This window comes from Argiope bruennichi, chromosome 9 (assembly GCF_947563725.1).
Source record: "Argiope bruennichi chromosome 9, qqArgBrue1.1, whole genome shotgun sequence".
Lineage (NCBI taxonomy): Eukaryota > Metazoa > Arthropoda > Arachnida > Araneae > Araneidae > Argiope > Argiope bruennichi.
The window spans coordinates 69,129,292-70,282,724 of record NC_079159.1 but is presented as its reverse complement, the minus strand read 5'-3'; the positions used below and the strand labels follow the sequence as shown (position 1 = coordinate 70,282,724).

General features: G+C 29.2%; 1 protein-coding gene across 2 annotated transcripts; it reads right to left on the bottom strand.

The window, feature by feature from the left end:
* Nucleotides 1-229,832: 229,832 nt before the first annotated feature.
* Nucleotides 229,833-810,265, bottom strand: LOC129984692 (hemicentin-2-like). 2 transcript variants are annotated; one of them, XM_056094630.1, is made up of 13 exons: nucleotides 809,917-810,265; nucleotides 377,916-378,254; nucleotides 345,522-345,632; nucleotides 336,755-336,958; nucleotides 292,200-292,496; nucleotides 265,782-266,072; nucleotides 263,329-263,616; nucleotides 257,792-258,097; nucleotides 242,835-242,963; nucleotides 238,394-238,421; nucleotides 238,199-238,284; nucleotides 235,773-235,909; nucleotides 229,833-230,995 (listed from the first exon to the last, which is right to left on the bottom strand). In XM_056094630.1, the coding sequence occupies exons 1-13, from the start codon at nucleotides 810,077-810,079 to the stop codon at nucleotides 230,861-230,863; spliced, it is 2,514 nt and encodes an 837-aa protein (XP_055950605.1). In that variant the 5' UTR covers nucleotides 810,080-810,265; the 3' UTR covers nucleotides 229,833-230,860. The 2 variants fall into 2 exon arrangements, with proteins under 2 accessions (XP_055950605.1, XP_055950606.1); XM_056094631.1 differs by lacking the exon at nucleotides 377,916-378,254.
* Between the last annotated feature and the right edge of the window lie 343,168 nt (nucleotides 810,266-1,153,433).

The following is a 1,153,433-nucleotide window of genomic DNA, read 5'->3' as shown; positions in this document are numbered from 1 at the left end:
TGTTTGGTTGTTCGACGAATAAAATTCAGTTCATAAATTTAATATCTAAACTATAAATAAGTAGAAATTTTGAAGAAAATTTGTTGAAAGGTAACTCTATCAGCTTGTACTTTCACATACTGATAAACCCAATAAGTCAATGCAGTAATTATTTAGATAAATAAAATTTGATATGTGATCTTGTAACTATAATTATAATACTTTATGAAGTTATTGTCCCTGTTGATCTAAGAAAAGTATTGAAAACGCTTACTCGGTTGTTGTTTTTTCAGTACACTAAGAAGCGCAAAGCACTCAAGTGCAAGACTGAAAATAAACTTCTCTGGCTAGAGGAATAAAATTCGGCACATAGATTTAGTTCCTAAACTATAGATAAGTAATAAATTTTAACCAAATTTATCAAAAGAATGATCACCTGTCAGTCTGTATTTTCGCATGGATATAGATCTAATAACTCAATACCAAATCTATTTAAATAAATGATGTTTCAAATGTGATCTGTAATATAATTGTAATCCTGTATGACGTTTTTGTCCCTGTTGACTGATGAAAACAATCCAAAATGCTTACTCGGGGTTTTTCAGTTACTAAGAAGCACAGACCATTCAAGTGCATGACTCTGAAAATAAAAATCTGAGCACATGCAGTATTTACGATCATGCATAGCTTCTCATTTATATTCGATGAAGGAGAGGTTTGGGGAGGCCAATCGCGCTTTTCTTGACTAAACTTTCTGTTATAATTAATTTGATGCAATACAATTGGTTCAAATTCAATGGCATAAAATGGTGGCTACTTCTGCTGTCAACATTTCCAAGCTTAAAAACAGAATAATTTTGAAAATTGCGTTGGATTTTTAATACCATGTTTGACAATATAAATTACACACCTCGTTGATAATTGGTTTATGAAAAAGCATGTGATAAATTTGCTATCGAAGCTTTCATTTTCTTACGTGACTCGCCAAAAGAAGTCCAAGCATTCTTTTGTTATGAATAAGAAAAAAAATGTGCTTACTTTTTAAGTCGCAAATCTCAATTTGGCAATCGACAGAAGGCCTTTAAGTTTTTTAGAATAACAGAAATTTTTGAGTTGCTTTAGAAAAAAAAAATGCGATAGATATGTCATTTAGAGTAGCTTTTCTTAAATTTGATCTATAGACTTGTCTGTAATTGTCTAGGAATAGAGTCACGATCACAGTGAGAATTCTAGAATATATTGTTCATTGCTAATCATAATTACTACTTTAAATTAATATAATTTTGATGCATTTAATATTCGATACAATTTGATTCATTATTTTTGTTTTCCTATTTAGTTCCTCTGCTTTTAAAAAAATTAAACATGTTTTTGCTTCTCAGAATATTGTCTAGACCTTATATAAACAATATTCCATTCTGAAGTTTGCTTACAGATATAAACAAGTAAAGGAATTTCTTACGAGTTTCCTTTATGCTGAAGATACTAAATCACTTAGCATTAAGTAAAAATTTGTTAAATATTTTGTGTTGCCGATTTTCGTTTTCTGGATTATAGAACCTCGTCATCAGTTTTATTCAAAAATCCATTTATTTTTACCTATTGATGTCTAAAAAGGATTTGTGACTAACAATTTAATTAAATTTACTTAGAAAATGTCTCTTGGATATTTTTCGTGCAAAGATTAACTCATCAAATGAATTATCTGAAAAGAAATAGAATGAAATGGCAGAAGTAAAGAAGGCTTAAGATTCGTAAAGACATAAATATTTGGAGAACTAAGATTTTATAAACTGTCATTCGCAAAATATTATATTTAACTATATGCTAAAACATCGAAATTTCAGATTAAAAAAAATATTGTTTAATAGGCTAATTTTACTAAAATTTTAAACAATTTAAATTATGCTTATTTGCAACATACTATATCTATTCCTTCAGTAAAAATCGAATAATTTTATGCATTTGATTTTGTTTCCACTTGCAGTTAGTCTCATAGTAGAGAAGGCAGCCGCGGTAGCCTGGAGATAAGGTCTCGGCTTTGGAACCGGTTTCAGGTTCGAAATCCGATTCCACAAAAGAATTGTCATGTAAGCGGGTCTGGTGCATGTTAAATGCGTCGTGACCAATCGTCCTCTCACTGATGTGGTGTGGAAGTTTGGAGAGGAGGTGCCAGCTCGGGTCTCATCCTCGTCATCTGACTGTAGTTTCAAAATTACGAAATCTGTCCCAAAATACCCTTACCATTGCTTTAAAACGGGACATTAATGTAACTAAACTCATAATAGAGAGAAAAAAAAGAATGAAGGACAAATATTTTAAACGGCCCGTAACTTTAAAAAAATGCAAGAATTATGATGATATCCCTATCAAAAGCAGAAGCTTGGATATCCCTATCTAAGCTCCTTCTAGAAAATTTCATGCCTTGCTTGAAAGCCTATATAAACGCGAGCGAATGAAAAACAGTCTTGTATCTTCTCTATATAGAGCGTTGATCATGGAGCGAGCTCTCTAAATGCACTATGAGCACTATTGTGTTGTTGCTACTATTTAATGATTTGTATTTCCTTGTTATCTGTGTTTCATGTTTAATACTAAAATATAGAGTTGTTATCCATTATTGATCTAATTTCATCGGAAGGATTTTTTTTAAATGTTTATTAACTTAAATAACGGCTCGATGCAGCGTTGCATGAATTTTTATTTTGGAATTATTTCCTTAGTAGCTAACAATTCAAAGAGGTCCATTTAAAATTATTAATAGAATGATTTCAGATTCTATATTTGAGTTTGGAGGAAATCAAACTGTAACAGCTTAGTGAATTTTATTTTGAATTTAATCTGGGTATTTTTATTACTTGGGAAGTAAACAAACTTTCATAAAAAATGTGAAAAGTAATATTTTATTATGTTTCGTTCCTTTTTTTAGTACAGAAAGGTAATCAGCAATGTGATTATCTATGCCTTAAATTCACGGTATATTTTTGAATTAAAAAAATAAATTGATTTCTTTCAACTAAAATTTATTTTTAAGCGATTAATAATTGATAGATTTCATTTCATTGCGAATAATTAAATGTAATATGAAAGAAACTAAGGATTGAAATTAATGCATTGCATAAATCCTTGGATATAAAATTTCTTACAATAGGTAAGCTAATCTACCAATAAAATTGAAATATTCCACGGAATTTATTCCATATTCCATAAATATTCATAATTTACAAATGCAAAATTCAAAGTACTTTGTGAATAGAGTTTTGTAAAGCACTTTACACATACAATTCAAGGAGTAACTTTATTCTAAAACGCATTTTTTCTGTCATTTAAGATTTCTATCTCTTACTGATTCAGTCGCTGTGTTAGAATTTTCAATAAACTCTTTGAGTGAATGAAACATTATACAGAACGAGTTGCTTTTTCTTAGTACGGCATGAATGATAATGCGTTGAAGTGTGACGCTAATATTTGACTACTACATTTGCTTACTATTTATAGTACGTTGTTATAAATATTTTGATTCAATGTAATGCTTGACGACAGCGGAATTCAATGCTTTCGTTTGGAAACGAAAAATGCCATTCTAACAGAATATTTATAGAAAATCAATGATATGAACAGACAGTTGAGAAAAAAAAATGTAATAATTCTAAAGATATTAAGAGCAAGAGATAAAAAATTGTCATAATCTAACATGTATGTTTTAGAGTAATAAAAATGATTCAATCGGTAGTTTTAAATAATTTATCAAATCAGTGTTTTAAAAATGCCTTGTGCAGTAGATATGCAAACATTGTGAATAATATTACATATGCAGCTTAAAATATTTTCTTTTAACTCCGTTTTTTAAAAATTAGCTATCTCAAAAAGATTGCTAAGCAAAGGAAGCATACGCATCCTTGATTTTCCTTCTTAATTGAAGGTTAGGGTTTCTGAAAACTGGCTCGCAAGCAAAGGATAAATTTGTTCGAATTTCTAGAGGCTATTCTGGGAACTCATCGTCCTTCTTTTAATGATGGAAGGGCCAAGATACATGCAACAGAAGTGAAGAGATGCGGCGAAGTTAATGACGGCCCTATTAGTCAAGGCCCAGAGATATTCCTCTGAGTATTTGACTGGAACATCCCCTTTCTCTCTCACCCCCCCCCACATTTTTAAATGGATCTCAACGTATAGAAAAACGTTATAGACAATTTCTCTGAAAGTAGCCTAGTGGAAAGTCCCCTTGAAAGTGAAAAGAGTGACAGACATGCATTATCTATCTTCATTAATTGTGCCTTTTGAAGTTTTTACCGCTTTGATAAAATTTATTGCAAGTAAAAATTGTTTATAGAAAAATGCAAACAGTTGTAGAGTTACTTTTTATTGATGCGTATTGCATCTTTTTGTTCTTACAACATACATGAACCAGAAATAGAAAATTACTATCTTACTTATGTAAGACTCAACATATATTTTGAATGATCTTTATTAATTACACAAGATTTGTATACAGTATTGTATTATGGAATCAATTGCTTGTACTATTCGATTATTTTATCCTCATAGTTAGAGAATCAGGTCCAATTTAGTGAGCATCAGGTGTATAGTGGACAAATTCAAGCTTACTGATGATTTTTAAGACGAAAAAACGTTACAAGGTAGGCAATTGTAAAATGCCCATAGATTAGAAAATCTTGTAGATAGTGACAGAAGCAAGCAGTTTTTTGTACTTCTTGATTACCTCGTCTCATTTAATTTCATATTCAGAGAACCAAAAGCAGGCATCAAGGGCATAGGCATAAATAAATTCAAGCGTAACGAAATTGCTAAACCCTGATGGGAAATAAATTCAAGCGTACTGAAACTGCTAAACCCTGATAAGAAATAAATTCAAGCTTGCTGAAACTGCTAAACCCCGATAGGAAATAAATTCAAGCTTGCTGAAGTTGCTAAATCCTGATAGGAAATAAATTCAAGCTTACTGAAACTGCTAAACCCTGATAGGAAATAAATTCAAACTTATTGCTAAACCCTCGGTCGGGCCACCTGTTATAATAAAGACTTGACAAGATTTACAAGGCTCAATTATACAATGCTTACCATTGAAAAAAGAAAGTAGAAAGCTTGGTATTCCATAGTCTGGAAAGTGTTGCATTAGTAGTTGAAGAAACGTTCCTCCCACATGCATATATAAACTGAAAACTTAATGTATAATCTTGTGTATGATGATTAATCAGATCGGGGAGCTACATTTTAAGATATACTAGAAATTCTAGTAGAAACGAGCTCTTTGATGAAACTCTGTAGGAATCGATTCTAAAGTGCATTCTCTAATGTTCTGCAGCATTGAATAATTTAAGAAAAGAATCATACTAACGTAGAGATTAAAACTACATAAAATATCCGAGACAGAGTGCTTCGGCTTGTGATGGAATGCTAGAAAATATAGCTAGATACATAAGGGTAAGAACACTGAAGTATACTGAATTTATGGCCCAGATTAGATTAATAATATATTACCATGATAATATTATATTCTGAATTAAAATCTATATAAACAAAAAAAAAATGCGTAGTATCTTAATAATCATCATATGCAAGAGCGCAATTTCACTTTTCCAAATAAGCTGAAAGAAACAGATTTTGATAAGCTTTTATTTTTATAATTTTATAATTTTTTATATTTTAGTCTTTAAATTTTAGTTTATTATAAATGTAAAAAATAAAACTTGGAATCTACTTTTTTCGGAATTATTACAGTTAATGTCAAAAACACGAAGTCGAAATTTAATTTTAATAATAGGTTAATTCCTGTTTTAGTTAAAATAAGAAAATGTTATAATATGATTAGGAATATAGAAATTAGCATTTTTCCAAAGTGCAAAACATCTGAAATGAGTGAAAAATGAATTCTTTCTCATTTTTACAAATATGAAATAAGTTAAAATAAATATAAGTATGCAAGGAAATAAATATATGAATAAAATCATTATTCATTGCATCTCTCTCTTTCAAACTATTTTTAAAATCATTTGAGAAAATTATCAATGGAAGACAATCTAAAAGATTTATCCTATACTAGATGATCCAAAATTATTCCAGCAGTAGAATGAATAAAATTCCTTTATATCAGCTTTTTTTTATCATTTCTTTTCGAGACATTTATTGCATACAATTAAAAGTTAATTTTAAATTAACTTAAATGATCCATTTCAATTTAACTTTTGGAAATTCTCTCAGAATGACTGCATGGAAGGAACAGATTTCTCTAATATCAAGAGTCAATTTCGTGAGTTCATCTTTCTCCGTGTAATGAAAGACCGAGGTGCGTGCTTCAGAGAAGGAGGGAAGAGGTGCAGCTGACGAAGGCCCCATAAATCAAGTGCTCTCAAGGATTTCTCTGAATTGCCGTCATTGTCTTCCGCATACTTCTCCGTCTCACAATCTTTTGAAAGCCCCATACCTATAAATTTTGCTTTGAAGAACTATATTGTCTGTAGGAAAGTACTTTTAGTGAAAACATCCCTGAATTGTAGCAGAATATGAGTATTAAAACAAGCAAATTTATCTACATATTTAAAATATTTAGTCCTACTCAGTGGTATAATTTCATTACATTTGAATTCATATACCCTGATATATCATGAATGGCCACCTCATCCCATTACCCTTTTTATCAAAATGGCCATGGGTAACATGGCACAGTTCCCCAATCCATAATATTACAAGGTTGAAAGCTTATGATCCCTAGACAAAACATCAATGGTCAACCGACCAATGCCATTCTTTAGAGGGAAATCGCAAACACTACTTCTTAGTATATGAGAAAATTCTGTTACAGAGTCCCTCTAGTTATGATATTACCTTCGCCATTTTTTTCCATTTCAAAGTTCATTTCTTCTAGATGTGTCATCAATTATCGCTTAGTCTTTCCTCTTTCATTTTTGGGAGTTCACGAGATATCTTAACACAGCTTTCAGCTTCGACAACAGATCTGATTTCGTCAATTAATTTTGACATCCTATGCCCTCTTTTAATTAATCAGAATGCTTCCTGTTTATTGTGCAAGTATAATTTAAAATAATATTTTCATTTGGCGTGATAAGTTAACCCATTCATTTTGTTATTATTACTGAATAAATGCTTTAATATGGTGATCTAGGCTAACCAAAAAAAAAAAAAAAACAAATTGTATGATTAGAAAAATTTGTTTAAAATGTACATGTAGGAAGGAAATAATAACTTTCATCTCAGAACGGATCTGATTCAGTTTCATCCAGTTATTTATAAATTCTTTTTATCTTTAAAGGAAAATTCTAAATGAAGTTATTGATTTCGTTTATTGCAAGTTTTCACTTTGAAGTTATAAGAAGTCTATTTAGATTTGTAGATTTCTTTGTCTCCAAAGGTTTTTGGTAGTAGCTCCAAAGTTTTGTTGCTGGTAGAATTTTTCTTTTCATTGAATATGTCATGCTGTGTGCGTTTTTTTTTTTTTTTTTATGATTCATGAATCGTGATAGAATGCTGTGAATTTGTATTATATATACATTGTGCAATTTATCTGATGTAACCTTTTCTTCAGTGCCTTAACAAGTAGCCTGTTATAGCGATCCCTTTTACTTTCCTAACTGGATCTTCTTAGAAATGTTTATGTGTAACGTTCACCCCTCGGAAGTTTTTTAACAGAGTTTCAACACAACCTGTATTTAATTGCTTCGATTATACTGAACAACTTCACCTGAGTTCTAAATTGCCAATGATTGGAAGCTTCTTTGTTCTAGAAACATCGATCATTTTTCTGTTCTTTTCTTAGCAGCGATCCTAAATCAAAAGTGCAAATGATTTCCCATAACTCTATTTAAAGCAGTACTTTCATTTGCTTTTACTTTCATTTCTTTCATTATTTCTCTCCAACTATGCTTTAAAGAGAGCTACTTAGTCATATGAAACAGCCTCAGACAGATATGACGACCGAGAGTACACTATCTTGAACTCTTTATTTTTCCATACTTTAATGAGGGAATTTTCCAGTGTAATCCCTGACGACAATATTGTAATTCTTGAATTGGTTGTTTACGTTTCACTGAGCGCTTTCACGTGATTCTGAAATGATCCCATAACTGATCTTTCCCAGCTAAGCTTTAGATATAACTACTTAGGCCTGATACTGTTTATAAAGCTGTAATTCTTGAATTGGTTGCTTAGGTTTCACTGAGCGCTTTCACGTGATTCTGAAATGGTCAATAATTAAAAAATTTTTTGTTCTTGAAACATCGGGCTTTTTCTGTTTTTCTCTAGGCAACGATTTTGAATCAAAAATGCAAATGATTTCCCATAACTGATCTTTTCCAGCTAAGCTTTAGATATAACTACTTAGGCTTGATACTGATTATAAAGCTGTAAGACTGATATATCTCCATCAAATGTGCACTTACTTGCACTCAATACTTAAATGAAGGTATTAACCAGTGTAATCCCTATTGTAATTCCAGGATTGCTTAGATATCACTAAATTCCTCTGTCATTCACAGATGATCCAATAATTCAATGTTTTTCCATTGTTTCCCTTAAAAGTATAACTTTCTATCATGCTGTTAGCAAGGATTCTGAAAGCAAAGTGCAAATGATCTCCTAGAACTGATCCTCTTGAGGTAACTTTAAAAAAGACACCTAAACCTTGTCAAACAGTATCAGACAGAAATCACAAACGAAAGTACAACTGTAACTTACACTCCATATTTTCCAATCCCTTTTTGAGAGGATTTTCCCAGTAAAGTCTCTGAATGAACAATACCGACATTCCATTCAAATAAAAAAAGGGACGATTTTTTATCCCTGAGAGACATCAATCCTATATTTTATCTTTTCCTGCCATTTCTGTACTTTTATCTTTCCCTATTTCTCCTTTTTGGTGGTGATATTGAAATTTAGCCGCGTTATTTCATATGATGAAAGAATAAAAAGTTATAAATTTTTACGATGGTAAATGAGAAAATATAAAGTTAAATGTTTTGAAAACTGAAATATAATTTGAGTGAAGTTTCCAATTTATTTTTACCTCAACATTTAAAAAGATTTTTCTTGTAGTTCTTTTACCATTTATTAATCTCATTTTCTATGTAAGAGAACTACGAAATTCGAAAGATCGTGATAAAGTAACATTTATTTTGGTTTTAATATCTAATGATGATTTTTTTTTAAATGCATCAGGCTGATCACAGAAAAAGAAATTACTGATGTTAACAAAAATATACTTTTGTATATTTTTATATTCCTTTTAAATATTTAAATTAATATCACTTGTCGTTGTATCCCTCCCCTGGGGAGGGGTCATCTCAAGTATGAGGATGAGAAATTTCTGGTGGATTGATTTGTTCTTGCCAACCAGGTGTGTGGCTATAATTCCGATAATAGAAGATGCCCCTTTTTTAACAAAAATATACTTTTGTATATTTTTATATTCCTTTTAAATATTATAATAAATTCATATCACTTGTCGTTGTAGCCCTCCCCTGGGGAGGGGTCATCTCAAGTATGAGGATGAGAAATTTCATTTGTTCTTTCCAACCAGGTGTGTCTGGCTATAATTCCGATAATGGAAGATGCCCCTTTTTTAACAAAAATATACTTTTGTATATTTTTATATTCCTTTTAAATATTATAATAAATTCATATCACTTGTCGTTGTAGCCCTCCCCTGGGGAGGGGTCATCTCAAGTATGAGGATGAGAAATTTCTGGTGGATTGATTTGTTCTTGCCAACCAGGTGTGTCTGGCTATAATTCCGATAATGGAAGATGCCCCTTTTTTAACAAAAATATACTTTTGTATATTTTTATATTCCTTTTAAATATTATAATAAATTCATACCACTTGTCGTTGTAGCCCTCCCCTGGGGAGGGGTCAACGACAAGTGGTATGAATTTAATATAATATTTAATTTTTATTTTCAAGTATGAGGATGAGAAAATTTCTGGTGGATTTATTTGTTCTTTCCAACCAGGTGTGACTGGCTATAATGCCGATAATGGAAGATTCCCCTTTTTGGTGGAGTTGTGCCGTGGACAATGATGACCCTTAAGATTCAACTATTATTCCCTCCAATGTTGTAGTGGTTTCCTGACCATTCACTAATTCCGTATATCTTAGGGCTGAGCAGGAGTAACTAGTTTGTGGCTATTTGCGATGATCTGGTGTGTACTTAGATAGTACACACAATCGCAAGTGTCACCAATAGTACATACACAATAGTACAAATCAAAAGTGTGTACCAATTTTATAGACAGCATCTGGTGATTTATAAAATTATTCATACAGACAATTCTCTTGATGATCTGATTTTTATTCAGTATTCTAAAATATCGCCAAACTTTATGAACATTGAAGCAAAGGTAATACTTCAAACTCCAAGCTTCCTCACCAAATAATATCACGTTATTTTGACTCATAATGTCAGATGTACGTTAGTATGAAGCATAGCTTAACTCGTTTTGTACTATAGATTGGAGATAGTTTTGAGCCTGTAGATTTGAGAGCGTGGTGGCATATGTCTTTAGGAAATGACTCTTCCCCAGTATTAGGAGCAAAGTAATGACTCTACTTCACTTCGAATCTAATAGTTTGACTATGCTTACGGGAAACCTCCCCTTTTAGATACCAGAAATAATACAGCCACGGAACTATTACATTGATATATTATCTGTGTCTTTTATGCGGCCACGGTGGCCTGGTGGTAAGGTCTCGGTTTCGGAATCGGAAGGTTTCAGGTTCGAGACCCGATTCCATCGAAGAACCGTCGTGTAAGGGGGTCTGTTGCACGTTAAATCTGTCATGACCAAACGTCCTCCCGTTGGTGTGGTGTGGTGTGGAGAGGGGGGTGCCAGCTCAGGTGTCGTCCTCGTCATCTGACCGTGGTTCAAAATTACGAGGTCCATCCCAAAATGGCCCTAGTGTTGCTTCAAACGGGACGTTAATATAACCAAACCAAACTGTGTCTTTTATTCACCAGTCCTCCCACATATCCGATGAAAAATAAAAATCATAAAATGGAATGGACCCTGACAATACTTTCTGGACACCACTCCTAACAGATAATAGAACCAAAGTAATATACCCATAGAACTAAGTATATAGTGTCTTAACTGTGCTTTTAGAACGCCATTTCTTCCAGAAACTGAAAGTAATAACACCATTGTCCTATGAACCTGTTGTTTTATATACGCCTTTAGTACACCAATTATCCCAAATATTAAGTGAAAAGTAATAAACGCATAGTGTTTTGACAATAATATTTTGGCTAAGTTTTCAGGACAGTAAATAATAAATGCAAGGTATCATGAATCTGATGTGTTTTCAGGATACTGCATCTTTAAGATATTAGGTTCAAATAATAAATGTTTATTTATTATCTGTTTATCAGTTAGAAAATATAGTTGTTAAATTGAGATTTTAATAGAAAATTACCTATCTAATAATATTATTAAAAATTATTTTTAGCAAAACCTAATTTGCATAAAGAAATTATTCATGGCATTTCATTAATTAAAATGAATATTTATGCTTATATTAAATTTCAGTGAACTGATATTTAGAAAGAAACCATATAACAAAATTATGACGCTTAATGAGACACAACCCTTTCCCTAAAATTGTTTGGGGAATATTGGCTTTCTATTATTCAAAAAAAAAGTAAATAATTATAGAAATATATACTATTTCAGAAATTTACACTTTTTACGATGAAAAACAAAATATGCTAGCAAATAAAAACTTTATATAGTATTTGTTTGCTTCGCATTTTTCTCTTTTTATGAATTAAAAATACTAGAGGTTTTCCTAAATCTCATGTAACAGAACTCTGGATATTTTTTTGTACATGCAACTCATAAAATAATATATACATGCAATTCATGTGATAAACCAAAACATTTTATAAACGGCCCCTACAAAAAGCATTCATTTAACTTGTTTTGTTTTTTTAATATAAAAATTAAGGTATTTTAATGTATAGCTTTTTATTTTTCAGATACATTTCTATACATATGACTGTAACGAAGTAACTTGAAATCCAAGTATCGTCTTATATGATATATTACAACAAATCAAAAAATATCTAAGTTCTAATATTAATATAAAAATCAATGTTCGTTTTCAAACATAGAATTAAAATATTTTAAATTTCAATAAAAAAGGCACGATGTAATTATATGAAAGTGCTCTAATATGGCCTTAAGGTAAAAATATTTTCTATAATAATTAAGACAGAAAAATATTTTTGCCAATATTAATCAAACAATGCAATACAAAATATGGGTAACAATAGCAGTATCTCTCCTTTCTATGCCATTCTGGTCGTATTCGAACAATAGAATATTTCTTTAAAAATATCGACTGTGTAAAATCAATGTCATGTCCTCGTTCGATTCCCAAATGCTTCATGGATTCTACTTGCTGAAACATCTCTACTGGAAACACGATTCTCTCTCAGTTTCACTGACAAACAAAACTTTATACGATATGCAAATGATATTCGAAAGATATTCTCACGAGATATACTTTAGAAAGAACTACGAAGCCGAATCAAATAGCAACGGACGGACAGACAAATTCCTAAACGAAATCGGACTTGCAACTCTTACTTTCGAATCTTTTTGTGGAAAAATTTTATTGTAAAGACCCTATGTAAATAACGTCATGCCGTGGAAAATAAAGAAACAGAAGACTTTGAAACTTGAAGGCCACTTCTATTGTATTTTATTCTTTCCAGTTGTTCATTATAACTTTATTCCCAATCATTTTTTTAATTCCAAAAATTGTTCTCGCTAAATATATTTTCGAGAGGATAATTAAGCCATATAAAATAATAGCAGATAATCAGAAATCTAGAATTGGAAGTATAACTATAATTTGCAGCATTTAATTTTCATTTTTTTTAACATTCTTGTAAATTCTCTACCGTAAACAATGATTTTGTCCTATTCAAATAAAGAAGTAGAAGAAAATTTTTACATTAATGAACTATTCATATTTAGTTTTATTCTTTTCATGTAGTTCGTTCATTATTTAATTTTAAGTTATTACTTTTTATCTTCAATCGCAATAGTGATTCTCTTTTGACACAATTTCGAAAAAAACTACTTACCTCTATTATATTGCAGTTAAGCAGTTAGATACATATATAGAAAGGGATGTGCAACCCTTTCTTTCCAATCTCTTTGATAATAATAGATTTCAATGATAACAGTGTCATTTTATTTAAATAAAGAAACAAGAGAAAGATTTTTAACCTCACAGGGCATTACTCCTGTATTTCATTTTTTCCCTGAAAATTCATTCATTGCATTATTTTAAGTCATTTCATTTTTTTAATCCCAAATTATAGAGAACCACTAAGCCTATTAAATAATAAATATGAAATAAAAATCTTAGAAACAAAATGCAACTACAGTTTTCAATATTAAATGGCTGCAGTCTGTTAGAAACCATAAAACAAAATATAACTCAAATTACAATCTTTATTTTTCAATTCTTTTGAGGAAAAACTTTCTATATATTTTTTGTGTGAACACTGACGTCATTTCATTTAAAAAAAGAAGCAGAGAAAGAATTTTAGCATTATGAAGCATTACTCCATTATTTTAATATTCATTCCTTGTATCATTTTAGATCATTTCTATTTTTTGATTAAAAATTATAGGAAGAACCATTAAGCCTATTAAATAGTAAAAATTAAATAGAAATCTTGAAAACAAAGTGCAACTGCAGTTTTCAACATTTACTTTCCAATCGTTTTTAAGAATCAAAAGAATTTCCATTAAATTCACTAAATAAAGAAATAATGTCATTTCATTGAAATAAAGAAGCAGTGTATTTCTATTATCTCGAAGACTTAATCTTCTACTTTATTTTTTCCCAACTATTCATTGATTTTTGCATTTTTTTAATACTAAAAGTGGTTCTCATGGAACACACTTTATTTGGGGAATGCAAAGCTGTATTAAATAGCTGCAAGCTGTTAGAAACCATGAAATAAAAAATAACTCGAATTACAATCTTCATTTTTGAATTCTTTTGAGCAAAACTTTCTATACATTTTTTTTTTGCGTAAACAATCTTGTCATTTCATTTAAATAAAGAAACAGGGAAATTTTTAGTCCCACGAATTCACTCATATAGCATTTAATTTTTTACAAATATTTATTCGCAACTATATTTTCAGTCTTTTTTTCTTTTTTTTCGTCCTACATACAATTAATAGCATTGTTTCATGATGTAAAAAGATAAAAGGCAATAAATTTTCAAGTTTTAAATGTGAGAAATGCGGAGATAAAGTAAGATTTAAATACCGAAGTGTTCTTTTTGAATGAGTTTAAAGATTGATATCACCTCAAGATATATTTTTTAGTTTCCAGTAGATGCGCGTATATATGAGATATACATTAAAGAAAAATTTCATTTTATATAATTTTGCTCCAGGGCGCTACGTAGGCATGACTTAACCCTTTAAAGGGCCATTTTTTTCTACTCATATTATGTTAAGATATGTTTGGGCTTGAAATTATAATAAAGAAAGGGATTCATTTAATTTATTAGATAAATTTAATTTAATCAATTAATTAATTTGGTTAATTAATAATTAACAAATCAAGACACATCATTTTGTGTGAGATAAAGAACTGAAGCATCTAACTTTCTGTCTTTCTAAAAAAGTTTGTCAGAACTTATGCCAACCTACATAATTTCATACAAAGATTGATAAATTTGGTGAGAAGCATACTTCCCACTGCCCTAGAAAGGTTAACTTAATCTTGCAATTCTTTTTGGCGAAATTTTAGTCAAAGGTTTGGAATTCGAGATGTCAATAAAACTCTAAATCTGCTATTTGTATTGCAGAGATAAGCGCGGTATTGATAATTTTTTCTATCTTTTTAAAAATAATGCATCTACAAATCAACAGTTATTCATTCATTCAAGAAATAATAAAGCAAAGCTACAATGAAGTATTTATCTACGACTGATGATGAACATTATTATAAACGTAAACCTCTTTTCAAATTAGGCTAAAAGGGTTTAAAAGATAAGCATAAATAGGTTTTGAAATTTTTTTAAGAATAATATGTTAACAGGTTTAAAAAAAAGGAAATGCAAACCTGACAAACAAACTACAATGTAGAGCTTATCAGAGAAAAATTTCAGAAAAATATACTTTTAGAGCTTATTCTAAATATACTTATACGGATTACAGAGAAGCAATGTAATAAATATTTATTGCTTATTTTTTGCTTTTGCTATCTAAATTTAAATAATTTTTTTCATATTGTTTCTACGGTTTTATATTAAAAATAGATAGTTCAATCATGATATTGAAATGTTCTTTATTTTATTTTCAAGTTCATTAATTTCATTTAATTAACGCTTAGATCATTTTGTTGTTTTTGTCCTTTATGATTACATTGTCTCTACTCTTTTTTAAATAAAGATTATTTTAGATAATTTTATTTATCCTCCTTTACCAAATTGTAACCAAATTTTAATAATTAACCTTCTAAAAGTTTATATTTTACAGTTGTGTGCATGAGAAATGCGCGCGATCATTCATTTTGAAATATAAGAATAAATTTGGATGCTATACATTATCCATATGTCTATTTATGAATAGCATGATTTATCTAATATTACAACAATTATTACTTATCCATTTGATAAAAAGTACAGTGAAATACTTTGTGATATAACAGGAAATATCAATTTTTTTCACTGAAGATTATTTTTCGTTTAGAAACTAGAATTATAATAAATGTAAATCTTTTAATTTTGCGCATAGTTTATAGACAGTGTAACGTACTTTAAATAAACATTAAAATAATCTCTCCATTTAATGACATGACTCCTATTTATTAAATAAAAGACATGATGTTGGCCAACATTTGTACAGATCTGACAGATTGAGCATTGGCTTTTGAATTCTTGACAACTTGAGAGGTGAGTTCGAAAATAACATGCATTCTTCGAAAGAAAGTGAGATAATTAGAATGATCCTAAAACCACCCTCTTTCAAAGAATCCTACATTGCAGTATCTTGAAGGTCTCTAAAGCAATCTCAAAGTTTAAATAATATAGTTCTTATTGCTCTCAGGGTTGTTAAAAAGGGGTTCGAAAGATACCAGCGAAAAAGGTCTCCACGTTCGTGTATGCTCAGAGCCTCTTGCTGAATTTGAAAAAGAAAGTTTCCATTTAATATTTTGTTAAAAATTGAATATACATATACATTTATATTTTCCATAGATTTGTACAAATGTTAATCCAAACCAGAGTATACAGTTTTCAATCGCTTTACAACTACAAATTATTAGTCTCGATCAAAAAGATCTAATCATAATTGAAACTGCCGTTATTTCTTTTTAAAAAGCATTTGTGATTTATCACTAACATGAAAAATGACGTTATTATTTTTTTTATTCTGCTGCTAAGTAAAAGTAATTGTGCAAATCTTTGCTTAAATAAAATGTGAACACAATTTAGTAATTTGTTTATTGTCATTTTAAAATGCACCAAGAATTGAAAAATTCTGCAAAGACTGCTATTGAATTCTACAAAAGAATTACAGTATACGATAAAGGAAAGATTAAACATTGTTCTTCTATGAGATAAAGAGAGAAGGTCAGAGCTAGGAATGGAAATACTCCAATTACCCTACAAAAAACTTATTCAGGATTTCTTTTCTCGGTTAAAGTGATGTTATTAGGTTTCTAAGAATCAGAGTTCAATTCTGAAATATTACTTGAGAAAAGAATCTGTAATAAACACTAAAGTTTGAAGATACGTATACACTTTGCAAAAAGTTTAATCCTGGGATTCGGAAAGTTCGCCTAGTTAATTCCCAGAAAGCTTCTATTTATTTTTAATGATATTGTAGAACGACAAGCCATTGTCCATACTATTCAAACTCATTAAAATTTGTATTTCTTAATTTTGGAATATCAAGCATACAGTCTGTCTCGCCCTGTTCTATTTGGTTTTGGAATCATCTCCTATTAACAAATGAAAGACGTGGTACACTCATTACTTTCAATTGAATCGAAGATTTTCTTTTTCTTAGGGTATCAGAAAGCTTGCGTAACGATGGACCAATACGTTGAAAAACAAGGTGATTAGGATAAAATATAATGCAACTGTGAAAAATCAACTGATCATTCATCCTCTTATGATAATGGAACAAAAACCGAAAAAATCACTTCTTATCATATTTTCTTTCACATAAATCTAGGAAATCCGCCAAATTTATTGGGTTTATCCCAAATATTTTACTATTCTGGAAAATATTTCCTCTGCTATGTTCAGGGCTGAAATGAAATAACTTCTTTTGAGACAAAAATTTCCTTTCTCAGAAAATAACTTCTTGAATGACGGTTTAATAAACATATTGTGTGGGACTGGAATCCCACTTTATTCACTCTTTCTATCTGTTTTGATTCGTAAAACATTCGTGATTTGATTTATATTTCAGAATGTGGCTGTGTAAAATTATTGTATTACATTGTTTCTTTGTTAATGTAGCAACCGAATTCTATGGAATTCAAACTAAACTAATTCTAAAGTTTCCAAGTATTGACTTAAAGTATTATCGACTTAATAAAAGTTAGCGAAATCAAAATAGGAAATACATGATTTATCGAATCACTTCTATTTTAAAGCATGGTATAAATTCCGTGCACTGTTTATGTGGGAGATGATCGTGCGTTTTTAGGTTGTTGTGGTATAGAAGCTTTGGATATAGTTATCATTTCAATTGATTCTAACTCTGAATCAGATTTGGTGTTTAATTTGCTTTCATATTGTTTCCGATTCGAGTCATTTGTCAAAGTAAAAACACTCCATTTTCGTAGAAATAGCTCGATTGGAACATTTTTTATTTAATGTTCTTTCACATAAAATTACTCAAGTAAAATTAATCAAGTAGTACTCAAATCAATTACGTAGAAATAGCTTGATTGGAATCTTTTTAATTTGGTTTTTTAATGTTCTTTCACATAAAATTACTCAAGTAAAATTAATCAAGTAGTACTCAAATCAATTACGTAGAAATAGCTTGATTGGAATATTTTTAATTTGAATTTTTATTTAATGTTCTTTCACATAAATTACTCAAGATTTATTTCTTTGTATTTCTGTGAGTATTTTCAAGAAAATTGTGCATAGATATGAAAATAGAAATAAAATAAATTGGTTTTAATAATACCCTTTTATTTGTTTAACAATAAAAATAATTTCAAAGCACAAATTTTGGGCATGAATCTAATACTTCTGGAATCTATCAAGCGATTATGTATTTTGAATGCTTTTTTGACGACTAATGAAATCAAAATTTGACATGAAACTGCAGGTTTAATCACAAGATAAGATATGACATTTCATTCATTTAAATCATTTAGTTTATGAGTCATTGCTTTTGCATGCCTGCGAAAGTACACAGAAATTTGGTTCAAAATTTTATAAGAATTTGTATTTTAGAATCTAAATACGTATATCAAAATTTATTTACATAGTTTTTTTTTTTTTTTTTTTTTTTTGCATTTTGGAATTTTAATATTAGCAGGCGCAGACAAATGCTAAAAATGTCTTTTTCGAATTCAGAGAAATCTGAAACGTAGAGATTCGTCTAAATTTAAAACTCGAATTTAACGATTTACAAATTTCTGTATATTTCTTGAACAAGAAAGCAAAAATATATTTTTCGGATAATATATTTTAAACGTGAATATTCGTTAAAATTCTGCTATCAAATTTGCCATAATTGTAATCTTTTTTTTATTTAAGTGCAAATAGAGTAAAGAAAGGAAATTAATCTTTTGCATTATCACATAGTGCATGGAAAAAACTATAATATACATATATAATGTATCATAGAAATAAATCACATTATTACAGTTTTTTCCCATGTTATAACCATTTTTATACAAACAAAAGAATAAACGTTATGTTTTTAGCTACATAAATATAGCTTTTTGAATAGAATTTTATGGAAATTCAACAATTTTAAATTTTCTAGGTTGTAATACTTCAAATAAATCTGGAAATACTATGTGATTTAAATGGACATATGGTTATTTTCTACTATGGAAATTTGAAATTTCTCATTATCTTTTTTCCGTTTCTTATACTGCATCTGTTGACTATTTATATTGCTATTTTTACAATTCTATTGCAAATATATATTCCCATATATTACCTGCAACAGTTCCTTGCACGTATTAGGTTTCTGTTGAACGTTTTTATTGTGTTACTTTCTCCCTTTCTTTTAAGAATTTTTTTTTTGTTACAAGGATTGTTCAAATGAAAAGGTATGAAACCACACTGTGGGTGTAAATGAAGACTTTATTCAAAGTATACATTATAGGCATGAACACAATGATCCCATTGATTAACGAGCCGAAGGATTCCTTGTTCCCAGAATTCCTGTGTCCGTGACGAGATCCAGTCTTTCACAGAGTCCTTGAGTTCGCCGTCCGAGTTGAAACGCTTCCCTTTCAGATGTTTTTTCAGGGGACCAAACACATGAAAATCGCAGCGCGACATGTCCGGGCTGTAGGACGATGGTCGAGCTGCTCCCATTTGAACTTGGGCAGTTCAGCTTGTGTGACCCTGGAGACGTGTGGACACGCGTTATCATGGAGAAGAACCACACCCTCCGTGAATAGCCCCGGTCTTTTGTTCTTGACGGACCTGCGTAGTCTTCGGAGTGTCTCACGGTACACATCGGAGTCAATGGTTCTTCTGTGTTTGAGGAATTCACTAAGTAGCGGACCTTGGACGGCGCTCTTTATAAGAGTCTCTGCTGCGCATTCGGGCGCTTGAATCTACGCCGGAGATTCCAATCGCATCCCTAGATGTCTCGCTACGTTCTACCATAGCGGCAGAGGCATAGGCAAATCTATTAACTGTTAAGTTGTTACGACGTTTGGTGCCTTTTCATTTGAACACCTCTTGTATTTTTAATGCTTTATATAGATATTATGCAGATGTGAAGAAATTCTTATTGTATGCGTTGGTAATTCCGTATATGTCCTTCAAAAAAGTGAGACAACATTAATTTCCTTACCTATTGCAATAAGACGTATAGTTTCATCAAATAAGGTACCCAAATGTATGAGTTTTACTAACTATGCAATACTTGCAAGTTTCTGCGCTCAAATAAATGACAGAAAAGATATATGGAAGTTATTGCCTCATGATCGTTAAAATAAAACTAAACATTTTTGGAAAGTCGACAAAACAAAAAAGACACTATAACGGGAAAAGAATATATTGAACATACCAAAACTAAGTAACCTAATTCGGGAGGGTTGAGGTTTTATTTATTGAGTTCTTATGAAATTCTAACGAAAAGACTATGAATGGAACAGATGTTGAGAACAAAACTTGAATCAGTGTCTTAGCGATGAGACGCAAACGGTGAATGAAGGCTTTGACTACCTGCCATAAGAGACGCTATGGGCACATTATTAGAAGCGTTATATCGCTTTTAAAGCCAACTATAATGAGATAATGATAAGATAATATAGGTTTTCTTGAACTACCAGTGAAAGATTCGCATGGGATCAAATTATGTACCAGGAATTACATCCATCTCCAGCCACTAATGTGAGTTTGCATTTTTGTTTCAATTGAAACACTAAAATGCTATAATCTGAGTTAGTAAATTCCGGTATTTATGTAAAATTTGTAATATTACCTTCTAATTATAATAGAGAAGGTTTCTGTTTCTTCATATTTATGTGTTTGTATATATTGGTGTTCCACATACCAAGCCATTAAAAATTATCAAATTCGATACTACGAAGTTATACATCTATAAGCAACATTTTAAAAGGTTTTCGTTAAAAATTAAAAGACACACTTTGCCTTTTTCCTTGCAGATGCATATTATCATTTTAATAAATGCACTTTGTACTGTTAACGCATTACTGATACATTATCAATACTAATTTGTCAGTTTTAAAACATATTATGAAGGAGCTATTGTAAAAAAAATTATCATTACTAATCAATATTTGAATGAATTGTCAACTCCTTAAAAAGTTTAATTATTCAAAGATTTTTAATCTAAATAAAAACTATTTGAAGAAAATTTAATTAACCTTGATATTTGCAAGAAGTAAATGCAGAACGATTCAAGAAATTGTCAGTGACAGTATTTTAATTATAATCTAAATTTCAATAAAGTAATCAAAAATTATGCCGTGGAAATTCAATTATAAAGAACAGACAGATAATTTATTCTCTAATTTATTTTCGCTTTGCATATTTTAGGCCTTGTGTATTTAGATAAGGAAACGAAAAACTGACATTTATTTCGGTAATTCAATTACCGTAAACTCTGGATTTTAAAGTTACAAGAAAATAAACAAGAACAGAAGGAACATAAATGGTTTAATTTGGGACAAAGAAACAGTTAATTTGAAAAGCTGGAAAGGAGTTGAATAAATTGCACTTATGTTCTAAAACTTAGAGATAAATTTTGTTGTTGAACTCAGGGGAACTTTCGCGTTTCATTTCTTTTGTCACAAAACAGTTAGTAAAGAACCAAACTGTGATGCTTAGTTTGTGTGAAGAATGCTTTTAGTTAGAATTGTATAATTGCTTTCTAAAACAGCGAGAGTGGATTCCCTGGAACTTTCTCACATTATCTCAAAAAAAAAAAGTGGTATTCCTCCCCTCTTCACTAAAATTGTGATCTTTTGACCAGGACCTGAACATTACGACTCCCAGATTTAATTTTCAGAGTACCGCAAATGAGCACTTTAATCTACATAATAAAACGAAGAAAACCAAGTATACATTTGAGAAGTATTTTGTACAAGAGATTGAAGCCAAAATCTATCGTATAGATAAAATTTTGGTGTCAATAGCGCATACCAAATTTCATTCTTTGGAATCCTTATATTTTTGAATTACATGCATACAATATGCAGACGGATGGTTAACTAAAAATTTTAGCTGATTTATTTCAAAATTTTTTGAGGTTTTACACACATGAACAAAATATTATCTATCTAGCTATTTACGTTATGTAGTCATCGTGTTCTCTAGCGCAAGGACAGACAAACAGACTCTCTGTTGTAATGTCTTGATTCTGACGGAACAAATCACAGAGTAACATAAAAAACAATTCTTTTATTTACAGCCTTATATATGTACACAAAAACAACTTCCCATTTAGTTTAATACAATTTACAAAATTCATGCAACAGTTGAAAGTAGTTTAAAACAAAAATCTTGCATTTTATTTTCGTCAAATATCCGTCTCGGACTTTCTCATTGGTGAACTTGAGTTCCTTATCAGCCAAAAGCTGCTCAGCAATGCTTCCTTAATGGTCTCCTGTCGACTTTGTAGCTGACCCTTTCCGAACACATGTTAATTATATTCAATTCTCCGCTAACACCGGCTAAAGTCCACACAACTTCGACACTTAATGGCAACGATTGATGGTAATTGATCTTTTCTAGAAGATGTGAGGAGTCCCTTCATAATGAAAAAAACTTTTAATATCTGGATGTTTTGCTGTTTTTCTCCTTTGAAGATATGATGGAACACTTTGAAACGACATATGTGATCCTTTATCTGTATACAACAAATAATCAGACACAATGATTCTACTCGTAAAGAGGATCCTCATACGGCGGTCCGTAGACCTTTAACGTTGTATGGGGTAGCAGGTGATGTTACATCTGGCTGGAGCGCCAATTATCTTGTGGGGGAAACGTTACACTGTGAATGGATTTCGTACAAACTTTCACAGAAATTTAAAAATTTGTATTAAGACTACATACCAAATTTTATTTGTCTAGTTCAAACTGTTTTTGAATTATGGAATTCGCAATCAGACAGAGTATCGCACAAACAGATATAATTCTGAAAATGTGTTTTCAGAATCAAATAAGATGGAAGCGGGAAAATTTTTAATCTTCAGTTGTTTTTTTTTGACGATTGCAATACTTGAATTTGTTTGTCTGTTGTATACTTCCTATAAAAAAAAGGTAAAAATTTAAAATCTTTTTTATAGATATTCTTTTTGACATCTCTGAATCCAGAAACCTGTTTAAACATACATCTGTATCCGAACTTGGAAATGATTTGTGCTAGAACAATGAAATTCGTAACATAGTGGTGTTTTCTTTCAAAATTTTGAACAAAATCAATTGAAAATAATTCTATCCGAATGTATATTAACAGTGTATACCAAGTTTCCTCAAACTCCGATAGAAAAAACGTTCTACACAAGTCTGAATATGGTCGCTTTAATTATAATCACTGTGTACCTATTTATGCATATTTTTTATAGAAATTCAAACCATTCAACTCTTTTTAATTTTTTTCTCGCAAGACTTCATATCAAATAAAACTTTTATCTAAAAATTTATTATTGAAATTTTTTACAAAACTAAATAGTTTTAAAAATGTGAATTTCGAAAATGATTCGCTAATATACATCCAATTTAAAATATTTCAATAAAAGTTGGCCTTTCTTCTCTGCATCACACTAAAATAAATATATTCTGAAAATTAGAAATCTAAATTTACTGAAAAAAACTGAGAAAAAATTACTTAATTTTAAAATAAAAGATTAATTATTGATTTTGATAAAATAATAATAGTTAAGTTAAAACAAGACAAAAATTTCCTATTAAAAATTTATAATTTTAAGAACTATTTGTTGATTACTGAGCGAAGAGGATCAAATTTTGCTACAGAATCAACTATGCTATTTTTTTATCATAACAAAAATAGTTCTGTCAAGCGCTAGATAAGTTTTAAAATCATGTTTCATTCAGATTTAAAAACTAATAAATTGCTAAACGAATAAATTAAATAGATTTCAATACACACAAACAGTTTTAATTAATTTTTCTTAATTAATTTACAATTTTAGTTAAATTTAAGAGTGAAAAATAAGGCATAAAATATTTGAAACGGTGAAATAAGATTTAAACAATTATTATTTTTCAAACAATAAAAAAAAGAAAATGAAAAAAAATAATTTTCTTGTTCGATATTTTATAAGCTGAAGTACAAAGCTAAAAATTTATTTAAATTAATAAAATTAAACTGACGTATCATTTTAATGTTTTAATTATGGAAAATTTGAAAAGAATTTAGAAGTGAAAACATTTATCAGTGATTTTAATCTTTCCTTCCTTCAAAGAATTTTTATCCTTTTTATAATTTACTTTAGATGTAGTTGTTTTTTATTTAAACTTTTATGACATTTTATGACAAATTCGCACACTTAACGGTAAATTCAATTATTTTTTTAAGAACAATATTTTTTATCTCACATCTTAAAAATAGATTTGTTGGCGTCTTCCCCGTGATCTAGGCGTCCCGGGTTCGAGTCCTGGTTCAGGTATGGTTGTTCTCTACCCTGTGTTCTCTCTGTGAGGTGCGTGAATGAGCCCCCTCCTATAAAAAGGGGTTATGCAAGCGAGTGTGTGAGTGTGTGTGTGCTGTCTTCATTTGAGCTAGAAGTCAGACTTCTGCCCTCGGGTGCTCAGGGGTCTTTACTCTCAGAAACTACTGCACAAAAACTTAGCTTAAAATAGCCACACGACAAAAATAAGAACAGATTTACAGTAAAACATCAAATGTATGAATCAATATGAAAAGCGTGCCATCTCAAAACCTAAGATGTCCGACTAGGTTCGGAGACGAATTTTTAAAAAAATGATGCATAAACATTTTTAATGTACCAAATAGCTAAAACAGACTTGGAAAAATACTATTAGGAGAAAAAAGTACGCTTATTTTTTTTCGTTTTTGAAAAAAAAAAAAAAAAAAAATGCTTATTCATTAATAATTCAGCAAAATTTTCAATATTAGAAAAAACAGAGTAAGTTAAAAAGTAATGAAATATTTAATTTCTATGCTTTTAAACCACATAAAATGTAACAGACCACCAGAGAAAAATTATTTTAATAAATGTCTTATGGGTGTTTGAAGTTGCCTTTTAATGATATTTTTGTCAAAATGTGTCTATATTTTGTATCTATAAAACGGTTCTAAATGAAACTATCTTAAAATCTACCGTCTATACTATCTTCAGAGTAGGGATTGCAATACCGGTATACCGGGATACCGAATACCGGTATTTTGAGCCATTTGTACAATTTCGTAATACCGGTATTCACAAGTTTAAATACCGGTTTTTCGGTATTTACTAGAAATTTTTAAAATTTTCTCCACTATATGTTCAGGTATCGCGAACATAGCAAAATAGTATACGTTTTTGTTTTTATGTCTCCATAACGGGCGAAATTAATTAGCTAATTAATGGCTTAATTAATTGCTTAAATCTAAATTAGCGAAACATGGATTATTCCTGAAAGAAAATATTGTATCTATAACGATTGATGGAGCAACAATTATGAAAAAAAGTTGGAAAGTTGACTGGTGCAAATCAGCAGTTGTGCTATGCACATGGAATTCAATTAGAGTAATAGATGTGTTATACAGAAAAAATAAAGAACAGAAGAATCCAAATACTGTGGATATAGAAATTTCGGATTCCAACTTTGAAAAGAGTAAGAGTGAGAGTGATATTGACAATGTAATTGTTGCAGAAGATATTGCTAATAAGGATGAAATATTAACCTATCAAGAATTGCTTCCTATAATTTATAAAGTTCGAAAAATTGTTAAGATATTTAAACTTTCCCCTATAAAAAGCATATATTTCTAAAATATATACTAACTGAAAATAAAACAGAATATATGTTAATATTAGATTCTAAAACACGTTGAAACTGTTTACTCCTAATGATGGAACGATTTTTGAAACTGGGAAATCTAATCAAAAAAGTAATAATTGACTTAAACCTGTAAATTAATTTTTCAGATAGTGAATTCGGCTTAATATCCAGAACTATATCAGCTCTACTTCCAATAAAACTGATTATTGAGTCATTATGTAGGAAAGATTGTAATTTATTAACAGCTAATGCAACAACAAATTTCATGTTGTAGTCACTAAACAGCACACATCACTATCTGAAGAATTATATATTACATTGAAAAATCTCACAGAAGAAAGGCATACCGAAATAGAAAATGTCTTATGGTATTTACATAATTATAATGATTTTAAAAATGAAAATGAAAAAGAAGAAAAGAAAATAACCAATTCAAATCTGATTAAGTTTAGAGTAAATTTTCTTAAAATTGTTTACCCACAAACCTATTTACATTCGGAAGAATTCGGTTCAATTATCGAAGATTCTCATGTCAGTACTGTCGATAGTGAAAAGGAATTGTCTCTTGAACAAAAATTAGAATTAGCGATAAATAAAATTTCAACGAACCAAAAATACAATGCACAAATCTGTTATATCCAAAACCATCCGACGGGAAATCGATTTATTTGAAGATGAGGGATTTAGAGGTAAATACTTGGAAAAAGTATATCGCGCATTGCTAACAGTACCACCAATTACCGTAGATGCCAAAAGAGCGTTTTCGACAGCTGGTAATTTTTACACAAAATTACTTTTCAGGCTTAATGATAGTACAGTTGATGCATTATGTTTTTTAAGATCCCATTTCAAAAATTTGTAATAGTACCACAGACTGAATAATGATATTTACACTTTTTTTGTGATTTAAATAAATAAGATGTTTCTTTACTTTTTTGTGATTATATACTGTTATAATTTATAAGTTACAAATTATTTTTGTGATATTTACACTCTCTAACAAAACTGGCAAATAAAACAAAGAAACACCTGTGTTTTCTTTCTTTTTCTAAAATTTCTAATACCGGTATTAAAACCGGTATCCCGGTATTAAGATTTAAAAATACCGATTACCGGTATTGAAATTTTGGTCCGGTATTGCAATCCCTACTTCAGAGGTTTTGGTTGCATGCGTATCAAATTGTATTAAATTTTATTGAATTGATTCTGAGATATGTTTTCCATGAATCAATCTCAATGGAATGTTCGTTCTTCAGAAAATGCGTTTATATGTTGAATTTGTAAATTAGCTCATCCAAATGCTCTGGAATCAAATGTAGTTTTTACACTTTTATAATAGAAATTCCAAAAATAAGCAAACTACGGCTGAGTATGTAGAAAATTAATATGAACAAATAAAATGTTCAAATATTATTTTGGACACTTTTACTGCACAAATAAGTTACTCATTTTCGGTTAAAAATACCACTGTTTCCAGTTTCGTTTATAAATATTTTTTGTATTAATGGAACTGTAATATCTATAGTTCTATCTTAGATATATTAAAAATAGACTGTTTTAAAATCTACGAAGCTTGGACTTCATTTTCAAATCATAAAAAAAATTTCAAATTTTTTATGGAAAATGCATTTTTACAACTTAGTCGAATGCCTTAAGATTAAATAAGTGATTTCGATATAATTTATATAAAAATAATTGCATTTAAAAATATAACAAGAAACAGATCTTGATTCCTTTTCTCTGACATGAACAAATTTATGCTTCGAAACTTGTGCAGAACTAATAGCACAGGAATTACGGATTTTATATAAATTTTCTTTCACGTTCACGTTTCAATTCTTTTAGCAATTCTCTAAGTTTCTATGCAAAACGCAAAGTTTTCTTTTGCTCTAAAACTTTTTTGCTTTTCCGGTGAAAAAATTGGTTAAAGTTGGGGAAAATCTGAACCACACTACGTGAGATGGAGGGGAAAAAAAAGAAAAACAGAAACCCAAAAAGAGATAGGTGACGATTTTCTGACCTTTCCATTGGTCGGTAAGGATATGTGCAGGGAAAAAAATTCAAAAAAAATCCAACCTCAGAAATAGAAGAGCAGTAAGTATGACAAAAAAAAAGTTCAGAAAGATAGAAGTAAAAAAAAGGGAGAAAATATTTAAGATGAAAAAAATAAGAACCTGGCGGCGTTTTGTGAACGTTTTGCACCTCGCTTAGGTCCAGATCGATCTTGAAGTGGGATCTAAGGGAAAAGTAGGGGGAAATGTGTTGAGGAGAAAAAAAATCTCCTCTTCCAGAATTCTCTATCCAGGCTTTTACGTTCTTTTAGTTTGCAATGTAATACTGTTTTTAAGGGAGTTTTATTGTTATCAAAACTGAAGAGATCAAGTTCTGGTGCAGAAGTTAGTTTCCAAGATAACTTGGGATTTATCACTGTTCCTATCTCCCATTTTTTTCTTTATTTCCTTCTCTAAGTCCCATGTCCTGCAGGCAAAGTCAACTGCTGCAAAGCCCTACTGTTTTATTTTCGATTAAAAGAAGTAAAAACGTGGAATTCTTATTTACCTTCCATTTTATCTGAATTTATCTCTACAAGTATTGTACTTTTATTAAGTTGAATGTTATATTTAGCTTAGTATAAATGTTTGGAAAAAGTTAATTTTATTGTAGAGTAAAAAAAATAAAAATAAAGAACATTATCATCAAATACAGATTGTGAGGCCGCGGTAGCCTGGTGGTAAGGTCTCGGCTTGTGAGCCGTAGGGTTTCAGGCTTACCACCAGGCCTCCGCGGCCCTAACGGCTCATTAGAGCAAAGCTTATAGGCGAAAAAACCGGAGGGTCATCTCATCCTTTGCCATCTATGGATGTACGGGCAGACGGCTCGGGTCACTGGCCTATACTTTCACACAGACTGGGTATGTCCAGTATGTAAGGGTACTACATAATGATCATATAGCAAATAAAACGTTCTTTTATGTTTAGATCCTAAAAATAATTGTTTCATGAGTTTTCATGTTTTGAAATGTAATGAGTGGTATTATTTATATTTGAAATATTATATTATTGTTCGCAGTAGATTTGTAGAACTCAAGGAGTGATTGTTCATGATGATGTATAAATACATCATTGTTTTATTTAAATTAATCAATATATATATATATATATATATATATATATATATATATATATATATATATATATATATATATATATATATATATATATATATATATATATTGTATTTTTCTCATTAATTACACATATTTTCCGGTTGATTTCAAATCTCATTTATCAAAAATGAAATTCGTGCCTTTAAAGTTAAGCAACAAAAAATGACAACAAACGGTAATATATCCATTTCCAAGTCATATACTAAAACTGTTGCCTGCGTCCTTGCATAGGGGTAGCGCATCTTCCCCGCGATCTGGGCGTCCCGGGTGCGAATCCCGGTTCGTGCATGGTTGTTATTCATCTGAGATTCTATCTGTGAGGTGTGTAAATGCGCGCCCCTGTAAAAAGGGGTTGTGCAAGGGAATGTGTGAGTTTCATCTTCATATGAGCTAGAAGTCAGACTTCTGCCCTCGGGTGCTCAGGGGTCTTTACCCTCAGAAGCTACTGAACCCCCTTTCCGTGGTAACGCGGACACGACATCATCATCATTAAAGGAATTAAATATTAATCTTTTATGTACTAGCTGTATTGAAAGCTAAACAGTAATTTTAACACTACTAGATATAGTTTATAGTAGTTATTGAATAAACAGATTTGCAGGATTGTACCTAACCACATAAAACTGTATGTCTTAAATAAGATTATTTCTTCTATGATAATTTTTCTATTTATGAAATTTCAGTCACAATTAGTAGTAAATTAGTGATAGTATCAAATTAATGATTCTTTCTACAGGCATTATAATGCTTAAAGGCTACATTTTGTTGATAGAGTATAGTCTCTTAAATTTGATGTTTTTTCCTTTACCTAATTATCCGACATATTCTGCTTTGTAAATTTGTTGTAGTAACTAAGAAACTATGGAACCTTTTAGATATCTATGGAATATTTGTCATTTTTTTCGAGTTAAATTCTATTATTTATTGAACTATTGATCGAAGTTTGAAAATATAATCATTTGATGCATGAAGCAGACTCGGCCTTTAGAGTTAAAGGGTTAACTGAGTATCAAAAGCATATCACAATGAATTTTGAATCTGAAAATATCATTAATTTCAACATTAAATCTTTACACTATAAAATGCATTTAATTGAAAGAAATATATTTAAGGACAAAATTAATAACAATATTTCGCATTCTAGATATATTTATCTACTGCTAATTATTAACTTTATTGCTCTGTAAAAAAAATCTTTATTAAAAGGATTTAAACTTTTCTAAAATTTATATTTTATTTTTGTCTAACTTGGATATCAATCATATAAAGCAAATCACTATTAAAGTCCTTAATTAATATCTCAAAATCTAAAAAGTAAGGCTATCTGTCATAATTGTTTTTCTTAAAATTGTAGCAATTAATCCGGATCGCTATAAATCTGCAAACAGTAATTAAAGATAATTTTAGATTAATTTTTTAAAGCCTCTGAAATTCTTTGTCAAAAGCATTTCCCGAATTTAATAAGCACGGGATAAAATTAATTTAGGACATTAATGTTTTTAATAATGCTGTTTTTATTAAAATATACATGGTTTAAATTTTAAAAAAGTAATAGACAGTTAAACGTATGACTGCATGATAAAATTCAGTAGGGCAATTTATAAATAAAATATTTCCTTTCGATTCAGTCAGTTTTAATTAAATGTTATTTAATTTTTACAAACAAAAATTCATTGAAATTTTGATTATTTTCTGTGAAATTCCAATTACCATTGCCGTGTTAAAGATAATTGATACTGTATTTAAATAAACAAAGGAAAAATAAATTTAAGAATTTAAGATAAATTCATTGAAAAGAAGCTTTAAAAATTATTTTTCAATACTAATTAATTCTTAATTAACTGTATCTTTTGTGAAAGTGCGATTAAATGAGGATATTATTATTACATTTATTGCGAAGCTATTAAAATAATGCTATATAAAATAGAACAAACCAATCATTAAATAACAAATTAGCATTTTTTTACTTTTAATGGGTGAAAAAAAAATATTAAAAATTTTGAATTTATATGACAATAAGAAATACGTTTAATCCGATTACAAATAAGGTGCTAATAATACTTTTTTTAAATTTAAAAATAAAAAAAATTTAATCAATTATTTTTTTTCTTTCCTTTTAAAAAGGAACAATTTTGAATGTTCTACTTTTGTTTATCATAGCGAAAGTATTTATATGGAAATATATCTTTTAATTTAATTGTATTGAAAAATTCAAAATAATGGGAAGATTAAAACAATTCATAAATGTTTTCAAGCTAAAACCGAAATTAACTGATATTTCAATTAGTTATCTAACAGTTTCCTGAGTGAAATATTTATTTTATTGACTTTATTTTTATATTATTATATAATAAACTTTGGAATAATTTAATTAAATTCGAATTAAATAATCCCAGAGTTAAAGAATTTTAATTATCTGATATAGATTCTTTTATTTATAATGAATTAATATATTAAATAAAAAGAATATATACATAATAACTATTATTACTAATAATATCTAACCATATTCTTTTTGGAGAAATGAAGAACGATTTCAGATTAAAAGTCAAATGTAAGTGCCTGAAACTAGCAAAATTTTAAGAGCTATTTTTAAAACATTCAAAAACTGGTAATTGAATCATTAAATTAATGATATGGAAAAATTGTGATAGTTAAATTATATTTAATTGAATATTAAAAGAATGTTTTATCCATGATAGTTATATTTTATAAAACTAATTTATTTACTTTAATTTAAATACTGTAAATTTAAATAGGATATTATACGTTTATAAAAGCAAGTTATTACAAAAGAATATGTCGACCACACCTGTCAGCTAAACTCTATGGCTGCGTTTCCACCGTATTATATTAATTTTTCAATTATAAACTAATTTTCATATTATATTCAGAATTAAGGATTATAATTAAAAATTAAGGTAATTAAATTAACATGAGTTTGTTATGGAAAATAATTTTTACATAGCCTAATTTAACCAGTTATCCGTGGTACGAGCAATGCAATACGAGTCATGCAATACCAGTCAAATGCAACACGAGCGTTTGCATGGTAAATTTTGTAAAAAAATCACAATAAAGAAAAAAACATTTTATTTTTATTAGATAAAATTGCATATCGATTGCGTCAAAATGAAAATTTAGATTGACACGTAGAAACGCATTTAACTGGTTAAATAAATTTTCCGAATATTATGCATTTATTATTTTCGAGATATATATTTATTATTTTCATGTCCTTTGTGACAGAAGGACATGTAAAGTAACTGCTATTAACTAAGCTTCAATTAAAAAATTTCGATTCAAAAAGTATCAGACATAGAATTAATGATTGTATTTAAAAATGAAGAATTACAATTTATATTTTAGAAACTATCTTATATATTATAGTTCAAATATCTTTCATAAATATTGTACAGTTATTAATGGAAATTACTATTAAAGGACGTATCAACTAAGGCTGGTCAGCTGAATTTCACGGTTGACCTTGAAACTTATTGCAAATGTTTTCAATTATAAGCATATCACATAAAGAATTAATGATTTTAAAAAAATTAAAAATGAAATGCTATATTTTAAATATTATTTTGCATTCTACAATTGACATACTTTTCTAAAAATATTGTGCATTTATTAATTTAAGTTCCTTTTAAAGTATATATCGACCAAAAGCGGTCAGTTGAATTTTACGGTCGGCCTTGAAACTTAATGCAAAATTTTGCAATTATACATATAGCAGATATAGAATTAATGATTTTATTTGAAATAAATTTTATATTTCAGAAATTATTGTATATATTATACTTTAAATATCTTTCATAAATATTTTGCATATATAAATTTAAGTTGCTAATTTAAGAACATATCAACTAATGATGGTCAACTAAATTTCACTTTTGACCTTGAACTATTGCAAACTTTTTCAATTACAAACATATCAGACATAGAACTAAGGATTTTATTTAAAAATTAAGAATTAAATGTTATGTTTTTTATAAATATTGTAGAATTTATTTATTAAAGTACATATCAACTAACGGTGCCCAGTTAAATTTTATGGCTGGCTCTGAAACCTAATGCAATTTTTTTCAATTATAAACATATCAGATATAGAATTAATGTTTATATTTAAAAACTAGGAACTAAGTGTTACATTTTAGAAATTATACAATTTTAATATATTTCATAAATATTGTACATTTATTAACGGAAGTTACTATTAAAGGCCATAGCATCTGATACTCGTCAGCTAAATTTCACGGTTTATCTTGAAACTTAAAGCAATTTTTTTTAATTATAAACATATCACATAAAATTAAGGATTTTATTTAAAAATTAAATGTAATATTTTAGAAATTATTTTATAGATTATTATTATTTAAATATATTTCATGAATATTATACATTTATTAATGTTATTTACTATTAAAAGATATGTAAACTAACCGCTGCCATCTAAACTTATGTATGAGTGTAAGTCTTAATGTAAAATATTTTAATTTCAAACAAGTCAGCCACAAATTTCCAACATTAGTCCCCATTAGCATTCTTCTTATTTCTGCATCTTATTCCTTACAAGCACGTGTAAAGAATAGAGGGTTGGAATCTTCTTTTACTTTCCTACAGTTAGATTGATAAATGACTGATAGTAACACAGCTAGGAGCCCTCAGCTGTTGTCAGCAGATGCAGCTGGGTGCACGAACTTCTCAGCACGAGCCCGCACGAATGCTTCAGGGGTCGGCGAAAGGGTTGATGGCGTGATATCGGACAATTTCCGATACAGCACACAAACGCGCGGCCTTGTGAGCCATTCTGCAGAAAGGTATCAGCCTTTGTAGAATGTAGCAAGGCTGGAGAGGGATTTGCGGATTCGTTATATATCTAAAGAAAACAAGCGATTTATAGCTGAAAAGCAAGTATGTAAGAATACAGACGATTTAGTAAATGTGAAAAGCATTGTAAAGTGGCTGTTTTATGCTTATTTTTTTTTTTTCGATTATATGGTGAAAATGCATGTTTACAGCATGCCATAAAAAAATTTGCTTTTTAAAACAGAACAGATGTCAAAGGTAGTTTTGAATATATAAAGAAGAAAAACAAAGAAATGAAAAACGCAATTCCCTCTGGTGCAAACTTTATTGATCATTTAGCTTTATTAATGGACTAATTGATATGAAGTTACTAACAAATAAAACTTATAATTATTTAAGGAAAAAAACTATTGGTGAAGCTGATATATTGTCTGAATAATCAATTCTGGTATAGAAATTCTGGAAATAGAAAAAATATGTTTCAAAGATGTTTTGTTTTCATGAATAAAGGATGTTATTCATTTATTTACCGAAAGCATCATTTATAATTTTATTAAACTCATCAAAATTAATCTTAAAAGGAATATAAAAAGAACAATATGTTTCATCAGAGAAATTTGAATAGTAAAATTTGCATTATTAGTATATATATGCCCTAATAACTTTAAGGATTTTTTTTTACATCGTAATCAAAAAGAGGAGATAAATTTCCCTGATATTTACTTGTCCAATTCTAAGCTATTTATATAGTTTAAAACTTCTTATCAATTTGTCAAACAGCGTATTAGAATAGTTAGAAAAATTATCGCCTCATGACCAATCACATAATGGTAAATAATAGATAAAATTTCTTAAATTTTAAATAAATTCCGTCTAACGAACTTGCATGTCAAAATGAATAAACGAGAATGAATATCTTTTTACACTTCCTGGATGAATTTTATGCCATTTATGTAAGATGAAAGTTTTAAACTATAAATTTAATCGCATATTATATCAATTAGTAGTATTTTCTTTCCATATTATAATCAGTTCACATTATAATCATGAAATTCCATGTTATAATCAGTTACACATCATTAATTCCCTTTAATTCAGCAAAACATTTTGTATATGAACTTTCACGTCATAATTAAAAAAAGGAGAGACGTAGTTTTAAACCTTCCGAAGTAATTCTATGTCATTTATTTAATCTAAATATTTTAACTGTAGATTGAGATCTCGTTTTATATCTATAAACTCAAATTTCAATTTCTGAGAAATTTTTAGCAATGATAAGACACAATATGTAAAAAAAAAAAAAAAAATCAATTTAGCTCAGAAGTACATGAATTTTTTAATGTTTTCTATATTTGGCGTACTATTTTCTTGCTAAAATAGCACGTTTGGTGTTATGGATATAATAACTCTCTTAAACATAGCAAAGAGTAATAAAAAATTTAGTTTCAATAATTTAAAGCTGTACTCCATTTATACATTTCTCTTTCCAAAGCGAATGTACACTTTATTTCAAGAAAAGTCAGTAGAAATATATATATATAGATTACAGACACAGATCAAAATAATTCCTAGTGTTTTTCATTTTTATCTTAGCAATATGCATATAAAGAATATTTTGTAACATTACTTATTAAGTTTCTAATATAGAATTCAGTGGTAAAGATTATGTAGAAAATATCGTGTGTTTTGTAAAAGATTTTACTTTCATTTGCCTAAAAAATTCGATTTTTATAATTTATTATATTTAATACATATTTTACTTTACCCAACATATGCTTTCAAAAATAAAATCTATATGTTTTTATTGGCATATACCATAATCAAAATTTTAATTAAAATCTTTTGTATTGCTTTGAATTAGGAAGATACAATAAATGTTGAAAAATGTGATTGTAAAAACAACAATAACATATTGGCTTTTTCTATAAAATTTAATAAATTTCTAAAGGAGATAATTTATTATTTCGTGCATTAATTTTATATTCAAATATCTATTCTTTATTATGATTAGATTTAATAAAACAAGCTTCAAACTGTGCATTAATGAATTAAAAATCTTTAAATAAATTTTACCACATTTTGGTGTTTTATCTCATAAAATAAAGATATTAAATTTTCATATGTAATTATTCAATAGATAAATGTGTAATAAAAAAAACTTAAAATATTTGAAATTGTTATAAAATATTTGTTTCAATGCATTTAAATTTTAAGTCATTTGGAGGAAAAACTGTACACATTTCAAAATAACTTTGTGATTTAATTAATCTCTGTATCTACCAAAATTCCTGTTTCCTAATTTTTCTGTAATATATCTTAAAATTAAAGCGGCTGTTCTTAAGTCTTATTTCTATTGCGAATGATCTTGATAGAAAATTTGTTTATTTCTATTTCGAATGATCTTTATAGAAAATTTGTTTATTTCTATTTCGAATGATCTTTATAGAAAATTTGTTTATTTCTATTTCGAATGATCTTGATAGAAATTTGTTTATTTCTATTTCGAATGATCTTGATAGAAAATTTGTTTATTTCTATTTCGAATGATCTTGATAGAAAATTTATTTATTTCTATTTCGAATGATCTTGATAGAAAATTTGTACAAATTATTCGAAGGGTATTTAACAATTGCTAAATTGTAAAATCTATTGTTATGAGACGAATAAATTCCTCTAAATGTTCCGGTTTGAAGTAAACAATAAGAATTATTCCAATGAATTAATTTTTTAACCTATGGGCCTATTAAATTCTCGGCTGTGGTAAATGCTTTAATTATTTTTTTTTCTTTCTTTAAATATGGTTCTCTTAAACTTAAGAAAACTGTCATACGTTAAAATGCAATCAAAAATATGCAGTGAATTTTCATTCATAGAAGAGATTTATTTTCAAATTTTTTTCTTCATGATTTTGCAAATTTTACAATGTGCAGTGCGTTTTTCTTTACAGGAATATATATTAATTTGTGTATTTGTAAAATAGTGTACTTAAGATATGAGTATTTTTCACGTATGTTTTGAATTTTTCTTCTAATCCCGCACTTATTTATAAAACCTTCAGACATCTTTTTAAATATTTAGTGTTTCTCTACTCTTTTCAATACAATATTTTGCTACTTCTCCTATGAGATCGTCGTTGTCTGAATTTTGCTTTACCAATAAATGGTAATGTTATTTACCTGAATTATTCATTGTGTATTATGAGACTACTAGTTATTATTTAATTCATTTGTATTAACAGAATATACTTTTTTTCATACGCTTCTAGAATATCGAATATTCGTATCATAAATGCATTTTTTCAAATATTTACAAATAATAATACTTTTACTCAAGTAAAAATAGTATAAAACACAGATTACAACGTCAGTATCACTAACATTTACGTAAATTCTAGTTGAATGCATGATGGACTTGTCACAAAATGAAATGTTTTTTAAATATTCGAGTATCCATCGAAGTTTATAAAATGCCTTCACAGAAAGTAAAGATAGTATTAGGTACAGCTGAAAACTTTCAGAAAAAAACCCATGAAGCATCGAAAGGAGGGGATTTATCCACACTGAAGAGGAAATAGACAATTACAACTGTCTACAGTTTCTGGTAAAGATGACATTATGAAGGTTCAATTGCAAAAATGGGCTTTTGGTGAATTCTTAACGAGATAACATTCTTTATTGTACATTATCTAATTATGTGTGGGCCGCGGTGGCCTGGTGGTAAGGTCTCGGCCTCGGAAGCGGAGGGTTTCAGGTTCGAGACCCGATTCCACCGATGAACCGTCGTGTAAGGGGGTCTGTTGCACGTTAAATCCGTCATGACCAAACGTCCTCCTGCTGGTGTGGCTTGGTGTGGAGAGGGGGGTGCCTGCTCAGGTGTCGTTCTCGTTATCTGACCATGTTTCAAAATTACGAGGTCCGTCCCAAAATAGCCCTAGTGTTGCTTCAAACGGGACGTTAATATAACTAAACCAAACTAAACCAAATCTAATTATTTGCATCTGTTTTCCTAATTGTGGGCAATATGCTCTGCAAAACTAGATAATACTGTACACTCCCAAGTAACCGGCTTAACGTGGCGGAATTGCTGGCCGAATAACAAAAAAAGCCGGATAGGTTAGAGTTCTATGAATTCACTTTTTTAGCCACGAATAATAGAAACGAAATTTTTTTAAATCAAAACTTACTGTTATAGTACCTATTGTCTCGCTTCTTATTGAGTTCTAAGCCATTCATTTATCTCAATGTGAACTCAGCAGCGGCCCTGTAAAACATAGAATCAGTTCCCTGTAACGTGTCTAATGAAAATAGAAGGCTCTGTACTGGTCGTTTATATACTGCTTTGCGCGTTTCAAGAATTTATTAGAGAAAAAGTTATTTAAAGGATACAAACTTTCCACTTTTTAACATGAATGCTGTAATGCCTCATTTAAATGCTGGAAGCATAAACAAAACTTTAACGTAAATCGTAGGCCTAATTCTTAAGAAAATTGACTCAAATCGATTTTATTTTTTACTGATAAATGATTACACATATATGAAAAGGTAAACCTAAGATAAGAGTCAAACTTACAGTTTTTAGATTTTGAAAAAGTCTTCAATAGATGAATTAATATACATTCTTAATAGATACCTTGCATTTCTCATTTTATTACGATGAAAGAAAACTAGGCCGGTTAGTTGTAAACCGGATACTCGGGAATGTACTGTTATAATTTTCTCAATAGAATATTTATATTATTTTTTAAAAAAAGCATAAGCTTTAGAGTGTTTTCTGTAATATCTTGTTGTTACAATTATATTTCATAACAAGTACTTCTTGTTAATTCCTAATAATAAGCTATTTATTGCATTTTTCCCCCAAAGGAAACATATTTTATTACCTTCTACTCATAATTTATTACAATTAAAAATCAAATTTAGTATTTTCTTTTAAACTAATTTTTTTTATTGATACATAATATCAAAAGCTGAAGAAGCGAAATGCGTGGATATAACAAAATTAATTGGAAAAAAAAATAGCAAATCTTATTATTATCTACACCTAGCAATTAGCGCAAATTTAAAATTAACGATATACCTTTTTTCGATTATTCCGATTTAAACAGGAAATAGTTTGCTTGGTACCTATCATATTCGTCAGTGCATCGCACTCATTTCATTTTCGCAATGTCTTGACAAAATGCAACGATGTTTCACTGAAAAAAGCAAATTGAATTTGGAAACACGCCATCTTTTAATACATTAAAGTAAGTCCATGCTCTCCTGGGATCATGACTTGACTTCTTTGTATTGAATATATCTGAATTAATTCACATAAATTTAATACATTAAAATGAGCTCATGCTCTCCTGGAATCATGATTTGACTTCTTTGTATTGAATATATCTGAATTAATTCACATAAATTTAATACATTAAAATGAGCTCATGCTCTCCTGGGATCATAATTTGACTTCTTTGTATTGAATATATCTGAATTAATTCACATAAATTTAATACATTAAAATGAGCTCATGTTCTCCTGGGATCATGATTTGACTTCTTTGTATTGAATATATCTGAATTAATTCACATAAATTTAATACATTAAAATGAGCTCATGCTCTCCTGGGATAATAATTTGACTTCTTTTTATTGAATATATCTGAATTAATTCACATAAATTTAATACATTAAAATGAGCTCATGCTCTCCTGGAATCAGGATTTGACTTCTTTGTATTGAATATATCTGAATTAATTCACATAAAATACATTAAAATGAGCTCTTGCTCTCCTGGGATCATGATTTGACTTCTTTCTATTGAATATATCTGAATTAATTCACATAAATTTAAAATAATTTTACTTTACATTAAAGTTATTTACATATCAGCTATGAAAAATAACCTCAGTGTAAAGATTCATAATCTTAATGTTCACCAGCTCGGAAAAGGGATTCCCCACTTTTTTTCCCCTTAATTCCTGTAAGTTACTACAATCACGTTTTTCGTGATCTTTGTTCATGGTTCTTTTCTGGTTGTCCAAAAAGTATCCTTGGGTGAGATGAAGGGAACAAACTGTGTCCCACTTCAACAACATGCTTGTGGGGGCGGATTGGCAAGTGGTTGCTCTGTCTCAAAGAAAGAACGAAGATGAGTGGTTTACAAAGTGCAATTCCTCTTCGATTGGGATTGAAGCAGATTGTTTCTTTTGGTAGAAGTGAGTGCCATTGGTGGATCTGATAGAGAACAACTATTCAAATAATTTTCTACTTCATTAAAACTGGGTGCTTGGAGAAGGATGATGAATTTGAATTGAAATTGAAGAAAGTTATTAAATACAATAAATTTTGAAATGAATTTACTTTGTGCTTGAAAAGGGATGATTAATTTGAATTCAAGTTGAGGGAACTGAATTTAAATATATTTGAAATGAATTTATTTTATTTAAATTCAACAATGGCAACAATTAATTCAGTAGTTAAATACAATAACTTTTTCATATTACCCTGTTAATGTAATATCTTGTTTTTTATTTGAGGTTATTTGTCCCAAAATTGCACAGCGTAATTCGTTAAAAGCACGAGTTAACATTCAACATTTTTATCTAACAAAAATTAATATCTGTAAAAGTGTATTTCTGTTACTTTCTTATATCCTTCTAGCTGGGAGACACTTGTATGTGTTTAAAAAAAATTACTGAAGCGCGTATTGTTTTAAATTTTAAAATTGATGTTTGTTTAATGAATATATTTTAATAGTGGCAACAGTTAATTCAACTTATTTTTTCATATTACCTTGTTAAAATGATATCTTGTTTTTTATTTGAGAAAATTTGACCCAAAATTGCACGACGTAATTTGTTTAAAAGCACTCGTTGTTTACTGCTACTTTTTATTTTAGTGCTTTAATGTCATTTATTACTTAGGACTTTTTAAATAGAATATAACATTCAGTTTTTTTTTTTTTATCTAACCAAAAATTAATATCTAGAAAGTGTATTTATGTTATTTTTTTATTCACCTCCCGTCTGGGATATCTTATATGCGTTTGAGAAAAATTACTGATGCGCCTATTGTATGGGGGAATAAGAAAATTTGTGTTTTTGAATGACTACATTTTAACTAAAAAAAATGTGATTCATTTATATAATTTGTCTTTAATCGCTTCTGAATGAACTTAAAAATATAAATTTAAATAATATTATTTCCTTAAATAATCTAAAGTATTCATATTTTCTCATTTCGAATTTCAACTTAACGCTCACTCTTTTAGGATAAAGTAATTGAGAGTTTTTTATTGTCCATCTACTTTTCAGGCAGACGATTTCAGCGCTTATATATTTCTCTTACTTTTTTTGGCATATTAGATATTTCATATAAATGATTCCTGCATATATGAATACTTTGAAAAAAGTTCTTTATATATTCCTTGTTTTTAATCGTTTTTACACGAACTTAAACTTATACCTAACATTATATTTTATAAGAACCAAAATCAAATTGTTTTCATAAGTAATTTTAAAAGTTTGAACCTTTTATAGTTCAAATTTCGCCTTACCACCCATTATTTTAAGATAAAACATTATTTTCAAGGCAGAAGTTAGTTTCTTTATTAGTCTACCTTTCAGAAACATTATATGGATTTAAAGATATGTCTGATCTTTTTGAGCTCATATTATATATTTTTGGATTAAACTCTTTAAACGATTTCAGAATATGCATGAGTAATTTGGAAAATATATACAATTTTCACCAATTTTATTTCAAGAATAATTGCTTTAAAACAAAAACTGCTTTAGTATTGATTAAATTAAGTCTTATTTTGCTTAGATACAAAATTACTTTTTCTTGATTTGTGAATATTACTGTAAAAGAAAATATTTCATATGAAAGAGACGCAACTGTTATAATGATAATCAATACTTACAATTTCATTCTATTTCCTCAAATATAACCTAAAAAAGATTTTCATATGGGTTTTTTTCTACTTATTAACCAGTTACTTAATCATAATGAGCGATAGCTAATTGAAAAATACAGAGTATTCTTATAGTTAACGTTATCTAAAATAATTCAGAATTTGTAAAAATTTATAACAGAAATAATTTATAGAGCAAATAAATAAAGCTTGATGAATACATTTTTAAATTTAAAAAAACTCTATTTGGAAATTTAATTTAAATATTATTAATTAAACAGATTGCATGAGTGTGAATGGTTAAATTGGGAGAATGTATAAATTATAATCATTAGTTAGTTGAGGAAAATTTATTGCTCCTGCCTAAAGAAGGATCAGAACTTTGTACAAAAAAAGGCATTACACAAAAATTCTACATCCAAGGGACAATACACTTAAGGATCGGTTATATCAATAGTAAATGATGACCATAAAGACTTCACGCAATAGTTTTTAAGGAAGAAGAAGAAAAAAATTTCCTCTCAGCAAGTTAGAAGACAAAGGTAGGTTCTTTTACATCTGAGTTACTATTTGGCGACATAAACTGTGGATGTTAGAAACAAATATTATGACGTAAAAATCAATTTTCAGTTCCTAACTTCTAAGATTTTGCAGTTATCTAAATACTTCAAATTTAAAAGTTGTTCGCCTTAATAAGGCACAAATTTATGAACTGAATTTATTTTTCCATCTCCAATTTTAAGAAAGTTATGGCGAAACGAAAATTTCAATCCCGCACCATATCCATCCCCTTTAAATTAGATGGACCATTTACAAATTCGTTCTGGATTTTTACATTTCTAACAACATATTCCAAGCCAGTTAAAATCCAAACAAAATTACTCTAGTTTTGCTGTTCACAAGATAACAAGGTCAAAGCGTTATACGCATGTACATAATAGGACCATAATCTTTAAAGAACCGAAGAATTTTCTCAAAATTTTGTCATGAAAATCATTGGAATAGGTAGTCTTTCTATAGGAATCTTCCTAACAATAGGCCTCGAACATTTGTTTCTATGGTTATGGAAGTGTTGCTTGCCTCAGTTTCGATCCTTGATTATACTAGTACATATCAATGGGAATTCTATTCAGGTGCTTTCTCTACATATAGCCAAAGTAGTAATATAATAGCCAAAGTAATTCTCTACATATAGTAAATCAAACACATCAATATGGATGGCAATTAGATATTTCACAATTATTACAGATTATGTTTTAACAAGATACACATGCCATTTATAATTTACTTTAAAGCAAATAAACAATGAATAATCCAAATGGAAAGCATCAAAAAAGGACAACAACATTAATACTCTTAAATAATATCAACATGGATGATAGTTAGATATTTCCCAATTATTACAGATTATGTTTTAACAAGCTACACACGCCTTATATAATTCACTTTAAAGTAAATAATTCACTTAGAAAGCATCAAACAAGAGCAATAACATTAATACTCTTAAATCAGTGGAGATTTTCAATTTCCAGATTTTCCAGTGAACGGAAACTATTCAACAAAAATTAAACAAAAACAAAAAATTCTCAATTTCTAAAAAGAAAATTTATTTTCCAAAAGCAGGTATTAAGGTACAAAAGATATCACCCCAAACCCGCACTCGGCGAAATTTTACGTCGTTGCCGTTACATTAATGTTACAAAATGGACAATATTCTGATATGCAAAAACTTTTTTAAAGGCAAACGCGCAAGAAAATAACAACTACACTTCAGAATAAATGAATTAACCCGTTCTTATCAACGCTAGCATGATAATAAGGAAAAAAAATGAAAAATAAAAAAAACACGTCTTCCATACCCATTGAATCCTCTATTGCATAATACAGGTTGAGGTGATACATTGATAATTTGAACCATTCGCTTAACGGCCCTTTGCGCCCACGGGCCGTCCCAGAAGTAGGGGGTGAGCAGCTGATCGCGAAAGAATGTTAATGAATGATCCCGGAGGTATGGAGAGCTGGCTACCTCACGATTTCAGAGCTGATCTGCATAAAAAAACGATATCGGGGGACCCCAGATTGAATATTAAATTCCGGAAATTCTTAAGTATCGTCATCGTGAAATATGGTGCTGGCAATCATTTGTTTGGGCCACATTTATCACTGTAAGAAAAAAGACTGTCGCTAAATGTCATTAATTATTTTTCTTCAGTTCACTTTAATTGCGACGCAGTGGCTAAGTGCGTTAAATCTTCAGCATGCTTTACATATTTATAAAAAAAAATTTGTATTATGCTGGTGGAATATTAATGTGTTTTATTAATATGTAACAGAAATATAATGTTATTTATATTTGTGTTACATATTAGATTTAATTGGTAAGACGTAATTGAATTTTTGATAGCAGAAAAATTGATTTCCTTTGTGAATTGAAAAATTATTTCTTTAACATATCAAATCAAATCTTTCTTGTATCAAAAAATTTTAAATTCCTAGTTAAAATTTCTTTGCGTTTTTTTACTTTCAATCAGTGTCTATGCTATGTTTATTATTATAAGAAAATAGACTGTCTTGAAGTGCCATTAACTATTTTTCTTCAAGTCATATTAATTGCAACGCGTTAATGAAATAATATGCATTAGACTTTTATAAGTTAAACACTCATAACAAATTATGTTATTATCTTACATCTTCATTAATAATAAAAGAGAATATATGTGTAAGTATGCTGGTGTGTATTTGTCTGGGCATTTTCTCATTCTAATAGCTACACATTTTTATCAAAAACTTCCAAATTTGGCACAGATTTGCTTCAAAGATAGGAATCAGCATATTCGAGTCTTTTTTTATATATTTTAATTGATTTAATCATCTTCCCCGTGATCTGGGCGTCCCGGGTTCGAATCCCAGTTTCGACATGGCTGTTCTTCATTTGTGTTCTATCTGTGAGGTGTGTGAATGTGCCCCCCTGTAAAAAGGGGTTGTGCAAGCGAATGTGTGAGTTTCATCTTCATATGAGCAAGGACTCAGACTTTTACCCTCAGGTGCTCAGGGGTCTTACCCTCAGAAGCTATTGCACCCCCTTTCTGTGGTAACGCGGACACGACATCATCATCATCAATTGATTTAATAATTTTTTGATGTCTTTTCGTTGATACAAATTGCAAAGAAAATTTTTCCGAATTTAAATTACTTTTTAAAAATGCATTTTTCATCATTTTCCACAATAGTTTTCCTTGTTGCAATGGAATTCAAATCATTTTTATGGCTTCATCAATTTATTTTAAATTGTTGAAAGAGGCGGAAAACAAATTCCGTTTATTACTTATGCGTTTGTGAGAGAAATAAAATATAAAAGTAGAATAGAATGTGAAAAACAATTCACAGTTAGAAGATAAATGACCCAAAGGAATATTTTTAAGGCACTGTGATACCATGGAGCTTAACTCTAATAGAGAAGCCTCATACATAATAAACAAAAGAAATGTAAGGCAATTAAAATAATACTTATGGTATGTTGGGGCTTTAAAAGAATTTTTTTGAAGGAAACATTAAAAAATCAAGCATAAGAGATTTAATTGAAATTGAACAATATTGTCACTTAGAAATGAACTTGCAATAAGATGCAATTACTAAACAGATTTATTTTGCCTTGGTACTTTACACGGACAGCACTACAGCGGAATACTTATTCATTTGCAGTCTTTTTATATAGTTGGAGGGATATTCTAAAATACTCAACCAGGAAATATTTCACATATTAAATTTACATACATGAAATTTGCATAAATAATAAATTAAATAAAGGAAATAAATGTAAGCATAATCATTCTTGGATTCGAACTTGGGTCCGTGTCATGGTAACGTAGTTTTCTAACTGTTAGGCTACCGAATTCTCAGCTAAAATTCGGCAATATTAATATTCTCATCAAGTCAGGTGATCACCAAAGGCAGTTAATCAACGATAAGTTTGACTATTTAACAAAATTAAAAATCAAAACATTACCAGCGATACTTCATATTCAATCAAGAAAAATAGATTATACATTTTACAAATTTCTCATAAATATAGAAGTTTAAAAGAATAAAATTAGCATTCCTACTTTCATCTTTACATTCTCATTTTACTTTAAAATTTAGATTTCACTGTTTGCTGATATTATTCTTCTCAAAAAAATGAAAATAATAGAAATTTTTGTTTCATATTAACTTTGAATTTGAATTGAATCTTTTGATAAAACATGCTGCTTGTTGACGTGGGAGGAAGCCCCAAAATCAAATATCTCACTTGTAGAAAACAGAGAATTCCGAGATTATTCTTTAGGAAAGGAAAAAAAAGGGGGGGGGGTGAACCAATCCTATTTAGGAATGTAATAAGATACATAAATTCAGTAATGCCCATGCATACACAGTATTCTAATTTAATCCCATTCTTTTCAGTTTCGGAAAATAAAAGGTACCGTTTCTTTTTCTGACTTTTTCACCCCCATACTCCAGAAATGCATTACATTTCCTCTATTCAAAATAATCCCCAGTTATATGAAATTCGAAAAGATCTATCTTGCGTGGGATGATATAACAAACCATAAAAAAAGAAGAAAGAAAGAGTCAAAATAGGTAACGATGAATATTATTAATCAAAAAGTATCCATGATATACTGAAGAGGGTAATTTCGTGGAACAAAACTGAATAATTCTGTCTTTTTCTTAAGCCTCGAATTTCAATCATCCCTGAAAGGCATATTTTTTTACGATTTAGAATGGCATCACCCGCCATCTTTTTAAAGTGAAGTGAATAGAGAGAAAAGGAAAATGCTGCTTAGAGACTGCCATCTGCATACGATTTTTATTTAAGAAATAAATTTCCTGGAATGCTCAAAGGTGCTTTCAAAACATTTCTAGTTCGCCGTTTGCTGAATGTTTTTGGCGAGGAATGTAACTTTTATCAAAACGGCGGTCTTTTATGAAGGAATAATAATTTAGATTCCGTTTTTCTTTTAGTATGTTTTTAAAGGTACAGTAAAAAGAAGTTTTATTCCAAGTGATGAGGGTGAGTTTGACCCGCAAGCACTCACGTGGGATTACTGCACCCTCATCGTTTCCATATTGTGAAAAAAAAAATTTTCAAAACGTGCATTTATTTTCTGTACCTTTATTAGAAGTTTGGGAAAGAATATTAAAGAGAATATATAAGAACACGAAACTGTCTATTTTTCAATTAGGATTTGGGGTCATATTTCCTCCTTGTATATCTAAGCCTTTCAAATATACATAATGTTATGGCTATGGAAATAAACGCAAATTACACATTAAATATTTTTTTAAAAATAATTTAAATCTTTTAAAGAGAAAAATAAGTTTTTTTGTGTCTAGAATGGCAAGAAAAAAAATAAAATCTGTGTCAGAATAAAATGTGCAAGAAATATAGATAAATTCTTTATAAAATACATCTTTTTTTACTGAAATACATTGATGAAATAATCGTATTAATTAACTAACTGGTTCACACAATATATTTTTATGTTTTACTAAATCTCTCGTGCATAATTTTCATATTTATTGTAACCTCTAATTTGTATTTTCAAGTAGCAAATTGTATTAGACATTCGAGCCGTATTATTTAAATAGCCTGACATATTTTCTGCTTGTTATGAAAATGACCTTCCTAACATAGTCAAATCCTATGGCGTCATAATGTCATTAAAAACGCAAACCTCCAGATAATTTATCCTCTAACTTGTTGATTGGTTCTCTCCACCCTTGTGGGTACAGAAATAATATAAATAAAACATTATATTAATGATTCCGTAGACAGCAATTTTTTATGGAATAGTATTTACCTGACATTGAAACTTTATGTTTTGTAATCTTAATTTATTCTGTTCCTTGTGTACGTGCATCTTTCTAATGGAAATAAATCCGATGATGACATAGTTTTTATATATTTCAATAATTAATAATTAGTTAATCTTTTTCCTAACTCTCATGGTATATTAACTTTATTCTACACTTCACCTTTGTTGACCAGCTGGTTCATGGGGAACATTGACTATATTTAATTTCAGTTCATTTTTTTAATAAAATTTCATGTCGAATTAATCAAATTGTAAGACATTAAAACCATGTTATTCTTATTCTTCCGCATATGCTTTGTTCTTTAAATACATGTTTATTAAATATTTCTAGTTTTGCATGCTTTCTAGAAAACTACTCGTTTTCTTAAGCTTCAAACTATAGCTTTCAGAGCATCTTAAATACTTACAACTAAAATAATATTCCAAGCAATTTAGAATTCCATCGTCTTGTTTATTCTTTCAACGTAACAGCGTATCTTACAAGCATTGCCAGATTCCAGAAGGTTTATAATTGATCATCAGCTATTATACAAAAAATAAACGAAATAATATTAACAAAATATGTTTATCTAAAAAAAATCGTTTGCTTTTACTTTTTAATAATATTTTAACAGAATAAGAATCGTAGAAGTTATAAAATGTCTGAAAAGGAATCGTCTGCTAAATGTCTATTAACAGATTTAGATTATGATATTTACCGAACACTAGTCTAGTGACGTCTGAAAAATACTTAAATGCCCAGTTCATGCGTCTTCCAACTTTCGAGATACCATAGTTCATCTTTTTTATTTATCTTATAAACTAAATAGATAATTTATAGAACCTTTTCTTCTTTAGTTTTTAACATGGATAGAAATACCGCTATTAAAGAAAATACCGCTGATGGAACATTGAAAATTGGTTGATTTTTATGGCAACAATGTAATGTATTATGGAAAATTATGCAAAAAAATTATTTTTATTACCAAAATTCAAGAAAAAATTTGCACAGCTATGAATTTTATATCTAATTTTAGATTTTCAGAAAATGCATCAAAATCATTTTTGAGCTATAATATTTTCAGAAGTTATGGTTAATTATATGTTGCAAATTTGTATAATTCTAGGTCAAATGGTCTGGTCATTCGTTGCCACACACTAAACAATTTATCTTTATTATAATCGGAGAAAGATTTTGAAGAAAAATATTAAAAAATTCAGGAAATATATTAAAAAATAGGAACAGGAGAAAAATATATTATCAAAATTCAGGAAAACAGTGTGCTATAATTTAATTGAAATTATTAAAAAAATCTTTTTAGTTTCAAAATATTGCAAAACTTTAACTAATTAAAATATTGAATCAAAAAAATCTCACATTGGTTCATTGCAAAGTATTACGACCAAATTTCACAGACATAATTTCCATTTTATAATTGTAATATTTAATCTGTATATTATAAGATAGAGATTATGCAGAAAAATGTTTGTCGAAATTCCGGAAAGATTGTCGAAAGAAAAAGATTGTCGAAATTCCGGAAAACAGTGTGCTATAATTTAATTTCTATTGCCGAAATTCTGGAAAACAGTGTGCTATAATTTAATTGGTATTATTAAAAAAATAATTTTTATTTTAAAATATTGCAAAATTTTTAAAAATTAAAATTTTAAAGACAGGAACTCTTCGAGATGCACATTGCTACATTCTAAAACATATTTTACCCAATTTGACAATTCTCGGTCTAATAAGTTTGCTTAGTATATTACATCACGGGCAAATCGTTTTATCTATTTGAAGAAACCATTGTTTAATAATTATTTCATAATAAAATCGTGTGCTTTTGGTTTACGTAACAGGGTGGGTGTGTTGAAATATTAAATGTGATTGTTTTTATAAATATTGAAATGTTTCTGAAGTAACGGCGTATTTCTAATTTATTTGATTCAGAATAACGGATAAGTACAAATTGTCAAACGATACTTTAGTAAAAATATTTGTGACTCACAGAAATGTTGTGTTTCTGGTGTAATTGGTAAAAAGTTTCTTTAAAAACTTTGAGTCATTAAGTAATTTTTAATATTTATTAAGAAAAATTCAATATAGGTGTCTTGACAAGAAAGGACAAAGAAAAGACAAGGAAATAACAAAGAATACAATCTATAACATTCAATAGTTCGCTTAATATATTAGATACTCAGGAACATGGTATCAAATACATATCAAGTATATAAAATGAATTAGAATTAGGAGGAAAAAAAATGTTACAATCAGAAATATTTTCCATGTTGAGTCCTTAATTTTAAATAATCAATTTAACAACATTATTAATAGTCTCAATAAATATTACAAAATATATAAGAAAAATACATTTGGAATGTATGTACAAGAAATTTTATTTTGTCAAGACAGTATCTTAATATGAAACAATTTTATTGAATTTTTTAACCCTTTCTAGGGCCGTGGGAAGTATGCTTCCCACCAAATTTATCAATCTTTGTATGAAATTATGTAGGTTGGCATAAGTTCTGACATATTTTTTTTAGTAAGTTAGAATTTTAGATGTTTCAGTTCTTTATCTCAGTTACAAAATGATGTGTCTTGAATTGTTACTTAATTATTAATTAACCAAATTAAATAATTAATAAAGTTAAATTTATCTAATAAGTTAAATGAATCCCTTTTCTTATTCTAATTTCAAGCCTAAAAATAAATGATAAAACATAATAGGACTAGAAAAAAATGGTCCTTTGAGGGGTTAAAAGAGCTTGTATGAAAATTTCTCAACGTTCCTATTTCCAATTTGTCAAAAACTGAAAAGATAATAATTATTTTTGATATACTAATAATTTTTTATTTGCTTTAACTAATATACAAATTTTTTGTTACAAATATATATTCGGCTTTGGAATTATTAGTATTCAAAGCTATGCGAGCATGAATAACAGTGAAATCTAATCCTATTTCTTTCATTTCTAGATTGCAAAAGGAACTTTCTTTTCATTTTCCAATATATTATATCCCACGATATAAAATACTCTGCTATTCTACTGAATTTAAAGTATTCTTGCTTAAGTTTTGTTGTTACTTTTAATTATACCATAAAAAAGATAAAAGAATAGTTAAAAAGATAATGATGAATAATATAAATAAAAAAAATCCATAAAACTAATGACGGTAATTTCATCGAATAATTGTGTTTTTCTCCAAAATTTATATTTCTGATCGCAGTCAAATGGCAATTTTTTCTTCAAATGATATTACTCAACATCGTTTTAAAGTGAAGTGAACAGAATGACACAAAAAAAAGTTACTTAAAAAACTGCTATTTTATTTCTATAGTTTTTTTTTTCAAAAAAAAATAATGAAAAGTAGTCTAAAAGGCTTGAAATGTCCTTCAAAATATTTCCACTAATACGGTTTTTACCGTTTTTTTAGTGGAAATAACTTTTAAGAAAAGTAATGCATTTTAAGAAAAGAATATTTTAAGCGCCTGCTGTGTTTTTGAAGTCTTTAAAAGACACGGTGATGAAAAAAGATTTTATTTTATGTGGCGAAAGTGAGTTTAAGTGAGGCTAGTTGAGAAATCAATAGAAAGTTTTGAATTACAGATTGATTCATTTTTTCATTTTTTGTAAATCATTTGACTTGGAATTGCGTGTAAAATTGGAAAAGGGGACTTTTTTCATTCACAAAAAGCTGATTTTTTCGCTCAAAAAGACTTTGTATTTTGTTGCAAAATAGGAATTTTTAATAAATAAAAATAGATTGAAATATTAGTAAATATTCAGTAAAATGCCATTTATGTTGTAAGACTACTTTAGTGATAAATTTATAAAAATGTTAAGAATTGCTAATATTTTTTTTAATATTTGCGTAAAATAAATTAGAAAATAACCTATAAAACAAACATATATTTGTTAAAAGCCAGAAATACTTTAAAAATTAGAATTTTTTTTTTTTTTAAGAGAAATAAAAAAAAAAATCTTCGTCTCTAAAAATGTGTGAAAGCCACAAAGTCCAGTATTTTGTAGATAACTTGAGAAATATATTACTTAAAAAGAATAATACTAATAAAAAGAATAAACTGTATCTTTACCCATTTTTTATAAATACTTAAATTTTTCACAACCTAATCATTGCAAAAGCTGCAAAATATTTTTAATGGGCAGATTTTATATTCAGAAAGAGTAAATTTTATTTAAAAAATTTACTGTACATAATTTGACCAAAAATGTGTATTGGAATTTAATTTGTGATGTTTTTCGTCGGAGCATTTTGATAAAATTTAGTATTTGAGATAACATTTAAATTTGTAAAATAGTATTAAAATATTAAAATTATTTTATAAAAACAAACTGTTCATAAGTTAAAATTATTGAATAAAATTTCATTCGATATTTCTCCAAAAATGTCGAATTCTCAAAATGTTCACTTCCCTTAAAGAAACATAGTCTGAGAAATAATTGGAAACTAAATATTTAAAACTTCTTCGTTATAGAAAAATTTTAGCTTTGTTTCAAATGTAATTTAATTAAGGAATGAAACATTCAAAATAGCAGAAAGTAAGTTAACCAGGTTTGCGTCTTAGATTTTGATATTCATATTTTAAATGTCGATAATTTATGCTATAGTCTCAAGAAGAGTTGAAAGATAAAAAAATTCAAAATAAAGGAAATATTTCACTCCTTTAATAAACTGGTTTAAGAAATACTCATTTTAATTATATAAACATAGTTCTTGCAGGAAAAAAATTCATAAAGCATTATAACAAAAGAACATATAAGAAAATGATAGAAACACATCTGTTGTCCTTATAGGATGCGACTGAATTATACTTGTCAATATTTTGAAGAATCTTGAATGCTCTTCTAGCAAAATAATATACTGGGAAATGATGGAAATAGGCTTATTACTTTTTTGTTTGTGTGCTGATATATTCTAGCGAGAAAAAAAATGATGAACATAGAATTATTTTCTAGAAAAATAACAGTTTGGGAAAGAACAAAACCAGCTTGTAGCGCATACTATATGTGCCCTGAAATGTACTTGAAAAAAAGTGAAAAATCATAAAGAAATTTTCGGCAAGGTAACAGATAGGGTAAAAGGTAAAATTCACTTCTATTGCTGAAATATATTTGTAAAATCCTGAAGAAAGACTTGATAATTAAAAGAATCTTGAATGACCTTCTAACAAAATAACATACAGGGAAATGATAAAAATGGGCTTATAACTTTATAGTATTTGTGCTGATATATTCTAACAAAAATAATGATGAAACTAGAATTGCTTTTTAGAAAAATAGCACTTTGGAGAATATTAAAACGTTCTTGTAACGCATGCAGGGCATACACTGTAATAAGCTTGAAAAAAATAACACAGAGGAAGATAAGACTTTTTGATAAGATAACACAGAACGGCAGAGGCTTCTGGTGCTGAAATAAAAGTGTAAAGATTTGTAGAATCTAAACGCATTTTCTGATAAATTAATTAATACTCTTTAGAAAAATAATAAGATACTTCAAGTCAACTACAGCTATAAAAATATTAAATTTTTCAAATCTCAACTTTCATTTATTTCTGCTTCTTAAATAAAAACTATAGTTATTTTGACATTTCAATAAACTAAACGCTTTTTTTTCACGCTAATAAATTCTAAGCCATCTGCTTTCTCTCAAATAATAAAGCATTTTATTGAAAAGAATAATAATACTCAAAATGTATGATGAATATGATTCGAAACATTTCATGACAGTGATGAAAGTTTCTGCATTTTTTACCGAAGTATAGTGTTTCAATCATTGTTAAAAATGTACTTTATCATTTCACAACTTTGTGTCCTTTTCATGTGAAGTCAATAAAACTAATGTAATAACATTATGTAGAGAGCTATCGTACTTAAAGAATATTTCAAGAAATGTCTATTTATAAATGATTGAACATATTTTTTAAATTTATATTGATTGAGAGCATTTTGGTAAAATGAAATATTTGGCAAAATGGCAATGATATACAAAAGAATGAGGACTTGTACAATCTCTGTTTTATTGAAATTTGATAGATACACTGATTAATATGTTTATCTTCTGATGTGACTATGAGTTTCAATGCGAGTGATTAGTGTTATATTTTAATGAAATTTTGATTGGCACCTCATTTTGTGAGCCATTATACAGTGAAAAGTGAGCAAATTTCGGGAAAAGAAATTTCGTTGAATAATGCAAAACATCAAAATTTTCTGTTTGAAATATATAATTTATTACTTGTCGCTTATAGTTTATTGCAGAAAGATGGCTATAAATATAAATTACTTTAAAAATTTAAGACTAAACAATTATGAAACTTAAAAGTAATTAAGCGAAAAAGTGAAAATTCACTTAATTTAAAATTTTCCGTATGAAAATTTATGAAATCTTCAAATCCTGCTTCTTAATTAAATTTATTACATATTCATAGATTTTCTGTTATCTGAAATGACGAATTATTGGACTTTTTGTAGGAGTTTTCTTAAATAATGGATGAATTCTTCAAGATTAATTTTTAAGTCATTTGTAATATCGATCGATCACTTCAAAAAAAAAGGCAATTAAAATATTATTGAAATAATTTCATTATAAGTAAATAGACTATTAATAGAAAGATATACTATCAAATCTAAAATATTCTCTATTTGTGATTTAGTTTGAAGTGGTCTGCCAATAACTTTCTTGTGTTTTCTTTAATAAAAGTATTATTCGAGTGAAGCCTTGCATAGTATTGGCATGCAATAGTTATGAAATATTACAGTTTAATTTGAGTTTGTATCTTGTATATGCTTTGACTGCATTTTGTTATATGCTTGTGTTATTGTCTCCATGTAGAATTAAATTACGTTCTTTGTCATTGAGCCTATTAGACTATTTCACCGTATGCTTATGAGTATTTTGTTATTTATGTGTTTGTGTTTTGTTCTGTGTATTTATATCTCTACAATGTGGGTTTCGTAATTGTATTTATATAGATGTAGCTATACTTGCACATATCAAACTCTAATATAAAAAACTGGACTTTCTGCACCATCAAAAACTTGCACGACGTGACATAAAATAAGGTCTTGCATATTTTCATTTGATAGCATTTGTTTATCCCATAAACATCTTGGGGACAAAAATTTAATTACTGAGTATTGGACCTATTTGAAAGAATCCATTACTAATATTATTTGTTTATTAGTATTACTTCATTCGAAGACATATTACCATTGCATTTTTCCAGATTATGTTTATTTTCATCTATATCCATTTGCCAGAGAAGGTTCATAGATTTAGACATATAAATAACTACGATAGAATTCGTCTCATTTTCATCTGAAGGCCCCTTATACTTCATCCTTACAAGCAATAAAATTTAAAAAGATTTGCTTCTTTTTGATTATGATCTCTTTATTGGCATCAAGCCGTGTCAATTGTTCTTGTAAGTCCATGAACGAAATTATTTTACCTTCTGAAAATAATCCTGTCTTTCTTCCTTCACAGAATATCCTCGCACTTGGTATCTCTAGGATTCCCTGTCGATTGATTTATTATACGGGGAAATATTTATCAAGAAGAAAAAAATTATAGTTTACATACGTTACACAAAAATATAACTATACACAATACAATGATGATAAAAATGAGTGTTCGGCGGGGAGTATCAGTTGAGGAAATCTATTGAAAATATTTCTTGGAGAAGGGCTTGATTGAGGTACTAGATAAAAATTTATTCAGGGCTTGGGTCTAGGGAAATCAAGTCTTCTTTGTCTTGGAGAAACCACATAAGATTTCAAATTTTGATTTTGGACATCTTGTTTCCCATAACTTTGGAAAACAAGATGTCCAAAATGAAAATTAGAAATCTCGTGCGGTTCTTCCAAGACAACGAATAATTGATCATAAACTTGTTCTTAATAAATTTTATGCTGACAAAAAATAAATTACTGATTATTGGGTCATTTCGTATTAATCCTTGGAGCAACGTTATTAGTTATATATTTCGCTCAAAGACAAACCCCAACTTATCATTCAAATGTATATTTCTTTTGAATTACACATCCGTCTTTCAAAACAGTTTTGTAATTCCACCACAATGAATAAAATTTCCGGAACCATAGTCTAATTTTCATTTGAAAGCTTTTTTGTACATTACCCTTCAAAACAATAAGATTCAAAACGATCCGTTTTTACTTGACTGTGATATGACATCTTATAGAGAAAAGTGAAAGAAATACTCAAAATGAGAAACGGTGAATAATATTAAAATCATCCATAAAACTGGAGAAGACAATTTCGTGAAACGAAACCGAATAATTCTGTCCTTTTCCAAAGTCTCGAGTTTCAATCATCGCTTGAAGACATACCTTCCCACCCCCTGCCACTCTAACGGCAAAAAAATACCTTCTTTTTTCAAGTGAAGTGAATAGAGGGGAAGAAAAAAATTGTTTAGCGATCGCCCTCCGTATAGTATTTTCTATTTTTTTAAATAGCACAAAGTATGTAAAAAAATGCTTTTAAAATATTTATATTGCAGCTTTTACTGAATATTTTTACAGCAATACGAAATTTTTATCAAAATGGCTACACTTTTTTTTTTCAAAAAAAAATATTTAAAAAAATTTAAACACAGTCATTTATCATTGTATTTTGAAGAGAGCTGTAGCTAAAAGAATATTTTCTTTGTTCTGCTGCGGAGGGGATTATTATGTTAGAGAAAATTTAACTGCGATTGTTTAAGTGATTTATTTTTTTAAGGCGGAGATTAAATTGGGCTTTTATATTTTGAATTTCATTTATTGAAATTTCAGTTTTGAAATTTGAAATTTTATAAAGGAATCTTACATTCTTCCACAAATTTTCGAGTTTCTTCTTGGAAATAGCTTTCAATTTTTGCATAAATTATATCTATTCTAATTGAATATGGTTTCATATATCTATATAGATAGATGGCAAAAGAAACTTATATCATAAGAAAAGCACAAGAATATTCTCTGATTCCAAAACTTCTTTGAATGAATTGTTATGTTTACATACGTTTTATTCTTGAGTTGCAAATACCACGATACAGATTATAATAAAGAATATAGTAAATTTTCACTTATATCCCGTCTCTCACTCGGATAACTCATTTGTTAAGGGACATTAGATGCTGTATCTATGAATGATTTTTCAAATATTTAAATATCATGTAATGAAGTAGCAAAGATTCTTTCATTAATATGTCCTCAAGGGAAGAAAGCAAGAGAGGATAATAATAGAAGTGAGTTGAGACCATGATGTTATACATTCTGTTTAATCTATTCAACTAAGAATTCTTTCATTTTGAAACTGAAGAACTCTAATACACTTCTGGAGTTATAATTTAAGGCCATAATAGTTTAAGGAGTGTATCCATAAAATATTTAAACTAATTATGATCAGAATGACATGAAACCAATGAGATTTTTTTCTTTATAAATGCCTTCCTTCAATGAAAATTTTTTGATTAATTATTCTTCATATTTAGTATTTAAGTTATACACTGATAATAAGAAATTTATAAACAAGGCATGCAAAATGATTTTATGTTTATTTTCCTATTCCTAACCTTTCGCGACGGGCTATTCAGATATGCATTACCAGCGAACGTCTCTCACAGCCAGGCTTACCACCGTTGCATTTCTGGAAATCGAATTCATGGGATGGTGATGCATATGGGCATTTTCAATTGGAATAATTTTCAATCGTCAATAGATAGCTCTCTGTATCCATTACTTTTGAAATAAATATAGTTTTAGTATCCTGACTTTCAGTTTGCTCATATTCAGCCTAAATTTGGTATTTTACTCATTAGTTGTTGCGGGAAGAGGGGGGGGGGTAAGAGTAATATAAACAAACAGAGCTGAGTTTCCACTTCATAGAATCATCCGCATTTTTTTTTTTTTTTTTTTTTTTTTTTTTTGTTATAACATTGTAATTAGTCATTTCGGGTTTTACCGTCAGTTCTATTTATTTTGCATAACTTTAGGATACATTTCAAGTACTTCTCTTTTTATTATGGAAAGCCTTGGTTTCTGTTTATTATGACAAGAAAATGCAATTTGTCGCAGGAATAATGCGCTCGTATTATGAATGGACTAATAATCTAAAAAAGTAGCAAAAATGGCGGCGTTAGGACTTAAACTTTATTTTTTGTGATTATTTTTTTCTAATTTTGGCTTAGCGACTCAAAACCCCCGTCCTGTGGAATGATTCCTTTCGCGTACGCTCCGTCTCGTTCGAGCATCTTGGATATTGTTGCCTTTCCGAAAGGGCAAATGTTTATTTTTTGCTAACTTTTTGTAATCAAAAAAAGTTTGGACTAACCATGTATATAGGAGATTAAAATCCCTCTAAGTTATCTACAGTATATAGGATGTACTAATTAAAATTGATTAAACTTCTACTAATAACTAAAAATGGTGCATGAGTATGAAAGAGTGATGCAATTTAGGAGCAACTTGCGATAGGAAAACCAGTATATGAAAATATTTATAAATAACAATTTTGTGTTTGATTAAAATGTGTTTAATCATTTAATCGTTTTTATTGCAATATCAAAAAGTTTTTATTGCTTCATCCCAGTTAGATTATTATCAAAAATAATTTTGCACATACTGACGTCAGTAACAAAATAAAAATTTTATTAGTTCTCTGTAACGTATTATTCTGGAAACAAAGGTGGAAAAACGGTACAGATGAGGTAAAGACACTGAAAATTAAATGAAAAATAAATTTTTCAATTGAAAGTATTGAGTTTCGAGAATTGCCACTAGTGTGAGAATTTCGAGAATTACCACTGTTCACAAGGCTAGAATATTATGCAGCCGGTCTCAATAACACTCCTTTTATATCGGAGTTGCAAGCCAGTGTAATAAATTAAATAAAACCTTTTGCTCCAAATTTAAAAAAATATATAATTATTGAAGAAATGCATTCGCAGTCTCAAAGTTATGGTAATATAAATCATACAAAGATTTTTTTTTTAATTTTACTTTTCTACTTACTCTCTCAGATTAATACTTTATCAATCACTAGATCTTGTGCAAGTTTGAGGTTCGAACTCGCAACGTTAGGGTTCATAGCCGAGTAACAAAGCCACTAGACAAAAATGTATACTCGTGTCCGGAAGTTGTTATTTGGCTTATGAAGTTACCACCACAATACTCCCCCACCAGTGAGTCGGTGGAGCTTATCGCGCCAGTTATGGCGAGCGACGAACGTGATAATCACGCCAGGCGTTATGGCGGGCGACGACGAGCGTGTGTGAGTGGTTGCTACCAGTAGATGAAGCCACGACAGCTGAACGAAGGATGCGGTTGTTCTGAACCAGGGTCACCAATGTGCAAGTTTGAGGTTCGAACTCGCAACATTCGGGTTCATAGCCGAGTAACAAAGCCACTAGGCAAAAGTGTACACTCGTGTCCAGAAGTTGTTATCTGGCTTATGAAGTTACCACCACAATCTCATCTCATATTCCATGCCCATTCTTCATAGCGTTTATAGTTTCATGAAGAAGACAGAAAATTACGTTTATTCGATGCTTAGCTCTGTGTATTCGAAAGATAACTCGATAAGTATTTTTAAATCTTTAAAAAATTATATCAGTATAGCTTACAGTAGATTAAAGCTTAATGTTTCTTAGAAGCAAAAATTTATAAATTCTCATTAATATATTGTAAATCCTAATTTTTTTAAAAAAATTCTTATCTTGAAAGATATTTTAAACTCTCAAATAAGTGATAAATATCTTCTCTATTTAAAAGAGCTTTCGCATGCACCTCCACAGTGCGATTATTTATTTCAAGTAGAAGTAGTATTCATTTTAATATAACATTCACTTTGAGAATCTAGTTATCCATATACAAGTTCGTTAAAAGTATGAAAACCAAGCAAAAAAAAAAAATCCAAATTTTGTTTAAGTACCTTTGTCGAAACTTCTATGCCACTTTAAAGTTAAAGTTACTACCTATAATAAACTTTCCATGACATAAAAAAAGATTCATACTCAAACTGAAAAATGTATCTTCGTACTGTCCCCAGAGTACATTAATAGTTTGTTTGTTTGTTTTTTACTATTTTTATTTACTTTCTTGGATACTTACATTTCCCATCGCCATTTCTTATCTTCTGAAAAACTGTATGATAACACCGGTGAGTGCATTTTTCAATTTTAGGACGAACGCTTTTTTAGGCTCCGGAAAGTTTATAATTTTAAACGTATGTATATACACCTATTTTACAGATAACTCATAATAATAATAATAATCTTCATTCCATAATGGTAATAAATGGACAATTTGGAGGATCATTTTATTTTATTTATTTATTTAATTTTTTTTTTGTAATTTTTTTTATATTACCGCTAGGAGTGCGGTAATCTGTCTGAATAAACTCAGTATAGTAACTGTACTATAAGTATATGTTTTTCACTTGTTTTGTGACACGCCGTTTGAATTCAAAAGCTTAAAAGGAGTTTATATATCACATTCTTATATATACAGGAAGTCACAGAAAGTGGAATAGGCTTTTTTTTTTTAATGCATATATTTCCAGTTGCAAAGTTTTATGACAGACAACTGATGCAAACACTTTGATGTTTGATTTCGGTTAAGGTCGATAGTGAAAAGTTACAAAAATTGTATTTTTATACATCTCCCATTGTTATATTTTCTTTTAATAAAAAGTTTTTCATGCAAAGCTTCTGACTGAAAATTTTGCTAAGATATTAAAGAGCAAATTTACTAATTGAGGCCAATTTTTTTTTACTCAATCCTATGTTTGAATGAAGCATTTATTTCAGAGATAATACACATATCAGAAAAGATTATTGCTTTTTGATTCCGCACTTTTAATAATGCATTTATTAATCCTCGTTTAATTTTAAAATCATCAAATAATACATCAAATGTTTGCACAAATCTTTTGCGGTATATTTCAAAGATAACACATATATCAAGATTGATTATTAAAAGAGCAGAATTAAATGGCAATAATGTCTTAATTAATCCTTGTTAATTTTGAAATCATCAAATAATGCATTAATAAGTATTTTCAAAACTTTTTGAACACCTATAGAATGCTACATTCTTCTAAAAATACTTGCGGGCTTCTTTAATTCTTCGACAAAGATATGTCGCATCTACAGTAAGCGGTTTGCATAGAAGAATGTAAGCAATTCAAACTAATAGTATATATGTCTATATAAATAGATCACCATTCAGCTTAATGTTGTACAGAAGAGGATTATTAAAATTTAGTTAAGACTGAAAAACTATAAATTTAGACCGGTAGGAATGGTATTCACAAGATTTTCTCTTGTGCTTTCAAATAAAAGTATTATTCTAAAGAACTGCATGCTTTGGCGTACAATAGTTATGAAATATTTACATTTGGTGTGAATTTTGCATTTTTACGGAATCTGTCGTTTGAATCTTGGCTAGTTTTTTGTCGCCTGATATGCGTTTAATATGTCCGAAAGTGACAAGTGGTTCCATTATAATGACGCATTAAAACATTGTTATTATTACTAGTTATAACTTCAGTATGGGTAGTTAAAATATTCCTTGTTATGACAAGTATCTGTATAATAATAGCAAACTCCGTTATTTGAAGATACTATAGCCTTATATCTGAAATAACAACCAAGTTCTTTGTTCTGTTGCATTTTGTTTTCGCTGAAGAAGCCAAAGCAGTTTACTTAATAAATATCCTAAATGATTTAGTCCACATCTTTCAGGGCCTTCTTTGCAAGATAAACTTTATTCTGAAATATGTAAAAAAAATGAACAAATATAAGAAGAAATGTAGAACTGTTATATTTTCAAATAATTTCAAAGCAAAACTTTTTGAATACTTGCATTTCTAAAGGGTACCTCTTGCAGCTCTGTTTTCTAAACAGTTTCTTTCAACAGAAAAGTCACCATACCTATTTCAATGGAACATAAAAGAATCTACAAAGAGCAGATAGAATATTTTCAAAATATTTATTGGAATATCTTTTGTTATTACCGTTTGCTATCTTTCGGGTAAGGTTTTATTCACAAAAACGTATTTTCAGGACAGTGTGAGATATTTTAAATTCATGAATACTGTACTACATTTTGACAGTTTAGAATAGCATGAAGAAGAACTTTGAAATGTTTTGTGCAAATATTTTTCTGTTTCTTAAGAAGGCCACCTTGCATGGTGACATTTCTTGTTGAATTTCTTGCTTTGAAACTTTTCAGGATTTATATTCGGAATTTAAACAGATTATATTTATTTTTTTATTCATATAAAATTAAAGTATCCATGATAAGACTTAATTATCCTCAGTGAAAAGCATTTCCAAATACAAGCTATTCAAAAAGACGATAGTTTGCCAACAAAAAATTACTTTTAATTAATTTATTAAAGATAACAAATCTTCATATATTCTTTGACCACTCGCGTATAGTATTTTCAATCTATACTCAATTTCACGCTATGCATTTGAAAGGGCATAGAGAGTTAAAGATTGAATAGAAATTGTGATACACTGTTTCAAACACTACCAATTACTGCAAGACATCTGATACGTACAATCGTTTTAAATGTTGTACCAAAATTAACGCAAGATTTGAATTTGCCACCATTCGTTCAGTAAAGGGTTGGCAATCCTGTTAATAAAACCATTTGGCAAATGAAAGTTTAGGGTTAGTAAAAACGGAGCGTTACACGACAGAACGTCATTTCATTGTTGAACAATACTTAAGAAATAATGGAAGTGTGACTGTCACAGTTTGAACATTTGAGAATTGGCCCCCTAGATCGTGTGATTTAACACCATTGGATTTCTTTTTATGGGGTTATTTGAAGTCGAACGTCTATGCCAACAAGCCGAGAAATACGCGTGCATTGAAGGAGGAAATTCAACGCTGCATCAACGAAATGCAGTTACATTTATGGAAAATTTCGACAAAAATATGCTTATATACCAGTAAGAGGCCATTTGCCTATGTCTTACTGCATACATAACCCTATCCCAAGTACTTTACGATTCAATAAAAATATAAAATTTTAAAGAAAAAAAAACTGTGTATTTTATTTAATTCAAATCTTGAGTTAACACGTTGTTCTATCGTGCAATGCACCATTTTTACCAAACCTAAATTATCAGCCGTCAAATGGTTCTTTAATAGGGTTGCCAACACTTTACAGTATGAATGGTTGCATATTCAAATCTTACGGTAATTTTGCTACACCCTTTATAATCCCAAGTGGAAAACGTCTATAAAATTTAATTTTAAAAATTACATGATACGTCTACTAAGTGAAATGCTCTTTCATTCATCACCAAGCCATACACTGCCATCTATCGGACTTAATAGAAAAAAAAATCTGTTGTAAATAATACTTATGAACTGAATAATAATGAGAAACATCGTGGGATTACCATTTTTCTTAACTATTCTATTAGCTTCTTAATATGCCTAAAAAATCTTGGTTCGATTTCATGAGATGAATTCTGAGCTTTGACATCAATCTCAAAATTTCACTATCACACCATCTCAGCTTATTTGTTTCTAGACAACATGTGAATTCTATTATATTGTCATATACATATTATGTAGTGTCGGAAGAATACGGTTTACAACTTACAAACGTCCGGTCTGAGAACTAGATCCCAACCCTCTACAGCAAAGTTAATTTTCAAATATGAATTCATGTTTAAAATCTGATTTACAATAATTTACCTTCAAACAGAATTTTTTTTCATTAAGGTTTTTGAGTAAAGTTTTACTAACGTTGTTTTAACGTGCTGTTTTAATTTTCAGAGGAAATTTCCTCCGGAGACCTTCAAAAGCTTTCCAGAAGAAAATAATGTGGTCTCTGAGCAAACATATAAATATTTAAAAAATAACGATCTGAGAGTATACTCTCAGTCCAAGCTTCATGCATTCGAGCATGTGCTATGAAAAAGTCTCAGACAATCTTACTTTTAGGTTTGAAATGTTTATAGCAACTGAGGTTTTATTTTATCATAATCAATTTTACAAGATGGAGTTCCGTTTGATGTGTAAATATAAATTTAGTTTTCACATGAAAAAAAATTATTATAAACAGTTTCTAAACAAAATCAATATCCCAAAAAAGTCAAATGTTTCAAGACGATGTTTATATCAAATTGGTATAAATAAACAGAAAATAATTCTTCTGATTTAAAGATCTTACTAAGTTGAAGAACGTTATTTACAGCCGTAAAGTGTGAAGGATATTTTAATAAAGGATGTGTTTCGGATTTGATAGTTTGAAAAGTTAACATCATTATGTCCTCAATAATAGAAACAAATCCATCATCTAATGAGTAGCATGACTTTGGCATCATTTATGGATGAACAGCTTCACTTCGATTTTGGTTCAAATAGCATTATTGTTCATACACAAGTATATCGTCATATTGCATCAATACATCATAATTCTTGTTAAGAACGAGTTTTTGTTAAATGGTCTCTGGACTTCGCAGTGGAAATAAATCAAAAAAATATATACCAGCAAATGAAAAGATTATAAATGTAAAACTACCGGAAGAGATCGAAATGTAAAATTTAACAAAGTTATTAACAATTATTGTATTCATCAATTCAAATATACAACCCTTTCCACATTAAGCATATGGAAAGATATTAAATTAAAATTAATGTAAAATGAATCAATGTTAAAGATGGATTGATGAGAAAATAGGAAAACAGAAATGTTAATCGAATCCACATTAAGAACAACATTTCTATTTAAATTATTTTAAAAGTGACAATCATTTAAAAGTTAAAGGTAAAAAAGTTATTTGCAATCCTTTCCTTCGATTTTTTTTTAACCTAAGTGACGTATATCTTCTTGAAAATTTGTCATCATGTTCTTCCTTTCACTTATAATTTTAATTATAAGAGGGGTTTTTTTATACATAATCAAAAGGAATCTGCCTTCGATGTCTTGCTTCTGGACATAAACATTCTTTTCAGAAAAACCTTTATTATAATTAGTAATTCATTTGCAAAAATTATTTAGATTTTTCATCTGCATAAATTCAGAAAAATAAACAAATAAATAACCAACTTCTGAAATAGATTTTGTGTTATCTGTTTCATATTAATATTAATTACTTCTTGAAAATATCGAATGTAACAGAAAAATTAAAAAAAGAGCCAATGGTTATTGACTCGATCTTTTTTGAATAATATATCAAACAATAAATATTATGAGTCTTGTTTAATAATGTTTTGAGTAAGATGCTGTAAATAATTTATTTTCAATTACGTATTCGCTGCTCAACAAACTGATTACGGAATATTCATTTACTCCAGAACTTATCTTCAGTATAAATATTTCACGTTCAGGAGATTTCCTTTAATTATGGAAGAATTAAAATTTTATGAGGAGCGGGGGCAGATAAATTAATCAACGTCACCTTCACTTCACCTCCGTCTGAAATAGAGAAGAAGCAAAACAATATAATTTGGTTAATTCTTATCTTACAAACAAGTGAATATCCACGTATTTTTGAACAGGTTGCAACATTTAATTATATTTTGTTGCTTTAATTTCAAACTATTGTTATGAATAGAGATTTATTTTTGCAACCTTTTTATGTGGGTTTCTACGTTTAATATTCATTTTCTTGCATAAAAAGAATATAAAATGAAGGCTTTTGCAATTATTAAGAAATATGAGTTGAAGATTTTGATGGACTTTCACATCGTAGAAGCCTATAAGTCTGGGGGGGGAGTTAAGAATTATATCAATTTGGTTGCCTATCTGTCAGGCGGTCATTTAACTTTGAAATATATTTATATGAAAACGGGGAAAAAAATCAACAAAAATATTTAGTAAGTAATCTTTTCCTAGATCTCATAGATTTGGTTTGGTTATATTAACGTCCCGTTTGAAGAAACACTAGGGATATTTTGGGACGGACCTCGTAATTTTGAACCGCTGTCAGATGACGAGGGCGACACCTGAGCTGGCACCCCCCTCTCCACACCACACCAGCGGGAGGACGTTTGGTCATGACGGATTTATCGTGCAACAGACCCCCTTACACGACGGTTCTTCGGTGGAATCGGGTCACGAACCTGAAACTGTCTGGTTCCGAAGCCGAGACCTTACCACCAGGCCACCGCGCCCCCTAGATCTCATAGAAGATACATGATAGGATTAGGTATGATTTTTGAATAAAGCATATTTCTGTCTCTTTTCCATATTAACTATCTTTTACGTTAGCTTCTTAATTTAATGTGTTATAGATTAGCTTATAGTTATGAAATTTGCAATCGATTAGCATATTGTACAATCATTCTGCAGAATGTTTTAGACAACAGCAGTAGATAGTTGCTGTCATCAAATCCCGGCTGATTCACCACTATCTACCGATTCATATCCCACCAATAGACACCAAAAATAGGAATGAGAAGCTTCCGGTAAGGTTATCGGTTCTCGTAATCTTAGTGGGTATAATAATGGTGTGGAGGTGAGTTACCTCTTGCCAATAACGGGCCGTTCTCCTATAGGAAGGGTTGTATTGTGGTCGGTGATGGACATTACGACTCAATCCTAGTTCTTACTTATGTTGCCGTGGATTCTTATCACTCAGTTTAACAGTATGTCTTTGGTGGCTCAAGTATGATTACACATCAACTTTACACATTATTGTCTTCTTTACACATTTTTTAGTAAGATCAGGGTGAGAAATAAAAAATAGTAGGCACTCATGTAGAAAAATACAGGTCTACCTAAAATTAAGGTAGTATTTACCTATTGGGTCACTTTACCTGTATATAAATTTTTAACGGAAAATGTCAACATAAATCTGTATTTTTGTTCGTGCATGTGAACGAGTTAAGTGATTAACACATTGATACAAATGGATGGTTGGAAATGGATGGTTTTAAAGCCCAAATATTATCGTTATTTTAAAATTTAAATTAATTTCGTCAATGAGATAACTATCTATATTTTTGCATACTCATGTGAATATAAAGGTGATGATTCTTAAACTAAATAATTGAAATTAATGAATTTTAGTATATAATAATTATATTAGAAAATTTGAATAATTAATTAATGAATTTTAGTATATAATAATTATATTAGAAAATTTGAATAATTAATTAATGAATTTTAGTATATAATAATTATATTAGAAAATTTGAATCGATATATAATTTTGGAAAAGGCCCGTTTTAGGCTGACTGGGAGTATGTGAATACGATGACACTGAAAAACTAGTTGGATGAAAATAATTTAGTCTACAGAGTTAGGATCTAAATTGTGTACCTTTATTTAATATAAATTAACTTTTTGAAGGGTAGAAAGCAGTAAGGGTATTCATATTGTGCAAGTACGCGGAGAAAAAAATTGAGTGATAGATACTGCTGTTAGTATGTTCCTGTGTTAGAGATAAAAAAATTATACTGAAACATTATACAGTACATTTCCTTTATGTGTGCTAATTTAGAATGTTAATTCTCTACAATAAATTTTAATTATTTAATTCAGAAGTAAAGTTTGTTGTTTTAGTAAAGTTTGCTGAACAAAATGCATTCCTATACATAGAGTTATCGTACTTTACAGCATAAAGTGCCAACATATCTAAGCAATTATACATGTTGCACTACATGTATTGTTACTCAAATATATTCTTTGTTGATTTGCTAGCATGTAAATCCTTGGAATTCGTTGAAATTCACATATGTATTTGTTAATTTTATCAATTAATTAATTATTATACCAACTAACTTTGCTACATCCTATCACAATAAAAGAAAATTTAACAAGTTAAATATCAACTGCGAGATGACTCATAATTCGAGAATGTTGTATAAATCACCAAACACGAATCATCTTGTAAAATCTCTATATGACTGAATCAAAATAGATTTAGGGAAGGGAAATCTGCAATCTATGTAGATCACGTATTAAATTGATTTTGAAAAAAATTAAGTATAATAATTGGCCAACAATCTGCAAAATTGCAGAAATAGATCACATGCTACGGTTGAGAACTCTGTGAAAAATAAATACTTTTGAAAATAGTTGAAGCTTTAGAATAATGGAAGCGTTGCGACTATAAAACTCAAATATAATCTTGTTAATGATATATATTTTTTACTTCATATTTATTTCCTTTTTTAGTTAGTTTTTTAAAAATATTTTAAGTGTATTTTACAGCAGTATATTTTATTGTTGAAATGAAACTGTAATCTTTTTTTTTATTGTTTTATATAATTTCTTCCTGATTTTTATTCCTTTATTGATAACAAAGATATGAAAATTCGAGATATTTTTCCATACTGAGTAGATTTCAATATAATTTATGTTTTTAATAAAACATTTAAATTTTGCTGTATTTATGATTAAGGGTTAATTTCAGAACTTTAAAAAAAAAACCTTATAAAGTGAGCACATTTTGAGATACTGCTTCTCTTTCCTGTGCCATAATTGAATGCATGAAGATATATACAGAAAAGTAAGTAACTGCATAAGGCACTTAACCGAACTATTCAATCCTTTTAATATAGCTTGAGTAATATTTTTATCTGAAATTGGCGTTTAAAAGTATTTTGCTGGGAAATCCATTAAAATAGAATTTCGCAAACAATTTAATTAAAGCTTTTAGCTTCCTTTTAATGAAACGTTTAGCTTCTTTCGGACGAAATTGTCATAAAATATATTAATAAAGCAATCTTTGCTTTTAATTGTTTGGAAAAACACACTTCTAATCTAAACTCTTCTTTGTTTATGGAAAAAGCATTAACTTTTATAAAAGACTCGATGTAATTTTAAATACCAATTTAATACATGATAGGAAAAAGATTCTTCAACTAAAATGCATTTTATTTAAGAGCAAGGAACTAAATTCCTTTTCTACAATCTCCTTCCAACTGCAGATATTTATCACAGAAGACTCCAACGTACAGTGCACTTTGTTCAATTTAATTTTCATTTTACGTACATCGAATGACATTCAAGAGTTCTTATGAATGAATTGGAGCCAAGCAACAATGGCGAAGCTTTAAAAGGCATCAATAAATTGCAGCCAAACTACTGAAAAGAAGTACAGTTGAAGAATCATGACATTTTATAGCAGCCAAAAGTGTTAAATGAACGCTTCACTAGATTCTATAATACCGCCCATTCCCTTGCCATCCCGCCAAACTACTGTTGGGTGGATGCCAAGTCATTTAGTTGATGTCCTGATGATAAAATCTATAATGGCGTGTACACAAAACTGCGTAAATTAGATGATTTCAGGAAGCAATTTATCTGTGGTTTCCAGAAAAGGAATAAATGGAGAATTTTTAAAGTTTTCAGAGAAGGTTACTCCTGCTTAGGTTTAAATACAGATCTCATTAACTGGAACCATGTTTTTCAGGGAAATTATGCAATTTGATGAATTTTAAGTCAAACCTGGACCATCGTCCATGTCAGGTATTTAAGTAGGAAAATAAGCAGTGTTTTAAGAGAAGAGGTTGGTAAAATTGATTTTGCATTTTCAGTTCACTGCTTTCGACTTATTCGAATAAATCTGGCTAAATAAATTGCTTTTTTCTTTCTTTTGCTCTCTATAATCTGATTTCGTTAAAAAATTAGATCTCGAAATTTTGATCAGTTTCGACGTTTAAGTTTTATCCGATAAGTTTCTTCTTGGAACAGTTTCCTCTATCTGCCTAGCATACGAAATTTCTAAAGCTCAAAAGGCTGGAAAAATAGAAATTGTTGAACAATACAGATTTGAATTAAAATTATTTATGAAAACTGATGTTTCAAATTATACATTTTTTTCACTATGCTAAGAAATTTAATGAAACAAATAAATAAAATTCACTTTTAGATCCACTGAATTTAAAAGGAAAACATCGGCCATATTATAATGCCGGTTTCTTAATTTTTTTTTTTTTTGTTTATTAAAGTTGAGAGACATGTTCAAAGTAAAACAAATTCTGGGTAATTTTCACAATAGGATATGTTTGTTAAAGAACTGAATTATTGAGAACCATCTCATTACTACTATTTGTTAGGCACGTAAAAAGTCGTGGGCATTCTAGAAAACCCTAACAAAGAAATAAAACTGAGAATTATATTGAAAATTACCATTTAATAGAATACACGCCGGCGTCCTGGCTTAGGGATAGCGCTCCTTCCCCGTGATCTGGGCGTTCCGGGTTCGAGTGCTGCTTCGGGCATGGTTGTTCTTTACCCTGTGTTCTATCTGTGAGGTGTGTGAATGAGCCCCTCTGTAAAATGGGGTTGTGCAAGTGCGTGTGTGAGTGTCATCTTCATATGAGCTAGAAGTCAGACTTCTGCTCTAAGGTGCTCAGGGTTTCTTACCCTAAGAAGCTACTGCACCTTCCCTTTCCATAGTAACGCGGACACAACATTATCATCATCAATAAAGTATACTACTGTATGGACTTATATACTTCAGATTTTAACGAGGATAATGATTCTAGAAGCGCCAAATGTTTCATTTGCGATTGTTACGAAATTTATCACTTTAAATGTATTATGTTTGAGATAATGGCAAAGGAAGAAATAATTCCCATTCTGCTATTGTAAACTATAAATTATTAATATAAAATAAAAGTTGAATTTTGTATGAGGTAACAAGAAAAGCGTGACTTTTGACGAATCAACTAAGATCATTCTTTTGAGTAACATGATTGTGTGCCTTTCAGGTAGCTTATACCATCAAAAACAACCGATTTTGAAAAGTAACAGTATAAAAAGTGGGAGATTTTAAAGGTTACGAAAATGCTGATATATTGAATAACAAAAATGATGAAGTTATAAAAATGCTGAATTACAAAAATTACGAATTATGTTGCTGTATATTGCTCGTGTACCTCTAGACTGTGTATTTGTCTTCTGTGTATTCGTATCTTCATGCTAATAAACGTCGTTATTTACTATTGAGGCCTACTGATTTTGTCACCACACACCCACTTAAGTTAATTCGTCGATTTTAGTGGAATTTTTTGTAACATTTTGATTAACACGGCAGGTATCGAACCCGAGCCGCCTGGATAAAAGTCAGGAATCTTAAATTTGATTTCAGTGGAATATTTCATAATATTTACGAAACCTCTTTCCTCTGCTTAGTTTTTGTTTCGTAACTTTCGTAACCTGTTTGCTCTGTTATAGTTCTTCTGTCGATATTGTTATTAATGCCAGACTCACAAATACTATCAATTTGTATCAGTTGGGGATAGGTGTGTATTCTGTTCCGGCTTTGTTTAGATTGGTACTCAATCATTAAAGATAATTATTTGTGTTTGATCCGGTTGTGATAGTGGTGTTATCAACTGAAGATCAGGAAAAAAAGAAGGACGTAGATAATTATTTGAGGCAAAAGGAGTGGTTTGTCAGCGTCTTCCATTTTTTAACTGGGCTAATAAAGGCTTAAAATTTGAGTAATTGGGTTTTGATTTCGTAAAGTTGGAAGGCAAAAAAGTGAAAATTGTCGGAACAGGATACTAAAATGATGCCGATATTGATAGAAATTGCCTGGGCACTGTTGGAGTGGGAATTTCTAACATGATATATTCGATTTAGTAAGATTAAATCAACTAAATTTAGTTTCAAAAGAGGGCACTAGTCATTAATTTCTCATTTTTTATTATATGTATAGGAAAAAAATTTTTGATCTATATTTTAATTATATGAATACTTAAAAGTAAAGATTAATTTAAGAAAAAATGCTGGAAATCCTCATTCATTGCAAACTGACGAGAAGAACACAGTTATCTTGTTCCAAAGATGCCCCAAACCTTGTTTTGCAGGATACATAAAGCTAGTATTTAATATGCATAACAACTATTTAATCATGTATATCAGCTAATGTTAAACTAATCGAGGATTTTGGAATAATACGTTAAATTTTATGTATAGCATTTAGTTTTAAATATCCTATAAATTATATTTTCAAATGATGGAAGACATAGATTCTTAAACCACGAAGTCTCACTTTAAAATATAGGGATAAATTCTGAGAAAGTTGCGAGAGCAACTTTGTTAATTTTGTGCATTTATCCAGTAAAAGTAATTAAAATAATTAAGAAAGCCATGTTGAATCAAACTTCTCAAGAAAAATTGTATGTGGAGTTGTGGTGGCCTGTTTCGATTTATTTCATCTCATCTATTATATGATGGTTTCTGATATGTTTATTGCTCTTGTAAAAATGTATGCAAACAATATTCTTTCTTATAAGTAAGTCACATAAAAGTTTCTGATATGTTTATTGCTCGTGTAAATATGTATGGAAACAATATTCTTTCTTATAATTAAGTCACATAAAAGTTTCTGATATGTTTATTGCTCTTGTAAAAATGTATGGAAACAATATTCTTTCTTATAATTAAGTCACATAAAAATTGTCCCCTCCCAAAAAAAAAAAAAAAAAATTCAAGAAAATTATTCGAGGAAAAAAATAGTTTTGCATTAAAAATAATAAAAAGTGTACGTCCATTCATTACAACGACTTGAGTTACAATTTACTAAAAATTCTTAAAATATTTCATAAAGAATGATGGAGAATGCAGAAAACTGAATTAACTATTATGATTTTCCTCTAAACTGCCTTGTCCGCGAAAACTTGCAATTCATATTAATATATCGATTTACTTTATTCAATTCCTTACCTTCAAGAAAATTTATTCCATCAGCATTTGCTCATTATGCTAATGTCTCTTTTGCTGATCAGATGTATCAGTTTTGATTAAACTTCAACGTTTATCCAACGCTGCGATATCAGTTTCATCATCCTGTACTGATGAAAGGATACATTTATCCCTCCTCTCCCTAAAAGAAAAAAGTAATTTCTTAATTAAATGAGCAACTTCTGCACACTTACTTCTTTAAAACTATCCATCAAAATCACTTACGCAAGAACACGTTAAATTCGGTCCCATTTTAAAATAAATATTAATAATGCTAGCAAAAATTAAAGCTTTTTTTGGAATAATTATAAAAACGAAAATGAAGTAAATTTTGCAGATTAATATCCTTAGGAATAAAATATTACCATATGCATAGAAACACAAACCACAGGAGGCAAAAGGTAGGTATCTTTTCATCTCATTATATACATTTTTAACAAAAGGTAGAGAAACATTCAAAGAAGGCATATTAACCTGTTAACTGGGTGTGACGAAATATCTCAATGCAAAACGAATTGAATATAAGACAATTATCCGGTTAACAGGTTAAAAGTGTAATAATCCACAATATATATTTTTCATTTTATTTTACAACCTAACTCATTCTACCCTTATATAGGTATAAGGCCTAATATAGAATGATGTGGAGGATTTATAGTCATTGTCTTTATAATGGATGTTGTTAATGAACAAAGAAAATGAAACAAATCACAAATCTTCTCGACTTATGAAGTAAAAATGTGGATACATAGCTCAATTCATCTAGCATTGGAAGTTCTTACTTTACAAATTTAAAATCTCTTTTCATCTTATTATATTCATTTTTAATAATGTTAGGTAGATCCCTATAGGAAGACTACCTATTGCAATTGTTCTTATGTCAAGACTTCGAGTAAATTTCAGTATTGTTTTAAAACGGGACATTAATATAACTAAACTAAACTCAGGAAACTTTCACTGGTTCTTTATCGATCATAGTCCCTAGAACCCAAAATCACCCTTCGTTTAAAATATTATATATATTGCTCATATATGTATATATGTATTTGCCCATGCTATCTTGATAGCATGGGCAAAGGTAACTAGGTTAATTTTTATCGGATTTTAACTGGCTTGGAATATGTTGTTAGAAATGTAAAAATTTCAGACGAGTTCGTAAATGGCCCGTCCAGCTCAAAGGGGTTGGAAATGGTGGTGGTGGTGCGGTTTGAAATCTTCATTTTTCTATAACTTTCTTAATATTAAAGATAGAAAAATAAATCCAATTAGCCAAATTAGCGCCTCATTAAGACGGACAACTTTTGTATTATAAATTTTTTTCGTAACTTCAATGCCTTAGAAGATAGGGGCTAAAAAGTGATTTTCAAGTAAAACTTTTGCCTGTTTCTGCATCAAAAATTTATATTGCCAGATAATAACTTAGGAATCTATCTACCTTTGCCTTTCAGAGGAATTTTTTTAAATTTAAATTCGACAAAAACAAGCAGAACTCCCGCTTCGATGCCCATAATCTGACATATGTCAACGAAATCAAAATAACAATAACATGAAATAAAAATTATGAATACGAAGTAAAAAATAGTAATATTGATTTTAAACGTTTATTTCTCTTAGTGACAAGAATATAGTTATTTGAAGTAAAAACGATAAAAATTGAAATAAATAGCTAACAAAATTAAAACATATTAATAAAAAAAGAGAGAAATATTTGCTTTCAATAGTTCAAATTTTGTTTTCAATATAATTAGAAAACTTTCTACAAACGACACTTTTAAAATTACATAAAAATAATTTCAAAGCTTCTTGTCCTCCTAATTTGGCTCCATGCCAGTTATATGAATTTGTAAATTTAATTCAGTAATAATTCTAAAGAAATTTTGTATAACAACAAATGGTAAAGTAAATAACACTTATTAAATGATATCACTCATGCTCATATGCTTTGGACTATAAGATATTTTTTTCTTATTTTTTCATTTACAAAGTATGCAAAAATAGAATATTGTCATAGTTAGAAAATTCAGAATTGAAATTTTGACTTGACAACATGTCTGATTTCCCAGATTCCGAAAAACATATTTTTGGAATATGCTTGTCTCTGTGTAAACACGATAGCACAAAAACTAATTAAATTGGAGGAATGAAATTCGATATCTGATTTTTAAACTGAATTTTCTGTCGAATCTTGACCGCAATAAATTCACAAAAAGTCGTTGATTAGTTTTCCGAACACAATTGAGCACGACAATAATGAAATGTAAATAGCCCGTTTAATGAAATTTTATACAAAAAGATTATCATCTAAAGAATTGCCTCTGCATCGAATTTTGAATCAAATTAGTCGAAGATCGCGCTTTCATTCACATGTAATCCTGATAGCTAAAAAGCTAAAAAAAATATAAGTAAATGAAATTTGATATGCGATTTTGTTATTATAACTGAAGATGTGTTGTCCGATTTTTGTTTAAATCAGTCTTGAAAAAGTTGCCCGAAGTAATATTCAATTTTCTTTACTGCAATACGAAGTAGATAACTCTCATGTGTGAGTTTCTAAAAACAAAAAGCAGAGCATTCAAGGTTTTTCACGGCCTTTTTACCGAAAAGAGGATTGTAGTATTTTTATTAGGTGGTATACGAGAAATTGTAAGTATGTCTACTCCAGCTGTTTAAAATGGTATTACAATTTAATATAATAGTATTACTTCCAGCTGTTTAAAATGGTATTATAATTTAAAATAATAGTATTACTTCCAGCTGTTTAAAATGGTATTATAATTTAAAAAAATAGTATTACCTCCAGCTTGTAAAATTGTATTATAATTTAAAATACTAGTATTCCATATGATTTTTTTTCTTCCCACAAATAATTTTTTAAGACAAAGTTTTTCAAGGAATGCGAAATGTGTTCTCAATATTTTGATAAATGACTTTTTTAAAAAATATTAAAGATAGAATTAACCAACGAATACTTTAAACTGCCTTAATTGATTACTTATTGTATATGAAAAATCTACGAACATCGCCTAAAGAAAACTTGCGGTTTAAACCATTGCAACATATGAGATCAAAACTTTTAACAAAAATTAATTCTACAATACAAATCTTATTTTAAAACATGATTTAATGAAGCATTTAATTGTTCGTTTTTTTATAATTATAAGTTTTATTTTATTTTTAATTTAATTCGGAATAGAATCCTTGATTAATTTATAAACTTTTTCAATTTTTTTTTCTCTATTCAATTTTTACATTTTTTGATCAAGTTATTATTTCCATTATTTATAAAATATATTTAGAAATAGTTAATGGTCTAGACCAATTAAATCTCTACATTCCAACTAAAGTATCAGGTAAAAGTTCCAGACCGGGAAAATAATTGTTATTTTAATGAAATGCTTCTGAGACAAAAGTAATGTATTTTGAATTCATAGAGGCAAACAAATATTCCGAAACGCGATTTCCAGGTAATTTATTTTCCCGCAATAACAGAAATAGCAAGATAATTAGAGGCACACATGCAATTATGAGGAAAAGTAATTCACAGCGAAGTAAATCTTCCATATTCAATGCTTTAAGTAGTAATTCTTTATGATAGTTCCCTGTTTGTTACAGTCGTATGCTTCTGAGAAGTTGAACGCATCCAGCTTCTCCATCTTCATGTTAAACTAATTATAAGAGCCTTGTTTCTTTTTTCCAGTTGTTTAGAGTTTGCAATCTAAATAAACCTTTGGATCAAAATATGTATGTAATTTCATTTTTATTTTCTCCACCTACCTAGATTACCCAAAGGGTGTAAAGCTAACACGAGTCGATGAATACAAAATATCAATAGATACAAATTGTAAAGTCCTTTTAAATCTTTTAAGTTCAAAATGGCTTCTCGTCTAGTCAAATAAATAACATGTGCCTATGGTTAAATGACAATGCTAAATTTATTTAGGTGGTTTACAGCACCCCTAGCTTAGAAATAAGGACGTATCAAGAAATAATTCAAACAATAAAGAAGATCGGATAATCCAATTAAAAAATCGTACGATATATCATAATAAAAAACACAAGGAAAAGTTTCATAGAAATTACCTGTAAAATTGTCGGAGATATTTGCGATTAAGATTATGAAATTTTCATTATTTGAATTTTTTTTTTTCTTATATGTTGAAGGGATAAGAAATGCATTATTTTAAGCACTTATACCTTGAATCAATTAACAGCAAATTTTTAATTTTATTTTTGGAAAATTTGATTAGTTCCCAATTAGTGTAATACAAAAATAAATAGGAATAATTTAAAAATTTTATAATATATAATAATTTCATTATAACAAGTAATTTGTAATAAATAATAATTTCATTATAACAAGTAATTTGTAATAAATAATAATTTCATTATAACAAGTAATTTGTAATAAATAATAATTTCATTATAACAAGTAATTTGTAATAAATAATAATTTCATAATAATTTATAATAAATAATTAGTTTACTTATATATATTCTGCTTTCCGTTACTACCCCCTGCATATTATAGAAATAACATTCTTCGCAACTTGTAAATAATATCAAGAAAAATGTTCTTATTACGGAGATATGATAAATGTTGTTCTTTTAAATACCATTGGAACAAAAAGGGAAATAAATTATGTCGAGAAACCAATTCGCAATATAAATCCAGGTATAAAAATATTACCAATTATAGCAAAAATTAATGAATTTGGAGTTAGAATATCTTTTATTACTAAAATAAGCCAAACATTTCACTAAACATAATTTCTAAGTCTAGAATCAAACAGGGCATTTTAAGAGGACAGCGAAAAGCTATTAATTTGGAGGAATAGGTTTCTTTTACGCACAAGGGACCATTTGTGGCTTTGAGGCCGACCCTTAGGGGAAAACAGACCACCCAGGACTATCAAGTAGTATTTGGTTTCGAAGATGACTGAAGACGTTTCATTTTTCATTTTCTTTGTTTAGAGAAAACAGGCAATACAAGAAGATGCCTCATGATTCAGTGTTATCTTAGAAATAAATCGCATCTGCGACATTGAGTCCATTTGGATCACAAGTATTTTATTTTTAAAGTAAAAAAATTTTGTTCTTGTTACAGTGGGGGTCAGCTTTGAATTATATTTTCTAAAAACGAGAATAGTTCTTTTCACTTAATCAAAGAAATTTGATTCGTTAGGGAAACATGAGACAAAAAATCATTAAAATATTTTAAATATTTCAGTCATTGTTAAAATATATTATGTTAAATATTTATATTATTAATTACTTTATTACAAATATTTTATTTCATATTAAATTATATTTCATCAACTAACTTACTATATTAAATACAAGGTGGTTATAATTAAAGTTCCACTTTGAAATGGTCATGAAATAAAAACTACTGGACATAATGTTATCAAAATTGGTAAGAGTTTAAAGGTCATGGAAATTTTTTTCCAAAAAATAAACTCACTGCCAGAAGGGAAATGGTGCTGTATTCAAAAGTGTTAAGCGAAATAGGACATGAAGACACCAGTTTAAAATGTGTTTAATCATTTCTGAAACGTGTTACAAAACATGTTATCTCAAAAGCATTGTTTATGGTGATAATCTGAACAATTTGGCGGAACTAAAAGATGCGATACACCGACATGTGCGTAACATTCCTCCTGATATGCTAAGAGCTATTGTTGAGAATGCAGTAATGTGACTTGTTTTGTTTTCAGAAAATGTTGGACACGACATTCAACATATTTTGTAACATGTTTCAGAAACGATTAAACACATTTTAAACCGGTTTTTAAACCTGGAATCTCCCAGTTCCGAAGCCGAGACCTTACCCCCAGTGGCCCTTTATCTTCAGGCAACCGTGGCCCTTTATCTTCAGGAGTAAACCTACAGCATTGGTTTACCTAACAATCTCTGATGTAAATATTTTATTTCAATTATGTTCTTCCTTTTTACTCTTCAACCTATAGACCCTTATTATGAATATTGTGAAAATTCAAAATAAATTTTCCCGTCAAATTCATTACCAGAGGACACTAAGAGTTTAGAATAAAATTTAAAAAAATTAAACAGTGTACTGCCAACTAGAATATAGTAAATGTGATACTTTTAAACATAAAACAATCCAAGTTACATAAAAAGAGTATGGAAAGAACTCTATATTGTTACACTAAAATTTAAACGGGCTCGTTTGTAGTGGATATATGCTGTAACACAGTCAGAAGACCTCAGTAACAAATATTATTATTAACACGAAGACGTGAATATACAGACTACAAAACACAGCCGACGCGTACACAAACCATACAGAAGAGCACTTACAACAAATAACAGCCCATAAATAGTATTCAGTAATAAACAACCACAACAGCACACAAAGTGGCTAGACAGAACTCAGCAAGATGAGAGAATCCACGATAATATTCACTAAGGTCTCTCCAATCGTCTTTCACCACTGTCCCCTCGCTTTAGCTGTACCCAACTGCCCACTACTACTTAACACACGACTCAACCCACCAATCACTTGAGCTCCACTCAACGCTTGCGCTTCCCTGGATTGATCCAACTAATTCGTTGCTGACTAACTATCCGATTCAACATATACTCATTATACGGCTGACTTTGGATTTGACTGCCGGCCTTTTATAGCTTCCAGAACAGGGCACAGAAGGTTTTCGAACAATCAATTATAACTCGTCCCGTATTGGTCCTATAGCCGAAATTCCAGAAGATTCTATTATCATCTATTTTGACGCAAACAGCCAAGTTGCCAAACAGTAACTTTTCTATGATGGAATTAAATACACTGGGAGGCAACATTACAGGCAATATTTTAAGTAAAAACTGTTATAATTTCTAATTAAGTCTATTACCCCCGTTAAATAATCTCAAAGCAGTCTTTCAGCAATAGCAATATCATATTTCTAAAGTCTTTTTCTTTTAATTCATTTACAGAAAAATTATTCACCTTTAAATATGTATACTAAAAATAACTAAATTCCCTCTTATCTATATAAGCCTTTGTAATAATCTGTTATTAAAATTATCAATCCGTGCATCTTGAGCAACAAGTTTTGGATATGCTAATTAATGGAACAATTTCCAAATACTCGCTTATCTTCTCTGGATAATATCGAAGCACACTTTCACAAAACACTAATGTAAAATCATTATTTTTAAATATTTCTCAATTTATTCAATGTATGAAAAATCCTTCAAATTTCAACCATTTACTCAAAATAACAATTTTTCCGCCTTAAACATTCTAAGTTCTTGTGACAATCTATTATAAAAGATTTATATCCTTAAGAAAATACCTCTCTTTTGAATCTTTCGAAACTCGAAATTCCCATTTTCCTGAAAAATATTCCCCATAATTCCTCAACTGCCATTCTTTAATTTAATCCTTATTCCTGTTGGCAACACTGGGAAATGCGAAGACCTACTAAAGCCAACCTCCGACGAAGAAAACATGCGTCGGAATTGATTCCAATGCATGCCATCGGATTCGAATTTAAATGCAAAGTAACATAGGATGGAAAAATATTGGGGGATTTTTTTCCCTACAATCCCATTATGTTGACGAAATTGATTTTTAATGCGAAACAAATCATCCCGAGGCACTATTTACAGAAAAAGAAATTGATTTCAAATTGAAACACGCGCTTGCAGCCACAAACACGCGTTTCCACGAGAATATTACTTTGCGTCTCCTGTTTTCTTTTCCTCTGTGCATTTACATCTATGTGAAAGGAAATTGTATAGTTATTTTCATCGTTCCACGGAAGAAAAAGAATAAATTTCTTCTAATATTTACAAGAGGATATTATAAATATCTCCTTTAAAAAAGGAAGAGACGGAGGAAGAAAGCGGGATTTGGAAAGAGTGCGAGGAATTATTTTCAGCTGCAGCAAGATTTTCTATTTACGTGTTAAAGCGCAAATAATGTAAATTTTATACTGTTTTATGTCATTTCAATTTTAGCTAGGATAAAGTCAATGAGAATATCTTTGAATATTTTTTTAGTCGAAAAGTAAACAAAAGATTTGATGGGTATAAAATTACAATAGTTTTATATTTCGAAAAATTGAAAAATTGTGATGAAAAGGTAAATTTGTCATTGTGGTTCTTTCAGTGTTTTTCAATGAAATTCGAATTAGCTGATAAATTCGAAATTACTAACTTCATTTATCTATTTATTCGGTTGAATAAATATATAAGTGAAATTAGTTTATCTATTTATTTATTTCGGATATTATTATCATTTATACTACTATTATAAATGTGAAAGTTTGGATGGATGGATGTTTGTTAGTCAATCACGCCAGAACGGCTGAACAGAATTGGGTGAAATTTAGCTGAGAAATAGATTATAGTCCAGAATAGGACATAGACTATTATTTATTCCGTTTAATTGTGTGGTTAATTGTTTATTAATTAAAAACTAACTTTCCCGCCAAAAATCACCAAATGAGTAAAGCTTCAGGGTTTTTTTTTTCCACGCCAATGAGATTACGCTTAACACGATTTTGACTATTATTTCAAACGATTTTGTTTATTTTCTTAGTGTTGAATGTATTTAAAATTAACATTGTTAATTAATCGATCTTTCGGATTCATTCTGAAGTACTTTTGAATTAAAATAAAACAGATTAAAGGAAATTAAAAATTTATAATCCATATTGCGTTACCCCAACTGGCGTAGAAAATTCATTCATTTGTGTTGCCCCAATTGGAGTTGAAAATTCATGCATGCGCAGGAGGGACAAAAGAGAAAGACATTGATGCTATAAATTCCAATCTATTTCCACGCGTACGAAGTCGCGGGTAAAAGCTAGTAAATAATAAACATATAAATATCTACTTATAAAAAAAGAAGAAGAAAGCGGGATTTGTAACAAGTGCGGATAATTATTTTCAGCTGCAGCAAGATTTTCTATTTACGTGTTAAAGGGTAAATAATGCAATTTTATACTGTCTCTAGTCATTTCAATTTTATCTTGGATAAAGTCAATGAGAATATATCTGAGTATTTTTTTATTCGAAAAGTAAACAAAAGATTTGATGGGTATAGAATTACAAAGATTTTATATTTCGAAAGATTGGAAAATATTGATGAAAATGTAAATTCGCCGTTGTGTTTTTCAATGAAATTCGAAATTACTAATTTCACTTATCTTTTTATTCAACAGAATAAATAGATAAGTGAGATTATTTTATATATGTATTTATTCTATATATTATTATTATTATAAATAGATAAGTGGAGTTAGTATATATATTTATATATTATCTTCATTTATGTATTTAATCATTAGAATCAATAGATAGATGAAGATAAAAATGTTATTTAGATGCAGATAAGCAATCGAATATTTTCTCCAAAAGAGCAGTTTGATAATATAGTTATTTTTGTAAAATATTACTGGAAAATAAATTTATAAAACATCCTTTTTCTATTTCTATATATTTTCTATGAAATATTACAATAAAATTGTAATTTTTAATGTAACCAAAATTAAGTCATTTTTGCAAAATATTACTGAAAATTTGATGTAATGCTATTATTATAAGAGTTGAAATAATAATTAAGGTGAAATAGAATAGGAAATAGGAAATGTCATATAATTAAGATGTAAAATAAATTCTTAGCACAAGAGGTAAATTCGTAGTAATCTCTACTATCGAAAGCAATGTCACCCTTTAATCTCTGAGAGTGCAATCGTATTGATTCAACAAAACAAAAAATATATGAAAAACTTGATGAGTTATAAATTTTGAGTCATTTTTTTATCGAGTTATAGCACCTATGAATATTTTATTTTAGATAACAAGTTTTAAAATGAAATAATTCGATGCATGAGTGGAGCTCGTGCATGTGCATTAAGGGATTAAATGATTGCTTATCGAAAAGAAATATAAAGTCTGTATTCTGTTCTAATGATCAAAAGTAATATAAATATTGAATATTTTGTCCTCAACTAATGATACATGATTGATCGTATGCCTATTAATCATAGCAATCATGCCAACTATTCGTGTTTAAATAAATAATGGGAAATCAATAATGTCACCTAAGAATGTATATACCGCAGATGAGCACGTTGCGTTGACCTAATGATCATTAATTAAAATACTCCTTCTAGTCGTTGGACAATTGAGAATATAAAAACCTTGAATTATTTTGAAATGGTATAATTTCATTGATTTTGCTTAGAAATAGGAGATAAAAAATGAACCTATAAATTGTCTTTAAAATGGATTAAATAACATGAGATAAAAATCATGAAAAAAAGTGAGAAATTACAGAATAAAACAAAATTTAAAATGACAACTGCATAAAATTTTGCCAAGACAATAAATAATCCTATTAAAAATATTATTTGCATTTTATATTTTTGCATAAGAAGGTATTGCAATCGTCAAAAAATAATAAACAATTTTTTCAGACCTCTCCGAGTCCATAAAACAAATTTTCCGAAATATGTCAGTTTGATACGAGTGGCATTATGGGCTATACGAGTCGGTTTAATTTGATTTGACATATAGAATTATGACCAGATTATAGATTTCTGCCAAATTTTAAATAAATCCATTTTCAAGAAGCTGTCAGTCTGTCTGAATGTTCGATTACAATTGAACTCGATAACTCAAAATGCAAAAAGTTAGATAGATATTTCGTAAATAGATTTAGCATCTAAAGCCTAGATTTTTATCAAATTTTGAACCTAATCTGTCAAAAGGTGGACCATCTACCGGTCTACACTTTCTCATGCATGTAAAAACAATAATTCATAAATGCGAGTATTTAAATCAATGAAATTCGGTATACTATCTTGTGACTACAACTATAGTTCCTTTTCAAATCCTGCTTTTATTTGCACGATAGATTCAGTAAAAAATGAAAGTCTCGCTCCAATTATCTATATTTCGTAACTCTTGTTAACCAATGCCATCGAAGGCATTTGAGGCCTGAGCATCTAAAGCCTAGATTTTTATCAACTTACCTTACCTTACCTGAAGTCTATAATGTTATGCTGGAAGCGGGAAATTGGTCTTCAATCGGTGATTATTGCTGCAGAGTTTGGAGAAACCGTTCTCTTTAGTTTAAGTTCCAGCTCTATATTTGTTGTTGTGTTGTTGTGACTTATAACACTTTACAAGCCCGCTGATCTGTCAGCGATTTAAGCAGAGTGAGCGTCTCTTGTTTTTTCAGTATCGACAGCTAGGGCCAAGAGTACGACTTAGCTACTCACGCGTCACAATCTTTTTTACAGGACGGACTTCATTCATGCATTTCATTCACTCATCCACAGATCGTAATTTAGACCCGAATCAGAGAACAATCACCTCTGAACCAATACCCCAATGGTATTTCTCTCGACATGGAGGCTTTGTGACTACGATAGATTTATTCGTGAGCCAGCCACCACACACATGGAGAGTCTTCACCCTCAGGGTTCGAACTGACAACCTAAAGGATGCGAGTACTCCATATTTAGCATCAATTACAAAACAATGATAAAAAAATATATTCTTGTCACTTTGTAATACTACATTTAGCATCAGTTATAAAGTGACAAAAAAATTTTCAATGTTAGAAAATGAATTACCTTATTTGTTTAATGTATACTCCGTAATTTTGATGCTGATTAATTAGGTGGAAATTAAATGTCCCAAAATGGAATCATATTGATTATAATAAAAAATATGCAATACTTACTTCTAAAAAATCTATTTTTTTTTAATCATCGAATATTTAGTACTTCTTGTTCCGTTAAATTCCACTTTATTTATTAATTTCATAAGAGCATGTATAAGTTCCAATTTTAAATAATAATAAAGCAATTTTTTTCCTATACTGGATTTAAAGATTACGCTTTCCTCAGAAAATAACCTACCACTTTCAGCAAACAATTGTTTCTTGGGGAATATTGCTTAAATCTTTTATGCATAACTTAAGCACGTCCAACAAAACATGTTCGAACATCAAATTGCGACAACTATAAAAGAAGTGTCATTTCAATCTTCTTACCCCTGCTCTGCTTATTATGTACATGAACATTCTTGATGAACTGGAGTTTAATGATATCATATTGCATTAAAATGCTACGTCCCAGATAAACTATCAGTTAATTGAGCATTCTGCTACGTGATACTGATACTTCACATTCATTACTTTATGCAATCTGCGAAAATAATGAAGAGCATTTTTCTTGAGTATTATGTGCTATTATGTATTTGAGGAAACATTTAAAACTCTTTGAAATCCATTGCAGCAATGAAATGCATTGTTTAATAGTATGAAATAAAGTCTAATTCGCAAATTAAGAAAACGTTCGCAAGGTTATTAAATTGGCATCATTAAAAAGACATTTTTTTATTTAAAAACGGATCGAACATTATTTTGTGAAATAATATTTTTGGAAATTATCGCAGGAAACACCAAAATCTCGCTCAGTGTTTAAGGCTATATGGTTCCACTTTCCAAATTTTATTTGATAATTCTAAGCAAATGACAACATATGTAACTCTTGTTTGCTTTGTAGAGCGCCAACAGTTTGTCAAAAATACTTATTATCTTTTATTACAAGTAAAGATATAATTTCATTTCATCAACAGTCATCAAGTCCTCAAATTTCATCAACAATTTGGAATGTTTTTTTTCACTCTTTTAAAAAAGAAATTTCATGTAAATCAAACGTTTTGAACTCTATAAAATATTTGAAAAAGGAATAAATTGATACAATGTGTCTGAAATAAGTTGATAACAATTATTCAAAAGTATACCATGAATAAAATATTTAATATATAGCCGAAAAATAAATTTTTGAATAGTTGAAGCTTGGACCTTAAAGCCTTGAAAAGAATTTTAAAACTTTAATTTTAAAGGTTTGGTTTAAAGTTTTATGGTGAAATAATCAATATGTGGATTATACTACCCCAAACAAGTTCTTTATCTAATTCTAAAGTTTAAAAGAAAAAGGATGCAGCGATTTAAACAAAAGCAACATAATGCTTTAAAAATTATTTTGATAAAGATAATTGAACTCTCATATTTAAACTTATTTCATTTTCCCTTATAAACATTAACTGCAGCCAATTTCACCACTGGCATCAGCTTTCAATACCAAACAAAAGATCAAAATCGAATTTCACATCCATTCACGCAGAAACCAATCCCTCCGTCATCTTCAAGGCAAATTCACTTCCTTAAAGAACTCAAAGCAAACTAAGTCCATAATCTTCACTTTCCAAGATCGAGATGAATTTAATTGCCTCTTTGTTGTCACAACAGCAGTTAATACCAGCGAGTTCCTGGTTTCCTAAAAATACAAAGACATTTCCCAGAATTCCTCAGTCTCTTTCTCTCTCGCTTTCATCCAATTGAAGATGACGGAGAATATCCAAGACAAATCTAATCGGATTTGGCAATTCTCATTATCGATCAAATCATGGAATGAAAAATCAATTCCAAGACAAAAGCTACCGATGAAACTGAAGCCGTTCTAGAAATTTTACCTTTCCTTGAGTATTAACACTCCACTTTTCCCGGGGCTGCTCCCCTAACCTTGCAGAAAAGGAAATCTTAATCTCTTTGTTTATGCCCCATGCTCTTCGGACCATTTAAATGGATTTCGTCTTAGTTTCGAATCCATTTATGAAAAGCCGATTTAAGGGGACTCCGAGTTGAATGAGCAGGTAAATCCGAGTAACTTTTTAGAGAACTTTTGCTCGACGGAACAGAGGATAATGCTCTTTGGGTTGAAAGGACAAATAGAGAAGGATTGCAGGAAGGACTTTCGAAACATCGTCCTTTTCCGTTAAGTCTTTAAAATGGTAGAAAATCAGATCCGATCGATTATAAATATTCTTTTAAATCAAAGTAGCGTTTACTAGCTTTCATGGTATGATGCAATACAAAACAAAACGCCGTCTCATACCCCCGGATCCGTATCTCTTCTGGTCACTGAATGTTTTGAGAAGCATGTAACAGGAATTTTATTAAACATCAGAATATCTGCAGAAGATAAAACAAAAATAAACTGGTACAGAATTTAGAAACATATAAGATAGGATAATAATATGAAACCGTTTACTACGATTTTCTATTTTGAAATATTATAGAAAAATTATCTGAAGTAATAATATGCAGGATATTATGTATATTCATAGTATGTATTATGTATACATAATATTTATAGCATGTATTATGTATACATAATATTTATAGCATGTATTATGTATACATAATATTTATAGCATGTATTATGTAAACATAATATTTATATTATGTATTATGTAAATACAATATTTATAGTATGTATTATGTAAACATAATATTTATAGTATGTATTATGTATACATAATGTTTATGTATGTAACACATGAATTCTGTGATTTTTGCGCTTGTTATCATAACATAGTAGATGAGAATTCAGTCAAAAAAATGTAATATAAAATAATTTAGTTAATGGTTACAAAGAAAATCTTTGTTTGAAAGATATTTAAGAATGCCCATGAATGGGAAGAATCTGCTGTGCTTTTCCCCCCTTAGTCTTTGTGTGTAGGGCCCTCCGGTTATACTGTGCAGAGACCTCGTTGTTGGCCGGTTGGGGGTGTTCCCTCTATTTCAGTCCTTGTGTGTAAGCACTTGATGTTGAACGCTAATGAAACAAGAAATGATCACTATTTTCACTGAAAAATTTTACTATCCTATGATTTTTTTCCTGGAGAGGAAGTCGTTGGCGACTCTTTTCAGCCATTCTTGTTCAGGGCTCCGTGATGATTTTTTCATATGCCAAGAGACTGCCAGGATGCATTCTGTAGCATTGGTATGCTGTAATAGATATTCTTTATGAAAAAGATTTCTATTTGATGTCTGCAATTTTTGTCTGCTCCAGTCACTTACCAGAAATTAATTTAACGCTTGATACTTAAATCACTGAATTTATAATCTGTAAAGTGTGTTTTGAAAATGTTAAATTGAGAAATAGTCGAATAAAATGATGATTAATATAAGTTTATGAAATAGATTGTTTGCAACATTGTATAAAAGTAACTTTCGCAATCCAATGGAACTTTCATAATACAATAATACGGTATCTTCCTTAACTTTTACATAAAGATAAAATTCGTTAAAATCATTTAAAAGGAAAATGGTTGAATGAAAGAGTGATTAAAAGCTTTAATGTGATGATGTAATATACATTTTATACTAGAAAGACTTCTATTTGATGTCTTTAATTTTTGTGTACTCTCGCTGCTTATCCATAATTAATTTTACATTTGAGGCTTAAAGTACTAAATTTATAATCTACAAAATGTATTTTGAAACTGTTAAATTGAGAAATAGTCGAATAAAATGATGAATAAATTTTAAGGATTGCCCAAATGAAAAGTGGAACTTGCGATTGCTTCAGAATAATTGCAGCTATAACAGCGTCACCGAACAGGGATATAAAGGGCTGTAGGAGGTGTGCACTGCAAACGGCGTTCGGCCGTGAAAGCTGTTCATGGCAGAGGAAATTGATCGAAAGAAAAGTCTTACTATACACGGATGCGTCCAGATCGGAACAACGCGTGGTAATATGGTTTCTGATTCTTCGACTGCCATGGACCACTCTTGTTTGATTTCCGGCCATAAAAGAACACTATCAATTCAACACAATACTGCAGTGCTCTGACGAAACTACAGAAAGCAATCAAAAGTAAACGGCCAGACCTTCTCATACAACAAGTGATCCTTCTCCATGACTCCCACACGCTTGCCGTGCAACTCAAGCGACCTTAAAAAAATTCCGTTGAGAAGTGTTTTAGCATCCGCCGTATAATCCGTATTTGTCACCCTGAGACTTCCACATCTTTGGGACATTAAGAGAGCAAGCATTGCGGGGGACACGTTTCTATTCGGATGATGAAGCAAAGGAAGCTGCGCAGGATTTCCTCAAGAATCAACCACTATCTTTCTACAATAAAGGCACAGACTTGCTATCTAAGGGTTGGGACCTGTGTTGCAATACTCATGGCGATTTCTTTTGAATCTTCGATAGTCTTTTGATTTCTTTGATATTCTTTTCATTCAACTTGCCCACTTTTCATTTCAGCACCTTTATATTTACTTTCTTTGAAAATTAGTTAAGGATGAAATTTTTTTATGAGTTTTCAGATAAACAACACTTTTTAAATTAACCATTTGCCCCATATATATAAATTTTTGAGGAATTATGTGCAATTCGAAACACTTTATTACAGTAAAACGGTGACTGTAAGATCATACCGGTAATTTTTTGGAAAATCTTTGGATTTCTTAAATACTTTTATACCAGTGGTGGCTTTAAAATAGCTTACAATTTCCCTCAGCCAGCAGGTTTAATCTGAATCTCGGAAAGACAGTTTTTAGACACTTTTCATGGCTTTTAATAAAACTACGATTCCGGAAATCTATTTTCATTCAGTGTTTCCATCGTCATTCCAACAATCTTACTCCGTTCCCTTGGCAACGCATCTGACTAAACGAGGAAGTTTGTAATTTCCCAATATAGTAAACATCTGCCCTAAGCGATGCCAGCCAAGCAAGCTATATGCATATATCTTGGCATTTGATCTGATCTTTTCAATACATGACATTTTTTTAAACAGTTTTTGGTGATGCACTTTTTTTTATTTTAATCCCTGCATTCTTATTGACGTTTGGTTCTTTGATTTGTTTTGGTGTTTATGAAATCGGGGTTTCTCGTCAATCCCCAATACTCTCTCGGATAATTCCAAAATTTAAGGCATTAATTTTATCCCTATAATGAATTATTAATGCTCCTAAACTGACAAAATATATTATTTTGTTTATCTCTAATTTATATTTATTTTGCTGATATTATATTAACATGCGCGTGGGATTGCATCTTATACAGAATTTAAGCTGTACTTTCACTTTTTAACGCGTTTGGTTTATATATATATATATATATATATATATATATATATATATATATATATATAATTCCATTTGGAAATATACTTTAAATGAGGAAAATTTGTATTTGTCCAAATCGGTAGGTATATCATTCAGAAAGTTACGGATTCTAGCTTTTTATATGGCTCCTGGTGCTATCAGTCATATTTAGTAAAATATTTTTGACATGGTAGCATTTTAAACAAAAAAAAGTTTTATTTGCTATTAAAACTGATCAGTTTATGAAACGTTGAAAATTACTGTTTCAGATTAATTTTTCAGATAAATGAAGACCTGAGAAAGAATATTAAGAGTTCTTTTGTAAATTGATATTGTGCACTTTTGTATTGATTTTTTGAATTGTTTCTTAAAATCCATTTTTATATGACGCCTATTTAGATTAAGCAGCCATAACTCGATCAGTTTTTGTCATAGAAATATGAAATGGTTTAGAATGTCGGCAATTTTTTACTAAACAAATCTCATAAGAGCGAATGAACATATAAAAATTCGAATTTGTACCTTTTTTTAGATATATATATGTAATGATATTTTAAACTCTTAATTTCAATTTAATTAATTTCCAAAATTTTATCTTAATTTAGCCCATAGTAAGTTCATTCTCTTATTTCTTGATCCAATTCCACTTTCTATACTTAATTAATTCAAGAGAAACTTTTTAAAACTGCTGAATCAGCTAAACGCCGATACTTTCACACGCTCGGCGTGAAGGGGTAAAAAATGTCCAATAAGCACATTCTTTCTTAAAAGATCCCTGTGTTTCCCTTACATGGGATTGACATGCGTCAGAAATCCCTATCAGAATCTTATTAATATATTAGCAGAATGAAGAAATATTTTCCCTATCAAAATCTAAGGTTATATAAGGCGAGGGATAATTTATTTCGGCCCTTCTTCCACACTTCGGCTTTTGTCTGCGCTGCGGCGGACGTCTTGTCCGCATCTCTGCTTGTAAATAATTATGCTTTCCCGATGGATTAAAAAGAATTTAAAATTTTAAAAAGTCTCTTCACTGTCTTCAAAACTGCATTCTGCTTCACAAAAAATAATGTTACATATTAAAGAGCCGACAGGATTCGAATTCGTTACATATATATATATAATATACACATTGACTGAAATAACATAAAATATAGTAATTTCTATCATTTTACCACTTTTCAGCACTTTTTCAATTAGAACTACATGCCTATTTTTAGCGACTCAGAAATTCAGTTTTTCACTACGAAAAGAGCCGAAATCCTATTCTTATATGTTCTTATGTTGAACCACCTTCTTTCAGTAAATGTCTGTTATCCCCTTCCTTAATATTGTTATTTTTGTCTATCAACCAATTTAATACTTTACATCTTAATACAATGGAGGCAATTAATTTTTTAAAATATATTAAATAAACTTAAAACAGTATGATTGGTTTACTATACTTGTAAAATGGCATAATTGATTGACGGACATCGGTCCATATCACATCTCTCAAAATGGACAATAGTGGGAGACAAATGTCCATTGATAATACATTTCGGAAATCCTAGGCTTTCAATTGAAATAAAAATTAGTGTTATTAGTTCACGGGACAAGATCAAGGTTGTTTCCGATAAAGAATCTATAGTGAACGAAAATGAAAACTGCTATGAAACATATGACCATTTACGATATATCTAAAGGTCATGCTTTTTTATATAAAATATAAAAAATGGCAAAATCGGACAATTATTTGTCTCTGGGTAACTGTTTTTTAAGATTCTTTTCAGTATAAAGATTACCCAGGAAATTAATTTTAAATAAAATTATTACTACCAATTACAATTAATTAAAAACTAATGAAAAGCTCTAACAGAAAAGACATTTATCTACAGGCGCCATCTATTTGTTAATTTCTTTTTTAATGGTCTTAATTGTCATTCTAGCTCACCAGAAATTTAAAAAAAAATAGCTAATATTCAAATCTAGTTGATTGATAAAATTAGATAAATTATATCTGTTTATATCAGTCTTTGATATTTGAAGAAAGCGATGTCCATGTTAATTATAAGAAAATATCTTCAGTGCAGATCAGACAAAAACAACAACAGCAACAACAAAAAAAAAACAAGGATACAAAAAATGTAGAATTTGAATTTTTGAATTTAAATCTTATGAAAGAATACTTTTGATTTACCAGTTAGTATACTAGTTTAGAAGTATAATCTCTGAATTCCAAAATCTAAACTACGGGTAAAAAACGATTTTATAAAGCAATGAAAGAAAAGTGTTACAATTTATATCCAATCTTGAAAAATCTTGGAAAGTTTTATTCATTTCTGTGAAAAGCAATTTATATTCCTGTAGTATTTTATACACACTTTTCATTTCTGTTGAGTTGTTTGACTACTGAGAAAGAAAAATATAGAAATGTGTTGAATTCATGGCATACCTATTTTTCTTATTTCAAAAAATATGTATGCATTAAGAAAAGATTCTTTGTAAAATATATATAACGATTTAGAATTTTTGTTTTCAGAGTGAAATTTACTGTATTATGTTGGTATTTACAAAGAAGAACTTTAAAACGAGATACTTTAAAATAACTATATAAGCAATAAATAAAATAATGAAAAATATTTCTTTTATTTTGTTAATCGATTGAAGTTCGGACCTATTTTTCTCTTGTGATTTTAAATTTTAAATACAAAACTGTTATAAAGTTATTATGCATCCATATGCATATATTATTTTAGAAGATATCATAATATAATTATATATATATATCGATTATCGGTCACGAATTCAGTGTGTTTCATTATATCACAGCATATCATATTCAAGCCTGTTCTACAGCACGCCATCTTATACTGAAATACATTCTCTGACACACTATGGATAGACATTGGAGCTATATTTCTTTTTAAACAGTTCAATGCTGTGAATCCTTACAGAATAAAATTTAGGCTCAACAAAAATAATTTCGCTTTCATTATCTAACATGAACAGATAATATAGGAAAGAACAGAAAAAGAAAGAAAAAATGAAAACCCACTATTACCCAACGAATTGTTCTTCAATTACACTTCATATTTGTTTTAATTCATAGCACTAATATATTTCATATGATAAACAATCGTGTCTTATGTTTAATCGCAAAAGGTAATTGACAACAAAAATAGAATAGTTGGAATGTGATCTAGTCGGAATTATCGTTTTGATTTAAAGGGAAAAAAACTGTCCTGAGATTCCTGTATATTAAGTTTCAAAGTAAGGCAAGTCAATTTAGTTATTATGGAACTCTTATTTTTTTAGTCAGCACCATAAACACTATTGGATTATAAGCCTACATTATCTGGTACCACAAAATACAAAAAATATATCTATTAATACTTACCAATATTTTTACATTTATTGAAACGCAAACCTTTAAATATCTCGCAATAACAAAAAATGGACTTGCCCCATTTTCAAAATAAACGGCTCAATTTTCAAAGTGAAGCAAGTCAATTTAGTTATTATGGAACTCTTATTTTTTTTAGTCAGCACTGTAAACACTATTGGATTATAAGCCTACATTATCTGGTACCACAAAATACAAAAAAATATATCTATTAATACTTATCAATATTTTTACATTTATTGAAACGCAAACCTTTAAATATCTCGCAATAACAAAAAATGGACTTGCCCCATTTTCAAAATAAACGGCTCATATATGCTTATACTTCAATAGCAGCATTTTGGAGTAAAAATATTTAAATATTTTCTTTTAAGAGCTTTGAATTAAAATAAATTAAATGCATTATCAATAATTTCAAAAGAAAAAAAACGCTTACATCTATTCTCAAAACATTAAATGTAAATTGATTGATTTTTTTTTTTTTCAATTGAAACTAAACGATGTGGAGGAATTTTATTTCTTAGAAATTTTTATTATAAATAATATCCATACAAATATATTTTTGTACCGATAAAATAATAAAAAAATTCTATTAAATAAACATTAAATTAATTTATCTTTATGATAGAACAATAAAATTAACTCCTTTTAAAAGAATATATAAATATTTGTTTCCTTCTCTAACCAATGATTTTCTGCAAGTAAAGCTAGAAAATGCCCTTTAATGGTTTCTTGGATTTATATAAGATTTTCTCTCGCTATTAAAGGGATTAAAGACGGTCAGAAATCTCTTGGACAAGCTTAACTATCTGTTGAAAGGTCAAAAGGTTATTTTGTAGAACTGACCGATAAAAATATATTCCTTCCTTAACTCAACAAGAAACTGTTAATAGTTGCGTGGCTTCAAAAATACTGCCAAATCTTTGTAAAGACTTTTATTTCCCTGATCAAATGGTCAGAAAATGTGTTTCCAATTTATATCACCGAACTGTAAGATGGGACATCAAATGGTACCCATCTTACAGTTCGATATCTTACCATATTTAATAAAATCTCATATTGTTATGATTAAATGATTCATGTTAAAAGAACTTTAATAAGAAAGAAACAAAGAATATAAGAGAGGGACCGAATTATTAAATAAAGGAAAAAAGTAGCTGCCTAATGGACTCTCAAATTTAGAGATCTTTCTGTGTGGTAGTTTTAAGTCACTTAATCTGCGCTTTCATTTAGATTTAGAAAATGTCGAGCACTGAAAATTATTTAAATGAAATTCAGGTATTAATTAAATTTAAGACCATTATTCCTATGATTTTTTCCTAAGGATGTTTCCTGCCTGCTAGTCAGTATGGTTGTTTCTAAATATTTGTGTTATAAATGTGGATTATGCATGCAAAAAATACTTTTTTTTTTACTGTCTTATACAAGATTATTTTTAAGTTTTATTTTTTATATTTAAAGTAATAAGACCTCCCCTGATACTGACTCATGATTCAATTTGTCAAAATTTGCAATGCCCTAAAAATAAACATTAGATTGAAATCAACAAAAAATATCTGGTTTGAAAGTTAAGAAGGAGTGAGGGTATTCTCAGAATTTGTAAGAGTAAGGGCCCCTATAGCGTTTAATCCGGTCTTATATAAGTTTCCTAAATCTCAATAGTAAGTGTTTAAATCCAGAGAAATATGAATGTCGTAAAAGAGTATCATTTACCTGGAATGTACATCTCTTGACTTGGTACTTTGCTCTTAGAGAAAACCAAGAGGACATTTTAAAGACCAATTTTAGACTCAAACTTTAACACAGACCTACAATTATGGTACAAGGATTATATTTCAAAATCAGTTTAATAATCAAATTTCTGAATCTGCTATCAAACATTCTCGCCAGGATGTAATTTTTTTGGCGTGCAATCGCCAAATGTGACAACCTTCTTTATCATTTCCTAATAACCTTAAAAGCTAAAAATTAAGGCCTCCTAAGCGATAAATCGGCAATTTTCAGCCCGTGTATTTTATGGCTTCAAAAACCTCAAACCAAAACAACATGTTCTCACATGATAATAAATAAAAGACAAAATAAATATATATATATTAATTAAAAAAAGTAAATTGTGAACTTGAACAAAAGATAAAACGGCTTCCAGTTCACCACAATCCAATTTCCTTCATTAAATTAAAAGTCAGCAATATCCTACATGAAGTTCTTCCCCGTTGAGAGGCTTGCAGTGGCTCGCTGTCAAAGACAGATTGATGCAGTAGAATTTGTTTTACTCCAAAAAGTAAACTTCTGGACCTATTTCAACTCATAACATCGGGTCTCTGGAAAAATTTACAACAAATTTCAGGATAAATAAGAAGCGATCAGGATGAACATTCTTATGGTGACTCATCCATCATTTTATTTCTAGCCGAAGGGACAGAAGTGACGGCTTTTAAGGTCGGCGCGGAACACATGATAAACTTTATTTCATCACTGTCATAGGCTTAGTTTTTTAAAATAATATGATGTATGTTTGTTTTTAAATGTGTTTGGGTTTTTAAATTAAAAAAGGTGGAAAATGAGTTTAAATGTATTTTACTGTTAAGGATTTGCTAGAAGAAAACAGAGAACATATAAGTATTTAGAAAGAATTGCAAATCCTTCTGCAATATGAATAAAAGTTTAAAATAATATTTGAAAATAAATATGTAAATAAAGATTTTCAAATGAATGTGAATTTAACATTGAAAATTTGAAGATGTGTATTAGCAAGATAAAATGAATTAAATTTGAATCTATCGCTAGATCAAAAATTTTCCTAAGATGTAGCAACATTCATTTTGTCTTTCTTTTTGAAGTGAGTGTTTTATGAAATGGTAAAACTAATTGTTGTCATTATTCTCAATGGTAAATTAAATTCCATGATATTTAAGTGAAAAGGTATAAGAATGAATTAAATATCAGAGATTTGACCTGAAAATAGATTTTTAACTTTTGTCAGTTGATTTTTATATATTTTATACAAGAAGATTTCTTTCAAGGTATTGTTGTTGTTTTTTTTTCAACTCTAAATAATCATCAGCACAAGTACATAAAATAAACTCTTTAATAATTACTGTACCCTAAATTTAGAAACTCAGTTTTTAAAAATTTGCCATGAATTATCTTCGAGGCTACTCAAACAAGGTAAGACATAAAAGATATTAGTAATTTTCAAACATTTGTGAGCATGTAACCGAAGATGATAATAAGATTTTAAGCATTATTTACAAGGGAACAAAACGCTAAAAGAATCTCGTCCCCATAGAACAGCTTGAAATCAAGGGCACATGAATATTCCAATCTTTGAGCAATCGCTCGAAGAGAGGACTTGCCACTGCTCTTAATTTTTTTCTTTATGATTCTTCCATTAAAGGGAAAAGATGATTCAGTCTACACTTCTTTCATCGCAACTACGATTTATTGATGCAAAAAGTGACTATAATAAGACTGATAAATTTCATTACAATCTGCCATATCTACTTATTATGTCTAGACAAAAATCTCAAAGCATTCTCAAAAAAAATTATCATGTAATTTAACTCTTATTACAATAGCATTAATTACAAAGGAAAAATCGCTTGACCTAACTAATCTCGATACCAACCAACAATTTGGGATTAAGGACACACGATTACCCTAACCTTTGGACAATCACTCGGAGAGGAGACTAAACAATGACTTGCCACTCTTTCTCCTTTTTCGCTTTATGATTCTTCCAATAAAGGCTGATTCCATCTAGACTTCTTTCATCGCATCTGCGATTTATTGATACAAAAAAGTATCGACTGATACGTTTCATTGCGATACGCCGTGCCAGCTTGTTACGTCCACATTATACCATTTAGCTTTCACTACCGTAGGTTTCTTAAGCTTTATTTACAAAGGAACAATCGCCAGACCTTAAGTTATCACGACACCAACCAACAACTTGAGATAAATGACACACGATTACCCTAACGTTTGGGCAATCACTCGGAGAAGACACTAAACAATGACTTGCCACTATTCCACTTTGTCTACTTTATGATTTTTCCATTAAAGGGAAAAGATTATTCACTCAACATTTCTTTCATCATATCTACGATTTATTGATACAAAAAAGGACTATAAGGAGACTGAAAAATTCCATTGTAATCTATCATGCCTGCCTGCTATCTAAGAGGATTCTAAGAGAAAAATAATTTGCATCATGCCATTTAGCTTTCTCTGCCATAAAAGTCAAGTTGAATTATACTTTGAAATAGAAAACGAATATATAGCAACAATGTTATTCAATGTCTTAAATTTTTGCATCGGTATCCCAATTTTGCAACAAGAAATTCTTTTCACAGTAAAAAAGTTTTCTAATTTTGCATCCGAATATATTTCTAAATCAAGAATGGAGGGGGAAATTAAGACACTGACATTTTTTATTTAAATAAAAAGCTATTAATCTGAATTTAAAAATTTAAACTAAGAAATTATAGATATTAAAATACAGAAAGAATGTTATGACTACTTTGTTAAATCAAGAGTAATTTAAAAAAAAAATGTACATTTGAAAAATACTTTTTTATTATCATTAAAACAAACAAAAAATGTAATTTTAGGTAAGTACATGATATATAGAATAAAATAACTGATAAAAATTACAGATCAACATCTGCATTTTCTTTAAAAAAACTGATTTTGTTTAAAAAAATAAAGTCTTCGAAAAATAAATATATTTTTTATCAATTAGAATTTGAGTGATCGAAAAAAATAACTTTATTCGAAAAAAATTATTTTTTATCTCAAATTATAAAGGAAAATTTCCAAAAAGAAACCCCATGGAAATTAAATTAGCAACTTTGCAATTTTAAATTACCAAATAGACTATTATTTAATCTCTAGTTTCTGATTAAACAATCTTTCTCTTGTAACTTATTTACTACATATATCTTTGTCTGATGTAAGTCGTTCCCGGAAATCATGTGAAAGTTTCATTTAATTAAACACACAGCAAATTACCATTTAAAAACAATAAAATGTTATCATTAAGTCGTCAAATACATCTTCCATGGTGAATATTAAAAAGCCTTAATAGGAATTTTAATTAATCGGATGGCATTTTGCCAGCTAACGTGACTGTGTCACGTGACTAAAATGTGGAAGACTTTCGTCACGATTTCCACTCGTTTACCCCAGGAAGAAACGAATTCTGTGCGAAGTACGTGTCTAAGTAAAGTCGGCTCTGTCAATAACGGAAGTCATCAAGATAAATAAAAAGATATTTGAACTTACTAGCTTTCTAAGTAATTAGATATCACCATGTCTTTGAGCTTTCTTTATACTGCTGAGAAGTTAGCGAATTAAATGAATCTTTTGTAGAGACTAGATTGAATATGGCGTGGATTTATTGTTAAATGTTAAACCTAAGATAGTAACAAAGAAGTAGTATAACAAAATGCGTAATTTTTTTTTTCGATATTTACCTGAATGATTTGTTTTTACATTTCACACTTCCGTATGATCTCCTCTATGTTGATAGCATTTATAATTTTAATATTTTTTGTGAATATTAACTAACTTACTAAGATGTTACAGTGAGACATTAGCATATTGCATTACTTATTGTATTGCTGCTCAGACTTAACAGATAAATCTATACAAGTTTGATTGCCAAAGGTAGTTTATCTCTTTTCTTTGTTTTCTCGTATATGAAGTATATATATTGCACTCTTCCAAAAGGTCATTACAAGATTTTGAGAAATTTCCAAGATTTAGATCATACAGTGTTCAAAAAATACTTTTTGAATCTTATCTGTCTGTATGCGAATATGATAATTTAAAAACACAAAAGTATCTAAATAAAATTTCGGATTGCGTTTTCAGAAAACTATAAATCTATTTCAAATTCTCTGCCTAATCCATCAAAAGAGTGACAATCTATTAATCATTTGATTTGTGGTGAATAGCATATAAGCCAGTTAACAACTATGCTACACGAGCATATGCTTTTGTATCATGGTCATGTTACTGGACTGCGAACCACAAGGTCCCAGGTTCTATCCTCGCGCATCGCAATCCTCCAAAGATTTAAGAATATTTAAAAATTTTAACATAGAATTCAGCAAGCTAAATACTGGAATTTCGGTGTATGATATTTATATTAAAACTGGAGTTCTGTGTCTATCTGATAAGTCTGCCAGTGAGTATATTGCAAAAACCATTTTATCTGGTGGATTAACTGCATTCGTCCAAATGAAACCATTGATCGAAGGACACCTAAGAAGCTCTGTTTCTATTTTATAATCAACATTAGAATCATAATAAAAATTTCTATACTCCAGATAATTATCTCAGATATACTGTGAGTATGTTATAAACTTGATACCTGAATACTACTTCTTGAGAATATTTTATCATTTATAGTTTATAGGATTCCAACTTTGATCGTTGTCACAAAGATAATTTTTAAACTGTTAGAGGTAGGTCTAAATAGATAGAAATAGGACAGGTCTAAATTAATCCATACATCAAATTAGGAAAATGTTTTAAATGAAATGAAGAATTATTTATGTTATTTAGACAATAAAAGTTAAATTAAATATGATAGAATCAGCCGCTAGATGGCGGCCTGAAGACATCTGGATAAATATAAACAAACAAGCAAAACGAGTATGGGTCTATATATATATATTTAGAGAGATGTGTGGCTTTGAGTAATAGAGCGAGAGTCCGATATTGAGCTGTGAAATAGTGTAGTATACTGTGAGTAGGGATTGCAATACCGGTCCAAAATTTCAATACCGGTATTCGGTATTTTTTAAATCTTAATACCGGTATTAGAAATTTTAGAAAAATAAAGAAAACACAGGCGTTTCTTTGTTTTATTTGCCAGTTTTGTTAGAGAGTGTAAATATCACAAAAAATAATTTGTAACTTATAAATTATAACAGTATATAATCACAAAAAAGTAAAGGAACATCTTATTTATTTAAATTATAAAAAAAGTGTAAATATCACTATTCAATCTGTGGTGCTATTACAAATTTTTGAAATGTGATCTTAAAAAAACATAATGTATCAATTGTACTGTCATTAACCTTTAAAAGAAATTTTGTTTAAAAATTACCAGCACTGTTAGCAATGCGCGATATATTTTTTTCAAGTATTTACCTCTAAATCCCTCATCTTCAAATAAATCGATTTCTCGTCGGATGGATTTGGATATAGCTGATTTCTGTATTGTATTTTGGTTTGTTGAAATTTGTTTTTATTTATCGCTCATTCTAATTTTTGTTCAAGAGACAATTCCTTTTCACTATCGACATTAGTGTCATCATAATCTTTGATAATTGTACCGAATTCTTCTGAATGCGGATAGGCGTGTGGGTAAATAATTTTAAGAAAATTTACTCTAAACTTAATCAGATTTGAACTGGTTATTTTCTTTTCTTCTTTTTCATTTTAATTTTTAAAATCATTATAATTAAGTAAATACAATAAGACATTTTCTATTTCGGTATGCCTTTCTTCTGTGCGATTTTTCAATGTAATGTATAATTCTTTAGATAGTGATGTGTGCTGTTCTTTCAGTGACTGCAACATGAAATTTATTGTTGCATTAGCTTTTATTAGAATCTCTCCGACATAATGCCTCAAGTCAGTTTTATTGGAAGTAGAGCTGATATAGTTCTGGATATTAAGTCGAATTCACTATCTGAAAAAATAATTTACAGGTTTAAGTCGATTATTGCTTTTTGGATTGGATTTCGCAGTTTCAAAAATCGTTCCATCATTAGGAGTAAACTGTTCCAACGTGTTTTAGAATCTAATATTAATATATATTCTGATTTATTTTCAGTTAGTATATATTTTAGTAATATATCCTTTTTTATAGGGGAACGTTTAAATATCTTAACAATTTTTCGAACTTTATAAATTATAGGAAGCAATTCTTGATAGATTAATATTTCATCGTCATTAGCAATATCTTCTTGAATAATTACATTGTCATTATCTCCATTGCCAATATCACTCTCACTTTTACTCTCTTCAAAGTTGGAATCCGAAGTTTCTATATCCACAGTATTTGTATTCTTCTGTTCTTTATTTTTTTGGTATAATACATCTATTACTCCTAATTGAATTCCATGTGCATAGCACAAGTGCTGATTAGCACCAATTAACTTTCCAACTTTTTTCATAATTGCTGCTCCATCAGTTGTTATGGATACAATATTTTCTTTCAGGGATAATCCATGTTTCGCTAATTTAGATTTAAGCAATTAATTAAACCATTAATTAACTAATTAATTTCGCCCATTAAGGAGTCATAAAAACAAAAATGTATACTATTTTGCTATGTTCGCGATACCTGAACATATAGTGGAGACCATTTTAAAAATTTCTTGTGAATACCGAAAAACCAGTACTTAAACTCGCGAATACCGGTATTACAAAAGGTTCAAAATACCGGTATTCGGTATCCCGGTATACCGGTATTGCAATCCCTAACTGTGAGTTATATGTCGTGTGTGTGTGTCTGTGTGTATATATATATATATATATATTCTTCTTATACTTCGGAATTTTCATTATAAAGAAAACCCGACACAATGTCAATTTTATCTTTTTTCTTACGATCATTGACGTTAAATGAGTCTTCATCTTATTTAAAGAATCTTCGATAAATTAAATACTTTACTACACTCATTGTATAAATCTCATATACTATATATATGTAATGATGTCTCATAATCTTATTTAAATCATAATTAATTTCCAAATTTTTATCTTAATTTAGCCGATATTAACTTAATTCTGAAATGTTCTCTTATTTCCTGATTCAATTCCCACTTTTTAATTAATTCAACACTCGCTCTGTAAAACTGCTGATTCAGCAGGTTCTCACGCCCCGAGTGAAGGGATAAAATTTCTTAATGTTCGCAACGTTCTTTTAAAGATACCTAAATTTCCCTATCATAATCTATATGTGTAAAGAAATCCCTACAAAATAGAAAGGGAAGTATCTTTTTTAGTCTTTTGTGTCGCGATATAGACTGGCGTAATCCTCACCGCTTTTTATCTGTATAAATTATGCCTCTCTGAATGGAATAAATCGAAGTTTTAAAATTTCAAAGGTTTCTTCTATTCGGTCACGCAACTGCTAAAATATGATATATATCCTATTTTACACTGTGAGACTGAAGCACATAAAATCTAATTTAACATTTAAAAAAACTATTACCGTAATTATTCAGTTTTTTTTCTTCTTTGATATTCTTGAAATGCAATTAATTTACTTACAATACATTGCAAATTTTCCATTGAATTGCTTTCAGCCACTAAGAGCTTTAATACCAAAATTCGTAAAACAAAATTGTTTTTACCATTTTTGTGAAACTAAAAAAGGAATCCGCAATGCTTTAAGCTAACCCTGAAAACAAAATACATTATTTTACAAAATACATTATTTTACAAAATACCTTCTTTACTTAGAGAATCCATTAATCCTAAGGTAATTTCGTGTTTATTAACGATACAGACCGTAAACATGTATCTTATTTTCCTGAAAAACTATACAGTATCGCAAATTTCCTGGGAACTCATTCTAAATAATACATTTTTTTTTTTTTTTTTTTTTTTTTTTTTTGTTACTCTTGCAGCATGGCTGAGTACTTTTAGCTATGGCGTAGCTCGAAATAATGTGAAATGTTTTTCATTTTCCTACTAGTCACGACTACCGAATATAAATAGAATTACAGAAATATGAATAAAAAACGAAAAAATGTATAGATTTTAGGCATTGCTAAAATGTTACAAATGTCCTGTCATTTTTAGTTATTTAGCCTCCTGTCACGAAAAAGAATCGGGTAATTATTTGTAACGAGTTGTCTCACTGAATGTGACTGTTACTCCGAATGATAATGGAAGAGATATGGTCTCAAGAGATATTTAAAAAGAATTATGCCGCATTAGTTTCACAGAAAGAAGAAAAGTTGGAATATCTCTACGCAGCCAGATGCCCATTTGGTTGTATCCTTTCATTTCATTTATTTATTTATCTTTTTGTACTCTCTTGTATACGAAATGTATGAAAAGAAAGTAATATACTCTTCAAAAAATTCGAAATCGGAATAGACGAGTCTATATTTTTCAGACCCCTCCCTGAATCCAAATCTTTGGAATTATGTTTGTCTATCTGTGTCTCTGCTTATCTGTCTATGGGAACTAAAACTCATAAATTTAAATGTGACGAATGAAATTTGGTATATGGTTTTACCACAAAATTTGTAAAATTCTATCAAATTGTGGACTATATACTTTCGGAGGAAGTATGTCAGTCCGGCTGTACGAGTACAATTTTACACACGATAATTACAAATCGGAAGATGATAAATGGGTAAAATTTGGTTCACAAATTTATCATCTAAAACACAGATCCTTTATCAGATTAAACCGAACCTGTCAAAGGTTTGATCTTTACCTCTGTACTTTCTCATTCTTGTAAATAGAATTTACCAACTCAACAATTTAAATTACTATACTATATACGCAATAATACTTCAATGCAGTTGAACAATATTACATACAGAAGTTACTATTCTACGAGACATGCAATTCTCATGGGTGAAAATAAAAATCTTTGCTCTTGTAGTGTTCATTGCCTTGTCTAAGGTCCACAGTTTTATTTAGGGAAGAGCGACTGACACTTTAATTAGAGGGTAGGCCAGAAGTTTCGTACAGACCATTCCTGCTAATTCTATCAAGTTTTCTGATTGTGATTTGTTATCTCCTGATTTTCACTTGTGAATTATTTTGGAGATGACTGTTCATTTTGCAGGGTTCTTAAATGTTTTCTTAGGCATTTTTTACTTTTAGAAATGAGATTACTAGAAATTAATAAAACATTTAAGCAAAGGGGAAAATGGAACAATTGTGTAGGTAGCTCTTTAAAAAAATGAAAATATTTGAATGAGATAGTGTTCACTATTTTTTTGTATTCTTTCTTTCTTAAACATTAAATGATGGCTCCATGAAATCTTTAAATAACATTTTAAAACTAGAAATTTGAAGGTGAAATAGAATAATTTTGTACTTAGATCTCATTCAGCCTTTGCTTAATGAGTCTTTCCCTTGCAGTTTGATTTAGAGACTGACTGTCCTTATTTCCACTGTGATCTCTTTCGACCAATGAGCATCTATACTTATCTTTACTCATTAACAATAATATAATCATCATAATAGAAAAATAAAATATTTCCTTACCTTTTCCTTTGTATTCTTACTTCCTTCTAAATTCCTTTTTGAGTAGTCGATGCTTATTCTTGTCGTTACGCACTAGTAAGAATATAACTATCATTACGGGAAAATACAGTATTCTTCTTCCTTTGTCTTTCCTTTTCCTTTGCATTCTCACTTTCGTCTGTGTTTCTTTCAGGCAGTGGATATTTATTCTTGTCGTTATTCACATACCGTTCACATACAATTATATAAATATTATAATGAGAATATGCAGTATTCTTGTTCCTATGTCTTTCCCTTTCTTTTACATTCATCTGTGTTTCTTTCAGCCTGTGGCTGTTTATTCGTATCGTTATTCACTAAAAATAATATAAAAATCTTAATGAGAATATGAGTATTCTGCTTTCTTTTTCCTTTGCATTCTCACTTTCATCTGTGTTTCTTTCAGCCAGTGCATACTTATTCTTGTCGTTATTCACTAGCAATAATATAAAAATCATAATGCGAATATACAGTATTCTTCTTCCTTTGTCTTTCCCTTTCCTTATATTCCATGTATTTCTTTTGACCACTCGGTGCTTATTCTTGTCTTTTTTTATTCACTAGCAGTAATATTATCATCATAAAAGAAACATATTCCTTCCTTTGCATTCTATCTCCCCCCTCCATCTGTTCAGTTTTATCTTTTAGCAATAAATTTGCCATCATACATGGGAGTTGCAATTTTTCCAGATCCTTAACCCCATATTCTCTTAGGCAAATCCGTTGAGAAGTGAAGCTACCTATTCTTGTCTTCACTCAAAAATAAGAAATATAACAATCATTCATAAAATGATGTGGATACAAAATATTCAATCATCCAAAATGATTTTAAAAAGTAGTGAATTTTATTTAAAAAAATACAAATAACAAACAAAATAAAAGATAAATTGATAGATAAATCATTTCTAAAAACGAATTATTGATTACACGAACATTACAAATTCTAATTTCTATCTTTAATCCAATGTTACTTTAGATAACTAAAAATTTTTTATTTCCAGCTAACGAAAAAATAAAATGTAAAAATACCGATGCATATACATATATACATACATAAACTATCATATGTGTATAGTTTCTCAAATACACAAAAACTGGAATTCGAAGAAATCCTCCAGATCTCGGCTTTTTTTTTATCTAAACAACACAACATTGCCAGAGTTTTTCCACTTCAGCAATCCAAGCATTCCGAAGGCCTTGATGAAGCCGATTAAGAAAAACAGCAGCAAGCAGCCGTCCAGACTCGGCAAATCACTACAAGCAAGAGGCGAATGCAGCTGAATGATTGGATGTGTCTTGGCCAAAAACAACAAACACAGCAGCAGCTGATTCGGGTTTTGCGCCCAACTGATGCTAAATCTACCGCCTGCAAATACATTTTACTTTGCTTTCCATTCAGTCGGCTTGTTGTTGAGCAATAGTGCAGAATCAGGCGGATTCAGGGTTTTATTTGTTTCTGTCTCATTCCATTGTTTTATGGAAGCCATGTTGCCAAATAGCACACACATGCCGTTGTTATCAGCAAGTATACAGGTCTAGTGAATCTGTTCATAATTTTTCTTTACCTGATATGTGAGGATTATAATAAACATTTTTAAAAAATCGTTAAAACTCACTTTTATAAGTGTGCTAAAAAATATAAAATATAAATCTTTATTATTGAAAATCTGAAAGTTAAGTTAAAATTGTAAAAATAAGAAACGTTATCAGAAATAATTTGGGCAATTTAAAATGGTCATTAAGATAGTTTTAGTTAGATTATGAATCGTTTTTACCCATCAACGAAAATTCAAGAACTTTCTTTATCTTGATATATATCCCATTTTAATTTATTTGTAATACTGTTTAAGTGCTTCATCTTCTTGGTCTAATTTTAAATTTAATTTCTCGAATTAAAATTTTATAGATTTTTAATGTTTTGATAAAATTATTTTTCAAAACACTTCTGATATTTTTAAACAATTTTTTTTAATCTGTGGTATATTTCATAATTTGTTATTATATATATTTTAAATCTTGTTTAAAAACATTTCAAACTGAATATTCCATAGTTACCTTTCAAAGGGAATTAAAATCTAATAAAATCTATTCGATTAACTCAGCCTAACTATAACTAACTATTAACTATTATATCTTCTAGAACACACAACTGTACACATTAGTAGTCAAGATACGCATTATTAGTTAGAAATATAGCACATTAGGAGAGAGGTGAAATATGGAATAAGTTTTTTTAGATAAAAGTTTATAAAAGGCGAAAAAAAATTGAATAAATGTTAACTTGAAAACGATTAAAAATGCATTATTGTCCAAAACACGAAAATCACTTTTGCAATGGATTATTTTTATCAGGTATACTTAAATTATATATGGAGATTTTCAGAACAACTTGATTTTCATAACTCTTTAACTTATTCATACATCAGTAGAAATTGATATTTTCCATGTCATGATTATCTGACATTATCTGTCAACATCTCCTATTATCCAAATTAAATAAAAACTGATGATATAAGATAGCTTTCTGGTTATCCGGAATAAATATATTGTAAAATTTTAAATACATCTTTATATTCTATGATTTAATCGTATAATTATTATATTACTTTTTACTTTTATTTTTTGTATTAATTTAAAGTAAAAATTTCTTATTATAATAATTTCAAATCTAATCACGCATCAAGATTTTGATTATAAAAAGTAATTTATTATTCCCGAACAAATTTGGTTGCATTATTTAAGTTGCAGCATTGCTTGTTTCGGTCACAAATATTTTAGTTTTCTAGACTAATGTGAGTTGATCTAATAATTAATTAAACTAATTAATGGTTAATATGTACAAATCAAAAATTAAAAAAGTATTGAAATTTTATTTTTGAAATATTTTTTTTAATTTAATAATTTAGCTAAATTTTAGTGCAAAGTTTGTTTTACTTTTCCTTTTACTAATTTTCATTTCCATTAATTTACTCATCAATTGCGTGAAACTAACTGCAGTTTTTAAGCTGATTTTTTAACACTTTAATTTCATTTGTTTCTTTTCCTTTTTGTAAAAATGGAATTCTGGAATTTTGTAAACAAATTAAAACTAAATTTTGTAATTTGTTTCGTTTTCATATATTTACAGATGTGTTTAAGTTTGAAATTTCATACACTTACAATTCTTCATTGACAGTGTATTATTTTAATATTTTCAAACTTAATTATTAGCCTATTATTAGTTGGATTAAATTTGAATTGAATGCCAGTAGCGCCATTTTTTACTGCATATAAGAAATATTGATTTCTGGAATAAAAAGTGGTATATTTTTTAAATTTTTAAATTATAGTGAAATTTCCACTGCTTCATGTATTGAAAAAAAATTTAAATCTATTGTTCATTAATATAATGAAAATTTCAAAAAATTCTTTCTTTAATATGTATATAAAAAAAACTTCTGAAAAATTATTCTGTATTTTAGAAGATTTTTTATTATATTATAATATTATTATATTTAATTAGAAGTATTATTATATTTATTTATTTAGAAATATTCTTTAGCTCACAAATGAATAAATGTATCTGAAACCCGTTTTGAATTAAATTTCTTACATATTTGTCAAACATTCTTTGTACTTTATTTGACTGCGATTGCCTAAAAATAGATAAAACTATTATCAACAGTATAGAATATAATACACAGATTTCAATCCGTTTTGTCATCGATTAAATGAAAATAAGAAATTTTAAATTCGTGATTTCTTGACGGTTTTTCTGTTTTAGTCACCAAACTGGAGCAGTACTTCCTCTAAGAGAATGGTTCCGACTAAATCAGCTTGCTATAAGGCCGTCTTCAAGACTGAATCGCAAACACTAAGTGATTCACTCTAGGCAAGACTGTTTAAGAGATCCAGTGTTGTATATATGCAAATGCTTCCATTGAAATTCAGCGGCACAGTGCAGGCAATCTCAAGTTCCCGTACGCAAAACTTTGTACTGTTTCTTCGTTCCAGGTAGCTGAGGTTATTAGCCGTTATTGCTTTATGCGCCATTTTGCTTTATTGCGATTTTATGTTAAGCCACCAAAGTCTTGAACGAAACAGGGGAGATGGAATATTAAAAAAAGTAAGAATATGTTCTTCTTGGAATATCCATTTTATGATGATGGATTATTGTCAAGGGAAATTTTGCATTCAAGTATTTCGAACGAGGAGAATAGAGGAAGAAAATTCGAATGGCAATAACCTTAAACGTGAAAGTTTTATTTTAGAATTCTATGATTAGCTTATAAAACTGCATTTTATTGAGCGTTGTTGCATTCTGTATAGGATGAAATATAATTAAGTAATGGAAAGCAATATTTAATGGCTCAATTATTATTATTCAGAATATGCTTGCTATTCTTGATGAAATAAGTTCCATTCTAAATATATTATTGTTTTTACTGGAAGCTGAGAATAACGATAAAATAAATACTCTTAATTTTATATGTTTTCGTAAAATTATTGTTTAAAAGAAAATAATAAACTCTATAAACTGAAATGAAACTATTTTTTATAAATGATGTGAAAAACAAAATTTGATTACTTGCAGATCAATAATGTTGGTTACATGTACAAAGATGCCCCCCCCCTTTCTTTTCAGTGTGTCAATTTTGCTTTCAATTAAATAGCGGTATTTCTTAAGAAGAAATTAATATTATTCAACAAGGGCATGGTAATTTTAAAAAATTAATTTTCAACTAATTTTTTTTTCTATCCATTTTCAATTACAATTTTTGATTCGCTGGATCAGGCATATTTTTGCCTTGGTTTTCTAATTTTGTATTACTCTTTTCTATTACTGAGTACTTTATTTTAAATTATTTTAACTATTTTAAACTTATTTATTTTAATCAACATTTTTTCTTGAGCTGACTTCCCAGGAGTATTAGTAATATTTAGGTTTAATTAAACCCATTAAGCATGGCTTGTTTCCATAAAAGCTTTATAATGACAGAATGGTGGTTATACTTATATTATTTTCTGATGGCAATTGTGAAGAAAGGAGCAAAAAAATAATATGCCTCGGGCTCCTCTTAATCTTGCAATGCTAAAAGTTATCACTAGTTTTCTATTAAGGAAAAGAAAATAGGATTTTTTTTTATTCTTTCTATTTGTAAAAAAGATGCCTTTAAGACAGCAAATTACTTTCTTGGAGAATTTGATTTATTGCATTAAACCATATGTAGACTGAAACCATTGCAAAAATACGAAAGAACTGAAAAATGGGACTTTAAGAAAAATAATTAGATACGGTGCTTGCTCATTATAATCATGATTTACCATAGAAATTTAATTCATTTCATGAGGAATCTGATTTATTGCAATAAACCAGTACGTAGGCTGAAATCAGTGGAAAAGTTCGAAATGTTATTGAAAAATGATATTCTTGAACAAATCATTATATACTGTGTTTAATATAATCTTGGTTTACCACAGAAAGACTACCTTATATTACAGTATGATGGGATCTTTAATTTTATCAAAACTGAACGTTACTTAGATATATGATCCTTTCCTTCCAGAAGCAGTTAATGACCAACAACTTCGAAAGCAATTATGCTGTATCATTTAATACAATTCGATATAATTTTTATCAAATCAATTTGTGCTATTTAAGTTAATATGGAAGATTATGTTTTCAAGAATTGTTTCCTTTTTTTATCATTAAATATCTTCTATTGGAAGTTACTACTGTCTTTCTTTATTTTTTCGGAAGTTATTTTATTGTTTAGAATGAAATATACTGAAAGTAGACTTTTTGCTTTTCTTTTTTATTAATCATCCACTTAATCTGAAATATTAAATATATTTTAAAAAATTTAATATATGAGTATTTTTAGAAGAAATAATTATATAGGTTTTGCAGCAAAATCAAAGTTTAAAGATCACATTTTTCTTATTTAATTAAAATCTTAAGAATATTGCATACATGTCAAACGATTTTAATATTAATCTCATGGAAAAATTTAATATTTCCCAGCTGATAAAAAGTATTCTGTAGAAAATTTCTAATACTTTCCTCAATTCTCTAATGAATTCAAAATAAGTGACCACTTTAAAAAAAATGGATTTCTAGCGAAATTGCTGAATATATTTATTTAATATGTTAATTTCTCAATAGTTTCTTTATAAAACCAGTTGAATTTTGTTTCTACTTCCATTCTTTGGAGCATCGCATTCATTTTTTTATATTTTCTAAACTATATTTAAATATTATTATCTCGAATTTTAATTTCAATAAAGTTTTATAAAAAATCTCATATAATAAAATCTAATGTTTATTTTTTGTTCAAATTTGGCATAATAATTTATCGATAAGCTCTACATTTTTTGGACTATAAAGTAAGCAAGTTGTTAAATTAAAAATATTTTGAAGTTGTTTTAATGTTTCAAACGTGCAAAGGAGTTGGACATTTCTCATTATTTATCAGCCGAAACCCAGTACTTGGAGATTGGTTAGAAATATAGTTTATTTCTTAGGACGTGACTTAAATAATATATTTTTTATACTATCATCAAAAGTTTGAACAAATCACATTTAAACTTTAAGGCTTCTGCTTTGTACATTACTTTAGCTTTATTCTAAAGCAATACTCTTTTCCAATTTTCAAAAAGCTTGGTTTTTTAACTGAAATTTTTATTTAACAGATGTTTAGATATTTTATGCAAAAATTAAGAAATATAATTATTTTATATCTTTTTCTGCTTTCGAAAGCATTAATTTATCATAAAAATGCAAATACTTACATAAAATATTATTTGTATATAATAAAGTATAAAAAAGCTGGTTTCAAATTTATACAAAGGCTTAGAAATTTTAATATCAGCATCGGTAAATAAAAATTATTATTAATTTTCTTAAACTCTTATTTACAAGAATCTTAAACAGATAAAAATTATATTTTATTTTTTAAAAAAACAGAAAATAATAAAATTCTTAAGTGCTGAGCAGCTACTCAGAAACTTCCTTTTTTATCCATTATTTAAATACTGAAACAAAATTGGAACCATTTTGGATTAATTTCCATATTTGGTATTGACATTACCACTTTTTTTTTTTTTTTTAGGATTGTTTACTTTCTAACACACGCACGTCCATATAAATTTTATTATTTAGGATATTAATAAATAGTGTTTAACAAAAAGTATAATTTTATGATAATGTTTCTATTTTTTCAAACTTCAATATACTTCGTATTTAATTATTATATATAACAAGAAATCTTTTAGTCAGATATCTCTAAAATTCACTGCCAATTAGTATTTTTTGTTTATAATCAAAATTTAATCAAAATCAATCAATTAATTTGTTATAAAATTCTGTACGCATTGAAATATTTTATTTCCTTCTAAAGCACAAATATGCATAATTTGCAAAATCTAGCCCATCAGAAAGAAATCGAGAAACTTCCAATGAACTCTAAAACCACTACTAGATAACGTTTCTTGTTTGGAATCAAAATTTAATCTGAATCAATCAATTAATTTGCAAAAAAATTCCATAAAGTTTGAAATATTTTATTTTCTTCAAAAACGCAAATATGTCTAATTTCCTAAATCTAGCACATCAAAAAGAAATCGAGAAACTTCCAGTGAACTCTAAATCCACTGCAGGATAGTGCTTCTTGTTCATAATCAAAATTTAATTAGAATCAATAAATTAATTTTAATGAAATTATTTAAGCATGAAATGTTTTATTTCCTTTGAAAACACAAATATGCATAATTTCTAATATCTAACATATCAGAAAGACGAGAAACTCCCAGTGAACTCTAAATACACTACTAGATAACGTTTTTTATTTGCAATCAAAATTTAATCAGAATCAATAAATTATTTTGTAATAAAATTTCATAGAGATTAAAATATTTTATTTTCTTCGAAAACACAAATATACGTAATTTCCAAAATCCAGCACATCAAAAGAAATTGAGAAACTTGCAGTGAACTCTAAATACACTACTAGATAACGTTTTTTATTTGCAATCAAAATTTAATCAGAATCAATAAATTATTTTGTAATAAAATTTCATAGAGATTAAAATATTTTATTTTCTTCGAAAACATTTTTTTATTTCAAAGGAAAATATAAGAAAAGCAATAATAATAATAAATAAATAAAATATATAAATAAATATAATTAAAAAATTTTAAAAAGTCGATAAAAAAAGCACTTAAAGAATCTTTGTCTCCTTTTTCCCCCCAATTGTGAAAGAAAAGTTCATAACGAGCGAGGGTAGAGGTTAGATGATGGTTCACCTCATCAAGTGACACCAATTCAAGTTACGCCACTGCTCAACTTTCCTCACTTCTACCGAAATCAAAAAGGGTCCACATTCAACTGAATCCGAACCACTCACTCGGTGAAGATAGAAAACTAGCCAGTTCATCAACATGCTTTAGGAACAGAAGTCGATGTTCCCACACTCCATCATCCAAGCGTGCTTGTCAAAGCCCTGCCGACGGGGGTCGTCGGGGGTCAATGGAACATGCGGGGAGCCACAAAAGAATGTCTCACTCCCGGGCGTGAACTATGTTCGCCCATTCATCCAGCAGAAAGCAAAAACATGGCGAAAAAAGTGCTATGATGTTGAATGCTGCCCGGTAATGAATAGACCACCAAAGAACGTTTTTAGGGGAAATTCGTGCTTTCCTTATTAGAGTAAGCTGGATATATGCGAAAGGTGGTGGTCAGGGTCAAAGGTGGTTGATAAATTAACTTCCTCAGAAAATTGATTGGTTATTTTCTGGTTAAGTAAGGAAAAAAAAGTTTCATTTGTGGTTTTGAAGGTAGATCGAAGCTGGAAATTTTTTCTTGGGTTGTAGAAAAATTCAATGGTTCATTTCCGAAGAAATAAAAAAAAGTCGAAATTTTTCAAAAAATAAAGCTCTGATAAGTGTATATTTGTTTTTGTCACTTTTTAGACCATTCTTTCTTGAAGGAAAAAATATAGTAATCGTTAAAAAATTCAACATTAAAGGTTTTAATGTAAGTCGCTGTTTTAGATTCTTTTTTTTTTTTTTTTTTTTTTTTCGAAAAATCAATTTCGGGAATTATGTGTTTTGATGGGTTCGATATGACAGTGTGCATAATATATAATATTATTTATAATTCCAAATATGAAATATAAATCGTAACAATTAGAAGAACGAAAAATAGATTGTTTGTTTTTAACCTAAACTGCAAATCTTTATCAAATTCTGTTGTAGTCTCTTAATTAAAAGATATTAAAACATGTACTAGTTTACTTGCTAATACGATGATACGACGTATGTGTCACATTTTTACTTTCTCGCATATGTAGTATAGAGAAAGTATGGTAATCATAAAAAAAAATTCGAACTCGAGATTTTGACGAATCTCCGCGTTTCAGATTTCCCTGACTTCGAAAAATATATTTTTAGAAAACGTCCGTCTATTTCTCTGTGAGAAAAATAACGCAAGATCTAGATGTTTCAAATTTGGTATTAGGCCTTTACACCAGATTTATAGATTTCTATCAAACTATTGATTGTCTCACTTGTTTAATTTTGTGCCAAATCCAAGTATAAGTTGATTGTCTATATTGATTGTTGGTGTATATTTTAAGAAACATGTAAACACGATCATTCAAAATCGAAATGACTTAAATATACCATATTTGGAACGAGATTTTATGACTACAACTGCAATTTTGTGTGTGAAATACATACATTAAACAAAATTTCGATTTTTCGAATTATTAACGTATGCCAGGGATTAATCGCCTAAACATTCGCTTAGAAATGACGCGAAAAATTTAGTAAAAATTCTAAATTCACGCTAAAAATTTATATTTCTTAACTTGTACTCCAATACTATGCCATGCGTTCTCTAGTATGAAAAATTTATTATAAAATATGCGAGAAAGCTTTGGAGAGACCACTCCGGCTGGTTAGGCTTACGAGAAAGCCTACCGAAGATAATTATTCTGTTTTTATAAGTAATAAAATTAAAAAATAAACAATATAAAAAAACGTTAATTTTGGGTCTTTGTAACTCTCTAGGATTTCTCAGGCAAACCAATTTTCGGCACCATGTTATCCTTCCAGCGACATTAATTACTTTTTATTAATCTTAAGTTAGTCTTTTCATAACAGTTTTTAATAATAAATATTATGACAAACTTCAATAGCAAAACACTAAATTATGACTAATCTTCAAGAGAGTTGGTTGAAATATCCTAGTAGATAAAAAAAAATTAAAAAGTAAACAGAATATAAATAAATTATTTGCTTAAACTTTGTTAACTCAATATAAATGTTCCATTAAAAAGTTAATCAGTGTGACAGCCAATGGCTTGTTGATTAATCTATTATTATCAAAAAAAAAATCTATCACACTAATCTATTAGTTACTTTAAAAACTAAAAAAAATTTAAAAATAATGATCTGAAATTTTAAACATACTTATAATAATGATCTGAAATTTAAAGCATACTTTATTTTAATTAAAGCGTGTTAGAGTATATAAATTTTATAAATGAAAGAAATCATAAGATTGATCTGAAAATACCACAAACAAATTCGGAGGCCTCAGGCTTTCCCAAATTGATTATTTTACCAGATATGAAATGCAACAAAAGTAATATATATATATATTGAAGAGTTCGACACATGAAAAAAAAACAGACTCCGTTTGTTTACCGCATTGAAAGCTCTCGAGTTCAGAACAGCAAATGAAAATTCACTACAATATTTTGGTTAAGACAGCCTACTAGTCACTTCATTATCCCGAAATTATAACTTTTCGACGATTCTACCTCTTTAAGGGGTGAGATGCTGAAGGATTTGCGCATTTCCGGAATTCTTCGTCATTCTTTGACATTGATTTCTAACACATTTTAGATACTTATTCGTTCAGTTTTTTCCCCACCTGTTTGTGAATGTCGTGTCGTTTCTGGCAATATCATTTTATTTTAAGTTAAAATTGTGTTGATTGCTTATATGGCTCGTTCAAGCGACAAAATAGCTTTCTGGTGTGGCATGAAGAATATTCTGTGTAATATTATAAAATGTGACTGGTATTATCTACTGTTATTAGTCACAAAAAGCTATAAAAATATTTAGTAACAAAAAAATTGTTTTAACATAAAAAATTATTATTATTTTGCAAAAAAAGGGAATTACCAAATTTTAAGAATAAAAATCTTCCATTTATTCATCATAGCTGTCTGTTTAGGCTTCTTTCAATAAATAAAAATTGAAGCATTTTATTGTGGATTGTAATCGTTTTCCGATAATATAACGAGTTTTCCATAATTTTTACTTCTAAGTTCGCGTAGAATACGAGTTCACTGCATTATTGAATGTAATCATAGCATCCTTTCAGCTTTCCTGTCGCTTCTATTTTGGTTAAATAAACGCATACTAACGCATGCGCTAAACCGTGAAGGTTTTTTAAATCTGAAAATGAACAGTACACGTTACGGCAAAATTTGACTCAAACGTAGGATTCAACGCTTGAATCCTACGTTTGTCAGTTGCAGACAAGTGTTTCTGCTGTGGGATATGGTGAACGTTAGATTAATTTAAACGTGATCCAACTGCAGATTTGAATGGGCCAATTTATGGAAGAAAAAGTGCAGTTATTGCTGCCGGAGTGGTAATGATGTCTTGTTCCAATTTGTAATTCAAAAAAAGAAACTTAAAAAATTATAATATACCTAAATAATGGTGGCAAAATGAATCTTGCAGTGTTTCAATGCGTCCACATAAAGCAATCTTTTGTTACTACTTTTAGAAATCGGTATAACTTCCAATGTCTATGTTTTCGACATCTGACGTTAGAAATTCGTAGTTCGAAGTCTTTCAACACGGTGCTGCAATTGAACAAATCAAATCACTAATGGAAGATGTTCGTAACGTCATTAGTTCAAACCTTAGAAAAATGAAATTACATTTAAGGCAATCAAATTCACCTTCTGCAATAAAGCACTAATGGGATTATATTTTATATATGAAAAAATTCATTACATATATGTTCACATATGATTAAAACAGAAGAAATGAAAATGAAACAGAAATAAATTTTAATTTTATTTATTAATATTTATATACTGTTACTAAACTTCAATTCGAACTAAGTCCGTAAAGTCACCGGGTTCGCTTGTAGTGTGTTATAGTGTGAAAACAATCAGCAGGCCTCAGTAACGAACGACGACGACTTTTATTACACACGAAGAGATGAATACACAGACGACAAATATATACAGCAGAGACGAGGCACACTACAACACACAATAACCCACAAATAGTATTCAGTAGTAATAACAACCACGGCACACAAAACGACCAGACAGAATTCAGCTGGAGGAGGGAATCCATGCAGCTTCACCTTACTGTCTTTCAAGCCGCCTGAAATTCTCCACTGTCTCCTCGTTTTAGTTGTATCCAACTGCCGACACATTACTACACGACTGGCTTCTCCTCACACGACTCGATGCTCTTTCTACAATAAAAAAAAAGACTCGGCACACAGCTCAACTCAGCAATCACTTGAGCTCCACACAACGCTTGTTCTTCATTGTTTTGTTATCCTCTCGGCGACTCAATACTTGTCTACGACTCCGACTCTTTAATGATTACCATTCATTTCGACTTGAGACTGCCGGCATTTTATAGTTCCCGGAGGTGGGTCGAAAAGGTTCTGGACCAATCAGGCGTATCTCAGTTCCTATTGGCTGGATCACTAAAATTCTCTAAGTCTCCAACAATATTTATTTTGGCGCCAAAGTCACCATTCTCGATCAATTGGCCAAGTAGCCAATTCAAAATCAAATATTAAATTTGGTATATTTAATTCATTGAGAATTTGAATCACATTTACATGTTTCTAAAAGTACAAACAGACAGACGGGTAGTAATCCCTTGTTGAATCTGGCTCAAAATTTGATAGGTATCTAGATTATCGATGTTAATTCTGTGTATAGAGTTTTATCTATCGTCGTTAGTAGTCATTGTATTAAATTATATACTAACAGTCGGACGGACAGACTTCCTTCGAGCGGAGTTGGCTCGGAATTTGATAGAAATCTCCAAATTCGGTATAAAGGCAGTATACCAAATTTCATCCGTCTGGATCAAAGCATTTTTGAGTTGTCTCTGTCACACATAGGAAGCAGACGGACATTTTCCGAAAATGTGGTTTTCGAACTCAGGGAGATGTATAACATGGGCATTCGTCGAAATTTCGAATCTGAATTTTTCGACGATTACTATACTTTCGCTATAGTACGTATCCGAGAAGGTAAAAATTCTTGCTAAAAATAAAAATTGCTACCTTAAAATTTATTAATTTTTTTTTTTCATTATTTCATGGAAAACTCCTTATAAGATATTTAAAACACGTCAGTCGAAAGTGAAACTTTTTTTCTTTGGATTTAAATGTATAATAATGTTAGAATTTTTTACTTCACAATGTTTATTTTTCTTCTCCGTCTGTTTCTAAGAGCAAATTTGCACAGGAAAAATTTAATTTTGCGTTTCATTTCAAGTCGTTTCTTTTTTTTTTTTTAATTTTGATTTTTATAAAAATATTAAATCTCCTCAGCTGGCTTAAAACCAAAGAACCATTTTTTTTTCATTTATTTTAAGTTTATATTCTTTCATGGCATTTCTCAAATCTTCTAACGCTATTAATTAATTTTTCTAAACGTTTCATATTCTTTCTTAAAATACTTTATTTAAAAGATTTAGATTCATTAGTAAACCACTTTTACTGTTCCATTACCTGCTGATTCCGTTTTGTGGTTTTTCTCCTTTGTTTAAAAATCCATTCTCTGTTAAAAGAGAATAAAAAATTATGCACCTTTTAAGATCAAATGGATATTTTCTGAATAGATAGATTTATCCTGAAAGAAGTAAAGATAATATTATTTCTTAGATATCAAATGGAATTGGCTAATATGCAGAGTCACTTGATTTGATAGGAATAAAAATTTAAAAAAAAAAGTAATCTTAGATATCAGGGGGAAATGGTAATTTTTGTGGATATTTTATGGAAAAATAGTTTCTTTTGAAAGACGTACAGATAATATTGCATCTTCGATATCAAATGGAAATAAAAATTGTATGCTGTATTAGTGAACGGATAATTTAATTTGAAAGGAATAAAGATGATAAAAATAAAGCCTTTTAGATATCTATTGAAATGGATACTGTGAGAAATATAGAGTAATTTAATTTAACAAGAATAAAAATCTAAAATATCTCGTCTTATGCATCAGATCGAAAGGATGATTTTATGAATATTTTATTGATAAGTATTTTAAGTTTGGAAATCTTAACGTTAATACTGTGTCTTAGATATCAAATAGAAATTGAATGGTGTATTTTATAGAGAAGATGTTTTTAATTAGAAAGGTGTAAAGATAATAAATTAATTTATCTTTGATTTGAGCTGGATAATAGAAATTATGTGTAATAAATTAATGTGTCTTTGATATGAGCAGAATAATAGACATTATGTGGATATTTTATGGATAAGTAGATTTATCGCTGAAGGAGGAAAGATAATATTCATTTTAGATATTAAATGGAAATTATATAAAATATTTTACAGGTATGAAGATTTTATTTGAATGGAGTGAATAAAAATGAAATAACGCATTTTGGATGTCAGATCAAAAAATTGAAATTTTATAGAGTATGGAAAAGCAGATTTATTTCAAGAAGAGCAGACATATTTAACTTTGCTTTCGGCGGTATGATTAAAGCTTTTATTTTTCATATGTCTCTTTTTTACTACCAAAATTTCAACAATTTTGGTGATAATTCCTTTCCTAATTGCTTCTCGTTCAATGCACGTGATTCCGAATCTTATTGAAATCAGGTATCTTTTCATAACTGAATGTAAATTGCAGTAATATTTTGATTCTATTTAGTAGGTGTCACCACAGGAAAATGGGTTATGACCAGATCTTACTTTAGAAGTAAATGCATTAATTAGAGATAAAGACGAAAACAGCTGTTTGGATGTAATTGTAAAGAATGTAACTTCTCAACATATCAATATAAAATTCATATTTAAAAATATATATATTGCTCAAAATGATTTATTTCAATGTCATTGACATCAAAGAATCTAACAATTCATTTGACGGTTCATTTTTTATAATATATCTTGCCTTGTAGTTTGAAGAGTTGCACATTAGAGTCTGTTGGCTCTTGAGTTTGAAACCGTTTTTCAACTGAGTCGAGGCTTTCGGTTAGTTAAAAGAAAGCTGGGATATGAACTAAACTAGTTTACTCTAATGACTTTTGCTGTAAAAATTTTCATTCTGTTTGAATTCAGGCACTAGATGAATCTCAGAAATATTTTCTGTCAGAGAGTTTGACGGCAGTAAATTTAGAAATGAGTACTCTGCTGATTGATATGTTTTGTGGTACTTTCATAAACTGGTTTTTTTTTTCTCATTGCAGAAGTTATGGTGAAGGAGTTATTGTGGTTGTAGAGCAATTGTACCAGCCTATACCCATCAAGCACGTATATAATCGGATGCTGGAATAAAATTACTTAAAAAGTAATTACTAGGGACATATGGAATATGGAAAGTATATAATTCTAATCTTCGATGGTGGAACAGTTGCACAGACTCTATCTATCAGAATAGTTACCTAACAGGAGAGTGAAATAAATGCTATTTACAGAGTGATTACGAGGGATATATGGGAAAAACAAGTACGCAATTCTAATTGTTTATATGTAAGAAAGAATAGGACAAGATGAAGTTATTAAGGTATTATAACTTCATTAACAAGATGATTATTATGTATTGCTTCAATCGGAGTGACAATGCTAATATTAGGGAAGAAGTTAAAAAAAAGTGTTTGGGAAAATATCAGACATTTTGGCATTAAAGTGGTCTTACTTTTCTTGAATACCTTATTTGTGATATTGCGATTTTATTTGAAAGTAAGATAATTCATATTTATTTATACTTTTGCACATAATACTGAAATGGAGGATACACATATAGAGGATGTGAAATGCATAATTCTGATCTTCGAGTTAGAAAAATTGAACCAGACTATATCCATCAGACATGCATCTAGAAGGACAGCGAAATAATGCTGCTTATAGAGTAGTTACAGGGGACACATGGCAGGGCAAGTGGGCAGGTGGGTTATTATGTTCGTTGATCAAAATGTATTGCTTGAAAGAACTTGCATACAAATTAAAATCGAAGTATATAAAGAGTGTTTTTTATTAATATTTTATGTGTATTTTGGATCAATATGAAATTTTATTTTTCAGCCGAAAAACATTTTTAATTCATTAAAAACAGAAAATCGATTTGTTTGTCATAATAAACACTATAAATTAACAATGAAATAGCTTCTTCCAATAATTTCTTCCAAACATTTTCAAGAAAGAATACTGATTTTAGTTTCAGTTTCATGCCTCATAGTTATACTACTCTGCACCCATCAAACATGGATCTATTTAGAGAGAAACTGATTGAGGGGTTATTACGCAATCATCTAGCAGATGATCATAACTAAGTTATTATATAAAATACAGAGATGGTTATATGAAATACAGGTGGTTATCAAAATAATGGAAACACCTTAGTTTTATAAAGAGTGGTGTAGGACCGCCTTTTGCATGTAATACAGCTTGGATTCACATAGGAATCGATTCATACAAGTTCTGAATAGTGTTTAGAGAAATATTGTACCGTTCTTCATAGAGATATTGTGAAAGTTCTGGAAAATATGCCGGTGGAGGATATCAATTCCTTATTGAACGCTCTAAAATGGACCATAACGGTTCAATTATATTGAGGTCGGTTGACTGTGCAAGCCACGGCAGATTTTTAACTTCATCCTGATATTCATTAAATCATGATTGGATAAGTCTCGTTGCATGGATAGGGGCATTATCATCCTGGAAAATTCCATCTCTTGTAAGAAACAAACTTTACATCATAGGATGGAACTGGTCAACTAAAATTTCTCTATATTTCTCCCCAGTGATCCTTCCTTTCAGGGTTACGATTGTTCAGCAGAAAACGACGACATGGTTGATAGAACTCATGATATCATGATAGATCCGCCTCCAAGTTTGACAACTGAAAGGCGACAATCACGATCATACTTTTATGCAGTGTCCTCTAAACGTGCACCCGTCCTGTTGTAGGGAAAAGTATGAAACATGATTCGTCAGACCATATTACTTTCTTACACTTATCAATTGCCCAGGTTTGTGAGTGTGACACCACTGTAGACGACGTTTACCATAAACATCTGTGACAAGTGATTTGAGAAATGCTGTTCTGCCATAAATAAAGGTGGCTTCTAACTGTAATCACTGGCACTGGAATTATCCAAATGGATATTGAGCTCTGCGGTCACTTTTGCTGCAGATGTTCGCTTTATAGATATTACAATCCGCTTCAATACCCGTCGGTCTCTTTCATTGAGCTTCTCTTTTCTCTGACTATTTTGCGTTGCCGAGCTTGTCTTGCCGCTCTGTGTGTATGCTGTCATGACTTTAGACACCGTACTTCTAGAAATGTCTAAAAGTTGAGATGCTTCGATCACACTTGCTCCAGCTAGACGGGCTCCTAAAATTTGACATCTTTGAAAATCTGAGCGGTCCGACATTTCAAGCTTTTGAAAAAAAATCCAATAATTACAGAACTTTAATAAAGCTAACACATACTACCAGATTATATATACTGCTATTTATAAAAAAAAGTGGCTATTATTATATTTTAATGCTTACGAAACACATTCAAAGATGTCGCTTTTATTCGCGGGTGTTTCCATTATTTTGATAACCACTTGTATAAATAAATATAGTTGTACAATAATTAATCTCACATATATTCAGAAATGCCACAGTAGATGTTTAATCCGTAAGAGAAGCATTAAACATTTTGGACATCATTTCAAGACAATTATTAGATTGCCATAAATCTTACTGTCTCATAAATGCCTACTCATCCTCGCCTTATTTCGTCTAAATACCTTAACACTTCATTTTGAAGCACAAACCTTATTTGGATTTATACAGTTCAGAACTGAATAGTTTCTCCTCAAGGAATTGTCTTCGCATACATTAATATTCAACAGTCCTTTTAACATTAGCATGAAAACGCAATAGCATATTTCGCTACTATAACAATACTCCTTTGATAGTTATTTACGCTCCCGTTCTGAGGATTACAGATTTCTGAATAATTGGCAAGAGCTAATTGAATCGATGGTCGGAAATGAATTCACTGGAGCAAAGCTATCTCGAACCTCATTGTCATGGACACAGCTCAATTTAACATAATAAACTGGTTCTGAGCACTATAAAATTCAACTTTAAATATTTACAATGAATATTAATGTGTGAATGGCTTTTCTTGAAGAATTTATGGGATTTATTTCGTAAATGCAACCATTTCTAAAGATTTAAATGTAAAATATGAAGACAATACTCGTTTTGAAATATTTTACTGTGATTCCAAGAAATCTCCTTCTTCTTGAATTTCATTCACAAAATTTGAAGGGTGAAATATTTAGTGTTAGAGGAATTTCATGCCACAAAGCGCAAAAGTCTTTTTCAGAAAATGCTAAATGCTATATATAATAGAACTTGCTCATCGCAACCGATAAAAAGAGAGTGAGGGCGCTTTATCGTGTCTAAACATTTTTGATAAAAATTTGTTTCATTTACCGATGGATTGGCCATCCAGATCTCTAGATTTATCCCCTATGAAGAACATGTTGAGATTTCATTTGAGGGGTTGGATGAATGTAGTTCATATTCTCAGAAACATTTGGAACTTAAATACTTCAGCTCATCTGTTATTTTCTGGAAAATGAGTATATTTGTATTTTGAATATATAAACTATAAACCAGCCAACTAGCCACCAGTTGTTCTTTTTATAGAATTTGTAGCCATTTTTAGGAGGGCATCAGCAATTCACGTTCTGGTTCTCAGAATCATGTGGAACCTGAAGGAAACTCTGATTGAGTAGTAGAAATGAGAATCTAAGGGTACATGAGGAGAACAGACGGATCTGATTTCTATTATACTGATAATTCACTTTATTTTTCCCCTATTAATCCTGTATTTCTTGTTTGACTGAGTAACTTCTGTATAAATTCATATATACTAGTAAATCTAATATATATGTGTATCAGAATTATTATATGGTTTTTTTATATTATTTTTCTAACCTATGCACATGCATGAATTTACTGAAATATTTCTTTCATTATAAAAATATTAAAATATTTCGGAAATACCCATTTGAACATTTATTTTAAACATTGCATTGTTTAAATTGTTATTTTTTTTATCAAGTTTTGATTATAAAAGATTAACAAAAAAAAAAGGGCCACATAAACGTTGCTGATTAAAACATTCTTCTTATATTGGTATGACAAATATTGTCCAGAAACTCTTTGCTTATAATATGACTTCTCTTGCTTTATTTCTTTTACTTCACCGACTTTTTGGGATGTATTTTCATTCACGTTTCTCTGGCAACTAAGTAAAATAACTCTTTTTTTTGTAAAACAACTTTTTTCTAAGTAAAACAACTCTATTTTGTTTTCTTACGTTATGTATAGAAACTATGGTAATCGTTAAAGAATCGAACTTGAGATTTTGACCAATCCCCCCATTTTAGACTTCGATGAGTTCGAAAAACACATTTTTAGGAAATGTCTATCTCGATGAGTTCGAAAAACACATTTTTAGGAAATGTCTATCTCGATGAGTTCGAAAAACACATTTTTAGGAAATGTCTATCTGTATGTCTGTGACAAAGATAACTCAACAATGCTTTTGGACTGTTGAAATTTGGTATATCGTGTTTACACAAAATTTGCAGATTTCAATGAAAGTTTGAATAAAATCTGCCAAATTCTGAAGTTCGCCTATGCAAATATAAATTAAAATGATAATTTTAATAAAGAAACCTAGATGGATAAAACTCGTTGTACAAATTTACCATCTATAGTGTACACACCTGTCAAATTTTGTACCAAATCCAACTATGAGTTGATTATCGGTATGTCCTTTCAGAACGCGATAATTAAAAACGCAGTGACTTCAATATATCAGATTTGGCAAAGGATTATGTAACTTAAGGAAATTTAGTGTGAATTTTTTTGTTGAAATCAATTGGGAAAATCGTGTCTAAAACACAAATACGATTTTCGGATATTATAAACACATGCCAGGGATTAATCGTCAAATAACTTGCCAAGAATAACACGATAGATTTAATAAAAATACCAAATTCACGCCAAAAGTTAATATTTCGTAACTACTGTACGCCTATGCCATGCCAAATTTTGAAAGTATGCGAGAAAATTTTGGAAAGACCACTGTCACTGTTTTTTTATATATATATATATATATTAAAAGCCTTCAAATATTTCACTTTCTTCATTTGAGTTTTTTAACTGGAAGATGAGTTTATGTATGCCCATTGTCAACTTTTCAGAAAAAAACTTGTCATATTTGTCCTGTAAATATTTAAAACTCATATTTGCCCTAAAAAATTAAAATTAATTGTCATATTTTTCCTGTTTAGCAAGGACATTAAAATATTTGTTTCCGTATAAGAGATATTTATATATAAATAACTTAAAATGTAAGTAATCTAATCCATTTTTTATAACCAAGCAACCAAATTTTTTCAGAATTTGTTTTTTTTTTTTCTTAAAACTTTGGCATGAAAAAAAATATACATTCAACTTTTGGAAACAATCATTGTTCTTTAATATTTTAATTAAAATTTTTAAATGATTTTATTTTGTCCTCTTTTTTTCGATTATTTATTTTAAACCACCCTGCAACCTTTATAACCCATGTACAACCGTATACTTTGCCCATCCCTTATAATAGACACTTTCTTTACAGTTCCCTTGACATTTCAATAAACTATTTCACAAATCAAATCACTGCTCTGTTTTGATTTCATTCATTTCATTCTACAGTTGATGAAATGCATCCTCCATGAAATGAGAAATCATCATTTTCTAGAAAAGAAACATATGTAACCACACCTCATTTCAACAAGAACACATACAAACGCAATTTGTTTCTAAAGTGCAAAAATAGGCGTGGTGACATAATCCGATAGAACAAACAGATCATCGCTTTAGGCCCACCTGTGCCACAAGTCCTTTGTTGAATGTTTTACAGTGCTCGTAGATGGAAGATAAGTGACTCTGTTAATTGAATGTAACTACATACAGCAGCTGTATGTTAATTTCGTATTTGGGACCCACAGCATTCAGGAATTTGTCAAGGTTGGAGCTGCTGTCTCCATTTTTGACCACAAGATATTATACATTTTTGTATTTATTTGTTATAAGGGACAGTTTGATTTTCTTATGGCTCACAAATGGTTATGTTCCATATTCAGTAAGACTTCATTGGCCTAATACTCTTTATAGCAGCGATTTTCAACTATTTAATATACAAGGGTTAATAAAATCTTTGATTACAAAAGATAATTACAAAGAGCCATTGAATAAAATATTATAAAATTTTTACTATAGAATAATCGTGCACTTAATTATTTAGTCATGCAAGTACAACTAATGCATAAATAGTAATTTTATATTCGATTGTTATCAAAAGGGCGTTAAGGAAAGATAAATTTCAATGGGCTTTTTGATTCCATGAATTCAAATAGACCAAAATTGTTCAATATTAATCTTTGGGGTCACATAAAGAACAGCCATTTAACATACAAGGGTTTCAAATTTTTTTTCTCTTATTACAAAGGATTATTACAAAGAGCCATTGAATATAATACTGTAAAATTTTATAATGGAATAGTCATGCTTTTAATCACTATTTCTGCATTAGTTGCTTGCAAGCACAGCAACTAATGCAGAAATAGTGATTTTATACTTGATTGCTATGAAATAGGGACCAATGAAGGAGAAAGTTAAATTATTCTTTAGTTCCAATAATTCAAATCGGCCAATATTGTTTAATATCAATTTTTGGAGTTACATAAAGAACAGTATCGGATGAATTTCCTTAACAATATCCTTGGAATTTAACCGATATTCCATCGGATGAACAGTGAAGATCTGAAATTTATTGCACCATAAAATGATGAAAAACGTGAGAAAAATGTCACTTTGAATGGCCATTAATATTTTTTTTCGATGTATCCTTGTGTGCCAACAAGTATACCACAAGGAAATATTTCACTAAGCAGCTTCCGATTCTACAAAACCACTATCGCATCATCAAGTCAAATTTGTAGCCGTCAGTAGTCGTATTATTGGCATAATTGCCACTTTCTATTTGGGAAAATACCAGATATGTCTCATATGGTGCCAGTAGTATTGGAAATCTGTGCAACAAAATCTGCATCTGAATAGATTAAACTTAATACTACCCGAATTCAACATACAATATATGCTCGGAATTTAAACGGTATTATGCCGGATGAACTCTGGAGAGCGTTATTTGATATATCATGAAACGAGAAAGATGACAAAAACAGACGAAATGAATGACCAAAAAAGAATTAGACCAGATACATATAGTACCAGAAATCTGATGGAAATATAGTTAATAAAGTCTGCATCTGAATCGACTGAACTTCATATGAATCTGAAAGAAAATATCAAAACTTGAGAGATCGGGCTTAGAATTTAAGTTAAACTGTAAGCTTTTATTCCAGTGCTAGCATTTAAGTGCTCTTTTTTTTTTTCAATCTGAAAGGTTTGCTTGGCAATTGTATATTGGCGAAATGTAAGCGATTAATCGCTAAAGATTTCATGATTATTGTAATAGATAAATCGCTCAACATGCCATATTTGTTGTTAAAATTTAACTGTATTCATTAGCGGCATGTGGTTCAGCCTAAAGCTGGCCAATGGAATGCAGTTAAAGCAAAAGTTCACCAATGGCAGGTAGTTAATACACTAGCACCATTTGTCTGTTTTAAGTCTTTATAAATGAGATATTGCATTTATAAAACACCGTGAGACAATATAATAGTGAATTTGAAATTAACCCCATGATCATGTGGTTTATGCTTTTCTAAAAAAGATTTTTTAAATTATAATCTTTTCTAATCCGTATTATCCGTATATAACTACAAATGTGAAAAAAATTTAAAATAAAGCATTTTATCTGAAGGAAAAACACAATTTTTCATACGCTTTTTTTTCTACAATAAAAAGGTCTGTGACACGAATTATTATAGTTGCAAAATTAAAAATGATTATGTGATTGAACTGCAGTTTTTTTGTAAAAATTTTAGGAAGTTGACCTACATACAAGGAATTTTAAAGCGCCAAAGAATTTATTATTTTGCTTACAAAGTAATTTTTTTTAACTTTAAATAAACATTATTAATACTATGGGATCTTAAAATTAATGCCTCTCAAATTAATTATCATTTTATAGTACATGAATTTAATTAAATCGGTCAATAAACTGATAAATATGTTCTTAAAATATTAAAATAGTATTTTGTAAAAGAATATATAAATATCCAAAATTTTAAAATTCTAGTCATGAGAATATAAAATCGATTATAAAATTATGTTTCTTCAGATTTATAAAAAGTTAATCAAACATTTATATTTAAAAAAACCAAAAACTAGATTTTAGAATATAGGAACGTAAAACTTCTTTTCGGACACTATGTAACTAATGCATGTTTATTAAAAATATTAAATAAACAAAAAATTACATTTCCGAATTAAATAATAAACATATTCCTTAATTAATTAAAAAAAATTATAATTAATATCTAGAAGTTTAAAAGATTTAATTAAAAAATTTAGTCTTAAATAAAAGTTTTTTAAATAATTTTTTCAATATTTTAAGAAATAAAGTAAAAAAATTATCTATCTAAATTATCTAAAAATTATTATCTTAAAAATTAAATATCTATAATTAATATACTTCTATGCAAAACTGCTGTAACTTTTATATGCAAATCATAATTATATAAATTAATTAATGCCATAATATCAAGGGATTGCTTTTGTAAATTAATCTATTCTTTATGTAAAAAGCATTCTGAACTCATTAACTAACTAAGATTCTTTTTCGTTAATCACATCATTTTACTCCTAAGAGATTTAGATTAAATTTATTAGCTTAATTTTTTTGTTGCATTACTATTTAGTTTTATTGATAATTAATATCGGCGTTAGTCAGAATTAAATTTCTGCAATGAATTATTTTTGTAGTATAAAATCTAATTTTGGGCAAAATATTATAATATACAAAATCATTTAATTATCTGAAAGTAAAATTAGAATATCATTTGAACCAAACGATTTTTGAAAACTGCTGGTAGTTAATTTTTTCCATTTAATGATGACATTTTTAGTTATTTTAGGACATTTTTATTACTTTTTATTATGTGTAGTTGTCGCTGCTGCCATCGAACATCTGCTTCATTTGCTCACAAAAATTTCACTTTTCTTGCTTTCACTTCAGTTTGAGAGTTGCATTAAACTTGTTTTTAATAATTGTTATGTCAGCATTTTAAAAACAATAAAAGTATTGTCAAACGACATGACTCAGATTTTTTTTAAATTATAGTTTTAAATTTTAAATAAATGACAAAAAAAGGAAAATTTTGGTTAATTTCTAAAAATTTGAATAGCTAATTAATTTATGTATTTTAAACTGATAACAATATTCTTTCTTTTCTTTTTTTTCTTATGCAATAATTACGCAGAATAGACTCACTTGTTTATTAGGAAGCATTGAACCTATATGCATACAAACATAACACCAATGACTTTTATTTTTTAAAAAATAGTAATATTTACTTTATGAGCACTTAAAACAGAAAAAGAACTTATAATGTTTAGGTGTAAATAATTGTGCAAACATGTTTAACAAAGTATAAACATGTAGAATACGCCAGAAGATAGTACAGTACTCCTAGAATTTGCTTTAACATTTTTGAAGAAAGCAGTTTTAACGAACATTCTACTTTGATTAATCGAAAATTTAAATATTCTCTTCAAATATCTGCTCTCTCCTAACCAGGTAAACATCTCCAATACATTTGACATCCTAACGAAGTTCATTTCAGAAATCACAAACTTTTAAAACTCTATCTAACCTTGAGTCAAACAAGTCCAAAATCGACTTCAAATTTAACTTCCGAACATCGCGTTTTATATTCATAGTTGATGTCGGCATAAACTAATTAGTTGCATTCTGATTAAACATGATACATGCTGATTATCTTTGCTCAAGACATCAACTTCCGGATTCATCAATTCCAGAACTTTAACGATTATTTTGGAACAAAGAACCCGGGAGCGATTTCTGGAAAATCGAGTTTTCCATTTCCAAGACAACTTCATAACGTTTCTGAAGAGAACTATTGAAAACGGAAAATTCTCTCTCTCTCTCTTCGTCTCTGATTTTAATTAAAAATATTCCTCATTGTCAAACTTTAATTTAAATTGAAGTTTACTGTTCGCTTCCGTCAAATATTTCGAGTTATATATGCTCTGGAGACAGTGATAACGATCGGTATTTGTTTTAATTTAAGTTTGGGGAGTTTGCTGTTAACTGATGGCGACTTTGAAAACCAAGTGTAAAATTTGTATTTGCAGTAGAATTTCAGTATGTGTTTTGGCTTTTTTTGTGTGTGCAGGAAAAATCTGTCATTTTTTTAATAAATATTTTAATTTGTGAATAGGAATAAAAAAATATTTAGGAATAGAAATGTCACATCAAGAATGGGAAAAGAAATCTTGACTAGAAATGAAAATACATTACCAATGCTCAAAAAAATAAAATAAGAGCAGTGTTTGAAATTATTAAACAGAATTTGACATAATTTTTTTTATCTTACCATTTTAAAGCAATTCTTGTATATACATGTATAAATTTATTTCATGCATCTCGGAAACAGCTCTAATAATTTGGATAAAATTTTATATTTAGGTAAGGTTTTGTTTTTTAAGCTTATGTAATGTAGGTGTGTTTCCTAAAAAAACGAGACTTTACATTAAAAAAAAAACATATTTTATAACTGACTATTAGAAAAGTATATTCAACTTCCGCGTTTTTGCTTTATTTTTTGTTTAGATATTTATAGTTAATATTTTTGCTTTCTAAGTTTATCTATATAAGTGTCTTTCCTGCAAAAACATGATTTTACACACACACACACACACACACACATATATAATGATATTTTAAACTTTTAATTTAAACCAAATTAATTTCCAAAGCTTTATCTTAATTTAGCCCATAGTAATTTCATTCTCTTATTTCTTGATACAATTATACTTTCTGTTTAATTAATTGAACTGAAGCTGTGTCAAAATTATTGCGCAATCACTTCTACGTATCAAATGAAAGTGATCCCTTCGTTGCCCTTATCAAAGGTCACCACCTGTACTGAATTGGCGCGTGGTAGGAAATCCCATGTTATATAAGAACTAGTGATCTTTTGTTTCGCGCTCCTTCTTTCTTAATTCTGCTTTTGTACCGCGCTGCGCCTTCTTGTAAATAAATCAAGCCTGTCTCCCGAGAGAAAATAAAACGAAATTAAAAGTTCACTTCTTGTCAAACCTGCATGCTGCTTCAACCAAAATAAGTGTTATATATATATATATATATATATATATATATATATATATATATATATATATATATATATATATATATATATATATATATGTATGTATACCAAAAAGATCATTCGTAACTAACTATTAGAGTCTTCTGTATTTTCTCTCATGCTAACAATGTCATATAACGCCATCTCCCAATTTTACAATGGTAAAAAACTGAGTTTAAGTTCAGAAACATAAGCAATGATAAACTGCAAAATGAATGCTTTAATATCGGAGATTGTTTCAAACAACATATTAAACTAAGCGCATTCATTATTTTTTTAAATTAAATGACCAGCTCATATGTAGGTAAGATTGAAAAATACTTATATGCAATCAGTATGTGATTTTTCTAAATATTTTCTCAAAAAAAAAAAAAAAAACCCACAATTTTACAAAACAAACAAACAAAAAAGAAACCCTTCTGAGCGAGACTTGGTCTTCCAGATATTAATCGTTTATAAGGACTACTAATTTTTTTTTTTTTTTTTGAATGATGCGTATTAAGCATGATGAACAAATAGTAGCATGACTTTTGCTAAAAAGAGGGAAAGTGGTGTCTTTATAAGAAAATGTGACGAAGGTATAATATGAAAATTGTCACGTAGAGCAGCTATACACCTCCTGAATGATTTCTGATCATTGCACCGCAGAATGAGCGGCACCATCTGAAAATGGAACCAAAATTCAAAAACGCGTTGATAAAACACTGAATCAAAGTCTTCAATGGTACTTTACTAGGCTTATTTATATATCTTCATATAAAAATATTTTTTTTCAGTGATCCACTTAAATTGCATCATTTTTTTGGGTAGCAACATCACAAAATAGCCGTCGATTTCAATGGCGGAGTAATAGTTTATTGGTGGTGATAGCTTAAAATGCATTTAGTGTATCTAGCCTAACTCATGAGATAAAAATAGTAGGGAATTGTGACATATTTTATTAATGATTGCAACCTTGAAGACAAAAATAAAAGTATGATTTAGAATTACACATTCGAACGTATTGAAATTAAAATCAAGTATTGTTTTTTCTAAAAAATCGGAACACTATATACAGGCTCCACAACCTGCTTTGTTCCCCACAAAAAATTAACCCTGCCCTCAAGAACGACAAATCTACAAAGATGCTTTTCCTTCAGACGGAACTACCATTTTATGGTTAGATTTCCACCCCACTAATATTTAGATAATATGGAATGCCACAATGATTGATAAGTTCCTACATGTATTTAATTTTAAATATATTATAACTCGTAAGTGTATTAATTGATGTTTGCCTAAAATAAAAGACTAATGAATCTTTATTTTCTCTTTTACCCAAAGTTCTAATATTTTGTCCATTAAAAAAAAAACATATTTTTATATAATATTTACCTAAATTCGATTATTTATGTAAAGCACTGCATGAGAATACGTAAGTGCGTATTCTTAAGAGGTGATTTTTTCATCCTAGGAATACCAAATACTTTTCCACTGACCTTGCTTGGATATAAGGGAGGTGTTCGAAATGAAATCGATTTGGGAAGAAACAATGGGCATAAAAAATATTATATTTGGGAAAAATAAGTTTGTGTAAACATTGACCGTATTAATTTTAGCATACTTTATGAGTGAATATAATATTCCAGATCATTGAAGGAAATAGGATTTAATCTTTTAAATATTTTAATTTACAGTTAAATAACAAATACTGGACATTTAAGATGTGTGAAAACAATTAAAATAATAGAGAAAATAACAAATTTAAGAAGGTCGATTATATTTTACAATAGCAAATAAAATAATCAAATATGACAATTATCAACATTCCATCATCTTTTAGCCTCTTCAAATCTCCATCTGGAAAATCCACAAAAAGAAAGATCGTTTATCTATCGCCTATATGTATAATTATCATTATATTGATGTCAAGATAATTTATCTATTGCCATCGATTAACACAAAAATCTTATTACACATGCTAATTATTTTATTATTATACAAATTAGTTTTAAGTCTGGTTTCATTTATTAAAAAAACATCCAACATAAATTACAATAATGAAATAGATCCAAAACCCATCCATAGCCTTATTGGCTATAAAAACAAAGAATTCATGTTACTAAAATTCAACGTCCAAGTAACAACATGAAACACTTTCAGAATCATAGGCCAAAAATGGCGCCGTGGAAATTGCTTTTGCTTTAGCCAACAAATAATTTCACCTATTTCTAAACGCCGTCGAAACCCAACCCGTAATGAAGATGTCAGTCAGTGAGTGGGTTCCAATTCTGGTCCAATTAGAGCTTGTTTTCAAGACCTCACCTTCATTTCGCGAACACTCCTTGTGGGAGGGGTCATACAATATATAGACCCCTCTTACTTCTCAGAATATTTATTTATTTATTTATAAATCAATTTACAGCTGAGAAATGCACAGAGAAAAGTAAACTTATCTTGAGAAATCTTCAATTTCTTTCCAGAGATTTATCGAAATCTTATCTAAGCAGAAAACCCAGGACAGAGCATTAAATTCTAATTTAATTCAATCTTATAAATTCAAATAATTTCTGGAAATATCTTCGCTCGAACTATTTGAAGATATGGATATTAATATTCGAATCAACTCATTAAATGCAGAAAGTAGGATAAAGAGGGTGTGGAATTAATTTTATCGCTGTAGATCTAACTCGCTGATCGAAATTTTTTTAAAAAAAGTTTCTTTAACATCATAATTGACGGTAAAAATTCTTATTTGATAATTTTTAAGTGGATTAAACTGCGTATGCTTTTTGAAATTTATCGCATTTAACTTTTTGCATATAAATTGTAACTTAGCAATATAATTTTAATGTAATTTGTGCTTTTACATTAAGCATTTTTTCATTTCAAATCTCCATAGGGTAAGCTAAAAGCAATGACGAATTAAGAGCACTTAAAAACTTTTATAAATTAGTACTTATCCGAATACTTTTGTTTTGCGGCATGTTGATCAATTCCACTCTCCAAGGAATTTGAAAAAATTCTTCTTTTTGGGATTATAGTGCAAATAATTGCATTAAAAAAATCTTAGAACGCACTTAACAGATTTAAAAAACGCCTATTGATATCTGTGTAAGATATTATTGAAATATTTTTGATTCATTTTTATTTCTTAGAATAGTAATGTTTGTTTTTTTTTTAATTTGTTTGGCAGATTAATAAATTTCATTAGAATAATTTATCTTCAACTGTATCACAAAACATTTTTTTAAAGAACTATTTTTATTTAAAAAATATTCTGCCTTTATTTTAAATAATAAATTAAAAAATGATGTTTATAAAAACAATTAACAGATTCAACAAACTATTATAAAGTTCAAGTTGGTGTTTGGCAATATAAAAAAAATATATGAATATGCATTGAAATGTCCAAATTTTTACTTGCAATTTTATAGCAGATTGCCATTTTTTTTCTGCTCTTAATAGAAAATTTCGTCTGTAAAATTCATTCATCAGAATAAAATTTTACGCCAAACGATTTTCTTAAATAAAAATAATAAAAAGAGAATTCAAAGGGAATATTTTTAGAGCATTACTTAAATCTTTGTTTTCATGTGATTTTTAAATCTAAAATTTAATTAAAATATAAATTATATAATTTATATTTTAATAAAATTTTGGATTTCATATTTTTTATATATCTTCTGCCTTTTTTTTTTTTTTTGCACTTTATTTTTTTAGATCCTCAGAAAGAGCTTGACGAAATTAAATTATTTTTGCTGTCAAATACAGATCATAATTACTCAAAACATCCATTTAAAGATATATTTTGTTGAGACATTTAAGTGATCTTTCAATACGTTATAATCACAGTTAAAACTATTTATTTTCGCTTGTTGTTTCATAAATTATCTTTTTCCGCATGTTATAAGCAATAATCGGATTCAAAATTCTATGATTCAAATTGTTAAAATATTCACTGATATTCAATTCATCTAGAAATTTTAAATATCTCTTAATAGTAATTAATACTCATATATTACTTATACGGATAATCCATGGAGTCTTGAAGTCTGCAAGCCGAGATTTTAATTGAAAATTATCATAACTTTTATAACTTACTTTAAACATGCATATTGTGATATTGGCACTTAACTTTAAAAGAATGGCAGATGTCAGAGTTTTTTTTTTTTTTTTTTTTTTTTAAGTTTAGGTTATAGGTTACGTTATTCGCTTAATTTGAATAATGTTTGAAACCCGATCCACCGAAGAACCTTTGTGTAAGTTATCCGTAAATCCATTGAGGCTAATGTTATCTCGCTGATGTGTTGCGAAAATTTGGAGAGAGGATGAAAGCTCAGGTGTCATTGTCGTCATCCGGCCACTGTTCAAAATTACTAGATCCGTCCCAAAATAATCCTTGTGCTGCTTTAAAATGGAACTTTAATAACTAAATTCATGACTCTTCTAATAAGCAAATGATCTTGATTAAGGCATCCCCGGTAACATAAATTATTTATAAATAAATAATTAAAAAATTTATAAGTAAGTAATTAAAAATAATGGCAATCAGCTAAATTTTGATGATATGCTTCCGGCTGATCAGAATTTTGAGCTTATTTAATTCGCAAATGCAATGAATAAGATTAAATTGAAAATTTAATAAATTAACCAATTATTTGCAAGGTATTATCATAACAATTTTGATATATTAAGTTTTTAATTAAGTTACGTATTTTATGCTCTTATTATTTTTCCAGCCTATTGCTATGTCATGATACTTAATTGAATTTTCGATCAAATAAAGAGCAGAAATATATAGCTATCCGGAAAGGAATTTCACAACATGCTGACTACAAATCCATAAGGAAGCAAACCAAAATACTCATTAAGTTGTTTTTCGCATGCTAATAAAAATAGTCAGAATGATTCGCCTATCTATAAAATCCTAATAATAACATGAAAATAACATAAAACACTGTTTTTCGAATCGAAAGTCTAAAAATAACTCACTATATTTTCCCCCTATAAAGCAACGTGACCTCTCTGGTACGAATAGTGAGCAAACCCTAGGGAGGAACATTTATTTCGAAAATTCGAACAACATTTTGCGGTTTTTGGGGGAAGGAATGGAGGGGTGGACCACCAGCGTCTCAAATGATAGGTTGTCAAGGGGTGTAGAAAACAAAGTGAGTTGTCTGCAAACAACACCCCGCGCGACACAAACAGGTTTCTGTTATTTCTTTTTCAGCCCCCTCAAGATGGCAGTGGAAGGTATTGAGACTTTTGTTTTTTATTGCTGGATTTTGTTATGTGTATTATCTTTGGGGTTTTAGGGTGGTGTCATATGTTTCGTAGACGTGGAGGGTACCCTTGCTAAAATTGGAGCAATCGGGTTATCGTGTGTCTGTTTCTGTAAGACTAGAAATTGGACTATTGAGATTTTTCCTATTTTTAGAAAAAGTTTTAGAGATATATTTATGTGTTATTTTCTAGAGTTTTTCTAAAAACTATTCCATAAAAAATCGTTTATCGAAAATATTTTTAATTCTTGGTTTATTACTGTTTATACTGGGGGAAAAATTCATTTTTTTTATTTATGTCAGATAAACATATGATAAACTATTTGCATTAATTAAAAATGCGATTTAATAGTCAAGAAGACATACATTAAAATCCAAGACACTAATATAAACGTAAATGCAACATTTTTCAAAATTTTATTGCATCAACTTTTATAGCTTAACCCTACAGTGCATCGTGCAACTAATTGGCTACAAGCTTTTATTTCCATTTATAAGCTGCACATGATTTTTCCATAGGCCAATAATGAATGCTCGGAAATCCTTTTTTAAGTGATTTTTGATAAACATTTGTAGAAAAGACCGATATGCATCAATAGCGATACTAGAATTAGATTTAAACCAGAAACTTAAGAGAAAATACCAAGATGTCTGTTATATAAATAGTTTTACCATTAAAAAAATTATCAAAAAATTTTTATATCGTAAAAAAAAACATATTGGTAAAAAGGGACTTTTATTTTTATTGCAGAATCGTTATAATGTGATTTGTGTCACTGGGATATTGTTTAATTCGTAATGCATCTATTTAGAACATTTTAATTTTTTAAAATTTTCTTAAATCATATGCATTTATTTAAAACACGCATTTTTTTAAAATTTTTTAAATTATTCATTTTAGGATTAATTCATATTTTTCAGCACAATTGGTAGCTTATCCACTTATATCTCAACTTATGTGCTTATCTTTATCTTTTAAAAAGTTTGTGAATAACTTATATCTTAATATATTTGGAAACTTGTCCACTGAATTTTGATAAATAAGCTATTATTAGAGGATATTTATATTAATGTTTTATAATGTTCTTTTTATATTGATGTTTTTAAATTCATCATAATCCCTTAAATACATAATATTGTTTTTAAACAATATTAGCCATTTAAAATATTACGATAATAAGACTGAAGCTTTATTGCTAATTGTTGCTATAAGTTATTAAATCATTTTACATCATGAACATAGCAGCATAAGTGTTGAGGTAAATAGAATAAATTAATTGATATTTTTTCATTTGATTACAAGTCCTTTTTTATTTTATTTCTGTGATTAAAAATAATATATTTCATTTATCAATATTGAATTAAAAATCGCAACTTAAAAAGTAAAAGAAAATATAAGAGTATATTTATTGCAACTACAATTTTTTTCCTTTTTACTTTTATCTAAACAAATTCACATGTTGCCGCTTGGCGACTTGCTATTCCTTAGACGCAATTCATACTCAAAACAAATTATGGTTTTCAAAAAAGTTTTTCCATGATTTATTCAAGAAACGAAAGCCAAAAATAATTTCCTAATATTAAACTTTTAAATCAAGAAGTTCAAATTGATGCTTGTCTTGGAAATAAAAAACAAAGTGTATTATTCATCGAGGGTCTATTGTAAATTTAAAAAAATTTCTTTTTTTATCTTTCCTGTAATTTTTTTTTCTTTTCATTTTTTTCCTGCTTTTTTAAAGAAAAAAAAAACTTATGTATAAGTTTAAAACATTTTAACTATGCTTGTTGAAATATTTCAAAACATTAATTAATTGAAAATTAGTTTATTTCAAAAATCTTTCATCTTCATATCCAGTGAAATTATACATTTCTTCTTTAAGAATATAAAGAAATTACAAATAATATGTTTAATTGGAGCAAGGAAAGGAAAAGAATATATAGAGTGAAAGTTTAATACATTAGAAAAAGAAAAGTTAAAATCTAACCTTCATAACAAAGGCTACATTTTATTAGATAAATAATTCTTAAACATCATGCGAGCGTCATATATAAACACAAACTAATATCAAATTATTTTAGCATTATTCATTTAATTAAAATAACTGTTTGGGCTAAAGAGTATTTAAAAAAAGCATTATTAATCTGGAAAGTAGTATTTAGCTAATACACATTAGGCTTTTTAACTTTTTTTTTTACTGTAAACAATATTCTTTTCTTTAATTATTTTACGCGGATTTGTTGATTAAGTTATGCAAATTTTAATCATTATACTTCTTAAGGTGGGTTCAGACGAGGCTTATTATTGCGCGCAATAGAAGGTCACGCCTACTTCAGGAAAATCACGTGACTGCAACGGGACAATGGCAAATGGTTGTCCCGTCGGGACAACTATTAGCCATTGTCCCATCAACGTTGTCTCAACTGTTCACACGGGGACAATAGAGGGACAACAGTAGAAAGACAACGATTGCGCGCAATAAAAAGCCTCGTGTGAACCCACCTTTACAAAGAGCTGCATTATTTATGTTGAACTCGATTCATTTCAGTACTTACGTCTATTGTGATAAAATAAATTATGCATTGAAATATTCATCATTCAATTTTATTGAATTATTTAATTCGAGAAAATAATAAAAAAATAAATTTATAGAAAATATTTCTAAATGTATTAATATTTTTTTAAAAAAAACTTCAATATGTGTATTTATAATCATATAATTTGTTGCAACCATTAATAGATCTTTTCTTGAATTGATTATGTTAAAAATGTCTTTTTTTAACACACTCACCACAAAACATGCAATCTCCAGAAGATTTAATTTGGGAATAGGAAACAGAGTTCGAATATGAGTGAATCATTGGCTCTTACTACGCTCTCGCCTAAGACAAAAGTCGATTGTGCATATGGAGTTAAATCTGAGCGACGTAAGCCATATATCCGACGTGGTTCTAAAATCTTTCTGTACTGACTTAGGAATTATCATCATCTGACCACGATTCAAATGTACATATTCTGATCTGTTTCAAAATTTTTGTTAGTGTTGTGGTAGCTCAGATCTTGTCTTCATTACCTGACGATGGTTCAAACGTTTTATTCTTTAATTTTAGTTCAAAAATATTGTAAATATTGTGCTAGCTCAGGTATTGCCCTCGTCATCTGACCATAGTTCAAATATTCTTACTCTGATCTAAAGTATTGTTTGAGGATATTATTAGTGTTTCACTAGTCAGGCATTATCTTTGTTATTATGTCACAGCTCAGACGTTCTTACTTTAATCTGGTCCGGAAATGTTGTTAGTCTTGTGTTAAGTCAGCTATCACCCTCGCCATCTGATCATGATTGAAAAATTCTGATCTAAAGGATTCTGAAAGTTCTGATTCTCCGATCTGGTGCGAAACTCTTGTTCGTGTTATGCTCGTTCAAGCATTGTTCTTGTTATCTGGCCAATGTTTAAATTTCCATCTCGTATACTCCTTGCACATTTACAAAAGCGAGCTGCAGTAGTCTTCAGTCACTTAACAATAAAAGCTGGAATGTATCGGACAGCACAGATACTTATTCAAGATAAGAAAATATCCAAATTGTTGGTCATTCATTACTCTCTGCAAGCTTGACTATAGCTCAAATATTCAGCAAAAACCCCTTTTCCCGTTTGATTAAAAAGCCTCAGTGGAATAGTGGTAAAGTCTCCACTTTGGAAAGGCAAGGTTCCCTGTTTGATTCTACCAAAGGATCCGAAATGAATTTAGGCTTAGTTCAGGTTAAATCTGGCACAGAGAGTCAAACGTCTCATAAAACCGAAGTTCAAAATCACGAAATTATTCATAAAATTAGTTTTCGTGTTCATAAAATTAAATTAATTAAAATAACTGAACCAAATCAAATCGATTTTTATTAAACTAGTGCTAGTACAAAGAAATCTAATGAAATCACAGAATTTGAGAAAAAAATTCATCCTTATGGAAAGAATATAGACTTAATATATCTTTAATTTTCCAAAACCTTTTACTCACTTTGTATCGTTGAAAAGAGGACGCTTCTCTTCAAATGGAGATGCATGAATTCTACAACATTATCCTTGTATGTATTGAATATACTTATTTTTATTTATGTGTAATAATAAATGGAATAAGATCATGTTTACTGTAGGACAGTCTCTGATTGCAAAGGAAACTAAGTGAATTCAATAAAATGATCTTGTTACTAATTCACAATATGTCATTGAGGACAGCACAATTCAATAAAATAATCTTGTTACTAATTCACAATATGGCATTGAGGACAGCACAATTCAATAAAATGATCTTGTTACTAATTCACAATATGGCATTGAGGACAGTACAATGAGTAGAAACAGTTAAAACACAGTAAAAAAAATGCATTGTTCATCGTTATAGAATTCAGATTTTCGATTATTCACAAAATATTATTAGGATCACGTGACCAGTGATTATGCCAGTGTAAAGAGATCTTATGTTCAGTGATTCGAATCCTACCTCTCTAATTGTTTGTTCTCTTACTCGAAACTGTACCTCAATACTCGTCTTTCTTTGTTTATCCAACTGGCAGCGATGGTCCTCAAAGATATCATACCTTGTAATTGGAATATCATAAATTGTGATTTATTATTATAAATTAGTGAATTGAATAACTTAAATTACAAAAAGACATAATTAATAATCAAATAAAAGGATGCAGCTGTTGATTAACCTTACAATTGTGATTGAGAGGATTAAAATAAAGATATAATTGGTAAGTTGTATTTTTCAATAGAATTGATAATTATAAAACTTTGATTTTTTGTTATATTGCAAAACTTGCATGTTTCAGTTCACAAATACATCGTAATGACTATTGACTCCGTACTAAATCAACAAAAAATAATCAAGATAAATGTTTGTATTTTAATGGGATTTTCTCAGATTTCGCAAAACTATGTCATTTGACAACAATATGTTCATGAGATATTGATTGATGATTCTACAAAAATAAAGAAACTGCGTAAAAGTAGTTAATGTAAAATATAAAGCAGTTTCACAGCATGTATTACAAAAATTTTCATGGGCCATTTGCTTCGCGAAAATATGTCACAATACGAAATTTTCTGCCTTTTATTTTGAAGATATTATTATGTTATTTTTGACTCAGTGTTTTGATTCTTGCTTCAGTGTTTACTTCTATAAAAGATAATAGAAATCATCTTACAGCCAACGACATGCTATTTTAAAAATATAGACATAAACTCCAAAATTTTAATTTTTCTTATTGTTACAGTTTTATTTCAAATATACAATACAGCTTAAAATCGTACATATTGCAATTCTTAATAAATATTATCTATTTTTTGAAAATTTACCCAAAAATTAGAAAAAAAAATGAAATGTGAAATATTTTTTATTTTACACGAAAACCAATTTAATTTAGGTTATTTTATTGAACCACAGAATTTCAATGAGATATTTTTTGAGAATATATCTTCTGATATATTTTTTTCTTCTTTTTCTGAGATATTTTTTTCTGAATTTCAATGAGATATTTTTTACAAAGAGACAAAAACATTCTTATACATAATTTGAAAAATATCTCTTCTTAAATTAAATCGTGGTTTCAGTTTTAAATTTTGATTCGTCTAATGTTTCAGTTATTTTAGAATATAATTTTTTTAGAATATAAGGAAATATCAGTTTTTAAAAGAAAAATTGCTTAAAGAATCAAAAATTACACTCTAACTTTTGCAGTAAATATAGTATTTATATATGAATTAGAATTGCTAGATTTTAAACTCTTTTTTTTTCTTTTTTTTTTTTATTGAAATAGTTATCATTTTGATGTGTGACTAGATAATATGGATTCAAAACATACGATCTATGATTAACATGAATATGTATTCAAAAACATGAAATTTCCTAATTCTAAATTACCTTCTTCAACATAATTGATTTAGAGTAAGATTCCGGCTGAAGCATCATAAAGCCTTTTTAAATTAAAAGGTTTTGACAGCATAAAAAAAGACAAAAAATATAAAAAAATTTGAGATTCTTTTTATATGGTCGATTTCAAGTAGTCATCGTAACGATTGAACAAGACTTCATTTCATAATAGGAATCTGTGGTGGTAAATGTTGAATGTGGTAATAATGTTACAGACGTTTTCATACTGCATGAATTTCTTCTGATATTAATCGAATATTTACTCATTAATAAAAACATACAACTATGTTGGTATAAATCATTTATATTATTGCATATTTATATGTATGTAGTAAATCTATAACTATTTAAAACACATGAATTTTCATATAGTTGTTTTGCAAATTTTTAGATATATACTTCTAGATTTGATTATTAATAGTAATAATTTTGTAATTTTTACTAGACTTTTCTTTTTTAATGAAATTCATAATTTTGTTTTTATTACGTGGTTATAATCAAAAGGATTATAGGAATTCATTTATATTCGATTTTGGAATCCATTTTTTAAATTCTACATTTCATTAAATTTTCTATTTGCAGATGTAATTACTTTATTTCTTTAGATCTAGATGCTACTGTCATCGAGTTTCATATGCGTTTTATATTATGTATATAAATTTCATACTAGTTGCCTTTGGCGATCCATTCTTTCGCCCAGATTTTTAATATTTCGTTCTGTTAAATATCAATGTAGAAAGTCTAGTTTTTAGATATATTTATATAGATGATTTCCAGTCGTATTATGCGATTTATTTTACTTTGTTCATAAAAGCTAAGGAGGCAATGTGTAATAAGCACTTTTGAATTATAATAAAATAACATTTTAATTCTGAAGTTGGGATTTCAAAAATAAAAGGCAAATTTCTTTTATACTCGCATTTTTTTAAAAAAGTTTCAAAAAAGCAATCACATTGTTGCTGCTTAGTTTCTTGTATGTTGAAACAGTTGAGAGAGTAGAATTGGGGACTGGAAAGTCAGATTTCCTAACTCGTTGGCAACAGTCATATGGATGCAAACCTGGCATATAAAAATTTGAGCAATTATTTCTTTTTCATAAAAACAATGCTGGCTGATATCAAACAGATCTATGGTTTTTGGACTTTAGGATCAATCTTAAGGAAAATTATTTTATAACTGTCTTTTATGTGGAGCTAGTATGTATTCAGGTCTTTTCCTTTTATCTGGATATATCTCAAAATCTCTAGGATTTTTAAAAAATAATTCGTATGAGGCTTCTAAACTGTTTTAATATAACTAAAATAAGTCGAAGATATTAAATCATATAGTGAGCAATCTTTACATTCTCAAAACTTCATGAACTTCAGATTCGGCAATTTCAAAACAGATTTAATATTAATATAATAATATCTCATTTTGAACTTGGAGGTTAGTTTGAGATAGATCACTTAATTCGGTAGTGGGAATTTCGGGTTCATCTAAATGAATGACATATGGAAATCTCTATTATTTTTCAAGTTGACCATGCTGGCTTAATTTACGCTTGAGCCGACATCGCAGCCCACCAAATTTTCACATTGCACCAACAAGAAAAGGATTCACCCTTGAATCCGTCGAGTATCTTTGTACATTCAGACATTAGTGGAATTGGATGTTGAAATAAGATTTCCTAAAAAACCAATACCGTATTTTAAGAATTAAATATACTTTTGGAAGACGTTGTTGCATTATTAGAAGATAACTATATTGTCATGATAAGTCATATCACTGACTCGCCGATCTGTCCTAAGGCACATAAATAATACTGATTGACCAGACCGCCGTAACAGCAACACTAACAGGAACTGTAGTTGAGTCCTAAGGACCATCACCAACCATGGCACACCACTTCCCGAAGGAAGTACGTTACTTCATCGATGGGAGAAGTCGGACACCCACCTTTTCGTATACCCTCCAGGATACAGAGAACCAGCCGCCACGCCGGAAGATTCTCATCCTGATTTTTAGGTGCCCCTCCCAGGGGATTATACTGTCATGATAAACAACAAATTTACTTCTGAATATAAATTTTATCTGTAACAATAATGCATCTAACTTCCCGAATGCGAATATCAAAATCTGCCATTCACTCCTTACCTTTTGACGAAGGTGAAACTCTGAATTCTTATATAAGGTTCCAACAAGACAAGCAATTCAAATCCGATATCCAATGCCATAATACACACGTAACAGAACAAGCTCTGTTGCACTCGGAAATATTTGCGAACTTATCAAATTACATGAAGCATTAAATATGTCAAATAATCTTTGCCGAAATAGATTAATCCTGTAAATCATGGAGCACAAATATTCGGGAGTGAATGTTTCTCCTGCAAATTTATAAGGAGATTAAAACATTTAAGGAGAATTGGGTGTACAGCTTGGCGTGTTCACACGACCAGCAGAGCAGATGTTTGCATTAAACAAAGGGAAGTATTTGGTCACAAAGAATGGCTGAAGGGCAGGATGTACGAATAATTGGAAATAAAGTGAGAATGAGTGAAACTTTAAAGTTAATTAAAATCCGCTCACGTAAAATTCTTGAATGAATATTTTGGAATTTTAGCTGAAAGATGAGATAATAAGCAATGATTATAAATAGAACCGAACGGCGTTTGAATTTGACGAATGTTTAGAACAACATTTTTTGACATAAAAGGAGTGCTTCACGTCAGAAACAAAGTAATTTTCAAATTTGCCTTATATTTGTATTGGGAGGTTTTTAAACAGAGGTAAAAAGGGTTTACACTAACAAGGGAAGAGCAAAGGCTGGAAAATTGTGTTCGGGAGGATATTTAGTATAATGGTAAACAAAAGTAATAAAAATCAAGTTAATAGGAAATTCAAATTAAACTTTAAAAAAATCATCTTGGGCCTAATTTTAGGAGATTTTCGGGTCACGAGGAATCATTATTTGACTTTTTAGTCTGCATTCCTTCACAGAAAAAATCCCTTTTTTTGAATCCCTGCCTGAGGGTGATCCTTGAAAAAGTCTTCAGGCCGGATTCTATTTTTTTATTGAGTTGAATTTGAATTTCCTATTAACTTGATTTTTATTACTTTTGTCTCAATTCATCTGTGTGTTAGATGTAGCTGCATTTGCACTCTCTAAATACTATGATATTTTTCCTGTTCCACTTTTGGTTTTAGTTTGAATAAGAAATGATTTCTAGTTGCGATTCTGAAACTATTTCGTTTCGTTTCGTTTCGTTTTCAAAATATTTCTTACTTTGATTAGTTACTTGATTAGTATAATGGTAGTATGCCTTTTAGGATGTTCATTTAATAAAATATTAAAAACCAATAGCCTGCTAATTTCGAGAAAATGGCCTTCAAACTTTCAGCATAGCTTATATACTAATAAATAGCTTATATACTGATTCAGCATATATACATTGCAAAGAGTCCGAACAGCATAGTCGATAAGGAAGGCTTGGCTTAGCATTCACGAGACCCACATTTAGTCTTGGGCCAGTGTTATTTTTTCTCTTTTCTTTCTAAATTATTTCTAATTAATTTAGTAATTTACAAACAGTTTAATTCACATGTTTTTACTTTTTTATGCAAAAATACATATTTATTATTCTAATTAATGGATTATAATTTAATTTTTAGAAGAAAATAATTAAAAATAGGAATGCGTTTTTTAAATATTCAAAATTACTTAAATTAATAATTAAAGCTTAGATATATATTTAGTGCACCTTTTAAATCCACTTTTTTTAATATGTCAGATTTGACAGGAATATATTGAATAAACATTGTTGATCCTTTGTAGAAATGAATTTTAAAACTTTGAAGTTTCTGAATTTTATTGCTGGTTTCCTGCACAACCGGTCAAGCCATTGCGACATGTTAGTTTTCTGCAATTTTCTTTTACGATCCAATCTTTTATAACTATAGAAAATATAATTTTGGTTAATCAAAATATACGTCCTATTTTTTCACAGTGAGGATAATAATGCAAGTGTTCAAGTTTTTAATTATTTTTAACTAAAAATAACTCTAATATTACGTTATTTATACAAATAAATACGAAAAAAAAAAATAGATAAAAATGGAAACTTATCTTATTTAATTCATAATAATTTTTATGCGCTGAAATTGACTTTGTAAAAATTTAAAAGAGCTATATTTTTTAATTAAAGTTTAAAAGTCCATGATTTTTTCGAATTCCATTTTATTCTTTTTAAGTGCATGTTATTATATACAGCTTTAAAACAAATCATTATTAGTCTAATGAGTACAGGCATTGCTGTGGAACATATACGAAATAAACTAGACTATATATTAAATATATCAACATATACCATATAAGCTCAACTATATATCAAAGAAATTAAATAATAAGGTTTTTTCTCTAATTGTGTTTTTAACCATCATTATTCAAAAAACAGTAGACCAACAGTAGTAGCAAATTTCATTTTCTGAGTGCTGAGCTTATTTCTGATAATTTTCTCCAAGAGAAACACAAATATGGGTCATTTTCCTCTAAAAGACGCAGTCTTCTTACTTAGTATCATTTTAGACGTCTATCAATGATGCTACAAGATTATTCAAGATCATTTCCTCCACCAGACTAGGACATTTCTTTTAATATGAATCTTGTATTTTATATGCATTATATTATACATAATATTTTAAATGTATATCATTTGAAAATTAGTATCACAACATTAAATTTTTTACAATAATTAAAAAAATAGTATAAAATAATATTTTTTGCCATTTCCATTTTATTAAAAATTGTGTATTTATCTTAAAATTATCAAGATTTATAAAAATATTTGCATTCTAAAGAGTATTATAATTCATTATTTACTTTTAATAAGTAAAAAATACATTTTGAAAAAATAAGAGATTTTTTGCATTTGGAATTTGCTATAGTTATTATAAACATTTCTTTTCAGCAATGTGCTGTAATTTAGCAATGTAATGTCTGCAGAGAATAAAAAGATCGATGCTAGTTAGGTTTTGAAGAGAAACAGAAATAATGATCTAGTTCAAACTATACTTCATAAAATATTTTGTCGTTTATTACAAAATACATTACAGAATAATGTTGCTTAAATATTGCCATAAGCATTTCATAACTATATTCATCATCGTAACTATTCAATGCAACTTTTCAAAATAAATAAACTTTTCTATTTATCAGTTTCATAGAAATAAGCAGTAAAACAAGCATTAAGAAAAGTAAGATTGATGTTCTAGAAATCTGTTTGGCTAGTTTCTTTTTACTTTTCAAATCAGTCTTGAATATCAAAATTTTTCGAACGTTCAAAATATATTTTCCACCAAAATGCTGTTTTATAAATCCTTGCTTCAACTAAAGAAAAAGTGAAGATATAAATAAATATTCAATTAATCCTGAACGTGTTACAGGATATTTGAAATAACGACGCAGGTGAAATTCATGGGAACAAAGCAGCTGTAATCAACCATATTGAATCCAAAGTATATAAATAAAAGAATTGTTCAAAACAAAAACAAAAGAATTTTCAAATCGTCTGCTATTCTTTGTTATTTATTTGAAGTTTCTGTAGGAAGACTGAATTTCAAAGATTTGAACATTTTTAAGAAAATTTTTATATTAATCCAAGTCAGGTTTCTATACTGATTATATGATTTTTATGATAGGTTGTGTTATGAATGGTTAACAACGTATTTAGTTATTTTTTTTCCTTCTCTTTACCTCAATTCATAACTGAAGTTATTTTTGAAAATTCCATCTAAGCATTTCGTTTGATATCTTTTTAGAAATAAAGCCATACTTGTCTACTTAGCCCTTAGATTAATTCTTTAAATTCAAAAATTTTGAAATTTCGATTCACATTTTTATCGTATATATTTTTAGAATTTAAGCTATCTGAAGAAAAGTAAAATGTAAGAAAATTCAAACATAAAATTTATTCTTTTAAATGGAGACTAATTTTCATGGATTCGTAATAATTGTTTCCTAGCCAAAATGGTAAAATATGTTTTTAGGGCTGACATTTAAAGCTGGAAATAAAATATTTAAAATTTTAAGGCTGGATCAGATTGTCAGCCACTTTCTTTGACTTTATGCATCTTTATTGCTACAGCTATTAGGTGGTGACCACAGTCGATGTAAGATTTAAAACTAATTAGTAAGTAGTGAATTTTAATTAAATCAAATCCATATTCCACCATAACATTATAATTTTTATGGTTTAATTTATAATTTTGGTATAATCTATGACTTAATCATTAAATTCTGCAATTGTCTTATCTTTGCCATAGCAGAAAAAATGCTTTTACTTAAAAAAATGGCAAAAATAAATTATTCATTAATTAGTTGAAAATAAGTTTAGTATTTGTGGAAATATTTTTTCTTCGACGATTCAAGTTAAACATTTCAGACAAATATAATATGCTGTTCGTCTTTTTAAAAAAATCAAAAATAAATGTTTTCTTTTTCGCAATTTTTCGATCATTACATTTTATTTTATTTTTATTTTTTAATATTTATTTCTCTTTCGTTTACTTACATGATCTAAAAGTTAATTCCAACATATTTATTTAATATTTTCATCAAATTAGAAATAACTTGTTTCAATTGCAACAAAAAAATGAATAAAACAGAATAAATAAGTGAAGGAAATGAGGAATCCAGCAAGAAGACTTAAGTTAATTTCATAAATATTGCTTTAATTTCATGGTTCGTAATTTCTTAATATATTCATTTATTTTTCCTTTTTTTAAATTTGAAATTTAACATTTTTTAAAATTTTAATTTAAAATAGATTTCCTTTCTTAAGCAATGTTTTAAACTAAACATTTCATTTAAGATTAGAATTGTCTATATTTTTAAAATCTTTTTTCAATTGTTAACAATACTTTAAATTATTCTAGTCATTACACATGAGATTTTTTTATATTTATCAATATTTTTCATTTTTTCTACACTTGCAAATTCTGAAAAATCATTCAACGATAATTACTTAATATTTTTTATTTATTTCCCAATTTTTGAAACTTTAAATGGTTTAGATGGTTCGATAGACTGACTAATCTTCTGTAGAACACTAAAGAATTCACTCGAATAATGGAGATCTCTCTTTCGGAATAGGTACCTTTAACAGAAACATCACTTTAGTATCTAGTTCATAGTTCCCAAATTAGCTACGCACCTAACCCTAGGCACCAAACTAAGCCATATCAAGGCACCGAGCCGAAGTTCACCCATCACGCCTCCAGCAACCCCAAACACCACCCCGTTCCTGGACTGGGATGACCCCCCACGGTTTGCCACAATTTAGAACTCTAGCACCTGTCACCACACGGGGAGGCTCTTAATGAGTTCCATTTTGTTTCAGAGGGATGTCAGTGGGTGATGTTTGAGTGACAAGTACCACCCTTCCCGGAGGAACTCCAACCCATCGTTCATTGTTTTCCGGGTTCGGTGGTTGGACGGCAACTCGGCTGTCTGATTTGAGCAGCCGGAACAGAGTGGTCCACAGATGGTCAGATAGGATCAATATTCGGGTTTCTAGTATTTTGGATTGAATTGGATTGGTTTATTCCGGCCGTCAGAAAGGAGGCGAGGTGTTTTTTGGTGTGGCCAAGGTCGTGGCATTCGTTTGGATAAGGCACCCACCCTACAATTTAGACGTCAATTTCTTGTCTGCGGATCGCAGAAACAAAATGCAATCGAGAAAAAGGTTTTTTCGTTCTTTTATTAATGTACAACCCTTTCTGATTGGATCAGTTGGTCCAAAAAATAAATAAATGGAAGATCTTTATCTGACGAATTGGCTTAACATTATTTTAATTGAAAATATGTGTGACTATATATACAGGGTAATCGGTAAAGTCCTTTAAAATCGAAAACGACGTCTCGTATAGCCATTCTTAAATCACATCATAAATGAATATTAAATGAAATTAAAGATTCTTCGTTTTTGTTAAATTTGGAACGATAACCTGAGATCGCCAAAATATATAAAGAAATCTCTAATTTCCCAGCTGAGACAGGAATTCGGAATTATATATTATAAATGACTAAAAATATTTAAAATACGATACCTGAAATACTTAGAATTATTGATTATTAGTGGGTCTTCAATACAATTAGCAACGTATTGCCGACTATACAACCCCTTAGGGCTGCTGAGATAGGGGGTATGCATACAAGTCGCTCATGAAAAAGATTGTTGCCAATCTGCCACATAAATAAATTAGTAAAACTACAACTTTTATGAATTATAAAACATAAAGATACTATTAACATTTTGTCAAATATTAATATACGTAATTATTATAGTAATTATGAATAGCGAATGCCTGCTTCAATGGTTATGTGGCCAGAGCGGACAGAGGCTACAGCGGACACGTGAGAGGAGCTGGGTGGGCAGAGCGGACATTTTTGCACCTATTGTGTTGTTTCCCTAATCAGTCATATGTCATCTATTGTGTAGTTTCGAGCTTTGCAACTGCTGTAGAGATAAGCAGATATTTTTGAGAGAGAAGGCCTTTCTCCAAATATGTCCATTAAAGTATAGAATGTATATGGACAGCGTCATAGGACAAATAATTCTATTGAAGGGTGGAATTCCAAATCAAATGCAATCACTAGCAGAAACCAGCCTAATGTCCACTTATTAGTTAAAATATTAAAAGAAGAAACACAAAAAGTGTCTTTTAATTTGAAATCCAGAGAATTATTCGACCCTGGAATAAAAAGGAAAAAAGCATATGTAAAATTGGATGAAAGAATTGAAAAAACCCTAAAAGAATTCGAAATATCAAACAATTTAGAAAAATGTCTAAAATCTTTAAGTTTTGTAACTAGGTTGGACTAAATTCTATGGTAAATGATATTTATGCCTTTATAATAAAGGATAGTTAATATTTATTTACTTGTGTTTATTTTTCTTTGATTTACTTGTATCTGTTTTGTATATTTTACTTCTAGTTTTTATTTTTACTTACATTAATGAAACTAATTAATTTTATGGCAATTGCACCTGTTCTAATATTTGACTCTAAAATACAGTTCATTCCACAAAATCCCTGAAATTTGTTCATGCCCTTCATTATACTGTTACTTACTATTAATTTTTAAATATTTCTCTGAAAGTTTTTATTTTTATTACATTTTGCTATGTTTAAAATGCATTCGCACTATAATATAATATAAATAATTAAATTTGATTGGCAAACATGTATTTACCCTTGTAATTCGATAATTGAGTGCAAAAACAGAAAACTTCGGTTAAAAAAAAACACGTTATCCCACGTGAAAGAGATTTGCCACTTAAAATACTGTTTTAAATTATATTTGTGATTTTTAAAAGTATTTATTTACTTATTTATCTGCACCTTTTATCTAATCTAAGATGGGGAAAAAATGTGTCCGCTCTAACCACGATGAGTTTCGGAGTGTCCGCTCTGACAACGAAATCTTATGTGTCCGCTGTAGCCACGCCACCGCTTCAATAATATTTTGTAAACATATCAATGCCAAAGTGTCAGGAGTAATAGCTCTACTAATAATAAAGACAAATGTCTATGTATGTGTACATGTGTAGACGTTTTACAGGCAAGATCGTTTGACCTTCAACTACCAAATTTAAAATATAGATACCTTAGATAATAGGAAAGTTGTTGAAAGTTGAAAAAGGATTCTTTTTTTATATAATTTACAAGATTAAAAAAAATTAAAATATGATATTTCAAGGGAATATATATGAAGCGCATTCATATCATGGGACTAATCTCCATTAGAAAAACTCATGCAGAACAATGAAAAAAAAATTTTTTCTTTTATTTTGTAAAATTGTGTTGTTATTTTTTCAGAGATAAATATTTATATACGAATCACATACTAATTACATATGAACATTTTTAAATATTACCTCATTTCACATCCATTAGCGCCATCTCACCGAATTTTTAGGTACCAGTAGGCTTTCATCCTATGGCAATAATGCAAGTAGTACCACAAAAATTTACCAGATGGCGCTATATGACATTGTCAGCATGAGAGCAGATAGGAAAAGGCTCTAATAATAACTATAAAATATACGACTACTATAATAATAACTACTTTTTTTAACTATTAAAAAATTCTTTATGTGTGTGCATACAAAAGCGTGTTTTTTCAAGAAAAACAACTACAGAGATTACCTTAAAAAGCAAAACCTTATCTAGATATAAAATTTTATCCAAATTCACTACAGCAGTTTCCGAAATACAGGAAACAAATTTTATATATATATATATATATATATATATATATATATATATATATATATATATATATATATATATATTTATATTAGAGAGAGAGAGAGAGTGAGAGAGAGAATTATTCATTTAAATTATTTCAATTTTACAAAATGATGTGTTCATTTTTATTATGCGGGACGTGCCTCCAGCGTAGTAGCGAACATCCACTAAAATTCTAGATTTTAATTGATTATTGTTAAAAAACTTTGTATACTGATACACGAATCTTACAGTTTCTGAATACAATTATTTCGTAATACATGAATATACTTGCCATTATCAAAAAACAATCTGGTCTTGGTCAAGCTATTGGATATCATGAAATTTAGTACCCTATAAAGATAAAGATGAGGTATTGCATCAGTTTCTGATAGCCTATCGTGAGCATTTAGAGGCCATCAAAAACTTCATGATAGATTGCGAGTATTTTTGAGTCATACAATCAACTGTTCAGCCGAAATACTTGCACAGTTGCCACTTTGCAAAATGCCTTTTTCTCTTCATTCTCGTTTTTCATAAGCTTAAGGAAAATACCTCAAGTTTACTTCGATATTTGCAAGAGAGGGGACTTTTATAGCCGAAAGTCGTCGTTCCCCATCATAAAAAGGGGCCATTTTTTGGTCCCTGCCCATTTTATCTCTTGGATTTGGTAATAGATATACATATAACAGCCATATATATTGCACGTCCCACTGCAGTTCCTTGCGCAGCGTATCATAGAAAACGATCATGAAAATCGGACTATTAAAATCCATGTCTCAGAAGGACTTCCTGGCGAAGAATTGCTGTCATCTTGACCATCCTGATATATGGGCCGATTATTTTTAACCTTTGGGTTATTTATGGATTGTCAGTGAATTCAGAAGGAAGTGGTCCATTTTTCGTGTAAGATACAGAGAATTTTCTAGCTTTTTTATATCATATGGAATATATAGTTTTTTTTTTCAGCAAATACAATATGAAAAAATATTTGCTTTCATACTATTTAGGGGTTAAAAATACAATAATTTATTAAATATGTTAATCGTTCAAATGGGATCAAAATGCTGTTGCTATTTATTCCCTTTCGATTAGTCACGTTTATGTTTAAATTTTTTATGAATAGTGTACAATTTACTTCTTTTCGTTAACATGCTTAACATGTTTTCCATAATGATAGAAAAAAAGCTGTAGTATTACCAAATAATTAGAATTTTCCTTGCATGAAGAAACATATTTGTATTTCTCTATTTTCCTGAAAAAAAAGTTTCCATTTCTGGTATCTTGCATATTTCCATAGAATAACTAGATTTTTTTTATTAACTATCTTCTTTTCCTAACCAATTGGTTCACCGAGATTAGTAATTGCTAAAAATTTTAATTACATATTATGTGTAAATATATCTTAATGGCTTCCGCATATTTTTTAAAAAAATTTTGATTGACGCATAACTCATTGTTTTAAAAATTTAATTCGGGTTATTGTGTTCAGCATTTCTCTAATTTTACTGTCCATATCTTTATAAATATAATTACACTTCAAGAAAGAGCATCCATATTTTAAAAAAATAAATTCGCATAAGAAAGATTTGACTGATTCTGAAAATTCTTAGTGGCAGGCAAATTTCAAAAATTTTATTAAAAACATATCTTATACTGAAATCTACTAAAAAAACAATAACCTAATTTTGATATCTTAGCATTAACAATATTAAAAAAGAGGGATGAATTCTGAAACAGTTTAATTTTTGATGTGCCATTTTAGCAATGAAATATTATATTTCATTTCAACAATGAAATATGATGTAGTGAAATAGAAAAAATACTTTTTAACTGTTGCTTCAGTCTAAAATGTTTTTTAAAATGTATAAAAAACATTTTTGTACAGTAACATTTTTGGAAATTATAGCTGAAAAATGCTAAAATTTCGCTTTGCTTACATTAAGTTCTAATTAAAATGTCAAAAAATGTTTTTTAGGTGCCATTTTCCATTCCTTCAAAACCATGCCTGAACCAAATTTGTTAACTCTAGAAAAACGGTTTGCGTTGTAGGGCACAACACATACATTCTTCTTTATTGCTAACTAGCCGCCTTTAGTGACCAGCTGTTTCGCCAATCTTAATGTTCGTTTAAATTTTAATAATTAAATATTTCACGCAATTCCTACTTTAATAGATTCTTTTTCAAATATTTTAAAACTTCAAATTTTGATAGTTATATAATTCATTCATAATATTATAAAGGCCTCCAGTCATAACGTAATATGTATCTCTCTAATTTTCTGTTAGCTCCCGTAGAATTTATGCTTTAAATTAAAGTGGAAAGAATTAATCTGCAATTAATATAATAATATTTTTTTTTACTGAAACGAAGCATTTTTTTTAATAATATGATTACTGATAACAGAGTCACTGAGCGTTTAAACTTTATGTGCACTAAAGAATATATATCTTATGTAATATCTCAAGAATTTGTCAACAAAATTTTCTCAGATTCATCATGAGAAGATAGATTAATTAACAATGTTTAATTTTAAATGCATCAGACACTAAGAAAATAAAATGAATCGTTTAAAATAATCGGTAGAAAACAGGTTTTAAAACTACTTAAAAAACGATGTACTTAAAACTATAAGCATATACAAAAAATATATATAACTAACATAAATACAATTTAATTAGAAAAGCATACAACTAACCTAAAAATAATTTAAATCAAGTAAACATCCGTTGATAATATTTGTCAACAATCAGAATACTATGCGCATGCGTGAATTTTCAACCCGTTATGGTAACGCAAATGCGTGAATTTTTCTACGCCAGTTGGGGTAACACTATGCAGATTAGAAATTTTTAATTCCCTTAATTCTGTTTTATTTTAATTCAAAAGTACTTCATAATGAATCTGAAACATGGATTAATTAACAATGTTTAATTTTAAATGCATCAAACATTAAGAAAATAAACAGAATCGTTTGAAATAATCGGCCGAAAAATGTTAACCCTAGCCTCATTACTGTTGGGAAAAAAACTGAAGCCTTACTCATTTGGCGGTGGGGAAAATGGAAGATTTTTTTGGCGGGAAAGTTAGTTATTAATTAATAATTAAAATTCTAATTAAAAATTCAAAAAAGAGACCCCAGATGCACATTCCCGATTTCTAAGGTATACATATACCAAATTTGGTACTGTAGGTCAAATGGCCTGGCCTGTAGAGCGCCAACACACACACACACACACACATTGAGCTTTATATAAGTATAGATGGAGATTGATATAGGATAAGACAACAAAGCAGACAAAAGGGTCAGTAACTGCATTGTTACAAATATTAATGTATCTTGAAATGAATTCTTCAAATTTTCAACCAGACAGCATCACTTGTTTGAAATAGAAATTGAGTAAATCGGCAGTCTATAATTAAGTTCTTAAAATGTTATCAACATTAGACAGATGCCAATAATTTCAAACCTCTAGTGCATAAGGATGGTAGTAAAAACTTGGCTGAAAAATTCTGTTTTTCTACAAGTAGAAACGGCTAATATTAAATAAAAATAGAAAAAAAAAACTTATGCTGGAGAGTTTTAAAAGGCTCAACAATGATTTGCAATAGCAATCGCCAACTTTTAACGTGATATTGTGATATAAGAGTTTCCTAATTCATTCCAAATGTAAAATCATAAAATTTTAAAGTTCTTGCAACTAAATGAGAAAATAAAAAATAGAGTATTCCTCAAGAAACAGAACAGAACCTTCCGTCATTTGGAAATGTTTGTTTTATATCAAGACCCCTCAAAAAAATCTTTTCATATGCTTTAATTCAGAACTTAAGTCACAATCCAAATCCCTACAATTTCGAAAAAGTTAAACGAATCTTCCAATTATCATAAAAAAATGTCGGAGGGAAACTCAAAATCCTTCTAAATTATTCGCATTCTTAAAACACACAAAAACACAATTAGAATTTTTAAATTCTTAATGGAAGGAAAACTCATTGTATTATTTATCCAAAATAAGACATTTCATTTGTTTAATTCGAACACGATTCACATATTGAAAAAAAGTAATTGAAAAATACTCATCTACTTTAAATAATTCTCTAAGAACAACAACAACAAAAAAAACTTTGGTGAAATGCATTTACAGAAAATCACCAGCCATTCGATGGCAGGTAAGCACCGTTAAATTCACAACTCATTAATTGAATTTAAGATTGAAATCTGTTTTTTTTTTTCTCTCTTCTTCTAAATATAATGAACGTACTTTTTTTAGAATGGATAGAAAGAGAATAATCTTTATCGGATTACTTGAAAAAAAATAAAAATAACTTAAGCAAAGAAGGGCGGGAAAAACGAATGAAAAATATCCATTGTGCCTATTATTAAGTAAGAAACAGTTTACTCTTCATTTCATTTCAAATTGCTGGCACAGTTATTACTTTATTGTTCAATTAAGTGGCAAAAATAATGAAGTTTACTTACTCCCTTCTTTATTGAAACACTTTAATAGAAACGCACGAGCATAAAAAGACTTATGTTATTTATTTAGCCAAACAATGAAGGAGACACAATTACTATGTTTTTTCAATCGGTAGCCATTTTTTTTTCTCCTTCTTTCATCTTGCCGTCATTATTTTCATGAAGTGGTGGAATAATGGGAAATAATGATACATTCTTGGTGCTATTATATGTAGTGGTTGCAGCTATAAATAAAGACGAGTCTGATGCATAGTTGTCAATTTTGAATGGATATTCTTTTTTTAGGTATTACAAGATTGATTGGTCGGCTGGCGGGTTTGACAAGGTTCGCCTACTTTTAAAGTGCTTGTAACAATTGAGCAGGATCACTGACACGTGTATTATTATTCATGTATCAAAGAATTGGAATACATGAAGAATCTGTATTTTCAGATCGTAGTAGGTTTTGTTGTAATTGTTGCTTATGTTTCGAGAATAAAGAAGATTTAGAATATGTGGTGAGGATTTGGCAAACTTTTCTGAATGAAGGATAGAATTTGACATCCTGAACAGTTAAAATTGTTTCATTTTATAAAACAAACAGGATTTTGCAATCAGCGTGTTTAAAGATATATCTTCTAGTGCTGGATTTTCTTTTTTTTTTTTTAGGTATTTATTCCAAGACTGATTGATTGCTCAGTGGTTTTGACAAGGCTGGTATGCTTGTTCAGTGCTTGTAACAGTTGAACAGGATAATTGTTACGTGTGTTGTTACTTATGTATCACACGATTGGAATACATGAAGAATCTGTACGTTCAGATCGTAGTAGGTTATGTTCTTGTTGTTGCTTCTTATGTTACGTGAGTGATGGAGCCCGTAAAATATGTGATTAAGATCTTATAAACTTTTCTGAATGATGAATGGAATTTGTTATCCTGAACAGTTAAAATTGTTCATGCTAGCCATTTTTATTCTATAAAAGAAGCAGAATTTTAAAATCTGCAAGTTTTATGGTAGGTTTTTAAGATATATCTTTTAGTATTGGATATTCTTTTTTGAGGTATTACATGATTGATTGACCGAGTAACGATTTTGACAAGGCTCATATGCTTGTTAAGTGCTTGTAACAATTGAACAGGATTATTGTTACGTGTGTTGTTACTTATTTATCACACGATTGGAATACATGAAGAATTTGTATTGTCTGATCGTAGTATGCTATGTTCTTGTTGCTGCTGCTTATGTTTCGTGAGTGATGGAGCTCGTAAGATCTTGTGAACTTTTCTGAATGAAGAATGGAATTTGTTATCCTTAACAGCTAAAATTGTTCATGCCAGCCATTTTTATTCTATAAAAGAAGCAGGATTTTATAATCAGCATGTTTTCTGAACAGTTAATTAACAGTTTATTCTGAACAGTTAAAAATGTTCATGCTAGCCAATTTTATTTTATAAAAGAAGCTGCGATTTATAATTTGCGTGTTTTCTGTTGGGTATTTTAGATATGTCTGCTAGTACAGGATATTCTTTTTTGAAGTATTACAAGATTGTTTGATCGACTTAAGAATTTAATAAGGCTCGTATGCTTGTTAAGTGGTTATAACAATTGAGCAGGATTACGTTACTCATGTATCTCAGGATTGGAATACATGAAGAATCTGTATTTTCAGATCATGATACACTTTGTTGTTGTTGCTTATGTTTCGTGAACGAGGGAAGTTCGTAAAATATGTGATTAAGACTTGGCAAACTTTTCTGAATGAAGAATGGAATTTGTCATCCTGAACAGTTCAAATTGTTCATGATAGTCTTTTCTTATTTTATGAAAAAAAACAACAACAACAACAAAAAAAAAAACAGGATTTTATGATACGAAAATATTTCATATTAGGGAATACTTGAATAGTTATTGAACTTAAAAAATGGTATATTTTGTTGAACACAAATAAATTTGCTAACGAGTGATTCAAATTTTTATAAGTCCAACAAGACAAATTTTTTTATGTAAATAAGAATAATGATAAGAATTATTTTTTTTTTTAAATTTTAAGCTATGATTATTTTTTTTCAATTTTAATTCAGATTCATTTCTACATATCCAAAGAATAATAGGTAATATTTCACTTGAAAAACCGCTAACTATACTTTGTCTTCAACTAGTTTAGGCAATAGTTTTGACATATATATTAACATCAAAGATAAAAGGACAATATTATACAAATAAGAATCAAACCAAGATATGTTTTAAAATATCTGTTAGTACTAAAGAATTACATTGAAAAATACCAATGCTACATATTCTAAGATTATTAATGTAATCATTACAAGATATTTATTACGAAATATCAGAATTATTCATTATGTTGTGAATATCAGAAGTTATATTGTATATCATATTTTAAATCCTTAAAAGCCCTGATGAAACTGACATTTGTTCATTAGGTTCAATTTTAGACTATACAATTGCATTCAATCAATAAATTGGGCATCTATTATTAATAATGAAGAATATGCAAACCAATTAAAGTAATCCGACACTCAGTTTCAGTTACCTTTCAATATTTGTCGAATTTAGAATGGTTCAATAAGTCTTAGAAAGGTTAGAGATTTACCAGAGAGTGTTTTTTTAAAGCTTACACCAACAAAAAATTAGGCAAGAGTAGAAAATAAAATAAATTTATTGCCAATATTTAGGTGCACCGTGAAAATTCAGGCTTTTCTCCATCGGTGAATCAAATTTCCAACCTTGCCTCCTTTGAAGAACATTGTCACCAGTAGTGTGAGATAGGTCTTAATATTCTTTTGAAAATCTTCGTTTCTCTGAAAGTTCCTTAAGTTTTTTTTTTTTTTTTTTTTAAGTTAAGAATATGGAATAGGAATAACCAAACATTCACTCTCCGAAATCGTAAGTTTGGCACGCTGATCTATTCGCTCGCTGCCTTGGTCTCCAGGATCTTCAATTTCTTTCAAACCACTTGATAAACTTATTGAACAAAATCTTCTATTGTGATATACTTACATCCATATCCCACTTCATTTGTTGTTGTTGCACATCCCTAAGAACAACAGAGCTAAGTCAAGTGTATAAAATTGTGCACCCTGAAGAAATTCAATACTAACAATGGATTGTCAGTAAGATCCTGCTTGGAGAGGGCCAGACAAATAGGAATGTAATCAGGAGAAGTCTCTTCCTTAAAACACTTGGGATATACTTCAAAACACCACTTAGAACCTCCAGAATATTTCATAATACTAAGGTGACCACTGAGAAATCGATTAAGAGTAGTCTTACCCTACCTACTACAATCAAGAGTCAGAGAAAACACCTGGGTTACTAATCCCACTTCATTGAGAACCAGTCTTAGAGCCGAGTGTATTTCATCTCTTCCCTGAAAATGAAGAAAAGTTAGGAGACCTAAGATTCCAGATTAATGAGGAATAATGTCCCATCTCACATCACTGGCTCCATGTTCTTATAAGAGGGTTTTGGAAACTTCGTCTTTCAAGTCAGCCAAAATAAAAAATGGAAGCCAAAAAACACTTCTAGAACAATGGAAGTCTTCAATGGTGTATTGATGTCCATATCATAACATTGGTTTCAATGTTCTTCAAAGAGGACGGGATAAAAAAAACTTGGTCTAGTGACAAGATATTTATCTTGTCTGAAATTTCACGGTGGGCACTTCGAAACGTAACCATGCATATAACTTTTAGCAATAAATTCATTTTGTTCTCTATTTCTTGGCTATATTCTATTTCATAGCCGGTCGAAGATTGAAATTAAAAAAAAAGTTTCTCGTATGTACAAGAAAAGATAAAATTGGCAATAATAAATTCTGAAAGGTTCCCTTACAGTCAACAAAAACAAAATTCGGCAAACTTCGATTTTTTTATTTATATATTATTCATGGTTGTGGAGGAAATATGAGGGTTCGATACTTTTTAGGAGCTTTCTGGCCAAAATATCTCAAGGCGAGGGTTGACTGCGGAATGGCAATAAAATTTTAAAAGTTTTCTTCGCTTCAAATAGCAATTTTCTGCTGCAGCGTATTTCTGGAGAGCTACTGGAAAAATAACCTCACCCCACGGAAATTCGTTCCATATTTTGAATATCTTTGGCAAGCGGATATGCGCATCTCAACCCACTCGTCTGATACCCAAGAAATATTCGATATCGGAATTTAATTTTTGCTTCGAATATGCGATCGAAAAATAGCAAAATCTTTGATAAGAAATTTTTTTACTGACTGTGATTCGCCCGGGGAATAAATCTTAGGGTGGAAAATTGGCTTTATTTTTAGTTCGTGGTCTGCAACAAGAACATAATTGTTGTTTCGGATGGTGTATAACAATGACGTGATGGAGATATTAGCATTTTTATGAGAAATGGCACCCTGATTCCCAATTCTTTATCAATTGTTTTTATGTATATCCTTTATTATGGTTATTTGAAAATATTATCCCAGACGCTGGTGGTTTTATTACAGGATAAAAATTACCACTGTTTGAGTTTTCAGAAACTTTAAATTTGTTTCAATTGAAAATTATCGCTTCGAATTCTTGCGACAGACAACTGTAATGAAACAAGTAATAGAATAGAATCAGTTATCTTTTAGAAAATATATGTACTCTGGCATTTTTATGGTTAATGTGTATTACACAATATTTATTTTTTCGTATGCGAAGTATAGACAAAGTATTATTGCCATCAATAAATTCGAACTCGAGATTTTGACTAACTTCACATTTCAGATCTCGAAATCCATAATAATATTTTTGGCATTATGTCTATTTGTCTCTAAACTTATAAACGTTTTGAGCTAAAAGGATCAAATTTGATATATGGACTAAATTCGTATATTTCTATCAAACTTTGGTCGAAATCTATTCAAAGAAAGTCTGTTTCCTTTAGCTGCTTGATTACAAGCACGTTCGATAACTATAAGGCGTAAAGAGCTAGATAGATAACATTAGAGCTAGATAGATAACATTGGAGCTAGCTAAATAAACTTAAGTTTAGAGTCTAAAATATAAATTCTTATCAATTCTTGAAACAAATCTGTCAAAGGGTTGAGTATATATCGTCTGTCCTACAGCATGCATGTAAACGCAGTAACTCATAAACTCCATGACATAAATCGATAAAAATGCTATGTGATTTTGTGACTACAACTGTAAGTACTTATGAAATTTCAGTTTCCATAATAAAAAAGGGGAGGGGATAAAATACTATTTGCGTGATAGATTCTGTAGATAGGCTAGATCCGCGCCAAAGAACTAAATTTATAACAATTTTTGATCAAAGCATTTGTAGCCTTATCTAAGGTTCACAAATTTATGATCACCCGTGATCGGTTCGAGTTTCAGGTTCGAGACCCGAATCCATCTAAAAGCAGTAGTGTAAGAGGATCTGGTGCACCTTAAATCCTTCTGGGACAAACGTCCTCCTGTTGGTGTCGTGCATAAGTTAGGAGAAGGGAGTGCCAGCTCAGGTGCCGTCCTCGGACTATGGTTCATAATTATGAGATCCGTCCCAAATTAGCCCTAGTGTTGTTTTAAAACGGGACTTTAATATAACTGAACTGAACTGAGGAAGTTTATGTGGGGAAAGAGGATAAACATCTTTATTTGACTTGATCCTAGAATGTTTCGGAGAGATCACTCCCTCTGGTTATATATATATAAAAAAATACTATTTATTTTTCTCTGTCGTCTATTCCAAGGCAAATATTTAACATATTGCTTAGGGAAAACACAGTTAAAAGATTTCATATCTCTAGAATGTTAGAAAGTGAATGAAAACATGATTAAGAAATACTGTCTTCACAAGCATGAAATTTAGAAAAATGAAATCGATTATTCAATTTACCTGGAAAAAGGCTTTTCTGTTTCTCCATTAAGATATTTAAGAGCATAAATTGTAGAGTTATAAGTCCATGTCAAAATGGACTTATAATTTAGAAAATTCTATAATTTTGTTCCGAAGAGCGTTTTCTAAATTTCTCTGCAATTGCATTTTCGAGTATATTAATCTCATACAAAGTTAAATAAATATAGGGATTATCCACATTTTACGAAATTTGACACCGCCTTATAAATTTGGTGTGAAAAATATGAACTGAAATCTTCCCAAGCTTGTTCAAATTTTAAGTTATGCATGTTTCTCAAGCATTTGAATCAACTAGATTTCGGAATTCGCTTAGCGAAATACGATCGTGGTACTAAAACAACCATAACTAGCCAGCCAATTTATGGACTGCACATTCAAAGTCTAGAATATATACTTACCACCATGTTCGATAGAAACTCTAGCTTTCATACACTTTCGATTTACTAATCCATTATAAAAATTTAAAACAAAATGGAGTTATCTTTTTTTAAAGCTTTTTAAAATAAATTTGCACCTCAAAACATGCGTCTTATTTTACTTGTAAAATCGTATCACTGGCTAGAGAGCAACTAAACTATTTCCTTCAAAAAATGAATGCCTTTTCACAAAACCAAAGAAAATAAGCATTTCGGGGGAAAATTCGTGAAAGATTCGCTTAGGTTTCCAAAAATAGAATTAGAAATAACGATTAAAAAAAATGAAAGAAAAGACTCTCAGAACATCGCGTAACCTCCATTTAACCAGAAAACTATTTTAGGGCGTTAATTACGTTATTCACGCGAAAATCAAATAATGTGGACTCGAAAGAAGAGAAAAAAAAATCCGCGTTACATAAAATTACTACCGAGTTTAATTGGGCTTCATTATTTCTAAGAGAGCTAGAGAGCTCGCGTGCTCTACTGTTTCGCTAGAGACAAAAGGAACTTCAAGCCGCGAGTTTAAAAACAAGATTATCTGTTTCGGTTTTCTGTGAAAATTCATAAAGTAATTTTATTCGGAAACAGTAGAGCGTTCCAAATGTATACTTAGCTTTCCTTAGTGGGATTCGCAGAGAAAAGAGGATTCCGGGATAGCGAAGTAAAATTTAGAAATTATCTTTTAAGTAATCACGTAAAACAAAAATAAGTAAAGTTTGCAACAAAAAAACAGATATCAAATCTCTTGGAGGATGTATGAGAATAATTATCAGTGGCAACTCAATTTAAAAGAACGTAGAACTTTGCAAACAACATACAGTACAGGTAAATGAAGCAGTGCTTCTGAGTTTCAGAGCCGTAAAATCGAAATTTAACTAAAACAGTATTAAATGTAGAACTTCATTGCAAATAATGTGTTCTGGGATCAGAACAAAATTTCGTGCCTAGCCGCTTGTGACGACCAGCTGGTTTGCCATGAAAATTATTTGTTTGTTAATTAAATATCTTATATAATTAAATATGTTATATATAACTTAACGAACTTGATTTATTTCAAGAAACATATTTAAGCATCCAGTTTAAGATCTACAGTAAAATCGTGATATTTCAACAGCCTTAGAATTCTTATGTGTAATATATAGATGAAGCTTCCAATAAAATCCCATTTGGATATGGAATCAAGTGTCTTAACTTCATAGTGCTATTAAAAATGTAACTGCCCGGCATATCTGTCATTTAACATTTACTGTAAAGTAATGTTATTTTTTGATTTCTCATGTAAACTATACAATGCAATCTATTGTTAAAAATTAAGCAAAAAAATTTTAATTGCCAAAATTCAGAAGAAAAAAAAAATTGTGCTACTATTAAATTGGTATCATTGAAAACATATACGTTTTTGTTAATTTTAAGATTAATTAAAACGCCAAAATTCAACTTATTTTTTTAACTAAGATTTTAATTAAAATTTTAAAGAAACTCTCTGAAGTATATAGTCTCACCTTCCAAAAAAACATGCGTGCAACATTTGTTAGTTGCAGGTTAAACGATCTGCTCTGCAGAGTGCCAAACTCACCCACGTGTTGTTGTTGTTTCTTATGACACTTGCCCTGGACAAGCCCGTTGTTACGAAGACAGCGATTTTAAGCCGGTGGGGAAACGTCTCTTGTTTCTTTAGTAGCGCCAACCAGGGCCAAGAGCACGACTTTGCTACTCACGCATCACTCATTCGCTTGCACAACCCCTTTTTACAGGGAGTCACATTCACACATCTCACAGATAGAACAACCATGCCCAAAACGGGACTCGAACCGAGGAAGCCCAGATCACGTGGAAGACGCGCTACCCCTATGCCAGGATACCGGCACACACCCACGCTCATCTTTTTAATTTGAAGAGATAAATAATTGTTCATGTAAAAACTGTAGTCAGCGCTCAAGCGTTAGCAAGAAGACCTGATTTCCAAATGTATCTTGGTTACTATTTATCAACTTGAGGATGCAAAAACTCGTTGTTTCTCTAATGATAGTGTCTCACGTTTCCTTGAAAAGCCGATAAATACGCAAATATTAAAGGCGCGTGTGTCAAAAGATATTTATATATCCGGGCCCATAGACTGTTGTGGAATGTGTACTAAAATGTCGATAAATAGATAAAGTACTGTTCGTTTCAATATCCCAAGACTATCACTTTTCGATGATTCTACCTCGCTAAGGAATGAGATGCGAAAGGATGAATAATTTGACTTTGATTTCAGCTCTATTAGGTACTTTTTAGTTCATTTTTTCCCCATATGTGTGAGTATCGTGTTGTTTCTTACAGCACAATTTTAACTCATTTGATTGCTTAAGTGGCTAGTTCAAGTGGCACAAATATATTTTATATAATATCATAAAAGATTATTTACTGCTATTTATCTCAAAATGTAATAAAAATTCAATAACAAAAAAAAAAGTATTTTAACATAAAAAATTATTTTGTAAAAAAAGTGAATTATGAAATTTTAAAACAGAAATCTTCCACTTATTCATCATAATATAATGTTTATGTTCCTTACAGTAAAGAAAAACTGTTCTAAAATATTTTTTGCAAATAAGTACTTTTACCGACAATGTGACAAATTAATCGTTGTTTTTACTCCTCCCAGTTAGAAGGTAATTCAAGTGCACGTTATTGTTAAATGTTAAATTCTCCCTTTAATCTCCTCTCACCCCTATTTTGACTAAATAAACACATCCTGACGCATCGGAAAAAGCTCGAATCCTAGAACAACAGTACATATACAGGCTTTGTGGATCGAAGGATATTTAGGAATTCACACTCATAAACTATTGTAGTAAATTCAGTAAAATCGCGAATTTTTTCAGTAGTATGAATCTTACTTAGACGCGACACTCGAACTAGTGGATATATTGTCACGTAGAACTATAGTATAGAACTCAATGACACACACAAGAGGTAGAGCTAAACCCATTTATTGACTGAACTCAAAACACAGTAACTGACAAATCTTCTGCTTTTAAACAAGCAGAGAAAGTTCCAGAATACTCTTCTGGGACAGTAAGAAAAGTCCAGAACACTTGTCTGGTAAACTAAAGAAATGTCCAGTATCTTCTGGAACATGAAATAAAGGAAAACATAAAATCAAGAAATTAGTTATTTACATATACTATTAATCGCATTGTCTCTAGCGAGATTCGAACCCAGGTCTCTTGATCATGAGACCAGTGCCATGACCATTCGGCCATAGAGATTCGACTGTCTTTCTTCAATGTGGCAATATTACCGATCCCCTGGGATTATTTTTTGTTATTAATTAATATGTAATTGAAATGTTTGAATTTTCAAAGGAATTCTGCATTTCTATTATGCGAATGACTAATACTAATGTAAAAAATTTAACTATTTTTGTAGAGCTAACTAGTTCCATAGTCTGGTGTTCAGCGTTACTTTTCCCATACTATGAACTTGAAATGTAATATAACATTCAACAACTTCGCATTTGTGATGTGTTTTAGAATTTAGAATTTGTAAAATAAATATTAGAAATAACCTTTTAGTCAATATATGGACGGAAGAAATACGAAACTCGAACTGACAAATATTTTACGATACTTTCGAAAATTTGTATCCGTGAAACAGAATGAGAAAAGTTACCTTTCAGTCAATATGTGAACAGAAAGTGCACTTAACTTTTCAGAGTCTGAGATTTCAATAGAGACCAGGATTACTAAAATTTTAAGATATATTTCAGAATTTGTACTCGGAGATCAGCAAGAAAATTTTGGATAAAATCTTCAATCAAACTAACACAGAGAAAGAAGCTCTATTTGCATTCTTGAGAAAGGATTTTGTTTCTAGAAAGATTTATCTCGTTTAGAGAGAGATTGCAGAGTATACAAGACAAAGTTTGAAAATTTGTGATGTTTGTATCAGAAAATATTTTTCAATGAATAATATTTTCCATTAGCTTCTGATGCTCGACTTCTATTGAGAATATTTCAAAATAGATTTGAGAATATCCGAGTAAAGCTTAACATAAATTTTAGAAAGTATTTTCCAGCTATCATAAGACAATATTATGAACGATGAATATTATTTTTGTATTATGTGTATTATGTATGAATATTATTTTGTATTCAATGTCGAATAATAATAATTTTATTGCATAATGTTCTGACCAAAAAATAATTTTTTTAATAGTAAAATTAAAGAAAAAAAATGATATTGAAATATTACGACTCGGGCTTTTTTTTCAAGATTCTTTGAAATAACACAGTTGGAAATTCCGCTTTAATAATTATTTATATAATTTTCTAAACTTTAAATACATCTAAGCATTTAAGAAACAACATACAGGAATTATTTTCGATTTTAGAAATTTCAAAAATCAAATTCACTGTGGTAAGACCATAAAAGTTAACCCTAGAATGCATGACTTTCATTTTTTACAATATATTTATCTAGTATATATAGTAAATAGCTGCATGAAATTTAGAAAAAAATATTTTTAAAAAAATTGATTTTTCAGGAATTTTTAAAAAAATTAAACTGTACCAAATGGTTAAAATATGAGATAAACAATATCCCAGTAACTTAAATCAAATTTTAACAATCCTGCAATAAAAATAAAAGCCCCTTTTTACCAATATATTTTTTACAGTTCAAAAAAAATTTCATAGTATTTTTAACGGTTGAACTATTAGAAACATCTATCTTGATATTTTAAGTACCCAATTTAATTTTGGTACCGCTGTAGCCATATATATCTATCTTTTCTACAAATTTTTACCAAAAAGAATTTAAAGAAGGATTTTCAAACACTCAATGTTGCCCTATGTAACAGTCATGTGAAGCGTATAAATGGAAATAAAAACGTGTAACCAAATGGCTCCACGATGCACTGTAGGGTTAAATCAGTCGAATGTTCAGTTTAAGCAATGCTTGTTTCATATGCGGTTAAAAAACACTGCATTTTTAATTTATTCAAATAGTATTCGTGAAATTTTTACTTTCTTAAAATATAAGCTATACGGAAAATTTTTTAACTACGTATTAAAATCGAAAGAAATGTATATTTCAAATTTTACTGTTTAAAAAGTAAGAAAATGGCTACATCTCTATGAAGATCAACTTTAATGTTGCTAAACTGAATTTTCTCAAAGTAGCATGGCATAGATACTGAAATTTATGGAATAAAATCAAATTTTGTCGGAAAAATAAATGTTTCTTTTTCTCCTTTTGTGTATTATAAATCTCGTAAATTCTTTTTAAAAAATTCATTTTAGATAAATGACTTACTTAATATTGAAGAATAGTAAAGCTGTTTATTGTTGTCTGTTTTAATATGCTACAAAAATCTCAAACTCGTAATAAAGAAATTTTATAAAGCATTGTGCAACAACAAATGGCTTTAAAAGGTCAAATATTAATGCTTAAAAACTAACAAAATTGCTACATCTCTATGAAGTAATCTTTGACTCTGCTAAATTAAATTTTCTCAAAATGGCAGCAAGCATAGTTATTTAAGTTTTTGGAATAAAGTCAAATTTTGTTGGCAAAATAAACATTTTCTCCTCCTTTTGTGTATTATAAATCGAGAAAATGCTTTAAAAATATTTCATTTTTGGTATAAGATCTATGTAATATTGAAAAATAGTATAGCCTTTTATTGTTGTATGTTCTATTATGTTTCAAAAATCTCAAACTCTTAATAAAGACGCTTTATAAAGCATTTAATTAATAATGAGTGGCCGGAAAATGCTGTGTATCAAGTCTTAGTTGCTTAAGTTCTACAAAGTTCGAAAACAATCTCATATTTTTTGTCTTCACTCAAACGGAATTGGTGCCCTTACGGGACCTTATTCTTCCTAATTATCGGAAAAGCCAGGCAATCCGTCCCAAAATATCCCTTCAATCACCAGACGATAACAAATTGACTTCGGAAGACAACCCTCCGGGCGGGCGATTACCGGGTGGTGTGAAGAGTGGAATAGATGGCAAGAAAACATCAAGACATCCCCTATCGGAACGACACAAATAGCAATGGTCGAGTGCGCTGAGTGACTCAGAAAGTGAAAAATAATGTTGGGGTGGTATGATAGCGGAAAAAGCGATTATAGTGACCCGCTGATGAATGCCGTGGTGAAACAACACCAGGCACCGTGGCGCAACAAAGAAGTGGCATTTTTCACGGCGCCTTGGCGACAGATTAATAAGGTTGCTAACCGCAGCAGAGATAGTTTCCCGAAGATGGATACTAGAGTCACAAGCGTGCACAAAGATAAGCAGAAAGAGACAATGTGTGGAAAACGAAATGGTACAAGCATATGCTTGACATTATTCTGAAAGAGCTATTTAAAGCAGCGGAACTTTAGCGGAGAGAATGCAATGTTTTAGTTATGTTTTTTGGCATGGTAATGAATTGAATTAAGCTAAATCTAGGCTTAGAACCGACAGTCGCAGTAAAATAGCATTTACTCGTACTCTTGGAGAATAGTACAGCAGGATATAATCAGGTTTATATCCTGCTGCAACTGCTAGACTAGACGAATATGCAAATCTATTCTGACATTTAAAAGAAAAAAGTGACTGCATCGGAATTAGTATAAAAAAAATATGCTTATGAAACTCCTAGGATGACATTAAAATTCCAAGAGCTAGATATTCATGTATTAAATCTACGCCGTGTGAATTTAATTAATTTCTCAACTAGATGACATAATTACAAAGTGAAAAGCAAATATATTCGAAGATAATAAAAAAAAGAGATTATGCATCGAAGATACCATCAGAGATATGCTTATGAAACTTCTAGGATGTCACTAAAATTCCGAGAGCTAGATATTCATGTATTAAATCTTTGACGTGTGAATTCAATTAATTTCTCAACTAGATGACATATTTACAAAGTGAAAAGCAAATGCACTCGAAAATTATAAAAAAAGGAGATTATGCATTGAAGATAGCATCAGTAAATATGCTTATGAAACTCCCTAGATGTCATTAAAATTCCGAGAGCTAGATAATCATGCATTAAATCTTTGGCGCGTGAATTAAATTAATTTCTCAACTAGATGACATTTACAAAGTGAAAAGCAAATAATTCGAAAATTATAAAAAAGGACATTATGCATCGAAGATAGCATCAGAGATATGCTTATGAAACTTCTAGGATGTCACTAAAATTCCGAGAGCTAGATATTCATGTATTAAATCTTTGACGTGTGAATTCAATTAATTTCTCAACTAGATGCCATATTTACAAAGTGAAAAGCAAATGCACTCGAAAATTATAAAAAAAAGGAGATTATGCATCGAAGATAGCATCAGTAAACATGCTTATGAAACTCCCTTAATATCATTAAAATTCTGAGAGCTAGATATTCATGTATTAATTCTTTGACGTGCGAATTTAATTAATTTCTTAACTAGATGACAAAAGTGGTACATCAAATCCATTCTGAGATTATAAAAAAGGAGACTATGCATCGAAGATAGATTTCAGAAAATATGCTTATGAAACTGCTAGGATGACATTAAAATTTTGAGAGTTAGATATTCATGTATTAATTCCTTGACGTGAGAATTTAATTTCTTAACTACATGACACATCCTAGTCGAGACATTTATTTCTATTTAAATTACATAAATATTAAAAGAAAACTGAGATAATTAAACTTTTCTAAGTGCCTGGGTCCTTTAGTTAATTTCTAAAATGATTTATGTAAAGATTAAAATATCAGTTTAATCTTTTAGCCAGATAAATCATCGCATCATAAGATTTTACTGAAACTAACTTAGAAAACAGTTTTTTTTTCTGAAAAATTGCTTTTCCAATAAATTTTAAAAGCCAATTACTTACAGAATTACATTTAAGGTATTCAAGTCAGAAATTGTTACAGTCGCATAAAATCACAGTTTTTTATTTACAGTTAAGCATTAAAGAAAAGAAGGAATTCAATTTACACATGCCTTAAGAAATTGCGATGTACAATAGTAATTAATTTGTACAAAAGAAGGATGGATTACATTCCTAGAGCTTTATAAAAGTCTCGATGTAGAGAAATCTCAAACTTCGAAAAATTCAAAGTATAGAAATTTTTTTTAGTTATTATCTTTCATTTTATCGGGAAAAATATATCATATATGATATCTAGAAGGTTACATTTTAATTGTAAATGAATCCCACGAACACTAATTAATGAAAATACTAAAAATACTATTCTCATTATAAGAGCGAGTTTGGAATCGTGAAAGAATTTATTTTTCTATAACAACCTTTGCCTTGAAACTTATGAATGATAATTAAACTCGCCTAAACAATGTTTCATGCATTCTTTTAAATATTGAGAAAGGCCTTCATCCTATTTAATATTGATGCTCCAATTTATGTTTCTAAATTTAGAAACAATTTCTAACGTCATATATTATTTTTGTCACATTGTTATCAATTATTTATCGATATCAGAATAGAATTAGTATTTAACCAATCAAGGCAGAATATTTTATATGTACGGTTGAGTTAATTGTTGCTTTAAATTTTAAGTAATAAAAATTTACCTGGAATTTTTATATTTAAAATTTAAAGTTAATTTAACAAATTAACTAATTTAATTTTTTAAGTATACTGAAGTTAATTTAATAAATTAATTTCATCGTTTTAATGTTAACGTGAAAATATTCTATTAATTTATGATATCTAATATTTATTTTGTTTTATATATTTTTGAAATAACCTGCACGTAAATAAAAATGAGTACACGATAGAAATCCAAACTATTTAATAGTTTGTTTTTTTTTTCAAATTTTTCTCATACAAAAATTTGTTTTAAATATAGTATATATTATTTCATCATAAGTGTTGCCACTCGTATTGAATAAAAATATTATTGATCTTTTAAACATTCTATTTGCTCCCAAGTTACCACTTGCGATATTTAATTAATTTTTGTACATTCTTTCAAAGTTATTAATTACTTAAAGGAAACACTAGCTTTTGATGAATTTAAAAATTTTTTAAACGACCTGCAGTTAATCGATAAGCTATGAGAATTAAGAGTGGTGTAGCTGATAAAGTTATTGACTGAAACAAAATAAAATATTATTGGAATCCTTTTAAAAACCAAATTGATTTTTTTTTTTTGAAAAATTAAGGAAATTTTTATTTTATAATCCTCTGAGATATTGCATAATTTGTATAAAAATTATTTGATAGTACACATAGAACTTTTCAGAAATCCTATCTTTTGTATTCAGATTTTTTAAAAACATGCTTGGTTTCAATAAAAACGTTTTTGTATTATGTGAAGTCCTATCACTTCAGTTTCAAATTAAAATTTTAATTTAATTCCATTTCAAATTTTGAAGATGTCGTCGGAAAATCCAACTTACAAGAATCAGAATGGTACAGAAGAGGTCCCATACCGTACCCGTAACTTTTCTGGTCACTGAACGATTTGGTGGGCATGTTACGAGAATTTTATTTAAATACCGAAATATTTGAAGTAGAAAAAAAAAAAATAGAAATAACTATGTATAGAATTTACAAGAATATATTAAATGATATTGAGATGAAACCGTTTACAAAGATTTTCAACTTTGAAAAATTATTTGGAAAAATAATATGCAGCAAGATAAAATGTATCAAAATATACATGAATTCACTTATTATCATGACATGGTAGATGGGGTTGCAGTTATAAAAATCAAATGGAAAATAATTTGATTTATAGTAGCAAAGAGAAACTGTTTAATTGATATTTATGAATGGAAATGTATGAAAAGAGACCACGTTTCTTGTTTCCCCCCCCCTTAGTCTTTGTGAGTATGACATTCGATGTTGAGAACTAGGGAGACAAGAATAGATCTCTATTTTCACTGATAATTTTAATTATCCTGTGGATATTTTGCCTGACGAGGAAGTTGCTGGCGATTCTTTTCAGCCATTCTTGTTCATAGCTTGGTGATGGGTTTTTTTATATGCCAAGAGAATGTGAGGAGGCATTCCGTAGCATAATGAAGTGCTGTGCCAATCCAACCACAACTGCACTGCTCACTCTTCGACAGACTGAACCTTTTGAGGTAGGCAGGAAAAGAGCCATGATTTGGGAAGAAAATAATATCCTCTCTGATCCAATTAGTGGGATGAAGGTAAACTGAAGGCAGGATATTAAAAACTTTTCTACCTGTATCACCATTGCTCCAATATCTTTGCCATTCCTCTAGAATGCTTTTCCGGAGGAGGTCTTTTATATGTGGTTTAGGAAGCTTTGTGGGCATATAAAATTGCTCATTTCGTGTTGCATCCTTCGCCAGTTGATCTGCGTTTTCATTCCCTATATTGCTTGCATGTGCTTTTACCCTTCAGATTTTTACTGTTTGATTTGAAAGCAGGATGCTAAAAATTTCTCTTGCTACTTGGTTTGTACTCTTTGAATTAGAGGATGCCATGATACTTGCTCTATTGTTGACATGTATTTTAAAAGTTCTGATGTTTGGAAACTGAGCAGCATGGTACAAGGCTTCTAAAATAATATGAATTATATACTGAAAAAGCTGTTAAGACCTAATTATATAAAATAATTTATTGGATATTTTAGAGAGCACTAATCCGACGAACCAGTTGTCTCCAAAGGCGGCTAATATTAAATAAAAATGTGATCTATAAGAAGACTTTGTGAATTATAACATTTTATTGAAAGTAATTTTTATACTAAAAATATTATACTTATTTTTATGAAGTGCGTAATTTTATGTAAGTCTTCGTATTCCTTCAAGTGCTATTTTTGATTATTTTCTTTTAATTTCATTACCGCTTGGATGGAATTAAAAAAAAATTACTATTGAAATCCGTAAGCATCAACGGATAATCTGATACGCAATGATTTTTGCGATCATATTTTATACTTTAAGTGTTCCACATTTCGTCGACTAATGTTGAAAATTAAAGAACGATCTAAAATGAATTCGCAGTAATTAATTTAATAACTAAATTTTTTATTAATGAAACGAATGTAAAAGCCGTTTTTCTCTAAAACTCCCAGTTTACTGGTTAAAAACCTAATGTAAAAAAATTTCTCAAAAAATTCTTCAATAGATTGTAGATATTCCTATAATCTACACATTTTATCTTTCATTTCAACAGACGATAAAATTCTGTTCATTTTATTGAGAAAAAGTATAATTTACTTTCATTTCTTATATAATTTCGATCATTTTTTCTCTAATCTGCAAATTTTTCAGCTGTCGGCAACAATAACATCACTTTACACGCATTCCATATATTCGTAATAGCTTTGAATAAGCAAAGCTAAGCCTACGCACTTCGCTTTTATCTGCTTAGAATTGACTAGTCTCTACCTTCTTCTTAATCCCTCCATTTCGCGATCGCATTTCTGGAGCCATCATACGTTGAATTCTCGTAAGTAATCCCTTTGTTTAAACTTGGGCTTCACCGGCTACAGAACACATCAGCACTTTATCGGCGTACGAACGAATAGCCAGTCAGAAGTCCATAAAATTGTTATTTGTTTTAGGATTCGTTCGCTGGAGCCACGGTTCCCCCAATGAGGTGCGTTCGTCATATACGAGATTTATCTCCACTAAGCGAGAGGATTAAATTCTTCAAAGTGTCTTAGTTCTTAGGGGTAAAATTAGAAGTTAACTTCCGCACTCAAGTTCAGAAATTGGAATATATCAACACGTGCATTTTCCTTAAAGAGTGAAGCTGTTCGAAAGAGGGAATAATTCAAAGCGTGGAAATTTTTTTAAATAATCTGAAATATTTGGGGGAAGGGGGAGGGTGTATGGTGAATAGAATTCGGAATTCGGAGAATTTATATCTTCCTTTTTGACATATTGATTGATTGTGTTGAATTCTCTTTGCTACACGAATGAGGTTTGATCAAATTTTCTAAACACTTTATTACGATCATGAAGTTTATTTAAAAGATGGCAATCAAAAACAAAACTAATTAACAACAAAAGCTTTTTGACTAACAATAATTAATAAAATTGTTATTCAAAAAGCTGATTTATTTAAAACACCGATCCAAAGATTATTTATAAAAATTATTAGAAAATGTCAGTTAGATTGCATTAAGCAAATATAATTGAATGCTTTAATTAAGCAGTTTAAAATTTACTTACATTTTTTAAACTGAATTAATTTGTCCAATGGCATAAAAATTGCTTGCTGTATTGTTACAATTGTAAGGTTTTCTGAATGTACAGAGGTGCACTTTGTGCGAGAAATTTGTCAATTCTGCAACCATCGCCAAACAGGGAACCACACATTTTGTTCAGAAATCTGTCAATTCTGAAGTAGCAGCAGAGAAGGGCGCATTTTGTGTGAGAAATTTGCCAATTCTGTAATTACAGCCAAGCGGAGGGTCGCCCATTTTGTTGTGAAATCTGTCAATTTTGATGCAACAGCAGAGAAGGGCGTCCTTTTTGAGAGAAATCTATTAATTCTGTAATCATCGCCAAGCGGAGATTCGCATTTTTTGTTAAGAATTCTGAAGTATTAGCAGAGAAGGACGCACTTTGTGTGATAAATTTGCCAATTCTGCAATCAAAGTCAAGCCAAAGTCATACTTTTTGTTGATAAATCTGTCAATTTTGAAATAATAGTAGAGAAGAGCGCAATTTATGTGAGAAATTTGTGAATTCTGTAATTCCCACCTAGCAAAGAGCCGCACTTTTTGAAGAGAATTTTGAAGTAGCAGCAGAAAAGGGCGAGATATCTGTCAAGTCTGTAAACACTACCAAGCTAGAGACTTATTGTTATTTTTAAAGTAGCAACAGATAAAATTTTTGAGAAATTTTTAATCGACAGATTATTTAATGGATTTGAAGAGGGATCCTGTGCTGAGAAATCTGCCTATTCTTTACTGACCTCCAAGTAAAAAAGTATACAGAAATCTATAAATTTTGCAGTGGCATCCAAGCTAAAGAACTCACTTTGTGCTGAATAATACAATTTCATCAGTAACTTACTTATACATGATAGTTTTTTTATAGAAAAGTGTGTGCGTAATCTTAAATAAATGTTTCAAGTAATAATTTGAATTCTGCCCAATACACTGTCCCTCTATTGAAAGTGAGAGTCGCAGTGTTCTAGCGGTAACATCTCGGCATCGAGGCCAAAAAGCTCCAGGTTCAAACCAAGTCTTTTACATAGATCTGCATATGGATGATGGCTTGAATTTGTTAATATGCCTTTATATTGATTTTGTGTGGAATAAATATCCAGGTCTTTATCAAAGACAAGCAGACAGACATTTTCCAAAGACGTGTTCCTCTAACTCGAGGAGGTATAAAACATGGAGATTTGTCAAAATTTCGAACTTTTTGGAGACTGCAATACTTTTTTCTTATACTAGAAAGTAAAAAATACATGTGTGCAATTTGTAATTTATTATTTGCTGTGATTCGTCGTTTACAGTATTTTTAATCAACGTAGTTTAATAAGGTATTATTTTTAAGCGCTCAATAATTTAACCTCATAAAATTAAAGTTTGTAAATGCACGAAAAAAAAAATTCTGAAACACCATCTTTTTTAAGATTAGAAAATAGGTGGGATAAAAAAAGTTTTAAAAAAATTAAATAAATATACAAAGGAGTAGATAAATTTTGATGGAAACGTTATCATTTTTTTTCTAGGGGTGGAGAACTACATGAATACGATAATTTTTTAGGGCTTTGAGTATTAAGAGGTTAAGAAAATTTTTACTGAAATATTAAAAAGTATGACATAATATTATAAAAGTTTATAAATAGAAAACGTTTAATTCAAACATCATTTTATCCCAAAATAATTTTTAAAAGTTTCACACTAAAACGATTTATTAAAAGATGAAACGATTTATTTTTGCATTTACTTATAAAGGAATTGTTTACTTTTAAATTAAATTAGCTTTTATCAAAAATATTTTGAATACATTTTCTGTCAGACGATTCCTTCAATATTATGTATAATAAATAAAAACGTAGCATTCAGATAGTTTTAAAATGAGGAATGCCACTGCTTTTTCCGATGAATAAAAGATACTAATTTAAATCATCAAATCTATTCATTATTTGTTGCATGGAAGTTGCAAGTTGGTAATTTAAAAGCATAAGAGTTTATGTGTTTCATTTTGAAGCATTCTGTTATTTCCTCTTTATGATTAATGGCCATTTTTATTCTTATGAAAGTAATTAACTCGCATGAAAGGGCATTTATCTTAATTTGAGTGTAATTTGTTTGCGAAAATATGCATTTTCACAAAAGCGAATCCATTAGAAGTTTGAAGATACTTCTACGGGACGGTTACATTTAAATAAATAAAACAGGAAAAAAAAATAAAGGCTAAAAATGTGGGCATTTCTAATTTTAGTTTAGTAAGAATAAGTTGCTTATAAAGGGTGTCCCAAAATTAGCGTAACATTTGAATTTGCCACCATTTGTGCAATAAAACGGTTTCAAACCTATTAAAAAACATTTGACAGCTGAGAGTTTAGGTTTAGTAAAAATGGAGCATTCGTCGATAGAACAACATGTTAACGCACGATTTGAATTAAATAATAAATAATTAAAAAAAATGTTACATTTTATTGAATCGTAAAGTACACAGGATACGAGTATGTATGGAATATCACATTGGGCAAATGGCCTCCATGGCTTTGCTGGCACATAAGCACTCTTTTGTCGAAATTTTTCATGGCCAGTTTGCATAATTTTTGGCTGAATTTCGTTTATGCAGCGTCACATTTTCTCCTCCAATGCATGCATGCTTGTGGGTTTGTTGATATAGACCTCTGACTTCAAATACTCCATAAAAAGAAATCCAATGGTGTTAACTCATACCATCTAGGAGATCAACTCTCAAATTTTTAAACTGTGGCTTACAGACTTTCATCATTTTTGAAATATTGTTCAACAATGAAAATACGTTGTTTTATCTTGTAACTTTCCATTTTCACTAACCCTAAAATATCAGCTGTCAAAGGGTTTTGTTAATAGCTTTTGTTAATAGCAACACTTTACTGCACGAATGGGGGCCAATTCAAGTCTTGCGTTAATTTTGGGACACCCTTCATTTATAAACTTGTTATTTTATACCTAAAGTAGTAAGTTTCGTTACAATGAAAATTGAATGCTCAAAAATGCAAGAGATAAAATAGTTACAATTTCAGTATATTATTCTTGGAGTAGTACAAATACAAGCAGCGGAGACTTAATGCGATTTTTTTTTTTTTTTTTTAATTTTTCTGATCTTGCAGTTTTTGTTCACTACTTCCCATAATTAAAATAATTTTGAAGGTTGTCGACATTTAAAAGGTATTTATAGATATTTAGAAGAAGGATAGGGCCTCAGTGATCTGATGGTAAGGGTTCGGGTTCGGAAGGAGGATTTCAGGTTCGAGACCCGATTCCACCGAAGAATGGTTGTATAAACGGGTCTGGCTGCTGGAGGCTGGCCAAAAGTCCTCCCACAGGTGTGGTCTGGAAGTTTATAGAGGGTGGGCTGTGAGCTCAAGTGTTATTCTTGTCATCTGACCATAGTTCAAAATTACGAAGTCCTAATATAACCCTAAATCCTAAAATATGCCTTGTGTTGCTTTAAAATGGGATGTCAATGTATCTGAACTGAAAGAACTAAACTAAAGGGAGGGCATTGCATCTCAAGAGAATTTCAATATAAAACAATGTAAATTTAGAAAAAAAGAAAGAAACAATCTTTGAGGTAAAGATTTTTATCGAAATATATAATGGATTCCTATAACCACTTTAAAAAGTAAAATCGCAATCAAAGTTAAAATGTGATCGTGACATGCTTTGCGGCTGTCACATTTAAGTGAGAACATCGGTGACAGATTTGTAGAAAAATATGCTAAAACGTATTAAATTGAAAGCACCTAAAATACAGTTTATTCCTTTTATTCTCGGTCTTTTTAATAAGAATAGGACTTTTTAAATTAAGTTCCACTTTAAAAAGCCTTAAATGTCACCAGAGTTTTTTAAAGTTTGAGTGAGGTAGTAGTGGAACCTTACATAAATATTTGACGTTGCAAAATCTATAAGGTTTATAAAATAAATTTGATAAAATTTTATCGGCTGCTATTTAATCTTAACACCCAAATACTATTTCAAAAGTTTCAATTTGGATTTTGAATTTTTCTATACATGTTTACCATGTCCCATCCTAAGAAAACAAAATTCGTTACAAACAGAGTCAAATATTATCTCTCATATTGGTTGCTGAATTTATCAAATACTGCATAAGTTTTCATAATATTGTAAATACATTATTTTATGATTACTTAAAATATTGTGAGAGCCTAAAGTATATAACTATATTCAGGAAGAATTTTTTGGAAAATATCATAAAATAGTTATATTTTTGAATTTTTGCATAAAATAGATTGAAAAAAAATTCTATAAAATCAAAATAGACATAAAATACTATTTTTTCTTAAGTTGGAGTAAAAGGGGATTTATTTTTTTGGCTAAAAGGAAATATAAAGCACAAACCTCTAGATCAGCAATTTATCAAATAATTTGTCCAAAATCCAGCATATAATTTAAAAATTATATTATCTAGTTCCTGAATTGAAATCTACAATAAATCTTTCCTGTGTAATCTACTACTTGAAATCTACAATCAATCTTTCCTACGTAATCTACTACTTCAAATCTACAATCAATATTTCCTACGTAATCTAATACTTTAAATCTACAATCAATATTTCCTACGTAATCTAATACTTGAAATCTACAATCATTATTTCCTACGTAATCTACTACTTGAAATCTACAATCATTATTTCCTACATAATCTACTACTTGAAATCTACAATCAATCTTTCCTATGTAATCTACAATCAATATTTCCTACATAATCTAATACTTGAAATCTACAATCAATATTTCCTACATAATCTAATACTTGAAATCTACAATCAATCTCTCCTACGTAATCTACTACTTGAAATCTACAATCAATCTTTTCTACGTAATCTACTACTTGAAATCTGCAACCAATATTTCCTACGTAATCTTATATTTGAAATCTACAATCAATATTTCCTACGTAATCTAATACTTGAAATCCACAGTGATCAAAAAGGACTTCAAACTATTCACCGTTACTTTTCAATATTATATTCAAAATATTTCCACAGAATTGCCTTCTTCCTCCAGGAGGAATGAATAATGCATAGACATTATAATTAAAAAAAAAAAGAAAAAGAAAATTTTCCCAATGAATTCCTAAGACGTACATGAAATGGATATAAAAATTCAAAACTGAATGGATATAAATACATAGTAATAAATTTCAGCTACCATCCAATTCTTCAAAGGATGGTTTCTATATCCCCAATGGAATACATTCTAAATATCCTATTTCAACTTGAAAATCTGAGCGAACAAATTCATGACGAAACGAAACAATGATTGTTGACGAAAACTTTCTTAAATAAAAATCTCCAAATCCACATCCTTAAGATGCTGGAAATATTTTTTGAGACCTCAAGACTTCCACTTCTTTTGCCCAATCGATTCAGCGTGCTTATAATCGATATACTTCCTTCTTGCTTCAAAACAAAAGAGCTGTTTCGATGTTTTCGAAAACTCAGTAACAAAAGGTTCACTTGGGAAAGGGGAAAAATATATAAAATAAAGAAGAAAAAAATACTAGTTCAATAGAGTTGTGCTCTGAAATTTTACTTCCTCGGGCAATTGCTAGAAGAGTTAAAAAATAAATAAAAAAAATTCTTCAGTCACCAATAGAGAACTCAGCGAAAAATCGATTTATTTTTGTTCAGACAGCTTTAGAGTGTGGTCCTTTATATTTCATAACTCTAAAATTACTGGAGGGTATATAATGCAGACTCTTTAAAAGCGTGTCTCTATATCTACTCCTTTTTATATAATACACAAGTTCTAAAATCTGTTTTTAACCATGCAGAAAGGATATATTTTACATTCCTATTGCCTCTTTTAGATTCTTTCTTTGAAGAATATATAAGCGAAGGAAAAAGGCTTAAAGATTGATTGCCATGCATATTTTGTTGATATCACAAGAATTTTGTTACAGTTTTTATAAGCCATGTTGCATCTTAATATTGTGTAACGCTTCAAATTTTCCTATGAATACTAATTTTAACTGAAATTTCAATTTCAAAATTATTTATTTAACAGAAAATGAGTCTGAGGATTTCTGATTACATTTCCATACCATTAATTCAAATATATGTAAATTATTTAGACCAAAAAGTTGTGATTGTATATTTAGTTATATAAAGACCGTTAAAAAAAAATGCAAACGTATTTTGAAAGATCTATAAAACCTTCTTTTATATGAAAGAATTCAAGTCATAAAACTCGGCAGTTTTTCCATATATATATTTATAACTAATAAATCAATACAGGATCTCTAATTGTGCTTGAATATCTAATTTTCATTTCATTAGAAATAAACTTATTCGAAATAAAAAAAAACTTATTAGAAATAAAAAAAAATTCTTTAAAACAAGTAAAGAATTACTATTGCCGGCGTCCTGGCATAGGGGTAGCGCGTCTTCCCCGTGATCTGGGCGTCCCGGGTTCGAGTCCCGGTTTGGGCATGGTTGTTCTTCTGTTGTTCTATCTGTGAGATGTGTGAATGTGCCCTCCTGTAAAAAGGGGTTGTGCAAGCGAATGAATGATGCGTGAGTGGCAAAGTCGTACTCTTGGCCCTAGTTGGCGCTGCTATAAAAAATAAGAGACGTTCCCCCTCAGGCTTAAATCGCTGTCTTCGTAACAGCTGGCTTGTCCATGGTAAGTGCCATAAGAAACAAACAAACAAACAACAAGAATTACTATTAATTGTTCCAATCAATAAATACAAGCTAAAAAAATTAAGAAATCTATATTTTTATATAGTTTTCAGGCATAATGGTTTCATTTAGTATTCTTGATTATTATATTTTGTATAAATATATAATAATCAATTCTTGATTATGATATAAAGTTTAAATATATAATAATCAAGATATAAAAAATATTTTTATATATTAATACTTGAAACAAAAAAAAAGACCACATGCCTGCTGATATTTAAAAAGAACCAAGTTATTACCACGTTTATTTTAGGTGATTTTTTACTATTTTAATAGTCAATGACGCTTCCTTGAATCAACTGTTGATTGATTAAAAACAATGATTCAAAACTCCCTAATTTATTTCATGTTGGTCGCATAATCTTGTGTCTGGTGTTTTTTATTTTTGTTTAAATAATAGTTATACGATGAATATTTTATAAAATGCCATATAGGATTGGAGGAATGTAGTACGTAGAATTATTCGTAAATCCTTCAGCAGTACTTTTATTGACTCAAGAAACATAAAAATTGCCTTTTACGTCCTGTAAAATAATTTTACAACTAGAAGCATATGCACATTTCGGCAGATTAGAGTGGACATCCTTTATAAAATGAATGATGAAATGAATACTCCCTGATTAATTAGAAAAAGCTCATGCATATGCTCCTCTAGTAGGTAAAAAGTCGTGACGACTCAGTGTTAAATTTCCTGATAGTTGATTTCGTTCAAATTTGATAGTAATCCACAGATTTGTTGTAGAGAAAACGTACCAAATTTTATCCATTTATATAAAAGCGTTTTTGAGTTAGCATGTTGACAGAGGGGCAGACATATTTTTGAGAGGAGAAGAGAAAATCTGACACGACCAAATCTCGAGGGAGAATTTTTTTGACTTTATATGTTTATTATATTACTAGCCGCCTTTGGCGACCAGCCGGTTCGCCAATCTTAATGTTCGTTAAAATTTTAATAATTAAATATTTTATGCAATTTCTACTTTAATAGCTTCTTCATTAAAATATTTTAAAACTTCAAATTTTGATTATCATATAATTCATTCATAATATTATAAAGGCCTTCAGTCATAACGTAATATGTATCTCTCTCATTTTCTGTTAGCACCCGTAGAATTTATGCTTTAAATTAAAGTGGAAAGAATTTATCTTCAATTAATATAATAATATTTTTTTACTGAAACAAAGCATTTTTTTATAATCTGATTACTGAAAATAGAGTCACTCAGCGTTTAAACTTTATGGGCATTAAAGAATATCTTTTTAAATTTATGTAATATCTCAAGAGTTGGTCAACAAAATTTTCTTAGATTCATTATGAGCAGATCGATTCATTAACAATGTTTAAATTTAAATGCATCAAACACTAAGAAAATAAAACGAATCGTTTAAAATAAACGGTTAAAAACGGTACAATTTATGCTTTAAATTAAAGTGGAAAGAATTTATCTTCAATTAATATAATAATATTTTTTACTGAAACAAAGCATTTTTTTATAATCTGATTACTGAAAATAGAGTCACTCAGCGTTTAAACTTCATGGGCATTAAAGAATATCTTTTTAAATTTATGTAATATCTCAAGAGTTGGTCAACAAAATTTTCTTAGATTCATTATGAGCAGATCGATTCATTAACAATGTTTAAATTTAAATGCATCAAACACTAAGAAAATAAAACGAATCGTTTAAAATAAACGGTTAAAAACGGTAGAATTTATGCTTTAAATTAAAGTGGAAAGAATTTATCTTCAATTAATATAATAATATTTTTTACTGAAACAAAGCATTTTTTTATAATCTGATTACTGAAAATAGAGTCACTCAGCGTTTAAACTTTATGGGCACTAAAGAATATCTTTTTTAATTTATGTAATATCTCAAGAGTTGGTCAACAAAATTTTCTTAGATTCATTATGAGCAGATCGATTAATTAACAATGTTTAAATTTAAATGTATCAAACACTAAGAAAATAAAACGAATCGTTTAAAATAAACGGTTGAAAACAGGTTTTAAAAAAACTACTTAAAGAACGATGTACTTAAAACTATAAGCATATACAAAAAATATATAACTAACATAAATACAATTTACTTACAAAAGCATGCAACTAACCCAAAAATAATTTAAATCATCCATTGATAACGTTGCCATGGCAACAATCAGAACAGAATGCGCATGCGTGAATTTTCTCCGCCGGTTACGTAACGCAAATACGTGATTTTTTCTACGCCAGTTGGGGTAACGCTATGCGGATTAGAAATTTTTAATTTCCTTTATTCTGTTTTATTTTAATTCAAAAGTACTTCAGAATGAATCTGAAAGATTGATTCATTAACAATGTTTAATTTTAAATGCATAAAACATTAAGAAAATAAACAGAACCGATTGAAATAATCCGCCGAAAAATTTTAACCCTAGCCTCATTACTGTTGGGAGAAAAAAAACTGAAGCCTTTCTCGTTTGGCGCTAGGGATAATGGAAGATTTTTTTGGCGGAAAAGTTGGCGGTGGGGAAAATGGAAGATTTTTTTGGCGGGAAAGTTAGTTTTTAATTAATAATTAAAATTCTAATTAAAAATTCGAAAAAAGAAACCCCAGGTGCACATTCCCAACCTCCAAGGTATACATGTACCAAATTTGGTAGCTGTATGTCAAACGGTCTGGCCTGTAGAGCGCCAACACACACACACACACACACACACATTGAGCTTTATTATAAGTATAGATAAGCATGGGAGTAAAGATATCATCTAACCAAGGTGGTGGCATTAGAGATAATATTACTGATACATAAATCTTCATATCACTTCAAGAACGATTAACAAGAATATTTAAGAAACAATTCTGGTGGTAGATGATTTAAATAAATGATCAACCACATATAAGCAGAAGTTTTTTTCTTGCCATGAGATCGATTCTTTTTTACACATTTAATTGATTTATTTCATGTTTCTAAAGATGGAATTTTGTTTTCTATTATTCTCTTCCTTCTGAATAAGCTAGCATTTTGAAATATAGTATACATGCGTGTTCTCGATGATAGCGCCCCATTTTAATATTTCCAGAGCTTAATTATCTATTTATCAATTAACTTCATTGATGTTTCTTTAGTACGAGGAACATCATCTGGATATGAATGTGTGAAAAACAAAATAAATTTCAAAATTCCATTATATATTTGATAATGAATCATAAATGAAAGAACAATAAATAATTTCTTAATTCATTTATAAAAAAATTTAAAAAAAGAAAGTGGTGTTCCTTTTCCATTTTCTACTTTTAATCATGCTTGTCAGAAGGCGATTAATTAATTAATATATTCAAATTATAAAATATGTTTACTCATTGTCAAGTGATTACTCTTTTTTCATTCCCATGTTACCATTAAATTATATATAATATGAAAGCTCACAATTATCAAGAAACAAAATTTAATTTGAAATATTTCGTTAAGTTCGTACAGTTTCGCAAGCTCTTTTGCAAACATTAAAAGTTTTATAGAGAAGTTTAAAAAATTATGTTACATAAATATTTAACCGACTATAATAAAATGAAATCCTTTGTAATTTATACATTATTTTTAATCTTTCTTCTTGCTAGGTACATTCAATGTTTATAGCTTTATAATCCTCAAACAAGGCTTATCATATTGACAAGAATTAACAACAAGAACTGATGAAAAAAAGTTCGTCTGGAGCCGATATCGTTAAAAATTAGATAGCACTGACAACTAATAACGTGTCAGACAGGAAAGAAAATAATAAGAAAACGGAATACTTTTGCTGAAAACTAAAAGTGGGCTCTACTATCCCTTCAACCATGCATATGATACTTTTTTTTTTTCAAATCTCCAACACACACACACATAAAAAAAGTATTACATAAAGCGACCGTCCAAACAATTTAAGCAAATTTATTCAAGGCAAGAACTTAACAAACATGAACTTCTCGTGCAGGAAAACTTTTCTCCTAAGAAGCAAAACTTCGTAATAAGATAGTGTTAATATTTTCCTTGTTTGTCCTGGGCAAAATATCCAGGAAAAGGAGAAAAAAAAAAACAAATAAAAAACAAACAGCTCTTCTAGTTTCTGAAATGCAAATAGTTACACAGTTACGACACCCGTCCTTCATACTCAAAGAAAATGTCTTCTTGGAGAAATACAGCCATCCCAGGTCGCCTATCAATGCATGAATGGTGATCTAGAACATTCTGTGCAGCGACCTACTCTAGACTCATTCTATGCACTAAGGATAAGTGTATTGTAAACAGCGGAGTTGTGAAGGTGAGACGTGTATTGGAAGAGAATCCTTTGTGATAGAGTAGCGAGAAGGTCTATTTATTGGGCTGTTATTTGCTAAGAAAAGCGTTATTATCGTGACTGGATAGATGGTTTAGAGATGTGTGATTGTCCGTTGATAGAAATGTTCACCAAATACCTCAGTTAGATTTTTTATAGAAAAAATATGAGTATTTTGATAATACACAGGGGACAACTGTTAATAATAATGAACATAAATCATAATATAGTTAATAACTTATTTTATTGCCGAGATGTCATCAGATTAAAGTGTTCGGAATTTCCTCAAGGAGCTAACGTTTAAAGCATGCCATAATTAGGAACAAAATACAAAAGAAGAATACGGGTTCGATGTTTCATCTTAAGATAGCCTTAGAATTGCTTCAAAACGAGATTTTAATGCAAGTATACTAAATTATTTTTAAATCTACGGTCGTGCTCTTAAACCTGGAATATTCCAAAATGCTGAAGCCTATGTAAGCTTTAGTAAAGAATTTTTCAATTTTGGAAGCTTTTCTACTTTACATTCAATCATTCCATGTAACTATAATAAACCAAACGTGTGGCCGTGCACTTAAACCTGGATTATATGAAAATTTAAAAACCTAAGTAAACTTTAGTAAGGAAATTTTCGTTATGCTCAAATAAGTTTGGGGAGCTTATTTGCTTAGTATTCAATCACTACATGTAATTATTCTAAACCAAATCTCCGGTCGTGCTTTTAAATCAAGATTATTCGAAAATTTTGACTCTTATGTAAGCTTTAGTAAAGGATTTTTCTTTGTGTTCAAGTGAATTTTGGAAGTTTTTCTAGTTTACATTCAAACATTGCAAATGATTATATTAAGCCAATCTTGCATTCGTAATTTTAAATCTGAATTATAAGAAGATTTTAAGCTTTAGTAAAGAATTTTTCGCTGTGCTCAGGTGAATTTTAGAAGCTTTTCTGCTTTACATTCAGTCATTCATGTTACTATACTAAACCAAACCTGTGGTAGTGCTCTTAAACCAGGAATTTTCGAAAATTTTGAAGCCTATGTAAGCTTTAGTAAAGAATTTTTCTTTGTGCTGTAGCGAATTCTGGAATGTTTTCTAGTTAACATTCCAAAAGCCACGGTTGTTTGGTGACTTGTAACATAAGCAAAAGAAGAAAAAAACAAGTTATCGCAAAATGCAGCAATTATAAAACAATGAAATATATTTTTGTAAAAATATATTTAAAAAAATTATTAAAATAAGAAATTTTTTTAAAAAAAAGTAAGTTTTCTATGATGCCAATTTTATGTTTTGCATTTTTAAAGGTGTAGAAATTGGTGGGATTTTTAATAATAAGATTTGAAGTTATTGCGAAAAATGTTAATATTTCTATTGTTATATTTGATTAAAAGTCAAATTAAGATTTTGATAACTTCTTTCTTAGTAAACACTTGGATTTCAAGAAATAAATGTCAATCAAATTTGATAGCTCATCTTCTAACAATCTGCTATACAAAGCTTTTTGAATGATTTATTTTTTATCATATATGTTTCAAAACTTATAACCCTTTGACAAACCTGTAGATATTACATTGATAAAATTGAATAAGGTCTTGAAATCTATCAAATGACATCAAAAACTGGATGAATTATCAATCTTCAAGTAATTTGCAAAAATATTTTTAATTCCATTATTAAATTTTATAAAATTTAATACAATTTTAAATAATTATATTTAAAATTTAGATATGATTTGGTTATAGACAAACATAGATTTAATCTTAAGAAATATTAACATACCTATAATACAAATAGTTTAAAGTTCGCAACAATACATAAACCTGCATAATACATAAAAACTTTCTCGAAAAATCTCTAATAAATTTGTCATACCAGAGAATGCCTTATATGGAATTGGCGAACAATAGTTACAAAATATAAACTTTTGGCGGAAATTTAGCATTTTTACTTCCTTGTCGAGTTATTTGACGATTTTTTCCCTGGCATGCGACTAATAGAATTAGAAAATCGAATTTGTATTTTCAGCATTTTTTTTCCAACCGATTGAAGCAAAATATTGACACAAAACCGAAATTATAGTCACAAATTTTCATACCAAATTTGGAATATTTAAGTCATTACGTTTACTTATTTCTGAAAATACAAACTGACAGACAGTTAATCCATATTTGGATTTAGCTCAAAATCTCTTCATTTTGTAGCTATCATGTTAACTTATGTTCGAACAGCCGGTAGCAGCCAGATATTTGATAAAATACTGCAAATTTGGTATAAAGACCTTTTTACCAAATTTCAACCGTCTAGTTCAAATTCTTTTTGAGTTATTTTTGTCACAGAGAGATACAGACAGACGATTATTTTTGAAAAATGTGTCTTTTAAACTCAGGGTTCGAGCTCGAGATTCGTCAAAATCTCGAGCTCGAATTTTTTGGCCATTACCATATTTTCTCTACACTACGTAAACGAGAAAGTAAAGATTTGCGGCAGTTTTTAATCTAACAAAGCGTTCCTTCTCAGTGTAATTCAAAAGTGCTGATGAAAATGAATTTATTCTATATTAAAATTAGTAAAAATAAATTTTATGAAATTTAATATAGAACAAAAATTTATTTAAATTTCAGAACTGATTATATTGAAATACGACATAAGTCTTTTGCATATCTAAACACAATATAAATTCTTTTAAAAAATGTTAAATACACCGAGCGATTCATTTTTAGAGTTATTTTAATCACAATAGTATATGAGAATTAAATTAGTCAAAATACAAAAGGACGTAAAATAGCATTACCGAATTCATCTGCCTCAAACATACATCAAAGCAACCGCCACTACCACAACGCATTTCGCTTCCTTCCCTTTCCCCTATTTTTATTTTTATTATTGGAAATACATCTGTTTTAACGAGATTTTTTTTTAATGTAATTCCAAACCCTCAAGTACAAGCGTCGAATCTGAATCTCGTTCCCAATCTTCCGACGTGCTGAGCATAAAAACAACGAAAGAGAGGAGCTCTCTTCCTTCCAAACTATTAAATCCAGAGAGAGAGAGAGAGATTTTGTTTCCAGGATAGACTTCGTAAAAATAAATCAAACGAGAATTTTATTACAGAAACAGAGAAGAAATGGTAGTTATCCTCGCTTGCATTGCAGAGAAAAGGACCATTTCTTCCCACTTTTAACGATGTCTTGCGCAGTGAACTCGAGATAAAGCTCCAGTTCAATTTTCTTAGTTCTGTAGTGGAAAGTACTGCTGGCTGTGAGGACATCGGGCGATGTTATGAATGAAAACAAGGAAGGACTCATTGAAAAAAAGTGAATATAAAATGCAATTAGATGTCTCATAAAATGTTGGATGAAAGTTGGGGAGAATAATCAAGTTTGTATGCAGATTCGGTGAGTGAAGTTTATTGAGGAAGAATTTTTTTTTAGTGCTTTTGTAAAACTAAAAAAGATGGTGACAGACAAACACAATATATCCAAGGAGTTTGTATAATTTGAACAAGCAAAAAGGATTAGATATCCATATTTTTTTATTATTATTTTTGTTTTATATTATATGAAGCATATAAAGTGAAAGTATTGTAAAAAATCGATTTCGAAGGGAAATTTTAATGAATCTCTAGATTTGAGACCTTCCAGAAATCTCGATTCGTATAGGAAGACTACCTATTGCATTGATTCTTATGACAAGGCGAGGCCGTGATGGCCTAGTGGTAAGGTCTCGGCTTCGGAACCGGAGGGTTTCAGGTTCTTGACCCGATTCCACCAAAGAACCGTCGTGTAAGGGGGCTTGTTGCACGTTAAATCCGTCATGATCAAACGTCCTCCCGCTGGTGTGGTGTGGTGTGGAGAAGGGAATGCCAGCTCAGGTGTCGTCCTCGTCATCTGACCGCGGTTCAAAATGACGAGATCCGTCCCAAAATAGCCCTAGTGTTGCTTCAAACGGAATGTTAATATAACCAAACCAATCTTATGACAAGGCATCGGGAAATTTTATTCAGTTCTTCACCGATCATGGTCCCTGTAACCCAAAACCATTCTTCTTAGAAAAATTTATATAATATGCGTATAACGCTTTGCCCATGTTATCTTATAAACAAGATAAATAGAGTAATTTTGTTTGGAATTTAACTAGCTTGGAATATATTGTTAAACATTTAAAAATCTCAGACGAATTCGTAAATGACTCATCTAGCTCAAACAGGGTGGAAATGGTGTATGCGGGGGGTGTTGAAATTTTCATTCAGCTATAACTTTTTGAATATTGAAGACAGAAAAATAAATCTAGGTAGACAAATGAGTGCCTTATTCAGACGAACAACTTTTGTGTTTAAAGTGTTTTGATAACTGCAATATCTTAGAAATTAAAGGTTGAAAAGTGATTTTGGAACCTAATTTTGACTTCCTAACATCAACCATTTATGTTTCCAGATAGTAATTTAGATGTAAATAAATTTACCTTTGCCTTCCAGCTTGCCGAGAGAAATTTTTTTCTTTCTTTTTTTTAATTATATATATCTGTGAATACGATAACTCAAAATTGATCTCAGCTAAGTGAGTGAAATTTGGTATAACAACTTTATACCAAATTTGCATATTTAAATCAAATTTTAGAGAAAATCTATTCTGAGAAAATTTGTCTATCTGCCCAAGAACAAGAGAAATCTATAATTATATAGTATAAAGGGCTATATGAACCAAATTTAGTACACAATTTTAGCATTTAAAATATAAATACTTATCACAATTTGAACTAAATACGTCCAAAGTTTAACAGCCAAGATATTTACATTCATATTGTTACGAAATTTCCGGGTTCGTTTGGATAGTGGAAGTTATATGGTGTGAAGAACGCTCAATCACCAGTAGAAAATAAAACTACGTTTATTTACACGAAGACACACATGACAGCACAAAGACGACAACTACATACAGCACAGAAGACGATTATCTTCAGCCGAGACGTGCAGCATACAACAAGTCTCTACTGCAGACAGTAGCGCACAGCTTAGTTCAGGACTAGCTTCACTCCGTCGCTGCTCCGCTTATCTCTGGAAGGCCAGTTCTTTAACGTGGATCCCGACTACAGTTCACCGTCGCTTCCGATTACTCTTCGAGTACTCAATTCACCACCGGTTCACGACTACTCTCTCTGGCATGAAATAGCACAGATTTGTGGAGTACCCGCCCGATGTGGGCTACCTCCAACATAGCAAATTTGAAGTGACCTAGCTTCAAATAAGTTTCCATAGACTGTAACGTCTCCAGTGATGGTTGAGGAGGAAATGAAGCAAAATCGACTGATGAAAAGTCGCATGGCAGGTGAGGGAGAGAGGGTGAGATGTCTCAGCCAATGGCAAAGCAGACGGTCAAGGGAGTAGGAGAGGGTGAAGTAGGAGCATTTTGGTCTTGAAGAGGGTCCAGGCAGCGGATAAACTATTGTATCTGGGCGGCCAATCAGAGAGCTTCTACTTGCAGGTGGGTGGTAGAGCTTCAACTTAGTCCAGGAGCGCATTAAGGAGAATGAGTTTTCTTTCCTCTTTGGAAGTAGTTCCCTTTAATTTAGCTGCAACTGACAGTAATCCAGGAAATTCTTTCAGAAGATTTCTTATTTCTCTTAACGTTTCTATTAGTTCTTTCATTTCCAGGGTGTTGGTTTGTGGGCTGTGATCTGCTGAAGTTGGGGTAGGATCTGGTATCTGTTGTTGGGGTTGGTATCTCTGTCTGGGTGGAGGAGGATTTTGAGCTGCTTCTACGATTTTTGCAGTATTACTTTTCCTATTTTTGAGGATGTCAGCGTAGGATTTTCTATTACTTGTTGATGGGGCAGTTGTAGGGTAGGCAGGGCAACCTTTCCAAGAGGCCAGATGTCCTGTGTTATTACAATTAATGCATATGGGATCTTGTACTTTTTATTTCTGAGATAGCCTTAGAATTTTGTGCACTCATTTGTGGGGTGATTACCATTACATTTTATACAGCGCGGATTGCATCTGCAATTCCGAGCGCTGTGATAAAATCCTGCGCATATAAAACACATTGTTGCTTTTGCAGGTCTTCTGTGCGTTTCTATTTTAACTCTGATGTAGGACAGGGTTCGGAGATTGTAGATGTTTTTAAAATTTTCAGTTTTCTTGACTTCCACCAGGAAAATAGGGTAGAGGGTCTTATTTCTAAAATTTTTGAGCTGTGAGATGCGTCCAATGTTGTAATTTTGTGCTTCTAGTTCTTGTTTCAGGTCATTTATATCTTGATTGAGGGGCAGTCCCTTAATGATGATTTTAATGGGTCTTTCGGAGGGGTCTTCGGAGATGATGTGCTCTAGCTTCTTATCAGTCAGGAATTCCAGGATTCCCTGTCTTTCTTCATCGCTGCCTGGGGTGATCTTAATAAATCCATTAGAATAGCTATTTTCAGATTTGGGGTATTTTCTGTTGAGCTGCTGCAGTACTAAGTTATATCCTTCTGTTAATTTCATCTGGATGGGGGGGGGGGATTTCTTTTCTTGGTTGCTGTGCTTCTTCTTCTAAAATCTGAAATTTGTTTCTGGTGGTGACTTCTGGGTTTTCAACGGAATTTTTTCTTTTTGAAGAATGTTTTCTGTCAACAGGTTGGAAGGGCAGTTCGGTTTCCATTTCTTCAGGATTATTGTACTTGTTTTCTGTATGATCTAGGTTTTCAGTTTGAAGTGGCTGCTTAACGTTGTCAGGGGTATGCCTTTCACAGTTTTCCAAGGGGCAGGGGGTTATGTCATCCAGTTCGTTTGCGATGTTCCTGATATCCGCTTGAATTTCCTTTAATTTGGTGTAATCCTCGAGATACTGGGCTGTGTGTTCCAGTTTATTTTCTTTCATTTGTTGTAACGTGTCTATAAAAGTCGACGCAGTGTAGTTTAGTCTAAGCATTCTTTCTTGGGATGTGGAAATGCATGCACATACGTTCCTGTTTCCATCATGGGTACGGCAACCTTTATTGATGCATGGTTTTGCGGTATTTAGTTTTTCTTTGTTGTGTTCTATTATTCTGTTTAGATCATCTAGATGTTTCAAAAGTTCCGCCTTTTCAGAGGGGCTACAATCTCCATTTAGCTGTCTATAGACGTTAAAAGCTTTGCAATCAGCTGAGTTAATTTCTCTCTTCCAATCCTTTAATTGCCGGCAGTGGCTTTGAATGCTTTTCTTTGTTGTGTTCTATTATTCTGTTTAGATCATCTAGATGTTTCAAAAGTTCCGCCTTTTCAGAGGGGCTACAATCTCCATTTAGCTGTCTATAGACGTTAAAAGCTTTGCAATCAGCTGAGTTAATTTCTCTCTTCCAATCCTTTAATTGCCGGCAGTGGCTTTGAATGCTTTTCTTTGTTGTGTTCTATTATTCTGTTTAGATCATCTAGATGTTTCAAAAGTTCCGCCTTTTCAGAGGGGCTACAATCTCCATTTAGCTGTCTATAGACGTTAAAAGCTTTGCAATCAGCTGAGTTAATTTCTCTCTTCCAATCCTTTAATTGCCGGCAGTGGCTTTGAATGCTTTTAATAAATTCTGAAGCGCAACTGGCTTTTCCACTGTAATAGGACTTATCACTAAGGGCACTGCTAGAGTCCTCAGAGCGTCCGTCTCCCTCCATAGCTGGAGACTGAAATCCAAAAAATGACGAAATGAAAACACTCTCTCTGGCAGTTGCGGCTGCCCCTTTTATAGGTCTCAGGAGGAAGGGGCTAGAAGCCTCCCAACCAATCGGGAACGTTCGAGGCGTAACTCGGTTCCTACTGGACGGAACGGGAAAATTCTCGATATTTCGGGTATAATCTATTTTGGCGCCAAAGTCACCAAATTCATCGCCAATTCGCCAAATGGTCGCCAAGTTTCTCGCCATGTTCTGGGACCTCCTATGGAACCAACTATGCTGGGGAGCCGCCTCACAGCTTCGTAACAATATAAACATAATTCAAATACACATTATGTTTGATAAATGGAATTATGTATGTGATCTTGTCATTAAAATTATAATTTTGTAACAAATTTCTTTTTTCGATCGAAGAAAATGTATACTATGTTTTTTTCCCCCTATTATATTATGAAGCGCAAAACAATCATGTACAGGACTTTAAAAATAAAAATCTGAGTACATTGATTTTTATAGTTTTGATTTGAGCCCTCAATTTTTGCACTATGTGGAAGGGTATAACACCTTTATTAGAATATATGCGAGAAAATTTAAGGGATATTATCCACGCTTGTTTTAAAAAAATGTAGTTAAAAATAAGTAATATTTTAAAGCGATTGTTGATTACACCCTTCATCGAAAAAAAATGGATTCATCAATAAGTACCACAGAAATCTATAATTTCGCAAAGAAATTAAACCAAATGCAAGTAATTTCGTGTGTCAAGTGGATGAAAAATTTTTTATAAAAATTTGACACAAAACACAAATGAATTGCTTTTCCTGCGAACAATTTGGAAATCTATTCAGTTTTTACAAATATAGATTATTCTATCTATATTTCGAATCAAAACAATAAAGTCAAAGTGTAAAACTATCACATTCTGGTTTTGAAGCAATATCCTTTTGCAGTTTCATCGGACTAATGGTAAAAGCACTTTTGTTTTATTCGACATTGGTTTCCAATGAATCGACAAAATAGATGAGACAGAATTTATTGCTGCAATCCATTTTGCCTCTTTGTGTAATATATTGCCCGAAAGAGAAGAATCGACAATCAGTTTCATCATTTATATCAATAGCAGTGCTTTTCCTGCTTAATGGCCTCTGTTAAATAGAACGTGATTAAATAACAAGTAAATTAGTTTCATTATTGCTGGAATATCTGATTGTGGAACAAAGACTGCTTATATAATGGTCTGTGTTTCTAATGAAGTGATTATTTTAATATAATAAATAATATAGTTATAAATAATTTGGAGATGTTTCTATGGTTTGAGACATTGAATTCCCTAACATCTGACATATACATAATCAAAAATAATATTCCTATTTTTAATAGCAGCATAATGACGTCGGCAAGTGACTATGAGGGTTAAACGTCAGTTTTTGAGGGAATCATGGAGACAAACTGCTATTGAATTTTTATCATTTTAACCAGTTAACCAACTGTTTCGACCTCTTTGAAAAATTCGTATCTAAATAGTATCGCAAAAATTTAGCGATAATGAGTATATTTGTCAAACGCAGAGTATGTGTAATAAATTATGTTGGAATGATTTTTTTTTATTTCAATAATGACATTTATTTATTTACTTAAGCTAACATTTTTTTTTTTTTTTGCATATGAACGAAAAGAAACACAAATATAAATTTATATTTTAATTTGCTGTTAGAGAATGACAATGAGCAGAGCATGGTACAACGCATAATAATCTTTTATTTGTTCCTTTGATTTCGACTTGGACTAAAAATATTTTAAACAATTTAAAATTTACGAATTTTTTTGAGTTTTTGCTAAAATTGTGATTCAAACTGCAAATTGTCATTCCATATTATTTCTGACGAATAAACTCGTCTTAACGCAAAATGTTGTACTTTTCCCATGACTAGTATACTCATTAAAAACAGTTAACTGATAAAAGCTAAATATGTTAAAGAAAGCGATAAATAATGCCATGCCCCTAGAACCATTTATTATTGTTGAGTCACTGGTGAGAATTTTGGGGGAAAATTCACCTTATATAACCCCAGCTGTCATTTCTTCTGATTACGCATCTATCAGGAATTCTATAGAAAACATAGGCGAATACCCATGTCAGCTAAGAAAGAACAAATATAGTTGTTGACTGGAACATGTGTGTTTTGTGTTGCTTGAGCAAACATGTTTCTCCCTCAAGTGGTAAATATTCACTCTCCCCTTGTTGTGCAAATCAAGTTGGTACCCTCTGGTAACAATCTCAATTCTCTCGAAGTGATTGTTGACACTGACAGAATCAATGAGTCCATTAACAACCCTCTTTAAAGCTTCAGCTGTTAAGCTGAAGTCTGAAATGATATCTGCGATTGCAACCTCTTCACTCTCTTCTACATGTAACAGGATCAAAGGACATTTAATCCTCTACAAATTTAACCTGAATTAGGCAAGGAATGGTGGATTATCTAAATAAAACATCGAGTCCTTTCCCACGATTCCTACTATATTTTGCCACCATCTAAGCAATTAAAATTTTTTTAAATCAAATCTTAATCCAATTAATTGCGGCTTGAACGAATTTCAGGTTCTTATATTACCTATGCATAGTAATGATGGTAGGGAAAGAGAAAAGCTTTTCTGATATTCAGATATATTTCGATTTCAAGAGTTTTCACTTTCGTATGCTAAGATTTCGTATGATAGATTGTCTAATTTTTCATAATTTCTGTTCAAGTATATTTATATATGATATGTATGCATATACATTGTAATGAAACCATCGTTTAAAAAATAGAACAAAAAACAAAAAATTAAACAATTCAAAGCGCAACCCTACGACGAAATTAACGGACAAACTTTAAGACAGTAAAATCTCATCTGTAGTTCCCTCAAAAAGGACTATAGTCAGGAAATAATCTTCTCTCTGCCGCGAGATAGGGATTTATTCATATCGGTGAATCCTTTTCCAAATTTGGTAGCAAAGAAGAATTCGAATTTTTTTTAAAGGACAGAGGAGTACACTTTGGTCTAATGGATGAGGAGTGTTTCTTAAAAATGTATTCTAGAAAAAAAATATATATTTGAAAACATTCTGTCATCGTTCTTCCATGGAAAGAATATATTTGTTTATTTTGTATGGTTGATTCTCACCAGACAAGAAAAGACAATTAAAGTTCTTGTTGAAACAAATTCTTACGATTAAGAATTGCAACGGTACTCCAGTTTGAATTCTTCGTCGGAAAAGTAAAAAACTAACCAATGGTCTCTGAAGATTGCATTTTTCTCTTTGAGATTTATGAAATTTAAAGTATTTTCATAAAAAAAGATCAGTTAATGGTCATTGAATTTCTGGAAGTAATCGTTGACGTAGGTAGATAAAATATAATTTTGCATAGCTTGAAAGTTATCATTCGTTCCAATGATGGACACATTTTACTTCTCTACAAATCTAGTCTCTTTTGGCGACAAATCTAGTCTTTTTTGGCGATGTTCTTTTAACTGTCTTTTGTAATCAAGTCAGTATTCAATGTTTGAATTATTCTTAAATATTTTTTTACAAATGTTTAGATATAAATAAATTTTTAAAGACATTTTTTTTTATCCAAGTTCATTTAAAATTACTTAGTTGCGAATAGCTACCAACCTAGATATGATGTTAAATTATCATCAGAAAATCAAACATTTAACATCCTTTTCTCTCCTGCATGTAATAATTTTAAACATTACATTACCCACGAACTGACAACTTTGTTTTTTATTTTCTTGTATACGTAGTACGCAAAAAGTCTAGTAGTCGTCAAAAAATTCGAATTCGAAATTTTGAAGAATCTCCACGTTTTAGATCTCCTTTAGTTCGAAAAACACATTTTTTTGAAAATATCCGTCTGTCTGTCTATGGCAAAGATAACTCAAAAGCGCTTTGTTCTAGATAAATGAAATTTGGTATACCGTGATTACATCAACTTTGTAGATTTCTATCAATTTTTGAGTAATATCTGTTCTGAGGAAGTTTATTCGACCACCTGTTCGAATATAAGTTAACACGATAACTACAAAACGAAGAAAGCTAGATGAATAAAATTTGGCATCTATAGGACAAACACTTATCAAATTTTGTGCCGAATTCAAGAGTCGTTGGCCGTCTGTTGGTCTGTACTTACCGAAATATGTAAACGCTATCATTCAAAAACTAAATTACTTAAATATATAAAATTTGGTGTGTGATTTTGTGACTACAAATTTAGTTCTGTGCCCAGTTTTTGTTTCAATCGGTAGCGGAAAACGAGTTTTAAAACACGAATTCGATTTTCGGATACTATTAACAGCCTATCAAGGATTAACCACCAAAACACTTTAAAAGGCTGGCATGATCGATTCAGTCAAGATGCTAAATTCCCGCAAAAAGTTAATTTTTTGTAACTATTGTATGCAGGTGTCATGCAAAGTGTTCTTTGACATGACAAGTTTATTCGTAAGTAGGCGAGAAAGCTTTTGGGAGACCACTCAGGCTGGTTTATAATATATTTCATGGAGAAGAATAAATTTTAAAATGTTTATGTAAAAAGATTCGCTCAATATTCATTTTGAATATTCGATATAAAATGTTTAACTTTTAAAAGACTAAAATTATTAAAAATTAAGAAAAAACACAATTAATCGCAGTAATTTTTCTTCTGAAATATATACTACACTAAGAACTTTAATTATAAACGTTTGATGATATATTATAATTTTATGAATATATGGGGCTTAAAGTAGTAAAAATATTTCACTTATATTAGACAAAAATTTGGCAATCATATGATAAAAAACGTTTTACGTTATAATAAAAAGAATAGTTTTTATAAAATATTTCAATGACATGAATATATTTATCAAAAATGAAATTCCTGCATGAATTTAACTGGTGTCTTCCTCACAAATTTAGCTCATTTCATAACTGGAGTTCTTAAAAACTTCCAGCAGCTTTATCTCTGAATTTCATCTATAAATTTTACAAGTATCTTTGCTTAAGGTAATGTATTCTCTAAATCAACTACATTATTCATTCGTTGAATAGCATTAAATAATCAAATATTACTCAGTATGCAACCTCGAACTGTCATTAGCGTAGCTAATAATGAATACGCAATGCTGTTTGCTTAAAAGTTCAACTTTAAGACCTAATCGCCCTCCCATGGGAGCATCGCTTCTGACCAAAGTTCACAAAGTATCCGAGCGATCAAATATGATTTTCGAAGCAACTGCATAAATTTTTAAACTGTGTCACCCATCCAATCGGAACGTTTAATCCTTTTCTCTTTTCCAATACGGAACGTGTTTCTGAGCGTGGAACGTAATCAGAAACCATTATCCATCACGTGGTTCATGTTGAATTCAGGAGATTTCCCAAACTATCTCAATCAGTTATTAAACATCTTGGCGAAGGCGTCCATTCTAAATATTTGGACTAAAGGCTATCCTACCTTAATCCTGCTTGGAAGTAACGGACCCCTCATTAATCATGTCGGGAAGGGTCTAAGTTGAAGCGAAACTGGGGTAAGTTGGGTAAGGAAAGGTGGGCATTTGTCTTGAAGCAAAAGGAGAAAGGTTATCATCGTCGTCGCGATGATAGGAAGCGGCAAGTTTGTAATGTATCTCTAATCTATTCAGGTAGAGATAGATGGTATAAAAAGAACTGTTGCTTGCTCAGTACATTAATCTTCTTCTAAGCGGTTTTATTTATTGACAAAAAAAAGTTCTATTCTTTGAAGAATCTGTAGAATGAACATTGTATCTTATATCTAACGTTGTGTCTTATAAATTTAAACGAGCGATTCTTTTGTATATAAATTTATTTATTTCGTATATCTCATAAACGGCTGTAGCGATTTTGATCCAATATTATATTTAGATAAGGTTTTACTTTTTAAGTTTATCTATGCAGCTGCCCTTCCTGAAAAAACGCGATTTGACACACACACTCGCGCAATCTTTCAAGTGTATTAATTCCAAATATCTAGTATACTTGATAAAGCAAACTATTCTATAGATCCCCAATGCGCGCGCACACAAATTTAAACTAAATATTTACATTTATCTATACATGATATGAATAAGCATATCAGAAATGGAGTTGTTGTTAGGGCTTCGCCCCCCCCCCCCATGAGTTTTCCTCTCATGCTCAATCTCACGTTTGCAATTCAATTAGATTTCGCTTATCTTATTTTAAACGTGCAACTCCTGTATATACAGGGTGTCCCAAAAAAATGTATACACATTTTAGCTGCTGATAATGAAGTTATTTCTTCTTTCTTTACATCCTGAACCCATTGAACGGAGTGATAACAGACAAACTTCAATTTGAAGAAAGGAAATATATTCTAAAATGCTACTGGAAGTATGAAAATGCAGTAGAAGTGCAAAGACAGTTTAAGAGGGAGTTCAACAAAGAACCACCTACACGAGTTACCATCACTCGAATTAGAGATAAGTTTGATGCCGATGGTACTGTGCAGGACGTCCATAAACCTGCAACAGTTGTTCAATTGAGGGCAACCATTGAACATGAATGTACGAATATCCCAAGGAATTGTTCCATCATGTGTGCTATTCCATCGCTTCGCATTGTCAGCAGTGTCGAGCAGAACGGACATCAGTTTGAGAACATGCGATAACAAGACAATAGAATGATATTTGTAGAATCTTTTACATGTTGAAAATTATTCGAATTATAATAAACCCCAAATTTACAATTATTTAAAGTGTGTATACATTTGTTGGGGACACCCTGTATATAAATTTATTTCGTTTATCTAGGAAGGGGATGTAACGAGTTGGATCAAATTTTAGATAAGAATTTGCTTTTTAAAATTTATCTGTATAGGTGTCTTCTCAGGAAATACGCGATTTTACACACGCACACACACACACACACACAAAAAAACATTTTTTTAAATTTTATTTTATAATTTACTATTAGAGTATTTTTCTATCTGCCCACATGTTGACCGTGTTATATAGCGCCATCTCGTAAATATTTGTGGTACTTGCATTACTGCAATAGAATGATAATCTACTACTCAAAATGTTGTGATATGGAGTCGAGGGATGTGTGTTGAGGTAAGATTAAAAAATATTCATTTACATTCGTTTCTAAAGATTTTCTTGGGAAAAAAACTGCCGAGAGAAGCTTTTTTCTCCAGATATTATTTTCTTATATAAACTGTTAAGACATATTTGTTCACTTATTATTACTGCTTCTGCTACTTCTTTTATATTACTGTTTCTTTTATCATTGAAATGTCCTTTTTAGCCCGTATATAAAATGTACAAAAAGCAAATTCACAATTCACAAAAACCAGCAGGTATGGTCTCCCATAAACGTCTTCGCATGCTCTCCAATTAAGCTTATTGGCCTTCCCTGGCATAAAATATATTGGCCTGGCATAAATTTGATAAGGCCAAAAATGTTCTACATAGTATTAGATAACAGTAGTTAGGAAATATAGATGTTTGGCTTGAGTATAGCATTTTCACTGAATCTATCGTGCGAATTTGTATTTGCTCATCTTTTTTTTGACCGAATAAAACCAAAATGAGACATGGAATTGCAGTTGTAATCATAGGATAACAAACAGAATTTCATTGATTTAAGGCATTCTGTTAATGAGTTATTGTACTGACATGTATACAAAGGGCGTAGGAATCGCGTCCCTTGGGTTGCGAGTTCAAACCCCGCCAGCCGAAGACTCTCCGTAGGTGTGGGGAGGAGGTGCTGGCGTACGTATAAATCTGTCGTGGTCACAAAGTCCCCCATGTCGAGAATAATACCACTGGAGGTACTGGATCAGGGGTGATCGTTCTCCGATTCAGGTCTAAATTACGATCTGTAGATGAGTGAATGAAATATAGGAATGAAGTCCGCCCCGTAAAAGGGGTTGTTACGTGTGTGTAGCTAAGTCGTACTTTAGGCCCTAGATGGCGCTACTAAAAAAACAAGACACGCACTCTTGACTTAAAATCACTGACTTCTAAAGTCAGTGGGCTTATCTATGACAAGTCCCATTAGAAACAACAACAACATGTATACGAAAACATACAAAGAAAGATGATCAACTCTTCCACAAATTTGATTCAAAATTTGAAGCGATTCTGTATATTAGATACTATACTTATGTATCAAATTTTATCTATCTTGATCTTAGATTTTCGAAGTTATGAAATTGACTTGTGATCGAACAATACCGGTACTGAAGCGGATTGTAATGTCTAAAAAGCGAACAAATGCAACAAAAGTGGCTGCAGAGCTCAATACCCATCTGGATTCTACAGTGTCAGCGATTTCGGTTAGAAGATACTTTCATATGTAATTATGGCAGAGCAGAAATTCCCAAGCCACTTGTAACAAATATTAATGGTAAACGTCGTCTATAGCGGTGTCACACTCATAAAATTCTGATCGATTGATAAATGGAAGAAAGTAATATAGTCTGACGAACCGTGTTTCACACTTTTCCCAACAATAGGACAGGTGCACGTTTGGAGGGCACCTGCACAAACGTATGATCGTGATTGTCTCCTTCCAACTGCCAAGTATAAAGGTTGTTCTGTCATGATGGTGGTTTTCTGTTGGACCCATCGTAACCCTGAGAAGTAGGATCTATGGGGAGAAGTATAGAGAAATTTTAGCTAACCAGGGCCATCCTATGGTGCAAACTTTGATTCTTGCAAGAAAGGGAATTTTCCAGAATGATAATGCACCTATCATGCAGCGAGACTGGTCCAATCATGGTTTGATGAACACGAGGATGAAGTTAAACATCTGCCTTGGCCCGCGCAGTCACCCGACCTCAATACAATTGAACCTTTATGTCTATTTTAGAACGTTCAATACGGAATCGATATCCTCCACCGGCACCTCTCCTAGGAACTTTCAAACTATCTCCTGGAAGAATGGTACAATATTCCTCTAAACACTATTCAACACTTGTATGAATCGATTTCTGAGCGAATCCAAGCTGTATTTCATGTCAAGCGGTCCTACACTAATAAAGGATTTTTTACAAATCTAATGTTTCCATTATTTTGATAACCATATATATATATATATATATATATATATATATATATATATATATATATATATATATATATAATATTCATAAAATCGTAATTAATGTCAATAAATTTTTAAAGTAATGAGAGGCGGAATTTTAGTTTCGAATTCTCAAAGCCTGTAATTGCTTATCTTAAAACTCCAGTAAAATGTATGTAATGAAACAATGGTTTAAGTGTCAAACACAAAAAATTTCTTATTTGATTTATATTTATAAAAATGTAGTCAATGAAAAATCAAATCATTGATGTCATCATGTTAAATTCCAAACTAACAAGCAGTGGATGTAGCTGATTGTAGCAAAGCGTGTGTTTGCGCTATTTCTTAAAACTATTAAAAAAAAAAAAACTCTCATTTTAAATACTTTAGTTTTGACATTGCTGTAATTCTATTGCAAAGGATATCGTTTAACAGATTTTAAAAAGGTATTTTTGTTAACTGTATCTGATACTTTTAAATGCATTAGCATAATTTTCAAAAGAGCGTAAATCACTTTAAGGGGTCATGGAATTTTTGCTATATCGTAAATTATAATTTTAGCTATTAAAGAAATAATCCTCATAAATGCAAACTTGGCGCAGTATGGCCAAATCTGGCTTTTGTGCCGTAAACTTCAAGCTCAAACTCATAAAGCAAACAGACGTTACGTTTAATTTATTTTAACAATAATTATTTAGGAAAAAAAAATCTTCAAAATCATTTCTTCTTTGAATTTCTTAGAAACGACATTGAAATAAGTTTTTCTTTAGCATAATGATTATAAAAGCTTGAGGTTTTTTATAAAATGCAAGATGCGACATAAAAGATTCATAGTCTCTCAAAATGGAGGTCCAATACTCCCAATTATTGGACTTAAAATAACCAAATTTCACGCGTAATTATTTTTTGGACAGAAAGTACTGAGAAAGATGCTAAAAACAAGTTTTCAAAATTTTAATTACATTTATATTTAATAATTAATTAAAAACATTTATGTTATTTAACATTTATGTTAAGCTACCAACTATTGGATTTAAAACAGCCAAATTTCGCAAGTAACTACATTTTTGTTAGGAAATACTAAGGAAGTTACTAAAAAACGTTCTTCAAAATTTTAATTAAATTTATATTTAAAAATTAATTTAAAACATTTATATTTTATTTCAGTAACTTCGCAACTTATTATTGAATAAAAGGTGTTTATTTTTTATTTCTTACATCAATTTAAAATTCAGAGAATTAGCTTTTCTTTCATAAATATTTTATTTCTCTAAAATCTGTCTCTAATTTTAATATACCTTAATGTTTTTTTAATAATCTATTTTTCTTTTTTTGTATTGCATTTTATACCTTCGTTTCAACCAAATTAAATTCATTTTTTTTGTTGTAAACATATTATTGTTGCTTTAATTATCAGCAACTTTAAAAAAAATAATTAAAGGTAGACATATCACTAAAACATTATCGTACTATCATGGCCAATCTAAAGCTCTTATCTTCTTTAAATTATTTAATTGATATATTAGAGCATTATAATCAGTTACCCTGTCAGTGGATTGCATTTGAATACATGCTCATCCCAATTTTATAGTTTTAAACAATTTTCTTTTGTATCTTTTCAATCATCGGTTTCATTAAACCCAAAAATTTGGGTCTCGCATATTTCAACTGAAGCTTTCCGTGCAACTGTTGCTAATGCATACGAGCTCTTGAATAGTTTTAGATGGAAACATTCTAAATGTGTCTGATTGTAAGACTTGGCCAACATCTGTTCAGGATCCCAGCGTTCCAAATTAATTGGTCTTAATCATAGCCCTTGTTCCGTATTAGATGTGAATTAGTCATCTTCACATTTTATGTAGTAGATAGAAAGTGACTTCTGAATTGGTTCTGTACTGACATTGACTTTCTGAAGTGTTTTGGTGCTGAAAGTCATTTCTGTTATGAACGGAATTATGTCAGGCAGAAAAAGGCCCGAAGATTGCAAAATGAGTTGAATACCTTTGATAGGATTTTAAATGTTAATAATAATTTTACGCATTCAAATTTATTATTCTGAACTTTAAACTTCAGCATCATAGAAGAAACAAATATTTAAGGATGCTGAGAATAAAGGAAGAGTGAGGGAATCTGAAGAAGATGATCACATTTCCGAGATCAGGTTCTTGTGAGAACATGTGTATGAGTTTATAAAACGATTGTCTTTATAACACAGTAAGTCTATTAAGACTTTTAATGATAATATAACACGGAAATCTAAAAAGTAGTGTGTAAGCTACCTATCTAAAATTTCATCTGACCGTAATTTATTAATGTATGTCTATCCGAAAATAAAAATAATGTAGATCCAAAATGGGTCATCAATGTAGAAAATTAGTTGAAAAAAGACAAAAACAAATAGTCTGAAATACTTATTTAGAACATATTTATTAAAAAGTTATTGCTTTGAAAAATTATCTATTTTAACCCTTTCTAGGGCCATGGGAAGTATGCTTCAGACCCAATTTATCAATCTTTGTATGAAATTATGTAGATTGACATAAGTTCTGACAAATTTTTTTTAGTAAGGCAGAAACTTAGATGCTTCAGTTCTTTATCTCAGACAACAGAATGTGTCTTGATTTGTTACTTAATTATTAATTAACCAAATTAATTAATAAATCAAATTAAATTTATCTAATAAGCTAAATGAATCCCTTTACTTATTCTAATTTCAAGCCGAAAAATATTTTAACATAATATGACTCGAAAAAAATGGCCCTTTAAAGGGTTAATTAAATGTATTGCAAATATTGTCAGACATATTAATTTAATTCAAAATCGAGTTTATTTGTTAAGGAAATTAGAATGAACTGAAATATAACTTTTCCACTGATCTTTATTTCATAAGTTCTGTAAAAATGTGGCGAAATAATATTCAATTAGAATTAAAAGAGGTGAATCAATCTCGAAATGTTTTTATACCATTGTTAAGCCTTACTGAATTTATATCTTTACTTTTAAAAATCGTTATGAAAGACATAAAATATTTCTTTTTGTATTCAAACGAAAAGGCACAGTTTCGTCCAAGTCTTCAGGATATTCTGTATCAAAATTGTTTTAAAAGATACACTGCTATTTGATAAAATATTATTCCAATGATAAGCTGTATCTATAAAACCATACGTATCTCTAAAAACTCTCTAAAAGTTTACAAATTTAAATACTGTCCACTGATATTCAAATCCAATTTCATGGCAAGCTGATGATTTAATCTGCCTCTTGATTGGCAGCAGTGAATGCGGCTGTCAACTATGCCCCCCCCCTCCCAATCACACACATGCACAAATCATGGATTAACAGCTCTCTTCACAAATATAATCGAGACGATCGATACAACAACAGGCAGACATTTCAACATTCCAACATGATGAGAGAGGAAAGCCCAAAGATAGTTTACAAATTTCGCAAACGTGGGCTGCTACCTCACCTCTCTAGAATCCCAAACATCGAAAACTTTTATTCCGCTCAATATCCGGTCGCGTCCATCTAATTAGAGAATTTCCGACTGGTCCCTACATTCTAATTAGAGAGTCCACCCGGGCAAAGGATTGTTTGGTGCAAGGGTCCGCCCCAAACGCCGATTTCGTTTGAGATCTTCCAGAAGGGATAGGGGGGTGAGACGGACAGAGAGTGAGAGAGAGAGAGAGAGGAAATGCCGATAATTTTGAAGGGGGGACAACCTTAGTGACAGCCAATTACAACTCCGACACGACAACTATTCTGAGAGCGAACCGATATACAACCCTTCCCCTATGCGGAAAACCCCTTTATCTACGTGCGTGTCACTCTGTGGAAGACAGATAGGATTGCAGCATATCGAAGGGATGGTGTTCTATCTTTAGGTGGAATTCCCTTTTCTATTGAAGGCAGTAGGACAGCGATATGCTGGGTAGTAAAACGTATCTACTTGATATTCATTCTGAAGAGGAAAGCATTATGGATATGGTCTCCAGACGTCCATTTATATGCCAGATGGGTTAAGCGATCTCCTGGATCAGTGTTTGTGGTATTGGCACATCATTTGGTGGCTGAAATAGCCTTTCGTTTTACTTAGAGTGATAGTGGAGCTTGAATGTCGATGGGATAATACTCGGTGGAAGAAATATTGTTATTCTTTTTTTTGTATTTGGCAGAAAAACATGAAGTGGATAAACTGGCATTTAAATTTTTTCTTGACCATATTGTGGGTTCTTCAAGTTTTAAATTATTTAAGTGAGTTGAAAATTAATTGTGACTGTTATTTCATAATAGTAAATATTCCGTATATTTTCTGCTGTGTTTTCGATGCTTAAAAAATTATCAAAATCTGAGCAACAATTGCAACGGTAATCGGATTGCAAATACTAAAAGCATTTATATATTCGACGCTGTTCACTTTTGAAGACAAGCTAGTTGGCCAAGAATATTCTTTTCATTTGAATCTCATATACACGACTTCACATTGGTTGGAGTGAAGTTTTTAATCATCTTATACATAATTTGATGGTTAAACGGTTTTTAACCATAAAATTATGGGAGACATTGTACCTGTGTTGTTTAAATAGCCTTACAACTTTTCTGTTTATTGTGTAAATTAGCTTGTTTAATGGAGCCGATTCCTAGAATATCAGCCATTAATAAAGTAACTGACCAGGTAATCTATCTACAAATGACGCATTTTCTTCCTTGTAAATTGCATAGATAATTTCTATGTAAATTGCATAGATAATTCAGCAGCTTTTATTTTAGTTTTCTGCAATGGATGGAAATTAAGGAATTAAATACTTCATAAAACAATGAAAACGACAAGAATTTTAATATAATAATTAAATGCATTGTTGAGAATTAAGCAATAAAATACTTTAAAAAATTGTCAAAATTCAGGGGGAAAATTGCAAGATAATATTTGATTTTTAAACTGATGTTAAACTCATTTTAGAGCAATGATAATTTTGAGAGTTATTCTGCTTTAATTCGAAAATCTCACTTAATTTTTAATAAAAATTTTAAAAGAATCATTCCAAAAGGATGCATTTTTATGTTTCAGAATGTATTAATTCCAAATATATAGTATACTTGATAAAAACAATCTATCCTATAGATCACCAATGCGCGCACGCACGCACGCACGCACACGCACGCACACACACACACACACACACACACACACACACACACACACACACACACACACACACACACACACATTCTCCCTCTTTATTACTGGAAATATTTGAGCAGAGAAATGATTCTCTAATAATCTGCTATAAGACAAAACTTAATTTAGAAATGGCGAGAAAGGACAATCTTTGACAAAAAGTGTTAAACGGAACTTTCGAGTTTTCCTATAGTTGCAATGAATGATTTACGAGGCCTTCAGAGCTTTAAAAATAATGTAAACAGTTGATGCATTTATAGAATTCGAACTTACTGGAATAGTTTGATTGTGTACCTAGTTTGATACATGGCTTGTAGGCAATTAAATTAGAGGAATTAAACGATAGATGTGATTTGATAAAGGATATTTTTCTTGCGGTTCGCCATTTAGATACTCTATTGGCTCTATAATCCAGTATTATCATATTAATTCCCTTATTCTCCATTAATGACTGAATCTATGTTCTTATGTTGCTAGTTTTTTCCCCCTTTTTCTCTTATTTCCATCTCATTTGTGGAGAATTAAATTACTCTGTTTAAAATAATACTTTAGGAAGTTAAAATAACTATATTAACATTTTTATCTCGTAAATAAAATTACTTCTTCCTTATATATTTTCTTATAGTTTGTTGCTTTACTCGTGCTTATGTCAAAGAATGGGAGGTCTTTATCTAGTTTTTTTTAGAAACTGTGAAATAATTAAATTTTAGCGAAAAAATTTGAATACAATTCTAAAGGAAAGCAGAATAATAAGCTATCTAAAATGCAAAAGTGCTATCATCTCATTTATACAAGTCCAGACACATTTTCAAAAAATTCCTTTTATTCAGCATTTAAAATGAGTATTCAAAATAAGAACTTAAAAAACAGTGCATAAAATCTAAATTGCTAATCTTCAGAATCAGTTGTTATTTATTTTGTAGCAGAAATTTATTTGGAGATTAAGGGAAAATCAAATGATAACACATCATTTTGAATTTTATTGTTAGATGAGAATAAAAACAAAAACGTTCTGGAAAAAAAAAACTTTTATTAGCTGCAGACGATATGATCAGCAGTTTTGTCGAATGAATAATGCAAATAAAAATATTATTAACAGAAGAAGCAAAACAGTTTTCGAATCACATATGTTGTCTGTTACGTCACACATTTACAGTTAATGGCTACAGGAAGTCCATAGTTCACTCTAATTTGCAGCTGCTCTTGACAAATGTGCCTACAGAGAAAGTTTTTCAATTTTATTGTGAATTTTTAAAATAATATACACTATTGAATATAGTGACGTTTTTAATTATTGGAACGTATTATTATTATTATTATTATTATAGTTACTAAATACAGAAAAAAAACTTGGATAAATTCGTGTAAAATTAAAATTTGCTTGAAATCATGAGATAAATAATTCCATTTATCATTTGCTTTAATTTAAACATACATATTATTCTCAAATAATTTTCTTAATTTAGATAATGATTTGGTGATCTGGGAAAAAAGAACTGAATTTATTAATGATCACTTTATATAAATTTTTGATAAAGTAAAGAATTAAAGAACAGTTATTGTAATTCGAAATATTTAGATATAGTAAGGATTCAGATTAATAATTCATCAGAATAAAGAAAATTAAACTTATGAAATAAGAAAATGGAAATAATAATTATTTTATAATGTTAAAAAAGATTTATTTTATAATATTAAAATGATTATATAGAATATCTGTAATTCCATTTCCCTAAAAAATGTTTTTTCGTAATAGACAATTGTTGGAAGCTGTCTTTAATTTAATTTTAAAATATATTTAAGGTGAAGATATTGAAAAAAATTATTCTTATTTTTAGAAGCTTTGGTTTTGATATAATTATGCAATCTGAAATATGACTGATTGTTAGGCTTTATTATTTTTTTCAATTCTTTTTGTATATAGCGTTCATAAAAAAGTATCTATATCAAAATAGTATCTCTTTCTTTTAGAAAACTTTGAATTTAAATTTCTATCCATGAAAATATTCGGTTTTAAATCTGACCATAAAATTTGCATGTATTTCAATTGATTAATAAAACGCATGAGCCTTTAACATAAGCGTACTCATAAACAATTTATAAAAATCCTTAAAAAAAATTCCATGTAAATACGAAATGATTATCAGTTGTAAATCCACCGATAGTTTGACTATTGATATATTTAAACAGCATTGCTGAAGCGTGGTAATTACTGCTTGAAGTCGGTCACGATTTCTTAACAAAAAGCCGGTGTCTTGTACCATCCTGACCCCACGTGTCGAAGAGGGTAAGCAAAAAAGAAATAAATCACCTCAGAAATCGTGACTTTCCACAACAAATCCAACTTAGATGCAGAATTAGCGTTAATCGTTTTCAGATGCTATTCTTTGAAATAAGACTGGAAGTTGAAAGGTTTCCCAATGCAAAGCTGTTATTGATGAAGCCATAATTTGTAAGGGAAAGTAAAAAATCCGCCAGCAGGATTGTGGCTTAAACTTGTACGTGAAGTGGAATTGCATTTTGTAATTCGCCAAGGACAATAAAGAATTTTCTCTTTTAATTTCACATTTCAACAAAAGGTTAAATGTCCGTTTATAGATTAAAATTTGTCGAACTGGTAGTTTTTAATTCATTGCAGTTACTTCCAATTGTTTCGTATTTTGATTTACATTTTTATTTTTGATGTATGACTTTCATTGAATTTTACTTCCATTTAGAAGTAAACATAAAATGTGCCATAATATTCATTATTTTGCTTGTGTATTCACATGAGTTTGCGCTTTCCAGTTTATTTTCTGTAATAACAGAATGAATTTGAAATGCTTTAACTATAAATATAATTTCATTTTGAACTTTTCACTATTTTTTTTTTCTCATTCTGGCATTAAATGTTTTAATTACGCAACACAAAGTTCAGAAAATGGGATGTATTAAAATTCCAATATTTTCCTAATAAATCCTCAGAGAAAATAATTTATAAATATTGATATGAATCTTTTATTGACTGTTAATGAAAAAACACTTCTACACTTTTATTTACAACAAAATGCTAAAAAAAGCTAATGGGTCGAGTTTTCAAACATATATCAGAAATAATATTATCTAATGCACACAAATTATATAATTTATTCTAATTTTTTTCTCTGCAATAGATTCGACTTAAATATTAAAAAGAATTGGAATCATGGACATTTACATATTATTTTATTCCTTTTTTTTTAATCGTTATTGCCATTGAATTTCACAAGTGTTTATGAGATTGTTTTGTTAAGAAAGAATTATGCAAAGATCATAAACCAAATAACAAAGGATTCTTTTTAACTTATTTCAAATCGAAAGCTTTTCAATAATTTTACATTTGGGTAATTTCAAATAATTTCATTCACTTGACTCGCGTTATTCTTCTGACATTTCTGCTAAACTTAAAAACAAATTTAATTACTTTCATCCTTTCTTTAAATCGTTTGCAACTATCAAATTTTGTTGGAAAGGAATATTTTTTGAGGTGAATTTATTTATTACGTTTATTACGTTGAACATGTAATTGAATTGTTATTCTGAATAAAGCAGCTTTGCAATAAGATTTAATATTTTGAATATTTAGCAGGTGAGGCTCTCTTTTTAAAAAAAATTATATATATATATATATATATTTCATTTTAACACTAATATTGAGTACACGAATTCTTACGATTAAGTTTTGTGAAAACTAATTTCACAAAAACAAGCTGAATTTAAAACTTATATAAAACCGTTAAAAACGGATATGAAATTTGAAATCGTGATCAAGTAATGCTGCCAATAATTTCGCTGAAAGATTAAAGGTATATAACATATACTGATCCTAATCAAAATTCCGAATGAGACGTGAAACTCGTGGTTTTCAGTCAGAACTCAATATTACTTGTCAAGCACGCCAAACGATTATTTAATTTCTTTCTTCTAAGTTTATTTTATAAACTTTTCTTTTTTAAAAAAATGAAGAAAAATGGAATAATTCAGCTTGACAGAAAAAAAAAAGAAAGAAAGAAAGAACTTTAAATTTTGCTCCATACAATTTCAAGAAATGCCAAATAATATTAGCAGTGTAGTTAGCAGTCAGGTTGCAACTTTAAATGAAAAGGAATATTCCTTATTTAATTTCTTTCACTCTAAATTAATTTTATAAACTTTTCTTTTTAAAAAATGAAGAAAAATAAAATAATACAACTTGACAGGAAAAAAAAAGAAAAAAAAAAAAAACTAGTCAAGAACTTTAAATTTTAGTCCATACAGTTTCATGAAGTCCATACAATTTCATGCGAAATAATATTAGCAGTATAGTAGTAAGGTTTCAATTTTAAATGGAATATTCTTTGCTTTTTGCTAATGAAATCTTGCGCCTTTTTTTGCAATACAATTTTTAAAAAACTACCATCTCCGGTAATTGGAAGAAATAATTCAAAAGGGAAAAGGAAATTAAAATATCCTCTCATTTAATATTTTCAGAATCGTCTCCTTTTTCTGTGTTTACACATAATTATTTGCCGTGAAACAGTTACACTCAAAAAAAGGAAATTTTAATGGTTCAAGATCTGTTTAAATCTAATTTCAAAATAAAAGAATTAATAAGCAACGAAGTTAATTAAATTTTCAACTTATTTAATTCTTATTGGAAGGCCGTGAAAGCTCACTTAATTCCTTCAGCTAAAAAACTATTTCTCAGATTTTTTTTTTTTTTTCCAAAAGAAATGAAATATTTTATTTTTCTTCCGGTTATATGACGAAAAGGGTATTCATTTTTATATATTTTAAATCATTTAAGTTTCGAGTAGTATTCTTTTTCTTTTTCAGCAAAAAGAATTCTTTTTCCAGCAGACTGTAGTTTTATTTCATTAATTGAATTCTATCGGAAATACAGTTTTTATATTTCCTGATACTTCTGCAAACAAATTGTATAAAATATGTGTACTTTTTAAATTGTTTTGTTTGTTTAGTAAAATCTAAAGTAAGAATTTTTGAAAAATATACTGCATATTGAACGAAACTCTTTTTGGTCAAGAATGTTTGTTCTTTTATAAATGTTACTATTTCATCGCCTAAAAACACGCCGATTCACAGATGAATCTTTGGATATGTATTTCCACATTTTTTAAACCTATAGAAATATTTCGATGCAATTAAAAAATTTCCGATTTAAATATTAAAATCTATTTCACAGGATTTGGGTTATTTGTGCTTACAATTAAATTATGTTAAGGTAAGTAACTTCGTTGGAATTGAAATCTTGGAAAAAATATTACAAAAAGCTAATATTTAAGAATTTTTATATCAAATAGATTGAAAAATATCCATGGAATAAAAATCCCCCAATTAAAATTAAAAAGTATTTTGAAAAACCGAAATATAATTTTTTTAATTAAAAATCCTTGTAAAGCAATAATCTTTTATTCCAGGTGTTATTCATATTATATTCACAGAATTTTGTAGATAAGAAGTGAATTAATCTGGTTGCGGAATTTAAAAAAAATAGGTTGTATTTCAATTCGTTCTTTAAAATTTGGGGTTCGACTGATAAATAACATGAAATGTTCTCTTTTTTTCTTTCTTTTTACATTATTAAGAATTAAAGTTGTAAATTTCTTTTAAATGAATATATTACATATTCTGTTAAACAGACGCTGCTGAAAATGTACTATGAAATGATCTTACAAAATTTGAATAAAAGATATGCATTAGATTTTATTATTATAACGTTTTTTAAGAGATTTTAGCATTATAAAATAGCATTCAAACAAAATATAAGCAATTGTAAAAATAAATATGCATTACTAAGGAATGTAAACAGGAACTTAATTGAAAAAGTTTTATAAAGAGAACAATTCAAAAATTAAGAGGGCCGCGGAGGCCTGGTGTTAAGTTCTCGGTTCTGGAACTTGAGGGTTTCAAGTTCGAGACCCGATTCTACCCAAGAACCGTCGTGTAAGCGGGCTTGGTGCACGCTAAATCCGTCAGGGTCTGGTGTGGTATGGAATGGAAGTTTGGAAAGAGGATTTCAGATCAGGTGTCATCCTCGTCATCTGACCGTGGTTCAAATTTACGAGGTCCGTTCCTAAATAGCCTTAGTGTTGCTTTAAAAAAAACGGGATGTTAATTTAACTAAACTAAATCAAAAATTGAAAAATATTTCGATATTTTCAACAAAAAATGACTTTTTAATATGTTCACCTACTTTAAAACATGTAAGTTTACTTTTAATTTCGTTTGGATTATTTAAATGAGTATAAAGAATTTCTTCTTTAACCTTCTCTTTACTGAGCAATTGATTTATTCTTTATTTAAAAAAAAAAAAAATCGGTAAACGTGAACCCTGGACATACGTTAAGCATTAATGAAATATGCATTTTGTCCGAATCATAATAGATATCTCTCTTTTATGAATTTTGTTTCGTCCATTTCTGAGGGTGGACGCAGGCTAATCAGGCAACAAAGGAATTTTAATCAACCACTGTAAACTAATCTTGCATGTGACGGGAAATGTCCATTCACCAATCAAACCAGAGTGTCCGAATCTATTGGACTCTAGTTAAAAGCGAGTAATCGCGTGGAACAGCAGGTGTAATTTCCTCTTCGCTGATTGGCTGATTAGGGGTAGGAAACCAGAGACGACCTTTTAGGATGACCCTCGCGAAAGATTAGGACAGACTGTAGGCAACGGCATAAAATGATGGCAACTGAAGATAAGGAGAGGGTATTTTGCATTACGGGAACGGGTTTTAAATCTCTGGAGAAGGTAAATGGCCAAGTCTGCAGTGGTTAAATTGTTATGAGCGTGTCACAATGTTGCGAAGTTATTTGTTGGCACCCTTATTAGGCAAGTTTGTAAATTAGGGAAAATTTTGAGGTTGTTTGCGTGCACAAATATTGCAGTAATTTCCTCGGTGTTTTGCTTTTTATTTATAAATATGGAGTAATTTGGGGAAAATTAGAATATTTAAGCTCTGTGGAAATAGGTTATGATATGTAGAAAAGGAAAGCATTTGCTCTGGTCTTCAAATTGCAAAGAATAAAGCAATGTGTATAGTTTAGCAGTTGATACATCCAATTTAGCTCGGATATTTTTTTAAAAATCCTTTCATATAAAATATTTTTAATGTACTAACTGCTTTTGTATAAAATGTTGTAGTATTCAAAATCCTTTTTATAACCTAAAGAGTTCTTGATTGATATTAGAACATTAATTGAATTAAATAGTCTTTGATCCTAGAATGCATAACTTTTTTTTTTTTTTTTTTTTTTTTTTTTTACGAAAAAAAATACACTTGTTTTAATTGACTGCATATAATTTAGGAAAATTATTTAAAAAAAATAGTTTATTTTTTCTGGTTTAATTTTAATAAAACGATTAAAATGTACCGATTGCCTATATTATGAATTAAACAATATCTCACTGAACATAAATCACATTATAACAATTTTGCAATAAAATTAAAAGTATCTTTTTACCAACACATATTTTTACAGTGGAAATTAAATATTTTGATAGCATTTTTAATGGTAGAATTATTTATCCAAACAGCCATCTTGGTATTTTTCTAAGTTTCCAGTTTAAATTTAATTCTTGTTTCGCTTTTGCCATGCATGGTGTTTTCTGGAAATATTTATCACAAAAAAAAAAGGATTAATTTTTTATATTAAAAAAGGATTTTCAAATACTCATTGTTGAACTTTGAAATAGTCATGTGAAGCTTATGAATGGAAATAAAAATGTGTAACCAAATGGCTACATAATGCATTGTATGGTTAAAAGGCTGATTTCCTCACAAGTTGTTAATATATTAGTACTACAAATTGTGTTCACAAATGCTGAAATATAGAAAACAATTGTCTTCGTTTCTGCCATTGACAGAAATTTAATTTTAAGCATGTTAAATCACTAATTTCAAATCAATAAAAACATGGTCAAGAGCCAATAGAGAGAAATGTTTTTTTTTAAATATATTTGTAAAAAGGTTCAAAAGGTAAAAAAGACGACATTTTGGTTAATTCTATTCAATTGAATATTTAATATTAATTTTTGTACTTTGGAAAGTTGTCAGTGCTCCTCTCATGTTATATATAAAACATCTGCAAAATTTGCTTGAATGTTGTTAAGAAGGAGATATGGAACTAATTACCTATATATATATATATATGCATAACCATAGTGATTTTTATTAAAATAATCTCAGAATTATTGATACTACAGGACAGAATTCCAAATTGGATCTCGTGCGCAAATTTTTGGGCGGGGAAATTATTGAGAAAATATATTCTCATCAGATTATTCAATATTTGTAATTAAATACATCAGATAAAATAATATATATTGAAGTATTTCGTTGGTTGGCACAAATGAATTGAATAACCAATTTTGATTATCCTTTTTAAAATTTCTCATATTCCTTCTATTTCTTTACAGTTCTTTCTCTATTTAAATAGTTTTATTGTTTCACTTAAAAACTTCCAATTATTAAAAAAAAACTTAATACTTAAAACTTAAATAAAAATTAATAATTTAAGTTAAAAAAAATGAGAAAAGGGGATGAATGAAACAATTTTTTCCCTTCACTGTTTTTAATTCCATCCTAAAACGTAAGAAAATCTTTAATCCTATTTTGTTAAGGTATATTATAAGAAATATATATCAAAAACTTTCTGTTTCCGGAAACATTTTCTTGAAAAAGTAATCCCCTTAATAATGTATGAAATGCTGTTCACATTTCTTCACGTGAAGTTTTTAATAGCCTTTTTATTATCCTCTACTCACTGACTGAAGTGTCTTTATCACATTTTGAAAAATATCAATTAATTCTATTTCTGGGCAATATTCTTGTAAGATATTGCCGTGCCTTCATCAACTGTGAGAAAATCAGACTGCTTTGTATTCTTCAGTAGCACCTAGATTTTTCGCCTGCTGTCTTTTTTCATAACCACAAAACATTGCGAAAAAGGAAAAGCAAGAAAAGACGAAAAGTCTTTGTCGTACTGAAATTATCAGTCGAAATATAAAGAGTAAATAACATGTATGTTTTGTACAAAAACTGAATTTTGTAAATAACTTCATTCAGCAAAAGACTTTGTTAAATGAAAATTAGGTGAATGGAAACTGGATTATACATATATTTGTGAACATTCAAAAACTTTTGATCATAAACAAGATCGCAAAATATTGTTTCCGCCACAAAAAATTGTACCTATACATACAAAGTTTTATAAGCATGGGTTTAGTACATAAGACCCTGAAATAATTCCGAAACTGAAATCATGTTATTCAAATTCATTTTTATATTAAAGAATAGGTATGGTCATGCGAAATAAAGCTTTTTTTTTTATTACGGGGGACATCTATGTAAATATTTTTTATTAAAGTGTCTAATATTCTCTATGTAATAATTCTGTATGTAAAATTAAAAAATATAAAATAATCTGACTTTGTCTTCTTTTATGGAGGGGCTCTATATTTCTGCAACAGCTTGTAGGTTTTTTGTTTTTTTTAAATGAAACTGATGTTGGAGATTTTCTAGATTTCACAGCGGGAGTGTTCTCAAAATTTTCTCTTAATCCTTCAATGTGGTCTTGTCTCCCCCCTCCCCCCATGCATAAAATTGGTGAACAATAGCTACGAAACTTGGATCTTCTGATGTGAATCTAAAACTTTTGCTGTACCTGTCTCACAAATATATATTTTGATAATCTTTTTGCCGACTGATTGTATCCAAAATTCGGCAAAAAAGAAAGAAAGAAAAACCCTACAGAATCAAGGAAATTTGTTAGGTGATCCAGTAGTCACAAAATCGCATAACGAATTTCATTGTCTTTGCATTTATGAATTACTGTGTTTACATATATTCGATTGTACATACCTTCTATAGAGGTCAATCCTTGATTGACCTCTATATGAATATTTGATTTAAAATTTAATAAGAATCTGTGAATCAAATTTTTTTCCTCTGTCTATCTTTTCACGTTTAGAAGTTATCAAGTTCTCTAGAATCTGAACAGCCATACAGCCAGACAGACTTCCTCCGAATGGATATCGTTGGAATTTGATAGAAATCTTTAAAGTTGGTCTTATGTGCATATACCAAATTTCATCCGTTTAATTTATAATGTTTTTGAGTTATTGTTTTTACAGACACATCATGCCAAAAGTGCATTTCTTGAATTCAAAGATTTCTAAAACGTAACAATTCTACCAAATCTTGAGTTCGAATTTTGTGATGATTACATTATGTTCTCTATACTTTGTACACGAGAAAGTAAAAAAGAGTCATAAAATCCAAAATCGAAGTTTGATTTAAGTATTTATTCATCTACTCATAAAATCGTGATATGGAAAAAAAAAAAAATCTTTATAAATGTTCTCGATTTTAAACGTGCTGTCTATCAATTCTTCGCCACATTAAAATTTTCCTAGTTGTTTAGGTATTGCGAATTTTTTATTTGTATGGCTTACACTAAGTTATGTGAACTGATATTCAAAGCACTTTGTACGAGGTCGGATATAGCCTTAAGATTCCACAGACGTTGCAAATTTTGGGGTGCATTCTTTCTTTCCCAAATTAAAAATCAAGTAATTTTTATCGACTTTAACTTAGTCTTTACATGAATATCTTTGAATATCAGTTTTTCAGAAATTGAAAAAGCATTTAATTGCGAATCAATTTCGAAAGAGTTGGTTTCAATATATCGCGTATAAAAATATGTACTATTAAAATTTAAAAGTAGTTTAAAATGAAATATTTTAAAACATGGCATTGCTTTTTAAACATAATCTTTATAAAATTTGATTATTGGATCAAACACTTTTTTATATTATAAATAATATATTAATTAGAATTATCAAAATCTCAACCACTTGCAGGTCTGCATTTTTGCAAGCAATGTATACGCAATAATACATAAACACATTGACAAATAAATTAAGTTTCGTAAATGATCTTGTGATTACAGATCATTTACGAAATTTTACATTTCACATCAAGTTTTGAGTTCAATCAGAAAAGCAAGCTAATTACAAATTCAGTTTTCGTGTATTTGTGAATTAATCACATCCAAGGATTAATAGTCAAATATCACACGAATGGATTCAGTAAAAATGATAGATTCATGCAAAGATCAATATTTCGTTAACTAGTGGCTGCCAATGCCAAGCAAAGCATTCGCGGCCTTTTAAAGGTCCCCAGTTTTATGGGAGGGAAGAGTATAAAATATGCGTGAATACAGAATATGCGTATAAGTTTTTAGGATATCACTCCTGTTGGTTATTAGCAATGACAATATAGAGAAAATAGAAATTGGTTGTGTAAAAGTCTAAGTTTTTGTTAGGTATGTTATTATAAACTTGGCTGCTTTTGGTTTATTGATGCATGGATACTGACGAAGAATTTCTTTAAATTGAAAGAGGAAGCAAGTTGATTAAGAGGAAGTTTTTGTAGTTCGCGGCCAGCCCCAAGGTTCTGTGGAAAGAGGGATATAACACCTTTATTAGACTGCATGTAAGAAAGTTTTAGAAGATCCTTTCCGATAGTTGTTAGTAAAGACAATACAGTGGAGATGCAAATGAACAGTACAGAAATCCATGCTTTTGTTATGTATGTATGCTGTTGTAAACTTTGCATTTGAGAGTCTTTGCATATGGCTCATTGATGAAAGGAAATTGAAGAAAAAATTTCTTCAATTTGAAAAAGAAAGATGAAAATACCTTTAAAATATTGCAAAATAAAATTTCATTTTGAGTTTCCTCTAAAAATTTTTAATATTCTTTTCTCAAAACGGATTTGTTAAAGCGAGAGAGAGTAATCCACTTACATGCTCCTGGAAATTTTCAGGAAAATAAACAAGCTGCTATTAGAACTCTATTTTTCTTAACTATTCTTAAATTGCTTGTGACAATTCAGTTTACGTGCAGAAAATATGTTCTCGAAATTCCTCTGAGGATAAACGTTTTAAATTCATGTGACTTTAGGCAGAATTAAGGACAATTTAAACAGCGGAATTTTGAAACGAACCTTATTAACTATTTCCATTAACTATTCGAGCATAGTATTATTTTATAGATTTATTTGTAAATAAAGACATGTAGAGTATATCCAACAGATTTTGAACAATTCTTAACCCCCATTATTTTATTCCCATTCTTATCCATAAGGATACGTGCCTCTGGTATTAAATACACTTATTTCAAGAATTACTTGCTAAGATACAAACTTGAACCGTAACTGTCCCTGGGAGAGCAATCTTCGGGAAAAATATTGCTCTTTTATATTTGTTCTAGTTTTTATAATCACTATTAGGTATGTACATGGTATCGTAACATACATCATTATCTTATTATTATTTTTTTTTCCTTATCCCTTCGCGGATTTGCAGAGAAAATCGACGAGGGAAAAAAATTCTTAAAATAAAAAAAAAAATGAATAAAAATAACTAAAAATAATAATAAGATAAAAAAAGATAACACATAACGTGATAAAAAAAATATCGTAACATTGCTCCACGCGATTGGTTGTTTTGCACAGCTCAAAAATTCATGGTGGGATCTAGATATGTATTTTGGTATTCCGATCCCGCTTCTGAAGAGATGGGTTTCAGAAGTACCCCCCAGTATTAAAAAGGTACCGAAAGGGGCAGAGGTACATAGAAAGGCTTAGAAAGGGGTGGGAGAAGGGTACAGCTAAGCGGAGCCTTGCGTGGGTTCTTGCAACGACCGACCGTTTCTTTCTTTTAGACCCCATTTGTATTTTTTCTTTTGCGAATTGGGGTTGAGCTGTAGCTAGAGGCTTCTCCAACTACGTGTAAGAGAGGGTGCTTATTCCGATGCGCATCACGTGTCATGAGGGGTGGAAACGGGTTGAGTGGTACAGAAGGAAAAAAATGGAAAGAAAAACGATCTAGTGAGAATAAGCGTAAAAATGGACGAGTGGAGTTGGTTGCCGTTTGGGTTGCTTTTTTTTTTCTTGTTGTTTTTGTTCTTTTAAAAGCAGTGTTTCGCCAGCTTTATTTTTCTAAATAAGGAGGAGGTCTAGAGGGGGATGGGGTTGGGCTAAGCGATTGATGTCGGAATTTGAAAAGAATTTCCGCATTTTATCTGCTTTTTCGCTTTTTGGAGGAACTTGGGTTACGCGGAACAGTCACGGGACTTGAGTCCAGTGGTTTCTTTTTCAACCTGCAAGAATTGTTTGGCGCTTTGTTTCGACTTGGTTTCAATTGTTTCGCTAAAAATGGGAACTCTTTTTTATTGGCATATTTATAAATGTACTAGAATCTAATATTGTATTTGTTATAACGATTGCAATTTGGCATAAAGAAACATGTTTTGTTCTGCATCCGTTTTCGTTAAATTTTTTCGGGTGTGGTGATAAAGAAAAAAACTGCTTTCGATACTTGTGAATTATCGCATTTTGTTAACGAACTAAGGCGACCTTTTATTTTTTATTATTTACTTGTAGAATGTATAAAATGTCAAGTTCGATGCTATTGTTAAAAAGTTTGGCTCATAGTTGTTCTTCCTTATTTTCTATTTTATTGCAGAAAAATGACTTTTAATCAAAAGAAATGCACCTAGTTTTTGTAAAAATATTATCACAGAATTTGCTCTTTATTCCAAAATAAAAGAAAATTAGGCGAATGCAGCCTTTAAAAAGTACAAAACGGTGGGTAATAATAATAATTAAGATAACTTTAACCATTAACTTTTCAATATAACAAGAACGCAACATACATATGTTTTATTGCATGTTAAGCTCTTTTGATATTCATTTATTTCATTGCTGCCTATTATTTGTTTGTTTTGCAGCTGTATTTCTGCCTATCCAGCCAGACTCTGACGATTTTGATAGATATGAGATCGGAATTGTGTGAGAATAGACAAATCTATTTTAATAAGTTAAGGGATAGATATGAATCAAAATTTGTCTAGTATGGCTATGGTTTGCTTCTTTATAACAGACGACTAAAGGTATATTAACAAAAGAAGTAAGGAAAAAAATATATTCCGGTTCCAGCGCAATCGCATTTATTAAAATTCTATTATGTCGCCGCCATCTTTTCCCGTTATATACTTTTATCCCTCTAAGGAAATGAACTTGTTTGTTAAAGGTCAAAGGCCAATTGCAAACTCGCCATAATTAAGCTATATAAACATAGAACTGTTTAAAATAATAACAACTGCAACACCAAGAACAATTGTTTGACATTCTATTTGTGTTGATGTTCGTTGTAATTTATATAGTTTTTAACTCTAACAATCGCAGCTGACACAAAAACAGAATGCATTGAAATAATGGATTATATCGTATCGAATGCTCAGATTTTATTTGCTTTTTAACTTTTGAGGAAGTTTAGGCAATGGTGAGCAGGTACAGTACCTGTATCAAGTCTTGAGATGTTGAAATTGTTGAGAGTTGTTATGCATCATATTTCTGTTTCGTCTTTTTGAATTTATTTGCGTTTAAAGAGAAACATCAGTGCTTATTGATTTTACGACTCTCGCGATAAATCACCAATTAATGGAGATTGATGCCAACTTGCCGATTGGTACCTCAGCGGTGGCAATCTTGAAGTAATCTGAAATTCGCAGCGTATGCACAGGAATGCAACCATTTTGATAAAATCTTGGCATCTTATGTATATTAGAGCATGTCCATCTTGTGTAATCTAATAGTCTTCAACTACACCCATGATCTTGGTATCTTTGTATAATCGTTAGAAAATTGCTAAATGAATCCAGAAAATATAGCCATCTTGTTATCTTACGTATAATGATGTTTAGCAATCTAGGTATAATATGGAAATAGCCAATTAAACCTAGAAGCCGTAAAAATAAACAAGTACATCGTTAAAGAAGAAAAAGTTTACAGCATGCGTCCATAATTATTATTGTTATAAATTTATTTTAGCTTTTAAAAACTGAAGTTGATTCAATCCAAATTTTCATCAACATAATAATTTTTTTTAATATGCATATGACGCAGACTTTTTAGAAAAAAAAATTGATTGTGCAAGCTGTTTTTCCTTGTTATAGAGATGCTTGTCTTATAAAAATTTACTCACAAAGTTTTTTATCTGCTTATAGTGCTTTTTAAAATATAATGCCTAGAAAACATAACAAAATAAGATTAAAATGAGCTTTAAATTTAACTTTTTTTTAGTAATTATGCATACGCTAGTTGATACTAAAAATAAAGCTGCTATAATGCTACAAGTTCTACACTAAAAAAAAAACCTTCTTCTAATTATGTATCATTTTTTTTTTCAATCTATCATTACTTGTTATCATTGAATATCTTCCACCTGCCATGTTTTTAGCCTAATTCCTACTCAGTGACAAGAAATCAATTTCACCTGCTATAAAATCATGTATCCTTTCATTTGTTTATTGACTTTTCTGTCAATAAATTATTTTCCTTCACACCATATGCATATATGTAAAGTATTTTTTTCCCCGTCCATTTCAACAAACTATATTTATGACTTTGAAAAAAAAAATGCATGTAACTACAAACAGAAAGTACGTTCTTTTCCACTTAATGAGCAGCTTAAATGCTATGTTCTAAAACTTAGCACATGTGGATGTTTCTGAAAATAAAATAATAATCTGTTTAAGAATAATACCTACTACCAAGCGTATAAAAAGTAATAACGCCCATTCCTACGTGCATTATATGTAAAATGGCTTTTTTTTTTTTTTTTTTTTGCTTTCTAAGATTTTAATTATTTTCTGTTCAATTTTTGGCATTGATCTAAAAATTGAATAAGAAGTATTAATAATAATAATAATAAGAAGAAAAGAACAGTCCCAGAGAATTTCGTAGAACAAGTTTCATTTACATTTAAACAAAAGTCGGATGCGTCAATAAAGTTTCATATTGATCGGTAAGAAAATTGCTATATAAAGATTCATAGTCAAATACTGAAAAATACGAAAGGGTAGCAAAATTAAAACACATACTTTTTCGTTAACGGAACCCAAACGTTGCCAAGATGAAATGGTGGCACGATTCTGTTTGATGCTAGCATTATTAAAAAAAGCTCTTGTAAAGATCTGGCTACATGCCGTTGAGATTTGGAGAATTTTCCCTGGGCTTTCGTTTAAAAGAGAGTTTGAAACAACAATACCATCCAGTTCTTATTGTTTTTTGAATAAAACGTTCGAGAGTATATTCATCGCATTAAAAAAAAAAAAAAAAGAAGATTGGATAAAAATAATTGCAGTCAGATTAATTCTTTAATTAGCTTTAAGTGAAATTATGTAATATTTTCAAAATTATTTTGCCTGTACAAAGTATTAAATTATCTCTTTTAATCCATTTTTTTCTCTAGATTCCGTAACTTTTGAATACATATACTTATTAATGAAATAAAATCTGTCAAAGAGACACAGAACCGAGAATGAAGAAATTAGGTAAGTGAAACTTCTATTTATTTTGAATTATTTGTATTAAATGTAATTCAGCGACTTGTTAAGATTAGTTCAATTTTATAAAAAGAATTCTGATAGAATAATATTTGAGATTAAAATAATACATTTGCTATTACTGATTTTCACAGACATTGAATATGTATTTTTCACGCATTTTTTAGTTTGTTATATCCTATATATTGACATTGATATATTAAAATATTTCTTTCAAAATTTTAAAGAAATAAATTCACGTTGAGTATTTTTATTTACTGATAATTTACATAATGGTGCTAAATATTATGTCTAAGCCAACAAGAAACAGATGGAATTAAATGTAAAATATATTAATAATGTTGTTTTTAATCAAATTTGCCGTTTAAATTCCGAATATACTATCAACATAGCTTAAATTTGTATTTATTTCTTATTCTTCTAATCAACGGTACCTTATGTTTCTTAACAATACTATATCAACGTATGAACAAAAAATCAATTTATAATTTAATTAGTGGGCTGATAAGTACCACCAAGAATTACAGTTAGATGTTGCATTTATTTTAATAATTGTAACAGAAAAAAAAACTAGAACCTAACCACCTATATTTACCATTATAATGAAAATTTAGAAAAAATGATTACCACTATAATGAAGATGCCAATTTTTTTATTATTATTTTTCCCTTTTCGTTTTTAGTTAGTAATAATTCGCATAAGTAAATACTAGAAAATTATACTGTGTATAATTTATCCAAATCAAATAGCTTCATTATGATCGAAATACATTCACAATTCAAACCCTCGAGCAGCAATTAACTTGAAAGAAATATTCGCTCTCGTCCTACCAAGGAAGGCACAGACCACCAAAAATAAGAGTAGTGTCGCATGTTGTGAAGGATGAATTAATCTGAACTGAGAGAGGAACCGCTGCACACAAACCTTAGAAATTAAATCCCATTGTAATTGATAATTTTAATGATTATAACATTTAAATGTTCTACATGACATGTGAATGTCTACGGACAATGTAAAAATTTAATTAATTTGTAAGAAATAGCTCGAATCATTATTTTAAGTACAAATTACAAATAGTCTGTTAAAAAGAAACGGCACTTGTAACGACGGCGACCAAAATGAGCCAAGAAAAAATTTCGCCAATTTAATGATTTCATTCGTAAAACTATATAGCATGTGATTTGCGTGTTTAAAATTTTTCATAATAAATAATAATGCACTTGAGTATATTTTTGATGAAATTTTTTCTGGGTGGTTCTAGGTCGCAGTTAAAACCGAATTGTACCAAAGAAACTATACTTAAACTTATAACTATACTTATAAGTGTTTGTTTCCAGACCTTATTTTTACCATTTTAAAAATTTACTTCAACCATCATATACATCATATAATTATCAAGAAACACATAGTAAGTCATTCATTGATGAAACGGTCGCTAATAGTTCTATGTTTTTGCGGTTCTAGTGTAGATTTGGGTGCCCCTCCGATTGGCGACACATTTCAGCGATGAAGCACTACTTCTGGTTTCCATAATGTTTTGTTTTCACTGATGTTACTGTTGGGTTACCGATCAAAAATCCCCTTGGCGCCGATCTTGGCGTCAAAAAAATCAGGGGGCACGTAATTGAACACTTTCATCGTATTTACTATAGAATTATAAGAATCTATGTATTTACTATATTATTATATCTCACTGTAGATTTGAATGTCTTTTTTTTATTATAAATTATGCATAGTAATCAAAATTCTTCTCTAAAGTAAGATTCACAGAAAAATTGATTTGATTAAGTATCAAAAAGAGAGCTCTTTAATTTAAATTTGCCTCTAATGAGGAACTTATTGAAGATTAGATATAACATATCATAACGATGATATATGATTGTTTTCTTTGAAATAAAAATTTATACGAAAAAAAAATTGCATTTCTTTAAGAATTATTTTCAAGTGAAATGCTACTAGAGAATTTGACTAGTCATTTATTTAAGCTTGATGTTAATGGAAATATTATTCAAGATAAGTTGTAATAGATCATATGTCTTGAAGATTATCCTTCAAATGAGTTTTCAGATATAAAAAGGAAAGATCTTTTTCTTAGTGCAAATTTTATAATTCTCTAGAAATAACCTCCAAAAAATTTTGAAAGGATATTTAGCTATATGGCAGAGATAATTTCGAAAATTTCAGTGCACATTCAGAGTTTAAAAAATTTATTTGCTTTGGTAACGTTCGAAAGGCTTCTATTATTTTTTTTTTCTCCTTTATGAAAAAAAAAAAAAAATGACATATTTTTAATATATCTTGATATTTTTTTCCTGTAAATTTTCGAAGTTATGTTTAATTCAGATATTTCGAAATTGTTTACCTTTTTTTAATTGATTCTTTGATATTTGTTAACTTTTAATTTCATGTAAGATATCCTTTTATTAAGTTTCTACATGTATAATAAGATTTAAGATTAATTTATGGTTTCTCGCCAATTATATCAAAATCACGCCAGTCATCTAAAAATTCGCCAATATTCCGCCATTTTAGAAGTCTACCAGAAACGGTAACAAATGACTTTTAGGGTTGGAATTTTTTAAAAAATGTCACGTTTAAATTTGATGAAAATGGCACCAAAATAATTAAATTTTTGCAGCTAAAAATAATCTTAGTTCCATCCCAAAATAGTCCTCATGTGGTTTTAAAATGAGTTTTTAACAAAACTGAATTCCTTTGATACAGATTTAAGTAGAAAATTTAATACTTCATTATGAATTGCAGGATTTAAAAATTTCAAGGCGAGCAATTACAATAAACGGCGTAACCGTTTATTGTAGTCATAAAACAACTAAATGTTCATTCTGATTTTCTGATTTGATTAATAGCTTAAAATTATCTTCAATTTTTTCTTAGAAATTTATTGATTTCTTTCAAACTAAAGTTTCATGAAATTTAAAAATTTGTATCATCCACAAACAACTCATAGTTTTATGCACTGAATTAAGATTTTTAAATTTTAAAGAATTGGGTTGATCGTAGATTTCTCAAACGAAAAATTATTTATTTATTAAAACTTAAACTATCTCTCTGATTTAAAAGACGAAAATAAATTTGAAATCTTAAAAAAATACCGTTTTCAGTTTTAATTCATCATTTTTTTTTATTTCCTTATATATTTCTTAAATGAGGTTCAGATTTTGAAAATACTTCTGACTAGTGTCCAATTCCTTGCCAGGTACATGAAAATTGAGCCAACCATTCACAAACTCTCCACAAGTGAGACAGTTATCTGAGATAGCAGTAAATGAATTCAAGGGTTGCAATAAAATTGCCATGACTACATTTGGCGAGAAATCACCTGAAAAGAAATCATCTTTGGTAACCGGATGTTAGTCTCAAGTCTAAACCAGAATTCTTTTCTTTTAAATTTCTAATGAATCTTTCGTAAGAGAGCTTCATTATTTTTTACTGATGTGAGTAAAAACTGTGCTATATCCATAGTTAAAAAAAAGTAATTACAAACAAGCGTGTTATCCCTTCGATTTCTCATATAGTAATAAAATATGGCGAATTAAAATGCTTAGTTTCCTTTGATTGTCTTAAAATTGAGCAGATCTTCATTGTTGACAAAACACTTATTTGCATATTATATATATATATATATATATGTAATGATATCTTTTAATTTAAATTAGTTCATGTGAGTTTCATTCTAAAATATTCTCTTTTTTTCTAATCCAATTCCCATTTTTATTTAATTCTACACGCTCTCTAGAAAATTGATGATTTCTAAAATTCATACACTCAGAGCGAAGAGATAAAACTCCCTAATGCTTACAACATTCTTTTAAAGATATATAAGATTCCCTTGCCTAAATCTGCACGTGGCAAAGAAATCCCTATCAGAATCTCATAGTAAAATCACTGAAGGAACAAATTTCCGTCTCGTTCGCTCTTGTGTCGTGGTGTTGACTGACGCATTTCTTCTTGCTTTTCTTCTGTATTTAATACGTCCCCAGCGGTGAAATAAATCGAAGTTAAAATTTCGAAGTTTCTTCTTTCCGACCACATATCCTAAAATTACGATTTACATATATATCGAATGACTTTTAACTCATTTGATGGACATGGTTGAAATTTGATGCGTAAATACAATTTTGATGGAAAATTTACATGTTTAACACTAGAACGTCCGTCGATTTTGATTGGACACCAGAGCCTGTTTAGTTTATGCTCCTTTCCGCATTTTAACAGCGAATTTGAAAAATTTTCGTGACTTTTAATCATTTTCCATGGTGATTACACAGGAAAAGTTTTGTGGTTCTAGGTTAATTAGGAGAGGTTTTTACAACTAAATAACCTAGAACGTCCGCTGGTGTCGTTTCGACACCAAGGCAATTTATCATTATAAATAGTTGTCGTTCAACAAATGATAGTTCACTAACTTCCCAAAGTACTATCGCACATTTGTTTGGCCTTGAGTACAGTTTTATTGGGTTCACAACAGAAATGAATCAATTATTTAAAAATTTTTTTGTCTAAGTGTTTCGTTACGCAGTATTTGCTTATCTGCTCATAACTTTGCTTATCTGCTCATTTTGTTATTAACAAAACATTTCATCGATTTTCGAACCTTGTGCAGAGCAGACACCCTGAAACGATGGCTCGTAGAATTGCTAATTTGTTTCGAGAGCTTTCTGAGAATGAATCAGATGGTGGTGAGCTGTCTTGTTCTAATTTAGTTTGTTTTGGTTATATTAACGTCCCGTTTGAAGCAACACTAGGGCTATTTTGGGACGGACCTCGTAATTTTGAACCGCTGTCAGATGACGAGGACGACACCTGAGCTGGTACCCCCCCTCTCCACACCACACCAGCGGGAGGACGTTTGGTCATGACGGATTTAACGTGCAACAGACCCCCTTACACGACGGTTCTTCGGTGGAATCGGGTCACGAAACTGAAACCCTCCGGTTCCGAAGCCGAGACCTTACCACCAGGCCACCGCGGCCCTGTTCTAATTTAGATTCCGATGAAGACGTAAGATTGAGTGAAAGTGACTGCGAAGAATCTGAAAACGTAATTTGTTTTGTTACAGTTTTTTTAATGATATAACGGGTCATAAATATATGAAAATTACATGAAATAATATTAAAAAGTCTTAAAACTAAACCCTACTGAACAGTGGTCCTGCAATTATTTAGTTATTACAATTATTTTATATATTTTATATCACGGTGTCGAAACAACATAGGCGGACGTTTAAGGGTAATCGAAATCCCGGACGTTCTAGTGATAATTTCTAAGATCTAGCTATTTATCATCATTACATGAATAAGGATGGATGTAAAGATATACCTCATATATCTTGTTCAATACTCTTCACAAATCTTGAAATTTAATTAAAAGACTATTTACCAAATTTCATATATGTAATTTGTTGCATTTTCCGGTAACTGGCAGACACACACTAACCTCAAAAATATATTTCTTGGTTTCAGGCGAGTTTGAAACAATGAGATTCCTTACAATTTCAAGTTCGTATGTATATTATGCTCGAGTATTTTGTAACGCGATAATAAAGATTGATCAACATGTGTTATTACATTTATGATCACTTGCGTATGATCCCGCCAAAACTTTGGCGGAATCATGCCAACTTTTTTGATCAACGAGATAATAAGTAAATATCTAGAAATGATAATGTGTATTTAAAATAAATGGAATGGCAACATTTTCGTTTCCCTGAGAAACTTTATTATAAACTGCTTCTTCCATTTTGGACAATAGAACGCATACAAAAATAAGTTGTGGGACTAGGGAGTCATTCCCTCCGGCGCTTCTTTCGAACTTTTTTTTTTTTTACACAAGTGGGAATGCACGCAGACCAGATCGTCTTGCACACCGGTCCTTATCCACAACATCTCAGTTGCTATGTACAGTAAAAATTTACACAATGATTAAACAGTCAGTCTTTACTCAGTCTGGATTCGAGAGTATGCGACGGCGAGCATCATTTGTGTCAGTGTCCAGCACAAAATCAGTTTTGATGCTCATGTAAGTTCTACAGTTTTTGACGATGTAATAACAAATAGTATTGTGATACAACAATGATAAATGCTGATGATGCCTAGCAACACTGAATTTCGGGGCCAGTGACAATGGGTTGATAGTGACCAACAAAATCGCACTCGGTCGATAAAGAATCGGGTTGCCCAACAACAATGATTGTTGGTACGCAAAATTAAAGTATGGTTCGGGACGATGAAGAATGGTTGACAAGCAAAATACATGATTCCGGTTTTCGTCCAGTAATGATATCCTTTGTTTTTGACAACACTTGCATTGGTTGTCGACAACTGATGAATTTGACTGCTTGAAAACAATATACTTTTCTATTGCCAACAGTTTTAGTTCATCTATTTATGACCAACATGCGTTCATGTTGTCAACAGTTAATCCACACTAAAGTTAAAAAATATTCTGATAAATATTAGTGTCCTGTAACATGGAGGGGCCAATAAAACATTCCTTAATGCTCTTTTGCAGTAATATTTCTGTCGGACGAACAGATATTGGAATAATTTCTTACTGATATATCAGGCAACACACAACTCCGTGTAGATTTCTGTGGTCAACCACTCTATCGTATTTCATTCTGGTAAGTTTTAATCAAGATGGATGATGTCATTCCAGCTTCCTTCAGACTTGCTGGCGACTGCGGATTTTTCACCCATTAATAATATCAGTGCTCGGCTGCAACCGTATAAAATCTGTAGACTACACATCTGTTTGTATATTTTTCACATATGGGCGATGCAGAGTCCCACACTCATCAATGGGCAATACCTTGACTCTCTTTTGTGGGGTGATATGTGAAAAGTCTCTCAATGTGGCCTCGGGCTCAAGCTCCATCTGGAAAAGATATAAAAAGATAACAATGAAACTAGGCTTTAATTTAACAATGGATATCCACTCACTCTGTTAGTAAAGCTCTGTGACATCGAAAAACTAAACTAAAGAAAAATGAGATTCATCCCTCCCGTATTCTGGAAAAACTATTCAACGTTTGGTTTTATATACACACAAATAAATTTTATGAGGTTCCAATTCCCGTTCTTTCGACTGCTGCATCTCTGGAGTTTCCAGGAATAGATATTTTCTTCTCTAAGATGAAGTCGTATACATTCGTACATTCCCTTTGCGGCGACTTTTTTCATTTTGGTTTAATATAGTACCAGATATTGGAATATTCCACCCGATAAAAAATTCTCATGACAGTCATGAGAAAGACTCGAGGCGGGCTTTTTTTCTTAAGGAAATATTCTTATTGTAGTGAATAAGTTTTGTGGTTTAAGCTTCCTGCAATCATAATGGAAAGATATTTTTTCTTCCTTTTTGTGAAGAATACGCTTGTAAAAAAAGCAGTGAGCGCTCATTAGCTCAAAAAAGAATATATCCAGTGGCGTATTTAGTTATTTTGCTATTCTCAACAGTAAACATATTGAAAGAGAAACCGCATAAAGATGATCAAATTAATTTCACATTTATGTATATTTTTAACTTATTAATGATCTTTATTATGATTACAGATTGCCCCGAATCTACATTTGTAACAATACTCTTGAAGTAGAGGTCTGGAGTTCATAAATATTAATGTTACAGTGAAAACCCAAATTCAGTCAAAACGCGAATTAACTAGGTAAAACGTGTCTTAACTAACTGCTTTAGGGAGAACCCGAATTAACAAAGGAAAACGCGTTCTAACTGACAGCGCTGGGGGGAAACGGTTTTCTCTAGTTATTTCTGGTTTTGTCCAGTTAAAACCGTATGAATCTAGATTTGTTGCTTGTATAATAATAAAAATAAATAAGTATAATAAAGTATAAATGAAAAAGTAAATAAAATTAAATTAAAAAGTAAATAATAATTTTTTTTCTTCAATGATAGATTCTTTCATCAAACACTGTTTTACTATAGTTTAATACAATAATTTTAGATAAATACAAATATTGTCTAACAAATCAGTAAAAATACAAATAAAATGGATTTTCTCTATCGGTGTTAGATTGAAGGTGTTTTCCCTAGTTAATTTGTGTTCAACTTATCACTTATAATTAAAACGCGTTTTACTTGGTAAATTCATGTTTTGAATGATTTCGGGTTTTCAGTAACTTTCAAGTAACTAAGATAGTATAATGAAAAATAAAAGCCTGACCAGCTATATTTGAATATAAATTAATATTATCTTAATGCTTTATCATTAACAGAATTTGCATTTATTTATTTAGAAACTAGTAAAAAGTTTTTTTTAATGATATGCTTGTAGACCCTTTTCAACCTAACAGTCCAAGGCTGCTATTTAGTAGGAAATTCGCCATTGTTGTATCTAAATATGTTGTTGACCAAAGATCAAGAAGGCAATTTTCGTTAATCAACTTGTGAATGAAAACGGTCTATATTAAAAAAGAACCACAACAACAACAAAAAATTAACTCTGTGTGCATTACGCACACATATTTATATATATACTGAATTTAATGCATGTGTATTTTTAAAATTAATTCTTCTTTCGCAGATTTCATTTCAGAAACATAAATACTCAAACATCTGAGTGAACGGAATTTTCCCTTTTTTCATGTCTCTCAAAATCTAATTACAGGAATTTTAACTATTCGATATCTATTTGGCTCTATAAATAACATCACAAAGTCACTAAAATTTAACATTCTGTAGTTTTAGCTTCCAGGTGAGTAGAAAAAATAATGCCATGTTGATAATTCCTTTTCTCTTTTCTTCTCCTAACACAAATAGAGCATCTCTTTGTTATTGCCAGTGGATTCACAGTTAAAATTTATACTAAAATGAAAATTTTGATCTTGACTGTTAAGCGAAAAATATGGAATTCAAATGAATTTTTCTCCTACTTATAAAGATGAAAAGCTAATGTATGCTAAATATGTAATGCTAAATATGTATGCCTACGAGTAAGAAGAAAGAACGTTGTTTAATAAATTGTCATTTTTTAAGAACTGTTTCTGTGCCATCTCATTAAAATGACAATTTTCAAGAATACCACATCAGAATTATTACTAGAGTGTCATTAAATATATAGGATTTCTTATATGCAACCTATATATCTAATGATATCGTTCGTCAACCATGATACTGTCTTTGATACAATATTCGAGGCTTGTCGTTTCCATTATCACGTTTTTAAACTCCACTTGTTCAAAGATGGACGCTCAATTTTACCATGATGATAACATACATTTGCCGATCGGCCGACTTCCGATTCAAAACTCAAATCCCCAAAATGAGAACATTCTTTGCTCATATCTCTAATACCTAAATATTGATTCAATTTTTCACGTTTTGCTGCCAAGGTAGCAGCTTCACGATCAGCTTTTCTTTTCAAATTGGCAGATTCTCGCTCGGTTATCTTCATATTTTTTCTACCTTATATTGCTGGACGCCCCATTACAATTAAAAAAACAATGCAGTAAGTATTGTATGCTTAGGTAATATAGACGTAGCCGATAAGGTAATTCAGACGATTGCTTGCCGAGAGACGAAAAATTTCCGTTACTCGAAAATGGTAAACAAACGAAAGCTTTTCATTAGTGTTGCTACAAACGGTGCGTCTAAAAGTAGATTTAACAGATATATTTTAAAACTTGTTTGCTGTTAAAGGTTTTTTTTTCTTTTTTAATGTCACCATTTCACCTTCAAGTGCAACATAAATACTTACTACGATCTAATAATAGCTTTCATTTAATATTTTAAAAAACACTGGCAAAACAAACGTCAAATGTCATGGTTCAGTTGAACAATCTATCTAGCAATAACAAAGCGAATAATAATGCGGAATTTTTTACGTAAATTTTTACATAATAGAGAGATAATTGCATATTCAAGCAAAAAACTAAATATTATAAATTAAACATATATTTAAAACTTAATCCTCGCAGTGAAGTAGTCATTTTACACTGTCGGCTCGGCTTTCAGCAATTTGCATAAGAAACCTTTGAAATGCATTTATTTGAAAGCTTTGTAACTTTAACAGCCGATAAAAACCTATCACATTCAAGGGTTTCAGTAAATAAAGTTTGTTTAGCTATACGTCATTTTAACCAAGTACCCTTTAAAGGTTTTAAATTAGGTAATAATAATCTCAATCGCGAAGAAAATTAATACTTCTATTTCATTTCCTTATTAATGAACAGTGAAGGACTGACGATTCGTTGGGGTTAATTTTGTATAATAACATTATTAAAAAAATACACTTTTCCTTCTTTTAATTTTGTATAAACAGCCTAAACAGATGCTTGTTTTTGTCTCTTAAGTTAGAAGCATCCTCATAGGGTTGCAATGGCAATTTGGATTCGTTGCTACATTTGGCAAACTTTGGCTCTTTCGCCGTTAATTAATACCTTATTTTTATTTTTAAAAAATAAGCAAGTGGCGGTGCACTGATTTTTTTATATATCGAATACATATTATATATAATATAGTTTTTCAAAAGACATCAATTCCCTTTTTAATCTTTGTTACAACAACTGCAAAATTCTGTAGACTTTTATGTCTAGAGCAAGTAAGGTAAAATTATGCGTTATCTTTTTAGAATTAAAATATTTAATCTTAAGAAAAAATAACTTAAAAAAATAAATACTCTTTGACCATAATAATTAGTGAATGTCCATTTATTTACATTTAATTTTGAAATAAAATATTATGTAGTAAAACCTTCTACTTCCACAGAAAGTAAATATTATGTGCTAACAATGAAAAATTTACATTTGATAGCTATCATGTTTACAATTTGAATACTAATTAATATTCTTGTAGCAAACAAATGCATGTAAGTCTTCATTTTTGGAAATTTAAAAAAAAATTACTTTACTTAATCAAAATTACTCCTTTCTAGTTAAACATTAATCTACTAAAAACCTAATTCAAACGATTGCATTATAATTAAGTAAGCGTATGAAATAGAAAACCAAATACTCTTTGAATTGCGAATGTATTGAACATGGGCAAGATACGATTAAGCTCCTTCAAACTTTGGGAAACAATAACGTAACTGTTGCGTAACGAATATGAACATTACGCAACTATGAATGATACAATTTAGCAGAATTCATTAGAAACGACAATGAATTCTGTTAAATTGTGTCATTAGTTTCCTTTCTTTATAATGTTCTATAAATATGACTAGATCTCAAAATGGGTAACTAGATAGTTTTTTTTTTTAATAACACGATTAAACTCAATAACATTTTCTGTCGATACAAAATACTTCTATTTTTTATTGATTCTTTCACTAATTGAGATTCATTACATTTTTATATAACTACACTCCAATTGCCTTCAAAGATACTGTCTTTCAGTTTCTTACTACGACACTATACTTCTTTTTAATTTTAACACTAAAATTAATTAAAATAAATAGTTTTATTCAGAGAATAAAATGCATCAATTACCTAACTTTATCTTTCAGGAATGCAGACATAAACTGAAGCTACTTTTATAAAAACCTCGGATTATAATCGTTCAACATGGTTACATTAAGGCAATTTATTACCTATGATAGTTTGATTAGATAAATCCTGATGGTAACATTCCATGCATTATTAAAATAAATTATGTGATAAAACGAAAGTACATTAAATATGTAAAAGGTGATAGTTACCTGTCTAGGCGGCCTGCTAATAGTGGTGATTGTTTGGCCTAATCCGTTGACGCCCATCAGCTGCATACTGGCGGCATCAGCCAAGAAATGTTTGTCCAATCCTTCCTCTGCACTCTGCTCTGAAGGGATGCTTACATCTGTTGAGAAATAACAAATAAATTTATTCCTAAATGCATGAAAAATGCATTGGAATTGCATTAGAATTAATAGTTACTGAATATTTATCATATGCACAGTCTGGAAAAAAACCCGAGATGTTTTGTTTTCATACAACGCTTTATAATAGCGATAATTTAATTTCTATTTGTAAATTTGGTATCAATATTTTACAGTACTTTGCAAATTAATTGGGACAAGCATATTTTTAAAGAAAATTGTTCCTTTCTAGGAGATTTTCTGCGTCAAACCGGTTTCAACTGCATTTCAACAAGATCTTGCTCCATGCCATACTTCTAAGCTAACAACATTTTTTTTTTTCAAAAACAGAAAATAACAGTTTTGGATTTGCCTGGTAATTCTCCTGTTGTAAATCCCATCGAAAATTTGTGGAGCATTGTAAAGAGACGTTTGAGTAAAGTGGACTGCTCAACAAAGAAAACAATGATTGAGAATGCTATAAAAGTTTGGTTTCGTGATGACGAGATCAAAAATGTATGTTCTAATTTAGTGGAATCCATCCCAAACCGTGTACAGGATCTCATTCAAGCTAAAGGAGCTTTTGTATTAGATTGCTATACCGTGCATGTAAATTAACCTATACTAATAAAACAACATTTTTGAAAATTTTTGTGTTTGTCTCAATTAATTTGCACAGTACTGTAAGTATCAATACTTAACCAATAATTCTTTGAATCAATATTTAACCAGCCTAAATGTAATGTTGCTAGAATTTTTGTCTCTTGTTGCAAAACATTGAATAGGGGCCGCGGTGGCCTGCTGGTAAGTTCTCGGCTTCGGAACCGGAGGGTTTCAAGTTCGAGACCTGATTCCACCGAAGACCCGTCGTGTAAGCGGGTCTGGTGCACGTTAAACGTCCTGGCCAAACGTCCTCCCCCTGGTGTGGCGTGGTGTGGAGAGGGGGGTGCCAACTCAGGTGTCGTCCTCGTCATCTGACCGCGGTTCAAAATGATGAGGTCCGTCCAGAAATAGCCTTAGTGTTGCTTTAAAACGGAACATTAATGTAACCAAAAGCAAGCAAAACATTGAATAAATATTTAAAAAAAATTTAAATAGATTAAAATACCTGTAGGTTAATAGAAACCAAGTACAATAATTGAGAATAACGTAATCTTTATCTGTACCAATAATAAAGAGGATTGTGTGGGTATGTTTGTTTATTGGCGCTCGATAACTTAGATGGTTTTAACTAGTTTACCCAAATTTCTACAAGTGTTATTTAGAGGGAAGAGTTGTGACCCTCAAATAATTAATTTTAAAATTTTAATTAAAATTCTAATCAAAAATTAAACGAGATTCTGGCAATTTTCCTTCGTAATTCCAGAAATATTACTGAGCAAATATAATATTTGTACCTCTTTTTTTCATAATACCAATATTTATTGTAATTTTGTTTTCAGAATGTGGATAATTTTTATAAAACTTAGTTTCTTTTTCAAATAAAGTTAATTTTTTCATTGTAATGAAATATAAATACTTTCCATATTATCATCAAATTTCCATTGCTGAGAATGAAAGAAGATAAGTTACTGTTTTTTTTAAAAATTTCTACGAAGAATAAGAAATTAGGTTCCAGTCCATCAAAAAATATGCAATTAGAAGACGCATTACCAGCAGAGTTAAATTTTTAAAGGTATTTGTATATCATAGGACTCTATTCCATTAGGGATGTTTATGTACATTAGAGACAGAGCAGGTGTAAGGCTATTAATATGGCTTTATCTGAAATTGATTAAAAATACTTTATTAAGGGAATAATGAACATTAAATGCTGTATAAGAAGTTTAATTGCAATCGAATACAGCCAATATTCTCTGGGAACTGACTGATTGCCAAAGCTGGCAACTAATATTTAAGCATTAAAACCACAGCATCAGTGAAATATAAAACATCTACTTACAATCTATGGAATCATACTTGTGATTGAACTCTTTTGCCCACAATTTTGTTAACAAAAAAGAAGGGAAAAAATGTTGCCATATGAAATATAATTACTGCGAATGGGAAAATAGCGCTAATATGCTTATTGGTCGTACGTTAATCGCCACAATGAAGCATGTCTTACGGGGAGCAATATTTATTTGGGTCAAATGAATTACACTCACCAAATACTTGCATGTAAAATGTATTAGTTTTGCCTAGAATTATGTTCTAAAATATATATCCAATGAAAATTCATATAATACGAAAATGAATATTCCGTAATTATTATTTGGCTTTTATAGGATAAAAATGCGATTTTATTGTACCAGGTATAATATCGGGTCCTTTTTCTTCTCCTGGACTCTTGCCAGCTTCGTTATTTTCTTCTTCCTTGCTTAATCCAGGCTGAAGCCTATAATAAAAACGAGAAAAAAAAAAGTATATTTCCCAATCGTGGTACTTATATATGGAAAGGTATGGAAAATTAGGAAGTAAATGTAATGAATTTTGGCATAACTTACTTGTAAGCCTTCCTTGGAAGAATTTGCCCTATAGTGGAAAATAAATGCATTAGAATTGATTAAACAAAAGTAAAACAATGTTACAAAATAAAAAAAATGTCTTTTTGATACTCATTGAGATTAAATCTTCTTTATTGGAATCGTTCATCCACAATTATAGAGTATATTTTTAGAAAAATATGAATTAACTGCAATCATTCTTTTATTACAGAGATGATCAGATATATGTTCTATATTCAAATTAAAGCCTTGCTGTTTACTATCGAAAACTTTTCGCTTTCTATACAAGTTTGAATTCCAATAGCAGCCATATCGTTTCAGTACGTATATCTCACACACTCCGATAATATCGGTAATTAATGTTTTAGATAGACTCCTATAGGAAGACTACCTATTGCAATGGTTCTCATGTCAAGACTTAGGGAAAATCACTTCAACTCTTTACCGATCAATGTCCTTAGACCATCAAACCACCGTTTATCCGTTTAACGCTTTGCCTATGTTATTTTGTAAACAGTATAACTAGAGTAATTTTGTTTGGTTTTTAACTGCCTTGGAATAGATTGTTAGAAATGTAATAAAAAACTCGGAGGATTTCGTAAATGGCTCCTCTAGCTCAAAAAGGATGAGAATGGTGGGGGTGGGGGTGGAAATTTTCATTTCGCAATAACTTTCTGAATATTGAAGATAGAAAAATAAATTCAATCAACCAAATTAGCGCCTCAATAAGACGAGCAACTTCTGTATTTAAAGTTTTTCGATAATTGCAATATCTTAGAAGTTAGGGGCTGAAAAGTGATTTTCAGGCTCCAATTTTGACTGTTTCTAACCTCAACAATTTATGTTGCCAGATAATAACTTAGATGTAAAGGAATCTACCTTTACCTTCCAGCTTGCGAGAGGAAATTTTTTAAACGAGTAAAGGCTAATGAATGAAAGATTCAGCTAATGAATTTTCTACACTATTCATTAAAGAACTGTTCCGTAAAATTTAGGCAAATGACTATTTAGATTAATATTTTTGAGTTAATCTAATATTATAACGAACAATTTCGACAAAGATACAATTATTTTTGTCCACCATTGTTGAAATATTTAAAATAGCCCTCAAAATTTTTTAAATAAAGATATTTGAAATTGAGTTCTTGCTTAGAAGATTGGTGAATTCTGGTTTATATTATTTGAAAATTCTAGCAAAGGATATTTTTTTTATAATTTTGTCATGCTCTTTTAATAGTATTTTATAATTTTCTAGCTTTGAATTCAATTTTAAAAATGGATACCTTTTTTACAAATAGAATCCCTTCGACAATTGCATTGCTGTTGAAAAGAATTAAGGGAGAAATATTTTAAATGTAATTATATTGCACATTGACTGCCAGATTGCGCGCCTGTGAGCTACAAATAAAATATAATTTTACCAAAACATCTATTTCATTAGAAGACCCTTTCTCTATTATAATCAAGAGATAGCAAAGAATGGGCAGCGAACGATGATGCATACAGCATAAGAACTATCTACTTTGAAATAGAAATATATTATACATTTATGCAATTGATCTGATATAATATAAACTCAATTTCGTTCTGTATACAGTACGTAAGCATGTTTACATTTTAAAGCTTTTACTCCTACAGAGGAGAAGACTAAATTTCTTCAGAGATTTTATAATTCTCACCTAAATCTATGCATATATTTGCCAAATTTCCCAAATATTTCATTTTTTAAAAGAAAATTTCAATCCATTAATTATGCTTAATTCATAAACCATTAATTATCCCCTTAAATTATGATGCATACAGCATAAAAACTATTACGTTGAATCAGAAATATGCAATACATTTATACAATAGATCTGATATAATATAAACCAAATTTCTTTTTGTATACTTTATATAAAAACAAGCTTACATTTTAAAGCTTTAAATCCTACAGAACTAAATTTATTCAGAAATTTTAAAATTCTCACCTAAATTTATATAAAACATTTGTCAAAAATTAAAAATTTTTCAAGTTTTCAAAAATTTTTCCAATCTAATTTTGCCTTAATCTTTAACCATTAATTATTTTCTTAAAATATGATGCAGACAGCATAAAAACTATTACTTTGAATTAAAAATAAGTGATACACTTATGCAATAGATCTGATATAATATAAACCGAATTTTGTTCAGTATATACCAAGTAAAAATAGGCTTACATTTTAAAATTTTAAATCCTACAGAAGATAAAACTAAATTTCTTCAAATTGTCCACTAAATTTATACAAACATTTGCAAAAATTCCAAATATTTCAATTTTTCAAAAATTCTTTCGATTTCTTTCTGTTATATATTCAACTCCAGTGCAAAGCTTCACTATATATAAGAAATATCTGAGGAAGTTTGCAATGAGTTCTACGCTCATGAATTATTTAATCGTATTTCTTTCGGTTTGGGTTTCACAAGATCGCAGATTACATTTCAAAATAAATGAGAAAAATGAAAATGTTGAAGCCTCACAGCGATCTCAAGAAATTTGTTTGAGATTATTTTGATTTAATTCTAAGCATTTTCTGGCAAACTCCCCATATATCATTTTAATGTGTATATAATGAATACCCCACAGGAAGAATTACAACTTGACTTCTCCCTCCTCCCCCACAGAACAAATTTGAAAATTTTCTACCACACTTCAAATCGGAAACATCGTATCAAAAAAGTGATGAAAACTCGGTCAAAAAGATTGAAGCGGAGAAAAATAAATAACACAAAAAAAGAAAAGAAAAAAATGACTAAATATAGAGCTCCATTCTTTAGAAGTATCATGTGTGCTTTTTTTATTTTCTCTTTTTCTTTCGTTTGAGGCGAAAAGTATCTTTATAAATGAAGGTAAGATGACGGGAACTGTTTGAAGTAATGACAGAACGGTTTTTAATCGCGCCCTATTTCTTATGTGGGCTTTTTGGATAAATTACAAAATCGATACAATTTTTTCTAACTTGTAAACAGTGTTTGCCGTCCTTGTTATTTTGGAAGAAATTCATGCTTTTTATAATTCAGATTGCAACGTACCTCAAATTATAAGATTGCAAACAATGTTTTTTTTTTCTTTCCTTCAATGAAAAACATTAGGTATTAAAGTAAAAGAATTTTTTGCCTCAGACTGCGCCACGTTGATATTGCAAATGGGGGTAATACTGAAAACTTCATTATTTAATTTTTTGGAGCGTCACTTGGCGGTGGTAATATTAACTAAATTTGCTATTTAAGGGGTTAAAATTCCCTGCTTTTCACAGCGTAAGACCGAAAACGATACATTTCTATCAAATTCTATTTTATAATTGATTTTCAAAATTTATCAGTCATTTTCGCGACACCCGGTGAATAAGCCAATACAAGGCCATCACTATGACGATTCCTCCTCTTATCATCACGTGCCATCTTCTTATATTGTCACGTGTCATCCTTTTGTATCTTAACATACAACGCAAATAACTCTTTCTTGTTCGAAACTTTGAAAGCCAAAGTAGACCAACTTACAATTTTTTTTAAAAGGAGCTAAATGTCATACTAAAATCCATAGCATATTTTCTCTCAAAACCATAATGGATTCAAAGAGCTTTTTATTAGATGACATTTACTAGGTAACAAACTGCACTTGTGAAAAGGTTCAATTTCAGTGTATATAAAATATGAATATATAACAGTTAAACTTGGCTAGGAAAACTTGGTAAGTGGAAAATTTCCTTTAATAAACAAAAACATGATTACACAATTTTAAACAACATGAACACAAAGTGCAATAGATCATGTATCTATTGCATTTTGCCTTTTTGTACATTATGTGAAGGCGCAAGTATTCACTCAGATACAGCTTAGCGAAATCTGTTTCATAAAATTGCAATAAACTAATCAAGCATTCTCACGTTGTTTTCTCATTTGAAAGTTTGCTAAGTTCTTAAACCATCATGGATATCTGAAGCCTTGAAATTCGCTCACAAGAGTTTTGCGATTCAAAAAGGGGGGGCAGGGGAGGAGATGATTGCTCCGAAGGCCAGCACTGAATAGCAGCAAGAAGACAAGCACACCATTTTTTTCGTCTAAGACCAAATATGAAGAGTAGAAGGAAAGTAAGAAAATGTATTCATGTCCAGGCATACGTTTGTTTAACTATAAAGTCAAATCCAAGTAAAGTCCAAGAAAATACACAATAGAAGATAAAAAAAAAATAATTTTTCCTACCAATTATTTAGTGTTTATTTAATTGGTTTGGTAATTTTAAACCCAACTTTGTATCATTTGCTGAGGCTGAGAGCTCAAAAAATTTTAGTGGAACATTTGACTAAAGCAAGGAAACTAATCTTAGCGGAACTAATCAAACAATTTTTCAAAAAATTTCTAAATGGAATAGTTATTTTATTTTTTTATTAAATATAACTAAATTACTGAATGTGTGTACCTTTATGTCTCTCGTGCCTTGTTCTGCATTTCATGACAATTACTACAATCATAGCTATCACCACAAAGCCAATAATGACAGACACCAGGACGATCAAGACTGGACTGAAAGTGACTTGCCAGACGTTTTCTGGAAAGATAAAATGGACAAAATAAGTACAATTACAAAAGTGGCAATTTATGTAGCACGAAAATGAATACAGTAATTATATATAAAACCCTTTCAGAAAAACTTTGTTTAAATTTACTAGAGCTAAATATTCCTCAACCTGAGTGATTTGTCCACACTTGGTAGACAATTTGAACCATTTACTGCCAGTTTCTGACGGGATATCGCAAGCAATAAATAGCATTTTAAAAAAATGAACCAACAGAGAACTAATCTTATGATATGACATATAAGTTACAGACAGTACTATTCTTAATTTACGATAAATTCCTCACAGTCAAAAATATTATGTTACACATTTAATGAATAAATGTTGCGACTCCATTTCAAAGATTGTATTACAATTGGACTATTATAAAACTTTTCACCAATTCAAAATAGTATAACAGATAAAGCATAGAGTTAAAATGCGTGTACAGAAAATATCTGATTATTTTTTCCCAGTCACTCGACATAAACATTGGGCAAAAACCCTAGTATTAATAGCTCAAACGTTATATGTATGATATTATAAAAAGTGTACTATGCAATGTACTATGCATAATGTAAAGTGTACAAAGTGAAAATATATAATCGAATACAATGTCGAATCAATCCCATTTAATAACATTATAAATTTCCCAAATAACATTATTTTTAATCGATATTCAAATGCTATACTTGTGAATCCTGTTTTATTATGTAATATAATCGAACAATAAAATAATATAATTCTTTACTTTTAAAAGCATGGTATTATAATTCATTGTTGTAATAGGATAATATACAATTTGTAATAACGCAGCTTCAGAAATTGTACACAATAATGGAAAATAGGTAATAATCTACCGGATAACAAGATTTCTGCTTTGTATGGCTAAAGAAAATCAAAACCACAAGGTTATCCAAATTTCCAACCATCCATATTTCGGCTTTCATTTGCAAATGTATACAGATGCTGAAACCAATGTTATTAAAAACCGAATCAATCGTGTTTACCTTTGCAGAGTATGCTAAATACCCCCAGCACGCGTTTCGCTTGCATGCAATTCCACCTTTGTTCAATGTTGACTATACACTTAATCTACCAGATTCGCATTTCGATTGCAAACAACCTAAATTATGTACGATGCCGGCCACTCACTTGTCTATTTATACGAATCCATTTGAGACCAATGGTGGGAAATTGACCATTGTAACAAGAATAGTTAGATGGAATTGCTCAATGCCTCCTGCTAGGAAGTCATACGGAGACAAACAGACCACATATTGATACTGCTAGAAACAGATGGACCGAAATTATCAAAGAAACCGCCTTGTAACCTTCGATCTCTCAATGACAAATAGGTTTGTAACGACATCATAGCGTGCTTCTGATAATACTGTCATTAGAAGGAGTCTTCCTTAAATAAGATTTTTTTCTTTTTCTTTCTGTTAAGTATATTGTAGGAAACTGTTCTTGCAGAAGAGCATTCTTTTGCTGAAAATATGTCTTGCAGAGATTGTGGGAGATTCATTGCAATTTGCTGTCTGTTTGAAAAGAAAAAAAAAATCTTACTTTCTCTCTTTTCTCATTTGTGGCTAAGGCACAAAATCTTTATCAAATATATAGGGAAAATGTAAACAAAAATGGAGACTAAAATCGGAAACTTGCTTTAATAACTACTTCATATCAAAATTTACTATCGGAATTATATTTATAATTCTTTATTTTATTAAAATCCTTTCAATATACTTTCACATAAATTTTAAAAGAATTTCAGAAGAAATGAATGCCAAAAGTAAATGAATATGAATGATATATTTAGAAGTATTTCGATATTAAGCCTAATGGTGGACACAAAACAATTTCTTAGTTTATATATAAAATTGTAGTTATATTGACAATAAATATTTAAAGAACTGTGCATGATTTATTTGATTTTTTAGCTTAGATAATTATATCTAGTACATCTGAAATAATTTAAAACCTACCTCACTCTATTATCTACATGTGCTATATATTTACTAATGATATTATATCTCTATATCAAAAGCTTAACAGCCCATGCCTATTAAACATAAAAAAATATTAAAATTATGTATTAAAGTTAAATTAGATAATAATCTTTATTTTTAACGGAATTTTTAGAGTTTGTCATAATAAAAATTAATACAAATAAAACCATAATTCAAAAATTTACTGAAATAATTTTCTTAACTAATTATTTTTCGACTTTTTTTACTATTTAAAAAAATAAATACATTTTATGAAATCTGAAAATACAATAACTAAATGTTCTGAAACAAAATAAATAATATTAACAAAAATAGACAACCAAGCATTAAATTTAATTTAATTTTTTTTACTTTTTAAGATAATAATAAGTAAAATAGTATCTATTTAACATTTCATTAAATTTATTAAAGCGTTATTTAAATGGTATCACCTTTGGGGATATATAACTATATATTTTTAATGATATAGGTATATTGGTGAAACACTAACTCAATTTTAAGAGGCTTTATGTAGTGACAATTATTAATTTCTATTCCATTACCTGAAATCCTGAAGGAAGAGTTGAATACTTTTTTTTCTTAAAACAAGTCTTTTCTTATAAGCGGCACACATATGAATCGCCATTTCTTTACCATGTGAATGGACTAGTATAATTAACTAAGTATCATTAGTATAACTATCATATTAGTAAGTATATCACCATTAGTATTATCATTATCATTAACTTAATCTAATTAATACGATTAATCTGTGGTTTCAATTAAGTATTACGTTCAATTGCTTTCTACCAATACATAACTACTCTGAGCTTAGCGATAAGTTTTGAAACAACCTGAAGACAATTTTAGGATGGGTTATTCCTGTTTGAATCTTGGTCTGATGACGAGGATGCCATCTGCGCAAGTACATGAAACTCCAGATATTCTCTTTACACCACTGAAAAGACTTTGAATCTAAGGCAGTAGATTTAACATGCACAAAGAACACACATTTTGTGATTCTTCCTTTTAATTAAATTAACCAATCTGTTGTTCTGAGTTTAATGCTGAGACTTTATCACTAAGTCATGCCATTTTTTACATGCTTAATTTATTGCTAAAGGGAGAGACAGGATCAGGGAATATTTCAGATAACCACAAAGAATGACACATCTAGGTAAAATCGATCTGGTTTCCATTTCGAATAATTTGAAAAAAAGGAAACGTAAACTAATGTTTCTTCCTTAAAATTATATATGACATTACGATTATCCCTCAATATTAAGGTAAACACTATTTTTTTTTATTTAATGAAAACATCCTAAAGAAATTTAACCATTACAGATATACGAAAAATAAATAATTTTCGCCCAAAAGTATTTTCTACAGGGCAGCTGCAGCTTGAAGGGAAAACTACAAGAGAAATTAAGCTAAACATACCCTTTTCCCTTTATATACTAAAACTTAAGAGAATACTTGTTTATTTTTATGGTCTCTGGATTTATTTGGCGATTTTCAGATTACACCAAAGGAGTCAAACTTTATTATGTTTAAGGGGCCAAGATGGTTGCATTCTCGATTCTACTTGGTGACTTTCAGATTATGGCAACGTCGAGTTGCTAATCATCAAGTTGGCGACGGTTTGCAATTTTTAGCGATTTGTCTACGTAAAAATAAATATGTTCTATTAACACTTCTGTATTCTAATAAATTAACCATCCAGAAAGAGTAAACCCAATTCATGATTCAATAGACTTCTTGTCTTCAACGAAACTGCAACGTAATCTGCGTGAAAAAAATTAAAATGATATATCGCATTCAAGTGACAAAGACAGCTTGTATGATCTAACTATGTACACGCTTTATTATCATGCTGCGTTACTTGTCTTTTCTCTCCTGTAAGATATGTAATAGGTTAGGAGATTGAATTGATATGGAGCACTTAAAATGCATCACTGGCAAATAAATTTATTCTATAGTGCTACAAAAGCTTCAAAGAAAAGTTTTGTCAGAGTCTTTGGGTTCCCATCTTCGTTTCTAATATATATATAACTGCTTTCTCTACAAAATTTTACGTATACATTTTTGATTTTATTGATCATAGAGCATTCGAATTAGTTGAATATGTGTGTGTTGCTGATAATAAAATACAAATTACACAATAATGGTTTATTTTGTTCATTATTTATAGTTAATTCTTAAGGAAGTAGTGTGTCAATTTCACTTGATCGCAGAATATTGGCACTTTAACTAGTTTCAAAAATAGAAAGTTTTCGAAGAAGGAGGTATCTTGATTCTATCCTCATTTGCCATACACGAAGGAATTAAATGCCGAAATTCTGTATCTTCTTGTTAATGTTAAGAATTTTAAAAGATGCTAGGCAGATGAAATCGCATTTTCGTAATTTCACGCCGCTCTGGAAAAAGAAATTGCGCAGAAATCCATTGCGCAACTTAGAGACAAATGCCAACTTACCAACTGAAATACTTATATAGAATAGTACTGGATTGAATTCTTTAAAAAAAGTGAGAACATACACTTTTTAGACCTAAATAGTTTTATGATTTGAAATCATAAAACTATTGAAAATTGACTAATTGAAAATCTTTAATAATAAAATTGGAAGGTTTGTTCAAATTTTCTAAGTTTCATTGGCAAAATTAGTACCATAACAAACTCTTATTTTTTACCACATTCGTATTCTGAATAAATTTTTATAATGGCTTATGACAAAATTAATTCAAATATGTCTGCAGATTAGATTTTAAAAATAGCATACTACTTATGCTATTGCAATCATTTCATGAAAGCCTCCAATAATCTTTCATATAATAATACTAATCAAATTCCATTGAAATATAAATTAAATAAAATAAAAAAATAATTAAAATTTCTTTATTTTAATAGATTAAACCGAATACAATCAATACTAGTTGATACTTATTAGAGTTTATGTTATCTGAAAGATTGCAAAACGTCTTTCTCGTTACTGGTAATTATGACCTTAAAATAATAATCCTTGTAAAGAGGGAGAAAAGATTTGTCCTCAACCTTCTATTTATTAGGTTAATAGTTCTATGTTCAGTTTCAAATGCCTGCTAAAAAACTTATTATACATCCTTACTTTGCAAAAAACGTATTCACCTGAAATTTAACAATACATTATTTGAGGACTGAATCTATTGAGATGTGAATGACAGGAAAAATTTATAACAACAGAATGAAACTGCTGAATGGTGCGACAATTCTATCAATCGATTTAAAACTGAAAAAATTTTTAAATCAACAATTGCTGAAAAGTATAGAGTTTTTAAAATTTATACAGTGTATCGTAAGCACCATGAATTTCTCTGGTAATCTGCTGCATTTCGAATTACCTGCAATGAAGGTATTAATCAATGCATAATCAATAAAATTATTAATATAGCATTTTAAAAGTTTTTGAAATAAGATTCAATAAATAGATGTATATTAATCTCTATCTTTACAAATAATAAAGATGCATGGATGGGTATGTGTGTGTATATATAAGTACTCTACGGACCTTGACCTACAGCTTCCATATTTGTTTCATATATATATTTTGTAGGGTGGTACTAGGCCTCTTGGAGATATTTTTCTCTTGAAATTTTTAACATTTGAGCGAAATTTTAGCGTTTTTCCCCAACAACAGCCAAAAGTATTATCGCACAAAAATAAATTTTATATCTTTTCATAATTTAAAAATTTGCTATTATAATCATCCATTCAATAGTCATTCATTTTTTCCCTTCAGTTTTGACAATTTTTAAAATTTTTGTGCCTAATCTCCAAAAATAAATTACATTTAAGTCCTGAAATCCAAATTGTTTTCATTATTTCCAGTAAATATTTAATTGCATGATTTTTTTCCATAGCTACAATCTAAAGAAGAGTTATTTGTTTAATATTTGTGTAGTTTATAAAACGAATAAAAAAAGAAAGTTACTGTAATGCTAAATTTAGAGATAGATGAATCGTTCGTTTCATAGTACTGTGACATCATGGGACCAGTCTCCATTAGAAAGGTTCATGTACAAAATGAAGAAAGCATATGCAGGACAATTAAAATAAGATGGCTTAAATGTTTGGCAATATATCAGAAACATGGGTCTATATGTAAAAGATTTAAATGGAAACTAATATAATTAATATTCTCTAAATACTAATAAATAATAAAGCAGTGCAACAACTGATCAGGCCTTTCTTAAACATTCTGTTGAATCATTTAGAGCCCTGTAAGAATATAACTCAGAAACAGGAAGCAGTTGCCATAAATTTCTTTGTGAATCAACTGAACTGGCAACTACCTGCGGTACTTCATAATCAACAATAGAAGAATAGCAATAAATCATCTCTTTTTGGCTCCACAAGAAAAATCGTTTCAAAGGCCATTAGGGTAATTTGGTCATTTCTCATTTCCTCACTATTTGATACCAAACACCCAGCACTAAATCACCGTCCATTTTTAGAAATAATAATAATAATATAAAAAATACAGCTTTAATTACTGAGTTTTGCAAACATGAATTTTATATCATTGGTACTTTGCACTATGATTTGTACCTCCCAATAACAGGTTCCGAGGAAATAACAGGCAGCATGTAATTGGCAACATCCATCACTTACACAAGAACATCCCCACCTTCACAGATGAACTTTAACTACCTTGAAATCCATAAACATTTCTTATTAATTAAATCATTTAAGTGTCATTTGCCTCATTCTTAATCCAGGCTCATTAGTACCAGGGTGTGTGCCATTTCTGGAACCTTTAATTATCCTCTTTGTTGCGCCCATTAAACAAAAAGACAAGCATTAGAGTCGCATAGGGAATTGTTGCGTTCATGACATGGGAAGAATGCTTACAAAGATTATGGAAAAAAAAATTTTTTTGGGAAAAAGTAATGGTATCGTGTTTAGTTTCTGTATAGATTGTTAAAAGATAATTGCATTCTATTCATGTATAAGAGATTATCTAGGGAGGAATCGCTCCATTCAAATTCGGAATCGATAACGCATATAATGAAATTTTTGCTTGTTAAAACAATCTTTTTGCTGTTTGTAGTGAATGCTATTTTTTAATTTTATATTATCTTTTGTCAGATAATTTTAAAATTAGAGTTCATATTCCATTTGTTGTTTGCTTTACTGGAATTTAAATTTCAATTTATATGAAAATCACTCGGGTTTATTAGTATATCTGGCATAAGTCTCATAGGAACTTTATTGAAGTTTTTTTTTTTTGAATTTATAATATATTTACTTTTACTATAATTGTTTTTAGAGTACTTTTTTCATAAGTTATCTCATTATATATCAAAATATTTGAAAAAAAACTTTTATATTTAAATGAATACAATATGCATTATTATGAAAAAATTTTGGTCGATATTTTTCGTATGTTTCTGTTAAATAATAAGCTATTGTTACATTAAAAGTTGAAAAAGTTCTCTCGTACAACGCTGTTTCCTCTTCTCAGTTTTAGAAAACAAAAGTTAAATAGTGACAAAAATATAAAAGCAAAAATCCCGCTAAAAATATAAAAGCAAAATGTAAGTACAAAGCAGAATGTAAGAATGTAAATGGTAAGCGAATTGTCAAGTACAATATAACCTTTAATTTCATAATTAGATGGCATACAAAGTTGTGCTTGTCACGTGATTATATCATCATATGAAATGACTTCATTTCTGAAAGACATTCCAATTTGTTAACGAGTTAAATAACCAAAATGTATTCAATTTAAAATTGGCAAATGATTTTGTTTACTTATGACCGATTATTTTTAAAATAGAGAATTTGAATCCTTAAGGAAATTACTGATGTAAATGAAAATTGTTATCGGATTCATTTTATCCGAAAGATTAATTTAGCTGTAGATTAGATATGAATACAATTTATTATACCAGTTTTAATTTCGAATAAAAAATTAATTATAATTTTAAATATGTTCGTAAATACGTTGCACTTTTTCACGTATATAAATAATAATACAGAACCAAAATATATTATTTTATATATATGATGTAAATCTTAAAATTAATCCTGTGTTAGATCACCGATGATGGAAACTTATTTACGAAGTTTTATTCTGTAAAGACACCAATTAGCAAATAAGTTTTTTTTTTTTTTTTAAATTTCAAATACTTTACTAGGTAGGTATTTTTATTGGACTATTGGCGGCAAAATTTCTAGTTATGGTGTTAATGAGGTGGCAAATTTCTTTAAGTCATATAGCTCAAATTAATAAAACGGCTCTAATTATTATTTAACGAAATAAAGGAATGGGAAGATTTCGGAAATGAAATATAATTGGCAATTTAAGTCTTTTTATGCGTTTAATTTTCGCGAGATAAATTATGAACATGATAAAATTGATCGCAAAAAAATATTGTGTCTTGGAATCTTTATTGAAAAAAAAATGTTCCCACTGTTTTATTAATTTGCAAGCACAGAAATCTACAATTTTTAAAAATATTTTGCAATTACCGAAATTAAATATCTAATAAATAATAAATTAATAAAATGTCATAAATCTTATCAATTTTATTATCAATATTACATATTTGACCAATTAATTTTCCAACCAATTGCAAATGTCATTGAACTTAAATTTCACCTTTTTAATGAGTGAAAGATCTATAAAAAATAACCAGAAAATTTCTTTATTTTTTATAATATTGATAAAAAAATATGTAAACATTTATAAAAGATATAACTGCATCAAAGGATGCGATCTGCGTCTTTTATTATTTCTTAAAAACAAAAAAAAACAAAAAAACATCGAACTCAAAAATTAAAAGTTATAAAATTTTAAAATAATTTTGTTTTAAAAATGAAACCTGAATTTTAATTGAACATATATTTTAAATGAATGCAGTGCACTTAATGAGTACACTTATGCATTACTGCTTTTTCGAAAATTATGACTGAAAAATTTAATGTATCGCAAATTACATCTGACATGATATAGAATAATTTTTATTATAAAAATAGTGATTAATTTAATTTTCATAAATAAAATTTCAACTAACATTCCTAGTTCAGAATTAATTTTACAACTGAATAATATGAATAATTTTATATGAATAATTAATTCAATATAAAAATGAATTATTCATTTATATCGATTCATTAAATCGTTATTCATTATATCGATTTATATGATTGCAGTTAAAACTGATAATCTGTGAATTATTAAACTAAAAATTTGAATGTAACTTTATTTGAAATATTTGCAGGAAGTCTCGAAAGGCAGTTATAAAAAAAATGATATACCCATTTGCTCGTTGGTACTTTGAAATCCTACAAATTAATACCTGACATTCAATCACCTCTCCAATAAAAAAAATTAACTTTCATTACTGGCGATAATCCATATTAATAAGAAATAAATTCAATAAATTGCAAAACACTTCACTCTCATTATGTTATTTAATTAACACATTCTTTGTAACTTGGGAATCGTACTAATTACAAATAATAAAGATATGGTTTATTATTATGTTACTTCGTTAATACGAGGATTCATCTATACGTAAAATGCATATTGTTGCAATAAGTAGGCGAATTTCTTTAATATATTAAAAAGAATGAACACAGTCGTAGTTAAATGTAATTTCATTAAATATTCATTTCATTAATATTCATTAAATTATAATTCAATTGTAAACTATGGGATTTTTTTCATTGATAATGTTATAAGATTTTTGAAGGAGGCCTTAATAAGATGCATTAAAAATATGTATATAGACTCTATATCATCCTTTAAATGCCTAAAATCCTTCTGGATTAACTTAAAAGTCTAATTTATTTTAATTCTTCAATAATTTTGAATAATTTAATAAATGTAATTGTTACAGTCAATTAAATATATTTCAGAGTTGGTAGAGCTAAATTATGTTATTTCGTTTATAAAAGAATTCATCAGTTCATGAAATGCATATTGTCCCAAAAAATGTTAATTCCTTTCTTCTTTTAAAAAATAATGCATAAGGTTATAATTAGATGTAATTTTGATAAATCTAATATTGACTCACTAAATTATAATTCATTCGCCTAATAATAAAACATTAAATGAAACGAAAGATTAAAAATAATTCTTCTGATGATGTTAACAGCTAATTATTATGCAAATACAGGGTGTCCGAAAAAAATGTATACACACTTTAAATAATTGTAAATTTGGGGGTTATTATAATTCGAATAATTTTCAACATGTAAAAGAATCTACAAATATCATTCTATTGTCTTGTTATCGCATGTTCTCAAACTGATGTCCGTTCTGCTCCAGACACTGCTGACAACGCGAAGCGATGGAATCGCACACATGATGGAACAATTCCCTTGGGATATTCGTACATTCATGTTCAATGGTTGCCCTCAATTGAACAACTGTTGCAGGTTTATGGACGTCCTGAACAGTTCCATCAGCTTCAAACTTATGTCTAATTCGAGTGATGGTAACTCGTGTAGGTGGTTCTTTGTTAAACTCCCTCTTAAATTGTCTTTGCACTTCTACTGCATTTTCATACTTCCAGTAGCATTTTAGAATAAATTTCCTTTCTTCAAATTCAAGTCTGCTCGGGGGGGGGGGACTTGGTCCAATGGGTTCAGTTTGTAAAGAAAGAAAAAATAACTTAGTTATCAGCTGCTAAAATGTGTATACATTTTTTTGGGACACCCTGTATATAATATGTTTATATAATTATAATAGTATGTATAAATTATATATATATTTATTCCATTCTTAAGATTTTTTCCCAAAAAAACTATAAAATAAAACCTAAAAAGTAAATATCGACCTATATTAATATTTTTAAGCTAAATTATATTAATTTTATATATTATATTAATTTATATTTATACTAAAATAAATTAAAATACATATTAATTTAATATATTAATAATTTTATGTTTTTATATTCCTTTATTAAACTATGAAAAAGATTTTATCTCTAAATTATTCCCTCAAACTTAAAAAAATTAGAAATTTATTTATAAATTATTTTCTACAACTGAAAATCTCATTTCAGTTGTAAGTAAGATGCAGAATCAACAACAAAACTTTAGATTACTTAAAATAAGTGTCCAAAGGACTTGTCAATCGAAGCAATATATGTCCCGCATGTCATTATTTATGCCAGTGTATTTTTGTACTATTATTGAATTTCTAAACCTATAGTTATGCTGATGCATCTGATGTATCCCTTCTTTTAACCTCATATAATGGTAAAAAATTATCTATAAAAGTCATTTCCTGTGTTCGTATCATCACGGAAATTGTTCGGTGGGCGCACAACGAGATGTCCAGCAAGTTTGATAACATGTGAAGACGCTTATTCCAAAGGAAAACACGGGACAAAGGTAGCGCTAACACAGCCGAAGTGAACATAAACATACACGTAAACAGCAAATCGTTATTAAACAATAGCAACACAAAGCACTCAAAGTGCAGCTAGAAAACTCAATGAGAGATCAACACTTTAAACTGAGAAATCATTTCTCGAGTAAACGCTTGGTGTTTTTTTTATAGTCTTTCAATAGTTATAGGATTTTCTAGACTGAACTCTGAATTTCGTTTCTTATTAGATGTCGCCATAATTCTTCTATTTTCCAGAATCTTCATTTTTGTTGCCACATTTGTTAGCAAGATTAGTGCCCTCGATCTGGTATCCACCAAGAATATCTGTCAGTCCCTCTTTTCAGCGATTATATACTAACAATTCAGAAAAGCAATGTTACAGAATCGTTACAATATTCATGTTATATTGTACAAATGACATGCTCCTGTGTAACTGTCTTACTCTTGAAATGTTATCTGACTTTTTAAATCATTTTGCATGTTTTTAAAAGATAGAGTTTTAAAAACTTTTCTATGGCTAACTCGGCATCTTTTTATTTTCCCCGATCTGTTTGCAAAGTTACTTTAAGTCGCTTTGAAATCCGGTAAACCATTAAAACGAGTTAAATAAAATTTGCATGCTACAAAATACATTCAGTTTAAAATACAGATTTAATTCTTTTCTATGTCTTATAGAGCGTATAAGTAGTATCTTATGTATTGAAGGAACTATCAAGTAAATGACGCACCAAACAAATTTAAAAACTTTTAAAATAACAACAACAAAAAGTTGGGTTTTGATAAAGTAAAAATTCGGTAAAAGGAGTAGGAAAAACAAAAAGAACTTTGAAAATATGTCAGTAGCTCGGAAAATAATGTAAGACTATTGTTTTCTAATGTTTCAAAGTCACCATAAATTTAAAATTTCTCTTAATGGAAGAAGCATGTTTTGCGATTATTGATCGCAGAAGTTTCTATAGTATTTCTTTCTTCAACAAGGAAACAATGTATAAAACTTCAATTTATTACAGAATTCAAGATTTGTTGTTCCTTGAGAATTCTCTAACTTATAAAGAATTTTAGAAAGCGTAGAGAAAGTAATTCTTAAAAAAGAACCTTGACATTCATGATAAAATAAGTTAAAGTTATCCAAGAATAAACTTCAACGATAGATCCTGGACTTTTTCAGAAAAAAAGTTTAAGTAAACTAAAAATATATAAATAAAAGAAAACATGTTGAGTAGAAAACTTTAAACATTTTGTCAGCTGCTGAACATTTCTGAAAAGAAGCTGACACGGAGATTAAATTCAGAGATAATTCATGCATTTCTGAAAGGAATGTGTAAATATACCAGAAATCAAACAAGGCAAGGCCATTCAAAGAAAAATTAACGTTTCTTACGTAGTAAGCATTCAATGATAAAGCAACTAAGTTGCCTTTAGTTATTAGTTAGCACCGTTAAAAGCAGCCAAAAATATTAAAGAATAAAAATATCATTCTCTTAATCATTTTTATTTTCGGAAGAGTGTTAGAGAGAGTTAGAAAAGGAATAGATATAGGAGGAAGGAGTCAGGCAGTAGAATGAGATGATTACCTAGAAAAAGAATATTTAATTCGGGAAAGGTTATATTGAGCCATTAGTAAACTATAAATATATATAAAAAAATTCCATCTTGTCAAAACTCAAGCACGGAACGTATTCCTACTATATTTGTAGCACAGATTACTGCCCTAACAACATGAATATTATTTAAATAATATAAATAATTGCATTCTTGAGCAAATATATCAAAATAGTAATTTTTAAAAAGCTTGCAGATTTCTTTCTAAAAGCATAACTTATAAGTTCCTTCAAATCGGCAACAGCTATATTTGATTATGAAGTTTTTATGGATAAAAAGAATTCAGAAATCAAACTTTCTGAACAGAACAACAAAAATCGATATTTAAGATCCTGATACGACCAGTTATTTTGATGGCTGCGAGAGTGGGACACTAACCAAGGCAGCAGAAGATAAACTACTATAATCTGAAAAGATTTTTTTAAACCATTGAAGGTGTTATAAATTAAATCAACGTATAGCGAATACTTTACAGCCACAAACTATTCAGAAAGCCCAACATCATTAAAATCATAAAAAATTATAAAGTGGCTCGGACACTTACAAAGAGTAGAGGACTCTAACACAGCAAAAGAGCTTAGACTTAGCAAGCCTGCAGATGTCAGGAAAAGAAACCTGCCAACTTAGATAACTTGACAACGTTGAAAAAGACCACAACCTGTTAATGTCAGAAACTGAAAATCTGTGATGTTGGAACGGCGATGATGGCGTAAGTTGGTTGGGTCAGTCATGACCTGTTCTAGGCTGTAGTGCCGAAGTAGAATATTTAATTATAAAGACTGGATATTAGTTAGCTGTTAAAGAACAAGATACAAAATAATCTCATGCGCTAATGACGAGATTACTTTACAGTCACAAACTTTACTTTACAGCCATATAAATGCAGCGAGCATTTCGAAAAATCTTCTTGGCAAATAATAGAAAAAAATCTTCTTCACAAGAACACTGATCACTTCTCAGTTCATTTCTGGCAAAAGTTAATATTACGGTAACATTTATTTATGTTAGACATTATTTTCATAAATGAATTGCAACAGTCGCTAGATTATGTTGAATTTTATAGTAAGATAAGACTGCAGTATCGTTAAAAATGCATTAATTTTATTAAGAAATTATATAACTTAAGGTATGAAAATTCAGCAGCCCGATGCATAATTTTTCTTAACAAAACTTGGCAGAAGATTGGTGACACACATAGAGATGGAGATTTAGAGATACTCTAAGCATCTTATAATGAAAGGTTAGGGATGTATTCAAAGTGTCTGAATGTGACATCTATTTAACAAAACGAATACCTGATTATGTCTTGCAAAAAGAAGCAAGGTGTTTGTGTTTTAAACAAGTTATGCTTTAATTTTCCCATAGTATTTGTTCACGAAATGGACAGAATATTCTTCCTATTTTCATCCTAATTCTTCCTATTTTCGTGTGTAAACTGAAAATCCTTCTATACTTCTTCGACAAGGGTAATTGCTCAATTGTTTCTTCTGGATTAAAATTTAAGTAACAGTACACACCTTAAGTGTATATTAGAAGTAATCACTTCCGTTTTGATGTAATCTGGTGCGTTGTTCAGGGTTCACTATTTGTTATCACAATTATACCACTAGTCTAAATATATGAAATTAAATTTCAGATAAATCCTAAAACTATAATTGAAGGTAATTTACCGTTTCATGCTTGAGTTTGACAAGGAAAAATTCAATCTTATTTCATTGATTCGGTTAAAAAAATCCATTGCTAACAACACAAAAACAGCTTCTACTTAGTTGCAATACCAAAACAAAAACACATCAAGATAATGCTTTTTCTCGATATCTACGTTTGATTCTTTGGTTGTTTTACCTCTTCTAGTTTGACTTTCGGGTCCAGGCAGCGTATGGGTCCTCATCACCACTGCCTGACTCCTGCCTTTGGCGTTAGCTGCGTAGACGACTGCGACGAAGTGAGTCCCGGATGGCAGTCCCTTTACGTGAAAGTAGGGGTTGGAAGAGGCGCTGAGATTGACCTGCAGTCTGTGCAGGGCAGTCTCGTGCACCTCCAGAATGAATTGTTGTTGGAGACCCCCATCATATCCCGGATTGCACTCGACAATCATCGAGTCTTCCGTTTGGTTGGTGACGCTGCAGTTTTCCACAGAGTCTGGTGGACCTAGAGAAATAATATTGCTTTTAAAATTCTAATTTTTAAGCAAAAATTTGGTTGGTTTTCACTGAACCAGTTTTAATTCGACTTCGATGCAATATTTCGAATAACTTTAACGGTCATAATTGATTGACTAAGCCTACATACTTTATGTGGATGCAAGGATTATTAAATATAACTATATTGAGATAAGACAATAGAGTTCAAAAAGCTTTCCGAATATGAGAGAGAGACATAAATTTATTGAATTTATTGAAATTTTGCTTATAAATACAATGAAGTTTAAAGAAGGATTTGATTAAATATCAAGGAATTTTTAAACTAATAGTTATATTTTAGATATTATAGATTATGTTTACATACATAGAAAAAAAATTATATTTGGCTTAGTATTTCCTTTTGAATGAAAATATTATATACATTTTATCTCATATATTTGTTTTTGAATCGACATGGCAAATGATTTAGCTCATCATAGAATGTTTTTGTTCATATTTATAGTGGATGTAAAGGGGAAAAAAGTCAACTTGTATTTAACTAGGAAGAATAAATCAAAAATTCTTTAAAGGACTGATATAACAAAGACAAAACAGCTGTACAGTTATAATACATGTATAAATACATGTGCTTATCTTTAAAAATATTTTACAATGAAATTAGGAATGCCTTAAACCTTGTACAATTTTACAAATATTCGAAATTTTGCTATTAATATCACTTTTAAAACGATGAAAAAATGCATATTAAAGCATATTTCTTCAAATATCCAACAAATTCTTAATTTACATGATAAAACACGCCTTGAAGTTTTATTAAGATGGTACAAATCAGTTCAGATTTTGTTCGTTTTACATTCGTATGTGAATATTGCTACTTTGAACAGAATCATATATGCACTGCTAACTTTTCATGATCTATTGAACATATATATATTTGCAAAATTATTATATTTATAAATATTTTATCGCAATCAAGAATGGCATTTATATAGATACAGATTTAAAAACTTTATCTTTACTTTTCTTCAATCTCAACAGCTTCTAGAAATTTATATTTGATTTGGATTCAACTCGTCTAATGTAAGATTTTAATTAAAAGTATTATCTACAAAGTTGAAATGGGAAACAATTGCTTTATCATTGAAGTTTCTTTTAATGTAATTAAACACAAAGTAATTAAAAATTTAAAAGATATGCAAGATCATAAAAATATGATGTTGTAAATTTGCTAGAAAAAAGAAAATAATGGTAGTATATAATACTGAATAAGGCATAATGACAAGAAAAACAACTGCCTTATTCAATGCACAAATTGCAATAAGGTGAAAGAATTAATAAAAATATTTTCACGAAGAAAAGGCAGTCTTAGAACATGATTTTGTTTATTTCAAAATGTAAAATAAGTAGAATAGATTCATTTAAAGGATAAATTTATAATAAAATGCCTTCCAAAGAACTAAAGCTCACATTCATATTTATATATGATGCAAAATCGTCTGAAACTTTCTTATAATAATTTTGTACTACGTTGCTAATAAAGCTTCAGCTATTAAAAATTCATTAATAAGGAGGCAGAGAACTTTGATGCGTGTGCATCTGCTTTCGCAATTTTATCGTAAATAAAGTAAAAAAATTCTAAAATGTGACAAATTTTGTAATTGTGTCAGTATAAAACAACCAAACTTTCATGGAATTATAAATTAAATATTCCATTATCAGAAATAAAGCAACAAGATAGTTAAATTTAAATTTAAAATTTAGAAACACATTCCTTATCGGACATATTGTTTAAAAATTCTTATATGCAAATTTCATAGTGTATAACAAAATCAATGTCTGTTGAACTGGAAAGAAATTAGAATATTTTTCAACCATAACAAAATTTTCAGCTACATAATATTTCTAATAAAGTAAATAAAATATAAATGATTATACATCTTTTTACTACAAAGACAAATTTGTTTAATAATTCCTCTTAAATGAAAAATAATTGAAAATAAAAATAATTATTTAAGAACAGTGTTTCATTTTGAAGTTCGAATTAGTATGTATAATATCTATAATAATGTAATAATTTATAAATAATTTTTTTTATATTTTAGAACACATTTGGGCATTTTTTAGAATGCATGTTGCTTAACTTTTACAAAAATCAAAAATTATATTACTTGCTATATAGTTTGCATTTTCTAACACTGATAATTCCATAACAAGCTGTAGATTAATTATTGGAAAACAGCATGGAATTCACAAATATATATATATATATATATATATATATATATATATATATATATATATCGAAAACACAATGAAACATGTAACCATTTTTACCAAACCTCCATTCGAAACATGGCATTGGAAGAATAATTTGCATTGCCACGTTCTTTCCTTTTGAATGCTGAAGACACTGGCATTGCTTATTCTCAAGTGAATAAGCATTTCTAGTCTGGAAGTCTTATATTCAAACTACACAGGAATTTTTGCCAAAAATGCGCTTTACTTCCTGATAACAAAAACAAGAAAAGGGGGGGGGGTAGAAAACATTAAGAATGGATTCCGCATCATTTTCCCTCTTGCCGTATTTATTATTTTCATTCTTTTTCCCCTCTCTACCCCAATCCTATTCATAGGTTACGAGCATCTTCTAAAGGAAATATGCAAAGCTGGTAGAATTGAAGATATTCGCGAATAACGGAAGAGGGTAGAAAGCCTCTGGAATAGCAGAATCAGAGTATAAGATATTCGCAGAAGAGGGTGGAAAGGGGAAATAAGTGCAAAGAAGGAAATAAAATAAATAAATAAAAAAAACTGAGTGATAGTAAATCGAGCGAAAACAGAAATCGAGTAGTTTATCACGAAAAAGCAACATCAAGAAGTCGACATATTTTTCGTCGTCATGGTGACCTTACGTCATTTCCGGACACAGCCATTTTTGCAGGCGTTAGGGGAAATGATATGCGACCCTCCCCTTCAAAATATCTCTCCTTTTTGTTTTATTTCTCTCTTTCCCCCATCTTATTTAAGCATTTCCAGGAACAAACGATATATTCGATTTGGTAAAACAAAGAGACCTCACGGCAGGTGAGAAACAACTCATCCCGTTCTTTCCAAACGATTCATACATTATTGCCAGTTTATGGAAAAACAGACATCACTTAAATAAAATAAATAAAGGTGAAGGCTCATTCATTTTTCAACTGAATGTCTTTTTCATTTTGAATAGGCTGAACCACTGTTTACCATGTCGTTATTATTCCAATTTCCAAGCGAAAAAGGATAACTCCAAATTGCATTTTTGTTATTTTTATTTACTATGCTGTATTTGAACGGTAAATGACATGTAAAATGGGAAAATAAAATTAATAAGTAAATGGAAATGCGGCACGGAAATTCACATTTTTATATATCTATTGAAATCTTTTTTTTTTTTCCAAGGTTCTTAACAGATTATTTCAAGGTACTTTTGAACGAGAATTTTATTGTACTAAGGAATAAATATAGTAATTAACAAATAAAATATAAAGTATAATTGAAACAAAAGTATTTTAGTTTTAAATCAGAAATATATGAGACTTATTTCAATGTTTGAATTACAATAATTTCGAATGTGATATTACATCGAATTGTGAAGGATCCCCCCCCCTTAGAAACTTGATGCAGCATTTCAAATAATGCAATTTTTAATCCGTGCAGTCAATACAAAATTTTCTCACTTTATTAAAAAGAAGTTAACATAAATGTTATATTGTAAGTGTAAATAACTGTATAGAGTATTGTATAGAATATTATTTAGAGTAAATAACAACTAGAATAGAAATCAAACTTTGCCTTGAAAAAGCTTTACGTTTTAAAATTGCAAATAAAATCGGCAATGGAAATTTAACCCTGCAGTTGCAATTAAAGTTTATTTTTCCTTAATTTTTACCAGAGGATTTAATATTATTACAGATAATTATAATAGTAACATTAGTTGAACTTCAGAAGATTGATTTTCATTCAAAGGAATCTATGATGGTTTAAACAAGTAAATGAACATGTATTAAAGAATCAGTTTTCAAAAACATTGCACAGTAAAATAATTATCATTCATTCATTAATAATTTATTCAAGCATTCTATTTGCAAGTTTCATCAGATGGTATGCGATATAGGTAGAAAAAAATTGCGCTAAAGACTTGATACTGGACTTGATGATATGCGCAAATCACTGGATTTAGAGCTACTAAAATTTGGGGGGGGGGAATTCAAATTTGGGATTTCTAAAAAAAAATTAAATTATTTAATTGAAATTATTAATGTTAGTTTTCTCAATAATTTCAGAGCATATCATTGCAAAAAAACATTTTCATAATGCTTCAAAATTTAAATATTAGCTTTCCAGTTTTATAACAATGTTTTGTAATGCTATTATGGTACATTTTTTCTGAATTTATATATATTTTTAAATTGTGTTAATTATATATATAAGAATGTTTTCCTTTGTTTCAGCTACAGGATTAGGTTAGCTTAACGTGTTGGGCGAAGCAGGGCTCGACTTAGCCTAAATGGGACCCGGGGCAAAACGTCTTTGGTGCCTCCGTTCCTCTGCTTCACTACTTCAGTAATGAAGAACCGTGTATAGAATTTGTCTATGATACTTTTCGTTAATTAATTAAAAATGCTATTTAAACTTAAAATTAAAAAAGTTAGCTGAATTCCGCCCTAGAAAGCTATAGATATACGAAATATGGATCTTTTCTTGTGTTCATATGATAGATTAATGCAGAAACTTAAAACTGACGAATTTTACATTGTATTGATATTTTGTTTTAAAAAATTCATTAAAGCAGAAAACGTAAAATAAACTTTTTTTTTCGATTTGGAGGTCCCTCTCTGATGTGGGGGCTCGGGGCAACTGCCCGGTATGCCCCTGCTTTAGTCAGGCTCTGGCGCGAAGGTATCAAATACTTTTCTTGTATGTATCATGTTATCTAAACTATATAATTAATAGTAAATTAATTAATGAAGTCTTAAACTTCATTTCGGATTAGAGGCTCAAATCTCCAGCCATGATTAACCTCGGAATTCAGAACAGCTATCTAATCAAATGATGCCTATTTATACTTAGTAGAGATAGTGTCATCTGATTAAATAATAGGTGTCAACTAATTAGATGGCAAGTATGAATTTCCGCCGACTCATGAGTCAGGCAACGTGTTAAATTTTCATCGATATTGAGTTATTGAAAAATATTTACCTGCAGGAACAATCGTGTAAATGCAGGGTTCCACTTGAGACCCAACAATATTCGTTCCCCAACACAGCAGAGTACCATAATCGAACTCTGTCCTGGGAATATACGTTGCAGTTGACATCGTTCCGTCATTTACGAAGGTCACCACTTCTAAGCTCTCGGCCGTGTTGTTGAATTGCCAGTGGAAAGACACTTCGCGAGGGTCGGCCTCCACTTCACACGTCACTCGAACGGCTTCGTGTCGGGCTGCTCCATAGATGATCTTCTGTCCAGGTTTGCACAAGGGGGCATCTGTGAGACACAAGAGAAAGACATAGGGTTTAAAGTAAATCCAGGCCTACTATTACTATATTTATAAAATGTGTTAGCATATTGGCAGCCAGTAGGATCAAATTATCTTGACTCTTTTATTGCTGTACTGCCAATTTATTAGTGCCATCAAGCAGCTCTGCTGTTCTGAACTGTTAATGAATCTATGTTTATTTGCTGGTAGGCGAGATTTTTTTTATCGTTATTGTTTTTGCTTTTTTTCCTACTAAATAGATTTTAAAGAAATGTTTGTTTTAATTTTATCTTTGAATTAAATCAAAAAAAAAAAATTCCAGCCTTTTTTAAAAATGGTAATAATAATCAAATAAACTTAGAGTCCACATTAATAAAATATATAAAGTGGAATTTATCGCAATCTAAAAATATGTATACACAAAGTAAAAAAAAAAAAAAAAAAAAAAATTGGAATTCATGTAATTACAAAGCCATTTGTTAATGGTATATATGAAATGAGCATGAGTATAAGTATAAAATTCTATCAAAAACAATTTTGGAAAAAATGCAGCAGAAATGTTCCGAGTTGTCAGATTCTTATTAGATGTGTGCATAAAATCTTTCAAGACTTTTTTTGTGATATAATTGGTATAAATCATACATGAAAATCGAACATATCTTAGCAGAAAAAAACCCTTAGTCAGTAATGATTTTCATTACGGGTGCATAAAAAAATTCAGCTGATCTAGGTCATTTTTAGGACAATTTTTCATTTAAGAAAAATAGGAGAATCTAGCTGACCTAGACAACTTTGCGCATAGATGAAGTTAACGTAGATAAACCATGTGTTAATTAAAGTTAAAGATAACACTCGTTAATCTTAACTCGAGACCTCATTCAAGGAACTAAACCTTGCATTTGTTTTTATCCACAAGATGAAATGATTTGAATATTCCAGATTTAGAAAGATCCAGAAATTATAAGAACATTCTAGAACAAACGAGAAATAACAGAAAATAAATCAATAGCAAAACAATTATTAGGCAACTTGCCTGCAGTCAGATACGAACTTGAGAACTGTCGCTTTCAGTTCATAGCGTTCTACCACTGAGCCATTCAGTCCGCGCCAAGTTAGAACAATTTTCGTTCCAATATCAATAGATTTATAAGAAATTAAAGAAACGCTAAAGTTTGCAATTTATTACAGCAAAATCGGCCCAATTATACCATGCCGATAATTCCATGTACATTTTCCTAAAATAAATTTGCAAGGCTTAGAAACAGTCAAGGGATAGACGATGGTATATATAATTAAAGAATGATATTTAAATATTTTGTTTATAACATTTTAATGTAAATTATGAAAAATATGCTAACTGGAGAACAAAATACTATGTATATCTAAAATAGAGGCAGTTTAGCGGATAAGAAATGAAAAATAATTATTGGAAAATTAAGTGGAGTTGTTTGAATGCTGTGTAATCGTTGACAATTAGAAATTAAACCCTTTCTTAGAACAAAACAAATAGATTGAGTATAGTTACAATATAGCTATTCAAGAAATTGAATGAATATTTACATCAGTTTAAGTGCATTAGAGTAAGGGGCTTTTTTTTCATTTATTCAATGAAGGATAATTTTGTATAACTGGTATAATTATATGTACTTTATTATACTATTTTGGATTCTTCAGTTAGGAAAACTCCGAAACTCAAATTCAGACCTTAGATATTTAGCACGAATCATTAAAGATACAAAAAAATAATTTCCAGATTTCTAATATCCAGGAAATCCTTTATATAAAGGACATACTGCATTTATACTTTATTTAATTTTATATACTAAAATACTTTATAATCTTTAGCAGGATTGGATGTGTTAATAAACTAGAGATTCATTTATCAGAATGTGACAAAGGATTTATGATTACGTTTCCACTAAAATTCTGTTAAAGGTCAAATTTAGATACAAAACATCTAAGATGAACTGGCCAAGACATAAACAATGTTTGCAAGTTTTAAACCTAATATACCAAGAGATAAAAGATGTATGTTCTGAACTTCAGTTATTTCCAGGAAAGAAATTCATTTAATATTATTACATGGACAGTTAAAACATTGGATGAGAAAAATTAATAAATAGAATTTTATCGTAGTATAATGGAAAAGATAATAAAAAACAATTATACTTACATTGAACTCTCAAGAAAACTTCATTGCTTTCACCAGTGCCTTCAGTGTTAGTTGCTGTACAAGTGTATCTGCCTCTGCTGGATCTCTGTACTTTCTGAAGAACTAAACTCTGATTGGATACGATGATGCCATTGCTGGTGTTCGTATGAAGTTCCTGGTCTTCAAACTTCCAGCCTATCTCTGAAACCCAAGGTGAAGCCCGGATGTTGCATTCAAAGTAGACGTCATTGCCTTCCTGAATGTGGGCATGGCGAAGTTTGCTGCCGAGTCTTAGTGTTAACTGTGGTACATCTGGAATAATAAAAAAATTTATCTTGATAAAATGTGCAAAGTGTGCAGTCTACAGAGGCACGTTCTGGAAAATACTTAAAACTGAACAGCTGAACATTTTCTTTGCCTTTCTTTTGTCTCAAGATATAACAAGCGAACATCGTGTAAGCATCTTTATTCAAGTCTTCAAATACTTTAATATCAACTAATTGTACCTTTTCGCATCCAGGGGATAACAGCCTTTGTCGCTATATCCCTTTCTGTTTATATTCAAGTTCAATAATAAGATGTTATATAAAATGATTAACAATGCAAATTAATATTATTACAAAGGATTTTGAATAGTTTTTTTTTTTTTTTTTTCATGATCATGTTCTGTCATAAAAATTGTCTGTATCATCCCACTTCTATTCTCAAATTTAGCTATCTGAAGAATATATATATATACTGAAAAAGAGCTAAAAAAATCCGAATAATCAATTGGAACAAACCAAAATAAGTAAAGATGTCATAGTTTATATCATAAATTCATTCTAAGGAATTTTTTAAAATTAAGATATATTTAGATAGACTCTTTTGAAGAAATTTATTTATTGCAGTAATTTGCAAGACATGATATCAAGAAACTGTTTGCATATCTGTTTCTATCATAATACACGGATCCTAAAACCATACCTCTCACAAATAATTATTCATATTTTATGCCTCTAAGCAATTACATTATACATATGCATATGTGTCCTGCCAATACTATCTAGTGAACACGATAATGAGTCTTACTGTTTTAGTTTAGTTTAGTTATATTAACGTCTCGTTGTAAAGCAACACTAGGGCTATTTTGAGACGGACCTCGTAATTCTGAACCGCGGTCAGATGACGAGGACGACACCTGAGCTGGCACCCCCCTCTCCACGCCACACCACACCAGCGGGAGGACATTTGGCATGACGGATTTAACGTGCAACAGAACCCCTTACACGACGGTTCTTCGGTGGAATCGGGTCTCGAACCTGAAACCCTACGGCTCACAAGCCGAGACCTTACCACCAGGCAACGCGGCCTATAAGTCTTATTGGAAATGAACAAGAGCTAAAGAGTTGTAAGGTGAGTGAAAATCTTGGACGGATTTTACTCGGTTCAAAAAGTATGGAAATGACAAGATATTGCAATTTTCATTTTCTTATGTTTATTAAACATAAATTTTTCTAATTAGGCGAGTAATTCTTATATCGTAATGAATAATTTTTGTATAAAAAGTTTTATTAATATCAGCCATACAATAGAAATTAAGAATCGATAAAGCTCCTTATAGATAAGCACATAGCAATATAACTTCAAGTTTTACTGCTATTAGTTCTTTAAACGATGACGTGGTAGACAGTTATAACCTCGAAGACGGAGTTTTGCTCATTTCAGAACCAATTCCGCTTAAGATTCATCTTGAATACGATCCCCATACCTGCATTTCGTCCAAGAACAAAGGAATCTACATTCGCCTTCAGAATCGGGGAATTTTTTACAATTGTTTATTTAGAGATTTGCCAATTGTGGCGAATAATTTAAGGACCTGATATAAGACGTATTCATTAAAGGTATTCACAAAACAAAGCTTTTAATTATCTATTTACAGAATTCGATAAAGAACACATATACTATTAAAATTCTAAATGAAGAGGCCGTAAAAGGTCTCATTACCATAAGTTATTTAAATTTCTTTTCATTTAGTGATATATCAAAAAGTCTTTTGTAACTTCACATACGTCATTATAATTTTCATTAATTATAATGATAAGTGATATAAGTAATGTTCAAAATAAAATCAAAAATTATCACAACGAAATAGAATGGTAATTTTTAATTCTTCCTTACTTTTATCATGGGATAACTTGCCTTGCTTTATTAAAATTAAGAAAGATTTGATTTCGAAGATCATTAAGTCTTTGACTGAATGCTTTAATGGGTCGCATTTGATTTGTGGCAGGAATGCTTTATGATTGAATATCTCCTACTGGTCATGTATTTTAATTTTAGGAATTTGAGATATGTTTTAATTCTTTTGATTTAACAATGCAGAAATTTCTCTAAAAATTATTAATTATAATTCCGCGTGAGGTCGATGCGTGTTGTTTAGATTTATTTAATAAAATGCTTAGATATTTTGATTAGATATAATTGAATAAATTCTTTACTAATTACTTCCGGTGACTGCCAGTCCTCTGGGAATGTTAGTTAAATTTATTTTGATTTAAATAGTTTACATATAACGTCATATTCATGATTCCATGAAATTTTAAGACATTAAATCGGTGTTATTTTAATTGCCTTACATATATTATCGGCATTATATGTATGATCCTTCCTAAAAGAGACCAATCCCATGACGTGCTATTAAAAACTCGGTTGCCCGGATCATTTCTCTTATCTTTATATTAGTCTTATTAACTATAGATATTAAACAGAATCCTTATTCTTTAGATTTCAACAATTTAAGAAAATCATGTTATTTAAATACTGATGAAACGGATTTAATTCTAGAACAACAAAGTAATCTATTGTTAAAATAAAGAAAAAAAAAGAACAAATTTTTTAAAAAATTGCAAAAATTTCAGAAAAAAAAATCATGTATTATATAATGAAAAAGTCAATTCTTTATGTTTTGAAACAATGCAAAATTCATTTTTTGTACAATAATCTTTTCGGATGTCATCATGTAAAACTCTCCAAAATACAATTTTAAATTAAATTTCTAATAAAATTTTCATAAAATTACTCTGGGATTCATATTTCCATCCTCCCAAGCATATACGTGCCAAAATTGGTAGCTGTAGGTAAAATCATTTGACCTGCACAGAACAAAAACACGCACATACATACACTTCTATTATTAGGAGATATAGTGATTATATTACACTATTATAGAATTGCACTGTATATAAATAACAATTCGCTTTATTTATGAAGTATATGGATTCATTTTTAAACATTGCTTTCAATCTCTGATTAAAAATAACGATAATAGAGAGGTTAAAATAAATAATCTTTAAATATTACCACCCTATAAATCACATATTCATTTACAAGAGAAACTTGTATAATTAAAACCAAATTTAGACATAAGCCTTTTTTATAGGTCTTAAAATATATTTTTAATGAAATAAAACAATGTTAGGTTTCTTCTAAAACTTTTGAAGAATCGAATTTTTTAATGATAATTCCTTGAAAAATAGGGTTTTTTTGTACTTAGAAAATTTAATAATTCCATGGTAATTATAAATAATAAAAAATGTATAATTATAATATAGAATTCTTAATCAATAATAATTTTTTCTTTAAAAATATTAAATTTTGTATAAAATGGCGTTTAATGCATATCTATCACAATCATTAAAATAAGAAAATAATTGTATTTATACCATTATTGACATTATTTGGCTTCAATGATATATTTAATCACAAACATGAAAATCAACCAAATTTTTTGAAAAAAGTATTTTAATTAAAAATATCGCACATTTTCAACATCAACTCATCAAAACCAATTCCACCTCTAATTTCTTTGATTCTATTCCAGGAAGAAAATCGAAATTCAATTCGGGACTCCTTCCGTAATTTAAATCAACACGGAGTCCGTACCATCTGCTAAAAAGGTTTGAAGGAAATTAAAATGATTCCAAGATGGCGGGGTTGTAATTACGCTCTGCATGCTAATGAAAGACGGAAATACAATTTCACCTCGCCAACTGGGTTAATATTTGCTCTTTAAGTCTCATGACACCACTAAAACACACTATTTCGGAGCCAAAGGCATAGCCGTTTGATTTCGAATTGGCGCAATTTTATTTTTCAAGTCTTTCTACAGAACTGCTTGGGACAACTTATAAATGGATACACTGGCTTTAATGTTGATTTAATTAACTTCGGAAAACAAAATTGGAATTAGATTAATGTTTGGGAGGAATTTTCCCACTAGAATTATTGTACTTTGTTACTGACAAATCTTGATGTAACCAGCTTTGTTTCCAATTAAGAGCAAAACTGATATAAATCAATACTGAGGAACTGAATGAACCAACAGTGACTTCAAATATATATATGTAATAATACATAACAGATAACAATTCACTGGATATTATGACAGAAAATAAAGGAGTTTTCTATATAAGTGTATCATGTTGTTATTTATAATAAATCAATAGCAAATAATCAATATCAGAATGTGTATTTATACAGATGCCTTTTGTTCAAAATTATTTTATGAAATGTCAGATCAAATGATTATAAGGAATAATTTATAACATTAGGCAATTATAGAATGGTCATAATTATACCTTTTATTGAATACAATTGAAAAACAATGTGTTATTATTAATATGTAGATAGAAAAACCGAAATTATTAATAAAAGCGAAATATTTATTATTATAAATAGTAATTTTATATTAATTTATAACGAAATAATTATAATTTTCTTTTTCTTTACGTGATATGAAGTAATTCTTTTCAAGGCTTTAAAAAATTCCTCTCAGCAAGTTAGAAGGCAAAGATAGATTTCTTTATATCGAAGTTACTATCTGGCAACAAAAATTGTTGATAATAGAAACAGTCAAATATAGTAGTTGAAAATCATTTTTCAGCCTCTAACTTTTAAACTATTGCAGCTATCGAAAAAATTTAAATACAGAAGTTATTTGTCTTAATGAGGCTCTAATTTGGCTAAATGGATTAATTTGTTCTCTCTTCAATATTAAGAAAATTATAGAGAAATGAAAATTAGAATCCCCCACCACTTCCCCCGCTTTTGAGTTAAATGGGCTATTTACGAATTCGTCCGTGATTTTTACATTTCTAACAACATATTCCAAGCCAATTAAAATCCAAACAAAATTACTCTAATTATCCTGTTCGTAAGATAACAAGTTCAAAGCTTTATAAACACATTATATAAACTTTTCAACGAAGGGTGGTTTGGGGTTCTAAGGGACCATGATCGGTGAAGAACAAGAAATTTTCCCGAATTCCATGTCATAAGAATCATTGCAATAGGTAGTCTTCTTATAGGAATGTACCTAAAATTAAATTCTATTAATTAAGAAACATTTATGAAGTCATAGTATTGTGAATAGGTCTCTGAAATTAATTTTGATGTGATTCTAAAATAAAAACCCCTTCCTAAAAATCAAATTCTTAGAATTTGAGAGTTAGATTTCTGGTTGGAATGCTTTATCAGAGATATATCGGAATAAGACAGTAAAAAAATTATGAATGCATATTAATTTGTCTTTCTAATATAAAAATAGATTTTAAAAAAAAATTAAAAATAAATATGGTGAAATATAGTAAATTACGATTTCTTTTTCAGCATCATTCAAATACATTAATAGAAAAAGTTTCTATTTTTATATATTATGCCTCAGAAATTAATATTTTTAATTTCTAGTTATAAGAGTTATAATATAATTAAGTAATTATGTATTAAGATTGTTTATCTTTTGGATTATGATATATATTTTCATTTCTGATTGCAAAGTGGATATCGAAGAGAAAAGCTGAATTTGGAATTAAATATATGTTTTCCTTTTCACTATTCCTATAGTTGCTGCTCTTCTTTTCTGCACTGCAATTCCATATATAGTAATATAATAAGAAAATAAAACTATTTACTAGACGCTTAGGGGTAGAAATCCTACTGATTAGTATGAGTGGAAGACAAAACTATCAATAGTGTGATTGGAAATAGATTAAATGCATATATGGAGGGAAACTCTTATGGCTTAGTGATATGATAGCTGTATTAAAATGTATGAAGGTAAAAATTCTATAGATGGAAGATCTATAAATATACAGATTAAGTTTTATTTTACTTCTTCGTCCATGAAAATATGTGTTGTTATTCAAGTTGTAGATCAGGAAATGAAATAGCATATATAAATGTTTTAAGAAAAAAAAAATAATAATCTAGGCAAATAAAAAGTTTCTAAAGATAATTAAATAAAGATAATAAATTAGTTTCTTTGATTAATCTCCTGACTAAGATTGAAAAACTTTTTTTTTGTTTTTTAAATCCTTTTTCATCTTTAATATGAAAATAAATTAATTGAATACATATTTTATAGGTTTAAAATTCGCATTAATGTATTTTTCTATACTGAATGGAAAAAAATGAATTTATTTATTTAATTTGCCGATCTGAAGAAACATTCTTCACATTTGAAATTCTTTTGCAAATAACAAACCACAAAACTTTTTGCCGACCGCTTAAAAAAACTTTTCCATGAAAGTATAGTACCGAAATTATACAAAGTATCTTCATAAACATTAAACCAATTTAACTTAACTTGTTATTTAATATTAAATAGTATTAAAATTTTTTGAACAAAATTTCCCCATGGAATTAAAGCAAATTTAGAATGAAAAAATTACCCAACTCTGAAATGAAAAAAAAAAAAAATCTTAAAATATATGCTCACAACCGCATAAAATCTAAGGTAATCTGCATAAACTTCACAAAAATTATCATATAATCCTTGTAAATCTCTGAGCGTCCAGAAAGAACACATTTTGGAAGATATGGCGGCAATGAAATTAGTTTTTCTAAACAGTTTCTTCCGCAGTTGCCTTAATTAAAACAAGCCTTTTCCTAAACTCCACTAAATGAAGATAATAGAATCCAGCGATTTTTATGCTCACCTGCTTTTAGCTGTTTATAAAAACAAAGAAACCGCAGCGCTCAGTGGAAAATAAAACATGGCTTCCGCTCTTTGTTTAATTTCCCGCCACTAATTCAGTTTTCCACAACACGGTTTTGTTTCTGTATTTGAATCATTCCACTGGCACTGTGCAGAAAAAGATCTGTATGTATTTTCCTTGAATAGGGCTGTATTTCTTTTTGTGGTTTAAACAAAAATAATATGCTATGATATTTCATTTAACGCCATTTCATTGGTGTTGCTAATTTTAAATATTTAATTTTTATATAATGAGAATTCTGTTTTTTTAGAATAAATTCATTATGACATGGCCCATAATAAGTTGCATCAATTTAATCTGATAATCATTGTACATCAAGCAGAAAAAAAATATAACAACAAAACATAACATAACGAATCGTTAGATGCTGTATAGTAAGCATAGAAGCATATTGGCATGCATAGTCTATTAGAAAAAACTTTGTTATTTAACTGGCGTTGCCAATTCATTCCAGAAAAAAAAATGCCTGAGCATTTCCGATTCATATTTATTCAATGTGACTCTTTTGTTAGTGTGGCTTACATAGGCAAGAGTAACAGATTTAATTTGTAATCTAAAAACAGTTCTTAGAACATAAAAGTTCTTATTAAATTCTGCAAATTAAAACTTAAAAGAATATAATAAGCCAGAAGGATTTGTTACTATTTTTTAGCGTTCCACTGTTGGCTAACTTGATATTTTTATTTTTTCCATATAAAGAAAAAAAATTAATTATAATTATGGCTTACAAGGGTCTAAAGATTACTTTTGGGCCATTAAAACACATTCCCCAATCAAACTATGGTTTAAAAAATATAATATTCCATTTAAATTTGCTCATTTCTTTTCTAGTGTCATTTTATTAATCTTGCCAATCTCTTCAATGAAAAAATATCTCAATATTTCAATCCCTATTTATCGAATGGGACTTCATTTCTAATTGTGGTTAAATGGGAACAATAAGTGGGGAACGCAAAAGAGAGGAGAATTTTGAAAGAGAGGAGAATTTTCCACTCTCTTGTGTCACGTTCCCTCTTTTTAATAATCTCCCCTTTCCCCTTTTCATTCTCAATACTTTGCTTAAACACATTATTTTACAAAACTCTTTTCTGGGGTAATTAGTGACGCTTAAAGTGCTTTGAATTTAAATGCTAGCTTTAGAGGATTGAATTCCATAGTTCAAAAGTATCATGAGAGCTTTTTTTGATTGCCCTAAGCAAGGACTTTTTTTATTTTTTAAATTAATTGAATTTCTTCTGCTTGTAAAATTTTGCATAGTAACTCCATAAAAAAAGATTGCATACATTTAAATATAATAAAATGCAAATGAGCAGTTTTATTCGAATTATTAAGCATTATTTGAGATGCAAATAAAATGCTGAAAAAGATAATTTTTTTTCATAAATCCGAACATTTTTTTTACGTAGGTCTTGAAGTTTTGAACAGTCAGACGCTTCATTTTCATGATAGACGCTTCATTTTCCATAATTCGAAGTGTTATTATTGTGATTATGATGCTTGGTTTCCAATTCAAGCTCAAAATTTAATTTTAATCATATTTCATTAAAAAAATTGTAGACTATTTAGAAATATGGTATTTTACTCTTTCTTCGAATATCTTATTATGAGACTAATCTAAAATTACTTAGGAGAAACACTGAAATTAAAATACTTTTCTTCTCTTTTTACTTTGAATGGTAAGGTTCATCCTTTTATTTTTTTAACTGATGGCATCTAATCTTATAGAACGGACAGAAATGGCACCGTGATGTCACAAGCCATCAACAAAGAATGAAGTGGCTTAACTTGTCAAAACGATTTCTGATAGTCAATGTGAGACAAAAAGAATTGATTTTGGCTTTTCGCAGAAATTTTCGATTGACACGAAAGATATTTTGGGTGAATTCGGAAGTTGCCATTTGCTTCCTAAAATATGGAGACGTTAAACTTAGATCGATGTTTTATATATATATAAGCATGTAGTGCCTATATATGGGAACCAATTTACGTACAGTAATTTATACAAGGGGTGTTCAAATGAAAAGGTACGAAACTATACTGTGGGTATAAATGAAGACTTTATTCAAAATATAGACCATAGATGTGAGCGCAACGATCCCATTGATTAACAAAACGAAGGATTCCTTTTCCCAGAATTCCTGTGGCCGTGACGAGACCAGTCATCACAGCGCCCTTGCGTTCGAAGTCCTTCCGAGTTAAAGGGCTTTCCTTTTAGATGTTTTTTCAGGGGATCAAACACATGAGAATCGCAAAGCGAAATGTCCAGCTGTTGGGTGGATGGTTGAGATGCTCCCACTTGAACTTAGCCAGTTCCGCGCGTGTGACCATGGAGACGTGTGAACGCGCATTATTATGAAGCAGAACCACACTTTCCGTGAATAACCCAGTTTTTTTGTTCTGGATGGACCTGTGCAGTCTTCGGAGTGTCTCAAAATACGCAACTGCTCTTCTGTGCTCTACAAGTAGCGGACGTTGGGACCTAGCCTATGCCGCTATGGGAGAACGTAGCGAGACATCTAGCAATGCGATTGGAGTCTCCGGCGTAGATCGGAGCATGGGCTGGCGCCAGCATGTGCAGGAGAAAGCAGCGGCTGTTATAAAGAGCGCAGTCCAATTGACGATGCAGTGCATGTGAAGACAGAATGGAAATGGACAGAAGAACCATTAATTCCAATGTGTACTGTGAGACACTCCGAAGACTACGCAGGTCCGTCAAGAACAAAAAACTGGGGGCTACTCACGAAGGGTGTGGTTCTGCTCCATAATACGCGCGTCCAAATGTCTCCAGGGTCACACAAGCGGAACTGGCCAAGTTCAAGTAAGAGCAGCTCGACCATCCGCCTTACAGCCCGGACATGTTGCCCTGCGATTGTCATGTGTTTTGTCCCATGAAAAAACATCTGAAAGAGAAGTGCTTCAACTCGGACGACGAACTCAAGGACGCTGTGAAGGACTGGGTCTCGTCACGGCCACAGGCATTCTGGGAACAAAGAATCCTTCGGCTCGTTAATCAATGGGATCGTTATGCTCAAGCCTATGGTGTATACTTTGAATAAAGTCTTCATTTATACCCACAGTGTCGTTTCGTACTTTTTCATTTGAAAACACCTTGTATTTATTTTTACTTTTTCGGCATGACGATAAACTTGTTTATATCATTTTTGGCATATATTTATTAATCTAGGCGTCTCTCTCCTTAGTTATTCCTACCTTTACCAATAGTAATACTTCTCAGGTTGTTTTTTAAAGTCTAAATGAATAATTTTAAAAATCAAGATGAAGTTCTGGAACGAATTGCATCTATTTTTTTATAAATATATTTGCATTTGAAGGGAACACCATTTTCAAACTAATTAAATAATCATCAAGATCCTGAATAGCACTCATATATCGTAAAACATTGTACAATATTCGCAATATTTTATAATATTGTTAAATATTGTACAATATAATATCGCACAATATTATGCAACAAGCTGTACTACCTAAGCCATTAATTGTGATAATTCATTTCAATACAAAATTAAAATCAATTCATTCCAACAATTCATTTATTAAAGCATTAAAAAGGTATTTTAGCGTGTGTTTTTTTTATTTTCTCGTATACATGGTATATGTGAAAGTATAAGTCCTGGCTCAGGTGTAGCGTGTCTTCCCCGTCATCTGGGCGTCCCGGGTTCGAATCCCGGTTCAGGTTTGGTTGTTCTTTGTTCTATATGTGAGGTGTGTTAATGTGCCCCCCTGTAAAATGGGGTTGTGCAAGCGAATGTGACGCATGACGTAGCTAAGTCGTACTCTTGGCCCTAGTTGGCGCTACTGAAAAAACAAGAGACATTCACTTAGCTTAATCGCTGACATTTTTGACGTTCCTGAGTTCATAAAATGCATTTTTTGAAAAATGTCTGTCTGTCTACCTGTGACAAAGAAAATTGAAAAACTAATTTGGTCTTTACATCAAATTTGACGATTTCTATCAACTTTTGAGTAAAATCAGTTCAGAGAAAATGCGAGAGTTTTCTCGCATAATCTCAGTTAGAGATTATGCGAGAAAGTTTTGAGGAAACAACTCTCACTCATTTAAAATTCAATTTTCATTTATATATTCTTCTTCGCATCCCAATATTGAATTAAAATATCTATTAATACCACATATCATTTTAAGCATTGAAAAGTTACCTACGCAATTCCTAACAGCAATTATATGTAGATATCCATATCAATGTCTCACTTCTAAACGAAAACATATATTCTATGCATCCGTAAAAGCATCAGAAAGCTGTCCTTCTTCAAATAATGAAACAGTCAGCATATCGAAGATTTGCAAACACGATTTGCGCTGGGACCAGTGCGCGCGTGAAATATGGCAAGAAAATCTTCTTAAAGAAAAACACATAGATCTAAATGGATTTGAAGGCCTCTGTTGGGGCCGGGGGATGCCCGGAGGGAAATTAAAGGCATCTGCCTCCACAAATCTATTTTTCGGGCAGCTTCGTCGAAGAAAATGTAGCTTCTTGTAGAAGAATGTTCGGAGAAACTGCATGCAAACACCATTTGTGTTTGTTTTCACCGTGCCAATTTCCAATTTATTGTTGGAAAGAAGGGGTGTATCATAATCTTATGAATGGATGGAATGCAACGTGGAATTGACTTACACTTTACTTTAAGATGCCGATGCGTTGCGAATTTTTATGGAAAGAATGGAAGAAAAATTTGACAATACTTCCGTTTGCCTGATAATTTTGGCTTAGTGGGAGTTCCAACATTTCTTTTCTGAAAACTTTTTTCTAAAAAATAATGCGAAATATGCATTACATGTTTTTTCCTTCCGCTATCACTGGAAGAAATAGAATTGAGGCACTGTATTATGTTGTACATATATTGTATATTGTGTCATGTGTATTAATTGCAAATTCTCAATTGAATAATTATCCAGATTTTAAGTGAATGCCTATTAGTGTTTATTCACACCTATCTTAAATTTATTAAATAGCTCTAGATACTTTTAATCCACATTTGTGTGATATATAGTTCTTTTTCTTTCTATCTCTGTTCTTGTAAAGATGTTGACGTATAGGTTTGGTTTATTTATATAAAGGTCCCGTTTTAAAGCAACACTAGGGTTATTTCGGGGCAGACCTCGTAAGTTTGAACCCCGTTCAGATGATGAGGATGACACCAGAGCTGGCACTCCCTCCTAAGTTTTCGCACCTCACCAGCGGGAAGACATTTGATCCCTTAGGATTTAACGTTCACCAGGCCAGCTTACACGATAGTTTTTTGGTGTAATCGAGACTCGTGCCTGGAATCTTCTGAGACTTTACCACCAGACCACGCGGCTTTAATGTAGACTTATAATAACGCTGGAAAAGTAAGTTGTGTTCATTGATTTCATGGCATCTATTCAGTTATATAAAAGCAATGAAATTTTCTTTATAAATATCAGAAAAATATAAATATAAAAAAAATATAAGAAACATTACTCGGGTTACATTTGGCATGATTTAAGTAAACATGTTTAGGAGATTCCAAATATATAACAAGAATTCATTTGCCAATAAGATAAGGAATATCAACCACTTCTAACATTCATAAAAAAGATAAACTTTGTTCCAAATGTTCTGTTCTGTTTGGTTGTAGAGTTACATTTAATCAACTGTTATTTTTCAATAATTTTTTGCTACATCTTATACTAAATTAATAACTAAATTAGATGTGTATAATATAACCATACATCTGTGAAAATAAAATTCCATTTTGATTAACTAACATTTGAAGATAAATGTAGAGAAATTTTGCGCCAACCGATTTTAAAATGGTCCAGAAGAATTTTAACTCCGAGCATTTAATTGGTATTATCAGATGAATAAAAATACTGAATTCAGGGAAATAGAAAGGGTTAGTAAGAAATATTTTAATTCTTTAAAACATTAAGTTTTATTTAAAATGAAGAGAAGGGAGAAATCGTCACGAAAATAATGTGAGCAAACAATGTTTGTGGAGAGATTTGAAAACATATGCATGACGCGTTTTTTTCTCTTCCTTTTTTATAAAAATTTCTTATGTGTGATATAAACTCCTAAAGAAAAGCAGATCTTTGATATGTAATTCAACATGCAATGACGGCGAATTTCAAAATGCATTTCTGTCTCATCGTTAACTTTCTTCAGGGCAAGAATATTTTATTTTGTATTATTTCCAGAATTTTTTTATTAATATGAACGTATATCATTACTTCAAGTACGTGCATCAGTTAATTTACAATAACTGTTTTAGAAAAACATTTTAAGCTTTAGAAAAGATTGTAAAAGTTTACGATGAAAATATTCTCAATTTAGAGATATGTTCTTTTTTTTTAAGTCTTGTGGTACAGAAATTCTTAATTCACTCTTACTTGTTTTGAAGCAAAAGCACATAATGTGTTATTTACAAGTTTAATAAACTTAATGTCTTATTTTCACTACGACTTAATATAGAAAAAATAATTTTTTTTAAACCGGAAGTAAAGGTATTTTGTTAACCAAAATAATTAATTATTTCCTTGTAGAAAATATTTTTAACTTGTTGATTAATAGCTTCCGAATCATTATAGAAACAGCTCAACGCATTAATGCTGATAAATGTAGTTAAAATTTTCTCAAAAAATGCTCATCTTCAGTTTTTTATAACTTTATAATTAGTTATATTTACTGATGAGTAATTCATTATATCAAGTATCAAAACATCATAAATTTTGATTCTTGTAAGCAGTTAAGCTGCAATCCTTTTAACAAAGCGGAAAAAGATAAAAAGAAAGAATAAAATATTATTTATTATGAGATTTCATGGGAGAAAGTCTTTAATATTTCCCTTTTCATGATTTCTTTTCAAATTTTTTCTTAAGTATTATTTTCCATTAACTGTTTCACATACAATGATAAGTCCGATTCCATGTTAGATTACAGAATTTTGCTTATTTCGTTAAATATTTTGAAATAGAAATGAAAAGCAAAATTACTTAGACTACCTTATTAATTTAACTGCCATTTACTTTTCTGTATGAATTGATATAACAATAAATATCACAACGAAAATGAATTATTTAACTAAATGATTAACTCTTTGCATTCCAATAAGCAATAATGGCTCAATAAGTACACAATTCCAATAAGCGTCCCCAATAAGATACATAATACTTCCTAATAAAAAAACGATTCTTCCTAATAATATACTTTACTTATATTATAATGAAAAAGACAGAAAAAAATCAACACAATCTAAATGAAATTAAAATTTGTTTGCATACGTAATAGTTGCACTATGTAATTCCGCTTGGTTATATGGCTAGAGTCCAAGCGATAATCCAATTCACTACAGTGTGAGACATTCATTTGTACCTTCGGTCTGCACTATTTATTAAGATGGTTTCTGTGATATATCTCAATGATATAAAGATAAAAAGAGTCACTTCTGTGAATTTATATTGCCACATGCAAAAGATGCTTGCAGCTGTCGAATATGCAACAGTGATTGGGGGCATATTTTACAATGTTTTGCCTGATATGGACTATCCGCCCGTATGACCAAGAGTCCATAGTAAAATAATGATTACATATGCAAAAAAACTTTTTTTTGCATGGTGTTCGAATTTTCTTCCTACAATTGTTTTAAACCAGTGGAAATGGTCTTCCCGAAACTTTCACGTACTCTCTAATGAACTTGCCATGCCAGAGAACGCCTTACATGGCATTGGCGTACAATAGGTACAAAATATTTTTTTGCGCAAATTTAGCAGTTTTACAAATTTTTTTGCGTTTTCCTTGGAGATTAAAACTCTGGCATGCGTCAATAGTATCCAAAAATGGAATTTGTATTTTAGGCACATTTTTTCCCAACCGATTGAAACGAAAATTTGATACAGAACGAAACCTGCAGTCACAATATAACATATCAAATTTGATATATCTAAGTCATTGTGTTTTTAAATTATGATAATTGCATATTTCCGAAAGTACAGACTGACAGACAGTCAATTCGTTGTTGGATTTGGCTGAAAATTTGGCAAATGTCTACACCATAGGCACTAAATCTGCGTACTGAATTTATCTATGTATTTCTCTTCGTTTTGTAATTATCGCGTTAACTTATATTCGGACAGACTTACTTTCTCTGCATAGATTTTATTCAAAATTTGACAGAAATCTACAAATTTGGAGTAAAGATCATATACCAGATTTCAACCATCTAGCTCAAAGCTTTTTTGAGTTTTCTTTGTCATAGACAGGCAGATAGACGGACATTTTTCAAAAATTGGCGATTCTAAAACATGGAGTTTCATCAAACTCTAGAGTTCGTATTTTTTGACGATTACTATATTTTCTCTACTACATATACGAGAAATTAAAAATGTAATAACCGCAGTTACCATCGGTGTATTTATTTTGAATTTTCCATAATTTCTGACAACTGTTGAGTCTACAATTTTCCGCTGCAAATCTGATTTGTAAAATGATAGAGATAAAATCTTTAAATTTTTGAAACCATTTTTAAAACTGTCTTCTTTTTATAGATTTTTTTTGATAACAATATATTATTTTTTTCTGCAGTAGTGAAATAAACCGACGTTTCTGGAATTCTCATTCTGATTTTATTGTTAGTTCCCCCTTCACTAGCTTCCTAATCTCTAGTTATAAATGAACTCTTCCATGAACATAAATCTGTAGAAAATAATGAACTACATATTTCCCCGACTTCTTAAGATTCCAGTACATTTATTATCCCATATATGTAGTAGACGACATTGCTAGTGATTTAGAAATAGTTTTTGGCCAGCCGGATATTTTTGGATAAAAGATTTTACCTTTGAAATGAAAATTGAAGCTCGCTTCTTTTGAAAATGCATGTCTGGAATTCTTGGTACAGTGAAAAATAGATTTTGCTGAATATTTTTTCCTCACTATAGGAAGGATTATTTATGTTCTTTACAGAAATACCAAATATATTGTTTTCCCGCTATTCATCACTGCAAAATGAGATTTTTTTCGCCAGAAATGCAGGTATTCGCAATTGCATAAAATGCATTTTGTTAAAAAATGAACTATAAATAAAGTCTGAAGACACTCTATAAGGCAAATATTATTTATTTGTAAATTAACTATTCAAATAAAAATAAATGTGTTTTGAAATATAATTTATTATTTCGCTGAAATGCAGAAAATTTTATCGAAAATTCGGTAGTAAAAAATTGTAAATATGTTGATAAGTGCTAACAATAATTATAATTTTAAACCTATTTATTATATATTTAACTAGCAATACCGGTACAGCGTTGCCCGTGGCATAACATTCAAGAGGAAAAATTAGCTTTAATCTTAAGTCTAACCTCTACCCGATATGACATGGGAGTGTCATGCGGGATTAAAAATATATTTAGAAATCATAAAAAATAATTAATAATTTAAAAGTTTAAAAATATACAAATAATTATTCATTGAGCCCATTCTTCCATACTTGTTTACCAACTCTGTATAATCTGATATGAAAATAAAATTCAGCTTGCTTCGTACTATTTCTTTGTAAACTGTATTGGCTGTTTTTCCTCCTGGTGTTAAGTCAAAAAGATTTTGTTTGGATGTAACTCTAGAAAGTGTCACATAAAGTTGTCCATGAGAAAAACATTCTTCGCTTAGGTTAATTCCAGCAGAGTGAAACGTTTTTCCTTGGTCTTTATTTATTGTCAAGGCGAAACAGAGCATAACTGGGAACTGAAAACATTTAAAGGAAAACTCTAAATCTATTGGAATGAGAGGGAAGATCTTAGTTATTAAAACTGATTCTCCGGCAAAGAGTTTTGAATCTTTGTTTGAAATCAGACGTAAACAAAGAAATATATCACCGCTCTTGCTATTTGCGAATCCGCAGGTTGGGGTTTTTCACATGCGCGAATAAATGCAAAGCACAGATACAGCAATTTTTCGCATGTGCGTATCGTAGTAGGAAAATCATTAAAATCGCAATTATAAAACTCCTTTCTTTTATTTTAATAAGACTTCAACGTACTAAGATCTTCCACAGTAAATGCGTTACAAAATGATACAAATATCACCAATATCAGTTAAGTATTTCTCGAGCTTTACTCTTTCAAAAATACAGACGCTTCCAGGAGACTTCATTTTTTATCATGCATATATTTTCTAATAATATTCATTTCGGCTTTATTTCCTTTTTAGCAAACTAGCAACAATTGGTTGGTCTATATAAATGGATGCTAAAAATTTCTATTAAATATCTTAATTGCTAAAATGTTCAATAGCTTTCACAGCAAAATCTTTCTAAATTTTATATTTTGATAAATATATATGTCATATTATTTTAGAAATTTTACGCCGCTCTGTTAAATATCCGATACATTTTGTTATTTTTTTGTCTGTAATTTATACATTAAATTAACCCACAATAAAGAGCAGAACTACTTATAAGTAGGCGTAGTTTAAACAGTTTTCGCCATTGATTGAATTTGAGATTCAATCAATTGAAATTACAATATTTTAATATCTTTTTAAAAAGTGTGCATCATACAAGCTTGTTCAAAATGGATAAATATGCCAAATTTTTATATCTTGATCATCAATAAAGGAAAATAAACAAAAATGCAATAATAGAAATTTTTTAATTTACTTCAGCAATAAAATATCTTATTATAAGAAATGATGAAAATATTTTTGAAATTTTCATTGAAAATAGGAAAACAAAAAACTGTATTTTGAAAAATGAATCATTAAAAAGTTTTTTTTTAATTTCAAGAATGTGTAAAAAGTCATTTTGAATTTTTATGTTTGCAGAAGAAAGCTAAAATTACGTTTAATATTAAATAATTAAATATTTAATATGCTTCGAAGTGAACATTCTTACCCTTTAAAGTATATATCTGCCAAGTTTGGTAGTTCTAGGTCAAACAATATCGTCTGTAAAGCGCCAGCATACAGACACACTGCTTTATTATTATTAGAGATGGTCTTGTTTTGAATGTCTTATATAGTTTCATTATTTCAATTTGATCTTCGTATTTTGATTTTTAAAAAAAGTTCTTCAAATACACTTATTTAAACGAGTTTTTTTCTAATTTTTTTGAAACATTATATATTATATCTGAAATTTTATTATAAATAATGTGGAATCTTGTTATCTATTCCTCTCAAATTCATTACCAGAAAACATTTCCATATGGAAACTAAATTCAATTAAAATTTTCAATTAGCAGTACGAACATATGCCTATTCAAAATTTCAGAAGTTAAAGCTATATGCAAATGAGCTAAAGCATGTTTACAAAATTCAATTACCGAAAAACGACATTAATAAAAAATGTGTAAAATACTATTAATGAAAATTTCATATTAAATCAATTTAATAATTTAAATAAACATCTTTATATAGTAATAATTCATTTTCGTTTTCTGCGATTTCTTTAATTTCTCACAATTTGATGCTATTATATAGTTTACTTCACATTCTATTTTAAAAACAGTTTAAGTAGTTCCCCCAAAAATTTCGCGTGCACTCTCTATTAAATTTGTCATGCCAAAAAAGCCTTTCATAGCATTGGCGTACAATAGTTAACGAAGTTCAAACTTTTGGCATGAATATAGCATTTTACTGAATTTACTGTATCATTTTTGGTCACTTATTTGGCGATTAATTCCTGGCATGAGTTAGTAGTATCCAAAAACCCAATCTCAACCGATTTAAGCAAACATTTGACACAAAAGTGAACTTGTAGTCAGAAAATCTCATACCAAATTTGATATTTGTAAGTCATGTTTTTGAATTACCGAATTTACATGTTTCTGAAAGTACATACTGGCAGATGACCAAGCCCTTGTAAGATTTGGCTCAAAATTTGACAGGTGCTTACAATTCAGAAGTCGATTCATAAGTCATATATTCAAAAGTCGAACAGACAGACTTCCTGTGAAAGTTGATAGAAATCTGCGAATTTAATGTGAAGACCGTAAACTAAATTTCAACCGTCTAGCACAAAACGTTCTTGAGTTTTCTTTATTACAAACAGGATAACATTATACAAAAATGAGATTTCCGAACTGAGGCAGGTCTAAAACGTGGAGTTTCGCCAAAGTCTTCGAGTTCGCATGTTTTGAAAACATTTATACTTTCTCTGTACTATGTATACAAGAAAGTAAAAAATGATAGGTATTGCATCATAAATATTATACAAATACTAAGTAATGCCTATAATAAACTTTCCAAGAAATAAATCTTCACACCTCGTGGCACATTTAAAAAAAATTTCATATTCCACATATATATTTACGTAGCAGTTCTCATAATTTTGACTCTGACGTTGTTTGACATTTGAAAGCATAAGCAAAAGGGGAAAAAATGCTGAAAGCTAATCAACGGAGTATTACATTAAAGAACTTTAACTGCATTAAATTACTGAAGGCAACAAAATTAAATTAAGGCATGATAAAAATATTAGATTAGGGATAAATTTCTTCTCGAATTAGCATTCAGTTGCTACTTGCTCTCCTAACGATACAGAAAATGGAGAACTTTTATTAGATTGGATTTTAGGGCCTATGAAATTAACATTCGTTCGAAGACGAACTCAGTCAATTAAATTAGATCCAGCTGCTTTTTTGCTACTACACCCAAAAGAGACTATTTGTTCTAGGAGAAACAGGAATTTAAATATTTTATTCTGGAAGGCGTTCTCAAAGCGAATTACATTTGCAGCAACTCGCACTTTTAAAAGAATAGTTGAAAGAATGGCTTACTCTTCCATAACATTTCAGAGACTGACTTCTTGAATATTTCGTAGCAATATTTAATTAAGAGAACCCACTTAAAAATTAACACAATATATTTTAAGAAAGGCAGATATATGAATTTCCACTCACTGGATTTCATTTAATAAATGAAATGCATGATTTTTTTATTGAAGTTGAATATTAGTTTAAAATGAGCATTTAAAGAATCAATTTTATACTAAGTACAAGTTTGTATTTCTAGATGATTTCATTTAAGATTCGGCATCTTTTAATTGTATCTGTTTACTTTGCATAATAAAAAGTATACGCTTTTCAAATTTATTTTGAATTTTTACTGATTTAAAGCGTTCATTCAGTTACTTAAAATATTGAATTATACTATGCTGTCTTAGATATGAATTTAAGGCACTTGGAATTGTAGTAATAGGATTAGGAGCAAAAAACAATACTTGGAAAAATTTATAAATGATTTTCCATCTCCAGTTTTAATCAGCTTTAGCATAATTTTCTTAAAATCAGGGAACAATTCGAAATAATGATGAAGTTGTTGTTATGAAGAGTAAACTTTAAACCAGCGGGAGGGGTCTTTACAATGAACTTGTCATGCCATAGAACCCCTTACATGGCATTGGCGTACAATAGTTACGAAATATCAACTTCTCATATGAATTTAGTACTTTTAGTGAATCTATCGTTTCATCCTTGCTGAGTTGAGTTATGTCATGCCATAGAACCCCTTACATGGCATTGGCGTACAACAGTTACGAAATATCAACTTCTCATATGAATTTAGTATTTTTAGTGAATCTACCGTTTCATCCTTGGTGAGTTGAGTTATGTCATTCCATAGAACCCCTTACATGGCATTGGCGTACAACAGTTACGAAATATCAACTTCTCATATGAATTTAGTATTTTTAGTGAATCTATCGTTTCATCCTTGGTGAGTTGAGTTATGTCATGCCATAGAACCCCTTACATGGCATTGGCGTACAACAGTTACGAAATATCAACTTCTCATATGAATTTAGTATTTTTAGTGAATCTATCGTTTCATCCTTGGTGAGTTGAGTTATGTCATTCCATAGAACCCCTTACATGGCATTGGCGTACAACAGTTACGAAATATTAACTTCTCATATGAATTTAGTATTTTTAGTGAATCTATCGTTTCATCCTTGGTGAGTTGAGTTATGTCATTCCATAGAACCCCTTACATGGCATTGGCGTACAACAGTTACGAAATATTAACTTCTCATATGAATTTAGTATTTTTAGTGAATCTATCGTTTCATCCTTGGTGAGTTGAGTTATGTCATTCCATAGAACCCCTTACATGGCATTGGCGTACAACAGTTACGAAATATTAACTTCTCATATGAATTTAGTATTTTTAGTGAATCTATCGTTTCATCCTTGGTGAGTTGAGTTATGTCATTCCATAGAACCCCTTACATGGCATTGGCGTACAACAGTTACGAAATATCAACTTCTCATATGAATTTAGTATTTTTAGTGAATCTATCGTTTCATCCTTGCTGAGTTATTTGGTGATTTATCCCTAGAATGCGTTAATAATATCCATAGATAAAATCTGTGTTTTAAACACATTTTTCTCAACCAATTAAAACAAAAATTTGATATATTTAAGTCACTGCGTTTTTGAATTATTGGGTTTGCATGTTTCTGAAAGCACAGACCACAGACAGTCAACCTGCATTTGAATTTTGCTCAATATTTGACTGGTGTCTTCACTTTACATGTTAAATCGGTGCGCCAAATATTATGTAACTAGCTCCATTCATTTTGTAATCATTGCGTTTACTTATATTTGGACAGATGGACTTCCTTTGCATAGATTTTACTCAAAATGTGATAGAAATTGGCAAATTTGGTATAAAGATTGTATATCAAACTTAAATAGTCTAGCTCAAAGCGTTTTTGAAATATATTTGTCACAGATAGACATTTTCTAAAAATGTGTTTTTTGAACTCAGAGAAGTCTAAAACGTGGAGTCTCCTCAAAATCTGGAGTTGCAAGTTTTTGAGGCTTACTGTACTTTCTCTATGCTACGTATGTAAAGTAAAAATCCATACAAGAAAAATCTTAAATTCTGGAAAAATTTTAATAATTTAGATAATATTAAGATAATTAATTTAAGAAATTCGCTTTCATTGGAATGATAAAAAATTTAATAAATATATATATATATTACCTATAGTCAATAATAAAGACAAGTATTTTGATGTAAACAAAAAATCATATTAGGCGTTACCTAACCAACACAGAATAATTACATTCCAATTGTAATTCATCAATTTTTTTAAGAATGATTGTTAATTATTTCAAAAAGCTTTTGAGAACTTAGAGTTAATTTTATAGAATAATACGTTTATTGACCAACCTTAAGGAATATTTAGAAGTGCCATCTCTTAAATATTTTGATGTTTGAATATTTGAATGCAAATTCGTAAACTAGATTTCATTGTACTAATTGATCAGCTTAGTTACAAATGGTGTTTAATATGTTAAAAAAAGGAATTATATTAAAAAATGATTCGCATGCGCAATGCACATTTTTAAACACTCTCCATGAAACAACTCAATTGATTGATACTTGGAAGAAACCTTTTAAAAATGTAAAGTGTTTCCATGACTTAATAAACTTTCCATTTAAATTATCTCTAAGCACATATTTTGTATTTTAGTTCCTAACAAATATCACTCTGATAATATAATGAACACAACTTGACAATACAACACATAGTTCGCGATTCATTCTCATTCAATGAAAACTCCATATCATTGACAACCACCAAAAGCTTTTCAAGTCGAAGTATTTTTCGATAATTTGGCATAGTTTCAAATGATCAAGTCTCTGAGGACACATATCGAAATGCCAAACTTTATGAATGTCATTCTGAATATTTAAAGAAAGGAATTCGAAAGACATTACACGTCCAACATGGATTGCGTATAGTTCGAAATCCACCCATTTTAAGCACTGATCGCAGAAACTCCTTTGATTGACAGTTGGAAAAAGCTTTTGAAGACTTAACACCATTCGACAACCTAATACATTTCCCATTCATAATATCTCTATGGGCACATTTCGAACTGCAGACCCTCCCAATCCCCTGGCACTCTTCAGCTTAGCGATGACTAGAGATCCGGGAGCAAAAATACCCAGATTGCCGGACCATTCCATCCGGTCCTCTCCTATCCACCCTAGCTGGATCTGATGGATAGTGGATTTCCTGCCCTCCTTTCATTAGAACCCACCCTCCTATCTCCACCGAAATTCCCGGGTGTCGGTGTCGATCTGGCGAAGATCCAAGAACGCCACTTTATCGTCTGCACTTTCGCGGTCAGCCCTTTCTGCTTGCCTCCCCAGCAGGTGGGGGGTTAGGCGAGGGGTCAGTTCGTTTAATGTTTCGGTTTTGTTCACGGTCAGCGGTTTCTGATGGTGGAAGAAAAAAATGGGATAGATAAAAGTTAAAATTAATGAAGCTTCGAAATTTTTACGGATTTGAGCGGTTGCTGAGAGGTCCCTGTAGATGAGCAGCAATATTCATTAAAGGAATTTTTAGGGGGGGGGAGAGATCTGATCAACAACGACATGTGCTACTTCTTTAGAATTTTAAGGATAACAACTAGCTGATATGATACTGCGTTTCTGCTTAGATAAGAAATTTTGGGTCTAATCTATACTTTTTTTCTTATAATAAGTCATGTAAATAACTATGACAGGAGACAATGGATATTTTCATAGCTTACAGACAATGCAAACTTTATGTTATTCATTATTTTTAAGATTAAAGATATATTAAATTTTCGAGTTTATTTAATAACACATCATGAAAATAAAACAGAGATATTCATTTTTTATTTATGTTGTTGAATTCTGAATATCAGATTTTATTTTAAATGCTCATCAATTAAAGTTTTTGGTTATAATTCAGAACCTAATGGGCGACTTTGAATTATTAAAATCTTTGAGAAAAAAGGCGATAAAATTCTCAACTGCACTCTGTAATAATGTAGACAGTTACATCTCCGATGTTCCAACGTTTTTATCAGACACTGAAAAAACTAGCTACCACGAGAAACTAGTTTCCATATTCCATTAGTAATTTGGCAACAACCCATATTATGAATTTCTGCCACAATTTTCAGGCGGAAGTCATCCAAAACACATGAATTAAATAAAAAGTAAATAATATAGAAACTTTTCATTTCATTCTAGCAGTACAATTAGCCTGCATTTATTGCCAGCTGTACATTTTGGGTTTTATTGGCACAAGAATAGCCTGAATATTGTTTTTTTTGGCATATTTGGCTTTATTGTTAAACACTGCATATGTATTACGTTTGGTTAAAAACAAACTTTGGAATTATAAGGTTTATTTACAAGTACGAGGGCATCAAGTGATGATACGAAACTACGTTACTGAGAAATTTCTATGTTTAACAAATAGACAAAGATTATTGCTTTTATAAAATATATAACAAACATATGCCGAAAAAGATTTAAGATCGTGAAAATAGTTAAATTTCCGAATATGTTCATGCAATCAGCAATCAGTTCTCTTTTCTTTGCCGAAATGTTAAGATTTTATTAAGAGATCTTTAATGGTTTTTCCAAAGAAAAAAAAATTTACATTGATTGGTTGATTTTGTCTTCTAAAATTTATTCAACTTCGCAAGAATTACTTATTAAGAACTGGTAACTATGTATTTATAAACTAGATCAGTAACTTTAAACCGGCTGCTTCGACCCGCCTTGAGACTATACCGCCGCAACAGCAACACTGTCTGGAACTATAGTTGTGTCCTAAGGGCATCACCGGCCACGGTACAACCCTTCCCGTCGGAAGTACATCCCATTATCGATTGGAGGAGACAACCCAACTTTTTTCTGTACCCACCAGGGTGGCGAGAACAACCACCATGCCGGAAGCTTATCATCTTCAATTACGAGGTGCCTCCGGGAAGATAAACTAGAACAGTAAAGTATTATTTGGATTACTGGGAGCAATAATACAAATGAATGTCCTTTTGAATACCTATAAAACATATACTTTTTCGCAGTGTTTTACAAATTGACATTTGAAGTTCTAAAATTGAATTTCTCATCACTATACGTTTTTCCCTTTCCTTTCCTAATGTCTCCAAGCTCATAATTATTTAGATGAATTAAATATAAAATTTTAGAAATAAGTTTTTAAAGTAGTTAAATTATACATTTTGATATACAATCAAAACTTTGACACCTCATGAATATTTTACATATATTATAGAAATATATTTCCAAATGAATAATATAATGTATTTCTTGAACTGAATATGATAATTGAAAATTATCGTTTCGGCTTGATTATCTAAATTTTTTTAAATAATCAAGTTATTTTAACTAATATTTCAAATAATATTCCAAAACAAATTCATCACTGAGGCACTGTCCATACCGTATAAAAGGTAATTTTTAAAATTTATTGATGCTATTAAGCATGCATGTTATATATATATTATATATACACAAAGAAAAACAAACCAGAGAGTAATCCCCTCAAAACTTTCTCGTATATACTCTAATAAAAATGTTATCCCAGAGAACGCCTTACATAGCATTAGCTTACAATAGTTTTACGAAATATTAATCTTTGGCGTAAAATTAGAATTTTTGCTGAATCTATCGTGTCATCCTGGGCGAGTTAGCCCTGGCAAGTAGTAAATAGTATCCGAAAATTGAATTTGTGTTTAGAGGCATTTTTCTCAACCGATTAAAACAAAAATATTGATACAAAGCTGCACTTTTATTTCCAAATGCCATATCAAATTTGATGCGTTCAAGTTTTTTTAATGATCACGTTTACATGTTTCTGCAGATTTAGATCGACAAAGTCAACCCTTAGTTCGATTTGGCTCACACTTTGACAGGAGCCTACTTTATAGATATTAAATCTATGTACAGAATTTTATCTACCTAGCTCTCTTCGTTTTATAATTATAGTTATGGTGAACGCTTATAAGCCAGTTAACAACTACGCTACATGAGAAATTGCTTTTGTATCATGGTCATGTTACTGAGCTGCGAACTACAATGTGCCAGGTTCTATCCTCGCTCACACCAAATTCACCATATTGGTGATCCGGACGTGGTAAAAGCTTATAAGCCAGTTAACAACTACTCTAAGCGAGCAATTGCTTTTGTATCATGGTCATTTTACTGGACTGCGAACCACAAGGTCCAGGTTCTATCCTCGCCCACACCAAATTCACCACATAATGTTCACTTATATTCGAACAGCCGGACAGACAGACTTCCTCTGAGCGAATTTTGCACAACATTTGATAGATTACAAATTTGGTATAAAGATCGCATGCCAAATCTTATTCATCTTGTTCAAAGCATATTTCAGTTACCTTTGTCTCACAGATAGACTGACGGACGGACGGACATTTTCCAAAAATGCGTTTTTCGAACTCAGAGAAGTCTAAAACGTCGAGATTCGTCAAAATCTCGAGGTTCGATTTCTTTCACAATTGCTGTAATTTCTTTGTATTAAGTATACGCGAAAGTATAATCAAACTTCTTATGCAACTATATATTTTTTTTGAAGAATTATACTTACAATTTATATCCAATTTCCATCCATCTTCTATAGCACTTCCAGGTATCAAAGGATTCTCAGCGCGGCAAGACAAGTATTTGCCACTGTCTTCACTGGTGGGCGTGAAAATGAGAATACTGGTGGTGACGTATCCATCTATGGATATCCGCTCTTTCGTTCTTTTCATTTTGGTGTTCCCTTTCCACCATGTGATTGTTGCAGGGGGTCTGGAACCTGTTGCTCTGCAGACGAGTTCCACAGGGCTGTTGGCTGAGAGAGGTCTTCGATTTCCTTCGATTGAGACTTCCAAAGGTCGAACTGCAAGTAAGAAATAATAAATTTGGTTAAATTGACAGTTGCAGATTGAGTTAGATATTGGAAAATGATTAAAATACGGACCAGCATTTTTAATTCCAAATCTACCATTACATTTTCAAAAATATTTTGTAACGAACATTTAATAAATATTTATAATAAACATTTTGACATTATGAAAATACTTAAAATTCATTATTACAATTTTTCAAGACAATATGTATATCGTTATAAGTTCGTATAGCATTAGGAGAAATTATATTTTTTTAGTTCGTTTTAAAAATGTGGCATATGAAAGAAAAAAAAAATGAAAATAATTATTTCACTTATAGCGTATATATTTTTTTTTCGCCCAAAAGGTATTTTTTAAACTTAAATCTTATCGGGTTGTTTATCTTCCAATAGTATAATAATAGTAAAATTTAGTTATAATAGTTTTGAAAATAATATTATCATCAGTTATAAGGAAAAATATTTTCAAAAAAATGCACTTTCTATTTCCTTTCCCGCACAGTTCTCATCTTATTGCAAAAATAATAAGAACAATTAAAATAAAAAACCAACAGAATCACGAATAAAACCCAATTCGAATTAAATCGCGTTCCCAATCCACGGAAGAAAAAAAAGTAATTCAAAACTAACTGCAGGAGAATCCTAATCTAATTTATAACTTGCTTCTCATTTAAAGGATCATCACGAGAACCTCCATCTGTGCTCTCATAAAAGAGCTCAGCCTACCGAGAAAAGTAAACAGATAGAGAGTGAAAAACATTTTTAAGATGAAAGGTGCAGAACTAATCCAGATACCTAATTAGATAGTACTGCAAAATAGAAGTGGATTCTACTGTTTTGCAATATCCTGCGCCATACTCATTTGGGAGTCTAAACCCTGAGTACCTACTAGCTCATTAAGATAGAAGGGGACAGGCCTTTTGCTTAATCCCAAACGAAGCTCGAAAACAAGTGTGCTGTACCTCTTTTCTGGTAACCGCTCGAGCTTTTCATTTAAGGAAAAAAAAAAAAAAAGTCAGTTATTAATTCGAGGTCTCCCCCCCCCTCCTTCACCGTACTGAAAGCAGTTTCTCTTGTCTGTTGCTATCGCATCTCCTACACCCTTCAGGGGGTTTAGTTAATTAACAAAAATAAAAAAAAATGAATCTTTTTCCGGAAAATGAAAAACACATAGAAAAAAAAAGAGAGAGAGAATGAGAATGAGAAAATTTCTGCACCCTATCTGTCCCTTCTACTCTAACGTGCAAACACAAATTTAAATTATCTTTCTTTCCTCAGATTTTGTATTTTTTTTTTGTATTTTTTGTATTTTTTTTTCGAGTTGTCGATGTTTAGCGAGTATAGCCCGAGGCTCTTGGAGGCAAAGGGTGAAGAGGGTAAAAGTTTGCGTTTGAGCTTTTCCAAAGCTAAACATTTGAAGAAAGATTAGTCTTTTAATAAAAAAGTTTCTCCATCTAAGTAAGTCTAAAATTAGATAGAGTAGTAGAAGAATTTTTTTTTTTTTTCATTTCTCTGTCTTCAAGTGGAACTTTACCCGAAAGCATTAAAAAAAAAAGTCAATAACATCGAAATTCGATTTATTGTATTTGTTTAATATCTTTAAAAAATTTTTTTTGTTGTTTGTAGATATATAGCTTTGGAATGTCGATATTAATTCGCAGTTCATAATTTGAAGCATTAAGGAGAAAAAAATTTTTTTTTATCTTACTTTAGAGTATTTAAAGTAATGTGCCTTCAGGTATAAAAAATAAAGATATGAAATCTGGGATAAATGAATATTTACTATTGTTCCTATTTATCTCTAATAATAATCAAGAAGATTGTGTGCCTGTGTTGGCTCGAAAAAGAACAAACCATTTGACCTAGAGTTACCAAATTTGGTACATTTATACTCTGTAATATATTTATAATATGCATCTCGGTCTCATTTTTGAAAAACTGAAATTTTAATTAAAAAAATAAGCGGAGCTTTGGCACTTTTTCGCTGTAACTGCTAAACATATTACAGCTCAAAAATGATTTTTGCATCAAATTAAAATTAAAAAATTATATTAATTAAATATAATTTGTAATAAAAATTATAATTTAAAAATTAAAAATTATTTTTATTTTTGAAATTAAATATAAAAATGAAGTTATTTTTTATATTTTCAGTATAAAAATATATACAATTCTATCACGGTATATATTTTTATATTTTTAATCAATTTTTAACGATATTTTTAGCTTATTTTACAATATATTTCATTCTGATATGAAACTCTAAACTTTATTTTGTTGTCACTAATATTTAATCCTGGTTTTTTTTTATCCATTATTGAAGAGACAGTTTATTTTGAATGCTGAATAAGCTACCTTATAAGTGTGGTTTGAATAAAAATTTTGAGATAATAAATATTGAATGTATAAAAACATAAATAAAAAAACTCAGTAAATACATAGCAGAATTAACAAGATGGCTAAAGACTCCGACAGTAGTATGTTACATGTCTATCAAAATTTAAAGGGTAAAAATATTTTACTCCGGAATACAAAATAGTCACACAAAGTTTCATAAAATATTGTTACAAGCCTGGTAAGTTGATTCCCAGCAAGGTAGGTTGAATCACTGGAAAGACCATTTTACGATCGTCCTGTGGGTACTGATCGGGTATCGCGTCAATGATCTTAGAACTTGGCGAAAAGATAGATATTACTGGAAACTTCGAGAATTTTAGCGATGTATCCAAAAAGAACCAAGATACGTCTGATTGGTCCCGAACCTTCTTGGCTCACCTCCCAGGAACTATAAAAGGCCGGCAGTCTCAAGCTGCAATGAATGGTAGTCAGCTGGAGTCGTGAAAATAGTTGTTGAAAGGATAACGAAGCAATGGCGGAACAGTCCAGCGTTGTGTGAAGCTCAAGCGATTGCTGAACTGAGCTGTGTGCCGAGTCCTGGCGTTTATTGGGGAGCAGCATCGAGTCCTACGAGGAGCAGTCAGTCGTGTAGTAGTGTGCCGGCAGTTGGATATAGCTAAAGCGAGGAGACAGTGGAGAATTACAGCCATTTGGAGAGGCCGTAGAGTGAAGCTACGATGATCTCTTCTCCTGCTGAATTCTGTCTGGCCGTTTTGAGTGCTGTGATCTTATTGGTACCGATTACTATTTGTGGGCTGCTGTGTGTTTCCTGTGTCCGTCGCGGCTGTATATATTTGTCATCTTTGTGTTATTGCCTTCGTGTTTAATAAATGTCGTCGTTGTTTTCTACAGAGACCTGCTGATTGTTTTTACACCATACACGCACTACAAACGAACCGGTGAATTTATGGACTTAGTTGTGGAAAAAAATTAATCCGTAACAATATTTATTTGAAGTTTTTTGCTACTGTTAAACATGGCGAACCAAATAGTCGACATTTTTTTTTCAAAACGTTTTAAAATCGAGTTTATTAAAAATTACACATCACAATACGTTTTTCAATACTGGTCGGATTAACGGAGACTGGTTGATAAAAAAAGATAATAGATGTTTAATATATCTTAAATTAGTTGTTTTCAAATTGTAGATGTCGCTTCTAAATCGAACAAATAATTTCATAATTGTGAGGGAAGTTTCAATAAGATGTTGAAAAATTACATTTTGATTATTTACATACAATTCTCCACGACAAAAAAAGTGTGGGAAAAAAAATCGTTTGCAATAACTGATACGCAGATGCAACCAGAGTTTGCGTTGGAAGCTCACTGAACTACTGGTTTATTTGCAAATTCACTGAAGATGAAATAATATTATTAATTTTACAATATACTTATAATTTCTATGAATGAAAAGATAAGTGGATATTTATTAAACTTCAAAAAATAATTTATATTAGTTTTATTCAAAAATCTTTATATGTTTTCTGCATTTCATTGGATGAAATTTATTAAATATTCATGCCTTTCATTCATACTAATAGAATTTCTAAATTTTATTGCATTAAGAATCACATATTAAAAATTACAAATTACAGCATTTTTTTAATTATTTTATCCACAGATATGAGGCTCAATCTAAATGGTATGGCGTTGATTTATTTTATTGCATTTAATTGAATGATCATTTATACTATTGTTAAGCACTAGAATGACCGCTGTTAAATATATACCTAATTTTATCAAACCCGTCAGATTGACTGGTTTTTGTATCATTTTGCTTAGTTTATGTAACTAAAAGATATAATTTTACAAAAACCACCTTTAAAATAACAATTGAATCAATTATTAATAAAAAAAAAATATAAAAAACAGTTCATATTTGCATTTATAAGTTATCCAGTTTGAGCTTTTAGTTCTAAACTGAATCATAATCGGAATGAAATAGATCCTATTACAGCGGCTGCCGAATGCTTTCGATCAATCAATATAATTTCTCATGAAAAATGTAATTTAAATTCTTCCAGGAAATCTGAAATCGATGCATAAATGAATGTAAATACGTATTGATGTCCATCATTGCATATATAGCCCACAAAATATTATAAACTTTGAAATTGCTAGAGCTGTCATTTTGACGGGTCTTGGCATAAATAGGTTTGGGTCACACTGATTTTGGAAGTTAAAAGGGCTAAGTGGAAATTGAGTAGGGATATATAATTGTTCTTATATTTCATTAAAAGCCGTCATAAAATTCTGGAACAATACATAAATTATATCAACATTTTTAAGCATGGAATTTGAAAACAGTCTAAATGACAGTCTTGGTAGATCTAGTGTTAGACAAAGACTGATCTGAACTATTGATGCCTTTCGACTTCGAAATGAAAAGTTCTTATACTAAATAATATTACTTATTCTTATTTTAAAGTTCTTATATTAAAGTTCTTATATTAAAAAGCTTTAATGTTGATTTTAAATATGTCTTTAAATATCCCGGAAGTTGAATCATTATTTCAGAATGTTCGTCTATTAAGCTTTTGGGTAATTTATTTATAGTTAGTTCAGCACCTGATCCCAAACACACATGAATTAAAGCTAAGAGTTTAATTTAACGACTTTCAGATACTTAAATTTCAGCGGAGCAACACAATTCAGCAATTGCGAATCAGTTTAAACAATTCAAGAACATTCTCTTTTCTGTGCTGAAATGAAAACAAACTTCGGAATTAACAGTTTCCTGTATTTAAAAGTGCCAGAAAATGTTGATATTGTCTATTTCAAAAAATATGCCTGGTGTTTTCCTACACAGTTGAAATTTTTGTTTGACCACATAAGACTAAATGCACGTATAAAAACCTTCTCTTCCATTTTATTACATAATTCTTAATGTTTTCATCGTAATATGAGTCCCCACTGACTCTAAAACACATGGATTAAATAAAGCTAAGAGTTTAATTTAACGACTTTCAGATACTTGAATTTCAGCGGGGGCAACACGGGAAACAAATCAGTTTCCACAATTCCGGAAAACTCTTTTCTCCGGTGTTGAAACGAAAACAAACTTCGAAATAAACAACTTCCTTTATTTAAAAGTGCCAGAAAATGTTTCCCGTTTAAAACGGGGCAACAAATCTATTCCGTCGAGTCCCCTAAAGCAGATTTTAAAGGGGTTTTAAAAGACAATGATGGTTAAATGAAAGAAAAGGTTTGAATTCCGGATGGACGTTTAAAAGTGGACCGCTTGAAAAGTTTACATATGAAGTTAGGGATTAATGCATCGGTAGTCTTGTGGTAGTTCAAGTGGTGGCTAATTAAATAGCTCCCGTTGTTTATTTCAGTAGGAACTTATGAGAGCAAGAATATATTTGCATTTAGATTGGGGAAGAACTTATGAAAGTATGATCGCAATTTAGGTTAATTATTAGAGAAAACAAAACGCTCTAATGATAAGCCTCTTGGTTTAATGAGGAAAGCGGATGAAATGGGAAATAAGCGCATACGGAAATTAAAAGTTCTTTTTGTTAGATTAATTCGGTTTAGGTAATAACTTAAGGCTAGTTTTGTAAAGTACCTTTTATTTTCAAATTCCAGGACACGCCATAAGAAAATGAAGCATTTATTAATAATAAATAAATAAAATTAAGGAAATACAATTAAATACGCTTATTTAAGATATTAATATACGAGTACATTTTATAAATAATTTCCTGAGTAAATTTTGTTTCTAAATAAATAAATGTAGATATAAAGTTTAGAGGGGTTTTTTTTAAACCACTAATCAATATTTTACTAATCGATGAAATAATATTTCCATCGATTAGTAAAGTAGTTATTAAATAACTTTGTGAGAAAGTAAATCATAATTTATTAAATAACACATACTTAAGCGGTAGTTATTAAATAACTTTTCGTGAAAAAGTAAATCAAAAATTATGAAATAACACTTATTTAAGTGGTAGTTTTTAAATAACTTTTCGTGAGAAAGTAAATCAAAAATTATTAAATAAAACTTACTTAAGAGGTAGTTATTAAATAACTTTTCGTGAGAAAGTAAATCAAAAATTATTAAATAACACTTATTTAAGTGGTAGTTATTAAATAACATTTCGTGAGAAAGTAAATCAAAAATTATTAAATAACTTTACCTGAGAAAGCAAATAAAAATTATTAAATAACGCTTCTTTCCTATGAAATGTTCAAGAAATTATCTACAAAAAATTGTTACTACGATGTTGGTAGATACTCTCAAATTTATTTTATTTCAAAATTTGGTAACTTTTAATATACATTTATTCATGCGCATTAAAGACTTTCACACAGTAAAGGTCTGTTACATTTTGATTCTTTTACATAATTATGTTCATTTGTTATTTTTAGTTTTAAAAAAAGTTTTTAAAAGATTACTCATATTATTTATTATATTAATACCTCTTCTAAAATCTATTACAGGACCGGTTTTGGAAAGCCTTTATAATTTTTGGTCATGGCCAAAATGAAACTGAAACTCCATTTCATTTCAGCAGCTTTCAAACCACATACATTAGGGCATATATTTACCATACGTACCAGACCTATAATCGAGGCGATCTTCTGTGGCCTGATGATATGTTATACTTGTCTTAAAGTCGAAATTCTTTTTTTATGTATCACCTGATCACATATTCATGGGAAAAAGTTAATTAGTTTTGGGTAACCACTGTACAGTTTTAAATTTTCTTAACATATGTTAGAAATACAAACTGTGAAACGCATCTGTGTTCAAGGTTTATTCGAAGAAAAAGTACGGTATTTCATGACTCGCCGGTCACAATTTTAATGCATATAAGAAATAATGAAAATTCAGAGACAAGTTATTCCTGATGGTATCTCTTAATCAAATTTAAGTCTGAATTAATTTCCCAATTTTTATCTTAATTTTGCCCACATTAACTTCATTCTAAAATGATCTCTTATTTCCCGATCCAATTCCATTCTTTATTCAATTACTTTTAACACGGTCTCTAGAAAACTATGAATTCAGCAGGTTCTAACGCTCTGAGCGAAGGGATAAAAATCCTTAATGCTTATAACATTTTTTTAAAGATACCTAAATTTCCCTTTCCTAAGACTACACGTGTCAAAGAAATCACAGATATATAAAGAAATCACCTATAAAAATCTCTTAGCAAAACATCGGAAGGGAAAAATGTTGGTCTATTCTGCTCTTCTGCTGTGGCGTCGCGATGTAAACGGGCATCCATTTCATCATCGCTTCTTGTATATAATATACCTCTCGGATGTAATAAATCAAAGTTAAAATATGAAAAAGTTTCTTCTATTCGACCATGCAACTGCTAAAATATGTTTACATGTATATATATGTGTATATATAAACACAATGTTCAACAATTAAGCGACTGTTTTCAACTTAACCTTGTTCAGAATGAAATGAAAAATCAGTGCGAGTGGTCGTCCTTATTCTATATTGCATGCTTTGTACTAAATTTAGTATCTCCCTCCCTTCTGCATAAAATTGTGGACCTTGGATTAAGTCCATGAAAGTCCTGTATGGCATTGGTAAACAATAGTTATGAAATATCGATTTTTGGCGTGAATTTAGTATTTTTATTGAATCTATCATGCTATCTTTGGCGATTAATCTTTATGCTGTTAATACACATACACAAAAATTTATTTCCGAAGCTGTATTTCCGAGGAATTGAAATAAAAATTCGACCTACGATTCTTGAACAACAAAGAACTGCAATTTAATCATAAGACCAAACTTTATTTATTTATTATTTCGTTTATGAATTTTTGTGTTTATATACATTCGAAGTATAAACCGACAGTCAGTCAACCGTTAGATAGTTTAACCTTTAACTGGGGACGTGCGGTCTGTGAGACCACTAACGATGGATTTTCGGCCACCCCTATTCTATTTTTAGCTCAATTGAATGGATTGACCCTTTAACTTCCTATTATGTGACTTTCACATGTAGGAAGACATGTGTACTTTTCAACCGATTTCAGCGGATACTTTTTAAAATAATTCTTTGAGCTGTTAGTGTCCCAGTGATAAACAAGGCTTAGTAGATAGCCCCGAAATATCATTCACTTTACTGATCCTATTATGAAGCAGTGCTCCAGACGCTTTTAAATGAAGCAGAAAGTGATTTTAGTGATAAGGATAATTGTACAGAAGAGTTTTTCGATGAAAGTTCGCATTCAACTGATTCTGATATGTATGTTCAAACATAATTAATTTTTCAAGTAAAAATGTATTTTGAAAAATTTATAAAATATATTAATATACCATGATATATATATACAGAATTTATAGGTTGATTTTTATATTAGTTCTTAACCTGTATATTTAAAATGCCCTAGAAAACCGTGCTATGAAAGTCACACAAGCAGATAAAAAAAGGACCAATTTCACCCATTGTTAATTTTTTGTTCATATAATTGTTGAATTTTACATTATATTGTCTTCTATATGCCTTCATATACTGTAAAAAATAAATATGATTTAAAAAGTAAAAAGTACTATTTTTTTTTTCAAGAATATTATTTATTCTAACATGTAATTTGAAAAGAAAATGTATGTTCCAACGCATTTACTTTTTTCAATGATAATATATTTTAAAAAGTTTCTAAAACATATTTATATATCAAGAAAAATATCTGCAAAATATATTGGAAGTTTTTCCTACTAATACTTTTATTAGAAAATTTAATTTGAGTTTAAATGAAATGTGGTCTCGTTGATCGCCCCTCCCCAGTTTAGTCCTAAAATTTCACCTCCCCAGTAAAGGGTTAACTTAACATTTGATAAGAAATTTCGATCTGTGACCAAATTTTATCTACCTTTATGTAGTTATTGAATTCCCTTGCATAAGTGAATAGAAAGATTTCATCGAAAAGAAATTTTGTTCAAAATTTGACAGATAATCTACAAAATTGGTTTAAAATCTATATACTAAAATTCAGATAGATATAAGACAGATGTAATTCCAAAAATACGTTTTCCTGATTCTGAGAGATCTGAAACGGAGTCTGGAGGAAAAGCTAGGAATTCGAATTTTTTGACGAATATAAAATTTATTTTCTTTGCATACGAGAAAGTAAAATGTTTAAAAATAAAGTATTCACTTGATCTTTTCTAGAAGTGAACCTTACATCACTTTGGATCTAAAGTTGGATCTAGTTCCAAATACTTAAAAAAACATTTAAATTTTTAAATTTTTATTAGTTATAATTTTTTCCTCTTACATAAAGCTGTTCATGTTATTCATAAAGAAGTACGCGAGATACAATAGTGATAGCTACCGGAACTACACAACATACAAAAAATTACCGAATGCAGAAGCTGAAAAATAACTTACACTAGAACTGCTTTAATATTGAAAAGAATACTTTCCGTTTTTATCTAAAATATTCAAGAATGTACTGGATTTCAATGCACAAAGGACATTTCCATGAAATATTGAGAACTTTATATTCAATACATAATAGTATAACGGATATGTTTCCATCTTTGTTTTTTAGTTGTCAGCTTCAAAATATGTACAAAACCTTCTGAAATAATAAGCAAAGCGTTTCAAAAACTACTGGATTGGAATATATATATATGCCTTTATGCTTCTGGAAAAAACAAGGATCGATATTAGCATGTCATATGCAATGGAAAAAGATTATCATACAGATATATCTTGCATATTTTTGTAATGTCATGTAAATTGAAAACTGATCAGAAAATCCGTATACTGTGAATATTACTAGATTTTATATTATTTCTATACTATTAATGCATAATATAGAAGGTATTAATATAAATTTTATTCATTATTTCAAGTTATTTTCATAATTATTGCTGTATTTATGAAAAAAAATATATGTAATGCTTTCAAGTAATTCGAATTTTCATAATAAATTCATTTTTCCCATGCCTCTGAAAATGTCTATCTTGGATTGATTTTTCCCACCGCACGATAAACTACTGATTCGACAATTCTTTAGTTGGACTTTTCAAATGAAGTTACTTTTTTTTCCCCTGCCATTGTGCTTTGATTTATGCTTTGAACTCTTCACTGCTCAAAGTAAAAACGTGCACTGCGTGAAAATTATTAATGGGATTAATATTTTATATATCGTTAAAGAATTTAAAAAAAAAAGGTTTTTAATGATTTCAAATGGATATCTAATCTTTCAGTAAGTAGAGTTTATATTCTGACAACTAAATTCCCTTCAAATAGTCTCTATATTTGAATCTAAGGTTTGTTGAAGAATATTGGATGATATGGATTTCTAGAAATAGACGATTGCTTGAATTACTTAAAACATTCTTAATATCCTCTTTAATTCGATTTTTAAGTTAAAATTTCATTTTCTCAAATTGATGGTTCATTAAAAACGTCATTTAGAAGTAATAATTGGACGTAGATCTAGTAACTTATAACTTAGACGAAAAAGGCAACATCTGAATCATCTTTCAAACACCCATGTCATTTCGACTTGATAAGTAAGATGTTTGATAATCCAAATAAAGTAATGAAAAGACAAACTACTGTGAAGGGAGATGTAAACATGGTACACAAATTCCTAAAGTACACAAATTCCAAAGATTTGTGTTTTCCTATCTTTCCGTGCAAAAAACGGATTGAATCTCAAGTTGCAATAGTCAAATACAGAAAATTTGTTTTTTTAACAAGAGAACATGAGTACGAATCCCAAATTTGTTAGAATAATCCTGTACATGAAGGTCAAGCATGCGTTAAACTGAATCTGGATCAAACATTTGCCTGATGGAAGAGTAGGACACTCTTAATAGTGTTTAAATCGGTAAGTTCATCTCTAATACCTCTAAATATAAACTTATTTAATAATCCATTTTGATAACTTGGAACTTGATAACATGGAAAATAGTGTAAGTATTGTTTACATGATAAATGTTTATTGACGAAACAATTTTGATTCAATACTTTACGGATATTAGGTTGTTTAACATTAGCAAACGTATTACCAATGTTGCGCTAATGTGTCCCCTTTTTAAACATTAAAAAAGAGACTTCTGAATGTAAAACATTAAATTTTTCTGGAAAAGTAAATATATAATAATGTGCCATTTGAGCACTGATTTTGGAGAATTTCCTTCCATCAGTTTAGAAACAGACACCAACTAAACTTCGTCTACATATATCTCCAAATTGCTTTCTGACAATATTGGTATCATTGCTGAAAAGGGAGATTTACAGACATTCTTAATGAACCTCGCGCTGGCGACAACTTGGTTGCTAGTTGATGTCTTGGCGACAAAGTTAACGACTCTGGCAACAAAAATTGAGGTTATGAAAAATATAAGAACAACAGCGATATCTTTATTCGGTAGCCGAGATCTGGAAACGCTTCTGGAAAATTTTCATATCTATTTCAGGACTATAAAAGCGAAGAGCTCACACGAAAAGTCAGTTCCATCTTTGGAATGGCGATTGCAGAGTGAGATTCCCAACTATTTTAAGTTAAAAGCTGTTCCTTTTTTTTATTATTATTAGGGATATGCTATCTGCTAATGTACTGTTATTGTCTCTAAACGCTGTTCTTTGTGTACATTTTGCTCATGCGGAACTTACATATTTACACTTATGTTCCATATTTCCGGAATATTTTTTAAAAAAGCAGTATTTCAAATTATCCAGCATATTGGACGTCCGTTACTGTACACCCAACGAACAATTTCCATGAAAATATACAAATCAGAATTTAAAAATAATTCCATGTTTCTTTTATATATGCTCCCTTGACAAAAAGCAGTGAAATAGATTGCAAATCGGTTCTACAAAATTTATGCATAATCGCAAAAATTAATAGATTCTATTTCAAACCATTCAAATTAATCCCAATAAAAAGCAAACTAAAGCCTTGAATTATTCCACTAAATTAAACAGCAACCTTCCTTTTATGCTTTTAATAAGATAGTTATTAAGCCATAAAGAATTTTATAATAAAGCAAGAGAAGAAAGAAATGAGACATTTTCTGAGCAATTTAACTACAAAAGTCGTTCTACATAAATTGATTCCATGATTTACAATAGCTATACATAAAAATATGCACTTAAGTCCCCGAAATAAAAAGAATTTTAATCCTGAATTACCATTTCCTATTAATTGTGGATTGAAAAATCAGACTCTTTCATTATGACTGTACCATTCATAATGCTTAAAGCCAGCCATTTAAATAACCGGATTCATTATTTTAATAATTGAAAATTTCTTTACCACCACACTTTTGAATGGCAACACTTGGTCAGTATTTGCAACTCTCATAAATTGAAAAATTCTATTTATAACTGCTACGAGAGAGGAAAGGAAGAAATACTGAAGAACGAAAAGAAACTTTTAATTAGTTTATGTAATTAGCTTTTGGCCGCATTATCTGCACTTACAGGAAGCCGCGTTAAGGACGGTTCTTCATTAAGCACCAATTAAGATAACTCCAATGAATTTATCGCCAAAATGGAATAATTTGCGACGCTTAGAATTGCATTAGTATTTTTCATCTTCTGAGTTCAGTTTCTGTGAAACCTGTATGCTGATCTCTGGAAGACTTTGGATCATTCAAACTAGCTGTAACGATCACAACAAAAAATGCAGAAACATATCAGAATCGGAATAAGTTACATCTGCACATGTCAATATGTTGAAAATAACGACACATAAAGTATGGATACAAATTAAATTTACTAATAAAACGAGGAAGGATTTACCAGCAGGATATATCGGCTACACAATTATTGCCTTTATCAGCATATTATATCCCAAAAAAGAATGAGACATTTAGTAAGATTCTAAACTATCACAATGGGCCAAATCAACACAAAGTAGGAATCCATAATAATTGTTCATATAGTATTAAGAAAATGTTAAGCTACCAGTTCCATCGGATCTAAATTCTTTAGAATATCATATTCCAGAGATTTAAAGTCTAAATAAATGCTAAATTGCACTCTTTTAAAGCTCTGTACAGCGTAAATGCCATAGATTATCCCTTAACCCTTTAAAGGGCCATTTTTTCTAGTCATATTACGTTAAAATATTTTTAGGCTTGAAATTAGAATAAGAAAAGGGATTCATTTAGCTTATTAGATAAATTTAATTCGATTAATTAATTAATTTGGTTAATTAATAACTAAGTAACAAATCAAGACACATTATTTTGTGTGAGATAAAGAACTGAAGCATCTAAGTTTCTGACTTACTAAAAAAATTTGTCAGAACTTATGCCAACCTACATAATTTCATACAAAGATTGATAAATTTGGTGGGAAGCATACTTTTCACGGCCCTAGAAAGGGTTAAAATGATTCAGGCCATAATCGGACCATGACGTAAAAGATTACTTTCAGTCATCGATAATGATAGAAGTTATTTCGAATAAACTGTTTCAAGTTTTATTATCATTGATGATGTTCATCATATTGGTTCAGTTATTATTATTTCTTTATTTCATATATTTAAAATAAAAGAACTCTTCAAATAACACCATTTTGTTTGCCCTTTTTATGATACGAAAAAAAAATGGAAGCATTTTATTATTTTCAAAATATCTTACTGAACTCATCCAAACAAGAATTCTATGAATCCATTACATATGCTTAAAAATATATTAGTATCTAAAAGTTATCGATTAAAGATAGTTTATATTCAGTAGGTATATAAAATAGATTTAGAGAATAAGGATATACATTTAAAAAATAACATACGGTTACCTCATCGGGAAAAAAAGGCATGGAATAATCTAAATTCAGTACCACAACCGATATTTTAATGTAAAATGTCATCTGCTCTGCTTCACAATGCCAACGTTTCTCCCTTAGGACTACAATTTGTTATACTCTCGATTGACTTTGAAGCCCATGAGACCTATTAATAACTTACTTCTGTCCAATATCTTAATGGACTTTTTTCTGGATTTTGATCTTTCCCGAAAAAACCTAAATCCTTTTATGACATGACGTAAAGGGATTTGTAAGTTCTACAGTCGAATATTCCTAAGGGTACAATTTGCTCATATAGTGCTTGGACTCAAAATACTTCTGGCAGGATCGTTCTAACTGTGAGTGGTTAGTGTTCGATTTTGAAACTCAGGTTTCCAAATAAGTTCAAGACAGTCTTTACACAGGAAGTATCGAATTCAGTATGTTGGACTTCCTGTCAGCCTTTAGATTTGAAGTTCATTAGATCATCATTACAGCAATTGTTTTAAATAAAAAAAAATTGGATCCAGAACAAAATATTATTTTATTTTTCCCTATCATATTTGACTTTCAACAGTTTAACAACGGAAAAAAACCAGAAATAACTGGATACAAATAATCAGAAGCCGATTGGAAGCCACTATCATGTATAACTGATGTTATTGCCAAATAATATCAGCTGTAAAAGGCATTTGTGGTGATTATCATTACCAGCAAAGAGTTTCCATAAATTCTTTATATTTGGCTTTAAAAAAGGCAACAAAGGATATCATCATATACAATATTGCCAAGGCATCATATTATAATGTCAAGAAGAAATCAGTTGCTGGATTGTGCTACTTCTGAAAACGTCAATGAAGTTTAAATAAAGAATATCTATATCCACTTGTTATATATACATTGTCATTAAGTTTCTGAAATAGAACGAATGAAATGAAGACAGAAGAGATGAAGTGAGAAAGGCGAAAATGCCCGAAGGAAATTGCATAATTACCTTACGAAAACGGAGATAATTTTTCTTGCTGTGCCTTCTCTTAGAATTTTTTTATGTTAATAAGTGATGTGATTGATTTGGTTGATCTTTCTAATAATTAACAATTAAATTTATAATTAAATTTTTTGTATTTATTTTTTTAATTAATTTAAATATTTAATTTAATTTAATTTACTATTTGTTATTATGAACAAATATTTTTACATCTTTCATTTAGCGAAGATAATAACCGCATAATTTATCTAATTGTCCTGATATGTATTCTCTTGGAAGCCTTTATAAAATAATTCATCCATAAACACAGCTCTCCCAAAATCGACGTCCAATTGCATCTAAACAACTTATAAGGAGCAGAAGAAAATTTAATTAATAATTACATTTATTATTGTTATTTATTATTATTCTAATTAATTTAAATATCTAACTTATTTAAATTTGATATTTGTTATTAAAAAATATTTTTCCATCTTTCTTTTTACGAAGATAATAACCTATTATACATCTAATTGTCCCTTTACATATTTTCTTAGAAGCCTTTATAAAACCATTCATCCATAAACACAGCTTCCCCAAAACCGATGTCTAAGCGTCTAATTGAATCTAAACAACTTATATGGAGCAAAAGAAAATTTAATTAATAATAAAGTCTTTTATAATTGTTTTTATTTAAATTAATTTCAATAATTAATTTAATAATTGTTATTACGAAAAAGTATTTTTACATCATTCTTTTTACGAAGATAATAACCGCATAATTCATCTAATCGTACCTATATATATTTTCTTAGAAGCTATTATATAACCATTCATCCAAAATCACAGTTTTGCCATAAGCGACGTCTAAGCGTCTAAACAACTTACATGGAGTAGAAGGAACTTTAATTAATAATTAAATTTTTATTTATTATTTTAATTAATTTAAATATTTATTTCAATCAAATTTTATATTTGTTATTAAGAAAAATGTATTTTTTACATCTTATTTTTTTAAGGAGATAATAACCGCATAATCCGTCTAATTGTTCCTTTATATATTTTCTTAGAAGCCTTTATCCGAAGCCTTTAGCCGATTCATCCATAAACACAGCTTCCCCAAAACCGATGTCTAAGCGTCTAATTGAATCTAAACAACTTATATGGAGCAGAAGAAAATTTAATTAATAATTAAATGTTATAGTTATTTTTTATTTAAATTAATTTAAATATTTATTATTATTTGTTTAAATATTAATTAATCAAATTTAATATTTCTTATTACGAAAAAAAATAATTTACATCTTTTGTCTTACGAAAATAATAACCGCATAATCCGTCTAATTGTCCCTTTATGTATTTTCTTATAAACCTTTATAAAACCGCTCATCCATAAACGCAGCTCTCCCAAAAGCGACGTCTAAGCGTCTAATTGCATCTAAACAACTTATATGGAGCAGAAGAAAATTTGCATTAAAATTCAATTCATAAACAACGTGTAGTAATTCTCTTCTTTATCCCAAAGTTTGAAAATTTCTCTCATCCGTCGTAATATCGGGAAAGAGGGGAGAGGGACATACGCAAACAACCACCCCTTCTTGTTCTAACAGAAGAGCTCTCGTCGGATTTCAATTCATGCATAAAGGATGGAATCCCAGAATCCTCTCTCCCCGTTTCCCTAATTCTTAATTCCTCGAGGCGCTTATACTCGCGTCATTATTCAAAAGCAATGGGAGTTTTGACGTTTGGAGCCGGTGACGAAAATTTCATTCCTTCGGATCGAAAATTCGAATGCAAAGAAGAGGAACATCCCCCTTCCCAGCAACCCCCTCTTCTAAATACTCTTCACCATCCTCCACCCACACTCCTGTCTTATCTTAAGGTTTAAAGAAACTAGTTTTAAAATGCGAATTTTCGTCCAGTGTAGTTTCTAGGGGAGCGGAAGGCGTCCCTAAAGTGCTTTTCAATTTATCTTCAATAAAAATGCATTTTTGCAGTCAGGCATGCCGTGATTTCGTTCGGAGGAACGCTAAATTGTGTCGCATTGAGTAAAAAAAGAATAAAAAATGTTCGAAATCCTTTATTACACTCACTTTATCACATTGCATATGTGTGAGGGTTAGTTTTCGATTTTTCTTTTCTTTTGTTATAGTCTGTTCTTTGCAAGATGGAATTTTGTCTGAGAACACGATAAAAATACTTAGAACCATATCTGGAATTGGTTAATGGTTTCTTTAGTGCCATAGTTCAGTGCATTATAATAAATGTACATGCCGCGATGATTTGTTTGGTATTTTTATTATGGCGTCGCCGTGTGGATATCCTGCAAGAATTATGGGAATATATTGTGGTCCTTAATATGAGGTTCTCGTACTAATTTAAATTTATGCCATTTTAAAAAGAAGGACTTTTATCTGAGTTCTAGTGTATTGTTCGGAATAAATTAAATGAATAAATAGGTCTGCTTGCAAAGAGAATATCTTTCAAAAATATAAATAAACGTAGCTTTTAAAATTAGAAAATGTATAGTGCATGTTAGAATTTTCAGTGAGCTAAGAAATATCAATATTTATTTCATTTGTCTACGAAGATTTATAAATAAAACTCTGGATTTTCTAGACTGATTTATAAAAACTATTTTTATTCTCATACGGTTTAATAATTCATTCTTTAATTTTAATTCTTTTGTATCTTAAACTAATGCAGTTAAATTATGCTTTTACTTTTAAAACAAAATTTTTGAAAAATTCCTTCACTTTATTCGTTCATCGAATATAAAATTGGCATTTATTTTTAAATCGAAAAGTCTTATTGCAACTTATCAGCCTTATACCTGAAATAAAATGGTGAAAGACGAATTTATTTATTTGAATCAAGATTTTAAGAAAATATTATGGTATATATATCAAAAATATTCCTTAATTATAATGCCTTTCAAAGCCATCTTTTGATCAAGCTGGTTTCTGAAATTATAATTGAGTTTTCAATAAAAGAAAAAAATACATATTAATAGTTAATATCTTTCTACAAATAAATGAACAAATATGGATATATGCCCACTTTAAAAACTTCAATGATAGTATGCTATTCTGAGAACATCTTTCAGAATCATCTTGCATTTATTTTCTTGTCGTATATTTCGGGATGGTTAAAATATCAAAATTCCTAAAGAAGGTAAATAAAAACTTTCTAATATTCATTTTGAACTGAAGATTTACTTTAGTTTTAATAAATAAAATAGGAATTTTCTATCTATTCGCATATTTCTATTTAGTAATTTAAAAGAAAGTGTATCGAATAAATGTTCCATGTGTTTTGATATCTGAAAAAAACTTGTACACATGTTTTTTGACAATCTGTCACTAAAATTTTTAATTTGCTAAATTACTGTAGCTTGCTAAATTACTGATAACGATTAAAGAAAAATTAAGCTTCTAAAAAAATGATTTCCGGATTTATTATATTTCCGAAGCCATTTATTGCTATTATGCCAGTAGTATGCCATCGTGTAAAAGATTTTTTTTTTTGTCGTGTGACTATTTTAAGCCAAGTTTTTGCACAGTAGCTTCTGAGGGTAAAGACCCCTGAGTACCCGAGGGTAGAAGTCTGACTTCTAGCTCATATGAAGAAGAAACACGCACACACTCGCTTGCACAACCCCTTTTCACAGGGGAGGGGGCTCATTCACGTACCTCACAGATAAAACACAGGGTAGAGAACAGCCATGCCCGAACCAGGACTCGAACGCGGGACGCCTAGATCACGGGGAAAACGCGATACCCCTAGGCCAGGACGCCGGCTATGGAAAAGAGTTTGCTGGAAATTGTATCTTCAAGAATAGTATCATCAAGATCAAAGAATGACGAAGAATTCCGAAAAATGGTTCATTCTTCCGCGTCTCACCCCTTAGTGAGGTAGAATCGTCAAAAAGTAGTAGCAGTCTCTGGAGACATTGGGAGAAAAGCTTGGAAGTAATGTTACTTGTAAAAGACAGATTTGATGAGCATGCTAAAAAAAATCATGACTGGCACCATTTGCAAGTGGTGTAGCTTGTTAAACAACCGATAACGATTGAAGAAAAGTAAAGCATCTAAGAATAAAGGGTTTCTGGGCTCATTATATTCCCATTTATTCCCACTATAATACTGATATTAGACTTACATACAGGAAAAGATTTTGCTGGAATAGTATCTTCAAGAAGAATTTCTGTGCTTATCTGGTAAGGTCTCCATTTGTCAAAAATTATTTTAAAAGACCTTTTGTCCCTCGTAATATTTCCTAGTGTATCTCTATATTAAATATTATTTCTTTCAAAAAATGTTAAAAAAAATTATAAAAATTCATTGCAATTAATTTTATTATTTATGACGAATCCATAATTCTTTAACTTTTTTTTTTCACTGATCATATATAAGAATGTGCCAGAAGCAAAACAAAAAGTAAATGAAGTTACTGTTTTCTGCGTCCAACAAGTACGGAATAAATTTATCTTCTCACAGAACGGCAATAGAGCCGATAGATAAAAATATACCGAAAATCACGCTGCTTTCATTATTAATAATGACTAGTTGAGAGAAGATAAAGCTGAAACTTTTTAACTGAAGCATGGGCGTTGGCTAGCTTTTACCACTACCTGTAGTCAACATCCAGTGCGGAACGAGGAAAGTTTCAGATAAAACACCAGCTTTTACCTGGCTTCACCTAACAGCCATTTACGCCAGAGACAGAAATTTCCTCTTCGCAGCTTAATTCACTAGAAATACATTCACACACTCAGTGTTGTATTAAAAGTGATAAATTGGACGGGCCAGCCAGGACAGTCTCTTGGCGCTGATCCAAGTAACGGTACGGTTTGGTCAGGTTAAATTAAGGAAGGGATTTATATTGTGTTTCTAACGAACTCTGCCAGGACAGTGAAGGATGGGATCATAAAGTCTGAAATTTGTGAGACTGTCTTCCAAAATCCATGGCCATGAATTTTAGATAAAGAAGTGAGGGATTTATTTGATGTAAAGAAGGCTTCCGTTGAGTTTTAGGTTGAAATTTATTAAAGAAAGAAGTATTGGTGAAGTCTTGAAATGTATGGTAGTATTAGGATTTGAAGACTTACTGACTGTAGACTTTTAGCGGAATTCTTTTTTTATTATCTGTTCTGCCGCAAGAAGTGAAATTTGAAATTATATTAAATTGTCGATAGAACATATTTCGGATCGGCAAATATTATAAAATTACGATCTTCTGTTTCTTATTGAGACCAACTGGATACATAAGCATTATTTTAGGTTTTTTAATTTCACGTATACATAGTATAGAGAATCGTCAAAACATTCAAACCTTAGAGTTTAATGAAAATCCGCGTTTTAGACCGGAAAAAGATTTAGAGAAAATGTCCGTCTCTCTGTCTGTGACAAAGAAAACTCAAAAACTCTGAGATAGATGCTTGAAAAGTCGTATACGGCCTTTACAACAAATAAGCAGATTTCTATCTGATTCTGAGTAAATTCTATTCAAATGAAGTCCATCCATCCAGCAGTTCGAATATAAATTAACATAACTACAATTTAAAGAGAGCTACATAGATAAAATTCAGCACACAGATTTAACATCTATAAAGTAGACACCAATCAAATTTTGAACCAAATTAAACAATGGGTTTACTGTCTGTCGGTTTGTACTTTCAGAAACATGTAAACGCGATGGTTGAAAAACGCAGTGACTTAAATGCATCAAATCTGGTATGATATTTTATGACTACAAATGCAGTTATGTGACAAATCTTTTGTTCCATCGGTTGATAAAAACGCGCCTAAAGTACGAATTCGATTTTTAGATACTTTTTATCTCATCCCTGGAATTAATCGCCAAAAATCTCGCCAAGGAAAATACGATAGTATCAGTAAAAATGCTAAATTGAAGCCAAAATTTAATATTTCGTAACTATTGTTCGCCAATGACAGGCAAGACGTCGTCTGCCATGACAAGTTTATTAAAGAATACGCGAAAAATGTTCAAGCGATACCATTCCTGCTGGTTTAAGCATTATATTTTAATACTTGCGCATAAAAATAAGAGAGGAATAATTGTTAAGAAACGTAGGGACAATAACATATTTCTAACTAGTTAACTTCCAAGGGCAGCAAAGTTAATTTAAAAACTTATTTCCTTTGTTAAAAATAAATACGTTTGCAAAAAAGGGCAAATTCTATGAATTATACAATATTATGATGATAATGCTAACATTTTATCAAGTATAATTTTTTAGGTTCCATTATTTCTCACTACTTTCACTTAATTATTAGGATATTTATAAACTCTAAACCTCTTCATTAATAATATTATATAGAAAAGTGGGTATTGAGTGGTATGGAATGATAATAGATAAATAATAATTAATGCATTTTAACTTTGATAACGTTTATAAAATAAAAAAAGGATTAGCCTAAATTAATAGCAAGTTAACCCTTTAAAGAGCCATTTTTTTCTACTCATATTATTTAAAAATATTTTTAGGCTTGAAATTAGAATAAGGAAAGAGATTCATTTAGCTTATTAGATAAATTTAATTTGATAAATTAATTAATTTGGTTAATTAATAATTAAGTAACAAATCAAGACACAACATTTTGTGTGAGATAAAGAACTGAAGCATCTAAGTTTCTGACTTACTAAAAAAAATTGTCAGAACTTATGCCAACCTACATAATTTCATACAAAGATTGATAAATTTGGTGGGAAGCATACTTCCCACGGCCTTAGAAAGGGGTAAAAAATGTATTGAACCATGAAATTAAATTCACAATTATTAAGAGGAGCCTCATAATATGCATTGCCTAAAAACCTTAAACACCAAATCTGCCACAATATACAGAAACATGTATTTAAAAATCATAAAAATGAAACAAAGTATTCTCAAAAGCAGATTTATTAAAAAAATTCCCATTACCAAAATGAAAACAATTAGTTATTTTGTAATTAAATAAATAAAATATAAACATTAATTAATTTCAAAACAGAAAACGAAACATTTAGAAAATCCCTTAAGCTAATTTGCAGTCAAATTTTCGTTGATTAAACGCTACAATTTCCCTAAATTACTCTTAAAAATCTTTTAATTAGCTGTTCTACATTCATTATCATATAATAACTGAATTATTCTCATTTTACAACGAGCAAAAAATTTAATAAAAGTAATTTCTATTTAAAGATATTAAAATCTAAAACAACAGAACCTAAAAACACAGATTGCTATAATTTATTTATATATCTCAAAATTTAGTTCATTTAGGTTGTTTAAACCCATTTTCAGAATTTTATTTCATAACCTCATTTTATAAATACATTAAATTACCAAAAAGTTATTTCAATTACCTCTATTTCTCCAATGCTTTTCTTATTTTTTTCTTGATACTGAAAACATTTTTGAGATATTTCCATGTAATTAAATTACAATTACAGTATGCTAAATTGCACAATAATCGTAAGCTCTGCTTTAATTAATCTGGTTAACTAAAGAAACATATAATTCGTCCTTAACACACATAATTAAGAATCCATGAACCGGAAAGCAATTTATTACAAAATCTTTTGAGTTTTCCCTTTCAAGTACAAAAGAAAAGAGAAAAAGAAGAAGAAAATTGAAATTCATTAAAACTTTCCCGCCTTCGATGGAGGAAAAGTTGAAATCGAAGGATTATTCTTGAAAATCGATCCTAAAAGCAATTTCGGAAGTAATAATAGAATTTCAAGTTCTCCATTTATCTGAAGAATGGGACACAGGTTCAGTTAAAGTTGGAAAGTATACGTGGAACAAATTAATTTCTTTTTAAAAACGACTCCAATAAAATAAAAAAAAAAAGATTCGTCTGAAAGAAAAACTAGGTAACTGAAAAATTTAGCTTTAAATTGGACTTACCTTCCCCCTCTTTCAGTTTTGTATGAAAATATAAATTCGTCGTTTCTTGAATCGTCGAGTCTGATACCCCCCCCCTTTTTTTTTCTTGTCGTTAAACACCGTATCATTGTTCAAGAATTAAATTAAGTGTCGTTTTTTATTCCTTTTATTTGATCTTTCAATTCCCAAGTTTGGTAGATAAGACATATCAAATTAGTCAAAACCGCATTTCTTTTCTTTTCTTTTCTTTTTTTCCCGATGTGTGAGGGAGTGGGCTTTCGATGACTAATGTTCTGGAAGTTTCTCAATTAACAACATTTTATTTTTACTCAGAATATTAATTTTTTTTGTTGTAAATGGGAGCAATGAGAAGGTGTTTTAACTACAGTTTGCTCTAGGGTTCAGTTCAATTCACTTGTTAGTTGGTAAATTAATTTTTGTTCAAATGTTTCACAGTGAAATATTTCGACATACCAATTAACAGGATAATGTTTAGCCTTACTTTGAAGTAGATAATGCGAACATAATTTCGACCTCTCAAGATTTTTCTATAACTTGGATACATATTTAATAATCAATGTATTTAAATACAACAATTTAAGATCATTCCACGCCATACCATTTCATTTCCGTTTATCTATTTAGGTCAATCATTCACCATCCATCCACAGCGCCATTGAAGGAGCAGTCACTCCACGACATGCCACGCCAAATTAGTGGGGTAACTTCAAAATCAGTTTTCAATGCTACATATCGGTTTTAACCGGCATAGTGTGAATTGAATAGATGAATATCCAACTCTTGCTAATGCTTTTTCATTATCTTGCCATTTGTATTAAGTGTCACTGAATGAAGGTGAGATAAGAGATTTTAAAGTGTATTCTAGTAAGGCTTCACTGAGGGAATGCAAATGAAGCTGCATGGTATCATCATGAATGACGATCTAAATGGATAAACACAAAAAGATATGTAATGAAGTGCCATGATTTTATTAATGTGGCGATATAGTGAATGATAGCATTAATGGATAAGCGAAGAAAAAAATGATTAGCATGGAGCATGAAGATTCTAATAACGTGGTGTGATTATGAATGATAGGCCTAAATAAATTGGAGTACTTATTGTTATTCCATTCTCCGCCTATCCATTTGGGTAGTCACTCATTACTTCATTTTTTCTTTTTGTCTATCCTTTTATGCCGATCACTCAAAATCACTTCACGCCACTAAAATTTTATCCTATCCGTTTAGGCTAGTCCAATCATTATAACTTCATGTCATCCTCGTTTTCTGCCTATCCATTTAGGACAGTCGAATTATTGTAACTCAACGTCATTCCCTCTTTCTGCCTATCTATTTGGGCCAGTCGAAGCATTATAACCCCATGTCATTCCCTCTTTTTGTTATCTATTTAGACTAGTCATTCAAAATCCCATAATGTCATCAGACTCATGATACATGCTATCCTCTTTTTCCTCATATCTATGTAAATCATTCAATAACAATAGCATCATCTCAGTAGAATTGTAACACTCCATGCCATTCCATTTTCTCATCTATGCATTTATACTGGTCTTTCCCAATCATGCCATGCCATTATAATCGACTCCTTTTCATCCACCTTCTTCGCCTAAGGCCATTCATTCACTATTACACCATGTCCGTAAAGTTATGATACTCCAAGCAATTTCCCTTTGATCTCCAATTTATTTAGTCCGATCATTCACAATCACACCAAGTTATTAGAATCGTCATGCTCCCATGCCAATCATTTTTTTCTTCGCTTATCCATTAATGCTATCATTCACTATATCGCCACATTAATAAAATCATGGCACTTCATTACATATCTTTTTGTGTTTATCCATTTAGATCGTCATTCATGATGATACCATGCAGCCTCATTTGTATTTCCTCAGTGTAGAAGCCTTACTAGAATACACTTTAAAATCTCTTCACCTTCAGTCAGGGACACCTAATACAAATGGCAAGATAATGAAGGGGCATTAGCAAGAGTTGGATATCATCTATTCAGTTCACACTAAGCCGGTTACAACCGATATGTAGCATTGAAAACTGATTTTGAAGTTACCCCACTAATTTGGCGTGGCATGGCGTGGAGTGACCCCGAATGCCCAGCATTACATTCCTTTCTCACGATAGTCTTGCAACAGATACCAATATGGAATCCACAACAATTTAATCTCGAAGACGAGACTTATAACATCAAAATTTGCAGCCATTTCATAAGAATAATTTTAACTTACCTAATGTAAAAGTCCAGGGCACTCGGGCTTAAGGTCCTATGTAATGTCTTTTCAGGGAATTTGGAAGTAATTTTCACATATTTATAAGAAAATGAAAGTTTAATATTTTATTACGGATATCGTCTAGTAGGTTTAGAAAGAGAGAGATTCAACAAGCTCGATAAAGGATAACTATTCTTAATTCTACAAAAAAGCCAATAATAAGTGACATCGCCGTAGCATATACAGAGCCAGCAATAGCAAAATCCACAACAGTCACAAGCAAATGGCAAAGCATTTAGAGTGCAACTAGAGAGCTCGTTATGTGCTCAGTACTCCAAAGAGAAAATTCATTCATATAAAGCTCCCTCGCATTTATATAAGTTTTTATAAAGGGGATATTATTTTCTAAAAGAGTATGTAGACCTTGAGCTCTAATATATATTGTCTTACACTTATTCTTTCTAGAATTTCTACTTTTGTAGTCAAACTATCACCAATTTTATCTCTGTGGGCCACTGACATGGAATCTATTTAGCATCTATTAAATTCTCTCTTACTAAAAGACTAACTTGGTATGGAAGCAATATTTCAGATTCGATATAATATCCAGTTATTCTTAAAGTTATTAATGTTTAAAAGAATCTGCAACATATAGACGCTATACGCATTGTTTCGATAAATATCAAGTTAGAAAATTGAAAGTTTATAGTATCCCTTTAAAATTTTAAATGTTATATTTATAACATAGTTTGCAGTTTCATAAAATCTTATATACAAGAGGCAAAAAATCATAAGTCACAGAAAAAAAGGGATTTGAAAGAGATAATTCTTTTTGCAGACAAAGCAAATATTGGAGGAAGAAGTTTATAAGAAAAGCAATTTGATTAAAAGGAAAATGTCTGGCTAAGCAATAAATAGATTTATTTATTTTATATCCTATATTTGTATAAGAAACTTCTTTCAAGACAAATCAAATGTACATTTGTAATGTTACTTGGCGTCGTATTTGTTATAAAGAAAAGAAGACAATTTAATGTTATAATAAAAAATCGGAAGGTCAGTGAATGACGATGACATTCTTTTCAATCAAAGTAAGTGTTTGCAATTGTTGTTTTCTCATTAGCAATCCCGCTTCTTTCAAGTCTCATACAAACCCAGGCTGCTTTATTCTTGTCTAGAATGTTATTTCTGAAAGGATTTATTTAAAAAAATGAGGGGAAATGAAAAAGTTGCATATTTGTTTTGACACATGACCCTATAAAAGGAACAGAGTGAGAGTCAAATATAATATAAATAATGCATTAATTCGATAAATGTTAATGTGAGAAAAACAGCCACTGATTTATTATTTAGCATATATGCAAATATTTTGTTACAGAACTGATATTGAGGGAAAATAAATAAGAGTTATTTATTAGTTTTGACACACGACCCTATAAAAGGCGTAGTATGAGAGTCAAAGATAAAATACAAGAATGCGTTAATTCGATAAATGTTCGTGTGAGAAAAACAGCCACTGATTTATTATTTACCATACATGCAAATATTTTTCTACAAAATCGGTATTGATTAAGTATGTCTTTTTAAATATAATTGGGTGAATTCATTTAATATTGTAAATTATTCCAATGACTATATCAAAAGTAGGCATCAAAGTTTTCTTTCGATTGTCCAGCTTCTTAATATTAAATAAACAATTCAATAATATGGCAATGACACTTTTTAAACATTTTAGTTATTTGGTAAGACATATATTAGATATATACTTCAAGTACAGAGCAGAGAGTTTTCAATTCTTTATATTCCAAGAATGTTTCAAAAAATTTGTGTATACACACAACGTTGTAACATTCCCCGTTTCCCAGTACTGATAAGACATTTACAGCCAGCTGTGTCGTCGCTGTTACTTATTAAACTCCCCGAGATAGCCAGATGGTTGATCTTTTCACCTGGGTGGTCTCGCATCTGTTCATTAGCGACTACAGTGAAAGACCACATGTGGAATTCCTCGCCCAAGAGGTATTGATAGTACCTTCAAAGAGAAAAGGGTGTCCAAACATTTGGATGCTAAATGTTTCTCATTGTGAAAGGACCTTCCCACGACCCACTGGCGCTGTTGAGGGAACATATTGCTGAAATAACTATGCATTTAACCAAGATTAGAACAAGTTGTTCTTTTGTATATATAGGCCTATAAAATAACGAATTGTCTGGAAATTCTGCTTCGTTATTTGATCAATCTAGATCAAGACATTACAACGTATAATTAAAACCAAGAAATTGAACTGGAATTCTTCCTTATTATTACTAAAGTTTTGAAAACCCTATTCAGAATATAATTTTAAGAAAACATTTTCAAAGAGATGCCTAGAAAACCCGAGCAGTAATAATCATTCTAAAATACAGATGACTCTACAATGATGTATCATCCAGTCCAACGAAGGTACAAAGATACAATTAACAATCAGCAATTTAAATTTAGATGTATTTTTTTAATTCCTGATTTATAGTCAAAATACGGTTACAAAGGAGTGTATTAATTCTTTATATCCTTTATTACATGATAAAGGCGCATTAAACACTTAGAAAATAACAATAAGACAAACTGTCACCTTTAAAATATGATATATATTATTTAGATATTCCAATGAAAAGTAGTGATTGCATATCGAAAAGAAACTTAAATTTGAAACCATCTCAAAAAGAAAAATAAAGAATTCCTTCAATTAAATCTCTATGAATCATTCCATTGAGCATACTGAGAATATGTATCTCAAATTGCCAATCAAGATTTTATTTCAGTTCAAATATGCTCGTTTTTTCCGTAATTTAGTTAGGTGGTTTTGTTATAAACTTACTAGTAAATTTGCCCTTAATGTCCATTATAACTGACCAATGCAATATAAATACTTAATAAGAAATTCACTTTTGAGTAAATATTAGGTCTTCATAAAACCATATAACACCTGACAATTTAATAACAAACAGAATTCTAAATACTGCCTTTATTACAACGAATATAATTCTAAATACTGCATTTATTACAATGAATAGAATGCTTTTCCTACCGACAGCTAGATATTACATTTTTGGCGGAAGTACAAAGTAACATCAAACGCTATGATATACCTTTTTCCATTTAATAAATCCCGTTAAGATCCATCTTCAAACAAACCCTATCACGTACTCTTTTAGTTATCGAAACGACCTGTGAAAACATTCCGAACCCTTTTCATATCTCCTTCGGGAATCTCTACAGAAGTAGAGAGTCGGAATTTTCAACTCCCTTGATGAAATATTGCATTACCTCGAGTCTACCTACTATAAAACTGAAGAAGATCCCTCTTTTCATCTGGCGTAATGCATTCCAAAGACATACCACAGCCCCAACAAGAGTGGAATGAAAAACCCGATGTGATAATTGGGCACGTATCGCCGATACCTGACGTGATGAGAGCTCTGAAGGCCTTTAACGTCATCTGTATGGGTGCTTAACGGATGGATCATCTGATCACGAAGCTATGCACGGTCAGGAGAAAGTAGTATTACGAGTGTAATCAAAATGTATTAAGGTATCGCAGCATGTCAGTCAGCGGAGTTGACCTCCTGACACAGCTGTTTGAAAAGGCCTCGGAACTTACTAATGGGCAATGTGGAAAAGAAATGAGTAGGAACTACAAAGTAACAAGCAATCAAAGGAATGAGTAAAAGAGAAAAGAGAGAAAGTAAAAAAAGAGATGGATTGAAAGGCTATCAGGAAGATATGTTGCAAAGATGTTGATGCATAGAGTTGGTAGAAACGAAATTAATCCTGTCACATCTTTAGAGGAGTCAGACATGTCATCAGTTGATTGAATTATTAGCTTTATAAACAAAAATTGAACCATTTAAATATCTGTATTGAATTACATTAATCATACATAACACTGATGCATATAAATTGGCCTATTAATTTACATGGCAAATTTATAGAGTAGGCCATTTACGGCAAATTTACATATACGGAAAAGTTTGAGAATAAAAGTTTTACTAATTAGATCGCAAAGAAAATTCGAATTTGTAGGCTTTAGCATATACTTAATTTTTGTTGTTAAAAGGGAAACTTTAATTGTTAGATATTAAAGATAATTATTATTGTAAAATTTATGAAAAAAAAGGAAATCTGCTATCGGAAATTTCAATATTATTTTCAATATTTTATCGGAATATAATTTTTTAAGTCACGTGATGTCACTCCGACAGAAAAACATCATGTTCTCTCATCACCAACATTTAGAAAAGCGATGGTTTTTTGACCATCTCAAAATCAATCGAGTTCTAAATTTTTTTTCTAGAAGCCAGAATTTTTTTCCATGAAAACCCAGTTTAAACCAATTTCAAGCAATTACGTGATTATCACATTACGGTATTTAGGAAAAGATGGATTCCTCCCCCCCCCCCCCTCCATCTCAAAATCGTTCGAACTCCAAAACTCTTTCTCAAGGCAAGGTTTTTTTTTTTTTTTTTTTTTGAAAACATATGTTTTAAGCTGGTTTGGAAGGATCACGATACTGTTGTATTGCGCAATCGTCAACTTTTAAAAAAGCGATGGCCTTCTTTTCATCTCAAATTGTTCGAGCTGCAAACATTTTTTTGCTAGCCAGAAAAATTGAAAGTTTTAAAAAAATACTATATAAATTTCGATACCTCCCCTCCCTGTTTCGCGTTCATTCCCATTTTCTTCTCTGTAATTCTTCGGGGGATAACTTTTTACGAACCTCTCCTTTATTGACCAGGTAAGAGAATCAGGTACATGGTAGACATTCGTGTCAAGCTGTTGCTTTTTGTTGGCAGTAAGTCGCCAAACCTTCTTTATCATTTTCTATTAACCCTAAAAGCGAAACACTTATGCCTCAAAAGCGATAAATCACCAATTTTCTGCCCGTGCATTTTGATGCTTCAAAAACCCCAAACCAAAACGACATCTTGTTCTTACATGATAATAAAAATGACATAGGAAAAAAAAGAGAAAGAAATTAAAATGAATTCATCTGAAAGAGTCTTTAAAATATTTTTTTTAATTGTTTGTCAAATATTATTGTTCTTTTCCGTATTATATTTTTATTATACAGGGTTTAAAGTTTCCCCACTTTGTGTTTCCGATGTTTCCTTTTGATCTTTTCCCTTGGAAATCGAGATGAAAGCAACAACTTTACAATTTTACAACAACCTTAGAAAACATTCCCTTGGAACTTCACTCTAACTGGAAGTCAACTACAACTTGAACCGATTCTCCCAATTTCTAGCACATATGTCTATTTTAATCACTTTGACGAGAACGCATTCAAATGCTCCAGACGTAAACAGATTCTCGATTCCTGATGAATACTCAATCTCATTGCACAATCACAGGACATACCGAACTAAATCAATGTCCTTAATTAAATCAGAAGAGTATCCCCCAAGGATCAACAGATCTCAAGTACGATTCCACACCAATTGGATCTGCTTTCATTATGACCGGCGCATATTTGCAATTTAAAGATCGCTCTGCCTGCTTTTATCAGTGCTTTGGAGATATTAGAATTGTTGATGGTTTTGATGAAAATTTTTCTTTCACCATAGTTTAATGATGAATAATTTCTTATTTTCTTCCTTTCACAAGTTTTATGATGAATAATTTCTTATTTTCTTCCTTTCACAAGAGTTTTATGATGAATAATTTCTTTTCATTTTTTTCACAATAGTTTTATGATGAATAATTTCTTATTTTCTTTCTTTCACAAGAGTTTTATGATGGATAATTTCTTTTCTTTTTTTCACAATAGTTTTATGATGAATAATTTCTTATTTTCTTCCTTTCACAATAGATTTATGATGAATAATTTCTTATTTTCTTCCTTTCACAATAGATTTATGATGAATAATTTCTTATTTTCTTCCTTTCACAATAGTTTTATGATGAATAATTTTTATCTATAACAGAATTTATTTGAAATGAAGGTATATTTTTGATGTGTTTTTTACAACGTGCTTTAAAATATTGATATATAAAAGTGTAAAAATAATAATAAAAAAACTTTATTAGATTCTTGATTATCTATCTACTTTTAAAGTAATGAGCAACTTAAAGAATATTTTTACAAGCTTTTCAAGCATCGATCTTTATTCCGATAAAAGCAAGCTTCAATTTTTCAAAAACTTATATGAAGAAATGCTGAATCATTGCATGATAAGCTATTTGTTCCTTTGACTAAATAAATAAATAAAAAGAACAAGCACTTTAGGAGGATATTTTAATTTTCATTGTTTTAATTGGTTGATTTATTTACTATAGTACTAAGTGACAGTTGAAGTAGTGTAGCAGAGCTTTGGGAATGCCCTGCAAAACTATTTCAACTAAAAATCTAAGTAGCTTTTAAAATGCTTCTGAATTTCTAGCAATTTTTGAATCCAATTATAATGTCTATGATTAATAATGTATATACTTAAAATTGTTGTAATTCGATGTATGGGCATCGTATAAAAGGACTAAAAGCATAATAGTTAAGGATTAAACTTTCGAAAATAGTTCAAATGGAATTTACAATTAAAACAAACGAGTTTAAATAATTTATTAAATATTAAATAGAAAACTGTGATCTTTTCAGTAGGGAATTTGCCATATCTAGATGAAATTAATGATTAAGAATATATTTATTTTGATTTATTTAAAAATACATTTATTTGTTGAGGTTCATTTTTTATTAAATACTTATTTTACTGGCAATGTGTAGTTAATAGGAAAAAACTATAGTGTCTTTTCCAATTATTGTGAAACAAAACATTTCTAGTGCATTTATATTTTAAAGGATATTTAGAATTTAGCAACTGGACTGCCTTTTGCCTAATCTGCATTAAATTTAAGAATTTTTTTTTCTAAAAGCTATATTAAATGTCAAACTCTAAATCATATTTTACAAGATAGCCTATTAAAATTTTATCGTATACTAGGGATTTATTATCACAGTTTTATTTTTACTAAAACCGCAAATCTTTCGTAAAGGAAATTATGCAGAAATTATAAAATAAAAAAGCACACGAATTAAAAAGCACGACTACATAAGTATTAGCAATTTTAAATTCATGCATTTTGAGCGTTAGTCAATCAAAACGGACATGAATCGGTTTTTATGTACATACAACATAAAAATTAATAAATATCCACAGACTGCAACACAGAGACCCTTGCATAACATCACCATAAACCTTATGAAAAATTCATCCCTTAAGAAAACATTGTTTTTCCCCGTCTGGCGATGTATGGGCTGTCAAACTTTTTACATCTCCCCTCTTAAAACATTTTAAGGTACACAAGAAGGCTGTTATGGACTTTACCTTATGCCTGCTCATGAGGACCTCGCCAAGGCTGGTGACACAGCAAAGCCTTACGGAAAGGAGTCATAAAAGAGGTAAGAAAAAGGGTCAGAAGGGCGTTTAATGAGCATCAGAGGAGTCGTAGGAGCTCCCTTTCTTATGGTGGAGGCAAACATGCAGCCGCCCTGGGGCGCAGTAATTGCTCATAAATATTCGCGGGGCTCTTGTTCGCCGTTATTGCTATGGATGGTGGTGTCAGCAGACAGCCCGGGACGAACTACGGAAGTTTAGTGTGTTTGTTTTGGACATTCGTTTTTGTAGAAGAGAAGTATGCGTGCCCTTTAGATGGTACTTGGTGCTTATAAACGGGCGTTAGTTGATATGGATATGACAGGTGTATGCGGTAGGAATTTATGGGGGGTTCTTGGTGCGGTTGAATGCTCTCGACAATGGCCGGAAGTAAATATGGCCTGCAAAAGAACAATGTTGAAAGTCGAATTGCAGTTCAGTTTTAGAGGAAATCTTAAAGGCACAAAGAACAAAATATTGCTTGGTGGGATTTTAGGGAGCACAGCTTATTTTTGATTGTGCAAATTTAAGGAATGGTGATGGGAAAAAGACGTTATTATACTGGTAAGCGTGTGCCATGTTTTTAATAACTGTATATTCAATTCTGTGGTGTATTCCTGAATTATCTATGAAATAAAGTGCTTCTTCGTAAAGTTATTTGCTCTAAGGAATATATAGTGCAAAATTCTAGTAGAATTTTGGCATTACCTATAAATAATTTGTGATAGAAGTAATACAATATGCAAAAGAACAATACTAAATGCCACATTGCAATTTTGTTTAATGAATAAAAATTGTGAAATTTAGAGAATCTCAGCTTATTTTTAGCTATTTGAAATTAATAGAAAACAATGAAAGCATTAACAGAAATAGATAGTTTCGTTAACAAGGAACATGTGTTGACCTTAATAATTTTTCACTCAATTTTGGTTTTTATAGTGCTTTTTCTTGGGAAATGACACTATCACTAATGAATATACTTTAAATATCCCATCGAATAACTCTGCTTAGAATTAATTTGATGCAACAAATCTAATAGTCTAATGTCTATAAAAATATTTCCCTTTTTTTTAATATTCATAAGATTGATCCAATATAATTAGCTGATAATTTCGTTTAATCATTATTTTTTAAGTTAAATATCTTAATTATTGAAGCTATGAGAATATATATGGGAAAAGGAGACGAATTCGTCAGTGAAAAACCTTATTTATCCAATGTTTGGTTTTTAATAAGTAAACATGACATTTTCCAGTTCAGATAGAAATGATTCTGTAAGCAAAATCTTCTATAATTTGGCTAAAGAATAGAAAACAAGTTTGAGTTGCATATTTAATGAAAAACAAATGTTTAAACATATTTGTTTTAATCTGATATGATTAAACACTGATTGTAAAAAATGTAAAGATCATTACGATTTACTTAAGATTTCACATTGGCATATTAATTGTACAAGTTAGGACAAAAATGAACAACGGTGGAGCCAATGAAAATATTCATAAAAAAAAGAACATGGAATAACAGAATGAAAGGAATCAATAAAAATCCTAATTTCTATTCTATGCTGTAATGAATTCTTTTTATGCAATTCTTTTTTGTTAATTTATTCATTTTAATTTTTATTTTCCACACCAAATCCTTTCAATTTTTAACTCATATGTTTTTGTTTTTGTTTTTGTCTTTTAGATTATGTAAGAAAACGATACTTTTTTTAGTTTTAATGCTTTACAAAATAAATTCAAGGCGATTTTTGTTGGTTTAGTTCAATAGGATATTAAATGGCGATGTATCCATTATTTATGCAATTTTAATCTATTATTCTAATTTCTATTAATGCTATTCATCTTATTTCTGAGCTTAAGAGAATGAGATTTTCAAGTTCAAAACCCGTATATATTGGCGTAACAACAATTACCGGAGTCTGTTTAACATAGTATGATAATTTCTACTCCAGTCATCACCAGTCAGTAAGGTTGAATGGCATTGAGCTTTGACATTTTTTCATTTCCTCTCAATGTATCATTCCCACAGCGTCCCCCTTCCCAAACTTCCACTCGGGCCATTTACCATGCCTCTCGTCCTTCAAGTCGATACGTCATAGTACCAGCGGTTAACACTTATATGAATCTAAGGCACATTACCCATACAGTTGGGTAAATTAATTTAGTTTTAGTTATATTTACGTCGCCTTTTGAAGCAACAAGAGAAGTATTTTGAGATTTACTTCATAATTTTGAACTATAGTCAGATGAACAGAACAATACCTGAGTTGGTGCCCTTCTTTAAACTTCCACTACACATCAACGGAAAGGCATTTGGCCTCGATGTGTTTAGATGTACAAGATTTGCTTATATATTGATTCTTTAATGGAATAGGACATCAAAGCAAGAATCTAGTCTCAACTAAAACCTGGTTGCGAAGCCGAGAGTTTAATTCTTTGCTACTACCTAGAAAAAGGAAACCGGTGAAATACCTAGAAATAGAATTCGCTTTCTTCATGTAACTACAGATTAAAATTATGACAACCAATCAGAAATGGCCCTCGTATGGCTCCGAAATGAAAAACTTATCAAATTAAATATCTTCGATCTTTATTTTTTCGAACATCTAGTCAAGAATGATTGAAAAATTTCCACTTTCTTATTCTTCATTCAAGCAAAACTTTCCTCGCTTGTAAAATTTAGACCATCATCCTGGAGAAACTTCCAACTTTCGAAATTGAAAATCTGGAAGAGCTGTGACATGTTTTTTCTCATATTTCACGTGCAATCATCTATGTTTATAGTTTCTCACGCTGGCATATGAATATATCGATTTCAATTCAAGACACGTAAGCCATCAATGCAGAAAACTTTAGAAAGCTGAGCTTATCACCTGTGATATATGAGTTTATTTCCGTCTGTTTACGGGCTTTGTCTTTGAAAAGCAGTTGTTTGAATATTCGGTTTAGTGAGAAGATTGCTCCAATTTCTTTCACGGTAAAATCTTTCCATTTTCTTCTTTACTTTCAAAAGATATATTTGAAACCAATCAATTTCAGGAGCGACGTATCTTTTTCATATAAAGGAGAGTTTCTGAGTCTTAAGGAGATGATCATCTGAAACTTAATATTTACTAAGTGGACTTATTTTTGTACTTAGAGAAAATATTGGAAATAGACGAAGAGCTTTTAAAATGATTGAATGCAATATTCTAGCCAAAAATTTAAATTTTGCAACGCCATTCTTATTTTTAATCCATTCAATTCTAAATTTTTATGTTAAATATTACTAAATCTGGAGTTTAGAATTTAAATTATAAATAAAAATTTAAAAGAAATGCCCTTTTGAATAAATATCATTAGAATATTTAAATGCAGAAAATTATACAAATAATTTCTAAATCATTATAAAAAGGCATAAGTAATATTCTAATGATGTATAATTTTTGTGATTTTTGTCAATAAAAATATTACTAGAAAAAAAATCTAAATATTTATACTACCCATTAATATTATTTGCCTTATTTAGTAAATTATTTTTGATGCATCAGCATTTTAAAGAAAAATGTTTCATGCTATTGAAATCAAAACTAATCGATATATGAAACCTTGAATATGATTGGTTCAAACGATTTTAGAATGTTACAGCTGCCGCTTCGAGAAAGATTAGCCGTTCTTTCCGAAAAAATTATTTTTGCAGTATTTAAATTATAACATCATCGTTTGCAAAATAAAGGTTTCTAGTTTCATCTACTCTTTTTAAAATCTTCATTTTTTTTCTATTTTTTCCCCATTTTATAAGTTGATATTAAACATGCGATATTACAACTGAAAAAAATGATTCTGTAAATTCAAAGTCATTTTTACTTTTTCGTGTATGAGGCATTGTCATCGTCCATAAATCCGAACTCAAAATTTTGACGAACTTCTACGATTTAAACCTTCATAAGACTGATAAATATATTTTTGGAATTGCGTCTGTCTGTCTGTGAACATAACTTACAAACGCTTTATGATAAGAAGATGAAATTCAATGTATGGTCTCCACACCAAAGTTTTAGGTTTCTATCAAATTTTGAAGGAAATTCATTATGAGAAACTTATCAGTCTGCTTGTTCAATTATGAGTGAATACGCTTATTGCAAAATAAAGAAAGAGATAGATAAAATTTGGTACACAGACTTAACATCTAACATGTAAATACCTATCAAATTTGTAACCAAATCCATTAAAATGTTGAAAGTCTGCCTATCAAACTCACACAAGTATCAAAACGCGATAACTTAAAAATGAAAGGACTTAAAATAAATAAAATTTGGCTGCAAATATAATTCTGTATCAAATTTTGGTTTGGTTGGAAAGCATCATTTGCTGTTGCTTATTTTTTGTATTTTTCTATTAATTATTCAAAGACTGCTCTGTAATGGGGCATGGTTAATAATACATTAATAGATTTATTAAAAATTACGCGAGAATGTTCCAGAGAAACCAATCCCACTGGTTTTGTTTTGATATCCTTCTCATAGTTTTTCAACAACATTTTGAAAGTACAACTACTTTTCAATAAAACTACTTAAATCCAAACTCTTGAAAGACTCTTCAATATGTCTTCTACACTTTTAGTTCCGTCTTATAATATATACAGTTAAATTTCTCTGATAGATTTGGAAACTATTTCCAAATATTCCTATCATGGCGGAGAATATGAATGGATATATTTTACTTTCCAAAAGTAAAATATATCCGACTCTACGTGATAAGAAAGTAGAACGAGTAAAATTTCATCGAAAGTAAATCTTCTTCAGTAATAGTTAGGGTCTGTTAAACTATACATTTTTCAGAGGCCGGCATTATAACAAAGTAACGGAATAAGTAAGTATCTTTGATTTTTATTCTGTTCACAAAGCGAAGCAATGATGTATTTGAAAAGAAATTGCTTGTGATAAATATACAGCAGAAAGTCAAAATAAAACTTCGATAGTGGTTTTTGTAATAATGCTACTATCTTATCCACAGCATAGAATTATAATCAAATCCGTGCACGGCACGATTGCTCAGATATTTCATTTACTGAATCCCACACATGCATGTTTTGTGTTTTAGAATAATGAAGAAAATGAAATACACATTTTACATTCTTTTTTGACCAATTAAAAATTTAACATACATGTAGCTACAAAGCTAGTGTAGGTCATATACCGAATTTCTTTTACTTGAGTTTCGCCTTTTAGAGTTATCTCTTTTGTATGTATGGGAAAGTACAGACAAATAGTTAACCCTTTATTGGATATGGCTCAAATTTTTATATGGAACTGCTCTTCAAATTTTAAACTATGTACCAAATTTTATCCATTTAATTGATCACGTTTTGTAATTGCCATGTTCACTGTTACCCGGAGTTCAGTTATATTAACGCCCCGTTATAGGTCAGTAACGAGGACGACACAGCTAGCACCCCCACTCCAAATTTCCACACCACACAAGCGGAAATTCGTTTAGCCCCGAAGGATTTGACGTGTACAATACCTGCTTACACGACAGTTCATCGGTGGATTCGGGTCTTGAGCCAGAAACCCTCCGGTTACGACACTAACACTTTACCACCAGGCCACTGAGATCTCCCCATTTGCACCCGTAGAAACAGACAGATAATCTTTTGTAATTGAATTTCGTGCTAAATCTTGGGTGTTGCAAAGATCACATACTAAATTCATCGCTGATTTCAAAATGCTTTTGAATGATCGTTTTCCCTAATTTCCAGATAGACGTAATTCTGAAAATACGTTTTTCGGATTCAGAGAATTGAAAAGGGGATATTCTTTAAATTCTGTTGTTTAAGTGTTTTCATTATTAGATTATTTTCTCTTTATATATATATCCAATAATAGAAAATAAAAATAATATGACATCAAGCTCAAAAATCTTATAAAAATCGCCTTTAATTTTCATGGAAAATATCAAAAGTTTTGCCGAAATAAAGAAAATAAAGTTTAAAAAAAAAACAAGGGACTACGACGTTTATAATATCGAAATTTAAGATACGAATGAAGAAGATTTTTTTACAAGTAAATATTATATCTCATATAGAATTTAATATATGCCGAAGCTGTGAATTAATCTTTTTTCATTATAAAATAGCATAAAAATATACTTTTTAATGTATTTATTGTTAATAACAAATTTAAAATGCATTATCTTATGATAATTCGCAAGTTTATCACCTTAAATCAGTATACCCCACCCCCCAAAAAAAGAATCTTTACTAAAATGTCTCCAAAATTACAAAAATATGTGATTATATGTTTAATTACAGAGAACGTTTTTATTTTGATAAAGTCAAAAATAATAAAATATTGAATATTCCGCACTTTGAGAATCTAAAAAATGCATGATATTTTTCACTTTAAATAGCTTCATTTTTCATTTAAAAAGCTTCTAATTTAAATTTTAATTAAAATGACTTTAACAAATGCTATTTTTTATTATTATATAAAAATTCCGTACGATTATAACTTAAAATCTCATATATACATACAAAATTTGAAAAAAGAATACATGTTTTCAGTAAAGAGCCAAGAAAATGCATCTCTTTATTATAGAAGCTCTTGTTGACAACATTTTTAATTGTTAACTATGAAATTCTAACTTTTATATATATACATATGCATATTATATATTTCAGTAACTACAAGAATGTACTTGTTATGGAAGATTAAACTTAAAATGATTTGTTGAAAATGCAATCTTCCCCTAAAAGATTGAGTATCCTCACAATTTCACTCACGGAAAATAAGGAGTATGTTATTATGGATCTGAAAAAGGCTGTTAAACGTCGTATTGACCTAACATTAAATCTAAAATTACTCTCAAATCTCATGTTGATGGCTGAAAGCATTGACCAGGTTTATCTATAAATAGTTGCTTTCCTCAGAAAATATGTTTTGAATTTAAAACAAACTTTCAGAACAATGTATCCTAAGAAATTCAACGGTGCTTTTGGAAACAAACTTTTCTCCTTAAAACGTTAACGTACAAAGTTGTAAAACCTTTAAACGATACAACTTTCATATACTAAGGAAAATCAAAACCCTCTATCGCTAAAAGTGAGCCTCCAATTTCAGGCAAAAACGCTTTATAATAAAGCCTGCTTATAATGAAAATGCCCCAAAAAGTTTGCAAACGATAAAAAAAAAATCTCCATCCCCCCCTCACCAAAAGAATATCACTCAAGCATGGAATTCGAAAAATGCGTGTGGAAGATCGCCACATACTCTCTCCCAAAATGACCACCATCCATTACAGTCAAAACTACCTACTATAAAACCCAAAATGGATAATAAAAAAGCGGCGGGGTGTTACACGTGGGTCCTATAATGCAATTACCGGACCTCGGAAATGACACCCTCTAATAACGGGAATTCCACTTCCTCTGCTAACCATTACCCGTTGCCAACCAGAACAAGAGAAACTTTTGTTGCACTGGTTTCGAAATAACAGTTATCGAAGCGAACAGCGAAAAGAGTCGGACGACTGTCATTTTTGAAGGCAGAGCGCTGTCATTTGGTGTAGATTGAACATGAATATTACATGCAGACTGACGCGAAAAAATTGCAAAATGCGCCGAGAAAGATCTGGGCAATAGGCACAGGAGGAAAATCTCATAGTATGAAAGAGGGGGAATAACTGTCAGAATGTAGAGAAGAAAATACCTGACAAGCTTTCTCGAGTATCATGTTTTGGGCTAGACACAGTGACCACAAATTCGGAAGATGCTCGTAAAATTTTATGTTTACAAACAATGATTTGTTTTGTGGGTACAAGAGAAAAGAGTATTTTAAACAGGAATAGATAGTTGTTTCAGACAAACAAGTGGTTCCATAAAAATGCATCAATTTTTTTCTTTGATCGCAGTTTAAAAGTATTTCTCAGCAGGAGATTTAAAAAGGCTATACCTGATAATATTGTATAACGTTTTTTTAAACTATTGTTTTGAAACGATTGAAGAAAATGGATTATCAATTTTTTTTTATTCTTCAATTTTCAACCAATTACGCATATAAGCTTCACATATGTTTGGCAATTTCTGAAATAATGAAAAACAATAGATTTATAAAAGCACATTTCGATTCAATTGCATTTTATTAATGTCCTACTTCGAAGCTATGTGAGACTACCACATATCTAACATAATTAAAATTTAAACTACTTTTTGATGGATTGATTTAATTTGGATTATTAATTATACAGTTTTGAAACTTTTTGAAATATATTTTCAGAAGAATCTCTAATTTTTTAATTGTCGTCAAGTGAAGAAGGCTACGCCAGTGGTATCTTCCGCCTATAAGTTTACTCACATACCAAAGTGAAGACATCCGAGTCTGACAGACAGATTTAACGTATATCATAACCACATACATTTCGGATCTTCGCTGAAATCAAGTCTCAAATTGTAATCCACTGACCCCGAAGCCACGACTTTCATTCGAACATAATACCTTATTTGTTTTACTCACGTATAATCAACGATATTTACCGCCTTCCAAAAATATAACATTTACATCCTTTGGATTAGAGCAATTCATATTCAATTATTCTTTATCAACAAAAATCATAGGAGATGACTTATTTTGAAGCTAATGAATTCTTATTATTGACACTTTAATTTTTTTTCTTTCTTTTCGGAATTAAACTTTTTTGCTTCTATAATAATTTTTTGTAACATACATTTTTGTTATCTTTGTTATCTAATTTACTTTGTACATTTAATTTTTACATTTTTTTAAAAAAATAATTTTAGGAAAATATACATGATTTTACATTAATTGGTAATCAATAAGCTTTTGAAGTTAGTTATTTTAATCGTATAGCTGCTTCAATGCATTAATTTGAGTAGCTGAAAATATTGTTTAGACATGCTGTGACGTGGAAAAAAATTGGCACATTCTTCTCGTACTTGCATGCATCATGAGTGATTTATATGGCCCAAAAAATATATTGCCTTAGGGCCATACTTACTACATGGACTAATTAAATGCTAAGTTTGAATTTGCTATTACATTTGAAGGCAGAAAAATCATTAGATTCAGGTATTGGTCAAAATTTTATCACTCCATATTTTACTATTACAAAAACATTACTGATTTTATTTTATTTAGAGCAGCATGCGCCAAATTTTTATTCTTATACTCAGACTTTAAATAGTACTTTTGGAATCCTTAATTCTCCAATATTTTTTCAACTTGTCTCTGTCGTTATGTGATCATGTACCTATTTAAAGACGGACTCAGGAAGAGGTCTCAGAAAGAATAATTGTAGATTAAGTAAAGGAGGAAAGTGATGAAAATAACATAAAAATAATTTTCTTTGTTTTTCTACAAAACAGCTTTACAATATTTTGCAAAAAACTCTTTTGTTCGTTATTGCCTCCCTATTTCGCTATCCGCAGAATCCAATAGCCATCAATTGAAAAACAAATCTAATAAATGTACTTTCTCAAACCAGCATAAAGAAAAGAAGTGTTTAAGAGAGAAAAAAAAAACTATTCAAATAGATAACTGTCTTTTTGTATGAATGTGATAAAAATCTAGCCTGACGCAAGATCAAGCTCAACCGGAAATTTTGCCTCGACGGTAAGAACGCTGTCCCACCTTGAAATACCTTCTCAAGCCATTTATCAAAACGAATGAAATACGACCGTATAAAATCCTCGATCAATTTCTGTCGTCGTAAACAATGCCTCCTTGTTCGGTAGCATTTTAAACGAATAAAATACTTGAACATTCTTCTCCAAGGACAAGGAACAGCAGCAAGAAAAAGGAGGGATCACCTGGTGCAAAGGTAGGAACTGTGAGATGTAGTAAATGGAAGACGGAAAAAGAGCCTAGGCCAACTTGACTACTAGAAAATCTTTCCAAAGCCCAAGAAAACATCCAGCCGTGGAAGAAAAATAGGGGTTCTTCTTTTCCAGAACGGGCCAGAGAAGGTGGAGGATCAGGGATGGTGCATAGACACTTCCTACGCCAGCTCTTCCCGTGTATCATTCGCATGGTTTCATTTCTGAGATGTTGAGCTGGCGTGCTTTTGCAGAAAAGTTTTCTCGAGGATTCCAGATGGAAAAAAAAAAGATTTTTTTTTAAGTTGTGGAAGAGAAGAAAAGCATTTTGCAGTTCGATGAAAAGGCCCACATCGATTTTTAGATCAGTCGCTTTTCTTCTAAATTTTGTTCTCCACCTTTAGTTCTTTTTTTTTTTTGTATTGTTGTTGTGTTCCTACTTTTTTTCCTGGAGGTTCTTGGTATTGCTGCATGTTTTTCCATGGTAGTTGGATAAATTCTCGTGGCGCTTGGCTTCGCCAAACGTGAAGTTGGGTGGATTTGGTTTGCATGGTTAAACTTTTCTTGGAAGGCGGATTTTTGGTGATTTTTTTCGCCAAGTTTCTGCATGATGAAATACCGCTGTTAAGATTCTCACACGCAGACATTGCAGTTTTACTGGCGAATGAATACTGCTAGAAGTGAATTTCCTCCAAGTTTTGAATGTATCCTACAGAACTACTGGAAGAATGCATAAAGTATTCAGCGACTTTTTTTTTTCCGGGTTCACTAATGCGCCTGGCTACCATTTTCTCTTATTTCTTGAAAACTACTTGTGCGTTTTGGATTTTTGTTTTAGTTTTCGAAATCTTTTCCTCAGGTCATTTGTAAGAGTTCCTGCTTGAGTTTAATGGATTGAATGATTCAAGTTAGAATAAATCTCGAATTATCTGGTTCATTTGAAATTTACCAAACTATTCCAGCAAAAACTTTAAGAACTGTCGATCATAAAACATAAGAGAAAAAAACAACAACTATGGGAATGAAATTTTAATGCATCATTTCCACTCAAATGTTCAAACTTTTGGTTTTCCTTTTTGAACGTTTAGTCTTTTTCACTTATGGCTTCAATGATAATTTGTTTTTTTGAAAAGTGCCTTCATACGAACGTTTTTCAAGGGAATATATAACACAGACAAATAGAGTAAAAATCAAGCTTTTTAAGAAATTTCAAAAATTTTCATGCAGATTTATAGATTTTTCTAACAGAAGAAGATCTCTTGATGTATCTATATTTGTATTTTGTGATCAAATGTTAAAAATTAGAAAAAAAATTAGATCTATGTTGCACCATGTTAATTTTTACTGGATATCATAATAATATGTAATATACAAATATGATATGTCAAACAGGGTCTTCAAAAAATCGGTAATTATTTCTATTATCAAATTAGATATCGTTGAATTCAGTTTAGACTACCTAAAATTTATAGCTAAATTATTAAAAATTTGATTGATCCAAACAGGAAAGACAATAAATCTTAGACTATAAAAGAAACAATGTATTTTCCCCATTTCTGATTCTTCCGTAATAATCCTTTGGCTAAAGCAATTGTATATCCATAAAATACTCTGAAAATTAAAACTGTTTATAAAATGTATTACATTAATCCATTTAAATAAACAAACGCATTGCATTTTAATCCTCAGTTTCTTTATAGAACACAGAACACTGTAAAAACATAAAGAACACAATGTTTGTTAAGGTAGCAAACATATAATAGTACTTTTTCGGTTAAAAATTACTTTACTTACAGTTCATGTCCACAGTGACGTATTTCGACACCGGTACAGTGATATTGTTATTGGATGCTTGGCAGGTAAAAACAGCCATCAGATCATGTCGCTGAAGAGAAGTGATCTCGATTTCGTTCCTGACCACCCCTTCGGGACTCACCTCGTAACTGTCATCAAGAAGAACACTTTCTCGCCACCAAGTCAGTGATGGGGTAGGTTTACCTATAAAAAGAAAGAAATTTTTTGCATCATGGTATCAAACTAATACATGAGAGATATTCTTTGATTACAGAATATTTATATTTGAACACATTGGAAATCATTTTAGCAACATACTTTCAAAAAATAAAAATCGATTATTTATTATTTATGATTTTTGTATTTTGGATATTTTATTTTTATTTGATTATTCTTCACCAATTGTATTATATCATTTACTGTATGTTTCTCTCAGTATGTGAGCAATCTTGTTTTATTTTTTGTTTGTATTTGTGTGTTTTCTTATTTGTCCATTTTTCTTTTCATTTGTGCCGGCATATTTTATATTTAAAATTTCTTCCACAATTAGTTGTGTACTGAGTTACGTTCATAAGCCTTGTGGTACTCAAAGAGTTTACACATCAAATATATATATATGTAAACATAATTTTTGAAGCAGAATCGTGACCGAAGACAGGGAAGACACTTTGAATTTTTTAACTTCGTTTCATTTCATCCCGGATGCATTATTTATGTACGAGCAGAAGCGACGAAACACATTACACAGAACAACAGAAGAGAAAATGAAAAAAAGCTAATGAAAATTTTATCCCTTTGAATATATATTGTGAGATTTTTCTAAGGATTTCTTACACTAGTCGAATTTAAGTAAGGAAATTATAGGGACCTTTTAAAAGAATTTGTTGAAGTCAGCAATTTTTTATCCCTTCTCTCGGAGCGTGAGAACCGCTGATGAAAGCATTTTTACAGAGCTTTCTGTTGCATTAATTAAATAGAAAAAGTGGAATGGGATCAGGAAATAAGAGAATATTTTAGAATGAAGTTAATATGTGCTAAATTGAGCTAAAAATTAGGAAGTTAAGTTAAATTAGATTTTAAAATATCATTATATATAAGACTACATTTATAGATAAATAATCTGAAAAATTTTCTTCATTTAATTGAAATATTTCCTTTCATTTTTTCCAGATATTCTGTTATTTTTATCATTCGTTTGTAGAGAAATAGTGCCTGTGTGAATTTGGAAATAAATTAAAAATTTAACTACGATACAAGAGTGTATTTCATTTCAAAATCTTACAAGCAACTCAAACGATACCATTACTTGCACACGTTTACCCTGCTCTAAGAGCAGCAATTGACCTTCAATTCGACCTTGGTAGAAAAAAAACTTATTCCTTTTTACTTCTTTAAAATTTAATAGTTAATTTTTACAACAGAGTAAATATTCATGTTATCTCTATGTAATGAGTAGAATGTAAATGAGTAGAATTATGCAATATACAATGCTCTAAAATTTCCTTTCCATTTAACAATAGAATTAATTACCAAAACCGTCATTATGTCGTTTTTCAAGTTTCATGCTTAAACATTTTGATATAATTTATGTATTGTTTTAGAATTTTATGACGACTTTTTATGAAATATAAGAACAATTACATATTCCTGTTCTATTTCCGAATAGCCATTTTTACTTTCATAATCAGTATGACTTATACCAATTTATACCATGACCCGTCAAAATGACGGCTTTAGCAATTTCGAAATTTATAATATTTGATGAATGATCTATGCAATTACGAGCATCAATACATATTTACATTCATTTATACATCATTTTCGGACATTTCTTGGGAAAATTTTAATTACATTTTTCATATATTGTCCGAAGAACTTTCTAGCGAATAAACTTGCTGCAAAAAAAAGAAGGTTCCTCACAAAAACCAGAAAGTACAGGATTGTTCTGCAGAAAACTAAGAAAAAAGTCTTTGTAAACGCAAATCTTGCCAAATTCGATTGTGCAGCAAAAACAGAACGATTCATCCCGATAATAAATGCAACAAACATGTTTGTGGCAGATGTTCTTCTAAGATAACATGTACTTATAAAATATGTGCCTTATAGTTGGGTCATTCAATATCAAATGTGATATTTTATAAATGTAAATACAAAAAGTGTTTCTTATAATTTTTTTATTAATAATTAAGGAATTATTATATTAAATGTTGTTTTTGTTACATTTTATTCCTTCATTGATATAAACTAATAAAAAAATCACAATGTTACGATAAAAAAGTTACAATGAAAGTCATGATGAACAAAAACCTGTCAATTTGACGGGTGTGGTAAAACAAGGTGTATATTTAACATCAGTAGTTTAAGTGTTAAAATAGTTTATGCAACTTATATAAACGGAAAAATAATTGTTGCTAAGGAACAATGTATTTTATAATTCAACTTTAAAATCACATTATGAATTCTATTATATCAAAATATCAAACAGGTTCTATTAATTTACAAAAGAGTAGCAATTAAAATTTTCCAAATCTCAAAACTTTGGAATTATTAAAAGAATTGTTATGGGCAAATTTTCGATTTCTCTGACATTTCTTTTAATCACATTTTCATGAAAATATTTCATACATCTAGGACTAAAGTTATATGAGGTGAAACGCATCTATCAATGATAATACAAGTACGCGATAAGCTGATTTTCGATGCCATTTAAAAGACTGAACCTTAAACGTGAACAAAATAAGGTGGTAGCACCAGCCTTTCTAACCGAATGATCAGCTCGTTCACATTGTGTGTTGAAAATGTTAAGCCTAGCCTTCATATTACAGTAGAATATTACTTAATTTAATCCTGTTAACTTGTTATAAAGCAGTTTTCTAATCAGTGAAACCTAATCTCATTAGCTGCAAACATATTGGAATGTACAATGTGGTTTATAATTAGATGCTTCGTTCTAGAGCATGAAAAGTCCTCTTATGAAAGTATTGGTAATTAATTTCTGTTGCTGCTACTACTCTCATTACAGTTAAGCTCCTAATTTCAAATTTCTAATCTAGTTAGACCTGAGAATCGAATAATAAATGTATTTTTCTTCGTATTCCGCCATTTGAAATCTGTAGGATTAGACACAAGCTTGAACGTAACCAAGAAACATGTATGATTCTTATGAGATCTGTTTCTCTTCACTGAACGAAATGAAAATTCAATATACCATTCTCCGTTTCCATCTTACTGAGTTAATTATTTACCCGGAGAAACCTTGAGAACACTAAGTCGAAACTTCAGCGAGACGTGATTTTCGATGTCTGGTCTAGTAAAGAAAAGTAGTTATTCTTATCGCGTTTCCTAGGAGTCAATGTTTTACTTGCAGTCGAATTATTTTCGTTTGAGCAATGTCCGATTATTTATTTCCATAGATTTTCATATGTAACTGATTGATAAGAAAGGATTAATCTCATTTGTAATAAACAAGGCGATTGTATCTGTACTGATATAATTCAGATAAAATAAATGCAGATGATTCTTGAATTTTAAGGTCTGATCTAAAAAAAAAAAATGAGAACTGTTTGTTTGAAAATGTCATTTTCAGCAACAGTCGGTGTTTACTTGGTTATAAGTTTGTAATATCTTTTCGATTAAATTACAATAAGAATAGCACTAAAATCAATAAAAAAATTAAGGAACTTCGAACTGACATAAACTGCTCGATGGGGAGTCGACAAGTCGCCACGACACATATTATATATATATATATATATATATATATATATATATATATATATATATATATATATATATATATATATATATATATATATATATATATATATATATATATTATTAAACATATATATTATATTGTATCAGCATAAAATCGCATGTATATTTCTTTCAACATAGACTCACAATATTATATATATATGTATATTGAACATAAACAAAATAATAAATAACATAATAACATTCATAAATATCAACATAGAAATAAATAACAAAAATAAGTAACGATAAATAAAGCAAAAAGGAAATGTAAATGAGAAATAAATAAAGTAAATACATGAACAAATTAAGAAAAAGCAAGTTACATGATATGGAAATGACAACATAGAAATGTGTTGAAAAACAAACAAACAATTGTAGCTGAAACTTTTAGATGAAGATGATTTATGCAAAAAAAGTAGGTATAATGAACTAGAAAATGTATAAAAATGGCAATGCTAATGTAGCGAATAATATACTTTTATTCAGCATTCATTCAGAAGGTCCATCATTTTGGAGGACGGCACTTTGTATTTTCTGCATATCAGTTTTTTTTATTGCAAATGCGTACAGAAAAGTTTAACAAGGAACTATTTTTTAAGTTTTAATGCCATTTTGGCAGCTAGATAAGTTGAGCTGAGCTTGGTTTCATTATATTAATACAGGGTATCCCACAAGGTTTGAAGTGCCTAATATTTACAAATTCGGATAGAACGAACACGTTGACAAATATTCTGATGTATCATAACATGTGGATAATTAGATTATGGCGCTATATTTGCGGACTCCATATCAAAATACTTGTCTTGACGTGCTCTATCCGAATCGGTAAATATTAAACACCGCATACTTTGTGGGACACCTTGTATCTCATTTGGAAGCAACACTAAGGCTATTTTGGACCGGACCTTGTAGTTTTGAGTGCCGATTAGATGACAATCGCAGATTATCTTTTTGTTAGTTGTAGTTTTATTATGTGTCTTTGTCATTCCAGAGTTCTTTTATTTTTCGTCTTCCTATCTTTGAGTATGCTTTATGGTGGCCATGTTTCTCTCTGGTGTTTTCCTGGTGGATTGATTCACTGTGGCTCATCTTTCGCTGTTTGTTTTTGGATTTCGTGGGATTTGGATATTGTATTTCCTTTGTAAAACATTTTTACTACCAAATTCTAATATAATAAAAGGAATGTACCGTGATATGTTTTTCTTTTAAGATAATCAAATTATCTTACCTTATAAGCCATTAAGAATGTAAAGACAAGTAGCACGCTTTATGGCAACATGTCGAGCTGAGTTGGAATTCTGAATAGCCAACGACAAATTTCCTAAGTCTTTATAGCCGAATTATTCATGCTTTCTTATCTACATGTCGGTAAATGTGAGCTCTGGTTCTAACCTGCACCTTATACATATTCTATCTACGATGGCTTATTACAGAGACATATTTTAATTTGATCAGTCGTATTTAAAATTACAGACTTCTGATTTGTGGATCCTACTTCCTAATAATTATTCTCACTATGAAATTTACTGCTATACCAAACTGCAGATGACTCTGAAGAGTATTTTAAATACAAACACGTTGTATGTTATAGAAATGAAGGTTAATGTCTCGTGTTGAAACTCATTTCAGTACCATATTAATTTTAGAATGTTTAAAAACAGTTATATTTCATATATTTGTTATGGAATCGTTTTTGAAGCCATGTACTCATTGTTTGTTTGATTGCAGGGTTTATGCCAATGCTTAGTTCCATTTCTATTAATAATAAGAGCGAATGTCTGTCTGTTTGCTGGTGCTCTATAAAATAGATGGTTTGAGTTACAATATAAATTTTTTTTTAATTATTCCTTTTACAGTGAATAAAAATGTGTATCTAGAACAGATTTATTTTTTTAAAATTTAAATAGAATTTTAATAAATTATAAATAAAGCGATATCTTTTTTTTTAACATTTTCTATTGCTGATTTACGAAAACGGTATGCGCATATATAAATTTTAAAACGATTTAAAATACAAAAAAATATATATCTTTTTAATGATAATGATTCCTGAGCAGTTTTTCACTTTAATTCGAATAAATTTTTTAAATACAATTTTGCATCTAATTTGCAATCATTGTTTTCGTTGTTCTAAAACATTAATCCAAAATGTATTGCTCCATCAAATCATTTATTGAAATAATTTTTTATTATTAAATCTATTATTAACAAAGTTCGTCTTATTTTTTCACATTAATTTCTTTTTTTCTCTGCCAGATTTTCACTTCCTTGAAAAAAAGAAACTTTTTCAAATATCTATTTTTGAAATCAAACTCACTGAATGAAAAAAATGACCTTTTAGATAAGGTTGTTTAGAGAAATATTTTTGGAACAACTTCAAATTACTATTTTTATAATATAATTATTTCCTTTTTATTTTTATTTTTAGCTGGAGATCTTCCGTTTCATCTTAATTTCGCAGAGTTTTTTTTTCTTTATCTTATAAACATTAGAACCAAAGAAAAATTACTTGTCACAAATTTTAATATTTTTAAAATCCTGATGCATAGATGTTTTTTTTATACATTTTTTAATTTCATATTATTTAAGGAAATTTAGTTTCATTTTTAGAATTTTTCTTTCCCCTTCGGTTTTCCAAGCCATAATCTTACATTGTGCAAATTTCTCTATTTTTCAAACATAAGTTTTAATAAAATTTGATCATGCATCATATTTAATTCGACACATTATTTTCATTTCACAAACTTGAAATGACAATAATGTAATTTGTAAATAGGCAAATCATATCCTTATATTACAAAGATATCAATGAATTTTCATTCATTTGGTATTTTTCTGTCTTATTTCATATTTTTCAGTCTTAAAACATAAATATTTTTAAATATTTATTTTTTAGTATGATTATTTTGTAGAATAACTAATATTACTGGTGAATTAATTATTTGTAAAATTATCTAATATTTAATATTTTTTTTTACTTTGGGAATTAGCTGAATTATTTATCTCAATAATGGAATCCCATTATCCTTGTATAATTATTCAAATATTTCCTTAGAAGCTTTATTTATCGTGTAAAAATAAAAGTTTTCATAAATTAAAGTTTTAAAAATAATTTTACATATACCATGCGTATATGTAAAATTTGTAATAATAGTAATGCGTATTTTATTTAACAACGATGTAAAACTTACCCACACAAATCTTTTATTCACAAGACTACAAAATTCAAATATGGCGGGGATTCCATTTTATTACCTAATTCGTTGTTTTAGAAATAAATTCATACCAGCAATGCCATCATCTTAACTTTATTCGATTCCGAAAAACAAAATATTTTCATAAAATAGATCTTTTTCCTTTATTTTTATATGCAAAACAAAGATCGTCTGCTCAAGATTAGATTGCGAAAAATGTTAATTTCCATTCTAAAAAATGTAAATTTTGTTTTCAGAAATTCGTTTTTCCAATCAAATTAGACTTTTAATGCATTCATATATTAGAGATAAACAAAATTATGTTTTTAGTTGTTCAGAGATTTTTATGAATTTCTAAAACTGAACGCAGACGATAAAAAATAATTCTTTATCTAGATTTATGAAACATAAAGCTATTTTCTAGTTTGCGTATTCTATCTATCTTTTGTTATACTAACATTTTTGAAATTCAAAGAAATTTCCTTTCAAGAATTATTACTTCTCTTACATTTCTTTTACTTTAATTTATTATTAATTCAAAAATCCTTTTTTAATACAAATATTGGGTAAAGGAGAGATGCGATAGACGAAATCGTAATATGTCTGTCTGGGATTCTGTATTCCATAATATAACATGCGCATTGTAAAATTGATATTGATGATATAATCATACCAGTTTTGCAATACTTTTTAAATATTTATTAAAAAAGGTGTTTTTGAAATTTTTCTACATTGCTTTAACTTTGATATATCATCATCTGTTATAATAAAATTTATCTGAAATTTTCGCACATTATCCAGATTGCCCAGATTTCAAATGGAATTTGAATAGCAAAATAAAATTTTTTTAAAAATTCAAACACGAAACAAAATATATCTAAAAGAAACTTACTTAGTAGAAATATACTTCTTAATATTTAAGGAAATAAACGCTTATCCCACTTTTTGAGATACTCTATATGTAATATTTGAAACCATGATTAGAGAAATAATTTCATTAACAGATAAATAATTTAATTAATGGTACTTGCATATTAGCAACATGCCATTGGCGCATCTTAATAGTTTGACCGCGTATCATTGGCGAACACAATCAAAAGACTAATTGGCCACTTCTTTAGCAATAAATAGCTGTTGAAATAAATATTGCATATTTGGCATTTGTTGGCGATTAATAATTAGTTTCAATAAACATGGCATCTGTGACATTTTTTTGGGTGATTAATAACTAGTTTCAATAAACATGGCATCTTTGGCCTTTTTTGGCGATAAATAACTAGTTTCAATAAACACGGCATCTTTGGCATTTTTTTTTGGCGATTAATAACTAGTTTCAATAAACACGGCATATTTGGCATTTTTTGACGATGCATAACTAGTTGCAATAAACACGGCATCTTTGGCATTTTTTGACGATGTATAACTAGTTTCAATAAACACGACATCTTTGGCATTTTTTGACGATGCATAACTAGTTGCAATAAACATGGCATCTTCGGCATTTTTCGACGATGCATAACTAGTTGCAATAAACATGGCATCTTTGGCATCTTTTGACGATGCATAATTAGTTGCAATAAACATGGCATCTTTGGCTTTTTTTGGCGATTAATAACTAGTTTCAATAAACATGGCATCTTTGGTATTTTTTGACGATGCATAACTAGTTGCAATAAACATGGCATCTTTGGCATCTTTTGACGATGCATAACTAATTGCAATAAACATGGCATCTTCGGCATTTTTTGGGACGATTCATTGCATGTATGCATTTATTGAGCAAGTATCAAATTAATTAAGAAAAGATCTCATACCTCCTTCTGTTTCACACACCAAAAATAGTCTGTCGCCTTCGTTATAAGGTCCTATCAAACTATGAAATAGTTCTCCATTTTGGTCCATTATCACCGGTTTCTTTGGCGGCACTGAAACAAAGAAAAATAAAATAAGTTGCAAAATAAGAATAGAAGTAATTTTTCTAATACTTTAAAATCTTATAAAAAATGAAACTTTAAAAAAAGTTCGTGAAAAATAAATAACATTACTAGTAAAAATTGTGTACAATTAATAGCTTATTGAGGTAAATTCAGATGCCATCTTCAGATTACAAGTTAAAATAAAGCTTAAATATTCCTTATAATTGGCATTTTGGCACGAAATCAGCGAAAAGCTTTTTCTTCTGAATGACTCAAAAAGACGATCTAGATAAATGAATGATAAGTTTTCTTGACACCGAAATTGTAAATAGCACCCCTGAAAGTGTAAAATGTTGTAAGCCATATATAATTAACATATGACTTATGACTATTTTTCCTATCCATGAAGATGCGTTGGCACTATTATTTAAAAATGTCGTATGTCATAATAGCCCTTTTTCTTTAGTACCGTGCCAGTATTAAAGTACCAAGAGTTAGCGTCAATATTGAGTCGATTCATACTAAGATGCAACACTGTCTTCAACATTTGACAAAAATATAATGCTTAACAGTAATAATTTAACTTATTGGTGATGCTTCCCAACACTGTTTTCAACATTTGACAAAAATATAATGCTTAGCGGTAATAATTTAGCTTATTGGTGATGCTTCCAAGTTTTTGCAGAATTACCAATAAGACGCTACATGAGGAACCAATATTCGTATATTAATTTTGGTTACAATGTCTGCAGATAACATAGTGTTTGGCGGCAACTAATGCGGAGGAAATCTAGCCAAATTGGCCAAAACATTTTGTTGATGCAAAACATTATGGAGATATAATGATTCATCTGCTCTCTAATTGTTGTATGTCGTCTCTAATTAAAGCACATTGATAGTGATTCTAACTGTTAGACCAAATTTCGTGAAAGACCAAATTTTTAATCATTCAATGTCCTGGCATCAGATCGAATTCATTTTAAATTTAGGATCAAATTAGCTAAATGGGAGAGTTTCAAAATGACGACTCAGTTCTCTGTATTGTAAAACAAAGCAAAACACATAATATTGCGTGGGAGTACCAGAAATACAAAGAAACACACCCACATAATTATTATTAAACTGCGCTTTATTTTTCCTTCATTAAATTCCGTCTGCTTTCATCGCATTTGCATCAAAAAATATTCAAACAGTGTTGTTCTAAAGGAATTTAAATAGAAACATTTAATTTTAATTTTCTTAAGTAGATAAGCATTTTAATAAACGAATTCCTTCCATTTCCATCGCATTTTCATAAAAAAAATAATAAATATTCATTCAGTGCTGCTCTATAAAAGAAATTTCAACAGAAACATTTAAATTTTAATTCTCCTAAGTAGATAAGTATTTCAATAAACATTTTTTTTTTCATCCCAATCTAATGAGTTTGAGCCTTTAAACTAAATTTAAAACGACGAAAATTAATAATTGCATTCTTCTTTTAACAGCTAATATTTTCTAATTATTAAGTAAGCTTGGATTTCTCAGGTTCTAATCAAATATTCACTGAAAGAAAGGCATTCTTTCGGTTCTTATTAATTAACATCGGCGCTCGGATCGCATTACACGAAGAACGGTATTCCGAAGGAGCAGATAATTGCTTTATTAGTGCAACAGTGATTTAATTCACTAGATGGAGCACAGTAATTACCTTAGAAAATTTTCTCATTAATTGATATCGTGCTTTCGATCTAAAAAGAAGAATCGAAAGCGATAATTTAATATAAAATGTGTAGGTTAAAATTACTTCAACACGTCAAAATTGGAAGAATTTAAGGAGACTGAAAAATTTTATGGAAAATAGCTTACTTTAGTTATTTATGAAAAATCATTTAGATATTTCCATACTAGAAAAATGTCCAATTGCGAACTTGGATAATGGAAATTCAGATCTTTTTGGGAAACATCCTGAGAATGAAAGAATTCGTACTTCTGATAGATTAGATGCATCTAAAAGTTTTCAAAAATTTAACATCCTAGAGATTTATAACATTTTAGAATTGATTACTACGAAGAATTTTATTATTCTTTTTACTATAGTATTTCCAAACTTTTATTCGATACGATTTTTATAAGGTAACGAAATAGTAAAGCATTATATATTCATATACATCCTCTGAGTATTTGAAAATCATTTACTGTTAAAAATTCTAGAGAACTAAGGACCCAAGAATGCAATAAATTTGCAATTTTATAAAATTGTAATCATATTAATAATATGGTTTATTATTAATATATGCAAATATTTTTTTAGCCTAGGGATAAGATTAAGCAGAAGAGGGACGCTGCTTTATTCTTTCCTTCCGGTTAATTCACACTCAGACAGGCAGCATTTTCTCTAAATTAATCTAAATTCCACCAGACGCCATGGAATTCTTTGTAATTGCTTATTATTTGCCACTAAATTGGTAGAAAATAAAACCTTAAGGCCAGACAGTAATTGCTCAAAGGATTTTAAAATGATACTTCTTATTCTTCTAGCATATTTGAAAAGTTAGTTAAAATTTCATTGGTGCAAGAATTTTTAAATAAACGCGACATGGGCATTTCATTATTTATTCATCTTATTAAGTCTAGTCATACGAATTGCAACATTTCAAAACTCTTAAATACCAGACTACATATTATATTATATATATATATATATATATATATATATATATATATATATATATATATACAGAGAGAGAGATTTAAAGTAAAGGTAAACCATAAAGTACAACCATGGGTGTCAGAGAAGCAACCAATTAGTGTCATCAGGCATTGTCTATCGTGCAGTCCGGTATGCAATGGCGGAGAAAATGTGAACTTCTTATAAATTCTAGAGTTGCATAGCATTTGTTTCTTAAACCACTTCTAATGTCCTGTTGTTTGTTTGATCTAATCTTCCTTCTTAGATTCCGTCTAACCCATCCTCACTGATGCCTAAAAATCTACAGAATTTGATACAACTATAATAACGAACTAAGCCTTTTCTTTCTAGGTCTATGTCTAGAGGTGTGTGTGTGTGTGTTTTATCAATCTGCAGGACACATCACTTCACTTAGGCTTCAATAGGCATGCTGGAGACAGGGAATGTGTGCCTTGGAAAATTAAAAACTTTTTACGTGCTCGATTACATTATAATGTACAAAATCCTATTACTGTCTTTTGTTTTTAATCAAAATTAGAATATCAGATGAACCAGGTGATTTTTAAAAACAACCGATAGCTAATTTTCACCGTAAATTATTCATATTAGTTATATTAATACTGCATATTTGATTCAGAAATGCTGAAATAACAAAAAGATTCTCTTTGACTGAGCGATTAATTTGTTTATTTTATGTATGGTTAATCACTACTTTAAGACCAATAAAAATATTGCTAAAAGATGTATTAAATTAAAGGAGAATTAAAAAGCATTTGTAAATTAAATTTTTAATTAATTGAATATTTAATTTCTGTACTTTGAAATAGAAACAGAAGTATTTTTCATGTATCTTATAACAGGTGGGCAAAATTTGGTGAACCCTGTCCAGTTGCTTGGAAACAGATGTAAACATATATATATATCAACAATTATTTTGTTTTCATAAAGAATAGAATATTAATTAATTAAAAATTATAAATGATATTGTGTATTTTACCGAAATTACTCTTACAAATGGCATTGCACAAAACTGATTTTTGTATCATCATGAAAATTAAGTTATTAAAAACTTTTTAGTATAAGTCTCAACAATATATTTCATTGTTGCAATGAAATCGAAAACCATTTTCATTGCTCCTTGACGTATTTAATTACGCAATTTTCTTTCATTTTTTGAAATTTCCCCGATTTTGTTTAACACTGTCACTGGATCCTCGGGGGGGGGCACCTCGAAATGAGGATGAGATGCTTCCGGCATGGTGGTTGGATCTCGCCACCCTGGAGGGTACACTAATAGATGGGGGATCTGGCTCCTCCCATCGATGACGGGACGTACTTCCTTCGGGGAGGGTTGTACCGTGGCCGGTGGCGGCCCTTAGGACTCAACCACAGTTCCCGCCAATTGCTGTTGCGGCGGTCCGGTCATTCAGTTTTATGGTTTAAATCCGTGTGCCTTAGGGCGGGTCGGAGAGTTAGATGGTTGACTTAACACTGTCACTGCCATTTACGAGATATCTCGTAGGAAACTGCTATTAAATTAAGCGTTTATAAATTTCTCTGGCGGTGAAGGGGTTAATATTTGTGAAATTTACATGAGGAATAAGAAATCACATCTACAATACCACAATAATTAGAGAATAAAATAACAGGGCAGTTATGTGGAATGGACTCTATTAGGATGATTAATAGACACAATGAATAGCTCAGGTGTAAGGCTATTAAAATAATACAGTCTTACATCTATCACAATTTGGTGCTTAAAAACACTTTGTTGAGAGAATCAGGAAGATTTAGTTAATTAAACACAATCGAAGTTTTCAGAAAAATAGGTGATCGCCAAAGGTGTCTAGTTATATAGTAAGTATATTGAATAATAAAAAAAGAATTATTTTCATTAACCAGTTGTTAGTCTTTGCATTTGGAAGTTTCAAAATATTATTTTTATCTAATTCTAAAAAAATAAAGATAACCATTAAAACTATCTTGATATGAAATATTTCATTGAAGGTTTCCAAACGGTTTTATCTTAACTTATTTCTTTTATCATTTATCGGCATTTGTATTATTTCCCCATCTGTATGTATACTTTAAGTTTCAAAATATTTCATCAGTATAGCTAAAATTGCAGAACGCTCTTACCAAACTGAAAGTATCTACTAATGGAAATAGTTTTAAAAAGTTCTGTTCAAGATCATCGGCAAATAAAAACCCAATAAACATTTCATAGGATTTAAGAGACATATATTTGCCTTCTGTCAGCCAGGAATCTCTTCTCTTACACGGCAGCCACTTTACTACATACTCCCATCCCATCCCTTCCCTTCCCTTCTTTTAAGCCTCCCTCTATTAAAAGGCCCAACAAGCTTCGTTGGCAGGCCATCTTTCTAGCTCTTAGGCAGCAAAACCATCCAAGACACAAAAGCATTACCCAAAAGCTCTTTTCTTGTCTCTCTGAAACGGGCCAGCTCTTCTTCCCCTCAAAAAAAAAAAAAAAAAGCATTTACTACAGTATGCTCCTCTTTGGGCTCCGACAAAACGCATCGAAAGAGTCAAACTTCTCCCTTGGATTGCTCGCTACAAAAAGATCTAGAGAGGGAAGGATGCTTCCTAAGCAAGGAAAAAAAATGACGTGAAAAAGAATAAATAAGTAAGACTAAAAAAAGAAAAAAGAAAAAGACGTGAAAGAGAAGAAGTGATCCGGCGCATTACTTCCAGGAATTCTTTTCACGCAGATGGGTCGATGGTACCGAGACAATTTAATCGAGTCTTCTTCTCTTCTTCGGTAAGGCAGGAAATAACTCAAAGAAAGATCGAAAACAGTTCTGTCTCGCTAGCAGTTCTGCTAGTGGCGTGTCCCTGTTATTCTAGTCGTGTTTGACTGTACTTGCTTCTCTGGCCTCCTCACTCTCTCGCTCTATCTCCTCCTCTCGCATTCCTAACAAAACCGTTTGGAGTGGGAGAAGAAGTAGGAGATCTGGATGATGATCTCATTGGAAACTGTTCATTTCTGGGAGATGGGGATGGAATGCTACTGTTAAAAACTAGACAGCTCTCTTTCTTTATATATAATATGATAAAAATACCATTCATCGTTCTTCTTTCTTTATCTCTTTTATGCTGTTTCTATAGAATCAATTACCATCATACTTTCTTTATAATATGAAAGATTCAGAAGGTTCTTATGACAAGAGTTATAAAAAATAACTCTTGTTATTTATTTGATTTGGCAGATTGGTCTATCTCGTTTTGATATGATGAAAATGCTTTTGATTATCTTGCTTATTTGCAGACGCTGCTTCAAATAAATTAATATCCTTATGCATTCTTTATGACATTCACATGAAAAATTCAGAGTATTATTTATATCAAGAATAAAGTATGTAGCTTTGCTTAGATTTGATTAGAAATATTAGATATGTTGTATTAATTCTGAGTACATTGTGCTATTTGACATATTGATATAGGATTCTTGGTTATAGAAAATTATTAAGTAAATATTATTCTTTCAATCTGGAGTTTACTTTTGGTAGTAAATAATTTGTGGTTTTATTTAATTTTTACTCTTTTATTTTAGAATGTGTTTTTGATCTAAATTTTTGCTCACTTTTCTTTATTTCTCTTCTAATATGTTTTCCATCTTTTTTTTTATTTACTTATTTCTTACACTCACATTTATTTTTATTTTTGCATTGGAATCCTTTTTTGAATAAACATTTGTTTAGATATTGGATGTTATTTTGTTTATATTATGTAATTTGGGTTCTTTTCATTTTAAATTCTTACATATGATTGTTAGTACGTTAAAATCGCTCTGAAACTTTATTTTTGATTATATATAATAATACACTTCTTATTTTATCTTTTCATTCTGGGATTTTATTTTTAATTGAATTTGTGTTAATTCTTATATTAATGTTAATTGGTTGGTTATATTGTTAAGTGATACTTGTCAAGGAAATGATTTTTTACTTACTTAATGAGCCCTCCAAATCAACAGTTCTCGGGATCCGAATCCTTTATGAACGTACGATTGACCAATGTTTTGTGTATGGTCCGATATCGTCCAACTCAATAAATGTAACTATTATTTCTCACGGTTCACTTTTTTTTTCTTGCATATTTCACATAAAAGAAGTTCTTCTTAATTTCTTGCTAAATTAGTTCTTTAATAATGAAAATTTATTCTAGCGTAATATGGAAAGAAATACTATTTATCTTCTAAAATATGTATATATATATAGTATTAAGAAATACTATATATTATATAGTATTTTTTATAATAGTATATATTTTATATATAATAATAGTATAATTTCTTAGTCTATAGTAATAAGAAATACTATAGAAATTATTATTATATTATATTAGCATCTTTATGAATGCAGTATTTTGAAAGAATTTGTGGGAAATTTTAATCTATTGTTATTTAATATTGGATAAGAATTTTCTATAATAGTTAAAATTGGTAATTAATACGTATTACTATTATATTTGAAATTAGCCACCTTTGGTGACCAATTTGTTCGCCCAAATTATTGGTTTTTTAGGCAATAAAACAATTAATATGGAAGACACTTTTTTCAAAAATTTCAACCTGTTACTTGATACGATCAAAAGATAGAAACATAACTGAAACATTCTGCTACAAATAATTGAAGATCTTACTTCGGAAGTCATTTTTAATCCTAATTTTAACACTGGCAAATGCATAAGTTTGTGTTTTTAAAGAATCAGTTTAAATTTCCTCATAATAATAAAACCGAAGTAAATTAAAAAAGTATTTAAAAATTAGATATGGATTAAATTTATATCATTAATAAGGTAATTTCGTACGATTAACCTCCTGCTTGGCGCAATTTTCAAAAATCGCCAACTCGCCAGCAACGGTTTTGCGAAATGTTCAAAAGCGAGGGAGCAGATGGCCAATCATAGAGCATAATAAAGGCGAAAAATAATAGGTTTGCCTGTCTGGGGGTTGCCAGCTTTGGTGCGTTATTGCAACTTGACGAAGAAGGGGGTTAAACTCCGGTTCACCCGGTAATTTCTTCCAATTTTAAGATAGTACAAAAATAATTTTATGAGATAATAGTTTCCGAAGAAATGAATATATTTTCAATAGGCAAGTCACAAAAATTATCATCTGGCGACGAATAAGGCTTTTTTTCGTATTCGATTCAATTTTGTTTGATGCTCGTTTCTAGCATCTTTCACATATTTTGTCTTCTGACTTAAACTGAGTTTTCCGCACACATTCGAGAATTTCTAATATTTTGCAGTCCCATTAATTAATTAAGTCAAATGTTAAATTAAGAGCAGTTATAAAAAAGTTCAATGAAACAATCTGAAACGTTTGTTTGTTTGTTTGAATGAGGGGGATTTATGAATTTTTAGCTACAAAGGCTGTCATCCCACCGTTCAACAATATCTCCAATTAATAAATGTCAAAAAATTTCAAGTGTTGAAGGAAAATATGGAGATACAGTTTATATGCAAATGCTTTGCTCGTGAGTTGTTTGAAATTACAGCTTGAAAGAGAGTTGGGGCCCAACTTCGACCACAGGCAACGTCTGATGCTTGAGTATTTTCGGCAGTGCAGTAAGATATGATCCAAATTATTCAAAGATTGGCATGTTTCGCAATTTGGTTGATTCGACAGGTTAAAACGATGTAGAAGACCAGGACGTTTGTTTGACATTTTGTTTACATTTGCCTGTCAATAATAACTCTTGTTGCCATTCGTTAATAAGTACTATCTGTGCCACATATGTTAGCGTTTTATATCGATACATCATTTGTCCGACAATGATTAGATCATGCTTATACCGGAGATGGTCGATTATCTTTCCCTGTTGTTCATTTCTTAGACTGAGTGTTTTCTGTATCGAAAATAAATAGGGCCTGATGTATGGCGTTATTTTTTTTTTCGTCCCTTCCTAATATCTCTCTTAAAAATATTATAAACGCAATATTTTTTACTTGATGATACCTTCTAACTCCTAAGTACTATATCATTAGTAACTTCTACGTCATACTGAAATGTTTACCAAGAAGATTTGATGTTCACATGAACTACGAGTTTTTCTTCTTCCCTCCATTATAAACAAGAAATTCTCAACAGAAATACTTTTGTACTTCTATAAAGCAACGGGGCATATAAAAGTATTCAAATCAGTGCAAATTTTTTTTTAAAAAAACTGGTCTCTAGAGAGTTTATCATAATCGCACATTACTTTCATCATATAGCATCGTACAATAAACATTACTTCATGCTACAGTAAACTTATCATGAGCATCAATTTTCAATCTTAATGGATTTTCTAAACAATCTCTTTGACCATTTCACTTAATCATGCCTGCATCCCGTTAGTCACAGGTGCACGCGCCTTTTGTGCAGTAAGCGGAACTTCAGAAAACGGATACATGTCATTTAAATTTGAGTGAAAAGGAACCAGCGATGCCTGCCTCTGACTTCCCGGAAGCTACACCAAATTAGTCAGAAATCCAGATTGGAATAATAAACCGGATTTGTGATCCATCTTCCATGCCACCCCTAAGGAGCTTTGGTAGGTGCATGTCTGCCTATCAGGGGGTTGCAGGTTCGTAGGCGTAACAATGTTGTTTCGAATACCAACATCTGGCGTTGGACTGCGAGAGCGAGGGTGTTTCGTTCAGGAAGATGGATTTATTCGAACAGTTGGACAACGCAGTACTTGTACTTTCACAGTTGTTTGATATAGGTTTGTCTGTTATCACCGAAAGTAATTATGGGACTTCCAGGCTGAGTATTTTTATAAAAAGTGGGGAATTGAATGAATTTTCTCTACGCTTTATTAAGATTATGATTTGAACAACCATTGTTTTTGAACAATTAAATAATTAACTAATTAAAGTGATTAGTTTGACATATTTTTATCTATTACCACTGAAAGTAATTATGGGACTTCCATTCTGAGTATTTTAATAAAAAGTGGAAAATTGAATGAAGTATGTCTACGCTATATTGGGATTCTAATTTAAACAACCATCATTTTTTAACAATTAAATAATTAAAATGATTAATTTGATATACTTTTACCTATTTTCACTGAAAATAATTATGGGACTTCCAGGCTGGGCATTTTTATAAAAACTGTGAAGCTGAATAAATTACTTCTACACTATATTGAGATTATAATTTGAACAATCGTCATTTTTTAATAATTAAATAATTAACTAATTAATGTATTTCATAACTATATTTTTGATCGGAAGAAAATTTTTTGTAATGCCTTAAAGTAACGTTTGAACAATAGCATTAATATACGTTTACAACAGAAAAAAAATGGGAATTAAAAAGAGAGAAATAATTAAAAGACATTCAAGTTAAACAAATTTACAGAAACGACCCTTCACAAAAACCTTGCAGTAATATCCATTAACAACGGAGATTATTACTATTCTTTAACAAGATTTATTAATTAGATATTACAACTTATAAAAAAAATATAAAAACAAAAACAAAATTGACTCTTAATGTTTCGGCAGACCAATAAATGTCTATTATGAGACAGAAAAAAGTTAGTTGAAATGCTTAAACCTTTTCATTAGTAAAAATATTACATTATTGTAATAAAAAATTGTCATTGCCTTTTCATTACTTGGCATATTTGTTAGTACTTTGATTCACTAGAAAACTAATTTTATTTAGGCATAAGAAAATAATGTAAAAAAATCCTGATCTTTAACTTATAGCAAATGGAGAAAAAATATCATCATTGAAAAAATGTTAATTCATAATGTATATTCATTGTTTCATGTAGTTTTGAAGAACTGTCCATAATTAACAAAACGCTAAATGCATTCAATTATTCATTTTTAAATGAAAAGAATAAAAGGAAATATAAAGTAAGATATTTAATTGTTTCTATAAATATTTTTTTTAAATTCTCTTTTATTCTTAGGTGCAACACAAATTATTGTAAAAGTCATTTTGAAAATATATCAATTATAACGGAGATTTCTGTTAGAGTCCATACTTGAACAGAATAATGTATACAAAATAGATACAAAATCTTTTCAAATAAATGTCTTATCCTCAACGAGACAAAGAAGAGATGTTGAGAAATGTGTTCAATTGTTTTCTGAATTATATATTTTCTTCGGTACTTATTCTTTGATGCAACAAATTATTACAACCTTTTATGTTAGGCTTCTAGGCTTCACAGATATCGACACATATGTCTTACATCTTTTTATTACTTTTCATTACGTTTTTGCATATCGAAATAAATAAGATTAAAAAAAATCCCATAATACATCGTCTTTAAAGCAACATAATAAAACTTCAAATAAACGGAAAAAAAAAACCGAAGACAGTAACCGTCAGAACAAAGGAACAGTTTCCCGACACTATAAATTCTTCACTAGCACCTAAACCTTATTTACGACTCGCAAGGTTCTCAAATACTTAAAAGAACAATAACTAAATAAATGTCTGTCTTAAAAATCAGATTCAAATATTATGTAGAAAAAAAAACTAAATTACACCATAAAACACAACTGCTGTTATTCGCTTTTACAGAACAAAGACGAAAAGACTTGAAAAAAGATTGAACTCATCAAGAAAGAAAATGACTAAAAGTAAAGATATATCGATTCAAAAGCGGGCGAAAAAGACTGTAATTACAGCTTGTTAAGGATGGTAATTATTCGAAAAACACCAATAATCTGACGGAAAAGAATTCTTTTGTTTTCTGTCTATAGTGCCTCCATTTTCAATAGATAATACTATTCAGATTCAAAAGGACTTATTGTTTTAGTAGTAGCGCCATTTTTTTTCCTTCTTAGAATATTTCTAAAGAATGGCATCTTTCTGCGTCCCCATTTAAATTGAATTAACGAAAACCGTTTCGACGTGATGTGTTAGCTTTGATTTATTTGGAATACCTTAAAGATTAGGTAGACCGTTGCCAAAAAAATGATGGAAATCATAAACAAAATCGGCTTTTAGCAGTGAGCAGATGTTTATTAGACAAATTATACAGGAAGTTCCAAGCAGATGTAATAAATTTATTTATTTCGTTTTTGCGTGAAAGGATGAAATGGCGATGTATTGATTTATCACAATCTTTACGGAAATGCATTATTTGAAGTAATCTTATGTTTTATTTCTCCGTTTCTTTAAATTATTCATGCATGTGGAATTGGTGATGTTAATTTAAGCCATTTCATATTTCACGAGGGAACTAATTAAATAATACGAATTTTCTATCCAAAGGATGTTCTTTTATCTTCTTCAACGGAATGCAAATGTGACGAAAGGGAATATAATAGATTTAATAAAGAAAATTGTTTTACAAGGAGGTTATTATTTAACAGTTACAATATAGACAACATACGGATATTTTATAAAAAGTGGCAAATGAAACTAATTGGATTGCAATAAAAAAAAGGACAAATGTAGGATATATATCGATAAAAAAGCAAATGAAAATATTATAATTACAGATTGTAATGGCTGCAATTATAATATTTCCAAGATTCCAATAATCATACAATGTTTTTTTTTTTTTTCTATCTTTATAGAATCCATTATTATAGATAGCATGAATCGGATTCCAAAGAATTTTTTATTTTGATAATAGTGACAATTTAATAATAGTTTTAGGGGATTTATTCCTTTACTTGTCTTTAAACTAAGTAGTGGAAAATGCCAACGAAATGCGTGAATTTCTTGACTCTTATTTTCCTCGATAATTCAGATTAATAAAGCAGGGAAAGTTATTCTAAATTAGATAGTATTAAATAAATCTTAGATCATTTTAAAGTAATTGAAAATTTTGAAAATAATTTAATTTCAATCACCAGGAATTCATAGTCAATAGAAATAAATTTTATATTAACAATTTATTATTACCAAAAGCTTTTTAACAATATAAGGCAATAAGAAACAGAAGTATATTACGAAATTCAAATACAATACAATGTGTGTATTATTTTGCATACTGTGAAATTCAATCAGAATTTGCAATAGTCAGATCAATTAGCAAGTTTTTAAAGGTGATTTGATGAATTTTCATTCATTTTATTGTTCATTCAAAATTGAAATGATGCAGTTCGTTTTTGAATGAACAATGAATCCATTGATCTTCAATATTTTCTTAGAAAATTTAGCATTTTTATGAAATCCATTTTTCTATTTCATGTTGCGTTGCTTATATTATTTTGATTTGCAATAAAGCAAATCATGATTACATAATTTAAATTTTTGCTAAAAAAGACTAGAAGAACAAAAAGAAATTATCATTCTGGAAATATTATAAATATTTTCCTATAGAATTTTTATTTTGAACATTTCTTATGGACCTTTAAATTATTTTCGCTTTAAATGAAATTATCTTTTTTTCTTCCATGGGAGTCGATTACTGATGTACAGAATTTCCCATCACATACATTAAGTACTTAGGAAATACAGAGATTATTTTAATGATAATTTAGAAACGTGAAATTCTTTCATACCATGATGTCATAAACATTTCATGAAAGCTACTGCACATGCCATCTAACATCCAGATACCTGCTGGCTTCATTTGAAATGCAATGAAAGCAATTTTGAAATTCTGCAATGAATTTTAAAATCAAATCTATGCAGCGCAATTGATATATATATATTGCTTATATGCATTTATTGCATTCCACATCGCTTTAATTTCCTTGAAAAGTAAAATTCAGTTTTTATTGATTATAATAAATAAACTATTAAGCAAACAGGAATTGGCAGTAAGAAACAAATTATATGTGAGTATGATTTGACAGTAATAAATTATTATGTGAACTAGAATTGACTACGACATCGCTTAGATCTTCTCATAAACTTTTCCATGATAACGTTAAAAGACAGATTGGTAAGGTGTTTGTCAACTCTACCATCCTCTATCAGGACATTCTACGGGGTTGGTAAGGGGGAAATTAGACCTAGAATTATAAATTTTGTAGGAAGTTGCTTATTGGGTAGTAGGTACTTTTTGTACTATTTGAAAATGGATTTTTCAAAATTTTAATTTGATTTTTAATAAAAAATTACTCACTGTTAATTGCCTCGATAGTTTTCGAGCATTTATTGAAAAAAATATTTTCACACCATTTTAAAAGCAATAAATAAATAATAATAATAATAAACTATTCAATAACCCTGATTTTATTTCCTCAAAATTATTTTTTGTAATTTTAATTAATATTTAAATATATTTTGATGCATATTTTAAAAGAAATATTTTTCACTGTTTTAGTTATTCTATTTACAGTTATTTGCTTCAGCGATATTAAATACTTATTTTGAGTCCACGTTATTGCTTCTATATGCTTAAAAGTAAATTTTATATTTAAAAAAACCCCGAATCTCGATTATATGGTATATGAAGCTTCTATGAATTAGAGGTACACATTTTTTATTGAATTATTTTTGAAGTTTAAATTTTGAATAAAAAGATCCTCATTTTTTTGCTGGATTTCTCTATTGACTAAGTTAGCATATTATTTAGATATAATTGAATATAGATATTTTGAATTCAAAAAAAGAAGTTCAAACACAGCACATTATAAAATGTCTCTAACACAGCACATTACAAAATAATCCATTCATTTTCGTTTTACACGAATTACATCATTCGATGACATCGTTCTATAAATGAACTTATTTATTTTTTCGTTACACTAGAATTACAAGGAAAATTTGAAAAATGCACTAATAGACATCCTCAAACATTTCCATTTGGTTCAATATCAAGAAAAAAATAAGACATTATTCCAAGTTTGTTTACACATCAAAAATGTTTAATGCGTATTACATCCAAAGCGACAGTTAATTAAAAAGTTTTATAAACTAAATTCTTGGTATGGAAATTCACATTTTTCAAAATAACATTAAATATTCAAAGCTCAATTTTCTTTATCTATCTTAACGTCTTAAAAGTCAGTGTTTTATGTACTTTATTAGCTAACTTTACTGTAACCGAAAGAAAACGAAACTAAAGAATAAACAGTGAACCTGCGCAAAATTCTTTTAAATAATTCACACTCCACCATAAATAAATTCGATGTCCTGATTCAAAAGAGATTAAATAAAAATACTCTACCTTTGAAAAATTAATATCTTGTCTTCAAAAATAAAACAAATTCTCAGTCAACGATGGTTCTTAAAAATTAAACTTAATGCCAGAGTTGGAAATTTTGAGAAAAAAAAATACCAGCGAAAAAACATTATTGTTCAGTATTCTTTTATATTAAAACAATAAATTCTCGTCTGCTTTTTTTTTTCATTTTTACTACTTCACCGCATATTATTTTATCGTCTTTAAAATAACTAGGTGATTGTCATTTTAAGACTTATGAACACGATACAGTTTAGGAGATTCTTTTAAATTTAATAATAAGGGACTTTGGAAAAATAATTCATATTCATAAATCCCTGCTCATCATTTATTTTATGTCCCTTTTTTCAAGATTTATCCTGCAAAAATTCTTGTAAATTAGATTATTGGTTTCATCTAAATGTATTACGATGACACTGAGAAAATTTCAAAACAAGGTTTGCATAGTTTTAATACCGATAATTATATTTTCCAAATGTTCTTAAAACTATAATCTTTTATTTTTATGATTATTTTTACTTCCAAGAATGTATTTTTATTTTGAATGTTTAGTTTTAAAACAGGAAGAAAGAAAAATAAAACCTGGAATAACCATAAATTTTTCTTTATCAAGTGAAAATATTGAATAGTTGATTTTGACTGTTAAATAAAATACGAATGTTTTCTTTCCGCTCTTCTTTATAACAAAGTTAGTTCATGGAAAGATTACGTCATATTTTTTTTCACTTTTATTTGAATAAAACTTGCTAAAATATAAAAAGGGATCAGAGCGTAATAAAAGTTAGCAGTAATATAAATTTTCTTTTATCAAATAAAAATCAGCAAACTTCTGGTTGAGAATTAGTTATAAATTTAATAAAAAAATTTTCATTCGCAAATTTTATTACTGTCTTTTCTTTCTTGCGTTATTTCCTTCAAACTTCCCACAAAATTCTTTGAAGAAAAATTAATATCAAAAAATATATCGGAGAGCAAAATGTATTGATAAGATGTGAGTAATTCATTCTAAAACATTTTTTTTTTCTACATTTCATGAAAACTTATTATATGTAAATATATTCTCTTAGTAATATATGCATCAAAGAATATTTCCTTTGCAAATTTTTGTTTTATTTTGTTTTTTAGAATTAAACCAGCTCGCAAAGAAGCAAGCTAACTTATAACGAAAGACGAATAATATTTTACGAATTTATAACGAAAGATGAATAATATCTTACGAATTTATAACAAAAGACGAACAATAATATTTCACGAATTAAAATCGAAAGACGAATAATTATATTTTACGAATTTATAAAGAAAGACGAATAATAATGTTTTACGAATTTATAATGAAAGATGAATTTATAATGCATGTCATATATGATGGTTTGCGATAAGGTTTAATAGAATGATACATAAAGTTAAATAGAAAGTTAAAAAATGGAAACTTTATCTTACTTTATACCGTATTCTTTACCATATTAACTTCGGTTCTTTACCGTAACTTTACTGTACTTTATTCTTTACCGTAATAACTTCGGTTCCACCTATCGCCACTAAAAAAATTAAGAATTTTTTCATATGAAATAAATATGATTAATATCGTATTGTCATTTGTTTTTTAGGATTCCTAAAATGATGCTAAATTTCTGAAGGCATTATCTAATAGTTGAGTTGATATTTCATACATAACTTCTAGTTTGTGATTTTATAAAGCACGTTTTTTTAAATTATTTTTTGCAATAGCAACAATTTATCCGATAGTTAATCTTATCGGCATGAGTATTGCGTTTCAGTCATCAAACTTTATTCCCTATTGGGTAATTAAATCTTAATTTTACATGGATTATTGGAGAAAGAATCATTTTTAATAGAATTTAAAATTTTAATCAAACAAAAGTCGGGTTGAAAAGGTCAATTTATCATTTCAGATTCCCGTTAAATATCCTAACATCTTGAAGATTTGTTGAAAAATTAATGAATTATTTACATTTGCTTATCTGGTTCAGATATTTTCACATTTCAATTTACTTCGTAATATAAAATTTCGTTATTGAATTATGAACTGAAATATGTATTAAATTACTGAGCTTGCAAACTAATCAAAAGCCATAGCTACTTAACACTATTTCAGGCTTAATTTAATTTTATTTAATCAGCTTGTATTCCGGCTTATCTAGATTTAATTTTTGTCAGTGTCTGCACTAAACAACAATTAACATTAGGCAAGCTTTTGTGAAATACTTTGATACGATTATCTAATTCTAAAGCAGGTTTTGGAAATTATATGCAAATCCAAATCTTTTCAATGAGTATTCGGCTTTTGAATTTCAGACCAACAAAGTCCATGCATTGTTGCCAATAACGGAAATAGAAGCCCCGGTCAATTTATAAAATATCTCGCCCACTTCCCAAAAAGGTGCATTGTTCGCTTTCAAATCGCGTGATAAGCAAGACAACCAAACCTTTGGAACGTAATTAAAACTAGAAACTTGATTTACAGAGGATCGGTCTTTCCATTCCTGGGACCGAAAATAGTTTCCCTTCTCTGTTTTAGTTGAGAATTGAGATAACGGACAATTCCTATCGTACCCTGGGAAACGACTACGAAATTAAAACGAGTTTTAGTTTTCGAACTGAGCTTGTAACATGCCACTTTCCGTTATCGGAGAAGGACGTTAATTAAGTATTTGCTGATAAGACCTGTCGATTGGCTAGCAGAGTTCTGCTGCTCGTATATTTTGCAGATAAATGTACGATTACCTTTGCTGAAATTCCCGTTGATGTTGAAGGCTGCAGAAGACGTCAATTTGGGAGTTTTCGTCCTTTAATTGACAATTTGTCGCTCTTAATTTATATCTAGTACAACCGATACTTTTTTTTCTACTAGGAATTAATTAAAGTGTATCTTACGGCGTGAAAATGTGATAATATAAAAGAAGGCACAATGTCGATTTAAAATTGTTTTCTTCGTAGTTTGGTTGAAAACGAATTTACTTTAAAGCAATCTCGTAAAAATGCAATTTTTAATCAACATTTTTATTTAGCCCGTCTTGGTACTTTTTCATTTGTTGTTAAATAAGGAAGACGAAAATATATTTAGAATAAAAAAATCTTCGGGTTTTTTTTTTTTGTTTTTTTTTGCATAAACCAAATATTTAAAGAACAAGTTATTTTTTAGAAAATATCAGGCTAGGTTCTTTAATAAGAAACATCATGCATTTACAACAATTGAGTTTTGATTAAGCTTAAATAAAATACTAGACGTTAGATTGAAGCGAGGCTTAACCCATTAAACGCCAAAACTCAAAATCATTATTTGTTTTCGATGCAAACAATACAAGTTATTATTTTGACCACATATAATAGTAATTTAATGTAAAAATAAGGAAATTGCTCTTAGCTTTAAAAATATAGGGTGTTGCTTTGGCGCAACGTCAGCGGAAAAGAAGTACGAATGTTGATCCTTATCACCGAGCACTACGCCGCATTTTCTTCACGTTTTAAAAACTAGAAATTTTTGTGAGCTTATTAAAGGGTGTAAAATAGTCAAAACACCTCTTTGAAAATTTTAATTTATTAAAAACTAACAAATAAATGTGATTGACAAGCTTATTATGTAAAAATAAGGTGATATAAATTTCAAGTATGATATGCTTCACTACAATTGTGGTGTAAAGCAACTTCACAAACATTGCAGCGATAAATAGTTTGGCTGTGGCAATACTTGCAACATAGTCTTCTACTGTCTGTAGACTTAACAATAAGATGTCCTTCGGATATTGGTTTTGTACGGTTGAATTTGCTCGGACATCCTGTAGCTGATCTTTTCTTATTTCTCTCACTATCCAAGGGCGTCTGTAACAGATGAAGCGCAACCTCTTGTCTAAAATCCAACAGTGACTTTTTACTTCCTTCTTCAGAAAATCTTGATATTCTCCAAGCATTTGTTAGTGCAACATCGATGAAATTTTAAAATATCGGCCACCACCAACTTTTGCCACAGACCCTAATTCTGTAATTGGAAACAAAATTGTCACACAAATCTACACCACCTATTTTCTATTTATATAGCTAACTGCAATGAGGATGGGCTACTAATATTTTCTTCTTCTGATTTTTAGAGTATAGAGAAAAAATTTTTAGTGGTTCAATTATTCCAAACGTTGACCCTGTTGTCACAACAGAGTTGTCGTTCCGCCGAACAACAAGTATCTTTTTGTTTTCTTCATACTGAAAAAAAAAAGATTGAAAATATCTGCACTGGTTTTATCTTCTGTGATTCGTTTGATACGATCAATTGCAGCTTTTTCTTAATTTTTTTTGCTTGAGGCCAATCAATTGGTTCCTTTCTTGTCCATCGTAATTCTTCCCTTTTCCGTTTTTGTTTTTTTAGTAGAACTTTTGGGAGGATTTAACTTCTTTACATGAACTTCAACTTCCCCTGCAGTATCTCTAGGTAAAATTTCATTATCGTTATTTAAAATATTTTCATTACCTTCTTCTTCATCACTAGTATCTGCAGTTTCTGGAGGTATGACAACAATATCGGTCTCATCTGCATCTTCGTCATCGGAATTTTGTTCGAAAATTTTTTTCCAAAGCTTCTTCTAACTTAAGATATCTTGTTCTATGCATTTTAAACTACAGAGGATAAAAAAGTTGTTGCCAATAAGACACACAGTACTGAAATGAAATCGTTCAAGAAGGATAACAGTCTACCCCCTTTCCGCTGACGTTGCGCGAACGCAACACCTGTTTTTACTGTCCTCTCCTCCCCCACAAAAACACCTGCTTTTTGGAATGTACTGACAAGGAGTGCCCTTGGCCAATGTATTTCATAACCAAACCCCAATTTGTTTTTAATTTTTATTTTTCTAAGAAAAAATGAGTTTGGAAATTTGAACAAAAAAATTGCTTAAAGTCAAACATCAATTATTAGGTGTAAAATAATTTATTTAAGTCAATTTTTTCACTGATTTGTTAGTATAACTATTCTTTAACATAAAACTGTAATGTATTCAAAAGTTTGTTTAATCGTTATTTTTTTTATATTTATTTATATTGACCGTTGCGTCAACGCAACACCAGCGGTTAATGGGTTAAGGCATGTGTTTAAGTTCGGATTGACTTTTTAGAAAAATGTTTACAAAATACTTATATATTGGAATTTCTTTTTCATAAAAAAATGTTTTAAAAACACTTAAAAAACAAAAATAAATATATCAGTTGAAAGCTAAGAGAATAAGGGGGGGGGGGGTATGAAAATTTTCTAGCCTAAAAGTGGTGTAACTAAAAAACCTTCTAGTTTAGAAGTTTATCAAATAATTTGTTCAAAAATAATATTTATATATTATTATTATTTAATGAAAATAAATATTTTATTGAACTTGCTTATTGCATTGTTTATTCTTCCATTTGGTTAAATAATAAAAGGGCAACGATCTTAACAAACTTGGACTAAAATCAATTTTTCGTGATCTTATATACTTATGTTAGAAAAAACTAACCATAAAAAAAAAGATTTTACTTAAAGATAAAAAATTCGATTACACTTTTAGAGTAAAAAAGGTCTTTTCCTCTAAATAAACTTTTCTTTTTGGTTTCATTTGTAATATCTCAAACAAAGTCGCTCTAAAGTATGAAAATTCAAGTTCTCCAAATATTAAAACAAATCAAGAATGGAACATTACTTAAAGATAGTTATGATAATCCTCAATTTCAGACTTTTGGTGTCTGTTTTCCAATATCACAATTTTAACAATTATTTCTCAATTTAAGACTACCTGTACCTATCTCTAGACTTTACATTTCATTTAAGTTATTGAAATATTACAATTAAATCCACCATATGGCATGAAATACCAGCATTCCCTTTGCATTAAATTTCACGTCTAACCTTAGAAGAACGATTAAGGGAAGTTACATTTAAACGAGTTTAGCAAGATTATCGGCTAGAGGAATTTAAATGCACGAAATGTGAAATGATGATATATAGACTCAGTCATTATAATATTTCTGACTGACATTCAACCTCAAAGCTTTAACAGTCTTTCCTTGAGAGCAATAATCCCACAACAATTAGGATGTGTTTATAGTCCCCACTGCCTCCTCCATGCGTATATGCATAGCAATGAATTTAAGCTGCACGTAATTATGAGCGGTTAAACCTTCTAAAACTGCAAATGAATCCTTAATTGTGTCGACGAGAGCGCTGCAGAACCAAAGAGTTGGAAGTAAAGCCATGCCAACTATATCCTGGTGGAAATTGCATGGTATTTAACGTTTGAACCATTATGAGAATATCACGGAAACATATACTCTTGGTTTGTGGAGTAATTATCAAGGTTTATAAAAGAGTAATAACTTCGTTAAACTATGAGGAGTGTAATCATATCATGATGAGTTTCCAGAATATTATATAATGTAGGGTAGAATTTTAAAAGGAAATTAATGTTTCATCTGTTAATATTCACTCCTAACTGATAGGAGAATTCTCTAAATTCTTGATTTATGGACACTAATATTTGTGAATTCAATTCTAATTGCATATTTGCAATTCCTTTAAGTTTATATAAAATTACAAACTTGAATTTTAAAAAACAAACATATGAGCAACATTAGTTGTACGTAAAATTTTGTAAAGAATAACACTTATATACGAATAGCATAAATATGTGAAACATACACAGTACTTGATGTACTGATTTGGTTTTGACTATTATAAGATATATTTTTAACATTATTTAAAGAATGTTCAATGGATTCTTATAATGAGTGTTCTATTATGAAAAGAATGTTCATAATAGATAACCCATAGAGTGGGCATCTTGTTTAAGACAACTTTCCTTTTATCGCATACTTATATTATAAATATTTCATTTAGAGGATGTTGTACAGAATTAATACTGCGCTTCTGGAAGCTATCTTAGCTGTAACCTCTTCCTTTCTCACGCACACACATTTTAAAATTTAATAATTACAAAATTCTACTTCGCCCCGCTCTGAAGGACCAGAACACCGCGGAAGCATTGATGATATCTATTGTTAAGGCAATTTTCTGTAGTTGGTAATACATAATCCTGATATATAATTACACTACTCTTGAAAGCCTAATTAAATATATTCGGATTAAATGGGAAAGACCAGACAGCATTGGCGGGAACTAAGGTTGAGACCTAAGGGCTATCCACCAGCCACGGTACAACCCTTTCTGTGGGAAGCACACTCCGTCATCGTAGGAGTAACCACTACCACATCATTTCTGTACAAACCAGGCAAAAAGAACTAACTACCATGTCGCAAATTTCTTTGAAGTGCCCCCTTGAGGAAAATGTAGTAAATAAGTTTAATAAAAAGAATGCATTCTAAAAAAATACTTTAACTTAAATATATCCAAGAAAAATTCTCTACACAAAATTGAAGTATTACATTAAACATTGCTTTAAATAACTTTAAAAATCGTACATTTTTTTTTTCTAAAAGATTTTTGTATTTCCCGTTCAGCTATTAAGAGCTTATTACGAATTATTTTTATTTACATTTACCCAGCAGATCGTATTACCAATCTAAAATTTAAATTTCCTTTGACGGGCTCTCGCATCCTTGACGCGTCCTAGAGAAGACAAATCTCATTAACTTTTTTGGTACAGCTTGAACAAAAATATTTCCTCAGCAAAACTGAAGAATGAACCACTTAACTATCATAGCTACTACACAATTAAGTCTCTCAGAAAGAACCACTTTTCATTTATCAAGAATATATCGCTTTAAACCTTCCTTAACTGGGGATGTTCAGTGTCTCAGACCGCTAAGAAAGGACATTTGATCACCCCTATTCTATTTTTAGCTCAATCGAATGTATTGACCTGTAGCTTCTTTCGTGACCTTCACTAAACGTGCAATTTTTCAACCGGTTTCAAAGGATGTTTTTCAAAATATTTCAGCTATTTCTTTGCGCGACGTCTGTGAGACCACCCTCCCTTTTAGTGTTCCAGTATTATACAAGGCTTAGCAGATGGCTTTAAAACTTGGTCCTCGAAATAGCATGCAACCTACTGATCCCTTTATGAAGCAGAGCTTCAGAGACTTTTAAAATCACTTCCTGAAACAGGAAGTGATTTTAGTGATCAGAATAATTGTACAAATTCTACTCTTTCGACTAATTCTGATATGTATGTTCAAATATAAATAATTTTTCTAGTGCTAATGTATTTTGAAAAATTCTTAAAATATATTAATATACCAAGAAAAATATCTACATAATTTAAAGGCCGAATTTTATACTAGTACTTAAAATCCTCGAAATAGCATGCAACCTACTGATCCCTTTATGAAGCAGAGCTTCAGAGACTTTTAAAATCACTTCCTGAAACAGGAAGTGATTTTAGTGATCAGAATAATTGTACAAATTCTACTCTTTCGACTAATTCTGATATGTATGTTCAAATATAAATAATTTTTCTAGTGATAATGTATTTTGAAAAATTCTTAAAATATATTAATATACCAAGAAAAATATCTACATAATTTAAAGGCCGAATTTTATACTAGTACTTAAAATGCATGCTTAAAATGCCCTTGAAAACCGTGCTAGGAAAGTTCACAAGTTTCTGCATAGAAATAAGGCCGATAAAGAAAAAGGTCAATTTTACCCATAGTCAATTTTTTTTACATATAATTTTTAAATTTTCCATTGTATTGTTTTCTATATACCTTTGTATAGTGGAAAAATAAATATGATTGAATAAATAAAAAGTTATATGTTTTTTCAAGAATATCATTTGTTGTAACATGTAATTTGGGATGAAAATGTATGTTCAAACGCGATTACCTTTTCAAAATATATTTTGAAAAATTTCTATAACATATTTATATATCAAGAGAAATATCGGCAGAATATATTGACTGATTTTGATTCTAATACTTTCATTAGAAAATTTAATTTCAGTGTAAAGAAAATGTGGTCTCGTCTACCACACCTCCCCAGTTAAGGGTTATGAATGAAAATTTGAATATAAAAATACAAATATGCCTTATATTGTTTACGAAAAAAAAAAACATTGCCTTTTGTTTTTGATGTTTCCTTCTTAGCTAGGATGAATTTTAAAATTATTTAAAATTATTAAAGTTATCATCCTTTATTTTCCAAACTAATTTGGAAGCTTTATTAACCTAAAAATAATATAATTTTGTTAAACGAATGAGAAAGAACATGAGATTCGTGTAAGTGTTCCGATACTGCATCAGATACCAAACCATCACAAATTGAACCTCGAAATTTCCGCTTTTTAACAGCGAAACGTAGAAGCAAAAATATCGATATCTGTCTCCCTATCAAGTAAACCAAAATCTATTTCTCCGGCCTGAGCATCCGATCACAAGAGATCCTCTCCGGATCAAAGACCACCCATGGGTTCCCATCATCATCCCTGGTTGATAAACTCACCCATCCCATGTAAAGCCTCTCACTTGCTTTCAATCCCTGGCCGGGAATAATTGATAAGCTCAGTTCTCCCTCCTGTTGCGATTGATGGAGGAGAGCTGTTGACATAGGCAGAACGGGACACGGGACTAAGCTTTAATTACCCGCCAACTACAGCCGCCTGATTTTGGACCATTACTCTGAACAATTACTGCAATCGAATGTCTCCTCCACTGCTGGGTCCTAATGGCTGCTGAGGACCTAGTTATTTCCTCATTCCTCATCTGCATCTTGCAGGGATTGGACATCGATAGCCTACAAATGCCGCAGCAAAATCTGTGCAAGCCTGGCTAAATTCCAGCATCGAAGATTTGTGTTGAATATCTGGTACGGCTGGCTGGTACGGCTGGCTGGTACGGCTAAATAAATGGATATTGTACAATAGTAGCGTCTACGGGATGAGATATTGAAAATGTTATATCGTTTTTCAATCCATTGCTATCAAATTTATTATTACAAGGTGTTATCAAAATAATAAAATTGTGTTTAATAATTGGATGCGATTGGCAAAGTGAGTGCAAATGCATAAGGAAATATTCTGTGAATCTGTAAATAGTGCAACAAATCAAATTAAAAGTACTAAAAAAGATACAAGCGATCATGTGACAATGAAAGATATGATACGTACTTGACTCATTTTAGTACTTTAAAATAGCTCTATGAAATTAAAAAAATAATAATCAGCTTTCTCCTGATGATTTTTAAACCCTTCAGGACCATGGAACAGATTAAGTCTAATTTAACAAAAATATATTTTTAGCATTAAAAATATTTGTATTATAAAATTATACATATTATACATTTTTTTTATCATTTTAATATAATGACTTCAGTTTTACAATACATATAATATACTACTACTTCATATGTATCAATATACATAATATAACATTAATGGTAATGAATTAAACAAGAGAAGTACTCAAATTTTGGCTATGTCCATGAAAGCAATATTGTTTCAACATATTTTCACAGCATTGTTAACAGCGAATTCTTTTAAAAACAAATGCAACACATTTTTCTAGTTTTCTTTTTCCTCCTTAAGTAAAATTTAATTTGCAAAAACTAAAAATTCATTCCGGAGATTCTAACATAAAAAAAGTTTTCATTTAAAAGTTGGTATTTTAAAACCAAAAATTTTTTTGTTATTATTCTGTTATAGTGCTGTTGAAGTGATAATAATTATTTAAGTCATTTATCAACACAAGGTAAATTCTATATAGATCTTTTAAAATTTTTTTCATTAACTGCTATATGCCCATATTTATAATATTTTTTTCTCTACATTTATTCAGAAAACTCAAAACTTAAGAAAGATTAGTTACATATGAAGTAATTTAAAACATAATTAATCAGATGATTATTAATAATGATGATTCTTTAAAGACTAAAACTAAAAAATACGCTGTATTTGCATTCCTTTTTCTTCTATTTCAAATATTAAAATATTTATTATTAACATTTATCACGTGGCTGAATAGCTAAATATATTCCATTTCATTCATATAATCCTTCATATATATGCACAATCTATTTACTTGTTAATAAATTTAAAGATCCTAACATAATTTCACTCGTAAAGATACACAACCACAAAACTGGAATCCTTTCTTTACGGCGATAGATATATATCTCATATGGCGATAGATATCATATCTTGCTCCATCAACAAATGAATGGCAGCTAAATGTTGCTCCATATTTGGAAACTCCTTTAGGAAAGCACATCTTTATGACTTTTGTATATATATAATAATTGCCTGAAGAAGGTTTCAGTCATGAATAACTACATAGTCATTACATATTAATTTTGAATCCACAATAATCATTCCATGGAGCTAACGTTGAATTCTCTTTCCTGCATTCGGCTTAACTCTCTGCCATATTGATACATTTCTAACAGTCTTCCGACTCCTTGTTTAAATATGAATTAAATAACATGTCCCATTCGTTAAGACAGTCTTTGTCTTCTGGCTTTCAAGTCTTTTACGCTTTGGATTCAATTACCATACTTAACGGCGTGAGGCTATTCTTCTGATGTGCCTTCCCCGGACTTCATGAAGTCGTAAACTGGATTCTCAGATAAGGGATGTAGGGTGTCTTCACAGTTTCGGTCAATTAACCTCTGGAAAAGTCGGGACAGAAAAGGACTGATATCACTTTAATTCCTCATCTCGTAAACAAGAACTTGGGTTAAATGGACGCCAGGCACTTCCTTAATTTACTGCCACTTTCGCCAGATTCTTCATCGAGATCTTACTTCTGTGCAGTACTAAAGATACTGATAATGCTTAGAATGGAAGCAGGAATTACTGGAAATGGGGGATCGTTGAAAATAAAGCAATGGACGATCTAACGAGACAGGAAATTTTGCAGTGATAAAAGTACTGGTAATGAAGGCTTCCACGAAATAAATTATAAATGAATTTCTTGTGGTTACCAGACGGATCTATTACCTGAAAATATAATAACACTGTTTTTTTTTTTTTTTTTTTTTTTTTTTTTTTTTTGCAGAAATTGGATTTCAAAAGAGAAATCTAATAAAACAATTATGTTGTTTATCTGATTTTTCAGTGAAAATTGGAATTGTTTTATTAGCTTTAATATGCCTTGGTAACAGAATAAAATAGTTACAAATACAGTTTACAGAATAAAATCGTGGTTAAATGCAGCTTACCAATGGCATCAAAGCATGAGATCTTTAAGGTGTGAATTTGACAATTATGGGTTTTGTCTTCTGCGTGATATCTTAGTTAGATTTATACAAAAAATTAGTAGATCGATTCACTAGAAGGCTAGTTTTTCTCCAAACAAAATACAAATAAGGGCCAGTTTACCTTGAAGGGTGATAAACTGGAAATTAAGAAGGTAATTTTATCCCATGTATTGAAATTATGTTAAATTTCTACTTCGAGTGTTATTGAGGTGCCGTGTCATTTGAAACAATAAGTGATACTAAATTCTCTTTTATCACGAATCTCTGGCTCATATATACCAAATAGAATCAGAATCATCATGATAAAATGTTTCAGAAAAATAATTTTTCAGTCAACTCCTTATTTTGATGGAAGACTAAAGACGAATATTTTGATATTAAAGATAATATTTTTAGATTTGGAATTTGCAGTTATAGACTTTGCATCAACTTTTATTCGAAATTCTTCGACGACAAAAATCTTTCTGTCCATCTTTGCACAAGTGAACACTTAGCACAAAAGTGCCATGAGCCAAATTTACAAAATATTCTTAATATCTAAATGTAAGATAGGTGACTACATTAAAAAGTCGATTTTTAGCGAAATTATAATTTTTTTAATTTAATAGTCTAAATGTTTGAACCAGTTTCTTTATAAAATCTTTTGAATTTTGTTGTAAATATATTTTTTGGGAAGTTACACAAATTTTTATATAAGCATTTATGTAAGTTTTAATGTTATTTTATATCTTTAAATATAATTTTCTCTAATTCTAATCTTTGGTTGAAATTACTTACAAAAAAACTCAAATTAAAATCTAAGGCATATTTTTTATTCAGATTTTGTATAGTAATTTCTCAATGTTTTCTGCAGTTCCTGAACTAAAGAATAAGTAATCTATTCATTTAAAATTATTTTATAATTGTTTTAATGCTTCAAAGTGTGAAAAAAAATTTAAATTCGTGCTAATTATCAGTCGAAAGCTAATATTTAAAGAATGGGTTGAAATACAGCTTATTTTTTAGTCCAGGAATTAGATATATTTCTTAAACTATCTGCAAACTTTTAAGCAAATTATTTGTTAAACCTATTAACTGAAAGAGATTTGCTTTGTACCTCTTTTGAACAAAAAAAAGCCCTTTTCCAATTTTTGAAATATACTTGCTAATTTATTGGTATATTTTGATTTCACAGATGTTTTTTTCTTCAATCTTTTGTTTGCAAATATTCAAAAACATAATTAGTCTCGAATGTTTTTCAAAAACTCCATCCCGAGCATATAGTCATATACCTTAAAATTCTAAAACAATTATTGATGTAATTCAAAATGTCTTCGTAACACATGAAAAATCTAAATAATTATTCTTATAGATGAATTACAAAAGATTCTTCCAGTTGAAATTTAAATTTCCAATATCCACATATCTATCTTATAGATTCTTTTACACCAATTTTATGTCAGAAAAAGAGAAATATTCTACAAAGAATACTTAATGAATTCGTGACAAGAACCATTTTTTCACAAACACCTTTCATGTTTCTTATTGGCGAGTTGATAAATGCCTCTGCTGATCGAAGCTTGTAGCGAAGCATTTTTGTTATTGGAAAGATAAATTTCTATTGGAACGGCACACTTTCTTTTATTTGTAGCGCAGCAAACTGTATTTATGCTCCATCCATTAATAGCTATCCTTCAAATTTCCTATCTGAGTTCCCATTTTCTTGAGCAGTAAGCTGCAATAAGCTGAAAAAACCTCACGATATGAAGATCATTACTAGGCTTAGAGTACATTTACCTTTAAGCACTACTAATGAGAATTTGCCCACAAATATCTTCTTTACTTAGAATGGGAGATATTTAGTCCCATCATAATGATGGTACCTGGAAACACTATTCGATAATATTTAAGATTAAGGAAAGAAGTGCCCTTTATACAAACGGAAGTTAATCGCTTGTTGAGAATTTTTCTACCAGCATTTTGATAAAAAGAAATGCAATGACACGGTTATCTTTCCAAATTTTGCTTTTTTTAATCATGGAGATATAATTTAATGCTACATTTACCTAAATCTAAATTATGTTTAGTGTAAGAAAAAAAAATGCTTCTTCTAATTAAGGCATTTTAGTTTTATTTTCAAATAGAAGTTCAACTCAAAATACAAAAGTGCTGTTCATAATTTATATCAAAGAACAAATTTATATATATATATATATATATATATATATATATATATAGCGATACTTCCATACTTATTGAGAAGCACATAAATGTGTTTCCAAATTATGATTACATCTCTGTATGAATAATTATTAAAATAATGCAATACAGGAAATTCGAAATCAAAGTTTAAAAAAAAAAAAAGATCGAAACAAAAACCGCACGCCTAAAGTTTTACATTGTATTGAAGAAAAGTCATTAGAATGATACACTTTCTTGGCAATAATTTCCCATTATAGTGTTGTGGTTTTCTAAGGAATTGTCTGGTTTTAAATACACTATTTTTAATCTACACAAACACAGCTACACTACAAAATTCACAAACACTTATTGCTACACACACACACACATAGAAAATTAGGTTAAAGAAAACAGTATGGTGGAGGGATTCCACGGTTTCCAGCCGAAAGCATTCGGCGTTAGCGCAGGGGTTGCGCATACGGAAAAAGTCAACCTCAGGATGCAGGTCTCCCGTTCAACTGATTGTCTTCTGTAAAACACCACAAGGGGGCGCTCTCTGCACAAGGGGAAAAAGAGGTGCTACACTATCATTTTTCAACATCAATGATATGCAGCGGAAACTGGCAATTTCCTACTTTCAGAATTATTTGTTGTATTAAAAGTGAAATTTTAACCTTTTTATAAGATTTTAGTTATTTTACCATTACTGAAAGAAAATAGTAATGTCAGAAAAAAAATTATTCATATAACCATTTGACGATTTTTTTTATGCTGATAAAGAATGTTTTTTTTTATGTTTGAAAAAGAATCCTAGATGCCATGGAGTAAAGGAAGAAATAAAATATACTGCATCATTCTAGAAAATATGAGTATATTCTCAACTTTGGAAAAGTAAGGAAGATAGATGCAAGATACCATAATCTATTATGGATTTCTGCAACCCGTATTAATAATATAACCAAAATAAAGCAGTCATAATTCTGTTTTCTTTGAAAAATACTTCTATACTTCAGAATAAAGGTGCAATGACCAAAGTTGTAATTTTTATCACTTTCTTTAAAAATGTCGCAATTCTGATAATTTTTACTCTAACACTAGAAGAGTTATACTATAATTTCTTATGGCTGTCCAAGATACTGGACATGAGCTAGTTTTTAGAAGGCTGTCAAAATTTTAGCATTATTGGCGGGAAACTTCATACAGTTCATAAAATACTCTCTTCCTTAAGTATCGAAATACAAACAAAAATATCTGTTCAACTTGTGTTATAAAAAAAATATTTATTTAAGGATAGCATCAGTTTTATGCGTTTTGAAAGGAAGGGGTACATTTTTAACTATCTATAGTTTAATTCAGTGCACCAGACATATTTATCTGTGTTAGATGATTAGATAAATTTATCTAGGTTAGACTTAGAGGTTTAAAAGTATCATTCTATGAATGACGTCATTAGTCTTCCATTAAGATGTGGAGTTGATTCACAGAGATTCTGGTGTCAGACTACCTGTCTGTTCTTTTACTATCATAGCTTATGGTATCTTTCGTATCATTTTTTTTCCTCGTATAAAGAAATCGTTTAAAAGTAACGATCTTCAAGTTCCGAAGAAGTGCAGCGAGGAGTAATGAATGCATTGGAGAGGGGAGACAAAATTAAGTTTGAAATGTGCGTTTATATCATCAAATGAATGGAAGCAAAAATGCTTATTTACATGGAAAAGTTACTTTAACATAAACGCCAATTAAACCATCTTTACACATTCTTTTTCAATAAAATAAATTCTGGAACTTTTAGGGCGTAGTTTCATACCGTCCCGTCTAGATCTCTTGGTTTTTTCATTATAATTTTTTCATATAGACACACATAATTCCACAGTTGTTTTGATGAATTAACTTAAGTCATATACGTGCCGATTCTAAAAATCGTAAGGTCCATTCTGTTGAAAATTAATAATTTTTGCTATATTTGCGTCACATTTAAAACAGTGAAAATCAAATAAGTGGAATATAGAAAAACACTTGAATTATATTTCTCCCAAAATATTCGACATAAATTAAATCTTTCTGCCATGTGGATGTCAGCTATATTTCTTCCTAACGATTCATTTCAATCGTTTTCCAATTCCTAAAAGAGCTCAAAACGACCTTTCAAAATTGATTGGAATTCGGCATCGGATTTAGGAAATTAAAGTAAATCGTTAAAGCTCATCAAGTAAAACGGTGGAATTAATGTTCCATTTGACTAAAATTTCCTTTGAGAATTTTTAGTCATCTTAGTGACTAAAAAAAAGAAGAAAAAAAAGAAATTTCAGTAATTTTTAGTAATAGAATTTTTAGTCAGCTGAAGAGATAAATATTTTTGCGTTCAAAAATGGATTCATTTAAGATATCAAAATTGCATTTAGGCAATAATAATTTGCCAAAATTGCATTTAGGCAATAATATATAAAGATTATTGAATGTAAAAACCATTTTTTCCTGAGTAGCATCGAAGTCGATCGGTACGAATATCAAACATTCTTAGGTTCTTAAAAAAAAGAATCCGGGAAGCCAAAATTTTCGGAATTAACTAAAAAAAACGATACAAAGCGGAGAGGAGAATCAGTTTTCCCTTACATAAAAAAAGAAGAAGAAAAACTATTATGATTCGGTATTCGATTATGATGCTACAAATTCTATACATTCCGCGTGCTTCCTTATTGATATTTTCACAAGTATTTTATGTCCTTATTGATTGTTTTCATATGTATTTATTTGTCTAGCTCTTCCGTGCTTAAAGTCCGTTTTTAAACCTATTCCCAGTTTTTCATTTAGTCGACCAATTATTAACGAATAAAAGGAGCTAGTACGACTTTACGAATTCTCCCGTTTTCTTTCTGTAACCGTAATTGTGGGTGGGCGTAGTTTTTTCAATTATGACCATATAGGCATATTTGTAACACATATTACTATTACATTTGTGGATATTTTCCACTGTGTTTTGTCATTATTATTTTATGACTATCCATAAAATACCAGCATTAATTGTTCTCTTAATAACTCAACAATACGGCAAAAAAACATTACTATTAAATAAAACAGAAGGGGACGTTAGCAGCATTTCGGGTCATTTTAAGGAGCTTTCCACCCGGAATGTAAAATACAAGACTACCTACCAACAACTGTTACAAGAACATCAAAATTTCTCGTTCTGGCTTTTCTGAAATCCACTCTACACCTGTATTGGCCCTCGTCCTCTTCCAGCAATGGTTTCAGTTTGAGAGTGGAAGGCTTGTGAGTGATACTGAGGTAAGCGCGGCCATTCAGTAAGTCGCTGGCCGCGTGTCTCGCCTGGTCTAATAGGCCCCTTCGAGCATCCAAACTGTAAAGGGGCGTCGTGGATTCGTCCTTATACCAAAGGACCAGGGCTACGGAGTCATCAGGGGTCGGGGCCGTGATGTTGCACGGGAGGTCCAAGGCCGAACCGGCAACTCCCACCAGTGTCTGAGGGGGTTCTGCCAAAACGGAGAAAAAATTATTTAGAATTTGGATGTAAAGAATATGAAAATAAATACTAAATGAAATAAAATAAAAATCTGTTAACTAATCGTATTTTTCACTTCGAATAATGTTTCAGAGTCAAATTAATTGCACGTTATTTTTTAAGATGTTTTATAAAACGGCTGATTAAATTTAATAATGTACGAAATGATGATAATTTAATGCTGTTTACAATCAATTTGGTCTTCAGAGTGTTTTGAAAATAATCCTGTTTGAAAAATATGACTTCTAAAAGTATTAAAGTTAAGTTCTATCAATGCTGAGAATTTTTAAGCATTTGTTTAAAGCTTATATTTTCTCAAGTCTTACGACTTAGAAAAAAAAACAATTTCTGACGAAAGCTGTATTGCAAATTTTCTAGAATTAGAAAATTGTAACTTAATTAGAATCTTTTGTAACAACATATCTTTTGAAAAATAATTAAAAAGGATTTTGTGTGTAGATGATATTTCCAAATCTTAGCAAGAATTTGAGAAAACTAATTTTGCCAAAACATGATTAAAATGTATGTTAAGGTGTAATTTGCATTTATTTTCTGAGATGTTTTAATCTTTTTAAAGTTTTACATATTCAGATTCAATAACAAATATGTTATTTCAGCCGCATTATCAATTTGTAATTAAATAATCCTTGATAATAAATAATATAATTTTGGTCTGTTTCGCTTTTATAGTAAAGAAATAATAATCTTAAACAATTTTATCCATTGCAAAGTTATTGAAGAAGAAAAAGGCGTTAGAAAGAGAGGCAGTGATAGAGAAACTGGTGGAAGTTCTCAGTTCTTTTGAGATAGTTTTGAGACCCCATTTAATGGTGACAGTATAAAGATGCTGCAAGAGGACACCACAGACAGATAAAGCATGCAAATATACATTTAAAAGAAGGGAAGGATTTCTAGTGATTTAGACAGAAAATAGAACAGAGAAACACAGAGATATACATAGACATAATAATAGGATTAAATTGTTTATTAATAAAAATTGATATTATTACGGAAATTATTAAATAAATAGATTCTTTATTCAATTTCTTAAATATTTTATTTTGATTTTTCTCTTTATAAGTCGAAAAAAAAAATAGCAGAAAAATGCTTTATATAGTACTGTTATTGAGAAAGAAATGAGAATTTTCCTCTTCTAAATAATTGCTCTTTTTAAAAACTATTCTGACAAAAAAAAAAATCGTCTGTCATTTCTGATCTATCTATCGTTTGCTTCATATCATTTTTTTTTTTTTTTGCAAAGAAGTAACAGATGTTATTTACAGTACAGAAAAAATAATTTCTTTTCATAGCAAGAAAAAAAAATGTATAATACTATTTTAAATACAAAACTCCATAACTTTTAAAGAAAATGAACAATATGAACGACAATTATGAAAGTAACGCAATATGCATTTCGTAACAGATAAAAGGATAATATTTGGAATTTTTTTATGTGAATACTTCATTTACATATCAAAAGACAAGCGTTAGTCTTCAGAAATGAAAAAAAGCAAATTTTTATTACGTTATTTATTTTTATAAACCTTAGTTAAAATTATCAAAGTAGCATTATAATACAAATTTTCAGTAGTTTTGGAATATAATTTGCTTACATTTCAATAAATAGTCCTTCTAATATTGTATTGTCTTTTTATCATAACAATAGAACATACAAAGTTTAATGGTGTTTTTATGAATCATTTATATTCTGAAGATAATAAAATTTCTTTTTAAAAAAAGACCTCACATAAAATCCTGATCTATGCTAATACTCTTATGTTGTAAATATCCTTGGAATAGCAACTTTATTAGGATAAGAAAGATTGAAATGTTTTTCGTTATTTCGATAAGCCCAGATATTTCATTTGTGAAGAATTGAATTTGTTGCAATCTTGTATAATGTTTTATAGAGAAAAGAAAACTAATTGAACAATTTACTTTATTTAGTTTAGACTATTTATTTATTTAAAACTCACAAAGCAAAAAACATTCAAACCAAATTCGATCATTTTTGTTTTATATAGAAGAGTATGATTCCTGTAGAGTCATCAATTATTACCTGATCCCTTCTCCGTTTTTGAGATATATATCAGAAATTCTACTTCACTGTATATTTTATTCGAAGGAAACCTCGACAGAATCCCCCATCTGCAATCACTATACACATTTTGCCAATTTTTATTTCGCATTAAAGTACAGCATGATACCTAGAAACATTTACCAACAGTCGCCAATAAAATTGATCATCAGATAGTACACCTTCCTTCAATTTCTGGAAACAATGAATATTCCTTCTCGCAACAGCCCATATTTATTTTAAAATATATAAAAGTATGCATTGAACTAAAATTTGCAATAAGAAAAAACTTCATATTATATTAACTTTGCTTTTCACCGTGTTACTAATAGATTGTATCTGCAAGGAAAAAACAAGAATACACATGCAAGTGCTTTAAATTATGCTTCACATAATAAACATATTTATTTTGATTTTAAAAAACCACCTCGGGTGCATTTGCTTCAAGTTTAAAATTATTTTCGATAGCTTCTGCCAAAAAATATTGACAATAATTATTATGTCCTTATTTTCAAGATTTTTGAGTGTATAATACGTTAGTTGTTTCCTATGACCCAAATATTATCCCGTACTGTTGAATTACATTATCCAGTGTAAAGTATCATTTTACTTCCCCCTCCTTGAGCAATATAAAGAAACAGACATATGTAAGTCAAAAAAAGAAAAAAATCATAATGCCTAACACAAAGAGATCTGTTTTGGCATATTTTCGACTTCGATTTCAGGATATATTATCAAAATATTTAAACCCTTTTACAATACTTGAAAAATCGCTTTCAACTTTTTTTAGAACTTCGCAGTCATGTGCAATTATATGACTAGTTTCCGTTCTCTTAGAATCATATCAGTTATCACAAAATGCCTTTTCAATGGATTTTATCTTATGCCCGAATATTTCATCCAATTTCTCTTGAAAAATCTTGAAATTAGAATTTGAAGCGCCCACTTGCGCTGCATTCAACATGTCCCAAACAAAATGAGAGCAAAATTTTTATATTCATGTATAATGTGAATTGTTTTCCTATTGTACTAAGAAATGTCTTTTTTTTTCAGCTGCTAAAAATGGACTTCACTTTACAAAATTAACAAAAAAAATCTCCATTCTATAGTCCTATCTCCACCTATCTATCTATAGTCATTAATTTTTTCAGCCAAGTTTTATTCAAAGGATGTATAAATTTCTCAAATTCACAACGGTATTTAGCAAATGGGCAAAAAAGCAGTATAAGCTCAACCAATTTTCCTTCTTGTAAAAGTGTAAATACTAAACTAACCTTGTCTATTTGTAATACTTGTATTTAAATTGTAAATACTAAACGAAATACAATCTCTACTTTAATATTTCCTTGAAATACTTTCAAATATGTCGATTTTCTTTCAGTTATCTAGCATCATACTCGTATAAATGTATGAATATGATTCGTGATAATATACTTAAAAACATTCCCTACAATTAGAACAGACTTTTGAGATGTTAAATTAGGCATAGTAATATAGAAAAAGGCTTTCTCCGTACTTTCTATTTAGTAATCCATATTAATAGAACTTGTAGTAATCGTAGCGCCATCTTTCATTCATGTCATTCTAAAGCGCTACCTATCTACTTTCCCTAATACAATCTATGTTAATACTTCGCCAGGGGAATCCCCGTTCTTTGTATACGTGCGCTAAGCAGTGATGTTCCGATAGTTGTTAGTGAAATAAAGAGTTTATTTTTCTAATAGCGATGAAGTGCTTTATACAACACTCTACATGAACATCACCACAATGGTTACCCGGAAAAGAGATCACACAACACGCGCGTATAAGTAAACTTCAAAACTTTCAACGCCTGTCATTGCTGTTCTGAGCTGTTTCCGTTTCAGCATTAATTTAATGATTTAACATATTATAATAATTTGCAGAATAGAGCAACAAATATAAAATTTATACACGTGCCCATTGGAACCTTACAAATTATTCAATTCCCCTTTGAATTCCCCATTTTGATGCCATCAAAATATTCTGAAACGAAGCAAAAGCCCAGAGCGAAATATCACTTTGTATATGGAATGAGATAAAAGTTCAATTAGCTCGCAGTAAGACAGCGAGAAAGCTTTAACACCCTTTCAGCAAAAATAGTTTCGCGCCTTTGGTACCTCTGAGAAACTATTATGCGCAAACAATTAAGTCTCTACAAACTATTCCTCGAGTGCTAGTTTAAAATGCAGTTCTTTTCTAATTTACATTAATCTAGCAATCAGCGGTATGTGGAAAGAAATTCTTCCAAGAACGTGTAATCATTCTTGGAAGACGAGTCGTCTTCTTCCAAGATTTTGTAATTGAAATGTATTGACTAGAGCATTGTTGAAACACTGGAGAAGCGATTCGGTGAAGACTTCCTAATAATTGCAATTGATTCGTTCTCGCAGAATCTGAATTGAATCTGTAATTTTCAGTTACTCTTTCTGCTTATTTGGAAGTCTGGGGAGTGATTTGAATGATTCGTGAAGACTTTTAAGAGATTCGAAACAATAAAATAGAATCAGGACAGTGGGCCAGAATGAACTGGAGGGCAGAACTTGGTTTCAAAGTCCTTTACTATCAAACATGAAAGCACCGCCGAATATGTTAAGGAACAGTTGACTCTATTAAGCACTTTTGCGAATTATTTACTTAGGGTTATGATATTTTTTATGCATAAGTATTAAAATAAAATACAAAGAATTTTTTTTAAAATTGAAATCTGCTATCTCAAATTATCACGTGAGAGTATTATTTTTTTAAGTCACGCGCTATCAATCCGATAGAAAATCATCATACTCTCGTATGATTCATATTTCTCAATCATCAATAATTAGAAATGTATTGTTTTTTTTTACCATCTCAAAATCAGTCGAGTCTTAAAATTTCTTTTCCGAGGCCAGAATTTTTTTCCCTCGAAAACTAATTTAAACCGAATTTAAACAATCACGAGACTATCAGATCACGCGTGTATATTATATAAATCCATTTCGTGTATCTCGCAAATTGCTTTAATAATTTGGATCAAATTTTATATTTAGATAAAGTTTTATTTTTTAAGTCTATCTATATAAGTGCCTTTCCCGAAAAAAAGCGATTATACACACGAAAAAACTTTTTTTATAACTAAATATTGACATGTGGTAATATATGAGCTGCATAAGCGAGTCAGAGATGGAGTAGGGGTTAAGGCTTCATACTCTCATGCATTTTTCTCATGTTCGATTCGGCGTTTGCAATTCAATTAGATTTCGCTTATAACTTTAAACGAGCCTTTAGACAGGGTTTTATTTACAAAAACTGCCGAGAGAAACTCGATCTTCCAAGTACTATAAATAAGACTCAGAACATTCTGAATAAACAAAACATTTTAGCACTGTCGAAGGTTTAAAAATGTGGAATTAATCAATTATCTTTGCTAATTGATTTCTCGCTGAATTATCTTTAAATTTAGCAATAACTTATTAGAAAGGTAAATTCGATTTTTTTTTCCTTTCTTAAATCATGCACAAGTATCATTACAATTATAACTGCTCGAATGTCTGAAAGTTATCTCAAATTATTTGGATTTCATGTCATGCCATTTTCATCCTACAAGATGAAGCCATTTCTAGAATTCAATTTCATTAAGATAATTGATTTATTGAGAGATTTCATTGAGATAATTGATTATTATCATTTGAGATAAATTGATTTTATGCCATTCTTTCATTTATATTACGAGATACAACTAATGCTAGCTTCCCTCACCAAGGGCAGATGTATAAGCATTACCAACAGGGTTAAGCAGGTCAACATTAGTGTGTGGCAAGAATTGAAACGAAACATTCCGAGCTGGGAGACGAAATAGGATATTTACCCCCCCCCCCCCTTACTTAATATTTGTTAGGGAACTGAAACGATTTATATTCTCAGTAAGGGGATTATTCAGTTTTAGCCTGATAAAATAGAGGACATTTTATCAATTATGGGAATATGATTATGTGCAGATTTGAAAAAGCGAAAGAGAGTGATCTAACATTTAAATATGTATTTAACAACAGTTTATATGCAAATAACAAACATCTTTTTTATTATATTGCATAAAAGTTTCTATGATATTATTTGCAAGGTTTATACATTTGCGAAATCTATTCTTACTTATTTCTAAACTGTAATATATTTCTAATAAGAAATATTATGTAATTTTCAGATTTTCAAATTGCACGGCCTTATTTTTTTAAATTAACTATATTAAAATGAAAAAATAAATTTACAATAATTATTGAACCTATACTCACATATCTAAAATGAGTCTATACTCGCTTTTTTAAGAATTCTTTATGAGAATGTGAGGTTATATAATCCATATTTCTAACAAATTTCTGGTTATGAGTATGAAAAATATCATCACTGCGCATTCTTAATTTCCTATTAATAAACAAATATTATGTATGTTATTTTATAATAAAACTGTTCAGTATTGTATAAATATTGAATTTTAAATTAAATAATGATATTTACACCCAAACTTTTGACGATTTTCGGTGTAGGTAAAATCACGTTTCCCTTAAAGTTTAATTGACAATTTAAATGTACACTATTTTTAAATGTTTTGCGCATATGTTAGGAAGAACATGTTATGTTAAAGCAGTAACTGATTAGTCTTAAAATAACAGTGATTGCAAAAATGCCATATTCTGCATCACTTTAGAAGGTTACACAATCTCTCATTTCACTTTGCTCCTTATGATACAAACAACATATTACATCATTTAAATATTCCATTATCCAACTAATAAATAAAACATTTTTTTCAGAAATTTCTATCATGGCCTACATTTCCCAAGAAAATAATCCTTGTTACTCTGTTCTTTATTCTATGATACACAGTGAAAAGGAAACACTATCTTCTATGAATGTTCTAAAGAAATATTAATGAAACAGTAGAATACCTCCGGGCCCAATATAAGTTTCCGGGCTTTCATAAAGAAACTATGAGACTCATAAGTAACCAGGGCACAGAGGAATAATTTCGAGTCGAAAAGTCAAGGTATGATAATGAAGATATTACTAAAGTCCCATATTTATGCAGCATTCTTTTTCCCTAGAAGTCATTATAGAAACCGCGAAACTAAAGATCCTGTTATTAAAACTCTTCGAAGAATATTGAGGGTAGATGATCGCTGAAAAGATCCCTGAAACTTGTATCGTTTCAAAGCCCCCTAAAGGAGGGCAAGAAAATGCTTAATATTCGGTAGTGCATATTTTGGAAATCGGTAGTATAATGCCAAAATGATTTAAATAGACTTTTCATAATGTTAGTTTGATAATATGTGATCACTTATTCATGGTTTTATCAACATAAAAGCCCTAAATAAAAGACAAAAAATGCATGATGAAATAAATATTTTTGTAAATATTTGGAGGTATTTTGTATATATTTTCAATATACTTCCATTTAAGGATGTTCCTTATAATTTGTGTTTAATATAAGTTTCATTTATGCTACATACAATCAAATATTTACAATGTGTTCAATAAAAAAATATAAAAAATTATTTTTCCATTCCTAAATTACCATTGTTACGTTGTTAATCTATGGTAATTTTGTTGCTAAATTACCATGGTATTGTTATCATGATTTTTTATTTTTTATTGATTTGAGATTTGAATAATTTCAGTAATTTCAAACGAAGTAAACCACTCTTAAAGAGTTTTTAAAATTCAAAAATTATCGTTTCAATAATGTTAATTTTGTAACAAATTTATAAATTCTACAACATTTTAAAAAGTCATTCGTTCAGAATGACAGACACATAATGTGTGATCCAGAAAGAATCACAAACCTCGTTTAAGGAAAAGCAATAACTACAAATTTATTCTTGGAAGTGAGCATTCATTCGGAAATAAGGAAATCCATTAATAAAAATAATGATGTTTTTACTGCAAATGAATTATTGCACAGGCAGACAATTTCTTAGTCAATATTTCATAGTTTATATAGTCAAGATAGTCACAATCAATATTAAGTTTATTTCAAAGAAAATCAGGAATACAATAGTATTAGGTGACTTGGACATATTTTAAGGAAATTCTGGAACGGATATGCAAGTTTTGAACAAACACTGCTTCACATTTCCATCATTAACTTATTACAATCATCAATTATTCTTCTAGCATTAGCAGAAAAACATATATATTAATTGTCCTATTTTACAGATTGCTTCAAAATTCATTGACATCGAGTATATAGGAAATACTACGTCGCTTTGATATTATATCCAAAATTGGAAGCAGATTTACAACTCAGATGTTGTGTAAGCCATTCAGGTATGCAAATTTATTTGGTGCGGTATACAAATTGAGCCTTATTTAAATTCAAAAGAATATGAGGAATTAATGAGTGAAATAATCTAGTGCTACAATTCTTTATCTATCCTTGACAAATAAACAAAACTTTCTTTTCAATTTTATCATCCAAAAAATATCAAATATGTAATATAATGCCATTTTTTTTTTCTGCAATCAGAAATATGAGTACAAATAAATTATTAGATTATAGAATTTTGAAAATAAAAAAATTAAGAAGTATTTTCATTAATGTTCTAGCAGGTAATATATTTTCTTAAAGATTTTTTTTAAATGTTATAGTAAAAAATAATAATCAAATATTTTTTTTTTACTTAAAAGTTTCTTAAATAGTTGAAAACGGCAGATGATTAATTTTTCGAAGCACATGATTTTAAAGAAAATAAAAACCTAAATTGAACAGAACTCTTTGATTATAAACATTGATAAGAATACACATGTAGATTATTTAACGTAAAATATTACTCGAAATAATATATAAAATCACAATAAATCCTTTTTTTCCGGGTGGGTCATATATAATCCCACCAATTTACAGTTTCAAAATTAATATAAAACAACTTTTTTAAAATTATAAAACAATTTATCCATTTATAATAAAGCAACGCATACCTTTATGAAAAACGCAAAACGACATGAATGATAAAAATTCTTTGCACCACACAATGCGCCAATCCTAATTACCTTAATAGTGAGGCGTTTTGATTTGTATAAATCACTTATTTATTCTAATCACCTTTCATTTATTTACGCATTTGCCGTTAGTGCACAATATTTTCAGCTAACTTTGAATAAAATATTAAATAGTATTGCTGTGAGTAACTTCAGTTTTTCGGAGTGAATTAAAATACATACCACCATGCATAAAACGTTAAGCAAAAGATGAGATAATTTTTAATTCACCAAAAGTTAAGTGAGATGTATTATTACATGTACATCATATCTCTAAAGATTCCTATTATTGGTAAATGAATTTTAATACCATTATAGCTTCTTCAAATATCATCGAAGAAATAATATAATTTTGAATACATTATCATAGCATCCTCAAATAAATAAATGCGAAGTTAAAGGGGAATGGTTTATTAAAAATAAATGGCGAGTTAGAATGAAGCAAATTTGATTGACTTAACAAATTTTAAATTTTTTTTCATTAGATAGAAAAAAAAGTTACATTAAAAATACTAGATGATATAGATGTTTAAATGGATGCAGCTATACTTTATTTGGATTTCAGATTCAATATTGGAAAATTCTACCAAGTAGCAAATCTTTGTCATGAAATTTCAAATGTTTGGAATATACAAACAAATTATTTGGTATATAGGAATTAATTTCATTTAAATAAAACATTAAAATCTTCAATAACCTGTGATAAGCAGTTTTATCACAAAAATGATAATTTTAGAATGTCCTCCAAGTCATAATTGTGTTTGATAAGCAAATATCCAATACAAATTGTTGATTCTAATAAATCTTTCAGTGATTCGATTATGATTTATTCAATAACTGCTTTTAATTACTTTTTATTTATTTATTTGCTTCTCAAATGTTTTGATCTGAGTTTGCTTTGCATCTGATTTTTACTTTCTTTCTATGTCAATTTTTTTCTTTTAAAAACCATTGCGAGAAAAAAATAGTTAAAAAGCTGCCAATAATATTGCATTAAATATAAACAAATTATACTGGGTCGATTTCAGGAAGGTTTATTTGTATATATCAAAAAATTTGCATCGCAAAATATTCTTAAACAGCCTATTCCTAAAATTGTTCTGCTACTGAATATTTCCATTAACTATTCAGAAGGAATCTCTTTTCGAGATTGGAAATCACATCAGTCACTGCGCATGTGCTACGTATCTAATTAAATCGATACGTCGCATCGATGAAACTTTTCTCTCTCTTGTTTGAATCGATAACGCAAATCAGCTCGCATTTCCCATCTTGATATGCATATACCTGATTTAAAAACAGATTACATCCGGAAAAATTCAGACTGGAAATCATATCGTTATATTTAAAAGGGTGAGAACGGAGAATACCGTTGGAATACATTACGTTTTTTACCCCAAAAACCATCTGATTGACGGAAACGATCTTTTCCCAAAAAAATAAAATAAATCTTTGGGTGAAATCCAATTTTACATTCGAAACAAAAGTGGATACAGAGGGAAACATGCGAAAATAGTTCGCTATCTTTTATATTTCTTCCCAGTGCTATTTGAGGATGACCCCCTTTTTATTTCGCGTTTTTCCCTATTTTTTTCCATCAGGGGAAAAAAAAGGGGGGGTGGAATACGATGCTCCTACGTTGCGTGTACTGATGGAAATAGTCTTCCATGAATAGTTTTGCATTCGTCAGAGAACTTCATCAAACGCTTCGGGTAAAGAAGATACTGGAAGAAACAAAATGGGAAAAAATAAAGAGAAAAGAGGGAAAAAAACTGAAGTTGAGGTAAAAAAAGGGAAAAAAATAAAAGTAAGAAAAATGGATCCATTCTCTTTTGTTGTGTGTGTGCATCCTGGTATTTTGGATAGGAATCATAAGAGTAAATCGGGTGTCTGGTTCTCTTCGGTCTTTTATGCGGAAATTAAAGTTAGTTCTTTCTTTCAACTTTCTTTGCTTTTTTTTCCTTCTCCGAGTTTTTTTCTCCTTATTTTTTGCTTTATTGTTCAACAGAAAGTGTTGCTATGCTTTAATCTGTGTATTTAATTTGAATGTATTTCGCGAAAATGGTAAGAGTCAGCTGGGAAATTTTCTTATTTTCTTTTATTTCAGATTTATTTTGCTTTCTTCTCGGTTTAGTTTTTCTTCTAACAGAGTAATTTTAGTAGAGAGAAAGGGTGAAGTTAGATTTAAAAAAAAAAGGGGGGGGGAGGGTAACTATCAGGAGAATTAGTTTGGTAAGTCATTTTGAAAATAAACTTTCTTTAGTTTCGTCTAGTTTGTCCTGTTTGAAAAGTCTGTCGATATCAGAGCCACAGAAGGGAAACTGGAATAAGAATTTAGATTATTTTACATATAAATGCATTTCTTTCCCCAAAGTTTTATGTTCAGGTACCTTTAAGAAGAAAGCAGCCATTACAATATAAAAACTTTTTTTTTTACCTTGTATTAATCTATAAATCGATAAAGAAATAGGTGATTCAATCAATGATATTTAAAGGAATTCTACTAAATGGCTAATCACATGGAAGTGTTATGTAAGAAGAAGTGCATTTACTGGACACATGAAACGGTAAAACATTAACTTAAAATTGTGCGAATGGTTTAGATATTTTAGAAAAGAAGAATTCCTGGAAAAAAAGTATTTATTCCGCATTATGATGAAACTTTCGATGTGGAATGCTATACAATAAAATATACAGTAATTAAATTTGAAATAGTTTGGAATAAATTAAAAATTATCGAACTCAAAAATTAATGGAAGTTTAATTAATGGAATTCAAATTAATTTGAATTGAAATAAGAATGATTCAAGAAATGGCGAGTTTAATTTACGCCTTTAATTCTGTAAATAACAGAAATTGAACTAATGCTAAGTAACACACGATTTTGCAATGTTCAAATGAGTGCAAAATGAGTGGGAATCATCTAAGATTGAACAAGAGTGAAGAGCACTGCTTAAGACCCCGTTTTCCATGGCCGTTGCCTTTACGGATATGGTCGTAAATCTGCCATGGTAGGACCATTCTTGCCTGTCGGGAGTTTCACACAGACTGTCAGTAAAATGACCAGACATCAAAGAGCTCAGGATAATCTTAAATGAGTGGAAAGAGGGCAAAATGCACAGAACGCAAGAACACACGGGGCATAGGAATGGAGCTTTAGAATATTCTCTCTAACACATATAAACAGCAAAACACAGGTTTTCAATTCAGTGTCTTCATCATCTAAATAGTATTCATTTTATTTGAAATTAAAGGCATATCCATATCATAAATAGTTACAATGGAACTCGATATTTCAATGAATATATTGTCACGAATATAGCCAATTTTATAAAATAATTAAGTTTATAGTGAAATGTAAAATAAGAAGCAAACAAAAAGGCTTACATTTTCATTTTAAAGTTAAAGATTATTATTAAGAAGGAATATATTCAAAGAAACTGAATACATATTCAAAGGAATTAAAGTATGCTGAAATTACAAATCATGAAAAAGTTTCTTAAATTTTCTAAATCAAATAATTTTATTCAATTTTGTCAATAAATGTTTAGTAGTTAAGCAAAATTAATAAAAGAAAAGAAAATATCAATTCGTGCATATATAATTCGCAGTTTCAAACTAAGAAAAGTGTAGTTGGAATGATATCAAGTTTCGCTATATCAGGTAGAGATAGATACTGATATTCGATTACATCTTATAATTTTTCTATTTCATACATTCGGCAATCGATCTCTTCGGTGCCTATAGATATTAAAATACTATTTGTTACTATATATTAGCTTTTAATGACTGCTGCCTTTATCCAAATTACACATTACTTTGGTTGTTGATTTTAATTTTTGTTTTTTAAAGCAATGTAAAAAAAAAGTAAAGATCTTTTTGAAACTTAAAACAAGAATATAACAAAGTTTAGGTTTATTTTTAGGTATTTCGTTATCCATTTGTTACGAAACTATTTGTTTTTGTTTTTAAAATATTTCCTTTTTTTAAAAAAAATTTTTTTAATCGATATATTATGAAAGTTGTATTCAGGTTCAATATTTGATATTTACTTGCTTTCAATTGTTTTATTAATAATAATTCCATTGTTTGAGTTGCCTATTTGTTTCTAATAAAAAAAAATGCTTAAAGCAAAATATCCTTATTTATAAATAAAGAAGCGCATCATTCTGATATACTAAGTAAATATTGCAAGAAAATATAAAGTGTTAGAAATATTTTTTTCCAGGCAATGATAAGAAATACTGTATATAGATAGAAAACTTAACATAGCCATATATATCACCAAAGTTATCCGGCACCTTGTATCACGTTGATGCATGTATCATTTTGATATTTTGATACAAGTGATTGATACAAGTATCTCGCTGATACTTTGCGTCACATTGATACAAGCATCTCGCTCATACTTTGCGTCACATTGATACAAGCATCTCGCTCATACTTTTTGTCACATTGATACAAGTATTTCGCTCATACTTTTTGTCACATTGATACAAGTATTTCACTGATACTTTTTGTCACATTGATACAAGTATTTCACTGATACTTTTTCTCACATTGATACTTTTTGTCACATTGATACAAGTATTTCACTGATACTTTTTCTCACATTGATACAAGTATTTCACTGATACTTTTTCTCACATTGATACTTTTTGTCACATTGATACAAGTATTTCACTGATACTTTTTCTCACATTGATACTTTTTGTCACATTGATACAAGTATTTCACTGATACTTTTTCTCACATTGATACTTTTTGTCACATTGATACAAGTATCTCTCTGATACTTTGTAACAAGTTGTTGCAATATCGCTCTGCTACTTTGTAACAAGTCTTTTTTGCAATACTGCCCAATTACCCTCTTAAAATTCTTACTTAATTCAATCCTTAATTATGCTAAATGGACATTTATTAAATTTGATAAATACATACACATAAATATATTTTAGCAATTAGCATAATTTGTACAAAGCGATTAGTGATGCTTCAATCTACATCGCGAAGCAAGAATAAAAGAGAGAAATTTTTCCCTTCAGAGATTTTACTATGAGATTTTGATAGGGATTTCTTTAACGCGTATCGAAATGGGAAAGGAAATCTTGCGTATCTTTAAAAGAACGTTGTGCGACTTGGGATTTTTTTCCCCCTTCACTCGGAGCTTTGAAAATACTGAAGTGAACAATTTTACAGATCTTCTGTTGCATTAATTAAATAAAAAACGTGGATCAGGAAATAAGAAAACATTTTAGAATGAAGTTAATATAGGCAAATTCAAAATAAATAATAGAAAATAATTAAGATTCAATTTAGATTTTCAAATATCATTAGATACATAAAAATATCGATTTAATTAAAATTAAATTTGGCAAGCACATGTAGATATACATAGGTAATATATCTTTCATTAACAGAGAAAAAGTCATATTGGTTTAATTTATCTTTGAAATATGTAATTAATAATTATATATTAATAAAATAATTCATTATGTTAGATCAAGAATTTTCAAATTTAAAAGATAGTACGTGAAAATAGAAATTGAGAGATCAAAAACGAAAATGTATTAGATTTCGAAATTAATTTCATCCAATGTCTCAAGAATATCAATTGATTTTTTTTAAATACTACCCTTTTTTTCCCTCTTCTCCATAACTATTCAGTCAGAATTCTTATTTTCAATATGTTTGCATATTTAGCAATATAGAATGCCAGAGATATTTATTCTATAAATAAAAGTACACTCCTTTCTTCACTAGTTTCATAATTTAAAACATTTCTTCGAATATTAACGTATATTAAAATTAGTAAGACGTCAAATTTGTGTGATGGTTTCAGGATTATTGCAGCATTAAAAGTTAATATAAGCAGCTAATCATTTGACACTAATATAAGAATTCGATATGGCAGATAATATAAATATAAAACACATGAGCAATTCTATTTTCAAATCATTGTCAAATTGGATTACAGAAAATTCACCAAGCCACTAACTAATTCAATAAATTTGAAAATTATAAGGCATTGCTTATCATCAGTCTACATTATACGATATTACATTTCACTCTAGACATAGTGCATGCGTTTCTGTCAGCTATGTAAATATTTAGTTATATGCTTGTAATAGTATAACCATACCAGAAAATTTAAATTATTAAATGAGTTTCCTGTCTGGTTTAATATCGCTTCGGGACATAATCTAATGATAAGTCTGAGTTCCACTGCATTAATATTTAAACCGATTCCTTTATGCATTTGGTTGATTACAATCAAGATTTGTAAAATAAACTTATTTTATTATTAAATTCTGAAAAGATATGTTAAACATTTTTAACATTTGCCATTATCCTTATTAATATATTTATCAGCATCATTAATTTCATTAATAATGAAATTAAGCAATCATCAATATTTTCATTATATATATAAATAACGCAGAAACATCAAATTGTCGTCAAAATAGCAAACGTTTTTTTAATTAAAAAAATACGCTAAATAACGAAGGATTGTGGAAATTTTTGCGAGAAAACTATTTAATGAGCTATTTTTGTATTAATTAAAATCTGTGTCTGCGTTGAACATGCGTAGTATTGTGCACGCAAAAAACACACCAGCGCACAAAATTTATTCAGTAAAATGAGTTTAATAATTATAGCATAATAATTTCCATAATTATGTAGTAATTTTATAGTAATATAGTTTTATAATAAATTTTAAAATTAATTATAAAATTACTATAATTAATTTAGAAATTTATAGTAATATAGTATAGGAAGTAATTTTTAATAATATCCAAGTTTACAGTAATTTTTATTAAAATTATGGTGTAGTAACTTTTTAAACTTAAAATATTTAAAGAATTATATACCATAATTTTAAAACGTACTAAAAAGTTCAAAATGATTTCTCCTAGAATAAATATTTTCTACTTTTTAATCTTGTGTGTGTGAACTGTCGATTTTAAATTAACTTCCCGATGAACTAACCACCCGAGATGTCGTCATCTATCGATAATGGAAGTTTTAAATCGGTTTCAAAATTTGTACCGAAGAAACAAACAAGGAAGCGAGTTAACATTGCATCACCAAACAATTCTGAACTATGTTTAAGGTTATAAATCTCTAGTTAATCGGAAAGTTAGTCTAAAATCAATTTAAAAAATTTGCATCGAACAGACAGACAGAAGAAAAAGCGAATTAATAAAAATAAATTAGATTTTAATCTTATTGGCTGGTGAATCAATAACCACAATATTGAGATATAAAGTCAAAAATGGCGAAATAAATATTTTAAAAGTTAAATTTGCTGTTTATTTAGTAAGAAACTAAAATTCCTTCAAGTCACGATCCAAGAAAAGTTGGCATTATTATTTTACCGCAATATATATAAAGTAAGCTTTAGAAAAATTGGAATAAAAGTTAAAAATTTTATCCCCCATGTTTACTATTACAAAAATAAAGTCATTTTATATATGTGCTAGGAGAAAATAAATTCGTAAATGTTCAAACTTTCAAAGTAAGTCTCGCCTGGTGTCTCCTGAAAGAAGATTGGACGGAAACAAGAGAAAATCAAGATTGAATATTGGTCGCGGGCACTTATAAGATATCTCCTGTCTGTCCTGATTGTCAATATGCGATGTACCTCACCTTATTTGACTTTGGAGAAGCCCTACATAACCTGAACGAACTCACGCGAAAAAGAAGGGAAAAAATGTTTGATCTAAATGCAACTACTGATGAGCAGACGATCGATAGTAAGCGATCTTTGAGGCATTGCTTGGTTTTATCTAGTCTGAAAAATGTTAGAATCGTCTGCATTAAAGTTTCTTTATGAATATTTATAAATGGAAATATATGAAACTGAGAATTCCAATTTTAAATTGATTGACTGATTGATATTATTTGTTTGTTTAAAATTTTAATTTGCTACAAATGCGGCTTTTGTAAATATTTTTGTGCTATATTTTTGGACATTTTTTGTGTAACAAATTTCTTTTCATTTAGTTTTTAATTTTTAACAATTGAAGACATCTGTGACATGATTTTTTTTCAATTTTAGGCTTTAATTTATTAAGCAGGATTTAAATAATCACTTAATTGAGCAGAATATTATGCGAAGAAATTTTAAAAAAATGAGTAATAAAATGAAAAATTAATAAGAATATACCATTTTCAATTTAGTAAAATCATTTCTTTTAACAATGCAAGAAGACATCTGTTACGTTCTTTTTTCCAATTTAGATTTAATTTATCAAACTGGATTTAGATGATCATTTAATTGAACAAAATATTATACGCATATCATTACGCATATACGCATATGCGTATATTACGCATATGATATGCGTATTTGCGCATATGCGTATGATTTAAATGATATGCATATGATGAATTAATGATATGCGTATATGCACATATGCGTATATTACGTATATACGCATATCATTTAAAAAACGCATAATAAACAAAAATTAAACAAGAATATGCCATTTCCAATTTGGTAGAATTGTTTCATGCACAGTTACATGATTCATATTAAATAGATTTATTCACTTGAATTTTAAACAAGTGCTTATATTAATAAAGCGCGGGAAGTAATAAAATTAAAATACTAAAACTTACTTTATTATCTCAATTTTTGAAGTTCCTAAATTGTGCCTACTTTTGCAAGTAAAAAGGTTCATGCCTTTGAATATTATTTATAATAACTAAAAGAAACTAACAAATAGAAAACCTTGACATATTTTCATTTCAAATAATAAGTTATCACTGGTATACAAAACTAGATAAGGTTTTTTTCCCCCTTCTTAAATGTGGCAATATTTAAGCGAATGCTTTATGTCAACCATTTTAAACGCAGATCTGAAAATTTTTAATAAAAGTAAAATTAGAACAAGTAAAAATATTGCAGTGCTATCATATAGGCTCTATTGATTTTCAGGATTTAAAATACAGTCATTTTTACCCAAAAGAGTTAAAAAGCATTTTTGTAAACAAAAAAAAAACTTATTAATTTATAATAGCCACCGAAGCTTTTAAATTCTGAGAAATATGATGCAAGAGTGTTGAGAAAACACAGCTGAAAGGTAGATATTCTCAACGAACTTATTTTCCACGAAATTTCATATTTACAGATTTCAAGATAGGTTTATATACTCAAGACTTAATGACTATAAAAAAATAGAAGCCGGCAATTATAACAGACTATATTTATTCATGTTTGAAAGACACGCGGATTAAAATTTTATTCGACTCAACTATATCAACATCCAAAATTGTTTTATAGTAAAACTGTGATATGTATTTCATTTTATCCAACGGCATATTATTGCGTAGCTTTGCTTTAAAATGAAATCAGTTTAATCTTTATCTATATGTCTTAAATATTTTTCTTTGTAACTAAGAATTCTGTTACTAAAAATTTTTTTTATTTATACTTTTTGTTCAGGAGAACACTGTTTCCTGTCTTGATCTACTCAAGTCCAACATTGTATTTCAGTCTTTCCTTCCAATGTCCTCCTTTCCTTCCAATGTCCTCCTTGTCCTATATTACTTTAAAATTAATTTAGTTTTTACCTATTCTTTGTTCCACGAAAAGGAGTTTATGTCGTAAACACCAGGGCCACAATAAGGGCAGACGTACCATTAAATTCCGATTTGTCACCACATTACGATGTCTACCACGTTTGCTAACTCTGCTAACTTCTTTGTCTTCCAACCCATTTTCTTCCCCAAAGAATTGTTTACTTCTTTCCCTACGTTGTTTGTTTTTCTCAACTACGAAAAATGAGTATAGGAAATCAAGCCATAAATCATCATTATGCCTTGGCAGCTGAGAAATTGGCGAGATGTGTTTAAAGGAGTTTCGAATTACGCGCCAAAAAAGAAAATGGCGGGAGAACATGATAAGGGTGGGTACCTCGTTTGATGCCAGGTGCTGAAGAAACTGATCGATGAATGAATGAAAACAGGGTGAAAAAAAAAGTAAAACTTGTCGTTTTGGAATATCGATGTTTAACACAAACAATGTTTTGCATCTGCTTCCTGTAAGTGTCAAATGATATTTGATATGTACACTATTATTATGATTGTTATTGTGAGAAATAATGCATTGAACGTGTATAATATAGAGAAAAGGAAAGGATAGGGAAAAAAATCGGTGATATTTTTGGAATGTATGTGGTTTAGCATTTGCATTTGAAAGACAATATAGTTGCACCGAATTTGAACGACTTTTTTAGTAAAATACAGCGACAGCTGGTCTTAAAGGACAGTAAAATATATAATTATACGATGTACTTGATTTTTTTAAAGCATTCTTTTATTCGAACGTAAGCATAGGAAATATTTCAGTGGTTTTATTATCTCCTTTTTAGAAGATAAGTCTAAAAATAAGTAGAAAATCAGTGATGTATATATTTTTTTAGATTATTAAAACATTTAGACAGAGTTTATTTCTCTAATTCTGAAATAAAAACGTCATTGTTGCCATCCTTCAATGGCGAATGATTCGATGTTCCAATTTTAGGTTTAGTAAAATATAATACTGGAAATCTCAAAGTGTTTTACTTTTCAAAAGCAGCCATCCCAAAGCATTGCATGATCTTTAGTGTGTGTGTGTGTGTGCATGTGCATGTGAAGCTATTTCCGATTATTTACTTTTTTAAATTAATTGCCCCTACTTTCATGTTAAAACAACATGCCATGATACCAAAAACGGAAACAGACAGGAAAATAGTTCAATGATTTAGAATAACTAAATTGTAATTATGTTCAACTTTTTAAAAACTCATTTTTGATTTTTTACTATTCTAATTAATTATTCAAAACAATACAATAGCCTTAAAGTTTAAGAAAAGTCTTTCTCAAAAGCAAACTTATTTTCCATTTTGGCAGCAAAATTGCATTTTTTTTAATTCATAAAACAGCAAATATAAAATATGCACTTTTCTTGAATTAGAATAATTATTCTTTATTTCAAAAATAAGGCCAATGAAGCACAAAATTCCAAAAAATGAATTATTAAACCAATACAAAATAACGCTTTTTCGAAACTCGATCATATTTGAAAGTTGTAATTGCTTTCCCATTTCAAATGACTTGTTATTTTTCTGTATAAAATGGCGACTTATTGCGAACCGTTATTTATATGCAGATCTGCAAAATAAATTCAAATATTTTCGAAACAAATGAAAATAAAAAAATGAAATGAAAGAAATGTTTATACGAAAGTTTATATACGATAAATAATTTAATACACTATGAAAATGTTTATAAGCATTTATATCGATAATTATTAGATAAATGACAGCTAAATTTAGAAATAATCAATGGTATACCATATTGTAATCGAATGTGACATGAACTCCAACTTCTTGATTTTCTGCATAAGAATCAAGTATTTTGTTAACCGTTGTTTTTGCAAAACTACTGAACAAATGCAAATATATTTGAAATGAAGTATGTATCTTTATAAGAACATCTCGACCTGGCATGGATGGAATGATAAGGACACTATTTTTAAATTGTTCAATGAGAGGATTTAGAACCCAATTACCATAAAAAAAGAAAATCTTCGCAAATAGTAAGAGTATTCATCGATCTTATTTCAAAGATGTAATTGCCAAAATATATTAACGTCACATCTGGAGCAATGCCAAACTATCCTAACGTAATTCAGGACAGGGTTGATTAAATTTGTAGGGGAAATAAAGTTACAAATCAATTCAGATCTTCTTTCACGAGTAATTCCTTCTGTTTCTGCAATAAAAGATGCTAAGTACAGTTGAATTTGATTAATCCATGCATTTGAAAAAAAAAAAAAAAACTTTTTGGCGAAATTCTATTTAAGACAGTAAAGCTGCTTTAAAAATATAAATGAATGTTTTCAAAATGAAAAGTATTAAGTATAATAAGTGAAAGTTTATTTTCAATTTCTCGTTTACATAAATAAAATATATAAACAATCTTTATTTATAAATTACTTGTACACAAACAAAATATCTTAAGAATATTTTGACGAATCTTCATATTGTAGTTCATCTTCAGTACCAAAAAGCTTTTTCGAAATGTTTCTAAAATACACGATAAAAAAAAAAGAATACAAGAAACTAGCTGTTTAAAATTTGGTAGTTGTCTATACTAAAGATCTTAAATCTGTGGACCGAATTTTATGTATTTGGCTCTAGAAATCTACAAATTTGGCTTCAAGCCTATATACCTAATTTCATCTGTTTAGCTCAAAGCATATTTTAACTGTCTTTGTCACAGGCAGACAGACGAACGGATATTTTTAAAAAATGTGATTTTTGGATTCAGGTGATTTAAAACGTGAAAATTCGGCAAAATTTCGAATTCGAATTTTTTGACGATTACTTTATACTTTCTCTATACTTTTTATGCGAGAAAATAAGATTCTTTCAATATATGAAGTACAGAATACTCAATATAGTGTAAACATGCAAGTAAATTGATGCAATATATATATTATATATATACAAAAGTATTAGAATCAAGTTAATAGGAAAAACAAAAATCAAATAAAAATTAAACCAAAAAAATTATTAAAAAAATATAAAAAAAGAATCCTCCTTAAAAATTTAATTAAAAATGAATTTCCTAGAAATTACTGTAATGTCAATTTTTTAATTAAACAAGGTATGGTTTGGGATTAATCCTTTGGCTTAAATAAAAATAGAACTTTCCTTGCATATTGGATCACTCAATAGATGGCGCTGGGTGCCTACCTCTGTATACATAATTTACCGTTAATTTTTTTTTAAACAGGGAATCACAATCGATAGTTTAAAGTTTCCTTGACTGTTGGATGGTATGGTCTGGCCTTTTCGTTTTTAATTTTAATTTTAGTGCTAGTTTTTGTTTTTATTGTTATTTCTGTTATTGTATTTTTACTTTATTGTGGTTATTTTATTCTAATTTGTTATTTTGTATTTCCTTTCTGTTAAAATGGTATATCTCTTGAGCATAATTTTAGGGGATTTTCGGATCACGAGGAATCATTATTAGACAATGTCTGTATGTCCTCACAGAAAAAATCCCTTTCTTTGAATCCCTGTCTGAGGGTGACCCTTGAAAAAGTCTTCAGGCCGGATTCTTTTTTTATATTTTTTTAAAAATTTTTTTGGTTTAATTTTTATTTGATTTTTGTTTTTCCTATTAACTTGATTCTAATACTTTTGTATCAATTCATCTGTGTTTTAGAAGTAGCTGCAATTGCGCTCTCTAAATACTATGAAGTTCTTTTTTGGTTTTAGTTTAAATAGGTAATAAATTTTAGTTGCGATTTCGAAACTGTTTTGTTTCGTTTTCATTTTAGTTTCGTTTTCAAACTTTTTCTTACTTTAGATTGGTTATTATATATATATATATATATATATATATATATATATATATATATATATATATATATATATATATATATATATATATATATATATATATATATATATTGGTAACGTTGATATGACAACATTTTGGAATTATTTAATATGCGTTTTAATAGTATAGTGAAGAATAAGTTACCTTTTATTTTACGTTTTGCATCTGAGTTGAAATCAAACATTGAAAGGTATCTCTTTTAATGGCGATAAAATTACAAATATTTACTATCGACAAAACAACATCTCTTCTTTTTTCACAGCCGGCAATATTCTTTCACTCAATACATATGTTTCAAATCTTACTTCTTTTAATTGACTCATAAAAACCTTCTACAAAACCTCGGGAACAATGAGTACGACTGAGAGGGAAAGAAGATAAATAAACGTCACCAAAACTGCAGTAAAACTTTGATGCGAGAGTACGGTCCAAAATACTTCTGAAAAACAGGAAGAAGAAAAAAAAAAGATAATAAAATCGTTTTGTTTCTTTCGTTGTAGGATTCAGAACCGAAAAAAAGGCTTGGGTGCTATCCCTAAGCCTTTACGGTTTTTTCGCTAAGAGCTCAAAATCGATATGCTTCCATATCCGTCATCTTCATCGTAATAATGGGTTACGGGCACTTCTACTTTTTTATTTATTTATTTATGATATTTTTCCCTTTTCTATCTTTTGTTCGTCCATCCGTCCTGCGGGTATTGTCGCTAGGCCAAATATCAGTCCTCCCTCCCCTCCTTCTCTTTTTTATTTTGTTTTCCCTTTTCGTGTTTTCCCCCTTTTAGCGTTTACTTTTATGCTTTAGTTCTTCGCCAGTCGCTACAAAAGGTCTTCTGAAACAATAAAAGGAATTTTTTTGTTTGTTTGTTCTTTTATATTATCCTCATCTTGATCTATTTCTATATTGCCACCTTTCCATAAAGATGTTTCTTTGTAGATATATTGCGACAAGATTGAATTTTTTTTGTACTTCATACACCTGCTCTCGCTTGTAGCGATGGTATTCTGGTAATTAAGGGTTATTTGGTGTCGGAAAAGAATGAGTATTTCGGTATCGTTAGTTGACCAATAGTCTTGTTGTTCTATAATAATGATTACATAGAGATGTTGCACCGTTTTCAGTCATGCCATGTAAAATCTTAATATTAGTCACGTGTAATTTATCAAACTATTTAACTCGTAACTGGAGACGGGAGTTAAAATGACTCCGCGTCGTTTATTAGCTCTGATTATCACGTGATATTTTGTCTTTGAATACAATCATCTCCTCAGTACCTTCAAGTTGCTCTTTCAGCAGTAAGTTGGCAAAAGGCAAGCATGAACACGTGTGTATAACCAAGTTCTTCTTTTTTTTTTTCAAAGTTTTTGTTGTTATTTTTGGAGTCATTCATTCCATGTCTTTGAAACTGCTTTGAATTTGAAATAATGCAAAAAGAATAAAGAAATATATTCAAAATAATATTTTAAAATGTTGTTTTCTTCATTTTTGTTTGTCAAATTCTAACATTTATTAACATTAGTGTAATTCCATAATATCTAAATGGAATAAATACTTATAAAAAATTAAACAATCTTTTAATAACATCTTTCCAACATTTAATATAATAATATTTAACATTTTTAATATTTTTGTTAACTACATGATTTCCAGAATGTATTGTGTTGTGTTCCTAAAATAAATTTCAATGCTCTTTACAAAAGACAAAAAAGAAAAATAACAATGGAGTCATTCTGACTCCATGTCTCTGGCCGCGTGAGGGAATTCCTGTCTCCAGTTACGAGTTAACAAGAGCGATCAAAGCGGAATTTTGGAATAAAAATGTGATGTTATGTTTGAGTAGGACGATGCATAAAATTGGAGATCCAAACCAAATATTTACGATAAACGGAATAAAATGTTTGAAAATATACTTTTAGATGAAACAAATACTTCCAAAATCAAACAAGGAATTCAGATGCATTAAAATTTAAAAATAAGTCACCTTCAAAGGATTTCGATTTTCACTTCAAAGATTCACCAGAGAAAAATTAAATTTGTTGTTGACAGAATTGTAAATGAATATAGTTTTACAAATCATTTCTCAGACATTGGTTTAAACTTTTTGGCACATTATTGAAACAATTTGAAATGATGTTTAATTTCAAGTAATAAAAAAATTTAAAAATATGCAATAGTTAAAGGAACTTTCTGCACATACTCTCGCATATACTTGTCATGCTAGAGAACGCCTTGCATGACATTGGCGTACAATAGTTACAAAATATTAACTTTTGGCGTTAATTTAGCAATTTTACTGAATCTATCGTGTCATCCTTGGCGAGTTTTTTGGCGATTAATCCTTAGCATGTGATTAATAGTATCCGAAAATCGAATTTTGGCTTTAGACAGTTTTTTCAAGCGATTGAAATAAAGACTTGACACAAAATAACAATTGTAGTAGAAAAAAATCCCATACCTAAATTCATACATTTAAGTCAATGCGTTTTTGAACTATCGCATTTATATGTTTCTGACCGACAGATAGTCAACCGATAGTTGCTTTTGGCACAATCATTGACTGATATCTACACTACAGATGTTAAATCTGTGTACTGAATGTTATCTATCTAGCTCTCTTCGTAATTATCGTATTAGCATATATTCGAACAACAGAACATACAGAGTTCCTCTGAATAAATTTTTACCCAAAATTTGATAGAAATCTTTAAATTTGATCTGTGGTGAAAGCTTATAAACCAGTTAACAACTACGCTGCACGAGCAATTGCTTTTGTATCATGGTCATGTTACTGGACTGCGAACCACAAGGTGGCAGGTTCTATCCTCGCTCTTTCCAATCCACCACAGATCTTAAAACCACATGTCAAATTTCAACCGTCTAACTGAAAGCGTTATTTAGTTATCTTTGTCACAAACAGACAGACGGACATTTTACAAAAAACGTGTTTTTCGATCTCAGGGAGGTCTATAAAACGAGGAGATTTGTCAAAATTTCGACTCAGAATTTTATGACAAGTACCATGCTTTCTCTATAATATATATACGAGATAGTAAAATCATATCTTTTTTAAAATGAATGAATCTTTAAAAACACACATGTAACAAATCGTTTTAAATTTATTCAAGATAATTACACAAAAAAGTCTTGCTATTCAAATTCAAGTATACTTTCTGCCAGCTTCGATATTTTACATGAGAATAATATGCAATTCCCAACTTTTATAATAAAGTAAAGGCTTTTACTAAATCATATCGTAAGAGAGAGATATTAAAATTTCATCAGACAGAAAGTCATTTATTACTGAGCCAAGTACATTCCCGGAAATCGCCAACACGGCCAAGTTATGTTAGCATCGGTAAGTAGGAAAGATGCCAAATTAAAAGCGTTACACTTTTAAATGGAGGTTACATTTGTGATGCAAAAATGTTTCCTTTTTTTTTTATCTCCCATCTTTATCCGATTCATTCATTTTTCATCTTTGAATAAATCTCGAAGACCATCGACTATCTCCATAATCAATTATGCATCACTAGCTGAAAGCGGGTTAAAAAAAATGTTAAATAAAAAAATTCCGATTCGATGCTTTCAGCTCCAGGTAAGAAAACTTTTTCCTTTCTGAAACGCACGGAAATCAAAACGGAACCACTTTATCGATTAATCGTGGAACTTCTTCGGAAAACTTGAAGAAAAAGAATTTTATTTTTAAAAAAAAATTAGAAGCAGCATTCAGTTATTTCTTTTAGCATTTTTACACGAATGAGAGCGAATCATATTTCTGGAAAGAAAGTAAATTAAATTTATTTATCAGCTAAAAAAAGACATCCAAGAATTTTACTTGGAGGTACGATGTTTTAGTTGATTTCTAGAAAATGAATAACTAACTAACCCAATTTTCTTTAATTTATTTATGTTTATGATACCTAAATACGATTTCTTAAATTAATAGATGTATCCGACTACGTTAAAAACACTGTTTTTCGACCACATTGGCGAACTCTTCTTTTATTATTATTTCTTGTAGTTCAGGCTTTCCTCTTTCCAAAATAGTATTTTCTTGGAAAAGGAAGGTCTGATCTATCATCCAGGATAATTTTAAGCAATTTTTTAGCTAAAATATTTCTTTAGCTTCAATTTTCTTACACTTTAATTTTTATAAAAATTATCCACCGTTAACATGATATCTCAAAAGCCAATAGAGGTATTTACATAAAAATTTCAGCGTGTGTTTTAAATACTGTGGGCAATGAAATGAACCAAACGTTTTATTGTTGGTGAAATACTTTTTCATTTATAGGTGTTTTTAGAAAAATTAAGTTGTAAATTTATGGAAAAAATGTATATATACGTACATTTTTACTCATAATTTCTTTGCATCTCAAAATGTTTCTTAGATTTTGGTTCATTTCATTCATCATTATATTCTATAACTTGTGTACAAAGAAAAATTGGAATGCTGCATTACAATTTTGTGTAGAGTGTTAGCCGTTTAGGTTAAATTTCATTAAAATTTACTACAAATTTTCCTATTTCTGTTAACTTAATTAAAATTGTTACAGCATTTCTAATTATTGTTAGTTATAACATTTCTAAATATACCGTATCAAATTTCAAGAAATATTTTATTTGAAGTTTCATTATTTAAAAATCATTTAACTTAAATTTCACTGGTTTGAATATTTGAACTAATATGTTATAGAAATTCTATAAAAGATTTTCAAATCAAATTTGGTGTGCAATTCCATTATCTTTCACTGCTAAAATATGTAAAAGTTTTTTTTAAAAAATCCCTTACGGTTACATTTCAATCAGTTGTTACCACAGTTCTGAACAATTTGCATATTATAGTATAGTTCTATATTATTATAGTATAGTTCTAAAAGGGTCTGAAAAGTCAATTCTTTGTCATGTTCTTTTATTTTGATTGAGATAAATATTGACAATCATCTATACATTTTCGATTCTTTTCGATGAATTTTGCTGTTAGTAAGATCCCACGGTTTTATATCGGTAAAAATATACAATCTATCTCTTCTTCTATAGATATTATATTCCCACGTATATTGTCTGTATTTTAACATTGTTTATTAAATCCCATTCAAAAATAATTAGGGATATTGTTCTTTATTCAAAAACTTTAATGCACAAGAATGGTTGTAAGAAAAGCAAATAAGATGCAATATCTTCAGAATTTATAGAAAAGAAAAGCATGCAAAAAATCTCAAAAGAGAATATAGGAGTAGATTCGCTTACAATTTTTAACATATCGTTTCATATAATAATTGAAATACACATGCGTTGTACAAATGCTCGTAATGTTACTTTTTTTCTTTGTCACATTTCTTGACGGCCTTCTGTACTCAGAATAATGGTACATTACTTACACCGAACTCGTAGATTTATATTTTATTCCGTAATTGAATGGCATTATCGCAATAATCATAAAATAAGCTCCTGTGAATTAAATACAAAATATAACTATTTTAAAATGTTTTTCAAAAAGCCCATCCCGAACGTAGTCACGTTTAAACTATCATTTTCCCACATTTAAACTTATATATAGTTACGTTTAAATTAATATTTATATGTTAAAGCTAATATTTTGTGTTATTTGAATCAAAACTAATTCTAAAACAATGGCAATGTCTAAATTTTTACACAATATTCTGGTTCCATTAATCAGTTGATAAAACATTCTTGGCGCATTAAAATTTAAAATAAAAAATATCTGAAACTTCAATTGCCGAAATGGATCGAGTTATTAAGCTTATAATGCCACTATTTTAGACTATTTCAATGAGACATACCTGAATGAAGATTTATCAATCAGCGAAGATGTTTCCTTGAAACTATTTGTTGATTGTTCTAAATAATGAAATCCAAAATTTTGCAGGTCTCTCAGTTTTGATATCGAAGGAGGACAACTTATTTTTGTTTAAAATGTTATTGAATGAAAGGTATCTTACTAAATACCAACGGAAATGGTCACCCAAAAACCTTCTCTATATTCCCTAATAAACGTGTCATGCCAGAGAACGCTTTGTATGACATTGGCGTACAGTGGTTACGAAATACATTTTGGCGTGAATTTGGCATTTTTATTGAATCTATCGTGTCAAACTTGGCGAGTGTCTTGGCGATTAATCACTGGCATGCCGTTAATAGTATCTGAAAATCGAATTTGTGCTTCAGACACATTTTCCTTTCTTCGTTTTGTAGTTTTCTTATTAACTTGTATTCGAACAGCAGTACAAACATCCACTGTAAGAATTTTGCTCAAAATTTAGCAGAAATCTGCAAATGTGGGACAAATACTGTATAACAAATTTAAACAATCAAACTCAAAGATTTATGAGTTACCTTTGTCACATACCGACAGACGGATATGTGTATTTCGAAATCAGGGATGTCTGAAATATAGAAATTCGTCAAAATTCCGAGTTCGAATTTTTTGAAGATTACTATACTTTATTAATACTACGTATACGAGAGACTAATAAATGATGAAACTTGGGGCCTATTTAAAAGTTGATGGATAGTAATTTATCGATTAAAACACAGAATATAATTTTTTAAAGTCATATAGCACATTTTTTCAACTGGAAGTATATACCCATATTTATCGATTTAGAAATCAGCTATTGGCAACGATTAGATAAGAAGCCCGGTATATTATAGTTCATTTGACAGCTGAAGTTAACTACTCCATTTTTTTTTTTTTTTTTTTTTTTTGCAGATATAGAAAATTAGTCATTTTCGTAGATTTGACATAATAGTTTCAGAAAGATACGTTATCTCTATCATTCTTGCAAAGAGGCTTAAGACACTTCTAAATGATGAATAATGAAATAGTTATTACTTATCTCAGATATGATGGCAATGGATTGGTCCAGATTTATGACTTCAAACTTGGCAGGTAAAAAGTCATGAATTTCAACCATCATTTCCCCTTTTTAAGTCAGTCAAAGAATCTTACTTGAAGAGAAAGAATTCTTGAAATTGTTATCATTTAATTGCCAATTCCAATAATTATAAATCGAGTGTGCAACTAATTAGACACCGCTAATTAAGAGTTGTCATTTTCCATCAACTTGAAAGACGAAAAGTCCTAAAAACCTGGTAATGACTCAACTTCATCCGCGACATGAAAGAGAAATACTTCAGTCAGTCTCTCTTTGGCACTTTAAAATTCTTTTTCCTTTCACTTCTGTTCACTTTGATGGGGGGTGGAGTGTTAGAAATGCAATTAATTGAAGCATTTTATCGTAACTCTGATTCAGAAAAATTCGTTAATTATTCCCTGTACTTCCAAGGCGGGTTGCGCAGAAAAAGGCTTCAAATTTTGGGAAATTCTTAATGGCGTCCGCTTTTAAATCACGGGATTTGCAGAGAGCGTTCCCTTTTGTGGCTTAGGGCGGATTCCAAATCGTATTGTTTCGAGGGTTTCTATCAATTAAATGCAGTCTTATCTTGGAGAACTGAGGCGATTTGGTTCAAAGGATGAGTCAAGTAATACGTCTAAATTTAGCTCGGCATAATCCTCAATTACGTGAAGATAACTTGAAAGCACACTTTATTATATGCATGCGATTGCCATTACTTTTTATTCAAAAAACATATATTCAAATTATGTTATAACTACACTAAATTCTCAAAATTTCTACAAACACTTAGTGTTTATTTAATAGTAATTTAATTACCTACCAAATAAATATGCTAAGTCACTAGTTTTCAAGTACTGGTTCCTTAAAACGAATATTTTCGAATTTCATTAGAACCATAATGCAATTTAATGACATTAAAACCAAATTATTTTCCACTTCTATTCTAGAAGGGTTAAATTCAGGAAATAACAGAAGAAGTGTTATTTTCATAGAAATTATTTTGGAATTGACGATATATTAATAGAAGCAATAAACAAAATTTTTAAACCTTTTCTTTTCTTTCATTTTAAAACATATAAAAGCTACAACAGAAATTGGTTATTTTAACGTTTTAAAAAAGAACGCTGTGTACATTATTAAATTGTATATATACATATATAACATACACATACAAACGCACATATTATATATAATGTAAATATGTTTTAGTAGATGCGTGGGCCTCCCGGGAGGCATATTATGTACAAAGAATAAGTGGGCAAAAATATGTCGACCTACATTACGACACAAGAGCAGAAGAGCAAAAGAGACCGAACTTTTCCCTTCAATGGTTTTTACAATGAATTTTTGACAAATATTTCTTTGACACGTATCAGTTTATCTACGGGGATTTTAGGTATCTTTAAAAGAATGGATAAGGATTTTTATCCCTTTTGTCGGAGCATGAGAAATTACAGAAGTAAGCAGTTTTACAGAGCGCGTGTTGAATTAATTAAATAAATAAAGTGGAATTGGATCAGGAAATAAGAGAACATTTTGGAATAAAGTTAATATGGACTAAATTAAGATAAAAATTAGAAAATTAATTAAGACTCAAATTAGATTAAGATATATCATTACATATATATTTGCTTTCAAGTGAAAAAAAATGCTTCTATTTACATGTAGTTTTCTAAAATAAAGCTGATGAATATATTCATATACATGGCATTTTCTTTTTCAGTGATTTTAATCCAGTTTTATTTAAATACTATTTATTAGATTCTTATATTACACTTCAAAGTAATATAGTAGCAGTTAACACTTTTCTTAATAAATTAAATAATTAATATGATTCTTTTAAAAAATTAAATCTAAGAATTTAATAGAAATGATAAGAAATTAAATGGATCGGAAATGATAAAAACTAATAATAAAATTAAGGTAACAAAATGATACAAAGTATATATCATCAGTTTTATCAACATTTTTTTTTTTTGACATTTTTGTATTCTGCATCTATCAAAAACAACGACATGAAACTATTGTATTTATAGCCACCAAATATATATATGGAAAAAAATAAAAATAAAGAAACATTTATAACTTTCAGCTGCGTGATTGTTAGACTTCTTTTAGCAGACTTCCGCTTGAAATTACAATGCTACATATGTCAGTCACTTTTTTTTTCCCTGTTCTGAATGGGATGCATAATTTATTTGTTTGGATATGAAAAAGGGATAAAAATACAACGTTTCTTTTTCATCTTTCGTTAGAATATGTTGGCAGCTGACAATATTTCTTTTTTCTTGGTCTATGAATATTTATATACAAAGTATTTGCGGAATCGGGTTTTTGTTGAGCCTGTGGTTCTTTTCTTTAGCTATCTAATGCCCAGTAAAACATTCTTTTAATACCATGCTGTATTGGATTTAGTGAAATCTATTAGCGGTGCTTTTCAGCGTCCATTCTTTCATTTGGTGTAAGTGAATTTCTTCTTTCTCCCATGTATTTTCATACGCTACTGAAATTGATATCGAAGTCATATTGGCGTTCTTAGTTTGATCAAATGTCCACAATCGCATTATCTTCTTTATGTTGCCATAGTTGCCTGTTATTATAGTATAAAAATAAGATATCTGCTTTTGTGGTACCGATATATACTCAAAATAAATAATTGTACTTGAAAAATTGAAAAAGTTTTAATTTATTTTGTTATTAACATTTATAAGCAATGAACGTGCGACAGAACTTCGGTTTTCCGCTTTTATTCGAAATTGGAATGGAATCTTATCTTCCTTAAATTATATAATAATATATAAGTTATATATAAGTAAACTATTTTTTTCATCATGTAAGAACATGATGTTGTTTTGGTTTGAGGTTTTTGAAGCCTCAAAATGCACGGATATAGTACAGCAACGGATTGTAAAACCCTCCGCTCTTTCGCGCATGCGTTAGGATGGGTTCAATTAGTCAAAATAAAGGTAAAAGGAAAGATCATAGGAGGAGATGTTTACATTTAACAATGAAGACTCGCGGTTTTCTGAGACGTAAACATCACAGATAATTATACCGGAAACGCGCTTATCGTTCCGCGTCTCACCCCTTAATGAGATGGGGTCGTCGAAAAGTGGTCATCTCAGAATCCGTTGACGAACTATAGAAAATTGGCAATTTATTTGTTTTTGAAATTTTTTTTTTTTTTTTTTTTTTGGCTTTTAGTGTTATGAGAAAATGATAAAGAAGGTTGTCACATTTGGCAACTTATCGCTAAGAAATATATAACTTAGTGTGAATTTCCGTCAGGTAAACGATTTTCCCGTCTGACCAATTTCTTACGGCAGGGTCGTAAGAAATTATCGCCCGAAGAAGCACTAAGAAGAATAAGAAAACACAGCGAGGGGAGGTATCGAAACTTATGTATATTTTTTAATTTTTCTAACTGGCAAAAAAAGTTTTAAAATTCGAACGATTTTGAGATGGGAGGGAAGGGACAAAAAACAATAATTAGGCATAATAATAAAATAGTTTAATAAAAGTTTTGATATCTAGTAATAAAAAATATTAAGAAGTACAAATAATAAAAATAATCATAAACATCAATATGTTTTTAATCCGTTTTTACTTGCTTCAAAACTCATTTTTAATAATCGTAGTAAGCTATTTTACTTGCTCTCATTAACAAAAAAGCATCCTTTTCCACGACTAATATTGTCTGAGTTACGGAAATTTTTTTTAAAATTGAACACATTTTTTTTTCCCTTGAGATGTTAAATATCTTATTAATATTTTACAGAATATGGCTAATAGGTCCGGAATAATATATAAAAACCTAACTTTCATAATTTCTTCAGTATTACATTTATTACTTCAACAAAACAAAAATAGAATTTTGTATACAATCAAATTATATTTTATCCAATTGAAGGAATATGCCTGTATTTTATAATTCAGAAATTAATTATTATATAATGATAAAAATGGGTATGATTCATATACAAGTCAAGGATTAGTTTAGTTTAGTTATATTAACATCCCGTTTTTAAAGCAATATTAGGGCTATTTTGGGACGGACCTCGTAATTTTGAACCACGGTCAGATGACGAGGACGATACAAGTCAAGGATCTTTATGTTTAAGCTATGAGATCTATTCTAATTAGATTATCTTCCATTTCTACCCCACCTCCCCCACACCCGTCTTCGTCTATGTTTTGAATTAAACACTTCAATATATTCTGAATTGCTGCCACTGGTATTTCGAGTTATTATAACCCTGGGTTAATTTTCTGAACTATCAGACAGTAATTGAAGTCATCTTTACTTCGAGTTTTATGTATGAATTGATTTCATACGCCATAAGAAATAAATCAACGGAAGTAAATATGTTTGAACTAGTTTATATTTTCCTACGCATTCAACGAAAAGTACTCTACAGACGCGTAAAAGGTTGACATTCTAGGAGAAAAGTTTTACTGTAGAATGTATACATTCATTTAAAGAAGAGAGTAAGCCCTCATCTTTGTATGGAATCAACATTTACTTGCGTTTTTCTCTTATCGTGGAATTCTTCGCATTCCTTTCACAAATTCAATGCTATAAGACATTTTACTTCACGACAAAAGCCAACATAATAAGAATCTTAACTTTCACAAGAAATAACAACCAGTGAATCCAGAAAGTACGAATGGAAGAAAATTATGAAGTTTATCCACAGCCACTTAGGCAAACACTGGGAAGCATTTTACTTTCCACGCATTTTTCCCCATGGACAAATTTAAAAACATCAAAATGCACTGAAAGACATTGTTTTCCATTACTCATAAGAGATGGCCTAGCACTCAGCGAGAAACGTTCGTCTTCGGTTGAAGACTTTTTGCTTTTACCGTTCTTCCATTTGGAGAACTGAAATGAACTGGATGCATGCATAATACAACTCCACTCGGTTCAATCTTGTTTGATTTCCTGAGTGTGTTAAATATAAAAGGCATCGTATCTGGCATCGATCTGGTATCGGACGTGGAATGGTCTGGATGTGAAAGTAAATCAAAACTGATTTCTTCTTTTAAAAACTGAAAGCTTTTAAATTCGAAATGTCGCCAACATTTATCGATACGGATGTTAAAAGTAAAGACATTTTCTTTCTGTTTTTAAAACTGGGAAATATCTGATTACTGTTTTCTTTGATTACTTTTTTTTTATGTATGGAAAACTGTATTTGTGCATTCCGTATTGACACTGCAGTTGGCCAACAGCCAACGGCATAGTTCAATTTCATTTTGAAAAAGACATTTTCCTGAAGATTACTTATGCGGCACGCACATTTTAAAAGCTTTTTTAAATTCATGACGTGATTTTAGTGAAGGGTTATTCAAGCTTGGGTTGACACTAAATAAAGTAATATCTATCGAAAAATACGTTTGATTGCACATTTTTCACAACCAGAATAAAGTAATATCTATCGAAAAATACGTTTGATTGCACATTTTTCACAACCAGAATAAAGTAATATCTATCGAAAAATACGTTTGATTGCACATTTTTCACAACCAGAATAAAGTAATATCTATCGAAAAATACGTTTGATTGCACATTTTTCACAACCAGAATAAAGTAATATCTATCGAAAAATACGTTTGATTGCACATTTTTCACAACCAGAATAAAGTAATATCTATCGAAAAATACGTTTGATTGCACATTTTTCACAACCAGAATAAAGTAATATCTATCGAAAAATACGTTTGATTGCACATTTTTCACAACCAGAATAAAGTAATATCTATCGAAAAATACGTTTGATTGCACATTTTTCACAACCAGAATAAAGTATTATCTATCGAAAAATACGTTTGATTGCACATTTTTTACAACCAGAATAATTTCAAATCCTGTTAAACAAAATATATAGAAAAACAAACAATTATTAATAAGACTATTTTATTATAATTTGCATTCAAATTGATATTAAGATTTCACAATTTGCTTATATTTATGTACTTTTATGTATAAAATCTAAAGAACTAGAAAAAAATTATAGTCGTTGACCTTCTGGAATATATTTGGAAAAATAGACGGTCCACCCCTGCCCACCCCCTCGAGATAAACTTGAATCTCGTGAATGGGTATCTATCACATAATATATTTGGTTTAATTGAAGTTGGTCGAGTCTTAAATCTTTTGCTAGGCTTTAAAATGTCAGAGTAAAAAAAGAGGTATCTCCAGGAGATCTAAGAAATCTTTATTTGTAGCTATATACAAAGTCGGATCCAAAATAATGTGATGCAAAATCACAAGACATAGCAAAACCAGAATGAAAAATAATAATAAACAGTGTCCAAACAAAGAGATGCATTTCAAATTATTTTTTGAAACTGAAAATAGTATTATGAAATGAAGACAAATCCCAACAGGCATCATCTTCTTCCAATGCAAGAAAAAAATATAAGGAATAAAAAAAAAATTTACCGACTCATTTTTTTTTTTTTTTTCCGATTTCTCTTTAATAAACGATACTCCAATTTTCTCATTTATCAGTGTCATGCGAGTTTTCATTCCTAGTTTTATCAAAAAAATCCTACCTTTGAAAATTTTCGAATAAGGACTATACAATTTTCGACAATTTAAATGTATTTCTCAAAACCCGAATTCATTGAAATCGTATTTAAACCCTTCTGTTATTTTTGAAACCATATTTCCAGTAAAATGAAATCACAATATTTGAATACAACTGGTCTCTAATTCAGATTATTCTTTCAACTGCCATGTTTGAAACCATATTTCCAAAAGAATAAAATCACAATATTTGAATATAACTGGTCTCTAATTCAAATTATTCTGTCAACTGCCATGTTTGAAACCATATTTCCAAAAGAATAAAATCACAATATTTGTATATAACTAGTCCCTAATTTAAATCTAAATGCCATTTTTGAAACCCTATTTCCAATAGAATAAATACCAATCTTTGTATTACCAATTCATACCATTCTTCCTATTGCCGTTTCTGAAACCATATTTCCAATATAATAAAATCACGATGCGTGAATATAACTGGGTTTCATATCGAAACGACTATAACAAAATTTATGTACAAAGAGTACACATCTAATCACTTAATATCTTTATTCACTTGCAACTAATATACAACTAGTCTGTTGATTATGCCGTCCTAGAAAACTCTGCTGTAGAAATTTCAACATTGATTAACAAACCCAATTGGACACTGTGTCGCAATTAATTTTACACAAGTTTGCAAACCACTGGAAAATATCATGTCCAACAAGGATATTCATACTGAAGAAAAATGAACATTACTCCAGTTTTAACTCTAGTTAGCAGTTGCACGCAGTGGTAGAAGTGATCAATATAAGTTTGCTCGTACATCACACACACACTGCCGAGAGCTTTGTGTGGCAGCAATAACTTTTAACATCGAGGAGAATCATTACGTTGAATAATTTGGTGATCAATTTCTGTTGCAGGCGTTTTCCTAAATTATTAAGTTAATTACATCACTTACTGGACTCCGTTAAAGTGTGCGGAAATTAAACCGCCAACACATCGTTACGGCTAGCAGATACAAGCGAAAATTTGTAACGGAAATCACTTTTGTGCTGAAATCTGTGTTGTCTATAGTTGAATAATGATGCATCGCCAGCATCAAGGAATTTTATTTCGAGATTAATACAGTGTCGTTAAATATCAAAAATTGGGGTGATTAATGCGTCTGGTGAATGCGTTCGTATTAAAACCTGTTAACGTATGCGGATTATGTAGAAAACGATGTTTATCTGCCTCGTAAGAATATTTTAAGCGAATATGTCATTATTTGACACCACGAGATGAATCACTTCCTTTATTTACTCTTACATAATAAACTTTTAAGTGGAAGACAATCTTATTATTATTATTTAACAAGTTGCTTTATTTTCACAAAATTATAATATTCTTAAGGTATACAGAAATTGAAATTTAAGAGAGTAGTTTCAACAACACAATTTGAAGTGTTGAATTAAACGTCATTTTTAATTAAAAACGTCATTTTTTATTGACGTTATGAATGCATTTTCGAATCAAGCTTACAAATAAAAAATTTTATTTTACATAGGTTTCCAGAAAGTAATTTTTACAATCTTGTTACATTAAAGAAGATCAATGAAAATAAAGTAACATCGGTTACTAAGTTACTCATATAGCATAACATAGTAGAAGTATTCTGTCAAAGATAACAGTGAAGTATGTAGATATAGTTTAAAAATTTGAAAGTAACTATTAAAACATTTTATTAGGCCACAAAAACAATTTTTAGTCAATTTTTTTTAATTTTTAATTTATATTTTATCATTATAAATATTACAGACTTTTTCATTTCAAATGTATAAAAATTATGTTCTAACATTAATCACAAGATGGCGCCACGTTAAAGAAATCAGAACTTAACTTAAAAAATCGATTAGCTGAGAATTAACCCCTAAAAGAATTAAAATAAATTCATCAAGATTATGTAACTGAACAGAATTTTATAACGCTAGCACATCAATAAACGGATGAATAATCGACTACAAGAATATGCATTAACAAGCATGATAAAAAGTTAAATAAAATTGCTTAAAAATTTAATCCAGTGTTCTAAATCTTAATAAAGAAATATATTAGCAATCAAAAAAATTATTCGCCGAATGTTTATAAAAGTAATTTGTGCTCTAATTACTGATTGCAAAATTCCAACTTTGCAAGCATGAAAAAAATCAAATTCCGTAAAGGTTTTTATAGTATTGGAATTTTTTTTTCTCCATATTCTATGTTGCTTAAATACAACATGTTATTAAGAAAACGGAAATAAACAAAACTCCATTAAGACAAAGAAAAAAAAAATAGATTATACTATCCTTAATATTCTTTTAACACTTTTAAAAAATTTCATTCAAAAAATGAATTCAAAATTCGACTTCATCAAAATATACTTAACGAAAGAGCACATTAATTTGCAGGATATGCTTCATGCTGTGCTGAAGTTGTTGACAGCTCTGAAAATCGCATTTTTCAATTGAATTCTTTCATTCCGATTTTATAAATGAGATCCATTAATAATTTACCAGTTTGAGAAAACAGAAGTCTATGAATAATTTATAGTCTAATAAATCATGCATAGGAGTGGAAAATGATAGAAGCAGTTCATAATGCAAAATAATTAGAATCATAAAGCAGCTAAAGTGTTTTAAAAGGAAATGTTTAAAGTGTGCTTATGAATCATCAGTAGTTGCATTAGTGACTAAGTGTACAATCTGGATATTTTAACTGTCGAGAAATGTCAACTAATTGAATTTTGTAAATTCTGAATTAGTTTATAATTTGTTGCAGAAAATCGAGTATTGGGATAATTTACATTTTAACTTATCTTATAAATATCAAAATTTATTTTAAGAAAATGAAAGTCGATGTAAAAATAATCGAGATCATTTTTATTGAGTGATAAATTTAGTTGCTTTAGAGAAAGATTTTATTTCTAATCTATACTTATATAAAGCTCAATGTGTGTGTGTGTGTGTGTGTGTGTGTGTGTGTGTGTGTGTGTGTGTGTGTGTGTGTGTGTGTTGGCGTTCTACAGGCCAGGCCATTTGACTTACAGCTACCAAATTTGGTACATGTATACCTTAGAAGTCGGGAATGTGCACCTTTTTTTTTCCCAACAGTAATGAGGCTAGGGTTAACATTTTTCGGCCTATTATTTCAAACGATTCTGTTTATTTTCTTAATGTTTTATGCATTTAAAATTAAACATTCTTAATTAATCGATCTTTCAAATTCATTTTGAAGTACTTTTGAATTAAAATAAAACAATAAAGGAAATTAAAAATGTCTAATCTGCATAGCGTTACCCCAACTGGCGTAGAAAAATTCAAGCATTTGTGTTACCGTAACTGGCGTTAAAAATTCAGTAGTTTTTTTAAGCCTGTTTTCGACCGATTATTTTAAACGATTCCTTTTATTTTCTTAGTGTTTGATGCATTTAAAATTAAACATTGTTAATTAATCGATCTGTTCATGATGAATCTGAGAAAATTTTGTTGACAAATTCTTGAGATATTACATAAATTAAGAAAGATATTCTTTAGTACCCATAAAGTTTAAATGTTCAGTGACTCTGATATCAGTAATCATATTATAAAAAAATGCTTTGTTTCAGTAAAAAATATTATTATATTAATTGCAGATTAATTCTTTCCACTTTAATTTAAAGCATAAATTCTACGGGAGCTAACAGAAAATTAGAGAGATACATATTACGTTATGACTGAAGGCCTTTATAATATTATGAGTGAATTATATGAATATCAAAATTTGAAGTTTTAAAATATTTTGATGAAGAATCTATTAAAGTACGAATTGCGTAAAATATTTAATTATTAAAATTTAAACGAACATTAAGATTGGTGAACCAACTGGTCGCCAAAGGTGGCTAGTATACTATTATTTAAAAGTGCCAAGTTTATTTAATATATTATTTGTTTTGAACAATAGCCTGCATTTAAATTTAAAATAATGAAAATTTACTTTTAAGTTAAAACAATTTTATCCATACCTAATAGAAAACTTTATCCATTACTTAATTTCAATCAAATCTTCAAAAAACACCAGAAAAATTTGAATTATATACTGGGATATTACCAAAAAAATTGCTTAAAAACTAATGATTTCATTAAAGAATGATATGGAAAAAAAAAACCATGATGAAATTGTCAGACTATGATAATACTATTTTGTGGTCAAAATTTGAGAGCATTATTAAAAAATTGTCTAATATATGTTTTTCATCCCCTGAAAAAATTTGGAAAACCTTCTCTTGAATAAAAACCTTTGGAAGTTGAGTGGCCAATCATCAAATGAATTAAATTGGAACAAAATACTATTGCTATAGAATCCTTATTTTATAAAAAAGGTGATAACAATTAATTAATTAGAAATACATATAATCATTACGAAAAATAAATTTTATACTTTTTTATTAATTATATTTGGGAGACAGAGTTTTTTTTAATAGTAAAATCGTAAATAAAACCTATCTTTTGGCTCGGTTAAAGTTAAAAGCGAAGTGTAATTGAATTGCAGACGCGGGAGTGAACTTGAGAAAAAATGCATAAGAGTCCGAAGCCCTATTCACTATTCAATCTTTGATACTCTTATGGAAGTCATGCACTGCCACATGTCAATATTTAGTCGTAAAAAATGCCTTTGTGTGTGTGTGTGTGTGGGCAGACTGTTTTAACCAACAGTTATAAAAGTTTGCACATATATTCGTTCGCGAGTGGGAGAAAAGGCCAATTTATGTTAGACATATGTCTATGTCTAGAGGTGTGTGTATAAAATCTCGTGTTTTCAGGAAATACATCTATATAAATAAACTTAACCCTTTCGTCGTCCCTGTCTGCTAAAATTTCTCCCCAGCGGTCCTCTGTTTTCCCCACGTGTAGTGTTATTTTCTCTGTACAGATTAATACATATCTCTGTATACAAATTACGTTAGTATATATACTCTGTTATGTTATGTATATATAAATTATGTTAGTATATATACTCTGTTATGTTATGTATATATAAATTATGTTAGTATATATATACTCTGTTATGTATATATAAATTATGTTAGTATATATACTCTGTTATGTTATGTATATATAAATTATGTTAGTATATATACTCTGTATATTATAATACATTAGCGCAGATATCTCTGTACAGATTAGAACAAACAAAAATAAAAACTCAAACAAGTAAGCATTTACAAAGCGTTTTAAACGTTTTAAAAATGTAGAAAAACGCTTGAAGCGCGTTACGATCACCCTGCAGAAGTTTCGCTTGAACGCGCTAAAAGCGTTACGGAAGAGCTTAAAAAGCAAAACCTTATCCAAATATAAAATTTAATCCAAATCGTTAGAGCTGTTTCCGAGATACACAAAATAAATTTATATATGCACAAAAATTGCTCGTTTAAAGCTATAAAGTACATATTGCTTTTCTCTCTTTCATAAAATTGCACCATCTGGCACTAGAAAAACCCTCCTGATGTCTAAGAGAAGAATCTATTTCTAGTCATAACCTCTAAAATCAGAAACATCCATCAAGTATATCAAAAAGGCCATGACTTTTCTCATTGAAGCAAATGATTCACTCCATAAATCCCTTTGCAAAAACAAAGAACCTCTCTTGGCCCACATCATCCATCAGAGCGACGCGTCCGAAGGGATTTAGAATGCACTAACCACCTTTTCCACGAATAATAAGACAAAGACGGTGGTGTCACGTGACTTCCAGAGAATTATCCACCCCTTCCCCCAACCCCGATGAAAGGGGTCTCGCAGCTTCTTAAGCTAATAAACTAAGCCGCACAACTCGGAGCCAACTAGCATCATCGATATACCCTGAATTTTGTTGCTGCTATGCTTCTTGGACGTCCGGCGTTACGGTATCGACAGCAAATCAGCTATGTCATCGGTTATTAGGGGAATGGTAGTTTGATTTGGGACTAATGATCTCCGATTGTAGGAAGTGTCTGCCTGCCCCTGCGCTTGTATCGACGAAGCAAAAAGTCGATTTCTTGCTGCTTGCTGCCTGTAGATTTATTCGTGTTCTCTATTCGGCGACAGTGCCGAGTGGCCCTTTGAAAAGTCTTTTCAGAGTTTTGGTGGTGTTATTTATGCTGTTAGTTAGTACCTCGTAGGAAATCTGCGTCTATATCTTTTATTTGGTGTAATGTTTTATGATTGTAAGGTGGGACAAAATAGTTATTTTTTAACTAGTGAGGTGTTGAGGATGCGAGGGAAAAAGACAAATTCTTGGGCTATTTAATTACTGAATTGGAAACAAATATGTAATTATGCTTATGCAAAAATAAAATGACTCCATTAATATCAGAGCACAATAATTTTATACATTACAATAAATACATATTGTAATGTATAAAATATTGCGATTTTAAAGAAATCGAATTAAACAAATGATATTCGGAATAGAATAATCCAAGAATAACAATAAAAGATGGTACAGACAACAGGAAAAGTGACATTTTCTAAAGGTAAGATTATTCCTGATAAAAAGGCAAGAGTATTCTCGAAAAAAAGTAAAGTTCTCGATAGGCGGTTAATGGCAAAGAACAGAATATATTTTTGTAAAAGTGTGGGAGAGGGGGTGGGAGAAGAAATTATGTGCAGGATCCTCGCAAAAAGTAATATGTTATTTGTTAATGGCATGATAACAAATTATGACGTATGGCTTGATAATATATTGCCCAAGGGATAACTATTTCTGGGGAAATTGAATGCAGAAGAAAATAAGATATTCTATGCAAATTCATTTTTTATAAAAAAATTAATGGTCACTAAATCAGTTTCTTATCTCGTATCTTTATCGTGTTCTCAGTTGGATGAGTTTGCCTTATCTTGATCTACTTTTGACGACGATTTTTCATGTTAGTAACGTTGATTTTTATTAAAAATTAACTATAACTAGAAGTTTAAATATTTTTTTTTTATATTCAAGATGTTAAACTTAATATCGTTGCCTATGCTCTGGGCCTGGATCTTGTTTATAAAGAAATCCATTGATGTTAGTAATATTAAACTTTTTTTATTGCATATGATATTCTTCGTTAAGATTTTTTTTTCACAGATTTAAGTAGTGTACTAACATTTTCTTTTAAATCTTATTTTAGAAAACTTTCCTACTACTAGCAGATCTCTGATTTAGGCCTAAATCTACCTATTAATCAAAATTGCCTGTATTATGTCTATTTTAGCCCCCATTAAACTTCACGATGTGTTTCAATCTAATAATCAAATTAGGTTTTCAATTTCATTACATTGGCGTCCCTTTTGGAAGCAGTACCAAGGCTATTGAGATGCAGACCTCGTCATTTTAAATCTGATGAGATGACATAGGTGATATTTACCCTGGTATTTCCCTTTACAAACTTCTTCGCTACACCACCGGGAAGACATTTCATGCACAATATCATATTTAATGTGCATCAGCTCCCACATACAATGAATTTTTAATGGAAGCGGGTTTCGAATCTGGAAATCTTCGACCCGGAAACCGATACTTTACCAGTAGGTTACCACTGCCCATAATCTAATGATCAAATCATATCAATTGGTAGAAAGTAAATATAACATAATCTTATATCGGTTAAAATAAAATTCCATCTAAATAACAAAATAGGTTATAAATATCTTAAGCTAAATGTGATAGAACATTTCTGGGGCTGAGTTCTATTCACATGATGGCACTGTCACATGATAATTTTTACCACGACTGTTCATCAAACAAATTTGATGCTTTCTTTTCTATTTTACAACTTTCATCTTGCAATATATGTTACTGCTTCTAAAATTGAAGTATTGTAGAGCATCTGGCTTTTATGACATGGATATGAATTCACTTTATTAGAGTAATATTCGTTTTCTAGGAATACTTTTGTTTTGATATATTTAACATCATTTAAGTTTTTAACTATATCAAAATAGCAGTGACTGAGGAAAAAAGAGAAGAGAGGTAAAAATAGAGGCATTTTTACCCCTCTGAGCCAAGTACCAGTTTTAGAGAGGCTCTTCTTCCTATAAACTCTAAACGAGTTTATGCCAACTTATAAAACCAATTCCGATAAAGGAGTATTAGTAAATAAAATAAGCCCTTAGCCCAAGTGTCATTTTCACTTCCCCAAAGATGCGAGACGAATGGGGGCGAAATATTTTTCAAATTCCTAGCGCAATTCACAATTGTTATATCACAGTTAAACGCTACAATATTTGTACTGTATTTTATTTAAAGAAACAACAAAATCCATTTCACATGAAAAAAAAAATCAAAACCATTTTAACGAATCTAATTTCTGACATTTTCATAGACTAAGTATACGGAGACAAAGTATTGTACTTGCTAAAAAATTTGACAGATTTTAATAAATCTTCACGGATTCAAGTTTCCAGAATCCGAAAAATTCTTGTGATTATGCTTGTTTGTCAGCAAGATAGTTCGCAAACTACTTGTTAGATGAATGAAATTTGGCATAGAATCTTTACCCAAAGTATTTCTGTCAAATTTTGAACGAAATCTGTCTACAAAGTATCTATTTGAATATTAGTACGAGAACTGATAAACTCAACAATCTGGATAAATGAAATTTGCAAAATTGTTTTAGTACAGTACACTCCCGATTATCCGCGGAATTGGGTGGCGCGGCCTCCGCGGATAACAAAAATCGCGGATTATCCGAAAAAGGCTAAAAACGGGTATAGCAAAAGAGAAAACAGTCATTCCAACTTTGAAAAATTGTTTTATGTACAATAAAACGTAAAATAAACAGCAGGAAATGTTTAACTAACGCTTAATGTTTTAGTATATCACTCAAAACTAACCTAAAATGCATTTTGTTAATGAAAACAGAAAAGTGCTTTGTATTTACGAGAGGCGTCAAGGATACTCAGAAAAATTAATACATATGTACTGTTTTAATACTGTAATGTATTATGTAATTACAAAAGCATAACTGTAAAACTACACCTTTTTGAAGAAATCAGTCATTTGTGTTTGCTTCTTGCTTTGGAAGCATTTTCTCTTTGCTTGGAAACAAAACAAAAAAAAAAAAAAAAAAGAAAAAACTTAGTGCGGCAGGCGCGGATAACCCGCCCGCGGATAATCGGGAGTCTACTGTATTGGAATTTTGCATACATACAAAAATTTCGTTCAAGCAGTCAATAGAAAAGGATCCAAAATGCATACTATATTCTTCAGTATATTACAAAGTTAAACACAAAATATACATGTACTGGATGAATATACGGGAAAATCTTTAAAAGAATACTATGTTGCCACTGACTGTAGTTAAAATTAGCACATAAGACTTTCATTTCTAACGTTAATTTTAATTCTAAGTATTTTCTTTTCTGTTCTGAAACATTTACTTACAAATGATACAATATTTTTACTGCATGCGAATCAGGCATAGATTTGCAAGAACTTGCAATTTATCTTCAAGAATAGGGAGTGCATAATTTCGAAGAACTTCACCCAGAATGCATTTTGCCTTCCTTTTCCTTTGGCATCTCATTTACATGAGATAGTAATCAGTAAAAGTGATACATCTGAAACGCTCACAAAAGTCAAAAACTTTAATGTTAACTCGCTTCTGGCGTCATGTTTCTTCTAATGTCTTTTTAATTTCTTTATTTGTTGGGAATATTGTGTTTCTGTGTAAGATGATACAGAATGTTGGATATTGGTTGGATATTACATACTCTTGTCTATAAAATATTTCATGAGCATTTATGAGGATGCAATTGAAATGGTAAAAAATGTGATTTCCAAATGTATATATTGTTTGTCAAGCGATAAAATAAATTTGAATAAAACGATAAGAGGTTGAGGAGGAAAAATATTTTTAAATCATTTTTCCCTTACTATTTTCAATCTTAAATGAAGATCCAAAATTAAATTGAAAAACTTCGATATCATTTGAAATTTCTGCAAAGAGAAAAAAATAATAACATAGAAATGTAAGGTACATTAAATACCTTCGGACGTCGATATTGAAAATATAAAATAGATTATTAAATCCGAGTTATTAAATTTCTTCAATAAATCAAGGAAATTATTAAATTTCTCCAATTAATTCACATTGTAGAATTTAAAATATTTTAAGATAATTTTGTAATGAACTACGTTTCAGACTGGACTAAAACGCGGAAATCGGCAGACAGGTTTTATCAAAAAACAAAACCAAAAAAAACCAGGCAAAAATAACATATTTGCATTACAAGCGGAAATTTCATTCATATTAAGGTAAACGTAAATTAATTAAACGTGACTATTATTTTATTGAATTCATAAGTTGAAACTATTTAAAGATCGCAGTTCATTAAAAGGCCCATGGAAAAATTATGCACAAATTTTTTCTTCTTGACATTTTTTCTTTCTAATAAAATATGAGAAGAATTTTATTTGGAATAATAAAATAGAATGGATAATTAAAATTACAATTCAGTTGAAATATTTTATAATTAAGATAAGGTATACTCGATATTATTTTATAATATCGAATACATATTTTTTATTTTATAATTTTAATAGTTAAATATTTTTTTTTATCAAATCGTTTGAAATTTGTTTCTTAGTTGATTCATTGGGGAAGTTACATTTCCTTTTGAATTTGAATAATTTATGTTTTATTACTGTTTTATATTTTTAAATACTACTTTCTCTAATTTTAAATATTAGTAAGATCTTTTTGCTTAAAACCTTATAAATTTAAATCTAATACCTATTTTTATTCAAAATTGATTTAATGAGTTTTCAACATGTTTTGTAGTTCTTCAACTGCAGAATAAATAGTCTGTTCATTAAAAAAAATACAAATGTTTTAATATTTCATAACAAGAAACAGAAATGAAAATTTGACGCTATTTATCAGTTGACCCCCTGTATTTAAAGATTTTTAGAAATGCAGCTTATTTTTTTAGTTCAGAAATTAAGTAATTTATTGTTGAAGTTATCTGCAAAATTAGCCCCTGGGGTTCTAAGCTAGAAATTTTCTATTTTATACTTTTTTTACAAGCAAAAAAACTTCTCATTTTGCAAATACTTGCTTGGACCATTTCTTTTTGGATTCTTTCAACTATTATACAATATCAATTTCAATTACACAAACAATGTTTAAAAAAAAGAACAGATTCTTGAACATTCAAAAAACTTATCCCGAATACATTTATATATCTCAATAATTTCTCATGCATAAAATAATAACATTAATAAAATATTTGCAAATGTTATTCAAGCAAAAAAGAAAAAAATAAATAAATAAAATAATAAATAAAAAAAACCCATTCATTTTATGAAATTCGGTCATATTAAAAATTTAGAAACGAGTAATATTTCTTCGGCACTCAATAGCCTTCAACCGAAAAATAAATATTACTTTTTAATTATCTATATGCACCATTTGATAAATCATCAATGAATAAGATGCACTCCAAATTGAACTTCATATCGAAATTCATCCAAAATCGCGTAAGCCTCTGTCAATAGAACGACAAAAAATAAATCCACCCTACTAAAAAAATTCCCCTTAAGTCAGCAACTAAATCGTTTGCTTTACCTCGCCAATTCCCACGCCAAACCGCAGCCCTACGGCATCTGGCAGTTGCCGCAATTATAGTGAAATACAAAAACCACCCCACCTCCCACCTGATTTTCTCTAATCCCTCGAGGGATTAGCAAACCCCCCGACTCTCCGGAAGCCCTCCAGATTCCATTTCCCCCCCTCAGGGGAGATCTCTGGTCCATTTGGTTGGGGTCATCTTCACTTCCGAGTAGCCTCTTTTGAAAATTAATGGATCGTGTCACTATCATGAGTCATGTGGACCAACAATGCTTCGGACGCAATTCGCCAAAAAGCAATGAGGAGTAATGGGTTTGCGTTTATGAGAGGGAATGGAGTGCTGTGTTTTGATCTTCTGAAGGTTTCGACAGTTCAAGTCCCTACTGGGATTTTGCAGCCGAGATGGTATGCGTAATTCAATCATGGCTCGCGAATCGTAATTTCAAATTATGTGGCTTAGAGTATTAGCTTTTGCGGGAATGAATCATTTGGATATTCAAACAATGTTCCAAATTTTAATGGAGAGAGATGCTGGCATTTTCTGATGAATCTGGAATTTTCAGATGCCACTCGAGATTGAGGCACTTAAACGCAGCAGTCGATGAACTTTTTTTGGGGGGGGGGGATAATCATTTGGATTTATAAGTGGAATGACTTAAAATGACGAAGCAAAATAATTTTTATTTTTTTATATATAGAATTTGGTCAATGAATTTATTTTCAGCTTCAACTATTGATTCCAGTATTAAGAATTTGAACTTTTCTTCAACATAGAAAATGAATTCTGAATTATCTGATGGATTTTGTCAGGTAATGACTACGCATGTTTTAAAAGACATCTTTTATGTTCTACATATTATCAATTACAATTTAACCCTTCATTGCATGATTTTTTTGTGATTGAAATAAATCAGAGTAATATAATTCATGCTATAGATTAAAGGAAAAATGTTTACAGAATTATAGCATAAATATATAATATAAAATAATTAAAAAACAGTATGATGGAAACATCCATCATCATGCAAAATTACATGTCAAACTCAGTACAAAATCTTCCTCTCTTCTAAATTTCTCCACTCATTGTCACTTTTATTGGCAAAAAAATATATCAGATTAGTTATAAAAAATATTCAAGAAATCGTACAGTTCTTCCAACCAAACAAACAGGGGAATGACAAGTTCAAACCAGCTATAATAATCGTGACATTTAATTTCTTTTTGACAGCTACGACCCTTATTACGCAATAGTCGTAAAAAAGGCACCAGCAACAATCAATTTACAGTACACCTGTTTTGGGTCATTTTTGTGTGTGTGTGTGTGTGTGTTCACTAAATGTTATGATGGAAATTTTCATCATCATGCAAAGAAGGGTTAAATTACAATTTAAAAATATTAATTCGTTTAAAAGTTCTTTAATAATTAAATCTTTCCATCAAAAGTAATTAAAGCTGCTTTTCAGTAAAGGCTTTTATTTACAATAATTGAACTCCTATATTTCAAAAAAAAATTCATAAAAAAATATTTTTTATTTTATAAAAATTAACTAATACCAAATCTAATTGTAAATGAATTCTAAAATTATTGCTCAGTTTTTCTAGTTCTATCAAAAGAACATTTAAAAAAATTTCAAATGGCAGAAAATGTAATGAGGTATATCAGAAGAAGAATAATTTATTAAATTAATTTTATATTTTTAGCAAATGTATATAAAAATATACCTACACTTTTTAAACCCCAAATGCAAAAAAGGTCTCAAGAACAAATAGGAAAATCATAAGAGGATTACAGTATTGTTTATATGTTTGATATTGTAGTGAATAGCATATAAGCCGGTTAACAACTACACTGCACGAGCAATTGCTTTTGTATCATGGTCATGTTACTGGACTACGAATCACAAGGTTCCAGGTTCTATCCTCGCTCACCGCAAACTCGCTACAATATATTTCATCGGTGTTGAAGATGGCATGATGAAATTATCAGATATTTTTCCATTCGCAGGGCATGCATATTGCATAGTTCACGGAATGCCATTACCTTTAATCATCAACAACTTACCTTGGCCATCCGCATGTAGATTCTTTCCCAAATTAGAAATTTTGTGACTGAAATAATTAATTTTCAAATACTTTTGTCATGGCATATCTCATTACAATAAATTAAATAAATCGAAATGGCTTCGAAATGCATAGTGTTTTCACGAAATCAGCATTGATTAAGCATTTGTTAAAAAATGGTATTTTATTGTAAATAAGAAGAAATAAGAAAATGCAAAAATTGAAGTAATAAAGAAAAATATTTAGATAACGATGATAAGAATAATTAACACAATTATTCTAATTGACTTCTGTAAAAAAAATTTTTTTGGTAACCTAATACCCAGCATTACGTGCAGATTAACTGATGTATTTTTTTTTTATTAAAATTATAAGAGAATATGTGGATCTGTGGTGTAAACCATTAAGGCAAAATGTTTTAACTAAAATACCCAGATGTAGCACAAATATATTTTAGAAATAGAGAATGTGAACCTTGGAGTGATTTTTAAAATATTAAATTTTGATTAAATAAAATAACCCAGATTTTCAGGTTTATGAGATATAACTTCAAAAAATTTTATAAGACGGAAAGTGAACTGTATTTAAATTATCTATATAATACACTTTACCTATAGAATTACCTATATATATTTTATTTATGGAGAAAAAAAATTTAATCCTTCATACTGATATCACGGAATATGATTTTCTGATGGAATTCATGGATTTTTATTTTTCTCATAATTTTTGTTTTACTATTTTTTTTTTCTTCTATTTATTGTTTCCTATTGCATTTCAAAAAAAAGTTTATTCTTTAATTACCAATTCATTGAGTAATTTCTTTTTTATAGAACGTCGTTTAAAACTACAAAAATCGAAATTTTAATAAGCATCACAATTTAATTACAGATTTATAAAGTTACCCAGTACTAATTTTGTAATTAATATATCTTACATGTAAAAGTATTAAATATCTTTAACATCTGCAAAATACTGCAGGTAAACCGAATTCTCGCCAACTAAACCAAAACATCCACCTTTGTAATTCATATTAACTAATAAAGACAGATTGTATATCTCGAATCACGACACTTTGGCACCTCCCTCTTACCATCCCATCACTTTGAGTGACCAAACCCAAAATTACAACATATTTAGAATGATGGAAGCCTCCCATTAATCCCTGAGACAACACTGCTCAACAACTCTCAGTTTCTGGCATTCCCTAATCACCAGTCGTCTAGCATGTCTCGATCTGTCCCATTGTCTTATTAAGCAGAATCTACTGGATTCAGCAACAGCACATCAGTGACCATTCTACCTAATCTGAATGGTAACTGGAATCTCCATTTGTTGTCCCATCTTCTTGTGGATAGTATGGTCATCATGGAAAAGACCTTTCCGAAATGCGGATGCATTTCGATTGGCGCAGATATTTTAATGCATTAAGCAGGATTTGACGGAATTTATGGGGGAAGGGGAGTTAGTGATGGATCTTGCCCCGTCATTAGCTGATGCTGTCGCTCTGTGATCGCCAAAAGTGATTCAGGAATGTGCTTGTAGAATTATGCAGCGTTCCTTATTCTATTCTACACTGCGCGAATGACACTGATGAATAGCAGTGAAATGAGGTTTTAATTCGCCAAGAACGGAATATTAGAAGCTTTAAAGGGAGCTCTGAGAATGTCAGCTGGTTAAAGTGAAGTAAGTCAAGTTGTAGATTTGTGTAGTTGGTAGAACACAATGAAATTTAATCTTTAAAAACAAAACCATTTTCATTGTAAGGTGATAAATGTCTGATCGCTAGAAAATGCCTGAACTACCATTACAAAATTGCCAATATTGCGAAATGGCGTTGCACGAATAAATAAATGGTGTTCCAAGTAGATTTATAGATTTTTCCATTAAAACTACAAAATAATAGTAACAATAAATAGTTTATGACTAATTTTTGCAGTTGTTAATTATATTTAGTTGGAGAAAAAGCTGAATTTTTCGCCAACTAAATATAATCGGTATATAACTATACTAAATATAATTTCGCCAACTAAATATAAGCAGTTATCGAAAAAGCTGAATTTTTCGTACAACTGATTGCTCGGATTGCAATCTCTACATTTACTATTTGAATTTACATTTACTATGTTTTATGTATTTCACAAATAGAAATTCTTTGCGTGACTGGAAGGAAGGGAAGATATTCTATATCGGAAGTGTTTCAAACTTTAATTATAGACAAAATAAGATTTTCTTTCAGTTCACGTTCACATTGTTCATTTTATTCAGTACTAGTTGCCTCAGACGACCAGCTGGTAAGTACGAATATTGGTTATATTTGTTTTCAAATAAATTATATAATTTCATGTCCTTAATTTCTTCAAAATGTTCGACATTAAAGTCGTATTATTTTGATTGTTTTACTTTAATTCCATTTATTGCGTGCATGAACCTTCTTAACGGGGACTAGTCCCATAACATAACATTGTATTGAAAACGTAAATATTGGGTTCTAAATTTTGCGACATTCGAACTTCTTTTTATATATGTCTTGTAAACTACACAAATATTAAATGAAATACTTCTTCCATAGATTTCAACTAAGGAAGAAAATCGCAGGATATATTTGGATAACTTATCAATTGTTTCAGGGTAATAATGTATCCTATTGTTAGAAATTAGGTATATTATGTATTTAAAAAATTAACAATAATTCAACAAATAAAAATCCTAAAAATTTAAAAAAAAACATTCTAAAACATTTTTAAAAAACATTCCCGCTCTCGAACGAATACATGTGCAAATTTTTATAACTGTAGGTTAAAACAGTCTCTCTCTCTCTCTCTCTCTCTCTCTCTCTCTCTCTCTCTCACACACACACACACACACACACACACACACACACACACACACACACACCTCTAGACATAGACATATGTCTAATATAAGCAATTGGCGTTTTTTATATATTAATATTTATCACAAAATGAAGCCGAACTGTCAACTATAACACATCAAAAATAAGAATTTTCTGGAATTTTTGGAGACTTTGATATTTAGAATCAGGCAATTCAAAAAATGAAAAATATTTCGATTAAAAAAGAACCATAAGCCAGCAAAATCTTATATTATACGAGTTCACTACTATCTAAGCAATTTACCAAAGGCATTCTTATTGTTTCCAAGAAAATATTTAAAATAAAAAGAAAGCTAACTCGCAATACAAACAGTTTTACACATACATTTTTATTTAGTATTATTTTCATTACATTATTTTATATCATTTTAGTAATGGAGATAAATTATATCTATACATTAAAAAAATCCAATTCTAATAAAACTCTGATCCTTTATCTGAAAAGAATTTTACCTTCATTTGAATGTTAATTCCATACTGAAACGATATAAACATTCGAAAATAAGTATATGAATATTCGGAAATGCAAAGCTTGACAAAAGTTCATTGTTTACCTTAAATCCATATTTATTATAAGAAAAAAAATATAGTATCTTGATCGTTAATTTAAATATGTTTCAGTTATTTTAGAATTTTTATTTTTACAACTTGGAGAATTCCCAAGGATTTTTGATACTAGGATAATTGAACGAGTAATCGAAAAATGGGAAAAAAAAAAGATAATATATAGAAAACATAACATTAAACAAATAAACAACGTCTTCCGCAGAAATGCCTTAGCTCAAAAATTTACTTAAAGCACGATTTGAAATTTTTCGTGAATTCTAGAAGAAAACAGATTACATTTTCTCAATTTATTTTTGTTCATTGCTTATACACTAGTGTCTAACAATATCCCAGAATGTTTATTTATTGAATATTTAAAGATGCGTTTCGCAAAATATTTATCCTGTATATACTTAACTCGATAAGAGATGTAATCCAGATCTGAATCGAATGCTGGAATGGAAAATTGGAAGTAAATCCACTTAACATTAAATTTAAAAAAGATCTAAATAGCAACAATTGAAATTAATTTTAAGGAATTAGAATAGGTTAACACTGTTGATTCAGAATGAAATGTCAAGTTAAAGCATTATTCCAAAGCAAAATTATCATTAATTATTTCCCATTAAATAATACATTTTTCCAGAAAAATTCATATTTCAAAATTAGATTTTATGAAAAAATTAATATGAATAAACAAGTACATAATAATAATCAACATAGATCATTTGTATTTGAAATTTAATCATTCCTTTGATTATTATTATTTCTGCAACTGAATGAAAATTAGAAACCGTTTCAAATATCGAAAATACTAATTAGTTTTAAATAAAATTATATTTCAGTATTATTATACTGAAATTATTTATCGAAATTTATAAAAGCATTTTAATGCAGAATTGAAATATCTATTCTGAAAATCAAGAAAATTGTTTCATCCGATTATAATAAATTATGTATTAAATCAATACATCTCCAGTGAAATAATTGTATTTGAATATTCAGAAGCATATTGTGTTTTGTTTAACATTTTTTTTCTTTTTACTGTAAAAGAAAAACTATATATTAAAAAAAAAATGTTGACGGTTGCACTTTTTTTTTTTTTTTTTTTTTTTTTTTTTATGTAAAAATATTTCCAAATTTGATAATTGCAAATTATTGAAAAAATATACTCCGGTTTTGTGCAAAATAAAGAAACGATGTTAAAAAATAAAAATCAGATACATTTTTTAAAACTATCTTTTAATTTTACCTAGGGCATCAATTTTCAAATCACTACAAAAAAACATTTTTTTTTTGTTGTTTGCTATTATTAGATTTTGACTGCCTCATTTTGAGAAAAACAATTTCTTCAGCATAAAAAAAAGGGTTTTCAAAATTATAGCAATTCGCATTTGATCATCATTGGTCAGCACTTTTGTTCTTAAAGATAATCTACACAAAAGAAGGGGGAAAAAATGCGCCACGACATTTTTACACGCTTATAAAGCATTGATAAAACCCAAAAGAATAAAATGAAGGAAAAAAAAAAATGCCATCTCGCAGATGTCAGACTTCATGAATTATCCGTCTCTTCGCGCGAAAAGGTTTCTTTTTCTGTAGTTGTCAAACTCCTGCTTGACTTCGGAAGGTGTCTATCCGTCCGTCATCATTCTTCTTCTTCTTCACTTCATTGCAGTTCTTTTCGAGAACCTCGAATAAAAATGCCGCGGGAAAACACTAGAATGGGTTATGAAGGGGAAAAAAAATGGCGAAAAGAAAAACGATTTATCAGCATTACTTTTTGTTTCACTAACAGTTTCTCTATTACGCGTGTTAGATAGGAAAAAAAAAAATCATTTGGATATTCGTAGTATTATTTCAGTCATTTTTTTTTCCGTTTGTATGATTGATATTTTTTTTCATTTTGATTCTGATTTCTCATCAAAAAAAGTTTCTTCATTTTTTTTTTTTTTTTTTGTAAAGAACGCACGGAATGCTGAAAACAATGCAACTTATTTCACAAAGTAAATTCTACTATTTTTTTTAACACTTCTAATAATTTTGCGGTTTTGTAACACATAATGCTTTTTTTTTCATGTTCTATTCTTCAGAAAGATACTCTGAATCCTTATTTCATTAATTTTCCAGTATAATATAAAATTTTAATAACAATTTTCAACAAAAATATTTTTTTCGGCAACTAATTTAGAAAAATAAAATAGAGCATTATTTAATGAAACTTTTATAGAAAATAAATATTGTAAAATATTTTTATGTATAAAAATATGTATTTTCATTGATACTTAGTTATGAGCTTGGCACACCGTGCGATTTAAAATTCATGCACAAATACTTAGATAAGTAAAAAAACGTACAATCAAAATCCGATATGAGGATATTATTTCAAATTTCAACTAGATAAGCTAGATGGAGAGTAGCTAGAATTACTTTTCAACGTTAGTAATTAAAAGTTCCTATTGCTTACAATAAATGCTTACAAATTTTATTATGGCGGTCGTGAACTTGTCTAAGAGAAAACTGCAACACTATTCTATGTAAAATGAAGGAGTTTCTTAACAATTTATTATTTCGCGATTTCCAGGGGTTATATTGGAGTGTATATTTAGCTCTTTGCACTCGAATGGTGACTCTTAAAATCCATTCAAGACGGTGTATCATTTTGAAATTTTATTTTTTTAAATTCTGATTGTTAAAAATAACTACAGAATAGTAAAATGACGTAGATTAATTTTTTCGGAGAAATTCAAAACAAATATATATATATATATATATATATAGGGTGTTCCTTAATTATTGTCGATGTTTCCGTACCTCATAACTTTCGAATAAAAAATATTACGCAAAAACCGATTACGTATTCGTAAATTACAACTCAAAGAATTTTATTAATGATATTAAAGTGTAAAGCTTGCACAATTTGCACTTTGTAGGCATTCAGCTGAAGGCGATTATATATTCGTAAATTCGCTGAACAAATTTTGACTTTTAATAATCATGCGGGTTCTCCGAGCCCCATATTCTACAGTTATGTTTATTCACTTTTTCTGACACATGAAAAGTGGATTCGTCACTGAAGAACCATTTCCGAAGGTAATTTTCATCATCCTCAATTCGCGTCAAAATTTGTTCAGCGAATTTACGAATACATAATCGCCTTCAGCTGAATGCCTACAAAGTGCAAATTGTGCAAGCTTTACACTTTAATATCATTAATAAAATTCTTTGAGTTGTAATTTACGAATACGTAATCGGTTTTTGCGTAATAGTTTTTATTCGAAAGTTATGAGGTACGGAAACCCCGACAATAATTAATGAACACCCTGTATATATATATCTGTTACGATAAATAAGCCCTTGTATTAAGTGAATAATTATGTATCTGATTTCTTTTCCGATTGTAAAGGGTTAATTCTAGAAGCTTTAAAAAGTTGATTAGAAAATGGGCACAAACCCGTACGTTATAAATTAAATATATCACGAAATACGTTATTTGTACTTTATTATTTCTGTATTTTCGTGTGCGTCACAGCTTATATGGTTGCTTGCCTCACATACTTTCCTATTATTTCTAGATATTTTCTTAGTTTCCTTAAAATAATAGTATCTTTGATTTTGAATCATTTTTTTTAGAGTTAGATAATTAATATGATAATTCTTGCAGCATTTAATGTTTTTATTTTTAGCAGTAATTTTGCAAATTATATATAAACAAAATTAAAAAATAGAAGAAAAAAAATATTTAAAAAAATTGATTTTCTGGATAAACTATTAATGTAATCGCATAAAAATCTAGTCAATTTCTTTATCGATATAAATGCTGTTTAATGCCAAAATTCTATATATAATAAATTGAGAAATATTAAATTATTCTGAAATAAATTTTTAAAAACATGTAGATAGCTTTAAAACATTTATCCTTAGTAAAGTTAAGTTTTAACATTTTAATATGTTGTCATCGAACTTACCAGCAAATAATAACTAAATCTCAGTGAAGGAAAAATACTAACAGCAAAGATTTGCGAAACCGGGTACAAAATATTCTGGCGCTAATTCTTTCATTTATGTTAAGAAAGAATTCAACTTCTCCACCATTTTTTAAAATTTGAATCAATATTTGATCTGTTGTAATATTAATGGAACAATTTATCATTTTGTAGCGATAATAAACAATAATAAAATATTGAAAATTTTTCGAAATATCCCATTAAATCCGAAGTTGTCATATATGAAAAGGATTCAAAGATGGAACGTAAGTAATTTATTATTACGCAAATAATTTATAAATTCATTTGTTTTCGATTTAATTTTATAGAAATATATCCGAAGAAATTTATTCCTTGTGAAATATTGCTTAATTGCGAAGACAGTAAAATATTTTATTCATAAATCAGACGACAGCCGTCTATGCGTTGCTAACTGGGGGATTCTGCTATGCGTTTCTTTTTTTAAGATCAATCATGACATTCATTTTTATTTAGAATGCAAAGCAAATATTTTCTTAGATTCGAATTATGACATATAGAATCGAACATATGTTGTACGTAATACGTTGGTGAGAAAGCAGCTTATGTTTTATTACAAATTTAATAAGAATCCAATTATTTTTATAAAGGAATGAAATGAAGCAATCGGACAATGAAATCTAATTTTCTATTCCTCTGAAAATTCTAATTGTAATAGGATTTATTTCTCAAGGCACAGACGAAGAAAAATAAGTAATATCTATTTTATTGTATTTAGAAACAATATTGCAAATATATATGGATTTTGTTGCAAATTCCAAAAGAATTTGCCAGACGTAGAAAAACAATATTTTTACGTCTGATTTATTTAGAACTTTTCTAAGGCATATAATAGTTATTTTTCTTCAAATCTATTTATTTGGTACATTTATAAATGATTTTAAAGTTTTTTCTAATTCCATCTCTATCTCTACTAATAATAAAGTTTTATGTGTGTATGCTTGTGTGTTGGCGTTGTTCACGTCAGACGTTTGTTTCTAGATCTACCAACGGTGGCGTATATAATAATTTTGGAGCTAGAAATGTGCATCTAAGCGATTTCTTTTTAAAATCTTAAGAATTAAACTAAATTTTGATATTTTCCAGAATTATTTTCGAAAATATTATAGAATACGAGTAATTCTTGCATTATCTTAAAACTCAATCAATTATTTTTTCAATAATACCAATTTTTTGCCTTCTATTTTTCTACTTTTAGTTAAATTAAATAATATTTTAAGCCGTTTTAAACAGCATATTTCTTTGTTGAATTTAAGGTTAAATCCTCTTTATTTTTGCTATTAGTATTTCATTGGATAATTTTTTTTGATGATTAAGAAATGAACATTCAGCTTATTTTTTTACGTTGCGTAGATTTTAATTATAACTCATGCTTTTAGTAAAACTTTTGAAATTTTTTTGTACTCACAATTAAAGTTTAACTCAGGATTAAATCATGGTGAAAAAATAGCTCTGTTATTCTTTCTTGTCATATAATCTGATATATACAGAATTTTGGAAAATGCATCGCACAGTGAACATAACTGTGCAAGGCTTCTACAAAGCAGTTCAAAATATGAAGTTAAAAATATTTTGTAGAGGAAGCTATTAAAAATAAACAATACAAAATAATGAATTGAAATATTTAGCAAATATTAAAACCGACGAAACAACTGATCGTCAAATACGGTTAGTTCAAAATAAAAATAGAGGAAACAGAGAAATAAAATTAAAGTAAGATAAAATATCTTATAATTACCTAAACACCTTAAAAAATTATATCATATTATTCTATAAACGAATAAAATATTCGTGGCTTACATTCATCAATATTGCATAATTTTATTGATGATATCTTTCTGATCACTGATACTTATTCCACACGTTTTCTTAAAAAGGTTAAAAACAATGTCTTCAAACCAAAAGCAACAAGGTAATAAATAATATAAAAGAATACCTTGGTTAACTAATCAATTTATTTCGCTATCATATCATCCCACTATCAAAAACTGATCATATTTTAAGATGCATTGTTGCCAAATTGTATATAAATTGTTTGATGATTTCTTCCTGATAATAAATCAGGAAATTTGATTTAAGTTAAGATATTTTATCAAAATGGAGGGGGGGGGGGAGGACATAAGTGAAACAAAGATTCAGAACAGACAGGAAAACAAACTAGCATTTAAAAAAAATCCCACGATTGCCAAAGTCATATATTGCATTATCATATTGTTCCATTGTGAAGAACCGGTGATACATTAAAGACCAAATCTGCATAAATTTCTACTGATTTATTAACAGGAAGAAATCATCAAAAGTGCATTTACATTAAAATATTTCGACAAAAAGAAATAAAAATAAATATTATGGAAAAAATGATTTTGAACTGACAAGAAAACAAATGACATTCTTTTTGTCTTTCATAATGCTTAAGGTTACATAAGCCATATATTTTTTTTGTCAAATCATTTCCTCAAAAACCAATGATGCATTAAGATACTTTAATACTGAATTTTATATAAATTTTTTGATGACTTCTTTCTGATAATAAAACGGGAAAATAAATGTATGTAAAGACATTCTATCAAAAAGGACGAAAACCTTATTGAAACAATACTTTTGAACTGATAAGAAAATAAATTAGCATTATTTAGAATTTAAAAAAATCATGATTACCCAAGACATATGTTGCGCTATGATATTCTTCAACTTGAAAAACTGGTGATGCATTAATACTCCAATTTGCATAAATTTCTTGATGATTTCTTCATGATAATAAATCAGTAAAATGCATTTACATTAAAATATTTCGACAAAAGGATATAAAAGAAAAATCTTATGGAAACAATTATTCTGCACCGACCAGAAAACAAATAAGCATTATTTATGATAAAAATATCTCATGGTTACCAAAGCTTTATATTGCTTTATCATATCTTTCCATCATCAAAAACCGGTGACGCTTTAGGATGCATTAATGCCCAACTTCTTGAAAAAGCTTTTCGTCCCACCAATTCGAAATATTTCCACATTTTGCAGGTATGCCGCATATTTCCGGCACAAGAAGTTAGCGGAAAAAATGGAAAAAATTCAGCGGAAGAATTCAGTTTTTGTCAGGGCATTGAAAAGGCAGCAAAACCGTTCATGTGTGCCCAGAAAGAACTGTATGCATGAGTCATGGCTATACGAAAATTTTCCCCCTACCGTCCTCTTCTGGAAATAATAATGAAATTCCAACATCTGGGAGGAGTATTTTATTAAAAAAACGAGAAGAACAACACCCGTTGTGGCTTTCAGGAATAGATACAGATCCATTATTCAGCGAGATAGGAAAAATTTTCTGGTGGAGAAAATAGTGAATTGATTATTAAAATGTCCATCAAAACTGTTTCAGGCACCTACGCTGGTATACGACCAGCGTGGGATTTGATGCTTTATTTATTTATTTATTTTCCCCTCCAAGCACCGTTTTTTTTCAACGGTTTATCTATTTTATTATTATTATTTTCTTTTAAGGAAGAAAGTTTGTTTCAGCTTCACACACATGAGGTAGCAAACCTGTTTCTGTAACAAAATAGGTTATTCTGTTCTTAAAATCTTGTATTACAATAGGGTAATTTATTTTGCCTTCGGAATTTCAATCTTCAGTAGAATGAAAATTTTGTATGACATTTTTAGAAGAATCTGCATGGAACAATACAAATTAAATATATAAAAATATTTTGATATTTTTGGAGGTGGATTTTTTTGTATTATTAAAAAAGCAAATACTTTTTCCTCCTTTAAACGAAGAAATCACTACTCTATGAATCTTTTCCCCAAAGAGGCAGTTTTTTTATAGTTTTTTTTAGAGGAATACAGCTTTTTGTATTCCACTTCCTTTAAAATCGTAGAAGAATCTGTATGACAACATTGCAAATAAAATCAGATTTTTTTTTAGTTTTCAGTATTTCTAAAATAATGAGATTTTTTCTTAAGCATCAAATCACAATTTCAAGCACTCTTTTCAGCAAAATACTTCAAATACTTCAAATTTTTTGTAAATTACAGGGTTTTTTTTAAAATCTGAAATTGCAGATGAATTTGTATGATAAAAAATAGCAAAATTATTTATATATTTTTTTTTTGTTTTGAAAATTTCCGCGTCTTTAAAATAATAAGCATTTTTTTTAAAAGCCAGATTACTATTTTTATGCATATTTTTAAAATAGAATGTCACTTTTCAAAAGAGTCTGGTTTAGCACTCATTGAAACTTTAAAACAGCCCCAGAAAATTTTGACTATTATTTTTTTGTATTTTCACTGTGAAAACAAATGCCAAATTAATTCAAAAATAAGTAAAAGGTGATCTTTCTTTTTCCAAATCATCCGCTGAGCAGGCATTCGTTATGGTACCAACGCAATTTTGTTGATGCTGAGAGCGATCTTCCTACCTTATATAATATTATATGGTCACATGATCATAATATACATGGGCAGTATCATACTGTCACATAATTATGTATCTGTGTTGCATCACACTATTATATGTCATAATATGTTTGCAAACATCATACTGTCATAATACTTTTTAACATTAAGTAGCTGAAAATTAATATACACAATATAAAACACTTTCCTCTTGACTCGTATCTTATTACAGGCTTTCATAACATCATCTTGTCGGTTCAGAGCATATTGCTGCATTTTATTAAAAATCTGTAATACAATCTTCTTGTCAAATTAATCTTATTTTGAAATAGTGAGATTTATATGCATTATTAATGGATACTTAAGGATCTCTAAAAAAAACAAACTAAAAAACTAAAGTTCTGGAAATTATGGCTCCAATTCTGTTAGGAACCGAGATCTAGAGATTCTTATGAAGAATTCCTTGGGACGCCTCAGCCTAACAGAAATGTACAAAAGGTGAAGCTCTCACAAAATACTGGGAGTGTGTGTGTGTGTGTGTGTGTGTGTGTGTGTGTTTATCACAACTGGCAAACGTCACGCGCTGTTGGGCTATTACTGTTATTTATTAATCAGTTTGCTATCTGCTTGCCCATTGTTAATTTCCTACAAGTGTTGATCGTCGTATGTGTCTTTTTTTGTGTTCTTGTTCGTGTGCTTCGCGTTTACTGTAGAATAAAATATCGTTTCGAACTTTTTTCATCGTACACACACATCGAACATTTTTCGTAATTATATATATAATTATTATTTGAAACCGTATAGTGTGTCTTTTGTATGCCTGAAAACAATAATGGCTTGCCACATAATTCTACATAATATCTTGTTGGCAAATATTATGTGATAACATGATGGGAGCAAATAAATCTTATTAAAGAAAACGAACAAATAGTAACAAAAATATTGATACGTTTTATGTTTAGAAGGAGAATGTTTTTCCCTTAAGATCACACAATCTCCATTTTTGTGCATTCTGAAAAATTATTTTACAAAAACCGCCGGATAAGAAAAGCAATACAATTTTCATCGCATTCATTTTATTACTGAAACTTCTTAAATTTAGAATCGTTGAAATTCTTCATCTATTTAAACAAATACTTAGAGACTCCACACAACGTTAAATAAAACGGCAAATATATTTGAATAATATTTCTTCCACTTGAGTATCTATTGAAAATACTTAGTTGAAATGGAATGTTCGATCGGTACGTCATTGTAATTATTGCATGAATTATTCCAAGTTTTGGTGTTGTCTCAGAAGATTTACTCACAGAAGCTATTCGATCGGTCGCCATGGAAACGAAGTGAATGTTATGTATTATGATTAATACTCTTTATCTGATCGATTGCGGAGAAATATGAATTCCATTAAGCTACCAGTCATTAAAAATTGCAATCGTAATGGCATTCCATTTTAGCGATGAAATATATAAATGAAACTCCAGAACTGTCTGCAATTATTAGATAAAACTGCGTTAGAAGTAGTTAGTCCGTGCAGAAATAGTCTGCACTGAAAGCAAACTATTTCTGTTATAGACTTAAATATTTCACTAAATAAATAGAACTATCACCACAGAATTTCTAAATGTGACATTTGCAGCACGTACAGAAATACAGTTTTATAAATATTTCTCTAAAGTATAGAATTGTTTAGATTAAAGTGGATTTGAGTGTCAGGAGTAAATACCGTTTATAGAATTCATTATATTCAAAATGCATCATAAGATAGTAAAAGGTCCCATTTGAAACAAGTAAAAAGGACATTTCCATTGCCATATCACTTTTCTGACTACAGAGAAATTTGATTAAAGAAATATATGTAGGGCGTTCTATCTAATCATGATCCAAAAACTGATTTTCAAGCCTTTAAATATGGGCATATATTTTCGAACTGAAAAATACTGTAAATACACAATTTGGTTTTATGTTGTCGACAGGATTATTAAGTTAAAATTTTTTATGCATTCTCCCAGATCTATTAGTCATGTTTGATAAAATATTCTTGAGTTGCTAACACATTAGCTTTTTCTGAGACATGATTATCAAAGCCTTAACTTATTTATTATACCACTGAACAACAGAAGGAGTATTTCGGTTTTCGTACGTTCGTTTCATTTCTGCAAGAGTTCACTCTCTATATATTTTAAAAATAGTTTTTTTTATAACTTTAAGCTAGTGAAAAAATTAAATTTGTGAAACAAAATACTGTCAAAACGACTGTACGTAGAGTTTTATCTGAACAGATGTTGTGAATTTATATGGTTGATCAAGAAGTCTTATAAAAGACGTCGGAGTTTCCCTCTCCAATCCTTTTCGGGCATCTGCGAGCAAATTATAATGAATCTGTTGATGCAAGCAGCGCTTAGTGAGTTTAGTTATGTTAATGTCGGTTTTAAAGCAGCACTAGGGCTATTTTGGGGCGGACCTCGTAATTTTGAACCGCGGTCAGATGACGAGGACGACACCTGAGCTGGCACCACTTCTCCAAACTTCCCCACCACACCAGTGGGAGGACAGTGGGTCCCGAAGGATTTAGCGTGCACCAGACCCTCTTACACGACGGCTCTTCGATGGAATCGGGTCTCGAACCTGAAACCCTTTGGTTCCAAATTTTAATGATGTAAAAGCTGCTTTGTCTGTTGGTGATGATTATATGCATGACATGTAAAAGAATTTTTAACTCTTAAAAATTACAAATGCACTTTCTATTGGAATAATTGGTTCAGTGCCATATTAACCATGTTTTAAATACATGTTTTTGTGAATATATTTATCTTCCTTGTAAAATTAGTCCCCTTTTTTATTCAATAATGTTGTTTTATTATAGAATTTCACCATTATTTATATTTATTGTTTAACATTCCTTAAATTATTGTTTAACATTCCTTAAATTACTGTTTAACATTCCTTAAATTATTGTTTAACATTCCTTAAATTACTGTTTAACATTCCTTAAATTATTGTTTAACATTCCTTAAATTATTGTTTAACATTCCTTAAATCCAATTAAACTAGATTGCAATTTTGCAGTGATATGTATTTATGCTACCTAGATGTATCCTACATGTACGATATTGTCTACCACTGAAAGTTCATTATTTCTGCAGATAAGCAAAAATAATTCATTTGGGTATACAACTTGTTTCACCTTGACATCGAAATTTGAATAACCTAGATTATGAGTCTTTTCTTTCTGTGTGTTTCTAAGGTAATATACTAAATTGCTTTATTGTATTTTTCAAAACTTTAACATTGCTTGTATAATGTATATATTACTGCACATAAAATGCAGGCATGTTTGAATATAATTTAGTCTGATTAATGAACTGCGCAAAAGTAAATATATAGGAAGATAAAATACTAATGAGAAATGTGTTATTTTTGTAGCCTTTCAGGTATATGATGTCTGCCTTTCAAACATTTCATTCAGAATGAATAATTAATTCCATTTCAATAATTAGATGTAGAAATCAACAATAGGAATACTTTGTTGATACAGATATATTTTACATATATGCTTTTATTACAGAAATACTATTTACAGTGATATGATAAATGTCCAAGTTATCAAGACAAATGCCACAACACGTTATTCATCATATAAAAGAAACTACAAGAAAAAATTGGAAATTAACGAAAGGGAAAGTTTTATCTAGCTCGTGCTTTCATTGTACGGGGGTTTTCGTTTATATATTCGATTTGAAAAGATTTCTAAAGTAAAAAAATTAAATTCGACCATTATACTATAGTCTAATTTAATATAGTAAACATGGTTTAAAAATTGGGTATGACAAAGCTAAATATCTGATTTTCTATTCTTTCTTCATTTCTTATCTTTTAAAACGATTTTATTATAATTTTAAGTAAAAACTGTATTAGATTTGACTATGAAGATACACAACAAAGCTCTCATTCTTTTTAAAATGATATATATATATATATACATACATACATACATAAGTATATACATATACATACATACATACATACGCATATACATATACATACACACATATACATACACATCATACACACATATACATACACATCATACACACACACACACATACATACACACACACACACATACACACACACACACACACACACATACACACACACATACACACACACACATATACACACACACACACATACACACATATACACACACACACACATATACACACACACACACACACACACACACACACATACACACACACACACACACATACACACACACACACATATATATATACACCATTTAATTTTATCTGGTATCCAGCGGGAGAACTTTCCCCAATATTTTCTTGCATTCTCTCTAATACTGGCTTTATTCCAAAGAACGCATTGATGGCATTGGCGAACTATAATTATAAAATACTCTTTTGGTGTGAATTTGTCTAATTCTGAATTACACCGAGCTATGCTTGTAGTCGCCAAATTCCATACCAAATTTCATGTATTTAAGTCATTGCATGTTTTTATTACCGCTTTTACTCGTTTCCGAAACTATAGACCGACAGATGATCAACCTCTTGTTGGATTTGGCCCAAAATTTGATAAGTGACTACACTATAGAAATTAAATCTGTGTACTGATTTTTATTTATCTAGTTCTCATCGTTTTGTAATTATTGTGTTAACTTTTATTCGGACAGACAGACAGACAAATAAACATCCTGCTAACGAATTTGCTCAACATTTGATAAAAATCTACAGATTTGATCTGATAAAACTCATACAAAATTTCATTCATTTAGATCAAAGCGTTTTTAAATTACCTTTTTCATAGACAGACAGACATTTTTCAGAAATGCGTTTTCCGAACTCAGGGAAGCCTAAATCGTGGAGACTCATCCAAATCTCGAGTTCGTATTTTTAAATGATTACTATACTTTCTATATGAGAAAGTAGAAAACTATTAAATATATAAATTTTCTCGATTATCCTCAGAGCAATTTTCTTGAAAAAAATTATAATTAAAAAACGCAGTTTTTTTAAAATGAATTCTATATTATTTGCCAACAAAGTGATGACATATTTGGAAGAAAAATGAATTCAATCTTTCCTTTCTCATATTTTATGCAAAATAAAATATATTACTATTGTAAAACTATTGTAAAACATTCTACGTTCAATTTAACCATGTCTTTACTTAATTAACAGAGTTCCATACGTATTATAACTATTTCACAAAGGTTATAACTTTATTTTAAAGAAAAGGAAATTCAACGTCTTACTTAAACAAATCGTCATTAAAATTATTACTTAAACTCTTGAAAAGGTGAATATTAATTAACTGAACTAATCAAAAACATCCTTTGTTAAAGAAACAATACTTGCGCAAAATCTGCTCCTAATAAATACTACATTCTCTCACATATTCTAAACTCTACATCATCAGAATTCTTATTTACTAAAGAATAGGGTTTACTTTAAAAGAAACTGTTTCCTTTAAACAATTACTGAAATGATTGTTTCGAAGAAGCTTTTAAAATTATTGCCGAAATTGTGCCGAAAGCTAAATTATGATGAGATGCCTCATACATAGCCTAAGCCAAAAACAAAAATATACACGGTGGTTGTTAAATAACATTTTGGAGGCACCTGCAACTAAGATTAACGAAGAGAATGAAAACAAACTTCATATTCATTCATTCTTCATAAAAATGTTGTCGATGAATTATATTAAACTCAAAGGTAGATCAACACATTGAAAATGCAACTATAATCTTGATTAATAAAAGAATTGTTTTTGAAGAATGTCTATTATCCTATATATATATATATATATATTTGTCACTCGAATTTTAAGGAAATATCACATACTTTATTTTCCGCGCATTTCCCAGACAGCACATCCTCTTTTAAAATATTATACAATATTGTGCGATATTACATCGTTTGATATTCACCAATATTTTACAATATTGCTAATATTGTGCGATATTACATCGTTTCATACTCACCAATATTTTACAATATTGCTAATATTGTGCGATATTACATCGTTTCATATTCACCAATATTTTACAATATTGCTAATATTGTGCGATATTACATCGTTTCATATTCACCAATATTTTACAATATTGCTAATATTGTTTAATATTGTACAATATATGTACAATACTAGGGTTATTTTGATTATTTATTTCAATGATTTTGTGACGATAATGACAGCATCTCTCCTAACAGTGACTTTTGGTGCTATTTTTTAGTAGTGATTTTTTTTTATCACTTGAGAATATGCTGCTGGTTTGGGGATGATATTTGTACCCTCCCCCCCCCAACTAAAAAAAAGGAACTGATAAATATAAAAGCCTTGGGTTATCGAAGATTACTGACTATGGAAATTAGCTTTAAAACTTGGATTGTAGAAGGCATAGAAGTCTGAAGTACCACCAGATTTAACTCTAATTATATTATAAAAGAATTCAGCAAAAAGGATTACAGAAGGAAATTTGATCTACTTTTTTTTTTCAAAATATTTCGGATGTTCGCTTTATCAATACCTTTAATGGGAACAATTATGGTTTAAAAATCCAGTTCTCGGTAACCAAAATTTATATAGCAAATGGGAAGTATTTTGGTATGATAACTTGAAATTTGCAATAGCAGATTCTTAATTTTTTTTTTTTTTTTGCTGGAAATTTTTATGTTTTGAAATTTATATCTCCATGCCTTTGATAGACTGCATTTCGAATTTGGTTTCATTAGGTTCATTAGTTTTAGCTGCAGATGACACCAAACAGCAGAAGTTATTGTAAGCCATCTTATATTGTGGATTTATCAAATTCATTGATATATACAACATGAAATCTCATATTTACAGAAGAAAACAGTTCCGTCCAAAGGAATCAGCTTTATTTACTTAAACAATTACCGAAAAGACCATCCTTAAGAAAGTGTTAAAATTAGTGCCAAAATTACCAAACGATGAACCGACGAGCACTTTAAAGCTTCACCGAAATAGATCAAGAGCATCCCTTTCCCGAGCGGCACATTTAAAAGGGTTGAAATTCTCCCAGAAAAACAATAAGACCGAAACCCCTCCCGTAAAGTAATTGAAGTCGCCGGCCATTTAGAGGAGGGGGTCTTCCTGACAGATGGAATCGGTTTCTGCAAAGGATGGTTCTGACAGCAACCGCCGACAGGGGCCTGGCAAAGGACCAAAAGAGGAGGCATTGCCATTAAGTAAAGGTCTCTTTCAGTGGAGACACCTGAATTGGGGATAAAACCTCAGATGCCTAGCGGCGGACATTAGTCGAGGAAGGTGGTTTTTATTTCATTTATTTGTTTTTTTTCCCCTTGTCTATCCTTTTGTAGAAAAATTTACGTGGGCGGAAGCGGTCTTCAACAAAGCAAGTGAAGTCGCTTCATAACGGAAGTTTGGTTTGATTCGTTTCTTGAAAGGGATGAATACACATTTTCCTTTTGTTATTCCGATTTTAAAATAGAAAACGTTTCGCCCCCCCCCCCCCCTTTTAAAGCTCTTTGCCTCTCTAAGTAAATATTAGACGTTTTAAAGAATCCAAACTTAGTATTTATTTCTGTAAGATGTAAAAGGTTTGTTTTGTTTCGAATTGTTTTATGTAGTTGATTGTATTTTAAGGCATATTCCTTTACTTAAATATTTGTTAAGAAGGTAAATTTTGATAAATGCTTTAAACATGACACTATGTGGAATGAAGTATATTCTAATTGTTTTACAAAACATTACATATATTTTAATCTTAGAGTAAATATTAAATCGCTTAAAAATTTCCTAAATACAAAGAATAAATGCAATTACTGATATATATATGTGGTAAAGGATAATTGTGTTACGGTCGTCCACTGCTCAATTGTATAAGATCTATTACTATTGCATAGTTTGTTACTTTCTCATATATGTAGTATATAGAGAGTACACGATGCGTCATATTACAACGTCAAAACTTCCAACTCGAGACGTTGACGGATCTCCACGTTTTAGACTTCCTTGATGTCGAAAAACACATTTTTGGAAATTGTCTGTCTGTGACAAAAGTAATTTAAAAATCTTGAGCTAGAAATTCGACATACGTTCTTTACATCTAATTTGCATATTTCTATCAAATTATGAGTAAAATCGGTTCAGATAAAATTCGTCTGTCCGACTGTTCAAATATAAGTCAACATAATAACTACAAAATGAAGCGAGCTAGATAAATAAAATTATGTAGATAGATTTAACATCTATAGTGTAGATACTTAAATTTTGGGCTAAACCCAACAAGAGATTGACCGTCTGTCTGTCCTTCACTTTTAGAAACATGTAAGAGCGGTAACTCAAAATCATAATGAATTAAATATATCAAATTTAGTATGGGATTTTTTGAATCAAAGTGTAGTTTTGTGTCAGTCGGGTGAGAAAAACCTTTCTAAAGCACAAATTCGATTTTCAGATACTATTAACGGCGCATCAGGGATTATTCACCAAAATATTCGCTAAGGATGACCCGCTAGATTCAGTAAAAATTCTAAATTCACGTCAAACGTTAATATTCCGTAGCCATTGTACTTCAATGCCATGCAGGGCATTCTCTGGCACAACAAGTTTATTAGAGGGTGTATGCGAGAAAATAGCAATCCTATCCTTTAAGGCAGCAACATACAGCTTCGTATACAATATATTCCAAATTCTCAAAATTACCCAAAGCGATTAGACCAATTTAGGTAAAGTTCAAAATCTCATAATTTTGAAACGCATGTAATCTGTAAACTCGGGAATTTGAATGTTTTTAATATTGTAAACAAGCATCCTGCTGAGGATGCTAGGATATTATTTGCGTTCAGTTGCAATTAAATCAGTTGTGTACAATTCCCTCAAAAAGGGAGTTAAAACATCGAAATATGAGAGATTAAAACCGCATTTTTAAATAGTTTTATGATTGATCTATTTATTGTACAGTAAAACTTGTTTTTGCGCGGTCCTTTTTATGCGATTTCTTTAATGCGATATATGAATTTCAACGGCGTTAGCACCATTGTAATGTTTTCCCATCATTGTACAAGTAATCTTCAAGACGCTCGGTTTATTTGTTTTAAACGGTCTCCCGACAACGCACATTCCATTATTTTCGCTCGGCGCGCTAGCAACATACGCTTCGTATTCCCAGTTTTATCCACGATTCACGTGATTAAGGTTCATTTTATAGCGAGATTAAAGGTAGATAAATTAATTACTTTTGTTTATATTTGTATATAGTTTTTATGATTTTTATTTTATTTTTAGACATAAGTACTCCCTTAAAATAAATAATTGTAGCCAAAAAAAAAAAAAAGTGGAAAGAAAGACAACTCTATTAGCATTAAAAATTCTAATATTAAAGAGACTAGCAATCCATCTCCGTTTTAGATAACGATGAATAGCAGTGAATTATGTAATGTGCATCTTGAAAACTTCTCCATGGAGAAATGAAATGTTTTTAAAATGCTTCCAGGCGTAATTTATTTATTTTGTTTGAATGCACTTTCTCATGTATTTCTTAAATAATTGACGTATTTTCTAATTGCAACCTTTTTTATGCGGTACCTGTCCGCCGCATAAAAATTTTTTCTGTAGTATATCGTACAAAATTGTTTATTACATGTAAATATTTATGAAATTTTCGAATCTTTTTTTATGCGGTTTCTTTTATGCGGTACCAATCTACCGCATAAAAACAAGTCTTACTGAATATAGGAAGCTTCATAGTGAAGGCAAGTTCCATGACATACGATGCCATTAAATTAGTTTCTAAATATGGAAGAAACTTGCGTTTTAAAAATTTGATGAAACAAAGAAAACTGTATGAATCTCAAAATTATTAGAGTTATTGTTGAAAATAATGAAATATATAAAGAATTTTCAAAATGCAGACTAAATTCATATTATTAAAATGGCAATTTTTTAAATTTTAAGGTGGTGTAAAAATAAAATTTCACAATCTCTTCGAGGTACACTTTGTTTTTGATTATTTATCAACTTTTCAAAGATATACTTTTGAAGATGTAACTATAAATTCAACGATCTGTTATGCAGAAAACAAATACATGCACTTACTCTTTTATTAAGATGTACTCATTCGAGCAGCATGATCAGATATACACTTATACAGCTGTTACATATTCGCATTTCTAATTTTGCATATTCTACTCCTATGGAATTATGTGTGGTAAACATTTGACTAAATGTATTTAAACTTTTTTCTATAGCTGTCGTAAATATGTTCTCTTTTTATAAATTTAAATTCTGAATAACAAATATACTCTCGATTTTTTCTGTAACAGAGAGAAGAAATAAAAAAAAAATTATATATTTATTATATATATATATATATATATATATACAACACAGACATCATTTAATGATAAATATGAAAAATTAAACGAGTGTATATTGAAAAATTGAAAGTATCTGTCTAGGTTCTGACGAGAGTTTTCAAAAATACGAATATTTTAAAGTTTACATGATGTTTATTTTTAATATAAGGATAAAATGATGAATAAAAATTAAATTATTTCAATATATATGTAACTTTTGAAGAAAAAGCATATTTTGAAGTAAATTTTAGGATTTATGAAAGCTTTTTTTCCCAAAAATACTTACAATAACATTCATAAATCCACTTCTAGAGCATTCAACATCAAATCCATAGTTCATTATATTCGGCATAACATAACGAGAGCTAATTACAAATTTCAGATATCTTGATTATTTTTTGTGATCCGACGTTACTCATACAGTAGAATTATGAAAAAAAAAACTTGTTCGTTAAAAAATACATTTAAGGTTTTTAAATGCTTATAAATAAGCTTCCCTTATATGCCAATAGTTTGCAATAACATGATTTCTAATTGACATAGAGACAAAATAAAGATGTCACTAGAAACAGAAACAGATCTATTTTTAGAAACTGCAAAAATAAATACATAAATAAAAAGAAAATTTTCATTCAAATTCATGTTTTCAACATAATAGGACACCTTAAATGAAATAATTTTTACCAAAATTGTTTTTTTAAATTATTTTTATTCTCGAAAATTGAAATATCGATAAAAGGTCACATTATTAAAGTTTGCAACTGCAAAATTATGATAATTACTAACAGCCGAAATCGTAATCAAAAGATTAAGGAATTCTGTTGCGGGACGATTAGATTCAAATATTTTGTTTCCTTCTCACAGAAAAAAAAAGCAAAAACAAAATTTCAGCATAATTATTATTTTTAAGCTTTTCGGTTTGAAAACAAAACTAAATACCTTGCAGGGGTTTTAAAACCTACTAAAAGAGGTTCTGATCCATAATTAATGATTAGCGCTGGAAGTTTCAACAAAAAACTTTCATATAAGTCCCTTTCATTTATAGAACTTTTCCTAACAGAGACGGAAGTCAAGAAAAGATGACATTCCAAATGCTTTCTTTTTTTTCCAGAAATAAGAATAAAAATAATAATAAATACAAACGAAAGATAAAAGAAACTGGAACACTTTTTCCGAATTTAATTTTTATTTATTTCCTAAAAATAAACTCTGCGAGAAAGGAGGAATTTGACGTTTTTTTGGGGGAAAGAGAAAAAAAATAATAAAAAAAGGAGTTAGTGGTGAAAAAAATGGAGAAAATAATGATGCTACCGCTCTTATTAACGTCAAACACCTCACGCGGAAATTCCCTCCGCTTTAAAATCAAAAAGAATGTGCACAGATTGAGATACCAAAGAAGAAACAGAAGATAGAAAAATAAAAGAATGAAGAAATTCTAGAAATAAAGAAAAAAAGAAAAAAGCAAGAGAGATGAAACGATATTATCCTTCTTTCGATTTGCATTTGAAAAGAAAATATTATTTCATCTTTTTGATTTTGCTTTCGTTCCATAAGTCATCCCTTTGTCAAAAGCAGATTCAAACGTCATATTTATTTACCAAACTGAGCGCTATTGTTATTACCCGGCCAAGAAATGTCATCTCGAACGATGCAGAAATAAAGAGGCAATGAAGTGAGCGTTTTAATACGAGCTGTTTGGAGAAATCGCATACTTCAAATTTACGGATATCAATCCTTTTATTAGAAAACACAACGCAATCCGTGTCATTTGAGAAGCTGCTGGTTAACACTTCAAAGATTTCAAAGAGCGATCGTGATCTGAGAAAACAAACAAACACATGACAGAATGTACTTGACGCCAAGCGATTTTTTTTTAATACGCGAACTCAAATGTGTTTTTTTTTATCAGATTGAAATTCTTTTAGTATAATATATCTCTCATCATTTCTTTCTGTGACTTTAACCTTAAATACTATCATAAATCATATATATGATCACTGAAGAAAAAAAATATTTCATATTGAACTAAACGAAATGCACATTTATATAATATTGAGAAATTGAAATACAGAAATATCAATGAATAGAAAATTAAATAAAATAATATACGCTTACTTTTAAAGTTAATATATAATAAAATAACTGTTCAGCTCAAAAGTGTATTTCAAACTTTAATTCGTGATAATTCTAGAGTACAAAACTCTACGAGAAATCACATGTATGATGAGAAATGTCATGTACATTTCTACAAGTCTTAAGCTGACACTATACGATGCATTAAATCAACTCAAATATTTGAGTCAAATCATTTTTCAACTGCAAAAACAAATATTACTGTTACATGGTATTGTGAATATTTGATCAATTAACCTCAAGCTAGTGTTTGACTGTTTGAGTAGGCCGTTGATGTTCTTTTTTGACGTAGTAGTATTGTCTTGTTCCAATTTGTTAATTTTTTTTAAATGACACGAAATTAATTAATTAATATCTGATCAATGACACCAAAATGACTCGTGTCGTGTGGTCATACGTTTCACAAAAATTAATCGCTTGCTAAAAAGTTTCAAAATTTTGACTCGGCTGTAAAAGATTGATAACTACAAAAATATCGACGCATAACTTTGGAGGTTGGTAGGTCAAAGTTCAGCTAAATAATGCTACAAATTATCAAACGTCTAACGCTGGAAGATATTCATAGCTTCACGTAACATTAGACATAATAATAAAGATGTTTCAATAAAATTTAAAAAAAATTCTTTTCAACTCACAGAAAATTCATTAATGGAGTTTATTACAAAATGGGTTTTCAGAAAATCAATTACTTTCATTTTAATGAGTAGTTGTTTATTGTTTAATATGGCACTTGCCATGGAAAAGCCCGCTGTAAGAAGACAGCGATTTTAAGCCGGTGGGGGAACATCTCTTGTTTTATTATAGTAGAGCCATCTAGGGCCAAGAGAATGACTTAGTTACACATACGTCACAATCTTTTTTACGGGGTGGTGGACTTCATTCACTCATCCACATATCGTAATTTAAATCTGAATCAGAGAACGATCACAGCTGATCCAGTACCCCCAGTGGTATTACTCTCGACATGGAGGATTTTGTGACCATGACAGCGCGTCAGCCACCAAGCACGCGGGGAATCTTCGGCCAGCCCGGTTCGAACTCGCAACCAAAGGAACGCGAATCCAATGCTCTAACAACCAAGCTATCCCGGCCCTATTTTAATGAGTAGTATTAAATGTTACTCAATTTATAATAATCTTCATGGTTCTTACTTAAAGATCGTTTGTATAGGGTAGTGACACACAGCATATTTCTCTTCAGACCATAAATTACTTTTATTGCTACAAGAAGAGATATATCTGAAGATTTGCATCTCTTTCTGCAATAATTGGTCTTCAATACAGCACATGTATAAAAGCATTTTAACACTTCCCGTGGAATAAATATGCAAGAATGTATTAATACCTCAAGATAAATTTCATCATCATATGTCTAGCGGCTCACTTATGGACAAGGATTTAAGAACAAAGGCAATGCAGACGACATGCAAACTTTTTCTTTTTGAATTTCATTTGAAAAAGAAGTAAAGATTTTTCTACTTTTGAGTTAGAATAATACCTCGCCACATCGAAAACATGTTTTGATATCTCATCTACCTGGTAATTAAAAATTTTAAAGTTATATGTATCATCATTAAGTATTTCACAGCTATACATGGTACAATATCTGATGCCTTCATTTACATTTAAAGAGCTGTTCATGGTTCGAAGTTAAGCATAATATTGGATGTGCATTTGGATTTTGTGCGCTTGTTTAGTTAAAAATATTCTTGCCTATGCGGGGAAATAATTAAAAACCTCCCTTAGACAGAGATATTCCCTTTTCATATTGCATTTTTAATTCATATCTTCTTTATGAATACAACACTTCTTGACATTCTTCAACCCAAGATATTACGCTCGGTAAAAAAATTAAAATACAAGAAAAACAAAAACTTAGAAATATTTCATATTATTAATTGATAGTTTGAATAATTTTAAAGTTAAATTCATCCAGACTATTAATTATAATTAATCATTTCCAACTGGATCAAGTTATTGTTAGATAACATGCGTTGAAGTTCAGATACCTGCTGATTATTAAAAATGGTTATTCTGGTGATACTAGATGCCATCAATGGATCATTTAAAACCAGAAGCATGGAAGGAATATTTACATTATGTTTGTTTACAAAAAAATATAATCTAGGCGTTACACTTGTTTGAAATTATTGAATCCTAAATTGCAAGGACCTTCAGAGATAGCAATTAAAAAGAAAAATCATTGCTTTTAAAATAGGATAAGATACATTATTGCAATGCAATTTTTATATTTTTGAATAGATAAAGACATTTTATAAAAATAAAAAGTAATTTCGAAATTAAAAACTCAAAATACTTCAAATATAGACATGTCATATTATTGACTAACGATTGCAAAAAAACTTGTTTTGAAAAATCAAAATTACTAATAATTCCAGGAACTTTAATTAAAATTAAGAAATAAAACAATTAAATTTCCTTTTATCTATACAAATAGTTATTGAATTTCAAAAGTTAATCGAATTTAATCAACTTAATTTGAAAAATTATACTTTGTATTATAAAATATATTTTCTCCGAAAATTTTTCATAATATCCAATTTTACGTATCAGTTTACGTAAGAAAAATAAATGAGAATTTGCTCAGAAAATAAACTGAATAATTCGATTTGAAAGACATGTGATACATGGAAACTAAATTTCAACAAAAGATAATAATAAAAAAAATGTTATTAGATACATTTCGAGGTTTCATCACAACGAAAAAAAAAAAGAAAAAGTTATATCAAGTCAATTTCAATTTAAGCTAAGAATGTATTTTAACCTCCCTGATGTAAGGCAATGTATAAAATTATGTTTTCCAGAAACTAGCTTTCTTGAAATCTAGAAAAAAAAAATAGAAGCAGGATATGGAATTCGAACACTGAACAATAAAAATCTCAACAACAAAATGAAAGTTTCTAAAGAACGGAAATTCGAATTCAAAGTTTCTGAAAATCATTCTTTTTTTCCTTTGTATGATTCATTTTATGGGGAAAAATATCTCGGTAGACGTTTTTTTTTCTCCTCTAAAGAAAGTTTTCTTGATAAACAGACATTTTGAAGCATCGATCTGAAATTCGGAAACTCTTGATTTCTTTGTGCATTACCTTTTGAAAAAAGGTTTTGTCAACAATGCAACAAAAGCCGAGTTTATGAAGATGATATTAAGCGAAATAAGTTTCGGTTTAAAGAAAAGAATTTAAAATAAATGAGACTATTCGCAATCTTTGTAATACCACGAATATAATAACAAGCACAAGTTTTACTTATTCGTTACAATTTTATACATCGCATACTTCAATTCTGAAATATTCCTAGAAACTAAAATCTTTGATAATATTTTCCTCTAACCAGATAAAAATATTTTAAGTCCTAACTAAGGTAGAAAGATTTTTTCTATAATTCGGTATAAAACTGCAATTTATAAACATTCCTATGAAATTTTTTCTTTAGAAATGATACAAAAGATGTGTATCACCAATGACTTAAGTCAGAAGTTTATAAACTTTTAGATATTGTGAAAATCTTTTTCATAAACCGAATCTATAGCAATCCATTTCACCCGCAATGAATTTTATACGAGACGAGTTCCAGTTTTTCAAGTTCTTTCTGAAACAGATTTTATAGTGAATATAGAAACTTTTGTTAATTAAATATATCCTTTATTATTAGATATAACAACGTTTACATAAGCGTTAACGAATTGCTTCGTAATTAATGTGTATGCAAAATTAATATCCCCAACAACAACAACAAAAAAAAAGGTCTTGACTAGGTGGAGGGACTTTGAGTTGACTTAAGCTACTTGTTTGCATGTTGCGTTTTTTTTTTTTTTTTTTTTTTTTTTTAAATCCTGTTGCTGCTATGAGAATCGGTAAATATTGTAAGCTCACATAATTTTTGTGCAAGTTACGGAATAAAGCATGTACCGCCAAGATCTTTCCAAGATTCCCTCAAATGTAATTTAGGATTCATCAGCGAGTTGTGATCTACAGTTTGAAACTCTTAGTTTCGTAGGTGAATGCATGGCTTATTTGAGGATCATGAGTCAGGTGGAAAAGAGGTTGCGATTTTTCTTCTAGCATTGTCCTTACCCAAAATTCTTTTTAAAAAACTCGCAGATAATTGTTAATTTTAGCTTCAAATTGTTCCTGAAAGTTCACAAAATTGTCTTTAAGGTGTATGTACACACTTGAAACTTCGAAAATCGTTCAAAATATCGAATATTTTTTTATTGCTTAATAATGTTCTCTGATCCTTTATCTTTCAAATGATACCAAGATGTTGTCAATATTCGAAATATTTCTCGAGTTATAATTATTTTTCTTGAGGTGCTTTCATTAAAAACTCTAGTTACGGGTTTTTTAAAACTCATTTTATGAAGAATGATATTTTCCCACTATGTTGCTTCATTCAAACAATCGTAACTCAACAAGAAACTAACCAAATACAATTATTTACATATCAAAATAATCTGTATGAAATAGCGGATGCTTTGTGCCGCCATCAAAGTTTTATTTATAGAAATAAATTTTTAATAGCTATTTAAAAGTTCAAATTGCAGAATATATCTCGCTTTTTCTATTTATCGTTGATGAAAAAATTGTTAAAAAAAACTATACATTTTTATAACTTGTTTGAGGCAGACAACATGAAGACTAATATTAGGCATCGTTTCCAACTAGAATTGAGTGTATGTACAAATTAGAATTTAAGATATCATGTTTCAAAAAATAGGCTAATTAGCTCATTAAATGTTATTTAATTAATTAATAATTAGTGTAATATTGTTTTTTCTCACTGAAATGAATTTAAACATATATTAATGACTTACTGTGGAAAAACTGTATTTTTAAAGTTAAAATTTAAAAAAAAATCTTCTAGTATGTACGTACACCTTAAAGAGAAAATACAAATGTGACCACTTTTCTCTGAAAGTAAGGCATCTCGTGCATCTATTTCTTTCATGTAACGTATTAGGGGGTACATGCCTTTTTATTAAAGAGATTATGGTGCTTCCCCACTTCCTTTATAATTTTTTGAAATCATGCATTTCGTTAGATATATGCCAAATCAAGTAAGATTGCCACACTAAAAGAGAAAAAAAAAATGAATATTTTTTTTAATAGAACTGCTAGCAATTACTCAAATCAAGCTATAGCACCATCTTCTATCATTTTTCATATATTTTATTCATAAATTTACCATTTTAAGTATTATTTTACCATTACTGTTACCAATGGTAAATTACCAAATTTACCATTGCTATTTAAAGGGAAAAAACTTCATAAATAGAAGTATTGATATTTATGTTTAATTATTTATCACCAAAGCAGACACATCCGAATTGAATATAAGTTATTCTGCATTTGACAATATTATGTGGGTTTTTTTTTGTTATTTTTTTTTTCAATTGCAAAAGCAAAATATTAAATCTCATTTCGTCATGTGAAAACTCATAAAACCATCTTATCATTCCGTTTTTTTTTATAACGTATCATTTATACTTGAAAATAATATATATATGTAGAACATATTTATAAAGCTCCATAAATTAAATTTTGGATACTATTTTGATACAGTTCTGACTATAACCCTGATATTATGGTACGCTTCTAAAAAAAGTTACTTTTTATGTACAATATATCATAATTAATACGATTTCTTGAAACCATGCATTTAGATGGAAGAATGATCACTGAATTCCGTGAATAAGGATTATTAACTACCTGAGAATATGTCGTGATAGTGGAATTTTCTTAAAATGCCCTAACAACTCCAAAATTACTGGTTTCAAAATTATAAACTATAATAGTTCCATATATCTGAGACATTTTATTCAATATGCTATATATAAAAAGTTGAAAAAAGAATTTATCGGCTGTTTTTTTTTAGCTCATCGGGCAAAACGTACAGATTAGCAACAGGAAACATTTCCTTTTTACCATATGAGATTCTATTTTCATTCATATCTCATTACTTATATGTTGTTATTAAATGATTTTTTTTAAAAAAAATCAAATATTTTAAAGCATTCTGGTAAGAATAATAATTCTTGTTTCCAATCAAGTAACTATGAATATTTTGACTAAATTTCTCAAAGAAATAGCATTTTTAAAAATTTGCAAAAAACATTTACAACTGCTCTTGAAAATAATATAAATTTTTATTTAAATACAAAAAAAAATCTATACTGAGTTTTATTTGGTCTTGTGTTGCGTAGAAGAGATAAAATGGATGATTGAGGCATCTTTCATTTCAACCCTCAATCTGCCCTTAAGATGAGTATCTAGAAATGCAAATTTTAACATTGATTTGCCAGTGTCATTAAAATACTTTCTCAAGTGGTCAAATAAACGCAAATTATATTAACGATACGTGTCTCTCACTTTCTGTATTGACAATTGTATTTGTATTTTGTGTATTTGATGTATTTATGTATAAAAATCAAAAATATTTTATGCTAGCAGTAGTATACAAACATAAAAATAATATAACACAAATATAAAATTATTTTATGTTTCTATTAGATTGAATGGCATATTTACGAATTAGGCAGTAAAAATGGACGCATAAACCAAGTAAATAAATAGCCAAAGCATAAAGCATAAACCACGCAAAACCACATAAATAAATAGCCAAAGCATAAAGCATAAACCACGATAAATAAACATGATATTCATTCTTAGAAAGTTAAAAACAAAATTAATCAAAAGTGTCACTAACACGCTTTTGAGTTAAAAATTGGCAATTTGTCAATAATAATAATGGCAATTTGTTACATTAAATTGACTTATTCAAAGTGGGTGTCATATTGTGCACTGCTTACGGTCGCAAAGTTTGTAAATCTGTCACCAATTCGATTCGATGAAAAATTAAGAACGAAATTGTGCTATAGTCTGTATTTTCCGTAGGCGGTTCAAGGTCACATTTTCTACCTCGTTATTGGTTGTCTGGTACCAGTAACACGGTAGAAAATGTGACCTTGAACCGCTTACAGAAAATACACAGATTAATGCACTATAATATATTATCAATAACACGAACAACTATTAACACCAACAACGTATTAACATTGTTAATACAACAACAACAATTAACAGACATTGTTAATACACCAACAACAATTAACAGACATTGATAATACACCACAATATATTATTAATAACACTAATAACAACTAAACATTTTTAATACACCACTATATATTACCAACAACAACAACAATCAACACCAACAAAGTATCCCCATCACGTAAAGTAAATAACAATTAAATTATGGAAAGTTATCAAAAGCTGGAGAACATTATTTCAACACCTAATTTAACGCAATCAAAATATCAAACTTTTTTGAATTTGTGATAATTTCTAAATTCTATATAATCTTCACGAACAAGCAATGTTAATATATGTTCGGCAAACAAGTTATGCATTTTTCATGACATGTTTACCGATGCAATCAAAATGTGCAAAGGAAAAAGAATTAAGAACGTTCCTTCAAAATTAGAAACTAGCGTCATTTCCAAAACAACAAATAACATCTTTTGAAATAATGAAGCGATTTCTAATTATCTTGTTTTTGTTGAACACCATGTTGAGATTTCCTCCAATTCAAGTGAAGAAACAATTCCTTGCCCAAACATTCCATCTGTTTTCAGAAGGGAAGTCACTAAAGAAATCTCATCAAATCAGGAAGTGCGTGATCCGAAGAAGTGCGTTACTTGTAAAGACTTCCGTGACGTAAACGATTTGGGAACAGTTGAAGTGATAGATAGTAAAAACACAATATGGAACCATCGATGTATGTATTATAATATTTCCCGAGCTACATAATAACACAGAGGAAAAGAAAAAGGATTTACCATCAAAACTCTGTACTCTCTGAAAAATCATCAATTCTTTGTTCTGACACATTCTTAAATTCCACTAGAAATTTGTCAACGTATTCCATAATCCATTATAGACAAGACCTAAAGTATCTTTTGATGATGTGCAAACATCTAATCTCATCTCATTCTTTTTTTTTACCACAAGTATCTGAAATCGAAATACAAGTACTAAAATATACTGAAGGGAAAAAAAAACACCTAATGAACCATCTACAATCGATTAAGCCAATCATTATGTCTCGGTCTAATATGAAACAATCAAACTCTCATGATGATATGTCACGATTTGGGGGTCTTGAATATTTCATGTGCCCGCTGAAAAATTCTAGTAAATTTAAATGCAAATCTGCCAGAAATTAACTGAATAGGGTAGGAGAGGGATAAAAAAGTGCAATAAAACTGTTCGACAAAGAAAAACAAAATTAAACTCGTTGTTTCGTCTCCGTGACTGCACTCATGTATCGTTCAATAAACTAATAAACGTTTGTGATCTTTTACGTTAATGAGTTTCCCATTGGCATAATGGATTCTGAGGTCGCGTGTGACACGTCGTCTCTGTTTACCGAAGTGTAATGAAAGATTGGCTCGTGACCTTTTTGTTCGTTTTTCTCTCCCTCCCCTCCTCCCAAAGTGCTTATGATCGAATTTGAGAATGACTCCTCTAGTCCTTCACTCTGAAGATCTACTTTAAATACTGGTATACCAAATCGGATGAACACTGCCATTTTTGACCACACAAAATCACACGATTACTTATAGTGTAAATCATTTGAAGTTATATGTTTTTAATCTAAGGAAGTGTCTTGTCAAAAACTTAACAAGACACTAGGATGACAAATCCTGGTATGTAAAGCGGTCATATAAGATGATATTAAATTAGAGTTAGAGATCACAACTTAATTCGATGAATCTTAACTTTCTTTAACTTAATGAGAAATTCCCCAAATCCTGCACTGAAAAATCGATTTGTGGAACTTCTAATTGTAGCAAAACTATAATTATTCACATATTTCTCCAATGACTGTCAATTACGTTAGCGATTATTCGATTTCCTTTATTTTTCATTATTCTCTGGAAGCAAAATGTCTAGTATGCAATTCTAGAAATTAGGCATTACTGAAAGTTTAATGCTACTCGCTGTTGCAAGTTGATTCAATATTATTTTCATTTTTAAACAATATTGAAAAACTATAAAATAATGTTCAACTTATGCGGTTGCAACAAATCAGAAAATTTTTGCTAAGCCATATTTCTTAACAAATTTATAAATGAAATTGAATTTGTCAAATGTGTATTTTTTAGTAAAGGACAAATCTTTTAATTTTGAAGAAAAGACATATTTATTGCATCCATTTAAACTCTTAAAATAGTAAGGAAATAAATTTTCTCTACTAGAATGAATGTAAATCAGTGAGTCTTTGTTGTAATCAGTATTCATATTCATTATCCACCGATTCTGACTACTACATGGGAATAACAGCTGTTATTCATAGATTAATGCGGTTAATTGTGAAAGACTTTAGGCAATATTTCACATCTGAAAAAAAAATCACTCTGCAAATAATATATATATCTGCAAATAATATATACGTAAAAAATTAGTTTTGAATTTATTTAAGTATTTCAAAATTTTCACTCTGTTGATCAGAAAACAGATTTGTTCGAGAAGATTCGGGAAACGATTCGAGTCATAAAATTTTTAATATTAAAATATGTGAAAGTATTTCTAATAAACTATTCTAGAATTTACGAGTCTTATTATTTCGGTGACTAATTCCAAATATGGAAATATTCGAGAATTTTCTTAGCTCCTTATTTGTCAGGTATAAAATTCAGTGCCATAAAAACATTCTTAGAAAAACAAAAGTGAATTCATTAATTACCAAGATCGTTACCATTAATTCGACTTTTATTTTATATCCATTTCGTGTAATATCAATGATCTTTTAATAACATCATTGTTTTTGGCAAGTTTATAAGATCATCTATCACTCATATGTTCTTTGTATTAACCTTTTTTCATCTTTTAGCATATTCTACGTTCTTACCAAATTTATGCATTCTCAAAACAGTTATTAAGGGAAATTTTAATCGTGATGAGAGATATACTGAAGAATTCTATTTTTGACAATCTATTTTTTTATATTTCAAAGTTAATATTTTAAATCTCAATTTAAAAAATAAAACATTTAACCGATAAATAATTAATACATAAAACGCCAAATTCTAGGGGAATTCTCATTTGTAATTACAGATAAAATTTTTCAAATGCGTTTTTTCTGAATATTTAATATATATATATTTTTTCATTTCTAATTCTTATATTTTAGTGTTAGAGTCAAATATTTTAAGAAATACGAATCTCAGATGATTGAGAAATTTATAATTAAATGTATGATCTTACTTTTGAAATTAATAAGAGCAATTCAATTTGTATTTGTTTCTCACAGTTTAAACAAACACAGAAAATTAAGAGCTAATTTAAATTTATAAACGAAATTTACAGCTTGTGACCAGATTCCAATGATGTTTTTAGCATATGAATAAAACAATATTAAAATAATTCACTAACTACTTAGCAATGTATTTTATTATTCTGAAATAATTCTGCTATTAAATTCCAATTCTTGGCAACAAAACATACATAGAATACGATTCGAAAACAAAAGACTCCTCTCTTTTTAACCATGAAAATAAATTGCAACAGTAATTATGTCAAACATGTGATTCATTTCAATGCACTGTTGCTTCAAAATGAGTATACATTCTCCTCTCTATTATATTTAAGAGAACACGAAGACTCTCATTATGGCAGTTTCTGTAAATGAATAATATATCATTTCTGACGTTTTAATTACTTCAGAACTGACATTCCAGAGAATTTAATCTTAAAGAGCAGGGAAATAAAGAGATAAACCATCGTAAACATCAGGATTCTTTTTTTGAATAAACCATTTAATTTCCAAGCTATATTTATGACTCGCATTAGCTGTTTGGTATATTTATATATGTTATAAACAAAAACGCCTTTTAACACTTCGATTTTTATGCTTCAATAGTTACTTAGTATTGATTTGCTCTTATTCGTTTGATTTAATTTAATTAGCGACAGCATAGGCTTATTTTATTAAATTTTCGTATAACCAAATGGAAATTCGAAACATGAATGGATTTGGAGGTTATTCGATGAATCTATTGTAAAAAAAAAATAGCATTTATTTGATATATCAAATAAAACCCAAAACTTAGCTTTTAAAATAATGATATATACAAGATTCGCAGATGCAAAAAATGCAATACGGTTGCAGCAAAATATTTCAAAAATTAAATTATGATAAATTTACTTTAAGTTTAGGGAATCGAATACAAAATTTTGATTATTGCACCCATGTCATATTTCTATGATACTGACATGATTACGGCACCCATGTCATATTTTTATAATACTGACATGATTACTGCACCCATGTCATATTTTTATAATACTGACATGATTACTGCACCCATGTCATATTTTTATAATACTGACATGATTACTGCACCCATGTCATATTTTTATAATACTGACATGATTACTGCACCCATGTCATATTTTTATAATACTGACATGATTACTGCGCCCATGTCATATTTTTATAATACTGACATGATTACTGCGCCCATGTCATATTTTTATAATACTGACATGATTACTGCGCCCATGTCATATTTTTATAATACTGACATGATTACTGCACCCATGTCATATTTTTATAATACTGACATGATCACAAAATTGAGCCAAATCGATTGCGCTGACGACATTTCTGCCCCCTCCCCTCATCCCATAGGGAACCTCAGACATGGGAATGAGAAACTTCCGGCATGGTAGTTGATTTTCGTTGTCTTGATGGGCAGAGAAATTAAAACCTACCTTCTACCGATAAAGAGAAGTGCCTCCTACGGGAGATGTTGTACCATGGCCAGTGATGGCCCTTAATACTCAAGCATAATTTACACCTATGTTGTCGCGGCCTTCTGATCATTCAGAATTTTCTCATACCTACGAGTAAGTTTAGAGTAGTTGTTTACAATCATCCCAGTTCTTGGTTAGGTTTTTTTTTTTTTTTTTTTTTTTGTAGACTTTTACGACATTCAATTATTTTATTATTTCTACCGTACGATTTTGATGGAACAAAATAAATCAGTCTTAAGACTTTAGACTTTAATATATATTTTAAACGCTGTATTTGAAAACTTTGCATTACATATTTGAAAAAAAAAAAGATTTAGAGGAGAATGATAAAACGTCCCATGAAATTCTGTATTTTTCTACTGTTTTATTGATTTATAGATATTACTGTGAAGAATTATCGATTCAGTCTTACTTTATGATTTTTATTTTGAAGTGTACTGTTGGTGTGATTTGAAGTATGCTTTGTAACAAAGATTTTGATACAAATGCAATGCTCTGCAATGGCTGCATAAGAAATTTATTCGTATTGATGGAAATAGAATTTAAAAAAAACTAGGAAACACTTTTCTTTTCAAACAAACCACAAACAATCTTTCTGAATCAGACTTTCTATGTTTCCCCAGCTTCGATTTTTCCTGTGGTTCCACCCATTCAATGCTTTCAAATCAGATCCATATCGGCCACTAATACACCAAGAACAGCACTCGCCCGTTGCAACCCTTCAGAAAGGGATGGAAAGTGGCCAATTTCTTCCGGGACCCCCTCGCTTTGCTCACAAACTGTAAAAAAATGCCCCTCAGTAAAAAATGCATTACGACTTTTAGGAGAACCTGATCACACTTCCTGCCTCTTCAGAAAACGTCCTTCCGATATATATAATTTTATTTTTTAAAGGATATATATATAAATCCTTTTAAAATAAAATTTTTATAGAAGATCTCCTTTCCATGCTGGTCCTGGGCGCTCTGATCGAATTGTTTCTAGGGTTTCTCCCGACTTCGATTGGCTTTTACGACCGTCCTAAAGTATTCGAAGCACGGAGGGCCTCCAAGCAAAATAAAATATATTTCCAGCTAGCCAGAGAAAGAATAAAAAGGGGTCCTGGTACTGTTTCAAACGCTTTGGGGGTGGGCTGCGGATGGCAGTAGTATCCACAAGAGGGAGGGAAAACTCTTTATGCAGTTGGGCAAAAGTTCTCCGTTGTTGCACATCTTGCCACAAAAGTATCCGCTTGTCATTCGTTGTGCATTTCTTGGATGGGAAAAACCTGGCAAGGTCAATTGACAATCCGAACACTTGGATTGCCTTCTTTCAGTCATCTGCGTTTGCTTATCCGATTATTTTCTTTACTAAAATTTCACCTTTTGTTATGCAAAATAGCAAATATAAAATTATTGTTCCAATTGAAAATGCTTTAATAAAACGAATAGAAATGGATGAATGAGATTGTCGTAACTTTGCACGATTTTCGATCAAGAACAGAATTATAAATAAAGGAAGAATATAAACTTATTTATTCATTAACTTCAGTTGAATACATAATACAAGATTCTTTAATCAGAATTAGATCTTGAAAATTAAAACTCAATCCAATTCCAATGTAAGACAATTTTCAAGCATTCCAATAAAGAATTATAGAAAATGAAATGCCAACCTTCTTCTTACATTTATAACAATAGGATCATAACCCCCATACGTACCAATTTATTATCTTCATTGTTGTTGAAAAAAAACATAATTTAAAATGTTGAAATAAAAATTTTTGTGCAATGACAACGATTTCCGAACAGAGTATGATAGTTGGAAAATAACCTCGAAGGAAGTTCTCGTGCTTGGATAAATCAAATATAAATAATTATCGTCAATCATAAATGGATAAGCTGTAATGCTCAAATAATCATTATTGAAGTTTCCTTCCTTAAAACAACTGTCCGAATTCTATTAATGGATATGCGGGAACATGTATAAAAGTAATTTAAATAATAAGTAATATAAAAACACCTTAATTTCCAAAATGATATCTCGAAAATATTTTGCATTATAACTGACCTTAATTTCTTAGATGAAAAACATATCTTAAAATAATAGAAAATAGAACTGGAACACGATCACGGAAATATAGATGTAACAATGGTTTTGCTAGGATTCAAATTTTTGAAATAAAAGATTAAGAAAAGAAAGTCGATTTGAACCATTCCAGAAAGAGTAAAATAGAAATACTGTATTAACACGTTCCAAAATGGCCATTCTGATGGTTGAAGAAATAAAGTAAATTTATAGAAAGAAATATATATATATATTATATATATATATATATATATATATATATATATATATATATATATATATACAGGGTGTTTATAAAGTCCCGGACCCATTTTGATGTTTAATAACTCATAAAATAATAAAGATAGATTTAAATTAATAACATAAATGGTTAAATAGACTCAAAAAGTTTCTTGACCCTTGTCAATGAACTTCCACGTGTGCCCCCTTCGTCGCACGGAGAATATCAAGTCGATAGTCAATTTCACGCCAGGTAGCGACAAGCATGTCGGCATCCACAGAGCCATTTGCGCACATTATGGCGATTAACAATGCCAGAAACATGAAAGGATGCTTCATCGGAGAACATTATGCTCTTCAGAAAATCAGCAGCATCTTCTATCCTCCTTAGCATATCTGTTGCAAAGGCCATCCTCCTAGGTCTATCGTTCGGTTATCGGTTTACATATCAAAATCACTTGTGCAAGGACGTCTGGAACGTTTCTTATCTTCGATACTTCCAATTTCTAGAAAATTCTTTTTCCACTGCAAGGTGCTGTTTTTGGATGGAGGATCTTTTTGGTAAATTCTTCTGAAATTTATCTGTGCTTGCACTATCGATTTCGTTTCTATGAACCACCATAAAATCTGTGCTTTCTCTTGTGGTGTATGCATTCTCCTTAATATCCGCTCGAATAAAACATCATATACAAAAGTACTACATAGAACAAACACATCAAAAGTAAACATAACACTGAAATAGTTGACAAAAACAAGAGAGAAAAATGCAATTAATAAGCAGACGATATTTAGAAAAGTACAGATATTTAGATTGGAAAATGAAATTATCTGAAATTAACCACACGCGCAGACGATATTTACAAAAGTAAAAATATTCAAACCTGAAAAGGAAAATATACGAGTTATTGCATCAATAAATGCCATAAGTTTGTTTATATCTTTATTATTTTATGAGTTATTAAACATCAAAATGGGTCCGGGACTTTATAAACACCCTGTATATATATATATATATATATATATATATATATATATATATATATATATATATATATATATATATATATATATATTATACATTTCAACGAAAGCCGAACGAAAAGAATAAAAAAGGTTTTGATGAATCAGTTATACGAATTAATCATCGATTATCGACGAATCAGTTATATGAATTAATCATCGATTATCGACGAATCAGTTATATGAATTAATCATCGATTATCGACGAATCAGTTATATGAATTAATCATCGATTATCGACGAATCAGTTATATGAATTAATCATCGATTATCGGTGAATCAGTTATATGAATTAATCATCGATTATCGGTGAATCAGTTATATGAATTAATCATCAATTATCTGTGAATCAGTTCTTTAAAATAATCATCAATTATCGGCGAATCAGTTATATAAAATAATCATCAATTATCAGTGAATCAGGTATATGAACTAATTATCAATTACTGACGAAGCAATTTAAGATTTAAATGCATTATTATAAAAAAAATACCCAGGATTTCATATCACCAACCTGAAATGAATTCATGAGTATTCAATTCAGGTAAGTATATGTTTATGTTTACTGTAAACACCAATAAAAGAATATAAAATCATATAAGAGATTAAAAAAAACAATAAAATACAAATAATTTAGATTATAGTATATTAATATCTTTAACAATAAATATGAATTTGAATAAATGGAAATCCAACAAAGAAATATATGTAATAAAATTGCCAACGATGGTTTTGAAAGTTCCCGATCGTTTGGTTTTAAAAACCACCAATAGGAAAGCCGATTTCCAATCATTCCAGTAAAGAACTAAATTATAAAGAAATAATGCTTCATTTCCATATAAAACGCCAACATCGTAGCCCAGAAAATTACTATTCTGATTATCGAAAGAGCTGGTTAACTTTATAGAATGAAATAAAAGACTACTATATAACGAAAGCCGTTTTCCGAGCAGGAACAGGTCGACTTGCTGGGGAGAATAATAACTTAGAAGGAAGCTCAAAAGCTTAGACGAATCAATTATTCAACCACATGACAAATGGTTCCAATTCCTGGAGCAGCATATTCCCGCCGAAATTGGATGCATAACTGGAATACAAAATAAGAGACTTTTTAACTGCGGAACCAGAAAATGCATAATCTTTGCATCGGCTGACAATTTTCTTAATAGCCGTTACCCAATAAATTTAACGAGCGACTCCCAGAGTTATTTATTTTCAAGAAAATGAAGAGGAAGTTACTTGCTGTAGTATTTAAATGAGGTTATGACTACGCCGCGGCAGATATCGAGGAATGTTTTATTTGAAAAGGTATTTGATGCGGAATTTCGAAAATGGCTGATGAAGGGGGGAGGTCGTTAAAGTTTTATTGAATAAAACATTTTCATGATATTGAATAGGTTTTGAATTTCAATTGAATCCATAATAGTTTCTGGTGTAAAGTTTGAATTTGAACACAATGCATAATAGTTCCTTGTGTAATGCAAATAATATAGTCTATATTGAATACATTGTAAGATTTTTCTGCTTGTAGAAATGCAGGGTCTAATTTTACCATTAGGTAATCCCAGCAATAGCTTAAGGGCACACCAACTATGAGATGCAGCAAATAAAACCGACTTCTGCATCGGACTTATCTCCATCATAATAAACATTGAATTACAGTACAAGGTCCATTCCAAAGGTAAACTGTTACCTTTAAATTGGAATTTTGTTACCTTTGAAGTGAAAACTTGTTCATCGGACTTATGTCCATCATAATAAACATTGAATTACAGTACAAGGTCCATTCCAAAGGTAAACTGTTACCTTTAAATTGGAATTTTGTTACCTTTGAAGTGAAAACTTGTTCATCGGACTTATGTCCATCATAATAAACATTGAATTACAGTACAAATTCCACTTCAAAGGTAAATTTTGTAAGCATACCAACAGATTGTTGACGCTTAAAATACAAACTAATTAATACTACTAAAACCTGCTTTCTTTTTTAGCTCATTTAAATAGTTAACTTCAAAAACAATTTTTTATATGAAATTTCATCATATTCGCTTATTTCATGATATCTTATGTTCTTAAATGCAGAAGTATTCATTAGTAAGAAAGACATACATTCTTATTTGTTTCGGGGTGACAATCATATAAGATGCACACGTACTTGCACCGGCCTTTATTAAAACTACCCTTTTTTTAAAAATAAAAATATAATTTGAATTTCTGTTATTTTAATAAGATATGAAAAGAGATATAAATCGATGAAAACATGATGGTACTTGCATCCACATTTCAAAACCAGACGTCAGCATGAAAATTAATTACAAAATGAACCAAATACACTAAGAATACCACTTAGTGCCATACTTAGAAATTTTCCAATTAAACATGTTTGGATACGTATATAATATATTTAATTCTTCTGGATCTTATATCCATCAAGCTTGTGCTATAAATTGCAATATTTTCCATATTTCCTATTGTAACAACGTCAAACTAATTACTAATCTAAAGTACAGATATCATCAGGCCGTACAAAAAGTGTTTTATTTTTTAAATATTTATTTAGATTGATATAATCTTACATCAAATATAATGCATCCTCTAATAAAGAGTTGAAAAATATATGAATCAAGAAGGATTGAAAATAATGTCCTGATGTATATTATCAGATAATAATTTCATATGCTGCCAATCGATATTATAAAAATTGAAATAAAAAATATGTATTCATATAATTTTTTTTAATTCTAAGAATTTTACAAATAGGCATTCAATCATTTAAAAATGATATAACTTCTAGCAAATTTGTAAAGATTAATTATAATATTAACATACCGTAAACATTAATTATATTTAAATATAAATAATTTCAACTCACTAAATGATACTTTTTTATTTTTCCGTCTTTCTTCTGCATTTCTTTAAACTATTAAGATTTTTTTGAAATTTAATTTTAAATACTGTTTTTCGATTTTAAAAGTTGATCTCCCCAAATGAAGAGTGATTTGCATTAAAAAGATACATTTATTTAAAAATAATTTTTTTGTAATCTTTTGATCGAATTACTTTAGCTACTATTTTCTAAGACGAACTATTTCAAACTGTTTATCCTAGAAAAATCAAATGAATCGATAATATAATTTATGAATTAACAATCAGCAGAAAGACCAACATGCAAAATAGAAGAAATTTTTATTTTAGGTAAGAAATATTTCTAACATTTAAAGCAAAATCAGCTAATTTTCATTCTTACCAATTGTTAAGATTTGTTAATAATAAAACTTTCATGACAAATGTAGAGATATAAAGTTCCGAGTTCCCCAAGAATTAAAATGCGTATCGGACCACGCTATGAAATCAAATCAATTTTTATAAAATTATCTCCTTATAAAAACAACTCTAAACAAGAAAAGATACTTACTGGCGCCATGGACTTCTTATAAACTTCCGCTGTTCATAGCAAAATATCCACAGATTAAAATTAATTTCGCATCAAAATGTCCATTGATAATAGCTTGCTAAAGATGGCTAACTAGTACTAATAAAACAGAGCGATGCCATTTTGATACAATTTACTTCAGTTAATCCAAGCAAATATTTAATCTGTTAACCTAACACATCGTAAAGCTCCTAACCAAGACTAACACCAATAAACAAACCTATCAAGTCAGTTCACTTGCATGTTATCACGGAAGCGCCGAACAAACGAACCATTCAAAACGCAAACAATCCAAAATTTATTGCTACCTAGTCAAAAAGTTCCTTCACAATCGGGTTCTTTTTAATTGCCATCATTTGTTACGTCACCCACGCTTGCTGGAATGGCAAATAATCTCCAATATCGATAATCGATTAACGGATGAATCGCAATCGCTTCTAGCAGCATCATGGCTTTTGTCCGCAATTATAGACACTGAGTACCAAATTCTTATCCAGTTCTTTGTCTTCGTTACAGTTTGGTGAACCCATTATTTTTTAATGGAACAATCGATTGATAATTTGCCAAATGTGGTTAAAGTGTTCTTTTATTTTTGTGGGACAATCGTAACGACTTTTTTAAAATGAATTTAGAACTTGGAAACGATTTGTTCATTTTGCATTTCTTACTTGTTTTAATGTTTCATTTTCCTATATTTTCTAGTTTTTTTTTTTTTTTTTTTTTGCTTTTATTGCAATCATTCGCTAAGTTTGAAAATGACGAAAGATAGGGGAAATATTATATCATGATTAGTTAAATATTTTTTAAAAAACTTTTTCGTATTTTTGAAAAAAAAAATCATAAATTTTAACAGATTTTAAACATTAGATACCGATATTTCGTATAATAAAATTTTATATTAGTCCTTTATAAAAGAAAGGAATTCCATTTTCTTTAAATTATAAGCATCTGACGTCCATTGTATCTATAGAATTAAATTAAAAATTGTTAAGTTTCATGAAATCTTTCTACAGCATTGAAGTCTACATACTATAAAGTTGTGTCTCATATTGTTCTAAATTTAAATCTGAAGTAATAATTATTACAGAATGTTTTCCATTTCATCTGCAAGCAATAAATAGTCAGGTTTCTTCTTTGGTAATAATTTTCATAGTTATTTAATTCTCATATGTTCAAGTATCCGTTCATTATTTAAACATGGTTGCATATATATGTAGTTACTAACAGCTAATTGTGCCTTGCACGATGATACCATAGTCATGATACAAAAATATTTCAAAACGCACTCTAAATCTCTCTCCGTGAGATCAAGAGCCACCAAATTTGATTCGTTGTCTTTTCTTGGGTAAAAAGTGCACACAAAGAAATTTTTTTTTACAATATTTTATTAGATTTTTAATTAAAAATTTTGAATCAATCATTTTGGAGCATTTGATTGATTAAAAACCATTTTTACACCAATTTAAAATTAAAAAAGCATGCCTTTTAGTAATATCAATTTTATTTTCATATAGTTTATATTTTCTAACTCTACCAAGTTTATAATAATACTTTTAAATATATTTAACAAGAATATGTTGCATTCTTTTAGTTACCAAATTTATATTAATGCGCGTTGTGACGATCTGAAATATATTTTTTAGATTCTATGTTATTAATGCTATATAATTAGGAGCTAGTTTTAAAAATAAAATAAAGTTATTTGAAAATATTCTAAAACGTTATAATACTACAAGGCTTTGGAATAAGGATACGAATTGAATTTACTTTTATTATATTTTTAACACAGAACAGGTTTTCTAAATTGAAAATTCCGTAATCAAATTTTCAAAATGAAAAAGCAATATAGACACAGGAAAAATCAGAAACTAAGGTGTTAATTATTAAAAAAATTATTACATTAATTATAACAATATATTTGTAGATATTTAAGAACAAATGTATGTATATGAGTTTTACATCAATATAAAAATAAATTTGATTATTTTGGAAGAAATATTAAAGCAAGACTTGCATTTATTTCCGTTATTAGCATGCTCCATAACGGAATAAAAGGGAAATAAATGAAAACGAAATTTACTTAATAAAAGCTTTGTTTAAAGTTCGAATATCCTTTGATAAACAATACATTCTTCCTTGAAAATTAAAAAAGAAGCATTACAGATTTTAAATATGCTTATTCGTTTATTAACAGAAACAAATAAGCATATAACATAAACAACGATGCTATCCTAACTATTCTAAAATCTATTACAGATATTTCGTTTGCAATTTATGATCAAGCCCGTATCATTATTTAGCGTTTTTATTTTTAGAAAAGGCAATCCTCTTAAAGTATAGACATAACATGAATTTATTATACACATACGATGTATAATTTATTTTCTTCAGTATCATTCAAAAACATAAATTTTTTACTGCATTTCATAGTTACATACGATACTGTATTTTCTTTTCTCTATGAGAATAACAAATGTATTTTTCACGATATGCACACCACAATATGCATATTAAACATAAATATTCTTTCTTGAATGCAGGAACGTTTGAAAAATACTTCATAACTTATAACTGCGTTTTACTTTCAACATCACATTTTCAAAAATTATTCATAAATCCTGAAGCATAAATTGAGAGTAAAAAATATTTTCGTCAAATGGGCTTTTTGAGCAGTTAATTCCAAAACATTAAATCGTTTTAGTACTTTAAAGAAATAGGCATTTCTTCCAAACAGCAACGAATAAATCGTTCGTAAATTCAGTTTCCCTTTTATGAACAGTTTGATTTACAGTCCTCGTGCACTAGTAGAACAATTTGTAGAACAATAAATACTTTTGCAAAGTAAAAACTTTCTGTAAATTTTGTCTCTCTTCAGACAAGTAATTTTTGTTTCAGTTCAGTAGGAAAGAACATCATAAAAGTAGTGATGGGTTCGCTTCAAAATACTGTAGAACTAAAAGTTTTCCTCTACATTTGTGCTGCAACTTATTTATATTATATCTCGAAACTATTTTAAGTTTTGATAAAATGAAAATAAAAGAAACAAAACGAATTTACAGCAAATGATATCTAGAATGTGTGTCCTACTTTCATTTCAGCAATGCTGACTTCGAAATTCAATTATTTAAAGGATCATGTAAAAGAATCTCAGTTTGAAAGTCATCTGCGCAACACAGTAAGCCAATCGAGCTGGTAATGTAGTGAAGTTTTGATTTCGGACTATAAATTGAGATGTCTTGCTAAAAGTTAATATATATTGTGTTCAAATCAATACTTAACCTTGGTTGCATCTAAAGAATATCTTAATTACAGTTGACGGGAAACATGGTAGTTACATATAAATTCTTTTGCCTTTGATATATTGATCCTGGACATCGCTTCTCTACAATTAAAACATCTTTTGACAGCGACTGGAAATGACTAGGAGTCTCTCCAAAAATATCCAAAGTGGTGTTTCAAAATGGGATATAAACCGAAATAAACTAATTCAACAATTAGAAAGAGAGAGAATGACATCATTTTGGAGTTTCTTTGTTTTCTGATTGATCCATTTTTCCAAAGTACTCTGCTCGTTTTCGTCACAAGTAGAAGTTTCGTCACTTTCAGTGGCATTTTGCAAGGATATAGTAGTCACATGGAAGAGCTGTATAGAGTACGTTTGAAGACTTGTTTGTCAAACAGGTTCAGGAACTTTTTGTTTATATGTGACCTAGCGTTTCATAAAGCAGCAATATCCCCTTCTTGAAATTATTTCTGTACTTATTGTTGGACTGTCACATAGAAGAACTGTATGGAACAGGTTTGAAGACTTCTCATCGAACAGGTTCGGGAACTTCTTGTTCATATGTGGCCTAATGTTTTCATGGAGCAGCAATATCCCCTTCCCGAAATTGTCTCTTTGCTTGTTTTTGGACTGTCACATGGAAGAGCTATATAGAGGAGGTTTGAAGACATTTTATGGAACAGGTTCAGGAATTTTTTGTTCATATGTGGCCAAATGTTTTCATAGAGCAGCAATATTCCCTTCTCGAAATTGTCTTTGCGCTTATGTGGGACAGCCGGTTTAGGCTTCATCAACGTTTGCAACAATTGTGAGGTCATAGAGAGTTAAAGGTTTGATCCAACTCATGTGAGCATAGTTGTCTGTTCTTCATAGCAGGTTCATTTATTTATTTGGATGCAAAGAACTGGGGCAGATTGCTTCATATCATATCGGCAAACTCACTAAGATTAGAAATAATGTGATTACAAAGGAGAATAAGCTACAGTCTTCTTTTCATTTAGGCGAACCTGACGTAAAAAAGAAAGAAAGTTATCTATTTGATCATCCAGGTTAATCATTCTCAAGGAAATGAAGTCTTAATAGCCCAATTGTACAGAATTTTTAAAGGCCCTAATTTCATTTGATTTAATATATCCAGTCAAGCCCACGAATTTATCTAATTTAATTGCAAATAAAATTATATATTTGGTCATCCAGGTTAACCATCCGCAAAAAAAAAAAAAAAAAAAGGAAATCTTAATATCCCAATGATACTTTTAGTGGTCCTAATGTCATTGATTTAATATATCTAGCAAAACCCACGAATTTATCTAATTACAATCTATTAAATGAACTTTTACTGTAACCTGTTAAGAGTAGAATTACTTTGTATCTAAATAACTGTAGAAATGTACCTTTTTTTAATAAGCATCACAGATTGCATTAAAAAAACACTGAAGATGAATATAAATATTAAGGACACGCCACCCGCACCTAATAAATTCATAAAAGCAGATTAATTTTAAAATTCTACATTTAAAATCTACGCATTATAAATAATTTTGCATAGTATGTACTTTTATACATTGATATTTATTAATATATTAAAAAATGACATGGTGTTACAAAAATTTATTACCTTTAAATTGAATTAAATCTAAGAACCTGACACATTTATTACGAAATTGATACCGCATCTTTTGAAAATATGAGTTTCCTATTAGTTAATAATTTTCTAACATGGAAGAAGTTGTTTATATTTTGCTAAAATGAAAATTTTCGTTTTTAGTGATAATGGGGATAAACAAAAGAGTACATTATCCGCATTATTTTAAGCAAAATAATTTTCTACTGCATATATCTTTTATGTGCCAACTAACTCTATTAAATCTATCGAATAATACAATTATTTTTATCGAGAAAAATAGTCTGGGATAATGCAGCTTATATCGCTTGCATAATCCTTTTTCGAACATTAAATGGATTATAACTAAACCTTCGTGAATAAATGTAGTAATACAGAGATCCTATTCTGATTTACGCATTATTTTTTGAAAGCCCCCCCCCCCTTTTTTTTTCTTTCTTTCTTCTTTTTTATTTCATCCACCTTCCTTTGTTAATGAAAAAAAAATTTTTTTTTTTTTGTTCTTTCGTCTCTGTTGTTCCATATCATCAATTTTTGTAGCATAATCTTTTATCTAGCACAGATATTCTACTTAAGCTTTCTGATAAACAATCTGTTTATGGAATTTAAAATAAGTAAATGTAGCTTTTTTTTAAAACTATTATTTATTTAACATGAGCTGATGCACACTGGTTTATTCGGCATGCAATTATTTTTTTATTAATGACTAGTTAATAAGTTAATTCATTGCCACAAAACCTCGATTAATATATTTCTTCAGTATTTTCAAACAAAAACTGAAGCACTTATAATATAGCAAATATACCGCTGGTTATCAAAATAATGGAAACTCCTTAGATTTATAAAGAATCCTTTATTAATAAGGTGTAGGAAAACCTTTGGCACGTAATACAGATTAGATTAGCCTAGGAATCGATTCACACTAGTGTTGAATAGAGTTTAGAGAAAATTGTATCACTCTTCATGGAGATATTTTGAAAGTTCAGGGAGAGATGCCAGTGGAGGATAATGATTCCGTATTGAATGTTCTAAAATAGACCATAACGATTCAATTATATTGAGGTCAGGTGACTGTGCTGACCAAGGCAGATGTTTAACTTCATCCTCATGTTTAACTTAACTCGTGTTCATCAAACCATGACTGGACAAGTCTCGACCCCTGGATAGGTGCATTATCATCCTGGAAAATTCCATCTCTTCAAGGCAACAAAGCTTGCATCATAAGATGGACCTGGTTTTGCTAAAATTTCTCTATACTTCTTCCTAGTGATCCTAACTTTCAGGGTTACGATTGGCCCAGCAAAAAGCCACGACATGGCTGCCCATAACATGACAGATCCACCTTTATGCTTAACAGTTGGAAGGAGGCCATCAAGATCATAGGCTTGTGCAGGTGTCCTTCAAACGTGCACCACTCCTGTTGTAGGGAAAAGCGTGAAACATGATTCGTCAGACCATATTACTTTCTTCCACTTATCAATTGATCAGGTTTTGTGAGTGGAAGACGTTTACCACTAACATCTGTGACAAATGTGGAAGACGATCCACTGTGGAAGACGTTTAACATTAACATCTGTGACAAATGGCTTGGGACTTGCTGCTCTGCCATTAAGTGTTCTGTTTATGATGGTGCCTTTTAACCGTAATCACTGAACTGGAGAATCCAGATGGGCATTGAGCTCTGCAGTCACTTTTGCAGCAGTTGTTCGCTTTTTAGACATTAAAATCCCCTTCAATCCCCTTCGGTTTCTTTCACTGAGCTTATCTTTCCGCCCACTATTTTGCTTTGCCGAGCTTGTCTTGCTGCGATGTGTGTATGTTGTCATTACTTTAGACACCTTCCCTCTAGAAACACCTAAAAGTTGGAATGTTTCGGTCATGCTTTCTCCAGCTAGACGGGCTCCTACAATTTGGCCTCTTTCAAAATCTGAAAGGTGCGACATTTTACGTTTTTGGAAAAAATCCAGGAATTACAGAACTTCAATAAAGCTAACACATATTACCAAAATATATGCATTGCTGTTTATAAAAAAAAATTGGTGGCTATTATTATATTTTAATGCTTACGAAGTGCATTCAAAAATGTCACTTCTATTCACAGGTGTTTCCATTATTTTGATAACCACCTGTATATGGCAAATGTTTAAATATGAAATATCTAAACAATTGTTTAAAATACACTATATTAGACTTGCAAGAAAAAGTAACAATTTATTTAATAATCCTGGTGGCCCAGCTGGTTCACCAGGATTAATGATTTCCAAACTTTTTTAATTAAATATTTGAAGTAAATTTCTTCTTTGGCCTTATTCGAATTTCATCCATCATGTTTGATTTTTACTGCAGAAAGTTTTGATATCCTTTATGCATTATCACAAATTTCTAATTTTCAACAATTAAAATTTCGCGACAATTATAATATTTATTTAGACTCATTGAGTGTTTTAGAGTCCTTAATATCACTTCATCATTTCAGTCCCGGATTAACTTTTAAAATTCTTGAATTGCACGATAGTCTTACATGTAAAGGCTATTCACTCCTATTCTTCTGGGTTCTCTCACATGTAAGTATACCTGGTAATGAATTATCTGTTGAGTCAGCGAAATAGGCCACCAGTCTTTTAAATAACCCTGTTCCCTTTAAGTCATCAAGATATATATAAAAACCATTCTAAACTTGGAATGACAATCAGAATGGAACAGAAAAGAAGCAAACAAGCTGCATTCTATCAAATATTCCATCGAATATTGGCCCAGTTTACCTAGCAGAAAATTGGATCCAATTATTACCGTTTAAGAATTGGCCAAACTAGACTTACACATGGGCATTTGTTGTTGGGGAAGGCCCCCATTCGATGTACAGTATACCAATGCCTAATGATAGTTCGGCACAATTTTATAGAGTGTCCACGTTTTAATTCTCAACGAATTGAATGTGTTCATTCTTCTCACATTATTTTAAAAGACATCCTTCATAAAGTGCCTCATCCTCATCTTTTTACCTTTTTAAAAATGATTAGTTTCTTCTATCTTATATGAGTATTGTTCATTCTCTTTTAATGTTTCAAACTATGCAGTAGTTAAAAAAAAATCCGGATTAGAATATTTGTAACATTGAACAGATGTTTTAATTAATCTTTTAAAATGTGACCATGCGCCTTTTTATAAACCATATGTTTGCATATGCCTTATGGTTGGTTCTGTACAATCAGAAATGGTTTTAGCGCCAGTAAACTCTATCAAACTCAAACTCTTTTTCGGAAAAATATTTTTAAACGACAAATTTTAATAGATGTATAATTAATACAACTTTAGAAGCCGTATTATTCGGAGCCCACTTTAAAAACTCAAAAAGACTTAGAGAGTTTTGTGTCCACAAAGTTTCAGATTCCGCAAGTAACACAAATACTTTCATTTGTAGCCAAACAATGTTTTATTCAATGGAAATGGGGACGAAAAATATAATCAATTCGTTTCAACAAGTCATAATGCATTCATTCCTGAAAAATTCTGCGAAGACATAGTACAAATAATAACAAAATTAGATAAAACAGGCACAAAACAAATAATACATTAGTTAGTTCAGTAAATGTCCAAGAAATTAATAACAAATGTTCATATTTTTCTGATAACACCAAACAATTCTTCGGAATTCCTTTTAATAAGAGACAAATTCATAAAGAGATTGCCCGTTAGCTATAGAAAAACAATTTCTTCAGAAAAGAAATTTAAATGGTAATTAGATAGGTCTTGTATATATTTTGGAATGTGACAAAAAATGTATGTTTAGTAACACTATCTAATAGTTAAGTGATACTTGGATTCTTGGAAGAATGCAGATCAAACATTTTAATATACTTACGTAGATAAGTTCTGTAATTATTTTCTGAATGCGGGTGATAATATAAGAATGTAATCTGAAGAAATTATGCGTCACAAATTCATTATACTAGAAAATGAATAAATTATAATAATCAAACAACAATAAAGAACTTTTTTCTAAGATCCCTATTCGAATATAGTCGAGGCTATATTTATTTCAAATGGATTACCATCGGCGTCAGAGCAACTTAAGGTGTGGCGGTTTAGGGTCACAATTAGGGATTGCAATACCGGACCAAAATTTCAATACCGGTATTTTTTAAATCTTAATACCGGGATACCGGTTTTAATACCGGTATTAGAAATTTTAGAAAAAGAAAGAAAACAAAGGTATTTCTTTGTTTTATTTGCCAGTTTTGTTAGAGAGTGTAAATATCACAAAAATAATTTGTAACTTATAAATTATAACAGTATATAAAGAATCACAAAAAAGTAAAGGAACAACTTATTTATTTAAATCACAAAAAAAGTGTAAATATCACTATTCAGTCTGTGGTACTATTACAAATTTTTGAAATGGGATCTTAAAAAACATAATGCATCAATTGTACTATCATTAAGCCTGAAAACTAATATTGTGTAAAAATTACCAGCTGTCGAAAACGCTCTTTCGGCATCTACGGTAGTTGGTGGTACTGTTAGCAATGCGCGATATACTTTTTCCAAGTATTTACCTCTAAATCCCTCATCTTCAAATAAATCGATTTCCCGTCGGATGGTTTTGGATATAACAGATTTGTGTATTGTATTTTTGGTTCGTTGAAATTTTATTTATCGCTAATTCTAATTTTTGTTCAAGAGACAATTCCTTTTCACTATCGACAGTACTGACATCATAATCTTCGATAATTGAACCGAATTCTTCCGAATGTGGATAGGTTTGTGGGTAAACAATTTTAAGAAAATTTACTCTAAACTTAATCAGATTTGAATTGGTTATTTTCTTTTCTTCTTTTTTATTTTCATTTTTAAAATCATTATAATTATGTAAATACCATAAGACATTTTCTATTTCGGTATGCCTTTCTTCTGTGAGATTTTTCAATGAAATATATAATTCTTCAGATAGTGATGTGTGCTGTTCTTTCAGTGACTACAACATGAAATTTGTTGTTGCATTAGCTGTTAATAAATTACAATCTCTCCTACATAATGCCTCAATAATCAGTTTTATTGGAAGTAGAGCTGATATAGTTCTGGATATTAAGCCGAATTCACTATCTGAAAAATTAATTTACAGGTTTAAGTCAATTATTACTTTTTGGATTGGATTTCTCATTTTCAAAAATTCGTTCCATCATTAGGAGTAAACTGTTTCAACGTGTTTTAGAATCTAATATTAACATATATTCTGTTTTATTTTCAGTTAGTATATATTTTAGTAATATATCCTTTTTTATAGGGGAACGTTTAAATATCTTAACAATTTTTCGAACTTTATAAATTATAGGAAGCAATTCTTGATAGGTTAATATTTCATCCTCATTAGCAATATCTTCTTCAACAATTACATTGTCATTATCTTCATTGTCAATATCACTCTTACTTTTACTCTCTTTAAAGTTGAAATACGAAGTTTCTATATCCCCAGTATTTGGATTCTTCTGTTCTTTATTTTTTTTTTGGTATAATACATCCATTACTCCCAATTGAATTCCATGTGCGTAGCACAACTGCTGATTTGCACCAGTCAACTTTCCAACTTTTTTCATAATTGTTGCTCCATCAATCGTTATAGATACAATATTTTCTTTCAGGGATAATCCATGTTTCGCTCATTTAGATTTAAGCAATTAATTAAGCCATTAATTAGCTAATTAATTTCGCCCGTTATGGAGACATAAAAACAAAAACGTATACTATTTTGCTAAGTTTGCGATACATGAACATATAATGGAGACAATTTTAAAAATTTCTAGTAAATACCGAAAAACCGGTATTTAAACTTGTGAATACTGGTATTACGAAATTGTACAAATGGCTCAAAATACCGGTATTCGGTATACCGGTATTGCAATCCCTAGTCACAATAATTCCTAGAAAGGGAATAGCTAGTGTGTGCCTTCCCAATCCGATAAGGAATCCAATCAGACTAAATAAAATTCTGTCTGCTAGAGTATAGAATGGTTAAATGGCCGATTTAAAATGTATCTGGGATTTTTACCACAACGATTTGATGTTTTTATATGTTGAATCCGTGTCGCCATGTATTCATAAAATATTTGTGATGTTGTAATAAAATAATTGAAAGGCAAAAGATACTGATTATTTGGAACATGTTATGGCAAAAAGTGTATGTGTTACAGAAGCGTTTAACTTCATTACAAATAAATACACTTCACGTCAGACGATAATTTCCTTTGCATTGATTAATGCATTCTTTATTTGTAGATGCCATTAGTCATCTTGTAATAAAACATCAAAATTATAAGTTGTCTATATCATTATAAATTCAATTCTATGAGCATTGTTTTGCTTACTTTGCAAAATATTTTTTTTAGTTTTAACACAGTTTTAATTAAAACCGGAAACATCCGGTGATTTCTAATAATAAAAGAAAAACCTAATATATATGGCATTCTGCATGGCAAATTGCTGAATTTAAAACTGCCAAATTTGTTCCAAATTTGGCAGCTATAATTGGAAAGATGATAATGCGCATCTAGACGCAATTAGTTCAAAATATTAATTAGAGTTTTGATTAAACTGGAATTTTAATTTTAGAGTTTTTTTCCCTATAATTAACTAAAATATTAGTAAACAAAAATTATTTTTTAAAATCGTAACATTTTTACATTATATTTCAAATGATATCAATTTGCTTGCATTGAATTTTTTAATTAAATTAATTGCGAACATAGTTCGCAACAATAGTGCTATAATGGAATTCACATTATTATAAACCAGCAAAATTTTAAATAGCGCATCTTTTACATTGTTATAGTAGGTATAAAGACAAAGAGTTCATTTATATGCCTTTATGTTTGAAAGGTTTGTCTCTTCTTTTCATATATATATGCAGATATTTATTAAATAATCCAAATGTCCTTAATAACTGGATTTAAGAGAACAAGAAATAAGAATAAACTCTAAGAATAGTGCAAAACAAATGTCTACCACAATTTGAAATATTTTCTGGGTGAACAAAAAAAAAAAAAAGAAGTTTTATATAAAATATTAAATAGGAATTATCTAAGTATTATTGCTGGCGGAACAGCAAGTGGTCAAATTCGGCTAACATCTGATACAGGAATAATTTTTAGAAAGTCCCTTTTCAAGTCCCATGTTTCTCTTAACAATCGACAATCGCAAGGGAGTCCATTTTTTCCCCTTCCTTTTTTTTTTGTATTGGTTAAGCCTTGATAAAAGATACCTATATGAGAGTTTTTATTGGTTTTCTATATCTCCGTTCTACCACAACTGTAAACACAGTAGAGGCGGAACATCGAGGGAGATACCAAACCGTGGAAATATAGGAGGATAAACAAAGGAGGAATGCGGAAAAAAATTCACTCGCCACAATACACACTACTGGAACAGAAAATTCAAAAGGAACTGCTGATTTCTAGAATTTTTTTCCCTTCCTTTTACCCCTCAAATATCCGGAGGGTGAATTCCCTCAGAAATGTGACTCTTTTGTCTATACAAAGGATTAAAGCCGCAGCAGTGATTGGTTGCTTTTGAATTCTAGGAAAGTTAAGATCGGCGTTGCAATGATTTTGTGTGTGCGTGTCTATTTTTCCCAACAGAACTTGCTTTGAGGAAACGTTCTTTGAATGGCTACAGCACTAAACAGGGAATGAGCTCATAGGCATGGCAGAAACCATTTAAATATATGAAAAACATTTAAATGTTTTGACCCAAGCCTTTTAAAAATAGTTAATTTTATTTATTTATAAATATCGGGTATTCATGTTAAACAAACAAATTAACTCAAGTGAAGTGGCGCAAATGTTTATAGCTTCATAAAAAAGATTCTGTGCCTGCTATGCATTTTCTTCAATGAATAAAAAAAGCATAGCATATTCATATTACTTGGGATGAATTAGTTCAGAATGTTAAGTACAGCCAAAAAAATACAAAAGCAATACAAAAATTGAAAAAAAGTATAATATTTTCACAGCTGATTCATTCACTAAAGGACTTTTTATATTGTATTTCGTTTCCACTTAATGAGACAATCGTCAGATGCGGCTGTATTGCGCCAAATAAAGCTGTAAACAGTGAATTAACAAATAAATGGTGCTGGTAATTGAAGATACACCTTTTACTTCAGCAAATACATAAAAATCATTAAACAATCGTTTAAATTTGTTTTCAACAACTTTCTTTTGTTAATGTACTTTATAGTTTTTAATTATTTTTTAAATTTTTTTTCTAATAAGTTTCTAAATTTTCACTTTTATTTGTTGGTAATTCAAGCCACTTTATAATCATTTGTCCAGATATTGGATATAAATATCTTTCCAAATTATAAAGAAGACTCTATTTGCTAAATAAAGCTAGCCTAAGGATCTTACAATATAGCATCGTTTAAGATACTTTTTGCTAACATAAAATGAGATAATTATTATTGTCACTAGGTAATTTTCAGCTCATTTTTATGAAAGAAAAATACTCAGAAAAGGATTCCTAAATCTACTTATTATTTTAAGCATCTTCCTAGTTCTATTTATTTCTATGAAGTAATTTAAAGAAATTCTTTTAAATTGTATTTAGACTTCCCCAAACTCAAACATAGAAATGAAAAAAGAGATTTTCCTTCTACTTTTGAAGATTGGGAGATAGTTTTCACAATAATATATTCTATTATAAAATATACAAACTTCATAATAGAATATCATAAAAAATCCCGTATTTACTTATTGACTTTACCAGTTATTTACAGAAAATAACGTTATATACTCTTCATAATAATTTAACCGTAAGTATAAACAGGCAAGATTACTAACCACATTGAATACTAATAAAATTCACAAGAAATAAACGATGCATATAATGAAAATACCACTTTTACAACCTACATATATAACAGCAATCTACTAACCGCCATATTAAATATGCTTAAAGAAAAGAAAAACACCCGCATATAAAGTACATTTAAATTTCCTCTCAGATGCAACTAGTAGCTGAAAACCGTAACAGAATAGATACGGGAAACGAGATCCAACAATTGGCGGGACCATCTATTACAATGCCAATAAATAATCTGATAGGTTATTAGGGAGTACTATTATAGTCGCTCCCCAAATAAGTGGGACCGAACAGCCCAAAACAGAAGAATAACGAGGGAACATTCCCATATCATATTTTATTTATACGGCCATTACCCTAATGTCAGGAATACGGAATGCAGTGATATATAATATGAGGTCCCTCCCCGCCTATCTTTTCCGTATTGGAGTGGCGGCTGTTGGATATGCGATGATGATAACTAGATCAAAGGGAAAATGGAATTTGGAAATGATGATTTCCAGTTTTCTGAATGGTTGGAATAAGTTGTTAGAATAGTTAAATGAGATTAAAAAATAACTGGTTGTATATTTTATTTATACGACGTTCATTTTTTAAGCCTTATGGAACTTATTGTTATTCAGACTTCTTTATGGAATTGAAGTTATGTAATATGCAATCAATATTTTATGGAATTTCATTATTAAGGATGGGGAGTTTTTACTTGAAATGCTAATAAGTTCATATTTCATTGATATGTTGAATATTTACAATCAAGAGCTTTCGTAGAGTTTTGAAATATGTTGATCTTGGAAGTGAAACGTTGATTAGATTCTATTTTTATTAACAGGTTATTATACAATTAATAAAAGATTTCCTTTTTAATTTTGCTATAAAAGAATATTTTTACATTTTTCTTTATTTCCAGCTCAAGTGAAATAGAATTTTTGTGTGTTCATTATTAAATCATAGAGATCATATCTATATGTAAGTTCTATTGCTCAGATTATGTCCTATGTTATTCATTCAAACTACGTAATTTTCAAAAGATCATGTTCTATTCCTATATAAGTCAAAGCATGTACAAGAGCTATACATTATATATATATATATATATATATATATATATATATATATATATATATATATATATATATTCTTCAGAAGGAAAATAAGATAACTACTTCAACAGGAAAAAAGATACCACAAATAATGAATTTTAAAAAGAATTTTAAAAAAATAATAAAAGCATTGTATTATTTCTCGATCGAAATTTTTGGTTTAAAATATTCATTTTTGAAAAAGGAATATTCTAATGAAAAATTCCAATCTATTTAGATCTTATTTTCTTTTTCTAAAATCTTTGCAATGTGTTAAAAAGAATGACTTTTGAGAGACTAATAATTTGTTTTATCTGCAAATAAGATACCGCAAATAATGAATTTTAAAAATAATTAAAAAAAGTAAAAGCATTGTATTATTTCTCGATCGGAATTTTTGGTTTAAAATCTCTATTTTTGAAAAAAGGAATATTCTAATGAAAAATACCAATCTATTTAGATTTTATTTTCATTTTTAAAAATCTTTGCAATGTGTTAAAAAGAATGACTTTTGAGAGACTAATAATTTGTTTTATTTGACACATAAAATTATTAGCATTTCATTAATTTGTAATTCATAATTTGTAAGATCAATTTTTTTTATTTCAAACCTCAAAAACATATCAATGTGTAGAAAGTATTTACTTTTATTTTTATTTACCCATTGTATGTTTGTGGAATGAAACATATATTTTTTCAAAAGCATTTTTAATCCAAATGCTAAATTTTCTGAGTTGAATTTTTATTCTTTAAATATGGAAATTAAAATCTATCCCCTATTAAAACAAAAACCACAAATATTTTAGTAACAGTCTTTTGTTATAATTTCGAACTGAGCTTTAAAGAAGCTTTGAATTTTTTTTCAATGTCAATTAAATACAACTATTTGTCTTTTCTGTTTTTACGTTACTATATGTTGACAAGAAATATCATTAAGGGCACTTCATGTTTTAGAATTAAAGAAAGTAAACAGAATGATTTATTTTCTCTTTAAGTAAACACGGCGTTAAATTAAATTGTCTGAAGACCAAATAAACATAGTTCATCAATTTGAATTTCTTTCTTAATTTGGCAGAAGTCCAAAGTCGTTTTCATTTTAACTTGCATTTCATTCTTTAAAACACATTAACTTTGCGGAAAAATAAAAATTGTCATTTGGAAAGATAAATGTCATTGCCATTTCGGATACATAAAATTACTTTTTTTCCAGATAGATTATAGGAAACATGTAAATAGAAAAATCAGTAATTTCAAGAGAATAATATAAATTAAGAAAAGTTCATTTGTTTAAAAAAAAAATATAAAATCGTTCCATCTACTAATTGTAATCCATGATCAGATTGCCATCATTGAGTAGACAAAGGTTAAGACGATGTCAAAGTTTATTCTTATATTTTATATTTTCTTCACATGGCAACATTTTATAGATTCGAATAAATGTCATATGTATAATTTTATTACTTATTTTAGATTAAATAAATAATTTTAAACGCAAAATATCTCTATATTGTTATTTTAATTCTTAATTTTTGTCACCGACAAATAATAAATTAAGCTGGAGAGGGTTAAAGGTTTCATCGAATTTTTTCTTAAATATTAAATTTTATACCTTTATATAAACATTTTAAAGTAGTGGTTTAAAATAATACACAATATAATAATAATAATAATAATTTATTAATCATTAAATATTATAATTGCAAAATTCATTTGATGAAATATACTTTGCGTAATAAATTGATAAGTAATTTTAGCCTAATGAATGAATTTTAAATGTGATTGAATTTATTAATCAATTAATTAAGTTATTAATTACATTAATTTATATTAATCGAAATCACGACACAAAAATATTATATATATAAAATTTTTATCATTATGAATACTCTTGTAAGTAATTAACTTAACTTAGTAATGCTAACGTCCCATTTTGAGAATACACGAATGCTGTTCTAAGACGGATCTCATACTTTTGAACTGAGATCTGATGATGAGGACGACATCTAAAATGTCTCACCATTTCAAATTCTGTACCACAATAATAAAAGGACCGATGAGCCACGATCCCAGATTAAATATGTACCTGAACATGCATACACAACGGGTCGTTGTTAGGTCACCGGGATCTCTGTATCTGATAGAAGTGTGTTTCTGAAATATTAAACTAAAAAAATTTAAAATTGGAAATTGATAAAATTTCCAAAATGTATCTATCCATATCATAAAATCAGCAAACCAGAAAGAGGCATTGTTTTTCAAATTACTTCCAAATAATTCTAATATAGGTAAGATCTACTACTCCATTAGAATATACATATTTCAACAAGTTTCTTTCAAACTAAAAAGTATTATTTTTATCTCAACATCTTTAAATTGAATTACTAATCTTTTCATTTAACAGCTGGTGCTTACATTTGCTTCCTCCTAAAAGCTGTTTTCTTCTCTTAAAACGAGTAATAACTTTCTTATAAAAACACTGCCATTATAATATTTAACATAATAGATTTTCAAAGCTCGGAATTTCTGAATTTCGTGCAAATAATGATAGCTATCCCACGCAATTCGTACCTTCAAAGCAGCATTTTCAATACAAATTTACCAAAAGATAGGAATTCGATAAATCAAAATATTGCACATCTTTCTTAGAAAAATACAGATATAGAAAGAACACGGAAGTGTATTTATATTTTCGTTCCGACGTATTTACAAAAGAATACAGTGGCTCAAAATAATTGAGTGCTTCCAGCATTCTATTGAACTTCCCTACAAAGAGTTTTTGTCAATAAGGGACCGTATATATATTAAAATAAATATTATTTATTGTTTCAGGTGGTTTTTCACAAAGAAATATTTTTGAATATATTCCAAAATGAATGCGATTATGGCATCAAGAACCAATAACCATTTATTGTATTTTAATGTCTCAAAAATTGTAAATAAGCGTACGTGTTTGGTGCGCAAACTCAAATGTGTTAAGTAATAAACTACTTTGTACACACAAATTTGAAAAATGCAGTATTAAAACATTTTCTGTAACATCTTGACAAAATGAATGTATTTTAAAATGAGCATTTTTGTGTGTGTGTGTGTGTGTGTGTTTTTCGCATTGCAGGGTCATAAACTAATAAGTCAATGTCGCTGGTCAAGTACGTTAATGCATGGCATACTGAGGAACCTGATATTAAAGTTATATTTTCCAGTAGCCACATTCGCCGATTTACTCTAAAGGTTATTCGAATCACAAGAAGAAAGCAGTTGATTATATTTGTTCGTTTCTCTATAAAATAACATCAATAAAAAATAGAATAAGAATTAATTTATGGCTGTAATCAAGCTGACTGCTAAAGGTTGGCTTTTGCCAATGTTGCTTCAAGTGCAGCAAGAAATGTGGATCAATTTATCCTGAAACTTTTCTAGGAGGGTAACAAACCTATCCCGCCTCGTCTATACTGGAATTGTTATATTGCGTAAGATTTTTTACGAAATTGTTGTCTTAGCGCTTTAAAATAATTTTTATCAATAGCAGAAATTAAAGTTTCCTTTTATTATAAGTACTTTCCTCAAGGACTAAACCAGATATGTTAGATAAAGTAGGTTCCGTATCACATTCATGTCCAAGTAATTATATCAGAAATAATCTGTTTAACTTAGCAGTATTCAATTTATTATTAGATTGGCTATTATTTTTCTATCGCTATCCCCGCGGATAAGTGGATGATCTACTTCATTATGCCCTTAGCTTACCTCTCACCTGATCCTTTCACCTTAGCAAACCCTCTTATGACCTTCAAGAAACATGGTGGAACGGCATGATGAAAAACAAAATATTCAAGATCAAAGCAAGGAACTTAGCGCAACTTCTCTAGAATATTGAAGATCTGCTTTCCACGGATCGAAGCTCAATGTAATACGTTGCACCATAACCTGAAACAAGTCTTTCTCCAAGCAGACTCCATATCAAATTCCATGAATTCAATTTTTTTCATCGAACAGATTCTTTTTTTGTGCAGTTGCATTTTGTATTGTATATTGTTGTATTGATATATTGTGTACTGTTGTATTTTTATATTGTATATTGTTGTATTGATATATTGTGTACTGTTGTATTTTTATATTGTATATTGTTGTATTGATATATTGTGTACTGTTGTATTTTTATATTGTATATTGTTGTATTGATATATTGTGTACTGTTGTACTTTTATATTGTATATTGTTGTATTGATATATTGTGTACTGTTGTATTTTTATATTGATATATTGTGTACTGTTGTAATTTTTATATTGATATATTGTGTACTGTTGTATTTTTATATTGATATATTGTGTACTGTTGTAATTTTTATATTGATATATTGTGTACTGTTGTATTTTTATATTGATATATTGTGTACTGTTGTAATTTTTATATTGATATATTGTGTACTGTTGTATTTTTATATTGATATATTGTGTACTGTTGTAATTTTTATATTGATATATTGTGTACTGTTGCATTTTTATATTGATATATTGTGCACTGTTGTAATTTTATATTAATAAATATTTCCCTGTTGTATTTTTATATTAATATATTTTGCACTGTTGTATTTTTATGTTGTTGTAATGTTATGTGCACTGTTGTATTTTCATATTGTTATATTATTATAACTTTTTTTGAAAATATCTTTCCGAGTACACACGTTCAACTTTTTTTTTTAATTACAGCTAGTCACCCTGTTACCACAGAACTAAGCCGTATAAACAGGGATTATTGTGACTAGCTGTTACTCATTCAATTAACAAGGGATCCTATATATTTCGAATTAGGAGGTATACTTTCATAAATAGAGTGAAAAATTGGTTATTATTGTGATTAAATTTAAAGTTTGATAAAATAAATGAAAGAAAGCTGTCAAATCTAGAATTAAAAGAAAACTTTCTTAAATAAATTAGCAAATCAATATAATGAATGCAATTTATAAATATTGTTATTAACAGTAAATGAACCAATATAAATAATCCTGAAATAAACAAAGTTGTAAAGAAGAATTCGCTTTGTAGATATGACTCGTATTAATTCCAAATTTTGCTTTAATAATGTTTATACTTTATACGTATAATTTCATATTTCGTCATAAAATTGAAAAAATCATGAAGCGATGTTACTTTTTAAACCAAAATCACATCAATGAGGGAATTAAACACTAATTTAACATATATATAAATCTTTCAAATAATGATTGATGATGATTCCGTTTTAAGGAGTAATTTTTACTTTTAATTCTGAGTTCAGAAAAACTAGCTGTTTGAAATAACACATTTCTTGTGTCGTTTTAACTGGTAATTATATTTAAAATTAAACTTCCATAAATTAATACTTCCAGGTATTAATTTACAACTTATATTATTAAGTATTACATCTATTTAATGATACAGACGGAATTTTTTTTGTATATATTAACAGAGCATTCAAAAGAAAAATAAAATATTTCCCTTGTAAATCATGAAATCTTTTTTTATTCATCTGCAATGCTAAAAAATATTTTGAATATTTAATATTTCTGCAAGTTTTGTATATTTAAAGTGCATTTGTATAACTATTCTACTTAAGTGATGTTTTTACTGGAGCTCCCTTTATTCAAATTATATAATTTTTATTTTAACTATCGCGTATACAGGCGATAAAATTGCAAATCAATTAAGTTGGAAAAGTTTTAATTACAATAAAGATTTCACATAGTCCTCATTAATATAATTTTTAAAAAACAAAAATTTAGGTATAAATTTTTTTTGGAATTGCCGAAACATTCGAATTCAAGTTTTCTTATCCATAGAAAATAAACCAACTTGTTTACAAAAAAAAAAAAAAAAAAAAAAAAAAAAAACTTTTACAAATTAAATTGCTTGAATTTACTTTTTTTAATGACAATATTCTAATCAAAATAATATTTTAAAGATTTATCTGGTTTCCTAGCAGAGTATTTTACAAATCTACATTTTCCATTTAACTTAATGTACACGCTCTGAAACAAAATCAATTCAGAGAGGTTGTTGAATAATTATATAAAAATAATTTATGAATGATCCAGCTTATTTTTATTAAATAAATATGTAAAACATCGAAATAAATTGATCAATTCAGCTAGAAACTATAAATTTTTGCATTTTTCATTCCTCAGTTCCTAAATTTTCTGTGTTTTGAGACATTTTCCTTAAAATACGATTTGAATTTTTGAATATTTTATAGTGTAAATATAAATTATTCGTAAATTCCCTTTCGAAGTTAAAAGTATTTTTTGTTTGTTCATTAAAAAATGAACTAAAAGAGATTTATTTCTTTATCCCATTTTAAATAATTATTTATCATTCCAAAAGTTCTCTTTTCGCCAAAAATGGATAAAGCGTCGTTAGCATTTCAATCGAAATATTTATGATGCAAATTTATTTTTTCTATGCGTCATTTATTAATAAATGAAATAGATACATTTCTACATTACTACAATACTGCATTTTCGTTCAAAAATTAAATTAAAAAATGGATTTCCTGATTGAATTGATTTTGCATATAATGATAAAAAATTAGTAAGAAAATAAACATATTTTATAATAATTTTGAGGGAGAAACATGTTTTTGAATATTAAACATCTAGAAACGTGCATTGTGTCATAAAAAATCAAATAATACATAAATAATTTGAAGTAAAGACAATCGTCGATTAATATATATAATCTGAATAAAGTCCTGTTTTTTGTGAATGTTTGAATTTTTCGACAATCATGAATTCACATATTTTAAAAATAAGTTGGTTTTATATTTAAAATAAAAAAATATTCATTTTTATATTTATCTGCTTTTTGAACCCCAATGCAAGGAAATAATACAATTTTTCGTGAAAAACAAACTGCATTAGTAGGTTTTGTTATTGGTTTTGAAAGAAAGGTGTATCTACGCTTTTATCAACAAACAAATAATTTTAACTTTCAAATTATAAGCATTTGTTCGATAGTATAATTGTATTAAAAACATAACGTAATAATAATCGTTTACTAAAGAACAGTTTATTAGAAAGTAATACTTTTAATCCTAAAATGTAGAAAAATATGCAGATTATTTGTATATTTATCTGAATTTTGAAACACAATGCAAAGAAATAATATTTTTCGAGAAAAACTCACTATATTAATAGGTTTTCCTACTGGTTCTCAAGTAAAAATTTATCTGCGCTTTTAATAACAAACACATAATTTAAACCTTCAAATTATGAGCATTTGCTCAGCAGTTTAATTAATTTTATTAAAAAAACATAACATAATAATAATCGTTTGTTGAAGAACAGTTTATTAGAAAGTAATACTTTTAATCCTAAAATATAGAAACATATGCAGGTTATTTATACATTTATCTGATTTTTGAAGCACAATGCAAAGAAATAATACTATTTTTCGAGAAAAACATATTGTATTATTATGTTTTTCTATTGGTTCTCAAGTTAAAAATGCATTTGCTTTTTAAAAAACAAATAAATAATTTTAAACTTCAAATTATGAGCATTTTCTCGGCAGTTTAATTAATTTTATTAAAAAACATAACGTAATAATAATCGTTTGCTGAAGAAAAGTTTATCAGAAAGTAATAATTTTAATCCGAAAATGTAGAAAAATAATTTGTGTTTTTTAAAAAAACAAACATTCTTGTCAGTTTTTTTTTTTTTTTTTTTTTTTTTTGTATCACCAAAATGGTTTCTCTAGTTTTTCTTTTTTTTCTCCTAGCTCCGAACACCGCTACCTCAGCATGATTGATTACATCAGCAATTGTTTAGAAAAAATCTGAGCATATAACATTTTTTCGGAAAAATTGCTAACTTTCTTTTCCTCATAAGTCATACAATTACTTCTAGCGAAAGAATTTCGAAAATTTATGAGTCCTATTACTTAGATTACAAAAGCAAAAGCTTTACCTAGTTTGTTATCTCCTTGTTACCTTTTTCGGAATTCTATTTATAAAAATATTCCTCTAGAACTAATGAATCTTGAACTCTTAAAAATAAACATGAGAAAAAAATTTCATTACCATCCTTTAATATTTCATACTTGCATTTAATGTCTACGATATTAAAAGCATTCATTTCATTTTTTTAGCTTTATAACGAATCCATGATATGAAAACTCAGAAACAATTAATCAAAACAAAAATAACTATCCATAAATCTATAAAATAAAAATAAAAAATAAATAAATAAAAACTTTGATAAAATTTTGCTTTCATCTCATTGTTTCCAATTATTATAGCCGAATTTTCTTTTTAGAAAATGTTTTAGTAAAAATTAATTAAATTAGTGAATATTATAAGAAATGTTAAAAAGAAATAAACGATTTTAATAAAAAAAGATGCTTTTCCTTAAAAATCTAAAAAGAAAAATTAATATGATAATGTTAATAATTTGGATATCATTTGCAATTAGTATTAAACATGTTTAAAAAAATCATTAAACATTGTACATATTATTGGACCGGGAATTACCAAATTTGTTAGTTACTTTTTGAATGGTAAATGCATATTTAGAGAGGGTTTTCAAAATTTATTTTAAATTATTAATTATAAACCAATATAAATTTTAGTTTTTTCCACAGTTATTTTTAAACATTTTATTACTGAAAAGCAATTTTTACACCACTTAAAAATACAAAAAATGTTTTCATTGAAAAATAAGAAAATACATTTCTATATTTTATAATTAACTTTTTTCTATCTTTTTTATTATTGGTAAGTTGTTGATTTACTGCTGTTGATATACTCGAATTTGCAGGGTATTAAAATAATTTCCATGCAATATTTTAAATGCAAAGATAAATTTTTATATTTACAAATTATAGCATAAAATTTAACACAAAACATAATTACATAAAGAAATAAACAAAATTTGTTTATTTGGCCACGCCACTTCATTGACTGCATTTAGTCATATAATAAAAGCAAGCTTAACAAGAAATTGTAATCGCTCTGAACTGAATAGCATTTTAGCTCTGCCTTTCAATTCTTTCTGACACCATTGAATAACAACTTTAAAACAACAAGAATTTTCCCAAAATATATGAAGCATAAATTTCAAAAAATAAAGTTGAAGCAAATCAAAGACTTACTATTACGGCAATACAAAATCGTCTACATTAAATTTTTTAAAAATAAATTGAAGAAAGAAAATTGCTCACAATGTTATTTGGTATTACTAAACACGTAAATGTGTGAATTTTAAGAATTTTAAGACAGCTTTCAAATATTTATTGTAAAATAATTTACTCTGAAATTACTGCAGAAAAACGGCAAGAAGTTGATTTATTCCAGATTAATTGAATATTTAATCAATTTTATCATTTCAGTTGATTATATTCATAAATTGATTATATTTTTTTCTTGCCCTAATGAATAAATGTACAGAGTTCTGAATTAGCCTAGTTGTGTAATAGATGTGGAACACACATACATATATAAATAAAAATAAATGATTATATAAATAAATTATAGAAATTAAAGGACTCATATAAATAAATTATTTTTCTTTCTATAAGATGCTCAGAAATATTATTTAAAATATAATTTTTACAATAGTTGAAAATTGAAAAGAATATACTTTGCAATTTTAATTTTTATACGTATATCTTTCTCTAATTTAGTAAATTAAAAAAATTATTTTGAAGCATATTTTACACGAATAATTTTTAATATTTTATATACCGAATACTCATGTTTTACTTCTACTTTCTAATAATTAAATAATGGCATGTTTTCTTCAATTTTTAAAAAAAATATTTATTACAATAAAAATGGTAAATAGGAACTAAGAGGTTGATAAATTTCATGATAACAACAATCAGCCTAACTGTCTTTAAGTTTTATTTGTAGATTGCCTTACTTTGTAGAGTATGACTTTTATTTTTATAATTTTACTTCCAAAAAAATTTCCATATTTTAAAAACTTTTTTTGCTATTTATTTTTAAAAAGTTATATTTCAATTCATGAAATGGAAATGAAATTCATGAAACATAAATGAAATTCAAGAATCATGAAACATAAATGAAATTCATGAAACATAAATTAAATTCAAGAATCGTGAAACATAAATTAAATCCAAGAATCATGAAACATAAATGAAATTCATGAATCATGAAACATAAATGAAATTCATGAATCATGAAACATAAATGAAATTCATGAATCATGAAACATAAAATATATATCCGCATTTATCAGGCATAAAAAACATTTATCAGACAAAAGATCATTATCAGTCTTTAAATACATTCATTCAAACATAAATTTCATGGTAATAATAAACATAATCATAATAGCAAATTTGCGCAATGGTCATAAATTTCAAGTAGATATGTTTTAATGCCAAATATGAATATGATTCTTTGTTTCAGTTCTAGTTTTTAATAATTGAACATGATTTTTTTTAAAAAACTTTTTTGATATCTAATACAGTGAAGATTGTATTCCTTTCTATGAAACATTAAAATCATATTTACAATTATCATACTAAAAATCATGTATAAAACAGTGAGTTTATGTTTGTTAATCTTATAATGAGTACTATTAAAAGATTGTTAAATTTTATGAAAACAACAATCATAACCGTAAGAATAAACGCTTGTTACATGAATATGTCTCAAATACCGAAAGTTAAGGCATGTGGCTACGTTTGCGATAAATTTTTTGAAAACCGATCGAAAACAGTTATATTTTTGTGTATTTGCATTAAAAAGATAGAGAAAAAAACATTTTTGAAACTAAACTTTACCGTTTAAGTGGCAAACGTTCTATAAAAATTGAAAAAAGGGCCTTTTTGGCTAAAAAAAGATGTAAAGCAAAACTCTTCCTAATTTAGAGGTTTATCGAATGATTTGCTTAAAATGTTGAAGATGCTTAAAAAATATATTATCGAGTTCCTGAATTGAAAGGTAAATTGTATTTCTATCCATTCTTTAATTATTGGAGTTCGACTGCTAAATAACATGAAATTTTCAACTTTTTCCCATTGTGAAGCACTAAAAGCACTATAAAATATTTCTAAATGAATGGATTACTTATTCTCTAGTTCAGAAACTGCAGAATATATTGGAAATTTATTATACTTAATTTGAACAAAAAACAAGCATTAGATTTTTATTTATGAGGTTTATCATAGGACAATTCTATCAAGGAGGAGATTTTGAGAAAATAGCCTTTAAACATGCAAAATAGTATTAAAACATATGTAAATATAAAAATCGGTGTAATTTTCAAAAAAATAGAGCAAGAAATAAAATTATAATGGCTTTATAAAAAAAGGCCTGTTCAAACGTTAAGAATATTAAATTAAAAAATTCATTAAAAAATTAAATAACAAAATTCAATCTGCAGAATATATATATAAAAATCACTATACCAAATTTGAACAAAAAACACAGATTGGATTTTTATTTATGAGATTTCTCCTAAGAAAATTCTATCAAAAAAGAAGAATTTGAAAAAATAGCATCTAAAAATGTGAAAAAGTATTAAAAAGCATATGCAAATGTAAATATAAAATTCAGTGAAATTTTCAAAAAAAAAAAAAAAAAAAAAAAATAGACCCAGAAACAAAATTCTTACGATTTTATAGAGAAACTTGTTCAAATATTAAAAATATTAAATTAAAAGAATTTAACTTTGCAAAAAATCGACTTTTTAACGTAGTCACCTACCACAAATCTCCAAATGTAAATAATATTTTCATTGTTTTAATGTCATGCTAACTAGTGGCTTCAAATAAACAAGAATTTTTCCAAGATTTAAAATTTTTTAAGCCATCCCAAGTGGAAATAATATTGTCTCAAACACGTCAACTGCATAAAAAAGTGTCATCAGTAAGTTTCTTTCAAAGAATTAATCTCCTTTTGAAAGAGCAGTTAGAAAGGAATTAAAGGCAATTTGAATGCATCAACGCTCTTATTGGCGAGTATCTTCACATTTCTTTTCCCCACCGGCCAATCCGATTATAGTGATAAACACTCAGTAGTGTGTATTTCGTGGGAGTAACTGGCTCTTTTTTTAACAAAGTTTGGCGAGAAAAAATGCAGAACTCGGAAGAAGAAAAAAATGCATTAAAATTTATAAAAACAAGTAATCCCATAAGCTTCCAACTCCCAAAATCTGGAAGGGGTTTCTTTCTACCCAGGAGATAGAAAAACAAACAAACAATGCACTGCTTTTGTATGGATTTTACATCAGAAAAAGAAATGGTAAACCATGAAAGGGAATACTTTTCCTCAACCTACAAAAAATACTTTTTTTCTTTTCATTTTGTTAAAAAATGAAATGTATAAGTAGATAAACAATACGTTAAAAGAAAAAAAGAAAAAGAGAGCGAGAGCTTGTTTAACAGCATTAAATTGGAATATGTATCCAAGAGGTAGATACACATTTTCTACATCACCATTTTAACGATGGTTGTTGAAAACTTTTCTTCACTGCAAGCAAAAACTCATGTATTATTTAAAATATTCACGGGGTCACGATTAGTTGACCAAATATGGGTTATTGTGTATGGGTAGATGCAAGAACATATTTATTTTATCATGTTTTAAGGCTACATGGTAGCTATTGGTGTAAATTTTTTTAGAAGTTAGACATGCACGTGAAATAAATAGCAATAGACACAATTTAGCGTTATCACTTTAAAATTCCGTAATACATGAAGATAAATCGCAGCAACATTTTCTTCTAAAATTTTTATCAATGTATTTGTGATATTTTACTATATGAGTCATAATTTTAAAATAATCAGAAACAAATTATATTACCGCATATGAAGAAAGCTTTTCATGGGTATTTGCGTTCGTATATCCATTACCATTTATCAAAGATTTTTACCATTCCAGTTGTATGTCTACCCTCAATCTTCTATGTTATTTTTGCCGGTCCAGTCGTATGTCTATTCTCAACCATCTATGTTAATTTTACCGTTCCAGTCGTAGTCTACTCTCAACCATCTGTGTTATTTTAACGTTCCAGTCGATTTTCTAATCTCAACCATCTATGTTATTTTTGCCATGTGTCTACTCTTGATCATCTATGCTATCTTTACTGTTCCTGTCTTATGTCTACTCTAAACCATCTATCTTTACCATCTTACCATGTTATCTTTGCGGTTCCAGTCATATATCTATTCTCAATCATCTATGTTAATTTTAAAGTTAAAGTCGTAGGTCTACTTTCAACCATCTATGTTATTTTTACCGTTCCAGTCGTTAATATACTCTCAACCATCTATGCTATTTTTACAATTTTAGCCGTAGATCTACTCTCAACCATCTATGTTATTTTTACCGTTCCTGTCATTGATCTACTCTCTACCATCCATGTTTTTTTTTATCGTTCCAATCATAAGTTTACTCCCGACCATCCATGTTATTTCTACCGTTCTGGTCATATGTCTACTCTCAACTATCCATATTATTTTTACCATTCCAGTTGTATGTCCACTCTCTACCATCCAGTTATTTTTACCGCTCAAGTCGTATGTCAAATTTCAATCAACTATGTTATTTTTACCGTTCAGTCGTGCGCAACCATTTATGTTTTTTTTTTTTTTTACCGTTTTAGTTATATGCTTAATAACAACCAAGCAACAAAAAAAATCATATTGATTTTATATTATAAATCAAGATGTTTCGGAAATGCACAGAATTCGCGGTAATTTCTTACAAATTGAGTTTGAACGTAATTGCGCGTTTTAGCTTCTATATATTTCTTTTTAATTGCACTTAAAATGGCAAAAAGAAAGTTACAGATAGAAATATACTATGAAACTGAAAGTATTAATGACGAATTTTATTTTTTTTCTTTAATTTTAATATATAAAATGATGATGTTTGTTTTGGAATTATTTCACAGGCTGTTATAGTGAAGTGAACGAATGACGTTATTGGAAATGTAAAAAAAAATGAGAAAAGTGAAAATCTATAAATATACCACCATGATTCCTATGTATAAACTTGATCCGGCAGGTAAGGATTAAGTAATTTATTTATGTGTTACATGTACAATGTAGAAAGGTATAAAGGCAGATAATAGTATACCACCTTTTTTAAAGTATTTCTATTGTAAAAGAAATAGTTTAACTATAATGTTGGCCTTATTTTTTTATAATAAAAAAAATGTTATATTTATTGAAGCAAGTTTCTCAAACACTTCAAGCACTTCAAAAAAATCGAATTAACAAACAAACAAATATATGTAAATATAAAAATCTTTTATCAACAAACTCTATCGATTTTTAATAATGAAAAATGGATAGAAACAACCATTTTCACATTAATATTGCATTGATAAAAAAAAAAAAAGAAATACATTTTATTATGACTAACTGCTTATGATAATGTTTTCACATTTAAGAAAAAAGAAAAAAAAACAAGTATCCGTTGCATTTATTTTTACAGCAATTAATCCGTTGCAATAGAAATCTCTTTTAAATTATTTACTAATAATATCGTTCTCATTATCAATCGCGATTTCTTTTTTCTCTAGTTTTGGAAATAGAAAAATATCATAACTTTTTTTCGGATAATTTTTCTCAAAAATTTAAGAGAAAATACTAATTATGTATTTTTTACGCTTTAGTTTTCCCACGACGTCGACAAAATTAGATAAAAATTAAAACTGAAACGATACTTTTTCATTTCACTTCCTCTTCCAAACATGAGGAAGCTAATTACTAAAAACCTCAAAACGAAGTAATCATTCTTCGTTTCCTAAAACTAAACGTTCCCACCTTAATTAACACTGAAATATGAATGGTTTATATCGAAAGCTTGGTTTCGAAGAAAAAAAAAACTGCTACACAAGGGTTTTTTTTTTAAAGAAAAAAACATGACGACTTGTTAAATAAATCATGCGAATTATAATTACTATCGTAGTTGTAAGAATTAGCTCATAGCTAAAACGCATTTTTAAAATGCTTATTCGTTGAAGAATTTCTGAATAAAATGTGACTTTTTTGCAAAGGCAGATAAAAATAATAAAGTTTAATTTGTTACTTGTTGCCGAACAAATACTGCAATATGTATTTTATAATTAATTATTAAATTATTCCTAAAATTTTGACAAATCCAAACTAAGGCAAGTGCATTGTACTCATAATTTTTGAAAGCAATTTTTTAGCATTAAAATTTCTGAATCATGCTAGAAACATATCTCCGATTTTTACCGAATAGATTTCAAAATGCTGGGAGTGATCTTATTAAGATAAATGAGCAGTCTGGAATACTGCCTAAATTGATCTGATGAGCAATTAATTTTCGTGCTTTCTTCAATAAGGCAATTAAATAATATGTTTAGACATCTAATTTCCAAAGAAAATATTATTTTTTTCCATTATTGATGAAAATTTGGAACATTTCTAAATGTTCAAACATATTCAAAGCAAATAATTTAGAATGTAGTTATATTCCAAGTGTCATACAAAGATTAATACATTAAAGAGTTTTTGTAGAAATATTCTTTTAAAGTTAAGACAATACATTTTTCTGGTTATAATGCACTATGCACGACTTAATAAAGAGGTGTATGATATATTAAGCTTGTCTAGGATTTCGTAATCGAGAAAATATAAGGAGAAACAAGTATGTTGTATTTTCAATCAATCTTGTAACCATGAGTGGATGTTAAACAACTTAGCTATGCAATTCCAAATGATAATTTTGAAAAGAATAAACCAATAAGAAAAAAGAGTTATATCATGGGCCTAAGTACAGAAAAGGAATAATGATAAATTCAGAGACATCAAGACATTATCATAGTTTTGAGACCCAATTCTGTCGAAGATCCATTATGAGTGTGAGGCTTATATATCTTAGAATTGTTCGTGAAATTATTGTAATGAAATATCTCGACACGTATGGTGTGGAAGCAAGGACGTTTAGATGCAACACCAACAATTGCCTTTGTCAGCCGATTACAGTTCAAAATCACAAGTTATGTTCTACTATAGATAAGAAGCTTTAAAATTGAATATAAATATAATAAAACATTGATATGAAATCATCATATGTGAGCAAAATAACTAAATGTACATGTTTCACATTTTTTTAGAAAAATCCTATCCTATAGATTACAGTAAATTTTTCACTCATTTTCAAACATCTACTGTAAGAAGATGTTAAAAGTGATTAAAATGGAGAAATAAAGGGTTTTTAAATATTAAAAGTTCAGTCAGTAATTTATAGATTCATTTACTTTTCCAAACTTGGTGATATATTTATAAATGTAATTAGAGACTGACAGCATTTCAAGAATTTTAGAATAATTGCCGTAGACTATATATTAGTGAGTGTATTTTTATCGTACAAAATAGAATCAACTTCAATCCATTATTTAAAAACAGCTGCTAAGTCAATTGTGACATACAATTTTCGTTACTTATTGCATTTAATTTATAGTTATTAAAATGGCTAAATATGTATAATGAAATATGTATTTAGATTTTTAGCAATAAAATTTATTCATCTTATAACTGCTGTAGATTGTATATTAGTGTGTGTATTTTGCCATACAAAATAGGATAAACTGTAATCCATTGTTTAAAAATATCTGATAAGACAATTATGACATAAAATCTTCGAAACGCTTTACACTTACTATATATTTATTGAAATGGTTAAATATGTACATTGAAACATAAAATATATTCAAATTTTTAGAAATAAAATTTTTTTAATTTTTTTTAAAAATATAATACATTTAGTAGAAATTATATTTAACATTAATTTAGCAACAGAAATGAAATTGATTTAAAGAACAATGTATGAAATAATATTTACGCACATATTAATGTAATTTCCTAATTTATTATTAAATTGTTTCGAAATAAGAATTATGATGATTTAAATCTGTCAAATTTTGCGAAGTAATAAAATGATTTTCATTTTCAGAATGAATTAGTATTTCATCATTATCGTTAATCATACGTGAAAAATAGCTTATTATTCCAAGATTGATACTTGGAATTGCATAACATTAAATTTGCATATATAAATGCAAAAGAATTCCAGAACTTAAGAATATTTCATCAAACATTTGTTAAAATACTCATTCAATATTTATGAAATTATCAATTACTAAATAGTTAAATCTGTGCCTATATTTCTTTTGTATGCTAATTTAAATTAATTAGAATTGGATTACTTTATTTGAAGTTTATTAAACACTAAGTCATTACAAAAGCATTTCAACAAATAGTAATAAGGTGATATGTATGAAATATTCTCTAGCTGAATAAAGTATCTCAACGTGTTAAAATTACCGTCTTCTTTCCAAATGGGATTTTAATGACGTTCTCTTTAGAAAAAAAGTTTCTTTTTTTCCCGCAAACGATTGATTTCCATCTCCGCAGTTTTTGCATGATTATTAATGGCTCATAAATTTGAAAAAAAGAATGAGATGTATTTTAAAGATAATTCCAAAAATACATTGCTTAAAGTTTCTTTCAGTGGAATTGACATTATATCAAAGGAAAATTTTAATAAAATGCTAATGTGGTACATTCTGGTATGCTTCTTTGGTTATTAATTTGCAATTATTTACGAATTGAAAAAGCTTATTTTTTTGCTTCATTTTGTTGCAGACGATTTCATATAAGATGCAGATGAAGAAGATGAATGAGGAAATGTAACTATAGAATTAAATAAAATAAAACTGCAGAACACAATGCAATAGCAAATAAATTGTTCCATTTTCCATTCAAAATGGAAAATGGAAATTATTATTATATTTTTCAATTTTTATCATTGATTATGTTTTATATTTAACTATTTCTCGCTAACTTTTGCTAGTTTTTTTAAGAAACCTATAGAGGTGACTGAACGGCAGAAAATGGAAATTATAATTTATTACTTTGATATTAGAATACAAAAATGTTAAATTGTTGCTTGTATCAAAACTGATAAAGTATATTTTATCTTTTTTATGAAATTTCATAGAAGGTAATACTTGAATATTTTCCAGATTTCCAAATATTTCCATAAAAGACAATATTGTGAATATTTTCCATTCTCTCACATCCGTTATATATTTCAGTATTTTTTAAATTTTCATAACAATAAAACAATTCTATTTAATTTTTATTGAAATAGAATGCAAACAAAATGATATAATGTGTTCTAGCATTAATGTTGTATTGATAATAATCTACAAATGAAAAGAACATTTGTTTACGCAAATGCATTAATTTGTGCATAATTTCCAGGAAAATTAACATTACCAGCCAGATGATTATGTAATACAATTTCTTTTTCATAAATGGAAATGTTTTAATACTTTTATTTCATTTTGCGGTTATCTGGTAAAAGCATTCCGTTTTGTTTCGAGAAGTTAAACATTCAAATTAGTTGTGATAATCTTATTTTATTAATGAAATATGTCTTGCTTTTGGAAGTCCCTAATCAACCGAGCTTTCAAAAAAGATTAAATAAAGCATTGAAGATTTATTATTTTATCATCTGAACTGTGATAATCTATTGTATAACTATTTAAAAAGTGTAGATTTATATCTAAAAATCTGAAGAAAGATTTTTCCAGTAATAATGACAAAAATAACTTAAAATGTTTTAAATCCTCTTTGTAAAATGAAACCAACTCGTTAAAATAATAATAAATATTTTTAAAATAAACGCATCTAACGAACAATTTTAACAATACTGGGGAAATATATACTTGCATAAGACTTCTTTTTCTCCAAATTATGTAACAATCAAAAACAACGATATGCGCGAAATAAATATATTTCAAAATAAGTTAAAAATAAATAGCATTGAATCTCAAGAGCTTATATACCTATTTCAAAAATATATAAAATTTTATTCATTTGTAAAATGAAATAATATGAAAGACTATTTTGTTTCAGAATATTTTTGTTGTCAGAATATTATGTTTACATGCTTAACAGTTATATAATGATTTCTATTTAAAAAGGCTTTTGAGATTTAAATTATTATTTTTTTTGTGTTTAAGTCATTTTAAAAATAAAATGAGATCTATACATTTAAGTAGTAAACATTTTATATGTAAGATAAAATTTTAAATAAAAATAAATAAATAATGACTTTAAAATATTTTCTTCATTTCAGATATCTATATTTTATGTCAATAAAATATTTGTAAAGAAATTTTATTGTAAATATATATTTTTTAGAAGATATACATTAAATGAATTTCTTCTAGAATCAACGATGATGTATTCGGGCAATAATATGAGTTTTAAATTTATAAACCAATTAAACAGATTTAATTCTTTAACATTCTAAAATGAACGAATTTTACACTTTTTAATGATGAAAAGGAGAATTTCTGCCTGTTAAATTAAACACAAAAGAATCTTTTGGTCGGTTTTGATCACTGAATTCTGCAAAAATATCTTCCTTTTTTAAATTATATTTATTGCACAAATAAAATTATTTTAACTAAAACAAATCTATTGCTCTTTTATTTGCTATTTGTCTGAAATCGCTTAGTTTTCAATTTACAACTTATATCTTTGTGTTTTATGGAAATTTAATTTTATAAATATTTAAATACAAGTATTCTTATTTCTTTCAAATAAAGTATATCCATTATGCAACATCAGTCGCAAAACAAATGTCTGTTCACATTACGTTGAATAGATTTTTAAACAGTTTTATTAAAAATACACAAAAATATATTAAACTAATTTTAATACATTAAAATCCATCCATTTCCATTTGTAATCAATTTCGTACTTACGCTATAAAGCATTACTTGCAGCGCCATCTTCTGCTATTAATCACAGTTATATTGCAACAAGATAGGTGAAATTCAGTTTATGATTTTTATCGTCGTACGTAAAGCTCGTAATTGAAGATGAGAAGCTTCCAGCATAGTGGTTGATTCTCGCGACTCTTGTGGGTACACGAAAAGAGGAGCGTTTGGCTCCTTCCATTGATGACAGGACGTACTGTCTTAGGGAAGGCTTGTACCGAGGTTGGTGATGGCCCTTATGACTCAACCACAATTCCCGTAAAGTATGAATATAATCTACTAACAGTTTGAGCGTCTATGTGTCTGTCTAGCGATTTGTATATGAATGAGCGATAACACCTAGACAAAAAACTATGAATGAACTATTATGAGATTTTAGCACTAAAATTATAAATATGCATTAAATTCTAGAGCCAACTCAACATTGAAAGGAAAACCAAAACCACACAAAACTCTTTTCATTTTATGACAAAGCTGTAAAAAATATGCTTTATTTAAAAATAAACGACAAGTGGACAAAATTGTCACGCTTGTTATTATATAAAAACACATGTTCAAAGTGTGGTATTTAAACAAATAAAATAAGTGCAAATACCACCAAAAAGTGTTACAAAAGCTAAATCTTACTATTCACCGGATACTAGTTAATGTTTTTATATTTGGGAATTTTTCTCTTTGCTTTTTGAAAAAACAGAAATACCAGCGGGTAAAAACATGAGAGAAAAAAAAAGTTCCCGTTTTTATCAACATTCGTTACGGACTTAATGATAAGACCCCAAAACGAGGTTATAATTATTTTTCTCAAACAAATGTCGGCAAAGAAAATATTTTTTTTTCATTGATGGTTTATTAAACGACCTTAACTTCGTGAGGTATAATTATCACTAGGAATTTCTCGAAAAATTCCTCTAATCACTTATACTGCTTGTTTTAGGTGGGAAAAAATAATTGGTGGTGGTAGTCATTGTTAATATTTTTTCTTCTTTTCACATTAGTTCTGAGTAAAATCGAAATCACATTTCTGTTTGCATATTTTTATGCTGTTTTTTAGGAGGGGGGGGGGGGAAGGGAGTGTTGGTGCATAACAGGAACAAAATCCAATTATTGTTTCCCTGTTTTTGTGATGGGGGAGTTATGTGGAACCTTATGCAATTTCAAAAAACAATTAAAACTAAAAATAACTTGAAATAAAGAAAGAGATGTAAATATACGTGATATGCAATGTTTTATTAAGAAATGGAATCGTGCAACTAATTAAAGCTTGGCGCGAAATCTTGTTAAACCCCCGATGTTAAAAAAAATGTGCAGGAATTAATTGGTTCAATGAAAAAAAAATTGTGAAGAGGGAATAAAAATATCTTTAAACAGAAATTATATTTTGATATGAATACAGATGTTTGCCATCGATTTTGAAAAAAATGTCATGTGAGATTTGAGTCAACACTTTGTGTATCTACTGTAGCAACTGTTGACCCAAAGAAAAAAATTTTGAAAAATCAGCAATAGTATGAGTGAAAAAAATAAAAACTTATATCTATTTTAATTAAATATAGTTATAAATAGAATTAAATTTAGCTGATTAGAAAGCTATTAAATTCGAATTCGTCGACAATTCGAATTTCTTCTTCGTTTTTTTTTTAAAATTTCATATTAAAATCATTTTGAAACATCACCTATAATTCAAATTTATTTAATCAACTCTAAAGAAAACCTAAAATTCTTAATAATCTATGTTTGTTTTAAACCTTTTTAAAACTTTAACTAAACAATTATTGGTTAAATCTTCCACAAAAATGAAATGAAGCACATCTATTTCTACAACTTGTAAAAATATTTTTTAAATATACGTCACGTCAGTTTTGCTTAGTTTAATATATTGTATAAAAAATATAAAAAATAATAATTAAAAAAATGTTTTTCATTTATTACAATAGCATTAAAAATAAAATTTTCCAAAGGAAATGTCAACTTTTACATTTTTATTTATCTTAGATTTATTCCTAAATTATACAATTTGTAGCATAAAAATGTCCTAAATAGTCGGAGGCTGTCATAAAACAATTTATTAGTATGTCGTGACATATCTTACTAATTATGCGCATTAAAATATATCACTTTCATTGTTGGCTGAAAAAAAAATCAGTCTTCCTTTTAGTTAATTTTTAATAAAATATCACAATAAGCTCATGTTTATATTCTTCAGACACATCACTATGTTATTAGATATCATTTCTTTCAAAATGTCGCTTTAAGAATTGACTTATATAAATAATAATAAGGTGATATTATCTATTATAATATATAATAAATAGTTGACAATGGCTCCATGAACTTAAGATATGCTTTTAAGTAAATATTAATGACTTATGCTTTTAAATGTTCATGTAAAAGATTACAATTCTAAAGAAAGTATTTTGATGTTATAAAATTATAATATTTTATTCTTTTAAACTTAAGTAAAAGAATTAAACTATCAATTTTATCATGAGACTGATATACTTAATTTTGGGAGTGATACTGAAATTTTTGTTTTCTTTTGTTTATTTCCAAAGAAGTAACATTGAATGTCCTAATTGTTGCTACAAAGTTATTATAATATCATAAAGGTATGCCTGGTTTTGTTGCTTTTAATTAAAACTAAATTTTTAAATTTAATTTAAAACTAAATAATTTTTTTAGCTTAGTGAAAAGCAAAAATGGATATTAATAAAAAAAATTCTTATGGTTTGTAACAAATAGTAACTGCTACAAACAATAAGTAATTTTAAGTTTTAAATTTATTAGTTTCATAAATTAATATTTTATAAGTAATTTTAAGCATTAAATTTATAAGTTTGTAACAAATACTTATTGTTGTAAGTAATTTATTTGATGATTGTAATTCCCAAAAAATAAAGATTCTGGAATGGCACCAGTTGTATAAGAAATAATATGAAAAAAATATTTATTATGTTAAACGATTGCTAAAAATAATATAAAATTTATTTTCTGCTTTTCACTATTTAGCTGCATTAAAAAAAATACGAAACTACATGGCGGATTACATTACATTTTATAGTTAGAAATATATATATATATATATATATATATATATATATATATATATATATATATATATATATATATATATATATATATATATTGTACAGTTTTTATTTTTCTGAGAGTTCAAAAAGTATTACCTAGATTTCTTACAAATATTTCTCATTGCATGGTTTTTCTAGTTCTGGAAAAGAATTATCGTGCAGTTCAGTGATAAGGGCATCAAATAATAACGCTGTATTATAAGATTTGTATTAATATTCAGTGATTCAGTAGTAAAATGGATAGACAGATTAAAAGGGATAACAAAGTCTTCCTAAGAAAAATATAAATCACGCCAGGTGAACAGGTGAGAATGGAAATAAAAACGGAAGACTGAAAAGACAGCGTAAATCGTGAAATTTTATACGTCTGACAAAGATAAGTGGGACGATTATTCTCACAATAATGTTTCTATCTATTCTTCGAGCTACATTTTTTATTTCTTTCGTTTAATTTTTTGTAAGCATTTTTTTTTTTAGATTTTCATATAAAAAAATAATATAAGGTGTAATGAAGTCTAAAATTTGAAAATTGTACTCACCACAGCAATCAAGAAAAATATATGTATTTTTATTATTACAGATAAATAAATGCGTTAAGATTATCTATAATTTAAATAACAATAATATACATTATTTGTTGTTTGTTTGTTTCTTATGGCACTTGCCACTGACAAGCCCGCTGTTACGAAGACAGCGATTTAAGTCTGAGGGGAACGTCTCTTATTTTTTATAGCAGCGCCAACTAGGGCCAAGAGTACGACTTTGCTACTCACGCATCACTCATTCGCTTGCACAACCCCTTTTTACAGGAGGGCACATTCACACATCTCACAGATAGAACAACAGAAGAACAACCATGCCCAAACCGGGACTCGAACTCGGGACGCCCAGATCACGGGGAAGACGCGCTACCCCTATGCCAGGACGCCGGCATAACATACATATTATTGATATATATAATATTTATTTAATACTAATAAATACGTAAGAAATGAGGGAGTAAAAAATACATAACAAATATTAATTAAAAATTACTATTTAGTTGTATAATTATCCTTGATATTTAAAATATCAAATTTTTCTACATAAAAGACCAATATAGAAAAAAATCAAATAAGTGCCATCTCTACTCTTCAAACATCATAATCAAAACGATGTAGAGTTTATTATTCTTTATTCATTTTTTTTTTGTGCTACTTTTTTCGTATTTCCGAGTCATGTATTTTAAGAACATTCGTCAACTTACCAATTTTGTTGTCTTTATAATTTTTTAGTAAAGAAATAAACAATAGAATTCTGATAAAAATAATATTGGATATCGATATAAAGTATCTAAATATTTTTGTTGGGCTGTTACTTTCATTAACCAAACACCAACTATATATATATATATATGAGATCTAAAGGATTTTTACTACTGTATCAGTTCCCGCTAACAAAAACATTGTAACGTTATTTATAACTTCAAATGGTCGTCCGATAGATTTTTATCTTTTTCATTAGCAGCATATAGGTCTCAGGTGCTGAAACTAACATTTAAGACCTGATATTGGTTACGAAAAATATTTATTTATTTATTTTTGTCTCTGAGGGGACAGACTGTTACTTTTTTTGTAACTATCCTTAGGGTAATAAAAGCTACGTTTAGACTCTGGTTTATCCATAATAATCTGATTTATTTGTACCAAAAACATAAAAAAAAAATCTAAGAGAGAGAGAAAACAGACATAGCTGAAACGTTTCTTGCAAATGGATTATCATTTATTTTTTACATGTGAATCAATTATCGTGTCTGCCGAATGTTTTACTTTTTGGTTGTTTTCAATCTTTTTGCATCGAGTCGATAAATGTAGAAAATAAGAATTGATCAATCCACATGGATTGGAAGGTAACTGAATTGTAATATCTAAGCTTTATTAGTAATATTAAAAACCTCTACTAATAATAAAGTGAATACATGTCTATAAATAGGTTTTTGTTGGCCTACATGTGCGAAATTCGGTACAAAGATATTTTGAAGATAGGAACCTTGAAATAATTTTTTCAGAATTTTTAATTAATTAAAAATTAAGCAAAAGCTTGGAGCTTTTAAGTGATAGCTACAAGGAATATTGCAACCCAAAATTGTTTCTATTTCCCTTTAAAATTCAATAAATTATCTTTTCTAAGATTAGTTTTTGAACAATTTTCCATATTTTAAATAATTTCAATCTTAATTTGCAAAAATAGTTTAAAATGTTGTAGATGAATTCAAAACAAACCATAAAAAATCTTCTAATCATATTTTTTTCATTTCCTTTTAATGGTATGAAGGATTCCGCATTGTATTTTCCCAAGGTGACTTTTCACTTCCTTTTTTATTTCTTCGTAAATACCTCCTATGATGTTTTAGGGGTACGAGTAATATAAGTAATTTAATTGATACGAAGCATCATGAAAGATAATGGTGAGCAAACTGGTCGCCAAAGTCGGTTAGCATAAGATAGGATCATAGAGTTGCAATTAAATAACATTCATTGAAAAGATGCACGAATCTACAAGGCTTATCTATTAATAATTAAAAATAAGTAGAAGCTAAAGAGGTAGCATCATAATTATTTTAACCCTTAGTGTCAAATCGTAGCATATTATTTTTACAATTATAAGCTAACAAATTTTTGTTAAATTCAAAAGTACAGGATATTTCTTAAAATCATTTTATACTTAGATGCATGTTAATAAAAAAAAATTCAGTTCTTCGTTCTTCCTTTTTGGTTTATTTAAAGTTCTATTTTCTGCTGAAAATTAGTTAGTTAAATTTTATTAATTAATTTATTTTTATATATTCACAAAAATAACAGCAAAGTTTCATAAAATTTACTTCAAATTCAATGCTGAATTTAATTAATTTTTTGACAGCTTATTTAGTTTTTGGAAATTAAATTTCTACATGAAACAAATTTGATAGTTTACAGAAATTTAAATATTTATATAATATTAAATTATTTCCATCAAAGTAATGTTGTAGTTTTGTCATCTATTAGCATTTATATAGACCGTTGCCATTTGGGATTATCGTATTCATATATGCACCAAAAGAGACATCGATAGTTTGACAATTCAAAAACAAATTTTACAGAAATTTAATGCAGATCTATAATTCTTGTAGTAAAACTATAGGCCAAATTATGTTTATCGAAATTAATGTGTTTTATAGTTTAGTGCTTTTAAGTACAGACATAGAGATTGGCTTACTATTGAAAAATCAATATAAATTAAGGTATTTTAGATTATGTTACAGTTATTTCAAACAATTATTAAATTATTTTAAGAACTGAAAAACATCATATTGTGCTTTTAAGTGGTGACATCTAGTTGGGGATTATAATTTAACCACCGCTGGTATAAAGAGTAAATTGAGAGTTAAGTAGTTAGTCGGATATAATTCAAAATAATTTTTTAAAAATCAAAAGTGAAAACATTTTTGAAAATTGAAACATAAGCATATTACCTAACCAGAATATACCATTAATATTACCTAACCAGAACAGGCACACAATGATTGTACTTAACATACAGAGACCGTTTGACTGTTTTAACCTTTAGTTCTCTTTGCTTAGCAAACAACCCTCAATCAAATTGATGAATGCTGCAGATACAATCAGCAAAGTTGCCTGTTGGAGACACTTCCCTCCAAACGATTGATAGCTGCCGTTTTCGAAAGACCCCTTCACCCATCCACCTACCCCGAAGTATACCACTGCAATTCCAGACGATTTATCTTTTGCTTTCAAATAACCCAGACTCAAACACAATTAATAGTCCGACATTACGACCAATCCCGGTCTGCAACTCTCTTTGCATTTCTGAATTTAAATTATTAATATGAAACAATCCCACTACTAACTCAAACTCGATTCCATCGAAAATGAAGCCATTCATGAAGTTGAAGCTGGTACTTGCTCTGCTAAAGAGAGCTGGCTGCGGTTATTTTTAGTTAATGGTTACATGGGTGAAGTTTATGTGTAATCATCGATTCCAACAGAGAGCAGTTACAGTTCTGCTGGTGTAGTAACAGAAGATCGATGAGTTGGAATGTGGTTCTGTTTTGCTCTTTCTTGCCGAGTCTGGAATGGAAAGAGCAGAAATTCGAGTAAATGCATCCAGTCTTGAAGTGGATGCATTTGCCCGAATTCCCACATCGTAAAAAGAAGCCATTTGGCTGTTGTTGTTCGCTTATCTTTTTATTAATGAGTGATACAGTGATAACTCTGTACTAGGAAAATCTTATAACTTTAAACGAACAATTCTTGTATTCTTGTATATATATAAATTTCTTTATTTCGCGTATCTCGGAAACGGCTCTAACGATTTGGATCCAATTTTGTACATAGATAAGATTTTGCTTTTTAAGTTTATCTATATAGGTGTTCTTCCTGAAAAAACCCTCTTGATTTTACATATAAAAACATTTTTTATAATTAAATATTGACATGTGATTATACATGACTTGCATAAGCTTATCAGAGATGGAGTGATTAAGGCTTCGGACTGCCATGCCTTTTTTTTCCATTTTCCAATCCGTGTTTGCATGATTTTAGATTTAGCTTATCTTACGACTTTAAACGAGCAATTCTTGTATAAAAATTTATTTCTGAAAAGGGTCTAATGATTTGGATCAAATTTTATATTTAGATAAAGTTTTGGTCTTAAAGTTTATCTGTATAGGCGTCTTTCCAGAAAAACGCGATTTTACACACAAAAAACATTTTTTTTTAATAATTAACTGTTAAAGCCTAACTAACTAATATTTATAACTAACTATTAACTAATATTTATAACTAACTATTAACTATTTTTATAACTAACTATTATCTTCTCTCATACTGACATTGTCATACAACGGTATCTCGTCATTTTTGTGGTACTTGCATTGTTGCCTACTAGTACCTCAGATTTTTGCCAGATGGCGCTGATGAATATAGGTAAGATCTAAAAATGACGCTGATTTAGATGAGGTAAGATCTAAAATATTCATACGTAATCAGTATATGATTCTTATTTAAATATTTTCTTCGAAAAGACTCAATTTTACAAAAAACTGCATGATCTTCCAGATATTACTTTTTTTTTTTATCTATGGAAGAGATGAGAATAAAATTTCATCATAATTGATGAATTTCTTGCAATGATCATGAGGGTATTTTTCTTATTTATAATATTTTTGAATGATCATTTGGTGATATATAGGTTTAATAAAGATAACTGAACTTAATCACAATATATTGTACTACAAGGGGTGTTCAAATGAAAAGGTACGACGAAACGTCGTAACAACGTAACCGTCAACATATTTGCCTATGCCGCTATGGGAGAACGTAGTGAGACATCTAGGGATAATATTAGAATCCAAGGCGTAGACCGGAACATGCACGGGGCCCGCATGAGCATTAGAGAGCAGAGACCTCTTACAAAGAGCGTTGTCCAATTGACACGGCAGTGCATGTGAAGGCAGGATGGAAAGAACAGAAGAACCATTAACTCCGATGTGTACTGTCAGACACTCCGAAGACTACGCAGGTTCATCAAGAACAAAAGACCGGTGCTACTCAAGGAGGGTGTGATTCTGCTCTATGATAACGTGCGTCCACACGTCTCCAAAGTCACCCTCGCGGAACTGGCCAAGTTCAAATGCTAGCAGTTCGGCCATCCGCCCTACAACCCGGACATGTCGCCCTGCAATTTTCATTTGTTTGGTTCCCTGAAAAAACATTTGAAAGAGAAGAGCTTCAACTCTGACAGCGAACTCTAGGACGCTGTGAAGGATTGGGTCTCATCACGGCCACAGGAATTCTGGGAATAAGGAATCCTTCGGCTCGTTAAATCAATGGGATCGTTGTGCTCAGGCCTATGGTGTAGACTTTGAATAAGGTTTTCATTTATGCCCACAATGTCGTTTCGTACTTTTTCATTTAAACACTCCTTGTATATCTTATCAATATCATACAATATAGTGAAGATATTATAAGAATGTTCTGGAGTATATTGAGCTCATTGAAATAATATTATTCGAATCATGTTTAATTGAGCAAAAGAAACTGCATTATTTATTTACTGTCGCGTTTTAACTTTTTTTCCTATTTATAATACGAAGAATAGTTTCTATTCCCTAACCGGTAACGTTTCAATTCCTGACACAGCTCTAATGGGAATCAAAAATGAATCGTTTGGAACTATGTTTTTTTTTTTCATTAAAAATATTCTTATTTCGGTTTTTATATTTTTATACCTTGCCAGTAAATAAATTTATTCTTATTATTTATATTAAATTAAAAATGTTTCCGTATATTTCGAAAATTTATTTATGTTCACAGGCAATGACTTTGAAAAATGAAACATTCTTTACGTTTTTTGAAATTCCTTTATTAAAGCATTATTAATCAGTAATACTTCTATGTTTACTAATAAATTTTTCTACTCTGATTATTAGGGAGAAGCAAGAAAAAGAAAAAGAAAATCATTATTTGGAACTTTCTTACATTGGTGTATTAAAAAGAAAATCTTCCTTTTCTTTTGTGTAAAATTTTCCTCATTTACAAATGTTAACTGATAAGTTTTTTTGAAATTAATAATTGAATACTATTCAAATCAAAGCTCTTCTTGTTTATATTATATTTATATCTTGATCGACAATATTGTTATCTTGTTATTATCTATCTCCTGAACAAAATTTTTCTATATCAGTTGCTCATTGATACAGTATTTTGATATAAATAAGTAAACACAGTTATTTATAGTAAAATAGTTTTGAAAGAATAGTTCATCAACGGAACCGTATAGTTTCCTTTCAAAGTAACAGTTTATCAGGATATTACTTCAACAACCGATTCAGTTATTTATTACAATATATTCATTTGAAAATTCTTAGAAATCACTAAAAAATTATTTAAAAAAATACATCAGCTTATTTCAGAAATAACACATAAATATGTGAATATAATTAATGCTATTTTTAACACTTTTTTTTTACTATTTTTAAAACATTTTAGCCATTGTTATGTCTAGATTTTACAATAGTTTTGATAATTATTAATATTTTCTTTTTTACAATTAAGAAGGAAATACATTTAATTTCTAGGAATTCTTTACAAATTACTTTAAAATAAAAATTCAAATTAATAATTTAAAATGTTGAAATATCTTAATGACACTCTTATAAAATACATTTTAAATGCAAGAATTTCTTTTATATTTAATAAATGCTTTTTAAAATCTACAGGATTGTGCATCACTCTATCCCTCCCTCCCCCCCGAAAAAAAAGGATTATTTATACGAAGAAAGGGAAATATTTCGACTATTCGGCGACAGTTTTTAATTAACGTCAGAGCCTCAAAATAAACGCATTATTCTTGACATTATCTTTGACAAAAAGTGCTATAATTGAAAATATGTTATTCTGACATCAGGCGCATAATTAATGGAATTGAAAGACAATGTTTTGTTTCAGAATTCTCAATATGGTTTCAGAGGAAAGAAAGAGTATGTACTGTATATTTCTTCATAAAATGTCATTTAATAACATGATTTTAAAAGCAAAAAAATTTAGAAATAAAACTTCTTTTCGTTATTTCAACATAGAAATAGAAAAATATGATGCTTAAAATCCTTTGAATTAAACTACTACTTAGAAATTAATTGCTAAAATATATTTAGAATCTTATTGACTTTATGAATTTTATAATCTCTTCCTTAGCTTTTTTTTAATTGACAACTATCTTCTTCTTTAGAAGTCAGTTGAAGAAAGAAAAAACAAATGTTTTTCTTTAGCTATTGCTTTTAATGAAAAGAAAATTCTCGTAATATTTATTGATACGTGATAGGGAATTATTCTTCTAATAATTATTCAAAAACGAACGTCCAACAAAATGAAGAGTATTAAAAAATTCAGTATTTTTTAAATACTGAGTTAAAATTCCATCTATAATAATCAAAATACTCGAAAACGATTTCTTACGAATTATTAGTACTAATATTGCTTATATCAAGTTTTGAAATTCGTACAATCGATTTATTTTCAGAAACTGTTATATTTTCGAATTAAAAGTTGCTAAAGCAATCACATATAAAATATTAAATGTTTTTTAATTATATGTCATTTTTATTTGCTTAGCTTTTTGAAATATTATCCTTGATAGATGTAAAAAATTTAGTTTGTTAATTATTCTAATTATTAAAAAAAATCTTTAATATTTTTAGAATGAAGAAGGTATATAAAATGTTTACTTTTCGATGTCGGCATTCTGTAATACACATCAAAACGTCTTACCTGAAAGAAAATAAAAAGTTTTAGTATAGAATTCGAAAAAAAAACATCAAACGTAATTTATTTCAAACGGGATATGTAAACCAAAAAAATATAATCAAATGTTTTGAAAATGTCATTTTATTAGCGTACCAAATTGTATAATATTTTATAATAATAATTTACTATATTTTGATTTAATATTTCATTATTATAGATATTATGAAATACGGTAGTCAATATTTTTTTTCAAATTAAATGCATGACAATGCCAATATTTTGTAATTAAACTTAACTAAATCATCGATTAACTAATAATTACATTTTAAAAATATAAAAGTAATATATTGTCATTGAAATCAAACCATTATATAAAATATCAAAATTCATCAAGGAATGTGTAAAAAAAAATTTTAAAAAAATCAAACTACAAATTTTATTTTCGTGTATTTTAAAAAAATTAAAATAAATATAACTGCACAGAACGTACATTAAAACTGATATATTTTAAATAATTTAGATGGATATAAGAAAATTAATATTAAAATATAAATAAAAACCGTACTAAATTCAGAAATCTTTTCAATATACATAAAAAACAATTATGGATTAATGGAAAGTTTTATATAGATATTGCATGAGTACCTCCAGTAGAAGGTAAATTTTTGTATAATTTTTAAAATCATTTTAGGGAACATCAAACCACAATACTTCTTCACTGTAAATATATATATCATATTCTTGATATACTTAGTAAAATTTATGAATTTGGGAAACGTTTTTCTTAAAAGTTGCTTAAAGGTAGTTCATATAGAAAACGTTTAATTGCAGCAAAAATTCTTTAATTTTTTTGATTTTCAAGCTAGTTTCGAAAAAATGATTTAAAAAACAGCGAACTTATACAAATCATATCTGTGAATAATCATGCTTGTTAAATACATTTCCATCGAATGAAAATATATTGCATTTATTAATGAAAGATCAATTGGATAGATTTAACAACCAACAACTTCTGAATATGCTTTTCCGCAATGATTAGGTATATAGCTTTAGTTTCAGTAAAAACATTTTTCTATGTATTTAGTTATAAAATGAAATTCAATTTAATTATTCGAAAATAATATTTGTGTTGAATACAATAACAAATTCTAATGAAAACGAACCAAATAATAATTTAATTCACAAACCATTAAGTAAACCACATTTTCATTCAAATTAAACTACAAAAATTAAACCATAGTTAAGTAAATAGAGCTATTGGTTGAATCTACTGTTTTACAATAAAATTGTCATCTGAAAATATTAATATTTTGGCAATATTTCATGAGATTAAACTAAATTTAGCACATAAATGAACGTTTAATACATTATTATCTAATCCATTTTTAAAATGTGGCTATGAGGAAATTCTTTCACTACATTAAAATGTATTTAAGCATTTAATGCATCCGCTTATTCACTAATGTTTTCAACAATGCTTATTATTTATAGCAAACTATATAAAAATTGAATGAGAATTAATACATTTTAGAACACGTGATATGGAAGAATATTACCATTATCAAATATATTTTGTTTAGTTCTTTCTATTTTCTAAGAAAAAAATTCAATTATATGTATTGGATTATAAATATTAACTATATATTTATAATTCATACTGATTGGATTATAATATTAAGAATAATCCATTAAAGTATTTATAATAACAAAAATAAAATATACATATTAAAAAAAAGACCTAAACAAAATATTAAATTCTTAACTACTATCATGACCTATACACATCAACAAATACAATATATTTAATGATAAATTGATGTATTTTAAGAGCTAGAAAAAAAAAAACTCTTTGATGCATCTATGGTATGTGAAAGCAACTATTTAGAGATGAAATGATTAAATATAGTGAATTTAAAGCAATAATTTTTATCATCAGTTATTTTCTTTATTTTATGAATTGCCAATAAAACTGAACTTTTTCCCTCGTATTTTTAAATTCTCATTTTAATAAAAATATTTTTCCTCCAAGTACTTTTTAAACGATTAGGGATCTCTTTTAACTCGCAATTAAATATTTACTTCATATAGAAATTTTTGAAGATTTATAAAAATTTTTATCTTGAATTTTATTTAACATCAAATATATAAAATAACGACATATTCAGTATTTCATTTCCGTTTCCATTGATTTGTTTAAAACACTAAATATTTTAAACTTTTGTTAAGTAAACAGCAAGGAGCTAATAAATTAATTAGCAATCTTCACCAATAAATTGGGTTTTTTTTTACCGGTTTCTAAAATCCACATTCAAAACAAATTTTCTGTAATAATTGACGAATACTTCATATCTGACATTGAATTGTTCCTATTTTACAAGTATGAGATAAATAATAATTACATTTATTTACATATAGCAAAATCATGAGTATTTCTGTTCGTATTTTTATGCATTGATTTTAAGAATAAAATTTCAAATTATCAATAGAATATCAAAATATCGGCAGCTTTATAGAGATTATTGCTAATAATCGATATTATCAATGCATATCATCAGACAATCGATGAATAAAGTGAAACTTTTTATACAGTATAATCGCGATTCTGTTCAAATTTTGTAGATCAGCAATAGAAAAGTTAAATATTAATATTTATAATATTTAAATATTAATATTATTATATAATATAATATTTCACTCTCATCAATTGGATCAGAACAATCTGTGGATTATGTGACGATTTAATAAGGATGATCATTGTGTGAGTGTTTGCAATTTGGTAAAACTGATATACCTGACATTATTGAATCAACATTTCGTTTGAATTAAAATATATGAATCAATGCCAATCATATTATTAGATGAAAGTCAAAAATTTAATGTTAAAAAAATTAAACATAGCAAACATGGGTAAATATTAATATAATCATAAGATGATTTATCGTAAAAATAATCATAGCAAAAAATGTTAATTATCACGATATTTACCAATAAAAAAACTAGCATGCCGTGCTGAAAATAAATTTTTGGTAAGATAATTAACGCAGTTCAGAAACAACAAAGTAACATAAAAATTAACATTAACTAAGTAAATGTAACAAATTGATAGTAAGGTAATTAATTAAGCAGACAAAATAATACTAACAAAATGCAGGTAATTAATTGGTAATAGAATAATTAGAGCAATACAAAAATAACCTTGCAGTGCAGAAAGGGAAACGTGTGTAGTACAGATAAATTGGAAGTAAGGACATAAATATAATCAGGAAATAAGTAACATAAATATATTAACAAGACTGCTGAATCAGTCAGACAACAGAATTAGTGCGAGCCTAACGAATTGGTAGTATAATATTAGGATAGCAGAAAAACAACTAAATACAAAAGATCGTTTGTCAGTTACTAAAAACTGTTCTTTAATATGTATTCAAAGATAGTAAATTTAACAAAAACAGTTATTAAAAACAAACTTCTATAAGTGCTATAAAACGCAGAAATTCGATTATATTTTAATTATCTTTTATTATTTATTCTTATATTTATATTTATGAATTAAAGTATTATGGAATCTTTGAAATTTGTTTCTCAAATTCATTACCAGATGGCGCCACTCATTTCAAACCAAAATTTAATTTTAATTTATCACCCAACAGAATTCAATTCTAAAAATATATAAATAAAAAATAGGCCTCACACAAAAAAATAAATTTTTAAAAAAAATTGAGAACTCTAGAATTTCAAAAGTAAGCGAATAATCAACTTTAATCTTTCATCCTTGGTGGTATCAAATAAGTTAAATAAAAGAATATAAAAATAAGCAAATAAAATGAAATCATTACACAGCAGCTAAAAATGTCGTTTACTACTTATTCAAAAAAAAAAAAAAAATGAGAGAAAGAGTAAGAGAGAGAAGTTCAGCATGGAAGCGGAGCATCTTTTCAAAATAACCAACAACATACCATGTTTCCATTTGCTTTGCCTATTTCTTTTCTTAAAAACAGCGTATTTCAAGGCAACGAAGAAATGTCGATGGGCGTGTTATTCAAATAACCTTTTGGATCTATCACGCGGTTATTTCTAATTTAATGGGTCAAATTTTCTATTTGCGCACACGGAGCAACTAGAGTTAGTTTGCTACAGCAGATACTCTAGCACAAGTTGGAAAATTATCTTTCCAGAATAAAGGATGCGAAAAAATGGGTGTCATTAGCGTTGGCCGCAAAATTTTATTCGGCCGTTTCCTCTAGGGATAAAAAAAAAGTAATGTAAACACACAGTTAAAGAAACACTGGTATATCTTTAGTTTAATGAGGTAAAAAAGAAACAGGATTCTTCTGGAAATGTTTTTATGTTGTAAACAACGACGGAAACTTGAATGAAGTAACGACTAAGCGGTATAAGAATAGTGGTATAAAAATTTCAAATCAAAATTGTCAAACAAAATTAAGATCCAACAATCTGTAAGCTTTACTGTTTAAAATGAACAACAATCCCTTTATAAATATTATTGTTATTATTATTATTAGAAACGGTTCATCAAATTCATAAAAACAATTGATTAGACATACAAAATAATTTCAGACAGAGAAAAATTATTTTTTAAAATAATAAATGAACAAAAAATGTTGAATACAGTTATATTTAATAAATAAAGAATTTAAATAATATTGTCATTTAATTAAGAAATTGTCACAAAATTGTAAATTATTTTGTCAAATGTAGAAATACTATATATATATAAATAGTCGTTATAAATGGCAATTATTTGAATATATATCGTCTGAAATCAAAAAACTGTGAATATTATCAAGAATTTTTTAAAAAGATAATTTAATATGGTTGGTATTAAATATAAATTCGTTTTTAAAAAACTGATTCAAATCCATTTTGAAATCTATTCTTCAAAGATTTCAAATGCATATCTATGTCCAACAGTGTTTAAGAAAAACATTTTGGAGATTTCAAATTTATTTAGCATTATTTCCAGTTCATAAATATCATCATTAACATAGCACCAAACATTATTAAGATAGTAAATATATAAATAACATTCAAATTCTAAATAAATAATTACTGCCATACGAATGAATCCAAAACAGTATACAATTATTTGTACTTGATTGAAGTATAAACATGTTCTGCTTTTACAATTTGTCTAGAATGAAATTTAAGTATATTTATCTTTTTCCTTTCTAACCCCAAAGTAGCTGTTTAACTTTTGAATTAATTTGCATTGAATTTCATTGCAACAGCACTTTTATGCAGTTACAATGTACAATTTCCTCTTCTCTGCAGAATTTTCATACTTTATAATCAAATATTTTCTTTTTAGAATTAAACATTTTTATTTATTTCTTACATTTATTACACGCTTGCAAAATAACAGCCAATTAAATTTAGCCAACTATAAAAGAGTCTTTATAAAATTCTAGAGAATGCATATTCGCCATTTTCATGAAATTCTACAGAATACATTTTTACAAGATTTAATCTATTTTTGTGGTTTAAGAATTTTGGACATTTTTGTGACGTTTTATAAGTTGTAATATTTTTAGGGAAAAATGTTTAATGTGAATAAATATTAAATATTTTTCGTAAATTATCAATATGCCACCAAATTATTTTAAATATTATCAAATATTTACAAAGTATTTATTATTAGAAACGTTTCTTAAAAGTAGTCGAAAGTCAAATAGAAATTAGTTCTTTCAAAATGGCGTCGCGACTGTGTTTATATTTTGGTGCACGCTATGTATTTAAATTTCAAGCTGTGTCTTTTCCCAATTAAATATTCATTAATGTGCTCCATTTAAAAATATTAATAACCTTTATTTAAATATTTACTTACATTCTTCATATGAAACATTTTAAAAAGCTGTTTGAATGTTCTAATGTGCATTTATTTCAATATTTCCATTAACTGGCTTGATTAATACTTTATTTTAATTGCAAATTATCAATATTATGAATTGAACATTGTGCATTGAATAGAATAGCTTTAGTTAATATACTGGCTATAAAAATGCATGTAGAATTTAAATTATGCGCAAATTATGTATAAAATACAAGGCAAAGTTTTATATATGTATTAATACCAAAGTGCTAAAGCTCATTATTCTACTCGTTTTTATTTCTCTTTAATTTCACTGAATATTATTTCTCTTAAGTGAAAAAAGATTCAAAACATATTAAGAGTAAAAAAGGTTAATTTCATTAAATACTGGGAAATTATACAGTGTCTCACAAAAGTAATGGGACATTTGTGCTTTACAAAAGGAAACTGTAATAAAATAAATAAATAAACATGTACAAACATTTTTTGGGTGTGTTTCATATTTAAAGTTAGTAACAATTATTATATAACATACATTTTGTCAAAATATTAAAATATTAATTTAATAAAAATACAATTGCTTAGAACGGAGCAAAAAATGGCTCATATAAGTGATGGGACACTTACTTTTCCCATCAAATATTTATCCAAAAATTTTACTTTTTAAAAGGTTTCAATATTTTGTTGGATTTTCCTTTTACTTTTAAAACATGATTTACTCTTCTTGGGATGGATTCGACTAATTTTTTTGTGGTTTCTGGAGTGATTTTACCCCATTCTTCTTGAAGCACCGATTTTAATTGTTGTTTTGAAGAAATAGTGTGTTTGCGAATTCTTGATTCCAATTCTTGCCAAATATTCTTTATGGGATTTAAGTCTGGAGATTGTGGTGGTGTTTTTATTATTTCAGGACAGTTATACAGCAGCCAGAGTCTAACGTTCAAAGCAGTGTGCTTGGGTTCATTGTCCTGGTAGAATTTAAAATCGTTATGAAGGTTCAATTTTCGTGCTGAAGATTTCAAATTATTTTGCTTTAAAATGTCAATATACTTGTACTGATCCATTATACTGTCAATAAAAACAAGATTACCAACTCAAGCGGACGACATACACCCCCATACCATAACTCCTCCTCCACCATGTTTTATTGTTGGCACCAAGTTCTGTTTGCGAAATTCTTCCCTGTGTTTTCTCCACACCAAGATTCTACAGGCAGAACCAAATATATTAAATTTACTCTCATCAGCAAATATAACTATTCCAGTAATCAGAATTCTTATTTATGTTGGATTTTTCGAAAGCTAGTCTGAGTTTTCTATTCTTTTCACTAGAGTAGCCAGGAAGAATTTTTTCCTGGCTACTCTACCGTGATATCCAGCAGATCGAATTACCCTTCTAATAGTCTCAGAATTAACAATTATTCCATATAATGCTTGTAAATCAGCAGCAACTTTAGGAGCACTCTTTCTTGGATTTCTTTTAATATTTCGAACGATAATTCGCTTTATTCCATTGGATAGCATTGATGGTCGGCCAGGTCTTCTTTTATCTTGAATAATATGATTCTTTTTATATCGTTTAATGATATGGAAAACTGTTGAATGACTCAAGTTAACTGTTTCAGCAGTTTTTCTAATAGATTTTCCACGTTCAATATGCAAATTAATAACTCATTTTCGAATTTCAGGAGAAGTTTCTTTTTGTTTAGCATTCATGGCTGCACAGAGCTAAAAAACACAAAAATTCCAAAACAAACTGGAGAGAAATACTGCATATGATTTTATAAATTATTGCCAATTGCTTTTGAGTAAAAATAAAACCACCAAAAATATTTTTATTGCTTATTTCAGACAATTTTTGATGCATATCTAATGGTGTCCCATCACTTACGTGAACTATTTTTTGCTCCGTTCTAAACAATTGTATTTTTATTAAATTAATATTTTAATATTTTGACAAAATGTATGTTATGTAATAATTGTTACTAAATTTAACTATGAAACACACCCACAAAAAATTTGTACATGTTTTTTTAATTTATTTTATTACAGTTTCCTTTTGTAAAGCACAAGTGTCCCATCACTTTTGTGAGTCACTGTAGATAAAAACGTTATATCTAAATTTTTGAAATGATCAAAATATGCTATTAATAAAAAATTAGCTTTAACATAATTTTTTAACAAATGCGAGATGACAATAATTCCTGATTTTAGTCTTCAAATAAAATTTAAAAACTGCAATTTCCAGATATTTTTCAGAAATAATTTAAATTTTCGCAAATTACAAGTTTTATCAAATCATAAATTTTTATATTTTTGAATTTTCTTTAACAAAAATGTACAGAATATTGAATAATATTGCAGCCACTGGTATAATTTATAACTCTGCTGAAAATACGTTTCAGAATTTGAATAAAAATTCTTACTCTGAATTAATTATTCTCTTATATTTCATTTTTGAAAACATATTGCGGCCATTCTCAACAAATATGTACAATCAAAGAAACGATAAAAATATTTAAAAAATTAGTCGTCTGCTGTAAACAGCTACAAACTGAAAATAGTTTTCAATCGAAAAATATCTAAATAAAGTTGATATTATATCTTAAATACATTGTTTTTTCTAAAATAGATAAATTTATTTAATTTTCCTATATCAATAGATGCAGAAAATTTAATATTAATTGATATAGAAGAATATATGAAATTAAATAAATCTGGAAATTCTCGTTAGGAATATGGCTATGAATAATTAATTCACAGTTAATAATACAAAAAAAGGGAATTTGGATATTTTTAAATTTAGTTTATCCATATTTTCTGCTCATTTAAAAATAAATTCTAATTTAATGTGAATTCTGTGATATAAGGAAGAAAAATATTGTAAAACGTATGCAGCAAAACAATTAGCGCAATGATAAGTTGTATACATGTATAATTCTTATTTGAAATATTATAAATAATTTAGAACTAACATCTTAAAGGAAAATTGTGTAAAATGTATGGTCATTTAAAATGCGCACCATGTTTACATGGTTGTGGGATCATTAAATTACACTGTTTTCATAAAATGCTCGCCGTTGCCAGCTATTTAGAAGCATCTTAAATAAATCAAATAAACCCATTCCTCTGTCACAGTGACATTTTTAAAGTAATGGATAAAACAAGATTCTGCAAAATGATTAATATTAAAAAATAATATTTTCATCTAATCGCGAACACATGAGTTTTTATAACAAACTACACAAAAAAATTGACGTTAATGGTGTTAATAAATCTTTGACTACCATATATGATCTTTTTAGATCGGATAATTAAAATAATATTCAGCCGTCTTGCCAAAAGAAACATCAATGCTCTAATTATCATACTTATTATAGCTGTAACTAGTTTGGCATCTATTGTAGACACATTAGATTACAAAGTCAATTTTACCCACTTGCATCATGAGTTACCTTTGTGTTTAAAGTGTAGAATAAGGGGCTGACAAAGCCAGGAATCGAATCCACTTCCTACTGAACCGGTGAACCAGAGAAAGAACGTAATTGCTTTTTCATGCATGAATTACTGTTGTACGCAGCAGATGGCATAGCATGACAAACTACTGTGGTCATACTGCTTACCATGCATCATTTTGCTGTCGCCAGTCAAATCACTCCTACAGAAGCCATGTGTGTGATTCCAATATGTGCCATTCTGTTATTTGATACAATTTATAATTACTATTTGTTCTTTTCTCATATGCTAAATATACATAAAGAAAGTACTATTAAAACCGTCCAAACTGCGGCTTCGAGGTTCAGTAGGTGAATGCAGAAGTTTTACCCAATTATTTTTGATTTATTTATAATTACATTATGTAAAATTAGGTTAGAAGATAAATAAAGTGGTTTTTGTGCGTTGAATAAAATATCTGAATTTATGAAGAATGTTATAACCACAGAAATTGAAAAAAATATTTATATAAAAATGAATTCTTTGCTTTCTATATGAATATGAATAACGTTAAATTCGGCTGATTAAGTAATCGTATTATACTTATACTTTTCTGGATATGAAAATTAGTTTAAAATTTCAGGGATTTAGATAATCATATTTTGATGTATTTTAACACTAAAATGGCATATCAGCGCCAAATTTTAAATCAATAAGAGAAAAGAAATTCTTCTAATATTATAACTAATTTCTAACATATTATAATTCCTTGATTATTCTATAGAAATGAAAAACCCGTAGTAGAGACATCATAGCTAAAAAAAAAAACAGTTTTGGAAATATAGGTGTAGTATAGACTTTACATTCATTAACAACAGCAGCAGCAACAACAACAAAAATCGAATTAAGTTCCCCTACAAGATTGCATTACATATGAAGAGCATTAGAAATCGAAGCGATGTTTTTTAACCATTGTTGTTTATTTTCTTTTATAAGCGTTTAGAAATGCCAGAAAACCCATTGTGGATGGCCTCATTTTTCCACAGGATCAATTATCATTTGTTCGGAAAATGGAACAAAAAATATTAATTAAATCCACTCACAAAGAAAAAAAAGAAGTCCACAATTAAAAATTATATATATTTACATCTGCATTGTCCCTTCATTCAGTGCAAATATTATTTTCTATGAATATCCAAACAGAATTTGGCTAGACCTATTTAAGCGCTAGGCCCAAATTAATAATGCTTAAAATGTGATAATGGACCTGCACTTTAAGTTCTGCAATTTTTCTAAAATTTTACATTTATATTAAGCTAATTTTAACTATAACCCCTAACTGAAGACGGGAAGCAAAATGATTCCGCGTTGTTCATTAGCTGTGGTTATCACGTGGTATTTTGTCCTTGAATACAATCATCTCGGCACTTTCAAGTTGTTTTTTTAGCAGTTATGTTGGCAAAAGTCATAGTCTACACGTGCGTATAATTGAGTTATTCTTTCTCAAAAATTTTGTTGTTATTTATGGAATAATTGATTCCATGTCTCTGAAATTGCTTTTAATTTGAATAATGCAAAAAGAATAAATAAATATTCTTAAAGTATCGTATTCTTCATTTTTGTTTGTTAAATTCTAACAGTTATTAACAATAGTGTAATTCCGTAAAATGTAAACGAAGTAAATACTCATTAAAAGATTGATTAGATTCTTCTTATAACATCTTTCTAACATTAAATATTATAACATTTAACATTTTTTCTATTAATACTTTTGGTAATGAATGTATTAATTTCCAGAATGTATTGTGTTTCCAAAATATATTCCAATGTTGTTTACAAAAGAAAAAAGAAAAATAACAATCATGTCATTTTGACTCCATGTCTCTGGCCGAGTGAGGAAATTCATGTCTCTAGTTGCGGAATAATTTAAATTCCTATTGTGATAAGTTAAGGATTGGGAGAAAAAAAATTATATTTAGTGCATAGATAAAATATTACTCTTTTAATTTAGAAATCGAAATCACAGTTATCGACTTTGTTTGATCCACAACAAATATATTTATGTTTTCGATTTGCTACTAGTTATCTCGATTCAAATTAAATTAACAAAGCAAAAAAAAAAAAAAAAAAATCCCTTACACAAACAAAATTTAATTAATTTACGCAGCTGAGAGATCAGCTTAGAAGGAGAAGATGATTAACATCTAATTACTAAGTCAATTTAAGCCTCTAGAAATATGACGCCGTGCTACTTTCTCATTAACCTTGCAGTGATTATCACAAATATCGATTTCATAATCCCCGAGAAAGTTTAAAATAAATCTGATAAATAAAAATAAATTTGACTAATAATAATAAATATAAAGTGTAAATATTTTCCTACTCAGCAAAACAGAAATTGAATATATTCTACTATCGTTCTAATTTAAAGTAAAGACTTTGTTTAAAGGATCTGTTCATGCAAAATAATAAATAGATTAAATGTTTTCAAGCAAAAATGAACCAAGCGTTTTTTTTTTAAGACTGAAGGCCGTTAGATTCAGAAATTTTCTTGACATAAAAACTTCTCCTTAAATTATTGAATACAATAAATCACTTGCGTATTTTCCCATTGATAAGTCATTGCTTATGCTACATGAATTTCCTCACGCGGCCAGAGACATAGAGTCAATATGACTCGATTGTTATTTTTCCTTTTTTTCTTTTGTAAACAGCATTGGAATTTATTTTGGAAACACAATACATTCTGGAAATCAACGCATTCATTACCAAAAGTATTAATAGAGTATTAAAATAAGGTTACTCAGGTTCTATTTACTCAGAAGGTCTACTGTATATCAAAACTGCATAAGCGAATTATTTAATATATTTTGAATTATTTTCACTATTTCCTGGTGATAATTTATTGTTTAAAATTTTTAATGCCAAAGGAAAAAATATCTATGAGAAAGATCTTGATGAGTCATAATTTAGAAAAGCATTTGCAATCATTTTTAATTTGTCTTTAACCATTAAATAGAAAATAAATTCCAAAACGGGGCATATTACGAAATAAAGAAAGAATAAAATAATATAAATTGTTTTTCATTATTTTTTGAAAATTAAGGAGTTGTCGCATATGCAACGATATATCATCCTAGACACTTTTTGTAAGTGTTGCATATGGCGTTATTAATCGTCGTTCAGCACTAAAAGGGTTAAACAGACGTAATCAATAAATTATGTTTCCACAAAATATATATGTTACAGTGAAAACCCGAAATCCGACAAAATTAATTACCAGCGCTAGGGAGAACTTGAATTATCTAGGGAAAACGCGTTTCAACTGACAGCACTAGGTAGAACCCGTTTTCTCTAATTATTTTCGGTTTAGTCCAGTTACAATCGTTTGAATCTAGGTACTGGACAAGGGTTCGTCCACTGTTCTTGTGAAAAATATTTGTTTTTCAAAGCGATGTTTCTGTATGAAAAATGATTATCTGCAATTCTAAGAGTCAAAGTAGTTTGCCATATCGAAATAAGTAATTTGTAATAAAGGTACTGTTTTAAACAATATTTAAATGAAGTATTTTTTGTTCGATGATAATAAAGCAGTGTTTGAGGAAAGAACCTAAGTATAGTTTTCATAAAATAATTTCGGAAAATAATACCATTTAACAAATCAATCAAAACAAGAATAAAACAGATTCTCCCTAGCGCTGTTAGTTAAAACACGTTTTACCTAGTTAATTTGGGAACTGATTTCGAAGCTTCACTGTAACATATATATTTTATAAATTTGTGTTCTGTTATATATAAAGAAAATCGGACTTTTTTTTCACAGAACTTAGCCCACTGATACGATTTAGAAATCGATTTTATTTTAATTAATGACTTTCTCTATTAGTACACTATCGTATGAAATAAAGGACAAAAGTTTTGTAAACGAATATTTTGCAAGTAACCCCTTTTGGCCTTAGGACCCATATTCTCCAAAGGCCTGTAGTATACAAAAAAATCAATTCTCTCTGTTTTGTCCTGATAACTTAATGATTAAATAGTCATCCATTCAGTCTTGTCTAAAACAACAAATTTTTTTTTTTATTTCAGCAAAATTAAAATAAATTTATGGATATACTTTGATTAAAGCACAGCGAATCGATAACTCTATATAAACTAAATCAACGAAACAAAGTATAACTTTGCGCATAAATAAAATAATAAATGATTCACATTCGTTTTGCGAATCAGCGGGAAAGAAAAAGTAATTAACATCTAATTACAAAGTCAATTTAGCAATCTCGAAATCTACACATCCTTTCTAATAGCAGCGTTTATCGCTTATACGCATCCAACGAACTCACGGGAATCTCAAAGATAAACACAAAAAAAGTGAATAAAAGCAGACCAGAAAAATAATAATAAATGCATCGAAAATATTTTTCCTTCGCACTAAAACATATTAGACGATCGACAGGGTTTTGCGATCTCCCTAATTTTAAGTAATGATTCCCTTTACTCAGTTGTTATCGTTAGAGAGCCATTTTTTTCATCATCCTTCCCCTTCCCTTTATTATTCACAGCTTCCCACCTGTGATGCGAAAGGCAGGGGTGAAAAAAGTGAGATTCGATTATAGTTAATGACTGAACGCATTAGGTACAAGTGATGCAGTCTCTAAGGTTATTTTTCACGTTGATAAATACGCGATGTGTATACCAGGGATCTAGTTTGTGATGGTTGGGTTTGTCTTCATGAAGGAAAGATAAGGCAGAATTAATTTGGTGGAGGGAAATTTCTCAACTAAAATCCTCAACTAGGGTCTGTCTAGGGAATAGTAGATTCATGGATATCATCAGTGTATCGTATTTATCATGGAAAAGAAAAACAATGCGTTTAATCTCCCGAGAATGGAAATAAATGCGTTTTAAAGTGAAAAAATAACCTTGTCTTTTAAAGAAATTTCTCAAGTCTAATAATTTTGTCGCAAGGATTTTATCTTTAACCATAAGGAAATGATATTCTTAGAACTTAAATAGAAACCAATGGATTTTACCAACTATCAAATTATAATTTTGTTATTCACACATTTTTTAGATGATTTTGTTTCGCCATAGACAAAAATCGTCTGATAAAAAACATTTATTTTTTACAAGAATTACATTTTTGAAAGGGCCAATTATCGTTTGCTATCTAAAACATTTTTTTTTTGCATGCAAAATGGTGCTTTTAAAGAATACAAAGATGGTTTTTGTTCTTTTAAAAGAGAGTTAGGCTTATTTAGATTCGTAAAAATGCTGCGAAAGCTATGCTTTTTCAAAATATTAAGACATGACAGAATTATTAAGAAGTTATAATTATTACTAAGGAAAGATAAAAATCGTTGCAGTTCCACTTCAAATGGTCTTCCAGATATGTATCCCCTTCTCTCCAAAGCTCATATACACACAGTTTTTCGAATAATCAAAAAGTGAGATCGTTAATGTTAAAAAAAAGTTCTTCAAGTCAACAATTTGCAGCAAAAGGATAAAATACAAAGTATCAATTGTAAACAAAGTTATTGGCTACTAGACGCTTTTGACGACCAGCCGATTCGCCAATCTTAATGCTCGTTAAAATTTTAATAATTAAATATTTTATGTAATTCCTTCTTTAATAGCTTCTTCATCAAAATATTTTAAAACTTCAATTTTTGGTAGTCATATAATTCACTGATAATATTATAAAGGCCTTCAGCCATAACGTAATATTCATCTCTCTAATTTTCTGTTAGCTCCCGTAGAATTCATGCTTTAAATTAAAGTGGAAATGGTTAAATTGCAATTAATATAAGAGCATTTTGTACTGAAACGAAGCATTTTTTTTAAAAAAAATATGAGTACTGAAAACAGAGTCGCTGAGTATTTAAACCTTATGAGCACTAAAGAATATCCTTCTTAATTTATGTAATATCTCAAGAATTAGTCAACAAAATGTTCTCATATTCATCATGAGCAGATCGATTCATTAACAATGTTTAATTTTAAATGCATCAAACACTAAGAAAATAAACAGAATCGTTTAAAATAATCGGTGGAAAACAGGTTAAAAAAACTACTTAAAACTATAAGCATTTACAAAACATATATAACTGACATAAATACAATTTAATTACAAAAGCACACAATTAACCTAAAAATAATTTAAATCAAGTCCACATCCGTTGAAAATAGTTGCCAATAATCAGAACAGAATGCGCATGCGTGAATTTTTCTACTTCAGTTAGGGTAACGCTATGCTGATTAGAAATTTTTAATCTCCTTTATTCTGCTTTATTTTAATTCAAAAGTACTTCAGAATGAATCTGAAAGATCTATTAATTAAGAATGTTTAATTTCAAATGCATAAAACATGAAGAAAATAAACAGAATCGTTTGAAATAATCGGTCGAAAAATGTTAAGCCTAACCTCATTAGCGTGGGGAAAAAACGGAAGCTTTACTCATTTGGCAGTGGGGAAAAGAAGATTTTTTTGGAGGGAAAGTTAGTTTTTAATTAATAATTAAAATTCTAACTAAAAATTCAAAAAAGGGACCCCAGGTGCACATTCCCGACTACCAAGGTATACATGTACTAAATTTGGTATTTGTAGGTCAAACGGTCTGGCCTGTAGAGCGCCAACACACACACACACACACACACACACACACACACACACACACACACACACACACACACACACACACACACACACACAAACATACATTGAGCTTTATATAAGTATAGATGACTGGAATTTTAAAAAGATCCCCAAGGTATTTATCGTCTTTTTCTATGTCATATCGCTGAATAATAAACATGTAACAGAATTCTTAATGAGTACATTTTAACTGGGGAAAAAAATGGAAAAATGTGATAACAATAGATGAAGATTATGTTTATTTAAATGTCTCGAAAAAAAAATTAATCAACAAAGAAGAAAAAAATAACATATTTCAGAGATTCGAAAGAAAGTTTTTATATAGATTTATTTTTGCTGTTGGTTTTTCATATGACGCAAAATAAAAGAAAAGAGAGTGTCAGCATTAGATATATTATCTAATAAATATATTAATATAATAGAATTTTATATATTATAAATTCGTAAAATGCGTCAATAAAATAATGACAAGCTGCCATACTGGATAATCCATTTATACCTCGTAAGAGCCTTTCTTAAGTCCAATTTTACTAATCTTAATTTTTTTATCACTTTTCTAGCATAAAGATACCATCTTCAGAAATTGAAGATATCCCGATTCTAAGTGGGAAGGAAAAAAAGGATAATAATAAAGAATCTAAAAATAAATTTGCGCCTCAACCTACTGCATTTTGGAGATTTATTTTAATCCGCATTAAAATTGCATTATGATAGCTTTGTTCTAACATATAAAAATAGTTTTGTATTGGGACAAGATAAATTTGGCACTTTCATAGTGGTTCTTTTTCCAAAGTTTTTGAATTTTTTCATTTGAAATATTTAATGCATGAACTTAATTGTTGTTTATATATGAATTCTGAAGCTGAAAATTTTAGGAAAGTAACATTTTTCAAGCAATATTTCTGTTAGTAGTAGGCTTGAACTTGTAAGTCGCCCACTAGAGCATGCCACATTTAACGGATTCCCTATTATACAAAATGCATCCCCCACATTGCATGACTCTGTATATGGTAAAAAAAATGATCAGTTTAATCAAATGTTTGTAATGAGCTAATGAAATTAAAAAATTAATAATCAACTCGAAATAATCTAGTCTTAAATTTAATAGAATAATATTTTTAGAGTGAAAACTAATAAAACTGTATATTTAAAGTAATTTTACTCATGGACGACATGTTTGGCTTATTTCTATCATTAGTGTAGTTATGTTTCACAATTTGTATAAAAATAGAGGATATTTAATTTTGAATATTATTATTTTGAAGTCATATAACCAACAAAACTTTGCCTTCCATTTGTTTATACACTCAAGCAATATAATATGCTAAAAGTTTATTTAAGAAGCATATTAAAAAACCCGTTAAGAAGCAGTTTTTAACCGAATTTCTTTAATCAACTGGGTCCAAAATTATGTATAAACATATAATTTTGATATCAATAATACATGCAAAATGTTACTAATTTCATTTTTTTTATCCTACTTCGTGTTTTAGTCACACAGTTCACATGCACTTGGAGAGGAAGACTGATATAATTATTTATTTAACTGATTTGTCAATATGGAAGAAAGAGAATCAACACGACGGTATTTTACAATTCACGTCCAAAATTGTTATACAGATATACAAATTTTATATAAAGATCATATATCAAATTTTATTCGTCTGTCTTTCTGATTGGAGATATTATGTTGTCGAACAGACATAATTTCAAATATGACGTTTCGATTTCTGAGAATACAGAAATAGGGATATTCATCGAAATCTGGAGATCGAATTCTTTAATAACGAAAGATATTTCTTTTCTTATCTTTCATATTCGAGAAAGTAAAAGGCAAATGAAAGATATTGATATCAGTTGCATTTTTCAGATTAAGTTTGAAAACTAGATATTTCAAATTTCTTATAAAAAAATCAAATAGCAAAATTTATTCAGGTTTATACGCAAAAAATTGTCAGTAATAAATTGATCTAGGGAAAAAGGAGCAAAACGGATGCTCCGCAAACTTTTATTAGATTATTTCCATTGGCAGACGCCCAAAAAAGAATTCTTTATCAAATTATTTGACAAAGAAACGAAAGTGACAAGTGCATGAAACATTAATTGGCACTTTGAACTTATATATATCACTTTAGTAGCGACAGGACATCAAAAGTGTAAAATATCTAAAAGTAATGTGTTTTTTTAAAATATTAGTTTCCAATTATTTTTCTGAATTTGTTTTAATTTATTTTAAAAATTCTGAGTGAAGTTCAATAAGAAAATAACGACCTCATATGATGCTATATTATGCAGAAAAATTGTGAATATCTACTCGTATATGACTTTGCTTTCATTTAATTTTGTTGAAATTAATTTTAAATTAGTATTTTCTGTATTTTCATCCATATTTAATCCTTATTTTATAAAAAATTAATTCATTATAAAAGGGAAATCTTAATAGAATTTTACAAATAACATTTCGTCTGATACTTGTAGACTGGCATCATTTAAAATTAAAATTTAATCACGTTGATTGCTTAGATAGACATATTTTTATAACTTGAACATTTATATATAATGCTAAATTATAATTTATTTAAATAAATAAAATCTCTTTTTTAAAATAAAATTGCGATTCTTTGAGAGTTATGCTGATTTTGAAATAATGCTTGAATTTTTCTCTAAATTAATAGAGATTTTTAAAAATTTATATATTAAAGGAAAATTTAATTAATTTTAGTTAATTAATTTTATTTAATTAATTATGTAAACAAAAAATTAATTTAATTAAAAATTAATTTTCGGGAAAAATGATTGAAATGTTAGTGGATTAAGAGAATAAATTAAATTATTTGAAATATATAATTCCGATAAAATTCTATTTAACAGTTCCTGTTTTCTCAACAAGAAAAATTTGCTTACAAATAATGGAAAATTTTGGGAAAAAATGGAATTTTTTTTCTAGACGATGCGTTAATATAAGGTTTTTGCTGTATTAATAATATGAGTTGTTTTCCTGGCTAATATATTTTTGAGAAATTTAAACAAATTATTTCTATATTTTTGTAGGTATGAAGTGGTAAATAAAATTTAAGACTTGGCAAAAGTTTTTTTTTTTTTTCATATTTATTTTTTGTTATGTCAGTCATTTAATTCTTCATTGCACGAATTTCGTAAATTAAATTTTTTTGTAATATCTTTTTCATTAAATAAATCTTGATCTTACATTACTTTTATAGTATGTATCGTACGAATCTAGCCAATAAAAAAAGAAAAGAAAAAAAATTAAAAGTTAGTAGTCGGAGAATGAAGCAAAAAATAATAGATCTAATGAAGGAGCTTACGCGTCCAACCATCCCAAAAATACTCGCCAAAATATCAATTGATATATTTTGCATATGAAAACACATTACAGAAATGAAACATTTTGTGTATGGTATCAATGATTATCTTATTTTCATCTATTATTTTCATGATTATCTTAGTCTTAAGCATCTATATTTTCTTATGCCTTACTAAATTCAGAAACTTCTAAAAGTTTTTACTAATTTTAAATTATTAGATTTTGTTTGATATTTTGCTAAGAGTGTTAGTCTTTATTTGTGAAATAACTTGCAAAATGTTCAGCCCCAAATACTGATCTTTGCTTTTCGTAAAATCATATTACTGATTTCTAGATATGTTATTAATGACTGTTTCTTCATTTCACCAACATATGGAATGGAATTTGCCCTCAGCCAAAAGCACCACACCTATTTTATCAATTGTATTTCATACAAATGCTCATGACACATAGATAAATCATCAGTGGTCGTCTGGCACCACCATGATCTTCAGCATTTGAAAGAAATTAAAATTTAACAAAATACTGGATCTATTGAACAAAGCTGATTTCAGAATTTCGCACATTAAAAAATTCGATTGTGAAAGAAACAATAAAATCAATGAACACTATATAAATACTTTACAATTATGGAATCGGGAAATTTTTTTTAAATTACAAAGCAATATATATTTTAGAGTCTTTAAACAACATAATGCAAAAGATAATTCAGAATATTAGAAAAAATATTCGAATATTTAAAAAAATATATTTTTACTTGAATCAGTCTGAATTCAATGTCCTTGTAAATTAAATGGAAGAATAAAATTAATTTTAAATATGCCTTACCTTTAATTATCTTGTAAATTAAATTAAAATTTCGAATTTTTCAATCAGTTTGAATCAGTTTAAATGCAATATCCTTGTAAATTAAATGGAAGACTAAAATTAGATAATCAAAAGATATGGTAAATAACATATAGAAATTCCAGGGCACAAATATTGGGGCCCTTAAGCAATTATGTACTTTGGCCACTTGATAATCCAGCCCTACATCTAAGAAAACATCTGATGATTGATTCATAATTGGCAAATAATAATACATTATTGATTTACCCTTTATGTATCGATAACACTAAAAAGTACTGTTTAAATCATGTTAAACAAAACATCTGTCATCGCATTTCTTAATATGATTATTTTTTCCCAAGGATATATGAAAGAAGTATTAGAGATCAGAACTGATAGTTAGCAAGAAATATCAGTTAAAGAGAGAAATGCAAAATCTTTAATTTTTTAACCGAATTAATTAGGTTATTTTAAATATTTTAAAAGGTTTTTCCACTCTTCTGGTATTATTATGGACCAAACTTAGCAAAAAATAAAATTAAAAAATTGATGTTGAAATAGTTCGATAAATGAAAGTTAAATTCCGACTGTCTTTACACTTAGAAAAAACATTAGAAGTATATCTTGATTGAAAATATAGTTCAATTGTTGGTAAAACAAAAATACCTAGATCTATTTTCATTTCCCACATTTACATTCAATTTTTTCAAACACTTAAGTTCACCGCCATGTGGTTATCTCTTGGCCGATCTCTACCTTCGTGCTTAATGGAAGCACCAGGTAATTTTTATGAACAAGTCAGCTGCTGGCTTAGGAAATACCATGTCGCTAGCTTATCACCCCTGGCGACACTTACCGCTGAATATTCACTACATCAGAGTCAGGCGCAAAGTCTATTCTTAACCTAGAGCGGTAACTTTTGCAAGATTAATGGAAGAAGTGCACGCAAACTGCAAGAACAGGAACCTACCAAAAGGGAAATAATTTGATCAACAGTATTCAAAACAAGGAACGTGGATTAATTACGCTAATGCTAGTCTTTCCTTCCTTCTGGGTCAGCCCTTGCTGTCCCTTTGAGGTAAGTTCGCCTTAAAATGACCCAAGTCCATTGTCAAATGTTGTGAAACAATGCAACAACACTTCGCCTTTCAGAAGTTTCAGTCATTAACATATACCATTAGTCTTATCTTTGAGAAGCCGCTGCTATTGTCATTTGCATTTATCCTCTACCGTTGGCTTTCTGGAGTGTCTATCTTGAATGACCTTGGGGGTAATTAATCTAGGTATAGTGTATAAAAGATGCATGAAAATAGATCATTTAGTCCTGGCTATATTAAATATTCATGTAAATTTCATACAAATTAGAAGATTCATTGAAAAGAATGAGACTATAATTAGGAAATATGCAATCTATTTTAATATGTAAACTATGAGCCATAATTATTTTATCAATATTAATTTGGCAATTAATTTTTTTAAGAACAAACAGGAGTCCAATCACCTTATTGGTAATCACATGAAGATACATTTGCCATGTATTCGGAAATACTTCAAACTAAATATTTCTTATGAATAATATTTTATACAGCTTTATCCATTAATTCATGTAAAAATATGTGAACAGTAACAAATAATTCATCAAAAATTATGGTTTACGGGAATTAGGGGTTATGGAAGAAAAATAAAATTATTTATCAAATTTTTTTGTGCGGACAATTTTCAATATTGATTTTGTGAAATAAATTTAAAATCGTTTTATATTTCCAAAATTTCATATAAACTGCTGACAATTTTATATTTGCAACATAAAAATACATTATTTTATCTGAGTAAGGGATTTTTAACTAGATAGGCCTATAAAATAACTATTAAAGACTATTTAAATAACTATTAACGACAGCTGAAAAATTTGAAAAGTTTTTGACTAATTTTTCTCAAAGTGAAATATGGATTCATTTCACCAGGAAATGACACAAATATATTGAAACCTAATCAGATTTATACATCCAAAATTGCTCCATGATCATTTTAACCAACAGAAAATTTCATATTATCTTTATCTTAAATCCTTGAATCAGCTATACATAGTATAAAATGAAGTCTCCTGAAAACGTCTGTATGTTGAAACCCTAATCGAATGATACTTAACTAATTTTGGAGATATTTGCTCCATGATCATTTTAACCAACAGAAAATTCCATATTATCTTTATTTTAAATCCTTGAATCAGCTATACATAGTATAAAATGAAGTCTCCTGAAAGCGTCTGTATGTTGAAACCCTAAAAACTCTAGAGATACTTAACTAATTTTGGAGATATTTGTACCATTTTGTAGTGCATTTACTGGGGAAGGTTTTAGTATATTGTAGTCATATCAAAATAAAAAAAGGAGTTTTATAATTGCAATTCTAATTATTTTCCTACTACGATTCGCGCATGCGTAACGCAGCAGTACCTGTGCTTTGCACTTATCAGCGCATGAGCAGAAATCTGAAACTGCGCATGTGCAAATAGCAAGAGCTGTGGTATTCATATGCGATACATTTCTTTGTTTACGTCTAATTTTACAGCGATTCAAATCTCATTATCCCCAAAGAAGGACATTCAACCTTGGCCGGAGCACATTAAATGCCAAAACGCTTCGTTTGTTGCGCGATAATTAAAATGTAGAGGAAAGAAACGTTAGATTAGCGAATATCACAAAAGAATCTTCGGCTGAGCAAAGTAACCGTCTCTCTTTAAACCACACTGCAATTGAATTACAGATACAGAATGAATTTTGCCTGTCTGCTGACAGAGAAAGACATTTAAATTTGAGACACGGGAGAAGAAGTGAAAGAACAAACGTTCCTGATATTTGATTTGATGATTTCTAAATATTTTTTTGATCCCGCATAACATTTCCATGTCATATAGGGTGGAGGCTAGACTTAACTCTAAAGCTAATTTTTCCTCTTAGATGTTAAGCCACGGGAACATTGTGTGGGTACTGCTAGTAAATTATAGATGCTTGAGAAGTGGCAGCGAGCATAACATTGGAAGTAGATATGTGGTGTGGAACTGTTTCCAAACATGTTTAGTTTTTAATGATTTCGCAGATCAGTACAGAAAAAAAATCACATTGCTTTGATCTAAAATCAAATATCAGAGAAAAAATATTCTGTTATATATTAAATATCGGAATTAGTTAAATTTTTCATAATAAAGTACACAAAGATAAGTAAAATTTGCAAAAGCAAACCGGAAATCTATAAAATGAAAGTTGGTTATAAATTATATAACTGCTTCTGATTTGTTTCCTTCGCAAGGTTTTATTAACCATGACACATTCAAATTTTATTGAAAATAATTCTCTCGTACCTCTCTAACAATCCGAAACTATTTGCGTGAGAAGTTTAAGTTAGAAAACTTCAATAAAAAGGATATTTAAAATTAGAGATTTACAGACAAGCACATTTTCTCAATTGCACATCATACATAAATTTAGATATTAAGGTTTCTGCATGGAAGTGAAATTCAAGATCTCTGGCTTATAAAACTTTGATAACATCTTCCATCGTCTTTACAGTTTAAAATAAAAATTCCATTTGAAAGTGCAAATAAAACTCATTTCCTAGGTCAAAACAAAGGAAAGATAGAATTTGTCTAGACAACGGATTACAAGATGGCGCAACATAGATCAAGCTGTATGATTCTGCTATTACTGACGTTTCTTATTTACTCCTAGAAGCCTATATTATCATTACTGTAATGTGATTCTTAGCCTGGAAATGGTTTCCCTTAATCGTAGAATGCTATCCGAGAATCCATTAGCAATTTGTCTTAAAGCAATTTATACTTCGGTCAGATAATTCTTCCCATTTACAGACAAACAGTCTTGACTGTCGCCACTATTTCAATTTGCTACATTTCAGAAAATAATATTAAAAGTCAAATTTATTATGTATTATTAGATTTGCTTATTGTGTTTGAAATTCAAATAGAGGAAATAAGAGGAGTTGTCTTATAAGAGAAATAACAAATGAAATGCATGCTTCTAGAACTGAACAGGGATAAGTCCATTAACTCGTTCTAGAGTTATGTTTCAGGCCATCTATGAAATTAAATGGCTTCTTCTGTGTTATATCTTAACTGTTTTAGAGAAGGAATAATGTTATTAAATAGCAGGTATGTGTGAAACATGGGATATTCACTCGATATCCCTTCTTTGCTATTTCTTAAGTGCAATAGATAAAGGATAATCAGGCAGATGGTGTGAATCACAGGCGAGTGTCGTGGCAACTAACGGGTTAATTTTTATAAAATTTAATTACAATTTTTATTTGTGAAGAAACTTAGTTAACACAAACATAAATATCCAATGTCAAAATAAATAAAAATGGTGTAATAAGTGAAATTACATGAAAAGAAAAGCATAATTTTTATGAAAAACATTCAGCATTAAACAATAATGCTTACGTTATGTTGTATTTCAAGATAATTATAATAAATAGCATGCAAGTAATCTAACCAATGTTATTAAAATTAATTAGGCAATAAATATTTTATAAAGATAAAAGCCTGAAATTATTTTTTAAAAAAAATGTTTAGAAATAGCAAATTGCTCTTCATGTGAACTGATGTTTTTAACTGCAGAATCTAAGAGTTGATCGTAGAGGTCAAGACAAAAACCTATTCCAATGGCATATGGAAATCGTAATAAGTGATTTCTATAAAGGAGCTTGTTGCCAGGGAATTAAGTAACAGAAAAACTATAACATATAAAATACAGAAGTAAAGTTTAATGAAATACAATCCCCAACAGCAAAACATAACAGTTGACTGAATTACAACATGATAAATATAATATCAAGTGGAATGTGCTATTCAGTTACAAATCTTTGATGAGAACACAAGTATAAAAAGAACTGGCTGCCAGATATAATCCATGCTTCACATAATGTAATTTATGCTATCATGTTGTCGTACTATAGCGAGTAATATTATTGAATACTTAATTATCCTTTTCTTTTACTTTATTCCTAATAGTGGAAAAACTTTGCATTTCAACCATCATCTTCTGTCGGAAAAAAAATCGTTTCGATAACTACAATCAGTCCCAAAAGACCGTGAATGGTGTTTCAGGTCACTGAGGTGCAAGTCTACACAAAGACAAAGCAGACCAGAAGAATTGCTTATTGGAAGATAAAATAATAATACCTCAACTCATAGGAATGACTATTATTCATAAAATATCCTCATTGATCTTAAACTTCCAGCGTTCATGGATGAAGTTGAATAGTTCAGTGCTTCGAGACCAAACATTTTGAGCTTCCAGAGACACTTATTTACTATTTTCGATGTCTATTCTAAAATAGTTAATTATTGTCAATGATGTACCTATAGGATTTTAAGGTATGTACAGAATTCCAAGAGCCAATCTAAGGAGACAGCATGTATACAAAATGCTGGAGTATATACGACGCTTTTGAAAGCGGAATATGATCAATTAAAGAGGAAATAATATGCCCCTTGCGCTATTTTGCACTTGCTGAGCCAATGATGATTAGAAATGAGGTAAAAACCATAGCATGGCTAAGACACCACACATTCGCTATGCTACTCGTCAGCACCGATCATTTTTCCAATTCAAGTGTATAATTTATTGAAGAAGATTAACATGTGCTTATTTTCAAAATAACGAAGACCATGTCACCAGGAAATGGAAAACTATCTTCATAAGTTAAGCTAAACACGAAGAACTAATCAGCAAACAGTAGAGCCAAACTTGACTCAAAACTAGAAGAATTTGCACCCAATATTTCATATTCGAGCAAACTCGCTTCTTGAATGAGTTTCTAAATGTTTTTGATTGCATTATTTCCATGTGATACCAGTTATGAACATAATAAATAAATGCCACAATTTGATGTCCGGCTTCAGTAATTCCTCACCTTGACTGTACCACTTTGATCAAATTGATTGTTCACCTCTGTAATGCTGATGCATATGATCTTTCAGAAACTCTTCTCTTTTATACTAAATTTTAATCCGTTTCATAAAATGATATCAGATTATTGTTTATTTTTACAATATTTAGGATTCAGTATTTCGAATACTTAATTTTCAGTACTAGTTTTAACAATGCTGTTTCGCTTTTTTTCAATTTTCCTGAATTAAAAAAAAAGGAAGCCCAAACCACTTCCATCAGCTCTTCAACAAACTGATTGTGGATAAATGTGAAATGAAATCAAATTCTCAGATCGAACTTTCGATTATATTCTTCCCTTTTGTTTGACTGTCGAGATTTTCAATTTTTTTTCTAACCATCACCAATCAAAAAATACCAAAAAAGAGTCTAACGTTATTAATTCTAACTAATGACAGTAAAATATTAGTTTTTCTTTCCCATTCACAGCAGGAGGAATGCGCACGGGAAAAGTTTGGAATGCAGATGGCATGGAATATCGATGAAGACGTATTTCCTCCAGCATGGGAACTTCATTTCCAACCAGCACGAAGATTTCCGGAAAAGTTTTCTCTGACAGATAAATCAAAGGAGTTAATGGACGACGATTAGGAAGACCCCGGAAATCGGTCTCTTAAACGACCCTCTGGACCACTTTTCATACCCCACACCCCTCCGAGTTATCTAGAGGACCATTTTGCAAATCTCTGGAGAGAAAAAAAAAAGCCTTCACTGTGATCAGGAAGGAAATTACGATTCATTTTGTTTGCTTTGGAAATATATCGAATGGAGAAAGGAGAAATGGTTGGAGAAAAAGTTTAAGTGCTTTTAAAGCTTTCGGATATATATAGTTTGTATAGTTTGTTTGTTTGTTATTTTTTTCAATGAAAAAAGAATACAGCTGAGAGACAAAGTTTGAAAAAGAAGAGTATTTTCGAATTTTATTTTATAATGGAGTCAATTTCGCTAAGTGAAAAAACTCATAGCGCAAGTTACCTATGAATACTGATAACATGCGCATCTAATTGCGCACTGCTCTTTTATGCTTGCTGAAAGATGGAGCTTCATTCTATTTGCAAAATGTACAGCGGATGCTAAAATTTCAGAATGTTCAGATAATTGCGATGTACAACGAGCTTTAATTTATTCCTATTCAAAATGCATCTTATTCTAAAAGTTGTTTTATGAATCCAGATATCATCTATCAAATTTTAAATCTCAGAGATCTTATCATAATTTTTTTTTACTTGCAGACATGAGCCATCAAAATTTAAATTTCGGATATTAGAAAAGCATTTAATATTTCAAGAATTGGAGTTTTAGAAATCAAAGCCGTTGGACATGCGTGGACTTAGATTTAAAACCCATAAAATAGGTATATGGTGCAAGAAGTCCATCAAAGCCGATAATGGTTGACAATTGTTTATTCCATAAGCAAATGCAAAATATAGGTAGCAAAATAGAGCCAAAGTGCAGAGAAAGATAGCACTTACCGAAATCCATAACACACAGCCAAATAACAAATCGTTATTATACAAGCGAAATACCATGGAAACTCTGAGTACAGTTAAAGCTCGTTCCGTCACCAACACATTAAAGACAGAAATCATCCGATCACTTTAACTCATTAGAACTCGAAAGGTTTTCTCGAGTTCTAATAGATATCGCCAAAATTCCTGCACTTCCCAGGTCATTCATTTTTGCCGACGGATAATCGTCAAGTTTGTCATCTCGATCGTGGGAAGGTAAATCATTCGGCTGATTCTAGAAAGTGTAATGTATAGCAAATAACTGCATTCTATAGTTTGGAGATATGAGAGATCAAACTTTCGAGATATTCTCCGTATCTCGAGAACAAAGTTTCACCAAACGTTTGGGAACTCGTATTTTTGAAACTAGCAATACACATCAAATTTAGTCTCTAAGTCATGAAAAAATACCGACACGTCTTTAAAAATATCGCAGAATCTCTGAAAATATTCCTCAGTCGAAATCACCTCAGCAAATAGTTTTTAAAAATATGTTAAAAAGGCAAAGAAATATTTGGAAATGGTGCGATTGTTTTTCATAATTGTTTATGGAATCAATGTAATCATAGAAACATTAGCGTTCATGCCATCAAACAACTAAATGGATGTTGTCTTTTCACTGTGATGTAACACTAGAATTGGAGTCAAATTTCATTGCTACATCGCAAAAATATATTGCCAATTCGTTAAAAAAATCGCCAAATGGCAAAATCATCACCAGGTCAAAAATCTATGCAACGATACCAAATTTTCAAGACAAATTAAAATTTGGAAATGATACGGTTCATTTTCAGAATTTTTTATGGAATCAATGTCATCAAACAAGCAACTGCATGTTGCCTTACATTGTGATGTAATGGTAGACTTAATGTTAAATTTCATCTCCAAAACGCCAATTCATTAAATATATCGCAAATTGGTAAAAATGCTGCCAAGTCAAAGTCTATGTCAAGTCTTGTAAAATTCCAAGAGAGAAAAGGTAAATTCGGAAATGATACGATTGGTTTTCAGAATTTTTTATGGAATCAGTTCAGTTAGGTTAGAAACATTAGTACGCACGCTAACAACAACTGTAAGCTACTTCATGATGTGGCGTGATAGAATTCTCACCTATAAGGCACGCAATAGATTCCAAAATTCAACTGATGTAACGCATTTTAAGTACAGCAATTGAGCAAGAATTGACTCCATTAACAAGTAAATTTTATTGCAGAAGTTTTCTGTTTAAGATATCCTCAAATAAAATTTGAAATTCAAAATTTCTGGAATTTGTTTTAACAATGATTTTTTTATAAACCATTTTCCCTATATTACTTTTATAATGCCTGCATTAATATAAATAAAAAAAATCATTTATGTACTTACCATTGAAAGCAAAAAACATAATGAATAAATACTTGGAGAAATCAAAAAGAATATTTAAAAGGAAAAAATATTATTAATTAAAATTAAGCATCACTCGTATGAAGACAGTAACCTATTATATTTTCGCAAACGTCTAAGATAAGCTTTTAATAAGCTATTATGCAATTGAGAATGTACTTTAAGACGAAAATTACTGATTTCTTCGAGTTCCTTGGCTTAAAATTAAAATAAAGTTGGTAAAGTCTTCTAGTCTCTTCTTTTCTTCACAAAAAAAATTCTAAAAAAGTAAATTCTTATAAATATTTAAGGATATTTCTAATCTTGTTTCTATTATAAATGTTCAGAACAGAAAATAATAAATCTTTCTATCGAGCAAAATCCTTATATGAAGTAAGTCAACTAATGAAAGAAATAAAAATTAAACTTCGCAAAAGCAAGAATTATTAATGGAGGTTATTTAAATATTGAAAATGCCAGTAATAATTATCGTTTTTAATGCTATTCACAACTGAGAAGGAAATAAATTTAACCCAACTGAAAAGAATTCTGAATCAAGTTTTTACTTCTTTATAATCAGAAAATAAAAACACAATGAAAAGAGTTATTGAAAGAAAAAAAAAAACAACTTAAAACCTTATGCATTTCCTGTTCAGAACTACCTTTGGCATTTGCCATTTTTGTTTAAATAATGCTAGAATATTTATTCATGCGCTCTTTTAATTAATAAATAATGAACGTGAACCTTTTGACATCGTTTATTATAGACGTTCAAGCAGGGCACGCAAATTTCTCTTAAAAGAAGACTATAAAAATAAACAGTGAATTAATTATTTACAATAAATAAAAATATTAAATAAAATTAGACAAATATTTTTACATGTCTAATTATAATTCTGACATTTCCTATAATTAAATTAGTTATAATGGAAGATATTTATAAATATTTCTACAAAATATGATGCGAAATGTTTTAATTTATATACATTATATGATTATCTGAATTAACCCTTTGCACTCGGAAAAGTAATACGATGCATAATTATTCACTTAATATAAGGGTTGATTTATTGCTCCAATATATATATATATATATATATATATATATATATATATTGTTACGAAATTTCCGGGTTCGTTTGGATAGTGGAAGTTATATGGTGTGGAGAACGCTCAATCAGCAGGCGGCAGTAGAAAAAACAACAACGATGTTTATTTACACAGGACAGCACAAAGACGATAACTATATACAGCACAGAGAAGATAATTATCTTCAGCCGAGAGACGTGCAAACAGCAGCACACAACAAGACTCTACTGCAGACAGTAGCGCACAGCTTAGTTCAGCACTAGCTTGACTCCGTAGCTGCTCCGATAATCCCTGGAAGACCAGTTATTCACCGTCGATTCCGACTACTCTACCAAGGCAGTTGCAGACCGACTCCTTTTATAGGTCTTAGGAAGCTGGGCTAGAACCTCTCAACCAATCAGGAACTTTAGAGGCGTATCTCGGTTCCTACTGAACGGATTGGGAAAATTCTCGATGTTTCGGGACGCCAAAGTCGCCAAATTCGTCGCCAAATCGCCAAATGGTCACCAAGCTCTGGGACCTCCGACGCGACACCCGGACTCCGTCCAATGCAGATGACTGTAAGACATTCTTTCTGATGATGGCATCAACTATGCTGGGAAGCAGCATTACAGATTCGTAACAATTATAATTGTTTTCAGTTGAATTTCCCTGAAAAATTAATGTACGCCTTTTTACCATTCTGCAGCTATTTTTAACAATCAAAATTGAAAAATAAACAAATAAAGCGTCAAAATGAGGCGCCATTCAAGTGCAAAGGGTTATTATGCAATTCAAATCATATATATATATATATATATATATATATATATATATATATATATATACACACAGAGAGAGTAATCGGTAAAGCCCATTTAAGCTTTCTGAATTCCAAAAAAGGTGTATTGTATGGACAAGGAAGTAACATGTTCTTATAGAAAAGTGATTATACTGAATTTATTGACAGCGGCCTTAGCAGTAAACTCAAAAAATAAAAGATATCGCCCAAAATGTTTTGTTAGAAAAATGTACACTATACCATAAAAAAAACACAGAGAGAATTTCATGAAGTTAACTGTAAATTGAAGAACATAATTGATTAAAATTATGTAATTTCCATGACGCGAAAAAGGGTACGTCATAAATTGAAAAATGTGCCCTCCAGTATTGTCATACAGTTTTTCCATGTTAAGTAGCTGCGAAGTTAAATTTAAATAACGAAGAACGTACACAAAAATAATAATAATAAAACCTGAAAATAAAAATTAAAAATTCTGTATCAACGAGGATACCAATGAATACAACTTTCAAGAATAAAATCAAGGATAATCAAGGATAAAATATTTTCCAAGTTTAGTTTTACAGAAAACTTCATGAAACTTTATCCTGTGCTTTATTAAGGTATAGCGTTTATTTTTCTTTCTAGAATTTTGACAAATCTTTGTTTTTCGTAAATTCCTTATTTCGTCGCTAGGAGTGTTGTAACTTGTGTCAATAAGTTCAGCATAATTTTTCTTGATCATTGAATAAAATCATAAATATTTGTGCAATACTTTTAATACCAGGAAATTGCTGCTTTAATTTTTCTGAAAATATCATGGGGATTTTTTTTTTTTTTAAATTTGCAGAAGAAGACATGAGTCATATTAAAATGACCTATTAAATAAATTTGTTATTGGGATAACTAAAATGGTTAAATAATGATAAAATCCGAATTATTCAGAATATATGTTACGAAACTTAATTCTGTTTTAATCGACGACAGGTACGCTTGTAATGGGTGTATCGTGTGACACAGTCAGCAACCGGCCTCAATATCAAATAACGACGTTTTTTAACACGTAGACACGAATACACCCCAAACATCAATACGATCAAACACACCCAAGACGTACACAAGCAATAAACAGCACCACTTCTAGCAAACAGCACAACAATGATAAGCAGCTCGAAACGCTCAAGGGGAGAACCCGCTCAATTATTAACTAAACCTGAACTGAAATGACTTCCTCTTGCTCGGTCTCATTACCTTTTATAATCGCCAAAATAGTCACCAATTTGTCGCAAAGGCCGAGTGTTATTGATCCGGCATCCAATAGAGCTGTCCGTAAAATTATCTTTCTTACTATGGAATTGTAATGTCCTGATCTAGATTGATCAAATAACGAAGCAGAATTTCGAGACAATTCTTTATTTTACAGCCCTATACAATATACAAAGATGAATTTGCTCTAATCTTGGTTAAATAAATAATTATTTACACCTGTAGCAGGAGATACAACAGTCAAAATCGAAGGTTTTTCTTGAAACTCAGTTTTTTATCTCGTCAACACGACCATTACAGGGGTAGTTTCTCAGACTCCAAACTCGTGGGCGTAGTCCAACAGTTCCTGCAATTCATTTCTTCTCTCCTCTCTAAAAAAAATCTCCGCGCTTTATTTCGGCGACAATCTCCGCCTCTTAATTTACATTGGTCATTTAAACTCTCCTTCGGCCAATCGGGGTTCAGCCATATGCTCTCTCAGTGGCGCCAGTGGATCGTGGGAAGGTCCTTTCACAAAGAGACACATCTAGCATCCAGATGTTTGGACACCCTTTTCTCTTTGAAGGTACTATCAATACCTCTGGGACGAGTAATTCCATATGTGGTCTTGCACTGTAGTCACTAATGAACAGATGCGAGACCACCCAGGTGAAAAGATCCACCATCTGGCTATCTCTAGGAGTTTAGTAAGTAACAGCGATGATACAATGAATTAGTACAACACAATGTCTTATAAGTACTGGGAAACGGGGAATGTCACAGAACCAACTATGCTGGTAAGCAACATTACAGATACATTCATAACAATATTTTGCATTATCAGTATGTATAAATTTGAACTATAAATTAAAATGCACTAGATTATTTCCTAAAACTAGAATCATTTTGAAAGCAGATCATCATCTGATAAGAAAAACTATTATTCCTGGCAACATGTAGAACCAGAAATCTTCATGCAGGAAACTTTTACATCATGTATCTTCACCAGAATGCTTTTACATCATGTGAAATAACCTTCAATGACAGGAAATTATTGACTTAAGTTTTGGAATTTGCATAATAAAAGACATAATGAGTTAATTAATGTAAAAGAAGTACTCGGAAGACAAGAAATCTATCATTCAGCATTTATTCGTTACGAATTCGTAAACATATTTCTAAAGTATGTAAATTTCCGTACAGAAATGTAATTTTCAGAATACTCCATATTCTAGACAAAACAGATCTCATTCCGTATTTACATAAGAGGCATTTCAAATGAATGTCTCTTATGTAAACATGCATCCGTTCAATGGGAATATTTTTCACAATTGTATGCCGAATTTCAATTAAGAAGCTAACGGAAATCTTCCTGTAAGCTATCTAAGCATTTAGAATGATACTCATTTATTATGCAACTGCTCACATTTTAGTTCAACTGAAGATTTCAGTATCTGCTTTGATGTTACATGGGTATTCAATTAAAAGAATGTTCTAGAATAGTTAATACTCAGGAGATACCCGAGTTCTTAATTATAAGTGCTCACGTGAATTGGATGAAATGACAAAAAGAAAAAAAAAAAACTCTTATTCAAGTGTTAGAGTAAGATCTTTTCAATTAAATGTATTGAAGCTTTTGGAATATAGTGTGTATTTCCGAATTCTGACATGGAAAAGCTTTCTATATTGATGATTATTTCTAAGTTCTATTTGGAAAGGTAAATATTATTAGAACTGTGTCGATAAAAATTGAATATGAACATTCAATTACTTTAGAATATTCAATGATCACAATATTTGAGAAGTATAGTAGCAAATATATATTCAAAACTAATGAAATTTTAATGTAATATGAGATATAGATATTTATAAATATTGAAATTCCAACCATACATATTTGTTTGAGGTTACATTTTAACCCTACAATGCATTATGTAACCATTTGGCTACAAATTTTTATTTCCATTTATAAGGCATCGCATATAGTGGTAGCGGTATTAGAATTAGATTTAAACTGGAAGCTTGAAAAAATACCAAGATGGCTGCTTTATGAATAGCCTTACCATTAAAAATAATATCACATTTTTTTTTTTTTTTTGGCAATGTAAAAAATATATTGGCAAAAAGATACTTTTATTTTAATGGCAGAATTTTTATGTGATTTGCATCTGTGGGATATTGTTTAATTCATAATGCCTTTTAATTACACGAGAAAATAGATAAAGAATTTACTTCATAATTTTCCTAAATTATATGCAACTATTCAAAACACACATATACTCTTTTTTGGAAGAAAATTTAAAAGTCATAAATTCTAGAGTTAATTCTATAGGTATTATAGCAAGTCTCCATATTTTTTCTTCTGCATAGCGGATGACCCAGCCACTTGTGAACGAACCAGTACCGACAGGATTTGTTGTGGCCGTCTGCTATCTTTATCATGATCCATTCATATTTCTGGCCAATTCTTCGTACTGGCATCCTCTTCGAGGCGGTTGGCACTTACCCACAGGTGGTCAATCACTGGCCTTCCTCCTCCTCTTTCCCTACACTTGCCATCCCGTTTTAGGATCAGCAGGTCAACATTACAAAAGTTACCTGTTACAGAAGGCAGACTTTTTAAAACTTCTAAATAGTTGGCAAAAAACTGCCAATTTTCCACATCATGTCTTTCAGTATTTTAGGATTTTCTGGCACCATTAGTACTGAGTTCAAGTCATTATTTTCAACTTTTATATTCTTCCTTAGTTCTGATTCTTTCTATGCATTCATTTAAATAATGGTAAACAGTACCAATTCCTTCACAGATGCATTCATTTCCTGCATTCTTTCAAATAGCAGGTCTCCATACTACGACAGAAAGAATTTCCAACAGTTGGAAGGACACAATCCAAACATATAAAGCTGATTTCATAACAATTGTTCAATGCTTGGACAAAATAAATAGATATAACGAAAATATTTATGAGGTATAACAGTGCTAGAGCAATATGCAGTTGCTCCAAAAAATCATTGCATATTGGGCATTCGAATTTTCCATCTTGTCTCTTTCTCATGGGTGATATGTCTCTTCAAAAGACAATGTTATCTGTTGGAGAAATTTAAAAAGGTTCGAACAAAAAAAAAAAAAAAAAAGGAAACATTGCACTTTAGAATCGCTGTTTAATGAAAAATTAAGGCTTTGTATACCAAGAGAAAGGAAAGCTCCATAAAAGAACCTAACAAATGTTTTTAGAGGAATTATCTTAGAATTACATTCCTTGCATATATTAAGCATAAGAAGTATCCTTACTATTTTATTGACTTTTAGTCATAGTGTTCCTCATCAAAGTTTCTGGTGAATTATTTCTCTGATGTATTTATTTATTTCTAGCACGTCACGACAGGGGAACCTATTAAATATTTTTTGAGGAATGATTACTTTCCTTGCACATATTTAGCGTAAGAGGTCTCCTTACTATTTTACTCTCTTTTAGTCATAGTGCTCCTCATCAAAGTTTCTGGTGAATTATTTCTCTGCTGTATTTATTTATTTCTAGCACGTCACGACAGGGGAACCAATCAAATATTTTTGGATGAATTATTCTTACAATTACTTTCCTTGCATATATTCAGCATAAGAAGTCTCCTTACTATTTTATTGAATTTTAATCATAGTGTTCCTCATCAAAGTTTCTGGTGAATTATTTCCCTGATGTATTTATTTAGTTCTAGCACGTCACGAGAATTATTTTTCTGTTATCTCTACTTAGTTCTATCGCGTCTAGACAAGTGCCTCCATCAAATATTATTTTGGAGGGAGAGGAAGTGTTTCCAGAATAATTTCACCTGAAAATATTTAACGCAAGAGGGTCTCCTATTTTTTTTATTTATATATATTTTTTGTCGAATTTTTATCCCAGTGATCACTTTAATGTTTCCGGAGAATTATTGTGATACCTTTGCTTAGTGCCAGAATGTCCGAATTAGAAAATTGTTTGCAATGCTATGTAGCAGTGGATATCATAGTAGTAAAGTGTAGTTTTCAAGTTGCATGATGACCTGTTGTTTTTGTAATCTTCAAGTAACATGATGTAAGTAACAGCGTTGTTGGATAACTATTTGCTTAATATCTCTACTTGCTTTTATCTCATCTCGACAGGTGAACCTATCCGATATTTTCGGTGGTTATTCCTCAAATTATTTCCCCTTCAAACATTCGGCGTAAGTGGGTCTCCTATTTTTTATATTGACTTTTTATCATAGTGACCACCTTCAAAGTTTTCGCATAATTATTTCGATATCTTTACCTAGTGCTAGCATGGCCGTATTAGAGTAGGTGTTCTCAACATTATGTACCGATGAATATTCTCAGTAGTAAATTGTGATCATCAAGTAGCATGACTACCTGTTTTTTTTGTTGCTCTGTTGCCACAATAACCTTTCAAATCACCGTTCGTAGCATTTGTGATTATATGTTGTTCCACTTAATTGACTAATTTATAAATCTGAATTTCCTGCAAATTATTGAAAATTTGCTTTGAATCTTTCTACTTATATGAAGAGACGTGTAACTCTGACTCGAAAACAGGTCTCTACGAACCGGATTATATATCAAATCAAATATCTCTCACCAGCCCTAGGGGAAACCCGGTTGAGATCAATACTTAGAAATCAGAATACTTATAAATTAGAATACTTCGAATAAAAGAATCTCACCCTATATGATAACAAATGAATTTAATGAACTTGACGAACAGCTTGGCCGTTTTACATCAACGAACGTTTTTTCATTACTAAATACAGAGTTCTTCTGGCGGGAATCAGATGGCTTCGCATTGGCTGTTGAGTGATGATGACGTGAGCGCCGCCAGGATGACGCTCCGGACATCACATATATGAATATCAACTGTCAATTACATTTTGACCCCAAAAATTCTATCTCTATAGACTCTATTTTAAAAGGATATTTTCAACCAAATATCCTTATATAGATATTTAATGGATTGCGGGAAATTCGAAGAAATTTCATACCTATTGAAAAACTATGGCAAATAGGATTCAAAGCAATGAAAGAAATTTTGGAAGTGAATGATTGAATTTTCCATTCACCTTGTGTTTTGATTTGTTTATTCCATTGCCAAATTCTTCTTTTACAGAAGAAGGGATTACATCAACACTTCTTTATGAAATTAAACTTATTATTTACTTTTAATATCATATAGGAAAGCGAAAATAAATCAATAAGATTTGCGAAATAATTGAAATACAGAGAGACTAATGCTGCTATGCATTCCATATTTTCATTTTGAATTCACTGCACACGAGGCAAATTAATTTTATGTTGCAATATGTAGCTATTATATTATTTTCATATCATTCCGCAGTCTAAACATAACATATATCTAATTTTGTATTTCTGCAAGAGATGATAAGAAAGTCCATTACGCAAACGCATATTTGCATAAAAGCGAATAGGTTTCACGATTTAATACTGAATATCTAATCAAGGAAGCTGCGCAATAAATTCGTACAAGTTTGTCTTCAAGAATGTTTTTCATTTCTTATACAACTCTCTTTTAATATACTGCAATTTACGATTCTAATATCGTCTTTGATGTTAGAAGGCTATTTATTCAATTAAAAGAATTTGTAAGAGTAGTTAAGACTCGAGAGAAATCTCTAGTTCTAAATTATTCGCGCTCATGAGACCTAGATGAAATAGCTAAAAGAGAAAAACTAGTTCACTAATTCAAGAGAAAGAGCATTTCAATTTAATTTGTTCTATTTTCTAGAATATCTCTACATGCTAGATTATATATCGTATTCCATAAAACACAGAATTTTCTGTTCTGATGATTGGTTGCAAGATTATTTAGTTAGAATTTCGTGCTTCAAAGTGGGAAATGAATATGTAAATATACCAAGTAGTTCAAAATTTATAATTTATGTCTTAGTTGATGTTTGTAAGTAATGAAATACTAACATGTTCTTATTTGAAGATAACTTTTCATTCTAAACGTGGCAATCACTATTCTAAAATTTGTTTGTAGATAATAACAATAAGATATTAGAATAAAGGTGAAATAATCATCTTCGACACCAAAAGAAATTTGAGAATCATTTGCTCTATATATTCAAATTATAGAGCTGATATTCAATGAGGCTTTCGGGAAGACATCAAAGTTTCATAGAGTTGAAGGTTAGTGTATTAAATTTAGAATTTTTTTTTCGGTAGCAGAATTTTACATGAGGCAATTACGTTGCAAAATCTTTTAACATGTAATGATGGTGGATGATTTTATGAAACATTAACTGGAATATGATTATTTCAAGTTTAAATGATTCTTCAGAAGTATATTATTAAATTAGTGCTATAATTTCTACGAATTATTTGAAATATCACATTTTATTATTTATTGTAAAAATATAAAAACATTTGAAAGTGACAATTTCTTTTATAGATGGCACAGTGGCAGGTTTTGAGATGGCCAAATGATGACCATTTGTATTCGCTTATAATGATCCAAGGTATAATTATCTGCATATTGAAAAGCCTATAGAAATAATATGAATTAAATAAGAAAAAAGTCATTTGCATACGAGCTGAAATGAAATCCCATGAAGAGTTTAAAAATTCTCTTAGAAAATGTTACTTGATATCCAAGACAATATCATTTATAGTGAATGAGTGTCACGACTATAAATGAGGTTCATCCCCATTTATAGTGAATTTTACCCGTTAATTGAAATTTTTTTTATATTTGAATAAGCTATATATATATATATATATATATATATATATATATATATATATATATATATATATATATATATATGCACAAAAAATAATGTAACAGTATAATTATATCCAAATTCTGTTTTGTTTTGAAAATATTTCACAGTTTTGTAAAACGATATCGTTATAAAAGGATCAATAAAATCATTTCAATAAAGAACGCTGAATAAATAACAGATCTTATTATAACTTCTAAATTACATATTAATACGTGATATTTCATTATAATATGCAAACAAAACCAAAAACATAATGCTTCACATATGACAGTCCTATTCCATTCAATCCACAGACGAATTTCAAATTTGCTCGTTTACTCTAAAGAAACGGAATACAGGATACAACTTCTTCTACACATAATATTTACTGATATATAAAGAATGAAACTAAACAATCGTACCAAATATATTTTTGGCGCTAGTGGGATCTTGGCAACTAATGAGTTAATGCCCAAATTTCACTATTTTGAAGCAAATCATTGCGAATGACTTTCTGTTCTTCCAACTTCTATACTAGCTACATAGAGAAGGTGTCTTATCCACGATAGCGGTATCAGTGTGTTCACTAGGACAATATGCACAGAGAAATTATAATAGTATCAAATCTTGAATCTCCGTGAGGATTTTAAACGTGAATATTTTTAAACTTAAAATCATTTGGTGGCTTCGGTACCGAATTTACAGAATTTGAGAGTGGAGTCGTTCCAGAATGATTTGGCGGAAGAATTTGCCATGTTTAGATATTAAATTCACTATAAATTGGAGGGATTGATATTAGTATAGTACGGTTTAAGGTCCTTACTTTCAATTTTAGAAAACGGTGTCTTAGACAAGTTTTTAATTTTCTTGGATAAGAGTTATCTGACAAATTTACGTTTGTAAAAGTGTCACAAGTTAAAAAGATGGGTGATTTAAAACCATTTGGATGAAAAAAAGAAAGCTAAAATTTCAGATCCTGCAAGAAAAAGTCAATGATTTTTCTGAAATTAAATTTTTTAATGGGCACCATTTCACCCTCTAATCCATATAAATTTAAAACAGATGAATGCCAACAAATAGAAGATAAATTAGAATATGGCGTCACAATATGGGCAACGGAAATTATCATGCTTCAGTTCAGACAAGTTGTAGATAGTTCTCCAAAAAAAACAAAAGTCTAGCGAATCTGTTATATCCAATAGGTAGAAGTCATTTTACATCAATGCATCGGTTCAATAAAATTCAATGCTTACTTACAAATGGCAAAAGAGAATGTAGTTCATGGCCCAGGCTTCCTGTCATTATATATATGAATGGTTGATGCATCAACTCAGAGATCATGGACTGGATAGTTTGGTTCTAGTTCAATTAAACCTCACTGGAAAATAATCAGCCGTCAGCTAAATACAAGTAGATTGATGAGCTGGCAGAATTGCTTGCAGAAGATATTATGTCTTTATTCGAAATAATGGAAGATTTGACCAGGTGTACAAAGAGAGAAGAAAATTCTTAAGAAAGATAAACAATAGATAACCGTTGATGGAGATCGCAGGAATTCTCAAGTAGAGATAAAAAACATAAGATGGCAAAAAGGCGATTGGTCGTTAATGTAGTAATAAAATAGTAGTCAATAAATCAGGTGGCAAAAAAAAAGAGATAAAATTATAGGATTTCCCCTGCTTCTTGGCCATTGTACAATCAGTGTGATAATTGATTTAATCACTAAAATATCACTTTTTTTGTGTGTGAAGTGTGCGTGTGTTTGAAATGATTGCCACAGCACCTTCGAACTCTGTAGTACAGAATTCATGAGTTTGCTTGCATACGTGTGTTTCTGTACGGTTTACGATTGTAGGTATGTTTCTGAGAACATGTAATTTAATATCACAAGAGGCATAATCAAAAGTTATATAATATTCATAACTTGCATTTGATATAATTATGAATTAAGATTGTATTTTCATAAATGATCCAATATCTGTTTTAAAACAAGCCACAGAAACCATAACATTCGACCAAAAATAACTTCGGAGATATTCCGAAATATGATGTTAATTATACAAAATTAAATTCAGATAAATTTATTTTTAGAAACTTTTTACTAAGAAAGCAGCTGTAAAAGTATAGATAAAAAGCTAGAAATAGAATTTTTACAAGAGAAACGAAATCCTCAGACTTCTAGACTATAATGAATCTTTTTTATCTAGTATTTAACTCGAATTCAATAAAGTCTTTAACATTTTACTTACGCTTGCATTCAAAAAGAAGTGCTGTTAATGATACTATTTTAAAGAAATCTAAATTTAACCATTCATTGAAAGGAAATTTGATTTGAATTTTAAGCATGTCTAGGGGGAAAATAAACCAAACTATTCATGAGAAGCATTTCAAATATTTTTTTACACATTTTAATGACCATTAGAAACATTTTCTAAAAGTTTCTGCAACTTAAAATTGCTTAAATTGGCTGTTTTTTTCATTCAATACAGACTGCTTACAAAATATCTGCTTAGGATTACATTCATCAGTAGAAAAGGTTTAAATGAGTTGTAAGTTTTTTATTATTATTAAGATAAGAAAGCAGCAAAATCGATTAATTATAAAGAAAATATGCTTGGTTTATCTTATTTTTTTTAAAATTATTAAATCAAAAGTAATTTCTCGTTTCAATTAATAATATGTTATAAAGAAATATTTCATTCCATATCTCGATTTCTTTATAAATTATTAGACAAACATATGTAAAAACGATAATTAGATTTAAAATTTCATGTTTTGTTATTTTAGCATAATGGCGATGTTCTGTTATATTATAACAGTTCAGAAAAATAGCAAAAAATAAAGAAATGAAGCTTATAGAATTATCTATTTCTGAGTTAATTTGAATACATTTTTAACTCAGCAATTAATAAATTCTATAAGCATTATTATGTCAGTATGCATATTTGAGGGTTAGACAATAAAATTGCTTTGTGGATTAGTACAATTTATAACAAACTAATTCTAATATGCAAATAAAATTCCAATTTTGTTCCGATATTATGTAACTGATATGTTACTGGTAAAAAGTTATGATTAATATATTACTAGTAATATATAATTAATATATTTTGCGTAAAAATTAAAGGGCATTTCAAAATACATATGCAAAAAAAAAAAAAAAAAAAAATAAAGCAATTTCTCAAAAATAAATTTACCAAATGATAACAAACAAGTTAACAAAAGTTGTTTCATTAAGTATTAGGTGGCCGCTAACAAACAATCTAATGTCTTCAACAGCATTTCTTGCGTTGGAAGGTCTTAAAAGAGGAATATCAAATGATCGCACACGAAATGCAGACCAAAGCTAATCAATCCTGTGCAAAATCTGTTTCTAAGTCTGCAGTAGGTTGTCTTGAGCGGTCAGACTTCTATCTGAATATTTAATAAATAATATCTTCATTAGCTCAATATGCTTCTGTTCATACCCATTAACTTATGACTTAAAATTCAATCATAGTAATTGAGTTTTTTTTTTCTATTCTGTTTAATTAATCAAGTTTCTTTGATTATTTCATTTTCAAATGCTCTTGTTTAATAAAAATTTTTATTTCATATTTTATTGTTTTACCGTGATTCTGAAATATTCCTTAATTTTTGCAAATAGTATAACTTACCATTTTATACTCCATATTAACTTTTGTATATAATTTATTAAATGCAAAATTAAAGATTATAAACCTTATTTAAATTTACTAAAATAATAAAGAATAGATATTTGTATAAAAGAGAACAGTGGTAGAACACTGATGTATAGGGGATCTGAAAATTTTACATTAATAAACCGTAATTGATAAGCCCTTCTAAACATTGATAGATTTGGCATAAGAAAATTAATTAAAGAAACATAATATATGCTCATTTGAAGTTTAAAAAAAACCCATTGGCTCCAAGGCGGGCAAAAGTAAACGGACATAAAAAAACCCGTTAAACTTTGTTAAATTAAGTCTTGTTAAAATTTGTTATTTCATTATTTTAGTCCAATGAGACCAAAAAAAAACTCATTATATTTATATATCCTCACAAAATAAATCTAAAAGCTATTTTTTTAACCATTTTATATAAAATTCTATGGCAATCAATGTGATAAAAGAGAAGCAGTAGTGGTACGAAATTTGGTATCATGCAGACGCTTATTTCTATGGTAATTATTTTGCCCTCAAATTGTAGAAGCAATTATTTTCAAAGAAATTCAATGAAGTAATGAAAAAAGACTGCGATTCTAAGAATCATTATTTCAGAGAATTGAAGATAATGATGTAAATATTTGCATTTTTGTTGTTTTCAAGCGTGTTTCCGCCAGGAAAAAATAAACACAGACAATAATGGTTGTCAGCAAAAACATTAGAAAAATAAAAAGAAAAAAGAAAATCCCTTATTATTAGAGAATAATTTCTAATAATAGGATTTATGAAATTAATTAGAATACATAAAGAATAAATTTAAATCTAAACCAGAGGAAGCTGAACATGAAATTGCTGAACGAAATAAATCTAACTGAAATAAATTAGAATAATAATAATAATAATAAAAATCCCTATATTAGAAGAATTTCTAATAATGAGATTAACTTAGCAAATTATAACAAAAAATAATAAATTTGAATCTAAACTGGAAAGAAAGTGGATTACGAAATAAAACTAACTAATACTTGTGGAGAGTGGAATTTTCAAGTTACTTTTATATTATACTATATTTTCGAATTAAATAAACACCCCTCCCCCGAAAAAAGCAAACTAAAATATAAGTCCGAAACAACCATATACCTCTACTGCAATAAAAAAAATCCACAACAAAACCCTCCCGTTTCTGCAGCCATTTCCTTAAGTAACTGTAATGCCATTCCCAGCAACTTTTCCCCAGTGATTCCCCTCCCCCCTCCTAATCAACTCTTCCTCCAGGAACGAAGTTAAAGAGCGAGCATTTAAATGGGCAATGCCGATTCAGCTCCTCTTCCGCCCTCAATGAAACTGTTGAGTCGCGAAATCATGCCCCATTTCGTCTGCAGGACTCCTGACGCAGCGGGCTGCACCCTCCCCCACAGAGACATTTCGAGCCTTGTCGCGGAATAGTGAATGTACCTGGATGACGCCCATTTGATTTCTTTTGCATTCCATGTTCCATCTTTAAGGTTTTCTGAGTAAAATTTTTTGTTAGTTTTTAACGAGTATAAAGTTTAATATTTAAATGACAATACCCTGGTAGCACAGCCTGTTGCACAATATTGTATGATATTATATGCTATTAATCAGCATTTCATAACATTATTCAATATTGCGAATATTGATCAATGTCATACGATTGATGTCATACGATTGATGTCATACGATCAATGTCATACGATTGATCAATGTCATACGATTGATCAATGTTATACGATATCGTACAATATTTGTGTGCTATTAGAGTAGATGGAGTTGAATAATAATGTCTTCCGAAATAGTATTTCATGTATATTATTGACTTAATCAGATTTTTCCTATCTACTTGTATAATATCGGAAGGAAAAAAAAAAACACAAATAGGAAAAAATAACAGATAAGACATTATTTGAATATCACAGTTCTAGGCTTCCATGAATCCGTTAAAAACATTTAGATTTCTAAATATTTTTCAGATACGTTTGTCTCTCTGTCGGTCACTACAAAGACACGAATATTACGGAAGAGATTTGATAAGTTGGTAAAAATCTATCTGATAAGGTGGTCTTTGCATCAAAGTTGTAGACTACTGTATAATTTAGACATCTATGGATTGTCTGAGCGTCCAACATAATAATTCAAAACTACTGCTAGTTGAATGATAAAATTTAAGATAATATTTATTCTGTAAGAAAAATAATAAATCCATAAAGCTCACATATGATAAGTATCAGTTTTTTTATCAATCTAATTTTAAAAATCATAAATGCACTTGAAGGATTAAAGAAAAAGCGGTTTATTTCAATATGAATAAATAAATAATACCTTAAAAAGTTTTGGTTCATATTCTCAGAATATATTTTTAACGACTGGATTATGTGAACGAATTGCAACAGGTAATACTCAAAAACCTTAAGTTTCAAAAGCATTTCTGGCGAAAATTCTGCTTTTTAATTGATATATATATTTTAAAAATATCCACATTATTTAAATATAAAATATGAATTGTTATTAATTACATATATCATTTTTCAAATTTTTGTTACATATTTACTACACGTTTAGGAGTTAATATTTTATTGAAATTGGCCGGTAATTTTCGATTAGTGATGGCATAACGTGAATCAATTCAATAAGTTAGGTAACGAAAAACGACACTGTATTTCTCGAAAAAAGCGAAAAATTTGTAGTTGAAACACATTTGAGTCAGACACAGAGAAGAACACTGGCAGACAATAACAATAAGAACAAATTGCTGCAACATAGGAAATAGTCCAGGGCAAAGAAATAGAAACCAGGGTCAGGAACAATGGTTCAAAGAAAGAATTGACTCCTCATGTGAGCACATCGCCTTTTATAACTCACCAAAAGATATGGAATTTTCTTGAAGAATCTTCGGATCTCGAACATTAGCAGTGATGTCATCACAATTCGCATTTTTCCAGAACATTTTCAGAACATATCATTTTTGTCGTCAACGTCAGGAAATTCTCTGCCATATCGGTGAGATTAACCAAGGTCGAGGGTCAGTAATCTAACATTCTCCAAGTCTATTTTCAGCATTGATTGCAGGAAAATAACATTACAGATTTGTAACAATATTGATTTTCTTCAAACAATAAATTCAAAACTTAAGCTGAATATCAAAGAGAATGCTTAAAATAATTTGAATTATTTTATTTTTCATAAGCATCTCTAAACAGTGCAATTTTGCTCATAACTTTGCACATATTTTCAAAGACTTTAACTAGTATATACAATTTTTAAACGGAAGATGTTTTTCATATATGCATTTCTGGATAACTTTTTAAATCTCAACTAGCTCATAAATGAGAATGCTGAATAATTAGTATGAAATAAATTAATTAAATTATCTTTCTCCACAACCAAAATCTTTTTCAATCCCTTTAGTTCACACGACATTTAACATTCATAATTTATAAATAACACTTAAAAAAGTAAGCGTAATTTTTTATAACAACTAAATCAATTAATTAAAAAAAACTCTAAAAAAAAACAAGAATAAATCAGGAAGCCTCTCCCAACCTTAATGGAAGTCAAGTGTAAATAAATTTGAAAGAGATATCCCCTTTATTTTCACTACTACTTTTTAAATGAACCATAATTGTATGTAATTGAATCGGACTGCAGTCAGCGGTGTGGAAAAGAGCACCATGTCGCGGCTAGGTTCGAAAAGCCTAATTACTTTTGGCAGTCGCACAGACAGGCCCCTACTTTATTGACTTGACAAGGCACCACCTTCCTTTTCGTTTTTCTTTATTTCGGCTTTACGCAATCGTAGAAACAACACTCCCCCCTTCTTCTTTTACCCTTCCACCCCATCTTGTGAGTTCGAGCTCACTTCACAAAGTAATAAAATGGAGCTAAAAACAAAGGAAATAAGTTAAAGGAAGTAAGAGAATTTTTGTTTCTAGATTGGTATGTTTAAAAAAAAACTTTTCGTTTGGTCAGTTTTTTTTTTTTTTATATGTAATCATTGAAAAAGAACATGAGTTTCGAACATTTTTTTTAATTGTTGCTTTGTTTTTGTAAGCTAGCTTGTATATGTAATTTTTGGAACTGAACTACTAAGAAATAAGCAGACGATTCTCATTAAAATATTTTTGTTTTCGAATTTCGCAGCGCTGCGATGTTTATTTTTAAAAGCATCTGCGAGTCAAATGAGGAGAACAAATAGCTGGCATTTTCCGTTGTTTTCAATAATCTTTATATGTTATGGTAAAGTATTTTTCTTTTATTTTCGTATTAAATTAAGACCTTTGAATTTATTTTTTTTGTTGGCGCAGCGTAGTTAAAATCATGGCTTTTTCGCCAGTAAAATCCATGCAAATTCTTTGACCTCAATTTTAGAGAAAATATGAAGTATGTCTCTCAATTTAGTTCGAAGTCTATGAAGTACGCCCATAGTCGATTTCATGTCGAAAATAAAATCTACACCGTCAGTTAACCATATTAGAACAAAATGCCCCCCAAAATTGTATTTATTATAACATCAATAATAAGCCCTCATTCAATTTTACTTTCTAATATTGAGTAGGAAATTGTTTATTTAATGACTGAAGACGCACATAAAACTCGATTGAAATAAAGCAATCATTAATCGCATATATTTCTTATCATCATGTATACACTTAGAAATTAAATACTGTTTCGAAAAACAGAAACAATAGTAGCTATTTTGATGCAGTGCCGATTATTCCAATTCTTCATATACTTTTACATGCAACGCTCTGTACACTTTTTAAAAATGTATTAATAATAACTTTTTAATAAAAATGCCTGAATATAACAATGAATTCCATATTATTTGATAAAAAAAAGGCATTGTATGTGTTTATGAGGATTGTTTAATATCCTTTTTCGAACAAATTATTTTTAACTGAATGAATATTAACCAATTTCAGCATAAATGGTAAAGGACTATTTGGGTAGAAAATTTGTCTCATAATAATATGATGATTTTGTTTTAGTAATACACTGTCAGAAATAGAAGAACAGAGCAATAATATAATAAATATTCATCAAGACAATATAAACATAGTAAAATGTGTTGATACAGCAACTTTACTTAAAAAAGGTAACTAAATAAAATGAGTTATTGGTTCAAATCTAAAGGAGAATAATATCAAGGGGTAAAAAAATAAAAATATATATATTATGAGCTTATGAACGTCCTCTGTCAACTCTTTTAAAAAATGTTGTATTCGGTGTAATCTTCTATTTATATGACAAGTATGATTTAGAGTTTCTAATTCACCTTGCCAAAAAATTATTACCATCATATTAGGCAATAGGTTTTAGACAATCATATATTCACAATCAGTAAAATATTTAAGGATAGAGTAGAAAGCGGCAAATAATTTGAAAGAATTTTTCAACTTCCATCCTATCAGTTACAAAAATAAATGATAATTTTAGAAGCAAGCAGTTAGCGAACTAAAAAAATACAAGACTACAACTCACAAAAAAAAAAAAAAATGCCGAATGAATTTCGGTCTTCCAGATATTTCTCTGTTTATATGAAAAGTATAATTTAGAGTTTCTAATTTTCCTTGTCTAAAATCTGTTACCTTTATAAAAAGTAATACAATTTTAGACAACTCTTTCCCCAATCAATAAAATATTCTAAGATAGAACAAAACGCGGTAAACAATGTGAAAGCACTTTTCAACTCCCATCCTATCAGTTACAAGAATAAACGGCAATTTTACACGTAGGCATTTAGCGAACTGAAAAATACAAGACAACAAACTCAAACAAAAAAAAAAGTCCTTCAAAGCAGCGAATTCTCATTTTCTCTCAGTGAGAGTTTTGAATAAAATTCACCTTTCTGAAGAAAATGGCTCTGAAAACTTGAAAACACATTTCACCTTAGAGATTGAACCAATTCCGAATTGGAGCCAGTTTTAATGGCTTTTTGCCAGGAGGTGAGAGGTTGTGAGACCTCCTTTTTCTTCAAGTTATTAATAAAGTTAGAATTTTGAAAGGAAGAGCAATTGCCTAAAGGGTTGAATCCATTTCAACAGCAACGTGCCTAAAGATACTGAAATTCCCTTTTTATTTTTTGGAGATTTTTTCCTAGACAACGATATTTTTCAATGACTATGCTTCTTATTGTGCCGGTAACGTAAACAAGCTAATAGTGGAACATAGTTATGTGTTAGTCAAAAGGGAGTGGAATATTCATTCGACTTCATTTTGTATAAGAAGATCTGTATTTTAAAGGTAATCCTCTAAGCGGCCGAAATGATCTATTCCTTTTTTTCGCTATTTAAAATAAAAGTAAACAATTTTTATCTCCTTTGGACTGCATATGTTGAATATTCTTAAAATTTGAAAATTCAGATTGTTCATCGGAAATAAGTGTTTTTGTTGAATAGAAATTCTATTTCAAAATATCACATGATAATAGCTTGAATTTAATATTTTTAAGCTTTAGTCTTAGTTATATAACGGTGATAACGTACATGTAAAATATATCTTTAATATCGTCCTTTAAATAAAATTCAATAATTAAAATAATGTAAATTGTTGTTGTAAAAAATTATTAAAAAAATTATCAAAATTTTAGAAAAGAAATCAACGGAAGTAAAACTGGCTTTATTGAAGAACTCATTTCTAAATTTTAAAGCTGTTTAAAAATCTAGTTTTCTGATCATATGTTCCAAAATTATTGAGGATAAATGTTAAAAGTTTTGAATAATTTCGAATTAAATATGAAATCAAAATTTTGAGAAATATTTCAATTATTTGTTTCTTTCATAGTGATTTTTAACGATTTTTGGAACATGCGTATCATATGAACACAATTCACAAATAGTACGGTAACCCATAAATATTGTCATGTTTAAAATGTGGTCTGTTGACTTTAACAGCTGATTTTTTAAACCTCAAAATCAATTGTTTGTTTGTTTGTGTGTGTGTGTGTGTGTTGTGCCTAATGGCAATTGCCGCTGAAAAGCCCGTTGAGAATGTCAGCGATTTTATTGAATATATTAGCTCTGATTTCGTATTAAAATGTATGGCTTATAACGGCACAGTTTAGTTTAAAACGCTTTATTTTTGGTTGATTTGATGCTTTTTGTTGACCTCCAAACCCTCTAAAAATTTATACACCTAAAGCTATATTCTTGAATATAAAATCTTTAAAACGTTAGTCTGTATCCTCTTCAAACTAAAACAACATTTTTAATTCTCTGTTAGAAAAAGAAACGGTTGATATTTTATTGAAAAAAAAATTGTTTCAATAAGAAAATAAAAATGTTTTACTCACAAATATAATTTTTTTTTCTTTTTTGTAAAATTTGCATTAAACAATTAAAAAAAATTAAATAACAGAGAGCATAGGAAGTTTTTTCAAAAGTAAAAACAAACTCTTGTTCAATTTTTAAATCCTAATTCTGACAAACACACACAAGAAATAAATAGAACAAATAAATCTTTTTAATGAAACCAGACATTATTCAATAAAAAAAAAAATGGACAATTTACATATTTGATCGCAAAATATTAGCAATATATAATATGTTACTTCATTAATAACCAATGAAATAAAAAAAGATATGCAAGTTAACTAACCAACCATATAATCTTTACTAATAATCCTTTTGAGATAACGATAAAAAATAAAGTGTAAACATCAAATATCACCAACAATTTTCCGCAAAAAAATAAAAATTGTACCCAAGAAATATTTGATATCATATCGGATAAAATTATTTCTAAGCCTTTTTGGCATCCTTTCATAAAATATCGGTAAACACTTTTTTTCTTTACTTCCAATCTGATAAATATTAGCTTAAAATACCAAACCATCTTTTCAACCCAGTTTATCTCGTTCCGCATGTCTTTCCAATATTTCGAAATCTGGCAGGCTCTGCACGCATGCGCAGATCATTAAAGGAAAGAAGAACGCTTTAAATACTCCGGAAACTTTCTGTAATCGTCTGACAACAGTAATTTCACTACGGAATGGCTGCCAGTGATTGGCTAAGGTCAGTGAGGTTAGGTGGATAGTTACCCTTGGGTGATTAAAGTAGTTACGTTAGTAGAAGGCTTAATCGCTGCCATCAAAGCGGCAGATGTAGGGGTCATTTTGGCCTATATTGGATTTGCTATCATTAAACAACACTTTGCGGTAAATGTAATCAAAGTATAGGAAAAAAGAAACCAAAATGGCCTATATTAAGAATTTCAGAGGCAATTTTTAAATTGATTAGAATTTTATGAACTTTCCGTAGATAAAATGAGTAAGAGACATTGTTATTAATTAGAGATTTATGATAATATTTTTATAATACTTGTTTTCTAGCTAGCCAATCAGATACTTATTTAAATTTAATGACTTTCAGATCCAAAGATAATTCTCGGTAGTGAAATGATAATTACTTTTGGGATGAAATAGAAGCTTTATAACCTGAAGAGGATTTGAAACAAAAAAAAAATGGCGTTGAAGGCATTGCTTTTTTTATGAATAGCAATTTTGATTGACAAGTTATGAATATCATAAAATCCATAAAGTTATCCCATAATGTGCTTCGTTTCTTTTTACTTTTCGAAAGTTATACATTTAATGGAATCTTATTAAGATTAATTTTTCTGCTGTCTCGTGTTTTATATCAAAAAAAAAAAAAAAAAAAAGATCCGCTTAACGGCAAACATGGTAATTATGAACTGCAGTGAAATAATAAGAGCGAAATAGCTGTACCTCTCCGTATCTCAAAATCATACCAATGGGAAGATATTTGATTCTAAATAGTAGTAGTTTAAAGTGAGAATGCTAAATGCACACACACACAAGGGCATACAATCTCCTTTATAATTAGATAGACGGTAGTTAACCAAACAAAATTTGAAATGAAACCCATGCTTTTAAGAAATTCTTCCCTTCATATTAACATTTATTATATTACAATGATAACAGGCCCCGTTTCTGCAACATTTTGCGGTAAACAATAATGTTTGTAACCCAAACGTCAAAACATCATTATCTGAAGCCGAAGCATTCATTTCAAATCACCAAAATCGATAAGTTAAAAATAGTTACTTTCGTATAACGATAAAATTACTGCTGCAGTCAAAGGATCAATTATGTTACTTAATGCGTTTGAATATGAAACGTGCTGAAGGGTTCATTTTTAAAGGTTGCCAGTGTTTTAAAAATGCTTCCGATTTCCACTCAAATTGTGATAAGGCTGCTGCTAACAAATTAATTCTGTAGTAACGGTTTGGTGTGAATTTCTTTTCAATATAAAGCAGGACCAAGAAGGTGAAATGCATAATAGAAACCATGGCATTAATGTCATGTTTAATAACAAATTTAGATTCAAAATAATTTAATACGAGTCTATTATAATATGACTAAGTTCATCATAAATTTTTTGCAAAATTAAAAAAATTCTTAGATTTTTGAATTGTTTTATAAAATTGGGAGAAGAAAACACCTATAATGATTCCTTTAATTTATATATAGTATTTAAAAGCATTTTAAAAAATTGGGAGGGGGGAAGGCACATTTTTTTTTTTTTTTGCTATAAAGAGGTTTAAAGCAAATGCTTCCTAATTCTTCAGAAATATGTCAAATGGTTTGTTCAAAGTTTTGCAGTTGACTTAAAAGGTATATCAGCCAATTCTTAAATTAAGAAATAATTTATATTGAAATCTAATTTTTAAATACTGCACTTTTACAGATAAAAACAAGAAATTGTCATGTTTTTATATTACCAAGCATAAAAACATATGCAAAATCTTTTACAAAGAACATATTGTTTACTCTACAGTTAAAGATATACAGAATATATTGAGAAGTAATATCACGAAATATGGACAGAAAATGCATTGGATTTGAATTTATGTGGTTTTTCGCGAGAAGATTTGACCATAATTCAAAGTTTGAAAAATTAGCCTCTAAAGATATAAGCATAACATTAAAATTTAATTTATGAAAATATAAAACTCACTGATTAATCACTGACTGCTCTTCCAGTGCGTAGGCTCGAAGTCAAATTGACTAGACTCAGCATTGGTGACACTCGTTTAACACACAAACATCTTTTATTAGGCGACCGAGCTCCTTTAAATCCCACAATCCAATCCAATCCACTGATTAATTAATGATTGCTAGAATCTTTTTATAAAGAAAACTGTTCAGAGATTTAGATGTTTGAATTAAAATAGTTTCGACATTTTCGCGAATGATTGATAGATAATTGATTTGTTTCAAAATCTTTATAACCATATCAGGGAGGTATTAATAGCTACATTAATGGCCCTTTCATGGTTACACCAACTCTATTATAAAATAGGTTTTATAAATTTTCACAATGGTATGACGACTAAAAAATCCTCATAAGCAGCTAAGGTGCCATAGAAATGTATCAAAATTGCAAGATTCGTTTTCTTTTAAAACAGAACATTAATAACTGAAAACTTTTTCTAAATTAGCACAAAAATAAATGTTTATATCGTTTCAAAATTTTTCGTGCATCAAGCATTTATTATTTATATTTTTTTATTTTATTATTTATAACTTGTTTATATTTTTTAATAAGGTAAAAATGGATGCAGTAATACAATCTGGAAACAGTCACCAGTTAATATTATTTCGGACTTTAGTATTTGAAATTGAACGTAAGTGCACAAAATTGGCTTTGCAAAATTTAAGCACATTCATTATTAAACAAATTACTTTTATTATAATAATTAAATTCTTAAAGAAGTATCACTGAATTTACACTATAATGCGAATATAGCGATATCTCATAATTATATTTCAGTATTGGTTAATTATTGCATACATAAGTGCAAATGATCTGAAAACAAATAACTTGACATTTTTAATTCTAACAGTATTTTTAAACGACTTACTTTGAAAAAAAATTAACAGGTTTTCAGTAATAGTAAATATCAAGACAACTTTACTGTCAAGGCTAAACTGGTTCATACACAAATAATTTGTCTATCAGAAAGTTGCAAATACCTTAAGTAGCTCACACAGTATTTGTAAACATGCAGGAGGGAGCAACTTACCTAAAAAAAGAACAAAAACAAATAAATTAGTTATTTGAAAAACACACATAAATACAGAATTTTACATTTAATACATTTTTTACAGATATGAAATTATTATTATTATTAATCAATTTATTTCTTATATTATCAATATTATAAAAAAAGCATTATAAACTTTCAAAACACATTGAATATTTACTCCTAAATATTCATGGATTTATTAATTCGAGTAAATGCTTTTTTTATTAAATGCTATTAACTTGTTTAAATCTTAGAAAGAAATTACTTTGAAAATGACATATTCAATAAAAATGTGTTAAACAGACGATAATACTAAATATTATGGACAGATACACATATGGCAATGTAATATTCATATGTAAATAATGTTTTTTTTAGGTAGAGAAGATGAATATAGAATTTCAAATTATTTGGTTATAAAACCAGATCCTTACTCCCTTCCTTACGGCAGTGGTTTTTTTTAAGGGGTAACGGGATAATAATGAACTTTTAAATATTAACTCCTTAATTGTTATGCAAAAAAATCACAATTTTGAAAATAAATAAAATTATTTTCCATCATGGTAAACAACATTCCTTATTTTTTTCTCTATTTTTTAATTTCGTATTTGATTTTATGAAGAATTATGAAATGTTTTTATGAAGAGTTTTTTTTTTGTGCATGTCTATCAGTTTACATACAAATATATTTATATATGTACGAACTGCTGGTTCGTCACACTCATATCCAGAAGTTATAACTGCAACTTTCACTGTGACATTGTTCTATCAAATCATGTGAATATCAGAAGTCTCAAAGAAATGCTGAGTTATCTCACTTTTAAGAAAATTCCTGTTTCGAATACAAGAAGCATAGAACGTGTTTTCACGGCCTCTCTTAATTTGTTTCTAGCCGTTCCAAGCAAAATATGCTACTTTGATAATTGGTTATGGCTTAATAAGAAAGAATAAGATAAATATATATAAAAAATAATTCAATTTAAAAATTTTTAAAAAATTCTTGATTTACACACAAATAGACAATGATTTTAAATCAATAAATGCTCTAAACGAAGCTTAATATGTAAAAACGTTTTAGTATTTGGAAATTAAGAAATTATTCAAATATCAGGAGTTTCAGTCATAATTAATCATATATTACTCCACAAAAAATTACTTAGTCAATTATATTATGTTTACAAATAGTTATTTATATATTTTGTCATGAAATTTTCGTTTAGAGCAAGTATTATCATTTTGTAAACATGGAGAAGACAAAGTAGTGCCAAAAATTACTCATTCAATTTCGTAATCAAATACAAAAATATCCATTCGGATAATCGAAAAATAATATTATATACCATCTTTCTCCATATCAAATAAGGTTTACATAAGCATATTAAACCACATATTTCTTTTGCGACGCACTTTAATAATAATAATAATTAAAAAAAACTTTATTCCCACAGAATATGAAAGTTTCTTTCAAATATTTCACGAAAACTACAATTTTTCAGGTTCTTACATCAATGAATTTGTTTCTGTGTAAACCACGTTCTTTTTAAAATTGAAAACCTCTTCATGTTTGAATTAAAAGAAAAAAAATCCATTATTAACTGAAGTTAACAAGCGATACATATTAAATTAAAATCAAACTATCGTTTGCCAAATAATAAAAATGCAATAGTTGTTTGATTATGAACTTTGAAAACATAAAAAGTAACCTCTTGTATAATTTGGATATTTTAACGCCTTGGAAAAAAAATCTAATTATCTTTAAACTAAATCCATTGACACCTATTCAAACACATGCATGTTCCTCTCGAGACTTTATAAAGTTCACTCTAAAACTTCACCACCAAGTTTAGAATAAAGAGAAGAAAAATCGAGCCGAACGAAAGCATGTTCTAGCTGAAGCATAATTTTTCCCCCTTCTTTTTCTTTAGAAACTTGACACCATTAAGGAATGTTCGATAAGGTAAAACAAACAAAGGGTAAAAAAAGAGTGCCGGAAAAGTAAAAAAAAAAGAAAAAGAAAAGAAAGGAAAATGTTCCTTTTTTCAAGCAACGCAATTTATCCTAACATTGGTGTTCCCTTTCAGAATCCGGCGAATTGTGAATATATTTTCCTTTTGAAAAAAAAAAAGACGCCAATAGTTCCAAGGTATAAGAAAGCAAACACCAAAGAATATACATTTCTTCTTTTCTCTTACCTTCGATTGATTTATCGAAAAGGCAGAAAGAAGAAAGGTAATAAAAATCTATATCTATTTCGCCAAAAAAAAGTTACATTTTCAATAGTGGAAGTTGGAAACAGAAAGAAGTTGCTGAAGGTTACATCCAGAGTGCAATAGATAGCGTCATTCTATTTCATATTGGTTAAAAAGGCTTATATGGATTGTTTCTTTAAATTACACTTATCAATGATGTGGCAATATGAAATTGAAATGATTTTTGAAGTAAAAACTATTCTTTTGCTTTAACTAAATGTAAAAACAAGCACATTTACTTATCGATAATTTTGCCAACAAATTTGCAGAATTTACACTAAATATGATTTGTTTTACTGCCAATTTAGACATTACAAAAGAACATTTTGTGGGCAATCCTCGTAATTTGGTTTCCATTTGATTCACGCCCAGTTTTATCCTTATAAAAGAGCATTCTAAAGAGGAATATCGTAACTTTTAATCGTTATCTGATGTTAAGGCCGACATTTAAGCCTACTTCTCATATTCTAGACTTCTATGCCACATCAAGTCGTGGACCAGATGATTCTAAGTTTAAAATCCGATTCTACTGAACAATCACCATGCGATCAGGTCTGATTGATATTAAATCCGCGGGGGCTTAATGCCATTCTTTTCATGAGGCGCGGAAGTTCGGTTATGTACTTTTGACCACAGTTCAAAATTATCTGAACCGTCTCAAAATAGCTCTCAAAAATTCAAGATGGGATGTCAATATAAACTAAAATCCATGTTATACTATTTCGAAGATAGTGTGACTTTGCATATCCGACAGAAGATTCGGAAGATCTATACATAAGATGGAACTTGATGGAATAGAAAGTCAAAAACATAATATCAGATCACAAATTTGAAACTTCACCAAGAAGCCAAAAGAGATCAAATTGATGCTACGGAGATATGTAAAAGATCATTTTAAAATAAAAAACAAATTCTTCAGACTGTGCATTTCGAAGATAGTGTGACTTTGCATATCCGACAGAAGATTCGGAAGATCTATACATAAGATGGAACTTGATGGAATAGAAAGTCAAAAACATAATATCAGATCACAAATTTGAAACTTCACCAAGAAGCCAAAAGAGATCAAATTGATGCTACGTGAGATATGTAAAAGATCATTTTAAAATAAAAAACAAATTCTTCAGACTGTGCATTTCGAAGATAGTGTGACTTTGCATATCCGACAGAAGATTCGGAAGATCTATACATAAGATGGAACTTGATGGAATAGAACGTCAAAAGCATAATATCAGATCACAAATTTGAAACTTCACCAAGAGGCCAAAAGAGATCAAATTGATGCTATGTAAGATATGTAAAAGATCACTTTAAAATAAAAAAAAACAAATTCTTCAGACTGTGCATTTCGAAGATAGTGTGACTTTGCATATCCGACAGAAGATTCGGAAGATCTATACATAAGATGGAACTTGATGGAATAGAACGTCAAAAACATAATATCAGATCACAAATTTGAAACTTCACCAAGAGGCCAAAACAGATCAAATTGATGCTACGTAAGATATGTAAATGATCACTTTAAAATAAAAAACAAATTCTTCAGACTGTGCATTTCGGAGATAGTGTGACTTTGCATATCCGACAGAAGATTCGGAAGATCTATACATAAGATGGAACTTGATGGAATAGAACGTCAAAAACATAATATCAGATCACAAATTTGAAACTTCACCAAGAGGCCAAAAGAGATCAAATTGATGCTACGTAAGATATGTAAAAGATCACTTTAAAATAAAAAACAAATTCTTCAGACTGTGCATTTCGAAGATAGTGTGACTTTGCATATCCGACAGAAGATTCGGAAGATCTATACATAAGATGGAACTTGATGGAATAGAAAGTCAAAAACATAATATCAGATCACAAATTTGAAACTTCACCAAGAGGCGAAAAGAGATCAAATTGATGCTACGTAAGAGATTTAAAAGATAACTTAAAAATTAAAAACAAATTCTTCAGACTGTGCAGAAATTCCGTGACACTTATTCAGCCCGATTTGGCAATCGAAATTTTTGTAGCTCTGCGTATAAACAACAATAAGATTATTTTACCATTTTAATGAAGAAAAGGCTTTAAAAAGACTTTTTGGAATAGAAAAGTTATTGAAAAACCATCAATATATTCCAATCACTATTAAATGTTATGATATTCTATGATGTAATACCTAAAATAAGTAGCTGATAATTATATGTTACTGCACAGTTTTAAGTTAAAATAATACCGATTTATGTAGTCTAGTTTAGCTCTTTGAAGAGCATCTTAGCCATGTAATTGCTTTCTGAAATGCAGATTTCGCCAAACAGAGTTGTCTCTTACGAAGTAAACCTGCAATACACTTTCATTGATAAAACAAATCAGATCAGTTTGATGTTTTGGATGAACCAAATTTTCACTTTATTCAAACGGAATACCGATTGTATAAAACTAGATTATTTTAAATGTTGCCCTAAAGGAAGCAATTAGTTACCAGTCATATTTGATTCCGATTTTGATATTTAAACAGATGAAAGTTTAACATTATATAGAAATTGTTCACTGTTACCTGCAGACGGCGTCAATAATCACAAACTAACTATTATGACCCGCTGGAAGACGCACGGAAAAATCTGAATGACCGAACCCCCCGCAACAGCAACACTGGAGGGAATTGTGGTTGAATCCTAAGGGCATCACCGACCACGGTACAACCCTTTACTAAGGAAATACGTCCCACCGATGGGAGAAGTCAGATCCCTACCTTTTTGTGTAACCAAAAGAGTGGCGAAAACCAACCACCATGACGGAAGCTTGTCAATTATGAGGTGTCCCCATGGGACCCATCATTTGAATAATTAAACGTTTTCCTTATGTGAGAACGGCCATTTTTATATCTTAAAAAATATACTTTGTTTTTTAATATTTATAAGACCATAGATCAATTGAATTGTTTTGATTTTATATTATTATTCTGAGTTCATTAACACCCCATTTGTAGGTAAATATATCACAATTTTTGCGAGGATGATCAAAAATATATGGACATTATATAACACATGAATGCTGTGTATTGCCATAGTGGTTTCGGTTTGTGTGTGGGGGGAGGGAGGAATAAATCGCCATTATCCGTTATTGAGATTGTTCTACCGAATACCAACCGGACGGATATTCCATACAAACTTGTATCGCATAGTTTATATGCAATTTTAATTCATATTTATGCATATAATAAATCATCATACATAATTTAAGTCGCGATTTCGTCTATAAATAAATTCTAATTATAAATATTTTTCTATGCATAATGTTTGTTCAATTTAATTTTCTGAATTCAAAGATTTCTTTTTATCCCCTCGTCTTGTTCGTTTTTGAGCTTTTTGCGTCCATCCGAATATTAAACATCTGAATTTTCGAACGCTTCAGATTAATAGAGGCTATCATGTATTAGAAATTTGATTGGACTATTGAATGTCTTGCATATTGCCAAAACCATTATTTTTTGTGCTAAAATGCTTTTAAGAAAAATCCAGACGTTTATGAACATTATATATGGCACAAGTAACATTTTTCCAAATTGTAAAAATGATAAAATTTGAAGTGGTTATATTGAATGTTATTTTCTTGCCATTTTTTTTTCTTTAAATCAAGACGCAAGTTAAAACGACTTCAGCACGTTTCAATTTCAGCACTCGATTATGCAAGAGAACGAAAGAAAAGAACCCGTTCTGGTTCTTGGCAAATTAATATTCCTATCGATTTCTATAGGTACAGAAAGAAAACTAAACAAAAAAAAAAAAAAAAAAAAAAAAGATGGAAACTCTTTTCCTCTTTTAAATGCACCACCAGCTGTTCGTTTTCCGCTTGTCACAGAACGAATGATTCTCGTGGAATTTTCTATTTCTTCGAATATATCTTCAAATTCCCTTAAAATATAGAAACGAAGTTATGGCGGATATTCCATTACACGGTTCAGCAAATCTTATTTAATTGAATCAATATTTCGTTTCGGAATAATCCAAGTGACTTCTCGACCTAGTTGCTATTCCATTTGCCGGAGAAAAATAATGAAATGTTCCATTGGAACGTACGTTCGCGGGACGTCTCGCCCCGCTTTGAATGAATCTTCGGAGCGTTACAAGTTGAAAACCATCCGAGTAACGTATTTGTTTTAGATTATTTTTATTCCTCCAAGGATTGCTGTAGGGATGCCGTTGAGGAATCGATTTTTTTATTATTATTTACAAGGATATAAAAAGATAAGATTCCAGTGCTTGAAATTTTTTGTTGAAGTACCGCATATATGTGAAAAAGTTATTCCATCCCACACCTCCCTCCCATAAAGATCTGCATGTGGAATCGAAGACTGCATATTTTATGGATGCAGCTGCTTTCCACTTTCATGTGTGGGAAAAAAGTGTGATTATTTATTTTCGCTCAGCTTTCATTGCATTTAGAGTGTATTTATAGAGAAATAAACTCTTTTCCAACATCTTATTTACTTTAATATCTTACTGTTCGTTTTTTTAGGTTGCCCACTTTTTATAAATATTATTGATTATCTACTGATAGTATATTATATTGGCAAATGAAAATGCAGGACAAAAATATCTTTTTTGTTGTTGTTGATTCGGTGAACACATTTCCTTTAACCCTTTCTAGGGCCGTGGGAAGTATGTTTCCCGCCAAATTTATCAATCTTTGTATGAAATTCTGTAGGTTGTCATAAGTTCTGACAAATTTTTTTAGTAAAACGGAACTAAGATACTTCAGTTCTTTTTCTCAGACAGAATGATGTGTCTTGATTTGTACTTAATTATCAATTAACCAAATTATTTAATTAATCAAATTAAATTTATCTAATAAGCTAAATGAATCCCTTTTCTTATTCTAATTTCAAGCCTCAAAATATTTTCACATAATATGACTAGAAAATTATGGCCCTTTAAAGGGTTAAAGCAAGGATATCAAACATAAATAAATTGAATAACGCAAAAGCTTCAAAGAAAGAGACCACGAGAAAATATTTTGAGCTTATATAGCTTTAGAAGGCAATTTGCTGCGACGGCATTTTTGGAGAGTCATACATATATATCGAGGGAAAATTAAATTCTGCGCAGATCAGAAGCGAAAATGAACCTGAGTTCGAGAGAAAATAATTAGTTTAAGAAAGCGAATAAGTTGAATTTATTACATAAAAATATGTGTAACCATAGAATATCTGAAGCAATATCAATTCTATTGTCAATTTGGATTTAATTGTTTTAAGATTGCCCAAAATATTAGGTATCGATAACTACGTAAAGGCTCCTTCATCTATAGAATCAAATCATTATAATGCACAGAGATCCACTCCAGTCTTGGACCAATATGTATGTCAAGGCCGTTAACTGTCACATGTTTCTAACAGGAAAAAATTCCTAAATAACATAAAGAATGTAACATACTACATTGTTTTAATTAAAAAAAATTACTTCAGAAAAATTTCGAATTTTTATACTCTTTCTTACTAATATTATTCATTTATATTAAAATGTTTTTGACATGCTTACATTTTAAATAAAAGACATCCACTCTTCTGAAACTAAAACTGATTGAGGTATGGAATTATGAATTTCATTGTTAGGGTAATCAATAGTTATTTGAGAATGGATCGTGCATTGATTTTATGATCTTTTTTCAGGCGATTATTGAAACAGTCAAAATCGCCCAAAAGCAGCTATAAGCTTTAAAGTTTTAGAATTTCGTTAATTTTAATAGAGAAAAAAAATTAAAAATTTTCCTAATGAAAATGTTAGAGTATGAAGTATATTTCACTATATATAACTTAAAATTCCAGAGACTACATAGAAATTTAGACGTAGTAAATCTTGCAGAAATACATTTATTTAAATAAACATAAAATATAAATTTTTAGGTCAATGGAAGCATTTTTCCAATTGGAAATTCACATTAATAATAGCTGTAAATAATTAGTTTTAGGGTCACGATTAGAATCTGTATATCACTCTGTATATCGTGATAAGTGTTTATTAATATATCGTGACAGCGGCCTTTGGTCCATCAAAAATATCCATCGTAATTTTCATCAGAAATATATATCGCAAATCTTTTATATATGTATATATTTCTATATATTTCCATAATATGCACTTAGTGTAGTAGTTATACAATAGTATAACTATTTCACTAAGGGCATATGAATGCAATTTGTAGATTCTTTTTTTTTTATTAAAGCTTTTCCTTTTCAGAAACAATTTCACTTTCTGCCTTTTCCTACGTCAATTGAGATAGGAAAGCAGGAACCACTTTAAAAGGGAATCCAAAGAATCGTTCGATATTTGCTCGAATCGGGATAGGATGTAATTGAATTTCAACCTGAGGTTGATCGATTGCCTTGAGAAAATTTTGAAACTTTGTGTAGAATGTGAGATATCCAAAAATGGTACATAAAGCAATTTTGGATTCAAGGTATCGGAAAAAAATCAAAATTCCAATGTTGTTGTGTGTGTGTGTGTGTGTGTGTTTTTTTTTGTATGTGGTTTTACTGATTTTTAAATTTTCTATTTTAATTTAGATAAAACAAACAGATTTTTTGGCACATAAAAGGGCTTTGAATCTTTTCTTGCCGTAGCTCTTTGTTTCATCAATCATTGAAAAAAAACGAACAGCGATGATTTTATTTAGTTACAAATCTTTCATACATAAATAAATATATATTACGAATCATAAATTATTAATTAAAATAGTTTCTGTTGAAATAAGTAAAATTGTCATTTCCATATTCAACCAACATGCCTCGTGTGACATAACTTATAGGGTTGGCTGATGTCACAAGGCTATTAAATTCATCCTTTTTCAATTATCCACCATTGGGCATGTTATTGGCAAATTTAGAAATTCTGTATTCAATATATGACATGGGAAATTTCAGGCGGAGTTTGAAATGATTAATATTTCACAATTTACTAGGGATTCTATGAGAAGCCAAATATCAAACTCGCAAATTTATTTTGCAAAATTTCCATTTTCATTTGCGTATTTTCGAAAAAAAAAAATAATGCCATTCTTTAATTTCTTTTTCTCATCAATATTTGTACGTTTCTAGAGTGAAGACCGACTTCTTGTGACTCCATTTTTCATAATTTGCCTAAATAGCATTTGTCATTTCACAGAATACCTAAGGAAGTACATAGCATATTCAAGTAATTCTCATATAGCATATTTGGCCTAAAAATATTTAGACCTTAAGAGATAAATTTAATGTCAACAATTAAGGTAACGCATGTTCAAAATCGTTTAAAATAAATCGACAATAATTTATTATATTTTCAAAGCAATACAAATGGTATAATTCTACAAAGTGTATTATTCTTAAAATATATATGTAATGATATTTTAATTCTAATTTCAATTTAATTAATTTCCAAGATTTTTTCTTAATTTAGCCCAAAGTAACTTCATTCTAAAATTATTCTCTTATTTCGTGATCCAATTCCACTTTGGGTTTAATTAATTCCTCTGTAAAACTAATGCGCCATCAGTACTACGTATCAAATGAAAGTGATACCGGAAATCTTAAGTTATATAAGACTAGTGATCATTTGTTTCGCGCTTCTTTCTTACTTCTGCTTTTGTACCGAGTTGCGCCTTCTTGTAAATAAATTTCTATCACAAAATGAATATTAAAATTAATTTAAAATTATAACATGTTTCCTCAACGTCTTCGAACCTGCATTCTGCTCCAACCTAAATAATGTTACATATTTATATATATATCCAAAGGCATTGAACGAAATGGAATAGGGAACGACAGGGAAGACAATACATTTCCAAATATAATAAACATTTTCTTTGGTATCATATATAACAATTTCAGTAATGTCTAGATGTGATTAATTTATTCATTTATTCTACGTTCCTACGTTAATGAAAGACTGCGAATGCATTCCATGACAGGCTACACAATACAGGGTATCTCTTCATTCCAAATATTTTTATTTTGCTTTATTTGTAACTCGCATATTCTTCTATACAATATATTCCCCTCCCTCTAAAACATATTCAAGCCAACCCTATTATTTAACCGCCATCCTTACTGTTGCCAAAAATAGCAAAGAAATAGAAAGAAGAAGGGAAAAAATACCCGACAGGCTTGGCACGATATTTCCAAATTAATTTATCCAGAAATTTCTCCTGAAACCGAAATTAATTTTGGCTCTCACGTATCATCGACACATAGCTTGGAGCAAGAGTTTTCCCACTTTTGTATCCGCATCGATTCATAACCAAAAGGGGACAGCAAAAATGCTTCTTCTGGCTCCCTCCTTCCGTCCCTTGACGTCACTTCCGCTAACTGGTTTCATAATGAATGTAAATAAAAGCGTGATGCAGCAGGATAAATAAAAATTCCTTCTTTTGGCTAATGAGGATACATAATCTAATGAAGGAGGTAATTTATCCTGGATATCAGTTTTTTAATTGCGTTACGGTTGGCACTGGTTTCTTCCCCCAAAGGAGTGATGAATATAGTTTTATCCTGGAAGGACAATCAGTTTCCCTTCAGTAGAGTGGTAAATTAATTTCAGTATCACCGAAATGAAAATTAAACTCCGTGATATGAGGTACTTATTGTTTGTTGTTGGAGCCAGAGACTGCATATCCTTTGGGGACTTTCCCTTGGAATCTTTGATGATAACGAAGGAATGGTTCATCCAGTACATACTGTTTAGTTCATATGACTAAAAGTTAGATTTGTGTTAATTTTTAATTTATTTTAAACAAGCATTAACAAATTCCGTGATATGAGGTACTTATTGTTTGTTGTTGGAGCCAGATACTGCATATCCTTTGGGGACTTTCTCTTGAAATCTTTGATGATAACGAAGGAATGTTCAACCAGTGCATACTGTTTAGTTCATATGGCTAAAAGTTAGATTGGTGTTAATTTTTAATTTATTTTAAACAAGCATTAACAAATTCCGTGATATGAGGTACTTATTGTTTGTTGTTGGAGCCAGAGACTGCATATTCCTTTGGGACTTTCTCTTGGAATCTTTGATGATAACGAAGGAATGTTCAACCAGTGCATACTGTTTAGTTCATATGACTAAAAGTTAGATTGGTGTTAATTTTTAATTTATTTTAAACAAACATTAACAAATTCCGTGATATGAGGTACTTATTGTTTGTTGTTTGAGACAGAGACTGCATATCCTTTGGGGACTTTCTCTCGGAATCTTTGATGATAACGAAGGAATGATTCATCCAGTGCATACTGTTTAGTTCATATGACTAAAAGTTAAATTTGTGTTAATTTTTAATTTATTTTAAACAAACATTAACACATTCCGTGATATGAGGTACTTATTGTTTGGTGTTTGAGACTGAGACTGGTCATCCTTTGGGAACTTTTTCTCAGAATCTTTGATAATAAGGAAGGAATTTTATCCTATTTATTTCTGTTCTATTTATTTTTTACACACATCTTCCTAATGATGTAGAATCCCATGACGTCACAGAACTACTTAAAACTTAAGTATTTGCGTAATCGTTTTTAAAGCACACGCTGTCTTTTATGCTGATGTTATTTCAGTTTCTGATTTCTCATGAAAGCCGTGCGCTTATCTTACTATTCTTACTTTTCAACTATTATAGTAGATAGAATAGTTAAATATTTAAGGAAAAGTCATGAAAAGATATAAATTTCATTAAAATAGTGGAATCTGTTGTTAAAAATTACACAAAAAAGTAATTTTAAGAAAATGCTGAAATTCAAGATAAATAATAATAATAATAAAAATAATTTTTACATCTTAAAATAATGTAAAAATTAGATTCGTGCGAATGTATTTTGCGGTTACTGCTGAAAGAAGAGCCGAAATCTTACATAATATTTATTAATTAAAAGTTCGAATAAATATCACCCAAGTACAGATACACCTCTTACAAAGTATATTTGTGCCAGATCTGGTAGCCCTAGATCCATAACATAAGAACTCGCACATATGCATATGCATCTTTATTATTAGTACAGAGATTATAAATATAATGAATTTGTTTTTATTTAATTAAGTTTAATTGATTTTCATGCAATGTAACAACATAATGACATCTGAAACTTCATAATGAAAAATCACATAAATATATTTTGCATTTAGGAAATCAGTTTCTTTAAACTGATCTGCCTTACGAAACTTATTTTGCAATATTTTAAGCATTAAGAAAACTTAGAAAAGGTATAAAATAAAGTTGGAGAAATATTATTCTACTCGATGAGAATATTTAATCAAAAACGCATGATTAAAGCATCTGAAATTTTAATTCTCGAGTTTGGTTCCTAATAAAAATGCATTTTGAAGAAAGAATTTAAGTAGAAGATTTTTTTCACCGCAGCAAAATTAATAAAAATTCTTTCAAAGATAAATACTGAGAAATCTCATAAAATCTCATCTCACACGTCTGTCTGTAGATGGCTCTAATAAATTATTAAACCAAATCTGTTTGCATTTCTGTTTTGTTTTGGCAATACTGAAATAGCGTAAGTTTAAACATTCTATTTTCATTCTGAGAACGAGTTGTTTTAGCAAATTAGATTCAACAATGCATTTTATCCGACATTTTCACATTCTGTCTTAGTAGATGTAGATACGTTTTATTTAATGCTGTATTCTGATGGTTATAGTAGAAAATCTATTTTTACAATCTCTTTAATAGCGAAGATATAGTAATAACAACAATAATAATAATAATAAACTAGAAATTTCAAATGAAAATCATGCTGTAAAGGACACTGAGGTTATAAAAACTATTTATGAATCTGCTGTGCGAACACGATAATTCAAAAACCGTAGAATTGAAATTTTATAAATTTTACAACAGAATTGTAGATTTATATTATGTTTTACGGAAATCCCAAAAGGGCAAATCTTCTTTTCAGTCTAAAATGAAATGAAACATTAGAATTTAAAAAAAATCAGATTTGGCATTTTTGATTCATCGTCATATTAGAAGTTTCATCTAATCCAGTTGCAAATCGACAATTCATCCATCTATTCTAAAAATAAAAAAAGGAAGAATAGATAAATGAGATTTGGTATTTGATATTCCACAGCAAAATTCTGAACCTTCTTTTAAGTTTTGATTTGAATTCGTCAAGAGAAAAGGTTTAAAATGTGAACTGAATTTTCTTTACTGCTAAACTTAATAAAAAACATTCTTAACATTGCTCAACTATTTGTTTATATTGAAACAGCTGGATAGACAAACTTCCTCCGAAAAGATTTTACTCTAAATTTGATAGAAATTTGGAAATTTCGTGTAAAGACCGTAAATCAGATTTCAACAGCCTGGCTTAAAGCGTTTTTTGAGTTTTCTTTTCATAGACAGACAAATGTACATTTTCCAAAAATGTATTTTTCGAACTCAGACAGATCTGGAAAATGGAGATTCGACAAAATCTCCAGATCGAATTTTTTGATTATTACTATTTTTTCTTGAAATTACGTTAACGAGAAAGTAAAAACGCTACCACAATAACTCACGGAAAATTCATGAAATCGAATTTCATGATTGTATACAAAAGTATTAATTAATACTAAACGTAAAACAAAAAGGAGTACGATTACAAAATTACTAACAATGATTTCCTTTAAAAAATATCTGAACACAATATATCATAGAAAATTCATGAAATACCACTTCATGATTGCATACAAAAATATTAATTAATAGTAAACGTAAAACGAAAATGAATATTATATTTTCACCAACAATGATTTCCTTTAAAAAATATCTCACCACAATAATTCATAAATTTCATGACATCGCACATTATGATTGAATACAAAAAATATTAATTAATACTTAACATAAAACAAAAACGAATATTACGCTTTCGCCAACAATGATTTCCGTTAAAAAAAATATCTCACCGCAATAACTAACGGAAAAATCACAAAATCTCACTTCATGATTGCATACAAAAATATTAATTAATAGTAAACGTAAAACGAAAATGAATATTATATTTTCACCAACAATGATTTTCTTTAAAAAATATCTCACCACAATAATTCATAAATTTCATGACATCGCACATTATGATTGAATACAAAAAAAAATATTAATTAATACTTAACAAAACAAAAATGAATATTACGTTTTCGCCAACAATGATTTCCGTTAAAAAATATATCTGACCGCAATAACTCACGGAAAACTCACAAAATTCCACTTCATGATTCCATACAAAAATATTAATTAATACTAAACGTAAAAAAATGAGCATTACATTTTGGCCAATAATGATTTCCTTTAAAAAAATATATATCACCACAATAATTCATAAATTTCATGAAATCGCACATTATGATTGAATACAAAAAATATTAATTAATGCTAAACATAAAAGAAAAGTGAATATTACATTTTCACCAACAATGATTTCTGTTAAAAAAATATCTCACCGCAATAACTCATGGAAAACTCACAAAATCCCACTTCATGATTGCATACGAGTAGGTTGCGTGCCGCCAAAGAGCGAAATAAAGATTCCGTGACGCCAAAACCCATTTCAAAGTATCAAACGGTCAGTTGCATCTACGTGTCTACTTTTTATGTACATTTTCTCTTTCCAAGTTTCTTTCTTCATATCGTAAGAGCGTAAAAAATGGCCACAAAAAAGAGAAACTTTGCTCTTTTTTGGAGAACTGGGATTTGCCATTCCCAAGAATAATTTTAGCGAATAAAACTTACCGATTTGCTTCTTCGAGGAGGTATTTTTAGAAATTGATGTATCATGAATTCTAGAAGGAATACCATCAGCAGAAACATGAAAACCCTTTTTTTTAGATCATGTTTGTTAAATTCTTCGCGAAGTTAGCATTGTTTATACTTCACGAATTACCGAATTTTAGGAAGCAAATGTCCCAGCACCAAAAAGATATTTTCTGCCATTTTGATTTAAGCTTCTAGACTATAGTGACGTCTGACTTGTGCATCGATTGCATCCCGACATTTAAATAATTTTTTAAATATTAAATTATTAGGAAATTAAATAAATTCATTGGTAAAGGGATTGAATTTACATACAGTTTTCAAATTAATTTTCGTTAGAGTTTTTAAATTTATAATCATTTTGACTATATAAATATTCCAGATATGCTTTAAATTGCAACGAATCATCTCAGTAAAATGCATTATGCAATGAGGGAATTAAATAAATACGTAGGTGAGGATATTAAATTATATTAAAGTATTATCATCATAAAAAAAGGTTTTCTTAAGAATAAGAACTACTGGATTTTGAACATTTATCCTTGAGAATGATGACTTTTTAAAAGTTGTACTATGTCTATCGTGACCAATTAGGTCTCTTTTTTCCAGTAATAGCTATTCAGAAGCAAGGGACCAAATTTAACTCTAATTTATCGTGAATCCATAACATATAAGGAGGATTATTTTGCGGCCGAATAATGTGATTTTGATGACCTAAAATGAGACTCAGATGAATATTTTAGCCAATATTTTTGATTACCACAGCCAACTAATAAAGAGAATTTCAATCATGATGGAAATAAAAGATGGAATATTGAGTTCACTAGTCTATAACACGTTAAAAAAACTATAGAAAGCACTGTGTCCACGATTGATGCTGAACAATTTTTATGTGTATATTACATATTGTCGCTAATAAAGTCTGTTTGGCGAGATATGTGATGGCGAAATAGAAAAGTATCAATGGAAAAAATAAAAACTCATACAACTGAAATTTTAATACACATTATTGATTATTACAAATTTGATAATACTAATAGACTGTATCCGCTAGTCTATAGCACCTTAAAAAACTAAAGAAAACATAGCATCCAGGATTGATGCTGAACAATTTTTATGTGTATATTAAATATGTCGCCAATAAAGTCAGTTTGGCGAGATATGTGATGGCGAAATAGAAAAATACCAATGGAAAAAATAAAAACTCATACAACTGAAATTTTAATACACATTATTGATTATTACAAATTTGATAATACTAATAGACTGTATCCGCTAGTCTATAGCACCTTAAAAAACTAAAGAAAACATAGCATCCAGGATTGATGCTGAACAATTTTTATGTGTATATTAAATATGTCGCCAATAAAGTCAGTTTGGCGAGATATGTGATGGCGAAATAGAAAAGTACCAAATGGAAAAAATAAAAACTCATACAACTGAAATTTTAATACACATTATTGATTATTACAAATTTGATAATACTAATAGACTGTATCCGCTAGGCTATAGCACCTTAAGAAACTAAAGAAAACATAGCATCCAGGGTTGATGCTGACCAATTTTTATGTGTATATTAAATATATCGCCAATAAAGTCTGTTTGGCGAGATAGAAAAGTACCCAATGGATAAAATAAAAACTCATATAAACGAAATTTTAATGCGCATTTTTTATTATTACAAGTTTTATAATGCTAATAGAGATTCATTAAAAGTCATAAGTTTAAAAATGTTAATGATAATATAATATATTATTATAGTGCATACAAAAGAATAGTTAAATTTATAAATTAATTTATCATAACTATGAGAAAAATCATATCTTGAGTATCCTAATTTTTGAGGTTTATAATTATGCATGTAGTATTTTAATTTTTAAAAAATCATTAATCTAAATTATTACTTCTAAATATTACATGCAGTGTCATAAATCTACTAAGATTCATTAAATAATGTTTCACTTATGTCTTGAAAAAATAATTTTTTTTAATCAAAGCGCCCGTTGTTCTTTAACCTCTTCGCATACAATGATATGTCTGACACGCGCATAGAATTACAGAATTTTTAGTTTTATATCTGCAATTAAGCAAAAGAATTAATTATTTAAAAGTGCAAAAGTCACTTAGAAACGCTTCAATGTCTGGAATGTCCCTTATATTATTCTAGAAATCAAAATAACAATAAATATCCAAAACAGGATGCGTCATCTAATTAGGAATTAAGTAAACTCGTGTGTCAAGGGGTTAAAGGAAAGTGGAATTATCTTTTCACATCATTCTTCATCATTGCTGAAATTAGCATAAAATATTCTTCAATCATGATTGTGAATAATTCTGGAATCATGATATCGTTAGTACAGTTCACATATTCCTCAAAAGTAATTTCAGCTCTCAGGCGATTTTAGACTGCTTCAACACAACAATGATGTATAACCGAAGAGTTGCATCTTTTGCGTGGTATATATGAAGTATTTAAATGAAGTATAGCATCATCACAATGTTAGAAACGGTTAGGGATTATGATGAAGCGACGTATAAATGAGGAACGTATAAACGGTGCTCTATTATGAGTATACTCCACAGACAATTTAGTGAACAGAGAGATTGGTGTGAGATAGCAATCATTTAGGAATGCTGAGACAGACAGGTAAAATTCCGAAATGAGACAAGAAGGACTGGTCTCTTAAAAGTCATATTCTCTAATATATTTGTAACGACAGAGTACGCCTTTCCATGACATTTGCGTATAACAGCTACGAAATATTAACCTTTCGCGTGAATTTAGCATTTTTACTCAATTATTGTTAACAAGAGCCTTTGGTGATTGATCACTAGAGCTCGGTTAATAGTATCTGAATATCGAATTTGGGAACTTACGTATTATGCCACCACAGCTACCGATTTGGCTGTTTTTAAGTGCTGCCAATCACTTTCAAAATTCAACGCCACCGCAGCCACAGATTTGGCGGTTTTTGCGCTAATGCGCCAATAAAGAGCAATCATGTTACGTATCAACGCCGCCGCAGCTACAGATTTGTCGGCTTTTGCGCCAATAAAGAGCAATCCTATTAATACTCTTTAATGGTGCATTAGCGCAAAAACAGCCAAATCTGTAGCTTCGGTGGCGTTAATATTTAAGTACCCGAATTTGTGTTTTAGGTAAAGTTTTCTCAACCCATTGAAACGAAGATTTGATGCAGATTTGCTCTTGATTCACAGATTCCTCTTGATTCCACAGAAAATTTGCTCTTGTAGTCACAGATTCCTATACTTAATTTGATATGTTTAAGTCCTTGCACTTTTGAATTATCGCGTTAACATGTTTTTGAAAGTACAGACCGACAGACGGTCAATATATTGTTGGTTTTGTTTCAAACCTTGACAAGTGTCTATATTATCTATTTTAAATCCGTGTATTGAAATTCATCTATTTAGCTCTTTTCGTTTTGTACTTATCATGTTAACTTATATTCAAACATCTGGACAGACGGACTTCCTCTAAACAGACTTTACTCAAAATCTGATAGAAATCTGCAAATGGGGTGTAGAGACCTATAGAAAATTTCATCCGTCTAGCTGAAAGCATTTTTGAGTTATCTTTGTCACAGACAGGTAGACATTTTTCAAAAATGTGTTTTTCGAACTCTAAAGCGTAGAGATTGGTCAAAATCTCAAGTTCGAATCTTTTGACGATTTCTAAATTTTCTCTAACCTACATATACGAGAAAGTAAAAATATCTCTTTTGGATTTACCGTTTTTAAATTTAGAACTATATGAAGTCATTTTTGACAGAAGGCATTGAAATGCTACATGTAAACGGGGCTTGAATAAGGGTTTAACTTTTCCCTTTATCACAAAAACTTTCAACAAAAATGCTCTTTCCATCAAACTGTACTTACTGATTTCCCTTCCCTTTCCTCATTTTTATTCCAAATAAAAATAAGGATGAAACTAAGTTTTGAAAATTTGGTTTATATATTTCATTATGCATCATCTATGTGTATAAATGTACAGATTACACATTACCATAGGGTTTCCCTATTCAATTCTATCATCTTGTTTCCTTACAAATGGGTATTATTTTTAATATTACTTGCTTAAGCCATGAAAATAGTGAAAAAAATCAAGTTTTATAACTAATTGGAACAGACGAAAAATTTTCTTCCAAAAGGCAAAAGATATTTTGAAAAGAAATAAGCAAATACATTTCAGCAATATTTTATCAATATACTCTGTACCATAGATATAACATCAGTATAATTAATTAATAGGCTCAGTATGCAATATATAACCTATGAGTTAAATTTTGCATGTATGTTTTCTTTATATAACTAAGTAATGTTTTAATGAATTCTAATTTACCTTCCCCTAAAACATAACAGATCAAGCAACTTACGTTAGAAGAAAGTATTTACCTTATATACCATGCATTTAAAAGAATAAAGTTAAATCCAGTTAAACCTCCTTGTTTCCCTCCATATTTCGCGTGCCACAAGACACTTTGTCCCAAAGTTAAAGTTTAGAAAGTGCGTGCCAGAGCTTTTACCAAATGGCGTAATTTTTTATTTAAGTTTGGTCCACTTTACGTGTTTAGTGCGGTCCCTACATGAGCTTTATGACATCTCTCTCAACTACCTTAATCACACGTCGTTTGTTCAGATTTATTCTTTAATATAGCTCTGACCTTCAATCGGTAATTGGTTCGGAAGATCCAATGACCGCGAAGGGAATTCGGCATTGGTGGTATTGGATAATATAAGCTGCAAGATTAGTTTTATGTTCCTCGTTTGCTGCTGTGAACAAGTGCCTATTAAAGGTCCGATAGCATTCATAACTTTTGGTTAATCAGTATCCTGCTAGGTCATAAAAGAAGATTCAAAAATTCATTTAAAAAGTACGTTCTAAGGAACATAGAGCACGTTGCTATGTGGATTTTCTATTGCAAGAGATTCTTTGATGTAAAGCATTTCCTTTATTGCATATCATATAGGTTCTATATGACCAGTTGCCAATATAAGATATTTGCCTTCCTTATGAATAAATTTTCTACAAAACAAACTGATAAATTAATACATTTATGTAATATGGAAATAGCCATCGTTCCATAGATTTAATGTATTCGATGGTAATGAATTTTAAGTAACGTTGTTCTACGCAGTTGTTTATTCTACACCAAATTGATGCATCTCCAAATTGCTTTACAAATGAGTACTTAATGTTGACAAAATCTAACATAGAGGTAAAAGTTTATTTGTTTCCTTTATAAACAGCTCTTCATTTGTAAAAATTTACCAATAGACTTCTTAAGGCGCAATCGAAAACAAATTACCATTTTCCGGACTTTGAAAACAGTGGTTTAAATTAGAACAATATGTAGGTAATTTATAACCTCAAGTCGAAAGAATTAACAAATATAAAGACCTTGTGTTATTTTATAATATAAATAATTTGCCATTAGTAATAATTTTACTATTTAATATTGGTCAAGCTCAATACATCAACTAAAAACCACTTTGCGCACTTACAAGCAATTCTTCAATAATTCAGACGCTCAAAAGGATACAAATAAAATTACCACTTCCTAAAGTTCCTTTTAGAAAACTTCAGATTGTACCCAATTGTATAAAGTTTCCTTTCCACTTGCAGTCAATTGTACTCATAATATTGTAACACATATACTGGAATAATGAATATTAGGAAGAAAGTTAGCTCTATAATTCTACAATTTTTTTTGAGATATTTTTTTTACAACTGTTTGTTCAGTTATAAAAAAAAATCTCCCAAAACTTATCTTTGGATAGTTCCTGAAGGCAACTGGCTACAGCGGAGATCATTTTAACATCTCTATTTTTTTTAAAAAGTTTATGACACTAAGATTGTTTTATCAAAAAGAGATTTGTAGTAGACTAATCAAGATCTTTTGTCCACTTTTCAGAAACAAATCCATTACAAATTCAATAGCTTTAGCACTAAATAGCTTTCAAACTAAAAACATTCAAATGCTCCTCAGACAGAAAAGTATACAGGGATTTAAATTTCAAGATCATGGGAATTTTTTTAAAAAAAATACTTCAATGTTAAGCCGCAGATTGAAATAAGAATGTATGTTCAAAAAAGATGCTTTAAAAATAATACATATTTTATTTTTCTAAAAGCAAAAAGCAGAATATCAAATGCTTCAACTCTTTTTTTTTTTTTTTTTTTTGGAAATTTAATCTACCACATATATTTATAGAGTAACAAGCATTTTAAAAAGCAACATTTTAAACTGGACTTTTGTTCAAATAATTTAAAAATTAATTGCATCGTAATAAACGCGAATCAAACAACATTATAGATATATTTTTTTTTCCTGACTAAAAAAAACCAAATTAATAGATGCAAGTAAATACATTGAAAATTCCCAAGACATTTTACAAATTATCAAAAACTTAATGATCCTGTACAAAATAAAAACTAAAAACTTTTAAACATTTTATTCTTAGAAAATACAAAAGAGTCAATTGTGCAAGAGAGAAACTTTAACAAAATCGATAAGAGTGTTCACAGAATTTTTTTTTTCCAAACCGTAAAACTGAAACTCATAACCATAAATACTCATTGTTAGAAATGTCTAACCAAATTAAAAATGAAATTATCCGGATATCCAGTTTAAGAAAAAGAAAAAAGTAACCAGCGTTTAATTTCTTTCCTTGGCAAGAAACTAGATTAAACATACCAGCATCAAATTGCTGGACTTTTATGAACAAATTCTCAAATTTCAAGAAGTAAATCCTATATAAAAATCTTCAATGACCTTAAGGCATTCCACTAATTTTTTTCTTAAGACACCAACCGGAAATTAAAGTTAGGAATAAATTTAGGAAAAATGAAATTTTCTTCTTTTTTTATTTCGAAGAAAGTGCTGGAAGTCATATAATTAAATATATTTTTCACAATCCGTTTAGTTTTCATAAAATTATCTTTTTTTCGAAACCTCACCTTAGACAGTTTATGGAATTTTTCTTTTTGTTTTTGGTATGAGTAAAGGAGGGGGTTGGAGGCTGAAAATGTAATTTAGGGGAACGAAGGTCTTAAATTTAGCCAAAGAGAGTGCAACTTCTTAAATTTATTTCACTACTGCAGTGACTTTAAAGTTTATGAAACCATGTCGGAATTCATATATGCCAGTCTTGCACATTTGGTAAAAGAAAAAAAATGATTTTGGTTTTATAAAGCACGAGTGTAAAGCATTTATATAGTGCTAATTTGCATTTGCAAAATGAAAAATTTTGACAAGTGAGGCGAATGTCTTAGCAGAGCGGTTTAAATCCTATTTTTTTAAAATTTCAAAGGCGAACTTCCTTTTAATAAATTTTTTTAAGCTGCAGTCTATTTTATTTGCTTTATCTACATCTTAATGTTAAGCCTATTTCCGTATAACACAGCCTTTTTGTAGCCAAACTTTTCAATTTAGAATGATTAAGTTATAAGATAAAAAATTTTAATATAAGGCTTAAAAATATTTAAAAATCTTTTCTAGAGTATGTTTAATGAAATTAGATTAAAAGCTAAACAATTTTTATAACTTAACTATAACTATAACCTGAATTTTAATCAATTATTACACAAATTATAACGTTATATTAGTTTTAACATGATTAAAACTAATGCAGAACCTGGTCAGTATTATTAATTTTTGAGATTAAAATCGTGAATGCAAGAATGAATATTATTTTTCTTTGTTTTAACAATTGTTTTTCATAAATGAAGTGCTGAATTAATTACCAAAATTTGATTAATATTATTATTAACAATGGCAGTTATCAATAAGCTACTTATAACTGCTATTTGACATCGAACGCAATGTCAACTACGTAAGATAATATAAATAATATATAAGTAACTTTTGAATTTGTTATTATCTTGTAAATAATTATAGTTTTTCATTATGGAACTAATGGTTTTCTATCAAAAGTCTAGAAACAGAATACGAGTCAGAAATATATTTATAGTCTATATCATTAGTGATAAAATGTCTTCATATTAATGAATTGAAGAAGCTTGGAGAGTGATATGATGTCACGATTGGCATCTTTGTCAATGCATAGCTATCAAAAATTACGACATTTATTTGCTCTTATATAATTAAATCTTATGTAATTCCAATACAGCTCTTATATGTAATTCCAAAACGGTATGTTTTTTGTTAATAGTTTTTAAATGGATGAGATTTAAAAAAAGAAATCACATACTTTTATGATCGCGCTGAAAAAAGGTGAACTATTTTATAAAAATTAGGAATGGAAATATGTAATAAAATCGTAAAAGATTAATAAAAATATCAAAAATTGAAACTTTGATTACATTTAAAATATTTTTTTAAATTTTTAACGAATATTTAAAAATTTTTATACTTGTAATACTAATTGAAACTTAATTTTTATAGTATTATTTTCAGTGGCTCATGATTTCACGATTTTGTTCTGTCCTCTAAATAAGAAAGATTTTTTTTTTTAATTTTCTATACAAGGAAAATTTATATTTATAAACTTCTTAAAAGTTCTCTTAGTTTCTGCTTCATAGTTTATAATACATATCATAATTTATTATTATGTGTATACCATCGAATCTTGTAAAAATTTTGTTTTTCACCACTAGATGGCGACTTGTAAATGAAATAAAGAAAGAAAAAAATAAAAAGCATTAACTGATAAATAAGTTCCTGAAAGTAATAAAATATTGACATGAATTAATTGGTAATTGCTCAAAACCTCAGAAATTTAGTGGTAAGGAAGTGAGAAAAAATCTGAATACGATATTTATAATTAAAAATATAGCAAACAGGAAATTAAATAATATATATATACGTAAATGTAAAAATGCAAACATATAGATAAAATCTATTTTAGTCTATTCAAGAAAAAATTATATATATATATATATATATATATATATATATATATATATATACAGAGAGAGGGAGAATATCATACTTATAAGTAGATGAATGGTATTTACATAAAATGCATTTTAACATTCATTATTTAGAATAGAATGGAACTCATATAAAGAATATTACAAACAATTGCGTCCACCTCCCTCCACCCCCCGAAAAGCTGAGATTTATTGGTTCAAAACAAAATAACATGCAATACTTATGAAATGAAAGGAATATTTTTGTGTTATAAAGTTAGCTGAAACAATTCAAACTATATATTGACTACGATATGTTTTACTTTTTTTAGGGGAGTTGCTGTTGGAATTTCTCAGATTGTATCATGCATTTGAAATAATATTTGCATTTTAGTTTAAGTAATATTAAAACTGCAGAAATAACATTCGCCTAACACGGCATCTACATTTATCGACATATTCTAACAGATCTAGTTAAAGATTTTTCATAAAAGAGTACAAATTTAGCATGTAAATTCAAATAAATGCAGTTATCGATCTAATTCCCCGGATAAAACATGGTGAAATGAATATTTTACGAATGCAACTAAAATAAAGAAAAGGAAAGAACCGCATTTTCATTTCTGAATTCTTAATTTCGGAACTATATACATATATCAATATATCGCAATAAAAATCCTTTTTTTATTATTCAATTCCAGTTGTCAAGACAACTACTGATATCTTTTTTTTCCCCAGAAAATTCTTGCTGGAACAATCACAGAAAATTGTGTTGCAATATTGATTCCAGCAGTTAAGACAATATTGAACTCCCCTTCGTTTCACCAGAGTTTTTATCGATCTCTTCGTTAGTGGAGTGGTAACAGGACTTGCAAAAAAGTAGAAAAATTAATGTCTTGCCTTTTTTTGTTTGGTGACATTATTTTAAGACTTTGTGTAGATATTAAACAAATTCAATCATTTCGAACATTGAGACTTTTTTTTTCTTTTGGAATTCTTCTAATTGGATAATTTTCCTTCTGTGATGTGAATTTCATTTTTTTTAATTATCCATTCAGAAAATGAAACATTTTTAAGAGCATAATATTTCAGATAATATTAAACTATATTAATTGAAAAGTACAAATTTAAGAAATTGTTACAAATGTTATTTACGTAGATTAAAATATTGGTTGCATATGTCGATATTCAAAAAGGAACATAGGCGCAGTAAATGATGAATACTTTTTATAAAATTAATAAAATTCTTTTTGTTAATTAGTTAACTGTTTTTGACGAGTACACGCATCATGGAAAAAGTACAACATTTTAGGTCATGACGAATTTATTCAAAGACAATTATTATATTTATATAACAGCTTAATTATTAAATTATATAACAGTTTAGATATGCATTTCCCGAAGAGGTCGAAACACTTAACTGGTTAAATTCATAAAAAAAAATGCTTTATTTGCTTAATTTCAATATATAGTTGTGCTAGATTTATAACCATTAGTTTTATAAAACATTATTTGGTATACCCGGCATAGTATATAACTTGTTATAATTTCATGTAGAATATTTTTAATGCATTTTTTTTATAAATTAATAAAACACACAATCGTTTTACTATACCACACCATTTGATTGACAGTCCTTGGACTTAATCACTTGTAATTGTTTGAAAATTATAAAATTTTAAAAGATATAAAAGAGAAATTACAAAAACTCGTGTAAGAGTATATCTGATTTTTAATGTGTTCTGAATTACAAAATCATCTGGGCTAATCTGAGAATTATTAAAATTGAAGAAAAATTGCAAAGAATAAATTTTATGCAATTAGGATTAAAAGTTATAAAAAATAATTAGTTATTTAAGTTAAAAATTTAAATTTAAATTTTTATTAATTTCTAATTAATATAATATGTAATTAATCTTTGCATTTTTGAAAAGTTGGTTGTACTCTTTCTCTTGTTCAGACAAATAAGTTTGGAAAATTTGGTAAAAATCGGTTAAAAATAAAAAAAAAGAATATTAATTAAAATTTAAAAATAAATCAGTCATCATTTTTTGTTCTGAATTTCAATACATATTTTTTTAAAGATTTTTTTTCCCTAAAAAATTACTAAAATATTTAATTTCAATAAACTGATTCAATTAAACTTTTCCCTCCATTCAATTTCTTACAATACGACAATTCAAAAGATTAATAGTTGGGAAAACTGTCTTGCAATTAAAATAAATTGACTTTTAGAAAATGAAGAATTTGTTACTCGATCGCTTATATATGCCTCCGTTACGAATTCAAAATATTCTTACCAAAAAAAAAAATAATATGTTACTACATTTCTTAAAGAAAAAAAAATTATTTTATTAAATATTCTTAAACGAAATTCTTAACTAAACGTATGACATTTATTTATTTCCCTTGAACTAATACTTTTTGTCCTCCTAATAATATTAGCACGAACACAAATAAAATGACTCGCAAAAAATAAAAATAAAAACACTTGTAATAGTTAATTACACCTGAAAGATAAAATACTTGAAAATGAGAAATGATAACAGAAATTACTTTTCGCCATTTAGATACATATACACGCTATAAATTCTTCTAATTCTACTAAAGAACAACTAGCAGCAAAACAAAATAACATTCATTAACAAAATTTGTCACCCGGGAAAAATCATTTATCCGGAGCCATTTTTGAACCCCATTATAACGGCATTGTTTTTTACTTATTTTTTTTATCATTCGATAGCGAAAAAATATTATTAATGACACCTGCGTTTAGTGCTTTCTTCCTTTGTTTATCTCTGTTACTGTTTTCTCGTTTGTCTCTTTGGAACATCATTTGTCAAATAGTGTCAACAATAATCGTTCTCTCACTGGCCTCTTTTTTTGTTGCCAATTTTGCCTCCTTCTTAATCTTTTGTTATTTTTTTTCTCTTAATGGATCGCGAGCTTGTAGATCCACATTGACTTCATAAAAGGCAAAACTTACTCTTTGGGGAATCTGGAAACAGCACATTTTTCATTTGCATGCTTAAAAAAATGAGCTAGAGTTCTTAAAAGTATCATCAATAGTTTGTGGAATAAAATAAACGCTTGTTCTGAAAGGTGCCAAGAAGCTCAAAATTGTTTTTATTGACTTTTTCGATGAAAGCAGAAATACGTGGACTTCACTTTAAACTGCATTGCTTCTTACTTTTTGAAAGAATTTTTTTCCCTTTCAACTGTTCCATGATATAAATAATTATTAGTTTTGGAATGGAATTCACCGAATTTCTAAATATTTCTCTTTTTTCTCTTTTAAAGAAGAAATTCTGAGAAATATTTATGTTATTTTTCAATGAATTGCTTATATTATTCTTTTTGCAATGAATCGACTCCAAAAATCATATTCAGTGTATATTATATATATATATATATATATATACAGTCACTTAAAAAAGGAATTGGGACACAATATAATTTCATGGGATTTATTATAATATACAACATAAATATACAAATGAAAAAAAAAACAGAATTATATATCGCATTTCGATTAAAGTAAATCATAACTCAAACAAAATTCATATATTAATTAAATTATTATTTCAATTTAAAGAAAAAATTATAGATATTAAATCTGCATAAAAAAGTATTTGGACATTGTCTAATAAAATTTGAAAGAAAAAAAATGAAATCTACGATCGCAAATTTCAAGATATCATGTGAGAACAATATTATTTTAAGTCATTATTTGTCTTAATTAATTTAAACATTTGCTAGCTTAAATCGGTTTGAAACAATAACGAGACTTTTCTATCTGTCTCTATCTCCCCCCCCTCTCTCTCTATATATAAAGACAATTTTTTAAACTTTCATTTTCAATTTTTCTAGTTGGCAAACAAAGTTTTGGAGCTCGGCCGATTTTAAGATGGGAAAAAAAAACAAAAAAAAAAAACATCGTTTTTCTAAATATTGATGCAGCATGCGTAATCTGATTATCTCTTGATTATTTCAAACCGGTTTAAACTGGTAATGACTTAAATTAAGACAATTCGTAAGAATTCTGAGAATGAACAATTTGGAAATCAAGTTGCAACTTAAGTTAGCGATAAATAGCCGAATGGGCATTATTTTCATTACATTCATTTCATTTCACCTTCCGCATTATTTTCTAATAGCCCTAAAAGCGTAAAATTGATGCCTCAAAAGCGATAAATCGTCAATTTGTTACCTACGCGATTTGAGTTTTCAACAATTTGTTGCCTACACATTTTAAGCCTACAAAAACCTCAAACCAAACACACCGGACACAGCATTCGTATCATGTTATAGATAAAGAAAAACGGTTTATTGTATCATTCGATATGGGTTCATTCGGTTTCAAGATATCCCAACATAAATAATAGCAAGTAACAGTTTACCTATTGTTGTCTATTTTGTTTATATATTGCAAAACATACATGAGAATATTTTCTAAAACTTTTAAAATAAACTTCCGATTTATTTTAAAGAATTGGCGCGTCATGTTTTAAAAATGATTTATTATCAAATCGTTTTGGAAAAGTCGTTCTATATGTATTTCCAGAGATAAGAAAGACCAAAATATCCACATTAAAAAAAAGAAAAGAAATTGAAACAAAGCAAATACAAAAAAAGTGAGCAAAACTGTTCCGAAGGAACTTCGAAAAGCGGAAGAAGAAACAGCATGAAATTTTTAGTGAAAAAAAAAGAGAGAGAGAGAGAAAGATTGTAAAGGAAGAAGATGGCGTTAAGAAGGTACTGGCGAGAACCTGTCGCTAACAACCAGCTCATACTTCCTTTTTATAACGAGATCGGCCGAAAAAGATGTGTTTTCTCAGCGTCTACCGAAACTGTGAAGGAAAAGGACAAGAAAATCGCAGCTGACGAGGCGGAAACATCGATTCGGCCCAAGCCCTGATGCTCACTGCGTCATTTGTCAGGTAGGAATGAGTTCTGCCTACACTCTTTCACGGAAAGAAAGAAAGTAGATATATATATATATATAAAAAAAGAAACAGTTTTTCAAGTTCTCTTTTTGGACACTTCGGTCTTGATTCGATTTTCAGAAGGTGGACTCATCTGTCTGTGTGTCTGTCATCATTTTTGTCTTCAGCTGCTGGAATCCAATTCTTGGCGAGGGACATCGGCGGATTATTTTTTCTGTTTCATTTTGTCTCGAAATGACGTTGTGGTTTGTGGGTTCCTTTTCATTTATCGGCAGAAAGTAGAGAAAAACCTTTTACCATCTTTTTTGTTGAGAATTACCTTGCGGCAGACATACAGTGTTACCTAGTCTGGTGTCAGATATATATATATATATATATATATATATATATATATATATATATATATATATATATATATATATATATATATATATATATATATTGTCGTCTTGGGTTGAGGAAAGCTTTAATCGTTGTTATAATGTTCTAGTGTGATTGGTTATTTCTGGAGTTGTAATGGATTGGTAGCTTGGAGCAGACAGTGAACAATGTATTTCTTGTCTAATGATGGGACAAAAATCAATTACGAGTCCTTTTCTTAGCCAAAGATAAAACAAAAATCGGTTACAGACATTTGAGGATAGATTAAAGAAGGGAACACAGTGGCCAAATTAAAGTTTATTGATAAGTAGTGGTGATAAATGGTACAAGTAAAATTTGCTTTAAAAATTGAATTCATTTTAGAGTCGTTAAAACTGATTACTATTTTTTAATATGACAACCATTTTTATGTTTTTTTTGCAGTTCTAATAATAAGTTGAAACATTAAACTGATATGTACTTTTCGCAATTTATATAGTTATTAACCACGCAATAATTACCATTATAAAAGTATTAATTATTTAAATGAGGAATACACACACACACACACACACACACACACACACACACACACACACTTACACACACACACACACACACACACACACACACATCTGTGTGTAAGCATTATTTTATGTGAAGCAGAATGCAGTTTCGAAGACAATAAAGATACTTTCAATTTCGTCACATCGTTTTATTTCATCTTGGAGAAGCAGGCATTATGTGCAAGCAGGAGCGACGAGCAACACATAACACAAAATAAAACGACACAGTAAGACATAAGGAAAAAGCTCTTGAACATTTTATTCCTGGTCTTATATATTGAATCAATCAAGTACCGAAAGTGGAATTGGATCAGGGAATAAGAGAATATTTTAGAATAAAGTTACTATGGGCTAAATTAAGATAAAACCTTGGAATTTAATTAAATTGAAATTAAAGTTTAAAATATCATTACACACACAAATATTGTATATATATATATATATATATATATATATATATATATATATATATATATATATATATATGCTAATTGGATGATTAATCATTCATGCAACAAGTATCAAGATATTAAATAAATTAATCATGCTACCATATGAACACAGTTAAAACATGACATTAGATATTATCAAACAAAATCTTCTTTCACTCAAATTTTGGAAACAGTTATGTCGGAAAACAAGCTTCGAAAAAGAACTAACGGAAATTATTGAGCGGTTAATCATTCACATAAAAAGTATCAAAATATCAAATAAATGAACTTTGCTATCTCATGATAGCATCTATTGTCATATTTTAACTGTGATCAAGTATCCTTGGAACATATTTTGGAAATATGCATATCGAAAAACAACAGTGAAGAAAGAAACTAACTGAGAAAATTAGACACACAAAAAGTATCAAAATATCAAATACATGAATTATGCTCTCTCATGAACATAGTTAAAATACGTTTAATATTCTTAGTCAGAATCATCTTTTGCACACATTTTTTGAAAGCATTCACGTTGAAAAGCAAGCTTCGAGAAAGAACTAAGAGAAATTATTGGACGATCAATCATTCAAACAACAAGTATTAAAGCATCAAATAAATGAATTATGTTACCACATGACATTAGAGGTTCTCCAGAAGAACTTTCTTTTACTCATATTTTGGAAGCATTCATTGTAGAAAACAAGCATGAGAAAGAAACTAATAGAGAATATTAGACGGTTAATCATACACACAAAAAGTACCAAATAAATGAAGTATGCATTTTTATTAATATAGTTAAAATATGTTTCATGTTGTCAGTCAGAATCTCAGTTTGAACATAATTTGAAAGCAAGTTTCAGGAAAGAACTAACAAAAATTATTGGATAATTAATCATTCACAGTACAAGTATCAAAATATCAAATAAATGAATCACGCTACCTTATGAACACAGTTAAAATATGAAAGACATTAGATGTTCTGAAACATCCTTTGCACATATTTTTGAAATATACATGCCGAAAAGTGAGCTTGAAGAAAGTAACTAACAAAGAATATTAGACGGTTAATCATACACACAAAAAGTATCAAAATATCAAATAAATCAATTATGATAACTCATGAATATAGTTAAAATGCGTTTGATGCTTTCAAACAGATTCTTCTTTTGCACTTATTTTGAAAGCATTCATATCGAAAAGTATGCCTTAAGAAAGAACTAACATAAATATTGGACAACGAGTGTCAAAATACATATACATATCACACAACAAGTATCAAAATATATGAATTATGTTTCCACAAGAACACAGTTAAAATATGAATGGCATTAGATGTTCTGAAACAGAACCTTCTTTTACTCGTATTTTGGAAACATTCCTGGTGGGAAAAAAGCATGAAGAAACTAACAGAGAATATAAGAGAGTTTAGCATTCACACAACAAGTATTAAAGCATCGAATCAATGAATTATGCGACCACATGAACATAGTTAAAATATGACATTTGATGTTCTCAACAGAACTTCTTTTACTCATATTTTGGAAGCTTTCATGTCAGAAAGCAAGCGTGAATAAAGAAATCAACAGAGATTATTGGGCGGTTAATCATTCACACTACAAGTAGCAAAACATCAAATTTATGAGTTACGGTGTCACATGACTTGTGACGAATAACTGTAACTTTTTCAACCGATGATTTAGTGTCAATGCAACTTTCATTTTTCCGTCCAACTGTTCGAAGACATTGAAGCCGGAGAATTACGTTCAGAGCGCATAAATTTATCGCATAATAAATATTTAGTGGCCATAAAATTTCTGGCCGCGATTCATTTTACGTAAAGCAACGACTAGTGATGAAAATTTATTTTATCACTTTGATTTCCAGAAGTAAAAATTCGATGGCTAGGCATAAAAGAGGGGAAATCGCGTGCATGCGCTCTGAGTTTTAAAGGTTTTTCCCCTTTTGGGATAAGGAAAAAAAATCCCTCCCTATCCCGGATCTGAAAAAAAATACGGTTGCGAGGAACCTTTTCTAGGATTTTAGCGTGTTTAGAAACAGTTTCTTTTCGCCAGTGCTTGGAGAATATTTACGAGTTTAGGGATATTTTTATATATATACTTTTCCGCTCTTATCGCTTGAGGGATCTCAATTTTCCCCTATAATCAAAGTGGGCTCTGTGGGAAGGGAAAAAAATCCCCCTCCCCCACAATATTAGATGCTTTTTGTATGGAATCTTGGTAAACTTTCTCTGAAAGCTGACTATGTGGAATATTGAATAACGGCCAGATTTCCACTCCTTCATTGAAAAAAGAAGAGAGAGAGAAAGTCTTTTTTAAAAGTTTGGATTTCGAGCTTTGCTCACTTCTCAAAAATTGCTCCCTTTTCTGAAACCCAATATCCGAAATCTCTCTCTACCCCACAAGTTTCATATACTTTACCTAAGCCCGGTAAAATAGATTTCGTCTAAATTGAGGAGGAATCCAGCGAAGTCTTATCATAAGGTTTGAGGAAAACTTGGAAACCTGTTTCTATAGTTTAACAAATCTAAATATTTACAGTTCCTAATATCGATGATTTTCTTCATTCTTTTCTCATTTTTCGAATGTCCTTTTTTTGTTGGGTTTACGCATTTTGTTTATTTTTGTTCGCTAGGAATGTTTTCTCACACTAGAAACCATACATGAACTAAGTAACAAAAATGTCCTGAAATTTACCAGTGATAATTAAACAGAAATTATTGTCAAATGCGCGATTAAATATTTAAAAATAAATGGTAATTTTAGATGGCTGTTTAACGAAAAATAATAACTATAAATTAAAATTAATTTTGATAAAAAGGTAAATAGTTGCACGTTTCTTCTAATTTTTTCTGTATTCGATAACTCATTTCTTACAAAATTCAAATACATGAGAAACACAAAACGTTTTCCAAATTACTAACATTCGTAACTCAATATCTATGTTACTTAACCTTTGTTAGCTTGATTCCTTCAAAATTCGAGTGTCAAATGTAAAATCAACAACAACTTTCAACCTAAATTTACTTCTATCTAAAATCCAGTTTATTACAAACGACTTTTTTTAAAAACATATACAAATCTGACAAAATCTTGACGTTTAGTACTGGTGTAAAATCCTTCTTTCAATTAAAAACAGAAGGCTTCATTTTAGCATCTCGTTCGATTGGATGGCATTCATTATTTTAAATAATAACAGAAAGCAGCTGTTATTTTGTATAAACACCCATTCATAAAAGTGCTTAGGAAAATTTCATGTTCCAATGAGTCAATTTTTTTTAATTCTACATTAATTTATTTGAATTTCAAAAGCCGTAATAGAAAATTTATGATGAAGCAAACACATTATCAAATTTCGACTTTTGCCTACTTTATAGCTCGAAGAATGTCAAGGTAGAATCTCAGTTATCGATGCATGTAATACAATATTTGTTCTCTATCCATAGATACAGCATCTATTATCCTAGATTTCAATGTTCCGCATCATGAAAAGGTGTCACAAACTCTCATAAATATGAACTTCTATTGAGCAGAAATTACTCATTTCTTTTCATGGAACTTTAAAATATGTTGTGCTAACCCTTATCAACGCTATTTCGATGGGAATCAAATATTTATTAGTTGTTTGAGCATAGACAATCATGCAACCTATTCGAAGATAAACTTCAAGAACAAGAAATGCAATGATAAAAAGATTATGCTACTATCTGCAATTATTAATTAGCAACAACATTTTCAAATCAGGGAAAGTCTCTGTTCTTCGAATAATCATCACAACTATGAAAATAGACAACTTTTCTAATTTTATAAAAATGTCTATAAATGTGTACATTATTTTTTCGATATAAATGTTCTTTTGTATCCGGAACTTTGCTGAATTTCGTGAATTCATTGGTTAATCGGTTACCCTTCAATTATTGCGTTCTCAAATAAGATACCAGTAGGAATGGTTCCCACAAAACTATCTCGCATACTCAATAATAATGGCTCCCACAAAACTATCTCGTATATTCAATAATAATGGTTCCCACAAAACAATCTCGCGTACTCAATAATAATGGTTCCCACAAAACTATCTCGCATACTTCTATCTATCCCACAAAACTATCTCACATACTCAATAATAATGGCTCCCACAAAACTATCTCACATACTCAATAATAATGGCTTCCACAAAACTATCTCGTATACTCAAAAATAATGGTTCCCACAAAACAATCTCGCGTACTCAATAATAATGGTTCCCACAAAACTATCTCGCATACTTCTATCTATCCCACAAAACTATCTCACATACTCAATAATAATGGCTCCCACAAAACTATCTCACATACTCAATAATAACGGCTTCCACAAAACTATCTCGTATACTCAAAAATAATGGTTCCCACAAAACAATCTCGCGTACTCAATAATAATGGTTCCCACAAAACTATCTCGCATACTTCTATCTATCCCACAAAACTATCTCACATACTCAATAATAATGGCTCCCACAAAACTATCTCACATACTCAATAATAACTGCTTCCACAAAACTATCTCGTATACTCAATAATAATGGTTCCCACAAAACTATCTCGCATACTCAATAATAAAGTTGTCATGTCAGAGAAAACCTTACACAGCAGTAATGTACAATAATTAGAAATAGTAAGTTTTGGCGTGAATTTGCCATTTTTACTGAATTTATCCTGTCGTCCTTGGTGAGTTTTTGGCGATAAATCCCTGGCATTTTTTAATAGTATCCAAAAATCGAATTTGAGTTTCTGACTCGTTTTTTCTCAACAAATTGAAACCGAAATTTGACACAAACCTGCACTTTTAGTAACAAAATTCGATAACAAATTTGATATATTTAAGTCATTGCGTTTTTTAATTATCTTGTTTACTTGTTTCAGAAAGTGCAGACCAACAGACAGGCAAACTGCAGTTGGATTTGACTCTATAGTACATATACGAGAAAGTAAAAAGGTGAGAGGATTTTAATTAATAAAGAATTTGGGCGTCATTTTTATCCTATATTATTTAGAATACATAAAAATTTATCTTCTAATACATGATTATATAGATTTAAGCAGATGCATATTTTTAATTGTGATATCCTTCGGTGATAAATCAATCTATTATCTAAAACAATTTTAAAGTTATCTTAAAATCCAGTTATTTTCTCAGGCCGCGGTGGCCTGGTGGTAAGGTTTCGGCTTGTGAGCCGTAGGGTTTCCACCGAAGAACCGTCGTGTAAGGGGGTCTGTTGCACGTTAAATCCGTTATGCCAAACGTCCTCCCGCTAGTGTGGTGTGGTGTGGAGAGGGGGGTGCCAGCTCTGGTGTCGTCCTCGTCATCTGACCGCGGTTCAAAATTACGAGGTCCGTCCCAAAATAGCCCTAGTGTTGCTTTACAACGGGATGTTAATTTAACTAAACTAAACCAATTATTTTCTCAACCACAAAAATCATTTTTAATCATAGCCACGAATATATTCATACTAATAATGTATTTAGCTTTTTAATTTACCGTATTTCCAATGGACAAGCGAACGCATTGTTTAACTAGAAAATGAAGACAAGTTCCGAACTTCTAGACTAAAATATTGTAGAAAGGTAATATTTTAAGCTTGATTCGGCTATCTTCATATTATTTGTAAAGATTTAGTTTTAAATCTTTGCACTCGAATGTCTTCTCTCAATCACCATTCAAGACAGCGCATCATTTTGACATTTTATTTATTTTTTTAAAAATTTTAATTGTTAAAAATATCTACAGAATGTTAAAAAGATGTATATCATAAAGATGTATATATTTTTCAGGGCAACTCAAAACAGTTACATGTGTTTATTTTTTTGGTGTAATAGACAGGTCCATGTGTTAAATGAAAAATTAAGCATCGAATTATCTTTCCGAGTGAAAAGGTTTAATTATAACAACGAAACTGTGTATAAAAATAAAGCATTTTATTACGTCTCGGTGCATGAGTGTATAAAAGTGATAACATCTAAAACTATAAAAAAAGAAAAGTATAATTAAAAAATCTTTAAAAAAAAATTTAACTGAGAAGCAAACATTTGTATCAAATTTGTATTACAAAGAAACTATTATATTTATTTCGAAGATAGTGGGAAAATAGATGTTCAGGGATATTGTGTTCCAATTTATTGAAGAAAGATATAAAAATTTCCACTAATTTATAATTAAAATTCCGAATTATTCTTTCTCAGTAGTCACCTTCAAATTGAAATGTAATTATGAGCCAAATTCTATTCCTTTAGATCTAAAGATCATTTTAGAGAATTCTCGGTAATTTTTGCAATATACATGTCGCCTTACGTAATTTATAGATAACCTCAAACTTGTGAATACTGGCATATTAAAATATGTAAAGTTTGTTGTAATATTTTCCTAATTTTAAAGCACAATAAAATTTTGATATTTAAATAATACTAATTTCAACTTGGTTAAATTCAAGGAAAAGTTATGTCAAAGAAATGACGGTAGAATTTAAAATAAGCCCGGTATAATGCGTTTCATAAAAACCTTCAGATTCGAAACTCAAAACTTTCGATTGTTATTTTTTTTTCTAAACAAAGAAGAGATAACGATAAATCAAAACAGACCATTTTGAAAATAAAACTTTTACTTACAATGCAGAATAAGAAGTCAATGCTGTTTTTCTGGCAAAAACTAACTTCGAATTTCTTTTCTTGCAGATACACTTTAACAAATAGCCGCAAGCAACTGCACTTGAATTTAAGGGATACCAATTCTTCTATCGAATGTAAAGGTTTATGTTCTTTGATAACACAGAGCAAAAGAAAGAAAGGAAAGCGCTCACATATAGATAGAGCTAAAATAAAGTCTGGTGTGAGCGAATGCAATTCTAATATTTAAATCTGAAAGAAAAATTAGAATACAAAAGAAAAAAGATTGACCTTTTGCACTGGGATGTCTCCTCTCATGTAACATCCAAAACAGCGCATCATTTGATGTTTTATTTATTTATTTATTTTAAAGTAGCTGCCTTTGTCGACCAGCCGATCGCTTGTCATATTTAGTTAAAAACTATATTGCTCATGTACACTTTATATACATGACAAAACAAAATCAAAAATAAATATTTGTTTAAAATCATATGCATAAAAAGGAAAAAAATCCAATTGTTATCAAATTTGAATCAGATCAATCAAAGCATTAGCAGTCTGTCACAAACAATCACATGACTTAATGACTTAAAATAGTCAAATGACTTAAATTAACTGAATTCGATATGCGATCTTGTGATTATAACTGTAGTTTCGTGACAAATTTTAATTTCAACCGGTCAGAAAAAAAGGGAACAACTTCGGGAAGATAACTCCTTCTTGTTTATTAATGTGTCTTAAATATTTGGCAGTAGTTTAAACTGCCAATTCATGGTAATTTCCGGGTAACACAAAATCACAGTATTTCAATTCATTGAACTCTTTTCATTTTTTTAAAGATTGATACGAAAAGACGAGAAATGGAATGTAACATTATACTTGAAATACAATTACTTGAATTAATGTTTTTGTTTTATATAATCATGAATAGGGGATAACAGCATTTCTTGATATGAATCATTAATCCAAAAGCTTCAATTTTAAAATTTCGGCCGACTTTCTATAAATGTCAGTTGAATATATTTTAAATTTTGTTTAACTAAAATGTGTTACAAAATTAATGCAAGATTTGTATGTGCAACCATTCGTGCAATAAAGTGTGGTAACCCTATTAGAAAAACCATTTGACAGCTGATAGTTGAGGTTTAGTAAAAATAGTTTTCCTTGTTGAATAATATTTCAAAAATAATGAAAATATGGCGGCCAAAGTTCGAAAATTTGAGAATTGGCCCCCTAGATCGTGTGATTTAACACCACTGGATTTCTTTTTATGATTTATTTGAAGACAAAGATCTATATCAACAAGCCCAGCAGCATGCGTGCATTGAAATAGGAAATTCAAAGCTGCATAAATGAAATTCGGCCACATTTATGCAAAATGGTGATGGAAATTTCGACAAAAGAGTACCAGCAAAGGCGTGGGGGCCATTTGCCTTATGTTTTATTCCATACATAACCCTATTTTGTGTATTTTACGATTCAATGAAAATATAATAATATAAAGAAAAATTTATTTTTATTTAATTCAAAGCTTGCGTAACACGCTGTTCTATCATGTAATGTCCCATTTTTACTAGCCCTAAACGATCAGCTGACAAATTATTTTTTAATAATGTTGCCAACATGTTATTGAACAAATGGTGGCAAATTCAGAACTTGCGTTCATTTCGGGACGTCCTTTATATCAGTTAGCATTAAATCTTTATGCGTTGAAATCTTCTGGATTAGAAATATTCTTAAATTAATGATGATTTCGCCCTAGGTAATTTTTCAAAAATAAGCTACTTTAGAAAAGCAAAAGTCCTTGTTTCTAACGATATAAATATAGTTATTGGATCAAAAGAGTACAAAATGAATAAATATGCATTCAAATGTAAAGCTAGGAAAAGCAAATCCAATCAAGAAGTAAAAATTTCACTTAAAGCATAAAAGAAAATTAAGTAGACACGACTGTATTGCTGCAAGTAACTCTACAAATTTTATGTTTAACCAGTATTCAATTTGGGTTATCTGACATATTGTGGAATTGTTGTAATGTAATTATTTGAATAACATTCACATTTAAAGCTTTTACAATGTTTATTTATTCAACATTGTTTTGACTTCAATAATATTTGTGTACTATTTATCAGTTTGAAGTTTCTTTGAGAAAAATACGATCTGAATCAGATGAAGACATTTTTTTTCAGTGTTTATACATAGGTTGTTTAAACGCTGGATTTTTCTTGATCAAAAAATACATATTTATTTCAATCAAATAAATCAAAAACAAGCTTTCTTCTTGATGGAAGAGGCTGAATATTAGTTGAAACCCAAAATATCCATATTTATTTAGATGGAATAAAATCAAATGCAAATATATATTTTTTATTTCACAAGAATCTAACATACACATAAAAAAGGAAAACAGATTCTGAATACGTAACTTTATTTTATATAACGTATAGGGACGAGACTCTATAACTTCATTATGAGGTAGAAATGAAAATAATGAAATGATGACAATGAAAATAATAGACGAGAATAGTTTCAGGGACAGTTATATCATTAATTTTCCACATTTTAGTTCCACATTAAAGTTCCACATTTCACAAGACAAAACAAACGCAATCACGAAAAATACACGATACACATTAGAATGTTGTTTCTAATAGCACTTGTCGTAGAGAAGCCCGCTGACGAAGTCAGCGAATTAAGCTGAGAGAGCATCTCTAGTTTTTCAGTAGCGCCATCTAGGGCCAAGAGTACGTCTTAGCTACTCACGCGTCACAATCCTTTTTAAGGGGCGGACTTTATTCAGTATTTCATTCATTCATCCACATATCGTAATTTAGACCTATATCAGAGAACGATCACCTCTGAAGCAATATCCCCAGTGGTATTACTCTCGACATGGAGGATTTTGTGGCCATAACAGATTTATACGTGCGAAAGCCACCACACACACGGAGAATCTTCAGCCAGCAGGGTTCGAAATCACAACCCAAGGGATGTGAATCCAGCGCCCTTCCAATCAGGCTATCCCGGCCTGCACATTAGAATACAATCTAATAATAATCCACCAAGAGAATCATGGAAAATATACATTGATGTTAATAAGATAACGCCATCTGTTATATCAAAAGAGGAGGTAGTAGAATTAATGTAACCTCTACAACAGAAATTATAATTATAATCACAAAATAATTGTACTACTATTTATATACTTGCAGAATATTCATTTACAGAATAAAAACCAAGAAGATTCGTCCTGAGTTTTAATCAGCTATTTTATTTCTCTATGAAATAATGCCAGACTTATTTACACCGTTCATTCGTGTTGTCACAGATAGGAATACGTCTTTTGTTTTCTCTTTCTAATCTTCTGAATTGCTGGCGCATGCGTAAAGGCAAACATGCTAATGAAGAGATCGGATTCGTCACACTTCGATTCAACAAATTCTTCTCTAATTTATTCTTCGATTCAGCTTCTAAATAAATGATAAGTAGTGAGAGCTGCCGGCTTCGAACCTACACCTAAATTAACATAACCTTATTTCGATTACCCCTTTTGATAGTAAAATGAGCAACTCATATAGCTGTGATATAAATGTAGCTTTTTTTTTTCATTGCAGCTATATAAATGTAGCTGCAATGAAAAAAAAATGAAATCTGCTATGGAAAATTTCAAGTTATCATATGAGAACATATTCACGTCCCATATTTCGAAATCTCCAACTTTTAGAAGAGCGATGGGTTTTTTTTTTTTTGCCATCTCAAAATCAATCCAGTTATAAAATTTTTTCTCGAGGCTAGATTTTATTTTCGTGAAAAAAAAAGTTTAAACCGGTTTGAAACAACTATGAGACTATAGGATTACGCATCATCGATAGTAAGAAAAACTGTTTTTTCCGTATATTATGAAATCGGTCCAGCTTCCCAATTTTTTCTGGAAACTCCATTTTTTTTTTTTTTTTTTTTTTTTTTTGTGAAAATTTGGTTTAAATGCTAACGTTTTGCGAAATTTCCGTTTGGAATGACCACGGGACAAATATATTGCGTAATCGTCAACTTTTAGAAAAGCGATTTCTTATCCCCTCTCAAAATGATTCGAGTTCCAAAATGTTTTTTTTGCCAAGAAAGATTTCAAATGATACTATGAAGAAAGTGACAAAAATCAAAAGCCCCGAGATGAATATTTCAGAAAGGTGAGTTAAGGTCAACGATTGCCAGTCACAGTATCAGAATAAAATAATGAATGATATAATTATCAATCAATCATAGTACATTAAAAAAGTTCGAGAGATTCAGATTCAACAACCTTAACACATGCATATGTGTGTGTGTGTGTGCGTGCGTTTAAGTCACTTTTCAATTGAAACATTTCAAATGATACTATGAGGAAAGTGACGGAAATCAAGCCCTTTAATGAATATTTCAGACAGGTGAGTTAAGGTCAAATGACTGCCAGTCATAGTAGCAGAATAAAACAATGAATGGTATTTCGCAAATCTTCTTTAGGATTTCAAAAGAGAGGGGGGAAAAATTCAACCCATTCTTACATCTGTCTGAATCTGAAATACACATTTCCCGCCTTCCAGGCAATCCATCACTCACACACTTGTACCGCCGAATCCAATAGAACCTCATTCGAATCGCAGAAATAACTGAACGTCCTATCCGTGGAATTGAACATCAGCAATTCACTTTGATACACGGCCCGCTTCACTTCAACTGACAGTTTTCAGGTGAATCACTACGAAGCGTCTATCAAACCCTCCAGAGGGGGGGGGGGTGGCGCCGCAGGACATGCATGGGCACAGTCGGAGAATAAAAATCGGCCGGCATAATCCGTGGAAGAACATCATTCCAGTAGACCCGGAAGGCTTTCAGGCTGATTGGCCTGAAAACATCTGCATTTCGTGGGGGGAAAAGTAATGTAATGTCTCTCTTCCATTTCAGCCATTAGGGTTTTTTACTGTGACCTAGAAGGAAGAAATGTATGTGAAGGTTGAATTGAATGAAAGGGGAGGATATGGCCTGAGTTGACTAACAGAGATGTAAAACACGTTGAATGATACCCATATGTACTACGACGGTTCTTTTGATGTGGATTTTGCTTTATGTATTTGTGCAGAACGAAGATGGTACTTGTTTCGTTCGTTTAATTTTTCTTTTTTGGGGGAAGGGGTGGGGTGATGGGGAAAATACTAAACTTCATAAAATATGGAATAACACAGCACGTTCCAGGAAGCTATACTTCGTACAAAATGTTTGTTGTTGTATTTCTGTTGTTGATTTTGCATAGAGCACGCAAGAAAATTCAGTCAAAGAATTATTTGAAATTATTTTATTTATTAAGACTAATGAATATCATTCAATTGTCTAACATGGAGAAATATTTAACCCTCTGAAACGCGTAATTTTTTAAATTCACTATTTAGATGCGATGTTTGCAAAAAAACTCGAATATTTTTTAAACAAAGTGAACTGATACTATATGTTACACGATAGTAATATAATATAATAAAAATCTGTAATCCTAAAAATAAACACTCCAAACTGCGAGAAGGGCCACGGTGGCCTGGTGGTAAGGTCTCGGCTCGTGAGCCATAGGGCTTCAAGTTCGAAACCTCGATTCCACCGAAGAACCGTCGTGTAAGGGGGGACTACTCCCCCCTTACACGACGGTGGCACGTTAAATCCGTTAGGGCCAAATGTCCTCCCGCTGGTGTGGCGTGGTGTGGAGTGCCAGCTCAGGTGCGGTCCTCGTCATCTGACCACGGTTCATAATTACGAGGTCCGTCCCAAAATAGCTCTAGTGTTGCTTAAAACGGGACGTTAATATAACTAAACTAAACAAACTAAACTGCGAGAAACGCGGGATGCAATAGAAAATCGTGGGATAGACAGCTGGAGGATTAACTTCTTATAACATCAAATAAAGATAAATTTTCCAAAAATCCTTTTTAATGTGATATATTTATTATTTTATATCTGTTAGAAGGAAACGAGATAAAAAGGGAGATTTGAACAAGGTGATTAGACAAGATTTAAGTGTATCTAACTCATCTCGATCAAAAAAATCATTCATATCCTACTAAGATTTCATTCTTTGCATAATCATTTTGTATGTAGGTTCTAAACATAAAAATGTTTGATGATTTTTTTTAATGAAACGTTAATAATTTTCACAAAAAAGAGATGAATATATATATCACAAATCCAATATTCATTATGGGAGATGGAAGTCTAACGAATAAATGATAGTTTCGTCTGTAGGCGATAATTGGCGGTCATTAAAAGTCACCTAACGGTAAAATCGACCACTCGAATGGGAGAAAATGAATAAAATAACATAAAGCCTCATGAAGTGTGTTAGCTCAACAGAGAGGGTTTAGAATGTAGCTTTTAATATACATTACGGAAATATATACACATACCAGCCTGAGTAATTTCCTCTAAACTTTCTCCCATTCTCTCTAATATTGGTGTTATAACAGAGGCTGCCTTGCTAAGCACTGGTGCCCAGTAGTTATGAAATCTTAACTTTTGGAGTGAATTTAGCATTCTTACTCAATCTACCTGTCATGCTTGGCGAGTTTTTTCGACGATTAAGCCCTGACATATGGCCAATAACATCCGAAAAATCGAATCTCTGTTTTAGATCCAGTTTTTCCAATCGATTGATTCAAAAATTCGTTAAAACGCTGCACTTGTAGTCACAAATTCCAAGACCAAATTTAATGTATTTAATTCATAGCGTTTTTGAGTTATCACGTTTTATAGCTCCGAAAGTACATACCGACAGATGATCAACACCTTGTTCGATTTGGCTCAAAATTTTATAGATGTCTACATTACAGAAGAGAAATGTGTGTACTAAATTTTATCTATCTTGCTTTCTTCGTTTCATAGTCATCATGTTAATTTATATCCCAACAGCCGGACAGATAGACTTCCCGTGAATGGATTTTGCACAAAATTTGATAGAAATTTACAAATTTGGTGTAAAGACCGTATACCAGATTTCATCCGTCAAGCTCAAATCGGATTTTTAATTACTTTTGTCACAGAAAGACAGACGAACATTTTCCAAAAATGTGTTTTCAAACTGATTGAGGTCTAAAATGTGGAGAGACGTCAAAATCTTGAGTTCTAATTTTTATTATTTACTATACTAATTACTATACTAGTTTTAATTCTCGATTACTATACTTTCTCTATACTACGTATACGAGAAAGCAACAAGTGTAAAGGGACTTTTACTGATTGTACTTTTAAGAATGATATAAAAAAAAACGAGAGAATGTTATGAATTTTTAGTAAAGGATTATTGCAGATTGAAGTCATAGCACATATTTCTCGAATATTTTTTGTGTGGTTTTTATTGTTAAATAGAGTCTTATTTATATGTTTTAATGTTAAATAGAATTATTACCTATGAAATATATATTTTTTCGTGCCAGCGTCCTGGCATAGGGGGAGCGCGTCTTCCCCGTGATCTGTGCGTCCTGGATTCGAGTCCCGGTTTGGGCATGGTTCTTCTTCTGTTGTTCTATTTGTGAGATGTGTGAATGTGCCCTCCTGTAAAAAGGGGTTGTTTAAGCCAATGAGTGATGCGTGAGTAGCAAAGTCATACTCTGGGCCCTAGTTGGCGCTACTAAAAAAACAAGAGACGCTCCCCCACCGGCTTAAATCACTGTCTTCGTAACAGCGGGCTTGTCCATGGCAAGTGCCATAAGAATAAAACAACATATATTTTTCGTTTTTGTAGTGCAATATATTATTACAAAGTCTGTTACCGTTTGGAAATCTATACCTCAAATCTTATAGAACTTTAAATGAAAAAAAAAATGCAAGATATCGAATGTGTTCAAAATATATCTTGCTTCATCTGAATAATTTGAAATAATGCTTGAGTTCAAAATAAGATATGTCTTGCTGCGTCTGGATAATTTTAAATAATGTTCGAGTTCAAAATTAGATATGCTTGCAACATCTGAATAATTTAAAATAATGCTTGAGTTCAAATTAATTTCATGCTATTTCAGTTCAAATTAATTCCTTGTTCAATAAATAGTTCTCAAACTATTAAAAGCACATTACAGCTAAAATACCAGGCGCTAGTTAAAATATTTCACTCCAGTACCAGCACAGTCTTTTCCAAAAAGTCTATTTCACAGACCTTCAAGTCCAGCGAAATAATTTTTCACGTAAATTCCTTGCTATCATCCACATCCTCCCGATAAAAGTATATATAATGCTATCAAAGCTGAATTTGAGAAATGGAAAATTTTAAAGTAAGAAAGCTCTTAATCTTCCTGTCAGAAGCAGCTGCAAAGATTTTCTCCGTTTAAAATTATTAATTATAGAAGGGTATAAGTGAAGGAGTTTTAACTTTTGGAAACTAAAGACACTAAAAAAATTATGTAGGAATGAACCACCAACACCACTGAGATTTTATATAAGTTTAATATATCTATACAAAAATAACTATTAATCAATTTGGTCTTCTAGTAAAACTTCACTTTATTAAAAATATCATAGCTAAAATAGAAGCAGTTACTATTATACCATAGAACACATTTAGTTTTCAATGCTTATTTTCGAAATCATCATCTTCTTGATAATAATAATAAAATATAATTTTAATATTGTATTCAAATTAGGATTTAGAATTTCAATTAGTCATTTTGTCATTAATTGGATGATTATGCATTTTGTAGTAGGGACTTGGAGAGATACAATCTTATCCGTTTTCATAGATGCTATACGATACTACGAATACCTTCCAATTTCGTTCTTCCAAATAATTCTTCCTGAATTTGTAGCACCATGTGGTGTGACTTAGATTATTATTAGATTATTATGATTATGCACATTGGATGAAGGATAATTTATAGCCCAGTGTAATGTGACTTAGACTTACATTGATCATAAGTTTGGGGTGATGTTTGATGACTAGTGTGACGTAGAATCAATATCAAACATTCGTATCGGAAGAAGGTATTAATGATTATTATGATTATGCATTTTGAGGTAGGGACTTCGGAAGATAAAATCTTATATGCTATTGATGCTATATGATCCTACGAATACCTTCAAACATTGGGCGAAAGATAATTTGTAGCACCTTTTGCTGTGTCTTAGACTTACATTGACTTACTGACGTGTGTGACTTAGACTAAGCATCGAACATTCGTACAGAAAAAAGGTACTGGTAGTTATTATGATTACGCATTTTACAGTAGAGACTTTGGGAGATAGATTTTATCCGTTATCATCTATGCTATACGGTACTACGAATATCTTCCAACATTGGACGACATATAATTTGTAGCATCGTGTGGTGTGACTTAAGAGCTTTCAATATTAAGCATAAAACCCTCGTATTGGAAAATGGTATTGGATGTTGTAGAAGAGAGCAAGTCATTCATTTACATTAATATCCAGCTACACTGCACGAATCATTTTGAAACAATTCATCAAGTAAATCATCATTTTTTACGCCTCATTTTTTTAATAAATAGATTGGAACAACATAATAACACAGCTACGGTAATGATCATTGCAATTTATTCTTCCATCATGAATTACCCTCGCAAAAAATAAATAAAATTACCCTCTCAAAAATTCCCCACACCATGTAGCAAAAAGCATCTCTTTGCAGTTACGAATCGCTCGACTTACACATTGGATCAGACGTTTGTCGTTTGTGTCAAAGTTAGAAGAAAAGTGTAGAACCAGCTTTATAGAGTGATATAATAAAAACTGAAAATACGTCTCCTATTCGGGATCTGTTAATCAAATAAGCAAATTATGTAAATACCTACAAGCATCAAAACAAGGTACTCTCAAGGCTAGGTCATTTCTTTATAATATTTTTAGGGTTAACTCATTTCTTTTAAATTTGATTTTTTGTAGCTATGAACTTGATCATATCTGAAGTAGAATAAACAACTGTTTAAATTTTTGAGCATTATTCTTAGAATTTTTTCCAGGTTTTCAAAGTCTTTTGCAGAGAAGGTTTCTTTGTTTTGGTAGAACATTGTATTTAAAAATTTAGAAAGCTTTAAAAAAGTTTATAGTTTTTACTTTAAAAAATAAATGAATTTTTTGCGTTGAAAGAAATTTCAAGAAAAAAAATAGAAGAAAATGATTTTGTTTATTATGACAAAGATTAGTATGTATGTAAATTCATTTGATATAGATATACCTATTCTTTGAAAGAGAAAATAATAATTGCTGACAAAAAAACACCATAAATCTCACTTGTTTCAGGGCCTCACAAATGCGACACATATATTTCAAATTTAACAAGTCCCCAACAGAGGTTTTCATTATTTTTTAGAACATTCCAGACACAAAAATTTGTTACCATTTTTGGGTAAAAAATGCGTACTAAATAAAAATGTAAGAAATAAAAGGATTAATATGAAAGCAAATCATTGGAAATATGTATTTCGTACCTCTTCTTTAAAATAACTAACAAAAATTGTTATCAAAATCACACAGTTCACTTGTTTCAGGATTCTTAAAACCACAAACTTAAAAGACCGAAACATAAACTTGATAACATTCGATCCCTAAGCACAAACCAACACCAATATATTCATAACCCAATCCGCTTCAAGGCCAAATAAACTACACATTCTTGCGCATAGCGAAACAAACATATCGAGTCCCAAGTTGAGCGTTTGAAAACCTCTCATTGTCTCATAGAAATGTATAGATAATCGATGAAAGGACTCCCGGAGAGTTTAAAATTTATTAAGCAACCAAAGTGAATGACAGGAAATCTTTAAGCATGTATATCGTCGCAGAAAGAATAAGAGTGTGCCCACGGAAAGAGACTGATTGATTTACTGTACACAGGAAAGAGCGGCAGAAGGCTATACATCATTAAATAAAGAGCGGGATGTAATTATAAACAATGTTTCGGAGATCGATGAGATAAAATAAAAAGAGAAAATAGATAGATTCAGAAATCAGCTCTTGTTGCTGTGGTGCGTATTTACCAATGATATGAAGACCTAGATTGAAGGGAGTCACGCAAAGTGGTGCTTTATGCTTCTTTAAGTAAATAAAATTATTAATTATTTTTATCATTTGCTGTGGGTTTTTATGGCGGCATCACTGAAAGCATTGTTTTTAATTAATAAGCAATTTAACTTCAGATAAAGCATTCATGTACAATATTAGTTTAAAATACATACAGCTGATTTGTTTAATTATTTTGAATTGTATGATGTAATTCTTTAATAATCATACTACAATTTTAAACGAAAAGACATGATCCCCCCCCCCCTAAACTTTCTCGGATATTCTCTAATAAATTTATCATGCCAGATAACGCCTTACGTGGCTTTGGCGTACAATAGTTACGAAATATTAACTTTTGGCGTGAATATAGCATTTTTACGGAATCTATCGTGTATCGTGAGCTATTTGAAGATTAATTCTTGGCAAGCATTAATAATATCCAAAAATCGATTGTATTTTCATTTAATTGTAAAAATTGTATTTTCATGTTTTGTATTGACATGTGTATTTTCATGTTTTGTATTGACATGTGTATTTTCATGTGTTGACATGTTTTTCTCAACCGATTGAAACAAAAATTTGACACAAAACTACACTTGTAGTTACAAATTCTCATACCAAATTTGATATATTTAAATAATTTCATTTTTGAATTATGGCGTTTAATTATTTCTGAAATTACAGACCGACAGACAGTCAACTACAGTTGGATTGATTCAAAATTTGACGGGTGCCTACACGACATTAAATCCCTGTACAGGATCTCATTTATGTAGCTCATTTTGTTTTGTATTTATCGTATTAATTTATATTTGAACAGCCAGGCAGACGGACTTCTTATGAACAGATTTTACACAAAATTTAATTTAAATCTGCAAATTTGAAATAAAGACCGTATACCAAATTTCAACCATTTAGCCCAAATCCTTTTTGAGTTATCTTTGCCACAGACGGACATTTCCAAAAACATTTTTTTTGATGCTTACTATACTTTCTCTATACTACGTGTACGGGAAAGTAAAAATATTGACACACTTTTAAAGGAACACATAATACATTCAAAAATACACGTGGATATAACGTGTGAATAAATAATATCTATACATGATTATCTTAACAAAACAATAAAATAACAAATTATGTTTAATGAAGTATTAAGATGAGTCTTAATAGATTGTTGGAAATCTGTCTTGAGGATTGGTAGATCACGGCTTCGACACTGACCGCAATATAAAATTTGCCCTGATTGGGGACTTATTGAAAATTTAATCTATCGTCATGGATCAAATTCCAAGCATCATGTCTTTCTCATCTCCGAAAATGAGATGCTACTATTTCATAATTAAAATAAACTACATAAAAAACCAAAAACTCCATGTAAATTCATTAAATTCATGTAATTATGTAAGTCATGTGAAACCAAAAATTCATGTAAACATATATTTTTTATTAAATGTTATTATTTCATTATTAAAATTAACTACGCGAAAAACTAAAAAGTTCATGTAAATTCATTTAATTCATGTAATTATGTAATTCATGTAAACATATATTTTTTTATTAAATGTTATTATTTCATAATTAATTATTATTATTTCATAATTAAAATAAACTTCGCAAAAAACAAATAAATCATGTAAATTCATTAAATTCATGTAATTATGTAATTCATGTAAAACCAAAAATTCATGTAAACATATATTTTTTTATTAAATGTTATTATTTCATAATTAATTATTTTTATTTCATAATTAAAATAACTACGCAAAAAACCAAAAAATTCATGTAATTTCATAAAATTTATGTAATTATGTAATTCATGTAAAACCAAAAATTCATGTAAACATATATTTTTTTATTAAATGTTTTAGTGAAAAATATAATTATTAAATAATAAATTATGCATTTCTAATTTGTATTTTTAGCAGTGTTTAATACAAGCATTCGATCATTGGCAAATTGTCGTAATAAAAGTTTCTTTTCAAGTGCAACAAAATGCGATTGCTATTTAGTTCTTTCCCTTGAATGAGAAAGGATATTTAAAAAGTTTAATTCTGATTGGGAAAGAATGGCCTACTTTATAATTATACATAAATTTACATTTTTTGAAATCTAAGATCCCTTCTCTGCCTATTTCAAAATTAAAAAAATTTTGCAATTTTTTTATTACTCATTACATTTTTTATCACTTTTATTTCAATTTGGCTCAATATTCCAAAGTGAACTATATATATCACAACTAAATATGCTTACATAGTTGGAATCATCTAAATTCTTGAGTCTTATTCTGTAATCTATAAAATATAAACAATTATTTCTGAATTTTTTTATAATTCTATTATACCTCAAGTGTTACCTTAAAATAGGAAGTTAATATAACTAAAACTAAAAACATAATTCTATTATTTAATTACACGTTTTCTTGTTATCAAAACATCGCAATTCCCATTAGATTTATGTCCATTTGGATTACTTTAAGAAGTTTTAAGTATATTAAGATTATTTAAATTATAGATCGTATATGATGTACTGCATGTATGCGATCTGTACTTACTGCATATACATGCAGCATGCATGCGAGCTATATTTACAATAGATTTATTTTAAATAGAGATATAAAGAGAAGACCATAAATTTATTTATTTTTAGTTTAAGAATTTTAACAATTAGATTATCTAAACAATTAAAGGTGAATGTTAAACTACATTTTAAATAAAAGTCATAAACAATTGTATATTTAGCAATTTAAATAATTAATATCCTGAAATTTAGGGATATTTCGTCTATTACTATAATTCAGCGAAATTCCCCAATCAGCGGAAGTTCCATTTCCTGATAAAACTTAATTAATTAAATCACAGCCTACTAAATATAAATAAACCGATTTTCACTAATCATTTTATATACACCAGAGACATAACTATCAACTGATTTTGATAGTAACCAAATGAAATAAAGGTCATTATTCCCTTACGTAATTGAATCACTTCAAAACAGGTAAACAGGACAGCAGATTAAAATGAACCCAAAGCTGACACTATTCAAAAGTATACTTCTGTAACGATCAGAAAGATTGCAGCAGTGCGTTGCGTGTTGGAACAGGAAGTGTTCCATATTGTTCCACTAGGTGAATGAATCACATGAGTTTCCAATGGTGATACCATTTCCTGTGTTTGTGGGTGTATTTTATGAATCTCTGGAGAAAAGTGGGTGGGAAATGAACCCCAGTGGGAGTTAGGGTACCTGTTATAGGCATAAATCATAGAAGTTCAATACTGCGCTCAATGAACATTAGGCATTATTAATTCAAAGGTTAGCCATACATCAGAGTGAATGCTAGGAGCAGTCTTTCAATGGTAATGGCTCTTTTGCGTTATTCGGCTCGAACTTCGTGACTTGGCATCTAACCACCAATGACTTATGGGTCTTTATAGTGTGCCTCCACAGGGGAAAGATCAGATTGATTAATAATTACCAAAGTCTATAAATATTGGTATCTCAGTCTAATGGAAATCCAATGTCGTCTTCAAAAGCAGAGCAAAGAAACCGCTGAACTGAACATAATCACAACATTAAGAACAGATTATAGAGAATATCATAACAAATATTATAGAAAAATTCAATTTCTTTCTTATGTTCGGAATTTATTTTTAACTATAAATTATGATTTATCGTACTTCTCTTTCAATTACAGAGCAAAATTAATAAAAATGAGTTTTATTTTAAAAAGTTAAAATCTTTAAACAATTTTGAACTTTTAAGACAAAATATATTAATAACTTATAACTTATAAGGGGGCCTAGGGCCCTGGGAAGTATGCTTCCAACCAAATTTATCAATATTTGTATGAAATTATGTAGGTTGACATAAGTTCTGACAAATTTTTTTAGAAAGGCAGAAACTTAGATGCTTCAGTTCTTTATATTATACAAAATGATGTGTCTTGATTTGTTACTTAATTATTAATTAAACAAATTAATTAATAAATGAAATTAAATTTATCTAATAAGCTAAATGAATCCCTTTTCTTATTCTAATTTCAAGCCTCAAAATATTTTAACATATGACTAGAAAAAAATGGCCCTTTAAAGGGTTATCTAAATTCGCTTGTCAACTTGGATATACAAAATTTGAATAAATAATTAAAACAACCACTATAACCATAAAAAGCTAAAAAGATGCACGCGAAATGTTTGAAATACAGAAAAACTTAATTATAACCAGTTTTAAGGAGAACAACATTAAGCAATAAGTATATTTTAAGATAAAAATATCATTATAAACTTATAAACTAATACAATAAACAGCTTTTTTTAAATATCTAAACAGATGCAAGCGGCAGCACTATTAAATCAAACAATTACAGAAGAAAAGAAATGAATGTCTTCAACTTCAAATTGCTGCGTATCCGAAGAAAAATATCTATGGAATAGTAATTACTAATACTATTCTAAATTTGAATTTTGAACAAAATTCTTAATTCAAAATATACCATTTAATGCGTAATATCCAATAAATGACGCAGACGATAATTTTTCCTTTTAATTTAAAGACTAAAATATAAATAACAGTACAAAATTATCAACTAATTCTAAAAGATAGACATATGCATATCATAAATCATCCTTTTGTATAATGTACAGCGAATTTTCTTCATTGTTGAACCATATATAAAAAGTAATAGTACCAAATAGTATAAATAACAAAATAGTCTGTGAGTCAAAGGTAAGATGCTTTAACATCAAGTAGTTCAACTATATTTATTTTCCCATATAAATTATCCTCAGCAGTGTTTTTCTTTTTAAAACTGAAAACACTGTAAAATGTCTAAAATATTCTTTCCTAAAAGAGATAATTATGAGCTAACAAGTTCAGAAATGATGCCGATTGGCCAAGATAAAATGGAAATAAAATCGTAAAGTTATCTCAATAAATTTTATTTTAAAATGATAACGATAATTCTAAAGATGTTAACCAGATAAATTGCAGGCTTTTAAAATCTTCGTTAATATATTAATAAGTAAAATAAAATATATTAATTTTTTAATGATGATAATATTAATTGCAAAAGTTTTATATTGGGAGACAACATTATTAATATCGCACTTATATAATTAGAAAGGAATAGTATAATTATAACTTATAATTATACTATTATAACGTTTCTGTTAGGTGTTTGCGTGTATTTTGACCATTTTTAATTCACTTTAAAAAGACCTTTATTGAGAAAAATTGGCATCATATATATATATATATATTCCATTATTTTCTACAACTTTTTTTCTATTTTCGTCCAATGAATCTTGCAATTGATTGCCTTCGAATTTTTTTGGTCCTCCAAGCCGTTCTTTATGATTGACATCGAAATCGACACTCTTAAATCGTTGAAACCAAAACCGACAATTGGGATAGGACGGGGCAGCATCCCCATAAGTTTCTAAAAGTGTCTGATGGGCTTCGGCAGCGGATTTGTTCAAATCAAACAAGAAAAGCAATGAATGTCGGGAATGCAATTTGGACTGTCCATGTTTGGGGTCTTTATACGCTGAATAACTCAATAAGGCTAAATGGCAAACAATAAAGTAATAGTAAATTAGTAAATTCAAAACAATTGTTGTTTATTTAAATACTTTTCATGTTTATCAATAGATGTCGCCGATACATGCAAGTCCCTAATATTTATAATGTAAATGGAAACGTTAATTATATACGGAAAGAACTATAAAATGTGTCATTAAAGTAAATTAGTACAATAAATAGCCAGTTCCGAATGATTCAGTTGCATGATATTTAAATATAAATTAATTACATCAGTTACTTTTGTCTTTACAAATATCATATTAAAAACTATAGGATAGAATAAAAGGGCAAAAGATAAAGTCACATTCAGAATTGCCAGCAACCCAATTTAATAAATGAATTCTTGATGGAGTACATAGACTAATTTTTTAAAATTTCTAATCAACGCAGAGTCCAACACAACAATGGCACACAAAGCCACCAAAAGAAGGGCATATGCATATGAAAAACCATTCTTCCCCAACTTGCTTTATGTCAATCTCATTCTTCAAGCCTAATTAAAAAGAGTGTCCCCAAAAGCAGCAGTGACAAAACAATCGATGACTCAATACACACTCCACATCGGCATAAAGTGGTCCATCTTCTGTTGAATAAAATCCTGTTATTCTTTTTCCTCAGTAAAGTTAGCGCCTACAGTGTTCTTTCACAGACCAAAAGTGAACATTGTAACACGTCAAAAATGTTCTTTCCTGAAGGGGCGCCCCTGTACCATCCATTGTTCCATGGACCTCATTAACGGGGCGGAACGCGATGGAAATCTTGTTTGGGGAAGAGGTGCAGCTCCTTCCACCACCCCAGCCCCTGTCCCAGCTTTGGTGGATGTCAAAGAATGCTGTTGATTAAAGATTCAAAGACCTGAGATTCTAGCAGATGGATGTCAACGGATCGATTTTGGATTAAGTTAGAGGTATCTCGTTACAAGAACTTATACATTTGGAAGAGTGCATTTAAGCAAGCGAGGAAAAGGGATTTATTTTGGCAAGTTCAGAAAAATTGCACATATTTTCTTTCGTCTTGGCATGGATAAGTTTAAAGGTTGCGCTGTTGTTTAACTGAAAGATATGTAACTATTTGTAAATTAATAACTTTAATAAACTCTTACATTACTAATGAATTCTAAAAGAAATTTCCTGAGCTCTTTGACATGACCTATTTTTGTGAAAAATTCAAGGAAGATATATTTTGCGAGAGTTTAAAGTCACAGAGAGCTTATTTAATTAATTAATATTATTTTATATTATTTAATTTTTAAAAACCACTCTTTAGTTTACAGCAGGAATATAGAGCTAACAAAAATGTATTTAATTTCGTAACAACATTTTTGAATAGAATAACTATAACATTAAAAAATGTTCAAAAAGTTTTTTGTAAAAATATTAAAATTAGAAAAAATTATACAAAAAATAATATAATATCACTAAAAGACTGACCTTTAAAGTTTAAACATAGATTTTATGAAATAATATGATCCAAAATTATAAAGAAAAACAAATATATATATATATATATATATTAGTATTTATTTAAAAATCGCATGAAAATTTTTAAAAATATTTCTTAATGAACAATTATCATTTAGAAAGTAACATCTTGACAAATTGGGATGTTCTAGGAACAAAGATCTGTCACCTAGAGCTGCTTCAAAGATTTTTTTTTCATTAGTTGTACTTGTAGCATGGTACAAGTACAATTACCAGGGTGTACCAGGGTGTGAGAGAGTATGCTATCCTTTACACATTATCGTGTTAAAACAGTACAGATCAAATTAAAAATTATAACACAAATTGTTATAATTAACTATATACGTTTGAGTTTTGCACATCTAAAACACTTTTTTAAATTTAACAATGATTTGGAGAATAGATTAAAACAACGCAATTAGCATTTTTCTTTTTAATATGTTTAAAATTCATTAAAGATAAAAAAAATGAAAATATTCGTCTGGTTATCTTAAAATCTATTAGAAATGTAAATGAAACTGAGAGATTATCTACCATTAGACTCATGCTGTGTTTTCTTAAAATGCATGCCTTTAGGCTGTGTGGAGGGTTACTGCGAGTTTCTCTTGACCTCAAGGTCAAGAAAACAGCTGGCGAGCACCTCTTTTTGAATGGAACTCTCCAAGGATGATGAAAATAGCAAAATAAATGAACATTACTTCGATTGAGATGTCAAACAAGAAAATTTAAAAAAAAAGAAAAGAAAAGAAAAAGCTAAGCGTTTATTGAAAGCTTAAAATCAAAACAGGAAATGTTTGGCATTTCATGATTTAGATTTGAATTGTTAGCTACAACAACAATAATTCCATCATAAACTCAAAAATATAATTCGAAGGTAAATCGACCTTGCATTGAATTTGGAGCCAAAAAAAAAAAAAAAGCGCAGTAATATTTGTCTTTAGGAACATCTTTTAGCGATTTGTATTTGAAAAGTTATAAATTAGATAGGTAAATAAATAATGAAATTTCATTTTCATTATACTCAAGGGAAAAAAAAACATTTTTTACTATTATTCCTACCAATACAACAACTGTTCGGTACATTATATAAAATATTAGAGGAACAAATCGCATTTCATGTTTTAGCAATTTAGTCATTTTTTTACAGCAATTCAATAATCCTCCACTATGTCAGTTATATTCTTTTAGATGACTTGCATATATTTTGCGTATCTCCTTGAAATTAGTTGACCATAGTTTCGCACTCTTTCTCTAATCTCCATAGACTTGAAGAGTACAAATTACCCATCTCCATAGGACATAAACAATTTCGATCTCTTTGATTGCTGTATGCGAAATCGCGAATTTTCTTTCCTTTTCATTATTTGTGTTTTTTTATTTATAAATTCTAATTTGCATACTATTGTAATCTTTTACTGTAAAATAAATTTCACAGGATGATTGAATTTCTTTTAGAAATTGTTATAGAGTGTTTTCGCGACTAATGAAAATATTCTATCTTCTCTAAAAATTCGCACTTGAGGTAGAATTAATCAATATTACAATGCCGATAACGAAATAAAAAGAGTATGACGCTTGGATTTCATATAAACTAAAATGATACAATATAAATCCGTCATCAATATATGTTTGAATTTGGAATTGATATCAATCCAAATGAACATATCTCACGCAAAGTCAGACATAAATCGAAACAACGCTAGTTGTTAATTTTAGTATAGGTTAATTTTATTTTAAAGGTAATTATATAAAATTTTAATTCAGCATTAAAATTGCTATTTTCTAAAGCAATCTTCATTTTAGTTTGTTTTTATTTCAGTTTTTTACATTTTAATCATATATTTTTGTATGATATGTACAAAAGGAAAAAAAATGCTTATTAAAAAACAATTATGTAAGGGGAGAATAGCTTTTAAAAATAAATATATAATAAATTTGAGGAAATAAACAAAAGAATGAAGATTTTATGCAAATATAAGCACGCTTGCAAAACAAAAGCAACAAAAAAAGATGAAATCGATTTAAACTAAGTATATTTCAAACACTTTTAAATATATTTTATGCATAAAAAAATCAAGAAATAAAAAATAAATAAATATTAGTCGAAGAAAAAGAAAAGCCTAAGCACGTATAAGCAATGCATTCTTAAAACTTCCTAAACGTTTTAAATTTATTTTGAATAGCACTAAATTTCCCCTGGAGGAAACGTTGTTACATGCAACATCACATTATTACTCATCTTCAAAACATTCAAAACACACGCCAACATTACCACAACATTATTATTGTTATTACTTCTGAATTACACACCAACAAAAAGATCCAAACTTCGTCTAAACTAAGCCTAAATCGAATGAATTATTCAACCATGTTGTTCCGCGCTTCTTTAATAATTTATGCCTAAAAACATCCCACTTAAAATTCTAGAGTTTCAACAGCTTTTTCATACATTCAAAACGTTTTTTCCCTCTGGTAGCAGCAATACGGGAAAGGAAACACATGGGCCATCATTTTTCTTGTTTTAGGAAAAAAAAGATAGGGTTAAGCCTCGTGTTGTGAGCGATTACTTTCAAAATGGGACAGAACTTTTAAAAGTCCTTAGTCTCTGGTTCAAACATGATGGACGATGGCTTGCCAAACTGAGCGACAACTCGTCGACAAAGATAGATATGACCCAACATTTGTTTCTCAATTATTCATACTGGAACTCTGTTAAAGTATTCATAACCATTTTTTCACTCCCTTTTCTATATGTGTTTTATTCCTGGATGAATTCGTGCTCTATGCTGCGGTAACAGCTTCAATAACGTGAATCCGTGGCGAACTTTTCACGCCAGTTATTTCTGTAAATATCCATCCATTTAGGTGTCAGTTTTGGACAACCATGTTAAGTAGCTAAAGTGGCCGATTCTCTTGAAGGTATTTAAGAATTAAGCACCTAGTATTTTATTCTTTTATGTGAAAAATGAAAATGGTATAATGAAATGCTTTTTTGCAGACGATGTATTACAAAATCAAATCACGTAGCATGAACACTAACATGTGCCATTTTATATACTTTATTTTAATGTGTTTTAAAAATTTATGATATAAGATTTAACATGATATCAAATGCAAAAAATTCATATTGTGTATTGAATACTTTAAGTTTTCATTTTTATTAGTCATTCAAAATAACTCTTTCCCTTTAAATTATCGCTAATCTTAATTATGATTCCAAATGGCATATTACGTATTCTGATCCTCTGGAAGTCAAAAAATCCAATCCCACCCCCATCCACAAAAAATAATTTGCAAAAAGATTTTTTTTTTTTAATTTCCGTAACGAAACTGGATTAAAACAGAAAAGTACAAATCTCAATTTTCCAAACAATTTGATGATTTGTCCCATCATATTACACATATCTCTTTTATCAATTATTTTACAAAATATCCAGGATTTTTATGAATTTTATTTCATTTCACCGATAGATACCAATCCTATTTAAAGAATAACCTCTTTCCTTGTGTTTTATCATTCCAATAGATATTTTTCGAATATTTTTATTTCTATAGATATCAGAGTATTTTTGTCAATTTTCTTGTAATTTTTAGAAGTAAACATTTGGCATTAAGGTATGTTCCATAAATTAAAGTCATAGATTTGCTTGCAATAAAAGACATACCAAAATACCATCCGTAAAATTATTTCAAAATTAAGTGATTTGGACTGCACAATACTGGCAATATGAAGTCCCATTTTTATCTTAAAGATTATATCAGAAAGTGCAATTCACTTTCAAATCAGATTTCAACAGTTAATGTCGTTAAATCGTTCCATCATCCAGTATGCTTCATTATCACAATATGCGTGTAATATTAAATACATTTTTAGATTAAAAACCAAATTATATTTAAAACAAAAGCGCTCAGATCAAAAATTTTAAATATCTGTTAGTATAAGCAATACCGTCGTAATTTTCATTCGTTTTTAGTGTCAAAATTCTATGTGCTGGATCAAAAATGTTATTGTTATAATGAGTTATATATTGAATTATACGTACATATAAATTGCATTTACTTAATAATGAATCAGCAAAATTAAATAATCAATATTTATTATATAAAAAATAAAGGTTTGAATAATTACTTATTTTATATTTCAAATGATACAAATTACAACAAAAGCTTTAAACATCGTTGCAAATAAAATTTTCATGTCGATATCAATAACTTAAGTAGAATTTCCATAAGTCGTTTTTGGATATTACAAGAAATATGTCCTGAGAACATTTCGAAAGTTGTTGATTTACTTTATAATGTTACTTTTAACTGTTTAATTCCTCGATAATTTAATTTTATTTGGTTACAAATTTTTTACAAAAAAGTCAGTGTACTTAAATTAATTTTATTAGCTTCCCTAATTGGAGTGTGAAAAATAGGAAAAAAAAATTATGGCACCACACTAATTGAAAATAAGTCAAAAAGCTCATATTATTTACTTTGATTCATTTGAAATCCCCTATTAATCAGCTAAAAAGTTCAACAATTTTTTTTTAAATTCTCGGGTTAGAAAAAAAAGGGGAATAATTTTCGTCAAAAACAAAAACATTATTAAAAATCATTAAAAAATGCGATGTGATTTAAAATTATGTAGATATGATGATCAACTATTAATCAAATGCTTTTACACAGTTTTGCGAGTGGAATAAATTGATTCCTTTAATTTTAATCAATGTGGAAAATCGTCAAAACAAAAAACAAAACAAACAAACAAAAAGAAGTCCCAAGATGGAGTAAATCGTGGAAAGATCTGCGTTTTAAAGGAATGGATTCTTTCAACATAGAAATATCAATTTGTAATATATTACATATTCAAAAGTTTAGTTGCAATAAAAAGTTTTTGCTATTAAATAAAACATATTTCCCTTTATTCCAAAACAGTTCAATAACTTTTTAAATTTAGTTCTATCATACAGCAGTTCTGTCGAGTAGAAATCCAATTTAAAAAAATAACTTTTATTATGACATGACCCGACTGAAATTTTCCAAACTGCCTGAAAACATAAATCTGTCACAATTTTTCCTCGGAGAAAGTCAATTACAATAAATATATATACTTTTAAATAAATAGATGAAATACAGAGAACCCTCCTTCTATTATTCAGCGGAAAAGATTTCACTTTATTTCAAAGTATTCCCTCATCTTTAATCAAAATAGGGCACTCTTGAGTTCCAAGTCAACAGAGCAGCCTAGTGAATATTTTTTCCGTTTCTTCCAACAGAACTGTAAAAGAAACTCAATCGTTTCTTCCTGTTCTAATGTGATAAGCGAGCTTTCTTAACGTCCCGTAGGGCTTAAAAATGCTCTTCCAAAACGTATTTTTAAAAACAGCTCTTCCGAGCAACAAAGCCTCACCCGTAAAAAGAAGGATTGAAAGTCTATCTCCGTAACAAGCTGCTCGCTGATACCAAAGCAGTCTTACCATTTTAACGATGGTGGATCAAGGGATGATCTCATGGAAGCACCGTAAGTAAATCTTGGCAAGAAAAGTATGGGCAAATATGAGATACCTTGGAAGAAATTAGTTTCTAGCAGTAAATCGCAAAGGAAAATCTTTTAGATCCTGTTCTTAAGAGAATTTTTTTTAAAGGAGGGGAGTGGGTCATAAAAGGTAGTACAGAGGTTGAACAAATCGTTCGTCCATGAAATTCTGAAGGTAAGAAAAAAAAAGTGTCTGTTGCAGGTTCAGTTAGTGGGAAGTGGGATGTGAAAAATGTGTTGCTGTTCCTTCTGCTCATAGAAGAAAGTTTTGCGAGTTTGCGATATGAATGTAACGGATTTTTCCAGTGGAAAGCCAACCGTTAATGTGCTTCTTGCAGTCTCAGATATAAAGTTATTTGAATCAACCATGCAAGTAATTCCCAGAAAAAAATATTTAAAAAGCAGATATAGTTTGGTTTGCTATTAAAGTGTATTCCTTATTTCGTTTTCGTATGGTCAAAATGATGTGATTTATGTTTCTCAAACATTAAGAAATGTCTTTACAGATAGTTATAAGAAATGTTGTAACGACAAAATAACAATTTTCCTTTTGGTAATTTTTGTTTTTCTTTACGGACAATAAAGTAAAATAATTTTATCAAAAATTCAGTGTAATTAAGCATAAGAAACAAAATGTTATCATTTACACATAGCTATTTTATGCAAAACGTTGCGCTTAAGCTTTGTCTCTTGTTTTATGTGAATGGTTGTTGAACAATGAATGGATTTAACACTTCACAGGACATTGTGTTTTTAACAACAGCTTAATATTAAAGAGCCAATCCACAAAATAGCAGTTGGTTTTAAGAATGGACCATATTTTTAATTTATATTTAGCCATTTCTTTATATGATATCATATAAAGATATGGCTATTTTAAATATTAACCATAAGAAATATTAACCATAAAGAAATATTAACCATATTTTTAACAACAACTTAATAGTGAAAAGAAAATTCGCAAAATGGCAGCTGGATTTAAAAACACACAGAATATCATACTTTTAAAAACTGTTCAGTAGTAAATGCAAATCCGCAAAATGGCAGCTGGTTTTAAAACTGAGCAGGACATCACACTTTTAATAATAGCTCAATAGTAAAAAGTAAATCCACAGAATGGCAGATGGTTTTAATAATTCCCAGAACAGGATATTTTTAACAAAAGGTGAAAAATTATTAAAACTTGTTCATTTGTTTCTTTTAAAAGTGTACACTTTTAACAATAGTTCAATAGAATATACCATACGAAGAATAAAATCCACAAAATAGAGGCTGTTTTCTAATTCCATACTGAGTAAAAACATCGCATCAGTTTTAATAGTCATAATATTGAAATAAGAATTTATGTAGAAAACAATTGTGAATATTTAATTAGATGTAATCATATATGCCTTAAAATTCAAGACTTTTCTTATTTTTGAAGGCTATTAGATATTTCATATTTATATTTTTTAGGAGTAAAAGTTATTTAAATTAAAGTGTACAATTTATAGTGAGAATATACATTAAATTTAGTATAACCATTAAGAAAATTTTACAAAATGAAAGATTCTAATGCATTAAATTGTCTTCCACTCACACTCATTTTAAGAACCTTTTCCTTTTAAATATAATTATAACACTCAAACAAAATATATATATATGAAAATCACTTATACACATAAATAATTTTCATATGCATGAATTTCATATTTATGAGTAATATGTATATGATGAATATTACATGAATCAAGATGTGCTTGAATTAACAGATTGTTTTGAAATTGTACATGAAATAACGAAAAGAATTCACAAATACTACTGTACAATATAAAATAGACATATTTAATAATTTAAGTATAAAATGCGATTTAAATAGTATAAAATGCACTTTAAATAGTTATGAAAAATGAAATAAATAAAAGACTGTTTTAAATTGCAGCATTCATATCAAATTAAATTGGGTATGACTTTCGAATACTTTGTAAAATGCTAGATTTTAAAACTATATGTGACAAATGTTTTAACAGATATATTTCACTTATATCTTATAATTCTTCTCTTAAAATATAAATATTTTTCATGAAATAATTTATAAACTATTAACTGAATTATTTTTAAAAAATCATGATAAATATCAATTTTAAGGATTTTCTGATTATATACTGATTATTTGTATGTAGCTGCTATTCCTTAATTTATGAAATTTAGTGAAGGCTGTTAATTATAAATAAAGTAACTTTAATTAGTTACCATGGACTAGTTACTTTTAGAAATATTATATTAAATAGCATTAAATGACTGACACCAAAAATTATTAGAAATTTCAAATTTGCTGCACAACCAAAATCTACAAAATTAAATATTCTGAAATATGCTTTTAAATTAAAAATTATTTCTATAAAATTAAACACTCTGAATAAAATGAATTAAACAAGATGAGATTCAAGTCATAAATCAATTATATCATTATTTTGATATTTTACCAATAAGATAAAGGCTTGACAGTTTCTGCTTTTAATTCTTAAAAAAGAATTTTTCAGCTTACAACTTTTTTCAAAACATCAGAAATATCGGTTTAAGAAAAGTGAAATGACTTTTTCTTAATTAAAGGTAGAATTCTTAGAAACATTATTTTCTAATCATAAACGAAATTCAATCACTTTATTAGAAACAGTGCCATTATTTGATGACATTTAGAATTTCATTAGAGGAAAAATATATTTAAGAATTCATAAAAACCATCCGCATAAACAGATTATATGACAAGGGAAATTACTCTAATATATCCTTTTAACACAATCAATGTCGAGTCTTGCTTGGTTAAATTATTCATTCTCTTGTAATATCTGTGGTATCTAAAATATTTAAAACATGCAGTCATTAATAATGAAAAGATGACGGAATCTTTGACAATCTGAAAAACAAATTGTAGCGCATATAAATTTAAATATTACATGCATACTTTATACCTGCATTTCCGTGAATAGTATTATTTTAACAAAATGAAAGAAAAATGCAAATATTTTTCATGGAATCTATACGAAATATGTTGTTCCATTTTCGAAAACAAGTAATTGAAATTGCACTCTTTCTCCATAAATAATTAATTTCACCATCTGCATAGCGAGCGAATAACTTAAAAATAGTCATTTCACTTTACACGAGCAGATGTACTTCTTGGAACAGAACAGCAGAAAGAATCTTTTAAGCTTTGAATTTTTTTCCCTTGTCAAAATACCTTCTTTTCTTATATAAAAGAAGATCTTTTGGCCGATTAAATGATTTTAGTTGCGATTTTCTTTCAAATTCACGCCGTAATTAATTTTGGAGAAGAACAAATCTGCAAGTGAAAGTTGCGTTTAACAGCCCGTTTGTAACATGCAGAAGTGATGAAAAGAACAACAATAGAAGGAAGGAAGCGAGGCTTGAAGATGCTATCTATCAAAATCTCCTGGAGGAACAAAAAGTTTCTTGAAGAGTAATGAACACTTTTAGATGAAGCAATCGGCAAGCGACACATTCATCAAAATAGACGTTGTTAGTTGTTGGGAGATAAAATGGCCTTACCCCATGCTGCGATCAGCATGCTGTTGAGCGATCGAAGATGTCAAAATGAGTAATCGTTTTAAAGGTAGGGTGTGCTGTCCCCCCTCCAGCGAATTAATCCTTCCCTGTCTTCAGGATGTTTTAATTCAAAGTGCGCCATAAACTTTCACAAGTTATAGCAGTTAATGCTGCAACAAGTGTTTAATTGCCCCTGGCATCTAATGGTAGATAGCCTTGTTGCTGGAGCAATTGTTTTGTCATTAATTTGGATCAGTGAATTCAAGGTTGGGTTGAGATAGTGGCGCGTGAAACTGTCGGCCATCTTTGATAGTGGGATGCATTTTAAATTCACTAATTGCTAATGATGGGTTACGTGTGATTCGGTGACAGGCCCGTGCAATAACTTTGCCTAAGCGGATATATAAATATGTTTTTGCGTGTGTGTTTGTTGAAAAAAATATATCGAGTGAACTTCTAACTTCAATGAAGAATGCAGTTTTACCACGTATCTAATGTAAAAGCTTACATTAGTACAATTTCTAAATCCGTAATTTAAAAAAAAAATCTGTACCAGAATCAATTTGAGAGTCTAAAAAGAGAAAAGAAAAAGAGTCTAACGAATATATTATTTAATTTGCTGTCAGTGCCACCCTACGAAAAGATAATTATGTGAAGATAAATTCAATATAAACTCTTTACTAACTAATAAAACTTACATAAAAGTTTACAACGTTGTTAAAGAATCGTCTATATTAATTTTATTTCTAAAAACCACTTACACGGATGAAATAATTACTGTTCATTTTTTTTAAACTTTTTTATATGCGAAGTATGCAAAAAAGGAAGTGTTGTAATAGTCTAAAAGTTCGAACTTTAGATTTTGACGAATCTTCATGTTTCAGACCACTTTGAATTCGAAAGACGCATTTTTGGAAATATATATATCTGTCTAAAATGCTTTGACATAAATTTAGTATATGATCTTGGCACCAAATTTGTAGATTTTTATCAAATTTTAAAATTACTCTATTCACAGAAAACCTCTTTGTCTGATTATACGAACATAAGCTGCCACGATAATGGCAAAACGAAGAGAGCTGGATAGATAAAATTTTATACACAGATCTAGTATCTGAATTGTAGATAATCATAAAATTTAAAACAAAGTCTGTCACGCAGGAGACTGTCTGTAAGTCTGTACTTTCGCATCATTGAGAAACCCAATAACTCAAACATGTAATAATTTAAAAAATGAAATTTGATATGTGACCTTGTGATTACAATTATAGTTCTGCGTCAAATTTTAAATTATTCGTAAAAGATAAGACGTCCAAATTACAGAGTCGAGTTTCTCATACTTGGGTATTTACCATATCATAGGGATGTATCACCAAAGAGCGCACGCTAATAGGATTTTTCGTAGTTATTATTCGCCAAAGCATGCGGATAACAATATACAAGCGTATTTATATGAAAGAATGTGTTCGGTTTCAACTCCTGGTAATTTAATTTAATACCTAAAATATGTTTAGTTAGTTATATTAACGCCCCGCTTTAAGCAACACAAGGGGTATTTTTGGATGGACCTCGTAATTTTGAACCACGTTCAGATGACGAGGACGAAATCTGAGCTGGCACCCCCCTCTCCACACCACGCCACACCAGCGGGAGGACATTTGGCCTTGACGGATTTAACGTGCAACAGACCCCCTTACACGACGGTTCTTCGGTGGAATTGGGTCTCGAGCCTAAAACCCTACGGCTCACGAGTGAGAACTTACCACCAGGCCATCGCGGCCCTTAAATATGTTTTGATTTTTAAATCTAAGATGACAAAAATACAAAAATGACCAAATATCAACGACAAACGTACGACGATTTTTAAATCGATGTACTTAATATAAATTTATGTTGAAATTAAAATTTCAGCCAAATATTCAAATATTTGTCATAAATTTGAAAATTCGCATTTTAATATCGATAATGCAATATATTTTAGTATACATATTTTAAGAAGTTAAACATAAAAAACAAAATTATTCGCATGAAAAAGCAGTACTTGCCCAAAATGTTACTGATTAATTCCTTATTCTTATGACTGAAATACAATTTCTCTTATTTTATTCATTATCCTCCATTCAATCCTGAAAAAACCGGTGTTGCTCAATTAATCTCTTGTCTCTGACAGCACGTTCTATTTTAGTCCTTGTACAATAAAACCCAGACATACCTATTTACCACCAACAAAATACAGAAATAAACGACTTTTTTCCCCCTGTCGTAACTGAAGACATCGTGATCGATTCTTTTATTTCTTTATTAAAAAACAAAAGGAATTAATTCCTGAAGGTATCTGAAACGCATTCTGGCAACATAATACTAGAAGAAATATTGTTTCTTTCGCGGAAATGACGATACTCCCTTAAGTGCGACAAGGCCCATCTTGAATGTGCCTTGCTCCAATCCTTCAACGTCAGCATTTTTCTATATCCTCTTCCAGAGGATCAGGAGGGAATGAGAAAAGGAATGCAAGAGAACAATAGCAGACGATTTTTTCCATCATCTCGGGATGTTTGAGAGGGTGGTCTATCTTTCTCTCTGATTTCCAAAACTTTCAGATACCCACTGTGACAGACCACCGAGGCATTTGAGTTCAGTGAAAAATGGCTTTTGGAAAGGTTTTGAAATGCTCGTTTTGATGTACGAGACTGCAATTATTGGAAAAAATAGCTTCTTTTGTTTGACTTTTGTTGTAAATGAGTTTTTTTCATGCCTTATTAGAAGACGGATAGCTCCATTATATTTTCTCTTTTTAAAAATCTTTATACCATTTTACTAATATAATTCCTCTGACGAATAAGAAATACAGTAGATTTCTATAAAATAATTTAGTTAAATTTTTACAAGTTTGACAGTTGGGAATTAATATATTTTTATGTTGTTTGGGATTCTGATATTGTTACGACAACTCCAATTTGGTGACTTCAAAACCAGGCTTGGCGCTAATGCTTGTCTGCAAAATGCGAGATCTCTAAGCCGGGCAAATTCCGTTTTGATTATGGGAAAACTTCCAGAAAATTCTGCCCTTCATCTCATCAAGTTATAAAAAGGCGGGCAACTGCTTCCGAATTTACTTCGGAGTTGGTTGGACTAATGAACGGACGATTGCAAGGGAATTAATTATGCGATCTCTGCGATGTGCTATCATTATAGTTTGAGCTCTGTAATAATTGAATTTTGAGTAATATATTCATTCTTCGCAGATTTGAAGCTGTGACTTTTTCGCAGGTAAATTGAATTATTTTAATACATGGAACCACCCTTTCTTTTCTTTGACTTTTGTTGTAAATGGGTTTTCTCATGCGTTATTAGAAGATGGAAGCCGGCGTCCTGGCATAGGGGTAGCGCGTCTTCCCCGTAATCTGAGGGTCTTGGGTTCGAGTCCCAGTTTGGCCATGGGTGTTCTTCCGTTGTTCTATCTGTGAGATGTGTAAATGTGCCCTCCTGTAAAAAGGGGTTGTGCAAGCGAATGAGTGATGCGTGAGTAGCAAAGTCGTACTCTTGGCCCTTGTTGGCGCTACAATAAAAACCAGAGACGCTCCCCCTCCGACTTAAATAGCTGTCTTAGTAACAGCGGGCTTGTCCGTCGCAAGTGCCATAAGAAACAACAACAGAAGACGGAAAGTTCCATTATATTTCCTCCTTTGCAAAGATTTTCCTATCATTTTACCATTATAATTCCTCTGACAAATAAGAAATGAAGGAATATCCTAAATATGCATGCAGTAGATATTTGTAAAATCATTTAGTTGTTATTATTATTATTCACAATTTTGACAGTTTACTGTTAGTGAGAATTTACTTTTAAGTCGTTGACGATTCTGATGATGTTACGACGACTTTAATTCGGCAACTTGACAACCAGTTTGGCGCTTATGCTTATTTGTGAAATGTGAGATCTCAATGCTAGGCAAAACTAAATTCGTCAAAAATGGGGAAATTTCCAGAACGTATCCCTTGCCTATCTAAGTTATAAAAGGTGCACAACTGATCCCGAATTTTTTTCAGAGTTGGTCAAACTATTGAATGGACGATTGCAAAAGGAATTCTGCGATATCTACGATGTGCTATCATTATAGTTCCTGTTCTATAAGGATTTATTTTTGAGTTATATGATCATACTTCTCACATTTGGATCTCTGACTTTTTTGCAGGTAAATGGAATTATTTTAATCCATGGAATTCTGTCACCATATGTACTTTCTTTATAAAATGGCAGATGGTACATAGTGTAACAATAACTATACTAATTTTAATTAAGAATGAATTAGCCTTAAGAGAAATCGCCTTTTTATATTTAGATAAACACAACCACTTAGTACTGATTTTCGTTTTTCCATGAAATAAAAAGTGCAACATACAAATGGTTATTATAATTAGTTTAGCAAAATGTTGTTTATGGAATATAATTAGAATACAAAAAAAGTGCAGCTAATCATACTCATAAAAGAAATGTGATGAATTAACATTCAAATATTCTTAACAATATAGAAAAAATTAAAATTAAAATATTTTTCGATGAATTTATTATATCTGTAGATGTATTTTTTTAAAAATATCTTTAGTAAACTCAATAATCCATAAATATAAGATCAGAACAAATATCGAACTGACGAAAAACGCAGGATTAATATAAGTTCATTAAAGTATATTTTAATAGCATGGTCAAGGTTTATTGCATAAAATAATCGCTATAAAATCATACATAAAATTATACTAGCTATAATAAATATTACAAATATAATTCAAAATTCTAATGCTTACATTCCATTAAATTCACTGAGATAAAAGAATGCAGTAACTTGTTATACTTTTAACAATTTCCACTCGCTCTTCTGAAAAGACAGACAGTAAAAAATGTGCCGGTTGAAGCACTGCCGAATTACAAAGAGTCTTCTGTATATTATTCCCAATGCATTTCCCCTACCCCATTTTAAAAATGATAAACAGATTAACAGAGTAATGCCTAATGTGAAATGGGGTGCCTTCCTGCTTTTAAGGCGATGTTACATTTGTTATTCATTATTAACTTCTGATGTACTCGTATGTATGACTGATTTTAATAGCCATTCATTTTCTAATATTTCCGTTTATTTTTTAAAAAAAACACTCATTTGGTAGTTTACAATACTTAAAAAGTAATAAAAAACCTAATAATAATAAATAAATTCAAAGCGGAGATATTAACGTATAGTGCAAAAATGTAAACATATGTTTTGGATGCATAGAATTTAGTTAGTTTTTGTTCGTTTCTTCTTTTCTTTTGCTCATTTAGTTAGTTTTTGTTCATTTCCTCTTGTCTTTTATGCATTTATTTAGCTTTTGTTCATTTAGTTAGTTTTTGCTCATTTCTTCTTTTCTTCTGTTCATTTAGTTAGTGTTGTACATTTCTTCTTTTCTTTTGTTAATTTAGATAGTTTTAATTCATTTTTTTTTTTTGTTCCTTTCACAGAATTTAGTTAGTTTTTGCTCATCTTGACTGTGAGCACTGACTGGGATTATATTATTCAATTAGGATATTGAATAACTGAAAGCGGATTTTTAAGTTCTTCTGAGACAAATTAAAAAAAAAAAATTCAATATGCCGTTTTTGAATCTTGCCATCTATTTTTTTTATTTAAATTAATTTTTTAATTTGCTTTGTATTTATTATGAATTTTTATTATTAATTTCCATTTTTCCATGGATGAAGGACTTATAACTATTCTGCGAGCAACTTCATATTATATATATATATATATATATATATATATATATTGTAAATACAGTATTAGTAATGATATATTATTTTCTCTACGTTTTTTCGCATATTCGTTCAATAGTTCATATCCAAACATTCATTTCTTTTTTTTTTATATTCGAACATTTGTTTGTTACGCCTTTTCACACATAACTTGAATGCCTTAGAATTATTTCCTTCTATATATTTTCATCAAAATGATCTTCACAAATTCAATTTATACTTAGTTGTCAATTTATACTTAGTTATACTTAGTCTTATTCAATTTATACTTGATCTTCACAAATTCAATTTATACTTTAATCATAATGCTGTGTTTTGCATTTCATATTTCGCTGTCTCATTTGCTGTTTTCTTTGCAATATCTTAGGGCTATGAATTCTGCTTGATTTTACACTTTGCAGGAAACATATATATTATATATGATCTTGTGGTTTTTCTTAAATTAGACTCACGTAACAAAAATCGTTTTTATGACAATGTTCCAAAAAATAAAAATTTCATCGAAATAGCAGCCCTCTCTTATGCTTAAAATTACGTTCTATATAAAGAATTCCGCATTTGGTCGCATTAAAACCAGACTTCTAGGGGGAAAAGAAAAAGTTGAGCAATTCCGTGTATTCCTTCAAATAGTCAGGAAAACGTGAGATACGTGTCCTATTTCCTACGTGATTCTAACGTCAAATCTCACGTAACATACACCTTTTATTTTACGACTTCTCTTCACTATTCATTATTAGAACGGCGATAACCCTCCAAAAAAGGGAAAAAAGGAATTCTTTCATCTCTTTCCACGCGCCGTTTTCTTTTTATTCTTCCACTTCTTCCCTTTTTTTGAGCGATACGCTACGCGAGATTAATTTTTTTAATTATTTAGCTGCGGAAGAAATCGTTTGGCGCTGGTTATTATTGCGCTGAAGAATGGCAACACCAACAGACCACTGCTGTTACCGAGATTAAAAATCGTAAATGCTCCTACACTGTATAATTTCTTTTTCTTCTAATTCTAGAACGCTGTAAAATGTTTAAAAGTAATGCGAGTTGTTGGGGTTTTGTTGTTTAGTCTCCTGACTTAATTGCTCATAAAAAAATTCTCAGCTGTAACGAATAGAATGTCGGATCTTTTTGTTTTTGTTGTGAAATATTTGGTTTGAGTATTTCTTCGCACTTACCTAAAGTAACCTAAATGAGGTTTACAGTTACGAAAAACAAATAAAGTACATGTTTGTTATTTCTATTCCATTTTAGTGAAATCTTTTTTTTAAACTTTTTTTTATTATTAAATGGCTGGCTAATGTGTTAGTCTTGAAAAAAATAGAATGAAGCGGGAAAACTACGCATTGCACTTACTTCAAACATATAAGCAAAAAGAAAACAATAATATTAATCATTCAGAGCGCTGATACTAGTACTATTTGCTATCGTATTTTTTTCCACTTTTGTAACAAGGATTAAATGGAGATTAGTTTTTAAGCTTTTATTAAAAAAAATAGAAAAAATAGGAGCATAAATAATGAAGTTATTGATAATCAAAATATATTAATGTTTATATTAGAAAAGAATGAAAAATAATTTTTTCATTTCACTTGCAACATTTATTTTTGAAGTTATGAAACAAAAATAAATAAATATAATAACAATAAACATTTGAGGTAGAATACATTAATCTAAACGAATGCATGTTATTAATCTAAAAAAATATAATCCGAATTCGATGCCATTAAATGTATTCGATTTTTTTTTACAAAATCTATGTTACTGCGTCAATGTGACTAATCAATTATATTTAATACCAATCGAAATTAGCATTAACAAAATCCATTAAATATTTAAGTAGCCGGACTTCAAAATCTTTTTTTATTAATAATAACCACGATTAGTATTAATAATAATCGCTTAATCCGATATGGATTGTAGCATATATATTTTCTGTTGATTGATTAGAGATAAATTGATTGTAAGCAACTTATTTTGAGGCTAAACGTGGATTGTTTTAAGCCTAAGAACCTAAATACACAGTTCCATTTCTGAAATATTTTCGTAATGTCGAAATATATCAATAGATTAAATCACATTAAAAGTAAATTCAAATAAGCTGTCTTAACTGACCAAAAAGGTTCAAAAGTTCTAACATTAATTAAAGATTAAAATCACTTATCAAAATAAATATTTATTTCAAATTGAATTGATATTGCAATTTCATAAGTCCTCTGTCAACTAGGAGTCTCAAAAGAAAAGAAATTTAAGAATATATTTTTCCTATTGAGTATTCATTCTACGTTTTGTTTTGTATTGTACAAATAATGTGAATTCTTCCCCAAAACAAGTATAAAATGCTGATTTTTTTGTAATGACTATTCGATCATTTGGCAATGAATAATAAAATAATACATTTAATTCTCATTAAAAAAACACAAAACAATTTTTTAATCAACTTTAAAGTACAGAATGGAGGTAAAACTGTTTTAAAAATTTATAAGGCAAATCACTTGATGCAAATGTCAATTCGAAATATGTTAAATAATATTTAACATTTAGGAATTGTTACATAATATGTTAAATAATGTTTAACATACTATGCATAAAACAATATAATTATAATAAGCTTTTATTAATTGCAATATATTAATAACTGTATTTCACATATTTTAAAATTTTGTTTGAATTAAAATTAGGAAATATGTTCATAACGATTTAGAAATTACAGCAGTTGGGAAATATTTGGAAAGATAATGAATTACCAATTAATTAAATTTACGTTAAGAAAATTTAAGCTTTGTTAAAACAGATTAAACTAGATAAGTATAAGATATTAATAGATTAATTTATATATATATATATATATATATATATATATATATATATATATATATATATATATATATTAATACTTTGCTACCTTTAACTTAACTAACTACAAATACTTAAATTTAACTTGTCTAAACTAAAAATACAATGATTGATTCACTTACATTAATTATCAATATTCATTTTCATTTTATATTCATATCGCTCGAAGCATTTGGGATTTTTTAAAAACTGCTTTTAGAAAATTAAATATAAATAATTTACCTTTTTTTTTTCAAGGTTAGGTTCATATTTTGAAGCATTTTCTTACCTGAAAAAACAAGAAAAAATAGGTATGAGAAAAAAGCAAACAAGTTCACTTAAAAAAATAAAATTTCATACTAAACAACACTAGAAAAGTAATTTCTCAACTGAAAAATATTTTAAAAAATTTCTTTTTAAGACATTTTTATTCATGAAATAATTATTTTTACATGGTTACTTAAATTTTAGAAATATTTCTAATAATATTAAAAGTTAATCGGATTTTAATAATATAAAAAATGCTTTTGCGAAATTTTTCAAAACTGACTAATGTTTAATTATAAAATTCTTAGAAAGTAATATTAATATTACAATATAAGGTGCAGGAAAAAAAATCGAAGAACTAGCAAAGAACACACTAAGTGTGATCAATTCTTTTTAACTAGAAATAAATAATTAAAAACATATATTATATACATATATAGTTAAACAGATGAAAACAATTGTATTTGAGACAATTGTTTGTGTAAGGAATGTTACAAATTTCATTCTAGTAACTGCATAAAAAGTATATCGTAGATAGATATTTTAATCCCTTAGAACAAAAGAGGAACAAAATTGAGGACTACAACAAAAGTGGAAAGGACAAAGATTTTAAAAAAAGGGAAATAAAAATTTAACAAAGGAAATGAGGAGGAGAAAATGAACATATAGTCAACACAAAGAAAATGTCACACGCCAGGGTAATAATTACACACAAGTTATGCAGGAATTATTTTTAGATGTTAGAAAGGAATTATTTTATGTCAGAAATTCCAAAAGTCACTGAAAAGAAAACACTATTTAGCTTACATTTTTAAAAAAAATTCTATAAATCTTTATTAATAAATATATGGAACCCCCAAAAATATGTTTACAAATAATTCTTTTCATAAAGTTTAGTTGATATTAATTAAATTAGATTTAAAAATTCTCCATCATCTAAATTATAGAATGTGCAAACCAATTTTTACTAATTATTGGTTTATACAAAATTAGTTTAGAAAAAGCAAAGATAGAAATAATACTGTCATGCACTCGTAATACTGTTAAGTGCATTTAATAACTGAAAAGTTATTCCAAAGTATTCAAAGGAGAATTTCAAACTTAGCCAGCTAAGCAACTACCTAGGACGGCTAAGTTGTGAAAGGGACGCAAAGAAGGTTGATTAAAGTATTTATTTCTCAAGATTATAAAGAATGCCAATTCTGTGAATTATTAAATATTATGTTAAATTGGTAAGTTTTCTATGTGTTTCATTCCTTAGTCATTAGAATAATTGTGAGTATTTATTGGGAATATTATGACAGAAAGTGAATATTTATTTCAATTATATAGAGCAGGATAGATACCACAGTGAGAGGTGTCATAATAGATAAATAAAAACAAATACATATTCATAAGGTAAAGAAAATATAAATTATTAACTTTAAATAATTCACTAGCACAATAAAATGTGCTGAATTATGAAAATAAATTGACCATTTTATTAAAAAACAAAAGAAGCCTGGGCAGCAAAATATCTAAATCCGCAACTGAATATAATTTAAAATATCTAAAATTCATTGAATGGGAGATATAAATGTATCTGATTTAGAAAAACGGTATTCAAATGCTAAAAAGTCAGTAGTAATAATAATAATAAAGGTTACAGATTTATTACAATTAAATCCAACTTGCTCCAATGTCTCAAACTACGGTTCATCGAATCCGTTTGTACTTCACCAATCACTGACCGACTTCACCGAATCAAGTTACTGCACAGTCAAACACAACGAGAATTCAACGACGAAAAGAAAACGAAGCGAATGATTGAACAATGCGTGAAGAACAAACTAACCAGAAGATCAAAAGCGTGAGGGGGGAAAAAACATAAGAAAAGCAAAAAGTCGAAAGAAATAACCAAGAAAACAGTTTCCCTTTCATTTTCTTTTTCATTAACGCTTGGGCTCTTTAAATAGAGCGCAATTGTGTGAACAAACTTTCTCTTCACCAGCCAAAAGGAAGAAAAGCCGTTAAAACCTGACCATTCACACCCCCTCCCCTCACACCCTCTTTTGTACGATCAGAATGATGTGGGATCATTGATTTGTCCAGCCTTTTACAAACTTCCCTCACCCCCTCTCACACTATACAAACATTAGAGTGCCATACATAAAATGAACGTTACCGTTTCTGTTGTTAGGGGCTTTACGGTCGTTTTATCACGGTAAGACACAACGATAGCAGAGGAGTAAAAGCAATGAAGCGTTGGTGCAAGTGCAGCGATAGTCAACAGCGAAGACCAACTGCAATTACTTTAATCGGGCTGTTTTGGGTCAAAGGAGTGTACAACAAGTTTATGATGCCCGGTGTGGATTGTCGTTTTCCATACCAGAGATTGCGATAAGTCAAGAGATAGATTGCATAGCTTACTTTCGTTCGAGAGTTGTTTATGGTGATACAACGTTTCTGGTGGAATTGCAGAGAGTAAGCAATAAAAATCTCTAGCTGATGCAACTATCTGGAAAATCGTAAGTGCCGTATCGGATATATATATATATATATATATATACTAAACACTAGCTGATATACTGCATTACTGAAGATTAAAATATTACTATATGTAATATTTTCCCTATAAAATTATTTTTGAATAAAATTTAATAATTCCACAAAGTCATTTTGCCGTTCAAAACGTTTTTCTAAAAATTAAAACAAGAATTGATTCAGACGATTTTTAAAATCCTCAACAGCTACATCAATAAATTAAATCAATACTTGTTCGTGATATAAATTTAAATTCGTCTGCTTTTAAATTTTCTTTCAATATTGTTTTTGTTTTCAGAATTCTACAAATGTATCCCTGCCACAGTTGTTCATTTGTATTTTTGTTTAATAACAACAAAATTGTTATTACAAATATTGTAAAAATTGTATTTAACTCCCTCACAAAAAAATTACTTGATTTTTTTTGTAATAAAATATATGAAAAACTACTGACAAAAATTGATATCATGTACAATGAAAAGGAAGGAAAAAGCACATTTATACTGAATGTAAACTTGTACTAATAAATTCTGAAACCACTGTCAATTCAATAAAAAAATATTTCTAGTGACTAACTGAATTTTTTTCAAATTAATATACATTTTGTACAAATATATAGATAATGCATAAAAAGTACTATTATGCTTATATGAAACATTGGAATACCTGTTATGCTTTGAAATTGAAAATAGGGAGATGCATTTAATTCTGCATAATTCGAAACATTATCGCATCGTAAGGCTTCGGGATTAATTCATTTAATTTCATACTACTCTTAACATTAATCATACTGCAGAGATCCCGTGAAAAAAAATGTAATTAATATTGTTAAAATGAGCACGCGTATAAATATTGTCGCTAAAACAACGCAAAGAGTATTGTTATGATTTACACTAAAAAGTTATTAAAATTAAAAGAAAAGAATTATATGGAAAAAAGTTGGCATCACCGAAATCTTAATTGTGAATCTTAATGATGTATTTTGCAGTAATATGCTTCGACGTTTTTTGAAATAAAACTTTTAAGATATTGATTAAATTTTTATTAGAAACCTAACAGAACCTTATTTTTTTTTTTTTTTTTTTTTTTTTTTTTTTAAGTAAGCACCAAAATACCCAAGGAGGAATTACATGACAAATTTAGACCCTGTAGATCGTTTTGAACAAATTTTATATCATGCACATCGTAATTTATTGAGTGTATATTATCCTATAAAAGTAACATTGTTGCAAAAGAATATTGACAAATCATAACTAATCTAGTTAAAAATGGCTATTTAGGCATTTTTGTTAAAAATAACTTTAGATGAAATTAGTTTTTTTAATAAAGAATTTATATTTCCTAATTTAAAATATAAAAGTGCGAAATGGTTTTCCATCCAAACTTACATTAAGATATATATATATAAAAAAGAAACAACTAAAAACATTATCAGAAGATGTTTACATATAATTTTGATTCTACTTACAAAGTAGCATTCCAAAAAAGTTGCTCGTAGCAAACATCGTTATTGCCCTATTTATAACTAAATGGTCTTTTTTGCGGTTTAAAGTTCCAATTAAAACATGTCAGCTCTAATTATTCCTAAATGTTAAATAAAAATAGACAATTACAGACCAAAACCAGACATGCAATTAAAAAAATATTGTAAAAGAAACGAATAATTTCAAATGCAATTAGGTCGATTACCGATTTAAACTTCAGCAAAACAACTTCAAATCGTTATTCGTAACGAAATGAAATGAAATACAAAACCTGTTTTATTTCTAATGCTTAAATGCTGATAGAAAAGCACTCAGACAGTTATTTCATAAAAGTGCCTATCACTCGATAAACATCAACATAAAAAAGAAACGATATACTTCATCATCAAATATAAATAAGACGATTTTTTAACTTTTTATTTATAAACGAAATGCTGACAGAGGAGTTTTTTTGGTCATTCACTCGTATATTGACGTCTGTTGGACGGCGACAGGCGGTTCCTGCCGATTAAAGTCAATGATTGACGACTGATGCCGAGCACGATACGAATTTGGAGGGTAAAAAGTCACAAATTAATCATCAAAGTTCTTTTTTCATTAATCTTAATAGAAAACTATTTTGTTGATCTCTCGTTTAAAATATTTTTGTGATAAATAGCCAGCTAAGTAAAAAGTCGCCGAGTCTGCTTCTAAAAATATAATAAATATTTTTATTTAATTTTATTCAAGGTCATATGTATTAATCTTCATTAAAATTATCAGCATTTTTCATAATCTGCTGGCTAGGCAAAATTTGTTTTGTCGCATGGTACGCAGCTGCACTTAAAGAAAACAAAATAGATTCATGATAATCGAATGGTAAAATCTCAGATAACGTTGACTCAAGCCATAACTCAAGTTCTAATTTCTTTTAATTCATACACATAATTAATTTTAATTATATGATAGTTATGATAAGGATTTAATTCTCGGTTGTAGCTTATTTAAGAACAAGGTTAATATTTTTTCATTTTCTCCAATAATTCGTAATTATTATTTTTGATTTTGAATAATATATCGATGAAGTTTGGTAGGATGTATCCTCATTTTATTTATTCTGAGATCCTATGAAATCAATTGATATTCCATGAAAATATAAGATAAAAATTCAGGGATATACTCATAAGAGCTCTCCTTTCTTCTCAAAAAAACCATTTATGAATGAAAGCGAAATGATAGTTTTTAAATAATTATTTTATGTATATATTTAATTTGTGATTTATTGTAAGAATGAGGATTTTAGATCCCTTCAAATGAGTTAGGATTTGCTAAATTTCTTTTAAACGCTTTGAATGCAAGAAAGAAAAAAAAATATGACATTTCTGTGGGAGAATACATAAAAACATTCTACATTTGGAATTTAGAAAGGAGCTTTTTGTTAAAAAATAAATTATCAATTTTTTTTTTGTTGAATTTATATTTTGTTATCCACTTTTGCATATTTTAAATGAAAATTTTTTTTCTAAACAGCATTTTATGTATTAAAATTTATCAGGCATTTGTTTTTATCCCCCCTTAATTTTATAGATAATTTTGTGCTTACATTTGAGATAAATACTTGATTCAACATTGCATTGTTTTTTAGTTCTATACGCATAATAATTTTTCTTCACGTTTTCTTCTTTTGAAATGGAATCGTTCTAAAACAGCAGAAAGATGAAAAATAGTTAAAAGCTTTGAATAAGTAGGGATTTAAATAATAGGAAATACGATTGTAATCTATCATTAAAAACATTTTGGTATCGTCATGTAATAAATCAATAAATGTTTTTATTTTCTCGTGCATGATTAAAAATGTATTATAATCATCAAAAAATGAATCAAAAAATTTTGATGAATAGCAATATTGAGAACTTTATTTCTACATTTATAAATAAATGTCGAAACTCAAAAAGAAACTTAATATAATACAAAATAATGTTTACTTAAAGGTTGCAAGTCTGCATCAAATTTTAAACCAAGACTATATAAAAAATGAATTTTACTTCATTTGCAAAATTGGTATAAATTGTCGGCTAAAACTTACAGATAAATAGAAGTAAATGCATACAAAAAAAAGTAATATGTGTTTCAGAATATTAGCTTTGGAATTTTAAATATCGTTTCATATCGCCAAATATTATCGTTCAATAAATTATTTTGCCTTTGGATTTTATATTTGTTAATTTAAATGCACAGACATATGAATAACTTGAAAGAAATATATTTCACATAGCTTCACGGATTCATTTGCACATATTAAGTTAATATCCATACTAATTACTTTCTATTTAGTATGGATTTATGTCACGCAATATATTCCATTATTTGTTCTATAGTAATAAATTACTGTACATCAAATTCTGCCCTAGCTTAGAAAAAACAAACAAAATATAAATGAACGTTTTTTTTTTTATTCATTTGTCTCTTTTTTAAATTATTTTTAATATTATGGATTAACTTATAATATCTGTATTTTTCTGAATAGTATCTACTAAAGACGGTTTTACAAAAGAGCGTAAAATAGAATATTATAAGTATGTTATTAAAATATAAATATATTAATATATAACCCATATATAGTTATATTAAAAAATAACGCATTTTTTTTTTCAAAAAATAACTACTTGAAAAATTAATTTGAAACGCCGAGTCCTTTTTTATTTTTCATAATTAATACTTTTCATAAATTGGATCTTTTTTAAAAATATGTTTTTGTAATCTTAAAAATGATGAAATTTTCAATTCGTATAAAATCACTCTTTAAAAACAATATTGAACTATTTCATTATTATTCATATGACATAACATATAAACATAAAATTGATGTAATTTATATATTCAGTCAATATTTCAATAGTTATTCCTTTATTCAATAGATCAACTTACTTCAATAATTATTTTTGTAAAATTAAACATTATTAAATTTATTCCCAATAATATTATGTCCTAAGTATAATATAAAGCACATCATTAAATCTCCTTCAATATTCTACCAAATTTAAAAAGATCAATTTACGTAACATCACAAAGAGGGCAATGCCATATTTGTTATTAAATTACTCTTCTTTATTATCTTTTGATAAAAAAAAAAAACAAGATTTGATTTAAATCATCTTTCATAACTTGCTGTTGACATTATCAGTCCTAATACTCTGAGTTATGCAAAGATAAATACAGTTTATCTGTAACTAGCTGAATGATTTGAAACCAAAAAACTTCCTCCTCGATCGATGCCTGAAAGCAAAATAACAAAATCACAGAATGATGTTAAACATAAATGAATGAAATCCTGTCAAGTCATTTTAGTAAAACAGGGGAATAAACACCATGTTATTAACATAATTAAAATTATCAAATGCATTAAAAATGTTTACCCTCAAATACAATTTAATTAAAGCGATTTCTGTTCCAGAATTTTTTTTTCTCGCATGATGTGCTAATTAGTTCCAAATTTACAAGCTTCAATAATACTTATTAACATTTGACAAGATAAATACACTTATCTTAATCAAAATCTGAAACACAATTTTATTTTTTGCAGGGAAGTAACAGTTATCATCATCTTAGTTATGAAACAAATAAAAGGTACATAAAAGTGTTTACACAGTGTTTTTAATAAGTATTTTGGGGAATAATATTATTATTGACACTTAAATATCACAAAATGACAACCATTCAAGTGGAAACAATTATCTTAGGAACGGGAAACACTATTCAATTAAAGTTTGTTATTTTTTTAATCCCTATTATCACTAAATCTAATTCAGCATCTCTTTCTGCATGTTTTGGAATATATTGGTCTCGAAAATTACAATTAATGGCAAAAGTGGTGCTTCATGGAGTCAATTAATTCTCATTTGACACATGCCAATTGCATCTTATCAATTTAAATTTGATATTTGTTGCGTATCTTTCAAGATGAAAGCGGGTATGATGTCATGGTACTTTTAAATGTATTTATAGAGAGCTAATGGTTTAATTGTAATGTTTCGATTCGCGAATCGAAATACATCCTATTAAAACCTATTTTTCTTCGATATTTATGAATTGATTTTTATAAAATTTAATTTTCCTTGCCGCCTTTGGAGACCAGCCTGTTCGTACAGATTATTCACTTTTTTAGGCAGTAAAATAATTAGCATGGAATGTTTTTTTTAAAAAGAATTAATTGTGTTATTTCATATGACTTAAAGTAAATCAGTCTACTGCAAATAAGTGACGTGAAAATTTAAAAAAAAAAAAATGTGTACGACGAAATAACAATTCCATTGGAAGTGAAAATCGAGGTGATGTCCAAAGAAAGCAATTTTTTTCAAACTTAATTTTAACACTTGTAAAAGCACACCGTTGTTTGTTTTGATAAATGAATTTGAATTTCTTCATAACATTGTTTCAGATTGAAAATAAATTTTATTTTATATATTCAGGGTGGTTATAATTAAACTTTCCCTATAAACAGCATCCTACAACGCAAACGGGTGAACGGATTACAACGAAATTTGGTGTATAGACTATGCACGAAATGCGCTCACGGAATTCCTAAAATAATTTTTTAGTTCAAAAATGTTCACCAGAGGGCGCCCTTTCCGAAAAACCATTAATTTTAATACAATAAACAACCAAAACGGAATACAGAAACAACATTAACATTTATTGACTAGTTTCTGATTACCTTGTTATCGAACCAAATTAAGTAAAGGTAAGGAAAAAATAACAGTACGCTGTTTGAGGTAAAAAAGAGTACAGTTTGCAAAAACAAGAACAGAGTAGGATGAAATTGCACAAGAGGAGCAGTTGTTGAACGTATCCAGGATGATGTAGAGAAAGGTGCTCCGTGTGATCACCCTCATTCACCTACAAAATTTCAAGCCGATGGACAGTGTGCGCTCAACAGTAGATCGTAACTGAACAGTTGTGATGTGAGAATTATGAAGTTCTATGAAGAATTATGGAGTTCTTTAAGTCATTCAATGTCGCAACACCGACACAACAAGATACCGTCATCATTACAGGCGAAAACATGAACATAAAACAAGACATGACTGCAAACGTTTCCTACCGTAACTTGTTTTGCATAAAGCTACCTCTTCTTCGCAAGCATGCAAATCTCGCCATTTTTTCCTAGAACTGACAGCTTTCCCCGATTTTACATTTTATTACTCATAATTTTTGCACTGGATTGTTGATATTGTTTCTGTATTCTGTTTTGGTCGTTTATTGCGTTAAATGTAATGTTTTTCAGGATAAAACGCCCTCTGGTGGACATTTTGGAACTAATATTTTTTCTCCGAAATTTTGTGAGTGTATCTCGTGTATAGTCTATCACCAAATTTCGGTTCAATCCATTCATCCCTTTACGTTGTAGGATGCTGTTTATAGGGGAAGTTTAATTATAACCATCCTGTGAAGAAGAAAATGGACGCAAATGAAATTGATATTCTTAAAAAGGTTTTTTTTTTTTTTTTGAAAATACGAATTCATTTTTTTGTGAGATAATAGCTGTGCAAGATATGAACCATGTTACATATGCAAATCACTGCGATTATCCATCTGGGGTAAAGCCTATTTTTCTGATCCATTAGGCTTTATTTGATGTATGTTTCTATCATCTTGACTTCTGTCTTTTGTATTTTCTTTCCTTTGACTGAATGGAATTTCTGATGATACGGCAATTCCTCTGATTGAGCACCCGACAAATTCTAAAAATACTTTTGCGCTCTGTTAATTACTTGAACGAAATGTTTGATTAAGTGCAGCTGCAAAAACATTCAGTGAAGCAGTCTGAAATTTTTGTGTGATGCTTTGTTTACATTTGACTTTTGTCATTCAACAATAAATAATAAGAGCGATTTTTGTGCCGTGCACGTTAGCGTTATATCTATATAAATAAATAGAGGAAAACTATTTACCCCCCCCCCAACCAAAGAAAACTTTAACTTGTTCCTTGCATAATGTATGTGGCAATACATTAAAAAATTATAATTATTATTAAATTTAAAATAATATGAAGCATAATGTAATTTTTATACAAATATTACCTTATTACATTAATAAATTATTCCTTACATAATGTATGTGGCAATGCATTTAAAAATAATTAAAAAAGATTTATTAAAATTAATGTAATGCGAAGTATAACGTATCTTTATACAAATATTATATTATGACATTAAGTTATGTTATAATGCCACACATTTTTCATTATTTATCTGCGGATATCAAACACAGGAAAAAAAGGTCTCTTTGTGATATCGCATTGTTAAAAGTTCGATATCAACTCCCGTCCATCTTACCTGTGGCTCAGGTCCAAATAAAATCTTCTATTGTAAGTCAAAAATCCTTAAAATATTGTGCAGTGGGAGATTACATGGTAGGTATTATCTCAAATATAATCCTCATCACTATTCTGAATTACATAAATTCTTTTAAAATAATCCTTGCTTAGCTTCAAAATGGGAAGTTAATCTGTTTGAAATAAATTTCTAAGCCCACTCAACTGTTAGATAATTATAATAATTCTAGACAAAAGAATATAGAGAAGAAGAAGAAAACTGAATTAGTAATACATTTAATTTGATAATATGTTCACCGCTGCCTTTTTCTTGCTGAATAAATACATTTTATATTTGAAGATCTTTCTTATTGCGTATTTTGAATATTTAAATAATTGAAATAAATTAACGAATACAAAGGATTTTTCTGCTATATTTATTTTTAAATTAAAGTACAATTGTCTGGGCAAAATTGAGTCAATAGATCAAAGTAGAGATTTATATATTGGAGCACTCATTATATTTTGAATTTCTAACTTCTGCTGCGGAGGATGGCCCTGAATTCAATTATATTCCTATTGAATAATATTTGCGAATATTTTAAGTTTTAAAAGGTGGAATTGAGTATTGTTTATAAATTTCAAAATTCAGAATAAAACATTAAAAATAAAATCTACAATAAATGAACTGTTTCGTGCCAAATAATAAATGAAACGTTTTCCAGCCTTAAATATTCGCAAATAATGCGGAGACAAACATGTGATTTGCATACAAATTCATGATATTTCTTTTAGGTTCTTCCCTGACACTTAAAACTCATATACAGTAATGAAGAAGGGGTATTCAGTAGAGTGTTCTTGCACTCAGCTTACCATTAAGCTCAATGTTTTTTTCTCTTCACTTTGTTACATGAGTCTTCTTGTTTTGAGTCATTGTCGTGATGAAGAATCATTAGTAGAAAGTGTAAGACAATGAAAAGTATTTTCCAAGAACACTGAATTCATAAGTTTACACTCAAGGGCGTACTTTTTCTCTTTCTTTATATTTTTTTCCCTTCGTTTCCTTGAAACTAGGCTACATTTTTAATGATATATTAAATAAGAGAGAGATAAAAAAGGAAATAATGGAAGAAATTTTTCACGAAATGTTCAATTCAGTTTTTAATATATTTTAGTAGCTTTATGGAGTACTTTATTTTATTTTCACATTTCTCCGGTTTACATGAAGATTTTCGGAACTACGCCAAGTATGACTGATTAATTGGTTTACTTGACGATTTTCAGATTACTCCAAGATCGGCAAGCTCCATTATATATAAGATACATTGATTTCTCCACGATGTTTGTATTCCAGGATTTATTTGACAATTATCAAATTACTCGGAGATCGCCAAACATGAAATGTTTCTTTTTTTCACTCAAGAACTATCATTGTGAATTGGTTAAATAAAGGTATTAAAAAAATTAATGATTAATTGATTTACTTGACGATTTTCAGTTACTCCAAGATCGGCAAGCTCCATTATATATAAGATACAATGATTTCTCCACGATTTTTGTATTCCAGGATTTATTTGACAATTATCAAATTACTCGGAGATCGCCAAAGCCGAACTGTCAATCGCCAAACATGAAATGTTTCTTTTTTTCACTCAAAAACTATCATTGTGAATTGGTTAAATAAAAGTATTAAAAAAAATTATGGCTTAATTTGCCACACGCCGCAAAATTTTTTTACGATGTGTGATCTACAAATGATGTTACAAAGCAGATGTTTGACATTTCTCTGAATTTTTGAAATAAGAATGATGATGCTATTTTATGTCCCATGAATAATAAATGTCCACTTACGGTGAAAACAACTGCCAGAAATTTTTTTGAACTTGGCAATTAGAGTGTGAATTTCATGGTCTAAGGCAGAAAGCAATATAATAAACGTCAAATTTTAACATGAATTTCGATTGCATAGAAGAAAATTTAAGGTTTAACAAAAATATGGACAATTGAATTTGAAATACTTTTCCATTTTCTGTAATATATACATCGACTCTGACTGAGACAATGACATGGTTTTCGTCATGCAATTCCACCCAAATCGCCAGTAAAATTCTGCAAATTTTTGGATATATATATATATATATATATCAGCTAGTAGCTATTCTTGATATATTTTAAAATAAAAATTTTAACCACTCTGAAAAATTCTTTCAGAAACTGTTTAATATATCATCTAAATCATTATGTCGAGGCCTTCCATGACAGCACGTTGTTAAGTCGCCAAAGCTCGTTCCATTCTCATAATATGTCATATAGCAAGAAAAGTTTCTGAACTATTGACTATCAATCATTAGTTTAAACGTGTCTGCTATTATGATGTAAATGTGAATTCACTGAAACAAGATATTGTAGATAGTTAGCATGCTGTTGAAAGCAAAGAAGAATTCTCAAAACCAGAAACACTGCAAGCAGAGGAAAGAAGAATACAATCCATAAAGAAGCAACTTGTCACAGATCTCCATCTTGGAGATGAGAAATTGGAAAAACAATTTTTAACTTGAATATCATTAAAAATGTTGAAACTTTAAGCTCTAAAAATATAACTTTTATTACGTTCTTTTTTTCTGTAGTTGGATATTAGAATTGTCAGAACAATATCTCTGGCAAAAAATTTCTTAGATGGTAATTCATTTAGTTTTCTCTTAAATTTTTCTTTGCAGTCAATAATAACAATATATATATATATATATATATATATATATATATATATATATATATATATATACTATTTTATTAAAGTAATAAATAGTAGATAATAATATTTCATACAAAATGTTAAAAAGCAAAACAAAATTGTAAACGATATTTAGAATAAATTTAAACGTTAATTACATATAGTTTTAAGCAATAATAAGCGATTGGGAATTATTTTCCAATTATATCCACTAGGGTTTTATCCTCTTATAATATAAACATTTTTTAAATTTTTCTTTATGTCTTTAGGATTTTGTTTTGAATTCCAATTACTGATGAAACTGATTTTGTATGCAAACATTTAATTTTTTTTTAAATTTTATTATTCTTCACATTTTAGCCTTTGATATTTTTCAACTAATTATTATGGTTTTTGTTGTATTTTGTAATAATGTCTTGTAAATTTACTTTCAGATGGCGCCACTAATAAGGAATCAAATTTTATTTGAAATTAATCAAATAAATGGCATTTAAATCATGAAAATAGTAAAATACTATAGTGTCATGGGAAAGACAGAACTGGGCAAAAGTCCAGGGCTTTAGAATAGCGTCAATGAAAAATAAATTATAAAATTCGATATTCAAAAAGACAAAAGATATAAAATTAAATTTGAGTGTAGAATTAATTAAAAGATTAATTTTGCTATATCTACATCTATATTATTACATTATTTTGCTATATGATCAAAGAAGAAGTTCGTCTGCCTGGTTGCTTGAATGAAAGTTAATACGATAACTACAAAACGAAGAGAGCTAGATAGATAATATTCGGTACACTGAATTCACATGTGTAGTGTAAACACCTGTCTTTCAAGGCAAGGGTTTATTGTCTTTCGGCCTGTAATTTCAGAAACATGTAAACGCGATAATTCAAAAGCGCAATAATTTAGATATATGAAATCTGGTGTGGGATTTTTTGAGTACAAGTGCAGTTTTGTATCAAATCTTTGTTAACATCGGCTGAGAAAAACGTGTCTAAAGCTCAAATTTAATTTTTCTGATACTATTAACGGCATGCCGGAATTAATCGCCAAAAAATTCGCCAAGCATGATACGACAGATTCAGTAAAAATGCTAAATTTCACGTCAAAAGTTAATATTTCTTAAGTATCGTATGCAAATCCAATCAAGAGGTTCTCTGGCACGGCAAGTTTATTAGAAAGTATGCGAGAAAGTTTTGGGGAAACCACTCTAGCTGATTTTGTTTTATAATTATTTTCTCCTTTTAATGGACTCTATTAGACACTTTTGGTAATTATTCATTTAGGTTTATGAAATTTTTTATGCATATGTATTAATATATAAATGTGTCAAATTTCTTTAAAAATTTTAAAAATTTGTGAAAAGATATATAATTTTAAAAATTTCAAAATATTCCAAGGGACTTAATTTTTTATTTTTTTTTCTATTATTTTTTTTTCTTTAATGTGAATTTATTTAGAACAAACCTACGTATGATTTTTGACGACGACTTATAATTCCAATTAAATGCTATTTTTTTGGAAATACTTTTATACGCACTTATTGAATTTTATAAGATTTTTATAATTTCCAGAGCTAAAATTGACTTTTAACTAGCTGAAAAAAGTCAAAACTTAAAATACATATCCCCAATTTCTTTTAATGTTTGACAGAAATATTTATTATCAATTCTATTTAATTTCTTCAAAAATTAAGACATCTGGAGAATTTCAAAGATATTTAAATCTAATTACAATATCATTTTGATAAAGTCATTTTTTCCTCTTAACTTTTGAAATATTTATTTTACTGAACAGTACATTTTATAACACTATTTTAGTTGAATATAAACATATATTTTGGTGATGAAACGATAAAAATTAAATTGCCCGTTTTCGTCCATTTTTGCTTATTTTAAAATCTACTGTTCCCTTAAAATAAAAGTAAAAATTTTCCAACAGACATTTGTGGGGTGATAAAGTGAAATTTATGTGAAATTTTTATCTGTGAATAAAGTGACATTTTTATTTTAGACTAAAAACAGAGTAAATTTCAATTTTTAAAATACGTGAAACGAATCTAAATCTCGATAATTTGATAAAACTATTATGAACATCTAATTTCACTTACAAAGTTTCTCAGAATTTAAGGAAATCAAAAATTCATTTCTATCATAAATATTAGGAAGATTTACTCAATTTCAAATCTGCAGTATAAAAAGTCATAAAAGTGGCTTTCTTAAGAAATAAAAAAACATTTCTATTATATGAATCCTTCTAAGTGCAGTTAAATTGTTTAAAAGCAATAACTATGACACAGAAGAAAAATATTGATACAATAAACTATATTTATTTTTACCTTAAGAAAAGCATATCACATGTTAAAATATAATTACTCTCCGAAAAAGTTTAATAACTTAGCTTTTCTTTCCTTTATTCGAGTTAAAAATTCTGAGAAAATTTATTTTCTTCGCCAGAAATTCGCAGGTACAATTTATTATTCGAAAATTAATTACAGCAATATGCAGCAATGTTACTTTTTGTAGAGAATCATTCTACAGCATTAATTTTCTTGCTCCTAAATTTTAATATTCAAAAAGAATTTTTTGCACGTATTAGCGTCAAAACTTTAATAATTATTAACGCCTGAATACTCATTTATAATTTTCCTATGTATAATTTATTGCTATCTACGTAATACATTTAAAATGTATAGCTTCGATGACAGACTATGAATCAACTTAACATAACTAAGATAAATGTCTCTTTTTTGCGCTAACTGGAAGTGTTTAATGGCTATATTTTGGAAGATTCGTAGAAATCTTATTATGTAGAATTTTTTTTCCTGCATTCAACTACTCTTGTTTAGCAAAAATTATTAATTCATGATCCCGTGTATTTCTAGTAGATTGCATTTACTGTGAACTAGCCATCCTTTGTATGACTATCTAATTCTCCGTATATATAGTATACATTTAATTTCAGTAAAATCATTTAGACAAAACTATATGCTATAATTCTGTCAAACTGTAAGACATTAAAGAAACCGTGTTATTTTAACCCTTTAACGAGCACAACCCATTTTCTTTCAAAATTTATATTTTATGGTATAATTACAGAAAAAATCTCATTTATGACCAAAAAAGTTTTTTTTAAATTTTGTTGTTGTGGCTTTTGTTTATAACAGGGGTGGCACCGCCCAATACAATGATATTTTACTGCCTTTTTCAATAAAAAAAAAAAAAATTGAAATACAAATAATTTTGCAAATAAATACGCACTTTTGTAAAACTATTTATTATTAGTCATTTCAAAATTTAAAAAATAGACATGAAATAAGTGGTAGAAAAACCAAATATAATGCAAATTACCAAATGAATTATTTTTAATTATTCTGGTGAAGCAACATAAAACAAAGAGCTAGTTACAATGGAACATTATATATTGAATATGACACTTTTGCTCGTTTCGGATTAGTTTTGGTGCTACTATGCTTGAAAGATATTTAAAGATACTTACCACCGCCTTAGAAAGGGTTAACTATCTTATATATGCCCTGTCTGTTGTGTACATGAACATTTCTAAAAGAGACTCATGACATCATGGCGCTATCAAAAACGAAAATATGCGGTATATCTATTTTCTAATTTTCTCGGTATTACAACATCACTTCGTTTTATAAAGATATTCTTTAAGATATTCAAAATAATCTTACTTCTTTATTTTCAACAAAGCAAAATAAATAAATAAATAAAATAAAATAAAATAAAAATAAAAAAAAAATCATGTGATAAAATATTTAATGATGCAATGAAAATGTTTCAATTTTAAGGGAACAATGTGACTATTGATGGAAATTAGGCAATATTACATATAAGCACATTTTTTAGCAGTTTCGTGACCGAAGAAAGAGAAGGCACTTTTGAACTTTAAACTTCACTTTATTCTATCCCGAGAGGCAAGATTTATGTACAAGAAGCGCGGGCTAAACTGACGTCAGTTCACAAGCGATACAAGAGCAGAAGATCGAAATATTTATTCCCAATGTTTATATACAATGAGATTTAGATAGGGATACACGGGTTGATTTAGATAAGGGATATTTTAAAAGAATGTGTTTAGATCAACAAATTTTTATCCTTTCACTCGAAGTGGGGGGAACGATTTCAGAAATTTTAGAGCTCGTGTAGATTTAATAAAATAAAAAAGGTGGAATTGGATCAGGAAATAAGCGAACAATTTGGAATCAAGTTAATATGGGCAAAATTAAGACAAAAACTAGGAAGTTAATTAGGATTTAGAGATATCATTACACACACACACACACACACACACACACACACACACACACACACACACACACACACACACACACACACACACACACACACACACACACACACACACACACACACACACACACACACACACACACACACACACACACACACACACACACACACACACACACACACACATATATATATATTAAAAAAATTGCCAAGCTTCAGAAAACATTTGCGCTATTATTGGAAAGATAATTTTTTAAACTTTAATATCAAATAAAAATAATTTTTTTCTATAATAATTCGGAAGTTATATTTGGAAACCGCCAAAACTTCGCTTACTTTTTAAATAATTAAAATTTCAAATAAAACTTCACTCGAGATGCACATTTACAATTTCCAAAATATGTATGTAACATGTTTTTAGCGATGGTCTAGCTTGTGGAATGCCAACATATAGACACCCAAACACACGTCCATTCATCTTTATTATTTCGGTTCTGGTCTTCTTCGTCGTGTATAAAATTGTACATTTTTTAGAAATCTTGGAATATTATGAATGTTCCGATTTATATATTTATAGCTCTTCACATGAGCGTTTTGTACTTCAAACTATAGTAGGAAATGAATATGTATTTTGGTTGCGTTTTCTTTGATCCACTGAAGCTAATATTTGACACACAGCTGCAGTTTTAGTAAAAATTTCACGTGGAAAGTTTCATTTATTTAAGTTCTCTTTTCCGAGTTATTGCGTTTGCATGCATGTGAAAATACAAAAAAACAGAGGCTAATTGTTTTTACAAATTTGTTCCAAAAATTGATAAAGATTTACATTCTAGATGCTAAATCTGTTTACGAATATTTATCTATTTAGTTCTTTACGTTTTATTGCAATCGCATTTACTTGTGTCATCCATACGGACTGACAAATTTCTGGCAAGTGGATTTAGTTAGAAAGTTGAGCTTTCAAATCACGTCCGGGTCACCAGTTATTATTGTGTGAAAATTAAGGCAAAGTGGTTACGTCATATGCAACTCAGGGAAAAGCCAAACGTTTAAACAACAACTAGTTTATTAATTTAACCTTAAAAATGAACTTTTATATATAAAAAAAAAAAACAAGAAGAATGCTCTAGAAGCCTGGCGTTGCGAAAAGGTGCCGTGTAAATGTTGGTGCGAGCTTTCATAATAGAAAAAGGTGGTGTTGCCACAAGCTTAACAAATGAGTTTAAATAATAAAACAGACAGCCATCGTGTGGCACTACAAGTTAAAAATCTACTAATATGTTGTAAATATCTTATGTGTCTAAAAGTATCTACATAATATAGAGTTTTTAAGTTATTGTATTTACAGAAAGATAGACATAACGATAGACATAGTTTCCAAAACAGAATTTTCGGATTCAAGGTCTCAAACGTGGAAAAACGTCAAAATCTCAAATTTGAATGTTTTAAGGAATACAATTCTTTCAGTCAGTCAGCTAAAAAAAGTCAAGGAACTTTCCAACGCAACTTTTTTTCTTTTGCTAAAATTTCTCACTAAACTGTAAGTATAATTAGAGCAGTAATTAAAATATGACTATGCTAATCCAATGAGAATCCATCTATAAAATTTTGCTAAGCATCCCAAAGGCACATACAAATCCTAACATAAGCACCGCGGCAAACAATGGGAATTGTACTAACAAGCGAAATTAAAATGGATATAGTCTTTGAGGAAAGTAATTATTTTTAAATTTACGATTATTAGAAAAGCTACCTCTGAAATTAAAGGTGCTCTCTTCAACGCCATTCCCTAGGGAACTAATCCGGTAAAAGGATAATAATAAATCAAACTGCAGATTAAAAGTTGAGTGCACACTTGGTGCAGAAAAGCATGGAAAATAATAGTCCGGATGATAATGCAACACATTTGAATTCACGAAAACTGATGAAGAGAGCAAAATTGTGTAGATATTCTTATAATTTATTGGAACTTTATTTCGGTTAGCAACAATATCCTTTGTTATCAAGGATTAGGCAGCGCTTAAATCCGGTATTAAAACCCTGGAGTATTCAGAGATGGAAATTTGGATACTCAAAGCAATTAAAATGGGATTATTTTAATTGCAATAATCGATTTTTCTGTATTAAAAATTAATCTGTTGGAAAAATGCTCGGAATTGGAGGTGAATCTATCCGTTAAACTGAATTTATATTGCCGTTACTTCTAATGCATGCCGTTATTTATTGCCGTAATGCAGCATTTGATACATTGCACGCCAAAGAATTTTATATGAGTTGTTTGAAAAATGATTATTGGTTTTCAGGCTTATTTTATGGGGAAATATAAACGAATTAGTATTTTATTGCGCATTTTTCTAATAAAAGTTTAATATATTTTTCCATGTGCGATCACCTGTGCCTCTCATGATTCTAATGGAAAGGTTTTACTATAAATTAGCATACAATATGTTTCTTTCAAATATTATTCCTATCCAATATGTAGAGCAGTAATATGTAGGAAATATGTATTCGTAGCAATATGTAGAGCAGTAATATGTAGGAAATATGTATTCGTAGCAATATGTAGAGCAGTAATATGTAGGAAATATGTATTCGTAGCAATATGTAGAGCAGTAATATGTAGGAAATATGTATTCGCAGCAATATGTAGAGCAGTAATATGTAGAAAATATGCATTCATAGCAATATGTAGAACAGTAATGTGTAAGAAATATATATTTGTAGCAATATGTAGATGTGATATGTAGGAAATATGTATTCGTAGCAATATGTAGAGCAGTAATATGTAGGAAATATGTATTCGCAGCAATATGTAGAGCAGTAATATGTAGAAAATATGCATTCATAGCAATATGTAGAACAGTAATGTGTAAGAAATATATATTTGTAGCAATATGTAGAGGTGATATGTAGAAAATATGTATTCATATCAATATGCAGAAAAGCCGATTCGGTCACGTTATACTGTAAAACACTCGGAGAGCATGACAAGCAATGCTGATTGGCAACTAAAAGATCAGTCCACTTTGCCGGTTACCTACAACCTCCATAGTAATACTGGTTACCGGTTGTTGGTACCGGTAACACCCATGGTGACGAATGTGCTAAAATTAATTGTTGTTCAACAACTGTTTTATTTGCATTCTCATAAGTAATACTGATAATAATTTTAGAACATTCTTCCCTTGTCATGGGATTATTACTCTCTCGTATTCCAAGTATAACAAAGAGAAAAAAACATAATCCTAAAACCAACGTCAGTGGTTCCCAATAATTTTCTCTCTACCCCACAGAACGTCTTGCTGGTACAATAGTTACGAAATACTAATATTAGACGTAAATTTAGATTTTTTACAGGTTTTTAGTTTAGTTTGAGATTAGTTATATAAATGTCTAGTTTTAAAGCAAAACTAGGTTTATTTTGGGACGGACCTAGTAATTCTGAACCACGGTCAGATGACGAGGACGACACCTGAGTCGGTATCCCCTCTCCAAACTTTCACACAACACCAGCTGCAGAACGTTTGGCCTCGATGGATTTAAAGTGCACCATACCCGCTTACACGACGGTTCTTCGGTGGAATCGGGTCTCGACCCTGAAACCCTCCAATTCCGAAATCGAGACCCTATCACCAGACAATCGATATCATTTCTTGTATTTCAAGTATAACAAAGAGAAAGATCTTTATCTGACCATCAATTAAAATCAAGAATTTAATCTCTCAGCAGCTTTCGTATTGTTTCATGTAATAAACTACACTAAGCAAATAAATCTAAAAATAGTTGGATTAATTACAGGTTAACAAATAGTTGATATAATGAGCAAAAGTATTTGATAAAATAAAACAAAAAATATTCAACATTAGTATTATCTTGTTTTTAACATTATTTTATCAATGAAATTGAAAATAATAAAAACTACACCTTAAATTTTGGAAAAATCAGATTTATTTTTTTCCAAATTAAAAATATGTTGGTGAAAAGAAAATTTTCTAAAAATATAAAGCACGGATATAAGTATTCTAAATAAACCATAATAATAATTGTATTCATTACTTTTAAAGATTATTGATAATTTTTTTATGGTAACATCATTTTTATATTGTTTTTAGAACCTTGCACTTACGAATTAATTTTTTTACCTCCAAATTTTTAATACAAATGAAAATTTCCAGTTTTAAAAATTTTAAATCATAATATTAAAATCTTTAATCGATAGCTCTGAAATTCAGTAGAAGTGAATTTCATTTAGTGAACAGTTAAGTGCAATTAATCGATTAAATCATAATTCAATTCTAAAATTATAAATATATTGTACACATATTGTATATTGTTTGAGTACACATATCTAAACAGGAGTTCTGAATTATGAAAATCGATTATAATATTTGAAGTTAAGAAACAAGAAATTTACAAATATCAAAAAAGTCAGGCTATATGAAAACGTATAAAAAATAGTATTACAATCCTGAAAAAAAAGGCAAGACTAAAACTTTATTATAGCAGAACTCTATGAATTTAATTCTTGGAAGGATTGCCAGAAGGACTTACAAACATTATTTCCTTAACCCTTTCTAGGGCTATGTTAAGTATACTTTTTGCGCCAAATTCGTCAATGTTTGTATCAAGTTATGTAGGTTGGCATAAGTTCTGGCGAATTTTTTCAATAAGGCAGAAACTTATCTCACACAAAATTGCGTGGCTTGATTTATTAAACAAATTAATTAATCAATCAAATTAAATGCCTCTAATAAGCTAAATGAATCACTTTTTTTAAGCAAACTCAGTTCTAAAGTTATTTTAATATACCATGACAAGAAAAAAAATGGCCTTTTAAAGAGTTAAATGCAGATATCAAAATCATTCCACCAATGATATAATCAAACAAACGAATCAAGCCTAATACATTTTCATTCTACGATGATTCGGAAAAGAAGCTCGAAATTCTTCCGTATTTTCTTCGGAGCATTCATTATTTACATCTTTCCTTTAACTAGAAAATTGATATAATTGTTCGTTTGCTTAACACAAATTGCTCTCATTACATAAGTTGCTCTAATTTTCTGTAATTACCATTAATTTGTAACAATCCATTTTTTAAAGATAAAAAAAACTCTCCCCTACCCTAGAAAAAAAGACAAAAAAAAATATTTCTAGGTTTTTTTTCTTCTGAATATCTAGAAAGAAACACCTGAAACATTTTTCAGAAAAATACAAAGAAAACACGTAAAACATAAGGGCTGAACTGGTTTAACTACGATCCCTCTTTCTTGCAAAGATACAAACCCTACAATTAACGTCGAGATTTGGAGACAAATGATATCTCAATACAAGATCGGAAGTCTAGCACTCATTTGAATAAGCGACGCCCGGAGTCAGGAAAGGATGCAGTAGAAAACGAAACGAATGAGGAAAAATGATGATTTGGAAACGAGATGAGTATGATGATGCATGATGATGACTGCTGGAGACGTGATTACCCATACCCACCCCCTTCCCATGCCACGTATTTCACATTTATACACATCATATAATGCCTGCAAGGAAAAAAAAGAAAGGATGAAAAAGGAAGGGGTAAAAAAACGCGAATAGTTTGGAACCAAACCTATTTGTTCTCATCTTCTATGCATATCGTAGTAATCTTATGCTTCCTTTTTTTTGGGTGGGATATTTCACACTCTTTGCATATAAATAATATAAATAAACAAAAAAAAACTAAATAAGTAAGAGTGAGCCATTCGTAAAGTGACATTGCATTATTTGCGAGATTGATTCTTCAATTCGATTTTTATTTCGCGAATTATCCATCAAATACATAAAGCTACAATTCAACTAAAAATTGCAATATTTCTTAAGCCCAACTTAAGAATAAGACATTGAGTATGCCTTATTTGTTTTTATTTATTTATTTTACTTTCTTGCATGCGAAGTGTGGAGAAGATACTGTAACCGGTAAAAAATCTGAATTCGGGATTTTGACGAATCTCCTCGCTTCAAACTTCTCAAGTTCGAAAAACATATTTTTGGCATTATGTCTGTCTGTTTGTGATAAAGACAACTCAAACTCGTTTGGAGACAGATTGATGAAATTTGGTATATGGTCTTTATACCAAATTTGTTAGATTTCTATCAGAGTTTGAGCGAAATCCTTCCCAAGGAAAGTCTTTCTGTCCGACTGTTTGAATATAAATCAACACACTAGCTACTAAACGTAAAATCTATTTTTTTTTTAGTCTAAATTTAATATCTAAAGTATAGATACCTGCCAAATTTGAAATTGACAAGGGATTGACCATTTGCAATTTCACAAGTATTTAAACACGAAACCACAAAAATGTTAAATTCTGGCTAGAGATCAATATTTCATAACTATTGTTCTTAAATACCATTTAGCTCATTCGTAATCTTACCCAAGGTTCACAATTTTACACAGGGGGAGGGGGGCTAGCACCTTTGTTAGAGAGTATGCGAATTATTGCTATTGTATTTGTTAGAGAGCAAATACAATAAAATCGATTAAAAGTTCAATTTTTCTTGAATTTTAAAATTCTATGAAAAAACTTTATATAGGAAATAAAGTATTTCGAATTTAATGCAAAAAGCATTAATTTTTTATTAGTTTTTTATTAAAAATATAATATTTTTTTTAAAAAAATGAGCACCAAATGCCCAAAAAGTAACTACATGACAAATTTAGAAACTCTCAATTCAACAGTGTTCTATGTAGAGGAGTCTTAATGCTCCGTTCATAATGATTATTAGATTACGCTTATCAAAATTGGCATAAAATGACTCATTCTTTAAATGTTATATTAAAATGAAATGCACGAAATAAAGTTTGTCAAATTTTGCATAACAATTTATCTAATGCTTTATAAAAAAATTTCTATACGAAAAATGGAATCTTTTATTAATAAAAAAGGTTTTTCTATCAGAAATAAAAATTATCAAATTAAAGATGTCGTCATAATTTAATATTACTATTTAGTTTTGAAAATAAAAAAAAAAACATACTTTTTGGAATGTCATAAAAATTGAATATATTTCAAATTGTTTCATTTAGAAACTGAAAATAATTAAAACCTAAACATTCATTTTCATGAAATATTTCATTTCTAGAAAAACATTTAAATTTTAAAAATGCTGCTTCAAAAACACTCATAAATAATTTATTTCCATTTTTTTATCAAGAAAAATTGTTCATAAATTACTATAGCAATAAATAATTTTAAAGAATAGAATAAAATACTATCTTCGTATCTTTGTCTAAGGAACCGCGAGCAGAATTTTATGTAGGAAATCCCGCAATTTTCAGAAAAAAATCTTATCGTATTTTTCTAACCTAATTTCATTCCCGGTTTATCTTTTCGTTACATCTGTTAAAACCACTAGATTCCATGAAAAACCGCAAAAGAAATGTGATTTCTCTTCTTTTCTTTTGCGCGAAAGTAAGAATTCAGAAATATTCATGTCATTAAAGTCACATCTGCGTGTGAATAGATCGAGTATAGAGTTTGAATGCTTAAAATGCTCAAAGTTCTATTTCCACAGATGTTCTCAGAGAAAACCACAATTCGTGAAAGTATGCGAGCTAATGGATTCCTAATTATGTACTAAGCCAATAGAACTGTTTCAGGCAGTTGAATTTTAACCCTTAATGATTGAAGTTTTAGTTTTTAACCAAGAAAATTTAGAATTCTTAGGTCATAGCCGAAACAAAGAACGAAAGAATTTTTTTTTCATTATTAAATGTTTGGAAGTATAAAATTATAATGTAACTGATTTATGTTCTTTAAGGTACATCTTCTTTCGGTAAATATCACAGTCTTACTGCCCAAAATGGTACGATTTTTTCAAATTAATACATACTTACATTTGTAGATTCATTAATTCGCTGGAAATATTGGTCGTTTTTAATTTCAATTAACATTCTTAGCATAATTAATATTCATTATTCCATCAACAAAGAAAAATTGTAAACTGTGAACATTTATTATATTAAATATTTATTGTATATTTGTTTTTTATAAGTATTTGCAATTTATTATTTTAAATATATTTCAAATGTCAGAAAAAAGACCAACAAATTAACTCATTTTATTTAGAATAAAACATTATTTCATAGAAATTGAAATAACAACAATAATTTCAACACTTATTTTAGCTAAGTAAAATATCAAAATTATTCAGAATATGCATTCATATTTCAAAATTATATATCGTTTGCTTCATGAAATATTTCTGTTTAATATTTATATATTATGTTTATTATTACAATCATTTAAACAGAATTTCAAAATAATTTCTATCAAGTAGAATTGTACACACAAAAAAAAGTATTAATTTTTTTTTCTTTTTGAATATTTATTTAATAACCAAAAAATTTATCGTTTGCTTTATAAACTACTAGCCGCCTTTGGCGACCAGCCGGTTCGCCAATCTTAATGTTCGTTAAAATTTTAATAATTAAATATTTTATGCAATTCCAACTTTAACAGATTCTTCAGCAAAATATTTTAAAACTTCAAATTTTGATAGTCATATAATTCACTCATAATATTATAAAGGCCTTCAGTCATAACGTGATATGTATCTCTCTAATTTTCTGTTACTCCTCGTAGAATTTATGCTTTAAATTAAAGTGTAAAGGATTAATCGGCAATTAATATAATAATATTTTTTACTGAAACAAAGCATTTTTTTTAATAATATGATTACTGATAATAGAGTCACTGAGCGTTTAAACTTTATGGGCACTAAAGAATATCTTTCTTAATTTATATAATATCTCAAGAATTTGTCAACAAAATTTTCTCAGATTCATCATGAACGGATCGATTCATTAACAATGTTTCATTTTAAATGCATCAAACACTAAGAAAATAAAATGAATCGTTTAAAATAATCGGTCGAAAACAGGTTTAAAAAAACTACTTAAAAAACGATGTACTTAAAACTATAAGCATATGTCAAAAAATATATAACTAACATAAATACAATTTAATTACAAAAGCATGCAATTAGCCTAAAAATAATTTAAATCATTGAAAACAGGTTAAAAAAAACTACTTAAAAAACGATGTACTTAAAACTATAAGCATATACAAAAAAATATATAACTAACAGAAATACAATTTACTTACAAAAGCATACAACTAACCTAAAAGTAATTTAAATCGTCCGTTGTTAATGGTTGCCATGCCAACGATCAGAACACAGTGCGCATGCGTGAATTTTCTTCGCCTTTTACGGTAACGCAAATGCGTGAATTTTTCTACACCAGTTGGGGTAACGCTATGCAGATTATACATTTTTAATTTCCTTTATTCTGTGTTATTTTAATTCAAAAGTACTTCAGAATGAATCTGGAACATGGATTAATTAACAATGTTTAATTTTAAATGCATAAAACATTAAGAAAATAAACAGAATCGTTTGAAATAATCCGCCGAAAAATCTTAACCCTAGCCTCATTACTGTTGGGAGAAAAAAAGAACTAAAGCCTAAATCATTTGGCGTTGGGGAAAATGGAAGATTATTTTGGCGGAAAAGTTGGCGGTGGGGAAAATGGAAGATTTTTTTGGCGGGAAAGTTAGTTTTTAATTAATAATTAAAATTCTAATTAAAATTTCAAAAAAAGGGACCCCAGGTGCACATTCCCGACCTCTAAGGTATACATGTACCAAATTTGGTAGCTGTATGTCAAATGACCTGGCCTGTAGAGCGCCAACACACACACACACACACACACACACACACACATTGAGCTTTATTATAAGTATAGATATAGATATAGATTTCAGTTGTCACAAAAAAAATCTCATATTATTTAGAACAAAACATTATTTCATAGAAATTGAAATATCAAAAAGTTTCAAAGCGAATTTTATCTAAGTAAAATATCAAAATTAATTTTTTATTCAGAATATGTAATTCATATTTCAAATGCATATCTCTATACATCGTTTATTTCATGAAATATTTCTATTTATTATCTATATATTATACTTATTCTTACAATCACTTAAATCGAATTTCGAAATAATTTCTATCGAGTTGAAATATACACACAAAAAAGTATTAACTTTTTTCTTTCTTTTTGAATATTTATTTAACATTTTAAAAAATATTGTTTGCTTCATGAAATATTTCAATTGTCACAAAAAAGATCAATAGATAAACTCATATTACTTAGAACAAAATATTATTTCATAGAAATTACAACAATAAAAACGAATTTTAGTTAAGTAAAATATCAAAATTTATCTCTTAATCAGAATATGCATTCATATTTCAAAAATAGATAGCTCTTTTGCTTCAAGAAATATTTCTCTTTAAAAGAGTTTTTGGCAAAATATATCATTCATATATAAACTTCTGCTTAGTTAAACATCATTAACATAACTATTCCAATTTATCTTACAGTAACAAGTATAATAAACTTTTACAAATTTGATTAAACTGTCTATCTAAGACGTACATTCAAATGTAAAGTCTTAAAATGCGATAAATACTTTATAGAAGAGACATTATTTGCAAGACTGAGTTTGGATTAAGAATTATTTTGAGAAAAGATTTAAAAGTATTTTAAGCGAATAGTATTTTGCTTTTAAACTATTTTTATAGATATAGTTATTAACATTTTTCAGTTCATTAGAGCAATGCATTACGATTAAATATTTCTATGAGGAAATGAAAACTGTTCTTACTAACCTATCTAAACATTTCTACTGCATTTAATTCTCAATAATCTCAATTTATTCTTTAAAATATGTCCAGTTATTTACTTTCGTATCTATTACTTTTTTTATAAAAACGAATAAAAAGAATCGAATTTAAGCTTCTGTCATGATTTTATACTAAAAGTTGTTGAATTTGTTTTATTTTTTGACTTTTAATAATACTTATCTTAAGAGATGATATAGATTTTTTACTAGCAAATCCTTCGGGTATAACTCTTACCCTTGCAGAGCTAATCCATGTATCTTCTAGTCATCCTATAGACATCCATTCATACGGATTATCAAATCACTCAATATGTGAGAGTTAGGCAATGATAATGAGGATTGTATTAGATTAAGAAATTGAATAAGAAATTTAGTCATAACCTTTTTTTAATTAAGAGAGTCAACCAGCGATTCCGTGAAAGACTTAGAGACAAGGAAATAATTAGCACACTAATTATTAAAAAAATATTAATATGAGTAATGAGTGCATATTAACTCCATATCAACGATTCAATACCAAAAACTTAAAAATCTGGAAGGATTAGTTGCGCAAGCGCTTTGATTATACGCATTTGAGATAATCTTGCTCGCATGTGACGTAATAAAATAATCAACAAAATTTGAATCCTATTGTTTTTTATTCTCATTATTCAAAATGGGTTCACCAGGATTGCTTTAGCAAGAAATTTACTCTCTTCCAGTGGCCCGCCAGGTAGAAGCTAGATTTTTATTTTTAATTATGAAAATTTATCTTTTCTAGTTTTCTCAATATAAAACGCAAATATAGGTCATTTACTTTTGAAAATCCACCAGTATATTAATTATTTTATATTACAAAAAAAAGATATAAAGTTTTATGACAGATATTTAACATACGCCGTCTTTTTCCTTTATTCTTAGTGTTTGATACGTGTAAGATTTGAACAGCCACACTAATAGTTAACCCCATGAGCAATCAGGTTGTAATACATACAATATTTTGCAATGTACAAAAAAGCAGGATGACTACTTTTCTGTTTCTTCAGGATTTAGGTTCAAGCACAATTTATTTATCACAATATAGCCAAATTTGGTAATTGTACCATTAAATCCAGCTCAACCAACCAGCAGTATTAAATTACTTGATGATTCGCAACCATAATTAGTTCAATAGTTATTCATGAAGGAGAGTTAATTGTCTTTGAAGATCTCAAATATTTCATACCAAATCTCCAAATTTGGTTCAAATTTTGAAAATTGGTCTCTCAGAGCTATTCTTTTAAAATTTTGTTTAGAATCGTTTGTTTAATTAATTAATAATTAATTCTTGATTTTGGAGTAATTCTGCAATAAATTTCGAAAATACTATTAAAAAAGGGGTATTTTTATACCATTTTTAAACTTAAAAAATATTTATAATTATCTGTTTAATTTTTTATGAATGTTAACTACTTTTAACATTTTTTTTTTTGTATAATTTTCAAATATTTCATTATTGCGATGGAATTTTCGGTTTTATAATTTATTTTAAATATTTAATCATGTGAATTTAATTTAATTTTTCTTTTATCTTCGAAAATTAAAGAAAAATTCTACAAAGTATAAACCTTGTTTATACAAGGAATAAAAAGAGTATAGAAAACACGAGAGATAATTTGCAGTTGGAAGATGCATTACGCTGTAATTACATTCCTAATAGCATTATGATGTCATTGAACTTGATTCCTTTAAGAAGGTCATGTACACTACAGCTTATAATGCTTTTTAAAAACTCTAAAACAATTTGATAAAACTGCTTTAATCAGAGAATGTCAAATTATCCATATGAGATTTAAACACATGAAACAGTTGACCAAAATGACTACAAATTAAAAACTGTGTTTCTTAACTCAGTTTTTACTTTTAATTTTTTTTCTATTTATAGATATTTAATATATTTCATAATTCATTATATCTGCTAGTAATAAAGAAGAATGTGAGTGTTTGCGCTGTACAGGCTAGATAATTTGATCTAGAGCCAGAAAATTGTACATCTTGGTTGGAATTCTTAAAGATAATGATTAATTAAAAATTAAACAAGCCCGATTTTTAGTTTTCCCACTATAACAACCGAATACATTATAGCACAAAACTTATTTCACAACATTTTAGAATATTATAATATCATTTTTTTAATACTACCAATTTATTTTGAGTGTAATATTTTCTTTCACTTTAATGGTCTTTTAGACTAAATTTTTTAGCGAAATTTCTAAACAATATATTTTATTGTTGTTCATCCATTTTGATCCTTTCACGAGGCATTTAAACGCGTCATTTTATTTTATTGTAAGAAGCAAAGAGAAAAATCCATTTTAACATTACAGTTGTAAATATGAGAAATAAAAAACTAAAATTGCATTGCCAAAAAAGAAAATTAATGAATCGAACTGTTATATTATTGATACCATTATGATGTCATGGGACTTGACTCTATAGAGAAAGTTCCTTTCAATCTCTACTAATAATAAAGAAAAATGGGTGCATGTGTGTGCAAATGCTCTACAAGGCAAACCGTTTGACCTAAAACTATTAAATTTAGCATGTGTATACTTTGAAACGTAGACATACGCACCTCGGAGAGATTTTAAAAAAAATATTTAGAAGTTAAGCGTAATTTTGATGTTTTTCCGCGATATCTTTCGAAAATATCACAGTAGCTGTATAATTTTTCTACTTTTGATTAATTAAAAATATTTTATACGTATTTAATATATATATATATATATATATATATATATATATATATATATATATATATATATATATATATATATATATATATATATATATATATATATATATATATATAATGTTAAAATGGAGCTAAAAATCGTTTTCATTGTTACTACTACTATTTCATCCTGGCTTTTCTTCGTAGTTGATGACCAAATTATGGAGATTTGCCTTATGGGTTTCGATCCTTCATTTATAAAAACCGCTAAGCGACCTCATCATCTCCTTGTGTCTAAAACATCATCATAACTTTACTACACCGACTTGATTCTGTACCGAATTTGCAGATATTCATTCATGTATTTTTTTCCTTTATTCTCATTTATTAGTAAATTGTTACCTGTTAAGTAAATCATTCATCTTGATGACAACTGACAGGCAATGAGACACTTATTAAATAATCTCATTGCCAAACTATTACTCTATTCACTCGTTATGACCGAAGATTAAGAACCCTGAGTTCAAGAACTCCGTGACACTCTCAAATCGGCAAATCGACATTATGGCTTCCCTTGCTCATGGTGGCTGCGAAACTGCAAGGTTACAGGAGATGACTCTTTCATCAAAGTACTTTTGCAGCTGTTAACTTGCACCTGTTGGATGTGGAGGAACATCGTCTTGCATCCATACAAGGTGATTACTGACATTTGGTTGCTGAAATTCTTGAATTACGCAATTCTGCAACACTAATATACACCAACATTTGACGGAGTGCATTTTCATACCATCGGAAGTGACTTCTTCAATGAAACACGACCGAGAACAAATGTGATCCAGACTTCACATAGTCAGTCACTCACGTAGTCCGTAATCTTCATAGCAGCCATCTAATTTCTTCATCTTATCTGATAAGAGAAAATTCGCAACGATGAGAAATTCTTCACATTTTTCTTACCAAATAATATAGAATGTTTACGCAACATGGACCTTGTGATAAACTCATTTTACCTCGGTAGCATTTGAAATTATAAAATAATCTTATTTCATCTCGTTGCTTTTTTGCAAGTGTCATATTTTTGGCACGTTTGAACATCTGATTGAAGAAACAACTTTCCTCCACTGCATCATTTTTTTTGCATCGTTCTGGAGCCATTTATAATTTTTCAGGGTACTGATCATTTCTCGGATGAAAAAATTGAATTCGGAAAATTACAAAAGTTTATAAACTATAATCGTAACCGTGAGGGCTTTAAATTATCAGAATCTCGAGTGCAAAGTTTCAAATACACATTTCCTATCGAATGATTGAGCGGATAGGTCGCTAGTGTTTCGTATATCGGATTTTTTATGACAACTGTGTATGTAATAATTTAATTTTAATCATTTTTATTAAAATTTTTATACTTAGTTAAATTCAGGCTTAAAAAGACTTTAACTTCTAAGTTGCACGGTTTTCCCACATCACTCGGGATTTAATAACTGTAACTTTAGTCGTTTCTTCAAAATTCGTTCCAATGTCATTTCCGGAAATCCCCTTTCCCGGTCTTAAATTTTTAGTGGCGAATCCGCGCAACATTTCTCTCCAATGGTCATGTCTCGGACTCTCTGGCAACAATACCGAAAACAGAATTGAAATTTCCTTTTGAATCACTATGTTAACAATAAAGGGAGTTTTTTTTTCAATAACTGCAATTTCTTTCCAGGCTCTAGAGAATATATATATATATATATATATATATATATATATATATATATATATATATATATATATATATATATATATATATATATATATATATAAAAGGATTTAAATTGAATCACATTTTCGATGTTTTTCACGTTTCATGTTTTAAAAATAGGAAAATCGAATCCTTTCCTGAAATATATATTTGACAGGAACAAAATGTTCTAAACTTTCCTTTCCGATTTATAACTAAAGGTATAAACTAAACTTTAAAGTAAAATACTTGCTTAAAGTACAGGATTTATTTTTCGGTTTTGTTTGTGTAATTTTTTAAGATTGTATTTTTTTAAAATATGGTTTTCGATTATAATAAATCAAAAGAAATTAAAAATCAGTTTTTTTTCCCTTTCAGAAATAAACTGAAAAAAAAATCGCTTTTAGTAGATATTTAAAACAAAACGGATCAGTTAAAATCAGACAACAGCAGTATAAAAAATATTTATACTTAATTTTATATAAATTATTAGAGATCTTTGAATTTCTCTCTAAAAATCATTAGTTTATTGGTTTGACATGCACACTATGCAAAATGAAATAGTTTGAACTTTCAGAATTTCGTAAGTGATGAATATTGATTTGATACACCTAACCGGTTTTCGTATTGATCCAATGGTTTTAATAATCTTGAGAATCGATGATTTTGTTCCTTTAAATATAATAAATCTAGAGTTGAATTATTGATGTGCTAGATTAAACTACAAAAGCAAAAGTTTGATTAAACTACAGAACTTTAAAAGATACATTCAAGCTAATAGTGAAAGAACTTGAAATTTTGAAGCCAGAAGATAATAAATATATAGTCTAGTCGAATTTTCATAAATATCGAATTCTAGTTTAAGGCTTCGCTGTTCGCTCTGGGCTCTGTTCTAAGAGCGAATTACAGAAGTACTTAATTAAAAATATATTTAAAAGCCACATGAAGACTATTTGAACGATCTTTTATAATTCAATATCAATCAAATAATAAAGACGGCACCAGATGTAGATTTTATAAATTTTGAAAATCAGTTTTAGAAATTCCATCAGTATCAGTTGCAACCCCTATTAAAAATATTTGAAAAAGATTTATTGGTATACATTTTCTATTAACATACAATTTCTAAATAACAGAAGGGAAATCAATAGAGAATGGAAATTTCATTTCATTTCATTTTTTTAATGTTTTCTTTAGTAGAAAAAATATAGACATTTTTGTTTATAAATTTTTGTCGAGATTGAAGATAAAAATAATCAAAGTCATTCATGTTTATGCAGTAAAAAATATCTTGTATTGTGCAAAAAATTTAGAAAACAAAATTTTCTTTGAATGAATCCGTACTGAATAAAAATCAGAGAGATTATTTATATATATATTTTTTGCCTGAAATTGTTGGATGAAATGTTCGACTTTTACTTTCAAAAAGAATTCTAAGTTACCAGTTTTCCGTTTTTATGTCTTTTCAAACTTTTTCAAGAAGTCCAGCTATTTCTATTTTTCGTCATTGGAGTAGTTTTGAAAGAAACATTAAATAAAATAAAAGTATATGCTTTCTGTTTTTGTGTTCAAAGGAAAAGTTTTCAGTAAAGGATATACAGACAAAAGGAAAGTATTATAAGTTTTCAAAGACATAATGATTTTATCAGTTATATATTTTTAAAGTTGTTTTTTAAATGAATTGTTGCTTTAGGATTATAAAAACTTAAGTTTATCTGTTGTACATATATATTTATTTAAAATGACTTTCTTATTTGAACTAATACTATATTATTCAGTTTATAATACTCCTTGACAATAGAGATCTGTTTAAAAAATGGAAATAAAAATGCTTGAAACATGAATACACATAAAGTAATAGAAATTATTATAAATTAATAAATTAAAATTTGAAACTGACAATTTTTTAAAGTTTAAAAGGAATATTATGGCTTCTGTTTCCTAATGGCAAAAACTTTATCTAATTCCGTATTTTTTTGCATTTCTAAAACCATTAAAATATTGAATGTATCAATATTATGTAGGACGTTGTACTATACCTTATTATTTAGAAATGAAATATCAATCATATAGTACGTCAGATGTAGTCAGCATACTAATCCTTTTCTTTGCTATTTTCACCGTAAAAGACCGTATTTTCTATATTTTCATCATTATTTTTTGCATATATATTAATGTCATATATATTTATGATTATATATTTATATGAATGAAAACTAAAGGAAAAAAGCTTTCAAAATTTGGAGCGATTTTTAGTCTCACAACTAAAGATATTTGTGATAAACAACATATCGAATAAAAAGTGGAAGCATCAAATTAAACAATTTTAATTTCTTTCAGGTCAAAACAATAAAAAAATGCTCATTAATTATCATTCTTATTTTAAACTAATTTGATAAATTAATAAAAAAATAAATAAATAAAAATTTCCTAACAAAATTTCCTTTTTTTTTTGTATCGATTACTTCTGTCAGGAAAAATCATTTTCTCAGTCATCCAAATTCAAGTCACATTTTCCCTAGTCATTAATTAATCTGACATAATTCTTACATATTAGATTAAAAGAATCATGTACATTAGTTCTTTTTTTATAAGATCTCAAGGAACTTTCCCAGTGTGCTTTTAGGTATTTATAAAAAAAAATCTAAATATACCTGAGGGAAAGCTAGTCTGGACCAAACACAAAAAAAGTCGCTAGAAAACTTCAATATCTCAAGGGCGAGTTATTGTCCGCGAAGTCAGCAGACGATATTAATGGCCTCATTAGAATACACAACAAAAAAAATATGACCGTCTGCGAGGAAGACACTAACAGCGTAATTGTCACCAGAAGAAAAGAAATGTTGCTATGGCTATAATATCTTATAGCACTTCTGGTCTACTATATTATAATATTAATTTTTACGTGATGTGTCATATTTATGAATAACATAACATGAGATTAATAGTTAACGTGTAACAAATAAATTTACCTATTTCTTCTTGCATTTAGGAGATGGTCAAAATAGGTTCACTAGCCAGGACAATGAATTAATGTCTGTTTAATAATAGCCATTATAAAAAGACTATTTATAATTTAGGATATTACACTAATATAGTATAAAGCAAATTATCAGGCATTAGAAATAGAAACTAATAAAAATTGGGATATGGGACATCCATAAATGGACTTTAATAGCTATATTCAATGTTTAACAAAATTTTAGCATGCAAAAATTGCACGTTTCTACACTGCATTTATAATAAGTGCATCTAATTATTAATGCGCATTTATAAAATGGTATTTTTTTTCCTAAATTTTAAAACCGGATAAAATAAAAAATAAATTTCATTCAAATTTCCCATTACATTTTTTTCCGAAATAAAGAAAATTGTTACAAATTTTACAGCAATCCATTATTTAGTTTTAAATGTCATCTATGTATTTCTTTTAATCAAATTTAAGAATCTATTATTTAACTGGTAAGTTTCAATTAGTGTACTTCAGTTGCATAAACGACCCATTTATAAGCAACTCAAAAACTGTTGGTAACATTCTTCGTATTTTCGGTTTGGGTCAGTTTATGAGGTGGGTATCTGAACTGGTGTTCCTTTCTCCAAACATCCACCCTATGGAATTTGTACTAGGATGTCAGATTTAATGTGCACCAGACCCATAGGCATGATGAATGTTTTTATTAGAATCGGATTTGGACCTAAAATCTCCCGGACCAAAAGCCATTATCTTATCTTTAGGCTAAATGTGTTACACGTAAGCCAAATGTGTTAAATGACTTAGTTGTCCTGGTGATAGGATGTCGGCTTTCTTATCAATCTCAGCAATGAAGATTTAAAATAGACAGTAAAAGTCTTAGGTTATCTAACAAAGTTCGGAAGAGATTTTTTAAAAATAAAACAAATATTTTATTGTTTATATAATGTTTTTAATTAATACAAGGATAAATTGATGAATAACAGTAAAATTATTTAAATACATATGTAAATTTTGAAAAAAAGCATATTTTGATGTAAATTTTCGCATTTATTTACAAAAACTGGGATTGTTTTAGAGACAAAAGTTGTTACAGTTTTTCATTTTTTTTTTGTAACATTACATGTGTAACATATATTAGAGTGTAACTAACTATTATCTAATATATTCAAAAATAAAATTTTTGCGTGTATTATATGAAATTATCTATGAAATTTTGGAATTTTTTAACCCTTTCTAACGCCGTGGGAAGTATGTTTCCCGCCAAATTTATCAATCTTTGTATGAAATTATGTAGGTAGGCATAAGTTCTGACAATTTTTTTTAGAAAGACAGAAACTTTGGTGCTCTGGAAACTTTACTTTGGAAACTTTGGCTCAGTTCTTTATCACACACAAAATGATGTGTCTTGGTTTGTCACTTAATTATTAATTAACCAAATTAATTCATTAATCAAATTAAATTTATCCAATAAGCTAAATGAATCACTTTTCTTATTCTAATTTCAAGCTTAAAAATATTTTAACATAATATGACTAGAAAAAAATGGCCCTTTAAATTGTTAAAAAGGATATTTGCATTAAATAATCGCAAATCCATTTGTAAAGCCTTCAATATCAAATCCGTAGTTCATTACATTCTGCTTAATATAAAACATGCTAATTATAAATTTAATCAATATATCTTGATGTTTTTTTTTTTTTTTTTTTTTTTTTTTTTTGAAATATGACAACACTTGTAAAGTACAATTTTGAAAAAGCTCGTTCTTCAGAAAATACATTTAAAAGTTTTGAAATACTTATTAATAAGTATGACATACATGTCAATAGTTTACTATAATTTAATATAGTTAATATTAAATATAGTTAATAGAGATACATAACTAATGTATCTAACCTTAAAAATCTGGCTTAAAAGCACTTCAATTAATGCAGCTTACAAAAACGTGGCTCTTGCGTTTTCAAACCACAGTTTTACATACCCAGTTCATATCTGAATATTCTGAATTAAAGATGTGATAGGTACTTTTATTGATCACAGCTATGAGGGTATTAAAAAGGTAATTTAACTCTAAAGAACAGAATTAATACTAAATATGATAGGTACTTTTATTGATCACAGCTATGAGGGTATTAAAAAGGTAATTTAACTCTAAAGAACAGAATTAATACTAAATATGATAGGTACTTTTATTGATCACAGCTATGAGGGTATTAAAAAGGTAATTTAACTCTAAAAAACAGAATTAATACTAAATATGATAGGTACTTTTATTGATCACAGCTATGAGGGTATTAAAAAGGTAATTTAACTCTAAAGAACAGAATTAATACTAAATAATATTAATAGAAGTACATAACAACCGACTCACTTAAATATTCTAATTTTGTAGTACCACATTGATGCATTTTTACCAAATTTGGCTCTTGCGTCATTAAACCTCAGATGACTGAACTTATCTAAAATTTGTGTACATTCTGAGTTAAAAAATTCAGATATGAGAGTTCTTTTTATTAGTCACTATGTATTAAAGAGTTTAAAATAAGGATTAAACTCTAAAAAATAGCGTTAATTTTAAAGCACATCAATAAAAAAATGAACTGTGACACACTTAAATGATAACAAAAAAGGAAATGTACTTCAATGCCACTGCTGTTGCTTGCTTTCACTCTCAATGTCAGCGTTTAAATTCATAAAAAAAATTAAAATCAATTTGTATCTTTAAAATATTCCATAAAAAATTATAAAATAAATTAAATATGTCAAAGAAATAAAAAAAATCATGCCCCGTTAACAACAGTTTATAATTAATATCATGCAAGTAATATCGATACAAAATATCTTTTAAATAAAAACCCTTTCAGAAAAGTTTTTAAAAGTACAAAAAAAAAAAAAAAAAAATCAAAGACTTCATTAACAAGTAGCTTACTGCAGCGTCATAATTCACAAAATCATGAACTTTTTCTTTTAAACTAAATTTAATTTTTCAATAGCAGCAGACAGCATCTTAAGGGATAATGGAATCTTTTATTAGAAATATAAAACGCCAGCCGAGGGATTAAAAAAAAATCGTGGCAGCCTTGAGCAAAACTAATAACTTTGACGTTGAGTAAGCAAATTTTGTTTTCTCAATATTTCCGTTAGCGTTTCATTACGTTGATGGGTTTTTAAGCTTTCAATTATAAAGACTCCTAAGCACCATTCAGAGAGGGTAATCGATATATTAAATAGAAAAATGTGAACTCAAACATTAAAGTTTCATTTTCAACCGAGAAAAAAAAAAGAAGAAAAAGAAAAACTTAATTGTTTGACGCATATTTTTATTGCACGTGAAGGGTTTACTTGTAAAAACAATTATTCATATGAAGTTATTTTTTTTCTAATTTTTAGTTACAGCCATAGAAATCAATAGAAACTATTGAAGCTTCATAATGAGTTTTGAAAACATTTTAATATTTAAACAATTTAATATTATTCGGACTGCGTCTAAGATAACACGATATTTTTTTAACAACATTTAAGATAACGCCATATTTATTTAAGGATATTTAAGATAACACGATATTTATTGAACAATATTTAAGATAACACGATATTTGTTGAATAAAATAATAAAATAACTTTTTTTTTCTAAATTCGAATTTCAGGATGCTGTAGAAATCAGTAGAAAAATGCTAATACGCAATATGTTAGAACATCCTTTGAGAGGTCCCAAAAATTCTCCATGTCCCCTAAATCTGTCTGAGTGCCACGGTCATTCACTAAATCACTATTAACGAAAGGGGGAGGAGTTTTCGCAGAGATGCTCTAGTATCTCGGGCATCCACCATAATATCAATGAATGGACGTTTGAGGCCTTTTAATATTACCAAGAGTTGGAATCGAAATATTTAAAGCAAAACAAGCTGCTCATGAATGAACTTCAGTTTTTTTTTTTTTTTGTATGCATATCCTTTCTAAGCAAATGTCGCAAGAATTGGATACAATATACATAGTCACAATCAGAAGACAATCGTAAGTGTTCATGATCCATGACATCTAACTTGATTGCTTGATCCCGTAGATCGTTAAAGGGAATCAATAAGTTCCAAAAATGAAGGCTAATACATAATGAAAATAAAGAGATTTAGAAAATCTTACTTTTTATTTTGTCTCTTGAAATTACATCATAAAAATATTCAAGTGGAGAATCGACTCAATGAAATAAAATTCAGATAGAGACGTATCAACATGTGCGCAAAGACTACAATAAGATTAATATATATTATTGGAGCATGAATTGACACAATTACCGAAAGTATATATCTGAAAAGTGAATCATAGCTTCACACCATATCTTCAATACTCTTAAAATAATTCGTTTTTTTTTCTTTCGAATCTTCATCAAAAACAGTCTTTTTTTATATTTTATTTCACTATGTTTTTAAAATTATAAAAAAAAAAAAATAGTTTTGCAGCCAATGTTTCATTTACTTCCTTATTTGTTAACGATTTGAAATGTTATGACGTATGTACACTAAGAAAAATGAGCTGTTTTAATATTTTTAGAATTTTAGCCATCAATGAATCAATTAATTAATTTTAATTTTGCTTTTTTTTTCTTTATATGTAGTGAGATATGACAGTGTACATGAGAATTCCAAAATACTACTACTAATAAATAAATATATTCTAAATACTACTAATAATAAAACAAAAAGTAAGAATTAATTTAGAGAAACATTCCAGTATTTAATATACTGATAAAAGCAGCTTTGAAAACCTTTTTTTTTATTTCTTAAACTTCATTTGGTTTATTTAAATGCATAGAGGAAGTAACAAACGATCGTGCAAAAGATCTTTAGCGAGGATGAGTCTAGAATATCTTTTAATCTAGAGTCATGGCAATATTCACTTAACTTCCCGCTTATTACATAACAGCTGCGGAGGGTTGTCGACCTGAAGTTCGAACTTTCATCAACCTCATGATTATTTATTCAACGAAACAGGAATAGATTTAATAAAGCTTACAAGAAGGTTGCGTTCTGAATGATAAGCTGGACGAATCTAAACTGTGATTTATTATTATCTACTAAATACGAATTTTATCGGTTACAAGAAATATATTCCTACTTATAAACAAAATTGAAAATTCGGAAAACAATTTATATTATAATTTTTTGAAGCAAAAAGTAAGTAATCGGCGAAATGATTTTAAAAAAAATTGCCAGTGGTTACAGTGAAACTCAGAATTAAATTCTAGTTTGTAGTTAATTAGGTATTATGAAAACGGAACAAATATGTTTTTGGATTTATAGGAGGAAGAATTGAAATATTTTATACTATAATTTTTTAGTTACATAATTTACCAGAAAACTATTAACTAAAATAATTGAATAAATGTAGCATAAATCATTAAAACGTATATATAATTTTGATGATCTACTAGTTTTTTTTAGCAAACGATTATTTTCAATTAAGTTTTTCAAATTCGAAGAGATGAAAACAATAATAACAAAAATGGATTCAAATGAAAGTGCAAGATTATTTAATAAATATATTTTTAAAAAAAAATTCAGAAAGGTTTTTATAGCTTCCTGAAAGCAATGCATTCTACTTTTTTTATTAAAATTAATTTTGTAAATAAAATTATGGAATAAACTATTTTGAAGTACAGTGTAACTAAATATTTACGAATTGCAACAAAAAAATACCATCAAAATCGATATCGTTCAAGTTCCTCATGTTGAATACATAATCGACTGCAACTGCGAAAAATTTATTCAAAGAATTGAAAAATAAAGTATGAAGACATTTTATTTGAATCAACTTTATTTCTGTAGTCCTTCGCAAAAGGATTTTCGAAAATTTCTTGGAACATTTTATAAACAAAAACTTTGGATATTTATTTTTACGGATAGTCTACTTATCTGAAAAGGAAAAAAAATATTCTATGAATAAAATATATTTATTTTCTTCTAAAGGAAATTTCTTTTGTTATCCACGGTGGATGCAGAAATAAATAAATGTTCAGATAAAAGTAAATTTTAAAAGTAGGTCACATATAACACATTAGATGGTATATATATGGTATTCATCATTATATTGAGAATAAATAATAAGACTCAACATTTTCACACATTATTTATTGATATTCTTAAACAATGATTATCAATATTTTTAAAGCTCATTGATTCTTCTATATTATATTTAATTAGATTATTCTATTTTAACCTCATGCCACAACTTTTAAGTAAAGGTTTTTATGCAACCTTTAGTTTTTGTACATTTGCGAGAACAAAATGCACAGGAAAAATTATTTAAAAAGTTATTAAAACTGAAAATAATAATCTTATTAAATTGAATACATCTATCTGATAAATTTATTCAAAATTTTTTTAAAGTCAGATTTTTTATGTATTTTTAAAGTTGAGCATTAATATATATGGCTTTAATTCTTTCTCTGATTATTTATTATACAAGCTTCCACAGTATATATTCCACAGTTTAAGGAAACATTCTACAATTGTATAAAATATTAATCCATTATCAAGATTAGAATTCTAGAAATATAGACTACTATATCAAACATTTTGTGTTGCAAAATGGCATGTAAATATTCTACAATAACTTATATTCAGTTAAAAAAAGTTTTTATATTATCATTCGCAATATTACATTGTTTAGTTACTGAAATACCTAAAAATGACTTTATCATATAATGAAAAATCGGAACGTTTAAAAAAATATATATTTTTTACGCTATGTTTGTGTTGACGCGTGTGTACTGTAGCAGAATTTTGAATATCTTTCAAATAAAAATATTTCTTCCCCAAGTCTTCGAATACTTTTTAATAAAATATTTTTAAATTAAGACATTTATTCTTATTGATTTAAAAAGATAAAGAATATTAATGCAAAACTTAATCTGGTTTTACTTATTTATGGTTTATATCTGAAGTTCAGATATTGTTAAAACTTAATCTGGTTTTACTTATTTATGGTTTATATCTGAAGTTGAGATATTGTTATTACCAACATGTTTATGATATTCTTAAAAATGTAAAAACAGCAACCACTTTTTAAATATTAATTTCAGCCTCAATTTTTATCTCAAATCTTCTCCGTTTATTCAAACCAAACTTTGAACGAACGCAACTTCCTCTTTTTTTATTCTATTTTTAGTTTCATGCTGAAAAATTCTGAAATTTAGAAAAGGACAACATCTTTCCAATCCTTCTAAACACTTTATATTTTGTCCTTTAAAAAATACCACGAAAAAAAAGTTTTAAGGATAGGATATTGCTTTACAGTGGACAGCTTTGCGAAATCAATCAGTGTCTCTTCCTTATTCCCCTCCGGTAAAAAGAAAAAGAAAAAGAATCTTTTTCCAAAACGGAACTGTCCAGCGTCGCTTTTCTAAAAACGTCGCCTCAACCCTTTTATCATCACATTCTTTTTTGTACCACCAAAAACGCCGCTTCAAAAACTTCCTTTTTTCCCCCCACAAAAGGGATTTTCCTAACCGATTTTTTTCCCCAACAATAGGGATTTCACTCCGTCAATCTCCTATGCTTCCAGCAATCATTTATAATGCAAAACGACCAACCCCCAACGGAACACATTTCTGGATGTCACGCCCTGTGTTTCCGTGACCTTGGAGTTGAGGTGTTCGTGAGCTGAAAAACACATATATAAATTAATAATAATTCCTTCTGAATGGATGCTGCTCGCCGACAGTTAACTGTAACCACACTTAACGCACGCATGTCACGATTGGATATTTACCCTTTGCTTGCTTGACCCTTTGGTGTGGCTAATCGTAAGCAATGCAAATCGTTTGTTGTCTCTGGTGACTGAGAGATGTAATGTTCTTTTTTATTCTCTGACCGCCCTCATTATTACTGGATTAAATGCTAATAGGGCGCGTAAAGAATAGCCACCTGAGTCAATGAAGTTGTTAAGCATAGAAAATAGAAGATAAAAATTCGCGAAAGGTGTTTCTGTTGCAATAAAATGAGGAAAATAACAGGTTTAGATATGCTGCCAGGGGATACTAAAAGAATAAATTGGACTGCTTCGGAGAATTACCAATCAGACATGTTATATGTATACTGTAAACTGTTGTGAAATTTCATCTCTATTGTTATGATATATGTTATAATTTTTCCACCAATGTGTATATACATAATACTTTTAATACTTTCGTGAATATGACGGCTACTGATTCAGTTTTATAAGCCATATAATTATGCATTCGATTCTAGGGGCCTTAATTTAAAAGAAAAAAAAATATTCTGTAGATTTAAGTTATAGCTAATTCATTTTAGTATTTTGATTTCATTTTTTTCCCATTTGTATTAAAAAATTCCCTTAGATTATTGCGAAAATTAGGAGTATAGATTTCCCTTCAACAGCATCTGCCTTTCGTAGGTTTAATAAATCGTCTGTCTCTTTAATAGTTCCTCAAAATATTTACTGTTCGTGAATATATTACTCTTTGAAATTCCTCTTAATTTTGTATTTGGTCAAAAGTCAAATATATCATAAATATTGATTAAGGTTTTTTTTTTTTTTTTTTGTCATAATTATTTTTCAAAAATGGCAGTTCACTTCTTTGTTCCTAGCTCTCGAATCATTTTGAAAATAAAGATATTATATTAATATTTAGTTATTACTATAAAGTAGATTGTAATCCTGTTTTATTTGAAAGATATTTTCTACCAGCTTCATAAGTTAAGCTCAGATTATTTCGAAAACGGTTAAAAGAATAATATTCCCAACGCTTTTCAATTTCATTTCTTATTTTCGAAATTACAGAATTGAAAAAAAATTGGAACCTTACATGTTGATACCCTCCATTTAGAATTAAAACCTTATACCGTAAATCAATTAGAAGAATTTAGAAATTAATTAAGATTATAAAATATGCTTTCATATCAAATAAAAATGTGATATTTTGAACTGTGCAATGCAGTAGTTTTGTAAAAATAAAAATCATTTTACCGATTGTTTATATCTACATATTACCATATAATGAATAATACATCATAATTTTATTTTCAAAATAGAAAGTTTTATTCGTATTCCGGGTAATTTAATCTTCAAAATTTGAATTTTTGTTCTAAACTTTTGTTGGCATCACAAAATTATGCAGCACGAATTTTAATATGAAGATGGTTTTCCTTTATTTATAAAATTGCATCTTTCAGAAAATATTTTTTAAGGCGGTAAATATGTTTAGTGAGCAATTATTAGTTGCTAAGTGAGCAACTCTCAGATGCTTTCTTGACGGGTTACCGAGTTTCATAAAAAGTAAGTCATAAACATCATAAATGTAATCTTTTTCACACGGCTTTTCCTATTTCAAAAGTTAATCTGTATAAATCAAGTAATTTATGTGAATTTATCAAGAGTGATTGAATCTAATATTATTTTTGCATGAATTGCCAAAATAAAAAGAGTATTATCAATTGGACAAACTATGATAATTGAGAATTACCATACACATCACAATACACGTCTCGCTCACATCTTTTAAGGTAAATTCCTATAAGAAGACTACCTATTGCAATGGTTCTCATGACAAAACTTCGGGAAAATATCTCCAGTTCTTGACCGATCATGGTCTCTAGAACCCAAAACAAACCTTCGTTCAAAAGTTCAAACACTATTATATATATTACCCTTTGCTCTTGTTATCTTCTGAACAAGATAACTAGAGACATTTTGTTTGGAATTTAACTTAGGAAGATTTTGTTAGAAATATAAAAATCTCAAACGAGTTCGAAAATGGTTCATCTAGTTCTAAAGCTGTAGAATGGTACTGGAAAGTGAAATTTTCATTTCGCTATAACTTTCTTAACATTGATGTTTGTATTTAAAGTTTTGTATAACTGCTTTACCTTAGCAGTTAGATTGAAAAGTAATTTTCATGTTCTAATTTTGACTGTTTCTAACATCAATAATTTATGTTGCCAGATAATAAATGTAAAGGAATCTATCTTTGCCTTCCAGGTTCTCGAAAGGAATTTTTTTTTCTGACAAACCAAATATATACATATAAAATACGTAACTTATGTAACTTTTTGAGAATTACTAAATCTAATAATATTTTTGTACAAATTATAGAAAATGGCTAATACAAAATTCAAGATTTTCACATTTTAAAATTAAATTTTTTGTACAAAGTGATATCGTTAATATATTGGCAGCTATAAACTGACTTCTTCCTTTTGCATAGATATACAAGCACAAATATTTAATTTCAGTAACCATACATATACTAAATTATTTTTGGAGAATAAGAATAAAGATCTGAAGGTTTTCTTCTTGAGTGTGTAAACTTTCATTATACTTCAATAGTCGGTGTTTAACAAAGATACTAAAACAATAGTATTAGTAAAATTGTGAAAATAACGAATCGATTTCTAAAGTCTTGTTTTCAAAATTTCAATTGTTTTATTTTAGATTACTCAAATTTCGGACTCCAATATTGTAGATATTTAATGTAACATTTCACATAAAAAAGAATATGAGTTTTAGTCTTGCAACTATTTAACCGATTTTGAAAAATGCAAAGCTGGCAGAGCTTTATCTCACAATTAATTTTGCCATATATTTGTTTGGCGAAATGTACTCAACATAGTTTTTGTGTCATTAAAAATCAAATATTCAACCACACTTAAATAAAAGAAACACGATTCTCCATTTCCATATTTTGATCCCATCTTTTATGGTTTCTGACAAGGCAGTCGTAATCGCAGTACGGTAGACGACAACTTCTGACTAGATGACTGTCTAATGTGTTTCATTCCTCACATTTTCAACATTCCGCAGCTGAATAAGCGTGGCACCCCTCGAGTGTGTGTTCTTGAATCTTAATTCTCTCATTTCAACTCTTATTAGCATGCAGAACAGCTCTAATGTACAACTCTGGTCTACCCGAAAGCACTAATGCGTAATCCAAATTAATGTGGAAATACAAATGGCAAATATTTGGAAATTAGATCTACGTTGTCTTTATGGTGTAGTGCTGCTAAGGAAAGAGATTGGAACATCAAATTCAATTTACGATTCCTGCGTAAAAATCAAATGCATTGATGAGATTGAGTGTTGTTTGTAGTTTGAATATAAATGCAGTCATGAACGAGTTAAGTTAACAGTCAATGAGTTGTAATTGATTTTGGATCTTACTGTGTCAATTTGCATAAGTTTGTAGGATCGTGTTAATATGTTCATAAAGAATTCCATTAGACTTTTGTTTTGAAATTGAAATATACTTATTAGCATAATAAAGGAATCGAAATGAATAAGAAATTATACCCGTTTTAAGTTAAGTATGTTCAACTTTTGTACTTCTATTGCAAGTTAGATGGAAAACATTTCGTCTCTTTATTTTTATCAAAATAAATTAGTAATGCTACTAGAATCAGGAAATTGAGCTTAAAATCATACAACTATATAAGTTAAAAATTATTAATCTGCCTAATATATTAATTTACTAATGATATTTCGAATAATTATTCTTGGAAATATGGAAATATTCAAAAAGATAAATGCAATGTGTAAGCTTTTACATCCCAAAACATCCTAGGCTGTCCATTTTGGAAATGTATTCTAAAGATAAAACAATTAAATAAACTCCACTACAATTAGGCAACGATGCTTAAAATCATTCATCTATATAGACTAAAAATCCTTAATCTGCAAAATATATTAAAAGTTTATTTTTACTGATGATATTTTGAATAATTCTTCTAGGAAATAAGGAAAATTCATAAAAGTTAAACGCAATGTGTAAGCTGTCAAAACCCAAAACATCCTAGTCTGTCCATCATGGAAATGTATTCTAAGGAAAAAAACAAATAAATACACGCCACTAGAATCAGGAAATGATGCTTAAAATCATCCATCGATATAAATTAAAATTGTTTAATCTCCTTAATATATTAAAAGTTCAATTTACTTGTGATATTTTGAATAATTCTTTTTGGAAATAGGGAAAATCCATGAGGTTAAATACGATGTGTAAGCTGTCACATTCCAAAACATCCTAGTCTGTCCATCTTTGGAGATGTATACGAAAGATAACTTAAACATATATACCTCATAAAGGAGCTTTATTTCATGTTTTAATTATCTCAGAACTAATAGAATATGATCCTATTCTTCGTTTATACAGGAGAAACATGACCCATCCGAATATTTAATTACCATAATTTGACGCAATCTTTTACAATTCCCGACAAGGCAGTCGTGATCGCAGAACAGAAGACAGCAACTTTTGTCTAGATATGTCTAATGTGTTTCGTTCCTAACAGTTTTCAAAGTCCAATTCTCAATAAACAAGGCATCCCACGGGTGTGTGATCTTGAATGTTAATTCTCTTATTAGCATGCGGAACACCTCTGACGAGCAACTCTCTTCTATCAGAAATCTCTGATGTATAATGGAAATTAATGTGGAAGTACAAATGGTAAATATTTGGAGATTAGGTTTAAACTGTCTTTATGATGTACTGTCGATGGAAAAGATTTGAGTATCTAATTCATTTTATGAATTCTGATTCCGATTCAGAATCAAATATAGTATATGCATTGGAAAGCCACTGTTATAATCTAAACACGAATGTGTAAGCTAATATTTGTAATTATTTGGCTTCTATTTTATTCTAAAAGAGTTAATTTGCATTAGTATTGAAGATTTGGATAATAGTTTCGTATATAAACCATTACACTTGTAGTGAAGTAATTGAGAAGTATAATTAATAAAACAGTTGTGAAATCTAAATACAGTAAAGATGTGTTTAGAATAATTTTTCCAACAACATCTAAACGGATTGAATATCAGACTGAATCTATATTTTATGTAATTGATTATCATGACAAACCTATATGTAAAAGGATATAAATCTTTACATGCCCTTAAAATTAGTTTAATGCATTTATAATTAATAAAACACGAGTTTATAATGGTTTTTTTTCATATAGAAACAGCTAAATGGATATAATTTTTTAAAGATAAATGTCTAAAAAATGTAATGTGATAAGGTAAATGTAAAATTGAATTTCTGTAGATAATCGAAAATATTTTAGAACAATTTTATTTGTATTAGACATATGCAATTCCGACTTAGCTAGCACTAGATTTCTATATTTGTAAAATAGCTGACATTTTTTTAGTAAAGAATAAACAAATGGTTTGTTTTGTTTGTTTTAAAAGACCTCGTTTTTTTATTAGTGAACTTAGTTTCAAATGTGTTTAGATTTGAATTCATTTGAGATATGCGATAATTACTTCATTTACCTAATTAGAATTAAAGAAATTTAAAGATTCTTGCGCCCTTTTTGATTTTATTTGAAATTTTCTTAGCCTTCTGAATTTTTTCTTTTCTCGTTCCAGAAATGTTTTACCATACTTGAGTAATATGATGAAATTTGATATTCTTTGATCTTAAAATTATAAATTTTCATTAAATTATTTGGGAAGAATATATTTGAGAGAAATCATTGCAGGTTCATGTTCATGTGATGATTCAAAACCATAGAGAGCTCGTTTCTGAAATGAGACGTAGTATGTCTTTATTACTAGAATCGTAGATATGAGTCATTTTTTTGAAATATTCCAACAATGGATTGATTACATATGTAACTGTCTATCCATACGTAAATTATTTTCTTCTAACAGCCTATATGCGAGTAAATGCTTTAAATAAAAAACTACAAGTGGCCAGACAAGCATATTTTTATATGACGTTATTCCAAATTTGAAGATCTTTGTGTAATTTTGTACGGATTCCAACAAAGAATATCTGCCTTTTTCTTTGAGTGCCCGATATGAGTGAATGTAACTCTAAACAATAGATAAATGTAATTCAATATGTACTCAAGACACCAAAACTGAAAATGATTATTGATTTTTTTAATCCAATGAGTTGATAGGAAGAAATTTAAAATGTATACTCGTTTTCTTTTCAATTCAACGAAGCTAAATATAAAACGCATCATACTTTTTTAAGTTTTTATGTAACTATGGAAGATTGTTTGGAAAACGCTAATTATGAAAAGTATGTACTTTAGATATGTGTACATTTAATTTAGCATCATGTATGACTTAATCATATTAAAATATCAAGGCAATTTCAACATATAAATATTATAAGTAATTTCTTTTCATTATTATTCATATTCTAATACAATTATGAATTGATACAATTTAAGCCAACTTTTAAATGAATAAATAACTTTAAATGACAACGTTTATAAAAATAACCATTACATCAAAATAATATGGGAAAATAGCACTTCCGTTTGATTTGAAACCATTATACGTGAGAAGTACGTTATTTGAAGATGTATACGTTTAGTAGTATCGAATTAATATATTTAAAATCATGAATGACCTAATTATATCAAAATATTTTAAACATATAAATATTATAAGTAAGTTTTTATTATCATTTATATTTCAATACAATTATGAATTGATACAACTTTAGTTATCTTCCAAAAGAATAAATAACTTTAAGAGAGAACATTTATAAAAAAAAAAACATTACATCATAATAATTGGTACAACATTCACGTTCCACCAGACAACCAAATACAAACCTAAAAAGTCACAGTACTGCTTCATGAGCCGGAAGTAATTCTTACGCGGAATTGTTTGGAACAAAAAAAGTAACAAAATACATTGCAGAAAAGATAAGAACTACTCAAGAACAAGCAAGCTATTCATCGAATTTCTTCTCTTAGATAATTCGTCTTATCTAGATTGCATCTTTTATCTACGTTCGGCCCTTCTGCAACGCCTCCCTTATCTGAATCTTCGGTCCCGCACGAAATGGACAATCACGATCTTCGCTTTTAATTTTAGCTAGCCAGAATAATAACGAACTCTTCAATATGTATAACCATCCACTTTAATTTCAGTTAAATGAGCGCTTTTTGAATTTTTTTTTTCCTTATCGTTTTTAATGTTTTCAAAGTAACGATCATTAAATGACATATCCTGGCGCCATAAAAACGTATCGGGTATCGTAAAATTTGCAGTAAAACTAAGGCTTACGTTCTGTAGAACAAGGTGAAAATTCTCAATTAAGATTTATCGTTTGCAGAAGAGCGGGAAATTTTTATTTCGGAATGATACAGTTTGAGAAAAATTGTTTGGAAAGAATATTAAAATCGTTTGATTTATAAATTCCAAAAAACTCGTTATCGCTCAATTTATTTTATTTTTTATAAAAAAAAGTAACCAAATGAATTATTATGTAAGTTACGAATCTTGATACTTTATCACTGTCTCCATAAATAAAAGGAAAATAATTTATTTTGGAATTAGTTGGAAGAGAAATATTTTTAAATGTGATAACATTTGATTTAAATGCAAAACAAGAGAAATGAATGCAGATGCAATTGTAGATTAAAATTTGAACATTTAGAATATAAATAAGTACTTTGATTACTAAGACAGAGTTAATTCTAGTAAAAAATTTGGCAAGATTCCGGTATTTGTAATTTCTTGCTTAATTAAAGATATTATTTCCGGATGTTCATAAATTTAACTCATATAATTTCAATGATTTGGACAAAGTACTTTCAAAACTATTTTTTTTTAATTAAAGAGAGGAAAATATATTTTAGCAATATTATTCATATATCATATCTAATGAAGTTGTAATTGCTTCCACTAAAACAATTACATTATAATAATTTTAAATATATTCGATTACAAATTATGCAACATAAATTTTATAAGATTACGAAATCAATTATACCATGAATTAATATGTTTTTTCATATTTTATTTTCTTTTAAATGTCAAGGAACAAAAAAAATCAAAACATATGAGATAAAAGGTACTTTAAATAATTAATTTTAATATCATTGATTATAATATCATTAACATCAAAGTACAAAGAAAATAGGATGAAATTCTTCATAACAAGAAACTTGATTTTGTTAAACATGAATACATATTCTGGAATAGAATTTCAAGAAACTTAAAGTTGAGTTTATATGCAATGTCTTTTATTCGTTATTAAAGCACTTTCACTAATTTAAATTTAAATTATTTAACATTTAATGTCCTACAATTTAAACTTATCTTACTTTCAAAAAATTACGAAGAATATTACAAAGAATTGAAATTTATTTTTTTTATGCATTTTTTTTTTTTTTAGTTTGGGCAATAAGAAATTTAGAAACTTCAAAGAAATTCTAGAATATTTAAACATGTAGATTTTTCCTAGTATTCATTAATAAGAAAATGTTTTTTTTAAGGAAACAATTTTTGTTCACTACACGTTAAGTAAACATGTTTACAAAACGCATACATTTTTTTTATTGACCTTTAATAATGCATTGTAGTATTTTTACTTATTTTAAATAGTGTTTTTTTTCAGAATTAAAAAAAAAATATCGCATTAATATTAAAATCCGAGTAAAAGTGGTCTCTTTTAATAAGTGGAAAAATAACCACCTAAGAGGAGGCATAAAATTATAACGAGAATTTAATTCCTTCTTTAGCGATATATTTTAAAATAGCATACATATTTAAACACACTACTTTCAACTACACAAAGAAATATTTATTTCATGTCTACACTATTTACTTCAACCATTAAAAAGAATCTACCTTGAGGATTTTCATAATTTTACGGAATTGAAATATAGTATAGAGAAAAAAGATTTTTATTTGAAATAAAGACTATTTTAAGACCTATTTAAAAAGAAAATGTATTGTACTTTTACTTAAAGAACATTTTACTTTGCATATCAGTAATAAAATTATTTTAAACATATACTAAAATAGATGTAATATCCAATATAAGAAGATATTCTGAGTTTATTTGGATATGTATTACATTAGAAAACACTATTTCAGATTTTGAAATGTAAGCCTTCAGAGACTATAATATAACTTTTCAGAAATATATTATTTTGTATTGAATATATATTATATATATATATATATATATATATATATATATATATATATATATATATATATATATATATATATATATATATATATATATATATATATATATATATACACCTTAGCAAATGCTTGGCCGAGAAGAAGATACTTTTGAAATTTTGACTTCGATTTATTTCATCCGGAGAGGTATAATTTGTACAAGATAAAAATCGGTAAAACATATGTCAGTCTACTTCACGACACAAGAGGGAAAAAGCCAGAAAATTTTCCATTCAGTGATTTTACTATATGATTTTGATTGGGATTTCTTTAACACGTGTCGATTTCGGAAAGGAATTTTAAGATGTCTAAAAAAAAAGTAAATATTTCTATTCTTTCACTCGGTGTGCGAGAAAATGCTGAGACCAGCAGCTTTATAAAGCACGTACAGAATTAAACAAAAAGTGGGGATTAGATTACAAAATAAAATAACATTTTAGAATGAAATTAATATAAGCTAAATTAAGATACAAATTAGGAGATATATATATATATATATATATATATATATATATATATATATATATATGTAACAAATTCGAATCCTGTCGACTTTTTAATATGTAATATTATTTGTTGTGAAGCATGATGCAGTTTGAAGACAATGAAGATACTTTTAATTTAGTGACGTCGTTTTATTTCATTTTGAAGAAGCAAGCATATGTACAAGCGACGAGCACACAGAACGATACAGAGAGGAAATGAGGGAAGAGCTCTTGGACATTTTATCCCTGGTCTTATATAACCTATGATTTTGATAGGGAAAACATTTCTTCACAGTGCTAATGTATTATGAGATTTCGATAGGGATTTTCATTACAGGCGCCGAGAAGGTAGGGGAAACAAAGGGAGATTTTAAAAAAGAATTTGCTTGATCAGCGGTATGTTATCTCTTCACGAGTAGTGTGGGAAAGTTAGATTTTAGCTGATTCAACAATTTAACAAAGCTTCTCTTGAATTAATTAAGTAGAGACAGTGGAATTGGATCACGAAATAAGAGAATATTTTAGAATGAAGTTACTATGGGCTAAATTAAGATGAAATTGTAATGATATTTTAACTCTAATTTCAATTTAATTAATTTTCATAATAACTTCATCTTAATTTAGCCCATAGTAACTTCATTCTAAAATATTCTCTTATTTCGTGATCCAATTCCACTGTCTCTACTTAATTAATTCAAGAGAAGCTTTGTTAAATTGTTGAATCAGCTAAAATCTAACTTTCCCACACTACGCGTGAAGAGATAACATACCGCTGATCAAGCAAATTCTTTTTTAAAATCTCCCTTTGTTTCCCCTACCTTCTCGGCGCCTGTAATGAAAATCCCTATCGAAATCTCATAATACATTAGCACTGTGAAGAAATGTTTTCCCTATCAAAATCATAGGTTATATAAGACCAGGGATAAAATGTCCAAGAGCTCTTCCCTCATTTCCTCTCTGTATCGTTCTGTGTGCTCGTCGCTTGTACATATGCTTGCTTCTTCAAAATGAAATAAAACGACGTCACTAAATTAAAAGTATCTTCATTGTCTTCAAACTGCATCATGCTTCACAACAAATAATATTATATATATATATATATATATATATATATATAATGAGATCTCTAAATCTAAATTAAACTATAATTAATTTCCAGTTTTTATTTTAATTTAACCCAGGTTTGACTTCATTTGTATATGTTAACTAATGCCAGAGCTCTTTTCTAACTCCTTAAAGGATTCCAAAATTGATAGGAATAGTCTAAAGCTCAAAACTTATGAAATAATTTCAAGGAACTAAATTTCTATGGAATTCATTCTTTAGTTTACTTTATTTTATCTCAAATAAATACCTTGCATTTTTTGATATATTTTATAATTTAAGCGAATAAATTTATGATTGTGAATTTTGCCAGAATATTAAGTGACTCATACAACGCGCGTACTCCCTACTTTGAATTCTACGTCAGTGGAAGGTAAAAGAAACACTATTCCTGAAATTGCATAACATTTATGGCATAACACAATGCCCCACATACCAAAAAGTAAGCATCTAAAAGATATTTTTAGCAACAACATGTGTTTTCCGATGTACTTACTGTCTTTGAAAATCAAAATCATTTCAATCAATCCTTTGAACTAAGCGTCAAAAATTTTCCATTCCCACGTCCAAGATCTAAATTTATCCCCTAGGAAGAATGTTAAATATCTATATTATGCATGCACATAAAAGTCTTTAATGGAGGGCTTCGAACTGCTCGGATATAAATCTAAATGCAACAGTAGACTCTTTAGTTCTCGGAATTTGTTCCAGGTACCGATTTGCTTTGCTTAAACTTTGATCAAATACCAAACTCGTTGACCGCCATTTTGAATTTATTTGGATATGGGTGTCAAAGGGTTATTTGGAAGTCTCTTGCAAGAAAGAATATTCATTTTGCTAACTTCACATCAGCATCGTGTAGTATGAGTCTCAAGGATTTTATAGCTGTTCCAAACAATTCATATTTTTTGTGGAATTTGAAATTCTTTGAGTTAAATTATTTTTTTTTAAATTTGCTTTTGAAATAATATTTATAAAATAAATTTATACCGTCAACAAGTTGACCACAATTTCGAATTGATTTAGATATGGGTGTGAAAGGATTAGTTGGCAGTCCCTTGCAAGAAAGGACTTTCATTATGGTAATTTCAGATCAATATCATATAATATGAGAATCGAGGATTTTACAGCTGTTAAAAATAATTCATATTTTTTAACTATTTTTTTAATTTGCATTTGAAATTTTATTCATAAAAAATTTAAACTCATTTATGTTTAGTTAAATAATTAGCTTACTTCAACATAGTGAATTTTGCACCTTTTTTGAAATCAACAACGTTTTATACGGTAAAAACAAGAATTGAATGAAATAACATTGAAATTAAACTCCCATGAAAACTACAGTAATGATTCGTTTAATTGATAAGATGTAAATAATTATTTTACGTCATAGCGAAATAATCGATTTATACTAATGAATAATCAATTATCAATAATCGAGAGTGAAACGAGGGACAGCTAAAGAACTAATATCAAAATTATAAAATCCCAAATTAATGAGGCTAAAATGATTAAAATCAGTGTTTTTTTCAGCAAAAGGAAAGTTTAATATTTCAAATAAAAGAAATATTATATATAAGAAAAATTGAAGAAAATTAGTATTGAAAAGTTGAAGAAATAACATTTTATCTGTCAAAATTTTATTCTGTTTCTTTTAGTAAGATATGATTACATTACATTATTACAAAATATATCGGAGTTCATTATTAAAAAAGAATTCCATGGGAAGCGCTGGTTTAAAAATGGAAAATGTTTCAAACCTTAGATCGTTTATTGTTTTTTCAAAAAACGTAAACATTTATTTTTCTCAATATTTTATTTTCTCGACTGGAACTATTTTTCGTTTGCTAGAGGAAAACAATGTATCTGAAGTTTTGTTTCATTTTTCCGTTAGGATTTTAAATCTAAACTTTTGGATTTAAAGATCATTTGAAATTAAAATCTGATGAAATATTTCGAAATTTATTACATGTTCTTTGATGCCATAACATTATTTATTATTTTAAAAAAAATGTAAAAATTAGGAATTATTTTTCTTACCAATCAGATATTTTCCAGGAGATGAGAAAAATTGTTTATAAATATTTTCAAAATTACGGAATATAGCTGAAACTCAATAAGAAATTTTATTTTTGTTTCCTTTGGTCAAAAAAAAAAAAAATACTATTTATGTATCTGTATCTCCAAAGGGTGTTGATTTTTATAATTTCTAACATAATTCGCGATATGATAGGCTATATATATATTTATTTTCTTTATCCCAATATGTAATTAAATTAAGAGTGAAAAAAATACATTTCATGTTTATCACATTTTATATCATATAAGATATTTGCTTGTATTTAAAAAAATTATTCGTTTTTTATTATATTTTATCCGTGCAGTACAATATTAAAAAACAATCTTTATGTTTCTTCCAAGCAAATATTTATTTTAAAAAAAGTATTTCGATACACGAAGTATAAATCTTTTTTATATTATTAGCTACGTTTATTGAATTTAAATATTTGACAAGGACCTACCAAGAAAAATACTGATGTTTAATATTATACTGAACAAATATGTACTTTATTGTCTGGTCATATTCTTAAAGAAATTCAAAAAGATATTTGCGATAATTGTGAAAGGTAAATGTTTCCATTTTAATTTAATATTTTAAAACTTAAGATTATATATATGTATATATAATAAAACAATGAAATTGAAAGCAAAAGCACACTATTGAGTCCTTTCAACCTGTATGAAAATAAATATTTGCATTCGAAACTGATATATAAAATTCGTAATGACTCAGTACACTGTAAAATTTAAAAGTATGCGTATTATCAAATTTCGTTAGAAAATTAAAAAAATTAATAGCATTAAAATTTAAATATGCGAATTACAAAAGTGGAAAGCCGGTTTGAATCAGATTCTGAATAATTAAGATTAATTTATTCCTTATTAATTGTTAATTTAGATATTTTTATTAGTTAAAATATTTAAGAATTTGAATATTTATTTTAGTTGAAGAGTCTTATCATCTAATTGAAAAATCAGATATATATCGTTATAATTCTATTTAAAATAATTCTAATTAAATATATCAAACTTACAGTTAAGCGTTTTTATGGAATTGGAAAATTATGAATATTGTGAATTTATTAGAATTCAATGCATTTATGTTAAAATTTTAAACAAAATAAGCTACGATAAAGCTTATATTTTTTCCTAAAATTTTAACTAAAGCACTGGAAATCAGAAAATTTAAGAGGAAATGGAGACTAAGTAAATATATCAAGAAGAAAATGAAATTTGAACAATACGAATAAATAAAATCAATACCAATCTGCACACGATTAAAATAATAAATAATTTTCATTAAATATCATTCTTTTGGAGAATAATTTTGCCAAATATGCTTTCAAAAATTTAATGTAAAGGTTTATTTAATTAACTTATTAGATTTAATAAATTAAGTATTTTTTCTTTCAGTTCTATATAAAATAATTTAGTTTAAATTGAAATACATTTTATGCACCATTTTCATTCGCATTTTCTAATATGTTATTGATTGTTTTTTTGCTGCAATCAACATTTGCACTCTATAAACATTAAAAAAATAGATTGATTTAATTAAATTAACATTATTATATATAAAGCTACGTGAACTCTCTGGTCACCGAAGGGGACTATTGTGAATTATAATTAGAATCGCTTCTACAAAGTGACTGGAACAGTTTTTTTTTTTTTTTTTTTTTTTTTTTTTAACAAAAATCATTTTATCTTTACTGCTTTTGAAATTATCAAGGAAAGCTGTCAATTGTTTAGTATCTGCCATAACATATAATCTACTACATTTATTAATTCATTAATCCCCGTTTTAATATTTTTCACAAGAAAACAATGATGTTTAGAGCTTTATTAAGACTTCCAAGAGTAATTCATCGGACAGTTATTTCAATTTATTTTCCAAACAACAATATATTTTATCTTCCAAATACACTATGCGACAATTAATAATAGACAAAACGTGATTGCAGTCTTATAGACTTATCAGATAAACGACTCAATAAAATCCCGCAACCTAAAATCTTTTCTAATTTGTGTCCAAACATGTCCGAAATCCCTATAGCTTACCAATCCCCAGGTAAATGCTATTAGCGGCCGAAACTTTGCTAACTGATCGTTTGTCAGAGGCCCTTTCTAATAAGAGGTCTCCAACCTGCAATTAGGCCTAGGGATTATCATTTTAAAGAGATAAAAGTACCATCGGCCTCTTCACCCTCCCCTAGCATACACAATCTCACACCTATGTCGAAACCTGATCTGGTTTCTTTTTTCATATTCCCCGATTCGCCATTATTACTTAAGTAATTCAATCTTCTGTGAAGATCTCGTGTGTCGCAATTGTATCTCGGCTACAAATGGGGCCTTAATCAGATAGCCATCTATTACATACATGATTAATTCGAATTCAGGTTCTTTTGTGTACTGTTTTCTGGATATTCGCTGGCTGGTAAGGACGGCAGAGAAATATAAATTATTTTCCAGACATGCGCATGCTATAATTGTGGCATCGTTATCTCCGCTTATCTGCGGATTTATAGAGAATGCTGATGAGCATTTTGTAAAGAAAGGATGTTAGATTCAAGAGGGTGAAATGCAAGATAATGATATAAAATGCTTATCTAATAGCTTCAAGTTAAATTCATATCGAGCAATATTATATAAAGAATGAGAAGATGATGAGAAGACTGAGAATGCTATTAGAGTTTTCCAAAATTTTATACTGAGCGTATTTTGTTTAATTGTTGTATGAAATCATTTTTGGATTTTGAAAGAGTTGCAAGATTTTTTGAAATAAGAAATATATTTCTTAAAATTAATTTTAAAAATATTGTTAAAGTACGAGAAAAATATGAAACGGTTTCTATGTGATTTTGAGACTTCTAATAAAACAAAAAAATATTTTTACGGAAGAAATTTTTTTTTAAAAAAAATCTACAACTGTTAATAGAAACATTAAAGGACAACAGTGTGTGTTTTATAACATCAGAGAAAAATTCTAGGATTGTTATAAAACAAGTATTTTGCATTGTGATCTGTGGTTTATATCAAATTTATTAAAAGTTGTAAAAGATTCGAATAATTTTTTTTGAATGATTTATGACAACAATATATAATAGAAAAAAGAGCTTTTGCCCCGACACATTTTGGGCAGATATTTAGATGCAATTATAGTTAAAACCAGCATCACACCTTACGTTAATACCTGATCATTTTTTTTTGCAATTATTATCTAAATAATTCTCTGGTGATTTCGAGTATTACAACTACACCATTTCAAGTGAAGCTAGACGACAAACACTTTACTACATGTTGTCATAAGCTGCTGTCACATATTGCCCTTTCTTTATTCCAAAATACTCCAAATATTCCAAATTGAAATTGATGCATTGTATTTGGGCCTATTATGTAACCATGATATTGTATTACACCTTAGTTCCAAATACCGATTAAAACTTATATGCACTTATAATGTTCATAATTCAATTAAGTTCGAGTTTTTAATTTCTCTTATTAAATGTAACAAATAGAATGAAAAGAAGCACATTATTTGAAGTCTGAGCGTATCATTTTGATATGACACCCTGGACATAAGATTCTTTTCACGCCCCTCCCCCCTCATCGTCATCAGTAGTTTACAAAACATAAATGACGCCGGGGCAGAATTTGCTTTTTTTCATATCCTCAAATTTTTCCCTCTAAAAAGTAACATAAACACACTAATAATATATCTTTATGGAGCCCACCCCTGCACTCCAAGACTGAAAGCCCGGGGAGCAGGGGGTCCGACGTATCTATACTCCACTTGCAATGGACATTTCGTTTTTAGACAACTTTTAGTTCGGCAGGAAAAATTTCATCGATTTCTTTTTCATAGCTGTATATTAATGAAATGAAAATTATAATACACAACAGTGGGGAAAATTTCACATAACATTTCAAACTACATTTTCACTATTATAGTTAAAAAAAATTTCTTGATTATAGTTATAGTTGTTATAGTTAATAAATTTTTCATGAAACTGTTAGATAATCATATTATAAGTATTTTCTTGGTTTTATTAGTTTATTTATTCTTGTCATTTAAATGAAACCCACCCTATTAGAATTTTATTATTTATTATATTATTTATATTAGTATTTTTTTTTTGCTTTTTAATTTAATTTTTTATCACTCATTTTATTATTTTTTTATTATTTACCATTTGGTATTTCGTTTTGACCAATGAATGCCTTTCGCTTGAAAATATTCTTTATGTAAACAATATAATGATAAAGCAATAAAGTTAATCTATGCGACTTTATGATATTAAGACAGACGTTTTTTTTTTATATTATTTTTTTTTCTCGTGGATGCAGCTTATTTAGAGAATGTATTCATTTGGATGGAGAATCCATTAACAAAAATAATATATAAACAAAACATTATCAATTCATGGCTGCATTGAGTCTAATGATCTTTTTCTCAGGTAAAATTATAATAGGATAGATAAATAATAGGCACAATATAATTGTTGGCAGTAAAATATCCAGACATCAGTGGTTAATACTGTTAAGTATCATAAAATATTTATTAATATAAAGTGAAAACATCGTTACTCCCTGTTTTGTACGACGTTTTTTCACGTCATGAATATGAAACTATGACAAAGAAATCAATGAATATCTTGCTGTTGAATTAAGTTTTCTAAAAACAAAATGCTGAGCTTCAATAGAACTCGATTTTTTAAAACACATATTTCAGAAATAAAACGTATCTAAATGTCACATAAAGACATCCGCTACACGTTTGAGAATCCTTTATCCGATTTTAATAATAATAAAAAAACATTTATGCCGTATTTACCAGGCGACCGCTGAAAAATTCGAGTACGTATTTCCCTTTGCATATTTTATGTCGAAAAATATGGTTTGAAAAGGAAAACTTATATAATCCGGAGAACTACACAAACACCGAAACAGTTTTAGTAAGGTTTTATTCTGGAATGGGAAAAAAAATGCAACATCTTTTAGCAAGCAAAACTGTTGTTATATTTTATAAAGAATCGCAGAGAGAAATGTTGCAGAGAAGTTTTAAAAAATCTAATATTTTGGCTATATTATTATTTTAATAATTTCATAAACTGATTAGTATAAAAACGAATATCCCATCTAAAATATATTTCTGGAATAAATAGTGTATCTTGAGATCTGGACTATAGTGAATTAGTAATTAGATAGAATAAAGTCTCTGGAAAATGTCTGTGGTGGAATTCTTCGAAAATTAAATCCCTCACTATCGCCATTTACAAAAATCTTTGAGACGCTTAATTATTCTTTAAATGATTATAAAATTTATACATCATTGTCTAAAAAACAACAGCGCCTTTTTCATTTTTCCAAATATTACATGAACATAAGAGAAGACTGAATTTTTTTAACCCAATGATATTTTTTTTTCGCATTTATTATAAACATGAAATAAAATATTATATACCAGTTGGGGAAAAATTCCGTCATTTTTATTATTGCGTGAATTTTTTTCCTTCCTCTTGTAAAATTTGTAAATATGCCAAAGTGTTTTTTTTTTTTTTTTTGATAAACAATAATAAGTGCAATATTTTGCGGCGGGGCTAAAAAGATCGTAGCCTTCGCATTTTTCCAGTGCTTCCACTTAAAAGACACGATCCTACTCAACATAGAAGTATACCCTAATAAGAATCTGATATAAATTTTTTATATTATGAATTTGCTTCAATTGTTAATATAAATGGATGACAGTCATTCATTATGGGACACTGTACTTGTAAGTAAATATTTAAGACTAGTATACACACAAGATTGCAGATTTTTAGAGAGATTTTGGACGATTAACACTATTTTGACGTGCTTGGAGAAAAATTACCACAATTCCTTATCTGGTAATGGTTAAGCCTATTTTTAATGAATTGAACTTATTCTTTGAAGCCTATTTTTTAAAAAAATTTCTTTTATATCTTCTTTTCTTTGAGTGAATGTCCTTTTTGATATGGCGATCTATCTCCATAACACCTTTAATAATATTTTGCAGCTCATTAATTAGCTAAGCGAAGCATTTGATTCAATACAGTTGCAAAAATGTTCAATGAATAAAACAGCCTGAAATTCGTATAATATTTTGTTCACATTTGACTGTTGCCAATCGACAATTAGTAATAAACTAGACTTTTGTGCCACATACACTAGTGTTTTGTATATATAGATTGTTATGGGCTAAAATATAACGAAATTATAAACAATTTCTATTTTTTTTCATTTTCTGCATCTTGAGAAGCATAAATATAAAACATGTAAAGAATTAAATTTTAAATTGGTATTTTACAATATATATATATATATATATATATATATATATATATATATATATATATATATATATATATATAAAAGGAAAAAATACGAAGCAAGAAAATTGCATGTATATCAAGCGTTTTCAATTTTTAAATTCTTTAAGACAACACTGTTAGCGACAAATATTATACTACCTAAATTTCGATGCTTTCCAATTCCACCTTACAAGTCTTCTAAAATTTCAATATCAACCAAAAACACGAAACTCCAAAGGATATTGTGTTCTTCTGTACTTACTTACAAATATATACCCTGGTTCCTTTTTTACTACCTTCATATCGATAGCATATGCCATGTTGGCGGGTGGGGCGAAAACTGTTACACCCCACCCCTCGTATCCAAACGATCGCAATCATTGAGCAAAGATGCGAATACGTGCAAGCAGGAAATTGAAAGTGAAATTACAGGCTTTTCTATAAAAGTCATGGATTTCTAGTGTCGCTTTTATAGGGCATGGTAAATGGGGATGCTTTGGTCGGAATGCAAGGCTATTAAATACAAGGGGAAAAGGAGATAGATGGTATGAAAATAAATAAAATCGATGTAGGGGAAGGGGAGGTGGCTCGTTTGTTTAGTTGGGGAATACTTTCGAATGTAAAATACTTCTGTAACATCTTTGGATTTCTAGTGTCGTTTTGTCACGGAAGAAATGGCACACAGGAGTGCCGCATTTTATTATCTTTTGCTTAACAATAAGGATTAAATGAGGGATAGCTGATTATCGTATGCCGTAACATATTTTTTTTATCTTATTTTATTTATGAAATTCAAGAATTCTTTTATTCGAGATGGTTTTGAATTCTTATGAAATATGCGGTTTTATTTTTCAAATAAAAGTTGGAGTAAATATTATCAGGAAACAAATCCATCTCTTTATTTTGCAATATTTGAATGAAAGAGTTGTGAAGTTACTACGAGTTTTATCTTTTTGGCATATCAACTATGAAATCTAACTTGTCATGATTTTTGCTTTTGTGTTTTCATTCATCTTTTAACTATAACATCTCATTTACTAAAATGAATAAATTCGGGAAAATTGTATTTTTATGCACTTTTATATATTTCATGCATGAAGAAAGGGAATTTTGCATAGATTGTCCACAAAATTTAAAATGTATTAAGAGTTCTGAAATCCTTTAAAGTAATACATTATCAAATAATTACAATATGCTATTTTAATACTCAAAATAGGACTAAATTTATCAATTTTTGATTCCTTATGCGTAGCACCGCCTTTCGCTGAGAGTCGGTAAAAATATTTCAATATAACAACCATTTAGAATAATGAATCATAAATTAATAACTAAAAAATAGAAAATAACTAAAATAACTTTTATTACATTAATTTAAACGTGCTTTAAAAATAATGTTTATTAATATATTTTATGATTTTCCCCATTGCATGCGAATCCAGATATACAATTTGGAGTCAAATACCATTTTACGGACTTCGGTGGATTATTAGGATCGAATCAACTGTATTTTATTTTACAAAGGACATCATGTAATGTAGTTTACGAAGAATATTTTGTAATGTAGTTTACGAAAAACATGTAATATAGTTTAAGAAAACAATTTATAATATAGTTTACGAAAAACATTATGTAATGTAGTTTACGAAGAACATTTTGTAATGCATTTTACAAAGATAATTAGCAAATAAAAAATTAGTTTTGGAAAAATACATTAGAGCTCCATTTTATGAAAAGAACATAGTCTAAAAATATTATTTTAGAGATGCCACATATTGATTATATGTATCAAGTTACATTCATTTATGAAGCAAAAGCAAAAGCACTCAAGATTTTCAAGAATTTGATGCTCAAAGATATCTCAAGTAAGAGGTTTCTTTGTGGCGTATTAAAAATTCAAGTAAATATTACATATGATTTTCACAATAATTATCTGCACTAATTTTTTTAATATGGAACGATAAATTATTGAAAATTGAGAATATTTAATATTTTATGGAGGGTATTTCAAACAAGTGTATAAAGGGCTACCGTGATGTATATATTTTCTTCTGGAAAATAATCATACAACGAAAAGTGAAAATATGAAACTTTCTGTCATCAAAATTTTCAACAAACAGAAAAACCAGATGGGAATTTTGCATTTGTGTCAAATATAACAAACTATTTATTTTACTTCAGTTCCAACTATACAGCCAAACAGTAAACAATAAAACTATAGAAAGGATCCAAGGGCTTCTTCTGCTATGAAGTTCTTGAATAACCGTTCAAAAACTTCAATATCGGACAAAAATAATGAAATATAGATTTCAGCACACGGAAGTAAGAAACATGCAAAGCATCCCTTTTCCTTCATTTCGACAACCCTTGCAATAAAGAAGGTAAAGAGACGTATGAATATTCTTGCATATGCCTCTTCACTTCTGCGTCACAAAGATCTCAATCACTGAGCAAAAGAGCGACGACTTGCGGCAAGATATAGAAACAAGAATTATATGCTTTTCTATAGATATAATAGATTTCTAATGTCGTATTCATGTATTGTAAATGTAGAGCATTTGGATGAAACGCTTGGCTGTTAAATATAAAGGAAATGGAGATGAATAACATGAAACTAATTTAAATCGATTTTTCGGTGAAATGTCTCACTCAATTCGGTATACTAGATGCTTTAGAAAAAGCACTAAAATTTTTTAATAATCTTATCGTAAGTGAAGGAATAAGTTGCAATAATTATATCAGAGATATTTCGAAGTCTATATTTTATTTAATTTCAAAAAAGCAAAATATCTTTTTTTTTTATATTTATACATTTTTGTTACAGCAGCTCTATTTTTACTTTACTTTTGTAGAAGTTAATATTTTAAATTAAAATGAAAAATATCCCTATATTTTATGAAAAATATCACTTGTTCGCCCCGATTATTGACTTCTACAGTTTTTAATAGTATGATACTAAAAAATATGAATTTATTGGAATCAGTCTCATACAATTTATTGAACTTTCATATTAAAAAAAATGTTTATTTTATGAAATAAAAGATAAAGTGAAAATTATTTTGGAATTAATGTCCAATAAAAACAATTTTTCATTGAATTTTAACATTGTCAAAAATAGAGGACAATGTTTTGATAGAACAAATAATCAATTTAAATTTCATCATCATAATAATAATATAATAAACTGTAACGATAAAAACAGTGTTACAGTTTGCATATCATATTAGCTTTTAAAAAACTATTAAAATAAGAGAAAAAATTATACGAAAATAAAATTTACATAATCGTAAAACATTTTTTTTAATGGAAGAATAATATATAAATCATTTTTACGAGATAATATTTTCGTAAGATATATCAGTGAAAAAACATCCAAAGTTGTTTTATTTTTATCAATCAATATGTGAATGTGAATATCAATCAATATCAAAAATGTTTTATTTTTTTCATCAATATGTGAAAAAAAATTGTAGATTTATGTAAAATAACAAAACAAAGAAAAATTCATTTTTCTACTTACAAATTAGAAAGAATAGAATTTTTAAGATGTTTACAACTTCAAAAACACGGAAAATAATAAATCGAAAAAAAATTATGATATTAATTTTTGTGATATTGAAATATAATTTCAAAAATAATTTTGAAAATGTTTACCAGAAATGTTTTTAATTTTCTCAGCTGTCAAAATAATGATAATTATTCATGAAGGAAAAAAGATATTTAAATTTTTCATAGGACATATAGCCACAAACTTAAATTAGGATAAACATCAAAAAGAGGTAAGCTTATTAAAAGGTATTAAATATATTTTTATTCGATGGAATTAAAAATAAATATATAATTTCCATAAAGTAGTAAACATGTTTTTGCTTTTTGCAAGGAGATGAATATTGCAAATCATAAGTTTCAAAGTTTAATTTTCTGAATACAGGCATTAATTTTGAAGAACTGCATGATGAGATTTTTTAATTTATATCATTCATTAAAAGCTCACATCTTGTACAGAGTAAAATTCATTATATTTTAAAAAGAAATCCTTTTTTAGAAAATACTATACAATAAAATTCACAAATTAAGCTGTGAAGTTTTGTCAAGGTTTGAATTCTAAGTTTCGAATTTTTCAGGATAAAATAATTGTTAATTTTTGTATTGAAAAGAACCTGAATTTTTTATTAAAATCTTGGTATAAATGTCGAAAGATATACTATTAAAAAGAAACTATTGCTGAAAAAGTCAAGAATTCAGTAGTTTGATTTTGGGATTAAAATTTTAGAATGAATTTCAAAAGGCAGGCTATTAAAAAAAGAAATTACTACTAAGATTTTAAGAAAGAAATAATACTAATTTTCCTAGAAAAAATAATCGATATTATAGATGAACAGATGACAAAAAAAAAATACTTGTGATATAGTGTTTGGGGAGAGAAATTCTACGAACATTTTGTTCTATTGTTCATAGATTTGGCATTTATATCGACATCATGTAATTGTGGATATTAGATTAATGAGTTATTTGCGATTTTTATAATAGATTGTTATTCTTGGTGATTGTTTTTTATAGACATACAATTTTAAAAAAATTACTACGAAGATTTCATGGATGAAATAGTTACTAATTTCCCTGAAAAGATAATCGATATTAAGAACGAGCAGATGATAGCGATGCTTGTGATACAGTGCATGTTCTGCTTTGGAAAAGAAATTCTATGAACGTTTTGTTTTATTGTTCATAGAATTAGCATTTCTATCAACATCATGTACTTGTTGATATTAGCTTGTAGTTTTTGTTTACGATTGTTATAATAGAGTGTTATTGTTTACGATTGTTTTTCATTCAGTTCTTTAGTAATCGCATTCGCCTATACTCGGTTAGACATATATATTTTTTTCTAAATAAATTTCTATCAAATTTAGTTTAAAGATCAAGAATCGAATTTAATTCGTCTATCTCAAAGCGTTCTCGAATTATGTTATTCATATATAAACACAGCGATAGAGATTATTCCAAAAGGGTTAATTCAGGGTAATATAAAAATGTAGAAATTCGTTAAAATCTCGAGATTAATTTTTTTAATGATTAATAAATTGTATTTTCGTTCTTTTTGTACAGTTCATATATGAGAATGTAAAATGGCACTATTTGGAAAGATGTGATTTTCTATTCATAAATATCATTAAAATAAACAATCAACATTATTTGTCTGTGAATAATATTTTTCTTATCAAAACTATCAGTTTCGTGTAAACTCAAAGAATCCTTGTAAAATAAATATTCATAAAATATCCAACAATGTAAATGTTTTCAAAATTAAGAATGAAAAACAGATTTTACTCATAACAATACTTCGTTTCCTCGAATCTAAAAACTTTCTTAACAGCTTTCAGATGTAACAGTTTGATACACAAACAGTGCCATTTTCATTTTCGAATGATACATTTTAAATGAAAAGAAAATCTGAAATCTTAATCATACTGTCTAATTTAAATTTCATCATCAGTCTTATTAGTAAAAGTTTTCAAATTAACTCCCTAATGAGCCTTATATTCTCAAGTCCAAATACTTTATAAAACAGAAAAAAAATACAAATTCTTAAATACATGGTATTGAATGATTAATTCCAGTTAATTGAACAGCAGAATACTTCTCAAGTTTTATATTCAGAAAGTTCTGTAATGTGAAAGAACTTTGAAAAAGGTAATTAATACCAAGTGAAGAGAAATTTCAATTAGATAAATTATCTGGCATCTTTTTTTTTTCCTACACTGCCAAATAAACTATCTAATTACTCGAAGCAGTTACGGATCAAATTTAATTTTGTGTGCGACAAACTTTTAGAAATGTTTCTTATTTCAAGATATTTTTTTTCTGTATTGAACTTCGGGAAGAAGATCATTTTGCGAGTGCCTCATTACTAGAGATAAATATAGAAGCTGGAGGCTTAGCGATACTTATTTTCAATTATTTTCAGAGCTAAACTAGTTTCAGGTGAACTTGTCAGAATTTTTATTTTGGGAAACATGTTTATGCAATTTCGCTTGATGGAAACATTGTAACAAGATTTTAAATGGAAAGATATCCTTTGTCTTTAAGTTTCTTAATAGAAAATGAGATTTTGAATAAGACGTCTATAAAATTAAAAGAAACTATAGCCAATAATTTTTAAAGTGAAAATAAATTACTACTCCATTTTAGATTTAAATCTGTGATATTTAATAAAAGTTTGTGGAAATCATGATTTTTAAGTAATTAAAAGTATTTAAATTTAAAGCTGCACAGAGTATGTATATTTCTTGAACATTACAATACATAAAATTCAAATTGTAGAGAGACGAGATTCTTTATAACGTCATTAGGAAGTAAATGAAAATAATAGACGAGTTTCAGGAACAGTTATTTAATTATTTTCTAAGTTTCACTTTTCACAAACCAACACGAAAACACGCGACACTCATTTAGAATGCAATCTAATAATGGCCCCCAGGAAGGATTATGGGAAATATGCTTTGATGTTAATAAAGTACGCCATATGTTATGTAACGTCAAAAGAGAAGGTAGTAGTTATGTAACCGCTACAAAGTAAAGTATGATTTGTTAAGTATGTTTATACATGTAATATGAGATTTGCCTACTATGTCTATTCATGTAATCTGAGATTTGTCTTCTATGTCTATTCATGTAATCTGAGATTTGTCTATTATGTCTATTCATGTAATCTGAGATTTGTCTACTATGTCTACTCATGTAATCTGAGGTTTGTCTACTATGTCTACTCATGTAATCTGAGATTTGTCTGCTATGTCTATTCCTGTAATCTGAGATTTGTCTACTATGTCAATTCATGCAATCTGAGATTTGTCTACTATGTCAATTCATGTAATCTGAGATATGTCTGCTACGTCTATTCAAGTAATCTGAGATTTGTCTACTATATCTATTCATGTAATCTGAGATTTGTCTACTATGTATATTCATGTAATCTGAGATTTGTCTACTATGTCTCATCAAATAAACAAAGATTTGTTTATTTTGATTGTTCAAATAAACTAGAATTTATTTACCGTGTCTACTCAAGTAAATTAGTATTTGTCAATTAGGTCTATTCAAATAAAATGGATTTCTTTACTATGTCCATTCAAGTTAACCCATGATTTGACAACTTTGCCCATTTAACCAGGATTTGCTAAATATGTCTGGCTATCAATATATTTCAAAAGATATCATGATCTCATTATAAAAATTAAATTATAAAAAATATGCAGAATTTACATGGGAGAGTATATTTTAAAATATATCGCCCATCTAGAATCGGTGCGGAAGTCCGAAATTCGTCAGGAGAAATTAAAAATGGTTCAAATATCAATTTCCTCCCTGTCGCTCTCTTTAACTAAGTTTTAAGAAATCTTTCGCTACTTTCGAAGACAGAAAAGGATTCATTTAAGCGGTTTTCAGTCGTCTTAAAATCAAAACTTTTTGGAGTTTTGTCCTTACGATTCTGTACAGGTAATGTCTACGAAATCTATTAAAAGTATTTGTTTTTTTAATGATTCAACTTTCAGCTCTCTTTTTATTTACTAGTCATTACTTTCAACTCTGGGTGGAATTTTAGGCACTGAAAGAAATTAATTTGTTTGGTATCATTTAATCCGATTTGTTTATTTACTTTATTATTATTATTATAACAAAGCTAACCAGATGGTTTCAAACAAATCAGTAAAATTCAAAAGATTTCGAAAACAATGATGGAAATTACTCAGAACAGTTATTTTATGTATCTCGAATTATTATCAGTATTTTAAATCTCATAGCTTTGGAATAACGGTATGATTTCAATGGAAACTTAGTTATTTACGCAGGGTCAGATATCTGGGGGGTACGGCGGATGCTATGAACCGGAAAACTGGGATTGAAGGGCCCCCAACATGATCAAGAACTAAAATGACAATGTGAAAGCAGCTATGTACTGTAGTATCCAAATGGATTGAACTCTTGATATTCCCCATGAGGAACAAATGTCATTCATTATTAGATGTGCAAATTTTGAAGAGAAAGGTTTAACTATAAATGAGTCATTTATAGGGTTTATTGAAGTAACTGGTGAAACTGGAGAAAGACCGGCAAAAATTCCATTGAAAAGAATAAGTGAGCTTGATTTAGATACTGTAGAAGAATAAATTGTAGAGGACAGGCGCACTGCAATGGTTGCAGCATGAAACAGAAATAAAAAGATGTGCAATCTAGAAGAACTTCTCTAAGCTTTCATGCATTTTTTGTGCATTGCCTATCATATTCTTTTAATTTATTTAATTTGTGATGCCGCTTCCAGCAGAATATAATGTATTTTTTTATATTGCAGTGTTTATATTGCTTATTTTCTGGATCTATAAAAATATGGAAAATTTTACAAAAACATTTAAATATTACTCTTAAAACACTTTACCACACTCGTTGTGAAGTCAAACTAGATGAAACAATTTCAAGCAAAAACAATTGCTCTTGATTGATTTAATTTAATTTGGTCAATAAAATTAAAATTGAAATCCCAAATTCAACACAGTTTTAGACGAATCAAAAGAGATAGCACTCCATTTGAACATTTCAGGACATTTTCCTGAAAAACTAATTGGAAAATTATATTCCGAAATGGCTGAAGATGAAGTTAGAGAAAATCCGTTAGAGGATATATGTTATTTTTAGCACTGTAATTGACACTGCTATTGTACATATAAAAAATAGATTTAAAAGTATTTCAAATAAATCATTGATAAAAAAAAACTTTAGAAAAAACAGGAATTAGAAAAATGTTCCAAAATCTTTGTAAATTTCTAAGACAGTGATGTAAATGTATACCTAATCGAAGAAATTGGTTTGCTAAAGAATTTAATTTAGAATAAAAGGGATGTAACTAACGCACAAGACATACTGCAATACATACTAAATTATTATTATAATGAATGATTTCTAAATATATTAATTGTATTAAAACTTTTCTTTATGTTTGTTGCCAATTACTATGGCAAATGCAAAGCACTCTTTCAGCAAATTAAAATTAATAACGAATTGTCTTTTGTTAAGCATGTGTGCAGAACACGTAAATGCATTTGTTGTATTAAGCACCGAAAAAGCAATTGCAAAAAATTCTAATTTCTCTAAATTAATTAATAGCAAAAATAAAAACACGCATTAAATAAACATACAATAGTAATATATGTTCTCGAATGTAACATTTTTTTTTTTGCTTTATTAAAAATTTAGGGCCCTAAATGGGATTATTTTTGTACCCAGGCTCTTTATAATAATTTATAAAGAAAGCCGGCTCTGAATTTACATTAGAGATAGTGGCATAAAATCTCTCATTTACTGTAGTTATAGAATGGAAACATTTCTTCCTTAGACGGCAGAGATAAGATCTCAGTTACAGGTGTCTGAGTATAAATATATCTTGGCAAGTATTTATTCCTTATGACCGAACACCTAGATCTTGTTCTAATTTGTCTTTGTTATCTTAAGATCTTAAATAGGAATTTATTCTACTTTCTTCTACTTTTATGTTTAAGAAGTAATAAGCTTCATAATAATAGAAATGATAATACTTCTTTTGGTTAACCTAATTAACCAATTAAATAATGGCTTGTAGAATCAAAAGAAGCGTTTAAGAACCTGTAACCATATTTTACTGTAAGAAAAACGATTTTATAAAATAATCCTATTAGATAAAATGTTGGTTTTAGCATGCAAATTGTCTGATTTCAATCTCACGTTGTTGTTTTTTTATTATAAAGGATAACATCATTTTAATATACAAAATGTGGTACATTTTATTTTCATCTCATAAGTAAAATATCAAATGCAAACAACAAAAATATATGAACGTTAAAAAAGTGTAGAAAGGTTTTTTTTACGAAGCTATCTATACAGAGTGCACTTTGTGGTTGGCATTAAAATATGCAAAATATGCTCATAAACCCATTACAGAACCCACGTCCGTAACAACAGCACACAGGCATTGCCAGTATAAACGCGCATATATCAACAATTTCTTAATCATTACTTCCCAATGACCCTTTATATTACAGGCAACACCATTCATAAATTCAGTTTAGCAAGCTACGGACTAACTGGATTCACTCAACTCGCCGGGGAGTCCAGCGCGGCCAGAGGTATTGCCCTCTAGTTTAGTACCTAATTTCGCTACCCACTGCAGCAGAGGCATTAGGGAATATACCATTGGAGCCCAGTTATATACGGGGTTTGCCTGGATTTAAGCTAAGCAGAATATATCAGAGAAATCTAGGTACTGAAGGCATAATATAAATACAAACCTTTGTTCCATGCTGGCTGGCAACCGTAATGAGATGCGACATAGAATTCGCAGAGATGATTCCACGCGAGTATTAATCAAATCTTTAGCAAATACCCCTTTGGAATCGGAGGTAGGAACTGTTGCCTGTGTCCCACTTACACCGTAAATGGCCTCTCTGATGAACGCTTTAGGACAAGCGATGTCATATAATGGTCGTGCATTCATAGATTTAAATGGTCTCCGTGGATGCTATAATTAAGCACTTTATTTATTCAAAAAGTTATTTGATTTGTCGTATTCAAGGTCTTTAGTTATATAAACTGCATTTGTTATATTAATGAGTTAAACGATCTTTCATAACTAAATTGCTTTTATCTAAAATAGTAAATTTGCCATATATAGGCAAAAGATTTTTTTAATGTATTTCGATGGTCAAAATTTAATTGCGATTTACTTTTGATGAATTTTTAATATTATCAAAAGGATTTTCGTTAAATAACTATAAATTACATGCTATGTTAAATTAATTTATTATTCCAAATATAAAATCCTTCACAACATTTCTCCCAAAGATTTAAAAAAAGGTTTAGATAACAACCATTCAATCACAGATCACATTCTAGTGCAATTTAAAATTTATCAATTTCATCTTCACAGCATACAAATTAATTTCTTACATAAAATAAATGCTAATCAAAGTTCTTGTTGCAAATAGAAAATTTGTATTTTATTCTATTAATATTTTATGTCAATCGTTTTTTCTTAATAAAATATGATGTATTTATATAAATTAAACCATCACAGGGGATTATCAAATATTATAAGCCAGAAAAATCATGATAATTAACTACAACAATATTTACTTTAATATAATAATACTTTTTATATATGTGTATGTATATATATTTATTGATGTATAGATTATCTGCTTAAAAATTCCTTATCATAAAATTCGAAAATAATAACTTTAAATTCTTTACTTTGTAAAGCGATTTTTCAGAAAGAGTTCATTTTTTGTTGCATTTCTTACAAAAGATTTTATTAAAAATCATATAATACCATCTACCGAGATAAGATTATTTAACAAATAAAATATTTATTAGACGATATCATGAAGTTTTTTAGAAAATATTTTCCAAAACTACAAATTTCTGTTTACGAAATAACTAAAACATATAACATTGTTAGATTATAAAGTTATGCAAAAAATATTAGTGTCCATTGCACATGAATACTTATTTTATATCGTAAAAAGTAAAAAAAAAGGTACATTTCAACAAAATTATTTGCTATTCAGCAAAAGTTTAATTTTTTTAATGCAATAGAAGTCTTTAAATTGAGTTTAACATTCTTTTAATATTTTGACATAAGAGATTTCTTTCAGTTTCATAAAATGACAATTTAGTAGAAATATTTGTTTTTGTATATTGAAAATCACTGCATGTTTTGTATGATTTTCTTCTTTCATGTATATCCAGAAGATGAGCGAGTTTCTGCAAAATATATTTTTGAAAAGATAAAAGAATCTGCTATGCATTCATTAAAAAAGAAAGAGAAAATTATTTTTCACACTTTTTTTACCCCTTGTTTCATATTTAGGATTTGAAAGTAGTGTTGAAATTCCTCTATAAATATACATATCTACATATAAAAAATTACAATATTGTGGCTGAAAAACAATTTACGTTTTAGAAGAATAATGTTCTGCCAAAAAGGACTTATTATTAAGACACTCATAAGAGAATTTCTTATTATAATATACATACAATTCCTTATTATTATTATATACCTATAATAGCCTTATTATTTTTTTGCAAATAATAGCATTCTGTATGTATTTGATTTTCTGTGGGTTTCTAGCTCAGTTGGATACAGAGCTAGTTATGTATCCAGGTTTTTTTTTTGGTTATGTTTTCAGATATTTTGGTTGTTATTTCTTTGTATCCAAATTTTATTAAAATTATAAATACCTTAAGAAAAAGGTTGGCTTTATTTTGAAGAAAGCACCTTACCTGAAAAGTAAAAAAAATAATATAAGAAAAAAAATTCACTTATTTTGAGTAAACAACAATTTTTCAAAAGTAATTAATTAAGGACCTCTATTTTTTAAATGATGAATTTGCAATTACTATGTTACAAATTCTGCCTTATTTGTGTTATATTTCATACCTTAAAAATAGAATGTGAAGAATGCATTGTCTTTTTCCTAAATATCGGGTTGAAGTTATTTGCTTGCTGTGCTTTTCTTTAAGTCAAAGATACAAATGCACCAAGAAATATTTTATTAAATAATGTAATAACAAATAATATTTTACTAACAATCATTTAAAGAAAAGTGTAATATTTATTTTTTCAAAGTCAAAGAACTTTTGAATAACTTTCATATAAAACTAACTTTAGCGACAAAGTATCTTCGCTTATATTTATATATCCCAATATATTGTATATATCTATGCAATATTTTATTCAATTATATTTATTATATTGCCTTGTAAGTCAATGTTCAAAATTGGTATTGTATCGAAAAAGGAAAAGATTTATAACACAAATCTCACTTTCAGATATTCTGATCTAAATTCGATCTTCATACCATGGCAATTTTAAGAAAGATTAATTTCACAGAGTATGTTTTTTCCTGTTTTACAGAGTTATTTTTGTTATTGAAAGTTGATAACATAATTTGAAGCATAAATAAAACTTTCTCACTGCGATAAAATAGCAAATAAAATTCTTGTTCAATGCATATTAAATAAGCAAAAATAATTCCCAGTAATTGATAATCATGACTATTCTTTTATCAATCTTTCAAATAACTTTTCGACAACATATACCAAGAAGCAGTCTATATGAGAAATAGGAAATTCGAATTTTGAAACTGGCAGCATTATAATGTTATTATATTCAAAAAAAAATTATTTATTTTATCGTTTGCTTCTATATACTGGATATTCTGTCGTCATTTCTCAATGAAGATTTGGAATTTATAAAATTAAATTGCAAAATGCCGTCTCTGTTACATTTGAAACAAAAATGCAGAAGGAGGGAGTCTTGAAAATTAATATATTTAATAAATAAATATTTTAGAAATGTCACTTTACTAATATTTTTTAGTCAATACTATGAAAGCCGTTTCCACAAAGTGAAAATTTATTCTTTCGCTTCTTTAATTTAGTTAAAAAAATAATTTGGTTCTTTCTTCTTACACAGGAAATATGCAGGAAAATTACACTACAACTTCTGCCACTTTTATTACACTAATATTTCACTTTTATTAATTTGCATTTGACAAATAACTGTAATAAAGAACGACATATTTCACATGATATAAATGACCAACTTTCAAACATGTGACATCGAAGAAAGAGCTTGTACAGTTGGGAAAAAAATCCACGATTTATATTTGGAATTCTTCAATCTTCCTTGGTTGCATTTGACTGATTCTCGACATGAATGCCAAAAGCACGTTGAGATGGTTTTGAAGAGATTATTGACTTCACGAACCATTTTTTCCCTACTTCAGCAGCAGCAGCAGTAACATGAAAAAAGCCAAGTTAGGGATTTTTTTAGAGAGCTTCGTCATTCGTCGTGTTTACGTTAAAATATGTATGCAAGATGTGCTTCAGTGCCCTGAATGGAAGGGAAGTTTTATTCAATTCTCCGAGTCGAAATTTCGTCCAGGATTTTTTTTTCTTTTTTCTTTCTTCTTTATTTTTCTCTACGCTACCTTATAGTGAGAAAATACGTCATCTGAAATTAAGTTTAGGATCTGAGAGAGAGTTACTCGATCTTGCCTTGCAATATTAATGCACCATAAAGTTAAGGGATGTATGGTTAGTGGAAGATACGTGCAGTAACTGGCTTGTATACTTTTTTGTCGCAAAATGTATCATAGCTATTTTCTTTAAGAATGTTTTTTCCTTAGTGATTCTAGAACAAAATTGTTTCTTGTAAAGGGTGTGTACATTTTCTTTCACAACAGAATTTGTTGATAGGAAAATAATACATTTAAATTTCCTCGTACAACAAAACTTCATTCTAATTCCAGACGCAGCTATGAGTCAGCATACATCTAATTTACTTAAGGTGTACGTACACACTTGAATTTTTTTTTTAAATTTTAACTTTAAAAGTCCAGTTTTTTCACAATAGGTCATTAATATATGTTTAAACTCATTTCAGAGAGAAAAAACCATATTACACTAATTATTAATTAATTAAATAATATTTAATGAGCTAATTAAACTATTTTTTGAAACATGATATCTTAAATTCTAATTTGCACAGACACATAATTCTAGTTGGAAATTATGCCTAATATTAGTCTTCATGTTGCCTGCCTCAATCAAGTTATAAAAATTTATAGTTTTTTCTAAACAATTTTTTCATCAACAATGAATAGAAAAAGCGAGATTTTTTCTTGCTTTAACTTTTAACTTTTAAATAGCTATAAAAAATTATTTCTACAAATATAACTTTGAGTGAGGCACAAAACATCCGCTATTTCATACAGATTATTTTGATACATAAATAACTGTATTTAGTTCGTTTCTTGTTATGATTGTTTGAATGAAGCAACATAGTGGAAAAATACCATTCTTCATAAAATGAGTTTTAAAAACATTGTAACTAGAGTTTTCAATGAAAGCTCCTCAAGAAAAATAATTATAATTCGAGAAATATTTCGAATATTGACAACATCTTTGTATCGTTTGAAAGCTAAAGGATCAGACAACATTATTAAGCAATAAAAAAATATTCAATATTTTGAACAATTTTCGAAGTTTTAAGTGTGTACATACACCTTAAACATTCCAGAATAAAATTTCGATGCTGTTTTTTCTATCATAAATTGCTGAATTCTCATATTTAATTAACAGTCTTGGATTGGTTGGCAATATTGAATTATATTTTTAGGAATATGTAATATTGATTTCTTGCAATCGGCTGAAAAGATAGATTTATAAATATTCTTAATTAATTCTGAATACATGCAAGATTAATAACGCCTAATCTTGGCGATGAGTTTGACGACAAAAATATGACAGTTCCGGGAAGATATATTAATTATTGTGATATCTCTTTTAGAAATTGAGATCTGAAGATTCTTCTAGGAAATTCCATGCACTGTCCGGATACTATAAAAAAAACACAAAAAGGACGGTCAAATCGTTCTTTGGCGTGTTGGTCGGGCAACGAAATCCCCAGATGTGAATTTGTGTATTATTTCTGTTTTTAATCATCGATTTGAGACTGCAGGGATTGTAAGTTTCTAGGCTATTTTATGCTGAGAAAATAAGACATCTAAAATAAAGTTTAGAATCTGGGAGAGAGTTACTCGATCTTGCCTTGCAGTATTAATGCAGCATAAAGTTAAGGGATGTAGGGTTAGTGGAAGATACGTGCAGTAACTGGCTTGTATATTTTTTATCGCAAAATGTACTAGAGCTATTTTCTTTAAGAATGTTTTTTCATTGACAAAATTGTGCCTTGTTTACAGGGTGTATGCATTTTTTCCCACATCAAACATAGAGCTTGTTGATAAGAAAATAATAGATTTAAATTTCATCGTGCAACAAAATTGCATTCTAATTGAACGCAGGTATTCAATAAAATCCATTTGTCAATTACGCTTATATATTCTTAAACATTCCAGAATAAAGTTTTGATGCTGTATTTCTATGATTAATAATTCAATTGTCATATTCAAATAATAATCTTAGAATAATTGGCAATATTATTACTAATATGTAATATCGATTCCTTATCTTAGGGTAACGGTTGAAAAGAAAGATTCTTAAATATTTTTAATGAATGCTAAATACATGCGGGATTAATGGCATCTAATTTTTGTACGAATTTACAGACAAAAGTAAAGTTTCGGGAAAATACATTAATTATTGTGATATCTCTGTTAGAAGCTCAAATCAGAAAATCGTTTAAGGACATTTTATGTATCGCTAGGAAACTATAAAAAGCGAAGTGCGCGTACAAGGGGTGGTCAATTCTTTCTTTTGTGTACTGATTGCGGAAAGAAATCTCCAACCAGCATTTGTGCATTTTTTTTCTGTTTTTGACTTTCTATTTGATGCCTGCTAGTATTGTGAATTTCTGCGAATCCATATAAATTAATTTCTATAAGTGTGAGTTTGTTTCTTGAGTTTTGTGTTTTTTGTGAAATAAAGCGTCGTTTTCCAATATACAGCCAGTAGGACTTTTTTTATAATAGATCCAAAGGACAATTTCCGTAATAACATTGTCCTGTACCATGTCTGTTCAGTTATATAATAGAGATTATTTAATTTTGTATGGCAGATTGTTATACATTTAGATTTAGTTTTCAAAAATTATGAAAAAATGACTCAGCAAATTAAAAATTTAATAGATGATTGCACCAAAAAATAAAATTTAAACTAACTAAAAATCAAAAAACCTCCGAAATAGTGGTCAGATCTTAATCCTTATTTGAGATAAATTATTTTATCAGTTTATAGCAAAAGGAAACATTCAAATATAAAAAAGTAAAAGAAAAATTCAAAATCAGGAACAGAAAGAGAAATAATAGAACCAAGTTTATGAAGATAGTTTATTTATAAAGGATGCAAGTGAAGAGAAAACTTTTTCTAAATAATTTTTGAATAATTTTCGGATAATAACTATTAAAAAATGATTTATTTTTAAATTTTTAAACGACAAAAACTATTTACAAGCTCTAAATATTATTAATGTTAAATTGATTAATTTGAAAATCCATTATATAAGAATGTTGCATTCAGATTCAAAGTATTGATTGCTAAATTAATAAATTATCTTTTATAACGCAATGCATACATTTTATAGAATATAAAATTATAAAATGTTTCATATATGTAAGGCAAAAAAATTTTAATTTTTATAGTTCTGACTTTTTTATAGTTTTAATCTTTAAAGTAAAATATAGTTTAATAACATAATTGTTTCTTTGCATAAAAAGGTTGCAATTTAGAATCAACAACCATTTTATTGATTTTTGGATTAACTACCGTAATTACAAGTAAGTGCCAATAATTACTTCCCCAAATTGAGGTAACTGCAATTAATTATACAACATTATACTTAGAATGCAAAAGATAATTTTTGAAAACATTGTATTAAATTGTTTCTTTAAATTATTTAGCGAAGGAACTACATCATTAAGTTTTATTCTTGAGGTGATACCTTACTGCATAACTACTGCCAATTTGACTTAATTTTATTCTACTTAATAATTACATTTATCTATTTTCATTTTATCGTTTTACTTAAAAGAAAGCAAATCGTTTGCTACAAATATATTTAACATCAAATATTTTTCTCATGAAATTGACGTTTTAGCGTTATCAGATTTTATTTTTAATTCAAAAACATATTAATGATCAACATAGTAATTATTGATGTAACTCTAATTTGATAAAAAGATCAAAGCCATTTTTTTGGAACAAATCATTAGCATTTTCCAAATGATTCATCTGATAAAGATCACTGCTCATTTACTTCTAATTTCACCAAACGATTTTTTAATTAAATATTGATTTCATTTGCTTTCAACTTTAGCTTATTGAAATACCATCTGTCCAAAAAAGTAATTATTTCACTCGTTATCTTGCTTTTGTTTTAAAAGATAAATTTCAATAAATTCATTAACTATTCTTCAGAATTACACCGAAGTGCAAAATGAATTGACTCTTTGATGAATATTCCCTGACAATTATTTAATTATTAGTGGCACCACTTTATTTCAAAATGGGAAAATTAAAGTAAATATAATTATGGATATATTTGTCTTAACAGAAAATTAAATGCGAATAAGTAGATTTTTTTGCACACTTAGTGGATTTCTATAATTAATAAATAAGTAATTTTTCATCATGTATGATTTTAGAAACATTTATCTTTGCTTTCATGTGAGGAAATAGAATTAATGATAAAATATATTACAATTTCCTTCTTAAAATATCGCTACGTATATTTAATAAATCAACACTCTATTTTCAAGATTTTATAAAATAAACTCATTGTAAACTGCGAATTACGGAAAACTAATTTACTCATCTCTTTACATCCATTACATATTTAAAATCATTTCTTATTAATAATAAATTTATTTACTCTGTTATTACAAATTTATTTTAAGATATGCCTATAAGAGTATCTTACGTCAATGTTTGCTGTATCACAATGTGTCACAGTTCATTCTGAAAGACACTGGATATTTGCATCACTGTTTTAAATTCACTTAAATAATGATTTTTAGTTAAGGATCAGTCATGATATCTTTAATTAATTGAAGTATTTAGAAATAATAATTTTTGAAATGTGACAGTACCGCCGTTCTAATTACAAATAACAGGTTGAAAACAGTTTTTTTAGAAATGGGATTTAGATCAAAATAAACTAATTATGATTACTGTTTTTCAGAATAATTTTTACAATATACAAGCTCATAGACATTCAGTAATATTTTACGTTTAGAGATACTTTATTTCATCATAAAACGATCTAAATTAAAACACCATTAAAAATATTGATTCAAAACAAACAAATACGGAACATTAACAATCTGTGTCTCAGCATTATAATACGATTGCATATTTCTTGATGTCTCTTTCCATTGATAGCAAATTTATTAAAATTTATATAAAACACTTCTAAAGTATCAGGTGTTATCGTTGCAATCTAATGACAGCCTAAAATTTCTTGATCTGTCCTTATGCTAGTATTGTGTATCTCAAGAAAGAATGCAGAACCAATAAATTACATAGCCATTATACACAGGCACATACATATTCAGGTATATTTTACGCTTACAGATGCTTTATTTTATTATGAAACGATCGAAATTAAACTATATCATCATAAAAATTGATTCAAAACAAACACGGAACATTAACAATCTGCATCGTTATATTATAATGATAGCAGATTTAAATCAGCAAACATGATAATGTATTTGCGGATATCGTTTCCCTTTGATTGCAAATTTATTGCAATTTAAAAGGGGTGTTCAAATGAAAAGGTACGAAACGACATTATGGATATAAACGAAGACTTTATTCAAAGTATACATCATAGGCCTGAGCACAACGATCCCGTTGATGAACGAGCTGAAGGATTCCTTGTTCACAGAATTGCTGTGGCCATGACAAAACCCAGTCCTTCACAGCGTCCTTGAGTTCGCCGTCCGAGTTGAAGCGCTTCCCTTTCAGATGTTTTTTCAGGGGACCAAACACAAGAAAACCGTAGGGCGACGTGTCCGGGCTGTTGGGCGGATGGTCGAGCAGCTCACATTTGAACTTGGCCAGTTCCGCGTGTGTGACCCTGGAGACGTGTGGACGCGCTTTATCATAGAGCAAAATCACACCCTCCTTGAGTAGTCCCGGTCTTTTGTTCTTGATGGAACTCCGTAGTCTTCGGAGTGCTTCATAGTACACATCGGAGTTAATAGTTCTTCTGTACTCGAGGAATTCATCAAGTCAATTGGACGGCGCTCTTTATAAGAGACTTTGCTCTCTCCTGCGCATCCGGGCTCCTGCACATGCTCCGATTTACGTCGGAGACTCCCATCGCATCCCTAGATGTCTCGCTACGCTTTTACATAACGGCATAGGCAAATATGTTAACGGTTACGTTGTTATGACGTTTCGTATTTTTTCATTTGGACACCCCTTGTATATACAATACTTTTAAAGTATCAGGTGTTATCATTGTAATCTTATGATTGCTTAAAATTATGTGATCCGTCCCCATTCTAATCTTTTGTATCTCAGACTGGAAAACAATACCAATCAATTACATAGCATTCCCTATCAATTTCATTTATTGAAACAAATATAAATGAAAATTACAGTGTTATAATTCCTTAAAAATATCTGTCCTTTGATTTGTATATTATTTGTTACTTGGAAAAAATATGAAACAACTCCTAAAGGGAGGTAAACCTGGTTTTCAACATAATATATGTAGATGGTGATTGCAATATAAATTTTTTGAGCAAATACTATTAATTAATCGTGTCTTACGTTTGTTTCTTAACTTTATATAAATTAGTGAAAACGGTTTTATCTTGGTTACGATGCCCGATTCATCGTATATACGCTTGTACAATATTGTGTGTACATAGTGTACATTATCCACCAATATTTAGTAAATTTTCACACATAGGTATTCTATATGCTTTGAATGTTATCTATAGAACGAGATGGATCGAAAAAGGATTTTGGGACTCGGTACTATTTGAAAATGCATTAGTACATGTTAACTGCTAATTTTAACTTTGGTGTAACTTGTGCTGTGTTGACACACATGTCTTTTTCATTTGCTGATTAGTCTGTTTCAAAGAGTGCATGTAAACTTCCCAATCAAGACTTTCAATCTACTTAAATACGCCTTCCATCTGACCATCTAAATAAATTTTGTCAAATTCCATTTCTATCACATTATAGATTGCAAAACTTTGATATACAATTTTTTTTAAAGCAAAGCACGAATGTAAGGAAAAGATAATACAATTGTTAAATCAATGTGTATTTTCTACCTGTGGAAGAGTTTTTCCAATTTGCTCACAATCATAATACATTATCTCGAAATTCACTCCATTTTCTATTCTTTCCAAACTTTTATTACTTACCAGTAGTCTGTTGAATTAAATCTCCTAAATAAGATATCTTTATAAACCGATCAGTCCATCTTCCAGAATAGCACTTTACAGCTGAAGTTATCTTTTCGTGAAGATAGTGAAACTTTCTTGAGGTCATATGTCTCCATCATTCAACGGAGGGCGCGAATTTCGCCTCATATCGACATTAATCCAATCTTGATAAGGTTGACCTTTAGTGACATCGCATTCTCTTGCTGGCGTGCCCGATATGAGCCTTCCTCTTTTTTTATGGGCATTTGAGAACAAGAATGCAAAGTCAAGATTCGCCCAGAAATTGAGACATTGTTTCCGATTTTATCGATAGTTGTGTTTGCAAACTGCGTGGAAGTAAATTTGGGAAAGTAATGCGCTTTTTATCGTATGTCATGTGGGAGGTTATGCACTGGAAGTCGTGATTATCGAGATGATATTGTTAAATGGCTTTTAGATATGTCTCTTAGAGATAGTTTCGCAAGGATTTTATGTGGTGTGAAAGATTTTGTGGTAATATTGATGGTAAGGCGTTGAAGAAATCTTAGAAAGTATTTATGTTGCACAAGCAGTGAAGCCTTGACCGAAAGAGTAGTTGATAACAGCCACATCAAAAACCTTACAGTTTATATGCAACGACGTGTATGGAATTGATGAAGAAATATTAATTTTTAAAATGTTAGGGAGGAGACATTTTAGTTATTAAGAGGGATATATTTCAATTATTAATCATATATTGGATATTTTGAAATAATAAAAGTAGAAGGATATTGAATTAACTAAATCAAATAATGGTATTTGGATTTGATTATGAAAAAAAACCATTTCGCTTTTTTTTTTTCGAAATCAACAAATAGTCTATAATAATGCTGACATGCTAGATAAAAGTCTATAAGAAATCATCTTAGTACAATTTAGCTGTATTCCTGATGACATTGATGAAAAATATTTCCAATGAATGAAATATATTTAAAATATCATGTAACAAACAATATCAATAATAAAGAATAGTCGGTGATTTAACTAAAAAATTTGATAACTATTAATCAACGATTTACTAAAAAGAATAATATAGGAACCATTAAATATACAAAATTGATCCCATTATGACCATCAAACCAAGCCAAGAATGAATCTTCCGTCATTATTCTACAAGAAAGATATATAAGAATCCATCGTATGAATTTGCTACATTCTTGACGGCATTGATGGAAAATGTTGCCAATGAATGAAATATATTCAAAATATTATGAAACAAAAGATGGCAATATTAAAGAATAGCCAGTCAAATAATTAGAAAATCTGGTAAATATGAATCATTATAATTTAGTTTTATTCATGATAACATTGATGAAAAATGTTTCCAATGAATGAAATATATTTGAAATATTATGAAACAAAAGATGGCAATAATTAAGAATAGTCAGTCATGTGACTAGAGATTCTGATAAATATGAATCATCGATCCACCAAAGAGAAATAATATGGGGACTGTGAAGTATACAAAATGGATCCCATTATGACCATTAAACTATATCAAGACGAACATCTGTTATCAGATACTGGATTGCTAACAAGTATTTTTATCATCATTATGTCTCCAGGGAAATTAAGAATCTATTTATATATTTATTAGAGAGTTCATAAAAATACTTCGCCCTAATATCACGCCCATTCAATACATTTAAATGATAGTGAGAGATAATAATGTGAATTCTGCATTTTAATTTAAGATAAATACAACTATAACATGAGCAACTAATACATAAGCGTCCGTCATTCGATGACAGACCCGTTAACCAACCAATAGTTCCATTATTATATTCAAAGCAATCGTTCACTGCTGTCTGAGAATCGTCAAATTGAGCAAATTCTTTGGACAGATAGCGTTATAATATCACTCAATGCAATCATTTCTGAATTTAGATACATACAAAATGGTAAATTAAAAAACGTGCAAGATAAAAGCATCTAATGTATTGGCATAGTTATCAAAAAAGTATCTTGGGAAATTTTGAAACAAAGTCTCACTGCGCTTACACAGATCACATCATGTGCAAGGATGAGAATGATGACTGATTCATGTATGATTTGAAGAGCCTACGGGAAGTAATTTCACATCGTATTAAAATTCTCTTTACTGCTCCTTCTCTGGATGTAGCTGTTCTTATAATAATCATTTTAGAGATTAAAATGTGTGATTTTTCAACCATTTTCACAATGACTAGCAGTTTCTGAAACTAAAATATTATCAATTTGTGTAATATGAGAATTTCAAATGCATTATTCCATTTTTTTAATCTTTTGCAAGAACAAATTAGGTAGGTTAGCGTAAGAATGAAACAGTTTTACAATAACAGCAAATATTCTTTAAATGCCAATTTGTATTTTCAAAAGAGACTTGAAATGTAATATAATAAAGTTCTTAAAAAATGTGCAACAGATACAAAGAGAAGAAAGTACTTAATAAACCTTCCCCCTCCAACCTAGAAAGTGAATACTATTCACCAAATGCGCGCGCACACACACATGCCAGAATTAATGCCATAAACAAAATTCAAATTTAAAATAAAACTTTTGCACGAGAAAACTTTGTTGTGAATTTCCTAAATGACTCTCTTGCTTTTATCTGCATTTGTCATTAATTATTTTTAAGGACTCTTGGAGATTAATACAGAACTTATGAATTCACTAACTTTCAATTACCTCTTTTCTATGCATTGGTTTCCCATAAATTAAGCGGCAAACAATTTGAAGATTACACTAAAAACGCAACAATTAATTCACATTTTCTGGTCATTAAAATTTCAAGAGCCAAGAATAAGAGAATCCGGCAAAATCATACATTCCATAATGAGGCACGGACATCTAATGCTTACTTAAAAATTCCACTTACTACGCTTTGCTATCTTGCCCAAAGTTTCAAGAAATTGCACAGCGCAGTTAGTAACATATTTTAACCACAAATTAGGAGACACACCGCTGCCTCTACTTAATAAGCCCCCCAAGGAATAAAAGTAGGGGGGGGGCTAAACAATTGCCAGAAACCTTTGCGTGATGTGGCATGACGTCACAAACGCCTTATTCTTTGGAGTGCTCTATTTTTTTCATTCGTTTTCGTACTACGATCGATATAAGGCCCAGACCTCTTCCTTTACAGTTGCCACTTTTGATAGTTCTCAAACGAATGGGTAGAGAGTCGGGTGCGTGGGAAAGGGAGTGGAGGGGTGTACTAGGAACCGCTTTACCTCAAATGAAAGAATGTGGGGAGCAGCAGCGGTGATGCTCTTGAGAATCTTTTGCGCGAAGTTTCCTTGGCGAGAGATTTATTACTGGAAGATACTCCCTAGCTGTGTAAGATTACTCTTTGAAAGAGTTTCCTACTACTACCACTACTAACTTATGTAGTGGAAAACTTAACTTTCTTACATTGTTCTTTGCATTGTGGTGAAAATACTTTCAGTGGTGGGAGGAGATTTTCGGTTTGTTACAAAATTTTTGCATGAATAAGCACTGAAATACGATTTCCATAGTTAAGTTTGTTTGTCGTAAGATCCTATTATGACTGGTTACTAGCTTCTCATGTCGACTAACCGGGTTTGAAGGAATGTTGCCTTCAATTAAATCTGTTGCGCATAGTTTAATGCTGATGTTTCTCTCAAGAAAATATTCGGGATGAATTTTTTGAAAAACTTTCGAAATATTTTATATGTTATATTTTTTGAATATTTGCATAAAAAATATATAAAATCGATCTATAAAGCCGAAATATATCAGTTAAGTGCCTAGGGTATTTTAAAATTGGATAAAAAGGGCTTTTTTTTGACTAAAAAGAGACAGAAAGCAAAAATCTTCTAGTTAAGAAATTTATCAAATGATTTGCTTAAAACTTCACATATAGCTTAAGGAATACATTATCTAGTTCCTGAACTAGCAATAAGCTATATTAATATTCATTCTTTAAATATTGTCGCTCGACTGATAAATAATACGAAAATTTCAATTTTTTTCACGTTGTGAAGCACTAAAACAACTATAAAATATATCTAAATGAATAGATTACTTATTTTCTAGTTCAGGAACTACAGTACATATTGAAAAATTATTATACCAAATATGGACAAAAATATGCATTTAAATTTTAATTTATGAAGTCTTTCGTACGAAAATTTTATCATATTTTATATTTGAGAAAATAGCATACAAAGATGTAACATAGCATTAAAAAGTATGTAAATGTAAATATAAAAAAATCAGTGTAACTTTTCAAAAAATAGACTTGGAAACAAACTTCTGAAAGTTTTATAAAGAAACTTATTTAATTAATAATATTACATTTTTAAAAAACCATAGTTTCGCAAAAAATCGATTTTCAACTTATCACGCAATTAATCGATGTTCACATACCTTATACAGTGGCAGACATCAAATCCGCATGAGCCTTAACTGTAACCTTTAGCCTTAAACTGTTCTCCTCAACACATTTATGAACCGTCTTAATAAAATCAAATCCCATGACGTCATAATGTACTGAAAACGTAAACGCCCACCTAATATTTTATCTTACATTCATAGAACTATAACTTTATTTTCTTAATACAAATACAATTTATATAGACACTAAACATAATTCTTTATCCTTAACTTTCAACAATGGAAGGAAATCACGCAATTAATTAATTGATGGAAAAATAAAATCATTTTGAATTAATTAATGAGAAGTATTGTTGAAAATTACACAAAAATACATTCTTAAAACCATTGCTGAAATTTAGGAAATATTTTTCTGACGTAAATGGTACCATTTAAAAGGCAGCATTTAAGAATAATTAAAGAATTAATAGCATTTAAGAATTCTATTTAAAATAAAATGGTATGAAAATTTAGATTTTTTGCAATGATATTTTCGAGATTTATCGAAAATAAGAACCACATTTTTTGTAAAATTGCACCAAAAATCCTTTAGGGGCATATTCTAACTCTCCAAATTTTATCCGTGCTAAATCTGGTAGCTCCAGGTTAAACGTTCTATTCTGTAGTACGCCAAATTCGCACACACACAGCTTTATTTTAATTATTAGTAGAGTGAATTTATATGCAATAAATCGCAAGGTAAAATTTCTTTACAAATTCATTTTTTAAATTCAGTAATTTATTATAAATGCATGATTAAACTGATTGATGCTTATTCTAATTATCTTTCCGAACAGTCTATGATATTATCTTCAGTCATAAGTTTTCTTAATTATTTTGAAATTAGTGATATGTTAATAATTGATAATAATAATAAGTAATACTTTAACAAATATTAAAACTTCTTTCCATCTTTCTTTAACAAATATAAGTCTTCAGATGATACGTGGATAAATACTGCAGTTGATAATTAAGTTTGAAAGATAAGTAATTTGTTTGCTTATTCTATTCCAAGGAATAAAGTTATTTGAAGCTACTTTCTAGGGGAAAATATTTTTATACTTTTTTTATATCCTGACTCAGAAATATGTTCTTTGAGATATTTTAACTGCAATTTACTGTTTAAATATTTTTTAATATAAAGATTATCACCCACTAGATTTGCATATTGCATAAAGTAATTCATAATATTTAAAATTAAATTTTGAATTTTTTTTGTACAACGGTTTATTAAAAGAAAATTATTTGTGATTTCATTTGTATTTAAATGTTCCTTTCATTAACTTATCTTGTTAAATATGTATTTTTTTTAATGGTATAACAATACGTGACATATAACATGAACTATATAAGCATGTTTTGATTCTAATCATTATATTCTTTTAATCTACCAATTAAAATACAAGAAAAAATTCACTTATTCTTACGTAATTTTTTGTTTCTACTGAAACCTACGAATTGCCAACAAGCATCAACATATATAATTCAAAAGCGACAGAAAAGAGAAGCCTATAGAAAGCCGTTACGTATGATCGTATTTTTATTCACTTCCTAAATTCTTCCCTTTGATTTTGGCCTTCAACTCATTAACAAAAATATCATTTTGATTGCTTAAAACAGAGCAGATGTACTCTGCGGGAGGTAGCCATCAACCGGATCTTTAAAAAAAAGGTCTTTAAAGCATTTCGTGATCCCAATTTTTCTATAATTGTCGTGAACTAAGGTTTTGGAATATTGTTTTATTTTACTTGGAAAGTACCCATAATACTTAAGTATTGGGTTGGCAACTAAGTGATTTTGGATTTTAAATCAGAAGAAAAATTCAATTTTTTTTTTTTTTTTTTTGCTTAAAAATATAGTTTTATTCAGTTAGGCATTGTCTATCTTCGTCGATGACTTTTTGCCACCTTTTAGACAGAGTCATAATTCCATGTTCATAAAATTTTCAATTTTTGAAAACAAAAAACCGAAATAAATGTGATTTTACATTTTTACCAAGCTCAGGGCTATGTGATAGATGTTACACCACATCCCAACATAGTTCCAATAATTTTTGGCGAGTGACTAAAGATGTGTGGGGCTTTGCATTATCATACTGGAAAACAACATCTTTAAGATTTGCCAATTCTACCCGCTTTTCTTGAACTGCGTCGCTCCGTTTGCGAGTTATTGAATGTAACCTTTGAATCAATTGTTTGGTTTCTTAGTAAAAGTTCAAAGTGCAAATTTCGTTTGAAATCCCCACCAAATAGGCAGCATAATTTTTTTTGATGAATCTAAGCTTTTGGTATAGCCTGGGCTGGTCCATCTTCGATCCATGATTTTTACTCTGATTTACGTTGTTATAAACTACTCACTTTCGTCTCCAGAGATTAGTCATTTAAGAAATAGATAAAATTCGTTGCGTTTCAGAAGCGAATCTCAGAAGCTCACTTTGCTCTCTCCTGCGCATGCGGTCGCCCGCGCATGCTCCGATCTACGCCGGAGACTCCAATCGCATCCATCCCTAGATGTCTCGCAACGTTCTCTCATAGCGCCATAGACAAATATGTTAAAAGTTACGCTGTTACGATGTTTCTTGCCTTTAAATTTGAACACCCCTTGTATAAATATAATCAATTGTGTTATAATGTATCAATATTCCATCATGTAAACAAACTTGATTGAAAATAATTATTTTATTCATAGAAACTCAAAGGTAATATAATATAACTCATAGATATTTCACTAGTATGTATAATCGACAATGTATATAAAAAACAAAAATTCTTATAAAAAATACTTTAACAGTTTTTCCTGAATTCCATGAAGAAATCTAAATTTCTTTAAAATATTAACTACAGCTGTTCGAGAGTTAATTTTGCTATTCGTTCTTCAAAATTCAAAAATCCATTCTTTTATTTAAAACCTTTCTCAATTGTTTATTATATTTTTTCCATTAAATTTTAAGGGGAAAAAACGTTCTTTTGCTAAAAGGTGATTTGCTGACAGTTAATAATAAAAGTTTTTTTTTGTAGTTCCATTTTTATGCATATCAAAAATAAAATAGATGCAAAGCGTTTTTTAGCAATATAATGAAAAATGAATTATTAAAAAAAATTGCTACTTTAACAATAACGCATTGCTTTTATGTTGCAAAGTATCAATTCAGTAGAATGTTTTATACTGCAAATGCCCCTGGAGAGTTTCATTGGACACCTCTTTTAATAATTAGGGAAAAATGTAAAGAAGAAAATAACTGACGCATCTTAATAAGATAAAAATTCAGGGAAACTAAATTTATAATAAAGAAATAATTGTAAAAAAAACCTCTTTTGGATTTTTAGGATTAATGCTTTTCTAAGAAAGCAGTGCTAGAAACAAAGTTTTTTCACCAAATCCTTTCAAAGATAAAAAGGTTTTTTTTTTTTTTTTTTTTTTTTTTTTTTTTTAATTAGAGAAAAATCAAATGGAATTCTAGATATGTTTTTTCTTTTCATTTGGCCTTTTGACATCTTTTAGCTTAAGGTAGTTAAAAAAAACAAATATTCCAAGAATATTTTTAAATGTAAAATATTTTAAAAGCTGTAAAATAGAATGTAACGAAAGAATAATAAACATTCGAATTCGTACTAACTTCGTATGGTTTTAACACTGAAATAAAATATTTATAAAGAGCTATTAGCTAAATATTAGCTAAAAAATAATAAATACCTAAAGAGAATTTTTTTAATTTAAAAAAAATATACAGTAAATTAAAATGTAAGATTATAAAAAATAATTTAAAAAACTTAATTAATTATAAAGTATAAATTAGGATAAGATACAAACAAAATAATTATTTATTTTCAATATAAAATAATAATTTTAGTAAAAAATCGAATTATCATTTTCTTTAGAAATATTCGATACATTTGTTAATGTTATCTTCAAAATAATCACAATAATATGGTTATATCATAATTTTATGCACAAAAAGTTTTGTTGCAATAAAAATTCTGCGACAAAACATCCGCAATATTTTAATATTTTTACAGTGGAAAAATTTATTATATCTGTGACATTTCATTTGCTTTAAATCTGCGCAGATATTTGAAGTGTAAGATATCTAGATAACGTATTTGACAGCTGTGGCTCTGATATAAAACGTATCGTATGAAGAGGTAAGAAAATCATATATAAAAATCATGTTCTATATTTAAATATATCAAAGGATGAAATGAAATGCAACTTTTGGACATTACAAAAAATTCTAAGATGCAAAAATAGGAGTGAATTTTGAACAAATGTACCAAAATTTAACTTATGACATTAAGCATAACGAATGTAAGATTCAGTAAATATAAAACTCTAACACATTCTAAAATATAAAATACATAAGATTCTATAACATATATAAACTTTTCTAAGGCTCAATAAATTTCTCTATTGAACCTTGACCCCATGGGTTCCATTTTTGAGACGATTTTACATAAGAGTTATATTATATTTGGCCCTGATGAAACTTAAATTGAATCTATGGTGCTATATGTCATTTTGAATCTATGGTGCTATATGTCATTTTGAATCTATGGTGCTATATGTCATTTTGAATCTATGGTGCTATATGTCATTTTGAATCTATGGTGCTATATGTCATTTTGAATCTATGGTGCTATATGTCATATTTCTCTATTGAATTGAATATAATGCTATATTAAGGAAAGAAAATAAATGATGAAATTTCTATACTTAGTTCCTTATTCCGAAAATGCTTAAAAGAACGTGGATCAAAATTTAATAACTTGTAAAAATAAATAAAAATAAAAGAATAGAAACATTTATTGGCAACATTATTCAAAAATTGATAAGAACGTGCTTTAGTTCTTTTGACTATACACTTAATCTTTATCTTTAAAGTGAGATTGTGAGCGTTTCTTTATTTTCTTCTTTTGCATTTCAAAATACGAATTATTATTTTCTTAAATTATGTTTTCTAAGCGACAATATAGCTACAATTCTGTTGCTAAAATTCAGAACGACAAAATCGCAAAATGGCTTTAAAAAAGCCGAATAATATCTTGAGGTTAAAAGTTATCAGATTCCTCACAATATTGGGGTCATTGCAAGTAAGATGCCATCTGTTGGCACATCAATTTATTAACTTTCTGGAGAGTATATTCAAAAGGCATCGAACTTTCATTTCGGCCATTTTGATATCAAAAATCACTATTACAGATAATGAAGACTGACAGATAATGGACCATTACAGATAACGAAGAAAAGTTAATCTTCAAATATTTGGTACAGAAAATTTCTAACATTCTCTTTTCTACAGACAAATGTTCATAGTTTAAATGAAAACAAAAAACTTTTTAATGTTTCAAGAAGATAAGACATGTTATTCACTTCAACAGCTGATTTGCTTTTTTTCGTTATCCTAATTTGTGTTCGGCAATGATTTGGATTGAATATGTCGGTTTTTTGACCTCACATAAGCAATACATTTCATTATATAATACTGTAAAATTTGGAAAAACAAACAAATAATATTGTAAAATTTCGTTATAGAGTATTAAAACAATGCAATTTTGGAGCTGGAAACCCAGTGGATTCCATTTTTCAGACTTGATTTTACATAATATATGTATTGTATGTGGGTCTGATGAAACTTAAATTTTACCTCGATTCTTCTTTGAATAAATTGAGAATATATAAAGTATGTGCTACCCCAATTATTATCTGTATCATTAAACAACAATTGAAAATTGCAAGGTTCATCCCTAATTAACCTACTTGTTTCTTCAAAATGGAACCTTAATATATCTAATTTAAGATTTCATAATTTTAATAATAATTCTTCTCATAGCACACTACATGATACATTATGATAGATAAAAGAATTAGATACAAAGTTATTAGAGTGTCTAAAACTTAGCTTTTTTAAGAAAATATAATTCTAACTCTTTACCTTCTAAAAGGGTACAAATAAAACACCAGTCATTAAGTAGAAAGAAAATATATATTAGTATGTATAAACTATACAGGTGAAAAATGGTATTATTTATGACAAATGAAAACTCTTCGATTAAATAAAATTTGATATGCTTTACTTGTTAAACATCCAGATTTTCGTTACTCATAGATTACAAACGTAAATCGTTATTGTTATTGTAAATTGATCTATAGAAAATATGACAGGGAAAATCAGTGTAATATCATAAAAGGTTCTTTACCATAAAGTAATTAACTCTTATCTTCTGATTCAACGAAAATAAAGCATGAAAAAAAGATTGTTAAAATATTTATCATACATATAAATATGAGAAGAATATCTATTATTATTTACGAACTAGTCACTAGGATCGTTTTATTGTAGCTATGATCGCAGTTATGCAATCAAAAAGGTCATGACATTAAAATCATGACATTTCGTGAATTGATATTTAAATTACTTAGTGGTTACTAATAAGATGGGAGAAATTATTAAGCCACATGAAAGAAAGACTTCAATTTATCGATAAATGATAATTTGTTGTCATTATTTGAGCGATTATGTGACAGATAACTGTCATCTCTTATTTCATTGCATTCATGCATTCGTGTCATTAGAAGTCGGGACATTTTATGAATAGATGATTAAATTACCATACGATAAACAACAAAATGGCGGCGTGCAGTTAGGTCGGTTAAAAAATGTAACAAAAATATTTAAACAAGAACAACTTTTTTCAGTAGAAATTCGCTGGCGTTTTGCCAAGTTATTTTCACAAAATTAATTATTCACTAGCGGTAGGTGCTGAGCTTCAGATAACAAGTTAAAAAAACAGTTTTCCTATATTGATCAGAGATTATTTAAAATAGAGATATCTAAAAGGGAAATTTTGCAGCTAATAAAGCCTTAAAATCAGAGATGAGCCTAAAATATTAAAATTCGACAGTAGACTGTTTCTAACGCTGCCTTGAAAATTATAAGAACAATTTTCAGTTACAGAATGTTTCTTTTTGCATTAATTAAATTCTCAGACGGATTACCTTGTTTATGAAATTTTAAATTCAGATTCTTATGAAACGTAAAATTTTGCATGAAAAAGTTTCAAAGTTAATTTGCGATATCAGTTATTTTTAAAACAAATTTCTTTGAGTTTAACTATGCTAAAGATATTAAAAACAATGAAATTATTTAAGTTCAAAACAAATTTCTAAGAAGAACTGAATATTTTACTAATTTTTTGATTATTCTTTCTTGTATTTATTTAAACTGAAGTATTTCTTCTTTATAAAAATGGAAATTATAATCGATTCTTTTTTTTTTAAATTTAATACAAAAGCTTGAAGTTTTTATACAAAAGTTTTTATATATATATATATATATATATATATATATATATATAAAAGAATTTTTTTTCTTTAAGAAATGAAATTTTGTAAATGAGCACAACAAGAAACATAACATTTTAGTACTTTCAGATTAAAATATTACAGTATACTTGCCTATTAATAGATGAAACTTAATTCTGATTATATTTAAAGGGTAATATCAGGAAATAAATTGAAAGAAAATTTTATTGTAAGATTCCTCAGTTATTAATGTTTGATTATTGTTATAAAACAAAATAAAAATGGAACAGAATAAAATTAAGGAACAGTTAACAGTTAAGCACACAGTTATTAGTGTACTAGAATACAAAGTTGTCATATTTATAATAAAAATATATGAACGACAAAAAAAAATTTGCAAGTCTTTTAAAACAATAATAAATTAATTTATATTAAAAGGATCATAAATAGTTGTTAAAAGTATATTTTAAATAGAAAAATATATTAGACTCGTGATAACATTTTAAATTGGCTTAGAATGTTCCTATCTTCCCTTCACAATTTCGTTTTTGAAATTCATATTTCTAAATAATATTTTTTTTTCTTTCAGTGTAAAAATGGATTTAAATAAAAACTTTTTATTGAGTGTTTAATGTGTCATTAAGTAAGTAAAAATTATAATGAAAAGTTTGAAAAATAAAACCAGTCCATTAGAGTTTGAGGATTAATTTGTATAATATAAAAATGGTAAGATTGCATTTAGAATTAAGAAACTTCAATAACAAGATAAATAAACGTCATCTAACGTCAAAGCTGTACACAACTAATGAGTTTAGAAAACATAAGTTTCTTCATCAAAAATATTTAGCAGGAAAATTGATGGGATATTCCATTTACCAACTCTTCCATGCCCTATAAAAAAACCCCCTCTTCATTATAATGAGTAGATTTTTATATCTTCAGCAAAAGTTTAACACATCACACTTCATGTTCTACTAAAACTTTTTTCCTTTCCCCCACTTTCATAAATTTAATTTCTAATTCATCATCACACTCTACAAGCCTCAAACTCCATTCTTGCACTGACATTCTTTGTTTCGTAAGAATGAAAAAGAATTAAAACGAAGGAACAAAAAAATGATGTTCGCTTAAATCTATGGAGAAAAGAAGAAAAAAAAAGGAGGGGTTTAATGAACATTTATGTTTCAACAATACGTTCTTTCTTTCGAAAAAGCGCCACTAATTAATTTTCATTCCAAGAACCCTTTTCGAAGATATTAAGCTGACATTTCACTAGCCAGGATCGAATGAGGGGAAGGTCTCTATCGAACAAGATCAGAAAGCATTGAGGAACGTTGGAGCATGTTCGAATTCGTTCGAGGGAGATTTGAAAAGAAGTGAAGTGGAAAGGGTAAGGTGGTTTCCTAAATACTAAATTTAAGTAGCAATATCATTTTATGGCTAGATAATTAGGCATAATGATCTAACCACAGATAAAACTTGTGAGTGTCCTTTTTCCTTTTATTTTTCGTTGCAGAAACTTATCTTAACTAGTGCCGTTTGGAATTAAATTTATAAAGTTTTAAGTGAAGATCTTTTTCTACACATTAATTAATTGATGGGCTTGAAATTTAAGTTTCCTAGATGCTGATAATTTAGGGAAAAGTTAACCGCACTTATTTTTAATAAATGCAATGTTAAAGAGTAAGTCGTTGCATTCGAATAAAAAAATATCCATCTCTCAACTTTTGCCATTAATTAATTAGTTATACGTGGGTAAGGCATAAATGAACGAAAACTGCATTCACGAAATTAAGATAATTACGATATCCGCCTAGAAAACTTTGGTTATTATTCTTCATCATTTCATGCGTCTTAGTGTAGGCAATTTGAGTGCAAAATATCGTTACTTTCGGGGAATTAATTCCGGTTATCGGTTTTAAATTTTTCAGAACTTCTATGACAAAGTTTTTTTTTTGAAGTATTGCTACTATGTTACATCAGAGGTTTTGACAGGCAATGATATCCTATATCATTTTACAGGCACAAGACGATTATTAGCACAATTTTTATTTGAGTGCTAGCCCACTGTACGGAAACAAAGTTTTTAATGTTTACTATGTATTTACATCTAAAGTGCACTAGCAAATAATTTTCTTAATTCCTAAGCATTAAGAGAATAATTAAGTATTCTCTTAATGTGCATAAGACTTTTTACTATACCTTTTGGTAATTAATTTGGGACAGACCGATCTGAGATATTATTAAAAAGATATCATCTCGTCTGGACAATACATGATGATGATGATGTTGTGTCCGCCTTACCACGGAAAGGGAGTGCAGTAGCTTCTGAGGGTAAAACCACTGAGCTTCCGAGGGCAGAAGTCTGAATTCTAGTTCATGAAACTCACACACATTCGCTTGCACAATCCCTTTTTACAGAGGGGCACATTCACACACCTCACAGATAGAACACAGATGAAGAACAACCATTCCCGAACCGGGATTCGAACCCGGGACGTTCAGATCACGAGGAAGATGCACTACCCCTATGCCAGGACGCCGGCTGGACAGTACATATTCTAGTAAAATAACGACATTCAAGAATTTATAACTCAGCCAATTTTAATCGCATATAAGTGAAACTCTTTTGCATGAAATATTGGTGTCAAAAATAGTTTATTAAATATAATTAATACCATTTTAATATTGTCCAAAAATATAGATTTCATAATTTTTCAGCAATACATATATTATCTTTAGCAACATAAAACACAATTCTTCATATCATGAAAAGCCTTTTTGCTATTGAAAATTAATTCCTATCTTTAATGATTTAAAAATTAACTTTAGAACCCCGATTAACCTGTAACTAGAGACGGGAGTCAAACTAATTCCAAATTGTTCATTAGATTGTTTATCACGTGGTATTTTGTCCTTGAATACAATCATCTCCTCAGTACCTTCAATTTGTTCTTTCAGCAGTGTGTTGGCAAAAGTCTATGCATGAACGCATGCGTATAACCAAGTTATTCTTTTTCAAAGTTACGGTTGTTATTTATGGAGTCATTGACTTCTGAACTGCTTTTAATTGAACTATTTGAATTGCTACTGCTGAAACTGCTTTAAATTTGAATAATGCAAAAAGAATAAAGAAATATTTTAAAATATTGTATTCTTTATGTTTGTTTGTTAACTTCTAATAATTATTAACATTAGAGTAATTTCGTTATATCTAAACCAAATAAATACTACATGATTTCCAAAATGTATTGTGTTTCCAAAATAAATACCAATGCTGTTTACAAAAGAAAAAAAATAACAAAGAAATCACTTTGACTCCATGTCTCCGACCGCGTGAGGAGATTTACGTCTCCAGTTATGGGTTAAAGTGCATCTAAATGCAGCATATCTATACATTTTTAGAAGTGGAGTTTACAACCTTCAAAATAAACATTATTGATAGCTAGAATAGCTTATGGAAAAAATTGTAGACTTATCAATTCTTGGAAATTGCAGTAAATACAGACATACTTAAGAAAGAAACCGATACTTAACCCCCGACTATATTGTATTTTGTTATGTTTTTCCGAGTTTACAGCTCTAATATATACCTTAAAAAACAAATTAAAGTTTGAAACTAGCATTACTTCTTTTAAAACAAAATAAAGCACTTTTAAGCAAAGAAATATAAAAAAAGTCATATACTTAAAAGTTACCTTCACAAATATCTTCCATCAATTCAAATAATGAAATGCATAATAGTTCTCCAGAGTAAAAATTTTTGCAAAATCATGAAATAACGCCATGTAATTTATTAGAAATCTATAAAGACTTACGTCCTTGGATTAAAATATTGTTTCATTTTATGACCGAACCACTAAAGAAAGATTAAGTAACTTCTCTTCTCATTTTTAAAACGTTTCAGTACTAAATGGAACTTCAAGAAAGTGTTCAGATAGTTCGTAATGCTAGAAATGAAAACTGTTCTTATCGAAAATGCATAAATGTCAAACTTCTTTGTCTCTTTTGTTGGAAAGAAGAAAAAAAAAAAAGAATTTCTTAACAACGAATAACTATTCTTCATTTCAATTCCAAATGTCACACGATCGATTTGAATAATGCAAAGTCTCTTGTTAGTTTATCTATTTTCCCTAACTGAAAATTTATGTTCCGCAATTTGAAAAAGCTTAGCCATTTTTACCTGCGAGCAATTTTAAACAGAGAGGTAATTTGCCGGCCATTTTACATACTTATTTCTTTTTACCTTCTTAAACGAACGACTGAGACAGACGATCTTTTTCTTCCACTGCATCCCTCCTTCCCTCCTCCCTCCACTCAACTCCACCCTTGTATCGAAGTGAAGTGAATTTAAATCCACCCCGGTATATCGAAGCATACCTTAAATTCCTTTTTACGCCAAACCTTGGGTATTAAGGTCCTAACATTTGCATCGCAGGAATGGTTTTTATGGCGCAACAAAGACATAATTCAACTGAAGAGCACTAAAAGATTCGGTTTTCTAGTTGGTTTTTTTTTGTTGTTGTTCCATATATTTATATTGATGTAAAGTATAAAGATTGGGAAAAGTCTCTAAAGCATTAGTATGCTAGTCACTCCTCGGACGGTTGCTGTTGTTGTGGTCTGGATGTTTAAAATAAGTCCGCCTCATCCTTATTCTAAACGTTGAATCGTTTTGGAGCAAGATAAAGCAATTTTTGCATTCTTATTCGAGCTTTAGGAATTGCATTTAAAAATAGTACTTAAAGGAATCGATGCCGTTAAAGAACAATTCTAGGTTTAATTGGCAGTGAAATCTATCGAAAACTCTTCTCTATCGAATAATTAAAGTGTTGAAGAGCGATGGAAGGTGTAATTAAATACCGGATTAGTTAGGTTGAGTTAAGTTAGATTAAAATTTTTCGAGAACTGTATCTTATTTTCATGTTTTCAGATAAGAGGAAACTTTCTTTGCAAACTATTTATCTAGGTTTGAATTAAAGTAATGATCATTACGATTCTTGGACAAAATTTATTCATTTGATTTATTTCATTGGAGTTTAAGTTTGAAAAACCGAATAGTGTAGCAAGGGATAATGACTTCGGACACGCGATTGTTTCCGAATAGTGTCTCTGTGAAGAAAGGGGAGGGTTCAGACCTTTTAAAAGAGGCTGTTAACCCTTTGAGCCCCACCGGGACATATATGTCCAGCTAATATTTTTAAATCACCCAATGGGATAAGTAAATAGGGAATTTATAAAAGTGCATGTCCCAATGGTTTTCTGTGTTTACATTCATATGTTAGTGGAATGTTTTCCCGTATTCACTGTGTTTTATATGGTCACCTCAACCCCAATGGGACATGGCCCATTTAAAAAGACCACTGAGACACATATGTCACATCTCTAAAATTTCACCTATAGTTAATTTTTGTTTTTATGTTAGCTGAAAATAGGTATTTATACTTTATTTGACCGATTAGAGCACTAAATTATCTTAATTTTGGAAAAGGAAACATTGGTATTCAAAGGGAGACCGGAATTGAAGACTGGAGAATTGGTTTCTGGCTTAGTTGAATGTAGAATATTGTAATAAATGGTCATAACAAATCCTGTTGATACTGTTTTGTTCAGTGGTAAGGGGGTGGTCGGCTGCACACAAATATAGAGATGGTAAGTTAACGCATGATGATTATAATGCACAAAGAGGCCACTGAAACAAAATTTTGCTGCTTTTATGGCACTTTAAAAGAAGAATATGGGAAGGGGGCGTTAACAAATATTACTTAACTGTCGCCATTTGCTCTTGACGTTGATGATAGCAGGCAGAAAAAGTTTATTATATCGAAGCGCTACTTCCCTATGTTAATGACAGCATCAAAAATACTATTTTTTGTTAATTTATATTTTAAATCATGTACAAGGGATCCTACCAACACAATCATACTCTCCTAAACTAAAAAATTGTCAACAAAGGAAAATACAGATTATGATAAGTATCATTATTGAAAAAGAAAATTTCTTTTTCAATATTGCTTCATCGTTTGCAGCAATCTCATCATCGACATTTGACTTAATATGCGTATCTTCTCGAATTATGGCTGCAGAAAAAAAAACCTTCTATATGATGATCACTGATGTTTGAAATTAATTTCTGCTTTGATATATCGAAATTATTTAACAGCGATTAATAAAAAAACACTTATCTTCCACATACTATAAACATGAGCTATTATCTCTTCTAATCTTTATTTTTACTAATAATAAAGACGAAAGTGTGTGTGTGTGTGTGATCTTCCACATACTATAAACATGAGCTATTATCTCTTCTAATCTTTATTTTTACTAATAATAAAGACGAAAGTGTGTGTGTGTGTGTGTGTGTGTGTGTGTGTGTGTGTGTGTGTGTGTGTGTGTGTGTGTGTTGACGCCCGATATGTCACACCGATTAACTCAAAGCTACCAAGTTAACATACATTTTTGTAGGTGGGCATCTCAGATCAGATTTTGAAATTCTAATTCTAATTATTTTAATGAAAAATGAAACTGAATTTTGGGTCTTTTCGGCGATAACTTTCAAAAATATTACTGTGTAAAAATAAAATTTTTGGAATTTCAATATTTAAAAAATTATCAATTTATTAATACCAATTTAAAAGCCATAAGAATTTTTTTATTGAAATTTGACACTTTTTTTTAAAATTATGGAAAAAATAATAATAAATTCATAAAAAAAATTTAAACGCTTTGAATTTAATTGCAATAATGAAATACTTTGTTAAAAATTAAGCAAAAAGTTTAAATGATACTCAAATTCAGAAATAAAAAATCCTACAGCAAATAAATTGCTATCATTAAATATATATATATATAATTTTTAAAAGGATGTAAAAGCAGTATGTCATAATATTTTTGGAAGTTAAAAAAAATATTACATTTTCGTTGAAATTTAATTAAAAATTCAAGTAAATAGCTTCTAGGTGCACGTTCTTGTTCTCCAAAGTATATTTGTACTAAATTTGATAGCTCTGGTTCAAACGATCTGACCATGTAACGCTCCATCTAGCACACGTTCACTTTCAGAGATAATGTTGATTAACAAAGTTGAAATTATCATTTTTAATTAATTTTGAAACGCATTAAGTTGTATTTAACAATAATTACAATTCAATATACACAATTAAATGTCCATCCCATCTCGCCAACTATTAAGGCGAGGAGTCATAGATTATAACATTTATTTTTTGAATTACGAAGATATCATTCATGTATGAAATCCTTTATTTCGTAGAATATAATTAGTTATTTCATGAAATAACTAGGCATTCTATGAAGTAGCCGATAAAACATGTTATTTAATGAAAAGCTAAAACTTCTTTTATGAAATAGGTAAAGTACTCACATTAACTAAAATATATACATGGAAATCACACTTGACATCATCATTGTTTTCAGCCAGCACATATTAATAAAGAATGATTTCAGAGTAAAAGAATACTCATTTATTACGAAGATAAGTAAAATATCTTTGGAATAGCTAAAGCGGAGAAAAGGGCTTTGGCAATGAAAGAATATTGCCTTAGCGCATGTCGACACTTGATAAATGTGGGAAGAATACTAAAGTAGCAATTATGTAAGTCATTGTAGTAGAAATTAATGACTTATTTTATCGGGTATCGAAAGTTATCGATGATTTTCGTAAGTTTTGGAACGAAAAAGATATTTCCTTTTTAAATCATATTCATTGTCTACATCACTATAAAAGAAGGAATATAATTGCATTTTTTCATGTATAAATTGGAAATACTGTGCAGATATGATAAATTTTTAAATTTAGAATAAAGAAAAATCTTGTGAAATATATCTGAGAATATTAGAAATTTATTCCAATTTATTAAAGATATAATAAATAAGACCATTAATAATAATTAATTATGATTCTTTTTTATTGAGAAATATGGGCATATTAAATATATATACGTATATCAAATTTGAAATTAAATTTAACGCGATCATACAACTGTAACACCCGATTCGCATACCGACATGATAAATGTAGTTGCGCATGACATTTATCTGCAAGTTGTCTAATATCACATTTTAATATAATAACCCTTTTTTACAACAAAACAAATAATAATGTTAAAATCAAAATAGCCCTTTGAATTATATATTTATTCCGTTAACATGTATTATACATATGATTACCATATTAACATATACATATTATATGATGCATGCATTTTATTTGAATTAATAATACACTTTAAAAATATGCTTTTTTCTCTCAAAAATTTAAATGATTTGATTAAGGACTTGTTATCATGTAAGAAGATGTTGTTTTGGTTAGGAGGTTTTGAAGCTCGAAATCTCGTAGGCAATGAATAAAGCATAAATGGCAGTTTTAATTTTCAATTTTTTTTCTTGACTGGCAAAAAAGTTTTGGAACTCTCTTTGGAGCTCTCATAAACCGGTTTAAACTGGTTAATGACTTAAATTAATTAAGACAAATAATGACTTAAAAAATAATAATGTTTTCACATGATAACTTGAAATTTGTGATCGTAGATTTCATTTTTTTATAGTTTTCTAGATAAATTAATTTAAATATAAATCAAAGTTTATCTTTATAAAAATTAGTTTTGCTAGAAAATATTGTGTTACAAATATGTAGATTTTAAACTTTCTAGATCCTGTTTAATTTACTATAGATCCAAATTAAAAATAAAGGATTTATTTAAGAAATAGATGCTAATTATATGGCTAAATTGTTTTAAAATATCGAAAATAGAAATGAAAAAAATTATCAAATGATTAAATATGATTAATAAATGCCAATGTTTCTAAATTCTTCATTTTTATTTTATAGCATTTTTTTGAACAAATACGGTTCTCATATCAGTTTATTTTAACAAAAATGATAAAAACCGTTATTTTAAACCAAATCCGTGTTTATTTCAATACAGGATTTGATACACTTCATAATGTTTGTATCAAAGTACATTTCAAAAATGCACTTCGACTACATTTTACATAGAACGAAAACAAATTCGGTAAAATAGATTGGACTTGCAGTATACACATTTATTTATGCAGTTTCAATAAAAATATCTATCTATGTTGACTCTTTAAACGTAACTTTTCTTTTGGATGCTAATCAACTATCCTGTTCCCACAGGCTGTAAATGCAGACGGCATTTCTTTTATTGCCACAGCATTTCGTTCTGGAGAAATCTAACCATCCATTGAAAGTAGAATTTCGGTTAAACTAATAAAAATTGAACTGAATGTAAACAGCTGGAAAATAATGCAATGGAATTCTAAGGTCTATTTGCAAAATACTGGGAAAGAAGATACTATTTTGCTTTATTTTTATTTCTTCCAAGCAACTTTGGCATTTTGGGACAGCCATTTTTTTATGCATTTTGATTTGATCGTTGTTTTTTTAATGCTTAAATCCTTTATCAAAATGTGGCCTGTGGCTTATTTTTTAGAAAACAAACTGATCAGGATGATTTTGAATCCAAACTGTTTATTTCCATAGAATTGCAAGTGAAAGCACAAGATAAAGAAACAAAGTTTGGTAAACAAATTTTGTTTCCAAGTTTTGGCAGCTTGCAAATTTAGCAGACGATTTGTTTATCATAGAGAAAAGCAAAAATGGCGTTTCAAGTTTTGGACATAGTAGAACTTTCTATTTCCCAAAAATATATTTCGTAAATTGGAAATCCAAAAGGAAAAATATTCTTTTTTCTCGTTTAGAGGAAGAAACATATGCGGTTATTTTCATGTTTCTATTTAGATATTTAATGACTTCTATGTCGAATGGTGGAAATGTATTTTTAGCTTTATCTCAAATATCTTTCAGAAGTGGAAATTGTGGTCCCGCGCCTTTTTTTATTGGTACAGTTCCAAACGTAATTTGCTAAAAATAAACTGATGTCAGTGTTACGTTTTGCAGTAGGTCACGGTCTCGTCATTTATAAAAGCAAACTTTCTGCATAAATACGAATGTTGATAAGGCGAATTTGAATTCAAAACAAAAAATGAATTAGGGCGTTAAATGTGTTTATAGAAGTTTGAAGTTGTAACTTTGGTTACGATTAATATTTTAAGCAATAGTAGTAGATTTGTTTTTTATTTGTTAATGATTGAGAAAAAAATCAATATATTAGTAAAAATATTCTTAAATTATTGCATTTATTTCAAAGAATGTTAATTTTATATATCACCTTCTAAATAAAAAAAAATACCATTTAGATCTAGCACCTCAAATATTTTTTTTTAATTTAATAATATAAAGCATACTTCATTTAATCGCATTGTTTCTAGAAACATTTTTATAAATATTGAAACATACTTTTAAGAAAGATGATTAATTATTTGAATTATTAATAATACTTTTTTTATTAATTCTGAAATAATTTTTGAAAAGAATAAAAAAAAAAAAAGAAATTGACAGATTTTTTTAAACTCTAGATTGTAGAAGAAAAAAAGAGTGTTCTAATTTGTCATAATCCATTATAACCTTTAAAAAAAGATCAGGTTTTTTTATAGTTGTAATTTCTTTTTTATTTATATATATTTCATAATTTAAATGTTTAAATGTATGCATTATAAAACAATTTTATAAATTTATGCAACAATAACTTGTATTAAATAAATAATAAATTTGTAGGTTCATTCTGCTGGTGCTTTTTTAATCAATACTAATATATTTCGCATTAATAAGAATACAAATAATAACTTCAATTCTTGTTCCCTTTCATAACACTTAAGAGTTATTGAATACATTTTTATAATCTTGGAACTATAAATAAATAATACTTGTCAACACGGGCGAAATGTTCGCATATTCAACCGTTCCTTCATGAATCTCTACAAAAAATCTGTTTTAAAGTACAAAACATACATGTAATGTCAATAGTCTATAAGCCATTACATCCGTTGATAAATTATTTAGCCTCGTATTAAATGAGAAATAGAGATGTTGACAATAGAATAAATATACAGTATATTGGCATCAGTCATTCAATGTTGTCGTCTTTGGGTTTATCATAAGCAGAATTGAATTGATGATTTCACATTAATAAGTTATTGCAATAATTTGTAGTGATTTTTTTTAAAAAAAGTTTGATAATAATAATAATAATAATAATAAAAGAATGTATTTTTCCATTCAAATGCACTTATCAACATTTTTATTTGTTATTCAACTCTTAAAAATGACAATCTTTAATGAAAAAACTGAAATCTGGTGAATAATTAATTACAAATGTATAAAAATTATAATTCCTAATTTATAAAATATCCTTTTCATGAATACAAGTAGCATTAGTTTTTTTAGTCAAATGTAAATTAAAATTTAGAATAACAATTCTATTCTCTAAATTTGTTCTTCAGATATTTGTCAAAAGAAATTAGTTACAACAGACTATCTGGCAATAAAATAACGACAAGAATTCCCGTTCTTCTTTAGCATCCCGGGTAATCGGAATTACTGAGTAGATAAGAAAATTAAAATAATTCTGTTATAAATGCGCTGTTATAGCTCCCTTTACGACAAATGAGTCCATTCCTCACATTCGGACGACCCATCATCAGAATTGGGATAGCCCCCAAACCCTTATTATATTTACTAAGGAAGCGAGAACCGATCTCCAAACCAAAAAACTTCTCATTCCCATATTCTGTTGTAGCTACGTTGAAATTGGCCTTAATCCTTTACTGTATAATTTATTTTTGCGTAAACCTGGAGAAGAATCTAAATGGGCCAGAGCGATTCGTTGTAATATGAACGATGCATATGATATGCGGATACGCGAGTTTTATACGATGCAGCTTCTTTTTAATAAGAAACTTATTTTTTTTATTTTATTATATACGTATGTATGCATACAATAGACTAAAGCAAAAAAACACACAAGTAAATAATGAAATAAGAGGGTGCCATCCAGTGAAACGTCAACAGTTGTAATGCAGTAAGTAATATATTACAAACAAACAATTAGATAAATTGTAACTGACAATGATTTTTTTTTCGGTTATTTACAGTAACATTATGCTAATAACTACTAATACAATTATAAAGGCAGTTGCTCCATATATGAAACTATACTTAAACCTATGAAGACACTACCCTATCCTGAATAGTATATAAGTGGCTTGATCTTCATTCGTGATTCATTCATTCGATAATTGCCCATTCCATTCATTCGTGATTCATTCATTCGATAATTGCCCATTCCATTCATTCGTGATTCATTCATTCGATAATTGCCCATTTCATTCATTCGTGATTTATTTATATAATTGGCCCATTTCATTCATTCGTGATTTATTCATATAATTAGCCCAGTCTTCATTCCACGAGTGTGGAATCATTTGTTTCTAGTAGCATTATTTGTGACAATCATGTTTGGACAGTATTGAGTTCTACAATTGTGATTTGCGATACTTATACGTTTGGTTCAAAATTGTTATCACGAATCAGACTCATTAGGAAAACAAAAGGTTTAAATCAGCTAAGTGAAATATGATTGTAGAAGTGTCCATATTAAAGATTACTAAATGAATTTCGCACTAGAATATGATTTACCCTTTCTCTTACATTATATGTTATGGATACGATATGCCGGCAAATATAAGATGGTTTGGGATTATACTATATTTACGTATTTTGGGTACATTTGCATTTCTCATTCCTGAAGCATAAATGAAACCTCGAGGTTTGCTAACTCATATCTTCCATAGCATTTCATGTGTACCATGGACTTCTTGGTATATTTTTACAATTAATTGAATTTCCGCTATCACTCTCCTAAATATCTTTTTCTAGAACTTATACTTGAAAACTTATGTATGATAAAGAGCCACCACATTTCAGCAAAAAAGTTGAAGGTTAAACAGATACTAGTTATGGTTCTCATTCAGCAGAACGCTTTGAAATTATTTCTTGGTTAGAAAGACCACCAAATTTTATAAGTATAGAACTTTTTGGTGGGGTATGGGGGGGGCATTACGATCATGAATTCGGATGAATGACAAGTTTCCGAACTGTCAGTTACAAATTAAAATGAGCCTGGTAGAGATGAGATCTTTGCAAATGTGCATCAGTGTCATACAGAGAATTTAATATCACTATTACTGATAATTTCATCAAACACCTACAGTGAAATGCTTTAGTATTTCCTTTTTTTGAATTTACATGTCTCTTTAAAGAAACTGCTTTTCATATTTTATTTGTGTCCAAACACAAATACACGCCCTTAAAGAACAGCATTCCATTTGGTAATATATTAATATCAGATTTTTTTTACCTACCTCTATATTTTCGCGAAGTATTTCAATTAGTTTGTCAGATATTTTTTTTTGAAAAAAATTTAAATGCTTTACAAAAAGAATTCAAAAACAATTCAGTACCTCCCTCACTATTTTCTTATCAATAAAAAATTCAATTCACATCTTTGCAAATTGCTTTCAACAATATCTGATAATTTAAACCGCACTCAAAGCCTACTTTTATTTAAGAAAAGGCCAGGTAGCTTCCCCACCCCCTATTAAAACAAGAAAACTCCTTTTCAAAGTTCAGAAGCTCTCTTAAATCAACACTGCTTGCTTTCGGAATGCTGGTCTCGTACCTCCCTCACATCTACCACTACTTTGTTCCGAGTCCAAAATTCGCTGACCAGTGCTTCGGGTAACTGGTTTTCTTCTTCAGTTTTCGTCCATTTGTTGCCGGATCACGAAGTCGGATGTCGTGTTTGGAAAGGAGGAGCATCCCTAAACAAACCGATTTGACGTCTTAATCTTCGTGTTGGATAGCATTTAATCGTACTGGTAGTTCGATTTCCAGATTTGGCAATGTAAAGAATGAGCAAAATTTTATATATATATATTTTTTCAGGATATTAGGGGTGGCAGATCTAAAGATTTTGCGAAATGGTACAGGAAACTTTAAAAATTTGGCAGGAGGATAAAATGTTGGAAATCTTTTAAAAAAAAACTTTGGCGATTTTATTTTTATTTCATTTATTGAATGGAAATTTCATTTTCAAACTATATGAGTGGACTTAAAAGACAAACCTTGCAACTTTGGGTTACCTTTATAACACGAAAATGGAATATTAAGGGGTCCCTTCTAGCTAAACTACCGCACCACACTAAACTTGCGATTTTGGGCTACCTTTATAACACGAAAATGAAACACGAATAGGTGCTTTTTGTCTAAACTTCTGCTTCACAACATAAGTAGAACGTCAGTGGCGTACTGACAGGAGAATGTATATATTCCTCTGTCAATAGTCTTGAGAGGCGCCATAAAGACTAAATATTAATGTTTACATTGAGCTTTTAAAAGCAAATAATTCCAAAAAATGAGATATCATTGATACCATTTACACTCGGAATGCTATTCAAGACGAATAGTAGTAAAATCGATCACATAGGCGACACTTAACTCTGCAACAATACTGAAAGTCGTTGATACAGATAGAATTAATGTGGCTAGCCGTATCCTTTATAACTTATTTTTGAAATAGGTCCTCGAATCCATATTTTTTTCAGTAAAGAAACCACAACTGTCTACTAGACCGCTATGATTCTTGCTAATTTTTGAGAAACTACAAGTAGTTAGTAATTATACATTAAATTAGATGTGTCTGCCCTTTTGTAAAACTTCTTGTTTCATTATATAAAACATTATATATAAATATATAGGTTGACCATAAAAAAACTTAAATGATGGTTATAAAAAAAGTGGCCTCTCCATTCCGCAAATCGAAATGAGATTTTAGATTTAGTTATTCAGAGGCATGAACTCGGGATTTTGTGAATGGCAAGACATTGGAGTTCACAATTATGATATAGATACAGAAACTCGAAATTTTCAAATGGTAACGCCCGCTTTTTCCCATCGTAAAATGTTCAGCGCATGCGAAAGCCCTCAAGAGCGGTGGAACGTTATGTGTGTCATAAAATACAAACTTTTTTTGAAACTTCGTATTCTTTTCATTCGTATTAGTCATTTTCATATTCAACTTCACTTCTCCATATACGAAGTATAAAGTATTGTTACGAACCGGCTATGTTGCTTCCCAGCATATTTGGTTCCATAGGAGGTCCCGGAGCTTGGCGACGAATTTGGCGCCAAAATAGATTATACCCGAAACATCAAGAATTTTCCCGAACCGTCCAGTAGGAACGGAGATACGCCTCGAACGTTCCTGATTGGTTGAGAGGCTTCTAGCCCCGCCTCCTGATGCTATAAAAGGAAGCAGTCCAGCCGCTGCAGAGTGGATCCTAGAAATTAAGAAAACTGAAAACGCCCAAAACATATTTAATGAAAAATTCCTACTACATCTAAAAATCAAATTTGAAAGCTACCGAAGAAAAACGACTGCTACCATGTGTTATAACTGTGCTGGCTTTTTCCATACAGCAAGAAACTGCAGAATGTCCCCGAAATGCATCAGATGTGGTGGTACCCATGCAACAAGAGACTGTAATATCACAGAAAAAATTAAAGATCCAGTCTGTGTAAACTGCGAAGAAACTGGCCATACTGCTGCCTGGAAAGGATGCTCTAAATTCCCTAAACTTATAACTTCCAACGGGAAAACTACATACGCTGAAATAACCAAGAAAAATCAACCAAGACAAGACCCAAAGCCCATCTCCACACCCAGGAAACAGAACATGGTGCCCACTTCAATGGCTAATGAAGAAATAACATCACTCCAAGAAACCCTGCAAATTATAAGAGAACTCAAAGAAATACTCCAGGAATTCCCCAAATTAATGGAGGCAGTGAAACTCGCAAGGAAAACAAATGATAAAGAAGAGAAAAAGCTAATCATCCTAAACGCGCTGATCGGCTAAGTCCCCTCAGAATTCAAGACATCCCACTACGATAACCCAGCTTTCTGATTGGTTCCCCAGGTACAATAGTTTATCCGGCTCCGGCCCCACTTCAAGACCAAAGTGCTCCTACTTCACCCTCTCCTACTCCCTTGACCGTCTGCTTTGCTATTGGCTGAGACATTTTCACCCTCTCTCCCTCACCTGCATGCGACTTTTCATCAGTCGATCTTGCTTCATTTCTCCTTCAACCACCACTGGAGACGTTACAGTCTATGGAAACTTATTTGAAGCTAGGCCATCTCTATTTTGCTATGTTGGAGGTAGCCCACATCGGGCGGGTACTCCACAAATCTTTGCTATTTTTGCTATTTCTGCTGCAGAGTGGAGTGGACCAGTGGAGTCGCAGAGTAGTCGGGACTGGCCTTCCAGAGATAAGCGGAGCAGCGACGGAGTGAAGCTTGTGCTGAACGAAGCTGTGTTCTACTGTCTGCAGTAGAGTCTGTTGTATGCTGCTGTTCATGCTGTTTTGTATGTTGCACGTCTCGGCTGAAGATAATCGTCTTCTGTGCTGTATATAGTTGTCGTCTTTGTGCTGTCCTGTGTGTCTTCGTGTAAATAAACGTCGTTGTTTTATTTTCTACTGCCGCCTGGTGATTGAGCGTTCTTCACACCATATAACCCCCACTATCCAAACGAACCCCCTGGAAATTTCGTAACAGTATAATAGGTAAAAAAAATTCGAATTCAAGATTTTTATGAATGTTAATGTTTTAGACCTCCCTCAGCTTGAAAAACACATTTTTGGAAAATGTCCGTCTATACGTCTGTGACAAAGACAACTCAAAAAAGCCTTGTGATAAAACGGATGGAAATTGGTATACGATCACTGCACCAAATTCGTAGCATTCTACCACATTTTTAACAAACTCCGTTAAAAACAAGCCTGTCCAGCTGTTCGAATGCAAGTTAACCAATAACAACAAATTCAAGAGAGCTAAATGGATAAAATTCTATACATAAATTTAATATCTATAATGTAGATAGACACTAACCAAATTTTGAACCAGATTCAACGAGGGACTCACCGCCTTTCGTTTTGCATTTTCAGAAACATGTAAACTTGTTATATCAAAAGCGCAACGACTTAAACGTATAAAATTTAGTTTGTAATTTTGTGGATATAATGTTAGTTCTGTGTCAAATTTGCCTCCGTCGGTTGGGAAAACGCAACTAAAACAAATTTTCGGATATTTTTAATTGCATGCCAGAGAAAAATCGCCAAAATATTCGCCAATGATAGATTTAATAAAAATGCTGAATTTGAGACAAAGATTACTATTTCATAATTGTTAGACGCCAATGCCACATAAGGCGTTCTCTGGGATAAAATCTTTATTAGAAAGTATGCGAGAAAGATTTTGGGAATATTTTTAGCCTTTTATAAAGCATCCGTGAATGATATTAGTTTATCATAATTACAAATGATTAGGTGTGCTTAATTCAGCCATTATTTTACAGTCACACATAATCACAATCCATGTTAAATGAAGCAATTAATCCAAAGCAATCACACTTAGTCAACCATATCATGACTATGCTATTTTTCATCTTTCCAAATCAAAAGCATCTTTCATTAAGATTATAACAAATCACATTATTTTGAACATGGTACTAATTGTTCCGTTTCTTATACAAGCGCAGGAAACTAGTTTCCGGAACAAAATGAGCCGAAGACGGTTTCATCAATATCTGTCTTCCATATTCCCGAGGCAATCCCGACTGGATGACACAAAGTCTTTTTGTTTTTTCCTGACTGACGTGTTATCTGGCCATCGGGGACAGAAACCAAATATTTAAGTGTTGTTTCTATTAGATAAATATACAGACTTGATCTTTTTGTTACGGATTAGTCCCATATTTATTCTTTCTCTTTCATTCAAATAAATGTCTTAGGAAATGGTTAAAATATATAACTTTTCAATTTCAATTATCAGATACATAAAAAAAAGAAGGAAAAAAAAAGTTTAATTATTTGGAAAACTTTAGAAGTCTATAAAATTAAATTGTTTTTATATTTATAGAATGTTTCTGATAATTAGTTAACTAGTGATTTTGTTTTTGATGCAATTAAAATCTCAAAGTATTGCTGAAGGAAATTGACTATTTTCAAATGGTTTTTCTTTATATGGCAGAGCAAAACAACATTGATTGTTTCCATCAACTTTTCCCACGATAATATTGAGCTTATAAATAATTTTGTTCGAGAGATGCAAAAACAAAATAAGATAATGCTTTGAAATTACTCATTTTTTTTAAGAAAATAATTTGAATTTCAAATTATCAATCTGATATCTTATATCTGATACACTGTGCCACTTTCTAAACCATAAACTATTGATGAAAGATTATGACCATTTCCAAACTGTCCTTTCTTATAAGGGGAAAATGGTATTGATTGTTTTCATCAATTTTGATCATTTTACCATTCTTTGCCAGTGATCGCATGCATCTAATATTACGATAACTTTGTACATAAATTTGTTCGAGAGATGCAAAAATAAAAAAGATAATAATTTGAATTTACTGTTTTTTTTTAATTTAAAAAAAGTAATTCGAATTTCAAATTATCAACCTTATATCTTACTATGTTTCTGACACACTGTGCCACTTTCTTAATCAACTATTGCTGAAATATTATGACCATTTCCAACTGTCCTTTCCTATACGGGAAAAATGGTATTGATTACTTCCAACAATTTTTATCATTTTTACTATTCTTTGCCGGTGATTCCATAAATAGGTCTGTCTAAGAAAAGCACAGATGTGTATCGGCGTCCATTTAATATTCTTCAAGAGAGCACTCTATTCCATGTATTAGAGACTTCGACACAAAGGGAAAAACCCTTATTATGCGCTTAAAAATCGCTTTGACGAAGAGGTGATACATTTATTTACCCTTTAACCTTATAATTGGGACAGTTTAAGACGAAAAAATCTTTATAATTTAAAAACGTTGAAAGTAGTTTAGTTTTTAAAAATGTAGCAACACTTTTTGAACTCATTGAATATGCAAGCCCAAGGGGCCTGGTTGAGTTCTTTGGCTCAAAAACTAAATTTGTCTGTATTGTGACTAAATAGAATTAGAGCCACATATATTCTAAGATCACAGAAACTAATTTTATAATTTAGAATACAATCAATACAAGTTCAAGATCATTTTAATGGTAATATCTCAGCTTCATAGCAATATTCAATAATTGCTTGATTAAATATATATTAGAATTATTTCCAGTCCCTTAACTTTTTAGTTATAAACAAGCATATCCTCACTTTCTTTAGCTGAGCAATGAAATAACAGCGTTTACTGCATCTGCAAAATTGAGTCATAAATGTAATGAACTTTCTATGTATCTGCTACAACCATAACCATACGTTAAAAAGCATAATCATAAAAGATGTACTAAAGCAGTATCGTCATCAAGCATTCAAATTTTTTTTAATACGCTCTATAAAATATTCTTTATGATGAAGCCCTGTGAAAATTTAACTAAGTTATTTACATTCCTATCTTTATCGTTACAACTCAGAGCGCTATAAATTGCTTCCATATCGTGAACAAAATCGTTATCTACTCGTAGTAACAACAATGTAGTTATTTCTATGTCTTGCGTTTATGCCGATTAAACACATTATTCTTTAGATGCAATTGTTGCAGGGTTTGTTGTACAAAAGCATATAGGGCTATGTCTGCATTTCGCCGTCATAAATATTTTTACTAATAATAAATATGAATATGTGTTGCGTCTGTCTTTGTGTTGGCGCTTTACAAGCTTACTTTTATTTAACTTACAGCTACTAAATTTAATATTATATATATTTATATAATATTATATATATTACCTTGGAGAGTGCACGTTAGAGGAACTTTTAACATTTTAATTAATCAAAAATTGGATAATATTTTGGCATTTTCCACGATCATTTCCAAAAATATAATTGAATAAAACTAAATTTTAGTCTGTTTTAAAAAAAATTTAAAATGTCTTTTTAATGATATCAATTTAATAACATACAGAATTTTCCTGAATTTTGAAATGTTTTAAAATATTTTTGGACTGATTTTAACAAGAAATTAGCACTGAAACTCAAACCTTTTTATTGTTTCAATTATTTCATCGTGTGATTTTCTTTCATTGTCAAAAGCTAAACTAATTAGGAAGGATTATGTTTAATATCTGTGTAGTTTACGTTAAATTTTAAAAAAAATGTTGTGTAACGATACCGCGAAATGTAAAATATTCGAAATAACACGAATTTGACAATTCGATGGAATCATGCAAATGATTGCTGTTTAAAGTCTAGTAAACCTTAATGAATTCTTAAAATAGCTAACGAATTAATTTTAAAAGAAGATTTTAATATTTTTTTCCAGGATTTATGATATTACGAATATGATACATTGATGAAATAAAAATTTAACTCACAAACAAATTTCATTAAAATTGATAATATAAAAAAAAGACATTTTTATTAGTGCATTAAATTTATTTTTCTCATCTTAAATATTTCATATTTCTGGTTTTAATTAATTAGTATAAATACTATGGCATCTGCTTTTGAAATTTACTAGAATACAGAACTATTTGCCTAAAATCAAAACAAAATCAATAAATTAATTGATAATCTATTTCTGAAAATATCAAAATAGAATTCTGCCATTTAAAACACGTAAGAGTACAAAATGAATTTTGAATACCTATTGTTGATGGATATATCGCTAAAAAGAGTCAAAATTTACACGATAAATTCAGTAAAAATAATAAATTTTCGCCAAAAATCAATATTTTGTTACTATTTTCGCCAAGAAAAGTCTTTCCGAAAGCCAACAATTTTATGTGGGGGAGGGGGGGGAGAAGGATATCTTTATAAGAGTATATACGAGAAAGTTTTGTGGAGACCATCCCCTAAGTTATAAATGATTTCAAATCATTTTTATTTTTTTGTTTTTACAAATATTTCAGGCAGAATTTTTCTTCTATTGTTGATGATGAAAGTATGAAGTTTCGGTTTATTTTTTCAGAAACAAGTGTCTCTTTAATGCAATATAATTGGACGTAAAAAATATAAAATCATTTTTATCGTTTGAACATAACATTCTTATTGTAAGGCATTGATTTTATTTTATTGAATCAGAGAAATTATTATTGGATAATCATCTGAGTTACGACACAAATTATGAAAAAAATTCTGTACTAATGAAACGTACATCTTTCTGTCCTTATAATCTAAATAAAAATGTTTTTAATAAACTTTATTTCTGAATTTAAAGTTTAAACAGTTCTTTTTTCCAAATTAAAGTTCAAATTTTAAGCGAGACAATATAAAGTTAAGAGATGCATAATACAATACATAGAAGAGTCTAATGCTTTTAAAATAGTGCATGTTACATATCTATGAAATTTTAAATTTCGAAATCTTTACAGAGGTTATCATTAAGAGCAAGTTACATAAAATATTTAGAAAATTTTTAAAATTTTCTATATGCTATTAATACCGGTAACTATATGCTTACCGGTATTAATAACCATAAATACCGGTAGTATATAGTTACTAAATTTAAATTGAAATTTTGAAATGTAAACGTCATAATGATTTAAAAAATATAATCATATTTAAATATAAATAACTTTCATAAAATTTTAGTGTATAATTTATTTTTCTAATTATTAAAATTGTCAGAAACTAAGCTATAATACTACAATCCTAATACTACCGGATGCAAATGCCCTTCGTCCACATCAAAAGCAAAGATCCAATCTTGAACAACATCATCATCAAATCTCGGTTTCAAAGCATCCATTACATCCTGATTTCTAAGTGATTTAATTAATCTCAAATGAATAGTGTTTGTGTTACTAAATTTGCTATCACAATAAAGCGATGGCAAAGTAGATTAGCAGAGCTAAATCTACATTAAGGTCACGGTACGAAGGATAGTTCGATTCCGATGACAATCCCTGGTTATCGATTCGCCTATGATCGATGAAAGCGGTTTGTCAGTGTTAGACTCCCTATTCAAATTAAGAGTCATTTATCGCGAGATTAATTGAATCGCTCCTCCCACATATAAATTAAGTTGCCCTTCAATTTATCGATTATGAGCCCCTTAGTAGTATCAATCTTTCTACAGTTCCCTTGTTCACTTAATGGAATTTTTATTATTTTTTATGCTATTTTTAATGATAATTGAAAAAAGTGGTAATCATATACTTTCATGGTATACACTTTAAATGATGCAGAGTTGTAAGATAAATATTTTTAATCATTTGAAAGATATGTTATTTAAAAGAAGATTTAAATATAAATATATTAAGTAATATTGTTTAGAAGTTTATTTAATGTAAAGCTTTTGAATATTTCTTCACTGTGAAATGAACAACAATAAAATGAAAAAGGACAAATTATTATTTTTCCCCCACTTGGCATAAGTAACTGATCCTAAGCTGTCCGGATCCAGAACCACTTATATTCCACATAAAAGAGTCTCTTTCTTTAGTGTCAGCAGCACAATGCCTGAAAATTTAAGGCTGACTATTCGTTATGTCACAGTCAGAAATATATTCTGTAAATGTAGCTACATTTTTACTAAATTAAATTTCATATTGAAATACAGTTAAATTTACATTTGGAATTATAAAACTCTTATTATTAAATTCTTTTAAAGAATATGTTTTCAAGCGTCTAAAAGTAGTTTAAATGTAGGAAATAATATAATCTGTTTTCTAAATCTACAAATCACTAATATTTAGAAATAATGAATAAGAAAAGAGGCATTAAATATAATTAGCTGAATGTGATATTCTGTAAAATATATTTGTAAAAAAATTGTTCAGAAGGTTTGGTAACAAATAAATCGATTCAAAGGATCAATTGCGAATTTTTGTGTTAGACATATATTTTTATTCGTACTGAATAGCACTTGTGTATCCGTATCATTAAACCGTAATATTAGATGAAAAAAAAATTAAATTAAAAATACGCCCTGAGAGAGTCTATGTCTTATGTTGCTAGAAGGGGAAAATGAAGTATCAAAACATAGCATTCAAATAATGCCGATTTATTAGAAATACAAACATTTATAAGCAAAATAGAAGCGAAAAAAACATTTGAAAACCAGCGGGAGTGATCTCCAGAAAACTTTCTCGCATACACTTTAATAAACTTGCCATGCCAGAGAACGTTTTGCATAGTTTTGGAATACAATAATTACGAAATATTTTTTCGCGCCAATTGAGCATTGTTACTGAATCTATGATGTCATCTTTTGAAAGTCATTTGGCGATTAAACTCAAGCATGCGTTAACAGTATCCAAAAAATCGAATTTGTGTCTTAAACACGTTTCTCCAAACCAGTTGAAACAAAACTTTGACACAAAACTGAACTTATAATCACAAAATACTATGCCATTTTGATGTATCTTCATAAATAAGTTAAATCATTGTGATTTTGGACGCTTTCAGAAAAATATTCATATATTTCTGAAAGTGCAGACTGGCAGTTAGTCAACCTGTAATTGAATTTGGCTCAAATTTGGAAGTTGTCGACATTATGGGTGTTAAATCTGTGTACTGAATTTTATTTAACTAGATCTCTTCATTTTGTTTTTATCGTGCTAAATTATACTCGAAAAGTTGGATAGATGGACGGATTTTACTTCTAATTTGGTAAAGATCTTTAAATTTGGTGTAAAAACTGCATACGAAATTTAAACCTTTTACCGGAATTTTTTTTCCAGTTATATTTGTCACAGGCATACATTTTCTAAAAAAAAAAAAATATTTTTTTTTAACTCAGGGAGCTCTAAAATTGGAATATTCGTCGAAATCTCGAGTTCTATATATGTTTTCGAAATTCTATACTAAACAGAAAAAACGAAACGAAAAAGTAAAAAAAAAATTATGTTTTATATTTACAAAATGTTTATTTTGCATTACAAAATTGAATGTTACCAAAAATATCAGCTGATAAATCTTGCCTATAAAACCTCCATCAAACTCATTTCATTCCAGATAATGATTTTCATTTAATTAAAGAGATTTAACAATTTAACAAAATGGTACAGATAATAACTTCAAGAATTAAAATTTGCCCTAAAATCAGATATTAATTTAACATCTTTCGCTTTCGATTCACGTGTTAAAGAGTTTGAAAAGTTAAGATTTAATTCAATTCCTACGCCCCTTGAAAAGCTTAACTTTCTGAAGGAATTGTCAAATTTCAAAATCTATTTACCCAAGTTTCGGTAAATATATGAGTGCCTTCAGCATCAAATTCATCCTGAGCAAATGCCGACGAAATCTTGTTTACGCGGAATGCAAACATTTGCTTAATATGCTTTTGGGTATTATTGGCGGAACACGAAATGCCGCATCGGTGAGATCATATGACTCGTGGAAAGATGTGGGTGAAGCATGGCTGCTATTCTCATTACTTTTCCAGATGATATTAGATTTCTAATAAACGATATTAGAAAAGATTTAGATGAATTTTGATATGAATCGATTATGTATTTTTAATCCGTTGACTCATAATAACGAAGAATGAGAAATGGGCTGAGTGAAAAGATGGTTAAGGTAATACAAATATATATTAAATCGGTTCAAATTACTTAAAATTTCTTTATTAATCAAGAAAAATAATTGTTAGAAATTGTTGTTAGGGAGCCAGTTGTATTGAAGTTAAGTATGACAAATAGGAAAGTGTATGCCATCTAACTTATGAATGAACGTCGTCTTAATCTGTATAGTGAAGATACATTCTTTTTTGATTTACGATCATATTTTTAACGAATTAAAAGTTTTTCATGAATTTGACTTAATAGCACATGGTCTTTAATTAACTTCTACTGAAGCGATTTCGAATTTTCCAATTTTATTATCATAAAATAGGGCATATTTTGATTACAGAATGTATATTGTGTATAAGTTTGAAAAGTCAGAAAGTCGTAAAATGTTTTTTGTTTTAAATATAGTAAATAGTAAGAAAGATGATTTTTATCAAATTTCGTTAGGTATATATAAAATACGTCAGATGACTTGCGTATTTATACGTTATATTATACGTCAGATGACTTACATATTTTATTGCAATAGTCTAAAGTTTTATATGACAATATTTACAAAAGTTATTTCTTTATCAAACCTATTTTTATTTATTTCTGAACAGTAATATATCTTCAAGGCGAAATCAATAACGGAAATTAAAGAGTATTTTTTAAATTTTCAAAGTATATGGTTATTCATTTCGATTTTATTCAGAATTCTTTAATCTGAGTTTACTGGTTTGTGGTTAAGAAATTGAAGACTATCGTATCGCAATATATTTTCTTTTAATTATTAAAAACCATACTTTAAGAGAAATATTTTAAAACTGTTTTTAATTAAAATAACTCATTTTTTACATATGCTAAATTTTATACCATATATAATAATTAAATGCAAAATTTTACCCTCTCCTTATAACTCAAACTTCAATCATTCTGGTTAACAAAAACGTTGGAAGATGTCTATAAATTCAAAAATAAATCGGTGATTAAAAATAGAAATCTTAATAAAAAAAGGATAATAAAAAATGTATATGTATGTAGAGATAATGGCAAAATTTTTGTAGGCATGTTATTACTTTGAGTTCCAATTATTGCCTTTTTACTTCAGTCTCTGAGTTTCAGTTATTGCCTTACCCGTAAGAGTAAATGAGACTTCAGAATTTTATAAAAATACTATTACTATTTCATATGAATCACAAAAAGGGAAATAAAATAAGTAACCTTCCAAGGGTGTATAACTGAAATTTCTACATAAACTTCAAATGCTATATCAAGTAGGTTTTCATTGAACACACCTATATACAAGCATAGAAATAGACATTAAAAAATTAATCGACTGTGATTTCTTTTACTTTGACTTCCGTATTCAATGGAGTTTGCTATTTTGAATATTCGGTTGTATGTCTATTATATCATTTTCAAATCTGCTTTATATAAATTATTTGCATCCAAACAAGGAAAATATAATCAGTAATCATTTCTGATATTTCATTCATCAGCAATTTTACAGCTGAAGATTTTAACTAATGCTTTCTTTATAGGCCATCCAAAAGATTGGCTTCATTCCTTTCCACGATTTCCCACAAATTACCACCAATTCCTCTCAACATTATCTACAGCTCTCCTAAACGCTTCCAGACAGTTCGGAGCCGAAAATAAAGTATGTAGATGAAACATCACCCATCTTACTCATCGTGGAACATGAAATTTACAGCGAACAACCCTAACAACACATTTGCTAGCTCTCAGCTACTCCATTTAATCACAATGATAGGACGGCCGGCTCTGTTATCCGGGCTCGGACCACTGGACCGTCCAGCTCTTTAATTAGAGCTTTCCAAACGCCCATCCCTGAACCAGGGGGCATTCATTCCACTCGCCCCTTGAATAATATCGGAGAGGATTCATTCGATATTGATGGAGCCCAACTTTTAATCGATAGACAGCCTGGAACTGCTAGCGTTGTTAACTATTTAGCGGTCCTTCGTCAATTAGCGAAATCGACGGGTCTGGCCAACAACAGATCAGCCGTATCGCGCTGCAAAATTTCTCACGTGGAACCGGTTTGAGCCGGTTGAAGAGCTAACCTTCTACTTTTTTCTTTATTGTGTTATGCGTGTGATTTTAGCTTTCAGCAGAACAAATATCATCTTATGTGTTTGGGGCTCGAAAAGTTATTAAGTTAATTGCTGAAGATGAAAAATGTGTTAGACAAATGAGAGGCGAAGAGGATTTCGGAGGGGTGTGGGGTGTGTGGAGGGGTTGTATGTCGAACGGTGTTGGTTTTCACTTAATTGATGATATCCACGTGTCAGTGTATTAGGTGTTGTTTCATTGTCGCTGATGCTTTGTTGCTGCTTAGATGCTTAGTGAAAAAAATATTTCTAAGGTTTTATGTGTTATACTGAATAGAAAGAATGGTTGACAAGCGATTCTAAAAGGACATTTTTTACCTCACTTATTAAAATTAATAATTATAGAAAAATTCGTTTGAAAAATTTAATTGATGGTTATAAAGAAGTTGGCTATTTATATTGAAATATAAAAAAAATAAATATATTTGTGTATATTTATTCATTCGATATTGATAGAGCCCAACTTTTAATCGATAGGAAGCCTGGAACTGCTGGCGTTGTTAACTATTAGATGCTATAAAAAATTATATGCATCTGAATATTTTCAAATAATTTATCAAACTATGCATAATACGCTGCGCTTTTAAAAATCAAATAATAACAGATATGTATTATACAATAAATATTGTTTTAATTTAATAGAAGTTATATAAAATTCATTGATTAACAGACGCATAATATCAGATTTTGGTCACTTATTTAAGCACGTCTAATTTGTTGAGGGCTAAATGCCCATCTACGGATATAAGGAGGAAGTTTGGGTTTGGGAAGGGCTTAGTTATCACACAATAATAATTTCAGATAATTTGCCAAACAGTATAAGCCGAAGTGCTTTTCAAGAGCAAATAATAACAAATGTGAAGTCAATAAATATTAATTTAATAAAAGGTATTTAGAAATCACTAATTGATAGATTCATAATATCAGATTTTAGGCCACTGATTTATGCTCATAAAATCGGATTTTAGGTCACTAATTTATGCACGTTAAAGATGTTGACGGTCAAATGCCCATTTGTTGATGGAAAGAGGAAGTTTGAGGAGACGGGGTTCGGTTCTGGTATACGACCTCGTCATTTTATTGTGTACGAAACACAATGTTCTCCTAAATAATCTCTCTTATGGCTTGATTGCTTTGCTAAGTAAAACAAATTAATTTGCGGCTTGAGAGCAGTAGTTCCTGATCAATTTTTTTTTAAATAGTTGCTTTTAATAGTAAGTATCATTTAACAAGACATCGTTATCACGCAATACGTGTGTGAATGAATACACATCTTGTTGCGTGTTATCTGGAATTGTGATATCTTTTTTTTCCCTTGCAAGCTAATTCAAAATTTCAAAACTAAATACATGCTACGGATGTGATATAAATAATGAGCGCATAAATGCAGACGCTGGAAAATTTCTTTCAATTTACTGTCCAGTTTATGCATCATGCCTTCAGAAAATCTAACGACATCCAATTTCTTCATAATTTAACAGAATTTTGAGATACATGCAAAAAAAAAAAAAGCTAATATTAATATTAAATATTTTCAAATGCCTTCAGAAGGTCGGGAAAATTATCCAACTTTAAATACTCTGAATGAAGAAAATGACTGCTCATAATTTTATTAGTGATTCAAATAATTAAATTTAAAACAAATTGTATAAAAAGTTTCCATTCAAATCGAAGATAAAAAATAAAAGAACTAGTATTGTGCCATAGATTTGGTATTTGTGCTGATTGTAATTGTAGATATATGGGAATTTTCAGATACCGATTCTGCGCTGCTGTCAATTTGGCTGCAGCCGTCGCTTGCACCCCCCCCCCTGGATTGCAAAATGTTCTTCAATTTCTGTGGTTTTTGGTATTTAGTTTTGTTCTTTCATTTACCGCTCTTAGCCAAATTTTTTTATCGTATATACAGGGTGTAGATATTAGAGCTATAAAAACATGTACTACGTTGACGGTTGCGGTTGCATATGTTTAAACTATACAAGCGCAAGCAAATGCGCTTTTCTAAAAATTCATTATGCAACAGCATTCTGCGAATTAAAAACACCACGACGCCCATGTCTTTAGAAGGGATAACAGAAGGTTGAATAAGATATATTCTAACAGAAAGATAATGATGGTAAGATTTCTGATGGTATAATAACATTTTTTACACAAGCACCATTGTTGTAGGCAACTATTTTATATTATTTTATTTTTATCAGTAATATTAATATTCAGTGGAAAAAACTACCTCAACAAATAATAAAACTAAATTTGTGTGTCTGCGTGTGTATGCAGGTGCTCTGGCACTACCTATTGCTACCAAATTTGGCACATATATACCTTGAAGGGGACTGAAAGTGCAAGGACGAGTTTTGCGAAATTTAATTAGAATTTTTATTCATTAAAAATTAAGCTAAATTTTGAAATTTATTCACGATAATTGGAGTTTCCAAAAAATAAATTTTACATCGTTTCAGAATTTTAAAAATTATCTTTTTTAGGACAGCATCATAATGTTCGTGAGAATTATTTTTTTTTTTTTAAATTTTAGAAATTTTTAAAAATATTTATTATTCCTAATTTCCAAAAATGGATTGCACTGTTACCTTTCCATTCAAACTGTTTTCATTGTTTCATCAAATATTGAATCATGTGATTTTCTTCCATTGTTGAAAGTTAAAGAAGAAAAATTCGATTTAATATCTTAATTGTTTTCAGAGCAAATAAAAGAGTGAAGCTACAATATCGAGAAATTTAGAAAATATATTAAAATAATTACGTTTTTAATAATGCTATGATGTATTATTTTATGGGATTGGTTCCATTAAAAAGATTCATGTACATAATAAACAGACTTAAATAAGATAATTCAAGTACCATGCCTTTAATCAGACAATCTGTCAGACAACTTCGTGGAATCATGAACATGAAATATATATATATATATCTAAATTACAAATGGAAGATTAGCTATGTAGATGTAAATGTACATTAAATCTATTGATTAACATTTGCTTAGTGGCTAGAGTTTCTTGTGTGTTTTTGATTAAGATATCCATTAACCAAGAGTAATGCAATGTAGTAAGATGTAGTAATGTAATTTAGTTAATCAAGAGTAATTAATCCATGAATCAAGAGTAATGTCTCCATTTACTCGGTAAATGGAGACATTTTCTGTTGGATGCTTATTTCAAATAAATAAAACGATTTATGTTAAATCAAACATAACTACTTTTCCTGACGAATTAGATGGTAAAGAGTAAAAATACAAAAAAACCTCTGAAATTATTATATAACACCAGGAAATACAGATTACTCTGAAAGCTTTGATTTTTATTTTAATTTTAATATTATATCATGGAATTTATTCCATTAAGAAAGCACGATGAACAAAACAGATATCAGTGCATTAAAAACATTTGGTTTTAATATCTTCCATAATTTGATGTTTAAACATAATTTCTTGGAGGAATCATGGGCCATTAAGTCATGCATAAGTGATTTAACTGAAAGTAAAATTACCCATTTTCACAACGAACCATCTGGTTACCAAAGACGAATAATTCGAAACCGAAATAAGGTGAATTAATTAAACCAACACTGAATATTATGAGAACAAAGGCACACGAATAACATCATATCTAATCCATCACTACGTCAAACCTTCTTTCCCCTTACATGTTTATTATGGAAATTATTCTGTGAAACAACTTCCTAAATGCGTTTACAGCAGGGTGATAGAGTTTCAGTTCTGTGTTTGATGATCTGAGGACCACTTTTCAAGGAACAATCGGTAGCATTAATGGTTTAGAACATTCAAATGCCTGCAGACGCATTCATTCTGGGAATATGAATTAAATGTTTTCTCCATTCTGAAATCGAGTTGCTTAATAATTAATTTCATTGAACATATAAGCACATGAATATTCATGAGACAGATTTAACATCTGCTAAGCACGATTTACCTTTTACAGAAACGAATTTAAATTATTCGATCTTCGAATTATAAATGTTCTAATTCTACTACAAAGTGGTACTGAATATAACACAATAATATCAAAATTGGTAGTAATTTAGCATTGATATTTCTATTGTTGAGAAATAATAATGAACTAGTAACACCAAATAATTACTGAATAGTTTTCTTTCCATTAATTTGTGATATCCTAAGCTACTGTGGAAATATTAATTCGATAACAGACAGAAAATATTTTCAAAAATAAAATTTTGCAGATCCGTTAATTAGCAAAACATTGAATAAAGCGCAATTATAAAAAATTGAAGTCTGCTGTAACAAATTTCAAATTAACATTTGAGAACAATTTTATTTGATGGTGCGAAATTTGAGAACCAAAATTAAAAGTTTAAATCGCCGCTCCTTTCATGAAATATTTTGATAAATTAAAACATCAAAATCATTTTGAAAAAAAAGGGATTAAACTTTGCATTATGGTCATTCTGCAAAGATATTTTATACTAAAATTGCTAGATGGTTTTGATTCAGAAACTAAACTGAAACATTCGATAGTTGGAATATTTTCTCATATTTATGGTCCCGATCAGAAAAAAATTCCGCCAATTTATGAGCTCCAACAAATTATGCCCTTTATTTTCTGCCTACGCATTTTGAAGCTTCAAAAACCCCAAACTAAACTTTAAACTTAATATCTTTCTTGATGAAAAATATTTAGAAATAAAGAATTTTAAGTCCTAAAGAGAATTAGGCATCGCTTTTTCATAGATATATATAGACTACTTTCCTACTTTTGATCCGAAATGTACTTCCAATTAAAAATAAAATTTAAAATATACAGTCTTCTTTTAATATAAGTTCCAACGACAAAACAAATGGATAATTAAAGGATTAAAAACACAAGCAACAAAGAAATTCCCACCTACAGGCTCGGGAAGTCTTTTCATCATAAATCATCGCTCATTACAAGGGGGTATTTCAGAGATTTTTGAGTTTAATGGAATTCCTGAAAGAAGATAAATCGAGGCCTTACTGGATTTTTTTTCGTCATTTCGCCAAAGTATCTTAAGATATATGTATGCAAGAAAGAAGTAAGAACTCTAAAGAATGGGTTGCTTTACTTCTTAGGAAAATTTTTATATGCTTTGTGCGATTAATGAAAAGGCTTTAGATGCAAAAAAAATTAGGATTCGGGCGAAAAACAACTGAATGAAATTAAAAATTTCACCACTGATCAAGCTTAGTTTGTTTCTGAAGAAATATTATGTAGCATATCTTTCTTATACTGCTTAGGACTTTTTCTTTAAATCTAGATAAGTTTAAAAAGTTTATTTAAATATATTAAAAAAATTTGCATATTATGCTGCTTTTTTATAAATTCTTACTTTAATTCTATATTTAAAAACATAAAGTCAAAACTTCAAGGTATTGTTATTCATTTTTGAAAAATTCCGGTAAAAATGTAGTATTGAAGCTCCAATACACTAAACCTATTTGGAACTAGAAGTTTTGAAGACATCTTGTGAATTTGGAATTTTCGAACACTGTTTTTGAAAAGGAGATAATTGAAATTATTTCAATTTTCAAATTCAGACTGCTGTTCTAAAATTCTATAGATTAAAGTAATTCTATATATCCTATAGACAGAAATATAGATATTCTATAGATAGAAATATAGATATTCTATAGATAGATATTTATTTCTATATTATTTGAAATTTCAAATGACTTATTTTACTGTAATTTAGAATCAAAAGATTAGAATTAGAAGAAATAGCTTGAATTCAAAGAAATAGCTTGAATATTAGGAAATTGGATAATAAAATATTCCTTTTTTTTTTTTTTGCTTGTAATTAGACGTTGCTGTTTTCTAATTTTAAAACGAAATCCTCTAAAATCAGAAAATAAATATTTTTAATATAATTGCTAATTTAATTTTTGTTTATTAATACTACATACTTCCTATTATTGGGAGAATTTATATTTTCTCAACTAAATTTAATTTAATATTTGATAATTTATTTGATTGTGAGATTCGATAATTCACTAAATTTAATACTATATTCCTCACGTTTATTGGCAATAAGCATTAAATGACTGAAATCAAAAGTCAATTTAGCACAAGAAAGTTGACAGAGATTATATCAAGAAAACATTTCAACTAAACACGCTACATTCCTATAGATATCGCTATGTAGGAAATCACGTAAATTAATTCTGATGACTTCCGTCACGCTTTCTCAGAATGTTTTCAATCACGTGATGGATCTGCAAGATAATCATGCTCGTTTGGAAAAAAGATTGTCACATTTCCGAAAAACTGAAATTTATAGAGGGAGAAAGTTCTTTCTTCGACTTACATTCAAAAAGCAATATGATGCCATTATCTTGTGAAAGATTCCCACGACTACACTCTAGCGGCAAATATTCAAACTAAAATTACAATGATTTTTGCTCTAACAATACAGTAATAATAATTATACAAGAAAAGTTACAATACAATAATAGCTATACAGTAAAGTCACATAAAATTTGAACAAAAACAAAATAATTAGTGAACGTAAAAATTATATATCAAAAGCAGAATTTTTTGCTTTTAGTCTAAAGAATTAAATAACATCAAAAAAATTAATCGTTTTCAAGAAAAAAAAAAAAACCTTTTGCAGTTGTTTATATGATGGAATTTTGAACAGATTATTTCTAGCATGGCTTTAATTTTTATTATTTTACCATGCCGACCATATAATAGTTCCTGCATATCATCAATGCATCATATATAATATGCGCAATCATTTTCGCCCTAACAATACAGCAATAATAATTATACAGTAATGTTACAAAAAATTTAAACAGAAACAAAGTAATTAGTAAACATACAAAAAAAAAAAAAAATCGAAAACAGAATTTTCCTCTTATAGTGTAAAGAAGAAAAAAATGAATTAATCGTTTTAAAGAGAAAAAAAAAATCTTTTGCAGTTACTCATATGATGAAATTTTGAACAGATTATTTCGGGTATTGCTTTTATTTCTATTGTTTTGTGATGCCATTCATATAACGGTTTCTGCAGATTTAGCCGTGCATTATATATCTGCACAATGTTTTTTTTGTGTACAAGCTCATGTACAAAGCACAAAATATATATATAAAGAGAATCGCATCTGGCAATATACATAAAAACATTTGAAACCGTTAGGCATTAAGAAAATCTTCATTAATGTGAACACTCATCATCCGTTTTTTTTTTTTGCTTTCTTTTTTTTTTCTTACTGTTCAAACGTCGCGTTATCAGCAAGCCGTCATTTTTTTTTTCCCTTTTGTAATTGCAACTAAAGAACGGCACGCATTTAGCGTCAAGCAAATTGCTGGACAGTACAAAGAACGTAATTAAGCGAAGGAATTCAATCGATAAATCTAATCCCTCCCCACAAAAACTGAAAAAAAAAAAGAAAGAAATGGACAAGAACAGAAAAAAAAAAAAAAAATGCTAGAACTTTATCAGATACCGAACGTCACTAATAAAGCTGTCATCGGGAAGAGTCATTAGTGATGCCACTGCACTGAAACTTAAAAATAAAATTAAAAATAAAAGGACATTTGCAGTCCCCGTCCGTGAGCCTCTTGTTCATTGCCCTATTAGAGAAAAAGTGTTAGAGGGTCGACTTTTTTCTCCGACGTCCAACCTCCTCCCCTCTCCATCACGATTTGTAAAATGCTTTCAAAGTCGGAGGGGTGGATATAATGAGAGAAATTTCTGACACCGGAATTTCAATCGTCTGAGGTTTTATAATCTTGATTAACGAAAGTTGGGAAGGGAGGGAGTAGTAACGTTCCTATTCTTATCCCTCCCCTATACGCCGCGATCCCTTTAAAGATCTCTGCCCCCTCATAGTAATGAGTATTGTGTTGATTAGTCACATTATTTATGCCAGGCTTCTCAAAAAGGGCGAAGAATTTCATCGCATTCTCTTCCAAATGCAAAAAGAGAATAATCACACTGCCAAATATAAAATTCAGCACAATTCTGATAATTTAAGATTTATTTACTCTTCATTTCAATAGTTTTGATCCACTTGCCATTTTTAAAAATTTATTTTTTACTTTCTCGTGCATGAAGTATGGAGAAAGTATTGTAATCGTCAATATATATATCGTGAGCATTTGATGAATTCACATGTTTCAGATCTTCCCGAGTTCATAAATATACTGTTGGTATTATGCCTGCATGTGGACATAATTACTCAAAAATAATTTGAGCTTGATAGATGAAATGTGGCATATATTCATACTAAATTTGTAGATTTGCAAAATTTTGATAAAAATAAATTCTGAAGAAGTGTATCTATCCGGTTGTCTGAATATAAATTGATGTGCTAACTACAAAAAAGAGATCTAGATGAATAACAATTTGTACAAATATAAACTGCAGAAATGTGTCAAATGCATAACTTAATTCTTTGAAGTGTTGACCGTCATTTGGTCCTTGTTTTCACGAATTTCTGAATGCTATATCAAAAAATGCAATGATTTAAATATATAGAATTTGGTATTCGATTCTGTGATTACAATTATAGTTTTGTGTCAAATTTTGAATACATTTGTCTAAAACATAAATTTGTTTTTCAAATGCTTTAAATAGGTTCAGTTCAGTTATATTAACGTACTATTTTAAAGCAGTACTATGGCTATTTTTGGACGGACTTCCTAATTTTGAACCGCAGTCAGATGACGAGGTTGACACCTGAGCTGGCAACCCCCTTTCCTAACTTCTGTATCAGACAAGCGGGAAAAGGTTTGGTTCAGCCGGGTCATTTTTGAACGCGCATCAAAAATGACTGTTCTTCGGTGAAATCGAGTCTCGCATCTGAATCCTTCGGGGGGGAGCGAGATTTTTTTTCAGAATCCGAGACCTAACCACCAGGCCATTGCTGCCCTTAATCACAGGCTACGAAAAAATCGCCAAGAATCAGATAGATTCAGTAAAAATACTCAATTTATATCAATGATCGATATTTCCTAACCATTCGAGAATGTCATGTGGGGCATTGCTGGAAGGCTGGGGCATGCGGAAAGAAGTGAATAATACTTTCTTTAGAGAGCACACAAGAAAGTTTTTGCCAGACCAATCCCGGTGGTTACATATTGTTCATATATTTATAACTACAATTTTATTGGGTTGGCAACTAAGTAATTGGGGATTTCACTCATAGATGACTTCAGTTGAATTTTTAGGTTTGCAGACGTAGTACAAATGTAAAACACATTTTGTTATTTGAGAGTTGGCAATTCAGCTGTCAATCAGTAAAAAAGTTTTTTGATCGGTTGCGTAGTTTTCGTTTGGCGTTCGTTGAAAAATGGAAAATCAAAAGGAACATTTTCGTCATATTTTGCTTTTTTATTTCCGCAAAAGGAAAAACGCATCGCAAGCTCATAAAAAGTTATGTGCTGTTTATGGTGACGAAGCCTTAAAAGAACGGCAGTGTCAAAATTGGTTTGCCAAATTTTGTTCTGGTGATTTTTCACTCAAAGATGAAAAGCGCTCTGGTCGTCCAGTTAAAGTTGATGACGACCTAATCAAAGCAATAATCGATTCGGATCGTCACAGTACAACACGTGAGATTGCACAGAAGCTTCATGTATCACATACATGCATTGAAAATCACTTAAAACAACTTGGCTATGTTCAAAAACTCGATACATGGGTTCCTCACGAACTGAAAGAAACGCATTTAACGCAACGCATTAACAGCTGTGATTTGCTAAAGAAACGTAATGAAAATGATCCATTTTTAAAACGACTGATAACGCGATGAAAAATGGGTTGTTTACAACAATATCAAGCGGAAAAGATCGTGGAGCAGGCCAGGTGAACCAACTCAAACAACATCAAAGGCTGATAATCATCAAAAGAAGGTTTTGTTATCAGTTTGGTGGGATTACAAAGGAATTGTCTACTTTGAACTCTTACCACCCAACCGAACGATCAATTCTGATGTCTACATTGAACAACTAACGAAATTAAACAATGCAGTTGAAGAAAAGCGGCCCGAATTGACACATCGAAAAGGTGTTGTATTCCATCATGACAATGCAAGGCCACACACATCTTTGGTCACTCGGCAAAAATTATTGGAGATTGGTTGGGATGTTTTGCCACATCCACCATATAGTCCTGACCTTGCACCATCTGATTACTTTTTGTTTCGGTCTTTACAGAACTCCTTGAATGGTAAAAATTTCAATAATCATGATGATGTCAAATCGTACCTGATTCAGTTTTTTGCTAATAAAAACCAGAAGTTTTATGATCGTGGGATTATGATGCTGCCTGAAAGATGGCAAAAGGTCATTGATCAAAATGGGCAATACATTACAGAATAAAGTTATTTAGTTCCATGAAAAAATTGTCTTTGAATTTCTAAAAAAATTCTCAATTACTTAGTTGCCAACCCAATATATCTGTTAATAATATTTTATTTAGAATAGATAGATCTAGAAATAGTAGGTTTAAACAAACAGCAGTGACCTCGCCAAACCTTTCTCACAATCTCTAATAAATAGGGAAATACACAGAGAAAGGCGTATATTTTAAGCTTTTATATTCATTTTTTTAATTAAACGTTATTTAAAGAGATACTGATATTAATTTTAGGATATTAACTTCAAAAAACAGAATACTTGAGTCTCACAATTTTCTGAACAGTAAGAAAATTTATTGTACGGGATTACAGATTTTATTGTTGATAATTTACTTTTCGGGCATTCTTTCATCCTGACATATATTTTTATTTCCGCTGTTTTTAATCCCACTTCATCATTATTTATTTTATTTCTTTTCATTCCTTTTTTTCACAGAAAAGTTATTTTATTTATAAACATTCTCATATAGAAAGATACAATAGTCCTTTCTTCCTAAATCTGAAAATATCAGTACGCATATCAGTGTTTATATTGAGAATGAAGCTAAGCAGGTGTGCGCAATTTCTCAGTTTTGCAAACGATTTTTCAACACCGACAAAAATGATTTCTAAATAAACAGAGAGATGAAGAAAGATTTGTATGAAGAAATTTTCGCTAGTTTATTTCATTTTTTTGTGGTTGCGCGTGTGGTTTTGAGGAAACGCGATTAGCTACTTCGAAAATAATAACTTTTTGTTGCATATTTGGCAGAATTTTATATTTAAAAATAAAAACCTTTTGGAATATTTTTAATTTAACTTCGATTATTTCATTTTGTAAATATGGAACTTTATAATCAAATTTTTCAATTATTTTTTAAACGTTATCAACCAGTTTAGAATTTTCTTACACCTCATCATGTGCTAGAGTTTAGAAAATTCATTAATACTTTTTTCTAAACTAATAAATAAATATTCTAGACTTTTCAGAGCTTAATTATCAATCATTAAACTTAGTTAATTAAATTTTAATGTTATAAGCATGGCGCCATCTAGTGGTGAACTAAGAAAAATTTAACTGAAATAGGTAATATTTATAAATACGTTTATAAACTAAGCACGAAATGAAAAGACTGAATATTTAAGATTCTGTGAGAAATAAATATAATATAAATATTTTTCGATAAATAAATTATTTTTAAAAATTGCTTTCATTAAATAAGCAGATTATTTTATATATTAGACTGCTGATTATTAAAAAAGCTAAAAAAATAGAAAAAATATATCAATGTTTTTTTTAAGTCTTCAGACGGCTTTTTTTTCCTGAGATTGCAACAATACGGCGATAAAGAAGTTTTTTGCAGATGCAGCAATTTTATACAGATAAAATGCTTTTATTTCCCGTGATGATGCAAAATAATTTTTTTCCATAAATTGTTCTCAGTAGTCATACATTTTTTTTTATAATATAGAAAAAAATTTATTATTGTCAGTTATCTTTTAATTATAATGATATGCAGAATTATAAAAAAATTTATGTCGGTAAATAATTTTTGTTCCTAAGGTATCATAATTTTCAAAACAGAAATTTCAGACATAAAAATTCTTTTTTTTTCTTCTGGAATTGAAACTTTCTGTTTATCAAGAATTCGAGTATAAAATTTCATTACATGCAATTTTGTGCATTCTTCAGAATTTCTTGCTTTTATTATTTCTTTCGAAAGATAATTATCTGAGAAATGATCAATTATTTTGATAGGGAAATATTATTATTTTTAAATTCTATATACAAAAATATTTTGCTATTGTTATGAAATTAAGAGATCATTAGATTCAACACTTTAATCATGGAAGGTGAGTTCTGAACAATATTTAACAAACTTGTCTTTGAAAAGTAACATTTTCAATTTCTACGCAAACTTTTGGATTCGAATTTTATTTCTATCTTTTTGGAACCCGGTTATATATTTAATCATTTCACTTCCCGAAGATAATCCTATTCCTTTCTAATCTTTTTTTTTTCAAATTAAATTTAACAGAAACATAGTTAGAATATATATGTTTTTAATTAAATTAGAGTCATCTGTTGAAGGTGTCCATATTAATTTTTTAGAGATATGAATTCTGTTGTTGTGACTTATGGCATTTTACAAGCCAGCAGACAGATCTGTCACCGATTTAAGCCGAGTGAACGTCTCTTGTTTTTCAGTAGCGCCAATTAGGGCCAAAAGTACGATTTAGGTACTTAATGCGTCATATTCGTTTGCACAACCCCTTTTTACAGGGGGGGCACATTCACACACCTCACAGATAGAACGCAGAAGAATAATCATGCTCGAACCGGGACTCGAACTCGGGACGGCCAGATCACGGGGACAACGCGCTACCCCTATACCAGGACGCCGGCGATTTGAATTCTTATATCTTTGAATAAATGTTATAGTAAACCAACAAAAATTTGTTATGTTAATTTATATTAATAGATTATTAATATAAATTAATTCTTTTGAAATAGGGTACAATAATTTCATGGGTTTTTTTTTGGTTTTTTTGAAAAAAAGAAGAAAAAAACACATATACATTGCAAATGCGAAGATAATTTTCTTTCATTCTTTAGAAAAAAAAATATTGACACTATTCGAAGTGTTACACGGCACGTGTAATAGTTCCGGGAAATTGATTTTGCTAAGAGATTATAAATAAGTTTGGTGACCGAATATACTGAAAAAAAAACACAATTTGTTCATTTATTTTCTTTTGGGGAAAAAAAGGAAAGGTATTTTCCATCCTTCTTTTAATAATACTTAGATTCTTCAAGGATAGGCTTTTAATAAGAAATTTCAAAAAGTTTCCAGAAAATTCGAACTTAAAATTGATACAACAGTTTGATATATTTGGTACACAAATATGCCAAAGTTGCAGGAAACTGAGGATTCGAAATTGCATAATATTGTAATAATGGAAATGCCTTCTTCGATGTTGGAGCAAAAAATAATAAAAACCCTAAAAAGGCAAGATACAATAACGCAACATGTAAATGGTAACAGATAATTTTAATTACAAAATTTATAAAATGAAGAAAAACAAACTCTAGAAAATGTACTCGAAAATTTGACCGCAAAATCTTATATGGCTGCACTTTGTCATTGCTTAGAATCCCAAATTCAGAAAGACTTCCGCATATTTTGTGTACTTAATAATTATACAATTGCAAACGATAAAGACTTTAATTTTCAACTTATTCAATGTTAGTTCGTACTCTTTTTTTTTAATATAGGCATTAGAAAAATAGAGGCATAATTTATCCAATGAACTAACAGATTGATTGAACGGATTCCCACACCTGATCCAGGTTTGCCAAAATATACTAACTGCATGTTAACGAACATCTTTACATGAATGAAGTTCCATCTTAAAGGAACCACACTTAACGATACAATGGTAGAGGAACATGTTTTTCAAGCAGGCCTTGTATATGAACATCAAATATTTTTTACCGACTCTAAGAAAAAGTATGAGGTAAGGCCATATGAAGTGGTTTCTAAAAATGGTCAAAATAGTTAAAATGGTCTAATGATTGAACAGCGATGATTCCGCATGAAGAAGACATTTCCGATTTTGAAATGCTGTGTGATTTAGAATCGTCTTATGGACAGTTTAACCGTCTAGTAAGTTTGCTACACAAATGTTGTATCACCCTTTATAATAGACCAATTGATAAGATCCTTGAGTCCATATTACCTGGTAAGTTAGAATATACATTTGAACCAAATCAACTTAATGAAACTTCTTAATCTAAGATTGTATAAATTCCAGGAAAGGGCATTCCAAAGTACTCAGAAGATCCTTTTACTTTATTCGAATATAAGTGCAATATTTAACATACCAGATAAGATCCATACGTCCTGAATCAAACTCTTTACCTCTTAACATAAAACCATCACTTCTAACCTTCTCTTCCATTCCGCTAAATTCCATTACTAGCGGCGGATTAAGACGACCGAATTTAAGCTCCGATGCCTTTACGACCTCATTTACTTGATACCTGGTAATATCTATATTCTGAAACATCACGTGGCAACCCCCCACTAACAAATTATCTTCAGCTTCGGGGAGGCATAACTGTCACCCAAGACATCGTTCCTGCAAGCGTTTAGGAACAACTTGCTACACACCTACCGGTCAATAACGATGCAGAATATCGTCTGAACTACCTTCTATCTCCGTCCCCCCCATGCCCACTTACACATAATAAAGGTTCTAATCGATGATGTATAGTCCAAACAGGGGAGGGGGTTCCAGTAATGAGCGCTGAGGATGGTCATCAATTCATGTAGCTGACCAACGACTATCGAGTTACTGACCCTTATATGTCCTGCCATCCATAAATTTAGGCCGGCACGTATTAGGGATGCCCGAAGGGGTTTGGTTCTGCTCGGCATCGATCACTTTCGAATATTAGCTTGTCCTGTCCCTCATCTCACTTCATTGATGGGATGCATCGCCGACAAACTCGATGAAGACTGACGAGGCGATATTTCTTTCCAAACAGCCACTTGGTTGGCACTTGAAATTGACACTTTATAGGAAGGAATAATACCTCTAAGCTGAAATTGATAATGTTGTGGTTAATGAACTCATTTTAATAGATTAATGAAGTGATTAATGGAAAAAATTAGCATTAGAAAATGGGACATTAAAGATAATGGCTTGAATGTCAGAATGCAGGAAGAGTGGATTAGGCTTTGTTACTAAATGAAACAATTAAATAGAGAAGTTTAATGTATAAAATGAGGTGGTATCCAATTATAATTTTAAACAAGTTATCTAGAATTAGGAAACTATCATGATAGTTTAATCTTTTAAAGTTTTCTTCATTTTTTAGGTAAATTTGATCAAAATAACTCGAGTCTCCAATTGAATTATTAATTTTTGTGTTTGACGCGATTTTTTTCCTTCTTTGTCACTACATGGTACGAATGGTTCTTCAATTATTTCGATATTTTCTACATCTAAAATAACGTGTGATCCGGAAATGAATATATATATATATATATTGCTTTAAGATTCAAATTATGGTTTTAGCAACTGAATAAATTTTTTGAAATTCAGTAAAATAATTTATTGAAAAAGCCAATATTTCATCGTTTTAATTTTAATGTAGTCATACATGGCAACATTTACAATAGTTATTCCATTTCTTTTTAAATACTTTAGGTTCATTATTAATGAGATTCAAAATAACAAACTTCGATGAGAACGATTCAAAAAGTGAAAAGAATTTAAGAAAAAAAAAACCTCCAATGATTGATAATCGCATAATAAAACTTGGAAATTCAACACCTCACCATTTTTGCGCAAAATAATTTTCTGAATAAAATAACAATACCCACAGTTCAGTACCATGGGGGAAAATGATAAATTGCCAGAAGATCACAAAATTCTATAATGAATGGTTTATTAAGAAAATGATAATGGTTTTCGTACATAATTTTGCTTAAATTTTCATCCTTTAGATTCTAATTAGCTTCATATAAATTCACATCAATATGAACTCTGAAAAAAAAAACTACCAGAAATATATAATTATTATGTAAAAATTCTGAACAAAAAAGAAAAAAACCTTTGCTTTTTAGAAAATTGGTTGACGTATTTGAAAAAGTCTTCTAAGGCTTACATATCAAAAGATGAAAAAAAAAATGCTTAATACTGCAAATTATGTTGCTTTATTTTCATCTCATATTATTTATTCAAATTTTCCCGTAAGAGCTTACTTATACGAAGTCAATTTTGGAGACATACTTCATCATTCTAAACCATGGCCAGATGACAAGAACGATACCCGAGTGTACGCTCCACTATCTAATCTCCCATGCACTCTTTAACATGAGAAAACTAGAATCTAAATATTAAATTTCATATGCAGATAGGATGGATTTCCAATGGAAATTCATCTCAAATATATTTTCTAGAAACGAAGTAAGCACAATATAAAAATGCCAATGCAATGCATCATAAAAGTTCCAGATTCTATTCAATTTGACCCGAAAGCCACGGTTTGAGATTAGAAACGAAAATGCTACAAGAAATCCATTACAGCTCTTGCTTTCCACGATGCCTTTATCCGACAAGCATGGTGGATCTTTCAATGGAAATGGATCTGAAATTTGCAGGCTCAAAACCAAAACCGAGGCATTACAAATTAGTCCATTGCCATCTTTACCCCTTGATGGTGCCCTTATCGCCATATAATCGGTGAATTTTAAGATGGAATTGTTCTGAAATCAGTGGTCACATATCCGACGACGAGATATTACAAATAATCCATTGCAGCCATTGCCTTAATCATTTTTTGATGGAATTGGATCCAAATTCTGCTACTTCAAATCCAAAACCGAGATACTACAAACAATTCACCGCCGTCTTTACCCCTTGATGATGACCTTATGCACATACATGATGAAGTCTGAGATGGAATTGTTCCGCTGTCTCGCATCCAATGACGAGATACTTCAAATAACCCATTGCAACTTTTGCCCTGGAATTGTAATCATGGTAATTTTACCCCATATGCTTAACGGGCTTTCAATGGAATCGGATTCAAAGTCTGCTATCTCAAATCCAAAACCGAGGCATTACAAACAGTCCATTGCCATCGTTACCTCTCTGAGGTGCCACTATCCCATATACATAGTAGATTTTAGGATGGAAATGGATTTGAAATCTTCCGCCGTCTCGCACCCTTCGGCTAGATGCTACAAATAAGCCATTGCAGCCCTGGCCCTGTGATAGTAATTTTACCTCATATGCAAAATGATCTTTCAATGGAATTAGATCTAAAGTCTGTTATCTCAAATCCAATCAGTATACATCGTATCGAGACACTAAAAAACACTTCATCGTCATCTTTACCCTTCGATGATGTCATTAAGTCATATACATAATGGAATTTAGGATGGATTCGAAACCAGCTATCTTATATCTTATGGCGAAATACTACAATTAATGTATTGCAGCCCTTTCTCAGTAGCAGTGATTTTACCCCATAATCTGATGTATGCACCTGATGTCACCTCAGTAGCAGCGATTTTAACCTGCAGCCTCAAATTGCCTTACAGTAGTTGACAAATGTTAGCCACCCTTGTGCCAAGAAAGAAAACAGCTACAGGAGTAATACAGAATTTAATTTAATATTACCTTTGTATGAAGATTTTACCATTTGCATCATTTATAAAAATATTTTAATAAGCAAATTGTGTCTTATTCAATCTGCGTGGTGAATTATTATAAACAAATACTATGTTAATTTCATTGAAGCATATTATTTTAGACGACATTAAACTTATTTTGATATTGTCATTAAAAGTATTAATTTTTAAAAATAGTTTAATGTTTAAATTAATACAACATGCCTTGTGTCTGTCAACATAATCTTATAAACAACTTAGAAACCACAGCCTTTGTCAATCTTGGAGTATTTATCAAAGCGAAAAGCTGAGAGCATCCATATTTAAGCAGAGCAAGGAAAAGTAATTAACTCAGCATGAATTAAGGTCTATTGCATAAACTAATCTAATATAATTTATGCAATGGCACAGGCTTCTAATTAATAATAATTTTTCAGAGCCCTGCAGCTGTTGCCACGTCCATGTTTCTCATAAGTTATTTAGGAAATGATGTAAAAGAATCGCTGGAGTCATGTTCATGCGTTGATGTGAAAGGATCCGAATCTACCTTCATAGATAGCTCAAACGATTTTTTTACAATAGAATTTTATAAAAAATATGCTGATGCTAAAAATGCAAAAGATTTTTTAACTTGTCCAATGCATTTTTCTAGACTAAATAATTGAATAAATAAAAACAATTTTTAAATACTGAACTTTAAAAATGGCAATCTTATTTGTGCAGATAATTTTTTTTTTCAAAAATATTTACTCTTTCTGTCAGTTTCGCAATGTTTCTTTCCTATGAACACAAATACAGAAACATTAAGTGAATTTTTTTCACGAGTATTTTTCAGAATGTAGGTCACCTTGCATGTATTGATTTCCTTTATAATGTGGTTCATACAGAAAATTATATATTGGAGTATTTCTTATTTTATTTGATAGTTTAAAAATGTTTGGTGATTATAAGGCTAACAAGACACTATAAACAATACATCAATTGAAAAAAAAAGTCTAATTGATTAGAAAACAGTACTCTTAAGTGAGAGCGCTCTAACATTTCATTCCTTTTGTTTCTTTTTGGTTATAGTTGTATTTCACAAATAACAAATAAATCGCAAAACTGGATTTTCAATACAGCGGTCTGTTTATTAGAAAAAAAGAAATTTAGCCTTGTATAGCTGTACGCATTACGATTCAGTCTTTATACAAGCTCTAAGGAAGGCCAAATATATACAGTATAAATCGTTTGCAATATAGAACGGGTTCATAATGGCAATCCTTATAGGGATTGGAATGAATTTAAAAAAATACACTAGAAAAAGGGCACATCACAATGTTCAATAGAACAAAAATTCGCGATATCGAATATAAATTTCTATGTTCTATGGAGCACGGCATTTATAACAGAGAATAAGACACGGCATAAAAAAACCTTTGGATTACTTAAAGTGTTCTAAGTACTTGGAATCCAAAAACATACACACTTCGCATGTTATTTATTTTCTAACTACAAATGTTATTTATTTTTCATACTACAGGAACTTGAATAGTTTCCAATTCATATACTGCCATTTCTAATGTATCAGAAAAGAGTTTATATATTTCATTTTCAGACAAATAGAATAGATAACAATTTTCAGAAATGATGGAACTGCGTATACATTTAAAAATAGTTAAAGTTTTCAATAATAATTGAAATATCTCTCTATATTTTTTTTACTCCCTTGTTAGATACTCTCTTATAAAATATTCTACGAAGCAGTTGCTTTCTTACCATAATTACTGTTGGCAGAACAACGTGACGAGAAACGAAGATAAAAACAAGAAATCTAGTGCAGTTTCTTTATGATAAAGAAAATTCCAGTTCCAGAATAATTTCTTTTCTCCCACCGGAATTAAATTTACTTACATCAAGGGTTTGTTAATATTCCTAATCAAGTATATTTATCGAACAAATTAAACTTTATAACATATTCTATGAGCGTATTGTTCTTAATCAAACACTCTTGTTTTATTTAGTTGTGTTTTTTGTTGTAATGTATTTAATATGTGTTTTTTGGGAATTGATACAAACTTGAGTGACACTTGATAAATAAATGTGTATAAATATTTAATTTCTTAATAAACACACACAAACGAGATAATGAAGTGTTTTTTTGTTGTTGTTGTTGTTATCTTTATTACAAATCCATCTTATCACGTGGTCAATTGTTTGTGCCAATTCTTCTAAATAAAAAGACACAGTTATTCTAAATTCCATTTGAAGCTTATAAATAAATGTACAAAATGAGGTTTTTTGCTACTTATTTTTTTATTAAATATAATAACATAATATAGTACTTGCAACAATAAGTTTAAATTTTTTTACAAAAGGTAAGATGCGATACGTATTAATTTAAATCAAACTGATAAAGGAGTCTTTGTAGATTTTTTACAATTAAAGAAAGTGTTTCTGGGTCTGGAACAATTATTTAATGATAATTTTGTCTGTTAGTCAATAATAAGTGTTAGTCCTGACAGAAAAAAGCAGAATTTAAATTTAACTTTGCACTATCCTCTAATTCGTAGCCTATACAACTTTTACCCTTTGTTTACTTTGACTTAGGATGGAGTTTTGATTACTGACTCATCTGAAATGCGAGACAAGAACAGATTTCTGTTTCAGCGAATCGAGTTGTCTTATCAATGCAGAAATTTTAACAGTCGAGACTATTTTTTGGTATCAATTATGTTTGATTGTGTGTCATTTTGTTTTATAACATGATATATTTTGATGTTAAATGTTATAATTTGTTCGTAAAGGCATAAAAATAACTATTTTTTTTCAAAAATTAATTTTTAATCCATGTCTTTGATTCAATTAATCGGAGATGCAATTAAAGTTAATTTGAATCGTTATCCATCCACTGAGTTTTATTCTTGACGAAGGACCGTTTGAAGGATCATCTGACTAAGATTAATCGCAATGAATCATTCGTTCCCCTATTCTCTTGCCTACAATGGGAAAAGAAAGCAATGAGAATCATGCAAAACAAGTCTCATTAACCCTTAAATGCATAGCGATGTAAATTTGCATCATATGCTTAAAACACATATCGCTTTATGTAGCAACCTTTGCATAGTGCTTTCTTTAATTTTACCAAAACTATTTTAACACAACTAGAATATTTGATAATTTATTTCTTTATCTGTGATAATTTTCATTATTAGTGCGTTATTAGAGTACAAATTCATTCCGGCGGGTGTTACGAATTACGATTATTTATATAAAAAGAAATAAAACCATACAGAAGAAATTGTTTTCGGATAGTAACAAATTAAGAGCAAACAATAATATTTATATTTCTACATATACTGATGTATTTAGACAATATTTTTTTTGTGATGTAAAAATACATCAATATGTAAAATAGGTTCTACATTTCACTAAATCTTGTAGGTCATCTCATCCTTTGCCGTGTATGGATGTACAAAAAAGATGACGTTATTCATTAGCTTGCATTTTTAAATAGATTGAGATGTAAAATTCCATTCCGTAGATACCAGACAAGGGTTATGTAGCAAATGCAATGATAATTTATATTGAAATGCTAAGAATAATAGTTTCTTATGAGAAGTATTATTTATGTTTGAAATATTATATTATGGTACACAGTAAATTTGTAGAACTCAAGGATGAATTGTTAATGATGATGTTTTTTTTAAAAATTAAAAAAAAAACTATGTGGTTTTTATTTTGTATTTTTCCCATTAATTGCATCCATTTCAAGGTTGATTTCAAATTTTATTTACTAAAAATTTTTGCATTTAAGGGTTAAAAGTATGTGATGCGGGATCCATAGGGAGACAGGGTTGGTTATAAGGGACGCTAAACCTCAGTTCAACTCATTTGTCACTAAAAGGTGTAGAGAATTTGATTGCATGTGCGATAGCTTTACATCGAAATGGCCACACTATGATTAAAAACAATCACGCAGCTACATATGATAATTTGAACTCTGTAAACCACGGTAAATAAACGCTCTTACCAATGTCACATAGACGGATGTCTCGCAAAGCGTCAAGTCCCGCGATATATGAAGGGCCAATAATACATACCACAACTGATTTGACACCACAATTAAATAATAAATCAATTTGACACCAACTCGGCGAGAACTGACTTATATTTACAACAACTTCTCATCGTTGTTGCCAAACTGTGTATGAAAATAACCCAGCCGCCACTATTAATAATGTAGTAAAAGTGAGAACCATGAAAAATAAACACAATAATGAGCATCTCGTGCAAGACCCTTCCATAGGAAAACACGACGAGTCGGTAAATAGCCACAGCACCATAAATTTTTCTTTAAGGGGGAGGGCGGAAACCTGTTTATTTATTTGACATGTTCTCATCTAGGTGGTCATACTGTAAATATAAATAAGCGAACCACCCCAATCAATAATTTAGTGCAAAGAGGATCATGAAAAAATAAAACGACAGCACAGGAGTCATGCACAAACTCTTCGCATGAAGATACGTTCCGTGAATGCGGAAGTGTCGTTAAATAACCATATTTCCATTAATCTGCTAACCAAAGGAGACAGAGGACTTGCTTATTTAAATGATAATTTCTCAATGGCATGAGCGTACAGTAAATAAGAAAAACACAATCACTACAATGAATAAAGAAAGAACCCTGTAAAATAAATACAATTAGGAACACTTCATTCACGAAGCTTTCTTGCGAAGGCACGTCCCCGTGGTCAACAATAGGCCAATAAAAATTCAGTCGAAAATGCCACCCAAAAATGTTTTAAACCTATCTACTTATAGGCATTATCGCGCCTATAGTGTAAATAAAAATAACAAATATCACAGTCAAAGATTGCTGGCACAGAGAATCATGAAAAATAAACGGCATTATTATTGCCGTTTTTATGGATGCACGAAGTGGTCGCATGTCCTGTGATCGGAAATGGACCTTTTAACATCCAAATCGTTAATACCATAGAAATTTTGCTTACTTATAGGCCATATTTTTATCAAAATAATTACACTGTAAATAAAAATAACCCAACCGGCACAATTGATATAAACGGTGAGTAGCATTCTTAATAAATGAGGCAATGAATCGTTAAATAGTCCACAACAAATATTGCCAAAAAATGCGGAATATCTGCTTTTTTCATGCAACAGCTTCTTATTACCGCAACTTGCGCTATGTTTCTCTCCTGCTTTAATGTAATATAGTGTACGTGTTTTTTTAATGTTTTTTTTAAAAAAAATACATGAACAAAAAGACGTAAAATATTCAAGTTTAAAATGTGTCTATTTGTAATTATAAAAAAAAAAATAGAAATTAATTTTTAATTTTAATAAAAAAAATTACGGGAGCATTTATTTTCAACCTAAACAACAAAACTTTTGCATAGTTGTATATATTATTGTACGATATTGTATAATTCGCTTATATTATATGATTTCACGTAGTAATGCATGAAATGATGGTACAAACACAAAATTTTATACGCATTATAAATAATTGCTCAATATTTTATGATGCGGCAAAAATGTAAAACACGTCTCACTTTATTAAATAAGATGCACAACTTTTACAAAATATTATTCCATATTGCAAAATATTATATAATAATCGATAATAGCTGTCAGCATTATACTTCATTATATGATAAATTTGAACTAAATACTAGTATTTACAGAAAAAAGTTTGCATTTCATTCTACAACTAGCTACCTTTGGCAACTAACTGTTTTATAGGGAATGTTGCTTATATTTAATTTAAGTTAAATCGCTTAGATTATTTCAATGTCAGACATTGAAACAATGTTATTTTAATAGTCTTACACATGATCTGTTCATTGTCTACATGAATTTTGTTAATGTATACCAATTCCATGACATAACACTGTTACAAATGCAATTGTTCGATTCATCTCTTTGCTAAATTTCGCGGTATTGCAAATTCACTCTTTTATTCGTTTTATAAACTACACAGGTATTAGACAGAATCTTTCTTCCTTAGCTTTCAACAATAGAAGAAAATTCGACTATTAAATATTTGATGAAACAATGGAAACGATTTTAATTTCAAGGCAACAATATAATATTTTTGAGAATCAGTCCAAAAATATTTTTTTAAAATCCTCCCCCAACCCCAACCCCCCAAAAAAACTAGAAAAATTCTCAACGACTATTAAACGGATTTTATTAAAATTATAGCTTATGAATTTTAAAAGAGTGAAATTCAATTTTGTGCAATAACATTTTCGGTAGTTAATGTGAAAAAAAAAACGAATTTAAGTTTAATTTTCAATTAAAATTTTAAAACAATCGTTCCGACGTGAACATTCTAATCTTCCATAGTATATACATGTGCCAAATATGGTAGCAGTAAGCCAAATAGTTTGTCTTGTACAACGCCAACTCAAACCTATATATAAAAATACACACTCTCATGCATACAAACGCTTCAGCTTTTTTCAATAGTATATATAAAAAATCTTATGGCAATGTATAACAATTTATATAGTAGAATCCCTCTTACTTTAATTTTTAATCAGTTTTCATGTAATTTGGCCTGCACAGCGCCAACACAAACACACATAACCAAAAATAACACGCGTATGCTCATGCCCGCATAAACACGGACTCTTTTTTTATAAGTAAAGATAGAAAATCTTATGGAAATGTGTAAAAAATTTCTATTGTAGAATTTTTCTTACTTTTAATTTTAATCTGTTTTTCTACTAAACTATTTCCCGTTTCTAAATTAACCACATAATAAAATAACTACTACGAATAAATCAAGTAAAAAAGCGAGCCAAAACTGAACCATCATGGTGAATTTCCCAAACCTAATTCACATACACCAAAACTATCAAACCTTAAAAAGAACGAAGAAGAATTTCGATCCATTCATTACGGTTGGCTTCGCTCTGGAGACCGTTCTAGGAAACAGAATGTGGGAACAAAACACAGAATGCAAAAAAAATAATACAAAGAACGGATAAAGATGAAAAGATTTTGATCGTAATATTTTTCCCACGTTGTGAATTCCATCAGTTTAGGTAGGATTTACGAATATCGTAAATTATCGTCGAGGAAGACCGTTTCGCGTGCAAGGGGTCGACCAAGCGACAAATGTGGATGGCGTCCCCATAAACGGGCCATGCCAACCAAAGCGTCACAAAACGGTCTCCCCCATTATCGGTTATTGGGGAAGCGAAATCTGTTCGAAATGAATTCGGATTGCTTCCATTTTTTCTACTTTCTTTTGCTGGTGCTCAGTGACACGCATGGTTGCGATATCTGAGATGCCAAGAATGCTCCAATCTCCATGTTTGACCACCTAAGAAATTCTAAAATCGTGGCTTCTCGAATAAATGAAGTTCGAAATAAATGAAGTCGCATAATAGCCTTTTCAGATCGCGAAAATTCATGCATCAAGTGTATTTTTGCACGACTAAGTGAATTAATAAAGAAATTCAATTTGAAGCATAGCATTAAAATTCGAAGAATAAATATAGTTATTTTATTACTTTATAATAAATAAATAAATAATAAAAGCATTCTTTTTTTCTTATTTTATTTTTTCATATACTAATACCATAGTGAAAATGAGACATTTTTTCTTTCATAAATGAAATAAATATAATTGAAAGCAGATAGTACCTGGAATTACAAAAAAATTGTTCTAATTTAAATTCAGTAATAAATTCAGTAGTGTTTCAACAATTCGGGCAACTTTTCTCATTTCGTTGTACGTAGTATTAATATAGTCTTAAGTAGATAACACAAGCAAATGGATTATCTTTACTGTTTCATATTTTATTCACTATAAAAGAATTGTTACGAATCCTGCATACAATTTTTGATTTATTAATTTGTAATGTTAGTATCACTGCTGTCAAGAGAAATTCATAGACAATGGATGATGGATCATGTCAGATTAATGACTCTCGAACATGGCGATGAATTTTTCAACAAAAATGAAAATTCTAAAAAATACAAGAGTTATGGCGATTTCTTAAGTAGGATCCCAGATACGAGATCCTTCTAGAAAATTTATTGCTTTATTATGCAATAAATACCGAAGCCCTTACAGGAGGTGTCGATTTGCTCTCTGGAATTGTTCCTGAAATGAATCTTAGTTGTGAACTCTGCTATTATTATTGTTCTCGAATTAGCGATTTGTTATATACTTGTTTTGTCAATTTCTAAAAATGCTGTTTTTTTTCTATGCTTTCCAACTGTTTTCTGCTGTACTTCTTGTTTCCTTGCGAAAAAAGGTTAATTTTTTCAATATTCAAATTATCTGGGCGTCTTTGAACTTACACCCACAGGGTGATTTTCCCCAACAGAGCATTTCTGAAAGTGACGCAGTTTTAAAAATTTAAAAAGTTGTTATATATATGTCATGTTATATATAACAACTTTCATATATGTCATATTATATTATTCGCTTTTATATATGGCAACTAAAACAATATTAACTTATGCAATAATACTTGTCAAACGATAATGAAAATTAATAGAATAAAATACAATATTGATTGGTTTTTAATTTACAACGAGATAAATGTTTTGCCACAGGAATCAATTATTTATAATAACATTTGTCTACCTTCGCACTAGACTGTGAGAATCTATTAAAATTGTTTGATTAGGGAGCAAAGTGTGCTATCCTAAAATTTTGGGACTTTGAAAACAAACACTGAAACATTGAATCAACAGCAATAAGAAATCTAGAGCTTGATTCATTTTAACATATTTGTTACCCCTTTTAATTTCTCGTATACATAATGTAGAGAAAGAATAGTAATCGTCAAAAAATTCGAACTCGAGATTTTGACCAATCTCCACGTTTTAGACCTCTGAGTTCGGAAAAAACCTTTTCTGAAAATGTTCGTCTGTCTGTGACAAAGTTAACTCAAACACGCCTTGAGCAAGACGATTGAAATTTGGTATATGGTCTTTACACCAAATTTGCAGATTTCTAAAGAATTCTGAAAAAAAAAATCTGTACTGTGGAAGTCTGTCTGTCTTTCCGGCTATTCAAAAATAATTTTATACGATAATTACAAAATGAAGAGAGCCAGATAAATAAAATTCGGTACACCCGTTTAACATCTATAGCGTAGATGTCTGTCAAAGTTTGAGCCAAATCCAAGTACAGGTTGACTGTCTGTCAATCTGAACCATCAGAAACATAAACACTATAATTCTAAATAGAAATGACTGAAATATATCAAATTTGATACAGGATTTTTTGACTCCAAGTGGAGTTTTGTATCAAATTTTTGTTTCGATAGGTTAAGGAAAACGTGTTGAAAACCAAATTCGACTTTTTGGATACTATACGCACGTCAGCGATGAATCGTCAAATAACTCATAAAGAATGACGCGTGATACATTCTGTAAAAATGCTAAATTCAAGCCAAAGGTTAATATTTCGTAACTACTGTACGCCAATATCATGCAAGGTACACAAGTATACGAAACAATTTTGAGGAAACCAGTCCCGCTGGTTCTTACCTGCAAAAATATAGAAGCCAAAGGAAAATTTACTGATTTACAAAGCTTATAAAAATGTTTATACTAGGGAAGCCATAAAGACTGCTTAAACATGATTTCGTAAGTGAAACCGTAATAACCGTTCAAACATGATCATGTAAGTAAAAAAATAATGAGTGAAATTTCTAAATTAATATTTCCTTTTTAATTAAATTAAAATATATCTTCTGACGATTCTTTTTTCTATTTATAAACTATTTAAATCCCCTTTAAAGAATTACATAAGCACTATAATTACGAAAGTAACCTTATTAATTTTATCTAGAAAGTAACTTTATCTACAAGAACAAATTTAGTCTCTTAAGCGACATGATGATAAATTGTACTTTTTCGGGCTGACAAGGTTAAAAGCTTTCATTCATCACATAAATCCACTCAAGTACATTCTCTGAATTTTGAATAATAAGTAAAGTAAATCTTAGCTTTACAAGACTAAAAATACCTTTTATCACGTGCAAATACTTACGCGCATACCCTATTTCCGAAATAAGATGATAAAAGATTTCCATTATGAATACTTCCTAATTAAATATGTGTCCCCATTTTTAGGTAATATGATTTACTTCCCGTAAATTAATTTCATTTACAGCTATTCAACTTATATTAAAATGCGGAAACTGATTAACCATACATTTTACCTATTAACATCTTAAATGCAAATTGAGTTAATTCATATGTAATGAGCATGAATGGATGAACGAAAATGACGCATTCTATCATTTGGTTCTACTCCAAATCAATATGATTAAAAACTTGGTTAATCGATGCTCCTTTTAGAAATAAATTACCTACGGTCCGGCTAGTTGATGAAGATTCCCTCTTGCTCCAGATTGTCAATAGGCGAATCTTGTTGACCAATGCTCCTTTTAGGAATTATTTGTTACCTGTAGTCGAGTTGATTGCCGAAAGGTGCTATTTGCTCTATTATTACCATTTGATAAAACTTGATTAGCTAATACTCATTTTAGCATCGAATTATCTCCAGTAGTCAGGCGAGTCGCTATATCTGCCACTTGCTCGAGATTGTCAACCGACAAAACTTGGCTGATCAAAGTTCACTTTAGTAAGTGATTGTTTCCCTTTTATAGGGTTAACTGATGTAGGCAACAGCTTGCTCTATATTAGTCATCGACAAAACCTTGCTAACCGATGCTTCTTTCAAGAATGATTTGTTATTTGCAGTCGAGTTAGTTGCCGAAAGATACCGTTTGCTCTATATTGCAATCGACAAAACATGGTTAACTAATACTCAATTTAGCACTGAATTGCATCTCTGGTTAGGTCGGTCGCTGTAGGTTGCGACTTGTTCGAAAAAACTGGGTTGACCAATATTCCTTTTAATAAGTATAGTTAAATCCTGTTATAAGGTTGATTGATGTCAGTCATATGATATACTTCATATTTCTAATCGAGAAACCTTGCTGGCCAATGTCCCTTTCGATAAGGAATCGACTTCTTTGGTCGTATTGGTTGATGGAGGCTTTTGCTTCTTTCCGGAGTGAAAATACAAGTTTTAAAATTAAAAGATTGGTCTGCCTTTGTTAAGTATTAAACGCATAAATTAAGATTTTTACGGGTTTTTTTTAACAAATACTAGAAACCTCTGTAGCATCCAGACTCCAGTCTAGCTATCTCAAAATAGCAGAAACAAGATATATTTCTGCCTCAGATTCTACCTAGATGCTTCAAGATAACTGTGACAAATAGAATAAGCCATACTATGGGCTGGTGGTAAAATCACAACTTTGAGTGATGGTATCATATTTGAAACCAGCGAGGAATCACCTGTCAGTGAATCTAGTTCATGTTAAATCCATCCGGGCTAAGTGTGCTCCAGTTGACATGAAACGGAAATTAGAAGAGGAGGATGCTAACTCAGGCGCCTTCCTCGCCATTTGACTATAACTTAACGTAGAAGTTTCGCTCTCAAATAGTAATAGTGTTTCTCTGAAATGAGATATAGGCATAGCTAAACAAAATCCGCAGTTGCTCTTCACCATGAATCTTCGATACAGAAATTTGATTAAATAAGCTATGTAAGAAGAGATAAGAATCACAGTATACTTTGAATTTCGTAGATTAAGTAATTCAAACTTCAACGTAGCAGCTGGTGAAAGGAAGATAATGTTTCTCTTTTTGGATTTTTTTTAAAAATTTCAATCTGATAATTTTATTTATAAAAACGAGTTAGAAATTCGTCGAGTCAACGAAGCAGATCATCAGATATTATCACTAGAGATTTAATTGATTTGTAAAAACATGAAATATTTGAAAGACGTGAATGTATGCATTTGTAGTTCTTTATGAATCTTTAAAAGCTGCATGTACATACATATAATAAAATTTTTTTAATAATACTATAAAAAGAAAATTTTGAAAAAAAGCAGAATTCTGATTTTTTTTTATAATGCTTAAAAGGAATTAAACGACAGAATTTTATTATGAAAATTTAATAATATTAGGTCCCTGCTCTTGAAAAGAATTTGGTGACATGGCAAATTTATGATTGTCAGCTTCTAGTTTGAGACCTGATTCGACGATCGTAGTGGTGGCGCAGGTTAAAGCTTCTTTTCTTAAACTTTTTAAAATTTTCCTTTATTATTTCTGTGTAGTTAAAGAGTAGCCAAGTGTTATTCACTTTGCAATTTTGACTCCATCATTCTTGTTTAAAATAACATTCATGTATGTGCAAGGCCGTATTTACAACTAGGCAGATTCAACAGCAGCATAAGACCTCTAAGTAGAGAGTCTTCCACAAGCAAATCGATTAAAAAAAATTTCCTAACTGTCAAATAATTAAAGGTTGCGATCTAGTTTAGGGTCCCCTTTATTTACCAAGTCTGCCAATATTGCAAGTCATTAATCTTATGGCTAACTAGATAAATTATAGAGTAAAACAGTTATTTTCAGTCATCTGGATTTTTGAATATAGCACTGCTGGCATGCTTGGCTAGGCGAAAAGATACCCTAAACAAGATCTCAACGTAAAAAAGTCCATAAATAATACTAATTTTGTCATGATAAAATATGAGGATAGTCAACATTTAATTAATCATAATAGGTCAGATTCTTGTTTATTTCATTATGCTCACTTAGTTGTTACAATATTTATAAACACGAAAAAAATAATCTAAAATAAACCATTAACATGCTAAAAAGATGAGGAAACATAAAACTAAACTGATCATCTTTAATGATCCTATAATAATGATCAATTGATCCTTATTACAAGTCAAAATACCTAAATCCATTAACATGTAGATTCAAAATTTGAAAGCTAATTACTAAATTGAATTAAACAGGGGAAATTTTAATTGATCTGTTAAATATTTTAGATATAGTTTCATTTTAATTATATCTATTTTATTATTTTTAGTTGTACATTAGCCACTCAGATGGTTACTTTAAACGATGCATTGAAATAAAATTTAATGCTAAAATATTTCTACATTGATACAATTAACAACCAAAGTGAAGCCAAACTAAAATTTCACTTAAGAAATACCGTTTTAGTGGTTAGAAAAATAGAAACGCCATCATAATGCAGCTATAACTGAATCGCATCTGTTAAACCACCCAAAATGAATGTTAACAGCAATCAAGAACATGGCAATCGATATAAATGCTCAGCTGCAAATCCGCCACCGTTCCATATCCCATAAAAATAGACACCAACCCATATGTGGGATAAAAGAGGACATCTATTAAGCTGCAAAACTCCTAAATTGAAAATGATTGCAGCGGGCATTTGTAACAAGTCAACAATTCCAGAACTCGAAATCGTTTAACAACCATTGTCTTTGAACGATTATCCTGGGTGAATTGTCTACGGAAAACGGCATAGCGGAAATTTCTACATGCAAATTCTCCCCTTTGTGCATGTAACCGTTTCACGAATGGTTTAAGAACTTAAAAAGAGTCATTTGCGTGGTGGACATTTAGCATTTTCAGTTCCACTTGCGCGCTTTTCATTGTGAGCTCGGATTTTTATCTTCGCCACATGGCGTTTCTGGTGCAAGCTGAGCTGGATGAATTTCAACCATGTTTGGCCACAATTTTTCTTGTACATGATGTATAATAACATATGATAGAAGTAAAATGAAATTTAAATGACAGAAACTAAAAATTTAATGAATGAAATTGAAAATTTAAACAAAACTTTCATGATTTTATTTGAATTTAATTTTCTAATAATAGAGACGAATGTGTGCGTATTTCTATATTTTATACAGAGAAGACTCATGGATTTAGAGTAACAAGATTTGGTATACATATACATTAAAGAATGAATAAATTTAAAAAGTACTGAATCAGAAGTTTCACTAAATTAGAAATTTAATTAAAAATTAACGAGTTTCTGAAGTTTCTATTCAATAATTTCAAAAAGTTTAACAGTACGCAAACAATTATTATATAATTTTAAAATTCAAAAACATATCTTTGTTGATATAAATTTAATATCTGTGCAATCTATTCAAAATTTTTGCAATATTTAAAAAATACTTTACATTTTTTTTTAATGAAATTCAAATAGAACATTGAATTTGCATCAATTATTGAATCGCGTTATTTTTTCCGTTGTTGAAAGCTAAGGAATTATGATTCAATTGATTATCTGAGCATTTGATTATTCAAATATTAGAAGGCGAAATTATAATCAACACATCAGGAAATTGATACTTTTATACCCAATTGATTTCTTTTATACCCAAATAAAATATTGAAACTGTCCAAAATCTTTACTCTCAAGATTTTGAAGAATGTCTTGGTTTAGACCACTTCTAATCCGAAAAAATATTTTTGGAACTTTTCCTATGCCTTTGAACACTATCAGCAACTCAGACGTATGGAATGTGTTATACGGTCTTCAAATAATAATTGTAAGTTTGCGAAAATTTTCGGTGAAATTCATGATTAAGTAGTCTGTCCACCTGAACGACACTTTATGCGTGAACTCCTTAAACAAAAAAAAACCAAAAAAAAAAAAAAAAACCGCAGCATTATAGTCAGATGTACGAATAGCAAACGCCTAGGTAAATAGATAATAATAAACAATTTTATATTAAAATTGTAAATCTACTCCTAACTTTAGACTATCTTCTTCAAAATCTATCAGTTCAGTTTAGTTTAGTTATATTAACGTCCCGTTTTAAAGCAACATACGGCTGAAAACGCTGTGTGATAAATAGTTGAAATTCGGCATCTTTATGCATTTGTGGAGTCAATTAATCAAAGAATAAATATCCAAAAGCACATTCATTTGTTAATAGAATGTTAGTTTAATTTAGTTATATTAACGGTCCTTTCCGTTTGGAAGCAGCACATAGGTTATTTTAAAATGGATCTCGTAATTTAAACTTGATCAGATGACAAGAACGTCACTTGGTCTGGCACTTTTTTTCCACAAGCTTCCGCATAATATCAAGGGAGATAAATTTGACCAAAGCGGATTTAGCATACGTATACACCAGGCTCGCTGCATAACGGAATCGTGTTTCGAGTTAATTTTAGTTATATTAGCGTCCCGTTCTAAAGCAACACTAGGGCTATTTTGGGACAGACCTCGTAATTTTGAATCGCAGTCAGATGACGAGGACGACACCTGAGCTGGCATTTCCTTCTCAAAACCACATCAGCGGAAGGACTTTTGACAATGACGGATTTAACGTGCAACAGACAGACCCCCTTTACACGACGGTTCTTCGGTGGAATCGGATCTCCAACCTGAAACCCTACGGCTCGCAAGCCGAGACCTTACCACCAGGCCACCGAGGCCCTAAGCGTGTTTGGAACAAGATACTCTGTGACCCTGAAATCGGAACCTTATCATCGAGCAAACAAGATTCTATTAATAATGACACTGAACTTAAAATGGTTCTTATTATAATCGTAAATATGCGAGAAATTCGAAAAAACGAATTTTATAAAAATGAAATAAAAATCTGTCCTTTTTGTATAGTTTTTATTGAAAATAGTACCTCACAGAAAACAATATACAATCAACAATACTGACATCCTAAAATAATAAAACATTGACATTCGAGGAAATTTGATGCATAGAAATTACAGCTCTATAAGTTACAGTTCGTGCTTTGTTTCATGAAAATTTTGTTACATTACATTTCGAAAATATTCTATAACGATATCCGTGATACAAAATTGCTCCAGAATTTTATGTCAACCATGTTTTTAATCAAAAATTATTCTAATGAAGAAAAAAGCAAACAGAACATGCCATGACTATCTTTCATTTTCCATATTATTAGCAACTTTTGCATATCTTTATGCCGTTAAAAACACGTTTCCAAAGTTTCGTATTTATTATTTTATTTAAATATTTCTATACTCTGAATATTATGCATTAGAGCACAGAGCGAAAATTCAGTGAGTTAATTTAACTTTACGCAACAAATTTTCCTCGCATTTTATTACTTAATTAGTTTCCCTTTAAATGTAAAACCATATGGTGCGCCAAGCTGAAAATTAAAGCTAGCTCCGAGGCTTTATTATAAGCAAAAGATTCAGTTCAAAATAACTAAGAGTTAACGCTACAATAATGTTAGCACTGGGAATATATTAATTCCAAGCAAACGCCAAAGAATAAATCAGCTGCATTTCGCATTTTTGACATTTCTTAATACACTGGTTCGAAAATTATATATGTATATATGAAAATCCGGATTCAAGTTTCCCGTCAATATAATTTTTTTTATTGCAAATATAGCATATCCAATAAAGCATACATAAAACATAAACTATATAATATATGGAATGATTATCATTATATGGATTATATAAATATGAATTTTACATTTATTTATATTGAATTTACGTTCACTATAATTGACACTCGGTAACGCTTAAAAAAATTGTTTATTTCCGTTCTTTAGAAGTTATTATTTTTTGAATTAAAAATCGTTTGGGTTTAATTTTTTTCTGATATATATGTTTAATAAAACTGGAAGCCAGGTAGCTGGAAAAAATAAAATAAATGTCGTTTGTTAATATTTCTTTTCAAAAGTTTATGTATTTTGATTTTAAAAAAAATATTTTACAATTCTTTTTTTTTCTTGAACATAGCAGTACAAATTCTAATTACCATTTACTAATTAATTTAATATTAAATCGTCACATCAAAATACAAATTAAATTTTCTAAATTTTTGCGAAATTCATATCTTTTAGCAAAAGATTTTTTTAAAAAATTACTTCGCATACTATTACAACATAAAATGCATCAGGAAACAAAAGTGATTTAATTAAAAGAAAATAAACAACAATTCAGTTCAGAATCCATAAAAAGGGTTTTAAAACTTTCTTTAGAAATATTTAAAATGTTCTGACAGTATATTATTACATAATAAAAATTATTTTTATACACTGAAGATGTTGATAAAGATTATACACTCTATCGTCTATATTCTGCACAAAATATTCGTGTTTTTTTTCATATTTTATAAACTTGCATGTTGCAATTTTTAAAGTATTCCGCTTCTAAAACTTTCACAAGGCAATGTAATCTTTCCGAAAAATGACAAAACAAGCAATATAAAAGCACTTCATTATTTTACTTGTTGAAAAAACTTTCACATTTTCATAAAATAACAATCATCGCCGGCAAACACTAAAAGATGACCTTTTTTCCAATATTCTCTTGTAGGAGAAACGCCTTATTCTCCGTAGATGTAAAAAATAGCCTGCAGTAGGCGACGCAGGAGTTTAAAATTTTACATGACAGGAAGTGTTGACAGTTACTCAACGTAAAGCCACTCACCATGAAGAAAAAGGAAACAAAATCTGGGAAATGCTTTATTGGTTGGAGGGAACAGACTCGATAAACTCGAATATTGTCAGTTTTCGAGGTGGGAGAAAAAAGCGTTTTTTTAATCTCACTTTTGAATGACCATATGGAGTAGAACACCAGTGCATTTTGAATATGGTTACTCTGTTTGAAGTTAAGCTCATGTATTTTTTTAAAAATTATATTTATAATAAAAGTGTACTTTAATATTTTTAAATGTTGGGATTGATTTTTTAATGCTACTTAGTAATATTTTTACATAACATATTTATTCATATAATAATGGAAATTTACATTTATGTTTTTTAAAATAAAAGATTAGAAAGTAACCAAGATGAATTTACCTTAAATGAATTTTGTCAATATTTAGCATTTGAATTGATAATCTTAGAACTTTAAACGAACAATTCTTGTATATATATATATATATATATATATATTTCGAGATACACGAAAAAGGCTTTAATGATTTGGAACAAACTTTATATTTAGATAATGCTTTGTTTTTAAAATGTATCTATATATGTATTCAACGATTATATATCTATATATGATTTTCAACGATTAATATAGCAACCAGTGTTTTTGTTTAAAATGCTGCATTGTTAAGAAAATTTTATTGAATATGATTGTTAAGATTGGAGAATAATATAAAATGTTAGAATTCGAAATTTTTTAGATATATTTATTGACTCGCAACAACAAAAATAATTTCTCTCATCGTCCAAAATATTTTTCCAATTCAATCTATAAGTCCATATCTAGCAGTTTAGAAATTAGCTATTGGATTATTATGAGGATGGACAACCCTGTATGTGCTCTAATCATATATTTATAAATGTTGACTCTAGGATTAGAATAATAATAATCACGTTCACTAGTCTCAAAGAGCACAGAACAAAATCAATACAGATTTAAAATTTTATATTACAGTGGAAATAATTTACGAAAGTCACCTTTCCAATCTTCACTTTAGTCAGAGAAACTCCATATAAAACAACCAAGTTTGAATTCCGGTACAGCTTTCGAAACGCACCACCATCAATATTCAGAGGATATAGCGAAAGTGCTTTAATGTCTGAAAACTGTCCGAGGAGTTGTTTTATTTTATAGATTTAACAAGACCAGAACAACTTCTAAAGTCACGTTCCAAGAATATCAAACTTGAAAGCCGATCATCAAATCGAATGAATAACATGATTTGCCTTATTCATGAGAGATAGGATATGAAATTTATTCTTTTGTTACTAATTTATAGTGTTTAGGGATTTATATTCGGTGACATCATGTTGGTCCAGTATTCTTTGAATTTTTTATAGTATTTCACCATAGACAGTGGATTTTGAAATTATATGGGTAAGACTCTTAATGTGTAGCTAAAGTGCAGAAACTGATGAACCGCAATTATTTATAAAGTAACTGCACTTGCTACAAAATTAATAGGTCTTTTTATAGATTAAGGAACGATTGAATAGATACAAATTAATATTATTGATTGTAAAAACAATGGAATATTTGTTAATAAATGCAAACATTTCTCAATAATTTTTTCAATATAATATTTTAACATATCAAGTTTTTAAAATGGACTAAGAAGTAAGTTAATTTTTGTGAACTGTATAGATTTATAATCATATCGAATTTTAAAAATCCACAGTCCAATCAAGAGGTAAACCCAATGTTCTAAACAAAGAATAAAAAGAGTTAATATTGTATAGTCATCTAGTTCTTAGCTATATTTAACGCTTCAGGCCTCTAGCTCAGCGAGAAGGTGAATATTCTTAAATCAGTTTAAAATCGACTGCAAAATGTAAATAAATAACAAATAGACCCGAAAATAAGTTAATATTGTATTGTCATTCAATTCTGAGCTATGCTTAAAGTTTCCTCTAACGCATAGGGACTAATGACGATGGGGGGGACCTCGAAATGAAGATGAGATGCTTCCGGTATGGTGGTTGGATCTCGCCACCCTGGTGGGTACATAAATAGGTGGGGGATCTGGCTCCTCCCATCGATGACGGGACGTACTTCCTTCTGGAAGGGTTGTACCGTGGCCGGTGATGGCCCTTAGCACTCAACCACAGTCCCCACCAATGTTGCTGTTGCGGCGGTCGGTCATTCAGTTTTCCTTGTGCCTTCGGACGGGTCGGAGAGTCAGTGATATGATATGACTAATGCATAGGAACATCAGTTAAAAGTCGCTTGCAAAATTTGCACCAAACACACAAGGAAACAGACGAAAAAAACCGAGTTAATAAAAATATGTTAAAAAAATACATAGCTTTGTTAAAAAGATAAAGTGAGATGGAAGTATTATCTACATTATTATAATCTACATAGAATAATCTCATCGCAAATGTTTATTAATAATATTTTGCATTAAAATAAACTGACCATTCCATATATGAACTTTAAAAAGCATATATAATCAAAACGAAGGAATATATATAATGCAAAAATATGAAATCTCATCTTTCGAAAGTTCGAAATTCCACCTGCGATCGCATGAGAAACATACATTTTAAGCCTACGGTTATTGCTCTGTAATCGATGCTTACACTAACAATTAATCAAAAATTTATGATCTATACATAAAAAATTGCTTAGAAATGTGACCCTCTCATCCAATATTAGTCTATTTTTAATTCTTAATGGGCCATTACGGACCAACGGACTTAATGGATAATTATAAGCTCTACGGAATAATCATATTGTATATTTTTGATAATATTTTTCATTGAAAAAAATACAATAAACTGATGATTCCAAATATGAACATCAAGAAGCATAAATAATAAAACGCAGACAGCTATATCGTGCAAAAATATAAAATCCCACTTGCGAAAGTTCAAAATTTCACTTGGGATCGCATGATAAACATACATTTTAGTCTACGGTTATTGTTCTGTAATCATGGCTTACACTAACTATTACTCGAAAATTTATGATGGATACATAAATCTTAAAAAAATTGCTTATAAATGTAACCGCCTCATCCAATATTGGTCTATTTTTAGTTCTTAATGGACTACAGACACAACTTCGTCAATGATTACATTTACCAAACGAAAGAAACAATTCTATCATCAATTTCTTCCTCCAGGACAAGAGCAAGGTTATGTCACTTTACACAAAAGTATAAAAGGTTACGGAGAAAAATATAGTGTTCCCGAGAAGCATTTAATCTATCATTAATATCCGTCCTTTCCTTCTATGACGGGGGTTGTCAAAAGTTAGTAAGTTCTCGTCAACTGTCCAACGGGAACTGATAGACTCAAAGAAGAGTTCTTCATTCTTCGTGAAGAGTTAGAAATTCAGGGTGGAAATTCTGAGCACTTTGATGATTTCTCTGGTTTCGAAGTTCTAATGTCAGTTATAACTTTTTGAGATTCGCTCACAGCTTTGGCACTAAATTTTGAAACAGATTAACAGAGATTATGTGGTATATTTAAGCGTATTACTGGTAGTAGGTTATTTCTAATTTTTAGTTATAACATAAATAATAACTTATTTTGCATTGGGAAATCAGAAAATTGTTGTCAGTTTGAAGCAATATTTGGTAATTTCTAGACAAAATTAGATTTAAATATAGCCAATAGCCCAAAATGTCCAATAATATTGTAACAATATTATTGGACATTATTATTCCACGGTATCCTACGGCATTAGGAAAATCCACCGATATCGTAGATATATTGTTACGATATGTGCTAATAGAGCTGATAGCTCGTTAAAACGATATAGCTTCATTCGAATATTATTAATATAGCAAACTGTAGTATCGTCATATCACCAACTACAAGATAACTCGTAATTCTCGTTCTTGCGCAGGAAGCCGAATACGAGTTATCTCGTAGGAAGTTAATAAGATTAAATCGAAATGACTTCTGCAATTGGAGACCATCAGTTTGGATTAGCATTTATGGTATTAATCATTGAATGGAAATAGATTTTAGTGTATAGTTTATTATATAATGTTTCCAATAAGAAATCTTATTCATCTACAGATTGATAACATTATTAACGTTGTAATCCTCCAAATCCCACTCTTTAAGAGCTGAAAACTTCCGAAACTGAAATTCTCAGCTTTTTGATAATCGGCAATTCCTCTAAATACAATTACAGATAACAGTATCACTGTATGAAAGGAAAAAATGACATTATTCAATAGAAGATTGTTAATATGTAAAAATTTTGCCATGTAACATTTTCATCACTGTCGGCGGTTTTCAAAAGTTAGGTATTTTCACTTGTTACATGAGAACTAGTAGCTCCTAAGCGAATTCAGACGTTGCTCCGAAAAGTTAGAAACTCTGACTTGAAATTCAAAAGACTTTGATGATTTTATAGTTCATTAAATCCAACTCTTTGATGTAGGAACGTCAGACAGCACTTCAGTTTTGACCCACTCAAAGTTTTGGAACTTCATTTTGAAGGGGTTATGACAGCGAGATTTCAGAAAATGTTTCTGAACATGTTCCGTCGTAGGCTGTTACCAACATTTTGAAAATTTGGAATATTTAAAGTTTAAAAAAAAAACCAACTTTCAAATAAACAAATTTAAGCGGAGAACTGACATTCAAATTTCTAAGCTTATGTACTTGTTTTCTACAATGTCAATAAAAGTTTATTATTAGTTCTAGATTAGATCACGCTGCTCAAAATTAGATTTTGAATTTCACAAATAATATTTTATTTCTTTGAGAAAGGCTTAAAACAAAAATAATGCAATTTAGTATTGCGTAAGAAAAAAAAAAATCTCGTATTAAAATTTCCTACACATGTTTTTGAGCCTTTTATTTTATTCGAAAAAAAAAAAACAATTATTACGCCTACCTTATATAAATAAAATCCCAATATTTTTAAAGTTGATTTTTATGTTAGTTAAATGTCTTTACGAATTAGGCATCTACAGTTTTTTTAAAAAAAATATCGCAATTTATTAAAAAGATTTATATAAACATATCAAATTTGGACTAAGTGCCTTTTCAGCAGCTTCGATTTTTCGTAACTAGATGAATCCGAGAATTCGAAAAAAATATTTTCCCGAAATAACATAATATTGGATACTAATTATAAATACATTAATATCTCTTTTACTTAATTACAGTTCAGAAGTGGCATGTCACTTTACGGAAGGAAAAGGCCTGGTAACTCAAAAATAAAACAAGATTATTCAGTAAATGTTTTAGCATTATACGCAGTAATGAATTTAGCATAAAGTAAATGGAAACTATGTATCATCCATCTTTTGCAATTTATTTAAAATTTCGCAGAAAAACCATAAGTTTATTTAAAATAATATATCTTCATAGCAACTCTCAATGAATTCGTAAATACTTTCGAGTTATCCAATCAGCAAGCAGTAAAAAAGTTATACGAAATATCAAGATTTTTGATATTTTAAATAAAACTAAATATATTCAGCTAAATGTATCTCAGTTGCTCTAAAGCAAATCCTGAATTTTATAAAAGAAATGTAATGAAACATTTTATTTTTTAAACTATTTGAGAATTAATAAAGCAATTCAACTTATTTTATAGTTTTCGGTCGACTTTTAATAAAAGATATGAAGATAAAAATAGAATATTTTGTTTAAAAAATTAAAGGCGGAAATTCAAATAAAAGTAATTCAACTGAAGATATATTGCAACGAAACGCTCTTTAATAACTAAAACCAAACAATTGCTTTTATCTAAATTTTATACAATACTTAAATACTTTTGTTTTGCTTAATGACATTTATTTGAACATGAATTAATTTTATTTTTTTAATAATTTTTAAAAAATGTTTACCAATAAAAATTATAATTTGTTTATTGAAACAATCAAGTTTTCTTCATCGCATATAAATATTAAAAGAATGCGCATATATCGCAAATTGATAATATGCGGTATTTAATTTAAAACAGACTTATTAAATATTTTAAATACAATTAAATTTTATTAAGCTATTTAGTTGACCCTAATAATTCAGTTGCATAAATACGATTACGATACCATAACAAAACGTACAGCTGAAAAAGCTCAAAAAATCCCAAACGATAATATAAATCACAAAAACATTAAAAATATATTAACAGTTTCGAATAATCTGATGCGTTAATTTTTTTTAAAATTCCAAATAGTCTACTTTTCCAAAGTTTCACAATCCTTTGCATATTGTTATAATAATTGGCTTATAATAATTATATATATTTATAATAATTATATATAGCTTGTGCACTGAATTCCGTTTTCGCTGTTTTGTCTTTTTAAATATAAATCATGATTTTTGAGATTCACATTTTCCATGGCATAAAATGAATGTCATTGCATCGTTAAATGCGAGAAAATTAAAGTTCATGATTGATTCTTTTCAATCCTTCTTAAATATGTTTCAAACATTTAAAAAGAATGCTTTTAAATTAAAAAAAAAAATCATTTACAATTATTTTTTACATTAATTTATCCATCATAAAAATGTTAGCATAAAAAATAATATTATAATACAATAATGAAAGTTCGACATAATACAGTTATATTAACACTCCACTGAAAGAAACAAAAACTTAAAGGAAAATGAAAAATTTCTTTTTAAATATTATTGTTGAAAATAGTTTACACTGATAAAGAGAAAATAGATTCGTTTAGAATGAAAGTTCTTCGCAAACGATTTTTCTGGAAATGTATTATTTATGTAGATTTGCAAAATAAATTCATTCTGTTTTATCATGAGAATTGTCTAACATTTCTTTTCTAACAAGCTCTCCTTTGGGGAAATATATTTTATTTGTGTGTGGCATATTTTATTATGAGTCCAAATTAATGGTGGCGGCAATAAATAACAGAATATATGCAGAGAATTCTAATAAGGAATTTTATTTCAAAACTTCAATGAAATGTCTTAAAATTATTTTCTTTCTGCATTTGTTTGAAGAAAAAAGGAGTAAATATCGAGGAATCTAAATAACAGCTTCTTGTTTAAGATTTTTCCCGCCCCAACTTAAAAGCCAAAGTTTTAGAAACGTTTTACAAATTCGAGTTACATCTTTTTTGGTGATGTTAAGAAGAGCAAATGCTTATTGATCAACCAGGGCAAGGTTGGTTGAAAATTAAAAAAAGAAAAAAAAGAATGAAATTTATCATTAATTTATACAAAATATTGAAATTCGATTCTTTATAAGATGATTTCCTATATAGACTTAAGCGCGAATGATATTTAAAAGTATTTGCCGCTAACAAGAATTAAATAAAAGAAAAGAAAATGCTACTTATAATGGTTTAGCGTTAAAAAGATTTGAAATTATATTACCTTCTAAAACCAATAAGAGTGGTCTTCCTAAAGCTTTCTCGCATACTCTCTAATAAATGTATTTTTATATTATTATCCGCATACCATTAGCGAACAGAAGCAAGAGCCAATAAATGTATACAGTTGTATATTTGACGAATGATCGCTGAGGCACAATCATTATAAAAGTACCAGAAAAACAACTGCGTACTTTGACTGCATATTTTTTAAGAAAAATTAAAACAAAAATTTGACAAATAACCACAATTGTAAATATAAAAATCACAGACCAAATTTCAAAAATTTAAATCGCAACTTTCTTGAATTATCGCCAACTGACAGACGAAATGTCAGACAGCTAACTGCCTGACGAATTTGCCACCAAATTTGATACTTATATACACTTTAGATGGATAAAACTGTATAACAAATTTTATATATCTAGCTATCTTAATTTCTAATGATTTTTAACTTATATTTGGATAGAAGGTTCAACAGCCTCTAATTGAAGTTAGCTCGAAATTCGATAGAAATCTTCAAAATTGGAGCAGAGACAAAATTTTAAATTCCACAAGCCTAGATCAATGCATTTTTGAGTTACTGTATGCGCAAATTGACAGACATAGTTCCAAAAATGTGTTTTTCGGTTTCAAGGAATCAAGAAAACGTGAGAATCATCAAAATCTGGAGTTAAAATCTTTTAACGTTTACAGCGCTTTCAACTTATATATTTCATGTACGAGAAAATAATAATAATAAAAAGGAATTTTAAATATTTTTCTAATCCCACTATATAAACGAATCTTTAAAGATTATATTTCGAATCAATGGATTATAAACATTATTTTTGTAATTTCAGAAATTTGAATGAGGAATGGGAGTTAAATGGAGAGAAGCTTTTGAAAAAAGTTATAAATATTGACAGATCTCATCAGTAAATTCTTTTTTTTATGCTATTTGAAGACAAAATTAGCGCTTCTACATAATTGAGGACGTCTATTACTTTTATTTTATGAAGCTGATTTTTTTTTATTTGAATGAAGCTGAGCTTCCAAGATGAAATCAGGTGAATACAGGAAGAACATATTTGTTGGCGGCTAAGCAGTAGAATTGGGAAGTAAATAGCGTATTATGTTAAATCTCGAATATCGATGCGCGAGAGCGTAATATAAAATTCTTGAACACTGGCTCACAGGAATTTTTTGTGGAAAATCACTGTTTTTTTGGAAAAGGGTTTTTATATTTTGCCCGATAATTTAATGTATAATAATTTTATTAAAAATAATTTATGTACACTATTTGGTGACAAAAATAATAGTTCCAAATAATTGAGGATTTTTATTTTATGGATGAATATATTGTTCATCGTTCATTTAAATGTGACTGAGCTTCAAAGATGTAAGTAGGTGAACACAGGGAGAGCATATTTGCTGGCAGTAGAGAACAGCAGAGTTGGGAAGTAAGTGGCGTATTAATTTAAATCTCGAATATCGATGCGTGAGGGCGTCATAGAAAATTCTTGAACCGGGGCGCTCAGGAATTTAATGTGAAAAATCGCTCTTGGCAAAATTTTTTTTACTATATTTTTAATGAAAATTGCATGAATAATGAAAAATTATTTATCATTTGGTGACAAAAATAGCGTTTCTACATAATTGATGATTTTTATTACATTGGTAAATATATTCTTCACCGTGCATTTGAATGCAGTCGAGCGTCGAAGATGGAAATAAGTGATCCCAGGGAGAGCATGATTGTTAGCGGTTTAACAGCAGAATTGGGAAGTAAGTGGCGTATTATATTAAATTTCGAGTATCGATGTTCTAGGGAGTTACTGAAAATTCCTGAACCGGGGCGCACAGGAATTTATCGTGGGAAATCTCTCGCTCTTTGAGAAATGGTTTTTATATTCTGAATGATAATTATATAAAGAATCTATATTAAAAATTATCGATTCCGCTTGCATAAGTCACAAATACGTTATGTATCTTATTCCTGATTTCCACGTTTAAATATGTATAATCAACAAAATTTATTGCAGTCGGGCATATTTGGATTATGTTTAAATGCTACTGGTACTAACTATAATAAATAATAATAATAGTACTATTAGTAATATATATATTTTTTAATAAATGAAAACATTCAATGAATGTTGTATTTCATATTTCTTACTTCACATGCGTTATGGGAAAAAGAAAATAGTTTTCTTTTCTGAAGCGATATTCTTTTCTTAATTATTTTTTGAATAAAGTTTATTTATTCATATTTGGTAATTACTGATGGTACAAGTATAATATTTTTGTTTTCAGTTTTTAATTAAACGTTGTAAATAACCAAAATTTACTACATTTTAATATTAATTTTAAATTCACAATTATCAAGATTCTAAAAATGTTTTTGCAAATTGTTGCAACTACGTTATAACAACGATACCGAAATGTTGAATTATCTGAATTTAAAAAAAAAAATATGAAAAATGTTTTATTAAAAAAAGGCGAATTATTGTTTGTTGATTAATGATTAAATTATAAACTTTCTTGGAATGTTTAAAGGAAAAAAATTGATCGTTCTAATTAGAAAAACATTTTCAGTAAAATTTACATGATTGTAGTAGAATAAATTAAAAATTTTTTTCAGAGAAACCTTTTTTTATATCGAAAATTAGCGCGCACGGGATATTTTCAATTTAATTAAAACTGTTTCTAAAAATTAAATCATTTAAGAGCATTTTTTAAATGTAAGGATATAAGGGGAGGGGGAATGTGAAATATTTTCTAAAAATAAAAATAGATTAAAATATAGACATGAAAAAAGTTTGCAATTAGATATGGATCATTATTTTCAATGTTTAAAATACAGAATCGAAATCATGGCATATCTTTAAAACAATAACCATTTAACCCCAATCAACATCAATTACTCAACTTCAATAATTAAATAAGTAATTAAAAATCAACAAATTTTCAAACAACACATTTCTACTGACCTGTTATTTCTGATGCATTGGTAGCAGCGGTGTTGAAGCCTCCGCCGATGGCATTAATACCTAGGCCGCCCGTGCCGTCCGACGGCGAGGCCATGGCAAAAAGTAGGGTAGCCACGAGGCTGCCTAACATCCCTAATGGGGGGGCCGTCGTATTCCGATCCATTTGCACAGCACAGCGAACAAGTAAAAACAAACCAAAAAAATCCGAAATATCCTTAACTTTTTTCACCGATGACAGAGAGTAAGAATTCACAGTAATTCACCGCACAGCAGCAGTGATTTTAACTAGAGCGGTGAATCCAGTGTATCAGCGGAGAGCATTTCTCCCGCACTGTGGAGGAGGCATGAATATCGGGACACTTGCTCGTACCCCAGTGACGGGATGGGGAGGGGATGGGAAAAAGCAGCAACGGAGTTGGAATCAGCCGCGACATGCGTGGCGCCATCTATTGACTCGTGTGGGAGTTGCTGTTATTTAAATTTTTCGGTAGATATGGAAGGGGAACATACAATGACCGTTAAATCGTTAATGTTTCGTAGGGGTCAGCGGGTGCAGGCGACACGAAATGATTCCTCACCTGCTAACGGCTTTTCGGTATATAATTTCAAAACAATCTGACAACCACATGCAACTCGTAATTTAAATTTTCCAGCAACCTTTAGTAATTTATTTTGGATGCTATTCGTGCGATATTTCAGTGCACAGTAATAATGTAATGTTTCAATGTAAGTAATATTAAAATAACTACATAATATCCGCACGTTTTTTTTCCAGAATTTATTCGGGTTCAGGAAGATATTTTAAATTTTATTTACATTGAATTAAAGCTTATTATTTAATAACTTAAACTTTTAAAATTTGTAATTTAAATTTGAAAAAATTCGTTCAGTTGAAATTCTTTTTTTTCCTATTTTTACAGCTTATGGAATTGATTGCGCCAATATGATCAATGAGTTTGAAGGATCAATATTTAAAGTAGTCGCAAAATAATTACATTTCTCTGGGGTTTTTTTCGAACAATTTTAATGATTGACTATTCAACTGTAACTATATTTATAGTTTTAATTTATTTAGATTCTTAATTTTGGATTTTTTTTTGCGAAAAATAAATATTTATTCGAATGTTTTTGATTTTTTTTTACTATGAAGCTTATGAGAAAAGTAGCATTCTTCTATATATATATATATGTATGTATGTAATATATGTAATGATATTTTAACTCTAATTTCAATTCAATTAATTTTCAAGATTTTATCTTAATTTAGTCCATAGTAACTTCATTCTAAAATATTCTCTTATTTCGTGATCCAATTCCACATTCTCTACTTAATTAATTCAAGATAAGCTTTATAAAACTGCTGAATCGGCCAAACGCCGATTCTTTCACACGCTCGGCATGAAGGGGTAAAAATGTCCAGTAAGCACATTCTTTCTTAAAAGATCCCTGTGTTTCCCTTACATGTGATTGACATGCGTCAGAAATCCCTATCAGAATCTTATTAATATATTAGCACTGTGGAGAAATATTTTCCCTATCAAAATCTAAGGTTATATAAGGCGAGGGATAATTTATTTCGGCCCTTCTTCTCCACTTCTGGTTTTGCAACGCTTTGTGGCGGACGTGCGATGTCCGCGCCTTCTTGTAAATAATCATGCTTGCCTCCCGGAGAGAATAAATCGAACTTTAAAAATTAAAAAGTCTCTTTACTGTCTTCAAACTGCATCCTGCTTCACAAAAAATAATGTTACATATATATATATATATATATATATATATATTAAAAAAAAACTATTCGAATATCTTAAATTTATTTTAAAACCCAATAAACCATGAAAACTATACAGCTTCAATACATTTCAGTTGTCATTCCATAATATGTAAAACGTATCGAAGTTCTAAGCATTAACACCTAATGCATTAAATTCTGAACTAACCACTAAAGGAAGGACTTGATAAAAACTGAGTTTACACTTTCGATAATTTGAATCGAACGATTTATACAAATAATATTTCTTGACATTTTTCATGTTATCTTTTGGTTAAAACTGAAAACAAACAAACATTGGTTTAATTTGTAATGTGTTGAGTTAGAAATTCAAGAAAAGAAATAATATACTCTTTAAAAAAGAAAAACTTTTTATTTGATAATTTCAATTTGTGACTCCAAAAATATTCATTTACTACCCATACAAAGACAATTAAGAAGAAAAAAATTATTTTATACGGGTTTCGAACAATTTCTCTTTATTATCTGTCCATAATTACTTATTCACAAATTTGTAGTTTCAAATAAGATATCAATTTTAATTTCTCAGATTATTTCATTCAATGAGATATTTTAGGTTTGTTTCATGCTGGTGTCGAGTGATTACTCTGTAAAATCTGTAGATAAATATTTATTCATAATTTTATGGTTTCAAATACAATACTAATTTTAATTTCTTAGAATATTTCATTCTTTCTGAATTGGAAATTTTAATTCTTTACTATGCGAATTTTGAAAACTAGTTATAATTATGAAAACATTAATTTTTGTTTTAGTATGATTCTGTACTTTTCGTCATTATAAAGATGCATACTATTTATTACATCCTTATATAAGTGATCATAAAAACGATCGAAATTTGGATTAGTTTTTCTTCCCCGTTTCAGCATTCAAAGATTCACCAGTACAAAACCAGGTACACTAATATTTAGAATGCTTTATGATATAAGTTTTTGTAGCATTAATTTTTAACTATAATTAGCTTAAAATTGCTATCTTATTATAAAACGTTTTTTTGCTTATGAAATGTTAGAATTATTTTCAGTTTTATTACAAAATTTAGAACAATCCATGATAATAATTTTAATTTAAAATGATATATGATAATGATTCTGAAAAGGTGAATTTTTAAAATATTAGCTTCGTTTGGGTGAATACTTTATTGCTGAAACCAAGATAGAAGAGCTATGCTCATTTTCTGCATTACAAGCCGAATCACAAATCGCAATAACACAAAAGACGTCGTATTAGAAATAGAAAATAGTTTACTTAGAGGAATTAGAAAATAGTTTACTTAGAGGAATTCATTTTTAATTGCAGTATCAGGTGATTGGATTCGATCAAATAAGGTATGTTCTTGCATATAATAAACAGATGAGATATAAAGCTATTGAAAATAATGTCTTACATAAAATACTGAAAACAATGAATGCTTAAAATTCATGAACAATAAATTATGCATAAGAGATTAAATTGAAAGTTAAACACAACTAATATTTCGGTAAACCAGCTAATAGCCAGAGATGGTTAGTAATCAATAAAGATTTGAAAAAAAAAAAAAAATCAAAAAATTAGAAGCTGAGCTCTACATATTTAGAAGAGGGAAATTAGAATCAGTTGTCATTCTGATGATTTCAGAGGTAAAATTTTACCAGCTTTAGCGTGATAAGATTTATAAGCTAGCATTCAATTTGCAATGAAAATAAAAAGTTGTTTAAAATTCTATTCGATACGTCTCCAAATATTCTCATTCGACAAACACATAACTGAAACTTAGGAATGAAGGATATTTTAGAATCAGTTGTGGATATGAAAGGAACGATTCCATTCTGTTTTCGTGCAAAATGGAATCGCTCCGTTCTATCTTTTTGTATTCACTTATATAAAGATGGAATGGAATATAAAAATTATCCCGTGTTTAAGGTCATTGGCATTCTTCACTATCTGAACTCATGAAATTAAGAATAAATTTTAAAAATAAAAATCAAAGAAACAAACCTAAAACTTTATTACGATACAATATTTCGATGGTTTTAATCATAACCTACACATTTTTCCCAAATGGTGTAGGTCGAAATTATATCAACCTTGGAATATTTTTAGTTTGATAATGTGCAGCATGCGTTCGTTTCATCAAAGACGCTTCAATTTGGAACAACAGTGGAACTAATGTATTCATATAAACATATACGAATATAGTTTTGTAAATGTGTAAGTATCCAGACATATCTGAATTGTTTTTCAGACTAGACGTTTAAAATTTGTCGCTAAAAATTTCATTAAAACTTTTTGATGTTAGTCCCTTGATTAAAAAATACCCTAGAAAATTAAACCTATGTTTTTTGATGGTCTCTTTTGAAAGGGAATTTCATATTTGGATGATTTAAATAATAAAGTACTTTTACTTGGTATAAAACTTCATAATCAAAGGAGTTATCAAACAAATGTTTAAAGATTGCTCCGATTATTTTAATTTATCTTACTTAAATCATAATTACTATTACCATCAGTTGCATAAATCTGTTATGCTTGTATTACAAATTATGATAAGTATCAAAGAAATTATTATAAGCAGCTTAGTCTACGGTAACTAAGAGATTAACCTTCTTCTGTTTAGAAGATCATAGAGATGAAATAGAAACCTCTTGGCTTATTTGGGCTTGTTCATTTTACTTTCTATTGCCTAGTTTAGTTAGATTAACTTTTCGTTTGTAACGACGTGTCTGAGTGGTGCATCGAATTCTAGAATTTCATATTTGAATTTACATTTAAGTGAAAGTATGGAAATTAATTTCAAAGTAAAAAAATCATTTGAAAACGTTTAATAATCTTAGGAATACTTTACGTTGAAAAAAAAAGAAGGAAAATTTTAATGAGGATATCATTTGCCCAAGTTAACTAAACGCAGCAATCGCTGTGTTAATTATATTTTCAAATATAACTGCTGTGAGAAAGATCAAAATATGTTGTTGTTTCTAATGGCACTTGACATTGACAAGCCCGCTGATGGGTCAGGAATTTTAAGCCGAAAGAGCGTCTCATTTTTCAATAGCGCCATCTAGGACCAAGAGTACATCTTAGCTATTCATGCGTCACAACCCGTTTTTCGGGGCGGACTTCACTCACTCACTCATCCACAGATCGTAATTTAGACCTCAAGCAGGGAACGATCACCTCTGAATCAGTACCCCCAGTGGTATTACTCTCGACATGGAGGATTTTGTAATCACGACAGATTTATACGTTCTCCAGCCACCACACACACGGAGAGTCTTCAGCCGGCGGGTTTGAACTCGCAACCCAAGGGATGCGAATCCAACGCCCTACCAACCAAGCTATTCCGGAATTGAACAAATAAAGCAGCATAGCAAAATATGATTAGAAAGAGAAGAAGGTAAAGAAAAAGAAAGAATTGTAATCTTCAAACAATTCTAACTCCACTTTAACACCTCCCGAGTGAGAAAAATACATTTCTCAAATTACGTCTGCCCGTGAACAATATACTGGCATACTAGTTGAATTAGATAGATGAATACATCACATTTGTGAAATTCTCTCAAATGCTGAATGAAATCCATCCACGTCTGTCTATCTGTCTTTCTGAAACTATCATTTCAGACCTGAAGGATTTGGTAAAGAGATTTCATCCAAATTCGTTCTCTCCCCTTAGAAATATTGGTTTATTTCTCCCGAATTTTGATTTTAATCTGTATTTTTGCTGGTTTTTGAGATTTGATTGTCTTTTTCAGCTCCTTAATATAATTTGTTTTTCCTTTTAACTTTAAACTAACGACAACCTTGTTTAAAAATTTTTGGACTGGCATGAGTTATATTAATAATTAGAATTATTTTACATGGTTTATTTTGAATCTTGTCTTCGGCGCAGCGTAGTATATATTGACTTTTGTACCATAAAGCATCTAATTCCAATTCCTGTCTTTGTTCTAAATATATATACGAATACGATATCAGGAAAAGCTGTTAGAACTGGATAAAAAAAATTGATGAACAGGTTTCGATCTAAAATATGTATCTATAATAAATTTTTACACAAAATACTCATTTATCAATCTGTGGTCTTGTATGTATTCAAACTCACAATAGCAATGATTTAGATAAATAGAATTTTGCGCACAGTTTTAGAATCTGAAGTGTATATCTGCATCAAATTTTGAATTACAAACATCAAGGATTCAATTATCTGACGGTCCCCACTTTGTCTGCATATAAATGCATTCACTCATAAACGTAACAATTTAAAGAAAGGAAATTGAGTATATGATATTGTTTATAAAATTCTAGCTTTGTGGAAATTTTCAGCTTGTCGAGTATAGAGAGACTAAAATGCATATCGTTCTTTTATTTGTTAGTTTTTTTATTATAATCTGAAGTACGAATCTCTCAGGCGTTGGAAACTGACAATTAAAAGGGGAAAATTAAAAAATAAAAATAAATATCTTTGATTTAGACAAATGTCTACAATTTCACGCAGGGAATAAAGGATAGCATATTTATTAGAGTGTATGCGAGAAAGTTTCAAGAAGACCATTACCGCTCGTTTTTCTCAGTAACACATCAAATTTTACTAAAAACATGGCAATGAAGGGGGGGAAAATAGTAGAATGATTTGTCAGAGGTGAAGAAAAGTGTGGATTTGGAAAGCAGAAATTCTTTTTTATAAGCTAAACAATAATCTCACAATCGAATGAAACTTTGCTTCCCATTCTAAAGTTTCCTAATTCGAAATTTTTCTGTTTTATTCCAGGATTGATTTCAGATTCTAAGGCAGAATAATTACTTATCAAAAACAGACAGAAATGTTTTTACTTCTGAAGTATTAAAGATAGACATTCCACTAGTTGGGGTTAGACTTGAATCAAAGTAATAATTGCCTACTCAATATAATGTTGGAAAATTTCGAAAATTCAAGTTTATTGGATGTTTATATGTGTTATTGTTAACAAAAATATAAATTTTACAGAATAGTTTGAAAAACTACTAAGAGTGTTATTTTGTGTTATACTTTTCAGATTCGTTGACTTGTAGAATCTGTCAAACTTGTCTAGACTTTTTGTGATTAACGATAACAAAAAATAAAAGAGTGTACTCGAATTTATCTCTTTCATTTCCTTTAATATTAATATGAATCAAAGGGTTGAAGATTAATAACAAAATACTCTTGAAAAAATGGTTAGTATTTATTATCATGCGAGAACCTGATGCTATTTTGGTTAGGAGGTTTTGAAGCTCGAAATCGCGTAGGTAATGAATAAAGCATAAATGTCATATTTTCATAGCATAAAAATCATATATTCATAGCATAAAAATCATATATTCATCATCTTTTAATCGCATATATTTTTTACCTGCTTTTACCAGTATTGCATTGTAATTATGTATGCTTCTTTGACAGCAGATGCGTTTTTAAAAGATTGACATAGAACTATGACATCCTAGCTGTTATTTTCATGGAATTTAATTTTTTTAGAGGAAATTGAATAGTTTAATTTTTATAGTATGTTGAAAAAAACTTCACAACTTCACACGTGTTTAATAACAGTTTTGATAAAAGTATTTCCTATATCCCCTAATGGGGAAATATCACTTCATTCATTGTTAAGTGGGAAACATTAAAGGATTTGACTCCGGTTCTAAGATTAATCCATAATGAAATGTTTTATGATGTCAGAAATTAGAAAATAGCAGTTTGTGTTTACAAAAATATTATTTTCATAAAAATTCTATATAAATTAATATTTTATCAATGTATTGATAAATAGTTTATCATGTTGAAATCGCATTACGACGGAAAGCTCGTTATTTATCTTTCAGACGTGGCATTCCTTTTTGTAGGGGTTTGCTGTTTTGGTTAAGGGATTTTGAAGCTCGAAATCGAGTAGGCAATGAATAAAGCATAATTGGTAATTTCCACTTTCAATTTTTTTTTTCTTGGCTGGCAAAAATGTTTTGGAGCCTTTGTAAACCGGTTTAAACTGGTTAATGACTTGAATTAATTAAGACAAATAATGACTTAACAATAGTTATGTTCTCACATGATAACTTGAAATTTGCAATTGTAGATTTCATTTTTTCTTACTATACTTTTATTCATTCGTAAATATGATTTAGTTTAATCTTGATTTAAAAAGGCATATCTTATTTTCATCAATGCATTTACTTTAAACTATAACTTTTTCTAAAGCATCTACTTACAGCTTTTTCTTAATGAAACGAACCCATTTCATTTATCCATTGTGCTATTTATTATTGCATATTGCAATTTTTAATTTTCTTCCGATTAATATATTATGCAATCATTTTCGAAACCTAATTATAGTTTTAAATTATGAGAACTGTTCTTAAATGCCGTTGACTACACTTAAATGGGATTTGAATTCGAAACCCGTTTCCTCCATAGATAAGCTTTTGAACGTAAATCTGGTGCTCGTTTAATGTGGAAAAATGACCTGCAAATAAAAAAGTTTGGACTGGCGGACTCGCTGGTTTTATGACCGCGTTCCGAAATTTTATAGTTGACCCTAAAATGATCCTTTTTTTCGCAAACATAACTTTAATGAAATTATTATTAATTTAACTTAACAATAAGGAGTAGATATTTATATAACGAGGGGATAAAAGTCTTTTAATGATAAGCTTGATAAGTGGAATATGAGATAGCAACTAAGAAGCGTTGAAATTTGACAAGCTATTGAGTCTTCGAGGAATTTTCTTTTCTTAAAATAGTTTGATGTTTGGAGAAAAATCTGTAAGATTATGAACAGAAACAATCCGAAGCATTACAAACAAAAAAAATTTATAAAATTACAAACTAAAACAATTTGCAAGATTATAAACAGAAAAAAATTATAAAATTACAAACAAAATTTTCTTGGAAAAATGAAATCCAAATAGTATAGCGATACCAAATATGTGTTGATCTGCAAACAGAAGAAAATTTTTGTGAGAGAGCGCCACAAATTCTTACGCCATAAACTATGAAAAATGTAATTGAAATTAGTAAAAAGTGTTATTGAAACTAAATTAGGATCAGTCGAGATATGTTTCCCTCCCTCTCTTTTTCATTTTTTTAACACAGAAATTTTACATTAAATTGTTGGTTCTCCTACATTTTTTAATATTCAATTCTCCCACTTTAGATAGCCATAGTGTCCTAAAAAAGTGAAAATGTGGAAATAAAATTTCATAAGAACAATTTTATTGGTTTAAATTCGGTTTATTGGTTGGTTTTATTGGTTATTCTAAACGAATCACCGTTTGCCCCTAGTTATCAAACTGGATAAAAGAAAGTTTATGGAAAATTCAGCATTTTTTTTCTTTGGGCTTAAATAAAAAGCACTGAATCCGTGAGGAAAAATTTGAGTTATAAATATATAGGGTGTTTATTTAAGTAATTCTACCTAGCATTACTTTGAGAGCAACGAAATAATTCGCCACAAATTTTACGTGTCGGTATAAAAGATTGGCAATGTGCTGCCCGGACAGATCGATTACAGCGTCATCTAGTGACAAACAACGGAATCAGATTTCCTTTCTGGAAGATGGGTGGAAATACGGGAAATAGTGAATTACAAAATTTTAGAGTGTCTCCGATTTAGTACGAAAATAATAACTTGAAGGTAATAATAATAAGACTCAAACGTGTAAACACGCTTTAGTCCTAATTTCTAATGATTGCTAGCGTTTTATGTCTTGTGCCAGTAAAGTGTTAGAAATAAAACAGAAACAGTAGTAATTGGCGGCCTTTATTCGTAATTTTGCCATTTCATCGGGTCATTATTTACTGCCCAAAAGATAAACTTTTCTTCTGCTTTCATGAGTTATTACGTCACTGTTTTGGAAAATCGCTACCAGACAAATGCTCGTTTTACACGTTTTGTTTTTAGTATTATTGCACTCGAGGTATTTTTCTTTTCATATCAAACCGAAGACATTCTACAATTTTCTAATTGGCATCATTCTCTATCTTGTACTTTTTTTTGAGATAAGAATGGAAGTTATGTTGTTTGTCACCAGGGGACACTGCAGCTGATCTCACTGGTTCAAAAAACATATGATAACTATTACATCTAGACATCATGTTTGTGGCAATAGTTATAGCCGTTCTCAAATTAAAATGGTACCAAAAGACTTTAGTGAGCACCCTCTACAAATATTAACCCTTTGGACTCGAATGTCTTCTCTCAGTCACCATTCAAGATGGTGCATTTTATTTATTTATTTGACATTTTATTTATTTTTTAAATTTAATTGTTAAAAATACCTACAGAATGTTAAAGAGATGTAGATTAATTTTTCAGCGAAACTGACCTTAAAACAGCTGCTTGTAATTATTTTTTGGTGTAATAAATAGATCCATGTATTAAATGAATAATTATGCATCGAATTATCTTTCCACGTGAAAAGGATTAAAAAGGCTTATATAATGAATTATAGGACTTTGATTGTTTAATTAGGTCAGGCTTGGATTTTAAGAAGTGAAATCGGAAAAAAGTAGTTAAGTTTTAATTTTTTTTTTTCGAATTTAACGAAAATTTAATAATCTATTTAAGTACATGTTATCTTTGTAAAACGGAGAATATTTCATTTCCTCATAAAAAATTACGATTAGATGTAGAAATCTTTTTAAAAATATCAGGTTAATTAACTTTTTATTAAAACAAATAATTTTTTTTAACATTTTTTCGATAATGGAAACTGTCTAAAGTTTTCAATTATTTTTCAATTATTATTCAGTTATTGTTCGATTATTTTTAACAAACTGTATTGCTACATTTAAATAAATATATAGAAAATTTTCATGGAATCTTTCATTTCTCAATTTAAATGGTTTAAATGCACGTGGAGTAATTATTTTAAAGAAAATGAAAGGAAATATGAAAAAATATTTATTCGTAACATTAAGTAAAATTTCCCAAGTTTAGAATATTTCGAAAGTTACCTTTGCTGTAGTTCATTTGAATGGATTCAAATAAAATTATTTATATAAATATAGTAATACAGATATATTAAATATTCATTTTGCAATAAATGTTGAACTAATAATGTTGAACTAATGTCTTTTTAATAGTCATTAGTTATGGATGCTTCAATATGCAATATTTCATGTTTTTCGCTTAACGGGAAAAATTAATTTGAAAATATTAATTTAGACGATAAGAAATTAACCTTTGCCTTCCAGTTTGCCAAGAGGAAACTTTTTCGGACAGCCGGACAGACAGACTTCTTCTGAGTGGATCGCAGATACATATAATTCCATAGTTATATTTTTTCCGGATGCCTTAAATCTTTAGAATGAATTTTTCAATGACTGTCATTTTTTCTCTTTGTATGTATATATTGTATGCAAATGGAGAAAAATTACAATCAGTCAGGACAATGACTTGCCATTATCCAAAATGTCACATACAGTGTTTTAGAAATGCTTTTACTTTGGATAATAAAAGGACAAAAACAGAAGGGAAACTGTAGCAGACGATTATTAGACAAATGTAAATAAGCCTTTATTGTTGTTTGATAACTGTTTTCACAGATCTTTAATTCATTAAAATTACCAAATTTCGTTGGCATTATTGACAAGAGGATTATATAACAATTGCTATAACAGAACAATTCTGCAAAGTTGTTCCAAAGTATAAAAAATAATTCTATTTATGAATAAGAATTAATTAAAATGTTGGAAATTAAAAGTAAGTAAATTTAATTTTTACTTCATTTTTAACTGAATCGAATATTTAGACAATACTTGTATTTATTCCAATAATAAATCGAATTCCGAGAAGAATAAGATGCAATGAATGATAATATAAGAGAAAATACTTTGTTTTCGCAGAATCAGTGTAGAAACTAATCTAATAATGCCTTGATAAATAATTTTTTAAAACCCGAGAATAAAGTAGAAAATATTTAAAATTTCCATTCTTTTCATCGATGTACGTCAACATGTTTAGTTTCAACACTGCTTAAACATACTGTTGGTAAATGTTTCGTTTTTGAAAGCCAATCGTAGTTTGGTATGTCAAGTTAATAAAAACATATTTTTGCCCGCCTTATTTATTTTAATAATCTTTGCAATTCGTGAAATTTTACAAATCAGAATAAACCAATATTGAAAAGAACCAAGAAATACAATCTGAAAGTTTTATTTAAATATCAAATATTTGATTTAAATATTTGACTTTTGAATAATCTCTATTATTTTGTCTTGATACAGACAATGATTCATAATAATTTTATTTTACTGTGATTATAAGAAAAACAAGCTATGTGTTATATATTTTTTTGAAATAATAAATCTGATGTTTGATGGAAGGTATTTTATTACTTTTAGTATTTAATGTCAACTCAGTCTGGATTAGCAAGGGGAAAATATTTTTATCATAGACGGTTTCATTTCTATTCTTTCTGCAAAGGTTAACGGTTTTATTGAATTTTATTATTGAGGAAATAGACTGTTTTGTTATCACTTTGGATTTCTGTTTTAGATAATTAATAAGAATTCATCAGTTACTACCAATACGAATATTTGAATTTTATTTATTTTCCCTCCCTTTTATTTAACTCGCTTTGTCTTATAATAATAAAGATGGGACCTTGTAATCGATTTATATTTATTTATTCTCGCAAACTCCGTACAGTTGTGTGTTTTCGATGTTAAAACACTACTTTACTTTTTAAAGAAGTCAATTTTAAAGATTCAATTGATTGATTAAGTTAAATTTTAATTCTAGACGTACAGCGCCATCTGATGTGAATTTAATAAAGATACTGTTTAAATTTCTATATGTATGTCGCTAATACAAATAAAAGAAAATATGCTTGTGTTTGTGTTGCATTCATTTTTGCTCTATAGGTTCGACTCTTTGACCTAAAGCTGTCAAATTTGGTACTTATGTACTCTGGAGGATGACTATGAGCATCTATGGAGCGATTTTTTTGAAGTTTTAAATAAAAGTTTTATTATTAAAAAGAATTAAGCAAGTTTCTGATAGCTTGAAAAAAACCTAATATTCTGGCATAAAATAATTTTTACACTATTTTTAGTTCAAAAATTACCTTCTCAATGATACCAATTTAGTTGCTGAAAAATTTAGTATAGATTTAATTAATATTTAAAGATATTTTTATGAAACTTTTGAACAGTATTTTCATTATTGCGAATGAAATTCAAATATTTTTATTGTCGCACTTTAATTTCATCTTTCTGTTCTCCATTTTTGACAATAAGGTTATGAAGAGTTGGTTTTTTTTCTTATATTGTATAGGTTTCTGTTTAAGGCGCGCTTTGAAGGAAATTTTGGAATATTGTGGCAATTATAGACAGCATTTACAGTTAATGTTAACTTCAGAAGTAAACAAAGGTGATTTTTTTGAATTTCAAACATTTTTAAGCGTTTTTAAAGTATCTGTTTCTTAACTTGTTTTTTTTTCTTTTTGAAATACGATGATTTTTCTTCATTCGATCTTAGAAATATTTACTCATTATATATCCTCTGATATATTAAATAAATCATGAATTATATTCTATAGAATGTAAAACAGCTCTGCAGTGTTCTTCTTTCTATCTTTATTTTTACGAGTTATTTTTTTAAATGTGCTTTTATTCCAGAAATACGTTACTGGATTCATTGAAATTTAACGAATCCCCTTTCAAAATTAACTTCAAATTTTAAACAAAAAGATAGAAAATTAAGAAACTTATAGCACAAAGAACGCAATTGTGTATGGTTTCTAAAATAGTTCAAATTGCATGACTATTCAAATTTGAAAAACTTGAAAATATATTCCTGAAAAAAGCCAGTAAGTTCCTATTAAAGTTTCAGTTGGAATTTTACCTAACAAACTATTCAGGGGAATCAGCTGGTTGCCAGAGGCGGCAAGCAATTATAATAAAATTCTAAATTAATCCTCTCATACCAAAGATCATTCGAATACTTCATAATACAGGAGGACCTGTTTTTTTCTTCTTAAAAAATAAGAAAAAATCCCTACCCTTGCTGAAAATTGCAATGGTAGGCCGCATTCTTAAGAGGCTGATATACAAAAGGGGACCCCGCTTATCCGATGGCTATTGAGAAAATCTAAGTTCGGGTTCATTCCCTGTTTCCCAAACCCATCCCGTTCGTTAGGGTATCTAATAAACAAAGCAAGCGCCTGGGAATTCAATGAGTCGCACTTAACGGAAAAAAAAAAAAAAAAAGGAAGGACATTTCCAGTAGGCAGACAGAATGATATTTCAGTTTTCACTAGCCAGGCGGATAGATATTTCAATTTAGTTTCGTTAACTACTTAACTGTTTTATCTTCTACACTATCTAATAAGATGACACCTTCTATTTTGAAAATATTTTCTTATTTTGATTTAAATGGAAATCCATTGAATATTTGACTTATCTATGTATTCTAAGTAGTTTTAATATTGAATTATAATCGTTGTGAATGGTTTATGTTTTGCTTACAACTATCAAAATTCGATAAATCGATGCACGTATAGCAATCGGGCAAAACAGTTGAGCAGTTAAAGGGGCGTTTGGGGCTTTTAAGAATTAAAAGAGCTAAAAATTTAAAATGAAAAAATAAATAAAATAATTATAAAATTTCTTACAATTATGAGGCTAATTACCTTATTTTTCTTCCATAAAAAATTAGAGAAATATTATGGTATGAATATTGGTATGAAAGTTTCTGCACTTATCTCCATATAAGATAGAGAATTATATTGTCAATTTGATGAATTTACTTACATTTTTTCATCAGCGGCAAGCGACGCTTTCTCTCTGAATGACATAAACGTGATAATGCTTGCAGAGTGGTATATGCTTGTAAATGTAAAAAACGTGATGCCATATGCATGGTGGAAAAAAATTGCTTAGAAACGCTATAGGGTAAATCAATGGACCCAGAACTACTAAATTGTGGCACGCAATTACAAAGGGTATTCAAATGAAAAGGTACGAAACGACACTGTGGATATAAATGAAGACTTCATTTAAAGTATATACCATGGGTCTGAGCACAACGATTCCATTGATTAACGAGTCGAAGGATTCCTTGTTCTCAGAATTCCTGTGACCATGGCAAGACCCAGTCCTTCACAGCGTCCTTGAGTTCGCCATCCGAGTTGAAGCGCTTCCCTTTCAGATGTTTTTTCAGGGGACCAAACTCATGAAAATCACAGGGCGATATGTCCGGGCTTCTTCTTCTTGGATTCAGCCTACCACCCCGCCTTCACTGAACGTAGCAGTATTGACAGGATTTATTGTGGCCGACTGCTTCTATGTCCGGGCTGTAGGGCGAATGGTCAAGCTACTCCCACTTGAACTTGACCATTTCCGCGTGTGGCCCTGGTGTGGACGTGCGTTATCATGGAGCAGAACACATCTTCTAGGAGTACCTCCTGTCTTTTGTTCTTGATGGACCTTTATATTCTTCGGAGTGTCTCACAGTACATATCGGAGTTGATGGTTCTTCTGCACTCGAGGAATTCAACACGCCACGTCAATTAGACGGCGCTCTTTATAAGAGCCTCTGCTCTCTTCTGCGCATGCTCCGATCTACGCCTGAGACTCCAATCACATCCCGAGATGTCTCGCTACGTTCTCCCATAGTGGCATAGGCAAATATGTTAACGGTTACGTTGTTACGACGTTTCGTACCTTTTCATTTGAACACCCCTTGTACTTTAGGGGCAGTAGATGCTCATCAGGAAAGAGTAATAAACTATTAATTGCATTCATAATTAAATGTTATTTTATAAATTTTCTCCTTAATAAAGTCTGAGCAATAATACTGCACAAAAAATATTTTGTGCATCAATCTAAAACACACATTAACATTTCCTACGCATTGATATTATTAATTGCATCATTTTACATACACATTAATATTATTTCAAAGTTTTTTTTTCTGATTACAATACATTTTTCTTAATTTCATTTATTAAAACAAATATTTTAAAGTACATTTTACAACAATTCTTTTCATATTCCTATTCATTGGTCCTGTGTCGGTATTTAAATACATTTTTCACACACACATTCTTCGTTTTAGAATTTTTCGTATTCAGATTCTGTTTTATAATTAAAATATAATTTAAAAAGTAATACAGATAAATTATTCATTCATAAGACACTTTCTTACCACCATGTTTTGGACAAGACATTCTAATATTTTTAAATATACTTTAATCCCTTGATCTTTGAATTTACTTAACATTCCTAATTAGATGGTACTTCTTATTTCATATATTTATTGTTATTTCAACCCCTCTAATAAAATAAAGAGCATTTGAAATATTAAAGTGATTTCAAATTAATTTTGCATTTAAAACCATTTAATACTTTCTTTAAATTGCAGATTTAAATACTAAACATTCAGAAATTTGATGCATGTATCAGACTTGTCATTATAAGGAAAGAAATTAATACGATTTTCGCATCATCTCATTAGCAGAAATCGCGTATGAAATAATTAGGTATAATTTGTAATAATTATATTTAATATAATAGTATAATGATATATTAATATAATTTTAATATTGGTTATTTTCAAGTGGATTTCTAATTTTAACCAGCGGAAGTGGTCTTCTCAAAACTTTCCCACATAAATCTCTAATAAAGGTGTTATCCCAGAAAATGCCTTCCGTGGAATTGGCGTACAATGGTTACGAAATATTAAACTTTGACGTGAATTTAGCATTTTCATGAGATTTATCCTGTCATCCTTGGCGAGTTTTTTGACGATTAATCCCTGACATACGGTTAATAGTGTCCAAAAATTGAATTTTGTTTTATACACTTTTTTCCCAACGGATTGAAACAACAATTTGACACAAAACTACACTTGTAGTAAAAAAATCCCACACCGTATTTAATACATTCAAGCCACTAAGTTTTTGAGTTCTCGCATTTGCATGTTTTAGAGAGTGCGAACCGACAGATGGTCAATCTTTTGTTGAATTTGGCTCAAATTGGTCAGGTGTCTAAGTTATATACGTTAAATCTGTGTACCGAATTTTATCTATCTCACTCTCTTCATTTTGTAGTTACTATATTTACCCTTTCTAGAGCCCTGGGAAGTATGCTTCTCAACAAATTTATCAATCTTTGTATGAAGTTATGTAGGTTAGCATAAGTTCTGACAAATTTTTTTAGTAAGTCAGAAACTTAGATGTTTCAGTTCTTTATCTCAGACAAAATGATGTGTCTTGATTTGTTACTCAATTATTAATTAACCAAATTAATTAAATTGATCTAATAAGCTAAATGAATACCTTTTCTTATTCTAATTTCAAGCCTAAAAATATTTTAACATAATATGACTAGAAAAAAAATGGCCCTTTAAAGGGTTAATTTATATTGAAAACACGGATAGACAGACTCTCTGAACGGATTTTGCTCAAAATGTGATAGAAATCTACAAAATTGGTGTAAAGACCGTAAACAGAATTCTATCCGTTTATCTCAAAACATTTCTGAGTTATCTTTGTCAGACAGACAGATAGAAGCATATTTTTCAAAAATGTGCTTTTCGAACTCAGGGAGAACTAAAACCTAGAAATTCTTAAGAATGCTGAATTCGAATATTTTGTCGATTGCAATACTTTCTTTATACTACGTATACTAGAAAATACAAATTGTGTAATAAAAAATATTATTAAGTTACTAATGGTACATTAAAGTTTCTATTACATTATTACAAAAAATTTTGCTTCATTTGATGCACATTTAATAATAAAAATTGAAAAATATAATTATATTAATTCTTTAACACCACTTACACTTTTTTAAAAATGTAAATTAGTATTTTATTAGGAACATATGATACAAAATATATTTTAACATGCATTGCCTATTGCCTTTTGATGTGGATTTTTTTTTATTTTGCTGTTTCTTTTATACCTCATCTTTACCAGGAGTTAGATTAGTTTAGTTAGTTATATTAACGTCTCTTTTTAAAGCAACACTAGGGCTATTTTGGGACGGACTTCATAATTTTCAACCACGATCAGATGAAGAAGACGACGCCTGAGCTGAATGAGAAGACGACGCCCCCTCTCCACACCACACCAGCGGGAGGACGTTTGGTCATGACGGATTTAACGTGCAACAGACCCGCTTACACGACGGTTCTTCGGTGGAATTGGTTCTCGAACCTGAAACCCTCCGTTTCCGGAGTCGAAACCTTACCACTACTCCACCGCGACCATTTTTACCAGGATAAAAGCTGTGAAATAAAAATGATAAGTTACAATAAAAGCTTTTGCTCAGATTTTGGAAAACGAATAAAAATAGAATTGATAAATAGAAATCACATAGAGAAAGTGTCGAACAAATAAAAAAAATTTCTGTGTCTCGCGTCAAGAATCATACGTCTGAATCGAAACTTTTACAATAGATGCGGTCAACTATGAAAAACACTTATGGAACAATAATGTTTCTCAAAAAGGCTTTTTTCCAATTTCCTTTACAAGATTGTTGTTATTGTCTAGGAAGATATGCTCCATTTCTAGTCTCAGAATATCAGCCAACACTTAGCACCAATACTGTCCTTGACGCATTGCTTATTTTCTGTCACAGACTTGCACAATATTTTCTAGTCTCTTTAAAAATATCTATTTTTTTATGAATGTGATTAATAAACTAGTTGTCAGTAAAGAATAAATCATAAATTACAGATAATTTATCGTTTTTTTTATTCGCCATCTATAAGTTTTGAAAATAAGTAGAGACCATGATGTTTTTGACTTTCAGGAGAAAATTTTTATCATTTTCTACATCATCACTTTTTAGTATTATATATCCACAGATAATCTTAAAAGAAAATATTTCAAAGTCTTTAATTATTAATTGGTCAGGACTTTTTAAAATTTAGGAAATTTTAAAATCAGTGATTAATTATGTAATGGAATCCTAATGGGCACCAAAGCTGTCTAAAGTATATTGAAGTCAAATTTTTTGTACCTCTTATTCCTTGGCCCTTTTAAGTTATATGTATTTTATGAACTTGTTTTGTATTTTTAATGAGATTGTTTATATTTTCATACAGGTCAAATATATTGGCAAATTGGTAATTTCACACAAAAGTATAACGAAATTTTTATATGCCATTATTTTATGTTAGTATATAAATGACATTACTGTCTCCTTTACAAATTATTATCTCCCTTATCAAATTATTTATCCATCTTATTATAATTATGTCTCTGTTGTATATTAGTCTACAAATCTAACAGCGACTTACTGTATCTTTAGATTCAAAATACACTTCACTTTTGGAAGTTTCACTAAGTAAAGTAGGCATTAAAACACCAAAATCTATGAAATAAAACTTAAACTATTCTAATTGTTCTGTTATACAAGCAAATTAATGGGAAGGGGAGGGAGGAAGAATGTTTTTAATGCTCAAACCATCCAAGTTTTGCTGATATTATTTTTTGGCTATGAAAGTGATAAAGCAATTTGATTTTAATTTAAAAGGTATATTTCCCGTTTTATGCTCAGTAAGCGATTCATTTTTTTAAATGGATCAATATAATGTGCAATTCTTTTAAATATGAATGTGTTATCAATTGACAGGTCAAAATTCATCATCATTTTTCATTACGAGTTTTGCCAAATTGTGATTATTCTTTGACTAGCCATTGTTCAGCATTGCCATTTTGTTTATATTCTTTTTAAACCGATGTCTTTTTTTCAGAAAATGCTTTTTCTACTGATATATCGAACATCATGCTGAATTTCTCATTATCAGTCATTAAAAACTTAAATGCCGAATGAATATGCAAAAAATGACTATAAATGCAAATTTAATATTAAACACTTTATACAATTCTCTTAGTGAAATTTTTCTCCTACAACAAAATCAGCCATCCCCCCCCGCCCATTTTCCCATCCATTTTTATCCATCCATTCCATTTTATTTTTTATTTTGCACATTTTTCCTTCTGGACATGGCATTTTGGCATAAAAAAGACCATTTTATAATCTTTACAGAGCAAGTTTGAACTAAAAACAAACACGTAGATTTACTTATTAAAATCATATTGCAGAAATTAGAATACAATGAAAAGTATTCATAATTCATAAAGTTTTTAAATGAAGAAATATAATTCAAAATATTTATTTTTTACATAAAAAAAAAGAATTCCATGTTTATAATGTTTATAAGAAACAATATTTCCTTTATTCTCATATAAATACAACATAAAAATATATTAAGGTTTGGAAAAAATCGCCAAGAAAAAATCGCCAAGTGAAGAACTGATGTATATAAGAAGAATGAAGACAGAAAGCTGGAAAATATATTCCTGGTTAAAATATCTAAAAATATTTAGATATCTCGGAATTCAAAGTACTTCATTTTTTATTTATTATTTGCTTTTTAATCATTTTTTAAATTTGAATTTCATTTATGCTATATTTCATTCTGGCTCACTGATTTTGCTTTTCTTTAAAAAAAACAACTGAAAAATATGGAAGTTTTAAGTTTCAAGTTTTGACACAATTGCAATTCACAGGAATCAGAAGATTAGAACTTTTTATAAAAAAAAGTTCGTACTTCATTATAATCCTAAAATGTCTTCACATTTTTTTTTAACTACTGCGAGTTTTTCATGCTTCCCGATATTGTTCACGCCGTAATCCTACCAATCCGAAAGTTCTAATTGGAATCAGTTTTGCGTAACATTTATAACCAAGATCAGGAAATTGGTTTTAACTCTAACTTCTGAGGGTAGCATGAAAAAAATAAAAGATCTTTGAAGAAAAAGGAACTTTTTTTGCACAGAAACATTTCTTTGATTTCTTTTCTTCAGTTCTTAACGGTTGTCTCAAATATTTTCTACTTTATCTCTGGCTATCTCAGTTTCAGGATTTTCTCCTTTTTCTGGTTAAAAAAATTTTTATATTTTTATTCTTTTCTTTTTGAGTTTTTTTTAAAGAGGAAAGGTAATTTTTTTATGTTAGCTCAAACCTAAGAATTTCAAGGTTTCGATTGCTTCCCATTAAAGAAAGTTAATGCAAGCGTACACACTGTTATACAGACTAAAATACAGGGTGTTTATAAAGTCCCGGACCCATTTTGATGTTTAATAACTCACAAAATAATGAAGATATAAACAAAATTATGGCATTTATTGATGGAATAACTCATATATTTTCCTTTTCAAGTTTGAATATTTTTACTTTTGTAAATATCGTCTGCGCGTGTGGTAAATTTCAGATAATTTCATTTTCCAGTCTAAATATCTGTACTTTTCTAAATATCGTCTGCTTATTAATTACATTTTTCTCTCTTTTGTTTTTGGCAACTATTGCAATGTTATGTGTACTTTTGATGTGTTTGTTCTATGTAGTACTTTTGTATGTGATGTTTTATTCGAGCGGATATTAAGGAGAATGCATACACCACAAGAGAAAGCACAGATTTTATGGTGGTTCATAGAAACGAAATCGATAGTGCAAGCACAGAGAAATTTCAGAAGAATTTACCAAAAAGATTCTCCATCCAAAAACAGCATCTTGCGGTGGAAAAAGAATTTTCTAGAAATTAGAAGTATCACAGATAAGAAACGTTCCGGACGTCCTTGCACAAGTGATTTTGATGTTGAGCGTGTCAGAGAAACATTTTTACACAATCCTAGAATATCTGTGAGATCAGCGGCAACAGAATTGGATATGACAATTTCGACGGTGTACAAGGTTATTAAGAAAAAATTAAGACTGCATGCATACAAAGTTCAAATTGTTCAAGTTTTGGAACCGAACGATAGGCCTAGGAGGATGGCCTTTGCAACAGATATGCTAAGGAGGATAGAAGATGATGCTGATTTTCTGAAGCGCATAATGTTCTCCGATGAAGCATCCTTTCATGTTTCTGGCATTGTTAATCGCCATAATGTGTGCATATGGGGATCTGAAAACCCCCATGAATACCGTGAGGCACAAAGGGATTCCCCAAAGTTAATGTGTGGTGCGGACTAATGCACGACCGAGTCATTGGGCCTTTCTTTTTTTACAGAAAAGACGGTCTCATCAGTCGTATACTTAGACATGTTGGAAAACTTCGTATTTCCACAACTAGAAGAGCTTCAGCCACATGTCTTTTTGTAACAGATGGTGCGCCACCTCATTGGGGTACCATCGTTCGTACTTCTTTGAATGACCATTTTCCAGGAAGATGGATTAGGCGAGGAGGTCCAATTCCTTGGCCACCCAGATCACCTGACATAACGCCTCTGGACTTTTTCCTTTGGGGGTTTGTAACAGACAACGTTTTCAGGAGGAGAGTGTCGAACATTGATGACCTAAAAGCCAGAATTACAATAGGCTCTGTGGATGCCGACATGCTTGCCGCTACCTGGCGTGAAATTGACTATCGACTTGATATTCTCCGTGCGACGAAGGGGGCACACGTGGAAGTTCATTGACAAGGGTCATGAAACTTTTTGAGTCTATTTAACCATTTATGTTATTAATTTTAATCTATCTATATTATTTTATGAGTTATTAAACATCAAAATGGGTCCGGGACTAAATAAACACCCTGTACTATTCGCTATTAACAATAAATACAATGTACTTTTATTTATCATTTCCATGTATGAAATTTAAGATTTATTTTTTAGAATTCAGAATTTTTTGAGGGGGGGGATATAAGTCATGGGAGCTAAAGTTGTAATAAAAAATAAATACTTAAAATGTATTTATAATTTTATTTTTTACAACCTTGAATATGTTTTTACTTTAAGGGAAAAAGTAGGGAACAACTTATTAATATATTTTATCATAATTAAAGCGAAAATGTCACGAACATAGGCAGATTTCGCTATGTAATTTCAAATTCCTTTCATAGATGTGAAAATTCCTTTTTGTGATTTCTAAGTAAAACCATATTTTAAAATAAATTGTAATTGATATTTTCGAATTATTTCGTTAAATCCTGAAAGAAGAATGTTTCTTTCGTGTATTTTGTAGTTTATTATCAACACTGTTTTGGATAATTCTAATTTCTATTGCTTTTTCATTTCTCGATGTTTCTACCAATTTTTAATAACGATATACATAATATTTTAACATCTTTCATTCATGCGCAAAGTTTATTTTTGATGTTTCCAAAAACACAATGAATGACTATGTGAGCAAAAGGTAAAGTGTTCTTCAAAAATTAAAACTAACTTCTGAAAAGAAGTTGTGGCAGGGAATCTGTCTACAACTTAAAGATATCTGTTGTTTATTCCTGTCCAAGTAGGAAATTTCATTCGTTGGTAAACTTATAATTCGGAAACAACAGCAAAATGAATAATTCAGAACACAGAGATGACTTCTTTCAGTATGTGCGTTTTTTGAATGGATTAGTAGTTACAGACTGCATTTGCGAGATGGTTATGCCATGCTATATTGTGTTATTTCTTTGAAAAATCGGCTATAAATGAGGAATTTCGATGGTTATATTTCACCAACATAGATCAGCAACTTCAGGAAACCCATCAATTTAGGAACTTCATCAACTTAGACTGAAAACCATCAACTGAAGAATGCTTTGGCAAAGGAATGAGAAAGGAATCCACAAGAATAAGTTTATATTAACATTTAGTCCATAAGATAGTATCTATGAAAATAAATTGAAAATATTTTGGAATGATGAAGCAATTTCTTTTGTGAAATGTTGATTTTGCAAAACTTAGTAGATAAAAAATCAAACAGTGCCTTTTAAAATTAATTTTTGATCAATGCAGTGTGATCAATGCTATGCTTGAATCAGACTCGATTCCTTTATTTGACGTCAATCACACAAACTTAACACGCTGATAGACAGTACAACTTTGGTGGCAGTGTCTGCTGAGACATTACTAATTGTTATACATTGCTTATAGGCGTAGCGTCACAAAGCATAATTATAAAATGAAGTGATAAGACAGAACGGTTTAAGCCATTTACGTCGTAAGTCGTTCTGTCAGAATTAATGCTTATATGCTATAATAATATGACACTACGGATATAGGTGAAGACGCCGCACCGAATAGGTCTTGAATCCGTTTTTGTTAATTTTCGTAAGAATAAATTTGTCATTTGAAATACGTCATTTGAAAAAAGTGCTAAGCCACGCACCAAAGTATGTAAATACAAAGCCCATAGGTGTACTGTTGCATCATTTTCATGAGTTTGGCGCTTGAGGGCGTTACTGTTCATCAACGTGTTAAATATAATTTACAGCATTGAATTTAAAATCCACAAAATTTTAATTGGTAACCGATGATATAATTATACCTATTGTAATATACACTCCTTATTGTCATAGCTCCTCCATGGCGCTTCTTTGTATAGTCCTTTCTCTATTGTATCTCATAATGACTTCTTACTTTAAAAAAGTTTTTATCTTTTCGTTGGATTTCATTGTTTGTGAAAATTATAGTTTATGTATTCATATATCTAAATGTTTCGATTAAATTACTTCTTCTACAGCTATATCCTGTTACTATTAGATGCTTTTATTTTCAATTTTTGAAATTTCTGCATTAGCTAGGTTGATTAACTGATAAATGTGGAAGCTAAGCCAGCCTTTCCCTTTCTAAGAAACTACATGATAATTCTGGAAGATGGAGGTTTAACAAAACTCATTCACTAACCAACTTCTTCAGGAAGACAATTTCCTTGATGCACCAGTCAGGTTTTATAATGCTCTAGTATAATCAAGACGACCAATTTTATTAAATATATACAATGGGATTTTATAAGTTCATTATGTTTTCGGTAAGAATTTAAACATTTGAACTGAATTTATAATATTCATGAAATTAATGTTAAATTTCCTATAAAAATTTCATCACAAGCAAAAATATCTAATTTTCTATGGATCAATAAACACATTACATTATATCAAGACTATCTAAATTAACGATAAGTGCTATGTAAGAATTTGCGTCAATAAAGTTTTTCAAAATTGATTTCTTTTCCATCTTATCTGCTATATTTACAAAACACAAACAATGCCTACATAATTCAAGAATATGAAATCCATAAAGCTTTGTATTACCTGCAAATTAGAAGAAAATGAGGCTTTACAATGAATACTATTACTAATCATCTACTTCGATAAGTTGTTTAGTGCTTTCCCTTTTGTATTAATGAAGATGATGATTTTAACGATGATGATAATGATGATTTGGCTCCAGTATTCTCAAAAGCTTAATGAAACGTCTTTTGTCTCTGGGAAATTTCCGCCATCAACTACCATCATTTATATTTGAGTACTCATCTGAGTTTTGATTGATCCATCGATTTCAATTTATCTTGTTAAATTTTTGCTGCAGAAATTCATAGATATTGCTTTGAAAGTTTTCCTTAATAATCAATATCATGCAAATTCAATGTATGCTTTCAAGGACATCTATATTAAATAGAAGAATTTAATGATTTCTGCTGGTTATTGTGTTTTTCATTTTGTACACTTACCTTAGGCCAGAAAATCCATTCAACTTTATATTCGAATAAATAATAATTAGTAGTATTACACATTTTTTAGGTTTAAAAGTCGAATGAGTGTAAACGAAAATGACTAAATCTGGAAGATATGAAAGTATAAGGAATGTTAAACGCTATGCTCCAGAATATGCACTTAATATACCTGAGAGTATCTGAATTTTTAGAGAAAAATAAATTTTAGAGATTTTTTAAGACGCACCTTTATTAAAAAGGAGAGAGTTATTATAAAAGATTAAAAACATTGATTATTTTTATGGATTTAACTGCTTAGTTTTATATTTACAATTATTTGCCTAAAAATAAATTCCGTATTTTTTTTTTTTTTTTTTTTCATTTTTCAGATTTGTTACCAAATAACGCTCAAAATTCACCTAATAATTGTGAAAGTGGGTTGAAGGCATAAGGTGTTAGTAAAGGATGGGCGAAAAGTGCATAAAAAATTTAAAAATTTATAAAACCCAGAGAATTAAATAGAATAAAAAATGGTTTGCAGATCAGCATCGATAAGTCACAGGATTTTTTTAAGGTAGGAAAAAAATAATAATAATAATTCAAAAAATAGCCGATAGGTGGCGTTTTGCGCATAAATGGAAAAGTCAGGCAAATAACATAAATAATATTACAAATCATTTATTATAGCAATGTGTGTACCACATTTAGATCCTGACGCTAATGTTTCCATTTCGGTTACAATGCGCGCTGAACTTGTCTGCCTTGACTTGATCGTTCAGACCTTAGACATTCCAGTTTCCTCAAATCGCTGAACCTTATGGCCTGCCACTGTTAAAGACCATTTCCCAGTCTTCATATTTTTCTGAAGCCGGAATTTACACAGTGCAACAGTCACTGATTCTTGGTTCATGTAAAACAGCTTCAACAACAAAGCGTTATCTTTTCCACTCAACAAGCTTTTTCACATGCATGGCATTCAATGGAGAACTGGTTCTGGATCAAGAACGTAAGTATTTATAATCGCCTGTCTCATTTGCATACATCCAACTAAGTCGTTCGTAACAGCGCCATCTGTCGTCAGTACGTTGAATTTTTTTTCTTATCCTAAAAAAACTCCCGTGACCTATCAATGCTAAACCTATAAACCGTTTTTTATTTTGGTTATTTTTTTCTGGTTTAATGAGTTTTTACAGCTTTTACAGACTTTTTGGTCGAGCTGTCTATTGAAAGGGGAAATAGGAACGGTGGAATGGCCTCAGTGTTGATTTAATGTATATTGATTTTTTTTTTTTTATTTTGACTTTGACTGCCAAATGGTTCAATTTCATTCAGTTCCCAGGTACATATGAGCAAGTATTAATTGCTGTAGATTTTAGTGATTAAAAGTGCAGTTGCCGAATCGCTTTGCGTCCTAGCTACAGCATACAAGTTAAAATCAAATGTATACCGGTTCATTCTACTTTTTTTAAAGTCAGCTCATCGAATAATGTATTGTTTACAACAGTCAGACAACTTTGTATATGAACAAAAGGTGTGGTCACACACAATCTTTTAGTGTGTTGTCCGTATAAGATATGAAACCTATTTTTTTTAACCATCCACAATCATATGAAAATAGATTTTCATTCCATTCATTAGTTTAATCTGCAGAAGTTTCAAAATAGGAGTTTTTTTATGGTCACTTGTATTTAAAGGTGTCTTCTTAAGTCCTTTAATATTAAATGACTGGAGTTTTTATCAACTATTGGTTTTGGTTTGGTTTAGTTATATTAACGTCCCGTTTGAAGCGACACTAGGGCTATTTTGGGACGGACCTCGTAATTTTGAACCGCGGTCAGATGACGAGGACGACACCTGAGCTGGCACCTCCCTCTCCACACCGCACCACACCAGCGGGAGGACGTTTGGTCATGACGGATTTAACGTGCAACAGACCCCCTTACACGACGGTTCTTCGGTGGAATCGGGTCTCGAACCTGAAACCCTCCGGTTCCGAAGCCGAGACCTTACCACCAGGCCACCGCGGCCCATCAACTATTGGTTAAAACTTGGTATCTAGGTGTAGTAAAGTGAGTATTGGTTACATAAAGAAATTGGTTAAGGCACCAACTGAAGGTAAGTAATGGAGTTAGCATTCCTATCATGAAAACGATACAAAAATGCCACTAACAAAATTGTAGAAGGTCTTCAATTTTAGTATGAAAATATATCTTAAGTGCAATAATACATTAAAAAAGGGGCAAAAATGCCCATTTGTTTGGTTGCTATTTTCCAAAATTGTGTTGCCACAAAGAGTGTCAAGAAATAATTATCACAGGATGACATTTCCAGTGTTCAAATTACTCTCCACTGTCTACAACACAAATTTGGAATTTTGTTTAAATTTCACTTCTTTCTTACCATATTGGTTCGCGCTTGCGCAAACAGCAATATGCTATAGGTGGGATTTGAAGTATGAGCGCAAACCTGCTTATTTAATTACATCCACAGGAAAAAGTATATTGGGTAATTTCTTTGTACGAAAAATAAAATTTATTCCTTTACTCATATCTCGTGACATTACAAGTATGGAAAATACGAACAAACAAATGTTAGTCTAATTAGTATTAATTACAGTTACATGTTCACAAGGTGTCATCTAGTATTAAATTTAAAATGCTATACAATTTTGTAATTGACTTTTCTCCCGTATTCATGTATCTTGTATCATTTTCAAGATAGGAAAGCTGATTCCGCTGCTTGTCGCCAGGTGGTGATATTACCAATTTCATCTTGTAGTGAGTGTTCATTTTATAAATATCACAATCACATTATCTAGACACCAAGTTTCTCTCAATAGTTGTCGCTTTTCTCAAGTTCATGTGGACAAGAAAGATTTTAATAGGCAACCTGTATATACAAGGAAGCGGCTATCAAATTTCCATGTTTAAATGTATCTAAAAACTGATGATCAGAATGGAATCAAACTCCAAATGCAGACTGTGGTAAGTATAGAAAGCCGAATTTCTAAAAAAAATGTTATCTATGCAAATTTTACTCATAAAGGTAAGATTAATAAATTGAAAATGGAACTCGAATATTGATTAATAAATAAATATTTTTTCTGAGCTTCATATGGCAAATCATCCAACTCTGTATGCTCATTGTTCAGTCTTATGACTTGAATATTAATGAAATTTTGCAAAATTCATTTTCCATGCATTCGTTGTAATATGTGATTTCAGTGTTAACTTATGTTATTTTTTGCTGCGACTTATTCAGAGAATTCATAAAAGGAAACTTTCGATAATCTATATATATAATATGGTTTCTTTCGATTCATTGTCTTTTGCTGTAAATGCTTCCAAATAAGGAAAGCTATTTTATGACCCCCAATCCAAAATATTTGAATATTTAAATTTAATCAATAACTTACGAGAAAGTAATCTTATTGAGTTTTCTTTAACTGCATTCTATTAACACAAGATATTCCCACAATGCCATCTGATGTTTTGAATATCGGCTATTGTCGCAATCGTTGTAACAATGCTGTTCAGCATTTTGAGTTAGTAGGGCAATATTAATGAAAAGTAATATTTTATAATACTTTCTTATCCAAGGAGACTAAATTAATTGGTTAGATATTCAAATATTATCGATAAAACTCAATAATATTCATTTGGTTCAAAAAATTTTGTTTCATTTTTTTAATATAATCCGAAAAAACTCATTTTTATGGCTAAAAATTACTTAAATATTTTTAAAATTTAATTTATAATATTTGGACAGTAATATTAATCTTAAGATTTATTATGAATTACAAATTTTAATCTAAACTGAGTTCGTCGTTTTCCATTGTGGATTCTCATTAAGTTGTTCTAGACAGAAATTGATTCGCGTGTCTGGACTCGTTTCAGTTGAAATCATTTTCCATGATAGATGCAGTACTTTAATGAAGTCTAAAATTTTCTTTCAGACTAGATTATAGCTTTTAAAATGTTTTCTGATATATTTTTCTTTATAAACAGCTATCAAAACAATATTATTTTTTCACAGTGCAAAGATATTCATTTTTTGTTAGATGTTTTTTATCTCTGAAATGATGAAAGTTACAAAGTATGGGGATATTTAAACTATTCTATGTAAACGATTTCAAATATATGCTTTTAATTTTCTTCATGGAGATCTTTCATAGCATGCTGCTTCTTTAAAGTTAACACACAAATTTTACGGAGCTACAGATTCCCGAAAAACTTTATTTTTGAAAGTCGTAAAAAGTAAATAAGCATGAATATAAAGATAAAATTTTGGTTTTCACTATACTTATACATTTTTTTTATCCATAAAAGCCTGGTACTTTGGGATTATCCCGTTGACCATTTTCGTAGTTTGGGATTGATTATCCAGTCAGCCATTTTCGCCAAAACGATAGCTTCGGCGCCAATAACCGCAAATTACTGTGTAACCTTTGGAATTGCTTTTCATTATGATGGCGCCAAAGAAATGGTGCATTTTCGCCAATCTTTGGCTCATTTTACAGGATTGGCGCATTTTCGAGATTGAGATTATCCGTCATCCTGTCAACAAAGTACCAAGCATTCATTGTTCAGCAGTATTTACCAAAATTATAATATTTGACACAACACCTAGCTGCTTTTGGCGATCAACGAGTTCTTCACAATATTTGGTCATTTGGCTATTAGAAAATTAATACGGAATGCATTTAAAATTTCGCTGTACTATTTTATAAAATTTGAAAAAGGAATTTAATTCAATTGAATCAATCTATTACAAATCAATATGTATTCAAAATAAAAAAAAGTGTAGTGTATATGTTACAATCAATGTAATTTAGCGGGATTATATTAATAATAGCCGCGGATAATAATAATAATAACCACTGAATGTGATTAATCAAATAATCATTTTGACCGGTTATTATTAATAAAGAACTTATCATATTAATTGTGATAGATACCGAGTTTTTATTTAAATTCCTCTCACACACACTTTTACTTCTGAACGTCAGCGTTTATAGACATTGAAGTTGTATCTCATTATCATAAAGTCTACATTAGTGGCTCTCATTAATAACTGTGGTTAATAATAATAATTATAACTAGTGATTATTAATAACAACAACTCAGTTTGATTAGTCAATCATTTTGACCTATTGTTATTAATAACGAACTAATCATAATTTCAACAGATACAAGGTTTTCATTTAAATTCCTTACACATACAGTCACACACCTTTCGAACGACCACATCTATAGTCATTGAAGCTGTGCCACGTTATCATAAAATGGATTTGCTCTACGTGATGATGGCATACAGTGCCGCCTGGCGAGAAACTCTTGAGTTAGTGTCCCTATCTTGAATCAGGCACAAGATAAAGAGAAAATGTCCCTTTTAAAGTTGTAGAATGTTCTCAATTTAGTATAAAAAGACATTTGTCGCCGATTAATGCAAAGAACAAACATTCGAAATGCATATTTGTTTGCTCCTGATTTCCGAATCTATCTATTGGCGCAAGATACTCTATGATATCATCACTATATTATTCGATATTCTGAATCCCGGCAGTTATCGTTAAGATATCGTAAAAATATTTTTTTAGCATTTTATACGAATTGGAAAGTCTCATTAAATATATATAAAAAAAGAACCATTTATTATAAAATAATTTTATTTTTATTGCTCAAACTGCTCTCTATCATTTGGACAGTTATTTGCATACTTTTTAGCATAAGACTTGGTACGGTAGCACAAGCAAGGTTATTATGTCTGCAAAAATTCTGCATTGTTAGCAGAAAGGCTCATATTTGCTGTTTGAGTTCCCTATTCCTCAAAGGATTTCCCTATTTCTCACAGGAAATAAAGAAAACTAGATTAGGATCATTTTCTTCATTCATGAAATTATTTTAACTTTCAAAATATCAATGTTTATACAATCAATGCTAATGGAAAATTATCCTTATAACATAAGTAACCAGAAATGAAAGCTAAACAAACGGCAGCCTTCTTATTTTCTTAAATTCTATGAAGCCTATTTAATTAATCACCTCATATAAAGTGAAACTGAAAACTTAATCATCTCTGAGTCCAGTTTAGTAATTTTGATTATTTACAGCTCTATCTAAAGAAAAAGTATGCCTCAGCTGACCATAGAGTTTGCCTAGGACACGTTTCACCAACTTATATTATCACCAAAAATTGGCGATCAAATTCATAGCTGGTTTGGAGGTCTTGAGATTGAAGTATTTGCATCACGTGCATCTTATATGTGCACGTTATCTTATATTTTTAAATGAGTCGCAGAATTTTTCGCACTGTGAATCACGGAATCGCAAACTCACGTGACATAAATGATTTAGTTTAGTTTAGTTTAGTTTTATTAACATACCGTTGTAAAGCAACACTAGGGCTATTTTGGGACGGACCTCGTAATTTTGTACCGCGGTCAGAAAATGAAATTTGATATGTGACCTTGTGATTACAATTATAGTTCTGCGTCAAATTTTAAATTTAATTATTCGTAAAAGATAAGACGTCCAAATTACAGAGTCGAGTTTCTCATACTTGGGTATTTACCATATCCCAGGGATGTATCACCAAAGAGCGCACGCTAATAGGATTTTTCGTAGTTATTATTCGCCAAAGCATGCGGATAACAATATACAAGCGTATTTATATGAAAGAATGTGTTCGGTTTCAACTCCTGGTAATTTAATTTAATACCTAAAATATGTTTAGTTAGTTATATTAACGCCCCGCTTTAAGCAACACAAGGGGTATTTTTGGATGGACCTCGTAATTTTGAACCACGTTCAGATGACGAGGACGAAATCTGAGCTGGCACCCCCCTCTCCACACCACGCCACACCAGAACGTTTGGCCCTGACGGATTTACCGTGCAACAGACCCCCATACACGACGGTTCTTCGGTGGAATCGGATCTCGAACCTGAAACCCTATAGCTCACGAGCCGAGACCTTACTACCAGGCCACCGCGGCCTTATCTCTGAGTCCAGAAAACAGCAACGTTGATAACCCTCATCACATATAAAGTATCATTACTTATTCATCTACTTTCCAACTAACAACATTTTCCTAATTCGTTTATTGAGATTTAAAAATCATTATTTCCACGGGAAAAATAACACAGATCTTACTACAGATAACAAATGCCACTCTTCGTTGACTGGTGACAGCAAATTTTGAATTTATTGGCGATGATTCAATTTCGTATTAAATTTGCATCTTTCATTACTCTTACCAGATCTAATCATGTTAAAAATCACGAATTCACTTTGAACCAAAGATCTGTGAACCTTTATTCATCAAGGGTTTGTTGATTTCTTTCTTGGCAAATTCAAACGAGAAGAAGAAAATCAATTAATTTCCTTTTTAAATGCTTGTCTGTCCAAGTGATTAGATTATTTCTTTAAAGTTGCGAGAAAACTGATTTAAGTCATTCAAGGTGTGTGAAGAAGCTGCGGATTCCTTGTTTTGAGATCGTTAGAAAGGTAATTTAGTTTTTTTCTTTTTGGCTATTTTTTGAAACTTTTAATTAGATCTTCTGAGATTTTAAGATGTTTATTTGCATTTAACGATTCCTTGGAGATTTTAGAGATAAAGAAAATTTTCTTTTGAATTTCTCATTTATTAAATGGGAATTGTAAGATTCTAGACTATATTATAAAAAAATTATCAGATATTATAATATAAGTAGACCTGTGTGAAGCGTTTTGAATCTGAAATTATAATCAGATTGAAATTTGTACACACATTTATTAAAATGTATGTTGGATTCTTTTAAAATGAAAATTATAATATCAATCTATAGAAGTCATATCTGTAAGCTATATCATGATACATATAAAAAAACATGATACATAATACTGAAAAAATATGCTTATTTAACCCTCACATTTTTAACCCCTTACCTGACGAGGATAACTTGCGAGATTCGGTCCCCAGTGCCACGTATATAGTTGAGAGACTTATATATAAGCCAGGGGCAGTTAAAACATTGACTTAAGGAGACGTATATATACGCCAGGGGCAGTTAAAACATTGACTTAGGGAGACGTATATATACGCCAGGGGCAGTTAAAACATTGACTTAAGGAGACGTATATATACGCCAGGGGCAGTTAAAACATTGACTTAAGGAGACGTATATATACGCCAGGGGCAGTTAAAACATTGACTTAGGGAGACGTATATATACGCCAGGGGCAGTTAAAACATTGACTTAAGGAGACGTATATATACGCCCGCGGCAGGCAAGGGGTCAAGATTTAACGAGAAATAGTTACCGCAATAGTTTCCAGGAGCCTCAGAATTCTGGGAGGTTGAATTTCTCTTTCAAAAGTATGAAAAGTTAAGAACCACAATGACAGCCTTCGTTTCTAAGGGTTGGATGTACAAAATATGAACTCCCTACCCTAATGGGTACTAAGCAAATCTATGGTCTGGTATCGTTTGAGAGTTCTCAGATAACTTCTGTGTACCCTAAACCCAAGTGGGAACTCGTGTAAGGAACTAAGCATATCTCGGGTATTTAATTATAATGACAAGTGGGAGGAGTTTCAGTTATATGTAGGCGTTTCGGGTGCCCGCAATAGTTTCCACAAACGGAATTTGGGATCTTTAAGTACTGATGGAATTAACAATACTAAAAATGTTTTTTTCGAACTCCGGGTGATCTGAAAGGTAGAGATTCGTCAAAATCTGGAGTCAGAATTATTTGATGATTATTTATGCTTTTGCTTTCTCGAATACGAAGTATAGAAAAAGGTTTTTAAAAAAGCTTTAATGATCATTCTTAATTTGGAGAATTAAGATTATTCTTAATTTGGGCAGATACTTTCTCCCAATGTCACATTCACATCGCCTATAAGGAAATACGTTATAGGTGGTCTTAATTTTGCTTTATAGTTCTTAAACACTATTCCAGGAAATTATTCATTTTAATCGGTTGATAAAAAAATGCATTACTATTTCCACGATAGGCATTTTTTTTTATTACATACGATTTTTTTGGTGTAAAGCAAAGTTTGGAATTATTTTACATACAAAAGACAAAAGGCCACTGTTGATGAACTCTTGGAAACATTTTGTGTGCAAATAAAATCGTCCAAGAACTAAAATGTTATAGTTTTATTTATAGAATACATATAATAGAATACATATAGAAGACATATTTATAGAATTTTAAATAGATTGTTGTATATTAATGCCTATATAGTTCAGCCTGGATCTGATTAACCAGTTAAGTTCATACAAAAAGCAAATGACAGAAACATATGAAATAAAATGAAGATTATCACAATCTTCTGCAAATAAAATGGAAGCAAAAGTAATATGTAGAACTATGAAAGTTAGTACAAAAGAAGAGCTTTCTTCCTCTTTTCAGAAAGAACGTTCAACACTTGAGAGCGACAAAAATACAAAAAACAAAGATACAAAAAAAAAATGTACTGAACAGACACGGTAGCAAAAGTACTACAAAATAACATTTTTCAATACGAAGCTATTTTGAACTGAACAATGATATAAAACTAAAATTGATGTCATATATTCAGCAAACTTGGAGGAAATAACTGAAAACTTTCGATCTCTTCAATGATTTCGGAACAAGAATTTGTTATGGTTAGGCTGCAGCGTCAAATAGTGGAAAATTGTCTCAGACATACATTTCTAAAGGAATAAAAACTTCATGCAGTATATTACAAACACGGCGTATTGGTAACACATACATTGCTACATGCCAACAATTGGTTTTCGATAAAGAATTGTGCATTTCTGCAAGAGTTTGCACCAGCGCATCAAGCCTATATAAATGACTCAAATTTTATTAAGTTCGAAAATCGGGATTTTTTAAATTTTTTTTTGCATCTAAATTCTTTAGGTTATTGAGTTTTAAAGAATTTTAGGCTGAAATAAAGACTAAACAACACAACTTTGAATTATCTTAAAACTTTCATATTACATTAATGGGAAAGAATATCTTTAAAAATGTTTTGTACAGCGATCGAACAATGATCTACATATTTATCTTGGATAATGACCAAGGTCTATTGAAATAAAAAAAATTAGCAGTAACTTTTATATGTGATGTTTATCATATTGATATATTCATTTTAAATTTTATGCCTGTCCAATAAAATTATAATATTTTCAATTATAATATATTTATAATATCATATTACTTACTGTCCGTCCTGAAGTACTGTATTTGAGCCATTTATAGGAAAGAGGGCCGGCGTCCTGGCATAGGGGTAGCGTTTCTTCCCCGTGATCTGGATGTCCTGAGTTCGAGTCCCGGTTCAGGCATGGTTGTTCTTCATCTGTTCTATCTGTGAGATGTGTAAATGTGCCCCCCCCCCCTGTAAAAAGGGGTTGTGCAAGCGAATGTGATGCTTGAGTAGCTAAGACGTACTCTTGGCCCTAGTTGGCGCTACTAAAACAAGAGACGCTCCCTTGGCTTAAAATCGCTGACTTGTCAACGAGCTTGTCCATGGCAAGTGCCATTATAAACAACAACATATGGGAAAGAGGAAATACAGATGTGTTTCCATTTTGGGATGCAAAGTACCATATGTTAATATAACATTACTACCATCTGTACGAATAAGATTGTATAGATGCGTCTTAATTTAGAGTGAAAATATTTCCTCCTAATACTACATTGTATAATACACATACGGAAAAAGCGGTTCAGACACTCCCTTTGCTTGGAGCGCAAAGATATTCAACTGATAAAATTTACGTGCTGCTAGGATAAGGTGATATAGTTGTTTCTAAATTTTGAGGGCAAATAATTTCTTTCTTATGGAAATGATCAAATAGGATTAATGAAAAAAGATTATTTCAAACTGAATCGCCTACTTCCACATGCAAGTGTATGCGGAAGTAGCTGTCTATATAGCGAGTTGAATGTGCATCATTTTAATATTAGCAGTTATTAATGAGAAAATATTTTCGGTTTAAATTATTAATCTATATATACGATCATAAAAAATGCGTCAGTCTACACTGCGACACAAGAGCGAAAGAAGCAAATTTTTCCTTTCAGTGATTTTACTATGAGATTTTGATAGGGATTTTTTTTTTACACTTGTCAACTTAACCCTTTATTTACTGAATTATGTTGCCATCAATTTTTCAATTTCATTTTTGCACTAGTACTTAAGTTTTCAAGCAGAATAACCCCAGGGAATCCAAGAAAAATATTTTAATTAATAGAAATAACTTAATTTAATTATTAAATATTTTTAATTCCTACTTTTAGCTTATATTAACTTCTTGCTATTTGGGTTACATTCTCCGTATTCTTTAGAATACAATCAGCAAAAATTGTCATATTACGAAGATATAAGCCAGATTTAAATGGTACTTTTAAGTACTGTCAGTAAATAAGGAGTTAAGAAAGAGCGTTTCAGGTTCTTCAAAAGTATAAGGAGCTTTAATCCCTTCACTCAGAGCTCGACATCATGCTGAATTCATCAGTTTTCCAGTGCACGTGTAGAATTAAGCAAAAATATGGGAATTGGATAAGGAAGTAAGAAGGCATTTTAGAATGATGCTAATGCGTACTAAATTAATATAAAAATCTGGAAAGCAATTAAATTTTAAAATATGATAATTTATATAAATTATCAAATAAGTTCATTTTTAATTTGAAAATTTCCGTGATCTGATTTTTTATCGATACATAAAGGTACAGAAAATTGTAAAAATCACAATATTGTTTTGTATATTTATATTTTTATTAAAAAAATAGATTTTATAGCATCTTGTACTAAAAAATTGTAATATGATCACATTTGAATTGGCTAAACCATCATATAGAGAAATGCTATGCCATATGCTGCATAATGCAATTTCAAATGCCATTATCACCCCCCCCCCATAATAATAGTTAAATTAAATTTTGCACCTATTTCATAAAGTAATGCTCTGTCAGATTATTGGAGAATTTGTGAATGAGGATGAATGGTACGTTCGTTCCATTGTAGTCTTATCTTTGAAGCTGAAATGTCTGAAGTATCGGAAAAACTATTTCAAAATATAAGCCTTCGCATACATGTTTAACTGTGCAAGTTTGGTAGGTTTTAAAACAGAATCTGTATTGTGATATTCTTATTAGAAATTCATCCATCATAAAATGTTATGAAAAATGAAAATAAAGTCAATATATTTGAGAAAGTTTGCATGACTTTAATGTTAGCAATAATTTCAAATTTTGTTGAAAACAAATTTTTAAAAAATGTTTATATCGACTAATAAAATATTTAGTGCATTTTGTGGAATTAACGGCAGAAAATAATATTTATTAAAAACAGCTAATAGCCAATAAATTTATTCATTATCCCTTATTTTTGAAATTATGTGGGGTTTTTTAATGAAAGTTATAGGTTATTGCAAATTTTAATAAGATTAAAAAAAGAAACACTTCAGATTTTTCTATATTTCTTCATAAAATGCAAATAAAAGCCATTAAGATCGCTAAGACATTTTCAGCAACGAAAAAGAAACATCCATAAACATTCGCCCTAATATAATAAAATCATAATTGCGCAGAATTATTTTATCATTATTTCACTTCAGATTATAAAATTTAAAATATATTTTTGAACCGAGTAGTTTAAATAAATTACACTTGATCATTAATTAAAAAATACAGTCATTGCAATTCAAATACTGATAAAGTATTATTAATATCACAAAAAGGAATAAGATTCTTGTAAATATAAAGAACAGCTGAACGATAGAAATATATCATTGAGAAAAGTAATTACAATGAAAATTCAGGATCGCTTAATGCATATAGAATGGGAGAACATAACCTTTTATTTATTATATTCTATAAAACACTATATAATAATTTTTACCACGCTTTAAACAGATTTCTGTTGCTTTTGTGCTGTTCATTTCAAACTTCGTTTTATAATTAAATGGAAATAATTTTTTCTTAATTTCTTCTAATACGATGAGTAGAAAGGAAAGATTTATAACAGAAAAAAAAACCAATTTCGAGATTTTAATGATATTCTACAAATTTGAATTCCCTGACTACGAGATACAATTTTACAGTAAAATATATATGATGATAACACATGATAATTCAGTAATTTATTATGTAAGAACAATGGAATTTAATATATAAATTTACCAAATATGTAGATGTACTTGAAATTTTGGATAGTCTGGCGATCTGTTTGCTCATAGGCTATTTAAACATGATATCGTCAAATCTGAACAATCAACATAAATGAAGTTTGGCAAAGGATATTAATATACTAATCCCAAATCATTTATAAATTTTGAAGCCAACAAGATAAAGAAATGGCATCGAAATGTATATTGAATTTACTATACTATGGAAATCAATACAAAATTTTACCATATTATAGAAATATTTGAGTCTAGGGGAGAAACTTCTTTTATTTAACTTTTTAAATACTATCTGTCAATGTATGCTTCTTAATTTGAACTATTCTTCGTTTTAAAAAAAAGGCCCTCTATGCCTTTTTTTAAAAAAAATCCGAGGAAGATTTTTCACTTTCTTCGATTTCATTTTAAATAGTATATATTTTTCTATATCAAATTTATAAAGTAACACAGCATGATTAAATTCCATAAAGAAGTTTCGGATAAATAATGCTTATGGTTCAAAGGCAAAGAAAAAAAAAGAATATTAAAGGATTAAATTCTACTTACCAGCTGACCTTGTAAATTCACTTTAAAATTTGTTGCCTTCAAAAAATTATGAAACCATTGCATCAAAACGAACTTACAACATAAGTAGTGAATAATTTAATTAGATTGTTTTATTAAATTATAATTTACCTAATTTGCATTAAAGTGAATCAACGACGGCTCCGAAAGTTTGAATCACTGTCCCATAGACAAAACATCCACATATCTACGTGAAGTCATTTGATCTAGAAAAGAGAGTAGCCATGGCCTGATAGTAAGGTCTTTTTTTAGAGACCGAAATGTATACCACGCTTTGAACACAGTTCCATCAAGGCATTGCCATTTATGCTGACCTGGCACACGCTAAATTCGTCAAGGTCATATAATTCCCTATTCATATGGAACTGAAATTTGGAGATGGTGTCGTTAAGTTATCGTCATCCGATAACAGTTCAAAATCATGAAATCTATTTTAAAATAGTCCTTTTATTGCTTCGAAACGAAACATTAATACAACTAAACTCTTTGATCCACATAGAAGACTTTACCTTTTGCGATCCAAAATCTAGTCTGACTAAACATTCTGAAGTATACATTTTGTTTTCAAATTCTAGTTAGATAATGATTCTTATAGAAGTTGTGTAATAGTGAAAATTCCCACATCAATGTTAGGATCTATAACAAACCTGTAATTACTACATTTTGAACTTCCTAAGTACCAAAAGAATCCTCACACTCACATTTGTATAATTATGCATCTTATTACTTTTCGGGCCACAAAGGATTAAGAACTATAAACCAACACCCGCGATGGAACTTCGTTAGAATCTGTCCTCGAAACCACATATGTATATTTATGTATCATATTACTTTTCGGACCATAATAGATTTAGAGCTGTATACCAACACCAGCGATGGAACTTCGCTAGAATATGGCCTTGAATCAGTATTGTACTGACCTAACCACCAGATCATAGTAATTAACTTGTAATTAAATGAAAGATGTGCCTTTACTTAGTATTAGAACTTATTTAATAATTATATTACTTTACAGGATGAGTTTTACTTTATCTACCAAACGAACGAAAGTGATAGAAGAGCATATGTGGATCACTAAACACTCTGGTTATCCTGTCCTAACTCTTACCGCTTGCAAAATATGGCGTATAAAGTTAATATACTACCAAACGAGAAATTTTCTATTTGAATAGTTTCCAATAGATTTACAAGTAAAATAAGTACATATTTTGAAAGAACAGGAAAACATCTATGGAATGATAACATTTTTATAAGAATACCTAGATTTAAAACAGAACTACAACTTCGAAATTTTGATGAAAAATAAAACTGAATTTTCGCCAAAATCTTTCATTTTGAATACCGCAGATATTGTTCTAATTGCAATATATCAAATTTACCAAAAACTACCTATTCTGTCTGTTTTCGCATGGCCCTACAATCATATTAATGTTGTAATTTAGACGAAATTTAGTTTCTATGCCGGTAATTAATATGGATTCGAAGCCGACTGTACAGCATAGCATTCATTAACACGAATTTAATCCTTTAATTGTTGTTATTCCTTGCATCGCAACGGCACCGAACTAAGAAGTTAAGAGGTCCTAACAGAGGGAAGAGCTAAAAGGTTCTGAGAAAGAGCTGAAGTTAAAGCTCTTAAAAGTTATGAGCTGAAATTAAATTATTCAAGACGAAACGTTACAATTAGATACAGAAATTACCCATTACCAAGAACGCCTTAAGTACTCTATAGATTCCTAATTAAATCACTTGGACAAAATCTTGAAATGTAAAGGGTCATCTTATATTTGATAATAAAGAAAGCCAAAAACAATCAACTGGTTAACTTTCAATTTATAGCGTCACATCAAATTCCTTGTAAACTAATTTTTTTTCTTGCAAAGAGTATTTTGACAAAGAAACTAACAAAAAATATTTTGTATCATTTTAAGTTCTAGGATAAAAATTACACTTTTCTGAGTTTTATTCGGTACTTCTACTCGACGTCAGCAAGAAATTTGTTCATAGACATTGGACAAAACAAGTATAACCAGGCAATGCATACTTTACTGAATGAAACATTTTCTAAATTGGATTGAAACCCTAATCTTCTAATGTTACAGCAGTTTAACTTGTCTGTTGAATAAAGACTTATTGTCCACTAGTTCAGTATATTTATTACATTAAGAAGTTTTTTTGGGATTTCTAGGCCTCAAAAATATCTGAACGTAAGAGAAAATTTACTCTTACCTGTCTTTCCGGGAACTTCTAAATCAAAAGAATCGAAGTATTCCAACAGGAATTATTCCACATAAACATCGATATAATTAATCCAATCACGGCTGAGAATTCTCCTTTTTTATCATCATTTCATTTTCTGGACGAGGACACATACACAGATAATTATTTACATATTTCATTTCACATATACTAATTCTGATCTTCTATGGTATACAACCATCTTCCGTTCCATTGTTACACTTCACCAACAAACTTACTTCTGTTTCTGTGGGATCATGGAATTTTTCCTTACGTCACCAAAGGGCGCATGCGCATAAGAGTTATATGATATTATGGTTTAGACAGGAATTCCAACCATGTTTTAATTTAAATGAGGTCAAAATCGAACAAAATTCTTGAACTTTTACTATGCTAAAATGAGATCAGACTTAATAAAAGATAAAACACAAATGCTGAGTAAATTTTTGCATTTCTTATGGAAGAGTACTCCTAGACTGGAATAGCTTAGTTGATAGGGCTTTGAATTCTCATCCCTTGGATTGTGAGTTCAAACCCCACAGACTCCGAGTCGTGACAAAACCACTGGGGATATTGGATCAGAGGTGTCAGTTCTCTGATTCAGGTCTAAATTACGATCCGTGAATGAAATGTACGAATGAAGTCCGCCCCGTAAAAAGGGCTGTGATGCATGTGTAGCTAAGACATTCTCTTGATCCTAGATGGCGCTACTGAAACAAGAGACGCTAAAACTCGGCTTAAAATCAGTGACTTTGTCAGCGGGTTGTCTATGACAAGTGACATGAGCAACACAACAATGAGTAATGCTATGATTTCAAACCAAGCATTAGCAAATGGTCTACTGGAATTGAAAATGGTCAAGAAAGCAAATTAATTGAAAATTTTGTTCGGATTAGGGATAACGTATCGAATTTGCTGTTATGCTCACTAAAAAAAATAGTTTATATTATTACTAATTGCAATATTAAATAGATTTCCATGCTTCCCATAAAGTTGTAAGTTTCGGCATAGCAATAGATTAAAAAACACAATTTTTCTAAATATTTTTGGCAATGTTTTTGCAGGCACTAATGTTGCTATTTTCTCTTACTAGTATTTTAAATAGCCGTTAATCTATTGAATAAAAGGTAACTATAAAATTAAATCAAATAAAAACTCGGTTCAAATTATTGTATTTAGAATAAGACATTAGAATAAATATAAGACAAATGAAGATGAAATTTCATTTTTTAAAACGTTTGACATGAATATTAATTTCACAAGCGCATCTATTCAATATGAAATTATGTTGCCTAAAGCAATCCTGAGATTTATTCTGAAAATTTAAATAAATAGCCGCCTTAAGAAACCAGTGTTTACTCATTTTATTGATAACTTTAATTTAATAGTATCAGCTATTTTCTCTTACTAGTATTTTAAATAACCGTTAATCTATTGAATAAAAGGTAACTATAAAATTAAATCAAATAAAAACTCGGTTCAAATTATTGTATTTAGAATAAGACATTAGAATAAATATAAGACAAATGAAGATGAAATTTCATTTTTTAAAACGTTTGACATGAATATTAATTTCACAAGCGCATCTATTCAATATGAAATTTGGTTGCCTAAAGCAATCCTGAGATTTATTCTGAAAATTTAAATAACTAGCCGCCTTAGGAAACCAGTGTTTACTCATTTTATTGATAACTTTAATTTAATAGTATCAACGACATTCATAAGTTACAATTCATAAGATTAAATAAAAATCCCGTTTTGAATAATACTTGCAGAATAATCAGATCAATCTGATTTCTAACCTATACAAGCAAATATGAAGAGCTGGAAAAATTAACTGGAATATAAAATTGATGTAATTGGTTCAATCGTTGAGGTTGGAGGTTGTAGCAAACTTTTATTTTGCAATGACTCTCGCAAATGAAACGATTAGAGGAAGAAGCGATAACTGGTGCTATATCCAGATGTTTTGAGACTTAAAAAGAAATAAAAATTGGAAAGTGGTAAGAGTAGATGGATCTGGCAATGACTTTTCTCAGAATGTACAGTGGGATAGTTCATTTTTTTATTTCTCTCAAAAATTATGACTGTGAGAAATAGACAATCATTGATACTATATCCAGGAGTTGATAGCTTTCAAATTAAATGAAATTTTGCTAAGCTAAGTTATTTTGTTAAGATCGGGGACTTTTCAAAAACATCCAATCCTTTATTTTGATTACTATGGAAATGATTCTTATGAAAAGCTATCAGATTTTTACATTAGCGATATTTTGTATAAATTATATAAAAATCATTAATGAAATAAAAATACATAAATTAAAAGCCATTAATGTATTGAAATTGGAAAAAAAAATATTTTTTAGTTGAAAGAACTTATAAAACAAAAAACTATCCAACTTCTAAGTTTATCAAATGATTTAATGAAAATCTCAGATAATAAAGGAATATATTAATTAGTTTCTGTCTAAAAAATAATCTGCACACTATCTAGTCTTTAAATACTGAGGATCGTCTGATAATAATTTTAAAAATTTATATTATATTATAATAAAAAATTATATTATAAAATATATTATAAAACATTAAATATATATATATATATATATATATATTCTTTTTAAATGAAGAAGTTGAAAAAAATAGCATTAAATCGTTTAATTATGCAATTGCAAAATTCACTGCAACTTTCAGAGAATCATGAAAGCAGGAATAAATTCCAAGTTACTTTATAAAAAAAATCTATTATGAGTTAAAAAATACTTAATTTAAAAAAAAAATCCATAATTTCGTCAAAAATCGACTTCCAATGTAATCGCCTATCTTAAACAAAAATTATATATATTTTTAACTTTAACCTTAACTGGTTTAACAGCCATAAAATAATATAAACATGGTTTCAGACAAAATTAATTTTCATGTCTGATCCATGTCTGCTGGAATCAATTAACATAATAGAATCAAATATTTTCTCGAGATGGTTTTTATGTTTATTCAAATATATAAATCTTTTGGTATTAGAAGCACGTATTTATTATTAACATTAACGAAATTGAGGCAGTTCATGTTTTTCAGAACGTCAAACTTGGCAATATTATCTTTTCAGAAAACGCCAATTTTTATATTTTTGGAAAATATTTTTCAGTCTCGGTTTACTGTAACCGCTTTAAAAATCAGGCATGTAAATAAATGGAGTGTGAGTTCCTACCATTTTATTATTCATATGATTATGCCGTATTTTTTTATATATATTTTGAGCCTTTATCTGGTATGTTCTTTCAAAAATACTAATTTTTAGATAAATATTTTCTTAAACAGGAAAAAGAAATAATTGGAATGAAGGTGACGATGTCTGCTAAGGAAAAGAAATTTATTTTATAATCACATATAATTATATAAGATTAAGTCAGAAGTACGATTTTATAAGTGCACTAATGAAAAATAGAAAAAATTATAGTTATCAGACAGTTTGACCTTTAGAATTTATTGAATCTACAGGCTTAGTACAAATAATGGATCTGATTTAAAAAAAAATAATATTTTCTAAACTACTGCACATATTACAATAAGTGATACATGAATCTAAAGAGAAATATACCAAGTTTTTTCAGTTGCAAATGCTTGATGTGTGATCCTCTTGTTACACGGCACAAGTCCAATTTGTAATCCAGTTCGTTCCAAACATTTTGTAGCATTTTGTTTTGTCTGTTATCTTTGACACAACCCCACAAAAAGAAATCATTGAGACAAGACATTGTTTATGTATAGGGATTGCAATACCGGACCAAAATATCAATACCGGTATTCGGTATTTTTTAAATCTTAATACCGGGATACCGGTTTTAATACCGGTATTAGAAATTTTAGAAAAAGAAAGAAAACACAGGTGTTTCTTTGTTTTATTTGCCAGTTTTGTTATAGAGTGTAAATGTCACAAAAAATAATTTGTAACTTATAAATTATAACAGTATATAATCACAAAAAAAGTAAAGAAACATCTTATTTATTTAAATCACAAAAAAAGTGTAAATATCACTATTCAGTCTATGGTACTATTACAAAGTTTTGAAATGTGATCTTAAAAAACATAATGCATCAATTGTACTGTCATTAAGCCTGAAAAGTAATTTTATGTAAAAATGACCAGCTGTCGAAAACGCCCTTTCGGCATCTACGCTAGTTGGTGGTACTGTTAGGAATGCGCGATATACTTTTTCCAAGTTTTTATCTTTAAATACCTTATCTTCAAATAAAATAAATCGATTTCTCGTCGGATGATTTTGGATATAGCTGATTTCTGTATTGTATTTTGGTTCGTTTAAAGTTTTTTACTTATCGCTAATTCTAATTTTTGTTCAAGAGACAATTCCTTTACAATATTTTCTTTCAGGTATAATCCATGTTTCGCTAATTTAGATTTAAGCAATTAATTAAGCCATTAATTAGCTAATTAATTTCGCCCATTAGGGAGACATAAAAACAAAAACGTATACTATTTTGCTATGTTTCGCGATACCTGAACATATAGAGGAGACAATTTTAAAAATTTCTAGTAAATACCGAAAAACCGGTATTTCAACTTGTGAATACCGGTATTACGAAATTGTACAAATGGCTCGAAATACCGGTATTCGGTATCCCGGTATACAGGTATTGCAATCCCTATTTATGTACCACCAATGCCGAAAACACGATCATAACTTAAAAAACGCATTTATGTAGCATTCAGAACCATTGAGAGAGTGATGTTACAAAATGTTTGAAATGAACAGGATTACAGATTGTACGTACGCCTTGTGACAAGAGGGTCATACATCGAACATTTGTAACTGAAAAAAAACTTGATATACTTCCCTTTAAATTCATGTATCACTTATTGTAATATGTGCAGTAGTTTCAAAAAATATGATTTTTTAAAAATCAGGTACATCGTTTGTACTCATCCTGTACTTATTTAAAGCAATTCTGAGAATGAAAAAAATACAATTTTTAGAATTATGATTGTAATTCTAGGAAAATGTAAACTCAGAAACACAATGCACTACAAGCATGAAATTTAGTGCACAGACTATCGTTCACAGGAAAAATTGCAGTTTATTATTATCCTTCAAACTTATGACTTTCCATCCTTCCATGTCTATGTAAGTATGATGACGCAAAAACCGATGCTAAGTAGATGATATTTAGCACTTAATTTCATTATTAGAATTGCTGAACTCCATAAATTTATACTAAAATCGTCAATATGCAGGTTTGTAATGTAATCATCAATGTATACCGAATTCGTCTTGTCAATACTTGTCAATTACTGAAACCGAATTTGTCTTGTTTTTTGTCTGTCCATATTTTTTCGTATATAGATCACGATAATTTGAAAGCAAAAGTGTGTAAATAATGAAATTTGGCGTATGGTCCCTTCATCAAAACTGTTTATTTGTATCAAATTTTGAACATAATTTAGAAAAAGAAAGATATCAAAAATCCATACTTCTAGATCCGTTACTATGCTATGACGTTATCAGCGGGACTGGTGTCCTTGAAACTTTCTTGTATACTATCCAATAAAGGTACTATCATTTTAGTCAGACATAGAATTACGGACCTTAGATAAGGCCACAAAATACCTTACATGGCATTGGCGAGCAATAGTAAAGAAAGTTTGATATTTTGTATGAATCTAGCATTTTTGGTAATCTATAGTACAATACCTATATGAGAGACTCTATTTTTGACAGATTATAACTATAATTTGACACAAAACTACATTTATAGTCAGAAGAGGACACACCGAATTTCCCTGATTTATATCATTGCATTGATTAATTAATGCTTTGATTAATTAGTGGATGTGATAACACAGACGAACAGACGGTTAACTCTTTGGCAGATTTTCTTCGAATTTGACAAGTATCTATATTTCATAAGCTAAACTTGTATATCAAATTTTATCTATATATCTCTTTACGTTTTGAAGTAATCGATTTCGCTTTTACTTGAACAACCAGACAGAAACTTTTATTTAATGGATTTCTTTCAAAACTTTATAGAAATTCACAAACTTAGTCTAAAGTTTATGTACCACATTTCCTTTACTTATAGCAAAACATTTCTGAGTTATCGTGTTCTCAGACAGACAGAAAGATATAATGACAAAAATCTGTTTTTCGACTTCAGGGCAATCTGAATCGTGAAGACTTGTCAAAATCTTGAGTTAGAATATTTTGATAATTACAATACTTTTCTATACTTCACATATGAGAAAATTGAAGCATATGCATAGTATTTATATCAATGTTTTCCTTTTTCTGTATTTCTTTTTATTTTAGAAAATAATGACACATTCAGGCCCAAAAGAAGTACATATTAAATTTACTCTTTAAAGAAATATAACTCATGAGAGAAAGACAAATCATTTCGTTTAGGTAAAAACATGCCATATGTGAATGTAAAAGGTATGTAAGAAGGCAAAAACATGCCATATTATGTTATTATAAGGTAAAGTCGAGAAATAAACAATGACACTATTTTTTTTAATTGGCAATCTAAACACAGATTATAAAACTAACATATATGGTTTGAAATAATTATGCAGAGCCCTATAGTCATAAATAATACTACTAATACATGGCAGTGGCAAAATGTTTCAAGAGTAAATGTTAAATGACTTCCACTTATTTTCAAAATGTATTTGGAATATTCAGATTCAACCAAAGAGAGTATTTTAAAGTATTTGTGAAAGGCTATTGTTTAATAATACTTTCACTCATTTTTAGATGTACATTCATGTAAAAATTATGGTCACAAACATGTTTTTCAAAATAATTCTAAGTTTTTATTAGTAAAATTGACAGAATTTGTATTTTATATATCATGAAGAATAGGTAACCCAATTTCAACCTTCGGTTTAGAAAAAGAAATTGTTTAGCGTTATTGTTTATAGAACGGGAATTATAGGATTTTTAATTTCAGTTTTGTGAATATTGCATTAAAACAAACAAGTTAATCTGTTTGCAGTAAGAATGAGTACCCATAATCGTTTAGATGATTCTTTGAGATGGGGAGCCGTTGGAAAGTTTGAAGAGGCCAATTTCACGCGAAGATGGCTAGATCGTTAGAAGTGACACCCAAAATGGTATTGTGGTGCAACGAAAAAGCAAAAATAAACTCATGCGCAACTTAAAACAATTTGTTATTGAATTTAGAAGTTGTGTGAAAACTCAACTCTCCTTTGTTGATTTACGTGCGTTCGAAAAAATTTAAATACGTATTAGCGTTACCTCTGTTAATCTACGATCGTTATATTTAAATGTAAATTAAATGTAAATATTAAATGTTTATGTCGTCTTACTTTGTTTTGAATTATTTTAACAAGAATACACCTAAATGTATGACAGCACGACTTCAGTTTCGCTTTAGTCATCACATACTGGTGACCCGGACGTGATTTGAACACGCAGCCTTCTGATTGCGTGTTCATTTACGTATATTACGGGTGTATATTGCGTGTGATTTACGTATATTATTACATTTATTTTTTCGGTGCTGAGCTTCATCCTTCGATGAGATGAGAATATCATCAAGATAGCTGAAGCAAAAAATCTAATCCCCGTTCAGTTTAGTTATATTAACGTCCCGTTGTAAAGCAACACTAGGGCTATTTTGGGACGAACCTCGTAATTTTGAACCTCGGTCAGATGACGAGGAAGACGCCTGAGCTGGCACCCCCCTCTAACACCACACCACATCAGCGGGAGGACGTTTGGCTTGACGTATTTAACGCGCAACATACCTCCTTACACGACGGTTCTTCGGTGAAATCAGTTCTCAAACCTGAAACCTTACGGCTCACAAGCCGAGACCTTACCACCAGGCCACCGCCGCCCTATCTAATCCCCGTAACACTGAATGAAGAAATCGTTAAAAGGTTTGGGCTGCATTGCGCAAACCGGAAGTCATTCTTGTGAACTCAAATAAACCGAATGGTATACAAATGGCTGTTTTTTCTATATCAGATGGTTCAACTGGAATCTGATAGTAGGCTCTTTCTAATTTGGGGCTTATAACGTATCCTTCGTGCAGCTGTCGTGGTACCATCTGCCCGCAACCAAAAATCGTCAGACACACTTGACGCAGCAACCCAAAGTCATCAGACTCATTTGACGCAACTGCAACAACTCGCCGTCGCTCGCTATAAAGCTTGGCCCGATAAATACGTTTATCGCTCTGCATTACACTTGGCGCGATAAAATCGTTCGTCTCCACCGACTCACCGATGGGTGAGTATTGTGGCGCTAGCTTCATAAGCCAGTTAACAGCCTCTAGATCACTTTTGTCTAATGGTTATGTTACGCGGCTAAGAAGACCAGCGACGCGGGTTCGATCCTGCGGGAATTCAATTGCCACAGTATCCAGGTTGTGGAATCAATTACAAACAAGTTGTACTATCACTAGAAAAGCCGGCAAATGCCACCACACCATGATACTTGTAACGTTCTCTACTTGGCATTAACGACTCCTCAAATTGCTTGTGACATTGCTGCTGAGTTTTAAATAAGAATTTTCAAGAGAACAGTATATAGAAATATGCAGAGAAAGCTCTATAAGTCCGGCGTCCAGTCGTATGCAGCAATAGGAAAAATCGGTTGTTGTGGTGCCGAACACATAAAGTTTAGATGCAACAAGAATGAGGTCGTATTTTTTATAGTGGTGAGTCGAGATTCACCTCATAGAGGGATTCCCGAAGAATCTTCATTTGGTGATTATTAGAACTAGTTATCTTTCCTACGTAAAAGAAATCGACAGATTTGTGGCAAAGGAATCCTTGTCTGGAGCGGCATAGTGTTGGACAATCGTACACATATGTACGTTTTCGATGGGGGTACTCACCGTACATAGCTATAGAGATGAGGTTCTTGAAGCTTATGTGAGGCTATTCCAGATGCTATTGGCTTGGACTTCATTTTTCAGTACGATAATGCGTGGTCACACAGAACTCAGATTGTTGATGATCTTGAAGAAGAGGATATTCGACACATGAATTGGCTTTCGACGTCTCTGCATCTCAAATCTTTTGAACATGTGAGGGATGATCTAGGATGAGCCAATGTACCCCCACCCCTACCTAGACCCTCCAGGTGTTAAAAGTCATGCTACTGGAGCAATGGACTTTATTCAAATAGACATTTTTTGGTCACCCTGATAAACAATATGAGATTTCTTTGTGAGGTTTGTATAGATTTTTCAGAGATAAATGCTTTTTTATAATGCATGATTCAGCACTTTTTGTTATACCCTGATTTTAATACATCATTAAAATCTTTTCCATATTGTTATGTTGTCAAATTATTTCCTCTATTGTAATATATCCTTGTTCCAAATTTCGTTGTAGCACAATGAATAGTTCATCCACTTTGACAGATTTTGTGTTTGTGAGCTAAATTTTGGACATGAGTGTATGTTACATTCAGACAAAAACCCATATTTATAATTGAATTGTTAAAACTATGTGGAAAAAATGCAGAATTATTCTTTCAGAAACTGTGTTTGATAAATCGATTTAAATCATCTGAGTAGAGTAAAAAATCTCATGAGAGAATTTCCATAAAAAAATCAACCTAGAAGCAAAGATATTTGTTTTTGAACTTGACAAATTTCTTGCCAGATTGCACATTTATTATCTGGCCTGGCTGTGATGTCTAGCACTCACTTCTCAAACACTATTTACTTTCTGGTTTCGCATTCTTTTCAATATATATATATATATATATAGCTCGGTCACAACAAATCCTGTCGATACTGCTACTTTCAGAGGTGGCTGAGTGGTCGGCTGTACACAAGAAGTCCTATATGCAGCGACTAGAAAAATATTTCAATAAAATTTTAGATTAATTAAAATTCATCTTGTGAATATTCTGTGGTAATTTGAAATTAAATCTCATTCACTATCTGTTTGAATTTCAATATGCTTACGGAATTTTTTTTCTTGTATATTAAAATCAGATGATTAACGTTTTAGTATCCATTTCCAAGCAAATTTTTCATATTGGTTCACATTCTATCTGTTACATATGATGGCATTGATCAAACATCTTTGTTTTGATGTAGAGAGAAAATCTGAACAACACGTAGGAGGAAGTTTTTGACTGAAAATGAAAAAATCTTTATTTTCACTCCTTTATACATTTAAAGATGCATCATAACCCGAAGTTTTATTATAATAAAACAATATCATTAGGGCTTAAATATGATTATAAATTCCTTTAAGACATTTAATTAAAAACTTAATCCATATGAATAGTATCGAAACCTTTGGATTCATTAAATATTTAACAAACAATTAGAACATTATCATGATTCAGAATGAAATTTAAGATATTTACTACAAAAATTAGTCGGTACTTTTGCATGGGAATTCTCATCAATAGATTCTTCTGGAATGACATCGAGAACACTGGATTTATCAAGCAAAATATCTTCTTTAACTTAAAAAATTTCAAAATAATTTTCATATATGTTTTTTTTGTTAGAAATATAGTTATAGAAATATTTTATAAGGTCATTCTTTCAAAGTTCTTTTTAAACTAATAAGGTATCTTCAAATTCAGTTTCAGGGTATGTTGATTTTGTTTCTTATGGCACTTGTCATGGACAAGCCCCCTGTTACGAAGACAGCGATTTTAAGCCGTTGGGGAGCGTCTCTTGTTTTTTTAGTAGCGCCAACTAGGGCCAAGAACACGACTTTGCTACTCATGCATCACTCATTCGCTTGCACAACCCCTTTTTACGGGAGGGCAAATTCACACATCTCACAGATAGAACAACTTAAGAACAACCATGCCCAAACCGGTACTCGAACCCAGGAAGCCCAGATCACGGGGAAGACACGCTACCCTATGCCAGGACGCCGGCATTCGGAATGTTAAAGTGTGAAATAGACCCTTTCCGTTGAAAACATGAAATGTTAATATGGAGGATTATATTGTAGAAATGACTGTTTTGTGAGCCAGGATTTTTTTTCGAAGAGGTGGTTATTTCTTTATTTATATGCAGTAATTTAATACAATACCAATTTAAACACAATAAATAATATTATTTCATAAAAAGCGATAGTGTTTGAGCGCCTGAACCCAGGAAGCCCAGATCACAGGGAAGACGCGCTACCCTTATGCCAGGACGCCGGCAGTTTCAGGGTATTAAGTGGTGTGAAACGGCCAGATATAGAGGATAGACAAATTGCAGATTTCTCCGATGCGACAGACTATCGCTATTTATCCAAATTTTCCTCTTTTTTTATCCAAATTTTGATTTTCAAAATTCTTAATTCAACAGCTTTTGTGAAAAAAAAAAAAACTCCCAATTTGATAAAAATAACTTCTTAAACAGCAAAAATCTTCATTCATTCCAATTACTTATAATGGATAAATTTTAGTTTTCCATTAAATAAAGGATTCTTCTATATATTATATTGTTTTCTACGTTCTCAAATATTTTTACAACGCTGCCTCAAATTAATTCTCACAACATAATCCCGTTTCATTTTACAACTCAAGAACATCGTGATAATACAGATCTCTGTTTGTCTCGCTAATTGAATTCAAAAATATTTTCGTAAAGCATTTATTATGCCAGAGAATTCCTTACAAACAACGGGAAAATAAGGCAGGACTAATTAACTACGGTTGTCAACTTCTATTCCGCACGTTATATGATTAGACATCGAAAATTTGAAATTATTGGCAATGATTCAATTTCGTATTAAATATAAATATTCACTTCTCTTTATGTTGCTTTCATTGAACCTAATCTTGTTAAAAATCAGAGATTTTCCTCGGAGCAAAAAACTGACCGTCTTTACTCATCAAGGGATGGTTGATTTGCTTTTGGCAAATTCATCCGGTAAAAGGAAAATCAATCAATTTCCTTTTTACATGCATGTCTTTTCGTTTGATTAGATTATTTCTTTAAATTGCAAAGATACTGATTTAAGTCAAGCAAAGTGTGTGAAGATGTTCCTTGTTTTCGATCGTTAGTGAGGGAATAAAGTTTTTTTTAAAATAAAACTTTTAATTAGATCTTTAGAGAAACAGATTTATTTTTATCAGTAATGTGGGTTCTCTTGTAGAATTTGAGTTTGGAGATAAGAATACCAGTTTCTTATCGCAAGATGAATGCTAATTTGATGTATGATTTCATGAAACGTAAAATGTTGGTGTCTAAAGGGAATTCTAAACATTTTATCAATTATTTTTTATGCGTTTTGTGGTTTTATTGAACAGTAATTTCATACCTCATCACTTATCAAAATTAATTCAATTTTAAAAACCTTTAAAATACAGCTTCATTAGCATATTATTCAGTAGAATTTTTTATAATTAAATTGTTTCATTTTTTTAAAATTTTGTTGACACATTATCTCCGAAACTCCCTACAGATGAAAACACATGCATGAAATCAAAATTTGATTGTATTAATAATACTTAATTTAATATAATTACAGATAATTAAATCCTAGAAATTATCAAATTAATATATTTGCATTCAGGATAAACAAGTCCAGAAAATTTCAATTTTCTAGCTCATCAGAAAATCAGTGAAAAATCGGTTATGAAATTCTAATTTTACTTACATGAAATCATTCAAATCAATTATAAAATTCTAACTTTACTTACATGAAATCATTCAAATCAATTATAAAATTCTACCTTTACTTACATGAAATCATTCAAATCAATTATAAAATTCCAAATTTACTTACATGAAATCAATTATAAAATTCTAACTTTACTTACATGAAATCAATTATAAAATTCTAACTTTACTTACATGAAATCAATTATAAAATTCTAACTTTACTTACATGAAATCAATTATAAAATTCTAACTTTACTTACATGAAATCATTCAAATCAATTATAAAATTCTAACTTTACTTACATGAAATCATTCAAATCAATTATAAAATTCTGACTTTACTTACATGAAATCATTCAAATCAATTATAAAATTCTAACTTTACTTACATGAAATCATTCAAATCAATTATAAAATTCTAACTTTACTTACATGAAATCATTCAAATCAATTATAAAATTCTAACTTTACTTACATGAAATCATTCAAATCAATTATTTGTATTCATTTCAATATATTCCATAAACAGAAAATTATTATAGGCATGACGCATCACTATCAATTAAGATAAAGATTATTACTGAAATGTAAATATGGAATCATCGATTTCGAGATAATACATTTTACTGAAATGTTGTCATTAGAAAGCATTCTTACTGTTCCTTCAGATAAGGATTATTCGTCCAGATAAGGTATTCGACCAAATAAGGGATTTTCGTCCAAATAAAATATTCACCTAAATAAGGGATTATTCGTCTAAATAAAGTATTTGCCCAAATAAAGGATTATTCATCTAAATAAAACCTTCTCCGAAATATGGGATTATTCCTCTTCAAACTAAGGTTTTGCAGCGTGAAAGTCCTCTTAGCAGTTCTTATTTCTTTCCACTGTTAAATATGTCGACATACTATTAAGACACAGCAACAAAAACGGTTGAATTTAGACGACTTTCTTTTTAATTTTCTTTTTCAGTTCTCTTCCTTTCTTTCTTTTTCAGTATATATATATATGATAACGTTTTCCAAAAAAACATCAATATACTTTAAAAAAATAAATTAATTAAGATTCGCCTTTCTTTTTTATAGTTGAATAATTAAATTACCAAAGTTTTTTAATGAAGTCAAGTTTATCAGTTGATCATCATTATGTCATTTACTTGAATACAACTTACAAATGCCGGCGTCCTGGAATAGGGGTAGCGCATTTTCCCCGTGGTCTGGGCGTCTCGAGTTCGAGTCTCGGTATGGGCATGGTTGTTCTATCTGTGAGTTGTGTGAATGTGCTCACTTGTAAAAAAGGGTTGTGCAAGCGAATGAGTGATGCGTGAATCGTCAAGTCGTACTCTTGGCCCAAGTTGGTTCTACGATAAAAACAAGAAGCACTCCCCCCCCCCCCCCTTAGACTTAAATCGGCTAACTAACAAGTGGATAGAATTGAATTGGGTTAAGGCCCATATTGGGATATATGGTAATGAAAAGGCGGATGAATATGCAATGTTGGCGGCACAGAAAGAGGGTGTTGATATGGTTGTCCCCAAATCAAAGCTACAATGGTTTGACAGATGGTATATGTCCAAAAACGGAAGAGTAACTTTCGATTTTTTTCCTAATCCAGAAATAAAAATAAGAAGATACCATCCACTGATAATTCAAATTATATCAGGACATGGGAGATTTCCTGCATATTTCCAAAGATTTGGACGAATGCAGGATAATAAATGCATTTGTGGAGGAATCGGTTCTGTTTACCACTATTTAAAGGAATGTATTGAAATCTCGGAGCTAAGAAAAAATCTGAAAATTATAAATAATGACTTAAGTACAGTACTGATGGTACCAGGTAATCTTAAAACTCTGAAGGACATGATGTCAAAAATTGTCAGTTTTTTACCAACTATTTGAGAGTTTGTAGATAAGGAAGAAGGACAGTAATTGACCACTTTGTGGCCAATTACCTCGAGGAGAATGTCAGTTTGACAAACCGGTCAATGCAAGGATGGACGATGCTCAAGATAGCAGTCGGCCACAACAAATCCTGTCGATACTGCTACGTTCAGTGGTGGCGGGGTGGCGGGTGGCGGGAGAAGAAGAAGACTTAAATCGGCTGTCTTTGAACAGCCAGCTTGTCCGTGGTAAGTGACATACGAAACAACAACAACGACTTACAAACAGAAAAGAACATTAAAACATACTCGTGATTTAGTGAATTTAAATCTGTAATAAGGAAGTGCATCAATTTCGAACCACATATACGGCCGTTAATTTATGAAGCTTTATCAAATTAAGGGTGATTTGCCGATTCTGTGATGTTTTACTAAATCAGGTTGGATATCTCTCTATTGATCGATAGCGAGTGAATAGCAGTGGCTACATTAAACTATTTTGAACATTATTAAAAAGAAATAAAATTATAGTTTTTTAATGTGCATATCTTCGTTCATTATGACATTTTTCGTGGAATATTGTTTTAGGTATATAAATACCAGTGTGAAAAAATTCAGTCTATACATTTCAACAAGGTTATTAATTTCAGATTGAAAAAAAAAATTCAGAAAAAAATACTTTAAAAAAAGTTGAAATTGAAAATATTGATTGACTAATGGCATTCATTACTCTTCTTCACTTTCGTACAAGTATATTGCAAATTGATTTTATATCGTCGTAATTTAATTCAACTACTAACATTCCTTCATAAAAAAAGGCATTTGCATCATTTTCATTGAAACGTAATTTGTTTTAAAGAAATATAACATCGATAGTCATTAAGCGCATTTAATGAGTCTTTGGCAAATACAGCCAAGTCTGACTCATATGTCTTGAAAGAAAACCCAATTAATTGTAAGACAAATAATTGAAAGAGGAAAGTAGAAGATTTAGTATAATAACAAACAGAATTTAATGTACGTTTAAATTATTGTATACGAAATATACAAAGAGAAATATTGTAATTGTCAAACAATTTGAATTTGAAATTTTGATACATATCCACTGATCTGATTTGAGAGATCCCTGAATACGCTAATTTTGGAATTATGTTTTTGTATGCTTCAGCATAATAACTCAAAATTGCCAGGGCCCCGGTGGCCTGGAGATAAGGTCTCGGCTTCGGAACGGGAAAGTTTCAGGTTCGAGACCCGATTCCATCGAAGAACTGTCGTGTAAGCAGGTCTCGTGCACGTTAAATCCGTCCGGACCAACTGGTGTGGCGTGGCGTGATGTGGAGAGGGGGTGCCAGCTCAAGTGTCGTCCTCGTCATCTGACCACGATTCAAAATTACGAGGTCCGTCCCAAAATAGTCCTAGTGTTGCTTTAAAACGGGACGTTAATATAACTAAACTAAACTCAAAATCGCTTTGAATTAAATAGTTGGAATTTGTTACATGATTTTTACATCAAATTTATAGATTTTTATTAAAATTTGAACTTTATAAATTCAGAATAAGTTTGTCTGTCAGGCAATCTGAATATAAATTAACATGGTAACTACGAAATAAACAAAGTTAGATACAAAGATTAACATCTAAATTGCACATATGCATCAAATTCGAACCAAATACGCAAAAGAAATTTACAGTCTGTCGGTTTCTAATCTTTTAAATCATATAAATTCGGTACTTCAAAGGATGCATTGATTTAAATAGATTAAATTTCTGTGTCAAATTTTAGTTTCAATCAGTCCAATAAAAGATGTCTGATATACAAATTCTGTTTTCCTGTACTTGTGTATTAACAGCATCCTAGTGATTAATCGCTAAAAAAATTGCCAAAGATCACATTCTAATAGGCTCTTTTGTAACTATAGTTCGTCAGTGGCTGGAAATTAATGCACAAATACAATTTTCAGTGAGTAGGGGAAAAAGTTTCAGAGCGATCATTCCCACGAGTCAAGTTTGGGGAAGAACTTGGAAAAGAAGGATACAATATCCTTGTAGAGAATATAAAAGATTTTGTCCGCATGTTAGAACTATGTGAGATATAAATGGCATAACTGCTTTTTGAAAAAAAAATGTTAATAAATATTGAATATTTCGATTGAAAACATTTGAACCCTTTGCACTTTTGATAAGTAACTTGATGAATAATTATTCATCTAATATAAGAATTTATTTATTGCCCTGAAAAATAAATATAAGTAATTGTTTTAAACTGAATTTCCCCGCAAAATAATCTATATCTTCTTACCATTCTGGAGACACTTTTAACAATCAAGACTAAAAATAAATAATTAAATAAATAAAACATTAAAATGATAAACGGGTTGAATGGTGCCTGAGTGGGGACATCTGAATGCAAAAAATTTAAAGAGAGATTAGGTTGCTTTGAGTTCTTGATATTATTAAAAATTATAGCTTTATCAAATTTGTAAAGTAATCTAAAATGGGCTTTATAGAAACCTATTTCTGAATAGGTACCATTTAGAATTAGAATATGCCCATATATGTATCAATAAAAACGCTGGTTTTTTTTTGTTTATGGAACTTCGGATTAAATTAATTCAAATTCTTTTATCCTTATTCTTTGAAATATTTGATGATTTCTTTTCAAAACATTTCTTAAGGTGTACGTACACACTTGAAGATTTTTTTTAAAATTTTGATGTTAAAAATCCAGTTTTTTCACAGTAGGTTATTAATATATGTTTAAACTCATTTCAGTGAGCAAAAAACCATATTACACTAATTATTAATTAATTAAATAACATTTAATGAGCTAATTAGCCTATTTTTTGAAACATGATATCTTAAATTCTAATTTGTACAGACACACAATTCTAGTTGGAAATGATGCCTAACATTAGTCTTCATGTTATCTGCCTCAAACAAGTAATAAAAATGTATAGTTTTTTTTAAACAATTTTTTCATCAACGATGAATAGGAAAAGCGAGATTTTTCCTGTCATTTTAACTTTTAAACAGCTATTAAAAATTTATTTCTATAAATATAACTTTGATTGAGGCACAAAACATCCGCTATTTCATACAGATTATTTTGATATATAAATAACTGTATTTGGTTCATTTCTTGTTGAGTTATGAATGTTCGAATGAAGCAACATAGTGGAAAAATATCATTCATAAAATGAGTTTTAAAAACACCGTAACTAGAGTTTTTAATAAAAGCACCTCAAGAAAAATAATTATAACTCGAGAAATATTTCAAATATTGACAACATCTGGGTATCGTTTGAAAGCTAAAGGATCAGAGAACATTTTTAAGCAATAAAGAAATATTCGATATTTTGAACGATTTTCGAAGTTTCAAGTGTGTATATACACCTTAATCTTCATGTCTGATATAGGAACAAAAAGATATTTGATAAAATTATAAGAATATAAAAGTAAAACACCTGGAAAAAAATATGGAAAATTTAATAGAAAACATAAAAAGGGAAGGTCGTAAAGTTTTATAGGTTGGCTCATAAATTTCCCAAACAGATTGTTACTTTTTGTGACCTTACATAAGAAGCCAAAAGTATGTGATTACTTCGCAAGAAATGTAGTTAAATACCTGATAGTTAAATGCAGACGTTGCAGTTACCTGAAAGAATATTTCCATTTATATTTTAAAGACAGCTTACAATGAAAGACAGGAATTGACAATAACAATAGACATTATGTTCTAAGTTGGCGAATTACATCTGATTACGACTTTTTATTAAGAATATAAAAAGTTAAATTATTAATAATTGGATATCAACAGTCACTCATTCATTCAATTTGATTGTACTGTGTTTACAACTCTCTGTTGTTACTCTAGCTTACAGTTCTATTGTGTCAATCAATCACATTGCATCTGAAAGAATATTTCCATTTATATTTTAAAGACAGCTTACAATGAAAGACAGGAATTGACAATAACAATAGACATTATGTTCTAAGTTGGCGAATTACATCTGATTACGACTTTTTATTAAGAATATAAAAAGTTAAATTATTAATAATTGGATATCAACAGTCACTCATTCATTCAATCTGATTGTACTGTGTTTACAACTCTGTGTCGTTACTCTAGCTTACAGTTCTATTGTGTCAATAAATCACATTGCATAGACTGTAAAACTGCAAATAGACTGCTTTTATAAAATACATTATTTATTGTCAGGAAACTGAATATTTATGACATGACACATCTCATCTTCTTGTCATTTCATGTCATTCTTTCTTGTCTAGAAAAAGAGAAGAGTCTTTTTAGACTGAAAAAAATCTAAATTTACAAATGCGGTATAAGAAATCTTAAGAGCTACTTCGCAACTTTTAGCCATCATTAAATTACACAGCCGGCATCAGGATGAGAGATTCAATAGCTTCAGTATCTTATCAATGAAAGAATGCTTTTTAAGCCTAGATTGAATGTGGTTGCTTACGTCAATGATCCACAATGAACTTACATTTAATTCTTTTATCGATAAAGAAACCAGCATTTTATAGCTAGTGTCACTTGTAGGAGTTTTAAAATGGTAATAAAAAATATATATATTCTAAAATTTGAAAAACGAAAACTATCGATATTTTTAAAAATCTATATACTAAATTACATTCAAATAAACTTTCCATATTGAAATATTTGATTATAATTACCAAAACGGTAAAAATTTATTTTTATCTATTATTAATCGGCTGATATTTCCCATTCTTCTATATTTTTAATGATATTGACACACTTTTCTTCGTGGAAAAGAATAAACCGAATTTCATTCTGTAGAGAATTGCCAAAGTGGCGAAGGAGATAATGAGGCTTTTTGGTGATTATCTTAAGGTGCCTACATACGTAGCATCACTGTATATGTGCTATTGAGACAAAATATAATTATAGGTTGTAACAGAACTATTCCACTAATAAATAACACGGAAAAAATATTTATATGTCACTGGATATTAAGGATATCAGTATTATAATATGTTGTTCCTGGATACCAATTAGTCTTATTATGTCTCTGATTTCTTGCATACATAATTATTTGTATATGTTTTTAAATAATTTTATTTCACTTATGTTAATTTTTCTTATTGTATGTGAATAAAGCCTGGATTTGTTATTCAAATTTTCATTCATGTCCTGACTTACTCGAAGGTTTGAAAGACCAATCATCAGTGTGCTTGTACGTATACATCAGGTGGCGCTTATTTCGTCAAAATATGGATGAGATGAAAGAAAGTACATCTAATGAACATAAGTGATACACAAATTCAAGAAATCTACACATTTTACTGCATATCATGCCTTTTGAGGAAAATCGTCTGAAAGAACTAGTTTCAGAGTCTTGAAACGAAAGGTACTAGAGCTACACATTTGTATATTTATGTTTTCTTAGGGTCAATTTGGTCTTAAAATCTTCAGTACTTAATTAATTAATCGATTCATATAATTCTCTTTTGAAAAGTGTTCTGCATTTCCAGTAAGATATTTGAAAAACTTGATTTTAGGATTTCTCAGTATTTATTAAGACGATTAAAAACTATAAAAATAATTATAAACTTTGACTATAATTTAAAAAAGAATTTCTACTTTTCAATTCTTTACTACGTATTTGCTTTTAAAAATTTAATTAAATTTATTCTCCAAAAGATATAGGCGTTTTAATATAAAATATTTCCCCAATGACTATATACCTAATTAAAAGATTGAATGTGGTTAGATCTTTTATAGAATAACTAAGCTTGTGTTATATTATAGTTAATAAATTTTAATTAGCTTTCAAAATACACAACTATAATTTAATTTACTTTTGAATTGACTCCACTATTTACAGAATTCTCAGAATTATATCGATTTATTCGATTGATTCTGCATCTTCAATACACAACTTGTAGGGTTTAAAAAAAAATAAAACAAAGTACAACCTTGTTGTTTAACAAAAATAAGAATAAAAGTTGGAAATTTAATTCCAGAAAAAAATCGCCCCAGAAAAAAAATCTACTAGTACCATATACTCGCTCCTATATTCTTTCAAAGATTCACACCAAGCATACAGAGAAAAGTGTGGGTTGAATTTTCATAACTCCTCCATATCATTAGAATTTTTAAAGGTGTTCACATTGGATTCTTATACCTGTGTTGAATTTTACTTTTCAATTATTATTTTTTTTAATTTCCAACCACAATGTGTAAACAACAAGATTGTATTTTGCTTTGTTTTCATATAATCTATATAGGAATATTCGTTCATGAATAGAAGGTATTTTATTTTGATCATGATCATGTCTATTAAATATCAGCAATACTGCCAAATAAAAATTCTACTAAAAGACTAAAAAATTATTGAAATACATTTGATAGCAGTTTTTACCAATTCAATACTGGCGTAAATCTTGGAAATAAGGCCCTAACATTTAAATCTATATCGATTCTTATGAAGAAAAAGAACTAATGAAATATCTCCCATTATTTTTTATAGAATTAACCAAGAAAGCCAGGATTATTTATTAAGCGTAGTTAATTGCCAATAAGTTTGATTTAATGTCCTCTTCTCTGAAAAAAACTCCCATTTGCTTTGAAAAAAAATGCAGGAAAAAAATTAGAACGACGTGAAAAAAATTGAATCTCTGGTAGTTTTTTGCTAAGTTTTCTTCATAAAAAGCAAAGAATAAGAGAAGTAAAGACATTTTTCCAAGAAAAATTACCTAACATTTCCTTTAATGTGATCAAATCACAGTTGAACAGATCCATTTTATTGTCGTCATTATTCCAACTAAAGTACTTATAAATCTAACACATTTTTTTATCTGGTTGGGTTTGTTTGAAATGAATTAAAATTAAGCCCTCAGGGAAAAAAAGCTATTGTACGTATTTTTTTTTATTTAAAAGACTAGTACTGATAAGTTTTTATTAATTTTTATGTGGTAATATAATTTATCATTATTTCAAAATAAAACTGTGATGGACAGTCTAGAAACTGTTTAATAGAAAAACAATTCTCTTAATCTTTCATGTATATTAATTAGTTTATAAAGTTTCGTATATTTTCTTATTTATTTGTTTGAATAGAATAGTACCTATTAATTTTATTTATTTCATTCAAGTTGAATTTTAATTAAATTAATGAATTATAAATTCCATTTTAGTATAAATTCGTAATTCCAATTGATATCCATTATTTTTTTTCCATTTCATTCAATACATTACATGAGTTTTATTTAAATTTCTCAATTATAAATTCTATATTATAATAAATTTGTAGTTAAAATAGATAGAGTTTTCTGAAAATGTTTATAGACTTTCAAGATTTTATCAAAGACTAAGAATTTATCATTACTTAAATCTTAATAGAAAAATAAGCATCTTAATTTTCAGATATATTAATTCGAAGGTTATAAGATTTCGTATATGTTTCTATTTATGTATCTTTCTATTTTTATATGCATTTGAATAAAATAATACCAATTATTTTTATATATTTCATTTAATACATTACATGCTGAGTTATATGTAAATTTCTCAATTATAAATTATATTTTAGTATAAATTTGTAATTACATTTGATAGAATCTTTTACAAATGTTTATCGGCTATCAATATCTTATCTTAGACATAGAATTTACCAATACAATCATCTTATGCAGAATATTATTAATTAAATTACTCAGAAATTCTATTTATATAAATCTCATGGAATTAAAGCATATTTACCTTTATTTACTGCAGAGACTGGCAATTATATTAATAAGGATAAGGATAAGGATCCTTATTAATAAAAAAAATGCAATATCAGATGTATTTTCAGTAGAAAAGTGCAGTTTTATACTTTTTCGGGGGGGTGGGCTGGGAAGAGATGATAATCTCCTTTCATTTACTCATTCAAAACTTTCCTAGACAGATTAAACATATTTCATTATTAACACAGTTATAGTCAGAAATTAATATAAAATGTAAACCGTTATTATCTCAATTATATATTACTATTGTAAATATTTAACCGTGGTTTCATAATTTATGAGTTCAACTTGGTCTTTATATTTTACACTCATCATATATTATAAGAATGAAGTCGTTATATGTTAAATAATTAAAAGTCTTTATATGTTAAATAGTTAATTATATATGTTTGGAAAATTATATTTCCATAATTCTTGTACATATATGTTTATTTATGGTAATGGAATTCTAATTGAACTCGTTTTAAATTAAAGATTTAATTTCTAAACAGCACTGCAATAAATTTTTATTCAATTGTACGATTTCTTTGATATACTTTTGTAAACAAATAAAAATTAACAGTATTCATATTTCTTTTTACAATTTTTCTTTTAAGTTGAAATTATGTAATTTCTTTTAAGTTGAAATTATGTAATCTAATTTTTAATCATTTCTAAAATATTAATATTTTGAAATTTTGTACATTGTTATTGATAAGAATATACTATTTTAATATTTTCAGAACTTAATAATTAATTTTTAGTTAAATATATTTAAATTTTGATACTATACATGTGACAAGGCCGAATAATTAATTTGTAAAAAAATCGTGGTTTAAGATTCTTAATATTTTGTGATAAATTATAATTCGGAATTAGAAATAAAAATATAATTAAAATAAAAATATTCTATTTTCCAAAACAATAATTAGCATCTGCTTTTAAAAAATATTTTATTTATACACTTTTATTTCAATGGAGTTTTTATTTCCTGTAACGAAGTAAAATTGTAATCAATTTCACACTGAAGTCCTGAAAGTCTAAATTTCTGAAATTTTGCACATTTTTATAATATTGATGGCAATAAACAGTTTTAATCTTTTTAAAACTTTGCTTTTAATTAGTATATAAAATTAATTTTGCACAAATTATGCTCCTTGTAGTTAATTTGGGTAAAATTATTTCAAATTTCCAAAGTATTATTAATATGAATAAATTATAAATAGTGAATTAAAAGTAAAAAAAAAGTAAAAGGTTGTACCTAAATACACTAACAAAACTTTAGTTTTATTATAATCATGCTTTAAATTTCACTATATTTAATTCATTGAAAATAATGGATTGGATTACAAATACTCTCACTCTTACAAATTAGATACTAGAATTAAAGAGTTAATACAGAGTGCGGCAAGAAAAAAAACCCTCGGACAGAGTTATAACATTATAGAATAGAAGTTAATTAATTTCTTTTTTAAATTTTGGTTTATTTCTTTTTGTCTACCAATTCAATTATAACATATTTTATAATGTATCTTTGAGTTTACCCATTGATTTTTGGCTTTTTCATAATGCCAAGCAGACGATATGCTATCTTAGAGTTGAAAAACGAACAGTATGGAGTTGTTCGTTTGCTTAATGTGCCTCGGTAAACAGTGTCTGATGCAATTTATCGTTTCAAAGAGCTTGGCAATGATGGTCAAAGTCCAGGAAGGGAACGAAAACGTATGGGGAACATCTTCAGTAGCAGTAAGGTTATCAAAAACTGAGTTCAATGAAATTAGAGAGTTTCCATGGGAAAGATCACTCGAGAACTGGGAATAAGAGACCGATCAGTGCAACGAATGGCAAACACAGAGCTTAGACTGAATCCTTATAAGTTCCAAAAAGTTCAGCTTCTCACTGAAGAAAGCAAACTCGTGTGGCACCAAAGACGCCGAAAACTTTTGAAACTGGCCGCAAGCTTTGAGAGAGATTCCTTTTCACTAATGAAAAGCTTTTTACCATTCCTAATCTCAAAACTCTTAGAACTATAGGATCTAGTCTATAGACATTCCAAGTACCTCAGAAAGAGTTGAACATCGCAAATATCCAAAGTCGGTCATCGTGTACGGTGGAATTTGCACAAGCGGCAAAACATCTCTGGTTTTTGTGGATGAGGGAATCAAAATAAATCAAAAAGTCTAACAGCGGGACATTATAGAAGTTGTTGAATTTCCGTGGACGCACTTTGGCAATGTAAAGTGGGAATTTCAACAAGAGTCCGCACCAGCTCACAAGCTCAAAAAGAATGCCCAGAAGAGTGGTGCAAGATGCATTGTCCGAACGTGATATCATTTAGAGAGCGGGCACTGTACTCGCCGAATCTCAATCCTATATATACAGAGTGCATTTTGGAGTTTAGGGCTTGCACTAAAACATGCAAAAGTTTGAACTCTCTAAAGCAATGGCTTCGGTGGGAATGAGATAGATTAAAGGTAGAAGACTTGAGGCCCATTGCTGAAAACTTCAATAAGCGTTTACGTTTCTGCATCACTGCAAAAGGCGGCCACTTTTAAAAAAAATTAAATTTATTTGTTAGTAAAAGTCTAGTCTTATTATTACTTGCTATATTTTATTAATTAATCTATTTTTAATCGTTATATTAAAAATTGTTTGTCTGGGTTGTAAGGGATATTTGTATAGAAGAAGATAATCTACCCAGTACGTAGAGGACCATCTATCTTAAAGTATGTCTGTGTGGTGGTGGTGGGGGGGAGACGTGCGAAATATTTGTTTACTCATAATCTTCTTATAGATACATATTTATACCTCATAGTATACATATTTATTTATATTATGATAATTATCTCCTTATCAGAATGAACTAATTTCACATTGCACTTTTTCAGTACCTATAACTGCTACCGAAAAAGTAAAGAATTAAAAATAGCTTAAGTAAATAAAGTAAAAGATTTAAGTAAAGGGGTGATACTTCTTTAGTAAATACTTATCAGTAATATTCTTGATCAGCTTTTAATATCATGAAACTCAAACCTTATGAAATTAAAGATAGAAATGACTGAAAGTATATGATTTTCTTTGTCTTAAATCTCCCTACAAAATGAATAAGTCTCCGCGTTTCAGCTTGCCTAAGAAATTTTTTCCTTCAGTAAAACATTCAAAAATATTTTTCATATTGCTTTTTTATAATTTTATAATTATCTGAATTAATCTCATTGTTTACACAGAGTTACTTTCCCTTGACTTATAATACATGTATTTATTGCAACAAGCCTAATTAGGCCTTTTTCCCCAAATTTTATTTATATTTTTACTAAAACTAAATAATTTCTAATAATTTTAAACGAGTCAACTTTTTTAAAAATTAGCAAATTAATAATTTTACCAAGCACCTTTCCAAGCATAGAATTGAGAAGAATTTTAAAACCGTATCTTCTGCAGAGTATTGCTTACGAAAATTCCAAATTGAAATATTTTTCCTTTAGATGAATATGAGATAAATATGAGGTTCTTTTAAAACTGCTTTGAAATTCAATTACGAAAAGCATACTTAAGGTATTTTACTAAATTTGATTATTTTCATTATACTAAATTTTGTAAAGGGTGGACAGAAAAAGGCTTTTATTTAGAACAATAAATTTTCGTAAATTAAATATTAACTATATAGTAATATCAATTTATCCAATTTTTAAAAATTAGTTATTTTCTGCCCACAAAAATTCAATCTTAAGTATATTTCTAAGATACGACAGTTTCCCACTATTCCCGTATACAAAAAGTGAAACTTTAACTCTTGCTAAATGTTTTTTGCTTTGGTTTCATTTTCACATCCAAAACGGGCATTTCCCCTTTCTGTACTATTAAACGATTGCCAACTCACCCCTTTTCTCTGGTTCTGTTTTGAAATATATATTCTTGAATCTTCTTGTCTTATCAATCCAATGTCAATGTTTTTGAACAGTAATTTCTGAAAAAATTAAATTTGTAAAATTAAAAATTAAATTCATTTCAATAAAAATATTTAAATAATCAACAACTGTATATCCAGAGTCAAACATCTTTCTACAAAATAATAAACTGTAGTAAAAATGCCCTGTGAACAGTATATTTAAAAACACTTTTTAATAAAATATTTATTAAAATTAGATTAAGCTTATTATTTATGAAGGGTTTTCTTTTCGATAAAAATAAGTAAACAATCAGTTGTCGTATTATCGAGTTTAATATTTTCGTAATAAACGTTAATAAGATGGAAAAAAAATGTGTTCAATCTAATAAAAACGCCTGAGGACAGTGTGTTTCAAAATTCATTTTCCTCTAATACATAGTTCATTTAAAATATATAAAAACTCATTATCATAAAATGATTTCATTTCAATAAAGGTAAGCAAATAATCATGGGATCCAAACACAGGAAAAAACATTTTTTCTCTCAATTAACATATGTTGTTGTTTCTTATGGCACTTGCCATGGACAAGCCCGCTGTTCGAAGACAGCCGATTTAAGACTGAGGGGGGAGCGCCTCTTGTTTCTATAGTAGCGCCAACTAGGTCCAAGAGAACGACTTTGCTACACACACGTCACAACCCTTTTTACGGGGCCGATTTCATTCACGCATTTCATTCACTCATCCACAAATCATAATTTAGACCTGAATCAGAGAACGATCACCCCTGATCCAGTACCCCCAGCGGTATTACTCTCGACATGGAGGACTTTGTGACCACGACAGATTTAACGCGCCTCAGCCACCAAGCACGCGGGGAATGTTCGGCCGGTGGGGTTCGAACTCGCAAGCTAAGGGACGCGAATCCGACGATCTACCAACCAGGCTATCCCGGACTCCAATTAACATATATTTATGATAAACGAAAAATTGAATTAAATGGAATGGAAATTACTTAATAAAATGTAAGTCAGAAAAGACTTTTCATAGTTAATTATTTCATTAACTAGGTTAAACACTTTTTTCTTTCATTTATCCATTTCAATGGAAATGTATATATAAGCAAGAAACGCATATCCATTTCTAAAAGCTTTCTTCACAATAAATGCATCCGAAAGAGTTGAAATATACATTTTACTATGCATAACTGGAAACCTTCAAGGCATTTCGCTGTACCACATCGTCAAGGATTCCAACATTTGAACAGGAAACACGAGCAGACCAGACAACAACACGAAATAAAACTGTAGGAAGCGAACGAATACATGCCTGAAGATTCCAGATCAACTTTTCTCCGACTTAAGTGCCTTCATATTGGTGGCAAAATATCAACCTTCTGTCGGACGGCAGAAGCAGCTACAATAATAATAATAAAAAAGAAGAAAAAACAAACAGAGGGAAAAACGGTGAAAAAAGGAAATTTCGAAAGTCGAATAAGCAATGGAGATCAGAACTTCAGGAGCCGTGCTGTCGGTAAAGGGAGAGATAAAAAGATATACGAAAAAAGACACTAACGCAGACAAACAAAAGCGCCTGGGTTTTTGGAAAAACGATTTTTTTTCTCTCTTCACTTCGATTGATCCATTGATCGGATTGCAGACGATTGTGGAAGAACTTTTCTACCCACACTACTCCTTTTCCCACTTTGAGTGTTAGAAACCAATAGAGTTAAAAGAAGAGTGATTCGTCTTCGTTGAAGATCAAATTATTCACGGTTTTCGAGTCTTTTCATTTCACTTCATTTTCGGTTAAACTTGAAAGAGTATATCAGAAAGGAAATTCTTTTGATTTCATTCTAGTGTTTATATATTTTTCCTTTAAAAAAAAAGAAATGATATTTTATTCAATTAAATCTATTTTAGAACGAAACGTAAGCATTTTTTTTTATAGTGAAAGAATTTGAGGATTTCCTTTATAGGAATAAATGTTTTGAGGAAATGGTGATTTAAACATTTCTGCCGATTGAAATGCCAAAATCAACTCTTAACTTTCCTCGAGATGTCTTAAATAGTGATTCCAAAGTATGTAGTTAGTTGGACTAACGGACCGATAAACAGCATCAGGCGATAAGCAAATATAGGAAGTTTTTATTTATTACTTATTTGAAATCGAAAAATATCAATTTGTAAATCCAAATTGAGAAAGAATGTTTGATATTTTTCTTTTTAAACCTTGCATTTTAAAGTACAATATTAATGCACTGAATACAATGTTAATACAATAAAATACAATGTTAATGCACTGAAAGAAAAACAAATCTCAATAATTAAATCTCTCGAATCTAATTTCGAGAAATTATTTGACATTTCGACTTAATAAAAATATTATGATAAGTATGTTTCAATGAAAAAAAAATTAGACACTTGTAATTTATAAAAATTAAACTACAACAATGTAAACATAATAATAATTTATTCGTGTAAAGTAAATTCCAGGTAATATTTTATGAAATAATCGAAAAATCTCTAAAAACATTCAAACTTTTGCATTTTAAATCGATATTATTATCAGTCTTTTTTAAACATAAAAAGAAAAAGAAATTTAAAAAAAATGAAAGATAAGCAACAACTGTCACTAACACCATGTGGTCCTTAATTACCTATCCCATGCAAGGTTGAACTAACAGCAAAAGGACGAAGCAAACCTTTTGTCCAAACCCTGACATTTTTAAGAGAAAACTGCTATTTAGACGTGAAGCTTTCAATAAGTGTAGTAATCTGAAAGCTGTCGACAGAAGAGTTAAAACAGAAATTTATACACAACACGATTATAAAGCATATGGAACCAGAGATTTATTATCAAGACGGTAGATTTGCAGCAAACCTTGAATCAAATTCGAGGTTTGACAAAATTGAATCAAAAGGTTGAATTGACCACCACATTTATTATAGGGTCTGGCATAAATTTTAAACTATATTGCATACATTTTAAATTGAATTTTTATTTTAATTTATCTTATGTAAGGCGACCTACTGCCATTTTTGAGAGTGGAATTAAATCCTAAATACCGTGTACTAGAACTGTATTACGCACCATATTGCATCTGAATGAGCTACAATCAGAACAGGGGAAAAGAGGAGAAAAGGTCTCCACGTGAAGTTATTCATTAGGGTTTGTCACCTCCCTCTTTAACCTTTGTATGAGTACATAGAATTTTATAAACATAATAGAAATACAATGTCATATTTTCTGAGTACATGAGTCCATGGCAGAACATGCCCATGTTTTCAGTTGATTTTTTTTTTTCGAATCAATCAAAGACATTTAATAGAGCAGCGATTCTCAGTCTGTGGGGCGCGCCCCCTTAGGGGGGCGCAAGAATATCCAAGAGAAAATATTATTTAAAAAAAATTGATTAACTGACTGAAAGGAAAGCACATATACACATAGGAAACAAAATACATTTCGACTTATTTAATAAATTATTAAAGTAAAACAACTTACTAAATCATAATTTACTTAATCAAAACATACTAAATTAAAAACAAATTTAATAATTATTATTATTATTAGTGACTTCCTTGGGCCTGTCTTTCAGAGCAAAGTTTTTTGAAGGAAGGCTTAATATTAGAAATAGCCACTCTCAGTTCTGTTTCTACATTTTGTCTTCAAAGAAGCCACAGCAGAAAATCCAGTTTCACAAAGGTAGGATGTTTAATGGTAATAGAATGTGAAATGTCCTTGTTTTTAGTGCAGAAAAATCATCCTCTACTTCTGCCCAAAATTCAAATAGTGATTTATTACTAAATTGTCTTTTAGTTTCGCCACTTGTCATGAAGTCTATGAATTTTTCTTCCTCCTCAATTGAGAGTCTTTCGGGAGTCTTATGAAATGGATCCCTAATCCACTCGTAACTTGCTATCAGTTTGTCGTCAGCATAAAAATACTTCTTAAAATTCTTTTCCATCATGGCTAAATGATTTTCAATCGTTACAAAGCAACTTTTACATGTTCTTCTTCAGTCTTATAAGTTTTAGTACAATCATCCACATTTGCAAACATTGTTAGGTTTTTTTGCTTTAAATTTCTACTCCACAATTTCAATTTTTCTACAAAAAAGCATTAACTTTATCACTCGTATCCAACATATGTGTATTTGCTCCTTGGAGATGAAGATTCAAGTTATTTAATTTCTCGAATATGTCGACCAAGTACCTCAATTTCATCACAAATAAACTATCGCGAAAATTCTCGGCCTCCTGTCTGTTTTCTTCTTCTAGGAAAATGGCGATTTCTTCTCTTAATTCATAAATACGTTGCAAAAATTTCCCACGTGATGACCATCTTGCCTCGCAATAAAATAGTAACGCTGAATGTACTGAACCCATGTCTTTACAAATTGCGGAAAAGATTCTTGATCTCAGGGGTCTCATTTTTATATAATTTACTACGGTTACAAAGTAGTTAAAACAATATTCAAACCAAGGCTAATTTCTTTCGAAGTCATAGTTTCTCTGTGGATCATGCAATGTGTGCACTGAGTCGATATTTGTTTTACAAGTGCTTGTATACCTTGAAATCTTCCGGACATTGAGCGAGCATCATCGGTGCATATTCCGACGCAATTTTTCCATTCTATGTTTGCCTCGTTCATAAAATCATTTAAAATAGCAAATAATGCGAGCGCTGATGTTTTGAGTTCTAGTGGTTTGCAGAAAAGTTGCTCTTCTACTACTGACATATAATAACAAATTCGAACACAGGAATTAAATGAGCATCTTTATTACTATATGTTGATTCGTCAAGCTGTATTGAAAACAATTTGTCAGGCAACTTCGAGAAAAGCTGACACTGTACTATCTCTTTAGCTATCTCACCAATTCGACGAGCAACAGTATCATTTGAAAGAGGTATGAACTGCAATAGTTTTGAAAAATTATCTCTAAACATAGTTTCTCAATTGCTGCTGGCAAAATAAGCTCTTCACCAATGGCGTGAGGTTTTTTATATCTGGCTATTTTATATGAAATTTGTAAGATGAAATTAAAGCTTTTTTATTCACATTTATTCATGAGTCGGCATAAATCTGCTGTCGTGAATATTTAATATGGTGAATTGCAATTAATACGAAAACATATATAACATACACATTCACGATAGATTCGAAAGCGATAAAAGGATCGACTCGAATGAGACTGGCTGGAATTGAAACTTGCGTTATCGAACATTTCCCTTCTTTCTCCGCACAGGCTCGAGACGGCATCGGTCGTGTGGATTCCCTTCCGCAAATATTGCTTATTTTTTCACTTTTGTTTTGTCATGCTTCTGTTTTATTTCTTTTATTATTCGAAAAAAGGTATTCCCAATTTATAAGTTTAGCTCACCCCGTCTAGGTTAACTTTCATTTACGAACTTTCCTACTTTCATATTCTTTTACGTTATCTATCCGTTTGGATTTCATTTCAAATATAATATTTAAATTTTCTCCGCTTTCATTCACTTCATCTGATCACCGCCCGCTTGTCCAAAATGCAAGATGTGATTTCTCGCCAAAGTTGGCTCGCTTTTACTCTTGTTTTAGCAGTTAGCTAAAAATAATTTAAAAACAGAATCCAAAATACTTAATATACATTATTGTTGTATACATTTTATTGTAAGCGGGGGGCGCGATTAAAATTATGATTGAAAACTGGACCACGAATACTGAAAGGTTGAGAAACGCTTTAATAGAGGAAATAAGAATTAAATGTCAACAGCCGAATATTCGACAATATTACAAAGAAACATTAATTCAGAAAAAACGCAGAAATATTAATAAATTTTTGAAATTTCATTAGATATTTTACAACAAAATATTGAGAATGTCAGCATTCTCTAGTAATACGACTAAGTGAATGCTTAATGCTACATTTCAGTCTTTTATGATAACTTTCAAATTTCATTCACACACAGTTGAAAAAAACCATCAACTCCAAAATTTGCTAAAGTTTGTAAAGTGAATCTGATATATATATATATATATATATATAAAGAAAAATAACATATTTTAAAATAAATTACTCCATGGTTTGCTGTAGGAATAAAAGTAGAAATTAGAAAACAGGAGAAGTCTATCTGAAAAGGGCTTTCAGAGAAACTATGGCTATTTTTGAAAATTAATTAAAAATGGAAAAAAAGTAGTTAGAAATAGAATTCAGAATAACAAACAAAGGCAATGAAAAAATTTAACTGAAAAGACTGCACGATCAAGCTATGATTATATTTGTCAATTCTTTAAAAAAATGAAAATGAACTACTCCATGATTTATTCTACCAATAAAATAGAATAGAATATAGAAAACTAAAGTAATCTATATGAAAAGAACTCTAAGACAAGCTATGACTGCTTAAGAAAATGTTTTGAAAACTAGAGGTTTGAAAGAATAAATTGTAAAAATAGAACTTAGAATAAAGAATTAAGTTAGTGAAAAAAAATAAATGATCTAACTGAAAATTGCTTACAGATAAACTATGCTTATCTTTGAAAATGACTACAAAAACGATATATATATATAAGAAATAAATAGTGATGAAATTGGAATAATAAATAAAAGAAGTATTTCATGCAACTACGATAATCTTTGAAAACGATTTAAAAACGAAAAAAAAAAATGTAGAAGAAATAGACAAATATAAAAAAGAAAATAACAAGCAAAAGCAGGACATAGGATAAAAAAATAATCTATATGAAAAGAACTTTCCGATAAACAATGATTATTGTTGAAATTCCTTTAAAAACGAAAAATAGAAAAGAAATAGCGATAGAAAAAGAAGAAAGAAAATAACAAATAAAAACACAGAAAGAAAACAAGAATAATCTATCTGAGAACGTCTTTCGGATAAATTATGGTTATTTTTGAAACCGACTTGAAAACAAATTCAGATAAACGCCTTTCAAGTTAAAAAAAAAGTATAATAGAATGATCAAAGAGATTAGAAAGTGACGAGAGAGAATAGAAAAAAGTGGGTTAAATCTTGGTTTAAAACCAATGATTGAAATAGGAATTATATCAAAACAAATATTTAAACATAAAATCTATTGTCACGTAGGTTCTTTAGTGTGGAACTCAATGACCCACACAAGAAGTAGAGCCAAACCAATTTATTAACTCAACTCTGAACTGAGAACGCAGTGACTGACAGATCTTCTGCTTTTATATTAGCAGGGAAAGTTCCAGAATACTTTTCTGGAGATAGTCAGAAAAGTATAGAACACTTATCTGGTAAACTAAAGAAAGGTCCAGAATCTTCTGGAACATGAAATAAAGGAAAACATAAAATCAAGGAATTAAATATTTACACATACTGTGAATCGCATTGTCTCTAGTGGGATTCGAACTTCCAATCTCTTGATTAAAAGATCAGTGCTATGACCATTCGGCCATGGAGAGTCGGCTGCCTCTTTCCAATGCGGCAATATTTTAAAATTAAAATCACTAAAATTCAAAAATTAAAACACAAATAAAAATTGAAAAAAAATTAGTTCGTTTACTTAGTATTTTAAATTAAAAATAACAAGACAAATAATATAATAAAGACAAAATATTTGCAGCAATAATAAAAATGATTGTGCTTCTTTACAAAAGTAAAGTAAAACGTATTGCTATTAAATGCGCTTAAAATATGTTTAAATTAACTAAAAAAGAATAAAACATTGAACTGCAATTAAATTAAGGAAGTGAAAATATAATCTCTTGAATTTCAAAATGATGAAAAAATAGTTTTAGAAATTGAGATGAAAATACTATCAACATGTGTGTTTATCTGTTAAAATTTTGTGTCATCCTTTTTACATAATTTTAATGATATACAATTTCACAATGAGTCTGAGATTTGAAACTCTAAATATAAGTCTGAACTGGATGACAACGCAATATTAAGTCGCTTACTTATATGTTCGGTTCAAATCTAATTATCATTTAGCTCATAAAGAAATGAGTTTAAAATCGATTGTAAAATTTCACTCAAAGAAGAATAAAAAGCATAAAATAATTATTTTACTGAAGAAATTTAATACATCACATTTTTAAAAAGGATTAGTTAACTTTAAAAATTCACAAACGAAATTTTCAAGACTATCTCCAGGATATTATAAATCTGAGTGATACCAAGAGAAATTATTTTATATTCATTAGTTAAAAAAAACATAGCATATTTATTTTTTATTTATATAATGATTCTTATAATAAGTAAGTATCTGTTTAAAAGTGTATTCAATATATTTCTTAATTTTTTTCTTGCATTTACAAGTAATGTTTAACTTCGCAATTAATATTTTCAAAAAAAAAAAAGAGTTTATTTTTAAATATTTTTTTCCTCTAATATATTTTGATGTATAAAAATATATCATCGTTATTATCACTTGAAGATTTCTTTCTTATTGAAGTAAACTGAATTTTATGTGCAATTACAGAAATTTGCATTTAGTAATCCTCTAATATATTGTATAGATTATATAAAAATATTTTATTGTACATGTAAAACTTCAGGCTTGAACATTTCTCTTTTCTATATTTATATCTTTATAAAACATATTCAGTTTCCACAAAAAGACTTTCGTATTTGCTTACCTTTAATCACTTTCATTTGAAGTAAAAATTTAAATTTTGAAAAAAAAAAGCAGAAAATTAAAGAAATGTGTAGTCATTAGAATAACAGTGTAAATCTTCTATAATAGAATAAATTAAATGACTAAAAATTGGAACATTAAAAGTATTTTGTGATAAATCCAATAAGGCCATAAAATATTTAATTGAAAATTTTAGTAGTCACTAATCCAGGCGAAACAAATTGTCACCAGAGGCGGCTAGTTCAAAATGTGTTGAAATTTCTTTTCAATGCTGTGGTCTATCAGGTTATTTCAATTTTTGCAGTTTTTTATCGTGGAAATAATTTGCTACCAATTTTTTTTTCTTTTTTTTTACATTTTAAAGTTATGGTTCATAAAATTCGGTATCTCAAACGAATTATGAGGTGCATATTAATATCTTTTATAAATATATTTTAATAAGTTTTCGATATTTCTTTTTAATTATATAATAGCATGATTCATTATTTAAGGTGAATTTATTGTGTGTTCATGAAATTAAACCTCAGCATATATATGAAAGCGTTCATTGGCAGTAAAAGTGTTAAATTGATCAGAACATAAAATTCTAAAATTTTGCATTCTCCCAGTCGTTCCACTCATAAACAAAAATGACTTTCGCGCACATAAAATCCACAGAAATCTCAGTCTTAACTTGATGATGGAATTCTCGTTATCCTTAAAACCGAAGTCAAAGCATCTCATTTTTGTACACAACATTTCGCATCCTAAACAAGGCTGTACTATTTTAGGCCGAGTTTACATAAATAAACATGATGCAGAAAAAAAAAAGGTATTCCGGTAAGCTATAAAAGTTTTACTGCCTTCGTGCTGCTACTGTATCGCATATTTTCATCAAGCCGACTTCTCATTTTCCCCTCGTACCGGGAACAGATTTCCCCTGACAAGTTCCCGCGCCGATGTCGACTTCACACAAAGATCTTACCCATCATCCCTTGCGAAAACTCATTGCGGTATGAAGAACTGTGCGTTTTTGACAAGTCAAAGCAGGAGATGGCGCGGGATTAAAAAAAAAAATTGCAGATATGTTTTTCATCCTTGCTTTTGGCTCGTTTTCAGATGCCCCGGAAAGATCAAAATAAATGTTTGAGGGAGTTACTGTTTTCACGAATCGTGTTTCGTCTTAGTTCTGTCAGTTTTTTTGAACTCAAGATTTGTGCTTGTGTGGTGACTGTAAAATGTAAGAAAGGAATTCCAAAACACCATTGAAAATTGGGTTAAAATTTTCTCTTAAAAAAATTAAGAAAAAAAAATTGAAAGAAGTTTCTTTTTATCAGTTTTTTCCTTGATATTACTTGAGTTTTGAAAATTTTTATTGAAATTTTATTTTAGAGTTTTAATTTGATTGAGAAAGTAAAGAGCATTGCTTGCTCAAGTTTTATTTAATAATTTTTATTACCTTTACTTAACTTTTCAAAATTTTACCTGGTTATGTTATATTCAAATCATATCTCAAGGAACCACTTTTCTTATATTTTTCTGCATTTTCTTTACATTGTTATTAAAAAAAATAATATCGTAAATTAATAACTTTGGTAAAATTTATTAAAAGAAAAATACTATACGAAACTGAAATATTGCTTCTTTAAATAATTAATTTCATTTTTATCTGTAGAATTTTTTCCATTCGCAAATGGTAAATTTATTAGTAATTGTTATGTTTATAAAGTTGGAATTAATAGACAATATTCTAATATTAAATGTTTCTCAGTAGATTCTTAGATTAGTATAAATATTTTAATTACAATATTTGTTTAATTAACTATCATACATTAATCCTATAGAAAACTAGAAAAATGTGTTATTTTATCAAAAAAAATAAAGAAAGAAAAAAATTGAGGTCATTTATCCGAATAATTAATTTTAAAAGGGGAACTTATTTATTTAATAATCGACTGCAGATTTTCTAAATTCATTTTTCCACTTTTACTTTCTCTTATATAGAGAAAATATTTTAATTGTCAAAAAATTTGAACTCGAGATTTTGATTCTTCACATTTCACAATCTATGAGTCCGAAAAACATATATTTGGCCCTAGATATGTCTGTCTATGAACACGATAAGTCAAAAATGAAAAAAAACTCTGGGTGGATGAAATTTGGTATATAGATTTCCAACGAAATTTGTTGATTTCATTCAAATTTTGAACGAAATCCATTCGCAAGAAATTTATTTTTTAGCTGTTCGAGTACAAGCGATCTAGATAACTGCAAAACGCAAAGACATCGGTAGATAAAATTAACGCATTTAATTTTAACCAAATCCGTCAAATGGTTGATCGGCTGTCGATCTGTGTCGAGCAATAATTTAAATCAATGAAATTTAGTAAGTTATCTTGTGAATTCAACAACAATTTTGTGTCAAATTTTAATGTCAAGGGGCCCTTAAAAATGGCGTCCATATTCTTGCTATAGATTCAGTAAGAAAACTAGATTCCAGCAAAATATCTATATTTAGTAACTCACGTTTAAGACTATAATGTAAAATATTTGAGAGCTTATCCAAGGTCCTTTTATAATATTTATATTATAAATCCTTTATTATATATTATTATATATCCTTTTTATAATATTTGTTGATTTACTAATATTAAAGAATGGTTTTATTTATTCGAAAAAAAAAAAACAAGTTAATCAGTCAAAATATATCAAGTCACATTTTTAAAAATAGTTTTCAATTTCTAGAGATGTTTAAATGTCAATCTTATTATCATCGATATAATAGAATTTTCAAATCCAAAATTAATTTAGTTTCATTAAACTATAAGATTTTTTAGAAATTATAAATCAATTGCAATCAAAGTCATTTTTGTTAATTGAGAATGAGGATTATCTTCAGATAATTTTGATTATCAATTATCATTACATTTCAAATGTCAACAAATATATATAATTAACAAATATTATAAAAATTGTGGAAATCGAATATTTCATAATCCAGCATTTTTAGAACAATTTAGTTTGCTTTATTTTGTTATAGAATGTATATATTTTGTTTTGTTATAAGTAAGAGAATCGACAACTATAATTATTGGACTAGAGTAGTTCCCCATTACTATTATAGCTAACAAAATTTGAAAAGTAATAAATATTAAAAATTCTTGCTCTTCTTATTTCAAACTAAATTTTGAAAATATTTGAGCCATAGTTTTGTTAACGATAGAAGAAATTTTTATATTTCTTCAATGTCTGTAACTTCTGGCTCAAATAACAGGAATAAATATTTGATCAATAAAATATAGAAAATTTGGTAATGAAAAAGTCACAAAAATGCATTTTATTAGCTCGTCAAATATTCAAAGAAATTTAGTTTTGAAATCAAACTGAAAACGATATTTTACTTAACATTTGATTTTACAAAATTAATATATTGACGACATAAATTCGAAATGATTCAAGCAAAAGAAATTTCCAAAAGCCTTTCATGAAATATCTTTAATCTTACTTTGAAGAATAAATTAAACATTTTTTTTTTCTTCTTTTTGTTGCAAAGAAAAATATTTAAAAAATGTACTTTTAAAAATTTAGAGACAAACAAATAAATGTCATCAAAAAACACCCTTAAGTCTTTTTTTCCAGTTTGAAAACACTAAAAAGACTCAAAATTTCATTGCATTGCGACAGGTTTTACAGTTTCAAAGGATAATCAATATAAAGCAAGACTAAAAACACAAGAAAAAAAATCCAGTTCTTTCTTTCTGGAGTTTCTGATTTATAGCTGTTTCCAAAACTATTTCTTCACCTTTATTTTTATTTCTTCCCCTTTTCCAACAGAGATTTTATTTCCTCTTCCATACTTATTGATAATATTACCAAAGCGCTTCTGTTTTATTATGGTTCTTCATTTTTCAAGGTAGTATTATTTTACTCCTTCGGATACTTTGTCTCTCGCTTTTATGGCTTTTATTATTTCTCAGAGGTATTAGAATTCATATAGATGTATAACCTTTTTATGCAGCAAGTTTCAGGAAAATATATATATAAAAAAAATGAAAAGTATTTTTATTTAGTTGGTTGAAATTGAAATATTGAACTGGAAGATGAAATATGTTTCTTACTTTATATCAGCTCATTACCATTGTCATCAGAAATGTTTTAGAAGTAAATGGCTATTGACTTAAAATAAATGACTAATAAATCAAGTTTATGAAATTTCATTACATTAGTTTAAATAAAAATATTACTTCTAACGGTCTGTATTGAAAATAATATTAGAATTAAAATTTTACTTAGATTGTGACATGCATATTATTATTATTATGCATGGTATTATCTATTTGTGCAGCAAATTTCAAGACAATGTATATAAAAAATGAAAAAAAAAATATGGATTTGATTGAAATTGAAAAATTGAATTGGAAAATAAAAAAAATGTTTCTTACTTTATATCAGCTCATTACTTTTGTCATCAGAATTGTTTAGAAGTAAATGGCTAAAATAAATGGCTCATAAATCAAAGTAATGAAATTTCATTACGTTGGCTTAGATAAAAATAAAATTGATTCTAATGGTCCTTATTGAAAATAATATTAGAATTATTTAACTGCTGCATAAAATAATAATTTTATGCAGCAATTTTCCGGAAAATATATATAAAAATAAAAAGCCTCTTTATTTAGTTATTTGAAATTGAAAATTGAAGATAAATATTGAAGATAAATTATGTTTCTTACTTATTGATAATGTTAACAAAGCGCTTCAGTTTTATTATGGTTCTTCATTTTTCAAGGTAGTATTATTTTACTCATTCGGATACTTTGTCTCTCGCTTTTATGAGTTTTATTATTTCTCAGAGGTATTAGAATTCATATAGACGTATAACCTTTTTATGCAGCAAGTTTCAGAAAAATATACATATAAAAAAAGTGAAAAGAGTTTTTATTTATTTCGTTGAAATTGAAATATGGCATTAGGAGATAAAATATATTTCTTAATATATCAGCTCATTATGTTTGTTATCAGAATTGTTTCAAAAGCAAATGGCTATTGACTTAAAATAAATGGCTAATAAATTAAGTTTATGAAATTTCATTATGTTAGCTTAAATAAAAATATTGATTAAAGTTATGCTTATTGAAAATAATATTAAAATTATATAATTGCTGTATAAAATAATAGTTTTATACAGCAAGTTTCATGAAAATATATAAAACAATGAAAAGTTATTTTTATTTATTTGGTTGAAATTGAAACATTGAACTGGAAAATAAAATACGTTTCTTACTCTATGTCAGCTCATTACCTTTGTCACCTGAATTAATTTAGAAGTAAATGGCTCTTGACTTAAAATAAATGGCTAATATATCAAATTTATGAAATTTCATTACGTTAGCTTAGATAAAAACATTGTTTCTAAAGGTTCTTATCAAAAATAATATTAGAATTAAAATTTTACATTGCTTCTGACGTACATATCTTATGTTTTTAGTAATTAGATTATAAGAAAAATTTTATATGAAAATATTGCAGTTATTTTATTAACTCTATGCAGTAAAGTAGCATTTATATATCTTTCAAGGGAATGACGTTAAACAATATATAAACCGAAGGATGTATAAATCATATTTTAATTTTATTATAAATTTAATTTTTACAAAATTAATTCTATCGATACAAATTAATTTAAAAATAACTATATTAAATATCCAAGACAGTTACTGAATATTATTGAATTCAGTAATTAAATTTTAGAATAAAAATGTCATAAATGTTAAAAAATATATATATTCTTATTGTACATCTTGTTCATTTTATACGATTGCAGTGCTTAATTAAATTAAATACTCTACATAATTAATTGCTAGTTCTTAATGAAAAAAATCTTTAATAGTCTGAGAAATCGATTTTAATTCATTGTTAAATGCAACACAATGAATCGAATTAAGTTCATAGAAAGTTTTTCGTAATTTTTTTTGGCAATTATAATAAGTTTATTGGATTTCAAAGGTGTCCAATACGTCTTTATCTGTCTACCAATGGAGAAAAAAATTTGAAAAATCCCTTCAATGAACTATTTCAGTTTATTTTTTGGATCAATGTGATTGCAAATAATAAAAAAAATATTGATCAGGAAATTTAGTGCCAATTGAGATTCTGCAAAATGTGTTAATTTTGGTAAAAAATAGTAAAAATTGCAACAGAAATCAAGACACTCTCAAAAAAATTCTATTGAACATTTTCCAATTATTTTTATACAGAACATACTTATAGCAGGAGTAAAGAGAATTAACTAGAATCTAAGAAATATATGCATTTTCAAAAAATTTATAGCTAATAGAGTATTTCTGTATTGAAAATTTCAGAAAATTCATTGTTGAAAATTATATTAAGCAACTCTAAAACAAAAACTACTCAGTTCAAAGTGATATCCCTAGTTCATTGCCCCTGGAACACTTAAGGTAACATATATGCAAAATTTCAAGGTAATATATTTATAAGTTTGTAAGGTATCATGTTTTAGGTATAAAAATTTTTACGAAAGCCAAGTTTTTCAAAAAATTCACTTATAGTTTTTATTTGTCTTGTGCTAAAAATGCTTTGTAAACATAAACAATGTTCAAAACATATGTAATTGCCAATCCTTTCGGCATAAAAACTAGTCAAAACGTATTCTAATACGCGTGGCTTGCTGATAGAACATATAAATAATGTATTTGATAAAATGGTGAAAATCATTTAACTTCAGATTGGTACATCCAGTTTCGTTTTCAGCTACAGTGGTTTATAAAAAATCACATATATCGGTTTCTATTTATCGTAGAATTAAAACAAACACAGATTTGTAAACCCAAATAAATGGGTTTTAAAATAAAATAATAAAAGAAATTGTGCATTTTGACCAAAATCTGCCTTTTAAATGTATACAGATATCTTAAAGTAAGTTGAAAAATCTTATTTCCATTCTTCTTTATCGTTTATTTGGAATTAATACTAGAGGTTTGCCTTCTTTTAGTTTATAAATGTTGAAAATTTAAGAAAATATGATATTGATATAAAAATACACATATTTTTCGATATTATTCCCCGCTCTCATTAAATTCAATATTTTCCCCTAATAGCACAATTAGCTTATAACCGAAACTTTGTGTCGTATAAACAAGGCAATTCATCATTAAAATGATTCCGAAGGAATTGGGATTGTGATTAGATGACGTATAATAGGTGCTTTACTAATTATCTATATGTTATTTTGGAGACACATGACAAGGCTCTAATGATTCACATATTTGTATTGAATTCAGTCATTATCTCTACCATTCCTAATAAATATCATGCGAGTTCGATCATCTCAGAATACTAAAGACTGAGTGCCTCCCCCCCCCCAAAAAAAAATTATCCCTACCCTCTGAGAAACGCAATGACAACAGCGTTCTTAAGAGCCTGTTATACAAAATATGTCCCGGCTAAAGTGATCTCAAGTAAGTCGATGTATGCTCGTACTTGTGTTAAAAGATATCATAAAACTTACTTGTCCATCAAGACAATCTGGAATAGTGTTTCTAAAGTTCGCGCTTCGAGTATTCAATCAATCACATTAAACGGAAAGGGAAAAAATTTCGCAATTATATTGAGGCGTCTCGAGCATCCTCCAAGTTATCCTTTATTGGATGTTTGGGGCCTTTCAGTAATAACAGAGTAAAAAAATGACCTTTTTTATATTGTTCGATAATAATATAAATGAGCTAGTGTTTTGGCTCTGACTTTCTCATATATTTTTAAAATATGATCCTTTCCGTATTTAGTTTCGGTATATAATGAAAAGAATTATGCATGGAATCTATATTACTTCGCGTTGATCAAATGATATCAAACATTGATAAAAATCTATGGTTCTAGAGCCAAGAAAATAGATATAATTTATCTAACAGGTTACGACTGTAAGATTTCGCTTTCATGCACGAATATATCAGCAGCCAATTATTTTGTTGGATTTTAAACTAAGATTTTATATCAATTTAATATTATGATGATAAAATATTATCGTCACTCACAATGTGTGCCAAAATATCAAAACTTGTTTGAACAACTCACAATGTTTGAATATCAAAACTTAATTTTGATTGAAATCCACTTATCAGACACAATTCATATCGTCACCGGATGTCAAACTGCAATTCAGTTTTCAAGTATTAGAGACTTTACATCCGCTGACGGTATAAAGCAGAAAAGTGGATTAAAGTATTAATAAAAAATTTAATTTTAATATGCAATATTCTGCATTAGGAGGGATAATATGTATACTTCTTTTTCTATAAAATTAGGTTCTTAAGTAAATATGGTTATTTCCACATGGATTCATGGATTCATCGTGTAGAAAAATTGATGTTTCAGATTAATTTATACGAGATTTTATCTAGAACATTATTACGGAAAATCGTCTGGTGTGAGACAGAGCGAAAGGTACAGCATACTGGGTAACGACGCTTTAGTGTAAAGGAAATACAACCAAAATCAATACATCACTTCCTGAAAATTAATAACATAAGAAAATCCTTATTTAACTGAAGAATCAGCAAAATAATGGCCAGGGTGCCTTAAGAGAACTCCAGCAGTTCAAAATGAGAATTCAGGATTTTGTGGATGCCTCTACTCACATAGTCTCCATGTCAGAGTATGGAATTTTCAAAATATATATATATATATATATCTGGATCTCTGTTCTTAATAGAGATATTATCATAATTCTTGTATTTTTCAGAACTTTCGTTTTTGTCGACATGTCGCCCATATATTGCCAAAAGTCAATAATCTAGTATTCATTCAACATCCATTAAAATATTTGTAAATCTCTCTTCTCACTGACAGTATTTCATTGTAAGAAAGCACTCGTAAAGACATCAAGAGCATCGCAGATATAAATAAAATTTTCAGACAATTTAACTAAAAACACACACACAAAAAAAAGAACTGAGAATAAAATGTCTTAATTAAAGATAAAGAATTAAGAAATTCCCAGCTTCTTCACAACCCTTTCTTGACTTAACTGAGTATACTGACAAATTAAACAAAATTATCTAATCCAATAAAAAGATATGAATATGAAGAGGAAATTAATTTTATTTTCCATTTGACATCCCAATTTGTCAGATGAAATATAGAGATCCCTTGCTGATTAATGCCTATACGTTTTTTGTTTAAAAGCAAATACCTAGTTTTTAACAATATTTAATCAGAAAATTAAATTATTACTGGTAAATTCAAGATTTCGATGTTCTTAATCATATAATATGTGCAATGAGAAATGGAATACAATAGCAAGTAATTAGATTGATAATTAGTGACAGATTATAATGAAGTTGTGACTCAATGTTTCTGTCGTCAAATATAATTAGATTTTTGTTTTCGAATATTTAAGGTCTTTAGTCAAATACGCTTAATTAAATCTTGATTGAAAAAACTGGTATTAATTTTAATCGAATTTTAGAGTATCGCTTAATAAATTTTAATTATCTTACATTAGTAGTAATTATTCAAACACTAATAAAGTAAAAACGATATAATATAATATGCGATTCTTTTTTTACAAAAATAAAGTTTATTATTGATAATACTATAATAATTATCAGAAGCATTACATGCTTTGATTTGTTTTGTTATATTAAAGTTTCGACATTTGGGAATGGTTTCAAACTTGTGAGAGATGATGAGGTTTCATGGAGTATTTGCACCACTAAACATTTGCATTATGCCATAAATGATATGTCATATATTTGCAGTAAAAGAGATTATTGTTTTAGTTAAAAGAACCTGGATCTAACTTACACTATTCATTTTATGATAAGTTAAAGAAGATTATTGGGAGTTAATCTCTGAAATTTGGAGTGTGATAAGATGGCATGGCCATTATTTGAATCATTCCATCAACGGCCCAATGAGTCAACCTTAAGTCAGGCTCAGTACGATCAATTCGTAACTTGTGCCATGATTATTTGATGTTTCGCTAAAAATTGACTTTCAATCATTGTCAGAGTTTGTGATTAGAACAAAAAAGACATAGTAATAATAATAATAATACACATTTGAAATTTTACATTGTAAGATACATAGAAGGGAGCTTTGAGAGAAAACGTCTTTTGATTAACCATAAAAAATAGTGATTATTAATATTTCATGAGTTTATGATTAACCTTATTTTTATATTGAACAGCTATTAAAAAAATTAATCAATGTTTAGTATAAGTAATTCATGATACATTTTAACAGACTTATTCTACTTTCGAGGAATTAAAGGGTATTTTAAGAAACAACCAAATTAAGTATTCTAAAAGCCCAAAATAATTTATTGTTTTGCAAATTTAATGAAATAATTTCATATTAATGAAAAGATAATTTGAATATCGTTGATTGTTGAAATGTGGCAAACAAATGACGTATATAAAATCTGCAAGCTAAACTAAATGTTATGTCTGGAACTCGGCGTCAAATAAATTAAAAGGATTAAAGAATATAATATTTTCATTTGATTGAAATATTAACATTAAATGTAAAATAATCTTTCCTATTTATGTGAAAATAATTGTAACTAATGACGATTTGCCTATTTTAATTAACTATTAGAAAACATTCATGTAAACCATTCTTATGTTTTCCAATAATTGTGAGCAAAATGTCAAGAAAAATCTGTTTAATACTTTGGATTTTTCTGGCTTATGAATTATTTATAATTTTTCTTTTAAAAGACACAAAGCAGATATATATATTTAATATATTTGATTTAATTAAGTTTAAAATTTTAAGAATAAGAATTAAAAGAATGTGACAGAAAAAGAAAAAAAAAATTAGCTTTTTGAATTATATTCATAAATATCACTTTCTAAAATCACATCAAAGACAATATTTTAAAGCAAACAGAATTATTTTTACATTTGCTTTACAAATTTAATGCATCAAGCTTACGAATCAGAAAGCCTTTATAGAAATACCAATCTTTAAAATCTCTTAAAAATTGCTTTTACCGTTTATTGACTGATAGAATTATATTCTTCTTTTAAAAATCAATTTTAAAAATTCTAAAGATTTATAGACAGACAAATTAAATGTCGTCAAAAACATCCTGAAGTCATTTTAAGTAATAAGACACTGAAAAGACAAACTTTCATCGCATGGCGACAGACTTTAAAGAACAATCAATAAAAATCAGAATTCAGAATATAAGAAAAAGAATGCAGTTCTTTCTGTATTTTCTGATTTATGGGATTTCCAAACTATTTCTTCACTTCGCTTTTATTGCCCTCTTTTCGAATGCAGCGATTACTTCTTTTTCTATGCTTATTGATAATATTACTAAAACTGTTCAATATTATTACGGTTTTTCATTTTTCAAGGTGGCATTCTTTTATTCTTTTGGTTAGTTTGCCTCTTGCTTTTAAGGGTTTTATTATTTTTTTTCTAAATAATCAAATATGCATAAATGCATTTTCCATTAATGCAGCAGATGTAAGAAGAGTATATTGTTGTTGAAAAGAAAAAGCTTGTTTTAACATACTGCAAATCGAAAGATGTGTATCTCGTATTGAAGTTATAATTGAAAAGTGATATTTGCATCTATAATGGAATTCAAAAATGTAAAATAAAAATTTTCTTTAGATCTTGCGTGATATTATGTTCTTCAGCAAATGCATTTATGACTTGATAAATGTGATTAAATATTTAATGTTAAATTTTAATTAAAAAAAGACATTCAAAATGTTTATTTTTTTTATCGCAAACATCTCCGGTAATTTTACAGACAACCCCACAAAACATTTTCCTATGATTTTGTCATGGTATAGAGTATATTTCTCTAGTTCCTTTATAGACAATATCTTTTATTTTTTTTAGTTATCATTTATAACTTGTTTATTTCGCTTCTACGAGTTCTGCAATCTGTTTCAATAAACTCAGCATGTCTCTCTACTATAGGTACAGGCTATTTACCAAGCTGTAAGAGAAGCAAATTTCAAATTAGAGGGCTTTAACCCTTTCTAAGGCCGTGGGAAGTATGATTCCCACCAAATTTATCAATCTTTGTATGAAATTATGTAGGTTGGCATAAGTTCTGACAAATTTTTTAGAAAGACAGAAACTTAGATGCTTCAGTTCTTTACCTCACACAAAATGATGTGTCTTGGTTTGTCACTTAATTATTAATTAACCAAATTAATTAATTTATCAAATTAAATTTATCTAATAAGCTAAATGAATGCCTTTTCTTATTCTAATTTCAAGCCTAAAAATATTTTAACATAATATGACTAGAAAAAAATGGCCCTTTAAAGGGTTAAAAGACTTTACGAATCGCCCTGTATATATACATATTGATAAATAATCTAATTATTTCAACAGTTTTTCTTATATTTTGGAAATTTGTAAGACTTCATATACTTTTTTAAAAATAATTTTCAGCTGTAGAATTCTTTGTTACAATGGAAATCAAAACCATTTCACTGTTTCAAAAAATATTTAATCGCGTGATTTTTTTTCTCGTTTCTGAAAGCTATGGAAGAAAGATTTATCATATTATCAGCGCAGTTTACATTCGAAACAAGAAAGAGAAATTGTATCATCGAAAAAACAATGTGCAGTCAGAAATGAATTATTCAGATAAATAAGTTTTGAATAGCATAGTGATGTCATGAGATTCCGTGAAATAGACTCATCTACAAAAATAACGGAATTTAGTAAAGTTTCCAAAATGGCACGACTTTTAATCAATCAGCAAGAAAAAGCCGCAAAATTACGCGCAACGAAGCTACAGAGTCCGCTTGAGTCGCCTGGATATTATTGAAATATTTCCCCTTCTTTCATTAAGTGATATTGATTGAATATCCATGGTGCGTATATTGTTCATAAATGATGACTTAGATGGTTTGAAGGACAGGAATATTTTCTAAGAACATTCATAGTATGTCCCAGAATATATGTGTTTAAAAGTCACATCTAAGCGGGGACCTCTTTTATATACCAACCGTTTAAGAACTCGGTATGCCACTGCGGATTTCGATGAGGGTGGGGAATTTTTCCTACCTTTATATGAGAAAATAGAACATTGCTGTATAATGATATATATATAAACTAAAATTAAATTGGAAATGAGTTGGTTTGTGGTGAAAAGCTTATAAGCCAGATAACAGCTACAAAACATGAGTAATTACTTTTGTCTTGTGGTCTTGTTACTCGGCTGCGAACCACAAGGTTCCAGGTTCTATCCTCTCTCATAACAATCGGCTACAGGTTATATCTTGTGAAATACACTTAGTTATTATTAAATAAACAAAATGGCTGGGATATATTTAAAATAAAAACAGTTATTGTTGTATTCACTATTCAATAAACGTTTGAAAATTATTATCAGTATTCCATTTCTCACATTTAATGTAAACAACCATTAAGTTATTATTCAACTTAAAATAACATATCTATATATTTTTCCCATGCCTGGAACTCAAATTCGTCTAGAAATGGCAATAAACACAATTTGAATTTTCGAACCGTCAGATTTAAAATTAGAAAAAGAACCAAATGCAATACTAAATTCTCTAGTTAACGATCTCAAAACAAGTAATTTATAACCCACATACCTTCCTTAAGTCAATATCATCAAACCTTAAAGAAATAATCTGATCTATCAGAAATACACTCATGTAAAAAGAAAGTTAATTGATTTCCTTCTTTATCACTTACTTTAGTAGCAGGAAATTAGCGATCCCCTGATGAGTAAATCCTGTCTGCTCATCGAAGAAAATTCCCGATTTTTAACAAGATTAGGTCTGATAAGAGCAACACAGTGAAATATACATATTTAACTCAAAATTCAATTATTGCAATAAATCCGATGTCAACAATAATGTGACATGTGGAATGGAAATTGACAAAGTGATGCTTGTATTTAATGAAATTTGTGCTGTTTTTTGGAAAAAAGAATTTTACTGTTTAATTTAATTAATTAAGGAAATTTTACTAGTTTAAAATTAGATAAGCAATCAGTCATGGATAAAATAAAGTGGCAGATTTCTTGAATTAAAGAAGATTATGATTTTACTCTGATTTGTTTTAAGACTTCTAAGCAATTAGAAATCTTCGAAAAATGCAAAAGTTTGTAGTTTTTGGTCTCAGATTTCAGGGAATCAGAAATTAATTTTGATAGGTTCCGTTTTGGCTTGACAATCAAAAAATCTTGGTTGATTTATTTCGGATGTTTTAGATTATTAAAATGATTAATAATTTAGATGATTAAAATAATTTAATTAATTAAAATAAGTTTGAAGTTCCTCAATATAAAAGAATTTGCATTTTTAACTACTGTAGTCTAAATGTAAGCTTAAACTGATTTAGTGCCTTCTATTATGTTGTTTTTCTTATTCTTTTTAACATGGATTGAAGTATTTAGTTTAATTTGATATGTTCTATTGATGTTGCTTTTATTTTCTTTTTAATATGAATTGATATATTTTTTTAACTTGATGCGTTCGATTAATATTGTTTTACTTATTGTTTTTAATATAAATCGATACAAGTTTAATTTGATACGTTTTATTAATGTTGCTTTTATTTTATTTTTAATATGATTTATTTTCTTTTTAATATTAATTGATTCATTTAGAAGTGTATACAGATGACAATGAAAATATTTATGCTTCCAAATTTCTTCGATTCCATTCAAAAATAATAAACGGATTTTTTTCATTATCATGGACATTGAACCTGTCCTATTTTTTTATTTATTATATTCTCAGAGTTTCAAATATACCAAATAAGAAGTATCATTGAACCTTTTGACGAGGTAAGTTGTTTTCAATTTTATATATTAATATAGATAAGAAGGAAAATGTGTGTTCAAGTTGTGGGTTGACATGGCAGATGTCGAGAAATAAATTTGAACTCACGGTCCGTTCTATATTTTTTCAATATTCGAATCTCTTAATTCAATTTCAATGGAATATAATAACCGAAATGCTTTCACCAGATAAGGGAAAAGAAGAAATACAAATCAGGGTTATTGAATTGTATGCAAATTGAGGTATAGATAAATATGATGGAAACAAAAGCAATGAATTGGCAGGTTATTTTTAAAGCAATATAACAGACAGTGAAATATGTATTGCTATGGAATCATCCCACGTGATGCTAAAATTCAAGTAACAAACACCACCCATATAAACTTTTCTAACTGATTGCGCATTGCGTGGAACTATGCAGCGTTGTAGAAAGATAAGGCAACAAAAGTTTGATACAAAATACGTCCTGCAATTAAATTCTTGGATTCTGAGTAAATTCATTTGAACTATTTCAGTTTGAAATGGCATTGCGATTTTTAATAAGATGAACAAAGCGTTTTCACAGCAAATATCTCCACTGTTTGTTGCTAAAAATGATCCTCAAGCCTTTTCGGGACGGTAGACCTCTATCCTAGACGCACGCACGGGACGGATCGTATGAGAAAGGAATCATTCCACAGGTGGGGGGGTTTGACGTCGCTAAGCCTAACTTTGAAAAAAAATCAGAAAAAATAAAGTTTAAGTCTTAATGTCATATTTTTTCTAATTTTTTTTTAGATTAGTAGTTCGTTCATAATATGAGCACATTCTTGTTCTGAAAAATTGCGTTTTATTGCCATAATAAACCGAAACCAAGGCTTACCGTAATAAAAAGAGAAGTGCGCGAAATGTATCCAAAAGCTGCTCAAAATATAACGGAATTGACAGTAAAACCCAAAAAGACTACAGTTACATAGCAATAGGAAAGAAAGAAGAAAGAAAAAGAAGAAACGCGAATGCTTCTACCAAGTGGAAAGTTACACAACTCAGCTCTGTTTATTTCTATTACTCTTACCCCCCCCCCTCTCCCGCAACAGCTGCGAGTAAAATACCAAAGTGAGTTTGAATATAAGCAAACTGAAGGTCAGGATACCAAAACTATATTTATTTCAAAAGTAATGGACACAGGGAGCCATTTAGTGGCGATTAAAAATTATTTCAGTTTAATATGCACATATTCATCACCATCCCATGAGTTTGATTTCTAGAAATGCACGGGTTATACGCTGTGGGAGACATCCATTAGTGATCCTTATATGACCACTAGGGGTGAATATATACGGCATTTATCGTAGCTTCACTCTACGATCACTCCTAACACCTCAAATTCTCCACAGTCTCCTCGCTTTAGCTATATCCGACTCATTACTACACACACGAAACGATGCTGCTTCCACAATAAACACCAGACTCGGCACATAGCACAATTCAGCAATCGCTTGAACTCTACACAATGCTTGCTCTTCGCTAGACTGATCCAACTGTTCGCCATAGATTCTTTCATTTTTTTTTTCACAACTGATTTCGACTTGAGCCTGTCGGCCTTTTATAGTTCGCCAAGGCGGGCTGAGAAGTTTCTGGAACAATCAGGCTTATATCAGTTCCTATTGGCTCAATAGCTAAAATTCTGGAAGTTTCCAGTATTATCTACTGTGTCGTCACTAAAATCGCCAAATCGTCAAGCTTTTCGCCAAGTTCTGGAATCACTGACTCGGCACCCGATCAGCATCCAGCAGAGATGATTGTAAAACAGTCTTTCCAGTGATTGAACAAACCATGCTGGGAAGCAACATTACAGATTTGTAAGAATATATATATATATATATATATATATGCAATGATATTTTAAACTCTAATTTCAATTCTAATTAATTTTAAAAATTTCATCGTAATGCAGTCCATAGTACATCGTAATTCAGTCCATCATTATCAATTTGAGTGACAATTCGGATCCTTTATTGTAACCATTTACTCATTATCAATTTGAGTGACGATCCGGATCCTTTTGTAACCATTTAGTCATTATCGATTTGAGTGACGATCAGGATCCTTTATTGTAACCATTTAGGCATTATCAATTTGAGTGACGATCCGGATCCTTTTGTAACCATTTAGTCATTATCGATTTGAGTGACGATCAGGATCCTTTATTGTAACCATTTAGTCATTATCAATTTGAGTGACGATCCGGATCCTTTTGTAACCATTTAGTCATTATCGATTTGAGTGACGATCAGGATCCTTTATTGTAACCATTTAGGCATTATCAATTTGAGTGACGATCCGGATCCTTTTGTAACCATTTAGTCATTATCGATTTGAGTGACGCTCAGGATTCTTTATTGTAACCATTTAGTCATTATCGATTTGAGTGACGATCAGGATCCTTTATTGTAACCATTTAGTCATTATCAATTTGAGTGGCGGACTAAAAAAATTGTCTCCTTTAACTGAAAGATGAGTTGAGAGAAATTTGGTATTAATCGTCAACATCATAAACTACACTCGCAACTTCATTATCATAAACAACTTTCTTGCTTTTGTAAAAATAAAGAAATAAACAAAAAGGAAAATCCTATTTTCCTTATTCCATGTTCAAATCCATACATTAGAATTACATTAAATTATATGGAACTTGCATAAAAATTAAAATTAAATAATCAATCAATTCACATCAATTGAAACAAACCATAAATATGGTAGAAATCATTCAAAGAATTCTGATTGTGAAAACCTTAATTATTTTTGTACTAACCTAAATAAGATCATGTCCTCCATCAATTATAAAAATTCGGGGAAACACTAATGGGACATTTTGCCCAATTTAATTAAATGCCTAATAAAAACATGAAAAATAGTTGGCATCGACATAAAATTCTTCAATTGTTGAATCTTGAATAAAATTTCTTTTTAAATATTATTTTTATCAGTCAATATTTTTTAGAGGTAAATTCGTCTTCATTATTATTGCACTTAAAAAAAAGTTACATAACTTAATAATAAGATCTCCTCTCAGAAAAGATTCTTGTAATTTTTTTTTCTAGATTTTTACATTGTTATAAAAAATTTCTTTAACAGTAAACAATAACAAAAAACATATAGCTTTGTATAAAATATCCTGAAGCATACTGCTGCATTTTCTTACAGCAGAAAAAAGAAGGACTCTTAGATTCAGTGGAAAATTCTGAATATATGTTTACCTATTTTTTATGATTATAAAAATATCTTATTTAGGAATGTAAGCGCTATGGAAAAATCTTAAATTCATGGTAAACAAGTAGTAAAAACGGTAAAAAAAAAATATGTCAAGAAAAAAATATGTGAAATGCCAAGAGTTCATTTGCACAGTATTCTGTATAAGTTCTCGTTATAACCTCAGATTTTCAGATATCGCAAAAAAAGAATATTCTTGATATTCTAGAAAGAGAATGAATACTTTTAAGAAAAAAAAACTTTCAAGGAAATCTCATGGCAATATTCTCCATAGTAAACTGTTTTATTATTTTGTTTTCAGGCCAACAGTACAAAGAAGGAAAAAGAAAACAACATACTTAAAAAAATATTGAATCCAATAAAGAAAGCAATTTAAACTTGTATATGATCATTATGAATCTTTGTCTAAAAATGTTTCATGTGATTCTGGAATAGAAATATATGCATTTATACAAGATTAAAATTTATAAAATACACAGAATAAACGTAAAAATATATCAAGAATGCTTTATAAAATATTCTATTCTATGATATTAATAGCTATTTCATAAAATAAATTCAAGAAATTATTTAAAGTTTAAAGGCGCAAGCGCTAGTTAAAACAACATGATATTAAATGTGAATTTAATTGCTTTTATACTAAGTGACGTTAATTAAATAAATCTCTTACGCTAAAATACAAATTATATGAGATTTTATTTTGGATTTAACCACGAATTTTTAAAAATTTTGAATTAAAAAAAAAATTACAGAAAAAAAAGACTAAAAGCAAGAAAATTTTGAATCTGACCTAAGTTTTAAAAAAGTTAATAAGGCTTTTTTTAGCGAAGAAATAGAAAAGAATTATGTTTTTAACTTACAATTAGTCCATTACTAATTAATTTACGGAAAATTATAAGTACAAATTTCAAGCTCCGACATTCTCTTCAGTGCGTCTTATAATACAGTGCAGTTTAACATCTCTAGAAAAAAGGGATCATATTCCAATTAGTGTCACAGAAGATAATTATGTCTATCACACATTTTTAAGTAATAAGAAAATTATCTATTTAGTTTACTGCCATGAAATGTCACTAAACTTTTACAATGCTTAGAGTATTTGTGGGAAAAATTTCAAAAATGGCTACTCGGAAGTTTGGATTCTACAGCGTACTGCTATTTTTGCATTTCCTTTTTTATATGGATTTTATGCACATTTCTACTCATGTCATTATATATATTTTGGTGTTATTTCGCAGGTAACACAGCCTGTTACACAACGTTATGTGATATTATGTTATATTATTCAGTATTAACACTATTATACAATATTTCGTATATTGTTTAATGTACAATATTAAATAATATATGTGTGCACCTGTGATATGGTTACTAATTTATCGGTATGATATCCAAACCAGTGCTGTTTATGATTAAATATCTCAACACTGACATCGGCAGCAATACAAAGAAATAATGGAAAGAGTAAAAACATTTATTGCAATGTAAATGTAAATTCTAGAGTTTTAAGACATATCTGAAGAAAAAAAAAAACTGTCAGAGCTGTGTATTATGGCTATATATACGCTAAATTATACGAATTATTCTTTCCGAATATCCATCATGGTTATTCTTGATGAGTACATATATTTCTATAAATATTTTAATATTTTGAAGATAGATTCTGAATATTGACCTTGTTGAAGCGAAAACTATGAACAGGCGTTTGTGAGTAAAATGAGTTAAAAAATATTCTAGCAACAAAATTTTTGAAATGAGGCTTACATACCTTGTGGAATAGTGTAATCTTGTTGGAATCAGATGAAAATTAGAGACTAAGATAATGACATCAAAAAATTAATTATCTGTAATTTACAACTATTTAAAGCAGCTGCGAAGCAAGAATAGATAATTCTCTGGTCAGGGTATTTATACTATGAACTCATCCATATCTCACTTATGGATTTTAATTTTAAAAACAGAAGAGTGACAATATCGCGTTCAAGTTTCTTCCAAGAGACTGGCCTCTGGAATATCCAAATTCACCTTGCCACAGTTCGCTACACCAGTTTTTATATCCGTTCTTTCACTATGTTTAAGTTTCTTTGTCGAATACATGTCTATGCTGTGAAAGGATTTGAAGACTTCGGAGCAAACTATTTTTTTCTTACAATTTGACATTCACTAATTTAAAAAAATGATTTTAAATTAGTTACGCTGGGTTCTTAATTTCTAAAAATTCTCAGATGCAGCAAGTGAAATAAATATAGTGGGTCTTCAGTAATATGAAATGTCATAAAAAACAAACCTACAAGAAAAAGAATATGAAAAATTATATTTTTTTTTGTGTCAAAAATGATCTTTTTGATGAAGAGCAAAATGTAGAAAAATTATATTACTAAAACAGGAGGAGGACTACATTAGTTTCAATATTGAAAATTTGATACTTCTTATTAAAAGACAGAATTCCTATCTCACAATTTAAAATTGACACTTTTTGAAACCATAAGAAAAAAGGAAAAAAAAACCCTTCTATTTAAGAGCTCAATATAAATTTTTTATATATTTTGACTCTAAAAATCCCACCTCACTTTCAAAAAAAAATTTATGGTAAATTTGAAACAAGGATTCCTTGAAAATGTCAAAATTAAGGGAAAAGCTCCCTAATGTGAAACAATTTAATTATTTATAAAGCAAGAGAAGAATGATTGATGGTGGAGAAACAAGGGTAGAGTAAAAGGCTAATTTGGTTAAACATTTCATTCTACTAAGATGAAGAATATCCTCAGCCGCAATGAGCGAGAGAAAATTTGATTTAAAGGACTAATGACAGCGTAGCCAGCAAATATTCGGCGTTATAAGAGGCATGCATGCAAACTGAGAATCTACAAATTTGTTTTATTTTATTTTTGTTTACTAGGAAGAAAGACAAAAATAAATGCTAATTTCTTTCCTGCATTATAAAAGTGACATGTGGTTTGTTGATGGGTAACGTGGTTTAGAAGGCGAGCCACGCTAGTGGTCCATGGGGACGCTAGATCATGTTTAAATATTTTTGAAAATAATTTGAAATGAAAACTATGAACTTTATTTTATAAAAAAAGATAACATCACGGAATTGAGTATTTTGCGGTTACACATATAAAGTTAAAAATAATACTTTACATGTCTAATTCAAGAATTTCAGAATTCTACATTTTATCATTTCAAATTAATTATATGGATAAGAAATAACTAATATGTACAATAATTATCACTAATTATAAAGAATTTAGTCTTGGGAAAAAGAAGCATCCAATTGACGCTTAAGGACAAGAGATTAAAGTGAGTGTAACATGTATTTCTATTAAAAATTCGATCTTTTTGCCCATTTACCTCAAGTTTTGAATTGATTTGATGTTATATCCAAATCAAAAATAACACTAATATTATCAAAGACGGCTACTGATCTGATTTTTTTTAATATCGTCTGATTTTTGGGTTATGCTAATATTAGAATACATCTAATATATTATTGTAAGCTGTGGTTAGTTGACAATGACCAGGTATCCATTTCAACAAGTTATACATTACAACAAATTTAACATGCTCAAAAGCTCACAGAACGGGTATTGGTGTCTGGCCTGGACCTTCAAATATTTATGAAAAGGAATCATTTGATTCTTGCTCTTGAGATATCAAAGACCATCAATGTTTATTGTTAAGAACATACTTGAGAATGGTCCTCCTTGCTTTAAGCAAAATGGCAAACGGGACTTAACTCTAGGTCCACATGTACGATTGTTTTTTTGTTTTTTTTGGCATCGAGTATGTGGTTTTTGTATAATGGTATTGTTACGATCCCCTGTCCCATAGTATGAATTATACTGCCAGAAACGCCTACAATAGAACAAATATAGTATACAAATATAATATATAGTATAGCAGCAAAATTGCATAAAATCCACATACTGAAATTCATATTTTAAAGCGTAGATTCTGAAAAGACCTTGGAAAGAATCCGATACATTTTCAATTTGAGAACTATTTCCATATATATATATATATATATATATATATATATATATTTAAAAATGGAGGTGGTATTTGCGAACAAAATTATGAACTTCCAGTGACTTGAAAAGGGGTTCGCCTAAATTGAAAAATATATTCTGATGTGTTATCATACAGTTTTTTCCGAGCTAAGCAAGGTGAAGTGAAATTTATGCAAAGAAGAAAGTAAAAAAATAGTAATAAAGCAATTCTGAAAAATGCACTCAGGGCGGCGAAATTACCGAATATATATATATATTGTAATTTATTATTTGTAAATATTTACGGAATTGAAAACAAATTCTTTTTGTATAAATTTATGGTAACATGTTGATTATCTTTTGGAAGATTTAGATTTACAAAAAGGAAATGGGAACCCATGTTATCACATTTTGTTACATTGCAAAATTTGTAGCAGTCGTTATCTGCCTTACATGGGAAACTCGCTCTATATATAACTATATGATAGTCTTTTTTTTGTCATCAACAAAAAATATAGCAAAAAATATAAACGATAGTTTAAAACAAAATGCATTTCTTGATGTCTTAGTGGAATTGTCTTGGTATTCCATTTCTTACATTTATTATTAACATATCTCAAAAATGTTTCCAAAATCGAAAAACATTTATATTCCATTGTCAATTTTTTAAACAATAACATTTTGAGGAATTAGAATACCTGGAGATTAAAAAAGAAATAAGTTTAACTTTCGAAATATTTAAATTGTAGGTTATAGAAAAATATTTTTTAGAAATATTATGCCATATGCTTTAAGATTTTCAAGGACTTTTTTGCAAACTCGAAAGAAAGAAAAAAAAGTACGGTAATGAATTAAAGTTCGACAAAGTTCAAAACTGTTTTTCAAAGGAAGAACTATTATTCAGTGAAAGAACAGACTTAAACCATGAAAAAAATAGCAAAGAATATTAACAATAACAATAAAATAAATCTTTCAAAACAATCTCCAAACACAGGTTCTTCAACTGCTTTCCACATCTTGATATGAAACTTATTTAATATTATATACATTCTAATTATATCTTAATAGCAAATTTCTAACTCGCTAGAAATATGTATATAATTCCAGTTGGAAAAGTGCTGAAATTAAGCAAAGGATTATATTTATATCTTTAAAATGTATACATAAATTTGTAAAAAACGCAAAACAAATTTTCTTATATTTCCCCATGCTCCTATTAACCATTTGTACTCAAATATCTCCTCTCAGGCAAGACATTATGTTTATTTATCTATTTTTAATTTTGATTGTTAAAAATGCCTACAGATTGGTAAGAAGATGTAGATTAATTTTTCAAGGAAATTTAACTTAAAATAATTACATGTATTTAATTTTCAGAGCAATAAACAAGTCCTTGAACTGGGTAAATAATTATGCATCGAATTACTTTTCAAGGTTCACAGAGTAAGTAACGTTTAGTAAAACATTTTTAATACATTTACATTTCATACAAAAAATCAGTTCTATACGTCTGCGATTAAATCTGATTGTATTTTGAAGCTTTGAATGTCACCATTTCAGATGATATCTTAAGCAATTCTGGAGATCATTTCAAGGATGATCTGCCAATCAATGACCATCACTAGTTGGTGAAATTGATGAAACTTAAATGTTATTATATTGTTGCATTTTCAACAAGAAGAAAAGAGAAATGCAGTTATTGCAGAAAGAGAAGTATGAGCATTCACCGAAATCACCATAAAACACTTTGACACATAGTTACATTTCTTCAAAACAGATAAGAGAGACTATTATGATTTTTTGAGTAGCTGGCGATCTAGTTGCCAGTTTTGTTAGAAGATAGCTGAAGTCTCGTTCAAACGTATAACTCGAACATTCTTTGTGTTTGAAAAACTATGTCATATCCTCAAAGATTCCCAAATTTTTTTTTGCAAACTCAAGATTGTTTCAAACACTTTATTTGATTTGCCAAGACTTCATATATTACGGTTGATAAAGAAGGAAAAAAAAAATTCGAGCTCTAAAATTTTAACCTAAGGTTAAACCTCTGCTTATAACCACCAATTCTGTTTAAATGCAGGCATACTTGTAAATAATGAAATCTCAGTGACAAAAAAAAATGATGATACAAATGTCTACTGAAATTTTGCAGCGTATCTAGAACAGGTGATTCGAATCTGAATGTTACCAGACATTCTGCCAATCTATGTCACTAATCATTCTGCTGATCAGCGTCACCAGCCATTCTGCCAGTGTTATTTGAATTTTTCAGTTAAATACTTCGTGAGATTCCAGTGATCGTATTTATAGCGAATACTGAAGAGGCAAAAGTAGCTACAAAGAGGAAAGAATTACGCAAACGTTGGTGATCAAATTAGATCAAAACCGAAATTCTCTATTTCTTGTCGGTAATCCTCGCTGTCTCTGAACTAGGATTTCTTTACAGGTTGCCTTTCCTGTTGACAATGGTCGGCAGTATTTTCGGCTACCGATATAAAAGCAGGCGTTCATTGTCTAAATGATCTCCATATCGAGATGTCAGCATGGTTAAGGTATTATAATATTTAATGTAACTGAAATTAATCGTTTCTGATGTAACTAAAATTAATTGTTTCTGTGTATGAGTAAATATTATAATTATTATCCAGCATCATTTTATTATTCGATCCATCACACTATCAGCCTCAATTTTACTTATAACATGTAGCATGGGAAACATATCGATAAAAAAAGTGCTTATGAAAAATAAGGGCATTTTTACATATAACTACAAAAAGCATGTTAACTAATCGATATTATGAAATCTTGTTATAATGAGAAGATCTCTATCAATATAAAATAGTCTATCATGACCCTAGGAATATTAAAGAGTTAAATCTTGAATAGAATTTATTTTCAAGAAAATCTTAAATCCATATATTGCATAGCATTTAGTCTGTTTTTATTGAAGAATTTTTAAAGTAGGGACTTTTCTCTTTTATCGCGATATGATTTCTTAAAAGAAAATTTCCTTCTTCAAGTTTTCAACGATAATCAAATGAAAAATATAACGTGGAGGAAAATGTTTAGAAATATATTTAGTAAGCTTTGAATGTTTTACGGAAGACTAAATAACATACCATGTTTCATAAAAGGAAAAGTTTTTGTTTGCATTTATTTTGCATCAAAAGAAATTACGCTCTAGGAAATATCTTAGTAAAAAACATGTAACAAAAATATGCAATACGGATGCAAGATATACAAAAACATATGCTACTGAGTTTCTTTTCTATATGTAGAATGTAGAAATGTCATATGTCTAAATTGCAATTTTAAAACATATCCGCTATCTGTTTTGTGTGATTATCAAGATTTTTCTTACATAGCAGTACACTGCACAATGTAAAATCTTGCTTTTATTCTAAAAAGAGAAACAAAATATAAAGGAGTACATGCAGGGAAAAAAAGGGATGATTGCAAAAATTCTCTTACATAGAATATTTTTCAAGATGCTATCATACGCTTGGAATTTATAATATTAGAAAAAGTTCTTTATATTCTTTAAAGATAATACTGCTTCGCTGGATATATTTAATTCTTGAAAAAAATTAAGGACTGTTATGGCTTAGTAGGATGATATCATATTTAGAATCGGGATTTTGGAATTCAATCTAACTAAAAATATGGTGTGGATGTTTGACTGATTGCGTATTATACTTGATCGTTCTTCTGGTATGCCGTAAAAGTTGGAAGAAGTAACACCTTTCATAATAGCTCAAGACTCGCCATAAAATTAATAGGATATCATGCATTCAAGATACTGAACAACATTTTGAAAATATCATTCAATACTTTTTGTTAATAAAATAGTTAAATGTCGCTCTGATTGCTTAAATCCTACTGAATGATTCATTCCACTGATTATTTCTCTGCAGCGTTCCTAGCAGTGAACTAATGAATTTACAAAGAATAATTCAAAAATGCAAGAGGTCAGCCAAAAAGCTAATATTGAAAGATATACACTATACCATAATAAACAAATAGGCGAAAATTACATGGAATCATCTGTGAAATTAGCAGAGATATTAACGATTAAGATTATGAACTTTACGTGACTTGAAAAAGAGTTTGTCCAAAAAAGTTTGCCTATTGAAAAATGTAATTACAATTTACTCACAAATAAAGGTAAAATTAGCTCTGTTTTGGGGCTGTTAAAATAAAGCAACATTTTATACTTTTAATTTACAATTAATGGTCAATTTAACTCATAAATGTTTCTTTCATTTTATTTTTACTAATTTATTATTTCTGCCTTTTGAAAATACTTGCTTAATTTCTCTTTTAATAGTTCTGTTGTATTTTTGTCATTTCATGGTTACGTTTACAAAATATGTCATTTGAATATTGCATATATGTACAATAACAGTGGTCACATATTGTACACAATAATTGAATTTACTTACGAACGCAATATGTTCTTTGTTATCCATTAACATGCGTTGACATAAGGTACTAAAAATGAGCTCACATGCTCAGAAGAATGTGGAATATTCCAGATGACTACCAAAAAATAATAATAAGGAGTATCATCGGGGTAACAAAATTTTACATAAAATACTTTCCCACAAATATGTTTCACAAAAATAATTATCAAACAAATATTACAATAATAAATGCAGCTAACTGCTAAAAATTTCTTGCTTTAAATATCCATTACATATTAATTCAATCCTTGAATATTTCCTTTCTTTAGTTTACAGCTTATTCTAATGTTCGAAATCAACCATCAGTGCCCTTTTTTCATCATTTTCTTTTTGTGCACAATCTACCGCACCGACACCACTGAACGAAGCATGCAATTTTTGCATCTGATGGCGAAAATGTCATTTCTCTCTTCAGGAATTTATTCCTTATGATTTAAATTGTAAGTATACAAATTATGTTGAATTTGCATCGATATATTCTTGATGCGAGTTCTATATGCGTATGCTTTGTTTGCGGTTACATTTTATGTCAGATCATTTGAAATAAAGTCCTTAGTTCGATGCTTTTTTAATCTGATTGACAGAAATAAATCGATGAAATGTTTCTAAATGTCGTGCTCTTTTTAAATTTCGGGTTCAAGGAAATGAATTAGATTTTCAATATGAATAATGGAACAATATTTGAGAAGAAACATACACAAAACTAAACTTCAAATATATTTGCTGAAAACATATCAAAAAATCATCTCTAAAAATAAAATTAAGTTCTTCTGAACAAAAATATTTCTTACTCCGAATTTTCATATTTAACTCTTTAAGTTCAAATGCCATCACCGCAAAACTTGTACACAAAAGCTAACTGTTTATTATTATTATTATTTTCTATGTAATAAGGATATGTATTTCTTGGAAAAGAGATTTGAAATTATGCATTTCAAAAACTTTGTTGAAATTTGATCAAATTTATTCTAAAATCATGTTAAATTCTTTCTGAGCAAAAACATACTTAAAAATATTTAAATTTCTATGACGTGTCCATAGATTTCAGGGAATACTAAATAAAAAATAGGACATCAAACCATATAATCCAATTTCTTTTGCCACGATTTTCTCGAAACTATTCCTTCTCTGTTTATATTCTTCATACGTTTCAAAGAATTAATCTTTATTTTAAACTTATTGATAAATTTACGAAAGCACTTATTTTAGTTTTTAATTTTTCAATTTATAAGTATTTATTTTTTATACTTATTTTGTATATTATTTTTCCATTCCATGAGATTTTTTTTTATTTTTTGAAGGTAGAAGATTTCATAATGGTACATTACTTGTTTTTGAAGTTGATTTACATATCTGTATTTCACAATATTACTGATAAAGTTTATTTATTCTGTAGACATGGAATACTGATTGTGATGATTACATTTTTAAATATTCAATAATTATTGCTATGTTTCAAATAAAAGAAAGTTTCATTATAAATAAATTTAACCGTAGGAAAAAGGCATATGATGTTAGAGTAAAACACCAAAGACGAAAAAAGGAGTTCGTATACTTTTTAGGATAATTTTCAGTTTGTAATATCGGAGAAAGCGTGGAGCATGAAAATAAAACGAGATGTAATATTACAGCAAAATGTGAAAGATAAACGCGTTCGCTGCATGACTTATGCCTGATATTCGGGCTATACATCTAGTTAAATGACCCCTTCTTTGCTGTCTCTTAACTATTATAGAGAAGGGGTCATCTATTTAGATAGATCGTTTGGTACAATTACGTAATGCGGCAGTCAAGTTCGTATACTTTCCACAGTGATTTTCACTTTGTAAAGTTGAAGAAAGCGGGAAGAAAATATTCTTTAATCAAAAATATATGACAAAATATCGCTTTTATAGAAAGCATAAAAAACACCTATAATTTAAAAATTAATAAATTAAATTTTCGAAATTTCTTCTAAGATAAGGAGAGATTGAAATTCAACATAAAACTGGAAACAAAACTTAGTTATGGAAAATTGAATGTTTATCTGATTTAACGGATTATAAGATACAGCTTATTAAATTTTAAACAAGCAGGAAAATGAGATGTTTGTGTCATCTTGTCAAATTAGCGCATTCTAAAAGGAATGATTAATTTCTATAATAGAAGAGGGTACTTTTTATTTATGAATTACGTTTTATATATTATATGATATTCACCAGAAGTAAATAATGATCTTCGTTCAATTTATATTTTTTCAAATTTGAAAATTCCCACGCGTATTTCTGAAATAAGTTAAATGTCTCCAAAAAATGAAATATTTAATATGATATTGAACGAATCAATCAGTTTTTTTAATTAACTTTTTCAATAAAATTAAATATTAGTACATTTTTTTGTATAATTTTGCTTCAAATGTAGACAAAATCATCTATTTCATCCTATGAACGAACATTAATTACAATTCTCAAATGCTCCATGCTCTTTACAAGAACTAAATCTTAAAACTTTCAATGTCAAAAAAAATCCTTCAAAAGTGACAAAAATGAAAAAAAAGCAAACACATAGATAATCAATTTCTGAAATCAATGTTGATTTTAAAATTAACCTGAGTTACATTTAAAGAATTAGATCTCATTTTACTAAGTAAGAAATAGAAATTCCCTTCAAATTGTGAGAAATGGTTTTTTTTCTCCTTAAATTAGAAAACCCACAATGAATGTATTTTAATATTTAGCCATGTGTAAAATTCAAGTCATACTCTCACAAAAGAAATATTTCTTGCTGTTTCTTTTAACATCTTTTTCCAACAATCTCCTCATTTTCAAGTGCTGTTATTAATTTTTCCCGCTTAGGGAAATTGCTTATCGGATAAAATTAAAATTCGAATCCATAATCCCAATATCAAACTGTAAAAATATTTTTTTTTCTGAAGGCACGCGGAACCTTACGATGGTAATAATGAGCAAACAAAGCGAACACAGCTTCGGAAATCATATTAATCCGACAGTTCCCGAGTCTTTCCGAACTATACCGAAGAAGTGTGATCTAACACGCTAGTCCCATAAAGAAACTCGAATAGGATAATGAGATGAGATTTTCTAAGGATGGATCCCCCCATGTTACCAGGTGTCCTGTTTCCGGCATGAATTGTCCTATATTATCTCGCGCATACCTTTTACACCCTTCTGATTTAATACAGACCCTACTTAATTAGGGGATAAATGGATTAATTTAATTTCTTTTACCCTCATTTTCCCAAAGGCTTTCAAGAAAGGTTCTTGTTCTGAAGCGATGACAAAGATGATAATTAATGATTAAATATTCAGTAAGTCCATTAATGAATTTTGAACTGTAAAGCTATTTTTTAAAGATGTCACGGGGCCTCAAGTGGAAGTTATTTCAGCACTTCTGTTAGGGTGAACAAAATACTTTATCAGAATTCATTTTAATGGATGTAATTGAAAGTAGACATTTATGATAGTTAGATTATTTTTAGAAATATGTTTGTATCACAATAGCTGTATAGTTTTGACTAATGCAATAAATTTCTGTAGTTGACTAAGCGTAAAAGCTGATGGAAATGTTTAGATTGAGAGTATAATTGATAAAGTTTTTGTTAATGAAATTTACTATTATAATGCCTATTAATTTTCCTGCTTATTAAATATTTTTCTTTCACTAAACGTTTGAACAAAGTTTGTCAATACAATTTGCCATTAAATGCCTATTAATTATAATGTTTATAAAATAATTTTTCATTCGTTATACCTATAAATGTCTTTTTTTAAATCTTTGTAAGGAATGGCTTGATCTAGTGTAAGTTATGAATTTACTTCTGGATATATTGAAATAATGCAACTGATTAATTAAACTCATTTTATTTAAACTATTAAACGTAATAGAATTATTTATGAATTTGAAAGATTTTGAGAACTGTTTTAATTATAACTTTCATTAGCTCAACAAATTTTTTGTGTTTCCTTTAAAAATTATGCTTTCTTTTCACTCTTTTTGGAAAGATGGCTAACAGTACTAGAAGAATATTTCTAGCTAAAGTCTTTTTACTCTTTTTTTTTTCAAAAACTTATCATGAAATTATCGTAAGGAAAATAAAATATAATTTCCTAGGTTTTAAAAATAAAAATATAGTGATAAAAGACGTTATATGTTTGCATATGTATTTTTTTTTATTTTATGAAAATGGCAATAAAATAAAGACAAAAATAGAGTAATAAAATTTATAAATGTTGTCTCCTTTTGAGAGATTCCGTTCCTATTTTATGCTCAAATTCAAAAATTATGTAATCCAATTGGGAAGTTCAAATTTCAATTTTTTTTAAGATACAAAATAACCAATAATATCTTTTAAAGAACTGCCGATGCTAAAAGCACCATTTAAAAACAATTTATATATGGATGTAAGAATTTTCCATTTCGAAATACCTATTTACTAATATATTTAATTGGTGTAAATAATCTACTTGCATTTCGAGAGATCACTTGCTCCATTACCATGTCCTAACTTATTTCTACTAAAAATAAATGTTGAACATTACAAAAATAATTTGTTTATGTTGTATGCGATATTTTATTCAGTAACATGAATAAAATATTGTGTAATATTTTAATTATTAATATATTTATTTCCCTTCATTCACTTAATTTAGAATGGATCTGGTTGTCAAACTATAAAAATTTAATCGAAAGAAGGGATGATGTATTTTATAATCATGAATCTAGCCTTCCCTTGTAGGATGGGATATCAGATAAATATAAATTAATTTAGTTGTAATTTTCTTCGTCCCATTATAGTGAAAGAGTCTTCTACACTTATTTTGCTAGGGTGATTTTAAACAGCTTCAACTGCTTATAGTATAACTGGAGAAAAGAATTCTAAATAGTATTTTAATATATCATATGCGAATGCAAAGGAATTCAAAATGAAATCTATTAATAATTAAAGAAATATTAAAAAATACAACAAAATATTAAAAAGATATAAAAGTCTGTGAAATAAGTCAATGAAAAGAAGCTAAATAACCAGATGATACTTGAAGAACCAGATTTATAATAATCCGATCTTGATATGACCAGATGGCCCTAAACTAATCGGTAACTCGTAGTTTGGACGAGATGAATCCATTGATGCAGGAAGTGGAGTGATAGCTTGACTGGAATCGATAGGCCGGAATTAATCTCTGACTTTTAACGACGAAACTGAACAAAAAGCGAGATTGATTAGCCATAGATTCAAAAGCAGCTGTCTGCCAGAAGCTTGGAACGTCAAAAGAGACTTTGTAACGCAAGAAACACTGTTAAATTTATTGAAAGTTCCAGTGATTAGTGTCTTTCTTTTTTCCATATAAGGTAGTTAGATTAATTCCATTTATGTTTAGGTAATTAATAATGTAATTATTAATAATTACATTATTAATTACCTAATAATAATTTGATGATGTTAAATCCAATTTTTATAACAGTTTAAATTTTTAAATGTAACTAAGTTATTGAATGTAAGGAAAATTGGATTCGCTTCATACATATTTAAAAATAATAGCATTTACGCTCTTTCTATTTTTGAATGAAAATTTTAAACAAAAGTGAAATCTGCTATCTCAAATTTCAAATTATCATGTGAGGACATTATTTTTTTTAAGCCACATCGTAACGATCCTATAGAAATGCATCATGCTCTCATGGATTCATATTTCACAATCACCATCATTTAGAAAAGTGATGGTTTTTGACCATCTCAAAATAAATCGAATTCTAAATTTTTTTTTTTCCATCTAGACTAGAATTTTTTTCGTGAAAAATTAGTTTAAAACGGTTTTAAACAATTCACATTACTATCAGATTACACATGCGTCGATATTTAGAAAACGACGGTCTTTTTTTTTTTTTTTTTTTTTTTCCTTCTTATCTCCAAATCTTCTGAGTTCCAAAACTTTTTTGCCAGCTAGAAAAATGGAAAATCAAAAAATAAATAAATAAAAATTATTATATAACTTTCGATAAATCCATTCACTGTTTCGCGTTCATTCCATTTTTTTTCTCTGTGCTTCTCCAGGCGATAACTTCTTACGACCCTGCCCTTTATTGGTCAGGCATGAGAATCGGGTATATGGAGGATATTCAAGCCAAGTTGTGAATTTATTTTGGCGATAAGTCGCTAAATGTGACAGCCTTCTTTATCATTTTCTAATAACCCTAAAAGCGAAAAATTGATTCCTCAAAAGCGATAAATAGCCAATTTTCTGCCAGTGCATTTTGAGATTTCAAAAACTCCAAATCAAAACGATGTCATGTTGTCACATGATAATAAAATATTTTATGTCAAACAACAGCACTTTATTTTACTGGTTGCTGGCTCTGAAAAAATGTATAAGTATTATTTAAATAAATGGCTGAATTAGAAGGCTTAATCTCGTATATAAAAATGTAAGGAATTAGTTCTGTAGATTTTAAAAGTACATCATTTTAAAAACCTTATGAACAAAATCAGAAAACCATTCTTCTACTACAAATTTAATTGTAAAATCTTTGACATAGGGCCGCATCTCCTTACTTGTAGAATCAGAATGTTAACGATGATTTGTAAACGAAAAATATAAAATTACCGATTTAATCTACGAATATGAAAAGATTTATTCATAGAAAACTCGAAGGGGAAAGATCATAAGAAAATAGGAATCGAACATTCGGTAAAATAAACTAAACTTTCCGTAAGCTCTTTTAAAAACATTGCATCCCCACACGACAGAGACTGAATGATAACATTGTGGGAAAATTTCCAGTATTATAAGGTGCTGACATGAGAGCTCAGAATATACAGTGCTGTCCTTTATTTCATTTTATTCGAAGGAAAGGAGAAAATGCTTTATAATATTTTGTAATTTCGGTTATTAAAGCGACATGTGGTTGTCCACTAGAGAGAAATAATTTTGAATAACAGTCACGTTAATAGTTCATCGTGGTGCAGTCTGGACTTTATATATGCACGAAAAATTTGCTATATAATACAATGTATTCTTTGCTTTGTTTTTGTTGTTTATCTGTTTTTATTAATTTTTTATTTGTTTCTTTAAAAATGATTTTTTGTTAAATTTATTATTATGCATATTGTGAATGTATTATATATTTGTGTTACAATAATTGTAGAATAATATTTGAACTATTCTTGGTGATTTTTTTTTGAATTGCAAGTGCGCAAAGAATGAACTTTTCTTTCTGCATTTATTATTGTATCAATACTTGCTTGGATGATTTATAAACCGCATAAAAGTTTATTTGTTCACTTCTCAGGGAATCAAGAATCAGTTTATAGGAGATAACAGGTATATTTAGAATAGCTACATTTATTGCAGGACATAGATAACATACATATAACAATACTGATAAAACAATTTTCTTTGTTTTGTTGCTTGGATTTACACTCACGTTGAATATCACTCAATTGACTACTTCAATCCACACTGAGGATAATGAATGTCTGGACGGCCGCGACAACGTAATCGGAAATTAAGTTTGAGTCCTAAGGACCATCATCGGCCAAGGTTCAACCCTTCCCATGGGAAGCATGTCCCATCATTGGTAAGGGGTAGTCGACTCCCACACCATTTCTGTGGAGAGAAGCAACCACAATGCTTAAAACTTCTCATCCTCAAATCTGTAGTGGCCCCTGGTGGGACAATCAAGTTAAATATACAGAGTGTAAAACGTATTAATGAAAATCACAAGATTTTATATTTATGAAAATCAAGAGAAGTTTTACTGACTAATTTTGAATCATCATTTATTAAAAGGAATCCATTTTGCATTCTCTAGGCGTTAACGAGAAGACTAGTGTAAAGAAAAAAAATTCTCAATTGAAAGAATCTTTTGCTTAGAAACAAAATTAAAAATTAAATAAATATTAAAAATACGCTATCATTTGCGCTCTATCGAGTTGAAAAGCTTTTATTTTATCAAAAATATGGATATGGAAGGAAAATTGCTTACAATTGTGCTAAATAGTAGGACTCCTATTCGTTTAGAAATAAATAAAAGTAACAAAATTGCATCTCTTATAACATGAAATATGAAAAAAAAAAAAAAAAAAAAAAAAAAATCTGAATGAAAAAGTAAAAAAAAAAAAAAAAAAAAATTAAAAAAAAAACTTGTATTACCAAATTATATTGGCATCTCCGATAGCAATACAATATTATACGATAATTGGGAAATATTGAGTAATATAACGAATACAGTGGAATTTCAATTATCGTAACAACCATATTTTATAATAGGTAAATATCCAAAAGACATTGACATTTTCAAGAGCTTTGAATTCTGTAAAGTTCTGGTACAAAAAAAAAATAGTATTAGCTTAATAATTTATTATTATTTGAGATTTTATTTGAAACACTTAACTGGAACATTTATTCATTAAAAGCCTATTACTGCATATTATTTCACAAAATTTTGAAATTTCGGAATATTTATAATATTGGGCATTATTTTATTAAATTCCTGCGAAAATTATTGTATGCAATATTGAGAACTGAGTTTCACATTATTGAATCATTCCACATTTATCAATATCCCAAAATTTATGTTTTTTACAATGTTTAAACATTGTAAACCGTTATTGTATTATAGTGCTTTTTCCTATTTAAGAATATTACAATATGTATCGTATTATTTGTAATTAAAATTAGTTTATTTTGAAGCTTTATATGCGAAATACACCAGAGATAAAAATGCATTTCTTTCTTTCAATAATAATTCCTTAAAACAATAGACACAAGGAATCAATTTTAGTTTTCAAATGCAAAGCACAAAAGATGAAATGACATATTGCTTGTTGTTGTTTTTTAAAAATGAATCATGAAAAATTACGATGCATAAGTTGCAATCGTTTAGAGACTCTTTAATTTTCTGATATAGTATTCTTATTTTTTCAAACAAAAGATTTACTAGAAAAAAAAAGTATTTTTTTTAGAATCCCAACAAATTTGGAAAGTAAATTTTCTCATATTCCTCTTTACTTATTAGTGAATCTTTAGAATGGCACAGATGAGCCAAAAAGGCTGACAAAATGAAAATAAATTAAACGACAAATGTGTCATCTAAAACTCTATTGAAGGCAGGAGGTGATTCAACAAACCTATCCTAAATGAAACTCGAATAAGGAAACGAGGTGTTTGTTTCATATTAAAGAAAATTGACAAGGTACCAGGTGGTATGTTATAAACGTAAACAAGGCCATTGTTGTTGTGCCCCTACCATTCGCACCCCTCTCATTATTGGATTAATAGAGGTCTACTTAATTAAGGGGATAAATAGATTAGTTTGGTTACTTCCTTTGTCATTCATCAAAGGCATATTAGAAGGAATCTTATTCTAAAGCCATGGTCAAGATGATAATTCTTGATTAAACATACTTAAAATTTCTGAATAAATTTTAATAACAAAGTTCGCATAGAATGGTGTCAGCAAGCTTCATTGATGCCCTGATGTTCAAGGCCTTTAATACTGTACTTTTGTCTAGAAAGCCAAAGACCTCTTTCATATGACATAATTTTACTGCATTCAAATGAATGTGAAAATCGTCAATTGTTGGATTATGATTTATTTTGTCAAAAAAGTTTTATAAGTAAAAATTCTCGAATAATGAACCCCTTCTCAATATACATATAATGTACAAGAAATTATTGAAACAGATTTAGGTTTTTTCAGAAAAGATATTCACTTCTTCCATATTTCTTATTCAATTTTTTAATTGTATGGAATAATTAAAAAATAATGCACATATATGTGATAGCTGAAAGTGGATACTGTACGGTTATGTGACATATATTTACCTAAAGATGAAACTCACTTTATGTGATAAAGCTATTTCACATTAACATACAAGCAGCTCTTCTTTTGTTACAAAGAACTAACGGAATAATATTAGGAAATCTTTACCACCAGTTCTCAAAAGGCCAACATTTAAATTAAATATTCTTCAATCATTTTATTACATTAAGCTTTTTTCTGCGTTTGATTGCTAATAATAATTGCAACATTTTCAAACATTAAAGACATTGCACTCGTAATTTTGAGAGTTATATAAGAATTACTTGTTTTCAGGGTGGAAAGCGTTTGTATTTTTGTACAAAACACTTTCTATTTGGTTTGAGTTCACCAAACTCTCTCTATTTGGTTTTTAATCCACCAAAATAGAAAGGGTAATATGAAAAGAAAAGAAAAAGATGCTTACTTTTTATCAAATAATAAATAGTAAAATTTTCCTTTTCCTTTATCAATTTGTTGTACATTTTAAAGTTCAAAATAGTACAAATTATTTTTTCTATGTAAAAACAGTCATGTTAAATATTCAAAATGCGCGCTTTTTTTTTTTTTTTTTTTGCACATTTTCTTTATGTGTAAAAGCGTCCAAAATTAAAGGTGTGACTTTCAGGACCGAATAGTCTGTTTAAAAGTTACAGAAAATGAAGGAATAATTTTTGATGTAAAAAATATCCATATAATTATAATAATAATGCTCAAAAGCATATTAAATTATTAAAGATTTTTTTTTTGCAAAAATGACGGAGAATGAAAACTAGTAACTACTGATTGCATAATTAATTATTAATGTAGTTAAAAATTTTATAACTTTCTATTGAAGTAATGCAATGCAGTTGAAAATCTCAAATTCTGAATGCATTTTAAAATTATGTGCAAAACACGAAATATTTTATGGTTCCTTCTGAAAAATACCCACTGTGAAAAAACATTACAAAACAGTTTTCCTTTGATCTTAAGAGCATTGCTCATAGTTTCCTTTCATGATTAGATCTCAACAACTTGTGAATATTAACAGGTGGATAATCTAATTACAGGTAGTATTAATGAGTGATCAGTCAAGTAATTTTCATATAAATTGTAGAGTTTTATTTATATTCTGGCATTCAATGGAAGTGACATTATTTTGTGACTATGAGTCTGCGTGCTTAAACTTTCTTTCTTATATTTCATTTTCAAAAAGATGACTATGTACAAGTAGCAATACAAAGTGATCAAAATTAAACGCCCCTACTCTGAGCTCTCTATACAGCGAGTTACTCAATGTAAAGGCTCTAAATTTAGTGAACTTAGTATTCAAGACATAAGGAGACGGATTAAACGAAAAAAAAAGTTCCAGAAATACCGGTAGATGGCGTTGTACATCAAAAAATAGCCTGAAAATACTCAAAAGACACATTTTCAATACATTTGATTCGAACTTATCAAACATTCAATTATAAGGACCTTATCGATGCAAGAGAAACTGTTTAATGTTGTCCCTTCTTCAGATGTAAAATCTGCATTCTGCGGACAGCTTGTTCAACTGCAGATTCTAATTGGTCGATTGAGATCCTTCTCACAGATAGAGTGATACTGTCTTTCAAATCTGCCAAGGTTACCAGATATCCTCGATAAACAAGATTTTTTAAGTATCTCCAAAGCCAAAAATAGTGGAGATTAAGATGTGTAGAAAGAGATTGTTAGGTTGCCTGGAAAGCACGACTAATTACTCTATCATTAGTGAAATGTTACCGAAGAAACTGCTGTGCACAGAGTCCAATGTGTGGACGCGCTTTGTCTTACAGAAAAGTAATTGAATCAAGACATTGGCGCTGTTGCATTTGGGGTACAGTAAAATTTTCGAGCATGTTTTGGTATCTGCTGGTCTTTTGCGTAAATTCTCAAGTCGACAAAACTCTCGAAGTGCAGCATTTTCTTTGTTTTCATTAAACAACTTCACAAGCAAAGAGCGAAGCCATCGCTGATAAGAATGACATTTTCCCAATTTTGTCTCTTTTATGCTAAGAACAAAAGCAGAAAACCAAGAATTTATCCAAATTTTTGTGCTTACAGTGCGAAATTGCAGTTACTATGACAGTTTCAGTTTCTTCACTTTTTTTTCTGCTTTTTTTTAATTTTAGAAATAGAAGCTAGAAAGGAACGATTCCATACCGCATGTGTTTTTTTTTGTGATTATTTATCTTTCCTATTGTACAATACCATCTATAGTTTTTTTCAAGAACTAATTTTTTTTTCATGAAATCCTTCTTCCCATGTCTTGAATAGTTTGTTCACCAATTTTGGAACCTTTACATTGAGTAGCTCGCTGTATAGAGAGCTCAGAGTAGGGGTGTTTTAATTTTGATCACCTTGTATTTTAATGTCAGACTAGCTCTTAGTTTTATTTAATCAAGGTCTTAATACATAAAATTTGGCACACTTAAAATATGTCATCATGAAATAAAACTCTGATCAGCAATCAAATTTTGGGAAAAAAAAACAGGAACCCAATTGTTGTTGTAATTATCAAATTACATACAATGAACGTTATGCTGGTCACTAACTGTCCTCTTATAGATAAGAAAATGGATAAATGAAACACGAAATAAAATGAAACGCATAAGTGAAAGCCAAATTATAAAAGCCTTAGAAGATAATCTAAATACTTCTTTCCCAAAACAAATAGCATGAAAAAACGATAAGAAAACCATAAATTAAAGAAAGGCATCATGATATGGGAAATTTCGATTATCTACTAAATAAATAAACGAAGAATAGCTTCTTATTAAGATAATTTTTGATGAATCAGACTTTTTATAGGCCTATTTTGAATGTACGAAAACAATTAAGACGGGAAATAAAAATAATGTGACTCCGAAGTTGATGGGTAAGAATTAATATCTGTTAATACAAAGGAAAAAATTTATAAGCTGAGAGATTTATTAGTCATCAAGGCAAAAGACTATATATGCCATGCAACATTAGAAACATTATAATAATAAAGCATACGTACATTCTTACAAATATCTTAACACATTTTATGAATTATTAGTTAATCTATGGTTAATGAAGATCAAGCGAAGTAAGAAAAATGTTCTTTAATGCCTCAGTCTGAAAGTTTGTTGCAAATAACTTATATAGAATGTGTATAGTTATGAGTACGTAAATATTACTTATTGGAATGGCCTTCTGGGAGATTTCTCATATAATCTGTAATAAACGTGCTTGTGCATTGTTATTCGTATGCCAATGGCGAGCATTGGTGTACTTGAGAGTCTATTTGATTGCGATATTTGGCAATTAATCGTTGACATAGGTACCAAAGAACCGAATGTGTATTTTAGGCTCCTTTTTTCGGATAAAGATCGGATATACAAAAGATGCCAGCTAATAGCTACTAAACAAATATATGTTTGGACATCCTTTAAGTGTGTCCTCAGAAATCCTTTCTATCATCTAATTTTATTTGGGCGATCGTCTCTAACGAACAAAGCAAGTTCCTCGGATACCCATTCACAATTAACGAGAAATTTCACAGTGATGATCAGGTGTCTACGGCGCTCACCATATTTTTCTTTGAATGGGTGTTTGGAGCCTTTCAGTATTGATAGAGTTAAGCAGTTACATAAATGGTTAACGCAAAGTATATAAAATCATTATTGCTTATGAAAATAAACATATTCATTATGGAAAGGGATGACAACTGATATTTATAGACATGTGATGAAAAGGAATGTGTTTCTGTCCCTTTATGAATGCATTCAAATATTTTATTTAACCCCTTGTTTGCCGAGGGCGTATATATACGTCTCGCAACTATATACGTGTGTGTATATATATACGTTGCACTGGGGACAGAATCTCGCAAGTTATCCTCGGCAGGTAAGGGGTTAAATGATCCAAGTGGTGGTCTGACTTAATTTTAAAAAAGTTATTGCCAAGAGAAGAAGTTACTTTAACATTATCCAGAGTGATTACTAACTTTTTAGATGGATTAATAATTTATTTTAAATTTTTGTCCCGTTTTCAAAGAATAAGGACATTTACCGGAATATATCTCGCAATGGTGAACAAGGATTAAATATTATTATTGAGATATCCAAATCAATAATTTACACAGGAGAGCGCTATCATTTAACATGGTCCAGGCTCATAAACCGGTATGATTTTGAGAAGTGTAAGATATTTGTCTGAGTCTGGTTCTCAAATATATTATCTGATATGTGAATATTCAATCTTTCAGCTCATATTCAATCACTATTGTCTAATGTTAGTAACTGACTTGGGTGACCCCATTTCCCATATGTCTGCAAACAGAGCGTCTCAACTTCCATGGGGATGCTTCCCTTGCATATATTGTATTAGAATTAACTTAAAATTAAATATACCGATTTCAGAATTCAGCATGTCTCTAGCGATCTGTCTGACGTTTTGTAATACACAGTCTTTGAAATTGTCTATAAGTCTGGAGATTACAAACCTTTCGAAATGATTCTGCTATACATTCTGTTATACTTTGTTACATGTTATTACTCTGAAATGCATTATTTCATTAAATATGACCTGCAATTTCGAGAAATAACTAAATATTTTATAAAATAATGATCAGTAATTGCAAGAAATTACTAAGAAATTCTATGTAATTACAGAAAGATTTTTAGAAATAACTCCAAAACTAAAAACTACAAACATTAAGATGAAGATAAAATAAGTTTGACTAACTTCATTCACACAATTCATTTTAAACACAGAACATATATAACTATTATGTAAATATTACATATGTAACTATTATGTAAATATTACATATGTAACTATTATGTAAATATTACATATGTAACTATCATGTAAATATTACATATGTAGCTATTATGTAAATATTACATATGTAACTATTATGTAAATATTACATATGTAACCATTATGGAAATATTACATATGTAACTATTATGTAAATATTACAAAAATAAACGTAAATACTATAATCTTTATGCTCTAAAATTTCCTTTAATTATTTGTCAATTACATGAAAAGCTCCTTTTTTTTAGTTCTTTATTCATTTTAACATGAAGAATTAGCCAACAGTGCAATTATCGTTCCGTATGTGAAGTTATACCGGGTTAATCAAAATTCATAGCATTTGAAAATTCAATAATTCGCGAAATAATATAGATAAAGGGGTGAGCATTGACACAATGCTTGAAATGACATGAGGTTGTATTGAAAAAAAAACGTAAAAAATGGAGAAATATGATGATTGTTTGTCTAAAGTACTGTGGACCTACGAAGCACATTTCATATACCGAAGGTCTGTCAACTTCCACAACTGCAAAATTAGGGTTACTGAAAATTCTAGAACTGCCGTGGAAACTCAATTGTATGACTTTGGTTGGGAGGTTACCTGAAGTCGCAAGTCTACTGTGATCGTCCGACGTCATTAGGGATGCTAAGAGACAACATCCGATGACCATTTCTCACCACAGCTACCCACATTCTATACAGTGCTTTTTATAACATTGTTCTTCGACTGCAGGTATTTTTGGCAATCAGGTATTGACTACAAGTATTGACAGTTGAGCATCAGTAATAAAGAACATAATCTTTGCTAAAAGTCAATTGTTTTACTAATTATTGCTTATGTTATCATATGAAGAGCCATCTATTATATATTTTTTGCACTTTTTTTATTTCAGTAAAACTCCGTGTCATTTCAAAAAATGGAATGTGGATTTGGATACAGAATTTTTTTTTATATTTAACAAACATTACTATATCAAAAATAGGGAAATCAGTTTAGTTAAAATAATGTCGGCCCTAGAAAAGTGATAAAATGTTAGAGCAAAATAGTATGGACAAAAAGTTGTTCAATATATTTCATGGTTATTTTAAACCTACATTGTCATAAGGAATAAAACACAAGAAAACAACTTAGCAAGCACAAAATACGTTGATGAAATGCCACCTTTTAAAGAATAAAAGTATTAAAGGAATAAAAATTATTATTTAAACATCAATAAATTCAAATTCAAACAAAATGGAACTAAAAGGGGATATAAAAAAAACTGATATGAAAAATTCAGATTTACCAGATGTTATTTTCTAGTTAATTGAAGTGTGCAAGATTTCAAACAATGTGGAAATTTACTGATGACACTGTTTTATCTAATAATATTATCTAGGCTCCCCTAAAGTCCTGCATTGCTGCCTCATCGCGGCGGGGGAGTGTTCCTGGGCGGAATGGGCGAAGTACTTCGGGAGAGTATTCTCCTGGTCAGATCATGTAAGGCGTCCATTATGCTCAGCTAATGCAATGTAGGCATGAGGCAAAATCAGACTTCAGCCTTTGGTGCTTCTAGGTCTTTGACCTCTTGAAGCTGCATTTTAAGCCCTTTTATTGTGACTATCGATTGGGTAACAATGAGCCATGGACCTGGTTTGATGTTACAGTAGACCAGGTGGGATAAGCCACATATTATCTAGGAGTATATTACGTGCTAAATAAGAAGGAAATTGGTTTGTATGATAAAGTCAGGAAACAGTTATTTTTTTACATTTGAGGTGTTTTAATATTTTCAGGTGAAAAATACATTTTTTCCTCTACGGTCTTGAAAGACCACTTGTTATTACTAATATTATTTCTGAAATAATTTAAATAAAATTTTAAAAAATTAATCTTACATAGAATAAATTCGTACCTATTTTTTTCCTATAAAAAATATAATGTAATACAAGCACCATTTTACCGGAGACATAGACAAAATTTATTGTAATCGTTCAAAATTCAGATTTTGACGACTCTCCACTTTCCGGTCTCTTTCTGGCGGGAAACCCCATTTTTGGCATTTTTCTGTATATCAGTCTGTAAATACAATAACACAAAAAAATGCCTAGTGGTAAACAAATGGAATTATGATAAAATTTGTAGATTTCAATCAGATTTTGAGCAAAATTTGTTCAAAGGAAATCTGCCAGTCTTGCGTTTGACTACAAGCAAACTCGATATAATTTGGCTACAAGCTAAGTAAATAAAATTTAGTACGTAGATTTAGAATCTAAATCATACATTACTTATTAAGTTTTGAATCAAATTCCTCAACCAGTTGACAGCTTGACTATTTAAATCTTCACATGCATTTAAACGCAAGAACTTATAATTGCAATAACTTAAAATAATGAAATTCAATATATTATCTTGTGACTACAGCTGAAGTTTTGTGGAAAATTTTGGTGTCAAAAATCCGGTTAACACATCCCCAAAAGATATATTCTCGTAATAGATTCAGTAAAAATGCCAAATTAACACCCCAAAGACCTATATTTCGTAACTATTATTCGCTAATGCGATGTAATGTATTCGCGGCCTTGACCAAGTTTCACATGCTCAAGAAAAGGGGCATTTATTGGTAGGGAGAACATTTCCGTTACTTCTTTGAATGACCAGCATAATTTTTTATTTATGAATTAATTAGTGAATAAGTTCACTGTTCGTTATTATGAGGCGATAAAAATTCTTTAAAATGCCAAATTAACACCAAAGACCTATATTTCGTAACTATTATTCGCTAACGCGATGTAATGTATTCGCGGCCTTGACCAAGTTTCACATGCTCAAGAAAAGGGGCATTTATTGGAAGGGAGAACATTTCCGTTGCTTCTTTGAATGACCAGCATAATTTTTTATTTATGAATTAATTAGTGAATAAGTTCACTGTTCGTTATTATGAGGCGATAAAAATTCTTTAAAATGCCAAATTAACACCAAAGACCTATATTTCGTAACTATTATTCGCTAATGCGATGTAATGTATTCGCGGCCTTGACCAAGTTTCACATGCTCAAGAAAAGGGGCCTTTATTGGTAGGGAGAACATTTCCGTTACTTCTTTGAATGACCAGCATAATTTTTTATTTATGAATTAATTAGTGAGTAAGTTCACTGTTCGTTATTATGAGGCGATAAAAATTCTTTAAATACGCAATAACATTTTACAAGAATTCAATTCGGAAGTTTCCAAAATATTTTATCGAAAACTTTAATGATAATATAAAGAAAATACAAAAAGTAGCTAATTTTATTAACCATTGTTGACATTATAATTACTTTGCAGTACTTAAAAATACCTGTTTGCGATTATATTCAGTGAGAACCTTAAGGGCTCTGGGTAATGTCTTTCTTCTGAATTCAATGAACGACCAACTGAAATAGATTAGTTTTCATGCGAAACATTCAAGACACAAAAAGTAGAAATATTACACGTATTTTTCAAAAAGTGTTTGATGAAATATTTGACATAAACTTTTTTACAAATTTTCGCAAGTATTTTAGTTTAATTTTTAATTCTGTCCGATTATTGAAAATGTTCGAAGATCAGATCAACCTTAAACCATAAACCCATTCACAAATCCGAAAAGTAATTTTCCTTTCTGCTGAAACGCGAAACCTTAGATCAGTGAAAATGAACAAGGAATATAATAGCGTACTGAAACTCAAACCAATCCGTTAATGCATGAATCATTCCAAAGTACTATGATCTAACACAGTGGTTCTTAACCTTTTTAAGCCGCGACCCAAATTTGAGAAATATGTTCATGTTTTTAAAAAATCTTCAATCCTACGATGATGATTTTTTTAACTTACAAATTATTTATTTATTTTTTTAATAATAAAGATAAACAAAAGTACTTTTCGATCCAAGGAAAATTTAATTAATAATCAAGTGTTTTTAATAATTTTTATTGACCAAATTAAAATATATTTATAACTTTTTGAAAATAATTGACATTCCTACAAAAAGAAAAAAAAAGAAAAAGAAATATCAATACATATGTTAAGTCTTTTAAATTTTAAATGCAAGTCATACAGTTTTAATGAGAACCTTGTACTTGAATACATTTTGAAAGATCTTCAAACCTCGGTTGAATGCTTGTCAAGGAGCACCTTATATCTATTTCAGGATTTAACTTGTTCCGTTAATTGTTTTTGATTAGACACAGAGCCGAAAAACCAGCCTCACACATATATGTTGTTGAAAAGGGCAATAATACTTTTAGGGCTTCTTTAACAATTATTGGCTTTTCAGTTTTTAATTTTAACCAGAAAGCACATAAAGATTCAGTGTTTTTGTAGAAATTGTATCGAAATGCTTGGTCACTTTGTATTTCTATTAATTGCGACTCAGCGCGACCCAAGAAATATGCTTCGTGACCCAATTTTGGGTCGCGACCCATAGGTTAAGAACTGCTGATCTAACACATTAGCCCCATATTGAAACTCGAATACTGAGAGTATAATGAGGGTTTTTCTATGGTAGGAACTTCCCATGATACCAGATGGCCTGACATAAATTATTCGAAATTATCACAAACAACCTTTAACACCCGATTGATTTTCAGAATTAATATAGTCCTTACTTAATTAGTTGGATAAATAGATTAGTTTATTTACTAGCCCTGTCATCTCCCAAAAGCACATGAGCAAAATTCTTATGCTGAAGCAATGATCAAAATGGTAATTCATGATTAAATATTCAGCAAGTCCGTTAATGAATTTTCACCAACAATGCCGTCATTTGAAGATGTCACGTGAACTTCAAAGACAGGCTCAAAGTAGAAGGCAATTACTATAATACTTCGGTTTAGAAGAGCAAAGTGCACTGGGTGAATATATTTTAGTGATTTTAATAGGAAAGTGAGATTTGTGTTAATCTAATTATCCATTGTACCACAAAATATGTATAGTCTTAAGTAAAAGAAAAGAAACGCTGACTTCGATTGTGCGTCACTATTACTGGAGTGATTGGATATAAATACATTTGAATACCAGGGTAATATTTACTAATATTTATACTTTTATTAAATATTCATTCGCCGGCGTCCTAGCATAGGGATAGCGTGTCTTCCCCGTGATCTGGGCGTCCCGGGTTCGAGTCCCGGTTTGGGCATGGTTGTTCTGTTGTTCTATCTGTGAGATGTGTGAATGTGCCCTCCTGTAAAAAGGGGTTGTGCAAGCGAATGAATGATGCGTCAGTGGCAAAGTCGTACTCTTGGCCCTAGTTGGCGCTGCTATAAAAAATTAGAGACGTTCCCCTCAGGCTTAAATCGCTGTCTTCGTAACAGCGGGCTTGTCAGTGGCAAGTGCCATAAGAAACAAACAAACAAAACAAACAAATATTTATTCATTTGACGTAACGAAATTACAATATATAAATATATATTCATCTTCCAAATTTGTTGGTTTGCAATTATGCATGTTATTATTTCATTTCTGACTCTATTGAAAAGTTTGTTGTTTATTTAGCTCTAAATGAAATTGACTAGGCTATGCAAAATAAGAAATAAAATCATGCCAACGAAAACTGACTACATTGAAATAATGAGGCATTTGGCGATCAGAATGAATAAGTTAAATTAAGTAAAGAAATTAAGAAATATAACTTTTTATGCTTGTAGATCTAAGGTAAATCTAAACTTCATTTTATTGCGAGAAATTTGTCATATGTAACAACATCTAGTTAAAGTTAATAACATGTAGAAACATAATCAACAGTTTTTTGGCCACCACTAACGTTATTTTTAAAGCAGATTTTTTTAAAAACAATTACTTTCTATACATTCTTTATTTTAAAAAAAATGGCAACAGAATCCATAGCCATAATCTCTGCATCTATTTCGCAAAATTTTAGTTTGCATTCCTAGGTACATCATTAAATACTATCTCTTTCCACTTCAAAATGCCAAAGCTATTGTGAAAAAGACTGAGAATTCAAGACTACGGCCAGGACAATTTCGTCAATTATCGTGCCAATTCATTGCTGAATTTTCCAAGCTCGGTTAACTAATTAGGAAACTCCAACATTATCAAGAATTCTCAAATTAAAATATTACTTTATGTGGATTATTTCTACACTCTGCAATGGATGACGGAAGAATATAGACAAGCATTGATAATGAATGTGTGTGTTAAGAGATTTTATAGGGTGAAATCATAGCAATGGTTAGGGCTAGGCGATATCTTTATTGTTCTTCATTATTATCTATAATATTAAAGTTGAACGTGTATATACGTTTGGAGATCTAAAAGCCAGACCTATATCCAAACTACGAAATGGATATATGTATGATTTGGAGGATGAAAATATGTACCTCGGTGAAATTTTTTGAACTTATATTTTGAAATTCAATTAATTAAAAATTGTTCGATTTTGATGTTTTTTCGTGAAAACTTCCGAAACCATTCCCTCACAGAAATAGTTTTTAAATGGCTTTAAAGTCCAACAAAGTATATTTCTTCAGTGAAGCTAATTTAATTGCTGCAAAATTCTTTAGACTATATTTTTATTAACTTAAAAAATAATTTTGAAGTATATTTCACGACAATATTTTCAGCGTTGTGAAGGAAACCCAAATCACTTTCATTATTTCATCAAATATTTGATCGTCTGATTTTCTTCCATTGTTGAAAATTAAGGAAGGTTTCTTTTTAATATCTACGTAGTTTACAGGAAGAATAATATAGGAAATTTACACTACCGCTTAATTTTGAAGACAGATAAGTAGAAACTTTATACTTTTAATAACGCTTTGATGTCATGGAAATAGATTCCACTAGAAAAGTTGACGTAGGCAGTAAACAAATAAAAAGTAATATAACTGAATTAACAATACTTTAATGACTGACAATTCGATGAAATCATAGACATGAAATTATGTCCAAGTAATCTAAATGAAATGAAATATAACCAATATCTCCGAGAAACTGTGCACCGATCAATGGCAACTAATTTGAAATATACAGTTGCAAGGTTCCGTCCTGTATATACTAAAAGGTATAAAATCTCTGCCATAGACGTTAAAAAACAAAAGTTTGCCTAATTTTAATTACAACATCAGATGATCTTCCATTATCAAAGAGCAAAATATAAATATCTTTGACATGCTTTGATATTGAGTCTCACCTCCTTACTTTTAGATGAAAGGTTGGCCCATACGGGAGGTGAGGTCAAATTGAGTCATCTGAATTTGAGTCACATTCGTTTCACTCATTGTCATAAATTTTTTGCTAAAAAGGGCACCAGTTTTTTCCCATATTTTTTTATGAATTTTAATGTAAAACATATTTTAATTCACTGTCTTTCTTTTGAATCTCATCATCAATATCATTTTAATTCACCATCTCTAAACTTGAAAAATTTGGTTGGGAGAAACAATATCCAGATGTTTTTATCTTGAACTGATTCTTTAAATGAACTGTTTTTTTTAATTTACTCTTAACACCTTTTATCTTTTCATTTTTGATTCACAATTCATTCTTCTTGAAAATTCAGGCTTGTTTTTCTGAAGTTATTCCAATTACAGTGACAATATTATTTAGAAACTTTTATTTGTTTGCGATATCATTTCAATTGAACGAAATATTGGCGCCATTTAGCTAGAATTAGGTCTAGCGCCAGAAAAACCCAAAACCCAACCAACCAACCAACCTCATTGGTAAAATCCTTGAAAGTGAGTACTTCCTGAGAAAATTCAGAATTAAGGAAACACCCTTCAAATAAAAATAATTTAATTATAAAGCAGAAGAGAGTGAAGGATCATGGTAAAATAAAGATCCAGTTTGATGCTAATTCGGTTATGTTTTTCACTCTAGTAAGATTCTGCGTCCTCTTTAAAGGACACAGATGCTAAAAGAAATTTGATTTGAAGGGCTAATAACATGCTTGCGGGAAAATTTCCGCAGTTATTGGATGCTGACATGCGAGCTCAGAATCTAAAAAGCTCTCCTTTTTCATCTTTTATGAGAAAAAAAGGACAAAAATGCCTAAAATTATTTTGTTTTCGGTTATTAAGTGACATATGGTTGGGCATTGGGGTGAAGTTATTCTGAATGAGAATCAAGTTAATGTTCCACAAAGATGGGCACTGGACTATATCCGTGTGTTTACCATAACGTTTAAAAGATACTTTGTATCTCTACTAAGCGATAAAAGTGTATGAGCTCATGTTTTGTGCTATGTTGTGAATTTATTACTACGTTTTTTACAATGACCGCTAAATAACATCGTAACTAATATTGGCAAAAAAAAGATTTTTTTTTCTTCGAATATGAAAAGTAAATTATATGATTATGGAAATTAAAAGATTAAAATAAAAATTAAATTATATGATTAAGAGAAAATTGTATATTCTTTGTACCTTCATAATAATTATCAATGCTGTCTTATATTATATGTAAATTGATTTTTTATTCCGATTGTTGGATATTAGGTCCAAACAATTAAAAGCAATGTTTATAAGAGACTAATAATATGTTTAGTGCCATTTTACTTCACGCATGATGTAAATGATACATGACAACTATTTTCCTTTTTGTTATTCATAAATTATTACTTACATTTGCATTAAACGTGAGTAAAAAAGAAATAAAATATATTGATGAATAGGAAAAATTACAATCTAGAGACAAAACGATTTCTATCATACGTAAGTCTTATCAGCAAAACTAATAGTGAAAGAATAAAAAGTTTTACTTTTCAATATCGTTTGCTGCAGAATGGAAGTAAAAATAAAATATCTTTTGTAAAAATGCTTTTATTTATTCTCCAAATATAAGAAAAATTAATTAATTGATGTATAAATAAAACAGATCAAAACTCTGCTAAATTTAAAAATTTCTTTTCGTCACGGAAAGATTAAAACATTGATTTCAAAATGCAGCGTGTAATAATATGAAACAAAGCTAATTAAAGGTCCTATATAAATTAATATAAATTCTACAAAAATGTTGCATAAAATTGTATTATCAAATTACTATTGTCATTAACGATACTTTTAACGGCATAAAAACGTTCCCTTTTAAAACCGTCAGAAATATAGTAAAATAACTATATTCTCTTAACAATGACTCCTTCATACAATAAATATACACGAGAAAATGTTGCAGTCAAATGTTTCAAAATAGAAAAGAAGAAAAAGAGATATGACTTATTTATAAGAATTGCATGGAGAAACATCATGTTATTCAAGCTACAAATTTTTACATCTTCTCTTCATTTACGATACAATTTTAAATTCCTTCCACAAGACAAGATCGGTTTTAAAACCCAAACAATCTCTATAAATTCCTTCTCAAATTGTAAAAGTAATTTTCCTTCCTGTAGACTGGTGAGACATTGGGATAGCCATAATGAATAAACAAAGGTGATATTTCGTCGAAAATCAAATTAATCCGATGTGTAAGGGTTCTCTCGAACATTATCGAAAGAAAGTTGTGATGCAGCAAATGTGTCCCAATATGAAACTCTAGTAAGGCAACGAGTTGTTTTACGCCAAAATAATATCCCAAGGTACCAGGTGGCATGTTATGGGCTGAAATGGTTGCCTGTTATAGAGTACACACCATTTTCACCCTCCTAATTATCGAATTAATACAGGCTCTATTTAATTTAGCGGATAAATAGATTAGCTTGCTTACTTCTCTTGTCGTTCCCCAAAGACATAAGAGAAAGAATCTTGTGTTACTCCTGAGACCATGATCAAGATGATAATTCCTGATTAAACTTGCAGCAAGTTTATGAATGAATTTCAATAAGAAAGCTCCTAGGGAAAATTGTCGTCAGGCTTCATCGATGCCTTAAGTTCAAGGGATTTATTACAATACTTGTATTGTTGGTTAGTTTATATTTAAGAATATATATTCCTTTATGCCTTAGTCTGAAATTTTGCTGCAAATAAATAATATTTTTTTACACATATATAAATTTTTATGTTAAAAAAGAAAGAAAACAGCGTGTGAAAATATGTTTCCAAATTCATCATAAGCGAAATTAACAATTATTACATTGAAATTATATAATCCTGGGTATATTTTGAAAAGGCTCAATGAGACGTACTAATCTCTCTCTCTCTCTCTCCCTCTCCCTCTCCCTCTCTCTCAATTACTTATCAATCTAAAGTATCTTTCTGCTTATATTATTCCGATAAGGCAGAAAACTTTTCTTGGAATATATTTTCGAAAACAACCATTAAAACCATAACACAATATCAAATGCTAAATACTGAGATCCCACTATTGACGTAACATGTAACTGAATCTTAGACATGCATATTACTTTAGGACGTAAACATGTTTATTTCTAGAAAATATTCGCCATATTAAGGGTTTTCGTGGAAGTATATTTCCTGATAAGTTCTTAATACGAAGAATATTTACACTTTTTGAGAAACATTTTCTAATACTTCAATTTCGTATTCTGCAGACACTGGTATTGATAGATTTTGATAGGTATATTGTCACATCTTACATTGGAAACATGTTTTCATAGTATTATTTTATGTAGTAATTAAAGTTAATCTTCTGAAAGGAATATTTGGACTCTGGTGACATACGTTTTTAAAATAAGTTTATTGCGAACACCTGAATTTAACTTTTCCATTTAATACTTATAAACTAATCAATAAAATAATTTACAGGCTGATATAATTAAATTGATCCCATTCAGTCCACTCTGGAACCCGTTCTGCCTTTCGGATTTTGATGTAACTTTATATATACGTTATATGGACCCAGGAGAAAAATTTCTGCAATAAAAAAGTTCACAATTCTTCCACTAGAGGGGAATTGTTGCGTCAAAAGAAGGACAAAAATGTATCAGAATCATTAAAATTTATTCAGTTACAGTCAATGTATCCTCCATTGTCATCAATTACGCGCTGAAAGCGCATTATAGCGTGTTTAATGGTAGCGCGATGAAACTCCTGAACGATTTCATCTACTGAAGTGTAATGCTGGCTTTCAACTCAGTAAAGTCCAAATTCTACCTCCATAAACATGATCTTTTAGGATCGCAAAAACAGAAATCACAGGGATTTAAGTCGGTGAATTCAACTCAGTAAAGTCCAAATTCTACTTCCATAAACATGATCTTTTAGGATCGCAAAAACAGAAATCACAGGGATTTAAGTCGGTGAATTCAACTCAGTAAAGTCCAAATTCTACTTCCATAAACATGATCTTTTAGGATCGCAAAAACAGAAATCACAGGGATTTAAGTCGGTGAATTCAACTCAGTAAAGTCCAAATTCTACTTCCATAAACATGATCTTTTAGGATCGCAAAAACAGAAATCACAGGGATTTAAGTCGGTGAACGAAGAGGTTAGGCATCCGAAAAAGCTCAGGTTATAACACGATCCTCGCCAAAATCCTCACGAAGCAGTTCTTTGAATTGGCGTCCAATGTGAGGTGTTGCTATATCTTGTATGAAAGTGATTTGCAAACATTGCCGTTCCTGCAAAGCAGGAATGGAATGCTATCGAAGAATTTCACTGTACCATGCATTCTAGACAGAGCACGTTTTAAGACCTTGATGAGTGAGAATTTCCAAGAAAAACGGTCCGAGGATAAAATCAGCAGAAACTCAACACCATGCAGTCGCGTAATCAGAATGCAGTGGTTATTGGTGCAGGACATTAGAAGGGGAAGCACCCCAAAACGGCAATTTTGATTATTTACAGCTCGATCTAAAGAAAAAGTATGCCTCAGCTGACCATAGAGTTTGCCTAGGACACGTTTCACCAACTGATATTATCGCCAAAAATTGGCGATCAAATTCATAGCTGGTTTGGAGGTCTTGAGATTGCAGTATTTGCATCACGTGCATCTTATATGTGCACGTTATCTTATATTTTTAAATGAGTCGCAGAATTTTTCGCACTGTGAATCACGGAATCGCAAACTCACGTGACATAAATGATTTAGTTTAGTTTAGTTATATTAACGTACCGTTGTAAAGCAACACTAGGGCTATTTTGGGACGTACCTCGTCATTTTGAACCGCGGTCAGATGACGAGGACGACACCTGAGCTGGCACCTCCCTCTTCACACCATACCACACCACACCAGCGGGAGAACGTTTGGCATGACGGATTTAACGTGCAACAGACCCTCTTACACGACGGTTCTTCGGTGGAATCGGGTCTCGTACCTGAAACCCTACGGCTCAGAAGCCGAGACCTTATCACCATGCCACCGCGTCCCAGTGACACAAATGGAGTATTTGTTGAAGAATAGTTGGAATTTGAGGCTCTTTCAACCACAGCAGTAGCGATATCTTTGAGAGTTTCATTCGCCCTTTCCCTGACAGCACACCCAAGTGTTCAGTCTCTTCAAATTTCATAAGAATCTTCTTCAAACCATTCTTTGATAAGGGCCCTCTTCGCAATTTCTTTAAACGAGGATACCGACTCAATGCAGCTAGGTGATTGCTACCGTTTTATCAAAAAAGTTATACCTGTAAAGCTCGATCATTTTTTTTTTCTGTAAAGACATGTTAATAATGACAAAGACAAGCAAAATGATTTTCGGGTTCTGACTGCAAGTATCTTTATAGGTTTGACTAATTTGCATAAGAAATTTTTAAAAATGCTATCTGGTAACCAAAATTTAAACAATTTTTTTCATTGCAAAAATCTTTTTTCCCATGGTCGATATAACGTATATACCCAGTTTCATCAAAATCCGGTAGTCAGAACGGATTCAAAAGGGGTGGGAATAGGGTCATTTGAATTATAACCACCCTGTATTTTTAATCAATATTCTCTTTATATTTCGAAAGTCGAAGTAGTACAAATTATCAGTTTTTTAGTGTTATAGTCATTACTATATTGAATTTAACTTATTTTATTTGTCATTTCTTCACATTTAATACATGTGTAGAGTTGCTAAGGATGCTTCACCTACTTCACCAGGAATGAACCAAGGGCGATAAAATATTGCCTTAAATGTTATAGTAACAGTATAGTTTAAAGAATAAGAAGAATAAAGGAAAATAAGGAAATTGTAATTGTAAATATAAGGATCACTAAATGAAACATGAATATTTAAATATATGTGCTTTACATTTTCACTGAATTCTGTCCACGCTGAAAATAGTAGCATATGAATTTTAGATTAAAACCAAATCATATGTAGTTTTTGTCAAAGATTTTTCATTTTATCTATTTTAATTCAAACGTTAAGGTTTAGACATTAAACTTGTTCATGTAAAAAAATGTTAATAATTATTCTAAATTAAAACCATTTGAAATATTCTTACAACAAAACGTTAATTCTACATGACAGGAAAGGATGTCTACTTGTAACGAATTGAATGAATATTGGAATTAGGATTTTACAACGGGTTCAGAAAAAAAAATATTAATTGCATCGAAAAAAATCATGTACTGAATGTGGTGAACTAAAAGTAAATAAAAAATTGTCATTTTATAAGAGAACTGCAAACAAAGAATTCTAACAAATGAATAATTTAAAGTAAAAGGGACGCATGAAGGAAGCTTTAAAATGTTGAGATTCAAAGAAGGAGTAGATCAAAATACTGAATACAAGAGCGAAGAACTCAATGATAATTGATGTAAAAATTCAATCTAACACATTTAATTGCTCGGAATACTTTATTAAATTGTTAAAAAATAACCAACTTATTTATAATTTCTTAGTAAAAAAAATAAAAAAAAATCTTATGAAGAAAGTAAAGGAACATCTTGTTTACTAACATGATATGAAAAATCTTTAAAATTCCTTGCAGATGATTCTCATACCTTTTTCTTGGAATAAAAAAATGAAGTATATTACAGCGAGCTGCCTGAAAAAGGAAAAATCCTGGAAATAACACGTGAAAGAGAAAAAAAATGTAATCATAGAAGAAACATATGATTGAAAAGCTCATGAGAAGATAGAAATGGACTATACGACGAATGCGGTTGTATTTTGTTCAATTCCCAAAGGGATTTTGATTTGAAGGGGTTGACAGGGTTGCAAGAAAAATTCAAGTGTTATGAGAAACTAATATAAAAATTTAGAATCTGTAAAGCGCCTTTTTTCATTTTAATAGAAAATAGGAAACAAAATGCATAATGGTATCCTGCGCATTAGGTTATTGAAACGGTATGTGGATACTAATGAAGCGATGAAATCTAAAATGAAAGTCTTATAATTGGTCCCATATATTGGCTTATTAATGTATTACTGATTATTAAAATTTAATTGTGTAACAGGATAAATACTATGGTACTAAAATGTACGTTTTTATTTTTTTCAAAATTTTGTGCTTTAAATTGATTTTCTATTTAATTGTGAAGATTTCAAAATCCTACTTTTGAAATATAGTTATATGGATTCTGTCAATAATTCTGCATAATAAGTGATCGTTATTATCAATTTGAATGGAAAAGTATACTGTTATGAACGAAATTTAATTACTTAAAGAATATTAAAATCAGTTTATGTTTAAAGTTATAAGATTAAATGTTGTCATAATAATAAAGTTTACTTATTATCATAACAATGAATTAGAGAATTGCTAATATTATATATAAAAGGGCTTTGCTGAAAAACCTCAAAAATTTCAGTTGATGAGGTTCCTTATATGGGGTTCCTTCCTTATTCCTTATATACCCTTCAACCCCCTTGGGGGCACCTCGAAATGAGGATAAGATGCTACCGGGATGGTGGTTGGATCTCGCCACCCTGGAGGGTACACTAATAGGTGGGGGATCTGACTCCTCCCATCGATGACGGGACGTACTTCCTTCGGGGAGGGTTGTACCGTGGCCGGTGACGGCCCTTAGGACTCAACCATAGTTCCCGCCAATGTTGCTGTTGCGGCTGTCCGGTCATTCAGTTTTAGTGGTTTAAATCCGTGTGCCTACGTGGCGGGTCGGAGAGTTAGATGGCTGACTTATATACCCTTCAGAAGTTACAATCGTCTTTTTCTAAGATTATTTGTTTTAATTTGTTTAAATATGAACTTATTTTCCAACCATAATGTATATTCTCGAGTAGGCCTTTTACAAAGAAGTGGTCAGAGGACTAGGAGAATACCTACTAAGGAGGCATCTGACTCACATCTGCGTAAAATGATTCATACTGGAATATAAAAGCAAATTGAACAAGATCCAGGATCATTTATTGGAAGGACCTTGGGATATGTGGATCTATAATCAACTTTACATTCACATATTTATTATAAAAGACATATGGAATTACAAGATTCGAAAGATGAGATTAAATGCGAACATATTTTTTCTAAATATATGATGAAGAAAGCATTTTTTAGCAGAAATATAACTTAAAAGTGCCAAATTTTCATGACGTTACTTTAAGTTTCAGAAAAATGTTTTTAAAAAATTGGAAACAGCTGAATGAAAGAAAACAGTTTCTTGCCGTATATTCTGAGCAAATATTTTTCAAACACTTCTTTTCGTAGCATTTTCCCGGTTTTTTTTAAAGAAATATTTTATTTTTTATTTTGAACTTATTGTTAACATTACCAAAGGACTTCAAATATATTATAGTTCTTCATTTTTCATGAAAGTACAAGTTATGGATTGCCTCACTAATTTATGTGTTTACTATTTTTGTAGATTGCACAATTCAGGCGAATATATTACCAGCTTATAATACAAATTTAAATAAAATACATTTTGCAAGAATAGTTATCGATTTATTAGAAGTAAAATGTTTGTTTGTGGTTCTAAATAAATTCTTTAAATAGACGAAAACATTTATTACTTAATATATACGAAGAATAACAATCTATTTATAGACAAAGAATGACAAAAACACATAATATAAAGAAAGAATATTTTTTTAACGAACAATAAAGAGTTCTAAAAATATTTTATATGCGAGGGAATTATTTGTTTCTTAGTTAAAATGTTGCCATTTTGGGAATAGAAATTCCTCCTCGGATAATAAATAGGAATGAAAAATTAAAGAGTTACAATAAATAAAGGATTCAGTTTCTTTTGTTCAAATAATGAAGATTAAGATAAGTACGATATTTTTAATATTATACAAATTATCACTATATTAAGAATCGGAAAATATATCATATGAAAAAAAATCAACCATCGAAAACCGATAATGGCGTAACAATAAATTCTATACATTAGTAAAAGCTTTTAAATATTTTGCATATTGATTTCACTGTTGTGAAGGAGAGTGAACACAGCTAAGAAAAAAAAACTTAGTAAATCGAAATGTAAAGTCACTTTAAAAAAAACAATACTATAAAATTACTTACTAAATATTAAAAATTTAAATTCCAAATTTTTTTTTGTAGAGAGGAAAAGTGCTGAATACGAAAAAAAAAAAAAAAAGTGGAATTTAAAGTTGATATGCAAAATTCGGTTGAGAATTTTTGATGTAGTCTAGGTTACTGACAAGTAAATTGAAGCTTTTAAAGCCTCAGTATTGTGCAGAATTCAACAGACGACATTTTTATTTAATTATATTGCAATATGGAATAATATACACTAAATACAAATATAAACGATATATGCCGATATATTAATAACGATATAAATGATATATTAATATAAACGATAATTCCATGTAATTATAATACATTAATTGCATTTCATATGTTACCGTGCATTTAAGGAAAGTAAATTATTATTTCTTGCAACATTATATTTAATAGAGATATACGTGAAATAATTTAAATATTTTTAAAAATAAATTTTTCATCAAAACTAAAATGAACCAATCCCTATTTCTTCAGGAAATTTTTTTTAAAGAAACTAAATTCAACTATTGTTTTACCGTACTATTGTTTTCTACTATTGTTTCTACTATTTTCTACTATTGTTTTACCATAGACATAGACAAAATATGTTCAAGCTTTTACCTTTGAAAGCGTTGCGTAACTTGTATTCATACAGTTAATTATGGAAAATTTTTACCACCCATCAGGAAAAGAGGAAAATACAAATTTTAAAGCCTTCATTGGGTATAAAAAATTCAACGAGAAAATAATTCAAGGAATTGATTCTGAAAAATTGATAAAAATGAATAAATAAACTCGTAAAAAGTTCATTTAACCGATCAATCATGACATTATAAGTAGTACAAATTGCATTAAATATTAGTGTGAAAATAGTCAATAAGAAAAATAAAATCTTCGCAGCTTCAGGTCAATGACCTCTTAATTCAATAAATATTTAATGAATGAATTCAAACATTTATGGACACATTCAAGAAAAGAAAACATTCTTTGCTGTTTTTCAGATATCTTTATGAAAAATTTGTTTTCAACTTTTTCCAATCCCTCTAAATGTTCTAGGTTCTTTAATTAAATGAGAATCGTTAAATTACTTCTAAGAATGGAAATATATTCCATACTCCCAATCTCAGTCCGGATAAGTAATTTTCCTTTCAGCCATCCCGGTTAACCTGGGATGGTGATAATGAGCAAACAAAGTGGGCAAAGCGTTGAAAATCGAATTAATCCGTCAGTGCACGAGTCATTCCGAGCTGTGCCGAAGAAACGTGATCCAACACACGGTTCCCAAGATGAAGTTCGTGTTGTGTAATGAGATGTTTTATATAGGAGGAACTCACCAGTGTGCTCCAGGTGGTTTGGTCTGGGCATAAATTGTTTGCTGTTGTCTTGCGCAAACCTTTTATACCAATCTAATCAAGAAATTAATATAGCCCTACTTAATTAGGCGTATAAATGGATTAATTCTTACAATTCTGTTATCTCCCAAAGGCGCGTGTTAAGATTCTTATTCTGAAGATCAAATGATATTGATTCTCATTCTGAATGTTCAAAATGATAATTCATGATTAAATATTCAGGTAAAAGTTAATGATATTACAACAATAAAAGCTTTCAATTAAAAATTTCATATGACTTTAACGACTCACTCAATTGGAAATTACTGACTACAGAGTTTTTGTCCTCTGCAAGTTCTCCGTAAGAATTTAAAGCATTTAAATGAACGAAGAAATTTCTTTCTTTGGTTTTCCATATGGCTGCTTGTAAAACACAAAAAATTTATAATTTTAATGGTAAAAATTATTAATACTCTAATTTGTATAACTTTTTGCGGAACTGTTTACACTTATAGAAATATTTATAGAATGTTTGTATATGCGTGTATATGTGTGTCCAAAACATTAACAAGAAATATTTTTTTTTGCTGTGACAAATTTTATTATTCGATATAATGCAATTATTCGTTATAAATTCGGTCAATCTTTAATACGCATTATTTGCAGTTATATAATTTATTAATACAGATTTTCTTCTTTTGTAATGCGAAAACAATGTAATTTTAAATCAAAATATTTTGTGTTTTTGAAATAGCTGAATCGATTTTATCTAAAACACTAAGAGAAGACATAGAATTATCGAAATAAAAGACGGCTAAAATTTTTCACCAGCTCTTTCATGTGAATAAAATATTAAAGCTATTTTCTTCAAAAATTATTTTATTTCTATTTTTCCTGTAATATTGTGGATAACTGTAACAACGAAAGCTTTATTTTCTGGGAAAAAATTTATCCCGTTTTCTAAAAAAATATCTCAGTATTCCCATAATTTATATAAATATATTTTAAAAATAAAAAAAAAATGTGAAAGCGATAAATTTTTATATTATTCTCGATTCCTTTCCTTTTATGAAAATGGTAATAAAATTAAAGAAAACTAAATAGTCAAAAGATTATACCCACTGCATTTCTGGATTATTATCTGAATTGGAAAATTTTCAAAGGGCTTTCGAAAATCGAAATGTATTAAAAAATCATGAAGTTCAGTCAGGAAATTCAAATTTTAAGTCACATTTAGGATGATATACAACGACACTACATTTTCCATCATGTTCTCTAACAATTGTCTATATTTAAACAAACATTTGGAAAAAGTTAAATATTATATACAATAAAAACAACTTTGCATTTCGAAATATTTTATTACTTGACTTATTAACTTATGTAAATGATTTGAAATCCTTTCTAAAGTTCTCTGGTTAAAATTTCAATATCATTATTGGTGCCAATTAAAAGTAAATGCCAGACCCATCGACAAAAATTTGCTAATATTCCACACATTCAGTGTAAGTGGGAGAAATATGAAATAAAAAATATTTAATTTATTTGCGTCAGTTTCAAATTTACTTTGGTATCACACCATATAAGATCTACTTATAGAAAGAGTTATAATCATCACTTTAATGTAGGAAGTTTCGATAAATGAAATTCATATTAGTGATTATTTTATTCATTTCATTATATTCGAGAAACACAAAGCTCTCATATTCTAGTAGCAAATATGTCCTTGCTATTCGAAGCAAAACTATTTAAAATGCAACGAAGACTTACAATCAAATATTTTTTATTTTTTCAAATTTACAAATTCCAATAGTAAAAAGTAAGAAAATAAGTCAATTATAATTACTAAAGATATTTTTGAAAAAAAGACAATGTTTGGATAAGTCGGTTAGCAAGATTATCTACAAAACCGGAGGGTGTGATCTATTCGAAACCTTCTAATGCGTTCTCGAATAAAGGTCATATCCCACCTCTCACATCAAGCATAAATCTGTGGACTTAAGACAGATCTTAAACGCAACGAAAATTTCACATTTTAATTTTTCGGAACATATCATGAAAGTCTTGATCTTCATGGTAAAATAAAAATAATCAAATGTATCTTTTGAATTTTATTTCCTTAAGAGATTACGCCAAAAACCACAAGCGATTTTAAGTAACTATATAAGATATCAAATTTATCTTAATCATGATGTTGTTAGGTATCGAATTTACATTGATGCAAAACTGAACATCAGTAGACTGTCAACTCTAAAGTATTTTTATAAAAAAAGTTCGATGAAAATTTACCTTTATGATATTAAAACTGTGCCCCAAATTCCATTTATTAAATCGGTTAACTTCAGACTATCGAGGTTACAAAATTGCGAATTTATACACCAATAAACAGTAAGTCCCTAGATACACTCAGCTCATAATTTGGTAGAAATGTACACTATAAATACTAAAGCTGTGTACCAAATTATTATTAATAATATTTTATAAATATCGAATCCATTTGCACTGGGACAGCCTGGATAGTCAAACTTCCACAAACTGGATTTCGTTAAAGATTCTATTTAAAAAAAAATTTCAAATAAGGTAAAATACCATGCAACAAATTTCCTTATTCTAGCTCAAAACATTATTAAATTAACATTTACACACTCAGACAGACATAACTCCAAAAATATGTTTTTCAGATTCAAGGGAAACGGAAGCGTAAAGTTTCGTCAAAATCTGGAGTTCAAATCTTTTGATGAAAACATTGTTTTCTCTTTTTATACTTCGTATAAGAGAAATTAAAAAGTCAAATATCTCAATATTCCTAGACGAATCGAATATTTTGTAAACCAGTCTTGATACTGTAACTTCAACAAATTGATCATTCATGCTTTGGAGGAGATGAAACAATTGATGCAGGAAGTAAAAGGATGGCTTCTCTGGTGTCCATGTGCCCGGATTAATCTCCTTGATTTTTTAACAGTAACAATGAATAAGGAAAGAGATTGGATTTATCCGAAAGCAATTGCCTGTCTGCATCATGAGCGGGGAACATTTTAACACCTGAAAATTTTTCTAAAACTGTTGAAAGTCTGTTCATTCTGGTCGTGTGCTTTTTGCTGCTATTTATCGATTTAGAATTGGTTATGTTAATGGGATGCGAGAGAAGTTTTGATTTATGTCTTTATCAGATAGATACTAATAATATCAATCTGTATTAGAACTTAGGTTGTTAAATGTTTAGATTTTAATTTACAAAATTACATTACAAAACAAACACATTACAAAAGCTCCAAATTTAGATTTGGAGCTTTTGTAATGTATAATGATTTTTCAATTTTTGAATAAATAAAATTTAAGATTTAATTAAAAAAATAATTGCATTCTACACATAAAAAATAGCTACATTTTATGGCGCCTGTTCGGAAATATCATATTCTTAAAAGAATGCTAAATCTTTTAAGGCATGACAAAAAGTAATTTTTTTCAAAGATGAAGATCTTATTAATTGCGTGGGATTATTATGATAAAAAGTTAACCATACATTATTACTCTGAGCTGCCTTGAAGGCACATGGAAAAATCTGAATGGCACAAACCTCCATGATAGCATTAAATTGAATTAAATTTGAATCCATCACCAGCTTTGGTAAAACCTTTCTGTACGAGACAAGTCCCATCATCGACAGGAGGTAGCTGATCTCACAACATTTTTGAAGGGGCGGAGATAACCAACCACCAGTCCAGAAGCTTCTCATTCCAATGTCTCAGGTTGCCCTTAGTGTGATATGATAAAAAAAAGTAAATGTCTTACTTAATATTCATTAGCCTTTTCAGTGGCGCTGCTGAACATATTTTTCAATATAGATATAATGCCAATGCTTGTTAATGCAAATATAATATGAGGGTGCTTTGGTTATGATTACTGGTTAAAGCACTATGCAAATAAATCCCGTTTTTAAACCATACTAAATTTAATAAAAGGAAAATTCGAAAAAAAATATATCAATTGTAAATGTTTTATATATTTTTTCAAACAAAACATTTTTAATATTATACTATTATACTTCGTTTCTCTATAAACTTATGTAGAAATATGGAATTATTCTTAAATCACAGGTATTTACCAATAAATTATGAAATAGTTGATCTTATATTTCTCAAATAAAACGGAAATATTTTTTTAATGCAATTTATCATTTGCAAAAATTGAGTTGAGTTAGTTAATTGAGTTAGTTTAACTTTAATAGAAATGTTATGAATTAAGTATAAATGATAGTTAATTAGATTAGATTAGATTAATATGCAAATAAGTGATTCTTACTCCCTGACTCAAGATGTCCACTCATTTCAAAAATAATCATATTTACTTCTACAAAGTTTTATATCCGAAGAAAATCCATAAAATGAAGATAATCGTTTGTAATCAATTTTTACTTGCTTATTGATGTGTCGAGGTATTTGGAATTTTATTCAGACGAATGTTGTTTATGACAATGAATTTTCTCTTCTTTATCTTTATAAAAACATGAATGAACACACTAAATCATAAAGAAGAAAGCCATATGAAGAGATCATACTATGAAAAGTATCTTAACCCTTTAAAGGGTCATTTTTTTCTAGTCAGATTATGTTAAAATATTTTGAGGCTTGAAATTAGAATAAGAAAAGGGATTCATTTAGCTTTTAGATAAATTTAATTTGATGAATTAATTAATTTGGTTAAAAAATAATTAAGTAACAAATCAAGACACGCTATTTTGTCTGAGATAAAGAACTGAAACATCTAAATTTCTGACTTACTAAAAAAAAATTATCAGAACTTATGCCAACCTACATAATTTCATACAAAGATTGATAAATTTGGTGGGAAGCATACTTCCCACGGCCCTAGAAAGGGTTAAAAGTGAAAAGTATTTTAATAAATGTACGTAAAGTATTTTTAATAAAAGAACCAGTATAAAAAATATTGAAATGTTTTAAATTTGTGTATTATCTCCACATTTGTGGAATCAAATTCTAAAATATTTTAAAACGACAAACCTTAAAAAAAACCAAAATCTGAAAATGACAAATAATGTAATTATTGGGCAGACGGAAGTGAAAGATCATGAGAAAATAGAGGTTCAACATGCGACTAATTCAATTGAACTCTCCCCTCTGTTCAAATACTGCATCCACTTCAAAAAACAGAGATGCGAAACAAAATTTGATTTAAAGGTCTAATTACAGAGTCATAGTGAATTGTCCTTTGTTATGAATACATGCTATTCGAACTCAGAATCTGCTTGTTTTTTTATTAGAAAAAGAAAAATGCACAAAAATATTTTATGCATTGGTTATTAAAGTGGTGTGTGATGGAGGTTGGTTGAATGACGTCATTTAAAATGACTGTCACGCAATAGTTCCATAGTGATATGATCTGAACCACCAGAATCTGCAAAGTAGTATAAAAAAAGAAAGAAAACTGCTCAGTAATATTCTACAATTAGGTTATTATAGCTACATGGGTAAATGAAGGAGTGATATAATTTAGAATGGGAGTCAGGAATTAGACCAAGGTGATATGATCTGACTGTATCTGTGTACTTGTGAAGGCTAATTAAAATATTTTCTCTTTATCTTAAAACGCTAAAAAAATATGAGGTAGAGTTTGTGAATTTTTAAGTTGTGGATTTATTTTATATTTTATTATAATGATTTAAAAATTAAAGTTATGAACCACACATACATGGACATGCACGTAGCAATAATGTTTACATAGTAATTGTTAATTATTTACAGACAGGAAATTAATAGGAGTTATAAACAATGTAGTCTATAAAATCCATTTTTAAATATATTTGTAAGTGGGTGCTGGGGTCAGTTTATTAGAACTTAACAAGTTGAGACAGTCGTCCGTGTCACTTCATTTTGAAGATGTCCCTTATCGGTGGTACAAGACAGTTAATTTAACAAAGCTTAAGCTCATATACCTGAACGATATGGAGTGGTATCATGGATGTGAGTTAAATAGGCAATATTCAGTGCTATGTTGAAGCAATTTTGAAGTCTATATTTCATTAACAGGCACCTTATACATAGTTAAATGTGTTTGTGTAAAGTTTCAAAAGCATTACTGCACTGTAATTGTTTATTCTGTACGAAAAACAAAACCGAAAAAGTTAGAAATAAAATACTATTTAAAAATGTCATTTTACCATTTCAAGTATTCCGAATAAAAATGATGAAAATTAAATTTGAAAAAGGAAAGTATCTTAGAGGGTTAATGTGGCTCATTGATTCTCCGAAGATGCTGAAAAATATGTTCTCTAATGTAACGGTTATTCGAAAATGAATTCAGGCTTAATAAATGAGATAAAATGTGAAGTTCAAGTTTAAATTTCGATTGTTGAATTGTAGTGAAGAGAGGAGAAAGCTAAAATCTCGAGAATTACAACCTTAATGACTGGACATTTTCGCTGAGGAATCAGAAGAAGAAAAAGTTCCAATTATAATTGATAGATACCAGTAAATTCAAGGAAAATGAAAAAAAAAAATAATTAATAATATACACATTACTGAAAATATTTCATTATCGACATGATTTAAAAAAAAAATCAGATTATAACAGAGCCTGCCTAAAATTTCTTTCGAATGAAAAAATAAATTTCCGGTTGTTTATGTAAATATTCTATACGTGTTTAAAGTATATTTAAATCAATCATTTACTCTCCGAATTTCTTTCTACAAAAAAAATTACAAAAAAAAATTACTTAATTCTTTTTAAACTTTTTTACTTAATTCAGTGAAAAAGTTTTTCGAATTGCATTGAAAGTTAATCGCAACATAGGTAATTTTTTTAAAAATATTTCTTGGGAACAATTTACAATTTTTTAATTTAATATTTTTACTAGTATTTTATCCATTTCGTAAATCTTATATTTAATACATACTTATTATTGATTGCATGAAAGTATTGGGATCGTTTATATTTATCGTACTTTTGTGTGCTAAGTACTTTCAGATATGTTCGAAGAGGTAATATATATATCCTTCTTTTATCATGTGAGAACATGATGTTTTGGTTAGAGGGTTTTGAAGCTCGAAACCGCGTAGGCAATGAATAAAGCATAAATGGCAATTTTGATCATCTTTTAATCGCATATATTTTTACCTGCTTTTACCAGTATTGCAATATTATTATACATGCCTCTTTGACAGCAGATGTGTTTTTAAAAGGTTGACTCAGAGCTATGACATCATAGCTGTTATTTTATCTCAAAATCGGTCGAGCTCCGAAACTTTACTTGCCAGCTAGAAAAATTGAAAATGAAAATTAAAAAAATTATCATTATATATATATATATATATCGAAACAGAGAGAGAGAGGGGGATAGAGACCGATAGAGAAGTCTCATGATTGTTTCAAACTGGTTTAAACTGGTTAATGACTTAAATTAATTAAGACAAATAATGATTTAAAAAATAAAAATGTTCTCACATGATAACTTAAAATAAGATCTACGATCGCAAATTTCAATTTTTTTTTTTTTTTTTTTGTAAATTTTTTTGAGGTAGACTTTTTTTTCATGAATTCTTAAGCATTCAACAATTTGGAATTATTTATAAATATACAATTACAAACAAACAGTTAACAATGAAGAAAAAAAATTATATTTACTTACTTTGAGTTTTAATATTTAATAATTTAAGATGATTATATTTAGTATTGGTTAAGAAAATAAGCATCAGAAGAATTAAAAGAAGAAAGAATTGGCAAGAGTGAAAAGATTAGTTGAAATCAAATTTACTAAAATTATTTATTAAACGCAAAAAAGATTACGTTGATATTTCAGTTATAATTTTATGACAATCAGTTTTATTTATTTTTTTCCTAAAAAATAATTAGATAATTTCCGTTGTTAATAATTTTTTCTTATTTTTATAATTACGAAAACTAAGACATGAAATGAATAATGAATAAAGAATAATTCAAATCAAATTTGTGTCACGTTTTTGATAGTAAACCCAATAAATCTGCAATAACGAGATTAAACTATTTATAGAAGTAATATAATGCTTCAATTAATTAGAAAGTAATAATTGATTTACGATCAACTAAAATACATTACCAATTCAGTGAACTCAAAGAAGATTTCGTCAAATGGTTAATTGGGGGTTAAAACCAATATTCTCTTTCCTATTTCTGTAATTCAAACGACAAATAACAGCTTAACTAATCAGCTATTTGTTCTTTATTTCCATCAGACATTGTTTACTGTTAGACACTATCACTCTATCGACGTTCCACAAAACCCGTTTTATTTCGTTTACTATCATTTTATTATCTAAAATCACTGGTAATTTATTTCCGCAGTATTATCTAACGTAATTACAGACAGTATTGTTTTCCTATACGGGCACTCTACGAAGAATGCCGCACTTTCAGTTCTTACTTAGAACTGAAATTGCGGCATTCTTCAATCTAGGCTATGAATAAGAATTTTATATAAGTCACTTTTACCCATTAACTACCAATTTTTTTTTGAAACATTTTGTAGGATAAGGCATATATTTACACAAAAAATTGTGCAACAGTGTGATTATATTTAAATAATATATTTAAAAAAAAACTGATATTTTTGAAAAAGTCCCAAATGGATATCTTTATAAAACGATCAATAAAATACAAAAGACTGAACAAGTAATAGATCCTTATATAACCTCTAAATTATACACTCATACACGGTATTTCATTTTACTATAAAAACCAAGCAAAAAATGTAATGCTTTAAATATGACAATTCTGTTCCATTCAAGCTGCTGACGAATTTCAAATTTGTTCGTTTTTTGTAAAGAGAAAATCACAGAATACATACTTTTTGCTATGCATAATATTGAATAATGTATATAGACTAAAACTAAACTGTGAGACATGCTAAATATATTTTTGGGACGGCGCGGTGTACGTAAAAGTCCCAATCCCTCAAAAAAGATTGCGGCAGCTCATAGATAAAGCTTTGTTTCTTATTAAGATGTCTAAGATTAATTTGTCGTCATCAAATGACATAAATTAAAATCGGAACAATTTCAAGCGAATTTATTTTTTATATCACCTGAAATTGGGAAAATTATGATCTTTAAAGGGTCTCCGATATATAACCCATAAACTGGAACTATAACAATTCTGGACTATTTATAGCTGGGGATTTTATATACAATACTGTTTGGAATTTCGCAAATAAAAATGTACCAAATTCTATCTTTTATTAAAATTATTTACTGCGATTGCTTATTAATAGAATAAAGAGATCCATGACTATGAAAATATAAGGTTCATTAAGTCATTAAATAGAAATGGCAATTGCACATGTTTTTGCAAAGGAGTCTTGTGACGGTTTTATTTATATGCAAGACTTTCTAAATGGTCATTTACAACTGTTACATACTCGTGTTTCAGACAATAACATTTCTTACATAGGAAAATGTGTCTAGATGTACAACATGTAACTGCAAGAGAAAGTGTCCTGAGTACAGCAGATAAGAAGACTGCTACAGGGGGAGGATGGATCTATTTTATTACAGGGAATTCAGAGATACGAATTACTTTTAAGAGTCACTGCACGCGTATGCTGACATCATTGTCTAAATGAACGTCTGTCAAGTTATCTATTACTAGAACCTTTTGCCCTGCAGATTGCGTGAAGTAGATACTTAGTAATGGTTGACAGAGGTTATCTTGATTTGGTGCAGAGAAGGATCAATCGCGATTTCCGGACTAAATCCTAATGCAACTCTTGTGGTGGTAACATCATAAGCCAGATAACAACCTCCGGAAAGAAGTGTACATTTTTGTTTAGTGGCTTTGTTACTCGGCTATGAACCTTAACGTTGCGAGTTCGAACCTCAAACTTGCACATTGGTGACCTCGGACGAAGAACTTTCGTACAGCTGTTGTGGCACCATCTACCCACAGCAAACCAAAGTCTCCAATTCACTTGAAGCAGTAACACAAAGTCGTCAGACTCACTTGGTGCAACAGCATCAGCAACCACTCTCCCACAAACGCTCGCCATCACGCTTGACGCTTTACAAATGCTCAAATGGGTACAGGCGCATTAGACTCAACAGCCATATCGTTCGTCTCACCTCCGACTCACTGGAGGGAGAGTCTGTGATGAAAGCTTATTACCCAGTTGACAGTTACGCTACACAGGCAATTGCTTTTGTATAGTGGTCATGTTACTCGGCTGCGAACCACAAGGTCCCAGGTTCTATCCTCGCCCATACCAATCCGCTGCACTCTTATTGTAAGTTTTAATGAAGTGTATGACAGAATGATGTATCCTTGGCAAAATAGTAACCTGGTTACAATACCGCAGAAAAGACGGACTGTAATGGTCCCATCTGTCCCATTTACAGTGGCTCCAGATTCTCTGCTTCGATTCTGAGACCTGATTTGTGACACATGGAAGGAATTTTTGAATATATTGTATGTTATTCAAAAGTATTTGGACATCTTATGCGATGGAGCATAATAGCCCTGTTTATCATGTTTATATCTTTCCAATATTTAACTTACATTTTATGTGTGACACAGTTTTGTATTTGGATAAGAGTTCTTAAATAAAACTGATTCGTCAGAATTTGGCAAATGAATGTGTTAGTTCGTAACCAAAATTTTAGGAGAAGCTGTTTCTATTTCAGATCTTAGCAATAAAATTGTTCAAATGAAGAACGCTAAAGCTAGTCAAATGAAGAACGCTTAATTAATAGAATAAAACAGTAGGTGACTATGAAATTATTTAGTTAAATAATTATTAATCTTTAAATGGAGAAGGCTAATCTAATTCTTAATGTATGTACACTTGCCATCATAGGAAATTAAAATATGTCTTTTTTTTGCAAATAATTTGATATTACATGAAAAATATTAAGACACTTATACAGGCTAATCTACATCTAATTCTTAATGTATGTACACTTGCCATCACAGGAAATTAAAATATGTCTTTTTTTTGCAAATAATTTGATATTACATGAAAAATATTAAGACACTTATACAGGCTAATCTACATCTAATTCTTAATGTATGTACACTTGCCACATAGGAAATTAAAATATGTCTTTTTTTTGCAAATAATTTGATATTACATGAAAAATATTAAGACACTTATACAGGCTAATCTACATCTAATTCTTAATGTATGTACACTTGCCATCATAGAAAATTAAAATATGTATTTTTTTTGCAAATAATTTGATATTACATGAAAAATATTAAGACACTTATACAGGCTAATCTACATCTAATTCTTAATGTATGTACACTTGCCATCATAGGAAATTAAAATATGTCTTTTTTTTGCAAATAATTTGATATTACATGAAAAATATTAAGACACTTATACAGGCTAATCTACATCTAATTCTTAATGTATGTACACTTGCCATCACAGGAAATTAAAATATGTCTTTTTTTTTGCAAATAATTTGATATTACATGAAAAATATTAAGACACTTATACAGGCTAATCTACATCTAATTCTTAATGTATGTACACTTGCCATCATAGGAAATTAAAATATGTCTTTTTTTTTTTTGCAAATAATTTGATATTACATGAAAAATATTAAGACACTTATACAAAATTTTAAATGCCTTTAATTAAATTTTCAAATATTTTGAACAAATAGAATATCGAACTAGTACAGTAGTTAGAATATCTTTAATGCATCAAAGCTATACGCAATTATATGATATTTGCCATTATCAATGATTTATTAAGTCAAATATATTATATGCATTATAAATGTTTGTAACATAATTAGTTTCATAAATTTTCTTTTGAGTTGATGTCAAAAAGCTTAACTATTTCGAAATTTTTAAAAAAAAATAAATGCTCCGAATATGTATTTATTTCTTCAGTAATTAACATGGCAAGTTTAGAATACTGAACATAATCTTAACAAATGAACACATTTTAGTAATTTCTGAAAACAATCACAATTTTCTACTCTTAGAATGCGCAAATAAAATTTGATACATTAAAGCTTTTACAGTAATGAAGATATATACGCATGTTCTTTATATTTTTATGATTGTCACCCATATTTTGTTATATTTTCTGTGAATACTTAAAGACGTAAAAAGAGTTTTTTCAACCAGTTATTACTAATAAATTAAAAAAATATACAAGATTATTGTTTGTAGAAAATATAAGCATATTTTATAAAGGAATTTCAAAAGAATAATAGTACCTTTACTTTTTATTACGAATAAATATCATTTATATTCATTGCAAAAATCTATACGAACTGATCAGGAAGGATAAAGTAGCGGAAATATCACGCTTTTTGCAAAAGAAAAAAATATTTCCCTAATTGTTTGTTTAAAAGCTATTTAGTAATTGACAAAAGCTCTTCAAGGCATGTTACTAGACTTCCAAAGAAAGAAAATGATACAATAATTCACATTATAAAAAATAAAGCAAAAGTTTGATTTAACGAATTATTATAGATAATTGAATAAAACACTAATTGTAAAATTGATGAAAGAGAAAGATGTCTCTGTTTTATTCTTAATCTTCTGTTATCTTCTTAACGAACTTTCAATAACACAATAAATGATTTTAAAAATCTGAAGCAAAACATAAGAGACAAAACAGTAATGTCGTTTGTTGTTTTTAAGAAGTAAGAGAAACAGATATTACGAAATATTTGCTGCAAATTTTTTCACAGTCTTAAATTTTTCAGTACAATTTTTAATTTCACTTCGTTGGAAAGAACTAAATTGTCTTAGAACTAGAGCAATCTCCATAAACTCAATCCCAAACTGAAAAAGTAATTTCCCTTTCTCTTGACGTGCGAAAACTTGGATGGTGATAATGAGCAAACAAAACCGGCACGGCGCCAAAATCAAATTAATCCGACCATGCACGAATCATTCCGATCGTTACCGAGGAGGATGTGATCCAACAAGCGAGTCCGAGATGAAGTTCCAAAAGGGTAATGAGATGTTTTGTATAGAAGAAAATTACCAAGGTACCAGGTGGCATGTTTTGGACGTAAATTGGTCCGTATTATCGCGTACACACCTTTTCAACCTTCCTAATTATAGAATTAATAGAGGAACTACTTAATTAGGTGGATAAACAGATTAGTTTATTTACTTTCTTTGTCATCCCTCAAAGGCATATGGGAAGGATTCTTATTCTGAAACCATGATCAAGACGGTAATTCATGATTAAATAAACAGCAATTTCGTTAATGAATTTCCTTGCATCTTATAGCGTCCTCTAGGCTTACTTGGCGATTTTTGGATTACGCCAAGGACGTAATACTTTAACGAGATGTCACAATTGCAATTTTTAATTTTTTGCAGCCTAGATTTATCACCTAGATGGTGACCTATCTATCATCAAGTAATTCTGAAGTCATAAAAATACCCACTAGACACCACGAATTACAATGTAAAGAGTATTGACATTGGCGATATATCTCAATAACTTTGTTATAAGATTTGAGGACTACTACAAAATACAAGTACCAAAGTTTCAACTGTAATTTTTCAATTTAAGGATATCAGCTGAGTTTCAACAAGTTAAAATGGAAAACATTTCCTCCAATACTTCTGTTTTCTTTCTTTCTTTCTTTTCTTTTTCTTTCTTTCTTTCTTTTCTTTTTCTTTCTTTTTTTTCTTTCTTTCTTTTTTCTTTCTTTCTTTTTTTTCCTTCCATCTTGTGCTCATCCAACTGGTTAGATAACTTAGTGTTATAGACACCGGGGGCACACGATGGCGTTATGTTATGTTTGGAAGAATTAAACATTATGTGTGAACCTAATTTTATGCAAAGAATTCAATGAGATAGTAATTGGTAGTTGAATTAAACTTATCTTTATATCATTGATATCGATAAATGTGTGATATACTATTTATATGAAAAAAACTAATAAAGGAAGAAAAGGGATCACGACTGGCAAAAATTACTTATACTAATTAAATAATCGCATCTTTATTTTTGAAATAGTCCATAACATATTATGAAATTGGAATTAACTGAAACTAGATATTTAAATCCAATATAGACCAATAACACAGTCAAGAAATTTCAATTCAGCTGATTCTAGATCCAGTTTACCTGAAAATTTGATACATGTATATATTTGACTCATTTTTAGTCAAATGCCCTTATGTTGGCTATGTTATGTAAATGAAGAAGATATTTTGAGTAACCATTCCGTCAGTAGAAATAATTTTATTGAGTCGAAGCCATGTCTCAACAGCTCCGATCTACTTCAGACGCAACGTATGAATGGATTTTGTGCTCTTGAATCTCGTCATCATAGGTCATGACGTATTGAAGATGTCTGACGAAACATGATGTTAGTTTAAATGTAATTCTCGTTTCTGATTTCGGTAGAAATAGTGGTCTTTCATTCATAGTGTCTGCTTCGAAGCTCAGTTATGGCTTACAAAGTTTTTCTCAATTTTTTAGAATTTTCTTGGTACATAATTTTTGATGCAGTTAAATTAAAGTTAATTAATGGTTATAAAATAGTGTTTGTAATACGTTGATGATACATAATAATTAATAGTGTTGCTTAAACTAGCCATTGAAAAAGTAAGTTTTGTCAAATAAATCGGTTATTCAAAAGAAAATTAAATATTCTGATGATCATTAGTAAACCGAATTCGTAATAAGTTGATTTCTTATGGAGAATTTAATGAATTGATACTTTCTGAAAGTAAACACTTGGTATAGAAAGTCAAAGAGTTGTCCAGAGCCTATGCCGGAAGCAATCGGTCTTACTTAAGAGACGTAGATGAACAAAAGGAATGATTTATTAGGCATGGAAACAAAAGTGTTTGTCTATCCCAAGCACAACACTTGGGTCATGTAAAGCTAGAAGTCTTTTGCTAAAAGTTTAGTAACTTTTCACATGTCTTTTGATGCTTTTTTGTTATTTTGTGGTTCTTTAGCTTAATGTGATGTTCAACTGATTTTGATTAATATCCTTATGAACACGTCTCGTAATAAAGTTGCTGTTTTTTTAAATTATCATGAATTTGTAAAAACATTATATAATTTGTTTAATAAATATGGAGGTATTTCTTTTAGTTCCGATAAACAATGAAATAAAAACAAGAGCAGATAGCAAAGGGAATTTTTTACAAAAAAAACTATATATTATCATGGTTACTTTTCAACATATTCGCCATAAAGATTCATGTATTGTCATATCCGTGAATCATGTTCCTTCCCCGTCTTTAAACAATGTTGTCAACGTTAAGACCATCTCACATCAATAGAAGTAATATTCTTGAAGAGAGGAAGCGGAAACTGTTTCTACTAATGTTATTGAAGTCTGAATCTTCATGGCAATTCTATTGAATAATAACAGTGTTTGTACATGACTTTTGTACAAACACTTTTTTCTTTATATTTATCATTTTTTTATGGTAAATCAGAGCTTGAAAAACAAAACTCTTTAATATGTATTGCAATTGATTAATAAATTGGAAATTTCTCATTTAATCGGCCAACACATATCTATACAAATAATTAATATATATAATCTTATAGGAAATATACATTATTAAGGTGTTTTTGTATTTTATGAAATATTGAGAAAAAGTCCCCCTGTTTAAAAAAAATATTTTACAAGAACAGTTTACAATAATATGGCAGAAAAGTCTCCATACGAATTCACAAGATAGCGTATTCGATATTGAGATTATTCATTATGCAGTTGAGTTTCATTGCAAAAGAATATAAATGCCATATGTTAACATTTAACATAATGGTGTCAGCTTATGACATGCCATTCAACATTATAGTATCATCGTCGTCTGACAGCGATAAATAAGGATTTAAATTTCCATCAACTTTAGAAAAGCGCCCGCGTTAATCTAGATAAATAATACAAACAATAAACCTTTTATGAGAAGCTTGCTTTGCTCATTGTAATAGCCAAATGTTTCTCTTATGTAACATAGTAATTAGAAAAATGTTGACCAACTATTGGTTTCATTAAGAAGCAAATAAATTTATTATTAGTTCCCCTTTGTCAAGAAAATAACATATAAAAGTGTTTTTAAAAATTTAGAAACAAATACATAAAATTTAACTACTTTATGTGAATAGAACTGCATATGTAAATTAATGATCATAGAAATTTTAATTATGGATAATTCTTTATTATAAAATTCGTTTTAAAAATATTTAAATATTTAAAATAATTAGCAAAAAAAAAAAGACAGTATACTGCCGTTTAATATATATAAGTCCGCTTTTGTCAATTTTTGTTTCAATAAATCAGATAAGTTTGAAAAGGCCGCCTATGCCTCACACTAAAAATTTTTGACAGAAACCTCAAAGATATATTCTTCCTCTACACATTTTCTAAGGAAAAAAAATATCAACTACCGTGCCTCCTATATAATGATTCCGCTGATACTTTATTTAATAAGAAAATTCCTGCACCCCTCACCAGTCCCGTATCCTTTATTTTTGTAAAGCTATCGAATAACAAACCTTTGATACAGCCTCCAATTTCATCAGCTGAACTGATTTCGCCAATTTTATTCGCCATTTCCTATAATTTTTTATGCATCATTAACCAGAAGCGATGAGATGCTCTTCGAAAATCAAGTACTTTTTATTTTCTGTACTCATTTTATTTCTCATTCATTTCTTTCTGATTTTGAGCAGAAAAATGTAGATGAGTCATTTGAATATAATAAATAGATCGATTGATAAGAAATTTGATTCATAGTTTCAAAAGCGAAACTAGGAATATAATGGAGTAAATTCTTCCATTGAAGACATTTAGGAGAATAAATGCATTTAAGGTACATCAGAATGTTCTTTGAGGTCGGTTATCGAAATTTTCATCGAATTTAGTGACGTATTTTTCATTAGTAGTAGGGTAAAATTACTTTGGTTTGAGTTAGAAGATCAGTACAACCTATTTTAAGTTTCAGAAACATGTTTAACTGGCAGAAAATGTTTAGCATTACTGCTATTGACTATCAACATCAATGTGACCTAAAATATTTTATTAACAATTAAAGAATCTTAAGAATAAATACTATGCAACATCTAATTTCACATCCACTATATATTAGACACACTATTGCTGCTTTCTTGATTCAAGGTATCTTGTTGCTTGTGTTCAAAACGTTAAAATTTCCTTCGTTACGTTAAAACGTTAACTTGGATTCTCTCAGAATTTGATTAAAAAAATCCCTAAAAATTTGGCAATCTAATTGCATCGAATGACAGCTTTAATGCAGAAAGACAAAAAAAAAAAAAAAAAAAATTCTGTAAAAGAGCGGTCTTGTAACTTTTTCAGCTTTTCGTATTGTACAGCTAACATATACTTAAATGATAAATAAGTTTTAATTGATCAATTCCTGAATGTGTGGAAGTAATTCATTAAAAAAAATGAAACAATAAGCATGAAATATTTTTTACAGGAGTTCAGAAAATAAAAAATAAAAAAATGCCTCCAGATGAATGGAATAGTATCATAACAATGGGAAGAGAGTTAATGTACGTCAAATTAGAGAAATTATTATATTTTTAATTTGTGTCCTATTTTTTATGATTTAAGTAAATATTCCATCAATAAAAAATATCCATCATTATGTTTTTATATAATATGGTTAGTTTTCTATTTTTCCCTGCCTTTATTAGAAAAATACCGAGAAACTTTAGGTACTCAGCTAGATTTTTATTATATCTTTTACATAGCATTAAACTTTGGAAAAGTTAGTGAATTATTAGAAACTTTGATTATATTAAAGCATATTTAAAAATAGATTTTTTTCATTTAGGTTTTTTTTTACTATAAAAATAAATTTTATTGTAGTTAATGACTTAAAAATATCAGTTTAAATTAGTGTTAAACAAACAATATTAGCAATCCAACTTTACTGTAACGATATTACTCGTATTGCCTTTAATTGAGTAAAATTTTATTCTATTCAATAAATATTTAAAGCTTTCTATATTAAAAGTAATTGTGTAAACAAACAAATTAAATCCATTCTTCTAAAAAAATGAATAAACATGTTGAGATAGTTAAAAAATTGATAATTAGCTCATTAAAGCAATTATTAATTATAATTAAGCCTTAAACAGTTTAGAAAATTTATTACAATATACAACTCCAAATTCTAGATTACTACAAAATAAGCAAGAAAGTAACAAACGGGCAATAACTAAACGTAAAAGTCAATTTCTTTTTTCATTACTTTTTCGAAATAAAGCAAGTAATCTCATCTTAACCAATTAATTACTGAACCGTTTTCGCCATCAGGCTTCGTTTAAGGATGGTCAGTACCTCGCCATAGACTTTTCATCAGGCGCATCAAGCGTTTTCGTTTAATATCAGTTCATTACCAAATGATCCACTATTTATTTCTGTCCCCGATCTTTCCGAGAGCTTCCGTCTTACAATGTGGGCCATTGACTAAGTTTCCACTTAGTTCGGAAGTTACAGCATTCCTCCATCTAGACGATTAGTAAGGGTCTCCGGTAAGTCCCCTTAAGCCCCAACTCCTATTAAGGTGTCTAGTTGCCATAAATTTGCATTCCTTGCCGCGGAATGACATAAATTAGATCCCAAGTTCTATTAAGCGATTCTCATTTTTATGGCTGCGCTAATCGGATGGATTAAGCCCATTAAAGGACCTCTAAACCAGAAGGTGGAACTACACCATTTCCGAGTTGTTTATCGCAGGGGATTTTATGGGGGGGGAGTATTGAATAGCTAAAGCGGAAAATAGGGTATCGTATGAGAACCGTACCGTATGGTAGTGGTCATTTAAACGTTTTCAGAAGTCCTCTTGAAAAAAAAAAAAAAAAAGCTGAGATTAAATAATATGGTAAAATGAGAAGTGTCTTAATTCAGATTATATTAACTAAAAATTATAGAAGCATAGTAGCTTAGTTCAGTAGATGATATATATGTTTTAATATTTCAGGACTAAATTTCATAAATAATTTATTTGCGAATCTTAAATTATATTTTAAAATTTTTAAATGGTTGTTTGACGATTAGTAAGCATTTTAACTTCCTCCATAGCCGGAACATTTAACCTTCACTAAATAGTTCTCATATTTTTAGTATTTCTTTTAATATGACGAGAGAATATTAAAAATACGAGAATTTCCCTGACTAAAAACATTTCTCAGAATAATTAAATAAGTATATTATTTAGATTATTATAACGATTTAAATAATGGGCTCAATTTATTGAAGGAAACTGAATGTCATCCAGTGCAATTTTTTCTCAAACTTTCGAATTTTTTTTTTCTATTTTTAGATATTATTAATAATATTTATAGCTGAATTTAAACATTCAGAACCGTATTTAAATGATTGATTTTGATTTGATTTTTTGATTTTATTGGCACAAAAGCCATGATGTTGGCCATGCTGCGCCAAACTGTGTGTTTCAGGATTAAAATATAAAGTTTAAATGATTGAAAGTTTTTATATTTTTCAAAAGCCTTCCCACAATTTATTAAATAAATAACCCTGAGATAGGGCTTAAACAACCTTTAGAACTTTTCAATGTAAGCTTAGTATTTATACCACACTAGTAAATTATTAGTATTCAGACGAGCTGAAAATAATTTTATACTAGTCAAAGATTATGGTTTTCCTTATTATGAGTTTATCGATAGCATACCAAATCATTTGGTTGATCAATTTATTCACCCATTCTAATCTTACAATTTTATTATTTCATGCCAGACAAAAATATTGTTACAAATCTGTAATTTTGCTACCCGGCAAGAATAGTGTCATCGTGAGAAAGACCGTTGTAAGATCTGTGCTGAGAGGCTGCCGCGTCGATGACCTGAGAGCTTGGCGACCATTTGACGAGTTTGGCGACTAAATGGATCATACTGGAAAGTTCGAGAAGTTTCACGTTCCATCCAGTAGGAACCAAGATACACCCAGATACGTCCTGATTGGTCTGAAGATTCTAGCCCCGCCTCCCGGAGCTATAAAAGACAGACACTCTGAATCTGGAGGGAAGTGTGTGTATCGTCAGAAGTCGTGTATGAGAGGAGTCTGTGTCGCCGACACGTCGAGAAACTGGAGGATTAGACAGCAAGAAAGCTGCTGAACTAGCAATTAAATGTGCTGCGATTGATTAAAGGTTATTTGTAGAAGAAAAATTTTGTAACAATATACATTTCTATAAATACATAATACATTTAACAATATTTAATTAAATATTATAAATAAGTTAAAACTGATAATTTTTAATCCTCACCTTACCTTTTTTTTTTCGTATTCTAACTAGGTGATTCCATTAATTTTCGCCTATATGACACTAATTTACGAGGATTAAAAAGTAAAAATAAAATAAATCTAGCTGTAAAATTTAATTATAGAATTTGAAAACAAAATATTACTAGATACAGTGCTATTAAATCTTTCTTAGATTAATGCGTTTAGTTTAAGTTTTTAAATATATTTTAGCTGTTATTTGAAGCAAAAATATTAAGTAACAACAAAATAGATAAAAATAATTTTTTTCTCGGTTTTTTCGAAAATATTTTGATGATGATTTTTCATCTTCGTAATTTAGTATTATATCAGTTTATATATTAGTTCTTTATATATAATATTATGTATCAATAATGTAGTTTTTATAAACTTCCCTTCTTCGTACGCAAAACAGCCCTTCTTTTAGAATCATTTAATAATGACATTAATTTTACAAACTTTTATTTAATTTCATAAATAAATAAGCTTTTAAAAATGCATTTGATTTTTTAATAACTTCATGATGCTCTGGAATCAAGAAAAAGTTTTGCTCTTTTGTATTGTTCTTTTTTTTTCTAAAAGAATATAATAATAACTTGCTTGAATAATTTACTCAGATATATTTCTATATGCATGGTGCCATTAGATAATGGATTTAAGAAAAATACCAATCTTGGATAACCATCCTGTGGGTGTAAAGTGCAAGAAGTGCCAGTTCGATCATGGATAACGGCGCATTACTTCATAATCATACACAGACTTCTCCGACCCACCCTGAGACACAAAGATTAATCTAAATGACTAGATAGTCCCGACAGCATTGGCTGAATTAAAGTTAAGAGCCATCACCGAACAAGGTACAACCCTCTCCATGGGAAGCAAGTCCCGTCATCTTTAAGTAATAATCGACCCTACACCATTTCTGTACCACCCAGATGGCGAGAAATAACCGACGTGTCGGAATCTTCTAATCCTCACATCTGTGGTGCCCCCTCGGTGGAGTGCATTATTTCATAAGAAAACATAAAACATATGTGCCAAAACACAGACAAAAATACACACAAAGAAAATAGTGACAAAAATCAACAACACATAGGCAAATAGCAAATCATTAATTAAACAGTTACAGCACGTTATCATTCGGAGCACATCCTAGCTATGCGATAAAACTCCAAACAGAGATTTAATCCCGTTGTGAGCTCTTCGTCTTTAATGCAATTTTATATTCGATACTTCCCATTTCAGGTGCTAAAAGAGATACAAATGAAATTCTTTTATTTTCCAGAACTTCATTTTCCTAGCTAAGAATGTTCGCTTGGGACGGTGCCCATTCACCATTTATAATGAATATCTGCAAATTTTTCTTTTCAGTGATAATATCATCTCTGCAGGAAAGCAATATTGCAAATTCGTCGTAATATAATAATGATTAAGCGAATTAAAGATTAAAAAATAGAAAAAAGATAAAAATTTCTAAAATTCTACTTTTAGAATATTTATAATGTTATGGTTTTAAAAATGTTCTCATCGAATTTAATTCAATTCTTTAAGATTCCTAGCATTTACTAGTGCTTATAAGGAATAATTGGAATTTATTCATCATAACAGTAATAAGAACGAGAATTCAGTTTTTTTTTCACTTTCATATTTTAGTTATTTTACAGTAAAAGATAATTATTAATTGCAATGGAACAGATTTCAGGAATCTTAGCTCTCATAATGCCGTTATGAAAATTCCAGAATAAATAGGCATTTAATTATTTTTACGTTAAGTTATTATTTAGAGAGAAATTAGAGCAAATACGCTGCTATTAAATGATGATTCCTAATTATCTATGTTACTTTTTTTTTATGAATGAGCTGCTCGCTCATGATTAATGAGTTCTAATGGATTTCCAGATTTGGGAGATGGTTTTCGTATAAAATGAACTTAAAACGGAAATTATGGTAATTCTCGATGATAACTAGAGCATGTTAGATTAGATTAAAAATGATTTTAATATTTCCCTAATTGCTTTTGAAATTTGTTTCTATCTAATATTTCTTTAAAAAATGACTGAAATAAAAGCAAAGTTATAGAAGTAGGGTATGGAATTATGCATTCTTTGAGACAAAAAATGAAATGAGGCAGAATTAGCTTTCACACGCAATTTAGACAAGATTCTTTTTTTTTAATCTGTTTGTTTTCGCCAAATTTCCCAGTGCAAGTAATTATTGATATTTACTCAATAAAGTTAATAAGAAATAACTAGAAAGTTGCCTTATTTTACCAATTTAACTTTATATAATGCTATTGTATTAACTTTATATGATGTTTTATAGTCATATATAATGCATCATATGTGTTTTTTTTAAAAAATAATTTTAGCCGATTTGATCTCACTGAAATAAAACATTGACTTACACGAATTGGAAATATCCCGCATCGTATTTTTCTCCTTCCCGTTTCGAAAATTTTTCTTGTTAGAATGTGATATAACTGCAATATTAAGAAAAAAAATCATATCTCAACTTTTAAAAAAATAAGTCAGAAATTCAAAAGAAGTCGATCCGTTTTGGTACTCGACCATCTGTTGTCTTCTGTCAGCGATTTAAGCCGAATGAACGTCTTTTTTTTTTTCAGTAGCGCCAACTACGGCCAAGAGTAAGACTTAGCTACTTACACGCCACAACCCTTTTTACGGGGCGGACTTCATTTATGCATTTCATTTCATCCACAGACCATGATTTAGATCTGAATCAGAGAATGATCACCTCCGAACCAATACCCCCAGTGGTATTACTCTCGACATGGAGTACTTTGTAACCATGACAGATTTATACATGCGCCAGCCACCATACACACAAATGGTCTTCGGCCAGCGGGGTTCGAACTCGCAACCCAAGGGATGCGAGTCCAACACCCTACCAACCATGTTAGCCCGGCCCTAATCTCGACCTTCTACTAATGACCGATAGGACACTAAGCCGCATACTATGATAAGTTAACACTTTCACTGCCATAGTTTGCGCTTACGAATCGAATCATTAATCTAATTAGATGGATCCATCTTTGCTATCTCTTATTTGTAAAAGAGAAGACGATCGTGCAATTAGATAGCAGATAGTACATTAGATAATAGATTTAAATGTCTGGAAAGTGAACAAGGCATCCATCGTCTTTTCTACTATAAAACATTTTTCAATTTCCGCAATTTGCTGAAATGAGCAGATTTTCTATATCATTGATTCGAAGATATATGAATTCATGTAGAAAGCACATAACGGAAGTTATACTCTTTTAAGGAAGTAGCATCTTAATTATCATAGTATTACACTAGATAAAAAAGAATTAAATTATTCATAAATAGGCATATTGGTTGAAATTTTTATTAAATGAGAGTTTTTATTTTTCTTCATTAAAAACCGGTATTTATTCAAATCTGAAAGGAGAATGAATGTTTTTAGTATTCATTCAAAAAAAGAAAAGAAAAAAAAAGGGAAATAAAACTTCTATGACTTTATTTATTTTATTTCTATAAAATTTCTGTAAAATAAATGTGATATCACGCTGTGAAAATTATTTAAAACAAGAAGTTAAGAAAATTGGAAGCTCTAATCCAAAACATAGCAAGATTTAGGCTCGATAATTATATATTTATTTTATTTTAAATTTACTCTTACTTTTATAGCAGCGATAACATGCAATTAAAAAATGTATCGAATATCGTCGAAGCGCGCATAAATATAAATACTACTACTAAAACGATAAAAATAATTTTTGTGAAATATTTATGACAATATTCTTAAAAAATTAAAAGAAAGTATTTTGGTAAAAAAAAAAAAAAGTTGGTATTGAATTAGATATTTCTAAAAAATGAATGCATTTGTTCTTTAAAATGAAGATTTTAAAGTATAAAGATAGATAAGCTACTAAAACTAAAAAGTTTAATCAAAGCAAATTTAATTTCAACGCGGATTAACAAAAAGCATTAATTTTTCAATTAAAAAAAGATAATCATCTTAAAATTTAAATGTGGTATTTTTTATCAGATATTAATTAATAATTTCATTGAATTCATAATCCTTTAAATGATTAAAAAGTCAAAATAATTTTTTTATTGGTCAGTCAAACATTTACACGCCTGAAAATCTTTAAAAGAAACATAAAATAATATAATTTAATTCTGATTCAAAGAAAAAGCTTAAAGATGTCTTAAAACATCTTCTGTTGCTTTTTTTGTTTTTTTCTGATTCAAAGATAATATTCTCCCTAATACATGTGTAATTAAAGAAACTCTTCATGACAATGATATTTAAAAAAAAATCTTTCAAAAATCTTTTAGAAAATTTGTTCAAATAGGGAAATATTAATAAATTTCTTCTAAATTTGGAACTGAAGGAATCTATTCAGACAGAATATAGTAAAAAAAGTAGAAATTCCTATAATTATTTCTTCTCTTTAAAAAATATTTTAGAAGAAAAAAAATATTACGATATGTATCATTTCAATTTCTTAAAGTGAGAAAATTTATTTTTGTGAGTTCTCTAGAATAGATCTTGAATTTAATTAAGTACTTTTTTAATAATTTTTATTTTTATAACGAAAATGGCAAGAAATATAAGATTTTTTTATTATCTTATTATCTGGTTTAATTAATATCATAATTATTTTTTTTATTGTTTTCATTCTTTTTAAGAGAAATGAAACCAAGAAAATAAAAATATGTTTCTTAATATAATAAAGGAATATCGCTTCTAATTTAATCTAGTCATAAAAATTTATCTTTTGTCAAGTAAATAATACACGCAGTGCTTTCGTCTCCTTGTATGTAGAAAATTCTTAGAAGAAAAATAAATGAGTCGATTCGGGGATTTCTTGATACTTCTATTATAAAAATAGTTCGCCAATGTTATTCAATTATAAAATATGACATACATTTTATCAAATATTAATTGATAATTAATGCATTTTTTTTCAGTTTGCTGTACTTTAAAATCCCATATACCCATCAAATATTAGGGAGTTAGTATAGATGATCATTTTTAATATCTTAGATGTCGAACAGGTAAAATTATTTATTAAGTTATTAAATTGCAGAAAAGTATAACATTCTGATAAAAATGAAAAAAACTTTTGTGCATATATAACTTTTCAAAGTGTGAATTATTAAGCAATTTATAAGAAGCGAGGATTCTTTAACACTATTTTAAAAAAAGGAAAATTTGTTGAAATATTAATTTGGCATAAGGGATTAAAAAATTTTTCTTCATATATGAAATATATAGAGAAAAAAAATCAAGAATTTCCAGAAAATGGACTCAGAATTATGGTATATTAACACCCACAGTTCGATATTAAATTAAGTACAACTGACAAAGTATGAGGTATGAGATAAAAAAAGTATGAGGTACAACTGACAAAGTATGAGGTATGAGATAAAAAAGTATGAGGTACAACTGACAAAGCATGAGGTATGAGATAAAAAAGTATGAGGTACAACTGACAAAGTATGAGGTAAAAAAAGTATGAGGTACAACTGACAAAGTATGAGGTATGAGGTAAAAAAAGTATGAGGTACAACTGACAAACTATGAGTATATTATGAGAATAAATTTCATAGTTTATATTTCAAATATATAAGAACAAACATTAACAAGAATTCGAGTTTATATCTCTCTATGTATATAACGAACTAAAAGAGGAACAAGCAAGGTGAATGGTTTATGATATACTGTATTTGAAGCAAAATTGTAGCTTTTAATCAGATTTTGAATGAAATTTGTAAAATAAAAAAGTCTAAATCTACCCCTCCCCACACCCCCATATTTATACGTGCGGTAAATCAGAAACTCAACATGCTAACTACTTGGACTGTACCATATAATTTTATTGTATAAACTTTATATCGGTATCAAATTTTTGATTTATACAAAAAGTTATGTCTATCACTGTATTCGTGTAACATGAGCGTCATTAAATGAGAAATGTAAATAAGCTAGATAAGTGAAGTTTGATATGTGATGGTAACATCAAAATTGCAGAATTATAAAGCATTTTGTCTCCAATGAGACAAACAGAAAGTGTCCAATACGCCTAAGTACGAATATAAACTTACAAATTATGTATTAAAGAAGAACATAGTTTCTAAATCGTCCAATTATATAACTAGTTATTTATAAAATTATATATTAATTTTTCTCTTTTTATCTTATGTATCAGACATTTTTAATGAAAATATAAAGGCAAGATACTGTGTCCAATTTTTTTTATATTTGTTAAAATATTAATACTTCTTTTGATGAAATATTGTGTAAGAAGTTAAGAAATGCGCAACTAAGTTATTTTCTCATTTCCCTTAGATATAAATAGAAATTTGTTCTCAAACCCATTAGTGGTATTATATTTCCCTTTAAACTCTTTAATTAATTTCACTGGAAATAACATAAAAGGAAAACAAGCTTTTCAAAGCAATCCAAGAAGTATTTTTTGACAATTCAGTATAAAATAGTTAGTGATTAACGAATTGCAATAATTATCATTTTCCTTTCATTCAATATGGATGATATATAAATAATATTTTATAAATAAAAATGCTCTAAAATTAATTTATCATAAGCTAGAAATCGATTTTGAACTTTTGAGCTACAGTTGAGCTATAAAGTAATAAGTTAACACAAAAAAATGACAACAAATTGACAGAAAAAATAATAAAATTAGCATAATAGGAAAAGAAATACCTTACGAAACAATCAATGAAATATTAAAAAAATTTTTAATTATTAAATATAAAATAGTTACTAATAAATGAATTATAATCAACATCAATTTCTTTTCATTCAATATAAATGATATATAAATAATATTTCATGAACAAAAAATGCTATAAAACCCATTAATCATGAGCTAAAAATCGACTTTATTCTCTTGTCTACAATAAAGTGATTAATTTATAACACATTTATAACACTTTTCTGTAATTAGGTTAACAGAAAATGACAACAAATTAAGAATTGTTAAATAATTCTATTAATTTAATTCAAATAATTTTCAACTGAATTATGTTATAAAAGTAACTAATTGCCAAATTGTTTCAACATTTTCAACAGCCTCACACTATGATAGTTTTTTGAAATTTCCCTCATTTCCCTAAGTGAGGGGATTCATCTCAGCTGTCGGAAAACTCATATATATATTAAAACATGGAAATTCCATTGTAGTATTCAGCGATGGGTGAAAAAAAATTCTAATTATCATTTATGAAAAGCAGTGAATACAAGGAACATTGAACATCGAAAAAAATACCATTATTATTCAATGGTGCAAAAAAAAATACCATTTGTTTGTTAAAGAATTTTTTTTAGGTTCATGCAATACATAGTATAAACGAAAAAAAGAATGCTCTCGTCATTTATGATAATGTTCTAAAAATGTTTGAAGTGTTTCCTCATCACTAGTTTATTTTTCGAATTTTTTTTTATTAGAATTTTCGTACGATTGAATATTAACCAAAAGTGGTTTGCAATTCATTACAAAAAGAGATTTTATTTATTTTTTGATTATGGTAGACATCAATCGTTATATGGCTTATTTTTTTTTAATTTTAAAGTAAACCAACTAATAATTTAAATTTCTTCATTACATAGAAAGGTTTATTTCACATCAGTAACATTAATGATAATGAATAAAAAGTCTAAATTCAAATATTTTTTTTATTTAACCGTATTAAATTATCGTGTTTAAAAAAATTCAAAATTGCCATAATTTGAAATTAAATTAAAACATCATTATAGTGTCTTCATTTTCTATTATTTTAATGGTTAATGTGTCTGGATTAGAATAAAATATATATTAAAAAAATTTTTGAGTACAACGAACTTTAATAACTTTTTGCAATTTAATGATAGTATCCAACTTATGTTATTGTCATATTTAACCCTTTCTAGGGCCATGGGAAGTATGCTTCCCACCAAATTTATCAATCTTTGTATGAAATTTTGTAGGTTTGCATAAGTTCTGGCATTTTTTTTAGAAATTTAGATACTTCAGTTCTTTATCTCCATTAAAATGATGTGTCTTAATTTGTTACTTAATTATTAATTAATCAAATTAAATTTATCTAATAAGCTAAATGAATCCCTTTTGTTATTCTAATTTCAAGCCAAAAAATATTTTAACATAATATGACTAGAAAAAAAATGACCCTTTAAAGGGTAAAATGAAATCACAAGATACATTTTATAATATATTGCGCTTTATTTCGACTAAATCGACTCATTATCAAAAACATGTTACCAGTATAACATAAATAATGCTAAAATGCATGTAATTTTTCAATATAAACCGATTCCATATCCAAAAGAAACTAGTAATACTAGCATGTAGTAATTGCTGAATTATAGAATTTCGGATTTTGTCATTTTAAGCAGTACATAAGAGATCACATTTTTGGTCAAAAATGCAGTTAGCAGACTATTTATATTGTAGTAATTAAATTGAAAACTAAGCTACAGTTGAATTTTTTTCAATAATCCTTAACGGTAATAACTCAAATTTGAGTACTATAACGCCATCATGTAAACTGCTTATTTAATGCATCGCCTACAAGCAGTCAGAAATTAAAAAAATGACAAGTTTTCAGGCAAAAATTCATGTACACACAGTTACTATTATCAAAATCGAACAACAACCTATCTATATAGCAATCATTAATCTCAAAATATTACAATAGTTAAATTTTCTGTAATTATTTATGACAAAAAATAACAACGATCATTGTACAACGAAGTAACAACAATCATTGTACAACGAAGTAACAACAATCATTGTACAACGAAGTAACAACGATCATTGTTACGTCGTTATGTAACTCCACCTACTTAATGTAGAGTCTTGAAAAAGTCAAATGCAAAAACAGGTTTCCCGCAGAAATTTATGTTTAAACCAGCATCTAGGTGTGTTCAAACTTCTTGATGAATTGTTGAGAACAGATTAATTTCATAAAAGTGTCATCTTAAAGTATCCCAAACATTCTCAATTCTGAAGAACATTATGACCAACCCACTGTCTTCTCACCAGAATAGTTATATATGTAGTCTAGGATTATTTATGTCGGATGAACTAGCAATCCACTTATCTGTATAAGGATAAACATATGGACCGAAAATGCTTTTTCTATGTTACTGAATCTCAGATGCATCTTGGATACAAATGTAAGTGTTCATCCCAAGACGTATCAGACACGTACACTGACCCCGATAACAGGTTAAAGTGGATTCCTGGGATTACTACTTTTCAAACAAAAACTTGATTCATCAGTAAATATTCATTGTTTCTAATTTAAGTTAACATTCGACTTTGATGGCATGGTGTAAGGAGTACACACAATGTTAGATGTCCGGAATATAATCTTTCTTCTTTATCTGCACTCATGGTATTCATGCATGTTATACTCATATTGCAGATGCATTACGCTGCTACAAACAAACAAACAAACAAACAAAAAGATTTTTTTCCCTATTTTTTATGGTTTCTTACAGTTATTTAAGAATAGCAGTAACTGTAACTTTCGAAAGTACATTGTGCATTGTACAGATCTTTCGAAAGTACATTGTGCATTGTACAGATCTTTCGAAAGTACATTGTGCATTGTACAGATCTTTCGAAAGTACATTGTGCATTGTACAGATCTTTCGAAACTGTACATTGTGGAAACAGATTCTGTTTTTACAACTGCAATCTACAGTTTATGAATTATAAAAAAGAATTGAAATACATCAACTTGTTGACATGCTTTTGCGTAACGGTTTTTATGGATTATTGTCAGTTAAAAATAGCGGTCATCTTCAGCATATGTATCGCTATGCTTTCATTAACTATATTTTCCAGAATCTAATCATACTAAAATGAAGGCTACAGCTTATGAATTACAAAAAAAGCAAGCTCAGTTATATTGTTGAGTAGTATAGCACAGGCCCCAGCTTGCTTCCTTTTTCCCAATAGTAAAACTTCATAATTTTTTTGGAAAATAATAGCGAAAACGTGTGTGTGTAAAAAATATACCACAGTTTTTCATTACATGATTTCTACATGCCGAAACAGTAGATAGTTTTTAAAGCCTTTTTCCTAAAAAAAAGTATTTAACAACATTAAAAACTAACAATTCCATTAATTTATCGGTCATATTCTAATCCTGCATAACTTTTTTTAAACGAACAGCTAAATTTGCGAGGAAATTCATTTTCGAGAGTAACATCACCTTTTTTTTTCTTATCTTTTGTTTTTAATATTTAGAGCGCATTTGTAGAAAGAAAAACATTGAATCGAGAAACTTAAGTTGAGATTCATTCATCCATACGACCTACTTTCCCAAAATTAATTCAAAAAATATAAAATTATATTTCTGTATTTTAAACATTCCAAGAAATAATTCTTGTTTTATGAGATTCGTGAATCGGTTAGAAAATTAGGAAGTGTTATCTTAATTTTTATCATGAAAACAATGGGACAGAATGCCATCCTCTATTAGGGTTCATTCTGCGCAACTTTTTAAAAAATTTTGTAATCTTCCTGTTTTAGTTAAAAATATTATCTTTTTCCTGAGTAATATTTAAGGACATTATATTCGCTTCATAACGAACCCTAAAGATCATGAAGATCTATAAAAATATCGATCCATTTCAAAACTCTTTTGAAGAAACTTAATTATCAGTTCCTGTCTATAAGAAAAGAGTTTTCAAACTCTTTGACATATTATGTCAGAAAAATAATGACAGGGAATTATTAGGGTTGAATTATCTTATTTTTAGCTTTTAATTAACCATGCATATTTTCAAGAAATCTGTTATGATATGTTTTCATCAGCTATTAATTTCCTAATCATTAACAATTTTTAAACTTTCTAATCTTCAGTTTTTGACAGGCGTTTACATAAAAGCAATTAGTTTTCAATCAACAGTAAAACTAATTTTATTTTTGGAGATAGTTTTAGAAATTATCTAAGCTCATAAAACAGATAAGTGGTATCAGTGATTTAAAAAAAATGATTTTAAAGTTATTAAAAAATATTTTCACATTATATTTACTATGATCCTTAAAATCATGCAATGACCTCCAAAAGTGAAGATATAACCAGTCTTTTGCGTCTAATTTGAATGACCTCTGAAGAGATTTGGAAGAAATATGCAGTAAACGACTCTTTAATGAATGCAACATAGATATGTTGTTAAGTTCAACACAAACTGATTTACTGCAAAAAAAAATTGCACTTTTAGCAGATGACTTCATTTTTGGAGAAAACAATACATCACAGTTTTATGTGGAAAACTGCAACGGGAAAACATTACAAAAGTATTATGAAAGTGGATTCTAATAAGAAATGTGTCCACATCTAGCTGCAATGGATTGACGGGATCGACTTTTACTGATAATTAAGTTGCCGGACACCCAAATAGAATGCGAAGGCCATGCACGGAGTATTTTTTGTTACAGCTGATTTAATAACCTTCGAGGAGGACTTAAATCTGTATGCCTCAACCTGCTTCCCAAGATTATCCTAAAAAGTCTATCGGATTCAGGTCTGAGAAACCAGCTGATCTTTCTATTCCCTTTATACTGTGATCTTCCAGATAGTTCTTAATAAGCTGGACTCGGTGTGGTAACGCATTGATGTCCATCAGAAAAACATCTGTACCAATAACAGCGAGACAGACATAGGGATCAAGGATCTTATTTCGATATCTCACATAATTTGAAGTTTCTGCATGAAACACTTGCAGGTCAGTATGACACAAGAAATATCTCTTTATACTTGTGGTTGTCAACAATAATGGATTGGTTTTATCTGGTGCTTGTTCCCTTCCGATCATTCGCAGGTTTGAATCATCCGAGTAAGCCTGGACTCGTCTGTGAAGAGTAAAGTCAATTACTAACTGGTCCAGGAGGCATGTTCTCTTGCTCAACGCAAATGGGAAGTTTTGTGTCCTGGGTTCAAGAGGATACACACAGCTGGTCGTCTTCCATGCAGATCTGTATTGTGAAGGCGTCTTCGCATTATAATAGCTTGTCCGTATTGCCACAAATTTATATGTTCTCAGGTGAGAGAAGTAGTGTTTCTCCTTCTTCTGGACGAAAAAGCTAAATAATGATTTCTCGAAGATATTGTAACTTGTAGTCAGCGTGAAACATGTCTTCTAGACGCAGAAAACTCTCATAGTTATTTGACCATTCTACGTCTTGCAGCAGCAGCTTGTGACAATTACATTTCCATTCATCAGACCCATCGCCACCTTAATAAATAGGGTAAATGATTTCTTATAGACATTGCTAGACTGCCCTGCATATGGCCAATGAAACCATTAAAGACCAACAATTATGCACAAAACTTATGTAGGAAATTGCGATTTAGATATTTGCACTTTTTCTTCCATTTTTATATAAATATTAAATTATTTAAAATGAAATGGTGCTTATTGTTTTTCCATAAATTTTCTGAACGTTTGTTATTATCTTGCGTATAAACTGTTGATTTCAATGTTACTGCACATTTTTAATGGTGAGCATAGAAAAGCACGTTGTACCTAAATTTTCTGAAAGTTTGTTATTATCTTGCGTATAAACTGTTGATTTCAATGTTACTGCACATCTTTAATGGTGAGCATAGAAAAGCACGTTGTACCTAAATTTTCTGAAAATTTGTTATTATCTTGCGTATAAACTGTTGATTTCAATGTTACTGCACATCTTTAATGGTGAGCATAGAAAAGCACGTTGTACCTAAATTTTCTGAAAATTTGTTATTATCTTGCGTATAAACTGTTGATTTCAATGTTACTGCACATCTTTAATGGTGAGCATAGAAAAGCACGTTTTTCCATAAATTTTCTGAAAGTTTGTTATTATCTTGCGTATAAACTGTTGATTTCAATGTTACTGCACATCTTTAATGGTGAGCATAGAAAAGCACGTTGTACCTAAATTTTCTGAAAATTTGTTATTATCTTGCGTATAAACTGTTGATTTCAATGTTTTTGCACATAATTAATGGTTTGTATAGAAAAGCACGTTTTTCCATAAATTTTCTGAAAGTTTGTCATTATCTTGCGTATAAACTGTTGATTTCAATGTTACTGCACATTTTTAATGGTGAGCATAGAAAAGCACGTTGTACCTAAATTTTCTGAAAATTTGTTATTATCTTGCGTATAAACTGTTGATTTCAATGTTATTGCACATCTTTAATGGTGAGCATAGAAAAGCACGTTTTTCCATAAATTTTCTGAAAGTTTGTCATTATCTTGCGTATAAACTGTTGATTTCAATGTTACTGCACATCTTTAATGGTGAGCATAGAAAAGCACGTTGTACCTAAATTTTCTGAAAATTTGTTATTATCTTGCGTATAAACTGTTGATTTCAATGTTATTGCACATCTTTAATGGTGAGCATAGAAAAGCACGTTTTTCCATAAATTTTCTGAAAGTTTGTCATTATCTTGCGTATAAACTGTTGATTTCAATGTTACTGCACATTTTTAATGGTGAGCATAGAAAAGCACGTTGTACCTAAATTTTCTGAAAATTTGTTATTATCTTGCGTATAAACTGTTGATTTCAATGTTATTGCACATCTTTAATGGTGAGCATAGAAAAGCACGTTTTTCCATAAATTTTCTGAAAGTTTGTCATTATCTTGCGTATAAACTGTTGATTTCAATGTTACTGCACATCTTTAATGGTGAGCATAGAAAAGCACGTTGTACCTAAATTTTCTGAAAATTTGTTATTATCTTGCGTATAAACTGTTGATTTCAATGTTACTGCACATCTTTAATGGTGAGCATAGAAAAGCACGTTTTTCCATAAATTTTCTGAAAGTTTGTCATTATCTTGCGTATAAACTGTTGATTTCAATGTTACTGCAAATTTTTAATGGTGAGCATAGAAAAGCACGTTGTACCTAAATTTTCTGAAAATTTGTTATTATCTTGCGTATAAACTGTTGATTTCAATGTTATTGCACATCTTTAATGGTGAGCATAGAAAAGCACGTTTTTCCATAAATTTTCTGAAAGTTTGTCATTATCTTGCGTATAAACTGTTGATTTCAATGTTACTGCACATCTTTAATGGTGAGCATAGAAAAGCACGTTGTACCTAAATTTTCTGAAAATTTGTTATTATCTTGCGTATAAACTGTTGATTTCAATGTTATTGCACATCTTTAATGGTGAGCATAGAAAAGCACGTTTTTCCATAAATTTTCTGAAAGTTTGTCATTATCTTGCGTATAAACTGTTGATTTCAATGTTACTGCACATCTTTAATGGTGAGCATAGAAAAGCACGTTGTACCTAAATTTTCTGAAAATTTGTTATTATCTTGCGTATAAACTGTTGATTTCAATGTTACTGCACATCTTTAATGGTGAGCATAGAAAAGCACGTTTTTCCATAAATTTTCTGAAAGTTTGTCATTATCTTGCGTATAAACTGTTGATTTCAATGTTACTGCACATTTTTAATGGTGAGCATAGAAAAGCACGTTGTACCTAAATTTTTGGAGAACAGTGTATATTATATATGGCTGGGGGTTTAAATAGTTGTGAGACTGCTGTAGAGACGTCAAGCAACGAAACCAAATAATGTCACTTATATCACGTGTTAGTTACGTACCTATTTTGCCGGAAGTAAAAACATTCTGCCTTCGTACATCATTACTCTTTTATTTATCACTTTACTTGCGGGATAACAAGATAATATTTTAATCAGCATCATTTTAAACAAGGTAATTTCCCTTGTTACCACTTTCACTTTTAACTAATTTCTTTCATTTTTAATTCGTTGATTTCACTTTAACTCATCACTTCCACTTTCACTTCTTATTCATTATTTTCATTTTAAATCAATACTTCCACTTCCACTTTTTATTCATTATTTTCATTTTAAATCAATACTTCCACTTTCACTTTTTATTCATTACTTTCATTTTAAGTCAATACTTCCACTTTCACTTTTTATTCATTACTTTCATTTTAAGTCAATACTTCCACTTTCACTTTTTATTCATTACTTTCATTTTAAATCAATACATCCGCTTTCACTTTTTATTCATTACTTTCATTTTAAATCAATACTTCCACTTTCACTTTTTATTCATTACTTTCATTTTAAATCAATACTTCCACTTCCACTTTCACTTTTTATTCATTACTTTCATTTTAAGTCAATACTTCCACTTTCACTTTTTATTCATTACTTTCATTTTAAATCAATACATCCGCTTTCACTTTTTATTCATTACTTTCATTTTAAATCAATACTTCCACTTTCACTTTTTATTCATTACTTTCATTTTAAATCAATACTTCCACTTTCACTTTTTATTAATTACTTTCATTTTAAATCAATACTTCCACTTTCACTTTTTATCCATTACTTTCATTTTAAATCAATACTTCCACTTTCACTTTTTATCCATTACTTTCATTTTAAATCAATACTTCCACTTTCACTTTTTATTCATTATTTTCATTTTAAATCAATACTTCCACTTTCACTTTTTATTCATTACTTTCATTTTAAATCAATACTTCCACTTTCACTTTTTATTCATTACTTTCATTTTAAATCAATACTTCCACTTTCACTTTTTATTCATTACTTTCATTTTAAATCAATACTTCCGCTTTCACTTTTTATTCATTACTTTCATTTTAAATCAATACTTACACTTTCACTTTTTATTCCTTACTTTCATTTTAAATCAATACTTCCACTTTCACTTTTTATTCTTTACTTTCATTTTAAATACTTTCACTTTCTATTAGCCACTTGCATTTTAAGTTCACTTAAACTTTTAATTCATTAATTTCTCTGCGTCTTATAGCACAGCGCTGAAACAAGAACTGAAAAAACACACAAAAAAATGGAAATGTAAATAAAACAGAATGAATACGATTCATGAACTGAAACTTTAAAATAATTTTAACTAGTCTTCTCTAAAGTGTTTAAAACTTACTTCGCTGTGCTAAGAAAGAGGGTGAAATTCATCATTCCTAAGTTCATTCCAGTTCAACTACCTCAGAATACTGGAATACTCGAGTTGCTCTTTTAGATAAAAAAAAAGAAATACGCCCTCAAAACAGTTATGACTACCAGTGCTTTATGCAATTAATATTTAAGAGGCGGCCCAGTTTAAGTGATATCTATATTGCAATTATACGCTCGAATATCCTTATAAAGAATCAGAAAATTTCCCTGTTCCCGAAACCCATTTGGAAAAGCATTTCTAACGAACAAAGCACGTGCCAAGAGTATTTAGTCAATCATACTTAACGGGAAGGGAAGAAAATTTTACAGTTGAACTTCTTATGGATGTAAATGACATGCAGTATGCGTCTCCAAAGAAAAAGATTGTATCTCGTAAATCTTGCAAATGTACATACCTCACATTGCAAAACAATCGTTTCAAATTTGAAAAATAAATACTAAAGGAAAAAGTTACATTCGATTCCAAAGAATGGAAACAGTTTTTAAAAGATTCCAAGCATTGGCATTGCTTTTAAAGATTCATGCTAAAATCTTGTCATTACCTGTAATCTCAAGACTAATATTCTGTAATATGTAAAACAATATATTGATAAAACCTTGAAACATGGGCGTGAGAGTAAAGACTGGATTTTGAGAATAAATCAGAAAATTATACAATTTCATACACCTGTGGAAAAAATTTTATCTACATTTACAAAGACCGGGTCAGTGAGCATGCAGTGGATCCCTTCTCATGTGGGCATCCACGGAAAGGAAATTGCATATGCTCTGGCCAAGGAAGGAAGCCTAAATCCCAATCCCCCCCTCTTCTAGACTGCCGGCCGCAGAGATCCACGCCTTTTTTAAACTAAGAACTAAAACGAAATGGAGAATTCCACCAGAACATGACTGGTATGCCGATAGGTGTGTAGGCTTGTCTCTGGCGTGCACCAGTCCAAGGAGGGTTCAAACGCTCCTATCTGGTAACATAATTTTTTTTTCCTTTATCAGAGGCCAAAATATGCATACCTCTGGCCACTGCTCAGCCGACGCTTCTCCCCCTTATATCATTGATTTTATTGGCGCCTTTGTGAGACAGCTGGTGAATGAGGAGGTGTCAGTTTAAAATCGTATTATGCAAAACGATCTCTTGGACTTGGTTTGAATTGGTGTTCAATCTAAGGAGGACAAGCAACAACAAGTTTTATCATTTCAGACTATCAATAGCAATAATACGATAACGTGAGAAACTTAATGTAAGTAAACATCATTCCTGGAAATCCAACTGATCACCAAAGACTAGTTTAAAACAGGCGCAACTATTTTTCTTGACTAACAACTCATCGCCAAATGTGGCGCACCATAATGTTACGAAATTTCCGGGGTTCTTAATGAAACAACGACGTTTATTTACACGAAGACACACAGGACAGCACAAAGACGACAACTATATACAGCACAGAAGACGATTATCTTCAGTCGAGACGTGCAGCATACAACAGCAGCTCTACTCCGTCGCTGCTCCGCTAGTCCCTGGAAGACGAATTCTTCACCGTCGCTTCCGACTACTCTTCGACTCCACTGGTCCACGACTCAATCCACCGTCGGTTCACAACTACGACGATTCCACTAGTCCACGACCACTCTTCTCTGTCGCTTCCGACTACTCAATTCACCACTGGTTCACCACTGCTGGGTCACGACTCAATTCACCGTCAGCGGCAGCGCCTTTTATAGGTCTTAGGAGGCGGGGCTAGAAGCCTCTCAACCAATCAGGAACGTTCGAGGCGTATCTCCGTTCCTACTGGACGGATCGGGAAAATTCTCGATGTTTCGGGTATAATCTATTTTGGAGCCAAAGCCGCCAAATTCGTCGCCAAGCTCTGGGACCTCCCATGGAACCAACTATGCTAGAAAGCCGCATAGCAGATTCGTAACAATAATATTAACCACGGATAAGCTATTTTATATTCAGATTTATTCTGCTTATGTTATCTATCAAAACATAAAATACTTGACGCTGGTAAAAGATTAATAACATTGTGTGAAGTTTTGACACTATGACAAGTCGTTTCAAAAAAAAATTCTAATTTTAGGAAAATTTAGAGCATTGTATGAATTTGTTGGAGGATAATAACTACATGAAACTGGCGGATATTTTCAGAAAATCTGACATCGCCACTAATAATGAACTTTAATTCCGAAAATAATGACGTGAAAAACAAAAAAAAAAGAATGAACAAGAACTGATTAAAGCTTTAAACCAAATTCTTACTAATTAAGAAGAAAAGTAATTTTTGTATATACTTGTAAAACATTAAGAATTTTTTTAAGCTTCAAGCAGAATTCGGTAAATATCTTGATTTATAGTTTCTTTCTTATTTACATGGAAGGAAAATTATTTAAAAAAATTCTTATTTATTAGCTTTGATGTACCGTAATAAATTATTTAAATTTTCTAGAGAATGTCATCATAAATGAGCTCTAATTATTCTAATAAAAAATTACAGACGATAATATTTCCCCATAAATAAAAATTATCGGAATAAAATAGCTGTGATTTAAAAGTCCATAAATTATTTAGCAGCGTACTATGAAAGAACTCATATTTTGCAGTATCAAATTATTTCAATTTAATCATCATTTTTGGTTTATTTTTTTACCATTCACATCACACAGAAAGTTTAGTCATATGATTTCATTAAATGCTATTCTCGTAAAATTCAAATAATCCAGTTTCAACCAACCGTTATTCCATCAGTGAAAACCGATGTTTTTATTTGCATTTTTAATTATTTTCTTTAAAAACAACATTTCTTGATTGTCTCACAATATCTTAAAATTATTATTAAATATATCCACCTCCGATTTTTTTTTCCTTGCATGTTTTCAGGATCAAAAATAAAATTAAGAATCAATTACGATAATTCTGAAAATCTCTTAAATGAATTCTTTGCATGTGAAGCCCTAAAAGAATATTGTTTGTTTAGTTTTGAAAATCATTATCCTTAATTATATATATTATTTCTTGCTTTTTAGGCAGTAAGTAGTTGTTGAATTTAATTAAATGTTAAAATAGCAATAATTTTTTAACAAACTTCTGAATAATTCTTCTAAAGTGCAAAAGGATCCTTTTCAGTTAGTAAACTATTTAGCATTTATTTTTTAATGATTCCACGGTAATTGGCTTGATACTTAAATTTTATGAGCCATATTAAACAATATTTGCACTTCTAAGCATACCTTAATTAATTATAGCTAAATAATTATGGTTATAGGTTTTACACGAAGTCAGTAAGTTTCTGAATTCTGTTAAAATATATCTGAAAAACTGATAAACTTCATAATTAATGTAAACAAAACAAGAAATGTAGCATGGATTATCTTAAACTATTCTGAATAATTGTGAATTAAAATTAATTTGCAAAATTTTAATATATTTTAAGAAAATTTGAAATTTTATAAATATCAATACAATATACAGACAATAAATCAATACAGACAATAAACATATCATTACTAATGCATACAATTACAGCCAATATAGCTTTGAAATTAGATTGAAACGTACCGAGTATTTCTATATAGTCAACAGTCTTGTTTACAAACTGTTTTCAGCTATGTGGATGCAGGAGATGTAGAATGCATACAGAAGCGTAGAATACAATATCTGGTACTTGAAGCTATATCACCTCTTTTGATGGTTAGAATGGAATTTAGTTCTATAGAAATTAATGATAGATATGAGAGTTGCTCTAGCTTGATTTAACCTCCGGCGATTATAATTTGATTTGAAAGAGGATGGAACTATATTTTGGGACTCAATATTGCATGATTACAGAGATTCCTGAGGCTATTGCCTATTCATCCGAACCTTCAAAATATTCTGTTATATGATTTTTTAAAACTATTAGAGTACTTGGATATTATCACCAACTTCATATACAACTTGTGGAACTTTTAGAATATTTGTAGTAATACCACACTACAGGTGACGATGATTCAAAAGAAGAGGCCCATGGATTTAAAATCTCCGAAAAAATTCAGTAAAATCTCATTACATTATTTTATGGTCATGTTGGATATTTTTGTTGTTCATGGTCATTTCATCATTAATTTTATGTATATGTGTTGCCCTACTTTGATTTAACATACGGTGCTTATGATTTGATTAAAAAGAAGATGGAATTACATTGGGGTACTTACTATCGGATAGTTACAGAAACTCAAAGCATTTGTTCATGTACACTACTATTAGTTGAAATAATTATATTCTTGGTATTACAATTATAATTACACCGCTAATTGATCGATACCAATTTCGTGTGCAACTTGTTTCCAATTTGTGGAAATCTTAGAATATTTGAAGCAATACCACAAGTGATGATTCAGGTGGAGTAGACCAGAGTTTCAAAATCTCTAGAGCAATTCAGCAGAATTCCGTGACATATTTTATTGCTCTATGTTGAATTAAACTCCTACGATTACAATTGGATTTCACTGTTAGAATGTCAGTTTTTGGGTTTAAATAAAAATCTATTTATTTGAGAAGGAAAAAAATTAAATAGATGTAGGTATTAAAATTTTTTTGGAAAATTAGCAGTCAAACTTATAATAATTTAATTAGGTGAGAAGTAAATATAAAAAAAAGTTTAAATCTGGAAATATGCATATTAGTTTTCAGTTTTAATGAAATTTATCAATTCCATTTAAGTATGTGTTACTTAGAGGGGAATAAATGGCAACAATTTCAGATCAATAATTAAGTTAATTTTTTTAATTCTCTTTTTTTTTTTTTTTTTTTTTTTTTTGAAAAAGTAGTGCTTGAAAATTACTTATAAGAACTCTTATTTGTCTGGATTCGAGTATGGAAAAAATATTTTATAAGTATTTATCAACGATTTTAAATCGTATCATAATGATGGTCGATTTTATTTTATGTCAAAAATATGCAGTCTATGCTATCAAATATGCAAAATTATAAACCATATTTCAGATGTTATTCGAATGTTTTGGAAGAACTAATTAATCATGGATTATCCATATTTTCATACCTTTTAAATTATTATTTATAACTGATACAAATAAATTTTTCTGCATGTTTGAGTATTCAAAAATATCAACACATCATTCCACCATATCACAATAAGAATTTAAAGAACAAAATTTCTTATCTTGAGATATACTTTTTATAATAAAAATTAGATATAAATTATATTATTATAAATAGTTATCGAACATTTTTATATAATATTACAGAATATACTTTTATATAGCATATAAATTAGGAATTATTTTTTATAAATAATGCCTCAGAGGACTTTGTATTTATTTCTTAATGAAAAAACAACTAACAACAAAATCAATCTTCAAGTAGTTATAAACATTCTATGTATTTAATAAACACTTCCGTTAACGGCAATTTATTTACATGGAGACGGCTTTTTTTTTCACATCCTTGAAGATCATATGGGAATTTTCTACGAAAAATATATCTTAGAGGAGATATTCTGGTTGATTAATGGCCAATCGAACGGACGATCAAATTCTTTTCTTCCTCAAGATAATTTATATGTTATAATAAATTATCGAAAAAATATAGATCCAATAATTAATTTTGAAAAAAATTTTTATAGCGTCAAATAAGATCTTGCGAAAATCAAAGCAAGCCCCTAAGGAGTTACCTCAGTTTGATGTAAAAACTGTCATTCTAAGAGATAAGGATGTGTGACCTGCGAATAAATTTAATTTTCTTTTTGCATAATAAATTTCAAAATCCATTAAAAATATAATAATTAAACATTTAATTATAAAATATTTTTGGATTTAATGATTAAAAAAACATACACTAAATGTTAGTTATGACATGAATATAAATTATGTTTACTTCATTATTAAATCTGAGAAATTTGTAGATCATACTCATACATAATATCCATGAATTTTAATTATTTTTTCTAAAATATTTTTTAAATATTATTTTAAAAAACATAATTAATATTAAAATTAATTTTGATATAATACTTATTGCAATAAATCTAAGTAAACTAATTAATGCTAAACCTCAAGTTTCAATGGCATCTTACATAACGTTGACATAATATCCATCCACAATTTTACAACTCAACGAACTACACAAATACATCAAATTTCAAAATCTAAACGAAATTTAAATATTACCCAAAAACATAAATTCGCATTCCCTGTTTGTAAAAGACGGGAAATTTTGTAGTACTATTATATTTTTGCAATAAATAAGCAGAAACATATAATCAAAAGTTGAAATTTACAACCAAAAGGTTCTAAGTATAGTCAATTAATCGAAGGTTATTGTTTTTCATTGATATCCAGAATGTACCCGAAATCTACCGAAGAAATAGTCAAGTTTTGGATTTTATGATGAAACAAACCTTCACTAAATGCTTATTTTTGAAATGAATGGCGATTATATTTAATTAATAATTAAAGCTATTAAATTTATAGGTAATACTCATGAAAATATTTAACTACTTGCTCGAGATTTTATTTTTTTAATATTATTTTAATTCTCTGACAAACATAATTGAAATTAAAACAAATTTTGATTTAATGCTGATTGTAGAAAATTAATTAAATTAATTAACTCTCAACCTCAATTTTTAATGGCATATCACTAAACGTTTCCGCAATATCCATACATTAATCTACAAGTTAACAAACTATATAAATAATTCAAATATTAAAACAAAATTTAAATACTACTCAAAAACATAAGTTAGCGGTCCCTGTTTGTAAAATACAGGAAATTTTGTAGTATAGTTATAATGAATATCTGCATATATCTTGTTATAAACAAACAGAAAAATAGAATAAAAAATATAAATTTACTATCAAAAACTTGAAATATGGTCAACCATTCGAAGGTTATCGTTTTTCTTGATATACAAAATGCACCTGAAATTTTCCGAAGAAATAATAGTCTTTTACGTATTCAACCCTGTTTCAGTGGAACATTTTATCAAGTTTAATGTGCTTGCTTCCATTCTGAAATTCTCTGTAGATACATTTCCGCCTCATTAAAATCATTTTGTAGATGAAAGCAGTAATGGAATTGAAAAGACTTCATTGTGCAATTTGGAAAAATGGTGAAATCATTATGTTTAGTTCCATTTGCTTAAACGGAAATTCACTTGAGAGCGATTTAAAGCAGATATTCGCTTTCAGATGTGTAAATAAGGTTATAAGTTACAAGATGAGTAAATCAACTCCATTTCAAAATATAATTTTTTGGTATTTTAGTTTCTTATAATGTTATAGGTTTCGGCGATTATTTTAAATTATAACCAAGAGTAAAATTGTTATTTTCGATATATTTTTTTTTACTTTCTTTTTTACGAAATATATATAAAAAGTATTATAATAATAATAAAAAAAATCAAAGATTTTGACAAATCTCCCCCGCCTCAGATTTTTTCTGAGATCGAAAATCACAATTTCGGTACGACAATGATATATCGCTTTGTCTGTCTGTCAGTCTGTCTGTAAACGCGATAACACAAAAATAGCTTTCATCTATAAGAAAGAAATTTGGTTAAAGATTTTACACCAATTTGTAATTTTAAAGTATAAAACATATTACATTGACTAAATCAAATTAATTCAAGTCGAAAACATGAACCGCCATAAAATAATTCCTTAATAATTTATTTAAATCAATCCATGCCAATATAATCAATATTACACCATATTAATATCTACTAAATGCTTTTAATAAGGCTTCTACACGGCAAGTTACTCATACAATTTCTTAATACAATGTTTCTTGCGAATTTTTCATTTCTAAACAGCTTTAAATGGCTGTAGTTCCAGCTTTTAAGCTATAAATTCAAGACCCTTTAAAACACCTAATCCCCTATTAGCGAAAACATAAAAATGAAAATTGCTTAGTAGATCTCCGGTTCTAATTTATGTCATTTCGTGGCATGGAATGCAAATTTATGGAGACTAGACATATTATAGGAGTAAGAGCTTAAGAAGACATACCCAAGAACTTTATTAATCGTTTGGACTAAGGAATGCTGCGATTTTGATACTAAATGTGAACTTAGTCCAAGGCTCATAGTGGACTAAGTTTTCTGGGAGCACGGGAGATAGTGACGAAATAAATGGTGAATCATTTGAGTAAAGAACAGAGGTTACATAAAAAATAAAGAAGGGAAATCAATAAACAGCACAGTAGAAATCAAGACTTACTGGCTATTAATACTCAGCAATAATTTAGTTGAGTGGAGTTTAGTTGCTTGATATAGATTTATATGAGAAGATTCTGATCTAAGTATTTGTTAACGATTAATAACTTCTGGAGTGAAATGAATGAATAACAATTCTTAGCATGGCTTTATTGTGGTAATTCTATATTCATTAAATAATTCTTATAATTTCTTAAATATTTAATTTGGCATTAGGACAGATACTACTATGTTTTAATCATCTCAATATAACATAGTATTTTTTATGTCGAATTTCAAATATGATTACATGTAATTTTATATTTTAATTGTAACTTCGTAATTTTTATTCATGATGAATTTATACAATTATTATAAAATATAATATTATTCTACAGAAAAAGTGGAGGGACTATATTATAAAAATATTTTTGGATATAAAGATTTCTACAGGTATTAGAGAATGACTCTTCTATAAAATTAATATTTTAAATCTATTAATGAGCTGGTACTCAATAATAGATTTAAAATGTAAAACACCCCTTTTAAAAATATATTTTGGGAGTTTTTTTTTTTCACATCAAAGGGCAATGTAAACTTTGTTCCTCTTAAAGGTATGGTGAATTCTGTCAATTGTATAGAAATATAATTCAGTAGGACTGTTCCATTCATGGAATTATTTATACAAAATATTTCAACATGACTTGACTCCTTGTCACACTTCGAAATTTGTCCAGACTTTTATGTGGAAAATAAAATAAAAAGTGCTTGATTGGCTTAGTAATTCACCAGACCTAAATTCCATTGAGAACTTATAGCATATTTTCAATAATCGTTGAGCTAAGACGAACTGCAAGATAACAAAACAAATAATAACTATACAAGTATGGTAACAAGTATAACTATATAGTGCTATACAAGTATGATTTTACGACGAAGTCAAGGACATGTGCGCAATACTAGTATAGTCATTGCCAATACGTGTTGAAGAGTTCCTTTCTGTTAAAGGAAGACATACTTCGTATTAATATAGAGATTTATCAGTCTATTTAAGGTATGTAATTTACAATTTGTGTTTTTTTAATTACAGCAATTTAAAAGCTAAGGCTTTAGGATTTTTTTCCCTTTTGTCTCAATTAATTCGAATAGTATAGTAGTTCCACTATAATGTATTAGAAATTGAAAAAAAAGGCATAATTTTCCTCAATTTTAAAATTTCTCGGCGTTTTTTCTTTTTTTATTTTTTAATTTCCCTCAAAAAGCCAAAATATTCTTCATCAATCTTAACTCATTATTTATAATAAAGACATCAGAAATAATATTTAGACTTGAGCTAGTATTCTTGTCAGGAATATATATAGGTAAAATCTTTTATTAATCTCTAAAGTTTTCATATAAATAATCAATTATAAATAATTCAGAAACTAAAATTTTTAAACGAGATAATTAGAATTTTATATAAAAGTGCTACAATTTTTTCCCCGGAATATTTTATAGAAACAAATTAATTGGAAAATGACTGCATTTCACATTAATTAGAAAAATCTTAGCAATCATCTGAAATAAAAAAAAAACATCTATTGAAAAAAAATTAAGGAGGCAAACTAGACATTTTTCAGACGTTTCTTAAATATTTGTATAAATTATAATTTTTTTTAAATTTTAAACAGGAAAGTTTTATATAAAGAGTGTTTACAGTTGTTAGAAAGAAAATTTATTCATCTTATTATTGCATTTTTTATTAACCCGTTTTTGCCCCATTGAGCAATAAAATAATGTGTTTTCTTTACCAGTGTTTAATGTTCCATGCATTTACTGGTTTTCGTAAACGATAATTAGAATTTTTTCGCTTTATTCATAGAACGTTGGAATATTTCAAAATTCTTAGCACTTAATTTCTCCAAAAGTTGAGGCTAATTACACAAGGGAATGCAGAAAATTTCAGCAAATTAACCTTTTAGGGCGAGGGCTGTTGAAAATACTAAAAGAACTTGGTAATTAGTTGTACTTAAGCGTTTTATTATTCACTTATGGATTTAAATGGTATATTGGTTGACAAATCCTTTTTTATTAAAATCGTTTGCTAATAATGACATAAATAACGAAATTTAATCCATCTCACCGATTTAAAAAATGTTAATGGATCTTTTTCTTTTAAAAATTAAGTGAAAAGAGAAATTCTTCTGATTCGGTACGATGGTAATTGGCTCATTTTAAATTAGATTAAAAATAATCGTAAGATTTCTTAATTGCTTTGGTAGGTGTTTTACTCGTTCGTATTCTGTTAAATGAAAATAAACGGAAACAAAATGAGAAAAATGAAATGTGAAAACATCTATTTGCTGTCTTTGTATTGGAAATTGAAATGTTTGAGAAATTATCGAAGTATTAATTTATTATTTATTCAAGTTTTTTAACAAATTTGGAACAGAAGCAATTCGTATATTTATGCATTGTTGTGAATCGTACGGATATCATAAACATTTTTATTTGATCATTAAACGATTTTTCCAGCAGTAGAAAATCACTTAATATTAAATAAAATTATTCAAATATGATTTGAAAGATTGTTAGCTATTGAAGTATGTAGTCGATGTAGAATTAAGTATTTTTCTCTTGGATGTTAAATGCAAAACTGTAATTTGTTAAGGCATGTTGTTATTTGATATCTCGTTTTAATAGAAGATACAGTAGATTCAGTAGTAGTTTCAGTAGATTTACTTTTATTATTTAGTATTTTAGCATCTTGAAGCAGATTTCTAGATCCTGTAATATTCATAATAAACAATTATAAAATAAAGATTAAAATAAAAAAATATTTAAAATAAATTTTAGTTTATATTTTTTAATACTAATAAAAGCGATTGTTTTTTATTTTTATGCTTTTATGAAAATTTGAAGCATAAGAAGCTTAAAATTATAAAAATTGTATGCTTCAAATGAATAAATGCATTATTTCAGTTTAATTCCCATTTGATTACAAAAATCTCTATTAAGGAAAATAAAAATGATTTCTCGAAACAGAAGTGGTAATAGAAATTATTTGCAGATTAATTTTAATACACATTATCTATCTTTTAACAATATAATCTAAAATTATTTGAAAATATCATTGAATAAAATACGATGTTTCAGTGAAAAATGAAACAATGTTTTTCGAATTTTAGAAGATTCAAATAAGATATTTTTACTTTAAGATTAATCATTTCCTTTATTTGAAGAAAAAAATGCTATGGTCCATTCAAAGATGGTGAAAAAATACGTATAGGATCTTTTAATACTTCTTCTTGGATTCCTTCAATCATTAGTTTCTTTTAAATGAACTTTTCTTTACATTAATTTTCCATTGGTTCATGGTTTTGCCCAGGAGTTTTTGTAATTACTGTTTAATAAAGAAAAGAAAAACTCTGTTTTTGATAATATTTATGTAAAAAATTGATCACAGTATCTATTATTGAAAATTCTCAATTAGTGATTGAGAGAAAAACTCTAATTCTTCAATTCAAAAGCAATTGACTAATGTCCTTTTATTCTGCATAAGAAAGTGAAAACTTCCCAACCAAAGAAAAAAGTAATTCGACATTTTAATTATGGTGGAAAATATTTTCATCAAAGAGATAAAAGAGGAAAAAATATTATCCAAAACTTGCATGGAAAATATAATTAAAATTCTTACAACACCTTTATTATCGTAGAAAATGGTGTTACGGTTTAATTTTAATTATTTACCACTATTTATTTCAGAAATTATAAATTTTTATAAACACCATGGATTCTTGGAATAATTTTTTCATTGCTCATTACCAAATGGCATCATTAAATTTAACTGAATAAATCGATTATTTCATAACAAGATTTAAACACTGTATGGACTCCGAGAATTTGTATTTTGCCAAATTCAAACATATAAGTGACTTGAAACATATAAGTGACATTAAGTTGACTATTATTTCACGTACACAAATACTAAAATTGGTTGAACAAACGCATATATTAAGGCAGTTTCATAACATACAGGAAAAATACTTTTGGAATGCTAACTCGAACAATCATTTTTCTTAGAACCCTAAACAAAATGCCCGATAAAAGCTACGATTTCAAAACACTTCACTCCAATATAGCTTTTGATCCATCTTATTCGATAATCTTAGAAATAGCTTCTTTATTAGTCAAGTTCTATTGGTATTTTAGAACGGTCAATGGCTTTTCGAGAGAAATTTAAAAAAGGGGGCCGATAATTCACTTTGAAAAGATGATGTCCATAAATTCTCACTGGAGATTTGTGTTTCTGTGGTTATCTAATAACGATTTGCTGCGTGTGAATTATTGATTTCTGAAAGTTCTGTTTCCTGTATTTTTCATCTATGCTTTGTTACTTGTGTTTTATGTGTTTTTGTAAAATAAAGTGTTATCCGTTATTAAGCCTATTGGAATTTTCATTATATATCGAACAGATTTTCTCATTAATAATATTGCCATAATTTTATCAATTTTCAAATCAATTATAGAATATACTACATTTAAATCAGAATGAGATTTCTACTAGTAGTAAAAGAGAGTATGTATTTATGCCCGTCGTGCTCTAGAATCTATTGAATTTGCCTCAGAGCCACTAAATTTGAAAAAAAACTTAGTGGTTTCAGATAACGGAAAGAAGATAGATTACAAAACTTTAGATAGCGAAAAGACGAATGCCAAAAAGACTTATTTAAAATTTTAACGAATTAAAAATAGATATTATTTTAAAATTTTTCTTTGATCACTGCTGAAAATATTATTGCATAACCAGCAGGAATGGCTTCTTCAAAATTTTCTCTCTTATTCCTTATTAATAGCGTTATTCTACAAACTCTTTATCTCCAATTTTCATCTGACCATTATTCAAAATGACGAGGACCGTCTCAAAACAGCCCTTTTGTTGTTTTGTTTGAAAAGATACTTTAATATAAGAACAGAAATCAAAATTAAACACAAAGAAATTAAGATAATAACTAATTATTACAAAAAAATTGAAAAAACTGGTGTACAAGGAAAGTAATTTTAATTTGAAGTTTCTAATATAAGAAGAGGTTTTTTTTAATGTATTAATTGAATCCACAAAATAAAGAAAATTTGAGTACGTAATGTTGAGAAAGATTTTAAATATTTAACTGCATTTTTACTTCTCATCAGATAAGTCGCTGTCGAATTGTGATAATATCTTTATTTTCGAAATGGGGATCTTCCATACATACGAATTTTCTGACCACTTAAAACTGTTGAGAATCGAAAATCCCCCCCCCCCCAGTGGCAGAAGATAAGAATGGACTATATCGACACACAAATCGTAATCCTTCATATGCACATGGTTCAATATTAGGAATCTTGATCAAAAAGTGCACTTTTAAGAAACCTGAGAGCTAATGAATTTCCAAAAATGATTTCACATTTAATGTAATTTATATGCATCCTAATAATATTGATTGTTTTGAGAACAAAATAACTTAGAAAATATCCACTTTAAAATTCTGAATTTCTGAAAATTTTCGAAATCAGTATATTATGCTTACAGAAAATATTCGTATCGGAGACATACATTTCTGAAAGGTACTCATAATGAATAGGTTTATCCATATTTAATTGAGGTGAGTATAATAATAGACAAATAATTAATTGAAGTTTAAGATTTATATGAAATAGGAGATCACATGGTGACAAGGAGGGAAAGGGACCTTTTTTTTTAAGTTAAAAAATCTTAAAATTACTAGAAGAATAATTTTTAATTAAAATCAAATTTTATTGGCAAATTATTATATTAATTCACTTTTGGCACTAAATACAACACCCGTGTGAAAGAAATATTTTCAATAAACAATTTGGAGTTATATTTTCAGTTTAAAAATGAATTATGAATGTAGATTATTTCAGACTATTTGATGGAAAAATAAAATGTAATGAACTGATCGTAAACAAATGTCATGACAACTTATATGTCGATTTAAACAAATTAATACAAAACAAAGCCTTATTCAATTTACGATTATCGTGTATGGAATCTAATTTATCAAACATTTCTTCCGAATGATTTATTTAAAGACGTTAACTTCATCCATCCTTTCTCTATTACAATCTATCCATCGCTCTCCTTACAACATTCTAATAACCTCTAACATACGCATGTTTCTCGATCAATTCCTTAATAGCCTTTCTCCCAATCCATTGTTCCTCCTAAAATCTAGAATTATAAACAGTTACAAACTGTTGTCTAGTTCGAACCTCATGGCTGTAAATTGGATGTCTTTAAAAGGGCCTAATCTTCTCGATTGGCAAAGGCATAAAAATGAGAATCGCTTAATAGAACTCCAATTTTTATTTATGTCATTTTGTGGCATGGAATGCAAATTTATGGCAACTAGACGCCATAATGGCAATCGGAGCTTTAGAGACTTACGTAAGACTCTTATGAATCGTCTGGATTAAGGAATGCTGCGACTTTGGTATTAAGTGGGGACTTAATTCAGAGGTCCTTATTGGAAGGAAGAGCTTTCTGGTAGCAAGGGAGTTAGTGCCAGAGAGATAAAATGCAGATCATTTGGTGGTGATTTGATACTAAATGAAAAAAAAAAAAACATGATGAGTTTTATGGAAGTAGATGACATAATGTTCTGCAAGGATTGATGGCAAATAAAGCTGGCCTTTTGATTAATTAAGGAGATGATGGTTGTTTAAATAATACAAATAATTAATAGGAGGGTAGTCTTTAAACTTCTTATTTAACCATTACCACATCTTATGTATTGCTTAATTATAATATCAATGAATGAGCTCCTTTAGGTTCTCATTATTTAGTATCACACATGTGGAGTAATCACAAAATGGAAATTATTTCTAAAAATATTCGAAACTGTTCTTAATTTAAGAACAATAACTTTTCTGAATATTTTGAATGTGAATTTTATAAATAGTACAGATTCATTATCAATAATTTAGGTATCATTAAAATTTTGATACTTTGCTATGTCTATGATTAGGTTCCATATCCTCCTTAATTAGTTTCGATAATTAAATCATTCAAATAGAAATAATTGATAACTGAGAGAAAGAGGATGCGGAATGATGTCATAATTGAGATAAAAAGATTAAGACGTAGAGAATTTCTCTGTAAATGTTTCATTTTTAAAATTACATTAATTTAAGAGCAGAGTCTTTAAATGAAACTCCTTTTTAAAAAAGAGAGACAGATAGAGAAAAGAAGAGACTTGGGTACTGTCTAATGAAAAATATATATATTATATTTACACAAATATTACGTTATACAAATATACGTTTATGTTTACACAAATATTATGGATCTATTCATTTAAAAGCAGAATTATTGAGTACGCATAGAATAAGATTTAAATTTATATGACAGTAAATAAATTCCGGAATAAATAATTCCGGAACTGATAAAATAAAAATTGCTACTTTATTCTTCGCGATATAATTAAAGGTCTTTTCATTTTCTTAAACAAAATCTGCTTGAATATACAATGCAAAAAATTTTATAAACAACTACATAGAAAGATTTAGAGGTTCAGATCCTGACATAATATTAGAATGTTATTAATTAGCTGAAATGCACATTTAAAAAATCCACTTATCTTAAAACAATTAGAATCCCTTGTGATGATAATAGTTAAGTTCAGGTGTTCCTGTTCCAGATTTTCTTTTAAACTTTGTTTATTTTCATTTGAGAACTATATTTAGCATACTTTGACTGTGAATGAATAATGCAGAGAATGGATATGATTTGGAAGTAAAACTATTTTTTACTGTAAATTTTTAGAAAGTTATCAAAGTTATCAAATAATTCTCTTATTTTTTGATAAATTAAAATTCTAATTAAAAATTTAAAAAATCACTTTCCTGCCCTCCAAAATATATATTTGCCAAATTTGATAGGCAGACGGCCTGGTGTGTACAGAGCCAGCATATACACAGAGAGACAAAAGATTTTTCCCTGTGTTTAAGCATCAAAATTTAAATAAAATACCAATTTTCTCGCCAAATATTCTTGCCAACAGATAACATATGTTTTAGCAAACCTAGACTAATTACTCCCTACCCCCTTTTTTTAAAGAGCTACGCGTGATTTATTGGCTTTTTTATGAGCTGTACGCAAATGGTTGTACGCATCTGTCCCACTACCACTTATGATAGGATTCGAAGTTCGTATAATTATATGAAATTTATTCTACTTAAGAACAGTATGGACACATTTTATTCCAAAAAATATTTAATCATACTTCCCATATAATATCGAAAATTTTCATACTAGCTAAAGATAAAATTAAATTTCAGATTTCAATGAATAACTTCACAGCATGTATGCCATTTTAAAGAAAATGATCTATACTCATAATAAAGATGCATGCATGTGTGTTGCCACATAAGAAATAAATCATTTAACTTACATCTACCAAATTCGGAAAGTATACCTTGGAAAGTAAAAATGTGCATCTCGGAAAGTGTTTTTAGAAATTATTATTAAATTTTGAATTAAAATTCTGCTAAATTTTGGCTGTTTTTCGCAATTATTTTCAAAATTATTTTTCCACAATTTCTTTTTATTTACACGTCATTTTACATGGATTCAAAATTTGCAATTTTTTATTCTTTCAGAATTTTTGCAATTTTTTAAAACGAATTTTTCGCCTGATTTCTTACAACAAATTACAAAGTTGCTCTGAAATTCAAATGTTTTTCATTGCTTTATCAAATATTGAATCACATGGTTTTTTTTCCCGTTATTCACAGATAAAGAAGAATTCTTTTTAATATATGTGTAGTTTACAAGACAAAAAAATGAAATTACAATAACACGTAATTTAGAAGATAGATGATGGAAAAAAGATGAGAAAGATAGAGGAGAGAGCTACTAGATACTTACGTTTCTAATTGCTCTATGATGTTACTGGATTACCTTGGCTCCATTAGAACGATTAAGGTACACAATACAAGATAACTGAACTAAGTCAATTGAAATTAAAACTTTTTATATCAAACAAATTGACGGAATCCTGAAGTTATAAAAGACGACTCATCTGAAATGGAAGATAACCAATATTCTCGACGAACCATCTGGTCACCTGAGGCAACTGAATTGATTAGATATTTATTTTATAAAGCTAGACAGATTAAGATTTGGTATATTTAATTATAAATTTAGATAGATTAACCGGATATTTACTTGTTTAGTAGTGGTATGACGACATAGACTTGGTCTACTTTACAACGATTCATGCATTATGTGATCAGAATATATATAGGACAATTAAGATTACAGGACTTTAATGCTTGCCTATTTGTGGCAATCCTAAACATAAAAATATATTGTTACGAAATTTCCGGGGTTCGTTTGGATAGTGGGAGTTATATGGTGTGGAGAACACTCAATCAGCAGGCGGCAGTAGAAAATGAAACAAAGACGTTTATTTCCACGAAGACACACAGGACAACACAAAGACGACAACTATATACAGCACACAATCATCTTCAGCCGAGACGTGCAGACAACAGCACACAACAGACTCTAATGCAGACCGTAGCGCACAACTTAATTCAGCACTCCCTTGACTCCGTCGCTGCTCCGCTAATCTCTGGAAGGCCAGTTCTTACAGTCTATTCCGACTACTCTTCGACTCCACTGGTCCACGACTCAATTCACCGCTGCCCGGCAGCTGCGGGTGCTTCCTTTTATAGGTCTCAGGAGGTGGGGCTAGAAGCCTCTCAACCAATCAGGAACGTTCGAGGCGTATCTCCGTTCCTACTGGACGGATCGGGAAAATTCTCGATGTTTCGGGTATAATCTATTTTGGCGCCAAAGTCGCGCTGGGACCTCCTATGGAACCAGCTATGCTGGGAAGCCGCATCACAGGTTCGTAACAATATCTAAATGATTTAACTGGAATTAAATAAAACCAATAACACCGGCGAAACAGCTGGTCGCTAAAGGCGACTGGTATAAATGAAGCTTACTCAACTTTCAAATGTTTGTATAGAAACTTGTTCGTTAAGTGTTTCTTCTTGGTGATTTATTTAATGACCATAAAATCAGAGCCATCAGTCGTTGTACAATAATAAGAATTTTTTAATAACCGCTAGAATACGGTATTCTTCTCCCATAATTTCTTAATCGCCAGTCTACCAATTCACTATTCCGCATACAATCCTAAGCTATAAACAGCTCCAAACTGATGTAACTGGAGATTCTATCTATAAATTGAAAACTTGTAAAAGGACCTAATATCTACGATTAGAAAAGGGTATAAAAATGAGAATAGTTTAATGGAACTCGCATCCCAGTTTATCATTTCACGACAAGGAATTCAAATGTATAGCAACTTGATACCATAATAGGAATCGAAGCTTAAAAGATTTGCATAAGGCTCTTATTAATTGTCTGAATGGAGGAATGCTGCAAATTCGAATTAAGTTGAAACTTAGTATAAACCTTATATTAGAATTCAAGTTTTCTCAAAGTTGTAGAGAGATAAATTATGGATCCTGAATTGACAGTAAAAGGTAAAAACATACGTTTCTATGAAAATCAACTTCAAAATAATGCCCTACTATTATGATGGTGAATAAAATGAACTTATTTATTGATGAAATAAAAAATGGTCGCTTGAACAGCAGGAATAAAAGATTATAAAAGATTTGGAATGTTAGCTATCTACGAGTTCTTTATTTATTTATGGAAACATGGTTACTAAAATTCTACAATCGGAATATTAATTCAAATATTTCTAAACTAGTACTAAGCACATGAAACTTTCATAAGTATACAGCATAATCCATACATAAGAAAATAATTAAAGGGGAAAATAAGGGAACTGATGAAGGAAAATAGTTTCATAGAAAATTTAAAATTCCTGATAGGTAATAAAAACTTTTCTTATTTTGATACAGGCATTTAATCTTGTGATTTTTTTTAAATATATAAATGCTATAAATAAGTGAATGTCAATGTACTTTTTATTTTTACAATTTCACTTAAAATTATGTTTTTATTGCTTTTCCAATTACAAAATTTCTCAAGTATTCAGAAAAGAAAATAATAAAAATCTTTAACCCTTTCTCTGAAAATGCTTATAAGCAATGCCCTAAATAGACATGTTGTATTGACTTTTTTAAAGATAAATATTGCTAAGTATGTCTAAACTATTGTTACGAATCTGCGATCCGGCTTCCCAGCATAATTGGTTATAAAGGAGGTCCCAGAGCTTGGCGACAAACCTGGCGACCATTTGGCGACGAATTTGGCAACTTTGACGCCAAAATAGATTATACCCGAAACATCGAGAATTTTCACGATCCGTCCAGTAGGAACCGAGTTACGCCTCGAACGTTCCTGATTGGTTGAGAGGCTTCTAGCCCCGTCTCCTGAGACCTATAAAAGGAAGCATCCGCAGCTGCCGGGCAGTAGTAGACCAGTGAAGTCGAAGAGTCGGAATCGACGATAAAGGACTGGTCTTCGAGAGATTAGCAGAGCAGCGACGGAGTCAAGCTAGTGCTGAAATAAGCTGTGCAATACTGTATGCAGTAGAGTCCTGTATGCTGCCCGCCTCGGCTGAAGATAATCGTCTCCTATGCTGTATATAGCTGTCGTCTTTGTGCTGTCCTGTATGTCTTCGTGTAAATAAACGTTGTTGTTTTATTTTCTACTGCCGCCTGCTGATTGATTTTTCTCCACACCATATAACTCCCATTATCCAAACGAACCCCGGAAATTTCATAACACTATTATCTAATCTAATGGAATGTTTAAGAAATAATGCAATATTTCTAATAAAGATTCAAAGGAAAATAATGCGGGTATCTTTAGTAGATCATTATATTTAGAAAAAAGTTGTTCTTTTCTCTTTAATGAACGCCATACTACTTCTAGTTTTATAATCAATTGTAGAAAAACGCAAAAAAGAATTCGAAAGGAATTTTTCGAATGGCAGTGAGTAATACATTTCAAAATCTAAAGATTGTAAAATATTTAAACATTGTAAAATAATGAGGAAAATTTTCAAACTTCCAAAAATACGTGTAAACAGGAGGTGAACCTACTTTTCATCCCATTGAAAAGAATCAAGATTGATGAATTACATATGAGAATAAAAATTTATGTGCTTAACGTATTTTTTACTTTAGATTTTACATTATTTTTTCCAGTTTTTGATATTCTTCAAATTTATTGGCTTCAATAAAGGATAATTAAAATTTATTTTTTCTTTCTTTCCCCTAATACATTTGAAAACAGCCCTACACAAGAATTTACGAATTTTAGCTCTCTAATGATAACAATTGGGACTAATGACTTCGTGGAATAAGGAAAATTTTAACAAACTGAATTTCCAGACTGCGAAACTCTTAGAAAAATTCAATTATTTGACAGTTATTGATTAATAAGCTTTAATTTAGCTATGTTATAAAAAGAGACATGCTTAGAATATTTTGTCAAATACTAATTCCTATTCGTTTGATTATTTATTTTGTTGTATACAAAAAGTATAGGAAGTACTGTAATCGTCAAAAAAAGCGAGACGATGACAAATCTCCACGTTTCAGACTTTCTTGAGACAGAAAAATCCATTTCTGGCAATAGCAGTGAACAGGATGACTCACAAATTCTTTGAGCTAAAAGACTGAAATTTGGTATACGAAAGTATACGATATACGATAAATACGATAAATTTTGCCGATTTCTAAAAAAAATGGATGAAATCTATTCAGAAGAAATTTGCCTGACATTTCGAATGCGAGTGAATTTAATAACCCCAAAATGCAAAGATTTAGCTAATTTAAATTTGGTATATATATATATACAATATCTAAAATGTAAATATCAAATTATTAACCAAATCTAACAAAAGATTGAGTGTCTGTATGCCCTTATCTTCCCATGCACTTAATGCAATAACAAATTAACAAAATTGCTTAAATCAACGAAATTCATTGTTATTTTCTGACTAATTGAAGTTTCATGCAAATTTTGGTGTTAATCAGACGGAATAAAAAAGAATGCATATATTCGTGATAGATTCAGTAAAAATACTAGATTCACGTCAAAAATCTTTATTATGTAACCGTCGTTCATCAATATCATGCAAAAATATTCGTGACAATTGCTTAAGACTCTCAATTTTATGAAAAGAAGGAATAAAATATCTTTGTTGGAAAGTATTTATTTTGAGAAAGTATCGAGGAAACAATTCCCGCTGGGTTTTTTTTAGTAAAATCTGTTATTAGCAAATGAACCGAGTTTTAATGCATTTTGCTGTTTAGATATAAATTATTTATTTATCATTCTTGGAAATGGAAGGAGTAATGACCGTAATTCGTTGCGTTGGTAATTAGTAATTGCTCCCAAAGACTAAAATGCTTTTAATATTTTCTTAATCACCATGGAAGATGTTTTGCCTTTTCTTCCATTTGAAAAAAAGTGGTAAATATATACAGATATAGAAATTGTTGAGTAATAAATATTCAATGATATTGTTATTTAAATATTTTTCAAACTTTAAAGTGAAACTGTAACAAAAGCAATTATTGATATTTTTATTATTACAAACATTTTAAACATATAAACTTTTTTTTGTTTGTTAAGCATTCTCTTTTTGTAAAATATTGCATATCATTTAAAAGAGAACTTAGTATTATTATCTTTTTAATAATAATTAAATGAATGATGTAGAATAGAAATACAAACTATTTAAAGCCCCCATAAATTTGGTTTCTAGAATATGAAACAAGAAGTCAGGAAGGTCTGCTAACTTAAATATTTTTTTTTTCGAATAAAAAAATGAACACATCTGTCTACTCATGACCACAATAATTCAGAAATTCAATAAGCTAGACGAATAACAGTTGGTAAATGATTTTAGCACCAAAAATTTATAATAAAAATTAAGTTTCCGGCTAAATCTATCTAACGAGGGATTACTTACATGTTTATTTGATCTTAATATATGAATAAGCAATTCAAGAATGAAAGAATTAAAAAAGAAATTCAGGGGATAGACTCTTCGGCATCATAATCGATTTTTTTTAATTGTTTCATGGTGAAAGTACAAATCGTTGTTTTCTTTCTTCACTATACTGCAAATTTTGACACAATGTGATTCTAAACAATTAAGTACATGGAAGTTTGAATAAAACACACTTTCTCTTATTAATGGAATAACATTTAATGCAACATTTATCCCTATACTATTTTGTTAATCAGGCTAATATTAAATGGAACAATATGTTATCAATCAATAAGAGTTTAAATTTACTTGAGATTAAAAATAGAGTCAGAGAAATTTAGATTTAAAATATAATAAAATATATTATCATATTTTAAGCAATTAATAGTTCTAATTTATTCACCATCAAGCCTTGAGGGTCATTAAACAACCATTGATTTTCCAAGAAACTCATCACGATTATTTTTTATTTGATATCAGTTCATCATGTAAATAACCTGTATTTTATTTCAGTGTTCAGTTATTTCAGTGTATTCAGTTCATTTTTAATGTTTCCAAAAAGCTTAGTTTTCTAATATGAACACTTCACTGAAGTACAATGTATTATCGAAGCTACAATATTCCCTGATCTAGATGATTAATAAAAGTCTTATGTAAGTCTTGTATTATTTACTATGGTATGGCTGACATAAATTTGCTGCCTTTACTGTGACAATAGCAAGGATCTGTTTTCCATTAAACGATTCTTATTTTTATAGTTCTTTAATCGGAAAGATTAAGCTTTCTAAAAGGTCCCCAATTTAAAGCTAGGAGCTCGAACTGCAACTGTTTTCAGCTGTTTAAAGCTCAGGATTTTATAGCGAACTGCGGATCGACAGAATGGTGATTAGGAAAGAATGTGAAAAGTAAGCAGAGTAGTAGTAATTATTAAAATGTTGTGTAGATTCTGTTACATATCTTTTATGTCTAAATGATTGATAGCTATGGAGTTAGTGCCACTAAATAAATCAAGCAGAATATATGATTGACGAACAAATTTGTTTAAATTGAGTATCCATTCGCATTATTTTGCTTGTGACGACTTTTATACTCCCAAGTTGATTATACCTGATCAAGTTGAATCTATTGTGGGCAACACCGGGAAAAACATTTAAAAAACACTATAGAATTTATTTTTGTTTAAAATTATTTGGAGATTTCCTAATATTACATGAGATTATTACGAAATATTGGAAATTCCTTAGAGTTATAAAGTTTCTGCAGTAGTTCTAAGTATGATCGTGATTGTCAGTCAAAGTTGTTGGTATCAAATTAGAATGAAATCTGTTTCTTTTTTATTGTATGTTTTTATTTGCATATTTCTACATGAATCATTCAATGTCATTCTAAGAAATATTATAAGACGCATTTTTATATGCGTGATAAATAATAAGCATTTAAAAGGCATGATAAGTCTCTGCTTAACTAATTGGTAAACTATATTCACCAAATTTTCTAAGATATATCTTTATCGATATGCCATGATGTTCATTATGTTTTTTTATTTCATATTAGATAAGTATCAAATGACCAGAATTTTATTTCTTTAGCCCTAAGTACCTTTGTCTTCTATCAAGGACATTAAATTAAGTTCATATTTTGCATAGAAGTCAGAACATTCCTAAACTCAACCGATTAATAAAGTATTTACAAGGTAAATACTTTACGTAAGTATTTATAACCTTCGATTCCTATTATGGCGTCTAGTTGTCACAAATTTGCATTCCATGCCAGAAAACGACAATTTAGGGCCTGAATCCTATTAAGCAATTTTCATTTTTCTGCCTTTGCTAATTGAGAAGATCAGGCCCTTTTAAAGGCATCCAATTTATAGACAGAAATTCGAACTACAGCAGTTAAAAACAGTTTATAATTCTAGAGTTTATAAGGCACAAGGGATTGGGAGAAAGCCATTAAGGAATTGTCCGAGTAGCATGCCATAAGTTAAAGGTCATTAAAATTTTATGAGGCATGTGTTGCATCGAATATTATAAAGGTTTGATGATCATAATGAAAACCTCGTTAAAAAAAGAAATATCTTAGATGTTCACATTACAACATTTTTGTTTCAAATTAATGCAATACCTTTTGAGATAGATTAATAACTGGAAACCAAAGAAAATATGACTTATATCTCTGTATCTTAATGGGGCCGTAGTGGTCTGGTGGTAAGGTCTCGGCTTCAGAACCGGAGGAAGTTTCAAGTTCGAGACACGATTGCACAGAAAAACCGTCATGTAAGAGGGTCTGGTGCACGTTAAATCCGTCGGGAAGTTTGGAGAGCGGAGTTCTAGTTCTTTTCTCGTCGTCGTCATCTGACCTTCGTTCAAAATTACTAGATCCTTCCTAAAATAACCCTAGTATTGCTTTAAATTTAATATAACTAAACTAACCACATCCAACAATAAATTAGATTATTAACTTTAATTATTTTTTGTGATGCAGGATACAGTACGAATATATTCCATTTTTATAATGACCTTATCGTTTTCAGTTAAAGATAAAATGCGCTGAAATAAAATGAATATTATTTTCTCAATAAATTTTTGATGCGAGATTAAAAATAAGAATTTTTATTGAGAAATCGCTTGCACACTTTTGTATTAGTTGGTTAAAATAAGACATATGACAAGTCTCATTACATACAAGAAAATTCGTAAATATTTTATATATTCGGTTCGTCATTTGCTAAACGATAGAATGCATTTATTTTCGTTTCTATTTTATTTTTAACACTGCAAATGAGAGAATTTTACATTTATACAAATATGTGGATTTCTTGAAATTTATTCGTGTTTCCAAATGTGGTGGATCTATCAAGAGTTTCTCTTTCCCTTAAAGGTTAATGAATGTAAGCAAATCATGTAAACAGTATTTCAACAGAATATTTGTTACCTGATAATAAATTAAAAAATTAATAATACCAGATATTTGTTTTCAGCAAACTGACTTTAAATGAAGAACCGATTTTCCTCTCTCAAAACGAAACAAAATTAAATACAAATATTTCACAAGAGCAAGCTTCCTCACAAAAAAGAGAGTTTTCTAGGAAATACTGTCTTAAACTCTTAGTTATGTAGTCAGGACATATATCACAGACTGATTTACGAAAAAGCAAAAAGTTTGGCAGCAGAATATTGATATAAATTCATCGTCTTCGGTTCGAAAATCCAATCATTAAAATAAAGGATTTTCGATAATTGTTGAAAGAGTGTTTTGTATTTTACAGAATTTATTTCCGAAATAATCTACTAATGATTGATAACTTTCTGAAATTTGACATCTCTAATATAGTACATTAACCTATGAAAATCTAGCACTAATATTTGAATTAATTTTAATTAAACATAATTCTAATATATGTTAAGAGGTCAAATATTTATCATGTCTAAATTTCAGTTTTGAAAATGAGCCTTTCAAAACGCATGAACAAATATTTTAATGTAGGATCAAGTCTCCGTTATTTAAAAAGCATTTTTGAAAATTATGTATATATTTTTAGAAAATACACTATTAGTTTTGAATTTCGATTTTCTCCTAGCTCAGTATAACTGCTTAGGTAATAAAAAATTAAATAACATTAAAATAATGGCAGAAGTTATTAAAAATCGAAATAAGAGCATACATTATATTAATTAATTTCTCTCTGCAAAATAATCCATGCTAAAATAAATTTCCTTTCACACATTTTGCAGTATAATAAATAAAACCAACTATTAAATTTTTAGTTAATAAATGCAAAAAAAAAAAATCACTAATCAGAAGATATTTAAAATCGTCATAAAAATTGTTTTCTTATATTTATTTTATTTCACTTACGTAATATTTTGCAGCACAAAAAAATAATATATCATTATTCAGAATTCAAAATATTTTCAAAAAAAATTATCTATACTAATTATATGCATCAGAAACTATAACAACTCCTCAATCAATATAGAAATTAAAGCTGAATAAATATAAAGAATTAAGAATTAAATATCATTCAGTGATATTTTCAGGAAAACGTATATAATTGACCAATATGTAGGATATGCTAATATTAAATAAAAAATTTAAAGATGACCCACCTTTTAATTTTCCGTATAATTTAAATATTAATCTTTCCATAATTAATTAAAAGACCAGCTTTATCTGCCATCAATCCTTTCAAAACATTATGTCATCTACTTCCACAAAATTCATCATTTTTTTTGTTTTTTTCATTTAGTATCAAATCACCACCAAATGATCTGCATTTTATCTCTCTGGCACTAACTTCCTTGCTACCAGAAAGCTCTTCCTTCCAATAAGGACCTCTGAATTAAGTCCCCACTTAATACCAAAGTCGCAGCATTCCTTAATCCAGACGATTCATAAGAGTCTTACGTAAGTCTCTAAAGCTCCGATTGCCATTATGGCGTCTAGTTGCCATAAATTTGCATTCCATGCCACAAAATGGCATAAATAAAGAACCGAGTTCTATTTAGCGATTCTCATTTTTATGCCTTTGTCAATCGAGAAGATTAGGCCCCTTTAAAGACATCCAATTTAAAACGAGAAACTCGAACTAGACAACAGTTTGAAACTGTTTATAATTTTAGATTTTAGGAGGAATAATGGATTGGGAGAATGGCGATTAAGGAATTGATCGGGAAGCATATGTATGTTAGCGGTTATTAAAACGTTGTATGGAGAACGAAGGATAGATTATAATAGAGAATAGTTGGATGGCTATGAAGTTAATGTCATTAAATAAATCACTCGGAAGAAATGTTTGATTAACTAGATTCTGCACATGATAATCGTAAATTGAGTAATCCATTGTTTTGTATTAATTTGTTTAAATTGATGTACAAGCTGTCAGAACATGCTTTTAGTATCTACGAAAAGTAGTATGTATTTATATTTTAAGTAACCATTTTTACTGACAAAAATATGATTTATAAACTTACGAATTTGATTATTGGGGCACTTGATATTTTTCCGAAAAGTGATCTATTATTAACAAATGGAAATTATTCCATGAAAATTATTCTTCATTTGTTGGAATTTTTAAATAACCACATAAGTACTTCTGTCATCAAATAGTTTCCAATTTTTGATGAATCTTACTTTTATATTATTTATATTTCAAGTTTACTATTAATGTTTACCATTAATTAATAACTATTAACTAATACCTATTAATTATTTTTGTTTACATGATGAGTAAACATACATGAATATTTTCATCTTATACGTTAATATAAAATTTTAGTTATAAATATTTCCAAAACTTCTTTAGATGTGAAAGGAAACAAAAATATAAAGCTAAATTTGGAATTCATTTTGAACATAAAAACTCTGGTGGGTGCAAAACGAGTATTATTTTCAGAGAAATCTACTAATTTTGAACCATAGTCAGATGAAGTGAATGGTACACTGGAACGGCATCCGATACTTTAATTTATCATTTAAAAATGAGAAACTTTTTATCCTCAATGTGAGATTTATGGTGGAGTAAACTCGTATATGTAAGCATCTTTGGTGTAACCGAAAATGATTCTTGCATTCGTTTATCCAAACTAAATATGAAATCATGAGTCCAAAACGATATCATATGGTTAGATGAGAAAAGAGTATTTAAAATGTTCGTATCATTTAGTTCATTTTAATTACGTTTAATTTACAAATTCAATATATACATTCCTCAGCAAATGCCACTTTATAGTAATAAAAAAATCATATTAAATTAATTTTTCTCCAAATTTTTTAAGAATTCTTTATTATCCTAATTGTTTCAAGTAAACCCTTTTACTACAAATTTAAGGATCGAAAGTACTACAGTTTATTTATATGCGAATGAAATCCTAATTCAAAACTTTTTTAAGTTAAGGATTTTTAGAGTAAAGATGCACTCAGAATTTTTTGATGTTTTTGTTTAAGAGGAAGGATCCTTCAGGATAGTATTTTAATTCTGAACCTCTTTGTTCTAAAAAATTAATGCTAATTTAGACTATTTGCCTTCATTTGTAAAAGTCCTTTTATACGTTGATGATCTTTATATTTCTTGTACTGGGGATAATATGACATTTTTTAAAAAAAGAACTCAATTTGCAATAAAGGAAATCACAAGAATTTCTTTCTCATCGTTAAAAAACATTGTATATATTACTGTAGGAAACGCAACCTCCATTTTGAACCGGAGATTCGTCTTAAAGGTCATCCTGTTCATGTTTTTGATGAGTTTAAATTTTTGGATGTGATCTTTGATAAAAAAAAACTTGTGTTTGTCTTTCACGTAACTTACTTAAGAAAGAAATTCGAACCATCTTTGAATGACTTAAAAGTTCTTGCTCTTGTGTTCTCTCCTGATAAATGATAAGCCAATCATTTATCTCTATTTCGCATCTACAGAAAGTAATTTTATCAAAACTCGATTAAGAATGCAATGTTTATGTTCTGCAAGATGTAGTATCCACCAAAAGACAGTCTATCACCCTGCTTCCAAATTATGTCCTTGAGCATATCGAATTCCACCTGTATCAGGTGGAATCTATATACATCAGATGGTAGATATTGTCTTTCCATTAGCATTTTTAACTCTAATCAAATCTTGATCATGCCTTTTATAATTATAAACAATACCAGCTTTTACAACGTTTTCTATCTGCCGTATCTTCATATCACTAATATCTCATTCTTTGGGAAAATGTTTCGTGTGGTTTCAGAAGTACGCTTAGAGAAAGTGCACGTAGTTTCTCAGCAATCATTTCTCTTGTCACCCTAGATATATCATGGTATCCAATACTTGAATCATTTTCAACACTTTGGACAGCAAAATGTTGCAGACATTGTTTATCAACAAATCTTTGCTGATGATCGTCACAGATATCAACAGTTGAAATCAATTTTTACTGATAGTTCAAGAGGTTCCGCTCACTCTTCCTATGTTTACATAATTTTAAAATCCACAATAGCTTATAGAAGCTATTCATTTTTTTCCATTTTTACCACAGAAATAACTGCTATTTTAAGAGCTTTACCGTTTATATACGATTGTTCTTCAGATAACTATTTATTATATACAGATTCACTGAGTGCTCCCGAATCCCGTTCATCTTTACATACTAGCAGCTATCATTTTCATTTAAATATTTTAGACCTACCTGTAAGTACTTTCATGTTAGGTTCTTGCACACAAGGGAATTTTAGGATATGAAAAGGCTGATATGACAGCTAGATTAGCAATTACTTTTTTGCCAATGCATATCACCTTTCGAATACAAGAAATATATATGTCGCATTTTATATCTTAAAAGCCAAACTGGGATGTGCATGCTTCATTCAGTTAAGCCTAAAATAGTTATCTGACCTATATTATTCGGTAGAAAACTCTGTGCCCCATTTTAACTAGACTAAGGAGTGGTCTCACTTGGTTTACTCACCAACATCTGTTGCTAGGGTAAAAATAGCCCCATTCAGAGCAATTTGTAAGAGTTTACTGTCTGTTTTGCGCATTCTTGTAGAATGTCTACGATTCAGCAGCGTATAAATGTTTACATAGTCTCACCTTTATTTCAGCTAATTGTTTTCCAAATTCTTCTGAGCATTTAAAAATATGAATTTTTATAATCATATCTAAACACTAGTGTAATTTTTTGTATTAAACCATACAGCCATTGTTTTGTTTTTTATGACTGCGATTTTTTACATTTTGAATCATATGGATTTCATAGACTTGCCATGTTTTGATTTTTATATAAATGTTTTAATACCATGAGTATAGCATAGCTTAGCCAAGATGGCATTTTTGCCATAAAACTCAATCACTCGCACATCCTATGCCATCCTATTATCGATCTGATTATCTGTTATCCTATTGCGTTTACTTTCACGTCATTTTCCTTTCGTCTCTATTTATCGAATGTTTTAGCGCTACTGTAATTGATACTTTTTTTATATCTTATGTAAATTTCACACATAATAAATAAGATTTTACTTCCGTAGCTTGGAACAACGTATAACATTGTCCATTGAAACAATAGAAAGGCTGAAAATGCTAAAATATATGCTAATATATATTTTTAAAATGCTAAAATATATTTTTAAAATTTGCCGAAATTCTGGAAAAAAAACTGTTTAACACATATATAATAATTTTATATAATTTTTTTGTGTATTTTAAATTCAGGTCAAAACTTTTCTTGTACAATATTATTTTTAAAATTATCAAAGGAAAACGCCAAAATTAGAAATAATTTTAAAGAAAATTTTTAAAAAAAATCGAGACGAAATTTTTTTACGTCCAAATTAATTTGTGTCAATTTTTATAATTTAAATTCAATTTCCTAGATTATAGATCGTTAGCAAACCCAAATATAAAATTTACTTACTTATTACGAGGAATTTATTCTGTTTCAGATTAATTTGGTTATTTAATTAATTTAGGAAAAACTTATAACAAAATTAATTATATTTATGAGTTGCTCTGAATTAGGAAGAATATTCACCTTATATTGTGTGTTTTGTTTAAAATTTTAGAATAAGTTTTTGGATAAGCATTTGGTTTGCATGAAAGGATTATAAGCTTATTTCCTGCATGTTATTTAAATATTTATCTATACAGTTTTATTGAACTTGTTTCAATATTTTCAGAAATGGAATTTTATAATAGATTTTCCATTTAACAATTTAATTTTACATTACAATTTATAGTCTTTATCAATTAATATTGAAATATAATTAAATTTTAAATCAAATTAAGGATGTAACTATGTGGAAAATTTGGTAAAAATAGAATAGAAAAAAAAAAAGAAATGAATAAATAAATATGAATAACCCATTTTATTACACTAAGAAATATCTGTTTTTAAAAACAATTCTTACTGAAATTATTTTATGTATTTCCTTTAATGCTTATTTTTTACATTATTTCATTACTTTTTCCCCTCTCGACGGAAATATGTTTTCCACAATAGTTCAAAGGATTAATTATTTTTTTCTCAGATCATTTTTGTTATCTTTATTTACAGATTGATAAAAGAATATTAGTTTTCATTTTTTTAAATGTCTACTTCTTTATGATTAAAGATAAAAAATTTTTCTCTCAGACATTCAGATTTTTACATATCGTAGCACTTTTATATCAAAATTTTTCCAAATTTATTTTCATCTTTTAATCAAACACTAATCACTGAAACATTGAGAAACATAAAAATCATTAAATCAAGTGTACACATATGCGAAACTGAATATTTTTTTAAATTATTCCAAGAAATTTATAAATAGATTTTCGAAAAAGAAGTATATTTTATTTTTATTTTTCTATGAATTGAATTATAACATTTTTTTTTTTTTTTTGCATATTTTTAATTTCGGAAAAAAGTAGTTTATCTTACGTCAAAGATGTCAAATTTGTTTTTTGAATTGAAAACAACCTGCTTTTTAAAAATTGCCATATAGGTGTAATCTCTCCGATGTTTAAAAATAGTTACTATCTTATATTGTTAAAGAATGAATAAAGTGTGTAAAAATTTGACTATGTTTATTGTATTTAATCTTTCCACTTTTGATAGAATATTTAGAATTTCCTGCTCAAGGAATTTTGCAAATGTTACATCATTGGAACTGACATCATTTATTGAACTCCTTCGAATCATTAATATAAACACGAATCTAAAGTACACTTAAAAGATATCTTTTCTATGTATATTAAAAATTAGAAATTAGTATTAATTTTATTTTTTAATTATTTTCTTCTTTATTCTATAATTTATTATTATGAATATTATAGTATCTTGAATATAATTTGAAAAATGTTGGCGGTTTTCGTGTAAAATAATGAAAATATAGTACATTCCCAAGTATCCAGCCTTATGTGGCGGAAGAGCTGGCCGAATAACAGAAATTCTGATAGGCCGGAGTTCTATAAATTCTTATCTTTGCCCATCAATATCAGAAGACAAAATGTTACGTTGTCGAAGAAATTTTATATCACCATTCACTGCTATAACACGTATTTAATCACTTATTATTCAGTACTAAGCCCTCCATTTATCTCCAAGCCACGTAGAATGTGTACGCGGCCAGGTGAATCATAGAGGCAGTTGCCGGTAATGTGTTGATTTAAAATAGAATGCTTTATACTGGTAGTTTATATATGTTTGTATACTGCACTACACGTTTCAAGAATTTATAAGAGAAAAAGTAAGTCAAAGTTATGAACTTTTCCCATTTTAACATAAATTCTGTAATGTCTTACTTAATTACGACAAAAGAAAACAAGGCCGGATAGTATGTAACCAGGATAGTCGCGAACCGGATTCTCGGGAGTGCACTATAGCTCGAACATATTATAACCATGGAAATGAGAGCTTTATAAAATTTGAAATCTTCGTCTTTTAGGAGTAAATTTTATTAAAAAAAATGATTAAAAATAAGTTAAAATATGCATTTACTAGCTATCATTAAATAGCATTATATTGAAAAAATAATAATAAAGCGTGTATCGTTAACATTATCATCATTCCAAAACATTGAGTTGATTAACTAACAAACTAATGCATCTGCAATTTCTCAGCCAAATCAATTCAAACTCTTAGAGAAAACAAATAATTGCTTCCGAATTTCTTTTTCATTTTTCTCCATATTCATTTTCTTTTCACGTAATAAGGAAGGACAATGAATCTTCCGAAGCAATTAAAGAAACATTAAGATTGTATTTAATCTAATCTAGCATAAATCAATTACCATTCTAATGAATTAGAATAATTTCTCATTTCACTTCATTTATATAGAAAAACAGATCAATAACTTTTCTTAAATCAGCAACCAGCTCCATTTAAATTCATTAACAATAATCTAAGCAAATGTTTTTATATACTTATAATTAAGTTGAGTGTGTGTGTGTGCGCGCGTGCGTGTTGAGCCAGGCAGTTTGACCTAAAAATCCTAGATTTGATGCATATATACCTTGGAGCAATTTTTTGAAACTTTAATTGGAATTTTAATTAATTAAAAATTAACTAGAATTCAAGGCTTTTTTCCGCGATAATGACCGAAAACACTATTACACAAAAATAAAATTTACATCGTTTAAAAATTTTTAAAAATGGCGTTTTCAATTATATCAAATACATTTTTGGCAGACTTTTGGTAATAGAATAATTTGTCCTTAATTTCCAACAATAGATTAAATTGTAGCCCTAAAATTCGAAGAGTTTTACTTGTTTCACCAAATATTTATTCATTATATTTTCTTCCATCGTCGAAAGTTAAAAAATATGGATTTTGTTTATTATCCGTGTAGTTTATTAATGGATAAAAAAAAGTGACAATACCACGAAATTTAAAAAATAGATGAACCACACATTTACATTTTAAATGGATACCAATCCCATGATGTCATAGGACTGGTCTTCATTAGAAAATTTCACGTGTGTAATGAATGGCGCCTTTATATGATAATTAAAGCAATAAAACTTGAATTCCAGGCAATTTCACGGTACCATGGATAAAAATTAGGGCATTATTTTATCATAATACTAGTTCTTTTAAATTACTTAATTTTTATCAGAAATAATGATTAGTTACTTAACATCTCTAATAAAAGAAATTCATCAATAATTTTATAAATATAATTTTTGAATTATGCATAAATTATACATCAAAAATATACTTTTTGCAAGAAAAGAAAAAAAACTCAATTTTTATGAAACAAAAGTGAATACATTTATTAGAAAGAGTTTTTTACTTAAATTAAATTTTTTACTTAAATATAAATATATATATATATATATATATATATATATATATATATATATATATATATTAATTTGGTGTAAGATTAAAAGTTTCATTATTTTACATATATGGAAACAGCTTCATATCAGCAAAAATTCAATTCTATGAAAAAAAATAATATTAAAGAGGTTCATAGAACTATTGACCATAAAAATGTATTTAATAGTAGTAAAAATATATTGAAGTTTTTTAAGCAATATGAAAAGGTAGAGAATTTTACTTTACACTAGATAATTATAATTTATTTACCAGAAATAAAATGCATTTATCTAAACGATTTAATTGGAATTAAAGCTAACCAATATCCGTGACGAACAAGCTGGTCTGCAAGGCGGATAGTAATAAATAAAGAAGTTCAAATTAGGAATTGTTATACTTGCGTAATTTAAATCTATAATTTAGCGATAAAGAAATTATTACATTACTAATTTCAAAGTTATTTCAACCTTTTCCTTAACCTTTTATCATGGAATGTTTTCTAGTCGAAATTTCTTTCATTTTTTCTGAGTGTTTAGCCTCAGCTGTTGAAAATCGTCAATTCTAGGAATCATGAAATCTTTCTACAACGTTTTATGATAGGGCGGAAAAGTTTAATAATCACTTAAGAAAAACTAGTAAATGCATGGAACATTAAACATTGATTAAAAAAACTTAATGGTGCAGTAAAAGGGATAGTAAAGAATGTTTCATTAGTTAGACAGGATTTTTTTTCCTTGACTAACTTTAATGCACTGAATGCAAGATTATCTTTTTTGATGACAGAAATATTCTCGCCAATAATGAAAATATTCTAGAAATGCCTGAATTTTTTTTATAGCTATGTCGCTTTCACAATAATTTTCTTTTTTTTTTCAATAATATTTTAGTATAGTTAAAACTAACCAAAAGTGATATGACATTGCTAAAAAAAAGAAACGTTATTTGTTTTCTGATTAGTGTGGAATTCACTAGTTACTCTATTCATGCGCTTAAAATATTTCTTTAAAAGTAATGTAGTATCTTTACAGAAAATTTTAATTACTTTCTTTTATAATTTTAGCTTATTTATTATAAATGCTTATGCGTAGTAATTTAACAATAACTGGATTTTTTAAAGTTTCCAAAAGACTGTACCTAAACATTTTTGTACATATTAAATGATCAAATTCTTACTATTATTTCTTAAAATGCTGTAGTATTCTGTGAGAATTGCAGAATAATTCCAAAAATTCAGGATTTGGAAGGTAAATGCTAAACCTCAATTCATTTGTAAAAATTGAAGCAAAAATATGTGCTCCGAATTTTTCAAATTAATTTTTCAGTTACCTAATATATTTCACAGGAAATTCAATTTAGATGTTTCTGAATGGATTTGTGGATTTTATTGGCACAAGAGTCATAATTTTGGCTATGCTGCGTCAAACTGTATTTTTCAGAATTAAAATATAAAATATATAATTTCAATTATAAAAACGATATGAAATCTTTTGAGAGAGATGAAGAAAACTTAAATATGTGAAAAAAAAACCTATTGATTTCAAAAATGCAAAAATTTGAACATGTGGCGTCTTACCAAGTAAGAAAGGTAATGGAGTGTTCGTATTTTGAAAGAAGTGCAAACGTTGAGCATTGAAATTTGGACATTCTGACAATACATGTTGGACAGACATTTGATGGTCACACTGGGAACATAGAGGTGGTTGTCCACCTAGTAACAAGGGGCGATGGGTGAATCTCGTATGTCCAATACGTAAACGGGTTAATACTGTGTCTGCCTTTCGATTAGGTAATGAAGGCCACTGTTGTACATGAGGTTTAATAGTATGTAGTTTATTGTTAGTCTCAAGGTCCCACTGAGCTTGCCATTTAGAATAAAGAAGCCTTTAGATGTTGATGCCTAGATGTTTCTGAATGTACAGGCTGACAGGCGGTCAATGCCTTGTTGTATTTAGTTTGTTTCTAGTCTAGATATCAGTTTTGTATATCTATTTTTATCTAATATATAACTCATTTCAGTTTGTAGCTATCGTGTGAAATTATATTCGATTTGCCGGGCAGACACACTTTCTTTGGGCGGTTTTGGTTCAAAGTTGATAGAAATCTAAAAATTTGATATACCAAATTTCATCCATCTAGATTAATGAATTTCCGAGTTATCTTTGTTACATACAGACAAAATTCATTTATGGAAATTTTCTAATTCCTGGAAATCTAAAAAGAGGAGAGTCATCGAAATCTCTAGTTCGAATTATTTGACGATTACTATATTTGCTGTATTCTACATATACGAGAAAATAATGAAAATGTGAAATCACAATATCGTTACATTTAGAAATAAGCCGGATATAGTGGCACCGATTTGAAAGGGAAATAGTCTACATTAGAAAGATTCATTTACTTAAAAAACAGATATTTAGAAAAAGAATTCAAATAATGCAGCTTTAATATCATCCAGTTAGGTGGAACCGGGGGTATGGAGTTATATCTAAATAAATATATCTTAAAATAATAATTTTCCCACCAAATCAGCTGATCGGCAAAGGTGATTAGTCATAAAATACAAGCATGAGTAATTTTGGATATTTCATAGAAAACTCAAATCACATAATTTTATTTATTTTTGTTTGTAATTAGCTACACTTTAAGAGTTATAGACCAGTACTTTTCAAAATATTCCAATAGTTTCAAAAATTCTTTATTTTATTACAATTCCCATCTAATTTTCATTCATCCTCGTAATAGCTTTTGAATTTCCATTTTCTGTCATTTCTTCGGAAATAATTTAAAACGAGTTTTCAAGAAATCTTTAAGTGCTCAAAAACCCTTTCATCTCTTTCGTCTGACATCAAAAGAAATCCAAGAGCCACTTATGGTAATTTCTTAAGAGACCCTTAAGTAATTTCTAAGTAGGCAAAAACACTTAAGGAGCATTGTTTACCTAAATTTGATTCTCATTACCATCGAGCCCTTATTCCATAACTCTTGAGATGAAAGCGATCACAAGGATGAATGAAAAGTCATTACAATAATTGCTTTTAAGCTTAATTTGCTGAACTAATCGCTTCTTCATTAGAAAAAGTTAATTTTAACTATGCAACTTATTTAAGAAATTCGATTTAATTTTGTTTGAGAATATTTTAATAAATTGCGTTCATAAAAATGCTCAAAAGAATCGGAAACTACCAGGTAAGTTGAATTACATCGACATAATAACAGAAAAACAGCTATGGGAAAATATCTATTATAATTTCCTTTCTCCAGTGATTTTTCAACCCATCGATTTTAAAGCCATCAATTAGATATCATATTAACATCTTTAAAACTTTTTTTAATAAAAGGCCGTCATGTGGCATGTTTTTCGTACAATTTCTTAATTGTTTCATTGTTTATATAGTGTTTCCCGTGAATTTCCCCCGTTCAAACAGCTTTAAACTACCGTATACCAGCCTCCGTGAGACCCTATAAAAGATCTAGTCCCTAAATTTAGCGAAAAGATAAAAATGAGTATTTTTTTTTATTAGAACAGGAGTCCTAATTAGTTTCGTTATATGAACGTCCCGCTGTAAAGCAACACTAGGGCTATTTTGGGACGGACTTCGTAATTTTGAACCGCGGTCAGATAACGAGGACGACACCTGAGCTGACACCCCCCTCTCCACACCACATCACACCAGAACAAGGGTCCTAAATTTATATAATTCAGCACAAATGAATAGAAACATATTGTAACTAGAGACATTAATAAGAGTTGAAGCTTAAAAGTACTTAAATGAGACCTTGGTTCATCATCTGAACTGAGGAATGCTGCTACTTTGCAACAAGTGGAATGTTAGTGCATGGGACATACTGAAAGTCAAACATTTCTGGAAGAAGGATATATATTGGAGAGATAAATTTTAATTCATTTAACTGATAATATGTTGAACAAAAGTCATACAAACGGCATTATAAAAAAATCAATAGACAAATTCTAACCATCAGTAAGCAAGAACTCATCTCTGTTAATAATAAAGAGGAAAATGTCAGAGTGTTGACGGCCTGAAGACGAGAACCATTTGACTTAGAGCCACCAAAATTAATACATAGTTTGGAGATCGGAATGAGCAAATTTTAGTAATTTTTAATTTCAATTAAAATTTTAATTAATTAAAAATTCAACTGAACTTTGCCATTTTTTCCTGATAACTTCCAAGAATATTATTCCACAAATATAACTTTTGTACAGTTTGAAAATTTTTAGAAAAAATATTTTATTATTCCGATTTAATAATTATGGAAATTTTTTTAGAATTTTGGTAATTTCTTAAAACTATGTTTTGCTTAATTTCCAACAATAGATTACTTTGAACAAATAAATTCAAAACGTCTTCATCAAATATCTTGCAGCGTGACATTTTTTTTTTTTTTTTTTTTTTTTTTTTTAATTTTTGGAAACTAAAGAAGCAGGATTCTGTTTCATATCTGTGTAGTTTACTAAACAAATTTTTTCAAAAACTTGAAGGCATAATAGTGGAACCTTAAAAGGTAGATATTTATGAATTTAATAGTGGTATGGGATCGTCACCATTATAGAGGTTGACGCACATGATAAACAAAACTTAATTAATAGAATTCAAATAACTCAGGTTTTATGTCAGACAATTTGGTAAAATAATGGATATGCAATTATATCTAAATGACTTATCAGAAATTAAATGTAGCCGATATTCTAAACGAATCAGTGTATTACTAGAGAATTAGTAATAGATATCTTTAGCATTGAATTAACTATAAATTTTTTGACTGCATTACAAGAATGATGCAAGGTTATATTAAATTAAATCTTTAATAATAGTATTTTTTTTTCGTTGTTCTCTTGATGATCAGATAACAACTTAATTTTTCAAGCGAATAATTTTTATCAACAATAATTGAAGCATTGCCATAAGGTCTACAATTATCAAGTTATAACCATAACAAATTGTGTTTCTTGGATAAAATAAAATTCAATAATAATGTTTTAACGAATAAAGATTTGCAAATAAACTGAATGAAACATACATAATTGGTATTCAAATATTTACATATTTAATAAAACATATTTATGACTCCATTATTGTTTATACATGTGGTCGATAAAATATTTTAATCATAGTAATCAGTAATGCTTAATTTATGGTGAATAATAAATTACAATTTGATTTTCTCCAAACTTTATTTGTTCTTTGATTTGTCTCCTAACTTTATTTGTTCTTTGATTTGTCTCCTAACTTTATTTGTTCTTTGATTTGCCTCCTAACTTTATTTGTTCTTTGATTTGCCTCCTAACTTTATTTGTTCTTTGATTTGCCTCCTAACTTTATTTGTTCTTTGAATTGCCTCCTAACTTTATTTGTTCTTTGAATTGCCTCCTAACTTTATTTGTTCTTTGATTTGTCTCCTAACTTTATTTGTTCTTTGAATTGCCTCCTAACTTTATTTGTTCTTTGAATTGCCTCCTAACTTTATTTGTTCTTTGAATTGCCTCCTAACTTTATTTGTTCTTTGAATTGCCTCCTAACTTTATTTGTTCTTTGAATTGCCTCCTAACTTTATTTGTTCTTTGAATTGCCTCCTAACTTTATTTGTTCTTTGAATTGCCTCCTAACTTTTATTTGTTGATTAACGAAATTACACGGTTAATATAATATGTAATAACAATCATTTTTGCTTTACATTTAATAAGATTAATTCTATAGCACAGACGACAACATCATAAAAATACATTTTAAATCATATCCTTCATATTTAAAAATTGCGGGCATAATATATCACTACTTTTTATAACATTCAATTTTTTTACAAGGGAATTAACATTCAATTTATTTTCCTAATCTTTTGACTTCAATTATGAAACAGGAATCATTTAAATAATTGAAAAAAAAATTCCAATAAGACTAACATTTTTATGAATTTTCCGATAAGTGAAATAAAATATTCTAGCAATTTTCTAACAAACTTTAATAAAAGAAATATATGAAAACATTATTTCAGAAATTAAATTTATTATTCTTATCATAAAATGTTAAAATAAATCCATTATTGATTTTAATTAGCATAAAATAGTTCAATTTAGGATAAAGGAATTTTAGGTATGTGTAACATGTGTAAATTATGCATAAAGCAAATGGACAGAAATAGAGAGACATTTTTCTTAAGATAATTAAAAAAAACTAGCAAGGAATAAGTTGAAATCCTCAATAATTAGAAAATAAACGATATTCGTTTTTTTGAAGTATGTATAAAGCTACTTTTGGTTAATACTGCATTGTACAAACAACAATAAAATAAATTCTAAAGAGAAAAATTAATTGCGGACTAGTAATCTAAAAACAATACAAACATTTCGAGAATATTTCTCTAAATGTCAGCGAACCCTTTTTTCTCATTCCAGATGGCTGTGTATCCTAAGTAAAAAAACTTCTTTACCAAATAATGACATTTTTTATCGTATGTTTGCCGCCATTAAACGATAACATTATTCTTTTTTTTCAATGTCTCTTGCATTTACTGGTTTCTATAAATGATAATTAGAATTTTTTTCACACTCACATTGAAACCAATATTCTGATTTCCGTGTTTGAGCTTTCTAACAGCTGAGGTTAATTACATGTGGAAATGAGGGAAATTTCAACTAACTATCATTCCATTGTAAGGAACTGTTAAAACTGCTGAGATAACTTATCAATTAGTCATTTTTATTTCTTATTATTATTCAGCTGAGCAATCATACCGCAGATGTGTTGCAATTATTTATCAATTGTATACCAGTGTTTTTAAAACAAATTGATAGCTCATTCTTAATGGGTGTTAATGAATTCGACAGGGTCAAGTCATTGTGTTTAGCTATTTTCAATAATGATAAATAAGGAACAAAATGAACTATTAAATTTCATTTCTTGTTAATTGCTACATGCAACTTTAGAATTAAAATATCTTAATGCTTTGTTATGGTTTTGAAAAATATTTTAGTTTTGTTTAATTCTGTTAAATGCAATGTAAATTATTCGAAGGTTAAAATAAAAATTACTTATGAGTGTAGATTTTTCATTTAATTTTTAAGTAAAATTTAATCAATAGGAATTAGTAATTTTTATGCTAATGTGAGAAATTTAATGAATACAATCAGAAACAATGATATAAAATTTGAAATTTTTCGACTGAAGTCTTTTTATATATATCAAATAAAGATAGTTCTTTTATAGTTATATGTAAACAAACTAATAAATTCAGCAATATACTTTCAGTAAATTCTGTTTTGGAAATCTAAAAAGACATGCCAAAAAATGCAAGGAAGTAAATATGCAAGATAAACATTATTTTCCCATCACTTATCAAAATCTTACTATTTCGATTTTTCATTTGGTTTCTGAGCATATAATTAAACTGAAATTGTGACATAAAAGAAAATAACAATTTTATTTTCAGACTTTTTTTTTTGCCGAATATGCACTTTACGATGTAACTATAAATTGTGCCACATTTGTTGTCCAAGATAATAAAAAAGCAATAGTAATTGATAAATATATTAATAATATTTGTCAATAATGTAAACTATTAAAAAAACTGATACTAAATACTGTTTCGTTCTTCTTTATTTCGACCATATTAAGCAAAATTTAGATATCTCAGTTAAATTCCATCTATAAACTAAGATTGCCTCCAAATGGTTTTTAAAAAATAGTAATGAAAAAGGAAGAGACGTTTCTTATAATTATAATAAATTTTTATTTGTAAAAGGAAATAAATAATATTGTATTCATATCCCTTTTTAAAATTATTCAATTGTTTAAGTCATTAATGGCAGAATTTAAATTAATTATTAAGGATTAAATAACAAAATGTAAGTGTTAAGCGACAAAAATATAAACCCTTAAATGATGTTTAATACACCATAAATGGAATCCCACATACCACGGAAAATCAAAAATTATGAAATAAAATATACGAAATTTAAATAAGTGGTTGAGCTTGCCTTTCACAAGTAATTTATTTATATATATTCAGAGTGAAGAGGAGAAAAACGAAGAAGAATTTTGATCTTTCCTCTTTGGTAATTAGATTCAAATTTTTTTGCAATATTTTTTTCTTTAACATCACATACAAAATTTCATTTCTGGGCTTATGGAGATTTGAATTATGACTTTCATACGTGATCTAAATGAAACAAAAAAAATCATTACTTGAAGGAATATCATAAAAATTCGATGCAAACGTGAAGTTTTAATAATAATATTAATTGGAGATTTTCATCAATACAACATATACAGTTTTTGTACTATCGTCTTTAAAATTAAGGGAAAAAAGCTGCTCTTAGAAAGATTTCGCCGAAAATCTGATAAATAAAAGATCTAAAATGGTAATGCTCAAATAACACAGCAGGTTTCATTCATTTAGCCCATTTAATTTATTAATTATCTTATTCACGGAGAGACTTAATACAAAGAAATGATTTAATCGTTCTAGATTTAAACATAGAAAATTTATTAAAAAAATTGCATTTGCTGAGGCGGTAACTCATTCCATAGGTTTATTTCGTATATACGAGTAAAAAGGTAAAATCCTTTGATATAAGATTTTATGAATTATGCAGTTTACAAAAATTTTTCATTTCATTTAACAGAATTTTCTTTATCGTAGAATACTTGGATATTTATAGTTCTTGAGTCATACTTTATTGCTCAGCAAATAATTCTCTTTGCATTTCAAAAATTTAATTTCTTTTAGAATATTATAATTTGTCATAATTAAGAACTTCAGTTTTTAACCGATTCATTCTCTAAATTGTAATTTTTTTTACTTAATTTATTTCTTAACATTTTGATTGCTAAATATAATATAGAAGCTCAATGAATTTAGAAAACTATGAACTATCGAGTTAATAATTAGAAAACGATTTTTATCTTTCCGTAAGATAGAAATAATTATGAGTGATTTTAAAATGCTTTAAACTTAAAATTACGATAAGCAAAAATAAATATTTTTTTGAAAAATATTCAATTTATTTCTTATTACTTAAGAATTTTTGTAAAAAAAATTATCTTTTAAGTAAATATTTATAAACTCCTTGTATAAGAGATCAGATATCAGAATGAGTTCATATAATGAAATTAATTTTAAAAATCTATTTATTACATAAGAAAGTTGAATCTTTTCTTTCTTTATTCCATTTTATTTATAATGTATATTCTAAAGTTTCTGAGATTATTCGAATTAGATTAATTAACATTTATTTTTTATTTTAAAAATATCTTAACGATAAAAAATATAATTTTATTTGAAATGAAATATTTTTAATTAATTGAAATAAATAAATTCTTTCGGATTTTTTTATTTTGAAGTTTCTACATGTCTCTAAATTATTAAATTATGCTTCATATTTGAAATAGTAACCAGATTCTCCTCAAAATTTTGTAAAACTAAATTAGTTTTCAGTAACAAGAATTAAATTTGCGATAAAGGAAATATCTTTAAATTATCGGATTATAAAAATGAAATGAAAGTCATTTAAACAAAAGAAAATAGATTTTCTTTTTATTTGTATTTAATTTGATGACTTTCAGGTTGAAGGATTTTTAGAGATGGAAACGCTTAGTATTTAATCATTAGATTAAAGTATGCATTTCAGTTTTTTTTTTTAATTTGTAAAAGTATCATATGTTAAATGAAATTCCTCAATTAATATATCTGATATTAAAAAATTGTTATTTTTAAATTTTTAGAAAAATATTTTTTAAAGACTTTACTAATCTTAAATGATAAATAAATATTTTTGATCTATGTAAAAATAATTAATATTTTTTATACTAATTAAATTAAATATTAGTGAAATTAATATTGTCAAAATATGAATGAAATGAATACATGTACTCATGTATGAATACATGTACTGATGTAAAGTACATAGAAAAAAAGAAATAAGAAAAATTCTATTTTCATGCAAACATGGGATTTACATAAAATATATTTTTTCTTAAATCTCACAAAATACCTAATATCTGTTTTCTAATATCTCTTCCATTTATATTTAAATTTTTTGTCTAATATGAGTACAAATTATGTATATATATATATATATATATATATATATATATATATATATATATTAAATTATAAAGAATCAATAAACTCAATTCAAGATGATAACTTTTATACAAACATAATAAAATTCAATTTAATATGATAGACCATAGATACAGTATTTTCCTTTAATTTTAACCTTAATTTTGGGAGGTGCGGTCAGTCAGACTTCTAATGATAGACTGTCAGTCACCACTAATTTTAGGTTAACTGAATGGATTGACCCTGTAGCTTCGTGTTTCGTGACCTTCAGTAAACGTGCACTCTTTTAACCGGTTTCTGCTGATGCTTTTTGAAATATTTCAGCTATTTCTTTGCACGACGTCTGTTAGACCGCACCTCCCTTTTATTGTTCCAGTATTGTACAAGGCTCAGCAGATGGCTCTAAAACTTAGGCCTCAAAATATCATCCAATCTGCTGATCCTCTTATGAGGCAGAGCTCTAGAGATATTTAAAGGAAGCAGAAAGTGATTTTAGTGATGAGGATAACTTTACAGAATATTTTTTCTATAAAAGTTCGCTTTCGACTGATTCTTGTGTGTTCAAACATAATTAGTTTTTGCTAGTGTTAATGTATTTTGAAAAATGTATAAAATATATTAATACATCAAGAGAAATATCTGCAGAATTTATAAGCTGATTTTTATACTAGTACTTAAAATGTATGTTTAAAAAGTGCTACGAAAGTCATATAAGCCGATAAAAAGAAGGGTCAATTTTACCCATGATCAATTTTTTTTATTTTTCATATAATTGTTGAATTTTCCATTACATTGCTTTCTATATACCTTTGTATTTTAGAAAAATAAATATGATTTAAAAGTAAAAAGTAATATTTTTTTCAAGATCATTTGTTGTAACATGTTATTTGAGTAGAAACGCAATTACTTTTTTCAACGATACTATGAAAATTTCTAAAACATATCTATATATGAAGAAAAATATCTGCAAAATATATTGGCAGTTTTTCATACTAATACAGTCATTAGCAAATTTAATTTGACTGTAAAGAAAATGCGGTCTCATAGACTGCATCTCCGCAGTTAAGGGTTAAGAAAGTTGCATTATGTTTCTTTTTACAAGTACAAAATTAAAAAATATGAATATTGCAGCAAGAAATATTAGGTATAGGAAATCTTTTTGATTACTATTGACCATTAATGTATATAAAGAAACTACAAATTTTTTTAAATAAATGTGACATTCCATTTTGAAATTATTTATGTTTCATTTTAAATATATTTTTCATTTCAGATTTACTGTAAAATTTTCAAAAAGCCAGTGGTTTTTTTTTTTCATTATCAATATGAAGAAGTTTTGAAGACGAAACAATCTTTGTTCGATTCCTTTTAAACTAAAAATTAATATATTTCTTATTCTCTCATTTATATTTTTGTTTGATCAACAATTATTCATAACTTTCCAGTAATGAAAGTTCATAAATTTGAAATCGTAACATTTACACCAAAAAATGAATGTTTTATAATCAATCTAATATTCAAATGTAGAAATTTGTAATTGAGCTTTATAATAACAAAGAAGCAATTTTGTGCAAAGTAATTATATTTCTGAATAAGCAAGAAGAAATGAATACGACGCAATTAATTTTAATATTTTTTTCTTACTTTCAATTATATTGTCTAATAAGAAGAGAATTGACATTCAGAAACTACAATGAATATGCAATAATAGAAAAACATTGTTTTCAAACTTTCGTGAATATAGTATTTTATTAGCTAAAATGCAACAATTAAATCTGTCACTACCTATAATAAAGATTAATGTGAATTTGTAAACGCACGTGTGTGTGTGTCGGTGCGCTAAAGGCCAAATCATTTGATCTAAAGTTACAAATTTGACCCAGATATACTTTGGAAAGTGAAACGCACATTTTAAAGCGATTTTTAAAATTTTTTATTAGAATTTAATTGAAAATTGGGTTGAATTTTACAGTTTTTCTGAATAACGTCCAAAAATATTATCGCAAAAAATTGAATTTATGCCGTTTCAAAAAATATGTATTTTTCATGATACTAATTTAATAGTCTTCCAAATTTTTGTTGGAATTTCGACAGTTTTTTAATTGTTTTTGATAGTTAATAAGCAAGAAATGTTTAGTTTTGTTTAATTTTATTAACGTCCCATTGTAAAGTAACACTAGGGCTATTTTGGGATGGACCTCGTAATTTTGAACCAAGGTCAGGTGGTCAGGACGACACCTGAGCTGGCACCCTCCTCTCCACACCACACCACAACACAACAGCGGAGGACGTTTGACCCTGACGGATTTAACGTGCAACAAACTCCCCCTTACACGACGGTTCTTCAGTGGATCAGGTCTCGAACCTGAAACCCTATGGCTCACAAGCCGAGACCTTACCACCAGGCCACCGCGGCCATTCATAATAAAAGTGTATGCATGTCCATGATTTAGAGAACCACACATGACTCTTCCTTAATACATTTTTTTTTCTGAAATATATATTTCCGATTTATGTATCCTTTAAAATAGAATTACTCAGTTTCTTATTAAAATGTATAATTTACATATTTCAAAACTTCATATTAGAAAATGTAGCCACTTATAAGTCTTAAAGATAATTTATAAAACAAGAAATAACAAGAAAATGCAGTTAAGTTTATAATGTGCAAAAGTAAAACACGTAAATTGTCCTAATGACCTTTCAAATTTGGCATTAAGCATATCAAAGAAAGAATTCTTTACTCTGGTCATATCTAAAATTAGAATAGACAAGATTAATATTTTGCCAGGATTGTTATAACGAAAATTCGATAAAACAAAGTTTTCATTCATTTTCGCATATTATCTCCTGAATGCATTTCATGAAAATAATCAAGTTTTTTTTTTAAATATTGTATATAATTTAAAAAATACAAATACATTTTTTTGTTGATAATGAAATTGTTATCGGTAAAAAGTCATCAAATGAAGTTAAATTCATAATTTTCACCATGTATCAACAATAAAAACATTGGTGGTGAAAAATACTAAACACAAAATGGCGCCTAGAAAATATCTCCCTCCATTTTAATTTCATTTCGTTTTGCGAGGTGGGGAAAATTTTCGTCATTTTGCGAAAGGTTTGCTGAAAGGCAGGAAGTCGGAGAGATTATTGACTTTGTGGGCTAATATGAGGCTGAGATATTCCGCCGAGCATACTACGCACCCATGGTTAGTTTACTTTCGCTAATAAAGCTCAGGGGAATTGAGAAAAATCTAGGTTATCTTCCATTTTTGATCCCAATGTAAAAAAAAAAGTTTGTATAGTAATGATAATTGAAATTTTCATGTTTTCTTGAAATGCATCAGAAAAACATAAAACGGCTGATAATACATTTTTGTAATTAACTAGTGAAATATTCTTAAAGTTTTATGAAACCTCATGTGATAAATAGATTTCTTATCTCTACGAATAGAGGTGAGTATATGTGTCTTTCCAGGCACGATCGTTTGACTAAAAGCAACCAAGCTTGGTATTTTCGAATTTTGGCAATTAGAAAAGTGTTTCTAAAAGTGATTTTTTAAAAATTTTGCGAGATAAAAATGTAGAGTTTTAAATGACTAAGAATGTATTGAAATTTTGACAGCCTACACCGTAACTTACAAAAATGCATAACTCAAAAAAAAAAAAAAAAATCTTAATTAAACAGTGGTTTTTTTCCCACTTTTATTTTTCCTTTTTAGTCAATTTTAATGAATATTTTAGAAGCATTTTATTACAATGTAATTCATCATTGACGAGTCTTCAAATTTGTTTCTAATATTTTATCCTGACTTCTTTTCATTGTTTATGATCAAGATATCATGCTTCGACCTATTTTTTATAATGTTTAATATGTTTCAGTTCAAACTATGGAATGTAAAAAAAAATCTTGGAATTTTGTTATATTTACAACTGAGTTTTTAGAATCAAGCAATGGTGAACACTTTTAAACAGGCCACTTTTTTTAAAATACTGACTTTTCCCTGTGCGATTCTATTGGATTTATAGACACAGACAAAAAAAAATTACGAAAAGCATAGCAGAATGGTATAAGACTTCCAAAATAGTTTCAGTTAAATGTCTATCAAAGTTTGAAATTTAAAAAAAATGCCGCTAAAGAAACTATTAAGACCAAATTAAGCAAAATATTTGATTAAGATTTTTAACACCCTTTAATTTCACCGAACCATCTGGCCGTCAAATATAACAAATACATGACCAAACGAAGTTTTCCGAAAACTAATTTACAAGAAATATCAAAATATTTATAATAATTTATTTAAATTTCATATGCTTCATAATCGATCAAATAAACACAAACGTTTAATAAATTTTATGCTTGCATAAACTCCTATATAACCTTTGAATTAATTATAATTTTTTTTATTTGTCATAAAATGACTAAAAAGTGTCCCTGAATTTTTTCCATATTTTAATCATATCAGTTTAGATATTGCCGCATTGAAGAAAGACAGTCGAATCCCCAGCCGAATGGTCATGGCACTGGTCTCATAATCAAGAGACCTTGAGTTCAAACCCGCTGGAGACAATGGGATTCATAGTATGTGTAAATATTTAATTACTTGATTTTTTATGTTTTCCTTTATTTCATGTTCCAGAAGATACTGGACCTTTCTTTAGTTTACCAGAGAAGTGTTCTGGACTTTTCTTACTGTCTCCAGAAAAGTATTCTGGAACTTTCCCTGCTAGTATAAAAGCAGAAGATTTGTCAGCCACTGTGTTCAGAGTTCAGTTAATAAATTGGTTTAGCTCTACCTCTTGTGTGTGTCATTGAGTTCTATACGATAGTTCTACGTAACAATATAAAATATAGAGACATGATTCAAATATAAACCTGCATATTGAATAGTGCAAGAAACAGAAATCTTTCATGAATGCAGCTATTAAGAATTTGCCTTTTAAAAAAATTTACTTTATGTATTCGCATCTGAAAATTATTTAAAGTTAGAAAAAAATGTATATTTTCTTTTGAATTAAACTGAATATCGATTTATGTTGCACGAGTTTAAATAAAAGCTATCGTACCCGATATGTTCATTGGCTTTAGTGACATATGGAAGATGTGCGCGTGTCACTTCTGACTTCACAAAGCCAAGATGAATCTGTCTAGTGACACGGAACATCTGTAAATGAGTTGATTCATCGTCGTCGTGTTGGGAACTCAAAGGATTTTTAGTTTTGTTAATTGTTTAAAAGTTCCTTTCTTTGACCCATTTCAGAAAAACAAAATGTCTATAATAATATAAATACATATGCAACTGGGCGAATACTTTATTACTTGTGGTGACCAACTGGTTCTTCAGGGTATTGGCTATGTTTTCTTTAAACTAATGCATTTATGCATAAATTAATGTTTTTGAAGCTCAAAGAAAATATTTTGATATATCAAATTTTGAAAGATATCAAAAAACTGTTATTTCAGTCCTACATCTATTCTAGTTTCTTTACAAATCATCTTGACTATTAAAATCAGGTCTATTAAAATCCTGATCATCTGGATTATGTATTTTATAACCTTGCTGATATTGCATGTTCGCATTTATTTCTCGTGTAAACCACGTATATGTTAAACAAACTCCTTCTTCCTCAGGCAAAAAAAATCATATTATCAAATATCTTATGGAAAACGTTTTTTTTTAACGATGAAATCTATTATTAAAAATTGTGTTATAAAAGTACTTAAAAACATATCTAAAGTTCGGAGGAAAAATTGAGTGATAATTAAATATGTACAATTGAAAGGTCATTATCTCATATTTTAAATGATGTAAATGTCAAATTGGAATAACAATATTTTTTGAGAATTAGCGATTAAAAACGCTGAAATTTCAAATAATTTTTAGTAATTAAAACTTCAAAAACAAATTATTCCAAGTTTATATTTCTTTCCTCTAAAGTATATCTGCTTCTGATTCTGTAGGTCTAGGTCAAACAAACCTAAGTTTTGTAAAATGCCAAAACATACAAAGAGACGGTCAGACAGAAAATCTCCTCTATTATTAGAAGAGATTTTCGTGATTTTTGAAAAATCAAGCACATAAAATGAGCATTTTTCGTTTCTGTTTCAAAAAGTTGGTAATCACTAAGTTAGATTCCACTAAATAATTGCACCTGAACATTTTTGACACCATGAAAATTACTATTATTCGAATGTTCATTGGAAACTTTCGCACTTCATCATCAATGCATCTAGACTGAACCAAATAAAAGCAATATCTGCAATAGAATGCGATATGACTATGTGCAATATTATCCTGAATAAATGTCTTAAAATTATTAATGAAGTCATGCTTTATGTCAACTCAGTTGTAATAAAACACGTTGAGATTTCTTGCAAGGTCTGAAGGTACTGTTATCGAAATTTATTCGAAGGAAGATAACAAATTCCGTAATAGATAATTTTTGCGATATTTTGCATTATTCTTTGTTAGAATATTGAAATTTAATTTACAGCATACCGAATATAAATTTTTTAACTATTCCTTTAAAATTAAAAAAAAAAACTCATTTGCTTTTCAAAGACAATGATCATAAAAGAATAGATAAAAGATATATAAAACTATTTACATGACACTGCATCTAGCGCATTTAGTCAATTAACGAAAAAGTGAGTAATCGAAATTCCAATATTTTCTTCAACTTGGAAATTGCCGAGATTCAAAGCAGATACGAACAGCTGTTTCTAGAACCTTTAATGTCTTCAGCTGCAGCTGCTTCTCTTAACTTATTACTCCTTCTAACCATTTATGTTTAATGTATGTATTCGGCCACTGTTCCTACTAAATGAATTCTAATAACATTAGGCAAAATTCTCCACTTTCAAAATTCCATTTAATATCGTTTGCATTTCTTTTTTTCGTATTAAAAAAAGTCATGACGATAAATTAAAATGACGTAAATTACACTTTTATAAGTATTTGTCCATTTATAAGAATAAATTCTTTTTAATTTTTGTAAATCTTGCCCTGGATGTATAATTTGTTATCAAACTAGCGAAAATTGAACTTTGTTAATATATTTTGTTTATGTTAACAAAAATAACCGATGTTATAAATAATTCTTTCGATATATAAGATGGCCATGATGAGTAAAATAATAGGATTAATTTGTATAAATTAATCCTTAGAAATATTGTTAGAAAAAGCAATTGATTTAGTAAAATTATATTAAGGGAGCAGTTAATTTAGGATCACCATTTTGAATTATATATTTATATAAATAGAGAGAGAGAGATTTTAGTTTAAAAGGAGATTATGAAATATTGTTCAAATACTGAAGGTATTTCTTATAAAATAATTAAGAAAAATAATAAGACTTACTATTGACCTTTGTTTTCAGTAGCTATAATTCAGCTCAAAATAAAAATAATTATGAGCTATTATTATTATTATAAATGAATGTAACACATCATAAGTTTAAATTTACAAGCCCTGTGCAAATAAATAAATAATTACTTTTCAAATTTTAAAAAAATTATAATTCTGGATTGTCGAATTCGTAATTAGATTAGCTACCTCATAACAGATACAGAAGCCAGCTAAATTCAAGGTATACTTATGCAGTAATTCAAAGTATACAAAATGAATTAATGTCATTTTGTATTGCCGAATTCATTTTAAGTATACAACTTAAAATGAATTCGGTCTAATATAGCTTCACTTATAGCAATTTGGGGCAGATAATAATGCGCATTTAAATGTTTTATGCATAATCTAAAAGACATCCTAAACAAAAATTCGTATATATAATATTAAATATACAGGGTATCTCAAAAATGTTCGTCAAAAATATAAAGACATTTAGAAATAATAAGTATATTTGCGAAAACCTTTTATCAGTATCAAACCAGAGCGAAAACGCCAATTCTGATGCCACGAGTTGGATTTTACATTTATTATAACGTTGTGGTCAATATCATTACTTGAAACCAACTTTTACTTACAAATATCTGGCTGGTTTTTGTATTAAGTTGTCACTAATATTTGGCAACTGTTTATATTATATTGCTATATTATCGACAAGACGACGACATCTAAGATGTTTCCAATCACGTAAAAGTTTTATAATCGCTTTTCAATATAATCCACACTATTTATCTATACTTATATAAAGCTCAATGTGTGTGTGTGTGTTGGCGCTCTACAGACCAGACCGTTTGACCTACAGCTAACAAATCTGGAGGTCGGGAATGTGCACATGGGATCCACTTTAAATTTTTAATTAGAATTTTAATTATTAATTAAAAACTAACTTTCCCTCCAAAAAAATCTTATTTTCCCCACCGCCAAATGAGTAAGGCTTCAGTTTTTTTCCCACACTAATGAGGCTAGGCATAAGATTTTTCGGCCGATTATTTCAAACGATTCTGTTTATTTTCTTAAGGTTTGATGCATTTAAAATTAAACATTGTTAATTAATCGATCTTTGAGATTCATTCTGAAGTACTTTTGAATTAAAATAAAACAGAATAAAGGAAATTAAAAAATTCTAATCTGCATAGCGTTACCCCAACTGGCGTAGAAAAATTCACGCATTTGCGTTCCCATAACGCGTTGAAAATTCACGCATGCGCATCGTGTTTTTATTGTTATCAACGGATGCGGACTTGATTTAATTTATTTTTAGTTTAGTTGCATGCTTCTGTAATTAAATTGTATTTATGTTAGTTATATATTTTTTGTATATGCTTATAGTTTTAAGTACATCGTTTTTTAAGTCGTTTTTTTAAACCTGTTTTCGACCGATTATTTTAAACAATTCGTTTTATTTTCTTAGTGTTTAATGCATTTAAAATTAAACATTGTTAATGAATTGATCTGCTCATGATGAATCTGGAAAATTTTGTTGACAAATTCTTGAGATATTACATAAATTAAGAAAGATATTCTTTAAACTATAAAGTTTTCCCCATAAAGTTTAAACGCTCTGTGACTGTTTTCAGTAATCATATAATAAAAAAAAATACTTTGTTTCAGTAAAAAATATTATATTAATTGCAGATTAATCCTTTCCACTTTAATTTAAAGCATAAATTCTACTAGAATTAACAGAAAATTAGAGAGATACATATTACGTTATGACTGAAGGCCATTATAATATTATGAGTGAATTATATGCCTATCAAAATTTGAAGTTTTAAAATATTTTGATGAAGAAATCTATTAAATTAGGAATTGCGTAAAATATACAGTTATTAACATTTAAACGAACATTAAGATTGGCGAACCGGCTGGTCGCCAAAGGCGGCTAGTCTTCAATAAAGGGAATCAATTAAATGCATATTTATTACAGTCAATATTACATATGAAAAAAATATGTGTCCTAAATGAAAGTACCTATTATCTTCGCGAAAACAAGGTACTTATAAATGCATTATTAACATCTAAAAATCCCTTTTGTATTCATTATTCTTCCAAGCACCCAAACTCAGCTTAAACAATCTATAGCTCATCCTATACTTTATCAAAAATTGTCTATTTCAGAACAATTGTTTATTACCATAAAATGGCATCGATTTTTTCTAAATCCAATCATGTTTTTTGTTTAATATGTTCATTAGTAAATTATTAATATCTTATATCTACTTTTTCAGAAATCGTTATCTTCCAAAATGAATAAATACTACTCTAAGATTCTACTTAGTACCGAAGTAAAAGCATTCCTTAGTCCAGTCGATTCATGAAGGTCTTATATAATCCCTTTAATCTCTAACTCCTATTAAGGTGTCTAGTTACCATAAATTTGCATTCCTTGGTACAAAATGACATAAATTAGGCCCAGAGTCCTATTAAGTGATGCTTATTTTTATACCTTCACTAATCGAAAGGATTAAGTCTTTTAGAGGACCTCCAATTTACAGCCTAGAAACTGGGATTATAGCGTTTCTGAACTGTTTATTGTCGAGAATTTTATGAACACTAGATTGGTATAGTAGCTATAAAAGAAGTAATTAAATGTTATGCACAGTTTGCTTCATAGATTATTAATTTTTTTTAAGTGAATGAACGAATGATTTTGAAATTGATAAATAATGTAAAAGTGATGGTTGGTGAACATGTTATTGCAGAGGACCTTCATAAATCGGGTCATCAAGAAGTGGGGTATGTATTTTATGTTTTACAGTTAAATAAATGTTTAAACTAAGGAAGATTATTTATTATTGACACCAATCTAAAAATTATCGACAACAGTTATCATATATTGTCAAATTTATTTGATTATGAATATAATAGTTAAGTATAGTATTCAATAATATTTTATAATAATATATAATCCGATTTTTTTTTATCTTTTTAGTTGGGTTTTTAAATTATTGAAAATTTGAAAAGTAATATGCCGGTATATTTCACACTCTGTACTATCGGCTACTTAATATGAAATGCATTGATGTGAAAGGCAATTGTACCTTAAATAAGAAACATATTTGCCACATATTTCATTGAGTTAAGCTTATAAATAAAGTGACTGAGAAAAATTCTCATGGCTTTGAAACTTCATTCAAGAAGATCATTCAGAAATAATGAATATTCTACCCACACTTCTACAGGAGGGCAAGTTCTTGAATAAGAAATTGCCACTTCTATATTAGGTAACATAATATTGTGGCCTCAAGTTACCTCCACTCCAATAACGGGATTTACTACCTTCGGGAGAGATTGGGCCGTGATGGTGAATACGGTACTTTCAATGAATTTACTTACTATTACATTACTATATTATAATAAAACAAATATATATACATTTAATATAATGAATTTTGATCTGATTTTTCATGCCATTTGTTTAATAATAAAGGCGAGTGCCTGTGCGTGCTCTCTCGTGCATGAGTACATATGCGTGTGTGTATGTATGCAAGTTTTCTGCAGGACATTCTGTGTGATATATAGCTACTAAATTTCATCTTCAGATATACTTCAAAAGATGAAGTATGCATAATGTAACGATTATTTTTTCAATTTTAATAAAAGTCTTGATTAAAACATAATCGAGGTTTTTTTCTTCAATATCTTCTTAAAATATTTCTTTATAAAGCTAATCTTAGCACAACTTTAAAATTTCATTAAAAAATTTTTATGATAAATTTAATTACATGTATATAGCTCACACGGATTTCGGATATTTTTTTTAAATATTTTTTGCATAACTTTTAACAATGGATATTATTATTAAATGGAAATTAAAATCACTAACTTTTCATACAATATGCAATCGTGTGATATTCATCAATTTTTAAAATCTCAGAAAATGGGGAAAAAATAAATTCGGACAAGTGCATTTTTAATACTTCTAAAATGACATAAAACAGATATTTAGACAGGCTCATGTACTTAAATAAGGGAATATATGTGGTAAAATAATAGGGATTTAATTTTTGAGAATGACATTTTAGTTTGGTTATATTAATGTCCCGTTTTAAAGCAACATTAGAGCTATTTTACGACTGACCTCGTAATTTTGAACATCGGACAGATGACGAGGACGACACCTGAGCTGATTCCCCCTCTCCTCACCACACCACACCACACCAGCGGGAGGACGTTTCGCCCGAACGGTTTAACGTGCACTAGACCCGCTAATTCTTCACTGGAATCGGGTATCGAACCTGAAACACTCCGGCTCCGAAGCCGACACCTTACCATCAAACCACCGCTCCCCTTTGAGAATGTCAGGTGCTTATAAATAGTTTGTTGGCAGAATTATGAAGTTATGCCCAAGAAATTTATCCAAAATTAAATGTAGTCAGTATTCCACGAGGGCCAGCTAGTCACTAAAGATGGTTAATCGGACCAAAAATTTCATCTTTTTATGACAGATATCCTTTTCCTTTTATGACAAATATCCTTTTTTATATCAGATTTCCTGATTTCCATAACTGATTATGGAATTTTTTTCCGCGGAATGTTTAATATTACTCTCATAAATTTTCATATTTAAGTTGCTTATAGTTGAGGTTAATCACTTAGGGGAATAAGACAACTTAGAAACGAATAAACAGCTAAAAATGTAGAAATGACTTGCTAATTAGTTATTTTCGTGCTATGTTAATATTCAGTCGACGATTTAAAACAGATGTAATGGAATTACTTGACGATTCCCAAATTATGTTACGGTTTTTGCAAAGAGCAACTGGCTAATGATTAATGAGATTTAATAGATCTTGTTGGCTCAAAAAGAGATATTCATTTTCTTTTAATAAAAAATGAACTGGAAATGGAAATTACTATAATTCGTTAAGGCAGTAATTAGTATTATTCGATTAGTATTTAAATTATCTAAATGCTTCCCCGTATGGCATTGATTCTGCTTGGCTTTTCCCCATAATTTGGAATGAAAGTAAATGAAATGAATTGTTTGAAACAGAAAAAGAAATTGAGAAGATGTATTTAGGGCGGCTTTGAAATCGAAAATGAAATGGGAGAAATTAACATTGCTCTAACGTATTATTCAACAAGTTTTTCTTAAAATTCAGAAAGTTTTCATTAAAATTATTTTTTATACGATAAGGAAATTTAGGACATATAAAGAAAATATTTTAATCTTTAGCTCTAATTGCTAAGTATATAATATGCAGCTACCTAAACAATGCAAATTATTAAAGGCAATTAAAAATCGAATCCGAAATAGAATTTTGAATTTTAAATGTAATTAAAAGATTCGGGAGAAAATAAAAATTATTTTATTTGATAGGGGATGGGACAAAACATTCAATGTTAACAGATTTCTTTGGAATGTAAAGTTTAATATTTAGCTTCATTTTATGTTATCTCTACTTATTATAAACATCGACTTATACTTACTAATCCATTAACCGACAAAAAAGCATTACCAAATGATCATAATATCTACGATTAATTAAAAAGCCTTGTATGTGTGCGCGTGTGATTGTATGCATGCGTCTGTGTGCGAACGCAATGAAATTATAGATACTACTTGAACCATTTAAAATGGTACCAATTTACGTCAAAATGGGGAAATGTATACCGAAATCTCGGAACGAGATTTTGATCATTTTAATTAGTTAAAAATTAAGCTATACTTTTATGTTTTTGCCGTAACTTCCAAATATAGTCCAGAATGAAAAAAATGATTTTTACATCATTTCAAAATCCAAAACGTTGTTTTTTTAGAGATGCTAATTGAATTGAGTTTTAAGCGTACTTCTAAGTAGATTTCACAACAACATTTTCATTGTTACGAATGAAATCCAATTTTTTCATCAAATCTTTAATCGCGTGATTTTTTTTATCATTAATGGAAGTTAAAAAAGGATTCCGTTTAATTATAAAGTCAGCAGAGAGAATAAAGAAATGAATTCACATATACAGCTTTAGTTTAATTAAATTCTAAACGAATCGGGCCTTTACGTTTTTATAATAGATCTATGATTTCATGGAGGTAGTCTCTGTAAGAAAAGTTCGGCCTTATTGATAGTATGGCGTTTGCGGGCATATTGATAGAATTAAAAAGCAAACAGTTTTTTTAGACTGTAAATTTAAGTTATTTTTATTTGATTTAAACTAATGTAAAGATCAGTTTTCAGTACCACTTTATAGTAACATCACTTTAATATCAAATACAATAGGGCAAAAAGTTACCTCTCAATTTTAAGAAAATTAAAAATGATAGGGGTTTTTACCATCTATTTTCTTTGAATGTTAATTAACTGCAACTCAGTTTATTTTTATTCGATGATTATTATAGAAAATTAAGGTGGAATATTTAAATGAATCTAATGAAAACATTTATTTTAATTTCTTTCTCTTCGAAAGAATTCGGGTTTTAAATTAAAATTCCTAGATTAAAATTTCGATGGGAAAATTGTTTCTTTTATTATAAAATATTATTAACCTTTAGAATGAAAACTTAAAGTATTATGTTGATTGTATTCTGAATTAAAATGTTTTCATCTATAAAGATATAAATTAACATATGAAAAATGTTGAAATTATAACTTTACAAAATAAACTAACATATTTAATTCTTAGAAACATTGTAAAGAAATATTATTAAAAAAAACATGTTAGTAAAAAAATATAGAAGAGGAAAATGAATAACGCCATAAAATATTTTTAATATAAAATATACTATTTTTATTATTATCTGTAAGCAAAATAAATATTAATGGTTACAAATAAAATACTTTTAAACAAGAAACGTACTTTAATATTTATGACGTAATATTTTTTTTTCTATTATATAACCGAAAGATGAAAATAAATTTTTTTTTTTTACAGTATAAGGAATCCATAAACAAACAAAAACATAAACCAGTCTATGTTTCTTAGAAACATAGTAAAACCAGCAATATTAGATATAAACAGATACATAAGAAAGATATATTTTTGCATTTTTAGTTTTGCTTGATCTTAAAATAATATTTTCTTCAATATTAATGGAAAAGGAAGAAAAATAATTACATATTTGTAAAAAAAATTGAGTATTGATTAATTTATAATAACTAAATATATAGATATTATATTTTATTTTCATTTTTGTATTGTTAAGTCAATTTTATAATAATACCCACTATTTAAATTTCTCACTATTAAATTTTTTTTGACAAAAACAATTCATTCTGGACTTTTCAAATTAGTAAAGAAATAATTTGTCAATGGATCCCGAAGAGCTGTAGAATATATTTATTAATATGTCGATTGTTCGACAAATTTATACACATTCTTATTTGGAATTTATGGTGCTTCGAATTTCAAGAATTGTGCATTCGAAACCTAATTCAAAGGAATGTATTCATCGTAAATCAAATGACTGCCATTAGATCTGACGACACATTTAAAGAGAGGAAGACATATTCAAATATCCTTATCATATGACTATTATTCAAACTATGTTTTCCCTGAAGCAGAAAGAAGTACGTATTAAAGTGCTCAATTCATATGACTCAAAAAAGATTTCACACGGACAAGTAGCCTGATGACTGCAAAACGCATTGTCAAACGTAAGAAACCAATTAATTGCCTTACTACCCATTAAAAAACTAACTGAGGTTGTTTCCTCCATTCATCTTTCTCAATTAAAAACAATACTATATTGAGTGTTTGCTCCAGTGAAGAAAACTGAGTGTGGATTTCTGGAGTGTGGATCCACTGCAATTATTTGAACCAAAATGTTATGCAGATCCGACATTTTAGATGACCTGCCCATTGCCTATATTTGGCAATGGATTACGGATTACCTACAATTGGATTTTATTCAAAATTAGAAAAATATTTGCATTTCTGGTGTGTGTGTGTGTGTGTGTGTGTGTGTGTGTGTGTGTGTGTGTGTGTGTGTGTGTGTGTGTGTGTGTGTGTGTGTGTGTGTGTGTGTGTGTGTGTGTGTGTGTGTGTGTGTGTGTGTGTGTGTGTGTGTGTGTGTGTGTGTGTGTGTGTGTGTGTGTGTGTGTGTGTGTGTGTGTGTGTGTGTGTGTGTGTGTGTGTGTGTGTGTGTGTGTGTGTGTGTGTGTGTGTGTGTGTGTGTGTGTGTGTGTGTGTGTGTGTGTGTGTGTGTGTGTGTGTGTGTGTGTGTGTGTGTGTGTGTGTGTGTGTGTGTGTGTGTGTGTGTGTGTGTGTGTGTGTGTGTGTGTGTGTGTGTGTGTGTGTGTGTGTGTGTGTGTGTGTGTGTGTGTGTGTGTGTGTGTGTGTGTGTGTGTGTGTGTGTGTGTGTGTGTGTGTGTGTGTGTGTGTGTGTGTGTGTGTGTGTGTGTGTGTGTGTGTGTGTGTTTAGAACTTAAAAGTCTAGAATTAATATTTTCTGGCAATTACAAGAATTAGTTTTCATATATTTCTTTTTATAAGAGAGCTTATAATCTTTTTTTGATAATGCACTTTACTTAGATAAAGCCATTCTGAATTTGAGGCTTGTGAAAAATGGGGCTCATTTTGCTTAAAAGAAAGATCTGCTTTTTCTATGCTTTACAATTGGTCATCCAACCTGTACAGAAATTTATTCTGGATAGCATTTTTTTAAAATTTGCTATAAAAACAAAACTTTTTTAAAATATATTATTTTATATTCTTTAATCAAATTCCCATATACTATTTCTTTTAAATTATGCCCAATTCTTCTTAATTTTTGGATTATAAAAAATTTAGAAATTTTATGAAATTTATGACAACGCTATTTCTTTTCACATGTGATAATTCATAGAATTAATGCAATTTTCTAGCAAATAAAATCTAAATGAACAAAATTAATTTATATTTTGCTTGAGATTTTGGAATATTTATCTGATTTCTAGGAAAAATATTTTTCCGCAGTGTGATTAATGTGTTTTCATCATGAATTCGAACATTCTATATGATTTCAAAATAATACTTTGAAATTTAGTAATCAGGCAATGAATAGCGCAAATATTTATAACTTATTTAATTTATTACAATAAGTGAGTAAATTCTTTATGATGATTTCTGCCTTAAAAAGTATTTTATTCAAGGCATTTTAATTATATTCAAATCTACACACATAGTTTTTACTTTAGATGAATTTTAAATGACTTCATGCCTTTTCTCTTAAAATTGTACACATGTTTTTTTTTATTCTTCAGGCTTTAATTAGGTTTATATAATCAATAGAAGAAAACTTTGCCTCGTTAAAATGTTTCAGTTCATATATTTTCCTAATCAACTATAAAAGTTGCAGATTACAAAATTTTTCATTTGATTAGCGTTATATTATGCAAAATTTGCAAATTCATTATCCTTCTCATAAGGTTTCAGTTTACCATAAAACAGTTCTCTAATTCATATTCTTTCTGTTTCCTAAACATTATAAATATAGCAAGGAAATTCCTGTTTCTTTTTAGAATATTCTTAAAATATTTTCATATTTTTAATGTCTTCCATATAAAATTTAATATCATAGATATTTTAAAAGCCATTAATAAACTTTTCAAAATTCTAAAATAATTTCTTCTCTGTGCATGCGTCACTTATGGAACATTATTTTATTTTGAATCTCATTAAGTTTTAAACCTTATTTCTTGATCTATTGAATTATTGAATTTAATGAAGGATTGTCATAATTGCCTTGTATCTTAACTTCTAAAACTAATCTCTTATTCATTGTAAAAAGTTCATTTTAAGATATGCAGTTATTTTAAAAATCTGAATTTAAAGGTTAGTGAAGTCTTTATTAACCATGTTAAAGGATTCTTATGAATTAATTAAAATTTTCGAAATATCCATAATGCTTCAATGAATTATAATTAATAATTACCGTTAAAATTTTCGCAAAAATGTGCAAAGATCTCAGCTATTATTGGTTTACTAATTAACTATTTCGTGTTCAAATTAATATCCTTTTTAATCAACGCCGACAAAATAAGAAAGCTCATAAATTGTGAGTATAATCATGAGTTTTCTTGGAAAAAATTAATATAATTAATATTTAATATTCTTGAAATATATTTTTGAATTTTAAATTAAAGTAGACGAATGAAAAATAAAACGCCGGTTTTAAATAATTTTAACAAAACAAATAATCGAATAAAAAATAATTTTCAAAAATATTACAAAGGATAATTTGAAATTAATAATTTTATTAATAAATTTTTCCTATGTGTAAACAAAATTTTCTAGGTAAGAATTTTTAGCATGTATTGTTAATAACTTTTTGAGAAGTTATAATTATAAATTGAATAGATCATACATTCCTAATAATATCGTTTGCAGCTGAACATTTCGCATTTGCAGTTAATCAAATAGGCAAATACTAATTTAAAATTTCGAAGATGGATTTAAATGTGCATCGTCAGATAATAATTCTCCCTACCTCATGTCGATATAGTTAATTTAAGAATGTGATGCTTCTTTTTGAGAGTTTGTATTCATAACTGAAAACAGAAGTCTTTTCGTTATGATATTTCTAAAATATTTTATTTTTCGTACAATACTTTGAGTCGAGAGAACGAAAGTAAACATATGGATTGCCAAAAAGCTATATTTTTGGCTTATTTCGGCGATTTCTTTTCTTTCGCTTTTATTTTTTGCTCATTTATTTATTTGCGATAAATTTTAAAGCACATACTTCAAAAATCACTTTTAGAAGATGATGTTGAGGAATTCTTGGGGGGGGGGGATTACCACGGAATCTACTATATTTTCTATAACAAAGTTTAAGCTCAGCGGTCTGTAAACTGTTATAGTTGGCGTTCTTGGCAAAGTGCCAGATGTTTAATCATCGCCAATAAAGTACGCGCATTTATTTGGTTTCGTTATTTCGACTCGTTGAACAGACTATAGTGATACAAGAATTCTGAATTCATTCAAAACCTTCTCAATAATAGTTTATGAAATAAGTGAAGAAATTTGTTCTCCATAATGCTTGCAATATGTAACAGAAATCATAAATGACATTTCCTTCGTTATACGGCGTCGTAGTAATAAATTTCAAATAATGTGAAAGTCAAACTAACCATTATTCAATCAAAGTTCGATATCACTTTTTGACTTATAACTATTATATCAGATATCCAAATGATTCCAACAGATTACTTTCAGTCCCTCCATGGCATCATATTTAATATTAAACTGATCTAGTGAATCGAAGCAGTTGAAGAGAAACATGTTGAAATTTGTCCACTTGTTGATATATTAAATTCTTATGAGTTTATATATACCCAAAAAAGGATCAAAAGTCCAAATATTATCGGATATGATTCGATATTTGAAATGTAAAAGATTGATATGAAGTCTACGTATTAAATTTCAATAATCTAGTCCATTAAATTTGTTAGTTAAAATTCACAAAAAGTATGATGCTTAAAGTGATTAAGTTCTGGGACTCGAGACTTAAACATAGAGATTCATCAAAGTTTTGAAATAAAATTTTTGATCACCACATTTTTTTTATGCATAATCTTTCTTCTATTAATACAAAAAGAAAAAAAAGTTACACCAACTAATATATAAAAATAGAATGAAGTATTTGAAACTTTTATTTCTTTCCCCTAGCTCCCCTTAAACTGGTGTGAAAATCCAGTGTAATACATAATCTGATTTTATAATACATGAAATTGGTCTAGATTAAAGGAAAAATGTTTAAAAAATCCTAGCATAAATATATAATATAAAATAATTTTAAAAAACAGTATGATGGAAATATCCATCATCATGCAAATTTGCATGTTAAGCTCTGTCCAAAATCTTCAATGTCTCTCTCTTATAAAAGCTATAACGAGCGGAGAAATTTAGTAGGAAAAAATTTCAGATTAGTTCTACAAAAACATGCAAGAAATCGCAAGTTCCTTGAAAAGATAACAAAGAACGGAATGACAAGATCAAAAAGCAGCTATGATGATTTCGACATTTGAATTTTTTGAAAAAATTACATAACTTATTAACACAATAGTCGCGACAAGTTGCCTGCAACAACCAAAAAAAAAAAAATGGAACAACTGTTTTGAGTACAATATTTGTTCACTAAATGTTATGATGGAAATGTCCATCCTCATTCAAAGAAGGTTATTGAAGTTTAAAATGTGTAAATATGAAAATAAAATTTTAAAATTAATTGTATACAAAGCGCGATCTAAAACAGACACACATAACTAATTGAAAACGCAAAATAAAAAGAAGTAATCAGTAAGGCTTCAATAATTTCTGTAGCCATTTTTTTGCTAATTACAACTTAAACACATAATGACGCAATGTATTCGTTAACCTAACATTTCTGCAGTTCTCTTAGCTATTTTAAATTTCAAAACACAAAACAAGGTTTTATCCAAACTCCTACCACAAATACCACAGGAAACCTTTCGTAGACATCAAAAGCGGAAGTTATTCTCTGGAACTGAAGTCTGTCAGCACCTTATGAAGAGGGAAACAGAATAATAAATTCGAATTTCCTACTTCAAATAGTTCGCGCCAACTCTGTATGAAAAGTCGTTTGGTGGCGTTTCATTCTTTTTCGGGAAGCATTTGCATAGATGTAAAAGAGGAAACCCGAATTTTCCCGAAGAAATTGTCCCTGCTATTACGATTTCTGCCCCTTTCTCATTCAGGGAGCCTTTTATTAGGCTTGATGTGTTCTCTCTTTTAAATTCGCTTCGTGTACGTTTCCGCCTCATTACGGAACCGCTTTGCAAAGTACAGCTAGTGGACTGGGAAGGCTTCATTGTGCTATTTGGGGATACAACGAGATCGTAATGTTTCTTTGATTTGTTTAAATGAGGAAAGTAGTTACGAATGATTTAGCAGTAATTTTCTCTTTTGAGTTTATAAATACTGTGAATTGAATTCGTAAATCAACGCTGTTTTGCGTTGGATTCAGTTATGCATACTTTATTTAGGTTTATTGATTGTTTCAAATACGCTGCATTTAGATGAAAGGATTGTAAAAGTTGATAAAAGCGGTGACAAAACTCTATTGTCTAATCTCCATAATATGATAAGTTTTAAATTCCTTTGAGTATGAATTGAAAAGTTTCAAACTCCCCCAGAGTCTAAAGGTTAAATGCATTTGGTAGAATGATAAAATACTTAAGCAAATATTGTTGCACTTATTCCAAATGATATAGAATTATTGTTGAAGCCAAAACTATACTTTATTCAATATATAGGAGAAATCTGTACACATAGGGGCAAGTGTTTTCAATATATAAATAATGAATTATTGGTCTGTTAAAAATTGAGAAACTGATAGCGCACATAGCTATGCTAATTCCTAATAGAAACAGTAAAAATGCTAACAATAATCAATTTTGTCTAAAAGAACGACGGTCTTTTGTCGGTCTTCTACGTACATGATGTCAATGCATGTAGGGCCACTTCCTAAATTTAGGTTTTGAAGGTAATGAACAAAAAGCAATATATGTGGAATTTTTTAAAAGCAATAATATCAGTTAACATATTTATATAATACAGTAACTATTTAAACTGATTTTCATTTTAAAGGTTGATGTACTCAATGGACAAAGCACATGAAGAATAGTTAAAAGGATACGGCTTTAATATTTTACAATTTGCTGGAATTATGGACCTGAAGTTTTATGTATAGGAGTTGGATGAAATTAAATATTTCCAACGAGCCAGCTGTTCACCAAAGACTTGTAATAAATATATATGTGCTTGAACCCAGAGTTGCAGCACCAGGATTTGGTTGTTATTTATACTACTTTATGATCAATATTTGACAGCAATTTACACTACGTACAGCCAATATCTTTGTTAATCATTTGCACCATGCTGACAGATATGTTTCTAATTTTCTTTCTTATGAAATGCGCTCATGGAAATGAACCTTTAAATGCTGGAAGATATTTTTCTAAGTGATGTAATGGCCAGATAGAATTAAGTATGCAGTCTAACTTTCTAGACAGTTTAATTCACAGTCTTTTACTAGCTACACTTTGACCGAGAACTTGGTTAGAATGAATGCATACAATTTTAAATAACACCATAGAATGTACCTGAACATTGTTCTGGAAGAGTAAAGAATATTCGTGAACTTTTAATTAAAAACAAGCAAATTCAAACCTCGGTCCTGTTGATGTGAACTTTTGTCGTTTCAGTTTTAAGTCGGATGCTTCCATCCGCGTTTCTGCCGCTCCAGAATTTCGTGTATATACGAATAACATATAAGTGAGAAAGGCATGGAAAATTCAAAGAAATAAACATCTTACTGATTAAACTGCCTACAACAGGTGTTCGAAAGTACGAATGCCCACAATAATGCAAGATTCAAATTAATAGAAAATGGATTATAAAAAATATAGGCACATATGTTGTACGCACTTTCCGTAGGAATTGATTGTCGGGCCACTAGATCGTCTGTATCCGCAGAAGAAATCCAGACATATCAAATATTTTGATAGTGGCAATCAAGGAAATGGCCTAACTCTCCAATACTAGGCGATCCTCAAAAAAAGTTTAGGTAATTTCTGATGCTTTTTTGCTGAAGTGAACTAGATTTTCATCCTATTGCGAAAACTTTAGAGCTAGAAATATAATTTGGCGGAACATAAAGAATTTCCGGTCATTCAAGCAACAAATTAGAATGTATGGTCCTATTATGCTGTTATTCACAATTATCATTGAAGAACTGGAGGGGAGTCTTTCCTGGTAGCACATTGATGAACTCTGAATTCATATAGCGATGCATGTTTCTCTGAATCCTTGCGAAGTATGACGCTATAATGAAGTATGATGCTATATGACGCTGGTTGAATGCTTTCATATATGATCTAAATTGCTGCTTCTACTACCTCAAAACGAATTTTCAATGAAGACTTTTGATTGCAAAATCAACTTATATCGATGCCTTAAATTTTTGGCAATATTTTGAGATCTACCCCTTTGAAAACGGTTTTCTTAAGGTGTACGTACACACTTGAAGATTTTTTTTAAAATTTTGATGTTAAAAATCCAGTTTTTTCACAGTAGGTTATTAATATATGTTTAAACTCATTTCAGTGAGCAAAAAACCATATTACACTAATTATTAATTAATTAAATAATATTTAATGAGCTAATTAGACTATTTTTTGAAACATGATATCTTAAATTCTAATCTGTGCAGACACACAATTATAGTTGGAAATTATGCCTACTATTAGTCTGCACGTTGTCTGCCTCAATCAAGTTATAAAAATACATATATTTTTTAACCAACTTTTTTCATCAACGATGAATAGAAAAAGCGAGATTTTTTCTGTAATTTTAACATTTAAACAGCTATTAAAAATTTATTTCTATCAATATAACTTTGATTGAAGCACAAAACATCCACTATTTCATACAGAGTATTTTGATATATAAATAACTATATTTGGTTCATTTCTTGTTGAGTTATGATTGTTTGAATGAAGCAACATAGTGGAAAAATATCATTCTTCATAAAATGAGTTTTAAAATCACCGTAACTAGAGTTTTCAATGAAAGCACCTCAAGAAAAATAATTATAACTCGAGAAATATTTGGAATATTGGCAACATCTTGATATCGTTTGAAAGCTAAAGAATCAGAGAACATTATTAAGCAATAAAAAAATATTCGATATTTTGAACGATTTTCGAAGTTTCAAGTGTGTACATACACCTTAAAGTTCCGTTTCTAGCGATTTTTTTACATTAAAGTTTTTATTTAGGATATCTTTAAGGGCCGATCAAATGTTCAAAATATTATAGCAAAATTATTACTTAAAGATATGCAGGAATAAAATATCATTTACAATCTCATAGAATAAAAGCTAATTTGTAAGTTTAAAAAATATTTAATTTTCCAGCTTTTAAAAAACTACTTTAATGCCAGATCTTTATTTAATTAACTATTTATTCTGTAGATTTTTCAAAATCTTCTGACATATTATATTTAGGAAAATAAGCCAAAAAATATGAATGTCATATATATATATATATATATATATATTTTCCATACTTACTCACTAAATTTTTCAGTCATTAGTTGAAGTTGAATACTATCTTCTCATTATATTTTCTGATTTTTGATGAACAACCCTTTACAAAAATATTTGCTCCCCGTAAAAAATTAGCTTGAACTTGATAAGGTCAAAATAACGAGTTTTTCTCTCATTATTGGAGCATTTAATATTCAGTATATTTTCATGAGAAAAATAAAGGAAAATATTGGATTTAAGACTTTATTAAACTTTACATTTCTGATTCGGATAAATTAAATATTTTTAAATTTTCAAGCACAAACGGGTGAATGTTTTAAACCTGTTTAAGTAACAGGTGCTATGGCATTTTTCTGAAATAAAATGAAGTGAAGTTTAGATAAACGGGAAAAAATTTTTGAAATAAAACAGCAAAATAAATTAAAAATGCTCGAAATTAAAATTTAAATATTTCATACATTAAAACACACTGATTTTTCTAAGTAAAATAGAGATATATCAGAATGATGGAATAAGTATATTGTTACAATAATTCTATATTTCCAAGAAATAAATTTTTTCAATCATTCGTTTAATCTTTGAATTGTGATTTTAGTAAAATGAAGTGAAGTTTAGATAAACGGGAAAAAATTTTTGAAATAAAACAGCAAAATAAATTAAAAATGCTCGAAATTAAAATTTAAATATTTCATATATTAAAGCACACTGATTTTTCAAAGTAAAATAGAGATATATCAGAATGATGGAATAAGTATATTGTTACAATAATTCTATATTTCCAAGAAATAATTTTTTTCAATCATTCGTTTAATCTTTGAATTGTGATTTTAGTAAAAAAGACTATATAACCGTCATCTAATTATTTTTCTGTTAAATATTAATTTGAAAAAAAAATGAACTTTTCTTTTAAATTCATATATTTTATAATATCAGTAAATGAAATTTGGGATGTAATTTTGTTAATAAAAGAGTAATTTCGCATAAAAGGTTGGCTTCAAAGGATCGAAAAAGAAACGCTCAAAATGTATACTCAACTTCTGTTGCAAAACTACAAACTACATAGCTGTCATGGGCGGGAGTCTGAAAAAAAAAGCAGAGCATCCATGTCGTTTATGGGATTCCATAAGGTCGGTAATATTTTTCAAGTGGAAGTGATTAGTTAAACGTTTATGAAAGAGCTCGCGAGAAAGTTTCGGTGAGAAAGTGCATTTTCATTAGTTCATCTTTTTCACTTGTGGTTTCTATAAATGCTTATCAAAATGCTGTTTTTATAAAACTGCTTAGCACTGCTCTGGAACAGTCTTAACTTTTAACATTTAACTTACAAAATAGCTGCGGCTAATCACTGAAGGGAATAAGAGAATCTTCAATGATTAAACAGCTTAAAATGCAGAAATAATTTGGCAATTAGTTATTTTTGTGCTATGTTAGTATTCAGTCGACTATGTAAAGCAGATATATTGGAATTACTTGAAGATTCCCAAATTATGTTACGGGTTTTGCAAAGAGCAACTAGCTAATGATTAATAAGATTTTATGGGCCTAGTTGACTCAAGAGATGGTATTCATCTTCGTTTGATAATAAATGAACTCGAAATGGAAATTATTGTAATTCGTTAAGACAAAAATTAGTGCATGTTAAATTAGATTTTAAGTTATCTTTAATGTTTCCTTAATTGCTTAAAAGATTGCTGTTATTTATAAAAATAACACATGAAGTTAATTTGAAAGATAAAAAAAATGGAGTTAAAGATTTATTCAAGGTCTGAGATGGAAAACGAAACGACTGAATTTAACATTGCGCTAGATATGTTATTTAAATGTGCTTTTCTTTAACTTAAGAAATAATTCTTTAAAGAAAATTTACTAATGCAATGAAGGGGAAATGTATTGACACCACTTGAGTTAGTGCTACCGAGTACCACATATATATACTTTGGAGGGTGTAAAGGTACAATTCGGAATGATTTTTGGAAATTTTAAATAGAATTTTAATTTAAAACAATTAAGCAAAATTGACTTTCCTCACCATAACCTCCAAATACATTACACATAAAAATATTTTAAAAATCTGCCTCTCAATGATATTAATTTATGTCAGACGATATTTGGGTTCAAATCCTGTAACTATCAAAATCAATCGTCTGTAAGGCCCGCAGAGTAAAATGTTCAAAAAATAGCAGTGAAAAATGCATGTGACTGGTGCTTGTAAAATGCTGCAGGTCGAGAAGACTTCTTAAAAACACAGACTTTTATTTCTTGCGACAAACTAACATTTAATACATTGTAAAATATCATATATTACACCGACACAGACTACGAATACAAGTGGAAAAAAAAAAGAATCTGAATCTACGTCTAAGTATGCGCACACGAGTGCTTCCGCTCTTATATAGAGTGAAAAAACATTTGCATAAAACCGTCCAATAACATCTTGCATAAATAATTGGGAGCATCATTTTATTTCATGTGATAAATCGTTGCAATCGGGGTAATTCAACTCAGTGTTCGCAATCCGATTGCTCATATCGAATCATCAGCAGTTTGTGCACACGCATTCGGATGGAAAGAAAAACCCAATATGAAACGAGTATCCTAATTTTGCTAAAAATTTATTATTAGTGGAATTTTTTTTTTCAATTTTGGCAATTTTCTTTTAAAAAAACATTTTTTCTTTTTTTTTTGCCAGCAATTAATTACATTCTGGCTCGAGATTCAAGCTGTTGTTATTTTGTATTCTGTTTCTCTTCCATTGTTGAAAGCTAAATTAGAAAGATTATATTTAATATCTCGTGTTTACAAAACGAAAAAAAAAAAAATACTTATACCACACGAAAGCAATAAAATATATAAGTAGGATATTTTCGTTTCTAATAGCACTTTAATATCATGCAACTGGTCAGCATTAGAAAGGTTCGTGCACAAAATTAACATAATATGTGTAAAACGATTAAAATAAGACGTTTTTAAATGCGTTTGCCTTGCAATTTGTCAGAATGTTGAACATCAAGTTATATCTAAACAATTTAACTGAAATCAAATATAATCAATATCCCTGGAGAATCAGCTGGTCGTCAAAAGTGCCTAGTATTCTATATACAGAATTTTCATACTAGCTAATTAATATGCATGTTTAAAAAATTTGAAACTGGATTAGCTACTGAATTTGGGACTGAAAATAGATTTAAGAGAGTTAAGTAAAAAAGAACGTATTTTCGAAATTTGTAAAGACAATATATATTTATTATCGACCCTACTTTTCTTTTTTGAGGGTAAATGTTCTAACTTAACACATAAAATAACATTTTAATAAAAACCAACAATTTTAAAATTTTTACTAAAACTTCAGTGGATTATGTAGTCATCTAGAATCATAACAAACGGTATATTATTATAATTCTTTTAAATCGAAAAATCTTAAATTTTTGTAGGTAAATAAATTAAACATAAAATTGAGAGAAGCCAAAGTGTTACTGATGACTAACTTTGGATGCAATTGGAACCACAAAGGAACTGCGTCAAAAAAATATCTGTGAACCTGGATAGCACAATGATGTAATTTTACTACAAGTAACAACCCAACTCCAGGATAATAAACAAACGAACAAAAACAAACAAGAAAGTAGAATACCTTTTTTAATTCTTTGGAATAAGATTGTCATTTGATAGGTATTGGAACAACGGAAATGTTACTCAATCTCTTTCCTTCCAGATATATACATGTGCGTTGGGAGATGGAATATTTTAAGTTTTGTGTAGGAGTATGTGTAAGTAATTTTCATATACATATTTTTGTGTAATAGACATTTATTGTAATCTGCATACACATATTTTTGTGCAATAGACATTTAATGTAATCTGCATACACATATTTTTGTGCAATAGACATTTAATGTAATCTGCATACACATATTTTTTGTGCAATAGACATTTAATGTAATCTGCATACACATATTTTTGTGCAATAGACATTTAATGTAATCTGCATACACATATTTTTGTGCAATAGACATTTAATGTAATCTGCATACACATATTTTTGTGCAATAGACATTTAATGTAATCTGCATACACATATTTTTGTGCAATAGACATTTCAAATGATTTGCATACACATATTTTTGTGCAATAGACATTTCAAATGATTTGCATATACATATTTTTGTGCAATAGACATTTCAAATGATTTGCATATACATATTTTTGTGCAATAGACATTTCAAATGATTTGCATATACATATTTTTGTGCAATAGACATTTCAAATGATTTGCATATACATATTTTTGTGCAATAGACATTTCAAATGATTTGCATATACATATTTTTGTGCAATAGACATTTCAAATGATTTGCATATACATATTTTTGTGCAATAGACATTTCAAATGATTTGCATATACATATTTTTGTGCAATAGACATTTCAAATGATTTGCATATACATATTTTTGTGCAATAGACATTTCAAATGATTTGCATATACATATTTTTGTGCAATAGACATTTGAAATAATTTGCAAAGGCAGTCGATTATTCAACATTCAATAAACTATCCCAATGAATATTTTTAACAATTATATTCGCATGTACAACGCTAAAAATAATTAAGTAATCAAATTCAAGCTTGAAACATGAAGATTTATCAAAAATTTCGATATCAATATTTTGAAGATTGTAATTTCTTTCAATATCTGTAATTCATACAAATGAAAAGTAAAGTAAAAATTTTAAACATAGCAATAGCAAATATTCTAAAGTATAACGATGGCTTAAAACAATATAATTTGTTATATCTTCCTTAATTAACGATGTTTGTTAAAGATCGGTGTAATATAATTTGCCATATCATAATAAACGACGTTGAATCAATATATTAATATAATTCCACATAGTTTTATGCATAAGATCTTGATATTATTACTGATATGCAAATAATTTTGGAATATAAATTTCATTTTTTATATACATACAGAAATTATTCTAAAATAGACAATCGTAACAAATTGAATTGACACTATAATATATCATGAAAGATTCAATACTATTTCATTCATTCTTTGATTGAATTCGCTATTTATTTGTTAGTAATAACTCACGGTCAAAGTAACATTGGCAATACATCCATTCTCCTACAATTCTTAAGTTCTCATGTTCGTTTTGAATTTCAAAACGCGAAACAAGGTTTTACACTAACTCGTACCACAAATATAGCGGAAAACTTTCAGTAGACATCAAAAACGAAAGTTATACTCTGGAACTGCGAAGTCTGTCAGCACCTTTATGACAAATGAAGAGGGAAACAGAATAATAAATTCGAATTTCCTACTTCAAATAGTTCGCGCCAACTCTTGATATGAAAAGTCGTTTGGTGGCGTTTCATTCTTTTTCGGACGTCATTTGCATAGATGTAAAAGAGGAAACCCGAATTTCCCCGAAGAAATTGTCCCTACTATTACACATTCTGCCCCTTTCTCATTCAGGGAACCTTTTATTAGGCTTGATGTGTTCTCTTTTAAATTCGCTTCGTGTACGTTTCCGCCTCATTACGGAACCGCTTTGCAGAGTATAGCTGGCTGGATTGAGAAGGCTTCATTGTGCAATTTCGGGAAGGTAACGAGATCGTTATGTTTCTTTGATTTGCTTAAATGAGAAAAGCAGTTACGAGTGATTTAGCAGCAATTTTCTCTTCTGGGTTTATAAATAAGTTTATTGTGAACTGAATTCGTAAATCAACGCTGTTTCGCTTTGGGTTCAGTTATACATACTTTATTTAGGTTGATTGATTGTTTCAAATGCGATGCATTTAGATGAAAGAATTGTAAAAGTTGATAAAAGCGGTGACAGAACTCTAATGTATAACGTACATAATATGATGAGTTTTAAATTCATTTGAGTATGAATTGAAAAGTTTCAAACTCCTCCAGAGTCTAAAGGTTAAATGCATTTGGTGGAAAGATAAAATATGTAAGTAAATATTGTTGCAATTATTCGAAATGATTGAGAATTATTTGTTGATGGAAAAGCTTTGTGTCAATATATAGGATCTGTCTTTATGCCTTATATAGGAGTGACCTCTATACTTAGGGCCAAGCTTTTCCAATATACAAATAATGGATTATTGATCTATTTAAAGTTAGGAAACTGGTAGCACATATAGTTATGATAATCACTTCCTATTGGAATCCACATAAAAGCTAAAAATAAATTTTCTCCAATAGAAATTTCTTTTAAGAAACTTCAGAAACCGCCCTAGATACAAGATGTTATTGTACCTAGGGCCACTCAATTTCTGAACATCAGGTTTCACTCGGTAATGAATAGAAAAGTAACATTTATGTATAAATTTTATAACAATGAAATTAACAATGTTAATTAAAGCATTTATTTATCATAATAAATATTTAAACTTTTCTTCATTGAAATGATGGTATACACAGTGAACAGATTATATGAAGAATATTTAAAATAAGACGAGTTTAATATTTGACGGAATTATAGACATGAAGTTTTATATATATAGTAGTTACCTGAAATTAAATTCTTCCAACAAACCAGTTAGTCACCAAATTCTAATCATAAAATATATGTGCTTAAATTTGCAATACAGAATTTGGCTGCTATTTATATTACTTTATTATCAATATTTGGTAACAATTTACACAATGTTATAACCAATACTTTAGCTTGTTAACAATTTGATCCATGCTAACGGAAAATTTCCTTATTTCGTTATGAAATGTGCTTATGGAAAGGAGCGCTTTAATATTGGAACGTAATAAAGATATTTTTATGGTGATGTAATGGCCAGATAGAGACAAAAATGCTATCTATTTTTCTGACACAATTTAATTCTCAGTCGTTCACCAGATACACTTTGACTATAAACATTGCTAGAATGCACGTACAATTTTAAATAACATCACGGAATGTTCTTGAATACTGTTCTGGAAGAGTAAAGAATATTCGAGAACTTTTAATTAAAAACAGAAAACAAATAGAAAATTTGGTCCTCGGGATTTGAATCTCAGACGTTTCAAACTGAAGTCCGGTGCCTTCCTCCTTGCTATTGCCGCTTGAGAGTTTCATGGCAACATTAATAACAGATATGTGAGAAAGACTTCAAGGAAATAAACATCTTTTTAATTAAACTTACTACAACAAGTATTCGAAATTATGAATGCTAACATTAATACAAAATTCGGATCATCAGCTGATAGATTAGAATTCATTAGTAAGAATGTCAGATATGTTTTACAAACTTTCAATAGGAACCTATTGTCTTGCTACTAGATAACCTGGAATTAATGGAAATTTCTTAGATCATGCTCTTAATGTGTCCCCAGAAGAAATCCAAGCATGCCAAATATGCTGATTTTGCTAGTCAAGGAAACGGTCAGACCCTCTAATACAATGTGATCTGCAACGTGCTCTCAGTTAATTTCTGATATTCCCGCTGAAGTAAATTGGGACTACATCCTGTTAGGGCCATTTTAGGGCGAGAAACATAATTTGAAGGAATATTTTTTTAAAAACTCCGGCCATTCAAGCAATAAATTAGAATGTATGGGCCTATTATGATGTTATCCACAATTTCTATCCAAGAACGGTAGGAGAATCTTCTCCGGTAGCACATTGAACTCCGAATTCATACAGCGATACATATTTCTCGAAATCCTTGCGGAAAATGACACTAAAAGTTAGAGGACTACTTTCAGTTATAATCGCAATAGCTTCTTCTATTTCGATTATGTTTGTTGTTGTTTGTTTCTTATTTCCCTTGGATTGAACACCAATTCAAACCAAGAGAAGAGCTCTGGGAAAAAGGAGAGCAGTAGCTTCTGAGGGTAAAGACCACTGAGCACCCGAGGGCAGAAGTCTGACTTTATCTCGTTTGAAGATGCACTCACGCACTCGCTTGCGCAACCCCTTTTCACGGGGAGTCTCTTTCACACACCTTACAGATAGAACACAGGGTAGAGAACAACCATATCCGAACCAAAACTTGAACACTGGATGCTCAAATGACGGAGAAGACGCCCTACCCCTAGGCCAGGATGCCGGAATTTCGATTATAGCCGATATAAACGCACATTTTCGGTGCTCGCTTTCGATTGCAAAATCAACTTATTTTTGATGCTTCACAGTTTTTCCATTATCTTTCTTCCGTTCTTTTTTTTTTTTTTTATCTTATTCAATCCCTTTTAACGCTGATGCCTTAAAGTTCTGTTTTTAGTTTTCACTTAAATTGTAGTTTTCATTTAGGATGTCATGTTGGATCACATTCAAAATATTATAGCGAAATTATTACTTTACAAGAAATAGATATAAATCTCTTTTGCAATATCATAGAATAAAAACTAAACGGGCAATTCTAAAAACCTTTAATCTTTTTTTTTTTAAAAAAAAGGTATTTTAAAATCAGAACTTCATTTAACCCTTTGCAGTCGTATGTCTACTCTCAGCCATCACAGCAAAGAAACATTAAAATTATATTGCATTCGTTTTAATCTCCATTTAGGATATATTAATTTACACTTTCTGTGAAAGAACAGAAAGGACTATGGAATTATTTGCGAGCCAATAGGGTGCTTCTGCCATTTCATGATAATGAAACCTAATATTAATAGAAACGCCTCTGAATCGCCATGAAAAATAAAGGACGGAAGACGCCAAGCGAATTATTTTCGCAAAACTTGTCGCGAGAACTAGAACTTCACAACAGACTATTTGGAAAGATAGCACACTATAGCGAATTATAAGCTATAATTTTTACAATAAAACACTGCATTAAAACACATTATTGCATTAAAACACAATATCGAAGTTTGCAAAAAAATGAATAAATTGTGTTTTTCCTTCATAATCTTGCATACAATGTATTACTGCTCTCTCAACGAAAATTAATGACACCTACTTATGTATTACGACACTTACGAACAAATTTAATATGACCGCAAAGGATTAATTAAATATTTATTCAAGGAATTTTCCAAAATCTACTGACATATTATGTTAAGGAAAGTAAGTCAAAAATTATGAGCCTCAGACCTTTTTTTAATATTTTATTTACTGAATTGTTCGTTAATAACTGAACTTGAAAACTATCTTTTCGTTATCTTTTATCTGATTTTCGATGAACAACCCAACCCAAAACAAAACGAAAAAAATTGCTCTATGAAATTATCTTGAACTTGATAGAGTCAACAAAACAGTTTTCTCTAATTATTGAAGCATTTCACGTGTATTTAATATTCAATAATTTTCATAGGTGAATACAGGAAAATATAGGAGTTTACTTTTAAAAAAAAGCACAAAAAAATGAAATTTGGGATATGATTTTCCTTCTATAACAATAATTCCAGTTGAAATTGTCGTTTTCAAGGGTCAAAAAAGAAGCATTAAAAACGTAAATTCGGTTTTTGTTACGATGCTACAAATCACACATGTCTCAAGAGTTGGTTCAGATCAGTTGTGTTGAAATTCAAACCAGCTTACATGAGAGTTCCTAAGTGGAATCGGGTTTCGAACCTGAAACCGCCCGTTTCCGTAGCCAATATCTTACCTCCAGGCCACCATGACCTGTCTTGCGAGTTGGATTCCAAAATTAATATAAAGAAAAAAGAAAAAGACCTTGAGTATCCATAACGCTTATGGCTTTGTCTAAGGTTCATAATATTACGCCAGAAGAAGTGGAAATTAAACAATTGTGAAAAATTACGCGAGAAAGTTTCGGAGAGAGGGGGCATTCTCTCAGGTTTATGTTAGATATCCCTTTCATTTGTGAATCTGATAAAAGCTTATCAAAATACTGTTTTCATCAAATTTCTTAACACTATACTAGAACAGTCTTAACTTTTCATATTTAAGTTCCCAAATAGCTGAAACTAATCACTTAAAGGAATATGACAAAGCTAAAATGACGAAATAGCTAAAAATGCAGAAATAATTCGGCAATTAGTTATTTTCGAGCGATGTTAATATTCATTCAACGATGTAAAGCAGATATATTGGAATTGCTTGACAATTTCTAATTTTTTTTAAAGTGCAACTAGCTAATGATTAATGAGATATAATGAGCCTAGTTGACTCAAGAGATGATATTCATCTTCGTTTGATAATAAATGAACTGGAAATGGAAATTATTGAAATTCGTTAAGACAGTAATTAGCGCTCGTTAGATTAGATTTTAAATTAACTTTAATGTTTCCTTAATTGCTTCGAAGTTGCTTTGCAATTTAATATTATTTCTAAAGATAAAATATGAAACGAATTTGAAAGAGAAAAAATGCAAATAAAGATTTATGCAAGGTCTGAGAGAGAAAATGAAATTAACATTGCTTTAGATATGCTAGTTAGATGTACTTTTCTTTTTATTTAAGAAATAATCCTTAAAGAAAATTTACTAATTCTATGAAGGGACATCGGCACCGCTTGTGATTATGCGCAACTATATATACTTTGGAGGGTGTAAAGGTGCGTCAAGGAACTATTTTTAGAAATTTTAAATAGAATTTCAATGGAAATAAATTAAATAAAATTTTAATTTAAAACAATTAAAACAAATTTTGACTTTTAACACCACAACTTCCAAAAGCGTTAGTACACCAAAAACGTTTTGCATCATCTCAAAATTTAAAAATCATCTTCTCAATGAAATTAACATTCGTGCAATTTTTTTACGTAATTTCAGCATTTATATATATATATATATGTGTGTAACATTATTTGTTGTGAATCATGATGCAGTTTGAAGACAATAAAGATACTTTTAATTTTTGTGACTTCGCTTTATTTCATTTTGAAGAAGCAAGCATATGTACAAGCGATGAGCACACAGAGCGACACAGAAAAGGAATGAGGAAAACGCTCTTGGACATTTTATCCCTGGTCTTATATAACCTATGATTTTGATAGGGAAAACATTTCTTCATAGTACTAATATATTACGAGATTTCGATAGGGATTTTCGTTACATGCGCAGAGAAGGCAGGGGAAACACAGGGAGATTTTATAAAAGAATTTGCCTCATCAGCGGTATTTTGCCTCTTCACGCGTAGTGTGGGAAAGTTAGTTTTAGCTCATTCAACAATTTAACAAAGCTTCTCTTGAATTAATTAAGTAGAGACAGTGGAATTGGATCACGGAATAAGAGAATATTTTAGAATCAAGTTACTATGGGCTAAATTAAGATAAAATCTTGAAAATTAATTAAATTGAAATTAGAGTTAAAATATCATTACACACACACACACACACACACACACACACACACACACACATATATATATATATATATAAAGGGGGGGTTGCCAACAAGTGTTTACATTGTTGGCCTAAGAATCAAACTGTTTTCGTTTATTCGTCTGTTTTTCTTCCATGATTGAAATCTAAATATGAAGGGTTTTTTTTCTTTTTTTTTAATATCTAATGTTTACAAACGAATGAAAATAACTTATAAAGCACGAAAGATAGAGAAACTAAATACTTAAGTTTCTAACAGCATTTGTAAGACTGGTGTCCATTAGAAATGTTTGTGCAGACAACAAACAAAAGATATGTAAGACGATTAAATAACATCTCTAATGTCTGGCAATTGGTCAGAATCTTAACTATGAAGTTATATCTAAACGATTTAAATTAAAATATAATAAATATCCTTGGGGAACCATCTGGTCTTAGCTAGCAATATATTAAGTAATTCATATGTTTAAAAACAATTTGAAACTGAATTATCAGATGAATTTTCGATTTAAAATTTCGATTTCGATTTTAATTTCAATTTTTCGATTTTTTTTAAAAATAACAATTTTAAAATTTTTAGTAAAAGTTCAGCGGATTGCGCAATTATGCAAAATAACAACAAAAGGTATTTAATTATCATTTTCTAATCGAATGATCTTTAATTTATCTAGCGAAATGTATTAAACCTAAAACTGACCGAAGCCAATTTATAATTTATGACCAATTTTTGATACACTGGTAAGTACAGAGAAATTATGGCAAAAAATACCCGAGAACATCAATAGCAAAATGATGCAATTATACAACAATTAACACAACAACTCCAGGAGTAACACTCAAAAGCAAGCAAAGAAGTAAAATATATTTCTCTCGAATAAAATTGTATGTTGATAGGTTCTGGAACAACGGAAATGTCACTGAATCCTTTTCCCTCCAGATATATACAAGCGTATGTGGGATGAAGTATTTTAAATTTTGTGTAGGAGTATATGTGGAGTATGGGAGTGGTAGATATATAAAATGATTCGCATGTACATAATTTTGTACAATATATGTTTAAACTAATTTGCAATAATAGTCGATAATTCGAAGAAAGTTTAATATTGAAATCTTCACACATTATCTTTCATGAAAAATATTATTTCGAAATAAAATATTATTTTAGTTATCCAATCTATTATCCAGTTTTTACCCCTTCGTTCGTTTTACTTCACTAACTAATTAGATGATACTTCCTTTTATTGAATAGTATTGCCGTTCCTATTCAAATGAAAATCCATAGAATTCTTCATACAATTATGCATTCCATGTAATTTTTTCATTTTCTCATAACAGTTATGAAAGGCTAATTGTTGTTCAAATGTTTAAAAATTCAATAAAGTGATAAATGGGCAATTTTAGAACAAGCCAATTAAAGGCTTAACCCTTTCTAGGGCCGTGGGAAGTAAGCTTCCCATCAAATTTATCAATATTTGTATGAAATTATGTAGGTTGGCATAAGTTCTGAGAATTATTTTTACAAAGACAGAAACTTAGATGCTTCAGTTCTTTATCTTACACAAAATGATGCGTCTTGATTTGTTACTAAATTATTAATTAACCAAATTAATTAATCAAATTAAATTCATCTAAAAATATTTTAACATAATATGAATAGAAAAAAATGGCCCTTTAAAGGGTTAAGGGAAGCGTGTGCATATGCTCAACATCAAAAAGAAATCAAATCGTAGAATGGGAATGTCAATTTTGTACCCAAAGAGTTTAAATAGATGTAATGGGATTTCCACTCATTGTTTTTGAAAATTAAAAAAAATCTAAGTTCTATAATTAGAGTTTAATTGATGTGGTAAAATCCTAAGATTTGTCTCTCTTGTTGCGTAAATTTATGAGTACTTAAGTTCAGAGAGGAAAATGTGTACTTTTAAGAATAAACCTTGTTAAAAAAAATTTTTATCTGTAGAATACATGAATTTACTACAATTATGTAATTTTTTTCTCTATTAACGATTTGCTGTATGGTTTTATAAATAATGCAGCATAAATAAGTAGTTGAAATTACCTTTTTACATTTAAATACGACAAACACATTTTTCAAACAGTAAATTGAAGATGTGGTGTGATTCAAAAAGGTTTTTTATTTGATTGGAACTATTAGAAAGATAAATTTTCAATTCACTGTAAAGTTCTCAATATTAACTGCAGAACTGCAAAAAGTTCTTTTTTTCGGTCCGTAGAATGTTAAACGCAACATTTTCTAATCTAAGGAAAATTTTCTTTGACCAAACTTCATTGCAGTTTTCTTTTTATGTAATGATGAATTGTGGGAAATCGGTGATGAATATTTGATGAAATAACGATTTCAATCAAATTACCCATTTCATTTTTTTACCTTATAAAAGAAACTCAAAATAAAATAAAAATCCTCAATTAAGATTTGAGCTAAAAATTGTTTATTAAATTTTAAAAGAATATTTTTTGGAAGATTTATCAATTTGTTAATTCAGATCAGAAATGTAATTTCACCTAATAAGCAAGATCTTTAAACTCTTAGAAATAGTATACTAGTGAAAAAAAGAAGAAAAACAAAGAAAATATTGAATAAAATTATAAGTAAAAGAATATAAATAAGAAATTATTTTGTTTTGGAAAAAAAATACATAAAAATTATATCGTCACAACTTCAGAATTAAGAAAAAAATCCTATTTTATTAACATTTTTTCCCTATTTTTTAAAAAAAAAAATAGGCATTATAGTTACAATTACACTATACTCTTAAACAATTCATACGAATATTTATAAATATACAGCAAAAATATTCAGAATACTTTTTTATCAACTATTTATCACAGTAATGAAAATAAGTATAGTTTTTACAGAATAAATAAACCAAAATAAAAAATAAACTAAATTTTTCAGAAAAACTAAAATAAATTTTCTGACGAAACTAAATTATAAAAAAAATAATTTTTTTCTAAATTTCTAACTAAATTTTTCAAGAAATATAATATAGTCAGAAACATTAAATGCAAACAGGTACATTAAAAATATATTTTTGCCTATTTAGAATAGTTTTCTTCTTGTTTCTGTAATTGTAGTAATCTTTTTTAGAATTGTTACAATTATATTGTTGTTAACATTAATAGTTAATAGAAAGATCTATTAACTAATATAAAATAATTTTTATTAATGCATATTGCTATTACATTTATAACTATTAGATTTTTCATTTGTTTTATACAATTCCTTTTCGTGATAATGATATCCATTGTTTGAGTGAACTGGAGTTTCGAAAGCATGCGTTTTTCTAAATAAAACTGATCTATTCGTATTTTATAATTTAGTAATAGAATAATTGTTATTCTTTTTACAGATTTTTCATTACTTTTGCATGCTTATCAACAAGTAGAGCTGATTCACATGACAAAGGCAGAATGTTAGCAATCCGATTTACAAATTTGCAAACAATTATAAAACAAGGTGTACATGGCTTTTAATCCGCAGGCATTTATTACAATACATTTTTTGTGTTATCTTTCTGAAAACAGGAGAATCAAAAAAAGGAGTCGAATTTGTACGCCAGTTTATTGCTTGTTCCAGACGGTTTATTTATTTACTTGTTTGGGTATTTCGTTTTGATGAATTCGGAGAATTTTTAAAACTAAAAATTTAAATTCCCACTTTAAAAAAAACTATTTTATACATTTTATAGAATTCGCTGATTAAAAGAAATTTAAACTTCTTCTCAATATTTCATAAATCTTTTATTATCGATTAAATGCAATAACTTTATAGAAGTCATAAAATTTTTGCATTTTTCCGACATTACTTTTCCAGTATATGAAAAGAATATACATAAAAGAATAGGATTCTCAGCTTGAGTATAAGAAAAGGGTGATTTAGCAAACCCTAATGATAATGTGCAGTTCTTTTGGGGCTTCTTTACGAAGTTTTCAACGACAATCGCATATTTTCTGAGATTTTTTGAGCTATTTGCCGCTTTTTATCAAAAAAATGTGTAATCGTTTTAGGCTTTACATTTTATTGCTATTAAAAAATGAAATTCAGAAATATGTGAATAATGAATATGAAAAATAGTTACTATTTTAAAGTTAATATTAAAATTTACAAAAAGTTCATTTATAAACAAGCCCCCTTTAAGTTCATGATCATTTTCATTACACAGGTGAATGTTATATTAAAAAATTTTAATTATAATGAAATCTATGCAGGTATGAAGTATTTTGAACGAGTTCCCAATTAATTGAAGTAATATATTCTGAAAACATTTGCATTTATTTTATTTTCAGGCATTTATTTAGCATCTTGAAATTGATAAAAAAAAAAGAGATTTTTATCTTAATTAAAATTTTTCATTTTATGTATTTTCAAAAACTTTCATATGCACCGAAGATAGAATTTTCATTTTATTAATTCTCTATTATTCGAAAATCTGTAAAATTTATTACTCTTTTCCTATTAAGCGCCAATTATACTACCAGAGTGCTCTTTTATTCATATTATTTGTGATTTCTAAATACAAATAAAAAAAAAAATCGCAGATAACTCTGTAAAGTAATATATCATACTTTTAATGTATAAAGTTTCAATATCAAAAATATTTTTAACTCATTAAGGAATTCTTAAAGATAATTTGATTCTAGGCAAACCACTTAACATTACTTGATTTTGAATCTTATTATATTTAAAATTTTATTTCTTGACTCCTGTATAGTACCATTGAATTTAATGAAGAGTTATTTCCATAATTACCTTTTACCTAAACTTCCGAAACTAATCCCTTATTAACCGCAAAAAGATAATTTTGAGCTGTGTAGTTACTTTAAAAGCATAAAAATATCGCTTAATTACTTCATTAACCATATAATGAAGAGTACTTCATTAATCATATAAAAAGGTTACTAAAGGTGTAACTAAAGTATTCTAAGTCCCTATAATGCGTCAATTAATTTTAATTCAATAATTTCCTTTATATTCTTTATAAAAATTGTAAATATATCAGCAATTACTTAATAATTAACTGTTCCGTGACAAAATTAATGCCCATTTTAAACGACGTAGATTTGATAAAATAACAGTTCATACAGATGAATTCTAATTATTATATTTTTTGGAATTTTAATTAAATATATATTTATGAATTTTAAATATTTATAAAGAAACCGACGTTAAAAAGCCTATGGTTTTAAATCATCTTACTTTATCGGAGTTTTTATTAAAATAATTTTAAAATTTCATGCAATTATTGAAAATTCAATAATCTAATACAATAATCTAATAAAAAAACTATTTCACTTGTATTATTGATAAAATTTAAGCAACACTTTTCATTATAGATGGTATGTATCATATATTAGCAAAAATATCAGTTCGATTTATTCTTTTGCATTTATATTTCTAAGATTTTTTACAAATTCAAAAGTAAGCCATAATAAGATAAGAAAGATAATCAATCTCTTTACTAAAAATAAAAATAGTTAGGAATCTAAAATATACTTTTGATAATTTGAATTTATGATCGAAATGATTATTTTTTTTCGTTTATAATATTTTAGGATCATACTTTATTCACTTCACTTATGATATACTTCATTTCACAGAACTTTAAATAATATCAATTTGAATTCATTTGAAACTTCTCAGGAATAAAACATAAAATAAATGAAGAAATATGAGATCTAAGCCATTTACAAAATGTTTTCAATTGTGAAGACACTTCCTTCCCTTCTAAGTGGAAAGTATTGTAATAATTATAAAATAACGTGGAAATCAAAATAATTGTTTAACTTTCAAGAAAATGTATTCCTTGAAGTGTATTAAATATAATTTATGGTCAAAATAAGCAAAAAATTGGAATTCAGTTTCTTTTTATATCCAAATTATCATGAAAACGTATTTTGATCACATAATTTGTTCTTATTTTGTATTATAATGAACACAGACAAACGAAATGACAGATAAATATCAATATTTTCCTTTGATTGATTTTCCTCAAAACTTGAGTTAGAAAATTTTGATGAGGAAATAATTCAAATAATCACATATCAAATTTTAATAAACTCTTTCAATAAATTTTCAGCAATTATATTCACATGTATAATGATAAGAATATTTATGTTGTCGAATTCAAGTCTAAATGTGAAGATTTATCAAACTTTCAAGAACAATATTTTGATGATTGCTATTCTTTCAATATGCGTAATTCACATGATTGAAAATCAAAGAAAAAATTTAAAAAATATCAAATACATTTATTCTAAAATATAAAGATGGCATGAAAAAATTTGTAATTTCAGTTAGATTTTTTCTTATTTACGTTGTTTGTGTTAAAACCGGAATAAAATAATTTGCCAAATCATTATAAACAAAATTGGTCCAATATATTAATTCCACATAATTTTATGCATTAGATCTTGATATTATTTCTGATAAGCAAATATTTTTATTCGAATATAAAGTTTATTACACACACACACACACACAACTTGTTCTAAAAATAACAACTGAAACAAATTGAATAGATACTATAATATATCATGAAATATCCAACATTATTTCATAAATTCGCATGGTCATTTGTTGGTTAGTAATAACTCATGGTGAAAAGGGCATTGTATACCTATTCACCTACAATTCTACAGTTCTCGTGACCATTTTGAATTTCAAAACACGAAACAAGGTTTCATCCAAACTCATACCAAAAATACCACGCAAAACCTTTCGTAGACATCAAAAGCGAAAGTTATCCTCTGGAACTCTGAAAGCTGTCAGCACCTTTATGATAAACGAGGAGGGGAAACAGAATAATAAATTCGAACTTCCTACTTCAAATTGTTCGCGCCAACTCTTGATATGAAAAGTCGTTTGGTAGAGTTTCATTCTTTTTCAGACGGCATTTGCATAGATGTAAAAGAGGAAACCCAAATTTCCCCGTAGAAATTGTCCCTGCTATTACGCATTCTGCCCCTTTCTCATTCAGGGAACATTTTATTAGGGTTCATGTGTTCTCTCTTTTAAATTCGCTTCGTGTACGTTCCCGCCTCATTACGGAACCGTTTTGCAGAATACAGCTAGCTGGATTGAGAAGGCTTCATTGTGCAATTCGGAGTCACAGCGAGATCGTATGTTCCTTCGATTTGTTTAATTGAGAAAAGCGGTTACAAATGATTTAGCAGAAATTTTCTCAACTAATTGCGTAAATAAGTTTATCAAGAATAGAATTCGGAAATCAGCTCCATTTTAAATTGGATTATCATAAGATTATTTAAGTTATATATGATTTATTTAGGTTGATAAGTTATCTTGTTCAAATGCAGTGTATTAGGATATAAAGATGTTTAACTTTTTGGGAGCTAGAAATATATTATAAAGTAGTACATGACTTTATTTAAAATAAAGGGAATCTGTTTTCAACTTTTTGGAGAACACTGAGAAAATAGCTAATTTTAATTCAGCTTATTATATTATATATATAGATGTAATGCAAACATAACATTTAAGGATTACATCTTTTCCCTATTACTAGCAAAGTTAAATTTTATTATATATCGAAACTTTGGTTTCCCTACACAAAAAGGACATCTTTAAGTTTTAAAATGACTTTAAGGTCTGTCGAAACTTCATATTTAAAAATACATAACTGAGGTATTTATAAATTTATATAGAAGAAATTATTAATTTAAATGCAACCAACTACTTCCGGCAAACTAGCTGGTCGTTGAAGGTGGCTATTTATTAATAATATTAACAAGTATTATATAACATTTGGGATTATTAAAAATAAATTTCAGAAAATATGTCTACTCTACTCTACTCTACTCTGGACAAATGAAATTTTCCATGATCCTAACTTCGAGCACACAGTCTTCTGTTAAATGTTTAATGAAACCAGCGAGTGGAAAGCCTGCTAGGCGGGGCATGTGAATACGATTATAATGACGTAGCAAATCAAAAAGCTTAATAGATGAAATTTTGAATGAACCAGAATTGTGGATCCGTGTCAAGATTTAGGACATGTCATTGACTATTTATCGAATGTTGTCTATTACAGGAATGAGAATATATAGTTTTAATACAAATCTAGCCTATATAGCTGAATATTGGTACCATATTTTAAGTGAAAATTGACAAATCAAGAAGCTAACTAAATGAAACCTGAAATGTAGTTTTCATGCCTAATTTTATATAATAGACCTTACATAGATCTAACAGGATAAAAAAATAAATAAATAAAATAATCTTTTTAAAAATTTCTTTCACTTATACAAAGGGAGACAAAATAGCTCATATTGTAGAAATAGACGAATTAACTAATTTTTTTTTTACTTTTCCGAAACTTCTATCGTTTATAAATCTTTTTAAGAAAATATACAAAGATAAATTTCAAATCCATTTATTAATCTTTCATTAGACGGCTGTTAATCATTAGTGCAACAACAGTGAAGATCTCTTACCTTTTATAGATTTAAATATTTTCAAATTATAAGTTCGAGGGGGGGGGGGGTTCTTCAAAGAAATTGTCCTCAGACACCTTTTCGCTATATTTATTGTTAGTTCAGTCATTAATGTTAAAATTTTCAGAAATAATTTAAAAATCTTTCATGGCAATTGTTAAGGATCTTAAAGTGTTTTTTTTTTTTTTTTTTGTATGTAAAACACTTAAGATCTAATGTTTACAGAAAATGAGTTTAAAATTCGGCAAAATGTTACTTCCTACTTTTTAAATTGCAATTAATTAAGAGTCAACACAGAAATTAAAGCTTTTCATCAAGTTTGCGAAACTAATATTGTTTTATAAATAAAAAAAATCAACTATGTAATCTGTTAAGTTTGTTATTCAAGAAAGCCAAATGAATCAATCGAAAATAAAGTTTTCCCTTGACAATATTAAAAACATTACGCTCGATGAAAGAAACATTTTTAGCTTCATTAAAATTTAAGCAATTGCAATTTTCTAATTATGAGTACGGATTGTTTTAGTTAATTGCCGCTTAGTGTCAAAAATAAAAATTTTTAATTAGGACAAAATTACAAGAAAAAGAGCAGCATTAATTACCATATATCCTTTCGCTCAAAAATATATATGCATATTTTAACACATATATATGAGATGATTTTGCTAATAAGCAGCTTATTGTGTTTAATGAAATTAATAATTGTTTTTTTTAACCAGGCAACACCTATCAAATTGAAGACATGGCAAATTAATCTTTCTTCAAATTTTCAAAATTCTGATTAAAATTCTGACGTGTTTTCGCAAAAAGTGGAAAATTATGAGCTAACCGTTTTTATTTTATGCTCTCTTCATTTTATTGTTTAATTACTTGATGTTTTATTATATTTAAGACCACATAAATTTGTCGATAAACTAGTACGAACATGTCTTCTGTTTCTTACCTACCAAGCAGATTGGGGTTTTTGTTTCTTAAACTTCCCTTTGTGCAGCTAAATATTACATTCTGAAAATCAGACTTAGCTTATTATTCTTCTGAAGATTTTACTCTACCATTTATTTGAATTAAGACCAGAAACTCCGTTGGGATTCAAGAATTACAAATTTATAGAATAAGATTTACTTTCTAAAATATTGCCAAAATAAAAACAATTTATTCTTAGTTTACTTCCTATTATATGGAGTATAAAAAAGTATCGTAGTAATAAAAAAAAAATTATAACACAAGATTTTGTCGAATCTCCACGTTTCAGAACTTTAAAATTAAAATTTTAAAAAATACATTTTTGTAATTCTATAATAAATCTATTCCTATGAACAAAATCACCCAGAAACTCTTTGAGCTGGGCGGATGAAATTTGGTGATATTTTTTTTTTCATTCAAAACAGTTTATGATATATGGAAACTATATAGATATAGGTAAAGAGATGTATTATTAGCGATGCTTCCTAGGGATAATATATCTGTCTCTCAGCAAGAATGCACGCATATGTGCGAACTAAATTATTTGATATACTGTCACCAAGTTCCGTACATTTATACATGGGAAGGTAAGAACCTCCTTCTTGTCGCCTTTTAAGAGTTTTAATTAATTAAAATTTAAGTAAGGTTTCGGTATTTCCTGCAATAATTTCTGAAAATATTACTGAACGAAACGGATTTTTACATTTTTTTTTTTAAATACAAGCATAAATAAATTTGTGTCATTAAAATATTATCTTTTAATTTTTAATTTAAATGGTTCATCTAACATTTTTCCTATAATAACCCCGATAATTTTTATAATCATAATTAATAAACGATGTGTTATTATCATTTATGATATAAAGTACAATATTACAAGTCAAAGTCAGTTTATTATTAAGACAATGCATAGGTGGTAAATTCATCTTTCCAAATTTCTCCCAATTATTTCCAAATAAAATCTCATCCATAGAATAAACTGTCTCTTTTCAGCACAAAAGCACCCATGAGATCTCTATATCAAAACATGGAAATACATTACTTCCTTACTTTATCTACTATATATACTCTGACCCATTAACCTGGCTTTTTTCTGTTTGATCACATGAAAGACCGACTGCATAGGAATGTTTCTGATGACTGCAGTTAGTTATCGCCAAGCCGTTACAAGTGCCATGTTCTGCTCCAGCCAATAAATTCGGCGGAATTTCTGGCACTTGTATCAACGTTGACGACAGTTCATTTGGACAGGAGAAAAGTATATCCAAGATGGATGAACGTGATAGAGAAGAGGTAACAGGTGATTTCTTCTTTTAAGAAAAATATCTTCCTTCTGGTGGCGTCACTGTGTTGAATTTTATTGCAACAAAAAAAAAATGCAAAAAAATAAATGTGAAATTCTTAGAAAATATCACCTTTTTATATTTATAGGGCGATTATCAAAAATTTATATCTGATGTTTATACTCTTATATATTTAAGCGAACCATTCTTATATATTATATTATATATATATATATATATATACACTGTGACGGCCAAAAGTGTGGACATTTTTTGAAAGTTTCATGTTTTTTAACTTTGCGTGCTTATAGAATATATTAATTTTCACTTAAATACAAATGTTTATATATCAAATTAAAGGTAATTTAATGTTAAATTTAATAACAAAAACAGTATTACAATATCTGCATTTCAAAAAAAGTTACACTCATTTTAGTAAGATCTATCTTAGATTTGCATTTTTTTTTAAAGTGATACTTACACAATCAATACTTAGTAGGATAACCCTTATTTTTTAAGACAGCTTCACAGCGTCTTTTCATCGAGTGAACGACTGTTTGGAGTTCATCTTTCGTAATCACATGGTGCCAAGAGACAATTATAGATTCAATAAGTTGTCTTTTATTGGATGGATGTTTTTTTCGTACAAGAATTTTCAAACGTCACCACAAATTTTCAATTGGATTGAAATCAGGGCTGTTTCCTGGCCATGGTAATAAATCTATGCCTTTATTTTGAAACCATGCTGTGCATACTTTTGCTGTGTGGCATGGAGCTGAATCCTGCTGAAAAATAAATGGTGCTTTGTTGGGGAAGAAATCCCTGATGGAAGGTATCAGTTTTGGTTCCAGGACAGTTTCGATGTATTTTTTGGCATTCAGGATGCAGGACAGTTTCGATGTATTTTTTGGCATTCAGGATGCAGGACAGTTGCGATGTATTTTTTGGCATTCAGGATGCAGGACAGTTTCGATGTATTTTTTGGCATTCAGGATGCAGGACAGTTTCGATGTATTTTTTGGCATTCAGGATGCAGGACAGTTGCGATGTATTTTTTGGCATTCAGGATGCAGGACAGTTTCGATGTATTTTTTGGCATTCAGGATGCAGGACAGTTTCGATGTATTTTTTGGCATTCAGGATGCAGGACAGTTGCGATGTATTTTTTGGCATTCAGGATGCAGGACAGTTTCGATGTATTTTTTGGCATTCAGGATGCAGGACAGTTTCGATGTATTTTTTGGCATTCAGGATGCAGGACAGTTGCGATGTATTTTTTGGCATTCAGGATGCAGGACAGTTTCGATGTATTTTTTGGCATTCAGGATGCAGGACAGTTTCGATGTATTTTTTGGCATTCAGGATGCAATCAATCACTTGAATTCGGTCCACACCATCTGCAGATATACATGTCCAAATCATGGCACTTTTTTTTATAGTTGCTTCAATGCAATCAGGATGAAGCGCTTCACCTACTCTACGTCTCACGTATTTTCTACCATCATTACCAAAGAGCGATATTTTAGTCTCATCGCTCCAGATTACTTGCTTCCATTGATTTTCTGACCATTTAATATGTTCTTTTGCCCACTTAACTCGTTTTTCGCGTTACTTTTGATTTAAATAGGATTTTTCCTTGGAATTCTAGCTTGTAGTCCAAATTCTGATAACATTCTTCTTGTTGTTCTTGAACTTACTGCAATACCCACTCCATTAATTTCACATCTAATGGCATCTGATGAAATTTTTCTATCTTGAAGGCATAGCCGTTTAATTTTTCTATCGGCAGTAGCACTTGTGCATTTTTTCGGCCTGATTTGGCCTTATTTTCCACTGATTTCGTTTTTTCATAAAGTAAACAGAATTTTCGTACACCAGAACAAGTCACTGAACCACCAACTTGTCTTGCAATTTCAGCATTAGAGAGGCCATTTTCTCTCAACATGACAATTCGGCTTCTTTTTGTAGATGTCCAATCAGTTCTTCTTCTTGTTGGTGACATTGCTTAAAATTAATTTAATTACAAAAAGGACTTAAAATATTCAAAAACAGCAATACTCTATTTAAATGTACTATTATGCATCATTCCGCAAAATATTTCCACAACAATAACTCTTTTACCATCCAAATAACCTAAACTATCGTTACAGACATTTGATGGGTCCTCAGAACAGTGTTTGTGATTGGCTAGTACGCTTTTATTACAAAACACGTCATTATTCAAAACGATTTGTTTTTGTTTGTTCTACTAAAATGAGCGTAACTTTTTTTGTAATACAGATATTGTAATACTGTTTTTGTTATTAAATTTTACATTAAATGACCTTCAATTTGATATACAAACATTTGTATTTAAGTGAAAATTAATATATTCTACAAGCACGCAAAGTTGAAAAACATGAAACTTTCAAAAAATGTCCACACTTTTGGCCACCACTGTATATTACATATTATATAGAAATTTATTTCGTGTATCTTGTAAACGGCTCTAACGATTTGAATCGAATTTTATATTTAGATAAGGTTTTGCTTTTTAAGTTTATCTATATAGGTGTCTTTCCTGACGAATTCGACTTTATACACACACGGAAAAAAATGTAACTATTACAGCCTTTTTCTACTGCTCTCACGCTGACAATTTCATCTAGCGGCATCTCAAACCCAATTTCACCTTGGTAAAACTGAGTAAGTTCAAAAATATGAGTAATGTTAGATAAACTGAAAAGACTGTAATATAGAAGATTGAATATTATTTAGAATTATGGATAATTATGGATATTATATTGTTACAAATCTGTAATTTTGCTTCCCGGTACGAATAGTTTTTCATCCTGGGAAAAACTGTTAAAACCCTTTGTAAGATCTGTCCTGTGCGTCAATGACTTGAGAGCTTGGCGGCCATTTGGCGACGAATTTGGTGACTTTGGCGACAAAATGGATAATACTGGAAAGTTCGAGAAGTTTCACGATCTATCCGGTAGGAACCCAGATACATCCAGAGACTCTGATTGGTCAGAAGATTCTAGCCCCGCCTCCTGGAACTATAAAAGACGGGCACTCTAAAGCTGCAGAGAAGTTCCCAGTTAAAATTAAAAATCAAACTGTCCCGTGGTCTAAGGAATGCAAATATTTAGGCGTTATTCTAGACAGTAAATTAACTTGGAAACCCCACTTTATTTACACAGCTAAAAAGTTTCGAGATCTAACTCGTAAATTTTATCCCTTAATTTCTCGAAACTCCAAAATGAGTAGACAAAATAAAATGCTTATTTACTCTGCCTACTTGCGTCCAGTATTAACTTATGCCTGCCCTGTGTGGGGATATGCTGCCAAGACTAATCTTAGACTTATTGAACGCCAGCAAAATAACTTAATTAGAAATTTCTGCAATATGAAATACTACATACCCAATACAAATATGTACTTATGCCTAGACTATCCCCCTCTTAAAAAATTCATTAAAAATCTAGCCACTACCTTCTTTAAAAACATGGATAAGAATGAAAATGAAGCAATAGCTAAAATCCCTAAATATAAACCATCTACAAACTCTAGAAGACCCCGTAATATACTACTTTAATTTATCTCAGCCCTTTAGTTTTTCTTCCTAACTTTTATTTTTTCAAACTCAAATTAAACAGTATATTAATAGCCAATTCTAGCCCACAAGCAGTAACCCACAAGCAAAACTAAGCCCAACGGCAGCGTACCCACCCCACCCCACCTTCACCCTAATATCAGACAATCACAATGAGTCCTGACACTCATCATCTCCAAATTTCATCGAAGACGGCCACGGCAAAGTGTAGACAGAAAAGCACTGTGAAGTCTCATTAGCCCCTGCCGGGGATAGGCGCCCCGTCAACCCAACCATCAAGCTGCAGAGAAGTTGTGTGTGAGAGTGGTCAGAGTCGCCGACGAGTAAAAAGATTGGAAAGGATTAGACAGCAAGCAAGCTGCTGAATTAGCGATTAAGTGCGCTGCGTTATTACAATTGATTAGCGGTATTTGTAGTAGAAAATTTTTTGTAACAATATTGTTAGATTTGTATGTTGGATAAACTGGAATACTGTAATATAGCAGATTGTTAAGAATAACATGTTAAACAAAGTGCATTCATGATTTTTTTTAAATTTAAATGTCCAGTTCGTATGTAGGTAATATTGAAAAATATACATATGTAATCAGTATGTGATTCGTATTTAATATTTTCTCCGATGAAACACGATTTTACAAAACTACCGGTTATTTTACTTTCAGTTATTTTATAATAAAACTGCTTCGGATGACGCAGTTCGGATTAACAAAGGCCAAACAAATCTGTGGATATTTAAATAAATGGCACAGATTAGAACAGTGTAATTTCAAATGAAAATATAAGTGATACTATGTAATATTTTTATAACGTTATATAATGTACTAAAAATTAAATAATGTCAAACCAAGTGACACTGAAGTCAAATGTGACTACCCACGGCTCCAGTAGATAAATAGCAAGCTGTTTACATTTCAGTGTGATTCTACGGCGCTGTAATTTTTATTTACCTCAAGATCATTATTATACTTTCTAGTTTATTTGTATTTATCATTACCATATTTTAATATATCTTGTTTTCTTTTCCACGCTATTTTTGCTAATTTTGGTGTTTTGTGTCCGCAGTTTTGTGTTGTTTTCAAATTATTTTATGGTTTTTCTTAAATATTCTCTCTTGGTATTATTTTTCATATTCTTTTATATTTTTGGTGTTTGATATTTTTGTGCTACTTTGTATATTCTTAAGAAAAAAAATTTTTCTTTATATTTATTGTATATATTCACCTTTAGTATTTTAACTTTTGCATATATATTCCGACTCAGTTAAAATTAAATTAAATTTTTTCCTTTACGTAGGCATCTTTTTCACTTAAATAAACTTTTGGTTTTTATGTACATATCTTAAAGTCTCTTGCGCATTTGTATTTCATTTCAACTCCTTTTCTTTATTTCTTCCATTCTAGTCTTATTCTAAATAAAATGATTTGGCTGATCTAGGGTAACATATAAGAACTCCCTGAAATAGGAAAAAGGACTAAATTAAAAAGAAGCCTGCTGAACTCTGCTGTTTTATGTCTTATGGGACTCAGGAAATTAGATTTAGTTCTTATTTTGCATTATACTATAGCTTTTAACAAATATCTTTACATATTTCAAATCAACCTCTTCATGATTAAATTTTTATCCGTGTATGCATTCTACTTATTTTTACGACAAACGTAATACATTAATGATGTGTATTGCTCTATTTCAGCTTTCAAGTTTTTTTTTTTCACTAATTTAGAATGCATTTTGATTTATTTAAAAAAATCTTTATATTATTTTTCTTATTACCTTGAAATTCTTAAGGTAATTTCTTATTACTTTAACGTATGAAATGCACTGACGGGTATAAAAATATTTTGCTTAAAATTTGTATAAAATGTAAATTACATAAATGTAATTACATAATAAGTATTATTAAAATATAATTTACATAATAAGTATTTTGAATTTTATTGGAGAATTGCGTAATTTTAATTTAAGAACGCTTCTGTCTTTTTTTTTTTTTTTTTGCTATCTTATATGCTTAAATTCTATAATATAAATAATACTACCGATGTGTTCTTAAAGTAGGTTATTTTTTTTTTTTTTTTCATATTATACATAAATATTTGCTTTAGAATTTCGGAGAATCATGATTATAAAAATAATATAATTCTTAGTCATGAGGTCACGAACTTTCATTTTCAACAGTATTTTTATAACTAAATAAATTTTAAGAAAATCATATGCAGATTCTAGGAATCGGAATGTTTTTGTTTAAATTTTGACATCAAAAATATTTTCCGACAAAATCCCTCTTTATTTTAAACCTAGCCTCCTTTGACCACCATCTAGTTCCCTGGGAATATTGGTTGTGGTAGTTTCAATTAACTTAATGTTTGTGTATATTCCCACAGAAATGCATATCTTTAGAAACCAAAATGTGTCAGACATCAAAGCCGCGTTATTTTAGTAGCCTTATTCCCTTTCTGTCCATTGTATACATGAACTTTCTAAACAGAATCATGATATCATAGTTTATTAAAAATATAATTTTCAGAGTAATTTATCTTCTATCGTTTGTGTATTGTAACTTCAGCTCATTATCCATTATGTAAACTACAGGCATATGGTCCATTATGTAAACTACAGGCATGGTCCATTATGTAAACTACAGGCATGGTCCATTATGTAAACTACAGGCATGGTCCATTATGTAAACTACAGGCATGGTCCATTATGTAAACTACAGGCATGGTCCATTATGTAAACTACAGGCATGGTCCATTATGTAAACTACAGACATGGTCCATTGTGTAAACTACAGGCATGGTCCATTATGTAAACTACAGGCATAGTTCATTATGTAAACTACAGGCATAGTCCATTATGTAAACTAAAGACATTATTCATTATGTAAACTAAAGACATTATTCATTATGTAAACTAAAGACATTATTCATTATGTAAACTAAAGACATTATTCATTATGTAAACTAAAGACATTATTCATTATGTGAACTAAAGACATTATACAGAATTCTTCTACCTTACTTTTCATTAGTGAAAGGAAGTAACGGGATTAAAATTTTAATATAACAATGGAATGATTTGGATTACAATCAAAATTAATGAAATTATTGTTTTAAAATATATTTAAAAGTTAATTAAGTCTAGATTAAATAATTTCGCAGTAATTAAAATGATACCATTGATTTTTTTAACTTTAAAATGGTATGAAAAATATTGATAAAATCATATCTGAGGCTGTTGCGAAAATGTTAAAATCTCGCATAATTTTCAATTAAATAAAATTCTAATTTTATAAATTCTAAACTTTCAAAATAATTGCTTTGAGATGCACATTTTCTGCCTTCGAAATATATTTGTGCCTAATTAATTGAAACTTATTCAAGCTGTTTGTATTGTATAGCGGCAACAAACACACCCTCATCCTTCTTTGTTATTGGTAGAGATTATTAGTAAAACAAGAAATAAGTATATTAGCTCCTTCTTCTGATCTAATATCGCCAATTTTGGCTTTATAAAATTTTATATCTAAATATTATATCTGTAGAGCTGGTTGTGTGTATTTAAGCCAAGGAAAGATGCTTTCTTGTCTCTTTTCTTATTTATTTTGCACACACACACATATAACAACACATGGACGATGACTTCACATATATAAGGTAACACATAATACTATATACAATTAAAGTAGAAATTGCCGCTAACAAAGAGCGAACGAATACTTCTTTTTGCCGCTAACAAAAGAGCGAGCGGTGCCTACTTGCACCAGTTACACACCAACTCTCAGGGTCAAGTGTTTACAAAAACAGCTTAAGTGCGCTTCCCCCACATTCCAAACATACACATGGGTTAGCGCATACTGCGCCATCTATGTTCAGTATTAATCTTTACTGTATGAATACATATACAAAGAAACAAAAATACAAATAAAGTAATTAAATAAAAACAAAATATTATAAATAATAAAATCACATAAACATACTCCCACCCATCAAGAAGTCATTCTTGATGCACAGGTAAAATACACAGTTTAACTATAGGCCTTTTAAAAAGCCCTTTCAAAGTTTTTAATGTTACTACTCTTATGGCCCCATCCTTACCAGGATGTATAGCTACAACCTTACCAAGAGGCCATGTTGCTGGGGGAGTATTGTCTTCTTTAATAATTGCAATATCACCGATTTTAATGTTTGGATAACAATTTTTCCATTTTCTCCTATTTTGTAATGAGCTCAAATAATCGATATGCCATCTTTTCCAAAAATTTAATTTCATTTTTTGGACAATATCCCAGCGCTTCCTCAATGAAAGTGTAGACACTTCCAGTGTCTCAGGTGGACTATTAATTACATCTCCAATTATAAAATGAGATGGTGTTAGAACATATAAGTTATCTACATTATCATTATCTGCACTAACTAGGGGTCTTGAGTTTAATATCGCCTCTATTTGAGTTAATAAAGTATAAAGTTCTTCAAAAGTTAAGTTTGAATTTCCTAAAACTCGCTTTAAGTGAAATTTTACCGATTTTACACCAGCTTCCCAGAGTCCACCAAAATGCGGACTCAAAGGAGGGATAGTATGCCATTCAATTTCCTGTTGAGAAAGAAAATACGAAACATTTTGATCTAGATTAATTTTAGATAAATGGTTGTATAAATCTTTGAACTTCCTTTTAGCTCCTAAAAAATTAGTCCCATTGTCCGAATGAATATGTTTAGGTGTGCTCCTTCTTGAGCAAAAACGTTTCAATGCAGCAATAAAGGAATCGGACGTGTAATCCGCAACCAATTCTAAATGTAAAGCCTTCGTAGCAAAGCATACAAATACAACCATATAACCTTTCGTTGTTTTGGCTCCTCTGCCTCGGTGTTTCAATATAGAAATTGGACCTGCATAATCAATACCACAGACAAAAAATGGTCTGTTGAGAGTCACTCGTCCCTCAGGAAGATCTCCCATTTTTTGTTTTGACATATTACTTCTAAATCTACAACATACAACACAATTTAATACACATTTTCTAACTATTCTTTTAACATTTAATATCCAAAATGTTTGGCGTAAAATACCCATTAACAAATTACCACATGCATGCAAATTTAAAATATGAAAATATTGTACAATCAGAATACTTAATTTATGCTGGTTAGGTAATATGATAGGATGTTTTGCATTATACTGCAAAGATGCATTTTGAAGACGCCCTCCTACTTTGAGCAACCCGTCCTTATCAATGAATGGACAAAGTGCTGATAGTGGGCTTTTCTTTGGCATTCGTTGGTTTGACCTTATACAATTGATTTCAGCATCAAAAAATACAGTTTGAACATATTTTACAATAATATTACGAGCAAAAATTCTTTCCTTTGAAGTTATAGGTCCAATTATACCTGTAGAATTATTAACTTTACCAGTTTTACAATTATTTATAAATCTAATACAAAAACATAATACATTAATTAACTTAGTATATGGCGAGTATTTTTCAATTAATGAATCTATTAAGTCATTTTTCAAAATTGCAGCAAATACACATGCAGTTTTTTTCTTTTCCTTAAGGACAGAGTCATTGTTTTTGAATACTGGTTGCTTTGGCCAGTCAGCCTCTGATGATGTTAGGAAAGTAGGGCCCTCCCACCATAGACGACAGTCTGGCAGATCCTTAGGAGACAAACCTCTGGATCCTATATCTGCTGGATTTTCCTTTGACGGCATATACCTCCATCTATTTTGAGGGATGAGGTCCAAGATCTCTGAAGTCCTGTTGGCAACAAAGGGCTTCCAATTTCGAGGAGGTGAAGACAACCAGGAAAGAGCAACTTGAGAATCTGTCCAAGCATATATATTAATAACATGATCATTAAAAGTTTTAATTAGAACAGATAATAATCGGGCTAACAGGAGAGCTCCATTTAACTCCAGCCGTGGAATGGATACAGGCTTTAGCGGAGCTACCTTGCTTTTAGCTGCTAAAATAGTGACTTTAGTAACACCATTATCAGCTCTTTGAACCGCATAAATTACACAGGCATATGCTGATTCCGATGCATCCGAAAATCCATGAAGAGTAATTTCCCTTTCTGTAGTTAGAAGCCATCTCGGAATAGAAATGTGACATATTTGCCGAAATTCCTTTTTGAATTTACGCCACTTAACTGCAAAATGTTCCGGTAAGGCACTATCCCAATCAAGTTTCAGCAACCATAACTGCTGATAAAAGATTTTTATTAATATTGTGCAAGGTGAAAGAAAACCCAAAGGATCAAATAGCCTTGCTGATTGTGACAGAAAAGATCTTTTGGTGATTTCATTCTCAAAATTAAAGTCAATTTTAAAAACAAAGCAATCAGTAGAAGAGTTCCAAATAAGTCCCAGAGTTTTAGAACAGTTTTCGGGATGAATTTCCACATTAGATTCATTAGCACTCAGGCATTCAGCTAAATTATTTAAGACATGTGGAGAATTAGAACGCCACTTTCTTAAGTGAAATCCTCGGACATCTAGAATTTCCGACAATTTTTGAATTAACGCGATTGCTTCTTCATTAGATTTTGCTCCAGCCATCAAGTCATCCATATAAAAGGAATTTTGAATTATTTTTGATATTTCAGGATTTATAATTTGAGAATCCAAGCCTATTTGATGTAAACATCTAGTAGCTAAAAATGGAGCGGATGAAGTTCCATAAGTTACAGTAGAAAGTTTGTATTCCTTAATAGTGGAATCAGGTGAATTTCTCCACACTATTTTTTGCAAATTTTGATCTTCTGAATCAATTAAAATTTGTCTATACATTTGCTTTATATCGGAAGTGAAAGCAACTTTATTTAGTCTGAATCTGACAAGAATAGTAAATATATCTGGTTGCAATAATTTTCCTACCCCCAAAACTGAATTCAACGAATTAAAGTTAGGCGGTTTGCAGGATCCATCAAACACAACTCGAAATTTGGTTGTAATGCTGTCTTTCTTTTGCACAGCATGATGAGGAAGAAAGTAATCCGGTTTAGAAAAATCAAAATCTTTATTAGGTGACATATGCCCCAATTCTTCATATTCACTCATAAAACTCTTGTATTCCATTTCAAATTCTGAGTCAAATTTAAACTTCCTTCCCATAGCTAGAAGCCTAGAAATAGCCATTCCCTTTGTATCTCCTAACTGATTAATGTCCTTATAAACAGGTAATCTTACAACAAATCGACCCTGATCATTTATCCTGCAAGTCGATTTAAAATGATTTTCACAAAATTCTTTTTCATCTGATATAAGAAACTTTTTATCCGGCAACTCTTCCATTTGCCAAAATTTTTGCAAAACAGAATCAATGTTACAATCACTTTCAACGGAAATCAGATGCGATTGTGTGTACGATGATGAAATAGAATCTCTTCGAATCTGACCCGCGACAACCCATCCAAATATTGTGCTTTGCGCAATTGGTTGTCCTTCAGACCCACTGATTTTTCCATTACGGAGGATTGAGAAAAAGCAATCAGAACCTAAAATTATATCACATACTGATGGCCTTGAAAAATCTTCATCTGATAGAGGGATCCCCTTCAAATAATCTAACTCTTTAATGTTAATATTCTCAACTGGGATTTGAGAAGTAACCTTATTTAAAATAAAAGCATTAACTGTCAAACAATCTTCACTAAATCTTGACCCAATTTTTAAATTAACTAAGCCACGTGTGGTTCCTGCTTGAACCCCACTTATCCCACTTAGAGGCACTCTAGCATTCTTTCTTTTTAGTCCTAAAATATTTATTACATTTTCACTGACAAAACTGGACTCCAAACCACTATCCAGTAAAGCTCTGAATAAGAAAGAATCACCCCCACTATTATACAGTAAAACCTTTGCCGTGGGAAGGAAGGTTATAAATTTGGAGTTGTTTAGACATGTGCTAGAACTAACAGGCCTTTGAGGTTCCACTGATTTATTGCGTTGCGTTTCTCCCCCTTGGCGGATGTCGTCTTCGGAGGTGTGTTTTGGGGTTTGATCGTTAGGTTCGGGTTCGGATTCTGAAACACGTGCACTATTTACTACCCTTTTAACATCTTCATGTAAGAGTGAATTATGGTTTCCTTTACATATGGTACACTTTAAATGGCTATTAGTGCAATCCTTAATTTTATGAGAATTCAAACATAAAAAGCAAAGATAGTTTCGCTTTACAAAATTCTTCCGAGCATTCAAATCCATATTTCTAAATATAATACACTTAAACAATTTATGCATTCCCGAACATTTCAAACAATTTTTATCACTTTTATTTCTTTGAATATTTTCACATGCAACAAAATTAGACTTAGTAGGAATTTTAGCATCAGATTCATTATAAACCATTAATTCAAGAGATGAACATCTGGTATTTAAAAATTCCAAGAATTCTTCCCACGTAGGAAATTCTATTTCTGAAGTTTTCACGGACCAAAGTCTTCTTGTTTCAGGATCTAATTTTTGCAATAACAAATGAATCAGCCATGGATCTCTGCTAGATGCCTCTTCTCCTAAAGATTTTAACCCTCTCAAAACCTCATCACTCGTGTCAACTATATTTCGCAAATTCGTTGAATTGGCTTGAGAGATGCCTTTTTGTTCCAAAAATGTTTTGATTAATGCATTAATAATTTTCTTCTTATCATACCTGTCCATTAATTTTCCCCATGCTTCTTCATAGGAATCATTGGACAACGGTATGTGCTTAATTAAAGAAGCGGGTTCATCAGACAACAAACCCTTTAAATATTGAAATTTTTGGCTATTGCTTAGTGAAAGCTGCGAATGAACTGTGGATACAAATAAATCCTTAAAGTTCATCCAATCTTCAAATTTACCAGAAAACACTGGAATAGTAAGTTTTGGTAAACGAAAATTCGAAATAGATTGCACTGAAGAATTTTGTGTTTAATAGATCTCAATTTACTTCTGCTCAAAGACATCAATTTTATTTTGAAACTTTAATTTCAAGGAAAAATATCTATTTTCGAATTCCTCTATTTCAGAATCCTCAATAGTTAATTCTGAATCTAATTTTTCGAATTCTTTCAAAAGTTCTTCTAACCTCTGCAAACGAATCACTACTTCATTTTTTGATTCTAATTCATCTGCAGAATGTTCTAATCTAGTTAAGGAGGCCTTAACCTTGCCTCTTGCGACTTTAATTTGCGTTATGTGTTCCTTATATCTTTTCGGATCGTCCATGTTGAAAAGAAATTATATAACAAATCGTTTGCGAAACGGAACCGAAACTAAAGCAAATTATGTTCGCTCGCAATTCGAGAACTTCTTATTAACTCTTCAGATGTTCTTCTCTTTAAAAACATCAAACTAATAATCAATAATAATAAGAAACAAATGAAAGAAACTTATCTGTTTCTCATGCTGACATCTCGTCGGTGCCTCCAATTTTATATGTAGAGCTGGTTGTGTGTATTTAAGCCAAGGAAAGATGCTTTCTTGTCTCTTTTCTTATTTATTTTGCACACACACACATATAACAACACATGGACGATGACTTCACATATATAAGGTAACACATAATACTATATACAATTAAAGTAGAAATTGCCGCTAACAAAGAGCGAACGAATACTTCTTTTTGCCGCTAACAAAAGAGCGAGCGGTGCCTACTTGCACCAGTTACACACCAACTCTCAGGGTCAAGTGTTTACAAAAACAGCTTAAGTGCGCTTCCCCCACATTCCAAACATACACATGGGTTAGCGCATACTGCGCCATCTATGTTCAGTATTAATCTTTACTGTATGAATACATATACAAAGAAACAAAAATACAAATAAAGTAATTAAATAAAAACAAAATATTATAAATAATAAAATCACATAAACAATATCTCTAAATGTCTGCCCTCTCCAGAAGAAAATTTCGAGACTATCCGAGCATAAAACACTGACATGGCCTCTAGCCTCAATAATAGCCGATCTTTATCTTATTAAAAATATACGATTTTCCCATTTTTTTGTCTAATTAATAACCAAATTTTTAGTTCTTTTTAATGGATTATAATTATTTGATTTTTATAATGCAAGTATAATTACAAATATCATTTCCTTTTTGTGTGTGATAGATGTAGTTCATCAATCACATGACTAATTTAATACCATTCCATTCAGTGGGCATATAGCTGTTTACTGAAGATAACAATTTGATATTTTTCTTTTATATAAAACTTTTTAAATTCCTTTCGTGCTTTATTTTACACTTCTTTTTAAAGCCTGTATTATGACTGCAAGTATCTTCTGATATATGGTAATTTAAAGCATGAATTACGAAATTCTTTCTACGTTGGATGCAAATTTTTTATTAATATTTTTTAAAAACTTTCAAATTATAACTACCATTATTGTCCAATATAATAAATGAACTTATAGAAAATAATTATTTAGTTCCTTTAGAACTTTTCAATCAGTTCAAAGCTTGTATTTTCAGTTTTAAAGCTTGTATTTAAAATAATACCTTTATAAATAGAAATCCTAAGAAATGTGAAATAAAAATTTACTTACAATGATTTCCGTATTTTTTTTCTCAAAATTTTAGGAGTCTTTACAATTCACAGTTGGTCATCAATACAAGAAGAAGGTATCAAATCACATTTTCAGAAATAATTGCAATAAGATCGTTACGATGCTTAAGTGTTTGTATTTTTTCAAGAAATGAGGAGAAGCATTGTTACTTGGGAGTAAACAATAGCATCCCACTGTTACGAATAAAAATTTCCATCATTATTTCAGAGTTGTTAGTTTCAGATTTGAATACTCATTGTTGCAACAATGGCTGATTACATTGTTCACTTCCTTGTACTCGTTTCTGTGGTTAATTAATAACAGGTGTTGATTACATTGTTCCTAAATATTTTTTTATAAATACTGTTAAAAAGAATTTATATGTTGCATTGCTAAATATTAATAATTAGTCCCTTTGGCTCACCGGTATATTGATTATATTTAATTCCAATTATTTCAATTATCTACATAGTTTTTTTATATCTATAATTCAACTATATCGACAGATATTAAAGAAGTGCTACATTAATCATCTTATATATGTTCTCTTTAATGTGAACATGGACTTTTCTACTAATGACCAATCCCATTTTATCAAAGTAGTATTAAAATTGTAGATGCGCGGTTTATTTGTCTTCTAAATTTCTCGGTATTGTAACTTCATTTTTCTTTATTCTCTTGTAAACAACCACAGATATTAAACAAATTGTTTCTTATTCTGCTTTCAATATTGGAAGAAAACTACGTCATTAAACATTTTGAATTTCAAAGTAAAAATGTAATATACTGTTGGAAATTCGGCAAAAAATTAATGTTAAAAAAATTGCTAAAATCCAGGAAAGTGTTGCATGATGAATAAATTGATATCGTTAAAAAACGTTTTTTTTTTTTTTTTAATTTTGAAAAGTTATGAAATTTATTTTTGTTCAATAATATTTTCGAATGTTATCGTATGTGTATGGAGGACAAATTTTGTTATATTTTGTCCAGTATATAACACGCTACAGGGCTCCGAATACCTCCTGTTATTTCTTGATTACTCTGGAACTAACTCAACCAAATTTTTCACACATTATATGAGACATGAGAAATTTTTATCAATCTTGCAAAGTACAAAAACAAATTAATATTCAATTAATTTGCAATTAAGAACAATTTTCATTTTTTTTCACAATTTGAATGATTTTATCGCTTTTTTAAAAAATATATCTTGGGCAATTATTTTAAAATAACTATTAACGTTAATTGCTCGAATGAAGACAATAATTCTTATATTTTAGCATTTCTGAACAAAATATGCACAATGAATGTAACAAATATTAATAATTTATGTAAACAAATTATCTATAGGTATTATTTAAAAAAATTTTAATTCAAAAGATTGAAAGAACGTTTCTAACGATAAAAATATTATTTGTTAAACACAAAATTAATTTTTGCATTGAAATGTTATGCATGAAAGAATTTTAATCCGGACAACACTGGACATATCAACTGGTAAGTAAAAAATAAAATAAAATGTAATAATAAAACAAAATATTTTTTTGAAATCCTTTCAAACGATAAAAAGATTTTGTACATTATTTTGTATATTTCCTTCAAAATTATTTTTTAAATTTAAAAATATTATACATGAAAGGATTTTAATTCCTGGCAATGCTGGACATATGAAACTAGTAAGTAATAATAAAATAAATAAACAAACAATAATAAAATAAATGAAATTTGTCAAACTATAAAAGGATTTTGCATACTTTGTGTATTTCAAGCAAAATTATTTTTAACATTAAAAAATGTTATACATGAAAGAATTTTTATCATGAGCAATGCTGGATAAAGGAACTGGTAAGTAATAATAAAATAAGTAATATTAAGTAATAATATAAAAAATTTAAAAACGTTTCAAACGATAAAAAGAATTCGTAAATTATTTTGTATATTTCATACAAAATTATTTATATTAAAATATTATACATGAAAAGATTCTTATTCTGGTAACTGATAATGACCAAATAAAAATAAAATAAATCAGTATTAATAGGTAATAAAAAAAATTTAAAAAAGAAACTTTCAAGCGATAAAAATTTTTTTGTATATTTCACCCAAAATTATTTTACTTGAAAGGACTTGAACCCCGGAAATGGCTGGACATATGAACAGGTAAGTAATAATAAAATAACTAATAGTCCTATTACCAAATAGCTAACAGATAACACATTCTATAATAAATCGATCACTTTTGAATGTACAATGCTATTTTATATACTCATTTGAAAGTGGACGTTTCATACACTCTTTTTAATATCTGTTCAGAACAGAGTGGAACCCAAGTAATAAACACTGTCTGTCATCAAGAAATCAAACAATACTCTGACGTAGCTTCTTGATGTGGCCATACATCATTCCAGAACATAAAGACTAATTTCCAAACCGCTTGAAAAGAATTAACAACACTTGCCCTTAACACAATTTCCACCTCCGTCATACAACAACAGCATTATAAATTAATGATCTTATGAAAATACCATCTCCCCCTCCTTTCCTTAAAGCTACTATGGCGTGAAAAGTTGTCCTTGAGGGGGAGAGGGTGGGTTGAAACAGGGAGTGTTCAAAATTCTCTCTATGTTCGAATCCATTTAGGGATGATGAGAAGTTATTAGAAGGTATGAGGTGTGTTGTTAGGTTCGTGGGGGCCTTGTCTCAGTAGCTGAAACAAGATGTCACCGTTGATTAATAGGAGCCCTTTGCCCCGCTAAAGACCGCCACCCCGTTGCTAATTGGCGAAGTGTAGATAAGCAGAAAAGAACCGCGAGAATTGAAAAATTGTATTAGGTCACTGGTTCGGTTTTAACATCTATAAATTTCTCAATGAAAAGGGAAGGGTGATTTTTTTGGTAATTTGTTATTAAGATTCATGAGTGTTATTAATCACCATCAGTAGCAATTGGTAAGAAAATGTGCTTGAGGGGTGTTCGTAACAGCTTGGGAAAGAGAACATGACCTTAATGGTAATAGGGTTAAACTTGATTCTTGTTTAGGTTAAGTCAATATTTATAGAGTGTATCGTATTGAAAGTTTATAGATTAAACACCTTGGTCTTTAAACAAAAGTTGGTATTCTGAAGGTTTATATATTTTTTTTTTACTTGAATTTTTGTTTCAAATCATTTTCAAGTAATAATATTTGCAACAGAGAAAAGATTAGAATCCCTTTAGTTGCAGAAGTTCTCATCCGATTGCAATTTCGTACAATTCGTTACAACATTCTCAATTACTTTTAATAAAAATTTAGATATTAAAGTAGAAAATTGAAGCTAGCATTTAAAATAAAATAGTATTTAAATGAAAAAAATCGCATCGATTCTGGAAACCCAGAGATGAGTCAATATCTCGAAGCTGAATTTTTTGGTCTTTACAATACTTTAGTTTTTGTATATTTCGTGTAAGAAAAATTTAAAGACAGTTTTGTAACAGCATTGCCCAATATATAGTTAAGCTGCTAACTATGCGCATACATTTGTATACTAAGAATTCATTGCTCGAGTTTTGATTATTTTTAAATACCACGGGTCAATATGTTCATTTTGAAACATTTTGCGATTAAGTATGATTTTCATAGTGGCCTTCATTTTAGTATTAAAGATATGGCCCTCTAGACAGATTGGTATTCCCTTTATACTATCTCTCATATAATTGTCATAAAATAGTTAAAGTTGCAGTAGAAAATCGCAAGAACATTGATAGAGAGCTTAAAATTTTTTTAAAAAAAATAATAAAATTATTATTTGCAGTACACTTCAGATGTAAATATAGCATAACATTAAAAGTATCTTACCGTGTAGCTAGATCTTTCCTATCACTGAAGGTCAAGAACATGAAAATCAAAATTAATGACTAAAATTGATTTGAAACAAACTGTGTGTGTGTGTGTGTGTGTGTGTGTGTGTGTGTGTGTGTGTGTGTGTGTGTGTGTGTGTGTGTGTGTGTGTGTGCGCGTGCGTGTGCGTGCTCAATTCAGATGGTTTTATCTACAGGTACCAAATTGAGCACGTAAAATAGATGCTGGTTTTCACATCTGATATTAATGTAGATTAAAAGGGCATTACATTACAGACGACAATGGACGATTATAAACACTTATAAATACTTAACTAATTGTATCGCCTAGACCAATTAATAAATTTTACTACCTTTTATAAAATTATATTATGTAAATAACATTGGCATTCTTCTTATGAATTTTAGTTGATACAATTCATTCTGATTTGGAAATAATTTTCTTATAGTGCTGTATCTCATTAGAATGTAAACCTTTAATTGAAATAAAAAAAGGCAAATATATAGAATTTAGATTTATTCTTGCAATATTAAAGATGCGCAGGAAGCTAAAATAAAAAAAAGTAATCCACTTGTTTTACTAAGTTACGTTATTAAAAAAAATCTAAGCACATAATTCCAAAACAGAAAACTTACTAGGCAGCTTAATCAAATAATCTCAGCTTTTACGAAAAGTGCAGACTTTTTCTAAGGAAGAGTCTTTCAATCTCGAAAACTCTTGGTGGTAAATAGCTGTGCTAAGATTTAATTTTAATAAAGGAACAGAAATTAGTTTCTTGGCGTCCATAAACGAAAGCGAAAACTAAATTCGTTAATTTAGATTCTTCTCCCGGAAAGAGGTTGAATTCTAAAATATTGAGAGTAGTGAAAAAGTGAAGAAGTTTTTCTTTTTTTATTTTTTTTTATTTTTAGTATACGGAAATTTGTAGATAAAATCACTGCAATTACTTTTCGTATAATTATGATTACAAGTTACAAGTTTGTATGGTTTTTGAGTCGCACGTTAAATTTATTACTTTAAATAAGCGACGATTGATTTGAAGTGACAGTTGATTAGCATAATTTTCACCGCATTGTTTATTTCAGGAAAATTTTTAATTTCGCTGTCTGTAAAACCATCTGCCGTATTTCCCATAAAATACAATCTTATACGTGCAAAATGACAATGCATCTTATTTAAAAACTCCAGTTTTGATTTTATATATAATTTAAGATTAATTATCAGTAATGTGTCCTTTCATATTGTTACGAATCTGTGATGCTGCTTCCCAGCATAGCTGGTTCCATAGGAGGTCCCAGAGCTTGGCGAAAAACTTGGCGACCATTTGGTGACGAATTTGGCGACTTTGGTGTCAAAATAGATTATACTCGAAACATCGAGAATTTTCCCGATCCGTCCAGTAGGAACCGAGTTACGCCTCGAACGTTCCTGATTGGTTGAGAGGCTTCTAGCCCCGCCTCCTGAGACCTATAAAAGGAAGCAGCCGCAGCTGCCGGGCAGTCGTGAACCAGATCGGAGAGTAGTTCGGAATCGACGGTAAAGAACTGGCCTTCCAGAGTTAAGCGGAGCAGCGACGGAGTGAAGCTAGTGCTGAAATAAGCTGTGCGCTACTGTCTGCAGTAGAGTCTGGTTGTATGCTGCACGTCTCGGTTGAAGATAATCGTCTTTTGTGCTGTATATAGTTGTCGTCTTTGTGCTGTCCTGTGTGTCTTCGTGTAAATAAACGTCTTGTTTCTTTCTACTGCCGCCTGCTGATTGAGTGTTCTCCACACTATATAACTCCCACTATCCAAACGAACCCGGAAATTTCGTAACAATATTTTCATTTTTTGATTTCTGAATTTCCGAAGACATTTCAAACTATCTTTGTTATAGATCATTGTAATAAAAAAGATTTTGACTTCAAGTATTGGAATGATTATGCAAGTCTCATTTAAAAGATATCCAAGCATTCTCTGGATGAAAAAAAAAATTAAAACCATGGCCAGATGATTAGATCAATATCTAAATCAGCACCCTTTTTTACCCAAATTTTATACTACGCCAACTAATGAACGTTTGACCTACAACAGATTTATGTATGCACTAGAACTACGACACCAATATGGAAGTTCAATGGAATTATACGCCTCTTTCCCATTATTTTCTTTATAATCAAAAAAATCTGTCCTCACTCTCTTGAATTCGCGGAAGAATAAATGATTTACTCTGATTTTCCACCGTTAAATTACAAATAATTAATAAGTGGGTATTTTCCAGTTTGTGTAAAAATAATACTTTACCGATTTGAGGGATGTGTCATGGAGTTTCGGAAAGCAAGGTTCTTAACCTTTCTAGTGAACAACTGATAGGGGTATTTATAGGGTATTGAGATTACTTAGTAAGTGGTTGTGCTTATTTAAGTGAATTTTTTTTTTCATAGAACAGTAAATTGATAATTTGTTTTTTTATTACTGAAATATAAAAGTACACAGAATTTTACATAAGTGTTTTTTCGTAAAAATATAACACCAACAGTCAAGTCGGCATTGAAAGTTATGATGAAAACTTAGACATGAAGGAGATGACGAAGTCTCTTAGCATTCTTCGCAAATGGTGGGTCCTATTTCTATTTCTCTGATGCCGATGTTGTTTTTATTTGTTTGCTCAAAAAAATCTGATTAAAAATGTCTTCTAGAATTCTTGCAGTGTTGCAAGACTCAGATCTTCACAAATGCCACTATTTCTAACAAATCACCACATGTTACTGATTGTCCGAACTATCACATTTTGCAATCCTTCTAGTGCTGTAATGTGGGTCTTTGCAGCAGTCACCCAATTCGGAGATGCGTATCAGATTAAGGGCCAAAGCATGGTCTGGAAGATAAGAAGTTTCTCAGAGAAAGTTTCGACTTGAAATTAAGAATGAGGAAAAGTTTGGTTTTAGCTCCTTGGTGGTTGTTTTTTTAATTTTAGTGTTAGACTTTGTAAAAGTTAAATGCTTATCCAAAATGACAACATAGCAAATCGTATTATTACTCCACGGAATTACGAATTTGAAACACAATTATTTTCCCATCACAGTTTCGTCATACAGAAAATAGTTTTACAATTAGCTCTGACGGATGCTGAATGGATATAGGATAAATGACTGTTTTTGGCGACAAAATGGAAAATTACAGAATCAACATTAACTATGGCGACAGAACTAATTAGACCCAAACTACAACAACTTTGTTCTGCCATGAAAACCAGTAAAAGCCGGAAGACCGAGAAGTAGTCAATCGGTTTGATTGATTTCAAGCAAATAATTGAATTTGGTACTGAGTAGTAATGTCACACAGTCGAGTATTGAGACAGCATTAAGTCGTGTACTGAGCAACCAATCAGTGTTGCGTCGAGAACTATATTTGTAATGAGTCGGCAGTCGAGTATAGCTCAAACGGTTCGAGAGTGTAGAAGAGCAGATGTTTGAGGGGTATGAATAGTTTTGTGAAGTCTCTCTTCCAGCAGATTTCTCTCTGAGCGCTATGAAGTGTTACATTTATTTATTACCGATTTGCTGAGTATGTACTGCTGTTTTTTTTTGTAAGTGTTCTTGTGTACACTTCGTCTGTTTTATGTTGTTGTTGTATCCGTGCTTTCGTATTGAATAAACATCCTTATTTGTTATTGAGTTTATTGGGCTGTTTCCCCGTACACCTGTCACACCGAAACTGTTCATTTTGCAGATTTTCGGACTACAGACGTGGAAATTTTCGTGACAATATTGCTCAATCTTTATGAAAAGCATATCTCTAAAATCCATGTAGCATATTTTCATTCATATTGAAAATATAAAAGATATTAAAAAAATATCTAATTGTTTTTTTTTCAAATTTTGGTTGTTAAATATGCATTATATAATTTTTTTAAATTTTTATTAAGTTTATCCGATTAAATCTATTCCTTTTTATTACTAAACGTAATATTTTTCTCAAAATAAATGTATAGTTTCCTCAAGATAGTATTTAATTCTCGAGTCACATTGAACTGAAAGTTATATTCACATTGTAAATACGATTAGAGCAGTAGCATTAAAAATATTTTATTTCTATTATATATATATATATACAAAATGCACTACTGTAAAGCATAAAAGACAACTGAAACTATTGAGCCATCAACTGAAATCTGAAAAAAATGACGATATCAGTTTTTTAAACATACAAATATCTGATAAATTGGTAAGAATCAATTTATATGCTGAAAGAAAATCATGATAAGATTGATGTCAAAATTGCCTGGAATAGCTAAAAAAAAAAAAAAAAAAAAAGGAGGAATGTTTAGAAACATCCCCTGCCATTTTTTAAACCGATGCATTTAAAATTCATTGAAAATTTCAAAAAAGCATGGGAAATGCGCTTTCAGATGAAAAGAGCGGTACGCGTAATCAATCAGAACCGTCTCAGTAAGATATACATTCAGGTGCACTTCGACTTCGCGGTCGCCGAAAAACATATTTTGAATTACAAAATAGCAAACACAATTTACCACGTATTCATTCAGACTGACAGCGCACACAGAAAAGGATCTTATTCAGAATATAAAGAAATCATTTCATATTTCCCGAGATATTTCAATGTGAATGAAGTCCGTTTTCGTTCTCATTTTTAAAGAAATTTTAGACGATTTAGTTATTGGATTCTAAAAAAATTAATTTGAGATTTAATATTGCATACTTTATCTTTTTAACAAATTTTTTAGAATATTTTTTAACATCGAAGAAGTTCAGATGGTGTACCAATAAGATTTACTTTCCTACTGTCGACGAATTCGTATAATTGTTATTAAATTTCTTTCATTTCACTTATCGTTTAGCTTCTTTTATCTTACTGAAAATACAGATGCTGCACTAGTGGTGGTTTTTTGCTTTTGCATATACACTTTTACAACTGACCTCAGTAACTTCACATTGAACCTTCCATCTTATAGAGGGTCCAGATGCTACACCAATACTATTTTTTATTTTCTCGTATACATAGTATAGTGAATATATAGTAATCGTCAAAAAATTCCCAGCCCCAGATTTTGACGAATCTCCGCGTTTTAGACATCCCTGAATTAGAGAAACATTTTTGGAAAATGTTCCTCTCTCTGTCTGGGACAAAGATAGCTTAAAATCACATTGAGTTAGATTGTTGAAAATTGGTATCCGATCTTTACATGAGATTTGCAGATTTATATGGAAATTTCAGATAAAATCCGTTCAGAGGTATTCCATCAGTTATGCTGTTCGAATATAAGCCAACACGCTAAATGCAAAACGAAGATAACTTCATACATAAAATTGCGTACACAGATTTAAAATCTAAAGTGTAGGCGCCTGTCAAAGGTTTAGACAAAATCAACAACAGGTTGACCATCTGTCGGTCTGTACATTCAGAAACATGTAAACTTAATGCAATTAACATGCAATGACTTAAATACATCAAATTTGGTATAGGCTTCTTTGACTACAATTGTAGTTCTTTGTCTAATTTTTGCTTCAATCGGTCCAGAAATATGCGTGTAAAACACAATGCCTAAATTTTTATTACAATTTAATTCTTAAAAATTCTTGTATAGGAAATTATGAACAGTAATTTAAATTTTTCAAAAGAAATTCTCCCAATATTCCTACCGAATCACTCGATTGCTAAATGCGGCTGGTTAATTGAATAGTTTGTAAAATCTAGATATGTTGTTACTAATAAATACAACTTCCCTATCACTTTAGTATTCCAATAAAATTGAATTAGAAAGTGTTTTAATGGGTGCTGAATAGGTTGCAAGTCATGGACTTCTAACAATGCCGAAAAGCAGGACAGTCATTTGGAAATAAAAATGAGGGTTCTGGAAAATACAAAAATTTTGGCTTTATCTCTATCACTACTTGAGGTCAGAGATTTTTCTAGAAAACTTCATATCATATCAAGATTTTATAGACATCGAAATGGCCTCACGAGGATGCATTTTCTCTCTTTAGTGTTGATCGCGTTGAGTGTGTGAGCGATGCCGAGTGATGCTAATTGTACTGTTATTTAATTAGTTGTTTACTATCTTATTGTGCATTTCTGTAAGTATTATTCTGTATGTACATTCTGGTTGCGATTTTATTTACTGCACTTCGTGTTTTTCGTGCGACAAAACACCGTTTCCTTTTATCCAGCGAGGACTTCCTACACAGCACAATGCTCAAAAAATTTCTTATCAATATGTTTTCCAATTTCAAAACATATATGTATGTAAAAGTAGTAATTATTAGCATATACATGCAACAGTAGTCACTGTTGACATTCCAATTACATTCGTTAATTATGAGTAACTTTCAAACTTTGTTCATTGCGATTGACAAAATATTGCATTAATCAAATATTGTTTGATATCAAATTCCTCATTTTAGAAAAAGTTTCAATTAATAAATTCAATTAATTCTCGAAAACTAAAATAGATTGTAAAGGCAAACTGATTATAGTTGTGTAATTTTAAGGGAAAAATTGTAGAAATGATGCATACAAAAAGTTAACCAGTGCCATGAAGGTTTAAGTTCAACTGTGATTCTTGATGAGACAAAAGCTTTAATTTCCAAAGGTATACTAAAAATAAGGTATAATTTTACCTTTAATTTCGAAAGGTAAAAGAAAATGTATAATAAAAATATTTTTTATTAAAAAATTAAAAATAGGAAACATTTCATGATTCTTTTAATAATAATTGCTTGCACTCCAAATTCAAAAATATTATTTTCCAATAACATGAAATAAAGTTATTTGTTAGTAAATACTGTTCATTTAGCACTTTTTATCTATCCATAAATGAATTATTCCAAAAATTAGTTTATTTCTGATAGATAGGAATGGTATATCACGAAATTGGATCTTTCGAACGATAAAACAGGAAGTTAATAAATGCTATACCACCATTCACTTCATTCCTAGGATAAACTGTCTTAACAATCCCATGATTTATGCTGAGAGACTAATAAATGAAACATGGGGCTTAAACCATTCGCCTGCGTAGGAGGTAAAAATTCCCAAATCCGGGCTTTTGAAGTTAATGGACCCTTTAAGAAGGCCCTTTCGGCAACTTCCTCTCAGCTTTTTGCCTTTATTCAGTCAAAAAAACATCCTTATTTCATGAGTTTCTATAGACAGAGAGGGATGGGTTAGGCGCGGACCACTCTCTTCACTTAAGATGAAAGTGAAGAAATCGAAGAAGGGAGTGAAGGCATATTGTCGATTTTTTTTTTAAGGCCATATGGTAGTTTTTCTGAATCTTCAGAAAGAAAAAAAAAATGATTTGCTATCGATTTGCTTCATAAAACAGCTTTGAAGCATATGATAAATGGATTCTCAAAGGTCAGAACGTGGAGTCTTTATAGGAATGTTAGGACCTTTTTTCAGAAAATGTGCGACTCGGCTATTGGTTTTAAGGGTGATTACATCAATTGACGTTGGTCTTTCCGATGATTGGGTTTTATTTTTTTAAATCTATTTCTATGACTAAGCATTCTTATTTTTTAGTATACGTAGTATAGAGAAAATATAGTAATCGTTAAAAAAAAATTCAAATCTAGATTTTGAAAAATCTCCTTGCTTTAGACTTCTCTAAATTCGAAAAACATACTTTTGGAAAATGTCCGTCTGTGACCAAGACATCTAAAAAATACTCCGAGTTCGACAGTTGACATTTGGTATACCAGATTTACACTAAATTTGTAGATTTCTGTCAAATTTTAAGTAAAATCTATTCTGAGGAAATCCGTCAGTACGGCTGTTGTAATATAAGTTAACACGAGAATTACTAAACGAAGCGAGGTAAATAGATAAAATTCGGTACACAGATTTAACACCCATAGTATAGACCTTTGGCGAATTTTGTGCCAAATCCAACAAGGGATTGACTGTCTTTCGGTCTGTGCTTTCAGGAACATGCAAACGCGATAAATCAAAAACTCAACGACTTAAATATAGCAAATTTGGTATGGGATTTTACAACTATATTGTGTCAAATTTTTGTTTCAATCGGTTTAGAAAAACGTATGTAAAACACTAATTCCACTTTTGGGTACTATTAACACCTTCTAGGGATTATTCAATAAATATATCGTCAATGATGACACGAAAGATTCAGTAAAATGCAAACTTCTTGCCAAAAGTCAATATTTCGTAACTGTTGTACGCCAATGCCATGTAAGGGATTCTTTGTCTTGACACCTTTATTAGAGAATGTGCGAGAAAATTTTGGGGAAACTATACCCTCTGGCTTTTTTAATGGAAATATTCAGATATTTACAAGGCCAGTAGACTTAAAATTAACTTTGAAACTGAATAAACACAGTATCGAAAATGAAATTAAACCGCGATACATTGGGAAATATCACACATTGCTCAAATTAATTTTCGAATTCTTTTTCAGCATTTTGAAGGGTACAAATCTAAGAGACTATACGATATAAAATTATAAATTCAACATGTTCTGATGATTTTATTACGTGATTCTGAGGTCGTGTTAATTGATTCGCTTAATGGTCAAAATGAACAACATAAAATAATTAAACATACAGAATGAATATTAATTACCACTACATTTCTACATTTTATACCAGAATGAATATAATGCCAAACGGTTTAGAAGTATCATTAATTCATCCATTGATAATAAAAATAAACAGTATACAAAAATTATGCATTTATAACTAATATTAAAGACTGCATCTATATTGTATAACAAATGAATACCATGCAATTTAGATGCATGATATCCAATCCATTGGCAAAAATATCATGCAATAATTGAACATCTATAATGAATACTAACAACTACATCTACATTTTATAATGAAAATAATGCTATGCGGATTGGAAGTACCGTTAAGTCATTCCATTGATGATAAAAATGAACAGTATATAAAAATTATACATTTATAACGAATAGACCGGGATGGCCTGGTTGGCAGGGCATTGGGTTCGCGTCCCTTGGGTTGTGAGTTGAACCCCGCCGGCCGAAGACTCTCCACGTGTGTGATGACTGGCGCACGTATAATCTGCTATGGTCACAAAGTCCTCCATGTGTGAGGGTAATACCCCTGGGGTTACTGGATCAGGGGTGATTCAGGTCGAAATTACGAGCTGTGGATCAGTGAATGAAATGCGTGAATGAAGTCCGCCCCGTAAAAAGGGTTGTGACTTGTATATAGCTAAGTCGTACTCTTGGCCCTAGATGGCGCTAATGAAAAACAAGCGCATCCTTGACTTAAAATCACTGATTTATAAAGTCAGTGGACTTGTCTATGACAAGAGCCATTAGAAACAACAACGAATATAAAGGGTTGCATCTATATTTTATAACGGAATAAAGAAAGTGTAAGCTTTTGAAGTAGCAATATTCCTCCCATCAAATTTAAAAATACGCATTGTATAAAAATAAACATCGTTAACGAATATGAATGACCGCATCAACATTTTATAACAGTGAAGATATTATCAAGTGATTCAAAAGTAACTTTCCTTCAATGACAATAATGATATGACATTCTTAAATGACTTGTAAAGAAAAGAAATAAATCCCTTCTTCTAGATTTTGTAGAAAACGAAGATAATGTCATGTAATTTAGAAGAATTGCCAGTTGACACCACCATTAGTGAAACTGAACAGCGTACCTAAATTACATATCTAGAAATTAAATAAATTACTCTAGATTTTTATAAGAAAACGAAGATAATTTCATGTATAGTGAAGGGCACTTATATCATTAAGGGATAATTATAAACTTTATATCTAATTACCGACAATACAAAATGAAGTTTTAAGCTTTGTTAGTTATCTATTTTCCTAATATATATAATTTTTTAATATCATTGAGAAATTAAGGTTTAAATAAGCAAAATCATTTCACAATAAATTTTAAACCTTCAGTTTAAGAGAAAATCAACTAATCTTTAAATAAATTCATTTAAGAAAATTATCTTATATAAATTAGGACTAACTTTACTTAATATTGCCACACACATCAAATTAAGAATCGCAAAATAAAATCCTCTTGTGTATTAAGAGCTTGGAACCTTATCAAATCATGGGCTATCATTACGGTTTTCGAAAAGGGTAGGAATTTTTTTTTTTTTTTTTTAATCTTTGAAAGAGAAAGTCGTGCGTTCCAATATTCTGAGGTACATGAAGTCAAATGACTTTAGGAATAGGAGGGTTAAGATACAATTATCCTGTTCGAAGATGAAAAACATGGCAATATACGTTGAGGTATGGATGCTCACAGTTGCCTAATGTTAAAATGGTCTCCTGTTATGGTACAAGCTTCGGAAATGGCAAGTTGAAGATTCGACACTTTACTTCGTTAAAAGGTTCCCCCTTCAGATGATTGAGTCATTTTGCAACTGCATTTTTTAATATTCTGTTACAAATATTTTATCTTAAAAGTGTTTTTTTTTAAATTTCCCTAATATGAAATACATAAAAAAAAACATATTTTAAGTGTAAAAAAGTGATCGAGATTTTGATGCATCTCCATTTTTTTCCCCTGATTTTAAAAAACACATTTTTGAAATTTTGATTGCTTATCTTTGAACACTAAATTAAAATCAGCTAGATGAATTTGAGCTAGATGGGTGACATTTTGTATATAGTCTACTCAAAATTAGCAGATGTCTATCAAATTTTGGATAAAATTCATTCAGAGGACTGCCAAAGTTTATTTTATCCGGATTTCAGAATATAGGTTAATACGATTACTATAAAATGAAGAGAGCTTAATAGGTAAAATTTGGTGCACAGATTTATCAACTAAAGCGTAGATATCTATTAAGTTTGAAAAAAAATCCAATGTGAGGCTGATCGTCTGTTGGCCCGTATTTACACAGGCATGTAAACATAAATCAAAAATGCAATGACTTAAATGTGTGGAATTTGATGTGTGGTACATGCTTAATTCTTTGTAAAATTTTGGTTTTTGAGAATTTGGAAACAAAAGAAATTCAAAACATGGGATTCGAGTTCTGGAGCTTGAGTAATTAGGAAAATTAATCGTGAAAAAAATCGTCAAATTTTGCATTTTAATAGATTATTTCGATGCTCGACAATGGCATGCAGTTAATAATATACAAGTAGATTTATTAGAGAGTAATTACAATATTTCAGGAAGACCAGTCACGGTTTTGTCTATTTCTAGAATTAATGGAGTATTCTAAAATTAAATGCAACATATTATGACCTTGTTATAAAAGAATAGTTTTCTGTTTTTTTAATAACTAATTTATAAATTAATTATTTTTATATATTTTATAAAAATGGCTAAAATATTTTGAATTTCATTAAGATGCAAGATGCAGCAATATTCAAAGAAATATCTATCAGTTTTTATATTTTTAAAGAGTATTTATTCTTAATTATAAGATCGAATAAGAAATAAAACTTGATAGAGCAATATTATATTATATATATATATACAAGAGATTTTAAAGAAATTAACTACTTCTTCCTTTCCTATAAGAAAACCAATAAGCTCCAATATACCTTTATTATTAATAATCATTCTCTATAATAAAGCCAACAGTTACTTATTATTTTTCATTACAGATTTGTCTTAAATACATTCTCATGATAAAATGACTTTTTTTTTTTGCTTTTTCCTGCATAAATTTATAAATTATAAAAATATTTTTAGCTAGAATAAAAATTGTGCTCATCGCATGACCATAATTAAAATTAACGATGAATAATTTGGTATTTTTTCTACGGAACGTTAATTTTGGTGTTTTATATATGTTTTGGTACTATTTCTTTAATGAATACACGTATTTTGTCCGTTTAGATTATTAATTTCTCTGCTGCAAACAAATGTGATATGACAAGTAGCAAATTATTTTAATTCTTTTGTTGTTTTTTTTAGTCATACACAGGAAAACTTTTTTTTATTTGAATTTTAAGACTAATTCTTTATAGGCGGTTCATTCACTCTTTCATGACACGGTAGTTAATTTCTAAATTTTTCCAAGATAATCATGAACTTTCAAATGGCAAATACTTATTAAGACCATGAAAATTTAATTTCATTTCCTTATGTGGATCAATAAATGAACTTCTGAAAAAAATTATGAAACCTAAATCCATTATGCTATTTTCCTCTTCTTTTAATCATATTTAGTCTAATACTCTTAGCATATGAAATTTTTAAACAAAAAAAAAAATCACACTTCTGCAATTAAAATTGACCGAGTTATGAAGCATTCAATATTTCAGACTATTTTGGATATCTTATTTCTATGATCTTTAAGATGTCCGATCCATCCACATCACTTCCAGAAAACGATTAATCATTACACTTCAACAAGGAAATTCTCAGCTTCATGATTCTGTCTATTGGGAGTACAAAATTGATTTTTTTTTTCAATTTCAATTCATTGAATATATCAAAATAAACTGGAAGGCAGCAGCCCATTTATTTATTCGTATAATTTGAAATATTTTTACTTCAGTCGTTTAAAATATTTTTCACTTGGAAATATACACCTATTATGTCAAACAATATTATAAAATCTCACATTGTACATAGGTGTCTAGAAATTGTACTGATAATGTATTATGTGCTATTATTAGAGTGTTGTGGTTATAATTATAAGTTGGCTGGCAGATAGTTGCTGAAGAAATTACATTTAGACCATCCTTAACTCCCATTGGGGAACACCTCAGAAAAGAGGAGGAGAAGCTTCCGGCATGGTGGCTGGTTCTCGCTACCATGGTAGTAGAAATAATAGAAAAGATTTTAAAGAAAAGAAATATTATATATATATATATATATATATATATATATATATGCTTTATCTTGAGACACAACATATTTTTGGGAAGGTTAATAATCTGTTTTATCTTCAGCTGCCAAGGAATGCTGAAAATCAATATCAATTTGTGTTCCTGGTAAGGACTTTGCAGCTCTAAAACTGAAGTTATGGAATATATCTGTTGTTGTTTCTAATGACACTTGCCATAGGCAAACCCACTAACAAAGTCAGCGATTTTAAGCGGAGAGAGCATCGCTTGTATTTCAGTAGCGCCATCTAGGGCCAAGAGTACGTCTTAGCCACTCACGCGTCACAATCCTTTTTACGGCGTGGACTTCATTTATGCATTTCATTCATCCACAGATCATAATTTAGACCTGAATTAGAGAACGATCACGTTTGAAACCCCAGTGGTATTACTCTCGATAGGAGGACTTTGTGACCACGACAAAGTTATACATGCGCCAGCCACCACACATATGGAGAGTCTTCGGTAGGCGGGGTTCGAACTCACAAACTAAGGGATGCGAATCCAACGCCCTACCAACCAGGCTATCCCGGGTGGAATGTATCAATATTACTGTAAATGGCATTCTATAACTCTCGACCTGAACATATTCCAAACAAGCTAAATAAGAACTATGTCATTAGAGAAAGTCAAAAACTACAAATGTGTGATATTATCTCCATGTTTTAACAATCTTAAACTCTTGAGCGGGACTGTATAGAACAGCATTAATCCCTTTGAACTATGGATAAATTACACGTAGACACTTGATTTGGAATCTCTCTCCCTAAAGAACGATACAATCATTAAGAAGAGCATAATTAAATATTCACTGGCGCGTGATTAACCTATGGTTAACACCTACTATCTTATAGTACCGAGTCATTTATCTAATTAAATAACTCCTTTCCATCTATAGCTAAGGGGCAGCAAAGAATGGGTCATCTAATTAGATAGACATTCCAGCTATCAGCCGAGAATCTTGGCAGTAAAAGTATTAAGTGAAAACCAGATTCATGCACTCAGCTTTTCTGTCGAGTAAGATCTTGGTCCTGTAAGTGACACTGGTCAAGCCGCACACGAGTCAGTCAAAGACATCGCATTTCAATTTTTTTTTTTTTTATTATTACGAGTTCATTTCATGGTTTTTATCTATTTCTAACCCACATCATGCTACTTTAAAAGGAAATAGAGTTGGAGTATTTTTCTTTCAACTTTATATTCCGGCAGCCTAGGGGTTTAGTTTTTATTCACTCGCTATCCAGATCTTTTCTTTGACACTTTCGGCGGAAATGGGGTAGTGTTAAGAAGGGAGATGACAGATCCTCAAATATCAATGCAGTCCACAAGTGTGAGTCGCTCCAACTTCCACGTGCAGAAATGTTTTCTTTTCCCCAATAGTATGAAGTAAACTGAATATCAATTTTCAATTTTGTTTGCAGCTTCGTTTACCAAATTTTATTTATCTGTCATTACTTTTTAGAGTTATAGCGCTCATATACAGGTGAATGCAGAGAGCAATACATTTTTTTTTCCTTTAGAAGATTTGAATCAAAATTTTTAACATTCATCTATTACTTTGATGATTATACAAAATTTCATTTATACAGTATTTTTTTTTTTTTTTTTTTAAGTTCTAGTATTTACTTCCGTATCGACAGAGAGATAAACTTCGTATGGATTTTGATATATTGGTGTAAAGAATCAAGACCTGAATTTCGTTGTTTTTGTTCAATATATTTTTGAATTATTTTCACAGAGAAATGCAATTCTAAAAATTATTCTTATTTTTTAGACGTTGAAAGGTTTGAAATATATAGGTTCTTCAAACTCTTGAAGTCCAAAGTTTTCATGTTTGCAGTGTTTCTTTTTAATATATTTCGCTTACGAGAAAGTAAAAAACTACAAATATTATAATATATATGTTTAGATTCCTTTTTTTAAAGAGTGTTATAGAATAATCTTCTGTAAAAGAAAACTATTGAACTTGGCACACTGCATGTTGAGCGGCTATTTCCGTGGAAATGATTTAAAACATTGGATATGTACAAACGAGAAATGTAATTTGAATTACTGTATAAGGAATAATTAACATATACTTTAATAATAATATACTTTAATTAATAATAATATACTTTTATTATAAATGAATTTAATAGCAGGAATATTCAACTTTTTTTTGTGGATCAATAAAATTGCCTTTCAGATGTCGTGAAGTTCTTTAACTCTTAGCATAGTAATTTTAATAATAAATTTGTGAAACGCTAAATATCTGATATAATTAAATAACGGTATTGGTCTCCCGAAACTTTCTCGCATATATTCGGATAAAGATGTTGTCCTAGAGAATGCCTTCCATAGCATTGGCGTACAATAGTTACAAAATATTAATCTGTGGCTTCAATTTAGCATTTTTATTGAATCTATCATGTGCTATTTGGCGAGAATTTTGGTAATTAATTCCTGGCATGTAGTGAATAGTTCCGAAAATCGAGCATGTGTTTTAGATGCGTTTTTCCCAACCAGTTGATAAAAAAGTTTGACACAAAATTATGCTTGGAAACACGGAATTACATACCAAATTCGATATATTTAAGTCATGAGTTATAGATGCTCACGATTAGTTAGATTTGGTTCAAAATTTGAAGATGTCCACACTACTAAATTTGTGCATCGAATTTTACCCATCTAGCTCTCTTTGTTTTGTAAAATTGTGTGCAAAACAAATTAAATATATCGCTTTAAACTACATTCGAACAATCGGAACAGACAGGCTCCCTCAAGGCGAATTTTGCACAAAATTTGATATCTTTATCTTTGTCACAGATGGACGGACATTTTCCAAAAATGCATTTTTGTACTAGGAAAGTTTTAAAACGTGCTTATTCGTCAAAATCTAGAGTTCGATTTTTTTTAGGATTACTATATTATCTTCGAACAAAGTTATGAAGATTGACAAAAGCTCTGACATATTTTTCAATAAGACAAACTTTAATGGTTCAGTTCCTTATCTCTCACAAAATTCCGTGTTTTGATTTGTTACTTAATTATTAATTAACCAAATTAATTAATTAATCAAATTAAATTTATCTAATAAGTTTAATTCATATCTTTTCGAAAGCCAATCTCAATTCTAAAAATATTTTAATATACCACAACTAGAAAAAAATGGCTCTTTAAAGGGTTAAATATTTTAAATAAGTCAAGACCGATTGATATAAAAAAATGATTGAAATATTGAAATGAAAATGAAGGGAAATATTGGAAAGCATTTCCGACCCATTTTATTCGGAAATGTATTTAAAAAATCATGCAAAAATACACAAAGCACGGAAAATGAGTTTCTTGGAAGAAAAAAAGAAACGAACGTAATCAATCACAACCTTCACAATGCGACAAGCATTCATTCAGGTACAGTTTGGCTTCAGGATCGCGGAAAGGCACATTTTGAATTACAAAATAGCAAACAATATATGCAAGCTGACAGCTCACGGAAAAGGGATCATATTCTACATATGATGAAATCGTTTTGTATTTCTTATGACATTTTGAATCTAATTATTTGTGAGGTCCATCTATTAAGGTATTTATATATTTTTTGAAGGATTTTGATAAAGAATTTAAAAAAGCAGAGAATAGCTTATTATTTAAAAGGCAAACATTGCCTGCTGCATTGCGATTTATTCTCTTTACAAAATGCAGCATATAAACGAGCTGTGTATGGAAGGATAAGATTTGAGCTTTTGAATATAAATATTAATATTCCATAGTTCAAAAAATGCTGTAAATATAAAATGTAAAATTTCTAAGTGCAAACAAGCAACGATATCAGTCGGAAAAGGAAAATTTCTCAATTATAGCTTCTGTTTAGAAAGATAACTTAAAAAAATCCCCGACATAAAGATGCATATTATTTTAAATATTTCCAGTGGGTAATTCTAATTACAAAAGAATATTCACAGAAATAGAAATCAGTTGCAAAGTCTTTAAGTGCATTTGTATCAGCAAAAAATAAAATAATAAACTAAGATTTACAACTGGAAATCGCTAAAAGCATGTGTCTCAATACAGAACAGTTTATAGAATCCCGTATGAAAACTATCTAATAGAAGGTAAATGGAAAAACATTGTGGCATATGATGAAGCATGGTTTTACCTAAATTACTGCAATAAAAATGCGTTTATATACTGTTGAAAAAGAAAAAAATGTAAAACCTGATTCCATTAATGTATATAAATTTTCTGTAATGGTTTATGATTATCGCAAAGTTTCCTCAAAATGCTTGCGCTTAACCCTTCAAAATTAAAAATTAAAAAAAAAGTGGAGAAAATGCTAAAATCAACTAACAATTCTATTGAAGGAATGTTGTTATAAATCTGATATTTAGTGAAGAAAGTTCATTTCTTGATCCCAATGGTTTTCAAATATTAAAACGACTTCAAGAGAAAACTTTAGGTGCACTGAGTTTCTTGAAATATTGAAGACTGATGGAGGAATTGCATGCCTATTTTTTCAACATATTCCTGTTGATATTTTCTTTGACGTTTCAACTTTTGCCTATAGTATCTTTGGTTTTTCAGTTATTATGGTTACACGCTTCTACAAACCGACAGACATTCAGCCACTGCTGGGATTTCAAAATTTGATTGATATGTGCAATGTAGATGTTAAACCTGTGTATCTGCAGTTATCGTGTTATTTATATTCGAACAGCCAGAGAGACAGGCTTCCTCTGGATAGAGTTTGCTAAAAACATAACAGAAAGCTATAAATTTGATACAAAGATCATATACCAAATTTCATCTGTCTAGCCCAAAGTGTTTCTGAGTTCTCTTTGTAACAGATACTGACATTTTCGAAAAATGTGTAAAAATATCAAACTTTTGGGCGATTACAATGTTGTCTATTTTTTTATATATGAAAAAGTAAAAAAGGTTGAAAAAAATAAGTCCATCCTGTTTTAAAGTTCAGCAAACGGATTTCCATGTAACGCTGGCAGCAAAGCTAAAGAATTATATGTGTGACAGTTTAAGATGGTTACTGTTGCCTCTCGAGAGGCGTATGGATCTTTTGCAATTGAAAAAATGTTTTAGGTTTGAATTTAAAGAGGATTGAATAAATACAGTGAAAATTAAATTACTACGTATCCTATTATATATATTCAGAAAACCACATACATTATAACAAACTAAAATAATTAAGAAACCGTGGCATTTATTAAGTCAAGCATCAAATAAAAATTAGTGAAACGGATTCATACATCAATGTTAATAATTCTATATCAAGAATATATATTACATCCACAGTCATAAAACAATGAAAGAACAAAAAATTAAAACAGGAAAAAAGAAAAATCAGTTGTAAGAGCCAAAAGAGAAAAAAAAATCGCAACCTATGTAAAAATGAAATTTAAAATCAGAACCTCTCCTCAAAATGGTAAAAAAAGAAAATCCCCAAAATCAGTCTATATATCACTTAGAGAATTTTCAACAGGGAATTAAGAAATTATCTTAAAGGCAGATAAAGAAAATAAATAATATCACAATTGCAAAAAAAAAATATGAATAATTAAACAACAATCAATGGCAGATAATTTAAGTAACTGCAACACAGTAATTTAATTAAACATGAAGAGCTCTCGGAGACATTTTAAAGCTAGCAGAATGAAAAAAAAATCGGAAAGTGTACAAAAATGAAAAAACATCTGTAACTTTGTAATAAAAAAAATGTGTTCATATTTTCTAAATGGCAACATTTACTGCTTGGTCCATCTGTCCTGTTCGGTAAAAAGATAAATGATGGGAAAGTATACGAATAGTGATAAAATAATTTCTTAAAAATTAATAGAATAAAATCAGAATTCGAAATAAATCATCTGAAACGCTCCGCGGTACCCGATTCCAGTCAAAAGTAATTTTAATTTGAAATTTAATTTTCTTTGCATTTATGCGAATGAAACAAAGAATCAAAAATGAGGAAAAGGTAATTTGATCGACTAAACTCTTATGTTGACGTTCAAAATTTGCAAGTCAGATAATTAAATATGAACTTCATAAAGATTTCAGTTCGGTCGCTTATACTTTTCATTAAATTAAAGAGTAAAATAAATTGAAAACTGGAATGTATCGTTGTTTCATATGTTGTTTCATCGTTGTTTCGATTTATTTAATTGTTAAAATTAATTCTATAAAGGAAAAAGTCATGCCATATGGAAACTTATAATTGGAATGTCTGAAAATGTGAGATTTCTACGTGAGATAAAAAAATTACGTAGATCATTTTCCCAATATATAGAAAAAGTAATTATGAAAATTTAAAATGCCTGGACTTAGAATAAATAATTCTGAAAAAGGTGTAAAAGGAATTCTCAGCTATGGTAAATATAATTATACAAATATAAAATAAACCTAAAATGAGTGGGTTATTGTAATGGGAATTATTGTATAAAAAGACAGCAACAATAAGAAAGCGAGTTTTAGTAAAAGCAACTGTAAGTTTGTTCGGGAAGGGTAATTATAATAGTAGGATAGACAGGACAAATTCTTTATATTCAAAATCAAAAACGTATTTACAGATTAAAAATTTTTAGGAAAATATCAAATGCAATGTGACATTAACCCTTAAATGAAAGAATTATTATTTTTAATAAATAAAATTTGAGATCATCCGGGAAATGGGTAATTTAATGAGAAAAATACAAAAAGGTATATTTTTAATTAAAAGGTATTTCTATATCAAGAAAAATCACTCTTTGAGTTCTATAAATATATCTACTACGTACAATAATATATTTCAAACATAATTAGCACCTCTCATTACATTGCAAAATATGAAAATTCATGAAACAGTTATTTTAAGCATTTGAACTTAAAGGGTCGTTGTATTTTCTACATGACAATTATATAGTATCTTTATATAGAGGAATTTTACACTTCAATCTGTTTGAAAATATAGGCCAGTGACCCACGCTGTCGTTTCGTATATCCATATACGGTAAAGAATGAGATGGCCCTCTAGGTTTAGTGAACTAGTTTTCCATATTTATGTATATTTACAGCACAAAAGAGCGACACTTTTCTTGCATTAATTTATCAGTATATACAAAAAGAAAATGTTATTCGTTACTCATATTTTGTTTCTATCCTAAAGCAATTTTTCCTGCATATTTGTAATGCTTTTTATATGAATAATCGTAATTCGTAATACCCACTGAAATGAAACTGTACTCAAATAGCATGCCAACAGTAAAAATTGTAACAGATAAAGAAATAAACTGTCAGATTCTTCTGGAGATTGGAAACGATAAAATAGTTTTTGCAAAATTAAATAAAAAATACACATGCAAAGGATGCTACATAATAGAGATATTAGGTTTTTAACATACGATGCAGATCTACGTCGCTATGCCTCTAAGGGTAAAATTTAAAGTTCTTGGAAGTGATGACCGAAGCTATATATGAGAGAAAAGTAATCCTGAATTACATAATATCATTCTTACAATTAAGCATGCGGAAGATCAGTTCATGTGTAGGGTTGTATATTTGCATATGTAATGGGGACTCGGGCTTTATGGGGAATCATTAAATGCAATTAAATATTTCAACAGACTAAAAAAAAAATTTAAAGCATAGTGCAAGAAAAGCTTAGTTTAAGATCGAATTTGTTTTTTTTTATCAAGAAAACTCCTAAATCAACAGTCGGAATTGAAAAATTGTGGTTATACATCTGTAAGAAGCAAATACATGCTTCAGTTTAAATATCAATTTTATTGGAATTTTTTGGAGTGAATTAAAAAAAAAATCTGTTCATAAAATTATTATGTTATCAACATTAAGAATGCAAACTATTTAATAATTATAAAAAAATGAGAATAGGATAAAATAAAATCTTTGATAGCACATAATCTTGTTAACTCATTTACCTGCAATTTCAAGCGCAAGGATTTGAAGCAAAATTATATAATATGTTGTTTTCCTTACTCAAATTTGTGAATAGGAAAATTGTAATTTAAACATAAATTAAAGCATTATCATTTCCTTGTTCTTGTTCATAAATTTCAAGCGTTTCCTAAGTATGTATTTTATTATACTTTAAGTGTTTTAGCTTCAACACGAGTTTAATATAACCTTTTTATCCCTTCAATAGAGAGATATAGTTGTATTCACTCAATATTAAGAGTCAGTATATTTACAATCAGTAGAGAACTTTAGATATTAGCATATATACAACATCAAAATCTAGCTCTTAAAAATGCATTATACAATATATTACAGCATTCAAAAGAGTCGCGCGATATTTTACAAACAATATTCAAGAACAAAAAAACACTCACCATTTTAAGACCAAACGAGCATGAATATAATCGCTCCCAACATAAATCGAGAACTAGGACAAATCCAGTAAAGCACAAATTACGCAGCAGGTATAATATCAAGGTGTTAAAATGATAAAGTTCCTATCTAATTTAGATCTTGAAGGATGCTTGGTAGGTTCATTTCGATTTAGATTATGATGAGGTCATTGGACATGAACAATAATCGATGATTGTAGTTGATTCGAAACGGATTAAAAAGAAGGAGAATCAATGCATGGTGGTTAGTGAAAAATACTCATTCCAACTGAATTACAGACTCAAGTTGGCACATTCGAATTTTGTATTACTGGAAGAACATGAGCTGGCAGGACTTTCCACTTGAGGTCCATGATGGAGAAAAAAATTAACAGTAAATTCTATTTCATTCTGTCTTTTCGTAATAATCCATAAAAATATGGATTATCTGACAAAAATGGCCGCAGGTTCGAACCCATATTTATTGTTGAAGTGTAATATTGTTGAAGATTTAATCATTTATTACCAGAAACCCTCATTTCAAATAATCACTAAATTTATTCATACAAGTATCTAAAATCTTTACCTTGTATTCCTTCTATTCTGTTTATTATCAAATGGCTAAAAATAGAAGAGAGGGCGTACTTGTCTTACAAGTCTAATTCAACAAATGATCATAGCCCCATTGCTGCTGAACTGATTTGATCTTTATAACAACTCTTACTGCCTCTTCTGCAGTCATGAAAATGACATTGAACATTTTTATGTACTGTTTGAAATTGTTGAATCATCGAACAAATCTTTGGGAAAAACCCACTCTTAACCACCAAAAAATTTCGTCACTTCAAGTTTCTGTCCCCCCCCCAAAAAAAAACACTATTTGTCATAAAAGCCTTCTATAAACTTTTCTTCGATCACTGAAGCGTTTTGTTATTTACTAACTGAAATTATCTGGCGTTAGATGATGAAGTTTAGTTATATAAACGTTCCATTATAAAGCAACACTAGGGATATTTTGGGACGAACTTCGTAATTTTGAACCACGGTCAGATGACGAGGACGACACTTCAGCTGGCACCCCCCTCTCCACACCACGCCACACCAGCGGAAGGACGTTTGGGCAGGACGTTTAACGTGTACCAGACCTGCTTACACGACGGTTCTTCGACGGAATCGGGTCTCGAACCTGAAACCCTCCGATTCCGAGGCCGTAACCTTACCACCAGGCCACAGCGGCCCCAGTTTATACCTGAATTTATTTATGGTATCTGGTCATTTTAGAATTATTTATTTTAAAAAAAAGAGATTAACAATGGGAATAGCCATGGAATGAAATTAGCTAAATCACAAAAAAGGGGCTACCATGAATTTATACATATATGAAACAGTTTCACTTCGTATTATCAAAAAAAATTATTTGTGTTGGTAATTAAATGAAAAGAATCCTTTAGATATTGCAGGCTATTTTATATAATTTATTGAATAAAATCAAAATATATTTTTGATAATTTCCCCATGTTTTTTAACATCTCCAGTGTTTATTTTATGGAAGTCTATGTATGTTTCCAAAGAACACAATCCTACAGACAGAGATACTAATTTGTCTTATAGTAGCAAATTTTTGAAATTTGCAAGGAAGCGATATATTATAACTTATTTGATAGAGGTTAATAGATATGCTGGAAGTATTTTCTCGTATTTCTGGAAGAAAGTATTTCATTTATTTTTACCATTCCATAAAGGCGAGAAGAACTTCAATATAGTCACCAAATAAATATTTACCTACTTTATTTCATTGGCCCATAAAGAAATGATATTTCAACCTCAGACTCGGAATCTCATTGATATGATGATGATGATATAATAAGTATAACATGATGTGTTGCTTTTTGAGAATGATACGCTTTCTCAATATTTCTATTACATATGGTTAGAGATTCTCATAAGGAAAGATAATGAAATTTATATCCCTAAAAAATATTCCTTATTATAAGTTGTTGGCCTTACTGGATATGATAAATAGAATTTTAAAATTGAAAAAATTCCAACACATATTTTTTAACGCGAGATTTATGACTTCTAATAGTTAATTAATAAATTTTTTTCTTAAAAATTCAATTCTAAACGATGCATTTTGGTTATATATTTTTAAAAATATATTATATAATTTTTTGTAAATTCTTAGCGAATTTTATTGTTCTAAAATTTTCATCGGCTTATGGCTATCAAAAAACACGAAGCGTATCAATTTACTTGTAGCTCGGGCCGGCGTCCTAGCATAGGGGTAGCGCATCTTCCCCGTGATCTGGGCGTCCCGGGTTCGAGTCCCGGTTTGGACATGGTTGTTCTTCCTGTTCTATCCGTGAGATGTGTGAATGTGCCCTTCTGTAAAAAGGGGTTGTGCAAGCGAATGAGTGATGCGTGAGTAGCAAAGTCGTACTCTTGGCCCTAGTTGGCGCTACGATAAAAACAAGAGGCTTCCCCCTTAGGCTTAAATCGGCTGTGTTTGAACAGCAGGCTTGTCCGTGGCAAGTGCCATAAGAAACAAACAAACAAACAACTTGTAGCTCGGAGTTGATGAGGCTTCTCAGAAAACGTTGTCTCTAAAAACTATTCATTCCAACAGAGTTGAATCATTTTCTGCCAATGGCTAGATAGTCTATCGTCTTGGAACCTATGTACTACAATGAGATAATGAAAGTGTATCCAAGTAAGCAGAAAGAATTAAAAATAACATTTAAGCTGTTGTTGGTAAGTACTTAAAGACTTAAATGTTTCATACAAACAGCATTAAGGTGACGGGTTTTTTTTTTAAATTTTAAGAGACATCATCATTATAAAGCTTTCTAAAGTAGCTAAATTTCGGAATTAAATACAAAGTTCTTTTTATTTTATTACGGCTATTTTATTGACTGTTTTTCTCAGAACAGAAAAAGATGGTGTCATTGTAAACCTTTTTGTAAAATCTGAAATTTCACATACATATTGTAAAATAAAGATCTGTCTCTTAAGGTCTATGTACACACTTGAAACTTTGAAAATCGTTCAAAATATCGAATATTTTTTTTATTGCTTAAAAATGTTCTCTAATCCTTTAGCTTTCAAACGATACCAAGATGTTGTCAATATTCGAAATATTTCTCGAGTTATAATTATTTTTCTTGAGGTGCTTTCATTAAAAACTCTAGTTACGGTGTTTTTAAAACTCATTTTATGAATGATATTTTTCCACTATGTTGCTTCATTCGAACAATCATAACTCAACAAGAAATGAACCAAATACAGTTATTTATATATCAAAATAATCTGTATGAAATAGCGGATGTTTTGTGCCTCAATCAAAGTTATATTTATAGAAATAAATTTTTAATAGCCATTTAAAAGTTAAAATGACAGGAAAAATCTCGCTTTTCCTATTCATTGTTGATGAAAAAATTGTTTAAAAAAAACTATACATTTTTATAACTTGTTTGAGGCAGACAACATGAATATTAATGTTAGGCATCATTTCCAACTAGAATTGTGTGTCTGTACAAATTAGAATTTAAGATATCATGTTCCAAAAAATAGGCTAATTAGCTCATTAAATATTATTTAATTAATTAATAATTAGTGTAATATGGTTTTTTCTCACTGAAATGAGTTTAAACATATATTAATGACCTACTGTGAAAAAACTGTATTTTTAAAGTTAAAATAAAAAAAAATCTTCAAGTGTGTACGTACACCTTAATTTTAGGGTTGAATTGTCTCTTAATTATAAATTTTATTATGATTTTATTGGCAGTTTTTTTCAGGATGAAAAGAGACATCGTCATCGTGAACATCGTTGTAAAATCTAAAGTTGCATAGTAAAACGCATATCTATCTCTTGATTTTAGGTTAGGTTTCTAGATTTCGGCAACTATAAAGTTACAAAATTAAATATCACTTAAATAAAACCTAGCATATTACGTGTATTTGCTTTACAATTCTAAAGAGAGTTGTTAAAATTTGTATTTCAATAAAGATTGTTGGCTATCACCAATCAGACTAATCATTAAGATATTCTCGGACAATGAGACATTCTGTAAGTTTAAATTAAAAATAATTTTCTAAAGGTATCGTAATTTCGTTGTAAACAACACACATTATTTCGAGTCAAAAACATATCTTGAAAATTACCTAAGGCGAAATTAAATTATTATCTTTATTAAATTTGTATTTTAATAAAGATTGTTGGCGAAATTTTCGTAATGGGAATTGGAAATCATTGAAATTTGGGATGGAATAATTGTGGAATGTCTTGGAAACGTGACAAAGAGAAGTGGTTGATTTTGATGAAGTTGCTTTTGGCAATATCCAATAAGAATCATTTTTCTGATTCAGAAAAATTCATTAGTTTTCTGAAAATATTTTGAATGGTATAGAAATAATCTGTACACCAATCTGATAACAGAAGATGAATTCAAAATATAGCTATGAATATAATAGAACATGGCATTGATGTCTTAAAAAATGTCAATTATATATATATATATATATATATATATATATATATATATATAACGATGTTTTAAAATCTGATTTAAATCCTAATTAATTTTCTAATTTTTATCTTAATTTAGCCACTTTATTCTAAAATTGTCTCTTATTTCCTGATCCAATTCCACTTTTTATTTAATTACATTTAACACGCGCTCTATGAAACTGTTGAATTCAGCAGGTTCTCACGCTCCGAGTGAAGAGATAAAAACCCTTAATATTTACGACATTCTTTTGAAGATACCTAAATTTCCTTTTCCTAAGACTGCACGTGTCTAAGAAATCCCTATCAGAATCTCATAGTAAAAACCACTGAAGGGAAAATTTCGGTCTCTTGCTTTTCTGTTCCTGTGCCACGATGTAGACTGACGTATCTCTTACCACTTTTTATCTGTCTAAATTATGCCTCCCGGGATGGAATAAATCGAAGTTTTAAAAATTTCAAAAGTTTTTTTCTTCTAGCACACGCATCTGCTAAAATATGTTTACATTTATATGACTTAATATGTTTAGAAATATCAGTTAACACTGCGGTAATAATGGTTTGGAATATACTTCATTTAGAAAATGAAAATATGAGATGAAAAAAGTTTTGTCTTCAAAAAGCAGTTGCAAGTGAAAAAAAAAATTAAGAATCATTTCTCTAAATAAATATTTTATTGTCCTTCCAAAAAGTAGCTCAGAACTTTCTAATTAATATGTAATTGTCCTTAATATTTCCGATTACATATTTGTCTTCAGAACGTCAGGATTCACCATTTGGCAAAGAAACTTTAAGTACAATCATTTTGAATTATAAGTCTTTTTTTTTTTTTTTTTGCTTTCTTTTAGCATAAAATGTCTATTAGGAAATCAGAGGTTCCAACTTCAAGATAAGAAATAATATAAACATTCTATTGTACGCAACATTCTATGAGTGATAAACTATTTCAAAGCCCTGAGATTTATGCGAAAATCTCTAATAAATGAAACATGGTGTTTGAACCATCCGCCTACGTCCGGATAAAAATTCCCACATCCAGGCTTTTGAAGTTAATGGATCCTTTAAGAGGAAGTTTTTGACGACTTCCTATCTAGCTTTTTGCTTTCATTCTAGTAAAAAACATCCTTATTTCATGAGATTCTACAGATAGAGAAATACGTGTTAGGACAGGAGCATCCTCTTCTCTTGAGATAAAAGAGAAGGAAGTGAAGAAATCGAAGAAAAAATAAGCGGAAGCATGTTGTAGAAATTTTATTTCTTTACTCCATTTAATAGTCTGTCTGCATTTTGAGAAAAAATCATTTTCTGTAGATTTGTTTCGTAATTTAGCTTTGGAGTGTGGGATAGATGGATTTTCAAAGGATTTGATTTTCAGTGGGTGACTATATAGAAATAAGGGGAATCTTTCTAGGAAGAACTATTTGAACTATCTGACATTTTTATTAGTTTTAATTGCAATTATGTCAACTGAATATATATATTTTTTAAAAAATAATGGGTTATAATACATTGTTTATTCTAATTATCAAATATTTATTTTTCAATCAAGTTTTGAACGACATGCTTTGTAGCATAATGTATCATGAGGAGGCAAATGATTTAAAAAAACACTAGTATTGAAGTTGCAAATTACTAGCATTGAAGTCATCTCGTGGTTACATGGTAAGATGTTAATTGCTTTTCGTATGTAAAATGTGTGCCCTTCTATGATCTTGTAAGTAAGAAAGTATCAGAGAGTATGAGGGTAGATGGTATGGAGGATATATCCAGTAGCATACGTATACTTTACAATATTAAACGATATTAAAGTATCTTCGCAATATTGTATAATATTGTTACATGGTCAATAATACAATATTGTACAATATTGATCAACATTCTGTGCTACTTGGAATATGCTGTTACATTTGCCATGTGACACAGATATCGCTTGATTTGTTTCTGACAAAAGGTAAATATAGAGTATACATAAAATACAAATACAAGAACAAAATTAATAAAAGCATATACTAGATTTTATAACAGAAAGAAGATAAATGCATATACAATAAACGACATTACCATATTTTATTTTAATATAATGTGTTTAAAAAATATTTTCTGATATTACAAAAATAAATTCAAAAGGACTTTATGGATCTAATTTTATCATATGCAGTTCGTCATTTCATGAAATGCTACTTTTACATTCCATAATGTTCATTATATTCTTTTAACATAACTAAGCAGCTCAGAAGTGAATACACTCTACTGCCTCATACAATATAAAACATTTGTACATAATATAAAATGTATTTTATGTTAATGTTTTAGCACATTTAGTATCAGTTATTATTATTTTTATTAATCTTTACACTCTCAATCGCCTTTTTTTATATATATTTTCATCAAAATTGGAAAAAAAGGATTGACTCCTTTTAGAGAGGTATAAAATATATTTAATAGCGCATTGAATGTTAAAGAACATACATTTTTTGATTCCATCTAGTGTTGTGGAACTATTGAATAAAAGAAGAAAAAAAAGAAAAGAATGGATAGTTTTATTTATGAAAAAAAAGAATTTTCGTAAAAAAATAAATAAAAAAAAGGTTTGTTCAAGTGACGTAATTAAAATTCTGGAATTTTTTATGATACTTGATCTGCAGTAGATATTTTTATTTTGCTACCATCATTTCTTTTTATGTTTTTAATATATCACAAGATCGTTTGATTAATTAAATACCCATATTATTACCACTTTGCAGATTAGCTTTTCTGCTGTTAGGAAATTCGATTACATACCAACTAACAAATTGATTTAACTCTTTGATTTCTTTGGTCTGAAAATGAATTATTTCTTTCATTTATTTTTTCCTTTTGTTACTTTTAGGCACACAGAACATTCTATTGAATAAAAAAAATCAACATTTATCAATAGATATTAAAGAGGATGTAGTTCCAAATTACATTTCAACATTTTAAAAAGATTAATCCTTTTTACCATGGCCCAGTGCATAACAAATTCCTAAATCATTACAAATAGGCACATACTTCTAGATGGAAAAAAATCATCTAAATAGCATTAGTAATTATATTTAGTGATATTTGAATCCATAATAGTATTGTTGAAAAAATGATGAAGTGAAATGATGAATCCATAGTAGTATTGCTGAAAAAGTGATGAAGTGAAATGATGAATCCATAATATTATTGCTGAAATAGTGATGAAGTGAAATGATGAATCCATAATAGTATTGCTGAAAAAGTCATGAAGTGAAATAATGAATCCATAATAATATTGCTGAAAAAGGGATGAAGTGAAATGATGAATCCATAATAGTATTGTTGAAAAAGTGATGAAGTGAAATGATGAATCCATAATAGTATTGCTGAAAAAATTATGAAGTGTAATGATGAATCCATAATAGTATTGCTGAAAAAGTGATGAAGTGAAATGATGAATCCATAATAGTATTGCTGAAAAAGTGATGAAGTGAAATGATGAATCCATAATAGTATTGTTGATAAAGTGATGAAGTGAAATGATGAATCCATAATAGTATTGCTGAAAAAATTATGAAGTGTAATGATGAATCCATAATAGTATTGCTGAAAAAGTGATGAAGTGAAATGATGAATCCATAATAGTATTGCTGAAAAAGTGATGAAGTGAAATGAGGAATCCATAATAGTATTGCTGAAAAAGTGATGAAGTGAAATGATGAATCCATAATAGTATTGTTGAAAAAGTGATGAAGTGAAATGATGAATCCATAATAGTATTGCTGAAAAAATTATGAAGTGTAATGATGAATCCATAATAGTATTGTTGAAAAAGTGATGAAGTGAAATGATGAATCCATAATAGTATTGCTGAAAAAGTGATGAAGTGAAATGATGAATCCATAATAGTATTGCTGAAAAAGTGATGAAGTGAAATGATGAATCCATAATAGTATTGTTGAAAAAGTGATGAAGTGAAATGATGAATCCATAATAGTATTGCTGAAAAAATTATGAAGTGTAATGATGAATCCATAATAGTATTGCTGAAAAAGTGATGAAGTGAAATGATGAATCCATAATAGTATTGCTGAAAAAGTGATGAAGTGAAATGAGGAATCCATAATAATATTGCTGAAAAAGGGATGAAGTGAAATGATGAATCCATTATAGTACTGAAGAAAGATGATGAAAAAGTGATACTATATTCTTGTATTAATCCCTGGTCTTATTAGCCATATCTTCTAAAATATTTTTCAATCAATAACATTTAGAATAAAAAATTCCCAATTTTCTACGAATGAAAGCAGCTGAGTTATGAAGCATATAATATTATAATAGCATATTTTAGTGTTTGCCTCGACAAAAATTTGAAAATCAAACAGTGCAATTTATTCAACACGCCCATTAATTCACAAAATTATTACTCTGTCCAGAATATTTTACTAAATCTTTATTTTTTATCTATACTTAACCTAAAAAGGATCATGCGTACTTGTGTGTATGCGTGGGCCCGTGCGTGTGTTAATGTGTTGATAATTTATCGACAAGATCGTTTGATTAAAAGCAACCAAATTCGGCACATAAATATTTTGGAAATTGTAAATATACATCTGAGGCCTATTTTTTAAAAAATTTTAATTAATTAAAAAGTAAGAGAGAAAGTTCGACATTTTATAACGGTAACTTCTCAAAATATTGCAGCAAAAAATTATTGAAAAAAAATGATTTAATGTACCTATAAATTAAATTTTCTAATTTTAATGAATTTTTAAAAAATATTTTAAGTCATATTTTTATCGTTTATTTGTCGCAAAATGAAACTAAAATGTAACTTCCTAAAATTTATGCTTCCTTGGGAAAAATGAGCTTTTATCAGTATGTTGCTATCATGTTGACAGAAGCTAAAATTAAAGGATTAATTTAATTATTATTGCAGATTAAACCTAAGAAAGTGTAATTTTTAGCATGTCTACCTGAAATGAAATAAGTATAAAATATGATATTTTCTTAAAAAATAAATTTTAAATTTAGTTGTTTTTTTTTTAATTTTTAGAATAACTATATTATGAATCCAATGATTCAATTTTATGTAAGGCAAATATAGTTTAATATATAGAGTCACTTAATACTCAAATCAGGACCCAACAACTAATTTCTCAGCAGTTAGTAAGGTATATACGTCAAGTAGGAAAAATTGTTTAAATAAAATTTAAAAAAAATACTATATGAGAATTTATGCAGTTAAATCAATGAAATACTGTTGAATCACGATACAGATAGTCAGCCCAGTGGATCCAATTAATAAAATATTCTTAAACAATTAATGTTATAAATGAAACAGTTTCATTCTTTTTCTACTAAAACTGCTTGAAATGAAAATTTGAATAATTATAATCTAGAAAAACGCTCGATTTTAGACCTTTCCATTGACTATTTTGAAGAAATTAGGCCAATCAATGCATGTTTCCCCAACGATGATTGGTCTAAAATGCAAGAGTGTTAAACATAAAATATAAAATTGTTCTAAAATAATGATATTCAAAACTTTATAATTTAGTCAAATTTGATTAAAAATATTCTGACCAAGCTATTAAAAGGCTAATTTATATAAAATAATTAATTAAAATTTTTATTGGGCATTAATCCTGGAGAACAAAATGGTCATAAAAGGTGGCTAATATACCTAGTAAATTCGTGGAGATGTAAAAGACTTTAGATACTATATGTTTTTTCAGCAATACATTTATTGATTCAAATAACTAATATATTATTCTTTAACTCAATTAAGTATTTTAACCACTGGAAAAAAATATTTTTCTAACATTTTCGAAACTATTGCAAGAGCTACTAATATTAACACCATGTATAATAAAGAACAAATGCAAAATTTCGAAATAAAGCTTTCTATTGTTTTAGACATTATTTCCAAATTTTTGCGAGAAAATAAAATTTTAGACAATAAATATCAATACTAAATGAGTTATGGTCGATTCTAATATTATTCAATATAAACAAAATAGTTATTTGTTATACATTACAAACTGTACGTTTCACTTGCTTCTATTCAAATCATTATTTTATTTTTTCATCTTGACAAATTAGTATTTATATTCGAATTTAAAAATGACAAAAACCGACTTTTCTGTCTCTTGTATCTTAAAATCACATACTCAAAACATAATACTATATATATCAATGGAAATAATGTACAAAAATGGATAATAATGGAAAATTGATAAAATGTACAAAGATAAGTAAGATATTTTTGTGTCAAAAACGGAAATATACACTTTTAAATGCATTTTGTATCGAAAATTATGTTTTAATTTAACAACAACTTTAAGAACACGTATTGTACAATATGGAACAGTATCATACAATATTCACAATATTTTTTAATATTGTGCAATAGCGTGCAATTTTATATAACAATAAAACAACGTACATTATTTTATGCTTACTGAAAATATCATCTTCGCTGAATCAGCTTTTTAATAAAAATAATAATTATGTATTAGATGTTACTAAGAAAACTGCTTCATAAAACATTTCCTTATGAATTTAAATTATAATTAATTTAGAGCTTATGATATTTTAAAATCCAGTTTAAAGTAAATTGCAAAAATTAATCAGCTTTAGAATAAGTCTCATATTATATCCATATATCCATTCACATGTAGTAAATACAATAATGTATACTATTTGACATCTGGTACATACTGTCTTTCATCGAGTTGTGATGTTTAACCTCTTTATCAGCTACAACATGTGAAATGAACTCCTGAATTTGGTCGCTGAGATTTTGCTAGTATAATAAATGAAATTATTGATTTTTTAAATTTTTTACTTAACTTGAAGTAGTAAAATTTTAATATCTTTGTAAGTCATTTGATGCTATATATAAACAAGAATAAATTTCAGACTTCTAACTAAATAATTTTTTTTATTGTTTGATGGCAACAGCTTCTTTTATTTTCATTTTCGCAATTATTTGATATTATGTAATTAACTGCAACTGTATCATAGAAGGTAATTTATTTGTATATTTAGGAAATAACTGCTATTTTATGCTTCATTTTTTTCCTTATTTTCTGCAATTACCAATAAACAGTTTACTATCAGCAAATATCAAATGGACATTAATATTCCTATTTAATTAGATGGCATTTTATATTGTCACAGCTTTCTAACCAAATTAATATTTTATTTCCGAATTCATAAAACTACATTCGATTTCAGAATTTAAGAAAGACATCAAAAATATTTTTATCATAATTTTGAAAATACATCATTTACTAGGAATGCATTAAAAATAATTAATTAAGTTTAATACATTAAAGAACTTGACTATTCAGAATGATGTAATCCTTTGATAAAAGGATTACAAAATCAAAAATTTGAGGTAATATTCTTTGTCTTTTCTATAGAAATTTCTTTAAGTCTTCATCATATTTATGGAATACATATCTTTAAATTTCAAACTAAGTAAATATTCATAGTGGTAAATTTCGATTTATTATGAGATTTTAAATTGGGATTAAAAATGAGACTATATTGCATGTGCAACTATTTCAATGATTTACAAATTTATTAAATTTCCTTTATTTGAGCATATTATAATTTCAGTCGAAAGTTGTTTGGATAATAAGCTTTCTTTTGATACTAAATAAAATTTTTATATTGTTTAAAATTAATTATCTGAGTAAACTATATTATATTTAGAGGATCGTAAGTAAGAAAAGCCTAGAAAATTAGGTTTTAACTTTTGATGGACATTATTTTTTTTTCCGGAATTTGGGGAGATATATATTTTGCTCTGATCTCAGTGATCCTAAACAAAAGACATAGACCAAGAAGAATTTTCAGTGAATAAACTGTAAATTTTGTGATAAATTCCCTGAAGATGAAGCACTGATATAGTTAATCTTTAAATTTCTTTAATACTATATTATTCCTTAGAAAACTGATGTAAGCACTTTCCTCCTAATTGAAGATTATTTTTCTTTGTTTAAGTGGAGAATTGTTTTTCATAGATTTATTGGATAATACTTTCCTCTGTTCTGAATATTTAAGGAATAGTTTCTAAATCCATCGTTCAAAAAATCGTTCAACTGACTTGGGAAAACAAGGAATTGGAATATTTGATATAATATCTGCATATCTTTCTGGTTTTTATTGACAATATACTTTCAAGATAGAGAAAAGAAGTTTTGTCATAATTAAGCAAAGATTTCGTTTTATAAATTGATACTTATAACGTATTAAAATACTGTCGACCTGTGCAGCATTCAGTGCTAGAGACTGCTGATCATGTGGCAGTATCATTTGGGAATAATTGACACTGGCGCATTTTTAAATGTTTCCACCATCTGAGAATTGATCGGTCAATTTGAAGGAGTTTCATGGAGTACCTGAACTCAGGGTTCTTAACCTCCGGACATAACGGGTAAATAGAATAAGGGCATGACAATAATGCTATTTGATATCCTAGAATCACTATCCTGATTAATGAATACATCATACAAAAACGTGACACAATGAATGCCTAGTCCTGAGCAGCATTCATTTTCAGCCAAGACATTCTAACTCAGCCAGAATTTAGTCACGTGATAACTTGGAACATAGCTTTCTTTAGATTCGACTATAGTGGTACAGAACTACATAACCTACATGCTATAATTATCTATGGCAATCTCAGATTTATATGCTGTTTTTGTACTACAATACATCAGGAAGGATTACATTAGGAGCTATTTTCTGTTCAATCTCCTAAATTATAACAATTTAGTACATCAGCATGTTTCTTCAGAAGATACATGTAATTTCATTACATTAGAAAGGTTTTCTCCAGTACTTTTTCCGTGATGTTCTGATAAATTATTGACATGAATTTATTCAATTAACTTTTAGTTTTGAATTAGATTTGTTATATTTTGGCGATACATGTTCTTGTTATTGACTTATCATAACACTACTTTAGTTGCTTTACTTATCATAACACTACTTTAGTTATTGCACTACTTTAGTTGCAATTTTTTCAATGCTTCTTTAATTATAAATATACAAAGCATTTAATTCAATTATTTCAATAACAGGCAACTTTGAAATCGCTACATTTTTGTTTTGTTAATAATCAAATAACCGAAAGTTAAATAATGTATTATTTGATAGAATTGAACAAATTTCAATGAAAATATATGAAGATATGAAATTTAAATTCTTTAAAAACAAACTTGAATAAGTTTTTTTTTTCCTTTTTTACGTTTCATCGCACAAAAAGATTTCAACTGTAGAATTGAGATAGTTATATTTTGCTGAAATTCTCTAAAGTAATAATATATTTTTAGGTGCATACATTCATAACCAAAGACAGCAAACCGAATTCTTTCTGGGGATTTTTGTTTTTTTTTACTGCAACACATTTCTAAAATTAAAAATGATGATAAAACTCTATTTTCATAGCAATAAAGTATCAAATAATAAATTGAAAATAATCTGATTCGTCGTTGATTTAGTATTAATAAATACCCTTTAATATCAGTTTGACCTTAATTTCATTAAAAAATTCTTTGCTTTTTAAATAACAAATAAGTAAAATTTTTAAGAGTGTATCCTATCATAATTTATTATTTATATAAGAAATCAGAGTATATACCAATTCTTTGAAAAAATATTTTTTTACGGTTTATAGAAAGAAAACAGAAATGTTGGAAAAAAATTCATGGTCTATGGTTTTTATGAATTTTTAAATAAAAAATTATAACTATTTAATTATTTTACATTTATTTAGTGAATGATATTGGTCTTCCGTTTTTGCAATGAACTGTAAATTTGATTAAAAAAAGAAAACCAGTAAATAATTATTATTCTCGGATACGAAACCTTCTGTGTTTTTGCGAATGCGTAAGGAGGGGTTTATTTCTTCATAAAAGGGGTGAGAAAGGACAGGCTTACATTTAGCAATAGGAATAAATTCAGATAATGAATGGGGTCGTCGTAATCCCTCATCATTCTGCGTTTCCCCCCCCCCTTGATAAGTGCAAGTGTCGAAGCAAAGCGTCCTGAAACGGACAGTACTGGTAGAGGTTTTCTGTCTCACGATGGCCTGATGAAAAGGTGTTGCCTTCGGAACCGGAGGATTTCAGGTTTGGGACCCAATTCCACCGAAGAACTGTCATGTAAACAGATATGGTGCACGCCAAATCCGCCAGGGTCAAACATCTTCCCGCTGGTGTGGTGTAGAAGTTTAGAGAGTTGTGTACCAGTTCAAATGTCGTCCTCGTCTTCTGACCGCTGTTCAAAATTACGAGGTCCGTCTCAAAATATCCTTAGTGTTGCTTTTAGATGGAATGTTAATATATCTAAACAAAAAAATGTGGAATTTCTCTTTAATTTCTTTATATAAAAAGTTAAATAGGTTCAGCAAATAACAAATAATAGTCTTTTAGGTTTTAAATCACTTTCCTTTACAAGATAATGAAGAAAAAAATCATATAATTCGAACTTTTTCAAAAATTTCCTTTTTTTATGTTTTTTAAGGAATATTAAACTTAGTTTTATTCCTTAAAACTTTTCATGTATTTCATCGCACGCTTCTAGAAGATTTCGAGAGTGAAATTAGATCAAAAAAAGATATAAGAACTCAAAGCTTATACATAACTCTATAAATTTGTTGGACTTACCAAGACAATATTGGACAGAAAAATATTTCATTTCTAGTTGCCTTTTGTGACGATGAACTTCCTTTATAAACAGGAAACAGGGTTCTCGCGAAGAGGAAATGGTGTGAAGAAGATAAATTTTTTCTTCGGGTCTACAGTTAACGGTTTGGAGGTTTATTTAAGTATTGAGGAAGGTATTTTCAATTAAGACGCATTCATGTAATGCTTTAATGTCCTTTAATTAAATTAGTTATATCGGTTTGCCTTTAGGTTTTAACTGATAGATACCTTTAATTAAACTGGTTCAATTGAACTTGCATATTTTACTTTTATTTTCAAATTTTTGGAATAATCATCTTTCAAAAAATATTGTTACCAAATATTGATAAATAAAATATATGTTTTAATGTATATTAACATTATTTGCTTTAGATTTATAATTAACTTTTAGCGCTATTTTAAAAGATAAGCTTTCGCTGTTGAATATAAACATCAATATAATTTTCAAGGTGTCATATTATAGAAAGGTATATGAAACAAGGAATATTCCTGACATGCTGATTGCTGTACATTTTATACAAATTTTAAAAGACATTCAGAATTTCTCATAAAAATGATGACAAAATATATTTCAAATTCATAGCGGTAGCTTTATCCATTGAGATCCAAATTAATCTTTGACAATTTTCAAGGATATTTTTAGGAAATTCTGCGTTTTACTCATCATTAATGATGACATGATAAATTTGGGTCTGTGGGAAATATCCTATCACAAATTAGCCTTGGAATTTGTTTTAAATCTCTCGCTCAATTAGCTATAATTTGAAATTTCGTGCCATTATACTTATAGTTGACATGTGTACTCCATTGGATACATATTGTTACCAACGTGTAATTTTGCTTCCCAGCACGACTAGTGTCATCGTAAGAAAGACCGTTGTAGGATGACACTAGTCGTGCTGGGAAGCAAAATTATAGTTTTGTAACAATATTTTCTATAACACTTTGCAAATATGTTTTATTATTCTTTGTTAATCTTACTAGCCGCTTCTGTCAAGCAGTTGGCTCATTGAGAATAATTATTGGGTTTAATTTCATTTAAATTTCTTAAGGTTAATTTAAAGTTTTTGATTCCCTTAACAAAATTATTTTAACCTTCGAATAGTGTTGATGTTTCTAATGGCACGTGCCATAGATAAGCCTGCTGACAAAGTCAGTGATTTTAAACCGAGAGAGCGTCTCTTGTTTTTCAGTAGCGCCATCTAGGGCCAAGAGTACGTCTTAGCTACCCACGCTTCAAAAACCTTTTTACGGCTCGGACTTCATTCATGCATTTCATTCACTCATCCCCAAATACCACAAAATAAATTAGACCTGAATCAGAGAACGATCACCTCTGAACCAGTACCCCAATGGAACACGACAGATTTATTATTACGATCACAACAGATTTATATGTGCGCCAGCCACCACACACACGAAGAATCTACAGCCGGTGGGGTTCGAACTCAAGAATGCGAAACCAACGCCTTACAAACTAGGTTATCCCAGCCTTGCTTCGAATACTAGTGGTAAGAAACATTTGAATTAAAGTCGTAGCATTTTTATCATTATGCATATTGATATTTTTGGTAGAGGGAAGTCCCAGGACATTATAATGCCATTTAAAGACATAACTACCAAGTAAATATAAATTTCGTTTAATCTGTCATTTTACTGTTTCTTTACTTCCATATTCAGTTAGTGAAAAAGATAATAAACAGAAACTTTATTTGCTTTGAACTATGGAAGAGATATACGCGATTAAATGCTTAATCAAATATCGAAAGTGGTGTACATTTCATTACAATAACAAAAAAATTTAAGAAAATAATTAAAATAATGTATATAAAAATATATTAAAATGCGTTAAAAATTTGCACCATCACTAAATTCATAACATTAAACAGATACTATTTTTGAATTTTATAATTTTTTTTATTTGCATTTGAAATGATTAAAAATATTCTTTGCGAAATAATATTTTTGGAAGTTGTCACGGAAAATTTTCCAAAATCTACTGAATTTTTCAGTAATTGATGAAGTCTCACTAAAAATGATGTTCGCTCCTAAATACAATTCTACTTTCTAAATTTTATTTATCATAGATTTGCTCCTAGAGGCACATTACGTTCTAAATTGCATTTGTGCCAATTTAGCATCTTTAGTTGAAATGATTTGACTCGTAGAAACCAAACAGACATACACACATATATTTATCTTTTCTTTTGTTATTAGAAGATATTTTTATGTAAATATTAATTTTGTTTGAGTAAGGTTTCCTTTGATTTAAAATATTTTGAATTATAAAAAAAATAAAAAAAAATGGATAATTATTCTATCTTATATCCTTTGTTTTGTCTTGGGGTATGTATTATTTTTTAAGTATTAAAGTCTATATCTTGTATTTATGTAATATACATGCATTTTAATTTAAAATTTTAAAAAACTCTGCAGTTTATTATAATCGCTCCAAATATTTTTCAATTCCCATGGACATTAGAAGAATTCAGTGTGCTTTTCGCAGGTCTAATGACGAAAATGTGAAAAATTTCGGTATAAATTAATAATCATATAGAGTGATAAGTTAAAGAGATTTATAGTCAATGTTTAATTATATTTTTACTAGAGACATCATTCTACAATAATTATTAATATAAAATATAAGAAAAGAGAATTTAAGCTTGTGATTTTTCAACGAATATGTTTTTATACACTTCTTTATTAACATATTATTTCTTATTCAATTGAATAATAAATAAAAAAAGACAATGCATTTCTTTAACATTCCATATTTAAACATTCTATGCATTTCATTCTATGTAAACGTTTATAAAGATAAAATCTTATTTTAGAATTCATTCCTTAATTTATCATGATGATTTTAATGGAAGAATCAAAGAAACTTCTTTTCAAATAATTATATTTCTATTTCGAGCTATTTCGTGTTGTAATTTATATTCATGACTGAGGAACAATTCATATTAATTATCAGAAATTTTTCCCCATGAAATTTCGTGTGTATAATCCAATTGAAGATTTATCATTTGCTTTCTACCTCAAAAGTCGATGTTAACAATGTTCTGAAAAGAAAAATTGCACCCGTTTTAATTAAAGTAAAACATTCGTTATTTTAATCAAATTAGATTATGCAAATACATTTATTTTCAAGACAGTGTTTCATTTCCAATTTAGTAATTCCCATGATTTTTAAACTCAAAATAACCAAACTATATTAAAGTATTTATTTATATCAAATTCTATATATATTTCTCATTTCAAAAGTCATCCTTCCATTTTAATTAGCTTTCAGTACATTAATTTGGAAAATTGTCACATATCGCAAGATGTTTATTATTATATTTATTATTATTGTGTCATATTATGTGACAATTATGACACAAGGTAATTAATTCTGTTGAGTATATTAATTATTCAGTACATTAATTTGCAAAATTATCACATATTGCAAGATGTTTATTATTATTTTTATTGTTTTGTGATATTTATTATTATATTTATTATTATTGTGTCATATTATGTGTCAATTATGACACAAGATAATTATTTCTGTTGAATCAGTTTCAACTGAATACATTCTCCATTTCTAAAACCCAGGAGCCATAAGCACTCTGTCAGACTGGCAGAATATTCCCTCTTGCTTCAAGAAAAAGTGTTATTTGTATTCAAAAGTCTTTTTGACGTCACGATTGAAAAGTATCCATTTTTTGCCACCAAATACAGTTTCCATCCGTCTTTCTTATGGAGAAGTATATCGAAACGATTACTTTTCACATTTCAGAGCCGCGTTTCTTTTTCAGTTTCGTAGCAGTCGTTTTTGACAGGTGCAGTGCATTGTTGCGACCAATTCGGTGCTGAAAATGGATTTGATGTCCATAACGGTCAGCAGAGTAGCATTTGTTTGCGAATGGTTCCAACCGTAAGTTGACATTTCGTCCTTTCGAGTAGTATAGGTACATAATATATTGGATGCTGAAAGAATAACAGCGAAGTGCGAATAAAATAATATTTATTTTTAACATTGTATTTGAAGTTAGAGTTATTCAACGCAAACTCTATATTACTTAGAAATGAGTTCGATAGTTTTCAATTAATAATGATTAATTTATAATGCACTTTTCCGCCATGAATTATTTGATCGTTTGCATTTTATTTTATTTTTTAATAAAGAAAAAGCAATTCAGAAAAATTCTGAAAAGGATTCTTTGTATCTTAAAGACTAATTTATTGATGTGGTAATTTTTTTTATCATCGCATAAGATATGAATCTTTCTAAATAATAGTTCTAAAAATAATGAAATAATTTAAAGAATTGCATTTTTTATATATACAGGGTGATGCCGAATCCGACCGGTAAATAAAGAGGGGTGGCAGTAGGCATCAGGAGGATAAAGAATCACCATACAACATGGGGTCCCAAACGACATCTAATAGGTGAAAATAGCAAAAATATAGAATGTCGGAGAACTATTGGAAACTATACAAAATTAATAAAAATAATAAACAATGGTGTTTCAATTACGATTTTTAAAAAAATGAAAGCACATTCTTAGGAGCACATTCTTAAGCACATTCATGTGAATTTGATGATCTAGGGGGTCGGAAATTACTGAAAACGAAAAAGTAGTTTAGAATCCCTATTTGCAAAAGTATTAAAACTTGAAGGCAAATAAAAGCTTGAAAATATAAGGAATTTTATATTCTATAATTTAATATAAGCGAGTAGTGTGAGAACTGGGTAGTATTAAAGATATTCAAGAAATACTAAAATGGGAACCAGAAAAAATCGCTGCAACATCAGTACCGATGCTCGCAGAGAGCGTTTGTTTTAAAAATTTGATATTTGACGTAGCCACTAGTAAGTAGTATATAAAATTCTACTTAAATTGTTCTTTGAATTAATAACTAAGCTCTGAAAATATTAAAATAGTATTTTATCGTTGACTACATATAATTATAAAAAAATTCAAAACTCTAAGATAGTAATCGATAAACTTATTACAATTTTCCATATTTGTAAACATGAAATAAATTGTTAAATAAAATTGTTTTAAAAAGTTAATGCATCGTTAGGTTTTATCAACTTTCCTTCCAATTAATGGAGCCTTTTAAAATAAATCACATTGTCTTTGATAAATTAAATCCCTTTTTTATCTGCAGAACAAATACTTTTCTGATCAAATAATATTTCATCGTTGAAAGGATAAGTATTTGTAAATATCGATCCCTTTTCTGAACTAATTAATGAAATAATTATCTAACTATAACGACAGATATTCTTCACAGCGGTCGATCGATCCAGTTTTGGGACTAACTAATAATTTGGGATATAATTGCCTTAATATTTGGATAGTTAACGTTAAGATAATCTTGACAATCTAACAAAAAATTTAATTAATCATTAGCTTTAGCGAGATATGTTTCCATTTGCGTAGAAAGAGATAGCTTATGAAAAAATTTCAATAATATAATTAATTATTTAATAGATAAAATGTATTTCTCTTTACAAATTTGTATACATGATATAAATTTTAAAAGCATTTAAAATCCATATAGCTTAATACTATCCAGCTTTAACGACCATATGGTTGGGAGTTAACATTGCTATGAATTTGTAACGTTGCTTTCTAGCACTGTCTTTCTATCTTTTACAAATAGTTCAAACAGGTATTGAATGGATAGAGGATCGATGATCACAGGGCATGAGGACATGGGGACAAATTTGTCTTTCTTGTTGAAAAAGAATCGAAGATTCCAGACACTACAAGAATCTTGAGGAGAGAATCCATTAAAAATCGAATTTCGTCAATTATTCTGGAAACTTCTTTGCCCTGTCAAAGGAACTTTAAAAGGCCGAGAGAGAGAGAGAGTTAGGCAGTTAGCATGAGTCAGCTAAAAGTAGAAGCCGAGTCAAGAGACGAGAGTAATCGAGCGAAATCTTTCTCCTAGGAATATCTTTAACAATTTGGGTTGCTGTGATTGTTTATTGCCGATTTTCAGATGTTCCCTGCATAAGTATGCAGAGTTCTATTACTTATGTGTTTCTGTAGAATAATGCATAGTTATTCGTTATTGTATTAATCATCATACACCTCCACGATTAGAATTCTGGATTATTCTCGTTACAATATTGACTGTGTTTGATTTTTAGTTGAATATTTTGAGCAAACAATAATGTTCATGAATTCCAGATGCATTCAATAATATAAACATTAAATTGTGACATAGAAACTTATTATTTTAATGAACTTAAGCCTATTCTGTTTATTGTATATATGACTCACCCTAAAGGAGTCAACCCCAGATCTCAAAATAATCTGGTATTAAAACCGCTACCTACGGTTTCATCTATCTTCGAAATTTTGGTGTACACGTATTCTAAAAAGAATCCTTTTTCATTAACTTCCAACAATGGAAGAAACTCCCATGATTAAATATTTAATGAATCAGTGAAAATAATTGAAACTCATTGCAATAATGAAATTTATTGTTAAAAATTCGACATCAAAGTATTTTTAAATATTGCAAAATTTCAGGAGAAATTCTGCATGACAATTATTAAAAAATATATAAAAAATTAATATTATTAAAATCAGTTTTATAAGTTTGATTCTATCTTATTTACGGAAGCCCTCACCAGGAGACACCTCAGAAATGAAGATTAGAAGTTTCCCGTATGGTGGTTGGTTCTTGCCACCCCTATGGGTACACAAAAATGTGGTGATCTGACTCCTCCATCGATGATGTGACGTGCTTCCCACTGAAAGGGTTGTACCGTTCAGGTGATGGCCCTTAAAACTCAACCGTAATTCCCGCCAACGTTGCTATCGCGGCGGTCCGGTCAATCAGATTGGGATCTGCAGATCCAGAACAAACTACATTTAATAAAACCCACGATTGGTTTGTGGCCTGTTTTACCTATACGAGAGAATGATGTTAAATTGACTCGCCTCCGTATAGGACATACTCGCTATACTCATCGTCACCTCATCGTCGGTGAAACGCTGCCAATGTGTACCACTTGTAATATTGCTTTTAGTATTAAACATATCTTAATCGAATGTCCAAATTTTAATGTTCATCGTCGTAATATTTTCTACTCGTCTTCTGTTAAATTACAGGACCTGGTGGGTGAAACACACCACCAAATATTTTCAAGTTTCTAAAAACCATTGGCTTTTATTCTTGTATTTAGTAATTTTGACTTTTGTTCATGTTCCACCTTTTACTTCGCTTCATTGTAACACTTTCATCACATCAGTATTTTATTTAAATCATTAACATAATTGCACAGTAATTTCCTGCATTTTCATGCTGATCCCTTTCGCTTTTATATTTTTTAATGTGTTTGGTTTTATTGTTGGCCTTTTTTCTTACCATTTGCTTGGCCCCAGCATGGCCAAATATGGCTCTTGCTCCAATAAACCGCACAAACCAACCAACCAACCAACCGGTCAATCAGATTAATCTGTGTGTCTTAGTGGCATGTCTGAGTAGCTGGTTAAAGTTAAGATTATTTACGGGAGATTGATATTTAAAGGAATTCTTGTGGAAAACTGCAAAATAGCGTTTTATTTTTAATTTAAATAAAATTCTAATAAAAAAATTGAAATTTTATTTATTAAAAACATCATGGAATTTTATTAACTATTATTACCTATTTGCATGACTTTATGGCATGTTTATTTTGAAACATTTATTTTCCAAACAGCACAAACTTCGGATTTAATTTTGCATTTAAAGGGAAATAAGTACTTTTACAAAAATACTTTAAAATGAATCTGAAAGGTTTTCTTTAATAATAATCTTGAAATTATTGCACGTGTGAACTTTTTAAAAAATTTTAATATATTAAATAATAAAATTATTATTAATTATTGACAAAATAACTGGTTACAGAAGCTTTTTTCCTTATTTAGAAATGACTTTATATGATATTTCAAGAAGAATATTTCACCTTGAATAATAATTGAAGTGATTACAATACCATGAAATACTTAGAAAATTTATCACAAAAATTTGAGATCTTTCGACTAATAATTCTATATTAACTATTGTTATCTGATAAATTAGAATTTTCTGAACTTTTAAAAATAAATTTCGATTAAAAACTCAAGAAATATCTCGTAACAAAAAGAAATGTTTTGAAAGAAACTATTCCTTTAATCTTCCACTTAAAAGCGTAAAGCATCAAAGTTAAAGAAAAAATAAGATCAAATTTGTCATCTTCAAATAGCATTATCAATTACTTTATCAAAGAAAATATTGCGTCTGCATTTTAATTGAAAACAAGAAACTAAAATTCGTTAGTCTCCTATTTTGATCGAAATGTAATTCCAGATCATGACCTTTAAAGTCAACATTAGAGAATCCTTCAAAGACGAGTTTCCGCATCAGAATTGGCTGAAAAATATGTTCTTTTCCACCACTGAGATCGTTATTTAATACCCAACTATCGCTCGCTAATGATACTGCCATTAATATATTCTTTCTTTCAGAATCTTTGAGAAAAGTTGACATTCATCACACATGTCATTGGCGATCATTTGACACTTTTTTTTTCAGTATAACGATTTTTATTTCATATTAACTTCAAATTTTGAAAAGCGAATAGAACGTTGATAACCCGAACTTTTATTTCAAAGACAGGGATTTTAGAAAACAGATAATGAACATACGATGTTTCTAAAGAACGCGATATATTCACTCCTAATATTGTGTCAGTGGAGATGATTTGAAATGTAAAATAAACCAGAGTAAGCAGTCTACCAAAATTGTCTCGCATTCTCTAATAATATCGCCATGCCAGAGAACATGGATTAACATACAATAGTTACGAAATATAACTTTTGATGTAAATTTAGCATTTGAACTGAATTCTATCCTATTATTCTTTGCGAGACATTTGGCGATCAATCCCTGGAATATGTTAAAAGTATACAAAAATCCAATTTTTGTTTTAAACACGTTTTTTCTCAACCGATTGAAACAAAAATTTGATATAAAACTACACTTGGACTCACAAATTCCTATACCGAAATTGATATATTCAAATCATTGCGTTTTTGAATTCTCGTATTGACTTACTTCTGAAAGTACAGACAGACAGGCAGTAAACCCCTTGTTAGATTTGGCACGAAATTTGACAGGTGCCTACAATACAGATGATAAATCTAAGTGCCAAATTTTATCTTTCTAGCTCACTTCGTTTTGTAATTATCCTGTTAAATTATATTCGAAAAACCGGACTTCTTCCGGTTGGTATTTACTCAAAATTTGATAGAAATCTTCAAATTTAATGTAAAAACCGCATACCATATTTCAACCGCCTAGCTAAAAGCATTTTTTTTAGTTATCTTTGTCACAGACAGATCTACTGATGGACATTTTCTAAAATTGGGTTTTTCAAACTCAGGGTGATCTAAAACATAGAGATTCATTGAAATCTCGTGTTCGAATTTTTTTTTACGATTTCTATATTTTCTCTATACTACATATGCGAGAAAGTAAAAAGGGTTTTCTTTAATATTTGTGTTTTAAAATGTTAATATTACTTTGAGTTTCTCATATATGTATTATTTTAATTAGTCATTTGCATCTCCTTGTATTTAATTCTGATGCAATTCTTATTTATATTCCAATACTTCGATAATATTTTATAAAGTGCATTTTTCCCAATTTTTTTAAAATTTTATATCGAATAAAGCTATTAAAATTGATCACGTTGTATAAAAAAAATTCAATACATGCAAGGGTTTTCTTTGCAATGTTTTTGTGAGCTATGCTTCAAAACAATTTTTGTTTGCCTCGTGCCGTTGCTTTGTTGTGCGCTCATGATACTACCACCTACATTTCTCTTGTTTTCATTTATCTCCTGTATCTTCAAAACATGTTTTGCATAGTATCATATAATAATCTTGTTGGATTTCTATAAACAACTCGTCACGTAAAAAAATCGAATTCACAACATCATTCTTTCTATTTTAGTATCATCCATTAACTCATATATTTTCCAGATGAAAAAAAAAATTCCTCATATTGATTTTTAATTAAAATACATAAATTATAAATTAACAGAAGGATATACTAATAAACTATATGTACTAATAAAAAAGATGATTGTGTGTGTGTCTGTGTGAATATGCGTGCGTGGGTAATTCTGGGTCTCAAAGATGGCATATATATATATATAATTTAGAAAATAGGCACATGTACGTTGGAGCGGTTGTTTTGAAATTTAATACATAATTAATTAAAAACAAGCCTGTTTTTTATGATTTTCCAGCAATAACATATACAAATAATAGCGTACAAAAATAAATTTTACATCGTTTCAAAATTCTAAAAAATATCTTTTTAATGCTGACATTTTAAAAATCGGGCAAGTTTTTCCTGTCTTTTTGGTGTTTAAAAGAATAGTTTTTATTTCCAATATTAGATAACATTTTTTGAAGGAAATTCAAGCCGTTTTTAATGTTTCATCAAATAATTAAATGCGATAATTTCTGCCATTATTGAAAGCTATGATTCTTCTTAAAATCTGTACAGTTTTCAAAACGAATAAAGAGGGAATTTGCAATACAACGAAAGTTATTTGCGAGATAAGCTGACAGTTTCGTTTTTAATGGTGGTATGATGTCATGGAACTAGTCGCCATTAGGAAAGTTCACATACAGCATGAAGAGAAAATAGGGGATGATTATAAAAAGATTATCCCAATATATGAGTTCATAATTATCATACAGTTCACAAGAACAGAATAAAATTTTGAGGTAACCGCTCAAGAATCATATGAAAAACATCAGTTATGGTTATAGTAAAAAGATTGCAAAATTTTCAAATGGTAACGGCAATTTTTTTTATTCGAATGTATTCTCCATAACAAAAAACAATAAATAGCGTTGGAACGATACCTGTAGCTGGAAAATCACCAGCCCTAGACAGACTAAGAAGAAAAGAGAAAGCAAAAAATAACAGTAGAAAAGCAACAGGAAGCGAAATATTTTATTGCATTTCATAAACTTTCCACTTGACCAACTTCAACCACAATGGCACTTTGCATACGGCAGATTGCACCTAAAACCAAAGCACCTACCTTGCTGAGAGGAAGCTGCTAATGTTTCTAATAGGCACACGACACGTCTCTAATATGCACATGACAATTGTTTACTCTTTTCTTCTTGGTCAGTCTAGTGTTGTTGATCTTCCAGCTACAGGTACTGTTCCAACATTGTTTATTGTCTTTTGCTATGAAGAACATATTCGAATAAAAAGTTGGTGTTGCCAATTGAAAATTTTGGAATTTTGTCACTGTAATCTTCACTGTTAGAATAAAACCGTTTCTTTTTATGTGATTTTTCAGCAGAAACTTCAAAATACCTTGAACCAAAATCTCGTTTTGTTCCCGTGAACTGCATGAAAATTACAATCTCAGAAATCGGTATAGTATTTTTTTATAATCATCCGATATGTAAAACTATTAAAATAAAATGGATATAATATATAACAGTTTGACGAAATCATGGGAATCATAGAAATTATGTTTAAGTTATTTAATTAAAATTAAATGTAACCAATGCATTTCCGGCGAAACAACCTGATTGCCAAAGAGGTCTAGTTAAATATTAAAGTCAAGCTAATTATTCCGAATGTTGAAATAATGTCTATCTACATTAAAAAGGAGTTGCACAATTATTTCAAATTTATTGCAGCAACTTGTTATTTATTGTTAGTTTACAAGCAACTCACCGGCAGGGGCTTTATCTGAAAAACTAACACAAATAGCTAAAATGTACATTTTGTAATAATTTAGTATAAAATAATCTTCTAAGAACTATCAAGTCATATTCAAAAGAACAATGAATTTGCTAAATTTAATTTTCATGGCAATCATTACTAAGTTAAAAAGTATATTAATTTCTTATATACTTTGTATCTTTAGCTTTCATGAGCACAGCATGTCGATTTATGCATTTTTCCTTCTACAAGCAAAGACGTTTCTGTTGACTATGATTGACATCATATCTATTCCATCAAATCGGCCGCCACAGTGCTTTACACTTGTCAAAAACCTCTGAAAAAAGAAATACTCCCAAAAAAGAAACGCATCTCTGAAATGCGAAAAGTAATCGTTTAGATATGTTCCCATACACATGAGGAATGGTTTGGCGACGAACGGAAACTGTATCTGGCGGCAGAGAAATAGATGCTTCTCCGTCGGGACGTTGAAAGGACAACCAAACACAAAGGACACGTTTTCTTGGGGCAAAATGGAAGCTTCAGCCAAACTGACTGCTGACGAAATGCTCACGGCGCCTGTCTTTTGAAACGCTAAGTTCAAGAGGATGAACTGTTTACTCTAAAATAATTGTCTTGTCATTGACGTGTCAAAAGGTTTCATAACGATTTGATAGCTAATTAAAGTTGAGGGTTGCATTTGGAAATAGCAAACAAGTTTTCAGAGTGATATTTAATATTCCTCCATTTTTGCTAACGGTTGTTACATTTCAATAATAAAGAATTTATTGAAATGGAAGCAAATAGTTACATTTGCATAAACCAATTTATTAATATATTAGATGTTTCCCTTTTCATTAAGTGTGTCATTGTTTAATTCTTTCAAATCGAATAGATTCATTATCTAAATTAATATTTAAGAAATAAATAAGTTTTTTTCATGAAATGGACAGCTGCAATTAAAATGAATTGAGGCAAAACAAAAAATTTATTATTTATCGATATTGCAAAAGATAAGCGCTCTGAACCGAATTGAAATACAAATACAAATCCAACGATTTAAATAAATATTCTCAAGAGGCAAAAATATAAATAATAAATTTAATCCTTCGGATATTCAAGAAAGGAAATAAATTTATTTTAAACTTCATATATCTCAGAAATATCCAAAAGAATGTTTTAAAAATATAAAATTCAAAGACATTATACACGAAAACATTTTTAGTCTGTCTTAAAATTCCAAAAATTATCTTGATACTATTTGAAGAATTAAATTCTTAAACTGATCGTAGTATATTTAAATGCATTTTTTGAATTTTTATATTATTTTCATTGCTATACTGAAATTCAAATCGTTTTTATCACTGGTACAAATATTTTTTCCAAGTCATTTCCTCTATTGCTCATAATCATAGCATGACTTAATTTTCTTCAAATTAAAAATATTTCTATTAAAAATGGGCTTTTAAGTAGTTTGGATTATTTATGTGTCAACTTCAGAAACAAGCAATTCAGAACATTTTTAAGTGCGTCCATTTTTAATTACTTTTGATATTTCCTATAAAATATTTGAATGTGTTGCGACATAAATCGGAAATATTTTATTTAAAAGTATCTAACGATTATTTTAATAATTATAAATTTTATTTTGTAAATAGTTGTAAAATTCAGATTAGCAACAGTGATATTTTTTGGAACTTTTAATTTGTTGTTGAAAGACGATGCTAGAATGTTGAATGAAAATAAGTTGATGTAAATTTGATAATATTATCTATAACTAGCCGCCTTTGGCGACCAGCCGGTTCGCCAATCTTAATGTTCGTTTAAATTTTAATAATTAAATAGGTTTAACCGGAGTTTAACCCCCTTCTTCGCCAAGTTGCGATAACGCACCAAAGCTGGCAATCTTTATTATGCACTATAATTGAACATCTGCTTCTTTGCTTTTGAACATTTCGCAAGGCCGTTGTTTGCGATTTTTAAAAATTTCGCCAAGCAGGGGATAAAACTTCGGTCGTACCATTAAACATTTTACGCAATTCCAACTTTAATAGATTCTTCAGCAAAATATTTTAAAACTTCAAATTTTGATAGTCATATAATTCACTCATAATATTATAAAGGCCTTCAGTTATTGCGTGATATATATCTCTCTAATTTTCTGTTACCCTTCGTAGAAATTATGCTTTAAATTACAGTGTAAATGATTAATCTGCAATTAATATAATATTTTTTACTGAAACAAAGCATTTTTTTAATAATATGATTACTGATAATAGAGTCACTGCGCGTTTAAACTTTATGGTCACTAAAGAATATCTTTCTTAATTTATGTAATATCTCAAGAATTTGTCAACAAAAATTTCTCAGATTCATCATGAACAGATCGATTCATTAACAATGTTTAATTTTAAATGCATCAAACACTAAGAAAATAAAATGAATCGTTTAAAATAATCGGTCGAAAACAGGTTTAAAAAAATCTACTTAAAAAACGATGTACTTAAAACTATAAGCATATACAAAAAATATATAACTAACATAAATACATTTTACTTACAAAAGCATGCAACTAACCTAAAAATAATTTAAATCGTCCGTTGGTTGTCATGCCAACAATCAGAACAATGCGCATGCGTGGATTTTCTTCGCCAGTTACGTCAACGCAAATGCGTAAATTTTTCTACGCCAGTTGGGGTAACGCTATGCAGATTAGACATTTTTAATTTCCTTTATTCTGTGTTATTTTAATTCAAAAGTACTTCAGAATGAATGTGAAACATGGATTAATTAACAATGTTTAATTTTAAATGCATAAAACATTAAGAAAATAAACAGAATCGTTTGAAATAATCCGTCGAAAAATGTTAACCCTAGCCTAATTACTGTTGGGAGAAAAAAACAACTGATGCCTTACTTATTTGGCGATGGGGAAAATGGAAGATTTTTTTGGCGGAAAAGTTGGCGTTGGGAAAAATGAAAGATTTTTTTGGCGGGAAAGTTAGTTTTTAATTAATAATGGACTACCCCTAACATTTAGGGGGATGAAAAATAGATGTTGGCCGATTCTCATAGATACCGGATAAGCACAAAAAATTTCATCAAAATCGGTCAAGCCGTTACGGAGGAGTATGGCAACGAAAACTGTGACACGAGAATTTTATATATTAGATGTAATAAGATTTAGTTTTATAGTAAGTTTGTCTGCATTTTATTTTTGTTGACGCACGAACACAACAAATGCATAAAAATATATTATTCGTCTTGTAGAATGTTTCTACATTTCTTTTTTTGTGGTATACGGTACTTTTTGTTAAATATGAGAATTCTTTTAAAATTAAATAATAGTTATATTGACAAATTTTGAAATATATTCTGTAGTATATCAAAACCTCAGTGCTGGAAAACCTCAGTTACTTTTCATCATTGTAACTTTTATGCGCATGTTCAAATTAAATTCTAATTTCATTTCAGTAGGAATTTTAATAAATTAGTTGAAGTTTAATAGCCTCCATGTCAAATTAAATTTAACATTTTATAGGAAATGACAGAAAATTCTACATATCTATCAAACTCTGAAGTTTAAAAACACTTTATATGGCATTAATAAAAGAGATGAACATAAAGGACTTAATTGAAAATGTTAGCTTTATTAACACCAGATAGTCGCCAAAGGTGGCTAGTTTTCAAATAATGTTGATATGATGCCAGAGAGTTCTGCCTATTTTACAATATATCACCATGAATAAAAGATATATCCAAAGTTTTGCTGGCACGGAGAATTCAAATAACTGTAAAGGTCTTCCAACAAGCATTTGAAAAATATACACACATATAGTAAATGGATAATCAAAATTGAGTAAAATTTAAGAAATATGTGAAATAATTAACTTACATGCACATGTGCATAAATAAATACTTAGATATACTTCTTCAATGCAAAATCCAATGTATACTTAAGATAATCCAATGTTAAAATAAGATAAGAAAATTGACCATTTTAGTTTAATGGCATAATTTTGATTGAAATTTAAATATAAATAAATATTTTGATAGCGTCTTATACATGTTACAAACCTTTTCTCAAACAAATTGGCCAAATTCCAATTTTTTATAGATTATTTAAGATTTAAAAAAATGTAAATTGAAAAATTTTTAATGTGTGAAAATTAAAAATTCAATTATTTAGAAATACACCAAAACATTATCGTTTCTCTACAGTAACTTCAGAGCATATAATTCCATGTGAAATATTCTTTAACCATCTTAAAATAATAAAAAAAATTACCTTTTCAAAGCTGATTTTATTTCTGTATAATTTATCCTTTAACTTTGGTTCATTGTTCAACACTTAATAAGAACATGATAGATAGATTCAGACGATCTTGAATATCAAAAATACATGCGAAGAACTATTGCTAGCACACATTTCTTTTAAAACTGTTCATTTAACTGTATTTTTTTTTTTTTTTGTATTTTCAACAGATTTTGAAGTATTTATATAGCAAACAATTCGTAGTGAATTTTGAATATTAGCAATCGGCGGTTATTAAAAATCGTCTGGTTCAATTGATTTTTTTTTCATTTTAACAAATTATATTTAAGGCAATAAAAGAATATTGTGCATCATATTTTTTTTAATTCAAAAGTAATTTTTATACGAATATTTACATAACAGTATATTAAATCCAAAGAACATCGGAAATATAGATTATTATAATATAAATGAAATGAAATATTATTTATGCCTAAAATAAAAAATAAAAATATTTTGGTATAAATAATTTATAAAGTTTACTTGTGAATTAATTAATTTAATGAACAGTTCACTGAATTTCATTTAATGAACTAGAAATTAAACGTCAGAAGACACATACATAAAAAAAATTAGCCCAATAAAGAAATAACTTTAAATTCCATTTCGAATAAGAAGTATTGATGTTAAACTAAGTTGAAGCAATACATTCCCACTCGTTTTTCAACAACAGATAACTAGAAAAAATTTAGTAGAAATTTAAGAAAACATTATAAATTTCGCTGCGGTTAATTATCAAGAAAGAAATCAAAATATCGGAAATTTACTATTTTCATCTATGTGAAAAAAAGAGCTAAGACATGTAACAAATTCATTAAAAATTATTGAATTTATAAATGTTTCTAGAGAGAATTTTTTAAATATTACTTGAAAAAGTATTCAAATCTGCAGATAAATGAAAACAATAAAATTTAGAGGGAAAAAAACAATCTAAAAGAAACGCTATAAAGATATTTGATACACTGAAAATATTTCAACAATATTCATTTAAAGACTGGGGTACACTTTGCATATCCTTTTAGCCTTCCGTCTTAACAAAATTAGAATGTAATAAGGTAATTTATTCATTTAGGAAGTTTTAATATCACGGCTAGGAATATTTAATTAAAAATATAATCTTGGGTGCTCCAAATAAACTATTTAAATTCCCGGCCTTAACTCGGTGCCTAAAGCAAAATTTAATCTTCTTCAAGCTTTCAGAAAAGTCATCCATTCCCGATTTTGCGAAACCATGTTTCCTGTTTATGGAGCAAGCCTTTCTTTTCAAAACGCCACTAGAAATGAAATATCATTTCGATCCAATTTTGTCTCGGTTAGGTCGTGAAATTTATAGATAGTAATTTATAAACTTGGGCTTTTCATTTTCTTTCACTTTTTTTTTTCCTTCGAGCCAGCTTAACACTTGGAATCTTCTGGAAAAGGGCGATGAAATACTCGAAAAGTTTTAAAAAGAATGGCTTTAAATTCTTTCGGCGGGAAGAAATAAGAGACACATTTGAGTATAATGAAGTTCTTCGATTGATTCAATTTGCGAAAGTTTTCGCTTTTGTCGCGTTGCAAAAGAAAAACTATTTAAGTGACTGTCAAGTTTATAAACAATAATTCCTTGCGTTTGCTTTAACTTTAGGTAAAAGTAAGTTCAATATTCTAATTTGTACATACATATTTATTGAGTTTTTGTATTTGATTTATTTGAAATATTGCCTTGGAATAGTTATTTTCATTTCTTTTTTTTATATTAAGCATTAAATAAAAATTTAAATAGTTCTAACAAAGTTTTATAAATATAGTTTTCATTTATTATTATATATTTCATTTAAAACACCCTGATTTATATAACATAAAAATATAAATTACGCTGATTTCAACTTTATGAGATATAACCTATAAAATTATTAAAAAGAATTAAAGTTGTTATTTTCTACTTATTTATTTGCGTACAGTTATGGTTAATTTTAACATAACATGCAAATGTCTGATAAGATTTAATAAAAAAACAATGAAATTGTGACAACAAAAAACAGTTAGAAGCGAACAATCAGCAAAAAAGAGAATTTCCGAAATTTTTGGAAAAGTTTTACAGCGACATTTGAAAATATATGATTACATTACTCATATATTTTAGTATTTCTCTCCTATTTCTAATTATGTGTAGATAGTTTTGATAATAGAAAAGAAGATTCTAGAATATCCATGAATCTCGGCGATAGTTCTATTTGGAGCCAAGATATTTATCCTTCTAGAAAATTCAATACATTGCTTTAGAAACGGTAAAACCCAGAGAGACAGAGTATAAGCAAGTTTTTGAGTGAATTCTTACTTTAAAATGTCGATTTCTCCCGAGATTTCTCCAAGAGTTTTGTACTGTTACGATTATTTAATAAAACTTTTGGTGCTTGTGGAGTACTGATTTATGAATATCTCTTTTCAGCAGTGCTTTTCTACATGTGTTTTCTTGCATTCTTTGGAAGAAATTATTACCCATTAGCGTTTTTGTTGGATTATTTTTCACTTTGCAATTATTGCACGGACTTTTCTTAATAACCCAAAAAGGAGAATCGAGTATAGAATTTCAACATTCTCAGCTTTCTTCGTTGAAATATTTCATGTTGTCCATGTTGTTTCAAACATTAATTTTGCTATCAAAATCTCAGAACAAATTTCGTTAATCGGAATTTATTCCACCTTTAAAATAACATTAATTTACTATTCAGTGCCAAACCATACTTGTATAGCTAGATGCAAGGCTGTTGATTTGCGGAAAAGCTAGTAATAATTTTACCCCTGTAAATATATGCTGTAAAATTTTAACAGGGATTTCTTATACGCGTCTACCACAGGCAAAGAAATCATAGGGATTTTTTAAAAAGAATGTGCTTGGCTGGAGAGTTTTTATCCCTTCACTCGTAGTGTGGGAACTTAGCGGCTTTCAGCCGATTCAGCAATTTTAGAACTCGTGTTGTATTAATTAAATAGAAAAAGTGGAATGGGATCAGGAAATAAGAGAATATTTTAGAATGATGTTAATATGTGCTGAATTGGGCGAAAAATTAGGAAATTAATTAAATTAGATTTTAAAATATCATTACATATATGTATGTCTGTAGGATATCCCACGAAACTATTTTGATTTTGCCATCATTTGATTCTGTTGTCCCATTGTAGGACGTGACTCAAAGCGAGAATTGTAAAAGGTTAGATCATTTTCCAGAGGAGGATAATTTTAATTAATACAGCATTTCAGGTCAACGCCATCTATCGAGCTTACAAAAGCCGACACAAATAATATTCAGGCAGAGGCCTACTAACCATCATTCGAGGAAGATGTTTCGCGCTTTCGTGCCCCCGCGCTCGCTAAAAACGCGATAAGTTGTTTCAGTCACATAATGCATATTTTTTTACATCTCTGACGTCCTCCAGAGGGAATTATCTGACTTTCTGTTTCTTTCATATTTTCATGTTTTAATCCATTTCCTATATCCCTGTAAATACTCCCCCTGTGAACTTTTCCCTTTAATTATAAATAAATTCTTTTATTTTTAAGAAGTCTCTTCATCCTTTCGTTCGCATTATTTTGATCTTAGTTGTGAAACTGAACTTGTCAATATTAAAAGAACCCCTAGACACCTCGCCACTGAAACCCCCTCTATCTGAAGAGTCTAACCATTTTTGGCAGAGCTGGTTAGACTCCCACAGACACAGACACACACACACACACACACACACACACATATGTGTGTGTGTGTGTGTGTGTGTGTGTGTGTGTGTGTGTGTGTGTGTGTGTGTGTGTGTGTGTGTGTGTGTGTGTGTGTGTGTGTGTGTTATATATAAACTACCAGAGATAATATAGAAATTAAAATGAATTATTTCATAATTTAATTGCCAGAACTCCTGATTTGTACACATTCAAACATAAGCCAACAGTCTACCCGAAGATAACGCTAAAAGAAAGAAGTCAAAAAATTCTGATTCAAGGATTTGGTCCAAACTTTCCTACAAATCTTCTCTTGAGATAAGAAAATATGTCAAGTTTCACGAATGTAATTCATCCTATATTTTCAATTCTATGTCTTTAGCTCAGCCAGATGAAATTCCAAAAACACCTTATCAACGAAATTGGTAAGAAATAGTAAGAGAATCTTTTGCTCTATAAGTCCTGGTTCATCAACGTTTCTAAAAAAATAATTATTTTATCACTTTGAAAAGGCACTATTCAAACACCTATTCATTAATCAATTACATAAACAGAAAATATAGTTTTTAATTGGTGATTGTGTAATTCAATAACAATAAGATATTTAGTATAAAAATGTGATAATAACATTCATTTCAAACACTAAACGTCACTCACCACTCTAAAATTACCCTTCGAGCGCTTTCACTCATCAAGTTCATATATGAATATTAATTTACTCTACTAGAAAATTTTGGAACTGTAAATAAGTTCATTTTAATCAAAGATGCATCACCAGCTTCTAAATAAGCCTAACTAAAATTGCGATTCTTTACATGTTGGGTTGTAGTAAAATTTGATTTTCTTCTAACTTTCTAAAAAATGATCCGTTTCATGCTTATGAAGAAAACCATTTTTTCTGAAAAACCCATTGTTTGTGAAATGTCATTTCGATCCAATTTTGTCTGGAAATGGTCACGAGATATATATAGATATTAATTTCTAAAACCGTGACTTCTTATTTCCTTTCCTCAGAACAACTCATTATTTGGAAATTTTCTGGAAAAGTGCAATAAAATAAGAGAATAAGTTTATATTCTTTGTGCTAGAAGAAATTTAAGATATATTTGAATTTAATGTAATTTGAACGAATTGTTTTCGAAGAGAAACAAGTTTTTTTTTTTTTTTTAATTTTTTAGGTTTTCTTATGAGAAGTATACAAAGAAAAAATATTGAAATCTTCATGGAATTCGAGATTTCAACGAATCAAAATGTTTTATGCTTCACTTTGGCTGAAAAATATAATTTTCGAATGATGTCCAGACGTGAACACGATAACTCAAAAACACTTTAATATAGATAAATAAAATTTAGTATATGCACCAAATTCGTAAAAAATACATTAAAAAACATTTGAATTTCACATATTTATTTATAGGCTTTTATCTCATTTGTTATATTTTCAACTGAATGTTAAAATCTTATTTCAAAAGGAGAAATAATATTAGAGAATATTTTTTGAATAAATTATACACTAAAAAAATTTTAGCTTGTTTTTGTCATTGTGAAATTTATAAAATTTCATCTGCTTTCTTTTATGCAAGAAACAAGTATAATTAATGTTACGCTTAATTTTATAGAAATGTCGTCTAAAAAAATATGATTCTGAAATCCATTTTTAAATCGAATAAAGAAATCATAAGCAAGCAACAAATATTTTCTGTTTTCTTCACCTTTGAAAAAAAAAGATTTAATTCCTTGTTTTTCGTTCACTGCTAAACTTAAAATTTTAATCATCTTTCAAGTAGTAATTGTTTTTTCAGGAATTGTTTCTGTTTGGCGATATGCAATCAGATTCCATTTTTAGGTTTCATATTTATGTTTATAAAACTGTCAATATGAAATTAAAATTTTAGAAATTAATTTTGTTTACCTTAAAAGATAAAAGTAAAGACGAAAAAGAAAACACTCACAAGCTTGCTTCAAAAATAATATTATAACGGAACGAACTAAAGCATGTGCAGCTTATGGAATTGTCATTTGCCAAAACTTGTCATTTTTACATAACATTGCCAATAAATGTTTCTGCACATTTATTCTTTTTATTTATTTAACTAATTTTCTTAAATTATATTTTACTTCTTTTGATCTGCATATATTTAATCATTTTCAAAATAAGAAAGAGCATATGTTTTATTATTTGTTTTAATAAAGCAATTGTATCACACATTTAAAAAATATGACATACTATTATTAATTATTTCACATTACAATATAATATGTAATAATGTCAGTATTATTATTATTAATTATTAATAGCTATCCTTGTCTGTATATTAGTTATTTAGTAGTAAATACATAAAGTGAAATTAAAAAATATGTATGAAGAAGAATTTAAAAAAAAATCATTTCTTAAAAATAATCAAAATCAAATAAAAGAAGTTTTACACTAATTAAAATAACTATAAATATTTTCAAAATAGAAAAATACTAAAATTTCAAAGATATTAACAATAAAGAATTATTGATTTTTACATAGAGATATATTTGTAATATTTAACATGAATTCAATTTATTCAATCCAGTCAATCGTATTCTATTTCTACATTAACGTTAATGATTTAAAATTGATATAATTTCACATATGTAATGAGTTTTAGTGTCGCGACAGTACAGGGTGCTCACACAATCTTCCCGTGTTGAAAATTATTGTAAAAAATGTACTATAAACAGGCAAAAATTGTTTCAATATATTAATATATTTTTAATAAAGCCCTTTAAGTTAGTAAATTATTATATCGTCATTATTAGTAGCTCGAAGATTATTAAGACAGTAGTTAAATTTTCTCCACGGTTTTAATTGTCCAACATTTCAGAGTCACATTAGACACAGCATCTTTTATCAATTTTGTGAGTATTAATAGATTCAACTGACGCTGCAAATACGTTATACAGGGTGTTTATAAAGTCCCGGACCCATTTTGATGTTTAATGACTCATAAAATAATAAAGATATAAACAAACTTATGGCATTTATTGATGGAATAACTCATATATTTTCCTTTTCAGGTTTGAATATTTTTACTTTTGTAAATATCGTCTGCACGTGTGGTTATTTTCAGATAATTTCATTTTCCAGTCTAAATATCTGTACTTTTCTAAATATTGTCTGCTTATTAATTGCATTTTTCTCTCTATTGTTTTTGGAAACTATTGCAATGTTATGTTTACTTTTGATGTGTTTGTTCTATGTAGTACTTTTGTATGTGATGTTTTATTCGAGTAGATATTAAGGAGAATGCGTACACCACAAGAGGAAGCACAGATTTTATGGTGGTTCATAGAAATGAAATCGATAGTGCAAGCACAGAGAAATTTCAGAAGAATTGACCAAAAAGATCCTCCATCCAAAAACAGCATCTTGCGGTGGAAAAAGAATTTTCTAGAAATTGGAAGTATCGAAGATAAGAAACGTTCCAGACGTCCTTGCACAAGTGATTTTGATGTTGAGCGTGTCAGAGAGACATTTTTACACAATCCTAGAATATCTGTGAGATCAGTGGCAACAGAATTGGATATGCCAATTTCGACGGTGTACAAGGTTATTAAGAAAAAATTAAGACTGCATGCATACAAAGTTCAAATTGTTCAAGTTTTGGAACCGAACGATAGGCCTAGGAGGATGGCCTTTGCAAAAGATATGCTAAGGAGGATAGAAGATGCTGCTGATTTTCTGAAGAGCATAATGTTCTCCGATGAAGCATCCTTTCATGTTTCTGGCATTGTTAATCGCCATAATGTGCGCAAATGGCTCTGTAGATGCCGACATGCTTGTCGCTACCTGGCGTGAAATTGACTATCGACTTGATATTCTCCGTGCGACGAAGGGGGCACACGTGGAAGTTCATTGACAAGGGTCATGAAACTTTTTCAGTCTATTTAACCATTTATGTTATTAATTTTAATCTATCTTTATTATTTTATGAGTTATTAAACATCAAAATGGGTCCGGGACTTTATAAACACCCTGTACTTTATATAATTGACATTGAATAGTAACGGCCAAATTGAATTCATAGATCCAAAGTGCTTGATAAACTTTTTCCTTTATTGACATTATTTTGATAACAATTAATTGTAAAATTATTACTTTTTAGTAGCTGGACTATCTCTTAATAAGAAAAAAAATACCACGACTACTTCATAGCAAACATTTTACAATATTGCATTCAATGGGTCTTTTGTAATAATTTTTGTAATCAATAAAGGATTTTCTGACCACTCTGTGTTTTGATACATACCAATAGCAGCGCATGTAAACTTGAAAATTACTGCACATTATATTATTATTCATATCAAGGTACAAACATTTAGACACCGTAAGTTTTCAGTAGAGCAACAATATTCGAGAGAATAATATTCAAAAAACAAAAAGTATTAAACTCTTTGTTCTTTAGAGCCATTTTCCAATTGGAAGAATGTATATCTCTATAATGACTTAGAAAACAAATGCTAAGCCAGAATTAGGATGAAATTCCTGTATATATACCTAATCATCAATCTGATTATTCGATTATTATTAATACTTACTAAAGTTAATTTAAATATAACCCCTTAATCAAATAAACCGAAAGATACAAAATAACGATAGATAAATTTCATTTTCCATTAGAGATAAACGAAAACATATCAAACAATAAACACTGAAATCCTTTCATCCACTTTAATAACCAGAATTTTAACTGATGCTTTCAGATAGCCGACATCAAATATATAAATCATCAGAATAAAAATCAATTTAATTGGAATTTATTATAGTCATTTCATATGTATATCAAAACGGAAGAGAATAGACAATAAAAAGCTTAATTACTTCACAAAAAATACCAAACGATCATCAATAGAATGTGAGATGAATGTCGTCTGCTCAAAAGATTTCGAATAAAAGAATCGCCTGTCGTTTGCTAATGGTAACGCCATTAGCAGACGACAGTCGGGTGTTAAATAACGATCTCCGTGGGTGGCGAAAAATGATTTCTTGAGTCATTTCTGATGCCAAAATTCGTCATTGAGGGATTCCCCGATACTGAACTTAAAAGGTCATGATTTAGAGTTAGGTTTCAATCAAAAAAGCATACAAATGAGCATTCATTTCTAGTCAAACGAAGCCGCATAATATTTCTTTAGACAAACTAATTGCTAAGATTATTTGAAAAGGACAAATTAGATTTGTTCATGTCATGAGTTCACTTCCCATAAACTTTAATGTTTAAATGTAGTAACTCGAAAAAAAAAAGAAATTGAAATATTTTATCGTAAGAAACTATTGATAACCATAATCATCAATCTATATTGATCAGTAAACTTTAAGAATATTTTAATTGATGAGATATTTATATAAATTTGAGCTGCTATTATAAATTATGTAAACATAATTCTTCATTTTCCATTAAAATTCAATCTCATCATTCTCAATTCTAAGTCAACTTTTCTGTAAAGGCATGACGGAAAATAATTATCATGACTTTAATTAATAAATAGCCACGAAATGACTTTAATTAATCTGAATTAAATTATAGGGCATCTTCAATCAATATCATCTCAAAACTTCCAGTGCCCGATGACTTCAGAACCTCATTAGTCTTTTACAAGGCCAAAATAAATATAAAAATAAAAAGGAATAGGAGAGATTATTATCATTATTCGATATTATTTATTGATGCATTTCTGCTATATATAGTCATCAAACTGAAATAATTTTTAAGAGACAAATTTTTAACTGTGGAATTTTAAAATGCAAAGAGGATTACTTCTGAAGAAATTAATATCAGATTATTATTTTAATCTTATAACTTTAGACGAGTAATTCTTATATATATGTATGTAATAATATTTTAAGATCTTAATTTAATCCAAATTAATTTCCAAAGCTTTATCTTAATTTAGCCCATATCAAAGTCATTCAAAAATATTCTCTTATTTCCTGATCCCATTCCACTTTTTCTATCTAATTAATTCAAATGAAGCTTTGTAAAATTGCTGAATCGGCAAAAAGGCTAAACGTTCCCACACTCCGAGTGAAGGGACAAAATGCAGCTGACTTTATAAATTCTTCTAAAATATCCCTGTGTTTCCCTTACTTTTTGATTAACATGCCATGCAAATCCCCATTAAAACATTACAGTATATAAGATAGGGATAATTTGTTTCTCTCTCTTTTTACCCCACTTCTTGACTAATCTGTTGCTGTGAGCGGACGTGCCTTGTCCGCACCTTCTTGAAATTATGCCTTCCTAGGATGGATTAAAGCGAATTTAAAAATGCAAAGTCTCTTCGTCTCTTCACTGCTTGTCGCACCTGCATTCTGCTTGAAACAAAATAATGCTTACGTGTATATATATATATATATATATATATATATATATATATATATATATATATATATATATATATATATATATATATATATATATATATAATTTTATTTATTTTGTGTATCTCAGAAACGACTCTAACTATTTAGATCAAATTTTATGTTTAGATAAGTTTTTGCTTTTTAAGTTTATATGTATAAGTGTATCTCCTGGGGAAAAAATGCAATTTTACTCACAAAAATATTTTTATAACTAACTATTAGAATAAGTATATTGAACTACGCTTCGAAGTATAGGAGAAGTGTAGGTAATACAGTGGTCACAAGAACATGAACGAAGCATGTGTAGAGGGTTCTCTGTTCGAATCACGCATTTTGCTTTTTTTTTCTTTTTACTTATGCATTTATATTTAATATTTTTGCTTGTTAACGTTATTTATATAAGTGTCTTGCCTGAAAAAACGAAATCTTATACTCTTATACTCATAATTTTTTTATAACTATTAGACCTTTTTCTATCGACTGTCATACCGATAACGTCATTCAAAATATGAGTAATGATAGAAATATACTGCAATATAGCAGACTGTTTCGAATAACATGTTAAACAAATTGCATTCATGATTATTTTTATTTAAATGACCAGTTCATATGTGGATAAGATTAAACAATATTCATATGTCATTAGTATGTGATTAATACCTGAATATTTTCTTCTTTAAAACACAATTTTACAATTAAAAAAACTTTGTCAAACGAAGCTATGTCCTTTAGATATTCCCAAATAAATTCTTAACTGCCCGATAACAAGGAAATATGTACAACATTTAAAATAATTTTAATGTATCGTATGTCAGAACCAGAGAGAATATTCTCCTCTTAGACTATTCTTATCCTCCTTATATCTCCTTATCCTTATCCTTATTGTCCTTATCCTTAATATCTCCTTTTAGACTTTGACTATATTTCGAACATCATAGTCACTGAGGAGCAAGGTGAATATAAATGCTCTAGGTGCCAGTCTTAGGGGACTCTAAGGAGACAGTAGTGTGCTAATGCCATTATTTAAAGAGTAATATGAGAAAAAGGCGAAAAATTAGTACTATTCCCCGGTCCCGGTTTGTATTTACAAAAGTCATCAATAAGTACTAAAGTCCAGAAAAATAACTATATTATACCTCGGTCAGAGCCATTTACATTTACAACGCCACTGGACGCGGTACCTCTTTTTCTATTTATTTCCCCTGTTCCACAATAACATCGAAAATCACGGATATTTATCTCTCTTCGTTTTGTAATTATTGTGTTAACTTTTATTCGAACAGCCAGACAGATGGACTTCCACTGAACAGATTTTACTCAAAATTTGATAGAAATTGGTAACTTTGGTGTAAATATCGCATTCCAGATTACAACAGTCTTTCTCAAAATGTTTTTTAATTATCGTTGTCACCGATAGACAGACGAACATTTTCTAAAAAATGCGTTTGTCAAATTCAGGGCCGTATACCGTGGTGTAAAGGCCGTATACCAAATTTCAATCGTCTAGCTCAAATCATATTTGAGTTATCTTTATCACTAACAGACCGATAGACATTTTCGAAAAATGTTTTTTTTTTCCCCGAACTCTGTAAGGTCTAAAACGTGGAGATACGTTAAAACCCCCGAGTTCGAATTTTTCGACAATTACATTACTTTCTCTACACTACACATAAGCGAAAGTAAAAATAAGTAACATCGGTTTCATGACGGTGATATGTAGCGAAAAATATGTTTTATTTTCATGCAACCTATTCTTTCGTAACCGATATGCTTTAAATAAACGTGTATTTATCTTCCATTTCCTCCTTCATATACATTTACATATATTTTGCTTTTATTATCAAGTAATTTCGATAATTTCTTTGAAAATGAATAAAATTCGCAAAAACGTTTAATTTTGATCAAATCACGGTGAGTTTTACGGAAAAATATGTATTTTGATTTCTCGGAATCTATTCGTCCAAAAAGGATGAAACTTACTTACGGTATCTGACTAAGTTAAAAACATGTATTTGGGTGAAATTTTTTTTTTCCAGATTCAAAACATAAGTACGTTTTTATTTCCAAAGCCAACTTTAGTTTTCCTCTATATTAATTAGAAGCCAAGTTATAATAAACTATTGACACGTAAGTAATGCTTATTTATAAGTACTTAAAAACTAAAATGCATTTTCTGAAGAACGAGTTTTTTCTTGATTCTACTGTATGAGTATCGTCATATCTCAAAAAATAATAAGAATATCTTAATGAAATTTATAATTAGTTATCATTAAGTTGTGTAGAATGTAATGTCCTACGGATTTGATGTTGAATACTTTAGAAGTGGATTTATGATTGTTGATTTAAATATTGTTAAAAATATTCATAAATAATATCATATATTACTCACAAAAATTTTATTTTTGAATATAATTCTTAGAAAATAGTTAGTTACCCTCTACGATAGTTACACATGTAATGTTGCAAAGAAAAATGAAATACTGTAACCGTTTTATGTTTCTAGATCAATCCTAGTTTTTGCAAATAATTGCAAAAATTTACATCAAAATATGCCTTATCTTCAAAAGCTACTTATATACTTAAATAATTTCACTTTTATTCACCATTTCATCCTTACATTAATAAAAAAAAGTTGTATAAACATTTTTTTTTTTTTTTTTTTAAAATCCCTTTCGAATCTAATCGGATACCTTTAAAGATTGAAACTTTTCTGTTTAATACTTTTTGGCTGCATAGCAACATTCCAAATGTCAGAGCTGGTAAG

Coding starts and splice junctions, on each gene's coding strand:
- LOC129984692 (XM_056094630.1), bottom strand. CDS start 810,079: ATGGATCGGAATACGACGGCCCCCCCATTAGGGATGTTAGGCAGCCTC. Junction 336,959..345,521: donor GGTGTGTGAAACAGAAGGAG/GTATGAGATCTT, acceptor TTCTTTTTATAG/GTAAACCTACCCCATCACTG. Junction 266,073..292,199: donor ATGGAAATTGGATATAAATT/GTAAGTATAATT, acceptor TTATTATTCCAG/ATGTACCACAGTTAACACTA.